The sequence below is a fragment of the Lontra canadensis genome, unplaced genomic scaffold (assembly GCF_010015895.1).
Source record: "Lontra canadensis isolate GAN:19392208 unplaced genomic scaffold, GSC_riverotter_1.0 scaffold34, whole genome shotgun sequence".
Classification (NCBI taxonomy): Eukaryota; Metazoa; Chordata; class Mammalia; order Carnivora; family Mustelidae; genus Lontra; species Lontra canadensis.
This window is the reverse complement of record NW_022631028.1, coordinates 13,684,973-14,838,405: the sequence shown is the minus strand read 5'-3', so window position 1 is coordinate 14,838,405 and position 1,153,433 is coordinate 13,684,973. Positions and strand designations below refer to the sequence as shown.

At 37.3% G+C, this 1,153,433-nt stretch overlaps 4 protein-coding genes across 11 annotated transcripts; 2 read left to right on the top strand and 2 right to left on the bottom strand.

Annotated features, from left to right (window-relative positions):
* The first annotated feature begins 76,423 nt into the window (after positions 1-76,423).
* Positions 76,424-100,492, top strand: CRBN (cereblon). Of its 4 annotated transcripts, none has more exons than XM_032867437.1 (11): positions 76,424-76,544; positions 80,707-80,819; positions 81,436-81,638; positions 82,522-82,671; positions 86,638-86,797; positions 94,866-94,928; positions 96,120-96,204; positions 96,974-97,089; positions 97,734-97,798; positions 98,458-98,589; positions 99,822-100,492. In XM_032867437.1, the coding sequence occupies exons 1-11, from the start codon at positions 76,478-76,480 to the stop codon at positions 100,000-100,002; spliced, it is 1,335 nt and encodes a 444-aa protein (XP_032723328.1). In that variant the 5' UTR covers positions 76,424-76,477; the 3' UTR covers positions 100,003-100,492. The 4 variants fall into 4 exon arrangements, with proteins under 4 accessions (XP_032723328.1, XP_032723331.1, XP_032723329.1 ...); XM_032867438.1 differs by having other exon boundaries at positions 76,438-76,544; positions 80,710-80,819; XM_032867439.1 differs by lacking the exon at positions 76,424-76,544 and adding an exon at positions 77,813-77,942.
* Positions 100,493-101,985: 1,493 nt separating this feature from the next.
* On the bottom strand, positions 101,986-120,556 carry TRNT1 (tRNA nucleotidyl transferase 1). Its single transcript, XM_032867436.1, has 8 exons — positions 120,503-120,556; positions 119,305-119,480; positions 113,138-113,331; positions 109,812-109,950; positions 105,636-105,762; positions 103,887-104,080; positions 102,856-103,109; positions 101,986-102,689 (listed from the first exon to the last, which is right to left on the bottom strand). Exons 2-8 carry the CDS (start codon positions 119,450-119,452, stop codon positions 102,435-102,437), a joined length of 1,311 nt encoding a protein of 436 aa, XP_032723327.1. The 5' UTR covers positions 119,453-119,480; positions 120,503-120,556; the 3' UTR covers positions 101,986-102,434.
* Positions 120,557-132,424: 11,868 nt separating this feature from the next.
* Positions 132,425-170,188, top strand: IL5RA (interleukin 5 receptor subunit alpha). The gene is made up of 12 exons (XM_032867466.1): positions 132,425-132,523; positions 133,808-133,951; positions 138,084-138,168; positions 139,746-139,891; positions 141,145-141,283; positions 144,207-144,360; positions 144,435-144,622; positions 146,648-146,793; positions 152,453-152,591; positions 164,356-164,452; positions 165,539-165,623; positions 169,554-170,188. Exons 3-12 carry the CDS (start codon positions 138,096-138,098, stop codon positions 169,638-169,640), a joined length of 1,254 nt encoding a protein of 417 aa, XP_032723357.1. The 5' UTR covers positions 132,425-132,523; positions 133,808-133,951; positions 138,084-138,095; the 3' UTR covers positions 169,641-170,188.
* A 9,138-nt stretch (positions 170,189-179,326) lies between these two features.
* Positions 179,327-1,097,119, bottom strand: CNTN4 (contactin 4). Of its 5 annotated transcripts, none has more exons than XM_032867434.1 (24): positions 960,480-960,520; positions 863,829-863,885; positions 650,830-650,971; positions 481,246-481,372; positions 473,354-473,529; positions 404,792-404,887; positions 359,256-359,453; positions 343,663-343,765; positions 340,895-341,079; positions 328,709-328,845; positions 325,320-325,449; positions 310,769-310,919; positions 253,425-253,552; positions 205,302-205,477; positions 201,022-201,139; positions 197,095-197,253; positions 194,582-194,731; positions 193,004-193,074; positions 191,704-191,938; positions 191,106-191,218; positions 190,373-190,559; positions 189,830-189,942; positions 184,523-184,691; positions 179,327-181,989 (listed from the first exon to the last, which is right to left on the bottom strand). In XM_032867434.1, exons 3-24 carry the CDS (start codon positions 650,882-650,884, stop codon positions 181,889-181,891), a joined length of 3,078 nt encoding a protein of 1,025 aa, XP_032723325.1. In that variant the 5' UTR covers positions 650,885-650,971; positions 863,829-863,885; positions 960,480-960,520; the 3' UTR covers positions 179,327-181,888. The 5 variants fall into 5 exon arrangements, with proteins under 5 accessions (XP_032723325.1, XP_032723323.1, XP_032723322.1 ...); XM_032867432.1 differs by lacking the exon at positions 960,480-960,520 and adding an exon at positions 1,096,896-1,097,119 and having other exon boundaries at positions 180,169-181,989; positions 201,022-201,142; XM_032867431.1 differs by having other exon boundaries at positions 180,169-181,989; positions 201,022-201,142.
* Between the last annotated feature and the right edge of the window lie 56,314 nt (positions 1,097,120-1,153,433).

The window sequence follows — 1,153,433 nt, the reverse complement described above, 5'->3', positions numbered from 1 at the left end:
TTCCTCCTTAAGGAAGAAAAAAAAGCCATTTGTTTATGAACTAAAACTTCATGACAAATTTTTGTTCCATATTGTGATTATAACACCTAATTTCCTAATTAAGCATGCTAATTGTGAGTTACCTCACATAACTACAAAGCACAGAAGTATAATTATCTAGTAAAAAGCTTTTATGAAACTTTTGTGGGAAAGAAGGCTGGCTGAGGAGACAGCTGCTTAGCAAGAACAAGAGTGTTGCCATCCAGGGATGCACTGTGTCTGAACTGCCAGTGGGTAGCAATTACAATTTGGCGCCATGTTTGAGCTTCTCGGGTTTTGAGTCTGAGAAATCCTCATTCTGTAACTGAGGGCATGGCAGGAAAGCCAGTGTGTGGTGAAAAAGAACCTCTGTGTGAACAAATGGGATTCTGCTCAATTCCAGGTTGAGACTAGAATAGGCGAAAACCTTCTATGTGGTGTTTCATTCTCACAAGATCATTTCCAGTACCACCTCCCCCCCCCCCCCGTCCATACTCAGAACTCCCCCATCATCATTACACATCTCAGGAGGGTCTTAAGGACTCCACCTTCCTGAGCTTTTATGAAGCAGAATCACAAGCAGGAAGCACATCAGAGGCAAGTGATAAGTGGTGGAATGGACCTCCAGAATAATGAACTGGGAGAAAAGGAGTAACACTAGTGAATGTAGAGTCATTGAGCTCAGATTTAAAAGGGTTTGGTGACTTGGTGTGGGAATGAATTAGACAATGCAAGAAGGAGCTTGGGAGGAACCTTGCTGATCTGTATGAATGCAATTCCTTTTAAAGTTTTTCAGAAGGCACAGGCAAAGACTGGGATTTTTTTTGTTTTAATTTCCTTCATTGATAATTCTATGCTTTTAAGTTTGTGTGTGTGTGTGTGTAAATTCCAGCTGCTTTTTTGTCATAAATCATCATTATTACCACAATTAATACAACCACAATTATTTCCACGTCCTGAAAGACCTCAGATTCAAGCAATCCCTTCCTGTTCTCTCTGCTCTTTTGGCTTGTCTTTTTTTTTTTTTCCCCCCTCAGCTCACCCCCATCAAATCAATCAAGTGGGCCTTTATCTTTCTACTCAGTAGTCTAAAGGTCAAGGCAAGTAAACACTTAAGCTAAAGCATACAAAAGAAATTGATAGAAACGTTGAAACACTGTCATGTCAACAGACTGAGCTACAACCACTGTAATGGCCCATAATTATGTTCCTGTTACTCCCTACAAGATGCTGTGTGATCCTCTCATCAAACTGTGCATTAAAAATATTATCTATGAGCAAAACTATCAGGGTTGATTGATTTTTCCATTCCAATTTACGTATATAATTGAAGCTATAGCCCAGCAACCATGAATTAAGTTGCATCACATTAAAGTGACCGTAGATTTCATGGTGGGGTATGGGAGAGACTCTTTTATGGTACCTTGTCAAGGTTTATCTCCTGGTTCTTCTCTCCTGTGAGGAAAAGACCAGCTAGGCCTGATGTTTCCCAAGCAGATTGGAATGATGGCGTGGTCTCATTTATTTACTGTGGGAACTTAGAGATACTATGATTCATTTTTCCAGAGTGGAATACAGCAAAAATTTCCCAAACCCTTACATAACCAGCAACACAAGAGAATAAATAAAATCAACAGCTACCTCGGGCATTTCTCGTGGCACAACCTGACCAGAAACAATTTCTTCAGAGAGAATAGATAGCCTTATGTCTGGAAAATTCCACTTCATAGGTCAGAAAGGAACATTGTGAAGTGAATGTTATATAGAAGAAAATATATTCATGATAACATACTACCTAGCTCATAGTGGATGATCCATGAAGATTTGTTGGATGTATTTTTTTTTTTTTTACTTAAACAAAGGTCCCTATTGGTAGTCATTGGTTTAGATTTTTTTTTCAAGCTTTGTGCTTATTTTAATGAATTCCATATATAATTCCCTAATTTCATGGAAGAGGGGGAAATGTTGCCTTAGATACCATGATGTGGAAAACACTCCTGGGTTTTGATTTTTATAGTCATTTTCAAAAGCTTTTTATTTGAGGATAATTTTAGCCTTGAGAAAAAAGTTGGAAAAGTTGTACAGAGAGTTCCCACATACTCTCTAGTTGGCTTCCCCTTGTGTTAACCTCCTCAAAAAAAAAAAAAAAAAAAAAAAAAAAGAAAGAAAGAAAGATGATAAAAGCTAAGAAATTAAACTTCTCTACTGTTAGCTAAACTGCAGAACTTTTTACATTTTACCAGTTTTCCACAAATGAACTTCTGTTACAGCATCCAATCTGTAATCCCAAATTGCACTTAGTTATCATGTTTTGTCAGTATTCCCCAATCTATGACAATTTCTTTGTCTTTCTTTGTGCTGACACTTTCGAAGAGTACTGGTCAGCTGTTTTGTAGAAAATCCCTCTATTTCTGTTTGTCTGCTGTTTTCCCACATTAAATTGGGAATATGCATTATTGGAAAAGATACCATAGAAGTGATGTGCCTTTCTCTGTGTCAGATCTGGAGGTATGATATCATATCCACATGATGCACAGGATATCGACAGGTATTACAGGTGATGTTAACTTCAGTCACTTGTCTAAGATGATCTGCCAGAGTTCTCCACTGTAAAGTTTTTTTTTCCCCCTTTGTAACTAATAAATATTTAGAGGAGATCCTTTGAAACTATGCAAATACTCTCTGCTTTAACTTTCACCCACGAATTTTAGCATCCATCAGTGAATCTTGCCAGAGGCAATTATTACTGTAGTGTTCTCAAGATGATTTTCTATTTAATTTCATTTACATTCATTAATTGAAACTTTTCTGGAAAGAAGAGTTGTCATTTTTCCTTCAGTTAGGTACGGCATTATGAGATCATGGATATTTATTTTGTTCCTTGGGTTGTCATCTCGTGTTGTCATTTATATGTCCCCGTTCTTCTTACTCTGTTTTGGTTTTTGAGCACTTCCTCAGTCTCTGGCACTCCACACTGCTCCAGGCTCATCTTGCATTTTCCTTGCCCCAACCCTGAAGTTGACCAAGTCACCAAGGAGCCCCTTGGTTGGTGTTATCAGTGTATGGTATTTAGAATGATGCTATTGAAGTGTCATGAATTCATTGTTTTTAACATTGTCCTTGCGAGACCAGAACTTTAGGAAATCTCTGTTATGGAGTGGATGTTTGCGTCCCTCCAAAACTCATATATTAAACTCCTAACCCTAACATTTATCGTCATCATATCACGAATGCGATGGTAATAAAAGGTGGGGTATTTGTGAGGTACTTAGGTCATGAGAGTGGCGCCCCCATGAATGGGATTAGTGCCCTTATAAAAGAGATCCTAGAGAGTTCCCTCATCTCTTCTGCTATGTAAGGACACACCTAGAAGGCAGAGGCTATGAACCAGGAAGCAGGACCTCACCAGATACCACATTTGCTAGCACCTTGATCTTGGTCTTCCCAGACTCGAGAGTTGTGAGAGCTAAATGTTTGTTGATTAAGCCCCCCATCCCCTAATATGTTGGTTATAGCAGCCCAAAACACCTAAGATAGTCTCCCATCCCAACCACTCCCATCCACCCATAAGACAAAAACACAGACCCTTAACCCCAAACACACAGAGCAAATTGACACATAGTCATGTTTACTAAGAGCAGTATTTTTTAAACTCATCATCATTTCCGCAGGGGCAATAACGAGACAACTTAGTTGCCAGCCTTAACCCCGGGGCAGAGCTAGGTCTTGGGAAGATGCTGGGAATGTCGCAGGTAGAAGTAGAGCCATGGGAGGAGCCACAGCAGCTTGAAGCCAAGGGTCAAGGACTCAGGACAACAACAATATCTAACCAATAAGGCTGTTGCTGTATTTTAAGTACTGGGAAAGCCATTGTGATAATCTGTTTTATAGCATGTATAATTATTATAAAACACATTATCACAATGTGATACACACACACACGTGCGCGCACACATATTGTGTTACTAATATATGTATTAGTTCATGAAACCATCTGAATTTCCTATGTGGTGAGAGAAAGTGAAGATGCCTTTTGGTTTATGAATGAGGTGGCTTTGGGAAAGATCCTAAGGATGGAGCTCAATTACCAGTGCACTAAACACCTTGTTGGAGGGTGGGAATTTTCAGTCCCACCCTCAGCCTCTAGGGAGAAGACAAGGGCTAGAGTTTGAATCAATTACCAGTAGCCAATGATTTAATCAATTATGACTATGTTATGAAGCCTCCATAAAAACCCAAAGGATAGGGTTCAGTGAGCTTCCAGATTGGTGAACACTTGGAGCTTTGGGAAGAGGGCATGCTCAGGGAGGGCATGGAAGCTCCGTGTCCTTTCCCCTTACCTTGCTCTATGCATCTCTTCCATTTGGCAATTCACAATAATATCCTTTTATAATAAACAAGCCAACTAGTAAGTAAAATGTCTCTCTGAGTTCTGTGAGCCACTCTAGAAAATTAATCAAACATAAGGAGGGGGTCATGGGAACCTGCAGTCCATAGCCAATCAATCAGGACACCAGGGAACAACCTGGACTTCATATTGGTGCATTGTGTGTGCATTTGCATGTGTGTGTCTGTCTGTTGGGAGAGAAAGTGGGTTTGCTTGTAGGACTGAGCCCTTAACTTCTCAAATCTGACTCTATTTCCAGGCAGATAGTGTAAAAATTAAGTTGAATAGTAGGACAACCAGCTTATGTCCGAAAATTGACTGGATGTACAGTAAAACCCTCTCCCCCACTGGAATTGGATAACAGAATTATCAGCCATACATGTACATAGCAGCTGAATATCATCCTTCTTGTTAGTTCCTTGAAGAGCCAGTCCTCTACAAACTGGATGCTAATCCTGACCAGTGATACTAAGTATGAGTCAGTGTAACTTTCTTGTTGAGAGCCAGGACTCTGGAGTCAGCTTGACCTGCGTTTGAATCCCGTTTCTGCTGCACACCATCTGGTAATCCTAGTCAAGTTATTTGGCCTCTCTGAGCCTGTTTGCTCAGTAGAAACTGGGTGTTTGGGTTATGGACATTGGGGAGAGTATGTGCTATGGTGAGTGCTGTGAAGTGTGTAAGCCTGACGATTCACAGACCTGTACCCCTGGGGCAAATAATACATTACATATTAATAAAAATAATTAATTTTAAAAAAAGAAAAAGAAAGCAGTAATGAGAGCACCTACCTCATAGCATTGTGTGCATGACAGAATCCATATGAAATACTCATCTTGGTGCCTGGCACAGAGTATGGTCAGCAAATGTTAACACTATTACTGGCAGTGCTATTATTACAACTAATGATAATAGTAATAATAAAAACATAATGGTAGCCATCGTTTGATCTGTCTTCGGGTTTTGGTTTTTCTATACTCCACAGAACGAGCAAACATTTAGAGAATTGTGCATGTTCCCTGCAAAAGTGGAGAGACTCAGCTCTGTGTCAAAGTGATAATGCAAAAATGAGATAAAGAGTTCTCCTTCTGGTCGTTAATTACCCTGCACATTCCACAGAACTGATGAAGTTTGCACAGAATGGTAAGATAATGACATTTTGTTTTACTTTGTCTTTATGAAGCCAGAAACAGTAATTGCGTAGGAGAAATTCGATCTCTGTTGGCATGATTAGGTAGCTTATTAATTAGTTTTAATGCTATAAATACCTTGGGCACAATTTTAATGTTTGTACCACCTGTAATTATATTCATAGAATACTGGAAGCAAAAATAATCTTCATGATCATTTAGTTTCATAAACTTGCTTTGCACAAGAGAAAAGTGAAACTCTGAAAAGTCAAGTGACTTTACCAAGGTCACACAGCAAGATCGTATGTCTACCTCAGGATCTCAGTGCCTTCTGTCAGACACAAAATGCCATTCTGCAGATAATTGATTATACTTGCTACATAGAAGTGAAAATTTCATCCTGACAACTAATCTCTAGCTAACTTTTGTGTTGTATCCCATGTTTTTAAGCGGGCAGCATCTTAATGGGTAAGCAGAGAAAGATTGATGACAGGGATAACACTATCCTTTCAGTTCCCCTCCCCCCAAATTCACTGATTTTATCATTAACATAGCCCTGTGATCACCATAGTTAAGCTTCTGCATCTGAGATTTGGAATGATGAACTCTTCTTGTGGCAATCATAGAGGACTTTATAGAAAACGTGGTATCTTAGCTCACTCTGCTATAACAGAAAGTCATAGACTGGGTGGGGGCTTCAAGAATAAGCATTTATTTTGCATAGCTCTGGAGGCTGGAAGTCCAGGATCAGGGTGCCTGAGTGGTCGGGTTCTTGGTGATGGCCTTCTTCCGGGCTTGCAGATGGCTATCTTCTCATTGTATCCTCATATGGTAGAGAGCAAAAAGAGAGGAAGCAAGCTCTTTCCTCTTCTTCTTAAGGGCACTGATCCCATTCTTGAGGGCTTTACCCTCAAGGCCCAATTACCTCCCAAAGGCCCAACCTCCTAATACCATCATATTGGGTGTTAAAAAAATTTTTTTAATATTTATTTATTTATTCTAGAGAGAGAGAGAGAGAGAGAACCTGAGGGAGAGAGAGAACCTCAAGCAGATGCCCTGCTGAGTGTGGAACCAGACATGGGGCTCGACCTCACAACCCTGAGATCATGACCTGAACCCAAACCAAGAGTCAGACACTCAACCAATTGAGTAACCCATGCACCCTAGGAGTTAGAATTTTAACACATGAATTTAAGGGAGACACAAACATTCAGTCCATAACATGTGGCAGCTCAGCTGGGACTTGAAGGGTAAGTAGAATATTACCCATTGGACCAGAACAAAAAGGGGGAGATGTTCCACGTAAAGGAAACAGCATGAACAACAACAAGTGATATATGAAGGTATTCATTAACAAGCTTCCTCTTGTGCCTTGTTTTTTAATGTATTAAATACTGCATGGGAGGTAAAGAATGATAAAGTTATTTTTATTGGTTGTGGAATTTCAAAGGCTTATCAAACAGTTAATGAGCAAAGATTGTGTACATTTTGTGGTTACAACTTGAACTAATAGGCAGAAGGGGATTTGAATTTATCGTCCAGTGTCCATAAAACAGTGTTGTAGTACTGTAATTATTAACATAATCATTAAAAAACAGCTTAGTTAAATTTAAGAAAACCTAGACATATGAAGACATAGTGTCTTCATCAAAGCAGCTCAAGTCCAGATAAAGCACGCTTTCTAAATTGAATTTGATGCTTTGAAATAAAATCCTTGGAGCACCAATTATAGTGGTGTCTGAAAAGCAATTATTATCAGCCACCACTGGTTTCCACCATGAATTCTAATTTAATTACATCTTCTCTGTTTAAAATATGTGCTGTACTAGAAGTTACAGCAATGGAAAACAAGTTGAGGTTACTGACAAAAAAAAAATTTTTATACTGAAGGTAATTAGTCTTGCTCGTATCTACTTCCAAAAGAGACATGGGATTATGAATTTATTAATTTCAAGTGGTCATTGTTGCAAAGGAATTTTAATTTTCAGAGTTGAGGGAATCATAATCCCGAGGTGAAATGGGTCTAGAGTTTAAGGGACAGAGCTTGAATATCCTTTTGCCCAGCTGGTCTGCTCAGTGCCTTCCAGGGATCACATTTGGTCAGCATCCCTTATTCCAAGCGAAATTAAATTGACAGATCTGCTTCATTGATTGTGAGTATTTAACAACTGCATTTGGCAAAAATTGTGAATTCACTTTTCACATTTATAATGCTGGGGACCAAAAGTGGATATGCACTTCCTGGCAGAGAACCAAACCATATAGACTTTTTTTCAGAAAAGGCTTTTCCCATCATTCTCCAACTCATTGCCTATCTGGTGGCATTACATTCCTCCTGGCTCTAAATCCGCCACCTCCCAGGAGGGTGATGAAGAATCATTGCATTTTCTGGGTGGAAAGAGTCCTTTTGATCACAAGCCTTCTGAACTGATTTATAGCTGAGGACATTGAGAGATATGGTCATTCAGTGGACTTCTCAAGGTTACCAACATGCCAGGCAGAGCAGAGACCAGAATCCAGGTTACCTGTCTTGCAGTCCCACAGAGGCAGGGAATATTCTTTGGAAATGAAATCTGCATTTGTCCTTGACATGTAGAATGAAGTTAATCTCCACATGTTGCCCACAGTTTTGTTGTTTTTTTTCTTTTTTTTAACTTTGGTTAGTCATTGTTCCTGGGTCCTCCTAACAGTGCTTCATATCCTCTATGTAAATATTCCTTTAAGAAAAAAAAAATGAAGGGGTACCTGGGTGGCTCAGTGGGTTAAAGCCTCTGCCTTCAGCTCGGGTCATGGTCCCAGGGTCCTGGGATCGAGCCCCGCATCGGGCTCTCTGCTCAGCAGGGAACCTGCTTCCCTTCCTCTCTCTCTGCCTACTTGTGATCTCTGTCTGTCAAATAAATAAATAAAATAAAATGAAAAATAAAAAAAGAAAGAAAAAAAATTAAGTGCATACATATGGACCCAGTGCCAGACCTACTAGGTCAGAGTGTATCATGCTGAAGTTTTAAAATATTGCTCTTTACAGGAGGAGGAAGTTGAAAACGTATGTAAAAATCAAGGAGATTTTCTGAACTGCACATACCTAGTATTCCTATCTTTCATCACTGCTCATGGTAATATACCTAAGAATGGACACCTAAAAAGAATATCCCCCAATAAGAAAACCATTGCTCTAAAAAGTTCCAGGAACAAAGATAGAGCAGGTTAAATATTCTACAGGTAGAATAAATGGGTTCTATGTGCTTTTTAGCTGCTTATACTGAAAGGCACAGACATAATAGAATGATTAAAAACAAGAAAGTAAAATCAGTGTAATGAAGATGTCTTGGAAGAGAAAAACTGTACAGAACACTGAGGTTAATGAAACTTGGAAAGAGAGAGCACATGGCAACTTCTGAGCTTCCTGGCAGCCATTATGAAAAAGGAAATGCAGTGAGCTACAGTGTTCATAATCTGGCAGTGGTACAAAGGAGTACTGGTTTTTTCATAAGCATGAAATTCTATGAGAACGTAATGAGGTGACATTAAGTTCACTTACAACTTTTAAAAGATGCACGATTATTCTAGCACTTGTCAAGTGTGTATTTCACAACAGTAGGACTCTGGCCTATGTATAACCCTCAGTCTCATCTCCTGGTGCATGACGGGGAAACAAAAGAAGCAGAGGCAGAAAATAACATCTTGGAGGAATAAGACAGCATACCTGAGTTTGCCTGCATCGAGTACATAAAGGTCTCCCACGCAAAGCAGTTGCCCAGCACAAGGAGTTTGCCAGCTGCCACATCAGCCTTAAAGCTAATCTAGGGATCCATTCAGGGCATCTTTGCATTAGATACATTGCAATTCACCAACGTCACTATGTCCTGAGAACACGGTCTTAAAGACTCAGGGATCCAACCAATCATATGCTTTGGAGAATTCTAGAATTTGAGTTTTCGTTGACTGCAGGAGTGTACTGCAGCACCCCCCTTAAATTACTAATTTCAAATGTGTCAGCATAAAAATTGAGTGCTGTTCCCTTTGGCTGAAAATTGTATGACTTGAGTGCTGTTCTGTCAAAATATTTCTTAGGACATTTCTTGAGGCTTTAAAACAAAACAAAACAAAATCACTTATCTCCAGGTCAGTAACTCTCCAGAGAGCCATAGAAATAATTTTTTTTGTTTATGTAAAGGGTAAAAAATTATTAAAAAACAGAACCACAAAACCTGGCCTACAGATTTTATCTGATTCCTTTTGAATGGTGTAATGGAACTCTAAAATACAGTAAGATTGCCCTCCAAAGGAAAAAGTTATCAAAAGTAATGCTTATAGTCTATTTTAGAAATATTTTATTGAATGAGAGGATTAAGACTTATTTCACTCTTTCATAGTGACTTGCTGTATGTTTTCCAATCTGGTTTGTAAACCCTGGATCTGTCACACCACAGATCATCTCACACTTATCAGCATACCATCTCCCAGGAGGAGGCAGCCTGAGAGGCAGCAGGCAGTTCAGTCTGAGCTGTCAAGTGCTCTGGGGAGGAGAAATGTTGCTTCTTTACCAAGGAGATTTCACTCTGGCCATGACTCATATTGCTAATTGCTCAAGTGCCCAATTACTGGGTCATGCTTGAAATCATCCAATTCGAAAAGGAATTCCTGAGAGATTATTTCTCTTTTGCAAATTTGACACTCAAATTAAAGGAGGGAAGTTACAAGTCTGCATGCCTCTCCTTCCTTTACTGATGTTTGCAAAGACCTTACTCATCTGTTGTTCCATCTCAGCCAGAGAAGACTGAGGTCCTATGTCAGTCTCGACTTGAAGCCCTAAGGATTTCTCCAATGGAAATTCATACATGAAATCTATCGATGAGTTCTTCTTCACCCAGAATTGGACTGAGCAAAGAACAGGATGGTTAAATTCAGATAGCTATCAGAACCTTTGGGAGCCCAGTAGAAAGAAAGTGGTGTCCACATAACAAGGAAGACTGGAGCCTAAGACCTAGACTCCCCCTCCCACCGCCACTTCATAGAATCACCTGCTGCCCCAGCCATTGTCCCAGACACGAGCTTTGTGCTCTTGGACAGCCAGCATCGCCTCGCTATTAGAGATCCTTCTGTCATTCTCTTGCTCTCACAAAACAGTGTAAAGTTATATAGGCAGGTATAAAATGTCTTCCCAAATCACACAAGAATGTGTAGACTCTCAAGGAGGTGAAAAGCTCCCAAGATGTTACATCCCATAAAGTCTTCCTGATAAACCAAATCTGAAATAACTGTAGCCTTGAGCATCTTAACTCCAGAGCTGGTGACAAGCAAAGATGAGAAGGACCCATCGAACATATTTCCTCACTTGTTCACCTAGGGCAAATGCAACTTCTGGCATTCATTTTGAAGTATAAACAATTTCTGTTTTATCTCTTCTGTTTTATCTCATAAAGATATTTCACTTAACCTCTATAATAAGGCTGGTCAGTAACATTATCTTCCTTTTCAAGAGAGGCCTGGCACCATTTTCATTTGTTGATTTATGCATACTAAGAAAATATATCCCACCAACCCACTATTACTTGAAAACATTAAACTTAGAGTAGGGTGGAAGAAAAATGAAAAAAACATAGCATTTAGAGGAGGGGAAGGAGAAGTTAAGGAACTGAGAGAATAAGAAAAAATGGCATAAATGTTATGATTTCTTTGTATCTTCTAGCTCAACATTTCCTACACTGTTTGTGGGACACAAGTTTCCTTATTATAGGACTTCCTAGGGTTGCTAACATGTATAATGCATCTCTTAAAGGTGGGTAGTGGGCCTAGCATGCCAAACATTTTTCAAGTTTGTGCAGGCCACTTCCTTTCTGCTTTTCCCATATGGAATCTGAGATCTGTAGCTCTTCAAACAGTTAATAAAGTATCTCAAAGCACGAACTGTGAGACATTATATCCTTGCTATCCTCTGTTCTGAAGGACTATGGATAAGTGAATCATATAATTAATGTGGCAAAAAAAAAAAAAAAGAGCAGCCAGTCACATCTCCATTGACTAAATCAATGCATATATCCACCTCCCAAAATGAAACTTCAATCTGATTCAAGAGCTTTGTGGCTTTTTTAAAAAAAAAAGATTTATTTATTTGAGAGAGTGAGAGAGCACAAGCAGGGGGAGGGGCAGAGGAGAAGGGAGAGAGAGAATCCTCAAGCAGACACCCTCCTGAGAACAAAACCTCACGTAGGGGTTCCATTCCAGGACTCTCAGATCATGACCTGAGCTGAAATCAAAGAGTCAGATGCTTAACAACTGAGCCACTCAGGCACCCTGACTTTTGTGATTTCATATTAAAACAAACAAAAAGAATATGTATTATGATCAGCCAATGACATTTGGGTCTGAGGCAACTTCATTTGTTCCCTATTATAAAAGGCTATTTCAAATGATTTCCAGATCGGTAGGAAAGTCTTCTTTCCTCCACCCACTCTGCATCAATAGAACACAAGGCTTATACTGGATGATTATGAAAAGTAAATGTCAGAAGTTTATTATATGCATACAGATGTGATTTCAAGAATATCAGCTCCATGGTTCTCCCATACTTTTATTCTTCACTTAAGTAACTTCCCCAAAGTTCTATTCTCAAAAACAATCATGGGACTGTACGGCTGTTGTGCCAGTGAAGTTGACAGTAGGTACAAAGTGTTCAGACCGGATGGGAAAGTGCAGTTTGAGAGTTCATCATACCTTCTAAGTGAGGTTGAGTGATGGTCATCAATACAATGTTATTGAGCAAAGTTGTATCAGGCAGACCAAATGGAACAATTCTTTAAACAAGAAAATGTTTGCAGGTGCAAACAAGCGTGAAATAAAATTCTGCTAATGAGTGTCCCTAACTAGCTAAATATATAATCAAATTATTTAGGTTCTATTCATGACAGTGAGAAATCAATTATTTATCATAAATCTGGAGATGCGTATTGACCATCTTGCTGTGTGTCTAACTTGGTCTGTAATGAATGGATGTTTCAGTTTTAAGAGTGTTATCATTAGCACATTAGGTAATAAAAAAATCAAAAACAGCTGAAACTTTTTGAAGTAATGAAAAATCAAAAATGTTGGAAAGCTTTCCTTTAGTATTTTTTAAATAAATATATGAAGGTGAAAATTAAATTTCTTCTTTTCAAGAAGGGGTACTAGAACAACTGGGAGTCCTGTTCAAAACAATAAACCTGAATCAACACTTTGTACCTATAAAAATTCAACACAAAATGGATCATTGATCCAAATATAAAACCAAAAACTATAAAATCTAGAAAGAAACTTAGAAGAAAATGTTTGTGACCATGGGTAAGGCAAAGATTTCTTGGGACCAAAAAAAAATAAATGAATAAATCATGCATCATAAAAGGAAAAGAGTTATTAATTGGATGTCATTAAAATTAAAATCTTCTTTTTTAAAAAACACTGCTAAAGAAAATGAGAAGAAAAGCCATAGACCGGGAGAAGATATTTGCTAAATGCATATCTGATTAAAGGCTCTAATCAATAATGTATAAAGAATTCTCAAACTCTATAATAGGAAAACAAATGACCCAATTTTTTAAATGTGCAGAAGATTTGAGCAAACATTTCACCATAGAAGACATATGATGGTTAAAAAAAAAAAAAAGGCATGAAAAGATGTTCAACATTATTGGTCATTAGGAAAATGTAATTTAAAGCATAATTAGGTGCTATATAGCCACTAAAATAAATTGATCTTAAAAAATTGATGATATTATACACTTGAGAGGCTACAGTCTGGTAAACAGAAAAATGCTGGGCCTCCTGTCCCACCCCGCAAAAGACGGCCATTCTAATCTCCTCTACCTGTGAATATTTTATGTCACAAGGCAAGGGGGAACTGAAGATGCAAAAGGGAAAAATTTTGCTATTCCGCTGATGTTAAGATTATCCTGGGTTATTCAAGCATTCACTGTGGCCACAAGGGTCCTCAAAATGTGGAAAAGGGAGGCAGAAGAGCACACAGTGGACCACTGGTGGAATGGGCACTCAAGTTCTGTCAATTTGATTCTAGAGCCCTTCCTTAATCCTTGTATCGTTTCTTTTCTGTGAAGTCCCTGCATTAAATCTCTAAGAAACTAACACATATAGAGTTGCTCTGGGTGCTGAATGCATGTGCTTGTATGTATATGAGGGAGTGAGGGTCTGGCTCCTTTTGGTGGTCTCACAGTAATATTGTTCAGTGATATGATTAGGTAAGGAGGAATTTGCATTGTAGGGAGGTCACAGTGACTGAGCAAATCTCCTGATTCCTGGTCAAGTGTTTCTTTCTCAACACAGTGACAACTCACAATATAAATCCCACTTTTAATACAAATATCTATCCTCTTAACCTGTTCAAGGTAAAGTCTGCTAGAAAATTTAACCTATTATGTTGGATTCCCTCCTCCTTTTGTACCATATTTTTCCATTTTAAAAATAAATATATTACACTCAAATGAAAAATAGTGATCCCAAAGAGATGGGTTGTAGAAGGGTAAATAAAGACTCAATTCTTTCCAAAATCTGGGATTGTGCCATCCCACATTCTTTTGACTCTCTTTCTGAATAGTGTTTGGTACCTGTTTTACATACTCAGTAACCTAAATTAGATATTGTAAGGAAGAAATAAGCTTCTCTTTCTCTTCTTCTTCATTCTCTTCTCTTCTTCACATTCTCTTTCTGTTTCCTTGAAATCTGCACTGTCTTGGAGCCCCTGAATGTGCCATTTCCACTGAGAACTGGACAGCAGACCTAGCTAGGAACAGACTTAGCTGATCTTTCTCCAAGTAAATCCCAGCAAAATACTACAGCAATTGATAAAGTAGTACAGATCAGATAAGAGCTCAGCATAGTAAGGTGCTAAAACTGAGGTATGTGAATTTCACTATACCTATTCTGCATTAGACAAGAGCAAATGGATTTCTCCATTATCTAATTACAGAGAGTAGGGATAAGTATTGGTGGCTTTAAGTAGCTTTCAGTAGAAAGATGGGCAAAATATGATCTTAGTTCATTAATGAGTCTGCTTCTATTAGTTCCACTCACCTCCTGTGGATATTCTGTGATCTAACCCAGATTATCTAGTTGGCTTATCTTTCATTAAGCAGTGACTGTATAATGGACAGGTACTCAATTTATTCATTTAGTAAATAATTTACTGAGGGCCTACCATTTAGGAGAACTGTGCTCAGTTGTTTTAGATCCTAACATTCCTGAGTGGCCGTCGTTGTTAGTCATCTTTTGTTCTTTTATCTTTCCATTTTGATTCGTTAGTCTAATTTCAAAGATGCTAAAGAGATTAATTGCTTAAGCTCACCTGTCTTTTAAGTACTAGAATCAGAGCCATCTGTTTCTACATTTTAGACTTCTTTCTGCAGATCACGTTATCTTCAGAGGAGGAAGTAATTGCAGCATAGCACAATCAGACTCATCTAACCAAGAAAATCAGCTTCTCACACAAACCTGAGCCTGTATATTCCTCAGAGACTATCTAGTATGTGCATTTTGGCTAGGCTAAGGCATGAAAAAGATACAATAATATCCAAAGAACACTAGAATCAGAAACTTAGAAGCCATCTGCTCTTCCTTATTTTACATTTTCATTCTTCTTTCAACACATGTTGACTGAGAACCTGTTGTCTGCTGCCCAATGCTGAGGATATCCAAGTTCCATGCTCTCAGGGAGATGACAGTACAGTGGTAATGAATGATCAGAATACGGGTCCTTAGAGTCCTGGCAATGTGAGGGTCAGGTGGTAGGGGGCTTAGGAACATAGTGAACAGGCACTCCAACCAGAGTGGGGACATCCAGGAGAAGGTGACAACTTGTTAAGTCCTGAGTAAGATACAAAATAAATAGAGGACAGCAACTCAAAAGGATTGCAATTTAGACCTCAAGGAAAAGAGACTTGAGTTAATAAACTAGGAACTACAGTTGGAATTTAAGCTCTCCCTCTTCCCAGTTCCATGGAGGAGGGAAGGGGACAGTGGCATTACATCTGTGCAGATGTTGTCCAGGCCAGTGCTCTAAGAATCAGTTTAGCTAGCCCCAAGGACTGGGTGAGAAGGGTAAACATACATAAGCAACATTTGGTGGGTGCAGTCTCTCGTTGCCATAGGAATTCAAGAGAATAAACAGACAATGTCATTGGCTGTAGTGACTATTATTTTGGGCTACTCAAAATATTTATCCTCCATCAAACTTCTGTGACAATAGAACTTACCTCCTTGACATGAGGCTGGGCACTTGCCCTAAGTATAGTCACTGTACCCCATTTTCCTGGACACAGGTATTGTCCCAAGCAGCTACATCCCAGCTAGAGTACTTCCCTGGGATTAATAAACAGAAATTGAAAAAAGATATTATCTGTCCACTGAGGTTGCTAAACTGGGAAGAAGTGGACCTGGGGTACAAATAGTCATTTTTCCTTTCCTTGTAGAGGGGGACTGGCTATTCCCCACATCCACACAGAGATAAGCAGAAATGAGACACCATGTCCTGCAGCACTCCTGATGTAGTCTATCAGACTCACGTTCCTGCTGTTTGTTCAGATTTCTAAGTGTCCTTGCAGTGAGCCTCCTAGCTGGTGAGCCCATTCACCCTCTTTCTGTTGGTTGATTTGTTTTAACCCAATTTCAGATGCAGAACTGATAATTGCAAAAGCATCCTCCCAAATAGGGAAAAAAAATCACAAAAGAACAAATCCAAATGTCAATACATGCACGCAAAGTTCTTTACCATCCTAGGGGCCTGGATGGCTCAGCTGGTTGGGCTTCTGACTCTGAATTTTGGCTCAGGTCATGATCCTGGAGTCCTTGGATCGAGCCCTATGTTGGGCTCCACACTCAGTGCAGAAATTACTTGATAATCTCTTTCGCCCTCTCCCTCTGCCTCTCCCCCATCTCTCTCTCTCTCTCTCTCAAAAAAAAAAAAAAAAGGGAAAGAAATCTGCAAGGTCTGGTTATCTCAGGGATTCAGGAAAATGAAGGAATTTTTACTTCTGAATAAGATTTTCTATTACTCAAAATTTCAAAGTATGTTTTCATGTTCTTTTGGGGGAAAGGAAGTAAGAGAAGGATTAGACCAGTGGCCTTGAGAACCATCATGTCATGGAAGGAAGTGGGACTACTCAAGCTTTAGTTAAGCCTTCCTTGAAGGAAGGATAGCTACAGATTGATGAACAACATATGGAACGATCATGTGAAATTTTTATATGGTCCAAGAACTAGAAGCTAATCTAATGTAATGTTAGCTAATGTCATTTTTTATTTATGAAATTCAGTGACATGACTCCATCCTTGGGATTTCCAGAGTGCTATCAGTATTTACTGGACTGGCAGAGAGGTTTCAGTTTTCCCTGCTTTTGAGGTGGAACTATTTGAAATTGTCACCACCAAACCATTTTGACTTATTTTTTTTTAAGTAAATGTATTGGTATGTCATAACACATGTCCTCTGATACAGAAATGCATACTTTATGTGATCTGTATGAAACGGTGTCTTCAGCAACCCATAAATACTGATGGAGAAGGAGTATCTCTTCATTCTGAGTGCAAATTTTTCCTCCTGAGTTTGGATGATGTAAAAAGCTATGGCTGCATAATTTGAACGGTGTACATTTGCTATCATGATTTCAAAACTGTTGGTAGAAACTCAGTGGAAACCCTTGCCCTTGGCCCACTGTCCCACATGCATTTCTATCCCAGCCCTCTTCCTTCACACTCACCCAAAGAAACTTTTGGTGTCAATCATGTTGTTTTTGCTTTGGAGAACTCTGAAGCACCTAGGCAAAGCATGAAAATCAGACTGCGAAAGTTCTCCGAAACTAAAGTGTGCTCTGTCAGAGATGTGAGAGCAAAGCTACATGGAGTAATAACTTGTACTTTTTTAGGTGGCCCAAGTTATGAATTGCAAAGCAGCAAAGATAATTAAGAATAATGTATAAAAAGGAAGAATCAACATAACTCCTGTAAAAAGGTTAATAAGGTTTATCACCTAGACCAGTTTTGAGGCAGGTTTTGAGTTATGTGTGTTTGGAAGGCACCAAAGCAGGTGATTAGAGAGAATATTTAGCTTGATGTGCAGAGAAAGCAATTGGGATGGAGCAAATCAGTATCCTGGACTCTAATGCAGGGAACATGGAGGGTTTTATTAAATATAGTGCTAAATTTAGATTTATGGCTCCTGTTGATCCGCTAGAATAAACTGACATTGTCCTATCATTATTTTTTAATTTCTTGCATTAGATGTTTTATTAAACAAACAAAAAGACTAGAAGAAAAAATCAGCATCAGTTTCAGAATAATTTTTGCCTTTTCTCATAATTATTTCAATCCATACCCATTTATTCCCTGCATTGGTGTCACAGAGAGTGCACTGCTAGGGCAGAACATTATGTTACGGTGTAGATGAGACCCAGGGGGAAAGACATTTTCTAATATTGACCTTTTTATATAAATGAACCAAGTTATTAACATTTTTAAAGAAAAACCTTTCCATGACCGATGATGCTAGAGGCAATAGAATTTGTCCAGAGAACGTGCCTCTGGCTTGTCTTTTTCTCAGGAGGTGGTTTTCAGGAATAGTAAGTGCATTGGGGCATGATGGACACGCAGAGAGGATAGATATGGGGGTTCTCTGAGAGAGAGGTTGCCATTCCCAATTACCCAGGCGAACAGAACTCAACTGCCTCATTCCAGCAGGTGCTTCTGAGTCCTGAGCATGACCAGGTAGCCTGCCCCTCTTAGACCAGTCACGTTTCTGCTCCTTTACTGGGGAAACCCAGCACAGACTACAACTGAAACCGTGCAAGGCAGAACCCTGGAGAAGGATGCAGCCGAGGTGTTACTACCTAATAAAGAAAAAACAAAAATGAAAAACTACAACTATAGCTAAAAAAACCTGAAATGTGATTAGTTTGTGAATGTGGAGCTGGCTGAAGAAACTGGGGGAAGAGAAGTGATAGACCCCAATGTGGAATAAGCCAGATGCTGAGACTCCATGAATGATGAGTTTCTTTTCCAGAGTTCTTTACCACGACCCCCTCCATAACTCAGAGTCATCAGAATTCCCAGGCATTTCATTTCGGCCCCATATGGAGGCAGGTCTGATTCCTAAATCCTCAGTTCCTAGATGTGAATATAAAATGAGGCAGGGCCCCAGTGATGCTGCTCTTATGGTCTTTTTCATATTTCTTATATGGCCTGGTGCTGCCTTGCTGGCCTGCCCCACTCTGCCACGACTGAACTGTGAAGTCTTCATGCCTTGGTTCTCTGACCCAGAGTGTCTGCAGATTCCTTCTCGTTAGCCAGTTGCTACTCTACCATCTCAAGGCCACTTTATTCTTTTGCCACTTACAGCCTGTCAAGGGAACAACTCCATCCTCCCCTGCTCTGAGGAATTGGAAGAGAGACTCTTTATCCCCTGAAAGGGTGAAATGCAAGGAGTTTAAGATAGACAGGTAGAGAAAGGGGTTCTGCCTTGACCATTGGTTAATTTTGTTAGCACTAGATATAAAAGGAGTTTCTAATATCTTCCTTTGACCCTAGCTCAGGGGACCTTCCTATACCCCAGTGAGCCCCAAGCCCAAAATCCCATGTCCACAGTGGCAGCATCTGCTTCCCATAGTGTATGTACAATACACAGGGATACGTTGACTGTTAAAGATACCCAGGATAGTTTTCAGCAGCAAAAATATGTCTATGATGACTCTGAGTAACATAGTCATCACATTATCACATTGCATCAAACTCATGAATTTGTAGATTGTATTAGCATGAAGCTAACATAGAAGTGGTCCGTTTATTTAAAGAATGGTAGTACAGGAGGTACAGAGATACAAAAAATAATAATGAAGGGCTGAGTAAGTGATTGGGGGATTAAGAAACCTCAAAGTAGAGGATTCCTGAGCAGAGGTGAAATATGTAGCAGCCAACTTGAACGGTTTTATCAGGAACCTCGTACCCATCTGATTCCTTGATTCCCTACACCGCCCTAGAGATTGACATGATGGCAGGCTGAAGCAAGCTTTCCTCATCCCCAAGCCTTGGCATGCCCAGTCCATGAGTCAGTGCAAGAACGCAGGGTACAGATGAGCTCGGGTTGTGTTTGCCAACTTTGGACCCAGGCATCAACTGTCTTCACTAACTTCCCCATTCCAAGGATTGGGCAGCTTTTTCTTCAAACATGGCAGAGTTGATGAGATTCCTCCCAGTGTCACAGCAGTTCAGGCCCCTCCTTCTAGTGACAGTGCCACTGACTGCTGTTAGATAACCCTAAGGAGGTTGGGGATTCACTGAGTGACTCACAGGTGAACTCTCCCTCACACCTTCACTGGAGACCAAGGCAGTTTGGGGCTACCATCCTTCATGGAACCAGGGAAGGGGAAAGTATTTCTATCAGTATCTGTAAAAGTAGGAGGTCAACATTTACCATGACCCCCTGGGTAAGGATCTGTGGAGTAATGTGTGAAAATATCAGTGAACAGGGCATTGATATAAGCTAGGGAATTTGACTTGCTTTCTTCCTATTTCTGGTGTCATAAGTCTACTTGAGGTTTTATGGCTGATAAGCAAGGAGATACTGAGTACTAGTAGAAAATACTTAATAATAAGTATGTTTGTTTCCTAGAGGTATTATAACAAATTACCACAAACTTGGTGGCATAAAATCATAGAAACATATTCTCTCATAGTTCTGGCTTCCAGGAATCCAAAATCAGTATGTCAGCTGTACTACATGTTCCCTCTGGATGTTTTGAGGGAGACTCCATTTCTTGCCTCCTCTAGTGTCTAGGTGGCTTTTGGCATTGCTTAGGATTCATTGACTCGTGGCCATAGCATTCTAATCTTTGTCTCTATCTTCATATTACCTTCTATGTGTCTGTCTTCTCTTTTGTCTGTCTCTGTAATAAGGGTACTTATGACTAGCACCCAGGTAATCTAGGATAATCTCTCTACCTCAAGATCCTTAGTCATATCTTCAAAGACCCTTTCTCCAAAGTTTTTCCAAATTTATAAGTTCCAGGGTGTATTCATTAGAATTCTTCAGAGAAACAGAACCAATGGAAGGTGTGTGTGTGGGGGGGGGAGGTGGCAGGGGGGTAACATAAGAAGAGAAAGATTTATTTTAAGGAATTGGCTCACACTATTATGGAGGCTTGTCAAGTCCAAAATCTGCAAGGCAGGCCATCAGGCTGGAGACCTAGGAAGGAGTTTTTGTTCCAATCCTAAAGTGCTCTGCTGGAAGAATTGCTTCTTGCTTGCGGAAGGTCAGCCTTTGTTCTATTAAGGCCTTTGACTGATTGGGTGAGGCCCACCCACATTATGGAGGATAATCTGCTTTATTAAGATTACCTATTTAAATGTTAACTCATCCAAAAAAAACACACTTTGGGTAATTTTTGACCAAGAATTTGGACCCAATAGTCCAGCATAGTTGACACATAAAATTAACTATCATGTAGGTATTCAGACATCTTTGGGACCCCTTATCATCTTACCATAGTATATAAATCCTAGACACTATTCTCACCTTTTATATGTATTGATTTATTTAATAGCCACAACAACTTTGGGGGTAGAATTCATTTTACAAATAAAGAAGCTGAAACAGAAGATACAGGATTTGACTGAAGTCACATAAGTGGTAAGTGATGTAGTATGGATTTGGACCTAAGCAATCTGGCTTCATCCAATTAAGTTTGAATTAAAGGGTCATATTTCTGGTAAATCTCCATCTTTGTGCCATGGGCCTTTAAATTACTTTCAATATTTGCTATTTCTGCCCGAATAACTTTTACTTCCTAATTCATTATATGAGAATAGTCAGTACTAAGGACAGGGTAGTTTCTGTAGTAATTTCTCCTTTTTCCTCCTCCTATTGCAATGACTACCTTATACCCCTATTTTGACTTTGTTCCCATCCCTCAAATAGTGGCCTCTATTTTTGTTTGACATTGGATTAACACTCACCCAGTCCTGGATCAGGCCAGGTCCAATTCCAGATGCTGGATGTACAGTGAAGGACTGTACTCTTTTTCAGTGCTAGCAACTTATTCCTGACCCTACATGTGATGCCATTGTCTTTCTTTCTTTGATCAGATGCTGGAAATTGGCTCAGAGGAGCTAAGAGAAAACCTGTGCTCTGATTCAGTTCCAACCTGAAGAGGTTTGGTGAGATACTTGGAGTATCTAATGATCTTGGGAGACATAGCAAGGGTGTTAAAGCACAGGTTGTCCTCCAGGCCTTTTCTTATCTCCAAACCGGGGTATGGCCAATAAGCTTAGCACATCACAAGAAGCAGCCAAGCAGATGTACTCAGGCTAGAAGTCAAACAGCTCTATGTTGCTTCTTCCTCTTAGGCTCTTAGCAAAACAAAGAGAATCTCCATCTTCTTAAACTCAAATTTCATCAAACAAAGGTGTTTTCAATGTCTGTTTTCCTTTTCCTAAACACTTCACAATGCTGTTCAGAAAGATGGAGATTTTAATAGCTCAGTATTTTTGCACTTTCTGTTGTGATTAAAGTTTAATAGTAATCCTTTTTTTATCTCAGTAGGACTTCTGTTTTCTAAGTGCTTCCATGCATGTGACCTGGTTCAGCCTCACAGTGACCCTGCTGGATAAATAGGACAGGAAGGGGCTCCATTTTATGGATAAACTTGGACTGGGAGGACTTAAGACCTCCACACCTCCTATACACACATAGTGAGTTGACCTGTTCAGTTCATCCTTAGTTTTTAGGCATTCTGAGGGCAATATACAGAGTATGGAGCTGAAGGGAATACAAGACACATTATATGTTCTACCTTCTTCTGCACAGGAATAGCAGGCACTTCTATTTTATAAAAGTAAAAACTGTTGTGGTCCCTTAGACTTTCTCCACAATCTAAATGATTTTCAGGAGGCGCCTGGGTGGCTCCATCGTTAAGCATCTGGCTTTGGCTTAGGTCCTGATCCTAGGGTGCTGGGATTGAGCTGAGCCCTGTGTTGGGCTCCCTACTCAGCGGCAAGCCTACTTCTCCCTCTCCCACTCCCCCAGCTTGTGTTCCCTCTCTCACTGTGTCTCTCTCTGTCAAATAAATAAAATCTTTAAAAATAAATAAGTAAATAAGAATAAATGATTTTCAAACTGGGCAAGTCCTAACAGTTCCTTGAATAAAGTCAGTTATCTGAAAATGACTTAATAAGCTACATGTAAAAATGTAAGTACTATACATATTTTCAGCCCCCTATAACCTATTATAATACCCTAAGGGAATCTTACATTATTTTTTTTTACTGCCCTTATTTTACGTAGTGCTGTCCCGATGGTAGGAACTGGGCTATTGGATAAAAGTGCTCCAACCTGACCTGATTTATAGGTCGATCTTTAAGTCAGAGCCACACATGAACATAAAATGCACCCTTTTGTCTGAGAAAATGTGAATACATTTTCTAAATGGAGTATTTCTAAGTAATGTTTTTACTGCTTTTTTTAAATTATGCTAAAAGTTTTCTAAATCAAATATGACCAGAGCGTTGAGTGGACATATGTACCCCACACATGTAGACACCTCCATACACATGTTGCATGCAGTTAAAAGCATGCATTGTGGGGTCAGACCACTTGCATCTATCAGTAACAAGCTGATTCATCAACGGACCTTAGATAAATGACTTAATCTTTTGAAGAATTGTCTTCATTTTCCAGAGATAGGAAATTAATGATCTGACATATCCCATGGGCTTGTTTAGGAGATTACATAAAACGATTGGAAAATGATACAGCCATAACAATAGCCTACCCAGAGTTAACACTCAGGACATATTATCTATTGTTATTATTATGCACAGGACAGTCTCATTTATCCAAAGTGGCTCAGATGACAGCACACAACAGAATACAAAAGAGAACCAAGGGGAAGAAAATTAGAAGGCCTATGTATTACTGTCCATCTGCTGCTATAACAAATTACCACAAATATAGTGGTACAAAATAACATGAATTTATTATCTTACAGTACTGGAGATCAGAAATCTGAAATCTAAGCAGGCCTGTGTTCCTTCTAGAGGCTCTAGCAGAAAATCCGTTCCTTGGCTTTTCCAACTTCTAGAGTGATCTCTTCTTCCATCTCCAAAGCCAGCAGTGGCTGGTTAGGTCTTACATGGATTTTCCTCTTCTGTTGTCAGATATCCCTCTGCCTCCCTCTTATAAGGACTCTTGTGATTACACTGAGTTCTCCCAGATATCCAGGAAAATCTCAAGATTCCTAATACCATTTGCAAAGTCCCTTTTGCCATGTTAGGCGATATGTTCATAGGTTCTGCAGATCGGGATGCGGACATCTTATTGGGGGAGCACATTATTCAGCCTACCAAAGCTTATGCCAAATAAATGCCATCATGACCATATGTCAGAGCTCATGGGCTCCAATTATTGCAGAGTTCCAACTCAGAGGCTTCTTTCTCCTACTGTTGGTTCTACCAATAAACTTGGTTCTCTAGTTCTTAGTAGCCCAGTGCCAATGAGAAATAATTAGTCACTGGGCGCCTGGGTGACTCAGTGGGTTAAGCCTCTGCCTTCATCTCAGGTCATGATCTCAGGGTCTTGGGATCAAGCCCCGCATTGGGCTCTCTGCTCAGGAGGGAGCCTGCTTTCCTTTTTCTCTCTGCCTGACTCTCTGCCTACTTGTGATCCCCCTCTCTCTGTCAAATAAATAAATAATTTCTTTTAAAAAAAAAAAAGGAAAAGAAAGAAAGTAAAAAGAAATACTCAGTCATTATGTGCCTGGGAAAGGCCCGAAAGTTAGGGACCTCACGTTGGCTAACACCCCACTGGCCAGAACCTGGTCACATGCCTGCCCACTCCTCAGCTCAAAGGATCTGGGAAATAGAGGCTGGTGCCCACAAGAAAAAAGAGAGGTTCATAAATCCATAGCAGTGTCTGTCATTCCGTGGCCATTGCAATGGCACAAGTTAGAAATGAGGGCAGAGGAAGGTGCAAGAGGGAAACTGAATGAGAATAGAAAGAGGGCTAAATTAACCTTCCACTTCATGGTTTGACAAAGACCCATAGGGAAGAGAGTGAAGAGGACCTGAGCATCTAAAATCAATGGCACAGTCTGGCTTGACTTTGGAGACTTGACTGCTGAGGCAAAACATCTTCTGGGAGATCTCAGATTTACTGCACCACGTCCCAGGCTAGCAAGAAGAGCCCCATCAAATACACACAGGGCCATCTCCTCGGTGCCCCGAGAACAATCTAACATCTAGGATAACAAATCTATGCCTCCAAAAAACAGAAGGAATACCTAGCAGTATTTTTTTTAAAAGATTTTATTTATTTATTTGACAGACAGAGATCACAAGCAGACAGAGAGGCAGGCAGAGAGAGAGAGGGAAGCAGGCTCCCCGATGAGCAGAGAGCCCGATGCGGAACTCGATCCCAGGACCCTGAGATCATGACCTGAGCCGAAGGCAGCGGCTCAACCCACTGAGCCACCCAGGCACCCCCTAGCAGTATTTTTTAAGTGGAGGAAAGTAGTTTCCCTTTTTGCTTTTTATAGCTAATAACTAGATATCGAAAGCAGTACAATATGAGACAACTGAAAAGTGGCCTCAAAGTCCAGAGAGTCCAATGGACTCTGGAGAGACTGACTCAGTGAAGATTAGTTTGCCGGCTTCTCCCCCTCTCTCAGGAGAAAACGTCCCTGCTGCTCCTAGAAGCAATACTCTTCCTCCCATTCTTTTGTGATTTGTTTTAGATAGGTTTTGGAATATCAGGTTACCTTCTCTCTGGGTTGAGGGATGGAAAAATGAAGTGAGAATGCAAAGTTGTTACCAAGTTATTGAGTGTCCTGGTAAAATAAAATGACTGGTGAAGAAATAAACCAGGCTCTTCCACAGAAAATAAAACATCAGTCTAAGGTTATGGATTTTTCAAGAGGTAGGACATCTTTTCAGCAAGTCTGAAACATTTGAATCAGAATTTGAGAGCCTATTACTTTCTGTAGTTTTAAAATAACTGTGCACATGTATGCCAGCCCACGAGCCCAGTGCTAGGAGAAACTAAGGCACAAGATTGATAGGACAGAGTAGGTTTGATGAAATTTGTGCACCTAGAGACATCTCATACCCTTTGCTTCTCTGGTCTAGAAGTTTTTTATCTGGCTTTCATGGGGTTTTGAGACTGGCAAAGTCTGGACCTGTCTGAGCTCAAGAATAAATCAGTACTAAATGGCATATTTGGTCATACAAGTTAAAACCTCTTCCAGCCCCGAACTGCAGCTTCTTGTGTGCAGAGACCAGAGGGCATGCATTTGCATTAGAACAACCCTTTATGGCCAAAGTCAAGTTGACTAGATGAGATGAGTATCTATGAAACTCTAGGTAAGCCACTCTCTGGTATCAAAAAGTTGCTTTTTTTTTTTTTTTTACAAAATGGGGGTTGGTGAAATACAAGTGAGATATGAGATGTGAAGTTATTTTGATGAGCTAACATATTACACAAATGCGGACAATTAATATTTTCAGTAGATTTGTTCCTATCCCACAGAGACATGTCTGCTACAGATGAGGAATAACATGTACATTGGACTCAGATCTGAATTCACATCCACCATTTACTAAACGTGAAATCCATTTTCACCTTTTATTGGGAATAGAAATTTCATAGAATTTTTAGAAACTTAAGGAAAAAGGATGTGGCATGGTGCCCAGCATCTGGCAGCATCTTTAGTCAGTGTTAGTTCAATTTGCCCCTCCCCCAATGGCACAAAGGTGGCTAGATGCCATCTATGAAGGTAGATGACCTTGATGAAGGATTTTGTATGGGACTGCCAAAAATCCCAACCAACATTTGAATAGAAGCCTCCGCATGATCTGTTTCTTTGCTAGCCCAAGCAGAAATCACAGCATTCTTGCAGGAACACTGAAGGTAAGGTCACCTCTTCAGGAATTGCCAACTTTGACCGGAGATGGTGAACCTTGTCAAACGGAGTGTTCACCTACTATCAGACAAGCCCTTCTAGCTAAACGTTACAAACCTCTTGAGTTTAGAAATGAAATTAGAGGGGCGCCTGGGTGGCTCAGTGGGTTAAAGCCTCTGCCTTCGGCCCAGGTCATGATCCCAGGGTCCTGGAATTGAGCCCTGCATTGGGCTCTTTGCTCGGTGGGGAGCCTGCTTCCCCTCTCTCTCTCTGCCTATTGCTCTGCCTACTTGTGATCTCTGTCTGTCAAATAAATAATAAATAAAATGTCTAAAAAAAAAAAAGAAATGAAATTAGAAATATCAAGGGAAGGGATTCTTTTGAGTTTTCTACACAGTAATCATTTAGTATCATATACCATATTAGCAGGGGAGAGGGGGATCTCTCTTTAATGGAAGATTACTAACTGACCCAGAGACTTAGCATCAAAGAAAGACAGGCATGGTTTTTGAGAACTGGCACTTAAAAAAAAAAAAAAAAAAAAAGGCATTTTCAAAAGTGTATGCCAACGATGTTCCAAGCATGCTGACGACTTCACTTAACTCACATAATCCTTAAGTGACAGCTTTATGAGGGGATAAGGCATTTACCACCGTTACTAGTTCACATAGCAAGGTGGTCCAGTCCTAATCTCCTTTGCATGGCACCTAACTCCTGCCACACAGACCAGATAAATCCAGAGATAAGGTGATAGAGTATCCCCAGAGTGTGGGATTGTATCCCCACCCCTGGTTGTTTGAAGATAATTTTAAGTTATAGAGACATTAAGTAACATTAATTAACCTAGTGAAAAAAAATGACTTCTCTACCTTTTATATGCTCCAGAGAGAACTTCTCAGCCAGGTGCTAGCATGTCTTTAACTCCTCTAATGCTTTGTGATCTCCTGGAGAGCAGACCTCAGGCCCTGATGAGATTTCTGTAGGCCATGCCACCTAGCTAGAACTTAATAACTGTTTTTGCTTTTAGAATATGTTTTTAATTGCTTTCTAGTCATGGCTGTACTTCCATTTATGGAAACAGAATATAGGTTTCCTTTTAAAATTAATGTATTTCCACTTATCATAACTTTATGTCCATTAAAAATAGCTTGGAGACATATACTTAAGACTAATACAATGTCATATGTCAGTTATATCTCAGTCAATCAATTAATCAGAAGAAGGGGAAATCAGAGAGGAAGGGGATTCCTACCAAGAAAATAAGCAGACAGAATGTTACTCCGCCAATCTACATATGAGCCTCCCGCTGTGTGAAGTCAGGGAGAAAAACAGGGTTAAGAGGACAATCACACGGAGGAGAGAAGAAGAGGAGTGTTCTCAGGTGGTCACCAGGTTTCGGGTTAGACGCGAACGTTCTCAACCTGGATTCCAGATGAATCAAGCCCTGCTGTACAGAGTTATCTGCTGTGTGTGGTGCATCCGCTGCCCTCCTCAGCATATAGAATGGTTCTATATATGTGCAAAACATGATAGCTTTAAGGAGTATTAGTAAATAACAGCATGGGGTGGGGGTGACAATGCTCTAAGTTCTTCGGAGGGATACACAGCGATGGGCAGAAACACAAACATGGCACTAGAATGATCAAGATGTAAGACACCCTCCACGAAATACAATACAGGAGCCCTCAGAGGAGCCACCGTGAAAGGGTAAATAGCCTGCACGGAAGACTCACAGTCCCAGCCATTGTCCAGGGAGCGTTTCTGCCTGCCTGGGGACCTCTGGCAATGTCTGGACACATCTCGGTTGTCGCAGTTTTGGGGGAGGTTGTGGGGATTATGTAACTGACATGGATTGTGTAGCTAGAGACCATAACGTTGTAAAACAGTGAGACGGCCCACAAGAGGGAGTTGACCCCATCCTGTCTAGGGTGCTGAGATGGAGAAACTGGGCTCTATCCCGAGCGTAAGTGATCCGGCAAGTGCTGCGCTTGTCTGCTTGTCTTACCTGAAGGCCAAGTCCCTCGCTGATCACGTCCATGTGTCATATTATAGTTGGCAATTCTTGGGTGTTTTGACCTTTGGTTGAACGTTTCTGCTTGTTCTAGACAAATTATTTAATTATAGAGTATCTTCTGTTTTAACTTTTAATTCAGAGAGTGTACAGGCGGTGAGCAGCATTCTTGACCCTGGTCCTGTCATAATTAGATGCACAGACCTTTTGCTACCCGTTTTTTAATTGTTTCAGCTCTAAAAAAGAAACTCATGTGGGTGATTCTGATCAAAGGAGTGTGATAGTTTTTATGTCAGCCGTATGGACTATTTCATCGCAGATTGACGATTTTTTTTAATCCATTAGCTTAATACACACTTTTACTTGTATGTCTATACTTTACTTGAAAAAACATTTTCTGTGATGACATGTACTTGACCACGTGCAGTTAAACAGGTGTGATATTAGCACTCGGAGCCTCCATTCCTGTTACTGATGATACGTAGGGGGCTTAGCTGAAATTATACCAACCTGGGTCCATACCTGAAAATTGTATTTTCAGACTAGTTATATGAGTTTGTTTTTTTGTGTCTTTCTTCTAAATAGAAACTTCATAAAGTAAACATGAGTTCATTGAAGATTTCTATTACCAGGAAGAGGGAAAGTCAAGAGTTTTGCTATGAGGAGATTCACCTGTGTTTGGTGAAAAATACTAGTGTCACTCACTACAATGGAGAAAAATCATGTAGCCTATAAATTCACTTTTATAAAGGAAGGAAAGAACATGTAACTGTTTGGGATTTATCCTAGAATTATTTGAAGGCAGGGTATCTTGGAAGAATAAAAATATTAACCAATAATTAGCGTCTTTCCACAGACTCGGAAGCTATTGTCTGTGTTGGCTGGTACCTCATTGACTGAATATTTGTCACTTCTGTACTTCAACAGCACAACACAAATGCAAAATGAAACTCCAAATCCAACAACTCTTGCCCCTGAAATGCAGGATATTAGAAAGCCCCTAAGAGGGAAAGAACACAGTCATTGACATGTGAGGATCCAGTAGAGAAACAATTCAGAGAAAGCTGACAAGAATATTTATAAAATATATGCTTTAGAAGAGGAAAAAATAAATATTAAAAATAAAGACAGGCTTTGGGAAAATTGATGAAGCCTTCAAACACTTTTACAGAAGTGACCCTTTTAATTATCATACTATGAAAGTCAAACATGCAAGAAAGGACATTATAATCACTCTGCTGTCCAAATTAGAAAAAAAAAAAAAAAAAAAGCATTCTTGTCCCTTAATAATCAATGCTTGATTTAAGCTGTGCTCGTTCTGACATTTTATGCAACGTTGCATTCAAAACTTAAATATTGTTAACTTTGGAATAAAATTTTGCAATATATCATTTTTTAAGATAGCATTCCAATCAAACATTTCAGTATGTGCTATGAATTCTTGGTTCCCATTTTAATTGTATCCATTGTAAATGATCTTTTTCTAATACCAGTTATCCTTGGAGAGCTATCACTTCTTGTTATAGAATCTCATAAAATAGTAGAGTTGAAAAGAACAACTTTCAGAAGCCATAAAGTTCACCACCCTTTTCCAAATAAATAAGACTGAATACAATTGTCACCCGTCTCAAGGTTACAAATCACACAAAACGTTTTAACGGAATATGAAATTATGATAAGCCAGTAAAATAATTCCCAGTCAAGAAAGCTAACCCTTTTGAAGACCCTTGGATGGTGCTTCTGAATTCGAAATCATTCGTTCACAGAAGAGCATAAATAGGGGCCCCTGAGGGGTTCAGTCAGTTCAGTCTGTCTTTGGCTCAGATTGTGGTCCCAGGGTCCTGGGATTGAGCCCTTCATTGGGCCCCCTGCTCACTGGGGAGTCTGCTTTTCCCTCTCCACTGCCCCTCTCTCTCTGCTCATGTTCTCTCTCTCAAATAAATAAAACCTTTAAGAAAAAAGAGCAGTAAATATAACTATTTTTGCCCATATATATGTATGTCTTCTTCATATTTTTGGTAAATGCTGAGAGAATGGGAATTAGGAACTCCCTGTCTGCCGCTTCCTCGGAATTAGTCATTCTCTGCTCCTCCTAAAAATCTGTTCCAGTTCAGTGTTTATTTTTGTATTCTCCTTTACTTAATGTAATCTGTGATGGATCACTGTGCAATTAATTCAAATTACCAACATATCATTATGATAATCTTTGTAACTACCTTGAAATGAATATGGTGAATATGGCCCTGATTTGACAAGTTCTCACTGTCTGTTACAGGAAACCATGTGAATGCATCTGCTTTCTTAGTGTTCTGAGGATGATGAGTGTATCGTGTACTTACTGTGTTTTTTCTCACTTCCACCATTCTCGGCATCCTACATCCCCATAAACCAGAGTCTTCTCAAAGTCAGGACTCTTGAGACAGAAGTGGCTTCTACACATGTTTGTCACCACACCTATGAGATTTTTTAAATTTGTATTAGTGGTTGGGTTCCAAAATCAGATTATTTTTAACCCAACTTTTAGCTTGTCATAAAAAAAAAAAAAAAAAAAAAAAAAAAAACAAAGCCAAAAAGATCTTGCAGAATTGCTTCACCACCTGCACCCATCAGCTAAAACTTGGTAACATTTGGCCTCTTTTTACACAACACCCTCTCTATACTGTGCCTCAGTGGTCTCAGGTCCTATTGTCCCTATGAACACAAAATACTAGTTGCTATTTTATATCTGTGCTAGTCTTTTTCTTATAATGGAATTAAGGTGAAATATTTCACGTATCCGTGTCCCTAGAGAAAAATGGGTAAATGAAAAAGAGAGGGCTGCATGTTTCACAGAAACTGGGAGGGAGCCTTCTTACACTCTCTTATTTTTCCCTAAGACTCATACAGGCACTCAAGTTGGCAATCCCTGAGTTAGCCCATTGTTCCCCATTATTTAGTATTTTTATTAAAGTTCTGCAAAGAAACAGAATCATTAGAATATACATCTCTAGAAAGGGATTCATTGGGGTGCCTAGCAAAGCCCATTGAGCGTTGGACTCTTTTTTTTTTTTTTAGCGTTCTAAGATTCATTGTTTATGCACCGGACTCTTGATTTTGGCTCAGGTCATGATCTCAGGGTTCTGAGACCAAGCCCCATGTCAGACTCCATGCGGGCATGAAATCTGCTTACGATTCTCTCTCTCCCTCTCCCCCTCTGCCTCTACTTATGCTTTCTCTCTCTCCCTCTGGAAGGAAGGAAGGAAGGAAGGAAGGAAGGAGAGAGAGAGAGAGAAAGAAGGAAGGAAGCAGGGAAGGAAGGAGAAAGAGAGAGAGGAAGGAAGGAAGGAAAGGAGGGAAAGGGAGGGAGAAAGAAAGAAAGAGAGAAAGAAAGAAAAAAAGATCGATTATAAGGTATTGGCTCGTGCATTTAGGAAGCTGACACATCCTATGATCTGCCATCTGTAAGCTGGAGACCCAAAAAGGCTGGTAGTGCTTTTCCAAGGCCTGAGAGATGTGCAGCCGGTTGTGTATATTCCAAGCCAAGGCTTGGAGGCCTGAGAACAAGGGAGCATCAAGGGCAGGAGACCATCAAAGTTACAGCTCAAGCAGGCTGGCAGAGCGAATTCAACCTTCTTTCAACTTTTTGTTCTATTCGGGCCCTCAACAGATTGGATAGTGCCCTCCCACACGGGGGAGGGCCATCTGGTTTACTCAGTGCACCAATTCAAATGCTAATCTCATGTGTGAACACCCTCACAGACACACCCCAAGTTTTGTTTAACCAGCTATCTGGACATCCTGTGGCCTAGTCACGTTGACAAATGAACCTTCTCAGTGTTCTTGTGGGGATGAAAAGTACAAATCGATAGATGAATTAATGCAGAGGAAAAATGTGGATACACGTCACAGACCAAGGAGGCTGTCATGGGGTATCTCATCAATGTTTGGAAGTGCATGCAACAAATCTTAAAACCAACGAATTTTCATACTGGAGTCGTGGTTATGTGTATAGGATTATCAGATTGTTTATTCCATTCCCAGTTCTTTGCCTTTTCCAGAGAAGCTTGAGTCCTGCCAGAAACAGTCCTGCCAGAAACAGAAACACTTGACAGCACAAGTGTTTTTCTTTTGTTTGTTTGTTTGTTTGTTTTTATTTACTGCTTTAGAATCATCCTGGATTTATTTATTCATTTTTTACTTCCTTTCCTCCTCCTCCTATATGCTCATCATAAGGAGGTCTCATTCTATCTTAAACTGACTTAAGCTTACATGGAAACGTTTGCCTGCTTGTCTTGATAAGAACAGACTAAAGCCTTTTTCCTCTTCCCAAGAAAAGAAATCTCTCGAAAATGTGAAACTGTTACAGCAAGTCCCAATTCCCAACAGACAGACTGGTCCTTTATTTAACATTCTGCCTTGGGGGCTACACTGAGGAGCTCAAAGTTCAAAGCCCTAATCAACAAAACTCTAGTGAAATATTTTAAAATACAGCCAGTAACCACCCAGATAATGGCCCTACAAGAGAGTTAAAAGCTCTCTTGGCATGTTTATATCTGACCTTCGTCTATTAACCTCAAGGAAAGGTAATGAAACTTACACTCAAGAGAGATGATATTATCTACTTCAGGATAAATCTATTTAATGAATAAGTAATAAGCAGATTTTTAAAGAATATGAAATTCCTGGGGACTCTTTGGAAAAAATTTAAAATCGCAATTTGAGAGTGTGTTTACCATATAATTATGTAAATGATAATTAGCCCACAATTTCTGAGCCTGAAAGTTTCCTCATTACTAAATAATGCACTAGAAAGAAAACAAACCACTACCACAAAATCTGAAATAGCCAACATCAATTAAACATGAATTTCTAGAATCTTATTTTAGCTGTACTAAGAGGCGTTTGCAACAATACCAAACAGTAACAAAGACACTTGGAAAAAGGGTCGGAATAGAAAGAAATGAAGCTGTTGTGATTAAAAAAATACCTTTATCTTGAGTGATCTGGAGGCTCATGAAAGGGATGGGACATCGTTAAACGTGATGAGGGAGATTAATTTGTGTTTGCTTGCCATTTTACACTGGGGTAAGACAAAGATTAAATGAGAGCTTATTAATGCTTTGTTCAGTGCTTTGAAGACGCCCCCACCCCCAATCATTACTTACCAAGGAAATTTAAAACTCCTTCTGGTATTCTGGACCCCTCCCCATCTGGCCTTTGCTTCTGAGTTTTAAACAGATTTCTTACGACTCCCTTAAAAAATAGGAAAGCCTAGGGTTATGTGTCTGGATTTCATTTCTAATTCTACCATCAACTGTCTGTGCGACCTTGGATAAGGTTACTAAATTTCTCTTCGTTCCATCTCTATCTGTAGAAAAGATCATTCATCAGAGGCTTAAATGAGGATTAAATGAGATCGTCTGTGGTGTGGACTTCGCCCCATGATGGGCATGAAGCAGGCACGCCAGCAATGTGAGCTGTTACAAGGATAAATTTAACCTCTCTCTGCTGGCCCACCTTCAGGCTTCTTCGGACCCCAGTTCTTCAAGTCCACATCCATCCTTCACGTCCCTCTCCATAAAGCCTCCTGGCTCCCCACCTTTACGGACTGTCCCATTTTACCTCTTTGGCTTCCGGTTCTTTTCCCTGGAAGATGCGTACTCGGCAACTAACCACAAGCTCCGTGGGAGGAGGAAGCACGTCCCAGCCACATTTCGTTACACCCCAGAAGTCCTGCGGGTACTGGGCGCTGTATACATACTAGGTGATGAGCAAGGTAGACAGAGGAAAAGGTGAAAAGGGGGGGAGAGGAATGGGAACCAGAGAGAGATAAGGCAAATGGAAGGTGAGAACACAAATACTCCCATAAGAAGCAGCCCCCCCGAGAAGGGGAGAGAACGGAAAGCAGAGCAGGAGTGGATGGCTCTGTTTCCGCACGTGCGATTGCTGCTGCCAGTCAGTAAATGGCTCCTCCAGCTCTCCAGTGGCATCTCTGCTAGAACGGAGCTGCTCTGTGTAAACAATATCCCTGTGTGGTCGTGAGAGAGCGCGGAACAGGCTCTCTGTGTGAGGGTGTATAATAGACTCTCTGATGAGGTCGCCGCTTCGCCCGCTTGCTAGTTCTGTATGCTGCTCTGATGAAAATCCCAGAATGTGTTCAAACGAGGACCACCGGAATTACAGCCCTGAAGGCGGATCGGTGGGAAGGATGAGTCTTTCTGAGGCACAGGGATTCTAAAACGATGACCCTTTCCACCATCACCCCTGGCCTGCAGTCAGCCTCAGAGTCCGTGGAATTATTCTCACTGTGATACTTGCCCACAGTTCTCATTCTTTCCTCACCTGTGCTTTATAGCTGCCGCCTGTTTTCTCTAAAAGGTAGATTTGGGGGGTTTCTATTTTCATCTGTCTTGTTAAAATTCAATAATCCTCTTCCAGGGGTGGTTTTGCCCGAGCCCTTCATTACTTAACGTCTGTCTAAACCAGTAGCTGGAGAGGTCCTGATGAGGAAGGCTGAAGCTGGGCATCCTGGGGACAAGAGAGTGTCACAGCTGAAATCTTCTCCCTAGAACCCTGCTGTCTGGAGCTCAGGGTTGACTCACAGACTACAGAGACAGCTGTTCATGACATGTGGCTTCAGGAATGTAGGTAGGGGCCTTACTCTTCAATTCTCCCACATCTCTCTCTGTTATTTGAACAATCATGGACAAAGGCAAGGCTCAGTTTACCTTGAGATAATAAATGCAGTTCTCTCTTCTACTATGTGCCTGGTCTTTCACTACATATTTTACAGACATTTATGCTTTAAGTTAATCCCTATATCAATTGTATTGATTCACATATTCATTTACACAATAGACATTTACTAAGCATCTACAATGTTCCCCCCAAATGGAGTAAAGCAGTTAATGAAACAGTCTCAGGTCTTCTTAAGTTTACCAAAATAAACTAAATATATAACATGTCAGGTGGTTGGCAGTGTTCTGATGAAAATAAGCAAAGCATAATCAGCAAATAAAGAATGTGACTCAGAGAGCAGAGGAGTGTTACTTATATAAAGGGGACAGGGAATGCCTCTCTGATAAGGTCACTCTTGAGCAAAGATCAAAAGGAAAGGAAAGGAGGAGTGGAGTGAAGTGGAGTGAAGACTGGGAAGAGTGGTCTAAGCAGAAGGGCCGTTAAGTGCAAAGGCCCTGAAGCAGGCTATTTTTCAGGAGTAGCATGAAGTTAGATAGGGAAGAAAAAGAAGACTAAGTGACACAGGTGAGGTCAGGGAGGAAGGGGGTAGCCTGGTCATGCATGGTTTGGTTAGGGTTAGAATTTTGGTTCTCCTTTGTATATATTATGGACCACATCATTATCCTTCGTCTGTTGAATAACATCTTAACTCCATCCACAGTTTGGCTTTTGTGGACATTGCTGCTATGAACATTGGGGTGCATATGGCCCTTCTTTCACTACATCTGTATCTTTGGGATAAATACCCAGTAGAGCAATTGCTGGGTCGAAGGGTAGCTCTATTTTTAACTTTTTGAGGAAACTCCATGCTGTTTTCCAGAGTGGCTGTACTCGGCCACCAGCCATCAAAAAGGATGAATCCCCAACATTTGCATCAACATGGATGGAACTGGAGGAGATGATGCTGAGGGAAATAAATCAGAGAAAGACAATTATCATATGCTTTCACATATTTGGGGAACATAAGGAATAGCATGGACGACATTAGGAGAAAGAAGGGGAAAATGAAGTGGGGGAAATCAGAGGGGAAGATGAATCATGTGAGACTATGGACTCTGGGAATCAAACTGAGGGGTGGGGGGATGGGTGAGCCAGGTGATGAGCATTAAGGAGGGCATGGGTTTCACGGAACACTGGGTGTTATACGCAAACAGTGAATCATGGAACACTACATCAAAAATTAATGATGTACTATACGGTGACTAACATGACACAATAAAAAAATTATTTAAAAAAAATTTTTAAATAAATTTAAAAAAAGTATTTTGGTTCTCCTGAGTGAGATGGGGAGCTTTGAGCATACCACGATATGAATTGTGTTTCCCTGTGTTCTTTCCTACTGTTGTATGACAAAGCACAGAAAGAAAGCAAGAGTCAGGAAGAGATGTGGCATGGACTGTGGCAATAAAAGTGGTGAGAAGTAGTGGGATTCTCAGTATAATTGCTCATGGATTGAATTGGAGTGTATGTAAGAGGAAGAAAGAAGGGAAACAGATCTCTAAGGATATTGTCCTGAGTAACTGGACAAACGGAGCTGCTATTTTCTGACATGGGAAAGGCGAAGTAAGAAGTAGATTAACTTAAATCAGAAAGGTATTACTGCCCCATTTTACATAAGGGGAAACTGAGATATGGAATTAATACACGCCACAGGTCATATAACTAGAAAAAAAAAATTAGTGGATTTGACCCTAACCCTGTTTGATTCTATCAACCTAGCTAATTCCACAAGGCAAATGTCAATTATAAAATATATATTATTTGACAATATGTATTATATAGCAAATTATGTTAGGAGTCTCTTGATCACAAGTGACAGAAATTTTAAAGCTAACTGAGGCAAAAATGTGGAGCATAAAAGGAAAAATAAGGAAAGGATAGGCTACCCTGTTAGCTCATATACTGGGAAGGATACCAGGGTAGATAACACCTAGAAACAAGGAACAAGCAAGCTATGGGAACCAGAGTTTCAGAACTGGAAATGAGGCCCCAAGTCAGTAAAATTCTCTCTCCCTATGCACCTGAAATTCTGTTCTTTTCTTCTTCTCTTGAGCATCAGATCTAACGTTTCCAACATTATGTTGATAGACCACCTTCCCAGGATGGCAAACAGGAATATTAACAACCCTAGTTGCTAATCCCAGACAAAACAGAGTTTCTCCTTCCCCACATTTAGACACTAATCCAAGGTATAAATTATTATTCAAAATAATCCCCCCATCATAAAAAGATTGTACCTCCCCACCCACTGCCACATGACTTGCCAAGTCTCCTATGGGACAAGTGTACATCCACCTCATTGACTTTCATTCTGGCTATGTGACATGCTTTGGTCAACCGAAGGAAAGTGAACACAGTATATGCTGTATTTGAATGTAAACTTTAAGAGGCATCACAGTTTTCCACCAGCCTTTGCTTCTCTCCTCTTTCACAAGTAAGGTATGCCCCTTATGCTCCATTGGCTTGGACCATAGAATAAAAATGTACATAGAGGAAGAAACCCAACATAAAGCTGCTAATGTGTAGCATGAATGAAAAGAAAATGTTAAGTGTTTTAAGCCTCTGCTAAGATACTGAGAATGTTTGCTGTTGTAGCAAAGCTGCCTGTAGGCCACCGAAAAACTGTATTTATTTATCATTGTATCATTGCCCTTCTTGGACCAATTACCATGTCCAGGGACATTACTAAAGGTAGCATAGGCTGTAGTATGCTAATAACTCCCAAAGCTTTGTGGTTTAGCATCTCAAACTTCATTTCTAATCATATAAACAGCAGTATGTTATCAGTAGACGCTCTCCTCTATCAGAGAACTCAAGGGTCTAGTCTCTCTTCTTCTGACACATGATCTAAATGTGGCCTCCAAGGTCCCAAGACATGGGAAAAAAGCTAAAAGTTATTAAGGGATGTTTTTTATACTTGCAAATGTGTTTATACTTGGGCCATAGTTGGAAGCTACATACATCATTCTCATCCCTCTCCCACCAAGTAACATGACCCCACCTAACAGGAGAGCAGGCTGGAAAATAATGAAATTTTTCTATGTGTCAAAGAAGAAGAAAATGAAATTGAATTTGGTTACTCTATGGTGCAGTCTCTGCTGTAAGAGCTGTGTTTGACCCAGCCTAAGCCATGTGCCCACCTCTTTAGTCTTAGTTACAAAAGGAGAAGAGGAAAAACAGATTATCCTGAGCCATAGTAACCATTGTTCACACTGTGTGATGGGTTGCAGTGAGTCACTAAGTGCTTTGGCTGAGGAACCAAGGACCTTCAGCTCTGGCCCTAGATCTGTAACTTATCAGGAATCTACCTCCTTATGTATTAAATGACAAAACTGACTTTAAAAGTTATTATTTTTGAGGCCACAAGCCTTTTTAAAAATCTTGCAGAAGCTGTGGACCCTAAAAATGCATATGCACAAAAATGTTTTAGGGGGCTCAGCATCTTTAAAAGCTCGTGTATTTCAGGACATAATCCTAGAAAATGACATATTGAGCCCCTTCCAACTTTGACATTTCATGATTCAACTGGATAGTTCTGAGGAGCTGGGGAAAAAAAAAAAAAGTTGGGGGGAAGGAGAGGCATTTGACACTGGGCTGTCATCCTCTGCTTTTCATCAGCAATAAAATTTACCCAGAGACATTTTTATCATGTCCTGCTGGAACAGATCAAAAATATATATATCAGGTGGATTTATTTTCACACATTTTCAATGAGTTGACAATCTCTTATTCTTAACTGAAATATGGCTTGGGCGATATCATCTCATTTGCAATACAACCCACTTTGTACATGTGAATGATAAATGGCTGATCTCGAGGTTGGTAAATAAGGAAACAGCCATCAGCTGTGCCATGTTCTCAGTAGTTACCATGAACTGGCTTTACATGATGCATCATATATCTTAAAGCAGAGAAAAGAACACCAAGATGAGAGTCCATCTTGATTAGAACACCAGCTTCTCTAGGGATTTTGCCACTTATCCTGTCCGCTCCTGGTTTGTCTATCAAGAAAATGAGTCTCGGGGCGCCTGGGTGGCTCAGTGGGTTAAAGCCTCTGCCTTCAGCTCAGGTCATGATCCCAAGGTTCTGGGATCGAGCCCCGCATCGGGCTCTCTGCTCAGCGGGGAGACTGCTTCCTCCTCTCTCTCTGCCTGCCTCTCTGCCTACTTTGTGATCTCTATCTGTCAAATAAATAAATAAAATCTTTAAAAAAAAAAAAAAAGAAAAAAAAAGAAAATGAGTCTCAGCACCTTTCATTAAAACATTATTCTCAGAAAAAAGACAACTGCTTATGGCTCCCAGGGTGCACTGAGGGAAGAGGAGAGAATCTAGTCTCACCCTATTCTGCGGCCATAGCTCCGATCCTTGCCTTATATTAACCACTTTGTAAATGTCCCAGGTAGATTTTGTGAAAGAGAATGAATGGAGCAGTTTCAAGGTATTGTTACTCCTGGAATTAAAAAAGAAAAAGTTTAAAGGACACACCTAATGGTAGCATCTTTATATTTCAGGGTTTGTTTATTTTCTTCTTTAATAGAAGCCATTAAAAGTGACCAAAGTACATTAGGTGTTGTTCTGGGAGGACAAGGGCCTGGTTCCAAAATTCAAGAGTCATACTTGAGTTGAAGGGATAAAACACATATCGTGGAGTCACCTAGGGCACAGAGACTAGAATCTAAAGCCAGCATGAGAGGCAGAAAATGCCCATAGTCAGCTTTCTTCCTGAAGTTCCAAAGAAAGGTGTGGGCCACGTTGAAGATAAAGGTATCTTAGTAAGTCCAATACAACCAGTTGATTTCAATAGTTGGAACAAACTACCAGTTCTTTGGTTGAGTATTGTACAGAATAGTTGACATCCCAGGAAGAGGAAGATTAAATCAAATTTTATGAACCTCACTGTTACGTCTGTCTTGGGAAGTATATTCCATCCAGCCTAAGCCATATGCCCACCTCCATAGTCAGGCTTTACGATGTGAACATCTCAGTAAACTGTGGGACTCGTGTTGAAAGATACATATTTCTATTACAGCATGCCCTGAATGCAAATTCATGGGGGCTGGGACCAATTCAGGAATAGCAAATTTTTCTTACCTCCCATCTTGGGCTCATTCTAGGGCAATGCCCATTGAATGGAATGATGGAATGCTGTGTAAAATAGTCTACTCTATCTCAGCTTAAAATAGATCATTTATGTTTCTTCTTTCATCATTTGCCAAAAGCACTTTTCTTTTTATTTTACTCTCTACGGCTAAATATAGTTTAAGTGAGAATGTGAAACTGCCATAAGAGAATGACAAGGAAGTGCTATTGTCACTTAAGAAAAGGGAATGGTTACTTCCAGGTGAGGTAATTGAGATCACCTTCATGGAGAAGGGGGAGTTTGAACTGATACTGCAGGAAGCTGAGGTTTAAATATTTAGTGATCAGAGGGAGACATTCCAGCTAGAGGGAACAGTGAGAAAAGGCCTAGAAATGGCCATGCTTTGTATGTGTCCGAATAATATCACAAAGGGCATCCATAGGTAATAGTAGAAAGTAATTTGGAGCAGAAAAATTTAAGACTTTCATGATAACCTTAGAGTTTTGGACAGTTTTTGAGGAGGACACTGGAAGTCAGAGTTAGTTTTTCAGGTAACATGATCAAAGTTGGAGAGGCAGAGCGTTAAAAGGATTAGCAGTGGCAAGTTCAGAGATTTGAAGACCATTTCAGAGGGAGCTGGCCCAGAGATACAAATCTAAACTAGTCAGGATATAAGAGGAAGGAGCAAAGAGGAAGAAAAGCTATCCTATGGGGACTGATTCTGTGATTTCAGCAGTTGGCTTCATGAAGGGATGAGGAGAGAAGGAAGAATTAGAGATAATTCAGCTTCCTCCATGTCTGTCTGTTATGTCTTTGAGGGAAGGGACTCTGTTCATCTTTCTCCTGAAGTGTCTAGCATGTTCTTGATACAGAGTAGAAGCTCAATGGTGTTTGCTGAATCTCATCCTGGCCCTCAACATTTTTGCTGACTGTTCCAGAAACCCTGCTCCCTACAGGTTGGAAGATGATTTGTCCCCACAGTAAAGCAAAACAGGTATTTTTTCTTTCTGGGTCATGTTATCATGGATGTCCCTCTCAGGTTTTGACAGAGAAATCGAGTTGGACATTGGTATTGGTCTAAAAAATTGGCTTACTATCTGGGTAGCAGGTAGAATTGAACATCTACACTTCATTTGTTATTGTTGTTTGATTATTACTGACTTGTAATAATAGGAAACTCAAACAGTCCGGTAGTCCTTTTCTTTCTTTCTTTCTTTCTTTTTTTTTTTTTTTCTTTCATGATGTCTCCTGTCACAGCTAGCCTTCTAAGCTCCTTGTTTGAAGATGCCCAGGGTGAAGAGGTCACCACTGTGACGTTATTAGATGATCCTAGTTGTAGGACACCTGGATGTCTCAACTGGTTAGGCATCTGCCTTTGGCTCAGGTCATGATTCTGGGGTCCTGGGATCGAGTCTTGCATTGGGTCCCTTGCTCTTGGCAGGAAGACTGCTTCTCCTTCTGCCTGCCTCTCCCTCTGCTTGTGCGCTCGCTTGCTCTCTCTCTTTCTCTGGCAAATACATAAATAAATAGTCTTTTAAAAAATGATGATCCTAATTGTTTGAAAGTCCTAGAACTATTAGCTTCTTCCTGTCTGGTTTATGTGTTGCAGCTGTAGACTCCCACATAAACATACACACCAACCTGCCCACTGCCATTTTCTTGTGGTCCTTTCTGGACCCATGGTTACTTAAAAACAAGGTAGAAACTATTCAGAAAGACCCTGAGAGACTTTACTAATACATAGTATTCCCATGCAATAGAAATCATGCCAAGTTCAAATCTAAACCCAGTTGGGCAGGAAAAACTTTCACAGATACTTTTAAGCTGAAATGTTATGATATTTGAATTCACTTTCCCCAGTCACTATGGCAATCCACATAGCAAAAGGACCATGAGGGGAAAGTCTAATGAGGGGTTCTATCTCATGCTTTGGTTTTCCTAGAATTATAATATCAGATTAATTCTGCTTGCTGTGATTTTACAATACAATTTTTGCTTATTATGGAGTTGTTGGAGATGGAAGAAGAGATATAATGTAGAAAATACAGAGATATTCTAAAACATTTAGCTGAACAATAGGAAGTGGGGGAGGAAATCACAAAAAGCATTATATAAATCTGCATCAATTCATGAAAACCCATTTAAGGTCCTTTTGCCTTAAGAAATAGCACAGGTGCTTGGTAGACTATTGAGTGAAGGCAAAGACTGGAAAATTTTAAGCTAACCTGAGTTCATTCTAACATTCCAACATTAGACATTAGACATAATATTCTACAATATTGCATGGCAATAATCTACAAATACCAACCCAATTTCTTTCCCCGAGAGAGAGAGAAAGTCAGCCTTTTTTCCCCACAGTGTAGCCATCTGTCACTTTTCCTTTAAGCCCTTTCTTCTGGGGTCTATACAGTCTTAATTGTTCCCAGCAGCCAGCTGCTGGGGGATACAAACATGATCCAGACCCAACCTCTGCTTTAGAGTTCCCAGTCTCCAAATTGTCTGAGTTTCCAGACACTCCTCCCCCAGCCTCCCGTCAGCCTCTTCTACATACTCTGATTTATCACTGTTCCTATGAAAATAAGGCATTTGAGATCAAAAGCAGTAGTGTTTACCCAGACTGACCAATGTAGAGGACAGGTTTCTATGGGACAGAAACCTTCTGCATATGTTAAATACTGTGTTTTTATTAATAAAACCTAAGAACCTGCCTACTTGCAATAAGCATAGAGATAATTCAAGTTCCATGGTCCACATATCCATGCATTAGTGACTTTTTTGAACTTACGAAAACACTCTATACACATTCCCATCAAATTTTATCTTAATGTCTCGACTCTAGACTTTTAGTTTATTAGTATCAGAATCCTTTTCAATGCTAGATCCTAGTCTCTTGCTAAGCAGAGGATAATCCTCTGATGTGCCAAAGGTGAACTAATGCACTGTAAGAAGTCATGTGCCATCAGCCCCAAGTCCCTCACCATTGAGTGCTTTTGGAAGAGGAATGAAAAGTGTTGAGGTTCAACAAGGAAAAGACTACATGCAGCCATCTCTCCCTTTGTATGGGGGGGAAAAATGTGGCACTCTATATGAAGAATGTGGATGTTCCTATCTGGACTGTTTTAAAGACATAAATCTAAATTTATCAGTATAACCCTTAATGGTTTGCTTAATATCTGGTACATTTGACTCAAAGGCTAACCTCCCCATGCCTGCATGCTGGTGTCACATCATCTGGAAGGAAATGGCATTTCCATGAGCTCTTTGAAGGAATTTTTAGTACTCCTGGAGGAGCTATATTTTTTAGGGGCTCCCATATTCACCCCTGAGGAGCCATAAAGGATTAAGCTTGCCTCATTCATGGGAAATAGATTTTTTTAAATCCTGATTTATTTCAAATGTGTGCAATAAAGCATTCTGATCAGCCCCACGTGGATAAGAGAAACAAAGAGGATGGAAATCATGACACAGAAAATATTTTCCTGAAATTGTTTCCTTCTCCCATCAATATGCATTTCAACAATATGCAAATTGGGTGGTGCCATTCTACGATAATTATGTTTTCTTAATGTTTCCACAACAGCTCTGCTTTTGCCAGACTTCACTATTTTAGCAGCATAATGGTCACTTTGGAAGGGATGAACATCCATTATACCTAGAAAAGGAAGACCTTGGAGAATCAAATTCAGATAATACAAAGAATATACTTTCCATTGCTAATTTGTTGCACGGTTATCTTAGCAAGGGAGAAAAACAGAATGTTCTCTGCAGAAAAAAAATGGATAAAGTGAAGTGAATTAATTAGAAACATCCTGAAATGCAAATCCCTCAAATTCTCAACGTGTACAAATTCTCAATGTGTACTTAACACCATTCATGGGACTCTTGAACACACAGATCTCAGTGTAGTGACTCATCAAAATGTGTGCCACAGTTTGCACTATGAATAAATGCTATCTTCTGTCAGGTAAATTTACAGAATGCACCAGATTAAACAAAGTTAATGAAGTTTTATTCCTATAAGAACTTTCTTTAATGTGGCCATAATAGAAGGTTGTCTTCCAATGCCAGATGAAAGATGCAGGTTTCCCAAACTATTTGGAAATGGAACAGAGACTCAGGATGGGTATGCTGAGAAATGCTCTTTGAGGAATATTAACTACAGCAGTCCCTAATGTTATAATAGTAAAACTGCAGCCTAGGAAATTAGAGACTCTTCCGAGATCACCCAGATGACTCGAGACTAAACTAGAAATGCAGTTTCAGCCTCCCCAATTCTCAAAACAACTTTCTGCTTCCTCTTGTACGTTCACTATCTCCTCATTTGGTAGAAGCTTCTCTGATACACCTTTATAAATTTCTAGTTTTTAGAAGATTCCAGAATTTTCCTATAGGAAATAACAGATATATAACATCCTGGTTTATGCTGTCCATACCCTAAATGAATTTTATAGTTTAAAAAAGATGCATATCTACTCCTAGATAATTGTTTAAATAGATGCAACCCTTTGCAACCAGGGTCTCAGGCCTCATTGCTTCCAGAACCAGAAGGTAGTACAAATCAAACCATTGACGGTTAGCCAACTGCTGCTTTGTGGAATTCTAAGCCCTGTGTTGCTACCTCTGGTTAAAGGAAGCTAAAAATCAAAGTTTTTATATGAAGCATAACTTTAAACTGTATTGAGTAGTTCAAATTAAAAAATAAAATTAATTGTTGGCCAAGAAAACACATCTGCAGGCAGAATTTGGCCTATAGGCCACCAGTGTACAGCCTCTGCTTTACATTTTGTAATTAGTTTACTTTCTCCCTTGGATCTCTGGGGTCACTCTGGCGGGAAAGGGACTCTGGATATCCTCGGGACAAAGTCAGACATTCAACAGGCCAGAGCTAGGGATGGCTTCCATTTTTCCATTACAACCAAATGATGCAAAAGAGGAGATAAAGTCAAACTTAGAAAGAGATACAGAGAGATAGATTAGTGAAAATTCTGGGAGCCTCCCTTTCCACTTTTATCTCTTTTTTTGTTTCTTTTTAACTTTTTAATTTTTAATAGATTTTATTCCTTAGAGCAATTTTAAGTTCCCAGCAAAATGGAGTGTGAAGTACAGAGGTTTCCCATAACCCCCCTGTCCTCACACAGCCTCGCCCACTATCAATGTCTAGAACCAGAATGGCCAATTTGTTATAGTCAGTGAATCTACACTGACTCATCATTAATCCATAGTTTACACTACTGTTCACTCTTGACAATGTACATTCTGTGGTTTGGACAAGTGTATAATGACATGTATCCAACCTTATAATATCATGAAGACTATTTTCATTGCCCTAAAAATCCTCTGTGCTCTACATCGTCACCCTCCCCTCCCCACTGACTCTTGGCAACCGCTGATCTCCTTACTGTCATACTCTTACATAGTCTTTCCTTTTCCAGAATATCATATGATTAGAATCATAGAATGAATTGCCTTTTCAAACTGGCTTATTTTGCTTAGTAACAGGTATTTTAGGTACCCTCCCCCGTCTTTTCATGACTTGGTAGGTCATTTCTTTTTAACCATAAATAATATTCGATTGTGTGGAATTTATTCCAAAGTTTATTTATCCATTCACCTACTGAAGGATATCTTGGTTCCTTCCAAATGATGGCAATTATAAAGCTGCTATGAACATCTGGCACAGGTTTGTTTTTTTTTAATTAACATATAATGTATTATTTGCTTTAGGGGTACAAGTCTGTGAATCATCAGTCTTACATAATTCATAGCATTCACCATAGCACATACCCTCCCCAGTGTTTATAACCCAGCCACCCCATCCCTCCCACCCCCCTCTCCTCCAGTAACCCTCAGTTTGTTTCCTGAGATTAAGAGTCTCTTATGGTTTGCCTCCCTCCCCAGTCCCATCTTATTTCATTTTTTTACCTCCCTTCCCCCCATGACCCCCCGCCCTGGCTCTCAAATTCCTGATATCAGAGAGATCATATGATAATTGTCTTTCTCTGATTGACTTATTTCAATTAGCATAATACCCTCTAGTTTCATCCACATTGTTGCAGATGACAAGATTTGATTTTTTGATGGCTGTATAGTTTTCCATTGTATGTATGTATATATGTATGTGCATGCATGTGTGTGTGTATACACAGCTCATACACACACACATATATACATACATACATACAACGGAAAACATACACATACACACACACACACACACACACACACACACATACACCACATCTTCTTTATCCATTCATCTGTTGTTGGACATCTAGGCTCTTTCCATAATTTGGCTATTGTGAGCATTGCTGCTATAACCATTGGGATGCATGTGCCCCTTCAGATCACCACATTTGTATCTTTAGGGTAAATAACCAGTAGAGTGATTGCTGGGTCATAGGGAGCTCCATTTTCAACTTTTAGATGAACCTCCATACTGTTTTCCAGAGTGGCTGCACCAGCTTGCAATTCCCACCAACAGTGTAGGAGGGTTCCCCTTTCTCCGCATCCTCGCCAGCTTCTGTCATTTCCTGACTGTTTAATTTTAGCCATTCTGACTGGTGTGAGGTGGTATCTCATTGTGGTTTTGATTTGTATTTCCCTGATGCTGAGTGATGTGGAGCACTTTTTAATGTGTCTGTTGGCCATTTGGATGTCTTCTTTGCAGAAATGTCTGTTCGTGTCTTCTGCCCATTTCTTTACTGGCTTATTTGTTCTTTGGGTGTTGAGTTTGATAAGATCTATATATATTTTGGATACTAGCCCTTTATCTAATATGTCGTTTACAAATATCTTCTCCCATTCTGTCGGTTGTCTTTTGGTTTTGTTGGCTGTTGCCTTTGCTGTGTGGTACAGGTTTTTGTGTAGACATGAGGTTCTAACCCCTTTAGGTAAATAGCAAGGAATAAGATTGCTAGATCTTGAGTATGTTTGTTTTTTGTAATAAATAAATAAATAAATAAATAAAACCAAAACCAAAACCAACAAACAAACAAGACCAAACTGCCTCCAAAGGGTTATCCCATTTTGTGTTCCCACCAGAAATAAGAGTTCTTGTTGCTTCACATCACTTACCTTTTTTGATGCCTGATATAATTTTCTTTTAGTTACCTGACCAATGGAAATGTACTAAGTGACCTGGAATGGGAAGTTTCTTTCTCAGGGGCCTGAGCCTCAGAATACCTGGGGGAAGGAGAGCTCTTCTTCTGTTTCTTGTGTATTTGGCTAATTTTCAGAGTTGGGCATTGCCTGACAGAACAGTTTCTCACAGGGGTCTGGCCATCGGCACAGGTCCTCCTGAGTTCACTCCTTGCATTTTCACTGAGAGAAATCCCCTTCCCCACTACTATTCTGAGAAGAAGTTGAACAGCATCATTGTTAAAAATTTTCCTCTCAGGCTTTTAAAGTAGCCCAACCTCTAGTCTAAAAGCTAAGTTGAGATCTAGATAAAATTGGAAAGTCCTAAAACCTGGATGGCAATACACTTCACTTCTGTGACTCTTTTCTTACACAGCTGAGATCAGGAACGAGCAGAAGATAACTCTACTGTCCTCCATCATGCGTTCAAATTTATCACCTGGATGAATCCTTGATCAAGGATCATTCTCAGATAATTACAAAATCTCCCCATCACTCTCCATTCCCCAAACAATCTCAAAGCGAGGAATTAAAGTCTCCATTCCAGTGCAAGAATCAAAACTCCAAATTCTTACCTGATAGCAGGGTTTCTCGGCCCCCAACCTGGTACTGTGTTAAGCCTTTTAGTTGTGCTGAATCCCACGAAGAGGGAAGGGAACCCAGCAGACTATTTCTCGGTTCCCCAGTCCTTGTTAGCTGATCGATCCTTCTAAGTCCAGGACCAGAGGGTGGCAAGCAGGTGAAAAACACACAGTCTCACATGGCTGGTACTGCTATAATTTGGAATGAGAACCCTATGTACGAGGCTGATCGAAACCATCTCTTTCTCTTCAAGTCTTTTTTTTTCTTTTTCCTAGGAGGTGCTCTTTTCTGCTTCTCAGAAATTGCCCTCTCATCATCTCCAACTGACCTGTAGAGAGATATTTCTCTTCAACCAGTCTCATAGGATTCTCTCCCTCAGGCTCTGGAGTCAGACTATAGGAGTTGGAGTCCCTAATTAAGAGAAAATTACCAAACCTCTGTGCCTCAGTTTTCCCACCCTGAAAACAGGATGATAGTAGAATTGACCTTATAGGGCTCTGAAAAGAATTTAATAGCATTATCAGTGTAAAGTGTCAAGACTAGACCCCAGTATATAATAAGATCTAGTTATAAATGTTATTGTTAATATAGTATCCATAGTTTGAAGACAGTTTATGGAAGATAATTACCAAAGACACAAATTCAGCATCAAAGAGGGTAGTAAAGAAGGGATATTTCTAGAGAAATAAGTGTGTTCTTTTTTAATATTTATTTAGTTGAGAGAGAGAGAGTGCACACTTCAGTGCATGGGCAGGAGGAAAGGGAAAGAATTTTCAAGCACTCTCAAGAGGGGCTAAATCTCACAACCCCAAGACCACAAAATTAAGCCGAAATTAAAAGTAGAGCACTCAACCAACAGCCACCGAAGCACCTCAAGAAGTATGTTCTAAAGTTACATGATGTCAAGGTGAAGTAGAAGAACCCTGGGTCCACCTTCAGGAGCCCTGGGTTCTAGTTCTGTATCTGCTATGCACTGCTGAGTTCTTAAAAATATGACAGAACTTCTGTTTTGCACCTCAGCTTCTTTGCTAAATTTAGACTAAGAAACATGGTCTAACTTCATCTCTTAATTTTGCTAGTTGATATCAACCAAATTGTGTAATCCTTTGTTTCTTCATCTTTAAAATAGAATTATCAGCCCAGCCCACCAGAATTTTGGTAAAGTTCCAGTGAGACACTATGTAAATGAACCCACCATAAACTTTCATTCATTCATTCATTCATTCATTCACTGAGCAAACATTTATTGAGCAACACATTTCCATATGCTGCTTAACTGTCAACTGTTGCTAATATCACCATGAAGAACTAGGTAATTAGTCCTAAAAATTCTTGAAATCAAATTGTTTAAAAAGAAAGAAAGAAAGAAAGAAAGAAAGAAAGAAAGAAAGAAAGAAAGAAAGAAAGGGAAAGGAAAGGAAAGGAAAGGAAAGGAAAGGAAAGGAAAGGAAAGGAAAGGAAAGGAAAGGAAAGGAAAAGAAATCCTTCCCATTGCCCATGGCTGGTTTGTACTTACTAGCATAGAGAAACAACTCAGTCAGATAGTGAAAACATTCGGTCTGCACTGACCATTGTGGCAGCCACCAGCCACGTGGAACTGTTGACCACTTCAGATGCAGCAAGTGCTACTGGGATTTCATCTCATTGTATTTGATTTCAAATAACTTACACTCAAACAGCTACACTTGGCTGGTGGCTACCATATTAGATAGCACAGAATTCTAGGACCCTAAGCAAAAGGTGGTGCAGGAAGAAAAGAGAAATGCAGGCCATAGAGTCTAATTTGCGAGATTTATTTGATGGTAGGAGAGTATCTTTGACTGCAAATATTTGGATTTATGGTTTTTTTAATATTGCACCCTGGATAATAATGATTTGTCTGGATGAGACTACAGCTTGTGTTACAAAGACTTGCCTCTGCCTTCCCCTGAAAATGGAGTACGGGAAATCCTCAGGCTCTCCGTTGTTACAGAGTATAATTATGTGTGTTTCATGAACTAGGAAAAATCAAGAATGTATTAGAAATTTTTACTCATTTGTCCTTAATGGGCATAATTTACGAAGCACTAAATGCCAACAAATACATTTCCTCCTAAGTGTACTATTGATGGGGATGTAATAATGAGTGATTTTGAAAACATATATTCAGTATGTCTAATTCTGTGGATTCTGTAAATCAGACATTGCTGGATGAATGGTGTTGGGGGTAGGTAGGCTTACACATTCATGCAATGAGCAGAAGGTTGGCATGTCTTTATGAAAACACATACTCTGAAATGCCTGGTATGGTGAGAGGAGTGATAGACTCCAAGTTCATTCTCATGCCAGGCCTGTGCTTTTTCCCCACTTCTACAAAATGGGTAAATTTTCCCACATCTATTAAAATAAGATGGACAGGAGAGACAAGGTATATGCACAAAAACCTCTTGTTTATTCTCTACTATTCACAGAAACTTCCGTGACCTGAAGTGTCAGTTTTTCCCTATACCAACCACCCCATACCAGTTGGGTGTTCTCCAATTCAGTTCAGTTCTAATATGGTCGACCTGAAGTTAGGAAGACCCCAGAGGTTATATGACTGCCACCACATGCTACTTCCTCATAAGTCCCAGTTTGTCACCTGTACCTCTGACCAACCAGCTACAAATTGGGGTTCTTGCAACCCTCCCCCGCCTTGGGCTTGATACTTTCCTAGAATGGCTCACAGAACTATGGGTTTATGATAAAGGATATAATAAAGGCTAGAGATGAACAGCCAGATGGAGAGATACATAGATCTTAAAGAGTCAGAGTGCATGAGCTTGTGTCCCTGTGGAGGTGGGGTGTGCTACCCCGCTGGCGCGTGGTCTCTAAATTATATATATGGAGGATTTATGAGGCATCCACGTGTGTGCATAATCAATGTAAAAATTCAGTTACCAGCCCCTCTCCTCTCTTCAGAGAATGAGGGTTAGAACTCTAAGTTCCAAGCTTCTTATTATGGGTTGGTCTTTCCTATGACCTGCCCCTACCTAGGAGCCCATCAGGGCTGGTTAGAAGAAAAGATACTCTGATCACTCAGGCAATTGTAAGGGTTTTAGAAGCTCTGTTTCAAGGACTGGGGACAGAGATCAATATCTATGCTTCTAGTTATTTCTCTGTGTGACAGAGTAACTGAGATCTGCTTGGATATGAAACCTGCTCCAATCCTTTATTGCCTGTGTGACTTGGGGCAAATTCCTTAACTTCTCTGTGCTTCAATCTTTTCTCTAGGATAAGGACAACAGTGCCTAATTCTCAGGGTTATTGCAAGAATTTATATAAGTAATATACCTAAAGCATTCATACCAGTGCCTGGTACAAAGTGAGTCAAGGAATGCAACTAATTCTCTGTGATTAAGAATTTTTCAAGACCAAAAACAATAATAAAAGAAAATACACGCAGTTTAATATGGAAGTATAGATCAAATGTATTCCATCCGTTCAGAATGATAGAGAAAGAACAGGGGCAGATTCATAGAATTTGGGTTTCTGTTCCATTCTGGAAATCGATCTCAGAGCTGTGAACCTAGTTTGTACAGCTTCATGTGTTCCTGAGCAGATGTAAAAAGGAGAACCTACCAACACGTGGACAGATGGTAAACAGGGTCTACAGCAGGGCAATCTGACTCAAGCTCCCCCACATTCCAGAATGAACAAAGAAAAAGCAAAACAAATATGACAAAACCAAAAAAGAGACATTCTGTTGAATACAAGCATACTTCAGAACATGATCAATTCTATGACACAGAAGAAAACACTTGGCATTTTTGAAAGGATGTAAGAAGAGTTTCTGTGATATGACAAGTCTTGTAAAAAAATAGATTGACATAAAAAGCCTATAGGACAGACGGCAAAGTTAGCAAGCTGGCAGTGCAAAAGGGACTGGGCCTGTAGCGGAAGCACACGGTGGAACTGACATTGTGTGGACCAACTTGAGAACCTTTCCAGAACATAGGAGGCTACAAAAAGGGCAGAGTGATGAGAGGCCATCAGCAGGATGGACATGGAATAACTATTCCTGGGGAGGGAAGCAGGACATGTGGAGGAAAGTGGTACAAACTTAACTGAAAAAAATAAATGCTCCTGAAGAAGGACCAGGAATGAGAGATATTATTGAATCTGTAGATGGAGACACTTTACCCCATTCCGGACAAAATCAACAGAAAACAACCATCACAGGATGTCTATGAGCCTTCTTCTGCAGTACTTGATGCCAGAAGACTATAGAGAAATACCTACAGAGTTTTTCAGATGGATTGATCTATCTCTATTTATTTATTTATTTATTTATTTATTTATTTATTTAAAATATGCTAATAATGGGAAACTTGATGTTCCCTACCTGCAGAATTAAGAGGTAGATTAGATGATTTCCAGTTCCCATACGGCACTTTTTTTTTTTTTTTTTTTTTTTAAGCCTTTGTCCTCTTCACCCTTCATTTCTCCCACCCATCCCCATCTCACTCTTCTGGCAACCACTGATCTATTCTTTGTGTCTACGAGCTTGACTGTTTTTTTAATTTTGTTTTTTGTTTGTTTGTTTTAGAGTCCACATATGAAAGAGATCATGGGGTATTTGTCAGCCTCTGTCAGACTTATTTCACTTCGCATAACACCCTTAAGATCCATCCATGTTGCCACAAATGGCAAGATCTCATTCTTCTTTATGGCTGAGTAACATTCCATTGTGTACGTATACTCCATTTTATTTCTCCATCCATCATTGGACACTTAGGTTGTTACCATGCCTTGGTTATTGTGAATGATGCTGCTGTGAACATGGTAGTACATATATCTTTTCAAGTTAGGGTTTGGGTTTTTGTTGTTATTGTTTTATTTTATTTTGGGGTAAACAGAATTGCTAGATTACATTATAGTTCTATTTTTAATATTTTGAGGAAATTCCTTACTGTTTTCCACAATGGCTACACCAGTCTGTATTCCCACAAACAGTGCACTAGGATTCTCCTTTCTCCGCAACCTCAAACTTGCTATTTCTTGTCTTTTTGATGATTGCCATTCTAACAAGTATGAGGAGATATCTCATGATAGTTTCAGTTTGCATTTCCCTAGTAAGTAATGGTGTGTAATGTCTTTTTATGAACTTGTTGACCATCTATATGTCTTCTTTGGAAAAATGCCTATTTAGATCTTTCCATTTTTTAATTTGATTCTTTGGGTTTTTAAAAATATTTTTATGAGTTTTTTATATATTTTGAATATTAAACCCTTATTAGATATGCGATTTGCAAATATTTTCTCCCATCTAGTAGGTAAATGCCTTTGTAATTTGTTGATGGTTTCTTTCACTGTGCAACTTTTTATTTGATGAAGCCCCACTTGTTTATTTTTGCTTTTGTTGCTTTTACTCTTGCTGTCAGACTCAAGAAAAATTATCGGTAAGACCAATGTCGGGGGGATTACTTCTTATATTTGCTTCTAGAAGCTTTATTGTTTCAGGTCTTATGTTCAGTTGTTTAATCTATGTTGGTTAATTTTTGTGTATGATGCAAAATACCGGTCTAGTTTCATTTTTTTGCATGTGGCTGTCGAGTTTTCCAAACACCATTTCCTGAAGAGATGGTCCTTTTCCCATTATATATTCTTGGCTCTTTCAATATAAATTAATGGCTATAAATGTACGATTTTTCTTCTATAATGTCTATTCTCTTCTCTTGATCTAAGTGTCTATGTTTTTGCCTATACCATACTGTTGTGATTACTATAGTTTCATAACTATTTACGAGTCTGAAATCAAGGAGTATGATGTCTCCATCTTGGTTCTTCTCTCTCAAGATTGCTTTCATTAATCGAGGCTCTGTGTGTGTGGTTTCATAAAATTTTGGGATTGTTCTATTTCTGTGAAAAAGCCATTGAAATTTTGGTAAGGATTGCATTGAATGTGTAGATTGCTTTGAGTAGCATGGACACCTTAACAATATTAATTCTTCCAGTCCTTGAGGAAGGAAGATCTTTCCATTTATTCGTGTTTTATTCAGTTAGTTTCTTAATGTCTTACAGTTTTCAGTATATAGTTCTTTCACCTCTTGGCTAAATTTTTTCCTAGGTGCTTTATTCTTTTTCATGCAGTTGCAGTGGGATTGTTTTCTTGATTTCTCTTTCCAATAGTTTGTTTGTTATTAGTGTTTAGAAACACAACAGATTTTTGTGTTTTGATTTTGCATCCTGCCACAATACTGAATTCATTTATTAATTCTAACAGTTCTTTGATGCAATCTTTAGGATTTTCTATATCTTATATCACATCATCAAATAATGACAGTTTTACTTCTTCCTGTTTGGATGCCTTTATTTCTTTTTTTCCTTTTTCTTGCCCAATTGCTCTGGCTAGGACTTCAATACTATGTTAAATAAAAGAGGCCAGAGTGGGCATCCTTGTCTTTTTCCTGATCTTAGAGGAAAATCTTTCAATTTCTCACCTTTGAGCAGTTAGGCCATCTGCTTGGCTTGGGGTGTGGTTCTCAGTGTGCTTCCTGAGTAACACTGGGGAACATTCTTAAGCTTCCCCTCAGACCTGCAGAATTAGAAACTCTAGGGAGGTGAGACTTGGCAATCAGTGTCTTAGTGAACCCTCAAGATGATGTTGATGGACTGCTAAAGTTTGAGAATGAGTAGCCTAAGGAATGCTATGGAGAATTAAGGAATGATATCCTGTTTATGCTTTTAGGACTGGCAACTCTTTCACTTATGCCTTGTCAAGGAGAAATTTCTGTAAGTTTTCTGAAAGTTATAATTCTGTAAGTTTTATCCTCATTGTGTGTTTGTCATATTTGTTCCCTGAATTGCTGCAAATAGGATTTAAGGTGACTTACAAAAGCCAGTCATCTTCAGTAGGTGAGGTTTTAGTTCTCTTTCTGTTATACCTAGGATACTTTCACAGGGGAGATGGGATTTGGAGGAGAGACAGTTGGAGGGTCCTACCCCTTGGTCCATCCCCCCTTCCTTCCTTTTTATCAACCTCCTACCCCAACTTCCCCATCCCCAGCCAGGTTAGCCTTGTGCATATTAATTAAGAGTCAACAAACACCATGTTGGAGAAAGTTGGGTGAAGTACAAAGCCAGTGATTTGCAGAATTAAAAAGTATTCGAAGTAGAAGTCTCTGAGATTATTTTGCAAGGCCCTCATTTTACAGAGGACTCTAAGGCCAGAAGAGGTCATGTACAAGGTCTTGTGGTTAATGTGGAGCTGTCAGAACTAGCTGCCCAGATTCTGGATTTTATGCTAGTCCGGTGGACTCCAACAAGTCAAATAAAAAGTATGACCTGTTTTCACACAAAACAAAGAAAGTTGACTAAAATAAGGAGAATCTGGCCCGCTCTCATTTTCATTAAGTGTCCACACTGTGAGGAAAATCAGTTAGCAAAATGTAAGGATCAAGTTACTGGCTTTAATGGCGGGGCAGAATGAAATTGAAATTTATCTGAGGTGTGTCCAGAACAACGGTAGGCATGAGAAATCTTTGCAGTTCCACAGAAATGAAAATCCGTTGAAGGCAAAGGTGAGAATTTTAGAAAATAAGACCATTAGGGTAGATGAGCTTTATGAAGCCAGTTGCTGGGGTGGGGGTACAGCAGGGAGTGGGGACGATTTGTACACACAAAGGGGAGGACTACAGAAAAGGGGTAATTTGAAGAAAAATGTGAAAATCCAAATGCTAAATTATAAAGCTAATCCAAGGAGTTCTTGAAATCTGTTTATAGAAATAAAAATATACAAGAAAAGCTGTATATACAAAGGGGAAAAGCTGCATAATAGAGAATAGGGATTTCCTTTTATTTAACCCAGAAGATGAAAATAATGATGATTTAAACAGGAGAGTGTACAGAGATACAGTGCAGGCAGGGCAGGGAGGGGGCTGGTGATCCTGATCCAGTGTAGAAGTAGAAAATGTAGAAATTTGTCACCATGGTCTGACACATAAAAAGTGTACACAAAAAAGTGGGGCTCTTAAAATAACCAAGAGGGTATTTTCTCTTGCATGTTTGCTTTTATCTTTCTTTCTTTCTCTCTCAGTGAGAGGAAATGAGGTTATCCTAGCAGCAAATATATTTTAGGAATTGGTAAATTCAAAAATTGGCATCAGTATCTAGAGTCGGACCACCCAGGACGGGCCACAAACCCAGTCAACTTTAGTTTTCACAGACCAGGTTTAGTGAAATTGTTCCCATTTTTAAAAAATTTGGTTGAGGATTTTTTTTTTAAATGCCCTTCTTTTGTCATTTGTTTTCATTTCTCTGTTCCTTAAGTAGAAACAGAGTGTGTGTGTGTGTGTGTGTGTGTGTGTGTGTGCACGCGCGTGCCTGTGTGTGTGAGTCTGTTTGTGAACAGTACTGCAAAGGTCTAATTCCCTCCTGCCCAAGGCACTCTCTTAAATATCAACCACGCCATCTTGTGGCAAACTGACATTCGTGCACAGGTTTTAAATTTCACTTTGAAAAATGAACATCATGCTTGGGGGGGAAAAAGCAATAACGTGATTTCTCATTACCTTCAGTCATTAAATAAAATATTAATTCTGAGGCCATGAGTTTAAATTAGAATGCAAGTATATCTTAGCTAGATGCTTGTTATAAAATATTTGTGTGAAATGAAGGACAATTAAAAATTTAAGAGACACAAAATCTTTTACCAGAATCTTACACACAAAACTTGAGAATCAGATCAGTGTTTATAATTGTAAAGACTATTATGTTTTGCTGAAACTAAATTAGGTCGTCCTCATCCTTCCCTACTTCAACCCCATATCATTTCCTTCAGATTATTTATTACAAATTCTTGTTATTTTATTTGCTTCTTTCCTCCAGGAATATTGTTAAAATGTAATAAGTTTCATGTGATTAGGGGTTGCTTTTGTGTTTTTCACCTTCATATGCCCAATGCTTAGTAGTATTCCTGGCACATAATAGATACTCAATAAACATTTGTCAACTGAGTTTCATTGGATTAAAAATACTTCATAAATAAAATACACTCATATAAAAAGAAATTATATGAACACGAATAAATTAGAAAAATCCCTCTGACTGAGGTGAACTAACATTGTTCAAGGAATCCTGTCACACTGGTTCTGATCTATATCTCTCATACTTTGAAACGCTGCTCAGGGAAGTGCTGCCCACAGTAAACCACTAGAATGTATCCATTCTTCAGTGATAGGTCATTGGCAATGAAAAGCTCTCTTATTCAGGCTGGGATCTTAGCAGTAAATGGGTGCCTTTCAGAATCAATCAACTCAAAGGACAGCTAGGAAATTCACATTTGATGTTTCCCAGATTTCACTGGGTTATCAAGTGACATGTAAATAATTGATCTAAGCCCTAACACGGTTAGCATCGTAACTTACTAAGTTTGTAGATGTCAGGGCACTGGAAGCAACCTTCTAGGGCTCTGCTTTCTTGGATCTAAACTTAGTCATGTCACATCAAATATTCACTTTAAATTCTGGTACACATCTGTACTTTGACTTCTGATAAATGCCAAGTGTTTCCCAACACACATATTCTTATCATGGGTAAAAGCTATTCAAATGCCAGCAGAAGAAATGATGGAAAGGTAGAAAGCGGAATTGCACGTGGTTTTGAATTTGACACTGTGTAGATTTTGTGTGCGCTTGTCTTCATTCAGTTTAGAGAGCATCTTGTGCATTCCCAAAAGTTCATCAAGGGGCATTGTTCACTTCATTGCAAGTCTGTGAACCTCCCATAGGGAATGGGGTGCAGATCAATTAACGAACATAGTACATCAAAGTCCTAGTCTTATTTGGGGGAAAGGATGTGTTCTGGTTGGCTCTTCCTTCTTCTCCAGCTCCCTCATCCCTCACCAGAGATGCCAGTAAACCATGAAGAAAGTATGGAGGTGGGGATCTAGCAACTGAATTGTTTTTATTTATAGCAGTAGGATTCAAAATTTAATGTGTATTGAGATCACCTGCAAAACTTGCTAAAATACAGAGTCCTAGGCTCCGCCCCTTCTACCTCTATGGATGTGTACAACTCAGAAATCTGGTTATCAGGTGAAGCATAGAACCCACTCTAGGACACCTTAAATTACTACTTTCATCCCTGTAAATATAGGGACTCTTTTTTTCTCCACCACTGTATTCCAATGCCCCTGGCACATGGTTGGTACGAAACAAGTAACATACAGTGTGGGACAGTAGGTGGGTGGGATGATGGATGGAATGATGAATATGTAGATCTTAGGGACTCAGAGTAGCCAAAAGTCAAGGTCCAAAGATTCTTTGAATTTATCCTTGAATTTCTGATACATTGTATGTTGCGTTTGCCCCTGATTTTGTGTGACCTTTATTTAAATACCATCTCCCTTTGGCAACAGAATAATTTTGTCACTTGGGATTAAAAGTGATATTTTTTTGCAAAATGGCAAACCATCTTGACATTTCATTACAAATCTTTTAACAAATTTCTGTTCTCATTGAAACTGTTCTTCCAAGTGGAACAGAGACCACCACCCCCCATCAAGGGTTTTATAAAAACAAAATGCCTCTTTGTGGGGAGTTTTGAATTCGACACTGTGCAGATTTTGTGTGCACTTGTCTTCATTCAGTTTAGAGAGCAGTCTTGTGGGGCCACAGGGAGTGGCTAGGAGCAAGGATGGCTGGATTCCACGTGAATCTCCTCTGCTAGTCCCACCTGTGACCTAGAAATGCCTGAGCCCCAGTTTCCTCTTCTGTAAAGTGAGAGGTTCGGCCAGATGGTTTCTAATGCCCTTTTTAAATGGTACATATTACTTAATATCACTTTGTAGCTTCGAAATCCCTCATCCTTGGTTGCAAATAAATAAATAAATAAATAAACTTTCTCAAAAGCCTCCATTGATTACATTGAGGGAAGCAGAATAATGGCTCCCCCAAAGATGTTCATGTTTTAAATTCCCACACCTGTGAATATGCTATTTTACATGGAAAAAAGGGGACTTTGCAGATGTGATTAGGTTATGGGCCTTGAGACAGGGAGATTATCCTGTTCATCCAGGTGCACTCAGTCTAATCACAAGTCTTCAAAAGCTGATAATTTTTCCTGACTGTGATTAGAGACAGAGATGTGACTGTGGAAGGGGAGTCAGAGAGGACATTGGTGGCTTTAAAAATGGAGGAAGGGAGCATGAGCCAAGGAAGTTGTGCAGCCTCTAGAAGCTGGAAAAGACAAGGTAACAAATTCTTCTCCAGAGTTCTGAAAAGGAATGTAGCCCTGCCAACACCTTGATTTCAGACCTGAGTCAGGCCTCTGACTTGAACTATAAGGTAATAAATTTATATTGGTTAAGCTGCCAAGTTTGTGGTAATTTATTATGGCAGCAGTAGGAACCAAATATACCCTAATAATACGAGTAATATTCAGAAGCCCGCCCTTTGCATGGCATTTATGGGCAAACCAGGGCCATCTGTAAGTGAATCCTTGAGGGTCATTTACCCTGGGCCTCAGACTGGGCACATATTTGATGTCCTTAACAATTCCAATTTAAGAATCCTCGAATTTAGGCTTTTTGACACTGATCTCCAATCTCTTCGAAAAGTGAACGTGTGTGTGTGTGTGTGTGTATACATATATATTCATTTATATATGTGTGAATATCATATATATATCATATGTGTGTGAATGTTACATATATATCACATGTGCGTATAAATACCACATATATATCATATGTGTGTGAATGTCACACATATCGCATATATGTGTGTGTATAAATACATTGAGTCAGATATATTTAGCCAGGTTAATTTTCCACACACCTAGAAAAACCACTGGATTTTATACTGGATGACCAATATAAAAACTGAATTGATAACTTGTAACAAATGTCACTGAGGTTAAGCCAGTTGCAGTGGGCATGCCTGGTGTAAATAATAAAAGTACATTCTGAGGCAAGTAGCCTCTGTCATGAGGTTCTGAATCAGAAAGATAGGTGGGCTGGGTCTGAGAAACTTGGAGACCACAAGCAGCATTTGGATACCTAGGATGGAATGGATACATGGGATAGAATAGAATAGAATAGAATAGAATACCTAGAAGGTCTCCCAGGCCTCCTCCTAAATTTCTCAGATAACCAAACCAAGACTCAAAGATCAGGAACTGTCCCAAAACTGAAGTAGAATACACCTGAAGTATTCTTTCTGCTGTAATAGAAGGTCTTATGATCAGAAGGAAAACAAGATCGCCAAGTAAACTTCGATCACCGTGTCCTAGAATCTGCTTGAGCCTATCTTGCAAGTTACCTGTCACATCACATTTTGAGGTCTTGCTACTCAAACCAGGAAGCTGATCATGATTCTGAGTCAGTAGGTGAAGGAGGAAGCTGATGGGATATGAGAACAGACACATAAGCTCTCAACTCACGCTGGCTACAAACAGGCATGCATATCTGGAAATATTAAGTAGAATCTCAAAGCAGGCTGCAATCCATCTTGACCTAAATTATCTGGATAATTTGCATACTATCACTGGTTTGATTCCATAAGAAACATTAATGGGCACCGTCTAGAATGTTAGAGGTGGAAGAAACCTTATTCATCCCCAGAGTTGGACGAATGCCAACAGGGCCAAGAGGTTAAGGGATGCATCCCAGTGGCAGGGCCCAGGATTTCGGCCCCAGTTGTCAACTCACAGGCACTTGCTTATTCACTGTGCTCTGTGAAACCTCAGTGATGCTTTAGTGTGAAGACCCTCAAAGCCTCACGAAATGTAGGTTCAGTCTCAGCCCTACCCTTTGCCTGTCAGTCTGAAAGTTGTGCCTCCAGAGTTCAGAATTCATATGCAATGATAGAGAAGAAAATGGGCTTCAATTCCCAACTTCTTGGTGAATAAATAAAAGACAGTTTACCTGCAGGCTGAGGACACAATTTCTTCAAGGGGACTGAGATGAAAGGCACTAATGATTCATTATTCACCAACGATCTGATACCCTAACAGCCACAGTGTTAGGAAAACCAGACTTCACTTCCCTTTCTTCCACCAAGTAACAGTATGTCAACAAGCTGTCAGTGAATCCCTAGACATTCAGCTTAATATATTTAACAGTAAAGATGTCCATCTAGAGCCATTAGATAAACTCAATTTTGATAGTAATTTGACAATATTGTTCTATTACTTCAAACCTCAGGCTTTGCTAGGGCAATTACTCATATCTTTATTCCCGATTTCTCTAATTTACTCTCTGAACAAAGGAGTGCACGGGATGCTTACCTGCCAGGTGTTACTGTTCTAGGAAAATTCATTTTACTGTTAACACTGAAGGGACAGGACAATTTCAGATTGGAGGTATCCGAATTCTGTTGGGGTACTGGATATGTGTCCCTGTGCTCATTTCAAATCTCATTCTAAATATGAAATGCACAGGTAGGAAGAGTTGTGTTAAATGAGCACTACCCGTGGATTATTCATTTGCAAAGATTGATAATGCCATAAAATACTCCTAACTTTGAAACTGTGAGTAATAAAATGTAATCTTTCTTTGATCGTTCTGAGTGCACTTCAAAATTATGCAGTGCCTCAGCGTCGTTGAAGAGAATATTACATTTTATAGATCATAGGACCACAGAACTTCAGACTTGAAAGGGACTTTTTGTGTCATCTGGTTGAGAATTGACAAGTAGGTTTCATAGAGTTGCCAGCTACTGTTGGGTATGGGTCTGGTATGCCATGCTGAGGCTGGTTATGGGCTCGGTAGACAAGTATAATATGATTAGCAATGTCCGCCATGGGTGGACGGAAAGAATAATCACTAGTAGGACACATATATACTATCCTTAACAATTCCAACACTTTCATTTTAAACATGAGTAGCCAAAAATCTAAGCATAGCTCAGAGAGTTACCAGAATGAACCAGCTGGTCTGTGGTTGAGCAGGGCAAGCCACTACTGTTCCTATCATAGCATGCTAGCTCTGTAATATCGACTCCTAACTTCTATGAAATAGAAAATCAAATAAGGGTTTCTTGGGTATCTAAAAACTTTGGCAGGGGGGGAAAAAGGGCAGAAAATATCTTTGGATGGTGATGTACATTCCCTAGGAAACTGGTGACAATTCAGAAAGTAATTATTTTTTTTAATTTTAATAAAGATTTTTATTTATTTATTTTACAGAGAGAGAGCCAGCAAGAGAGGGAACACAAGCAGGGAGAGTGGGAGAGGTAGAATCAGGCTCCCCACTATGCAGGGAGCCTGATGTGGAGCTCAATCCCAGGACCCTGGGATCATGACCTGGGCCAAACACAGACATTTAACAACTGAACCACCCAGGTACCCTTCACTGAATAATTTAGGAAAATTGGAAGTTAATTTTCCAGGGAGGTACCATGTACTTTAAACTATAATCGTGCTCTCAGAGTTCATTTTTATGCAGTCAATAAAAATGTTTTAGTGTCTTCTCTATACAAGGTACTGTTGTAGAGTCATGAGAATAGTAATGAGACAGTCTAGGCAAAGATCCCCTAGCATTCATTCAGCAGACATTTACTGAGCACTTGCTCGAGTCAGACAATGTACTCTGATTCAAAACCAAGCAAGATTCTGCCTTCCATGAGTTATTTTCCTGGTAGGCAGTATCTGACGCCATAATCAATTGTGTCAACCAAATGCAAACCAACTTTGTTTGGTGTTTAGATCCATAGGAAACTCCAAGGAACCAAAGATAGAGATAATGCTCTGAAGAAAAAGGTCAAGTGAGGGAGATGCTGGCCATCTTTTTTAAAATAAATGCCCGATGAAGATGGGAAACTTCAGGCTTTAAATATTTTAAATCTTTGTTAATGAAGTGTGGCACATGTACCTCAATTAAAGTGCACAGCTCAGTGAATTCACACACAATGAGTGGAGGAATCGGTCATCACCCAGGTCAAGAGATAAAACATTTCTGGGGCTCCTGGGTGGCTCAGTCGTTAAGCGTCTGCCTTCAGCTCAGGCCATGACCCAGGGTCCTGAGATTGAGCCCTGCATCTGGCTCCCTGCTTGGTGGGAAGCCTGCTTCTCCCTCTTCCACTCCCCCTGCTTGTGTTCCCTCTCTTGTGGTATCTCTCTCTGTCAAATAAATAAGTAAATTCTTAAAAAAAAAAAGTAAAACATTTCTAGCACAGAAGCCCCCCTTGTCCTCCTCCCCAGTCAACCTCCGCTATACCCGCCCGCAAGGATAAGAACTATCCTGACTTCCCACACCAGCCTGGTTTTGTCAATTCTTGAACTTTATATAGATAAAATATAAAAATATAGATAAATATAGATAAAATCACATTTTATTTATTGTTTTATATCTGGCTTCTTTTATTCAACAGTATTTTTGTAATAATTATCCATGTTCTGGAGTAGCTAGAGCTCGTCCATTTTTACTACTATTAAATACCCTTTAGTTTCTTTCTGTGTTCTATCGCTGTGGGATATTTGTCTTGCTTCCAGATTGGAGTTATTACATAAAATGCTTCTATGGACATTCTTGCACTCATTTTTCCTGGAAATATACCTAGAACCATAATTTCTGAGTCATGGGGTCTATTTACAGTGACCTTTATATATATAAAGGTCACCATATATATATATATATATATATATATATATATACACATATATGCTTCCAAACAACTTTCAAAAGTAACTGGTAATCAATTTTAACTCATACCCATAGTGCTGGAGAGTTCCCAAAGCTACACATGCCCATCAATGTGCAGTATTTTCAGTGTATTTAATATAATCCATCTAGTGGCTATTTCATTAGTTTTAATTTGCATTTCCCTAAATTACTAAGGAAGCCTAACACATTCCCACATTTATTGGACATTCAGATATCTTTTTGTGAAGCAGGTGTTCAGACCTCTTGCTCCTTTTTCATGTGGATTGCCTTCTTTTTTTATTTGTGCAAGTTTCTGATAAGGCAGATTATATTTAAAGTCAGAACTTGTGTGCCTCAAAGGACACAAGTGTTTCTGGTAGAGTTGAATCAGGTATATGATCCACCCCAGTTATTTGGAAAAAGAGGATGTAATGATATGGAATTATTAACTAGATTTAAGAAAAAAAAAAAAAAAAGAACTGCTAACCAGATAACTAAATAGGCAACAGGAAGGCACTAAGGCATCAGGTAGACAGCAGCTGCGGGAAACGCTAACTCCCTGGAATGGCAAGAACAAAGGGAAAGGATGACATTATTAAACTCAGAGCCTGGCGACTTCAGCTGGTATTGGAGCCTCTGAGAGGGACGCCTTAAGGCTCCTCTGTAAGTGCTGGAAAAACAGCAGACTGGCTCTGATCACCCCCGTGGGAACAAACTGACAGCTGCAGTGAGGCATGGCTAGTGCAGGGCTTAGCAACAGGAAGCCTGCAGGAAGGGGCCAGTCCCCGCCTCCGTCCTTGAGGTATCCCTCGAGCACCCCTACTGGCAGCTGTCGAAGCTGACCCCTGGTTTCATCGTTCAAGCCCCAACATCACAAAGCCAGAGAGAGGATGATGGGGTTGTTGCTGAGAGGCGATAGCTTGGTACCTAGCCAGAGAACAGAAGAGCAAACAGAAGAGTGAGGGAAGATGTGTATCTGACGGTAGGTGTGGGTATCGCTTTGAGTGATGCCCAGAAGTTAGTAACAGCCAACCTCAAAGTTACCACGTGCCCCCTTGTTTCAAGGCTTTACCACATTATCATTTCTCCCCTCACAACAGCCTTTCAGGTGAGAACTCTCACTATTCCCACCTGAAAGATGAGGAAATTAAGGCAAGAAAATTGACATAACCTGCCCAAGGGCACACCTCCAGGAGGTGCCCATTAGAGTAAGTAACAATTCAGATCCCATCTAATTCGTTTTTATCTTCACACTCCAGCTCAAAAATAAAGAGGATTTACTGTAAAAAAGCTATAAAAGATTATGGTAAATGAGACATGAAAATTAATAGCAGGTCTCCTGACTGAAGGGAACTTTTACAGTAATCAATATGTTCTGGTCATGTTAGCTCGTAAAAATATGGCAGATGGCATCAATATCTTTCTTTCTTTACCTTCTACCATCTTTATTTTCCTCCAGTTGTTCCTTTAGGAATCCTTGTCACTGTGGAGAAAAACCACAGATTCTACGGACGGGTTTGTTTAAAATTACATTTGCTGCCAGTTGCTTTGATTTCTGTACCTTGTTCTGACAGACGATAATTGTGTTTGGGTGAGGACAGTCCTTCTTTCTCTCCTCTAAAATCAAAACTTGGGCCCGAGCTCCTCTCAGAGCCGTCACCCACAGGACAACTCTCTCATGCTGGCTGTACACAATTGTTTGGATGCATTTGAACCACCTATGAACAGGGCACCGCCATATTGCTTTTTCTCACTCACAGACACTGTCTCAGTGTGCTGATCTGCCAGACATTTGGAGAAAAATATATGAACTTATTTATTCTCAGACTGAAGTGTAGAGTCAGCTGCAAATCTGACCTCCTGGAAAAGACAAACCGGCATGGCAGTCTTGTGGAATTAGCTCCCAAACTAGCATGGAGGTTAACATGAATGGGGCATCCTCCGGGTCCCAGGCACTCTGGTGGGTACCTTAACTGTACCCTTAACTGCCTCCTAACGGGGGTCTGCTCATCCATCCCCCTGTAGACTGAACTCAAATGACCCACCACCCTGTAGCCAAATGCAAACCTGATCACATGACTCATTGTTATGGGGGAGATTGAAAGTCTTCACTCTGAGCACCAGACACTGCTTTCCCTGGAGCTTGACTTCAGCCAATTTCACCTTCACCCCCTGACCTCTATCCCACTAGGTCCTTCTACCCCAGGGCTCTTGCATGTGCCTTTTCTGCTTTTTGTATCCTGTTCCCCACATACACCCCTTTCCAATAGTCAACTCTTACTAATGCTTCAGATATCATTTCCTGAGGGAAGCTTCTTTGACTTCCCTTTCCAGACAGGTGAGGTCCTCCAGTTAGAGGCTCACAGTCCCCTGGACTTTCTCTTCATGTCATCTGTCATTTATGATATATGTTCGCATGTCTGTGTGAGCCATGTCTGTTTCTCCCACTAGACTGTAGGTTCTAGGAGAGGATGGGCATGCCTGCATTGCTCACCATCATGTGTCCACAGCACCTAACGCTGGTAGGAACATGGTCACCATTTGAGAAGGATGTCATGAGGGAGTCATTAACATCCATGATCACAGCTGGTGGGGACACCGAGCAACCTGTTTATTCTGCCTCCAGTCTGAATTGCTCCCTCCACAAAGGCCAGGACATATTCATATTCTCATGTCAGCTGTGTTCATTTATTTATCTATGTGGGCTATCCTTGGTCATCACTCTTCTGACAGCAGCACACATGAGGCCGTGAGGGTCACTGCAGGAGCAGTTGGACTGTGAAGTTCTAAGGTGGGGCCTGCGGTTGTTCATTTGAGCAAGTGCTCCGGGTGTCCTGGGCCCACCTTGAATGGCACTGCCTCAGCCCCTCATCCTACTCCATCCTCACTCCCAGACCAACTTGACCTCAGAAACGTCTTCTCTGCTTCAAGACCTCTTCCCCTTGGGCCCTGCATTCATCTCCTTTCCCTACTGTGCCAAATTCCCACAAGCTCCAGGCCTAAAATGGTGCAAATATAACTATCTCACAGTTCTGGAGGTCAGAAATCCAGAGTCCATCTCTGGGCTGAAATCAAGTGTTGGAAGGACTGTGTTCCTTCTGGAGGCTCAAGGCGAGAATTTGTTTCCTTGCCTTCCCCAGCTTTTGCTAGCCACCATGTGCATGGGCTCCCACTTCACTGGTTCTCTGCTTCTCTTGTCATGACTCCTTCTCTGACCCCATGGATCCTTCCTATAAGGACCCTCGGTGAGGTGACTTCTGTCGAGTCACCCAGGAAGTCAGGATAATTTTCCATCCCAAGATCCTTACTTGAATACATCTGGGAAAAAACATACACCATTTTCCATGTAATATATTCACAGGTTCTAAGGGTAGGATGTGGACATCTCTGGAGGATTGTGACACAGCCTAGCACACACTCCAGTCCCCACCATATCATTCTTCCTTCCTACTATTTCTAGGGAAGACATGTCCCTTGTATTTGCCAAAGTTTACACCATAACCCTCCCACACCCCCACTCTTCACATCCTCCCATGTTGTGTGCCCATCATATTGTCAAATACTGCCTCTCGTTTTCTTCACCTGTAGTAAGTTCTTTTTGGAGACAGACTGGTCTGGGCTTGAATTCCCAGCTCTGCTACTTTAGTGCTGGGTAGGCTTCATCTCAGAACTTCAACACTGGTTCCCTTCTAGTAGACTTACAAATGTCTCCCTTCAGGGCTGTTGGAAGGATTAATGGAAATAATAGATAGATATAATAATAGTCTGTCTCCCACAGCCTATCCAGTAGAAAGCATTCAGGTAAAGGAAATGTCACTATGATTATCTTCATTGTTTCTTCCTTCTATCTTAATTTGGAGTGTGGAGGTCTACCACCACTCTTAAAGATGGTTGGGCTCTGTCTATAAGCCATCACTCCAGTAGAACATTCCATGACTGGACAGACACAGGCTGGCCTCTTCTATCTGCCTCATTGTTTTCTAAGCTGAATTCAGTCCAACAGTTGTTTATTAAGCCCCATTCCTCCCCTGGGCTGTTTGCTGAGCATACACGAATCAAGCACAGTCCCTGCCCTCAGCAGGCATTCCTCACAGTTGGGCAATAGAATGTATACAAATAAAATTTCAAAGTAAAGTGACAAATGCCCTAGTTGCTTGTAGACATCAGAACAGATTTCTGGATAAAGGGATACTTGAGCTGAGTGAAGTAGGAAATACTTTTTGCAGGAAAAGGGTTATTTCTCTTTGTATTCATCAATTATATCACTGCCTAATGCAAGGGGCCAAACTCTTATCATCAGCAAGATTTATGCTTGAGTGTTTCCGAATAGTAAGAGCTTCACCATTCTGTTCTTTCAAGCCCCAGCCTGGCACAGAATAAGCCTGTGGTGTGGGCCTGGTTAATCCCAGGATGCCTGCTTTTTCAGGGGACGGGCATGATATAAATTTCCAGCAGCACCGTCAGTTTGCTTGATTGGAGTGTGGTGACTGTCCAAGCATCTACAGCCAGCACAGAGAGACTCCTGCCAACAGGAACATGGCCATGTAATAAAGTATCAAGAACATCAGGTTGGGCTGTACATCAGCGGCTGTCCAATTTTTTACATCTTGACTCATTGCAGCAGAGCGAAAAATGTACCTCCACACATCCTGAGTGTGCCAGCTTTCTAAAGCAAAAGAATTCTGCGATGGCTAAGTATTGAAACGAGCACATAACAGTAAAATCCCTGAAAGTATGTGTCACCAACCCGGTGATCAACCAAAGCAAATCCCAACATTATTTCTCAACAAAATGAATGCAATAAAAGGAGCAACAATCCAAAACCAAACCAACTGAAGGCAGCACAGGTGCTCTTCCCTTTAACACAGCACCCTTCCAGAAAGCCGCAGGAGTCCCTCTGCTTCATGCTTGCGTGTTCTCAGCAGAAGCTTTGCAGTATTGCCAAAGCACAGGGTGGCTTCCAGACTTACTGATAGAATATACAGTGGAAGTTTTTTAGCAAACTCTAATAATGCCTTAATTTTAATTTATGAAAGCCAAGTTTTAGTTATCCATATTTTTAAACCTTATTAATAAGCAATCCTTAGTTGTGCATCAAAGTGAAAAATCGATGGGCTTGTGTCTACTACCGGCAAACAAATAAACAAAAGGGCTTAAATTCTCAGATCCACTTATAATCCATCCAGGAAAAGCCTGGTAAGCTGGAGTGGACTCAAGCGATACTCAGAGAAACTCTGAGTGAATGAATGAATGAGTGAATGAAACCAACATGCATTCTTCATCTCCTAATCCCCTCATGTGGTTCTCTTTTCGTCTTTCTTGGGAGAGGCAAAGTGTCACACAGCACTGCAAACAAGAATCTACAAATCTACAGTAAGAGCAGGAATGTGGAGGTAGATCCAGGTCCTGGAAGTCCAGGGACAAAAGAGGATAGGACAAAGGTTAAGGAACACACAGTGAGCTAAGATCTGTGGAGACTTGAATTTACAGATTTGCAGACAATGAAAATCATTCATCTTGAACCTCTCACTTCATAGGGAGAAAGGGACTTGTGATCATACAAAATAGAAATGATGAAATGACCCTCCCAAGGTTGCTGTAAATTTGGTGAAAGGACACATGCAAAGCACATGGATTGATTTTGAGGTCTGTCAATGTTTAATAAATGTTTGTTCATTCCTGAGTGACAGGACCAGAATAAGTCTTCTCATTTAGAGGAAGTGCTTTGTCAGGCTGTTAACAATCCCGAGCATACAGGGAATTCATATTGAAACAGCGATAATCTCAAGAGCATGTTCCTGGATCCGAGCTCTGGTATACTATGAGGGAGTTCATATGTTTCTGTTCAGATAGGCATGAATCTCAGGCACAGTTTAGGACTCCGTCCAGTAAAGTAATTCTTTCTATGCTATCCTCCCGTGGCAGGAAGTTCTGCTACATAGCTCTTGCCACATTATGGCTTATACAATTATTTACATGCATCTCATCTCAGCTACACCTGTGACTTCTCTGGGAAAAAGTACACTTCCTTTTGTTTTAATTATGAAAGTAATTACCTATAATTTCATATACTCATAAATTACTTAGAATTATGACCTATTGGAAAAATAAAGGGGCACCTGGGTGGCTCAGTCTTTTAAGCGTCTGCCTTCAGCTCAGGTCATGATCCCAGGGTTCTGGGACTGAGTCCCGCTGGGTTCCTTGCTCAGTGGGGAGTTTGCCTCTCCCTCTGCAACTCCTCACACTCATTGTATCTCTCTCTCTCTCTCTGTCTCTGTCTCTCTCAAACTAAATAAATACAATCTTTAAAAAAAATAAAAGGAAATGTTTTAGATGCTGTGGGGGTTGGAAATCCCAGCATCCAGAGGCAACCACTCTTTCAGAATATTTCATCGTTTAGGCTGTACGTTGTTTTGTTTGTGCTGTTCTTTCTGTACACAAGGCAGGGTTTTCAGTAATGAACAGAAACAGAGTTTGGATTACTTAAGCAGATAATATTTTAGTAGGAAGATAGCCGATCACTTACAAAATATTGGACATTTTGTTTCTACCTTCCATGTTTTAAATAATACTGCCAAGAACAATCTGTGCACAAATTTTTATCTGTTATTTGAATTATTTCCATAGGATTGAACTCTAGGAGGAAGGACTCAAGGTGAATTCTTTTAGGTCACGGGATGCCTGTTTTGGGGTCCTGAATTTTGATTAAGTTCTTGGATAGATAGTATCAGTCTGGAAGTAATTTTTATGAAGGAGAATGAGTGATAAACGTCTTCCATGTGCCTTCCTGTCTAAGACACATACAACGTCAGGTCTACCCACTGCTCTTTGTCCCAACTTTGGCTCCTGCTGCAGCCAGATGAAGGGGTCTGATGTCACTGTTGGAACGTGGGCAGTTGGAAGAGGGGCCTCCCTGTGCGGCGGCTGCCACACCAGCCCCGTGTCAGCACTGTGTGTGTAACCATTGAGACAAAGTGGCTGTGGCCCCCTTCCACTCAGTCCTTCTCCTGGGAGAAGGTCCCTGCCCTTCTTGTAGAGAAATGTGCCCCTCCCTCTCCAGCAGCCATCCTGGTTCACTGGTCATAGAAAAACATGCAGTGTGGCCCCCAGCCCTGGGTACCCTGCTACGTTGTTCATAGGCCTGCTTCCCTTACCTCTACCCCCACAGCATAACCCAGTCAAGGACAGAGATCTGTCTGAGTCATCTTTTTTCTCTGCTAGCTCATGACCCGCTCTCTCCCAGTGAAATGTAAGCTCTGTCAGGACAGGCACTTCTGTCTAGATTTTTCTTCTGGCCATTTCCTCAGTTCCTGCAGCAGCCCCTGCCCCGTGACGTGCACACAGTGAATGCGATGATTAACCGGAACTGAAGAATTGCCAAACAATACAGAGTGGAGAGTCTCAGTGTGATGGTTTTTCTCTCCGAACACATCAGGATTCGTTTCTTAGCTCTGGCCCTGGCTTGCAAAGCATCTTAGCCCTTTTTTTTTCTTTCTTTTCTTTTTGGTCTTCCTGGCTCTCCAGTTAACTCCTCACTGAGCACATTATTCGACTCTCTTTTGTCCATCTTTCTATTTTTCATTAATTAAAACCCCCATTGTTCAGGCATATTAGGTATTTTTCCCAATGAGCACCTAGGTTATACATTTTCCTGCTGCTTCCTAATATAAATGACCAACTGATGTCAGTTGCAGCTCAGGATACATGTACTAGAACTGGGGAACCCAAATTCAATTCATGCATTTGGAATTATATGTATTCAGACCCTAACTTGATTGGTTTTCCATCTCTCTTCGAATTTCCCTCATAAGTTGCTGGACTTTCTCACGTACAGATACAATGAGATAGATTATTCTGATTACATCTGAATTTGGTCATTGTCCTGGTGTCTTATTTTCAAGCCAGCGGCTTATGAAGTTGTTCGGTTCCAGGCCATTGGATCGCATCACAGCATTTTAGAACCACCAGGGATCCTGGAACTTGGTTCCTCTGCAAGTATAGAACGGTGAGGAGAGTTAAAAGTGTCAATCTCAACCATTCCAGTTTCCTTCCTCATAGTTGTTTATGCATGCGTGTGAAACGTTGTTTCAGCGAACTATTCTGAAATATATATACTTAGGAATACCTGTGTGAACATATGTGTGTATGCAAATAATATACCTTCGCCCACGTGCACATATGCACACACAGGAAAACCTCTGATGTCCTTCCACCCTGTGGCAGATGTTACAAAACATGGAACCAAAATACAGAGTAAGTATATTCCTTTCCTGGCCCCTTGAAGTCAGGCTTGGCCCTCCGATTCAAGGTGGCCATTGAAAGAAGAATGGAGGTGGTGTGTGTCACTTGCAGCCAGAAGCACCTAAGAGGCAATGCTCGGTTCTCCAGAAGCTCGTGCTGAGATGGAGGCGCCCTAGATGGAAGCAGTCTACACTGGGGGTACATCTCCAAGAGTTCCCACACCCAAAGCAGACTTGATTTGAGCAAAAAATATCCTTGCTGTGTTAAGGCACTGGGATTTTGTTACTGTGGCAAAACCTCCTGCTTCCTGGCCATTGCAAACCTTGAATACAAGGCCAAGAGAGAAGATACTGAAATGACCTGGCTGTGGCCCAAGGTCACCATGGGAGTCGAGGCCATGGGTTGAATCTAGGACTCCTCTCCCCCAGCATTGTTCTCCTCTCCCTGAAGCACTCTGTACTCCTTACTACATTGGAAACACCCCCATGCAATCAGGAAGAGTTAGAGGGTGAATCATGAAACAGTTTTGTACACAAGTTTAAAAACATAAATTGTTCACCATTTTACTATCTTGCAAAATCTTCCCTATTTTACCTGTCAAACCAGAGATGGATGTGATGGCAAGAAGTCTCAGTAAATTGCAACATTAAGTAGCGTCACAAATAATCATTCTTGCAAACAATCCAACAGACCTGAGACTTGAATAGGCTCTGGGGTACCTGAAAATATTACCAAAGCAGTGAAAGACATATATAAAGGTGTTTTTTAAAATCCCAAATTTTTCACCAATATTACTGAAATATGAAAGTGAGTAGTTAATAAAATTGTCAACATTTTGAAAGGGCTATGAAATATCCTTACTACATCTCGTTCTTATGCCTGCTCACAGAGCAGTTTTCCCTGTTCTCTCCCCTGCAGGTCTGCATAAAGCAGACGAGATCCATCTTTCATCCCCTTAGAGCCCTGGGATTTATGGGATCACAGATATCTAGACACACATTCTGATGCAGTGGCTGCCAAACCCAGCACTTGAAGGTGAGAAGTAGACAGAAGAAAGGGGGTAATCCTGGATATATGTTGTGGATTTTTTGGGGGGGGTTACCCCTGATAGGTAGGTTGCCAAAAAATTTTAACTTTCTCCACTTGGACAAGTTTAGGAAAGTATTTGTGGCTTCTGGAGACCATAAATAGGAGAATTACCATAACTTTATTCTAAAGACTTTTAAGATAGTGACAGCACCAGTAGAATAGCTCACTGGAACTAGGTGGAAATGATCCCCTTTCTGATTGAATCAAAGAGCTACAAAGAACTGAACCATCCCCAACTCCGACTCTTAATTGTCAAGGGAGACCTAATGTGAGCACGAAGTCTTGAATGATGGTCATATCAGCTCTCAAAGGCCGGACCCAGAGCTTGGAGCACCTTTGAGGGGCACAGAATTCATGGTACACGCGAGCACACTTTGGAGACAGGATGGGGGAAGCAGAGTGTGCTCCGGCAATAATTACTGTGCTACACCAGACACATGCCAGGGCTGCCTGGGCAAGTCATGGGGTGTCGCTCTGTCGATGTGTGCTCACACAAGAGGTTGCAAACACAGTTATCTGCCAGATCCGGGCAGGTAACACACTGGCCCCAATGGTGCTACCCATCTACATGGACCACCTGCCACTTCCTTGCAGACAACTGTTCCCTGCTTGAATCCCACCTACAGCTGCCAAATCTTCCTATTTAAAGAAAGAAAGAAAGAAAGAAAGAAAGAAAGAAAGAAAGAAAGATTTATATGTGTACTTTTCAATTTCCAAATGTTGCCCACAAATTGAAAAACTCAAAATATCACAAAGACCAAACAAATTCTCGTAATTTTCGCTGGGAGGTCACCAGTATTTGGCCTCTTTCTTGGGAATGGAAGAGACATGTGCTTTTGTACCAAGGAGTAAAGAACAGGAAGGCGTATGCAGTTTCAAAAGTAATGTATTAATCTCTTAATTAAAAATGGTAAGAGATGAAACACCACCCTTTTCCTATCCTCTCAAACGGCAGGGGGCTCAGGTTTCCCCTGATTCACTGATCTGGTGGCTGGGCCTCTTGCCTGGAAACTAGGGATGGGGGAGGGGGAGAGAAGCATTCCAGGCAAATGGAATAGCCAGTGCAAAGACTTTGGTGTGAGTGTGGCCCCTACTCAGTTGTGAAACATGAAGGTCAGGATTGATGGAAAGTAGTGACAGCCTGGAGAGAATAGCAAAGGGGAGCCAGAGCAGGGTGTGGAAGCCCACTGTGCATTATAAGGCCACCGTTAAGAACTGGCTTATACGTGATGGCCATTGAAGGAAGTGTTCTAGGCAGGGGAGTTACATGATCTGACTTGTGCCTTCCTGGGATCATTCTGGCTGCTGTGTTAAGAATGAGCTGTAGAGGACAAGGGTGGAAAGCCTAGGCAAGAGATGACTGTTTCAACCAAGGTAGCAATATTCTGCAACACATTAAAAAACAAGAGAACAATAACACAGAAAAACAGAAAGAAGTCTGAAATTTCTCTTCCCAGTATATTTATCCCTTGCTGCTAATAAAGTGCGGAAGCCAGAAATTTTTCATTCTCATTTTCTCTCATCTAATACCAGTCTTAATTATGTCCTATTAAAGTCAATGCTTGAGCTACAAGGCAACCATCTATGAATGTATATATTTCCTTCCCCTCTGGTTTGCAGAGCTCCTGATCAATGAACACATTTCAGCAAACAAGAAGAAATGTGAGGGACTCAGTATGATACTTTGTTTCAGGATAAAGTTACTGAATTAAAAATAAATGGGAATGGTCGTGTTTTCCTTTTTGGTTTTAATAATCAAGGCTTAATCCAAGAAACTTGCTTACATGGATGTTTTTGTTCAGTAATCATTTATCATCCTTATTGAAAGATGTAGCTTTGGATGACTGGGTAGACTCTGGAGAGATGAAATGAAGGAGGGAGCAGATGGTGAATGGGAATGGTCGGGAGAAAAAGGAGGAGAATGGGGAGTAAAAGGTCTGGAGATGGTAGCATTTTTGACCCTGGAGCAGGGCCCAAAAGAAGAAAGAACGAGCTAGTGCTTTTCCAGCCGCATCTGCTGACCCCACCAGACTTAGAGCTGTCCTTTCTTGTCCACAGGGGTTTTGGCTGACCCAGGGTGCAGATCACAATTTTGGTGTCACCTCTGGGGAAGACCATGGGCAGGTCACGTCTTCTTCACATCAAGGCCGGATGCTTGATGTATAAAGAAACGTCTTGTACAGGTAAATGCAGTTTGTTGAAATTCTGTAAATCACAGTGAGGTTGATAATGCTACAGCATCAAACATGTGTATCTGTACACTTGCTTTCATCCTTTTCCCTGGTTCACCCTCTCTGACACCCATTCCCTCCACATTCTATCCTGCATTTTCTTTTCTGTCATTCTGGCATATACTCACTCTTCAATTGACTAGAGTGATCATCTTACCACTAAATATTACAATGATGTATTCTATGTAATTGTCATTAACCCAAATGTAAAAGGTGCTACTGTCATAAATATTGCAGACAATTTTCACCAGAACAAATCCGGGGCAGTACTGGGTCTATTCTTATTCTGCAAATGGGTAAACAGAGGCCTGAGGCCATAAATGACTCTACCAAGGCCACAAAGTGATTTCGGGACAGAAGGCAGGATGACACAGAGTGGATTCCTGAATTTCACTCATTAGGAGGTTTTAGCTTTAAACTTTTCAGTGAGGCACATTTTCTGAACTTCTATTTAAATCTCAGATGTATTATTGTTTTCTCCAGAGCAATGCTGCTGGTTCCTTGTAACCCCACCCCTTCTTACCATGTTGAGATATATTATTCAATTTCAAGATTTCTCAGCTCTCCTCTGAGGCAGAAGAAATGGTGATGACGACACTACAAAAATTTTTGTCCGTTCTCCAAAACCAAAATCTTACCAGTCACAGCCCCACTACTGTAACAGAATTGTGTTCGTTGTTGCATACCTTACTTCTTTTGCCATATAATAACTTATTTTTACTTAACTGAAGTCATAATGACTCAGCCATTTTATATTCAGACAGTCTTACTTACCAGTCAATCATAAGCCTTTTTCTATTCTGTGTAATCCTTTCAAGCATTTGCTTCTGATTAATACATATCAATTTGGAACACATATGGAAACTACTGAAATTTGTTGAAAAGAGTATCAGCTATAAGCTGACTGCCCTCGGAAAAACTGATGCATTTTCCCAGTCTTCATACGTATACTTTGTATTTTGGGAATCAGAGTTAATGCCCTATAAGCGGGTTTCTATTTGCTCCACGCCCCCTTCATTAAGCGCAAGGTGGAGACAAGGACCCAAGCCTCAGTTTCCCCACAGGTGAAATGTCACGCCAGGGGCGGGAACCTAGCAAAGGCTCCGCAAAGACCGCAGTGGGCAGGAAGTCACGAGTGGCAGGGACAGCTTTCTGACCCCCCGGCGCGTCCGCCTTGGGGCGGGCCGCACGGTTTCCCGCCGCGCTGTGGGCCCCGGGGGCCGCCAGAGGGCGCTGTGGCCCCGGTGCGCGGTGCGGCGGCGCGGTGCGGACTCTCCCCAGGCTGCTCGGGCACCGCCCTGTCCCAGCCTCCTCTTCGGGTAAACAGACATGGCCGGCGAGAGAGACCCGCAGGACGCTGCGCACAACATGGGCAACCACCTGCCGCTCCTCCCTGGTAACCTCCCGGGGCTGGCACCCGGCGGCGGGACGGGGCTAGGCTCGAGCCTTGAGCGGCGCGGCATGGCTAGGGAGACGGGCGGCGGGGCACCGAGGCCTGCCGGGGCGCCCCGGAAAGGCGACTGCACGTCAGGCCTCTGGCCAGAGACCGGGTGCCGGCGCATCTCTCTCACGCCGGGTCGCCCCAAGCTATGGGCGAGGGTTTTGGGATTGGGGAGGGGCCTGCTCCCAAGAACAGAGACCCTCCTTTCTCTGTCCATTGTGTGTCCAGAGCTTGGCTCCAGGGAAGCGGCTTAAAACTGAGGGGGAAAGAGGGAGGGTATATGGGGGACCCGGACAGGTTAACAGCCGTTACTTTTCTGGACTTCTTCCGTTTAATAAGAGTGACAGCTAACAAGTATTAAGCACTTACCATTTTAGAGGTCCTACAGTAAGCGCTTTGCATACATCTCTCTGTTTAATCCTCCCCGCATAACTTCTCTGATCCCGATTTGGTAGGTGAGAAATGGATTAGTGGATTAGTTCAGTGACTTGCCCAAGGTGACACAGTTGCAGAGCCGGAACTGCAGTTCTAGTCCTTCAGTCAGCATAGCCTCTGTCGCTTAACCACTTCAGTGCCAAGGCAGTATTGGTATGTTTTTCTCAAGGTTTGTAGCTCAAGCAGGTATAATATGCTTAGAATATAGAATATGCTCGATAGAGACTTAGGAGTGTGATCTTATATTGTTTTCTTTTTTCCATTTTATTTCACGAAAATTTAGACCTTGGCTTTATATTAGAATCCTGGGCGGAAAAAAAGTGTATGAATTCATTGTACAAATTTGTCATGGAAGGCTATAGAAGTGATGCTTTTTAAGAGGTTACCAGACAAACTGGGTCTGTTAGGTGAGTTCCTTCACCTCGGCCGGTTAGATGTGGAGTTGAAAATAGGTATGATACACAGTCTGGTACTTGAGGAGGTTTATAATCTCTATGAGGCAAAAGGTAGTTGATTTAGGACCTGGTAAATTAATGCTGTTATTGTCCTTAAGAGGGATTGAGGTAAAGCACTGTGAAATGGATCTGGAGACATCCAAAAGCATACACTTAGGATGGGGTTGTGGAAGAGAAGGCCTACGCTGAGGTAGGTTGAGTCTAATTTGTTGGGGGAGCTTGAGTCTCTTGCCAGTGGGTTGAGGCTTTTTTCTGTGGGTTGCCAAGAAACAATTGTGGGTTACAGGGAGTTGCCCAAGGAAGGCTTTTCTCGAAGGATGCATTTGTCCCCTGGGAGTTGTGTGAATTGAAGGAGAAGACTGAATGCATGCCCACCATATAGAAGGGACCTTTTATGTAAAAATAAACCAGAGTCAGAGTCGGTGGTTGTTCCTGAAGCCAACCTAACTGAATTGACATGAAGGTAAGTGTGTCAGCCTTTGAAGAGCTGAGCTGTTTATTTCAGAGACATTAGCCCCACTCTGAAGCTGCCAGATCCAGTGTTTCAGGAAGGTTACTGATGTTCTGTCGGCATTCATGCGGTGCTCCCGCATGAGATGAGTCATCAGGCTTCACCCTGGTAGTTCCGAACACAGCGTGTGTTTTGTTGAAAAGAATCAGGAGTGAGGGGTTGTCGGGTGGCTCAGTTGGTTAAGCAACTGACTCTTGATTTCTGCTTGGGTCATGATCTCAGGGTCCTGGGATCTAGCCCCCGCATCAGCTGCACACTCAGAGGGGAGTCTGCTTGAAGATTCTCTCCCTCTTCCCCCTCCACGCTCCCATGCGCACATTCTCTCTCTCAAATTAATAAATAATTTTTTTAAAAAAGAAAAAAAGAATCAGGGGTGAGAAGGCCCAGAGAGGTTGTAGATATAATAAAGCTTTTCTAAATCATATGAGTTTTATTTGTAAAGAAACATTGGATCACCCATAAGTCCATGTAGTATGAGTTGTTTTGAGGAGCAACACTCTGTAAATGCTAAGGAAATAGTTTAATATTTAAGATGCATAGAATCCCTCTTGGCCAACGGAAACATTAATAAATAAACAACCGAGTACAGGGAAGTGGGTTTTGGCCATATTTATGAGAAAGGCGACTGTATATAAGGAAATTGATTGAGATTCTTTTTTTTTTTTCTTTTGGTGAAAATTCTCTGATTTTAGCAAAAATATGTGTGAAGTGTTAGACAACTGGCCAACCATTTAAATATAAGTTGAAATAATTATGTTACTCTTTTTGACCAATTCCTGTATCTAGGAATTCCTGAGAATTAATAGAAAGTCCAGGGCAATTACTACATTGAAAAACATTTTTTTTTTCTTGTCAGGAACCCAGCTGGAAGTAACTTGACTTAAATAGTGACATACACAAAAGAAAATGACAGTTTTGTAATGACATTTTACCTGTTTAGAAGTGTATTTGGGGCATGTAAAAGTGTAGGAAATATGAGGTAAAAAATGAGATTCAGTTTTTCTAGGCCAGGATTTCTTAACCTCAACACGTTGGATTTGGGGGGCTGGAAAATTCTTTGTTGTGAGGAACTGTCCTGCCCGATGCAATCCTTGTAAGATGTTTAGCAGCATCTCTGGCCTCTGCCCACTAGATGCCAGTAGGGCTCTCCTAGTTGTGACAATCAAGTATATTTCCAGACATTTCCAAATATCCCTTGAGGGGGCGATCAGAACTGCTGATCTAGGGTAGGAATTTTACCCACAGCTGGCGTTAACAGGACAGACTCCCATTTAGTAGAATAGCACCTATTTTTCTAACTTTCTATTACTAATAACATCAAGGTTTTAAAGTAGATCGGCTTAGTTTTTACAATTTAAAAATTATGTGTGGGGAGAGTTTTCTAAGATACTACTTTAAAAGATGTTTTAAGTTCCATGTGAGCTTTATTTTTAATTTAAAATTCCAAAACAAAATTGGAATGAAAATGATTATAGACATTTCATTTTTTCATAGTACAGTGACAGCCAAGGAAGTGATGTCCCTGCTATGAGAATATTTTTGCTGGGTAGTAATGTTAACTTTTTCTGTTTTAATTAAAGGGCTTTCCTTCCTTCTTTCCTTCTCTCCCTCCCTCCCTCTTTCGTTCCTATCTTCTGTAAAAACTTTTAAAATTAAGAGTTTGAAAGACGCTTAGAGATTCTCTTGTTCCTGGCTGTCATTTTTCACATGTGGAAACTAAGGCATAATCAGGTGAAGTAAGTTGTCTAAGTAAGGCGTCTAAGTTAGTTACTACTGGCAAGAGGGAAGAAACAAATCTCACACACTGAAGAATTTAAGTATTTATGTAGATACTTCCTTTTCAAGGAGAAGGGAGCATAGTCCCTCACCTCTTAAGTGTGAGTTGTGCTATATAATTGGTTTCCAGAGAGTACAATGTGGAGGGCAGGAAAAGAGTAACTTTACAGTAGAGAAACCTGACAAAGAATACCTCAGGCGGGTGATTCTGGTCAACATCAGCAGTGATAAGTCATATTGATCGTACGCACCCTTGATACGATGTGAGGAACACAGCCCTTAGCCTCTTGTGGTGTTCTCCCCAAGGTATATAACCTCAGTGTAATCATGAGAAATACATCAAATTCTAATTGAGGGACACGCTACAAAATGCCTAAGTAGTACTCCTCACAAATGTGAAAAAATGTGAAGGCCATTAACAATAAGGGAAGTTTGAGAAATGAGCCCCAAAGAGGCTAAGGAGACATGACAGGTAAATGTCATGTGCCAACCTGGATGGGATCCTGAAACAGAAAAAGGATAGTAGGTGAAAATAAGAAAATCCGAATAAAACGTGGCGATTAGTTAGTAGTAATGTACCCACACTGATAGCTTAGACAAGTGTACCATACTAATAGAAGATGTTAGCTTATAGGGTAAGTGGAGGGGAGAGCTACAGGAAAAGGAAATCTCTGTACTGTCTTTGCAATCTCTGTGTAAATCTTGAACTATTCCAAGGGAAAAAAAAAAAAAAAGTGATTAGTAACAGAGCCCGGCATAGACCCCAGGCTCTGGCTGCCTCTTCACAAGATGTGGAGATCACCACATGCGAGTGGTGTTTAGAAGAAGCCCTCTCATGGGCTCAGAATCCTCATGAAGGAATTATGCATTTGAAGGGGAATATTGCTTTGACATTTTCTTGCATCCATTTTTTGTTTCTCATACTCTTTTACTTTTATAGCAGAGAGTGAGGAAGAAGATGAAATTGAAATGGAAGTCGAAGACCAGGATAGCAAAGAAGCCAAAAAACCAAACGTCATAAATTTCGACACCAGTCTGCCAACATCACATACAGTATGTACTATAACAAATCTTATACAGTAGATGCATACATATGACAGTAGATGGAGGTTCCTTACAAGTGACTGAGGTTAGCCTTATTGGATATTACTTCATAGTAGGAATTGTGGATGAGGACATGGGCATTTGCCAGTAAATACACATGCTTAACTCTAAACACATGCTAATTTTCAAGTGGTTTGATACTATGTCCTGGACAATTCTTTGAAGAATTGTCTTCCTCCGTATGTTTCTGCTAGTAATGGAGCTACTAAAGTACTCCTTACTCTCTGCACTACTTGGTACTAGGGTGTTAGTTAACATTCTAACATTTTATAGTTGTCATGTGTGATATTTGGACATAGAGATGTTTTTTATCTTAGTCAAAGAAAAATATTTTGAACTAAAAAATGCTCTAGAATTTGTGAGACATTCCTCAAAAGATAATAGAACTTCCACTCGTTAAGAATCAGAATTAGATTTTTGTGTGGGAGGCTGATGCACCGACTTTATTATTTAAATAAATACTTGTGTCTGTTTATATTTCTTTTAATCTGATTTGCTCCTTACGTTGAGTTTGTACTTTTATTACATGTCTAAAATGACAGCGTATCTGTGTTTTCTTAAATAGTATCTGGGCGCTGATATGGAAGAATTTCATGGCAGGACTTTGCATGATGACGACAGCTGTCAGGTTATTCCAGTTCTGCCACAGGTGATGATGATCCTGATCCCTGGGCAGACCTTACCTCTTCAGCTTTTTCGTCCTCAGGAAGTCAGCATGGTGCGGAATTTAATTCAAAAAGACAGAACCTTTGCCGTTCTTGCATACAGGTAAAATATTAGAATGAATTTGCTTAACACATTCTCTCTCATGTAGAGCCACGGCAGAGGTCAGTGTTGAAGCCAAACCTGACTATTATTTTGCATGCACAGGAGACTAGATAAGGATGTGAGGTAAGAAATTTTGATGAAAAGATTGAAAGTGCAAGTTGGACTATTCTTACTGTTCTTATTACCATTTAGATCAGACATTCACTGTAACACACAAACTTTCTATATTTGAAATTTAATCACTTCTGTCTAATGAAAATTTCTAGCATCTTATTTTCAAGCACTGTCATTATTTAAAGAGAAAGAGGGCTTTGACATTTTAATGTAAAGGATTACTTTTACAAAGGAGTAACTTGTTCTTTTCTGTGTCTCGGAATTCCTGCGTTGTCCCATTACAGGCCAGTGGCAAACTGCTATTTCAGGTGTTCTGTGTTAACCAAAGGAAGTCAGTGGTAGAGGCAGGAGATGAACTCGGGGATTTCCCACCCGACTACAACGCTGCTAAGATTAAGCAGCGGCAATGACGGTCTACTGAAGTAAAAGAATGTCTCGTTTGGAAAATGAGAGTTTAAACCCCTGTCAGTCTTAGATCATTTTCAATGACTACAGAGACCTATTGTTTTCCTAAAGAGCTCTAATTGGAATTCCTTTTTTTGTTGTTGTTGTTTTTTGCTCTCATTGTAATACTGAAGCCTTCTATGTCTGCATTCCTCATGTGATTACAAAATAAAATGATAATAGCTTTGCAGTAGGGCTAAATGCTGTAACTTTTTTATCATGTGTATTGCTTTTGCCACTTTGCACATTTAAACTTTTTTGCCAACTTTGCATATTTAAAAATTAAATGTTCAAAATTATTTCCTTTTAAAATTTATCTTGGAAGTAATATACAGGAGAGGGAAGCACAGTTTGGAACAACAGCAGAGATATATGCCTATCGAGAAGAACAGGATTTCGGAATTGAGATAGTGAAAGTGAAAGCAATTGGAAGACAAAGGTTCAAAGTCCTTGAGCTAAGAACACAGTCAGATGGGTAAGAAATACCATGGATCTTAAAGCTATGTGTACATCATTAAATGAGGTGGTTTTCTTATATTTGTTTTTCTATTGTACTCATCCTTAACATTTTGTAACTTTGAATTAGTTCTCTTTCCTTTGAAGGTATAGCCTGGTGGTTTCCATCTTGGCTATGCATCAGAACCACTTAGGAAGTTTTAAAACTATAGAAGCTTGGGTTTCATTCTCATCTCCCATCCCTAAAGAGTGGTTTAACCTTGGGTGAGGCTGTAGCGTCTTTTTTTCATGATTTCCAGGTGATTCTCATGACCCTCCAGGTTTGAGAATAGTCATATAAACCCAAAGTGCATTGCCTTTGGGGATTGGGCCTCTTTGGGATTGAAGGCCTCTCTTCAGAGTGGAGAGGCCACAAGCTTCTGCGCTCTCTCTGTGTGCGGCACCGGGACAGCTGTGGTGTTTGCAGTATTCCTGTGATATTTGAAAACCACACCGGTTGCACCTGCCAGCTGTTCCATCTGAGCTGTAGAAGCCATTTGCAGTTAACACCCATCTCTGGTGTGAATTTTACATCACCCACGAATGTATTCACATATAATAAGTGGTCAGTAAATGCTTGTTGTCTCTGTACCTTATAAAGTTTGGAGATTCTCTGAGTATGTTGTTTTAACAGTTATTGTGGTATGGTTCTCATGGTTCAAGCTTTTAAAGTATCACTAACCTCATCAAAAAAAAAAAAAAAAATCCAGTTCACCTTTCTTTATTCTTTTAAAAACAAAGCAAAACAAAATAAGCATTTGTCCAGATAATTGATGTTACCTTTTGAGGGAGTGGTTCTCAACTCTGGCACATAAGAATCACCTGTGATGTGTTATAAGGATACAGATTCTTGGGGTTCACCCAGTCCTAGTGAATTGGTCTCTTTATAGTGAAGCTGAAAATGTTACCTGACCTCTGTGTTGAACAGATAATATCTTGTGAACACGTGGAACTTCAGAAGTGTTGTCTTGTTCACATGGTGGACATTTACAAATATCACTGAATTATGGAAGTATAATGGACAAATAAAGCAACCCTTTGGGGCTAGAGAAAGCATAGAAAAATGAGGGATGAGATACCAGAGCCCTCAGTGGTACCCCCAGAACATTCCCAGTGCAGACTCTTAGGGTGTTAACACACTGTACTATCATTTTAGGATTGTTTATCAGTCTCCATCAATAGATGAGCTGCCTGTATGTTCTACACTTAGAACCATAAATGCTATGTGAATGAATGAAACAGTGTGCTCCTGGGGGCTCTGCATTGTGATAATTAGCAAGCTGTTCTGTTACTGCAGATTTTACTGACAGTTCCATATTTAAAGTACTTCTTATCCTCCTTACAAAATTTTTATTATTTGTGGATACTATATTATAGGAACCATAAAAGAAAAATGACTTGGGAGAAAAGTATGTTTGTGAGGCTTTCTTCACTTTTGATTGTGGAAAAACTCTTTTCAACACAAGGTGGCAGTAGACCATTAACTCTGAAAACAGGTCAAAGAACTATGTTTGACTCTAATGAAGGTAAACATGAAACTGATAGGGTTAGACAAGATTTGGCTTGGGAACATTCTCTTTATTATTCCATAGGCCCACTGCTAAGACCTCTCACAGAGGTGAGTCTTTCTTACTATAAAAGGCTTCCCTAGAGTGGGATTTCTCTGGTTGCTTTGGCCCTCTGGCTTATAACTCCCTTTAGTAGAAATGGTGAGATGGAGATAATATAGGGCATTTTCCTCTTTTTCCAAATAAGACAACTAAGTATTAGAGAGATGAAGTGATTTGCCCAAATTCATGCAGCTAGTAAGCAACAGTTGGTTGATTCTAGGTCCCCTGACTTCCAAACTTACGCTCCTCTTACTCTACTTGAACTCCCTCCATAGCACCTTGAAACTTGTAATACATTGAAACTCAAGCCATTTTCCTTTTCTCCAGTCAAGTAGTGCTAGATAATAGTCATATCTCTTTAATGTAAATGACCCTTCATTTAAAAACTATATAGCCCTGCCTTCTGGCCTCTTCTGAGTTAGGAGTCTTTATTTCTTCAGCATTTTCTGAACACATGGAAGGGTTTTTTTGTTTGGTTGGTTTTGTTTTTTTGAAAAGTTAATGATAAAGTAGAAGTGTGTCATTGAATCACCATAGAACCCTTCAAAAATTCCTGAGGATTCCTTAGCATGTGGAGAGAAGGAGATTAATACCCTATTGGGAATTACAGGACAAGTTCTCTTACCTGTCATATCCAAAACCGATAATCAATAATTATCTGAATTACTAGAACTGTCTGAACCTAATTTGGAAGCAGTTTTTATTGCTCAGCTTTATTCATTAAAGCCATTTTATTTAAGTCATATTTCATTGTTTTTTTAATATTACTTACATAAATTATGTACCTGTAATCACAAAGCAACTGCTATATACAGATTGGAAAGAAAGAAAAGTAGATTTGTTTAAAACAGAACCCACCAGGTGGGAGAACTAGCACATGCGTGCAGCGGACCCTGGGCATGTCTAGCAAAAGCAGCGGAGAGCGTTGCTCAGTCCTGCAAGGCAGTTGGGACAGCTGGTACTGCAGACTAATCTGTAAAAGGATCAGAAAGCCAATCTTTCAATTTATAAAATTGAAATAAATCTTTCAATTTAGCATAATACAATAAAATCTTGCATGATAGTTGAGTTAAACATCATTCATTATTTACTTGCTGATGACTTTCAAGAAGACTCAGATTTCTAAACATTTCTGTAGAATGGCACACACTTTGTTTTTAAAAATAAGATTTGTGTTCATGTGACAGCTGAAGAAAGAGATTTTTTTTTGTTTTTAATGACCTCTAATAATATGAGAACAATTTGATTATAGTTTGAACATGTTTGTTTTTTTTTTTTTTAAGATTTTCAGCAGTCATGCATACATAAATTTGAGCTTGCAGGAGGGAGATAAAGTTAGTGGAACGAGTCTAACCAAGTTAGCCATTTTCATTTAATAAATAAGTAGAAGTATCAAAATTTCACTCCTAACTTTTTGTGGGTCAAGGCAGTGAATAATATGAAAAACCACTTGAGAATTTCTAAACATAATTAATAATGAAGCAGAAACTGTAATACATTGAACTTTGTCAGTCTGATAGTGATTTGTTCGAGCATTCGAATGTACTAATATATTCTTCATTTCAAGAGCCGTACTCTAGGAGAAATGCTTCAAAAGAAAATAGCTCATAGGTACAGTATTCCTGTTGGCATTTCTTCATGATGAGATGTTTGTGGGTATGATATTCTCAAGTAGTCTGGAAATAGTGACTTCACTGTCATGGGAGTTTAAGTAATTTTTAGGTAAGAAAAGATAATACGCATATTTTGATTCTTTGCATTTTCAGGTTAAATGTTTGAGGAGGAGAAAAAAGAATGCACATATCAATACAGGGTACATGTAATTCTGTAGTCTTATTTTAACTATCCATAAAAGTGGGTTCTTATTTTCTATTCCTTTCTCTACCTATTCTTCCAGTTAGATTAGACTTAGGAGAAGGGACAGTTGTAAAAGCCAGGCAGCAGATGGGGATCTGGGAGGGATTGTAGGGTATTTAAGAATGTCTAAGAAACTAATTTAGAAGTATCAAGCAGTAGTAGATGGTTGTAATTTGATTTTTTAAATTTCGTTTCATCAGTAGATTCTATATTTATCTGAAATACACAAATCTCCCTTTACATTTCACAGAGATTGAAAATCTATGCTTTAGGTTATCTTTGATTTTAACATTGGTATAATTTCTGGAATAAAGTATTTCTGAAAATTCTTGCATCTTAACATCAGTATCCTATGGATATGTTTAAAAAAGAAAACTGAAAATCTTAGTATTTAAAATTACCCATAATGTTTAGAAACTTAATAGTTTGAGTTAGTTTATTTTAAAAATGAACACCATGCTTGGTTCTCTTTATTTTAGAATCCAGCAAGCTAAAGTGCAAATTCTTCCTGAATGTGTGTTGCCTTCAACCATGTCTGCAGTTCAGTTAGAATCCCTCAATAAATGCCAGATATTTCCTTCAAAACCTGTCTCATGGGAAGACCAGTATTCATGTAAATGGTGGCAGAAATACCAGAAGGTGAGAAACTGACTTTTTATGCATCTTCAAAAAATGAAGACAGGTTGTTTTTTTTCCTGTATTTAAGAAAGGAACACAAACAGCTCTCATGTTTCATTCCCCAGACACCTTCTGTGGTAATACTCTAGCTGCATTTGATCAAGCTAGAGCTTCTGAAAATTTCATGGGCAGCCATTTATGTAAAAGCAGTTTGCAAAAATAGTAGAATGTCACAATTCTGAAAGGTGTTCTTGCTGCTATGCCTGTCAGTTGTATATTAATTAATAGTTTGTGATTTTTACTTCTGGAGAAATCTCTTACTAAATCTCTTACCATCAGATCAGATGTTTGGCTCTTGAATTACAAACACATTATCTTAAAGAAGCGTTTCAAGTAGCACATAGTAGCCATGTGTTTCAATTTTTCTGGACTTCTGAAAGAAAAGCTTTTTAGCTGTCTTTTTATACATTGTGGTTGACACCACAAAAGTTGGCTTGAGACTATGTGCTCTGTTAAAGCATTGGTTGTTTCGGCATTAGTTCTTACACATATCCTTTTGGCTAGATCACTCTAGAAAATAATTGATGAAGCCTTTTTCTACTTATTTTTGCGATGTATCAGTTTTGAGTATACAATTCCTGCCTAAAGGAAATGACTATCCACTTTTAAATTTAGGAAGTACAGGTTCTTTGAGGTTTATCTTTTTAAAATATGGAGATAATTTCTATTTTAACCTGAAAAATTGTGCACTAATCACCCCTATTCTTTGTCAAGTCATGCAGGTTTTAATTGTGAGTAAATTACCATAAGATCCTGATTTAATATCAGTATAGACAATTGAAAAAGGAGTATTCTGCACTAGTCCATGTACCACCATTTTTAATGTTCTTGAGGTCGAGTTCGTCTAGTTTTCAGAGAGGGCCTTGTGAGAATGGCTTCTTGGCAGGCAGCAGGCTCATAACCAGGTGTCTGTAGGCTTCTTGATCTTGTTATTCTGTTTCTCAGTTGGACAATTAGAGACATGGTTTTGTGTGTTTTAACAAGTGTTTCTAGAAAGAATCTAATAAATGTTTAGATTGCTTAAGGATTCCCATGCCACCTTAACACTAATATTTTTGAAGATTTAAGAAATACTGCCTTAAGTTTGTAGGCAACTTTTGTATAGTTAGGCAGTCCTTCTTTTTTCAAACCTGATAGAGACATACTTTCACCCCTGTTTTAGTTTAATGGTAGAACAGTGGAAGATTTTGTCACCATGGTCATTTTAAATATCACTTGAAATAAGTATGTCAGAGTCAGCTCTGAGGTACATGGCTCCAAGGAAGTAGCTTTGGAATTTATTAAGTTGTTTAATGCCTAATAGTGTGTTCAGCACCGGGTGCTGGTGTGATGTTATGTGGCGGGGAAACTGCATCAAGATGCTGCCTATTTATCATATTTAGATAGTTGCATGTTTCAACCATGGGCTTGTTTTTTAGGAGAAATCAAGTGTTTTGATTTGTATCATTCTTCTGCACTAAGATTGGTTGTTAAAAATTAACCATGAAAAAATCCCAATTTTTCTTTGTAAAGTGGTAAGCGTAGGGTATGACAGTCATTCATTCCTGGCTTAAGTGCTCCATGCTGGCTGTGTGTCCTTGTCTGTGGGATCTTGCCATCTTAACCCTGATGAGTGATGAGTTAAATTATGAGTTAAACAAATAAGACTGCTTTTTTATTCTAATTTTTGTATGAATTACTGATTGACTTCCTGTCCTGTAGCTTGTTCACAGTAAATTCCAAATTAGGCCTTTGCAGCAGGGCTGCCACTGGCTTACCACAGGCAAAGAGAGCCAGACATGAAAAGACCAAGGAAGCATGTTTATTTGGAACCAGGTCCGTTTTTACCCTCTTGTCTTACTTTTATAATAACAATAATAATAATTATTGTAATTCTAGACCCTCAAACATTAGCACTCGGTTACTTTCATGTTCAGAGTTGCCAAGGACTAAACAGAAGGTGCTAAGGAAGAAGAGAGGCATAAACGGTTTTAGGTTTAGGAAATACAGTTCCTTCATCCTGTGTGTATTGCAGATTGTTAAATGTGTTCCCTTGCTTAAAATTTGAGTAAAGTTTGTTAGGTTCTGAAATTTGGGTCTAGATCACTAGGCAAGAAAAATTGCTTCATCTGTTTTGGACTGCAGATGGCCTAAAAAACTGTTCTCCGCCTTGAGCCACTCACAAAGTGAAGGGAAAGAGGATGGTAGGTGTCCTTGGCAGTCCACATGTGCTGGTCCTGTCTCTAGTTTGGCTTACCACACCGTTAGCCAGGTGCTAATGTACCACAGGACTAGATCGCATAACACCGCTTGTCTTTAGATGGATCTAAGGCTCAAGTCACTCCTCTTCATAGAGTTTATTCACATCTGCCCCATACTACCCACCAGCATCTTCAGCAGTACATCAGTTTTTCTTCCATGTCTGAGAAGTAGGTAGTCAGAATTGGAAGATGCTCGTGTGATTCTAAGCCAACCCAAGCTTACCAAATTGCCCCACCTTTTTAGCAGAAATGGTATTTCGAGGGTCTCAGAGTGTGGCCTTCCTGATGTATATTCAGTGAACCTTGAAACTGCACACACTTCTCCACATTTGCCATTGAGAACTGCACATCCCAAATGACAAAGAATTAAACTTCCACAAGTATTCCTGTGTCATCGTCCACTCCAGCAGGGCAGCATCAGAGATGATGTCCCTAATCCCTAAGGAGTTCAGCCAGGATAATCAGGGAACACTCTTCCAGAGTTCATTTCCATCTGGAAATGTTCCTTGTTCTGTGATTTAATCTTTGAAACTAATGTTTACTTATTTCCTATCTCAGTGCCTTTCACCCCTCCCTGGGTTTATTGTAGTGGGGACTCAGTGAGGAAGCGTTTCTTTAACCTACTCGGGGGCATGACGTACACGTTTTTAAGTACACTCCCTCCTTACCCAGACTATCTCTTCATTCCTTTATTACAGCCCTACTGCGTTCATCAGAAAAGAGTTGACTGTGAAATGTAAAAAACTGAAATGTGGAAACAAATTAAAGTGTTTGATGCTCATCTTTCCAGTCTTGCTAAATTTATAAGCCATGCTCCTATGGAACAGTGAAGAACTGAACACTGACGGATTCCCAAGGGCAAAGCCCTCCAATGCAGGCTCACACATTGGTTTCCAAGTCTGCCGTACTTTCTCTGTGAAGACACAGATATTCTCATTTTGTTCTGTTTTCTTATGTGAAAGATACACTGTCCCGGACCTTGTTCTTTAAATAGGAGATTTTCTGTATTGGCTTTTGGAACATAGCTTCCTTGTCACTGCCAGAGCTGCAGTGTTCTCTGGTGTGGCTGCACTAGCCTGTGTCTAACCAGTCCCCAAAGATGACCGTGTACACTGACCCTTCATACACATAAGTATGTATGATAAATTCTGAGACATGGGATTATTGGAGGACAGGGAAGCTGCATTTGTAATTTGGACAGATATTTTCAGACTGTCTTACTGAAGGTTTTTCCCAAGTGTACCCTGGTATCAGCTTCACAGACAGTATAGTGTTCAACTTAGTTTTTGATGATCTGATAAGTAAAATACAGAATCTTGTTGGAGATTGAATATGAATTTCTTTGGATACGAATGAGGTGTAACATTTTGTGTTGAATGGCAATTTGCATTTTCTTTACTAGGAAGCATCTGTTCATTGTATTTGTCCTTTGTAGATTTTTAGTTCATCATATGTCAGGAAACTTACCCTTTTAGTTCATCATATGTCAGGAAACTAATAGGTTTCAAGTATTTTCCCTGGTTTGTGACTTGTCTTTGGCATATTTTAGAAAGGTTTTTTTTTTTTTGTCCTTAGGTAATTGAATTTACCTTTGTTAATGCCTCTGTATTCTGAATTATATCTAGAAATTACTTCCCCAGAGGAATCTTGTAAAAAACAAAATAATACTAAAAATGCCATCTTTTATCTTGATTGTTGATTTCATTGCTCTTAATGAAATCAAAACTTTTAAGCTTTTATCCATGTATGGTTTATCCTGCTATGAATTCAGTTCTGTTTTTTTTTCTGATGGCTCCCTATTGTCCTGTTAGCATTTTCTGAAAAGCTCATAATTTCCTTCACTGCTATGACCGGATGTCATGTAGACCAAATTCATGATTCTTCATTTTCTTCTGCTTTGTTGTCAGTCTCCATAATACTGTTACAGCCGTTGACAATTTATAATTTTTGTAAATATAAATATAACTGGTGACCCCCTTGCTAGTCTTCTCTTTTTTCAAGGTGTTTGTGGCTACTGTTGCTTTCTTTGCCTTTTCATAGGAACTTAAGAATCTGTTTTTGTCTTGTCCCAGAATAATAATAGGGGCAGTAAAACAGTAACATCCATTGCCTATTTTTATAGTAAAGAAGAAAAAAGTCTTGAAATCTTAGGCTCTGCATGGTCAGGCACTTCCGTGGACAGATTTGTGATTTCCCAGGCATACATCTTATCCTTGTAGTTGTGTATCTGCTTTGAGGAGTTTAGAACTCTCAGAGCAGGAAAGAGCATATCCTTCCATTTCCCTTTTTTCATTCAAGTAGGGATTTGGTAAATGAAGGAAGGAAAAAAAAAAAAAACTGGTAGCTTTTGAATTGCTTGGATAGATTATTTTCATTATTTACATTGCTGATCGTGATGGGATTTAATACAATAAATGACCACTTTTGGTCACTGTGTGTATCAGTGATGATGATATACTATTCATGCTTAGCCTTTTACATTACTCTTCCAATTTCATTGTACTTCAAAGAACCATTTAAGTGGAGTTTCACATTTTTTTAAATATTCCACATTATTAGAAGACAAAGGTGGAGCTATAGTTATGAAGTTTAAAAATGAAGAATGTGATGAATTTCCTTCAGGTAACAGATATTTCATTTTAAGGGGCTTTCTGCCTTCTTTCAGTAGTTAATCCTGTTCCCAGAGTGACTACATCTTCTCTAGATAATCAGTCAGTGGTCATTTTTAAGCACCTAACTTTTGGGCTGGTATTAAAACTTTTTTGAGGTGTAGCCCTTTTAAGAAGTAAGTCATGGTGTTGATCTATGTGAAGAATGCCAATAAATTGCTAGAACTTACCATCACTATTACCCAGATACAAGACAGGAGCCTCTGCTTATTGTATCAGAAGTCTAAATTAGACTTGAAATTGGAGATACTGCAATGGCCTAAATTTGGGCATTATTTGCTGTGTATAAGCTAGCTGGTCTTTTTTGGTGTACTTCTCTTCATTTTGTATAGTTGACTGTATAAAACACATCACAAATATGAAGGATAAATATATTTAATTGATCTATGATTAGAACTTTAGAGTCTGTCACGATAATCCTGAAAAAGAATTTTAATGGCGTTCTCACTGTAAAAAGGTACAGAACTGAGATACCTGTGTTGCAGGCTGGTCACATTCACCAAGCACGCATGGGCAGTAGGGCATGTGGTTACCATCCTGACCCGCTGCTCTGCTCTCAGTAGACTAGCTGGCCATGCTCTCTGGTCGCCTTATGTTCTCATGGGAAGGAATGTTTATAGATGAATAAATTGGTTTGGCTCCTATCTTGACATGAGTGCCAAATAAAATTATATGCTTTTGTATTACAAAAATGATCATTCTCCCATCGTTCTAAGTGTAGGTTAATAACTGAACAGGGAGTGTGTAGTGTGTGTCAGTCAGCCACACTGAAGCTTTGTTGGATTTTTGTCATTTTGTAATTCTGAGTATACCACCAGAAAGTAAGCTTCTCTGCAGTAAGTATATGCTCCACAGTACAAGAATTTTAGTCTTTGTTTTAATCCCTGGTTTACCCCAAATGTGTAAAGATAATTAATGCCTGACACATACTGGGCGCTCAAAATATTTTTTGAATATTTGAGTTATGGTTAGTCATACTCCCTGGATGCACAGTCTAGCAGTCCCCATTTATGAGCCTTGGGCAAGTTTTACCATCCTTCTGTGCCTCTGCTTCCCTGTCTTTGGAACGTGGATGATAATGCTACCAAACTAGAGAACTTCTGTAAGACACATACGGACATAGACGCCTCTGTTATTATTGAATAGTCAGGGTTGCCTGATAGGCTGCTTTAGTGTGTTTTTATTTTGTATGTTTATTCTGTAGTATTTATTTGTACTGTGATCAAAATCCTTAGTCTTAACTTTTTTTGGCTTAAACAAAGAACTGATTGGAGAGTAACTTAAGTGTCTTATGTTCTGGCTCCTCTGGCTTAAATTACTTTTCAAACATGTACTTGGAGGCCATCCCAGACCTATCTTTTGGTAACTTCAAATACAAGAAGTATTATATTGAACCTAAAATTCATCTCATTAAAGAATCCATTGGTTCATGAGCCTTGAAAAGTCTATCCTCATCCATGTAAGTATTTCCCTAAAATATTTAAAAATAATTATCATGTCCCCTTGAGAGGCAGCTCCAAACTGAACATCTGTAGAGCAAACTCTTGACCTCCTCCTAGCATCCTGGTCCCTGACAATTGAGGTTCCCATTTCTGACTGTCACAGAAGGGGAACATTATTGTCTCATCTTAGATTCTGGACTTCTTCAAGCACAGGATTGCAGAAGAGAGTAGGGTATGAGCTCTGCAGCACAAGGGTTAGTTCGTAACTGTCAGCTAAGTCCCAAGTCTTTCCTACATGTATCGTGTACCTTCCCCATTTCACATTCATTCGGTCTTGCAAGTACAAGCATAGGATCTCCCTTTCATTTTGTTACGTCTTAAGAGCTTGCTTTGCTTGTTCTACTATGGGACAGTCTGTGTTGAGCCACCTTCCTCCTTTCCCACCCACTTTTCATGTGTCATACCCAATGTCAGTTAACAGTCTACAAAAGTATGAGTATCTGTACCTCTGTAGGTTTTGTTTTCTTTATTGAGAAAGATGTAATCATTCTTTATTCTCCTCGGGTTTGATAGGCCTTGCTTGATCAGGTGCAGTATATCCTCTTCTGTATACATACACAACAAGGTATTACACTGTTCCTTGACATTTAGTTGTCTCCAGTTTGTTGAGGCTAACAGCACTACTGCAGTCTGTTCTCCCAGTCATATTTTTGTGTCCTATAAAACACCTTGTTCTCCAGACTTTCTTGGTAGCTTTTAGACATTTATTTTTCCAAATGAACTTTAACTTATGCTTCTTAATTCCAATCATGTTGGTATTACCTTGAATATAAACTTTGAGGACTGACATCTTAGTGATTATTGAGCCTTCTCATCAAGTGTAGAAATTCTACTGAAATTTAAGTACAATTCACATTTTTCTGTGGATTTAGGCACACTCTCATTTGGATTCCAAAATGCTATAATTGGAAGACATACCCAGTGCTTTTCCCCTTTCCTGAATTCTGTTAAATGGAGACTTAATCATGCTGAGTCTCAAGTGTATGATCATTGTTTTCTTTGAATTGCCTCATTTCTTATGTTTGCCTCTTGGTAATTCAGTTGAAAGCCATTTAGAGTTTTACATAAAGACCATTTGGATGATATTTTCACTGCACATACTGAACCAACAAATAATCAATAGTATAAAAGCAGGTAATGTGGTCAACAGAAGTATGTTTAGTCACTCTTCAATTTCATCTTAATTTTACTAAGTTTGCTTGGCACTGAAATTTCATGAACTTTGCCAGTAAGAATGACGATTCTAGGGTGCCTGGGTGGCTCAGTGGGTTAAGCCTCTACCTTCAGCTCAGATCATGATCTCAGGGTCCTGGGATTGAGTCCCACATCGGGCTCTCTGCTCAGCAGGGAGCCTGCTTCCCCCTCTCTCTCTCTGCCTGCCTCTCTGCCGGCTTGTGATCTGTCAAATAAATAAATAAAATCTTAAAAAAAAAAAAAAAAGAAAACATGATTGTCAAATTTAATAGAAAACTATCAGATACAGGGTTATCTACAAAATGTTCCATATTTTTGAAAGTAAAAATTTTTTTCCAGGGTCAAAATTAATTTTCAGGTATTTTTCTTTCCACTATAAGAATCTTTATAGAGTTTCTTAAGTGACTTTTTTTTCTGTTTTCAGAGAAAGTTTCATTGTGCAAATTTGACTTCATGGCCTCGCTGGCTATATTCCTTATATGATGCTGTAAGTATTACCTTGTACTTTTTTCTGGGGTAAGCCTTGTCATAATTAAGGGTCATAGTCTTTCATACTCAGTGATATCTCATTTTCAGAACTAATCCAATCTTTTACATTTAGGTAGAGCACGAAAGAATCAGATACTACTGAATTCACTTTGCCTTTAATCTATAGAATTTTTCATTTTCCTAGTTTCTAGTGGCTTATAAATTTAAGACAGGATGAGACATTTTGGGGTCTACTAAGGATTTGAAATGTGGTGAGCATAGGTAGATTTAGAAAATTAAAGAATCCCGTAATATTATTTTGGTTTTTTTCCGTATACGAAAATATGAACTTCTTATCTTCTGATCCCCAGTTAGTCCTCTACATCCTCAAGTGTTTTGCTTCTCAAATTGTAATACTTAGGCATCACCATGCCTTTCAAAACTTAAACTGGGTTTGTTCAAAGAATCTGGGTTTTAGACACAAAAGACTGTGTTTGAAGCTCTTCTATCGTTTCCTCTGTGGTTGGGGCAAATTACTTACCTAAATAATTGGATTTTAAAAATGGGAATAATGATGGTTACTGTACTTGCACATAGTAGGACATTCAACAAATGTTAGTCATTTCCCTTAGTGAATCATCTCATGCACAGATGTGGAATCTTGCTTCAGAAGACTAAGCACTGAAGGTTGAACACTTATCGCAAGCACAACACTAAAGGAAACTACAGTTCACTCTGTCCTGCAGCAGCTTTGGGCCATTACAGATAAACAAGTACTGTTCGTGTACATTTGTGAAAAGATAGTATGCACTGTTGTTTACTAAAGAGGTGCCAAGTAAGGTATGTAGGTAGCAAGTGCTTGTGAAGTTTATAGGAGCCACTGTCCCTACGAAGAGAGTCAGAAAGCCATCCTAGAAAGGGGGAGAAGAGAGGCCAGTTCCACACACAGTTGATCAGAGAACACCTAGAGGACAGCAAGTCAGGAGCCTATGCCACTGGGAAAAGACAGTGGAGGAGAGGGGCCTGGAAAGCCAACTTAGTGCTGGGCCCATGCAATGGGACTTTGGTCATCGGAGCGTAAGAAAACAGACACTCTTAAACAGGGATTCAGATTTTAGTACAGTGAGGACTTAAGTTGCTACTAATACATCTGGCATTAAGTTCTAAAAAGTCTGTGAACCTTATTATGGCTGCTTTTATTTTAAACAAGGAAACTTTAATGGATAGAATCAAGAAACAGCTGCGTGAATGGGATGAAAATCTAAAAGATGATTCTCTTCCTTCAAATCCAATAGGTATGCAAAGTCTACTTCCTTCCTATGGCCTTTGATGTTTTAGTAAATCATTTTTCTGTATTTTTATTCATTCAAAACATTTGTTTTGAGCATTTAAAAAAAATGAGTAGTTAATTGTAACAGAGTTCTTCAGTTTTGTGAGCAGTCTAATCTTAAGCAGTTTTCCTGTTAAGTTCAAATTGCAGACAAGATCAGGCATGTTCAGGGTGTTATGGCCATAGACCAAATTGCAGTAAATGGGGCACATTCAGAAACTTGAGTGTCAGGACTCTCCCTGTTCTTTAAGGTGGCTTTCAAAAGGACCCTAGTTCTAAGACTTATTTATCTTACGTACATATAATCTCTCTGGTTATAAGGTACAATTACTGTAGCCATCTTTCTAGTCTTGTAGCAGACTGACTTCTTATATCATGGGTTTGATTTTCATGTTTAAAAGATAAAAAAAAAAAAAAAAAGTGTTAATAAAAGAAACCCAAACTCTGGGGCGCAGCTCTTTGGAGCTTGCCACTCGCTGCAATAAACTTTCCCACCTATATTGCTCAAAATAAATAAAAGACATTTCTAAAAAACCAATTATGGGAAAAGAAATTAATTTTGGAACTTCCTAAGAATATATACTCAATAGCTAGTGTATTTTAGTATTGTTTATAATTATGTCTGGTACATTCTTTGGGAACTCTGTAGAGAGGGTTTATTTCAAAAAGACATTATTGTATGATTCGTATCTGCTTCAAAAATTTAAAACTTAAAAAACCACCATGTCTTTAAGATTTTTCTTACAGAGTAGCTGCTTGTCTTCCTATTGATGATGTATTAAGGATTCAGCTCCTTAAAATTGGTAGTGCCATCCAACGACTTCGCTGTGAACTAGATATTATGAATAAAGTGAGTAAAGTTACCATGTTCATGACACCCATATTTTAGGCTTGATTATCTATGGGACCCAGTCGTGTAGTCATGCAATTAGAAAACTAGTTGTTCGCTAGTTTTACATGATTTATTGTTTTCAAGATTTTAATTATTTATTTGAGAGAGAGTGCTCTAGAGAAAGACAGCAAGCATAAATGGGGGGGGGGGGGAACAGACTCCCCTCTGAGCAGGGAGCCCAACGTGAGACTCTGTCCCAGGACCCTGAGATCATGACCTGAGCCGAAGGCAGACACTTAACCAACTGAACTACCCAGCCACCCCGCTAGTTTTACATGATTTAAAGGATAATTTAGATATTTCATTTGGGATCATACAGACACTTAGACTGTTTTTACATCCCTCAAACACTTCCATTTCTACATAAAGCATTTGTGCTTATAAGTATCTATTACTTTTTGTCCTACAAAGTCAGTAGTTTTATAAGTGAGTGTCAGATCTCAGAGGTTTTCTCAGTCCTGCTTTAAAACTCTGTTTTTGAATGGTTGGAGGAAAGCATGGTATTTAGAAGGAGCAATACTCTAGTTTCTTGATGGGCTGTGTAATTACATAATTAAACAAGTGTGAATGTTCCCCACTAATTTTCTTTTAATTTTTTTTAGTGTACATCTCTTTGCTGTAAACAATGTCAAGAAACAGAAATAACCACCAAAAATGAAATATTCAGGTGAGAAATGTTCAGTATACTTCTGAATACATTTTCCCAACTGCTCTAACAGAGTTATAGTCAAGGCTGTATTTCCATTATCCATATATCTTCCTTATTAAAAACAGTCATTCAGCAAATGCTCTATGGGAGTTTAAGAAATCCTTCCTGACTGGGTGCTCAGCAGCAGTGGTGATATAAGATATTATTCACAAGTAACGGGCATGGTAAAGTCAAACAAGGGGGCAATTCTTTTCTTCCCCATTCCTGCTAGGTAATTTGTTTATCTTCCTAGTGATTAAGGACCTAAGATGAATGCCTCAGATAGGATCTTCTAGGCACACATAGGGCCCTTCTGAACATGTACTGATCCTGTGTGACATAAATGTGTAAGAATTACTTTAGTACAAAATGATAATTATAAATCAGGACAGTAAGGAAACTGTTGCCTACAAAGTAATCAGTTACCTAAGGATGCCTAATAGGACCTTTTCACTGTACTTCCACTCTCAGAGACTCCTTTAGATGAGCTCCGTTTTACAAACATGTAGACTGAATGAAACTGGGCTGACTCCCAACCTCCTGTTTACATACTAAAGGTCTGATGTTACCTCTTACAACCTCATTAGACTTTCTCCTTTCCATTCTGACTTATCTTCTATGCTGATTATCTCTTGTAGTTTATCGTTGTGTGGACCGATGGCAGCTTATGTGAATCCTCATGGATATGTGCATGAGACACTGACCGTGTATAAAGCTTGCAACTTGAACCTCATAGGCCGGCCTTCTACCGAGCACAGCTGGTTTCCTGGGTAATGTGGTGGTTACTTTTGCGGGGTGGGGGGGGGGGCGGTTGCCTTAATTGGACAGAGTCCTAAGCAGAGTTGTTAGAATTATAATCAAAAATAGACAATGAGATGAATACTATTTCAATGCTCTTCATTTTATGAATGGCTAGTAACAGCTACTTTGGCACACTCTCACGAAATATGAAGTTAGAAGGTTGCCAACTGCAGTTATCCTTAAATTAACTATGCATTTCATCCAGACTTTCCATTTTTCCTTTTAGCTCATTCTGAAAACCAGCTGGCTTATAACCCAGTAAAACTGTATCTAAACCACATTCTGTAGTATGTCAAACTAGAGAGTATTTCCCAAGCAGTGACAGACAAAACAGCTGGAAAAGCCATTGAATTCAGGTTTTCTTCAATTTTTCTTTTTCTTTAGCCCAGTGCCCTTCAAAGTAGGAGCCTAGGACCAGCAGCACCACCTGGGAACTACTTAGGGTTCTTGACAAGAGTAAGGATGAGGGAATTCTGGGTCATTCTTTGATTTTGAAAGAGGCAAGCAGAGATTTTGGGGGGCACCTGAGTAGCACAATTGGTTAAGCATCTTTTAGTTTCTGCTCAGGTCGTGATCTCAAGATAGTTGAGATCAAGAGATCAAGCCCCACATTTGCTTAAAACACCATCCCCCAGGCTTTCTCTGTCTGAAATAAATTAAAAATAATAATTGCCATTTTGGACATAGGACCATATCACTTGGATTGTCCAGTCTTATTTATAAGGATTAAAACTAGAATTAACTTGTTAATAAACATGTGGGAATATACCGAGGGAATGGTTCCAGTGACATGATTTGGTTTGCTACTTATAATTTGAGTTTCTGGATGAATTTTCTGACAAAATCATACTTCAGTGAAGTAGTTCTTAGATTTTTAGATGAGAAATTCATGTATCTCTCCCTCCCACCACCTATTTGAACTCACAAGAATGTATTTCTGGAGGTGGATGGTGTTTTGTAACATGACTGCAATACAAAACCACCAAGGAAAGGTACCTGTAAGTTAATCCATATCAACAAGATTCAGTTTTTTGTCCAATGCCAAGAGAGAAAAAAAATAAACACAGCTTAAGAGCACAATCAAATTTGTTTCAGGAAACAATATAGAATTTAGCTCTGTCTTGGTAACAGCCTTATACAATGATAGGCTTGGGGTACAGAGATGTGTTTCCTTAGCTGATACCCTTCTTTAATTTTGTAGGTATGCTTGGACTATTGCCCAGTGTAGGATCTGTGCAAGCCATATTGGATGGAAATTTACGGCCACCAAAAAAGACATGTCACCTCAAAAATTTTGGGGTTTGACTCGATCTGCTCTGCTGCCCACTATCCCAGACACTGAAGATGAGATAAGCCCCGACAAAGTAATACTTTGCTTATAAACAAATGCAGTGGAGATAAAGTTAGTATTTATTAAGTTGGTCTTGTAAAATCAGATCTGCTTTGGAAATTACTGCATTTGATGCATACCCAAGTAAAAAGCAACATTACATGGAAGGTTGCAGTTTCTTAGTCAAAAGGTATTTGAAGTTTTAAATTAAAATATACTATTGAAAGGATGAAAAACAGTCTAGAAAACTTGGTTTTTAGGAATATCTACCTTAGTACCTTGGTATCATTATAGTCTGGCCTGCTAGTACATGAAGACCTCTCTGAAAGGGAGGAGATGGGTTTCCTGCACAAACTTATTGGTAATTCCTCTAACACGCGGTTAGCCACTTGCTCATGATACATGGAACCAACAGCAAGTTCTTACCTGTGCTCTGACAGAAGTTCCCAAAGCTAGGGTGCCAAATACAAGGTCCTTTAATTTTCTTGAGTTTCTCTCATACGGATTTGTAAATTTTGAAAATATTAAAGAGTTAAAATATACAGTTTGAGCCCCAAAATAGTGTTCATTTCCTTACGCATTTGTTAGTGAGAAATATAACTTATTCGCTCAGTGTTTGTCTGAACAACCTGGTTATTCTGTTCCAAATTCCAATTTGAACCTAAATTAATACGGAATAGAGATATTTATTAGAACACACCTCCCTTCTATCTGGTTAAAAGTAACTGTATTTTGTAAGCACCTCCCTTCCATGTAAATTGAAAATCTGTAAGTAAAATTTAAGAGCAAACAATACTACACCATCTTTGTTTAAATAATGTAAAATATTTACTCACAAGCTGGTTAATTTAAGCATTAAGATGAAGTTTTAGACTGATTAGCCACCTACCTCTTCACTTCTATGTTCAAGTGTTGATTGGATCCTTTCACATTTGTGTAAATATGACAACTTCACTGCTTTACATAATTGGGGAAAGTTCAACTAATGGGGAGAAATGTATGAGGCCAAAAACAGACTGTTAAATCTCTTGTTTTAATTTATTAATATTTTCTTTTACCAAATGTGCAATGGTTATGATTGCCTAAACTAAAATGCTCAACAGAAGATCTCATGTTGTGTATTTATGTACAGGAGGTTAAGTGAAAAGCATCTCAAGAACGCTGTCCGTTCTGTAGAACATCCCCAAGCTGTAGGGGTTTTGTAGTACTAACAACCTTGGGTTTATAGGACTGTAACCAGTTCTTCAGACAGCCTTACCCTATGCCAGCAGCACAGTCACAGAGAGTGCACACTACTTTTACTTTTGCTACCTGAAGGGTATAGTCTCACAGTGTTCTATTTTGTTTACTAACAAACACTGGCCAATAAAATTTTCAGATATTTAAAAGAAATGCATTTAACACTATTTTAAACTGGTTTTGTAAGTAACAAAATAAGACCTCTGAAATACCTCTCTCTACATACTTCTATTTAGAAACACAGATTCTCTGATTTTAGTGAGACTTAAATTACTAACTTGTCCCCACAAGGGACGGAGATGCTAGGACTGGCTACACAAAAAGTAAAATCAATCATAAAATGTCAGAATGTAACAGCTGAAACAATACTTGGCACTGTACACCCCTTTACCTACTGAAAGCATTTGGGGCTCAAGCCTTTAAAAAGCATACATACAAGTCTGGTCATGGATGTTTTAATGTAGGCCATATCTTTTTAATTTGTGAAAAAAATTAATGACTGAGTGTACAGGAGTACTGTTGCCGTCTATAAACCTGATGTATACTGTCATATACCACATAAACACATTTATCTTCCAATTCCAAAGGGAATGTTTATTAAAATAAAAGGCTCAAGTGTAACTGTCAAGCCAGTCTTTCTCAGGCCTAGTATGCATAAAGAAATCGTTGTTAACAAAGGACGATATGGACTACGTACTAAAACTTAGAGACTGCTAGAACAAGTTTTGGGTGTATGAATGCCAGCCACCAGGGACATACCTGGTCTTTATAGTTTTATATAGGATATTTTATTAGCTACTATCAACACAATTTTATTTTGAAATTCAAGTAAGAGTTGACACTTAAAAGACAATGGTAAAATAATGTAGTTATTTCAACTGCAAACATCAAACACTTCTTTCTTAAAGACAGCACTTTTTAAGATCAGTAATGCGTTACCCTGGGGTGGGAGAGGGGGACGCCGACACAGATGAAGACAGGGGAAGCCAACTGTACTATCACAGCAGGAGTTGTTCCGAAAGAATCACAAGGTTCAAGGATATAAATGAGATTAAGAGGAGGTAGACTTGAGTTTACTGCCTGAAACTCACCACAGAAGACCTCTGTTGATCTGAAAAGGTCCTCTAAGCTGGTCTAAGCTGGCTTTCTTTCGCCTACGTCTTCAAGTCTCTTAAATCTCACTAAGAGGGAGAGAAGAAAATCTAACCTTACCCCAAATTCTCTGCTACTGAGTGCCAGCTCGCATCAATTTTCACTCTTCTTTATGTAACTTAGGAGTTCATCTTTCTCCATTTGGTAGCCGCTTTTTTTCCACTGTTCTCGCAGCTGCTGCAGCAGAGCCCCGATTTCTTTTCCTGAGGAAATGCCCACTTTTCTGATGTCATGCCCACTTACAGGAAACGGAGGGACGCACCACTGCTGCATCTGCTGCAGGAGACCGTGCTCTCCCTGGTACTTCAGGAGCTCATATACGCGGGCGGTTGCGTCAGATTCCCTAGCCTAAAAGCCAGAATCAGACATTTACTTCCAGCACACATGAGAATGCTTGCTATTGACCCTATCCTCAAATGCAAATAAATAACAGAGGTGAAATTTTTCATTTACAGAACAGACTGTGGGTCTTAGTGTTAATAAATTAGTTCTGACCAAGCCTGTATATACTTACGTCTATAATGTAGTCTTGATAGGGTTTCAGTGGCTCTGAACTATCTGTTGCTTTAACTAAATCTTTCCTGTTTTTAACTATGAATATGCCAAGGTTCTTCTCTTCTTTTGAAATCTTCAACCTCAAATCCAGTTTTGTGACATCATCCTGTACTTTGAATAATGAGGCCAAGAGAGTCATTGGCTTTGGTGAAAAACCATCAACATTTTTACTAACTTTGTTAAATTCTTCCAAACTTGCATTAGTAGGTAAGCCTGGAAGGACAAAAAAATTTTTCACCAGTTTTTACTTTTTATAGTGCGTAAATTTAATAAAACACACTCCTATCCTCCACCAACCTCGGTTATAGTATAGAAAATGCCCAGTCACTAGAACTCACTGGTTCAGTCTGACGCTCCATCTTAAAGGTTAACCACTGATAAACACTGCTGCTATTCCCTCCCATAATGTCCCCCAAACCTAAGGGAGTCCTAACACATGAGTTCCCATTAATGAACTACATCTGGAGGTCCGGAGGCAGTGGCGGTAGTGTCAGACTTGCAAGAGATACTTACTCATGACTGCCCACTGACCTACTCTCACAGACCATCCACCCACCCCTACTACCATTCAGAAACTGTATTTGACATACCCCCAAGTTTCCTGAAGTGTGCTTCTGCATAGATCACTGTTCTTTCTGAATATACTTATTAATTTCTATGTATGTCACTCTTGAAAGTGCTCTACATGTATTAACTCACTGAATCTTTCATCCCTTCTCTTAGATGCTATTACCTTCACACCCCTTTTTTAGATTCAGCAACTAATAATCGAGGAACTAATCCAAACCACAGAGCTGATATGTGGCAAAGCATCATTCAAAACCAGGTCTGACACCGAAGGCCACTGTGTCCCACCCCTGATCCCAAAGTTTATCTTATTTTAAAATACTGCATTTCTCCTTTTGTATTAGTCAAACATTTTTCCGTATGAAATTTTAAACCAGATGTTTCACTGTGAAAAACTCAAATACTTTATAACTTGGCTCTCACCTATGTAAGGAGCCACATCAAGGTCATAAATGAGGTGAATCAAATGATTTACATGGTTACCAATAAGAATTTTTTTCAGTTCAACCCAAATCCTCTCTCCTGATATTCCAGCCAAGCCTTTTGCATTTTCTGAAATTGCTTCCAAAGTCTCAGGATCATGGTCACCAGGTTTGTCTACAATTCTCCCGTAAAACCTGCAAAACAAAATTCTCATGCCATGTTACCTCTATGTTGGCATATCACCAGAAAAATCTCATTTTGCATTTTACTGGTACTATACTATACATCTAATATGAGACAACGCAGATGATTTAGGTTTAAGAGGGGCTTTAGACATCTGTTTAATTCCTTACCTTCTTTTTGCTCCCAGATGACAAAATCTGAGAGCCAATAAAATTTAAACTAGCATGAACTAGAACCCTCTGCTCACTTTCATTTCCAAATCAGTGACTGAGACATTTAGAATGGCCATCAAATGTACTTCCTAAAACTGGTACCCTTACTGGAGGAATAATGCAGAACATTCTTGGAAAGCCCAGAATGTCATCAATGGAACAGTGTGTACAAAGCTTACTTGTCTGTGCCCATCAGTACTTTGAATGAAGAGTTTCAAATAGGACTGATCTAGCTGCACAGAGTGGAGTGTATTTCTAGCAATCTCAGAACTGGAAGCCTTAACATATGCCTGTACTAACACTCATCTTTAGGGGCGCCTGGGTGGCTCAGTGGTTAAAGCCTCTGCCTTCGGCTCGGGTCATGATCTCAGGGTCCTGGGATCGAGTCCCGCATTGGGCTCTCTGCTCAGCAGGGAGCCTGCCTCCTCCTCCTGTCTCTCTCTGCCTGCCTCTCTGCCTACTTGTGATCTGTCAAATAAAAAAAATAAAATAAAATAAAAAATTAAAAAAAATCTTTAAAATTCAGTTTGTTAATAATGTAGATTAAATGACAGTAACTATGGATGTCAGTCTGTGTTCTGTTACCTGCAAGAGTGTTACAAGTACTCAAATTTAAGGGAACAGCACTGGGGCGCCTGGGTGGCTTGGTTGGTTAACCATCTGCTTCTGGATCAGGCCATGATCCCAGGGTCCTGGGATGGAGCCCCAAGTCAGACTCCCTGCTCAGCAGAGGAGTCTGCTTCTCTCTCTCCCTCTTGCTCCAATAAATAAATAAAATTAAATAAACAAATAAAGGACAAGCATTTACTGACAAAATATGTACGCTCCATTATAAAATATTCTAAATATCCCAACCAATGAAAAATACTAGGCATAAACTAGCCAATCAGAATCATTTTTAAAATGAGTTAAAAAATCAGAGTTAAAAAAAACACAACACTATCCAAATTCATTTCATGCTTTTAGCAAGCTCATCTAAAACTGTAAGCCATATAAAGGCAAAGGCACTCATTCCTCCATATTCCAAGCACCCAGCAAGTGGCTGGCCTATGGTAAACACTCACTTATCTATGTAATGATCAGTGCAAGAAAAAAAAATGGACATTTAAAAAATGATTTAAAGCTGAATTTTATACAAGACCATCACAGAATGGAGTATCTGTGTTTTGGGGGAAAAAATAATAGGAAGTATCTAAGTACTATCTCACAGTTAGGTCACACTTTACTAATCAGTCTATCAGAGACAGACATTTGGGATGTCTCCATGTTGTTGACCTGCGCATTTCACATGATTGGAATTGTGCTCTGGGATATTAAAATCTGTATTATTCAAGTATTTTTTAAAAATTCTTACCGGAAATATCTTAAAATTCGAAGATAATCTTCTTGTATCCTCTGTTTAGCATGTCCAACAAATCTAACTTTCTTATTTTTTAAATCTTCATAACCATTGAAGTAGTCAAATAAGGTACCATCAAAACCTATTCATTTAAAAAAAAAAGGGGAGAGATCACTGTTAGCAAATAGGAACTGGAAAATAAAATTCTCTTTTAAAAACTATTACAAACAGTAAAAACTAAGTGAAGAGTTACAAAGTTAAAATACAGACATGAACACCATTCATAAATGCCCACTATCAAATGAAGACATAATGGAATAAAAGGGTGTATTCACAACAGCAATTAAAAAGGTAATACCCAGAAGTGAAATGAATTGGTGTGGAGACACCAAACAAGCTGATTTTCAAGTTAGCATGGAAAAATAAAGAAGAGCCAAATAATCTGGAAAAAAAATAAACAGGAAAAAGAATCTGGAAGAACTAAACAATAAACCATGGGGGGGGGATTTATGATCTTAGAATGGGGAAAACCTTTCAAAATATAGAGTTAATTCTTAAACACAGGTTTGCACTCTATGGGCTCACTGAGCGGTAAATTTCTTTTTTCCTAAAGTTATATTTATTTATTGGAGAGAGCAAGATGAGCACAATGGGCAGGACTGGGGGGCTGAGGGGTGTGGTGGGGAGAAGCAGGCTTCCTGCTGAGCAGGGAGCCCAATTCAGGGCTTGATCCCAGGATGCTGGGATCATGACCTGAGCTAAAGACAGACACATTTAACCAACTGAGCCACCCAGGTGCGGACGAGCGCACACACGTGTGTGTGTTTTTTCTTTTTTTTTTTAACAAGACTATAGACGTTTTTTCTCTTAATTTTTCCTAACATTTTCTTTTGTCTAGATTGCTTTATAGTAAGAAAGCAGTGTATAATACATACAACACACAAAGTTTGTATTAATCGATTGTTTCTGTTATCAGTAAAGATTCCTACCAATAGTAGGCTATTAGTAATTAAGTGGGGGGGGGGGGAGTCAAAAATTAATATGCAGATTTTATTCTACTTGGGGGTTTACCAAGAGAACACACACACACACACACACACACACACACACACACACACAACACACCAGATCCTTAAAAGAAACAATCCAACCACCTAAACATCAAGTATGTCTGCATGGCAAGAACCACCATAATGAAAAGCATAAAATAACTGACATACTGAGAAAAATATTTAAGTCAATATAGAATCAAATACCTAACTTCCCTAATACACAAAAAGCTCTTATAAACAAAAATACCATATATAAATAGAAGAATTAGCTAAAAATATCCTAAGGAGACATAAAAACCTTTAAAAATGCAGATTTTTTTGGAGCACCTGGGTGGCTCAGTTGGTTAAAGCTCAGGTCACAATCTTGGAGTTGTGGAATCGAGCCCCCATGGGGCTTTGCACTTAGCTTAGCCTGGTGTCTGCACAAGATTCTGTGTAAGATCCTCACCTTCTCCACACCATTCAACCATCCAGGTGGGGAGGTTAGTGATCCCAAGAGAGACTGCCACTAGTACTGAAAAACAACTGCGCAACTGAATTCTGTTTCAAGTTCAATGCTCTTTGATAACCCAAATGCAGAATACTAGTAAGCTCAGGCTTAACACTTCCCAAACTGATTTATATGGCATCTTGATATGTATAGCATATTTAAAAGGCTCCAAATTCAAAGAAAGAACAGAAAATGGGAGGGTGGAGAGGAAACAGCCAAAATTTGATTACAAAGTAGCAACTATATGTGGTATATCTGTTTCTTAATGACAAGACTGGACTCTCCCTGCTGAGCATGGAAGTACTAAAGTCATTTTCAGTAAAAAAAAAAAAAATTTGCAGGAAATTAAAAAACAAAAAACAGGGGCACCTGGGTGGCTCAGTGGGTTAAGCCTCTGCCTTCAGCTCAGGTCATGATCTCGGGATCCTGGGATCGAGCCCCGCATCGGGCTCTCTGCTCAGCGGCGAGCCTGCTTCCTCCTCTCTCCCTCTCTGCCTACTTGTGATCTCTGTCAAATAAATAAATAAATAAATCTTTAAAAAAAAAAAAAAAAAGACAAGAGCAAGGTTCGAGAAGCAAAGTAACCAGAAATGCCAGAACTCGTAATGCTTCATCCAGTAAGGCTTGAAAAAAGCCTGGACAGAAAAATGGGTTGAAAGTTAAAATTAGTGAGAATATCCTATCAGTGTGCACTTTGTTTTTTGCTTTGAATAGCACTTTCAAAATATGGTGCATAAAAATAAGAAATAAAGTTGAGCTGCTAAGAATAATGTCGTGGTTAAGAATGTGACCTCCAGAGCCAGGACACTTAAGTTGGAATCCTAATTCTGCAATCTACCAGCTGCACGACTTTAAGCCAATTACTGTGGGTTAAACAGCAGTATGTGCGTCACAGGGATGCTGGGAAGATTAAATTTCTGTGATGTGCTTGTGCCAGTGCCTGGCACATTATAAGGGCTCAGCAAATGTTAGAAAACAGTAGTAGCACTAAGAATAGTTTTTATTTCTATCAAGCAGTATACTGGAAAGGAATATGAGCTTCTCTCTTTTAGTTAGATATGCTTAGGAGAAGCCAGTTAGCAAATTTTATACACTGCACTAGCTGGAGCAGTTCACCCTTAATGAGAATGAGCTAAGATGAAATAAACATGTGCAGTTTGGTCACATAATGGAGAGAAAACACTGCCCCAACTGGGCTCCCTCTGGTCATAAATCATGTAGGCTTTGGAAATCCAAGTTCCAATCATGGCAGTCTGTGACTTGAGCTAAGCGCCTTAAAATCTCAGCCTATTTCCTCAGCAAATGGATTTAATATTTAATGAAGTTTTTCTGACAGTTCAATGCGATAAAGTGTATCAAGTAACTGAGAACCTAGTAGCTGCTCTAGAAACGATTCATTAATGCGGTTAGCAAGAGATGCCCATCTTGGCATACAACCCCCATCTCCATTCCATGAAGCAAATCCTATTTACAGGTTTTCCCCCACTGTCTTCAAGTTCATTTAAGGCCACATGACCTTTATAAAAGACCTACATTAATACCGGTTTTTCCTAACCAAAAGAAATCTGGAAGAGGATTTTCATTATGATGACAGAGTAATCGTTTCCACACCTTATACCACCTTCAACTTGAAAGTGGTTACTAACACAGGATACTTTTGGGTAGCAAGGAACCTGTCCTTCATCCTTTCACTATTACAGTTGCCACAACTATGTTATGAAGAGTAGTTGCTTCAGCTCTCTTTTCTAATCCAAAGTCTTAAACACAAAGGGCTTGACTACAATTTAAAGGACAACAAATAATGCTTCAATAAAGCACTAACTTAATTCACCTATTCAAATTTTTTAACAAAAAAAATCAAGTTAAGATAATAAATGGGTTTTCTCTCGCATGCCAACTCTGATTACAGGTGATTCCTAAAATGCAATGCTATGAAAGAATCTGACCTTGTGTCTAGGTACAGCAAGAGAAAAGGTGCTGAGGTCATTCACAAGTGTGTGCCGTGGGCACCAGAAAAGAGGAAAGAAAGCCTAGGGTGGGCATACACAAAAGAGCAATGGAGAATGATATGGGGGAAATGTATGTGGGTGCATTTTTCTTACCTAAAATGTTAACCATTTTTAGATGCAATTAATAAGTGGACACAGAATGTGTACATGTGTCAGGCACTGTTCTAAAGACCTAAAATTATTAACACCTTTAATCCTCATGACAGCCTTGCAAAGGAAGCAGATATTAGCACCCTCAGTTTACAGCCAGTGAGGCAGAGTCAGAATCTGAACCCAGGACTCTGGCTCTTGACTCATCTTTTAACCCATATGCTACACTCTCTGATGAAACTAATGCAACCTCGTAGGTTGGAGAACATTTCTAGGATGCAGATTCACTTGAAAAGGAGGCTTTCAGCGGCACCGGGGTGGTACAGTTGGTTAGGCATCCAACTCTTGGTTTCTGCTCAGGTCATGATCTTGGGTTCGTGGGATTGTACCCCGCAATGGGCACCTCACCCAGAACAGGCTAAGCTTGGGATTCTCTCTTTTTTGCCCTCTGTACCTCACCCTGTTCTCTCTCTCACATAAATAATCTATAAAAAAAAAAAAAAGACCGCTTTCAGAAAGATTAGATTAAAACATTATCTCCAGATATTACCTAAAAACATGGAATTTATAGTGAGATCTCTGCGTTCAGCATCTTTTTGCCAATCAGTTGTGAATTCTACCTCAGCATGTCTTCCATCAGTGACAACATCAATCCGCAGTGTAGTAATTTCAAAATTTTCTTCATGAAGCTGTAATGAAATGTTTTTTAATTAGTTTTTAAGTATCACTGGATGAGTTGAAAAAAATAAATGAGTCCTGACATGTGTATCTTCTTTCTTTTAAAAGTCACCTAGTGCACATGTATTCTGAAACAGAAAGAAATCCACAATATTCAAGATAGATCCAAAGAATATTTTTTAAGAAATAAATCCATCTCAATTAAAAAGGATGAGTCTGACATTAAAAAAAAAATGACAACTCTAACAAATGTTGTGACAGAGAACGGAAGAGGCCCTCAAAACAGTGTATTCCAATTCTTCATTTCCAATTAGGCTACTCTGAAATAGTTAACAGCTCCAGTTTGCAAAGAGCTGAATTCAATTTACAACAAATACCATTGAGCAAAGGACTGATAGAAGAAGAAATATGAAACTACTAAAACCTTCTGCAATTCTTTTACTGGTAACCATAAATGATGTTGAAATAAAGTAATATATTTATCATGGGAAGAGAGATGAGCTCCAGCTGGCAAAAGCGGAGTAGCTTCAGGACAGATGACATACATGCTAAGCCCTGAAAACTAGTAGGTGCTGGGGTGGCTCAGGTGGTTGGGCAACTGCCTTCAGCTCAGGTCATGATCCTGGAGTCCCAGGATAGAGTCCCACATCGAGCTCCCCGCTCAGTGAGAGTCTGCTTCTCCTCCTGACCCTCCCCCCTCTCATGCTCTCTCTCTCCCCCTCATTCTCTCAAATAAATAAATAATCTTTAAAAAAAGAAAGAAAGAGAGAGAAAGAAAACTAAGTAGGATCTGCACATGCACATGTGGATAGAGTATTTCAATGAAGAGAAAAGATGACCAAAGGCACATGGAGAGAAAGAGGGATGTATGCACAAGAAGTACTGCTGACAGATAGCATGTTAGCATTTAGGGGTAGACAGCAAAGGTTTTTACATGCCACTGAGGAATTTGGAATCTCAATAGGAACTGAAAGCTAATAATGATCACTTTAAGTCTGTTCTAGAATTCCTCTCAATCTTATTTCTTTTCTGGAAACAAGTTAGAGCTCACAATAGGGTTCTAGAACTCAAGAATTTGAAGCACAACTTTTCTCTAAAGGTAAGTGGTAAGAAAAGGGTTTGAAATATGGAAGACTGAAAATCACTGTAGGAAACAGACCCCTGGAATGTCTCCCTTATCCAGGCAGAGAACCATAGATTAACTCAGCAGAAAGACTGAACTATAAATAGTCACAATTTGGGACACCAGATACAGATGATGGTGGGAGTGAAGTACTACAATGAAAACAAGGTAAAGTGAAAAAAATCAACAAGACCCTCATTCTCTTTCCCCTCTTGGTTTCTCAAATGCTAATAACCAGGCTTGTTCTAACCTGAATGACACTAAAGGATTCCCCGGATTTCCCCTAATGAAAAGGCCTGCTGATACTAAATGGGTGATTCCATAACTAACTGGCTGACATTTCCTACACAAAATTACAGTAAAGTTCTCAAGTCACTTTACAAACACCAAAGGCTCACCCAAACTTAAGAAGAGAACCAAACCCCCATCTAAGGAAAGCCAATAGGAAAGACAGAAAAAGCTCAGAGGAAAGAGAGACAGTGTCAAAGTAACTATAACTGATATCCTAAAGGAAGTAAGATAATGCATCTGAAACAAGAAGAGGAAGTTTTCAAAAGAAATATTCTGAGAAACCCCTCTTAAAAATGTTAAAAATAGCAAAGGTTGCAAATATAAGAGACTGGATGACGAAGTTAAGGCAATCTCATGGAAAGTAAAATAAAGATACGAATATAAAATAGGAGAGGGGCGCCTGAGTGGCTCAGTCAGTTAAGTGACTGACTTCAGCTCAGATCATGATCTCAGGGTCCTGGGATCAAGCCCCTAAGACTCTGAGCACAACAGGGAGTCTGCTTCTCCCTCTTCTTCTATCCCTCCCCACTGCTTGTGCTCATTCTCTCTCAAAAGAATAAAAAAATCCTTAAATAAATATAAAACAGGAGACAAAAAATAAAACCAGAAGATCAGTCCCTGTGGTCCAACATCCAACATCACAGTAGATTCCAAAGGTGAAGAACCTGAGCAAAGGGGACGGAATTACGAGAGGATCACAAAAAGGCTCACTAAGTGTCCCTGATGCAAAACCACATCCAAACCAAAGCACAACATCTCAAATTATTAACACTGCCTAAAAAGATCACAAAGTCTTCCTTTTAAGGTGTGGAGGGGGGCTCTGGTCTGAGGAGAAATCTGAATGAGCTCAGACTTCCCAGAGGCAGCACTGGCAGGTGGGAAACAAAGGCTTTCCATTTCTGAGTGAAAATGATCGCCAGCCTGGAATCCCACAGCCAATAAAACAATCAGACCAGTGTGAAGGTAAAATAAAAATATCTGCAAACATGTAAGGCTTTTTCAGGTTTCAGATAATTAAAATGAGAGCCATAAATAAACAAGCAAATAAAGAAAGGAAGAAAGAAAGAAAACAAGAAAAATTATCACATAGGACTCGAGAACCAGGAAGTCTAACAAGGAAGAGGCCAGGAAATTCCCAGGACCTGGTGCCGGCCAATCTCAGGACGAGGAATGCGGAGCCAGCCCACAGCACGCACATGTGAGAAAAGAGAAGGCACCAGGTGAGGTGGCTCAAAACACGGGAACTGAAACTTGATGGGTTTCATCTACTGAGAGGAACTTTACAGAGTACAGGAATGAATTAGTGGCACACAGAGAGCTACATAAATGAAAAATGCTGTCAAGTGCAGGGGAAAGGAAAAACACCTAAGAAAGACATGCAGGCACGATACACTTCATAATCCAGCTGTAAGCAATACAGTCCTAAGTGAACACCGAACATGAATTCGACCAGACACGACGGTCCAAGCATAGTGCGACTCTCCCGGGCAGCAAGTCCGCACATAACTGGGAAATGTGAAGCAAAGACCAACACTGCAGCATAGAAACGACTTTCTTAGAAATGTGGGGCTAACAGGTAAGTACGATAAAAACTGATCGAAAGTAGCTGTAGCAAAGGAGGATGCAGGGTGTACGAGGGAGGAGAGACGGACATATTTTTAGTAGTTTTTTGTCACTTGCTTTTTAAAACTAAAAACACAAAAAAAAAAACAAAAAAAAAACCACATAAAACTTTTAAAAATTACAAAAAAGACAACGTAATTGCTGTCAAACCTTCCACTCACCCTGGCAGTAATCGTTCCATGCTTTTCTCCTTTGTTGTTTATCATACGAATACCCGCGGCCTGAAACATGTCCTTCATTTGAGCAGGGGTTGCAGTGGTAGCAAAGTCCACATCTTGAGGCTTGACTCCATTTAATAAATCCCTCACTGCTCCTCCTGCTATTCTTAACTCATGATTTTCTTTGACAAATAATTCTGAAAGGAGAAAGAATATTTTTTACTTCAATTTACTTACGAATTACAGAAGTACAAGGTTTTTCCAATCTATTAGGGAGAGCAGAAATTATTTAACTGCGCCTTTCCATATAAAAATGAGAATAAGGCCCAGAGAAATGAAGTTGACTTACCTAAAGTAGAATGCCTCTCACAACTCTGAGAGCAGGAAGTTGCAGATTGTTTTTCTTGCCAGATTCAGAATATAATTCAGAATTATCTCTGAATTATCTTCCACAATCCCCCAAGGTCACCGATACACATTTTAATTACAACCAAAAAGTGAACAATTCTGCTTTTTTGCCAAGTTTCTGTGCATACTTCAGAAATTTGAGGTGTTCTTAGACATATTTCCCTTTGTGTATTGATGCTGAGGCTACAATGTTCATGCATGAAACTATGACACTGTCAAACATTAGTCTATCACCCCAGGTGTGATGTTACTGCTAAGAATCCATCAAGAACTAATCTGCATACAATGTTTATTTCTGCTCCTCTCTGAGCTCTAGAAAAGCCACAGGAAATCTCAGACTACTGTGAGGGCCTCAGTACAGGAGACCCAGAACCCAGATAAGATAAAGTCCACTGTTAATTACTCACGACCAAAGGACAGCATATGGCACCCAGGGAGAATGACATCCAGGAACTGGCCTTATACAACCCCCTGAGCCTTGGTATTGCCACAAACTGGCCTGGCACCCACAGTCGGGCCCTGCTGTTCTCCTGTTGAACACAATGTCAGAGAACACCCACATCAGACAAGTCCACTCAGTGACCATGACGGATCGGTTAAAAGAAGACAACTAGTAAGCATGTCTGAACACAGGAGACATGAACACTGTCAAGGACACCACCTTATGACAATATGTGTGACTTCTTATTTACCCATCGGTTAACAGATCATAGCGTTGTGTTCTCATCTTCTCACCTGAAAGGTGAGAAAGCAGAGAGCCGTGTTCTCACCTTTGAGGTAAGAATCAAGATACCCATCACAGATTTATCCTTGTGTCCTGATACCACCTAACCCACAGGAAAACTGTACTTCTTATACCCGCCCCAACACAGAATACAAGCACAAACCCTACAAGAAGTCCTTTCTAAAAACCTTCGGCTGAGATACTCCAACGTTCTCCATGGTCAGTGTTCTCCCTCACTGCAAGGACTAATAACTCACCTGGTCTCTAGCTGGAGGGCACTGACCTGAGCACTGAGGGAAATACATCAGAGTTCTGGCATCCCTAATCACAAGCTAGTATGTTAACCTCCATCCTAACCCAAAATCTGTGCTTGCTCATCCTCTTCCTCTTCCTGTTCTTCCTAAACCTTCAGCCCAACTCTGGAGACTACCTAAAATGATCTGCTACTAAGTAACAAATGCTCCCTTCCTCTACCTTCTGGCCTTAAAGTTTTAGCTGTCCCAGACCACCCTAAGTCCTGCCCAAGAGTATGTGATCATTTCCTCTCATTCCACATTTCTAATCAAGTCCTACTGACTCTGTCTCTAATAAGGGTTCTTTCATATAGGGTTCGTGGTCTCTTAAAATATAAAAGCCATGTATGGTAGTCAGAAAAACAAAATAAAACAACAACAAAAAAAGCCATATATGTTACTCCAGTTTTCATGAGATTTATAGAGGTCCATGACCCCGTAAATTAAAGACTGCCAAAATGTTTCTGGACTCTATCCTCATTTTTCCCTAGCTCAGGGCTTCTTCGTCTCCTTCCTGAACAGGAGTGCTACGCCAGCCCCCTGAAATCCCACTTCCACCGTCTAGACAGAGGGTTCTAAATCACTCGCTTCATTAGGCCATGCCATGGTTGCTCTGACTACTCCCAGCACAGTATCTACATTTCTGCAAAACATTATACCAGGGCTTCCTGACCCACTTCCGTCTCCTCTCTCACTAATCTCTGCATTACGCTTTACCCTCAAACTCTTCCTGTAGTTTCCCTCTCTAACTTTGCTTGCTGCACAGGTCACTTCACCCAAACACCTTCCCAACTTACTCACCTAGAAAGCAGCTGGCCATGAAATGCCTTGGTGCACAACTCACACCAGAAAGACATTTTGCATGTCAGTCACTCCTACCTAAACCGAACTTTCAGGAAATACTGTTACTTCAAACCACACAATCTCATCTATTCCACCCTCTTTTCCTCTGTTTTTCTAATGCTGGTCATGACCACCAAACTGACTTTACGGTCCACTAGTGGGTTACTATCCACAATGAGAAAAACACTGAAATAGCTTATCCTTACTCATCTTTTGTGATTCAGGTTAGGAAGCCTCTCCTAATGGTGGAGTTAAATTAATCTCTTCTAAGCTACTACAGAAACCTTTTTTTTTTTTTTTAAGATTTTATTTATTTATTTGACAGACAGAGATCACAAGTAGCAGAGAGGCAGTCAGAGAGAAAGGAAGGAAAGCAGGCTCCCTGCTGAACAGAGAGCCCAACGTGGGGCTCAATCCCAGGACCCTGGAATCATGACCTGAGCCGAAGGCAGAGGCTTTAACCCACTGAGCCACCCAGGCACCCCCAGAAGCCTATTTTTTATGCATACTAATTATATTAAAATTGCCTGTTCAGTCTCAGGGTAGAATACCTATCTTACCCATCTTTACACCAACCCGGCTCATGACGGAACCTAACTGTGATATCCCCGCTTCAAAAAACATAAATAGATCAGAGTGACCTCACTGGAAAGTATATTTTTTAAAGGTTTTCTTCCTTCACTACAGTAGGAAACTATTGTGAAATGCAAAAAAATGAGTAAGTTCTACTTTCATTTGAACCTAGTTTAACAGGAGGAAGAAGGTCAAGACTGAATACAAGATAACCTCTGTTTTAAGAGTCTCATGCTAACTCAACTAAAATAAAATTCTAAGTTCAAACTCACCTAATAATTAAGTGCATTACACAAAGAGATCCAAAATTCAAAGTAATCTATTCATCATTTTGATTAGCCACATGGAAATGGATAACTATTTTCAAAAAACTCACAATTCTAACATTATAATATAACTGAGAAAGGCGTATTAAGGCATATGTATGTGCCTGTGTGGAACAGCCATAAAAACTGTAAATAATGCAATGACTTTATACTGACCTAGAAGAGTAGGAATTATCAAACTTAGACACACTTTTTCCTCAATTACTCGTATCTGCAATCTCACAGAAATCCACATTCCAATGATATACTCAGAAAAATAATACCTAGTACAGCTAAATTTAATTGTAAATTTAAGCCTAAGACTTAAGAAATGCATAATCTCATCATTCCAAACTATTAATAGTAAACCTTTGTAGTTATCATCAGCAATCAAAAGGATATTATGTCAGAAAACTTCTATGTTTGTCTTTTTTTTAATTTACTTTTCAATCTAACTTTCATTAACTTCTTCCCTTTATAATTTTGAATTTTAAGTTTTGGAGGCAGGGGATGCAGAAAGTAGAACTAAAATGGGAAGACCATTTCATGTCATGACTACTACTACCAAAAAAGAAACGATCTGTTCTTTAGTGTTTCCAGGAGCTCCCAAACTTGAAGAGTGATCAGGTGTTCCTACTGTCCCCAAAGTAACTATGATGGCTTTATGACAGTGCATACCAAAGCAGTTAAAAGCTAACCACTGAATGCTAATGCCCAGCATTTCTTACGGACCACAGCCAAGTGGCCGAAGCAGCCCTGGTTTGTCCAAACAATGTTTGAAGTTCAGTCTCATGTACAGAATGGGGGAAAAATCTCCTATGCCCCTAGCATGCTTCTACGATGTTGTCCTCAAGCAAAAGGAAAAATAAATTACATGAAATAAACTGACAACTTATAAAATCCTATAGAGTGTACAAGATAATCCACTCTCTTAGCTTCCCTAAGTCTTGCTTAGGGAAGTTGAACTAATTAGTTGAACTAATTTCACATGTGGCAAAGCAGCTACTAGGATTCGAGAACCGGTATAGTATTCAACTGCATAGCATCACCGCACAATAACCATCGTGTGTGTGTGTGTGTGTGTGTGTGTGAATTGTTTTCATGCAGAACACTTTGTTTTACCAGAATACGCAAGTCTTACAAAGTAGCAAAAACCAGGTAAAACCAACTATTTGATTTTCTAACTGATGAGTTTTGCGCTTAAAGATTCCATTCTTGCCACTTCCACTCTACCCTAAAAAAAGTCAACTTTAGAGTATGTCCACGCTACCATTTGCCAGGCTTTGGAGGACAAGACACTGCGGCAGAGAGATCTGTATCTTCCCACCATACTGAGTCTCTAAACCCATAGGATTTCACCTCTTAAGGTAGAGACAATTCCACTCTTGAGGTAAGGGTTAGTAAGCCAAATGAAAATGGTTAAAATAAAAGATGTTCAAAAACCTATAGCAATCAATATCCAGAGCCTTGTTTCCAAAAGAAAAATGCAGAAGGACCTGAAACAGGCCACTAAGAGTTAATTACCTACATCCAAGCATTTGGCACCTTTCTTCCAAGAGGCCTCTTGCAACTGAAGATGAGATTAGGAGCTGGGACAGGCATATAAAGAAAGAACAAGCTTGAATTCAACTCAGATTTGAAGCTTCTCAACTTGTTCTATTCAAACAGTAGGCGTATGTAGTTACTGAACTGAGCACCTGAAATGTAGCAAGTCTGAATGAAGACGGTCGGATGCACTAACCTCTAGATTTCAAGGACTTGCAAGGAAGGATGTGTAACAACTCAATAATAATGTTTACATACATTTATATTTAAATGATGGCATCTTAAGTGATAAAATGAAATGCTATACAAAAATAATTACTAAAATTAATTTCACCCATTTCTTTCTACCTTGAATGTGGTTACTAGAAAAGTAAACATTGCACATGTGACTGGTATTTCTACTGGACTGGAGTTTCTAGCATTTTTCACTGTAATGACAACTCAGCATCAAGTATCAGCTTTAGACCCTCCACTTCAAGACCACATGAAGATCTGTATGAATCAACAAGTTCTGGACCACAAACCTCTGACATGTTTCTAAAAAAGCATCTAAATTCAGGAATAGAAAAGTAGCTCTGGGAATAAACTCATACAAGGAAAGTCAATTCAAAGCCATGGTTCCTCCACCTTCTGTGCATCAGAACTAATGGAGTAGAGTTCTTATAAAAATTTATAGATGCCCATCCTCCCCAGAGATTCCAGTCCAGTAGGTCAGGGTGGGACCCCAACATCTGCGTATTTTAAAAGCTCCCCAGGTGAACCTAATGCACAGCCTGGGTTGCCACTGTACCGGTCATGTTTCTACACACAAATACCTTTAGGTATTTCTGAAGGGTCCATAAAATACCACCGGCTTGGAAATGCAGCTGTGTGGCTGCTTCAGCAACAGCACAGCTGAGACTGAGGACCTAAGTAAGGAATGGTAAGACTGTGGCAAGCAACATGAAGCTGCTGTAATCGGGGACTTAGCTTAGGTCATTTCCTGTGCCCCTTCCAGTAAGTCTGGCATGTGCACAAGCGGAGGAGACTCCTATTTCCTTCTGTCTTCAGTTCACTCAGAAGGCATTTATGATCAGGAAGGACATGTATATAGCTTGGTGGTTACAAGCTAGGTACTGAAAGCAGACTGCATAGCTCTCTAGTTACTATAAAAAATTTGGCATGTCCCTAAGCCTCTTTCCTCATCCACAAAACAAGAAAAAAATGAATCTACTCATGAAGTCAGTAGACCCAATTCTGTAATGTATCTTTAAAGTAGTCAGCGTAAGATACAAAAGAACCATGCTTTTTAACTGAAGTCACTGACTGACTCTTTTATGTCTGGCTATAGTTTTAGATTGCCTACAGTAAACCTTTCTTTCATTAGCTCAACAGCAAAACAAAAACAAAAACAGCCCTGAGTGTTGGCTAAAACACATTAAGCCTCCATTTCTCCATTTACCTGGCCTTCCAATGGAAGAAAGCATCCTAATGTCTCACCTGTCAGACTCTTCAATCCTTCTGTGAACAGTGACTGGAATTCTGGAGACTGCAGCTTCATTGTAAATAGATACTGCTTGAAAAGGCACAGGCTACTCCAACTACAGCTCAATAATGGCCCGCGCCAGGGATTCAGGCACCTCAGCATCTGGGGGGCAGAGTCACCAACCACACATCTACAAGACAAACACGCAGGTGCGATAATGAAATTTACACGGGAAGGAAAATAAAGGAATATACTGCAATTCTGTTTCACATCTGAGAGACCCTCATCTCCTGTTCAGATGAAAACACTGAAACCAGTGACAATTTGAGACCAGATCTAGGCTTGTGGCTGGCGATGCAGTCTTGTACTCCTGAAGCACTTAATGCTAGCGTCGCGTTACGTACGCATTTTACTGTTACTCTCCGGAGCGATGGGTTTCAGTTACAGCTTCAGGAGAGCAGGCTGCCAAGACCAGGGGTTGCAGAAAAGGAAACTCAAAACACGGCACATTCACACGTTTGCCACTGTCCTTCCCCACCGGCACCGAAGATTATGTCCCAAGGGCATTTCCTAGGCACTAAAACATTTTCCCAAGACTTGTCTTCCTGCCCGCTTTTTTCTCAATCACCATTCCTTCCCGTCCTGCCGGCTCCTGAGTCTCACCCACACTCTCCATGTGAAGTGGGTCTCCGTTGAGGGACCAGCAAGACTTCAAGTGGCCCCTACGCAAACCACTAGGGAGCCACTGCCTTCCGTGGTAAGCCCGTTTCAAAAAGCGGCGTTTCCCACCAGGGGGCGAGACGCGTCCTCCCCGCCCAGACCACGTGGGGAAGAAAACAGAGTGCTTCCAACTCCGCCTCAAATCAGAAAAACCCGCTGAGGACCCTGGCCTTGAAGTGGCGTGTCCCGCCCCTCACGCCAGGTGCCAGACCTGAGACCCTTAGTGAGACCCCCCGGGGGCCCGGCCACAAAGAACGGAAAATGCCCGGGGAAGCCCTATGGTTCAGCCTGCGGTCACTGGAACGTGGCAGGGACGCGGCCCCACGACCTGCACGTCGAGCTCGGCTCCGCAGTGGAGAGAGCGCCTCTCACCGCCCCAGGCTCGCACCCTCCCCCCACCAAGCGGCCCCGCGCGAGGGAAGGCTGGCCTCCTCACCGCCCCGCTGCCCTCCCCGCGGCGCGCACCCGCACGCCCCCTGCGCGCCCGCTCACCAGCCCCACCGCCGCCGCCGTCGTCGCCACCCCGCGCACTTCCGGACAGCGGACGCTGTAACGTCACCGCCGCGCGTCTGTCGTCAGCGAATGGGGAAATCGCAGCGGGACGTGGGCGGGGCCCGGGTGGACTCTCTCCGGCCCTGCCGCCTCCCTACGACAGGGCTAGAGGCGGAGCGCGGTTTTCCCGCGCCTCTGAAGCCAGCGACCCTTCTCCCCAGGCGGTGCTCCTGGGGAATTCGAGGCACCAGAGTTGTTTACTTCTTTTAACTACATCCCCCTACACCTCTCTCTTGCCCTGGGGTGGTCAAACGGCCACCTGCGTTTCATGCCTGTGTGATCTTGGACAAGTATCACTCTTTTCCTTTGTAAAATGAGAAGGTCAATAAAACCTATTTCAGGGGGTTGCCAGGCCCAAATGTCAGGTTACTTCCCAGCAAGCAGGGGATGCACAGAGAATGTTATTATTCTTGCCTGAGACACATCGTCAAGTTTTCAGACACACTACTTCTAAATTTAAGCCCTCTGGTTCCTTGAAATTACTGGGCATATTTTATGTTCCCACCTGGTTTTTGTCAAGTCTGAAGGCTATTGGAGCTACAAAGTGAAAAACTTGGATTTGATTCAGTTCTTTCATTGTTTCCAAGGCAGAGAAGAGTAAATAAAGTGGCAAAGGAGTAGAAGTAAAGCTCTAAATCCTTAAAAAGGCACATTTTCAATTAATTTACCCATATCTTTAAAAACATAATAAAATAGGGGCACCAGGGTGGCTCAATAGATTAAGCATCTACCTTTGGCTCAAGTCATGATCCAAGGGTCCTGGGATGGAGCCCTGCGATGGTCGCCTTGCCCAGCAGGAAGTTCTCTTTTCCGGCTCCTGCACACTCCCTCTCTCTCAAATAAATAAATAAAATATTCTAAAAATAAATAAAATAAAACCTGCATCATATGTTTTCAGAAGTATAGTCTTTTTAATAGCATTTTAATTTCCCTAAATTTTTCAAAAAAAAATTCATGTGCCATAGTATTTCTGTGATTTCCAATGATCACACCTCTTATCTTCAGGGCTACTAGGTATCCCATTTTGAGAAGCACAGGACTAATTTTCCAAGTTGCTGTTCAGAGGCCAAGCATTGAATGAATACATTCATTCAATGGAAATGAATATACTCATATATCCTAACTAGGCTGTCCAAGCAAAAAAAAAAAAAAAAAAGAATTCAATGTGAAAGAGCATTGACCCATAGACACACAGACTTTAACAAGATAACAGAAGATGTTCTGGACAATTTTATGTCAACAAATTTGACAATGAGGATGAAATGGACAAATTCTTTGAAATAGACCTCAAAACACAAACAGAATGAATTTTAAAAATCTAAATAGTCCTTTACTATTAAAGTAATTGAAGTTTGTTCAACCAGCTTCCCACAAAGATAATTCCAGGCCCGGATGGTTTTAGTGGTCAAATTTATCAACCACTCAGGGAAGAAATAACACCAATCTTGCGAAATTTTTGTTCAGAAAATAGAAGGGAAAACATTTATCCTCTTATTTGGGGCCAGCATGACACTGATAACAAACCTGAAATAGATATAACCAAAAAAGAATTTATACATCAATATCCACATGAACCTAGAAACACATATACTTAATGAAATATTAGCAAACTGAATCCAGCAAACTGGATTTTGATCAAGTTTCATTTATCCCAGGAATTCGAGATAGGTTTAACATTTGAAAACCAGTCATTGTTATTCACCATATTAGCAGACTAAAAAAGAAAACTGTATGAGCATCCCAATAAGTACAGAAAAGGCATTTAAAGACCACACTTATTAATGATGATAACTCTCAGAAAACTAAGATTAGGAGACTTCCTTAATCTGGTGAAGAGCATTTATGAAAAATGTACAGCTACCATCATAGTTAATGGTAAAATACTGACTATATTTTCCCTGCTAGCAGGCCAAAGATGTCCAGTTTCACATTTTCTTTTCAATATTTACCATAGTTCATAACCATTAACATGAGAAAAAAATAATCAGGAAAGAAGCGACATTGTCTTTTCAAATGCCATAACTGCGTAAGAATCGACAAAACTACTAGAGTAAGTGGATCTAGCAAGGTCTTAGGATTCAAGTTTAATAATTTAAAAACAAATGTATTTTTATTCAGTGGCAAGAAATATAAATAAGTTTTAATTTTTTTAAGGATTTTATTTGACAGAGAGAGAACGCGTGTGAGTGAGCAAGGGGAAGCACAAGCAGAGGGAGCAGGAGAGGGAGAAGCAGACTCCCCAATGAGCAGGGAGCCAGAGGCAGGCTCCATCCCAGGACTCTGGTATCATGACCTGAGCAGAAGGAAGACACTTAATTGTGTGAGCCACCCAGGTGCCCCAGTAAGTTTTGTTTGTTTGTTTGTTTTTTAATTTCTTTGACAGAGAGAGATCACAAGTAGGCAGAGAGCCAGACAGAGAGACAGGGGGAAGGAGGCTCCCTGCTGAGCAGAGAGCCCAATGCGGGACTCGATCCCAGGACCCTGAGATCCTGACCTGAGCCAAAGGCAGAGGCTTAACCCACTGAGCCACCCAGGTGCCCCGTAAGTTTTACTTTTAATAAGAGCTTAAAGTATAGAGATACAGATTATAATATAGAAAGAAATATAACAGAAGAAGCTACATGGTTAGCAACCAGTCATGTAAAGACAGGCAACATCATCAGTTATTAGGGAAATACAAATTGAAACCACAATGAGATGCCATTACATACCTATTAGAATGTTTCAATCAAAAACCTGGTAATGTCAAGTGCTTCGGACAATGTGGACCAACCGGAACTCATACACTGTTGATAAGAATACAAACTGCTGCAATCACTTTGGAAAACAGTTGGGCAGTTTCTAAGAAAGTTATATCTAATCTTAATGTACAACCCAGCAATCCTACTGCTTGATATTTAACTGACAGAAAAGAAAGCTTATGTTCCATTAACAAATGCATGTGGGGCCCCCGGGTGCCTCAGTCAGTTAAGTGTCTGACTCTTGATCTCAACTCAGGTCTCGATCTCAGGGCCGTGACTTTAAGTCCTATGAGCCCACAGCATGGAGCCCACTTTAAAAAAAAAAAAAAAATTATGCAAATGGTAGTAGTAGCCTTACTGATAATTATCCAAACTTGGAAAAAAGCCAAATTCCCTTCAACAGATGGATGGATAAGTAAACTGTAGTACATCCATACAAAGGGATATCACTTAGCAATACAAAAGAGTTAACTCCTGATATGTATCAAATCTAAAATAAAGAAAACCAGACTCAGGGCTACATAAGGATTCTATTCTTATGACTCGTGGAAAAGGCAACAGTATAGAGACAGAAAACAGCCCAGTTGCCACAGGGAACTACAGATGGCCAGAGGGGCTCACTACAAAGTGGCAGAAGTGAACTTTGAGGGGGATGGGATGGTTCTATATCCTGACGGTGGTGCTGAGCGCATGACTGTGTGTCTGTCAAAACACATGAACAGGACACTAAAAAGGGTAAATTTTCCTTTATGTAAATTATACCTGAAAAAAACCCGACCAAATATTTTCTTTCCGTATCTTAGCCAAAAACGAGAACGTGAAAGTTTAAAAATATATATTTAAAAAGGCTCTCAAGAAATGCTTATTCAAATAAATTTAACTATTAAAGTATTTCCATAGGAAGGTAGAATGAAGAACTTGGAGGCCATTAAACTAAAGCAGAAGTCTGTAGACAGAATACCACTCATCCCAGTCCCCCCATCCCCCATCCCCCACGGCCCCGGGATAATGGTGAGGACAACCAAATCAAAGCAAAAGTCCTCTCTGCTGCACCCTAGAGGTTTATTATTACCTCTTAGTGCAGACCCAGCCTGAGGGAAATACAATTTTACCTGCAAAGGAACTGACATTTATTACACAGAACTCCTACAGGAAGTATTCTCGTCTACCCCCAAGTAAATGCGAATAGAGAGGGCTGGTAGAGTAGGGCCAGTTTCCATTATATCACAGAAACACTACTGCCAGGAGTATTATTCCGCAGTTAGAAGATACCACGTTATTAAAAAGTAAAGAAAATGAGATTAAAAACAGCTTAGCATTATTTGCTGTAAATACGAACCCGCTCTTAGTTATCAGTGCTGGTTAGTTACCACGTGGTTGGCCTGCACTTCGGTGCTGGCTGACGATTCCCTTAGGAGTGGACACCTTTCAACTTTCTTGAGTGAATCAGATTTTTTTACTCAAGTTTACATACTTAGTAGCCAAAATGTGGCTCCAAAATGTTCAGTTGTCTCTGTTCATCTGAGTTTTGCTTGGGTTCCTTTAAAACTGAATCATTTCTGCAAATCAGGGAGAAGTAACAGAGTATGTCAAACAGTTGAGACTGCAATGCTGCTTTCATCCAGACATCCATCCAATGTTTGTTTAGTGTCTACTAGGTGTCAGTCACATGTGTGACTGCTCACAGGAATGACAAGGCTACATAGTCATTTATAGTATGCTTAGAACAGGGCCAAGCACTGTATTTTTATTAATCCTCAGGAACAAGCAATAAGGTATTTTCCAATGAGAAAACATAAGCACAGAGAGGTTAATTTGTCTAACGTCACACAGGTAGTGAGGAGCACAAGCAGAATTCAACTCAGACAGTCTGACTCAGAATCACTAGTGAACGCTGATGAATCCGGAAAAGCAGGCAGGACCAGACCATGCAGTGCTGGGCACTCCTCAGGGTGCCCCTTGAACGTCATTTTCATGGTAATACAAAGGCACTGAAGGTTTTTTAAGCAGGTGTTTTCATAAACCTACTGTGTTTTCATGTGACTAGTCTGGCTGCAGCACGGAAAATGGGTGGAAGGACCTCGCACATGAACTTATTGTCTACCGGTTCTGGAGGTCACAAGTCTCAGATGGGTCCACGGGGCTGCATTCCCTTTAGAGGCACTTGGGGAGAATCTCTGTTGGTTTTGTTTGTGGTCCTTTCCAGCCTCAAGAGAGAGCTTCCATCCCTCCATCTTCAAAGCCGGCAATATAACCTCTTTCCTTTCTGACCTCCCTGCTACCTCTTTATATGGACCTTAAATGATTACATGGAGCTCCCCGGATAATCCAGGATAACCTCCCCATTGAAAGAGTCTCACCTTAATCACATCAGCAATGTAAGGTGATATGTTTGCAAGCTCCAGGAATTAGGAGATGGACATCTTTGGGGGGCACTATTCAGCCTACTGCAACCTTCAAGTGTGTGCTTTCATGGTTAGGGGGATAGGAAGACATGGGAACACCAATGATTATCATGTCACAAAACAACTGGTTGATCAACTTGGGGCATTAACTGTGTCGACCTTAGTGCTGTATACTTTCTCCATTTCTTCCTAGTTCTGGTTTTAGGCAGAGGGACTGATTTCAAGCAAAAACACATGGCTAAACAGAGGTAAAAACCATTAAACAGCAGACTGATCACCCTGAGATCAGAGCTCCTCACCCCACCTGCCAGCACCCAACTCCAGGACCTATGGCATCCGTGTCCTTAAAACATCACTGCTCCAAGGAGCATCTCTATTTTGAAATAGAACAGAGAAAGGAAAAGAATGCTTCTCATAAACATAAGAATTTATAATAACATTTTAAGCCCCTTGAGGAAGATATTTGAAGTGATATTTGGACAAGTCAGATAAAAAACATAATTTTGACCTAATTTTAATATTCTGCAACTTGGGAGTTGAGGCTGGTTAAACCTCAAACCCTTCCCCCACTTCCACCCCCTTTTTTTGGGTAAGCGACACTGAGTAATTTGTTTAAGAGACATGTTCTGTTTCAAGAATGTATTCTTTCTTCGAAACAACAAAAAGTACCTCTTTGAAAGAAAAGTCATTCACTCGTTTTGTTCTCATAAAAGTTTAATAGAAGCCAACTAAAGTTTAAGATCTCCCAGAGGACAAATAAAGAGATTTCTCAGAAAATGTAGAATCGCAATTTTCATTGGTGCTAGGGGATTTTACACACAAATGCAATTTTATCTTACATTTAAAAGAGGTAAGTAAATAGACAAATCAATTTTAGCTGTTCTGAAATTTCATACTGGGTCATTAATTTTAAAAGATGGGACTTCAATAATAGTTAAAAGAACAGAGGCCCAAGGGTAAAGACTGAGAATAATCACCTTCAAGATTCTGACTTATCAACAGCCTCAGATCGGAACCAAGAGTCTAAACCAGCTTCCTTGTGATGTTCTGCATTGCATTTCCACCATCAAATAGAGAAACCTATGGAATTCCCTATTGTAACAACACAAAATCCCTCTTCTTTCCTTAAAACTGAATACTCTGATGTATTCTGACAAAACCAGGCTAGATCAAATTAAGACCTGCCCTCTCATCTAGTGGTGGAGACAGAGATATAAACATAATATTCAAAACAAGATAAAAATAAAATAGTTTCAGCTGCAGAATGAACACTCACTTGGGAGAAAGAGTAGAGTCAGACAGGTCTTCCCATTGGAAATGATGTTCAGACTTAACCTGAAATAATTGGAAGTTTCTCAAAAGGCATCTCCCCCCACCCCTGACCCATCCCCGTCCCCTACTAATTAGGAGACTTAGTCCTTGTTAAGTAGTTGTTACACTGTTTCTCTTAAAATAATCATGACAATTACACAACTGAAGTGTTGTCATTGTGGGCAATGTGACTGTGGGGAGTATTACAACCAAAATGGGCTAAATTCTCTGAGTTTCAGTTTATTCATCTGCAAAATCAGCTTATAGGGCTGTGCTATGATAACGTATATAAAGCAACTGACACTCCCAGGCATGAGGTAAGTTATCTCTTGATTGAAACAGAATACTAATTTACCTTAATAAAGTAAGCTTAATTATATAGTTCATTTGTTTCTACATTCTGGTTGATTTCCTGAATCTGGCTTTGCATGTAAAGAATTGGTCCCTGCAAAATTATTTTGTAATATGTAGTTACTACAAATCATTATGTTGTACACCAACTTAGATAATGTTATATGTCAATTCTACCTCAATACAAGTGAAAAAATAATAAAAGCAATAGTAAAAAGAAGAACTAGTCACTAACAACTCAAGATGCTTAAGCCACTGGGATTCTTTTTTGAATAAGATATGTTCTTAATTTTAGCTACACGTGGTAAACCTACACATTGATTTTATGCTGGAATTATTCTAATAATTACCTAGGATTCTATTTAAATCCTGTTAGGACATCTTCCAAAAATATATAAATAAATCACAGTTTTAATGAGATGTATTCACATCATAAAAGTCACCTCTATGAAGTATGTAACTCAATGATTTTTAGCCTAGTCTCCAAGTTGGCAATCATCACCACAATTAGGGACATTTTCTTTACCCTCTAAGAAACCCCATCACCATTGGCAGTCACTTCTCATTTTGCCCACACTCCCCCACCCATACCTATGCAATCACTAATATACCTTCTACCTCAATGAATTTGCCTATTCTAGACATTTCATATAAGAAGAATCATAAAATATGTGATCTTTTGTGAACTGGCTTCTTTCACTTAACTTCAGGTTTTCAAGGATTTGTTTTATTTTTATTTTTACCTTTTGAGAGAGAGAGAGAAAGAGTGAGCAAGGGTGGGGACTGGTGAGAGAGGAAAAGAGAGATTCTTCAAGCAGACTCCCCCGCTGATATCACCACCTGAGCTGAAACCAAGAGTCAGACGCTTAACTGACTGAGCCACCCAGGCACCCGGTCCATTGCATGGATATACCACGTTTTGGGTGTTTTTTTTTTAATCATTGATTGACAAGCACTGTGTTATTTCCACTTTTTGGCTATTATGAATAATACTGCTATGAACATTCGCATACAAACTTTTGTGCAGATATAGATCTTCAATTCTTTTGGGTATTTGCCTAGGAATGCAACTGTTGATTCATATAATAATTCTATGTTGAACTTTCTGAGAAACTGCCAGACTGTTTTCCAAAGCATCTGTACCATTTCACATTCCCACCAACAGTGGGAACCAACAGGTTTCACCCAGAACCTATGAAGTTTCTAATTTCTCCACATCCTCAGCAACACTATTAGCTGTCTTTTTAATTTTAACCATCCTAGTGGATGTGAAGAGGTATCTCCTCATGGTTTTGACCTGCATTTTTCCAGTGGATGATGTTGAACAGATTTTTATGCACCTGCTGTCTATTGGGGCATCTACTTTGGAGACATGTCCATTCAAATATTTTTGTCCATTTTTCATTGGGGTATTTGTCTCCTCATTGGTGAGTTGTAAGATTTCCTTGTTTTTTTCCTGGTTACAAGTCCCTTACCAGATATGTAATTTGTAAATCTTTTCTTCCATTCAGTGGATTATCTTCACTTTCTTTCTGGTATCCTTTGCAGCACAAAAGCTTTTAATTCCACTGAAGTCTGACAGACCTACCTTTTCTTCCACTGCTTTTGGATCATGTTCAAGGAACCACTGTCTAATGTGAGGTCACTAAGATTCATGCTTATGTTTTCTTCTATGAGTTTTAGAGTTTTAGTTCTCACTTTTAAGTATTTGATTCCTTTGGAGTTAATTTTTGTACACAGTATGAGCTATGGGTTGAACACCATTCTTTCGCATACTTACATGCCATTTGCTAAAAAGTTCTTTCTTCATTGAATTGCCTTGGCATCCTTGTCAAGAATCTAATCATAAACATGAGAGCTCATTTCTGAACTCTCAGTTCTATTCCATTAGTCTGTATGTCTCTAGTACTTTATTTTTTCCTGCATTTATACAGCATAAAATATTTATACATATAGGAACATAAGAAGAAAATTGAGGGATATGTTAATCCCACTGCAGTAGACGAGCCATTGGTTCCAATTCTTCTCTGCCCTCTAGCAGTTCTACACATTCACACCCTTCTCATGGCCTTATCATGGTGGGGGAGTACACTGTGGGCTGGGGGCCCTTGATTCTGGGTGTGGCCATGTCATCTATCCTGACTTTTGGGATGTCAATGAATGTGACATAAGGAGATACTTAAAATAGGCTTGCACAGTTGGTCCTGCTCTCTTGAACACTTGCAATCACCATAGAAAGAACCCACCTTGGGTAGCCATTGGTTCCAAGAGAATGACGGATGCGTAGAATACACGTTACCCCACTCTGATCTGGAACCCAGCCAAATTTAGCCAGAGTCTAGTCAAAACTCAGACACTTGGGCAAGAAATACATGCTTATCAATGTTTACCACTGTGGTGTTTGTGGGTGGTTGTTTGCAGCAATAGCTAACTAATAACCTACCACTTAGAGATAATTGCTCCGATCAGTTTGGTCTTTTGATTAAAAACGAGATTATGAAAAAAAATCTATTTATATATGTATACTTGGTCTGTTGTTTTTACTTAGCATCTTTCCGTAGTAACCTGTATTATTAAAAGTTCTTGATAAACTCTATTATCTACATATTTCAACTTTTGAAAGTTATCTTTCTCCAACTGTCTCCATATTATTTTTCCTATGACAAGTAAAGGTATAATGAATTTCACTCTTTTTCTCTCATATAAATCTTGGTCTCCATTTCATATTTCCATGGAATGGATTCCTATTTATAGACACCTGTAGTAAACTTCTACAACTAGAGTCCAATGTGGGACCACTGAATCCTGAGTTCCTTCCTGTTCTTCTATTCATATTTTCACCTATACTATTTGGCTGAACTCAGATTGCTTTTCTTCTAAAAGAATACAGGCAAATTTGACTTTACTTAAAAAAAAAAAAAAAACCAACAATTTGGGGGATTCTTCCAGCATGTTCCACTATACTATCTTTTGACATTTACAGTTTATTCTAAAGAAGAAAACTGTTGCCAAGTAAACTACACAAAGCACTCATTTTTCTTCAGGCTACGATGGAAATAGGACATGGAAACAAAATGTGAGTGCATTTTTAAAGTTATTATTGATATAGTTGATAGAAGATCAGATATCCAAGAAGATGGTATCCAGGCTAGTAGCCAAATCTAATTCTATGTCCTTAACAGTGCCTGGTGCTGTGCACAGACACATTCAGTAATTACTTCTCGAGTAACTGAATATAAGAAATAGAACATGAAAGCAGACTCTCAGGCCAGAAATTCTGGCCCTTGCAACAATTAATACCTATTTTAGGGCTTCCATAGTGACAAGTACACTACAACTGACATTAGATGTGCGGGATGTCCTAGAGTATGTCAGAGGCTGATCTCTATTTCAACTCTTCAGGGTGCTTTTTAGCAAATAAATGGATGTCTCTCTGCCACTTCCCTCTTCTCCAGGGAAAAATCGCATTTTTTCAGGTCATCCAATAATGACTGACCAGTTTCATTTTGGCAACTGCTACAACAGGTACCTTAAGAACCCCACTCACTGTTCTTACACATTACCTACACTGAGCCTCCTGGAAGTCTCATTCAGGGTGGTTCCTCGTCTTGCAAGTAGAACTGATCTCACCTGGCAACTGCCTCCTTGCCTCCTGGCCCTTGCTCCCCCTTCCTCCTGCATTGGCTTCTCATTGGCCACTGTCACTCAGCTCCTTGGGCTAAGAGCGGGGGTCCCCTTACAAAGGCAATAACTGGTACCTGGCTCAGATACTTAATACAGTAAGTGCTATTCTTTTTTTTTTTTAAGATTTTATTTATTTATTTGACAGATGGAGATCACAAGTAGGCAGACAAGCAGGCAGAGAGAGAGGAGGAAGCAGGCTCCCTGCTGAGCAGAGAGCCCAATGCGGGGCTCCATCCCAGGACCCTGAGATCATGACGTGAGCCAAAAGCAGAGGCTTTAACCCACTGAGCCACCCAGGCACCCCCCCTTTTTTAAAGATTCTATTTATTTATTTGAGAGAGAGAAAGAGAAAGAAAGAATGTACACAGAGGGAGAGGGAGAAGCAGACTCCCTGCTGAGCTCACGGCCTATAAGAGGCTCCATCCCGGGACCAAGGGATCATGACCTGAGCAGAAGGCAGACGCTTAACCAACTGAGCCACCCCAGGCATCCTAATCAGTGCTATTCTTATCCATCCACACCCTAGGCCCCATTTTTTTTAAATTAGCTTTGCTAGTCAGTCACCTCAAAATTCCTAGACAGAAATGGAACAAAGCAAAGGAAAAACGCAACTCAGTTTACTTCAATTAGAGCAACCCGAGGACAGCGGAGGTATTCTTCTGCTGGAATCTGGGAGTTGACAGGAGGAACAAGGTCCTGGGCTGTGGCACTGACCCAGCTGCCACCGTCTGTCACAATCTGTATAGAATGAGCCGGGCTACACTGAGCTCCTAGATGGGCTAGCCAGCAGTTTATCACACTCAGAAACTCCCCCTGCCCCTGGCACACACAAGTATTGCAGTGCAGGGCCTGCTAGCGAAGAAGAAAAAGCCTAAGACATTCTCTTAGGTCTGAGAAGTGCTGCTATCGCGCCGCACACAGACAGAACTATTCTGCTTGTCCTCCCGTGTGCCCAGCGCTGTGTGGGTGACAGAGGCACAACGCGTACCTTGGCTGAATGAAGCCTATGAAGAACGCAGACACACAGTGCTCGAGACTACCCACAGAACACTTGACCTTGTCACCCATGAGTAAATGTTACTTTCAGCTCCTGAACAGAGAGCCAAACCTCTTGAAAGAGAATGAAAATGCAGACGAGACCGTTATCAGATAGTGGCTATCTGGACAAGAGAGATCTTTCACTTCATTCCTCCGGGGGTTGCTCTTGAGGCTCGGTCCATAACTGCTCTTACAAAGGCTCCTGGAAATGTGCTCAGAGAAGCTATGTTTACCCCCATGGCAAAGCAAACGGCCCGGGAGTGTGCAACCATTACAGCTGTGATGATGAAACAGTGAAGAAGAACCGCCTCTAAGTCAAAAAGTACACCCAGAGATAAGAAGATTCATTTTCAATGCCCTTGCAGCTGCTCCTGATGGCATGGCCGGCACACTTCTCACTGAGTGGGGATCCAAGGCTGATTCATCGCAAAGTGAGCAAATGCCCTTTTTTCTCTAAGATCGCCCTGTGCTCCACCTCAGTACGTGGGGAAGGGGGGAAGGAGGATAGGAAAAGGGGGAAATAATGATTTCTAAAAATATGGTGAATTTTTAAAGAAAAAGGGGAAACAAAACCCCTTGTAACTATTATTAGCAGGGGCAGAACTAATAATGGTGCTATAAAACGTCTATCAGGCAGCTCATATCAATTCTGGGAATGGCACTCTATTCTTGCGCCCTTATAACTCAGCTAAGTAACTGAGGAGATTAAGTCCGTGGCCAGGTGAGTCATATTAACAAGACACTTACGGTTTTTGTTGACCCTTATATGGGAGACTGGTTTTCCACTGCTGCAGACACTTTAGGGATTAAAAGGAAAATATAGACTCTGCCAAGATTTCTCAGAAAATACCTGAGGTTAGAAAACAGGGTATAGCAGTTAATGAAATATCTTTGTGAGGACATTTCAGAGTTAAGAAAGCTACACATTAAGGAACAACAGCAAAAAGGAGATGATTGCATTGTATCTAACTGAAGTCATTCTGCTTTTTGTCTCTCTTGGGGATTCGGGGATTTTTTTTTTTTCAAGATTGTTTGACTTGATACAAGATGTACAATAATTTGAAGTATCTAAAACAAAAATAGCTAAAATATCTCACTTGGTTTTGTTAATTATTTACCCAAAGCAACATAATTTTTTTACATTCTTATTTACACAGGAGAAATAGATTGAATGAAATTTTTTTTAAAAAAGGAAAATAAAAATCCTTCAATACCCCATGAGCCTAACATTCATGAACAAGTGAAAAGTGACCGCTTTTATAGCCATACTGATTAATGTATTCAATACTCAATTTAACGGCTTATCATGCCAAAAATTTCATTACTTGGTACAATTTTTATTTTGCATGAAAGGTTGTGTTCTCTTTTGTAGTTACTAAAAAATATATTAATGTGTGTAGCTTTTTGTTAAAAGTTTGCCTTTCAAAATGAAAGAAAGATTTGGAAATCAAATCACCTCATTTGTTTTCATTACATGAAATGCTACTGGGGGAAATTTTTAGGCAAGGTACCAAACGTATCTCTCTCTCTCTCTCTCTCTCTCTCTCTCTCTCTCACACACACACACACACACACACACACATCCCACCCCGCCCCTGAAATGGACCAGGCTTGTTAACATGCTCCCAGCCTCCTGTGCTCTGATCTATTTTTCCCCAGGCTAGGTTTTAGCCTACTGACTTGATAGAGTATTAATTTGCCTCTATTCTTTACAGGACCAGGCACTTTAAGCATCTGCCCTGTGCCTGATGTTGTGCTAGGGGCTGGGTCTGCAGCCAAACGCATGGACAGGATGGATCTAGTCCTGGCCCTCTGCTATTGAGCACGGTTGTTGGAAACAAGAGGATCACCAGAGGCAGGTATGGCCAGGAGTGGGGGAGCACGGATGCGGGATGGCAAATCATACCACATGGCATTAGCTGGGAGATATTTAACCACTGTTGGGAGATGAGCAGCAAAGTCCTTCTTCCTTCATTTTCTCAATGGAGCACCATTCCTACCTTGGCTAAAGATTGTTTATTAATGTATAGGGCAACAATTTGAACCCATGACTTATATTTTATGACTATTTCAAAAAATTGGCCAAAATCCAAGAATAAGAAGAAAAAAACTTCATGCATTATATGCAGTCCTTATCACTCATTTATATTTTTAGGAAGCCTGCACGGGTTTTCATTTGGGGGGTAATGCAATATACCTAAATGTTAAATGTGTCCTTTGCATTGTACACCTTGGGTTATTTATTTTTCATCTCTCAAGAGATGAGTTTTATTGCTGATTACACTGTACAGGGAAAAAAAGAGGAAGTAAAAAAGTAAACTCTTTACTTTTAAGAGCCTAACAGAGCATGAATCCTCTCTGTTGCTTTTCAATTTCTGTGCACTGAAGTTGAGTCTGGAATTAGATGTCACCACAAGTGACTCAAAAATGCTCTAAAAACAGGGTTGCATATACAACTTTGGTTATAAAACAAATGCCCCAGGCAAAAAAAAAAAAAAACAATAATAATAAGTTGAGAAGAAAAAAAGAGGGGAAAGTATTCTTAAGTCTGAACTTCTGTAGAATTTGACCAATTCTTAGGAACACTGGGGAAATCCATTGCCAATTGCCAAAACTTTACCCAACTTTCTACAAACATCTGTAGTGCAAGAGGTTGTGCTCCTGTTTTCTCCCAAATTTCCAATAGAACACTTATCAGAAGGCAGATTCTTAGAAGGCACTCGAGGAATTTTAGGTAAACTCAGTGAAATGTCACAGAAACAAGTAACCTATGATATCTCTAAGAAGACCGAGTTTGTACTTGTGATTATTGTAATTAAGTCCAAGTTTGCTTCATTCTGCTTAATTTGAATGTTATTTTAACAACTTGATAGCTTTCTGGTGGATTTTAATCGGTAGCCATAAGTAGTTGATCATATTGTCATTTTGATGTATATTTTTTTAAGTTAGAGAGGTAGCTTTATATTTCTACAGTGAAAGGTTGCCCAGCTGACATCTATTTAACAATATGCCTTTGGATTAAAGACATGGCCTGGAGAGATTTGGGTTGTTTTTCCAGCAGTGGTAATTGCTATGCCTGAGACCAGAAATAATAAGGGATCACGGACAAAGGCTGGAGGAGATTTCAGAAAACAGAACAGAGAATGAACAGGATTACGGAAAACCCGGGTCAACTGCCAAAGCTCCAGTAATACCCAGACTTGGGGGGAATTTAGCTGGCTCACAAAAAAATTGCCATTTTCACTAATATTTTGACTTCTATTTGAGTGTCTTGTGTTGTCTGTAGGACACCTAATTTTGTTGTGTCACCTTTTTGAATGGAAAATATCGCAATGAGATGAGAAAAAAAAGGGTATGGCTGTTTAATAGCCCCCCCAAAATAATAATAATCATCATCGGAAAAATTTTGAGTGATTGAATATAAAACGTAATTCCATTTTTCAGCAGCTACGATGTTGGAATATGTAATGAATTCTAGGGGAAGGTGCTTGGTTATGTAAAATATTCAATTATCTCCCCACTTAGACACTCAACAGTTTCATCTTTCAATTACTTAACTGCAAAGAACAAATACATGTTTGGTCATAACGTACTATTCACTTTGCCAGTCAGTACAGGTCGCTAGGGAATATCAATCTTGCATTTTTTTTTTCTGACCTAGAATTCCTCTTAATGACAATTAGTGCAAAGTTAGTGCATATATAACATTTCAGGAAATGCTGACGTTTCAAAGATGTGACCTTACCTTGCAGAGGAAACGGTCTTTATTGTTATTTGTTAAAGGTTTTTTTTTTTTTTAGTTTTATTTTTGTGTCTTTGCTTCTCAACAAATTACTAACGCTTCCCTGTAACTCCTTAAAATTCTTACTTGTTGAAAAATTTTTAAGTATTAAAATACCTTTTATTGTCCTTGTCATTTTTTAAAGTCCTGTTTCTACACAGTGTGAGATCAGAGTAAGAGAACATTACTTTTATCAAAAGTAGCACAATTCTGATTAGCAATTCTCTATTTGAAAAAGAAATTGAATGATTTGTATGACATTGCTGTTTGTTCTATATTGAGATATTTTACTAATTTCGTTACAAAGTTAATAGTGATAGTAGTAAGTAAAGTAATAAGTTGATTAAATAGTAAGCTCAAAAATAATAATTAAAAATTTCTTTATTCGGGCGCCTGGGTGGTTCAGTCCTTAAGCGTCTCCCTTCGGCTCATGTCATGATCCTGGGGTCCTGGGATGGAGCCCCGCATCAGGCTCCCTGCTCAGCAGGAAGCCTGCTTCTCCCTCTCCCACTCCCCCTGCTTGTGTTCCCTCTCTCGCTATGTCTCTGTCAAATAAATAAATAAAATATTTATTTAACAAAAAAAGAATTTCTTTTTTCTCCATTTAGCCAAAAGTCATCTTCTGTGGTTCTGCCACCATTACATTTGCAAATACCAGTCCTTTTAAATAAACTTTCTAAAAAATATTGTATTTTTACATAATCATTATACCCAATGTGGGACTCAAACTTATGACCCTGAGTCCAAGAGTCACATGCTCTTCCAACTGAACCAACTAAGTGTCCTTTTTAAAATAAATTTTTAAACTGAATTCTTGGAAGTCATTTAAATTAGTACAGAGCATAGGCTTTGCTGTTGGAAGATCCAAGATTACATCTAAATTCCATTATCTACTAGATGTTTGATCTTTGGAAAATTATTTGCGTTTTCAGACTCTTTTTCTTCATTGTCAATTGGCTAATAACCATGTGGGCCACCCATGGAATAAAAGGAAGCATGAGAGATGAAAGCAGTTCTTTGTAAAACCCAGGGTAGCACACAACACTGGGAAGCTGTTAAAATTCTTTGTTCCTTAAAATCTAGTCCATATGAAAAATGCCTTTCAGTATCTCCAGAGGAAACCCTCAAGATTTCTAATCGACAATTCCCAACAAGGCATCCACTCCCTTCTTTGACATCGTGTCCTACAGGATGCTGACATGTTAATGTAACACCCACACTTTCCAGGCTGCCATGTTGATTTATCACAACGTTACAACTCTAGAGTCTGTTTCATTGTCCAGTTGTTTCAAGTAGGTAGCAAGACGGTGTTTATTTTTTTTAGGCCTGTAACTGTGTTTTTAATTCCTTTTAGGGCCTGGCCCTATTTGGATTCATCAAAATATTTAACCTCTCCAAAGCTCAAAGTGTCATAAATTTATTCCAAGTTTTGTGATACATAGTGTCTCTTCCTCACATTAAAATTGTTTTAAAGTTTCTTGTCATGTTGCCTCATATTTAAATACTTGTTAATTAAAATTAGAATTTGCTATCTGATTAACAGTTCCCAGAATTTTTACTGTTCAAAGATCTGCTCTGGTCTCCTGCTCAGTACCCGAACTCACCCACTTAATTTCTGTTCTTTGGCTTTGCCCTTGCTGTGGATTCCACGAGGACTGCCTTTCCCCTTTGTGTGACAAGAGCTCTAGTTAGGGGACGCATGAGTGGCTCAGTCAGTTGAGGGATTGGTCAGCTTGTGATCTTGGGGTCATAAGATTGAGCCTTGCGTTGTTGGGCTCCGTGCTTAGCCCAAGTCCTCATGGAACTCTCTCTCCCTTTTTCTCTATCCCTCTCCCCTGTTCTCTCTTTTTCCCCCTAAAATACATAAATAAATCTTTAGGGGGAAAAATAAAAAGAACGCTAGTTAATCCTTCTGGAGTCAATTCAAAAATCTCTTGGTTCTTACTGTGTCCCATTCACACCTTTATTGCAACAGTGTTTAACTGGACTACAATTATTCATTTACATTTCATCCTGCCCTTCAGACTATGGATCCACTTTTTAAAGACAAAACCCAAGATTTGTTCATATTTGTATTTTTAGCACATAATAGATAGTTCATAATGTTAAATGGGAAAAGTTCTACATTTTACAGTAAAAGGTAGCTTCCAGTTTCTCTTAAAAATGGCATCTGGTGGTGATTTGGATCTTCATCCTTCTGTTTTCTGTAGGATGGGATTATCATGGCATCTGCATTACTGATTCTGTTGTGGGCTATGGTGATACTGAGAGCAGACTCACTTCCTGATAAAAAATGTAGGTACCACCTATTAAATTCAGAAGTGTTTCTTTAAAAAAAAAAAAATATATATATATATATATATATATATATATATATATATATAAAACAAAAAATGATAGCCTTATTTTTTTCTCTTAAAAAAATCCCTCAATTTGAAAACTATGTATGGATTGTTAAAAGAAGAATATTTATTCTTATCAGAATCCAAACTCTTTAAACACACTAGTACTTGAAGAAAACGAAGTTGGCTGGAATGCACATTTGATGACAATGGGGAATCATATTCGGAGTGTGGGCGCATGGGCTCTGTGGAATGGAGCTGGAGCCCATGTGTGGAATGGCTTCCCATGCAAGCAAGGGGTTGGTTACGAGTCCTCACAACCAAAGAATAAAAAACTTCCACTATGTTTTGGTTCAGAAACTTGTTAATCTATGGATTTGGTATAAGGACAGAGTCTAAAAAAAGAAAATTATCACATGGTCTGTATGTAGTGTTGTCTAAGAGAACTTTCTATGATAAGGACACTATTCTATATCCTCATTCTGTAATGGAGAAGACACTACACGTAAGCAACACAGAGTGCTTGAAATATGGCTCATGCAACTAAGGTAAGGAACATTTGGTTTAACTCACATTTAAATAACCATATACGGCCAGTGGCTACCATAATGGACAGTGTTTTATAGACAAAGCCCTACAAGCCCTATATGTGGCAGGTATGGATGCAGAGTTGTACAAGGCTATTCAAAATTAAAGGTCAATGGAAATATCCGACCAAGTAGTAAGTGAATAAAATTCAGTTTCCTAATAGTGTGTACAATATTGTCCTAGTTTTAGGAAGCAATTTAAAAAGTTGTAGCAACATATGCCAAGGACAGAAAATAATGAATGTATCACATATTAACACTATTCTCCGTTGCAGAATTAGAGGTAATTTTTCTTTTTCTTTTTGCTCACCTGTGCTTTCCAAAATTCCTACAATGATCAGGCATTGATTTTGTAATTTAAAGGAAAGTTTTTATTTTGAAAACAGTGGTTCAAAGAAAACACCCTCTTTTCTATTAAGGTCTAAGTAGTTTTGCTCATAAATTGTTTTGACTTTGAATCATAATGAGAAATAAATTAATTTTACTTCAAGAACCAGTGCAAATACAAATATTGAAGTACATTGATGTAGTAGAAAAAAGAAGTTTATGAAACATAGTCATTATATGTCATATACCCTGATATTTTCTATCCTATTTCCTTCCATGTCATTAAAGCAAATTCTAGCCACAAACCAGTAAGTTTTTCCAGCTGATTTATAGATAATGGCCCTCAGCTTGAAGACTATATTTACAAGAAATGATATATTAAAGTATTCATATTTCAGTTTAAAAAAAAAACCTGCATATGCTACAGGGAAATACCTGGCAAAGTTGGAAAGATAATGAATTAAAAGCAGTTTTAAGCAACTGTTTTTCCAAAATTATTTCCATCTTATACATTCTAATACTCATAAAATCCTATACTACACCCTGAAGGTCTTGGGAAATTTAAAAGTGCTACCTCCATACAATCGAGGATCACGTGGCTCCTTTTCACCAACAGCTTTACTTCTCCCACCTACCAATTTCACCATCAACGTTATTGGTCTAGCCCAAGTTCTTTTGCGCTGGGAACCAAATCCTGATCAAGAGCCAGAGAATGTGGAGCTAGGCTATCACGTGAGAATAAATGCTCCGCAAGAAGAAGATGTAAGTATTTATTCTGACAGTCGTCTTTATTCAGAGTCCATTTTAACACTGACTGCTTTTTCCCCAGCGAATGAACTTTTAAGTCACCCTCCTCCCCCCTCAAAAATATGGACTCAAGGGTTTTCCGTTAGACTCTCAGTAGAGTAGGGTGCCTGTTGAAATGACAGTGAACTATTGCCATGCGTGTTGCTAGGCATTCCACAGCAGCACAAACATTCTAACTTTGCCCCGATTCTTTCACCAAGAAAAGCAAGTGTAGTGAATGTGAAGGTAAAACAGATTTGATACTTGAAAACAGGCAAAGAGAAAAAGATAGGGAAGAGAGCAGTGGAGTAAAATGGGAAGTGGCTGGAGGAGACCTAGCCAGAGAAGCAAAGTTCAAATCCAGGGTCCACCACTTCCTGCCTTGGCAACCTTGGGCCGGTCACTACACATCTCAGAGACAGGGCTTTGCCGTACCCCACAGAAGGGATTATGTTAAAGCACCCAATACTTAGGACATGTGTAGTAAAATAAGATGAAGGAAGATGCAATTAGTATTAGCTTTTTTTTTTTTTTTAAGATTTTGTTTATTTGAGAGAGAGAGAGAGAGAGAGCAAGAGAGCGAAAGCACAATCAGGAGAGGAGGAGCAGAGGGAGAAGGTGAAGAGGCTCCCTACTGAGCAGGGAGTCTGACATGGGGCTCGATCCCAGGACCCTGAGATGATGACCTGAGCCAAAGGCAGAGGCTTAACCAACTAAGCCACCCAGGTGCCCTAGTATTAGCTGTTTTTGCTTCCAATATGGAATTCTAGAGAATTTTCCTTTAGAAAGTACCCTCTGGGGAAGAGACTGGGACTAGAGAGATGGCTGAGGTGAATGTGAGCCCTAATCATAGTATTTTGTTTGTTTTTATAGGAATGTGTTCATCTATCACTGCTAAATCATTATATATTATTGTACTGGGTTTTTTTTTAACACCCAAATGCTAGAATTGGGTCATTTATTTACTTGTGCATTTTTTAAAAATCAACTTTGTTGAGGTATGAATGGTGTATAAAAAGCTGTATGTATTTACCTAACCTGATGAGTTTGGGGATAAGCAGATATGTACCTGTGAAATCACGTGCTTAATTTTTTTTCTATCCGAACTAGTTCATTGCCTTTTATTTACGTGCCATTTAAAGAGTGGAAGAAAATGCCTATCAGATTAAAATAGCTCTTTTAATGCTCTTTCCCTTTTCTGTATCATGACTTGTGGGGTTTATTTTTAGTATGAAACCAGAAACACTGAAAGCAAACGCGTAACTGTTCTTCATCAAGGCTTTTCAGCCAGTGTGCAGACCATTCCGTGGGATGGCCACTCCCTCCTTGCAAGCAACTGGGTTTCTGCGGAGCTTAAAGCCCCACTGGGTAAGACGGGTGCCTAACAGCCTCGCATTGTATTCCTCCTTTGCAGATCAGGCAAAGCTGGAAAAGTAATTGGCTTTTCTTTTCCATAGTCAGTCGGCAGTTCCTCCTAAATCATAATCCACCCCATTCCATCTGGTGCGCCCCTGCACACAGCTTGCACGTCTCACTTCCCTGCTCCCACGTCACAGGGTCATCAGCAAAATCACGGCCAATGAGGTCTCTCATAATTGGGCTGTAAGACATTTTCCAACCATACCCAACACGATTCCTCTGCTTTTCTCAGACAGATTTCTGACGTGGACTCTGCCCCCGCACCCCCTCTTCTGGAGCAGCTTTTTCTTCCCTCAGAGACTTTGCTTTCTTGGATTCCCCTCTGCCTACTTTTCTGAATCCTTCCCATACCTCAAAGCCCAAATCAAATTGGACCTCCTTTATAAAGCCCTTTTATTTTTCATCCTATACACCGAAGAAGGCTCTTCCTCCTCAAAACCCATTCATGGGCTATGTTACTCACTTGGCACATATGCCTCTATCTTTCACAAATTAATAGCTTTATACACTGCCACCTCTAGATATAAGCGTTGGGGTGGGAGGGCAGCAGGGACGGTGTCTCATGCTTTACTGGGCCGGGAGAGCAAGCAATACAACCTTCCAGATGGAGCGATCCCCCCTGTGCTGTCTATGCCGCTCTGCACTCTAGGATGTGTCACAGCAAACTGAAGGAAGCTTCTGATGGTTCACAGAAGCCACAACACTGAACAACCCACCACGAAGAACGAGGATAGATAGCAGCCACTGTCTATACTGTCCTCTGTGGAAAACTGGGGTTTCTGATATGTAGAATCAGTGATACCTGTGATTAAACCCTTGGAAAAACCACACACACACATACACACACACACACACACACACACACATATGGGAAAGAGAGAAGGATCACTGTGTCCCAGGTCATGTGAGTGTTCCTAGTAGTAGCTGTCTTGGCCCGTCTGGCCCGCAGGTAATCGTCCAACCATTATCTTGTCACCTCACTAAATGCAATGGCTACACAACCCCTGAGTTGTATCGAGGATGGAGAGTGGCACTGGGAACATCTTTCTGTCACTCATGAGAACATGCTGCAAAAACCATGGAGCAGCCAATGCACAATGGCCTCGATTCAAGGTTCAGAGACTAATCTAAGGTAGACAGACACAAGGTCACAAATACAGACCTCTGTGTGGCCACCTCAGAATCACATGTCCTCAATTCTAATTATTCTCTGAGCATGCCAACATATGGGGACATGAATGAAAAATTAACTCTCCCTTGAATCAAACTTAATTCATACCAAATAATTCCTTAGAAGAGAGGTGGGAGACAAACAGATAACAGGAGACTCCAAACTATATTTGGGTGTGCAACAGCACACTGAGTACAAGGCATACACGTTAAGTCTATGTACCTTTGTCGTATTTGAATATACAGAAAAAACCTATCCGGCAGTACATGGTAATAACACAAAGTAGCTAGTGTCCCTTTTGTCCAACTTCTCTGCAGACAAGAGGAGCCTGTCTTCTTCTCTGCTTTGAACTACATTGGCTGTCAGTGATAAATATGATCACAGAATTGACTTAAACTAAGCTAAAAAGACCTCTTCTATCATTTGAGACTCAATCTAAGGGCTCCCACTTTGATGAGGTCCTCCCTGTCCCTCAGTGCAAAGTGTTTTTCCCCCTCCTATGAGCATCCACAAGGCCAGTTTCACCACATGTGTTCAGAAGAGAGCCCTAGTTAACATGGTGACAATGTGGTATGAAACAGAAACAAGGCTTTCCAGTCAAATCTTCACAAATTCTGGGTGAAGTGAACATAATGCGTTTGGTGAAAAATTGCATGATTCTTTAATATCTTTGCACAGTAAAGCTGACTTCAACAGACTAGTGTGCATAGACTCTCCAAGGGAATGTTTTGTTTTTGTTTTTTAAATATTTTAGGTATTTGAGACAGACAGAGATAGCAGCAGAGACAGCGAGAGAGCAAGAGCAGGGGTGGGGAGAGGGAGAAGCAGACTCCCCACTGAGCAGGGGGCCTGACGTGGGGTTCCATCCCAGGACCCTGGGATCATAACCTGAGCCAAAGACAGATGCTTAACCCACTGAGCCCCCCAGGTGCAGGAGGAAGTATTGTTATTTTTTCAGTGCTGCCAGCACCCACTTCCCTCGGAGCAGCAATCTCTGTTATTCAGGACCCATTTGGGTGCGACCTAATGAATCACATATTTCTAGGACGGAAAGCAGTGCTGGAGACCTTTCTCTGCCAACTCTCCTGTTTACAGCTGGAAAAGCTGAGGTCCGGGAGAGTGGGCTTCAAGGTGTCACAGCTCATTATAGAAAAATGTGGCATTAGGCATTCCTGGGGGGTTCAGTGGGTTAAGCCTCTGCCTTTGGCTCAGGTCATGATCTCAGGGTCCTGAGATCGAGCCAGCTTCTCCCTCTCTCTCTCTGCCTGCCTCTCTGCCTACTTGTGATCTCTGTCAAATAAATAAATAAATAAATAAATAAATAAATGAATGAATGAATGAATGAATGAATGAATGAAAAATGTGGCATTAGGATATCAAAGTTCCTGGGCCCCAAGCCCTGAATGACAACCTCTTGCACTGCTCTTAAAGTTTCATACAAATATGAAATCCCACATGCACACCTCCTTAGCCCAAAGTAGCCATAAAGTTTAATGCCAGAAACTCAGGCTTTGGAATCCTAGCTTCATCGCCTAGTAATCTGGCCCTTTGCCAGTAGGTTTCTATAAAACTTGTAGTAACAATTACTTTTTTTCATGGTAAGATGTTCCCAATCACTACAGTTTCAGAGAAAGGACAAAATTTAAGAGCTGTCGTGGCAATGTTTTATTCTTATTTTTGACCCTCTTATTGACTATCCAGGGTCTCCTGGAACCTCAGTTGTGAATTTAACGTGTACTACAAGGACCACATTAAATAACTCTAATCCGTTAAGGCCATACCAAGTTTCTCTTTACTGTACCTGGCTCGTTGGCAAGGATGCCCCCAAGGATACCCAATATTTCCTCTACTATAGGTGAGTACCTATTTTTACTTATGCAAATGCATTTTTTCCTCTCGTCTTAACCACTTATGAGTGTTGCTATTTAGGTATGGTTCCTCGACCGAAGAATGCCGGGAGTACAGGAAAGACACACTGAAGAGAAACATCGCATGCTGGTTTCCAAGGACTTTTATCAGAAGCAGAGGGAGTGACTTGCTGGCGGTGCATGCTAATGGCTCTAGCCAATGTGCCACAATCAAGCCTTTTGATCAGCTGTTTGCTCTGCATGCAATTGGTAAGGTAGACTCAACTCAGAGCTGAGATAACCAAATCCCAGCATTAGATGGCATTCTCAAGATCACCTAGTTTGACTAATTTTCCAATACTAAGTGACCTTCTGTCCCCTGACTGACAATCACAGGGACCAGCTTTCTCAACCTCAGCACCACCAATATTCCTGGTCGGGTAACTATCTCGCAGGAGCTGATCTGTGCCTTGCAGGATTTTGAGCAACATCCTTGGTCTCTACCTACTAGACCAGCATCCTCCCCCACAAGCTGTGACAACAAAATGTTTCCCAGTATTTCTAACTGTCCCATGGGGGACAGAATCCCTACCACGTGAGAATCACTGAACCAGACACGTGACTCACTGCTGGAGGGAGCAGCCCTTTCTTAGCTCTGACTCGATGTTTTTGCGCATTGGTCCTGTGATGGACTGGTACCACCTCCAAATAATTCTCATCTCCATCCCAAGATGGTCTTAGAGCTAGCCAAAGACAGCCAGCTTTCTTATCCTGAGATTTCTCTTCCCCAGGCTTCCCACTCCCAATTCCTTGTGCTTTCCTCTTAGGATCCCTTGCCATTCTGGTCTATCTCCTGTGGGTGATCTGAAAATGTCTTGTTCAACATGTGATTCTTAGATCTAACCATATTAAGGTTTCATTTGCTCTGTTCTCAAAATAGAAATAGCCTCCTTCATCCTAGATACTTATATTAATGAAACTTGTCAGAAGCCTTTCCCATCACATTCTTATTACTAATGCTCAAGATTTCAATCGTGGCATATTTACTGGCATGGGCTGTGGAGTCAGGCTGCCTGGGCTTGGATCCTGTCTCCCCTGCTGATTAGCTGAGGGACTATAGACAAGCTGGTCATTCCTCTGTACCTCAGTCTTCTCATTAGAAAGAAATGGGGAGAAATTAATACTTCCTGCAAGGTTTTTGTGAGAATTAAGTATGTTAATAACCATACAGTGCTTAGCACAGTGCCTGGTAATTATACATAATTATAAATATATAAAATATTATTTAAAGGGACAGGATTTATCTAAATCTTTATCAAATGAAATAGAACTTCTTTTAAAGAACCATCTCACTAAAGTGGTTATGCAATTCTATTCAATAGTCTATTTCTCAAATGACCTAAAAATGTCACTTTCCTGAAAACTGGTAATAAAAAATGCTGAGGAGGACCTAGGAAACAATATTAATATGAAAATGGACACAACCTGACACAGACCACAGGAATTCTTTTTCCTGTATGATTTTCATTTCTTTGAGATGAATTCCTCATATTACTAAAAGAAATACATTCTTGATTACATTTTTATTTGCTTAGGGAATGGCAGGCTCTGGAACCAACAGGTCCCATTCTTAGCTTGCCTCTATGATTCATTAATTGTGAGATCTAAGTTACATAACCTAATAGAAGAACACTTACTTAGAAATCATTTCCACCCACATCACTACAAGATAATCAAGTGGTAAGTCAGGGAAGAGAACTGTAGAGTTGTAAATTAAGACAAATGTGGTGCAATCCATTCTTTTTATGCAAGAGAAAGTTGAAACTTCCCACTCCATCCCCCAAACAAACTTGAAAGAAGGCAAACAAAACAAAATGAAACAAAACTGAAGCTCAGAATGAGGAAATTACTAGCCAGGGTCACACACCTGGCTCAGCAGAGGCAGGGCTCAGGGGAAAGCTCCAGAGCAGTTTCTCTCCAGGATGAGGTTGACCAGTCTGGTCCTGCAGGAGAAACAGGGATAGTGAGGTGGATCTTGCAGTGAGCTGAAGGGGAAAGGGACCCCACCATTCAATGGCATTTGGAATAGGAATCCTTTAAGATTCCAGTAGAAATCTCTTCAGCACTACAAAATAGGAGTCATCAGTGAGCCACTGGGGTCTTGGGGCTTGGAGATCAGTCAGCTAAATCCCAAGGGTAGGTACTTGAGAGGATTGTATCTTAGAAATGCCTTGAGGAGTATGAGTGGATTGAATTTATCAGCCCAGACCACTGGCCTTTCATTCTCTAACCTAGATCGAATTAATCCTCCCGTGAATGTCACAGCAGAGATTGAAGGAACCCATCTTTCTATTCAGTGGGAGAAACCCATTTCTGCCTTTCCAATTCACTGCTTTGAATATGAAGTGAAGATTTACAACGCAAGGAAAAATTATTTTCAGGTAATTCTTCAGATTATTCCAATATCTGATTATAGCATTCTCTTAGAAACATTTTAAAAATTCTATTCAGTGACAGCTGTGCTTATAACTTGGAACTAACAAGGGCAAAGGTAACTTGTATCTACACAAGTTTTGTAAAAATAAACCAAACTTTACTGACATTCTGTGTTGAAAGGACATACTTTGGTTTCAAAATAACACAAGGATCAGGTAACAACTCATGAGCACTACTATTGGTGCAAATATAAAATGTTGCAGCTGCTATGGAAAACAGTATGGCGGTTTCTCAAAAAATAAAAAATAGAATTATTGTGGGATCCAACAATTTCACTTCTTGGTATACATCCAAAACAACAGTAAGCAGCATCTCAAAGAGAAATTTGCACAACTATGTTCATAGCTGCATTATTCAAAGCAACCAAAAGGAGGAAACAACTCGAGTGTCCACTTACCAGTGATGAACAGATCAATAAAATGTGGTCTATCCGTACAATGCACTATTGTTCGACCTTAAAAAGGAAAGGGGATTCAGACACATACTACAACCTGGATGAACCTTGAGGACACCATGTTAAGTGAAATAAACCAGTCACAACAAGACAAATATTATAGGACCGCACTTACAGGAGATACCAAGGGTAGTCAAATGCAGAGAGACAGAAAGTAGAATGGTGGTTTCTAAGAGCTGGGAGGAGCGGGGTGTGGGGGCTGTTTTTCGTGAGTAGAGTTTCGGTATCAGAGGGTCCAAGAGTGCTGGAAATGGTTGCACAACAAGGTGAATGTACTCACTGCCAGAGTTAAGATGGTAAATATTATGTTTTCTGTCTTTCACTGCAACTGAAATATACTTGTTAGCACTAAGGAACAAAAAGTTGAAGGGACAAAGAACTGAGAAGCAAGCCAGAGTTGAGGAAGCATCAGCTCTGGGTCAAGCCTTATTATGCTAATTTATTCCATCCTCCCAGTAACTCCATTAAGTCACCCTCATTCCCATTACATAGGAAAGTGAGGCCAAGAGATTAAGCCCCTTTGCCCAAAGTCACTAAACTGGCAAAGCGTAGTGAAGTTAGGATTACTGCTGGCCTCTTACTGATAGTAGGCAAAGCAAATTCCACTCCATCCAATTTGATTCAGCCAATACTTAGAAATTGGTTTCTGTGTGGGAAGTATAAAGATAAGATAGTGTCTCTGCCATCAAGGGGCCTAGTTTAGCAGGCACAGGGGGTAGGCCAAGCTACCCCCTACTGAGGGCCAATTGGGCAAAATCAGAAAAGGGGAGTAGAAACATGCATGGTGAGCAGAGGAGACCCACTTCTGTAACCAGCACTTCCCAAAATACCGATGCTGAAAGACTGGCTTTCTTTTTTTAAAAAAAATTCTATTCTAATTTCTAATTTTTTTAATTAGTTTTATTTTTTTAAACATATATTTTTATCCCCAGGGGTACAGGTCTGTGAATCGCCAGGTTTACACATTTCACAGCACTCACCATAGCACATACCCTCCCCAATGTCCATAACCCCACCCCCCCTCCCAACCCCCCTCCCCCCATCAACCCTCAGTTTGTTTTATGAGATTAAGAGTCACTTATGGTTTGTCTCCCTCCCAATCCCATCTTGTTTCATTTACTCTTCTCCTACCCCCTTAACCCCCCATGTTGCATCTCCTCTCCCTCATATCAGGCAGATCATATGATAGTTGTCTTTCTCCGATTGACTTATTTCACTAAGCATGATACCCTCTAGTTTCATCCACGTCGTCGCAAATGGCAAGATTTCATTTCTTTTGATGGCTGCATAGTATTCCATTGTGTATATATACCACATCTTCTTTATCCATTCGTCTGTGATGGACATCTAGGTTCTTTCCATAGTTTGGCTATTGTAGACATTGCTGCTATAAACTTTCGGGTGCACGTGCCCCTTCGGATCACTACATTTGTATCTTTAGGGTAAATACCCAGCAGTGCAATTGCTGGGTCATAGGGTAGTTCTATTTTCAACATTTTGAGGAACCTCCAAGCTGTTTTCCAGAGTGGTTGCACCAGCTTGCATTCCCACCAACAGTGGAGGAGGGTTCCCCTTTCTCCACATCCTCGCCAGCATCTGTCATTTCCTGACTTGTTAATTTTAGCCATTCTGACTGGTGTGAGGTGGTATCTCATTGTGGTTTTGATTTGTATTTCCCTGATGCCGAGTGATATGGAGCACTTTTTCATGTGTCTGTTGGCCATCTGGATGTCTTCTTTGCAGAAATGTCTGTTCGTGTCTTCTGCCCATTTCTTGATTGGATTATTTGTTCTTTGGTGTTGAGTTTGCTAAGTTCTTTACAGATTTTGGACACTAGCCCTTTATCTGATATGTCATTTGCAAATATCTTCTCCCATTCTGTCAGTTGTCTTTTGGTTTTGTTAACTGTTTCCTTGGCTGTGCAAAAGCTTTTGATCTTGATAAAATCCCAATAGTTCATTTTTGCCCTTGCTTCCCTTGCCTTTGGCGATGTTCCTAGGAGGATGTTGCTGCAGCTGAGGTCGAAGAGGTTGCTGCCTGTGTTCTCCTCAAGGATTTTGATGGATTCCTTTCTCACATTGAGGTCCTTCATCCATTTTGAGTCTATTTTCATGTGTGGTGTAAGGAAATGATCCAATTTCATTTTTCTGCATGTGGCTGTCCAATTTTCCCAACACCATTTATTGAAGAGGCTGTCTTTTTTCCATTGGACATTCTTTCCTGCTTTGTCGAAGATTAGTTGACCATAGAGTTGAGGGTCTATTTCTGGGCTCTCTATTCTGTTCCATTGATCTATGTGTCTGTTTTTGTGCCAGTACCATGCTGTCTTGATGATGACAGCTTTGTAATAGAGCTTGAAGTCCGGGATTGTGATGCCACCAACTTTGGCTTTTTTTTTCAATATTCCTTTGGCTATTCGAGGTCTTTTCTGGTTCCATATAAATTTTAGGATTATTTGTTCAATTTCTTTGAAAAAAATGGATGGTACTTTGATAGGAATTGCATTAAATGTGTAGATTGCTTTAGGTAGCAATTTCACAATATTTATTCTTCCAATCCAGGAGCTTGGAACATTTTTCCATTTCTTTGTGTCTTCCTCAATTTCTTTCATGAGTACTTTATAGTTTTCTGAGTATAGATTCTTAGCCTCTTTGGTTAGGTTTATTCCTAGGTATCTTATAGTTTTGGGTGCAAGTGTAAATGGGATTGACTCCTTAATTTCTCTTTCCTCTGTCTTGTTGTTCGTGTAGAGAAATGCAACTGATTTCTGTGCATTGATTTTACATCCTGACACTTTACTGAATTCCTGTACAAGTTCAAGCAGTTTTGGAGTGGAGTCTTTTGGGTTTTCCACATATAGTATCATATCATCTGCGAAGAGTGATAGTTTGACTTCTTCTTTGCCGATATTGATGCCTTTAATTTCCTTTTGTTGTCTGATTGCTGAGGCTAGGACTTCTAGTACTATGTTGAATATCAGTGGTGATAATGGACATCCCTCTAATTTCTAATTTTTCATTAGACTTCTAACTCAATTTCCAATTGTTCTTTTGTAAAATACAGTAAAAAGGAAAGGCTAGAAAAATCAAATATACCCAGAGAGAAGCCCAGCAAGCATGGGCTTGGATGTTGGGGCCATGTCAAATCGCTACAACAGCTTTGAAGCTGTCCTCTCAATTTCTGTGTTTCCCTCACTGAGGCTCAGAAATAAATAGCTTCTGGCCCCCAGCAGTCTGCCAAGTGCTCTTGGAGTGGAGGGGGGTCTAGGCAGAAGGCGTAAGAGAGCATGGCTCCTTCAGCCAAGTGGCCATAACTGAGTCAGTCTGGACATAAAGCCAACCTTGGGATAATAAGTCTAGATCCTACACTGGGACTTTTCCCAGAGTGACTGAGATTTAAAAGGAAAGGAAAAAAAAAAAAGGGGTTTCTCCTTTTATTTATTTATTTATTTATTTATATATTTTTAAAGATTTTATTTATTTATTTGACAGAGATCACAAGCAGGCAGAGAGGCAGGCAGAGAGAGAGGAGAGAGGAGGAAGCAGGCTCCCTGCCAAGCAGAGAGCCCTATGTGGGGCTTGATCCCAGGACCCTAGGATCATGACCTGAGCCAAAGGCAGAGGCTTAACCCACTGAGCCACCCAGGCGCCCCTGGTTTCTCCTTTTAAATCCACTGCCAGAGGCACTGAAAGCTACTCTAGAATTCGATTCAGTACAGAACTGCGGCTGCATCTGCAAAATCAAAGAATAAAAGTGGTAGCAGCATGAAAGCTGGACGTGCTTGGAGGGGGCACATGGACACAGGCATGTGGGGTTAGTGGTTCTGGCAATGGGCCAAGCCAAAGATCACAAAAGACGTCAAGTAGTGGTCGTGGGGTGGGGGAGCAAGGGGGCACAACCAGAAGAATGCATGATGCAGGTGTCAGGGATACGTCTCTGGTGTGGGGCCTACAGGATTAGCTGAATGGTGTGGACACTGAGCAGTAGAGAGAAGAATGGAGAAAGGCTCATTTGTGAGAAAATAGCCTCGCTGTCACACTGGAGACGTTGGCCCAAATCTCCTGTGGCAAACTAGCATTTACTGAGCACCTATTATTATATTCAACTAACTAACATTGCTGTTTTTGCTCATCAAAGATGGGTTGAATATTCATAGTTTTCATAGGATTTGACCCAGTACGTTCTTAAACTTGGAATTACAAAGGTACTTCCATTTAGTTCAATAATTCATGCTTGGGTGTTGTTATTCCCATTTTATGGATGAGAAAATAGAGGCTCAGGTCAAGGAATTTGCCTTGCAGGTAGTTTGGAGTGAAGGGTTCAAACTCAGCCCTTCCTAGATTCAAGGACTCTGCTCTTTTCTCTTCTCTATCACGGTGCCCACCCGATGGCTTCAGCTTGAGACATTCCTACACATTGGAGAATGGCAAACAACTTCTTCTTCTTCTTTTTCTTTCTTTTTTTTTTTTTTTGTAAATGGCCAGATATTTTAGGCTTAGCAAGCTGTATGGTTTCTATCACCATTATTCAGCTCTACCGCTGGGGAACAGAGACAGCCCTAGGAAACATATGTAAACAAATAGGCACGGGCGTGTTCCAGTAAAGCTTTACCTGTGGATACTGAAATTTCAGTTTCATGTGTCATGAGATACTCTTTTGAGATTTTTCCATCATTGAGAGATACAGTAACCATCCATAGCTTATAGGCCCTACAAAAAGAGGCAGCAGGCCGGACGGGCCCACACGCTGTGGTTTGCTGATGCTTGCTGAAGAGCATGAAAATCAAGTGATACTGTCTAGTAATATGACTACAGAATATGGCGGGACAAGATGAGGGGGGATTATGCGTTCTACTGGCCACTCCAGTCTGTTCATCAGGAAACATCACTAGACCCACACATATCATCTAGATGTTACCATTGATTTTTTCTTTATTTTGGTTACAAGATTGCTTACCCCAAAGGGTAGCTGCCAACACATTCAAACTAAAACTTTATAGAATAAACGAATCAGTGCATGTCCTATTGATTTTCAATGGATCAAGTAACAGTGAGTCATGTCACTTAGGTACAACCTTCTATTCTGATAGCTGACATGACTTAAATTACACGTCCAGAGATTCTTATAACGCTCTTTTTTTCCCCATTTAGACAGAAAAAATGACAACGAATACATTCATCTCGATAACTGATGATATTTCTAAGTATTCCATTCAAGTGAGAGCAGCAGTGAGCTCTGTGTGCAGACAGACGGGGTTATGGAGTGAGTGGAGCCAAACAGTATACGTGGGTGAGTCTCTTGTTTATTTTAAAGTGAGCGACCTTCCTCATGGTTAACACCGATAATCCTGGAAAGTGTACACATTCGTTCATAGACCCAAATGCCTCATCTTCTGTCAGCCTACTGCCCTTTTGACCCCTGCCATGCTCACTCAGCTTCAGACAGCGATCCCATAGCCTGGAGGTGTGGCCTTGCCCCTTCAAGACAATAAATTCACAGCCTGTTTGTCATTTCCTGGATGTACTGGGTTTCCATAGGTGTTTCATGGCAAAGTAGACAGTCAAAAAGTGGCTAACCTAACTCTTGTGTGTGCTGCCACCAGGCAGCCTGAGGACGTGGATGTACGTGGTTCAGTGTTGCATGAGATCGATGAGAACACAGAACAGTGGAGGGAACACGGGAGTTGTACCTAGATGGCAGGAACGTAACACCCAGCTGTGTTATGTGATGACTGCATGCCCTTGGAAAAAGTCCCTTCTGACTTTGCTTGGGTTCCCTGGACAAAACACATAATGTCCACCTCACTGCCTCACAGGGTACCATGAAATAAAAAACAATGATCATAGGTGACATTTATGGATGGCTGTTTGCCAAACACTGCTCTATGCTTTACGCCCATTACCTCCGTGAATCTTACCAACAAACCTATTTTGCAGATGAGAAAGTAGCTTTGCAAGTTTGGGCAATTTGCTTAACTCTGTATGCCCAGTGAGTGGTAGACGTGAAGAGGCAGAGCTCCCTGTGGAAGGCCACGGGGTGACAGGACGATGGCAAGCCGCAAAGTGCTGAACAAATTAAACAATGATGAGATCCTGGGAGCTAACTGTGTGCTTATGGCTGGTCAAGCATGTGAATGTTATTTCTCACTCATCCTATGGGGTATTCATTGATCATTTGAAGAGTGTACTTAAGGAGAGCTTTCTTTCAGGCCCGTTGTAAAAGTTTCCACTTAAGTCATTCACTTAGGCTAATGGGTGGGTCTTCAGGAAATTCGTGGGCAGTGACCCATTAGATTATGTGGATGTGAGTCAGATTAGACACGTATCAGGTAGATTTCCAAAGAAGGTTGGGTGAGGTGAGAAAAGGCCTAAGAACTGCAGAGGGACTATGAGTCTGCAGGGGGGCTGGCCATGCAGAGTTGCAGAGTTTGCAAAGGGGAAGGGCATCCCCTAGAGTTGTGTGACACACAATCAGCCCACCCTTAAGGGATGGCCCCCATATTCCCCCACTGGAACTCAGAGGAGCAGCACAAGTCTTCCTGGGAAGAGGGACAAGAAAGAAGGATAAAAGGAACAAAGATCGGGCAAAGTGCACCTACTTCCCAGCTGTGCCAAGGTCAGTCTTCCCAGCCTCTTCTCCTCCCCAGGCTGATGCCCCCACCTGGCTCCACAGACCCAGCACACACACAACCTCCCTCCACACTGCTTCTTCTGCACAAAGTCGATTCACTTCGCTTGCCAAGAGCAAAACAGAACATTAATCAGTCCCAGGAAATTTTTAACAAGATTATTCTTCTTATCAAATGCCTGTGATAGAAGCTTAATTTTCATTACTTATATTTGGTCACTTTTTTTTAAGTCTACGTTATTCTCCAAGGGCACAAAACTCATTGGCTCTGAATTATTGATATTTCTGAATGTCTCCCGAACATTACTGCACATAGAGCTTCAGAGATTTTTTTTTTTCCATGCTGTCCAAGGACTTCAAACCAACACAGTAGAAACCAAGATGAGAACCCTAGCTAAGACGCCGGTTCTGCTTTCTGAGTGTTTAAATCATGAAGTTCAGGTCAGTGTTGACCATAGACAGTTTAGAACTTACAGAGCGAAAGCGACAGATCAGGAAATCTGGGTTTCAGCCATGACTCTGTCAATGTCTAGTTCTCTGACCCAAGTGTTTGATGGCAGAAGATAACACCTCACCAGCCAAGGGATCAGGGCTGGCTTCATGTGCTGTGCTGAGAGGGATTCTCAGGCTACATGTAGGTCTTAGGAGTGCCGATCTCTTGTTACCCTGGCAGGGTACAGAATGGTGATGATCGTGCCTGGGTTTGCCACCCCTGACTAGTGACCTGTGCCTAACCTCGCTGGGTCCCAGTTCCCAGTTCCTTCACTTCAAAATGTGAAAGCTGCACCCCAAGATTCTTCTGCACTCCCTCAGCCCACCACAGAAGTGCTGAGAGTGAAATTGTGATCCATAATGAGAATTTATTTTAAGCTTGTTTTTAATTTATTATTCACTCTCCACTTTAGAGCTTTCCTCCCGTTATTATTTCCCAAATAACAGCTTCCTAGTTCAGAACTAGCCTCATTATAATTCCCCCCCAGGTATACCTCACTGCCATTATCTATGGCAAATCCCATTTCATTTACTGCCACCCTTTTCATAAGATGAGCTGATTAATATTACCACTCACCTTACAAATCCATCGTTTCTGGAATTTACTCCCCTGCTCAGTTTAGGATCATTAGTGAATTTAATCAATGCAGACTTTCCATTTTCATCAAGATGATTAATAAACATAATAGGAAGTCCGGGCTCCTCTGGGACATGTTGCGTGGCTCTTCTTTACCCCTTCAGGATGCAACCATAATTCCGCTCAGCTTGCAGTCTATCAGGCAATTTTGTTGCTACATTCATTTCCTTCAGACACCCTTCCTCCTCTCCCACCTTGTATGTATGGCGCCCTGGAGCCCTCCCCTTCCACTTCCACTCTGCAGCCCCACGCAAATACCACCTCGTTCTCACGTATTATTAAGTCCATCTCCTTTCATATAAGCAAATGGAGACCCAGAGATATTAAATAAATCAGTAGTTCTCAAACAGCCCAGAAGTGGCTATTAATAGCTAATTTTCTCAGATACATGACATCCATCGGCAAAGTGGAATAGATTTGCTTCACTCATTAACCCGTGATAGCCCAAGGTTATTCGATAATGAGACCCAGGAAGGCTAAGTTTTGACAGCGAGAGGATCCAGCAGGCAAGTGTCCCGAACCTTGGCCCTAGATGGGCCCTCCTGTGCTAGGATTTCCAACACATAAAACATGTTTGTTTTCAAATGGAAATAGCAGTTGGTTTCATTTTATCACCACGGGTTATCAACTGCCCCTCCTCGACTGGCCTCTGCGTCTTATCTTAAGAGCTAACTTCCTAATTTTCACACGTCTTTCTCCTTTTTAAATCTTTCTTAACTTCCGGATTCTTCTGTTCCCCTGTTATCTCTGCTGTCTCCTGTTTACCTAAACCTCTGCTCTCCTGACCCTGGTCCTATGAAGCCTTCCATTTGCTTCAGTCCCTTTTCCCTCTCCTTCTCCCCACTCCCTGAACCTCACACACCATGCATGAGAAAAGCAGTTATGAAAATGAAATGCCCTACAGCTGTACCCTTCCCTTTGGAAAAGAGAGTGTTGGTTATGTGAGTCTACCCTGCACGCCTTTCCTGCTTTGTCACCGGTCAGGCTCAGTCTTTCTGAGACCTTATCAGAGACGGGTCTTAACCGCAATCACAGGCATGGCCCTCCCAACCAGCAATTGGGTTTGCCCCCGACTTCACTGAAGGCCCTATCTGAAGGCCACCAGCTATGTCACGACAATACCAGGTACAAAAATAAAAATACCTTTTAATTTAAAGATTTCTTTAGGCTTGAGATAGGTAGCATTTGTACCTCCAGGAGTAGAGCAAAGTTTTCCCGCCATCCTCTGCTGCCTTTGGAGGCATCTCTTTCCACAAGACACGTTAGAGGAAATCTGGGCCTTAGCTCTCCCGTCACAGTTTGGGGCAGCAGTGGGGGGGACTGGTTCTTAGAGCCACGTGACCCAGCCTAGAGCCTGTAAGGACTTAAGGAAAGTAGGTGGAGGCAGAATATCAGGGATGTGTTTAAACATCTGGGTTGAGATGAAAGTAAGGTCCCCACAAGCACCTCTTGTGGACTTTAAGAGGCTGGGAATATGTGAGGAAACACATGCATTGGCCCGGGTCACCTGGACTCAGAAGCCAAGGGCAGGTCCTGCAGCCTCACCCTCAGCCCTGGACACCTCCTGTGCTCTCTCCTCCTTTATTTTCTGCTTTGTCACCACATACTTTCTTTTTAAAGTCTCTCACTGCGGTAGAACAGAGAGAAAACGAGCAAAGGAAAACAGGAAGGGCAAACATGGCAGAGGTCCCAAATTCAGTTTCCCCAGGTCTTCAAAAAGAATTCTGCACATGAAAAGGCTTTCATGAGGGAGGAGATGAACGCTGACAAAACTGGTCAAAGAGGTGACCTAATAACCTGAGAAGCCCACTTGGGCTTGCCTGAGGCTGAGGGAACTCGTGGGGATTCTGGGTTTTCTTTGCAAATGGGGGATTTCAGGTTGGTGAATATGGTAGTCAGGTCAGTCAACCGTGTCCTTAGGTCCAGGTTCTTGTGGTTTCAGAGGCTGGGTAGTGCCTGGCAGGCCCACTGTTTGCTCTCAGCAGGGGGGGCGGGAGGGGGTAGAGGGGTGGGGGGTTGGCGGCAGGGCTTGGGGGAGGGGACCATCTCACTCTTAGGTGGTCCACATAGCCTGACGGAGGGAAATGGACTAGCGGACTAGCTAGAGGGAAGATGCCAGACTCAGTCTCCAACTGTCAGGAGCAGGGTTTTTTCTGGCATGGCCGCCTCTAGTGGGGTCCACGCTGGCCTTCCACACATGATTTCTACCCCACGAAGGGCCTTGCGGGTGGGACAACAGCTCAGAGGAAGAAAGGACTACTGTTGAGCCGGGCACCATGCTAGGCACATTCATCGATGCGATCTTGTGTATCTTCACAAACAAAAAATTTCCTTAATTACGTCGATTTATAGATTATGTGAAAAAAAGATGCAGAGAAGTTAAGGAAATGCCTGAAGGGACAAAGCAAGAAAGTGGTAAACCTGGGTCTGGAACCAAGCCAAAGGACTGGTTCCTCACCCTGTTCTCTCCGTCATGCTTTCACATCCCAGAGCTCATGGTGCCAGCCAGGGAGACAAAGGCAGGAAGATGGGCAGTGGGAGCCAGCTTATGATCAAGTTGTCAGTCATCTCATTTTAACACAGACCCTTGAGGATTAGGACCCTCCATGCCTTGTGTTCCTGTTTCCCTAGTATCTTGATGATTTGGTGCATTCCTTTCCCCTCCAGGTCTGAGTTCATTACTCTGCATTCTCAGGATTCTGACAGCCCTTGAATTTTGGTCTTGCTTTGACGACTTAGGGAAATCCTCTTGCTTCTTCCGTTCTGCCACAATGTGTTTAATTGCAATTATAATAACAAATATTTGTTTAGCACCTATTATGTACTACCACTGGGCTGACGACTTTACCCACTCACTCAGTCCTTATCCCCATTTTATCAAATAGACAATGGAAGCTGGAGAGGTCACCTGTTCAAGGTCACCTCGGTGGTCAATAACAACCAAGCCAACATCTCTTCACTCCCTTGTTTCTTTCTTTCTTTTTAAATTTAATTTGTGTGTGTGTGTGTGTGTGTGTGTGTGTGTTCCAAAAGTCACTGTTTATGCACCACACCCACTGCTCCACGCAATACATGCCCTCCATAATACCCACCACCAGGCTTGCCCAACACCCCCACCCCTCTCCCCTCCAAAATCATCAGTTTGTTTCTCAGAGTCCACAGTCTCTCATGGTTTGTCTCCCCCTCCAATTTCCCCCAACTCACTTCTCCTCTCCTTCTCCCAGGGTCCTCCGTGCTATTCCTTATGCTCCGCAAGTAAGCGAAACCATATGATAATGGACTGTCTCTGCTCGACTTATGTCACTCCCTTGTTTTTTATTTTTATGCAAGGACCACAGCCTTTCAAGGGTGCTTGCTAGCAGGCTAATGGAAGACCCAGGAGACTCTTAGGGAACAAAGTGCTGGGTTGCCTGGGAGTGCTATGTAGGAAAGCCTGCAAAGCAGAGACCAACAAAAAAACAAGTTCTCATGTCTACTTCCTCACGTCTAGTCCTGGGAGGCCTAATGAGCAGTCCTGCAGCCATCTCTCCAGTGAATCCTGAACACACTGGTGCGCATGCATGCACAGTCTCCATTTCCTCTCCGTGTTTCAGTCTACTTGAGCCCCATTTTCAGATAGGAGCACAGGGCACGTTTTGTCTATCTTGCTCTGGACCCTGGACCACCCTACCACTGAGACTGCATTTACTGCCCTCTTTTTTTCTCCCTAAACCAGGTAAAACCCACAGCCCACTTGAGAGCTGCCTCAAAAAGCTCATCCACATAAAAGGGTTACTTCTGACTTGTGCTTGCGATGGGAGCCTCTGACCTGGTTTGGGGTACTGCTCACCAAAGATGCCACAGCCTCCCCTTGCAACGAGAGGCAAACTATGGGCAGCTTCATGGGCAGATTGCAGGCATAGCCTCTCCGTGACCTGGCATCTGCTGGTGCTGCCTGCCTTGTCCCAGCACCTGCTGGTTCTATGTAACAGACCAGGGCTGCTTCATTGGAAGAGTCCCATCAATTTGTTAATTAGCTCTTTTCCCTCGAAACCTATTGTTAAGTCTGAAGTCAGATTCAAAATCAATATGGAAGCACTGAGAGCCACACTTGTGTGGACAATTTAAGGTGGAACAGCTTCCACATTGAATTGACCCTCCTCGGAGTTATTAGCCTAAATGCATAAATGACAGACTTCGGCACCAAGAGGGGCCACAGCATGAGGAGGGAAGCGATCTGACAAAGTTCCAGAAATAGCCAGATGCAGGTGAAGGGATTAAGTTGGTCTGGTGCCTAGGTTTATCTTCTCTCCCTGGTTGCCACCATCACATTCCATCCCCCTCTCCATGCAGCATCCTACCCCCACCCCTCACACTGCCATGTCACAGAACAGAATTTTCAGCAGCTGGCTTGTTCTCAAGGTAAAATGGCGAGATGTCAAAAATGATAATGAAGGTCACCAGAAACCAGACAGCTGAGTTCCCAAACGCTGTAAGTTGACAACGTCAGAAGAGCATCCAGGTATGAGGTGGAGGGTCTGGAGGGCTTCTCTCCTTAGAAGGACCGATGGTGTGACTTCCTCTTTCTAAAATATCTCTGCATAACTAAATAGCAGGGCCCATCAATTTCTTGAAAAGAAACATCTGTGGCTTCCGTTTTAGGGTAGGAAAGGCATTCTCCTTGAGTCAGAGAAAAGATTCAAGTTATCTGGAAATCCTTTTTCTTAAGAAAATCTCTAAGGCCAGAGACCCCAAAATTCAAATTAATGATATATTCAGGGATCTCCCAACCTTTCAGTAGTGAAATTTTTATCACTTTGACCCAAAGGACATATGTACTACCCTTGGGACCTGTTCCCATTTTTTCTACCTTCAGTAAAATCAGAGTTGATGCTAACTTTAATTCACTCATTTATGTAATGGACTCGAGACTTTTGCATTAAAAATTAAACAGTAGATAATCCACAAGTAATTTCCTTTCGGCAGTGAGTATGTGAAAGCTTTTCCTTGTACTAATTTTACCTACCTGTTTATGTTTCCTTCACCATAACACTGACCTTGGCTCTGTTCTCTGGGGGTGAGCTCTGTTCTTACTTGGTGGTAGGGGAATCTTTCTTTCTTTTCTTTTTTTTTTTTTCCAAACATTTTATTTATTTATTTGACAGAGAGAGATCACAAGTAGGCAGAGAGGCAGACAGAGAGAGAGGAGGAAGCAGGCTCTCCACAGAGCAGAAAGCCCAATGCGGGGCTTGATCCCAGGACCCTGGGATCATGACCTGAGCCAAAGGCAGAGGCTTTAACCCACTGAGCCACCCAGGCGCCCCAAGGGGAATCTTTTTAAAGAGCATCAGGAACACTGCAGAAGCCAGGCCAGGAGAAACGACTCCTTTGTCAACTCCCTCCAGCAGCGACTACAACTTTGCTTCCCACATAGCAACTTACATGCATCAATAACTTTTTTTGATTGAATGAAATAAAATCAGTTGTCTCTGTATTTTTGCTAATTCAGTGAAAAACTTTATCAAAGTGAGAGCCGAAGTGAATAGGTGGAGAGTGGTTTAACTGAAAAGATTTTTGTAATCATGGTCAGAAGTGAACGGTACTATTATCAGCGCACGATGCATCTGACTATGAGGTATTTCACAATTTGAGACACAAATGGGACCAAGTGTGTGACCCTGATAATATTTACAACACAGCTCTTTCTTTCTGTGGGACTCAAACTTTACCTGTTAAACCTACTTACAAACCAGATAATTTTTTTCTGCTGACATACCCCTTGCTAAATTTATATCCCATATGTGGAAATGGAGTCTGGAGTTTCTGAATGAACTTATTAACGTACTTGAATAATGGTTAAGAGCATGGAATGGTGGGTTTCAGAAATGGGGAAATGAAGCAGGAAAATCCCTTATTCAGGACATCAGACTGAGAAATAAAGCTAGATGGCATTTGACGGTATTAGTTCATCCCAGGTGCTCTTTCCATTAGCTATGAGCCAGTGCAATAAAAACGAGGCTTCACGGGATGCTCAGTCACAACCCAGACAACTGAGTATTACTCCTAAAACGTTTCAGTATCTGTGGCATTTGGGAAAATAAAAGTTTTGCCTCCTTGAGTATCTGGTTTTTATTAATTTTTTTTTTTTTTTACAAAGTATGACTAATGCCTCTTTGTAAAATAATAGATATAAATACCTAAAACTTGGGGCATCTGGGTGGCTCAGTCAGTTAAGCATCTGACTCTATTTCGGCTCAGGTCATGACCTCTGGGTTCTGAGATCGAGCCCCACATCAGGCTCTATGCTGGGTCTAGAGTCCACTGGCAATTCTCTCTCTCCTTCTCCCCCTCCTCCTCTGCTCCCACACATGCTCTTTCTCTCTAAAAAAACAAAACCTAAAACTTAAAAAAGATACTGTGGTTGTAGGTTTTTAATAAAGGGATTCAGTCCCAACTGCAGCCTGAGAATATCAGGGGGACTGCTGGTTTACAATGCAGCCAGCCCCCTCCTGTGGAAACACAGTGTGCCAACTTTGCTATGTCCAATAGTGGGGACCCAACAGTGAAACAACGCTTCCCTGGTACCCAGCTAGGAAGAGGACTCTCAGGGGCATGTTCAATGATAGAGAAATGCTTAGGATGTCTTAAGTGGAGCTCTTGCCTGGGCCATGTGTCCTCAGTTTGGGGATGATGGGCCATGGAATGGGATCCCTCCATCACGGTTAAGAGCACCACCACTCAGCTGATCCCAGGCTGGGATCCCAACTCCCCCTGCGAGCTGTGTCCTCAGTGGACAGAGTCGGCCCTTCTCTGCTCCAGTTTCTCCATCTGCCAAGTGAGCATGGTGCCCACCTCGACATGCTATTGTGAGAATTATGATAAAATGCATGATAAGCACCTTGCATAGTGTCTGGTGCCCATGAACACTCAGTAAAAAAATAAGTACAGAAAATAAGCTGTTAGTTATGTCCGATTATTGTTTCTATTTTTTATGCTTTATGACAAATTTACAAACTTCAGCCATACAAACAACTACCTAAGATCAATTTTGTTAAAGGTAAGTACGTCGGAAATGACAGTGACCTGGATGGAGTCGGTGGTATTAGAAAAGGTGCTGACTTGGCACAAATCTTAAAGACTGTGTATTTCAACTTGCTTGTTTTTATAGATGAGGGAACAAAGGCCCAGAATGGTGACTTCCACTGCAAGCAGAGAAGAGACCCCAGATTTCCACACTAGGCAAGGATGCACCCATGAGACCAAGGCAGGCCTCTCTTTTATGAGTGTGTATGATGTGATGATGTTAACTGAGTCAGTGGAGAAAGGCAGGGCTGTAGAGAATAGGAAGAATCAGAGACTTTCAAGGATCCCAATATGGAGACCATCATGGGGAAGTCAGTGAGAGAAGGCGTTCTGATGTGAAGGAGAGCAGATGTTTAGTTTTCAACATTGTCCGCTTAGAGAAATATCTAAGTGGGTTTCACCTATGGGAAATTTCCTAGCTAGAAGTGGAACCTTGGTGTTAGGACTGGGCCAGGACTAAGAACCTGGTAGAAGAACACACAGAATTAAAAGATGCAGCTGTGTTCAACACACTTTCCAGTGGAAGAGACCCAAGGGTCCCGAGCTGAGCTGAGAGGGTCCACTGAAATTAAAAAGAGAAGACAGAAATGCCACAGAGGAAGGGGAATATTGGGCTAAAGAGCCAATGACTTGGTATCAAGGTGGGCACAACCATCATGTCTGAAATTAGGAAGGAGGCCAGGTAAAATAGTTGGAAAAAGAAACCACATGTCCTTTGAATTTGACTAGGAGGCAGCCATCAACAAATAAAAAAGCAGTTTCTGGGGTGGGAAATGAAGCAGCCTGAATCCCTTATTCAAGAAATTAGGCTAGGAAATAAAATAGGAAGGTATTTGATGATAGTTGGGAGAGATGGCAGAGCAAAGTAATGGCTTATTCAAGATAAAGGACTCTATGAATATTTGAAAGCAGAAGGGAAGAGATGAAGGAGGAGAGATTAAAGTTTTGGGGAAGTAGAAGATAAACCCTGAATAAGAGTTCTCAGGAGGCAAAACAGCAAGAGATCAAGGCAAAGTTGGACTCACTAGCATCAAATCCTCCAGACATCTCTCCCTCTTGATATGTTGAATGTTCTGAGTTTGAAGTTATGTCAGAGCTTTGGGAAGACTTAGGGTATTTATCAGGACTTGAAAGTTCCACTTACTCGATTTCATTTTATAAACGAAACAATTAATGGCAAACTGAAGTTTGGGGTCCATTTCCTCTGGTGTGGTGTGGCTTGAACTTCCCCCACGCACTTAGCACAGCTGGCATTAAGTCATTACCTGTGTTATTATTTGCTTAGAGCCTTTCCTATTTGATGGATCTAAATAACACACGGGGAAAGCTCACATGTGTGCTTTAATCCAGCTCCCAGCAAGCTCTGCAGGGCCAAACATAGTGTGGGAGTCTGATAAATATTTGTGAAACGGGTGAATAAAGGAATGAATTAGTGAGTGGCCTCTCCCACAGAAAGCAAACTTGCATCCAGGGAGATAATGCAGGATTTGCCTTATTCTCTGGAAGTGAATGAGGCAGTTTAACAAGTGCATTGCCTCTTTAACAACCATGTGGTTAAGGACCTGGGGCTTTTCCTGAAAGCATTTCCAGTATCTTAAAAAATCATCACACACCCCAAAGATATCATGAAAACTAGTAGAAGAATCTGTCCTTGAATGCAGATAAGAAGCAAATTTAACTGGAGAGTGAGATGGTATGCAACATATTTATACTTTCTCAATGGCAATTTGCTTCTACTTTCCTATCCGTGAAATGGGAATAATAGTTAAGAGGTGCTGAACATAATTAAGATTGCAAAGTACTTTTAGCAGAGTCTGATGCATTAGGGTTAACTCTGAGTATTATTCCATCATTTACTTTCTCTAAAAGTTAAGTTTCCAACCTTGTATATTATTTTTATTATAATGCAGTTAGATTACTAGGAGGGCTGAGCTTTTATAGCTTTTCCATCTAAAAACCTTACTACTCATCCAAAGCTGATAAGATCCAAGATTCAGGAGGCATTACTACATCAAGTGCAGTCTATAAATACCTGTGGACTGCCTAAATCATGATTTAATATTAAAAGAGGCTTCATTTCACCCTCACGAAAAATCCCAGGCTCAGGAAGGCTAAGCTACTTGCCCAGCCTCACCCAGCATCGGCAACTCAAATCCAAGCTTTCTGATGGCTGCCTCAAGTAATTTCGCATATCTGTAGCTGATTGTAGCTCTGATTTCTTTCTTCTTCCATCAGGAAACGATGATCAGAAGCCCTCCACAGAATGGTTTCTCATCATTCTTGTGGGAACCATCTGCTTCATCCTGTTAATTTTCACTTTCATCTGTAAAATGTAGGTATTTTTTTATTTCAATGTTTCCAATGAGGTCTGAGTATTGAATTTTTACACTTCTGCCATGCATTCGCTAGGGTGCTTGTTAGCAGTTGGAATTACAGCACTTTGCTGTCTTTTGGACAGCCTTTCCAAGATGAGCAGGGACCAAATTAAAAAGTGAGAAACATCTTTAGGTGATTTATTGAAACCAGACAGAGCATAGGAGGGCCCCTCAGCCATTACACACCCTTCTTGAATTTGAGGACAGTGTATTCATTTCTGTGAAGCTTTTTACTTTCATGTTCTTTTGATTCCTTTACTGCCTTGTCAGTATTTGGTGTTCTTAGTTGAGCCACTAGCAGACTCCTTTTATAGCTTGGGTAAAGGAAGGCAGCCCCCTGGAGACTGAAGTCACCCCAGTGCCCATGGTATGATCTCCAATTAGGAGGTGACGACTCCTACCTTCACCCTCTGTTCACCTGGTCCCTGAGTGGCTGACTGTCCTTTGGTCAAATATAGACTGTAGAAAGGTCATGCAGATCTGGTGAACAATCCATGAGCCTGCAAATGCCCCATAAGAACTCCTCACCCACTTTGGCTCTAAGTAAGGCAAAGAGCCATTTAGGAGGCTTAAGAACATGTTCTGTCTCAGTCCTTTCATAATTTAGAAAGTTACTGAGGTTTGAAACATTATTATAAATATTATATTCTGTGGGTTGGAGGGTGGCAGTTCAAAGCAGAGGAACACCAAAGGCAACTCTGTGAGCCAGCACAGTTGAGTGAGGGGGCTAGAGCCGGCATCACAGTGAGTGGTGGGGCGCCAAGGGCTTACAAATCACCCATGTTCCGAAATTAGGCCTGAAAACATGCACCAACGTGAAGTGGGTACCATCATGTCTTTCTTGGATGATTCAGAAGCCAAATCATAGCCCAACTAATATTACAATATAAATAAATATAGTATTTGTAACTCTTGGTCAATACAGTTTTTCAATTTATAGAACAGCAGGTCCTGAGATTCAGTAGGTCAATTTGTAGAGCAGATACTGAAACACAAGAAAGGCTGCTTTGCTCACCTAATTTTCTGCTTTTCTCTGTTTTCAGAGGTCACTTATGGGCCAGGCTGTTTCCACCGGTTCCGGCACCGAAAAATAGTCTTAAAGATTTCCTTGTAATCGTCAGCCCTGAGGTAATGTTGAAGGCTCTCATGATGGGTCCTATCTGCTCAGGGTTGGGTCTCCAGGGATTAGTCATCAGGTTACTGGTTTTGCATATTCCAGGGCAGAGTGTCTATCCAGGGGGGCCAGTGACTTGATGCTGCTCTAGTCATTCTGCTCTTTGGCTCAATATTATGTTACATATGTTCACTACTGTCTTGGAGAATTGGAAAGGTCCTACTCGGCTATAAGTGTCCTCACCAGTCAGACCGGAATTTTTTCTATCAGCCGTCTCTTAACTGAGCTTGGGCAATTCCTTCAACCCCATGAGCCCTGACTTCTTTTTCTGTGTAGTCAAGGGCCATAGATGAGATGGTCCAATGTTCTGTTTAGCTCTGATGTTTCTGCACATGGATACCCTAATCAGTAACATTTTTCAGAGGAACTTTTCCTAGTTCCTTAGTTAAAAAAAAAACAAACAAACAACAACAACAACAAAAAACAGAGAAGGCAAATGACTTCCTCAAAAATGCATTTCCTGAGGTCCTATTTGCCATTCAGAGCACTTAGGCTTAACTGAATGCTCACCTACTCATGGCTGCCCAAGTGTTTTAGCATCATTTTGTTGGGGGAAAAAAAAAAACATCCTTTTCCCATTGAGTTGTGTTGGCATCTTTGCTGAAGATCAGTTATCTATATATGTGTGGGTCTAGTTCTGGACTATCTACTTGCTTTCATTGATCTATTTGTCTATCATTATACCAAAGCAGTCTTGATTACTATAGCTTTAGTGCAAACCTAGAGATCAGGTTAGTGTAAGGCTTCCAAACAGGATTTAAAAAAAAAAAAAGATTTATTTATTTAAGGGGCTCCTGGGTGGCTCAGTCAGTTAAGTGTCCCTCTTTGGTTCATGTCATGATCCCAGAGTCCTGGGATTGAGCCCCGTATTGGGCTCTTTGCTTGTGGAGAGTCTGCTTCTCCTTCTGTCTGCTGCTCTGCCTGGCTTGTGCTCTATCAAATAAACAAATAAAATCTTTAGAAAAAAGATTTATTTGAGAAAGAGAGAGCACATGAGTGGGAGAGGCAAAGGCAGAGCGAGAGAGAGAATCTCAAGCAGACTCCATGCTGTGTGTGTAGCCCTAAGTGGGGCTCAGTCCCATGGTCCTGAGATCAGGACCTGAGCCAACACCAAGAGTTGGAAACTCAACTGACTGAGCCACCCAGGCGCCCCCAAACATGATTTTTTTCCAAAGTTATTCTGGTCATTCTAGGTATTTTGTTTTGCATTCCCATATAAATTTTAGAGCAACTTTATTAATTTCTACCAAAAAAGCTGCTGGGATCTTGATTAGGATTGTGTTGTACTGTAGGTTAATGTGGAAAGAAGTGACATCTTAAAAATGAGTCTCCCAATCTGTAAACATGACATAGCATCATGTATCGACCATTAGATTTTCTTTATTTTCTGTCAGCAATGTTTTATGATTTTCAGTGTACAGTTATTATACACTTTGTCAAATCTGTCCTTAAATTAAGTGGTTATTTAGATTAGGGGTCAGCAAACTTTCTCTATAAAGAGCCAGATTGTAAATACCTAACAACCAAATGGATTCCCTCAACTCTTCAATGCTGCCATTGTGGTGTGAAAGTAGCCACAGACAGTATGCAAATGAAGGGGATTGGCTCTGGCCAATAAAACTTTATTTACAAAAACAGGCAATAAGCCAGATTCTATCCACAGGCTATAGTTTACAGATCCCTCATGTAGGTCAAGCTACTTTCTTAACAAATTCAGTTTTCTAACGAAGTGCTTCATGAAGGGATGAATAAATTGGTGGTTGTAGGGCAGTAAGGGTCAAACTCTGACTGAAATGGATCATTTTAGTAAGCTGTGACCTTTAGAGTTTTCGATTTGGGTGTTTGGAATAATTATAGACCACAGTAGTTACAAACCTAGTCAGGCAAATAACTGAGTCAGACAGAAGAACCACTCTATCCTTACTTCCATCCTGAGTTCGCCTTTATCAGGGAATAGGGGCTTTGCTTTTGTTAACCCATAGCTTTTCTGGAAGAAGAACGGACCCCAGTGTGAAACTTTGTTTTGGTTTCATCTGAATTTGTGCTGTCAATCCCTCCTTGCTCCAGCATACTCATCCCTGCTAAACTACATCTGATTTTAGCAGCCCACGGCAGTCATTTGTCTTGTCTCTTAATGGAACATCTTAATGCTGGTATCTAATTTCCCTATAGAGCCCCCAAAGATTTTCTTTAATATTCTGAAGCTGGTGAAAGAAACTGGCTTAAGAGCTTATTGTATAAGCTTGTGGTTTGTTGTTAATTAAAATCAAGTCATGTGTGCAAAATAACAACTTGGGGTAGACAAGCTGGTTTCAAAATAAGCAAAGGATTAATGTCATAGCTCAACATTGCTAGACTCCTCTTAGACAACTTACTTTCTTCTCACATTGTTGCATTTCATGTAAAAAAAAAAAAGACATGAGAGACAGAGACCAACAGAGGTAGCAAGTAGAACTCAGAAAATGAAGTATTGCCCCATAATTTTGTCCCCCTATGGCCTAAATGCTCTACCTAGGAGAATATGCAAGCAAGTTCAGAGCTGACCACAACCTGGGCCCTATGTAGCAGTGCCCCAGCCTGTAGCTTTGAAGGTAAAGCCCTTCAGACTCACCCTCGCGGCCTCTGCTACAAGGTTTGGTGGGGGGGGCAATTAGTGCTATCGGCAGTGATGATTTTGCATCCCACTAGGAAGCCTTTAGTGAGTGGGAAAGGAAGCTTTCTGCTTTCAGTTACAACCTGAGTGTCTGAGCTTGGTGTGGGTACCCAGAGTTCTGGGATTTGGAGGATATCTGCCATCCCTGAGCTCTCATTAAGCAAGTTTTTGCTTGTTCAGACCCAAGTCAGAAATTGTTTTGTAACGTTCAAGGGACTGGTACCAGCAGGGAGAGGTGGGAGGGAAGATGGAAGGCCAGAAGTTGACCTTTATCAATTACAAAGAAGGCAGCTTTTTGTTTAAAACAAAAAAAAATGTATCCTGTGTTTTAGATTTGTTACAAACCAGTTTCCAGCTGTTCCTTATTTCTATTCCTTATTTCTACAATGGTAACCAGAGAGGGTTCCTTCCAAAATGAAGTATAAACCATTAAATTCTAGTACCTAAGGCAGAGAGCACATCTGCTGTTTGTCACTGCATACTCAATGCAAGGCAGTGTCTAAGGTACAACAGGTATTATAGGTATTAAAAAATGTGTTAAATGAGGGGTGCCTGGGTGGCTCTGTTGGTTAAGCATCTGCCTTAGGCTCAGGTCATGATCTCGGGGTCCTGTAATTAAGCCTGAGTTGGGCTCCCTGCTCCCTCTCCCTGCCCCCCTCCCCATGATTGTATGTGTGTGTGTGTGTGTGTGTGTGTGTGTGAGAATGCACAATGCACTCTCTCAAATAAATAAAATCTTTTTAAAAATGTGTTGAATGAGTAAACAAAGTAGAGAAATATCTCTTGTAGGTTATTTCTGTCACAAAGTTTCTCATTAATAACATTATAATAGCCCAACTTAGACAAATACATATCCAAATTTAAGGGGAAACTACAATAAACTATGAATGAAAAGTGGTAGAACTATTCAATGATGCAGCCCAAGAATATATATTTTGAAATATTACATGATATCACACAGAAAGTAATTTATGAAGCTGACTATCCATTTGCTTCATTTAATTAAAGGTAACTTTGTACCTAGAAAACAGGGCTGGAGAGAAGACAATGAGCTGTGTTTGGAAGACAGGGTGGTGGATAGATTTTTGTTTTCTTCTTATTTTCCATATTTTCTTAGTGAACATTTACTATTTTTATAAGGAAAATACACTTAAGGAAATAATTGTGAAGAAATTCAAGAGAACAAAGAGGGTACTACAAGACATCTAAGGGAGGATGTTTTGTTTTACAGAAAACTGTTTCCAGTGAAACAGAAATTGAAGTCATAAGTTATGTGGAAGAGTCTGGACTTGAGACCCTGGAAGATTCTGCGTTTTGATCGGCACTATAACATTCTCAAAAATGAACTCACACTCACATGCCTCAGCGATAAGAAGAACAGGAACTGTTGTTTCTTGGCTAAGAAGAGCTCCACATTTACTGAACACTCAGTTTAGCTGCGAGGCAATACACTCAGACGAATCTCTTAGAAGCATGGATTCCTCCTCAAAAACTCCTTGCTTCTCAGGGTGGTTGATCAATCTGACCATTCTGACATGTCTTTTCTTCCTATGCTGCAGGGTACCAACGTCTCACCTGCCAATCTCCATGCTTTACGTTACTTACCTCAAACTTTTGTGCAAGAGACAGTTTTTAAGGCTGATGTCAACTGGTGGGGCCCGCTTTATAGCTGAGGCTGCCAATGGTAATACTCAACTGAAATATCAGCGAGAAAGCATTCTGCCCAGCCTGGAGTTAATTATGAGCTTAGATTCAAGGCTGTCTTTCCTAGAACAAGTGGGAGCCATGGTGCTTCCCCCCACTCCCGAGTTCTAGAATACTTTTTCTTTCAAGTCATGTGGGGGGGGGTGGAGGGCTATTTATGATTTAAGAAGCTCGATTTGAGGCAAACTCAACATGAAGAGCGATCACTCCATACCAAAGCAGAGAATAGGATTTTATTTGGGATTATAGTCTTGAAGGCAGCCTTGATTTTCAGGAATATACTGAGAGAGCCATTAGGTAGAATTGGGTTGGGAAAGGGATTGCTCAATCAAGAAAGAACTTTCTGGAGAGATGTTTGCTTACACATAGAGAGCAGCTTGTTGGGTGCTAGTCAAGGAGCTCTGGGTCCATCCTACAAGCATCCCTTCAAACATCCCAATCTAGGCATCCTCTCGACATCTTCCTATAGGAGTCTGCATGTAGACTGAGGGCCTTTATGATGGGCAGTGGGCTACAGATAGAGCCAAGTGCATACAAGTGTGTCAAGGGCAGAGAAGAGGTAGGAGGAACAGTTAGTAATTGAGAGGACTCCCAACAGTGCTGATGGAACCTGGCCCTGGAGTAGGAAGCTTAGGACAGAGAAAGGAGGTCACAGTATTCCAAACCCCTGGTATGGCAGCATACTCTATATGTTTTTATTGCCTGTTTCCAAGTATTAGGGACTGAATGTTTGTGCCCTTCCCCCTCCAATCCATGTTGAAACTCTATACCCCAAGGTGATGATATTAGGAGGAGGAGGGTGGTGGTCTTTGAGCAGTGATTAGATCATGAGGGTGGAAACTTCAGGAAGGAAATTAGTGTTCTTTTACAGGGACCCTAGGGAGTTTTCTTTCCTCTGTGTAAAGATAGGAGAAGTTGGCATTCTGCAACCAGTACGAGGGCTTTTCTGAGAACCCTGCCATGTTGACACCTTGAACTGGGAACACCAGACTCCAGAAATAAGAAATAAATCTCTGTTGTTTATAAGTCACCTGGAGTATGGTTCTTTGTCATAGCAGCCTGAGCTAAGATGCCAAGGGTTAGGAACTACACCAGGTACTTCACGCATCATCTCTAATCCTGAGAAACCCACATCCTTTGGATCACTGCCCCATTTTACAGGTGCAATCACTGAAAAAAGTGCACAATGAAGGGTTGCATACAAGGCTCGAGTAAGCCCTGTACTGTAGAAAAGACTGCTGGGAAAAAGTTGAAGCCTGCTTAGAGATAAGACCAAGATGGCATGGCCCATCAGGGTGCTGCAATCACTGGCAAAATGATTATCTGACTGATCTAGAATCTCTGTGAATGGCGTTCAAGAACCTGATCTTTAGTGAATATTCTTAGACATTCTGAAACTTGCCAGTGCATTAATCACCTGGAGGTATCATTAAAACAGGTTGTTGGGCCCTAACCTCGGTTTCAGATTGAGTAGATCTGGGGTGAGCTCTGAGACTCCCCATTTCTAGTAAGTTCCCAGGTGATGCTGATGTTTGTTTCCCAGTCACACTTCATGAACAGCAGCCCTGGGTGTTTCTGATGAATACCAAAATTTGAAAACCCACTACTGAAGGAGTAAGTGATGGAAAGGTCCTGCCCCAGACTGTCCCCTTTTAGGGCTGATTGTTTCCTGTCTGAGATCTTTCAAAACCAGAACGTGGAAACCTAAGGTTATGGCCACTGCCTCTGCTAGGAGGCTGGAAGAGAAAAAGGAAGCTGCCCCTAATTTGGCTGAGTCCTCTTTTGTGGGTGTGATTCAGAGATGCTTCCCTCAACCCCAGCAGCCAGCCTTCACCTAGGTACTGAACCAGTACCAGCACCTGGATCTTAGTCTGTGTGTTTCAGGAGGAACACATTGTAGATCAAGAGGTCTCCCCAGTGCATTATGACCTTCCTCTTCCTCACTGCTCAGCTCCTACCCATGTTTCGGGAATCCAAATTCCATGTCTCCTTCTCTGTGAAGCCTTCAAAAACAGTTTGGTTGATCCTGCCTCTGGGTTTTCATTCTGGGCTTCGGCCCCTCTCTTGGAGCTGTTGCACTGTAGGACATACCATTCACAGTTTGGATGGCTCCCCAAAGTGTGTGCTCCAGGAGGATGGGGATCATGTGAAATGCATCTTTTTATCTGCAGGGACTAAGACCACTGGACCCTTTAAGCCCTCTTTCAACCCTGGCACAGATCCTTGCCTGTAGTTGGAACTGAGTGATATTTGGCAGAGATCACCAAGGCCTATAATAATATCACGGAAAGGAAGATGAGTGTCTAATGAGAACATGATTGGAAATAACCAGGACACACATGTGTGCCCGACCATCTGGCTAGTGTTCCCTAGTCCTTTTTTCGCTGATGATGTGGCTAAGTGGTAATGTATAAATGCTGTCCAGAAGGAGTTAGGCTTTGGATGTGGCATGTTTTAAGCAGTCTGTCCAGTTTTCACTAGCCTCTCCATGACAAATCAGAATGTGAACATTCTCTTACCAATAAATGCCCTCGTCAACAGGTCGATTAGACATTGGCCCCCACCTCTTTCCATCACCCATTAGAACAAGAGAGAGGGCAAACTGTCTCCCAAAGAGCCTTCAGTCGAAAGCTCAGAACAAACAGTACTTCTCGAAGACATCCTTTCCAATAGGATTTTATTGCAATATCTTTCTTGGAAGTTGGAAATTTCTGAGTGCAGCATAGGGAAAGTGCTGGGGAGACTGGAGGGGGAAGTTCAGTGTGGCAACAGCACAGCCATCTGAGCCTTATTGAAATGCCTCAAGGCCTCAAGCTATTTATGCAGGCTGGGCAAGAATTCCACATGGGCAAAGAACATCCTGATTAAAAATCCAAACGTTTTCATGGTGAGACTTATATGTGTCAGGACCATCTGTTGGTGGAATTAATAAACCTTAGGTGCTAATTTGTTAAAGAAAAAGTAGGTGTCTAGAAGCGAGAACAGAGAACCGAAAACAGTCTTTGGTGGCACGAGGCAAGGTGAAAAACCTAATTAGAACAGGACTTGGTGTTAGCCCAAGGATCTTTGTGACAATGACCGTGTAGCCAGTCCTGCTTCCACACCCTACAAATCAAGTTCCAGAATACAAACTTTTTTGAAAGCCATTTTTCAAAGAATATTATATTGAACCGAAAGACAATCTTATCTTTTTGGCCAGTAGCCCTCTGTTTTAGGTAATACATGTGAATGTAAATTCACTTCAGAAGGAGAACTGTTTCACACAGAGGACGGTGAGTTGTCCAAGTTCACAAACCGGACAGGAGTACCTTTCTTATTCCCTGCCCCCATAGTCTCATCTTTGTCCCCAACATCGTCCTTATCATCTCTCACCCAGGACCATCACAACTCAACTAAAATCCTGGCCTCCAGTATTGTCTTTTTTGGAAGGACCTACATAAAAGGCACATCTGCCTCCATCATCCCCTTCCAAGGCCCTCAGATAAGTCTATCCCTTCAAGTTAAAGCTCCTGTCTACGCTAAGCCCCCGGGCACACAGGTCCTCAGTGGCTCCCCCGCCACATCCCCAAGGAGCGCCCCTCCGTAATGAACGCCGCGCTCTCGCAACCCTCCATGCTTCAGTGCAAGCTTTCTCCTGTGGACAAAGCCTTCTCAATCTTCCTCGTCATCAGTTGACAGTTATCTTCTACATCTCACTCCTTTGCCACCAGGAAATCCGTGTTCCCCAGGTAACTTCCGTTTGATCCTATCCTATCACTTACTATACTATTTAAAATTTGGGGGTCTCATTTGAAGTGAAGACATGCTGAGGTCAAGAACAATGTCCCGCCTGTGTACTTAACCACCGAACTGGAACTGGCTGAATTAGCTAGACAATGAAAAAGTGAATTTCTTAAAAAAATGTACCAGCACAGAAAACGATGTATATTCAATTTTAGCTCGAAGGAACGGAGCTCCACCGGGTAGACTCATTTATTAAAGCTGGACAGCGACAGCCAGAGAGTACACCATCACCAAAGCTTAAAACATGAAGTAACAAGAACTCACAGTTCTGTGGCTCTCTACCTCCCCAGCCGGCCGTCACGTGGGCTCCACCCAGCTCCACCCAGCTCCAGCCGAACTCCCAGGAGCCGACACTACCTATTGGCTCGCGACAAATGAGTGGCAGGTGGAGCAAAATTAGACCACGTGGCCCCCGCGCGTTATCTTAAAGTTGTAGTGGACTCTTTTCACCACGAAGGTGTGTTATGAGGTTAGTTTGATTTATTAAAACGAAAAGCAAAGCTCTGTCCCTCTCAGGTGATGAAATGAAAGAAGACGTAAACCTGAGAAGGGGCATGGGGAATTGGTGGGAAAGAAGTCAACAGTAAAGTACTGGGGTCGGAGTTCAAAAGTCAGTAAGTTTCTTCTTAAAAGATCTGGATAGAAAATATTTTCAGCTTGAGAGCCATCTGTCCTCCGCTGCAACCACTCAGTTCTGCCATTATAGCATAAAAGCAGCCTCAGACAGTATATACGTGAGAGTGGATGTGTTCCAATAAATCTTTATTTACAAAAACCAGGCAATGAGCCAGGTTTGGACTTCGGTCCAGTATTTATCTGTACATAGCTTAATGGATCCAAAATGTTACATTTGAGTGTGCTGTTTCTTTCTTTCTCTCTCTCTCTTTAAAGCAAAGCAACCAATTTGGGAAATATGTTTAATCAATAAAAATCTTTACTATGGGGGGCACCTCAATGCTGCCCTGGGTTGAACATCCAGCTCTTGGCTCAGCTCAGGTCCTGATCTCAGGGTTGTGAGATCAAGCCTGTTAGGCTCTGTGTTCAGCAGAGACTGCTTGAGAGTCTCTCTCTCTCCCTCTGCCCCTCCCTGTCACTCTCTCTCTCTCAATTAAATACATCTTAAAAAAAAGAAAATCATTCAATGGAGGGAGGTGGTGGTGAAAAAATGTGTTGTGTTTGACTGACCTTAACCTTGTTACAAGTTGGTTTTGCAAGAAACAAGGGTCCAGAATTCTGTTCATACGTTTATCTGTTCACACGTTTTACACCATTTGCAAATAAGCATGTGTTTCTGTCACCTCCAGTGAACCCTGAAGAGGGAAGCCTTAATCAGATTTCTGTGGTTTTCCAGTGCCCAGCACAGTGCTCAACACAGAGAAAGCAGTCTACATTTTAATTGTTGACAAACAAAAGAGGAATGACTGGGCCAATTCAACCTCTCAGTTATTTGGTCTCAGATATTTGGTTCTGAAGAGTGATAAATGTTACATCAACCTCGTAATTTTTTTTTCCAACTATTTCTGTTATAGTTATGTTCTGGGCAACAAGCCCATTTTTATAACCCTTTAAAACATTTCTGAAATCCCCCTCAACACCTCAGAACCATGAACCTTTGGAGATGTGATAACACTTCAGCAAGATCCTGGAATTTTGCATCAGAAACTGAATACATCAGTGAGGATGAATCCTCCCTGCATGAGGTTGCCAGACTTAGCAAATAAAAATAGATGAAGCCCAGTTAAATTTGGATTTCAGATAAATTTTGCATGGGACATACACTATAAAATTATTGATTTTTTAAAAATGAAACTTGGATTTAAAAGTGAAACTTGGATTTCTGTATTTTATCTGGCAACTCGGATCTTGCAGGATAGACCATTTGAAAAATAGCTCTGAGAATGTTTGAGGTCCAGTATAACAAACAAGCAAAAAGCACCATTTGCAGTAAAAAAATAATAGCCAAGCGGGACTGCTTTGGAGCAGAGAAATCACCACACCTGAGCTATATGAGGTTTCCCTGAAAGATTCCTATACCTGGGATCTTGGTTTACGTAAACCCCTGGTCACTTTTTAACAACTCATATACAACTTCCTGGGAAGCTCACCACCTTATTTCTTCTTCTTGCTGTGTGGCAACGAATATCATTCTGTCTGTCTATGTTCCTACCTACCTACCTAGATATCTATCTAATGTTTTGGACTGGACTTGACTGGAGTCAATCTACCAGCACCTCAATTACTGGTTTCCCTTATCAGCTTTGTGACCTGGGTCATACCACTATACTTCTTGGTGTTGGCTCCCCATGTGTCAAATATGAATAATGAATAGTGACTCCACAGTAGGTTCACTTGCATAGAGATAGGCACATACCAGAAGTGTGATCGATGTCAGCTAGTATTCTCATCACATTTTTCCATATTGTGGCAAAGTGCCAGTACTGGTCCCTTGGTCTCACCCCCCACCCCACACACACACCGTGGGGACTCCAAGGCAGGTGACTTCACCCTGGCAGGGTGTGATTACCATATGCCAGTCCAAAAGGAAGCCTTTTCCCCTCATGTTGTGACCCATGCAGTTTAAATGTTCCAATCCCTCGACTCAAGTGTAAATTGCAATACTCAAGAGAGCTCACAGTTTAAACAAACTTATCCTCTGTCCTTTGTCATCAACAGTTACGGACAGTTGTAGATTAGCAGGGCTCTAGTAATAAAGACCACACCAAGAGATAGTATTAAAAAAAAAAAAACATATAAGAGATCTGAAGGTCTGGAGTCTACAAGGCTGGGATATCTTTTTTTTTTTTTTTAAGATTTTATTTATTTTTTTGACAGAGATCACAAGTAGGCAGAGAAGCAGGCAGAGAGAGAGAGGAGGAAGCAGGCTCCCTGCCAAGCAGAGAGCCCGATGCGGGGCTCTATCCCAGGATCCTGGGATCAAGCCCGATGCGGGGCTCGATCCCAGGATCCTGGGATCATGACCTGAGCCGAAGGCAGAGGTTTTAACCCACTAAGACATCCAGGTGCCCCAAGGCTGGGATATCTTAATGTGAGAGTCCCAGTAGCTGTACCCAGGCCTTTTGCTACATATTCTTACCACTTGTTACGAACAGCACAAACTCTACCAGGAGATACTACATCTTAGGATTTTAACTAACTCCTGCCAGGAGGGCAAGGGCTGAGCAAATCACGCCATGTGGTACCAAACACTCTTCCCCTTCTAGTTTTGTTCGTGTCAGCAATGGGGGAGGGATATAGGCCTGGTGCTTGAGAAGTACAGTTAAGAATCACAAGCAGATTCTAAACTTAAGATGCTCTCTGTGTACTGGGAAGAAGACACGAACACAGTGATTTAAATGTCAGTGCCTGTGTGGCTCGGTTGATTAAACGGCTGCCTTCAGCTCTGGTTTTGATCTCAAGGTCTTGGGATAGAGCCTGGCATTGGGCTCCCTGCGCAGTGGGAAGTCTGCTTCTCCCTCTCCCACTGCTGCTCTCCCTGCCTGTGCTCCTTTGCTCATGCATGCTCTCTCCCTCAAATAATAAATAAATAATAGATAATGGGATGATAGACATGTGTGGGCACTGATGAGGTGCCCTGGAAGTCAAACAAATGAGATGGAGAAACTGAAGACTTTGTGGAAAAGCTGGCATCTGAGTGAGGACCCTACTGCCTAACTCCTTTCATAAGTATTAATATTATTAAATATTTTTTATTTTATTAACTTTGTTATTTAAATAACTACATATTTATATTAAGACATGAAAATATTTACATAAAAGGGGATAATGGACATATGTGTTGAGTTCAACTCATTTTGGCTATGGGAAGCATTGACATTCTTTGTCTGGCTTCTGTGACTATCTCAGTTGCTTGAGAGGAAGAACAGTAAGTGATCTATAAAATTGTTGCTAATGTTTAGGGAGCTGTGCATTTATTTAGAACTTTATAAACTTAATCCTATATAACAAGTGCCAATGGTCAGAATGCATTCCAGGTGGTCAGATTCCAGGATCCACTGTACTAAGTGACCTGTGTAAGGTCCAATGTCTTTTATTTTTGATGGAGTAATTTTGGGTGTGCCTAGAAATGGACTACATGTCTTTCATTGTAAAAGGCTTGCTCCTCACTGTGGTTGGCCAGAGAATTGTTTTAATTGTTTACAACAGGAAAATACAGTCAATTCTTGATTATCTGTGTTAATGGAGGAGAACAGAGGCATGGATAATCCAATACAGCATATAGAAATCATCTGATGGTGATTACATACATCAAATTATCTTAAAATTTACACATCATTTTAGTAGCTAATTATGTGCTATTTATGTACTTTTTATGATCTATCACTCAACATTCAACATTCTTTGAGCATACTTTGCAGAAAGGTAAGGGTGGTGGGAGAGACTGGGAAAAGATTAATCAGGATGGAACATTGCTTTCTGGATATAAATAACCAAAAATCTGATGGTAGGAATAACTCTGTAATTTTATCTTCAGATAAAAAGCTATGGCAGCCCCAATCTCACAGGCTGGAAGAATTCTGAGCTCACCTGAGAAATGAAATTTATCATTCATGTCTTCTACCTCCATGCAAAGATGCTGTTTTGTACATAGGGTGTTTGAGCTCTGCAGGAACACTGAGAGAATCCAATTATCTGGCAAAATAGAATTTCCTTTTAAACAGTTAAATCACAGGTGGATCAGGTGGATTACACACACACAAAGAAGGTAAGGGTAAGCAGTTGAAAGAGTTAAATGACCAAAGCACATAGGCCCCTTCCTAGTGCTCCTGCTTCAGAGTCACAGTCCCAGATAGCAACATATTCCATGCGAGTGCAGTATTTGGGAGCAGGGCCCAGGGAAGTCCCCTGGGATAGCTAAGCATACAAAGTGTGTTGCTTAGATCTTCCTAGCATTTATTATCCCATCTCATGGAAACGTCATCTCACTTTTTCTTTAACAAGCTATGAGTGCAGGTTTGGCATGATCAAGGATAGGGAGCAGATTAGCATCAAAATAATAAACAAAAGCCAAATAATTTCCAGAAGAGCACTTGGAATAGTTTCCGAAGTTCCTGCAGTCTGGATTCTTAGAGTAGCCTGGTTCTTATTCTCACCAACACTTGGGCATTCGGTGTTTCCTTAGCTCGTGTGACCTAATCTGTGTTATTCCTTTTTGTTTGCTCCATTTAACTCAATTTTGTTTTCTCTTGCTTGCAACCAGTGATTCGAATTGCAACCACCTTGGAAGCCAACAAATCAGACAGGTGTGAGTGAAGGTGCCTACCATGCCCTTTCCAAAAATACCTCCAGCTCAGTTCGACTTCGCTAATCCAGGTCCTCATTTATCAGATGATGAAGCAGAGAGATACAAAGGACTTTTTCAAAGCATAAAGTCTGAAGCCAGGCCTTCTAATGCTTTCCACCACCTAACAAAAGCCGTGACACAGTTTTCTCTGGTTGGGTCACTGTGGCACACAGGCAGGCAACTGATGCAAAATGCTACGTCAAAGACCCCTTCAATGAATTAATCAATGATTATTTATTGCAAGGCACTGTGCTAGGCACTATGGAGAGTACATGGAAGATAAGACCAAAGTCCCTGCCCTCAAGGAGCTTACAATCTAGTTGGGAAGACAAGGCATACGTACAAGGAAAATTAAGTAACAATAACAGGAGTTACGTTAAAATGCAAGATAACAGTACAAGAGATTTCCAAAAGTAGTACCTGATTAATTACTAAATGAGTGGTATTGACAGGGCTTGTGGCTAATTCAGAGGAAGGACATCCTGAAGGGCTAATATGTGGGAAGACTTCACAGACAGCTGGGGCTGGGCTACCCTAGGACAGTTGGGAACTGGGTGAGAAAGAAGAGTGGGGAGGGCATGTCAGGAAGGGTTAGCTGTACGATCAAAAGGCACAGAGGTGAGACCAAAAGCAAGCAGTGTTTAGGGGCCAGTGAGGGCTCAGTGTGGCTGGATACAAAGTTACATTATTAGATTAAGAAGGGTCTTAAATGATCAAGTTTAGATTTTATCCTTCTAGCAATTGGGTGGAGGATACCTTAAAACAACAGATATCCCTAAGTTAAACATACAAAAGACTTAGCTAATCAAGAGGAACTATTAAAGTTTGAGCTTCAGGATATTTATTTGTGGATTTTGACCCTCTGTGCTTCCAAAGAGGATTTGAAATGGTGTCTTCAGGGCTGTCAATTGCAAAGGAATAGCTCTGGGTCATCTAGCTTTGGATCATGGCCAGAGACTTTTGAGTCCCTCTATCGTTTCAAATTATAACAAGGACAAGGGTGAACTAACAAATTCCCTGACAGGCAGGCAGGAAAAATGCTCCCAAAAGACAAGTATCTTTACAAATGACAGAATATTTATTAACAATACCTTTAAAAAAAGATTACATATGCTAGATCACTGGTAAATATCATTTACACTGGGGTTGGGAACTACCTGGGGTGTCATTTTTTTTCATTCATTTTATTGTTTTGTTGATTTTTTTGTGAGTGTGATATTAAGTTCTGTTTTATTTTAACATAGAAGTAACCATATCAAACTAAGAGAGGAACACAGCTTGAAATACTGACAATATTTTTTCTGGTTACCGCCCTAGTTTTTACACAAGTGGAATCCTGATTATGACTTTACTGGATAAATATAGCTAGAAGGTTGAAAAGTTAACTTATATTATTTGTAAGCAAAAATGACAAATTGCAGGCAAATTTGAGCTCTCTGAGAAAGAAGAAAAGGTGGCAGAGTGTTTACATGTGAAAATTTTTATAGAAAATTTCATTGCCTTTTATATGCACTGTTCCACAAGTGTCAGCTTACAAAACCTCCCCCATTATAACAAATAGTTCTTTTCAAAAGAATATGTTTTTTTTCTGATATTGTCATTTTCCAATGTGTGATTTTAAGACTTAGAAGGTAAAGCTTACAAAGCAACTAAGCTACCTACTGCAAAACAGGATAATCATCAAGATAACATAGGTTATACTAAAGATCTTTTATCATGTCATGAAAATATTCTTTGTGGTGACTATTTGCTGAAATAGGAGAAATTTGCCAAATTCCATATATGATTTTGATTCAAAAGAAGGACTCCTATTATTAAAGACATACACATATATAAAGAAATTATGATTCCATCAACAGAGAATTACCTTTATAAAAAATGTACATTCAAGACAGATACATTTAAAGATAGTAAAATTATCTTTTATCCTCTGAAAGACTTGGTTGACTACAGTCACTTTTGGCCTATGTTACTACTGCATATGTAACGTCAAATTTAATGTCTAAGATAATGCTACTACAAAGACAATGCTAACTTATTGAGTCAAAAGAAAGTCTTACTGTACAATGCTAAATTCAGGGATGGGAATATTGCACAAGGTACCTCTTGGGCAGTTAGTTTAGGTTTTGAATTTACAGCCATTCCTGAAACCATCTCGAGTTGCGTTGAACAACAAAATGCACAATAGGGTGGGAAAATATATTGTACATGTCAAAAGGACTTGATTCAAGGCATTAACCATCCAAAGAGTCATTTACGTACAGTAGCCTTGAGTTACAGACCAAATCCTCAGGTCTTCTGCCACTGAATCATTGTAAAACTGTACAAGTCGTTTGCAATTTATTTACCAAGGTGAGTTTCAAACTCTTTCTCTAAAGGAAATATTCTCAAACAATAATCGTATGATTGTGTTGCCCACAGCATTTTACAGCAGAGGAAAAAAATCAATATCTACATTTCATGTTAACTTTAAAAAATTCTATAAAACACTAAATATATAATAAAAAATATGCATATAAGGACATATGTAAACTGCTTTGGTAACATCATATTACAGATGTCTTCAGTGCATTGCAGAGTTTCCAAAGAAACTTCAGACAAAGCTAGATTTGCTTTGAGGAAGTACTGTATAATGCCATTCCTAAAGAAGCAAAAAACATTTTTTTCCAGTAATAAGATGTACTTGAACAACAATATTACTTAGTACTGGGTGTCTTCAAAACAACTAGCTAAATGTTGCTTATATTATAAACAGCAAGTCCTTTAGATAACTTTTGTCATAAACTGGACCTAGCTGTGAGGGAAATCATGATTGTGCTGATGGCAGACAGCGTACATGCATTTGACGTGGAAGGTCCAGCTCCTCTTGCATAGGCATCTGAAAAGAGAGAAAAAATTCACTCACTGTTGCTTCACCCTGGCTACAGAGGAAAACGAGGCCACGGGGCTTTAGGCAGCAGCAAAGCTGGCCAGATCCTACCAGAAATAACAATTTCCTAATGACTTTTTTTTTTTTTTAAGATTTTATTTATTTGTCAGAGAGAGAATGAGAGAGAGAGCACAAGCAGAGAGAAGGGCAGGCAGAGGGAGAAGCAGGATCCCTGCTGAGCAAGGAGCCTGACGCAGGACTCATTCCAGGATGGTGGGGTCATGACCTGAGCTGAAGGCAGATGATTAACCAACTGAGCCACGCAGGCACTAATGACTTTTTAATATCAGTTCTCTGACTCCCTAGCCAGGAACCTAGGAGTAAGTTATTTCACATCTCTTGAGGTCGGCTGATGCATTTACAAAACGAGGGTTCTACATCTAACATGAGAAGAAACTTCAATGTTACTAATAACGTTACTAATAAATGTTATATCAATGATGCAGCAAAATAAAAGTTGCGGTTCCCCCCCCTTTTTTTTTTTTAAATTTATTTGACAGACAGATCACAAGTAGGCAGAGAGGCAGGCAGAGAAGCATGCAGAGAGAGACAGGAGGAGGAGGCAGGCTCCCGGCTGAGCAGAGAGCCCGAGTGGGACTCGATCCCAGGACCCTGAGATCATGACCTGAGCCGAAGGCAGAGGCTTTAACCACTGAGCCACCCAGGTGCCCCTGCTGTTCCCTTTTTAACTCTACCTTTGCACTGGACATAGAGCCACGGGACACTTGATTCTTACACAAACTATAAGCAAATCTGGTATTGTTTTTACGTTATTTAACAGAGGCCCAGAGGAGTAAGATACTTGTCTGAGATCAACCAGTTAGTAAATAGCTGAACTGGGATTCAAACTCATGTCTGCCTGAATATATCCTTTTTTCTCAACAAAATAATCTCAAGCCTTTCAAATAAAACCCTTTGTTGTAGGTCTGACATTTTTCATAGTAACAGATTACCAACTGTTGTTTGAGGTTTCTCTAAGTGTATAAGATCTTTGACCAACAAAGTAGACAATGTTTTGAGGGAAAGAACTTGTTTTTTTCACAGTTTTATGCTTATCATCTAAAATCAATTAATTATACCAATATTATTGCTTAAGATTTGTTTTTAGAATGAATTAAACCAAGAATAACCAATCTAAAAAAAAAAAAACCCAAATAATCCTTACAATGATAAGAAAGTATGAAGTTAGATTTTTTTTTTTTTAACAGAGTGAGATAAATTAACCCCCAAACAAACCCCTATCTTGTGTTTTTGTGGCTTGGTGATTACTTCCACATCTCTGGTTCCACATCTCTAGTTCCTTTCAACAGAATTTAGAGCCCTTACCTTAGTGAAGTATACAATTCAATGCTGCCCAGTTTTTTTTTTTTTTTTTAAAAACATAAGTGCTCGGATGCCTGGGAGGTTCAGTCAGTTAAGCAACTGGCTTTTGATTTAGGCTCAGATCATGATCTCAGGGTTGTGAGACTGAGACCCCTAGTTCCAGAACTTTTCCATCACCCCAAATGGAAACGCAGAACCCATTACACTGCAATTCATACCACTGGCCAGCCACTACAAGTCACTAATCTGACCTCTGTCTCTATGGATTTGCCTTTTCTGTTTTTTTTTTTTTTTAATAAATGAAACCACGCAATAAAAAATAATATTCTGCTGAGATATATGCAAATGTGTGTGTGTATATATATATAACATATATATGTATATATAAAGAACAGGATTAACTATGTTTGCTGAAAAAAATATTCTCACACTGTTCTGCCTTTGTTACTAAAGATAATCTTGATTATATATAGACATGTATTTAGGTACATGTTACATACACACATTCAAAATTAATAATGTTGAGTTCAAAATATTCTCAGCCACAGACACTGAGTTACACTGTTTTGCTAAAGACAAATTGCCTCAACATTTTAAAAAATCTTTTGCTGGGGCGCCTGGGTGGCTCAGTGGGTTAAAGCCTCTGCCTTCGGCTCAGGTCATGATCTCACCGTCCTGGGATCGAGCCCCACATCAGGCTCTCTGCTCAGCAGGGAGCCTGCTTCCCTCTCTCTCTCTGTCTGCCTCTCTGCCTACTTGTGATCTCTGTCTGTCAAATAAATAAATAAAAATCTTTAAAAATAAAATAAAAAACCCTTTGCTTTTTTCTCCTGAGACATGCTTTTAACTTGCTGAGCGATAGTTTTATAGTTGTTACAGATGCACACATGTCCACATGGGAAAACCAGTGTGACTGATTTGAGGCTGCTTTAATCTGATTTTTGACTGGCAACTGATTAAATCAGTCAAAACTAGTCAAATTGTCTTTTTTATGAAACCACCTATGATCAGCAAACATCAGTTGTCTGATGAAAGGGGGCAGGACTGACCATTGTTACAGAAGCCTTTCTTTGTAGGCTCTACTTTGTCCAAGCCCGAACTCACTGGGAAGACAGAGGAGAGCCAGCAGGCAGGGGGAGGGGAGGAAAAACACTCTTACTTGATATCTTTGGGATTCGAATTTGTTCACTGCTGCTGCCGTCTCCTCCATCACTGAATGGCTTAATTTCTATTATGTAATCTTCATCAAAAGGCAAAGAAAGCTCCACGGATGTTTTATTTGTCTCAATGACAGATGTGCTGCTTTGTCTGTTCCATCTGTACAAGACCTGCCAATACAGAAAGAACAGGTGTCACCTGCTGTCCTCACAAAGGCCCCAAAGATGGAACAGTCATTGTTCTCACCTCTGGGCACCAGCGAAATGTGGGCACCCTGAGGCAGTCAGGCTGCCCACACGCCCCTGGGAGCTTCATTTATAGTAAGGGGCATGTCTGCAGCCACATTTTCATTATGAGGAACAAGCGTACAGGACACTGCTGCATGCGGACGGAGGCAGCATCTGTCAACCAATGCACCATGTGGCCACACAGAACCTCTGGAAGGCTCAGGTGACACACCTGGAAAACGACTTCCTCTTGGAGGCTGCACAGAGCTCAGTCACATGTGAGGGGCTTTGGCATCGGAAGCAACTTGGCTTCCGATGTGGGACTATAGTCCTCTTTATAATCTGAGCTTCAAACAATGAACCCGCCTCACTGGGCTGTTTTCAAGGCTGCATGAGGATTGCATATTAGTGAAGGAAAGGCTCAAAGGAAGCATGTAAGACATACAGTGTTTATGATGGCTTAAAGGAAACGCGAGATAAACATACTTGGCAAAGGTGAGAAGCGCAAGGCAGGCATCATTCATTATCATTATCATGAAACCTCTGGAGAGAGCCCATATCAGCACAGGGAGATGATCTCCGAAAGACAAGGGCAATTACCCCCTTTCCCCCCCGCCCCGGAACTCCTTCTGAGCTATGTGGAAAATAGGGAATATTCTGTGGCCATCACTGTCACTCCAGAAGTGTCTATAGCTTCAACAGTCCCACTCCTGTTTCCCTTCTTGGCCTTCCCTGGATGGGAGTCTGGGTTGGTGGCTCATTTGATGAGGTTCCCAACTAGGTCTCCTGAAAACACACCCCCCTACCTGGAATTGCCTACCCCGATTGCCACCAACAGAAACAAAACCTAAAAGCCTGGACAAGCGCATCTGCCTTTTTGGATATAACAGCGGGGATGATGATTGTCCTGCAAATACTTTCTGATGTTGACTGTGACCTAAGCGCCTTATCGACATCGCCGTGTTTAACTATCACAACAATCAGACAACACAGGCGTTAGTATTCCTTGCCGCAGATGAGAAAACAGAGGCTGGATGAGGACAAAGAGCAGGTACGTGGCAAGGTGAGAGCTCCTGAACCCCAACTCTTAAATTATGGTCCTCCAAAACCTCCAGTTTCTCCTCATAGTGAGAAACAGAGGGGTGGGCGATCGGTGTTCTCCCTCCTGGATGTGCGGCGGAAGAACTTGGGGAATGTGTAAAAAATACTGTCGCTCTAGCCTAGTGCTTCGCAACGGGGGGGTGGGGGGGCTGTTTTGCTCCTCTCCCCCAGGGGGCATTTGGCAATGTCTGCGGACTAGTTTTGGTTGTCACAGGAGGCACTACTGTTTACCAGGTGGGGGTCAGGGATGCTGCTGGACATCCTGCAATGCAGAGGACAGTCCCTAGGCTGAGAGGTACCCAGCTTAGACTGGCCAAAGTGAGGAGGCTCAGAAAGTCTGCTAGAGCCGCACTCCAGCGTTAGACTCCACGGAGGTGAGGTTGAGGCGTGGTTTGTGGGGAAAAAAAAAAAAAAAGAGAGAGAGAGAGAAAGTTTTATGTGATGTTACTGTGGCTGCAAAGCCTGGATTAAATCAGGTATTTAACCTGAATGTGGATCAGAATTGCCTGGAGGGTTCATTCAAACTCAGATCACTGGACCCCAGCTCAGTTTCCAACTTAGTAGTTCTGAGGTTGGACCTTAAAAATCTCCATTTGTAACGAGTTCTCAGATAATGCCAAGGCCTCTGGCCCACCAATGGCACTTTGAGACGGGTAAGATTAGCCCACATTTCAAAATTCTGATCTGCTGAAGTTAGAGACGTAAGACCCACTCCACTATTGCAATAAAAACCAAACACACATAAAATTCAAAAAATTCCCTAAAATGGTATAGATCCCATTTGTTCCTGGCAGTTCATCACCTTAATTTATATCTCTCTAATACAAGGTGGAAAAAACAATTTCCGTAAGGTGGAAAGATTCATAAGCGCCCGCTTCCCCTCCGGAGCATCAGTTGTATCCAACTCGGCGTCCCCTTGCTCATGATCAGGCTCAAATAAATCCTCAGGCACATTCGGGAGTGTCAAAGCGTCTCATCACGGCCCTTCAGGAATGTGGGCTGGCTGATGGGATGCGAGGGCACATCTGGCTTTGAGGAATGAATTGCTTCGTTGATTTACCTCTGGTCCTTGCCAGAGCACACAGAATTCAACCAGTTTCAAATAGAAATCCAGGGGAAACACTTCCAGGAGAAAACAGCTCCGTTACCAGCACGGCTTATCAGTCTTGTAATATTAGGGACTGCCTTGGAACCTAAATAAAAGCCTGTAAAACCTTTGTTTACACCAAACACTCGGTTCAGCTGACCTGTATGAAGGCTGAGCTTTGCATTTCATATAATCCAGGGCAGAAGACAGGGGGAAAGGGCAGGTTCATGGGAGTTAACAGTAGCAAACACAATTCAATGCCTACTTTGTGTTTGAATGCCGTATGTTCTTTATTTTAATGAAAAGTAAGAGAAGTTTAATTTTTGTTCTTATCACATTAGACAGTATCGACAACCTGAAATTATTTCAGTTGTAGTCCATTTTTCAATGTCTGGGTGAAACATCAAAGTGGAGATTTGTCCTAAGTTCTCAAAGATGACAAGTTTTGCCTTGGGAATTGGAAGAGTGGCTAAAAATGGAGCTGTTGGACCTCTGATTTCCTCACCAGATGTAGATCAATATGTGAAGTGTCCAGACCATCAGTCCCCAAAAAAGTGAAGTCGCCACCTCCCAAAGGTGTGATTTCCTTGGACTTGAGTGACCCTCTGAGGATGGTGCTTAGTGCACAGTTCTGTGCTTCTGTTCTTGCCGCTGTAGTCCCTGGGTATTTTGAAATCACTGAGACACTCCCATAATCAAGGTTAACAATAGGACTCTCAGCTACTTTCCCTCAAACTGCATTTTCTCTGCTCCTTGTCCTTCATTGGATGTCCTTGTATACTACAACAAACAACATTTAGGAGTTTTTATGTTCTATGGCTGTTCCCACTCTTTGGCTACAACCATACATACCAGGGATCTGGGTTTCCAGATCACTACACCAGGGAGAAAGAGCCCCTAACTGTGTTATTTTGGCCTGTGCTTTGATTCAAAACACTATGTATGAAACCTGGCAGGGAACCTCTCCACTTCACTGACACAGTCATACACTCGGTGCCTGGAGATGTCCTCCTCACAAGCAATGAGAGCTTTGTCACCACCTGCTACCATATAATGGGACGCCTGGGCTCTTCATCTTTGGGGAGCTGCACTGTGGCTTTGGAGGAAACTGCCTGACATCTTCAATGGGACCAATGAACACTGTACGTTCTAAGTACTAACACCATTACCTATTGAGGTAGGCACTCTAATACAGGTATCAAAGATGAGGACACTGAGACCTGAAGCTATTATGCAATTTGCCCAGGGTACTATGAAAGGTAAAGGGTAGATTTAGCATTCAAACCCAGGCAGTCTGGGTCAATAGCCTATATTCTTAACTCAGACTAGTTTGGCCACCATCTATGTGGGAAAATTGTTTCTCCTTTCTGGTCTCTGTCTTCAAGAATGCAAAACAAGGAGGTTAGAGGTAGAAAACTGATGGCCCATGGGTCACATCTGGCCTGCATATTTTAACTATTTGGCTCTTGGAGTGTTTATTTTATTTTGAGTTAGATGTCAATATTTAAAACTGTCCAAAAACTTATACATGAAAAAATGTTGAGTTCTACCAAGAAATTGGAAGATATAGCCACACTGTTTGGTAACAATATGCAAGAGCTCAAAAGCCACAGCTCCTTCTGGACAATGAGAAAGTCTCTAATTCACCACAGTCTCTCATGCTTCCTATTGTATCATACTGGCATGTGTGTACCTCAGGACCTCGGCACACCCCATTCACTGTGCTTGTAACACTTTTTCCCAGAGACCGATCTTTCTCCCAGAGACCTATCTTTCTCCCTTTTTCATGGCCCAACTGAAATGTCTGAGCCAAAGTTCAGAGAAATATAGAAATAGAAAATAGAAAGAGAAAATTTCTCCTTAATGAAAGAGAAAATGCAGTCCCAAGGGGTTAAATGATTTACTTAGAGTCACAGAGTCAATAGAGGACCAATATGTGGGTCTCCTATCTCTTTATGCTATATGCTAGAAGACTCTGGGCTCTTAGAAAAGGGCCCAGTAAAAGGTCTGGAGATTAGTTTTTAGGGAATGTTTCTCCATTGGTACAATACAAATCACTGTGCGAAGTGAATAAAAGAAAAGGAATCCATGACAGGGAGCCTTTTCCTGAATCTCTCTCTAATCTTAATACCCAAGGTTCTACCACCATGTATGTCAACTCCCAATTCCAGCTTTGGTTTTATCAAGAACTTTCCAAGGGTCCCATGCTTTTTAACTAGTTCCTGGACTAGTTAAAACTAGTTAAAATGCCTTTCTGCTATGCTCAAAATCACTCTGCAAAAATACCACAAAGCATAGCCTACTGACTGCTTTTGTCTGGCCTGCACTGCACTGCCTCGAATGTCATGTCTAGTAAAACAAAACAAGATATTACCAACTGCTTTTAATTGTGGCACCAAGGCTATTCACATTTTTTTTTCTAGCTCTTTAAAGTCAGGCTAGCACTCTGGGATCAGGCCAATGAATCTTCTACAAATTCCTTGCTTCTTTTTCTCTAAATAAATCTAACTATAGGAACATGAACAAAAATGATTAACCATTCATAATATTGTTGATTAAAAAAAAAGTCAACCAGGACAAGCACAAAACAAAGCTGACTGGAGAGATGTTACAAACGTGGTTCTTCATGAGTTTTTGATGACACAACTACAGGGTCTTCAAACATTTCTGATTCACTCTGCCTGATTCCAAAGTTTAGTCAATTTTCTACAACTGCCTTATTGCCATGGACTATTTATAAAACTCAGAGCAAGCCACTCTGGGGACAGAGATGCCTAGAGGGGCTGTGGGACGTCATCAGGGAAAGTGAGAACATAGTCATATGATTTCCTAAGAAGAGACTGTTCTCACTAACAGCAAGATTAGGGGCCTCTGCAAAAAAGAAATTACCCACTTTGTATCCTTTTACTTCCGACTCATTATCTAGGGCCTTCACTTGATCCCAATTCAGGATGATTTTGGAGTCCGATGAATTCCATATGATGTTTCCGGGGGGTTGACTTGGTGCTATAAAAAAATTAAGATATACGAAGTCACAGATTATTAAGTCTCAATGGATTCTGTGGAATATATCCTTACTAGAATTCAAGAGTGGAGGCAATTTAATGGGCTATTGCACTAATATGTGTCTTCAAGGTCACTAAAATCTGACGAGATACAGCATTGCAAATGGAAAAAGATTCAGTTGGTCACCTAACATTTATATCTAAAAGAAGTAGCCCTTCCCCGTGAGGAAAAAACATTTATCTTTCTGTCCTCTGGAGCAATGAATTTTGCATGGTATTCGGAAAGGTTCAGTTAAAATGCTAAGGTAAATTTGAATCCACATAATGATACCAATTAGTATGCAAATGATCATTGGGAGGTGGGGATGGAGAATGAACTGGGGATGTGTCTGATGAATCCCTAAAATATTTCTGAGCAAGGATGTTCTTACGTGGCTTTCTGGTTGTCACATTGACCATTGCGCTGGATGGGCCTGTCCCTGCAGTATTGTATGCCTTGACAGCTAAATGATACAGCGCGCTGCTTTTTAAATTGGTGATTTTTGTTGATGTCTGATTTCCAATTGTTCGTATTTTTCTAGCATTTTCTTCCTTGTCATCATGTCTCCAGTATTTAACCTGAGAAAATAAAAGGGAAGACCTTGGAAACCATATCTTTGGGGATATTTTCAATGTCATCAGCTGATTTTTTAAAAAATGCAGATTCTTATGATGGAATTAATTTTTTATACCAACTCATACGCGGAACTTTCGGAACCAAGGGCTTGGTGTGCTGTGAGAACTTACCCAGAATAGGAAGGCCCCCCCCCACCTTTTTTGTTCTTAGCTTCATAGTGCAAAGGAAAATTGGCACGACCATTACTGGCCATTTCTCACTTGTCCCCTACATTTATCTTGAGCCCAAGTGATTCGCGTGTGTCAAAAGTCAAAGCTCATTTTGTCAACCCTCTTATAAATGCTTAGACCCACATGTATTTTGAAAAATACATTTCTGCAGTGTACCAGAAAAAGGGTGATCTCACAGTGGGATGTTAATTTTTCAACTAATGCCTACTCGAAGCCATTGTTCTCTGAAACAAATTCCTCTAAATAGGAATCTGAGTGTTTTTCTCAATACAATGTGTCTTGAAGTTCCCAGACCAGATGCACGTATCTCTTACTTACCTCATAGCCTTGTATCCGTCCTCTATTCTTCTCCATGGGGGAGGCCCAGAAAACTTCAATGTCTGTGGCAGACAAACTTCTCGCAAAGATGCTGGCTGGTGGTTTGGTGGGTTCTACAGATGAATGTGGAAAAAGTAATTACTCTATCAGCCTCCTCCGGATAGGCTTCTAGATACTGGCATTATAAGGAGCAAATAACCCATGGGTGTATAACAGCCCTTAGTGATTAGGACCCTAACCATCATTTTATAGAGGAGCCATGATTAATAGCTGGAATGGAGTGGGAACAAAGATGGTAAAGACAAAAGTCTTTGGCTTCTAAATTTGGGGGTAGATGGAAGGGAAGTAATTCAGGACTGCTTAAATTTAAGCACCAAGTTTTCGTAGCTAGCAATTCCTTTAACACATATCCTTGTTAATTAGCATTTGCCAGAGGTGAGAGTCCTGGTCATTGGATTATGAAAATAAGAGGGTAAGAAGAAAGGAAAGCCAACTGACTTGAGTAAGGGTCAGGAGAGCTGGGTGACAGTTCAGTCCTAAAGTCAGTAACATCTCATAGCCGAACAAGTATCCCTTATAGAGGCAGCATAAATCATACCTTCTTCTGCAGAATACACTACTGTGGTGGGACTGAACGGGCCTTCTCCTTTATTGTTGAAAACACCCACTTTAACCTCAAAGGGAGAGAAGGGGCGCACGCTCTCATTCCTGAACACGTATCTGGAGGCATCGGCTGATGCCAGCACTGTCAGCATCCAGATCATTTTGCCGTAGGGCCGGAAGGCCACCACATAGCCAAAGCCTCTGCCATTCTGTAATTCCTCGGGGACTGTCTGGGAAAGAAGGGAGGTAGTTTTCAGAAATCACAGCAGTTTGATTCAAATGCTAAGATTGTTTCATTTCACCCTACCTTCCAACGTTCTTATAGACATTCTTCCCACCTATCTTACTTCAGATTTTGTCAGGAGACGGGTTTGGGCCTTGCCATCCATCTATCTTAGCTATGCATGAGGTATTGAAATAAGGTTAAACGAACACTAGGGAGAACCTGCAGTGGAGAGCCTGCTTGTTGATGGGGGAGACCCAGCTCTGAAATTCTTAGAAATGACTAGGAAATTCAGTGGATAGTTGATCTAGAAACCAACAATGCAACATGTACCATCCAATACGAATCTTCCTCCAGGGGCAAAGAGACAAAAGATCGCATTGCAGATCTCATCTTGGCGCAGGCAAGATCCTCCCCCTCAGAACTGAGGAGCTAAGCCGGAGGGGGTGAGAAATTTCCTTCACTGCTGGGGCTTTAATTAAATGAAAGATTTTTAACTTCCAGAACTTTTGTCTAGAATCTTTCAAAAACATTAAGAACACTTCATAAAACTTCAATCTCCTCTCTCAAAATAAATTTTTAATAAATTGGTGACTAACCTACCTCCAAGTTGTTTTAAAAATACCTCACAGAAGAGGGCTCCAGAAGCAAAGCCAATGGCCAGGAAATAATGCTGGCACACCCAATCTATTGCTGGCAGAGGTTTTAAATCAATTGCCCATGTCTCAATTCAGGAAGAAAGGAAAACTGGTTTTCTTTGAAACCAGCCTTCATGGGTATACATATACATATACATATATATGTATATATATATTTTTTTTCTTGTGTTGTCATCCATTTCATGATTTTTTTTTCTGTGATGCATCCAATTAAAACTTAATTCAAGAATTAATGGGCAAACACCATCTTTTCCTGCTACTCATTAGCTAGGTGAGATGGAGTGTTTGCACTCCACTGAGTTTTGGCTCTTAAAAACACAGGAGAAAACTTCTCAGAGTTTTTTTTCACACAGAGGAAAAAAATAAAATAGCCTATACTACTGAGCGTTCCTTTTGTTCCATGATTCATTTACCTCCCAGGTTATAACCAGCTCAGATTTGCTGCCTCCACCACCACTGACGTTAGCTGGGGTGACTTCGGGGACTGTGCAGGAAACAAAAAACAAGTCATGTCAGGTGGTAAAAGCAAATGAAGGGCAGGAAGGTCACCTGGCTGAAGTGACTCCCTTTAAACAAATACGCTGATAAACATATATCTTTGTCTTTTGAGATCAGGACCAGTGTGCTCAAGCCGCCCAAAGCATCAGCTTAAAGAAGTGAAACATACCAAGGAAATCACTACTGGTTACCTGTTTCCCATTCAACAAGGTAGACAAGGTATGTGACAAGTCTGACCAGCTTTCAGCTCCATCCCTAGGGGCTGAGGTTCAGTGCTTTGAAAGGACTGAGGTTCTGGTTCTAATGCTTGGAGAGGCGTTTATTAACGATGCGGTGGTACACAAAAGACAGACAATACACACTCTGCCTGTGCAGAGCTTACAATCTTGTTGGAGGGAGAGGGACATGCAGAACAATTACACAGGGATGTTGACAATAAACAACAATACGGTGCAGACAGAATGAAATGCAGTGACATTCTGAAGTAGCAGGCTGCTCAGAGTAGGGTTGGGCTCATGGCTTCTCAGAGGAAGGTGAGTTTTGAGCTGGGTGCTGAAGGAAGTGGTAGACATAGGTTGACCCCTGGCTCACTGTGCTTAACCTCTTTGATCCCCAGTTTTCTCTGTAAAAGAGGGGAAATTATGCTAGCTTCTTCCTCAGAACTGCTGAGAGGAATCAATTCAATGACAGTTTTGGAGGGGGAAAAGAAAGCATGGGGATTAGCTAGTTACCACCATATAAATGAAAGATTCCAGAAAGAATTTAGAAATTGGTGACTGGGTGTGTTCCCTCAGTGAAAGCCAATAAAATAGATCTAGATGGATTTCTGCCCAAAGAGTAGGGTCAGAGTTCCCGTTTGCTTAGGAACCTTCAACACACACTTGGCCTTGTCACAGCTGGGGACTCTGCAAAGACCCACACGTAGGCCGCCCACTTGACAAGAGAGAAGGAAATGTACAACTGACGCAAGTGCCTGTTATTCTTGCCCTGTGCTCCTTCAGGCTGTGGGTGCGGAGGGTCTCATACTGAACTGTTGCCTGGGCTTGTGTGAGTTAGCAGGATGTTCTGAATCTTAGCTTCTGGGAAAGGTCAGTAAGAAAATCTTACCAAATACTTCTAAAAAATTTATTCTTTGCAACTCATGATTTCTGTGTGTTGATTTTATTTGAAATGTGGGGCGTGTATTAAAAAATAATTCCTGGTTGAAGAATCTTCGTGAAAATGAACCAATGAAGAAAGTTGGCATTAGAAGAACTAAGCACAGGGTGTCTCCCCCTATACAAGAAGACCCAGTGGAGAGTAAGAACTTAACTCTTGACTGAGACTCAATAAGCTGAGCAAGTCCTCACCTGGTTTCTGATCAATGTAATCATTCAAGGGAAGGGGGTGCTAATACAGAGCCTTGTTAGGGCTAAAGAGCAGGAAGAATTCAAAGCCTTTTCCTAAGAGATCATAGCTACTGGCATAGAGTCTGTGTCGTGGCTGCTACTCACGAGCCTCTTCTGTCCTCCGCTTCTCTGAGGGCCGGCTGGGCTCCCCGATCCCAATCACATTGGCGGCAACGGTGCGGAATTCATACTCGACCCAAGGGTTCAAACCCACGACAGTCGCTGTGAATGTCTTCCCATCAATAAGTTCTGGGACTGAAAGACATCAAAAGGTGGGGATGTTTTACAGGATTCTATGTCAAGCAGAGAGGAGCTTCCATCCATCATCATTACCGTTACTGTGTGCAGGGCATTGTAGTTGGTCTGAGACGAGTTGTTCAACAGCTGTTAGTGGGAAGTAATTCAAGAACTCTCTTTTGCTAAACTAACAGGTTCAAATCAGATACCAGCAGATGACATTATGGTCTTCAAAGCCCCAAGGCACTTGACTGTAATCATTATTGCTATCACCTAATACATTTTCCAACATTTACTGCACAGTGTTGTCTACACTGTATACTTTTTAAAACTATTCTATGAATAAAGTAAAATCACTGTCTTCATTTTTGTAGATGAGGAAACGGTGTCTTATAAAGATTAAGTTACTGACCCAAGATTGCACTGAATTTGCACCTTTGACTGTGTGGCCCAAGTTCTATAACTTACTATAATAATGACGTTAACAAAATTATGAATCTATAATACCACTGACAGGAACTATACTAACACATCTCAAGAAAGAATCTGTAAACCTAAAAGGAAAGACCATGAAGATCAGGGAGTCAGAGAGGCAGAATTTGACAGTATTCACCCAGAACTGTTTGGAGAAGAGCTCCTTCCCAATAGGACATGGCCCACTGTTTGATGCCATAAAGTAACAAGCAATGGACATTGCCTCCAGGCTCACTGAACAACTGTTTGAGTTTTAAATGGGTTATCATAAAGATTTCCCATGTGAGGGGTACCTGGCTGGCTCAGTCAGTATACCATGCAACTCTTGATTTTGGGGTTGTAAGTTCAAGCCCCACATTGGGTATAGAGCTTACTTAAAAAAATAAAAAATAAAGATTTCCCATGTGGCCAAGAAGACTTAAAGGGAGGTCCCCTGTGACAAAGCTGAGGCCATCATCCTGGTGCCTAGGGTTCAGTGGCTGCCAGGCTCCTTAGGCCACACTAACACAGTCCTAGCCTCCAAAGGTAAAGAGTGTGGGCTTTGGAGTCAGACCATCTGGATTCTAAACTTGAATCCACATTTAGTACCCCAATAACCTTGGGCAAGTCTCTTAACCTTTCCAGTGCTTTGGTTTCCCTACCATAAAATGAGGCTAATAACAGTATCTATTCACACCACTGTTGAGGAAAAAAAAAAAAAAAAAAAAAAAAGCACTTAGCAAAGCATAGAGCACACAGTAAGGGCTCAGCAAATTGTAGTGTTTTGTTTTGTTTTTTTTTTTTTTAAACCATCATTATCAGCAGCATCTTCATCCTCTTCCTTTTCTTCATTATATTTCTGTAGTACTTCTTGTTCTTAAAATGTTTCACAATTGTTTCTCTTTTGGTTCATACACAATTCTCATCATGCCCATTTAACAGAAGATGTAGTTGCCTAGAGATCTTCTGAGTAGCAGAGTCAGGGCTAGCATGATCCCCTAACTTCCAGATTTTTTCTGTCTTTCCTTCCTAAGCACAAATGTGACTCAGAAGAAAGAGATTGAGCTGCAAACACAGAAACCCACTTCTGAGGTTGGACAAGCTGATGTAAAAAAATAAAAAACAAAAAACAAAAAACAACGAGGTTGTTAAAATCAATATGATTCATCTGAATTGCACAGAACTACTCCTATCACCCCATGTATTTCTATTTCAAATATCAAGACGACACAGCCAACCCCTGAGGACCAGAGGAGTGTGTATCTTGCTGGCAATAATTACTTATTTGTCCATTCTTCCTCAAATGAAACCTACGTAAAATAACAAGAGTCAGTTTGGAGGGGCAGGGATGGTATGGCAACTCACATGGCTTTTAATATAACAGAATCTCATGACTCTTCATGTCCAAATTTAGCCATCTTAAAAAAAAAATAGATAGCAAGTCAAGAGGCTCTAGGCAGTCCTTAGTTACTGGTTTGTTGAGAGCCATATATAAACTTTACATAGACTATGTAGACTAGCATAATCCACGGCTTCTCAAAGTGTATCATCAGTAGCACACAGATAATTTTAGGTAATAGGCAGATTGAATGTTATATATTTTTTTTTTTTACAACTAAAGTATTTTAATATGTATGTTAAGAAAAACTATGACCAACATACAGATCTAGCATTTCATAGACATTATTGCTTAGGGCAAGTTAAGAAAAACAAACAAGCAAACAAATGTGAATTGATATAAAGAAAAATATTAAAGAAATGATAGTACCATTGACTGAGGGTTAGGAAACACTGCCACAATGTATCATTCATAGTTGTGTCTTAATGAGAACCTCGATGGCCCTTGGCTTCTGCCACAGTGCTCTGTCCATTATGCTGAGTTTAAGAAGCCTCTGTGAGACACGAGCACCAGGCATCCAATATGGTACCTGTATTGACTGCTTGCCAGCCCACGGAGAACGGAGTCCTGGCTTGAATGACATACATGGTGATGGGGCTGTGGTTGTCAGGTCCAGGTCTCCAGGACAGCTGAGCGGTGGTATCTGTAATTTCATCTATAGTCACAGCCTCTGGGGGTCCTGGGGGACCTGTGAAAGAGCAAGACCCTCAGAGGTGGGGGAGTATGTTCACGTGTCCAAGTGAGTGATTGTGGAACTGAGTGCAGTGCTGATCCAGTCAACCATTTCACCCACTCACAGATTCATCACTTGTCAATTCCTTTTTGAATGCCTATTGGGTGCCCAACATTCTTCTAGGCTCTGAAACTACAGAGATGAATGAGACATGGACCCTTCTTTCTGAGAGGGTCACTATATAATCAGAAAAAAATAATAGGTCAGCCAGAAATTAAAATAGAATACTGGTTCCAAATGGTAGGAGAGACTACTGGGATACCACAAAAGCTCAAGTTCATTAATTCAACTATCATATATTTACAGGCTCCTGATATGGGTCAGGCAGTGTTATCTATGGATAGAATAGTGATAAATTAAGATGACAGTCTTTTGGAAATGGTCATTGCTAGGACTGAGCATGTGGATTTGAGCAGAACTGGCTTTGGGACTTCCATGGTCACAATGCTGCTCCATACATTTCTACTGCGCTGTAATTACCGACCCCAGCCCTGCCCCATGTCATATGTGAACACACACTTGTATACAAGGGAATGTCTGTGAAAGTGGCCGGTGTTCAAGAGTCACAAGATTATGGGTTCTTCAGTACAACTTCAGACCTGGGCTGGAGTTGAAAGACCTTCATTTGCAGCTTCTGTAAATCATACCTGTTATTTTTCTACTTATCTTCCTGATGTTCACTGTTTCTCTCCATGTATTTAAACCATTGAAATGAGAGGAAATCAGTTCTAAATGAAGGCTTGGAAATCCCAGATAAACAGAGGATGGAAAGCGATAGGCAAACAAACACAAAATTGCAACCCAAGCAAAGCCCCAGAGGTGTCTTAGATTCCAACAGGAAAGATTCTTACCAGGCAATTCAATGCATTTGTAGCAAGACACAACTGACCGCCTCGGGAGGGAAGGTGATCATGAGGGAGACATGATGACAGTCCTCATGTCCCTGAGACAGGAATAAGAAGCTATCTATTCCTGGCAGGGCTTTGCTCACCCACCTATAGAGGTCAAGTGTACTGCCACGCACTACTGGGCCAGGTGGCTGGGTGGGGAAGAAAGACGTCTAGCGGACTGGTGAAAAGTTAATTGTAATTTCTTGAAGTAAGACTTTAACTCCTGTACCCTTCATAGGATGCCCTAAATTTCTCTTTCCTTTTTAAAAAGTCATTTTTATAGACCCACAGGTGAAACTAAATTTACCTTCTCCCTCCTACTCCTGCATGAAAGGTCTGGAAATCTGTACGCTGAAACTGATTAATTTTCCATGGTGACATTTCAGCATGCCAGTCTAATGCCACCTGGATAGAGCTGAGGCAAACTTTGGTCTTTGCAACCCTGATTAACTAGATAAAGTCCAGGAACACCCTATCATTGTCTTTTTTCTCACTACCTCGCTCATCCTAGATTCCCTCCACCAACCCCAATTTCAATGAATGCTCTTTTTTGATGGCCTTTAAAATCAAAGCATAAATAGAAAAGTGTTCCCCTCTAAACTCCTCAATGAACTAAACAGACAGGGATTATTTGAGCCCACTTTGGGCAGCCAAGTAAAGGAAAATGAAGGGGTGGTATGAATTTGGCCACTGGCGGTAAGATGGTGCTTGCATAACTTTGTTTGCTCTGCTGCTCCTGCCACTGACCACACCAGTGGTCACGGAATGTTTGTCAACTTTGTGTTGGGGAAGTAGGGTCCCTCTTTCAAAATGAAAAGATGAGCCAATGTTTATCCTCTGAACAAAATGTTCACATGGTCAGGGCTCACAGATGTTTTGGTCAAGGCAACAGAAGAGGGAACACTGGTATGAGACCAGAGCCTCAGCTTCTCTCTCAGTGAAGAAGGGCTTTTCTACCCACCGGTAGCGGGCTATACACTGAATAAAGTAGGTATCAGAGAATCAAGGGGGCGTGGAGCCAAGACTCAAAGCTTTACCAGTTTCAGATACAAAAATCTCTTACAGGGCAGTGAAATACGTTTCTGCGTCCTTTCTGTAATATGCAGAAAAGCTGCAAGGGCAGAGCTAGAGGAAATAAAACGAAAGATTATGGTTTAAAATGGCATATTAATTTATTGGCCTTATTAACTGATTAGACTAGATTTTCTTTTAGACTGAGTTTGCAAATTCCTCTTGGTATTTAATGTTATTTTCTGTGAAATGAAGTATACAATATCATTTAAGAACTTCAAGTATTACTGATTTAAATATTTATTAGTCTAATTTATTGGTGTTTAAACTGCTGATCTGAACATTATCCTAATTAAATAGAGGATAAATTTTCGGCAACAGAATTCTTTTGTCCCTAGGGGGAGAGCAGAGCGGCTCTCATGTATTTTAAAATGGAAATAAACACGTTTCCATGTTATTCAATGGGTAGCTCAACCCAGGTTGAAAGTTTTTTGCTCTTATCTCGCTCTTACCTGTACCATTACCGAAAGGTTTTTGTAGGCAATTGAAAGAGGAAGGAAGCAGACAGTTGGAAAAGCTATTTTTCTTTAACCTCTCTTGACAATGAGGTTAAGTCGGGAACTCCCACACATCTCCCCCTCTCAGGTTCTGCCTAAGGGTAGGGCAACATGTCTATCACTTCCAGTAATTCCTTGTTCTCCCTGAACTCAGATTTACCCTGCCTCTGTATCTGATTTCCCCTGGAGTTGTGATTCTTGCCCTCCAGGTTCTGCCGGCCAAAGATACCCAAATACCAATGCTTAGGGTTCAGAGGAAGGAGGTGCTAGCCGAGAGATTATTTGGATATTCTGATTTGGTTTCGCTTTTAACACTTGAGAAAAGCTCCGAGCATGCGTCAGTTTGATTCTTGTACATCCACTGGTTCCCAAAGATTTTAATTTCAATATAAAAATATTTGTTAAAGGGGTGCCTGGGTGGCTCAGTGGGTTGAGCCTCTGCCTTCAGCTCAGGTCATGATCTCAGGGTCCTGGGATTGGGCCCTGAGTTAGGCTCTCTGCTCGGTGGGAAGCCTGCTTACCCCCCTCTCTCTGCCTACTTGTGATCTCTCTCTCTCTGTCAAGTAAATAAATAAAATCTTCAAAAAAAAATTAAAAAATATATATTTGTTAAAGCTCCATTTACTGTTGCTTTGTAAACTGGTTCCATGGGGCTCAATCAGGGCCTTTGGAGCCATTAGGTTGAAGTTAGGCCATGTTGGGAGGACTGAAGAAAACCTCACAAAGGTCAATTTGCACATCAACTGCCAGCTGATTTATTGCATCCCAGGCAGTCACAAAGTGTTCCCTCTAAAGCCATATTTTAAGAACTGGATTGAACTATTAACTTTAGGGAAAAAGGGGAACTGGGAAAAACAGGTGATTTTCTGAAGCCACAGTTCTATCAGTGCCCTAAATCACTAATTTGGCTTAGCCCAAATGAAACATCAAAAGGCACGGTTTGATCCTTCTTAAAACTATTTGCTTTTGTTAATCCAAAATTATTCTAGAAGGTCCTATCAACTCCAACAGCCACACATCGGGGCACTTGGGGCACTCACAGGAGTTATTTTCAGTCCAGAGTAACCAGATTGCTCTGCACTTTCTGGTGATCCCTCCTATGAGAAAGAGATACACAGAGGACTGTGGGCTGTTAGCCACTGTTTGCAATGTTCAGCTTCTATCTGACTTTCTTCTGTAATTCTAAACCGGTGAGGTTTTTAGCAACCTGTGCAGGAGTAGATATCACACAAGCATTCCAGGAACAGAAACCAACATTCCCATACCTCTCACAATCAGGTCCGCAGCAGCAGAGAGCTTGTCTACACTTGTTTGGACCATGCAGACATATTTCCCAGCATGCTTCAGCTGGATGTTTCGGATCATCAAATCACCAGCTGAATCCTGCTGATAAAGTAGGGGAAAGTGGCTACAATTACTTTTTAATGAGCTCTAAATATCATTATCACATGAAGGACACTGTGACTAATGGATTTATTTTATACTGGCTGATGAAAACATTAGTGATGCAAGCCATGGCCTATTAAAAACATGTGAGCCTGCATGGGAGATAAGAACCCCAACACCTTCAGAACACACCTTGGACAAGACCTTGGGGGTGTGTGGCTTCTCTGGGTCTCTGGAGCAGTTTGCCACCTGTGTCGGAAGCACTTAAACTTACTGAAGGTGGCTCTTGATCTCGTCCTGTGGGTTTCTTCAGATAAGCCCTCAACCTGCAGCCTTCACTGGCTTTCCCATACTTTGGAACTCTATATTTGGAAAGGGGAGGCAAGCCCACATTTGGAGGCATCTGCATTTTACTGCATAACTCTGTCTTACAGCCAGCATTTTGATTGTTCCCACGTTTGAATTAAAAGAGTATGAGGACCACACTCCCCAAGGAAATCTAGCATCACCTAGTGTGGAAGACTGCTATAATTTGTTTTTGAAATGCCAAATGCAAGTTTGATTAGCAGATGAATAGGACTGATTACATCCCAGTATGGATTTCTGTGTGCCCTAGAAATATTCCTACATGCTCACCAGCACTGTGCTTTTAATAAAAATGAGACGATTCCTCTACAGGTTATCACGAAGGTGGCATTTTAACTAAAGAACATGGCTACACTTTGGGGTTTCATTTCATAGCTCTGTTCATCGAAAGTTTGGGGAGCAGGTGGCTTGCGTAGGAGTGCTCCCTAGAGGTCAGATGCAGGAAGCTATGTTTACTTCTAACCCCATAATGGACGACAAGGTAACATAGGTTATTTTGGCCCTGTTGCTATTCTTCCAAATGACAATAATGTTCTATAATATTTAAATACGGGAGTCATGTATTAAAGCTAAATACTCACATGTTCTATGAGGTAGGTGCTCTATTGTCCTTACTTTACAGGTGAAGAAACTCCAGCACAAAGAAGTTATCACTTGCCTGAAATCACTTAGGTAATAAATGGGGGAGCCAGGATGTGAACCCACAAGGTCAGGCCATTCTACCAATTCGAAAGACTTTATTCTCAATCTAAGTTAATGTGTACTTAGTTCCCTTTGTTTTAGAGCAACATATCACAAATCCATCCAGGACAATGGAAAACCTAGAACTGCCAATAGTTGTAAATAAGTTTAGAAGACAGGCTCAAGCATTCAGTGAAGGGAGAGCTGATGTGTAGGTACTCAGTTAGCTTGGGCTGATCCCTGCTGTGTGATTTTATGTAAGTCTCTGGGTTTCGGTTTATTGACCTATGGAAGAAGGATACATTGCCCACTGGGTGAGGTTGTGAGAATCAAATCAAACTGTATGTGTGTGTGAAATCTGAAAACTGGGAAGCACAGAGTGAATTTAAATTGGTCTTGTTGATCACCATGAGTGGTCATGTCAAAGATATTAAATCTACCTCAAGGAGAGCTGTGATACATATATTTTTTTAACCTGAAAGCTCTTTTATTTATAACCCTTGGGTTCTCATTCAGATTCTATTTACTAATCAAGTCTTATAATTGCTCAGTAAAAAAGAGTACAATAATTGCTACCCTATTCCACAGGCTTTCTGTGATGATTAAAGAGCTGATAGACATGAAAGTGCTTAATAAATCATCAGGCACTGGGCAAATATAAGGCTTCATCATCATCATCATTAATACTTCTTTACCTAAGACATTCATGTGGTTATTAGGACTCTCAGGTATAGGTTGAAACAGAAAAATATGCCTCAGAGGGAGGCGTGTGCAGGGAAGGTGGAAAGCGGAACTTGTTTTAAAGAAACGGGTATACCGTATCAATAATCCATTTTATTCACCAAGGTCTTAAAGTCAGGATAAACTAGTTGTAGCCTGAAAACTTCACAGTACAGCACCAAATTAATGGAATGTGCTGTCTTTATTTACATATTTGGACCAGAGTTGTGTTTTAAAAGTTTAAATTGAAACAAAGAAAAAAAGAAAGTCAGGATTGAAGTAAGAGTCTCACAGAAGGAGGACACCATCAACTTTGTCTTTCCCTTTGAAGTCCTCTAGATCACCCAGTTTGCGGAGATCTATCTTTGTGCTCCTCCCAAAGTGAACAAAACAGCACCGGCTTATATTCTCCTGGGGTGGCCTGTTCTGTTCCTGACAGGGCATTTGGAGACTGTCAAAGGACAAGTGGAAACGAAAACCCCCAACAGATTGGCTCTACCCAACATCCCTTCTACCACGCTGACCCAGGAAGTAGAAGCTGTGAAATGGCTTGACTTCAAAATTGCTTCCCTCCCTCTTCTACTGTCAAGTTCTACCTCTATAGACATTAAGGATCCTGGTGACTAACATACGTACTTCTCACAGTTTGTAGTGCGGTCCTGAATTTTTCACTTCTTTGCAATAATTGATTGGTGAGAGTTTCAGAGAAGAGACAAGCTTTTCCCATCTGAGAGGCTAACGAGGGGGATCCCACAGACAGAACTCGCTACAAAGGTGGTCATTAGTGCTTGACTCCGTAAAGGGTGTCTCCACCTGTGCCTCAGCCCTGGCTGGTATGCAGCCAGGCCAGGATAACATCCACATCTATCTGACTGGCAGGCTAGCTCTTTTGATTGGTCAGACAGCTGTTCTAATTGGTTGGTGCCTGTGCCATTCTGGGAGATAATATTTTTAATGTCTCTCCTGGACAAGACATTGGTCTTAGTGTGAAAACTAATATTCTGCTTAATCTATGAAGGTCTTCTCAATGTATACTTTCCTGTTATTAAAATCAATGTTATTCTTCCTTCAATTAGTACAACTATTAAAATTTGTCAAATACTTCTTTTGTGGGAGGCATTGGACTATGCACTTTTCTAGACCTGAAGGTATTTAGTATCTTCAATGCCCTTGTGAAATTCGTATCTCTCCCACTTGATTATTAAGCCAAATCATATCAAAGAAGTCCACAATGCTTAATATTGGCAATTTCATCCAGCCTTTCTCAACCAGGATTACAAGAGAGACTCCCTCATGACCTAAGGTATCCACTGATGTAATAAACTAACTTCTCTCCTATGTATCTAAAATATTACCAGTTGTATATGATCTTTGGAAAAACTGAGAAAATGCTTGGTGCTCTGTGAGAGACATCATTTGAGAAAGGCTGCAAGAATGTAATTAACAGGACTAATACTATAGTTGAATGGAAAACAGGCCCTCAGCATATCATACAGATATTTTTATAAGCCTTAGCCCACTTTTTCTCAACATAAGGGGTAAGGGAGGCAAAATGAAGTAGGCAGATTAGATTCCTATGGCAGAGGGATGGGAGGGCTTTTAAAATCATAGCCTCATTTTTATTTTCTGCTGTCTTTCGATTGGATGCCTCCATGAGAATGGCAGCCAGAATGAATCTTTATTACTAATAGGGCTATAGGACTGTGTTAGGGTAAAAAAATCTTTTTTGACAACAATTGTGATAGATACAAATTATTTCCAGATTTAACCTCATCTTGGTGTGTGTTCAATGGTAATATGTATTTTTACAGAAAGAAAGGCATTATGAAAATTCAAACATTTGAATTCAAAATTACCTAAAGATAATAAGTACCCTGATCAGACTTTCAGATTTAAGAAAGAGAGCCCTAATGTCACAATGATGAGACTTCTATAAGAGCCAAGGAAAGTTTAATCGGCAACCTAAATACACATGAGTAAACTGTCCTTAAGATATTTTTTGCTATGATATATGGTACTGTGTGGGGTAGAGAGCTGGGGATTTGAAGTTTAAAGCTGAGTTCCACAGGTTAGGGCTATGAGGCGAAGGCAAGCCATACATTTGCCCCTGAGCTCCAGTATCCTTATTCATACATAGTGCAGAATAACTAGCCTATAGCATTGTTGTGGGGATCAAGAGGACTGTCATGTAGGGTTACTCAGCCATAGGGGCCACACCGATCAGGCAAAAAGGAGCAACAATTAACCAAGAATTTCTTAAAAGAAGGTGTTGGAACAAGATCATCAAGAACAATCTTATGTTTCTTTTCATGTTAGGCTAAACAAGCTGTCACTTTGCAGAAGTTCAATTGCATAGTGAATTTGTTGTAGGTACTTTGATATTAATACTTACCCCTCCGACTCTTTCAAAGTGGTCCCCATCTTTGTCAAAATCTATCAGGTGTCCATTAAATGACCAGGTAAACACAATGTCTAGCGAGTGATCATGTGTTACCTGGCAAGGCAGAACAATACTTTCTCCAACAGTCACATCCATGCTGGAAGGGGGTACCATCACCCTTGTTGGATCTGTAGGGTGAAAACAAATGGAAACCAACAACAAAGCCTGTGAGCTTGTGTGGAAGTAAAATGTAGAACCTAAGAGCAGGATGAAATACTAAGTAGTTCTGCTTTATTTATTTTTTTTGGGGGGGGGGCTGTGACCAGTAAACCTCAGTCATCTGGGAAGCTGAGATTCAGGCCAGGAGGTCATTTTTAATATGAAAAGATGAAAACACTCATTATGTGAACCTTCACAGACCAACAAAATTCAGCTGGGGAGCACAGAGGTTAGATCTCTGAAGACACTCACGGAAGGGCCTACTTCTGACAGCCTGCTCGGAAACTGCCTCTTTAAAAAGGTTTTCATATCTCCCTAGTGTCACTAGAAAGCAGTAATTCAGTTGAATACTAACAGGAGAAATCCATGTTAATTTGAAGTTTGCTTGGTTCCCTCCCCCCTTATTATAAAAGTGATAAATGTTTAGTATGGGAAATTTAGGAAATTTAAGACAGTTAAAAGAAGAGACCAAAAAACCAATTCAAAACAAATCCTACTTACTCTCTTTACTGTCCAGAGTAAACATCTTTCTTCGTTTTGGTATAATTTCCCTCTGCCTTTTTGGTTTATAGTTTTTCAAGTTGTTTTGTTTTGCATTCTTGTAAACATGATACACATATGATTTTCCTTTTTTCTCTAGTTGATATAATATAGGTTTATATCTTTATAATCTGCATAATATACTATTAAGTTTATAATCTCAACCATTTTGAAACTAAGACATTTTAGCAATTTTTTTATAAATATAAAAGCACTGCAATGAACTCATTGACAAAATTATATATATTTGTGTATGTATATTACATCTTTAAAGTAAGTACTAATTTGCTTTTAAATTCACCCTTTACATTATGATTTTAATTGAAAATGAAATGGCCTTGTTTAGCTGAGATAGTTTAAAAACCCTAATGCCCTACCATTCACATGCTGATCTTTTATTTTTCACTGCAATATGATTTCATAAATGTTGTCAGAATAAGAGAGTGAAAATAAATTTGAGTTAAAGATAAAGGTCATATAAACACCTAAAGAATGAAATTTTGAATCCAGCCATATTCCAGAAATTTCTCTGCACTAAACCAAATCAAACTAAACCGAACTAAACAAACCATAACAAAGAAGACAAATCAAAAGCAAACAAAACAATGAAAGAACATTGATTAATACCTTTCTATATTCACAGGATTGCATTTCAGGCTGTGGGGTATATAAATATTTATTAAGTGTATGTCCTCGATTAAAATCTCAGCTGGAAATTTTGAAATGATGTCTCATAGGACATGTTTGATGGGTCTTACTTTCTAACAATGCATTAAAAAACCTCCTTTTTAAAGATTTTATTTATTTATTTGACAGACAGAGATCACAAGTAGGCAGAGAGGCAGGCAGGGAGAGAGAGGAGGAAGCAGACTCTCTGCTGAGCAGAGAGCCCGATGTGGGGCTCGATCCCAGGACCCTGGGATCATGACCCAAGCTGAAGGCAGAGGCTTTAACCCACTGAGCCACCCAGGCACCCCCCAAAACCTCCTTTTTAAAGAGAGTATTTAAAAGAGTTTTTCTGTCCTTTTATGCAACTATGGAAAGCACACATCTCGAGTCTTTAGAAAAGGAAAGTCTGTGTCCATAAACAGACTATTAGCTTGGAATGAAATACACTTTAGCTATTTTCCAAAACTAGGAAAAGATCATAAATGGATTGCCGTTCTTTTGGTCATTGCATTGTATGAGTGATGTCCATGAAAAGAAAATGTAAAAACAGGTATTTCTAGCTAAGAGACAATGGGAGGGAAAATCCTAAGATTTTGGGAGGCTTTTATAAATCACATAATCAAAATTTGCTCTAGTGATTAACTGATTTGCAGGTATTAATACAGATTGAAATTTTTTTAAATGAGGGAAGGAATTGAGAACAAAGCACCTTAGAATAAGTCTCACTTTTAAATTTAAATTTTCTTCATCTATAGAATGAGGACTGGAACAAATAATTCCAGGCCCAAATCATATGTGTGTATGGTTTTTAATTGGTAAGATGTTGCCTAATTCTTCTTTAATTGTCTGACTACTGATTTCACAATTTAGATTCTTATCTTAAAGAACATTCATTTGTTGATTTATTCACCAAGTGTGTAGTGTGAGTTGTATGGATGACAGCACTTGGTACCAAAAGAGATATAAAAGAGAATGAGGGAATAAAAGCATTCATAGTAACTAGTTGAGCCTTTTACATTCCAGACACTGTGTTAAAACTTTACATAGATTATTTCATTTATTCTTAACAAAGAGGTATTATTATCATCCCTACCTAATGGATGAGAGAAACTGACACTGAAGAGTGTTTAAAAGGAACTATCTATTCCTTTTAAACACGCGCTGAGCTGTGTCCTTTCATTTAGCTGAAAACATGATACCAATTCACAAATTATCCAGAGAACAAATCTAAGGGCATAATGTAACAATTTGTCCTCTTGCTTATGTATAGTCAACTTAAGATATCTGAATGCAGAAGAAATTCAGAGAAGGCCGTGGGGTGAAGACAGTTTCAGAGTGTTTCACTGCAGGAGTAATGAAGTTACTGCCTTAAAAAGCTAAAAAGTAGTAATGACTTAATGCATAAAATGCTGGCTCTGGCTCTAAGCTTACACGTCAGACTTCAGAGAGTAGTGTCAAATGTCCAGGCTCAAGTCCTTAAAAAATGTCTTGGCTTCCTATCTCCTGATAACTTCTGGGTGAGCAGCAAGGAGTTGGCACATATTCCAAAGCCTAGAGTCATTTGCAATTCTGGCTCACATTTTTAACTGACATTTGTTTCCTGAAGAAATGTTCATTCCTTTATGCACAGGTAGGGAGTGGGGACAAATTTTATTATCAGTGAACTCAGTTGTCTGTTAACCAAGAACCAGAGAAGTTCCCTAAATCAAGGATTATGCTGGTCCAGTCTGTGCTGACAGCTGTTAATTCATTAACTTAGCACTTGTCACCGATTCATGTTCTGAGCCTTGAAGGAGCAAAAATCAATACAAAGCAAGTCATGCAGTATACACAGAGCAGAGAGGTCTCCTTGGGACCAGAGAAGATTAAACTAAAGAGGTTGAAACCTCATTATCTACTTGGTTTTCTCAAATTGCATGCCTGTTCAGTACTCGTTTCCTGTGTTGTGAATTCTGATGTTTTTTACTTGATTAATTTCCTTAAATTTGAATATAAACGCTGTACACAAACAGATGGCTTCTTCAAAGCAAAACTGTCTCCCCTCCTTGGGTTTTAATTCATCAAGCTCAGGAAGAACCTATATTTACGACTTGTGTTCTGAAGAGTCACTTCAGCTATTGTTCTGTGCATAGACCTCTCAAAGGCAATTAGGACTTGAGATGTGAATTGATGTCTGGATTTGGATGTAATTAAATACCAACAATACATAGGACCAACGACACCCCTCAACTTTTCTGTTTGTGGCTGGTTCATCTGCAGAGAATGATAAATTCAGAACTCCAGAGGACTGATGCTTAAAATGTATGTATTTACCAAGTGTTTAAACCTCCTAGAATAAAATTAAAAAACAACAACAACAACAACAACAACAAACACCTCATGTTCTACATTGCTTTCTATGATAGAGGACAGAAAGTAATACTAAGTGCTTTGTTCTCAAGAGTATGACAATGATGAGAGAGAGACAATTATTAACAACTCTGTTAATGATTAGGTCAACAATTTGATGCATAAATTATAATACTTATTATCCAAGTCATATCATCTTCTGAATTTCCCTGTTGGTGGAAAAGCTTTCTGATTTAGGGGCTTTATTATCTGTAAAAACAAGTACTTGTGGGTTCACAGGACAAGAATTCTATTTTGCTTTTCCTTTCCCTATACAATACCAACACTTCCTTTCAGTTGGTAAATACTTTCACTCACGGTGCCAGTCACGATATTCACTCGGTGACTATCAGGAAAGTACTTTTTTTCTTTTTTAAGATTTTATTTATTTATTTGACAGACAGAGATCACAAATGGGCAGAGGCAGGCAGAGAGAGAGGAGGAAGCAAGCTCCCTGCTGAGCAGAGAGCCCGATGCGGGGCTTGACCCCAGGACCCTGAGATCATGACCTGAGCCGAAGGCAGAGGCATAACCCACTGAGCCACCCAGGCGCCCCAGGAAAGTACTTAATGTGTGTTTCATTCTTCTTCATTTACAGAAGGTATACATCTCCTTTTATGAGTGTATTTCTTCACTGTAACAGTTTTGATGATGCCTTTGAGTCAGGTTGTGTCTTCTTTTTTATATTAATTTCTATGGAACTTTAAAAATGGGATTCTTCAAAAATAGGAGCTAGTCAAAGAGCTGACAGCTCACCTGAGATGGCACAAGGAGGAATAGCCAGCGAACTATTTTTAATAGTAGTTAAATGCCGCAACAAAGGTGGTGGATTAGCTTTCACAGTAAACCTGGAGGTAGCATCCTAGGGATCTCTGCATTGGTCCCATTTACTGAATAAAAGTAAAACCTGTGTTGATTGAACTGTATCTATCAAATCTGCATAAAACACACATAAAAGGAATACCATAAATTTGAGTTGAAATTCAAAATTCACAGTGATTTCAAGATCGACTAATTCTTTCATTTAGTCTGAAATGTAATAGAGATGAAGGCAAAAGACTACATTTTAAAAAATGAGCGACAAAGGTATAGGCAAGAAGAAGACTGGATTGGCAGCTCACATGGAAAAGACTTGAACATCTCAGTGTCAACAGGGCTTGTGAAGTTGTCCCCAAAAGCTAATGTAATCTTAAGTTGCACAAAGAGACACAAATGTCTTAGAGAGGTAAAAATCCCATTGTATTTTATATTAATGAGGCCACAGCTTGGCTAGGAACATCTTCTGGTTTCACCGGCAGATTAGTGCACCTAGGTTAGTGAAGCACATAATAGATCTGTAACAGCTAAAATAACTGAAAATGTTTGACACGAGAAAGAGAAATTAAAGGAGACATGAGAGTGGTCTTCAAATATGTGAAGGGTTTATAGGCAGAAGATGAAATAAACTCACTTTGTGTCATCCAAAGTATAAGGTACAAAGAGGTATATTTTGACTCTGTGTAAGTGAGAACTTTCCAATAATTTGACCTTTTCAACAGGGAAATGGGCATCTCAGGAGAATGTGAATCACCACTTCTAAAAGTATTCAAGCAGAGGTGGGCACCATCGGAGAAGGTGTGTCAGGTTCTACCAAAGGCCAGCCAGGCTGGATAAAGCCTATTACCCTCTGAAGACTGATGCTTCCCTGACCACCCTATTCACTGGGGATCTTTTCCTTTGTGAAGCTTATTCTCTTTCTTCAATGTTAATCTTGAGCATTGTCATGGACTATCACTTACATATACCCAGTTTCTCCGGGAGACAGTGACCACATCTTACACTTTTATAACACTTGATGCCTAGCTCTGTACCTACTCATGAGAGGTGGTTAAGGATAGGTTGACAATACCACCATTACCCAGTGGTGGTATTGGTTAATGATAGAAACAAAGCCCTGAACCTTAAAGTGTTGTAGATTGGGAAGGTATTATATTTCTTACTATTTACCCAATAGAACATAAAAAAGGAGCCACCTAAGGATTCACTCACTGTGGAAACTCTGCCTCTTCCTCTGTGTTCATTACTGACCTTTTCCTCAAGGCCACATTTAGGACTTATTTATTTCTTGCTTTAAAAGAGAAATTTATTTTAAAAATAATTTATTTTTGAATAATTTCAAACTTACAGAAAAGTTGCCAGGAATGTACAAAGAATTCTTTCACCTTCACACAGATCCCTCCATTGTTAATATTTTACTGCATTTGCTTCTTTCTTTCTTGCATGTAATGAACATATATAATAAACATTATATTCTCTATAATATATAATATTTACTCATTATCATTAGTCCTTTTGTAAGCCTTTTGAGAGTAACTACAGACATGAGGTCTCATTGCCCTTAAGCATTCCAGCATGTGTTTATGCAAACAAGGACACTTTCCTAATAATCAGCACATGATCCTCCAAATAAAGAAATCAACCCTGGTACATCATCACTTTGCAATTCAGATCCCATTCAAAATTTCCTAACTTTCTCAGTCATGTTTCTTTATATTTTAGTCCAGGATTTTATCCAGGAAAGCAAGTTGAATTTATTTGTCATTCTTCTTCAGGATCCATCAAGTTAGATCATTTCTTTAGTCTTCCCCTATTTTTCAAATCCTTGACAGTTTTAAAGAGAATAGGCATTACGTTCTCTAGGATGACTCTCAACCTGGATTTATCTGATGTTGCATGACCTGATTTAGATTGTGCATTCTCAGCAGGAACAACACTAAAATGTTGTGGTGTATCTTCTAAATGTACTGGATCAGGAGCTATGTGATGCGATGTGATGTGATGTGATGTGATGTGAAGTGAACTTATCTTCACACTGACCATTTTAACCCTGCTCACCTGGCTATGTTGGTGTCTGCATGGTTTCTTTACCTCATAGTTAACAATTGCTTCTTGTAACTGAGTAGAATTTGGGGGGGTGGGATTCTGAAATTATACCAATGTTCTGACACTCATCAAACCTCTACCTCCCAGACGTAGGACCCATTAAATATTCTTGCCTGAAGCAATCTCCCCTTTGATGATTGCTGAATGCCAAGTCTGTTTCTCATTGCTTCTACATGTACTGGATGACATTTTCCTTTAAGGAAGAACTTTCCTCTTTCATTCATTCATTCATTCATTCACTCTTGGCCTCCTACTTTATCCAATGGGTTGTAATACATTAGTATTGTTATTTATTTTGATGCTCAAATAGTCCCATTTTGGCCAGTGTCAATCCTTTTAAGCTGGCTCCTGTGTCCTTGTGACATTTCGCTCCTTTGTTGAGTGGTTCCTTACTATCTGGCCCAATAAGATGTTCCAGTCTCATCTTATACTTTGCTGTAGTCCTAGAATGAGCAGTTTCTGCAGGGAGGACTGGTTCTTTTTAGTGGAGGATTGTTTTGAGAAATCAAGATGTCGACACCATGTGCTTATTGATTCTAGGCCCCCTTAGTCAAAGAGATAATTGAGTGCACACACACACACACACACACACACACACACACGTATAATACACATACATATACCTCTGTAATTATTTCTAGATCTTGTCCTCAAAACATTACTCATTTCAACTCAACATCCAAAAAACAAATAATCCAATTAAAAATGGGTGGAAGATAGGAACAATCACTTCTTCAAAGAAGACATCTAGATAGCCAATAGACAAATGACAAGATGTTTAACATTACTCCTCATCAGGGAAAAGAAATCAAAACTACAACGGGATATCACCCCACACTTGTCAGAATGCTAAAATCAAAACACAAAAAGCAGTAAGTATCGGCAAGGATTTGGAGAAAAAGGAAGCCTAGTACTTTGCTGATGAGAATGCAAACTGGGAGAGTCACTATGAAAAATTGTATAGAAGTTCTTCAAAAAATTAAAAAGAGAACTAACCTGCAAATAAGAACTACCTGAAAGGGTAACAATACTCATATCAAACAAAGGCTGTAACAAGAGAAAAAAAGGACATTACATAATCAATCATTAAGGGGATACTCCAACAACAAGATGGTTAAGCTTCTGTCTTTGGCTCAGGTCATGATCTCAGGGTCCTGGGATCGAGTCCTGCATCAGGCTTATTGCTCAGAGGGGATCCTGCTTCTCTCTCTACCTGCTACTCCCCCAGCTTGTGTTTTGGCTCTTTCTCTGACAAGCAAATAAATAAAATCTTAAAAAAAAGAAGATTTAAAATTGCAACTATCATGCACCAACATGGGAGAACCCAAATACTTAAAGCAGTAATAACAAACACAATGGGAATAATTGATAGTAATAAAATAATATTAGGGGACTTTAACATCCCACCTACATCAATGGATAGATGATCTAAACAGAAAATCAATAAGGAAAGAGTGGCTTTGAATGACACATTGTACCTGTGCTACATGCTAAATACATGACTGTATTTAGCAGATACAGAGAATCCTAAAACAGCAGAATACACATTGTTTTCAATTGTACATGGAACATTCTCCAGAATAGAGCACATATTAGGCCACAGAACAAGTGTTAACAAAATTTAAAAGATCAGAGTTATTTCATGCATCTTTTCTTTTTTTTATTATATTTTCTTTAAAAGATTTTATTTAGTTAGTTATTTGTCAGAATGAGAGAGAGAGAGAGAGAGAGAGAGCACACAAGCAGGCAGAGTGACAGGCAGAGGCGGAGAGAGAAGCAGGCTCCCTGCCGAGCAAGGAGCCCAATGCAGGACTCGATTCCAGGACCCTGGGATCATGACCTGAGCTGAAGGCACCAGCTTAGCTGACTGAGCCACCCAGGCATCCCTCATGTATCTTTTCTAACCATAATGCTATGAAACTAAAAATCAACCACAAGAAAAAATCTGGAAAGAGCACAAATACGTTCCAGGTATTTGTAACTGCTACATGCTACTAAACAATGACTGGGTCACCAAGAAATCAAAGAATAAATAAAAAATTACATGGAGACAAATGAAAATGAAACCACAATGGTCCAAAATCTTTGGGATGCAGCAAAAGCTGTTCTAAGAGGGAAGTTTATAGCAATAGAGGCCTACATCAAGAAGCAAGAAAAATCTCAAACAACCTAAGCTAACACCTGAAGGAGCTAGAAGAAGAAAAACAGATAAAACCCCAAATGAGTAGAAGGAAGGAAATAGAGAAGCTTAGAGGAGACATAAATGGAATAGAAACAACAACAAAAACCCCCACAAAAGAACCAGCAGCTGGTTCTTTGAAATGATCAATAAAATTGATAAATCTTTAGCCAGACTCATAAAAGAGGGGTGGAGGGAGACTCATATAAACAGAATCTGAAATGAAAGAAAGGGAATAATGACCAACACTACAGAAATGAAAAGGATTATAAGAGAATATTATGGAAAAATTACATGCCAGTAAATTGGACAACCTAGATAAATTCCTAGAAACATATAACTTACTGAAACTGAATCAGAAAGAAATAGAAAATTCAAACAGACTAATTACCAGCAATGAAATTGAATCAGTATTAAAAAAAACTTCCAACAAACAAAAGTCCACAACCAGATGGCTTCACAGGTGCATTATAACAAACATTTAAAGAAAAGTTAATACTTATTCTTCTCAAACTCTTCTAAAAGATAGAAGAGGAAGAAAGACTTTAAAATCTGTTCTATAAGGCCTTCATTACCCTGATACCAAAACCAGATAAAGATACTACAAAAAAAAAGAGAACTACAGGCCAATATCTCTGATGAACATAGATGTGAAAATCTTCAACAAAATATTAGGAAATTAGGGGTACCTGGGTGGCTCAGTGGGTTAAAGCCTCTGCCTTTGGCTCAGGACATGATCTCAGGGTCCTGGGATGGAGCCCCATATCAGGCTCTCTGCCTAGCAGAGAGCCTGCTTCCTCCTTTTTCTCTGCCTGCCTCTCTGCCTATTTGTGATCTCTCTCTGTCAAATAAATAAATAAATTAAATTTAAAAAAATTAGGAAATTAAATCCAACAATACATTTAAAAAAAATCATTCACCATGATCAAGTGGGAGTCATTCAAGGGATGCAAGGGTGGTTTAATATTCACAAATCAATCAATGTGATACATCACATCAATAAGAGAAAGGAGGATAAAAACCATATGGCCATTTTAATAGATGCAGAAAAAATATTTGATAAAGCACTACATTCATGATAAAAACCTTCAGCAAAGGAGGTTGAGAGGGAACATACCTCAGCATAATAAAGGTTCTACATGAAAAACCCACAGCTAACTCATATTCAATGGTGAAAAATTGAGTGCTTTCTCCCTAATATTAGGAATAAGACAAATGTCCACTCTCACCACTTTTATTCAGCATAGTACTGGGAATCCTAGCCACAGCAATTATACAATCGAAAGGAATAAAAGGCTTCCAACTTGTTAAGGAAAAAGTAAAACTTTAAGTATTTGCAGATGACATGATACTATATATACAAAACCTTAAAGACTCCACCAAAAAAGAGGGTGCCTCTGTGGCTCAGTGGGTTAAGCCTCTGCCTTCGGCTCAGGTCATGATCTCAGGGTCCTGGGATTGAGCCCCATATAGGCTCTCTGCTCAGAGGGAGCCTGCTTCAACCTCTCTCTCTGCCTGCCTCTCTGCCTACTTGTGATCTAGGTCTGTCAAATAAATAAATAAAATCTTAAAAAAAAAAAAAAAGGACTCCACCAAAAAACTACTAGAACTGATAAATGAACTCAGTAAAGTCACAGGATACAAAATCAATGTACAGAAGTCCATTGCATTTCTATACATTAATAATAAAGCAGTAGAAAGAAATACTTAAAAAGCAAACTCATTTACAATTGAACCAAAAATAATAAAATACCTAGGAATATACCTAACCAAGGAAGTGAAAATCTATACTCTGACAACTATAAAACACTAATGAAAGAAACTGAAGATGACACAAACAAATGGAAGGATATTCCATGTTCATGGATGGGAAGAACAAATATTGCTAAAATGCCCACATTACCCAAATAATCTACAGATTCAATGTAATCCTTATCAAAATACCAACAGTATTTTTCACAGAACTACAACAAACAGCCTTAATTTATATAGAACCACCAAAGACCGTGAAGAGTCCCCCCCAATTTTTTTTTGGCTTTTTTTTTTTTAAGATTTTTTTTTTTTTTTTCAAAAATCTTGAAAAAGAAAAGCAAAGCTGGAGGTATCACAGTTCCAGATTTCGAGTTATATTACAAAGCTGTAATAATCATAACAATCTGATATTGGCACAAAAATAGAAACATTGATGAACAGAACAGGATAGAAAGCTCAGAAACAAACCCTTGATTATATGGTCAATTAATCTTTGACAAAAGAGTCAAGAATACAAAGGAATCAAAAGGAATGGGAAAAAAGTCTCTAACAAATGGTATTGGGAAAACTAAACAGCTACATGCAAAGGAACAAAACTGGACCAGCTTCTTATACCATATACAAAAATAATCTCAAAGTGAATTAAAGATGTAAATGGGGGGGTGCCTGGGTGGCTCAGTGGGTTAAGCCTCTGCCTTCGGCTCAGGTCATGATCCCAGGGTCCTGGGATCGAGCCCCATGTCAGGCTCTCTGCTCAGCGGGGAGCATGCTTTCCTTCCTCTCTCTGCCTGCTTCTCTACTTGTGATCTCTCTATCAAATAAATAAATAAAATCTTAAAAAAAAAAAAGATGTAAATGGGAGACCTGAAACCATAAACATCGTAGAAGAGAGCAGTGGCAGTAATTTCTTTCACATCTGCTATAACATTTTTCTAGATAGGTCTCTTGAGACAAGAGAAATAAAAGCAAAACTAAGCCATGGGGACTACATCAAAATAAAAAAAAACTTCGGCACATTGAAGGAAACAATAAAACTAAAAACCTACTGAATGGGAGAAGATGTTTGCAAATGACATATCTGAAGAAGGGTTAGTATTCTAAAGAATTTATCATACTCAACATCCAAGAAACAAATAAGCCAGATAAGAAATGAGCAGAAGACATGGACAGACATTTTTCTAAAGAAGACATCCAGATGGTCAACAGACACATAAAAAGATGCTCAACATCACTCATCATCAGGAAAATGCAAATCAAAACTACAATGAGCTATCACCTCACACCTGTCAGAAAAGCTAAAATCAAAATGAGAAACAAAATGTGTTGGCGAGGATGTGGGAAAAAAAGGAACCCTAGTGCACTGTTGGTGAGAATGCAAACTGGTGCAGCCACTGTGGAAAACAGTATGAAGTTTCCTCAGAAAGTTAAAAATAGAACTACCCTATAATTCAGCAATCCCACTGTTGGGTATTTACTTAAAAAACAAAACAAAACAAAACACTAATTCAAAGAGATACCTGCAACCCTATGTTTATTGCAGCATTATTTACTATAGTCGAATTATGGAAGAAGCCCAAATCTCCACTGATAAATGAATAGATAAAGAAAATGTGGTACACACCCCCCCACACATGAATATTATTTAGCTATAAAAAGGAATGAAATCTTGCTATACAACAACATGGAAGCAGCTAGAGAGATATTTCACTTAATGTTAAGGGGAAAAAGAGAAAGACCAGTACTATATGGTTTCACTCATATGTGGAATTTAAGAAACAAAACAAATGGGGGTGCCTGGGTGGCTCAGTTGGTTGAACATCCAACTCTTGGTTTCAGCTCAGGTCATGATCTTGGTCATGAGATTGAGCCCTGAATTGATACCTTGCTCAGCGGGGTGTCTGTTTGGGATTATTTCTCTGCCTCTTCCCTGCCTCACACTCACCCTCAAATAAATAAATACATAAATCTTCAAAAAAAAAAAAAAAGAAAGAAAATGGATGAACAAAGGGGAAAGAAAAAGAGAGAAAGAGACAAACCAAGAAACACTCTTAATTATAGAGAACAAGCTGATGGAGTTTGTTTCAGAGGGGTGGTGCATGGGGAGATGGATGAAATAGGTGATGGAGATTAAGAGTATACTTATCCTGATGAGCACTGAGTAATGTATAGGATTGCTGGATCGCTCTATTGTACACCTGAAACTAATATAAAGCTGTATGTTAACTATACTGGATTTATTTATTTTTTTTCAAAGATTTTATTTATTTATTTGACAGAGGGAGAGAGGTCACAAGTAGACAGAGAGGCAGGCAGAGAGGCAGGCAGAGAGAGAAGGGGAAGCAGGCTCCCTGCTGAGCAGAGAGCCTGATGTGGGCCTCGATCCCAGGACTCTGAGATCATGACCTGAGCCGAAAGCAGAGGCTTAACCCACTGAGCCACCCAGGCGCCCACTATACTGGATTTAAAACAAAAAAAACAAAACAAAAAAACCCCACAACGTTTACTTATTGCTTAATCAACTTATTTTTTGCTTAGTCTAACCAATCTGCAACCTTGTCAACTGTCCTCTCTGCCCATCACCTCTACACCCACACTCAACTATCCCATGTCCTGTGATTCTAGGCTCTTAGACCTGTGCCTCCCTAGGGCTCTCCAACCCACCTCACCGTCCCGTATCCTCAGCTACTGGGCAGACTCTGCCGTGCTGGAAAGGGAAGGGATGTAGGAAAGTAAGAAAATGGAATGGTGGGGAAGATGGGACTTAGACAGTTTTAATATTGAAAATGTAAAATTTTAAAATAAATACATTGCAGAAAAATAAAAAAGATGTCCAACTCAAATTCTAGAGCATATGTTATTTAAAAATTAAAGGTTTATGCTACCACCTAGAAGATGAATAGATACAGGAAATGTATTACTTCATAAAAATTGAAACACCAAGTTTCTGCCTTTCACACCAGGGCGAAACCTTGAGTCAATACATTTCACAAAATACCTAACATCAGGAACACAGCATTACTCAAATTATATTAAGCTTTTAGAGATAAATTTATTAGTAAATAGAAGAAAAATTGATTAATATTCTAATTACTCTTTTCTGCTAGGTCATTAGGTTCTGCCTTTTAAAACAGCTACCAGAACAAACAACCAACATAGTTTCCAGTTTGTCCTTTTCCCCCTGAGTTGCTTTTCAGCCATGAATCCCTTCTGTCAGGGAGTTAGATGGGAAGTAGGAAATGAATAATGGGGTAGGAGAGGTTACCCTTGGGTTTTCTATACTACTCAGACAAAAGTCCCTTCCAGATTGTTCTATTATTGCTACTTTTGAGGGTTTGAAATTCTTCTCTTTGTTGTATTGCTGATTGTCTTTTATGGTGACATTGTCTTTGCACTTCGGGTTTGGAAATTATATCTCACAAGGGAGTTCTTATCCTTCCCATGAGCATTCTTCCCTGTTGTGTGGTTGCAAAGCCTCAAAAGAGGTTACATGAGGAATTTGGGATTTACATCCCACAGGGTAGCAAAATACAGGGCAGTCCACTGTATACTGTACAGGCTTGGCCTTTGTTTCCTTGGGGGCCTTGCTGCCCACTCTGGCCATAGTTAAATTCCTTTTAAAGTTCTTAAATCTGGATAGAGGTTCCCCACCAACTCCCCCACCCCCCGACCAGTTTCCTGACAAGGAGCTGAGATCCAGGCCCCAACATTAGGCATAGACAGCTTTCACTGCCCAAATATGCTGATGAAATAATATATATTCAGCGTATCATCATCTAGATAACATCAGGCACCTACACATTTGGTATTTGTTTCCGAGCCTCCATTTTGGTTATAAATTAATACTCCCTTGGAAATTCTTTAGATGTGTGATTTCTTTTAGACATTTATTTCTCATTAAGATTTGTTTTCTAGTGAGCAGCCATGTCTGTAAATTGAAAATTTAAAAAAAAAATCTTAAAACAAACATAGGTTATTTTTCTCTTTATCTTACCTCTCTGATAACACAGTTAAAATATGATTTGTGGTATATAAAAGGGAGAGGGAACCAGCTAAAAACAAAACAAAACAAAACAAAACAAAAACAAAAACCAACAACAGCAATGATTTTATCTTGGCTGAAGACAAGGAAACCTGCCCTTTTTAGGTAGTGGAAAAAACACAGTAATGGTACAGGGCACTTTCACGAATCAAGGTTCTTAATTGATTCATGCCAAGAAGTATTGCCACAAAGCACTGTGACCTGGTTCTTTGAACAAGTTTGCGACTTGACAAATGACATCAGAAGAAAACACAAGGCAAATTCTGACCCCAGTCAGATTGAGCACAAACGGGAGCCTTCTGTAAAGCAATTTACAAATCACCCCTGAGCAGAATGCTTACCGATCTGTTTTCAAGGACTAGGGGAAAAAAAAACACAAAGCAGAGCTGTTTAATAAGCTTGACTGCACGAATGGAAACTGCTGTGCACAAGCCAAATGAGGGTGGCCAGATATAGGTACTTGGGAGATGAGCAGCCAAATGATAAAGCAATGAGATTTGCTGGTCACATGTGTTACAGAGAGCACGTGCTTAATTACGAAGACCACTCTAATGACCCCAAATGTGCTTGGTTGCCTTTCGGGTCTCCAAATTGGTTATAACCATTAATAATGAGTGTCTGTTTTATCTTATTTTTCAATGGGGTAATTACAATATGTCTTAAAATCATTCATGGTTAACCCATGTGCTCTTATTTTCACCTGCCACCAGGGAAAACAAATCTCTGGGCTTTGGATTTGTGCCTTGTTTTAGTGGCTGGGTTTTTCAGCTGGGATGTCTTTCCAAATGGAAGACTTTTCTACAGTTGTCTAAGCTTCTTCTGTGAATAAGGAAGCAAAGCAGCAAGCCATAACAAAGGAGGGAGGTATGCTAGATTTACCCTGTCACATTTTCTTCATGAAGCTTTCTTTAGGATTGAAAAAAAATGATCTAAACAGATTCTTGGAAAAGATTTTCATTGACAAATAAACTGGTATGTTCAAGATAAGGTATAACTAAATTACACTAAAATTACACTAAAATTCCCCCCCTCCCCGTAACAGGAGTTAAAAAAGGAATGATAAATTGGGACCACAGGTTATCTTTTAACCATGGAGAAACATTCTCAACAAATAATAATTAGAATTCTTTCTGTTTGAGAAGGAGGGATTACAGGGCTGTTTCCTCTAGCTACCGTACATGAGTAACCCTCTCTTATGAGTCACTGGGCAAAAGGGTCCTAAAGAAATCCCATTAGTGTCACTGAAATAAAGTAAATCGTATCATAGACAATGCATAAGAATGGCATAATGAGGTCTTTGCTGATTAAAGGAATACATTATTGTACCTGATGGACATCTGGCAGTATCTACTGATACAAGGTAAGAGAGTATTTATCTAAACTACAAAAGAAATGAAATGTACACCTTGAGGCAAGGACAATGAATTCCACAGACAGTGCTTTCCCTTGTCACTACATGCAAAGTGCCAACCAGGAGCCATTCATGCAGCTTGCTACACAGAGAAGGAGGAAGATCTGGTCGGTAGGTGGTGCTGACTCCCCAGCAGAAGGAGAAGGCATCCCTTTTTCTGTTTATCCTGCTCCTGTCAGCAATTTTCTACATGTTTTCAAATTCCACAGTTTAAGGTCTCTGCATCTTGGGAAAGACGCAATAATTCTCCTATTTCAAAGCTGTGTTTCTTTGTTTACTTATAGATTGGGAAAAAAGGTCACTGAGGAGCATATGAAGATTAAAACGGAGGGTATCACTATCTTTGTAGACATTATTAGATCCTCCCTTTATTCAAGGCAGGAGGGATTGATGTATAAAGCTTTCTGCAAAACAAAAGCAAACAACGCCACCCACCCCAGCAGTCTGGGTCACTACTGACTAGTGTGGGGGCTTGTTTCGGGTTTGTCTACAGCTCTAACTGGATGTTTTCCTGAAACCCTTCAGGATGGATAACTATTAATAGCTACAAGGCCCCTTTGATTGTTGAAATGCCCTGCTCATGGCTGGTAAGACATCATTCATTTAGCTAATACAGATTCTTCTTGGGTTGTAGTCCCTTCTTCATTCAGAGTGTGATCTGTGTACACATTCAATGAAACTTAAAGAAAGAACAATGAAAGCTAGGAGTCTTCAGTCAGATTTTGTTAGTAAACTTCTTTTGAGGAGAAGGAGGCAAAGAGCTGGAAAACACACTCTTCTGGGAAGAACTACTTTCTGAGGTAGATTTGAGGGTCACTGCACATTTGGTCCAATCTTCCACATCAGAGATAGGGAAACTTTTCTTTCTATTGAGAGTTGTTGACCCAAAGAGGAAAAAAAAAAATCAATTGAGGGTCAGAGAAATATAAAGCAACTTGTTTTATTTTTAGAGAGATGTTTACAAATTTTCATGCCTTTTAAATTAGGTACAGGGAGCATACAGATCTAAACATGTATCCACTAATTTAAAACTTAGACCTAATCTACGTAAAACACAGTGGCTCGGGTGGGGGGAGAATGGGAAAGCAGAGAGGTGGAGAAGAGGAGATGAAAATACAGAGAAACCGAGAAGAAAGACACCGGCAGAAAGCAGTAGAGTCCTGTGCTACACACACACACACACACACACACACACACACACACACAAGAGATCACACGCTAAATAAGAGACACTCACACCAAAAGGAAGGCACACAGTCACAAAAGAATTCTGGGAAAGTGAAAAGGCATCCTTTTGTGGAGCAACATTCCATCTTGTGGTTTTTCAGGATATTAAAATAGAAAACCTTTGCTGGACTAGTTGCATCAGTGTAATTACAGTCATTTTCAGGTAAGCTGCATCTTACTACTTCCACCTGAAGGGTCCTTGGAATTTAAGTCAGAGTGCTAGTTTGACCCTTAGTCCTACATTTTCTTCATCTTTACTGACTCTCCTCTACAGTAACAGCTGGGCCTTGCCATGATTAGTGAAGCAATGTAGTGCTAATATTGTCTAAAAATAATGAGTGATGATCACCATTTAAAAATTGGTCAGATGCTTTAGAAAGGGATTTATTAAAGGTAAAAAGAGAAACTATTTCCTGGCTAGGGCTTGGTTAATTGGAAAAAAACCAAAAACCAAAAAACACTAATTCTTTACTCCAGAAACATGTTACTTGACTTAAACACACAAAACCCCCGTAGGAGTGTATGCGTGTCTTTGTGTATGTGTGTACATATTCAAATGTCCGTTCCTCAATAAATCTTTTCAAACTTTACAGGAAATGTACTCATATCCTAGATTATCCATTAGAATCTAACAACTCACAACTGTTAGGGAAGATAGTGAGACAAGACTCTAGCCTTGGTTATAACAAGTATGCATACATTGCTTGCATGGCTCATGGCAAGTCCCTAGAGTGTCTCTCTGAGCTGTGGTACAAAGGAGTGAACAGAGTTTTGCAAAGGCTGCAGCATCACATAGACCAATGCTCATGGAGAAATATGTAAGAAAAGTCAATTCATTTATTTAAGCAAGCAGGCGAGATATACAAAGCACATGGCCCTTTGCAACTGTAGATAATTCCTCACTTTCCCATTCATTTCTACAACTCTCTTCTAACTTAAGACAAGCCCCAATGGGAGTTGTTTCTGCATTAGGCGGGGAAAAAAATAGCCTCAAAGACATCATTTTGCACTTGGCTACCACATTAAGACCAGCTCTTATTGCACAAGTCTAGAGACTACCATTCACACAGTGAATAATGTTCACTTGTGCAACACAGCAGCCAGGAGAACACTGCCATTTTCATCCAGAGTGGAGGCTTCCAAACAATGCCATGGGACCGGAAATAAGCTGGGCACTGAGTTCATGGGAAATAAGCCCAGACCCATAGCTCATCTCAAAAATGGTGGCTGGAATTTATTTCTCACAGAGTAAATGACATTTCTTTTAGTGATGCACTGATGTTGACAGAGGTTTTGCTAAAAATGTCAGCATGGTGAAATGTACAAAACAATCTATGTACTGTCTTAAAAACCAAGTTTCCAGGTTTGGCCAGATAGCACTGACTGGGTTTGTAACCACCGAGATGTCATTTGACATCTCTCAGCTGTAGGTTTCTCATCCGTACTTTGGAAGTGATGGTATTTGGCATCCCAGGAAGATTATGAAATTCAAAGTGGGTCAATGGATTTTAATACGCTTCATAAACCATAAAGTGCTACCCAAGTGTGAGATGCTATTATTACTGATACTATTGATGCCAAAGATTTGCTTGAGAAAAAAAAAAAAAAGGAAAGGGAGAGACTTATTTTGAGGATAAGAAGAGGGTGACATTCTAAGGAAAAAGCTCACTGTAGTAAGTCATAGCTCTAAGACAGCTGTTGGCTGCTTAATAAAAGCCAGTGAAGATGACAAAGTAATTTCTGGTTCAAGCATGAATGCTCCAGTACAGGAGTTTATGTTCGATTGCCAGATGCTTCAAGCTAGCAGCTAAATCCAAAGACACCAAAGACACTTCATGCACCAACAATATCCTGCCTTCTCAAGTCAGAGGCCTGCATAAATGTGCATTCCAAAAGGAGAAGATGTCACTGGAAAATCACCCAGGAGGAGGAGTAATTGTGAAATTGATCAGAAAGGTGGCAAACACAAAAAGAATCATTAAGCCACTAGCTATAAAAGAAGGTAAAACACGAATAGAGAAAATGTAGCCTCTGTAGGGTTGGATGGTAAAAACAGACAAGACTGCTATTTGCTAATGACGAAGACGGCCATTCCTCTTGGTGCTGGAAGAGGTTACATTCATTTATGATTTTTGGAGATCTGTCAATGGAATACTTAATGTAGGAGATTAAAAAGAAAGGGCTAAAATATTTACCTTTATTACGTCAACCAAGGGTTAAGGCTGCAGTACATTTATCACAGTGGTTAAATAATATGCTTATTAAGCATTTCCCTTTTTGTTTTGTGGTTACCTAACAGATGATGTGTATGAGGAGAAAAAACAGAGAACAAGGAGATTTCCTCTGGATGCCTAGTTGCCGTGGATTGCAATTATTTTTTCATGTTCTTGTGAAATGGTGCTGATACCATGATGGCCAACCATCACGGAACTTTACCATTATTATCATTATTGCATCTTACAGATGTTATGTGTTTGCCATGTGCCAGGATCTGTACTATCCATGTTTATGACCTCACTGAAACGTAAGCATTGAGATGGCAGAGGACATATCTTTCTTATTCAGCATAGATACCTTAAACACAGTATAGTTACTGATGCAACAGGTGCTCAGGAAATATCTGTAGGATAAATAAGTCACCAGCAGTGAAACTTTGCCACCCTAAGATAGAGGTATCATTATTATCATTATCTAATAAAAGATGTAGCTAATGCTTCCTTAAGAGTATCAATATGTTCACCAAGGTCACAGACTTCATTGGGGCGAGGAAATAAATATTCACCCTGGGGTCTGATTGATTGTAAAGTCTTATAAGTTACTGATTTCTATTCTAATATAACTGCCTGCAGCTCACTGCTTGCTTTAAATTCATTGTGAAAGAGGTGTTTGGGTGGCTGCCAATGTTTATGTATAAATGAGCTTTGTCTAATTGTCTTTTTATTATGATAGAATGTGACATGATGTGTTGGAACCAGACGTACTTGAAGGACTCAAGACTTGGGAAGAGGAAGAAAAGAAGAAAAAAATGGGAATCCAATGGAGCCCAGCTTGATAAGGTGAGAAAAGAATTCAAGAGAAGAATGACAAGAAGCAGGTCTGGGAAAGCCAAAAAGGAATCATCAGACTTTATTATCAAAGGCTCCCAAAGGTAGTAATGTTTTGGTTATTTATGGAACACAGCTCCACAAGTGAAGGCTCAACCCAGCTGAAGAAGCCAAAATACAAATAAAAATTCCAAGTTAAAAAAAAAAATCTTTTCAAAGTATTATATACTGGAAAATTGGACCCCTTGAATGAGAGGCAGCTCTATTTAGGGAGATTCACTATGTAAACAATAGAACCAGACTTCCCAAGATTTTTTGTTTTTTGTTTTGTTTTTTTCTTTTTTTTTAAGGTTTTATTTATTTATTTGTGAGAGAGAAACGGAGAGTACAAGCAAGGGAGCAGCAGGCAGAGGGAGAAGCAGGCTTCCCACCGAGCTGGGAGCCCTTGATGCGGGGCTCAATCCCAGGACTCATGACGTGAGCTGAAGGCAGAGGCTCATCTGACTGAGCCATCCAGACACCCTGTACTTCCTGGATTTTAATTCTAATTCAACCACTTACTGACTGTGTTAATCTGAGGGAAGTTACTTCATTTCTCACTGCCTCAGCTTCCCTAGATTTACTGGGAATAATAACCTATACCTCATACTTTGAGGATTAAATGAGTGAAATAATAAAGTTTGAAAACAGAGCTTGCTAAATAAGAAATGTTATTTGTTACTAAGAATCTAGCACAAACAAAGCTGCCTCCATATATCATTCAGTGTAAATGTCCGAATCTTTACAGTAGTTGACAATACCCAACCTGGTCTCAAATGATATTTCTGTTGACAGAAATCCTAAATAAAGGAAACTCTTTCAAGTATACGGATAGATACCCGTACCATTTAGATCAAAACTGAAAACTGCTGTCTAGACTCTGGTAGCAAGAGGGTGTAGATTGTAGATAGAAAGCTGCACTTACAGGCTAAAAAAAGAGATCCTTACAGGTTAAGAAACTGTGGAGTTAGAAATAGGGATGTAAATTTTAGCTCTACTACTTACTAGCTGACTGATGATGGGGTAGGTCACTTACTTTAAGTCGGTTAATTTGTCTCTTCACTTCAACAGTCCTATTCTGCATGTTATACTACTGGAACAATGTAAACATTTGATACAAGTTAGCTATCATCATCATCATCACATGATCATAACTGAGTGCAATTGTGCCTGAGTTCATCTGGTATAATTGCAGGAACTTTCAAAGAGAAAGAGCTTCCCCAAACATGCAAAGACTGGGGAAGGGGAGAGCAAAATTTAGTTAGAGAAAAATGTCCGTATAAATCTTCAAAGAAATATTGTGGGTCTCTATGTCATGACAAACCTACCTCAACTTTATAAGGAAACCAAAGAAGAAAGAAAACGGACAGCTACTAAACATGATAGCAGATGCTCCAAACAATTTGCTGCTAGTCAAAGTATCATAAGGAAATTATCATCATCATAGCCATTTGTTTGCCAGAACAGTGTACAAATACCCAGATAAAGAGCACATGTGCTTTCTTGCTCACACACCAGGGCAACACACCAACTTTGAAGATGATCACCAGAATGACATCAAGTGAAGAGATTATCATGCTTGTTGTATCCATGTTCCAGGACCTCCATTAACTCTCTGGACATCATCAGACACTGTGAAAAATGCTGAAGACAGGACAGTATGACCCTGAGCTGAGAAGATTAATAACCGGTGAATAACTAAACTAGCTCACTGATAGTTTGCTATGCTGATTTCTACAGCTATCTTAATGGATTATTTGAGTAGTTTATGGGGCATAGCCCAAAATATACTTCACTGAGGGACATGAAAGGTCTGAGCATAGCTTAGGTTAGTGAAATCTTTGGGTTTAAAACATGATACGCTGTTTTCCCCTATTGCCTTCTATTTTATAATTCTCCAGAGGCCAGAAATCACACAAGGCTAAGAACTGCTTTTGGGAACATCAGCACAAATTCCCACAGACACTGTAGGATTGTTTACCTCACAGGGTCACCCCAAGGCACACTGCTTAACTTGGTACAAGTAATACACGTGGGAGAAAGGGTACCAAGCTTCTGAGGAGCAACTCATTCTTCAAAAGGAGTCAGTAGAATTTACCAGAATTTAAGAGATCTGGATTCCAATACAGAAGTGTACTTACAAAACGGTAACCATGAATCTGGAATCCCCATCATGTTAGTGGTTGGGTGTTATGCACACTCAAACCCTGTTTCTTTTACAAGCTCCATCTAAAGGATCAGGGTTATATAGATAACCTAGCAACGGTAGCAAGTGGAACCTTAATAAATCATATAAATTACACAACTTTTGATTTCACAGGGCCTTCCCTTTTTATATTACTTAGGTATACCGAACTGCACACAAATAATTTACATGCAGGGAGAGTTTTACAAGAATTAAATAGTAAAAATGCAACAAAAATAATCATTATGATTATGTATCAGATATTGTCCTTGCTTCTTTCCATAAATTATCCCATTTCCTCTTCATAATAACTCTACTAGGATGCTTGGAACTTTCTAAAATGTCTTTAAACAGAAATTATTTTTTTCAAAGGCTTAAGCCTATAAGAAAGAATATTTGGGGGGTGGGGCGCCTGGGTGGCTCAGTGGGTTAAAGCCTCTGCATTCAGCTCAGGTCATGGTCTCAGGACCCTGGGATCAAGTGCCGCATTGGGCTCTCTCCTCAGCGGGGAGCCTGCTTCTCCCCCTCTCTCTGCCTGCCTCTCTGCTTACCTGTGATCTCTCTCTCTGTCAAATAAATAAAATCTTCAAAAAAAAAAAAGAAAGAAAGAAAGAAAGAATAGTTGGGAGGAATAACCATTAAAATTGGGGATGTTGGAAGGAAGTAGGTGGTTAACAGACAAGAAGCACTGAATCCTGAGCCAGCAGTAGGAAAACACAAGAAGCAGTGGCCTTACTCTTTAGAATATTCCTCAAAGATTCAGGAATTGGTTGCATGAGGCACCACAGGAAGTAGAGGACACAGAGCACTGGATCAACATTGTTTAGAATCAGTTAAGTCCCCAGAACTTTTTTATTCTATGCAACCAGGTGACTAACCCTCCTTACCCCAAAAGCATACTGGGGTTTTTCTCTCCAAGAAGATAACCCAGAAAGGTCTCTGGGCCAGAGGACACAGGTTCAAGTGAACGTAGTGGGGATTTTGTAAATAGTTATGTAGGGAAGGGTAAGATTCCCAACTCACTTGTCAATATGGCTTCTAGAACACTGGCAGTGAGATCTCTGCTCTCAAGAAGGAGATTAAATACTCTTTCTCTGGGGACTGTGATCAACCCAAAAAGAAAGACTTAAAAATACTGGTGTGTGTGTGTGTGTGTGTGTGTGTGTGTGTGTGTTGGGGGGATTCCCCAAGGAAGTGGGTTAGTCATATTGATTGCATAGTCAATAAACTACCCACAGGTTTATAGCTTCAAGTTAGCTTTTTAGTGCCTCTCCTTTCAGTATGAGCCAACAACCCAGAATCACTAGACATCTGAAGACAGCTTCTAACATAAAAGATCAAATCCAAAGCAAGTAAAGAAAATCTATCATTAATATTTTCAGAGAAATAAGAGATATTGAATTCATGCATCGACAAGAAAACAATACTACAAATAAGGAACATTCAGAGACTAAAAGAGAGTTCTTAGAAATTTGAGGCATGATAATCGAGTGGTAGAGATTAAGTGGTATAAGACTAATGGGCTGGAGGCTGGCTTCTAAAAAAGGAGGAGGCTTTATGCACTGTCCCATGGAAACTAGCCACGGCCCAGTGCTTAAGGCCATCAATCTGTTCAACCCTAATACTTGGCCCCCAGCCCCAGACCATGCCAGGGACAGGTGTAGAAGTGCAATACTTCCCCAACTATGAACTCTGACGTGGTGTTCCTGCCACTTGCTCACATGCCAGCAGCCACAGATTGGTTTCTAGGTTGCAGATCATGTCAAGAGAGAGGCTGTGCTTCCATAATCCTTCAGCTTGAAACCCTAAAGCCCAAGCTTCAGCACCACCTCTTGTAATCTTACAGTTGCTTTTAGATCTTTTAGTTGCTCCAGAATGTCATGAACAATAGTGGGCTTGTATTCGAACTACTGCTTTATTGTCACCATGAATTTCTTCCTGGAAATGCTGCTTCAGCAGGTATGATGTGAGTACAGCCTGGCCATTTGTCTTTGTTTGCCTGGAAACAACTGAGATGAAAAGTAACTAGAAAAGAAAGCTTAGGAAAGTTCTAGAGTATAGAGCAAAACCACAAAGGGATAAAATATAGGAAGGATGGGGCATCTAGGTGGAAACGTTGGGTTAGGCATGTGACTCTTGGTTTAGCTCAGGTCGTGTTCTGGGGGATCATGAGTTGGAGCTCCGGGTGGAGCTCTCGTTGTGCCCCACATTGGGCTCTGCGTTTAGTGGGGAGTCTGCTTGAGACATTCTCTCCATCTACTGCTCTGCCTAGTGCTTATGGTCTCTCTCTTTCTAAAATCAATCAATCTTTAAAAAAAAGTAGGAGGGATAAGAGATAAAATTATAGAACCACTATCTATAAAAAGAACAGGTTAAAAAAAAAGGAAATAAATAAATTCTCGGGGCGCCTGGGTGGCTCAGTGGGTTAAAGCCTCTGCCTTCAGCTCAGGTCATGATCCCAGGGTCCTGGGATCGAGCCCCACATCGGACTTTCTGCTCAGCAGGGAGCCTGCTTCCCCACGCCCCCGCCGCCCCTCTCTGCCTGCCTCTCTGCCTACTTGCGATCTCTCTCTGTCAAAAAAAAAAAAAAAAAAAAAAACCAAAAAAAAAAACCTTAAAAAAAAAAAAGAAAGAAATTCTCAACAAATACAACCCTCAATTTCCCAGAAGGACATATGTTTCCAAATTAAATAGGCCTACACAGTATCAATCAGAAAATAGAAAATGAGATGAGACATAATTAATTATACCTAATTAGACATATCACAATATTATGACATTTCAGAACAATGCCGATGAGTATCAATACATGTCTAGAGCAAGACAGAGAAAAACAAAAAGAAAAATAGGTTATATATAAAGGAACAGAAATTAGAATTATTTCAGATTTAATAGAAATGTCGGAATTTGTAAGACAATGGATCAATAACGTCAAAATTCAGAAGTAAAATTACTTTTAGCCTAAAATTCTATTCCCGGCCAAAGTATCGTTAAGTGTGACAGTAAAAGAAAGAAACTTGGAGAGAAGCAAAGTGCTTTTCAGGAAATAACTGCAGGATATGCTTCAAGAAATGAAGGAATAAACAAGTCCCCAACAACAGAGAATCCAAAATAGGGAAGATTTGAGAGGAATTCTCAAGAAAATGGTGAAGATACATCCTAGATGGATACTTTATAGTATGTGATTAATAATATTTCTAAAAATTTGCAAATGGGTCAAAAGTTTGGGGTTTGAATCAGTGGTATATATATAGAAACTAAGTAACCAAACAAATAAAAAAGATGTAGTAAAAAAGAAAAGCAAAGTAATTGTTTCATTGCTTACAGGAATAGCATTGCATAGTCATAATTATGTAATTATGGATTAAAGTCTAATCAGAATTATGATGTATTTATATTAAGACGATGGGCATATGTGAAAGAGAGTTGAAAGGCAAAAGACAATCCCTAAAACAGAAGAATCAGGAGAGATACACATATTATTTAAAGATAAGATAATCAATACAAAACCAAGGGGGGGAAAAAAAACCCAGAGTCAAAGTGGTTGCCTCTGAGAAAGGGGAAAAGGGAGCAGGAGGGATTATGTTTCTCCTACTAAGTCTTTTAGGATGACTTCTTTCTTCATTCTTTGTCTGCATATAACTATGGAGAAAAGTTAAAATGGAGAAAACAAACTAATGTCAGGGGAACACTGATATTCCTACTTCAAAGATGAAGAAACTGAGGTTCAGAAAGTTTACAAAATGAGTAAGCAGTAGAAGGGAAGCTTGAACCTGGGTCTGTGGGTGTTCTTAACCATGACAGTTTAACAAGTTGCCTCTAGAAGCGGAAGGGCCCATCATTTTGCCAAGTGTCTCTATGTGTCAGGTCGTAAGCTTAGTACTCTACATAATGCCACCTCACTGAAGACTCACAGCAATCCTAAAAGTGGGCACCGTTCTCTTTTTACAAAGGCAGAGTCAGAAGCTTAGAGAGGAAGTGATGACATCAGGAATTGAAGGGAGGTTTCAAAGCCCACGCTAAGGAGCCCACAGCTCTACCTATTTGAATCCTCCCGATCCTACTAAAGGAGTTGGGGGTGTTGTCAACTTTTATATAAGAATCCCACAGTTTTCACCATGGAAAACCTGCTTTTTTTGGCCTGATGTAATAAATGTCCAAAATTTCAACTCTGATTTGTTTCCTTGGGAGGATCTGTGCAGGTAAACTCCTGGCCGACAGATTTCTCCTTCTGTCACCCAGTGCTCATTTGGGAGAATGGCAGTTTTCTGCTTGACTCGCTGCATCTCCAAATCGAGATTTCAGTATGAGGCAGTGGCATTTTCCCTAAACTGACAATGAAAAAGGATCTTAGCGCAGACAGAAAGCTGTCTGTACTTGATTTAGATGATCTGTCCCAAGAATTAACAGCTCTCTTCTCCTAGTAGGAGCTATGATCTCAACCATGGATCTCTGCATCCTATACATGGCGGAGTAATAAGCGATGGTTAGTTTATACCCTACAGGGCTTTCGGACCCAGAGGAGAAGTACACCACAAACACATCATCAACTCCAAATGTCCCACTTACTCAGCATGAGGACAGTATGACTTTGGGTGGCCATGTATCCTTGCTTCCTCGGGACAGTCCTGGTTTATTGGTTGTCCCAGTCTATCAATAGCATCCTGTTCACTCCAGTTTGGATGAAAAATTATATGACAGCCTAGTGATACTTCATCATTTTGGTATGCTGGCACAGAATCTATTGTATCCTCTACTCCTCTCCTGCTCCCCTGTGAACATATTTGTTACCAAGCCAGTCCTATGTAATGGAGATGGATAAGAGAGGATCTTACCTCCTTGGTATTCTCTCTTTCTAACAGGGTATCATCCAGAAAACAAGCATGCAGTTTACTAACCTAATGTATTGTTCTGCATACTGCTTTAAAATAAAGGCAACTTTACTTCCTAGATGCTTTAAATTAACCCAGGTTATTTGACAAATGACAGCACCCTTTCAGTCAGACATTATAGATTAACCACAGGCAGAGCCAGGTGACACCTTTTGTAGGCTATTGATTAAAAGGAGCTGATATCCATCTTTCTGAGCACAGAATAATCCGCTGGCATTACAGAAATGATGGCAATCTTACAGAGAAGGTTAATCAGATACATGGGAAGTCATATCTGTTCCTTGATAAAGTACAAGTCACTCAGAGATCAATCATAGACCCCAGCTGCCCAAATCACCGTCGCTCAGAAAACAGAATTCAGGGCAGGCAGATACTGGTTTGTCAAAACCTAGTACAAAACAAGACATTCTGCAGGTTTGAACAGTTTCGCCTGCTGAGAGCATTGATTTGTGGGTTTTATAATACATGCAAAAAGGTAAACAACATAAATATAAGAAGTAGATATAAAGTAATGATTTACTTTGTCTGAAAAGAGAGTGACTAATCTCTCAGACCTCAGTGCTGCTACAGAAACACTGCTGGAGTTTTGGTACATTTTTAGGGAGCCATAGTAGGATACAAAGTTAAGCAGTTTGAGGTACTTCTCTTGGATAAATGGTAGCTGAGGCAATGGGGGGCAGGCAGTGAAAGACATAGAAACACAATGATATTGACTATTATTTAAAGGTACCTACTAAATGCCAGGGGCATTTACAGAGAGAGTGGTGCTTTGCAGACAAAATTACAGTTCTTGCATCACATAGGGCTTCCCATTTTATAGAGGAAGAAACGCAAACTGCTAAAGATTAATTTGTCCCAGATCACAGAGCTGCTCATAAGGGCCAGAGTTTGTATACAAATCCAAGCTGTAGGACACCAAAGCCCATACCCCTTTCACTGTGCCCGCTGAGAACCTCTATTTCCTCATGCCCTATTAACTTATTAATTTTCTCAGCTGTTACTTTAACAAGAATTTGCTGAGCTCCTTTGGGAGGCAACATGTTAATAGTAGAAAGAGGCACAGCCTATTGGGCCTTAGTTTGGATATGGAATTTCCCCTTTTGAGTTTCTTCTGCAAAAGGAAGGGGCTTGAAGAGATGAGATCATCTCTTCCAAAATATTTAAGGGTTTTTCCAGTTGGGCCAATTTATGAATCAACTGAGAACAGGATGATTCTAATATGCTGCAAAAGGAGACCTGAATATGTAGTTCATTCGTTCATTCATTCATTCATTTATTCTTCAACTCACGAGATAGTTACAGAGCACCTAATATGTACAAGGGATGTGTTAAAGACTGTGGATATAGGTCAGCAGTTCTGATGTTCATAAAGGTTACATTCTTGTTAGGCTTACAGGTAATGGTTGCATATGTATGCAAAACAAACAAAGCATGTTTGGATTTTGAAAGTGTTACAGAAGAAATATATAAGGTACTGTAATAGAAAATAATAGAAAGACACTTCTTTTGATGGGATATTCAGAGATTTCTGAAGGGGCTTCTGGGGAGATCTGGTATCTGAAGGATGAGAAGGGAGTGAGGTGGTAGGAGGAGAGTTTTATAACATATAGAGAAAAATTATCCAAGTTTCTCATAGTATTATAATAGTATGAATATAACATGAAAGGTAAGAAAAAATTTGCATGCACATGTATACACACACATACATAGAGAAATGCACCCTAATTCTGGAGGTACAACATTATCAAAGCCCACTGGCCAAAACAAACAAAAATACAACAGAAAACAAATAGATACATAAATAAACAAAGCCGATGTGCCTTATTTTCTAAATTAGAAATTGGGGCTCAGAGACATTATGAGTTTTGGTCAAGTTCACCCAGGCTTACAAATGACCTAGGCTAAAGTGAAGGTTATTTAAGTACAGCTGGAGCAGCACCATAGCACTAAGCCTTGCCTTGGTCAACGTAACTGGTGGGATTTATATTATTCAGAGCCCAACACATCACTTCTGTTCCTCGTGTCTCACAAAGATGGCTTCCAGGGAATCAACTCAACCTAGTGACACAGCCAGCAACGCTTGTTCCTGCTGTAGGGTGGCTTAGAGCATTTCCTAGATAACTTTCTAGAGGTTTCAAACCTTGAATTACCCATCTATATAGTAATGGTAATAATAATGATAACTAACATTCATAATATGCTTACTGCATGGACAAATACTGTACCAAGTACTTTAAAGCATTATCTTAATTTTCTGACTGAGAGGAAAAGATAGAATCAGCACGTCAGAAAGACTTTATTTCTGAAGCCAAGTATGTGACGGCATAGGCAAGGGAATAACAAATTGAGTGCTGATCTGTGATAATTAATGTAAATACATTCTCTAATTTAGTCTTCCCCCAAAGTCTGTATAATAGGTCCTGTTATACCCATTTTATAAGTTCACTTTGAATGGCTTGTAAGTGACAATGGGATTTGAACCTGATTTGTCTATCTGCAAAGCCCATAGTTTCCCCCTGCAATGCATTAGTAGAGAAGGGAACAAGTGGATTATATTGGACATACCAGGAAACTTCTCTGTCCAAACACCTTGCTCTCAATATCCAGCATGGTATCACAGGAATTGAGGCCACAGTGAATGGAAGACTTAGGGAGGCACTATTGCCCAGTGACATCTTTGAGAATAGATGGAAGGCTGTTACCACAGTAGAACTGGGATCGGGAGAATCACCTAAGTAAGAAACATAAAGATGATGTTCCCCAAGAATATGCCATTCTCTAGAAATTATGATTCCTGAATCACAGCTGGTAAATTTACTTTATTCCTTCCTTTTCTTTTTCTTTCTTCCTTCTTTTTAGTGTGGGAAAGAGATCACTACTTATTTTATTTTTTTTCTTTTTAAGTTGGGATATAATTCAGGGCATCTGGGTGGCTCAGTGGGTTAAAGCCTCTGCCTTTGGCTGGGGTCATGATCCCAGCGTCCTGGGATGGAGCCCAGCATCAGGTTCTCTGCTCAGCGGGGATCCTGCCTCCTCCTCTCTGCCTCTCTGCCTACTTGTGATCTCTATCTATCAAATAAAAAAAAAAAATCTTTAAAAGTTGGGATATAATTCACATAACAAAGAATTCACCCTTTTAAGGCATCACTTTACTGGTTTTTGCATATTTACCATTTGCACAACCATCACCACTAAGTCCATAATGTGCCATGACTTCAAAAAGAAACTTGGTACTGATTAGAAGGCAGTCCCAATTCTCCTTTATGTCCATCCTCTGACAACAGGTGATCCACTTTCTGTTTTTATGAAGTTGCCTGTTGTAGACATTTCATATAAATGGAAACATATAATATGTAGCCTTTTGTGTCTGGCTTCTTTCATTTAGCATCATGTTTTCAAGGTTCATTCAAGTATCATTAGGATTTATCAGTATTTTCTTTCTTTTTAGGTATAAATAATAATTCATTGTATGGCTAGACCACTTTTGGTTTTTCCACTCATCAGCTGATGGATATTTGGGTGGATTTCACTTTTGGCAATTAACAGTAATAAGGCTATGAACATTCATGTACAAGTTTTAAATGCTTTCTGATAGATCTACATGGGACTCAGTTTTAAAGGCAGTATTTAAAACAAAATTTCATATACTAAAATTTGCCCTTAAAAATTCCACAACAAGTTACCACTTTGGAATCAATATGTTATTCAAATGAGACAGTTTTATCTCCAGCTCTTTCTTTGGCTATCCGCCAGTAGAAGTGGCTGACTTGTGTTTGGTGATCATACTGTAAAATCAACATGTCATCAAACACTGGAATCCCATTCCGTGTGGCAAGATGATCGTATTTTAAGAGGTACATGAAGAATGAGGTGCACTGAGGCCAGTGTCCTTTCAGATTCTTATCTCATAAGTACTAATGGATGAACTGGTTGGTTAAATTGTCTGCAACACTTAAATGGTAATTTTTCTTTTTCCTTCAGGGATCATAAACTGAATTCACGTAAAATAAATGTTCGTACAATACAAATCTCCTGCACATGGAAGATTTCATCTCATTTTCTTTGGGAGCCTGAATAACAGTACCTTTGGATTTCTTTGTTGTTGTTGTTGAGTTAGGAAAAAAAAAAAAAAGACATTGGAATTTAAAGGGCTTTTATGCTTTAATCCAATTAAGTATTTCTTCATCAAATCATAGAGCTTTAGAACTTGGAGATGTCTTAACTCTCTCTGTCCAAGTTTCTTCATTTTATAGGTGAGAAAACTGGAGTCTGGAATGAGATCTACTTTGTGCTACACAGTTGGCTGATAACAGACCTGGGGCCAAAACCCAGGATGGCAGAACCTCAGGTCACTGTTCTTTCCACTAGACTGCAATCATTCCCATATTCACAAAATTCAGGAAAAGTAGGTCATACCTTCTCAAGTTTTATATTATTCACAACCTTTATAACCCAGCATGCTGTTACTGTTTTATTATTTCTCTCTCTCTTTTTTTGCACTACAATCCACCCCCCTCCCCAACCAGGCTGGCAAGGAGTCCATGAAGATAAGTTAGCTAAGGGAAAGAGCTATTTTGTATATAAATTATGGCTTTTCCTCTCTTCACAGAGCTTTCCCAAACAGACTAGGACACTAATGATTTTGGCTGAAAGATGGCACCCTGATCTTCTGGAGCTAATGCTTAGCACAAATTTTGTCATTCAAACACACCCGTCAAATCAATTAAAAATATTCATGAAGGGGTGCCTGGGTGGCTCAGTGGGTTAAGCCGCTGCCTTCGGCTCAGGTCATGATCTCAGGGTCCTGGGATCGAGTCCCGCATCGGGCTCTCTGCTCAGCAGGGAGCCTGCTTCCCTCTCTCTCTCTCTCTGCCTGCCTCTCTGTCTACTTGTTATCTCTCTCTGTCAAATCAATAAATACAATCTTTAAAAAAAAAAAATTCATGAAAATGAGAAAGTGAGTTTACGGGTATTTCATGACCACTATTTTAGTACCATTAATCCACATCCTCCCTATTTCTTTGGCAGTTGACAGGAATCCCCAGTCAGCAGCTGGAGAAAGCAGAGTCTTTTCAAAGACAGGACTAATTTGTTTCCTGGTGAGAGGTGACAACCTGCCTCAATTTGCTTCAGATTTCTCAAAGATAATGACTTGTGTTTTCTTGTCCCAATTAACCACTGGCTGCTCCCAAGAAGACTGTCCATTCAGATAACTGAGTTTCTCTTCCCACTGATAACCTCCTGGTATATATGTGGGAGTAAAATGTAGATTTAGAACAGAATCATGTACAGAATTATAAATAGAATGACTTGAAACACTGCATTCTCATCCTCTTTTTTCTCATATCTCCATCATATTCAGTTGGCATCTACTTAATAATTTAATAATTGAAAATAATCGAAAGGCCAGCCTTTTCCACAGAGCAATAAGACGCACTTAATATTGTACGTCAAGTGCTTACAGAGGGCCTGATAGTATCACGTGTGATATAGAGATATAAGACAATAAGGAAATAATGAGGCCTGGGGTCAGTTTAAAGACTACATGACTACCCCCTCTAAACGGTACTCTGATTCAGAAGTTTTAAACATATCTCTGGTTTCAAGTCAAATTAGCCATGAGAGCCACCACTTTGCAACCTGTGGTCTACAGCTGACATTTGAACATGGTTGATTCTTCCTGCCACTCCTCTCACCTCCCTCCCTCCACCTTATTCAAAGGTGAGTTTGGAGGTGGAGGGAGAATTCCTGGCTCTATGCCATTCTTTCTCCTGGAAGTGTGAAGTTAAGCACATAGAATGGGTTGATTCTCCCATTCTATAAGTTTTGTAGGGACAGAGACTTAAGGTTGTACAGTGATCCAAATCTGCCAAACCTGGAGTTTAGCATTAGGGAACTGGCGATGGTTGTGTACCTAGCCACATTCTCTTTTATCAGCTCCATCAGGATAAAGCTGACATTCAGTTGCCCTCTGCCTGACCTGACTTACCTAAGAGGTTTAAACCTCATGCAACAGACAAAGGTATTGTTTATTGAACTTTTCAAATTCCAACATATAATAGAGGTTCCTTTAGTGGACTGTGTTTTAAGAATATACTATCCATAATTACCAGAATAACCTTTTCAACCCATACTGCATTGCAGATTATGAATAAATTCAGACTGGAAGAAAAAAATCAGAAAGAGTCTGCAATGAGAAACATTAAATCAGGGCACCTGGGTGGCTCAGTTGTTAAGTGTCTGCCTTGGGCTCAGGTCATGATGCCAGGGTCCTGGGATGAAGACCCGCATTGGCAGGAAGCCTGTTTCTCCCTTTCCCTCTCCCCATGCTTGTGTTCCCTCTCTTGCTGTGTCTCTCTCTGTCAAATAAATAAATAAAATCTTGAAAAAAAAAAAAAAAGAAAAGAAAAATTAAGTCAATGTGGTAGAATTCTACCTTGGGGCATGCTTTTGCTCAGGAGTAGAAAAACACAAAGGGCAGAAATAAGTCTTTAAAACCACAAAATTGCAGAATGAGAACATTTCAGAGTTGGGAGGTTCATATGGGTTGTTACTGAGGTTACCCAAGTGGGCTGTGAGAATGCAAAAATAACTAGAAAATGTCCCTTACAGGCAGGCCACTCAGACCACACACACCCATCTGATGCCTGCATTCTTTCTGCAGTGTTTCCCCAGAATATAGGTCCAGTCTGAAACTGATCATTACCAATAATGGAAAAATCACTACTTTCATCTTTTGCATGGTTTAATGATTTGAAACCTTTTCTTTTTCTTGAACATACAACAATATCCTCTGCTTTAATGCTTACCACCCACCTATTCTGGTATTGCCCTCTGCTGTCACCTAGAGTTTGCTGGCTAACTCTAGTTAGAGTTTGCTGGTGTTTGAAAACACCACCTATCCCTCTCATCCCCCCTTCACCAGTCCTGCTCTGTTGCCTCAACAGTTTCAGTTTCCTTAGCTGTGCCTCCTGCCATCAGCCAGGCTGTCTTCCTCTAGGCTGATTTCAAATTTTGTCAGTCTTAAAATAAAAACATAGTCCTTTCCCAGTATTTCATCACTGCTACTGTAGTTTTTTCCCTCTCATATTTTAGATACTCTATTACATTATAGATTTAAATTGCCTCAAAAAAAAAAAAAATAGACTATTGCTGACTCAGCAACAATCTTATAATCAACTAAAAAACTGTCTTTTAAAAAAAGATTTTATTTATTTATTTATTTATTTGAGAGTTAGCTCAGGGAGCCGGGAGAGGGCGAGAGGGAGAGGGAAAGCATCTCAAGCAGATTTTGCACTGAGCTTGGAGCCCAATGCCCTGGCTCTATCTAGAGACCCTGAGATCATGACCTGAGCTGAAGCCAACAGTCAGACACTCCACCAACTCAGCCACCCACAGGCCCCAGTCAACTAAAACTTTTAACAGCCTAACCCTGAAATTTGACTCTCTCATCCTGATTTGGGGGCCCAAGTGCAAATCTTTTTTTTTTTTTTAATTTAACTTAATGTAATTTTTGTGTGTGTGTGTTCCAAAATTCCTTGTTTATGTACCTCATGCAGTGCTCCATGCAATACATGCCCTCCTTATCTTTACATTCACCACTACTAAGTTGGGCTTGTTACATTCATATGATTCATATGATGATCTTTTCATGGTAATTCTGAATACTGATTCTATCATTTCATCTATTCCCTAATAACTCATGTGATCAGAACATGATTCGTAACATCATGTGTTACTGATAAGAAATTTCAGTAAGAAGAGGGTGAGGAAAGAGGGCAGGGGGATGGCTGGCGATCTCCCTTCCAGGCTGACATGAATCCCCTAATCACCACGATGGGGGTGAGACATGGTAACCAATCCTCTAAACATTCCCTCAGGCTTCTCTTTCTACCTTGCCCACAAAGGTATCACAAGAGATTTTCCTTTTTAAAGGAGTCTTGCTTTTGTTAATTTGACTAGCAGGAGAAAGGAACGAATTTATAAGAAAATAAAGCTAGATCTTTTTTTTTTTTTAAGATTTTATTTATTTGACAGAGAACGAGATCACAAGTAGGCAGAGAGGCAGGCAGAGAGAGAGGGGGAAGCAGGCTCCCTGCTGAACAGCCCCCGACGTGGGGCTCGATCCCAGGACCCCTGGATCATGACCTGAGCAGAAAGCAGAGGCTTTAACCCACTGCGCCACCCAGGCACCCCAAGCTAGACCTTATTATTATTATTTTTTAAAGATTTTACTTCTTTATTTGTCAGAAAGAGAGAGAGAGCGAGAGCGAGCACAGGCAGACAGAGTGGCAGACAGAGGCACAGGGAGAAGCAGGCTCCCTGCCGAGCAAGGAGCCCGATGTGGGACTCCATCCCAGGACGCTGGGATCATGACCTGAGCCGAAGGCAGCGGCTTAACCAACTGAGCCACCCAGGCGTCCCTGGACCTTATTTTTGATAAAAATTCTACGTTGGTGGAAATATATTAATAAAAAAAGAAGTTACAAAAGAGTGTATACAGTAGGATTTTTTTTTTGTGATGAGGATATCTATTTACAGATTTGAAGACAGATGAACAACTGAACAACATGAGTGAACTGTGTGGGTTCACTTCCAGTATTTTTTTGATAAATACAGAGCAGTACTGTAATGTATTTCCTCTTCCTATGATTTTCTTTCTTTTTTTTAAGATTTTATTTATTTATTTGACAAAAATCACAAGTAGGCAGAGAGGCAGGCAGAGTGGGTGGGGGAGGAGCAGGAACCCCGCTGAGCAGAGAGCCAGATGAGGGGCTTGATCTCAGGACTCTGGGATCATGGCTTGAGCAGAAGGCAGAGGCTTTAACCCACTGAGCCACCCAGGTGCCCTTCCTATGATTTTCTTAATAATACTTCCTTTTCTCTAGCTTACTTTATTGTAAGAACATAATATACAGTACATATAACATACAAAAAGTGTGTTAATTGCCTTTGTTATCAGTAAGATTTTGGTCAGCAGTGGGCTATTAAGTCTTGGGGAAGTTAAAAGTTTTATGTGGGGATGCCTGGGTGGCTCAGTTGGTTTAGCGGCTGCCTTCAGCTCAGGTCATGATCCCAGGGTCTTGGGATCGAGTTCCACATCAGGCTCTTTGCTCAGCGGGGAGCCTGCTTCTCCCTCTGCCTGCTGATCGCTCTCTCTCTCTCTGACAAATAAATAAAATCTTTACAAAAAAAGTTACATGTGGAATTTTGACTGCACAGAACTTGGTGGCCCCAATCCCTGCATTGTTCAAGGGCCAAATGTAGATTTAAATATACATGTGTACACACACACACACACACACACCACACATGCTTAGATGTCATTCTGGGAAAAAAATGTAAAAAATATGTAAGCGACTCTCTGTGAATGAGATTATCTTTTTTCCTAATATTTCTATAAATAACATGGATTATCCTATACTTGAAAAAGAATTTAAGAAATCCTATGCTTGTGATAACTACTTTCCCTTCTAAATCCTCTTAGAAGATGGACAATTTCCCTTGATGTTGGTATCAAGATCGTGTAGGTATAATTGATGGAATGTGTTTTCTTTCCATTAAAAAGAAAACCAAAATATTTCCTCCCCTTTGTCCACAGTTCCTAAAATATGGTCAAGAGTGTTTCAGGGACCTCTTCTCTGGATGTGTTCTCATTTCACCTTTCTGCTCAGTTTTCCTTAAACACACTGGGAGCTTTTATGCCTTTTGGCTATTAGATAAATTTCTTTTGTCTGATATTACCTTTATATTTTTTTAACCCGGTGAGCTCTTCTTCATTTCTTAGCTCCCAGTTCAATTATCACTTTTATCGCCCCAGTGAATTCCTTCTTCATTCCTTCCTTTTCGTTCCTGCTATATATATATTTTTAAAGATATTATTTACTTGACACAGAGAGAGACAGCCAGAGAGAGAACACAAAATTAGGGGAGTGGGAAAGGGAGAAGCAGGGTTGCCACTGAGCAGGGAGCCTGATGCAGGGCTTGATCCCATGACTCTGGGATCATGACCTGAGCCGAAGGTAGATGCTTAACAACTGAACCACCCAGGCTCACGTTCCTTCTACATTTTCAACAAAGCTCTATCTCTATGCCTATCAGGATCCACTCTTAAACTGTGAGCTCTTAGGCTTGCAGCCAGGCATTCCTGGAGGACTTACTAAAACAGGAAACTCCTAGGTTGCACCTTTGGAGATTTTTGTTCATCAGAGCAGGGCATGGTTCGAGAATGTGCATTTATTAAAAAACCTGTAGGCAATTCTGATGCTTGTGGTTCATGGCCCATGGTGCCATATAGGGAGGGTGACAACTATGTCATTTGTATCTTTTGACTCTTCTCTCATATTTGGACTCTATCAGAATGTCTTCTTATCAACTATACTGGTCTTTAAAATTATTCTTAATTTTCTTTGCCTTACCCATCAAGAAGTGTTAAGGGCGAATACCATGGTGAACAGATACTTTACTTATATCGTAGACAAAGCCAACAGAGATATATACATGTTATATTGGAAGGCATATGGGCTAGCCTTATGAAAGAGTATGGAAGAGTAGGCACCTCTGATTAGACCTTTTGGATCCCACTCTTCTGGGAAAAATCCAAGCGGGACTTATAAGGAGTTCTACTTTTGAAGAGACAGAAAGGGAGGGGGGGTAGTTAATATGACAATAGGTGACATGTTTTTGAGTATGGGAAACTTTCAAAGTCAATATTGCTAATATTCATTTAATACCATGTCTTGCACTTTTGCACAGTGATTATAGAACTGCTAGAAGGCCATGTAAAAAGCCACTATGGTCTAAATGTTCTGCTTACATTTCTTCTCCTATAACCAGTAACCTACTTTTGGCTCTTCAAATGGCTGCGTAAAAGAGACAACCATTTTAACCTTTTAGAAATGAATCTTGCTAGAGTAAATCAGAGAGAAATGATGGAAATGTTAATTAACTTGCCTTCATCTTGGTCAGATTCTGTATTTAACCTAAAGGCCTCCAATCTTTTGGGAGGTTTTCTTAGATGTGATTGCCTATGACAGCCAGAGAAATTCAATTATGGTTTGGTGGCATTAATCCTTTGGGAGAGCAAAACCCCCACTCCTGCCTCTGGCGCAGGAAACAAACGCCAAAAAAGGAAGGTGAAATCATTCATGAATTTTCCTGACATATCTCTTTTCTGGTTCCAGATTTCCTTTTTGGCGCTGGAACCAAGCATTTGCTTCCCCCACAGGACCACCTCTAAATTACAAGGAGATGGAGGATTTAAAACACAGACACACACAGACACACAGACACACACAGACACACAGACACACCCCTCTGCTCTTGAGAGAGACTGCCCATACAATGCCAGTCTGCATGACAAAACATCATTCTCAAACCATAGGAAGTTCTGATATTTAGGAACAGAAGATAAAAGTGCTTAATCTTACTTTCCTTTTTATTTATTACACAATTACCCATTTAAAATCTATTTCAGCTTTGGAAATTATAAAAAAGAAAACATACCATAGCTGAAAACAAACCACATTGATCTTTAAACATTTTATGAACTGAAAAGCTCAGCATAAACCATTTCTTTCCTTTAGCAGGGAAAGAGCTCTATGGCAAGATATAAGATGATAGATGTGACCTAAAACGATATGCATGAGAGAGAGATGGGTTCTTATTTATGTATTTGAAAAATATACAACTTTAATAACACTGGGGCTGTGTTCAGTAGTGGTAGCAGAGGTAGGCCAGAGATCTATGCTTTTTAATATCAACTTCCTCTCGAGTAAGAATTTTATCACATTAATAGCTAAATCATACTGATGGTAAAAGAGCTGAAATGAGGCAATTAGTACGGTCGATGACAGCCATGAAGAATGAAACGTGAGGTTTTCAGTGCAAGCCAGATGGATATCTTCAATATACTTCTTATTATCTGCTTGTGGTAATAAGTTCAATTAAACTGAATCAGTACAACACAAGTCTGTTTGAATTGCTGGAAAAGAAATTAATTATGTGCTTCACATTTAATGAAGCCAGAGTCATATTCTGTTTGCCTTTATTGTTTGTTTGTTTTATTTATTTTGATTGGTAAGTATTCATTAGGAACTAAACCATTTATTTCATTCTGTAGTAGAGTTTTTTCTTTAAAAGACAATTTTGGATTCAAGAGGTTAAATATCACTAGTAATAAGGTTTTATTTATTCTAGACTACCTGGGGGAGAAGTAGAAAATCAGATCTACCATCTAGATGATTTTGACTATAATATGTTACTATGCTGTAGAATTCTGACCTCGTGTTTTTAATTTGAGATATTATACATGTAAGACTAACAAGGACAATTTATCAGTACTCATATCCCCATTTCTAGAATCAGCAGTCTCTAAAATTTTTTCTAGCCTTCTCCCCTCTGAATATATATTAAAATTTTACCCAAATAAAATATTACCAACACAGGTTAGGTCCTCCCATAGAAGGTCACTCCAGATTCCCTCCCCTCACAAATACTACCATGAGTTTATGTTTATACTGAGCATGTATTTTTTTGAGATTTTATTTATTTATTTGATAGACAGAGATTACAAGTAGGTAGAGAGGCAGGCAGAGAGAGAGGAGGAAGCAGGCTTCCCGCTGAGCAGAGAGCCTGATGCGGGGCTTGATCCCAGGACCCTGAGATCATGACCTGAGCCGAAGGCAGAGGCTTAACCCACTGAGCCACCCAGGTGCCCCTGAGCATGTATTTTTATTTCTAAACTTTATATGGTATTATTTTCTATTACTAATTTTATGTTAAATATAATTATATGCATTAAATGAAATAATGGTTTTTGTGTTATTTTTTATTTTGCTTGTGTATCTGTTTTTCACTACAAAAAACAACATAATGAACATCTTTGCAAGTCTACCTCAAAACACACGGAATTTCCTCTGGAGTGGACACCCAGAAATGGAATTGATGGGCCAAGGAAACGTCCCTTTTGCAATGTTATTCTCTCTTCAGTGTCTACTCTAGTTTGTATTCCTACTTACAGTGAGTGTTTGAGTATTCTCTTCACACTCTCATTAACAAAAGGTTTTGTTGATGTTTATCTTTTGCCAATTTCATATGTAAAAAATCCTATCACACTGGTTTTTACATTTGCATTTCTCTGATTACTAGTGAAATTGAGATTTTTTTCGAAGTCTTGTTGGCCAACAGTGTGTCTTTTATACCAAAATCAAGTATGTGAAGCCTGCCTCAGTATAGATGTCTGCCTGTGAAAGGGGAGAGTTGGCATGGAAATTACTTCCTCTATCAAGGATGAAGAAATGATGGCAGGATGGAGTCAGAGTAGACTGTCATGGTACGCAATCTTTTTTTTTTTTTTTCTTTTCTTTTCTTTAAGTTTTTGACATAATGTTCAGTGGCATTCTTCACAAACTTAAACCTTAACATTATAAAAGGTGAGAAGCTCCTTTACAAAAAGTACTGGACAAAAGGGGGAGTCATTCTATACATGACTGATGTTGCTAAAGGCACACTATTTGCTAAGTCTATGTGACTCATTAGGGCTCAAAGGAATGTCAGGGGAAATAATTATGCTCTCTTTCATCAAGATCTTGGCTTCATGTCTTTGTAGAAAGAGTTCCAGGTTATGTTATGCTCTGTGAATACAGGAAGAACAAGAGATACACTTATCTAACATTTCTTTAGGGTTCTCCTTAGTTAACTGTTGCCAGCTCCATTGTGGCAGGTCTCAGACCTAACAGGATCTACTATTGAAATATTCTGGCCATTGTCCTTCTACCCAGGGACCTAACATAATTAGCATTTAGCACTTTTAACAACAAACTTTTCCTACTCTAGGTGCCTTGGGTCAGAATTTGTGTTAATCCTATTAGAAAGACCCTTAATTATTGCCTAGAAATAATTGGTTCCAGTGGAAGACACCTAATTAGGTTGAAATGTATTCTGTTATAAGGGCCCAATGTTAAAAGCCTTTGTTGTGGGTTAGCAGCCAAATGTCATTGCTGGTTACTGATTTCTGATTGATGCCCGGTCAAATATGGATAAAGCCTTGAATAATTTTACATAGAAGATGTGGGCTGTTTTAAACTCATTTTCAAAAAAGGTTCCAATTGAAAAGACTCTACATTATTGTGTCGGTCATGCTATGCATGGATAGGTTGATATTCCTCAAGGTCCTACAGTTAAAACAGAAGTATTTTATAGGGCACACTACAGATATGCTGTAAAACTTGTTAGTCTTGGTCTGTTATATGTATACATTCTCTTCTTCTAAATGTAAATAAACTCTTGATGGGATGGACAATGAGCATTCTGGCAATGAAGAGATCAATTAAATGCTGAGTAAAGTCACAAGAGCATCTTTACTTTGCAGGAATGGAGAATGAGAATACAAAAAGAATTTCTTGTTATGAATATATAAGGTCTTAGTTAAATGCTACTGAAAATCTTTTTTTTTTCTATCAAGATAGTTAAAGTACAATGTTTTTCTTATTATAAAAGTAATTCTGTGTACCGAATAGACAAAATTTAATCTTTTTACTTTTTAATTTTTTAAAATTATTTTATTTACTGATTTATTATGAAATCTTCTAAAACCCAAATGAAAACAGGGTAACATGTGCACCTAGGACAACTTAAAAAGAAAAAAAAAAAAACAGTGAAAGAACAACCTGCAATCAGATGTGTAAACTAAATGTGAAACAGTTCAACTGATTTAGGCTGGTGACAGTGAAAAGTTCAGGAAGAGATAAATATCTTGATAAACTCCAGTTGACACGTTTTGTGCTTTAGGAGTCTCCCTGGCCTAATAGTTGGTTCCAGCAGTGTGAGGCGTCCTCATTCCTACAGAAGCAGACTGAAAACGCTGTTCTAGTGTCTGCCAAGTATTTTTTCTCCTTTCTCCCAATCAATGATCTGACTGCCTCATAGGTCAACCCTTTTGTTACCGGGGTGAGGCTAAGGTCTTGTGAAAGACATATCCCCACCAATTTCAGCTTGTAATCAGACTCAAGGAGATGTCGAAATTCCCTGTTCTGTATAACCTGGCTAAGCTACACCTTGGATCTCATTTTGGAGATCTGTCTGGGAAAGGAAAAAGGTCAAAAAAGAGAGGATCAGTAAGTTTTTGTTCTTGTTTTTGCTTCTCTGGAAAGGACTAAATAACAAATATTTTAGGTTTTGCTGGTCAAGAAGCAACACTGAGGATATTATGTAGGTTATTGCATGTTCGATGATCTTTGTCATGATTATTCGATTCAGCTATTGGGTAAAAACAACCACAGTCACTAGGTAAACAAATGACATGGCTGTGCTCTACCGAGACCTTGTTTATGCACCCTTAAATACAAATATCGTAACATTTTCACATGTCTGAAATTATTATTATTCTTTTTGTTTTTCATCCAGTTAAACATGTAGAAACCATTCTTAGCTCCTGGGCTATAAAAAAATAGGGGGTTAGTTGGCTTTGGCCCATGGGCCATAGTTGGCCAACTCCCAAAAATATAGTGTGTATCAGGATCAAGTAGGGTGTTTATTAAAAATATTTATTTTGGGAGGTGCCTGGGGGGCACAACTGGTTAAGTGTCTGACTCTTGATATCAGTTCAGGTCATGATCTCCAGGGTTGTGAGATCAGGCCCCGTGTGGGGCTCCTGGCGGTCCATGCTGGGCGTGGAGTCTGCTTGGGATTCTCTCCCTCTGCCCCTCCCCCGACTTGTACTCACTCTCTCTCTCTCTCTCTCTCTCTCTGGAATAAATAAATAAATCTTTAAAAACTGTTTCTTTTTCAGGGCTTATCCTTAAAGATTTAGATTAGGCTAGGGCACTGGAAATCTGTATTTCTGTTAAGCATTCTATTGAACTTTCACTTGCTATGTGTCATGTACAAAGTTCTCTGATGTAGGGCAGGGTTTCTCACTGTATCGTCTGGAATCACCAGCCATAGACTTACCCAAGGTCATTTTGGTTGTGGTTCAACAAGACAACTATGACGATAACATCCATAGCTTAAAGCTCTGCATTTCATTTTCAGCCCTGGAGGGGATCAACAGAAGCTAGGGTTGCTATTACCATAGTTATCTTGCTGAACTACATTTAAGACAAATACTCCATGTTGCTCTTTCTTGGGAGTACTACTTTAAAATAGCTGTCATATGAAACCTGTACAGCAAGGACGCTATGTCATGCAAAATGGCATGCCTTTTACTCTGCTATAGAGATAAAAATGAATTAGTAAGTATAATATTGCATGTAGATGCAGCCTGCCCTCCATATAGTTCTTAATGATGTTGACAATTGCTAAAGCTCATCTTCGTTGAAAGGTCAAATATTATGCTTTCTGGTAGGATTCAGGGGTCTGACATGAGAACTGTACTTGCTTCAAATCAAACAGCACACCAAATCCCAAATATACTATACTTAGTTTAAAAAATAAAATCAGTGAAATTTAGAAATTCAGATGACGGGATGGTAATCAAGAGCCCCCTGGGCACCTGTCAGAATTCTGCAGTTTGGAATTCTGCTCATGCATAATCTGAATATTTATCCATTTTATGGTTGCCTGACAGAGATTTATTTTAAACCTCCTGTACCTGCTGTAGTAGATTTATCCCTTCCTTCTCCTCCCCCATACTTACTGACCCTGTGTTTGACACTATCTTTGGCCTGCCTTCAAAACATGGTGGTGGGGTGAGGAGGAAGAGCATTGGATTTTAGAAGCATTGTTAATGACAGAATGATTATAAAAAGGTTAGAAAAGACGTGTTCTGATGTCTGACCTTCATGGTGTTTTAATCCTATGTATGAGGAGATCAAAATGAATACAAGCACATTTTAAGGTTAGAGAACACCTTCTCTGATAAATTAGTCCCTTTGTAGATCTCAAAATTGAATTAAAATACAGTGCTCAGTCATATTTCAGGCTAAACTGTTACATTTACATTAAAGGTACAGGGCTGAAGCATTATGATGTGCGATTCAGTACTTGGCACAGTTCACGTGGAGTTCAGAATGGTTTTCTCTGCCTTTATCGTGCTTTATGGGGCAGATTTCTAAATTGCATTTCTCAGTTTATGTTAATGTCCTTCACAGAGACCTGGTGGTCTGGATGCCCTATGCACACACGTGTTCTTCCCATTAATGTTAATGGGACTCAGAACCAAGCAATGGCAGATAAATGTTCTCTCCAATACCTTCTGACCTTCTCGGAAGTAACAGGATTGCTAACTTCTGTGAACATATGGATCAGATAAAACAACATATTTCTTCCCCCCACCCCCATCTCACCTATAAGAATAATATAAGAATCAGAGAACCTCTGCACAAAACCCAACTGCAATAGAATACCATCAGGCAAGCCCAGAAAGAGCACTACTTCTAAATAAATGAACTCCTCCCAGCAGGAACCATTTGTACTACAACCTCGGGGCTTCTGCCTACAGGTCTCTGCCTTCTTTCTCTTCCTGCCCTGGTCTTTTTCTTTCCCCATCTATTAGGAAATTTCAGTTTTGAAGTATTCCACGTGTCTCAGCAAAACAGGTGGCCACCCATATTCTGATCCTGTCATATGTCCTTCTAAGTCCTGTCCATAAGTATGCTAAAACTCTCCTGAAAAATGCCATCACATCATGTTTCCCAATTTTCATATCCCATCTTTATGATTTTGCATATCCTCGTATAATAATACATACTTAATATTTTTCTTCATATTGACTCACTTCTTAAATATATACATATTTTTAAAGATTTTATTTATTTATTTGACAGACAGAGATTACAAGTAGGCAGAGAGGCAGTCAGAGAGAGGAGGAAGCAGGCTCCCTGCTGAGCAGAGAGCCTGATGTGGGGCTTGATCGCAGGACCCTGAGATCATGACCTGAGCCGAAGGCAGAGGCTTTAACCCACTGAGCCACCCAGGCACCCCTTAAATATATTTTAAAAGATTTTTTTAATCATTGCCATGAATGGAAAACTAGACTTTTCCTAATACACATTGTAAGAAGCAAATAAATTACTAAAATTGAAAAGAAAACAGTAAAACAACAGTAAAACTATGTCTTATACTATACTTGGATAATCACCATTTACATTTCACTAGAAATCTAGAAATAAAGTATTTTAATTTCTTAAAATAGTTAGAAGTCCCGACCTCAGCAACATTTATATTTACCTAAAACATGGGGTGACCACTGCATATTTCATTATTGATGTATGGCAAGTTTTGTGCCATTATTCAGTACAAGACAAGCAGCAGAGACTCATCTGGATAGTTGGTCCCCAGACTGCCCATATTGCTGGGATATGAACTCTGATGGGAATCAGAGGATATTCCTTTCTGTCCACTATCTTTTCAAAGAATGAATTGATTGATTAAGAGAGAGAGAGAGAGTGCGCATGCACAAAGTAGGGGGCTGGGGGGTGGACAGAGAGGAGAGAGAGAACTCCAAGCAGGCTCCATGTTCAGCTCAGCACAGAGCACTCAGCTTAGTGCAGAGCCCTACATGGGTCTTGATCCCACATCCCTAAGATCATGACCTGAGCTGAAATCAAGAGTTAGCTGCTTAACCAACCGAGCTACCTAGGAGCTCCCTCTGTCCTCCATCTTGAGAACTAAAGAAATCCTTACGAGAAGGAGGCTGATCAAACACAGGATATAACTTGTAACTACATGCAAAAATACCTCACTGTCCACAATACGGAACAGCAAAAAATGGTTTTTAGGCTTAGGTGTTTATAATCTTTCACACTCTTGGGCTTTTTTTTTTTTTTGTGGCAGGCTCACTTCTTTTCACTACTCTAATAGGTTGGCGATGGCAACTTCATAAATGTTCAGTTCAGTAAGATTTAGAATGTATGTTTAACCATTTTATTAAAATACAAACAACTACAACAAAAAAACTACTACTATTTCCTAAGTGCCAGGCACTATGTTAAGCACTTATGGTGGATTAGCACAGTCATCAAAACACCCCGAAGCAGTTGGCATACTATTATCCCCACACAGGTAAATTGTCTAGTCCAAGGTCACAGAGCTAGTAAGTGACAGAAATGAGATTCAAGGCGGATCTTTCTGCCTCACGCTCAGTCTCTTGATCAGCACCTAAGACTGTTGCCTAGTGTTCTCTTTTATCTCCATAACTAGCGAATAATCTATAATTAGGTACCAGCTTTGCCATTAACCAACTCTGAAACCTTGGGATTCCTCCTGATCCTAGCTGATCACTGTTTCCTTTTGCAGCCGAGAAAGCCACACATTAGCAAAGACCTCTAGCTGAAATTTTGATTTACAAATACTATTGAACCTCTTTTTCCCTCTGCACTGTGAGAAAGAGTGAACACATAGTCCTATGCCCATGGTATTGCTCTGAGTGATTCATTAACTGACTGAGGTAGTGGAGTGAATCTAAATACAAATTTACTTCTAACTCTTGGCCTTCCAGTTTTCTTACATGCATAGAGGTTGTTTATAATAAAAAGTCTTATCCAAATGATAGTAATTTTCTACCTTCCAATGACCCCAAAATATGCAATGAGGTAATTTTTAGCTTTCTTCTTTAAAATAAAATTGGGATAGATAAAATAGATATTTTTGTTTTTCTTAGGTTCTCTTATTTCAGAGAGAGAGCTACAAATAAATGGGCAAGAAGGAAATAATATGATGTGGTCATCTATATCGGTTATAGAAAAATATCTATTTTGTATAAATCTATTATAAAAAGGACAGCTGAATTAACCAGATTTCCTGGTGCAGTAAACAGAACCAACCAAGCAGAATGCACAATCAGGATTCCTGGGTTAACATCTGTCTTCTACTACTGGTGACCTTGAGAATGTCACCAACCTGAGTCTTATCTTCCTCAGTCAGATCACTCATTGCCAAGATCCCTTCAACTCAAAAACTCTACAACTCTTCAAGACAGAAAGTAATAGAAATGCAAATAAAATGTAAATTAAAATCTCATCCCTTGCATTTTAGTGCTCTCAGCCCATCCCATCAACCTGGTGTTAGAACAGACTCATATCATGTGCTGTGCTAAGAGCAATAAACGAATTTCTGTCATATACTATAAAGCACCCAGACTAAGGTATGTGGAAAATTTTATTTCCTTAAGACAGAGAGGGTTGGCAGGGTGACTAAAGAAAAGCACAGAGATGATCAAATCCCTTTACTGGTGTAATAATCCATACCCATCTCTCTGAATAACCAGGGCAGCTCTTTTAAAAATAGCCAATGTCATTGTTTAAACAAAGTTTGCTAAAAATAGTATTCAAGTCATGGGTTTTTAATTTGTTAGCACAGTGTTCCTAGACATGAATTTCAAATCTACAGAGACTTGAAAGAAATTTAATTAAAGGATTGAAGATAACATTAGTTACAACAGTATAATAGATACAATGGCTGTAATTCTCAAAATTGTATTGGATGATTCTGAAATAAGATAGCCTTTCAATCATGTTCGTTACCAACAGTTCTCTAAGAATCCTTAATCATATCATGTTTGGCATGATGTATTAATTTAGCAACACAGTGATATCTACATATTAATATGAAGGATGCGACTTCTATAGATCGCATTACTAGAAAGGAGGACAGGTATACCAATGTCCGTGTGCTCTGGGTTAGTCATTACCTTTTACTACCAGGTTTCCAGTGCTGCTAGCAGTTCCAAAATGGTTAGTGGCTATACAGGTGTAACTTCCAGCATCTGATTTCGTCACATTGACAATTTTGAGGCTTCCATCTTCAGAAATGGTAATTCTGAAATTAAAACAAATAAACCAAAACGGTAGGTTTATCTCATATGACTAACTGAAAATGATGTCTGTCATTCCGTCATCTTTTTTTTTTTTTTAAAGATTTTATTTATTTATTTGTCTGAGAGAGAGGAGCGAGAGTGAGCACAGGCAGACAGAGTGGCAGGCAGAGGCAGAGGGAGAAGCAGGCTCCCTGCCAAGCAAGGAGCCCGATGTGGGACTTGATCCCAGGATGCTGGGATCATGACCTGAGCTGAAGGCAGCTGCTTAACCAACTGAGCCACCCAGGCGTCCCCATTCCGTCATCTTTTAAACTATAAATCACGGCTAGATCGCTTGACAGTCTCATCTTTGTTCAGGGTGTTTTGTCTACATACTCATAAATATAATTAAGACACGTGACATATTTAGGACTTTCAACACTTTTCTTACTAAGGTGGTCTCAACATTCTGTTGGCATAAACATTGGAAATACTAGATAGGTTGTAACCATTCTCTGTCTTTGGTGGTTCTCACTACATTATGCATAGAGAAGGCTCATTGCTGATCACCATTAGTCTTAACACTGCTGAGGTATAAGAAAAAAAAAAAAATCTCTTGATTGGAGCCTGCTTCTCCCTCTGCCTGCTGCTCCCCTTGCTTCTCCCTCCACCATCTCTGTCAAATAAATAAATAAATAAATAATCTTAAAAAAAAAGTTTTCTTCTAGATGGTGGCTTAAATTAAATGAGTTATTAAGTATATTTATTTCTGACATATATCATACATTTTTAATGAGATGCGAGAAGTGAATTTTAAAAAAAAATCCCACAACATGGTATGACTTTGGCAGAACAGCAAACGTGGATGGCGCATCTTAGGGTCCATAATTAGGAACAAATCTCTACTACCTGGGATGGAAACACTTGTACTGATAGGCACAAAACTGGAACAGGGAGGATTCTAGAGAACCCTATCTTCAACATGACCTAAGACATAGCAGAAGAGGAAGGTACAGAGTTGAGTAGTTCATGCAGCCTGGCTGGGACACCAGCTAGAGAAATAAAAAAATGGACACAGATGGCTCATTTAAGATTACTGTCTACCAAATCTCTACTCTATCCTTCAAATTTACCCACTTCTTTCTATCTCTTCTGCTCCCCTGTTCTCACCTGGCCTATCACCAGCCTCTTAAATGATATGCCTATTTTTACTCTCGTGCCTCAAATACATTCTTTGGTCAGTGGTCAGATGATCTTATTTAAAAGCTAGATCAGATTACATCACTGCTCAGCCTTAAAGATCCTTCTTTGCACCCCACTGCCATCAGTAAATTCTGTTTTAGAACCTACAAGGCCTGATGGATCTGGCCTTTGCCTTTCTCTTGCCTACTTATTTCATTCTCTTCTTTTTACCTTTCAATGAACTATAATTACACAGGCCTTCTGCAAGTCCCTGCAGTGTCTGGAACCCTTTCCCACCTCAGGGCCTTTCTATCTGCTCTTCTGCCTGCCACAGTATCAGGACCTAGCTACCACTTTCTCACCCTCTCAGCATCTTACTTTACAGGTGGCGCTTTTCTTATGGCTCATATTTCTAAAGTGGATGATATTTTAATTTGTTATTCTCTTTTCTGGCAGCCACTTTGCTTTTTTCTTATCAAACACAACCTAGAAGTTTTGTTTACTTGTTAGCTGTCTTACTTGCCACCTGGCATATGAGCTTTTCTGAGGCCACAGACCATGTTTTATGGGTTTTTTTTAAGTTTTTTTTTGTTTTGTTTTGTTTTTTTTTGACAGACAGATCACAAGTAGGCAGAGAGGCAGGCAGAGAGAGACAGGAGGAGGAGGCAGGCTCCCTGCTGAGCAGAGAGCCTGATGCGGGACTTGATCCCAGGACCCTGAGCCGAAGGCAGAGGCTTTAACCCACTGAGCCACCCAGGCGCCCCCACAGACCATGTTTATCTTATGACTTAATCTCCAGGAACTAGTACCTAGGATGACACGTAGCAGAGTGGACAAGTAAATAAATAAATATCCTAAGAGAAAAATCAATAATATGTTACAGGAATTCAGAATGGCTAAGCCACTGAGCACTAGTGATAGCCTTAAGAGTCTTTGATAAATATTTGAAACAAGTGGTCTCTGTGGTCACAGCTTCACTTAATAGATTTTTTGACTAATCATTTTAAAACCACAGGTGAAGATTTAAATATACCGGTTTGCAAATGCTGTATACACTTTTCATGAAGGCTCTTTGGGATGGCGAAGCTACGGATTTCCTGATGACTCATTCCAGGTTCTTTGACTCAGGCTGATGAGAAGGTGTGAAGTTATAAGAACACTACAAAGGATATTGGAATCAGAAGGATGGGTATTCAGATTCCAGTTCTGTCAGCTCCAACCGTGTGATCAGAGGCAGTTGGCTTAACTTTCCAAGTTTCAGTTTCCTCATGTATAAAACGGAGCAAACAATCCCAATTGGGTACTTTGTTAGGAAGAATTAGGTAAGATAATGTCAGTGAGATTTCAAGCACAATTCCTGGTATTTATTAGGTAGTAGTTTTGGTGTTGTGATTATGTCATCTTTTAAAACTGTGTCCTCTTATTTAGTTATTTGTGCATATGGGAGAAATTGGACAACATTCTCTGAACATAATTTCCCTTAATATAGTAATTAAATTAGCCCACTTTTTGCACTCCAACTATTACGTTTGACAATCTGAAGTCAATACACAAATTAACCTAGTCCTCCCAAATCAGTATATAAGATGCAGACAAGGAGGTCCTTTGTTCATTCACACCATAATACACACATAACAGTTGCTCAGTAAAGACCATATGATACCCCATTAGCCCAAGAGCAGATGTACTGATAAAAATTATGTGGTAATTAAATCCTAATTCTCTCAATAATTACAAAAATAACTTCAGAGGAGTTAATCATATTCCTATTTATAAAATAATTCTCTGGAAATTGTAAAATGCTGGCATATGAGAACTCAATAAGGAAGATAACATTTCTTTTTTATATATGGAGTCGTTTTCCGTGAGGTAACATAGATTTGAGGCATATTAAACACTGAGAGGTGAGCTGAGTCTTTCAAAGCACAAAGGCCTATTAATAGTTTGTACCATTAAAGTGGTACTGTAATTTCCAACACTTAAAGCCATTGACTGTATCATACTGTTTAATGCCAACAGGGTATGAATAAGGAAACAAGTGAAGGGTTTGTCATTGGATGACCTGGTATTAGCCTTGACTCTGATACTTGCTAAATGTATGACCTGACCTATTTACTTATGCCCTAAGGCAGGGCTTCTCAGCCTTGGCACTACTGACATTTTGGACCATAGAATTCTTTGTCCTCTGAGGACATTTAGAAGCATCTCTGTCCCCAGTGGACTGGACTTCATTCGCTCCGCCTCTCTTCCCAAGCTGTGGCAATCAAAGATATCTCCAAATATGGCCAAATGCTCCCTGGGGGCAAAAATCATCCCCAGCATAGAGCTACTGGTCAAGGGCAGTTTTTATTCTTTTAATCTCAGTGGTTACCATCATGATTATCTTCCGCAATGAGATATTTGAAATGTTCTCTTAATTGTAAAGTGGTGTTTTAAATATTTTTTCTTACTTCCTACTGTCATTCCCACCCCTGCATCCTTAATGATGGTGTATACATTGCACAAAAGGCACCCGGCATATTGTTGCTATCCAGCTGTGAGACCCAGCTAGCTCTGCACAATCTCTCTCAAGGCTCTCTTTGCCTCTTACCCACAAAGCTTCCTTATCCAATCTCCTTTAAGCTTTGTGAAATGACAAGGTAATTTTACAAATTGCTGTACTACTGATTTTTAAGATTTCAGTGCCTGACTTTGGTTAAGTGTTTTAATCTTCCGATTTTTTTTTTTTTTTTTAAAGCAAAGAGATAAGAGCTAGGCCTCCAAGGCTTGAATTCTAGACACTGGAAAAGATAAGTGAAGAAGATGATCTGTAGAAGGGGTCATTTTTAGTAGCTGTCATTAAATTGCATTATATTGCCCTGTTTATTTTTCCTAGGTATAATCCAAATGTGAGTATAACATGGAATTTTATAAAATTCAAACAGTTCTTACCAAGCAGTATAACGTACTGATTAAGAACATAAACTCTGGGGGTGCCTGGGTGGCTCAATTGGTTGGGTGTCCAACTCTTGGTTTCAGCTCAGGTCATCATCTCGGGATTATGAAATCGAGCTCCTTGTTGGACTCCACACTGGGTGTGGAGTCTGCTTAAGACTCTCCCTCTCTGGGACACCTGGGTGGCTCAGTTGGTTAAGCCGCTGCCTTTGGCTCAGGTCGTGATCGCCAGGTCCTGGGATAGAGTCCCACATCCGGCTCCTTGATCGGCGGGGAGCCTGCTTGCTCTCTGCCTCTGCCTGCTGCTCTGCCTGTTTGTGCTCTCTCTCTCTCTCTGACAAATAAATAAAATCTTAAAAAGAAAGAAAGAAAGACTCTCCCTCTCTGTCACCCCCTCCCCCTGCTCTCGTGCTCTCTTTCTGAAAAAAATAAATGAATCTTAAGAAAAAAAACCCCATAAACTCTAAAACTATACTATCCAGGCGCAAATCAACTCGTGCCACTTATGAGCTGTATGATTAACATCTTTGTAAATTTCCTTACTTGAGATAATGGAATAATAAAAGTAACTCTATCTCACAAGGTGTTGTAAAGGCATGCACTGCTGAGACCAGTGTCTTGCACATGAAATGCAGGATGTAAGTGCATTAGCGAAATAATTCTATTAACTGAAGTTCTGTACCCTCCTAAATCTATTATTTCAGATATTAATAAAGAATTCTGTTAAGGTTAAGGCTACTTCCAAGTAGTCTTATATTCTGAAATCCTGTGACATATTATTATGCTTAATGAAGCATATGGGTAACATCAAGTAGTTACAGAGGGGGATGAAAAATTGGACTTACTCATAGATATCTACTAAATACCTCCTGTCCACTAGGCCTATATAAATCAGGAGGATCTTAGATAACTGCATACCTAGAAGTGATGTCAGTGTGTTATATACCATAATGCATACATTTCTACAAATGCATACTAGAAGGGACTTAGTTTTGCCAGTGGGGAGTCTGCTTCACAGAATAAAGAAAGCAAGGTCCAAGACCTGGCCTATCAGGAGATCTTATTTCCCTGTCTGCAGTGATTGGTTTAAGGACAGACATGCTACCCAAACCAGGAGCTATTTGAGGAAACAGTCTCTTTCTATTTATTACTACATTTAGAGATGGAAATCTAGAACTGTTAGCAGTCATCTTACCTGTCAAGAAAGCACGCTTTAAAAAAACCAACCAAAGATAGGCAGAGCCCAAGAGACAGAGAGAGAGGAGAGAACGTAAGAGCTCTTTGAGACCCTGTTTCTGTCCACAGCTAAGCCAACAGCTTCCTTCGCATGCTCCAGCTACATAATGCAGTCATTTAAGACATGAGGAATTTGGTTTTAATCCCTCGTAATTGGAAGAGCCCAGTATATAGGGAAACTGGTGAACTTGTTCAGGAGATAGGGGTAGTGAAAGCGGAGAGGAGAGATGAGTTCTTCAGATCATTCCTTGAGGGCTACCTCTACAGAACTTGTTGCTAAAAGACTGATTAACTCAACTATGGAGGAATATGGATTTCTGAGTCTGAAAAAATTGACCTGATTTTCCTTTATACACAGCTGTGCCATATACCTTTGACTATTTATTTCTACAGAAAAAGGGCTAAGTTACAGTCACTTGCTGCTTTGAATTTATGGGATTTTTATAATTGGGAAATTAGTATAAAATTAGCATTTATCCTTAGAGGGCTAATTTCCACTAACTCAAGAAACTTTTGAAACACAACTCAACACAAATATTTAGATCCTTGCTTCCTTTCAGTTGGAGTCTATCCCAACTTAGAAAAAGTTTTTCAACTAATACTTCTACATTCATTTTTTTCCCTGTGAATACAGTTCTTGAATTCAGTCCAAGGATAGTTGTATTTTCACGTTGGTTTCTTGGTGAGAGTTCAAAGTTTCCATTTCATTTTAGTTTTCCCATTTCAGACTACTGGCTGACCTGTAGCTTTTAGCTTGATACTGAACTTTGAGCTCCTTCGAATACTCGTGAATAGTGATCAAGTTAGATAAAAGGAATTGAAAATGTAAATCTGTTCCTGGCTTAGAACAGGTTAGCCCTGACCTACCTGTAGGCTCTTTTTAAATCATTGGTAGTATCAGAGAAAAGTCAAAAATGATAAAGCAGCAAGTAGTAAAAATAAAGGTGTGACATAGGACTTAATTTTCCCTACATGAAAAAAAGGTCATCTAATTCACAACATAGTAAATTGTCCATTGCATAGAGAACCGTTGTTCCTCCACTTCATTTAAAGATTTCAGATCCATAGAGGATAGGAACCTATCTGGAATTATGAGATAAATTGAATCTTTCTTTCTTAATATGAGGCTCTGGGTTATAGCCATTGAAGAGCTGACCTTGTCAGTCCTATTAATGAAAACCAGTCTGGGGACACTGGACCTTTTAAAATGCTGATCTTTCCTTTTTGGGGCTTTCGTAACAGATGACAGAAGCTGTCAAGTCCACAATATTCTATCACCCTAAAGAGAAGGGTTATCCCCAAATGACGACCTATGATTCTGTGAGCAGCTCTGCGCGGAAGCCCAACTACTGGTGAGAAACGTAGTGCATCCTCACTTGTCTGGAAATGCTTTCCTTATACTTAAAACCCCTGAAAGTACATCTCTCCCCTTCTGCAAAGGGGGGTATTATGGATTAAAAACTTTTGAACAAACAAATAATGGAAGTTTCAAACCGTTAACTTTTAAATCATCTTTAATAGTGTTAGATTAGGTAAATATAAATCATTTAAAATCTTGTATAATTAAAAAAAAAATCTCAAGGGGTCAGAACAGACTTCTTTCTCTTATACATGATGAGTACCAGAAAACATATTTGCCATTTAAATAACTATTTTTAAAGATTTTATTTATTTGTCAGAGCACAAGCAGGGGGGAGGGGCAGACAGAGGAAGAAGCAGGCTCCCCGCCGAGCAAAACCTCTTCCCCCACAATGTGGGACTCAATCCCAAGGACCCCAGGATCATGACCTGAGCTGAAGGCAGAGGCTTAACCTGCTGAGTCACCCAGGCATCCCATGTTTGCCATTTAAAAGCCTAACATAAAAGCATAGACTTACTGATTACAAAAGACGTTAACACTCCTGGAGGGCTAAAATATATTATAAAATTTCAGACATGGTTAATAAGAGTACTGTTACTTCTCACCTCAAGCAAACTGGCAGTGTGATAGAGATGTCACAGGACTCCAGACCCCAGGGGCCACCAGCAAGGTACTAGAATCAGGGCAATGAAGTTAGACATCCCTAAACCAGGGGTCCCTCTACCTAATGAGCCAGTACAGGGCTAGGAACATATGGTTTGGTAAGTAGTTCTTTATGGAGGCTAAACTGTTTGTGAGAGAGGCAGTGTCTTTACTTGTCCTTCAGAAAACAGCAATTCAACACTGTTTTAGAATATAACACCCATGAAAGAGTCGAAACTTTGAAGGAGTGAAGTAGTAGCAATGAAGAGACAGAGATAAAGATTTGTATATTCAACCTATCAACTGGAGAATTAGCCTGTGACCAACAGAGGTGAAGACTTTTGGACTTGGTAGAGTTATTCCTGGCTTTATGCCAAGTGAAAACTAAGAAAAGCCTAGAAGATGAACTGGCATTGGTGTGCTCTAGATAATAGCAAAAAAACCCCTAAAAACCAAAAACAAGAACAAAACACAAAAAAAACCCCCAAAAACTTCATTCTTAATGAAAAAAACAAAAACAAAACCAAAACCAAAATAACAACAATAGCAACAACCACAACAACAGCAACAAAAAACAAACTACTTGTTTTGGTTTGAATTAGGCTATCTATTTTAATAAAATTCAAAGGCATTTCGCTTTGTGTAATTGTTAATTTTATGTGTCAGCTTGACTGGGCTAAAGGATGATCAAATATGATGGTAAAGCATTATTTCTCTGAGCCTTGAAGGTGTTGCTGAAAGACCTTAGCATTGGAGTTGGTAGACTAAGATGGCCCTCGCCAATGCAGACAGTATCAACCGGTCCTTTGAGGGCTTGAAGAGAATGAAAGAGGAGGAAGTTGAATTTGCTTTCTCTGTTTGAGCTAGAATACCTTTCGGCTTTGGCTCTGTGTATCAGCGCTCCTGGTTCTCGGACCTTTGGACTCCTCTGTGTCCCTGGCTCACAGGGCTTGGGAATCACTCTAAATCCTAACACTGGCTTTTCTGGATCTTCAGCTTGCAGACAGCAAGTCATGGGACTTCTGGGCCCCCAGAGTTGTGTGAGCCAATTCCTAGAACAAGTCTTTCCTTATATATCCTATTGGTTCTGTTTCTCAGGAGAACCCTGACCGATACAACTTTTAATTGGGATTTGCTTAAGTTTACTTCTGAATTTTAAGAGACATGGAAATTCTCAGCCTCATTGCAGAGAGGGGTTTATCTTGATTAATAGAAAGATAGATTGTTTTGTGGTAATGTGCAGTTTATAAACAGTCCACTGAGAGCCCTAGATGATGGCTTTTCTGTCCATCTTGAGAAAAGACGATGTTTCAGATTACGAATTTAAATGAAGGTCAGTGGGAAGATGCTTACTTCAAGGGCAGTTTCAGGCCAACCTGTCATTGATCTTTCTGTGTAGTCTCTGTGGCAGCAACAGACGCTGCTATTGAACAGACACCTTGGTGACAAAGTTCCCTTAGAGATAATTTGCTTTCTGTCGTAAGATCTGAGTTTAATAAACCACGGAACAACCTGTGTGTTTCAGTCTGCTTGAAGAACAGCCAGCAGTTCAGAGCCTACTGCCCTTGCCTCCAGCACTGTTCAAAAGAGAAAATAAACTTGTGTTTGCTTAACCTGATTTTATCCAAGTCTAACTTCCTCTGAACAAGAGTTTTAAAAGCTCTGTAAAAATAACCTGGAAGGGACTATCTTCCCAGGTAGAGATGAGTATTTAGATCTCAGAGTTAATACTGGAGTTAATTTTAATTACTGTTCAGGACACAGTGCACGGATTGATGTGGGAAATAGTTTTCTTGGGCAGATACAACTTGGAGGTTTTATTTATTGACACTGTAAGCAAAAACCACCCAAAACACCATGCCTGGGGAAGAAAGAAATAAAGGACATGTTTTTGTCTAAAATTTGTTTCTTAAATTGTTACCTTTAATTTATACAGGATCTCTCTGTGTCTCCATTAATACAAGATTTAGGATTCCTTTCTTCCAAAAACTTATGACCCGAGCTAATTTCAGTATAATTCTGTAGGGCATTGTGAAGATGAATGGGGTAGGGACAGGAAAGCGATACCATATTTTACTCTCTACACCTCTATGTGTTTTTATCAAAGCATCATAATAAGTAATATTACTTGTATAATGAGAAAAAAATCTTATTATTAAACTCCAAGGTACTCAAAATGTTTTATATAACAACCTCTTAGGATACTAGAAGAGCAGGTAAAAGAATAATTTAATAGTAAGGCAAAGCTGTCTTTAGAAATAATTGGAAATAAAGAAGCAGACTGAAAGACCAGAGGGATGGCTGTAAATACCTAAGTTGAGTGTTGGGAATGGCATGGTACTGAGGAAGTTTACCAAGCACCTAGAATATACTATTGGGTGCTTGTACTTATTATCACAGTTAAACTGTAATTATTATCCCAATTTTTCAGATAAGAAAAATGAAACCAGGAAATGTCCAAGGTCAATGTAGTCAGTAAAGAATGGAGTTTCAAACTCAGCTCTCACATCAAAGCCTGTACACTTCTTACCCCGCCACCCTGTGTTGTTGAAGGGTATAACAAAGAAAGAAAACAAAAAGCAAAAACCATGATAACCCTATCTAAGAGATTTTCCTTAAATTTGCCATTAGGTCTCGGTTATGATAGTTGGGTTTTGTTTTGTTTTTGCTTTTTTTTTTCTGCTTTCTAATTAAGCTTGTCAAAATAGCTTTTTCTAATATTGAGAAATATGTATTCACACTAATGTCTAAAAACAGAAGTAAAAGTAAAGAATGTGTAAAAATGAGTTGAAGTTGTAATCATCGCAGGTTCCCTTACCCCTAAGTAACTAAAATGCCTGGAAGATTATATTAATTATTAATTAGAAAGGGGGTCCACTATATAGATAACGTAATTTAGTAAGCAGGGGAGGGCTCTACAACACAAATAGTAATATTGGCCATGCTAGAAAAACACGTAATTTTCTCATGTACCCAACTCTTGACCCTTTAGGAATTGCAAGATTGTGGTTTGTGTGCTTCAACTTCTCATCCCAGAACTTTATAACATTTCTAAGTGAGGAAGTCAAAGTGGAATCACCTTCCTCCTTTACATCAGTGATAGCACACTATTGTCAGGGCCCAGCTAAAATTCTCAAAGACCCTCCCTGCTTTGTACAGCACCTGCACGTAGTATTTCTGCCTTTGCCAGAAGTATAAAGGCTCAGGATCACTTTAATGGTCATTTAATATAAGCCTTCCCAAACTTCCTGGTATGCTCCTAATTTCTGCTCTACTCATGCATGTACTACTAGACAGCTTGCATCTTTGCTCCACTATTTGTTAGACATGTGACTTAGGAAAGTCTCTTAACCTCTCCGGACTCCAGTTTACCTAGTCTCTAAAATAAGGGGCATAATAATAATACATCTATTTTGTAAGTTTTTCTGAGAGGGTTACATGTCCAAACACCTGTGAGGCATTTATACTTGTGGTGGCAAATAGTAAGCACATTATCAATATTGGCCCCACTGATCATTTTTATTATTATTTTCTTCATCATTATCATAATTAATAGTACAATATTTTAAGTGGCTCAAAGTTTAAAATTAAAGTAACTCAATAAAGGAAACATCAGGGGCACCTGGGTGGCTCAGTTGGTTAAGTATCTGTCTTTGGCTCAGGTCATGATCCCCAAGTCCTGGGACTGAGCCCCCATGTCAGGCTTCCTGCTCAGTGGGGAAGTCAGCTTCTCCCTCTCCCTCTGCCCCCCCCCCACACACTTGTGCTCTCTCTCTCCCTCTCAAATAAATAAAATCTTTTTAAAAAATAAAGAAAACATCATATTGCTACTATAGATAGAAACTAATATCCCTTGCCATAGATGCCAACCATAGAAATAAATATGATAAAAACATACCTAACATATTACTTTCTAGTGGGGTGTAGTTATCTGCCAGGATATTGAGCCAGTAGCCTGCTTTTTCTTTGGGAAAGTGATATTACCCAGGGTTTCAAAGGTGTTCAGACATACTAGGACCAAATTGACTTTCCCCTTGATGTACTCAGAAGCAATGAAGAAGAACTATGTGATTCACTACCATTTAATGTCTGTATACTGTGTGCTGCCCAAGATCATCTGCGTATTTACAGAGATGCAAGTCTTCGTCATGAAACACATACCTATTTCAACCATGTTCCCAAGATAAAGTAAATTTATGGCATTTTGACTAAGTGGACCATCGAACTGAGTGGACCACCAAACTGTGTTGGGCAAGTCCCATTCTGCAAATTCATGACATTTTGAAGTTGTCAGATCTATTCACATGGCATTTATCATATACTGCCAATATCCCATAACCCCAAATATCCAGAGAATTTCCAGACATCAGGGCCCTAGTCTTATACTTTTTTCTGTTGCCTTATCATTTTATACAGTACTTTACATACAAAGAGGCACACAGTAAATATGTTGATTACTGGATGAAAATACATTTAGTCTTGACAATTTTAGAGACACTGGTGGATAACTCTTAGGGTAGCGATCCTGATTTCTAATCTTTTTTGGTGGGTGGGTGGAAGTCAGAAATCTCTTTAAGTATCAGAAGAAAATTATAACATTATCTCCCCCAATGTAAGTACACACATTGTTTCCTAAAGTTTACAGTTCTCCTAAAGCCCCTCTATGTCACAAAACTGTAAAGAGAAAACCACTGTTCTGGAGTAAACATAGATGTCACCAAAATTTTGATTTATGAAGGTGTGTAAGCTGCATTTATTGTTTTCTATAAAGCTCGGCAAAAGGACTCTATGTGCTTAAGTTAATACTTGGGGTCCCCCCCTTCCATTGGGTTCTTTATATGTGCTTGTACCTTCAGGTCTATTTTATACAGGAGAGAATTTCCATGATGAAGCCGAGTCCTTGTAGCAATCCTCTCTTCTCTCAACAAATACGCAACCAAGTGTCATGTGAAAAATGTAGACAGGGACCTGGTTGTTGTACTATTTTTGCCCCCTAGATGAAAAAGAAAGCTATTTCTTTTCAAGGAAGGGTCTTTTTTCTTTTCAGACAAACCATCTAAAAAGAACTATAAAGTCAGACAGGTAATGGGTTTCAATAAATAATTCTCATGATGACAAAACATTTAAGGAATTGATATATGTGTCCTCTCCTATTTAACAGCCAAAATCTTCAAGGACCTTTTCCTAATTCCAAGGGGAAGTTGATGACAGAAAAAGTGAAGAGCTTAAGAAAGGAGCAGGAAGCTCTTATAATTGAAGGTGTCTTGGTTGAGGGACAGAACATAGTAATTTAGATATGCCAGTGATAAGGGGAGTTTGATAAGGATATGTGTGGGGGGGTGTTGAAGAGAACAGAGGGCTGTGAATATGACCTACTTAGAGTAAAAAAAAAAAAAAAGGACAGGATAATATCTGAGCATATTTGTCTTGTACATGTATAAAATAGCTCTGGCAAATGCCTCCCTAATGATCAGCGTACCACATTTCTTGGAGAATCTAGTAAAAGAGGTTTCGTATAAATGTTAAACTCAAAGGAATGATGAAAAGAATATAGTAATCCTGAAATACTGATAATTTCAAGCAACCAAATGTGCCACAGTTATTTTCAAATAATTCACAGTAGTGAATTATTCAAGTTGAAGACCTCTCATCACTTAAAGAATTAGATTGGCTAATATTACCCCCAACAAAGCATACTTTGTTGCTTTCTCAATGTGCCCAATATCTCGGGCCAAATAATGCAGAATTTTTAGGCACGTTTGCATTGGGTTAGACTCTTAAAGTCAGACAAGGAGCCTATTAGAAGATTCAAGTGTTGTGCCTGGGAGTGAGCGAGCTTGGGTGTGCGTGTGTATGTTTATGAGTTAGGTCCAAAAATAAGAAACAGAGAGGTTATGAATGCTTTTAAGTTTCAGTGATCTATGAGAAAAGGATGCTAATAGCAAATTCACTATTTTAAAGTAACCTTAGTAATAAGTGATTTATGGATATTCTCTTTGTAGCAAAGAGCAGAAAGAGAAAAAGTTGAAAAGAATATAAAACATCAGGAGGTCTGTATAATTAATCAGCAATCCTACAAAGTATGCCATAAATTAGAGCTAAATTATACCACTGTGCTTGGAAAATAGGAAACTGGACTTTTTATATAAGCATTCAGGTTTATTTTTTAATATCTATCCCTAGCATCATGTAAAGTGCACTTTAGGAAATGTGGCTAAGAGAGTTAATGCTTTCATCGCTGCTATTTACAACCTAATTTGTAAGTTTTTACAGCATCTTAATAGTCACACTGCAGTTAAGAAAGAAATATCTTGCCATTCTTGAAATTCCTTGTCAAGAAAGAAAACTTTAAAAGTCACTGGAAAATAAATTTTCAATGGATGCTAAAATTGGCTATGAACCATTTCCCATTTGTGAAATTAAGTCTAAAATTTGCTTTTAAAATATAAGTTGGTTCCTTTGCAATTTTAAACTCTGTTTCTTTCTAAAAGCAGTATACTCCAAGGTATACACTACTATTGAATTATTTATTCCAAAGGTTCTGGAATTCCTCATTGTCTTTATGTTATATGTAAAGATTTATGTAGTTTGGGAAAAATGTTTGGTGAATACAAATTATAGCATGATGGCAATAAAGAAGTCAAACTCTCTCTCTTTGCAGATGACATGATACTTTATATGGAAAACCCAAAGACTCCACCCCCAAACTACTAGAACTCATTCAGCAATTCAGTAATGTGGCAGGATACAAAATCAATGTACAGAAATCAGTTGCTTTCTTACACACAAACAATGAAAATACAGAAAGGGAAATTAGAGAATCAATTCCATTTACTATAGCACCAAGAACCAAAAGATACCTGGAAATACACCTAACCAAAGAGGTAAAGGATCTGTACTCAAGGAACTACAGAACGCTCATGAAAGAAATTAAAGAAGACACAAAAAGATGGAAGACCATTCCATGCTCCTGGATTGGAAGAATAAACATTGTTAAAATGTCTATACTGCCTAGAGCAATCTATACTTTCAGTGCCATTCCAATCAAAATTCCACTGGCATTTTTCAAAGAGATGGAGCAAACAATCCTAAAATTTGTGTGGAATCAGAAATGGCCCCGAATTGCTAAGGAAATGTTGAAAAAGAAAAACAAAACTGGGGGCATCACGTTACCTGATTTCAAGCTTTACTACAAAGCTATGATCTCCAAGACAGCATGGTATTGGCACAAAAACAGACACATAGACCAGTGGAACAGAGTAGAGAGCCCAGATATGGACCCTCAACTCTATGGTCAAATAATCTTTGACAAAGCAGGAAAAAATATACGGTGGAAAAAAGACAGTCTCTTCAATAAATGGTGCTAGGAAAATTGCACAGCTATGTGAGAAGAATGAAACTGGACCGTTCTTTTACACCATACACAAAGATAAACTCGAAATGCATAAAAGACCTCAACGTGAGGCAGGAATCCATCAGAATCCTAGAGGAGAACATACGCAGAGGAGAACCTCTTTGACATCAGCCATAACAACTTCTTTCAAGATATGTCTCCAAAGGCAAAGGAAACAAAAGCGAAAATGAACTTTTGGGACTTCATCAAGATCAAAAGCTTCTGCACAGCAAAGGGAAACAGTCAGCAAAACAAAGAGGCAACCCACAGAATGGGAGAAGATATTCACAAATGACAATACAGACAAAGGGCTGATATCCAGGATCTATAACGAACTCCTCAAACTCAACACACACAAAACAGATAGTCATGTCAAAAAATGGGCAGAAGACATGAACAGACACTGCTCCAATGAAGACATACAAATGGCTAACAGACCCATGAAAAAATATTCATCATCACTAGCGATCAGGGAGATTCAAATCAAAACCACATTGAGATACCACCTTACACCAGCTAGAATGGCCAAAATTAACAAGACAGTAAAAATCGTGTGTTGGAGAGGATGTGGAAAAAGGGCGACCCTCTTCCACTATTTTTGGGAATGCAAGTTGGTACAGCCACTTTGGAAAGCAGTGTGGAGATTCCTTAAGAATTTAAAAATTGAGCTTCCCTATGATCCTGCAATTGTACTACAGGGTATTTACCCCAAAGAGACTGATGTAGTGAAAAGAAGGGCCATCTGTACTCCTATGTTCATAGCAGCAATGGCCACAGTCCCCAAACTGTGGAAAGAACCAAGATGCCCTTCAACGGATGAATGGATAAGGAAGATGTGGTCCATATATACTATGGAGTATTATGCCTCCATCAGAAAGGATGAATACCCAACTTTTGTAGCAACATGGACGGGACTGGAAGAGATTATGCTGAGTGAAATAAGTCAAGCAGATAGAATAAATTATCATATGGTTTCGCTTATTTGTGGAGCATAAGGAGTAACACAGAGGACATGGGGAGATGGAGAGGAGAAGGGAGTTGGGGGAAATTGGAGGGGGAGACAAACCATGAGAGACTGTGGACTCTGAAAAACAATCTGAGGGTTTTGGAGGGCAGGGGGTGGGAGGTTGGGTGAGCCTGGTGGTGGGTATTATGGAGGGCACGTATTACATGGAGCACTGGGTGTGGTGCTTAAACAATGAATTCTGGAACACTGAAAAGAAATTAAAAGAATAAATAAAAATTTAAAAAAAATTACAACATGATTCTCAGCTTCCCTGCCAGCTTATGTTATACGTGAATTAATTCCAGGCTATTCACTAGGGTAATTTTTCTGAAAAAAAAAAAAAAAAAAAGAAAGAAAGAAAGAAAGGAAAAAGCCATTAAGAAAGGCCAATTTTCTATATATAAGAAAGACCATATGCAGCGGAAGAGTCTGGGTTGCAACCTGTTTTTAAATTCCAGCACCCATCTGACCTTTCCTGACCCCATGCTGCTTCTCAAAATAAGCTCAAAATCATCACCTTTAAGGCATATTATAGTCATCTTCCTAATTTTTGTAGCCTTCCCAAACAATAAAGTAAGTGAACACAGATTCCCTCATTTTGGTCTGCTCTGTTTTAGCACAAACATAATCAGGTTACGGATATTTCTTGAGCACTGGCTATAGAAAAGGCACTGTGATAACCACAAAAGGAAAAGCAAAAGGAAAGAAGCAACATTGCTATGATCAGCTTTCCTGTAGAGAGACGTCAACTGTATTGCCTATCTAACACCCATTCCTAATAATTCTGATTTTCCTTTGGGAGCCCCCAATCTCAGACCACACAGTTTGGATGGTAATGGCACCAACATCTAGATATTGGGGAATTCATGTGATGCAGGTGGGGCCCATGAGAATATCACATGATCTTGATTAAAGAGATTGGTTCAAGGGGTATGCATGTCACTTACTCTAGGTCAATCAGAGTAAATTATCACCTTTTCGGCTTATCATCTTAAGACCTTTGCAAAAACAAAGCAAAACAAAACAAAACAAAAAACCGAAAAAGAGGTAAACATTTTCTGCTAGTTACTAAAATGGTAGATGATCTGCCAGGGCTCACCTGTCATTCATAGCAGAGAACAGCCTAAATCTGAGAAAGAAACCAAGAGAAATCAAGTCTCAGTGATATTTCCCATAGTACACAGACCAAACTCTGGAATCTTCAGATTCAACAGTTGGCAAATACCCCATGAAGGGTGATGAAAATGCTCTCAAACCAGGTTATGGTTATAGTTGAAAACTTAGTAAATTTACTAAAAACTCATTGAGGTGTACACTTAAAATGGGTAAACTTTACGGTATATAAATTATAGTGCAATGAAGTTGTTTAAAAATCCCCTGTAAGCCAGTTTAAGTTGGGTTTCTATCATCTATAATCCAAAAAGTTGTGACAAATACAGTCCTACTGGTGAGAGGGTGTACAGAGAGAAAAGATATGTCCATGTCAATAGATGATACAGCAAATTAGTGACATGCCAAATGGAGGAGGTCAATACGGGTAGTCATGCTGATTCTCACTGCTGATTCTCACTACCTCCTCACCAGACTATAAACTCATGAAACAGAGTTCTTTTCCTCTTTGTGCTCAAAACATTGTGCAGTAATGACTCAGAGAGGTTGTACTAAAATATGTTTGTTCTATGGTGGTGGTGGCAGAACTCCTGGGGAGCTGTTCTGAGAAGTGGCTGGTATTAAGATAGTTCACAGTGATCTTGACTGGATGAGACATTCAAGTGTTTGGCTTCCCTTTTACTGACTTCTCACTGAAAGCCTTTTGTGCCTTGTAACAGAATTACAGAGTTCAAACTTTGTTGTTAGTGCTATTTCAGTTTTTCCAGAAAAAATCAGGCACAAATTATTTGGGAAGAGGACATCTGAACTGTCAAGTTCATGACCCAAACCAGACAAATTCCCTGGATAACTGCTCAGTTCTTCATCTCAGTTTGTCCACATGCGACAGAGTTCTTTGGAGGGATTATATCCTCGATACATTTTGCTTGGCCCCTCCACATTTTTCTCAGTGCTGATGCACTTCTTTATCTGTTTAGGAATACATGCCAGAGTACAAAATGATAGATTCTGATACTTATCTTACTTTCGAGGAGGGGGGAAAAAAGCATATTGTAATCAACTTCCAAGAAACTTAAAAAGTGATTTTCTTGTGAGGAGAAATATGTACATGCCCACGGATTCTGCACTCAGTTCGGCTGCTGACAAACCATTTTTGGAACTGTTCTTGAGATTAGTGCAGAAAAACAGCAAATGCAATCTCAGCTTATTTGTTCCAGCTGATACCATCTGAACAGAAGCCCAAAGGCATGGGCTTTTGAGATAAGGCAGACTTCCCTAACATTCAACTGAAAATGGTCATGGTTCAAAGACAGATGACCCACCCCACTTTTAACTGACACAATGTGAAGTACAGAACAGGGCACAACTTTGCAACTTTTGTTTTAAGCCCAATCTCATCAAAACTGTTGTTGTTTGTTGTTTGTTTGTTTTTAAATAAATTCTTCTGAAGTATTTGTAAAATAAAATACCTTTCTTCCCAGAGTTAACTCACTTTAGAATGAGTCTCTGTACATAAAAGTTTTAACTTAATTCATCACTCCTTTATTGACTTATCATTAGCAAGTTGTACAGTTTCCTTCTCCAAAACATGCTGGAGCTGGACTGTTTCTTGGTTTTAGAAGTCCATGAGTGTAGGGACACCTGGGTGGCTCAGTCAGTTATGCATCTGCCTTCAGCATGGGTCGTGATCCCAGGGTTGTGGGATAGAGCCCTGTGTTGGGCTCCCTGCTCAGTGGGGAGCCTGGTTCTCCCTGTCCTCCCTGGCTATGTTGAGAAGACATAATGTCTTTAATGGTGTACCGCTGAAACTAAATTCAAAATATCAGTTGTTTGTAAGAAAGCCATCCAAAAAATATGCCCAACTAGGATTTACACTAGCTGTCAATGGTTAGTAGATAAAATTAACTAGAAAACTGAAATTCCCTAACAGTGAACAGCCAAGGTTAAAAAGAAAGTGTTTATGTCAACTGGTTTAATTCTTCCTTTCTTTCTTTATTCTCTTCTTCTTTCCATCTCCCCTTTATTCAGTACCTGTGAGCCCTTAGCAATCATGGTAGGTTCTTACGCACTAAAGATGAATAGAAATAGTCCCCGGCCTTCAAGAAACACACAATCTGGTTAAAATGGAAAATCCCACCGCCATCGTCATCAATAAATAATAGAGAGACTAGATAATGTGGTTAACTGAGGGGAGATATGTATCTGTAGGATATTCTGAAAACATATAGCAGACGTCCTGGGTAGGGATGAAACAAGAAAGGTTTTCTTTTCTTTTCTTTTGTAAGATTTTATTTATTTATTTGAGAGAGAGAGCATAAACAGGGGGGGGAGCAGAGGGAGAGGGAGATGCAGACTCCCTGCTGAGCAGGGAACATGATGTGGGATTCCATCCCAGAACCCTGGGATCATGACCTGAGCCCAAGATAGGTGCTTAACCAACTGAGCCATCCAGTCACCCCAAGAAAGGTTTTCATGGACACACACTGATTCTTCAAGGATATATAGGAGTTCGATACATATGTAGAAAGGAGACTATGTAGAAAGGTAATACCACCTGGTCAGGCATTCATTCTGAGTCAGAAGGGGGCTAGAGGATTCAGCAAGGGCCTAGGTCACAAAGAGCCCTGTAAGTCTTGTTAGAAGCAAAGAATTTAGGATCACCTTGATGGTTTCAGATTCTTCCGTTTTGGCTCAGGTCATGATCTCAGGGTCAAGAGACTGAGCCCCACTTCAGGCTCCATGCTCAGCTGGGAGTCTGCTTGGAATTCTTTCCCTCTGCCTTTCCCATTGTTAATTTTTAAGATCTTAAAAAAAATGAAGGAAAGACTTTATGCTAGGTTAAGTGACTTAAAGCATGGAAGGGATACCATTGGATTTGCATTTTAGAAACATGATACTAATGAATGAGTGAGGAAATGAATTTGAGTCCACCATGGAAGGCAGTGAAACCCAGTAGGAAACTCTGGCAGGAGTCCAGATTAATGCTGTCCAAGAGATGTTTACTAGGCATATGTGGCTATTAAGTTAAATTTAATTAAAATATACTGAAATTTAAATTTCAGTTTGCTAGTTGCCTTAGTTACCTTTCAAGTGCTCATTAGCTGCATGTGGCAAGAGGCTACCATACTGGACAGAGCAGATACAGAATATTTCCATCATTACAGAAACTGCTATTGGATTCTGTTAGACTGGACAAGAGATGCAAAGAACAGGAACTAGGGCAACTATGGCCAGGATGACCACAAAAAAAGCATAGGAAGAAAATTCAGAAGGAGAATTAGGTACTGATTGGATGGATGTGAGTAGAGAATGAAGGAAGGTTCAGACATGCTTGATTGCAATCAGACAAAGAATGTGGGAAGTTTTCTATGGAGGTGATAATCAGCTAAATTTAATTTATTAATTTTGAGTCTATGTAGGTAGAAAATGATGCCTAAGATAATGCCTTATTCTATAATTACATTTTGTAAATATGGAACAGCTTTAAATAATCATAGAATATTGTTATTAGGAGGAGCCATTCAATTTTCAAGTCAGAAACCATAGTAAGACCTTTGCCTTATTCACTGCTGTATCCTTAGCCCCTATTATGGTGCTTGATGTATAGAGAGGCATAAATAAATTCATTTTGAATGAATGAGTGAATTAATGAATGAATGAGTAAGTGAATATAGCCCAGAGAGGTGATGTGAAGCACTGGGTAAAGTGGAACAATCACTGTTAGTGGAGAAATATGGTTAAATTTTCAGTTGTGCTTTAGCTAGATATTGAATTACAGATAAATTATCGGTCTTTTAAACCTCAGGTTCTTTATAAATGAAGCATTAGGTCATTGTAGTGATTTTAAAAAACTGATTTACAAACAAGTGCGCTGACGTTTGTAAAGTGCTACGCTGGTTTAAGTTTGTTGTTTATTATTTTTATTATTATTTTAGATTTTATTGAAATTCAAGTTCATTAACATACAGTGCATTGTTAGTTTTGGGAGAGGTATTTAGTAATTCATCAGTGGCAAAGAACACTCAGTGCTCATTATATCCCAAGTGTCCTCCTTAACGCCCATCACCCAGTTACGCCTTCCCTCCATCCACCTCCTCTCCAGCAACCCTCAGTGTGTTCCCTAGAGTTAGGAGTCTCTTATGGTTTGCCTCACTTTCTGTTTTTATCTTATTTTCTTTTTCCTTCCCTTATAATTTCACTAACACATGGAATTTCAGAAACAAAACTGATGTCCATAGGGGAAGGGATGGTGTTTATTATTATTAGCCAGGATTACCTATTTCCTTACTCAAGGCCTGGTCCATGGATCAGCAGCACTATAGTATCTGGATGCTTTAAGAATTACAGAACATGACTCTTCAGTCCAGAACTTCTGAATCAAAATCTTTTATTTTAATAAGATTTCTAGATATTCGCATGCTTCTTAAAATCAGAGAAACACTAAGGTACTTATTAGCTGACTTGGAATTTCAACTGGAGTCTCCCAACTCTTAGAATACAATGAATGAAAGAGTCGATGCAATTACTAAGTCAATTTGGTGGAAAACATGAGTCTGATTTATTCAAAGGAAAATTCATGGGCTTATCATAACTAATCAATAGGACTAGGATATTGCTAGTTCCTGGTCCAATTTTCCCTCCCTCCCTTCCTCCCTTCCTTCCAAGATTCTTTATTTTATTTGACAGAGGGAGAGAGACAGTGAAAGAGGGAACACAAGCAGGGGGAGTGGGAGAGGGAGAAGCAGGCTTCCTGCAGGGCAGGGAGCCCGACACAGGGCTCAATCCCAGGACCCTGAGATCATGATCTGAGCCGAAGGCAGATGCTCAATGACTGAGCCACCCAGGCGCCCCTCTCGCAGCCCCCTGGCCCCCCGCAATCTGATTTTCTTATGTAGATCCAGTCTTGGTAGTGGATGAATCAACAATGAAATTGTTGATTCTTGGATGAGGGCAGGGATAACATGTAATTGATTTCCAGATGACACAAGTTGAGAGAGGCATAGATGACATATTGTGTATCAGTGAGTCCTATCATGAGGCAGAAACAACATTTTGAATGACGGAATTAAATTCCTAAACGATCTCCATCATCAGGAATGTTAGGCTGAATAATAAATCATAGTTAATAGGGATAAATATAAATGTCTCTATGATGGCCCAAAAAGCATTAATAATGCAAATATAATATTCTTTCATTTGTTAAACAGATGTGTAATAAGAACACACCATGTGTCAGGCAATGCACTAGAAAGGCAATGGTGAGCCAAGTGATGAGGTTCTGACTTCATGGAAATTATCCTCTTTGGGGTAAGATCATTTATATTATGGGTAACTTTTCTTACATTCATTAATTCAACAAATATTTCTTGAGTCTCCACTGTAGGCCCTGAAGTCCTGTGGGTATTGAGTATATAGCAGTAAATAAGACAAATAATGTCACTGCTCTCCAGGAGCTTAAATTTTAGTGGAAGGAGGGAGGTAATAAACAATAAAGCAAATATATGAATGTGATAATTCAGTTGAGCAATATGGGCTTAGAATAAAATACAGACACTAATATGATAGATTTGTGTGCTCCAGGAACAGTGAGAACGCTAGTGAGATAAGAGATAAGTTTGACTGCTAAAGCTTGGCTAGGTCGTCTAGTAAGACATCTAGATTTTATTTCCACAAAATGTGAAGACAAACAATCATATGCATAAATGCAAAATTACATCATAATAAAAGGAGAAGTACATGGTATTTATTACAAGAGTTTATGATAAGGGCAATGGACTCTAAGTGATGATGCCACTGGGATCTGAAGCATGAGGGTTAACCAGGCAAGAGAAAGTAGGAGATAACAGAAAGGAGGAGAGTGCATCCTGGCAGAGGAAGGGATATGATCACAATGGAAGAAGACATGGCATAGATTAGAGGAACAGTGAGAAAAATAATTACTAAATTTCAGGGGACTTATATTCAGCACGTGTCAATGGAATGATAAGAGTGCCAAGAATGTCAACATAATTGTAGGTTGCATTAATAGATACACAGCATCCAGAATGAGGGAGAGGATAGCCCCACTCTACTTGATGCTGATCATACCAAACACTGTCCAAAAAGAGGACAGCCCAGGATGTTAGAGGACAAGAGAGAAGAAGAGAGATGGGACCTAACGCTGCTTCACATGAAAAATGAAGGAATGGTGCCCAACATCTGTGTTTGTTGTTGCTGTTTTTTTGACTACCTAGCATCCACTGTCCCCTTTGATTAGCATATACATTTTCTTTTGAGGACATCTTTTCCCACTGGATTCAGTCTGGTGGGGGTGTAGTCAAGGGCTTCCTCTTCCCCTGTGCCCTGGGACCAATGCCGCAGTATTTATAACCATGTTCCTCTAGAATATCAGGACAATGAGCCTGAACATAATTGGAGTTTAAGTCAGCAGTGACAGCCTGATCAAACTATTCCTGTAAAGAAACAGCTTCTGCATTTCCTGTTTCCCAGCCCTAGAGAGCTACCTTGGACCCATTTAGCTTTAAACCTGCTTCTTCCATGGATTTACTAAGTCCCTCATATCCTTCCAATAAAATTCTTGTTTGCTTGAGTTAGCTAGAGTTATTTCTGTTAGTTGCAACCAAAGAACGCGGACACATTTAGCCTGGCAAACAAAGGACTTGGGTGAACCTGGGGATAGGAGAGCTGCTATCTTCAAACATTTGGAAGAGTGTTACAGAACAGAAAGCTTGGATTTCTCCCGTGACACACCAGGGATCTGGCTTAAAACTAAATGATAAAATCTATTTATGGATAAACATCTTAATAAATAAAAATTCCCTAAGGGGTACTATTCTCCATGAAAAGCCATGAGCTTCTATTATTGGAGGTATTTTTAGCAGAAGAGAGTTAGACAAGTTAGGATTTTATTGGAGGGAATTCAAGAATCATAGGGGGGTGGCCTAAACAATTTTTAAAGTTCAGAGGTTCAATAATTCTTGCGATTCAAATGACATCTTTCATATAACTTAAATTTTCAAATTAATTGTCTTTGGCATGTTTTTGCCTGCTGAAATAGACTTTGATGAAGTGCCACTAAAAGTGGAAATGCAAAATTTTCAAGTATCAACTGGATTGAAAAAGTTGGGACATGCTTTCTAGACCAATTTACCTTTATAAAATGTTTTTCGAAGGTTATTTTGTGCAGATGGCTTTGTTTTCACCCTTGGAGCAGGATGCCATGGCTAAATCACATTCTGGTCATTTCATCCTCTCCAGGCCTCATTTACAGCCTTGGAGAGAGTGAGAATAGCCTTTGCTTCTCCATCCATTAAATATGGTTGTGGCACATGACTGAAAGAATGGCTGTTTTCATATGACAAAATGGTTTGTTTCAGAGGTGAGTATGTTATCTCCAGCAGGAATTCAATAACATTTTAAATAGTGGGCACTGAGGCAAATAAAAAGTATGTTTATTTTTATTTTTATGTAAGATATGCTTTCAAGCATTGTCATTTGTTATATTGAAAACATTTCTGTAGTTGCTGAAAAACTATTGTGCAAGACACTGTTCACTACATTATTAAATATCCCTTGTAAGGCAATCTGTATCAGTTAGCTATCACTGCATAACAAGTAATTCCTGAGCTTAGCTGCTTAAAACAAGAAGTATTTTTATGCTCATGAATCTATAGGTCAGTTAACTGTTGCCTGGGGTGACAGGGGCGACTGGACCATGTGTTTCTTCCTCATCCAGCAGGCTTCCCTAATTTTGTTTGCATGGCAGTGAGAGATTTTGAAAGCAGTGACAGAAAAGCTCCAATGTACAAGCATGTTTTAAGCATCTGCTTGTATCAATACTACTAACACTGCACAGGCAAGTCATGTGGCCAAGCCCAGAGTCAAAGTGGGAAGGCATTGCCAAAGGGCATGGATACAGGCAAATGTAAAACACTGGGGACATTACTTCAATCAATCTGCTACTGGACTCAAGTAACAAATTTAATATCAAGAGAAAGCTGTCTCTTTTCAAGAATACTGTTCAGATAATGAACTTGATAGTAACTCACTGTTCTCCCTTTTGGCTTAGAACACTAGGACGCTCAAAATATTAATATTTACATAGCTAAGTCATTATTAATGCATGCATTTCCTTTCTTCTACATGGTCTAAATGTTCCATTTTAAAAGTCTTATTATATATAGCTTTCAATGTAAGCTGCCTCAATTATTTTTGTTTATTTTTAAGAGAGATAGCATATTACCAAAGAGGAGTCCTTATATTTATTTAAGGCATGGACATTGTTCATAAAGTACCTACAGACATTTAAAATATCTGTGAACAAGAGAAGACAGAGAGGCTCTATCTTTTAAAAGGACACTAGACAGTATTACCTATTACACCTTCCTGGTTCTATGTGAACCAAAGTGACAACTGTACACCTCAACAAAAGTTTTTCAGGGAATTATCTCAAACCAATTTTCACTAGGGATGTAGCCTTTTACAATCTCCACAGGTTCAAAAAGAGAAATATTTTAAAATTCAGAACCCACTCCTAAGAAGGTGACAGATGTAGAGAAAATTCAGCTGAAAATGAAGTTCTTCATTTCATTTTGGAATATTTTCTTCTAAAGATATCATGAGACAGATTTTCAAAGGACTTTGAAGATATAGCTGCAGTGTTTCATGCCCATATGATTGAGTCCAGGAAATATTACCTGAGCCTTGGCAGTTGAATTTGAAATGCTGACTTGAAATATTTTCATTGAAGTTGTACCAAAGTTAAATAGAACTAGAAAGTTATTTAAGCTGGTTTTAACATTTTCTTATACATTTCTTCTGAACTGACAGCAAGCTCTCAAACTAGGGAGACAAAGAATTAATAGGTGTTAAAAGTCTTTGGGGGAAAGTTACCTCTGGAAGAAACCAGAGGATGTTTATAGATCCCAAATTATTTCTGATGAGTTGAAGATTTCTTTTTGACAAATCAGTCACTCACAAATTAATGGGTCCCAAAATAAGGGATCCCAATTTAATGTGGCATGGACTAAATATTCAATCTAAATGGTAAGAAAATGATTTATTCAAGAACAATAATTTATATACCAATTCTAAACCAAGAGATAGCTTCTCAATGATTTTCACACAATAAGTTGAGAGGAATAAATGTGAAAAAGGCTATCAAAATTATAACCACTCTGAAGAATTCACAAACACCTTGTATAGACTTGAGAATTTTCTGGTCCCATCATATTGAAATATGATTAGGTATTTATAATTTTAAAGAGCTTTTAGCAAGTACTCTACAGATATCATGGACATAACTGAAAATGTACTGCCTTCTGAAAATTTGCTCTGAAAATACTACCTAACTCCTTGTTTTTAATATATTTCCCCCTAGAAGCTAATTTCCTTGACCTAAAAGGACTTCAAAGGATTATATTCTTTACTTGATGTCAAGATATTGCTGTAGTTTCCTAATGATATTTATTCTAGTGCACAAAGGAATAGTTTAAAGCTAACTATAAGTGCTTATATATTTTAGTCACTGTGATCCAGGGAAAGGCTCTGGCAAAGACTGAGAGCTCTGATTTTAATTAATGCCTCACTTGCTCTCGTTGCATATGTGTCTTTGTCTGTAGGTGTATGGATACCCAAATGAGTGCTGACCCTTCCATTCCCTAGGGACACAATTTTTGTCAAACAAGTTGTTTGGCCAAAATAACTGATCAGTGAAATAGCTTTGTCATCTTTATGCCAGTTACTCTGAAGTTTTATGTAGGAATCTGGAAGTTCATAAAATCTAGATTCCCTAGCTCTAGTTTTAGTTGCCCCACTTTACTCATGGAATGCGTGGAATACCTCACCATACCCTCCTAACACAAATGTGTCACGTAAGGCACCTCTTAGGTATATTCTCTTTTATGAAGACTGCTCTGATTCTCCCAGCTTGCATTCCTTTCTACTTCCCCTGTATTCTTGCTGCCCCTGATTTCAGTGTTTCTTAAGAGAGTTCTTGCTTTTGGGACGTCTGGGTGGCTCAGTCTGTTGAGCATCTGACTCTTGGTTTTGGCTCGGGTCACACTCTCAGGGTTGTGAGATCAAGCCTCGCCTTGGGCTCTCTTGAGATTCTCTTCCTGTCCCTCTGCTTTTTTCTTCCTCTCTCTAAAATAAATAAATAAGTATTTATTTATTTCTCCCTTGAGATTCTCTTCTTCTCCCTTGAGATTCCCATGAGTTGAGATTCCCTTAAGATTCCTCTCCCTTGAGATTCTCTACCTCTCCCTCTGCCTCTCTCTCGCTCTCAAATAAATACATAAATAAATCTTTTTTTAGAAAAAGGGAGGTCTTGCTTTCTGTATTGTATTATGATGCTTATGTTTTATGTGCTTCTTGAGATAGACTCAGTATCTGTCTTCCTTTTATCACTCACAGTTGTACTGGGAGAAGTAATGACAGGGATAATTTAGAAAATGCAGATTGTTTACAGTAATGTTTAAAGGAGTACATTGCCAAGGTAGCAGGGAAGATGCGAGGCTGGCTGCTGAGAGAATTCAACAGTCCGAGTTATGCTGGTAAAGTTCCCTGGTCTGATACCCTAGCAACCAGTGATCTTTTTACTGTCTCCATAGTTTTGCCTTTTCCACAATGTCATATAGTTGGAATCACACAATATGTAACTATTCACATTGTTTCTTTGACTTAGCAATACACATTTAATTAATGTTCTTCTATGTTTTTTCATGGCTTGATAGATCATTTCTTTTTAGCAATAAATAATATCCCATTGTCTGGATGTACCGCAGTTTATCCATTCATCTACTGAAGGATATCTTTGTTGCTTCAAAGTTTTGGCAATTCTAAATAAAGGTGCTGTAAACATTTGTGTACAGGTTTTTATGTGGGTGTAAGTTTTCAGCTCCTCTGCATAAATACCAAGGAGTGGAATTACTTGATCATACGGTAAGAATACATTTAGTTTTGTGAGAAACCACTAACCATCTTTCAAAGTGGGTCCACATTTTTACATTTGCTACAGTAACGAATAAGAGTTACTATTGCTCCAAATCCTTTCCAGCACCTGGATTTGTCATATTCTGGAATTTTGCCATTGTACTGTACTCTTAATGTTTTAATTCGCGTTTTTCTGATGACATATGATGTGGGGCATCTTTTAATATGATTATTTGCCAGCTGTATATCTTCTTCTTATATGTCAAGGTCTTTGATTCATTTTTAACGCTGAGTTGTTTTTTGTCTTCTGGTTGAGTTTTAAGAGTTCTTTGTATATTTTGGATAACATTGTTCAGTTTTGATATTAGAGATTTGTGTCCTCTCTCTTTTTTCTTAGTTAACTTGTTGGAGTTCTTTTGAGGTTATATCCATTAATGGGATTGCTGGATCATGTGGTATTTTATTTTTAAAAAAAATTTGAGACCTCTCCATACTTTTTTTCCACAGTAGTTGCACCATTTTATGTTCCCACCATCATGCACATAGGTTTCCCACCTTCTGCCCCCTATCTTCCATTTTTGACGATACCTAGCACCCATTAGTTCTATATCTAATAACAGCTACTTTGAAAATGTACTTCTCTTCCAATCTCAGCCATATGATTTTGTTAGGTTTTACTTCTAAACCTTGGAGTGAAACATGGGACCCAGGTTTATAATGATCATATAATTTAATTTCTTGTGGTCATGGTGTCTGGTTAGGGATGATCATATGATCCAATCTGAGTCAATGATCTGCAGTGAGACTTTTGTTGGGACTTTGTGGAAAATAATTCTTACTCTTTCCTTCTATAATTAAATATCTATAGTTTTAAGGTCTGGAGCTGCTGCAGCCATCTTCTGGCCATGAGGAGAAAGAGTCAACATGGTGGAAAGAACACCTAAGCCTGTGTTTATTTTGTCACTTATAATGAGAAGAGGTCTAATACTTCCACTTGACTAATCCATGCAGGAATCATTTACTACGGCCATAGCTGAGTCATGCTAGTAAGTAAGATTTATATGTGCTCTAGACTTGAGTCTTGAGGAATATTTTATCTATTTTATCTATGTATTTTATCTGGTTTTGCATCTAGTCTGCTCATTATGTGTGACTTCTAAACTTCAACTATTAGATTTTGGTGAGCACCTGGCTATCTCTCCTCTGCCTTCTATTTTTTTAATGGTCCATTTAACTTCGGAATGCTTTATAAGACTTTTCATGGCAGATTAGCCTTCTTGATTAGTTCTGCTTTAGCCAATATTAAAATGAGGTTGCACTGCTGGAGAACCTACCTGCTGTTATCTGCCATGCGTCCCCTCAAAATATTCCAGGTGATGGGCGCAGGGAGAGGGACTATGGTTAAACATTAGTTTTACAACCTACTGAATTCTGACAGTAGGGATTCTTATGGTGAGAGAAAATAATTAGAGAACAAAAACCAAGATTTTAAAATCTAAACAAAATCATCTAGAGACAGAAGTTCAAAATTAGTACAGGCACAGAGGATGAAAACACTAGAAAACTCCATATGGTATTGTTGTAATTACTTACTAGACCTAGACTACATGACTATAAAGTTATTACATTACAAGATTAAATGCAATGAAGCCGTAGGTCTTTGCTATTCATCCTAGGCATAAAAAGTTCTGATTCTGAACAGCCCTCCCCTTCAGTGAAAAGAGGAAGGAGTCAGGCTTTGTTGGCCCTATTGATTTGGCTGACACATGTTCTTTGAACCACCTAGAGGGATTCTCTGTAGACCAAATGAAATCCAAAGGTCAGAGAAAAAAAACTGATAAATATAATTGCAATTTCCTTGCAGCACCATATATGATGACAAGACATTTGACACAGTGACAATTTAATATGTGGAAAGGGGGAGAAAGACCAGACATACTGTCCATCTCTAGTAATTGATCTTCTGCAAGTTCCCAATGGGCATTGGGGGACAACTCTCATAAATAGCTTCTTCATGTAACCCAAAGGGAGAAGGTGAAAGACCTTGTTCATTTCGGTAAAGTTTCTTCTTTCTCTCTAGAAGACAAGCTGACATAATGACATCAAACAGAGGGACCAGAGTATGCTGGGTGATGTGTGCAGGCAATCAAGATAAGGTTTCTGAATAAAAACTCAATCTCCCTTAGGTCAGGTTTATAAAGCTGCAATTATCTTTTATGACATCCAAATAAATCTCCATTTAGGAAAGGATTATGCATATTTTAGAAAAGTGAATTTGGGAATGAGTGATTCAGAAGTCTTCCTTTTGCTGTGTATTATAGAAACTAAAAGCCAATTCCAAAGTTATCAATTTAATTTGTAATTACTTATTGCTTAGATAAATGGTTCTAAAATTTTTATCTAGAGTCTTAGTGTAGTACTTGGCATATGATGATGTTACTAAATATTTGAATGAATAAACAGATGAAGTAATGACTGCATTAATCGATGAATTCCTCAAGGTGGTTTGGAGAAGATGTCATTCAAATCCATAGGCCCGACAAAGCTTGACAGCTCTTTCCAAGCTTTCACTGAGGGAAAACACAGTTTATGTATTAGAGTCAGAACTTTTGTGACTAGGATGGATAGCAAAAACCTAGGTAGATGTCGAATAGACTATTAAATATATCACTCTGGCATTTTTGGAAGAAATCTGGGCTGATGATCGAAACTTGGATTTGCCCAGCATTTAGATAGCTTTGTAGACTAAACGAGGATAAGACACCTAGGAAGAAGACATAGTCAGAGAAGAGGTCCTAACACTGGGCAATGGGTCAGTTTAGAGATTGCAGAGATGAGAATACAATAGATAACTGAGAAGGAGTGGCCAGGGTACAGAAGGAAAACCAACATCCTAGATAGCAAGTAAAGCAAGAATTTCATAACAGGAGGAATGGTCCACTATGTGTCAAATGCTGTGGTAAGACCAAGCTGAAGAATGAATACTGACCATGGGATTTGATGATCATAGGTCATTAACCTTAACAAGAGTGTTTTCAGGGCAGTGGAGGCAAAGGTTTCTTGTTAGGTAGTCCGCTAGATGGTGGTACCTTTCACAGAAATGGGGTGCAAAATTGGGGCGCATATGAGGGAGAGATGAGGTGATGAGGTCAGATCTGGGTATATTTTCTAGTGTTTGAGATCACAAGGAATATTGATACGATGGAGGCTGTGTTGTTTTGAACTCAAATAAACCTACAGGTGAATTCTGGTTTTGCCACTTACCCTGTAGGGATATCATCAGTAAGTTAGCTAATGACGATGAGCTTTAGTTCTTTGAAGTGTAAAATGAGCATAATAATAATGAGCTGGAATACTTTGGAGAGATTTAGATACAGTGTGTGCTATTAGATACTTGATAATGCTTGTGGTTAATCTGATCATGTTGGTGGAAGTGCCCAAAATATGACCACTTGGAAATTTCCTTAGTTACTATTGCAATTCTCATCAGAATCCTTGTCTTGGGGCACCTGGGTGGCTCAGTGGGTTAGGCCGCTGCCTTCGGCTCAGGTCATGATCTCAGGGTCCTGGGATCGAGTCCCGCATCGGGCTCTCTGCTCAGCAAGAAGCCTGCTTCCCTCTCTCTCTCTCTCTGCCTGACTCTCCGTCTACTTGTGATCTCTGTTTGTCAAATAAATAAATAAAATCTTTAAAAAAAAAAAAAAGAATCCTTGTCTTGCTGTGGTTTATGTAAACTTCATGTAGTAAGTTAAACAGCAATTCTCAAGAAGAAACTGAAACATTGAAAATAAAAATTTGTAGTGAATTGACAAAATCATATTTTGCCACGTGACTGAGCCATTAAAAATGAAAGTATGTTCTATATTTACATTATGGAATGATTCTTAATAGATATTTTAAATTAAAAAGTCAGGTTCTAAAACAGGTACGCTGTAACTTCACTTTTATAAAAATATGTATAGACTTAAAATCTATAAAATCAATTGAATAAAACCTCCAAAGTGCTTTACCAATTATAAAGTACTTTTCCATCTAATGAAGTCTTACCAGAAAACTATTTAGTCTATTTTAAAGATAAGGATGAAGTGACCTGCTCAAGGCTAAATAGATGGCAAAACTGGTTCCTTGACTCCATTCTCCACATCTAATCCTTTTCATGGTATCTGGGACTAAGAGTTCAAAATACCATTAGAAGCTATATCCATTCCATCTCTATCCATGACACCATCTGACTAAGGCTTTAGATATGGCTAGTTTGGAAAAAAGTAGCTCTTTTTTTTTTTTAAAGATTTTATTTATTTGACAGCTAGAGATCACAAGTAGGCAGAGAGGCAGGCAGAGAGAGAGAGAGAGGAGGAAGCAGGCACCCTGCTGAGCAGAGAGCCCAATCTGGGGCTCGATTCCAGGACCCTGGGATCATGACCTGAGCCAAAGGCAGAGGCTTTAACCCACTGAGCCACCCAGGTGCCCTGGAAAAAAGTAGTTCTTATGCTCTTTCTCTTTCCTTCTCTGTTTGTGTGGATTTCTACCTCTGCAGGAGCAGCAGAACTTCTCTCCAGGATGTGGTGCTTCAGGCAGGGTCAACTACCTGGCTTCTCCGGGTGATTTCTGGAACCTGCCAGGCATGCATGCACATAGAGTTGGCAACCTCTTGGGTCTTGCCATAGCCAATGTTAAGTGTAAAGTTCACTTTAGTTCACCCATTTGCTCTAGGGTCCCCAGCATAGGGATCCATGTGACTAGTTTGGGGGTTAAAATCCTAGCATCCCAAAACAAAGCTTCATTTTAAAATAGCATCTAAAATTTTAAAGGTAAAGTTCTGAAAGGTATACATAAATATATATTATAATTGTGACACTTGCAATAAAGGATTTGTAATGAAAGTAATATGTGGAGGTGTTGCAGAGAGAAGAGCTGCCCTTTGTTGTTCTGATATACACATGTGAAGGATTGAAACTGTCCTGGTGAGAAGTTACAAATAAATATTTATATTTAGTATCTGTTACGTGCCAAATACTGTGTTAAGTGCTTGAGATACAATGGCCAAGACAAGTCAGCATGTTCTCTCTGGGAGGCCGACTGGAAACCAGTAAGTTCAACTTCAAATGCTATAAAAGAAAAGAGAAGAGGCTATGAAAATAAAGATTAGGTCATCTAGGGATTCCAGAAGGCCTCCATGTAGAGCTGAAACCAAAACATCCAAGAACAGTGGGGCCTCTTTTCTTCTTCTACACCTATAAGAAACTGTCAGGGGAACTCAAATGAGAGCCCCAGTGTGGGGGGTGGACCACATGTTGCCTTTGATACTCTGCCCCAATGCTATCCCGGTGCTGTCAGGGCAACAGGCACTCATTATGCTGAAGAAGGTCTATTTCAGCATCTCTGAGCTCAAATGCCATGCATAGAAGTAGGCGAAGGACCCCATCTGGCTGTCACTGGGATCGGAATGTACTCATCACAGACAGTGGCAGGCCTAACTGCTGAGCACAAGATGCTTATATAACAAGCTACTGATGTGTTAGGGACTTCCTAAACTCATTTGGCAGGCTCAGGCCCATTGTCCCAATCTTCCTCAACGAGAATCAACGACGCAGAGAAGTTCAATGACTCATTCTGGGAGGGTACAGATGCCAGACAACCTGAGAATGCACAAAGGCAGCCAAAAGATTCTATCCAAAGAACTTCACAAATTCAGCTGTCATAACCAGAACACCAACTACATGCTCATGGGAGTGGGCAGCATTGTGCTCTAGTGTGTGCTCTCCTTCTAGAGAAAAGAGCTGAGTGGAAGAGATGCATTTGTCTTAATTCCAGGGAATCCTTCAACTCCACATGCTCAACAATCCCATTCTTCTGGATGAGATATTTAATCAGGTGGGTAACTTGTTAAATTAAAGGCAAATGCTTTTGTGAAGCAAAACAGTTCAAACTGTCCCTAGAAAGTTATAGATATTCAAGTTAGCAAGTAGTCTACTTCAAATGTGTTAAGATATAATCATTTTTAAGAACTAAGATAAATACCCAAATCCCATTAAAGATTTGCTTCTTATTTTTCTAAGGTGGATTTAAACAACAACAATAGAATATCATTATAGATTATCCATCTGTTGGCCTGCATCAGTTAGATTTTTTAGGATCTATGTTACTGAAACAGACTTTGGTTAACTTCTTGAAAGGCTATGTGGTAGTTCACAAACTGGAAAAGTTGGACAGGTTTAAGAAGGAGGGTAATCAGTGGTAGCTCTGGGAATCTAGAGTAGAATATAAGGGTCAGTATCCTCAAGGAGCTGCCATCAGAATCACTTTGCTCTAACCATGTTCTGCCCATAGGAGAGCTCTGATTCCTGAAGAGGGAGAGGATCTGGTTGGCTCAGCTTATGCCTGACCAACCCCCAGCACGGGAAGGAAATAGCACTGGAACTGAGAGACCCAGGAAGATCACAAGTAATGGGAAAAGGCACTTCCTGAGAGGATGACTAAGATGCTTTTATCAGAAAAAGAAAAACTAGATGCTATGCAAATCAAATAAATTTCATAATATCCAGACTCTTTCTGATATCATCATTTTTGCTTTGCACGACAGGAACAAGGTTTTTTGAATAAAGTGGCGTTTCAGTTGAGATGCGGGAAAAGAGGGAGCTGGCCAATGAAGATCAATGAGAAAGGTGTTTCAGTCTGAGGGAAAAACAAGTGCAAAGGCCCTGAGGCAGGAAAAAAATAAAGCTTGATGTCTTTGATTAGCTATAAATACCATGTGATTATAGCTACATGAAAAAGCTGGCTAATGTCAGATATTGTGAGAGAGACAAGCAGAAGCTTGGCTATGTATGACACTCCAGGGTGAGGCAAGAACAAATTGTATTTAAAGTGAATAGGAAGCAACTAGAGGAGCTTATTAGCTGTCTACCCCTAAGCAAGATGTTTAATATCACTGAGTTTCAGTTTATCTTCTTTAAAATGGTCTAATGCATAACCCCTTATCAAAAACCCTCAAGGAAAGTTGTGTTCTAGAATTCAGCATTTCTTATATTACAAACATACTACAGTACATGGTTTATTTTACATAACATCTCTCCAAAAAGTCTGATGTGCTACCTCACAATCCGATACATGATTATTTCTGCCACCAAGCGAGTTTGCTGCAAAAGGGCCCAAAGTAAATAAATTAGTGAGAAGAAAAAAAAAAAAAACACTTTGGTTTTTAGACCTTATTTAGACTGGATTTCAAAGAGACAGATATACAACTGTGGCCAGTAACTGAAGGGTCTACTTTGATGCCTGGCAAGTAATGGAGTCAATGTGCATTTGTTCACCTTCCGTTCTCTATCACTTGCCCCTCCTGCCTACCTCCTTCCTCCAAGTAGGCTGGCATGCATATAAAGCATTCTTACTCAGAATTTTTCCTATTTTATCTCCTCCACTTTGCATTGTGAACTTTAGTTCCATCCTTCCCCCAGGCTCTGTGGGCTTGAACATATGTGTATGTTTGCAGATCACAAACCTGCCAGGTCTAAACATAATGGGACCAACTGGGAACACCACTGACAACCAAATTCCACAAAGAGAACAAACCTTCCTTGAGTTTCTAGGTCAGAACCTGCTTTAACAAAGTGAGCCATGAAAACGCCTTTATATAGTAACTTGTTTAATTAAGATAACAGATGTTACTATTATACGAGTCCTAGTGAGCCACTATTTAATTGGACACTCATTCACATGGCTGGTGACTAGTAAAAACCAGTTCGAACAACCATTTCCCTTGTATGAGGTTTTTTTCTCCCTAAATTAAATTGAATAAACAATGCACCCAGTGCATATCCATTTAAAAGAGACAGCTTTAATGGCACAGGAGTTTAATATGAATGGTAATGTTAGGATAAAATAATTTCCTAGTTTAAAAGGCAAGTTTAACTCTCTGTTTTATCTATTCAAGTGCTAAGTTAGGCTGACAATCACCTGCTCCAAAAAATGGCAGAGAAAACCTTCACTTGGGCATTGTTAGATGCATGGTATTTACAATGGAAGAGGGATCTGGATCGAGTTTTTATGCTCAGATTTTTAATATAATCTGGGAAGAGGGATAATTGACAACCTGTCATGCATGTCAGTGTGACAGATGAAACAAAGACAAAAAGAGGGGGGAAAAACACCAGTGGATTAGCAGAATCTCCAGAGAAGACAAAATACAGTAATTCTTGTATTTAACCATTCATAGGAAAATGAAAAGAACAGTGTGCTGTGTGTCAGAAAATAGGTCTGCCACAGCAAGTCTGAGGGATTCCAAACTACTTTGTTCTTCCAAATTGTCACCGGTCAAATAAAGGTGCAGAACTCGCTCTAGATCTACAAATGTCTCTGCCTACAGGGGCTAGGTGGGTAATATAAATGATTGAGATAGGTAAGAAGATGTTTTCATGACTCACTTTGCTTATATATGAAAAAAAGAATATTCATTGTGGGCATAAGAAAACATACTCTCTTTCTTTCTGTATTTTCCCGAAATATGTGGCCCTTTCTTATTCTCATCTGTTGATAGAGAAATAAATACCAGAAATATGTTGCTTTTATTTTAACTCGGCTGTAAGAAAAAACAATAACACAAGAGCCACGATTAATGGCTACTGACACTACATCTTAATATAGGCTACAAAGTTGTGTGACCAACAGAAGATTTCATGCCCTGATAAAAAGATAACTTGTTTCTCAGCTCTGTCCAGTTATTGTCTACTGAAATTCAGGCTGACTGTTACTGATCATTCAGTTTTTAAAAATAAGTCAGAAATCTGGATTACAGGACATATTCCAAATTTTAATGGTTAGAACCTAATTTAAGAAAAGTAAACATGATGCTGGCTAATACATAGTACCTTCCAAAGAAAACCATTTTGCAAGCTGGATTCAGTGAACCAAAAGCTGGATGACTTTTGGGACTTTCAGACTGTACCATTCTAGGACTGTAAATACTAGTCTTGATATAAAGCTCTATTGCCAAAGCAAGAATGGGAAGAAGTTTCTTTAGTTTGCACATATTGTTATATGAGAATATTGTTATATGAGAATTGGTTATGAGAACTGCTATGAGTCATCTAGCCCCAGTTTTCTCCCCAAAATCTAATAAAAGTTCTGGGGGGAAATCAGTCATTCCCAAAGTCATGCATAAAAGAATGGGGGGATTTTTCAAATTATAATCTGCCTGGTTTTATTTTTTTTTAAAGATTTTATTTATGTATTAGAGAGTGGGAGAGGAAGAGGGGGAGTGAGAACAAGAGGGAGAGGGAGAGAGAATCTGAAGCAGACTCTGCGTTGAGCACAGAGACCGAGGTGGGGTTCAATCCTATGACCTGGAAATCATGACCTGAGCTGAAATCAAGAGTCAGACGTTTAACTGACTGAGCCACCTAGACACCCCTTGGCCTGAGATTCTTACACATGGTATGTTCCTAGGCTCCCTCCCTCCATCACTTTACCATTCTTCCTCCCATAATTAGTGCATAATGAACCATTTCAAGCAACAGAAATACAGTTGCAGACCTTAGGTATGCTGGGGGAGTAGAAATAGGTTGAAAAACCACTGGCCTATTGCTCTCTCATGCTTCATCTAACCCTGAAATTCTCAGAACCAGAGATGACATTAGTCCCATGAAAAGATATATTTCCTTCAAGGAAGATGGGAATCCCTGGATCCTACACATCATGTCTTACTATGACTTACATATATGTAAGTAGACTTACATATATGAGTAGTAGAGAACATTTTCCAGCATTCAAATCTTCTGCCTCACTTTTGAAAACTCCCAAATGACTGTGGATACCTGTAGTCTTGTTTATATAACGGGTTCTTCTTCCTTTCCTTTTAGTTTTCTTTTTCAGGCTTGACATACGCCCACCTTCTTGGCAAGGGGCATATACCCAATTAGGCTAACTAAAGGGGACACTGTGCAGTACAAATCAGAGAAAAGAAACTCACTATTTGCATAGTCCTAGTGGTCTTAGTGGTCCAGTGTAAAAGTCTGATTGTCTTACAGTTTGTTTTTCCTCCTTCCTTTCGTTACTCCTTCCCTCCTTCCTTCCTGTTTTCTGACTTCTGTAGAGATCAGAAATCTTTTATACCTTCCTCTAGGAGGAAAAAAAAAATGGAATGAAATGACTGACAATTCCAGACAAAGTTCAAGAGGAGAGGTAGATATTGGGAAGTAGAGGGCACAGAGGGCTGTAAGAGACAGGTTTTATGGGAAAGAAGGAGGAAGGACAGAATTAGGAGAAAGAGTCCCCAAGGATCAAAAAATGGGGAATTGTGTAGGTGACTCCCTGAGTCTGTCTTAAGAGGAAAGGGTTAGAAAAATGAAATCAGGCAGAGTAATCGTATTTTGTTTCTCATCCAAGAAAGACTCTCAGTTAGTTCTAACTTATGCTTTGACCATGAAGTAAAAGGCAGAGCAGATTGCTCTGGGCATCCTATGTAAGACTTAGCCTAACACAGACATTTTTTTTGTTTTGTTTTTATGATGAAGCCCAATAGTTCCAAACATTCCTCTCATGATAAGTACCGCATGGTCAGTTCTTAAAATTACATTAAAGAATATTCAACCAGGATCCCCTCCTTGGGGTCGATGCACTGCCCTCCCCAACTGTGGCCAGGAGTCTTGGTTGTTAACGGCTTCACAGCTATGTTCCTCACTGGAGTGCCCTCTGCAGTGGGGGAATTGCCCGTACAAGGTAACTCATCTTCCTTCTTAGAAAGACCAGTCCCCTGCCTCAAGATGGAACCACTCTGGGGGTCAATCTAGTTCCAGAACTACCAATGGGCTTGGCTGAAGCCTCAAATGCAACTGCATTGACAGATAGCTTCTCCTGCTCAGTTCTGTTGCCTCATTTCCTCACATGTGTAGCCTCAGAGAATACTCCAGCAAACCTTCTGCATGCAACTTTCCGTCTTGGGGTCTATTTCCAGGATATGCAATCCAAGGATTACATATGGGGATATGAAGCCTCCAACAGGCTTCCAACAAGCTTCAAGGGAGTATTCATAGTATTGTGTTGTTTTGTTTTGTTTTTACTTCAATTCAGTTGCCTTAAATATTTGTTAAATAAGGACAAAGACCATTTGAAATTTAAAACTATTTGCGTATACATAGTTTTCTTATGTTCTGCTTTGTTTTTGATAGATGTTTAATAGAGTCCAGTATTCAGCGAAATAAAAATCACATTGTAAGTTCACAACTAAATGCTAAGTGGCTTTATGGAGAAGCAGAAATGATAAAAGCTCCATCACCAACCTCATGGATGTTGACTTTGAATTATTAGGAAGCAAATATATGTGCTCTTACAGAGGAGGAGCTAGCTTACAGAGTTCTAGCCAGACAATATTCTGAGCTTTAAAATTCTATTACTTGGATTCAATTTTTTTCACTCTGTGTTACAGTGCTTCCAATAATAAAATGGAAAGAATAATTTCTACCCTAGTTATCTCAAAATATTACTGTTAGTATAAATTCAACACAGTAAGTGTGATGTTTGAGGGTGTGCAACAGAAATAGGACAAAATAAAACAAAACATAATTCATTTTTCTTTAGGCTACATTCTTACCTTCTGACCATGGTTGTTTGAATAATAAAGGTAAAGGTGATTAGGAATGAAATACTAAGAAATCTTAGGAATACCTCATCAATGGTGTTTTGTTTTGTTTTACATAGGACCACAATCCCATTATGTCGTCAGATATACAAATGCATGTATCCATAGGCAAAGTGTAAGCTATGTGCCTTCCTTCCAGACAAAGCAAACACTTCCAAGCCACTTAATAGAAAACGGTTTGTGAGCATTATTATTATCTAGTGTTCTAAAAATGTGTAATGTAATGATTTGAATACCACCGACTCTGTTAGAGCCAAGTATTTACCAATCAACATAAATTGCTTGGTGTCAAATTAAAGAGGAATACGAAACTGCCGAGGAACTGCTGAGTATTCCTGCTTAACTGTGTTCAAAATTTCAGCCTCTTCATACCTGAAGACACTGGGAGTAAAGCTTTGTTCTTAGCTAATTGTAGGCTCACATCATCATGCTATTATTCCAAAAAGAAAGAGCTGGTCTGCTTTCACTTCAGTTATTCAGGTATAATACCTAATATTCTTGTGGAAAAATAAGTCTGGAAAAACTTGAGACTATTTGTAGCTTTTACCCAGCATTCCCCATGTCTGACTCTGTGGACAGGAATCAGGTATGGGCTAAATGCTTCCAAAGCCTGTGTGCTGACTGTCACATGGAAGTCATGTATTTGTACCTTCCTACCGGTAGCATTCCACCATGTGTCTTAATGATTCTCTTTGGCCTGTTTTATAGTTATAGACCTAGTCTATATTGCAAAACTGGTAACAGAACAGCTGTATTGCAAAACTGGTAATAGAACAGCTGTATCTCATATTCTTGTTAGTAATTACAATATTGAAATTTCTTCTCACCAGCCCTTAGTACAATTCTGGTCATGACAATTAGTGATGGAATTTCTACAGTAAATGAACACATACATCTACTTAGATCAGAGTTTTCCAAAGATTTTTTTCCCTCCTAAAACCCTTATCCTTTGAGGAATTCTGTGCAATAAAATTCATTTCCAAGTAAATTTGAGAACTATAATTCTTGGTAATTTTCAATGCAAAAAAACATCCTAAAGGCTCTGAGAAGGTCTGAAATATAGACCCTATACTTAATACTTACTCAATCACAGAATACCGCATTATACAAAATGGTATCATCCCTTTCCCTGCCCCTCCAATCCACTATAGGAACTAGAAAATACTGTTGTAAACACTTAAAACTTTACCATTGGTTCACGTCTCTCCACTAAAAAAGACAAACAAACCCCACAATATAGTTGGTCCTACCTCATAGAAATGAATTCACTAACTTGCACTTCATCAATGTATAATTTGCCAACTATATGAAAATTGTGTGACATCTATGAAATCTTTTTTGTATCTACTATAGTAATTGTATCTCATGAAAGTACTTTTTAAAGATTCTCCTATGAGGCAAAACAATTGCTTTTCATCTTATAAACATTCTAGCTCTTTTAATTATGTTTCTCTCTTTGCTTAGGTACTAAGACAAGTACATCCAAATCTGTGAATTATACAGAGTGTATTTCTATGTACTAATTTTGTTTCTGACATCTTTGTTTTTTTTACTGATAATTTCCCATTATTCCCACTGCCTAATTTTTTCCTTTTATGTTGTCTATTGCTTGTATTGTTTTCACAGGCAACCTCAAACCCTTTGTGAAATGAGGCAGACTGTCAGTTCATTGATTTCTTCCTTCATTTATCCTACAACTATTGAATAAATCCCTCAGAGTTATTCTTGTGCTAGCAGTGGATAGAAGGTGGTGACTAAAACCAGGTCCTGTTATCATCCAGCTTACACAACAGATGGGAAAGATACATAATAGTCAAATAAAACAAGACACAGATTTGTAATTACAAATTACAAAGAAGGAATTGAAGAGAAAAGCAGGTACTGGTGATCTAACAGGAAAGAAGATACACTTGAGCTTTGGCATCTTGTCACTAAGATCTGTGAGGGAAGGTTACTGAAACCAAACCCAGAAATAATTCACAAAGAGTCAGATCATGTAGTTCCTTGAACATCGTGGTCAACAGCTTAGTTTCTATTTAAAGGGTTAGTGATAAGATTTGATTTATATTTTAAAAAGACCATACTGGCTGTGATACAGAGAACAGGCTGGAAAGGAGTGAGTGTAGAACAAGACAGCCAGTTAGAGGGTGTTATGGACTGAATGTTTGGGCCCCCTCAGAATTCTTATGTTGTATTCCTACGCCCTCCACCCCCAGTGTGACGGCATTAGGAGGTGGGGCTTTGGAAGGTGATCCGGTGATAAGGTGCAGCCCTCACAAATAGGATTAGTGCTCTTATAAATGAGACATCAGAGAGCTCCCTCCCTCCTTTCATCATGTGAGGACATGGTGAGAAGACAACTGTCTAGGAACCAGGAAGCTGGCTCTCATCAGACACTGAATCTGCTGGCACCTTGACCTTGGACTTCCAGCCTCCAGCACTGTGAGAAATAAATGTGTGTTGTTTAAACCACCCAGTTATAGTAGCCTTCATGGACTACAATGGGGTTGATGCAACAGTCTGACAAGAGAGGACAGTGATTGGGCCAGGGCACTGGCAGTGCAGATGGGTAGAAGAAGACAGATTCCATATATTTTATGGGAGTAGAATTTACTACGTTTAATGCACTGGATATATGGGATGTTGAAAGAGATAAATCAAAGAGGATTTCTAGGTTTCTAGCTTAAACAACAAGAGGGAGAATGATGTAACTGGGAAAAGAACAGGTTTTAGGGTGGAGGTTGATGGCAGCAATGCTTCTGTTTTGGTCATGGTAAGCCCAAACTGCTCAGGGGAGACAATGAACTGAAGATGTACATTTGGGAGTAGTTAGTATAGACGGTATTTAAAGCCATGGGAGGGGACGAGATTACCAAGAGACAGAGTGGAGGTAGAAGAAAAGGTGGCAAAGAGGATGAGGAAGATGAAGATATGCTGACAGAATGATCCAACAGATGGAAGAGAAGGAAGAGTTTGATGGTCTAGGAAAGAGCAGGGGTGGCTGAAGCAGTTAGTCCTTGGGAAAATGAGAAAGGGCTATAGTAATTTTAAAGTACATTGTTGTCCGCCCCCCCAGCCCCGTGTCAGAACATATTGAATTTGCGTGAAAAACATTTTTCTTGGTGTTAACAGCAGTCAAGCCTCATTTTTTCTTTAATAACTTTATGCATCCTTTGGAACAAACCACCTCGTTTGGAATAAAACTCTTTAGAGCAAATCAATATGTGGGAAAGTCAACATGTGTGAAAGCAACTGAAAATATAAAAAAGCACAATACAAATCTTACCTAATTTCTATCATATTGATCACAGAAGACAATCCAGATATCCCTTTCTCTCAAGCACACAATCGCCCCCCACCCACAACCACACTTTCAAAAGATGACATTGACTCTCATTTTATCAAGATCATGGTCAAGGCTATGTTATATGAAATTCCTCAACTTTGTCTTTCCACTTATTTCTGTGTCCTTGCTCACCCTCTCTTCTTCCCCACAGTCAGAGAAGACAAGTTCATCTTCTGTCTCATAACAATTTATTGCAGATCCAACATCCTCCTGTCTCCTTGAGAATCATCCCCCTCCCTTATATCTTTGACTTCTCCTTTACCAGTATGAGTTCCTCAGACTATAAATATACTCCAGTGTTCTCCTTCCAAATAAGATACTTGCCACAAATATGTCACTCCCCTCCAGTAATCCGCTCTTCTTTGATTACATAACATCTGCAAAAACTAGTTCTACAACCAGCTGCTTATCCAGCCAGTAGGGCTTTTGCTCTTACTGAAAATGTTTATTTCAAGGTTACATTTGACTTCCTTATCGCCATTTCAAATATTATACAGTTTCTTGTCCTCATTCTTTTTTTTTTTTAAAGATTTTTTATTTATTGATTTGACAGAGAGAGATCACAAGTAGACAGAGAGGCAGGCAGAGAGAGAGAGAGAGAGAGGGAAGCAGGCTCTCTGCTGAGCAGAGAGCCCGATGCGGGACTCGATCCCAGGACCCTGAGATCATGACCTGAGCCGAAGGCAGCGGCTTAACCCACTGAGCCACCCAGGCGCCCCTGTTGTCCTCATTCTTTAGGACCTCTCAGTGACATCTGACAATGCCTATGTATGACACTCTCTTATCTAGAATTTCACAACACTTCCATTTCCTGGTTCTCCTCTTAGTTTTCTGATGGATTTTTTGGTTTCTTTCTCTCATGCACTTGACACAATTCTGAAGAGCCTATTCAGAACACTTTAGTTTTTCCATCTCCTCTCCGTGAACCTTATTCACCCTCATCATTTCAAAGAAGGCGAGCTGAGCTGGAAAGCTATGTTTCTAGTGTTGATCCGTCTCATGAACTCCGAACTGGCTGGACAACATTCCACAAGTAATGATGAGCTGGCTAATGTCCGCCCACTCTTTCTCTGTGGAAAACATGTGCCAGTTTCCATGGTGTTCATACCCCCACTCTGGTCAATGTCAAGCTACCAATGGGACATCACTGAACATGCACCTAGGAAGGAAAGTGTCCAGACAGTTCTTTCAAGCCCATGCAGGTGCTTTCCAAAATACCATCACATGATAAGCCCTTCAAGTTCAGTAGACACGAAACTGGACTTCTCATCTACCCAAACTGGTTTATCTTCTTCCAGAGATTAAAAATAAGCATTAAGAAACACTTCTTTTTTATTGGCCAAGGGATTCAGTCCCATTTTTGTTACATATTTAGCAGCGATTTAGGTAAGCGATCTTGCTTGAAGGGGGAATATGTCCCATTGAATAGGTAAGTCATTTACACAGAGCTGCTTCCAGCACTGGCTAACTTACAATACATGGTAATTTTTAGAGGCATGGAGGGTTAAATAATTTATGCTAATATTATCCATTATTTGTTTTCCTTTAAATTTTAAAACTCCAATTTTATGATATCATTATGTTGTTTCATGTGGGAAAGACAGATGAATTACACAATATTTCTTATTCTGGGGAGAGCAGGAGGAACTGTATACATTAAAACACATAGGCACACACACATACCAACTTTGTTAAATGGAGTCTTTTACCCACCACCTGGATTTCTCATCAGGAAACCTATAATTCTACTATATGTACCCTCTAGGTGCCATATGTTGTAATTATATAGAGAGCCAAGTGTTGCTCTAATTAGATCATTTGGCAAAAGGGATTTAGAAACACTATGATGGATATTTACTAGTAGAGATCTAATTAACTCTGGCATATCTGTGACTGAAACATGAGTATAAAACTATACAACAGAAATATAGGGTCGAACACAGTGTATGATCCTAGACCTTCAATATTTACATAGCATCTATACATCTGAGTAGTCTAGCAGATTTTATTTCTAGAGATGACAAAGTTAGGAGGAGCCCAAATTATCTGCCTTGTGTCTACTGAGAAGGCACAAACACTGCACGTCTGGTTTTAATATCCAGTCACATCACTTCAGTTCTAATTGCTCTTAATTACATGCCACTTTAGTTTGAATATTTTCATGATCACTTAAATCTATTTGACGCTACAGAGCTATTTTCTCTGAATAAAGGCACTGCTGAGGTAGTTCAAGGACTTAATTTACCTCTTCTCCAAGGGACTTAGATGGTTCTAACCCAGACCATGCCTCCTTCCTCCCAGGGAACTATAAAGCCATGGATCTGAAGGCTGCCAATATATTATTATAAAAATATGAAGCAAAAGTAAAAGCTTCTTCTGGGCAGTCACCTTGTCCATATTAAAGGTGCCAGCAATATTCCACTGTTTTGAAAGAGAGGTAATGAAAGCAGTGCTTTGGTTTTGCTAATAATTTATTAACTTATCACCAGATTTCATGAGCTCTTTGCAGTAGAGAGAAGGATCTAGTACTTGTTCCTTCTTCTAGCAAAGCTGGTGAAGACATAACCCCTGGCATAAGTGAAACTTGGATTTGAATCCCAGCTCTAAAACCACCATTGAGCTTTGCAACCAAAAAATACCCCCTTTGAGCCTTGGTTTTCTTATCTAAAACATAGGCTTAACCAAAGGAATGATCTCATGATTTTTTCTGAGGACTAAAAGAGAACATATACGAAGTATTTAGCAGAGGGTATCATAAACACTGAAAAAAAGCTAGGTATTGTTGCTGCTAGTACTATTATTAACAAGTGGGATAAAAGTGATGGCCACAAGTAACCAAAAAATACATGAAAAGAGCCAAAGTAATAAGTACCCCAAATCCCCAAGGATTCACAAAGCCCAAGGTTTATTCATGAATGCACTGGTGACACAAAAGGAATCAAAGTCTCATTTTGTCTTACTAGCTACAGATTTCTGAGCTTCTTCTGAGTAAAGCTGAATCACACTGTTTTGTCGCTATTATTTTATATTCAATAACATTATTTTGTAATGTTAATCATAATCTTGTTAAGAATCTGAAGCGTCTCCCTACTGATTCTTCTTCCATTTCTTTCATCTCAACTCTACAGATACCGAGTCTTCCACCTGGCTGGATCCCTCTTACCTCATTTCTTGTACAAGTCTATCACTTCATCTTGCTTAAACTCACTTCCTATTCAAAGCCAATTTTGCCAGACTCTGCCTGACCCTGAGAGTCTCTTCCCTGTGTGTTTCCCAAGCACTGCTGTGTACTTTTGTTTAGGTTCTGTTATGTTAACTTAAACTTCTCTAATGGTTTCCAAATTGTTTCATGTGTGTATATATTGTCACAACAGCTGAATTTTATAAAACTCTAGGAAGCAAGTCATGATTGCTATCTTCTCTCCTTGCTCAACTTCACTAGACTTTTATAATTTTTATAATCATGAAATTAAAATGAAAACCTTTATATAAAACAGTCTATCTAGAGCACAGATTCTCAACTAAGAATGAAGATTTCCTATCCCTTCATTCTTTGACTGGTTTTTTAGAAATTTGGGGAAAAGGTTCAGGTTCATACTTTACTCTCCTCCATTCCAACATCCTTCACCCTCCGTGTTTTCACCTTTAAACCTCCCCCTACTCTGATTTCTCCAGGGAGTTCAAGGCTTGGGGGCAGGAAAAGAAGTTCTCCCAGCATAAGTTGGGGCCCATTGCTCTAGAGAACCTTAGAAGGGAGAGCATTCAGGCCTCCAACCAAATTTATTTCCACATTATTTTGTATTAGAAGGACCCAGTGAAAATTATAATTCAATCAAAAGGTTAAGTATGATCACATTCATATGTGGCATTTAAGAAAGAAAATAGATGAACATATGGGAGGGGGAGAAGACAAAATGGAGAGGGGGAAACAAACCATAAGAGACTCTTAATGATAGAGAACAAACTGAGGGTTGATGGAGGGAGGTGGGTGGGGGATGGGCTAGATGAGTGGTAGGTATTAATGAAGGCTCTTGTGAAGAGCACTGGGTATTATAAGTGATGAATCATTGAATTCCACTCCAGAAACCAATATTGCACTGTATGTTCACTAACTAAAATTTAAATTAAAAAAAAAAAAGAAAGAAAGAAAGAAAGAAAAGGTTAAGTCACAAAGGATGAGTAAAAGGCATGGCAAACCAAAATAAAGCCAAAATAATAAAAATAAAAGTAACCAAGCAAAGGGAAGGTCTTAGATACTACCACTAGGAAGATATTTTATTTATTTTTATTTTTTAAAAAGATTATTTATTTCAGGGAGGGAGGAGGAGCAGAGGGAGAGGGAGAGAGAAACTCAGACTCCATGCTGAGTGTAGAGCCCCTTGCAGGGCTCGGTCTCATGACCCATGAAATCACAACCTGAGCTGAAACCAAGAGCCAGGAGCTTCACCAACTCCGCCACCCAAGTGCCCCTAAGAAAACGTCTTCATACCCAGTATTGCCAGCAATGCTCCATGAGTTGGCTTTGGGGCTGGCAAACTTTTCCATAAAGGGCCAGAAAGTAAATATTTTCGGCTTTGCAGGCCAGGCAGTCTCTGTTGCAAGTGTTCAACCCTGCCCTTAGAGTGCAAAAACAGCCTAGACAATTTGTAAATGAATGAGTATGGCTGTGTCCAATAGAACTTTATTTGTGGACGCTGAAATTTGAATTTCATCTAATTTTCATGTGTCACAAAATGCTATTTTTCTCTTGATTTATTTCCTAGCATTTAAAAACGGAAAACCATTCTCAGCTTGCAGGCTGTGCAAACACAGGTGGCAGGCTGGATTTTGGCCTGTGGGCTATAGTTTGTCAAGTCCTGGATAAAAGCATTTCAGGCAGAGACAACAGTATGTTTGAAGGCTTTGTTGTAGGAGGAGTAAGACCATTTGAAGAGGTGACAGGAGGTCCACATGACTCAAGAAGTAAGACTAAGGGCAAGTAAGTAAGAAAGCAGGAAGAAGATCGAGGTTGGGCGAGGTTGGGCGGACCAGTAGAGGCTGGGGAAGGGCGTGTCTCGCTGGTCACATGATGGGCTATTTGTACTGAGATCAATGGGAAGCTACTGAAACAGCATCACACCTGGTTGTGCATTAGAATCACCTGGGAAATGTAAAGAAAGACAAATTCATGTTCCTGGGTCTCATCTCAGAATTCCTAAGACAGAAAGTTTGGGGAAGAGGAGTGGGATACTCATTTTTAAATGTACCTCTGTTGGTTCTGCAGCAGTCAGCCCAGCTCTGGTCTGCAGACCTGAATTTGGAAACTATTGCTGGATCTCCACTTTGAGGATGCAGAATCATTGCTCTAGGAAGGTCAAGTGATTTCCCAGATGGGTGCACAGTAAATCACAACACATGCTACCTGAGTACACGCCAAACTCAACTGATCAAGGACAAGCAACAAGAGAAAGCCTGGAGATGTATGCCAAAATCATTCCCTAACTCTTTGTACCCCTCAGTGAAGTGCAAACTCCTCAGATTTCCATGCAAGACCTTTTGAAGCCTAAGTCCAAGAAAATTTACAACCTCATCTCTCTCTGCTCATTCATCTCTATTTTCCTTTTGAATATATTTGAATATGTTTCATTCTTTCACTCCTTCCACTTACATATACCACCACCAACTTCTCCAGCCGTCTCCTTCAAACATCAGATGATTTGCAAAGGTTTAGACACAAATATGGAGCATTTAGAGTATTTTAGGTTCACTACCAGAAGCTGGGGTACTCCAACACACATGTGCTCAAACATACATGTATGGCACCTTTCCTCATAGCCCCTTCAGCCTGTTATGGGAAATGGAACATTAATGAAATAATCGTACTCATAAATATAAAACTTGTAACTTAAAAGAAAAAAGAAAAAAAAGGAAGGAGGGAAGATTAAAGAAGCAAGGAAGAAAAGTCCATAGTCCCAGCTACCAGGGAAACCACTGCTGACATTTTGGTAAAATTCCTTCTAGGCATATACATAAAACCACCTATATGTGGGGCACTTGGGTGGCTCAGTGGGTTAAAGTCTCTGCCTTTGGCTCAGGTCATGATCTCAGGGTCCTGGGATTGAGCCCTGCATCATGCTCTCTGCTCAACAGGGAGCCTACTTCCCCTCTCTCTCTCCTTCTCTGCCTGCCTCTCTGCCTACTTGTGATCTGTCAAATAAATAAATAAAATCTTAAAAAAAAAAAAAAGCCTGCCTACATGTGTATGTGTGTTGAGGGCTATGGAATAATATTTTATATAATGTTAAAAAATAAAATTTATAAGGGTAATAAGATGAAAAGTTTCTATCCTTTAAACCACTGTCAAAATTGCATCCCTTTTTTTATGACACCCATAGAACCCGAATTTAAATTAGGTTATGTTCCTAATCTCAAATGCATCTTATATAAAGGAACTGTGTGATGAATGTTTATTGGATTGAATTTATCAGAGATGTGATAAATATCAAATCTTGTGGAAGATAAGAGTGAGGGCTGATGCCAAATAGACCAGTTAAGGGGTTAGGTTAAATAGTTGTAAAATCTATGCTTTGAGATAATGAGGATAGAAATGAGTACCAGGACACAGAGAACTGACTAAAAAAAAGAGGATTAATTTAAGACACACCTGGAAAAAAAAATTTTTTTTTTTATCAAGTGTTGCCTTTACATTGGGGACCTTATTTCAGATACTTCTACATAAAAATTCAGTTCTCTTCTCAGCATGTTTTGAGGCATAACCAATACCATGACCACATGAGTCGAACTGTTAGTAGTAGTCCCTGCCTGAATTTGGCTATCGGTTTAACCCCTGACTGTAATACAACATGACATACTCTGCTGAGGTACAAAAGGTTTGTGGCTGAGGAGAAGTTCATGGAATCTCCTGTACCACTGGGTTTGATATCATTACAAATGTTTAAAAACACATCTCTCTAAATCCTTCTGCAACTGTACTTCAGGGGACTTAAAGTCATAACTATTTTGTCCATCATGGCTCTAGGAGAGATCAACTGAGGCAACGGAGGAAAGTTCTAGGTCTGCATTTGGAGAGCAGAATAAGCTCTATTTCTATAACTGCACATGCAAAATTAAAATGATATAGTACTACCAATAAGCAAGGCAACAGATTCTATCTAGAGCAATGATGCTCATGTTGCTTTGATGTTGTTTTGCCTCCAAGGCAGGATTTCCATTATTATGGAGATGAACTGCCTCTAATTATTGCAATAACATAATTGTTCCCCAGGGCAGAATTCCTAATAACAGAGCTATACAGCTCTGCAGCAACTGTAAGAGATATCCTGAATGCAGGTTTCTCATTAAGAGCACATATATAGACACTGTGCTTCCAGAAGAGAAACAGAATGCCTGAAGCAATAAACTCTGCTTTCCACACTAGGATTCGATCGGCCTTTTGGGCAAATACCTGCCATCACATTTGCTCTGAATCCCAGACTGCTGGAGTCTTCAGACCAGGCTTTCACACTTTATATACAGCATGCAGTTTTGTAGCCCTGTGCTGGGATTTGCCTCCATGTATTACATGAATTTCAACTCTTCCAAAGGCCTTTGGGAGAAGAGGCATATTAGGGCCATGATCTAATTTTACCTCAGAGGCAGACTTTAGTGTCTCTAGGCAAGAAACATGAATATGAATTTTATTCCTATTTGGGTTGAATATTCTCATGGAATGCTAGACTTGATCTGATTAGACTGTGGGGATCAGACAAACCTAAACATATATTACAGTCTGTGACAAAATGCCTAAGAATATAGATGTTGATACTGTCTTCAAAAGAGGTCCACAGTGGTCTGAAAATGTTCTGCCCAAGGTGACGTGAAGGTTCCTAAACCCAGTGGTCATCTTTGAGCTGTTAGTTGGTTGGATATCTTGAAGGCACAAAATGCATATTCTTTCTTGAACCTTTCTGCTCCCTTGGTATCTGTTTGTTATATTCCTCTATTTGTTTTTCTACACCTTTGAGTCTGCTTTCTTAATCCTTCCATCAGGCTCTGCTTCTACCATTCTGTGTACGTGGTTGTTCCTCAGGGTTTCTTCCTTTGATTCACATGCTCTTATTTGACAAACTTCTGTCTGGATGAATTTACCCACTCCGTTGCGTCTTATCTACTGGCAATATGTAGGTCTCATTGTTCTCCTGAACTCAGACCTATATTTCAAGTTCTATTGGACACATTTGCTGAGTACTTACTCTATACTGGGCATTGTCCTAGATGCTACCACTACAGAATGGAACAAAATACATTCAAAGGGCCCAGTGTCACCACAGGAAGAAGGAGGAGGCCCAAGAGGAGGTCAGAGTTATGTGATGTGGGTAGGCTCAACTTGATTCATCTTTGTTGGCTTTGAGGATGGAGGAGGGGGGCCATGAGCCCAAAAACAAAGGTGGCCTCTGGAAAGCTGGAAATAGATTCCTATCTAAAGTTCCCAGAAGGAACACATGATTTTAGCCTAATGAGACCCATTTCAGGCTTTTGATGTCCAGAACTGTAAAATACTGTATTGTTTAAGTCAAAAGCAACACAAACACACATGCACCTGCACAGATTTTTGTTCTTGTGGAATTTACATTCTGATTGGGTGGAGGGTGGGGAATTCATAAGTATGTAGTGTGTTAGATGGCGATAAGAACTACGGAGAATATAAAGCAGGTAAAGAGGATGGGAATTTTACAATTTTCAACAGGTTCGTAGGGAAAATCTTCTCTGAGTAGGGGATACTTGAATGGGAATTCTTATTCGAATGTGACACCTCCACTTGCAGGCACTTCAAATTCAACATGTTGATATTAATCTATTTTCTCCTCTCAGACTTGCTGTCTCTGTAGTGACTACTGTGGCAATTGGCCTACTGGGCACTGGCTGCTCACGTTAGAATCCCAGGAGTCATTTTTACCCCCTCTTTCTTCATACAATCTTTCTACTTACGACATCATTAAATCTTTTCAAATTTTACCCTTTTAAGAGCCTGTCGGTCTTCCTTCCTTGACTCTCAAGAGACTGAAGTCAATGTTCTTTTCATTTCCATCCCAGACTGTTGCCTGCAATTGGTCTGCTTGCCTCTCCAAACTTGCTCCTCTCTGATTCTTTTCTGTACTGCAGGCAGAGCACCCCCTTCACAGTACTGTATGACGGTGCACTGCTTGCATAAAATCCTTCAATTCTCCAGGGTCTTCAAGTTCAAGTCTAAGCTCTGTAGATGTAAAATGCAAGGCCTCCACAATCTATTGTTGGCCTATATTTTTTCAGTGTTCCTTCTCAATATATCACCTTTATAACATGTGCCCTAGGATTACTGAAAAACATATTGTTATTTTGCTGCTGGGTCCCTGCACTAGTGAGCATCTTGAGGGCTGGGTTTATGTCTCCCCTTTCTCTCTATCCCTAGCACCAAGCACAGGGGCTAGCATATGGCAAGTACCCAATGCATTCTTCGTTCATTGAACAAAATTGGAGTGGGCTAGTTTGACAGAAGAGTCATGCTGCTATTCTGAAACCATGCCCGTGACATGCAAGCTATAAGTTTGAGATTCTTTCCAGCCACACTCAGTGGCATATCTATATTGGTGATTGTCCATTAGCTTGACATAATCTATTAGCCTAATGTCTAAAAGGGAGGAGAGAAATTCTCAAGCATGAATAAGACTAAGAAGTCTTTATTTACACAGTTAACGAGAGTAACATTTCGCTCATTTCTTCAGCTTCAGTGAAAAGTAAAGTATTTCGTCTAAGTGAATTTTCCAGTCAACTAGATCTACCCCTTTAGGCACTAAGATAATTTTTAAAAATAACCTTTGGGAGTGAGTGGTATTTCTATGATGTATTATATACACTTGTCTGCCTTACTAATCTAAGGTCACTGAAGTAACATTTCCTCTTCAGAGACATCATATAACAGTAATTATCATACTTTTCTACAGAGATAAAATAAAGTTGTTTGTTCCCTTTATTAATACTGCTTTTAATTCTAGGTGGCATACTTTTAGAAAGACAGTGAAAGAAATGATCAAGATAGTGAAAGGATGCGAGAATACTGTCATATGAACAATATCAGGGACATGTAGTCTTGGAAAAGAATTAAAGAGGGCAGGACTATAGCCTGCCAGTCTATATAAAGGGAAGGATTGGGGGTGGAGAAAAATCAGATTTGTCAGCATAACTTCAGAAAGTGAACTGAAACACAATGAGTGAAAGTTACAAGGATATACCTTATAGAGAAAAAAAAATCTTTTAACAATTAGTTAGGTCTCCATCATTAGAGGTGGCTAGGGAAGGATAAGGGTCCAGCCATTGTGGGGACCCCCTATCCTGGACTGGAAGGTGGGTTCTGTGACTACAGCAGGAATTTGGCACTGTTGTCTGTCCAGCATTCATTTACTCTTGTTCTGGTAGTAGGAACCTTAAATTTCTTTGGGGGAACCCTTCTCAGTCCATGTGGTTTAAAGTGGGGCTTCCCCATGTGCTCTCTGAGGATCAGTGAATCACATTCTCCTACACAGGGCATCACATCCTCCCTGAATATACTTGGATCAGGGGAGAACACTGACCAAAGCAGGTTTATTTAATTACATGAAAACTGATTCTGGAATTGTTATGAGAAGCTAGAAAAGAAGGCAGCCTGGGACTGCTGACAGCCATCCTAGTGCCAGGAGAGGAGAGCCTTTTAGAAGGTGGAGTCAAGAGGGAAGACAGGGCTGGTGACAGATGAAGAGAGCCAGAGTCCTGATGCCCCTGTGTGAGCTCCTGAGCCCTGCTGCACCTTCAGTCAGGCCATCCCTGTCCTTCTCAGACACTTGAGCCAAAGTACTGAAGCCAGGCATGACCTGGGTTTCTGTCACACCAAAAGAGCCCATTCTGGTTGAAACATGGTTTCAGGTTCCTTACAATACCAGGATCCTAGGTTTTTATCAATGATTCTGCTACTTTTGTACTCAGATGTTTTGTTTCTAATCAACTTCAATCTCATCTGTTTCAAATGCCTTTTATCTAGAAACTAAAGTAAACAAAATTATCAATCTTATTCAGTTAGTTGACTTATTTGCTCACTTAATCCACATAATCTTGCTGCTTTGATGGTAACAATAGGTGTTTCCTGAAGAATCAAGTACTTGGGCTTTGTGACAGGTCATAACTGTTTTAAATATCTGATATTGCCTAAACTCTGGTAGCTGGAAATGTGTAAAAGACAAAAAGAAATGTTTTATATACATAATTACAAAGCTATAAAAGTTAAAAATTAAATCCCACTTAGATGCATTGTATAGAGAGGGCTACTGTGAATATGCTTTAAATTTCTAAAGGTATGACAAAGCAAAGTAAGTACATACGAACATACTTTTTAAATAGTTCACATGTTACATTAAACCAATCTTTCTCAGTCTATATCCCCTGGGATAACTACAATATCACCATATGATTCAATAAAATCAAAAACTTAAAACTGTTGCTTCATATACTTTCATTATAAATTCGCTTGTAGGCAGTTGGTTAGTTAAGACAAAAGTTAAAGTTCATTTACAAAATAGTGTTTGGCAAAATCAGTCTAAACACAGACTCTGGGGATCACATTACTAGAAAGGGGTTGGTTGACCATAAAGTTTTGTTTCACCAAAACACTGTCCCAGTACTTTGTACTTAGGTTATTAGTAACTTTTTACTCAAAGGTTAAAGGTTTGCCGTTTGGTTCTTAAGAGTCCATATCTCAAAAGAGATTTAGGGCTAATAAATCCATGTACTAGAAACTATAACTCGGCGCTGGGAACAAAGAAGTGTGCCTTTTGTGTTGGTCTAAAATGTCAATCTTGTCCTAAAATAGGAGTCCTAAAATTTTTCACTCATGAATTGTTTTGCTCATCCACTTAATAGTTTTTCTCCTTTACCAGAAAAAAAGGAAGAAAAATGGCAAAATTTCTTCTCTTCCAGTGAGAAAACATTAAAATCTTTTCTATTTTTCATGCTTTTTAGAAATTATGAGATATACAACTGAGTTTATATCTTTCTCAGAAGTTAAAATCCAGTGACTCATGGAGTAAACTTGGTATGTGGATCCATGTTTTAATAACCATTACAATTATAAAAAATGAGTTGCTGACATTAAAAAGTTAAGAGAGTTCAAATAAAAGCCCTGATTTCTAGCTTCTCTTGAAGAACGGAAAGATAGGGAGGCAGCTGACTGGCATCTCCATAGGGCAGCAATAATGTTCCAATTTAGTGGCAGGTGCGTCCCTTGGATGTAGCACACCATCATTCCCCTTAATGTTACACCTGGCAGCTTTGGGACTCATGCACATTACCCACATCAGTCTGTCTGCTTAATACAATCTGAGTGAGGTAGGAGGAAGGAGCAGAGCTGTGAGAACACAGCACCCATTTGGAGGAGGAAGTGCTAATACTGAGAGTTAGGGTCTTGCCTGGTGACTCTGGCGGTGGAGGTGAAAAAGAACAAGGCTTCGTTAAATACATCTTTAGTGCCATATAAATGCTGAAAAAATTAACCAAGTTAATATAAATGCTGAAGCAATATGTGAACCCTATTAATCAAATTAGTAGGAGAAAGAATGAGAACTGGAGAGAGACAAGCTTTGTGGTAAGTCAAGTGGTAGAAACAATCCATGAAATTCACTTGTTAGGTAGAGTTCTTGATATTGATATACCATTTTCCCAAAGGTAATCTGATCAGTATATAACAATGGTTAAGCTATAGCAGTGGTAAGTAGTCATTAATACTGTTCAAAATATTAGGTCATCATTTTTTTTTTTTTCCCTCTAGGCACAAACTAAGATTGTATTTCCTTGCTGGAGTGAACTTTTGAAGAGCCATGTGACTTCTTTTGGCTAATGAAACATGAGTGAAAGTGAAGTATTTGACGTCTGGGCAAACGCTTTAAGTGCATGTTTGGCCACTCTCTTTCCCTTCTGCAATACTGATGTTGAGGAGGATGTTACTCTACCAGCCTTGGCTGTTGAGGGCAGCAAAGCTACCCTCAGACCCCTGAGGGACATGCAGTGTGAATTACAAATAGCCTTCTATTGTTTTAAATCACTGTAGGTTGTTTGTTACAGTAATCTTACTCTAACTTGATTTATTCATGGATTGTGACATGTCTATTACCTGTATTATTTTAAAGTACTTTTTCTTTACATCATTGTGAAACTAAAAATTTACAATGTACCGTTAGTCTAAGCATTATATGTGGTACATATTAGTTATATTTCAACTGTATTTTAATAAACAAAGTAAATGCATAATTATTAAAAGTAATCTTACATACCACCTTCGGGGAAATACTGAGGTAAAACAGGAAATAAACCCTCAGGTTACAAAATAAGAACCTATCCTCTCAAGCTCCAAGTATGTCTTTAAATTTGAACACCATGCCAATATTCAGTGAAAAACGTTGCTTCCTTTATATAACAGAAATCAGGAAGGATATATATTATGAATTTAATATGTGTATGAATACACCATCTATAAACCGTATCAAGTTTGTTTGCAAAAATCATTAATAAGCACAACATCATCAGTGCAAAGATCTAATTTGCATATGCAAATCCAAAGGTGTACAGGTGTAAAGGATAGATACGGATACATTTTTACAGGCTTCCACTTTGGAACCTCAAGTACTTGACCTTTAGCATCAATTAAAATCATTATGTATACAGCTAGTAAATGCTCTGACATAGACTCACGCATAATTACCATTTTCCAACAGATTGAGTAGATTACAGAAAGGGATGGGGGATGTTTATAGGGGTGACAGCCAAGAAAAGGTCTTACAGGTACCTGCCAGTTGGTGTAATTTGACCTAAAACCCCAAACAACCCATATATATATTTACACTGTATAAACAGCATGCATTCTAAGTGTAGTTCACATATAAAAGGAAATACACAAGAGTTTATATGTCAGAAAGAAAAAATAACTTGTTTCAAAAAGATGTCACTAAAATAATCACAACTATGTTATATGCAGAATGAGTTTTAGAATTAGTAATATTTAGCCTCAAAAAAAAAAAAAAGGAGAAACTATTGAGACATAATAGCCATTGCCAAATATTTGAGAAGTTGTCACAGCAAAGACACACTGGATTTCTTTGTTTTAGGAAAAACAAGTAATATGGAGAAAAGTGGGTGAATCAACAAATAATTTTTAGGCTAAAATTAAAGGAAGGTTTTTCCAGCTGCTCACCTTTAAGCAGCTCTGACACTCAACAGGGACCATGAAATCTCTCTTTGCAGGGAGGGTTTTGGAGAATCTTAATATAACCAGCTAATTTTAATTCCACACTCTTCCAAAACTTCAGATCTTTGCTTAACATTTAGTCCATCACAGCAGATGGTAAATTTCTCCCTCTAGAACTATTAATAACAGACAAATAAATTATTATAGATTAATCAATTATTAAAAATATCTCAAGATAATACCTTTCATTTTCTCTTAATATGTCCCTTCCTTTCTTCCAGGTGTAGACAGGTTTAGGAGAAGCTTTTGGCTTACACTCAATGACAACTTCACCTCCCACTTTGACAAGAGTTACTCTTTTTAAGAGGGTTCTCGAAAAATCCGGACCCACAGCTGGAAGAGAATACAGAAAATAAAATAATTATTATGGAAGGAAAAAAAAAAACAAACCACCAGATCATGCTTTAGCCTTTTTCTTTCTACAGTGTATTTATTGTTGCCTTGGGCATCAAAGGGAAGAGGTTAAATTTTTTCTAAAGTAAAAAGAGTAGCACTGTACATTTTGATGAGTTTATTAAAAATTGAGGTTAATTTATATGTGGTAAAATGCCCCGTTTCAAGTGTACAGCTTGATGAATTGGGTATACTACACTAAGAAGATCAAGATACAGAACACTCCATCACTCTATTCAGAGACTCAAAAAATTATTTCATGTTCAAATGAATAAAAATTTTAAAATTTCAGGGAAGCATAAGAAAAGATAAACAAGAAAATCCATAAGGCATTTTTCTGATTATGGAGGTTAAAGCATTCCTTCTTTGATAAAAGTTTCTGCTTCTGCTCCGTCCCTTACCACTCTGTGCATGTCTCCATGAGAACATGCTGAAATGTCTCTATCATCACCCTCTGAGCTTTTACTTAAAAACTAGGGCTTTCTCCAGCTTTCCGCTACTGTTGCCTAATGCAATGCTTGGCTCACACAGGATAAACTGGGGCTTGCTCTTAGAAAACTCAATTCCATGCTCACTATGAGTGTTCTAAATTCATTTTATAACTCAGGTGGTTATACGAAAATAATGTTAAAGAATTATTGCTTTCCTAAAACAATAGATACACATTTGTATCCTCTTGGAAGGAATTTAAAAGATGCCTTTCTGAAAAAAATCTCCATTTCCTTCTGAGTTAATTAAATTAATGTGATCTAAGATCTCTTTTGAGGAGGGATTCACCTCTTGGAATCTTAATTTCACTCTATTTAAAATCCCTGACTCCCAGCTGTTTGACCTACTAGAATCTAAGATTTTAGATCACGTTGAATGTGAAATTTAAATACCACAAATTACTTAAATGAGGACAGAGAGTGAAAATATATGTATGTGAGTAGGGAGAATGGGAGTCAATTTCTTAATTGCAACCAAACCAGATACTAGTGATATATATATATATAAAAAAATAACAAAAATAAGCTTCAGTGAAAGCAAGTTAAAGTTTTATTAAATGCTTTTGTTGTGGAAATATTTTCAGTAATTGTCTAGAAAGAAATAAAAGTGGAAAGTCTAATTTTTAAAGGGGTGATGCAATGTATGACTGGAGCTGGTTTTACTATGCAAAGGTGAAATTAAGTAGATGAATTTAGTAGGCAGTTGATATCTCCATCTGTGTACCTTGGATTTGTGAGGGCAATCTACAACTTGGAGTATAATTCTATAATGATAAGTACAATTAGTAAGCAACCTGCAAGTTGTTACTGATGTTTCTGCTATAATGAGATAAATGTATTCCTAGTATGATCTGCAAAATCACATAATAAAAATTATAGGATTATGAAAAAGATGGGGTCAGGACAGACCTACTCAATATTTATGTAACACCACACTATTAAAGAAACACCTGACCACCCCCTTGAATAAATGTATTAGCATGATTAAAAAGATAAGTGAAATTCCTAATAAATACTACAAAAAATGCAGAGCATATGTGTGTGAATTGTACATGTGTGTGAAGACAGCTTGATGAAAGACAGAAGGAAGAGTTGAGATCGCTCAACTCAAGCAAACAAGTAAAACTGGAAAGACTTTGTAACAAAGCAAAATCTGCCGGAAGCCTTAAAAGAACCATGCTATCAGCACTCTCATGTCACCTAGTCAAACTAAGACAAGAGGAAGAATGTAGGTGAGGGGAATGGTGGGCAACATAGTTTTGCCTTGGATACTGTGTTGACTTGAATCAGTGGGCTCTGTGTTTGATTGCTGCCATGTATGAAATACATGAACAAAGCCAGCATTTATGTTCTACTGTCATTATTCCCCCATTTACCACTCCCATACATGCTAATATGCAGCACAGAAAGGATTCTATAGTACAACAGCCTCATTCTCATCTTAAACACCTGAACTGACACATTAATGTAAAAAAAAAAAATCAAATTTCTAGAAGTTTTTGAAAAAGAGTATTTTGTGAAATAGAGTTACAAAGCTGTATCATATACAAATCCCTTCTTAAAACTGTATCTTTCTACACACACATTTTTATCACTTTAGGCAGACATTTTTCATCTGTTCAGGAGGAATTCTGAAATTGCATTTGAAATGAGTTTACATAAATCAAACTGTGCACAACACATGGGTGTATTTGTCAAAAAACTATATATTGCTTTTACAAGATTTGAAATAGCATGATATCAGCCTCACAGAAGACAGAAAACACACCTTCAAGTTTCAGAAGCATTTTCACTGTACATTTCACTGTTTAATGTGCATATTATCTTGTGGATATCCTAGTGATAAGAGTGGCTTTGAATATCTTTGAATATCTTTCATTAATAAAAATAGAATTATAAATTCAAATCTCTTCCCTTTGTTTACTTAATTTGCTTAATTTACCTCTACCGTTATTTAACCCTGCAAATCTATCAGCTTCCACATTAAGCTGCAGTGCTTTCTAGGGCAAAATTGTCAAACCTTCATCAGTTTGTGAATACTTGACCCATTAATGGTTTTGTTAACATTCTGCCATTTTGTGACCATCTGTTGCACCTAAGACGCCCTTAAGTGTATGGAATGATGTTTTTTCCTGTCTGTACCTTGTATTTAAGTGAAAGGAGTCCGTTAAATTTGACATTCACAGAGAAATTAGGTTTTAAAAGTTACTGGGAAGGTCCTCAGTAGAGCACTATTAGAACCCAACCTTTGCTGGCACTTAAAAATTTAGTACACATTGAAGGTGAAACTTCAGTAGGTTCTTAATAGCTCAGAAAAGGTAAAACCAATTGTCAAATTGCCCACTTGAATATGAGAGTTGCTCAGATACTGGGGGATCCTCATTTGCTAAATCTAATGCACTTAGGGGATAATATTTCTTACATCAACTACTAGAGGGCACTGCTCTCTCAGTGTTGGAATGAGTCAGGTTACAGGACCTCTTTCATTTGGAAAATGCAACTTTTTATTATTTATCAAGGATCTTTAATTCATTAACATTACATGATCTATGAGAAGCACCCAGCTAGAAGAAGTTCTCTCTGTAATTCTCAACTGTTTGGTTTTACTGAATTAAATGACTCTTGGTCACATGTCAAGGGTGTTTAAAGTAGCTAACAGAACCCTTGAAAACAAAAGTTTTGTGACTTAGTGTCATTTCTCAAGAGAGAGAGAGCAAGGGTGATCGATAACTCCTTGACTGGATGTGCAAAGGGAGTAACATTTGGAAAATGTACGAATGTGCTTTTCATTATTGAAGAGGAAAGGATAATTCTGCATACAGTTCTACTGCACTTAGTCTGTAGAAACATCACTAGCCACATTGCCAGTGGATGGAGACTATTCCGTTTGGCCCTTCTGGAATTTCAGAAGTCTTGACTATTTTAAACTTTATTATCTTTAACTATCACCTCATCATTCCATAAAAATAAACCTAGAATGAATTCATCCATTCAAATGTTTTCACCGCTAAAGAGAAAATGCTGGTATCAGAGTTTAAAACCCCAAGATTTTTCTGGCTTGCTGGGTAGATAACTAGAAGGCTGCTTACAGTGGGAATCTTCTTTCTAGGTCCATCATTTCAGAATGGTGGATTCAAAATCGTTGGCTAGCCCTCTCTAGCCAAGGACAACATTCACAAGAAGACTCAACAAACTCTGAAGTAAGATTTCTCTTTTCTAACATCAGCATGATGTGTCCCTTTTAAGTTCCTCATACCTGTGCCCTGCTTGTTTTGGTTGAGTATATTGAATGTCCTGCTTACCTGGGTCTCCTCCTACCGTTCTTATGTTTATGGATTCCTGCTCCTTTGGGAAGGTTATTGTAAAAGAAAAGTAATAATATTTATAGTCATGAGGTTGTTTTGAAGAATAGATGAAATGATAAATGTATTGTATATTAAGTACTTAGCCCAATATTTGCTTCATTCCTACTTCTCTCTGTTATCGCCACTACCGCCACCACCGTTATTAGGGGACTTTTTGCTGAAATATAAGAGTGCTTTTTAGAGCCAAATAAACCTATCACGGTTGGAATTTTTTTTTTAATTTTGAAATAATTATAGATATACAGTCACAAAGATAGAGAGGTCCTGTGTATTTCATTTACTTTCTCCTAACGACTGATTATACCCTATGTGAGCATTCTACAACATCAAAATAAGGAAAATGATCATTGGTACAATGTGTGTCTTTAGTTCTGTGTTATTTTATCACCTATGCAGACTTGAATAACTACCACTGAAATCAAGACACAGAAGTATTCCATCATAACAAAGATTTTTCTCAGGCACCTTTTATAGCCACATCCAGCTCCCTCCTGCTGAATTCTCCCTAATGTCTAGAAACCACTAATCTATTCTCCATCTCTATAGTTTTGTCATTTTGGGAGAATATTTTATATATAGAATTGCATAGTATGTGACCTTTTCAGATATATATATATATTTTTTTACTCTGCCCAATGCTCTTGAGATCCATCTCAGTTGTGTGTATCAACAGTTAGTTCTCTTTTATTGCTGAGTAGTGGTATCTCATCCATTCAGTTATAAGTGAAAATAGTTCCTTAATGTTGGCATTTCAGGCACTATGGTAACTGACAAATACTTTTAAGCACAGGAACCATTTCAAGATCTCTCAACAGTTTCTCTGCCAACAACTAGGATCAGGCTTAGCCTTTTTTCTTTTTATAAAAGGCTTGAAAAGCCAAAAATTAATTGTGGAGACTTGGGTGGAAAATTTTTTTCTTATTCCAAGCAAGACATTTTAAAGCCATTTTGGAAGATAATATCTTATATACAGTGATTAACATGTTGACTAGAAATCATTCTTACATGTTTTAAGAGCTTCAGCTGATAAATCCTTGTTAACCACCTTTGAACTACCCTATTTAAGACAGTATGCATTTTTAAATATCTGTAATCACTCTGACCTCCTTATATAAGTCCAAGTTAGTGATATTTTATTATATTAGACACAATGTCCTAAACCCTTATACAGATGCCTATCCTTGGTTAGACAAGTAGTGTATAGTACTGTAATGCCTTATTTGATTGCAACTTTGTTAGGAGATAGAAATGTTTGTTGAGTGAACAAAAGAGTCATTTGAATGTGGTAGAAAGAATCATAGTATTATAGTGGTAAGAAGACGTGGTAGCATTTGTTATTAGCAATCCTTAGATCATCAGTGTCTTAAAGACAGAGACTTTGTATTATGGATCTATATAACCCTTATTGAGCCCAGTGTTGGGCACAAAGTAGGTATTTAATTGGTATTTGTTGAATAAATGTATGTTGTAGGAGAGAATTCAGAGTTCAGTTCAAAACAGAGAAGTCTCTTCTCATGATGCTTTGCCTGGATACCTTTCTTTCCTCCAAGGTGGGTTGTAGATGGCTTCTCAGACTTACAGGATACTCCATCCTTTCTGGAATTGGGACTTAGTATAATGAAGTAGAATTGCCCAAGAAAAAATATGTGGGCTGTTTATACTCTTAAACCACTCTGAAACTACTGGTGTGATGGTAAATTAAGAAATGGCTCTCAATACACCAAGGAACTTAGCTTTTAATGCTCCCCAATTTCTGTGGTGTAAATACTTCCTTCATGGCCAATTTCAAGTTACCAACAAGAAGTCAACACATCCAGAGCTGAAGGATATGTAGACTCAGCTACTGTCGGTAGGAGCTAGCTCCAGCACATAACTTCCCTTCTTCACTTCTCCCCAGACAAACTTACGGGATGGTAACAGGTCAAGTGGGCCCTGGGAGTTCAGCTTCCCCCAGTTTTGAGCCTTTCTCTGAAGCAGTATCATGGTCTCCTCTTTCCTCCCCAGGCACTCTCAACCAACCAACCTAGGGCCAGGAAGACAGGAATTTTGACACCCTTGCATTTCCTTTGATTGTTTCATTTTGATACCTTAGACTCTGTGAGTCTTGCCCTGCCCTAGACACGCAGGCTCAAGAGAAACCTTCAGTGTGGATAAGCAACGTTTACGTTATCCAGCAGTGAATGATTTCTTGCTTATCATGTTCCTTCCAAAACTCCTTACTGAAGTGTTTTTAACATGGAAAGAGAACACAGATTTTGCCTTTGTGCTGCGTTCACTTTCAACCACATTCAAAAGGCTTCATGCCTGTCTCACATTAAGTATAAAATTAATTTCTTCAGAAACCTAGAAGAACCACTGTCTGGTAATGTTGGAAAACAAAACAAAAAAAAGCTGGAATGTCGCTTGGGCAAATGCTTTATTTCTGGTAGAAATCGTCTCACATGATTGACAGAGCTTCTGTCAATACTGGGTTCAACAATGGAAACATGGATTAACTGTATGTACAGTGGTGATAAAAAGAGAACAGCCTAGTCATTATTCTGCTCTCCAACTCCCACTGGCTTTTGTAAGTTAGAAAGCTACTCTCCTCTGATAGCTTAAGATTGGGTAACAAAGGGATTTACAAAGCAGATTCCAGACCTGTGGCACCTGAAGTGAACTGATCACAGGAATCACCCAGAGGAGCTTATTAAGTGTATATATACACTCCTGAACTCTACCTACCAGGAGAGGGACCTGAGAATTTACATTTTTATAGTTTTTGCCACTGAAGATGTGACCCCCAGAGCAGAAGCATCGGTGATCATCTGGGAGCTTGTTAAATGCAGAATCTCAGGCTCTTTCTAGGACTCGAAATTAGAATCTAAATTTAACAAGATTCCTAAGTAATGTATACATACATGAAAGTTTGAAAATCAGTTAAATCTTCTTGAATGCCAATTCTAATATGTTCTGGACTACCAAAATACAATCTGTTTGTTGGTAGAAAGTGGTAGAGGGAAAAAATAATTACTTCATTTCATTGCTTGACTATCAGAAAGTCTTATGTAGATAATCATAAAAGATAAAAAGTAACATATGCTTTTAGAAGATGGCGAAAGTCAAATATTGGAAGGGCAGGAAACAATCTTACTAGATTTGGTACAACAGAGTGAAGTTTTAGAAGCCAAAGCAGACATATCAATATGGTATGCAGAAGGAAAAAGAGCTTATTTCTCACTGGTGGGTAAATGGAAACGAGTAAGTTTGCTAAAACATTCAAACTTTCTTCTTCATTTTACAATGTAAGAGAATTTATTGGATATCTCTGCAGGTAAAGAATGGTGGACTTCTGAGGGTGCTTGGATGGCTCAGTCGGTTAAGCGACCAACTCATTTTTGTTTTTTTAAGGATATTTTATTTATTTGAGAGCGAGAGAGAATTCACAAGTGGCAAAAGGGGCAAGAGGAGAAGGAGAGGGAGAAGCATACTTCCCGCTGAGCAGGGAGCCTGATGCAGGACTCGATCCTAGGACCCTGGGATCATGACCTGAACTGAAGGCAGACACCTAACCTACTGGGCCACCCGGGCATGCCGCACCAACTCCTGACTCTTGATTTCAGCTCGGGTCATGAACTCAGGATCATGAGATCAGGCCCTGGATCAGGGCCCACAGTGGGTGTGGACTGCTTATGGTTCCTCCTCTCTCTCCTGCCCCTCCTCCCAGCCCAATAAAACCCAAAAAACAACACAACAAAAAAAACTGTAGACTTGTGAATGAGTAATCCTTCACAGTAGTTTTACAGAAGACTGAGAGATTTTAGTTGTAGGATAGTAAATGGTATCACTGCTCAGTGATACCTTGGGGTGCATTCCTGAATTACATTTTAAATTCTAGCTCAGTGAAGACATTTCCTTGGGTGAACACATGTAAGAAATTATCATAGTACTTACCCCTCAGATTTCAGTGTCTCCCTTCAGTTGGCTTTTTAAAGTAAACTCTATGTCCAACATAGGGCCTGAACTTACAATCTGGAGATCAAGAGTCATGTGCTCTACTGACTGAGCCAGCCAGGCACCCCTCCTTCAGTTGGCTTTAAGCCACCAGAGCCATGCCAACCAAAATCTTAGCCCAGTTCTCACATGGCAATCTGTGAGACCTCTCTGTATGCCTAATCCTACTCACCATCTTGGTGAAATGGGCCCTTCAGCCATAGTGAGAAGGTCTGATGCCTGATACTTCTCTTCTACAGGAGGATTTCAGATTCAGAGTCTTGATTCAAATCCGAAGATTTGCTAGGTAGATTGTATTCAACTTAAACACCCACAGACACACTCGCACACAACCTGGGATAAATTTCCTGTTTTAGGATAGCGGTTCTCAAAAGTGTGATCATGGACCCTCAGCAGCAGCATCACCCAGGAATTTGTTTGAAATGCAGCTCTCCAGGCCCCACCCCAGCTACTATATCAGAAATTCTGGGGGTAGGACTCAGTAATCTGTGTTTGAACAAGTCCTCCAGGCGCCTGAGTGGCTCAGTCGTTAAGCGTCTGCCTCTGGCTCAGGTCATGATCCCAGGGTCCTGGGATTGAGCCCCACATCGGGCTTCCTGCTCAGCAGGGTGTCTGCTTGTCCTTCTCCTCTGCCCATCCCCCTGCTTGTGCTCACTCCCTTGCTCTCTCAAATAGTCTTTAAAAAAAAAAAGAACAAGTCCTCCGCGTGATTCTGGTGCATGGTAAAGGTTGAGAATACCTTCAAAAAACAATGGCCTTCTGATCTGATCAATCAGAGCAATAGTTCCCAAACCATGCTGTTCACTGGATTCACACCTGGGTCCCAGGCCCAGAGATTGAATTAGTTGATATGGAAGACGGTAAGGCATCAGGAATATTGAAAACCTCTCCGAATGACTGTCATCAGCAAAATCTGAGAATCACAGAAATGGGGTTTGCTGGTGATTTGGAGGCTGTCTACGAGATTTTAATATGGATACTAGTTAACAACAACAAAACACTTCTTGTTTTGCTACAAACACTTCTAGGCTTTAAAAAAGCTTTCACATGGGATCTCTTAGTTTACTCATTTTATGGATAAAGGAAGGCTTAGTGACTTGTTAAAAATATCAAAGTGGGGGGCGGCGCCTAGATGGTTAAGTGTCTGCCTTCAGCTCAGGTCATGATCCTAGAGGCCTAGGATCATGCCCACATTGGGCTCCGTGCTCAGCAGGGAGTCTGCTTTTCCCTCCGCCCCTTACCCTGCTCCTGTTCTCTCTCTCGCTCGTCTCTCTCTCTCACTAATAAATAAATAAAATCTTAAAAATATATATATCTAAGTGGAATTTGAGATCCAAGCATAGCTTTCCTTTTTCAGGACAATTTTAGTCAAGCTCCTGCCTAGATGACTACATCAGAGTAAGAAAGGCCCTTGTCCTCTCACTGGATGCTGATCACACTCAGCACATTTGATTATTTTGTAATCTGGCTCAACGAGGCAGTTGAGAAATCAGACTGAGATGCAGATGAGCACTTGTGAAAGCCCCTGTGAAATAACTTTTAGTTTAGCCTTAATGTTTTCCTCATTTGAGAGCCAATCATCTGGATAAATGCCAAATTAACCAAATAATTGCTCAAGCCTGCACCTCACTTTAATTGGACCATCAGTTCCTTAATGGTATTTGAGCGTCCTTCCAGGGTCAGATGTCCTCTACCACATGGGCCAGGAGAATCCTCACAACACAGAAGCATCAGACAGAAACTCCTCGGGGCAGAAGCTATTTCTGTTCCATTATACAGTCCTGGTAAAGTCAGGTCATAGCCGAAAGACTTACTTGGTCTTTGGGATAGTTCCTCCCATTTCAAAATCAAACTTAGTCTAGTAAACAAGTCATACTCCCCATCATGATCCAGGTAAACTGGACAAAGTAACAAAGTACCTTGCTTGGTCTGGTACAAGTACTTGTCCTCTGTAAGAACGCTGTTGGCACCTTCACACACATTCTTTTTTCTGGCCCTACCAGCTCTGAGTGTTTGGCTGCTTACCACCTCCAGCTGCCCTCTTCTCTGGGAAATTGGGAGGTTTTGCTTCATCTGCACCCACATCACCACCCCAACACCCACTGCCAATACCACCTAAGGGGCAGCCCAAAGACAGACTAATAAACAGAAATTTTAGAAAAGTCTATGTTCCTTGCTTCAGGTGGTAACAACTCTGAGATGCAGTTATGATCTGGATACCCCCCTCTAGGATGAGATATAGGCTAGACCATGACCTTGCTCAGCTCCCAAACTGCCCCTTCCCTATCTTGCTTTCTTTTATAGGCTTTTCCTTAGAGAATTCTCCTATAATGGCTTAGAGGTACCTTAATCCCTGCTTCTGCTTTTGGGGCCTTAGTTGTGCTCTGTCCTTACCTTATGATTATATATACAGCAGAAGTATTCTAATTGGAACATCAAAAATATCTCAAGGTTGGTGATTCAACCAGCAGTTCCCATCACCAATGATCATCTGAGGGGACACCAATACTAAAGATGAGTAGAAATGTTGCAGTAGAAAATTTAAATTTTTACCAACAGGACACTTTTTTTTTTAAATTAGGTTGTATAGAAGATCCAAGTTCCCCATGATTAACAGACTCTATTTACCCTAATTCCAACACACTTTCATGAGTGGGAGAGAAGGATGGAATGATGGCATTACTCAGAGAATTGTATAGCCTCCCAGGAGTCCTGTAGGAATACATCACATAGTCAACCTCTTCCACAATGTAGGTTAAGACAGGAGAAAAAGGCTGGGCACAGATGCCTTGAGGAACACTAGGCTATCAATGGTGATAGGTCAGTCACAAGGAAGGACAGTTCTATTTGATGTACTCAAAACCAGGCCTACTCTAATAGACTGACCTCAAGGTAAAAGTCTATGTTATTCTCCCAGCCAGTGAGTAAATCACTGAGCACCTACTTAATTATTTAGCATTTTCAATCCATTAAATATAGATACGTTACATACACATTACTTAGAACACATAAAATAAGACCATGGGAAAAAGCCTCTTAAAAATATGCTTCCTAACCATCTCTTATTCATGAGAATATTATTACCTAGCATGAAAGGGAATCTCCTCTCTAGCATGTGGGGATCCTGGTATTTGGTCAATGGTTGGAATCAACATTCTTTTTTTTTTTTCTTCCTGATAATAACGTATGTTATTTTCATTGTATTTCTTTATTCAATTCAAATTCACCATGACTCTTAGAAAGGTAAAAACAAATCAATTATCTGATCCCAAAGAATCAAACTATTACTGTTCTTTAAGAAACAAAGTGATTTGTGGAATACAATCGTATTATAGCTTATCCAAGTGAGCCAATATTAATTTATGTGTATTTTTATATAGTGAAATGTCTTCTCCCTCATTCACTTAAAATGAACTCCAGGGATTTACTCCTTCAACACTTAACTGTCCTTTCAATTCACTTAGAGTATAGTAATATGATGTTTTTTGGAAGTGAAGTGGGACATTAAAGAAGGATCTTCTAAGTTTGTTATTCAAGATTCTCTAAAAACTGGCTCTCAATTAACTTTCCCATCTATTTTAAACTTTGCCCATACCCTTTATATATTTGAATTAAAAATTTTAAAATCATTCAGGATTCTCTATGTGCCAGAAACGGTCCAGATGTTTTACAACTTTGAGCCTTTGTTACGGCCATCTCACTGTGATCTGGAATATTCCTGGTCCTCTTTTCTGTCTGTCCAAATACAAATCACTGTTCAAGGCTTAGCTGCCCAGCCCAGCCCATTAGCCAAACCCTCTTTCCTGAATTCCTGGAAGCCTTACTATTTTTACTACAGTTTGGCCTGTATCATTTACTGACATGCCTTACTGTTCTCATATTCAACATAGTTGAAATAGAATGGTTAAGTAATTTCTCAGGCATTTTCTTCTTATCTTCCCTGCTCTGGCTTGCTGACCTTAGGGCACTTAAGAAAGGACTCAGATCAAGAATTCATTTGGAATTAGTGCCAGTTGGGAATGATTTGAAATAAAACTCTGTAGAAGAGGGAACAGTGATTCCCAACTCATAGGCCTTGAACCCCAGGCAGGGGGAGGAGACAGGGTTTCAGAGAAGGCTGTGGGAGGAGTTATTTTAAGCTGTTATATTCTATCCACAAGTAAGACTATATATATACATTTACATACATCTCATATACACTGCTATTTTCAGCTGTGGGTAGGTGCTCTAGATAAAAATCATTTGATACATTTTCTCACTTCTAGCTCTGCTTCTGGGACTTCACTTATTCTTTCTTGTTACCCCATAATCATATCCCAGGTTTATAGTCATTTGTTATTATCAAATTTTCTTACTTTAACAAAGGGACCTACTGAATCTTTTTCTTTTCTTTTCTCTTTAAAAATTATAAATTATATAAAAAAAATTAAATTATACCAGAGTTGTAAATTGGTAAGCACTCACTTAGAGGGTTTTAGGACAATGTGATTCATTCATTAGGCTATATACGTCCTCAGTTTTAGCTCTTCTAACTAGCTGACATACAGTTTAACAGAAAACACACTTCTTTTTGCAGAAAATCTTAAGTAACCTATCACACTGAATTTTGCTCCAAAAGAGTCAATTACAACAACAAATCATCAGATCTAACTGGGGCAGGATGAAACCATCATACTCGTCCCAGAAAAAGTTGGAATTATTGCTCCCAACGTTCATAGAGTGAGAGGGACATGTGCTTAGGCTTCCAAAAAGGTCAGACTTATAGTAGGGCCAAGACAAGTTCATGATTATTCTAGGAACGCAGAATGCTCTTTGGTCTATTTGAAACGGGCTGTAGGGCCATGAGCTCTCACATATTCTTGTCTTTTTTGGGATGTTGGTTCAAGCTAAAGAACTTGGTGAGAAGAAAAGTCATGGAAGCTTTCCCTTCCTTTTTAAATTTGCACAGGGAAGAAGTACATTTATCTTGGCAGTATCTTCTTATACATGTAGGCTCCACATGCTAGGCATCAAAAAGTGCCTTGCAGAAGAAAAAGTCAAGACTTTAAACTAGGCAAATCATCAGGATTTATGGAATCAGCTCCCTTTGTGTTCTGCTTTTCTCTTATTCATAATCTTTCTATTATGCTCTCCCTAAAAACTACTGCTTAGGCACTTTAGATAAATTCTGAATTCAGAGTCAAGATTTTTTTTTTTTTAATGGGACACAAGCAAATTGATAGCCTGGACTTTTTTTTTTTTTTTAAATGACAATAGGTTTGCCAATTCACTTAACTTATACTTTCAATTATTTATTTACTTTACTCCTAATTTGTTTTTTATTTTTAACAAATATTTATTTATCTATTTGAGAGAGAGAGAGAGAGTGTGTGTACATGAAAGGGGAGAGGAGCAGAGGGAGAGCGAGAGAGGGAATCTCAAGCAGACTCCATGCTAAGCACAGAGTTGGATTTGGGGTTCCATCCCGTAACCCCCAAGATCACGATGTAAGCTGAAATCAAGAGTTGGATACTTAACCCATTGACCCACCCACGCACTGAAATAATTCATTTTTATAAGCGGTCTCTTAACTCTTTCATCATTTAACACATTTTATTCATTCCTACACTCATTCAATATTTATGGAGTGCATATTATGTGCTTCACTATTATATTAACTCCTGAGAATAAAATAAGTAAACCAAATATGGTCCTTGACAACATGGGAAGCTAATGTGCAATGAGAAGAAAAAAAAAGAAACCCGAAAAATCACATCAACAAATGTAAAACGCAACTGTGGTATCTGTTATAGAGGAGATAGTTAAGAGGCAACATAAAAGTCTGTAAAAGGCGAAGCTGATTGAGGCACGGAACCAAGTGTGACTTTCTGAGGAAGCAACAATGGAACGTGGAGATGGAGAAAGGGAAGGAGTTGATGAAATGAAGACGGGAAGGAAAATCATTCCAAGGAGAAGGAACAGTATGTTCCAGTGGCCCCTGGAGGAAGAGAGGATGGTGAATGGTAAATATGCAGAACAGAAAAGTCACTATAGCTGAATCGCAGAGGAAAAGGGGTCACATGGTGAAAGAGACAGCTGGAGAGGCAGACCACTTCTGTATACTCTGGAAAATTCCGATGTGGAAGAACAAGATGCACTCTGCCAGCTGTTCAAAGGAATTTTCCAAAGCAAGTCAACTCTTTGTCCTTCCAAGCAGGAGTTTGTACCCAATCGGCACGGTAGTAAGGTTCCACAGCATTTCAGAAACCGCTCACTTTAGAAGAGTGGCTGACAGAGGAATAAACATGGGTGCTGAGGGAACGGTGTTACCCACTGGCAGCACCAGTAGAGGCTGATTTAGAAAGGGGTTTCCTTGTATTGCTTGCAGAATGCATTACTTTTTTCTTGAGCAGTATCTTTACCCCCTTTGAGGGGTGGAATTGAAGAATATGCTTAGCAAAACACATGTTAGTTTAGTGACCTATTTTTTTTTTCTTTCCAGTATAAAGACTCACCTATAACACTAAGCTCTGCGTTGGAAAAGATAACTCCGTGTTTATTCTCTGCCACACACTGATACATGCCAGCATCTGAGAGATTCACTATGGTTATGTTGAGAGTTCCTTGCTCAATTAGAATTCTATCCTGTGAAAGAAAAGAGGAACACAAAACAATGACCTTCTACAACAGAGACCTTAAGGCAATTTTGCTACATGTTATATCAAAGGGGCTTAATGAGAAGAAAATAGCCATCATATAAGCAATTTACATAACATGATCTATTTATCTGTCAAGTAAATTTGTGGCAGGTCAGGCGCTAAATGGAACAACCTTGTACGTCAGTTGGTAAATGGAATTCAAATTGCGGACTCTGGAGTTCTCATTGATTCAATAGTGAAACCATTCAGATTAATATCTCCTCTAAATAGATGAACTTGAAATTTAAAAGTCTTTCTTACTCCGAGGCTTTGTGCGAACTGGGGGAGGGGCGTGGGGAATACAACCAAACTTACTGTTTAGAGTATTAAAAACACTCAGATTATGAACAGACAATACTTTGAAGGTTAATAGAATTATAATCTTCTTGGAGAAGCAGAAAAAAAATATTTCACATTGGTTGAGGTTTACTAAAAAAAAAGTAGGTATTAATAATTTAAGGTTCCTTCACTCTGTTGCTGTCAGTGGCATCATCTAAGCTTAGGACCATCTTTTGGTGGTCAATTGGAAGAAAGATATTAGTGTATTAAACAAAAGACTATTTTCATTTGTCAGCCTGAGGTTACATAACTTGCATTATCAATTTTCCTAAGTCCCAGAAAGGATCTCCTCCTCCCCAGGAACCTGCCATTTAAAAGAAATAAAATAAAGACATACTGATTTTCTATTTGCCGTAGGGTTGTGATTTAGCTGGGCGGGCACCTTACTAGGCGTTGATCAAATTTAGGTATCCATGTTCCCTCATATTAAATAATAGGGAGAAAATGCCTATTATCTACCCTACACTGTAGTGGTTTGAGTTTGGCTTTTATAATTGGGAGAATCATGGAGCCAGCAGGAGACCTTCCAGGGACAGGAGAGAAGTATGTGACAGGGCGACAGCCCCCTTTCTGCTTTGTGTGCACTGATGACCCACCATTGCTCACAGCAGGCACTTTTCACTGGGCTGCCTGTGGTGGAGGAAATCTGAGTATGAAAAACTGGCTCTCGACTTGGGGCCTGAGGAAAATGTCAAATTTCAGTGAACATTTGAGTGCAGTAGGAAAATACAACAAGAAAGTTAAATTGGACGCAATTGCTCCTCATTCTAAGGTCCTCCTCATCCTCCCCCTTGCTTCATTCCAAGCTCTTTGTCAGGATCTGCTCCCTCACAGGGCATTTCTGTATTATGTCAACGTCCCCTCTCTCATGGCAGATTCTGTAGTACCTTCCAGATGCTCTTTCAGAACCAAGGCACTTGTTCTCTCTGGTAAACCTGATGACTGCTCATAGCTGCGTCTCTCTGTCTCTCTCTCTCTCTGTCTCTCTCTCTCTCTCTGTGGGAAGTGCTCTTGACTGAAAGAACTTCCCAAATTCAATGACTGGTCAGTGTATGGGGTACAAAGGCAGGACTCCCTTTGGGGCAATTTGGGAACCCCTTAAGGACTTTCTGCTCCAGTGCGCCCTCTGAAGGCCTCTGTTGGAACCGCACCACTGTTTAACCTCTGCCGAGTCTGGCTTCTCTGACTCCACAGGTTAAGCTCTGAGAGCTTTCCCAGCATACCTCCTGAACACAAAGCTCTGCTTCAGAGTCTGTTTTTAGAAAACATTCTCAAAGATGGAGAGTGACCGCTTCAGGATTTCAAAGAGCATTTGAGTTTTTCTTCCCTTTATGCCATATCTTCTCCCCCACACCCCTCTTCCTTAAGATCTTATCTTCCATATAACCAATTCTGAAAACCTTATTCTGGAAAACTTTCCCGGTTCTGAATCCAGCAGACATTTAATATTTGGATCCTGGCTCCATTACTTACTAAGGATGGATGTGATCTTAGGTGTTTCCTTGTCTGTAAACTAGGTATAGCAATAGCACATACCTCATAAGTTTCCTTGTGAATATCAGATGAGACAATGAGTTTAAAGTGTCAAGATCAGTTAGCACTTGTTAAATGTTTGAAAAGTACACCTTCCAAATCCTTTAAACATATTATTTTAACCTATCATGTCCCCTTATAAAATGAATAGTCTGCATGGTTTTTATTTCCATGGTTATGTATTTCTAAAATTTCCATTTTATTCTTTTAAAAAGTCTGTTTATCTCTCCAAAATATCTTTTTATTTTCATGGACAGGATTTCTTCATGCAACTCTTTCAGCACCCGAAAGAGACTCATTCCTTTTGCTTTGTTAGAATATTCTATAGGCTGGTCATCTTTCAAAAAATAAATTTTTGCCTATGTTTTGGAATATTGGTTTGCAGGTTTATTAATGAAAAAGAGATATTTTTCTTTGTTTTTATTCCCGTTCACAGTTTTGTGGCTCCTCTACTTAATCCCCTGGACCACCAGTGTAGAAACAGATCTACTCAAGGATTCTCTGAGGTCTCATCTGTGAGGATACTCAAATCACTGCAGCTCTCATCCCAGAGGCAGCGTGAGTCAGAGCCCAGGAGTTCCCAGGAGTTCTCTTGTACCACAGTGCCCTGTTACGCTGGGCAGGTAATAGGTTTGACTGCTTCTTTTACTAGATAGCAGCAGGTGGGGAAGATCCGCACCCTAAGTCATTACTGCAAAGATATTGTATCCTGTCTCCAGAGACGATATATTTTTTTAAGTCTGAGCTCTCAGGTACCACTGCCTGTTCTCAGGCCTACCGTCTGGTGCCTACAGCCCCAGGGATCACTTTTTGTTTTTGTTCTATTTCTGTTGCATGACAGATGTTAATCTTACAATTGCGCAGGTCATTAGTACATGTCTGGAGGCAGGGTGGGTGTTTTGAGGGTGATTATGTTGGACATCACATTGTCCAGAAATCTCCATAGGCAGAAGAGAATAACAAAACCACATTGAGATGAGAATCTGTATGCTGAGAGGTCTTATTCTCTCTTATCTGGAACATACGCAAATTTGTATCTTAGCACAATTACAAGTTTCAGACTTTCTGCATAACTTTCTAATGGTACAGCCAAAGATGTTAATTGGTGAAAACCAAAGGTTCTATACAGAAGCTTAATTAAACAAGGCTGAAGAACTTGATTTATGTGGTTTCTACGTATCCGCTGCATTCACTTCCACTTTTTCCACTATTAATAATATTTGATTGTTTATAATTTTGGAAATAAAACTCATCATTTTCCTGCTTTCATAACAATGAGGCCACAGTAAACATTATAGTCAGTAGCAAGACACAATTATCATCAGTTGGCTTACCCGAGTTAATAGAGGTTCACCATTTTTTAGCCACCTGTATGTAGGTTTGGGCCTTCCATTTGCTTTACATTCCCAAAAGACATTTTCTTCTATGGCCACGTGTATATCATTTATTTTTTGAATCCAATTAGGTTGAGCTATAACAGTTCAGAAAGCAAAGAAAATATGTACATTCAGTGTATGTTGAGTCTATTTTTATCACATGCAATCAAGAGACAGAAGTAGGCTTATAATAAAATTACGTTTCCAGATGTTTTGCAAATTACAAGACTGGGTAAGAGTTCAGGGGGTACTTTTAGAAGACAACCCACCCTATGTCCAACTTGGAAGGTCCTCTTTTTGCAGCCCATGTGGCTGGTCTTTTAATTGCGAAAGGCAGAAAATAAAACTAACACTGCCATATGGCAAAATTAACTGTCCCTCTCCCCCAAGCATCTATTTTTTTCTTTCTTTTTTTTTTTTTTTCCTTTTTTTGTGGGAGAAATATTCCATACTGTCCCACCATTTTTGGCTGGGCTTATGTTTTCCTAGATACACACTACATTTCCCAGATTTCTCTGCAGTTAGAGGTAACTATGTGACTAAGTTCAAGCTAAAAGTACCTTGTGTGAAAGTAGTGAAAGCAACTTCCAGGTTAGTTTACTGAAAGATACTTGTCCTTGACTCTCCTTGTCCCATTCCAGTGATGGGAAAAAAAAGGGACAGTTGCAACAGCCTTAGGCTCAGAGAGAAAAGCTACGTAGGATAAAAATGCTGACTACCCATTCTTGGACTCTGAATGACCTGGTAGAGCAAAGCAGCCCCACTCACACCCACCAGCTGATTTTTGGGGAAATATGTGTTAAAGAAATAAACTACTTTTGTTAAGCCACTGTATTTTTGGGTCTTTCTGTTAGAGCAGCTTAGTCTGTCCCTAAATATACATTACTCCTACACATTATATAGGTAATTGTGTAACTTCTTTCTCCTTCTTGACTACATCATTGTTTATTATTGACTTATTTCATATTGATAGAATGTTATACCCAAAATTATGGCTCCAGGATTCCTAATCTCTGAATGAGTCCTGATTTTTACTGAAACTTTCTTAGGAAATCAAGTCTTGCCCACAGTCTAACAGGAATTCAAAAACAGCACTTAACTCCCACATTGTCCACTGCCCAATACCACTCCCATCAACCAAATTATGCCATCTTTCTCATGCTTAAGTTGAAGTCACACTTGTTTCTCCTTATTCTCAACAGACATAAAGACGACCTTAATTCCACATTCCATGTCTTCACAAATATCAAGCCTTACCGAAAGCACAATTCATGCTATTGTTAACTGTAATGGCAAATGTATTTAAGTAGAAGACTTTCAGCCCAAAGTTCATGAAGAAGAGAACTACAGCTATCATTCTGGAATATTTTCTTCTCACAGGGCATTTCTATAGGGTAATGCCTACCAATATAAACCTAATAGAATTGTTATCGGTATTCAATGAGCAGATGCTGCTCAATATTCATAACATGTCTCTTAGCTGACCTGACCTCAGTATCTTCATTTAGTGAGGCTTCAAATCAGCTATAATTTAATTCAAAAGGAAATTATTAGTGTTGAGGCTAAGCTGTCTATCTTACCTACTTACTAATAAACAAAACTAGAAAAACACTCAACAAGTCATTTAACCAGCAGAGGTCTCTAGGTCCCTGAATAAATGTTGCTTTCTCCTTTTAACATCTTTTAGCAATTGCTTGTTTTTCAAGGAGCAAAACACAATTTTACAAATCCTCTCCTGAGGGGGATGATGCATTGCTGCATATGAAGGGAGGCTGAAAGGGTCGATTAAAAAAAAAAAAAAAAAGTTATAACATCAACAAGCATTAACTTGAACGAAAGGTTATCACCTTCATCCTTGAAAGAGCAGCAAGTCTGCCATTGTTCTGTATCTTGCTGCTGCTAATGCAAAGGGAGCTCAAAAGGTAGATACCTTTTCTGTTCTCTGCTTGGAGAATTTGATGTGTAGCCCTGATAGGGCTAATGGCAGTTGTGTGCCTGATTTCACATTCAACCTGCTGAATATTTACCCCCCACAGAGCCCACGAAAACAAAGCAAACAGGAAAAGCTACAGAAATCTATGTGGAATATTAACAACTAAGCCAAACTTTTCAAAGAGACTGAGGGAAAAATAAATGGAAGGGCAAATGGAACTTATGAAGCAATGTCAAGTTGAAGTTCAAAAAGGAAACATCAAAACCACGTGCAGAGACTGAGATTTCAATGTCATGGATTTCCTGTAACACTTGCGCTTATTCATTGCTTTCTCTCAAAACTATAGAGAGCTTGCAGTAGCAAAATCTTGCCATCACAAAAAGGGAGATGGGGAAGGGAAGGGAGGGTCTGGAGAGCATTACAAAAAGACCTTGCAAAGTTCTAACTAATTACTTCCATGGGTTCATTTTGTCTCTTCCAACAGGGTTGTAGAGGTTAAGGTGCTTGACGGGAATGCTCAGTGGTGGTTATTTGTACTGGCCCAAGTGAAATCACAAGCAAACACAGGAGTAGAGAGACATCATCAGGTGTTTTCTTTACTTTTAAAGTAAAATTAACTCCTAGTAGCCAAAACTGAAATGATAAAACCATATTCCTTTTGAAGTGAACACCTGGACAAGGACCCAGGATTAGGAATGGAATATCATATTATATAAATGGCAAAGAAGGAGATAATCTTTCTTTTTCACATGCCAGTTGCAGATCTATAGGGCAAAAGCCCACACAGTGAAGACTTCTGCTGCCACTCACTGAGATGGGATGAATCAGATCTAAGTGGGGTGAGTTTCCTGTGTAAAGTCCTGTGTCTGATGGAAATTGTTTTCATCTCTCCATATCTCTATGCGTCACCTAGTTCTAAGTCCTTGAACAGCAAATGGTCCATTTTATTGCATGACAGAAAACATGGTTTCCTTGGGTGGGTGGGGTAGGGAGTGGCTAACACATATGGGCTTGTGGTATTTACTCCTTGGTATCTAGTTTCAACTAGGTTTGATGAAGCCATGCCTAAATGATAACTCTATACAAGGCCTGAATAGGTTGGTATAGCACTATTATTTCAGAAAGGATATTTAAAATGCCTTTTCAGGTAATATATGTATATCCCACATATTAAACAGAATTAATCACCTCCACTTATTAAATCATCCATTTTGGTCATTCATGTTCTTTCAAGGTTTGAAACGGAATAATCCCCACTCTAAAACATAACAAGTCTTGTCCTCTAGCTACAAATTCAAATATAAGGTTAAATGATTGTTTTGGATTTGACCTGTGACACTGTTAGTCTCTTGGACAGATGAACAATCTTTACATTTCGGTCTTTTGTGCAGTAACTGCCAAAAATGACCTGAATCTTTGTGTATTTCAGACACTGGAATCATGTAAGCATCATATCCAATAAGAATTTAACTTCAGAGGGACAGAATTTGAACTTCGTGGCCAAACAATTTTCAAAGGAGACATCTCTGATTCTCCAAAATCAGACATTCCTAATAGGAAAAAATGCCACCCTGAGCCTTAGAGCTTAGAAATTTAAAAATGTAAAAGAAATGATATGCTGGAGAAAAGCATTTAAATTACTTTTGCAAAGATGACCCAGTAGCCATTTGAAATTGTTTCTGGTTTCTTACACAGCCTTGGAGAAAATGAATCATCTCCAGGGAAGCAGAGCTTTGGCTAAAAATGTTTCAGAAGTTTGCTGATAGTGGGTTTTATGAACCTGGAGATAATTACTATCTTCAATTTACCACCTATGTGTATAGTTGTTATCTCCAGTCTGGAAATTTGGATTGTTGACAGAATCATTGAGATATTCTCATTATCTTTGCCTTGAATTCAATGTTTTCCAGTGCTGGCACTTGAACTATTCATTTTGAAACCATACTATAGAGAGTCTTCCAACTTATCACTACAGTCTCCATTTAAACCCCTGACTTCCCATTTGCACAAGTCATTGAATGGAAAGATCAGCTTTACCAGAAATACTTGTATTGTGTTCTAAGCTACGGTACCTCTTTAATCTTTGTTCAGCCCTCATCATCTCCCATCCTCTGACTTCAGTCTCTCATCCACTGCACACACAACAGCAAGCTAGTAACCTAATATGGGGGTTTTCTAATTTAATTCTGTGAAGCTCTGAGGGTTCTGGGGAAGTACTGTCAACTAGAGAAGTCTTGCTTTGTTTTAAATATTTAGAATTTCATGTAAAAAACAAGGGACTTGATGAATAAACAACACGTGCACTTTGAAAAATACTATGCTGAAGTCATGTAAATCTTGTTTTGTCAGAAACAGCTTGGATTTGGGGCCTGGAAATTGAAAGCTTGTTTTCTCATTTAAATTGAGGTGAGGTTGGACTTGACAGGGTCTGAAGTCTCTTCTAACTTTAATATGCTAAATGTTGAGATTGCATCTTGAATCAACTGAACTCTTGAATCTCCTGGGTTCACAGTTAATTTGTGCTTCACTTGGACCCTCCTATTTAGGGTCTCTTTACCTCTATGCTGCACTTTTGCCTCTGGCCAACTCTCTCTCACAGGTAACAATGATAAACTCTGCACAAAAGATAAAAGCCGACTACTGGGAAGGCATACTGGAGGGCAACCAAGCACATTTCTATTAACAGGTATTCACTAATACATACAACAGATATGATTGTAGGAAATAATCTGTGTGTGACATAATGGACAGGATTTGTTAATGTGCTTTGCATGCTGTAACTGTTAGACATACTAAGAGAACATTACCATCATTTCATATTTTTAGGCTAATATTTACAGTACCGTGTTATCTGGTTCTACCCTATTCTCTTACTTTCTCTGTAACTACGCCCACTGAACACATAGCCCCTGTCAAGAAAGGGTCGTCTTTGTCCTCAAGTCCAATAAGCCAGTTCCTCCTCAAACCTTTGTTCTTACCACTTTGTCTTTTCGGAGTATTATCTTGCACTTCATTCCTAACCCGTTTTTACTGTGAAGAAACACCTCTTCCATGAAGACTTCCCTGATCTTCCAATTGTAGATCTTCTGAACACATCCTGTTCATTTGGCACAAACAGCCTGTTTTGTGCCATCCCATCACTTCTGTTGTTTTTGTAAGTCCTTAAGGTTGGTTCACTAAGCTCACTTCTACCCTAGAAAACCAAGGTATGACTCTAGCCTGACACGGATTAATTTCCTTTTAATTTATAACTTAATCACTACCTAGTAATTCCCAAAATCTGCTCTTGTTGAATTTATCCCTTTCTCCTTCCCCTATCTCCTTTTGAGCAAAATACCAAACATTGACACTATGTATTTATGGAGTACCTCATCGGTGTCCCTTTTTACATATCATTTCTCAACCTCATAGTAACCTATAGGCTAAATAGAATTATCCTCATTTTATAGATGAGGCCCAGAAATATTAAGGTCTCAATTCAGAATGTGGTTCAGTTAGGATGAACACACAGGCCTGTTTGCCTTCAACATCCATGCTCTATCTATAGGCTCCCAAAATCTGTTCAACCCTACCTATCAGTGATGATGGGAGCATTCTTTTGAACCTGTGTCTCTCTAAGTATGGTCTCAGGACCACTGGGGTTTCCCAGGTCTCTTTCAGAAAGTCCATGAGAACTTTTCCTTCCAACTACCTATCTGTAGGAGACCAGATTTTCCTCTTACTTCAACCAAATCAATACGTCATGACAGACTGACTAGAGAAGCACATAAGAGTCCAGCTTTCTTCTGTTAAGACAGACATTAAAGAGATTTGTGAAAACATAAGCAATGTCTCTTTTGTCATTAATTTTTTAGGGAAAATACAGTCAATTTCTTAAAATATGTTAATTTTGTTAACATGTTTTCATTTTAAAATAAAGAAATCACTGAATTAAATTCTTCATTTTAATTTCTAATATGGTATCTATTAGTAGGTATAACCCACATAAGCAAAAACTCTTTGGAGTATTTAATAATTTTTAAAGGTGAAAAGTGGTCTGAAACGAAAAGTGTGAGAACTCCTACTTTAGACAAGCACAGAAACTTGCAGATAAATGAATCCACTTATGTAAAACTTGCCACAAGTATACTTAAACAATATTCCTTGCTGGGTAAAAAATTGTAATAGCACCTCTGCTTTCTATGGCAATACAGAGTGAAGGAACTGAATTGTATTTCAATATGTTGTCCTTGATATGGCTTTTTCTTCCCTAATCTGAAGCTTCTCTTGGGTAAGGATCTCATGACCCTACTTCTGTATCATTTCCCACTGGCCATCGTTTACACTGTGTTCTCAGTGTGCACCTCTTGAAATATTGCAGTAAGCCATCTTATTGGAACTACCAGACAAAGAGAAGGAAACAAAATTTGCTGACTTTATTTTAAGTGGCACCGAGGGAAATTGAGGGTCTCCATATCAGTTCTGTCCAGGACAATTAGGCAGACTCTTGCTCTACTGTGGAAGTACCTTATCTACTGTGTTCAGTTTTTGGTCACTGTGTCCTTTAAGCCGCTCTGTAGGGCTGACTTTTATCTAGTGATCACATATACTTAGCATATCTGGGGGGAAATTAGTATGCTGTCCTGCATGATGCTTCGGTATTCACTTACTGATGACTTTAGAGATACTCAAACATCGTTTGCAGAGTCATCGAGCCTACAGTCACGCCATTTGAGCCAAAGGACCAAAGCATACAAAGTCTAGACACACAACTAAATGTGTAATTTTGGAATGGAAAATAAAAAGAGCTATTTGGACTCAATAATCAGGTGATTATCTTACAAAATAGGAATTGAGAAAGTCAACTGTTCATCTGGATGTTTTCATTTTATGACCTTGGTTGTGGAAGATATGCAGAAAAAGTATCTAGATGATTAATGGGTTTCCCCCTTACCTACTGTATTAAAATGTCTTCTTGGCAGGAAAATTAACATGCAGTATAACAGAAAGAGCAGATCTAGTCATGGCTCTGACTCACACTCACTGTATGATCTTGGGTAAGTTATTTTATGTCTCTGGGCTTTATTTTCTTTCCTTATAAAAATCAAAGGGTTGGCCTCCATAGTTCCTTCCAGTTCAAACATGACAGGATTCTATGAATTGAAGCCTGCTCAAATATTATATTCCTCAAATATCCCATTTTCCTAATGGAAATATGATGACTGCACTCTCCTAACACCTGTTACCTATAGGAGAAATACAAAAGGTATTAAATATCAGGTTCTTTTAGTTCACACTTCATGCTTCTAAATGATGGCTATTTAATACTATACGTCTATTTGTGAAAGAAAGGAAGTGACTATACAGACACAATGAGGTGGAAAAATGAGTAATTATCAAGTGAATTAAATCCATTTTATACTTTCCTTTACCTTCCTCAAAGATAATTGCTTTAGCACTCTCATTCTACTTTGTCTATGTGGACTGGCTACAGGACCTGATGTGACAGCAAGCGGTGAGCTTTGTGGAGAACCAAGAGCACCTTAGCATGCTTGTACTTTAATCTCAGCTTCACTCTGCTACTTGCAAACAGCTTAGCACAGAGCAAGGGTTCTCACCGTGTGGACTCTAAACAAGCTGTGACAGCACTACTGAAGCATAACTTCTTAAAAATGCAAATTTTCAGGTCCTGCCCCAGCCCTACAGAATCAGGACCTCTGCATAGGGCCCGATAGTCAGTATTTTAACAAATTTTCCATGGTATTCTAATGCACACTGAAGTACAAGAACCTCTAACATAGAGGAAGGAGCATGGCATTTGGAATCTAGCTCTGCTTCTTACTATGTAAACTTAAACTGGCTCTTTGGGAAGCAGTTCCATCTACAAACTGAGTTTATAAGAATAAGATCTAACTTCGAAATAATATCTTAAGTTTCTCCATTTATTTTGTTCTTTAAGTCCCAGACACCAACATCTCACCTCGATGGCTCCCTGACTGGTTGTCCTGCTTTGGCTCTTGGTTCCCCATAATCTATGCACCACAGAGCAACCAGAGTGGTCTCTAAAGCAGTGAATCCTATGGAGTCATTTCCCTGCTTAAAATCCTCCAATGGTTTCCCATTATACTCAAAATAAAACCCAAACTCTGTGCCTGGCTTGTAAGGTATCTGTCACCCTCCTATTTTTCAAAACTTTTTGCCCTTTTTCACCATGATTTAGTTATATTGGCTTCCTTGATGCAGCTCAAACATGTCACGTAATTTTCTATCTTGGGGCCTTTGTAATTCTTTACCTTCTGCCTGAGGTGTACTTCCCTTGAAAGTCTGGCTCTTTCTCATCCTTCAGGTTTCAGCTCAGAATTCAATTCTTAGACTAGTCTTCCCTGACTACCTTATCTTATGAAGCCTTTCCCCTCCTACTTGTTATTTTCTGTCATATCATTCTGATTATTCTCTTCATAATTCTTAATTACAATATGAAACTTTCTAGTTCATTCATTTGCTTAGTAGTATATTATCTTCAACTTCTAGTAGGATACAAGCTCCTTGAAGGCAGGGATTTGTACTGCAACCCTACTGCCTGGCATTGCCTGCCATAGGTATAAAGACCTCTTTAAGCAATAGGCTTGAGCAGTGGAAATTTGAGCAAGGCAAAATGGCCTAGAATAACCACCTAGCTGAATGCAACAGGGTCATTAAGCTACCCACCTTGAAATAGTCATAGGCCCTAACTTACCACTTATAACAGGGGCAAATTTCCTAAGATTACCAAAAATGGGCAAATTCCATATGTTGCCATACTCCCTCACTCCACCCTATAACTATAGCCCCTCACTACCACCTCGTGGCAGACATTCTCTCCTTTGCTGTCTCCATTGCTCCCTTGGAGTGTGTTCAATATACTATCTCCTTTGTTATAAATGGGTGAATTTTTTACTGCCTGTGCCACCAGCCCTCACCCAATCAGGATGCCTCACAATACATCAGGCAATGAAAAAAAACATAGTTGTTGAACAAGTTAATAATATATTAAAATCCCTGGAAAATTTCTACCTTTAGCAACAAAGATTTATTGTATTTTACTCTTGAAAATTACAGATCTATTTGTAGAAAGTTTTTTATGCTGAAAAAAATGTCTGAAAGATCGTATTAAAAGTAGACTGCACTATATAATGCATAAACTTATCCTGTCACTGTATCCCATACCTGAAACTAATGTAACATTGTGTGTCAACTATACTCAAAACAACAACAACAACAACAAAGGAACAAAACAAAAACTAAACCACAGGCAAAAATAAAATGGAAAGACAGGGTAGGGTAAAATGTTTTATGTCTGAACTAGTTTTAATTCTTCACAGAGCACAAATATGAGTAGCACATGCTAACCTAAAGATAGAACTATAGTGGGAATATTCCAACCAGGAATGGGGGGTCCACATTCTGACACAGGGAAGATGGGAACAACGGAATCATGTCCAGAAGGTGGTTGGAGGAAGGTTTAATTGTTCCAGTGTAAGATGAGAAAAATGGCCGTATCGCTAAGCTAGATGAGAAGTTAACACACCTGTGGTTGTTGAAGTGGAGATTTGATGAATAGAATATACAACTAAAACCATAAAAAGAGAAGGTTTCTAAACTCAAACCCATGGTTTATAATCCCTAAGCATAGCACATCTTAATGTTATAACAAATTCTCTTGTCAACAAAGATGGAATGTTCATGGATAAGTGACTGGGGCTATTTTCTCCCCTTTTGTGATCTACACAGTGATTTTAATTATAATAACTCATTTAAATTGAGATCTAGACAGCTGGATATTAGGAAGTCAGCACTAGGAAAACCCAATAGAGACCCCCCCAAAAAAAAAGAGAGAGAGAGAGACAGAGAGAGAAAATGACAGCGAAGCACTTTTGTATAATTAATCTCTCCTGTGACAATGAAAACAGTTCGATAATTTCTGTGTCACTGATATGCTAGTTGAGGAAAAACAAAAGAATAAACATAGATGCAATAGCCAAGTGCTATTAAAGTCAACTTATCTGACAAGCTTCTAATACCAAGGGTGTTTGACAACTGAGAAAAAAGCCGAGTTATCTTCAGAAAGCAGGCAAATTTCATTCTGCTCTTTCCCCCATGCATGGATGCAGATAACTCCATTTAAAAGGGAAACACTGTTAGAACCTGATTTTCATCTCCAGGGCAGGATCCCGGAAGGAAAAAAACCAAACCATTTTATTGCACAAGGCTGAGGGCCAGGGACCAGTTTGACTCTTCAGAACAGTGACTCTGGAGTATTCTTTTTCCACTGCAGGAAAACTTTGACTCACTAGAAAGCACTACACCAACTCCTGATTACAGAACATTTCATACTTTCATAACAAAAACAGATACTTCACTTAAAAGAAAGCCATGAAAGCGAAAATGATCTTATTCAATTAGCTGAACAACTCAAATAACACTCAGGAACAGCCACAACTAAATAAAAAATTCTATTCAGCTAATAAAAAAAGAGAAAACATTGGCCATTTATCTGAATAGTTTCAGGTTGTCCTTGCCTGACATATATGAAATTATTATGCTTGTGAGAAAAACGTACTCTAAACACTTGAAAAATACATCAATTGTATCTCACTAAACAAATGTGTAACGTTTGGTCCTATGGTTTTCAGTCAATGGACTATGGAGTCTTTTACTTTTCAACCAATCAAATAAAGTATCAACTACCACAGTTTAAGAAAGACCCAAGATGACATTTCAAGTCCATCATCTGGCTTGAGTAGAATTAGTCCTTTATAATTGTTGAAGAAAGATGAATTATTAAAGAAGTGTATAAGCTTATTCAAACAACTGTTGCCCATGTCATCATGTGAAATAGTTTCTAGAACCATGTGTGCTCACCTGTCACCCTGGATATGTCAGGTAGGTAAGTTCTAAATCCTGAGGGTCATGTCGGGGAGCTCCCTGCAAGCTAGCTGATACTCAAAATCTCCATTCAGTTTCCAATCATGTTTCTAAGGAAGATTTTATGATGAATAAATAAAGTCTTTGGCTATATATATATATATTTTTTTTTTTTAAAAGACTATTTATTTATTTGACAGAGAGAGATCACAAGTAGGCAGAGAGGCGGGGGTGGGGGGGTGGGGGGAGGAGAAGCAGGCTCCCTGCTGAGCAGAAAGCCCAATGCGGGGCTTGATCCCAGGACCCTGAGATCATGACCTGAGCTGAAGGCAGAGGCTTAACCCACTGGGCCACCCCAGGTGCCCTAATCTTTGGCTATATCTTAAAACCAAAATGCTTTGGAAGAAGAATTGGTAAAATATTTATTTTAAATAAATATTATTATCTGTTATTTCAAAAAAATAAGGACATTTAAAACTCTTGCTACAAATTGCCCCTAAAGAACTACTCTCAGCACTTTAATATTCATTGTTGTATATTTAAACTATTTTTGAATAATTATCAGTCTACAATAGTTATTTCCCATCTCCCAGAAAGATGGGATTCAGACATGTTCCAATTTGGCAGAACTCAATTTGCTTTCAAAATGCCTATCCAATGAAATTCTTCTTTGGATTTCAAATCAATACCCTGACGGGTTTCCAAGATTGGCTAAATTGATGACCACGTGCTGGAGGTTTTACATTTATATTACGTTTGGATCAATGCCGATGATTTTATTGGAATAGGAGCAGCTGCACATAAAATGTCTTTGGGGTGAGAGAGATTTGTCACGCTCTACTCTGATAAGAACTAAAATTGGGGGGTGTGCATTTTGAAATGTTCATGGTACCACATTAAATTGCTATCAAATAGAAGCAATTACAAAGAATTAACATGAGCCCCAAATCAAAATTCGAAAGAAGAAAAGCACGCAGTTTAAAAAGAAAAACATCAGGAGAAGGAATCGCAAAAGCTTTCCTGTGTCATGTTTACAGCTTGATGGGAAGAGGAAAAACACTTCTTTGCAAGTGCATTCCCACTAATGCCCATCTCCCAAACACCTCAGCCTGATTTCTTCCTCTCTGCTTGTCAACATCCTTGCCCCCCACCCTCACTCTCCACACCAAGAATCAGCCCAGGAACGCTAATTAGCAGCAAACCAAGGCTTTTATACAGTCCTATTTTACACAATCTTTCCGGAAAGCCTGAAAGGAAACCTCCCAGTTTATGCTTTTAGTACCAAGGTTTTTAGCATTACAAATGATAAATCCTAAAGGTAAACTTACCATAAAAAGTCAATTGTCCCCTTGCTACATTTTTCCCTCTTGAATTTTCAGCTACACATTCATATAAACCAGCATCTTCCTGCTGAAAATTGGGGATTTCAAGAATTCCATTTGACTTGTGTCTTCTGGCTTTCCTTGCTATAGGCTTTCCATCAGCTCTTCTCCAGATAATAGTTGGTACCGGACTGATAGTGAGAATAAAAAGGAGTACATTAAATTAGAGAAAACTGTATCTTTTATTTGAACCTATGCTTCCCATAACCCCTTTCTTCTTAGTTCTAAACATATAAGCTTGCCTTAGACAGTATTCCCAAACTTCATTCATTCACATATCACTATTATGATTTTAGCTATATCCACATTTCCAGTATTACTATCTATATATTAAGTGTTTTCTTAGAATCAAATAATCTTTCTTAACCTTACTAAAAATATATAATATAATCACTAAAATAAAAACAGATTTTACATGCTTGTTGAATTTTTTAGTGTAACTGTTTTTTTTTCCTAAAGCATAAATATGAAAATAGAAATGTCTGTGCACAAATGTGTCAGATTGAAGATGACTGCAAATTCTTTCACATTCTTCCCATATGAGGTCCAGGTTCTCCTCTGCCTTAAACCTGCTGGGTTGTTTGTCTACTTTGATTATTGAAATAAGACAGAAGTGACGTTGTGTCAGTTTTAAGGGTTAGGCAAGAAGAAACTGGCAGCTTCTAATTTCTGTCCCTTGGAACAGTTTTTATAGAACCTTACCAACTTATAGCAGCAGCTGACTAGGAGAATGGTTTGGGGAAATTTTACTTAAAATAGTAAGATAAGGAAAGAAGCCATCAGTGGGGTCTTTATGTACTCTCAAGGCATCTATCACCCTACAGCCATAATTGTGAGAACACATCTTAAATTGCAAGGAGGGCATCACTCAGTCTGCAAATCAATGGTTTAGCAAGCTAACCACAGCTTTTAAGAGTGCAGCTTCCTTTCAGGGGATACAATTATTTACTTATTTATTTTTCACAAAAACACACACAGAGAAGTAATTAGGCTAAAGACTTGCTAATCTTCTCTGGAAAACCTGAGATGGTATTTAAAAAATTAAAGCCATCAATTCTACTATACTTGTTTTAGAACAATTTAAGTTAATTCAACAGACACTAACTCAAAATGCAGAAATGGCTCTATCAAAAGTACATTACGGGTGCCTTTACATTTGATGAGATATATACTTAATACGTGCCTTTACAAATAACTGTACTTAGACATAGTCTTCCTGCTCTTAAGTGGGCAATGATGATGTGTTTTGGCAGCTGGATATGCATACCCAAACATTTCTGTGCAGACTGGAGGAGCCCAATTTTGGTCTTTTGTTTTTATTCCAGTGCCATTCAAGCAGTGTGAATAGAGTTTAATTCATACCCCCTTTGAAATATGAACGATTTGAGTTTTGCTCTTTTTCCAAAAAAGATTTTTCAAGGTGTCACCTTGCATAGTTTACCAAATTTATACCTAGCTTATCCAGCTACCTGTTTCCACCTTTTCCCTGGATTGCGTTTCCTAACGCATATATTTAAAATAAAAAATGGGCCCACACTATAATGTTTAGTAATCTGTTTTTAGTCTCTTAGCAATAAATCATGGGTATTTTCTCTGTCTCATATGTTGCTGTACAACTTGCCTTTTAATGTCTGTACAGTGTTCAGTCCTACAGATATATCATAATTCATTTCATATGGTAAGTTTTCAGGATAGAAAAACTTATCACTGTATTGCATTGTGCCAAAGTTAAGATACTATTGTAGCTCACACTGCCCCGACTTAAAAACATTGAAACCAAAAGAATCCTTTTATTAGAGCTGAAAATACAATGATAAAAAGGAACATCTTTCTTCTATGGCTGGTGTGAAGTGCAAAAAAAATATACGGAAACAGATTAGGTGCTGATACTGGGGTTGAGCGTGTTAGTGTTGTTGCATTAGTCAACATTTGGGCACAGGGAGAGGATGGGGAGTTAGCGACAGGCTAGCTGGAGAGAGGGAGTAGGGTGTAGAGATTAATGTTCAATCATTAAAATCACAGATGATCTACAAATTTCATTTCAGATGATAGTGTGTATCATTTATGCCAAATCCTTTTTTCAGTGTTACTGGGAAAATCTTAACTGATCTGTTTTTCATTTTCTTTCTGCCCTCGCAAAGATAATCTATGGAAAGGTTAATTGGATCCCAAGTAGGCTTATCACTCCATAGACATAATAATAAAGTGAATAATTTTCAGATGTAAGATCTTACCTATCTTTAGCTAGAATAGAAGGAAATCCAAACTAGAGAGAAGAGACTGGGCATTTAAAAAGAATTTCAAGAACAGTCTGATGCATCCTCTCTAAACTAGGGCGAGAATCAAAGTCCATATTTTCCCAAAGAGTCAGCTTGAGTGTATCTCAAATGAAGGCTATTGTTTTCCTGTCATTCTGGGTTAGACAGCGTGCACATTACAGGTCACAATAATAGAACAAAATACTTTTTCAGAATTGCCCATTCTCTTCTCCTTTGTGGCCACGTCAATTGTGGCAGCCTAATCCCCCTTGTGCCATTACACGTCCCCTCTCCGTGGTGAGAGGGCAGAATCAAGATGCATACATAGAATTACCAAAAGAAAGGCTTGTCTTGCTTTTCATTCACCTCAGAAACCATTGTGTGAACAGTGCACATAAAATTGTCTACCTGCCCCAGCTGAAGGGAGGACAAGATGGAAGAGAAACCAGAACTTACTTTCCTAAGGCAAAGCATTCCAACTTCACTGTTGTTCCTTTGGCAGTCGGCACTGTTTCTGGGAAGTGCACTTCTATTTTTGGCTCATATTCACCCATCACCCCTGTGAATAAACAAAGGAACTAAGTCTCTGAGGTTCTTTTTAAACGTATGTAAGTGTTCTTCTGTTAACGTAGGATGCTCTCATACATCATTGTGTGCACAATTAATTTCTTCATCTAAAGCTGGTTCTATCTCTAACCAGCCTTGAATTATGGCTCTTCTCCCAGTTACTGCTAGGGGAAATTTTGTATCACAGTGCCGTACCATCTGCTAGGATCAAATTCTTCATGCATTCAACTTCACTTATCAAAAAACATTTTGTTCTTTTCTTTTCTTTTTTTTTTTTTTTAAGGCAGTCATGGACCAAAAAAGGAGGGGAGAGATAATGTCCTAGTCATCAGGAAAATAAAATAAATTACTGAAAATATTGTAGAAAAATTTTAAGTATTCAAAAAAAATATTTCCATGATCGATTTGATCTATATAAGAAAAAAATCTTAATAATCAATTTGTGACCACAAATTACTTTATCATTCACTTTCAACACCAATCTCATCCAATCATAAATTAGTGCACAGAGGATAACATCAAATGCCAGTATTAGTGTATTCTGAACCAATGTAAAAAGGACAGTAGGAAGTAACTATAAAAAAAATCTTAAAATTATACCCACCTTCTTAATGGCATATGTACTTTGAAGGTCATATTTTCCCATATCCTAGAAAATGTACAATTGTGGCCAAGGTAACATAACCTAACAAAAAATACTTTTTCTAAGCCCATATTTTAAGTCTAAATATCTAAGTGCATACTTTACCTAAGTCCATACTTTATAACTGAAGACTTACCAATTATTTATCAGTACCTTCTTGACCCCATCTCCCACTGCTCTAATTGATTGAATACATTTATTTCTATTCAATTTCGAATCCTTTTCCATGGTCTCTGATTCAGCTGTGCGAGTACAAAGTTTGGAATTACCTAACTTCGTAAGAAATGATAGGCTCCTCCATTTCACCTTTTAGGTATTCTATAGTTACAGGAAAAAAGACTGAGGGATTTAGAAGAAAAGGTAAAAGCAAGGAACAGATGATGACAGGTACAATGACAGAGGGAAATAATTTCATTCGTTTTGCAGATGATCCTTTCTGATGCAGCTTTGTTTGGGAAGCATCAGGGGGATTTCCTTAATGTGTAAAAAGAAAATCAAAAGTGTCAGATGACATAGCTGTCTAGCTAGGTTTGCTATGAGGTATGTCATCCGAAGTGCGAAGTTGAACATACCTGTTTAGTTTTTTCCTTTCATAGAATGATAGGGAGGATTGGATTTGGAAGGGACCTTTGAAATAATTTAGTTGAGCATTTTTCATCTTGGCATCCATGGATTCATACTTTCCCACAGAGTGGATCTGTAGCTAGCAACCTATTCTCAAAAGGAGCACCTGGGTGATACAATCAGTTAAGTAAGTGCTGAACTCTTGGTTTTGACACAGGTCATAATCTCAAGATCATGAAATTGAGGCCCACATCCAGCTCCTTGCTCAGTGCGGAGTCTGCTAACACTTCTCTCCCTCTGGCCACTATGTGTGTACACTCTCTTTTCCTCTAAAATAAATGCATCTTAAAAAAAAGGGGGGGAGGGATTCTAAACCATTTCTCCCGGAATTAAAATCGGTCCAAATCTGTCTTTTCCTTTTGAGAGCACGGCTGTAATCTCAAAGAGGTCAAGAAGTTTGTCTTCATTTTTACAACAACCTAGTTAGTGTTCCAGGTTGCAGCTCTGGTCCCTGATTCCTCTTTTATTATGTACTCTCACCCCTGTAATGAGTAACACTACAAAACTAGATTCAAATGCACGAAAACCATGCTTGCCACATTCAGATATAAAACCATTCCCTCCTTTTTGGCTGGGCTGAGTTCTCGTGCACTTCAATTTGGGTTTGCCTTTCTTTGAGCATTTGCTACCAAGCGGGGCCTGTAAAGAAGTGGCGCTTGCTTATGCCGGCATTCGCACACAGCTGCTGAACTTGTTAACCAACCGCGAACCGTTGACTCATCATCCCATAAATATCAGCAGTATGACTCTGAGTGCAGGAACAAGTTAACACCTTTTACTGCTGCGTGTATGGTTACGTACTCCAGGAACAAGGCTAATTAAAAAAAGAATTGCTTTGAGAAAAAGAGGTCTTTTGTGCTCTCAGGAAATCAAAACAATCTGCATTGCAGTGTGTCCTGTGTGGGAGGGAGATGAGACAATACTGCTAAAATACAGGGGGCAAGGCTGTTTCAGCAGCCATCAGGGTTCCCCCTGCCTCCTCCTTCAATAAACATTACATATACACTAGGTTTCTTTAACCCAGCTCTGAAAGATATACCAAGGAAAAAATATATCTCACCGGACCTTTTTCCGGAGAAACTGAAATATCACTGCAATGCAGAGACAGAGTGGAAGATCCCCAGCCCAGTTCTCTCCTCATCCTAAATGGCTACGTACCAAGGCCCAGACTCCAAGTCCACTCCTCCAGGATCCTTCTTCTCCTCTGTCCGGCCTATTCTCCATCCCACAGTGGCCTTTAAATGACCAGATAGCAACAAAGTCTCTTTGCCTCAGCTCTTAATGTTTCCCCTGACTTCTTTAAAACACACACACACACATACACACATTTATGGAGGTATAATTTACATATAAATACCTGGCCAATTTTAAGTGCAATTCAAAGATTTTTGGTAAGTTGACCAAGCTGTGAAGCCATCACCAAAATCCAGTTTTAGAGCATTTCCAACACCCATGGTCCTTTCGGCCTGTTCATCATTAAGCCTCAGAACTTGTTCTAGCCCCAGGCAATAACTCTAATCTGCTTACTGTCTCTGAGAGTTTGCCTTTTCTGGAAATTTCATAAACATGGAATTAGAAACTCTGTGTTCTTTTGCATCTGGACCCTTTTACTTGGCAGAATGTTATCAAGGGTCATCCTTGTTGCAGTATCTATCAGTAATGTGTTCCTTTTTATTGCTGAATAGTATTCAACTGTTTGAAGATACCACATGTTATTTATTTGTTCCCTGGTCATATTAGCAACAAGGTAACACGAAGTGAGTGGCTTAAAGAGAAAGAAAGGTATTCTCCTATAGTTCTGGAGGCTAGAAGTCATAAATGAGGGCCATGACAGGGCTCCACAGCCTCTGACACTCTGGTAGAATCGTTCCTTGCCTCTTGCTGGCTTCTGCTGGTGGCCATCCATCTTTGGTGGTCCTTGCTGGTCAGCTCTGTCACTCCAGTCTCTATCCCTGTCGTCATGTTCTGTGTGTCTTCTTATTGTATTTTTACGATGACATCAGTCATATTGGATTAAGGACCCACCACCACCCATAATGAATTCATTTGAACTAATTACACCTATAAAGAGCCTATTTTCAGAAAAGGCCATATTCTGAGGTGGGGGTTACATCTTCAACATAGCTTTTTTGGGAGACATGATTCAATCCGTAATATCAGTTAATGGGCATTTATTCAGGTTGCCTCCATTTTTGGCTATAAGGAGTAATGCTTCTAAGAACATTGGCATGCAAGTCTTTGTGTAGAAATGTCTTTCATTTCTCATTTTCCCCGTGATTTTTATGTGGATGTCTTTTCCCTTGCTACATGTCTCAGCTCAAATGGAGTCCCTTCAGAGAAGTATTTTCTTATCACACTATCTCAAATAAGTCCCTATGTTATTCTTTATCAACATCTTATTTCTTCCATGTTAATTACACAATTCATAATCATCTTGTTTATTCATGACTCTAGTATCTGTCATTTCATCCCGATTGTAAAATGCATGAGATTAAGTAATGTGTCTGCCTTTTTCACATGTACCTCTAGCTTCTATCATTGTTTCTTCACTTACTAGGTACTAAAAAACTACTTCCATATAAATAATGTCATTTTACACATAAAATTCTGGGCCACTCTCAAAGAGCATTATTGTTTTCTATCATCTTTATAGCTATTTATAAATGTTATCTTTTTCTTTGTGCTTTCATTTCCTGGAGGAATGGAAATACTTCTGATTTTTTTCTGTAGCCCTCACAAATCCTAGTTCAGTACCAGGCATATGGAAAAAAAAAAAAAAAAGGTGATCAGTAGAAATTTGTGGAAGAGAGGGAAAAGATGGAGGAATATAGGCCTGATACTATGACACACAGTAGCCATTAAGTAAAATTTACACTTGTTCCCAGGCATGGAAGTCTTTTCTAAAGTATCATCATCATGGGTCCCTGTATGAGTTCACTCGATTATAGTGGTTTTTTTTCTAACATGAGCTCTGGGTTGTTTAGGTGGTTATATGGATGATTTCTGGGTTAATACACACTGATCTATATTTATAGCTTTAGAAATTAAAGTAACAGAGTTAGTAATAATACAGATTGATCTGTATTTATAGCAGTAGTTATAGGACATAAAGATATGGATCAGAGATGGGATGGCATGGTTTTCATGACGTTTAAAGAATTTTCATTATATATAAAGATTGTCCTAGTATTACAGTCATAAAAAATGAAGGAAGCAATTTTCTCCAACTATATTATCAACATTTTTGGGGGGGGGGCACCTGCGAACTGTTCCATTTAATTTGGTTACATCTGGCCCAAGCTATATTTTTATTTGACTATTTATTTCATTTTAACTATTTTGGCCTTTACTTTCTACATTAAATTCAAAAAGCTATTGCTGCTTTTATGTTTTATGAAACAAAAGTCCCTTTAAAACAAGAGTACGTTTTTCAAGTCATTCCTTTGACCACCTGTACACTTTTGAACTTAATTGGTCTATAGCTGTTCTGCTGATTTACAGAATGATTAAGCAGAAAGAGAAAGGTTACTGATAGATTTGCTCCAGACATTTTTTCCATCTTCAAACTATTTAAAAGGTGGGAAGACATAAAGGCCTAGTTGTGTCCACACAACCAAGGTAAGTAGAAATAAAGAGTGCATGTCATATAGTCAGAATCAACCAGGATATATGATCTCAGTAATATTCCCTTTCTCTTGCATGATTTCATTCAGTCATGATACAAATGGTCCACAGAGACAGCTTTTACTTTCAATTTTAGAGACATTTACACCTACAATTTTAAATGTAAAGAAAAATAGAAGTCTCATTTCATGAGAATGTTTGTCAATGTTTTCCATTCTGGAGTAAGAGACCCATCATAACAATAGTGAAAGGTCAGTACTTGAAATTCTACACATTAGAATCCTCAGGAGTCAAAGGCTTAGCCATGTTTTTATTCCGATGGAGTAATTCAGTAAATATTCATGTAACACCTACCCTAAGACATGCACTGTGCCTACCAATGGGAACACAGTGTGGATAACACACACCTTATTGTTACCATTATGACCCCCATACGCTACTCTTTTTCAGGACTTTCATGGTGGCATACGTAGGTAATGATTATTTATCGAATAACCCAAAGAGCTGACTTTCTGAGGAAGACATAACTAGAAATTCCTAGGGTTTTGTTTTGTTTTTCCCTAAACCAGTGGTTCTCAAACTTAGAATCACCTGGAGGGCTTAGGTTTCTGATTTAAGAAGTTGAGATAGAGCCCGAGAATGTGCATTTCTAACAACTTCCCACATGATGTTGAAGTTTCTGGTCCAGGGAGTACACTTTAAGAATTTCTGTAGTAACCATGACATGTCAAGCCAAAGCAAAAAGTACGACACAGTAATACTAGTCATTGGGAGAGTAGGAGTAATGGAATCTTACTAGGGATGATACCCGTCAAGATCCTGGACCTTGGATATGACCTTGTGGCAATGACTGCTCCCCTTTTGAAACCTAAAAAAATCATTAACGGGATGCCAATGTTTTTAAGAACATAGAATTTAACAAAATAACTGGCAAATTACAGAATATGAAAGAGAAATCAGTCGTACACTATGCTTGTTTAACTACAATTTGCAGAATGCTGTGTTGGCAGAAAGAGGCCACTTTTCGGAGTTGAATGCCGTGACATTTTGCCAACACCTGCCTTAGTTGGAATCTGTGCTTGCTAAATTAAACCACAGAAGGGACTTTTACCCACTTCCACAGAATGGGATTTTCCACTAAAAAAAATTGCAAAAATCATCTTATGAAAAGTTCCCACATTGACTTTTTTGTGGACTAAGTCATATGATGTGTAGTTCATTAAGCTAAAAATATTTGGAAATACCTCATTAGTCCTACAAATCCCTTTGGCTGAGTTTACACTTTGCTCTTTTAAAAAAGACTTATTTTACTCTCGGTTGAAGGAGACGTTGCGAGGTCTAGGGGACCATCCAAAGAATCCCTTCTACCACTATCCACCCTCCAAAAGGTGAATTCCCATTGAGTTTGAGGCCACAACTATCAAAACAATGACCCTTGCACACCAGTGCTGAAGAGGAGTAAGGAAGCTGAAGGCTGTATATCATCTCTTAAATGCAGGGTTTTAGGGTATCCTCAGAAATCTGTAGGATGTGAAAATAAACATGTTTTAACTTTAAATCTGAAATCTTTTCTTCCTTCTCAATAACTAAAGTGCAGAGATAATTGAGTTATTCTAGAATGCTATCTCCTATAAAGGGAGAGTGAATGTATCCATGCTTGACTATAACAGTCCTAGTTTACCTGACATGCTGAAGTAATTGGCTAAGTTTCCAGTCTGGGCAGTTAATTATGAGATCATATTCTTCTAGGTGAAAGAAAGCCAGCTTTCATCTTCCTTTGAGTAAGTACTTTTATGGTCAGTCTACTAAAAAGTTCTTCATATTGCCTTAACATATATTAATTAATCATATATTATATATAATTATATACTAATTAATTATACTATAAATATATAATTATAATCATTATATATTAGATATAATATAATAAATATAAATAATTATAATAGAAATATAATTAATATACAGTTATATATTAATTAATTAATAATATACTCTCTCTCTCTCTCCCTCTAATTTGTACATGTTGGTCCTAGTTCAAGTCTGTAGAGCCATAACAAATCAAGTCTTTTGATGGATAGTCTTCACATATTTAAAGATATTATCATGTTGACAGAGACTGGTAAAGTTTGACTGTAAAGTGACAGAGAACAAGGATTTTATTCAAGTTTTGTGAGCTATGCAGTCTCTGTTAACTCTGCCATTATAGCTGAAGAGCATCCACAAACAATATGTAAACAAAAGGATATGGCTAGTTTCCAATAAAATTTTATTTACAAAAACAGTGGTGGGCTATATGGCCCATGAGTTCTAGCTGGCTGACCCCTGCCTGGCTTAGAAGAAATGAGAAAAATAGCAAAGTTTGAGAGGGTTGATAAAATCAACAACTATTAGAGCTAACAAGAGATTTCAGCAAGCTTGCCAAATGTAGACTCACACAAAAAAAATAGCATTTCTGTACATCAGCAATAACTAACTAGAGAATGTGATTAAAAATAAGAAACCATTTGCAATAGCAACAAAAATTACAGAGAATTTAGTAATTAACTAAGAATACCCAACATTTCTATGGAGAAAATGTTGAACTTTTTTTTAACACAAAAACGGGCCATAGGCCATACTGGCCTGCAGGAGGGAGTCTAATGATTCCTCCTTTAAACAAATACTGGAAGGCCTGGAATTCTTTTCCTTCCTCAACTCTTGATGGAAGCTTGGGCTGATCCTCAACCAGGCCAGAGTTCCTCCCCTCCAAGGCACAATTATATGCATAATCTCACTGCATCCTTCATTGCTTCTTGTTGGCTCTTATTACAAAAGAAACTTAAATGAACCTGCTTTACTTCTTCACTCTCCCCTAATATGGCCCTACTCCTGCCTCAGGCTGCAGTTACGCTTCTCAGATGAACTATAATCTGTCATACACAGACATCTGCATTTCTGGTGACAGGTATACAACAGGTACTCAATGAAAATTTGTTGGTTAAATGCATAATCAAATGAATGTCCCAAGTCATCTCTATTTTAGGCTAGACACCTCTGCTTCCCTTATTCATTTCAAATCCCTCTGTCTGTACAAGTGTTTTCTGGAACTCAATTCAATGACTCTAATAAGAATGAAATTTCAGACCCTTCATTAATTTGGAATTCTCTAAGACTATAGGTTTTCAGGGGCTGGGATCACATCTTTTTATTTCATAATATACCACACACAACCGGTACTTAACAGATGCTTCCTAACTGACTAGCTAAATGACCATCCAAGACCTTTGGCCCCCATGGACCTGAAATGGAACGACTGTGCTAGAGGTCTAAAGCTGACTGCCAAGTTTCTAAGCTTGTCAAGCCTTCAAAATAACCAGAGCCATTAAGATGCTATTAAATCAGATTAGCAATGGCAGTTTAGCAAAATATCTCACATCCTCTAGTCATTTAGATATTCCCCTCATAAAACACGTTTTACACCCACAGATCCTCAACTGTGATGTTGTTAGAAAATTAAAAACAAGACATGATTGCTGTGACAAAGCCACACAAAAGTTGCAATTAGAAGTAAGAGTAAAATAAAGCAAAGTGTTTTGGTATAAACCCTAGATCTTAAGCAACATAAAACTGTGCCTAAGTGAAGAATATATTTCTACCCATTGCCAGGCAGAAGTGTCATCCTTGCTAATCTAAATGCTAGGTCATCAATAAAAGGTTGTAGATCAAGTTTACAATTAAAAAAAGATCTTCTTAATGAATGAGTTTGTGATCTGATCCCACGAAGTTAATTAAGTGGCCAACAAATCAAGCTGCTTCATTTATGAAGACACACAGTGGTTGTTAATACTCACTTGAAGTTCTAATCCAGTTTGGGGCAGTATTAGAAAAGTTTACTATGAACAAGTAACATATCATAATGAAGGATATACTATATTGCATCAACATTATAGAATGTTCTACAATATTCCAGTTTTATCCTTTCCATTTTTTAGTCTTTGGTCTTAAATTTGGAACTTTAAGGGGAATGTAGTCTTCTGAGCCACTAATGGTCATAGAGGTGAAGGCTCACAAGTGACCATTTTGATCAAAAGAGTGAATGCACCTGGCCTGGGGCTAGGATTGATTTTTAGCATTGGGAAGAAATCCAAGCCAATGAACGGCATCTGTGGATTAGCACCAGATATTACCTGGCCTGTGTGAATATTGGGATTGGAGTAAGGGAGCGTAGAAGAGTTGCGACTAGAATCCTATAGTATAATTAGATTTAAGCTTAGATCTGACTTATTTCAAATCACACATTTTAATAGCTAAGAAAACAGAGGACCAAAGAAATGGCGTGATTTTTGTCATGTGAGTTACTGGTAGATCTGAGACTGCAGCCCAGATTTCATGACTTTTTTTCTTCTTGACTTTTTAGTCCCGTCCCGCCTTCACTGCATCCCAGATGAGGCCATAGCAAAAAAAGACAAAGTTGGTTGGCACCAATCAGGGACATTTTCTACCCTATGTCCAGCACATCTATTTCTGTCCTCCTTGCTCTGAAACTGCAGGAAGCTGAGGTTATCAGCTAGTCTCTTGTCCACTGCGTTAAAGTTGACTTCAGGTGAGAATGTTAAATGCCTCAGTGCTCACCATGCTCAGCATTTTCATGGCTACATAAAATTAGGCTGAGAAAAATTAGGGAGAACTTAGAAAAATATCACCAATTATTTGGGTTATATATGAGAACATACATTTTAAATAATTAAGTTTATATTTTAATTTCCAAAGACAATATATTGAGTGTATATAAACATATGTACATTTATATGACATAACCCATATATATATTTATAAATGTATATGTAAGAGAAGGGGAGAAACAGGAAGAGATTTTGAAAGGCAAAGAGAGGATAAACCCCATTCCCCCGTTCCTTAGTATTTCTTCTATTTAGAGTTCTAATTGGGGATAATATTCAAAAATATTTAATACCCACTATACAAAGCAAGGAGCCATCAGACAGACAGTGACTGTAAATTGCTTAAAATCTGTCTGGGTTCTAATAAGCAAAACAAAGAACTGTCAAACCAATCCCCAGCCAGCCTCAAGGAAAACAGAGGAAAAAGGCAAAGGTCATATAATAACTCCTGCTCAATTATATACCTGTGTATGTAATGTACATAAAACATCCTCATGGACATGACCTCATTTTCCCAAGATTGTAGTCATCTCTGCTAATTATTTTCTTCTTTAGCCATTTTAGAGGAGGTCAGGGATAGTGATTAAAGACAGAAGAAATAGCCATTACAACTATCATCTAAATCCACGATTTCTCTTGTACTTAATGCTCTATAGGTAATCTATTACTTTTGTTTATAGAAATTTAGGGACAATTCTTTGATATCTGTGTAGGAAGCTCATAACAGAGCAAGCTCATTATCATTAGTAACCAACAGTTGGCTAATATTGATCCAGAGACTACTTTAGTACCTACCATAAAAATAATTATGATATGCTTTTCTCAAATCTTTTTTCTCCATGGTACCTAAGCAACAGGTATACTTTCCCACAAAAAATTTATATTATTTTTCCAAAGCAGATTTTAAAATATCTAGATAAACTCTGTTATAAAATTCTCTCACATTTGTGTAATAATTCAATTTCATACTTCCTTGAGGTAAATACTACATAGCAATGTATAGTTATTTAGAAGAACTAATACAAAGAAATTTAAAAATCATAGCAGAAAAGGCAAATCTGTTAATCTAGAGCCCCAAACAACATTTGTGAAACTCAGTTAAGTAGCATGGGGACAGATCATGGGAATTTGACCCTGATGCTTCCTCACCTTACTCTGCTGGTCTTTAATTCTCTTCTTTCCCAAAGAATAAAGATACAAAGTTGGGTGATTTCTAAGTTCCTTGCAGGGCCATCTGTAAATAACCCTTTTACCAAATGTTTTCCTAAAAACTCAAAATATCTCTAATCATTGTAGAAAAAAAAAGACGACAAAGCAAAGAGAGAAAAAAAAAAGAATTGAACATTTTACCGCTGAAAGTTAAACCCCTCCAAGTTTAACACTGTTAGCATGTTGGAGAGTGGTATTTCCAGCTGACTCTCATCATCTACATACACTTTACAAAACAAGGATAATACTATCTATTCACTATGTAATCTGTTTTTTAAAATATAATTTGTTGAGTATATCTAGGTAAGGAGGTTACTGATGTTGCATTTTATTTTGTCACTCTTTTGTAATTTAACCCAGAAGATAAGCCTCTGAGCTAGCTTCCATCATTCTCACTTGATTGCTGGGAAAACTGGAACGAAATGAGGTTACATTGAAATCCAAAGTCACACAGCTAATAAGTGGTACAACTGGATTCCACCCTGGGGACCTGGCTCCAGAGTCCTTCAGGCTTACCTCAAACCATCCTGCCCCACATTTCAGTAACAATCTGAGCCCCAAGAAAGGGTAAGGCATGTGAAGAGTGTGTGGGTGGGAAGGTAACATAAAGCACCAAAGTCTTGCCAAACCGTGGTGAGCTAGGGGCAAAGGGTCTCTAGGGTCAGTGGGATAAACATGGGACACATATCACATTTGATGTCTATCAGGACTTGAGTCAACGTTCACTGTTCACTCTTTATGACTCACTGTAACCTTTTGGGCTGGGAACAATGAATCACAGTCCAGAACTGCTTAGCTGGAACTTCAAGGGAATAACCTGAATACTGAGGACATCTAGTTCTTTAAACTACATCTGCGCTTTGCAGGAAAAATGACCAGCCATGATAATTAGTTCACTTCAGGCAATAGACTCTGTTGCCTTGCTTCTTCACATTTTGGAGACAGAAGGGGGATGTGAAATTCTGAAAGAGCTTTGATTAACAAAATGATTGTATAAATTCTATACAACCTTGTATTTATTAGTTTAATATATAGTCTCTAAATACAGGATCATGCAGAATGATCATTTTATGGATTTTATTCTCATAGAGTAGACTTTCACAAGAATGTCATCTTTATTTTGCAATCCCTTCTTGATTTATATTTCTCCTTTTCTCTTACCTCCAGAAAAGAGCTAATTAAATAACCTATTTTGTCTTTAGTAATATAGCTCAAGTATCCATTTTATATACTCCAGCCTAAATGGGAAAGACATATTATGAACTTTCACCATGCAACTCTCATGGAAATTAAGAATGGGCATTAATTGCTGAAGAATGAGATCCTTATTCTGTTAATTTTGTGATAAAATATTCCAGTAAAAAACATTTGTCATCTCGATGATGATATACTAGACAAGTCAAGATATATCTAAAAGCTAAGCAAAAGGCAAAGTTGCTGGCAACTTGAGGTGTCCGTGATGAATCTGGAGTTCTTCTGTTCCTGAATTTTTGTTCCTTCTAGCAACTCTGGGCAATGTGTCTCCTGGGCTGTGTCTTAGCACTTCATCAATATTTCATTACATTTGTGACTTGACACACCTGAATGGATAGTAACACCACTGAACAGACATTTTGGCATAAGTGCATTATAAGCAGAGGTCACAGGGATTTATTTTTAAGTAATTCTGTACACAATGCCAGTGAAGCACACCTTTTGAAAAAGGTTCTTCATCCTTAGGTCTGTGAAGAGATAGCATCAGTAGCTTTTGGACAAAAATGGTCCTTTGCCTACTTTTCTCTTTAAACTGATAAAATTTTCAGTTTTATTTAATATAATTCAGCTTACTCCAACATATTCATTTAACACATGTCATCTGGCAAGCACGGTGCTTCTCCCCGGAACAAAGGTAGATGGACCTATGATCCATGCTTGATCACATGTAAGTGTGGGCAAGGTTGGGGAAGAAGGCAAGCTGATAAGCATGTGAATATATCAGATGAGTATTAGGATAGAGAGATGGGACAAGACGCATAAAACAAAATAATTCCTTTTGTTGCCAAGAGAGAAGTCATGCTTTTGGTTTTACCAATAATGACTAAAATAATACTACAGATTTCCCCTCATAAACCTGTTCAGTGAAACCATTTCAGTAAATGGCATTCCCATAAACCCAGTTGTGACATCAGAAACCCATGTGTCATTCCTGACATTCTCTTCTAACACCTCCCACATCCAGTGCCTCAGCAAGTCCTGGCAGTTTTACCTACAGGCTGTATCCTCAATCCGCCCACTTCTGTATTATCTGCTACTACTCCCTAGTTCAAGCTGCCATCATGTCCCAACTGAATTACTGCAACAGTCTTTTAGTTGGATATCTAGTGTCCACTCTCACTTGTTAGAAGTCCGTTTCTACACAGGAACTAAGCAAACTTTTAAAAAAACACATATCACTCTCTTGAGTAAAATCCTCTCATGGCTTCCCATTGCACTTGAAATAAAATCTGGTCTACATGATCTGGCTGCTGATTCCTTTCTAACCTCAACTCAAAACACCCTTCACTCTGCTCACTGTGCTCTAACCATGCTCACAATCTCTTTTCCTTCTGTACATGACAAGTGGTCTCCCCCTGACCCCAGGCCTCAGGGCCTTTGCATGTGATGCTAATTCAGCCTGCACTGCTCCTCCCTCTGATCATCACAGGGCTGACTTCTTATCATTCAGGTCTCAGCTCACAGGTCACCTCCTCAGAAAGGCTTTCCATGACAATCCTGACTAAAGTAGACATTCACACCACAGAGACTCTATTTTATCATACTGGTTTATTTATTACTACCTAGAATAACTGGGCTTTTGTTTTTGTTTATGTTTGTTTTTACCTGTGTCCTCCTAGAGAATATAAGTGCAATGAGATAGGTACCTATTATTCTTGTTCCCTGGTACCAGGGTAGTATCTGTTACACACTAAGTATTAAATAAATACATGTGAAATGCAGGAAGGAATAAATAAAGGAATGACTGAAATCTATATTATTTGCTAAAAATTTACATAGCCTGGTGTATGTGCTTAGACCCTCTTTGCAGAGCTGGTTTGTCTGCAAATGCCCTCTTCTGGGAGGTTCAGATTTACAGCCCCACTTGGGTACTAAGTCCTTTCAGTACAGAAGGGAAGAGGAACACATTTGGAGAGAAATCTGAGTTCCAGGCTTGAATTTGCCAATTTGCCAAGTTTTTCTTTATAAATTCAGGTAAGAGGTGGCAGAGTGTAACAAAATCAAACAGTGAGTGAGGAGTTAAGATATTAGGCTCTGGAATTAATAGGACATGGGAGCCGAGTGTGAATCTTGAAGCCATTAGTTTTTAGCTAGCTGTGGGGCTTTGGGATTTGCTGTTTAACAAGTCTGAGCCCAGTTCGTTCATCTATAAAAAAATAAATAAAAGAGGAAATTCCTTACATAGTTGCTTGAAGTTTGAATGAAATAATCCTGATGAAATCCTGACCACCCAGCAAACAGCAAGCTCCCAGGAAATGCTTGTTGTTAATGTTCTTGTCTGACAGTCTCTTCATCTGTGTAATGAGTCTAGTGATTCCTGTTCATAATGGAAGGTTCCAATGTGTACTCGATGGGAAAGGAATTTAGAAAGAGTAGAAACTTAAACATGTAAACCATGACTGTTTAAATCATTATGCCAGCCATTTTTGAAAGACTTGAGTATGCCTTTGTTTTCTTTTACTCAATAAGTATTTATTAAGAAGCATCTATGTTCTAGTTACGGCATGAAGTGCTAGAGATATACTAGTGATCAGGGCACTGCATGTGCTTCTAAACAGCAAGTTTGTAGTGAGGGAGACAGGTATCACACTGGTAATTGTGATACAGAATGAAGAGTTCTTAGGAACTGTGACATTATAGACATTGCTGGACTTTATCGAGAACACACCTGATGCAGCATAGTGGAGATGGGGTCAGGCAGAGAAGACTTCCTGGAGAAAGTGAAATACTTGAAGAAAAGGAAAGGGCCAGTATAAGTCAGTCAAATGAAAGGCTGACACTCAGAGAAGGAAAAGCATTCAAGAAGAGGGAACAGAATACATAAAAATACTCAGAGTGGGGGAAAGACATAACGGTACTAGAGTTTGATATATAATTCAGTAGGATTGTCTTTGAAAAACACATTGTTATGTCATCTATCTAGATAATTAAGGTGAAATTCATATATTTTCTTGAAATCTTTTCACATGATTGTTGGAAATTAAAACTTATTTCTCAAATAGGCATTGGTATTCCTGTATTTCACTGTGGTGTGAACTATGTCATTAGTATCATTAATCCAGAAGTTATTTGGATAATTTAAAGCTTCTTTCCGGACACTAAATACTAAATTACATAGAATTAATTAATGAGCTAGTTGTTCAACCTTCCACTTCATTCTGCCTGTGTTCATATACTAAGTGAAAAAGAACAAGAAATAGATTCCTTTGTTATTTATACTTACCTAAATCCACATTCCACCCATGTTGAAATTAGTAATTAAACTACTAATTAGTTTTCCAAAATGGATTCATGGGTTTTTTCTTACACAAATGGAGAAAATATAGGTACCAAATGTAAAAAGCATTAAACTTTTCTTAAATTTAATTTAGACAATCAGGGTTTGTGTGCCAATAATGTGACGATTTTCCATATGCAACATGGGACCACAAAAAAAAACCCAGAACAAAATCCCTTAGGAAACTCACCATCATTTCTCAGTATTAGTGGTGTCGGTGGCCCCAGGACCTTGTGGTTTGTCACTGTATTTGTAACCACGCAGGTGTAATTCCCAACATCAGACTTTTCTACTTTGGCAATATATAGATTCCCAGTCTCCTGAGAAACGAAGCGGCGATTATCCTGATAGGAAGGGTATTCATTGAAGATCCAAGCATAGCTCAGCTCTGAAAGCAAAGGAATCATCATTACAAATATGTCTTCTGGCACTGGAATGCTAATGTATTCATGAAAGAAATGGTCAAGTTAGAAATTCATACTGTTGCCCAATGGTCCTTTTTCAGCCTGCTATTACATATAAATAGAAAATAATCATAATCCCCTAAGCATTTTACCAGTACTCGTACTGTCAGTCAGTAAGATTTTTATTTTGAGAGAACTAAAAGGTATACTGATGGTTGATTAAAAGAAGTCCAACCTCTTTAAGTCAAGGGAATAAGCATTTATAGTTTACTAAGCATGTGCCAAGGACTATGCAATACTTACTGAGCTAATGCTCAAATTACAGACCCAGAGAGCCTATAATTTTGATATCATAAGGCTGGAAGTCACCCTGAAAACTATTTGAATCACTTCTCTCATTTTATAGATAATAATCATTATAGTGCATCACAGTGCCACATACCTCCATAGCATTTTGTGGTTTTCAATGCATTTTACAGTTTTCTATTAACTGAGAAACTGTGCAACAAAGTAACTAATCTAAACTCTTCACCCTACTTAGGGACAGAATAATTCCTAACTCTCAATTTATTCTTCTCCCAAAGTCTCTCGCTATCAATGCTAATTCTTACTCTTTCCTTACTTGTGAGGTTGAACTATTTTTCCATTATTTGAGTGAGACGGTGGTTTAATATTGTAGCAAATACTTGGTAAACACACTGACTGATTGGTTGGCTGGTCCCAAATGTAAATGTGTATTTAAAAACATTGGCTGAATAATTTATCACAGTCTAAGAACAACTTTTTTTGCAAATACTTACTCATCTCAGAGTGCCAGTGGGACAAGTGTGAGAGGCAGCCACACCTGAAAACGTATGTTTCAAAGTTCTAATGTTTCTTAAGAATTAGATAAATGCTTTGTGAATGAACATGTGATGCCATGCTTTCAATTACAAGGATGAATCCTAAATGACAGTGAGCTTAAATGATTTGCTACAGTGAACTACTGTGCTCTAAGGAAATCAAACTTCTTCATCTCCAGGCTTTCCATGATTCCTCTCTTTAAGGAGTGATCTCCAGATTTGTTCAAAGCTGGGGAAGTGATATACTAGCCACCAGCACTGATTAGTTAACGTGCCCCATATTATCTTCAAAAGTTACTGTGGTGGGGAGGGGGGAGCAACTAGATAGAAAAGAAGACTCTGGTTTCAGAACTAGTTAGCTGAATTCTTATACATCTCTCTTTAATAGAATCCTGGGCTAAAGTTCAAATGTAGGCAATGTCCTTGGAAAATGGCAGAAGGACGTCAGCTTTTCATAGAGAACAGTAATTGTTGGAAAAGGCACTTCTGTTGTTTAATACTTAGATGAGTCCTAAGTGTAATTGTCCTCAATAACCGAATGTGCAACAGGAAACATATCTGCCTTAATAATCCACTGTTTACATACAAAGAAGGGGTCATGCAGATTGCTTTCCCTTTATCAGTGGATTATAACATTTCCGCATGTATTATTTTAGAGAGATATAATTATGTTTATATGAGAATAGTTAATCATTTTATTTACACATGTGCCTGTAATTATAAGTAACCCCATGCTGATGTCAAGAGGATACTCAGTATAAATAAGCAAGTGCTTCCTAGCAAGCAACTAAAGTCTCGGGGAGGAAAACCCCTTACAATAGGTCGTGGGGAAGTTCAACTGGTATGGTAGTTTTTCCATACAAAACCAGGGGATTTTAACAAACAACACAGCAAATAGCAAAGTAGAGTGTACTATTTACTCAATATGGTGTGTGAGTTTTGGGCAAACTAAGTAATCTCTGAGCATCTCAGTTCTCTCATATGAACAATGACGAGAACATTGTCTATCCCCTAATTAGCTATAGGAGAGTTTTAAGTATAAATTAGCATCTCCAAAATCACAAGGTAGAAGTTAGAAAGTAATTTACCAGCACAATATTAATCAACCCACACCTCTCCAAAGAGAGTTGTAATCAAATACATGAAACTGTATTTTCTTTTTCTAAAGATATTTTTCAAGATTGTTGCCAGTGGCCAGTGATAGCAACCTCTTTGAATCCAGTAGGACAAGGCAACTAGAAAGTTGTATGAACCACGGATATCAGGGGGGTAAAAAAAAAAAGGTCATCTACTTTGTTATTTTTCTAATTGGAGTTAAAAAAAAAAAAAAGACCACATTTCAAACCTGTATTACATAAGTGAAGCCATTTAAACATTCTCACTTTCAACTTTTAACCCATCAACTGGGGATAATAATAAATGTGATGCAGGTATGTAGTGAGGATTCTTTTTTTTAATTTAATTTAATTTAGATTCAATTAATTAACATATAGTATACTATTAGTTTCAGAGGTAGAGTTTAGTGATTCATCAGTTGCATGTAACACCCAGTGCTCATTACATCACATGCCCTCCTTAATGCCCATTACCCAGTTACCCCATCGCCTTCCCCCTCTCCCCTCCAGCAACCCTCAGTTTGTTTCCTAGAGTTAAGAGTCTCCATAGTGGGGCGCCTGGGTGGCTCAGTGGGTTAAAGCCTCTGCCTTCGGCTCAGGTCATGATCCCAGGGTCCTGCAATCTAGCCCTGCTTCGAGCCCTGCATCGGGCTCTCTGCTCTGCAGGGAGCCTGCCTCCCCCTCTCTCTGTCTGCCTCTCTGCCTACTTGTGATCACTGTCTATCAAATAAATAAATAAAATCTTAAAAAAAAAAAAAAAAGAGTCTCCGTAGTGAGGATGTTTTTATGTGAAAGCACTCTGAGTCCTAAGCACATCTGAATCATTTTAAGTTAATCATTTTAAAAGTAAAAGTAAAAAACATACCCAATTAACATGCTGTTTGGCTATTTAAAAATAAGTTAATTATTTTGATTTCACTGCTTTTGTGACATAAGTGACTTAGTGCTTTAGCAGAAGATGCAAACAACCTTAAGCACATACTGCAGTGTTTATTAAACTGTGGTCCTTAGAATATTCATTTTTTTGTTAACAGAAGTAGTCTCCCTCCCACCTATCTCAAATTTAAAAGGGTTATATAATCAAGTGACTTTGAGAAGCCCTAAATTACACAAAGTTTGACAGATTTTTAAGTTATTCTTTCAGAAGAAATCCTTGCAAGAGATTTTTAACATCCCAAGATTCCTCAGATGCTTTAGAGCATATTTAAGCACACAGGACTTACTTGATCACAATACCCTCTACACACATACTGTTTTTCTAAAACATCTATTAATAGGTCACAAGACGTAGGTTGGGGAACCCTGGACAAATGGGAGTGATTTCCATTTTAGAAACATTAAGTATAATATGAAGATTATCAACTCTATTGCTTCAGTGCGGGATGGATCGTTAAGTGACTCTAAACAACAGAAAGCAACAAAATGCTGAATTAAAATTGTAATAAGCTTTCCAAAATGTAATAATAACACTATAACGATTTTCCATGGTGTAGAAAAGAAACAAACCACAGTTGCCAAAAAACGGTCTCAAATGGATTATGTTAAAGATCCTAACCAATGTCAGTTGAACATGTGACCTTTGTAAATACCGTTGAGTCCTAAAGTGCAAAGGTCGTTCAAAAAGTCTTGATTGCTACACTGGTGAGATCGTATTGACCTAAATGCCAAGTCCCCTGAAAGGGGGACATCTCTATAAAAGATACCAATTTATTTTTCTTTATAGCAAATGTCACTACCTGTAAATACTGTGTTTTTATTTGTCCAGGACAATGAGGAAGGAGCATGAGAAAGTGTAAATGATAGTGGAGACATCAATGCAGGTAAGATGGGTAGTGAAGCTAAAAATTATCCAATAGAGCACTTATCCTTTATTTTAAAGATATGAACAAACTGAAGCCTAGAAAGAATAAGGTTGGAGAGTCAAAAAAGTGGCAAAGTAGACTACAGATGGTCCAGACTTTTGATGTTTTAACTTTATGATGGTATGAAAGTATGTATTCAGGAGAAATTATACTTCAAAATGTGAATTTGGATCTCTTCCTGGGCTGGCGAGAGACTGTCCTACACACTCTCGTGATGCTGGGCGGTGGCTGTAGCCGCACTTCTCAGTCAGCCATGCCATCAGGAGGGTCCACAATTGATATGCTTACAACCATTCTGTACCCATACACGCATTCTGTTTTTTGCTTCAAGTATAGTATTTAATAAATTACATGATCTATTGAACACTTTATGATAAAATAGGCTTTGTGTCAGAGGACTTTGCCCTAATGTAGGCTAATATAAGTGTTCTGAGAACCTTTAAGGTAGACTAGGCTAAGTGATGATGGCCGGTGGGTTAGGTGTATGAAATGCACTGTCTACTTATGATGGATTAATTGGGATGTGACCCCATCTGAAGTGGAGGAAGATCTCTACGTAATAGTCCTTTTAGCTATACTCCCATTCCAGTGCTCCTGCCAGGAAGCAAATAAGAGCTCTTAAAATTTGAAAGAAAAGAGCCAGTACTATTGTATCACTCAACAGATACTCTAGCTTTCCCCTAAGAATCAAAGTCTATTTTTATCAGAGCGAAAGATTAATCCATTGGGTTACATGAAATGCTATCAACAGTCTGAAAAATAGAGCCAAGTAAATAAAACAAAATAAATTCTTATGCTCTGCCATGAGCAAAAATGTATCCCACTCAGTTTGATTTCCTTAGGGACTTCCATGCAATATTTATACTTACTCAAACTTGACAGATTTCTTTTGATAAGTTTTCACACACTAATTGCTCTGGAAGTGACAAACAGTTCCTGTCCCATTGGCAATTTGTAACAACTCAGTAAACAGATACTTGGAATACAATATTTAATAGATGATGAAGCTTCTGATGCTCAATTGAAAAATACTGAAACTAGTTATATGATACTTAAGAAGGACCTACTGATGGTTTTCTGACTTGTAGCATCCAAATCTACAGGAAATTAACTATAAAACTTTACTCTAACTTGATTCTTTTTTCCATTTCTTTGGGCCAAGGGCAAAGAACGCCAGGTTATTCGTTCTCAAATAAGACATCAATCAAACAGTTTTCACATTTAAGTATTCATTGAGCAAATTCACCCTGTGTTCAGAGTGCTTTGGATGGATGCTCTTAACGTGTTCCTGTTGCTAATTTCTTCCTAGAGTTATGTTATGCTTCATGACATTCTGAATCCTGTCCCAGGGGTAGACAAATGTCAGTTTTCAAAGATGCCTTTCTTAATCCTCAAAGTTTCAAATGTGAAAGGAACCTTAGGATGACCCCGTCAATTTTACAGAGTAAGAAAATTAAATCTGGAGAAACTACATGCGTGGATCACAGCCACACATTTGGTAAGTGGGTAGTCACAGTATTGGAAGAGCTGATTCTGTTAGGAACCCATATGTTCCCCTCTGAATTTATTTTGGAGCTAGAAAAGATCAGTTTTCCTTATCTGTAAATTTCCTCATCTGTAGGTGAGGGAGTACAACTAGGTGATCTCTTAGTATCTTTCAGCATTAAAATCCCACAATTCTCTACGTATAACAACAAATCTAACATCCTAATTTGACAAATGACAAAAGGGGGATCCAAATATACCGAGTAACTTGCTAACAATACATAGGTGTTTATTGATAAAATCAGAACTAGAACTTTTTTTTAATTAAAAAAATTTTTTAAAGTAATCTCTACCGCCCCCCCCCTCAGTGTGGGGCTCAAACTCACAACCTTAACACCAAGAATCACACATTCCACTAACTGAGCCAGACAGGTACCTTCAGAACTAGAACTTTACACACATGCTCATGTGTGCACGTTCGCACATACACACACACAAACACGCATATACAAACACTACACTATGGTTATTTTGAATTCAGCTCTGTTGCGTTATGTAGAAGAAAGACAGTAAAATTAACAGCAAGGTATTTGGATTCTAGTCCTTGGGCTATAACCATTTTTACTTTGGTAAATTATTTAAATGGCATGAGAGTCTCCTTATTTTTAGATAGTTTTATCAACATCTCTTCTTTTTATACAGTGTTTGGAACTAGAATTTAAACTGAGATAGGGTTCTAAGCAGGTAAATGTGAAAAATGTATCTTTTTTTTTTAAAAGATTTTATTTATTTATTTGACAGACAGAGAGCACAAGTTGGCAGAGAGGTAGGCAGAGAGAGACAAGGAAGCAGGCTCCCCGCTAAGCAGAGAGCCTGATGCGGGGCTCGATCCCAGGATCCTGGGATCGTGACCTGAGCTGAAGGCAGAGGCTTTAACCCACTGAGCCACCCAGGCGCCCCTGAAAAATGTATCCTAAGTGAGTCTACAGATAAACTGGGTTAGACGAGTACATTCACTAGTTTAATTCTTGGCCAAAGATTTACTAAACACCAACCTTGCACAAAAGCATGGAGCTCAGCTCAGCAATGGGAGTGAATAAAGGGATTAGATCCTGTTGGTAGTTTGCCTCGGCAAAGGGAAAGAAGGCATAACTCAGTCAGAGATCCCTGATTTGTTGTCAAAATATCTGGATTGAGTCTTGGCTTTAGCTTATTGGCTAGAAAGTAATTTCCATTCCTTAGTTTTCTCATCTGAAAAATAGGAATAATTAAAAGAATACTTGCCCTGCCCAGTCACACTGAGCATCAAACATGTTGATGTCAACTTCTGTGACTATGTTTTTGTTTTTGCTTATAAATGGATTGATGAGTATTTGGTCTTTCTATTAATTCAGGGAAAGGGAGGTTATAAATTGTGAGAAACCTAATTAATTTTAGAGAAACTAAGAATGGTACCAGAAACCTTGAGCACTAAACAGGCAATAGTGATTCTGCATCATTAAACAGGTGGCAGGAGAGCCTTGGAGAAGAGGGTATCGTCATTTAAAAGATTTGTGTTATTCCAAGAGGAAGTGGCCAAAAGACTGGCTTCTAAGTGACGATGCCTCTGGATAAGACCTCTAATTATATTAAGACCCTAAGTGATCCATATAAAGTCATATTTGAACTGTCATATAGCCAACAGCATTTTGTGAAACAGAAGGAGAGAGGAGGTGTCTGGAAAAAGCTGAAGTCTGAAGGGCTGGAATAGGACAGACACTGTACCTTGATTAAGTACAACACAGACCAGTGGGCACTGAATACCTCCAATGATGACCATGGTCCTTTACAATGTAGGTTGCTTTGTAGCTCAGAGAACTTGGTTTAGACAATCTGCAGCAACAAGCAGGACTTGCCAGCGTTCAGAAATTGTTTCTCATGAGAAAGTGGTGCTGGGTGGAGTGGGGACAGCATGCATCTGTCCAGTTGGACCACCAACAGCTACTCCTGTACCCACAGCTGACACAGATAGTTGACTATGCCCTACCTCGATTCATGATCATTGTCAATACAGTGCTTCAAATAGTTACCTCCAAGCAACTGGTTCTGGCACGTAAGGTCAAAACTCTTTACCATCTTTGTAGAAGTAATTTAGGAGAAATGAAGTGGTGATCACACGAGGCAAGGATTAGGAAAGTGCTTAATCCCATGCAAACTAGTGGCAAGCACTTCGAAAAATAAGCCTCCTGACTATTCACTCAGTGTAGTCAATGATTATCTAGTACATGCTCTTTGGTCACTCAGATGAGGCAGTGGAGAGATGGGAAGTAAGATGGAAAAAATGGATATTTTCTTCTCCAGTATATAGACTGCATATTGCTCTTGTGTATAACTTATAGTCTCCTCCATTTTATGGGTTACTTCTTGTTTTCTTGCCTCTATTTTATTGAATAGATTAAGCATTTTGAGGGGCATATATGTTCTTTAAAATTCTGTAGGCTTAAGTTAAGGAATTTAACTTGAAGGCAATTTAACACATTGTCTTGATCATAAGCCAAATAGGAGTATATATGGAATATATATAAAACTCACACAAATCTTAAATGTATAAGGAAAGGCTTCAACAAAATCATATACTTGTAGCTGATTGCTTCAGGATGTGTTCCCAGATTCCTAGGGGGACATGCTGACTCTCCTTTGCTTCAGAAATATATCAGAAAAAAAGTTTGAGAAATATTGTCTAGGTCTGATGTCAGCAAACCTTCATCCACAAAGGGAAAAAATCCATATATTTTTTCTACAGAACAGCATCCTTCTCGTTAGCACTTTCAGACTCTTAAGTAGAGGCTGGGAACTGATGGCACACTGAATGGATTTAACTTGCATAAGCATGCATGTCTTCTATGGTTTTGCATGCTTTAAAAACAGTAAAAATCAAATAAACATCTCCATATTGGGACTCTCTTGAAACTCAAACACAACTCTCAGTTATCAGTCCTCAAGAGGAATTAGAGAGGTACAGCATGGCGTCTGCTACACTAACGGTTCTCTAACTTGAGTGAGCTCAGAATCACTAGAATGCCTTGTTACCACACAGAATGCTCCACCCCACATCAGGTTTCTGATTCAGAAGGTTGGGGTGGGGACCAAGAATCTGAATTTGAAACAAGTTCTCAGGTGGTGGTGCTGCTGCTGCTGCTGTTGGCCTGGACATCCATCCTACCTGAAGAAACACTGCTTTAAAGGACTGAAACACATTAATCTCATTCCATCAGGGAAACAACTGGCAGAACTGAGTACTGGCTTGCCATTTAGGAGAGGGCAGGCGGTCTCTATTTTGTCACAGTTTCTCCCAATCCCTACTTCTTGTACTGGCCCAGATGGCTTGGTAGGCAATTTAGCTTATGACCTGTTTTGGAATACAGAAAAAAGCCAAAGAAGTGAGATTGACACTTAGCTGCATGTTTTTGTTAGCATGAAAATGGTACTTGGGAATATAAATGTGAGCTAATGGAATAAAGGCAGGGGTGGTACTGAAACTACACACAGTCAACATTAGAGCTTTGTACGACTGTGATCAGCAGTGGTCCAGCCCACTCAGCGTAGTCAAACCGGCAAGTCTAAAGCGGAGAGAGGCAACTTGACTGGACCATCATGGGCAGATAAAAATACTGCTCATGGGGATTAAAGGGTACTTATTTTAGTTATTTGTTAAAATCTGGCATTTAAAGAAATCAAAGGTATCACCGTATTTTATGAAGACCTCAAATACAATATCCATGGCTCATTTGGTAAGTATGCTTGCTTGAAGCATAGATACCTTTGACAGTCACGTATAAAATACTTCAGACAATGTGAAAACTGCTTAACAGTTAACGAGAGAGCTATCAAAGTTCAATGCCCCATTCCAGAGAGAATGCCACTTTCCCTCAGGTGGAAAGTGAACAGAAGAAAATAAGATATAACTCCTTCAGCTTAATGCTTATTTCCCCTTCAACAACGCCTTCTGCCTGATTTTCAGATTCTCTCTAGGAATGTTGGGGGAAGGTGCTGTTGGAGGAAAGCATAGCCAATCAGTTATCCAAATCCCGTGGATTAGAATTTCACGGGATTTTTTGCTTCTGTGCCCATCTCACCATTACCTGTCATTGGCCTAAGAACATCCTGCCATTTTGCCAACTTTCCAGGCCAACCCACATACCATTGCCAGATTAATTTGTCTAAAGAACAGTTTTGGATCATGTTCCTCTTTCCCACACAAGTCCTCTGTGATATCCACTGCAACTTGGATCAAATAAAATACATTAAGCTAGTAGGTAAGTCCTTCCAAAGCAGGACTTCAAATCATCTAGTTTTAGCTTTCTACTCCTCTCTCCATGTAAGTCCATTTTCTGGGGGTGTACTCTTCAAGCTAGGCTCTGCAAAACATCACAGAGGCTGATTACTTTGATTAAGTTGTCATAAAATACATATCTATTCCCTGTGAAGTCACCTTTAAATGCAAAGATAAGGCATTGCAGGAAGGCTCTGCCCACCTGTCTTGGCTTTAAGCAGGGAGCTCTGTTTTTTCACTTTTTTGTGATTTAGCCTTCCCAACAAAACTATATTTTAAGAAATGTTTGTCCTGCTAAGTAGGGTTGCTTAAGGTAGAGTGGAAAAACAGTCACTGATCCCCTGATGTGCTCTATGCTTTTCAATTCTCCCTGCTTAGGCTTAGGTACTCTCTCTCTCTCAGGATGCCTTCCAACTTCTGCTTATCTCAATCACTACCTTTTGTAAAGAGCCATTTTCCCTCTTGGAAGTACATGTGGTCTCTCCTCAACAACCAAATGAGCATGTGTTTCTTTTCTGCCTCATGGCAACTACACAGTATTTCACATATTAAAATTTTGTTTTTCCTTTATTACAATGGCTCAATTGCTTGTTTCTTCTCCAGATAACAGATTTGAGTATTACTTATGGACAAGAATACATATGGCAGGGGAACATATGCTTTGTCCCTCACATTCTATAATCAACTTAGTGAATATTAGTTGAACTGAATTGGAACTCCAAATGTTACAAGTTTCCTAGAGCAACAATTCATTACTGAACTCTAGGCCAAAAGTATTAGTGAGAAAGAAGTTACCTGTAAAGAAGAGAATACAATGTATCCATCAGAACACTGACTGCAAATCAGAATCACTGAAATTAGAGGGCAGGAAATCTATAACATCAGAACCCACATTTTTTTTAAAGATTTTATTTATTTATTTGACAGGGAGAGACACAGAGAGAGAGGGAACACAGCAGAGGGATCGGGAGAGGAAGAAGCAGGCTTCCCACGGAGCAGGGAGCCAAATGCTGGGCTAGATCCCAGGACCCTGGGATCATGACCTGAGCCGAAGGCAGATGCTTAATGACTGAACCACCCAGGTGCCCCAGAACCCATATTTTTCAAATCAGAATGCCTAGGTCTTTTCTCTAAAAACAAACAAATAAACAAGCAAAAAACAAAAACAAAAACAAAAACCTTCCCCCCCTTTTTTTTTCTTCTCTCTGATGCAGTTTTACTGAGTTTACAAAATGGCAGTAAAAGAAGATAACTAATTCATAATCTTCCAAATACCTAAGAGAAAGACTCAGTAAAAGCAGAGAGGTAGGCATGCAGAGATGGCTAGCCCATATAACACAACAGGCTAAATGACATGTGGCAATGAAACCAGATGACACCTGTGTGGCCTGGCCAAACTGTGGGTACTTGAAGGTGGCAGTCATCCCTGGACTACAATATTTACTTGTAGGAGGAAATAAACTTGGATTTGGTGAGCCAGATTTTCATACTACCCTTAAGTAAGGCTTTGTCTTACAAGTACATGAGCAGAACCAAATTTTGACTCTTCATAATACTCTAGTATTCATTATCTCATTTGTTGCCTCTATCAGTTTTTGGAAATAAGTTGAATAAAGATTAGTTCCATTGGAGCGACAGGGAAAATGAGACATAGGAAAACACGTGATCTATTCTAGGACCACAGAGAAAACTAGTGGAATTAGACTTAGGATTGAAACGGTACTTTGGCAAAGATTCCTCTTTCCATGCTAGAAGCCATTGCCACAGCCACTTTCAGCTTAACTGAGCCAGTAACAAGGTGGGTGCAGGGGTTATCATGACTGACATTGCCAGGCCCTTTGCTGAAATAACTACAATGGGAAATGTGGCAGGGATCAGCACCCTCCTGTTTGCTTTTGTATGCCACAGTACCTGATCCAGTACAGCACTCAAGAGATGTTCAGAATTTCAGGGAACTCGGTAACCAGTTAAATCTTGAAATATCAGGATATACAGGTCACTCGTATATCAACATTTAAAGATATTTTCTATGAAAGGGCCCCACAAATCATCATTAATGCAATTTGTGCTTTTTGTCACAACATAATCAAAATCTGTCTTATTACTTTAGGCTTAGCAATTTCTGGGGAGAAAGGAAAAAAAATACTCAATGAGGGAACTGAAATGCATTCATAGGAATGACTAAAAATTTTGAGTAAATGGTAGAAAATGTCAGTTAAACTCTAATTATTTACATTTTTAAAAGGATTCAAGCAGTAATATGACTAACAGAACAAGTTTTCAAGCAATGTCACCAACTCCCATGTAAGTCACTAATACACAGCCTTTTCATCAGATTATTAAACAATTCTACACCCTCCTCAATTAAAGATGTGATCAAAATTCAAACAACTGACATTTAAATTCTGAGCCTAAATTAACCCTTAATCAAATCTGCCAAGCAAATACTAGTCTTCATTGTAATCCAAGATGCTTTTTCCCACCTCTTCTCTGTATTTTGCCAATGATGAACTAAAACGAATAACAAAAGCATTTGGCCTCGTGGTCTCTTAAAACCTTTCCTAAACAGAAGTATTTATTTTTATTTATACCTTTAAAAACAAAAAAGATATTCACTGACTGTAATGGTCAAGTTCTGCCTTGAGATGCTGCGGTGGACAGAACCAAAGGAAAATTTAATCATTCTTGAGTTTTTCTTCCCTATTTGCTTTGCCATAAAAAGGAGGTTTCTCTTCTTGGCAATACATCTTCAATTGGTTCTCATAGTACCAAGCTGTCATTCTTTAAAGGCTGGCCACAGGAATCGGGATGAGTCTTGAGCTAGACCAATCCGATGACCTCATCCCTTAAGGCATAGGGTTCAAGAAGAGTCATATGACACAAACCAGCCAATCAAAAACTTCTAAAATTCAAACCCCTGCAAAAAGGGGCCATTTTCCCTCAGGTTTGGAGATTCTGGGGCTGCACAGCAAAGTGCCTTCTGCCCATGTGCAATGTGCTACTGACAAGCTGGTCTGAGAGGATAAAGCCAAGACTCAGGGATGAGAGGCAGAACAAGTGAGTGCAGGTGGCATCTGAGTTACTCAAGAAAACCAACTTGGAGGGAGCATTCTTGTCTTTCATATAATCTGCTTTTTAAAAAATCAGTAAATCTGTTCATTAAAAAAAATTCCCTAGTGGATACTGAGTTTCTGTCCTCTACGATCAAGCGTCTTGACTACTATAAACCCTTGTCATTTCTTTTTCTAGTTAGAGGCTTATCCCACATCCCCTCTTCCATTAGCAGTGTCCTCTTCTTACACTGTTCTAAGTCTCCTCTCAATGTCCTTTGAAAAATAATTGTATACTAATCTCCCATCCCATTCACTACTTAAAACTGACTCTTAAAATAGTGGATTCTTACCAATGACTCTTGTATCTCTTTTACGGTAATACAGCAAAGACAGGGGGCTGGGGAGGGAGGCAGCTTTGAGAGACGCTTTCAGAGGAAAATAACATCTGCTAATCACAGTTATTTATTTGGTGTGTGTGTGTGTGTGTGTGTGTGTGTGTGTGTTAAAATTAAATATCCTCACCTAAGGTATTTTAAGAGTATTCTCTATGACTGGTCAAATACCCTAGCATTTGGAGTTAAACATATCTCTCTGGTCCTAAAGTCTTGCTTTGCCATTTCTGTAAGACACAGGCTACTTAAATTATCTAAGAGTCAGTTTTCTCATCGAAAATTGGGGATAATACTACACTTTCTAGGTGGTTGAGAGGATCAAGGGCAATGCTGTAAGCTAAGTGTCTAATTACAGTTAGCACAGTGTCCAGCATATACAAGCGCTCAATGTTAATATTTATTATTATTGATAAAGGATTGGAAAAAGAACTATTTGATGATCTATATATTCACTCAACTTCCCTGTAAAGATCCATTCTAAATCATCCACTTATATTATCTGACCAGATCAGGGTTTATGATTAATAAAGCTACAATGACATTTTATCTTAGTATAATACTCATTTTTCTGAGATTATTTTCATTTATGTTAATCATTTGGTTCATCTCTAGGAGGCAATATCTATTTTCCAGGAAAGGAAAATGAGGAACACAAAGAATAATGACTTATTAAAACTTAGCATTAAAGAAAACTAACCCAAAAAATTAAGTCTGACCATTTGTACAGTGCTAGTATACTTATGCTAATAAGTTGAAGTAGCAAAATTATAACTTAAAACTAATTTGTTCTCTCAGTTTCTAGAAACTGAGGAAGAGGGCGATGATAAACAGAGGTATGATAGGTAATAAACAAATGCTGTATTTGGGAAACGTGGCAGCAAAGTTGTATTTAGAACTTGTGTGTAACTCGACTATAGCTGGAAAGTATCCTAGAGATCATCTGTCTAGCACTCTCCTTTTAGGAACAGGGAGAGGTATCTAGGAAGGAATGAACCTTTCTTGGTTTGGTTTGGTTTGTAGTTAGCAAGTGAGTAGGCAGCACTTGGAACCCACGACCTTGGTTTTTATGCCCACGGCTCTTTTCTCATATAGTGTAGTAGAAAGACAGTAGGGGAGGAGGTGTCCTCCATTTCCTTTTGTGATCTTGGCCAAATCACTTAATCTCTGTAAGCCTCAATTTTCTCACATGTAAAGAAGGGATAACCCTCACCTCGGAAGCTTGATGACCGAACAAGACCATATACGTGAAATCGATTTGTAAACGAGAAAACACCAAGCAAAGGTGAGAAATCATTATTAGACAGGGAGTGCAAATAGATTTCAACTTGACTGAGGAGTTCTCCCTAATTGGTATTGGCTCTCCAGAATGCTATGTTAGGGTTCTGAGGATGCGATGAGACTTGAGGCAAAAGGAGACAAATTGATCTAGGATGTCCATCGTGGGTATCAGGGTGGGTGCTGGAGACACGTGACAAATAGGTAGGATGCTACCTCTGCATGAATGAGTAGTGGCTATGACGGGAAGAGGAGAGCCCTGAATGAACAGGCAGACGTTTTAAAACCTACTTTTTCACCTCTCTGTCCCCATAAAATACAAAATTCTACAAAATGGATATACTTTACCAAATCTGTGCATTGCCATGCGACTAAATGAAATAATATATGCAAAAGAGCCAAAGGTGCATTAAAGTAAATCCAGTAGAGATGGGTTAATATTATGATAGAGTTAAAAATCACACATACAAACATGTCTTACTCATAGAAAATACCTCCTCTATGTGGATGAAAGTGAAAGTTAATTACCCCTCTACAATAGTGGCAAAACAATGCAAAACTGATATTCTTAAGTAAATGTTTGTAAAAATACATTTTACCCACCTTCGATTTCAAGCATTTTGCCTGTCACTTTAAATTGGCTAAATGTTTGACAGATGTTCAATAATTGACACAGCTTATCTTCCTCTCCCAGGCTCTTTTCCTACTCAATCGCCAGCATTTCTAGTTGCTATAGCAACTGTAAACATTAATGATTATTCTGACATGCCAAGGGGATTTAAACACATTCTTAAGTTAAAAGTTCCCTCAGGGGGAAAAAAAAAGTTTATCCATCTCTGGGAAGATGGAAAATACTATATGATTTAAATTCCTTGGTTACTGCATCTATTAGAGCTAAATACACAAATCTGCTTCTATAGTTCCGCATAGGTAATGATTTTTTTTTTCTCCTCCCTGACCAACAAAAGGAGGTGTGGGGAATTGAGAAATTCAGCTTTCTCTGATGAACGGGAAAAATAATTTATCTAGATAAATAATAAATAACAGAAGCTGGTGAGGAGTTTTGAAAGAAGGAAACTGCCTGAAGTTTCGTGATAGAGCACACTGTTTCACAAGGATCTGGGTGCAAGTTTAAGTACCTCCACTCACAGCCTTAGTGGTTTCAAGAGTAAAACCGGAATGATGATATCTATCCTAACCACACATGTCACCCTAAACTGTAAAATGTACAAAATACATGGGGTCATTACTGTGTTTTGTGAGAAAGTAAACAATAGTCTGTCCTTTGGAAGAAACTGAAGATAAACAGAAAGATAGGAACATATACAACATACAACATTATTTCAAGCTGGGGGCCCATGAGCCAGATGTTCTCGTTCCCATGCTTACTACATAAACATTTTTTCAATGACTGCCAACATTCAAAAATTGAAAGATTTCCCACAGAGTTCCACATTTAAGTCTTCTCATGAAAAACCACAAGACCAAGCAATGTTGACCCTTTGTTTCTTCAAGGAAGTTACTGGCCTGAGATGCGCAATGGCTCATCTATTTGACGGGATCATGAGGAACTCCACCTTACCCACATTATCTTTTTTTTTAAATTTAATTTAATTTTTTCAGTGTTCCAAGATTCATTGTTTATGCACCATACCCAGTGCTCCATGCAATACGTGCCCTCCTTAATACTCACCACCAGGCTCACCCCCCCCATCCCTCTTTCCTCCAAAACCCTCAGTTTGTTTCTCAGAGTCCACAGTCTCTCATGGTTTGTCTCCCCCTCTGATTTCCCCCAACTCATTTTTCCTTTCCTTCTCCTAATGTCCTCCATGTTATTCCTTATGCTCCACAAGTAATGAAACCATATGATAATTGACTCTCTGTGCTTATTTCACTCAGCATAATCTCCTCTAGTTCCATTTATGCTGATGCAAAAGTTGAGTATTCTTCCTTTCTGATTGTATACATGGACCACATCTTTATCCATTCCTCTTTTGAGGGACATCTTGGCTCTTTCCACAGTTTGGTGATTGTGGTCCTTGCTGCTATGAACACTGGGGTACAGATGGCCCTGCTTTTCACTACATTTTATCTTTGTTACCTGCATTAACTTAATCATTTACATTCTTACCTGCCTGGCTCTTGGAGAAGATGGAGTTTTTAAACTGACTGAACCCAGTTCATACATGCACTTGTAAAGCAAATCTTCCAGATTGTCACCAATCCCCACCATTCTGTACTCCTTGCTCTTCTTGTACAAAGCAGGGGGCAGCTAGCATCTGTGCCTTCACCTTGTGGAGGAGCACAGGATAACTGCATCTTTCCCCTCTGTCACTATATAACTCCTGAGGTCAGTGACTGACTAGGGCAAGCATTAATGGAAAATGGGAGGCCAAAAGAAGCCATCAAAATCTTATCTTTCTCTATGTGTACACTTTCTCCCCCTTTAAAAAATTATATTGTGGCAAGATATACAAAAAATTTACCATTTGAACGTTTACAGCTCAGGTGGCATTAGTACATTCAAATTGTTGTACAACTGTCGCCCGGAACTTTTCATCACCCCAAACCGTGACTCTATATCCATCAGGTCTAGATTTGAATCGCTCAATCAACAAATATTTCTATGTACCTATAATGTGCCAGGCATTCTCCTAGATACTATGGAGAAGAATATAGGCAGTAGGGACACAGTTCTAGGGGAATTAGGTTTCCTGAATCCTGCTCACTTTTCCAAGACAGTTTATCTTATGATTAGTGGTATATACCTCTCCTCTCCTGAAATAATTCTTTGGGGATACGATCCTGGGCTGCAAGCATCCCTTAGTATGTAGAAGATGATAACTGGACATTGCTTGTTTTTGGTGTTTAGCTTACCCACACCTTGTAAACTCATCCCCATTTTTCAGCAGGCATCATTTCTCATCCACTCCCAGTAGATGCTATTATATGAGCCGGGCTTATCCTCATTCTGTTTCCAGGAATGAGCATATGTTCTATGTCTACTTGATTAAAATTCTGTCCAGCACCACCCCATAACCTCCAGTCACCATAATTAGTTTAGGGGTGGGCATATGACTCAAGCTGGCACATGAAGTCAATTTTGAAGCTTATGCTAAAATTATTGGGAATGAGCCATGCTCTTTTTGCTGGGGTTATCATACAGCAAGAGCCAGCCTGAGGAAACTAGAGCCAAAAGACAGATAGATTCCTAAAACTATCACTTGAGAACTAAAACCTATCTGCATTGAATGGGAATTTTATGCCAATAATCCTCATTTTTGTTTAAGCTTATTTGAATTGGATTTTGACACTTGCAACCAAACAGATCTTGATAAGAGAACAATTAGACAATAGAAATATTGGAGAGTGTTACATCATCTTAACAAGTAACCAATGGCCAATTGTATGATAACTCCTGGAAATCTGTTCTCAAACTCTTTCTTCTTAATTCTCTTTGAAACAAAAACTATTCACCTTGCCCCTGACTAATTCTGCTAGTACAAAACTGCCCTAATACATCCTTGTCTTATCGGCTTTCATTCTTCTTCCTCTGATGTCTATTCATCCTCATTCTGACTAAAAAAACATGTCATCTAAAAACTTATGCTAAAATTTTAGATATAATGTTGCATTTGCCATTGTTAGCAGGGTGATCTTGGGTAAGTCAGTTCAACTCAGAGTTGTTCTAGTAGTCAAGTTGGCCCTATAAGAGTACGGAGATGGGGAAGTCAGGCATTGTTATTTTCTAGGGGTATTTCTGTAGTTGATCTCTTCTGATCGATGATGGTGAAGATTCAGGACAGAGGGTAAGGATGGAGTGAAGGAAAGTCCTTCTCAATGAAGGCTCTGAGCACAAGCATTCAATGTTCATCTGTAATTTGCTAGGTGGCCAGGTGCTGGCACACTCTGTACAAGACAGACACAAATGACAAAAAATCACACATGGATTGGTTATTCTGCAAAGGAGGGCATGTGGCACAAAATTATTTTCAGCCAGCTTCAAAAACACAAACATACCAAATTAGCTATAACGGACAAGAGGCATATAATTTTAGCATTCCTCCCACCCTGCAGATTGCAAATTGCTAGGTCAACATGGATTAGCTGACTCTCTCTTATGATGCCTGACCCTAGCTATACTTTTTCAGCTTGTGGCAGGAGTTTGAATTTCTTTTGCTCTCCATGAGCTTCTTAACTAAGACCTGTTGAGCAAGAGGGTGATCTCAGTCTTCGGTAGATCTCTGCTTGTGGATAATTGCATGTAGATAGGCCTTAGTGACCTCAAAGGTGATAGGTGCCAAGGTCACAGTTCAGCTATCAGAAGAAACTGCCAAGTCTAGCCCTTGAAACTTTTGCCTTTTCCTTCCTGAATATGATAAAAAGATGAGAATAATAAGGGTGTAATAAAAGGACTCAGGCCAGAGAACTATGGTCAACAAACTGAGAGTATATAAAAACAGGACTGATTATAAGAAAAAAAAAAACAACAAACAAACATGAGTACCCACTCTATACAGCAACACTTAAAACACATAAGCATGAAATACTGGTTTAACTGAATTTAAAGAGGCACTCTATGCTAAAGCCACAGGGACAAATACATTGGGAAAATAACAAGTTGAAAAAAATTGGGTACCTTTCTTCACTATAGTACTTCTCCAAATCCTTGAGCTATAAAATCTCCAAGAAGAGAATTTCATATACAGCATTTCCCAAATCAAGGAACTGTCCCACACACCCTTAAAGTATGAGAGTTGGTTACCGGAAATGTAAAAATGGCATTTCTATTACCATAATGTCATAGCGATTCAGAAGCCATTAATTAAAATACATAATTAGCTCAGAAGCCTTTAGTTGGTATTTATTTTGAAAAATCTGTTATAAAAGATCTAAATGAGAAGTGTAAGAGGAGAGTTTTGAAGCAGCATTCAAGTAGAAGAACTCAGAGCAGATGCCATGAGGAAGGCAGATCTTAATTCTTAACATGTCATCTCTAAGTCATTTACTCTCCTTAAGCCTCATGCATAAAATAGGACTAATAATTTACTTTTCTCAAAGGGCTTTTCTCAATAGATCACCTACTTTGATATTGTCAACATGTCTGTAATGGGAATGTAATTCCTAGTTTTGAAAAGGGTTCTCAAGTAATGTAAAAACTCTCTTGTCCTATACTCTTGGAACCTAGTTAGTTGATTAGTTTAAAAATTTACTAAAAGTGGGAAATCATGAAAAAAAATGCCACATTTACATCATAAACATTTTATCCAATCAAATTATCTGATATTATTTATTTATGCACTTTAAATATTTCTATATATTTATTACTCATTAATAAATTCTTATTTAGATAATTAAAGTATTATTTGTCAATCTTTTGATATAGGAACAATGTACCCCTTTGTCTTCTTGTTTCTTATCTTTTTTTTTTTTTTGGTTGACTGTTGACTGGGGTTGATGTTATCATTTTTACCTAAACTACACCCATCATTCCTGGGACTTGATTTTGTTAAAATAAGACATGTGAAACTAGAGGAATACAGAATCCTACTAGAGTTTAATGACCCTCCCCCCCAACTTTCATAATTATCTTGCCCACAGCATCTTTATTTTTCACTGACTTGCCTTTATTGAGTCTTTCCCAAAGGATTCCAAGTAGTTTTTGTAGAAATGACAATTCTTTCCTTTTTATTACATTTCATTAGTTTATGTAACATTTAAACTAAATAAGTGCAACTGGCCTAAACAGGCTTAGGAACAAAAACAACTGATTCTTGGCAAGTATACAACTTCATAGGGAGGAACAAAAGGATACAGGTTCACTTGATTGTTGCCTACCCAGCGATGAGCCTACAGCTTGCCACAGGCAATCAGCACTGTTCATTACAGAAGGAATGGAGAGAATCTCTTTATTCAGGAAGTTAGGTAAGCGGAGGTGGGTTGACAGAGCCTCTATCGTGCTTTACAAGAAGCCACATTCTGTTTTATTGCCCTGTAAGCAGACTCTGGTTTATTAGACCATGTAATTATATCTTAAATCTCTGCACAGGCTTCCTATAGAAGCACTGCAGGTTGACTTCTAACTGGTTGGTTCCAGTAGGGGAGACTGATGGTGGGACCTGATGGCCGGATGACCAATGACCAATGACTAATGAATATGGAGAAGACAGTTTTCTAGATATCTCAATTGTGAAATACAGATGATTGTCCAGTCTGAATACAACAGTGCATTTCAACCTTTCCACTGACGTACCTGAATAGTGGGATGTAACACTCACTCTGAAGAGGCAGGAGACAGATCCTGAAGTCGTCTACTGCAAGCCAGGGGTTTATATTACATATTTATTCTACTTCCAAATTCCGGTAGCTAATACATCTATAGTGGTTTTAATACAAAAAAAATTTTTTAAAGATTTTATTTATTTATTTGACACAGAGAGAGAGATCACAAGTAGGCAGAGAGGCAGGCAGAGAGAGAGAGGAGGAAGCAGGCTCCCCGCTGAGCAGAGAGCCCAATGCGGGGCTCGATTCCAAGACCCTGAGATCATGACCTGAGCCGAAGGCAGAGGCTTAACCTACTGAGCCACCCAGGCGCCCCTGAATACAAAATGTTTTAAAATACGACCATGAAATTCCTCAAATCTGTTAATAAATACAGTTATTGGAAAGGAGAGTATATCACATGGTGCCAAACACAATTAAAGGGGAAAAAAAAGACAGTGAAAGAGATGGTACTATTTTAGAATATCAGGGAAGGAGTGAAAATGACCAGAGCTTTAACATGAAAAAGTACAAGCCATGAAGGTATCTAGGAAATGGGAATTTAAAGGCAAGGGAAAAGTGATCACAAAGGCCCCACTGTAGGCAGGGACATGTTTAGCGTCTTTGAGAAACAGTATATTGGTGCAATATCATGAGAGGGAGGATGATGATGGAGATTTACCAGGGATAAGAGCTAGTGGAGGCTGTTAGCCCCCTAACGGGGTTTTAAGGTTTTTTTTCCTGGATCAGATATAAAAGACTTTGGACAGTTTTATTATTTTATTTTTATTTTAAAGATTTTACTTATTTGACAGAAAGAGACACAGCAAGAGAGGGAACACAAGCAGGGGGAGTGGGAGAGGGAGAAGCAGGCTCCCTGCTGAACAGCGAGCCCAATGCTAGGCTTGATCCCAGGACCCTGGGATCACGACCTGAGCCAAAGGCAGATGCTTAACAACTGAGCCACCCAGGAGCCCCTGGACAATTTTAAGCAAAGAAGAAACATGAGCTGATTTATATCTCAAAATCACTATTTTTCTATAATATGGAGAGTGGTAGGAATTGAACCAGGGACAATGGTTAGGAGGTTGTTATGAAATCCAAGGTAGATAAGATGGGAGCTTGAATGAGGGTGGCAGTTGTAGAAGTGGGAGAAGTGGTTAGAAGCAGGGTATATTTTGAAGGTACAGTGGAAAGGACTTGTAAATAAATTGGACAGTGGTGGAAGAAAAAGAAAGAAATTAAGGATTATGTCCTAAATTTCAGTCTTGAGCCATTGCATAAATAGAGCTGTCCTTTCCTATGATTGGAAAAACACTTAGGAGGATCAGAGTTAGTAAGAAGATCAAAGCTCAGTTGTGGTCATATTATCTTTGAGATAACTGTTAGGCAAACAAGCAAGATGATGATCAGACAATGGTTACATGAGTCTAGGATTTAGGAGGGCAGGGTGGTGAAGAGAGACATTTGGGAAATATCAATATAAAATTGGTATTTGAAGCCATGGGTTATATGACATCATTAGAAATTATGTGTGTATATGTGTATATATATATATATAGAGAGAGAGAGAGAGAGAGAGAGAAAGAAAATGGTCTGGGGCGTGAGACTGAGCCTGAGGGTACTTAAAATTCACTTTAAAAAGATGGGAGGAAAACAGGAAAATGAGACACCAGACAAGGAGACTGAAATGGGAAGCCAGTGAAGTGAGTAAAGGGGTATCAAAGTCAAGGGAAGAAAGTATTCCAAGAAGTTTAGAGTGATCAACTATATCCAAATGCTGCTGACTGGTTGAATAAAATGAAAACTGGGAATTTACCACTGGCAGTAATACCAGTGGAGTCACATGTGAGGCTATTTAAGTGCAATTGTGGGGAAGAGTCCTGATGCACTAAGCGTAAGAGTCAATGAAACAGAAGGTAGAGAGGTAACTCTTGGGGCAGTTTTTGCTATAACGGAGAGCACAGAAATTGGATATGGGGCTCAAGGGACTTCCTATTTTATTTAACACAGAAGATGTTGCTGCATGTTTGAATGCTGATGGGGGTGATGCAGCAGGGAAGGAGAATTTAACTAATGCAGGGAAAAGGAGAAAAAAAAATGGCTGGAGCCAAGTCTTTGAATGGGTGAGAAATGATAGAGTCCAGGGCACCAGTGTATGGAGTTGACATTAGAGGCGCAAAGAGACTTTGTATTTGTGTTAAGGGAGGGAGCAGAAAGCATCCATTGCTACAGCCACTATCCAAGACCAAAACGCTAAGGTCTCTTGGTCAGACTATTAAAACTACCACATTCTTGGTCCCTCTTCACACACTCCTGCCCTGCTGCAAGCCATTTCCCACATCTTGAGTTATATTTTCAAACTATGAGTGTAATTACCTAAAACCTAATGGCTTTCCATTATCCTTGTGTCAGAGAACATAATCCTTAAGACAGTTTCAACAATGCACAGTGAGAATATTTTAAATGTTGAATGAAGGCTCAGTATTTTCTCTTAACTAATGTATTCTGGAAAACAATGAGGGGGAGTGGTTTCTATATTTTTTATAAGCTTCAACTGGATAGAAATGGTTCTTTTGTTTTTACATCATATATTTCAATGTGACCTAGTTAATCCTTTAATAGCTAGCTTTTGACACCTTTGATCAGCTTCTTACTGTGATATAAAAGATTAGATCCTATTCCTAAGAGTAAATCTCCTGTGGAACATTTCCTTGGTGAAATGTTTAATATTGTGGTCAATGGAGGAAAATGAAATTCCTACAAATGCCTGTGTTATCACGAATGAGAACATTTCTAATAACTGTGCTTTCAACCTATTCCCTTCTGTTCCTAATGGATATACCTTTCCTATATAACAAAGAGCCTCTGACCACCCCCCCCCCCCGCCAACATGAAAAGATTTCTTCAGGAAGGATTGAGCAAATAACCAAATCCTTAGGCTGTTGGCCAAATACAGACTTGATGTTGGAACCAAGTTGGGAACGGATAAATTCCTTTATTCAATGCTGTTTACAGAACGGAATTCCTGATTTTGTCCCCATAAGATTGATGAAATTGTAGCAGAAAAATAAAAACAAAAATAATCCTAATCCTCTTTCATTTGTAAATTAATTCTCTACCACAGTACATTTTCATGGTGATGATGGCAGAATAAGCAAAATAAAGACATTTGAATGAATGCAGGATAGAAAAGCGTAACATGAAGCAATTTTAACTGGGATTGTATCAGCTGTGATTTTAAGGGCCTATTTAGCAAAAAGGCTTTCATTAAATTTAAACTGTCCCTGCTCCCCTTCCCCCAGGGGATTCACTTAAAAACAAGTCCCGGAAACCTGCTCCAGGTAACAAAGCCCAGATACAAGGATGATCAGGCCAGGTGGCGACATCCGATCAGTCGGGGGGGTTGCATACTGTCTCCCTAGCCTCCAAGGAGTATGGGCCCCCGCCCTTTGGGAGCCTTTTTGGCGCCAATCCTAATCAAGGTGTAATAGGCTGGTTCAAATGTCTGCTAGGGTAAATTCAGTTGGTCACCTAGCATCACTGTGCCGCTTTCTCTGTGTGTTACAATTTCATTGGCCATGTGTGTGTGGCCAGGCCCAACCACATGGCCTTTGCTCTATAAAAGTCTGCAAAGTAGGGAGGGGTCGCCCTCTCTTGTAAGAGGCACGGCCCCGTACATTGGGTAAGATTCTTGATGCTTGGCGCGAAATAAAGCTTTGCTTGACCTTCGCTTTATATCAGTCTTGCTCCTTTTTTTTTTTTTTAAGATTTTATTTATTTATTTGACAGACAGAGATCACAAGTAAGCAGAGAGAGAGGAGGAAGCAGGTTCCCTGCTGAGCAGAGAGACCAATTCGGGGCTTGATCCCAGGACCCTGGGATCATGACCTGAGCCGAAGGCAGAGGCTTAACCCACTGAGCCACCCAGGCGCCCCCAGTCTTGCTCCTTTAATCACGGACCCATTATTGGGGCATAACAGTGATGATACAATCTCTGCACTGTATTAATATATCAGGCATCTGAAAAACCAGTCTAAAAGCCAAAATTCACCGAGGTACTACTTTTTTGACCCAATTTCTCTGGGCAATGCAAACAAAAGCAGGTATGTTGGTCTAAATTCCATGAGAGTTAGCATCATTTTTCTGAGCATCTTTGTTGGGAAATCTTGTCCAACAATGGGCATTTAGGCTTGAAAGGCCCCTGAGTGTTTTATTCTGTTTGGATTTTCACATGATAAACAAAAGTAGAAAGGGAAGGGAAGAGGAACTTCCCTGGCATTGAGCATATGAATAGGAAGCTTCACATCTTGTCAATTAGAAAACAGTAACAGCATCATAGAAACAGCTTTTCACCAACTTTAGGCAAGCTTTTATTCTTCTACTTTAGCTATGATGTAGATCATACAGACAATTGCTAGAATCCCAGGACCCAGGTCTTCTGTTTCCTGGTTCCTTACTCTTACTTAAGTATTCTCACTTAAAAATTGGGAGACTTAACAGTTAAAATATCTGGACTTCTAGCTTTTCTGAAACAAGAAAAAGGATGTGAAGGAGGTGGGGGCAGTGAGAAGGAGGAAGGAAAAGGATGAGAAGAAGGAAGAGAAAATGAAAAGAAAAAGATCTGAGCTCATACTCCTACATGTTAACAGTGTGTAAAATGTTAAAATCCTATTTTCTTTATAAACAAACTTCTATTAGGTTAACTTTCTGGCTTTGGTTCCCCAGAAATGTGATAAATGTAAGATGTCAGCCAGGTGACCAGGCACCAGTGTTATAGTAAAAACAACCCAGGATTGGCACCCTGTATCAGGCTGAGAGAAATGCAAATGAACCACACACATCTGGTGGACAGTCATTGTGTTAGGTTTCCCTAAATGTGGTGACTCTCATCACTGGACCCCCTCATGGGGACTTTGGAAGCTATGCCTATAGAAATGTTGCAGGATATTTTTGCTTCTTTTTAAGACATCAATCTTCTGGGTCACCTGGATGGCTCAGCTGGTTAAGCATCTGACTCTTGATTTCAGCTCAAGTCATGATCTCAGGGTCCTAAGATTAAGCCCTGAATCAGCCTCCATGGTCGGGGGTGAGAGGGGGATCTGCTTGGGATTCTCTCTCCCTCTCCCTTTCCACTCCCCACTCCTATGAGTATATGTGTGTGTATTCACTTCCTCTCTCTCAAATAAATCAGTAAATCTAAAATTAAAAAGAAGATACGGACCTTCTAAGTTAGAAGTCTCGAGGCTTGCTACATGAGTCTCAATACTTTGTTCTTAAAACATGACTGTGGGGACAAGAAAAAGTCCCTGAATTGCTGTTTGGACTGCTCCCAGATTCCAACTGAAGAGAAGGTTCCGGCCCTGTTCTTTCCGCATGCACTCTGTCCTGTCCTTATGTGAGCCAGAGGCCAAGTGTGCTCCACGGTGATCAGGTCTGTTTAACTGCCTAATTGACCCTAAGAACCCCACCAGGATACACTGCACCTTTTGGATGAGATACATGGTCTCTAGTTCACCAGAGCCTTACCATTCCTTATTATCTCACACCTGGCTTTTTCAGGGCAGTCTCTGAAAGTTTTAGAGTGCTTTTCCAGATTCCGGATAAGGTAATTCATTGTTACAGTAACTTGACAAGTAACCTGTCAAGCAAGGGAAGTACTGAGCATCTCAATATGGATGAGATTTAGAGAAATAAGTATCAATCACCTTCAGGGGTCTAACATGTTTCTGTCTGGGTCACTTGTTTGTGCTTTCTTTTGTATTTTGGACAAAAGCAAAAACCTGCCATTCTGGCCCAGTGGGCTTCCAATTTTCTTTTTTCTGCCCCCAGTTTTTTATCTGCTTCTGAGGTAAATTAACAAATAATCCAGCCAAAATCTTCAAGGCCATTTTGATTTACTTCGGAGAATTCTTTCTCAACTATTAATTGGAAAACAGGTCTTAACATACTTAGTCGTCACATCTTAGGACGATTTCTTTGCAGATGTGGAAAGAAATAATGTTTTCAAATTAATTGGGCTCCACCTCTAAGGATTCAACATAACAATTAGAAATGTATCTCTTAAATAAAAACTTAGGATGTGTGTGTCAGTGTGGATGTGATTAAAAAAAAAAAAGAACGAACGAAAGAATGAAAGAAAAACTGGTTACAGGCTGTCACCAAGCTAGAGGAAGGAGGCCATTAGCACGATATTCATCATTCAGTAGTCCCAGGAACTTCATTTGAGAGAACAATCTACCTGCTTTAGTTTTTATGAACCCCCTATGAGTTACAGATGCCAGATGTCTTTTCTCTGGCTCTCTCTCTGATGACAGGCATAGTGGCACATAAAAGGAAAAGCAGTCGGTGTTGGGGAGGAATCTCACAGCTTACGGCAGGACAGTCCATTATTAATGGAGAAAGTCACAGGGTAGTTGATGTACGGATGTCAGACTTTCCAACTTTCATTGAGTCCCCTTGGGAAGTGGTGCTGACAGATGTGTTGAAGGCAGAACCGCAAGCAGAGCTGATAGTCAGCAGGGGATCATTAGTCTGCTTGAAGAGCTGGGGCTCCTGAGTGATTAAGAGGTAACAGCTTACAAGAGCCATGCATAAATTACACATCCCAGGGTCAACACCCCGAATTCTTCATTTTTTTTTTTAAGGCATAGGATATGAATGGCAACTATATTCGATCAGTCAACAGAAACTGAAAACTTTGCTATTTCTTATACTCAGTGTATACAAAAGCAAACAGACTCTTCAATTAATTAATCCTGGATTGTTTCCCAGGTTCTATTGGAAAAGGGATATGATGGGGCTGAACATAAAAAGGTGTCCAGAGGAGCCTGTTCACATACTTGTAACTCATTTTAAAGATACCTGTACACAACAGAGATGTGCGTTTTTAAAGCTAGGATTATGGAGGATTAATTTCAATTCTCCCAGTTCTATCTTTTAATGAGCCCATTCATTCTCATTCTGAAAATTTCAATGTGGCCACGTGAAAGCTTCTGTACTTTAAGCTTTATGGATCTACCCTGACATTAAAACAGAGGACACGTGTGGCTTAACAGGGAAGCCCCATACATGTGGTTAGATGAACGAAGCTGCTCATTGTCAGAACACTGACATATTCTGTGCTACTCTAACATACTTAGCCCTGAACCTGTGAATTTGATTCAGACTTGATTCTTAATTGTTTACGAGCTGTCTGGAATGCTGGTCTATTACAAGGTAACTTAAGTTAATTGCATTTTTTGCTATTAGAGATTGCTGCTGGATACATGGGATTTTGTTGAAAACAAAAGGAGAAGATGTACCAGTGGAAAGCAAATCTGGTATGGTATTTGCTACCAAATAAAACATGACCTGTTTTAGATCACAGCCACTTTCAGGCTTCGGACCACTGACTTTCCCCATCCCTTCCCTGTATTCCAGTGGTTGATTTTTAGTGACAAATGCCACATTTCCCCAGCTGAGATAAGTATGGAAATTAAAACAAAAGCTATGTCAACTTGAATTTAAAGTTTTCTAACCTGAAAATGAACTAGTCCTCTTAGCATAATGTACTCCCCCGCAAGGAATTCTCTTAACTAGGCTACAGTGCCGTTTGGGAATGGGGTGTTTATATGTATATTTTCTTCATTCCCTGCAGAAAGTCATCATCTGAGCATTGCTGAGTGCAGATTTAATGCACATCACTGCACACTTGCCCCAGTAACATGGCGAGGGCCTGCCACTAGAGACTCAGAACAGCTCTAGGCAGGAGCAAATCGGATTATTGCCAATCCAGGCATTTTTAGTGATATGCATCTCACAAAGCAGGGAAGTAAGGGCACCTATTTTAACTTGAATATCTAGATTGATTTTCACATGGAGAATAAGTAATGAAATAGCTATATGATTGGCAAGATACCCATATGTTCACGCATTGTAGAAACTCCTCCAGATGATGCAAACATCTTACTCCCATAAAGTATGGTAGAAAAATGTTTTTTTTTTTTTTGTTTTTTTGGAGAAAGATAATTAACAATGGAGAACAATACAAAATCAAAGCTAGAACCAACTTTGGAGATCATTAAAGCCAACATATACTTGAACTTTAAATTTTTTTACAGAAATTTTCAAACATACGCAAATTACAAAAGCAGATGCAATGGTATAATGAACCTTCATGTATCATTCAGCTTAAAAATTATCAACACTGTTTCATTCTTATATGTCTCTCACCCTCTTTGGGAAAGAGGAAATAATGTTTAGCTGGTCAGAAGAGTATCTTTCTACTTTTCATTATTTTCTTATTTGAAAACTGTGTTTTTGTATTTTTAATCCAGAATATGGGAAAGACTGAAACAAATACTCTTTATGGAGTTATCTGTATTTTTAAGACTTTTCTTTGTATTGTAGACATATCCAAAAATGGTTGTTCATAAATGACTGAAGAATGTCATATTTACTTTAACAATGTCTCAGTAGTTTTGTCATTTATAAAATGGGAATATATAGCACTTATATGGTTGTTGTAAGGATTAAATGTTAATATGTATAAAGAATTTAAAATTGCGCCTGACATATATTATCCAGTATATAAGTATTACTAACATTCATAGGTGATGTTGCTTCCCCTTTCATAGTCTTTGTTGGGTTCTGGTGGCAGGATTATACCCATTTGATTAAATGAACTGGTAGCTTTTCATCCTGTCTTTGCTCTGACACAAATTGTTTGGTAAGGGAATTATTTTAAAAATTTGAAAAAAAAATTTCTTATAAAATTTATGGCTCAGAACAGTTGGGAAAAAATGATTCTTGACAACTCTTAATTCTTCCCATGATAAATGGTCTATTTAGATTTTCTGTACTTTCTTGATTCAGTTTTATTATCAATATGATCTCAGTAGATTTTTCATTTCATCTAGATGTTCAAATGATCATAGGATTGTGGACAGTCTGCTCTTAGGATTTTAAATCTTGTATACAAAATTGTATGCTCCTTTTAATTTCCAATTTTGTGTATTTGTATTTTTGTTTTTTTATGATTAGAATTGGGGAGAAATACATTTTTTTCCTTCTCAAAACTTCTCTCGGATGTCTCATGTGTACTGTTTCTATTTTCCAATTTACTAATTTTGACCTTTATCTTCTTTTCTTCTATTTCCCTTAAGTTTTTCTGTGTTCTTTTTAACCTTCATGAGGTGAATACTTAGTTTATTGATTTAGATTTCCAGAATTTCTTAATAATAAATTTCAAGTTACTAACTTGCTTCTGAGTACACTTTCTATAAACTTTATCAGTGTGGATGCATTTGTTCTCATTTCTCCAAATTCTGAAATATCCATAAACTATGGTTTTTCTTTGTGCTTTGACCCAGTAGATACTAGAAAAATGACTTGAAATTTGCATGGATTGTTTTTTTAAATGTGATTATTGTGTTGTATAAAATTTTCTATAGCTAATTTCTAGTTTAACTGTATAATGGCAGAAAGTATTAGGCCTGATGGGTACAATTTGAAATTTTTTTTTCTTGGCTTATTATGTAGCCAGTTATAAGAAGCATTACATGGGCACTTGAAAGTATATAAATATACAGAAGCTCTCTCTTATGGGCAGTTTCACTTTCCGTGGTTTCAGTTACATGTGGTCAGTTGTGGTCCAGAAGGAGATAATCTGCCTTCTGACATATGGTCAGAAGATTAATAGTAGACTAACAGTATGTCAAAATGCCTATGTCGTTCATATCACTTCATGTCATCGTAGGCATTTTATCATTTACATCATCACAAGAAGGGTTAGTACAGTACCATAAGATACTTCGAAAGAGACTACATTCACTTAACATTTATTACAGTATAGTGTTATAATTGTACTATTTTATTATTTGTTATTGTTGTTAAACTCTTACTATGCTTAAATGATAAATTAAACTTTATCACAGGTATATATGTATAGGAAAAAAAATTTATATATATAGGGTTCCTATCTATATTTCCTAACCACAATTTCAGGCATCCGCTGGGGGTCTTAGAACACATTTCCTATTGGTAATGGAAGACTAGTATATATTTTTAATTATTACATTATTCAGTTTTTTGTATCCTTATTTCCACTTACTTGGTCTGTCAAATTAAATTTAAAAATATGCTTTAATAATTCCTTCTTGTGTTTCTAAATATTTAGCATTATAAATCTTGACACTATGTTTTATGGTGTTCAAAATAATATTATTGGAATGTCTTCATTAGGGTTTGTGTATCTTAATAATAAAAAGCATCTTTGCCCAACTTAATGTTTAATGTTTTTTGCATACAAGTAATACTTGGTCCTAAGCTAGAAAACTTACTCTCTTTTCTTTTTAAAGACTATTTTGTTAGAATAGATATTTTATTTTGAAATAAATGCCATCAAATTCTGGTTAGATCAAACAAATTTTTAACTGGATCTGATGCTCTTATGTTCATATGAAAGTTTTATCTCTTTGTATTTTCTGTCATATACTATATATTCTTGTATCTGTCATCTTTATGTGAATTTTTTATTCATGCTGTTCTGCTCTTCTTTACCTTTGGTCTTTGGATGAACAGATTACAGTTTATTTAACTGTCTCCAGCAACTTGGAAGATACACACTTTGATTTTATATCTACCTTGATCTATACTTCCTCTAATTATTAGAATAAAGAATAACATAAAAACTTCTGATTCCCTCTCAATGAAGGGAAAGTACATTTTTACTATTGAAAGGATGACATGCTGGCATGAAATGTGAAGTATGCCATGATAGTAAATAAAATAGTATGTATGCACTGATAAAATATCTTTATTAATTACATTGATTATGTATAGACTGGATCTTTATTCCCAAATTTCCACATTTGTGAAGCTTTCTAATCATTATATGTTCCTTTTTGCATTCCTTAAAAAAGCTTATCTAGTTAGTCATGCTTATTGCTAATGCAATTTTCTACAATGTTCATTTGGCTTTTTATTGCATCTGCATTGCAGGTTTTAATTCGCTCATTTCTCATCTTTGTTAACTCTTTTTAAATGTCAGTCTGTATCAGAGCCAGATCCCTTTTGATATTAGCAGCTCTGTTTCATAGAATGCATGCTTTCTTTGTCTTGACTGAAAGCACTAGAGAGCTGCATCTTTGTTATGTTTTGTTTTACATTCTCAGACCATGGCTGACTCTTCCCTCCTCTTGCCCCCACTCTTTATCACGGAGTATTTTCTTAGGTCACCATGATGGAATAGATTTTTTTTTTTAAGATTTTATGTATTTACTTGACAGAGATCACAAGTAGGCAGAGAGGCAGGCAGAGAGAGAGAGAGAGAGAGAGGAGGAAGCAGACTCCCCGCTGAGCAGAGAGCCTGGTCTCGATCCCAGGACCTTGAGATCATGACCTGAGCCAAAGGCAGAGGCTTTAATCCACTAAGCCACCCAGGCACCTGATGGAGTAGATTTTTAATTTAACTCTATTTATTAACATTGGTTGTGATTTTATCCAGGTCTTAGATTCACCAACCAAAAATAGGTGCATCCCTTTATTCACTCAAACTGACCACAGAGGCTCGCAGAATCCCCACCTCAAATCCTAACTTTTAAAGCAATTTGATAGCCATGTTTTCTTTCCAAATTACTGGTGTCTGGCTATCATCAATTTAGTAAGATTCCGAGGAACTAAGACAGCGCTTTCTATTGCTTCAGTTATCACCTTCACGGTGAACTGATATAAACCCTTTCCTCTTTCCATACCCAATATGCCATGGTAGCTTCTTTATAAAGCATTAGTTAGTACTGAACTGTTGATTACTGGTGATTCTGGGGAGAGGGAGATGATGCACTGTGTGTGTGTGTGTGTGTGTGTGTGTGTGCGCGTGTTATTAAGTATGGTAGGTTACTTCCTCTGGATATCTTAGAAAAAAAATGTTTTCTCATAATAAGGGGACAGACATCAGACTTTTTAGTTAGATGTCCAGACTGAAATATATTTGATAAGGAAATACAACATGGCTATTGTTGGAAGCCTTTAAAGATATCCTTCCCATATTCCTTATTGTTAATTTAGTTGTTTAGTCATGAGTCTCTACTCTAGTCTTAATGTTGTGTCTCCCCAAAATTCACATTTTGAAATCTTATCCCTAAAGGTGAAGGTATTAGTAAGTGGGGCCTTTGGGAAGTGATTAGATCATGAAGTAGAGTCCTCATGAATGGGATAAGTGTTCTTATAAAAGAGACCCCACAAAGCTCCCTAGTCCCTTCCCCCACATGAGGATACCGCAAGAATGTTACCTCTAATGAACCGGGAAGAAAACTCTCACCGAACATGCCGGCACCCTTATTTCAGACTTCCCATCTCCAGTACTGGGAAAAATAAATTTCTCTTCTTTCTAAGTTACCCAGTTATTTTGTTAGAGCAGCCCAAATGGATTAAAACTGTCTCCTATGGTTATATCTCCATTTGGCCTAGTTGTGCTATAATTATAGGTAATTCTTCAAGTAAATTTTTGATGACTACCCTCTGTTTTTAGTCTGATGAGAACTGCTTCTTTGTTTTTCACAAAAAGCTAGGTAATAATAAATCAGCCTTAGCTGCCAAGCGTCCATTTTTCAACACTGCCTTCTACTCTAATTCATCTATTTCACTTAAAAAAAAAAAATCTTTCACAATATTTAACTTACTTTCAGAAAAACACCCAGATTTTTAACGCTGCTCCAGAGCCTCCTAGTCTCTGCTGATATCCTAACCTTAAACTTGAACTACCCTCCCCACCACTCTCAGGCACTACACCATGTCGTATTTCTTCATAGCCAGACAACTTTCCCACTGCAGACATACGTACTGTTGCTCGGTCTGGGATATTATTCCTTCCCTCGACTCTCTCCTCCTCCCAGTCTGTATCATATCCTTCCAATAGACAAGCCTCATTTTACTGTGCTTTGCAGATACTGTTTTTTTTACAGATTGAAGTTTTGTGGCCACCCTGTGTAAAGCAAGTCTGCCGGTGCCATTTTTCCAACAGCATTTGCTCACTTCATGTCTCTGTCACATTTCGGTCATTCTTAAAATACTTTAAGCTTTTTCATGATTATTACTTTTGGTGTGGTGATCTGTGAGCACAGATTCTTGATGTTACTACTGTAATATTACTATTGTAATTTGAGGCACCAGGAACTGTGCCCATATGAGATGGTGAACTGAATTCATAAATGTGTGTGCTCTGTTCCACCAGCTGGCATCAGCCCATCTCTCTCCCTCTCCCTGGGCCTCCCTATTTCCTGAGACACAACAATATTGAAGTTAGCTCAGTTAATAACCCTACAATGGCTTCTAAGTGTGTTCAAGTGAAACGGAGTCAGTTGATGCAGAAAACTTCACTACCTTATTTTAAGAAATTGCCACAGCCATCTCAACCTTTAGCAGCCATCACCCTAATTAGTGGCCATCAATACTGAAGCAAGACCCTCCACCAGTCAAAAGATTATGACTCGCTGAAAGCTCAGATAATGCTTAGCATTTGCTAGCAATAAGTATTTTTTAATTACGGCAGGTGCAGTATTTTTAGACCTAATGTTTATTAGACACCTAATAGACTACAGCATAGTGTACATACAACTTTTATATGCACTGGGAAACAACAAAAAAAAATCATTTGAGTCATGTTATTGCAATATCTGCTTTATTGCACTTTATTGGTCTGTAACCAAACCCATAATATCTCTGAGGTATGTCTGTATTTTACACATTCAGATCACTGAACCCTATGCTTCTCCCAGCTCACAACCAAAGGTACACATTCTAGTGTAACTGGCTACCCCTTTACTCCCCAGCAGCCCTATAAGTTTTATGGTAGGGGAACCATTCTGCTTTGCTCACTGTTTTCTCTGCCATATCTATGCCAATGCCTGGCAACTGAGAGGTTGAACTGAGAGGTTCTGCCAAAGTTAGATATTTTTACTTTTTAAAACCAATCTATTCTCTTCAATCTTGAAATCCTAATTTACATGCTCCATTAGGACCCAATTATAAATCCCATTTATCACAACCATTTCCACTGAAATAACCTGGAACTGTACATTGATAAGGAATGTTGGCTCACAGAAGGAGTGAACCAATTCAAACGGTAGCAAGACTCACAGACAAGAAGGTGTAGGAATGTCTTTCTTATACCTGGGGTTCATTTCAGGGCTATGTTACACAAACCTTCTTTTACAGTAAGTGGGAACCACAAATGGAAGAAATATGATACTTAAGTTAGCTACATTTTATTTTTAAAATCTTGTTTATCTTTTCAAAAGGCAAAAGTTTGCATAGTGATAAGAACTTGGCCTCAAACACCTACAACCAAACTATTTTGGCATTTCCCAGGTGTTCTCTTGTCTATGTGTTGTTTAAGAGAATGAGAAAGCATACAGATCCCAAATTACTTCACAAAGAAGAGATTCTTCGGGTATTTCTGAAATGTTACATTATCAACTGCAACTATCTCTCCAGCTGTGCCCGCCATATGGATTTATGAATTCCTGTGGAGTGTTGTTATAACACAACTCCTTTCCAGGGGTTAATTTTGACAGTGAAGATTATGATAATGTGTTAACCTGCAACTATCTGACGTGAAAAAATTGGTTGTGTTACACGTGGAGATATGAAGAGCTTTCTTGGTTTGATACAGAATAGCTATCAGTTGTTTTGGTAGCAGCCAGTATCTACAGAAGAGATCACGAACATTCTTCCAATCAGCTTCTGAATTAAAGATCTGACATATCTTTTGAAGTTCATTATGTAGACAGAGTTGGTCTCCCTGTAGAACTCTTACTGCTCTTTTTGGAATTTTTTATTTATTCTACATGTCTCAAATGACAAAATCATTAGTGAATATAGTTAGGGAAAATCAGCATGACTGGTTAAAAAAATGTTTTTCATCCATATTGTTCGTCCTTGATGAATGTACAGCCAATTAATTAAATCATTTTCTTTTAAACCAGTATTCTGATACTACACAGCATCAGAAGTTATAGGCCTATCTTTATACAAAATCCTACAATTTATTCTTTTGGATGTGAAGTTCACTTGGCCAAATGTGTAGTTTTCTCTGGTCTTAAATTTGGCCCACTTAAGTTATTGTTTACCCAAATGTCTGAAAACCAACTGAATGAGATACAAAATATACATAGCAAAGAAATGGCTCACTTCATATTTTTTCTTTAATACTCACAGGATCAAGATCCCTGACAGTATGGAACATTTTGGAGCCTTCAATTTCTGATCTCCCAACCAGAGTCTATTTCCAAATTTCCAGGACTCAGGCAGCATTTCCTCATTCTATGCACTGCGCCATTATCCTGCTTAATTCAATGTAACATCATGATGCACTGACCTGACAAAACACCAATTCCTTGCCGAAAATGTATCCAAAGAGCTGCTTGTTTCTTTCTCAGCTGAAAAGATGAGATTCATAGGGCATATTTCCAGTGGGCATTAAAACAAGAATGGTTCCCATACATCCTGCAGTGACTGTCCACTGGATTATTTATGAAATGCTCAGCCAGGTTCATGTTGTTGAAAGATTGGTGTTGATCATTTATTCTGTTCTGGCTGGTACATCCCTTGTAGTACTCTACTGGATATGTAATGTACTTTTCACATCTCCAGACTCTTCATATCCCAACTAGCACCTGTGTTCCAACACAATATCATCATCCCTCACTGCTTTCTGGGACAGGATGACTCCAAAAGAGAAAGCTCAACATGAAATTGAGCTTTGTGGAATGATCACAGTTTGCAGATCATTCAGCTTTATGGATCAAATCTCAGTTCCCAAATGCCACTTCCTTTTGGTGTTAATGCATTTGGCCCTGACTTTGACTGATCAATGGGTCTCCCGTTCCAAGGATCAAACCTGGAGATAAGCTCTTTGATTTTTTTTTAATATTAAAAGAAAAAGAGAGAGAGAAACATTTCCAACTTGAATTTAAATCTATCCACAAATACTCTTATACAGTGCCTGTCATTAAATTAAATACAGAATAACTGTCAGAAGAGACATGGGTAATTAGGGCCATCATTAATTAACTAAAAGGCTTTGGTTTCTGCCAAATAATGAACATAGAAACATTTACACAGAAGCAAAGAAGGAAAAGAAGAGATAGAAAAAGAATTTCTTGAAATTTATTTTTGGAATAACTTTTGTTTAACTAAATGATTTTCTTTAGGCTACTGAACAGAAAGAAATTTAATTAATTGCTATTTATTCAGTAGTTGAGTTTATTTCTAAGTGCTTTGGATTTGCTATAGCTGTAAACCAGCTTCAACATCTCTCTAACTGGAACTAAAAGGAGAATTAGGTAGAAAGTATATGGCTATCATTCCTGGGGAACTCTTCTTAGAACCCAGACCAGCAATTCTCTATATAGGTTAATTAAAGAAACTAGTGGCTTGGCTGCAAAAGGTTTAGAATTATTCTACAGCTAAGGAATGGTTCTTATTTAATATACTCACCTTTTTTTTCTTTTCATAAGTATATAGTTATTGACATCAAGGCACAAAAACATGGTCATAAAACATTCAACTTGTTGTAAAGAGCTGATAGAAAAATTAAAGGCAAAAAGTATGTAGTAGCATCATAGAATAAGCTTAACTAATTGTGGAGATGATTAACATCAGAAATATTGACCCTCCTTCTTATAGTCCTATCCAGCGGGGGAGAAACAAATCATTCTTTGAGACATGCAGGGTCTAATTCCTTCCTTTTGCTTCCTCTGCTGATTCTTTCTTTGAACTAAATGATCTCATGGCTGTGAGAAATGGAGCCTGTATTTGGTATAATAAAGACAAATAATCCTAGTGGACTATCCTCCCAAACATGAAATACTCCACCACACCATTTGTGTGGGACAGTTTATAACAAGTAGTCCCTGGTCAGTGTGGCTCTTTTTTCGGCTCAATGAGAGAAAAAAGGGCAACTTAATAAATGAAGAAAAGCATCACCTTCCAAACTGTTTCACATTACTCTACACTGACTAAATCACTAATGTCTAAAATCTGATTGGTAAAATGAGAAGGAAAATAAAAAAGGAGGAATTAGACTATTACATTTCAGATGGAGGAGTTCAGGCTCACAGATTCCAAAGGAATATGGCAGAATCAAACAGCACAGACAACACTGCCTTAAGACTGTTTAATGTCACCTGGGTGGCTCAGTCAGTTCAGCATCCAACTCTTAGTTTCGGCTCAGGTCATGATCTCAGGGTCCTGAGATTGAGCCCCACACTGGGCTCTGTGCTCAGCACAGAATCTGCTTGAGACTCTCTCTCCCTATCCCTCTGGCTGGCTCTCCCCACTGCCCTCTCTTGCTTTCTCTCAAATAAAAAAAATAAATCTTTATGGGTGCCTGGGTGGCTCAGTCGGTTAAAGCCTTTGTCTTCGGCTTGGGTCATGGTCTCGGGGTCCTGGGATGGAGCCCCATATGGGGCTCTTTGCTCGGCGGGGAGCCTGCTTCCTCCTCTCTCTCTGCCTGCTTCTCTGACTACTTGTAATCTCTATCAAATAAATAAATAAAATCTTTAAAAAAAAATCTTAAAAAAAAAAAGAGTGTTTAATGCCAAAACCAAAAGAAAACAGAAAACACCCTAAAACAAAAATGTCCATAGTAGTCTATGGTACTGATTAATCTATTACTGAAGGTTACCCTTTCCTCATTGAATTGTAATAGATGTCTACTTAAAGTGAATCTATGAAGTTTCTTAGGTCAGACATAAAACTCAGAATGCATTTTCCATAAAAACTTTTAAAAAGGTAGTTTAGGGGCGCCTGGATGGCTCAGAGGTTAAAGCCTCTGCCTTCGGCTCAGGTCATGATCCCAGGGTCCTGGGATCGAGCCCCGCATCGGGCTCTCTGCTCCGTGGGGAGCCTGCTTCCCTTCCTCTCTCTCTCTGCCTGCCTTCCTGCCTACTTGTGATCTCTCCCTCTGTCAAATAAATAAATAAAATCTTTAAAAAAAAAAAAAAAGGTAGTTTACTGAGGGTTGATGGGGGGAGGGGGGTTGGGGGGGTGGGGTTATGGACATTGGGGAGGGTATGTGCTATGGTGAGTGCTGTGAAGTGTGTAAACCTGGCGATTCACAGACCTGTACCCCTGGGGATAAAAATATATGTTTATAATAAATAAAATTTAAAAAAAAAAAGGTAGTTTACTCAAGTTTGATTGACCCTTAATATATATGTTTTTTTTTTTTTTTTTTTTTTTTTACTGAAGTGTAGCTGACCTACAATGTTATATTAGTTTCAGGTAAACAACACAGTGATTAGGCATTTCTATACATTATGTAATGCTCTCCATTATAATCTTAGTACTGTCACCACACAAAGTTATTACATTATTGACTGTATTCCCTATGCTGTACTTTTCATTCTTATGACTTATTCCCTTTATAGTTGGAAGTTTGTATTTTTTTCTTTTCTTTTCTTTTCTTTTTTTTTAAGAGAGGGAGTGGGGAGGAGGAGCAGGAGAGAAAAAGATTCTCGAGCAGGTTCCAAACCCAGCATGCAGTCCTACACAGGGCTTGATCTCACAACCCTGAGATCATGACCTGAGCCAAAATCAAGAGTCAGATGCTTAACCTACTGAGCCTCCAAGGTGCCCCCATGAAAGTTTTTAGTTTGATGTAGTCCCAATCATTTATTTTTGCTTTTGTTTCTCTTGCTTGAGGAGCATATTCAGAAAAATGTTGCTAAGGCCAACATCAAAAAGCATACCACCTATTCTTCTAGAAGTTTTATGGCTTCACATCTTACATTTAAGTCTTTAACCCATTGAGTTTATTTTTGTGTGTGGTTTAAGAGAGTGGTCTGGTTTCATTCTTTTGCATGTAGCTGTTCAGTTTTCCAATGCTTATTGAAGAGACTATCTTTTCCCCTACTGTATATTCTTGCCTCCTTTAATGTAGATTAATTGACCATATAAGCATGGGTTTATTTCTGGGGTCTCTGTACTAATCCACTGATCTATGGGCCTACTTTTGTGCCATACCACATTGTTTTGATTACCACAGCTTTGTAGTGTATCTTGAAATTGGGGGTTGTAATACCTCTAGCTTTGTTATTCTTTCTTAAGATTACTTTGGCTGTTCAGGGTCTTTTCTGGTTCCACATAAATTTTAGGATTACTTGTTCTAGCTTTGTGAAAAATGCTACTTGTATCTTGATAGGGAATGCACCAAATCTGTGGATTGCTTTGTAAAGTATGGATATTTTAATAATATTAATTCTTCCAATCTATGAGAATATCTTGCCATTTTTTTGTGTGTTGTCTTCAATTTCTTTCATCAATGTCTTAACAGTTTTTAGAGCACAGGCCTTTCACCTCCTTGGTTAAGTTTATTGTTACATATTTTAGGAAGCCTTTAACTGTGCAGATTGCTGCCATATTTATTATGTTTTTAAAAATTGTAACAACTTATTTGAGGGGTTTACAGAACAAATATAAATTTCATTTGGGTATCATAGTACTGTATGAGGATTTGAGACTTATGCTGGAAATAAAGATATAGGGAAAGACTGGGAGGGTAAAATGTGGATGAGAGAAAGCAGAGGGAATAAACTGGAAGTGGAGGGACTGCTTCTTGAAGAAAATGACCAGTTGTCCAAATCACATGGTGATAAAACTAGAATCCATCCATTCTGATGTCAGTTTTTCAGGAAGTGTGATATAATGGATGGGGCCCAATATGTAAACCTTTTAAATGTCAGCAATACTTTTTTTTTTAAAGATTTATTTATTTATTTGACACAGAGAGAGAGAGATCACAAGCAGGCAGAGAGGCAGGCAGAGAGAGAGGGGGAAGCAGGCTCCCCGCTGAGCAGAGAGCCCGACTGGGGGCTCAATCCCAGGACCCTGAGATCATGACCCGAGCCGAAGGCAAAGGCTTATCTCACCGAGCCACCCGGGCACCCGTCAGGAATACTTAAAATCCACAGCACAGTGTGTTATGGTCCCAGGTTTGGATCTGGGTGCATCTTTGGGTGAGATATGAGGGCAAGAGCTAAACTTAGTGTCTATACTACAGTAAAATTAATTGGTATTTGGAGCAAATAAAGATGCACCTGAAAGTCTAAAGGTACACAGAGCTTGTAAGCATGGGAGCCAGTGTGGGGCAGGGGTTAGGAATAAGGCAGGAGTCAGGTTAGGCAAAGCTGTCAGCCTGACAAAATGTGGATGTCTAGAAGATTATTCTGGGTATAGAGGAGAAACATTTTAGCATAGCAATATCAGTCCAGGCCCAAGACCTGTCAGCATGGTTTGAACTCATTACGAAACTGGGTGAGCCTGATCCTGAAGGTGACATCTGGATGCTAGAAACAGTGTGTGTGGAATGACGGAGCCTAAATAGGGTTCCAAGAAGTTACATAAGTGGCCTAAGACCACATAGTAAGTTAACAGGAGATCTGGGTCTGGAATGTGGGTGTCCTAGTTTCATGCTTTCTCCTCTGACTTACAGTAAATACAAAATGATCCAGCTGAAATAACTACACTGTGGGAAGGCATGTTTCTTTTAGGGTTATAATATTCGTGGATATGTCAGATCAAATCAAGTTTCCAGGCCCCTGGAGATGTTTGCAAATGGAGAGGTTCTGCTCAGACAAGATCTACTTGATTTTGTAATGCAGAAATGCACACTTTCCACCCTGTCTGCATATTAGAATCATGTACAGTGTTTTTAAAAATGATGCCACAGGACCCCTCTCAAGAAAGGCACACTTAATTGATCTGGGATGGGGCCTAAAGAACCCCTGGCATAGAAAATCCAGTACCTGTTTCTACTGTTGTCTCTGGACTGGAAAAAAAAAAAAAAAAAAGTAATGTTCTAAGCAAAGATAACTCTTGACCCTGCCATTGATTAGTGTGTGACCCCACATAATCTCTTTGCTTCGATTTCCTTATCTGTGAAATACATGTCCTTCCTTCTTATAGGATTATTGTGAGGATCGGAGATAATATAATGGAAAGTAAGACATTATAAACACCATAAAGAACTCTACAGATGCTCTGTTATAAGGTCCCTGCATCTCAATGCCATGTGAACAGAATCCAACTTTAATGCGAATGTGTTCTGTGTAAAAGCATCTAATGATGACAATTATAGCTGGTTTCTATAAAACTGGTAACAATGAAGATCATCTTAGAATCAGAATCATGTAGTTTCTTTTTAATACTCTAGGAAACCATACTTTTACTAATAATACTGTAGTAAAAGCTGGTCAGATATAAAATGCTACTTTTAAAGATAAATAGTTGAGAAAAAGCCAGTCTTTTTTTTTTTTGGCTGTTCATCTCCTTTATCAACAACCACAAAAATACCTGAAGTAAATGTAAAGCCTGAGGTGATTATATTTTATTTTAAATTCTTTTAAATATGAATTTGACACAAAAGTGCTCAACCTTTCTGCTTGGGTGATGTGGAAATCAAGGACTTCTATCTGAGCAGTGTGAATCTGGGCTGTGTTTGCAGAAGGTGATCAATGGGGGTGGATCTTAAATCTGGTGCTGCCTTAGAGTCTCTAAAACAATAGATTTGTGGCCTTAGAATATCTGTGGGAAGTGGCTGGATACCTATGGTTTTAACATGTTGCCCTGGTTATGCCTCAGCTTCCTGTCCATCACTGGCCAGAAGTGAGGTGTGTGTGAGAATCACAGATGTAGCTCAGGGCTTCTCAAACTGTAATGTGCATATGAATCACTCGGAGATCTTATTAAAATGTCAGTTCTTATTCAGTAGACTCTGGGTGGAGCCTTAAACTGTCTTTTTAACAAGCTGCCTGGTGGGACAGATGCTGCTGGTCCACGGACCACACTCTGAGTAGCAAGGATCCAGGTGACATATAAAAGAAAGGTGAGAACAAAAACCCTCCTTGAAGAATTCATGAGGAATTCACCGGTGAATAATCCAATTTCAGTACAGTGGTAGGAAGAATCTCAAAGTACCTTGGTTCTATTGCTATTTAATGAGAGCTTGGTTAAGCGTCACGAATTCCTGGTGCCAAATGACCTTGGAGTTGATGGAAAGAAGGAGAAAATTCTGGATCTCACTAAACTCTATTTCTAATAAGAAGGAACACCATGGACAACCAGAGCCCATCACGGTGATTTCTATTATTTGGTGCTTGTGTTAAGATTTAATAGTAAAATCTATGCAGTGACATCATAATTGAATTCATATCTATTAACCAAAAGATGACAAAGATGCTACATGTGGTGACTGGTAAGGTACTGGGTATACCTGCTGACTGAAATGCTTTTCAAAATATATTAATTGTTGTTCATTTCTCTGTTACCCTAAGAAGGTCTGACACTGCACAGCTTATGAAGGAGGACATGCAGCATCCTTTACAATGGATTTCACACCATTACTCAGTATCCCACTGATACAATAAAAGGCTGACTCATTTCCTTCCCTCTGCATGATCTGTTACAATTGAAACTGGGATACCATATGCTGGGTCTAAAATGCTCAGTATGTCCAGTGGCTCCTGGTGATTCTGCTGCCTTTCAGGTGACACAAGCCCAGAGAAGCGATGAGAGAATCACTGCGGCACAGTTTGCACCGAAAGGTTCTGAGTAATCGGGGGGATTTCATCACATAATCATTGACTCTGCTGCCCAAAACTGATGGCTGTCTGAGATGCTCTCTTACACCCTTCAAGATCCTGTTTTCTTGCACATTTCCTTGCCTTGCCTGCCTTGCCCACAGTGTTCCCGGGCACGCAATTTCTAATAAAGCCCATAATGAGAATATTTATTTCCTTGTCTTTCACCATCAGGGCTGTCAGGAATGTCAGCACAGCTCAAGAAACTGGATTTCAGAGCTGCTGACTGCTGCCAACAGAGACAAGCACATTTCAGGGGATGTCTATGAAAATGTTTAATATATTTCTCTGTGGGAAGGGGAAAGTCTTCAGGTGTCTCACTGTGTAGCAGCATAGCAACACTCCAAGTGCTTTGCCTTTCCCAAAGATACCATTATACCAGGGAGTAGTGGGGCACTTTGTTTCTTAATATGCCTACAAGATTAATTTTTAGCATTGCTGCCATGTTATGTAGGTTTAATGCTGTGAGGCAGACTGCAGAAAAAATTAGCAAAACCTTCAATTCTTATTCTGATACTAACTTGAAGGGAAAATGGGAGCCCTAAGGAGTAAACATCTCTCAGAGCACAAACCACCAAAATCTAATCTGGATTCTCTGCCTGTCTTCAAAAGCCAGAACCTTGAATAATTCCATGTCTTCAATCTAGACTCAGAAGGGCACCTGCCTCTTCCATCTGTTTTTATACTTGTCATGTCAGAAGTACAAGTCTTTTAGCTATTTTGCTAATTGTTATTTCCTGCTATAAAGGTTAGCTGGGGCATTAGATCAGAAAGGAAAAGTTACAACTTCAGAATGCAGGACAAAAATAAAAGGGTATTTTCACATTCGCAGTTTAAAATATATTTTTTTTTCTTTTCATCATGTATTAGGCCAAACAGAAAATTAAAATAGCAAGGACAGCAGATAGCAAATTCAACTTGAGCCAGAATTTCTGAGAGTAGAGTTTATCAATCTTGTTACCTCAAGTTTTAGAGGAATCCCAGTAAATATCATTATCTATTAAACCTCCAAGCTACTGAACCCTTTATGGGGAGTCAGATTTGTCTGTCAGTCATTGTTAGTCTTTTTAGCAGACACTGCAAGTTGCCTATACAGCACGTCTCTCTAGTCTCCCTTATTACAAAATTATGATTTTTTTTTTTCAGGGCTATCAAACTGATCTGTGTAAAATACTTGATTTCTCAATCTCTTTTGCCACTAGGGGTGATCAGTGACATGTAGGTAAAAGTCCTTGGGCAAAGCAAACCTTTCATAATATAAAGGCAAATTGAGACAGAGTCTTCTGACTTTTGTCCTTGACTCTTCCTATTTCTTCCTATCTGAACTGCACCTTGGTACCCTAGCCATACCACATGTTGAGGACTTCAGAAAAGGATGCAAGAAATGGCTCGTATCCTGGAAAACATCTTCAAGAAATGGTATCAGCTTAAAATTACATACCTCTGGAAATGTGAGTGAAAACAACACAAAATCCGGTCTGCTGAAGCCTGTGTTAACTGGGTTTTCAGTTATTTGCAATCAATTGAATTCCTTATTTATTTATTTACTGCGTATTAAGGAGGGCACTTGTGATGAACACTGGGTGTTGATGTAAGTGATGAATCACTAAATTTTACACCTGGAACTTATGTCATACTGTATGTTAATAAACCAGAATTTAAATAAAAACTTGGAAAAATAAAAAAAAATAATTCAAATGGATTCCTAACTGATCTAGTAATTAAGACTCTTTACAAAGTGATCCTGGACTGGATCTGATCCTTTCCCAGGCCAAACACAAGATGAAATCAAGCAACGTCAGCTTTGAAACCAATAAAGTTGGAGAAAGTACTGATAGTTTTACCTACATTGCTTTACCAAGAAACAGGATTCTGATCTCATTGGGCTCATGTGTCTTTCCCCTTGTGCCAGGTAGATAGCAGTTGGGTAGAACGTTTGCAGAATCTGACATTTCCCTATCCTAATTATGGGAGGCATTGATTCTTCCTTGACACAGAGGTCCTTTGGGAATCTCCGCAAATGACACTTTTTCCTTGGCAGAAACCCAGCAGGAAAGATAGCAGTGAGTGAAGTGTAGACATTTCAGTGAATTTATAGTTTACCTCCTGAATGAGCTGGTGGGCCACACAGTAGTACCATCCCCTGACCTTGACGGACAGACACGGTGCTTCTTGTTCTTGTTTTAAAGTTTTCAAGATCTGTTAGGGGAAATAAAAGAACAAGGGTTTAAATTAAAAAGGCCTGAGATACTGTGGGAGAGTATAAGTGTTTCAAAAGAGGATGGTCTTTTGCTGAAAAATAGCCTTTGTGTCACTCGTACCAAGGAAATTTAGTATAGGCTCTTTCCACGTGATAGTGTCCTATCTTCCTTGATTCTGTATCTATACTGTAATGGAGCTACTTGCCACATGTGACTAGTTAGATTTAAAACATATAAAATTAAATAAAATGTACACTTCAGTTCCTCAGCCATACTAGCTACATTTTGTGTTCAACAGCCACATGTAGCTAGCGATTCCTATGTTGGAAATAGAATATTCACATCACTGAAGAAAGTTCTATTGGACAGTGAAGGAACCAAGATTGAATGATGTTAAGTGACTTCACCAACATCTTTTTTGTAATTAAATATCATTATCAGGATGTAAATTCATGTAATCTGATGCTCAATTCTGTTCACTTCATGAGCCGTTTATTGTATGCAATTATATGTATCAGTCTATAAGTACCTAGAATATGACCCTGTATATGCACACACACACATTATATACAACGTATAAACATACATATGCACATATACATAATTGTTTCAAAGCTCTTGTATATTTTCAAAAATTTATAAGGTACCGTCCAAGGTTCTGTTTGGGGGGAAAACAAAAGTTCCCCTCTGTCAAGGAGGTCAAGTCTGGTTAGAAAGATAAGACATTACAAATCCAAAGATCGCAGTTTGAGCCTGTGAATAAGCAGTTGCCAATAAAAGTGAGTTCATGTAAAAAAAAAAAATATGGATAATAAAGTGACAGACATATTACTGTTGAAAAAAATTTTCTTCCATCCTCCCAAATGTAAAACTTCTCAACAAGAAGTATTTTAAGTGCCATTTTGTTTTTGTTGTCTAAAACATTTGATTCAATAACCTCTTAACGGATTTGAGGATTATTCCAAGCCAAGTATACTCTGCAGGGTTGCAAGGCCATCTCAATGTGCACACTAGAGAACATGGACATTTATTGACTATTTCCTTCATGATGGCCATTTTGCTAAGTATTTTATCTTATTTTATAATTATTTTATTTTATTTTATTTTATATTTTTTAGAACTTCTTTTAAAGATTTTTTTTATTAATTTGACAGAGAGAGAGAGAGAGCAAGAGCGAGAGAGAGTACAACCAGAGGAAGTGGCAGAGGCAGAGGGAGAGGCAGGCTCCCTGCTGAGCAGGGAGGCTGATGGGGGGCTCCATCCCAGGAACATGGGGTCATGACCTGAGCTGAAGGCAGACACTTAACCAACTGAGCCACCCAGGCATCCCTTGATAAGTATTTCTTGATGATTATCTTAAGTGATCCTAATAATAACTGTATGAGCTAATTTCCATTAATGTCTCCATTTTACAGGCTAGAAAGGAGAGGCACCATGAGGTTTGTTAAAGGCTACATTAATGAGCGATGAAGCTAGGAGGAGAAAGCTGACAACCTTCCTGCAAAATGGGATGTTTCTACAGTCAGGCTTGACTTTAAGGAGAGGTCAGGATACTAAAAAATTTAGACACACACATATCTTCATTACCAACATCTAGAATTATGAAAATTTTAAGATCATACATTATTATTTTCATTAATTAAGTACTTATAAAAATTTCATTAAACATCATTTGGTTGTCAGCTCAGGATACAAACATTATATGCTCTATAGCTTCGGCCCTGTAGGGACCCAAGAGTGTAGTGGGCATGACTGACAGGTAACACCTAATCACAGGAAGTCAAACTATATCAGAGTTAAGACGTGAAACAGTGCACTTAGAGGACATGTATATATTCAGCACAATACAAAAAAGTACTATAGCTTGAATTACATTGCTGCTATAATACAATTCTTTTAATCCAAGGAGTACCAGGTGAGACAGATATGATATTTTTCTTTCAAGGAAATGGCTCAAAACAACTTTATTATGGAAAATGGTTTAATATGGTAAACCATTACGCTTAAAAGTGACCGTGAATCACTCTGAATTGTCACTTCTGCATATAGGCTCTTAGAATACGTCATCTAAGCTTTTGCACAAACATCCCATCCGATCTTCAGAGTTGCATGAAAAATTAAGGGCTAATAGATAAAAGAGATTATGTAGGCAAAATGCACCACTGTTATGACTAGAGAAAGGGCATTAAGAAAGAGAAAGAAAATGAGAAACACATGCTATGATTTTTAACTGTCCTTTCTGAGTTTAAAAAACTAGATTTCTGTTTCTTCCTTTTTGGCTTATGAATTCATACAGTTCTACAAGTATTGGGCAGTCAGAATAAATCACAATAATCTGATATTCGATAAAATATTTAGTCATATTTCTTAATAGTTAGTTGAAATAAATTCCACATGGCAAACCCTACTTACATAGTGAATGAAAAGACTACATTTAGACAGATTTGACTTTGAAATCAATTCTGTCATATATTAGCCATGTTGCTGACCTTGGGCAAGTCTTCATTTTCTCATAAATAAATGTGAATAAGTGTGTTTTGTTTTCAAGTAAGAGTCATGGTCAATAATTAAGTAAGATAATACTTGAAAAACACAAGGCCATACACAAAGCCTGTCATGCTACAAGTTTTGCATTCAGTATATGTTTGTTCCATCCACTGAAAAATGTTGTAATACAGAGGCAAATCATAACCCAATCTTTTTATTTATGAAAGTGTCCCAAATAGTAAATGAATTCTAGAGAGAATTCTAGAGAGCTACAGATGCTAAACAAAAGACACTATATTTATGCACATGTTTAAGGAAAAATTTCATGTCCAAAACTGGCCTTTTTAAATATAACTATCCATCCAGATCATAATTACTAGCAGCATGATAACTGTATGTGAATGGTATATTTGAAGCTTGTATACTCATGGCTCAGGCCTTTCTCAGCAAATTCTCACGTATATTATTTTCTAAGAGTCATTTTATTTCTAAAGCCTTGGTACTAGGTAATGACAGCTAACAATAAACATTACAAGATAGTTAGAATATGTTTTGGATAATGCTCTATTACCATGACCATTGCTCTAATAGCAACAATAGCATCCACCTGCAAAATGCATTAAGGTCATACCATGTGCCAAGCACTTATCATATAGATCTCATTTAATTCCATCATAATTTAAATTCTCAATTCAAAGGTGATAGAAGTGAAGCTCAGAGACGTTTCTTTACCCACATACGAAGTGGTTAGAAAAATACAAATTCATATCTGTCTCCCTCCAAAGCTACTGCTCTCAAACACCAGAATATATGGTTTCTGCACTGATTGGCTTCTGCACTGATTTAGTGAAGCCGGTGAAAAAGAGCATTCAAACTAGTTACTCAAAATTTTAGAGAAAAAAAAAAGTTTGAATGAATATTAAGCTCTTCAGTAAATATGCAAGAAAATCCACATTTCAATGCACAAAGCAATGAGTAGGTGCATTTGATTCCAAATCTTCTATTCCTTTGCTTTTCCTTGTGGTTGAATACTCAATGTAGGGATTTTAAACATTAGGTGAAAAGGATGAAATCGAACAAGGAGAAAACAATCAGAAACAACTCTATTAAGAAGCATGATTGTTGCATTGTCAGTAAGGTAGCTGAACAATGCAGTCAGGCACTAAAGATATGGCTGAATAAATGATGTATATGTATGACAAGGAATTAATATCCATGTATTGTGGCTTTTCAAAACAACTTGTTTTTCCAGCTCTGTATATGGTTCACTGACACATGATTCATAGACTTTTAAAAATAAATGGCTATACTTTTTGGTGTTGATTTCATTCATCATCATTTTACATAAATTTTTCCAGAAATCATATGCTAAGGGACACACAATTTTGTGGCAGATGTGTTTTCATATCATATTTTTCTGTGGAAACAATTGTCCTTTTTTCTGCTGTGGAATGTAATATCAGCATTTCATTTTTAAATGAGATTAGAAAATATGCTATAGTACTTGGAATGTGTATTGAATGCGTGGAGGAAATGATTTAGCAGTTAAATTCCTGGGGGAGTAAAAGTATACAAAGGTCTTAAAACTGTAATATGTGATAAATAATAAAAAGCCATAATATATGAGAATACTTAGAATTCAGGCTGCAGAGTAAATCAGAAAGTGAGAGGGAAAAATCTCCACATATTTCCTGTCTGTAAAGTTATTAAATGTTTAGAGGAAAGGAAGAGATACTTTACAACAAATACCTGGATGAATTCTAGAGAAAACAAAAATCAAGAGGGCCTAAGATATGTTTTGAGAAGTAACAGTAAATAGTAAAGAGTAACTTATTTAGGCCATCATTAAGGGACTACCCATTGAACAGGGAAGAGCTGAAGACATTCATAGGGTGAGACCAGCCAGGGTATAAGACCTTTAGTTTTAAAATGGCCAGAAAATGTTAACGAGATCATAACATAGATCATTGTTTGTTAAGAATCTACAAAGAGGCAGTAGGAAAGGAAAGAGGAAGAATGAAACAGTAAACTATGCAAGTAATGCATGTATTTTTAATACATGTATTATTCACTACAAGTTAAAAATAATTCACCTTTTCCCTGGTTTCGGTAGGCATGGATCCTATTAATTCTTATAGAGTGGCCTTAGAACAAGAAATTTCCATCACCAGTTTCCTTTGGTAAAGCTTCCTCCAATTTTGAAAGTAGCAATCAATAAGGAAATCAATATCAACTTGGAAAAATGGTCAAGCAATACATTTGTTATCGATACAATTTCCATAATGATGATTGCACCATTTATTTTTTTAAAAGAGGTATTTTTAGAACATAACTTTAAAAACTGATTATCATGCAGCATATTTAAAACTATGTCTTGACTCTCTGCCATTTGTTCCCTGAATGTATGCATTTGTGGATGCACATTTGCATAGTTTCTTGAATTCTAGAGATTCCTACTGAAAACAAGTCTAAACTTATAAAACCTTAGGAATTGCAAAGCCACATCTTTTACATTCTTTCTACTCAGGAAGAAAGAAGAAACCATTAATGAAACTGGCATGGCTGACTGGGTTTCCCAGTGAGAATATACAGCAAGAGGAAAAATTGCATAGTGGTTTAACATACTGGCTTTGTAGTCAGAAGGACCTGAGGACAAATGTGGTACTCTTACTTTCTAGCTGTATGATGGTGGTAGGTGAGTTATTTAATCTCCCAGAACTTCAGTTTCTTCATCTCTAATATTAGGATAATAATACCTATCTCATAGAGCTCTTTAAAGAAGAAGATCATGCATATGAAGAATTTACATACTATCTGATCCAAAGTTGGTAGGCTATAAATTTTAGCATTATCATTATTGTTTCTTGCCATCAAAATGAAACTGTACAGAAAGTGACTTACTGGGGGAAAGCCTGTGAGTCCAAACTTCCACCAGATAAGGTAACACTAGAGTGGTCAAGTCAATTGTACCGTGGCAAAAAAATGCTAATAGGGCTTAAAAAAGATCTTCTTTTTCTAATCTTAATTGTGTTTTTAAGTCTAGACAGAAGCTGAAGTAAGCAGGCTATCTTATCCTGTCCACTGCATGGACTGTATTTTTTATATGACTTACAATTAAGATATACTCACATACAATGGATTCAGAAAATTTTTCTTAAGAACTTTTCCTTACGATGACACGGTCTAAGAAAGTTTGTTACTTTTTAGTGAAAAAGTGGAAAATATTTTCATAAAATAGTAAAAACTGATATTTGTTTACCTTCTACAACAGATGCAAACATATGATTTCTGAAACAGAAATAAATTATGAAACATTATATTATTTACTGATTATAAAAATTTACTTACTGAACTAAAGTTCACACTATAGACCAGATGGAAATAGCATGGATATAAATGGAAATCGAAATATATGTATATATGATTGTAAAATATTGATAGATATGTTTGTCAGAATCTTGCTTTTCCTTATGTTGTTAATTTTCCCATTTGTTTATCCAGTCTCCAGCAAATATTTTTTGAGTTCCTCTTTTATTCCAAGTATTGATGTCAGCTATCTTATTTCTCTAATAACTAAATAAAACAACAAAGGAAAACATATGTTTACGCAAAACATCTGAAATTAAATATCCCAATTTGTTGGCAGTCTAAAGTAAGAGATCAAAATCTGATTCTAGGTGGCGGTCTGACATTGAAAAGTAAAGCAAATCTCTTTCCTGGAGATCTTTGTGTAGGTAAAAAAGAGTTTTATTAATATTTCTAAGTTAATGTGTACTCAATTTACAAATGACTCATTCATAGAACTGGCTTACGACCTTGTTCTTTCACAGTCCTAATGCTGCTACTATGGACATCTTACGAAAATTCTCAAGCACCTATTTCCAAGTACAAAGGAAGAGGCCGTGGGATCTCTCCCAGGTGCTGAACAAGACCACACAGTATCTCCCACCAAATGTCTGAAGTTTTTCTCACCCTCTTCAATTATGCCAGATGGAGACTATAATTTAGGAATTACTTTGGAATTACAGAAATTATATTTTAAAACCATAAATGGCTGTAAATACATTACCTTGAGAGTAGTCATTTACAGTGAAGAGGAATTAATCCAATCAGATTTCTCTTAATAAGTAAATAAGATCAGTAGGGATTCTTTGGGAGTTTAAACAAAAAAGAAAGAAAAGAAAATGTTATCTATGAAATAATGGGGAGGGTAAAATAGGGCTGAGAAAACTCAAGAAAAAATTAATGACCTAAAAAATAGAATGAGGAAAGGTGGGTAGAGACTGTCAAAGACAAATTAGCCTGGAGTCAGCAATCTTGCATTTTGCAAAAGAGGAAGTTATGCTCCTCTTTCTCCTCCACCACATTACTATAACATTTTTCTTTTCCAGCAACAAAACCTAGTTAAGAAGTTAAAATGGTATATGTGTTAAGGAGGCTTCTGAGGACTCCTTGGGAAATTAATCACTTTTGTAAACTCTAACTCATTAGCAAACAACTAAACAACAACAACAACACAATAGAATGCCAGTTTTAACTAGCTTCCCTAAAGAACTCAATTTCTCATTTTCCCTGTGTTCATTTATTTAATGCTTGAAATGACTCTATGATGTATTATTACTAATCCCATTTTATATAAAGAAAAAGTTAACACCCAAGATCAAAGATACAGTATAAGGAAGAGAATGAATTATAACCAAGGTTAACCTAATCCAGAAGTATACACACTTAGCCTCGTTCTACATAGAATTAAATTTTAAAAATGAAAAATGAAAAATTTTAATTAAAAAAAATTTAAAGTTTTAATTTTAAAAATGAAACTTAAACTTTTAAAAATGAAAATTTTTAAAATTTGCTGATTGGTTGACTAGTTGAGACTTTCACTTTTTAACCTCTCTACTATTATTTCCTTGACTTTTCAAGAAAATAAAAGGTGCTTTGTTGCCCTTTGCTCTGTAAGTGTGTGACTCTCCTGTAGCTCTTTTTATTCCTCATATTGGTTTCTTTCTCTTTATTCTTCTTTTTGAGCATATTCTATTTTATCTAGACCCTTGTGTTACTTAATAAATTAAAGAACAACTCAATTTAAAATGTTTGAGTTTCTCCATGTGTTCCATAAAAACCCGAACCTATCTAACTCATAAGGTTACAAGAATTAGTGTGATATGGCAACATAAATAATGTTGTTCTACTTTGGAGACAGGTGCTCTAAAATACAAGCTATTATTACCAGCGCTTTTCTCTACAGGAGCTCATCTCTTTTCGCATATCATCCTGACTCAGGAGTGTTAATGGTTAGGCAGCTGCATTCTGTATCTTTGGTTTCATGTTTACAAAACATCAACAGAAACAAGGATTTCAGAAAAGCATTTGGCCTAGTAAATTTTAGAATAAATCATGAAATATTCACTGTATTCTACAAAGGCCCTTTGATATCTGGTCCCTGCCTATGTACCCAGTCCCATTTCCTCCTTCCTTATTTAAACCACAATAAACAGGTTTTGCTTTCTGTTCTTCAAGAACTTTAAGGCTAATCCTTTTTTAAGACCTTTGAACTTGCTGTTCCCTTTATTTGGAACACATTTGACTCATCTTTTGGCTCATCGTTCCCATCCCTCAGGACTCAATTCAAATGTCACCTCCTCAGACAAACCTTTTCTGAGCGTTTATTTCAAGTAGACCACCACTGACTCCAGTCACTTTCCATCACATCACCTCTTTATGCCTTATGTTTTCTTATATGCTATTTGATTTATTGTCTCCCCTACATCCCTTCCTCTACCCAAGAGAAAAGCTTACTAGAACAGGGATCTTTTCAAGTCTTTATCAGTCTGTAGCATGGGGCCCCAAACAGTGTCTGATACATACTAGGTACTTAATGACTATTTGTTCAGTACAGCACAGCTCCCTCCTGTTTCACACACTCAGTAAGACTTGTTGGTCTAGCATGAACTTTCTTGTATTTGTCCACATGAAAGACCATTTCCCAACATCTTGGCTACAAAAGACCTTTGGGTGCTGGATCTTGCCAGGGATGCTCTGGAAGGTAACTTCAAGAAAAGGTCTCTAATCAAAGAGTTAAGCCACCCAAGTATGAAAGCTTAGAGATACACTCACCAAGACTGAAATACAAGCAGGGTATGAAAAAAATTTGCTGCTTGATACAAGAAATACCCTCCCACCCGCTGACCCCTGAGGCTCAGGAAATGCCCAAGATGATAAAAATATGAAACAACAGCATGCAAATTGCATGGGTCTGTTATTTGTGATCAGGGCTCTCAGCTAGTCAGTGATATATCATACAATTATCTGTTTTTCATCTAGTGTGAGAATTCTGTAATTTGATAGACTTATGATCATTACAGTTTTGACAGAAAGAAACATGATTCTTCATTTTGTACTTTTCTTTGTGCCTTTTCTTCTCCCCTCTGAAAATTAAAATTAGCAAGTTGTAATTCATTGTACCAGTCTTCTTAATAAACAGGCAACCCTAGAGGGCAAATCAAATATATTCAAGTAACACTAGAATAAATATCCTCTGAAGAAATGCTGAAAAGGCATGTATCAGGAGGCCATTGTAAAGTCAGTAATCTATAGGAAAAACCTTGGGAAGATACTACTAAATGGAGATATATGGGCCACAGATCATGATCAAACCCTGGAGACCATATATTTACCTGCCATACAATTGGTGATAAAACACTGTGCTTTAAAGGGAAAGAAATCTTTTCATCCGAAACTTTTTCATTCAATTTCTTTTGTTTTGTTAACCTTTTAGAGATACAAACCTGAGCAATTAATTCACTTTCAAGTTTGACTAGCACTGAGTGGCAATGGGTACAGTCTCTAAGGAAGAGGGGCAGTTTCTCACATCCTGCTCATAAATGAAACTAGGTAGGTGCTTATATATTTAAATGTTCTCTTATTTCTATAATTTAAAAAAAAATTTTTTTTTTATTTGACAGAGATCACAAGTAGGCAGAGAGGCGGGCAGAGAGATGGAGAAACAGGCTCTCTGCTGAGCAGAGAGTCCCACGTGGGGCTCAATCCCAGGACCCTGAGATCATGACCTGAGCCAAAGGCAGAGGCTTAACCCACTGAGCCACCCAGGTGCCCCAAATGTTCTCTTATTTCTATCCAAAAAAGTAGACATATTTCCCAAAGATCTTGGGAAGAAATTACACTGATTGTTAATTTTAAAGGGAAAGGCATACTTTATCAGTTTTTCCTGACACTCTATGCTCTGCAGTGAAGTTTTGCTTTAAAAAGCAAATGAAGAGTCCTCTCTACATACTTAGTTTAGGATTTTTGACACAATAAAACAGGGAATGGTGACTCATACAGAAAAATGCCAGTATTCATATATGGAGGGCTCCTAAGGAATTGGACATGCTTTGCCATATAGTTACTTTGGGGGAAATCAAAGCTATTGGAAGTAACATGTTTGTTTAATCACTGGCTCAAAGAGTATGCTTCTCTGCCTTTTTCCTGTCTCTTCTTTGAGTATAAAACATGTATTGGGATACTGGATGCTGAATTAGCTGTATTTAGTATACTTCTTAAAAAAAAAGTTAAGGGCATAAAAAAAAAAAAGTTCTGTATATAAATGAAATCCCCAGATGAAGAGCAGCTGTTATTTATGTTGAATTTGAGTTGCTTTGGCAACTTCAACCATATATTTTTATCTCATTACAGTTTTGAAAATAAAACCATCATCAAATATACATGTAAGCTATGTGTTTATTCATCATCTATTTAGACTTTGCTATGGATGCTGTTTCACTGTTCTTATTTTCACAGAGAGAAATCAGAGATAAGCCTGCAGTGTGGTAAACCTGCGGAGTTTTGGAAATGCCATCACTAAAGCCTCTCGCTTTAAATGCGCTGTTAAGGGAGATGAAAACTAATACAGCCTCAATCAATATCTATAATATGTTTATGATGAGCACTTATTATATGTCAGCTACTATTATAGGCACAGGGGATGTATTATTGAACGATAAAAAACAAAAAACAAAAAACATCCTCTTCGCAAAGTGGCCAAAGTGGACAAAATGACCATAAGCAAAATAAATAAATCACACTGATGATAGGGGCTATAGGAACATGAGTTAGGAAAACATAGGGAAAAATTAGGATAAGGAATGCTGGTATGAACTTTTAAAAGAGGAAGATCATGTAAAAGTAGAATCTTTTTAGTTCCCTTCCTACTTCCAAATGTGGAGGAATAAATCACTCTCCTTCTGCCAACTCAGCTCTTGGCCCCCACAGAGAATGCCAAGAAGGGTGTAGAGTAGTGCCAAGTGGCACAGCAGTCTTGATTTAGTTTTGTACTTTCTTATTTATAACTGAAGTTGAAGTCACCTTAATTCAGGTAACATCTGAGAGGCCTAATAAATATTTTTATTTTGTGTCCAGAAGTTTAATGCAGTTCCCCAGCAAAAACAAGTATAAAACTTGAAATAACTCTAAATAACTTAAGAAATGGCAGAAACAAATAAGCAGGCATACTAAACACATCCTGATTTCCTAAAGGAAGACAATCACCAAACCAGTACTATGATAATTTATGTGCTGCTTTAAGACAATGTTACTGTTTTCTGTCTCAGAAATCCTACAGAGCCAGAAAATTTCAGAGCTGGGAAGATCTTAATGCCTCAGTGTGTTTGGGCTGCTATAACAAATACACACAGACTGAGTGGTTTAAACAACAAACATTGATTTCTCACAGTTCTGGAGACTGAGAAGTCCAAGATTAAGATGCTGGCAGAGCTGGTGTCTGCTGAAGGTCTGCTTGCTGATTTTTGCTGTATCCTCCCATAGTCTCTTCCTCTAAGGGTACTAATCTCATTCATGGGGGCTTGACCTTCATGACCTAAACACCTCCCAAAGGCTTCACCTCTTAATGCTATTGGGGGTTAGGATTTTAACAAATGAATTTTGGAGAGATGCAAACATTTAATCCATAACACCATCCTTTCTTCAGTGTGAGCTCCTGCCTTCATCCTTAACTTCTCCCCTTAAATATTATTTATGGTGCCATATGTGGTAGATGATGTGGAGAATACGAAGGCGAATCAAACATGGTCCCTGACCTCAAGAAGTTTACAATCTACATAGATAGGCACATAAATAACTCCACTGCAAGGTATAAAGCTGGTAATCAATGCAGCAGATAGGTAGGGAGAAAGCGCTATGGGAGACGAAAGGAAGTACTTTTTGTTGGGGATAAATCATCCAGTCAACACTCCATCTGCACAAGTGATGAATCAAAGTGTATGGGAACCAAGAGACTTGGATCTTGGGTTTAATTTATGTCAGCATCCATGACTTGGTTCCTCTCCTTCCCCATTGCAGGCCTGTTCATTCTCCCTACTTTCTTTAACACAGGTCACTGCACACAGGCAGCGCAGGGCACTGCCTCATTCTATGGCAAGGTGACACTAGGCTCTTATGAGAACGTTAGCTTCAAGCACGTTCAGTTACTCAAACCCAGACTGTGTTAACCTCTGAGATTCCTGATACTCTTATTTTCCAGAAAACATGAGAGATGCTCATCTCCAGCTACAGTCTCATCTTGCATGTCAGCACTGGCCTGTCATCTTTCCATCTCTGCAGTGTTAAAACCCTGAGGTCACTTTCTATTCCAATATCTCTGGGTATGTCTTTGCCTCATAACTTATCTGCTGGAGTTTCCCAGAAGAATCCAACGTGACCCCTGTTCCTCTTCTGAAGCAAGAAACTTCACTGTGGCACACAGATTTCTACAGACTTCTTTAAACACTGTAGAGGAAGCCAGCATTATCAGGATGCTACAGAACAGAGCAAAGGATAGACAGATTTTTAAACGTCTCTGAAATGTGTGTGTAGTTGGGTAAGTTAATGAAGGTATTTTGGACCTTTGCTGAGGCATCCTGGAACCCAAGTGATGAGAGCAGTGCTCTCATCCTTCTTGCTAACTTGGAATTTTGGTACTAATTCAGAAGTGGCTCTGGGATGCAATAGTAACAAGAGCACAGAGAGCCAAGATTTATTCAGTGCTTACTATGTGCCAGGCACTAATCTAACTATATAATCTATATAGTTATAATATATAATATATATTATATAATACATATTTTATATATATGTAATCTAATTTAGTCTAACTATAGAGAATATTATTATCCTCTTAATAATATCATGAGGTGGGTATCAAAATAGTCTTTATATATATGAGGAAACCAAGACCTAGAAACAATATGCTTAATTTCATATTAACCTAGGCTGTCTAGTTCAAATAACCTGATGTTTTTCCTTATTTTATAGTTGTTATTGTGTGACATATTAAGCACATAAAGGTAAACATATAATGATTCTGTGGAGTTTGCAGAACAATACCGTGCACGTCTGGGAACCCAACAGCCAGATTTACAGATTGAGCACCGCCAGTCATTCCTCCAGGATAGGGCTCTCTAGACTAATTATTCTGCTTATCATTCTGTGTCCTTTCTTATGGTTTTATCAGATATATGTGTATTCCTAAATAATATATTTAGTCTTGATAGTAATGTGTACTTTATGAAAATGGAATCATAGTATGTATTCCTCTGAGACTTGCTATTTTTGCTTAACATTATTTCTTTGAGAGTCAACTTTGATGAGTTTGGCCCTGGTTCATTTATTTTCATTATAGTTTAATACTTTGTAGGAATTTACCTGTTTGCATATCCTTTCCACTGTCCACACACAGTTGTTTTTTCCTGCTCATTTGCCATTACAAACTAACCTGCTATGAAAGCAAGTTTTCTGGTCACATTTTCAAAAGTTTCTCTGGACTTCAATATATATATATAGCTAAGAGTATAAAAAAAAGTTCAGATTTACTCGTTCAGAAGAGAGGTACACAATCTATTTTCCAAAGTGCCTGGGACAATTTTCAATCCTGCCAGCCTAAATGAGAATTCCTGCTGTTCCTCACCAACACTTAGTATTTTAATTTTTGCAAATATGGTGCATGAAATGGTAATTTATTACTTCTAACTTGCGTTTCCTTGGTTACTAATAAAGCTGTTTTTTTTTCATATGTTTATGAACCACTTGCATTTCCTTATTCTTAAAATACCACTTCATGTAATTTACCTGGTCATCTACTAGATTTTTGTCTCTTTCTTACTGACTCAATGGATTTCTTTGGGACCCTTTTTGGCAGTTATATTTTTACAAATATCTTTTCTGCATATATGACTTTCCCCCCCATTCTCTTCCTGATATTTTTTGATGAATGGAAGTCCTGTGTATATATTCATTTTTTCTTTATGGCTAACATTCTTAGTTTCTTACTTAAAAAACTCTTTCTTATCACAAAGCCATAAAAGTATATTTTTTCTTAAAGTATTAAAGTATATTTTTCTTAAAGTATTAAAGTATATTTTTTCTTAAAGTAGCAAAGTATTTTTTAGTTACTAAATTATTAAAGTTCTGGTATTCTCTTGCCCTGCCACAGCACCATACCATTGGGTATCTATAATCAATTCTCATCATTGATGGTAGTTATGTTATATGCTATAGTTATGTTCTATAGAGTTGCTACAAACACTGAATTAGCAAATACCGAACCATTGTTCTTAGGGGGAAATACATAGCTGGTTTCTCCAAGTTTCTAGTCACAATATTTTTATCAACCGATTAATACATAACCTTGTTCAATGTGTGTTTCTTTTAAAATATACTTTACTATATAATGTTGATTCATTAACACTAACTCATACCCCACAGCATTCTAACTCACACTGGAATGAAGCTTATCTAACACACATACTTTTTTCCATAAGGCATATCACAGTCTTCTAGCACTTAGAAACACTAGACTATACTCCAGCATTACACTTTGGGCTATTTTAAACAATGAAATTACCAAAAAAGAACACAAAAATGCAAAAAACATGGCAATAAAGAGATTGCCAAAAGGACATCTGTTTATACTAGGAGAGCTGAAACAAGAAGGCAGAACATTACTTCGTTCAACTTCATCAGGGAAAGTATATAGAAGGCTCAAATATTTTGTTTTGCACATGTTCATGGAGGATGAAGAAGGTGCTAAGAATACTGATTTGGGGGTTATCGATACATTTCAGAGATACTCAGTCTACACCCAGCATCTAGGTCTAGACTGGGCACTTTGCAGGCATTCAACAAATGTCATAGTAAAATATTTGATATTGTACACAGAATTTAAATATAGGTGATATAAAAAAATTATTGCCTAGACCATACTTCAGGTAATATATGATTACAAAGAAAATGATGACGATGATAATGACAGTAATAATGGTAATAGTTTAGCAATAACAATAATGACAACAAAACTATAAGACATAGTAGTAATAATAGTATCAACTAGACCAATGATATGTTTCCTTATATTTTATTTATATTTTATTTATTTATTATTTATTTATATTTGTATTTTATGTATTTATTTGACAGACAGAGATCACAAGTTGGCAGAGAGAGAGAGAGAGAGAGAGAGGGAGGAGGAAGCAGGCTCCCTGCTGAGCAGGGAGCCCGAGGCGGGGCTCAATCTTAGGACCCTGGGATCATGACCTGAGCCAAAGACAGAGGCTTTTTAACCCACTGAGCCACCAAGGCGCCCCTATTTTTATAGTACTTTAAAACACTGCTTTATTTCTGTTGAGTTTTCATGAATTTGGGGACCATCTTAATTACCAAAGGCACCTGAACTACATACCCAAATGAATGTAATTCTTCAAAATGGACTCCTTGGGGTGTGCATTTTTTCCCATTTTCTTATTATGGTAAAACACACATGATATAAAATTTCCCATTTTAAATATTTTTAAGTGTATAATTCAGTGGTATTTAATAAATTATTAATGTTGTGCTAATATCACCATCATCTATTCCCATAATTTTTCATCTGGTAGAACTGAAATTCTATACCTGTTAAACAATAACCTCCCATTCTCCACTTCTCCTGCCCCAGCCTCTGGCAACTACCATTCTACTTTCTGTCTCTATGAATTTGTATAGTCCTTATTTTTAAAAATTAAAAGAGAAATTACTCATAATAATACCTCTGATTATAAAAATCTCTGTAAAATAGACGGCAATGGCATTAAGTACTTACTGCAGTGTATAGAAGGCAATGTTTGAAATTCAGAAATGTTAAGAGATCAGTTCAAAGTTAAACATTTTTTTTTAAAGATTCTATTTATTTATTTGATAGAGAGAGATCACAAGTAGGCAGAGATGCAGGAGGAGAGAGAGGAGGAAGCAGGCTCCCTGCCAAGCAGAGAGCCCAATGCAGGACTAGATCCCAGGACCCTGAGATCATGACCTGAGCTGAAGGCAGAGGCTTAACCCACGGAGCCCACCCAGGTGCCCGAAAGTTAAACATTTAATAAGTAAATGATATGGTTGTTTCCATATTTTTACTACGGGAATAATGCTCCAATAACCATGGAAGTGCAGATATCAAGTTGAGATTCTATTTACATTTCCTAAGTGTCTGTCAATGGATGAATGAATAAAGAAGATGTGATACATATATGTATGTATATATACACACACAATGGAGAATTTTTCAGTCATGAGAAAGAAGGAAATCTTGCCAACAGGATTTGTGTGTGTGACATGTGACAACATGGATGAACCTTGGAGCATTATGCTAAATGAAATAAGAGAAAGAAAAATACTATTCAATATCACACATATGTGGAATCTAAAAAAGGCCAAACTCATAGAAACAGAGTAGATGGTGGTTACCAGAGGCTGGAAGGTGGGAGAAATAGGGAGATGTTGGTTAAAGGATATAAACTTTCAGTTTTAAGCCAAGCAAGTTCTGGGGATCTAATATACAACATGGTGATTATAGTTAGCAATAATTAAAGATTTTTGAAAGTTGTTAAGAGACTAGATAATAAATGTTCTTATTCCAAAAAAAGAAATGGTAATCAGGTGATGGGACAGATGTGTTAGTTAAAGCTACGGTAGTCATCATTTTGCTATAAATAAGGGTTTCAAATCAACACACTGACACCTTAAACTTCTACAATGTTATGTCAATTATATTTCAATAAAGCTGAAAATAATAAATAAATGATCTGAGCCTAAAATCTAAAACATTTTTGGTGGAGATTGCAAAGTCCTTGAAGGCTAGAATGCCATCTCACACTTCTTAGGCTCCCAAAACCTATCTCAATGTTCTGATGAGTGGACATGCCATGAAATGTTGTTCTTAATCATGATGATGATGAAAGCAATGTTATTTTGGATTGAAGAGCAGAACCACAGCATTTTAAAATAGAGACCCACTTCTTTTTTTAAAATGCTTTCTCTTTCTCCTCTGAAGATCTTTATTATTTTATCAAAATTCATGAAAGGGAACAAAAATTACCTTTTGAAACTGACATGCTGTGCCTAGAGTGATATGTGAGGCTACAAAAATTCAACAACCCAGTTCAGCTGTGTTATTAATATTGCTCTTCCTGATTAGTGTTAATTGGAATATTTTAATTGATGCAATGTTTTACTGCCTTCACAGCTTGAATGAGTTGAAGTACAGAGAACAATTTTTCAATAATAAAAGCTAACAAAAACTACCCTGATCTTACTAAATTCTGTACGAACATATTGTGACAAGCAGATATCACAAATTCAGTGTAGTAGAAAATGGGATGAATATCAAACTCACTTATTTAATTCTTTACCATATGTTTATGAAGTGCCTAATATTGATCAGACCCTGTTTTAGGAGCTTGGGACACAATATCAGACAAATATATCTGCCATTGCAGAATTTACATCTGGCCAGGTAAGATAGAAAAATAAAAAACATGATAAATTATAATTACAAAGTATGCTAGAAGGTAGTGAGGCTGTGGGAGATGCAAAAAATAGAGCATGGTAGGCGAGACTGGGAGAGCTGGAAGGACAGGTGCAATTTTAGATAACAGACTTAGGGTAAGTCTGTGGGATTCTGACATTAGAGCAAAGATTTGAAGGAGGTAAAGATTTGACCAGGTGAGTGTTTAGGGGAAACTATCCTATGAGGAACACCAGGAACCCGTTTTAACCGGAGTTGAACAAAGGAGGAAAAGAGCAGTTAAGAGATGGAATCAAGGAAGTCTTAGGGCAGGGAGAATGAGTGACTGTTCAGGGATTTGGGGACCCCTGTAAAATCCCTGGCTCCTATTTGGAGTATAACTGGAGACATTACAGGTTTCTGAGCAGAAGAGCTACATAGTTTGATTTAAGGTTTTGTGGTTATTTGACTCAGTTCTGTTGAACCAGAATGATTACCCATTGCATGGCTGCTGGAGTGCTAAGAAACAAAAGATGTAAAGATAAATTAAGACAAGCCACAGCTTTGGAGAGTTCCCCATCTTATAGGGAGATGTGGACCTGATTCAAAACAGACAATGGCAAGAGTTTTAGCACATGTGTAAACAAAGTGCTTATGGGAATACAAAGGAGAAAGCAAAATAGTTTTCTTGCAGGAAAAAAAAAATGTAATAGTATAGATCATGTGGTCTTGGTGTCAAAAAATAAGATTTTTTTAAAAAGACTTTATTTATTTATTTGACAAAGAGAGAGAAATCAGAAGTAGGCAGACAGGCAAGAGAGAGAGAGGGGAAAGCACGCTCCCCGCTGAGCAGAGAGCCCAATGTGGTGCTTGATCCCAGGACCCTGAGATCATGACCTGAGCTGAAGGCAGAGGCTTAACCCACTAAGCCACCTAGGTGTCCCAAAAAATAAGATTTAAAGAGGAGAGGAAAAGAGCAAAGAATGCCAGGATGAGAGTGTGAAAATGAATACAGGAGACTTCATTCCATATGGAGTCAAGAAGTACTAACAGGGAGCTCTCATGCGCTACAATGGTCACACCTTGCATAGTTCAGCAGGAAGAAGTTAAGATTTCCTTTCTGCTTTCAAGTTATAGTATAGTTTAGGTCCCCCTTTTTTTGGGTCAAAAACCAACAGCAAGATGCTCTCTCTCACCTGCAGCCAATGAGAAACAGTGACCACAAAAGGATGCTCTCCCTTTGTTCTCTGGCTTGTCTATGATTCGCCAGTTTGGATCCTGATTATGACTACTCTTCTATTCCTGAATAAACTCATTTCCTGCTTGATAATCTCTCTTGCTTAATTTTTAAGGCTGACAAGGGACAGCAGACACATAGGTTAAGAGTCATTAAAAATATGTAGTGTGGTCACTAAATGGTCAACAGGTATATGCACAAAAATAAGAGACATAAAACCAGAATGGTGGATAAGGGTCATCCAGGAGACAAAGCCAACAGCCTAGAACTGCATTTGGTTTTCCACACAGTAATTTTACTAAATAGAATTGATTTTAAAATATTTTGTGGTTTAGTTGTAAAAGTTAAAAAAACACCTTAGAGATTCACAGATCATACTGCAGAAAAAAATCCAACAGTAAAGAAATTTGTTAATTTTGTTTAACCCATCATTTCCTAAACTTATGTGAGTTCTGTACACTTTAGAGGTGACTTTATTAATATCCCATAGAACCAGAGTTCAACAATTTGGGGAACAATAATATAAGCAACAAGGGCTATAGTACGAATTTAGTTATGGAAGGAGTATGATGTGTTGAGCAACATAACAGTATCTGGATTTGGGAATGTTAACTCTTACACAGTAGTATGAAGTCAGGACAAATACTTTGGGGGTTTAGCAATAGAATAGGATGAAGCTAAAAATAAATGCAAAGTAATTTGTACCATTCATTTAATCTTTCTTCCAGAAAACTTTAAAGAACATATGATATTATGTAAAGACTTAAGCAATTAACGTTTCTTCTGATAAGTTTTAAAGAAAGAAGCTGAAACACAATGTGAACTGGTAATACTTACCTCATCTTTATTCAGAACAGTGGTACTAGTCTAAATTAGATTTCATTGAATTAATGTAGCAAGGAGAAAACTTGGGGGTATATTTAGCTTATGTATTAAGTATGGATTTTATTTTTAGATTTCAGCTTTTCATTTCCATTTTTTTCTCAGAGAAATAAGGGTGCATTAAAGACCATATTATGGAATTAAAAGGGATATTGAAACGTGAATTTAATCAAGTGGTATTTTTGGATTAGGAGAGGCCAAAAGATTCTACTTGATTGGCTTTAAGAATCCTCAAATTCATGTCAGCCTTACTGACGAATTCCTCAACTTTCCATGTGTGGTTTCTAGAGTATCTCCAAGTATAATCCTATAAAAGACATCTTGCAATAATTCCATTTTGCTAAGAACTACAATGATGAAAGAGGATGAAAATTACCGAATTCAGATGTTCAAGTTATAGTGTAGTTTAGGTCTCCCTTTTTTTTGGGTCAAAAACCAAGCATGTAACCTAACTGAGATACATTTGGATTTAATTTAAAAGAAGAAAACAAACACAAACTTAACTTCTTACATCTTAATTGTCAAGAGAACACTAACCAACAATGCTATAGTGAGAACAAAACATCTTATTCTTTTCTCCAGTTATTTCTGCGATTAATGAAAGGATAAGAAAAGCAATTTTCAAAAGTCTGAGAAGGCATTGTCTAGATTTTCTGCAGTAATGAACACATAGAAATTAGGTGCAATAAGAAGATTACTTTACCCACAATCATATTTTATAAAAACCTGATGAGTTTTTGAATTGATCATACATCTTTTTGGATACAAAACAAATTTGAACCAAAGATATCCTTCTGTTACTCTAAAATAAGACTGCTATTAGTAAAATTAGATGATCCTTACCTATTTAACAAAATATATTACAGAAAGTTTTCTCTGCTTCCCTTTGGGAGTGTCATCTGAGTTGTGGGCAGAGAAAAAGGCTCTGGGATCCCACCAAAGCCAATTACACACATTTCTCTCCATAGTCTCTGGAGAGAAGGAAAGAGAATAACAAATAAGATTGGGGGGGGGCTCTTTAAAATCACTGTACTTTTCTTTCTATCTTCAGTGTAATTTAACCTCTCACTTGAACATTAAGCATAATTCAATTGAGAAGTGTGTTTATAGCACATGAAACACAATAAAGCATGATGAAGTGTGTCTTTAAAAAAAAAAAAAAAAAGAATGGGGGCGGGGAGCGGAATATATGAGGCCACTTGACACCAAACCTTGGAGAGAAGGGGATGGATGTTTGAACTAACACCATAAGAAAAAGCTCTTCATCTCCACTACTCACTTTCCTGAAAACATCGTGTATGCCAAAACCTTGTCTAGTGCTTTCTTTGGGACTAGATCAAAGTGCAGCCTGCCATTTTCAATTCTGATGGATAATCTAATTTGGATTATTTGTCCATGACTTAATACCTTCAAAATATGAACCCTTTCCAGATTATTTAATCATTTAAATATTCCAGTGGGTGTTAATGATTCTTACTGAAACCAGCAGAACAGACATAATCAAACTTATAGAATAGAAATGTGAATATTATCTAAGAAACTGGTTACCCACAGACAGAGAATTATAGCATTGCAAGTTTTCAAAGGACTCAAGACATCATTTATTTGGACTCCCAAAGGAAGTTGAAGCCTGGAGCCATCAAGTGTATTGCTTGAAGTACCTGGTTTGTGGCAGAGCCAGGATAAGAACCCAAGCTGACATTTTTACTACTCTCCCATTCCTATATATTGTACTATGCCTACAGTTATTGCAAAGTTTCTTCTGAGAACATTGCTTTTCTATGAACAAAAAGGGGATGCATCATGAAATGAGTTGGGAAGTTACTATTTACTGTATCTCCTTCTTGGGATACACAAAGCACATTATAGCATCAAAAATTCCCAGAAGTCCTACAGAAAACAAAGCTGTGGACTGTTCATTGCTAATCTCTCCTAGAATCAGTGTCCTCCTGAGCCTACACTGGGAACTGCTACAGGGGAGCATCATGCTAGTATTTTTCTACTGATGGATCAGGCAACAAATATTATTTACAGAAAGTGAAATATTTCTCTGATGGTTTAATCCACTTTGAGGACTAGAATCTAAAACATTAGTCTATGTTTTTCATTACTTGTTCCAAACTGCCAAAATTGGTGAATGGACAAGAAAATATACTTGAAAGATATGGAAGATTTGAAACATGGTAAATTTCCTTACGCTGCAAACTTTATGCCCTAAACAAGAACATGTATGGCACTGCAAGTTTTTATTTGGTATTCCCAACTATTCATAATCTACCAGAAAAATGGTAGGTAAAGATTGTTACTTTTCTCAGATTTGAATATGAGTTACTCAGTCTTCAAGACTCATTCAGAGGAAAGGGCTACCTGAATGTTACATGAGTCCTTTCAACTTTCCATAACATAAAGCTCCATGTGACTTTGCCATTCTGTTCTTACTGGGTACTCAGGAACTGTGATCAAGGCAAAAGATGGTTACCTTTTCTTCCTATTATTTCTTACTACATACCATTAATGAGATAATTCCATGCTGGTAGCCACAAATGAGGAGATCACAGAAATCTGGAAATTGGCAGTTGAAACAAGTTAAGTCATTCTTGGGAAATGTAAATAAGAAATAATACTAAAAAGGGTCCCCCAAATAGTAGTGATTAAGAACTAAAAAGAAAAATCATTTAGACATGTGATAGCTGCAACTATCTTTAATTAAAGCAGCACCATACCATATTTCATGAAGGTAATATCATCAATAATTAAGGGCCCACAACCTTAAAAGATGCAGAAAAGCATTTGAAAAAATTGTTCATGAGAACAACTCTCAACAAAGTGGGTTTAGAGGGAATACCTCAACATAATAAAACCTATATACAACAAACCCATTATTAACATCATACTCAGTAGTGAAAAACTGAGCTTTCCCTTTATGATCAGGAACAAAACAGATATCCACTCTCACTACATTTGTTCAATAGTACTAAGAATTCTAACCACAGCAGACAAGAAAAAGAAATAAAAGACATTAAAAGTGGTAAGGAAGAAGTAGAAATGGGGCACCTAAAAATGATATATACTATACAAAGAAAATCCCAAATATTCCAACAAAAAAACTATTAGAAGCAATAAATGAATTCAGTAAAGTTCCAAAATATAAAATTAAAATACAGATATCTGTTATATTTCTATACATTAATTACGAAGTAGTAGAAAGATAAATTAAGAAAACAATTCCACTTATATTTGCACCAAAAGGAATAAAATACCTAGGAATAAACTTAACTAAGAAGGTAAAAGACTTATATTCCGAAAAGGATAAGACACTGGTGAAAGAAATTGAAGACAACACAAATGGAAAGATATTCTGTGCTCATGGATTAGAAGAATTAGTATTAAAATGTCCATACTACGTAAAGCAATCTGCAGATTCAATGCAATCTCTGTCAAGATACAAAGAACATTTTTCACAGAATTAGAACAAAGAATACTAATATTTGCATGGAACCACAAAAGGCCCTGAATAGCCAAAGCAATTTTGAGAATGAAGAACAAAACTGAAAGTATCACAATCCCAGGTTTTAAATTGTATTACAAAGTTGTAATAATGAAAACAGTATGATACTGACACAAAAATAGACTGCGAGATCAATGAAACAGAAGAAAGAGCACAGAAATAAACCCACACTTACATAGTCAACTAATCAATAGCAAAGGAGGCAAAAATATACGATGGAGAAAAGACCATCTCTTCAACAACTGGGGTTTGGAAAACTGGATAGCTACATGCAAAAGAATGATACTGGACTGCTTTCTTACACCGTACACAAAAATAAACTCAAAATGGATTAAGGACTTCAATGTAAGATGTGAAACCATAAACCTTTTAGAAGAAAGCATAGGCAGTAATTTCTTTGACACTAGCCTTAGTAACATTTTTCTGGGTATGTCTTCTCAGGCAAGGGAATCAAAAGCAAAAAGAAACTTCAGCGACTCCACCAAACTAAAAAGCTTTTGCACAGCAAAGGAAACCATCAACAAAATGAAAAAGCAATCTACTGAATGGGAGAAGACATTTGCAAATGATATATCTGATAAGGAGTTAATATCCAAAATAGATAAAGAACTCATACAATCCAATACCAAAACAAACAAACAAACAAACAAAAAACAACACAATCCAATTAAAACATGGGCAGAGGACATGAGTAGGCATTTCCCAAGGAAGACATTCAGATGGCCAACAGACACATGAAAAGATGCTTAACATCACTCATCATCAGAGAAATGCAAATCAAAAACCTTATACCTGCCAGAATGACTGCTACCAAAAGACAGGAAACAAGTGTTGGCAAGGATGTGGAGAAAAAGGAACCCTTGTACACTGTTGGTGGGAATGTAAACTGCAGCAGCGAGTAGGGAAAACAGGATGGAGGGTCCTCAAAATAGAGATAGCATATGATCCAGTAATTACACTGCTGGACATTTACGCAAAGAAAATGAAAATACTAAATCCAAAAGATATGTGCACCCCTATGTTTATTGCAATATTATTTACAATAGCCAAGATATGGAAGCAACCTAAGTGTCCACCAATAGATAAATGGATAAAGAAGATGTGTTATATATTACAATGGAGTATTACTCAGTTACAGAAAAGAATGAGATCTTGCCATTGATGACCGTATGGACAGACTTAGAAGATACTATGTGAAGTGAACCAAGACAAGGACAAATGGCACATGATTTCACTAATATATGGAATTTAAAAACAAAACAAACAAAAGCAGAAACAGGACCATAAATATAGAGCACAATTTTGTGTTTGCCAGAGCGGCAGAGGACTTGCAGGGAGGGGATAAAAGGGGTAAAAGAGGAGTGGGTGATACAGGCTTCTAGTTAAGAAAAGGGTAATCATGGGGATAAAACGTACAGCACAGGGAAAATATACAATGGTACTTTTAACACTGTTGTGTGGTGACAGATCACTACGCTTGGGGCGATCACAGGATTACATACAGAGTTGTCGAATCACTATGTTGTACACCTGAAACTAATGTGACATTTTATGTCAACTAAATTTCAATTAAAAATCATAAAATAAAACCCAACTCTCTTTTTCCATTACAGAGGGAAATAAAGACAAATGTTTCTAGGTAAAATCAAGAGTTGGAGAAACATCACCACATCACTAATACTACTAATGAGGTCTTAAAACTTGCTTTTGGACCTCATCTGCCAAGGTCTTGTAGGTTAATAGCTGAGATTAATAAGCTTGCTGAATAGATAAGATGATTAACTAGCCTTCTTTTTGCTATGACCAACCCCCCCCCCCCAAAACAAAAACAAACAAACAAAAACCCGGAAGAGAGATAGGGATCGGAAGTGAAACGTGTGATCTCTTTCTAGCAAGTAAACCTGTTTCCATTTAGGATGAAACTAATTGTGAAGTTTTTTTCATTTGAACTCTGGCATCCTGTTTACAGCATTTTATACAAGGTTAGCTTTCTTCATTTCATTGTCTGTAATGTGGAAATAATTCAGCAACTGAACTTGCTGCTCCCCAGCAACCATAATGAAAACAATAATACTTCCCCAAGGAGGTTACATGTCTCAGGTCATTGGTGGTGTGACAGAGATGTCCCTATCTTTTATGAAAGCTAAGCTCTGCTTTGCAAATCTTTATACACTTGGGAAATGCTCCCATGAATACTGGTATTTCGGAAACTGTGTTTTAAAAATACGCAGTACACATATACCCCTATATTAATTTTATGGGTCCTATTATGATGCTTATTTTAAAACGAAAAATTAAACGAATGATCTTTCTCTCTCTCTCTCTCTCAGGGAAGGGGAGATTCAGAGTTAAAACAAAAAAACGCTTTAATATTAAAAGTGATTGCTAGGTAAATGGAATTGGTTGTGACAGGTGTCTCATAGCAAGATGATTTCTATAGCTGATTTTCTGTGAAGGACTTCCATGTTTAGCACAATAATGCTACAATAATTCAAGTGCATTTGTTAATTCACTTTTGCTTGGTACATATTGAGGAGTACATATTGAGAAGCAAACTAAAAGATGCACAGATCAATTAGTTTTAGATGCTTTCAAAACATCATTTAATGGGGTGCCAGGGTGGTGCACTCATTTAAGTGTCCAATTCTGGGTTTCAGCTCTGGTGCTGATTGCAGGGTCATTATAATGAGCCCTATGCTTGGCTCTGTGTTCAGTGTGGGGTCTGCCTGAAACAACCTCTCCCTCTCCCTCTGTCCCTCCCCTGCTATGCTCACTGTCTCTCTCCAAAATAAGTAGATCTTTAAAATAATAACATTCAAGGGCACCGGGGTGGCTCAGTTGGTTAAGCGATTACCTTCAGCTCAAGTCATGATCCCAGAGTCCTGGGATCAAGGCCCACATCAGGCTCCCAACTCCATGGGGAGACTGTTTCTCCCTCTGACCTTCTCCTCTCTCATGCTGTCTCTCAAATAAATTAAAAAAAAAAATCATTCAAACTAAAAGCAGTATTAATATTCAAGACAATTAATGTTTTCTCATAAGCTAGAAGGATTGTGATTCCTGAAATGACCCATCCCTGAAATAAGGATTATATACAGTCATTGTCAACAAAGTTATGTACTAGAAATCTCTTTTGTTTGATTCAAGTAGCCCACCAGTGCTCACTGCAAAAATGTGCAATTGAGATCTATACGGGGAGAGCACAGGGAACATCTAAATATATGGAGATGGGGTATAGTGGGCTGAACAGTGGCTCCCAAAAAGATCTGTGTCCTAAGCCCCAGAAACTATGAGTGTGAATCTACCTAGAAAAAGGTCTTTGCAGATGTAATTAAGGATCTTCAGATGAGAGGATCATCTTGGATTATCTGAGTAGGACCTAAAGCCAATCTTGAGTGTCTTTAATAAGAGTGAGGTAGAGGGAAATGAGACATTACCACGGGAGAGAAGTCATGTGAGGACGGAGGCAGAAATGGGAATCACATGCAGGAATGGCAGAGATTTTCCTTACACCTACCACAGGGAGTGTATCCCTACCAAGTTTTGGACCCTAAGCTCCTTAATTGTGAGAGAACAACTTTTTGTTGTTTTAAGCCATCAAATTTGTGATAATTTGTTAGGGCAGCTTCAAGAAGCTAAGGCATCAGGTTTTTGTTCTCCTGCTATGTGAACCTGGGGAAGAGTATTTGTGTAAGCCTCAGTTCCTTTACATTTTGAAAAGTATCTTTCTAAACTATATAATGAAAATAATAATAATATCAATTAATAACATTAACACCACCACCATCATTTGTATAACTCCTTACAATAATCCTGTGGGTTGTGTTATAAAACACTTATTAAGTAATAATCTCAGAGAAGTCAAATGGCTCATCCTTGTTGAAACAGGGAATTTGTAGAGACTCAACCCTCGATCTTCCTCTTCTCCTTTTGTCATTGAATAGATCAGACATTTAGGACACTGTGATAGCTCTGGTGATGTGGAATTTACAGTCAAGCAGGGAGGACAAGTGTTCAGTAAGCAACTAAATCCAATTTTATACATAAACCATAGTAATAATACCTGTTACTTGTACAAATTAGTGGTGGCAGATGCTGATTATCATCAGGTATTTATCTCTTTCATGTAGAAAGTTTGCACCAAAGATAAGATTTTCCATGGAGCAGAAAAAAGTCAAGAAAATGCACAAGTTCTAGATGGCATGAAGGGAGAAGTCACTGGTCATTGAAGTGCTTTTGTGGAAGGTAACTTGTTTTATGATAAATATCAGACTCACTCCGGTTTAACAAAAAGCTGTTGGATAAATCCATACAATAATCACAGAAAGCAAAGCAACTTTCATGGACTTACGACCTGGAGACTGGTTTGCCTAGCATGTTAAACAGAACGTTCTCAAGCAGAATATCTCACAGTACGTTTGTCAGCCAGGGGCCTGAGTCACATAGAGCACATCTGCCCACTTAGTCCCTTCATGCTTGACCAGTTCTGTTCCTCTGCCTTCTGAGGAGGTTGTGAAATGACTATCCTTGAAGGTCTTTTTTAAAAAACATAGCAAGCATCTGTCGTAGATGGCTCATTCACCTGATGGAAAGAAGCAAGCTGGCCTAGCTGATCTCCCGAGATCTATGATGGCTTGATGTCTCTTTCATTTTAGTTTACTTAGCCACAGTTGAATCACTTCAGATGGCCACAAGTACGGAAGGGGGAATCTGACCCAGAGAAACAGTAGCACTGAGAACATAGGAATCTGATAAACTGAGGTTTGGATTCTAACTTCACCATATACTGTGTGACTCCAGATAAATGACTTCATTTGGCTTAGCATAGGCTTTCTCATTTTTAAAGAGATAATGATTTTTCTCCCCTAAAAATGAAGTGAGATCATGCTTACCCATTGCATAACCTGGCATCCAGTAAATGCTAAGCACTAGATGGCAACTGCTCCTAATATCCATAATCATCATCATTATTAGTTCCACCTTCTCATAGAAAAAGCTACCTCACTTAATAAACCCCACCAAACGGGTAGACCATAAACATTCCCCTCGTCTGAGGTAGCCAGAATCATCGGTTGGGTTCAAAATTCAGGGCGCCTGGGTGGCTCAGTGGGTTAAAGCCTCTGCCTTTGGCTCAGGTCATGATCCCAGGGTTCTGGGATCGAGCCCCACAGCGGGCTCTCTGCTCAGCGGGGAGCCTGCTTCCTCCTCTTTCTCTCTGCCTGCCTCTCTGCCTACTTGTGATCTCTGTCTGTCAAATAAATAAATATAATCTTTAAAAAAACAAACAAAACAAAAACAAAAACAAAAACAAAATGAAAAATTCACTCTTCACCTTGCAACCAGATACGTACCTTTCCAATTCTTTTCTAGTTTAGTTTCTTTTTCCCTTTGCCTCTCTACGTTGTTTTTTGGATTCCCTCTGTTTTCCATCAGAAGGAAACTTGTGAGTTTCATCCACTTAAGCAATCATGTCAGGGCTAAGACCTATCAGGCATGACAACTTAATTAACAACAATAATAACTAAACAGTATTCCATATTTTAAATGTGTCAGATACTTAGTGCTTGCAACTGCCTCATGGGTTAGGTACTGGTGTTATCATTACTGCTATTATTACTGTTTCATAGATGAGGAAACAGTTCAGAGTAAAGGATCTGCCCAGAGGCGTACAGCTATAAAGGGGAATCAAAATTTGATCTTACACCATGTAGTTCTAGAGATGTCTTTCAAATGGTCAGACAAATTTCTAGGGATTCTGAATCAATATCATTAAGACTAAAAGGATACAACATCACGGAGAGTGAAGATCTAGTTGGCACACTGGGGAAATTCTTAAAGCATAAAGAGAAAAAAATATATGTGGATGTACAGACAGAATCAACTTTTTTTTCTTCTTGATTGTCATGTCTCTGAGCAACTGATATGTTGAATTTGGTAGACCAAAAGGATGGGAGAATCAGCCCAAGATGTGTTGTGCCTGACAAACATAATGATTAAAATGCTTTCAAACACTGAATACTATAAACATTGAATACTATAAAAAGAGCATACTTACTCTGGTCTAGCACAGCTTTCACCTCTCTATGGGCTTATATCTATCCCTATGATCCACCCATTCATGCTACCTATATGGGCTCTACGTGGGTTTGGGTTTCTGACTTCTGAGAGAGCAATAAATAGTGTTGGTTGTTATTATCTCTATTTTCTAAATGTCTGCAAGTAAATATTTCAGCAGGCAATGAGATGAATATAACCAATCTATATAATCTAAAATTTAAAATCATGGTACAATAGTCTATTCTCTGACAAATATATACCCAGAAAACCAGAAAGAGTTATGGTTAATCAAAACCTATACTGACATTTCCAGAGGAATTATGCATGGCACCTTTATTATAAATATTGTAAGATGAAAAAGAAGCAAGAAAATTACAGAGTTCAACCAACTAGAGAATGGATTCGTCATGAACATTCATTAAATGTCAACCTGGTGGATTAGGAACAGCAGTAATTATCCTGCAGTGATCAAATGATATCTCAATATGCCAAAAATGGATTTTTTTATGTAACAATTCTTTTATAGCCTTCAGTTCAAGTGCCGTCTTTAAAAAAAAAAAAAGATTTTATTTATTTATTTGAGAGAGAGAGAATGCATGAGAGAGAGAGAGAGTGAGAGAGAGAGAGGGAGCACGAGCAGGGGAAGGGGCAGAGGGAGAAGCAGGCTTCCTGCTGAGGAGGGAGCCCAACGCAGACTTGATCCCAGGATCCTGGGATCATGACCTGAGCTAAAGGCAGATGCTTAACCAACTAAGTCCCTCAGGTGCCCCCAAATGCTGTCTTATAGCAGACACATAAGATTGGTTTGAATTTTCCTAAGCATTAAAATATTGGTATTTTCAAGTAATCCCTACAGAAAAGTTTTAAAAAGTTTAAAAGCCTGGGGGCACCTGGATGGCTCAGTCAGGTAACTGCCTTCCTTCAGGTCATGATCCTGGGGTTTTCAGATCGAGCCCCATGTCAGGCTTCCTACTCAGCAGGGAGCCTACATCTCCCTCTCCTCCCACTGTGCTCTCTCTTGCTATCTCTCTTTCTTTCTCAAATAAATAAATAAAATCTTTTTTTAAAAAGGTTAAAAGACTGAATCCTACACAGAAAAATCACAATTACTTTCTATTTCCTTTGGCTCCTACCTCCTCCTCTCATACCTTCTAATACTTAGATCCCCATGAAAACCTCAGTGACATACCTCTGGAGATGAAGTAGGGGATAGTGGGAAAAACATAGGCAGAATGGGGGAAAGGGAGAACAAGAAACCATAATAATGGCATTGGGACTTCAGCTAACAATTGTGACTTTCAAGATGCATTGCGTCAAGAGCCTCAATTGCCTTCGCCTTTATAATTAGGAAACTGGATCAGTATTCTAAGGTATCTCTTACATAGCCAAGTAAACTCATGGATCAAGCCAGGACATTTAACAGAAACACAAAACTGATTTCAGGTCACTCTTTTACCCTAAGACTATAATATCCCTTAAAAGCACTTCATAAACATCAAGTTCCTTTTCCTTACCACAGCGCTCTAGGATACATGTTTTCTTTTTCTTTTTTTATTATGCATTAAAGAGCAGAGAGATAAAGAAAAGTAGTAGCTTATTCTGGAAACGATGGGGAATGAGCACTGAAATGGTTTTCAAAGTAAAGTGGTACTGACTTTTGGTCCCTGAACTGAATCATGACACCTGGTCTCCTGTATGCCCAGTGGTGCATCATAACTTCTTAGAAAAACAGCCAGAATTCTCTGGAGGTTAGGCTAATTATTTGTTAGTAAGGGAGGCAGGACCTGCTATGAACTATATATACTCCTCCCCTAAATAAAATTTTAAAATCCATACAACCAGAAAGTAGGAATCAGTTATGGATGTGTATTTTGAACTCCTTATTGTTACTTGGAAACCATTTAATGCAAAGGAGCTCCATGGAAGGAAGACTAAGAGGGTTAATACATTGCTCCCAGCTATCTTACTCACTTCATGCATACATCTAGGATATAGCTTAGACCTGATTCACAGGACAGTATTATTGTTTTGTCTTCTTTCCATTTTTTTAACTTTGTGAAATGTTTTATATTCATTTTGTTAATGATGATAAACTTAAAAGATGGCAGAGTATTTTCCCCATAGTTTTAAAAGGAGGTTTCAAATGAAGGTTATAGAAGAATAAAGAATATAAATGGTATTTACTGAATTCAGCAAGTTCGAACTCACCGGAATTAAGATTAAAAGCACCTTTATTCCTTGTTTAGGTTTCTGGCAGATACTCTATTTCGATTGATCTTATGGCATATTGGTTTCCTTCTTCCTTATTTGAGGCAAAGCACTCCATGTATATTTCTTTTTATTTCTCCTCTCCTTACTCATTTGAGATGTTGGCAGGATCATATCTAATTTTCCTCTTGCTTTTCAGAGTTCCTACTACAGTGTCATGTGCTCAGTTGGTTTTTAAATGTAGATCAAAATATCCTACTTAACCTGGGCTTGTAATTGTGAGAGATAATTAAAATCGGCAAAGAACTGAGACTGACTCAAGTTTATAATGCAGAAACTGTAAAGAAGATTATTTAATTCTGTATGATAAACAGCATCACAACTTTCCCTCTCAAGAAATGAAAATGTATTATTACAGGTATGAAAGTGGTACATTTTCCAACAATGCAAAGATGGAATTTTAAGAGCATGAGTATGTATGGGCCTATACCAAGACTAGAAACATACTTGTTAACAGGAGTAAAAAACAAACATTAAATGAATAAAGTAGGGTTTAACTGCATAACACATTAAAGGCCAAAGTGGTTAGAAGAATGCACCTGATCTAGAGTAGCTCAATGGCAGCAATGGTTGCTAGAAATTCGGTCTTTAAGAGAAGTTTGACTGCGGTAGAGATTCCCATTTCAGGCAAATTAGATTTAAAAATAAAGACAGTAGTCAGAGATAAAGAAGGACACTACATCATTCTTAAAGGGTCTATCCACTAAGAAAATGTTACAATTATATTTATGCCCCCAATACGAGAGCAGCCAACTACATAACACAACAGTTAATCAAGATAAAGAGTCACATTGATATGAATACATTAATAGTAGGTGATCTTAACATGCCACTCTCAATAATAGGTCATCCAAGCAGAAGATCAATAAAGAAACAAGAGCATTGAATGACACATTGAACCAGATGAACCTCACAGATTTTGGACCAGATGAACCTCACAGATTTACACAGAACATTCCACCCTAAAACAACAGAATACTCATTCCTCTTGATCGCACATGGAACTTTCTCCAGAATAGACCACATACTGGGTCACAAATCAGGGCTCAACTGATACCAAAAGACTGAGATTATTCCCTGCATATTCTCAGGCCACAATACTTTGAAACTGGAATTCAACCACGAGAAGAAGTTTGGAAGGAATTCAAACACTTGGAAGTTAAAGACCACCCTGCTTAAGAATATTTGGATCAACCAGGAAATCAAAGAAGAACTTAAACAATTCATGGAAACCAATGAGAATGAAGACACATTGGTTCAAAACCTATGGGATATGGCAAAGGTGGTCCTAAGAGGGAAATACATAGCCATCCAACCCTCCCTCAAAAAATTGAAAAATCCAGAGTACACCAAATCTCTTTACACCTTGAAGAACTGGAAAATCAACAACAATTTAAGCCAACTCCACACACAGGAAGGGAAATAATCAAGATTATAGCAGAGATCAATGAGATAGAGACTAGAGATACAGTAGAACACATCAATGAAACTAGAAGCTGGTTTTTTGAGAGAATCAGTAAGACTGATAAACCACTGGCCAAACTAATTCAAAAGAAAAGAGAGAGGACCCAAATTAATAAAAAAATGAATGAAAAGGGAGAGATCATGACTAACACCACGGAAATAGAAACAATCATCAGAAAATATTATCAAGAGTTATATGCCAATAAGTTAAGCAACCAAGACAAAATGGATGCATTCCTGGAAACCTATAAACTTCCAAAACTGAATCAGGAAGAAACTGACAACTGGAAAAGACCAATATCTAGTAACAAGATTGAAGAAGTGATCAAAAACCTCCCAAAACACAAGAAGCAAGGATCTGATGGATTCTCTGGAGAATTCTACCAGACATTCAAAGAAGAAATAATACCTATTCTCCTGAAGCTGTTTCAAAAAAATAGAAACAGAAGGAAAACTTCTTTCTATGAAGCCAGCATTACCTTGATCCCCAAACCAGGCAAAGACCCCAACAAAAAGGAGAATTTCAGACCAATATCCCTAATGAATATGGATGCCAAGATTTGCAACAAGATCCTAGCTAACAGGATTCAATAGTACATTAAAAAGTTTATTCACCATGACCAGGTGGGATTTATATGTGAGATACATGGGTGGTTCAACATTCACAAATCAATGTGATAGAACAAATCAATAAGAGAAAAGAACCACATGGTCCTCTCAGTTGATGCAGAAACAGCCTTTGACAAGATGCAGATCCATTCCTTATTAAAAGGATTCAAAGTATAGGGATAGAGGGAACATTCCTCAACATCATAAATATGAAAAACCCACAGTGAATACCATCCTCAATGGGGAAAAGCTGACAGCCTTCCCTTTGAGATCAGGAACACAACAAGGATGTCCACTCTCACCACTGTTGTTTAACATAGTACTAGAAGTCCTAGCAACAGTAATCAAACAACAAAAAGAAATAAAAGATATTCAAATTTGCAAAGAAGAAGTCAAACTCTCTCTCTTCGCAGATGACATGATACTTTATATGGAAAACCCAAAAGATTCCACCCTGAAACTACCAGAACTCATACAGCAACTAAGTAATGTGGCAGGATACAAAATTAATGTACAGAAATCAGGTGCTTTCTTTTACACCAACAATGAAAATATAGAAAGGGAAATTAGAGAGTCGATGCCGCTATAGCACCAAGAACCATTAAGATACCTGGGAATAAACCTAACCAAGAGATAAAGGATCTGTACTCAAGGAACTATAGAACACTCATGAAAGCAATTGAAGAAGACACAAAAAGATGGAAGACCATTCCATGTTCATAAATTGGAAGAATAAACATTGTTAAAATGTCTATACTGCCCAGAGCTATCTATACTTTCAGAGCCATCCCAACCAAAATTCCACGGCATTTTTCAAAGAATTGGAACAGACAATCCTAAAATTTATATGGAACCAGAAGAGACCCCGGATTGCTAAGGAAATGTTGAAAAAGAAAAACAAAACTGGGGACATCACGTTGCCTGATTTCAAGCTTTACTACAAAGCTGTGATCACCAAGACAGCATGATACTGAAACAAAAACAGACACACAGACCAGTGGAACAGAGTACAGAGCCCAGGTATGGACCCTCAACTCTGTGGTCAAATATCCTTCAATAAAGCAGGAAAAAATAAATAGTGGGAAAAAAACAGTCTCTTCAATAAATGGTGCTGGGAAAATTGGACAGCTATGTGTAGAAGAATGAAACTCAACCATTCTCTTACATCATACACAAAGATAAACTCAAAATGGATAAAAGACCTCAATGTGAGGCAGGAATCTATCAAAATCCAGAGGAGAACATTGGCAGTACCTCTTCAACATCAGCCACAGCGACTGTTGGTGGGAATGCAAGCTGGTGCTGCCACTTTGGAAAACAGTGGGGAGATTCCATAAGAAATTAAAAATAGAGCTATCCTATAACCCTGCAATTGCACTACTGGGTATTTACCCCAAAGATACAGATGTAGTGAAAAGAAGGGCCATCTGTACCCCAGTGTTCATAGCAGCAATGGCCACAGTCCCCAAACTGTGGGAAAAACTAAGATGCCCTTCAATGGATGAATGGATAAAGAAGATATGGTCCATATATACAATGGAGTATTATGCCTCCATCAGAAAGGATGAATACCCAACTTTTCTATCAACATGGACAGGACTGAAGGAGATTATGCTGAGTGAAATAAGTCAAGCAGAGAGAGTCAACTATCATATGGTTTCACTTACTTGTGGATCATAAGGAATAACACGGAGGACATTGGGAGATGGAGAGAAGAAGGGAGTTGGGGGAAATCGGAGGGGGAGACAAACCATGAGAGACTGTGGATTCTGAGAAACAAACTGAAGATTTTGGAGGAGGGGGGTGATGGGTGGGGTGAGCCCGGTGGTGGGTACTATGGAGGGCACATATTGCATGGAGCACTGGGTGTAGTACATAAAAAATGAATTATGGATCACTGAAAAAAAATAAAGTTAAATTAAATAAAAAAAAATAAAAAGAGAAGCTTCAAGTCCAGATTATCTTTTGGAGAAACTACTTTTAAAAATCCTTTATTCTTAGTCAGAACCCCAAATATAAAACATAAAAAAAGAATGAGTTCGTACTGAATCAAATCAATGAGAACCCTTTGGAAGTCATAAAGGTGTTTACTGGATGAACAGATTGGGGTGAGGAATTAGTTTCACAGAGCCTAACAGCCATAAATGATCTCCTACACTGAAAAGATACACGTATTTAGGCACTGAATGTGTTAATACAAGAAATGACATTAATAGTACTTAGTATAGTTTGAATTGAAAATATTTAGAATCATTTTGTTTCAACTTGGTCCTGACAATGTAGATTTATAGGTCAATTAGTTTTGTTTTGTTTTGTTTTAAAGATTTTATTTATTTATTTGACACAGAGAGAGCGATCACAAGTAGGCAGAGCAGCAGGCAGAGGGAGAGGGGGGAAGCAGGCTCCCTGCTGTGCAGAGAGCCTGATGCAGGGCTCCATCCCAGGACCCTGAGACCATTACCTGAGCCGAAGGCAGAGGCTTAACCCTCTGAGCCACCCAGGTGCCCTTAGGGCAAATAGTTTTATCTAATTCTAATATACAATACTCTCATATATAATGCTCAGAATATAAGTCAGAAATACATACCACAACTAGCATCATAATCAATGATGAAAGACTGTAAGCTTTTTCTCTAAGATCAGAAGTAACACAAGGATGCCCATGCTTATCACTCCTGTTTACCATAGACTAGAAGTCTTAGTTAGATAAATCACGTAAGAACAAAAATAAAGGCATTAGAATTAGAAAGGAAAAAGTAAAACTATTTCTATTTGCAGATGACATGACTTCATATACAGGAAGTCCTAAAGACTCAGCCAGAAAAACTGTCAGAACTAAGCAACAAATTCAGTAAAGTTGTAAGATACAAAAATAGCATACAAAAATCTGTAGTGCTTCTATACAACAGCTGAAAAAAAGGATAATGAAATTGATTCCATTTACGATAGCATTACAAATTGTACAATACTTAGGAAGAAATTTAACCAAGAAGATGAAAGATCTCTACTCTGAAAACTGTAAGACATTGATGAAAAGGCTCAAAGAAACATTGGAAGAATTAATATTAATTAATTAATGTTAAAAAATTTCAATACTACTAAAAGTCACCTATGGATTTAAACCAGATACTCACATTTAAAAGAATAAAATTAGACACCCCTATCTTACATCCCTTAGAAAAATTAACTCAAAATAAGGTAAAGACTTAAATGTAAGACCTGAAACCATGATACTCTGAGAAAAAAACATAGGAAAAATCTCCTTGACGTGAGTCTTAGTAATGATTTTTTGGAAACAGACCTAAAGCATAAGCAACAAAAACCAAACCAAAACAAAAAGCTGGTGATGTTTAATCAAACTAAAACACTTCCACAAAGCAAAAGAAATTATCAGCAATGTGAAAAGACAACTGAAGGAATGGGGAAAAAAATATTTGCAAACCATATATCTGATAAGGAATTAACATCCAAATATATGTATGTATATATATATATATAAAAAAAAAAAACCTTGTATAACCCAATAGCCAAAAAACCCAAATAATCCAATTAAAAATGGGCAAAGGACTTGAAAATCTATTTCTCCAAAGAAGATAAATGAATCGCCAACAGGCACATGAAAAGATGCTCAACATCACTAGCCATAAGAGAAATGCAAATCAAAGCCACAATGAAGATATCATCTCATCTCTGTTAGAATGGCCATTATAAAAAAGACAAAGAGATAACAAATGCTGGCATGGATATAAGAAAACGAACTCTTGTACACTGTTGGTGGGAATATAAATTGATGTAGCCTGTAGCCACTATGGAAAACAGTATGAAGGTTCCTCAGAAAATTAAAAATAGAACTACTATATGATCCAGCAAATCCATTTCTGGGAATATATCCAAAAGGAACAAATACACTAACTCAAAAAGATACCTTTGCATGCTCAGGTTCATACCAGCATTATTTATAATAGCCAAGACATGGAAACAACCTAAGTGTCCAATGATGGATGAATGGATAAAGAAGTCATCACACACACACACACACACACACACACACACACACACACACGGATATTGTCCAGCTGTAAAAACAAGGAAATCTTATCATTTGCAACAGCACAGATGGACCTTGAGAGTATTATGTTAAGTGAAGTAAGTCAGACAGAGAAAGACCAATACTGAAAAATCTAACTTACATGCAGAATATAATAAGTAAAACTCCACTAAAGCCATAGGAAAAAAATCAGGTTTATGGTTACCAAGATGGGAAGTGGAAATGGTAGAAAGGTGGTCAAAAGGTATAAACCCAGAGTTATAAGATGAATAAGTACTAGAATGTAATACAACATGATGATTGTAGTTAATGGTGCTATAGGATATTTAGGAAAGTTGATAAGAGAGTAATTCCTGGAAGCAGTTCAAAATGGCAGGGTAAAAAGATCCTGAACTCCCCTCTTCCCACCGACACAATAAATCGACAGCTACATATAAAATAATTCACTGAAAACTAACTGAACAGTCCTCCACAACAGAGTATAAAATGGTCAGATCTGGATCAGAGGAGAGGCAGAAATGGGGTTCTGCCACCCTGGTGCAGTGATACACTGTAGGGAGGAAATCTAACAAATATAGAGTTTCTCCTCTGAGGAGTAGAGGAGTTTATGCCCAAATCAGGGATTTCAACAATTGGCAAATACAAGAGAGATGAGTCTCCAAATCATTTGGCTTTGAAAAGCAAAGGGACTTATGTCCAGGAGAACCATAGGGTTCCAGGGAAGAGGCTATGCTCTTAAAAAGCTTAGGAGCATACACACTCCCCCTAGAACCCAGCACAAAAGTAGCAATTTGAAAAGTCCCAGGATCATACAGGAATTCCACTCATCTACCGTTCTGAAAGCATTTGTCAGAAAGACAGGAGCCTATTAGGGCTCTCTTTGCGGGGAGCTGCTGGCAGATAGCAGTTTATGTTATCCCTCTACCTTGCTAGTGCTGCCACTGGAAGGTCCCATTATGGTACTCTCCCTCTAACCTGATGGGGTGGTTGGTGTGTACTATGCCTGTGGAAATGACAATTAAAACCACAGTGAGACACCACCTCACACCTTTCAAAATGGCTGTTATTGAAGGATAATAGATACCAAGTGGGCGAGGATGTGGGGAAAAGGGAACCCTCCAGCACTGTTAGAGGGAATGTAAACTGGTACAGACACTTTGGAGAACAGTATGGAAGTTCCTCAAATAATTAAAAATATAAGGGGTACTTGAGTGGCTCATTTGGTAGAACATGGGGCTCTTGACCTCAGGGTTGTGAATTCAAGCCCTCCACTGGGCATAGAGCTTACTTTAAAAACGTTTTTAAGTACAACTACCATAAGATCCAGACATTCCATTTTGGGGTATTTATCCAAAGTAAACCAAAACACTAATTCAAAAATATATGTGCTCTCTATGTTCACTGAAGCACTCTTTATAATCAACAAGATATGGAAACAACCTAAGTGATGATTCATGGAAGAATGGATAAAGAAAATGTGGGAAACATCCCCCCACACCCCCCCCCACACAGTGGAAATACTACTCAGCTGTTAAAAAAGAAAGAAAGAAAAAGAAAGAAATCTTGCCTTTGCGACAATATGGATGGACCTTGAGGCAATCATGCTAAGTAAAAGAAGTCAGACAGAAAAAGACAAATACCATATGATTCCATCTTTATGTGGAATCTAAAATTAACAAACAAACAATACAAAACAAGGGAAAACGCACAGATGTGAGAAGAGATCAGGGATGGCCAGAGGGGATGGGGAGGTGGAGGGTGAGTGAAAGGGTGAACGTACAGTTATGAAGCAAGCCATGGAGATGTAACGTATAACATGGTGACTATGGTCCATAATATTGTATTGCAAACTTAAAGGATGCTAAGAAAGTAAATGTAAAAGTTCCAAACACAAGGAAAAAAAATATGTAACTTTATACGGTGACAGATGGCAACAAGATTTACCGTGTTGATCATTTTGCAATGTATACAAAAGTCACATCATTATGTCGTACACCTGAAACGAATATGTTTTATGTCAATTACAAAAAGAAGAAAAGAGAGCAGATCCTGAGAACTCTTGTCACAAGGAGGAATTTTTCTTTCATTTTCATTGTATTTATATGGAATGATGGATGTTAACTAAAGTTACTATGGTAATCATTTCATAATATATATGAATCAAATCATCATGCTGTATGCCTTAAACTTATATAGTGATGTATGTCAGTTACTTCTCAATAACACTAAAAAAATATAAACCTGTTTCTTTCTCTTTGCAGTGTATGTATTATTATACCCATTCGTGGGAAGGGAACACTGAGGTTCTGAGAAAACTATATGACTTACCCAAAATTAGCCACATCTACTAAGTGAGAGAGTCACCATATGAATGCTGACAGGCCTCACTCCAAAGTTTCTCCTCTTAATTCCCTTTTCCTCTGGCATAATTATTCAAAAAAAGTAAAACTGACTTCTAATTAATAACCAACTGCCAGAAAAGAAAGTCACTGAATTTTTTCAAAGTCCCAATCATTTCAAAATGTTGATGTCAATGAAATGATTACTCTAACTCCCTGCCCCCCAACTAAAAATCACACAAACATGGCCTGCTTTCTGACAAAGCTTTCATTGCCAATTATATTTAAAACAATAACTTTGTTGACCATTTAATCATCTGAAGTAAAGAAATGCCACTATGGGGCATTATTCTTAATAGCCTCTCTAACACAGCAAAGAATCTGAGGGGCAATTATAATTTGTTTCTTAGCAACTAATAGTGAAAGTTATAAAGTTGATTCTCTCACATCTATAAAAGGGAGCATTACAGCCTTGGGAATATTGCGACAGTCCTTAACAGTATAATGTTGTGAGTAATTTGCTTTTGCTACTATCATAGATAAATTATTTTGGATCTGCTTGGTCAAAGCTCTAAAGAATTCTCATTAAAAGTCAGCTATTACTGTGTGTGTTGTTTTCTTCTCCTCTCTCCCACATTATACTGAACCCAACTGTATTGGTTATTCTGTGTGTTATAATACATTGAAAAGAATCAGCATGATAAAAACAGATTCGTTTAATAACTGGGGGAAAGAAGTTCATCACTGTAATAGTTCTATTTCCTGTCTGAAACAGCACTTATTAAATGTAGTCATGGTTGGAATAAATTAAAAATTTTATAATGGATATGAAGGAGAGCAAGAGAGATTGTAAAGGGCTCTATCCACTATACATGGGGAAAAAACAGTAGTGAATTTTGAGTGGTCTTAGAGCTTACAAGATTTCCAGGCACAGATTTGTTTTTGAAAGATCATATTGGTGGCTCATGTTTTGGGAACAGAAATTGTCTGGCCTAGAGGAATACTATTCAATTAATCAAATTTAAAATCTTAAAAATAATCATATCATCATTCTCTCTTACACTTGGGATACAGATGATATGAAGAATTTCTGAAATAGATTTTTCTTAAAACTAGCAGATAGGTACTATCAAGAAAAAAATACTACATTAAAATACAAAGTGGGGCCTGGGTGGCTCAGTGGGTTAAAGCCTCTGCCTTCGGCTCAGGTCGTGATCCCAGGGTCCTGGGATCGAGCCCCACATCGGGCTCTCTGCTCAGCGGGGAGCCTGCTTCCCCCTCTCTCTCTGCCTGCCTCTCTGCCTACTTGTGGTCTCTCTCTGTCAAATAAATAAATAAAATCTTTAAAAAAAAATACAAAGTAATAGGTTGATCTGCAGTGCAGATCACTGACTGAGAAACACCTAGTTTAGGAGCATTTATGTACTTAGGAACATCTGGAAATATGTTGGTCATTTTGGAAAGAATTTGTATTGTGAAAGAGAACATATATTAGAACTGCCTGCTTGAGAATGTCTTGGGCAAGCCCTTTTGACATGCTGTGTATTAGAAATCCTGCACTGCAGATCAACAGAGCCCACTGGGCTGCTTACTTTTGAGGAGACTTGTTTATGGTAACTGAGGAAGCTGAGAATAATCTGAGTTACCTGAACTGAGGCATCAATTGGTCTTCCTGCCCTTTGCTACTGCCAGAGAGGGTGAGGTACACCTGGCCTGGCCTCAGATGGGTAATCGATGCCAGGCACATTAACTAAAGCAAACCTTTTTTCAGCCAAAGACCGATGAACAGCTATACTTCCTGGTAGAGGCTCCAAACACAGTATTGGAAATATTAGTTGAAGATGTTTCCAGCAGACCGTGACTCTTACTATCTTTAATCCCTCTTCACTACATTTAGGGAAAAAAGCCCACCTATATATAGGGTGCTGAGTAGTCTTACTTTTTCTCCTTAGAAGTAATCATGAATGAAATAATTTCTATTTAAATCATATATGTATTTTTTATTTTCTTGAAAACACAAAGGATCCTTAAACTCAGATGTATCATGTCTCTCGGAATAAAATTAAGGATTCCCAATATATCACATATTTTTTGGTTGCTACATCATTCGCCTAAAAGATCAAATGATGAGACTAAGTCTATTTCCAGTTAGCAAACAGGGATTAACCTAGGTCTTTGCACCCAATGGGCTCAGCAAAACTCATTAAATGAAATTTAATGCAGTGTACACCTACATTAAATCAAATATTTATTGAGCACTGGCTGTCTAGTACAAAGCCTGGGTACTAGGAAATCAAGGATGAGGAAGACACAATCCCCTTCCCTCAAAGAATTCATAGTCTATCAAGTCTACTGAGGGCAGAGGGAAAATTTGCAAGTAAAGATGCTATGATACAAGAATGTATAAAATGTAAGGCATAAAGCGGTTAGCTCTATCCAAAGAACACTGTCTCCATCAACAAATATCTGCTAAGTGCCTGTATGAGTCAGGTCCAATGCTAGGCGTTGCTATCACTGAAGCAGTGAATATAAAAGAAAAGGTTCCTACCCTCACGGAGCTTATATTATAGTGCAGGAGACATGCAATAACTTAGTAAATAAGAACAAAATGAAATGATCAGAAAGTATGATGATTATTGCCATACTGGAAGATTTTTTCAAAGTTACAGAGATGAAATGGTGGGACATGGCTTTTTAGAGGGTGGTCAGAAATAGTGTGCTGCCACATGTACCCCACATACAGAAGAAGGGGTAAGAGGGCAAGGATGGGAACAAAAGAGGAGCAGAAGGAATATGGCTTGAAACAGATCTGCAAAAAAGAACTGGATGGAAATAAAAACACTAGGCAGTATTTGAGTTCTGAAACAAGCCAAAGCAGTGCTCTAAAAGAATCCATGTGAACATTTAATTGTTACAGTGACTGTACAGAGCATATGGATCATATCATACAAGATTAATGCTTTTAAGATGCAAAAGCAAACCATCACTTATGCCTGCTGAAAAGTCATTACTGTCCCACAGAGCATATGATGAATAAAGAGCACAGCAGGTGGCTGGGTGAACTTTACAAGTAGAACCAGTCTCTTGAGAAGCTGAAACCGCCATCTCTACTTCCAAAGAGAGCTCTATGGTTGAGGGAGAACCGACAAGAATCCTGGGAATCTTGCAAGAACAACAGGCTGTTTTGTAGATCTTTCCCAAAAAACACCGGTTTCATGTTTCAGCTGGTTAATGAAAATAAGAAAAGAGTATTAAATAAACACCTTTAAACCAAGTGATGTTGCCTCATACACTATAGTCACACATTGGTTCCCAAACTCCTCTAACATTCATCCTTTCTCTAATCTTTCCAAACAAAAGCAAAGAGAAAAACTTGCTAGTATGGAAAAGAATCCTATGTTCTGTTTTGCTGCCTTACTCCCTTCCCTTCTACGTTTGGCTCACAGGACAAAGTTTGGTGATTTCTGAAGGATTTCTAAAACTCAAAATATATAAAATACCAGTTGGTGTCTAGATTTGACAAGAGCTACCAGAGTGAAGTGTAACCATTATTTGTCAGTCAGTTTGAAGAGGAAAGGAGTCCTTCCTTCACTTTGGTGTGTGCAAGCAGAAAACGAGCGACTAGTTACTTTGAAGGTAGAGAACACAAGGGAGATGCAACATCAGAGTGATGGGAAAGACAGAAGGAAGAATTGCTGAGGAAATGGTAGGCTGATCAGAAAGCAACAAGATTGGCATATAAAATGCAGACAGAGGAGCAGTACGGATGTTCCTTTTCCGGATTAGTGCTTGTCTCATTCCGAAGCCGACTGAGTTGAGATGAAAACTTCATTATTACCCACCACCAGAATTTCGGTAACCACCTAAGCTCTCAATGCCTGAGGGTTGTTCAGTCTCATCTTCATGCACAATCAGACATGCATCACCTTTCTGAGGTCTTCCTCCACTTTCCAGGTGTTCTTAAATAATTCTGCAGCACTGTGTCACGGAAAATACCCAGTAAGAATGGTCAATTTCCTTCCCTATCTACTCATAAGAGCAAAATATAAAACAGAACTCAAACGAGTTAATACCATCATAAAATAAAGACAGTACCATCTTTAAACTTGAACAAAACTTAAGTCAGTACTACTAATGAATGAAAATTCTTTTAACTTGCAGTCTCCGCCTATTAAAATATGCAAATTTCTGTCAACTTGAAAAATAAATAATAAAGCAAAACTTCCTTTGACTCTATACTCCTTTTAGCTATGCCCCTCTCTTTTTTCTTCTTTTGGTGTGCCCTTGCTTCCTCGACTTCCTCACTTCCTGTCTACTTTTCAGTTCACGTATACTTCACCTTCATCTGGATACTGTCCTCAGTTCTACCTGAAATCACTCTATCACTCTGGCAAATCAAGTCTGTATTGCCAGACCCAGTAGGCATTTTTCATTTCTTTTATCTGACTTCTCATTCCTTTGCCGCACTGCACATCTTTTTTTTTTTTAAGATTTTATTTATCTTATTTGACAGACAGAGATGACAAGTAGGCAGAGGCAGGCACAGAGAGAGGAAGGGAAGCAGGCTCCCTGCTGAGCAGAGAGCCCGATGTGAGCCTCGATCCCAGGACCCTGGGATCACACCCCGAGCCGAAGGCAGAGGCATTAACCCACTGAGCCACCCAGGTGCCCCCACACTGCACATTTTCAACCACTCTCTGAAAATGTTAGTTCTCTGCCGTCCTATAATTCCTACCTCTTCTGTGTCTTCTCTCTTGTCTCCTTTGTGGGCTCTCTCAACTTTGCCTACCCTTTAAACACTAGTGTTCTCCATGGTAGCCTTGGCCTGCTGCCCTCTTCTCTGTCTGATAGACTCTCATGGGAAATCTGATACTCTTCATGATTTTAATTCTAACCTTCATGCTTGTGTCCACTTACTGCAAATCTCCAATCCTGCAGATACATTATCTTCATATGTTCAGCAGTCTGATTAGCAAAGACACACATACTTGAATCCTAGTTTTCCTGAGATAGCTGTGGTTTACATTTATTGTCCTGGCAAGATTATTTATAATGGTCTTTTCTACAGTCATAAGTACCCAACTTTGTATGATAAATCATAAAACTTGGTATATCTTAAATTTTTCAAACACTGATCTCCAACCTTAACCTACTTTCAAACTCACGCAGTGGTAACCCACCATGTAAGACTGCAATTTGAGAGTCATTCTATATTCTTCATGACTCTCCCCACCTCAATCATACTATCCACCAAACCCTGATGATTTTACCTTATAAATATTTTCCAAATACGCCTTCTCTAATTCTACTGCATTTTCCTTAGGCTATAGACTCTTACCATTTCCTGCCTGGAATATTAAAAAAAAAAAAAAAAAAAAAAAGTCACCTTAGTATGTTCCTAAGCTCTGGCATTCCAGTCCCTTAAATGTATCCTCCAAAGTGAAGCCATAGTAATCAGACTCTGAAATATAAACTTGGTTATATCACTCTGCTGCTTAAACCATTCAAAACCATCACTCACCGAAAGTCTAAACCAAGCTCATTAGTACGTCAAGCTGGTCCTCCCTGACCTGATTCTTACTTCTCTCCAGCCCCACTTCATATTTGACAACCTTGAGATATGGAGTGTTGGTGTGTGACCTGAATATCCCTGAAGTCAAGCTTCAACTCTCCTGGCCTCTTCAACTATCTGTTAAGACAAAGCTCAGTCATCATTTCTTTGGGTAGCCTCCTGGGCACTTCAGCGTATGTTACATGTTTCTCCTTCATGCTTCCATAACAAAATGTGCACATTTGCTGTGTTTTCATTTATCACATTGTGTCCCAGAATTCAAAATTTATTAATACCGTTTGCCTTTCTGTCCCACCAGAGTGCAAGATCTTCATGTTTACTTTTTAAATTTTCTGCTTTAGATCTTTTCCTATTTTCTTTTTTCAACAATGCATATCTTCCTTTTAGAACTGGAAGGAGATATTTTCACATACTTTGTTTTGGTGGATCCTTAAAAGAGTCATTGATATTGATATTACTCCCATTATACAGAGAATAAAACTGAGGCTTAGAGAGGTAAAATGGCCTGTCAGATGGTTCACAGCAGGGTAGCATAATGGAGACAAAAGAGCTAGCCACATAAATAATGTGCGTAGTTCTACCTACCATACCATGTGCTGGTCAATTTTCCATACTGCCTTAAAGATAGGAAACCGGAATCTACCTTATTACTTCAGTTCATTATTTACATAGAGGGAGTACCTTGCTATGTCTTCTACTATTTAAAGATATCTGTTTCTCATACGACATAATGCTAAACTCAGGCTAACTTCTTCATTTGATACTGACCCAAGGAAACAGTTACTTGTGTGTTCTAATCCAGGAGGGGTGAAAAAAAAAGGCAAACATGGGCACATATACCCACAATTTAAGGGAATTTTTACAGAAATTTTAATTATATGTATTTTGCTTTAAGTGCTGACTTTGAAAACAAATCTCTGAAAGGGGGGTGAGACTCTATCATGCTCCTTCTATTCCAGGACACTCAATGCTTCTAGACACTATGGTGAAAGAGAAGCAGTATTTTATGAGCACATTTGCTTTTCACTTTGAATTTTTTTTTTAAAGATTTTATTTATTTATTTGACAGAGAGAGAGAGATCACAAGTAGGCAGAGAGGCAGGCAGAGAGAGAGAGAGAAGGAAACAGGTTCCCTGCTGAGCAGAGAGCCTGATGCGGGCCTCGATCCCAGGACCCTGAGATCATGACCCGAGCCACAGGCAGAGGCTTTAACCCACTGAGTCACCCAGGCGCCCCACTTTGAAATTTTAATAGAAAAGCAAACCTCCCCAATAAGGAAAATGTAATAAAATACACTGCTGATCCCATGAGGGTATGCATTGCCTCTGTTTCTGGGGGTAATCTGCCACATATGGTAGAAGAGTCCCTCAGTCTGTGCCTCATATGGTACCACTGAACACTTACTAATAAGTGTTGCTTTTAAACTCTTTCTATTCCCACTGCATTAGCATTTCAAATAGGAACTCTTAGTCATAAGATACTTGAATTTTATATCTCTTTAATGAGTCTAGTCCATTGATTATCTCTAACTCTGGATAGTTAGTCTTTGTTTATTTTGTTTAATCCTTATGGGTAAGGATTACATATGGCTACATATGTAAGGATTACATATGGCTGGGAGCCATATGTAGTAGCTGTGCATGAAACACCTGAGAAAAAGGAGCTAATGTTCCACAAAAATATGTAGCTTTTATGATTCCTTGTCTTTAAGGGAGTCAGATTTGTAAGGGATTGTACAATGTGCTTCCTTTCTTGGGAGGGAAGGAAAAGATGAGCCTGTTCAAGGATGGGGAAGGATGTGGATGCAAAAGTCAAAGCTACTTTATCCTAAATGGTTGTAGAACTCTTAACAGCTGTCTCCAAAACTAAATGAGAAGAGATGGAAGATAAGCCCCTCTTGTCTTCTTTAGTAACAGAATACGATTAATCTAACCTTGAAAACACAACAGGTGCTAAGGTCCAAGAGATGGCCTCCAGGGAACATCATAATGCCAGGCATTGATGCCTGGAGAAAGTTTACTTGTCTGGCTGGTCATTTCTTGTGAACCCTTGACTCTGCTATTGATTTCTAAGGACTTAAGCTATAGGAGAGAAGCACTTTTACCTGCCCCCCATTCTATCAGCTGCATGCGGTTTTAAAACCACTGGTGTACAGACCTGGGATTTAATGGAGCAACAGAATTGTAAGGGAAAAAAAAAAAAAGGAGATATATAAAACCAACAAAGATATTTCTAAGTGTTGACAATAAAAACTACTGTCACTACCACAACCATCTTCCACCATCATCAATTCATAAAAGAAAAAACTTTCCAACATAAAAAAAATATAGGAAGGGTATAATTTCAGGAGAAAAACTGTTTTTTATTTTCTTTAAAGATTTTATATTTATTTATTTGACAGAGACATAGAGACAAGGGGAGGGAGAGGGAGAAGCAGAATCCCCGCTGAGCAGGGAGCCCAATGCAGGGCTCCAACCAAGGACCCAAGGATCATGACCTGAATTGAAGATAGACACTTAATCGACTGAACCACCCAGGTGCCCCCCAAAACTATTCTTTATGTTGTCTAAACTATGCCTTCTTAGAAGTACATAGTACGGTTTCTTATAGACTAATTTTGAGAACCAGCTTTTGAAGGTATACTCTAAAATATCTTCTTCACACAATATTGACAGGTGTCAGATACCCAGCTAGTAAAGGTCCATTTCCTGGTTTAAGAAAGGAGCTCATTTCAAATGAAAACAGCAGTGTAGTGGGGGTGCCTGGATGGCTTAGTTGGTTAAGTGTCTGACTTTTGATTTGGCTTAGGTCATGATCTCAGGGTTGTGAGTTCAAGCCCCATATCAGGATCCGTGTTGGGATTCTCTCTCCCTCTGCCCCTTGCCCTGCTTCTCTCTTTCTCAATAAATAAATAAAATCTTTTAAAGAGAAAAGAAAATAGCAATGTGGTGTAGCAAACAGACATCAGGACTTAAAGTCAGAAGTCTGAATTCTGACTCCTATGTTTGGTACTATTAGTATCACAAACCCGAGGAAGCTACTTTTCCTCTCTGAGCACATTCCATATCAAGTAAAATGAGGATGATGATGATGATAAATCATACCTCATGGGGCTTGTATAATGATTAGAAGAAATAGATTTGAAAGTGCCTTCTAAATAGTAAAATTGTATAGACAATTTAGCTGTTGTTTTTCCAAGGTGTAATAGTGGTATCTTGGATTATCAAGGAGAAAGTGAAGCAGTGAATAGAAAGGGACAATATACATTCTGTGAACATGGTAAACATTTCCTTAGTTTTAAAGTCTTTGGTGCGACGTGTGACAAAGCAGTTAGGGAAAATCACAAGGACTGTCCTGGAGACAACTGGAGGACAAGTTTCTACAGCTTCCATATTTATATCATGTACTCTCTACAGCTGGCATAACAAGACATGCTACAAACCCAGTAAATACCTCACTGATTTCCATTTTTCTACAAACACAATTTAGCTATAAGACAATTCATAGTTAACAAATTTAATATTGAGCCAATTAGCTAGATTACCTACCTACTAATTGTACCAACATTGATTTTTATTGAAATATTAATTATCCAAGACAAGATTTTCAGCTTAACCTTCAAAAGAAGCCTAAAATGCACCATTTTACTTCATTACCAAGGGTAAGAGGAAGATATTTATGATGTGATTATAATTTATATTCCTGGTTTCACCATTCCTTTCAGAGGTATCAAGGCCACCTGGTCAAATGACGGATACATTTGTGATGCTTAATTTCCAGCAGGAAATGGCAATGACAGTCAGTAATAAATACGAAGGATCCACAGATCTACTATGTTTGTTCATCTCTAAGTGCCACTCTGACCATTTTACCTACATTTCAGTATTGTGAAACTTCAACTTAGTGTAACATTTACATGCAAATGTTTTCCAGCTTCATCATTTGGTTGGCAAAAAATAAGTGGCAACACACATGCACTAGGTGACAATATTTTAAATTCTTCCTCCCTCTAGCCAATTAAAGAAAAAATACCAGAAATACTAAGATGGCAAACTAGAAGAGCTTTTGTTGAGCACCTGCTGTCTATAGAGGTGTTCCATGTTGGGCTATCAGGATTGGTTGCTACCAACAATGAACTCACATTGAAGACTTTGCTTCTTTCCATTATTAGGATGTGGATCACAGAGCAAATCACTTAGAAACACTAAGGGGGTCAGAACCTCTGTTGGGAATTTTCAGTTTGGTACTATCACACAGGAACTTTTCTCCAACTGGTCTCGAAGTATTCCATGAACTAATTATTATCTCTATTTTCTTTCAGTGGGGCAACTAAATGAAAAAATTTTAAAGGCAAATAAAGAACAATTTTTTTTTAAAGATTTTATCCATTTGACAGACAGAGATCACAAGTAGGCAGAGAGGCAGGCAAAGAGAGAGAGGAGGAAGCAGGGTCCCCAGCGAGCACAGAGCCTGATGAGGGGCCCAATACCAGGACCCTGGGATCATGAACCGAGCCAAAGGCAGAGGCTTTATTAACCCACTGAGCTACCCAGGCGCCCCTAAATAAAGAACAATTTTTTAAAAGATTTATGTATTTATGAGAGAGAGGGAGAGAGGGAGTACGTGAGGGAAGGGTCAAAGAAAAAGGGAGAGAGAGAATCTCAAGTAGACCCCCCCATGAGTGCAGCGCCTGAGACCAATGTGGGGCTCAATCTCAGGACCTTGAGATCATGACCTGAGCTGAAATAGAGTTGGGTGCTCAAATGATTGAGCCATCCAGGCACCCCAAGAACGCTTTCATAAATTTCCTTTTTCACGATATATACTATGTCCTGATAAGCTGAGGCAAACATTGGGTCTATTTTAAAGATCAATTGTAAGACAGCAGCTCCATAAGAATAGAAGAACTGTCAATCTAGTGCTACACTGTACCTCTGATCAAAAAGTCACATGCATGATAATCACCTGATAACAGAGGAAATAAAGTCTTTGAGAGATCTCCTTTCCTCTCCTCCCCTAGATCACATCTCTTCCAAAATGGAAGGACACTCATTTTTGTCTCTGAGTTTACTTTGCACATTGCACTCCAAAGTGTTAAAAATCTCAAGGTTGCCATTCCTACTAGCTTCTCTTTGGAATCCTGACTTCCATGTAGAGTGACTTATTAGCCTGGTAATGCAACAAAAAATTTATTTAACAAAGCAAGGCACTGGTGGAGTTTCTAGTAGGGTTGACAAGCAAAAGAGACTGATGGATAAAGTTACAAACTATCAAGGTGATACATAACGAAAATCAAGGAGGTATGAAAAAGACAGGACTGGGCCAGTGTAGTAAGAGCAGGTGATATTAGAAACCTCAGCAATGCCCTCCCCTCTCCATGCATCTTATCATGATTTTGTACTTGAACTGATTTGGAAGAAGTGGTGATAATAGATGTCCTCCCATGGGGGAAACAAAAATAAGATTCAATTGGAAAAGCTACAGACAGGAGATAAAATTCTGAGAGGTTCCTACTCTTCCATTGCCCAAATCCCTAAGCTCATTAAAAGTGCTCTCTCCTTAAAGCTGGTGGTTTGTCCTTTCTGGCACCCAATAATGTTAGTTTCTATGTATGTGGGTACAGTACCATTGCTGAAGAACTACTCACTAAATATTGTTTTTGAATCAGTTTCAAATTTAACAAATGCTGTGTACTTCTTGGCCAATGAAGGAGATTTACTAAAGAAGGAAGTAGTTTTGTCCAAGTAGCACTTGTCTTATAAATCAACAGTCTGATCACCAAGGACACCTGTTTTAAAACTAGAGCCCAAGGCAGAAAGACAAAGGATCTTATGTGCAGCTATTCACAGATATAAAATCTTTGTATAATATAGCACTATTTAATTATAACTAATTATATTTAATTGATGATTAGTAAAAATTGCTGAACAAAACTAAAAACACAAATGGGGCTATTACAGTAATACCTGATTAGCTGTCTAACTATATGGAAACAAATAGTTCCCCATTTCTACTGCATGTCAGATATTGTGTAGATAGTCTCTTAATTCTTCCAACAACCATTTGAGGCAAATACTCAAGGAAGCAGGACCAGGAGAAATGGCTCCTTAACTGGGACAGAAAGAACACCAATAGCATCATATAAGCTCCATGCTCCAAGCACCTCCAACTAAGTGGTTCTTTCTGACTTAACATCTTCAATCTTATCCTCTCACTTCTGGGTAGAAACTTGGTGATGAAAAATAATATTGGTGGGATTGAAATCCTACTGTATATCTCTCTGCATTGCACTCAGAACTGCTGATCACCAGCTAATGAACAAACTACAGTCTTGCTTTTTTACATGTGAATGCAAGGATAGGTTAGTTAACAATATGGCATTTAGAAATTGAGCCTGGCTATTTCCTAGCATCACATTCCAAACTCAGTTTGAGTATCTTGGCATAACCGGTGCTTCTGGTGAAGATGCATTTTTCACTGTGATGGAAATAACAGAGAGCCAGTAGAGTGCAGTGATTAATGCTGAAAATATTGACATCAAATAAACTGGAATCACCTCCTGGCTCTTCAATTTCCTACCTTTGTGAACTTTGTCAAGTCATACAACTTTATGTCTCAGTTTCCTCGTTTGTGAAATGGGAATATAAAAAATACAAGTATCGGGCTGCCTGGGTGGCTCAGTGGGTTAAGCCTCTGCCTTCAGCTCAGGTCCTGACCTCAGGGTCCTTGGATGGAGTCCCACATCGGGCTCTCTGCTAGGCGGGGGAGCCTGCTTCCTCCTCTCTCTCTATTTGTGATCTCTCTCTCTCTGTCAAATAAATAAAATCTTAAAAAAAAATACAAGTATCTAGAGCGAGGTAAGGATTGTAAGAGAAACTTTTTATTTTAATGCCTGACATATGCAAAGCAAGTATGAACTGTTAGCTCTGTTGTTATTACAGTTGGTTGGCTGAAGACGTGTGAACTGATGACTGCATTTATAGAAAGCCTCCAGTGCACTGAACACCATGTAGAATTCAAAACACTGAGTGTGTTTTACAGGAGTATATGAGAATTTTCCTAATCCTCAGCCAGTAAAATAACATACCTGAGGATAGTGACTCTAGGAAATCTTGAAGTAAAAATGCAGAAAAAATAAATAATCTCTTTTCTCACTCCCTACCACCATCTTCTATTCTGCTGCCTTCACCTCACTGCTCTGTGCACTCCAGCCACACTGACAGGTCTGCTTTGATCTCCCTATACGTGCCATGTACTATTCTACCACAGTGCCTTTGCACATACTATATTTTCTGTCTGGGACATGCTTCCCCTCTAATCTTTATTTATCCTTCAGATTTCAATTACAGGCATTTCCTCATGGAAGTCTTTCTCAATTCCCTTTGTCTGTGTTTCTCAATACCCTTTGTTACAAATGTCATTGTACCACCACCATTTTCTCAGCATTCATCTCAATTGGTTATTGTGTATTTCTTGCAATACTATTCAATGAACATTTTCCTCTCCACTAGAAAGCAAACTCTGTAAGATGAGGGACTGGGTCTTGTTTTCTTTACCTGCCAATATAGAGACCACTCAGAAACAAAACAAAACAAAACAAAAAAAACAAAACAAAACAAAAAACCAGAATGAATGAATGCTATATACAGTCTGTGTTTTCCTCTCCTAAAATGCCTTGTTTTTTCTCTGTGCCCCTTCACTTTTAACCTCCTCGAACATCTGCCCAATCAACTACCTTACAAAAAAGACTACTTTCAGACCATCTCTTCATTCCCTCTGCTCCTGCTTATTCTGTCTTTTGTTCCTTAGAATTCAAGACCTTCAACCTTCTGAACGCTCACCACACTTGAGGTTACTTGTTCAATATCTGTCTTCCCTGCTGGATATAAACTTCATATTTGTCTAGTTCACTGATGTATCTTCCTCATCTAACACAGTTTTCTACCTAGTTGGTATACATTAACTATTTATGGGAAAAAGGCAAGCATACAAAGGAAATCTCCACACCGAGTACTGATAATTCAATTTTTCACAACACATTTACATGGATGATGTGGTGGTATTTTCCAAAGATCCTTAATTTTTCAAATATGTAGGAGAATTAATGGTTCTTTACAGTCAAGGTAATTACTTAGTAGAAATCTCAGGCTGTGATTACTGACATGCAACTATATGTAGGATAAATGGATGGTTAGAGTAAAACGAAGCTTACTATCTTAGAGCAATTGATAACTGTGTTTGAAATCTTGGAACATCTGCTAGGTACAAAGAACCATGTTGAGTAAAATATAGACACATGGATCTGGTTCTCTGGTTATATATGGACTAGTCAGAGAGCCAGACAAAACCATATGCTCAATTCTAGTACCTCATAATAAATATTGGAGCACTCATAGGCAAAAGAGATAAGAAAGCATAGCATTCACATATTAATGCACAGTCTATGCATGTACAGGTGAAGGCATGTCCATAAACATACATGTGACATTTCCCCGACATACTAAATCCTCGTAATTTTAAAATACCACCATTATTCCCATTCTATAAATGAGGATACTAGGATTGAGTGGAATGTAGAACTTTTTCTAGGTCATACAGAGTTTAGGCGGTAGATACCAGAGAACAGCAGACACAAAAGCCAAGGAGAGAATTGAAAGGGCTAAGAAAATTTAAGAAGAAATGACTTATTATAAAGTACTCTGGAGGAGATAGGAAAATTAACATTTAAAATAAGCCTTGGGTAAAGAGTATTCTTTGTTCTGAGAAAACCCACTAAGGGATATTTAGTTTTGCAAATGTACAGTTATATCCCTAAGGTTCTTGGAAGAGTTAGAGAAGGAGATGTGCTAACCAATGTTAAGTGGTCTGGCTGCTAATTGAATAGTTCTTGTAGAACTTCATCTTAGAGAAAAACATTTCTCCTCTGTGGAATTAGACTGTGCCTGGCTGGTAAAATAGTGACTGCTCTTAAGAAATCACAAACACTCATTGGGGCATGTGGGTGGCCCAGTTGATTAAGCATCTGACTTTTGCTTTAGACTCAGGTCCTGATTTCATGGCTCCTGGGATTGAGCCCTGTGTCAGGCCCTACACTCAGCAGGGATCTGCGTGGGTATTCTCCCCCTCTCTCCCTTCCCATATTTGTGCTCAATCTCTCTCTCTCTCAAATAAATGAATAAATCTTTAAAAAAAAAAAAAAGGAAATTACAATCATTCTTAAGTGGTTGCTTGAGGAAAACAGAACTGAGACCCTGACAAGAGAAATAAGGATAAATGAGTTCCACCTCAAATGTGAGGAAAACAGTGGATTAGATTGTCAAGGCTCAAAGTGTGATATCATTTAAGATTAGACAACTCAGAATTTGATACCGAATTTTATACTACATGTTCAAAGGCAATACGCTTAGTTGTAGGGAAAGCAGAATGGAGTCTAGAGTTTATGTGCTATATGCATTATATTATTATGATTAAGATGCTATTAATGACACTTGCTGATTTCAAAACGTATTACAAAGCTACATTAATTAACAAAGTGTGGTATAAGGCAGATATACTGATCAACAGAATAAAATTGAGAGCTCTGAAATAAATTGTTCTGTTTACAGTCAATTGATTTTTGACAAGAGTGCAAGATCATTCAATGGGGAAAGAACTACATTTTCACAAATGGTGTTGGAACAACTGTACACCCATGTACAAAAGATTCTGTCTCTGATTTCAAACTATATTACCAAGCTATCGTAATCAAAACAGTATGGTATTGAACTAAAAACAGACCCATAGAACAATGAAACACAATATTAAGCCCAGAAACAAACCCACAAATATATGGTCAATTAGTCCACAACAAATAGCCGAGAATATATAACGAGGAAAGGACAGTCTTTTCAATAAATGTTGTTAATAAAACTGGACAGCCACATGCAAAAGAATGAAACTGGGTCCCTATCTTACACTCTACACAAAAATTAATTCAAAATGGGTTAAAAACTTGAATGTATGACCTGAAACCATAAACATTCTAGAAGAAAACATAGGAAATAAGGTCCTTGATACGGGTCTTGGTTATGATTTTTTTGGAGTTGCCAACAAAAGATAACAAAGGCAAAAGTGAACAAGCAGGGTTCCATCAAACTCTAAAGCTGCTGCACAGCAAAGGAAAACATCAACAAAATAAAAAGGCAACCTATTAAATGAGAAAAAACATTTGCAAATCATGTCTATGAGAAGGCGTTAGTATCTAAAATATATAAAGAAAAACTCAAAAGCAAAAGGACAGGAAATCTGATATTAAAAATGGGCAGAAGATCTGAATAGACATTTTTCCAAAGAAGAAATACAGACGGCCAACAGGGACATGAAAAGATTCTCACCGTCACTCACCATCAGGAAAATGCAAATCAAAACCACAATGAGATATCACCTTACACCTGTTAGAATGACTATAATCAAAAAGACAAGAAATAACAAGTGTTGACAAAGATGGGGAGAGATGGGAAAATAAACTGGTGGAAATGTAAATTGGTGTAGCTACTTTGGGAAACAGTATGGAGATTCTTCAAAAAATTAAAAAAACAACTACCACATGATCCAAAAATTCCACTTCCGGGCATTTATCTAAAGGAAACAAAAACACTAACTCAAAATGACATATATACTCTATGTTCATTGCAGCATTATTTGTAATAGTCTATATATGGAAATAATCTACATGTCCACTGATAGATGAGTTGACAGAGAAAATGTGGTATAAATCCAATGAAGTATTTTTCAGTCATAAAAAAATAATGAAATCTTGCCATTTGTGACAGCATGCATGGACCTTGAGGGCATTATGCTAAGTGAAATAAGTTAGACAGAGAAAGGTAAATATATGATTTCACTTATATGTGGAATCTAAAACAAAACAAAACAACAAAACAAGTAACAAAATAACCAATCTTACAGATGGCAGAGAACTGACTGGTAGCTGCCAGAGAAGGGAGGATAGAGGGGGGTCAGCACATTGATTGAAGGGCATCAAAGAGAACTTTCCATCTCAAAATTAAAAAGTCATAGGGGTATAATGGACAGCATGGCAACCACAGCTAATAATACTATATTGCTCATATGAAAGTTGTTAAGTATATCTTGAAAATCCTCATCATAAGAAAAAGTTTTCTATAACTATGGATGGTGATGGATGTTAACTCGACTTACTGTAGTGATCAATTTTCAATATATAGAAATAGTGAACCATTACATTGAGCACATGAAACTAATCCAATGTTGAATGTCAATTATACCTCAATTTTTAATAAAAGAAAGAAAGGGAAAAGAAAAAGAAAGAGAATGAAGTTGGGCCCCTACATCAATATATATAATGACATACCATTTGGCCATTAAGAAAAATAAAATACTGATACGTGCTACAATATGGATCAACCTTGATAATATTATGCTAAGTGAAAGAAAACAGGTTGCAAAAGGCCACATAATATACGACGCCATTTATGCGAAATGTCCAGAATGGACAAATTCATAAAGACAGAAAATAGGTTAGCACTGTCAGGGGATGGGAGAATTGGGGAGTAATTGTTCATGAGTACAGAATTTCTTTTTTTTGAAGATTTTATTTATTTTTGAGAGTGAGAGAGGGAGGGCACATGCACCTGAGCAGGGCAGGGGCAGAGGAGAGGGAAAGAGAATCCCAAGTGGACTCCTTGCTAAGCACCGAGCCTGACTCTGAGCTGGACTGAAGGACCCTAAGAACATAACTCAAGGCATAACCAAAAGTTGACCACTCAAGTGACTGAGCTACCCAGGTACCCCTAGGGTTCTCTTTTTAAGGTGATAACAGTGTTCTGAAATTAGTGGTGACGGTAGCAAAAGAAAACATGGTATGAGAAGTAAGAGAAAATACTTCTTCAATGAACTTTTTTTTTTAAACGAGAAACACCATATTTAATATACAACTTTATGGAAGGCACCTCCCTGTTTTAGAAATTTTTTTAAAACGTACTTCCCGGTTAAAGGAATAAAGTATTTAGGAGGAGGTATTACCTCAAACTGGTATTTCTGTTTCTCTTGTATTCTTTCATTGATTGATTAATATAGTCATTCAGCCTCACTTATTTCACAAATATTTATTCAGCACCTATCCATATATACTGGCCCTCATCTCACATTAGTAACATTTGAAAAAAGCAGAACAAGGTAATCACTAAGATTAAAAATGAGGAAATCCACTTGTTGAGTCCCTCACACTGTCCCATCACTGCTTTTTAACATAATTGTGGGCTACTTAAAGAAGGGTCTTCAAGGTATTATTAACCTATATTTTATGAGGCCAAGTTAAGAGATTGCTCATTGCACAAAAAAGGCAAAGAATTTCGTGGAAGGGGTGGCGGGCAGTAACCGGTACGAAAAAATGAACAAATCTGAAACATTAATGATAAACAACAATGCAAGTGTTTGGCAGCAAATAATATTCTGATCATAACTGGATAGACTAAATACATATACCAAGGATAAATTACTGATCTTCAGAACCATCCAGTGAGGGTTTAGTGCTTAGTACAGAATTTAATCTCTGGTATAATATCTAACAGCATAATTTAGTTCTTGGAAAACACACACACACACCCTTTCATGATGCCCCTGATTTTGAGATTTAACCTCTGAACCCTAAAGCAAACTTTGTTCTGTAAAGGGATCGCTACTATTGCCGTGAAGTAAAAAAAAAAACTAGCTAGTGTGGTACATAAAATACATGTCACCTAGGAGGTAAATGGCCTGTGCAGATTAGAGCCTATGCAGTGCAAGGTGCTGTCCGGGTGGACAGTGGAATCTGGCCTTCGCTAACATAGGGATTTCTGCAGAGAGAAACGTAGTAACACAAAAGGTAACAATGCATGAGAGACCATGGTCGAACTGTTACAGCCACAGGTAGCTCAGACACTCTAAATGTGATAATTGCCAGTTTTTAGGGCTTTAGTGTGTCATACAAAGGGGTCAAATTCTGGGAAAATGACCTAGAAAAAAGAAGTCCAGAGAGAGGGATTTGGGGCTAACAAACTACCCTCAATCACTTCAAATCACTGCTCTATGAAGAAAGCCAATCCTGCCTATTTTAGAGAAGGCCTAGAGAACGCTATTTCAAGTGAGAGGAGGAAGTACTGAAGAAAAGAAAAGGTGACTTTTTGAATTTCTGTAGCTACCTTTTTTTCCATTATTTCATCAAATCATACTATGTAATGTTCAAAACTCTACTGTGCTTACCAGAGGCAAATGCATGGCAGGACACAAAACGTGCACACGTAATCCCACATTTAATCAAGGCCATCGCTCTCAATACTTGGTTCCCTAATCCAGTAAAGTTACAAAAACACCCGATTTCAGCCTGATTCCCTATATGCTTGTATTTTTCCTTGGTGAAAGTGGTCAGCAAAGAATAGGAAAGGAATTGCACATATGCTGGTCTACTAGTTTCTTAGGGTGGCTGCAGACAAGTTACTACAAATTTGGTGGCTTAAAACACACAAATTCGTTCTCTCACATTCAGAAGGCTAGAAGTCTAAAATCAAGGTATTAACAAGGCTGCGCTCACTGTGAAGGTTCTAGGGGAAACTCTGTCCTTGTCTTTTCCAGCTCTTGATAGCTGTTGGCAATCCTTGGCGTTCCTTGGCTACCTCACTACAATCTCTGCCTCCGTGGTCACATTGTCTTCTCCTCCTTGTGTCTCCTCCTCTGTCTGTTAGGATTAAGGGTCCAACTGCATACTCTGGATGATCTCACCTTGAGATCCTTAATTTACAATAAAAAAAGACACTTTTCCCAAATAAGGTTACATTTATAGGTTATAGGTGGGTATGTTATTGGGTAAGTTACCATTCAATCCCCTAGAAGTAGTCTATTAGATTTTGAATTCTGAACCATAACTGAATATGTATCTAATCTATAATATCATAACCTCTCAAACAAAAACTCTTGAGAAAGAATGGACAGTGACATGATTAGAGTGATTCCTTAGAGTTGACATTTTCTGCTGGTCAGAAACTGCTCCCTTTTTCAAAGGAATGAGGACACCTGATTGTTCACCAAAACTTCAGTCAAACAGAAAGTACAGTTAAGAGTGGGTAAGGAGGTAAGACTGAACCCGTGTTCTCTAAAAATTAAGCTGGAAAAACAATAAAAATCATTTTAACATTTGTTGACTGAATTAAAACAGTGAAACAGAAAGTGATAATATTTTAGTAACTTGCTATTTTTAGTTAATATACAAAGTGTTAATTTTTAACCTTTTTTTTTTAACTTTAGTGACTTTTTAAAAGTACTGTCTGATTAAGCATCTTTGGACCCCCATCTGGTCTTGTTTTCTAATTTTCAGGTGAATGGTATTCTTAAAATATTCTTGATTTTTTAAAAAATCTGCACATTTCATTCATTTAGTCATTAACTCTCTGTCAGTCATGTAGACATCAAATTGGATGGTGGGATGAGTGGAAGAAGAAATAGCTAACAAAGCCATAATTAACTGGAATCTGTACAATAATAGGTTTCATAGAAGGGACAGAAAAAAAATAAAAGGACAATTATGTTGTATACCTGTGAATTTCAATTATTAATTATACCAGAACTCACAATTATACACATCACTAATAACCCATATAGCATGGCCATATCTGCCTAGTTCTTAATGTTTACATTATAAGATCTTCTAGAGACATTGATTATCACCAATAATGTCTTTCTAATACTATACTAAGTAACAGTGCCTTTCAGAAACTTAGCAAGGCTTGGTTTAAATGCTTCTAACTATTCAATGAGAAAAATGTACTCCTTTATTGAGAATCTAAGCCCTGCCTTGTTAAGTGTTTACAGTTTTACTGTCCAAATATTTCTTAGTTGATTAAGTTTTAATTGATCTAAATATTCACAAATTATTTATCCAAACAATCATCCATCAACATTTTATTGCTCAGAAACAAAAGTTAGCTTATTTAAACAGACTTGCTAATTAAAAATAAGTCAAGCCAGTCATGGGTTTGGCCATCTCTCAAACCCCCAATAATTGTTTGGGTTGACTGCACATTTAATTCTTTGGCTATGAAAGATACACTAATTATTGAATATTAAAAGCAATGAACATTTGAAATTTACTGTGAAGAGAAGCAATAATCAAGGCTAAAAAACCAGGTTGCCAAGAGCCCCAGTTTGAACATGGTGCAATATTCTAAATTTAATACATTTTTCTAGTTTTTATTACCATCAGCACTGCAGTTGTCAGAGGGTGTCCAAGTTAAGGAGAACTCAGACAAAGCTCTCTGTGGCAGCAATAAGAAAGATCTATTTCAATGAGAACATCTAATCAGCTTCTGTTCATCAGTGAAATATTTTCACCATAAAAAATGTTGGCTGCCACTTAATTGCTAAAGCTAAATGAAATTAACCTTAGAATGGATTGGTTTATTGAGTTACTTTACCCTTGTAAAGTACCTTGTAAGATACCCAGTGTATCTACACTGCTTGAGGTCATAGGAAGGCCAAAATGGAGTGGCTTCTGCACCTAAGGGACCCCTTCACTTATCATCTCCATCCTCCTTCTTCTTCTTCTTTTATCATCTTTTCCCCTTCAATCTCCTTCTCCTTAATGCAGGTTCAGGAGGTAGATATGCAGGGTAGTGTACGAGTCTGGTTTCTTTTCCCACCTCAGACAAGGTACCAACAGAGATCAGCATTGGTAACATTCAAGGGCTTCCTTCAAAGAACATCACCTCACCAGTGGCCAAGACAACACCAGTTTCTCTACAGGCAACTGGATTTTCATTACATGATTTAATTTTACCATGAGCAATTTGGAGATACTTATGTATGAATTATTGTCATCCATGGCCTGAGATGATGAAGAGTGTTAAGTCTTTTGTTCTGAAGATCTGAATTAATATAAAACAGCTGAACTTCTAGGATGAAGGCCCCAAACAATGTTTATGAAGCAATCAAGTTTGATGGGCTAAAATCTAGAGTTACTGTATTATTCCCTTGGAAGCTCTTCATAATAATCTATATTTAAAGAATCTTTTTCACGTGTAGGGGAGGAATTATATGGGAGTAAGAAAGCTTATAATAATATGTCATTTACTGCTTGGGGATATACAGTTAATCAACCCAGGGTTATTTACCATAAAATCTCAATATTCAGAATGTTTTATAACCTACTTATAATAAATTGAGAATTTGCATTTTAACTTTTAGAGCAGAAATATTGTTATTAATTATTCTCATTATGGAACCTGAAACCAATTATATTAAAATTAAAGTCACAAATGTATGCATAATTGCACTACACAACATTATGCTTTTAGATGTTAACAGTAAATCAACATCATGATGACATCAAGGAAGCTTATAACTAAAAAATTAAAAACAAAAAAAAATTAATGATGGAGATACTATACTAAAGGTTGCAAAACACATTAAAGATTCCAAGTTTGTGTCTCTAAAGGAAACATGTTATCACCCACCCAAATCTATGTTTGAACATGAATTCCATTAGGAAAGTTTAGTTTTAGGTATCATGGGGGAACCACACTTGGCAAATTCCATGTAATGGGTATCTGCTAGGAATTAGGTGGTCAGGTCCCTATGGGTTCCCCTCCTCCCACTGCAACCTCAGTGAAAGTTCTCTCATTTCACTAATTCTCAGATTCTTCACCTCGGCACCTAGTTCAGTGCACCCTTGCTCGCTTCTGCTTTAGATCCACCTTGATTTATAAGAAAACATCCCTTCATCTTTATCTAACACCTCATAGTTTCAAGTCTATTTTTATACTTTGTATAAATTCATCTATAAGACAATCTTGGGTTCTATTAAGAACTAAACAGGACAATGCTTTCAAAGTCCTTAGCATAAAATCTGATAGAGTAATGAAATCATAATAAATACTATAGGAATAACTACCATTTATTAAATCCTTAGTGTGTACTAGACAATCATGTGGAAATTTTAGTAGGATTAATTTCTTTGACCCTTCCCACAAAGGAGGTATGGTTATTAACCCCATCTTATGGAGAAAGAAACTGAGGTAGAGAGAAGTATCTTGTCCAGGGTCACGGGGCTATAGAAGGAGCTGAATTTCAAAGCAGGGCATTTGACTCCAGAGCTTGTGATCTTTTATCCATTATACCTAAGTTCTTAAGAAATGTTAGTTATAAACTGATGGTTACCAGAGGGGAGATGGGAACAGGGATGGGTGAAATAGGAATTACGATTTTTAAAATTTCTCTCTGTCTCTCAATCTTTCTATATACATATATACACACACATTATATATGGCTTTTGCATTATATATTATTTTAGTAACATAAAAAATTTAAACTTTCCAATGTAAACTAAATATCTATTTACATTTTTTGAAAGTTGAAAAAAAAAGAATGCAGAAAAATAAACAAATGTGGATTATTATTTTTATTTTAAAAAGAAAAGGGAGGCAAAGAGAAGGACAGGGAAGAAAAGACAGAAAGAAAAGTAGAGAAAGTGATTATATGGCTTTCTCAAACAAGGAAATATTCTGGGACTTTGCATATGCTGCATAATTTAGTCTTCATAACAACCCTAAGAGCTAACTATGGTTATCTTCCCAGTGTTGATGAGATGTCTGAATTTTAGAAACCTTACGGACACCTAAAGTGAAGCGGAACAATAAACAGCATTCCATTCCACTTAAACTTGGGCAGTATAATACCTTAGCTTCTCAAACCCACATAATCAATTTTTCAAAATGGTTTTATGATTCTTTTTCTAAGTATGTAAGTATGTCATATAATTTACTTTAAAAAATATATGTCCATATGTCTGAGAAAAAAATGCCCTACTGAATTACCATGCACAATGACTCTCGAACAGATTTAACTTGGGATACTCGTCTGCAGGAAGTGGGCGGCTAGAATGATGAGGCTGTAGCCCTTCATGCTGCATAGACAAAGCCTCTTGAAATAGCCCCACCATTAAGCAGTGGAAATAATGAACTGAAATTCCCTCCATTCCTGCCTTATCTTCTGATTCAGCTGCCTATGTAAGAATGAAAGATCATTCAACTTGCTTTTCCTTTGGATGGAGGGGAGATTAAAGCAAGGCTATTCCTAAAACATTGTACTGAAAAGCTAAGTATACTCTGAGGCCAAGTTTTCAGGAGTCGGATGACATGTTTGACGCATTCCATGCATGAACAATTTTTTTTTAGGCTAAAGCCTCCTGTCCCAACATATACCCTTATCTGGAATAACACATCAGTTGTCTTCCGCATAATATCTTCCACCTCAGGGTGGAAATGCTTTCACCGGCTTCCAAAACACTCTCAAAGGAGCATCAGAAAGTCTTTGAACTCAGTGGTTCAAATCATGACCCAAATATGGCCTGATGAGTTTAACATCCATTCTTACTATGTCTTCACTTGTTTAACAACTATTATTGCAAGTTTACTAAGGTCTGGGTACTGGGTAAACTCCTATAAAAATTTTTTTTTTTCAAAGATAATATTCATTTATTTGAGAGAGAGAGAGTGCAGGTGCACATGAGTGGGGAGATGGCAGAGGGGGAGGGAGAGGAAGAGAGAGGATTCCAAGCAGATATTTGATGTGGGACTTGATCCCACAACCCTGACATCATGACCTGGGCCGAAATCAAGAGTCTGACACTTAACTGACTGAGCCATGCAGGTGTCCCAACCCTGGTAAATTAATCAATGAGGTTTTGTAGCCCTTGATATAATAGAAGGAGTAAATAGTGAAAGGGGTATTGGTAGTCTCATGACAGCAAGAAAAATGAATGCTAATGGCTTAATATTGCAGGGGAACTGAAAAACAAAATGTGATCCAAATTGCATTACAATAATGTATGCTCATGAAAATGTCCCCATCTCATCAAGAGTGACTTAAATTATGCTATGCCTTTTTAATAAGGAAGGATTTTCAGCCTAACGATATTGAATGAAAAAAATGGTGGGGAGGAGTAGGTTTTTAAAGGAATCATCTCCATTAATGAGACTTTTTGCTTATGTGAATTAATTCATTCTTTAAAAATGCTAAATACAAGAGACTATCAAATTATGTCTACATAGCAGGATTATAAGATTTAAAAATTGTCCATAAATAATGTATACCTTATAAGACTGTCATATAGATAAATTTATATAAAGTATAAAAATGAGACTTGAAGCTACGACATGATAGATAAAGATGAAGTCATGTTTTCTTACCAAGGGTGCACTGAACTAGGAGCAGAGGCTGGTTTTCCTTGGCTGTCACTTATTCACTGCGTAAATAACCATGAGTAATTCAGTTACTCTAAACTTAATTTGCATTTTTTAAATGATATAGGCCAGGAATATTTTAATTTCTGTTTCAGCCATAAAATTATATGATTAAAAACGAAGAAGTATTTTCACTTGCACATTATGGTGCAGTAAGTATGGTCAAAAGACAATATTTTCCCCTCGCTCATTATGAAAATGTTTGGGGTGAAAGCAATTAGTCAGTAACATTTAGGAGATGCCATTGTCATGCTTCCCCTTACATCACTGAAGAAAAGTATTTTATTCTAAACTATTTAAATAGGTTTTTGAATAAAGGCATCATCTTTTTATAAAATTAATGTTAAAAGGATAGGAAGAAAAAAGTCTAGAAACTGCAGAGTTAAGATCAATTAGGCTGGATTCTAGAAAATGACTAAAATATAAAGGGTATGAGTTTATAAAAATACATCATCCCCAAAATAATTTTATACATATATTTTCTTTTTTGTGTCACTAAAGAGGAAACAAATTAAGGAAATCCTTTATTCATACATATAAAGTCTCCTAGACTTTGCAAACAAGATAGTCTCAATTCTCTTGGAACTTAGACTCTATCGCAGTGATTAAACAATGAGGGAAAATAAATATACAAAATCATGTTAGGTTGTATTAAGTCCTAATAAATGAAACAGAGGATGTTATATAGAAGTAGAAGGCTGGAAGAAGGTAAGCAGAAGAGAAAAACAAAAATGATGGGAATCCCTTCTTAGGTTAGACAGGGTGATGTGAAAACTTTCTCTTAGGAAGGAGCTCTACCTAAATTTAAAAGGAAGGATCATGAAAAGTGAGCATGTAAAGTATCATGAGAAAAGCATGTAAAGCAAAGGGAATGAAAGTATCAAGGCTCCAGTACAAGAGAGATTCTCATTTTCAAGAAATTAAAATGAGCCCATGGTAATGAATTTGAGATTTATTCTAAGCGCAGTAGAATGCATAAAACAGCAAAGTGGAATGATCTCATTTACATGTTTAAAAGATTAATCTGCCTGCTTTATGACAAATGGTTAAAGAAGATGTAAAGAAGTTGCATAGAGACCAGGTAGGAGGGGTGTGGAAGAAAAAAATACATCTTGATTTTACCAAGCCATTTGAAAAAGATTCTCACTTCTTAAAGAATACATAGCAGAAACTGGGGTCCAACTACAGTATGTGTGGGAAAATCTGTAGCTAACTGAACAAGAATATGCAAAGAATATTGATTTAAAAGTTCAGTCTCATCTTGTCTCAGTGGAAGTTCTGTGCTGGCATGCTGCCCTGCCCTGGTCAACATGTTGTATCAATTATTTGAATGTACACATGCTTATCAAATTTTCTGCTGACATTAAAGTAGGAGGACAATCAATATGAAAGATTAAAAAAAGGATATAAAACAATTTCAACTGTGAGGGAACAAAGGGTCACCACTCAGAAGGTGAATTTAATAGGGGTAAATATAATATGCTGAATTTAGGTTAATAAAATAACATGGTTGGGTAGCTTGGGATTAATAGACATTCATAAAAAATCAATCCTCAGATTTTATAGGACTGTATGTTCAAAATAAGGTTACAATTTGAGACTGGGGCTTTAAAATAAGATGAATATCAATGTCAGCTGCATTCACTGAAAAAGAAGTTCACATTGTGGGCTACTGCTTTTCCAATTGTCCTCTGCAAAGGTCAGGGCGCATACATAGAATTGGGTGCATTTTGATATGGTCATAATTTAATAGATAAATTAATATAAATGTGTGTGTCATGAAGAAGATGGTTGTAGATTTACTACCTGGAGAAGACAACAATTAAACATGATCATGTTTTCACGTATTTGAAGCCTAACCAGAATCCTAGAGCAAGACTTGGGAGTTAGAATGATGGAAATTCAGATATTTAGCTCAATTTTAAGAACACGATGTTGGGTTTGTTTTTATAGTTTTGAAAAACTAGAGCAGTCTACTATGGGTCAGAATGCTTTGTGATGAATAGGTTAGCTCTCTGTTCTTAGAATTTTTAAGGCTGAACAACTATCAGCCATGGATTCTTAAGGTGCCAGGATGCCTATATTACCCATTAGGTGGGATAAGCAAGGTGGGCTCCAAACACTGGTCCTCAGGCCAACTCAGCCACAAAATGAGTGTTAGAGCTTTTCCTTAGGCTAATATAATGTAATTAAATGACAACCCTCGAATATGATATTCTGTCTTTTGGATAGTTTTGGTAGTAGAAATGCCTGGACTCTTACAAAAGGATAATCTTAACAGTTGGTAATTTGTTTCTCAAAATGTCATAAATTAGAAAGATAGGCTTGGTAATGGTATGGCAACCTTTATTTTTTGTTGTTACTATTGCGATCTTAAAAATTTCTTCTATGAATTCCAAAAATCAAAGAAGTAATCTCACTGAATGCAGAGACCACCCTACTCTGAGAATCAAAGAGTCTATGAATATTTTTCAAAATGAACCCAACAAAATTCACTTGTCATTCTTAAAAAATAGGTAAAGGTATCAAACTTGCATTAAACCAAGAGAAATAGTTTGGTTCTGTAGCACTCAATTGGACATATTATCCTTCTATTATTCTGCATACCTAAGAATATCTGGAGGATTCTATTAGGAAATATTCACAAACAAAATGATCTCGGAATCCTATATATATCTAATACTCAGAAAACTCATTTCTCAACTAGTAAAAATGCCACCTGATGGCAATAATAGATTTAGCACTGGATATTATATATATTTGATGTTGAGTTCCCAGAGAGGATTTTGTTAATGAGAATATTCTACAGTGTTACTGCCAACAGATTTTGTAATTATGAAACCTTTGACATTAATGCACTGCTGTATGAGTTGGGATTTTACACAAGGAAATATATAATCATATGCAAATACAGAAACCCTTAAAAATGTAGCTGAACATCAATTCTCAAAGACATCCATACTCAAATGTGTACTCACTGTTCTTGCCTGTGGATTTAATTTTCAACTTGCTATTTCTAAATTCCAATTTCTTTGATATGTTCATGAACTTTTATTAGATGACGGTCTTAAGATATGGTGATTTATTTTTTAAATGTTCTAAACTGGGGGCGCCTGGGTGGCTCAGTGGGTTAAAGCCTCTGCCTTCGGCTCAGGTCATGGTCCCAGGATCCTGGGATCAAGCCCCGCATTGGGCTCTTTGCTCAGCGGGGAGCCTGCTTCCTCCTCTCTCTCTGCCTGCCTCTCTGCCTACTTGTGATCTTTCTCTCTCTCTCTCTCTCTGTTAAATAAATAAATTAAAAAAAATATATATATATATATGTAAAAAAAAAAGAAAATGTTCTAAACTGGAAGTATAAAAGGTATAATGTAGAAGCTAACACTTTGTCTCTACTTTTTGTTGTTAATGTAGTGGTTTTAAAAATTTTCCTAATCTATAAAATAAGAAAAAAAAACTGGAGAATTACAGGATTAATAGACTACCAAAATTTTTTTGAAACTCTGAGCTTTATGATTAAATACTTCTCAAATTGACTATTACTGGCAGTTCAATTGCTTGCTTATACACACTCTATAATGTGTGTGGGTTTATGTGTGTAATTTCTGGCTATGCAAATTTGTGTATAAATTTGAGTGAGTGTGAATTTATACATATACAGAGAGTCTCATAACAAACTATCACATAATCAAACTGTCTTCAACCTTTTAAAAGCAGAATACATCTTTCCAGTTAGATTTACAATTTATCCTAGTAACAAGATATTTCCCAAATATGAAAAAAAGGTGAAGATCACATAACAAATTAAAATCTGCTTGATTTTTAAAAAGCAACTGTTTTAAAGGCTTAATGGTACCAAAACTCAGAGTTACATTTGCAGCATGATGTAATTGCTACTTACAGGCAAACTGAAGCTTTGCTTCTCTGCTAACAATTGTTCCAAATGAGTTTGTTGCTATGCACTGGTACGTCCCAGTATCTTGGGTTTTATTGGGGTTATTGATCAACAAGCTGCCTTCAACAACACTGTAGCGGAAATCCACACCAATGTCAACATCTGTTCCATTTAATTTCCACCTATAGTATAGAAATGCCAGTAGGTAAAGCCTTGTAATATTAATCAATATTTCTGAATCACATAAAATATATAAAAACTATAAACAGCATGAAATATCATCTGTGACTTTCTCAACCATGGTAAAAAAAAAAAAGGCTCTTTTTTTTTTTTTTTTTTTTTTTGGTTGACAACTGCCATGGAAAGAACATGTCTGTTACAGTAAACAATGATATTAAAATTTTAATACCTCCTTTTGTGGCTAATCTGATACTACACACACTTCACTTTTTTTTTTAAATCCCCATTGCATCTTGTACAACTTTCTTCAAATAGGGTTTCTCAGCCAAAGTCCTTTTTCTAGTTTGAAGTTAATATTTTTTTCTCCCCTTCTCTAAGTTTGTAGTTATTCTTTAAATGGGTCTATACAGATGACAGAATATACCACTTTCAGGTAGATTGCTTAGTATTTGATGAAATTGCAGCAGAGTTGCTTTGATTTGGTCCTTAATATGACTGAAATGGCAGACTGCAAAGCAAAGGAACTCTATTGATCTAGAGCTGTCTTAGGGACCAAACTAGTCTTAACCATGGATCACTTTTAGGATCTTCTTAGCTAATGGCACTCAAACATCAATCAGCCATCCCAGTAAACCGAGATCAGGTAATTAGGTAACAGAGGCAAAGAGAGTTTTGTTGTTCTTCTCTTTGTTTCCTTGAACAATCTATTGTATTTGGCTCTAGTGTTTGGTCCTATAAATAAATTTTACCAGGACTCACACATTTAAACAGCAAAGCTTTACTAACAGGATCTACTTCTTTCTCTTTTTTCTTTCTTCTTCTTCTTCTTTTTTTTTTCTTTTTTCTTTCTTTTTTTTTTTTTTGTAGCCAATAACATTCTAAAAAAGAGCTTATTTTAACCAAAATGCCTTCCTTTGAATACTTAGGAACTTTTAAGGTAATATAATTCAGTGACTATGTATCTTATTTTTTTCTCCCCTTCTCTCCCAAATTCTACACAAATACTGGGTAATGAAAATATCATAGTTGAAACTTCTGAAATATCAACAGTCTCACAGTAGCATTTACATTGAGAGACCAAAAAATAAGGAAACACTGAAGCACAAAGGAAATTGGTAAGAAACAATAATAAGACTAAAGAATGAGAGACTTCCATTTTTATCTCCTTCAATCAGTAAAAAACAAACAAAACCCATTAAAAATGTATATTCATACATACACACTCATTGTGCATCCTCTCATAACATTCTGGAGTATTATGGCTGCCGCGTACATGTAAAAGGATTTAAATGAAAAAATGCAAGGCAGTTTGTTTCAAGATTTTGGATATTTGATATCCACAAAACAGAAGTTTAAGGAGGATTCTTTTCTTTCTGTCAAGATCTCTCTCACGCTTCAAGGTCAATTTTAAATCACACCTCTTCCAATGAAGTCATTTTCTATATTCCTAGTCAAAATTAATCAAAGTTTTCCACAATCTCCTACAGGAGTCTCTCTGCTCTATTACGGAGCAATTCTGCCTTCACTGTAGATAATTTGCCTAGATCTCTTTTGCATTGTCCCTTTAGCAATCTAGACCTTGACACTTTCCTTGTGTTCAATAAATGTCTGTGGAACCTGACTACATATTTTACTTCTCTGCTGTATATTTTAGCTTTGAGCATGCACAGTTTATGAAGCATTCTAGCCCCTCACAGTATGGTGGTATATGTTTGTTCACATCTATGTCTTTGAAATATAAAAATTTAGAAACACGAGGGGCAGGAAAGCTAGGTCAAAATCACAAAATGGGACATAGCTCTTTATATGTTTGTTTATAAGAAGATGGGTATTAGAAACAGACATTGTTTTTAAGCTTGACAGTAATTCTCTCTGTGCTCTGACACAGGCATGAAAGCAATAAGCAATAAAAAGAGAAAGCCGGGTTATATTTTAGCAGGTCTATATGCACATGAATCTCTAAAAATGACTGCCTGCCCTAGACATTTTTTTTTTTTTTTGAGTCAGCTGATCACATCTTGGCTATAACTCTCACTTCAAATGATAGTCGAGCAATTTAATATGACAAATCTAAGAACTCAAAGAGGAAATTGCAATATAATGTGAGCTGCAAGCAGAATGTGGAATTTAGAAATGGACCATGTGAGCCTTTTTAGAAAAGTGGTTGTGGGGATAATGAGAACACCTCTGTAGGTTTGTCTACACTAGTCATCTCAACCTAAATGCTCTGCAGAAAGTCCTTAAATCTACTTTATTGCCTGCTTTTACATACAAATAGCAAAGGGAAAGAGATTATTTAGAAAATAAAGTGCCTGCTGTGAAGTGCAGTTGAGACTAGATTGCAAAGCACTATACCCAGTTTTATTGCAATGAAGTCAGTGTTCATTCCCACTGAATGTGGATAACACTGAATTCCTTACCTTATCCCATACTGGAACACTCTTTGAAAAATCAGTTTATTTTCAATGTTTGAGTCATCTTTTAAGTACTGGCAATAGAAACAATGCCCATGTGGAACAAAGAGAGATTTTCCCTAGGGTCAGGAGAACTTAGTGAGTCCCATAAGCTGATTTCTGAACCACTTCGGGAACCATAACTCAACTCTTTCCAGAGAGTCAGGTTGAGCCCAACTAAAAGCTGACACTATAAATTGCTGGGAGGTACAATTTTCCAGACTTTGCTGGGAAGCTGTCTGTGGAATTTGTTGCAATAAAACCCTCTTTCTTTGTTCACGGTCTCAATTTTGACCTGGAAGAAAGGGCAAGACCTTTGTGACTTGGAATTTGTTGTTTATAAACTAAGTTGAACAGAAACTTCGCAGTAGAAGTACTCCAGCCAAGTACTTGAATGTCCCATCTGTCTGGAAAGGGAAGCTGAGTGCAATAAGTAATGTCACAAGTCCTTAAGAAACTTTAATGCAAGGAAAGTCGGCAAAAGTCAACAGTTCTAAAATTTTTCTGGGTCTAGGTCAATCCTTTCAAAGTTGAGGGGCAGGAAACAAAGAAAAGAGAAGGCTCAGTTGAGGGAATAAACACAAAGAGAGGTCAGTTGTGGTGTTTGCGGAAAAACCCAATGCTGAAAATCCCCATGGAGAGTTCACCTTGAATTTCTCCTCCTTGTTTGTCCCCCTCAAAGTCAGCCTGAGCACTGAAAAAGTGTAGCCAGACAGATGTTTGAAAATACCTGATCTCTCCATTCTATCCCTTGCTCTTTCCTTCAACATGAGGGAGTTTTTAGCTCCCAGGTAGCAACTGGCTATTATGTTACAGAGAAACTGCCAAAGGTATAAAGGCAAACACAGTACCCTGCAACCAATTGCTGGTGCATTTGATTAAAAGTTTTCTTCTCAGCTTTTCCTGGCAATCTTTAAAAACATAATAGGTTTCTGTTCCACTGCTTGTTTTAAATAACAAAGCAGGCCCCTGTATCTTGAAACACAATGTTACAAAAGCAATGTTAATTAAAGGTCACAGTTTGGGGTAAAAACGAAGCAGCAACTTGCCAAATTCTGCTGCAAAATTTGTTTTCATTTACGGCTAACATCTGAACTTACACTTGGCTCTGTGCTAAAAAATAGGCCCATTTAACTCATCCTTTATGTATATAGAAACCTTTGCCTCTCGCATTTATTTTTTACTATATAACACATCTTAAAATATCTGATTTAACCTTGAATTCAACATATTCTATCTGCGGAGAATAAGTGCACATTCTGGTTTGCCCAGGACAGTGCTGGTTTTACACCTGCTGCCCTAGAATAATTATTAACAGTGGCCTTTTACTCTCAGAACTGTCCTGGTTTGAATGATAAATTATATATCCATTAGAGTGGTTTTTTTTTTTTCCCCTTTCAGTAAGGCACTTCCTTTGGCAAAATATCCATATAGCAAAACGTCATTTGCCCTCTGGATTCAGTTAAATATCTCCTTTTTTATGCAACTTTCCCTGTACCTTCCCCTTGCATCCCGAAGTAGACTCTCCTCCAGGATGCCCTAGAATGTGGACATCATTTACAGCAAGGAAAGCACAATACTCTCTGTATAGCTCTGCAGCGACCTTCACCACTTCTTGGACCTAGGGTGCTGTCTGGTAATATAGTGGTTTAATACAGTAGCTTACTATAGTGATTTAAATACCTTTCCTGGACCACATATTTTCAGAATCCTAATCCATATCCCAGTTCAAGGAGAGCTACTATGGTGAACTCTTGGGTAGAAGCTCTACAATTACTTATCCCGGGTAATTGCTGAGCCAGTTCCATGCACCCATAACTCAGAATTTGAAAGACACTGGGTGGTGTAATGAATGATGATATAGTTGATGAATGAATGAATGAATGGGCACACAAATTAAATTCTAAAATAATTCCTACTACACTAATACTCCAATCCTTTAACTTATATAAGATGTCCTTTATCTTCTGCCAAATTGCAAACTAAATATCTCAGTTCATACCCTACTTCTGTGGATCCTTAATGATCCAATCTCTTCCTCCCCAAAACTATGACATATGTTATCTATTATTTTGGTTTCTAAACACTATTATATATTGATCATTAGCTTAAAGTGTTATTATTAAATGCGAACAGAGGTAAAATCATACTTATAAGATATATGAAGTCATGTGGCCCAACAAACATTTATTTACCAAACATTTACTTTTTATCTTGCTGTGAATTTCACTCTTTCCCTCTGAAGTTCCAAGACCCTGACCCCGCCCTTCTCCTTAGTTCAGAATGACATATATACCACATTTTTGCCTATCTTTGGAATTTCATGTCTGTGTAGATTCCTCATACATATGAATTTGAATTTGATTTTCTTCTGTTAATCTGTCTTGTGTTAATTTAATTCTTAGTGCAGCTAGAGGAATCTCAGACAGAAGAAAATTTCATCCTCCCCAACATTATAAAGTGTCACAAGACAGTAAGTCTGTTTCTCAAGAAAGTAATATTTTAAAGTCTCCATTTCCATTCTGAATCTACTGACTCCCTTTCTCAATAGTTAATTATAACCTCTAATTTTGTCTTTTTCTTTCCCTTGATTTTATGATTTTATCAAATATGTTGGTATCCTTAAACAACTGCTCCGTCTTACCTGCTCTTGAACTTTATAAATATGGAATTATACCATTCTTTAGTGACTTGCTTTGTTTGCTGGAAATTATGTACCTGTGATCCATCATACTGTAGCTGTAATTCATCATTTTCACTACTGCATGGGGTTTACCTTGTACGAACATACGAGGTTATATTTATTTATATTATGTTGAATTTAGTTTTTAAATTTCTGCTAATCTGGTAGGCATGCAAGAATGTGACATTTCAGTTTTAATTTGTATGTTTCTGTTAATGGCACTGACAATCTTTCTATTTCATGGATGTGTGATATTGAATTACCTAATCAAGTCTTTCGGTAATGTTTCTACTAGGCTACTAAAAAAACAGTTTTTACTTTTTGATTTGTGGGGATTTTAAAAATATTTTTGGATATTATTTCTTTGCCAATGACATGTATTAAAAATATCTTCTTCCAGTTGGAAGCTTGAAATTTTACTCATCTCAGTATTTCTGTTGAACAGAAGTTCTCAACGTTAATGAAGTTAAATATTTTCTTTTATGATTTGTGCTTTTTCTGTCATATTTGAGAAATATTTCCTTCTCTTCAAAGTCATAGATATGTATGCCTATCTTCTTTTAAAAGCATGTATGTCCCGTGCAGGTCTTCCAGCCACCTGAAATTGGTCTTTGCGTATGTGGTTAGGTAGGGGTCAAATTTTATTTCACTTTTTTTAACCATGTGTATGAATCCATTGTGCAGTATATCTTTTAAAAATTTATTTCTATTATTATCATGGTTTTTAATTTTTATCTCCACAAGACAGTATATCGTTATTATTTTTGTTGTTCAGTGTAACTGCAATTGGTTTTAAGGTGGAAATGTTAACATTTACCACTTGTGTTACTACCATTGGCTCTTTTATCTCAGATACTCTACCTGGGACCATTTTTATTTTGTTTCAGTTATATCTTCAAGAATTTTCTTTAGTGAATATGTCTGTTGAAGTCAAACTTTATTTCTTTATAAAAAGACTTTATTCATTTGAAAGAGAGTAAGAGAGAGAGAAAAGGAGCAGGCAGAGGGAGAAACAGGCTCTCTGCTGAGGAGGGATCCCCATGTGGGGCTTGATTTCAGGACCCTGGCAAGAGCCTGATGTGGGACTTGATCCTAGGACCTGGGATCACAACCAGAGCTAAAGGCCGACACTTAACTGAGCTACCCAGGTGTCCTTGCTGGAGTCTAACTTTAGTTTCTGAATGTCTGAGAACACATTTATTTTTTTTCTCCTTTTAAAAAAATATTTCTGCTCTGTAGAAATTTGACAGTTAATCTCTCTCAGCATATGGAAGACTCTGTCATCGGTCTTGATTTATTACTATTGAAAAGTCAGCTGCTAATCTGCCTCTGCCTTCTATTTGAAGGTTATCTATGTTATAAGCTTAACTATTTTTATGATTGTATCTTCAACTTGGGTGTTCTGCTATTTCACTATAATAATTCTAGATGAGGCTTTATTTTTATTTGTACTCCTTGAAATTCATTTGGTTACCTAAATATATAGCTTGGAATTTATTTTTTTTTTTTACTTTTTTTAAAAAATATTTTATTTTTAGGTAATCTGTATGTAGACCCAACATGGGGCTGGAACTCACAACCCTGAGAATAAAATATTGCATGTTTTGCTGACTGAACCAGCACTCTAATAGCATAGAATTTTTATTTGGCTCTGGAAAATTCTTAGCCTTCTCATAAAATACTGTCTCTGCCTCATTCTCCCTTGCCTTTCCTAATGGAACTCTGATTAAACATATATAAACATTTTCTATTAACCTCTCTCTCTCGCTCGCTTTTTTTTTTTTTTTTTTTTTTTTGTGGCTCTCCCTTTCTCTGTATCTCTCTCTCTCCCTCCTCCTCCTTTCTCTCTCTCTCTCTCCCTTTACTTCTCTTTATCCAGTTCTGATGGCTTTGGATGATTTCTTCAGATATACCTTGCAATTTACTAATTCTCCTTTTAGCTGTGTCTCATCTTCTATTAAGACCACTTAGCACCAAAGTTTGAAACAGGCAATTATTTTTGCTTTACAGTTCTTTGGGGAGGTAAGCTTATTTCTTGTTACATTCACTCTAAGTATGTAGCCTTTAGGTCCCAGGTCTATTTTAGGAGGTATGCTAATGTTAGATTCTCCTCTTGGTCTTGGTCAATTCTAGGCTTTATCTTGTAATCACTGTATGCAGCTGCAAAATCCAAAGTTCTAGTCCACGTAGTTCAAGGTAAAACCTGCTTTTAGGGATTAGTTTTCTTCTCTGGGTTCCAACCCACTTTTTTTTATTTTTTATTTTTTATTTTTTTAACTTCTGAGTACTTCTTACTTTAATACCAGTTTGTTGATGCAGGTGTTAAAAGTGTTTTTAAAAAATATGTTAAGAAATATTTAGGCTTTCAGTGAGGGTGTCAGACAGGATATTTAATTCCCAGTACATCCAGAAACAAAAGTTGGGCACTAAACGTTTCATGAACACAATGATCTCTTTAGTGTCTCGGGATATTCTATGATGCCTGTCTAAAAGCACTTTACGTAATTAGTGCTCTATAAGTACTTGTCGATTTTAATAATAGAACTCGTACGCACGGAAATGCATGATTTAAATTAACGAACCTGATATGTGGTTTTGGATTCCCTTTAACTTCACAGTTGAGCTTCACTTTTTTCTCCTCAGAATTCAAAGGGAACATCGCGTGACCTGGTTCCTGAATAAAAACAGGGCCATGCAGCGCGTAGTCATCTGAAATGAGAGGGGCAAGTGCCCCAAAATGAAGAACATCTTCCAAACGCAAACAATAACAGGAAACAACTACAAAATGAAAATAAGAGCAGTAAAATAACAACAACAAAAAAAATAATACACAACACATTTAGTTTCAGCCTCTTAGATGAAATTTCCCACTGAAGACTAATCCTTTGTAGATTACAACAAAGTGGAGACATAGACTCTCCTATTTCATACTGATAATTTTTTTTACTCACAACTTCCAGAATGCTTGACCTTCCCTTTCCTCTCCTCTTACTTTTTATTCTATCTGCCTTTTGCTTAGCCTTTTACTTCGTTTATGTTTTGTGCCTTCTATAGCTCTTTTGTGCTGCTATTACCCTGGGAGACCTTCTAATGTCACAAAGTTAAACATTTCTCTGCTCTGTAAGGGGGTAATAGAAAAGGAAGCAAGCAATGATGATTTCATACATACATTAATAAAGAGAAACATCTCTGTACTGCTAAAATATGTATAAAAGTTTCTTAAATTATCTATGTAAGTAAAGAACAACCTAGAGTCATGATTCTCAAATTATCTGGTAAATGACCAGCTTGCTTGTGATTTTTTTTCCCCCAACCTACTAAGGATCCATACATGGGGATGTTTGTGTAAATATCATACAGCCGGAACCGTATGTGATTCAGCACGCAAATTCAGTAACACTCAAATGAGTCTATGGCTAGCTCAGTAATACACGAGTATACAATGATGTATGAGTTTCTGAATACTTTCCCTCAATTAACACTGACTAGATGTATGAAACTTACTTTATCACAAAACAGCTATAAAGTTTAAAGACTGGAATAATCCACAAACCAGTATAGAGCAGTGGAGAGTACGTGTCTCTAGATACACACATAATAAAGATTAGTCAAAATGCATCTCACCACCCATACCCATGGAAGTGATTTTCATTCTTCAAAATTTAGTTCATTTTTTTTTTCCTAGAAAGCTTTTGTAGACCTTTACCTTTTTCATTTAACCACATGATTCTCCCATTATAGCTCCCTGTAGCCACTTTTTTTTTTTTTTTTTTTTTCTATCAGGTGTATTGGTACCTTGTTTTGTCCTGTTGTGGACTGTAAGCTCCTTGAGAGCATGACGTACGCATTTTGGTATGTTCTGATACCAAGTACAGCAGCTTATGCACAGAAGATCATTACTAAAGATCTGTTCTATTTGTGTGTAATTTTTTTTCACTTCTTAATGTATTTAATCAGTTGACTCAGGCAATGCCTGATGAATTTCCAGAAAGAAGGGCCAGTGGCTATGCTATTGAATACTGCCCTGGAGCTGGCAATCCACTCCCCACTTAGGTGTGATTATTTTGAAGAGTGTGAATTACAACTGCTATCCTGGAAAACCTTTACAACCGGCCTTTGTTGCTAGGTGGTAAGATGAGAGTAGATTCATGCAGATGTATCAGGACGGAGGAAAAAGAATAAAGCTGGCTTGGAAATCTCGGTGGAGGACACGAAGTGAGGTAGTTTCTCGGACGGTTTATTTATAACCCAGGCTTTAAAAAAATCCCTATGTTGAGCTTGGGATAGATAAAATGTAAGGACACAAGATGACAAAACAGAATTCTGTTTTATTATAGAGGAGTAAGGACAGCCAATGACCTTGTAGTAAGAAAAAGCAGGATATGAATTCAGACAAACCATGAACTGAGATTCAGTGCCTTGGGTCAACTACTAAATCCATGACTTAACTCTCCATCACTTCGTCTCTCTAGCTCTCAATTTTCTCATCTCCAAAATAACAGGATTGGACTTGGTCAGTGGTTCTCTACCAGTTAAGAATGGGAAAGAATCCCTGAGTATTTGCCCATGAACTTATATGCACATAAATGTAAAATATGCATTCAAAGATGACATGAATTATATTGTTACCACCATCCTCTCTCCGTACTCCATGTATAAAATCTCTCATTAATGAGACTTAAACAAAAGAAAACAGGATCATGGGGTATCTGAGTGGCTCAGTAGGTTAAGTCTCTGCCTTTGGCTCAGGTGCTGATTTCAGGGTCCTGGGATTGAGCCCCACATTGAGCTCTCTGCTCAACAGAGAGCCTGCTTCCCCCTCTCCCTCTCTGCCTGCCTCTCTGCCTACGTGTGATATCTGTCTATCAAATAAATTTAAAAAACTCTTAAAAAAGAAAAAAAGAAAACAGGATATGCCAAGTAACTGAAAAGCATAGAATGAAAAAGTACCTAAGCATGTACTTTTTTTTTTTTTAACACTCATGGTTTGAAACCAGACACTTCAAAATCCAGATATATACATTTCAGATTTTCAACAATTATATAGATAGTTTCAAAACAAATTTAAATATCGGTCAACAATTAGCTCAATTCAAATGTGAAGAATTATGTGAATTTTTGGCATATCTATTTAAGTAGCAAATGTTCCTTCTCAAGATCACTAATAGCTACACGCTTGGATTTTTCTCTAAGAGAGAAATATTTCTATTGTTGTCCCAATTCTAAAATTATATGTGTGTGTGTGTGTGTGTGTGTGTGTGTGTGTATAATATCAATCATCTCAATTCATTGGTGTTCCTTGATTTGAATTTCATACAGAAATACAGAGTCTATTACTAGTAATTCCAAGTAAGAATAAAACATAATAATGATTATCCAGGATGCAGCTGAGAGACTGTGGATTAACATCTGTACTATTTCGCAATGTATCCATTCCATATTTAAATAACAAAAATGGTATTTTTTCTCTGTATATTGTAACAAGAATTGATAATAACGATGCTTTGCATTCGCTATAAATAACACATTTCATCCAAAGTTTTTATTTTCTCTTGGTTAACCAAGCTTGCTGCCTGTAAATTAACATTAGCATAAAGGGAGTGGTATTTTAGTTTTCATCTAAGGAAATCCATAGCCTTTCAAACATGAGCTGTTTAGTTTCAAAAAGATGGAGGGAGAGATTTTAAAAAGCTTAGCAATGCAGGTGTAGAAAACAGATAACCTAACTTTAAAAACTTTAGCCGAGAGTTACTATAAATACGAATATTTTTGACAAAAAGGAGTTAAAGGCCTGCTTTGTTTCTCTTAAACCTTGAGGTAGCTGGGTGAAACATAGTCCTCAGAATGACATTCTGAGATGAAACATGGAGGAAGGTATCAGTAAGTTTGTTCTATCTTTGTGTAGTAGTGACAAAGTGACTTTCAAGTGTCTTGAAGGTACATATAAAACACTTTGCATTTGCCATTTGTAAAGTCTAGGAGATAAAGTTCACCCTTTTCTCTGTCACAGTAACTAGCTCTATGTAATCAGAGGGGTAGCCAAGATTTCCAGCCTAGAGAAGTAAAGGAGCATCTCAGAGAATGACAGAGGACAATGTTTTAATAAGCCAATATGTTTCAAAGTTAGACCGCGGACCGCCGGCATTGTAATCACGTTATGCAAGGACTGAGCAAGTACAGAGCTTGTTTTTCTATACCGCAGTCCAGACTGACTGCACCAGAAAAATCCAGGGACCAGGCATTTGCCTTTAACCTAGTTGAATCTGGGTGATTCTTAGGCACACTAAAATTTTAAAACTACTAACACAGATCCTTTTATGCCTAGCTTTCCATTTCCTAACAGCAGAACATCAGCCAAACACTGGCTTTAGACATGCTCCTAAATTTTCTCTGTTGGGCAAAGTCAAACCAACAGATCTTTTCTTGATAACATTTAGAGAAAGACTTTTTAGCACATGTTTGGACTAACAGCTGATATGCAAGCAGACAGGAACAGAAAACGGTAAAACCAACCCACACAAAGAAAATGGATGGATTTGTCAAGGTACAGGATTCGTGTTGAAACTAAACCAACATTTCCTCAGAACACTCAGAGTTGAATGCCGGCAGCTAATTGTGAGAACTCCCCAAGGGTTCTGTGTAACAAAGAAGAGCTACTGATGTGACAAAGAAAAAGTATCCCCAGGGTGACACAATAATCCACTGACCTATAGGGAAAATTTATCCTCACTCGATACACATTGCATTCCTACTGTAACCACTACGCTTTGTTTATTAGGAATGAACCTCATTTAAGTGGCAGGATGTTCAGACTGATGTTTTAACTTGTGGATTCCCAAAAGGGAGAAAAATCAGGGACTCGCTTAGCTTGGAGAAGTTAGGGCAATGGACTCGCATTATTATCAGGGATCTCTCGGGGGAGCAGCAGGCAATTATTTTTCGTTCTCCTGGAAATTCTTGAAATTCATGTTAAGAGAAAGAAAGAGGAGCCAAGTTGCCAAAAGCACAGATACAGTCTTTCAGATTCCAGATCATTGATTCCAGCCCTAGGCTGGGGGATTTAGTGCAGATGCCAATACTGGTACATCATGATTTCCTGGGTTCTCCTCTGCTTGGAGACTACCTGCCAGTTGTTCACTAGGCTACTTCTACAATACTACCTGCATTCCCTAAAGTTCCATATAACAGATTCTCAGGGACTAGTTTCCGAGTAAACCATACATTTGTAAAATGAAGAGAGAATACCTAAACTTAGGAAAGCCCCCTTTAATGTTTCAACAAAGATGAGAAACCTTTGGGTTTTGATTTCATGACCAGAAATTTATTTAGCTTAAAGGTCAGACTACCCTTAAACTTTCTCCCCATTTGTTCATCAAATACTGAAAGTTATTGGAAAACACTGTTCTCAACAAATGATTCTCAAACTCCTTCTCCATTTGACTCTTTTCTTTTTAAAATCTATTTTTGGGGGGAGACAAAAATCGATGCTTGTCAGCCAATTTCTTCTTGCTTCCTCCTGTTAATGTTCCAGAAACAAAATGTAGTGCCAAGGCTACTCTTAAAATGTTTAGAGTACTGAAAGAGATGCAAAGAACTGTAGAATTTAGATTAAAAGAGATTATTTAATCCTGAATGTATTTTCCCAGTCACAGACTAAAAATATACTATATCTATAGTAGAAATAAAAATGATTTTTACCTAAAAATAAAATAATCCTCTAAGAAATACAGTAAAAAAAAAAAACAAACACCTTTTTACAGTTAGGTGTCACTTATTTTATCTGCAGTTTTAGGAAAGCAACGATCTTACTTTTTTTTTTTTTTTTTTTTTTTTAAATTTGGCCCATTTTGATATGTCCCCAAACTTCTCCCCTGGACAAGCAAAGTGCTGCTCAGTTAGGCTACCAGAAGACAGACTGGGAAAAGAAATGGGAATGGAGGGGGACAGCCTGAGTTTTTCTGAGACGGAGAAGAGAAAACTATGAATCTCAGGTGATGGTGTACTCAAGGAAGCAAGGCAGAGGCCCATGTATCAAGTACAGTGGAGCAAGTGTATAGCATAATCTCCATTCCAAGTGTAAGGTCAGCAAAAAACAACATGCATAAAGAAGCAAGCTAGTGGGTAGATATGGCTTGGAAAAGTCCACTAATGCTAAATGTAGATCTTTTTTTAATAGGACATCTATAAACAATCCTAAAATGTAGCCAGCAAAGTAAGGGGAGGCATTAAAGGACTAAGCCATATCAGAGAGCAGTAGGATCTCAAGTTAAATATTTCATAGAAAGGAACTTAGCAAAAAAAAAAAAAAAAAAAATCAAGCTATGCTGCTTAAACTTATTCCTCGAAGTGTGGTCTAGAAACCTCCTGCATTAATATCACCTGACCTGGTAGTGCTTCATGAATGTCAGATTTTTGAGCTCCTGCCAGACCTACCAGATTTTCATTACCAGAGCTCAGCACCACTGTTCATTATTATACAATTTAGAGTTTGAAAACGAGTACCTTAAGTTATGAATTGAGCACAGATGACTTTCAGCCCTAAACCAATTAAGGATGCCAATGAAGAAAAACAGGCCTGCAGAGTTTTGTTCTATGTGCTAGATCACTCTGTAGCTACCATGTGGGATGGGGTAAAAGGCCACATGTCTCCAGCAAATCCCTTGGGTCAATGCATTTCTCTTCTGCTGGAAATATTTTTTATCACTTGGAAACTCAGTGATTCAACTCCGCTGGGAAACGACAAAAACGCAATACTATGATTTCGCCTTAGAAACTAAAAATACCAGATTCAATTCTAATTGTAATTGCTGTGAGTTCCCAGACGTTGCATCTGAGGGTTGTTTGGGCTCTTGATCCTAATGGCAGGTATGAAGGGCTGCCACAACCGTCAAGAATCTAGGACTGTGGTACATAGTCAATCTTCCTACCACATCAAATAGGCTTTTGATTATTAACACCTGGTCTTGGGCAGAAACACTTAAATGGCAACAATCTAAATACGGGAAGTAAACTCTAGGACATCTAATGGGGAACGCAGGGGTTTGAGTGTGAGCTCAGAATATGAGCTTGTGGGTTTAGACGGGAGTTACATCTGGGTCACATCTGGAAGCTACATAGTTTGTTACATTATGCATGCACAGAAGCATCCTGTGCAAACCAAGGTGGCTTTGTCATACTGTATTTTTTTACTCTGCATCCTGTAAAGCCCTTCACCATTCAAGAGCATCAGTGCTATATGTGTGATCAGTGGGAACGTGTTGCCTTCTTGGATTGTAGACCAAAGCCATTTCACCAAGGATAAGAAAGGGGTAGTTCTTCTGCAAAGCTGGTTTGTTGGGTGTGCTCCCAGAGTCATGTTTATATTTTACTTTGTCCCTCTCAGCACTTGCATCAATGGGGAAGCCCAATTATTCATTCTGCCACCAGAGTGTTCCAAGAAAGGCACACACAGGGCCCACTACTCTATCCTGCTGGCTGGGAGTCTTCTCCTCCTGCCTTTCTCACAATCACTGAAATTCATTTTGGCTAAGAAACTGTAAGATCAGCAGCTTCTCAGTGGATCAAAATTACTCATAAAATGTATGGACAACAACCCAAGGTAATTCAGAAACAAATAAAATACTCTTAACTGGTTTTCTGGAATATGAGTATTCCTTTAAAATATAATCATTGATTGTAGAAATGATGACTGGACAGCTGTCAAACTATCATTACAAATACAATTTAGTGTTGTTAGTCTTTATAACATAAATAGCAAGGGATGTTCAAAGGCCCCACACAAGTGCCTATGTGTAACTCTAGCCAACACACAGCATATTTACTGAATAAGGATCTGCTTCATTCTATTTGCTTGTTCGGTTGAATAGAGCAGAGGCAAAACAAACACCAGAGGAGACAGACATGCCTGCTTAAAGGACAACGTGTTTCTTTCAACTGTCCTTGCTTCCACCTTCCTTCTTTTAACCCCCTTACATGAGCATTTTAAACAGGAAGGAAGACAGAAGTGTGCAGACAGCCGGTATGCTTGAAGGCAGAAAGTAAAAGAAAGTCCAAATCAGAAGTGAACTCTTCTCCTACTCTTTGTTTCAGTAGTGCTGAACAGAGTAGTGCTGCTGTCATCATACATTGTGTCATACATAATGAGGACCTAATTGTATGCAATGTTAGATCTTAGAAATGGTGGTGAGGAGTGGAAAGTGTGAGGAGATAAAAGTGATCTCAGTTGGCAAAAAAGATGTGCATTACTGAAGGAAGCATTCATAGGAGTGGCAAAGAACAATAAGGGGAAGTGGGTCAGCAAATCCTACTCTGACCTTGACTCCAAATCCAGACAAATTTCAGGAACAATGGATTCATTACTCCTTTAAATATAAGTACATGGGTGATTCTGATGTCAAGCTCCAGTTATAAAAATGACAAATTTCACAAATGCAAATATTCTACAACTCATTTGGAGGCAAAAACTGACCTAAAGGGAGGGGGCGGAGTCAAGGTGGCTGAGGAGTACCAGACTGAGATGACAACAGGTCGCAGGAGTTCAGCTAGATAGTTATCAAACCATTCTAAACACCTACAAACCCAACAGCAGATTGAAGAGAAGAAGAGCAGCGATTCTAGGAACAGAAAATTGACCACTTTCTGAAAGGCAGGATATGCAAAGAAGTAAATCTGAAGCCATGGGAAGATACACTGCGGGGGGAGGGGCTGGCTCCCAGCAAGAGATGGAACAATGGAGCACAGAATTTGAACTTTTAAAAGTCAGCTCCACTGAGGGGCATCGCTCCAGAGGCTAAGTGGGGGTTGAGCCCTCATGGGGACAGTGTGGTCTCAGGTGACTGAGTGTAGCAGAGCTCGCAGGTATCAAAGTAGGGAAGCTGGCTATAGAGACAGAGCCAAGGAGTGAGCTCTCAGCTCAGGGTACATTAAACTGTGATCAGTGGCACAGTCGGGACACTGCTCTTTGAGCAGGGACCCCACAAGTGTAAGATCCAGGGAGACTTACCTTCCTCTGTGGGAAGAGCAGAGCGGTAGGATCTGCTGGGTTTGGAGTCTCCAAATGGGGCTCTGTGCCAGAGACAGAATAGTCACAGGGCAGGTAAGCTCGGAGTGTGGCCAGAGACCAGGGAGACGGGAGTGACTGACCGCTTTTCTCCGAGGGTGCACTAAGGACTGGGGCCCCAAGATCTCGGCTCCTCTGGGCCGGAGAGTGAGAAGCTGCCATTTTCATTCCCGTCATACAGAGCTCTATGGAAAGCATTCAGGGAACAAAAACTCCTGAGAGGAATGGAGCAGACTACTTAGCCTGGCCCCTGGCAAGGGCGGTCCAATTCCGGCTTAGGCAAAGACATTTCAGAATCACTACAACAGGCCCCTTCCCCAGAAGATCAGCAAGAGCATGCAGCCAAGACCAAGCTCACCGATCAAGGAGAACAGTGAATTTCCAGAGGAGGGGAAAGCAAAGCATGGAACTCATGGCTTTCTTCCCAGGATTCTTTAGTCTTGTAAAGTTAATTAAATTTTTTTAATGTTACTTTTTCTTATTCTAATTTTAACTTTTCCTCCTTCCTCTTTTAACATTTTTAAAATACTTTATCTTAACAATACCTTTCTAAAAAAAACCTTTTTAAACCTTCATTATTATAGTCATATTTTATCCTTCACTATATCTAACTTTATTTTTTGTATAGATATAGGCTTTTTTCTTCTAAAAATTTTTGGGATACAATTTCTTCTAATAAGATAAAAATATATTCTAAATCTAGCACAGGGCTTTGTTCTAGTCTCCAGCCTGAGCAAATTCTCTCCACTTTCTTTTTCTTTCTTTTTCCAAACAACTTATCAATTCCTATAAAAATTTTTTTAAAAAATTTTCATCTTTACAGGCATATTCCATCCCTTCATTATGTTTACCCTTATTTTTGTATATATATAAGTTTTTCTTTCTTTAAAATTTTGGGAGGTAGTTTCTTCTGAGGGACCAAAATACACCCAAAATGAAGTGGGGGGGCTCCGTTCTAGTCGCCAGTCTAAGATATATATATATAGATAGATAGATAGATAGATAGATATGTATTTCAAATTTTTTAAAAAATTTTTTAAACTTCTTTTTACCCTCTTTCTTCTTTCCTGATTTGGGGTCTCTTTTGATTTGGTTGGTGTACATTTGTCTGGGGTCTTTGCCACCCTTAGTATTTTATTCTCTTGTTCATATATTCTTATCCAGATAAAATGACAAGACACAAAAACTTACCATACACACAAAAAAATAACAAAAGGCAGTACCAAAGGTTAGGGACCTAATCAATAAGGACATTGATAATATGCCAGATCTAAAGTTCAGAATGATGAATCTCAAGGTGATAGCTGGGCTCTAAAGGCATGGAAGATATTGGAGAAACCCTTTCTGGAGAAAGAAAATCCCTTTCTATAAAAATGAAAGAACTAAAATCTAACCAAGCTGAAATTAAAAAAGCTACTAATAAGGTGCAATAAAAAATGGAGGCTCTTACTGCTAGGATAAAGAAGGCAGAAAAGAGATTTAGTGATATAGAAGAGCAAATGATGGAAAATAAAGAAGTTGAGCCAAAGAGAAACAAACGACTATTGGACCACGAGAGGAAAATCTGAGAGATGAATGATAACAGAAGATGAAACAATATTAGGATAATTGGGATTCCAGAAGAAGAAGGAAGAGAGAGGAGGTCAGAAGGTATACTGGAGCGAATTATTGTAGAAAGTTTCCCTAATATGGAAAAGGGAACAAGCATCAAAATCTAGGAGGCACAGAGAATCCCTCTCAAAATCAAAAAAATAAATCCACACCCCATCATCTAACAGAAAAACTTACAAGTCTTAGTGACAAAAGAAAACCCTGAACGAAGCCCAGGACAAGAAGTCTGTAACATACAATCATAAAAATATTAGAATGGCAGCAGACTTCTCCACAGAGACCTGGCAGGCCAGAAAGAACTGGCATGATATATTCAGAGCATTAAATGAGAAAAATATGCAGCCAAGAATACTATATCCAGCCAGGCTATCATTGAAAACAGGAGAGATAAAAAGCTTCCAGGACAAACAACAATGAAAAGAATTTGTAAACACCAAACCAGCCCTACAGGAAATATTGAAAGGGGTCCTCTAAGCAAAGAGAGAGGCTAAAAGTAGTAGACCAGAAAGGAACAGAGACAATATACAGTAACAGTCATCTTACAAGCAATACAATGATACTAAATTCATATCTTTCAATAGTTACCCTAAATGTAAATGGCATAAATGCCCCAATCAAAAGACACAGGGTATCAGAATGGATAAAAAAACAAAATGTATCAATGTTTCTTTCTACAAGAAACTCATTTGAGACCCAAAGACACCTCCAGATTTAAAGTGAGGGGGAGGAAAACCATTTACCATGCTAATGTACATCAGAAGAAAGCTGGAATGGCAATCCTTCTATCAGATCAATTAGATTTTAAGCCAAAGACTATAATAAGAGATGAGGAAGGACACTATATCACACTCAAAGGTTCTGTACAACAAGAAGATCTAAAAATTTTAAATATCTATGTCCCTAACATGGGAGCAGCCAACTATATAAACCAATTAATAACAAAATCAAAGAAACACATCGACAACAATACAATAATAGTAGGGGACTTTAACATCCCCCACACTGAAATGGACAGTTCATCCAAGCAAAAGATCAACAAGGAAATAAAGGCCTTAAATAACACACTGGACCAGATGGACATCACAGATATATACAGAACATTCCATCCCAAAGCAACAAATACACATTCTTCTCTGGTGCACATGGAACATTCTCCAGAATACATCACATTTTGGGTCACAAATCAGGTCTCAACTGGTACCAAAAAAATGAGATCATTCCCTGCATATTGTCGGACCACAATGCTTTGAAGCTAGAACTAAACCACAAGAGGAAAGTTGGAAAGAACCCAAATACGTGGAGGCTAAAGAGCATCCTACTAAAGAATGAATGGGTTAACCAAGAAATTAAAGAAGAACTGAAAAAGTTCATCAAAACAAATGAAAACACAACTGTTCAAAATGTATGGGACAACAACACAGGCAGGGCTGAGAGGAAAATATATAGCGATACAAGCCTTTCTCAAGAAACAAGAAAAGTCGCAAGTACACAACCTAACCCTACACCTACAGAAGCTGGAGAAAGAACAGCGAAAAAGCCTAAACCCAGCAGGAGAAGAGAAATAATAAAGATCAGAGTAGAAATCAATGAGACAGAAACCAAAAAAAGTAGTAGAACAAATCAACGAAACTAGGAGCTGGTTCTCTAAAAGAATTAGTAAGATTGATAAACCCCTGGCCAGACTTATCAAAAAGAAAAGAGAATGGACTGAAATTAATAAAATCATGAATGAAAGAGAAGAGATCACAACCAACACCAAAGAAATACAAACTATTTTATGAATATATTATGAGCAAAAATATACCAGCAAATTTGACAATCTGGAAGAAATGGATGCATTCCTAGAGATGTATAAACTACTAAAACGGAACCAGGAAGAAATAGAAAACCTGAAGAGATCCATAACCAATAAGGAGATTGAAACAGTCATCAAAAATCTCCCAAAAAACAAGAGCCCAGGGCCAGACGGCTTCCCAGGGGAATTCTACCAAACATTTAACAAAGAATTAATACCTATTCTCCTGAAACTGTTCCAAAAAGTAGAAATGGAAGGAAAACTTCCAAACTCTTTTTATGAGGCCAGCATTACCTCGATCCCAAAACCAGACAAAGGCCCCATCAAAAGAGAGAATTACAGACCAATATCCTTGGTGAACACAGATGTGAAAATTCTTACCAAAATACTAGCCAATAGGATGCAACAGTCCATTAAAAGGATTATGCACCATGACCAAGTGGGATTTATTCCTGGGCTGAAAGGTTGGTTCAACATCCCCAAATCAATCAATGTGATAAAATACATTAAGAAAAGAAAGAACAACAACCACAGGACACTCTCAATAGATGCTGCAAAAGCATTTGACAAAGTACAGCATCCTTTCTTGATCAAAAATCTTCACAGTGTAGGAAGAGAGGGAACATACCTCAATATCATCAAAGCCATCTATGAAAAACCCACAGTGCACATCATTCTCAATGGGGAAAAACTGAGAGCTTTCCCCCTAAGGTCAGGAACATGGCAGGGATGTCCACTATCACCACTGCTATTCAACATAGTACCAGAAGTCCTAGCCTCCGCAATCAGACAACAACAACAACAAAAAGGCATCCAAATTGGTAAAGAAGTCAAACTCTCACTCTTTGCAGATGATATGAGACTTTATGTGGAAAACCCAAAAGACTGCACTCCAAAACTGCTAGAACTCATACAGGAATTCAGTAAAGTGTCAGGATATAAAATCAATGCACAGAAATCAGTTGCATTTCTTTACACCAATAGCAAGACAGAAGAAAGAGAAATTAAGGAGTCAATCCCGTTTACAAGTGCACCCAAAACCATCAGATATCTAGGAATAAACCTGACCAAAGAGGCAAAGAATCTGTACTCAGAAAACTATAAAGTACTCATGAAGGAAATTGAGGAAGACAGAAAGAAATGGAAAAACATTCCATGCTCAGGGATTGGAAGAACAAATATTATGATAATGTCTATGCTACCTAAAGCAATCTACACATCTAATGCAAACCCTATCAAAATACCATCAATTTTTTCAAAGAAATGGATCAAATAATCCTTAAATTTATATGGAACCAGGACAGACCTCGAATAGCCAGAGGAATGTTAAAAAGAATGCCAACATGGTGGCATCACAATTCTAGGCTTCAAGCTCTGTTACAAAGCTGTCATCATCAAGACAGCATGGTACTGGCACAAAAACAGACACATAGATCAATGGAACAGAATAGAGAGCCCAGAAATAGACCCTCAACTCTATGGTCAACTAATCTTCGACAAAGCAGGAAAGAATGTCCAATGGAAAAAAGATAGTCTCTTCAACAAATGGTGTTGGGAAAATTGGACAGCCACATGCAGAAAAATTAAACTGGACCATTTCCTTACACCACACACAAAAATAGACTCAAAATGGATGAAGGACCTCAATGTGAGACCGGAATCCATCAAAATCCTTGAGGAAAACACAGGTAGCAACCTCTTCAACTTCAGCCATAGCAACTTCTTCCTAGAAACATCGCCAAAGGCAAGGGAAGCAAGGGAAAAATGAACTATTGGGACTTCATCAAGATCAAAAGCTTTTGCACAGCAAAGGAAATAGTCAACAAAACCAAAAGACAACTGACAGAATGGGAGAAGATATTCACAAATGAAATGTCAGATAAAGTGCTAGTACCCAAAATCTATAAAGAAATTATCAAACTCAAAACCCAAAGAACAAATAATGCAATCAAGAAATTAGCAGAAGACATGAATAGACATTTCTGCAAAGACATCCAGATGGCCAACAGACACATGAAAAAGTGCGCCATATCACTTGGCATCAGGAAAATACAAATCAAAATGACAATGAGATACCACCTCACACCAATCAGAATGGCTAAAATTAACAAGTCAGGAAACAAGAGATGTTTATGAGGATGTGGAGAAAGGAGAACCCTCTTACACTGTTAGTGGGAATGCAAGCTGGTGCAGCCACTCTGGAAAACAGCATGGAGGTTCCTCAAAAAGTTGAAAATAGAGCTACCCTACCACCCAGCAATCACATTACTGGGTATTTACCCTAAACATATAAATGTAGTGATCCGAAGGGGCACATGCACCCAAATGTTTATAGCAGCAATGTCCACAATGGCCAAACTATGGAAAGAACCTAGATGTCGATCAACAGATGAATGGATAAAGAAGATGTGGTACACACACACACACACACAAATGGAATACTAAGCAAACATCAAAAGAAATAAAATCTTGCCATGTGCAATGATGTGGATGGAACTAGAGGGTATAAAGCTGAGCGAAATAAGTTAATCAGAGAAAGACAATTATCATATGATCTCTCTCATATGAGGAATTTGAGAGGCAACATGGAGGGTTTGGGGGATAGGGAAGGAATAAATGAAACAAGATGGTATCAGGAGGGAGACAAACCATAAGAACCTCCTCATCTCACAAAACAAACAGAAGGTTGCTGGGAGGAGGGGGTCAGGGAGATGGTGGTTGGGTTATGGACATTGGGGAGGGTGTGTGATATGGTGAGTGCTGTGAAGTGTGTAAGCCTGAGAATTCACAGACCTGTACCCCTGGGGCTAATAATACATTATATGTTAATTAAAACAACAACAACAACAACAAAAAACTGACCTAAAGGGATGTGAAGTTATATATAGCCTTAATGTGAATATTGCCAGAGACTTACAAATGTGTTTGATTATGGAGTACTGACCCAGACTCAGCTGGGGATGTTATGTAACACTGGGTATATTTTATGGACCATGTTTTTTTTCTAAACTCAGAGAAGTTCTTAATTCTCAAACATTTCTGACCCAAACAGTTTCTGATCAGAGTGTATGGGCCTATACTATGTGCCAATACTGGTAGTGTAGGTAGAGCACAATGTACAAGGTAGAATCATCCTGTCCTCATGGGGTGTTTTTTCCAGGGGTACTGCCAAATGATTATTGGATAATTATAAGTAACTTTATCTTTTTACTTAATAAACTTTATTTTTTAGACCAATTTTAGGTTTACAGAAAAACTGAGCAGAAAGTACATAAAGTTCCCTATATTCTGTCTCTCCTGTTCACAGGAACCTAGTGTTCAGTTAGCTAGATATGAGCAGGGAATCCTACAACAACCCCAAAAACACAAACAGCTGGAAGAGTCCCGAGGGAGCATGCATGCACCCTTCCCCATAATTGCTGCCCTAAAGTAACTTATAGCTTTATTATAATACATTTACATTGCAGATTTTACTCCTCCCTCTGCCCCTGTCCCCACGGAGGGGAAGGCTGCTATGACAGTTCCAACAAGGACCATATAAGACCAATCTCCCCCTTCCCCAGATACCATCTAGGACTAGTAGGAGGAGTTCCTTAGGTGATAGATTGGAGGTAATCTCAGTCAAACCTTCCTAGCTTTGTCCCATAAACCATGCCAAGCATAAAAAGAAAAGACACTCCTAACCCCTAACCCTGAGGCTGGGGGTGCAGTTGCCACCTCTGGGTCTACTTGAGTGTGCATTTTCTCTTTAATTGCCATTAAATTCCTCCTTACTTAAGAATTTGGCTCCAAATTCTTTCTTGGCCAACCTCAAGAACCAAGGTGTGCACAGAGGCAAGGAAGGAACCTGATGTTGACAATTTTTCCCATTATTAACATCTTGCATTAGTTGAGGTACATTTTTATAACTGATGAGCCAGTTGATACACTATTACTAAATCCACAGTTTACATTAGGGTTCACTCTTTGTGTTGCATAATTCTATAGGTCTCAGCAAATGCTTTTTATCATGTATTCACTATTACAATATCCATAAAATAGTTTACTGGCTCCAGTATAGTTAACTCTTTAATTTATATTCAAATATATTACTATTTACTGATAGCTACTTACTATATTCATAAATAGGAATAGAGAAAAGCATATGTATGTAACTGATCAGTTTTGACTAAAGAAATTGGAATGAAATACCAGGACACGAATTCACTAAATATTATTTCCCTAGAGACATAAGTATATAGTAGTTATCTATGGATTTTGCCTCCTCAGAATCCATCACTTCTCTTTAAGGTTTTCACATTTTCTTTTTCACATTTCACTTTTTCTTTGGTGAACCAAGTGCCCTAATTTCTTAACCTAAATGGTTTGGATAGACTAAAATCCTCTATCTAAGTCAGGAGAAGCAGGTAACTCAGGCCTGGCAAATTAATATTTCATTTTCCTGGCAGACTGATTCCCAAGGATATGATGCACGTTTGGATAAGATTCTATTTCAGAGCTTTTCATAAAACTCCTAGAAAAAAAATTCCTTTTATAGTCTGGGATTGCTTGGAGGGAGAAAACTCGGAGCTTCCAAAGGCCTCCACATAGAGAATCTAAAAAAAAGAGAATGAACTAACACAATGAGGGAAGCCAATAGGAAACTAAAGAATGGAGGCTGAGCTTCAATGACATCATTTGATGAACCAGGTCTGTTCCAAGCAAGGTTTATCTCTAAGATTCCCAGATACATGAACTAGTGACTGCTTTTATGTAGGCAAATTTGAATTAACTTGTATCAGCAGTAGCTAAGTGACTCCTAACTGAAACTATATTCATAGAAAATATACATCCATTTATTCCATGCCTTAATTCACTTCAGTAGTCTTCCTCCTCTTCTTGCAGTTTCCTTTTGGCAATTGTCCAAAAGTTCTTGTGTGTATAAATCCACACGAATAGGCCCTCAGCAAAAAGGCAGGCAAAGATCTTCCTCTGAAGCTACCATTCATTCTCACGCTTCTACTTCAACGTGGTCACTCCTATGAGCAACTGCTCCCTAAAAGTCTGCTCCTTTAAACTGTTTCACTTCCTCTGGTTTCTGGATACTTATGACATGCCCCATAAAGCATGTCTTCCCCATGCCCTTCCCTACCACAGGACACTATTTCCTGTTGGAAAAAAATATAGATAACTTTATGTTAATCCATTCCCCAGACTCCTAGCTTCTAGCTGAAATTCATACACTTTAATTATGGCCTTTTGAAGAGATAATGAACCAAAAACAGTGTTAATGATCATAATGTGGTTTTATGTATTCTTCATGTGCAAAAAGACACTCTCCAGGAGCCAGTTAAAAAACAAGTACAGGACTAAATTACCCCCCCACCCCAAATTCTGATTAGATAGATTTGGAGGTAGGGCACAGACATATGCATTTGAATTATGCATCCCAGGTTATTTAGATGCAGATGATCCACAATCATGAGCCATCATTTAAGAAAGAAAGATTGAGAGAATGTCAGCAACAACAGTAGGCTGCTTCAAGCTACCAGAACTTTTCACCAAGGAAAGAGAGCATTTATTCAACTCTTAAAATCAAATACTGGAAATGCCTCTCTTCTTTGCTTTTGCTGAGCATGGTGTTTCCCATCATACCTGTTCATGGGGATAAATTCTTCTTTGCAATGGGAGGTATAAGTGATTCTAACAGACTTGCTTTGGCTCCTAATGTTTTGCTTATTACATCTTAAGAATATTATAATACAGATTTGTTTAGGTTTCTGTGTGATTGGGAAAAACAATGAACTCTTTCCCAGGTTATGACTCTGAGCCTCCCAGTATCAAAGTACATTCATTCTCAACTGAACAAAAGTATGACCAAGTTTCCCTCTTCCAAATTCAGTCCTATTTTCGTACTTCCTTGGGGACCCTCTGTTTTAAGGTCTTCTGGGGTGAACTGCTGGTGTTCTTATCTCCTCAATGACACCCTATGTTCTCCATTGCCTTCCCTGACATTAAATTGCCTGAACATGGAACACCTGGAAGTGGCACTTTCATGTTAGGTGCACTATGCCTCCTCAGGTAATATTCATGAACTTTTGCACCTGCCTCTTTGGTAGCTGAAATACCCTTGTCTGTCTTTCATTAAATGTTTCAGGTTTTCAATTTGGGACATAATAAATGCACACACACACACATGAAAGTGTGAAAGGGAGCAATCTGGGAGCTGTTCAAGCAAAACTCTGACAACATATTTCTAACAGAAAAGATTCACTAAATTTGAATTTAGTATGATTCTTTTTCTGGTGTGTAAGTATTTTTATTTATTTTGCATATGTTGCTTAGGATACATGGTGTCATGATGTCCCTGATGAAGCTGGGGAGGAGATAAAATTTAGACATAGTTCATGGCAGGCAGTTGGCTTCAGGGTATGAGCCTCCTTGGTGGGATGCTGGCATTTTAATTGAATACTGGTAAGGACACCCAAGCCAGACTATGTTCTACATCATTCTCTGACCAAATCCTGAAGTCCTGCTAGAGATAGACAAACAACCACAATCACTCAACTTGGGCAGTGATGTGTTCAGCTCTGGAGAAAAAAGGAAAAAAAAAAAAAAGATGCTTCAGAGACTTCAAATTAACTTCTACTTTCCCTTTCTCCAAACATAACCCCTGTGTCTTCTATTTAGAGACATGGGAAATAATGGCAATAAAAACTACCCCTTCCTGAGCATAAGAAGGCAAGGCTGTGCGCAAAGTAAAAACACTTGCTAAGCTTTATTTCACTCCACCAACTAGCCTGCTGACTGGTCCTATATTCCTTTTCACCTGATGGAGAAAGAGAAGATTAGAGACAATTCACTTACAACTGGTTGCAAATAGCTGGCATATTCTAAGATTAGAGCCAAGTATTTAGTGGCACTATGCTACCTAGTGGCGATTGTTCTCTGCACATTACCACCAACAAGTAACAAACGGGATTCTGTTAGGTTGAGTAAGAATGGTATCATCAAGGGGTGCCTAGGTGGCTTGGCTGGTTAAGCCTCTGACTCTTGGTTTTGGCTCAGGTTGTAATCTCAGCCCTTGAGATTGAGCCCCACATCAGGCTCTGCACTCTGCACTCAGGGTAGAGTATGCTTAAGATTCTTTATCCGTCTCCCTTTCCGTACCACTTGTGGTCTCTCCAATAAACAGATCTTTAAAAAAAAAATGGTATCATCAAATGTAACTTCAGATTTTTAAAAAGATTTTATCTATTTATTTTAGAGAGAGAGAGAAAAGGAGTGTGAGCAGGGGGAGGGGCAAAGGGAGAGGGAGAGAACCTCAAACAGACTCCATGCTGAGCACAGAGCCCAACACCGAGCTTGATCTCACGACTCTGAAGTCATGACATGAGCTGAAATCCAGAGTCAGATGCTTAACCAACTGAACCACCCAGGCTCCCCCTCTTAACTTCAGAGTTTTAATTCAATCTCATTTTTGAGGTAAGGAATCAAAGATTTTCAGAAGTTAAATGGTTTATGAAAACTCACATAGATACTCAGTGACAGAACCCTAACCAGAATTCTGATTTTCTGATTACCAGTTGAATGTTTTTCATAGTACCATCAGTTCCCTTTAGTTTACTTTTTGGATAACAGTAGAATTGGTCCACTTTTACCTAGAAATATACTGGAGGAGAATAATGGGGTCATCCCTTAGGAAGGGAGAGAAATCTATTTTGTCAATATTTATGTCTTAAAACTTTGGTTCAAGAGAAAATAAGTGAAAACTTATTTCCTTTCAATAGAGAGCAGAAGGGATAAATGTATTCACTATATGCTGTACTTGTTACTAATTCTTTCAAATTACAAAGTTGTTCTTTTTTAGAATTACCAGCATATTGATGTACAGAAAGGATATTTTGTCCTAAAGTATCCTCTATAGAAAACTTTATAAAAGGGGGATTCATAACCTTTCAAAACGACAAGCATAAAATTTGCATCTAATTATTGGGCATTCTGCTTTTTCTATGTCATTCTGTCATAAGGCAAAGTGGCATGCACACTGATTTGGGCAAACACAAAGCGAAAACTCTTTCTGTGAAGGGATAAATGGCAGCAGAAAATGCCATTGACTTGAATTCACAGGCTTATCAAAAGAGGAGGAAAAAACATTTTCTTGGCTTTCCTAAGACAAGGTAAAAAGCATGTCCATTAAGTTGTTGAGAGTCTTGAATAAGTCATCCACCTGCCCTCCTCATTTCACTAGCAAATGAAACTCAGATCGCTTACCACAGACCTTCAGAGAGGAGATGGATGACCATGAGCATCTACTTTTATAACAAAAATATCTGTTTGTCTGAGCAAAACAACAACTAAGCAGAAAGTAACTGACCAGGGATAACAGGTTAACATCTTTCATTCATTCAACAAGTTTTTTATGGAGTGCCCACTATGTATCAGACCATATTCAATACATGGAGGGTATATAGAAAAGTAAATAAACACTCTGCCCTAATAGTGATCACATCTTAGGTTGGGGGAGGAGGACTCAATGCAATTTATACAGTGTGTTGAAAGGTGATGAATGCTGTGAAGTAAAAGAAAGTGCAAAGAATTCCAGGGAGGGTAGTGCAATTTTAAATAGGGTTGCCAGTGATGCCTTTATGAGAAGATGATATTTTATCCAAGACTTGAAAGAGGTGAGGGAACAAACCATGAAGATATCTGGGAGGTAATCATTGCAGGCAAAGGCAACGATGATTGCAAAAGACCCTGAGCAGTGGGAAAATGCTTAGTTTATTTAAAACACATGCTTTTCTGCTTAACCTCTTCCTTTCTCCCCTCACCCGCCCCTTCCCCCCATAAACACACAGTATGGCAGCAGCCAGTATGCCTGGAGCCTAGCGCTCAGGGGGAACATTCTGAGGAGATAAGGAGTATGGTAGCATTTATACTACTTATCGGTGCTTATTCGCACTGCCACATTCATGGTAGAGTTCTTCAACCCATATTCATATAAGTGAAAGCAGGTATTATTGTTGTATTATTATTTTACAGATAAAGTGAGGCACAAAAAATCCACATGAGGGGGCTTGAGATGCCCTGGCATTACTATGATGTTTTTTCCTTTTTGACTTTCAAAGGATGCAAATAGAATTAGAGAACTATAATTTTTGACCATTTTTCTTACAGAATTTTTTTTCCTAAAGACAATGTCGAGATCCATAAGTTGTTTATAACACAGGAATGAGAAGGAAAGACTCTTGACAATAGTGCCTGGGTTCAAATCTCTACCTCTGGGTGACCTTGAATAAGTTGCTTTAGACTTCGTGGCCCAGCTTCCCCGTTTGTGAAATGAAGCACAGAGCAGCACCAATCCTGCAGGGTTATCTTGAATGTTAGACATCTTAACTTTTTTTTTTGTTTTTTTAAGTAAACTCTGTGTCCAACATGGGGCTCGAACCCATGAGCTGAGATTAAGATTAACATCTTAATATTTTTAAAGTGCTAAGAACACTTCCTAGCACCAGTAAGTCCTACACCAGGAAGAAATCACAAAATGTCTACAAACTCCTTCTTTAAAGTCTCTGATTTGGGGAGTAGGAGCATTGGGGATAGGGACAAGAATAAGCCCTTGTTACTTTTTAATGTTTGTCTAGTAGGTAGGAAGACACATCTATCCCTCAGTGGCTGAGATACGATAAAATTTGAATGTAAATCACCATGGTCACACAATTCTTGCCTCAAGGAAAGTAAAAAATTAGGTCTGCACATCATTATCTCCTTACCTCCACTCTCCATAATTACTAGCATAGTTGGGTCTTACACACAATTATAAGTTACATACAACCTATCCTCAATCTTCCCCTAGGTCTCCGAATGAGTGATGCCAAGATACAGGCTCAGAATACTTGTCTAAATGAAAGAAGGTGACCTTGAGACACAAATGAATGTAGGTAATGTCTCTATTTAAAATGGACTAAAGGGAATAGAAATCCTTTTGACGGTTTCTGTCTACTGATGTCAGGACATTTCTATCTCCATGACATCAAAAAAAGCAAAGTGTGAATCAGAACAAAAACAGAAAATGTCTCTATTTTGGCAGGCAATGAAACATCCCCTTCAATAAAATGTCCTTTGGGGTGCCTGGCTGGCTCAGTTGGTTGATCATCTGACTCTTCATTTCGGCTCAGGTCATGAACTCAGAGTTGTGAGATCAAGCAATGTGTTGGGCTTTGCACTCAGCAGGGAGTCTGCTTGAGATTCTCTCTCTCTCTCGACTTCTCCCTCTGCCCTTCCCCACACGCATGCATGCTCTCTCTCAAATAAAGAAATGCACCTTTAAAAATAAATAATTTAAAAAATAGAATGGCTTTCCCTTCTGCTCCTAAAACATTTTGTACACTATGACACTTACCTACCAGACTATGATAATACTTTATTTACTTGTATATAGCTTGTATGCTCTTTGAAGATAGGAACCTATGTCAGTGTGGTCTTATTCTCCAGTCTTCATCATTATTTCTGCCACACTGTCAGTGTCTGGTCCATTTTTAATGAACGCATTAATGAATGAAGGAAACAACTTGCCAAGAAATATAACTTGGTATGTAGCAAAAACAGGGCAAAATTTAAGTATCCTAATTGCTTGTCAAGTACTATTTATATGAGAATTTCATGCTTCTGAAGATATCCTGAGAGAACTAGCTGGGGTTTATGCCACCAAGGAAATCAATTTTGGGGGGTGCCTGGGTGGCTCAGCTGGTTGAGCATCCGACTCTTGATTTTGGCTCTGGTCATGATCTCCAGGTCATGAGATTGAGCCCCACAATGGCTCTGTACTCAGTGGGGAGTTTCCTTGAGGGTCTTTCTCTCTTCTCCCTCTGCCCCTCCCCTGACTTGTACTCCCTCTCTCTCTCTCTAGAATGAATAGGTAAATGTTTTTATAGAAAAGAAAATCATTTTTTGCATTTTTTTGAAAATTAACATTTCATTCTATTTTACAATGGATTACTGCTTTTATGAAGTCGGTTTATAATGTTAGGTTACTCTGTAGAAGAATTCTTTCTCATTTATTCATTTATCCATACAGTTTTCTGAGCACCTGCTCTGTTCCACATACTTAAGATATGAATATATCTTATAAATATAAAGTATATATAAATATAAATATAAAGTAATATTAATTACTTTAAATATAAATAGACTAAATGCTCTAATAGAAAGACAAATGACAGTTAAATAGATTAAAAAAAAACCCAAGGTCCATTTATATGCTGCCTAAAAGAGAGTCACATCAGATCTAAAGACATAGACAGACAGAAGGTGAAGGGATGGAGAAATATAGTCAATGTAAATGGAACTGAAAAGAAGCTGGTATATGAAGAATCCTATTAGAAAAAATGGACTAAAACAAAGATTGTTAACAAGAGACAGAGAAGAACATTATCTCACAATAAAGAACTCAGTCCAAGGAGAGGATATAACATTCATAAATATTTATGCAATTAATATAGGAGCACCTAAATATAAAGCAAATATTAACAGAAAAAAAGGGAGAAATTGAGAGTAAGACAATAATATTAAGGGATTTTAATTCCCCTATACACCAATGCATAGATAATATGGACAGAAAATTAATAAGGAAACCCTAGCCTAAAATGACATATTAGACAAAATAGACTTAATGGATATATACAGAAAAATTCCATCCCAAAGGAGCAGAAAACTCATTCTTCTCAAGTGCACATGAAAAATTCTCCAGGATAGATCATGTTAACCACAAAATAAGTCTCAATAAACTCATTAAGACTGAAACAATATCAAACATCTTTTCTGACCACAATGGTATAAAACTAGAAAGCAATTATAAAAAGAAAACTGCCCAAACACATGCTTACTAAACAACCAATATGTCAACAAAAACATCAAGGAGGAAATTTTAAAAAACACCCTGAGACAAATAAAAATGGATACACAGCTTTCCAAAATTCATGGGATGCAGCAAAAGCAGTTCTAAGAGGAAAATTCAGAGTTATATAGGCTTACTTCAAGAAAAAAGAAAAATATCAAATAAATCTTACTTTATATATAAAGACTAGAAAAAGGAGAACAGAGCGTCAAGTTAGTAGAAGGAAGGAAATAATAAAGATCAGAATGGAAGAAAATAAAACAGACACTAAAAAAGAAGTAGAAAAGATCACTGAAAATAAAAGATAATTCTTTAAAAAGGTAGATAAAAGTGATAAACCTTTAGCCAAATTCATCATAAAAAAGAGAGAGAGGGCTCAAAGAAATAAAATTTTAAATGAAAGAAGGAAATTACAACTGACACCACAGAAATATAAAGAATGTTAAGTGATTACTACAAATAATTTTAGGCAGGTAAATTGGAAAACTGAGAGGAAATGTAAAATTTCTTGAAACACACAACCTTCTAAGAATGATGCATGAAGAAACAAAAAATATGAATAGACCAATTACAAATAATGAAGCTAAGTCAATAATTTTAAAAACTGCCCCCCACAAAAGTCCACTCAGACAACTTCACATGGGAATTTTACTGAACATTTAAAGAAGTTAGTACCTATCCTTTTTGGTTAATTCCAGAAATTTAAAGAAGGAATGCTTCTAAACTCATTTTATGAGGCTAGTATTACCCTAGTATCAAAACCATAGGTGCCATAAAAAAGAAAGTTGGGGGCTAATATCCTTGATGAACATAGACTAAAAAAATCTTGAAACAAAATTTTAGCAAACCCAATTCAAGAATACATGAAAAGGATTATACACTGCAGTCAAGTGTAACTTATTCCCGGCATGCAAGGATGGTTCAATATCCACAAATCAATCTTCATGATACACCACATTAACAAAACAAAGGATAAAAGTCATATGATCATCACAAAAGACATAGAAAAAATATATGCTCAAATTTAACATCCACTTATGATAAATAATCTCAACAAAGTCATTATAGAAGGAACATATGTTGACATAATAATAGCCACATATGACAAATTCACAGTCAATATAGTACTCAAAGGTGAAATGCTAAAGCTTTTCCTCTAAGATCAAAAACAGGTCAAGGATGTCCATTCTCACTTCTTTTATTCAATATACATTGATTTTAGAGATAAGCATTGTAAATCTAGCCACAGCAACTAGAAAAGAAAAATAAATAAAAGGCAACCTAATTATTCGGGAAGAAGTAAAATTGTCATTATTTGCAGATGAGATGACACTATATATAGAAAAACCTAGAGATTCCACCAAAAACACTATTAGAATCAATCAATAAATTAAGTAAAGTCACAGGATACAAAATAACATAGAGAAATTAGTTGAGTTTCTATACCTTAATAACAAACTATCAAAAAATCAAGAAAGGAAATCCCATTTATAATTTTGTCAGAAAGAATAAAGCGCGTAGTAAATTTAACCAAGGAGGTAGAATATCTGTACTTTGACATTTATAAGACACTGATGAAAGAAACTGAAGATAACACAAATAAATGGAAATATATTCTATGTTCATGGATTGGAAAAATTAATATTTTTTAAATGTCCGTACTACCCAAAGAATCTACAGATATAATACAATCCCTATCCAAATTCCAATGGTATCTTTCACAGAGGTAGAGGAATTCCAAAATTTTTATGCCATCCACAAAAGACCGCGAAGAGCTAAAAGCAATCTTGAGAAAGAACAAGTGAGAAGTATCATGCTGCCTGATTTTAAACTGCACTACAAAGTTAAAGTAGTCAAAGCAGTATGGTACTGGCAAGAAAACAGACATATATATATCAAAGCGAGAGAACAGAGAGCCCAAATATAAACTACTTATATATGGTCAATTAATCTATGAAAATGGAGGAAAGACTATATAATGGGGAAAAGACAGTCTCTTCAGTAAATAATACTGGAAAACTAGACAGCTGAAGAATGAAACTAGATCACTTTTTTAGACTATTTACAAAAATAAATTCTAGATTAAAGCCTTGAATGCAGGAACTAAAACCATAAAAATAGAAGAAAACATAAGTAAGCTCTTTTACATCAGTCAGCAATATTTTTTTGGACTCGTCTGCTCAGGCAAGGCCAACAAAAGCTAAAATTAATAAATGAGATTACACTAAACTCAAAAGCATTGCACAGTGAAGATCATCTACAAAACAAAAAGGCATCTTACTGAATGATAGAAAATATTTGCTAATACTATATCCAACAAGGGGCTAATATCCAAAATATATAAAGAACATGCACAAATTAATATAAAAAATGAATAATCTAATTAAAAATGGGCAGAAACATGAGTGACATTTTCCTAAAGAAGACACAGAGACGGCCAACAGGTACATGGAAAGACATTTAACACCAGCAGTCATCAGGGAGCTACGAATCAAAACTACAATTAGATATTATTACCCTGTACCAGTCAGATTGGCTATTATCAAAAAGATTTAAAAAATTATAATGTTGTCAAGGATGTGGAGAAAAGGGAACTCTTCATACACTGTCGGTAGGAATATAAATTTGTGCAGCCAACATGGAAAACAATATGGATCCTCAAAAAACTAAAAACAGAACAACCATATGATGCAACAATTTCACTTTTGAGTACTTATGCAAAGGAAAAAAAACACACTAACTTGGAAAGATATATGCACCCCTATGTTCACTACAGCATTATGTACAATAGCCAAGCTATGAAAGCAACTTAAGTATCCATTGATAAGTAAGCGGATATTGTGATTACATATGTATGTATGTATGTATGTGTGCATTTATTTATAAATATAAATACACACACAACTGAGTATTACTCAGCCATAAAAAAGAATAAAATCTTGCCATTTGTGACAACATGGTGGGCCTAGAGGATAATATGCTAAGTAAAATAAGTTAGAGAAAGACAAATAAATTTCATTTATATGTGGAATCTAAAAACCAAAATAAAACAGAAACAGATTCGTATACTTCTCTTATCAGAAGGGAAGTAGAGGAAGAGGGGGAGCAAAATAGTTGAGGGGGATTAAGAGATGCCAACTTCCAGTTAGAAAGTAAATAAGTCATGGGGATATAATGTACAGCATAGGGAATATAGTCAATTATATTGTAATAACTTTGCATGGTGACAGATGGTAACTACAGTTACCATGTGGATCATTGCATAATGTATAAAAATGTTGAATCACTATGATGTATACCTGAATCTAATAGGATACCTTATATCAATTATGCTTCAATAAAAAAACACACAAAGTAACATTTGGCTTATATATGAAACTTCAAAAGATTACCTATAGCGACAAAGTTAATCAAAAGATTAGAGTTATTTGGGGGTATTTCAGGAGCTTGAAAAGTTGCAAAAGTGGAAGTAAAATTTTTAAAGTGACCAGGGTAAAAACTGGTAATTAGGAAGAATTTGTTCTCTTTTAGCAGCAAAGTTATAAAAAAATACATTTTGAATGCGACAAATATTCTTAACTCTTACGTACCCTCAAAAAAATCAAGAGAAAAGTATTGGTTATAGTGTTAGAAGCTAATCTCTATAAAAAGATTAAGTGAAATAAAACTATTTTGCTGGGTAATGACTACTCTCAAATGAGAAGGAACTATTTGTTACCAAACTTTTGAGATCTTGCCCAAAAGGCATTTTGAAGTAGGATTTGAACAATTGTTAACATTTTCTCAAAGGGAATTCAAGAGTTAGCAACTGACAGTTGATATGCTTCTACTCTAGGCAAAATTTTCAGCATGTAACTGAGGCATTTATAATCCTTCCATAGATGATTACTGAGATATGTAAAATATTTGGTCAACATACACAGGGAATTCAGTACGTTATCAACATAGCAAAAGTCAGAATTATTAAAAATAACCATGAAAATAGGTGCATATGGAAATAATAAAAATGAGGCCTTTTTTGTCAACTGTAAAAAGGCTAGTAGATGATTTGAAAATATGATGATTCAAACATAATAATTATAGGCAATCTTTATACATCACTTAAAATCTCATGGACCACAGAATACAGAAAACATATGCAAGTCATATATCTAGTAAGGGTCCAGTATCCAGAATATGCAAAGAATTCCTACAACTCAACAATGATAAGACAACACAATTTTTAAAATTTGGTAAAGGATTTGAATAGTCACTTCTCAAAAAAAAAAAAAAAAACCCATATATAAGGGGTGCCTGGGTGGCTCAGTGGGTTAAAGCCTCTGCCTTCGGCTCAGGTCATGATCTCAGGGTCCTGGGATGGAGCCCTGCATCAGGCTCTCTGTTCAGCAGGGAGCTCCCCCACCCCTCACTGCCTGCCTCTCTACCTACCTGTGATCTTTGTCTGTCCAATAAATAAATAAAATATTAAAAATATATATATAAACGCAGATAATCACACTAAAATATGTTCCACATCATTAGACACTAGGAAAATGCAAATCAAATAAGATACCATTTCACAGCCACCAAATAGACTACATATAAGCAAACAAACAAACAAAACCAGAAAATACCCAATGTTGACAAGAATGTGGAGAAAATGGAACCCTCAAATACTGCTGGAGGATATATAAAATGGTACAGCTGTTGTGGGAAACAGTTGCAGATGCACAAAATGTTAAGTGATCCACAAGTTCCTCTCCTAGGCATATATACAGTCTCCAAAGCCATCCCAGTTTCAATTACTTGCCAGGAGGACTCGCAGGACTCAGCATACAGCAGTACTCACAGATATGATTCATTGCATCACAATGTGAAAGGATACAGAGCAAAATCAGCAAATGGAAAAGGTGCACATGGAGTAAAGACCTGCAAAAGCCAGGGACAAGTTTCCAAATTCTATCCCAGTGGACTCACACAAAAGCAAGATATTTTAAAAGCACTGGTGAACTGCTGGCTACCAGGGAAATTCACTAGAGATTCAGCACCTAGAGTTTTTAATGGGCATTGGTCACTCAGGCAGCCTCTGCTTAGCACACACCAAATTTCCAGATTCCCAGAAGGAAAGCAGGTATTCATTATAAACCATATTTTTTACATAAGCAGTTTAGGAACAGTGAGCTATTCTTCTTAGAGTAATGGGAAACATACAGAAATCTTTAAGTTTCCAGATGCTAGACAATGGCCAGCCTCTCAAGCAGCCTTTTCAACTAGAGCAGCCAGCCCTGCTAAATTACCTCTTTTCTGAACAATACCCAAGAGAATGCGGATAGCCACACAGCCTCGTCAATATACTAAAATCCAGTGAAGTGTATACTTCAAAATCATTAAATGGTGAATATGATCTCAATTTAAAAAAATCCTCACCGATGTTAACTTTTGAGTTAAATTCAAACATATATATTTGTATTAATTTGTATTACATTTAATGGCATAATGGTATATTGGTATAATGGTATATTTAAAACTTGTGGGGATTGATATGGACTGAATTGTAAACCCCCACAATTTCTACACTGTAGCCTTTATTCCCAGTGTGGATGTATTTGGAGTACAAAAGTAAATTAAGATAAAATAAGGTCATAAGGAGAGAGCCCTGATTGGAGAATCAGTGCCCTTCTAAGAGGAAATACCAGAAGCTTCATACTCTCTCTCTGCCATGAGAGGACACAGCAAGCTATCTGCAAGCTAGAAAGAGAGCCCTCACCAGAAAATCAATCGGCCAGCACCTTGATCTTAGAATTCTCAGCACCCAGAGCTGTGAGAAAATAAATCTGTGTTATTTAAACCACTCACTTTATTGCATTTTGCTAAAGCAGTCTGAGGTAAGACAGGGAATATTAAATATGCTTTACATAAAGTATCTCATTTAATCCTTACAATAATCTTGTAAGATATATTCTATTGATGTTTCCTTTGTACATAAAGCCTTATGAAAATAAACTTATTAAGACAAAATATGATTTTTTTAAAGACTTAATTTATTTATTTGATAGAGAGTGAGAGAGAATTACAGGGGAGAAGGTCAGAGGGAGAAGCAGACTCTTCATGGAGCTGGGAGCCTGATGCGGGACTCGATCCCAGGATTCCGGGATCCTGACCTGAGCTGAAGGCAGTTGCTTAACCAACTCAGCCACCCAGGTGCCCTGAAAAAATAGGATTTAAACTAAGGATGTCTGACATTAAAAATCCAAGTTCAACCACATTCTATACTGCCTCAAGTGATGATACTGTGATGAAATTTCCAAAATATAAAACCATTTAATATAAAATAGGCTTGCTTTATAAATTTATTTTGTATACATATATTGCTCCTCTGTGCATGTATTTGCACAATTCCTTTTCCTTTATTATGTTGTTTTTCAATAATTGTTTCCTTTAGAAGGTCTTCAGAAAATGTAGTTTTAAGTTGATACATAAAGGCAGTGCTTCTTTCTATTTTTGTTGAAAATCACCACAAAGCAAGGATGTAAAAAGGAAGTGAAAGAAAGGTATATCATAGAAAAGAACAGGAGATATTTTGGAAATTTATGTAACACAATATATGACAAAAGCTGCTAAAGGCTGTTAAAGTCAAACAGGAGTTCATAAAGATCTAGAAAAAAAAAAACTGGATGATTTTAGACAAAGCGATAGAGGATAGCTCTCAAGTGTGTTGTCCGACCAATAATATCCTGTTTGAATAAAAAGAATGGTTTTTATGAACTGAAATAAGGACAGTATCAAATTGATTTTATAGAAAATCTCAAGAAACAGGAAATGTAAGAATGAACATGGAATCATACAGAAGATGTATATATGGCAAAAGTTATGTTTTAGCATCAAGTGTTGTCATATTGTGAGCATCACTATAACTACTGATCTCTGTTAGAGATAATTAAAGTCTAAATAACATGATTTATTTTTACTTCTTTTTTTTTTTTACTTTTTATTTATAATTTAACAGAGAGAGACACAATGAGAGAGGGAACACAAGCAGGCTTCCCGCTGAGCAGAGAGCCCAATGTAGGGCTCGATCCCACGACTCTGGGATTAAGACCCAAGCCGAAGACAGTCGCTTAACAACTAAGCCACCCAGGCACCCCTAAATAACATGACTTGTAAAACCTCTAGTCAAAAGGAGAACCCTTTAGAGTATGGAATACAGTATTGGATTTTTATAGTACCAAGTGGTCCAGGGAGAACTCATCCGATTCAGAGATGTGTAAAAAAAATTATAATCATAAATATAGAATATTTTGCACAAATTAAAACAAAAAAATGATAAATAGAACAAAGTGAATGGCAGAAAAAAGAACATGAATCAAAAATATGCTACCAGAGAACAGATGAAATATGATCAACTATATTATCACATAATAAATATTTTAATAGGGGTGCTTGGGTGGCTCAGTAGGTTAAAGCCTCTGCTTTCAGCTCAGGTCAAGACCCCCAGGTCCTGGGATTGAGCACCACATTGGGATCTCTGCTTGACGGGGAGACTGTTTCCCCTTCTCTCTCTGCCTGCTTCTCTGCCTACTTGTGATCTCTGCATGTCAAATAAATAAACAAAATCTTTAAAAAAAATAAATATTTTAATAAAGAAATACTTAGAGAATATAAGCTGAAAGCAGAGATACAAAAGCTCAGGAAAATATGTTGTGGTATCTGGAGAAGAATGTAAGCTGGGAAAGCACAAAGTAATAGAATTTAAATAATCACAGACAAAAAAATAGAAATGGAAGGAAAAACTTCCAAACTAATTTAATGAGGCCAGCATTACCTTGATCCCAAAACCAGATGAAGACCCCATCAAAAAGGAGAATTACAGACCAATATTTTTGATGAATAAAGATGTGAAAATTCTCACCAAAATACTAGCCAATAGGATGCAACAGTTCATTAAAAGGATTATTCACCATGACCAAGTGGGATTTATTCCTGGGATGAAAGGTTGGTTCAACATCCCCAAATCAATCAATGTGATCCAATACAGTAATAAAAAAAAGAACAAGAACCATAGGATACTCTCAATAAATGCTGAAAAAGCATTTGACAAAGTACAGCATCCTTTCTTGATCAAAAATCTTCACAGTGTAGGAAGAGAGGGAACATACCTCAATATCATCAAAGCCATCTATGAAAAACCCACAGTGAATATCATTCTCAATGGGGAAAAATGAGAGCTTTCCCCCTAAGGTCAGGAACATGGTAGGGATGTCCACTATCACCACTGCTGTTCAACATAGTACCAGAAGTCCTAGCCTCAGCAATCAGACAACAACAACAACAAAAAGGCATCCAAATTGGTAAAGAAGTCAAACTCTCACTCTTTGCAGATGATATGAGACTTTATGTGGAAAACCCAAAAGACTGCACTCCAAAACTGCTAGAACTCATACAGGAATTCAGTAAAGTTTCAGGATATAGAATCAATGAGCAGAAATCAGTTGCATTTCTATACACCAAAAGCAAGACAGAAAAAAGAGAAATTAAGGAGTCAATCCCATTTACAATTGCACCCAAAACCATCAGATACCTAGGGAAAAACCTAATCAAAGAGGCAAAGAATCTGTACTCAGAAAACTATGAAGTACTCATAAAAGAAACTGAGGAAGACACAAAGAAATGGAAAAACTTTCCATGCTCATGGATTGGAAGAACAAATACTGTGAAAATGTCTATGCTACCCAAAGCAATCTACACATCTAATGCAAACCCTATCAAAATACCATCAATTTTTTTCAAAGAAATGAGTCAAATAATCCTAAAATATATATGGAACCAGGACAGACCTCGAATAGCCAGAGGAATGTTAAAAAGAAAGCCAAAGTTGGTGGCATCACAATTCCAGACTTCAAGCTCTATTACAAAGCTGTAATCATCAAGATGGTATGATACTGGCACAAAAACGGACATATATCAATGGAACCGAATAGAGAGCCCAGAAATGGACCCTCAACAATATGGTCAACTAATATTTCACAAAGCAGGAAAGAATGTCCACTAGAAGAAAGACAATCTCTTCAATAAACAGTGTTGGGAAAATTGGACAGCCACATGCAGAAGAATGAAACTGGACTGTTTCCTTACACCACACACAAAAATAGACTCAAAATGGATGAAAGACCTCAATGTGAGACAGGAATCCATCAAAATCCTTGAGGAGAACACAGGCAGCAACCTCTTTGACCTCAGCCACAGCAACTTCTTCCTAGAAACATCACCAAAGGCAAGGGAAGCAAGGGCAAAAATGAACTATTAGGACTTCATCAAGATCAAAAGCTTTTGCATAGCAAAGGAAACAGTCAACAGAACCAAAAGACAACTGACAGAATGGGAGAAGATATTCACAAATGACATATCAGATAAAGGGCTAGTATCCAAAATCTATAAAGAAATTATCAAACTCAACACCAAAAGAACAAATAATGCAATCAAGAAATGGGCAGAAGACATGAACAGACATTTCTGCAAAGAAGACATCTAGATGGCCTACAGACACATGAAAAAGTGCTCCACATCACTTGGCATTAGGGAAATACAAATGAAAACCACAATGAGATACCACCTCACACCATTCAGAATGACTAAAATTAACAAGTCAGGAAACGACAGATGTTGGTGAGGATGTGGAGAAAGTGATACCCTCCTATGCTGTTGGTGGAAATGCAAGCTGGTGCAGGCACTCTGGAAAACAGCATGGAGATTCCTCAAAAAATTGAAAACAGAGCTACCCTACAACCCAGATACAAATGTAGTAATACGAAGGGGCACATACACCTGGATGTTTATACCAGCAATGTCCAAAATAGCCACACTATAGGATGAACCTAGATGTCCATCAACAGATGAATAGATAAAGAAGATATGGTATATATACACTATGGAATACTATGCAGCCATCAAAAAATCCAAAATGTTGTCACTTGCAATGACAAGGAAGGAACTAGAGGGTATTAGGCTAAGTGAAATAAGTCAATAAGAGAAAGACAATTATCATATGATCTCTCTGATATGAGGAATTTGTGAGGCAGGGCGGGAGGTTGTGGGGGAAAGGGAGGGAAAAAATGAAACAAGATGGAACCAGGGAGGGAGACAAACCATTATTTACTCTTAATCTCAGGAAACAAACTGAGGGCTGCTGGGGAGTTGGGGGGAAGTGATAGGGTGGCTAGGTTATGGACATTTGGTTGGGCAAGTGCTATGGTGAGTGCTGTGAACTGTTTAAGACTGATGATTCACAGACCTGTACCCCTGAAGCAAATGATTTTATTATATGTTAATAATTTTTTAAAAAAGATAATTTACAGAACCAAAAGTAAAATTTTCTAAATTATTTTAAAAAAATATATCTACCAAGAAAATAACCACAATCTACATGTGAAAATATTTTTAAAAACAATAAAAATGGACACTGTATCTAAATATGATAAAAATAATTACTTTATATTAATGAAATATGGAAGAACTATTGAAAGAAACATACTCCCAGTTTTAATTATAACACAAACTCCAGTTAATTCCTAATTAAGAGTCACAACTTTTTAAAAAGAAAGGGATGGTAAATGTATACACAACAAAAGCAAATATAAAGAAATCAGGAGTTACCGTATTACTATTAGATAAGGGAAAAGCAAATGAATGAAAGGAGAAATCTTCATAATGTTAAGAGGTCTAATCCACAAAGAAGGTATGTTATTAGTATGTATGAAAACAACATAGCAGTGACATTCACAATGCAAGTACTAAAGGAGATATGAGAAGAAATAGGCTGAAAATATTAGGAAATGTTAGTATTAGAAAACATTTATTTGTCTCTTTCATGGTATGAGAGTTGAAATGTGGAAAATAATCGCATAAGACTCTTCAATAACGTAATTCTAAGCACTACTTACTTTATACATATATACACATATATATATATATATATACACACACACACACACACACACACATAGAGAGAGAGAGATGGTATCTACAAATACAGATTTATATCTATAGGTAACACTAGGCTCCACAGAGAAATGAACTTTTCTTCATATGCCTGTGTAACAATCACAAATGACCATATTAGTCACATACAGTAAATTTCCAAATAAAAGAATAGACTAATTACAAACTAGGAATGAAACATAAAAAACACTTGGCAATTAAAAGAAAGTCAAAGATCAAGAAGAAAACAAAAACGAAAACTGAAGAATACTTTCAGAATAACACGGTAAAAACACCCCATAAAACTTACATGAGCCCAAAAAACCCACAAAACAATGCTTTAAGGAACATCCATGTTCTTTAATATAATGAAATAAATACCTAAGTAAAGGACAAATGAAAAGCATAATAATAACCAAAAATGAAGGGAAGGAAATAAACATAGAAAAAAAAAAGCCAATTAATAAAGAGAGTAATGATTTAACACACCTAATTTAAAGAAACAAAAAAAAAATGTTAAAATGTTCAGCAATCTTACAAAAAAAAGGAATCAAAAGTCCCACACACAAAATAAAAAATGAATAGCCACAAATACTGAGGAAATTAAAAGAATCCAAAGAGATTATTTGTCTCAATTCCATGTAAATGGATGATCACTAGTAAAATATTAATGTCCTAAACAAACCCCAGAGGTAACAGGTAACCTAATTAGGTCAGTTAGCAGCTTAAAGAAAAAGTTGACTAAGAACTACCAAAGAATCAGTCACAGATGGATCCACAAATTCTACAAACATTTAAGGAATCCCATGCTATTTGACAGTTCTCAAGCTAAGAAAATGAAAAAAAAAGTTTCCAAATTATTTTTCTAAATATTGAAAAACATATATACCATAATTCAACAAAAACAGTTCTCTCTGTGTCAACCCGTCTCCTCCCTCTTTCCCTGTTCCTCGCCACACCAATCTCTTTTTGACAATCTACTAAATTTCATGTAAATAAAAAATCTGTAGATAAGAAAAATACATAGTTCAGTTTCTTTAGTTTCTAGTTTACTTTTGAAGTAATTTAAAAATAAATTAATTTGCAATTGTATTTGGAACATTAAGTTTTACATATAACATATATAAAGTACTCCATAAAATCCAGAATGCAGAGCAGACTAATGTCAACATTAAGCAACAAACTGGGGTCTAAAATGCTGTTTTGCTCAAGTTGAATTTTGTGCAAGTAAAACCATTGGGTATCCAACCCAAACCTCCATGAAATCTGATACTTGGAAGAAGTCTAAGAAATGTTTACTTGAATTTGATTCTTAATGTAACCAATCCTTTTATTCTGAGGTCACAACTGTGTAATTTAAGAGTCACATCTCTTTTGTAAGGGGCCTCATAATTATTTTGTTTATGTTATTTCACTGTGTGATACTAATTTCATTTAACTGACCAGTCATAAATTGAATAGATCAAAACTCCTCAGAACTACTGCTAGCAGTTTTCTTCCTGACTAAGCAACTTATCATTGACAAAGAAAATAAAATTATGTAGGGGGTGCCTGGGTGGCTCAGTGGGTTAAGCCTCTGCCTTTGGCTCAGGTCATGATCCCAGGGTCCTGAGATCGAGCCCTGCATTGGGCTCTCTGCTCAGTGGGGAGCCTGCTTCCCCCTCTCTCTCTGCCTGCCTGACTACTCGTGCTCTCTCTCTGTCAAAAAAATAAAAGGAAAAGAAAAGAAAATTACGAGGTAAATTCACATTGTTATTTCTGCAATTAGATCTCTGCTTTCTTCTACATAGAAACAAGGAGTCGATTCTGTCACTGGGATGTGGATACAAGAAAGTGGTTCAGCTCCAGAGAGGAATGGAGGAAATAACATGTATGTATCGTGTGATGAAGTCAGGTGAATATTTCGATGTGGGTTCATATCATATGATAATGTTGTTGATTGGAATACATTATCTTTGTCTACATGTACCAGAAACCTTTTTGAAGGTCTGTGAAAATTTCTATGTAGAGTTTATGAGGACTCCGAATCTTTGCTGAAGGATGAATGTTAGAGGTTTTGACTTCTGAGAATGATCCCAAAGTTCTGCTTGATACCTTATGACTTTGTTGAGATACCATTTTAAACTGCAGCCCCTGAGAGGCTAGAGGAAAGAGGTCAGTGAGTAGTACCAACACCAACTTAGCATCGCCATGTCTCTTTGCTACCACCTCTTCTTCATTATGGACAGGATGAATATGGTATTGAGAGTAAACTTCACTTCTTTGTGGGAGAAAAAATGGCACCCCCAATAGTCATGCTATAGGGTATTCGTGAATTTAGGTATTTACATGACAATATCTCCTAAAACTTAATAACATATTCTAATATTTTAATTTAAGGAGCATATTTTATAAAAGGCCACAGTTTCCCCAATAATCTGATTAAAATTCATTTTCTTTCCATGCCTTTGAACTATTTAACTTCTCTATACAATCCCCAACCTTAACATTGAAAGTGAGCACAAGGCCAAGTATGCTTTCATGATCCTCTCTGTAATTAGCCTGGCCCGATCCTGTACTGCATATCAATTCCTAGAATTCCTTTGTCTTAAGGGGCAAATACTTGCTCAACTTCACTTTGTCTTTGGACTGCATATTCATGGCTCTGGCAACCTGGTCTTAATCCAGAGCTGCAGCTTAAAAGATGTTATCTTTCTCATAAACACTCACATTCCTTTTTGGCATAGTATCTAATTCTCTGGCAGTCCAACTAATGAAAAAATCTCTCTCTCAATACTTCCCCACTTGGCCATTCACTAAGTAAAGCCATGCCATTTTCTAAGGCTACACATAGATCTGTCTGTAGAACAGAGGGAACAACTCAGTTTAGAATCATAAATGTCTGGGTTTAAATCCTAACTCCTTGATTTTTAGTTATAAGTTCTTGGAACAGTTACTTAAACTCTGTAAGCCTTTCTTTGTAATAGTATTATTAAAATATTATCTTGTGTAATATATAACATTATATATATATTATATATTATACCACATTATTTTTTTTTACTATTCTATATCTTTATAATAGCCTTATCACAATACTTTTTAATTAATGGATTGTGTGAAATTTAGGAAGCGATCAAGTAGAAGTCCTAGCACTCTACCTGGTATTTAGTGGGCACTCATTTGGATAATGAGTGATCACTACTAGAATTACTAGAGTCTTGGCGCCATTATTATTACTAGTTCTGTAATGAGGGTAAGGTCCATAACGGTAGTAATAATAGCTAACATTTGTAGAACACGTTTCCCTGACAGGCTCCTTGCTAAGTGCTTTACATGCACTATCTCATTTCACTCATGAGAAAGGAATTATTATCCTTTGGATTTTACAGATGATAAACCTGAGACTTTGAGAAAGGTTAAATTCCTTTCCCAAGGCAATATGATGAAATGACAGAGCTGAGAGTAAAATCCATGATTGGTGAAATCCAATGCACACTTTTTCTATATTTATGCCATAGTTCTTTCAATATTTATTTCATTATTTCTCAGCATTCCTAGTTTATAGATGAGGCTAACTAATAAAATTTTATCTCCCTATAACAAACTAGCACATTGCTGGATTCTCAGTAGATGTTAAAATAATTTATTCTGGTGTCTGTACATTTATTTTTTATTAAAAGTATAGAGAGATACAACAATTCAGAAAAAAAAAGAGAATTTTTTAAATGACACGTAATTCCATCTCCTTAACAGCTACTTTTGGTATATTTCCTTCCAATTTTTTTGTAATTCAACTATAATAACAGTACTAATCAAAATGTATGTACAATTTTATATCAAGCTTTTGCACTAATGATAAGCACTTTCAACACTTCTACAGAGCCTCCACAAACTGCATTCTTAATGGTTGTATAATTCAGTAAATGCTGCATAATGATTCATCTGTCATTAACAGCCAGAGCAGATCAACCATGAAGCTTTCTGATGAAATATACCATGAATAACATTTTTTAAAGTTGTAATACATTGAAAGGAGAGTGAAAAAAACTGGTTGAGCACTCATACGCTTAAAAATATTCATACCAAATACAGCTGGGAGATAGGCTCTGTCACTAGTGATGGGATTTGGGCAAGTTCTTTGTTACTCTTGGTAGTCTTTGGATCCTTATCATAGAATGAGCTGTAATTTACATTCTCTCAAAGATTCCTAGCAGTTTTATAATTTGTTTATTATCAGTGCCTGGTCCCAACTCTGACACTCAGAAGTTGGGTGACTGGACCAGTTCCCTAAATCATTCTCTGTGGTTAACATTTCTAATCTGGAGGGTAGTGTTGATGGGAACTCCCGTCCCATAACTTCAGGGACTTTACCATCATCCTAAACTTCCTCCAGTTTTAGATGTTCTTTCTTTTTTTCTCTCTTTCTCTCTCTCTTTCTTCCTTTCTTTCTTGATTTATTTATTTGGGAGAGAGAGGAGGGGGAGGGGCAAATGGAGAGGGAGAAAGAGAGAATCCTCAAGCAGACTCTCAGCTGAGCATAAGACTGATGCAGGGCTCAATCCCGGGACCCCGAGATCACAACCTGAGCCAAAATCAAGAGTCAGCCACTTAACCGACTAAGCTACCCAGGTGCCCCCTAGATCTTCTTTCTCTTTCTTCCTTCTTCTAGAAAAGTTAAGGGATCTGAATATACCAAGCCTAAAGTTCCTTGCTAAGTCTGGGCCAAATATATCTATTGTGTTGCAGGTATGGTGTTTTAATCCCTTGTAGGTTAGTTTCTAACATTTAAAATAAAAATCCAGACTTACAGCTCCTCCAAAAAATTGAAAGCTCTTCTAACACGTTGCCGACATGTCTCTGAAGCAGAAACTGGATGGTACCAGTAAATGCCAACTGCATTACATAAGCCACACATTTGACAAAGTCCAGGCCACAGTCTCCATGACTACCTGTTATCACCTACCTGAGGAGTTTCACTTCTTTCTTTCCTTACCTGGCCTCTGTAGGTATCTGGATTAGTGACTCCATGTCCTGTATGATACTTCTCTGGCTGAGGGAATTATCAAACACCATGGATGACTTAGAAGGCCAGTTCTTCCAACAATTCATTCAGAAAATATCAGCTCTCCTCAGGCTGACTGACTTTCAACAGAATCCAATTCAAAATTTCACTGGTTTCATAGTTTGCCATTTTACTGATTTAATACACAGTGTACCTGCTAAGTAAAGCTGACTCTTCTGCTTTGAAGTTTGGGGTAAAGCACATTTTCATACTGTAAGTAAAAAAGAGAGAGAGACTGACCTTCTTCAAGAGGGAATGCCTCCCAGTGGAGCATCTGGAAGGCCTCTCTCACAAGCAAAGGGTGAAATAGAGCTGTTCTTTGCTGTTTACTTTGCATAAACAGTCACTCACAAAGCATTTTCCTTTGTAACAAACTTTGTGAAATTCTTCATCAGAGGTAGAAATGGCCTCAATTAGATAAAAGAAATGGAGCATTTAATTAATTTGTGACAAACCCACGGGTGGCCAGAAAAATAAAATCCTATCTAAAATTAGAGGAAGACAGACCTCAAGATAGGATGCTTTCTCCATATTAAAAAATGAATGCAATTGACACCTTTTAACATTTGTCTTTTATCCATCTAGTAACAAAAAAATTAATTTCCTTAGTCAAAGCAGGAAAACAAAAGACCAGGTTACAACTACACAGAGCTTTCAGGAAAAGGAAATTGCGCTAGTTACAAAAACAAGAAATTCTGGGTGCAGCTGTCACCATTAAAATACAACAAAAGGCAGAATAAGATTGCCACAACAAAGCACAATTAAAATTGTTCTTCACTGTTTTCTCTTTTCCCTCTCCAAACAGCATTTGTGTCTGGCTAAGAGAAACAATCTTTAAACGGTTTTACCCATACCCCATACACGATGGATGTCATTAGATAAAGCATTATTTCGAGTTTTCTGAGGTCTGCACAACAATGAAAGTGTTGTGTAATGAAAGTCGCCAAACCAAAGTCACTCTTATGTGGTGCATAGCTAAGAACCCAAAACCCTTATATGAAAAAATACATGATTGTGATGCATTAAAACACGGGCATTTTTAGTGTATTGGTATATTACTAACTGTGGTTCTAATTATAACATGGGCCAAATATTACAGCTAGTGCTAATAATGAAATTTTTATCAATGACTTCTCCAGAGGAATGGTAATGATATTTATAGAGTGATATTTAAATGTGTTAACAAAGAGGGTCATTAGCAATAAGTAATAACTGGGGAAACATGCCTTTTTGAATTTCAATTATCTAATTATTGAAAATAATTTTTTAATATGTGAATTAGTTCATCTTATAGAGCTGGGAAGAGGGTTGGTCTGGAAACCTAGTCTAAGTCTTTCTTTGGCTTTAGGCTAACTAGGTTTCCTCACTACAGTTCTGGGGATTGGGTCCTAGCTGTTCCCATCCTCAACAGCACAACACAGTAAGTGAAGTAACTGAAGAGAGCTTTAAAAATCCCTGGTGCATGGGTTGCCCTTAACCAAACAAATCCTAATCTGGGACTGAGACACAAGCATTAGGGTTTTTCAAAGCCCCATAGAAGATTCTAGTGGGCAGCCAAGGTTGAGAAGCACACTACACTGATTGTAAATACCTTTCAAGAGCAAAAGAAAACAAACAAACAAACAAACAAACAACTAGGAATACATTCTATATTCTAAAAGGCATGGTTTCCTCTATCATTAAAATTAGGTTTGTCTATTATAAACACAATATGCTTTTTTTTTTTCCTCCTGGATTGTCATCAATTGTTAAGTCTACATTTGTGATATCCTGGTATACAACACACCCTCTAAGGCCTAAGAAGAGCAAAAGTCACTGGGTGGAGGAATGGATTATGTGGAACATCTAAAAGAGCTATGCCTACCTTTTATTCTGAAGATGTGAATAGTAACAGCCAATAAAATGTATACATGCATTTCTGCAATGCAGTATCAAACATGAGAGTTTATACTTAAAAGTTCTCCTATTAGAACACTTTACATGAGGAATGCAAAGGTTCTGTATATATACATTTCCAACAATAAGACTTAGTTTGTTTACTCATTATAAAATAGTAATGTCTTTGCACTAAGAAAAAAAGTCTATCCTTTTCTTCTGGAATGTGTGTGTGTGTGTGTGTGTGTGTGCGCACGCGCGCGCGCGCACGCTCGTGCGCCTGAATGCACTGACTGGGAATGAGGGAACGGACTGCCTTTCCAAGAGGTACATGAAGGTCTCCAGATTTCAGGTTTTGAATATTCATGGAGTGGGACAACAAGCCACAGTGCTAGAGCCTCAGGCCCATACCAGTAGGCTTCTTTATTAAAAACTTCACAGTTTTGTCACTGAAGGTGATTGCTCATCTCCCAGAGCTTCTGCACAGCAGATGAAGATAACCTAATTCTCAAAAATCTGGAGAGTTTATCTCCTCCAATAATAGACAGAATCTCTTAAGAAATCCCTTATTATCACCCCTCTCAATAACTACTCTTTCTTGAAAATAAAAGGGGTTATTTTTTATGTAGTATTTGAAGACAAATGATTACTTTCTGTTGGATCCTCCTTTTCCTTCTTAAAAATGTCACTTTATTATTAACAAATGAAGACGTTTTGTCATCATTATTATTGGTTTTAAGATATGTAATGAAGACTATAATTATTATATATTTTGATTTTTTGTCACTAGCTTTCATTTTTAAGTGAATGGAAACTATGAGATAAGCCCATTGTAAATTCGAAATAGAAAATGATTTGGGATGCTCTTACAGATAATGTACTTAGACAACTTTCTAGCCTGAAGCCAATTTGTTAAATTCTCACTTTGTTTTCTCAGCACCCAAAAGAACTAAGAGAAAAATGGACTGGCATTATACAAAACAAGCAATTTTTTTTTAAAGTTCTGCTATATCTCAATATAACACTGAAGTAAATAAAATAAGAATATTATGATTTGTTATGATTTGTTGGATTATTCCCACACTTGTTAGCTTCAATTATAGCTCAGGTACAAATATTTGAGCACATGAAATACAGTTAGATTTGTGAAAGTCCAAACATACTTTAATTTACTTCAAAGCACCAAATAGCATTAAATTAAATGAAAAAGGATGTAATAACAAAAATGTTCATTTATCTTTTCTCTACCACTGCCAAAGGAGAAATTCTGGTGTGCTACCAGTAATATGGGTCTTACAGTTGGAAAACTTGATTTATAGACCTGACTAGCTGTTAACTAGCCAAGAATTCTCACACACTAATTTGTGTTATCCTTTTGGAATTAAGAGGGTTGAGTTAAATTATTCCTGAAGTTTTTTTTTTTTTTTTAAAGATTTTTACTTATTTATTTGACAGAAAGAGAGAGAGAGAGAGAAGGTGCATAAGCAGGGGAAGTGCTGAAGGAGAGGGAGAAGCAGGCTCCCCTCAGAGCAGTGAGCCAACATGTGGTTCAGGACTAGATCCCAGGACCCTGAGATCATGACCTGAGCTAAACACCAACGCTTAACTGACTGAGCCACCCAAACACGCCCCCTAAAGTCTTTTTTGAATTTAACTTACTATGATTTAAGTAAAAACACCCATACATACCCACAATCCTTTGTTTCCCTGTACCAATTAAGCTTGTAGGTACTTTGGAAATACTGACTCACTTAAATTTTATCACAACCCAGTAAGTTATATTTTACAGTTGAGGAAACCTGGGCATAGAGGTAAAGGGACTTGCTCAAGGTCATACCAAGAAAGCTAGGATTTGAATCTAGGAAGTTTGGCTCTGGAGACTGCAGATCTTTTATTTCCTCTTCTAACATTTTGTGAAAAATTTCAAACATGCAGAAAAATGCAAAGAACTGGTACATGAACAACTATCTCCCTACTCACTTAGGCTGTAAAAGTACTACTTTGCTGTGGTGGGTGAAATTAAATAACTATAAGTAGATACCTAACAAATGGCTACAATTTCATGTACAATGAAATTCTCCACTCTACCTCCTTGTTAAAGTAAAGCGGGAGAGGCACAGGGTCTGATGTGATGACCCAGGAGGCCTACTCATCAGCTGTGAAAAGTGAATTACAAACATGACTTCGAAGTCAAATAATAATAATACTAAAAATCAACACGACCCTTCCACTATGCTGCGTCATATTTTATAGCACCTTATAATTAATGAAACAACTATAGGTGTCATTCTTTCCGTGAAATCACACTACTATTTTCTCAAAAATGACAATGGAGTATTGTTTGAGTGGACAAATACCAAGCAGATTTCATGGATCTCAGTGGTGGGGATATGCCAGAGATTTTTTATACATAGACATTATGCATTATGTCAGTGGGTTTTTTCTATTATATAAAGCATATTTTAAAAGTGGACTTCTATAATTATACATTATTTTATGATTCTACTAGATTAATAGATGTGTCACCTCCAATAAGGTAGATGGGAACTTTTACACTCAGTGCTTTATAAAGTCATATAATATCTGAAATCAGAACACTTTCTTTGGAACTCTGATTTAATATATGCCTAATATAGTGCTCCAGTGATCTTTGATCCTATCATCACTCACATAGTCTTTAGGATACAACTTGAGATAGTTAAGGAAAATGTACATTAATGTCCCTTAAGGAACAGAGTCTACTTAAGACTTATATTTCAATAATCATTATCTATAGCCAACTTTAATAAAATATATGACACATTAAATTCTTTTATTCAACATCTCTCATTTCATTTTCTCTAAACCTTCCTGCCTTGTAAAAATATGAACCCATTAATGCATTTTTTTATTAACATATAATGTATTATTTTCTTCAGGGGATACAGGTCTGTGAATCATCAGTCTTACACAATTCATAGCATTCACCATAGCACATCCTCTCCCCAATGCCCATAACCCAGCCACCCATTAATGCATTTTTTAAAGTCAATCTGATAGTCCATATCCAAATCTATGTTTTAGTAATCTGGACAGACACACACACAATGTAAAGTCCAAACAGGAAGCTAGTCATGCTTTTTCTAAGTGTATGTAATGCTCATCTTTAGAATAAAGAAAAAACCTGAGACATCACTGGAATAGTGAGAGATCTAGCCTTATTCCCGTGAATCTTTGACTGGAAGCTCCCAGTATTCTGGCATAGTACTTCGGAATATTGTTTTCATACCAGCAGCAGCAACTGAGAACCCAGAAATGCAAAATTTTAGGTCCCACCCCATACGCACTAAACAGAAGTTCTGAGAATGGGGATAGTAATCTGCACTTTAACAAGCTCTCCAGGTGATTCTGATGTCTGCTAAAGAGAAGCACTATTCTTGCCTGTACCAAATAATATTCTTCCCAACAAAGAATGACATTTTTGTCACTGTACTGGTTAGCTGAATTTATCCATGCATTTTTTAAAGCCATTAGAGATCACTTTGTCTATATTTTTTAAATTGATATTAATTTTAGAGTTGATCCTATTTTCTATCTCTATGATTTTATCTTTCAAATCATCACTTACTTTAAAGAGGTCATGAAGTAGCAGTGTATATGTGAGGAAGTGTGTTAGATCAACTTTGAATTGGAGAGAATGGTTAGTTTATTATGTCCCACCTATTCTCTTACCCAGTGTTTACAGGCATACCTTAGGGATACTGCAGGTTTAATTTCAGTAAAGTGAATATCACAGTAGAGTCAAATGAATTGTCTGGCTTCCAGTGAATGTAAAAGTTACGTTTACACTATAATGTCATCTCTCAAGTTCGCAACAGCATTATGCCTAAAAACCAAAATTGTATATTATAGGGGCACTTGGGTGGCTCAGTGAGTGAAGCATCAGACTCTTAATATACACTCACGTCATGAACCCAGAGTTGTGAGATCAAGCCCTGCATTAGGCTCCATGCTGGGTATGGAGCCTGCTTAAGATTCTCTCTCTACTGGGTGCCTAGGTGGCTCACTCATTAAGTAGCAGCCTTTGGCTTGGGTCATGATCCCAGCATCCTGTGACTGAGGCCCACATCAGGCTCCCTGCTCAGCAGGAAGCCTGCTACTCCCTCTCCCACTCCCCCTGCTTGTGTTCCATCTCTCTCTGTCAAATAAATAAAATCTTAAAAAGAAAAAAAAAAAAAAGATTCTCAACCTCTCCTTCTCCTTCTGCCCACCCCTACTCTCTCCTTAAAAAAGGAAAAGAGTCTATTACTAAAAAATGCTAACCATCATCTGAGCTATCAGCAAATTATAATCTTTTTGGTAGAGGGTCTTGCCTTAATGTTCATGGCTGCTAAATGATCAAGGTGGTGGTTGCTGAAGGTCAGGTGATTGTGGCAAGGTGATTGTGGCAATTTCTTTCTTCCTTTTTTTTTTTTTTTTTTAAAGATTTATTTCTTTATTTGATGCAGAGAGAGAGAGCACACAGGCAAGGGGAGCAGCAGGCAGAGGGAGAGGGAGAAGCAGGCTCCCCAAGGAGCAGGGAGCCTGATGTGGAATTGATCCCAGAACTTCCACATCATGAGCCGAAAGCAGTCGTCTAACCAACTGAGCCACCCTGGTGCCACCTCTTTCTTTTTTTAAAAAATAATTATTTGAGAAAGAAAGAGAGAGAAGGAGCATGTGGGGTGGGGCAGAGGGAAAGGGAAAGGGAGAATCTCAAGCAGACAACCCGTTGAGCATGGAGCCTCATGTGGGGCTCGATCTCAAGACTCTGCGATCATGAATGAAGAGTTGGAGGTTTAACTAACTGATCTACCCAGGTGCCCTGCTGTGGCAATTTCTTAAAATAAAACAACAATGAAGTTCACCGTATCAGTCAACTCATCCTTTCATGAACAATTTCTCTGTAGCCTCTGATGCTATTTATAGCATGCTACCCACAGTAGAAATTATTTCAAAATTACAGTCAAGACTGTCAAACTCTGTTGTTGCTTTATCAACTAAGTTTATATAGTATTCTAAATCCTTTGTTGTCATTTCCATAATCTTCACAGCATCTTACGAGTAGATTCTATCTCAAGAAACCACTTTCTTTACTCATCCATAAGAAGCTAGTCCTCATCCATTCAGGTTTTATCATGATATTGCAGAAATGCGCCACTTCTAGATCTAATTCTCTTCTTTTTCTACCACATCTACAGTTACTTCCTCCACTGAAGCCTTGAACCCCTCAAAGTCCTCCATGAGGGTTGTGATCAACTTCTTCCAAACTCCTGTTAGTGTTGCTATTTTGACCCCTTCCCATGCATCACAAATGTCCTTAATCTAGGATGGTGAATCCTTTCCAGAAGGTTTTAAATGGACTTTGCCCAGATCCATTATAGGAATCACTATCTATAGCAGCTGTGGCCTTATGAAATGTATTTCTTAAATAATAAGACCTGAAAGTAGAAATTGTTCTTTGAACTCTGGACTACAAAATGGATGCTATGTTAGCAGGCATAAAAAGAACATTAATCTCATTGTCTATCTCCATTAGAGCTCTTTGGTGACCAGATGCACGTCAATGATCAGTAATACTTGAAAAGAAATGTTAAAGGGAATCTTTTTCTCTGAATTATAGCTCTCAACCATGGACTTAAAATATTCAGTAAACCATGTTGTAAAACAATGTGCTGCCATCCAGGCTGTGTTGTTCCACTTACAGAATACAGGTAGAGTAGATTTAACATAAGTCTTAAGGACCCTAAGATTTTGGGAATGGTAAATGAGTACTGGCTACAGCTTCATGTCACCAGTTACTTTAGCCCCTCCCAAGAAAATCAGCCTGTCTTTCAAAGCTTTGAAGCCAAGCACTGACTTCTTCTCTCCAGTTATGAAAGTCCTAGATGGCATCTTCTTTTAATAGAAGGCTGTTCTGTCTACATTAAAAATCTGTTGTTCAGTGTAACTAGCTTCATTAATTACCTTAGTTAGATCCTCTGGATGACTTGCTGCAGCTTCTTACACCAGCACTTGCTGCCTCACCTTCTACTTTTATGTTATAGAGATGGCTTCTTTCCTTAAACTGCATGAACCAACTCTGCTACCTTCCATCTGTTCTTCTGAAGCTTCCTTACCTCTCTCAGCCTTCAAAGAATTGAAGAGATTTAGGACCTTGTTCTGGATTAGGCTTTGGCTTAAGGGAATGTGGTGGCTGGTTTCATCTTCTATTTAGACCACTCAGACTTTCCCCATCAGCAATAAGGCTGTTTCCCTTTCTTATTATGTGTGTGTTCACTGGAGTAGCATTTTTCATTTCCCCCAAGAACTCTTCCTTAGCGTTCACAACTTGGCTGGTTGGTTCAGGAAGCCCAACTTTTGGTCCATCTTCGCTTTCAACATGCCTTCCCCAGTAAGCCTGATCATTTCTGCTACCTTTGATTTAAAGTGAGAGACTTGTGACTCTTCCTTTCACCTGCTTGAACACTTAGAGACTACTGTAGGGTTATTAATTGATCTAATTTCAGTACTGTTGGATCTTGGAAATAGGGAAGTCCAAGGATAAACAGACAGGGAAGGAACCAGTAGCTGGAGCTGTGTGAACATGCACAACATTTATTGATTAAGTTTGCCATCTTATATGGTTCATGGTGCCCCAGAACAATTACAGTAGTAACATCAAAAGATCACCAATCACAGATCATCATAATATAATAATGAAAAGGTTTGAAATATTGTAAGAATTACCAAAATGTGACAAAGAGACATGAAGTGAGCAAATGATATTGGAAAATGGTGATGATTTTGCTTGATGCAGGGTTGCCACAAACCTTTAATTTTTTAAAAGTACAATAAAGTGAAAAACAAAGGCTGGTATATGAATATTGTTTAAATTCAAGTTTCCTTCTTTCTGCTCTTTTTATGTTATCATCCTTTAAAAAATTTTTTTGTTGTGGTGCCAGGGTGGCTCAGTCTGTTGAGGATCCAACTCTTGATTTCAGCTCAGATTATGATCTCAGGGTCCTGGGATCGAGCCCTCATGTCAGGTTTCATGCTGACTGTGGAGCCTGCCTAGGATTCTCTCTCTTCTTCTGCCCCTCCCCAGCCCTCTCACACATAAGCACGCATGCTCTCTCTCACTTTAAAAAATAAAAAATTTTAAAAGAAATTTTTAAAAATTAAAAATTATTTGTAGTGAAATATCTACCTTTTATTTTTATTTATTCTATTTAACTTTTCTAGTATAAATTAGATATTTATTAATATTTACTTTATTTTTATTTAAATTATTATTTATTTAAATTAAAATTATTTTATTCTATTTATTTTAATTTTCTAATATAAATTTTCTAATATGAATTAGATATTTATTAATATCTAATGATTTGGCTGAATGAACACATGTAAATTCCTCTCAGAATGACTGTCACAGTGGTGTATACATCAAGATGCTGAACCTTCCCCTAGCAAAATGGTAGGCACTGGCATGTCATTCAAACTAAGTCAATCAGACATGTTCTCTCTAACATTTTGAATTGTGAGCAATAATTAAGACAAATATAGATAAGATAGCAACAAAGCTTCGAGCCCATTCATTCCAATAGCCATTGAGAAAACTGTCTACACTGTTGTTACTTGCCCCTTTCATTCTACTCTGACTCCCGTCCTCTGCATCTGGCTTTCTGAGCTCTCTATAGTTTCTGGGAATTCCTGCTAACTTTTTAATACATTCCTTTTCTGTGTATATTATCTATTGCCAGCTTCCATTACTTGTATCTCAAGAATCCCAACTAATCAAGGAATACTGAAAAAAGGAGTTTTATTGCAAAACGAGGAAAACAACTGTGAAAGAGGAATCACAAGATCAGCAGTGAAATCTCAGTTTTTATAACTCACTGGATAAGTTGCTAACCTTGCTAAGCCACAGTTGTCTCATTCGTAAAAAGTGAGATTGGACTAAGGATGCTATTATTCATGTCTAGCTCTATGAGACATTTTGTCAGAATGCTCTGGGTGGTTTCTCCCCAACCCCACCTCCCTGGTTAGCTCCCCCTGGAGGGGGGAGACCATTCACAGATAGCAGAACAAAGGTAGAGAAGTAGGTCTCCAGAACATTTTGAATTGCAGCTCAAAAGCTCTTTCATCCATGATTTTTTCAGGCAAGCGTGGTGAACATCACTGTATTTTCATTTGCAATACTCATGACTTTGTGCCTTATTTCCTTACTTATGTCCTCCCTCATTTCTGCCTTATTTCCTACATTAGACCACTAGTTACACTGAAGTACCATCCATATCTGATTTCTCTCTTATTTCCAGAATCTAGATCAGTACCAAGAATCACTCCCTACTCAATAAATACCCTATGAATTTTTCAGAGTGGGTTATTTCTACCGACATCCGCTCCATGGATGCTGAGTAAGTATATGTAGCTACAAGGAAGGCCCCAAAGAATTATGAGAAATGAATATGCTTTAGTGAGAAGGAGAGAATCAGTATCAAACATGACTTGTTTCACGGTAGTTCTCTTTAACAGAGAATGGTGCCGGTACAGTATAAGATTTTATCAAAGACCCACCAATCAGTGGTGAAAACTGTTGTAAAGTATTCTTTTGTGTTTTAAACAATTCCACCTGCTCTCACCTTCCCAACACTTTGGGCATGCTACACTGAATAGGGGTAAGGGGGGAGGATCAAAGAAACAAACACACAAAACCTGAAAGCAAAACCAAAGGAAAAAACTAACCAAACCAAACAAAAACCAGACCAAACATTTTCACTCAGGTGCACAGGTGAAAATTATTCTTACTGCATCCCATTATTAGATTCTTTGACAGAAATTGTTTGCTAAATGGAACTTATTTTATTTTCATTGAAATTTATGGCCAATTTGAGGGAAGGTTTAATTGAATATCACATACTGTAGGGAAAACTAATAACTAAACTGAAGCATAATTTGGAACTGATCCATATAAATGATAAAATCCTTTCTGTTTCTTTTTTTTCTCCCTTTCTTTCTTCTTTTTTTTCTTCCAAGGGAATTCATTTCAATACTATCTCAGTGAATCAGATGGCAGGCTAATTTCAAACCAACTTACAAATGAATATTTCTATAAGTTAGAAGTCTAGCAAGAGTCCCTTTTTTCCAGGAATGTAAAAAGAGAAGCAGAATAAATCCAGGAAGAGTTCAAAGAGCATCTAAGAGTCAACATTTTTATATAGTTGGAAAGGATGAAAAACTTCGTGTTTTACAGTCCCTTGCAATTCAAATAATGCATTCATTGGTCACTCTCTTTTATAAGGATAACACCATGACTCTAAATGACCTATAACTCTTGCTGCATCTCTGCCACCCATGTAACCATAGTCAAGGGTCTTAACCCTTGCAGATCTCAGTTGTATTATCTTTATGATGAGAAAATTATGTATGTTGATTTTATAGCTATTTCATCTCTAATTTTATCTTTGAGCATAAAATCTCACAAGGCCTTTTAACTATGATGAATTTCACATAGACACTAAACGTCTAGTTCAGGTGTTGCAGAGGCTAAAGGTACCATATCTATTTCCTGTGTTATCCTTATATGGCTTAGTAGCATACCTCATGGAGGAGGAATGACTGGGGTAGGCAGAAGGACAGGTTTATACTCAGAGATACGCAGAGGCACAGACAGCCTGCCATCCCATCTGTCTGGTGCAGCATTATCAGAGTGGACATCATCTGCTTCATCCACTTACCCGGCGGTAGAAGCCCATGTGAATGCTTTGAATTTGTGCACAGATTCAGCTGTGTTACCCCAACAATCTCTAAAATGCCAATAATCAACATATTACTGGTAAAGGATCAGGCCCATGAGGCCAAGCCGTATAATCATTAACATTTTTAGGCAACAAATGTGATACAGAGTCCAACTCTACCCCAAGAAGCCACACTGGTGAAATTACTGAATGCACATATTGCTGAATTCCATGCCAAATGGGCCCGAGCTCAGTAAGTAAGAGTGCCTGAAATTCACCTGAAGCATTCTGTACTAGCCATTTGGACACTTGCCACCATCTCCCTCACATCTTGGAATGAGAAGGGGACCAATTCCAAGGGCAACTGAGTTATTCTCCAAAATGTCAGTTTCAAATAAATACCAAAATCAACCAAAAAGGTTTAGGGGTAAATCCATTCTCAATTTCTACCTGACTTTTACGAGTTCAAGTGAGTTGCACTTGAAAATGTCAGGTAGAATTCTTTTATGAAGTTGTATATGACTTTTGGGGACACAGATCTAGTCTGAAGTGGCATTTGACAATCCCAGTGCAACATTCAGAGAGGAGCTGAGTGAAGAACAGGGAGGAGTATAGGAGACAGAGTGCAACGTGTGAAACACACCAGAGATGTCTTCCTGCAAATTAACAATGAAGGAAATCTCCATTCCAAAGCCGTCTCAAAAACACTTAGACCCTGGTAACCCGAATTTATGACCCCCAAATCTTTATTTTAGGATCAAGTGATTAGATTTGGTGAGATTTTAAAAGATCATTATTAGATTCGCCTAAGCACTAAGCCACTCCCTCAACTGCAATTTAAACAACTTGGCCAAGTATGTTAATGTTCCAGACTCCTAAAACTACATAGAAATGGCTATGTTTACATATCTTTGCTTTTTTATATCTTAAATGAATGCTAAAAATACTATAATAGATATGAGACCACCAGTAAGTAACATTAACTGTGTTAATAAACATATGTGCTAGTTGTATTGACTTAAAAATATATGGAGACATCTGATTGGTTAAGCACATGGCTGTCAAATGTCATTATTTTAAAAAGTCAACACCAAAGAGAATAGCTTCCTATGTAAAAGATGAATGGAAGGCTAAATGCTCTCTCAGTGATCACTTCTAGTTCTAATCTTGGAATGCTGCATGGTCAATAAGAAACCAGTTAATTTTTAAAACAGAAACTCTCAACATAAACTGTTTTTCAACATTCCAGATTTAGGTGCAGCCACAGGCTTACTCTGAGCCACAAATAAAAAGTAGAAGGAAAAAAAGATAATTGAACATTTAGGTTCTGGCCTTCTATGTTAGCATAGAGTTCTGGCCTTTTATGTTAGCATTTTCAATTCTCCCAAAGCCATGAAAGACATTCCCATTCTTATAAATACAAAACAGTGGAGTATGAATTTTCTAACTTAACACAAAGTAGTACACCCCTTAACAGCCTCTCCTGTCTCCATCCATGATAATTCCTGACACATCTGAGCTTTTACACCAACCAGTTACCGTGGGAAGTAGCCATGATTTTTTCATTTACAAGTGTGATGGTTAATTCTATGTGTCAACTTGGCTAAGCTTTGGTGTCTAGTTGTTTAGTCACACATCAATCTAGATAGATGTTAATGTGAGGTAGTTTTGAGACGTGATTAACATTTAAATCAGTAGACTCTGACTAAAGCAGATTACCCCTCATAAAATGGATGGGTTTCATCCAGTCATATGAATGCTTTAAAAGGAATAAGCCTGGGGCGCCTGGGTGGCTCTGTGGGTTAAAGCCTCTGCCTTAAGCTCAGGTCATGATCTCAGGGTCCTGGGATCGAGCCCCGCATTGGGCTCTCTGCTCAGTGGGGAGCCTGCTTCCTCCTCCTCTCTCTCTCTCTCTCTCTCTCTGCCTGCCTCTCTGCCTGCTTGTGATCTCTGTCAAATGAATAAATAAAATCTTTAAAAAAAAAAAAAAAGGAATAAGCCTGGGGCGCCTGGGTGGCTCAGTGGATTAAAGCCTCTGCCTTTGGCTCAGGTCATGATCTCAGGGTCCTGGGATTGAACCCCCCCATCAGGCTCTCTGCTCAGCGGGGAGCCTGCTTCCTCCTTTCTCTCTTTGCCTGCTGCTCTGCCTACTTGTGATCTCTGTCTGTCAAATAAATAAATAAAATCTTAAAAAAAAAAAAAAAAAGGAATAAGACTGCAATCCCCTGAGAAGGAAGGAATTCTCCCTTCACACCATCTTTGGACTCAGGACTGCAATACCAACTCTTCTCTGTGACTCTAGCCTGGTGGCCTGCCCTACAGAACTCCGATTAGCCTGTCCCCATAATTGCATATGCCAATACCCTAAGAAAATATCTTTCTCCCTGTATATGCATGGATATTTCTAGTTCTGCACTTCTGGGGAATCCTGACTAATGTAACAAATGACAAAGAACTCAAACTGGCTTAAGAAAAAAAAAAATCTGTTGTCTGATAGAACTGCTAAGTCTAAGCTCTACTTTGTTGTCTGTATTTTTAGGTGGGCTCTACTTTGTAGTCACAAAGACAGTCTTTGGGAACATGGGCTTACATTATAATGAGTAGGCACTTTTTCCACAGAGATTCAGCAAGAGTTTGAGGAAGGACTTTGAGAGTCAAACCTAGGTGTCACTAGGTGTTCAGGGTAGAAGGGGATGTTCAGAGGAACACCAAGGGATTGAAAATAGGAGAGGCAATAATTCTCCAAAAGAAAAATGAAATGCTATCACAAAAGCAGAGGAAATAGACATTGGGCAGGCACACTACAGATGTTCCCTACAGAGTACAGAACATTTACCTATTACTTAATATTGTAGGCTACCTTTTTATAAGCATATATGATATCTCCTTAAATAAACTACAAAATTATTGAAAAGACAAGTTCTTAATAGCTTGTTGTAGTTCCTGTGGTAAGTAATACATTGAGTTCTACATTTCGCACCCCTCTTCTTAACACAAATCTCAAAGCATGAACTCAAACGTCATTCAGAGACTGTATACAGTGAGCTTTGAGGTAATTGATATTGAGTGAGCAGTAGAGGAATTTATATTTTAATTCACAAAACTCCCTTGCTAAGTATTCACAGATTGTACAATATTGCTCAGTCTACTTACAGTAATTATTTAACTAAAGAGCTATCTTAAGTTGGACAACCTCAAATAAAATTTGGTTTCTGGAATACAAATAATCCATGGGATATAACTCTTCTGAAATAAAATGATAACCTTCCCCTTTAATATCAATAGTATAGTAAGAATCAAATATGCCACTTTATTCAGGTAAAAGTAATGAAGCATCTCGAAATGACAAAACTCCATACTACGGTACCTGAAACAACCTGGCATTGATTTATAACTGTATCTATTACAACATGCACTATCTAAAACTCTGCTTTGCAGAAATTATTTATTATAATATTTCAGGTCATTATGATCAGGTCATTACAACCTTAAGTGCTAATTCTTTATGATCCCTTGAAAAGCTAATACATTAGCTGAAGTCCTTGGTCATAGAGAAAGAATTCTAATTTCCAACAAGAAAATTGTGACAAAATTTATTAATTAAAATACCAGAATATAGCTTCATACACATATACATATTTACAAAACACACATACATACACCATGAGCCCTATTTTTCTCCCAAATTTCATTCTTCAAATATAACTATAATGTTTCAACATTATAATGTCCCATCTGCTCTACTCATCTTACTTCAATGCCTTAACTCTTGTAGTCTTGCTTCCTATATTTCTTTTCCTGGCTAATATTTGATTATTTCAGATTCAATTCTGGTGATATTTTCTCCAAAATTATTTTCCTAAAACTCAGTTTGGACTAAACTGTCCTCCTGAGTGCTTCCATAGTATAACTCCCCCTATCTCTGACATAATTTACAATATCATATTGAAATAATCTGACAAAATAATGGTCTCCACTTCACCATATATATACTTTTAGACAGGGTTTATTTTCTGTTTCCTGTTTTCTATTTCTTTTTCCTATTTATTTTCTCTACAGCACCCTCCCACCAGTATCACCCCATCATACGCCTATCACCAGACTTGTACAAAATAAACAAAGGAGAAAGTTCACAGGATTGATAACAAATGTTTAAAAAGAAGAAAACAGCAAATATGGAAAATAATTCCTTTGGAAAAAACAATTAATTTCAAGTTTGTATACTTGCTCTGAAAAAGATAAGACTTAGAAGGTAGAGAATACTCAATACTGAAAAAGGTATTGTGCAATAGAGTAGTTTATTCTATTCTGGACACTCCATAGGCAGAAACAGGGGTGAAGGGAAGAAGGTAGACAGAGTGGTATAAAATTTAGTATACAGAAGAACATTCCAATAACTGGGCTTCTGTAGACAGAAGGCCTTGATTCACTAAAGAGTAAGTTTTTCATATTTACGGGTTGAGACAGAAAATGACTATGTCTTTCTCTGGGGTCTACTCTGATATATTCCAGAAGTGGAAAAATTTCTACACCAGGCCAGCACTGTGACTGCCTTGTGTCTGCCACAGAGTTAAGTAGCTGATAGATGAACAAATGGCACAGATACTCCAAAACTAAACATGTATTCCTTATTTCCTTTCCTTATATCCCTTAGAGGAATGTCTTTTAAAATTTAACAAATGGTCCACTTAAAAGCCATTATGAGTAGTAAGGAGGAAGCTGAAATATACCGATACAAAACTGAACACTTCTGTGAGGTCCAGTGCTGAAACAACACCTTGCCTGGATTGGTATTATATGTAAGTAGAATAACAGCAAAACCATGGCTGTGACAGAATACACGGTAGGTTCATTTGGAAGTTTGTTCAAGCCTTTTATGAGTTCTGGGAATACAAAAATGCACAGAATATAGACCCTACCTTAGAGAAACTCTAAGTCTAGAAGTACACACTGACATAAGGTAGAAATCATTATCTTATTCAACAAATACTTAATAACTTTTACTTTGTGCCAAGAGCTGTGCTAGATTTAGCTGAGGCAGAACAAAAGATCAGAGTTTGACTTTAAAAGGAGCAAAGAGCTATAGAAATTTTTTTAAAAAGATGGCTTCTCCTGGGGAAAGGGAGAAAAAAATGGACAGACAGATGGAATTTTGAAATGTAGATCTTGAGAGAGAATTCCAGGGATGGGGAAGGCTTGAGCAGAGGCGTATTGGCAGCAAAGTGTGAAAACTGGAGAGTTACAGAGTTGGGTACAATATGAATACAGATGTGTGTGAAACAGTAAGGATGAGAAAGATCAGGACTACATTATGAAGGTCCTTGATGAAAGTCACCCAGAAACCCTAAGATGAGTATAATGTATTTATTATCGGAGGCAATTAGGAAGCCACTGAAGCAAGGCTTGAGAGGTGTCCCTTTGATAAGCTAGGGCTCAGCAACTCAGCAAGTGGAGAGGAAACTGAGCAGTGCAGAAGGATGCTGAGCTTCTCAGAGAATTCCCTGTGAACTATTTCCTAGAATTCTTGAGAGGATGATGTACATTCTTCTGGGTGTCTGATTCACAGATTCTCCCTAACACTAGAAGAACAGATACTGTTTCAAAATAAATTTTCCATTTCTTAGAGCAATTTCTCTTACCATTCTTTTCTCAAGGCTAACATTTATTCATTTTTCCAGATTTCAGCTGATTTCTCCTTCAAAGTCCTTGCCTAAGAGCCCAGATGGATTAACAGACACTCCTAGGTACTCTTAGAGTACCCACCACATGTTACTATTTAAAAAAACATGGAAATTGAAATTTTCTATTTGCATATTTTGGCCAACATACATATAGTTTTAGAGGGTAAGGATTGGGTTTTATTCACCTTTTTGTATCCCACCTGCATATAACACAGATCTGGCAATAACTATTTATTTATTTATTTATTTATTTATTTATTTATTTATTTATTTATTTATTTTTAAAGAATCAGACAGGCATTTAGAGCACTTGCCTTTAAAGTTGAGCTGTGATACTTCTGAGATGTGCAGTCTTGGGAAAGCCACTTGCCCGTTTGGGATTTTGGTTCTTGAAAATAAATTCAGAGTATAGGATCTGTGATCTCTTCCATAGAGTAATTATAGTTGTGGGCACACATTATTAACAGCAGATCACCTACTACTTAGATTTAAGGATCCATAGTATCAAAAAACTTCTAGCCCAAAGTCAGGAAACTGGAAAAATATATCCTAACTGGGACATATCTATTAGATAGTCCTGAGAACAAAGATAATAATCCACTGGCACAAGCCTAAGAGCAAAGAGAATAATTCCCATTACAGGTAAGTAGGTTCTGCTTAATGTCACTACAACAGTCAAAAGAGAAAACCAAGGTAGGATATTCAAAAAGTCATGCTAAAGGCAACTCAACCCTGGATTAATCTGCACATCTAACTGGCTCTAAAGAATTTTAAAGAAAATCTTGTAAAAATCAATCTTTTGATATTTGGTTTAAAATTCAGCTCAGTATTAATGAGATAGTACTATTCTTCAAGTTAAAAATGGGAAAAGGCCTTAACATTGAATATATATACTATATGGCAGTTACTGGATTACTTCTTTAGATAACTCTTCTGAATTTGTAAAACTACTTATTTTGTGAATTTTTAAGTACATTTTATAAAGTCAAGATCCAAAGCTTACACTGTTACCATACAAAAATGAATAATTACATATATTGTGTATATTCTAAGTTTTCCTGAGTATTATCCAAAACCTATATAAATAATACAAGAAACATTATAAAAATATAATTTTGTCTGTATTTTAATTTATGCATACACGTACCCATATATACTTGCTTGAAACTAATACTTTTGAAATTAAATACATGACTTTTTCTAAAAAAAAAAAAATTCAGCTCAGACTTAGAAGGGACAATAAGGAGCTTTCTTTCTATCTTGATAGGGGTTTGGTTTACACAGGTGTACACTTGTCTTAAGTCTCAAGAAATGGTCACTGAAGATCTGTATACTTCAATAAGTCCCCATTTCAGCTGAAAGGGGATAAAAGCCTAAACAAATGTTTAACGCTAATTAATGATATGCTAGCTAGGTGTTTGGGAAGAAGCGGATGAAGGTCTGTAGTTTACTTTGAGATACTTAAGGAAGAAAAATGAACAGATAGATGAATATGGGGATGAATAGATAGACAGATACAATAAATGTTAAAGGTAAAATCTAGCTGTTGTGAATACCAGTGCTATGATATTACTTCAAATTTAATGTACTTTTGAGAATTTTCATAAGAAGATTATAAAAAGATTTTTGATTAAAAAAAAATGAGGAGGGGTGCCTGGGCGACTCAGTTGGTTAAGTGTCTGCCTTTGGCTCAGGTCATGATCTCAGGGTCCTTGGGATGAAGCCCAGGTTGGGGGTCCCTGTTCAGTGGGGAGTCATCTTCTTCCTCTCCTTTTGCCCCTCCCTAACTTGTTCTCTTTCTCTCTCTTTCAAATAAATAAATAAATAAATCTTTAAAAACAATTCAGGAACAGACATGCACTGAAGATGTACCAAGTTAGTCTTTTGAAAATACTATATTTTTAACAATTCTAATCTACAATAAAGAAATGCAAGGTGGTTAAAATTAGAGTATCTTTTTTACTAATGCTTTTTACACATTTAAATTCAGAATTTTCTCTAAGGATATCTCCCTTTCTTGACAGAGTCATCACAAGATTAAATAAATAAAATTGTGTTTGCATGTGTCAATGTGTGTATGACAAAAAATATTTACAAAAGAGTATTAAAAAAGAAATCTCAGGATTTATGGTTGCAGGATGTTTCAGTCAAAGAAACAGACAGCAATAAACTTCAGAGAGATAAATCTAATCTTAAATTTTCTGCTATACTAAGAAAGAGAGAAGAGGAAAAAGAGAAAATATCCAACTATTCCAAAACATCTGATGGAAGCAGCATTCCATCCCTTCAGCCCCAATCCTCAAGGCATAGCTATTCACAGAATGACGCAGAGGAGAAAGGAGGCAGGAAGAAAAGAGAAATTAATGGAACCGTCTACAGGGATGTCACAGGTAGTAGAGGGAAAGCACTGGGCTCTATAGGTTTTCATTGTTTTTTCCAAAAGAGGAGTATCAAACTCTCTTAGACGCAAAGCTGTTTCTTGCCAACTTATCCTCCCGCTAGTCAAGAGACTGTATCTTCAAATATTTGTGAATAAGCTAAGGAATTACCAGTTGCCCACTGAGAAACCTAATACTTCTCCTGGGTCCAAGTATGCCACTTAACTTTAAGAATGTGAGATGTAATTTATGCAACACATTAAATGAAAATCAACTTGATTGCATTCTGCTCCCTAACAGTAACAAGGGTGCAGGACATTGGCTCTCATCACCCATGGATACTTTGCAAAACAGTAAGAACAAATGTCATCATCTCTAGCAGGTAGGTAATCACTTGTCTAATATGTTGACACCCACTGGTGAGCTAACAAAGGCCATAAATATGTTTGCAATGGGGAACACATGGGTGTTAGCTTAGCTTACTTATAAACAACGGGGGGAGGGGAAGCTCTAATAATTGTTTATTCTAACTCGTACATTTTTCACAGCACTAAGAAAGTACATCTAACCCTCTTTGGTTACTGTGACAATTTGTTAGTCAAAATACATATGTTTTAACTTATGCATATGCACTACTGTTGTTGATAGCTATGCTAATTAGTGTATTCCCCTGAGGCAATGGCTTCAGGTAAAGAGCATGATGAAATAGTACCATGGAAAAACTAGACCCTGCAATTAATAGTTACTACTACTTTCTGGTGAGTTCTTCATTCTCAGGAGCCTGGTGGAAGAGCTCCTACCTTGATTACACTTAGCTTGGCACGGTGATCATGTGATTCTTAAGTCCTTCACCTACAACAGTGCTGCTGCCATTATCAGGAGGAACTCGGAATCTTTTTTTTCTTCTCCTCCTCTATCGAAACCATCACCACAACTATCACATATTATAAATAAAATTATGTTTCTGCCTATTTGTTACTATACCATTCTGAAAACTGCTGGGTAGATTTTTCAACCACTTTGAGGGCAATCGATGGGTATTTGATTTAAAATACGGTCAACGAGGCATATAAGGAATAAGCTTTGAGAAGATCTTGAGGAACATCTCAAAGAAATCATCACATATTCTCTCAAAGAGCTGAAACTTACATAATATGATAGGTCAGGTTAACTGCCAACAGAGAGGGAAAAGCCATACTCATGATGACATGGCATAGATAAAAATAAACCCTGATTGTGAGTATAAGACCTGCATCAAAGATAACAGGGGAGGAGGTGCTTATTCTTGATGGAGCTATTTCTCACATTGTCTCCTCTGTAGACTATTCTCTAGGGCTGGGGTTGATAAATATTTTCTGTAAAGGAGCAGATGGTAAATATTTTAAGTCCTGTGAGTAAGGGTCTTTGTTACCACTCTGCTGCTACCTGGTGAAAGAAGTCAAAGGCAATTCATAAAGGAATGAGGCTATCTGGGTTTTAAACAAATTGTATTGAGGCACATCGAAATCTGAATTTCATACCATTCTCATATTATGAAATATTAATATTATTCCCCACTTATTTTTTCAACAATTAAAAAAATGTAAAATCATTTTTAGCCTATGGACTATATGAAAACAAGCAACTGTGAAGATTATTACCATTTAGGTTATAGCTTGCTGACCTCTGCTCTAGGGAGGGTAGCAGTAGGGATTTATTACTTAAATGACGGCTAATATCTTTTTCCCAAAAATGGTGAGGAAATTTTGAAGACTGGTAAAAGCAACAACAATATCTCTCTTGGACTGAATACTGACTGATGGCCTAAATTGTAATGCTGGCTGGTATTACCCCACTTGTGGATTAGAAAATAAGCTTGGAGAGTTAAAAACCTACCTCAACCCTCATAGTTAGTACAGGTATACATGTCTGGACTATCCCAAATATCGGACTCAGTTCATTTTGCTGAGTGGCTTTTCTGAGAACATAGCTGGGACTTTGTCCCAGGTTACTTTGTCTCATGGTAAGCATATTCACTGGAGAAGGATGCATATAACCAAAAGTAAAGCTATCTTGTTTTTCATTCCCTCTGCCAGAGAATATAATTTAACTCAAGTGGTATGTGCTGTAAAATATTCACAAGCCATAGCACAGGTTACCTGCTGATGGAATAGAAACTTTATTTTGGAAACCTATTACTTTAGGAGCTCACCAAAGGAACTGCAGATTATAAAGAAAAAAAAAATGGAGGGATTAATAGCTTGTATGAACATCACTGGCTGGTGACTGCTTTTCTAACTTTAAATGTTCAGTTAATTCCTGAGCAACAGAAACACAAAGGAATGAGGAGACATATAATGTAGTCTTAGCTCTTGTGCATAATGGCAACACACACATACACACACACACACACACACACACACACACACACACACCCATAGGGTGTGCCTGGCTTTTCATAAAGAATACATATGAAATAGTGAACTGTTAAAAACTTTTATGTATGTACTGGAGGTAGAGAGGGAGGTGCAGATTGTTCAATGTCTCTGTAAAAACTACCTAATTCTCATAGTGAAGAGGTAGAAGGAATTGGGCCCAGAGCACTACATTAAACATGCAGACTTTGTACATCCGCCTCTCCACTGCTAATCCCAGAGCGGATTTCAGAGAGTTTACTCCATCCTGGCTCTCTGAATAATCACTCTCCTGCAGATATATCCCTCTCTAGTATTGTCCCCTCCCCTCCCCCTCATTTTTTCCTCTTATAATCAGTTCCAAATATCACTAACCTGATTCTATTAAATAAGACCTAGAGCCATGTTTCTCAACCTCAGCATTACTGACATTTGGGGGCATGTAATTCTTTGTTGTATCGAACTGCCCTGCATATTGTAAAATGTTTAGCAGCAGCCATTGCCAAATGTCTCCTGAGGAAGGGGTAGGGAAGACATTTTCTGCTCCCCCCTTTCTTTCTTTCTCTCCTAAAAGGAATAGCAAATAGCTTGTAAAAGCAGATAGACAAATGGGTTGGGGCATGAGTCATAAACAAGAAGAGCAACAAGATCTCTTTGGACTGAGGAGAGGATGTGGTACTGCAGGAGTGGCATATTTGTGCCAAGCCAGTGTTCCCCCCCTACCACTGGGTTACTCCTTGATGTGCCGAGGGAGGGGCTATCTAAGGTTTTGATGTTATAACCTTAATAGAGATTTTCTTCCTAGAGGCAAAAAAGCTGAGAGCTGCCATATTTCAAGGAACCATTTGGGCTTTGACAATAAGAATGTCAGTGGCAACTTTAAGAGACCAGAATTTGGTATCCTTCCCCATCTCCTGTGTACAACTTTAGGGACTGGGTTGGTTCTGGTAAGATTGGAAATATGATTTTCTCACCAACCTGGCAAAGACTGGATGGAGCTCTGGAGTCAGAAATAAGTTGCTTTTGGGGTGCCTGGGTGGCTCAGTGGGTTAAAGCCTCTGCCTTTGGTTCAGGTCATGGTCTCAGGGTCCTGGATTGAGCCCCGCATCGGGCTCTCTGTTCAGCAGGGAGTCTGCTTCCTCCTCTCTCTCTGACTACTTGTGATGTCTGCTTGTCAAATAAATAAATAAAATCTTAAAAAAAAAAAAAAAAGAAAGAAAGAAGTCGCTTTAGAGGAAATAAAGAAATGAAGTTTTACACACTACCATTACTTGTTTAGGTCTGGTAGTTCCAGAACTCTCTACGGTGTTAAACTTCCAGTCTCAATGGTGGAAGACTTAGTATAGAGTTCTCAGGTACTACAATGGACTCAATAAGAACTCTTTCTCCTCATCTTGGCCCTGTTTTTAGTTTAAGAGTTCCCAAATTGTCAGCTTTTACACTGCTCTCAATGCTTAACTCTGACTCAAGGCTGGGCCATGGAAATGCTTCACTTGCTGCCCTGGGCTCAGATAAAGGCTCTAGACGTTCCCATGGGGGTTGCAAAGACCTGGGGAGGGCAGGAATTCTGATAAAAGTGTGTTTTCTGTAAATCTTTCAGCATATTCATGCCTGTAACCCTGTTGAAGAGTTAACCTTGCTGGATTGTTCCTCATTATCAAGCTGCCTGCGCTCATCTGCTCTTTTAATAAATGCAAGCTCAAGTTAAGCGTCTTCTTCAATAACAGGAATCACATACCACTCCACAGCAAATACCCTTGGTCTTCCCACCAACAGAGAGCTGTGTGCTTATGATATATTTCTCTCTGTGTGTATATACACATTTGCAATTATTTTAATTCCATGTATTCGGGATGATAAAATACAGCGTGGGTAATCAGTAATTGGCTGGTGCTGTGCCTGGCATGACTCATACTTTCACACCAAATGATTCCTTTGATTCTTGGGTGGAAGGCGGTATCTGTGGGCCTTTTAATTTGGCTGCACTGCGAACTGTGTTGGGAAAAAACCCAATGTGGTCCAAAGGAAAGCACCGAGGAAATAGCTATTTCTCTCTCAATGGTTAGAAATAAGCAGATTATTTTTTTAAAAGGCACAGTTTAAAGCACAACTGCAAAAAAAGTAAATTTACAATCCCCTCAAAATCTGTGTAATATTTTCATATTTTAGTAAGCTATCATATTAGTTATAGGTCTTAAATTCATTTTTGGTGTCTCTTTATTCCTATCCAGGTACAAGTACTAAATTTTCTATTTAATTAAGAGCAAACATGTCAGTATATATAATAGCTAAAGATTCCAAGCTCTAAGAAGAGCCATGTGACCTGAGTTCTATCATTTGTTATGATGTGAACTTGTGGAAACTCTGAGCAAGCCACTGTCCCAGACTCTTTGGGTTTTTTATTCTATATCTGCAGAATAAACTGCTGACTAAATAACTGCTGAGATTTCTTCCTACTCGAACATTTGATGGATCCATCTCTCTAACGATTTGATGCAAACAACCCTATCAAAAAGCCACACTTTTAATCCCTAATTGTCAAAAATTGCCCATCCAAACAAGAGAAAGAAACCAAAGGCAGAAATATGTATTTACTATTGTCTATCACAAATTGCAAACTCAAATGTTTACAGGTGACAGACTTGCATGTAAATGGATGAAATCAATCAAGAGTAAGTGGTGGGCACTTTTGAGAACCAAAGAGCTTATGTCTTGTCTACAGAAGGCAACTTCTCAGCTCCAAACTAATATTGTTATGTAGGAATGCAAGTCTTCATATAATTAAAATAAGTCAGATATCCAGGCATTTTTGCTAGATTTCCTGATATTCAAATGATTGAAACTTTGTAAGCTGAAGAAAAATCATGGTTCTCTACTGAAAGCATATCCTCTTCCCCAATGAGGTCATGCCCACAATGGCATCAATTAACACTTCAAAGGAAAGGACAGCCAGGTTTAAATCTCTAGCTTGGTTCTTGTTCTGAAGCCTCGATCATATGTTTAGTGGACCCCCAGTCATCTCCACTTGGACACCATGAAATTTTAGTAGCACCAATTTTTCTTCTCTCACAGCATTCAATAATTCAATTGTGCACACTGTTAAAGTGGACCAAAAAGTGTAAGTTAAAAGGAGGTACATCTGGGTTGATATAAGGATCAAGGCCCGCTAGAAAAGTGGGGCACTGGGGTGGCTTAGTTAGGTAAGTGGCTGCCTTCGGCTCAGGTCATGATCCCAGGGTTCTGGGATGAAGTCCTGCATCCAGCTCCCTGCTTTTCCCTTTCCCTCTGCTTGCTGCTCCCCCTACTTGTGCTTTCTCTCCCTGTCAAGTAAATAAATAAAATCTTAAAAAAAAAAAAAAAGTTTCATTATCAGGTTGCATGTATCATACATATGGCTAGCTTCCCCTACAGCATTTATCTTCTATTTTAATAAACGTGTTCTCAAGTGAAGGGCCTAGTTCAATAACAGCAATCGCACACCACTCCAGAGCAAGTGCCTTTGTCCTCCTACAAACAACTGGAGCTAGTTTTCCATACAGAGTTTAGTTCTCTTTATGTGTATTCCCATTTGCAATTGTTTTAATTCCATGTACTTTGGGATTAAAATACAGTCAGCGTTATCAGGAATTGACTGGTTCCTTTCCTCCAAACAAAAATCAGGTTAGTCTGTACTTTGGGGTTTCTACTGCTGTGAATCACAGAATATAATATTGCTGAGATGGGAATTTGGAATAGAACACCATTGTGAAGTGTCCACAGATTTAAACCAAAATCACCACCATCCATTTTTAGACTCTTTAATTCCTTTGATTCTCTTTAAATTCTAATTTAAATAACAAGGGACTCAAACAGGGGGAAAACAAGGCTTCAATCTATTAAGGAAAACACAGATAAGTTTCATGCTTTAACCAAATAAATACACAAAAAGCAGTTAGCTTTCCTCCTTTTAATCACTACTATGGCCCATGAAGCTTATCTCTTGAGTTCCAAATCTTTAAACTGTTTGCATAATTGTCAAATGAACCACGTTTTTTGGAAGGACCCTTTCATAGGTCTTGTCTCAGTATAAAATCAAATGCTACTGAATTATATGGGATAATGTTACCTCTTGAAATAAAATAAAAATAGATGAAAAAAATGTAGTAGGGGAAAATTATACTATTATCATTGGTTTCTTCAGGAGTTTATATGAATTCTTATATTTCAGGATAATTTTTAACATTTTTGTCCTAAATTAAAGGAATGCAAAGGATGTTAGGACACTTAAAATATTCACCATCTCACTACTTCCCAGACTGTGATGCATAAGTTACTTCTCGTCAGATGTCTTCATTCAGTTCTGCAATAAGTCACCATGAATTTTATTCCCATTATTTGATCTTGACAAAGATGATTCATGGTGTGGACATTTTAAGGATCGAGACCAGATGGTAGGTAATGTATATACAAGGAAACTATGGAGATTAATACAGTAATGTTTATGTATATTTCAATGACCAAAGCTAAGGGCTATGTAAAGAACTCATCACTAAATGAATGTAGTTTCCATTTCCCAAGAATGTATGGCTAATCTTTCTTTTCCATGAATTCAGACAAGTACAATTATACTGATCCTTGAACAAGGCAGTGGCCTGGCTAATTACAATTCTAAATGTATTCTCTTCTCTGCTCCTCCCAATTCTTCTTGCCTGAGCTTTCCTGACCCTTTTATCACTTTAATCTGTACAATGATATGTTCATATAGATAATGAGAAAGTCATATTTATAACCACTGGGAAAAAAGTTGAAAAATTTTAAAGAAATTTTAAAAATAACTTAGGGAAAGAGTATTCATAACTGAAAGGTTTTATTGACAAAACAAAATTACCTGATTACTATTATTTGGATAAATTTAGCTTACCTTTTGTTTGACTTGTTCAGAGATCATGCTTATCAGTCCCATGATTTATTCTAGGATGTCAGCACTCGGCATTAGACCTTTAAATACATCACATGTGATCAGGCATCACATTCTATCATAGGTCATGCTGGGAGGGAAACAGGGAGAATTGGTCCTTGGGGTCCACCTTTACTAACAACTTATCTTAAACCTGTTTATGTAACTTTCTACAATTTAAACTTTTTGCTTTCCGGCAACTAGCTATAAGATCCATTGTTTTCATATTCTTGTGGCTGTCCAGAATTCTTACCTTCAATACTTCAGTTAGGTTGATCTATTCTGTTCTTTGCCTTCTCTCTTCATTGTCCTCAATGGGATTCATTCATCTTCCTTTCCCCTTGAAGCCTTGCTAAATGATTGACTTTCAAATCCCTAAATCACGCAGAGTGCTAATGGATGTTAATGGCTTCCCCAAGTATTTAAATTTTAAATGGAAACTCCTATAGGTACGCTGGGAACCAAAAGAATAAATATTTAATATTGTGAATTGCAGGAAGCATGGTAAAAGACATTTTAGAGCTGGTGTTCTCTGTCAGTTCTCATCAAATGAAATCCCTCCTTTAAGGAATAACCTATATATGATACGCAATTGTGAGTTATTTCCAAGTTTGGATAGAACAATGGTCCTATTTTTTTTTTTTAAGATTTTATTTATTTATTTGACAGAGAGAGAGATCACAAGTAGGCAGAGAGGCAGGCTGAGAGAGAGAGGAGGAAGAAGGCTCCCCGTTGAGCGGAGAGCCTGATACGGGGCTCTATCCCAGGGATCATGACCTGAGCCGAAGGCAGAGGCTTAACCCACTGAGCCACCCCGGCGCCCCTAGAACAATGGTTCTTAAATTTAAGTGTGCTTAAGAATCATGTTGGGGAGGGTTGCTTAAAAATGTAGGCTTGGGACATAACCCCAGAGACATATCTCCTGTTTTAGGAGGTTTAAGGAAGAGCCCAGGAATCTGTGTTTAAGCAAATAACACAAGCAATTCTAAGGCAAGTGGTCCTCAAAGAAATCTGAGGAATACCTGTCACCCAAAAGACCACTGGAACATTCCTGGCCAAGAATCAGAATATAATACCTGGACTTGGCACTTAGGTACATCTCTCAGTTTATCCTTGTTCAAGTATCAGAAGGGTTAAAAAGAATAACCTTGCTGAGTTTTTCTAAGGAATAAAGAAGTTAATATTATACCATCGTCACCCATCACCATCATCAACATTATTAACCTCAATAATAATGGAAAATCATTTGGAAGTTTGTTGGCTTGTACCTAGTGTTTACAGGTATTAACCCATTTAATCAGCAGGTGGACAAATGCTCAATGGAACTTAATGAAATATGTTCAAGAATGACCACGTAATTTTATTCTTATCATTGACAATATTAGGAAGATCACATCATCAACAAGACTCTGTAGAAGTCACTGGCTGAGACCATCTGTGTGTGCGTGTGTGTGTGTGTGTGTGTGTATACGTGAGAAAGATGTATGTTTGTACAGGGTCTATCAATCTTGCCTTGACTATTTTTTCAAGTCAGCAGCCTTATCTTTACTTTACTTCACTCAATCTCTTCTTGTCATTTTCCCTTTCTGTTTGAAAATAACTATGCCCAAGTCTGCAAAACATCGTCTTTCCATTCCATTTCTTGTTGTAAAGAGTTTCTGACATTCTGGGAGATGGACATTCTGTAACAATAATGGTGCTGGATTGTTTTGACTTATAGGGAATCTAAGGAGAGAAAATGTCCTTACACAGGAAAGTGATAAGATAGAACTGAATGGTTCTGAATGATGGGGTCAGTGATTGGTATGGTCTGTCCCCAGTCTCTCCTGTGGTTTCATAGAATCTAAAACACATACCTGGATGCTGGCACCACAAGGAAAACCATCTTATGAAAGATAAGAACAAAATTTGCTGCTCTATAAAAGTGTAACTCTGAAATGAAACTGGGAAAAGTGGGCACTTACACCTAAGTGAAGATTAACAACTGTTTAATCATTCTTGAAAATGGACTCAAGATATGACACAGGTGCAATTTTTAGTAATTGGGGATATGAGCCCCTCACCTATCAACCCAGAACTTCCATTATCCATTTCCACATTCAAATGCAGCTATTCTCCATTTTCTATAACATACTTCATTACTTCACCTTGAATTTCCTTTGCCTGCTTCTAGTGTAGTACATGTGCAAATGCTAACTACTTATTAAAATAGTAGGTCATAAACTAAATGCAGATAGATTGACTTAGAATCCACAAATTTGTTTAATTGAATAACAACTTGCTTGTGAATTTTGGATGTGAGAAATAATGATTTTCACCAGATTTGTCATCTTTGAGAGATGTCTGACTTCACCTACTGCAAAAAACTTAAGAACTACAGCAATCTGGAGCCTAAACCATGGACCTCCTTTTCCAAAAAGATGTCCCCTGTCACAAGCCCATAAGTGAAGGTCAACAGTTAGAATTGCCTTGAGGGTAACATTAACACCTTTAATCTCCTAACTCCTCCAAGAAAACAACGATCGTTTCACAGTCAAGGAATACATTTTATTTATTCTAGAATTCTCAGTTATATGTAGACTGTCAGTATTCTTGTTTCTTGATTTTTACTTTATTTTCCTGTAACACTTATCAGTGGCTTTACACCTAAGAGTGTATTTATAAATATCTGTGAATGAATGAAAATTCATATTGAAAGAAAAAAAAAATTTAAATAAGCATCTAAGAACTATATCATTCTCCTAATATTTTTAATTTGGTATGATACTCTCAAAAGAGATTGTGTTTGTTCTCTTAGGTCTCTGTAAAAAAAATATCCTTCTTGCTCTTTTCCAAAATATTAGCCATTTTCAGTTGCTACAATGTATGTTTTTTTTGACTATTCAAGTAATTCAACAGTAACTGAGAATAAAGCAAATTGGTGTCAACAAGGAATAAAAATTGTAATTCCACTTAAGTGCATTTATATAATCACCTGCCACTGAAACTGGATGATTCCTAAAACATACCCACACACAAATACATGGCATGTATGTATGTATACACACATATACAGAATACACAAACGTATGTATACACATATAGGTTTGTGTGTGTAATTAATGTTTATCATGTATGGGATAAAATATAACCTATATAATTTAGGGAGGGGTCCTTTGGAAAGATACATAATTGAGGAAGGAAAGCCAATGAATACCATCTACTTATTTCTGGATCCCTAGTAATATAAGGTCTAGCATCTCTTCACCCTCCTCCTCTCTACCTTCTCAGTCAGCCTATGTGTACTTAGTATTACTCCCTGACTCTGCTGCCATGGTAGATGACTGCAGAGCCCATGTGTCTTTGCATAGCTGATGAGACCACTTGTATCCCAGCATGCTGGGAGATGACCAAAAGCACTAAAAATTCTATGTAAATATTCAATAAGCCAATCTCTCACTGAACTTCTAGCCGATAACTTATATACCACACTTTTGGCAATTTATAGAATCCTGCCCGTGGTATATCTACAACTGTAATCTAACATTGTTATTAAATTACATGTCTTACTTCTCAAGAATTTTCCCAAAGATTATAAAATCTTTGAGTTGAGAGCCATAGCATACACTTTTTCCTATTAAGCTGAATACCTAATACCATGCTTTACCCACATCAGGTTCTAAGTGACCTGTAAAAATCTAGTTTCATTTTTAAAAACTATTCTTAGTTCATTTTATCATTTAGCCACTAGTTATCCTATCCAATTTCCTTTACAAAATATACAGTATCAAATATAATTGTTTTCCTTATTATAAAAGGAATATATCCAGTGTAGAAACTCTAGAAAACTATATATATATATATATATATATATATACACACACACACACATATATACACAGAAGAAAATGGAAAACCTCTGTAAAACTACCACCCAAAGATAATTAATGTTAGTAAATTAGCATACAGTTATTTCCCTTTTTCCTCCATACATACTTGAACTTTTATAAAACCGGTATCCAGCTTTATATTCTGATTTTCATTATATTATATACATATTGCATTCCAAGCACCTTCCTGTGTCATTAAATGTTCTTTAAAAAACATGGTTTTTTGATGGATGCATAGTTCATCCCACACAAATTTTATAATTTATTTAATTAGTGACCTACAATTGTTTGTTTAGGCTGTCAATGATGTTCATTATGCTGTGATAAAAAATTCTGAACATAAAGAACTGTACATATCTCTGATCATTAAAAAGAATCCTAGAAGAAGAAATACTGAGGCTTCTGATATGTATGTACCCAAATTGCTTTCCAGAAAGTGAATTCCCATTTGCAGTCTAGAGTGCAAGAGTGCTTGTCTCACTGGATCCTTGCTAGGATTGAGTGCCATTACATCTTCTAATCTTTGACAATTTGCTAACATCATATTCATTTTATGCACCTGGCCTTTGTTCATCTTACCTCTTCCCAGCATGTCCTTTCCCAAATTCTCCATTTATTCAAAACCACCTTCAAAGCAGATTTGAAATAATCTCTGCATTTTTAAAGCTTTGCCCGTCTTGGAAGTTCTGCTTTCTATATGTTCTCATAGAGATGTTTCTGTATCTTTTAGAGTTTGTATGATAGTCTGTCTCATATGATATTTAATTGCATGAGCCTCTCCTCTACTGTAATATAAATATTTGAAGGCAGGGATTAGCTTTTACTCATCCATCTTTTGTTCCTGGAATCTAATAATAGAGAGGCACCAAACATAATGGACACTTACTACTTAAAAAAAGGTCAAATAACTTACAGTTTCTAGAAAAGATATTTTAAAATTTATTCATCCATTCATGAAAATTTTTACTTAGTGTCTACTCTGTGTCAATTACTAAACAAATGGCAAATAAATGATAAGGAGAATTAGAAATTATCTCTGTCCTTGAAGAGATTTCATTTATTGAATGAGGCAGACAATCAAGGAATCAACTAAATCCATTTAAATTATAATAAGGATGAGTGGTGTCAAGGAAAGGTATATAATTAAGTTGTGGACGGTTTCTCTGAGAAAGTGACACTGGAGACAAAATCTGAGAATGTAGGAAGGGAAAAGATGGGAAGAAGGAACTAAGACACAACACATCCTTTTCCTAATCTGCTCACTGGATCTTTCCTTCCTCCAACCAGGTAACCTGCTCAGGGTGACCTCAGTAAAATCCCACACATACAAACATTGGAAAATCCATTCTAACAAGTATCCACAGACCCTTACAAAATAGATTCACTCTGGCTACTCTTTTCAAGACCGAATTTTATCCATAATCATCACACTTCCTGGCTCCTCAGAGACTCCACATAATGCAATGAATTACCAGAGTGCATTTGTTCAGTGTCCTTTATCAGTTGAGAAAAAAATGTTTCCTACTTCTTTGTCTGGTCGATGGCCTGAGTCTCTGTCCTATTCAGTATGAGCTGCCACATACCAGACACAAAACAAATCAATACTCTCTACTCCTCTCAGTCAAGGGATTCAAGGTATTCCAATAATTAAGCAACCATGTGTGTGCAGAAAAGGCAATATCCCCAACGATTAGTGTTAAATTTAATTAATTACCTCTAAAATAAAATGACACATAAACTTTGTAATTAAGAATAATTCTTAATTAAGGAATATTTGACAGATAGGCAGGAAGAAGGAAAGGGATGGAAAATGGCTGATTAAGATGGGGAATTAAGCACCTCATTGAAGATATTAGCAAGCCCTGTTGTGTGTTTATTTAATTTTCAGGCCATTCAATGAACTGAAATTCAAAACAGATATAGAGGGCATTTCAGTAAAAACATGTGTGGACTTTTTTTCAGGTTAATGTAAAACTGTACCTTTGCAGATAAAATAGCAGCTGTACTTTTACACCCTTGATCACCCAACTAAGGAAAGGAAACCAGTTGGTTGGGGAGTTATCACATCTGTTGACTTTTTAAGGCATGAGAAAAACCTTATAGTCTAATGTGGGTCTGTTTCATAAGACATACAGTTCTTTTCCTATTATTGGCATTTGATGAAGTTTGTTAGCTATCTCATGTGCCTGACATTTGGAGGGGCTGTGTTGTATCCTGAGCTATTCCATTTCATGCTGGTAAACCAACCGTGCAAAAATGACCTGGAGAATCTTGGATACAGAAGATACAGCAGAGCAAACAAAAACAGAAAGGTTATCTGCAAACATGGTCTATCTGCGCTAAGAATAATTCTGGTGGTTCTGGTCACTTCAAATATACCCTTATGCCTTTCAATCCCCTACCACAACTACCACTTCTACTACCAGAGAGCAGAAACCAGACAAGACGACAAGTAGAAAACATAACTGAAGGGGAAAAGTGACATATAACCTTGGCTGAGTTTTTATTAAGCAGCTATCTAGTAAGATAAAGGTGAACAATCTTTTAAATTTCTATTGATATAAGAAGTTATACTCAATATTTTTAAGGGCAAGGAAAGCATAAACATGACCAAAGATAAGATTATTTTTAACCAGGGTTGAACAAGAATTTCTTCACAAATAAAATTTTATCTTTTGAAGCATTCAGAAATCTGTAGAAAGTAGTTTAATGACTAATAAAAAAAAGAATCATTTATTTTATCAAAATTGTATTAAAAGCGTAATCACTAGTAATAGGAATAGTAAGTATAGTAAGATAATCATCACTCTACTAGGGAATGAGACTAAGAGAAAATATACTGCTATTTTTTTCCACTTTAAATCATTAATAGAAAAACCACAATCTTTTTGAAAACACCTCTGGTAAGCTGTGTTGGAAAAAAAAAAAACACATTGGTTCTGCATTTCTTAAGTTATTATTTACTAAAAAGATTTAGTGACAGCTAATATTCAAGTTCTCTCCTAAAAGACTGATTAAAAGCTTTACATTTCCATAATGTAAAATACACATTCTTGTGTATATTGCAAATTCTACAGTTTCTCAATTTTTTGATTTGCACATAATAAGATGCATCGTAGAAAACCTGCTATTTTTTTCCTAACATTCACTCCTTTTTGCTCCAAGTTTAAGAATCAGCTCTTTTAAAAGTTCACTTTGATTTCTCATTGACTAGAGTGCCTGCCTGCTGCCACCACCATCTGCTGGGAATTTGAAGTCAACTGCTTAAAATGCTTAAAACAAAAATTCACAATAAACCATGCTATTTGATGATGTTCAACCTATCTTCATAAAGACTATATTACTTCCCAGACATCCTAAGGATCTTGTTAAGATAAACCAGTCATAAGTTATATATATATACTTCATATATATATATATAAAATATATATATATACTTTATATGTATATATAATATAATATAAATTAATATCACTAAACTCAAATTAAATGTGTGGAATACTATGACTTGCTTTTCTCACACAGTATCTGCTCAACCAACAAGGTATTTAAGCCTCACAACTGAATCTGGTTTGTTAATCCCTAAACAGTCATCACCTGTTACTGGGTTCAAATTTATTTGAAGTGCACATACTCCTCAGATAGAAGTTTAGTCTAAAAAATCCAGAATGCTGCAGACTCTGAAGAGTTTATTTGCTAGTGACTGAAAAATCTATATAGATTCCTTTAGTCCACAAACATCTTTCAGTTAAGGGCAAACACCATATAATATTTAAAAATATGGTCCACTTATGCAACATATGGGCTAAGTAATTCAATTATCTGTTACTGTGTCCAAAGTACTCCCAAGCCATTATTGTGGTTAAAACAATAATGATTTATTATTTCTCACCATTCTTTCAATTGGGCTTTCTTATTCTGCAATCAGGTGCAGAGTTATCTGGGTTGTAAGGTCTGAGATGACTTCACTCAAGTGTCTGACACTTGGTGCAAGTTGGCTGGTTTGCTTCCACATGGTGTCTTCCATGGTGTCTCATCGTCCAGTAAGCTAGACTGGATTCCTCTCATGAGGATCACAAAGCAATGCTTCAAGAGAGAAAAGCAGAAGCTGTAAGGCCTCTTAAAGCTTAACTTCATAAGTATCATTTCTGCTATATTCTACTGGTCCAAAGCAGGTTACAAGTAGAGCTCAGAAAAATGGGATAGAGAAATAACAGTGCATTTCTTGGTGGGAGGGGAAACACTGTTCACATTGCAAACGACTGTGCCCATCTGGATGGGAAGAATTTGTGGTGATGTTCTCTAGCCTATCTTAGCAAAAACAGTCCAGGCAAGGGGTGGTGGCATAGAGCTGGGTGTGATATGGGAGCAAAGATGGAAAGAGTGTACTTAACTATCTGAGAGGGCTCTATTTTATGTCTATTTTGCTCTCTCTAGAATAAAACTTGTACAGATTAAATGACCTCCCAGTGTTACCTATTTACTGAAGCCAAACATTTAAATCCAGGTCATTTGACACAGATTGTGCATTTGTAATTAAAATATAGTACTCTCCATCGCTTCTCATCCTTTTGGCTAAGATCAAGTGTAAAATATAGTACTCTCCTTATCTATGGGTGATAGGTTCCGAGATGCGAACCCTGGGGATGCCTTAAACTGTAGAGAGCCCAGTGTATAGTACAAATTAACCCACACATATCTATGACAAAGCTTAATTTATAAATGAAGCACAGTAACAGATTAACATTAATAATAAAATAGAACAGTTATACAAAAATATACTATAATTAGAGTTTATGAATATTGTCTCTTTCTCTCAAAATATCTTTTTTAAAAAATTTATTTATTTATTTGAGAGAGAGAAAGAGAGAGTACAAGCAGGAAGAGAGGCAGAAGGTGGGGAAGAAGCTGACTTCCAGCTGAGCTGGGAGCCCAATGTGCGGCTCAATCCCAGGACCGGGAGATCATGACTGGAGCCGAAGGCAAATGCTTAACCATCTGACCCACCCAGGCACCCCTCAAAATATCTTATTGTACTGTCCTCACCCTTCTTCTTGTGATGATGTGGGATGATAAAATGCCTTAGTGATGACGTGTAGTGAAGTGAATAACATAGGCACTGTGATGTAGCCTTAGGACATTACTGACCTTCTGAATATGCATCAGAAGGAGGACCATCTGTTCTGGACTGCAGTTGACAAATGTGAAACAGGTAACTAAAATTGCAAGAAGTGAAACTGTGGATAAAGGGGGGACTACTGTACCCTACCATCTCCTACCATAATGTATTGACAGGCAAGAAAAATCTCAGAAAGACAGAGTAATATTTACCATAACCTAAGTACAAAAGTATTTTGGAAACCAGTATGTCTGTCTTCTCACTGTACTTAGCATATGTACTATTGCAGTTATCAAATTGCATTGTGGTTAGCTATTTATGTCTTTCTTTTTTTAAGATTTTATTTATTTATTTATTTATTTGACAGAGATCACAAGTAGGCAGAGAGGCAGGCAGAGGAAGAGAGGGGGAAGCAGGCTCCCTGCTGAGCAGAGAGCCCGATGCAGGGCTCGATCCCAGGACCCTGGGATCATGACCTGAGCTGAAGGCAGAGGCTTAAACCACTGAGGCACCCAGGTGCCCCTATTTACGTGTTTCTTTGAGCCACTAGAATGAAAGCTTCTATAGGGCAAGGACCGGGTCGTAAACATTTATGACAGCCCCAGGGCCTAAAACAAGTGGCTGGCTGGTTCATAGTAGATTTCTTATAACTATTACTGGATTAATTAATGGATTTTAAATATTACAAAGCTAATTAAGGATCTTTTCTGCCACAAACAGTAGGAAGCTATGTTTTAAAAATCTTATTCCTTGTAATAAAATTGCCTCAAGGAATATTTTTAAAGAAGAAAATGGAAACAGACAAAGTGAATCAGAAATGACTTTGGGGGGCGCCTGGGTGGCTCAGTGGGTTGAAGCCTCTGCCTTCGGCTCAGGTCATGATCCCGGGTCCTGGGATCGAGCCCCGCATCGGGCTCTCTGTTCAGCAGGGAGCCTGCTTCCTTCTCTCTCTCTGCCTGCCTCTCGGCCTACTGTCTGCCTGTCAAATAAATAAATAAAATCTTTAAAAAAAAAAAAAAAGAAATGACTTTGGAAAAATCAATAATGATCATAAAAGGGCCACTTACTGTACTATGATCTAGAGAGGAAAACGGCTACTCCTTAAAACAGTTTTTTTTTTTGTTTTGATGTGTATTTTCTTAGTACCATTTCAAAAATCAAGTCTTACTTATAAGAACCTACTTGTAGAATCATAAACAATGGTTATGAAGATTCCATTCTACGAAAACAAGACTATTCTACAAAAACAAGACTCTGAAAGTAAATTAAAGCCCCAAAGACATGAAGCCTGTTATTCAAATACCGAAAATAGCCTGTAAATGCAATTGAGAAATCTAAAGAGGAGGGATATTAATTGGCCTGGATAACAAGATAAATCGTCTTGATTTCTCTTCCAGGAAGTCATGAAATAAAGTCATGTACATGTATTCTGTTGTTAGCCAAAGTGTGTTATGAGTGCACGTTCAAGCAAATGCTGTATAGCCAACTCAAGGGGTGTGAACTTCAAGAGGGTCAGTTATCTTTGCCTTTTCATAATTACAGGCTATATTCTAACTTGAAAGGACCTCTACCTAAATGGAGATAAAATCTTCAAAGAATCAAAGCAATGCCACAACTGACCTTCATGAAAAGGCAGATGAAGTTATCCATTCTATTGATACCTCATGTCATTTGTATAAGCATAAGACAGTATTACAATTTTAGGATGTGGACAGATACATGTCCACCACCCCCTCTACAAACATCCAGCTACAGAATCGTGTGGGAGATTCTTCCATTTTGTTCCACAGGGATTGACTGAGAACACAGCTTGAGTCTGTACCACCATATCTACCCTTGCATTCTTTCCTGAGAGGGCTAAAATTGGTCACCAAATCAGGCTGATGCTCCTATCATTGGAATTTCTCATATCAGAAACAAAAACTGAGATTTTTCAATTTTTTCACCTAGGTTCTCCTAAGTGACCAGGAAATAAAAATCACCAACTTACATGAAAGAGGATCAAGCTTTGCTAAAGGTATGCCAAGCTCAATTTCTCTAGGTCAGTCTCCAGAGATATTAATTCTCAGTTCGTATTTGTATTTTATTGCTATATATGATCATATTGAAAATTCAAAGAGGGTCGTGTATAATTTTATTCCCTATTCTGATGTATTTTATTAGGAGTTTGAAAATGCTTTTAAATGCTTAAAACACATCAACAGTTAAGACACTATTCCCTAAACTACTGAAGCTCATGAAAACATCTTAAAAAAATCAAATAGACAACTTTCAAGACCTGAATACCATACTAATAATAAAAAAAAAAATGTAGAGCTTGTACATAGATTGGTTAAGAACAGGCAATTCACAAGAATGATGCAAGATCATCTGAATTAATATCTGCAACACTAACAAATCAGATCATTCTTTTGAAAAACAAAGCCCTGCAAGAAGGGTGTCCTACATCATCAGCCCCTTGAGGAACTGTGGATAAACACAAAATAATTATATCCCTAGAGATGAAATACAACTTCTGTCCCCCTGAGAGAGCCCTTGTTTTGATGTTAAGAGTGTAGGAGGTGTTACTGGTATTTTAAAGGAAAACCTCCCCAGAAGCAGGCTGCAATAAAAGGATGCAATCTGACATACAGATTAAAAAGATGATTAAATGTTAATGAGGCCAAACCCACTTACAAATCAAATGCTGAAGAAAAGAGACATCTTTCTTCCACAGAAAGTTGGTTTCACTCATCACATTCTATTACTTTAAAACAACAAATCTGTTTGTGTTATTGCATACCGAGCATTATGTTTTGGGTAACATGGACTTGACCTTTGCGAAGCAAGCTGGTTACTAAATAATGTATAACTATTTTTGTGTTGTTCCCAAAAAACCTGGAGAATATCATGAATGAGAATTTTAATGTAGAACGACAAATGTTTTCCTCTGATAAGTGTTGGCTAGGTTCACTCTGGGTCCCAGGTATTGCTGAAGGAATTGTTTTTGACTATCTAACCATGGATAATAGGATGTTACATGTTTATAGCTAACTGCAACATTTTCTAAGATAATTTTGTTCTTAGTTTTGCTATTAAAATCTTTTGTTATAAATAAAATGCCCCCAACCTAGTAATCATAAATCCCAATGCTAATTCACAGTATCTAGACTTATTTAAGAAGGAAAAGGCAGAGGTAGTGATCTCAGTGCTTTAAGAATGTGCCCAATTTCAAATAAAATGAACATCTTTTCTATAGAGAAATTTTAATATATTTTTGGACCAAAAAATACATGGTTGGTTTTGAAATCATAGAATTTTACTTCTCGCTTAGACCTATGGCATTTATTATATTCAAGATTTTGCTGGTCCCTCCCCTTTACTTTAAATGATAGCTATATTGAGATGTAATTTATATATCATATGATTCACCTATTTTAAGTCTAAAATTCATTTTTAATATATTCACAAAGTTGTTCAAGTATCACTACAATCAGTTTTAGATCATTTTGATCATTTTCCCCCAAAAGCCCATTAACAGTCATTTCCATTCTCCTCCCACTATCTAACTTCCCTACCCTTCCTCCCACCATGGGAACAACTAGTCTACTTTCTAACTCTGTGGACTTGCTATTCTGGACATTTCACACAACAGAATCACTTAATATGTGGTCTTTTTTGACAGGAGTCTGTTACTTAATGTAGTGTTTTCAAGGTTCATCCATGACGTACAATGAATCAGTACTTTGTTCCTTTTTATTTTTCAAAAGATTTATTTATTTATTTATTTGATAGAGATCACAAGTAGGCAGAGAGGCAGGCAGAGAGAGGGGAAGGAGGAAGCAGGCTCCCTGCTAAACAGAGAGACCAATGTGGCGCTCAATCCCAGGACCCTGAGATCATGACCTGAGCCGAAGGCAGAGGCTTTAACCTATCGAGCCACCCAGGTACCACCCCCCCCGCCCCTTTTTTAAGTAGGCTCCACGCCCAACATGGGGCTTGAACTCAAGGCCATGAGATCAAGAGTCATATGCTCTACTGACTGAGCCAGCCAGGTGCCCCTTTATTCCTCTTTTATTACTGAATGATATTATTGTATAGATAGATATACTACATTTTAATAATGCATTTACCAGCTGATGAGACATTTGTATTATTTCCTACCTTCCTTTCACAAATTCTTTCTTCTCTTGATTCCCTTTTTTTATGATTTTAGTCTTTCCATGGACAAATTTCTTCCACTCCTTTAAATTCTGTCTTGCAGATTTGTCACATGCCCTCTGTATGCCTTTACTTTTTCTTTGTGATTGCATTCATTCTATATGCGTCCATGAGTCCTACATAATGACAAGCCTCAAATCTCAATGTCTAAAGACCTTCTTGTTATAGGTCAGACTCCATATAGTTCCCTCCAAGCCTATTACTTTTCCTTGTTACTTACTCTCTTTCCAAATATCTAACTACTTCAGCAGATATTGACTCTTGCCTTTTCTTCCTCATTTTTTCACATCAAGTGGATCCCTATGTCACAGATATTTTCCCTACAGCTATATCTTGAATCCATCCCTATTCTATGCCATTAATTACTTGCCAGGGCTCACCATTTATCCTTATACTACAGACTTCACCTCTTAACTCATTTTTTGGATTCTAGTATAACACTTCTTGGGTTCTCCAATAACTCACCACCATTGAAGAAATAAAATCTAAGCTCCTTAGCATAGGATAAGAAGCCTGTATGGTCTTGCCTCAGTTTACCTAATCAATCTTGCTCAGCTATTCCACAGGTGATCTCGATTCTAGTCGTATCATATATCCGGTGTTTATGAACATTGCCATGACTGACTTCCCTTTATGTCAATGTATAGTTTATTTTCTTTGCCTGGAATTCAATTCCTCTTCTTCTATTGCCTAATTTCATATTGCCCATTGAGCTAGAGATTAGTTAGCTGCTTACAAAACACTTTTTTTTTACTGGATCCAGAACTAGACCATACCTCTCTGCAAATAAATGTAGCCTGGGAATGAACTGCAGCCATAAGCTCATGGGTGGAACTGAAGTATCTGTTCAGGTTTAGATCATAAAACCCTCTTGTATAATGACCCTTTCTCTTTTCCTGTCATGTGGCTCAATGTTGATGTCTAAAGATATCTTGAAAGTCCTATGTTGAAGATAAGCCTGGGTCCCTAAATGACCACACAGGGCCATAGCTGTTCCAGCCACTCTCCTCCACTGAATCTTATATAAGTGAGAACTACATTTCTAGGATATTATGCCTCAGGTTTTAGGGATAATCCAATATAGCAGTCAGCACTACTCTTCAACAACCAAGTGACTGGAAAGGTTTTAACTTCTACTTCCATATCCCACTTTTTATGCATCATACTACTTGCCAATCTGTATAGTAACAGCAATTGGGAAGCCTATCTCCTCCACTACATCATGCACTCCATGAAGTTATGGACTGGACTTTTGGACTTTATAACTAGTATCAAATGTAATAGCCACTATATAAGTATTTGTTAAGTATTTGCTGAATGAATTAAAATTCCCTTCACACATCTTTCCCTATGTCTTTAGTAAACTAGGAATTTTACAACAAACATTTGTGTGTGTGTGTTGGGGGTTATTTATTTCTGTGTTTATCTAAATTTGGAAAATGATAGGTTAAACAACAAAAAAAAAAACCATGTTTTTTTATTGCATGCCTGCTCTAATGATAAGCATCACCAAGATGGTAGTTATTTTTTCTAAAAGTTATTTGATCACAAGCTTTTTTTTTTTTTAAGATTTTATTTATTTATTTGACAGACGGAGATCACAAGTAGGCAGAGAAGCAGGCAGAGAGAGAGAGGGGGGAGGAAGCAGGCTCCCCGCTGAGCAGAAAGCCCGATGCGGGGCTCGATCCCAGGATCCTGAGATCATGACCTGAGCCGAAGACAGAGGCTTAACCCACTGAGCCACCCAGGTGCCCCTCACAAGCTTTTTTCTTATAGAACATCTTGAGAGACAAGTAATCCACAAAGCATACTTTGGGAAAGAAAAAAAACAAAACAAAACGACCTTCACTAATACAAATATTACAAGATCTTGCATAAAAACTCTAAAATGTTTATTTCAGTCCTAGATGCATAAATCACACAGTCAACTTAAATACGCAGGGGCTGATGAGTTTCTGGAATATTCATGCCAGAGGCTCTATTCATTTGGGGTTGCCTAGCTTTGGGATATTTCTCTGCCATGAGTACACACTCAGAACAAGAACTAGGGATGTGGAGATAAAATAAATCTTGCTTAGTGCATTTCTTTTGTTGTCTTAGTCTGGCTAAGAATGAGCTGAAAAGAATACAGCTATTGGGTCGTCTAAAAAGAAATAGTTTTGTAGTCAGTATGATATAGTAGGAAAGTTACTTAATAGGTCCTGCATCTCAGTGCCTTCAACTATAAAAAGCAAAATATGTAAAGAACTTGGTAGAGTGCTTGGCAAGGTAAATGTTCAGTAAATGTTCCTTACTGTAGTTATTGAAACAAAAAGAGCACTGGTAGCAAGCCTCCTTGTGGTGATCTTGGGCAAGTCACCTGACCACTCAGGGCTTCAGTTCCCCTGTCTTTCAAAAACAAATAGTAGGATTAAATTGCCTTTGACTTCTACTTCTGCTCTGACATGCTGGGATTCAGTCTTGTTTAACTTCAGTTTTCTATCTGTCATTCTGGCCTTAAGCAAGTCATGCTCCTGTATTTTCTCCTTTTGAAGATGCTAAAAGGAGGCAATGAAGTCTAGATTGTCATCACTAGTGATGACAAAACAGAAGCAGGAATAATCCCCTAAAGAAGATAATTCAATGTCATTTCAATTTGACCTTGGAATTTCCAATGATTTTGTGGTTTGAAATTCACCTTTCTAATTTGCTAGATACTACAGCTTTAATTGCCTGGGCATATACCAATTATTGACAGGGTTAAAACAGGCCTGAAGCAAACCAAATACAGAACTTGTCTAACACACAATATAGCCTTGGATTCTTAAAAGCAGTATGCTCGTTTGCAGGAAGCAAATGTATTCAAAGTAAAATGTCCTGGCTATCTAAGGTGAACACATGCTGTTTATTTTATAGTTTGCTGCTTTATCGCCTCACACATGAAATACCTGTTTGATGTAACAGTGTGGCTGAATCCAACGCCCCTGACATTAGTACATCTTTCTTAAAAAAGCCCTTACAGACTTCTAAATTTATTTCTTTTTAAAAGTGTTCGAGTATACTACTGTAGTTTTATCATCATTTATAAAGTATCTCTTAGACCTTGGAAAATCCATAAGTGCTGTGGCTTTACAGTTTTCAGGATGTTGGGATGCTTTCAACTGAACTGAGGTCACTCCTTAGATAGATTTTCACAGTCAGAGGAACTTGGGAAGAAATGTAAATTTCTCTGGCCATGAGGAAATAGAGATTTGCTGAAGCCCAGTGATTTTGTAGCAAACTGCCATGCTATTTTAAAAGCCAATAAAATACAAACACAAATAGGATTTTGTGTACAAGGTAGAACCTAGAAAATGAAGCTGTTCAAACAATTCTTAATGAGGTTTCCAGTTCGACACATAAGAACAAAAGCAACATTTTGAGAAATTCACATGTTGTCATGCTTAATATAATATCTCTCACATAGATTATGTACATTGAAGATAATTTCAAGCCACTGCCATATCAAAGGAAAAACAATCCCATAAATACTTGTGCATGCCAAATACATACTGGATATTATGAAAAGTCTTAAAAGGTAAAGAAGAAAGAATAAGCCCTTGGTCTCAGGCTGACCGTCTGATATTTGGAAAGCCAAATTAAGTGAGTGAAAAGGTAAATAATAATAATAATTAAGGAACATTAATTTGAACATTAATGTAAGACGTATTGCATTTCATTAATCATTATGGCAGATAAGGGAACAGAAACCTCATGGCAAACTAGGGTTTTGCATACAAGATACTACAGATTTATTCTGTTCCTATTCCCAAGAAAGTTTCTACAGTATTTTTTTCTGCAATAGAGTGTTATTTTCTAATAAAGACATTTTCTCTGTTATGATTGAGCAGTCCAGCCTTGAACAAACACATGAGTTTGAACTGTGTGGTTCTGCTTATACAGAGATCTTCGAGAAATACAGTACAGTGCTATAAATGTAGTTTCTCTCCTTTATGGTTTCCTTACTATTTTCTGTTTTCCGACTTAGTTTATTATATGGATACAGTATAGAATACATGTAAGATACAAAATATATGTCAATCAACTGTTTACATTATCAGTAAAAGATACAGTCAACAGCTGGCTAAAAGTAGTTAAGTTTTGGGGTAATCCAAAACTGCACAGATCCTCTGCAAGACGGCAGAGGAGTAGCAGACTGAAATGACATCAGGTTCCAGGAGTTCAGCTAGATAGGTATCAAACCATTCTGAACACCTACAAACTCAACAGGAGATAGAAGAGAAGAGCAGCAATTTCAGGAACAGAAAATTGACCACTTTCTGGAAGGTAAGATGTGAGGAGAAATGAATCCAAAATGACGGGAAGAAAGACTGTGGGGGGAGGGGTCAGCTCCCGGCAAGCAGTGGAGCAGCAAATCACAAAATCAGAACTTTTAGAAGTCTGGTCCACTGAGGGACATCGCTCCAGAGGCTAAGCAGGGATGGAGCCCTTGTGGGGATAGTGTGGTCCCAGGACCCGTGGGGTCACAGAATGATCAGGGGTCTCTGAGTGTGGCAAAACTGCCAGGTATCGAAGTGGGGAAGCCAACTACAGAGACAGAGCCAAGAAGTGAGTTTTCAGGTTGGGGTTACCTTAAACTGTGATCCAAGGCACAGTCAGGACACTCTTCTTCAAGCAGTGCCACTTGTAGAGACAAGTGGCCGATCTGGACAGAAACCCTGCTTCCTCCTCTAGAAGGAGGGGTGCAGGAATGTGCAGCAGGATTTGGAGACTCCAAATAGGGCTGTGGGTCAGATATACAAACACACGGTCACAGGCCAGGTGCGCACAGAGCGTGGCCCGATCAGGGAGACAGGAGTGATACACTGTTTTTCCCTGAGGGTGCACTGAGGAGTGGGGGTCCGAGCTCTCAGCTCCTCCAGGCCGGATACTGGGAGGTCACCATCTTCATTCCTGTACTCCAGAGCTCTACGGAAAGCATTCAGGAAAAAAAAGCTACCGGAAGTGAACCAGAGCAGATTACTTAGCCTGGATCCTGGCAAAGGTGGTGCAATTCCACCTCAGGCAAAGACAATTGATACTAACTGCAACAGGCCCCTCCCCCAGAAGATCAACAAGAACATCCAGCCAAGACCAAGCTCACCCATCAGGGAGAACAGTGGAACTAGAGCTAGGGGAAAGCAATGCATAGAATTCATGGCTTTTCCCCCCATGATCCTTTAGTCTTGTAAAGTTAAACTGTTTTTAGTTTTATTTATTTTAATTTAATTTCCTTTCTTATTCTATTTTTAACTTTTCCTCTTTCCTCTTTTAATGTTTTTTAACTAGTTTATCTTAACAATAACTTTTAAAAAAATCGTCTTAAACTTTCATTATTATAGTAACATTTTATCCCTTCATCGTACTTAACCTTATTTTTTTGTATACAAATAGGGTTTTTTTACCCTTAAAATTTGGGGATACAATTTCATCTCATAGATCAAAATATATCCCAAATCTAGCACATGACTTTGTTCTAGTCTCCAACCTGAGCACATTCTCTCCGCCTTCTTTTTTCTTTCTCCAAACAACTTATCAATTTCTTTTATAATTTTTTTAAAATTTTCATCTTTGCACTCATATTCTATTCCTTCATTGTGTTTACCCTCATTTTTATATATACATGTTTTTCTTGCTTTGAAATTTTGGGAGGTAGGTTCTTCTAAGAGAATAGAATATTCCAAATATCAAGTGGGTGACTCTGTTCCATTCACCAGTCTAATATATATATATTTCCCCCCCCCCAATTTTCATCTTCCCCTAGTTTTGGGTCTCTTCTGATTTGGTTAGAGTACATTTTTCTGGGGTCTTTGCCACCCTTTTAGCATTTCATTCTCTCCTTCATATATTCTTATCTGGATAAAATGACAAGGCAGAAAAACTCACCACACACAAACACACACACACACAAAAAAAAAAAAAGAACAAGAGGCAGTACCGATGGCTGGGGACCTAATCAATATGGACATTGGTAATATGTCAGAACTAGAGTTTAGAATGACAATTCTCCAAGTGATAGCTGGACTCTAAAAAGGCACAGGAGATATTAGAGAAATGCTTTCTGGAGAAAAAAAATCCTTTTGTGGATAAATAAAAGAACTAAAATCTAACCAAGTTGAAATAAAAAAAAAAAAGCTATTAATGAGGTACAATAAAAACTGGAGGCTCTTACTGCTAGGATAAATGAGGCAGAAAAGAGAATATATAGAATATATAAAAGAGAATATATAGAATATATAGAAGACCAAATGATGGAGAAGAAAATATCTGAGCAAAAGAGAGACAAACAACTACTAGACCACGAGGGATGAATTCGAGAGATAAGTGATACCATAAGATGAAACAATATTAGAATAGTTGGGATTCCAGAAGAGGAAGAAAGAGAGAGAGGGGGGCAGAAGGTATACTGGAACAAATTATAGTAGAGAATTTCCCTAATATGGCAAAGGGAACAAGCATCAAAATTCAGGAGATGCAGAGAAGCCCTCTCAAAATCAATAAAAATAAATCCACACCCCATCATCTAATAGAAAAACTTACAAGTCTTAGTGACAAATAAAAAATCCCGAAAGCAGCTCGGGAAAAGAAGTCTGTAACAGAATGGTAAAAATATTAGAATGGCAGAAGACTTCTCCACAGAGACCTGGTAGGCCAGAAAGAACTGGCATGATATATTCAGAGCACTAGATGAGAAAAATATACAGTCAAGAATATTATATCCAGCTAGGCTATCACTGAAAATAGAAGGAGAGAGAAAAAGCTTCCAGGACAAACAAAAATTAAAAGAATTTGCAAACACCAACCCAGCCCTACAGGAAATATTGAAAGAGGTCCTCTTAACAAAGAGAGAGCCTAAAAGTAGTAGACCAGAAAGGAAAGGAGACAATATACAGTAATAGTCACCTTATAGGCAATAAAATGGCACCAAATTCATATCTTTCAATAGTTACCCTGAATGTAAATGGGATAAATGCCCTAATCAAAAGACACAGGGTTTCAGAATGGATAAAAAAACCAAAACCCATCAATATGCTCTCTACAAGAAACTCATTTGAGACCCAAAGACACCTCCACATTTAAAGTGAGGGGGTGGAAAACCATTTATCATGCTAATGGATATCAAAAGAAAGATGGGATGGCAATCCTTACATCAAATTATTAGATATTAAGTCAAAGACTATAATAAGAAATGAGGAAGGACACTATATCATACTTAAAGAGTCTATCTAACAAGATCTAACAATTTTAAATATCTATGCCCCTAACATGGGAGAAGCCAACTATATAAACCAATTAATAACAAAATCAAAGAAACAAATCAACAACAATACAATAATAATAGGGGACTTTAACACCCTCCACACTGAAATGGATAGATCATCAAAGCAAAAGATCAACAAGGACATAAAGGCCTTAAATGACATATTGGACCAGATGGACATCACAGATCTATTCAGAACACTTCATCCCAAAGCAACACAATACACATTCTTCTCTAGTACACATGGAACATTCTCTAGAATAGATCACATCCCGGGTCACAAATCAGGTCTCAACTGGTACCAAAAGAATGAGATCATTATCTGCATATTGTCAGACTACAATGCTTCGAAGCCAGAACTCAAACACAAGAGGAAAGTTCAAAAAACCCCAAACACATGGAGGTTAAAGAGCATCCTACTAAAGAATGAATGGGCCAACCAGAAAATTAAAGAAGAATTGAAAAAAATCCATGGAAACAAATGAAAATACAAACACAACGGTTCAAAATCTATGCGACACAGCAAAGGGAGTCCTGAGAGGAAAATATATAGCGATACAAACCTTTCTCAAGAAACAAGAAAGGTCTCAAATACACGACCTAACCCTACACCTATAGAAGCTGGAGAAAGAACAGCAAAGAAAGCCTAAACCCAGCAGGGGAAGACAAATAATAGATATCAGAGCAGAAATCAATGAAATAGAAACCAAAACCCAGTAGAACAAATCAACAAATCTAGGAGCTGGTTCTTTGAAAGAATTAGTAAGATTGACAAACCCCTGGCCAGACTTATCAAAAAGAAAAGAGAATGGACCGAAATTAATAAAATCATGAATGAAAGAGGAGATATCACAACCAACACCAAAGAAATACAAACAATTATAAGAACATATTATGAGCAACTATATGCCAACAAATTTGACAATCTGGAAGAAATGGATGCATTCCTAGAGACGTATAAACTACCAAAACTAAACCAGGAAGAAATAGAAAACATGAACAGAGCCACATGCAGTAAGGAGATTGAAGCAGTCATCAAAAATCTCCCAAAAAACAAGAGCCCAGGGCCAGACGGCTTCCCAGGGGAATTCTACCAAACATTTAACAAAGAACTAATTCCTATTCTCCTGAAACTGTTCCAAAAAGTAGAAATGGAAGGAAAACTTCCAAACTCATTTTATGAGGCCAGCATTACCTCGATCCCAAAACCAGACAAAGGCCCCATCAAAAAAGAGAATTACAGACTAATATTCTTGATGAATACAGATGTGAAAATTCTCACCAAAATACTAGCCAATAGGATGCAACAGCCCATAAAAAGGATTTTTCACTATGACCAAGTGGGATTTATTCCTGGGCTGAAAGGTTGGTTCAACATCCCCAAATCAATCAATGTGATAAAATACATTAATAAAAGAAAGAACAACCACCATAGGACACTCTCAATAGATGCTGAAAAAGCATTTGACAAAGTACAGCATCCTTTCTTGATCAAAATTCTTCACAGTGTATGGACAGAAGGAACTTACCTCAATATCATCAAAGCCATCTATGAAAAACCCACATTGAATATCATCCTCAATGGAGAAAAACTGACAGCCTTTCTGCTAAGGTCAGGAACACGGCAAGGATGTCCACTATCACCACTACTATTCAACATTGTACTAGAAGTCCTAGCCTCAGCAATCAGACAACAAAAAGAAATTAAAGGCATCCAAATTGGTAAAGAAGAAGTCAAACTCTCACTCTTTGCAGATGATATACTTTATGTGGAAAACCCAAAAGACTGCACTCCAAAACTGCTAGAACTCATACAGGAATTCAGTAAAGTGTCAGGATATAAAATCAATGCACAGAAATCACTTGCATTTCTATACACCAACAGCAAGACAGAAGAAAGATAAATTAAGGAGTCAATCCCGTTTACAATTGCACCCAAAACCATCAGATACCTAGGAATAAACCTAAACAAAAAGGCAAAGAATCTGTACTCAGAAAACTATAAAGTACTCATGAAGGAAACTGAGGAAGACACAAAGAAATGGAAAAACATTCTCTGGCAAGTCATTGTTGTGGGTTAAGTTATCCCTGATAGACTCTTCTTGAGTATCAGGACAGGTTGGAATAATATCCATTTTATGGGAAGCAGAGTGTAGCTGGATGACCCATGAGGTTTTTATTTATTCACATGCTCCCCCCAAATCAATAAAGTCTGTCAAAAGAGGTTAAAAATTTCTCTTTTAGGGGTGCCTTCGTGGTTCAGTCAGTTAAGCAACTGCCTTCAGCTCAGGTCATGATCTCAGGGTCCTGGGAAGGCACCCGCATCAGACTCCTTCCTCAGGGGTAGCCTGCTTCTCCCTCTCCCTCTGCCTGCTACTCCACCTGCTTGCACACTCTCTCTTTCGCTCTGCCAAATAAATTAATAAATAATCCTAAAAAAAAAGAATTTCCCTAGTAAAAATATTTTATTATTATTTTATATCTTTCTTCACCCTAGAACTCTCTGTATCAGAAACATTGGCTATAACATATTATTTTGAAAGTCTCTCTCTATCCAAACCACAGAGCCATAAACATACACATCCAATCTATGACTCACCCATCCGAGAAACCACACATATGCATCCCATGCTAACTAAATACTTAGGTTTACAGAATGCGTATTTACAAAAAACTAATTTGCTTCCTGTGCTCCCTGCAGTCCCATCTTTCTTCCGTGCAGCTGATCCAACTTTCAATTCACAAAAGCAAAACCTCCTTAGAACCAAAATAAATACTAATCTTAAATTCAATGTACCCTGACAGCAAATAAGTTTGCTGTGCTTACTTCAGCATGAATAAAACGCCCGCAAGGAGACTCCTACATAAGAGTATATTTACAAGTTCCATTACCCACTGGAGAGATTGATGTAATAAACCTATAATAAAAAGCCTCATGTTATAGATTTCTCTAATGTTTCTTATCAAACCGCCTGTATTATCTTGGCTTGTGTATTCAATTTAAAATAGGTTCTTCAATAAGTGCCTCAAAGCTAAAGGTCATTTTCACTTGTTTTTTTGACATGCTGTAATGTGTACAGACACTTTCTACCCCGAGAATTGGAAAAATATGCCTGTCTGATCAAATACTTCATGGCATTAACCTATATAGTTATTTTTAGTCTTTAACAGTTTTCCAAGCTGTAACAGTTGGCTGTCCCATTATATAATTTATTTTTATTGCCAAGTAGGAGTAGATGAACTGTTCCAGATCACATCAGATGACCACTGTAATCTTAAATTATTTTGCATTATGTATAGATTTTTCAGAGAGCTTGCTTATTTGAATCTGAAAGTACTGACCAGAACTCCCAATGTGCCATTCTCCTGAACTGTGAGGAAAACCACTTACTTAAAACTGACAGTCTTTCTACCCAGAAAAAGGAAGATAGCTGGTAAGGCATGAGTACTTGAATTCCTATCCACATTTGTATCTCTATATTCCCACTGAGTTCCAGTTACTGCTCCTCTAGCCACATCTTTCAAATTGAAATGAAGAAACTGATAGAATTTTTCAAATATCTGTAGGCTGTCTAAAAGGATCACAGGATAGAGGCATTCCAAAATGGTGTAAATGATATTAAAATAACTTGCGGATGATGTTTCCAAAGGCAAAGTAGTATTTTGAGAGAAAAAAAATCTATAGAGCATTCGCAATATACAGTTATTATATATACTCAGTGATGACTGGGAAGCATATAAATCGAAAATACTAATTACTTAGACTTCCCTTTTGAGACCTGCTTTCCCACTAAATTATTGTCACATTAAAACTATCAAAATATATCCATTCATTTACTCATCCAACAAATATTTACTTAGTCCTTATTGTGTTCCATGTACTGTACTAGAGTTTGGGATTCAAAAGGGGAACAGACCTAGCTATAGTCTTCATGGAATTAGGGGGCTTGAAAGAAAGCATATTTTAATAAGTCATAATTACAGACCCTTCCTTGATTACAACTGGTGAAACATGCACTTAAGACAGGAGCACACAAGGAATCTGATGATGCTTCTGGGCAATTCAATCTGAGAGAGATTAGGTCACACTGCTCTCTGCATGGGAAAAATAGAATTACCCTTAGGTTACTTTTACATCCATTCGTAATTATCTTCAATTTCTTGTACACTTTTCTGTCTTGATGTATTTGTGTATCCTCACCTACTATCACCAAGTGAAATGAGAGGCTATCTGCCCTTTTCTTATAACTTAAATCACAATTATTCTGCTTTTAAAGTTCCACAGGATGCTTACTCACACTCTTCAACATTCTTGCCAGATAATACAGACAATTCCTGCCACAATCCTAACATCTTCTCCACAGTAAAACACTCTCCTCTTCTTCATTCTATTTTTTTAAGATATTTTTTAGATATCTCAAATTATGAGAAAGCAAATCCTAAATCTGAGGTAGAATGTGTCTTCAGTTTTCACCATGTGTCCAAGGTCTTGGGCTATTGCAAACAAGTCAATTTCCTCCTCCATGTGACAGTGCTTCAAATATTTGAAAGTTAACAACCCAAATGGAATTGCCCTGAAAGCAAGAGTCAAAAGAAACTTGGTAACACTGTGATGATTTGCATATTCATTTCACCACTGTCCTCTGGCAAAGAGGTACTAGGCTATTACATGTCAAAATATTCATATCCTATCACTTCTAATTGCTCTGGCAGTGTGCAATCCTCCACTGAAGTTCCTAAGACTTCTCTTCCTGTCTGTAGTATAGAGAAGTCAGGCATCTCAATATGGTGGTGTGCTTTTACTCAACTGCCCTACATGTCAGAATATAGAAGGAACAGGAAATAGAAACAGAGGGAGACCACCACAGGAATATGAGGTAATGTGCCACAGTGCTTTCAAGCGAAATCAAGACGCTTAATTCAACTTTTATGAGAACAGAACAGGAGAGAAACTTTCACTATCAATCTCATTCTGAGAAAGGTGAAGGGCAGATAGAACCAAAGAGACAGGCTGTCATTAAAAAATGTTAAAAATAGAAAATCAGGCACACGCACCCTGGGTGACGCCATAGTGCACACACATTCTTTAGCAGACAAGATTGCTCTTTGCAGGTACAGCTATGAATCTCCCAAGCCTTACATCCCTGAACTTCCTTCAGAGTTAATGATTCAAAAGGCACAGTGAGCTTCTCATTAAGATTCTGTATCACACTGGAGGGAGGAAGCATAAAACAAAAATTTTCTAAATTCTTTGAAATTTCAGGATTTCTGTCAATTAGAGGTTGTGACATTTTAGAGAGAAAGTGACCATGCAAGATTTTAAACCTCTGGAACACTACACATTTCACCCAAAATAATTATGTAGGCAAAAAAAATTTTTTTAAAGCCATCTGAGTGTTAGGGTGAGCTATTCCCTTGATTCACAAAATTCTATTTGTTCCAGAATGAATGTAGTTTGCACTTAAGATGGGAATAGGTCAAATTCTTCCCCAGTGTTAAAACTAGGGCATAGTATCTGGCTCCATGAAGTAGATAATAGGAAAAGCAAAGAGTTATGATCCAGACCCTCCAGAAAGGACTGTAGATTTTTATTTATTCTTACAAAGTTAAATCCAGATCTCTTACCTAAATTAACCAGAATTAGAAAGGATTTTTTTGGGAGGGCTGGCAAATAAAGCAGCATATAATAAAACCTCAACACTCTTTCCAAACAGTTCTTCTCTTTTCTAAACAAAATACTATTCACCAATACATACTGTAAGGAAGGGCTGAATGCTTCAAGACTATGCTCTGAGAAAGAATAACACCATTTTTTGCTCAATCTTAGAATTAATACCATTGGGCTAGCCTTATTATGTCTTCTGGAAAAGGGAGATGCAAGGTAGAAAAACACATAGGGGAGAAAGGAACAAATCCTGTGATTCGAAACCACATAATTTTTTAATATTCAAAATTTAAACTTTATACAAGTACAAATTAAGACACAAACAACAAGATCCCTAAGAACCCATTTGTATATACTTCATAAAAGTTAGTGGGAATTATTGCGACAACAGGCTGAAGAAGTATATTCAAGGTATGTTTGAAATCAGACAATAAGCTTCCATTATTCTCTTTTTTTTTTTTTTTTAAGATTTTATTGTTTATTTATTTGACAGAGATCACAAGCAGGCAGAGAGAGAGGGGAAAGCAGGCTCCCTGCAGAGCAAAGAGCCAGATGCGGGCTTGATCCCAGGATCCTGGGTCCATGACCCAAGCCGAAGGCAGAGGCTTTAACCCACTGAACCACCCAGACACCCCTAAGCTTCCATTATTCTTAACAGAAGTTGTGCACCTAATTTCCTATGCACTGCAGCTGTTTTAACCCATGATAACTGATTGTAAATACAAAATGACACTAGCTAGAACCTTATTTACACCTGCCAATTGGTATCCTTCAGCAGTAAAAACAAACACAAAATTGTAGTGAAAGAATGAAACAAGCAAAAAACACCCTGCTCCTCATGTACACACTCCTTTCTATTTCCACAAACAGAATCTTTTGCTTTGTGTCATGGATTCTATCAACAAATTCAACTTCAGAATTTAAAACAAATGAAGGAAAAAGATATCTGCGTGACATGACAAAATGAAAATAACTGTTAAGGTGGCCATCTCCTACAAATATGTGTCTCCCTAACACAGTGGAATTACTATAGTTGCTAATGGCACGTATAATGGAAAATGTATGATGTATAAAGCATATACGTAAACCTAAAATTTTATGCTCTTTCCATATCATGATTACAAACAATGTAATATTGAAATTAACAAAATTTAAATTAAATTTAATTAACAAAAATTAATATCCTTCCTGAGCCTTGCGATCTATATACTTTTAGGAGGCTCCCAACCTTGAGGGCGTTTTCTTAGACATTGCGCTCTATAAATTACAAAGAGGTTGGCAATGGCAACACACCAATTGCAAACGCAGTAAAGAACTCTTTTTCAATGGCCTTTCCAGGTCCCTCTTGAATCCTGCAGCTCAGCTTTGGGGCAGAGGGAGTAGGGAAAACTCAACCCTGGAGTAGATATTCAGCAATTAATTGCTTTGAGGAAGGAAAGCAAGGCCTTGGGGAAATTAGCAAACATAAGTCTGATGATCAGGTTAGTTTTATCTACCAAGGACAACAAGAGAAAAGGAAACAAAGCAAAAACAAAATAAACAACAATAAAATGACAACAACCAAACTCTGCTTTTCTATAGCACCTATCCTGTTTTGCAACTGCTACTAACTACATAGCCAATCTTAACTCAATCAAAAACACACCCTAGGTTTGGCAAAGAAAACTGATCAGCTAATTCTTACAGAAGAGAAAAGTGCTAACATTTAGAAGTTCATCTATCTAGTGCCCACTATGGGCATCATTTAAAACCAGTAAGTGAAGGAATATAAAGGAAATGAAAAGGCAAGAAGATGGTCTTGTTATTCAAACCCTAAACAGATGGAAGGAATACAAGCAAAAAGGGGCATGAGTCTTGTGTAGGCTAATGGAGGTTGAAGGCAGAGGTCTGGGAGAGAAAATAAGAGAATAAGGAATATTTTAGGATAAATCATTTGACCTACGTGAATGGAAGGAGCAAAAATGAGTGGACTCACAGTCAAGAAATTTGGATTATATTCTCTGGCCCACCAGTTACTACCCTGGTGACCTTATATAAGTTACTTATTTCTCTTTCCTAAGCCTCGGTTTCCTCATTTAACAATACTCCTTTTTAAGATTTCTTTTTCTTTTTATTTATTTATTTTTAAAGATTTGATTTATTTGACAGATCACAAGTAGGCAGAGAGGCTGGCAGGTCAGGGGTGGGGGGAGCAGGCTCCCTGCTGAGCAGGGAGCCCGATATGGGGCTCAATCCCAGGACCCTGAGATCATGACCTGAGCTGAAATCAAGAGCAGACACACAACCAACTGAGCCACCCAGGCTCCCCTCATTTAACAATACTCTTAACATATGTCCTATAAATTCAAGATATGCAATTGAAATGAGCTCAATCTACAGATTAAATAGTAGAAACCACCAAATGAACATTTTTTAAAGAAACTAATTTAGTGGTTAAGATGTTAATCTAAAACATTTATTCAATTTTAAAGCAGTATGTTGAAATATTTAATAATTAACACAAATTAAGTAAGGCCTTATTTTTACAGAGTGATCTACAATGGAAAAAAAAAAAAGCCTTTCACATATATCATCTCATGTGAGTTTTCACACTCCTCTTTTAAACTGTACAGAGAACTGATTTATAAGCCATGTAAGAAAGTTAGCCTTACTAATTTACATTCACAATTCATTTTCTGACCAAAAACGGTGTTACCCAGCTTGATCACTGACGTTTACTGTGACTTGGCTCTGAATAATTTTCTTCTAAAAATAGAAAGCTAGCTGTTACCAAAAATAAATACAACACTAAAGGACAAGGATTTACCAATAGTTTAAATATTTAGAGGAAAAAACACAAACCATACAGAAAATTCCCTAAAAGAAGATCCATAATAAATGTTTTTAACAATAACCAGAGCGTGATAATAAGGGTATAGTTTGGGAAGCATACTTTGATGGACAACAGATAAGAAATAACATAAAATATCCATCTACACTATAAACTATTACCTACCATACTGAGGTTTGGGTTCCCTGGGAACCAAGTACAACTACTTCCTTGCTTTACAGTCATCAGGCATGTCCCTCTACCCTCTGGGCCCCTGTCCAGGTTTCTTTGTTAAGGCTCCTGTGTCTAGAAATGGCAGCATGTCCTCTGGGAAGTCCATCTTTTTACTCCATTCCACATCCTACCATGGCCCCCATAGGGTTGAATTTGGGTTAGATGCTGTGCCTCACTGTAGCTACATTGCTGTCAGGGCCCATTCTCTGGCCAGCACTACCATATTTTACTGTGGGGGGCAGGGTGGTAGCATCTGTTTAGATTAGTAAGTCCCCAGGGAAATGACTGCAATTTTTAAACAGAATTCTTGGTAATTAGTATAGGCACATACAAATTATTTGTTTTGTGAATGAATGTATGATTGGGTGAAGTTTTTCTCCTTTCTGCTCTCATTTTTCTTGGTGGTCCTGACAATGTTACCCAACCAGAGGAAGAGAGTTTTTCTTTCCGCATAACATCCACGGCATGGGAGAGTAGGAGCTCATTCTTGATAAAGTAGAAAGGGTGGGTCAACATGGAGCTGAGAGAATGGGATGACTGACAGATACACAGGTGGCCTACGAGACCAAGCAGTATTTTAGAGAGAAGGGAGGAGTAATGGCATTAAAGATGGCATGATGAACGGTAAGGAGAGCAAGTGATATACTGAGCACTGGGTATTATAGAAGACTTACGAATCACTGACCTCTACCCCTGAAACTAGCAGTAACATTGTATGTTAATTACTTGAATTTAAATTAAAAAAAGTTTTTAAAAAAGCATTAAAGAAACCCATGGATTAAAGATACAAAGGGATCACAGAGAAAAGAAATGAATCAGACAGAATCCTCAGAAATTATTTTCCCTCCGCCTATACCCTCACTGTAAGAGAGGAAGCTCTAAGATGTGGACCAGTTATCTGGCTATGGTGGCCACTCTTGAATCCTTTTTCTGGCAGATGGGAAACTATAACAAAGAAAAAGACTAAAACAGTTTTGCTGATTTGTATACTTGCCTAGTCAATCTCTGTTAATAAAGATTTTGATATCCTTTTCTGATGTAAAGGGTCTAGGAACAGGATCACAAATGAATTAGATGTTAAGATCACTCCAACTTATAGAATGCTAAGCCTTTCTAGTCTTACTTACAAAAAAAAGTTGCTCATCTTCCAAACTGAAATCAAGAAACTGGTACAGGTTTTCAAATACCTGTAGGTTATTTGAAAGTTACACACAAGATCACAGGATACAGGCATTCTAAATAGTATAAATGACATTAAAATATATGTAGATGGTGGTTCAAAGGGAAAGTGGTATTTGACCCCCCCCCAAAAAAAGTCTTTAGAGAATGTGCTTTGTAGTTCTTATATATACCCAGTGATGACCTGGAAAGATTTTTCTTTTAAAATGCGTATACAGGGGTGCCTGGGTGGCTCAGTGGGTTAAGCCTCTGCCTTCATCTTGGGTCATGATCTCAGGGTGCTGGGATTGAGCCCCAAATTGGACTCTCTGCTCAGCAGGGAGCCTGCTCCCCCACTCTGTCTCTTCACGCCTCTCTGCCTACTTGTGATCTCTCTGTCAAATAAATAATAAAATCTTTAAAAAACAATAAAAAAATAAAATAAAATGGGTATACAACAGAACACGGCAAGTTACTTCAGTGTCAACTGCAAATTACAGTTTTCTTAAAATCCAGAAAGAAACCTGCATTTAAATGTAGACTTAGTGCTTTAGCAATGAAGTAAATGTCTTTTCTAAAATGGCTGTTAAAGCCATTTCATATTAGTAGCTGTAAACTAATAACCATTGTAAAAGAGATGATAGAAATCATACTGCCGTCTAAGTAAGCAGACAGCTGGTGTCTGTGTGGCAATTAAGAGGCTGCAAAGTTCTTTTCTCAGCCCTGTTTTAGTTAACATCTTTTTGTGAGGTTGTGTGTCCCCTTCTGCAGATAAGTAAAAGAAAGTCTCATGGAGGTGAAATGACATGCCTGAGTTTACATAATCCCTGCATATATATTTGTATAATACGTTTATGTGTATACTAAATAGCAAATCTGCATGTGAACTTAGGTCTCCGGACCATCAATATTATGATCTTTCTACTACATGAGTTTGACACACAAGCTAAGGATCAGAGAAAATAAACATGCAGTTTTGAAAGAATGACTGTAACCACAGAAACAGAGCAGAGATTTTTTTTTTAAGGCATAGATTACATATGCTTTTTAAATACCTTACAAAAATAGGTATGCCTTCATTATGATATGTGTTCTGAAGGCAGAGCTTCAGGATAGCTCCCACACATAAAGAAAGCTCAACCTTGGTATGATGCAGTGAGCTAGGTTCCCTCAAAATCAAAGGATTGGAGCGATCACCTTCATCATCTCAGACTGTGAGTGATTTGAAGACAGGGCCTTCAAAGTGGTGATTAAATGAAAATGTAGGTCCTAATCCAATTTAAACGATGTCCTTTAAGAAGAAGAAATTTGGACACACACAGAAGAAATGTCTGAAGGCACAGGAAGAAGGCAGCTCTTTGCAAGCCAAGGAGAGAGGCCTCAGTGGAAACAGAAACCTGCCAACATCCACCCTGATCCTGGACTTTTATTCTCTGTAACGGAGACAATAAACTTCTATTGTGTAAGCTACCCAGTATGTAGTGCCTTGTTCAAAAAACCTCTGATAAAGGTGCTTATTCTTTTAAGATGATAACAATGACAGCAATGGTTAACATTTATTGACTGCTTAGTCTGTGCTGGGAAATATTCTAAGAGTTTAACAAGTACCAGCCCCTTTAGTTATGATCATAATTTTATGATGTAGGTACTTCTATTATTCCTAATTTACAAATGAAGAAAATGAGTCATACAGACTAAGTAACTCCTACCAAATGCTCAGCCAACATTTGACTGTATGTATCTGACCATGAGAATGATCATTAATAAATGTTCACTGAGGGGTTAAAGCCTGGATGGCTCAGTGGGTTAAAGCCTCTACCTTCGGCTCAGGTCATGATCCCAGGGTCCTGGGATCAATCCCCACATTGGGCTCTCTGCTCGGCAGGGAGCCTGCTTCCTCCTCTCTCTCTGCCTACTTGTGATCTCTGTCTGTCAAATAAATAAATAAAATCTTAAAAAATAATAAATAAATAAATAAATAAATGTCCACTGAGCTTAAGAAAAATATTATTGAGCCTCAGAAAGTAAACACATCTTTAGTATAGACCAGATACAATTACATACTGAGGATCTTCTATTGCAACGCTAACAGATGCTTTCATATGTTACACCATATTCTAAAAGGCAAATTATATATGACTCCCTTTTCTACAGATGAGGACACTAACTCTCCGATAAAGTCAGTTGCCCAACATCAGTCAGCAAAAGCAGAAACACATATTAAGCCCAGGTGTGTCTGAATCCCAATGCCATACATTTTCAATTTTAGTAATAAGCCACAATCATTGAAGTGATACAACTGAAGAATAAGTATAAAGCATTTAGGAAGAGACATCATTTTTGTATGTGTGTGGTTTTGCGTTTAAACATACTCTGAAATGTGAAAATAGGTCAGGATGAAAACCTGGAATCTCACTTTCCCCTGTTTTGAAAAATATTGTGTACTGAGGCCGGAAGTGGCTTTATACCATCCATTTCCCTGTATATCATGCCTCAAGTTTGTGATTTTTGGTGAAGGGCATTTTTAAGTAAAGTCTTTCACATATTCCCCATAGATTCTGAAAAGAATGCTTGGGACCAATGTTTAAATGGAACATCTTGAACAAATTACAGCAAAGGAAAATTCGAGTCCTTGATAATTTAAGTGTTATTTTTACTACTAATGTGAATTCAACCCTAGCAAATTAAAATAGGAAGAATTAATTGGATATGCAAATGAGATTATTCAGTATATAAATCTAATTACATACCAATTTGCTTTAACAGCATGAAAAAAGAATAAATTGTTCTATGTAAATTGATTGTCTTAAATAACCACCTGTAGCCCAACAAAAATTGTCTTGAAAAAGCTATGTTGGTAAGTGCAGACGTCTAAGTTAATAACATAATGTTCTTCACAGATCTTGTCACAAGAACCTCTTTACAATGAAATCTGCTTATACTCCTGATATACAATAAGGCATTATCAGGTTTCTAGAACATAAGGAAATAATGTCGCAAGTTGGTTTTTTCCCCCCTGAGCACAATAGATTGATAAGAACATGTTGATTTCTGAAACACTTAATGCTTTCACACAGACTAGACTTGAAGTCTGAGCAATTTTCATGTCTGAAAAATAAGAAAGAAAGGTAGGTGAAGTGTGCCAGTTTTTTATTAGTTTAGCTGTGGCTCTTAAATCTGTTTAATCAAATGCTTTCAATATAACACAGCAACCCCCCTTCCACCACCCATCTTTAAAATTATTTTCTTTGCAACTTAGTTTAAACAAATAAGTTTTGAATATTTAACTGTCAAAGGCAGCATTAATTCGTGAAACTTGTGCCTAGGGAACAAGCAGAGTAATACTAGATGTTTGAGAAATACAAGATGAGGGATTAGTTGGTTTTTTCAATATGGAAGAGTGACTGTGTTCACCTCTTTAGACAGCACTGACATATGGCCCACACAGAAATATCAAGCCAGTGTTCTCAGAGGTAGCCGCACTAAGAGTGGATCTACTTTCAATGACTTTTGTTCAGGCAGCCCAAATGTTTCTGTGACTTTCCTGTAGACAGACCACAGAGGCATGGATTCATCCAAGGAATTCAATCCATGGATTCATCCAAGGAATCCAATTCCATCTTAGCCTTCTTCATCTTCTTAGGTTTAGACATGGGTATTTTCCAGAAAAGTGGGCACATAAAAAACACATCTTGAGAGACAGAGAGAGACAGACAGACAGACAGATGGACAGATGAACGGACAAGTGACAGGTAAACAGAATAAGCATGTTAATAACATCTATAATCTCCCTCTGTCGTCGGCATTCACCCTCGGTTCTGAGTCTCAGGAGTGATTCTGAAAAGAGCTATTGATATCAGAGAACTAGAAACCAAACTCCATGCAGCTTGTGAGAAAGAAGGCTATGGAATGATTTATCCAAAGGAAGGTCTCTTCTACTTTATTTTAAGGACAAGTATTGTGAATCCCTTTTCAATCTCTAAAGTAAGAATCAGCAATGACAGCTGGTACTGTTGTTGAGTCTCTCTGCCCAAGTTCTTTTCTTCAGGGAGATAATTAGAACTTACCCTTAGGGGATTCCTTATCTGCTTTTCCGTCCCTGGCAAGGAGGAGCACCAAGTGTAGAGACAGGGCAGAGAACAGATGTCCTGGCTCTGGGCTCCTGCTGTCCAGCTATGTAGTACATGGCATCATAAAGAGGGATCTAAGCTAGTGATATCATCTTGGGATGATCCCAAAATCAATGCCAGGCAGACAATAGCTGCAAACTGAGTAGAATGAAAGAGACAATGAGTGAGCAGATATAAGAATATGGGTTTAAATCTGATAAGAACAAATTAATTTGAATGAGAGGGAGGAAGCAGCTCCCCTAGAAGTTCCCTAAGCTAGAAAGTAGAGCCACAGCAGCTTTTTATAGGCAGCCTGTGACTTCAGACAGGGACAGTTAGGGAGCATCAAGAGACACTCAAGCAATAGTGTGGTCTCACTCTACTCTTAGTAATGTAGCTCTACACATACAAACAGAAACAGTAACTCTCATATCACCTCTTTTATTTCTATTCTAGCCCTTACCACCATCTCAAATTATGCCACATCTATTAACTCTTTCATTATCTGTATTCTCCAGGTGGAAGATAAGCAGGAATACCACGCCTATATTTTTACTACCTCATCCTGAGCATCTAAAACAGTGTCTGCGTTGTAAGAGCTCTGCAATTGCTCAGTGACACAGAAGCCAGGTGTGTGTGTGCAAGTCACTGCACTAGAGAACACAATTCAATAAGAGCTTTCTAATAGCAAGGCACTATGAGGTCACTTGAGGGGAAGAGATTAACATGTGAAGATACAAAGTGCTCCACGGAGAGGATACAGCTCAGCTCCCATTGTTTAAGCACTTCCTATGTGACAGGTTATTGTGTGTCATGCTCTAAAGGGATTATTTCAATAAAATCACATCTACTCTAGGAGGTATGTACTATTGCCCTCACTCTTTTCCAGGAGAGGACACAGGTTTAGACTGGCTAGGTCACTTGCCCCAAATCACAAAGCAGTCTGTTAGTGGATTTTGAATAGGGATCCAAGCAATCAGAACATAGAGTGCCTCTTGGGCAGAGTTTTAATAAACAGGTGAGGAAAAAAGAGCAGAGAACCTGGGGAAAAAGCAAGTGAGAGGCAGGAAATTAAATATTTTAGATTTGGTCATAATATAAATATGCACAGGAAAGGCAGATGCGTACCTGTTTCTAAGTATACATATCTATATAAAATATGGTCAGGATAGAAGCTATCGACACTGAAGAGAGGCAATATACTTTATATAATTTATGTAGTTTATTTGAGGAATGAGAGTGTCTTTTCCCTAAGTTTTCATGAAATATTTTGGGATCCACTGAAGTTAAGGTGTGAAAGAAGTACTGATATAATTAAATATATTATTTAACATCATACAAATATGGCTTGCAATCTGACTGGCTTTTAAAGTCCCATCTGTTGATACAGGCTATGATATAATCTTAGCTTCTAAACAATTTTCCTTGCTGGCATCAAATAAACTCTGGCAAACCAACAAAGAAAAAATATTTCAATATTCACCTCCAGAGCATCAAATTGCATTGTAACTCATTGTGCTATGAACTTTGCCACATTCTGAGGGACTATGCAGAATAACAGTATATCACCAGGAATGTGAACTAGGGGCATCCTGAAGAGGAAGTGTAAAAATAATTGGAAGGACAATGTGGACCAATGTTAACGTTAAGACTGAAATGTTGGAGATGCATGAGGTGGGTGGGACTAAAGTTGATGAATTTAACGTTCTCTGTAGGAGAATTTATTAATGTGACCTATGTCAAGATTATTTTAATCAGGTATTTCCTGCAGTCATGGGGAATAAAATAACCTAGATTTTTATTTATGCTTTATTTTTTAAAAATTTTATTTATTTATTTGACAAAGAGAGAAAGAGAGAGAGAGAGGAGAGAGTGCACTAGCAGGGGGAGCAGCAGGCAGAGGGAGAAGAAGGCTCTCGTTGAGCAGAGAGCCCAACCTGGGGCTCGATCCCAGGACCCCGGGATCATGACCTGAGCCACAGGCAGATGCTTAACTGAGCCACCAAGGCTCCCCAAGAACCCAGATTTTTTTTTTTTTAAGTGAAAGCTTAAAATCTGGACAATCTACGTGTTTCCTCCCTTCCTATCTCTGCAAAATATGTGAATAATATGTACCCCTTGGGAAATACCAACAGAATATACAAATCATTTCCAATCTATAGATAGATGCAATAGGGATTTTAATACTCACATGCTACAGAGGAACTGCCTATCAAGATTAATGGAATGATTTGGCAGTGGCCAAGCACATAGCATTTAAAATTGGCTGCGTTTGTTGCATTTTCTTTTAAACATATACTTGGAGTAGTGTATCACATTTATTTGGGGTAAAAGTGAGTATACTAAGTTGTAATGAACAATCTGGCAGAACTCATCTTAGTGCTATGACAATGCAGAATTGAGAAAAGAAAAGTCTGCATGACCACCTTCTAATTTTTCTTTCTTCCTGTTAATCACTCTTATTCTCTTCCTGTCTTACCCCCTACCCAGCATTCTAACGCAGCCTGCAGTTAGTGAGAAAAGTGGCCTAACAAATGTGACACATTTAAAAACAGGTCTTGATAGGACATACAATCCTAGGAATAGTTCTCTCATTAGAAGGGCCTCTCTGCTTCCAAAATTCAGCAATAAAGGAATTACCTCTTAGTAATGGAAAATCCGAGATCAAGAGCTGAATAGTGATGCTAATATTTTTGATCAAGGACATTCCTAGTGTTTCTCATATACACACACACTGTGTGTATTATAAGCTTAGTGTGTATGTGTATATATACACACACACACATACATTTATACTTACATATAAGCTGCCCTTGGGCATTCAAGAGCTGTCCTTGAATCTAGTTTTTATATGGCAGTCCCTGTTTAGCTTTACAAGTGTCTTCAAGTAATATCTGCCATCACCTGATGTGCCTTCCCCTAAGAACTGTATAAGGTAACCTCTGATTCTTTACATTTTTTTCCCTCTTTCACATCCTATTCTTTCCACAAACCCACTACTTCTTGATTATATAATCCATGCTAGACATAGTTCTGTAGAACAACTGCTTATCTCCTTTAGGTGGAAGATCTTATTCTTTCCAGGCTAACCTGTACATGACCTTACAAAATCTTTGAAAATAGAGAATGCGGTTTCCTAAAAGCTACAGCATTTTTACAGAGTTCAACTTTTGCTCTGTTGTTTCTCTAGTAGTTCTCATGTATGACACATTACTATTTGCTTCTGTTACTCAACTTAAACTCTTCAACTTTACACACTTTGCCATCAGGTAATGAATTTCCAAATACTGTCATTTCAGAGTTTAGAAAGCAGGCATGAAAAAACAAAACAAAACAAAACAAAAAACAAAAAACAAAAAAAAACCCACCAAAAACCTATGTCAGATTATTCTCTTGTTTGTAATCCTTTAGCCCCCGGCTACATCCTCTTTTAAATCAGACAAAAACAGATTTTGTTTTACATATAAATGTTGATGATTTTCACTGTGAGTATTTTTGGTTCAATGAATTCAATTAACTAAATTCTTTAAAAACCAAGGGTGTATTATGTGCCATTTTGACGATTCTAGCTCTAGTAAGGGGAGGGGGTGGAAGTCAAATAGTTTAGTTTTTCCTTAAGCTATTGTATTAAAAAAAAAAAAAAAAAGTCTAAACAACCAGTCAACTCAGTCAAGCATTCAGTCATTTGACTTTATCTGTACGAAGGCAGATAACTGGTGAGATTTTATTTTCTCTTCTGTATTTCAACTTTACATAGAAATGGCAATAGTAACAAACCTCACACCCAACAAAACCCTAATGTATTAAACTTTTAAAAATGAATTTATTTGACATAAAATCTCATTTATTCATTCATGTTTTCATTCAGTAAGTATTTATTGAGTGCCTGTTCTGTGCTAGGCATTATTTTCGTTGCTTGGGATACATCAGTGAATAAAACAAAAAGGCTTGCTTTTGAAGAGTTTATATTTCAGAGGGAAAAGGAGATACAAGAAACAAATATGATATGTAAAACGGATAGCATGTGATAGCTTGATGAGTGTTATAGAAAAAAGAGAACATGGAACAGGATGAAAGGACCCATCAGTGTAGAGGGAACTGGGTAGGAAACAGTATGATACGCAGTGTTTAGGATAGGTTGCATAGAGAAGGTGGGACCTGAACAAAGCTTGAAGCAAGAGACGAATGAAGTCAGCCAATAATTTATCTAAGGGAAGAGTAGATCATGCAGAAGATAGGAAGAGCCAAGGTCTGAAGGCAGATACAAGCTTAGCATGTTTCCAGGTGGAACAGAATAGAATCAGGAGCTAGTTATGGGAGGGAAGGTGGTACAGGTACAGGTGCAGATTACACAGTGCAGGCAGACTATAATGTGGCTTGGAGTAAAATGGGGAGTTAATGCAGGTTTTCGAATAGAGGAATGATAAGTTCTGGTGTGTGTGCTTTTTAGAAAATTTTATTTTATTTATTTTATTTATTTATTTGAGAGAGAGGGAGAATGAGAGAGCATCAGCCAGGTGAGGGGCTGAGGGAGAAACAGATTCCCTGCTGAGCAAGGAGCCTGATGCAGGGATTGATCCCAGGACTCTAGGATCAAGACCCAAGTGAAAGGCTTAACTGACTGAGTCACCCAGGTGCCCCTGGTTTGCATTTTAAAATAATTACTGAGATAGCTGTGTTGAGAATGAACTGTATAGAGTATACAGTAGAAGCATGAAAACCAGACTGTAGAAGAGAATATAGAAAGCAAAAGGGAGACCAGTTAGGACAGTATTTTAGTATTGGAGGAGAGACATACATACTTGCTGGTATCTCAGATCAGGTTGGTAGCATGGAAGGTGGGAAGAAGCAGCTGGATTCAAATATATTTTAAAGATAAAGCCACAGACTGACCAAAAATGTGACAAAAAGCAAGGAACCAAAAAGGGATCTCAGTTTTTTGGTCTGGCCAGTGGAAAGGATAAAGTTACCATCATTTGAGAAGGGGAAGGCTATAAGTAAAACAGCTTTGGGGAAGAAAATGAGGTGATCAGGTCAACACGCTGGGTGTGAAATGCCTATTAAGACATCAAACTGTTCATCTAGCTAAATGGCTTCATCAATTACATTTGTTTCCATACACATAAATTCGCTCTGCTATGGTTTTGGAGTTGTATATACAGTTAAAAATAATGAATAAGTATCAAAGTTTATTGATTTCACAGTTTTTTTTAATATAATGACATGTGTGAATGCATGTCCTAAAGTGAAAAAAGAAACAAATATTTATTCCCTCCAGAAATCTTCAATTTGTACACCTTGCACTTATTTGATACACATAAAATTCCATTATAAATTTGAAGGGCTTAAAAATGTTTAAGGCATATCTAGATTTTACAGTAATGAAAACTTTTACTTGCTATAGCTTTTTTGGGGGACAGAGGCACAACACTGAACCACGTAAAACCAAAAGTAGAAGGTGAGCTTAGGAACAAAGAAAAAGAAAGGCCTTTACTGATTGTGTATCCAGTTCCAATGTTTGGGGGCTTCTCATATACTACCTAGCAATTAACTCAGTTCTCCATGGACACTGACCACGAGTCCTACAATTCAATTCAATTCAATTCTGATATTATCTATTTGGAGAGTTTCAGATTCTACAGGTTAAGTGTTCAGTCCCAGAGGGGTGTCCCACTTTGGTTGCCAAAGCAAGTTCAGGTTGTCATTTGTGTTTCTGACGGCCCAGTTATAGATCATAGGTTCCAATGACCCCCTCCTTTCAGATTTGTTAGAGTGGCCCACAAAACTCAGAAAAGCATTTTACTTACTAGATTTTCCACTTCAGTATAAAAGGATATAACCCAAGAACAGCTAGATGAAAGAGATGCATAGGGATGGGACAGGGCATGGAGTTCACCACTCTTCACCTGTTAATCATCCATAGACAACCAATTCAATCTCCAGCTCCTCTCAGCTCCCTAGAGGTCAGGAGGTGAGACTCAAACTTCCACTCCTCCAATCACATGGTCAGTTCCCCTGGCAATCAATCCCATCATTAGGTACTTTTCAAAAGTCACCTCATTAATGTATACTTAGGTGTGGTTGAAAGGGGTTTGTTATGAATATTAAAACACCATTATCACTCTTACCACTTAGGCAATTCCTAGGGTTTTGGAGCTTTGTGCCACCAACAAGGATTAAGATCTTCTGTAAGACCATCTAGCTATTATTATAGATTGCTGCATCATACTATGATCAAGGGACCCAAAGACAGCTAAATGATTTCAAGAATCTACCTAGAGTCATGAACTGGAAGCCAAATGAGATGGACACCATATAGCAGAAGCAAATGGAGAAAATATTCTTTTTAAAGATTTTGTTTATTTATTTGACAGAGAAAGAGAGATCACAAGTAGCCAGAGAGGTAAACACAGCGAGCTGGGAAGCAGGCTCCCTCCTGAGCAGAGAGCACAATGTTGGGCTCAATCGTAGGCCCCTGAGACCACCACCTGAACTGAAGGCAGAGGCTTAACCTGCTGAGCCACCCAGGTGCCCCATAAATGGAGAAACTTATCCAGTGAACTGAAATTTAAAGTCAAACAAGAAGAAAACAACAGTTACCATTTGTTAAATTCCTACAATATGTGTTGAACTGTGCTTGACAGTTCACACATATAACTCATTAAAGGCCCATCATTTATCTACCTCTATTGAAGAAGAATTCATAGTTGGAGGGATTAGCAATCTGTCTAATCTCATACAGCTGAAAAGTACAATGGGTTTTGATTCCAAGTATGCCTTCCAAATTCTGGCTTTTTCTATTCCAACATGTAGGTTAGTGATCAAATTCAGATCTTGTGTTAGATAAAGAATCATTAAGGACAACTTCTGTAACTGGGGACTAGAAGTTTAGGAAATTTATCCAGGCATGGCATGGTCTAGAAGGACATCAGAGGTCAGGCAGAGAGACCTTTTATCACATGCCTAGGGACAACTGTAGTTAAGATTCTAAGAGAATGGCCAAGAACCAGGGATTTATAGGAGCTGAAGGAGCAGGATGGCAACAGACAGGAGGCAGAATGCAAATCCCAAGGGAGCTTGGTAGCTGAGGCAGCTTCAAAGGTTCTTGACGTCTCCCACTGAGGTAGGGACCAAACCTGAAATGATACCCTAGGGCCTCAGGGCTCTTGTGCTGTACAATCTGAATAATAAACAATAACCAAAATGTGTATATTCTACTTGTCTTAGAAGTAGGGTGAATGAGGATACTAGTATATGAACTGTTTTTTTTTAATCCTATGTATGTAAAGAAAATGGAAATTGTCCTACATTTAAATAATTAAAATAATTAAAAACAAATGTAGAGATACATATGGGCAAGCATTATTAATTCTAAAGCAAATGCCCTTGAGAGAGTAAATACTGTTTTGTCATTCAGCAGCAAATGCATCTGAATGAAACAGAAAATGGTCTTCATAAAATCTGATGCTTAAAAACCTAGTACTTGCCATTCTGTTAGGATTTTATAAGCTTATTTGGATTTTATTGTTGATATGAAGAATATGGGGTTGCTATAAAATAATAAACAGGTATGAGTTTAGGTTTGGGAGTTTGGAAATTGTCCAATAACAAAATGCTTTACCAAAGACTTTTCTTCGTTTTGTGAAATGTTTCATTTCAGGTTAACTCAGATAATTTAAGGCATAGAGATAAGCAATTCCTGGTTTTTCTTCTCTTTTGAGGTTAGTAGATTTTTATCAGGTTGTGGGTCTCAGACTTCTGAAAAATGATTGTGCAATCCCTAAGAGGCTACCAATATCCTATTTTCTATGCCTAATTTATTTATTTATTTTTTTATTATTTAAAAATTTTTTTTTTTTTTTAATTTTTTGACAGAGATCACAAGTAGGCAGAGAGGCAGGCAGAGAGAGAGGAGGAAGCAGGCTCCCTGCTGAGCAGAGAGCCAGATAGGGGGCTCAATCCCAGGACCCTGGGATAATGACCGGAGCCAAAGGCAGAGGCTTTAACCCACTGAGCCACCCTGGCACCCCTCTACGTCTAATATAGATAGATATATTCAATGTTCTTCAGCCGGAACAAAAGGGACAGAGGAGAGGAGATTTGAAAGCTCTAAATATGGCCAGAAACCAGAGAAGGAAAAGACTAGGGCAGATGCTGGGTGGCCCTCCAGCTAGCAATCCTTTATGGGCACCTTCCAGCCACAAAAAGGAGAACAAATGACAGAGAATTGGGATCCAGTTATTTCTTGGTGGAAGGTGCTATTAAATACATGGGATGAAAGTTATGTGTGGATGCATAAATGGGTATGTGAATATACATAGCACCCCTTTTTTGTTCTTGAAATCTTCATTTCCAGGCTATAGTTTAGTGGGAGGTAAGTCATGACTATAATGTTAATAGAGAAAAATAAAAGTGTGGGAATAAGAAAAACTGAAAGAACATAGGTTGATTTCAAATTACACTTTGTTATCTCACACTCTCTTTGTAACTTTACTTATAGGTTTCGTTGGAGATTATCAGATCAACCCATCAAATATAACAGGTTATTTTTCAAGGAGATGTTAAGGGGAAGGTATTTTTATTGTGGAGGACACTTATTGCATGGAGCACTGGGTGTGGTGCATAAACAATGAATTTTGGAACACTGAAGAAGAATCAAATCAAATCAAATTAAAAAAAAAAAGCTATCCATAGTGCTGGCAATGAATAGTTAGGTAGGAAATGTTCCATTTAAACTAAGCACAGCAACATGGTTTAAGAAAGAAGATAAAACTCATGAAAATTTAAAAATAATTGTCCAGATAATGCAGAGTGATAAATATCTCGCTGATGTATATATCTAGTTACTACCAAAAGTGAATCCCTCCAATAACTGAGTGGTTCATACCATGTCTTTCCACTAAAGAGAATATCTTGATTTCTCAATTCCAGATTTAAAAAAAAAAAAATCCAAATGATTAAAGTATGTAATCATTTATAGCTTTTTAAAAATAATATCCTTCTTTTGCATCTTACACAAAACAAGAAGTGAATATGTTCTGAAACAGCATTTTTCTAGGAGGAATGCTTATTTTCCATAATAAACAAATACCACTGTAGACACAAATATTTTTTGCTACTTAAGAGATTTTTTTTTTAAGTGCAATTCTCCAGCATTGAGACTTTAAGCAGTGTTTCTGTTACAGACTAGTTCAAGTGCAGTAATGTCTGAGAGAAAAATGCCACAGAATGAATGTTAATATATTTATACGTAGAGCTAATACATTTTTCATTTAACTACACAGTGGAAGCTAATACATTTGTGTAGTGAAACTAATACATTTTTCATTACTTAAATGCATAGTAGATGGTTCCAGAGTCACCACTGAATTTACATGAGATCTTCCAAAGAACTTGAAAACAATTTAAGTCATTTTCCAATAACTATGTCTACCTCTTCATGATGGGCAATGATTATAAGGGACAAGATATCATTTGTAGAGAGTAGGTAAGCATTTCTTTATCTATAATATCAACAATGTCTAAAGATAATGGCCCTTTAGGGAAAAAAGTTTGTGTTTTCACTTTATTACCTTACTCTGAGTATATCCCATTTCTTTCTTTCATTTCCTGACAAGTGACAGAGCAGATGTTTTTTTCCTTCTTCTTCCTTACAGGGAGATAGATTTTGAGGTCAAGAGCTAAAGATCGAATGACTCTCTGAATTAACCTCACGCCAGCAAGTTTAGAAACACAGTGCTTCTGTTTTCACGAAGACTTTTATAGGCAGCGGATTACTGTGATTTCTTGGACAACATTTGGAGTTAGCCATTTTTATGATTGTATTATTAACACCACACAATAGAATCTTTGGAAAAATCCCCACCTAATTAAAAAAGATACACTAAATTTTCACAATAGGTTTGATGCTGAACTCAAGTTTCGCTTTCTGTATAAGCATGAGAAACAAACACATTTACGGGCACAAAGTTCCCCAAGATGAAATCCTCACGCTTACATTGGCTGTAACAAATGGGTCAACACATTTATTGGCATCTCTGTGTATTAAATTTGTACGAGGAGCAGAATCTGGAGGTCGAGCACTGAATGTAACCAGTGTGTTAAAGACACCATGTTTTTGTTTAATAAAGGCAAAATTTCTGATAAATCCAATGACTAGCAAGCAGGCCAGGGTACTGACCATTCTGTAGAGTTCTGGAATGGGAGCACCAGTCTCATGTTGTCTGTGTGATTAGCATTCCTGGTTTAGTGTAATACAGTAGTTGGTACAGCTAAGGTTTGTATGACCAGACTCCTGTGTACAAACGGCTGAAGGTTTCACTATCTTAACTTGTTCTCTGGACTATGCAAAAAAAATGTAGAAATGAATAATTTTTTTAAAAAGCAAGCTGATCATGATCTCAGGGTCCTGGGATCAAGCCCCGCATAGGGCTCTCTGCTCAGCAGGGAGCCTGCTTCCTCTTTCTCTTTCTTCCTCTTTCTCTCTGCCTGCCTCTCTGCCTACTTGTGATCTCTGTCTGTCAAATAAATAAATAAAATCTTAAAAAGAAAAAGGCAACCTGAAACAAAAGCCAGATACTGTACAGTGTTAAAGTCAACATAGTTTTATTGCTTGTAAGCTTCAGGTCATCAACACATACTGACTGTAAGGTAGCGTGGGTTGGTGGCTAAGAGCATCTGTGATGTTTAAATCCTGATTTTTGACACTCCCTGGCAAAGTGACCTCTGGTAATTTCCTCAACTGTTCTGCTCCTCACCTTTCTCATCCTTAAAATAAAGATGATGATAATATATCTTGCTCAGTGTCATGAGAATTGTTACTCGTAAGTGCATGCTGCCTATTTGGTCCAGAGTAAGTGCTAAAAAAAAAAAAAAAAAAAAAAACCTTGAGAAGTTACTCTTATCATCACCTGGTATAAAGGTTTGAGATCACAGGTGAATTTAATTTACAGGAATTAAATTCCACCCCAATAGCGCACAGGGTGATCTTCCTCAGAAGGTTCTCAATGACTTTATACACTGTGGAGAGTGTAAGAGTGGCATAAAACTGAAGTTCTTTGAGTGAGCCTTGAGTTCTCCAGGCCATTCGATGCCATGCTGAGTCTGGTGTGTGAAAGGGCATTTAAAAAAAAAAAAAAAAAAAAAAAAAGATTTTTTTTATTTATGAGAGAGAGAGAGAGAGAGCATGAGCAGGGGGGAGCAGCAGAGGGAGAAGCAGACTCCCCGCTGAGCAGGGAGCCCAGCTCCATCCCAGTACCCCAGGATCATGACCTGAGCTGAAGGATGATGCTTATCCAACTGAGACACCCAGGCACCCTCTAAAGGGATATATTTTACATATAACATGGTCCCTGAGGATAAGAAAAATACTTCATTTAATGTTCAATAGCAATTTTTTCCCCAGTGTTATGGGGAAATCCAGAAGCGCTGGATTTAGTTAGAGGTAATACATCAGCCTCCAACATGGCCCTTTCCTAAGGTTGTGAAAAGTAATTTTGTCTCTGTATTAAGATTTTATTTATTTATTAGAGAGAGAGAGAGAGAGAGGCAGAGGGAGAAGCAGGGTCCCTACTGAGTCTGATGTGGAGCTCGAGCTCAGGACCCTGGGATCATGACCTGAATCAAAGACAGATGCTTAAGGACTGGGCCACCCAGGAACCCCCTGTTTTCAAAAATGAAACTGAATGAGATCATAACTGCACTGTGTAGGAAATGCACCTGATAACTACTAGGGGAATTAAAAAGTAATTAAACATAGTCTCTTTTATGAGATTACAGATTAGGAGAGAAGGTAAACATAAAGCAGGTGAACAAGAATGAAATGATTTTTCAATACAGCACAAAGTTTTGATTCTTGCACATTTGGTTTCAATTGTATTTTCTCTAGTGCATCTTAGTTAAGTTTCCTCAGATTAAAAAAAGTATAAAAATTGAAGTATTTATTTGTGAATCCCTTAATATAGTGCCTGCAACATTATCAAAACTATGGTTAAGTCACCAAAACCAGTATAAGAATCAGATGGTAAACATGAGTGACCAACCTCAGGCTCTGGAAGACTGACAGGTCTTCTTTGTACAAGGTAACTGTTATGGTATTTTGTTTATACTGGATTATATATTGTTTTTAGTGTCAAATTTGCTTCCTTCTTACAGTGCATACAAACATCTAAGTAACCTCTGGAAGCTACTACATTTGTAAGGTTCACTGACAGAAGCATTCTGCTAACTGCATTTTGCTATTACATAATAAATGAAGTCTTTCAAAACTAAGTATTCATCACAATAACCCATCATACTGTATGGATTTTAAACTTAGAGTAACTGTTTGCCTTTTTTTTTTTATTTCCCCTAATCTAATTTCCTGACCTAGTAACATTGCCCTCCTAACAGTCAGTAGTAACAGATGTAGAAATAAAGGCTCAAACTCTGCACGTGAGCCATGACTCTCAGAAAATAACGTCAATACTTAATTAATTTCTGGAGAAGAAATTAAAACCATTACCTGATAATACTACTACTCCCACATCAGCCAATATGAATGAAATCTGATGGAATGAGGGAAAAAAAAAAAAGCAATACCAACAACAAAAAAACACCTTTTGTAACTTGGTTAATCCATAATAAGCATACACACATACACACACACACATATGTGTACACACATTCCTCAATAAATACAGATATACTCATTTAACAAAGAAAAGATTTCACAGTATAAAGTATACTTTCTCAGCATTACTTATGATTTATATAGTAGTAAGGTATAGATGTGTTGGGGCTATCAGGCAAAGAGATCAGTATATAGCATAGGTCAGCAAACACTTTCCTCATAGTAAGTATTTTATAGATAATAAATGTTTTAGTAACATACAAATATATTAAGAACACATATTTTAGGTTTATATTGTCATTTTTCTTCTGTAATGTCTCAATTCAGTCACTGTATAGTATAATAGCAGCCATAGAAAACATAAACTGATGCGTATCATGTTGTTCCAATAAAACTTTATTGATAAAATCTGGTGGTGGCCAGATTTGGCCCTGGGCTCTAATTTGTCCATCCCAGGTAAACATAAAAGATAAATTACCAAAAAGCAAAAGTTATCTTAAAGAGAAACACAGGGGAAAATCTCATATTGAATATTTTAGGGGAATGGAGGTTGTCCATAAATAACTATAAGTTTTAGCATAAGCTAATCCCATAGGTCTGTGTAAAAATCCATAAGTTCATCTTTTAGGAAAACAGAACAAAGAAGCAAAGAAAAAAACATAGCACCAGCTCAAGCAGGCTTCAAATACTACAGAGTTCATTGGTTTGCAGAATGACAAAAACCAAGAGGCATGTTTCAGGCCTAAAGGAAGTATGAACTGTATCAGACCAAGGAGGCTGACATAATAATCTGGACCTTCTGCTTCTTTTTAAACTTACAAAGTCTTATGACCAGACTTCCAGGCTGGAGTACCTACAGTGAGGCCCAGAAGACAATTTGTGAACTTAGAATGGAAAGAACTACGGTTAAAGGTTTTTATTAGAAGAAAGAAAATCTAATCCAGAGGTTAAGCAGCGATACCCTGTCCTGAGAAAATGGAGTACTTAAAAACTATTTGTTTTCAAATTAGACATTATATTAATCTGCTAGAACCGCCATTACAAAAATATCACAGACTGTGTGACTTAAACAACAGAAATGTATTTTCTCATAGTTCGGGAGGCTGGAAATTCATGAACTTCAACCACCTTTCTAAAGACTCTGTCTCCAAACACAATCACATTGAGAGTTGAGACTTCAATGTGAAGGGGGGGGTGCACAATTCAGTCTATAAAAGACACCTATTTCAGTTACATTTCTTTCTTTTTTTTTAAACCTTGCTAAGTAATCTCTACACCCAATGTGGGGCTCGAACTCACAATCCTAAGATCAACAGTCTCATGCTCCACTGACTGAGCCAGCCAGGTGCCCCCAGTTACATTTTATTAACACATAATTTCATTATTGCCAATGATAATCGATTGAATTAAATTGTGCTGAAGGCCTACCGTATCAGTAGTTGGATTCTTATACTGATGGATACACAATTGGGGAAGATTTTCTCAGAAAATTATATTTTGAGTTTAAAAAAAAACATTTTTTATTTCGTCTAGTTCCAAATGATCACAACCTAGATAAAATATTTTGTGATATTTTTAAATAAACTTTTTGGTATGTCCAGTTGTGAATTACCACAAGATTAGCTTCCTTTAGTAAGACAGTTACCACTCTACAAATCAGACACGGAACTACAGGTTAAAGGATGTTCAACTGATTTTTCAAGATTCAGAACTGATTTCTTTCCAATTTGGAAGAATAGAGAGGCTTGTTCTCATTTCACTGACACTGATAAAGGCAACTAGGGGGGAAAAAATCCCACTTCATCGTTGCCTACTGATGGCAATCAGAGAAATTTGGAAATCTCTCGATAGTCACTTAGATTGGCACAAAACCACATCAGATAACCACTGCATTCTATCTGAGTGGAAAATATTCTCATAAATCAAACCTTTTAAAAAGACTTTCTTCTTCTTCTTCTTCTTTTTTTTTTTTTAAACAAAGATCACAGCATTGCAGAACAGCAAAGTTAGTCTGTGGAGCCATTTCTCTTAAGGTGTCCTACTCCCACTCCCAAACATGCAGTGGTGGCCTGTCCTCTCTGCTTCTCTGTGTGGATGACTGCTTCCTACCTGCTGCTCACAATCTCATTCTTCTTTTCCAAATTCCCCTTCATCTAAGCTGTTACTTTAGAAAGCAGCTGATAAGCTAATTCTTGCTAAAAGGAGTACCACTGATCTAAACCTTCTTAATATGCTGAGTTTCCTCAAGGCATGTGTGCACGCATCCCCCCCCCACATTTTAACAGGGGTGCTGGGTAGAACAAGGGTTAACAAAAAAGTATGCACTAGGTCAAAGGAAGAGATACTTCTAGCTACAAAAGCCATTTCAGCCAACTCTCAAATTACACTACAAACCAAATCCCTAATAAATGTAAATGTAAAAGTGTCACCTCCAGGATAATTCAAGGATGACAGAAAACTTGACAACTACAACTTTTATGATTCGAAGGAGAGATACTTGGTGATATAATAAAAACTAAATATCTTCAGTTGAAGTCTGCAAGATGTTAATTAAGCTCTTAATCTTATGATTCATAATAAATTCATTTTAATTAGTAAACTGTGATTATTTCTGAAAATGAAAAAAAAAATACATGATAGCTAAAGGCAACATCACTTATATGGATGACAGACCCTGTTGGCAAACAAAACCTGTGGCTACCCTAATGTCAACAGATTAAAGAAAAAAGATTGAACATACTTAAGCAAAATGACAGCTTAGTGAAATCATAAGCTAGGAAAGACGCATAAGTTGTTAGACTTAGTAGAATCCAAGTCAGAACCGAATACCTCCTAATTTCATGCAAAACATATTTTTAAACTACTGACTATGCACAAACTCTGTAAGAAGAGTTGCAACAACATACAAAGATTTCATATATATAGTTCTTGCCCTTAAAGTAGGGTGTTCTAGCTGCCGTGTGTTTACTATGGCAAGTCTTGCAAACTCAGAAGCTCCCCAACCTCAGGCAAACCAGGATCTTGGATCCCACCTCAACAGTATGTTCAGACTAGTGGGAAGGTGAGGCACAAACCCCATTATATAAGTAGATAAGCAGAGTGGGGAGCGGGGACCAAGTATAGACTGATTAGGAACGTATCAAATACTAAGACGATTAACTGAAACACAGATTCAGTTTAAGTATTATCTTTGAATCACTTCCTAGTGGTGAGATAAATGTGAGAAGTGCATAGTAAATGTGAAAAGTAGAAAGCCAGACACCTTGCTTACTTCTTGTAACAATATTTATATCTCTATTATCTAGGACACTTGAATAAAGGTTAGATTGGAGGTGAACACCAAAGGAATATGAAAATTTTATTTATTAAAGACTGTTTTAATAATCTGGGTAAACACACACAATTTCTCAGTGTAGCCATATATGGAAAATGTAAAAAGAACCATTTCCAAGCCAAGCCAACTCTTCCCTCTTCTTTTGGGTTATTATTTGCCCTCTTCAGTGATGCAATGGTTTTTGTTTCATCCATTTTATTGTTAGGGAGAGTAGACTACAATTTTTTATATAAGACAGAAAGCATAATCATAAGGGAAAAGCTTAAGAGGCGCCAACATACTAAAATTAAGTACGTCTGCTACTCAAAAGATTCCAAATAAGTAAAAAGACAAGCAACCAACTGGGAGAAAAAAGAAAAGAAAAAAAAATATATATGAAGGATAGTGTACAGAATATACTGAATTTCTTCAAACTAAGAAGAGTACAAACAATCCCGATGAAAACTGTCAAATGATGTGAACAAGCAATTCACAGAAGAGAAATGGATGGTCAATAAAGCCTTGAAAATAAAAACTACAAAATAAAATCACATTGAGATAGCATTTCAAATTCAACAGATTGTCAACATGCAAAAGTCTGACAATATCAAATGTTGGCATGAATGTGAAGGAACTGATACAATTAGACACTGCTGGTAGGAACATAAATTGGAACAGTTCTTTGAAAAACAACTTTGAATTATCTGGTGAAGCTGAGGATACTCACAACATAATGATTCTTTTTTTAGAGTCAGGGAACATGTATAACAACAGTCATGACACTATTACTGATAGTAGAAAAAAGGGCAATCAGTAGTAAACGAATAATAAATTGTGGTATATACATTTAGTGAAAAATGAAAGAAAGGGGAAGAAAATAAAATGAATGATAGCCAGTTGTAATGACATGGATGGATCTCAGGAACTTAAATTGGGTGAAAAAAGCAAGGCATAAGTTTCAATAGCAATTCATATAAAGTTTATATTTATTAGGAGATACATGGGATAAAACTAGAAAAATAAGCAATGAATAGTGAACAAAATTCAGGATAACGGTTACATCTGGGGGGAGGAGACCCTGGGGTCATAGAGCATTCTGAGAAATTAAAAGTTAATGGTAATGATGTCATTAGCATATGCTATATTGTTATTCTCTATACCTTACACAAACCTTATAAGTATTCCTATATGTTGACCCAGTTTTACTGAAACTAATTCTAAAATAGAATGTAGTCTCATTATATGGTAAGCCATGACATGCTACTGTGCCATACCCTAGTACTCTGAATGCTAGAAGTTTTGTTCTTGTGGAACCCATCTATCCAGTTGAAGTGCATGGGTTTTTAGGGGCTTGTTACATCTTTGGAGACTGAAGATGGTGGTGGGCCATAATTCTTACTAAACAGAGAATTACAGTACTGAAAATAATACTGATGATTGTGTTTTAAATACTTAAACTGTATTTATAACTATTTATTTATTTAAATTCAATTAGCCAAAGTATACTACATTATTAGTTTTTGATATAATGTTCAATGATTCATTAGTTGAATATAATACCCAGTGTTTTAATGCTCTATGTGCATTCTTCAATTTAGCCCTCTCTGGATCTCTGTAAGGTAGGTATTGCTATTCTCATTTTTATAGATGAGAACACTGAGGATCAGAAAGGTAAAATGGTATACCTGGCATCACATATCTAATGAATCATGTGGCTACAATTGATCCAAGAATTCCAGTTCAAGAGACAGGACTCTTAATCATAGTGTAAGCCATATCTATACAGTAAAGGTAAAGGTCAGTAGGGGAATGGGTTAGCATGGTTAGTCTGCAAATCATGCCATATTCCTGGGTTGGCACGGGAGTGCAAAGTTTGAAATATCAATGGAAGGCACTACTCCACAAATTAATCTTTATTCATGGTAGATGCTGACTTGTGGCAACATATACATAATGAATATATCAAAGTACAACGTTTGTTTCCTCAAATAATTTTTAAGAGTTAAATCCTCAAGAATCCAGACCTTATCTACCATAAACAACAACAACTCCTTCAAGAGTTCATAGCTTTTTCATGCCATGGATCTTTTTGATTCCCTGGAGAAACCTATAGATGCTGTCTTGGAATAATATATTTTAGGAATAAAATAACATGCACAGAACTATAAATATTAAGATATGTTTACAAAAACATTTTAGGGACACCTGTGTGGCTCAGTTGGTTAAATGTCCGACTTTTGGTTTTGGGTCAGGTAATGATCTCAGGGTCATGAGATAAAGCCCTATATGCTAGGCTCCGTGCTGTGCTCAGCACTGTATGTGCTTGAGATTCTCTTCCTCTCCCTCTGCCCCTCCCCCACTGCACACACATGCACTCTCTCTTTCTCTTTCTAAAATAAAGTAAATGAATAAAACCTCTTAAAAATTTTTAAACTTTCATGGTAAAATAATATATATATTTCTAGTAGCGAGTATAATAACTAGTGAAATTTCAAAGTAATGAATGCATAATCAATGTTTTGAGATATTTGTAATTACTCTCAATACAATATAAATAAATCACTGATTTCTACTAGTTGTAAAACCACAGTAAGAGATCGTAATTCCATTATCATCATTTACCCTGCATAATGAAAGGAACTGCTAAATTTCAGTTAAAGGTAAATGAACACGGACTTGAATGTTTATCTTATTTTTTTTATTTTTAAACTAGTGGGTACTGGGTTAGAATCCTGGATATCCTGTATGTGAGTGTGCTTCTCCACGCTCATGTCCCTTTGACTGATCTGGTTTTCCCAGGGAGGGACACTCCTCTCCTCTCTTTGCCGTTTCATTCAGGCTGAAACAGGTACCACTGTTTTTCACTCTGTATTCCCAAGCCCTATGATGTGTCCAAGTTACCGTGTTACTGCAGTAGTTCTTAGGCTTGCTCTTTCACCAGGGAGCAGTTTTATGATTCATCATTCATGCCACACAGCTCTCTCTCCTAATATATAAGTTTGACAAAAGGCAGAGAGCACTTTGGGAACTAGCATACATCATGCTTGTTTGCACAAACCTGATTTATGTTTACCTATCCCCTGACCTCTCCCACCCCCCCTTCTGTCTAGATTCCAGTAGGAAGCTCCACAGTAACAGCTAAATATCATCCCAAAGCCTTGGTAAAACGGCCGTATGGTCAGAGAAGGATTAATAGTACACCACAAGAATATCTGTGCAGTGATCCATAAAACTCAGAAATGACTACAGAGCTTCAGGACGAAGAGTTAAAATGACAAACATACATGGATCATGAACGGGCAAAACAAGGGGGTAGAAAATCAGAAAAGAAAAAAAAAAGAAAATCAAAAGAAAACATGAGAATAAAAATGAAAATAAAAGAGAATTCATCACAAAAAATAATCCTTCATGAAGCTAACATTCAGTATTTACAAACCCACCGGAATATCATCCTTGACTAAGGTGAAGATGAAGGGATGTTGTCATATTTGGGTAAGCAGAGAAATAAGCTTTCTATAATGCTCTGCACCGTTTTTTCAAGGTGAAAGAAAATCTGCCCTCAAAAAACACAGCACGGATCTTTAATTTTACTCATTCCTTTGCAGGTAACTCTCTGATGGCTACAGAACAATTATTTTACTATGTATAAGTGTAGAAATGATACTGGGGAGTTAAAGGAAAACCAGTTACAACAACATGGATGGAGTCGTGGGTATTATGCTAAGTGAAATAAGTTAGACTGAGGAACACAAATATCATATGACTTCATTTACACGTGGAATCTAAAAAAAAAATCAACTAACAAAAAAAAAGCAGAATCGGACCTATAAATACAGAGAATAAACTGTTGGTTACCGGAGGTGAGGGGTTTAGGAGATGGGCAAAAGAGGTGAAGGGAAATGGGAGGTATAGCTTCCAGTCAGGGAATGAGTAAGTCACCGGAATAAAAGATGCAGCATAGGGAATATAGTAATGATCACTGTGACTGCATTGTATGGTGACAGATGGTAGCTACACTTGTGGTGAGCATAGCGAAATATAGAGAAGTTGAATTACTATGTTGCTGATATTAATTTAACATTGTACATCAACTATATTCAAATAAAAATAAAACAACAACAAAAAACACCCAAATACACATCCCCCTTATCCTCAGATGACCTACTTTTCCCACTAGGAAATCCAATCCTTTTTTTTTTTTTTTTTTTTAAGGAAATCCAATCCTTAAGAGCCCTGGTTTTGGAGTCAGAGTGCACTGGGTTCAAAATTTTAGCTTTTTCATTGCACCTCTGTGATCTTGGCTGAGATATCGAGCTTCTAAAAGTTCATCCATAAATAGATATATCAAATTTCCTCCTTCATGTTTGCTTTGGAATGGACTATATTAAGATAATGTATAAAAGGGATTTCACATAGGGTCTGGCATATATGAAAACATTCAATAAACAGTAATAATTATATTAATATTATTTGTCCATAATTGCTTACATGTTCTGGGTTTTACAGCCATCTCCTTTACTTCAAAATTTATTTGTCCTACATCTATGTCTATAGTCTCAAAATCAGAATTAACAGGGGCGCCTGGGTGGCTCAGTTGGTTAAGTGTCTGACTCTTGGTTCTGGCTGAGGTTGTGATCTCAGCTTTGTGGGACCGACCCCCACATCAAAACCCCCATCAGGCACTAGGTTCAGCGTAGAGTCTGCTTGAGATTCTCTCTCTCCCTCTCCTCTCACTTGTGTACTCTCTCTCTAAAATAAATAAATAAAATCTTTAAAAAATTAGAATAAACGACTTCCCTAATATAGTAAGTCATACTAACAGAATATCTTTCAAAAGAAAGATAGGTTTTTGAGATTATCACCTTTCTGTGACACCCATGACAGATCACTGAATATCTGCATAAAGACTCTTAGTTACATGAAACTAATATCACAGATCTTTATTGATCAGCAACTTTATTCACCCTCAGTCCTGTAACTGCTGTGATATTGCTACAATAGGAATATTATGTTTATTGCAGCTGTCTCACTGTGCCACCCTGGCTGAATGAAGTCCTTATCTTCTGTCCAATGAGGTCTACTTTTTCCAGACTCCCATCTGGAAGTTATTCTTTTCTACCAAAAGGTAATAAGCATAAAATCCCCTCCTACAGCCACAATGAGTAGACAACAGAGAGTAAAAAGCAGAACCTTGAAACAGCAAAGTAAAAGGCAAACAGGCAGAGCAAGAGCAGATTTAGGGGGGCGCCTGGGTGGCTCAGTGGGTTAAGCCTCTGCCTTTGGCTCAGGTCATGATCCCAGGGTCCTGGGATGGAGCCCCGCATCAGGCCCTCTGCTCAGCGGGGAGCCTGCCTCCTCCTCCTGTCTCTCTCTGCCTGCCTCTCTGCCTACTTGTAATTTCTGTCTGTCGGGTAAATAAATTAAAAAAAATCTTAAGAAAAAAAAAAGAGCAGATTTAGGGAAGGGGTATTTTCTAATAATTAGGGCACAGATGAAACCCAAAGTGTCTCATTACTGTCTCTCACAAAGGATCCCTGAATGGGGACTTTGTGCATTTAAACACAGAGCAAGTTTGAGATTTTGCAGAGCACAATATGGATATCTAGAAGCAACAAGGCAGCCCACGATGGTCTGGACCAAATCTCATGCAGGGCACGTAAAGGGTGCCTGGGAAGACACTGACCTTCTGAGAAGTCATGTCTGCACAAGAATCATTCCCTTGGTCATACCTGCTTCAGGTTCTCAAAAACTCTTCTATGAAGGGAGAGTTTGTCACAAGTTAGTGAAAAATGTTGCCTGTAACGATTCAAGTTAAGGGGATATAAACTGTATTTGGTTCTGCTCCATGAGGTTCCTTAAGTTGGTCTCCACTTAAAATTTGTGTGTTTTTAATGAAATGTAAGTTAAGAAGTCCCCAGGTGTTTTTACAGTTACTGGAATAGAGTGAAACACATCTGAGAACTGCAATAAGAATTCTGGTGAGGATGACAGGCAGGACAGAATGTTCTCTTCCAGAATGTTCTTAGCCAGACTCAGTCCAGTTCTCATTCCTCATGTTATACTTTAATATGCACTGGTGATGATGATGAGGAGGAGGAGGAGCAGAAGAGAATAGGGAATTGCTGACATTTACTCAGAACATTCTGTGTGTCCAATAACATGTCAAAATTTTGCACTTTTCTTATTTAATTTTCCAAACAACCTTATATACCAGATACCATCTTTATTATTTCATTTCATAAATGTTAAACTTATGATTCAGTAGGTTCCAGGAGGGACCCAAGTTCAAATATATACTTTCAGGATTCCAAGTCATTCTTACTTCATGTTTAGGTTTGTTTTCTTAAAATATAGAGTCTCTTTTTGTTGAACATCCAGGAAAGGACAGACATGAACAAGGAAAGGGGCCCAAAAAGATAAAAACATGTCTAATCACTTTTAATTTTTAAGAGAGGTGTTTTGGAGTTGAAGTGCCTTCTTTCAAAGGAGGGATGATGATGTGGAGCCATTACGGAAGCTAGTGATATGCATATTTCTCTGTCAGTGAGGGTGTTAGATTTCCTAAATCCTATTTATCCTATGCACGAGGGCATCCTCAAGTAAATAGATTTTTCATTTAGATCCAAGCAATTATAAATGATTATATTTAATCTGTAGCAATATTTATTTTATATAGGTAAATTTTTTATCAGTGGCATAAAAGGATAAGCTTATTATTTTAGCTCACGTGTTTGTAGCTGAGATTTCTAGGGATCCTCAATAAATCAATAGGTATCTTAAACTCAAAACTACTTTCTGTATCACCAGAGGAGCTCAGCTAAAGTTGTATTAAGTGAAAAGTAAAATTTGATTTCATATAGTATAGTGTTGCCCTGCTTTCAATTATTCAATGTTAATACAACCAAACGAGTGACTGGCTTATCTCTAATTTTCAAAGCTCTCCAGGGACTGGGACAGACAACATACCACTATTTGAGTACACGTTTGGAAGAATACTCATGCTAGGGACAAAAAAAGCACTGGGTACAGAAACAGGGGCATAGTCTCTATCACAGGAAAAACAGATTCCAAAACTGAAAGGGTTAAAGTCATAAGCTCTGAGTGCTACCAAGAAAATGAATGTCTCTTGGATAGAGAAGATGTAAGCAGTTGCATCCCTGGTAAACTGTCTATGTCTGATCAATACAAAAAACAGTTCAAGGAAAAAGTGTGTGCTGTCTTATATTCTTCATGAGGAAAATAAAAGACTTCTCTGTAAGGACGTAAAAAAAAAAAAAATGAAAGAAAACTGAAATGTGCTGTGTGAGACCCTAAAAATAGATTCAACAGGTCTTGCCCCTTCTTTTATTCCTTAACCAAGTAGTCCAACTGACATCAATCATTTTACAGCTGAGACCTGATGACCATCCTTTGTCTCTCATACACAATTTTGAAAGATTTTAAGAGATAATAGAAACAGAAATAAAGGCATACATGGGATGATGCAAATGTTTTCCCATAAGTGAATGATGAAATGTTCTCTATCAATTCCTCAAGCTATTCATTTGAAAATATTTATTCCCGATGTCGTTTCTATGTTTCATCTGTGTATATGAATCAATGTATATATTGCTAGCAGGGGAAACCCCACACTGGTGTTTTTATTCACCTACGGCTGATATCAAGAGCCCAACAGAAGGTTACGCATCATATTTGAGCTTGATGACAACTCTGTACTCTTTACTTTCTCACATCTTAATGTAACCTTTTGAGTTGACAGAAAGTATATTAAATGATACTGAAGATACTAAACAAAAAGATGTGGTCCCTGTCATTAAGGAGCTTCCAGTTTATGAGGGAGATTCAGATGACAGAAACCCCCAGGCACTGTGATAAGGGCTACCATCTTGTTACTGAAGACATGAAAGAGATGCCGGGTCAGCCAAGAAAGTCCTTCCCTGTTTTATAGATAACAGGTTCACTAAGACTAAATAATTTGCCAAGCGACTATAATTATGTTAGAAGAGTTATTTCTATCCCAAATCTTCAGATTCCAAATACATTATTCTTCACACAACACTACATTGTCAATGTGTCTGAAAATATCTATTTTTTTTAAGATTTTATTTATTTATTCAAGAGACACACAGAGAGAGAGAGAGAGCAGGAGCAGAGAGGGGGGCAAAGGGAAAGGGAGAAGCAGACTTCCAGTCAAGCAGGGAGCCAGACAAGGGGATTCATCCCAGGAGCCTGGGATCATGACGTGAGTCGAAGGCAGATGCTTAACCAACTGAGCCACTGAGGCACCTATATCTCCTACTATTTTTTAATTTTTTTAAAGATTTTATTTATTTATTTGACAGAGAGAGAGAGAGATCACAAGTAGACAGAGAGGCAGGCAGAGAGAGAGGGGGAAGCAGGCAGAAAGACTGGTATTCATTTCATAGAATTTATTATTTTTTTTAAGATTTTACTTATTTATTTGAAAGACAGAGATCACAAGTAGGCGGAAAGGCAGGCAGAGAGAGGAAGGGAAGCAGGCTCCCCGCTGAGCAGAGAGCCCTATGCGGGGCTTGATCCCAGGACCTTGAGATTATGACTAGAGCCAAAGGCAGAGGCTTAACCACTATCTCCTACTTTTAAAAGATGTATTCCAGAACATATTCTGATCTTTTATTTTATTAGGTTGGGACTACCGCATGAAACTTTGTTGGGTCTTACAGGTGTCAAACAATTGAAGCTATATGATATAAGCAATGTTAGTAATCAAAATTTCTAGTAGGAGATACTAAATAAGAGCAAGAATTCCAATCTCACTACCTATGTTCATCATTCCAGCTCTGCTGCTTACTATTTGGAGCACCTTGAGAAAACTACTTAATTTCACTGCGCCTTAGTTTCCAAGTTTGTGGAATGGAAGCAGTATAAATGCCTATTCCATAAGTTGTTGTAAAAATTAAAGAAAAAAAACAATATAGCTTTGAAAAGTTTCTGGAACAGAGAAAGTGATGAGTGAGGGCATTATGAATATCGCTTGATATTTTGAGGTAGAAAACTACTACCTATCTTTTTAGAATAAAAAATAATTTCATGTTATGTGTTCAATATGACACATATTTTTGATAGGCACACTTACCTAAATTTCAAATATAAATATCTGCCCACTTCCTAAGCAACTCTTTGAAAATGATGTTATCTCAACAAAGAGATTACAACTGAGAAGGAATGAGAACATTATCATTTTGAAAAAATACTTTTATTTCTTGTAATAACCATGCAAGTATGATCTGTAGAAAGAAAAAAAAAAAAGCACCATAAAGAACTAGGATTCCTAATTTTTGCCAAACAGTGTAATACAGAAAAACTTGTATTTAAATATTATATAAAAATAATTAATCTTTTTTTAAAAATTTTTTTTTTTATTTGACAGACAGATCACAAGTAGGCAGAGAGGCAGGCAGAGAGAGAGAGGAGGAGGAGGCAGGCTCCCCGCTGAGCAGAGAGCCCGATGCGGGACTCGATCCCACGACCCTGGGATCATGACCTGAGCCGAAGGCAGAGGCTTTAACCACTGAGCCACCCAGGCGCCCAAAAATAATTAATCTTAATGTTTGAGTCATCCTGCCTCCATTCCTGCTTTTGATGTTGGCTTTAGCTGACTCATGGAAATATTTCAGAACTAGAAGCAAAGGCATACCTATTCTTTTATAGGCCATTCCTAAAGGTTAGATTTATCTCAGCTTCCCTGCAAGCTAAGTTTGACACCATTGTAGATAAATCTGCCAAACTTTAAAATTTCATTTGTTCTAGTTATGTTTTGGTGATGATCATCCAACTTTATATGTTTACTAAAAATTATTAAATTTCACACTCAAAAATAAGTGAATTTTACAGTATGTAAATTATGCTTCAGTAAAAGTGCTTTAAATTTCAACAGGTTTAAAAAAATTTGTAGATGGAATTTAGTCAGCCCTCCAAGTTTATTATTTTTGGGGTAAAATGGTTCATGAACTTCATTCTACTATCTTTATCTAAGAGAAATCTCAACAATTTATATAAGAGAGTTTTTAAAATGCCAAGTGTTTTTAAGACACTGAAATCCCTTGGGGAGCCTGGGTGGCTCAGTCAGTTGAGCCCCTGCCTGCAATTCAGGTTAAGAACCCAGGGTCCTGCTCAGCAGGAGGTCAGCTTCTTTCTCTACCTCTGCCTTCCCCCTGCTCATGCTCTCACTCACTTTCTCAAAGAAATAAAATCTTTTAAAAAATATACTGAAATCCCTCTACCTACCTTAAAATAGATAGGGGCTTTAAACATGTGCAGACCTGAAAATGATCTGGGGGAATTTAGGCACAAACAGATTAAAGATTCTTTCATATGATCACTGACACCTGCAAGGTTTAATTAAGCTGAAAGTCACCAACTTCTGCTCAAAATGCTGACTAGTGGCTTGTTAATTAGTTGCTTTTTTCATTGATTAGCAAGTTATACAATACTCTGTTATAAATGGCTGTAATGCTTGCCTTGTTTCAGAGCTTAATTAATATGATATAGACTATTTAACAACTGTGTCCTTGTTTGATTTATGAAGCAAAAGCAGATAGTTTTATTGCTAACCCAAAACAAGGATGTACAAAAACACATTTTCAAAGCAAGCTAAAGCTGATCATATAAAACTTTCTTTGTCTTTCAGGGAAACTTTGATGAAATGAGCCATCACTGCTTGTCATGAGCAATCAATTAATTTCTCAGAAATCATGCTGTCAACAAATTTTCAAGACAAATGTTTCAATATGTAAGCACCCATCAATTTTCAGTTATCCAAATTATACTTTAGAACACTCTGTGGAATTAATTAAAATAATTGTGTGGGCACTTCTCTGCTTTCTTACTTGCAGAAGACTCCTAAATCTATTATCTCCAGACCCTGTCTCTCTTCTTGGAACTTGAGGCTGATATATTCAACTGCTTACCTGACATTTCTATTAGGATGCCCAACACCCATCTCTAACTTAACAGGGCTAAAACAGAACTCATGCTTCTGCCTGCCTCCTTTCCCCAACAGTCCTGCTTCCTACCCATCTTGGAATAATTCTTCTACCTATTCTGTAGCCTAGGCCAAACATCTAGAAGTAATTCTTTTGCTCTCATTTTTCCATTTCTCACATCTCTCCAAACATGCTGAATCTGTACATATTTTGTACATTTCACCACTACTACATTGTTTTTCCCACCATTTGTCACCTCAGCAACAATCTCCTAATTGTACTTCAATTGCTTTCCTACAATGCTGTCCCCATACCACATCCAGTATGTTATGTTGTCACTACTCCTATGGAGGTTTCCATTGGCTTCCAGTTATGTTTGAAATGAATACCGGGGCGTCTGGGTGGCTCAGTGAGTTAAAGCCTCTGCCTTCAGCTCAGGTCATGATCCCAGGGTCCTGGGATGGAGCCCTGCATTGGGCTCTCTGCTCAGCAGGGAACCTGCTTCCCTTCTTCTCTCTGCCTGCCTTTCCACCTACTTGTGATCTCTGTCTTTCAAATAAATAAGTAAAATCTTAAAAAAAAATAAATTCTATGAAATGAATACCAATCTTTCTGCATTTGACTGCACAATGCCACATGATCTGGTCCCTGTAGACCTCTGATCTCACCCCCTCTCTCCCCTTGGCTTGCTTGTGTCTTAAGCACATTCTCACCTGAAGGTCTTTGTACCAGTTATTTCCAAAGCTTAGCCTAGACTTTCCTGGAGTTCCATATGCTGGCTCCTTGTTTTCATTTTCTTTTCATTTAGATTCCAGCTTAAATGCTGCTTCTTCAGAGAGGACTTCCCTGAAGATAGGTACCTGCTTGCCTGCTATCACAGTGCTTTTCACTATATCACTTTATATTGTTTTTTTGTTTTGTTTTATTTTTGTTAACATACCTGGTTATTTTTTCTTTCCATAGTAGAATGTAAACTCTTTAAGAACAGGTACCTTAGGCCACCTGGCTGGCTCAGTGGGTTAAAGACTCTGCCTTCAGCTCAGGCCATGATCTCAGGGTCCTGGGATCAAGCCCTGCATCCGGCTCTCTGCTCAGCTGGGAGCCTGCTTCTCCCTCTCCTTCTCTGCCTGCCTCTCTGCCTACTTGTGATCTCTCTGTCAAATAAATAAATAAAATCTTAAAAAAAAAAAAAAAAGAACAGGTACCTTATTGGGGTGCCTAGGTGGTTAATTCAGTTAAGCATCCAACTCTTGGTTTCGACTCAGGTCATGATCTCAAGGTAGTGGGACAGAGTCTCATATGGGCTTTGCTTTCAGTGCTGAGTCTACTTCAGATTCTTTTTCCTCTTCCCTTTGCTCCTGCCCACTTGTACTCTCTGTCTCACTCTTTCAAATAAATAAATAAAATGTTTAGAAAAAAAAAAAAAAGAACATGTACCTTACCTATCCCATTCTTTGATCTATCCAAAATGGTTAAAACAGTGGCAAGCACATAGGAGGTACTCAGTTTTTTGTTTGTTTGTTTGTTTGTTGAATGTCTAAATGTCTGCATAGATTTGGAGAGGTTTCTTTAATGTAGAGTTACCCTATATTGGTTTTCTCCTCAAAAAAACCACAAAAAACAAAAAACACCATAAATAAACAAAACTCCAAAACATGTAAGTTATTGATTAAACTTATATAACAGCAAACCAGATTCTCCATTTGCCTTCAAGAAAACTAAGGGGAATATTGGTGTTTTGGCTGAGTCTCACTTTACGTGCTAGGACTGCATTCTAGCACAAATCCTACTGCCAAAGTGTGAGTTTAAAATAACCTCTACAAAAAGTCTTTCTATTGCCCATCAAGTATAATGTACATGGTCTTTTGTATATAAAGTAATATAAATGTGAAATAGAAATAGTATTTTCCATTATATTAATGAATATACTGCAGACGCTATTTGCCAACCTGATTGTTATTCACTCCATTTCCTTTTTTCTAACAGAAACCAGTATTTTCCTGTGCATCAGAGAATATGGGCCCATTGCCAAGCCAATGGTTATTGTGGCTGATCTAACCAAATCATTTTCCTTGCCAGGGACTGGTTTGGTATGTGATACAATTATGGCCAAAAAGAAGTGAATAGAAATAGGCTAGGGAAAGACATCATCGCTAATTAAAATATATAGGAATTAGAATTTTTCCACTGGACCTGAAATCTCCACGTGAGCTTAAAACTTTGGCAGTCCTTTTTCTTTCTTTTCATCATCATTATTATTTTTTTGAGTATAGGTGACACACAGTATTACATTAATTTTAGGTATACAACATAGTGATTCAACATCTCTCTTATGTTTTTCTGTGCTCACCGCAAGTGTAGGGAACATCTGTTACTATACAACACTATTAGAATATCATTGGCAATACTTCTGATGATGAGCCTTTTGTTCCCATGACTTACATGTTCACTAACTGGCAACTGTACCTCCCATTCCCCTTCACCCATTTTGCCCATTCCCCTCACCTCTCCCCTGGAAACCATCAATTTGTTCTCTGTATTTATATGTCTGATTCTATGGCAGCTATCTTAAGGGAAAATAAGTTGGCACTCTCAGAATGATAAAGCAAATTAATGGAGGAAAAGAAAACACTTAGGTCACTGATGACTCCATTGCACTACTGATCTGAGCCAGTGTTCAGTTACAATATGCAAAATACCCTTTTATAATATTTTATCTTTAAACAACAATGCTCATGTGCAGCACCCTAAGATTTTTCCTCTAGTCAGGTATGAAATGAAATGAGATTTACTGAGTGACCTGGTGATTCACTTACATCTCAAGGTCACTCAGGTTAGCACTCTCTGGGTGAAATGGTGTGAGAAATTGCTCGCGGTATTTAAGTTGATATTTCTCTCCTCTTTTCCTTTTAAGTTTGCATAGGTGAATGTGACTAAATTAAATGTTTGTATGTTGGCATACTACTCTATTTTCATCTCTAATAAAGACATCATAAAGTACATGCTGATTAAAGAATAAAGAAATATAACTTATCACATGAAATCTCTAATTCAAATAATCTAGAATACATCACTCTATCTGCTTAAATGCACTATTTTCCTGACTGAATTCCCTTACCACTAATAATGTCCCCTACTTTGTGAAACTAATATTAGTATGTATCACATCTATACTTCAACACTGTTGCAAAAGCAACTATGAGTGTTCTAATTCTTTAAAAAAAAGGGGGGAATAACAAAATTCTGGTTACATTATGTTGAACAGTAAATTCCAATTAAAAACATTATAGTATTTTTAGCCATTAAAATATTATCATCTGAGTATATTTAGTAAGAATCTTCATGGATGTAACTTTATAATATCCTATCTGCTATGTAGCCTTAGTAAGACCAGGCCACCTCCTAGTTCATCATACCATAGGTTTACTCTAAAGGAAAATTTTCCTGACACTAAAAAATGTGATTAAAAATTTCATAGCCATCTGTAAAAATGAAATAGTCTGTCTACTACACAAAAGAGAGTAAAAACATCTTAGTCTCTGTACCAACCTGTATTTCCTAAATGTTCAAGATAGCTTGTTAAAAATTTGTTGTTCTATTCCTGTTCTCTTCTCTGCTTTCACCCCAATTCTGCCTTCCTGTTTCCCTCTCGACTCCTTCTTTCATGAGTACCTTCCTGCCTTTTAAAAATGTAAGTCCATTTGACTTTACCAGGATCCTTCTCATGCTGTATTGTAGCCATTAGTTGGGTATCAACAACAAAGTGTGCACTAGGTGGGCACTAGGTAGCCCAAGAAAGAAGAAACAGAAAAGGCATGAAAGTATCCAATTCACATCTCTCTTTAGAGTTCACAAAGTAGATTCATGCAACAGTTGTCTCAAGTAGAACTATTACCCATTCTGGAGACGAAGAAATATAGACTCAGAGAAATACATCGACTTTTCCAAGACCACATACCACTAGTGACATATATAGTTATGTTTGCATTCATTTCATTACGTTCAAATCAACAGATAATGAAAATTAAGAACCAAGGACTGTGATAGCCTACAGGGTGCAGAGAATAATTGAATGTAATCTGGTTCTTCCTATTGTGGTTGTGGGATCTTCTCACTGTCAGAGATGGACAGGGTCAGGTCCATCCTTGCCTCTAAGAGTACCACCACAGTTTCTTGCAAAGCTAACAACCAAGGTACAGAGGCCACCTGGCTCTTCCCTACACTCCTAGTACTCAAACTGTGGCAGTTCTGTCAGTCTTGTTGGCTGATTTCCTTTACCTTTTTTCACCTCTGTCCCATGGCTATCAGCATTCTTGAAAGAGTAGAGGAATTTTTAACAGGTCCTACTCTTTGTCCCAAGTGCCACACAGACTTTTGTTTCAAACCCTTCTCTTCTGCATGAGTTGAAATGCATATGATTATTTAATAAATATTGCACCTGACAGATGTTAAGCATGTAAGCTATACCACTTTCTATCATTACCTGTCTACATACTGCTAAGTTTTACTTGCAATATCTGTAAAATGGGAGATAATAACAATATCTACATGAAAAGCTTATGATCTAGAATAAATGAGATGACACATATAGAACATATTATAATTATTATAAATTTAGATGAAAACAACTATTAGAGAAAAAGCAAAAGAATTACTGATTTCATTATCCTTACACTATCAATGCAAATTTAAGCACCCAATTCAGGTCAAGTAACTCCTTATATACTTGAAAATGTATTTTCCTCAAGTTCATGGAGGGCTGTGTCAATTACTTTTTGGCAATGGGAAATAACTGCTATATTCTCAAATAAAACACACTAAAGTGTTCATAATGGCTGTTCTCCCACTTGGCTGCATATTTAGGATTTTTAAACATCCTGGTATTAGTCTTCCAAGATACTAAGTTTCTCAGAAAAGCAAACTAATAAAAAAGCAAAACAAAACACAACAAAAAATTTTCATGTTTTCCTCTCCACCTAAGATTTGCTGTTACATCAGTTAGTTATACACTTACAGTACTTCAATGTAGCCCCATAATGGCAAAATGCACAAAACATAAGGTTTTACTAGATGACAAGTTGTCATGAGTTTTCACAAGTGCTGAAACATGACTCAGTGAAAATAGTTGCAAAGAAGGTGAGAATAGCAAACACACACATGAAAAGCAGTACCACCACAGATAGATGTTAGGACTGATTAACCAAATCATCTCAAAAGGCCAGAGACTTAGTCTTTCTCATGTACAGCAAGAGCAATTTAAAAATAGTCATAGGCTTCTAAAGACTTAGAAAAAGTGCTTGCTGGATGGCAACCCAAGAAATAAAATTCTCATTATGCAAATAAGAACTAACCTTTAACATTTTGGGTTTTTTTTTTTTTCTCTTTAGTAAGAGATTATAAGCACAAGAGTGGAAGTAAGAAAACTTCCATAGACCACAGACCACTATGCAATTTCTTCAAGGTCTAAGGAATCTAACTTATCACCTCTTCATCTGGAAACAACACCCTTGACTGGAACAGAGGCAGTGAATACAAAATACTTTTATAGCAAATTCTCAAAATACTCAATTCCATACTAAATTTTGGGAGAAGAAAATTAAATGATCCCCATTCCTTGCATTTGACAATCTGCTTTGGACCAATGGAAATCAATAGTTGTTCATTGATTCAAGAATTGTAATATGCATATTACATAACAGACAATGTTCTACGTGGATAAAGCAGTAGAGACAATGAAATCCATCTTCTTGGAATTTATATTTTATGGAAGGAGAAAGATGGGTAAGGGTAAAGTATAAATATACTAGTACCAATGAAGAAAAACAAAGTAGGATGGGCATGGCAGACAATACCGTGCAAAGCTGGATATTCAATATTTATTTGTAATACAGATGCTTCTTCAACCAGTCAATAGACATTTACGTACCTATTATGTGCCAGGCACTGTACTAGGTTGAGGGATTGAGAAATCAGTAAGACATTGTTTCTAACCACAAAAGCAAAAAGATAAGCAGATTTTTTTGTTTGGGTGAACATATTCAAAATTAAGGTGAATAAAATAGAGTTCTGTGAGTATAAAATCAGTGATGGCATTTATCTAGTGAAATAAAATAATGCCATATGTAAGGCTATACAAATCTAAAAATGCCATTTCATTCATAGCAAGGGGTGAAATTTATTTGAAAACTGAAAAACAGATTTTTAAAAGGGAAAATACATGATTATGTATATGTATTTATATAGTATAGAAATATATATATATATAAAACATATATATATCTCTCTGAAATACTTTTAACACTTAATTTTTCAAGTCCCAAAGATCAAAGAGTACAAACAAAAACTCATTTGTAATCCTTAATTTTAAATTATTTTGAGATAAACTGGAGAGCTATCCTAGTGAAAATACTACTTTTGAAAACTTATCTATATTTTATAAATGCAAGTAGCTGTTTCACTGTTTGGAATCCAGTATTGTGTCCATCAGTACATGAAGCACACAAATTTATTTTTTAAGAAAGCCTACTAGAAAAAACATTGTTTCCATGCACTGCCTTTAGTAACATAGCCCCCACACTAGAAGGTTTCTTAAAGTTCCATCACTGGTTATTTTACTTAGGATATGTTGAAAGGTGAGCAAGAGCAGATGGCATCACCAGGCATCCCCATCTCTAGAGAGATTATCTGCCTGTGAAATTCTCTCAAAGGAGGAACAATAGGGAATTTGGATAGTTCATGGCACAACTTCCTTTTCTATCCATTGTTCTCAAACTAATTGGTATATTTAAGAGTCTAACACTAACCATGCTAAAATCAAATGGTTTACATTAGTAGGCTAGGTCAACCTGTTTAACCTTTTCTCCAGCTCACTCAGAACACAAATATTCATCTGATGCTGACTTCAAAAATGCATCATTATCTCACATGATCATTACAGTGGCTGAAACAACACCTCAAATTTCACTAATGTCAGGTTATTTTAATCCCTTTAGATCTTACAATAAAACTGATTTTATTGAAGCCTCTACTTAAACATTAAAAGTAAAGCATCATGTCTAAAAATGATTCAGTCACTCAGAAGAAGATTCTACTATGTTCTTAGACGGTATGAAGCACAGAAAAAAAAAAAAAACCCACAGGATTGATCAAGATATGACTTGTGGGAAAAAATAACTGAAAAAAGACTTAAGATATTTTTATTATTTAATATCTTTAATTATTAAATATTTCTATCACAGAAACGTTCATAAATTATTTTTACACCCATGTACTCAAAAGCTGTATTTAACAGATGATCATATTTTACAGATTGGTTAAGATATATTTCTTTTTTAACATACCATTTTAAAAATGACAGTTGATCTAAGGCCATCTCTTTCTTACCTGCTTTTATTCCAAGAAGTTTTCTGAAATTTGTATGTATCATTATCATGCGTGTTAAAATTTTATTAACCATGTATTCATGTGTGTGTGCACACCATTTTGTATTTTTACACAGTTTTGTATATACCTACGTATTTATACAGTTTTTGTATTGCTAAAACGGTATTATCAGCACTACATTTCCATGTTACTTTCAAATTCTCTATTTTCACTCAATATTATATTTCTGCAGGTATTTTCAGTGATACGTGTAGCTCTAATTTACTTTATTATGCAGTATTCCATGATATGCAGAAAAATTGTCTATTTATTTCCCTTCTAATGGACAGTTAGGTTGCTTCTGTCTCTTTGCTATTACCAATAGTGCTTTGGAGAACATCTATGCACAGGTGTTCTTGCATATATGCACATGTTTCTCTAGGGTATATATATAGAATGATCATTGCTGGGTTGTAGATACACACATATTCCACTGCATGGAATATTCAAATTGCTCTACAAAATGACTAACAATTTGTACTCTATTCCTCACTCATATAATAGTTTTTTGGAAAAAAGAGTTAAGTTTGAACCAGATGCCAAAGGAAAAAGGCCTTGGAAGAACAGGACAGTCTCAAAGTCCATATAATTTACTCAGAAAGAGAGGCGGCAATGCAATAGGAAAGGAGCTTTTAAAATTATTTAGAAAAGCTTGTGATGGGAGCTTGTTGGAGGACTCATGGGAGTCCAGCACAGACATCATAGCCAGGAGCCAAAGGAAAAAGCACAGAGACAGCATCTGTAATACTCACAGGTCTGGAGCTGTGAAAAGTCTCTGAGATCATGACTTTTAATCAACACTAGCAACAGGAATGAGGCAGAGGAAAGGATTCAGCACATTCACTATCATTCATTTAAATTGCTTAATACTCAGAAAAACTTCCACTTAAATGGAACACTTTTTTTTTTTTTTTAAGATACAGAGTTTAAAAGGGTAACCGATAGTTATTTAGGGTTTCTGTGAATCACTGCATTCACTAAGAAAGTTGAGTGGCAGGGGCATAAAGGGGCAAATATTTTACTTCAAAAACTAAGCAACTGGCTGCATAAAGATAAGAAAAGAATGTGGAATGAGCCAGTAAACAATAGCCTCCAAAATGGTTTCACTGACAAAGTCCCTTTAAAGTCCATTCTCCAGCAGCAAGGATCACCTTTCTAAAAAAAGTAAATCATTCCATGTTCCTTCTCTGTTTGAAACCTTACTATGACTTCTTATTGCTACGGAATCATGTCATCTAGAATTCTTTTTTAAATTAACATATAATGCATTTTGCCCCAGGGGTACAGGTCTGTGATTCATCAGTCTTACACAATTCACAGCACTCACCATAGCACATGCCCTCCCCAATGTCCGTCATCTAACCACCCTATCCCTCCCACACCCTTCCACTCCAGCAACCCTCAGTTTGTTTCCTGAGAGATTAAGAGTCACTTATGATTTGTCTCCGTCTCTGGGTTCATCTTGTTTTATTTTTCCCTTACCCTATGATCCTCTGTCTTATTTCTCAAATTCCTCATATCAGTGGGATCATATGATAATTGTCTTTCTCTGACTTACTTCACTTAGCATAATACTCTCTAGTTCTATCGACATCGTTGCAAATGGCAAGATTTATTTTTTTTAAATTATTTTTATTAACATATAATGTATTATTTGCCCCAGGGGTACAGGTCTGTGAATCCTCAGGCTTACACACTTCACAGCACTCACCATATCACATACCCTCCCCAATGTCCATAACCCAATCCCTCTCTCCATACTCCCTTCTCCACAGCAACCCTCAGTGTGTTTTGTGAGGTTAAGAATCTCGTATAGTTTGTCTCCCTCCCTATCCCATCTTGTTTCATTTTTTCCTTCCCTACTACCCAACCCCCCCGACTCTGCCTCTTGAATTCCTCATTATCAGGGAGATCATATAATTGTCTTTCTCTGATTGACTTATTTTGCTCAGCATAATACCCTCTAGTTCCATCCACATCATTGCAAATGGGAAGATTTCATTTCTTTTGATGGCTGCATAGTATTCCATTTTATATATAGATATATATATAGATATATATATCTAGATATAGATATATATATCTATATATATATCTATATATATCACCTCTTCTTTATCTATTCATCTGTTGATGGACATCTAGGTTCTTTCCATAGTTTGGCTATTGTGGACATTGCTGCTATAAACATTCAGGTGCACATGTCCCTCCGGATCACTATATTTTTATCTTTGGGGTAAATATCAAGTAGTGCGATTGCTGGGTTGTAGGGTAGCTCTATTTTCAACTTGTTGAGGAACCTCCATGCTGTTTTCCAGAGTGGCTGCATCAGCTTACATTCCCACCAACAATGTATGAGGGTTCCCCTTTTTCTCCACATCCTCACCAACACCTGTCATTACCTGATCATCTAAAATTCTTATCCTGGCCTACAAACCCCAGTGTGACCTGGCCCATGCCTATTTCCCCACTGATGCTGAGCCACTTTCCCCCTTCCTGCTATGCTTAAAGTACAATGGCCATAAGGTCATTACTGACTAAGCCTACAGATACTTGCACTACCCTATGTCTGCTTGAGTACAACCCTTCCAACCCACCAGTCTCTTCAGGTCTGACTCCTCTTTGCTTTGGCCTCAGCTCCCCAGGTCTTCCCTCATTACCTTGCCCAACACCATCACGAAAGTCCCCCATACCCCCACATTTAAATTTTCTTTCTAGCATTAGTTAATGTCTATTTTCTTATTAATCTTTTTTTTTTCAAATTATTTACTATTTGCTGCCCTTGATTAGAATGAAACCCCATGAAAGTTTAACTACTGTAACCCCAGTTCTAGAACAGCACTAGCACTTGATAGATTACTGGGTTTTTGTGTGGAATAGATAAGGGGCATCTATATAGTCATAATTACAATGGTAAGCTCTTATCTCCCATCCAGTCTATTAGCAAATCCAATGGCTGCTTGTTCAAAATGCACCCAGAATCCAACTCTTTCCTAACTTTCTCCACTACTGCTCTGATTCAAGCCAACATTATCTTCTATGCATGAATTAATGTAATAGATGCCCAGTTATGCTCCTTGCTTCCATTATCACGGCCCTATAGATTATTCCCTGCAGGGAAGCCAGAGAAAATTCAAACCATATCATGGCATCTTTTTGCTCAAAGCCCTGTAATCCTTCCACCTCATTCAGAACAAAGCACAAATTCCTTACTGTGCCTACAAGGCCCTTCATGATCTGACACTTTGCTGTCTCTGATCGTGTCTTCTACATCCTATCACAGTTCTTCTTACTCATTGCACTCCAGATATCCTGGGTTCCCTCTGTTCCTCAAATATGCCTAGAAGCATCCTGCCTTAGGGCACGGAATTTGCTCTTCCATTTTTCAGAAGGCTTCTTCTATAGATAATCACATATTTCACTCTTCTTTTTCTTTCAGGTGTCCAGACAATTAATTCTTCTTAGAGAAGTACTCCTTGAAAAAATCCACCCTGCTTTATTCTTCTTAGAACATTTTACCACCTCAAATATTACATAGATTTTGTCTACTTGTTTATTGTCAGTGCTGTTAGCGTGTAAGACCCATACAATCAGGGATTTTACCTGGTTTTGCTTTCTGCAGGGTTTCCAAAGCTCATCCAGTATCTAACACATAGAAGCTCAAAAAATATTTGTTGAATGAATGGAAAAAATGACTTTGCTCTGGCATACAGGATACACAAGGTCAGAGAAGGGCCATGGAAAAAGGGGTCAAGTCAGGGAAATCCTCTAAATTTCTTTAAGAGATTAGAAAAATAAAGCTCAGATACAGGAGAAGAGTTACATTGTGGTAGTCATTAGTAACATCTTGCTGGGTACATGATAGGATCCTACTTTCTTTCCTTTTAACCACATGATATGCTCTGGCAGAAATTACGTCACTTCTGGGCAGAAATGTAAAGAGCCTTCTTGATTTGCCACCCTTCCCTTCCTAGTGTTGATGCATTTAAAGGAAGCCTCCACCAGCCCAGATCCCCTGAAAGACCCACTAGCAGAGACCCTGTGTCAAACTACTTTGGAAGATGTCATGTGAGTGAGATGGACACTTTTGCAGTGTTGTGATACTGAAATCTTGAGGTTTTATTCTTTCTTTTTTTTTTTTTTAATTGTAGCATAGCTAGACTATGTCGTGTATCCCAAGTGATTTCTGATAGGTATTAAGTGGAAGTCCTGGGACACAAATTTACATCTCCTTTCTGTCATTCTAAGCTACTCTGTGGCAGTAGACAGAGCTTTGTTACAGAAGGAAAATACAAGCCCATAATGGGCTGTTTTTATTTAATTGGAAGTCTCATATGCACCTCATTTCATTTTCAAGAATAGGAAATAAAGAAAGAAATCTTTAAGCTGCACGACATGAAATATGTCATTAATCAAAAGTTTCTGAATTCGATATTTAGAAACTACTATCTCTACTACTTATATGTTCATTCTTTCTTTGTACCCAATCCATTTTATTTAGACACTTACATCAGCAGAGAACCAAAATTATTTTCCATAGGATTTTGTTTCTGTAAAGATTTGATTATCTTCTCCTCTTACCACAGAAAAATCTCTATAAAGCAGCACTTACATAATATTATAAGAGACTGACCATTTCTAATGAGTTTTCCACACTAGAAGATCCTAAAGTACCTTCTGAAGCAAACACAGAATTTCATGTTGTGAATTTTCAATATTAGGAAATAGACTGTTTTTCAAATTTTATTAGTCTTCTATGTTTGGCATTTGGAGAAAAATCAGGTACTGTTCAATTAACCTACAATATCATTCCCTAATCAAATAGAATACCAACAAGTTTGTTCTATCCTAAATGAAAACAAACAACAACAACAACAAAAAACTTCCTGACAATTGTAATTTGGCAGAGAAATGGGAAGCACAGAAAAATGGGAAGGGACTCAAAAATTCAAGAATACATCCTATCAGCAAATTATAGTCAATTAAGTGAAGAGAAAATTCCCCACCCCCATATTTATATTCATTAAGCTGCCTAAATCATGCTGCAATGTTAACTGTCAAACAGTTCACTAAGTTGCTTTAACATTATAGTATGCATTTATGAGCTCACTGAAACTCCATTTACTAAAACCTTCCTTTTCCCCTCACCCAAAATATAGGCTAGCATGTTCAGTGGGCAAATGTGGTGCTTTAGGAAGAAAGTAACTGGTGCATTATTTTTCTCTGTTGCTTCTGTTATATTATCACCAATACAATACTTGTAATCTGTGGGTTTTCTATGTTATCTATTAATAAGAATTCCATAAACTAAAATAGAGATGGGGTAGAATTCCAAAATCAAGGTTCTGAAATTTTGTCACTTGAGGAACAGATAGCCCAAATCTCAATAAAAAAGGTATCTTAGACTCTTGCTAATAACTAACTTAGGCCTCAGGCAATGCAGAATCTCATCCAGTTCCTACCCAGTGCTTCTTTCTCCATTTAATTCCCTCAGGACTTAGATCTCTGCCAGAGAATTGACAAAAATACACTCTGTAATGCAATAATGAATAATGCTGATGTAATTTCCTCTAAGGAATGATTTTCTTTGACTTACCAGCCGAGGATTCTCTAGCATTACAAACTTTTAACCAAGAGAAGTTTGATAAATCCTACAAGCCATTCTATAAAAGAGACTCATAACACAGAAACTGCTGTAAGCAAGGCTCTGAATGGTTAGCAGGCTTTCTAGGTGTCTTCTGACTCTTGCAGTGAGAGGATACATTGAACTAGTAACTGACCACCATCTTTGTAGTTCAAGAAAGGATTTAGTTTAAACTAACGAATATGATGAAGAAAATGGCATCAGGATAAAGTTGGCCCCAAAGGAAAATAGATTGCCAAAGGATTGAAGATGGCAGTGCTGCCTGTAGTTAACAGCTCACAGACTGTGTGTTCGGACAGACTAGCCTTGAATTCTTTCTCCACCATATGCCAGCTGTATGACCTTGAAACATCGTTTAAACTCTAAAAAGCCTTAATTTCATCATTTGTAAAAAAGGGATAAAATGGAACCTACAATTAGTGACAGTGCCAATGCAGTGGCATTGAAAAGCTGTAGTCAAACCCCAACCACAAGTTCATTGACAGCCACATATAGATACCCTCCCTAATCCCTGAAACAAATACATTCCAAGTCTGACGCACAGTGTGAACGAGGTATTTTTAGGAAACGTTGCTATTTATATTTCTCTACAACATATATACCAAGTAACAATAGTGTGCTTAAAATGAATATTCAGCTTCAAGACAAGCTCCTTAATCTACTTTAAAACCAGATTTAGAGTGTGCAGGGTATCTGGAACTGCCGCTGACTAACCCATTTGGAAAATTAAAATAGAACACTGCATGCAAAACACTTTGCACAAAACACTTGACTGGGTATGTAGTAAATACTCAATAGATACTAACTGTTATTATTAATAATGTATTCTATATTATAGATTTAAGTGCATTTTCTGTAGACTAGAAATTACTTTTAATGCAAGGAAAGAAAAAAAAACAACTTCGATGTCCCATTTGAAAATGCTCTTTGCACAGGAAAAGTTGTTAACAGCTTAAGCAAATTTGATCAGCTACAAAACCAAGAAAGTAGACCTGGATTTCCCCAACCATGTATGTATTTTGGGACATACTTATACATATATTGTGGCTCTACACACACAATAAACACATCAACTAACTGAAAGGGGTTGTAGGGCCTTACTTGCTGGAAGTTTTTATATTTATTTTATTTATAACCCATTATTACCTAACTTCACTAAACTTTTATTAAAGCTACATAGGATTCCTGATATTTTTGAATTATGCAATAAAAGTGATACACACATAAAATCAAGGAAGGAGTGCTGGCCTTGCTGCAGTTCAAATACCATATTTTAAACTATATGTGAACGTGTACACACATGTATGTATGCACACACACACACACACACACACACACACACACTTCAATTTAAACTGGAAGTACTGAATTGCAATTGGTTCCTGAAAATTCCCATCTTTGGTGATTAGAATGTTGAGAGGGAAACAGAGTTTGCTTTGATATTTTTTTTCCCTTGTCTCTCCAAAGCATTTCCTCCCTTAAAATAAGCCAGAACACTTCCTGTATAATAAGGGTAAGATGATTCACAGTGTGCAATTGTATTTGCTAATATCACTGCAGTTTCCAGAGTGGGTAACTACTCAGAGCTCCTAACATTGCCCACTGGGCTCAGTGATAGGACTAAAAAGGTTGTTCGGTGACACAGCAAGTAAAAATTAAAATCGGAGGAGCAATCATGTTTGATACTGGGAGTCACTAAAGGGAGCCGGAAGAGAAGCACTAAGAAGCTGCCAGGCTTGAAGCACCTGCTGAATTCAGAGTATGCTGCAACCTCAAAATAGCCTGGTAAGGGAAGGCCGTAAAACAGAGTTACAAAAATCAATTCTGGAGGCAACCAAAGCATGAATAAAAATTTCAGCAGCTGCCTGATTAGAACGGATGGATGAAAAAAAGTTCATTAGGTAGGGGAAGGGGACAAAAAAGTGACAGACTGTAATGCTTTCCTCCCTCCTATATGTAGGTAGTTCAAGTGTGTTTACTTCCCACATTACTTTTCAAGTCACAGGATTAGATAAGGACAAATATTGGCTGTTTTAAGGGACTGGTGAACACTGCCAACTCATGCTCTGACCCTTCAGGCTTTATAAAGTCCGATTTTCTCATCTGTGATCCCTTGATATATATGCATCTTTACACTGGGGAATGGTTTAGAGTAAGTCCGTACTCTGTGTTGACACCTTCCTAGGTACTCAGTGCCACTTCTCAGATGTTGTCTTTCATGTCTCCAGGCTGCTGATTCTTTCTTTTACACCTTTCCAGGGAAACAGCTGGGGTGCAGTCACCAGATGCACACGCTGTAATAGCTCTATGTTAAAGTTATGCAAAATTATGACTCATGAGTCCTGTGTCAGGACAGAAATGCCTTGGTATTTTTATGACCTTTTGCTATGGCTCTCTCACTCAAACAGAAGGTGCTCCCTGCCAAAGACTCTTTAAAGCTCCTGAGACTTAATTCAAAGTGTTAATGCTGAGCCTAGAAGGCACATCACAGATTTAGAAGAGGCCCTGTCCCTTCTTTTGCAACACAGTACTGTGTTCTGTTCTAAATTTATAACAAAGCACTGATTCACTGTAATTTTTATGACCATCTCTGAAATGTTGGCTATGGAACTGGTAAGAAAGCAGATTAACAGTGTACTATTAGCTGCAAAAAAATGCAGATTGCCTTGTAAATGCCTTGGAAATGACAGTAGCGGCCAAAAACAGTTGCCAAAGCATTTACAAACTGAGCTTGGGGTAAGCTGGTCTTTCATCTCTTCAACACTACAGAGTTCAAGATATTTTGTTCAGTGAGTTCCCTAAGTAAACAATTTTTGAGTTCCTATTTGCTATGTGTGTAAGTCAGATAACCCCCAATAAGAAGATATTATCAGAAATGTTTTTACTTAACATTTAACGGTGTCCTGTACAGAGAACCAAGAAAGGTATGACTGGAATTCAGATACAGAGGCAAGCCATTGTAGATTCACCACCCAATCTTTTAAAAAAACCTCAGCACATAACACTTATGAATTAAAATTATACCTACAAGATGTACAAGATGGTCTTTCAACTTTTGGAGGAGGAAGTATTGAAATAGTGATGAAAAGCATGGGTTTTAGAGTTAAAATGCATCCATTCAAATCCTGCTTCCACTAGCAGAATGATGTAGGGTAAACTACTGAACACTCTTGAGTTTCCATGCCTGGACATAATAAAATAATCTACCTCCCTAGGTCGGCGTGCAGACTGAATGAATATATATACACAGAGGTGTATAAATACATAGATACATTATATATATGTGTGTGTGTGTGCACATATGTATACATACATATATATGTATATACATGTATATGTATATATTTTTGAGTGTGTGTGTGTGTGTGTGTGTGTATGTATCTGGCTTGTTTCTTTATCACCACCAAAGAAAACATAGCATAAATGATTGCTGTTGCTATAATATATAATTATAATAATTAGGATTTTTATTATCAACATTACCATCTTTATCTTCATGAAAAAAAAGAACTTGAAGGACAATGAATGTCCATTTTATGAGTCTAGTAAAATTAAACATATAAGCTCAACATATAAACTGTAATTTTTTAGTAAATTAATTTATATGTAAATCAATGTAGAATTATATATAATTTAATATGCTTTTCTCACCTGCTTCTCTCCAAGGAAATATGTAAATCAGGATGGTTATAAGGTCTATTTTATTTTTATTTTTTAAAAGATTTTATTTATTTATTTGACAGAGAGAGAGATCACAAGTAGGCAGAGAGACAGGAAGAGGAAGAGGGGGAAGCAGACTCCCCACTGAGCAGAGAGCCCAATGCAGGGCTTGATCCCAAGACCCTGAAACCATGATCTGAGGCAAAGGCAGAGGCTTAACCCACTGAGCCACCCACGAGCCCCAAACAGGGTCTATTTTAAACATTTAATCCTATCTATAGCCAAAGTGCAGAATCCTTAAAATATTAGCACCAAGTTTAAGGTGTCTGCATATGTGTTTATTTAATGCCTTTAATTATATCTTCACATGAAGGTATATACCATAGTGCTATTTTTTTTTTAAGATTTTATTTATTTATTTGACAGAAAAAGAATAATTCCAAGTAGGCAGAGAGGCAGGCATTAGGAGAGGGGAAGCAGGCTCCCCACTGAGCAGAGAGCTTGATGCAGGGCTCGATCTCAGGACCCTGAGACCATGACCTGAGCCGAAGCCAGAGGCTTAACCCACTGAGCCATCCATGCACCCCATAGTGCTATTTTTTATTTTAAAAAAATGTAGACTCTGAGAATGATGCCATCTCATAAACTAGAAAACCATGACAGCTTCATTCTTTTTTAAATCCAGTGTTATTGCAATGGCATCCAGCTAGAATAGATAATGATAAATAATTCTTATGGTTTTTATAGTTAGCCCTCCACTAAATAATGAGACTCTGTGTAAAAGGGTATCAGCTTTGAGAAAATGTATCTAACTGCTTAAAGACCATGTAAATGTACTGTGGTAATTTGAAATGTATTGTGGTAACCTGAAAATAGTCATGGAAGCTCACTTCGTGTCCATAGACCACATGCTAATTAGGATGGAAGCTACCCTACTTTTTCCGAGTAGGAGAGGCTGTAGCTAAGGTCATCTTATTATACAACTATGGGCTTCATACTCCATGCAAAGGATAGTACTACATATCATGGGGCCTGAAGGACTCTATATGCTGGAGCCAGTATTTTAGAACTCCTACAAAGAGCCTGCCTAAGGTCAAGCAGTTAGCTTACCCTTTCCTGACAAAAGAGATCATTAGAGAGAAGGAACCCTTGACAGGAACACAGAACCACATTGTAGGATCAGTACAGTCAGACTATGACATATCTTTTAGAGGAATGTAGAGGATTAAGGGAATTTGTCTTCTCTTTACTTTGTTGCTCTCGACCTATGTAAGTTTTCCAATAAATCCTGTTCTGCAGTCCGGAATATGTGACGTTGTGTAATTTATCCTGAAGTCTATAGAATAGATGTAGTTGAGATGGAACCTACCATAGGAACTATGAATAATACAATCTTTAAAATGCCAAAATCAAATTATTATAATGTAATAAATATTATTTCTTTAAAAAAATTCTGTAATTTTGGGGTGCCTGGGTGGCTCAGTTTAGTGTCCAACTCTTGGTTTCTACTGAGGTCCTGCTCTCCTGGTTCATGGGATCAAGTCCCGCAGAAGGCTCTGTGCTCACTGGGAGTCTGCTCTCTCCTTCGCTCTCTCCTTCTTGCTCTCTCTCCCTCAAATTAATAAATCATAAAAAAATAAAAACCCTATAATTTCTCAAATTTAACCACATTTCAGTTGTTTACACTAATAGACTGAGACGAGAGGCAAAAACAGGCAAAATTTATCACACTTATCTTTAATTTTTTTACCACTAAATACCTTAGTATGTATGTTTGTATGTATGTATGTATGTATTTATTTAAGATTTTATTTATTTACTTAACAGAGATCTCAAGTAGGCGGAGAGGCAGGCAGAGAGAGAGAGAGAGGAGGAAGCAGGCTCCCCACTGAGCAAAGAGCCCGATGCAGGGCTCGATCCCAGGACCCCAGGATCATGACCTGAGCCGAAGGCAGAGGCTTTAACCCATTGAGCCATCCAGGTGCCCCTCTTTATTTTTTTATTATGTTCAGTTAGCCCCTGTATAGTACATAATTAGTTCTTGATGTTGTGTTCAATGATTCATTAGTTAAGTATATACCCCCAGTGCCCATCACAGCATGTGTCCTCCTCAATACCCATCACCCTGTTACCCCCTTCCCCTCACCCCTTCCCTTCTGATTCCCCCTGATTGTTTCTTGTGGTCCATAGGCTCTCATGGCTCATCACATTCATCTTTAAAAATGAGGAAGAAAAACTATTCTAAATACACAAGTATACATTTATATGATTACATAGAAACACAAACACATAGAGACATTCTTTGTCCAACTTCATAATAAAGAATTCTGAAAGCTGCATCCCATTATATTCTGATCCAGCAGATACTTCAAGGCAAATAATCTTCAACCAGATTATCTATTTATGAGGGCAAAAAATTTACATGTTTTTATGGCATCAGTGAGTATGTATTTACCTTGTGTACAGTACTGGGCTAAGGGATCTTGATCAGTAATGCTTCCAATTAAAAAACAAACAAACAAACAATCAAAAAACCAGTTTCTCAGAAGCTCTGTTTAAAATTACTTCAATGGGGACACCTGGGTGGCTCAGTGGATTAAAGCCTCTGCCTTCGGCTCAGGTCATGATCTCAGGGTCCTGGGATTGAGCCCCACATCGAGCTCTCTGCTCAGCAGAGAGCCTGCTTCCTCCTCTCTCTCTGCCTGCCTCTCTGCCTACTTGTGATCTCTGTCAAATAAATAAATAAAATCTTTAAAAAAAATGAAATAAAATTACTCCAATGAAGTATAGCTCTCCAATAAAATGTCAGATTAAGAACTATTAACTATGTAAGCAACATGATGTATGCTCCCCAAATAATCTCCCACTTATGAAAATTTATCTTGAATATTTGCCAATAGATTTTCAGGCAGCCCAATTTGCATGCTCTTCCCAAGTAAGTCAAGGTCTTTAAGGTACTATAGTCTTGAAATTCACAAATAACAAGACTATCTGAAAACATCTAATTATGTAAAAATAATGTACTTCTTGCCAGGTTGCAATATTTATTAAAAATGAGATTTTATTTAAAGACAACTATAACTATTTGAACTGACTAGGGCATCTGAGGAAATCAAAATATGGGATTACTTCACATGATGATGATAATAATGACAGTTTTTACTTCTCTTCCTTATACCAAATGGTTAAGCTTTATCAGATACTTTAAGCTATAAATCAAAACTGGCTCTTACTACTCAATCCAGAAGCAGTTGAAAAAAATACAAGAGCTCACATATTCTTCTCCCTAAAATATTTTCTGTATAAGCAGGTCTGCAGTGAAGTAGAACATTCTTATGAGATCTTCACCTGTTCATCTAAAATAGTACATCTTCCTTTCTATAGAAAATACCTAATCCAGACTAAAATCAAATAAAAATTTGTCATCATGTGAACTTAGAAGTCAATAACCATTGCCTGATCGTTTCATGGCTCACAAACTCAAATTTCAATTCAATTCTACAGCTTATAACTTAGGGTGAATTCTACCTAAGCCTCAGTATTCTCATCTGTTAAACAGGGATGATCTCAATATACCTACCCATCAGAATAATTGTGCAGATTAATAGAAGCAGATTTATTAGGTTGAGGTTGTGACATATAGTAGGTACTGAATGAACAAATGATAGAGATTATTGAGAGTTTCATTGTCAAGAAATACTTGAATGCATATGGCATTTCACTATCATGCCATTTATTCATTCGCCACCATTCCTTTTTTTTTTTTTTTTAAGATTTTATTTATTTGACAGACAGAGATCACAAGTAGGCAGAGAGACAGGTGTGGGGCTTCATCCCAGGGCCCTGGGATCATGACCTGAGCCGAAGGCAGAGGCTTAACCCAGTGAGCCACCCAGGTGCCCCATTAGCCACCATTCTTATGCTATTAGTCAGTCAATAACCACCAACACATATCGTTAAATCAAACAAAGTTGTGAATTGTACTGTGCTTGGTACATCAAATGGATATTTCCATACATTTAGAAAGTGTATAGACCAAACATTTACTCGTTTTCGTATTGTATATAGTATAATTGTACAGGTATGTCCAACATGTGACCTCAGAGAGTACTGAATGGGTACCACATCTGCTCAAATTTGGACCCATAAAGGAAAGAAATCTGCTTAAAGATATCCAAATTCAAATTCAGACTTCCCATTCTGACACCAATGTTCACCTCAATACACAGTTCCCCTAACTGCAACTATGCAAATCAATAAATACTAAAATAAATGTGGACAAAGCATCTATTTTGGTGTGCTCCAAATATATTTCCTAACATCTATTCGAACATTTCTAAGGCTATGAAAATCTTAAAAACAAATAACTGATTTGTTACCAATTCCTGAATGGACTACCGCAGAGAATGATTAAACCAATTCTTTCCTTAGTCCCTTTCAGAGAAGTTCAAACCCATATTTGGAATGATACTTGTATGCTCTCAACTTTTCTTCTTTATTAGGAATGACAAAAATCAAAAAACAGGTAAAACAAAGATCTGGAAGATAATCACCTATTTTTTTGATCTGCTAGTACCATATTAATTGTTCTGAGGTAAAGCCAGGATGACTAAAAATCAAGGCCAAGCCAAAAACATTCAATCGCTGAAATAAAGAACTGGACTACTACACCAGGCATTCGGTGCTTACCTTTTTTCACCTACCCTACATGACAGTCCAAATAAGATCTTTTTTTTCCTTTGTTTACTCTTTAGAAATAGGCGCCTCATTCTCTAGGCTCAGTCTCAGGAGGCTTTTACTTGTTTTGTTAAAATACACAAAATTATTCCTATTCAAAGGACAGCTACAAAGCAATCAGCTCCACAAACTCCTAAGTAAATCCTCATCTCCCTAAAACTTTTGAATGCCTCTCTACACTGTAGCACTTGACCTATAGCTCTTAAGGGCCCTCATCAGCTAATGTACTTAATTGTTCACTTACTCAAAACTTTTTTTTCAAACATCTTCAAAGTTCCAGGCAATATAATCATGGAAAACAGCCATGAACTCTACAGGTATATTTTCTTTCTATGTGGCACTAACAGTTTAATTGGGGAGACACACAAGTGAATTATTATAAAGTAAAATAAGAGCATTGTAACTGTAATTGTCAATTGTGTTAAGCAGCAGAATGATTAAAGAGCATTAGAAAACAATAGAACATGCTCTTTACAAAGAGCCATGAGGCAACTTTTGATGTGATACATACATTATTTTCTTGCAGTGATGGCTTCACAATTATATATATGTCAAATATACCATATTATATATTTTTTAAATGCGGAATTTGAATTTTTGGAAGGTGGTATTTGTTACATGTCAATTATACTTTGGTGAACTTTTTTTTAATTAAAAGAGAAGATTGTGGGAAGATACTACTGTAGTTCCATTGGGAAAGTTTCTCTGATGGAGAGGTATTTAAATGGAAATCCGAAGGATATGCCAGTCATAGAAAAACAAGGGAAAAGACCAGTCAGAACGGAGTGACCATAGGGTGGGTGTTGGGGGTGGTGAAGGCCCTGAGGCAGTAAGAGATTGACATGTATTAGCAATGAAGAGAAGATTAGAACTTCCAATGAGTTAGGGAGGGAGTTGCAGGAGATAGGGTTGGAGAAGAAGACAGGGACATTTATGTAGGACATTATGGGTTTGATTTTATTCCATATGCAGTAGTAAGCCACTCAAAGTTAAGAAGTATGATACAATAGATTTGTGTTTTTAAATGCTTATTTTGGCTGGTATATCAAGAATGGAATGGAAAAGGAGAAGAGGGAAAGAAGAGTGAAGACAAGGAAAAGGCCTGATAGAACTGTTCCACATGATCCTAGTAAGAAATGATAACAGTTTCCCCTATAATGGAAGAATAAGAAATGAAGAAAAGTAGATTGTGGTGGTTTTAAATTATGTCCACAAATTCTTTGATATTTCTCCTTCCAAAATGTGGAGCTTAAGTCCCTTCCCTCAAGTGTGGTCAGGTTATAGTGGCTTGCTCTAACAAACAGAATATGGTAGAAATGACATTATACCATGCTGGCCTGCAACAAGGCACTGTGGCTTCCTTTCACTTCCTCTTTTAGCCAGTTGCTCTTGAAGGAAGCCAGGGCCAAGAAGATACACAAGCAGCCCTATGGGAGCTCCATGTGCTGAGGAACAGAGGCCTCCCACCATCTGCTAGCATGAACCTGCCAGCCATATATGTGCTTGAGCCAACTTGAAAGTATATCCTCTAGCCCCAGATACTTTAAAACCCCCAGATACTTTAGCCCCAGGTAACATGTGACTGCAACTTCCTGAGGGATGCTGAGTCAGAAGCACCCAGATAAGCTAACAACAAATTCCTGACAACAAAAACAACACCGCCAAACAAAACCCAAAACATACATGAGACAATAAATGCTTACTACTGCTTTATGGAGGGGGAAAATGTTAAGCATGACCCTAGTATTCTTCTAAAGATCCATAATCCAGATATTATCTTTGTGGAGGGAAGAGATGGCTTACGTAGTTCTGCCTAAGGAGAAACTACACTAAAACACACACACACACACACACACACACACACACACATTTAAAACACTGGACACCTGGGTGGCTCAGTGGGTTAAAGCCTCTGCCTTCAGCTCAGGTCATGATCCTGGGGTCCTGGGATGCCCCGCATGGGGCTCTCTGCTCAGCGGGGAGCCTGCTTCCTCATTTCTCTCTGCCTGCCTCTCTGCCTATTTGTGATCTCTGTCAAATAAATAAATAAAATCTTTAAAAAAACAAACAAACACTGGGCTTATTATGATAATAGGCTAAAAACAGAAATCAGATTACATTTTAACAGATAAGTGAACAAAAAGGAACTGCAAAAAATGTTAAAGATAAGACAACAAAACAAGGAATCATGTTTGTAAGACCCAACTGGGCTAAGACTTTGAGAATAGTTTCTATGTTAAAACTCACAACTAATGCTACAACTACTCAGCACTCTGTCGAAATACCATGTGCTTAAAGGACCTCAAGTCCTGACAACATTCTATACAAGGCTGTCCCTGTTCCAGGCCTCCAATGAAAGGTTAGTCTGGCTCCTTCATGTCACTTACTGTGTGATGGTCTGCATAGGGACAGACAGGTAAGTAAGAAGACAGGTGATCTTACAAAGCCTTTGAACATCATTAAATTGAATCATAAAGGTAGTAGTAATATTACATGCCTTAGCGCACACATGATTCATATAAACTTTTATGTAGTACGTGAGATGAAAAATTCCAATAAACATTTCCATAGATGAAAAATAATGCATGAAGAAAACATGATCATACAATAAATATGAATTATCTGAATCAATATGGCCAGGATATAACAGATAAACCATGCTGGGGCATTCCAACATCCATTTTGGGGGAGCTGGAAGATTTCATCCCTCTACATTAGCATTTCCTAAAATGTGGGATGCATAACACTGGTATGAGAGGTAATTTTTAGATCATACAGAGACAAGGCATTAAATAATATTGACTCACTTAAGAATAAATTAACTCCTCTTTCAATTAATTCTCTTTTAATTTTTCTGATTAAAAAGAAAGTCTCAGTTGATGTCAGCATACCTTAAAAACCTATCTAATACTTAACAGTCGTATTTCTGTGGGAAAATATCAGGACTCAAGAGTATTCTGAAGACAATTCAGGCTTTAATACATTTCTTTCCACAGTATTTATTTCTATGTTTTTTTTTCCATTTGTAACAAGTAATATTGCTGTGATAAAGTTATTTTAGATTTAACAAATTGAGTTAATAAAAACTGAAGTAAATAATAACATAGTAAGTACACAGATTGGACAAAAATTGATGATCAAATTTTGGATAGCACTGGCTTAGAAAACATATTTGTGCTTCACTCATATATTTTACTCATGTAGTATCTTGGATCCAAGTTGAGACAGACTTACTTAATGTTATAAAACCATAAAGGGGCAAATACGATTCTAAAATCCTGAGTCTCTATAACATTAACATAAAAAAAGTAAAGACCAAAATTTGAGGGCAATTTCTTTTTTTGTGTGAGGGTTTTTTTTTTGTGATATTTGTAAGAGTGTTTTGTTCTTTTTTTTTGTAATAATGAGATATAATTGACATATAACACTGTACTCATTTAAGGTGTTCAACATAGATTTGGTACGTATATATACTACAAAATGGTTACCACAGTAAATGATAACTACCTACCATTCATTACTATAAAGTGACTTTGTTTTTCAAAAGTGATTTCAAATTACTCAACAAAATATATAGTTACTTTTTAAAAAATTTTTTTTACTGAACTGAGGATCAATTTAGATAATATGAAATCATAAATAATTATGAAGTGCAATTGACTCACAATTGCCTTTCCTCTTTCCTTATCTTTAATGGAATGGAATAGAGCAAGTAGATGAAATCATTAAGGAAATGCAAGAAATCTAGAGTATACACTTCAAATTTGGCTATGTTTCTAATTAGATAAACATTACATTAAAACCAAGAATTTGTACAGATATCACACCATTGGGGAAAAAAGCATTCCTAAACAGGATGTCCAAGAATTCTTCTGAAGAGTAAAAAAAGGAGAGAGAGAATTCATTTTCACTTGACAATTTTTATATTGCATAGATCACTTGTGTGCAACTCATATGTGGCAGTCTTATCAGTAGTTCATAACTTCTCTGTCAGATTCTACAGAGGATATCCCATCAAGTTCTGGCAAAAACTGTTGACCCAGACAAATACTGCTGCATTTTTATTATTTACTCTTTTGCCCTGAAGTGGATTTATTTTGGTTAGATTTGGTTCCATGAATTATTATAATTCCCAGGAGGAAAGTGGTATTTTATTCTAAAAACAAGATTAGGAGTGAATTTCACTCTCTCTTGTAAAAGAAGCACAGAGGCACCTGGTGACAAGGTGGGCTGAGCTCTGGCTTAGGCTCAGGTCATGATCCTGGAGTCTTGGGATCAAGCCCCAGTATGAGCCTCCCTGCTCCGTAAGGAGCCTGCTTCTACCTCTCCCTGTTCCATCCCCCTGCTCCTGCCCTCGCGCGCGCGCTCTCTCTCTCTCACTCCCTCTCAATCACAAATAAATAAAATCTTTAAAAAAAAAAAAGAAGCACAGAAGATACCACATACAAAGTAGGCACTGTATTTGAATATATGAATACATTAGCTTAGTTTTAAACAAATAAATTAGAACTTTACTCATTTCAAATCAGAGGGAGGTGAAGAGTTGGGAGTTTGGGAAAGAGTGCTTAAAGACAATTTCATTTCTTTTACATCTGTATGCTAAGCTAAGATGTAATTAGAATGAGAAAGCAAAGGAAGATCAGAGGAATAAGCACTAACCCGGAATACAGGAGTACATCGGTGGGAGAGATAATGAATAGTATCATAAGGACTGGAGGAAAAACAAAGTGAGGACTCAAAAGGAAAGAAAATGGAGGAAATATACCACCTTGGAAAGAAAACAGAGATCATGATACTGTGGCTACATACCAGAAATAAAGCAACTTCAGGAAGTAACATCTGCAAGTTTAATTCGGTGTTCTCCATCATAATGTAGTGTATCAGTAACTATGGAGGAGGCTGATGAAGGGTTAAGTCACACAGGTGCTAGGGGGACAGACAGGTGTTTACGCACTATAAAACCAAGAGTGTTGCTCCAGATGGAACCTGGAAAAGACTGAGGCTGATGTGGACCAGAACAGAGTGGGAGGAAAATATCTGCCATTAGTGAAGCCATACCTTGTGACCTTCCACCACTTCCTTAATCTGATTTAGTTTCCCTTCCTCTTCTTCTTTTTTTTTTTTTTTAAACATCTTTCTCTCTTTCTTTCTTTGACATTAAGAGAGAGAGAGCAATCACAAGCAAGGGGAGCAACAGAGGGAGAGGGAGGAGCAGACTCTGCTGAACATGGAGGCCAGTCATGGGGTTTAATTCCAGGTCTCTGGGATCATGACCTGAGCTGAAAGCAGATGCTTAACTGACTGAGCCACCCAAATGCCCCATGATTTAGTTGTCCTTCTATAATGCAGAGGTGATATTAGCCTCATTAGGGCTACTCTGAGCTCAATATTATTTATATAATATGCAAAGCATTTAGATGAGAGGGAAGAAGATAGTAATTATTACTGTTATTATTACTACTATAATCATCATCATCATCATCATCATCATCATCATAATGAAAAAGCATCCTAGGACTCTAAGTCATGTTTCAATGGTAAGAAATTTGAAAAATCAGGTAAAGTAACGATGATTAACAGTTAATGATAAAGTATTACATGTATGATACAGTATGCTCTTCCATTTCTAAAATTTTCTCATTCAAATATTAGCAGATAGGCCAATACGGTAAAGATACAGTAAAAAAATTCTTATATACATTTATGTCTATATGGCTATATAAATAATAGGATACAGGTTTATCCTTAAAGATAAAATATAATCACATAAGAGAAATAGTTATCAATCCTGTTTTCTTCTTCCTTCCTTACCTATGAATGAGGCTGTGACCTGCCCCCTTTTTAGTCAACTTTAGAACAAAACTAAACATCATCACTTTTGACCTCCCTTACTTAGTTTTAATCATGACAGGCCAGAAGTTAAGCCTGACTTCAGCATTCTCTCTTTCCCTTTCATGCCAGAATTTTCTTTCTTCTTTATTCATTTATGTAATTCAGAATCCACTGAAGTAAAGAAAACTCAAGTGTTTTACGCGCAGTAGGGCTCAGTGGGAAAAAGGAAGAAGGCCATGCCCCTTTATTATTAATAAATGATTGCAACAGACATTTTTATCATATCCTGATTATAGCCCAGACACTGTGTTAAATATTTTAAGTCTCCTTTGTCAAAGAATTAAGAAATTTCCTCAAGTAATTTGGTAGCCACACTTAGAAAAAGATTTTTGAAACCAGATTTATCTCAGGTCCAAGACCATGATCTCATCTACTATAGGTTATATCAAGGACGTGTCCTTTTATTTTTTTTAATATTTTATTTACTTATTTAAGAGAGAGAGAGAAAGAGAGAGCAATATATCGAGAGCATGAGTGGGGGAGAGAGGCAGTTGGAGAGGAAGGTACAGACTTCCCCACAGAGGAGGGAGCCTGATGCGGGGCTCGATCCCAGCACCCTGGGATCATGACCTGAGCCGAAAGCAGACACTTAACCATCTGAGCCACCCAGACGCCCCCCAAGGAAGTGTCTTATGAAATTTTAACAACATGGTTCATTGAGAACACTGTATTTTACTTGGAATTCTCACTTAAATCTGTCAGAACATATTTATTTAAAACAAACTGTTTCAGCACACAAGATTGTAAACTCTTTAAATCCAATCTAGATGGATACACATGTAGATGTATGCCCAACACCTGTCAGTACGTGGAAGATAGTAGATGCTTCGTAAATTGTTTTTACATAGGTGAATAGATTAATAAATAAAACATGAAAGTATTTTCAAAAGAACCAGAAATTCTAACATTAAGAACCTAATCTCTTCTCCAAATTTATTTGCTACTATATCAAAAGATGACAGGGTATTGTTAGCCAAGTTACCTAAAACCATTCTCAGGTGGGAAAACAGCTGAGAAAGCCAGTCACAAACTTTTATCCAAAACACCCTAAAATTCCATGTCCATTTACATTAAATTTAGACGTGTTATGAATGTGACAGAAACACAGCAATCAATTCCAAGTCCAATCAGGAAAAATTTTGATAAAAGCCAATCAAATATTCCCAAAATGTGATCCTTGCTCTGAAAGTAGGGTGCCATGTGAACATGGGCAGATAAATTAATCTTTTCGCTCTTTTGTTTTCTCATCTGCTCTAAGAGAAAGGGACTAGACAACAGCACAACTTTGGCAAATAGTTTTGGCACAACTTCTGAATCTCTGATTGCTAAGGTAATAAATTCGCTGGAAGGGATTGTTAGGTCTCATCTTCAAAGCTCCTTAGAAAAGAGTTATGCTTTCTTCTGTATCTCAAGTTTATCCTGACTTATTTTGAAATTTGTTTCCACATCAATAAGCAGGATGCATTTCTAGGTGTGTTAATTCCTTTCTGGTACAGATGTCACTTAAGTGGAAGCAATATAGTTGACACCAGGAAGTTTACATCGAATTTTGTTTCCTTTTACTTAAATAGTTCAAACAACATGGACGTTGCTGCATTCATACCTTTGAAATAATCTATTTGACATGATACATTTATCATATACTTTGTCAGTGAAACAGCCTCTGCCTTTTTTTGTCATACCCATTTATATATATATCACATAAATACACTCATTTGGATGTATGTATAAAAGTTTATTATAATACAACCCTGCTCATTTGTAGGATCATATAAATATACTTGCTTTTATGTATGTATAAATTTTTATTGAAACACAGCCACATATACTTTGTACTGTATGTGGTTACTTGAGTACTGCAAGGACAGACTTGAGGAGTTGCAACAGAGACTATATGGTCCCCCAAACCTAAAATATTTACTATTTGGTTTTTAGGTGAAAAAGTTTGAGGACACCTGACCTAAAAGAAACCTGAGACATCTTCCAGAGTAGTGTGCCCAGTAAAAAAGAATGCAAATTATACAGGTAAGTTTAAACTTGCTAGTAGCCACATTTTATTATTTTTAGTATTTTTTAAAGATTTATTTATTTATTTGAGAGAGACAGCATGTGAATGAGCTCAGGGGGAAATAAAATCCCAAGCAAAATCCATGTTGAGTGCAGAGCCCAAAACAGGGCTCCATCTCACGAGCTGAGATCACAACCTGCGCCGAAATCAAGATAGGGATACTTAACTGACTGAGCCACCCAGACACCCCTAAATAAACTGAATTTTTTAAAATGTGGCTACCAGGGGTGCCTGGGTGTCTCAGCTGGTTCAGTGTCTGCATTTAGCTCAGGTCATGATCCAGGCATCCTGGGATCGAGACCCTCATCCGGCTCCCTGTTCAGCAGTGAGCCTGTTTCTCTTGTTCTCTCTGCCCCTACCCCTGCTTGTGCTCTCTCTCTCTCAAATAAACACTTTTTTAAAAAAAATCAATTTATTTAAATAAAAAAATGAAACAAAACCAAAAAAATAGTTTACCTATTTGTCCTCTTTCTGCCTTCCCTTTTTGTACCAAAGCTATTTACAAAGCATTGGCTTGGGATATAATCCTCAGGTAGGGGGAAGTTTAATCACAAACTCAGTACAGATTTTTAATTTTAGCCACCAGGAGGTTTGGTACAGACAGGAAGGAAAAGAAATGTTCTGCTTCATAGAGACACCAACACGGGACAAATCAGTAACAATGGTCATTCTGCTTCCTCAAGATCACCCTCATACACAGATGGTCTCCTTTCCCCTACATTAGCACCCCCTCTTTTGTTTCCATGATGGAATCAAGTGTCACACCTCAGGTGAATTAAAGTCAGAGAGTTCACTCCCACAAGGATGTTTACGCTTTTTTCCCCCCTCTTATTACAGGATTTGCGTTTTGGGTGTGGGCTAGAGAGAGATGAAACCCCCAGTGTCCATAAAACACACACTAGAAGGTGCCTTAAGGGAGCAGTGGAAGACAGATTGAGATTAAGAGTTTGGAAACTTGGATTCTGAACATGCTACTAATTATCTGTGTGTCTTTGGCCAAACCAGTTAACTTATCTAAAATATGGAAGTTGGGATAGGCTTACAGTCCTGTAATCCTGTTAATTATATATAACAGAAGTTGGCACTGAGTAATGCTGATTTCCTGACAAGATAGGCTCTATCAGTAAAATGTAATATTTAATAAGATTTCAAAAACTTCCCCCCCCCAGGAGTTTTATAAAAAAATTTACTAAGATATAATCCACATGCAATATAATCCACCCTTTTATAATGTACAATAAAATCGTACTATGGTATGTATATTTGTTTTCCCCTCAAATTCCTATGTCTAAATCCTAGCCCTGTGATGATGGGTATACAGACAGAATTTGGCTATCTGCCATCTGGAAGAAGGCCTTTTTCACCAGAACCTAACGAGCTGGCAAGTTGATTTTGGACTTCCAGCCCATGGAAACTGTGAGCAACAAATTTCTGTTGTTTATAAGCCACCAAGTTTGTGGTTATCGTAGCCTTATGTGATTAAGACAAGTGGTTTACAGTATATTCATAAGGTTGTTCAGGCATCACTTCATAATTCCAGAGTATTTTCTCCCTTTCTTCCTCCCTTCCTTTCTTCCTTCTTTCCTTCCTCTCTTCCCTCCTTCCTTTCTTTATCCCTTCCTTCCTCTCTCTTTTCTTAAGATTCTATTTGTTCATTTGAGAGAGAGAGAGAAAGAGAGCTTCAAAGAGACCATGAGCAGGAGGGAGGGAAAAGAGGGAGAAGCAGACTCCCTGCTGAACAGGGAGCCTGATGCAGGACTCCATCCCAGGACTCTGGGATCAAGACCTGAGCTGAAGGCAGACACTTAACTCACTGAGCCACCCTGGCACCCAATTCCCGAGTATTTTCATCATCCTAAGGAAACTGTACAGCCAATAGCAGTCACTCTAGTCTTCCCCTACACCCCCTTCTGGGCAAGAATAATTTATTTCCTGTCTCTATGGATTTCTGTGTTTTGTACATTTCATATAAATGAATTAACATATGGCCTTTTGTGTCTGGCTTCTTTTACTTAGAATATATCAAGGGTTTATCCATGCTGTAGTATCAGTATGCCATTCCTCTTTAGGGCTGAATAACACTCCACTATATGGTATCATATTTTGTTTATCCATTCATCAACTATTGACATTTGGGTTATTCCCACTTCTTGACTATTATGAATAATACTGCTATGAACATTTTTGTACAAATTACTTCTATTCTGGTCAATGTAATTTGTAGGGTCTCTGTAAAAAAAACTTTTCAAAAAATCTTCTAGTCTTCAATATTTCACTGTTTTTACTGGGTACAAGAAGACTTTGACATTCTTTCTTCTATAAAAGCACCTTGGAGGGACTGTGATAAAGAACATTTACCCTATTCTTTGAGTCAAAAGTTTAAAAAATATACATTTTGTACCTCTCCCCTCTATACCTGTCCCTTAATCAATTTCCCTTCAGGCTCAGGGCTACCAGCTTGAGTTTCTACTTCTACAAAGACAAGAAAAAGAAGGGAATTATTCTCAGCTATAGTTATAAACTAAGGAATAATAGGTTAGTTCCTGCATCTTTTATGGCATTGCTATTCAATAGATCCATAATGTGAGGCACACACATAATTAACATTTCTCTAGTACCTACATTAAAAGAAAAAAATAAACTGGCAAAATTAAAGTTTTGTTTAGCCCAGTGTATTCATTTCAACATGTAATTGGTACAAAAATTACTAGAGGTATTTTAAATGTTTCCTTGTACTAGGTTTCCAACATCCCAGCACAGACACAAAAAGAAGGGGATGTGAAGGTAGAGGCAGAGATTGAAGTCATCCATCCACAAGGCAAGGAATGCCAAGGATTGCTACCATAACCAGAAGCTAGGAAGGGGCAAGTTTCCCTAGAAACTTCAGAATGAGTATGGCCTTGCCAACATCTTGATTTCACACTTCCAGCTTCAAGACCTCTGAGAGAGTAAATTTCTGTTGTTTTGGGCCACTTATTTTGCAGTAATTTGTTACAGCTGCCCTAGGAAACTACTACAGATTTTGGGAGGTGTTTCGACTAGCCACATGTCAAGTGCTCATAGCTAACTGTGGCTACTTCCAGCACAAATTAAAGCTTTAGAGGGGTCTTCTGTGGCCTTTTGCCAAACAGTACTACAGAAAAAGAGAACCTTGGACCAAAATCTCAGTTCAGATCTGACAGAGTGAGCCATCTCGCCTAGAATTATTCCTTTCCAAAACAAAACAATCTGTTATCTACCTTAAGGGAAAGGATTCTTGATTACTCCGAGAAGACAAAACAACCTGACAATTCATTAGGCACTGTGCAAAATATTCCTGCCTTTTTTTCCCCCTTTATTTCTCTAAACACAGAATTCACATCTAATGATAATATGAACATTACTGTTTACCAAAAGGATTAGTCATTATACTGTATTTGTAGGTTCCAGGGACATTTTTCTTCTATTTTCCACTTTCCCAAGATTCGACCACATAATTCTAGTTCCCTTTAAAATTAAAGAAAAACATCTTTTCTGCATTCATTACATCACAAAATAGATCAAGAGCACAGGCCAATATCATACCTGCTCACACTCAGTGAAACAAGGCTTAGCAGAAAAATTAAATTATTTCATTACTCAGGACACCTCTTCAACATGAGAAGCCCTTACTTTATATTATCAGGTATTCAGTAAGGTGCTCTGAAAGTTGCAACAGTAAAAGTGTAGCATATATACAAGGGGGAAAAGTAAACCACTAGATTATGAATCACAAAACTTAGATTCCAGCTTTGACATTGATGCCAGACATATGACTTTGAGCAGGTCACTTACCACTAAGAATCCCATATGTAAAATTGGAATAATGACAATTCCTGCCTTACCTGCCTCCCACGAGCATTTAATACGGTCCTCAAGCATCGAAAAGCATCAGAATCTTATAGATGTGTTATTAAAACACACACTGAGGGACTCATTTCCACAAATTCTAATTCTGTAGATTTGGGCTGAGGTCCAGGAATCTGCATTTCCAATCACTTTACCAGGTGATGCTGAAGCTGCTGGTCCCTGAACTACATTTGAGAACTACTGGTTCATAGCATTTTACAAGATGGCGAGCTCTATGAGGACAGATACTAGGTGTCATTAGGCATGATACTATCACAGTAAAAAGCTCAGGCTTTGGAGATATATAGACTCAAATTCAATACTGCTTTGATTCCTTAGTCAGGTCATAACTCCTCATCTAGGAAATGGGTTCTTGTCAGGTTAAATGGGATAACTGTACTCACGAATGTGATGTATCTGGCACAGATATGCTCAATAAATTTTCACTCATTATTATTGCGGTTGCCTTTAGCCCCTCACAGCCTTGCTAAACAGACTGTTCAGCTAATATTTCATAGTTAACAAGTGCTAAACAAATTAAGGGTGTTATTACAGTAGTGTAAGGCAACATCTCATCAAACTCTGTTTATCATATAGATGAAGTATCTGGTCGACATCATCAATGGGAGTTTAGGGGGGAGAGAAGAATAGAAGGAAGTGGCTCATCACAGTCTTTGCCCTGGTACATTCCACCACAGTTCCTTAGGGGCTGTTACGGGCACCTTTCTTTATCTGGGTTAGTTGTTGTTGTTGTTGCTGTTATTGTTTGTAAAATGTATTCTGGAAATCTTTCATCATTTTGAGCCACCGGATCCTTCTATCTTTGGAAACTTTATCTCTTTGCAACTTGATAAAATTTCTGGAAGCCCCATCACAGAAACCTTCCCAACTCTTCCCAGTGCCAGTTCCCCACACAGATGGCTCCAGCTGGCAACGGTCTTTGGGGTCTTCCTTCTAGGAAGCAGACCCTAACTGTTGTGGCTGGTATACAAGTAAATGGACGCCCACTTGTTTGTTGCTTTTGGTGATGATGATAATAACAGCACTAACTGCAACTAACACTTAGTCCATGTGACAAAGCTAGGCACCTTTCTGAATGCTCTACACATAGAAGTTTAATCAATTTGGGTATTTCTTTTTCATTGATATTCTTTTTTTTTTTTTAAGATTATTTATTTATTTATTTGACAGACAGAGATCACAAGTAGGCAGAGAGGCAGGCAGAGAGAGAGGAGGAAGCAGGCCCCCCGCCACGCAGAGAGCCCGATGTGGGGCTTGATCCCAGGACCCTGGGATCATGACCTGAGCCAAAGGCAGAGGCTTTAACCCACTGAGCTACCCAGGTGCCCCCATTGATATTCTTCATTATTATTATATCCCTATTTTAAAGATGAGGTCATATTGCAAAAAGGTGAGGTCCGGGGAACAAATGTGCTATAAAGTCTGCTATCCAATATTCAACCACTGAAGAAGGGCAGACACCAGGGTGCTAAGAAGTGGATACTGGTGACATCATCATCACCATTACCACCACCACCACCACCAGTGCCAAGAGGACAGGGTCTATGTTTCACTTAGAACTAAACTACGTTCTTAGAATGAGAGCAATGCAATGTTTAGCACTGGCAGATCCTCAAATGGATGTCGAATGACTCGGTGAGCAATAGCTCACATGAAATGGTGCTGGCTAAGTATCAGACACTGTACTGAGCATGAAGAACACATACATGGTTTCAAGCCTAATAAACACCCAAATGAAGTAAATACACTTATTCTGTCCATTTTATAGGTGGTGGGAAAAGCCACCTAAGAGAGGGAGATAAAATAGCTCGATCACACAGCCTTTAAGTGGCTGACCTATCTATTTCATTTCAAAGTCCCTGCTCTTAACTACCTGTGCTGCTGGGTCTCCAGGTCCCATTTTTGGCAATGTCAGAGATGCCACAGGCTACTCTTCCACCTACCATCCTAAAGCTCTGGGGTTAAACCCGTATTTCAACAAACAACTACTACACAAGTTGATATGAAATGCATAGTAACGTATAGATATTCATCTGTTTTTCTCCCTTCCTCCTAATACGTTTCATTCAACAGAATACTTTTTTTTTTTTTTTTTTTTGGTAGATACAGGTCCTAGACTCTATCAGTAAGGGAATTTTATTTATAGCTAAGACATCCAGCTTGGCTGAGCATATCTAATGAAGCCATTAATGATGTTGCTTCAGGAGAGGTCTTAAATTGAATATTTCTAATAACTTTTGGGTTGTATGACTGCTACTATATGTCCATGCCTATGGGGATATAAAGCTGCTGCCAGTTTCTCTATTTAACTCAACATCTTCATTACTGATTATTATTTTCCCACAATGAAATGTACTTAAGTACTTAAATTGATATTCAAAAGGAGTTTTCCACTTGCTGTTTATTATTTTCTGGGCATACTTCTTCCCATTCTTTTCTTGAATTTTCATCACTGGAGTCACTGCTTTTTAATCTAGTTATTAGCTCTCTTCTTGCTAAATCTTTCTACTGCTTTGGCTTCATTTCATGGCCATGGTTAGAAGACAGCACAGAGGAAATAGGAAATCTATTCGTTGGGTTCAGTCAGCATGACTATAAATGCATTAGCAAGCCAGTTTCTTAGAAAGAGAAACAATAAAATAGGAGGTCACGAAAGGACTATGCTTTGCAGTAACTATATGAAAACTGACATTTATCCAAACCTTTTTTGATCTTAATTTTATTTTTGTAACTTTTGCAAGAGCAGAGTCAGTACTAGGTTTAATATCTGTCTAGAACTGTTAATTATTTGAATGTTGCCCATTCTTCTGTTTATTCTGGAAAAAATAGGAGAATGTTGAGAAATGAAATACTATACAGGCTGTCCTATGAGGACAAGCTGTGAAACTAACTTCAGTGTGCTCTCCATCCTGGTGGAGCTACATGGGCATTATGAAGAAGGCTTCCCTTCCCTTCCCTTGTTTTCAGCATGATCCTGAACTTTGCTGGAATATTCTGATTAAGTGGACAGATGATGCTCATTGAGTTCTATTATCACAATCAATATATACCGGATGTTCCTAGTGTGTATCTGTGTTCTCTTACCCTGGAAGAAGCTAAAACCGTAGACAGCCTACTTAATCTTAGTGATAAGAGATTTCCTGAGCATAAAAATCCCTTCTGAAGACCACTGAATATTCTCTCCAAGTAGTCTGATTGCAGGTATTGGCCTTTGGCTTGTATTTTTTACTGTCATAGATACAAGCTATATGCCTATGACCAACTATTCAACCCAGGGCTCCTTCTTGCTCCATATTTTGTGCACACTCACCAATGCTAGAATATGTCTCTCTTGAATTATACAGGACCATTACTCCACCGTTTACCCCCAGATGCAGCTGTAACAATAGCATGGGATTTTGTGAACAAGTCAACAAATGCTTGCATTTGGAAAGGATGCACTTTCTCAAAAAGAGATAATTGCTGAAGTTGGTAAACTGCACCACAGAGATGGGAATAAATTTAGCCTCCCCGAAACCAAAATCAACTGAGAATACATCAAACATACACATTTTTTTCATTCATTCACAGAGGGTATTCACATAGCTTGCTGCCTCTTTCCATACATGAACATATGGACCAGCCATTTTACACTTTCTTTCAAATTCTGCCAATGTGAACAGAATCAGTAACACATGGTTGCGCATAGGAACTAGGTAAAACTTTGTAGTAAGTTAAACAAAATTTTAAGCTTAGCTCTAACATTTCCAGAATTAATTAACTGATTGATTAATTTTTCAGACCATGTGTATAGCTAAAGCCAAAAATTTCTGAGTTGAAAAAGGACTTTGGGAACAATCTGTTTAATAGCCTCAGTGTACAGAGGTGTAAAGTGAATCCCAGAGGAGCAATTATGACTTGCTCTGTATTTGGCTAATACTGCAACCAGTAAACTGTAAAAACAATAAGAGAGTTGCTTAATAGTAAAATATTATCTGGTTGCAAGACCTAGACAATACTCAAGTTGTACCTATATAAAGGCATGTGTACATACACTTGTATAAGTAACTACATACATATACCTACATGGATATACATCATAGTCAAGCACATCAGTAATCTCTGTCAAAACTGTGTTTCCTGTCTGGTTTCTTCTTCATTACTGACATGACTAATACTGGGCCACTGCTCTGCTATTAATCAGCGTGTACATATTTTTGGTTTGTATTTCTCCAAAATCAGCGTGAAGGAAGGTTTGGAAACAGCTAGTTTATTTGGGAGATGATCCCGGGAAGCAGGGGTGAAGCAGGGAAAGGTAGAAGAAACTACTGTAGGCAACTGGGATTCCATCTTTCCTGGGGATCTTTAAGGAACCATGTAGAATGTGCCTAATAACTGTCCTCCTAAATGACAGGAGGCTGTGGTATTTATTACTGTTCTTCATACCTCACTGGTTGAGGAATGTAGCAGAGGAGAGTGAGCTTCTCATAGTTTCTCTTGCTTGTAACTATACACAAAGACTGGAGGCAGAAAAACCCACAGGGGGCACAGTGTACCCAGCAGTAGCTGAAGTAAGAAATGGGCAAGGTGGTGTTATACCAAGAACATCTCATATAAAGTTTAAGGCACATAAACCAAACCTCATACTTTATATATTTAAGCCTAATACACACACACACATACACACACACACGTAAAATAAAAATTTGTATGGATTAGCTTCAGAGGTGACTAGTCCCCTCCCTTAACATAAAAGTGACTACTGCCTTGGGTTCATAGTTGACCTTAAAATTGGAGACTGCTTTCACTCTCTCTCTCTCTCATGTCTGGCCAGTATGCAGCATTCATTCATTTGAAATATGTTTATTTAATTATTGAATGTCACTGTTCACTAGTCATTTTGAAGATGCTAGTGAAGATGAAGATAGCAGTGATCTATAAACAAACAAACAAACAAACAAACAAAACAACAACAACAAAAAACCCCAGAAATATCTGTCTGAATAAAGCTTCAATCAAGCAGGGAAAGACATTTAGTATAAAAACAAATAAAATACAGTTATTTATATATTGATAAGAAACCTAGAGAAAAATAAAATAATAATAGGGGTAGAGAATGTTGCTGAAAGAAAATGTTGCTATTTTCACTAGTATCATTTTGTTTTTTGTTGTCAAGAAAAGCCTCACCAACTAAGTGGCATTTAAGCAACAATTCAAATAAGGTTAGAGGGCAAGTGACAGGGACATTTAATGGAAGAAAATTCTTGGCAAAAGGAAGACTTTGTACAGACACCCCCAACAACCAGTGTACTTGGAAAAGTGTATAGTAACAACAACAACAAAAAACAGTGCTAGAAATAAACTTTGCAAACTGGTAGACCAGGAGCTGTATCTCTAGCCTGAAGACCATTTTGGTCTGTTTTATGCAGGCTTTTTGTTTTCATTTTTAAAATTAATTTTAATTGATTGGCAATGTTAAAAAAAATAGGAGGTTTATGCATAAAAATGTTGAAGAACTAGAAGACCTAGCACAGAGGACTAGAGTTGGGCACTAATTAGCGGGTTGCTAATTTAGCAGGATATGTTTTCTCCGGTTTTCCACAATTACCAGCATCCTATATTGTATGTAGGAGTCACTATCACTTGAAGAATGTTCACTCATTTGTTAACTTCCTTACTCATTCAGGTAGTGGAGTTCTGTGATCCCTGGTTTAAATTCACTAAGAGGCAGGGTAATAAAACCAATTTTATAGAGACTGGGTTTTCAGACTACTACTTCTTCTTCTTCTTCTTTTTTTTTTTAATTATTGTCAGAGACTTAGCCTAGTATTTGGCAAAAGAGAAGAACATTTCTATTGTACCATAAATTACTAATCAATACCTTTAAATAATTAGCAGACCTCAAGATCTATCTCTTGCAGGAGCAATATACTTATAGATTTGGATCTTCTATCTTATTTGGGAAAAGACCCATTTGAGATCCACTAATTACGGTAAACATAACAGACACAAATATTTTCCTTGCCAAAAACTTACCATGAAATCTATGACTAAGAAAGTATAGGAAAGGAAAAAACCAAGAAGCTAAAGCAGTTAAAGAAATCTGTTCAAAATTCAGAGTACTGAGTGCTATATAAATTAATGAAATCAAGACAAACAGCAAGAAAACAAAAACATTAATTAAAGCTAGACTTTACCTACACTGAAGGAGACATATGGTAAGGGAATATTAATGCCATGTGAAACAGTTCACAAAAAAGTCTCACAGAAACAATCGATATACCGACCGATTCCCAACAAAAAGCTAACTGAACAATAAGATACAGGTACTCATCTTCAATGAGAATTCGAAGTTTTTCAAAACACAACTGAGAAGATTAATGTCTTCCTTGATTTTCAACTCTTTTAATTTCTTGACATCTACTCAGCACACTGGGTTAAATAAGCACATTGCTGTAGTCAAATACTGAGAAATCCATTCACTGCTTTAAACTTTAAAGAATATGTTCATCCCAGAGTAGGAGAAGTTAGAACCAGACTGACTCCGTTAAGGCCCTTTCTGGAGGGTCCATGTACACAAAAAGACTGGAGAAAAGCAAGTGAGGCACAAAGCCTGATAAACACTGGTGGAGAATGACAAGATTTACTCTCCGACTAGATGAGGGAGAAGCGATAAAGCTAAAACAGATGTCTAGATGCCAACATGTCCATAATCAGGGAATGGTGAGGATATTTGTGAAGACAGAAGGTTCAGATTTAAAGGTAGGGCACTATAACACTTATGAGTGAATATGGGTTAACATTCACATAGAAAACATGACATTCACATAGAAAACGTAACATTCACATAGAAAAACAGTGAGAATGAAAGCCAAAATTTCAAGAATAAATTTGTAAGCATAAATTGGACAAATCAACAATATAACTAAAGGACTATATTCTAATGATCAAAATTATGGATTCTGGAGTCAGTCTGCTTGAGTCTGAAACGTAACAATTTCCCCACTTACTGGCTTGGGTAAGTTTCTTAACTTCTTCTTGATGTTTCAGTAATGATATTAATAGTAATGGTGTTGCCAATAAAAATAAATAGTTAACAGTGACTTCTTAGTGGTCAGGATGTAATTAAATGAGCTAAAGTACAACAGGTGAGCATAGTGCCTGGCATGGAAAAGTCATCTCTATATGTTAGTATTACCACTGCTAGCTTTAATTTTGTAACAATTACAAATAACCTGTTCTTGAGCTTTCAATCTATATAAATATAGAACTCAGCTAATAGAGTTTTAAGGGAGGAGTAACCATGTGTGTCTTTCTCAGGATTATGGTCCCAGATACTAGCACAAAGCTGGGTCTTTGCAAGGTACTCAGTAACATTATTTGAATGAAGTCATGAATCAAAGTAATGGCGACCCAAAAGTCATTTTTGTTGTATTTTATAAAAATGCAAATATATTCCAGGTGTCCCTCTTGGACTCAAAACTCTCAATAACAAAGCAGGTCAACCAGACATTTCAAAAAGGCCTAGAAAGATGCCCACCATCACAACCTTAAAACCAACTCTCACACGTGTTGGACTTAAGGTGCATCAGTATTTGAATTATGTATGCTACCAGGTTCATATCTTCCAGAAAATCGAGAGAGTAATAAGCAGCATGTCTGAACTTTTTAAAGCCCTTGTCTACTAGCTGACCATTGGTATACAGTAAAAATCCCCTATCTTTTTGGTTCTGTCTTCTGCTAACTAGAGGTGTATTGAAATGGAAAAAAAAAGTCTTAGTATCAAAAGATGGAGCAATATTAACAAAGACATTGAAAGAGCTGCCCAAATAAACTTCCATCCACTGACATCAAAGTAGGCAATACTCTAGACTATAGTATCGGTTTTATTGCCTAATATCTCTATGCAATTGACCAGTGGGATGAGCAAAAATAACAACTTTCAAACTAAATAATGGCTCAGAGGACTCTAAAAGGACCGGATAGGCAAGTGAAACATCAATGTCTAGCTCTGGATACAACACCATGAAAACAGCCACTAAAAGACCATCAGGAAAGTATATTCAACAGTGTCAGCAAATGTTAGTCTAGTCGTAGTGACATGCACTCTTACGATTTTATCATTGCCATCTAAAGTGAAGACCCACTTTTGAATTAGTGTGAAATACAGTGGCATTTTTAAATCAAGAAGTTTTTAAATGACACTCTACCTGCAAGGCACAACATGAATGATTGCAGTACCAGCAGTTCCCATGGCAACCTCATCTTCAGTTTCCGAGGTCAAAGGAGTTTCGAGTCCAATAACAAGTGAATAGAATCGCTGCTTCTTTTAAGTTTTGTTCAACCTTTAATCTGTGGGAAAGAAGAGACATTGCAATGAGATTCACAGATACTTCTCCTTGTGGTCTCTGCAAATTTGTTTCTACCTGAATACAAATAAAACTCACTTGTGGAAAAGTCCTACTAAAGAATAGTATGTTAAATTATGAATATGAAGCAAATAAGTTCCCTCTCCTTTCCTTCCAAATAATATCTGGGCAGGGAATGGAGCTGGTGTCTCCCTGTGGCTACTGAGTGTAAGCAAGAACAGCTTTGCTTAGATATAAACCAACCCAAAGGCAGAGGAATGGACTATTGGAATGGACTATTTTTTTTTTTTAATAAGATCCTACTCAACCCCTTAGTCTCCAGTCCCTGTTCTTATTTATTTTCCAATTAATAATATAAAAATGCCAACATGGAAAAGCTGCTACTGTACAAGATAGAGTTAACATTGCTGGACCACAAGGAAAAAATTCCAAGGTTTAGAATGGAGTTATATGTGGGAAGATTATAACTACTCTATCAATTTAAGTATTTTTCCTTACTCTATGTTTCATCTCCTGAATCCAATAAAAGAGCTCAGCTCCAGTGCCTACTGGGAGAAATCTTACCATCTATGAGTAGCTGACTACTAGGTTCTTTTGGACAAATAGAAAACATGATTTAAAAAAGCAACTCTTCCATTATCCAGAAATCTCAAAATAGGAGAACTTTGTGGTATATGAAAGGGTCTGTATTCCAAAGGCTACAAAGCAAGTAAGTGAATGAGTGAAGCAGGCAGACAACAGGGCACTCTGGAGAACACAACCTGTCTGAAGGGGGTAGGTGCTCCTTAGCTCAAGCTGATGGCTAACATATGGGGCACAGACCCAGGACTACAAGACCACTTACAACTTTTCAAAGAAAAAAAATTTAAATATTATTGTATTTTGAAAATCTCCCATTTTTAAATATTGAAAATCGGTTCAAAATATTTTCTTAAAATGTGCGAGCCAAACAATGTCAAATTATTGTCAGGTCCCAAAGGTCTGCAACATAACCTTAGAAAAAAGAACTCTGACAGCACTTGCTTTCACCCACCTGTCCCTTCTCCCTCCGTACTGACAGCAAGCCATGTATTTACGCATATATGGGGCACCTTTTGCTTTCCAGACACTGGATGATGCACTGGACCTCCCAAAATGCAGACAACCAGATCTAGCCTCAAGGATCTCCGGCTCCTACTAACTGGGGGCATTTACCCACTTTTCATAAAACTGTAATACAAAATGTCATTGTGAAGGAAGGAAGAGACTTTCCGGCCTGGGAAATATCAAAAAGGAGAAGAGCTCCCATGGGGGTCTAAAAGATGAGTAGGATACTACCTATTTATCCTATTTACAGGAGAAAGCTAGGGAACTAGGAGACTCAAATTCTCTTTACAATTCTGGCTATAACTAGTTGCGTGATTCTGGGTATACACCTGATCCTCTCTTCTTCTTCTTCTTCTTTTTTTAATTAACATATAATGTATTATTTGCCCCAGGGGTACAGGTCTGTGAATCATCAGACTTACACACTTCATAGCACTCACCATAGCACATACCCTCCCCAGTGTACATAACCCAGCCATCCTATCCCCAACCCCCCAACCCCCCAGGAACCCTCAGTTTGTTTCATGAGATTAAGAGTTTCTTATGGTTTGTCTCCCTCCCGATCCCTTCTTGTCTCAAAGATACCTTCTTGCTAAATAAATAAAACCTTTTTGAAAATTATACAGTGCCATACAAATGCTAGATAGTATTATTACTGCACATCCAATATTTTTATCCTAATAATAACCTGGGGCTTTTCATCTCACCCCCACTTATAAGGAAAACACTATGATGGAACACAGGCTAACATAAAAACATGGAACAGCACAAGCTCATTAATCAAGGGCTCTTAGCATTAATTTATACTGGGTGGTCACTGAGAAGCCTTTATGTTTACCAGGAAGCTAATAGAAAGTGGAGAACCATCATTAGAGAACTTGTCTTTGTGCCCTTAAATAGCTCAGTTTCTGATAAAGCTAGACTAATATATTGTGAAGACAAAAGGGACTCAACTTCTGATCTGCTGATGTGGCTGAAAGCAGGCAGCATCTCTAATTGGATATGTTCAGATACTTTTCTGACATGCATGGTGATTAGGCCATTTTAGATAAACAGGATGTGCTGATCAATGAAAACTATTAATGTCTTAAGCAAATGATCAGGGTATTAATAATTAATTTTGCGAGGGAAATGTCATCTCAGACCTGGGGATTGATCTACAATGTTAAGCAGTTTCTTGAAGCAATTAAAATTAGCTTAGGAAATGTATCCTACTTCATGATAAAGATTTAATTCATGATATGATGCTATTTACAGTGTGTGTTAAGAGCTGTAGATTTTTAAGGATGAAGGAATTCAAGAACCCTATTGGCATTTATTTACATTCAGGTAAGGTAAGGTCGTTGACAGTAATTTGTCTAGTGGGCAGTTGTGTCAGAGAACCAGGTTTTCTGTATGGAGCTGAAGATTCATGAATCTCATGTGGGACTGCAGTACAGGATACAAAGTTTCATAATTTCAGTTTTTCTACTAAAGCCAGAAAGAAGGCTGCAGGATGAGCCAAGAGTTACGGTAGTAATAGATCTCCCCTGCAGCTCAGAGCTCTCCCTGGTTTATCCTAAGGTGCCTATAGCAAAAGATAGTTTACTCAGCACTAACTCTGAGACCTTGCCCAAGAATTAGACTCGTAAATTCTAGAGAGGAGACCACACAAAGAAAGAGGACTTGGTTGCTTTCTCTGGCTGAGCCAGGAGATTAACTGAGAACTCTCAGGATATTTTTACACAATGCTAAACAGCAAAACTCCTCTAGCCTTCAATCCTTTGAACAGTTTTGATATTCTGATGGTAATACCAAAGATGTCCCTATAAAGTACTTAAAAAAAAGCAGGGTTCATGGTACACCTGGGTGGTTCAGTCAGTTAAGCTTCTGACTTTGGCTCAGGTTATGAATACCAGGGTCCTGGAATCCAGTCCTGCATCAGGATCCTTGCGTTTTGGAGAGCCTGATTCTTCCTTTGCCTGCTGCTACCCCTCCTTATGCTCTCTCTCTCTGGCAAATAAATAAATAAAATCTTAAATTAAAAAAAAATAATAATTAAGCAGGATTCAATTCCCCCTTAAGAGTCCTGGTTTCTAAGAACCTCCATGCAGGATCTGATCATACCATTATTTGATTTAGGACTCTGCTAATTTATAATGCTGTTGTTATCCAAGTAGCTCTAATTCAGCCTAAGAAGTAAGTGCATTTGTTTATTGTGTAACAAAAATAGTAAAAGGTGCTGGGTGTGTGGAGGTAGGAGGGTTAAGGGCCCTGTCCTCAAGAAGCTCACTGTTGGCTTGACAATGAGGGGACTAAAGCAGTCATTATAATTCAGTTCAAGGCATATAAAAAAGTCTATTAAGTGCAAGGTGTTAAGGATGTGAAAGAACATCATCTAATTGAATTGGGGGTAGTGCGGTTTCAAGAAAGCTCTCCAATGGTCCTAAACAGTTCATCTGAGTTTAAAGGATAAATAAGAGGGAGGAAGGAAATTCTAAGCCAACTGGATAAGGACAACACAGACCAGGAACATGAGAACTTAGTGTGTTCCTTATGGCAACACAAGATAATGAAGGCAACACAAGATAATGAAAGCAGCAAAGTCTGAAGAGTCAGACTTGTGCTCTAATCCTGGACCTCGAATTCCCTAGCTACTTGGCTCATTTGTAAAATAATGGCAATCATACCTGTCTCCCAGGCTTCCTGAAAGAATTAGTGAGAACTTATGGAAGGCACTGAGGACAGGTCCTTGATACTTAGTTGCCATCCTTGTTAAAAATAGCACAGCACAATTAAGTCAGGGCCCTGATAGCCAAACTGCCTTGAATGTATATTAAAGAATTTGGACTTGAATCTGAAAGCTAATATGACTAGGGGGATGACTTTAAACAGGGAAAGGACCTTAAAAAAAAAAAAAAATGTTGATTTATGTGTATGGGGATCTACTTTAAATGCAATCCCAGAAGTATAGGATATCTGTTTTCCTTCTTTGCTTTTCTCCTCTGGTCAACAAATTTAACTACATTTCTAATTACAAAGTATTCTTCCAATATATAACAAAGTTTTCAGGGCCTCAAGACAGGAAGGCAGAGTGGAATATCACTGGAATTAGAATCAAGCACAGTGAGTTCTTTCTTCCTGGTTTTGCCCATGACTTGGGAAAACCATATAGTCTTTGTAAACATATTCGTCTATAGATTGGGGACATAAGTGTGCTGTAAAGGTCAACTGACTTTTTTTTTGAAAGTAAGTATTAGTCATTATTATTGTTTAGATGGAAATTAAAATCTTCTCCCCAAATGGAATTTAAACCTAATGAAGGTAAGGAATCATTGCTTTATTCCCTTATACTTAAGAGGCACATGGACAGTATATGGCACAGACTAGGCAGTCAATGGTTGGTATGTAAATGAAAGAACAAATGTAACTCACATCTTTGTGGACATACCACATGCTTTTACATTCCTTTCTTATTTAGCCTTCATAAGGACCCTGAAGGTCAGGCATCAGCACTATCCTCTATAAAATTATAGCTTTGGCAATTAGATTGTGAGAGGCTTTGGAAGTTGTCCAAGAGCAAATGTCTTTTCATCAATAGAGCCAGTACTCAAATCTATGTCTTCATACTTGAAGTTCTGTGCTCTTTTCTACCAGTGACAGAAATGTAAATAAACCTGTATCTTTTAAAGCATGACATAAAGTTCTGATGATGATTCTTTTCTAAATCTGCTTTTCACATTGTCCTTTTTCAGAAATGAAGCCAGATGCCAGCACGTAATAGTGCAGAATCTGTGTCATATTTATAATGCAGTTTCTGAGCTGAGACCTAGTCAGAAAGCTACCTATCGCTAGTGTTAATTCACAAATCTTCTCGTGCCAGTACGAATGTGAGTAAGTTCCTCTCTCTCCCAGTGTAAGAGCAACATGAACGTGTGTTTTCTTACTAATTATTATTTAGAGTGCTGCCATTCTTAAGGCAGGAATTTTAAAAAGGATCATCCACATTTCCCAGTTGTATAGTTGAGCATTTTTTAACTCCACAATTAGCTAATGAGGTGTGCAGTCCATCACAATGGTGGGGAAGCAATGAACAAAACTGAAAGCAAGAGAGAAGTCTGGCTTCCTTAGAAAGCAATCTGCCAATCATTTCAAGGGAAAACGGCATACAGTCAAATCTTAAATTTCAATCAGTCAACAGATATTCACTGAGTGCCCATTATTCAAATGATAAGATGCAGAATGAAGAGAGTCAAGGTCAAGGTCTCTGCCCACAAGGGCACAGCAACTCATTAGGTAGAAAAGACTGCAGACTATACAAGTTAGTTTATATGTAAAATGAGTAGTATATATAATGTATAATTTCTATGGCTATGGTAGCTAGCCTACAGGTTCTTTCTGACAAATGAAAATTCTTATCATATCAATTTAATTAGCTTACTAGATTTTCTTCTGCACCAGCTTTTTACTCTATGTACTAGAAGAGACACATTTCCATTTCCATGTCCCTGATGTTTTCCCTGCTTCTGTGGAGACTTTAGAGACTGCAATAAGTCATCTTTAGGAATGGTGAGAAAACATGTTTTGCTTAGTTTTTTTCATTGGACTTCTTGTCCCAAGCATCTCAAAGAACAGAGAGAACAGTGTAAAGAAGAAAAGAAGAAAAGAGGGGCACCAGGGGGGCTCAGTCAGTTAAAAGTCTGCAGTCAGCTCAGGTCATGATTCCAGGGTCCTGGGATGGAGCCCTACATAGAGCACTGCCCCACAATCACATTGGGCTCCTTGTTGAGTGGGGAGCCTGCTTTTTTCTCTCCCACTCCCTCTGCTTGTGCTGTCAAATAAATAAATAAATAAATAAATAAATAAATAAAATCTTTAAAAAAAGAAGAAAGAAAGTTATAAAGAGCCTGGATAATAAATTTGGAAAATGCTACCTATTTACCATGAGGTAGATAGCATAAGATGCAATCCCTTATTTAGACTCTACTTGCCTACCCGATAGCTGATTTGGACTCTATTTCCATCATAAGACCTCATTAGAGAAGACACTGAAGAATTACAGAGGGTGGCTTAAAGTGGACAACTTTCCTCATTTCTAAAGACTTTTTTGGACAAAATAGTGTCTACCACTTGTGGTAATTCTAACCAGAAACATGATAATTTCATTAGGCAGACATCCTGAGGGATAAAAACCAAGCAAGCCAATATCTCTTCATTTCAGTCACTGAAGGATATATTTATGCATTCTGAGAGCCAAGAAAGTTCTATACACTAATTTTCAAATATTTTTTATTAAAGTTTCTTAGAATATATACCCACTATCACTTTCTCAGTATACTTTTTCCCTATAAAACTTTAATCTGCTTTGATGTTGGACCTGTACACTTTGCTACTGGGGAGACATTTTTCCAAAAACCAAAGCAGTCCCAAGAATTACACTGCAGTATTTCAAAAGTTCCCTGAATTGAGACTCAGCATAACTGGGTTACTGACTCAGTGTTGTTATTTAATTGCTGGCCAAGTTTCTCGACTAATGAAAGAGGGTGAACTAGATTGCTTCTAAGGAAGCATGAAAGCCTGACTTGTATCATCATATCAAAGAACAGTTGTGCATTTGGAAGATAATTAGTCAAATGAATGGTAGTCACCATGGCTTTGTCATCACCAAAACTATTTGAGACACCTCACCATTTCTCAGATTACACCATGTTCCCAACCAGCAAAGTTGTAGGAGATGTACTGCTTTTAAATGTTATGTGTGCTGCTCAAAAATATTATGATACTGGGGTACCTGGGTGGCTCAGTGGGTTAAAGCCTCTGCCTTTGGCTCAGGTCATGATCCCAGGACCCTGGGTTCGAGCCCAGCATCTGGCTATATGCTCAGTGGGAAGCCTGCTTCCTCCACTCTCTCTCTCTGCCTAGTTGTGATCTCTGTCTGTCAAATAAATAAATACAATCTTTTAAAAAAATGTTATGATACTAAGGAATAAACCTCACCAAATAGGTAAAAGACCTGCACTCTGAAAACTACAAAATGATGAAAGAAACTGAACACAACACAAAGAAATGGAAAGATATTCCATGCTTTTGGATTTAAAGAACAAATATTGTTAAAATGTCTATACCATCCATAGCAGTCTACATGTTTAATGCAATCCTTATCAAAATATCAACAGCATTTTTCACAGAGGTAGAACAAACAATTCTAAAATTTGTATTGTACCACAAAAGACCCACATAGCCAAGGCAATCTTGAAAAAGAAAAGAAAAGCTGGAGGCATCACAATTCCAGACTTAAAGTTTTATTTCCAACCTGTAATAATCAATATAGTATGGTACTGGCACAAAAATAAACACAAAGATCAAGAGAATAGAATAGAATAGAAAACCCAGAAGTAAAGCCACCATTACATGGTCAATTAATCTTCAACAAAGCAGGAAAGAATAACCAATGGAATAGGATAGTCTCTTCAACAAATGGTGTTGGGAAAACTGGACATGCAGAAGAATGAAACTAGACCACTCTCTTATGCCATACACAAAAATAAATTCAAAATACATTAAAGACATAAATGTGAGATTGAAACCATAAAAATTTTAGAAAGGAGCACAGTCAGTACTCTTTAACAACAGCCATAGCAACTTTTTTTCTAGATATGTTTCCTGAGGCAAGGGAAACAAAAGTAAAAAACAAACAAACAAGAAACAAAAAACAAAAAAACTACTGGGATTTCTTCAAAATAAAAAGCTTCTGCATAGCAAAGGAAACAATCAACAAAAGCAAAAGGCAACCTACAGAATGGGAGAATATATTTCCAAATGACTAATCTGATAAAAGGTTAATATCCAAAATACAAAAAACAACGTATACATATAAACACCCAAAAAACAATGGGCTGAAGACCTGAACAGACATTTCTCCAAAGAAGACATCCAGATGACCAACAGACACAAGAGAGGATGCTCAACATCACTTACGATCAGGGAACTACACATTAAAACTATAATGAGTTATCACTTCACACCTCTCAGAATGGCCAAAATCAACAACACAAGAAACAAGTATTAGCAAGAATTTGGAGAAAAAGGAACGCTTGTGCAGTGTTGGTGGGAATGCAAGCTGGTACAGCAACTGTATTAAACAGTATAGAGATCCCTCAAAAGTTAAAAACAGAACAATTCTATAATCCAGCAAAGAATACGAAAACACTAATTCAAGGGGATAACTGCAGCCCTATGTTTATAGGGGCAATTTTTTACAATAGCCAAGATATGGACGCAGCCTAAGTGTCCACCAATAGTTTACTTCTGGGTTTATTTCTGGATTTTCTCTTCTATCAATCTAAGTGCTTATTGTCTGTTTTTGTATCAATAGGAAACTCTATTGACTACTACAGCTTTGTAATATAACTTGAAGTCCAGAAAAGATAAACAGATAAAGAAGATGTGATAAACACACACACACACACACTGGAATATTATTCAGTCATAGAAACTGAAATCTTGCCATTTGCAACAGTATGGATGGAATAGGAGAGTATAATGCTGAGCAAAATGAGTCATTCAGAGAAAGATTAATATCATATGATTTCACCCATACATAGAATTTAAGAAAGAATACTAATGGGCAAAGAGGAAAAAAAAGAGAGAGACAAATCAAGAAACAGACTCTTAATTATAAAGAACAAACTGATGGTTACCAGAGGGGAGGAAGATGAGGGTTTGGGTTCAATAGATGTTAGGGATAAAGGAGGGCACTTGTGAGGAGCACCAGGCGATGTATGGAAATGCTGAATCACTATATTATACACCTGAAACTAATATTACACTGTAAAAAAAAATAAAGTTACATGTGTACCAAAAACAAACAAAAATTAAATTCTATGTATGATGCTATTACTGGAAATTAAACCCTGGGCCACAAATGTATATTCACTCTTCATAGCCTCCACTAAATAATCACTTTTGTGCTACTGTTCAAGCTTTACTTATTCTTTACTTTTATTAAAGTAATACATAAACATAGCTTAAATACTCCTGCTCCCTGCAGGGAACTACTTCCCAGAGAAAACAAGTTATTTTTCTGGTATGTATCTTACTTTTGATTAAATAAAAATGCTTAAACTACTATTTCTTGATTTGGGGGTTTAATGTGTTATTAGCTAATTTTATAGATCATGATAATTCAGCTCTCTTATACAGTCAGTCCCAGTGATAGACACACGTGCACAAACACATGCACACATACCTGGTTCCACTCTTGTCTGAATTTAGTTGTATCACTTAATTTGGCTGATAATTTTTCAACGAATTCCCAGAGTATACTGTTTTTATTTCCTTTTTGTATTAGTTGGGATTTTTTTAGAGTTAATAATTTCCTCTTTATTTGCTTAGGTTTCCAAGTATCTATCACAAATTCATCCTAAACATTCTACTGTATCTAACACTTTCAATATGTTTAAACACATCTTACAGTCCATCAATTTTAAGAAGTTTTAATTTACATTTAGATAACGATCACTTATATGATTCAGTTGAAAAACAAATGAAAATGGGGCCTATCTTCTATCATGAAAGCCATGTATTCAAAACTGTAATTATATATATTATGTATATTATGTAATTATCTATCTATCTATATACAGTCTATATGTTTGTGAGTTTTCAGTACAACTTGTGAATTAAAGCAACATGTATATTTGATTAGGGGCGCCTGAATGGCTTGATCTGTTAAGCTGTGGGCTCTTGATTTCAACTCAGCTCACGATCTCAGGGTCATAAGATCAAGCCTACACTCCATGCTGGAGCTTGTTTAAGATTTTCTCTCTCCCTCTCCCTCGGCTCCTCCTCCAACCCTTCTGTGCTTGTGTGCTCATGCATACACACACACCTTCTCTCACTCAAAAAAAAAAAAAAAAAGCATATGTGATTAAGCTATTAATGTTGGTGGCAGTGTAATGGTAGAATAAAATACAAAATAACAGAGGAAATGATAAACAGCATTATCATCTATAGAGTACTTACTACTTAGTAGTTTTATAAACTAACTCATCTCATTTTTAAAACACCCCCCCCCTTTTTTTTAAAGATCTTATTTATTTATTTATTTGACAAACGGAGATCACAAGTAGGCAGAGAAGCAGGCAGAGAGAGGAGGAAGAAGGCTCCCTGCTGAGCAGAGAGCCTGATGCGGGGCTCGATCCCAGGACCCTGAGATCATGACCTGAGCCAAAGGCAGAGGCTTTAACCCACTGAGCCACCAAGGCACCCCTTAAAACAACCCTTCAAGTGGCACCGGGGTGGCTCAGTCAGTTGAGTGGCCAAATCTTGATTTCGGCTCAAGTCATGATCTCAGGGTTGTGAGATCGATTCCTGAGTTGGGTTCAGCAGTGGGCAGGGAGCCTGCTTAAGATCTCCCTCTTTCTCCCTCTGCTCTCTGCCCCACTTCGCTTGTGCACAGGGCATGCACATTTTCTCTCTCTCTCTCATAAATAAATAAGTAAAAACACAAACACATAAATGAACTTTTTTTTTTTTTAAAGAGGAACCTGTTAAAGTGGACAATATTATTTTCATTTTAAGGGTTAAATAAATAGTCCTTTGTTAGAACTGTTGTAATAGGGACAGGGCATGAACTCTAAATGCCACCCCCCATAAGTTTATTGAAGTTTATTTTGCATACGCTCATTTACAGTATTTTCAGTGTAAAGTTTGATGAGGTTTCAAAAACTTATGCAGTCATACAACTGCCACTACCAACAAGATAGAGAATATTTACATCACCCTTGAAATGAACCCTGAAAGCTCAACTTCAGAGTGTAGATATTTAAGCCCTATGTGGAAATTCTCCCAAATAGTTACAATGCAGTCTTATTAGAAGAACAGGAAATTGTAGCATGTAAAAAAATATACAGTGGTGTTTTCCCCTTATTTAGACTGCTTCTCAGATATGTCATCCTTCCTTTAGAATGGCATTCCCATATTAGTACACTCTCATTACAATAAAAACAAAAACAAAAGTAGATCATAGCTGAAGATAGGAAAATAAAGGGCACCTCCATTCTTCCTTCCCATTCCTATGGAAAGCAAGCTAATTTAGTATGGCACTCTTTCTTGCTTAGCCCAAGGGCAGTCCCTGAATCTTTTCAACATAACATTTCAAGTAGACACAACAAAATCATTATAGCTTGCAAGTAAAATTAAAAATTTCTTTGCCTTTCTCATGGTGGTTCAAACAATGGCTTTAGAATTACAAAAGCTAGGTTCAAATCCCAGTTCTATCATTTACCTGTTGACCTTGGGCAAGTCATTTAACCTCCGTTGGCCTCCCTTTTCTCTTTGGTAAAGTGACAGGGATGATACAGGGTTGTTGAAAGGAATATAAGAGAAAACATTTACAAGTGGATTCTGCTAGAAAAAGGTAAGCATGGCTTTTGAGTAAGTAAACTTGCTGGGAAAAGAAGATGAGCAAGCTGTGAAACATTTGGCTTCAGGAGACAATGGATGCAGAAAAGTACACTGTACTGACAGGGAAAACCCATGATTACACTGGATTCTTTCCTGAGCATTAAAGAAGGGTGTATGGAAGTGGTTTGGGGGAAATGAATCTTCCCACAGACTCCAGTCTCAGTCTTGCTTTCTGGGTAATGGGAAGTCAACTTTGCAAACTTTTTAAAGGCTCCTACCATCCCAGCAGGATGGGTTTCTTAGCAACCATCTCACGTTTGTTTTCCTTCTGCCCACTGGCATGCTGCAGAGTGCCAATTCTGCTAAACTCCCAAATAAATCACTGTTAATGAAGCATGCTGCAATACAGACAGCAACAGGCATTTTTTAATCACCTAAACTAAAGAAGAGCTAAAGGTAAGCACAAAACACTCTAATACCTAATATATTAGGTGTCAGATTTAAAGGGGCAAGAACCGTATAACTTTCAGAGCTTTTCCTTGGATGCAGTTAGTGGGAAAGTAAAGCTTACCAGTATATTCATCACTATGCACAGCTTGCTGATTGCTTGGACAGCCAAATCAGATATCCGATAGCCTAAAAGTGAGTCTGTATCTACTTAATTAGAAGTAGAAATAAGATTGCAAACATAAACGTACGAATAATGATAGGCTATAAAAATAAAGGGACTAAGATCTTTTACACTCTCTCCTTTATTCAAATTATTAATTATGCTTCAAGTAATTGGCATGCCATATGATACAGCAATGAGTAATAAGACAGATAGAATCTGCCCTCGTAAAGTTTATTTTATTCTTTGGGGAAGTAAGTAACACAGTACTTTAAGGGTGTTCGAACAGTAGACAAACAAGAAAGTGTAGTACTCTAAGTCAGGAGTATACATGGTTTTGGAAACAGACCTAAGTTCAAATCTCAGTTTGTTTGTTCTTTTAAGATTTTTTTTTTTTTAATTTATTTGACAGACAGAGATCACAAGTAGGAAGAGAGGAAGGCAGAGAGGGAGGAGAGAAGCAGGCTCCCTGCTGAGCAGAGAGCCCCAAGCAAGGCTCAATCCCAGGACCCTAGGATCATGACCTGAGCCAAAGGCAGAGGCTTTAACCCACTAAGCCACCCAGGCGCCCCCAAATCTCAGTTTTTATATCAAATATCTAAACTGTTTTATAAAAGTTATTTTTGACCCTTCAGTTTTTCATCTATATAATGGAGACAATGCCACCTACTTCAGAAGTTCACAGAAGGGTGCCTAGGTAGCTCAGTCAGTTAAGCATCTGCCTTATGCTCAAGTCATGATTTCTGGGTTCTGGGATCCATGCTGAAGTCTGGCTCCCTGTTCAGTGAGGACCCTGCTTCTCCCTCTCCCTCAGCCCCTACAGTCACTTGTGTACTCTCTCTCTCTCAAGTAAATAAATAAAATCTTAAAAAAAAAAAAAAAAAGTTCACTATAGAACTTCATATATAGAACTATATGAGCTAATATGTTTAAAATTGTTATCAACATAATAACAACCTTAGTAAGGGTTTTGTGTTACTTAGGGGAACCCTAGAAATCTCTCTATAGGGGCACCTGGGTGGCTCAGTGGGTTAAGCCTCTGCCTTCAGCTCGGGTCGTGATCTCAGGGTCCTGGGATCGAGCCCCGCACCAGGCTCTCTGCTTGGCAGGGAGTCTGCTTCCCACTCCCCCTCTGCCTGCCTCTCTGCCTACTTGTGATCTCTCTCTCCCTCTCTGTCAAACAAATAAATAAAATCTTAAAAAAAAAAAAAAAGACATGAAACTACCCACTACCCTCCTCTTCGGTGTAGTGATGATATTCATAGATTTCCATCCCCTGCAAAGGTAAGTTGTGCATTCCAGTTCCTGTGCTAGCCTTTAGAGAAATAAATACTACATTAGAAAAAATACTGTATTAGAACATTCATCTGAAAAAAATATTTGTTGAACACCTGCAATATGTATGGCATGGAGTTAGGCACTGGATATCATAATAAAGTTGAAGAAATCTTATCACAGAACTTGTATTCTAGTGCATTTTCCTGTTTATTTTCCCATAGACTCATTTTCTTGAAGAACAGATTAATTGCCCGCAACGCACACTTCACGGACATTGTCCTTCATTCTGGGACTGCATGTAGAGATAGGATGTTTCTGTATCATTTGACAAACTCTTCTGAATTCTTGTTTGGTATAGAATAGTTTACCAGAAGTCCCTGCCTATTAAACAGAACAATTTAAGTAAGCAATCACCTGCATTCTCTTGTCTTTTGCACTGAAATCTGTACCTCAGGCATGAAAAGCAGTAGAGTGATAAAATGACAAGCTGTTTTTTCTCTTGAGTACTTACTATGTGTCAGTTACTATCCAAAATTTTATATAGATGATCTAATCCTCACAATAACTTGAGGAGGTAGGTATATAATAATTGCCATTTGTCAAAGAGGAAATTGAAGCTTGGAGAGGAATGTGAGAGACTTATTTCTCTGGTGTTCCTTCTCCTGCTTTCTCTGGACCTCTAAGTGGCCAATTTCCTCTCAGCATATTATGTCAGGGCAGATAGCACTGACATTCAAAGGAAAAATAAAGTATAATGTTGGTAAACCTCTTTGCAAAGGCTGTCCTTCTCTGCACTGGTGGGGATACCTAAGCATCAGATGCACACTAATGATAATTATAGCATGTGAATGCAGAATCATTAGCATGCTAAGGGATTTTTTTACCCCTCTTGTATCAGCAGCAGAAACTGTGAATGTGACTGTTTAAAAAATTTTTTTTTATTGTCCTTATCAAAGGGTGGTTATCCATCCAGTTAGTTTCATAGCCAAAAAAGGTAGCACGTGACTGATGTGTTCTTTGCTTAATTAGGCTGACTTAGGTCAAACTGGGCAAACACTATTTGGTTCTGGGAAAACCAGATTTCAGGTCTGGCCTGTCACATATATAACAGATGTCCTGTAGTTCTGGGTGTGAAATGAGCACATGCTGCCAATTTACTTTTAGCCATTCTATTTATGTTCTTATTTAAAATGCAATAGAGTGATCATTTCCAGCTATAAAGTGGCTTTTATCTGAGAATCTCCCAAGGACAGTGCATTAATTCTTAGTACACCAGTTGCGATGAAAGTTAGGTTCCTGCATAATGGTTTTTAGGAAGGGACATTAGGGCGTAAAAGAATATGGTGACTATATAATATTTAATACATTAAAAAATATATGTCTGTGTCTAAAGTTAATGCTGGGGAAAATATTAATTTTACAGCAGAGAAACTCAGCTGACTTACTCTTAACCAATGATCAAGACTAATGTCACCAATGAGAAGCCATACTGACCTCGTGCAGCCTCTGAAAGTGGTATATTAAAAGGGCCACAGTATGCTTCTGTGGTTTTCTTTGCCAACAATGCCTAACCTAACTGTAATCACGAGAAAACACAAGACAACTGCGTAGGATTCTGTCATATAACTGAGCAGTTGTCTTCAAAAGTGTCAAAATCACAAAAGACAACCAAAGAATAAGGAACTGTCATGGAACTGAAGGACGCTAAAGGGAAGTAAATACTATAAACCATGTGGGATTCTGGGTCAGATCCTGTAATAGAAACAGGATATTATTAGAGAAACAAGTGCACATCAAACAAGGCCTGTTGTTTACCTACCTGATTTGTACCCATGTCAATTTCTTGGTCTTGGTTTCTCTATTATGGTATGTAAGGTAATTAGAAGAACCAGAGGGAAAGACACACAAGAACTTTGTACCACTTTTGGTAACTTCTCTGTAAGTTTATAATTATTTCAAAATAAAGCCCACACTCAGAATCAGACCTCAGAAAAAAAATCTTTTTTTTTTTTTGGTCTTTACAACAGTGGATCTATCTTCCTAGAAAGAAATATGAATGTATCATACCAGTGTATATGTTATATTTATGGTTTGCAACATCATTTCTGGATGAAGTTCAAAGATCATAAAAGTTTGCTCATAAAAGGCACAATGGTCAGAGAAAAATTGTGTGAAAAAAATTATGTCTGTATGCCCAGGCTGCAAGCTATATTGTCAATGTTGTTACTTTGTGACAATTTAATTGGTATGAGACTGCTGAATAGTCAAATTAAGGTGTGGAGAGAACCAGGTTTATCTTACGTTTCTTAATGATAAATAAATAAATAAAGCCACAATTCCATACTTCTTATATGCTAAAAAATAGCATGCAGGTTTTTCCTACATTTCCTATTTACTATCATTGTGAGCTTTTTTGCAAAAAATCCTTAAGATCTATGTAAAGAGAGGAGAAAAATATGAAAATGGGAATAGCTGTAGTACTATACACATGTTTTCATGATATAAAACTCCCTCCTTAAATTGGCAGTCTAGGCATGTTGTTGGTAGAAGGAAATGTAATTCAATTACCTATGGAAACTATGAGGTAGCTGTTATCTACAAAAAGATTTTAGAGAAGAATTCTGATTAGAGACAACTCAAATTCTGAGACTGAGCTGTTTCAGAGATGAGACAAAGGACCAAAGACAGATTTAAATAGCTGAAGTTACTTCAGGAAAACTCAGTCCCAAGTGTTTTATTTAAGTCCATGCCCACACAGTTAAAGTTTTTATTTTATTGCCTCTGAACCCTTCACTTACTACATCTCAGCTGTGAGTTTCAGGACAATATTTTCAGGTAGAAAAAAACAAAACAAAACCAGAAACGTGATGAAATGTGTCCTCTCAATGCTTATGTTTATGTAACTGTGAATATGCATAAGCTTTTATCTGACTTTTCCACACATCACATTCCAGGCTCAGTTTGTACCTCAGGTTGCCTTATGGAACTTCCACTAGAGGAATACGGAAAAACTCCTTGGAAAACAGTATCCTTGATGGATGGAAAAGAACAGCTTGCATAAATACAATGACAGAGTCATCCAAAAATCTGATGAGTACAAGGAAGACAAAGGTTTACCAACCAGAAATAAATATTTTTATGTACTTTAACAGTGTTCTGAACTCAAGTGGGGCTAATGGCGATGACAAGGGATCAGACTATAATGGCAGACTTCCATCACTTCTACGTTCTGGCTTCCATTTCTCCTAAGAGATCTTGCACCCTGCTTTCTCTTGAATTCATACAAGTGAGGAATGAGTCTGGTAGCCATGATAAGCATGGTAATAAAAGCTAAGAAAAAAAACGGAGGTAAAATGTATCATTTTTTTTCTTATTGATATTAACATGGACTCTATGGAAACCGTTTGATTCAAATCCCCAAAGTTTAAATGGTGTCTTTGTCCCACGGCTTTTAACACCTGCTCCTCCAACACAACTGCAGTATCCCCTAATTAAAAACTCCACAGCCTTCAGCTTAGACATCAGAAGTTGCATTTCTAAACAATGTTAATAGCCAGAATAAAATATATACGTACTATATAATTCATATATATTATATACACGTGTGTACATGTATAACACCCCAGAGCCCAGTTGTCCACACAAAATATTTTTTTAAATTTATTTGTCAGAGAGAGAGAGCACAAGCGGGGGAGAAACATGTAGAGGGAGGAGGCAGAGGGAGAGGAAGGCTCCCCACTGAACAAGAAGCCCGACATGGGACTCGATCCTAGGACGCCGGGATCATGGCTTAAGTCCAAGGCAGACACTTAACTGACTGAGCCACCCAGGTGTCCCCCAAATAATTTTTTCTATAAAAGAAAAGGATTAAAAGAAACCCTCACATCTTTTTAAGTGCTTCCCTGTGCCAGGCTGGATAAAGCAGACATACTTCATATATTGTTATTTAGTGAACACAAGATTAAGCTGCATTCTAATTGAGAACTTCCAGAAATACCTCATGCTCTGCAAGTAAACAGTACAGGTGCACAAGGACAGGCAGGGTGTGTAATTATATGTGTATATATTTATATGCCCACCAGTTCTGTTGTCTTAAAACAGATCTAACGAAAGGCTCTTCTAGGTTAATTGCTGTTGCTAAGGAAAAGGCCCAGGTTTGTCTTTAGAGTCAATCATTTCTTTAAGGTGTAACAACCAGGTTGGTCTCTTGGTGCCAATTTTTGTCTAACTACAAATAGGTAATAAAGTCTCCTTTGAATTTTCTAAAAACACTTATTATTCACTCCTTATAATTTTTCTAATACCCCAAATGAAAAGACAGTTTAATGTTTCCAGTAGCAAGCAGATGGTTTCAGGGGAAAATATCACCTGGTTCTCTGTTTCTTAATATAACATAGGAGGCTTGGCGGCGTGGTACGGACTTGAAGGAAGAATCTAGAGCAATAGGTCACGATGGAAGATTCCATGGGAAAGCTATAAACAGCTTAAGGCAAAGTCCCACATCTGAGCAGACCAGCTCCCTTCAGTTCATTCTCTGCATTCAAGTACCACTGTATTACCAGAACGCAAATATGATTGAGCCACGCTCTGCTACTTTCTACCTATATTCAATAATTTTACAGAATGAGGAAAGACCTGTTTAATTCAACTCCCACCTATCTCTCCCATCCTCTGCATTAGCTGGATAAGCCTGGTAATCTTGCCCAGTATCTTTGTATCTGCTCCTTCCCCATTTCTCTGTAGCTAGCCTGAAATACGTGCTTAGACAGACATCCTGAGGAAGTTTTCTCTGTCATTGTAATTATGGCTTAGTACTTCTCATATGTACTTTGATAGGATTAAAAATTCCTCTTATTAGAGAAGTTATCATATAGTATTTTAACTTTTGTTTTTATCCCTCTTTGCTATTATAAATTCAGAGAAAAGAAAGAGTCTTGACATCGCTGTGTTTGGAATGTATGCACACAGTAAATATATGCTCAATTAATTTAAACTATAAAGCATTTGGGGCACCTGAGTGGCTCACTCAGTTGCAAGTCTGACTTTGGCTTGGGTCATGATTCTGGAGATGTGGGATTGAGCCCCACATTGGGCTTCTGGGTCAGAGGACAGTTTGCTTCTTCCTCTGTCCCTCCCTGCTAGTTTTTTCACTCCCTCAAATAAATTATTTAACTAGAAAAAACAATAATGCATTTAACCAAAAGAAAAAGTCCAAGAGCTCAAATTGCCAGCAGGAAGTAATATGATCAGAGCCTAAGAAAGGACTAATCAGAAAATTACTCATAACTAGTTCAGATAGTTAAGACTTTACCCTGGCTAGTTTTGTGGACAAGAGTTGGTGAGTGGGCTTTGGATTTTAAAAGATTTCAGTAAAGGCTTGCATATGATGACCTATATGGTAGTCAAATTTTCAGTTTGATAACTTGCTTCTAAATCATGGATTTTCTCATACGTTTAAGACTTAATACAACAACTAACAACAATAACAAAATTCCAGGATCACATCTCTTTGGGAAAACTGAGTAAGCCAAAGTAGACAGACTACTTTATTGCAAGACTTCTCATAGCCTTCAAGATAACATGGGATTTGTCTAAGAGAAGAGGTATTCTGTTTCCCAGAATTGCTTGACCTGAAGTTCCTCTTCATTCATGGATACCTCATCTCATCCTCAGAACTCACTTTGGGACAAGTCAGTCATCTCCAGAAATGACTGGTTATTTAAGGGCCACATTCAGACCAACACCTGTTTTTATAAAAAAAAAATATGTTCTGTGGAACACAGCCATGCCTGTTCATTAAGGTCTGTCTGTGACTGCTATTGTGATATAATTCCAGGGTTGAGTAGTTTGCAACAAAGATCATATGGCCAGGAAAGGAAAAAATACTATTTTTTTTTTTTACAGTAAATGTTTGCTGATCCCTAATTCACAGTAGTATTTTGTTTGTAAGCATCAATGTAATTGTCAGCTGGACCCACTGCTGATGTGTTCTACAAACTTGTTCTACAAATGCAACATGAAACGACCCACAAAACTGGAAAGCATCACATTTTCCCTACACGCTGAACTGACCAGCAGCATTTTTTAATTTGAAGCCTAAACTGAGCAAAACAGGTTTGGACTGTGTGCTTTAAATCCGAATTAGAAACTAACACATATACTTAAACTAGTAAATTAAAGCTTATAAACATAGGCACATTTAGGGTCACTTGGGTGGCTCAGCTGGGTCAAGTCTGATTTTTTATTTCAGCTCAGGTCATGATCTCAGGTTCCAGGATGGTGTGATCGAGCCCTGTGTAAGGTTACAGGCACTGTGCCTGAAGCCCCCTTATGAGTCTCTCTGTGCCCCTTCCCCACTTCATTTGTGTGTGTTCTTTTTTGTCTCTATAATTAAAATGAAATTTAAAACAAAACAAAACAAAAATAAATATAGACACATTTACCACAAAAACGTCTGAAATGAATAACTTAAAATATTTCATGGATAATTTATTAAAACACTAATATACTGGAAATCTTACTAAAGACAACTGAACCTTTGATAGCTTGAAGAAATCATACTGATACCCTAAAGTACCTAAAGTACTTCATTACAAAGATTAATTTTGATCACATAGACCTAGAGCAGAACATGGTATGTGATACAGATTTGATTTAAATGAAATATCAATTCATGCACAGTACATAGACTAAGCAGATGACATGATTTTTTATTCCAGTTTGGTAGTTAAATATATAGATTTAATTCCTAATATAAAGAAGATTTTTTTGTTTCCTCAATTGTTAATCCATACAATTAAACTAATTCAAATACTGGTTTGGTTTGGGGCATATTCAACACCATTTTATAAATCCCTAGAATCAACCTGTTTGTGGTTGTTGTTTACTAGAAAACAGTGAAATGAAAAGAAGCTATTAGCTAGCAGTAATTTCTGTAATTTTTTTTATTTCTGTAATTCAGCAGAATTCATTTGAAATCGTATTTCACATACCAATTTTTTCTCCTCGTCTTTCCACCTTCCACATCCCCAAAACATTGGACAGACACTGCTACTGGTCTTTGGCTCTGGTCTCCTTCTCTCTGTGGGCTTAAAACCATTATATTTCTTTAACATGTGATGCCCTGGGAGAAACTATGAAGTGTCTGTAGGCTCCTTTTAGAAGCAAAAGTTGATAGCTTCTTTTTCCTTGTGGTAAGAACACTTAACATATAGGAGTTTTGATACTTGTTTCAAGGCTGCCCTTTGACTAGAAATAAAGAACTCTGCTTTCTATTTTCTTGTTCTTCTTGGGATGAATGACCAAACTGATCATACACAAACGAATTCAACTACACAGGCTGTGAAAACGAAGAAAAGTAATATATCATACATACAGAGATATAATATTATAAACAGGATATGCCCCAGAATGAGTGTGAGTTGGGACATACAAATATAATTCACCATAGTCCCATGGGAGACTTCAGTTCTTGATTCTCTCTCATTCCCCCAGCATGAGTGTGATTCCTCTACTTAAAGATACAAACGATTTATAAAACTTGGCTCCTAAATACAAGTCAGCTGCTTCATCTGGTAACTTGGCCACCTACCCCAAACCTAGAAGAAAAGCACTCTGTCTAGAATCTTTGTGAGAGGACATGTTGGTTTACAAATGCAGACCATCATTTACAGGCTGGAGCATATATCCCAAGGAAATTAGATTCCTAAGAAAATAAATTGAGTGAATAGTAAAGACAAGACTGGAACTTCAGGCTGCAGACTCTTACTTATCATTCCCCCATTACACCAGAGCAACTCTACCTTCCTTACAAGACCTCTCCAGTCAAATTCCAAGGGACTTTTCCAGCCACATCTCCCAATTCCTGGACATTCAACTGTGCTTCAGTTGAATGAAATCAAACTGGATTTTCCATGCATGAGTCTGCTGCATGCTTTACTGTCTACATAGCTATGCTTTGACAGTTTCCTCCATTCCTTCGCCGTTTAAAATGAAATTCTCACTTGTTACCTTCTGAACAGTTAACTTTTCAAGATCCACAAAGGTCAAAGTTACCTTTTCTGCACTGAATAAGAAAGCACTTCTTCTAAAACTTCCCAATGTTCCTTATTCAATCCAAATTGTATTATAATTCCATGTTAACTGCTTGATTTGGAGTGAGTGCACTGAGGTGAGGTAGAATCTATAATTTAAATGTCTGCATTCCTTATAACATGCTCAGAACCCTATCTTGCACACAGTAGGTACTGAACCTATGATCACTAACTCCCAAAGGCAGACAGATGTTTCTCAACACTAGCAAAAAACTGACAACTGTATTTTCCAGAATTTTTTCTTTAACTTATTTTAAAAATCAGAGAAACGTGAATTGTTGTTCTGGCGGCCCTCTGGGTTTCTCCCTGATCTCCAGCATTCCTAAAACACTATCCTAAATGGACTCTATCAAAATACCTGACTGTTGTTACTTTTTGTTTTGTTATGTTTGTATAAGTACCATGAGTTTTAATCCACGGTGGCCTACATACATGAATCCATTTAAAAAGGACTTGGTGCTCTTTACTCTGGCCTCATTTATCTTAGGATTCAGTTCACCTGACATATGTTTTCCCCCTAACTGTATATATTGAGAAAATCATCCTCCTTGAATGAAGACAGATAATTTTGTCTTCTTGGTCAGAAAGGAAGGGTATCTTGTGTTCAATACCGAATTAGATAGCAAAAAATTCTGAGTATCCATTTTAGCCCATTTTTATTTCTTCTCTGATGCTTTATTGTTTCCCTAAATAAAATGAAGACAATATGCAGATTATAAATGAGGGGTTCTATTAATAACTATTAGAAAAAACCTAAAAAAAATAAAAAGGCAGTTGTAAGCCAATAAATCCAGCTAAAGTTGGGTTATTCACAATGTTTGTGAATAAATCCTGTAATAGAAACTGGCGTGGGAATAAATATTTATAAAAGAGTTGATAATCAACACGTATCTGTACATCTCCATTAGGGAAGATATTTATTTCCTTTTCTGTACTATTCAAAACCCTCACATGCCTGACGAACTGATGTTCGATGGTATGCCTTCTGCTCTTACTATTAAAGAAAGTTAGTGCCTTTTTCTTCAAAAATGTTTCTCTAATTATTTCAAAATAATACTGGTGATGTAAGTAATTTCTTCCATTTCATCCTAATGTAAATTTAGGAATCAATTTAAGTTTGTGTATTTTTGACCACTACAAATCATTCTGATCCATTATCATTGTGGAGTAATAATAAAGATGGTGTGTATGTGTGTGTGTGTGTGTAGGCCTACACACGCTCAAGCACATAAACTCTTATACATACACATATGTATACAAACACATACACACAAAATGACAAACATTTTACTTCTCCTATCATCCATACACATTTTGCATTTTCCAGCTAAAGTCCTAATTTCCTCAAAATATTCCATTAGATATTAAAAAAAAACCCTACACACAATTTCTTGATTGATCTGGATCTCTAGTAAGTGATACATTTCCTGTATTCTTAAGAAATCAATATAAAACCTTATAACATGCTCTACTGATCTCTGGAATAAAAAGGGATCTCATGGATTCACAGACAATTTTCTTTCTTTCCTTCTCTAAATTGACCCAATAGGTGTGTATTTATGAAAAGAAGGAATTGTTTCTCGTGGATTTGTGGGCCTTCAAACAGTATCTTGAGAAACCTGATTATTAATAAATTATCTTTCCACATGAGAAGAGTGAAAGCCTACTTTGTTTCACTAACGCTTGGGATGTAAAATGTCTCTAAGCATAGTACACAATCCTTGCTCTGACATATACTCTGGTGACTTGAGCTATCTCCTCTTACTATAACTTAGTTTTTCTAATTGCACATCTCCCTGGAATTCTAGGTCACTAATGTCTAACATCTTACTGAATATTTCTCCTTGAATCATCTCATGCAATTCATTAAAAATCATCTCATGAACAATTTGTGCATTCATCCCCCAAAAGCAGCTCTTTAAAGAAATCCCCTATTTCAGTAAAATCTATACTTTGTTCTTCCAGTCAACCAAGTTTAAAGACCTGAGGTTATCAGTGATTTCTCCCTGTGCTTATCTTCCCCATTCCCTATTGCCCTATCACCTGCAACCATTTAGGGACAAAGTCTTTGTATTGGACTGTCTTAAATTTATCTTATGTGTTATGGTGAAGATTAATCAATATTACATGGAACCTATTAAGTATTAAATAAAAAGTTAACTTCTATTATCATTACCATACTTAAACTCAAATTTCCCTGCTTTCATGTTTGTGCACGTTAGGGCTCTCTTTTCTGCTCTGGTCTAAATGCCTAAGTTCTAAAAATCTTTTAGAATCCTGCTCAAATTCACTTTTTTCCATTCACCTTGGAAGTCAGGATAGTCCATGAACATTTCCTCTTCTATTCTCTTAGAGCATTTATTATTTCTACTATTCATTCAATCAAGTCTTACTTCATGACATCCTCTGCATTTAATTTAGCAGTTACTTATCTCTTACACTGGCACTTTGTTCTTACTGTATTTATTCTCTTTTCCTAATTATATTGTGAATTTTGTGAGGACAGGAAATAGTCTGTATTCTCCTATTTTCTGTATCTCACCATAATGCCTAATAAAGTGTATTTTATTTTTATATTATTATGTACAGTTACCAAACATATTGTACATCATTAAATTTGATGTAGTATTCCATGATAATACCTAGTGCTCATTACAACAGGTGCCCTCCTTAATGCCCATCACCTGGTTACCCAATCCCACCTCCTCCCTCCCCTTATATAAACCTCAGTTGGTTTCCCAGAGTCCAGAGTCTCTCATGGTTTGTGAAGTATATTTTAAAAGATCCTTAAAATCCATTGCTCATTATTTGATGACTGATAATATTCTATTCAGCTGTTTCTGGTGGGCTCAATCTTGTATAAAACATAAGCTTGAGGGTGCCTGGGTGGCTCAGTCATTAAGCATCTGCTTCTGGCTCAGGTCACGATCCCAGGGTCCTGGGATCAAGTCCCACATCGGATTTCCTGCTCCATGGGAAGCCTGCTTCTCCCACTCCCACTCCCCCTGCTTCTGTTACCTCTCTCGCTGTGTCTCTCTCTGTCAAAAAAATAAATAAAACAAAAACCAAACAAACAAAAAAAACAACAAAACAAAACATAAGCTTGAATGGCCACAGACTAGTTACAATTGCCTAAGGATAATCCTTCTTCCCATCTTTTCCAGGGAGAAGGCACTGAAAATTATGTTACCATCACTTACTAAAATACTTAAAGCCCAATCCATGAATAATTCTAAACAAGGGACTGCTAATGGCTTCCATTGGGACAATCATAAGTATTGGAAAATGAAGTCTACAAGTAAGATTTAATCTGGTTTACTAGGATTATAATGCCAGGTTCATGATTTGTTTAACAAAGTTTGTTTAAAAAAAAAAAGTGTAACTTATGTCAAGAAAAATTTCTGCATTTATAATTTAATAAATTAGTTATAAGGATTCTTTTGTGCGTCCTCAGAGGAAAAAATATGTCAGATAAATCTAAAATATACAACACCGAATACTTAGCAGGGAGAGGCCTGTCCTTTCCTCTCCTCCCTATCCAGCCGGCTCTTGACTGAAACAGGAACACAGAAGTCTCCTGCGCCAGAACCAACAAGGTATTTCTTTCTCACACATGTAGTTAAAACAACAGGTAAAGTAAAAACAACTTGTTAAATACTCAACACACATAGGAAAAGGATGCATGAACTAATGCATTCTCATTCTTAAAGCACCATTAGAACATTTGTGAATACAACAAAGAATTTCTGCTGGTGACTCCATGAAGTCTCTGCATACCTAAACTCATATGGGGGGGGGGGCGGTGTAACTGAAGCAATGGAATGCTCTTGTTTGGGGTCCCTATTATTCCTTCTATAGCCAAAGAGATTAATCCGCGAAGTCAATGAACTCCAGTTGGTCTATGGTATCAACACCTAATAAAGTCCAAAACTAAGCCCTTATTCACCATTATCCAATCTTAGGGTCCAAATCCCAGGGCTCCTGCTGCGTGGAACCCAACACTAAGATGGAAACACTTGATTATACTTGGATTGCTTCTCTAGCATGGCTTATTATTCATTTATTAAATGGGTTTCCACTGGGTTTTATTCTAAAAGGTTGCTTTAGAATCTGAGTGCTTCAAGTGAACAGCTCTGTCTTTACTTGACAACTATTTCAAACAGCAGCTTAGAAGCTTAGCTCTTTATTAAAGATGCAATAGGCTTGGAGTTCTACTTTCAGGTCAGAATATATTCTCCCTTATTTTTCAAACTAATGATAGCCAAGGAGCCATATATTTTCTGTAACTGACAAAAAAACCAAAAACAAAACAACAACAACAACAACAACAAAACACATTACCTAGAGCAAATGGGGATAAAAATAAATAGTAAGGATTTATTCCGGTACATCTTATGACACGTCCATGTACACAATCTGGCTGACCCACTGTAAAATTAACCTTTGTTAATGCTGATGATTTTTTTAAAAGATTTTTATTTATTTATTTGACAGAGAGAGAGAGAGATCACAAGTAGGCAGAGAGGCAGGCAGAGAGGCAGGCAGAGAGAGAGGAGGAAGCAGGCTCCGGGCTGAGCAGAGAGCCTGACGCACGACTTGATCCCAGTACCCTGAGATCATGACCTGAGCCAAAGACAGAGGCTTAACCCACTGAGCCACCCAGGCACCCCAATGCTTATGATTTTTATCCCAGCTCTCCCAATATCCTTCAGCAGTGATAACGGAATGGGCGAAAACTTTTTTTTTTTTTTTTTAAAGCTGTTATTGCTACAACACAGGTGTGGTCAGGTGTTTTCTGACCTTCCAGTTCCACAGAGAACACCGAGTCCCCTTCCTGAATCCTGACCTGCTAATCGAATCCAGGAAACATGCCACTCACTCCCCAGGACACCTAACAAGACAACATTTTGACTTCTTCCCTTTGACTCAAGAGGCACTTTTGCCACTTCATTTATGAGAGAATAAAAAGTGCCACAGAACATCTCTAGGATGGCAGAGGCCTCATGGTGTGAGTTGATCTTGCCACCCTGAAACTAATCTGGAAATATTTGTACCTTAATATCCTGCAGAAATAAACCTTCTGGAGCTCTCAATCTGACATTCAGCGAAATCTGTACTCTATCAGCTATTGCTAGGCAAACCATTAGGAATAAAAAGAAAATGTAGAGGCTTAAGTCCTGTGTTTGGGAGATTATTTCTTGTTTATATTCTTCCTCTGCAGAAGATTTTCTGGTGCTAGTTCATTACAGAGATTCTGTATCCCTTCCTCTACTATTCCCTCTTTGCTATATCACTCCGTTTGGCCTTAAATCGTATCTCATCATCAAACCTTTTAACCTGGGTCCGCAGAAAGCCTTTTTTGCTTATCTGGCTATTAGAGATTTTCAAATGTAACTGCAAGCTTCACAAGGCTCTGGGAGATAAGGCTGGTGGCTGAGAGGGCAACTATTTCCCACTCAGTATTATGTCTAGCTTCCTTGCTGATTTACCAAATAGAACTACTCCCCACATAATTTAACCTGCCAGGGTGTTCAGGCTAAACAAAATTAAAATTAAAAAAATGTTGCTAAAGTGGTATTAGATGGCAAGTGGTATGGTGCTACTGACCCAAAGAGAGGCTATGCCTGCAGGAAGTGTGTTGTCCTGCACTGACCACTGTATAAACCGATAGTTTTAATGACCCATGTGTAGTCTCCACATTCCTATTTTAAAATACTTGGAAACACCTGTGCAATGCCCTTTAGTTTCACAACTCAATTTTACAGACATAAATATTAGAGTTGCCAAGGTCACTGGCCCGGCCTAACGGTATCCCTCACAGCCAGTCAAGATGGCGTCTCCATTCACTGCAAGCTAATTAAGCGCTGAAGGAGGCCTGCAACATAGTGGCATCCGCAAAGCCTTCCTCAGCATATATTTTTGCCGTTGGCATTCTGAGAACAATGTGACATGTATTTTGGTGGATGCCACTGTGCTTGCTTTAGCAAATTTAAGTGACTCTACCCTCTGTCATTGAGTGCCATTAATTTTAAACCTAATGTCTGGAAGAGGTTGTATCAAGTATCCTGAGAAAATTATATGTGACAAATGCAGGGTAAATAGTGTCCTGAAGAGTGAATAGTCTCAAAATTCCAAAGTTTACCTTTTATTGTACTTTTTTCTCAGGACGAAGGGAATGATGCTAAATGTTTTGGGAATTCTAGATGAACCCTGCTTATCTTGCCTGATTCTTTCATATGGAAAAAAAGTATTTTTCCTTTGATTTATTTGAAAATAAGGTTAATAATAGTTCAGCGAGAAGTCTTGTTGGCACAGGAAAATGACGACCATACAAATGACCATATGGCTTAATATTATTCACTTACCATACTCTCACTTCATTCCAGAAAAAAAAAATAATAATAATAAGGGAAGAGGCTTAGAACTCCCCAACTCCATATTTGCACACTGCCATTTGCCAAAGTTGTCATGTATAATAGCTTCTATAAAGCTATTCTATTTGAAAATTTTCTATTTTTGTAATTCAAATGAGTTTAAATGTACTAACAAATAATTCTCCAAACACCCTAAATATGATGTAGAACCCTGGATGATAGCAGTAGACAGCTAGGAGATTGTACCACCAAACAAAGGCATTGGTTCAAGTTCTAGCTATGTAATGACTCAAGAAATCACGAAAGTTCAGCTTCCTCCTCAGCAAAATAGATTTTTAAAATTTTTATAAGATGTTAATTTTTTTTAAATAATCTGTTCACCCAACATGGATCTCAAATGTACAACCCTGAGATCAGAAGTCACATGTTTCACTGACCCAGCCAGCCAGGCTGCTCTAGAATATTTGTAATCTTAAATTATTATTTCAATATTTCTGTATTCTCTAATAAATAAATATGTCTATGATCATTAATTGATAATACTATTTCCTTTCTTCCCATTTTCTTGTTTTATCTATTTCTACTCTGTTATTGGGCAAATAAACAGAAAGCTATGTAATTGTCTTTCTCTGATTGACTTATTTCACTCAGCATAATACAATACCATATGATCTCTCTGATATGAGGAATTTGAGAGTCAGGGTGGCGGTTGTGGGGGTTAGGGAAGGAAAAAAATGAAAGAAGATGGGATTGGCAGGGAGACAAATCATAAGAGACTCTTAATCTCACAAAACAAACTGAGGATTGCTGGAGGGGAGGGTGGTGGGAGGGATGGGGTGGCTGGGTGATGGACATTGGGGAGGGTATGTTCTATGGTGAGTGCTGTGAAATGTGTAAGCCTGATGATTCACAGACCTGTACCCCTGGGGCAAATAATACATTATATACTAATAAAAATGATTTTTAAAAAAGGCAAAAGAAAAAAAAAAGATGGCTAGATAGAGTGATGTATAGATATGTGAAAAAACAGAGTTAAATGTTAATGGTAAAATTTAAATAATAGGTACACATGAGTCCACTATAAATAAAAGGTTAATAAAGGAATATTACCAAAAAAAGAAGCTATGTAAACACAACCTTAAAAAAGCTCAAATCAAGAAGAATAAAATACATAAAATGATGTTACAAAAAATTTTACTTTTCCTTTTAATTGGCCCTGAATATTTTTTGAACTGCTGTTAGTGATCAAACTATATGTCCACAGAATTGGCTATTTTATTAACTGTATTAAATTTGAAAATCTTTCATATTTAGCACTGGGTAATGTATGAAGTTGTTGAATCACTGTATTATACACTTGGAACTGATATGACACTGTATGTCAACCATACTGGAATTAAAGCAAAATAAAATAGATTTTAAAAAGAAATTTATTCATATTTAGAATTTCTGTAGACAACGGACACATCATACTGAAACATCTGCTATGTTTATAAGACCGTTGAAACCACCTACAGCATTAGCTTATGAAGTTCAGTACCTGAAACAGAGGCAGAACAAATATAATTGTATTCTCACCGCCTTTTCTCCTCTCTCATACAACCACACACCTAGACTCTCTCATTTGACTGCTTTCTGTTGTTGCAAGAGAAATTAAAACTCAAAACCCACTGCCCATGAGACACGTGTTTCCAAACTAACGGTTAACCCAGATGAGTGATGCCAAGCAACATGATGCAACTCCACCCAATCAAACAACTACTGGGGGCATTTGAAAATGCAACCACATCCACCATCAAGGTGAATACTAATCATAAAAGAAAATAAACTTCCTCAAGAGAGGCCAAGAAATTTCATGGGTAGTATTTTATGGTGGCTTCTGTGGTTCGTTCTTGCAGGTAAAAGAAAATTTTTTTTGAAGATTTTATTTATTTATTTAACAGAGAGAGAGAGTACAAGTAGGCAGAGCAGCAGACAGAGGGAGAGGGAGAAACATCCCCCAGCTGAGCAGAGCCTGATGTGGGACTCCATCAAAGGACCGGGATATCATGACCTAAGCCAAAGGCAGACTCTTAACTGACTGAGCCACTCTGAGCCCAGAGCTCTCAATTTTTTGAATCATCTCTTAGTTAGCTCATACCCTGTCTGCAGATACACACACTGATGATGCAGATTATGGCATATTATCTCTTCCTCTGCCACTTTTACTTTTGATAGAAGATCTGCATTTTCTTAAAGACATTCTCTCAATAAAGTTATTGGATCTACAAGGAAAAATATGAGAATAACTTTAAATACCCTCCCAGCTCTGAAATGTTAAAGCTGAGTGAGCAGGTGGCAATCTATACTGTGCAAAATAGCATGTCTTGATGCAAAATTTTCCCCATTCATTCATAGCACCTATCAGAAGAATAAAAAAACACTTTTTTTATCTCAAAGAATCTACACAGTTTTTGAAGTATATAGATGTTCAGCATCCAGGAACAAAGCCTAAGAATCTGTTTCCTTGTAATATTAATTTCATGTTTTCCTTTTAATGTGAGGAAGATAAAAAAAAATCACATTTGTGAAGCTAGAATACCTCATTGATTTTTGCATCAGGACTATGTGGTAAAGGACAAAAAGTCAAAGTTTATTTTGTAGGTGTAAATAACAGACATCTTATATTGACTCTCTTTGGGGATTTATACCTACGGTATTTCCAAATATTTCTGTTCTCAAGATTATTATCTTAGGTAGAGATTAAATGAAAAACAATAAAGTTGGGGAACTAAGAAAATTTCCTCTCCCCACCCCCAGCCAGAACACATACGTGAAAAGAAGTTAGTGCCAATTGACAAGAATTCTAAAGACAAGTTTTATGTTGCAGATATGGGACAAGCAGAGGTTTATATGAACAGCTAAATCATTCACCTGATAAGTTACATAATATATTCAGAAAATTAGAATACTGATGATGAAAATTTAGCATTCAATTAGGAATTGAATCTTATTCCTCTGTTACTGTTTTCTATCCTACTGGCTTTGGTTAATTTTAAGGAAAAAAACTGCCATCCTAAATTAGTCATTTTCACTGTTAATTTCCTTATGGATAATCCTTATGGAAATAATTACTGGGTATCCACAAAATGTCATAATGTTTGACTTATGCCTCAAATAGATAAATATTCTTATTTACTTAGGATAGTCATAGGTACTGCACCATAAATTCCAAAAACTTAATAAAGCAACAAGGAAACTAAATATTCAATAAAGGAGAACAGTTATATTGGAAATATTTAGGGTATATAAATTTAATAGGATATTGTATAGTGATTCAAAATATTTCATAAAGGTAATATGAAAACAGTATGTTTTAATAGATAAAAATAAATTTTATATGTATATATGCGATATTCTGTAAATCAGGATTAGAAATATATAAAATGCATATGTATATGGGAAAAAACTAGATAAACACAACAAAAGAAAAGTAACTGCCACTAAGGATTACATTCAATTTGTTAAATTATTCAGTCCTCTTTTTAAAAATTACCCAATTTTAGAACTTGACTATACATAAAATATACAAAACATAAAATAGCAGTTAAGAAAATTAACGAAGAAAAGAATTAACAAGAAAAAAATTAACAAGTGATAGTTTGCTGTGAATCTAAAATAGATTATAAAACCACTATGTTTAATTTTAAACTTTAATGTAAGTCACAGACAAGTTATTACACTAAATCTGTATTTCTGTGAACAGATTAATAATTTTTTTAAGTCTGGGGAATAACTATATTCTAAAACTATTGGAAGAAACATAAAAATATATTTATTGATATAGAAAAACTACCCAAAAGGTATTGCTACATCAATCAAAAATAGTTTACACAATGTTGGGGAGAGAGATTAATTTCACGGTTTACTCTATTAGTTTACCAGAGACGCTATAACAAAGAATCACAAAATGAACTACTTCATCAAGAGAACTGTATTCTGACAGTTCTGAAACGGAGATCAAGGTGTCTGAAGAGCCATGCTCCCTATAAACATGCTAGGGAAGGATGTGTTCCAGTCCTCTCCCCCTTCATTCTGATAGTTTCCTGGCTTGTGGAAGCAATATTCATACGTCATCTTCCTGTGTATCTATTTGTGTCCAACTTGCCCTTTTTATAGGGATACCTGTTATCGTGGATTAGGGCCACACTTTATTCCACTATGATATCATCTTAACTTAAGTAATTATATCTGCAACCCTCTTTTCCCAATAAGGTCACATTCTGAAGTACTGGGGGTTAGTCTTTAACAGATGAATTTGCAGGAGACATGGTTCAGCCCCTAACATTTACTTATGGAGAGAGTATGGATGGAAGCAAGGGACTTTCATTCTAATACCAGGAGTGCTATTGTAGATGCACATCCAATTCCTTTCTGCTCAGCTTTCCCACTTCTACAAGAGGAGAGGTACTTCAGCTGAATACTGAGCTCAGGAAGAGAATACTAAGCATGCCCTGTTGGACTTCTTTGACCGACCTATTCTCATGTCCCCTGGATTTTTTCCCCTGAGGTAAAAATACAACATGAATAAAAGACTGAATGAGTAAGAAAACAAACACACAAACCCTAACTGGTAAAATACATACCAAAATATTACCTCTATTTAATCTGGGTGCTGGCAATACATTATTATTATTTTAATATTTATTTGTATCATTTATAATACATCTCTTAACATTGTATAATTTTTCATTAGAAAGCAAGATGCAACTTCTTGCTCCACACATATATGGATACTCTATGTATTTAATAGGCAATAACTATAATTAACATTGCTTAGTATTTACTTGTGCCACACACTATTATAAGTGATTTCTATGAAGTAATATTTATGACAGGTGGATGTCTGGATTGATGGATAAATAGATCTATGGATGGCAATTATAATTCATCTTTCTAAACATTCTGATGATCTCAGTTTGTGCAGCTATGCTATCAATGAATCTGGTAACTTGGGTCATGAGGTATCATATTCCCTAGAAGAGTCTTAGTTTGCTTCAAGCAAACACCCATACCAAATTATTTGAAGAGTAAACACTTTTCACCTGCTATATGCTAGCTTTTTATGTCCAGATAGAAATGGGAGGCAAGAAGGAGATGAACAAAGGGTCTGAATAGGTACAAAAATAAAGAAACAAACAATAGGGGTGGGGGTTTGGGTTAAATAGGTGATGAAGATTAAGGAGTGCACTTGTCCTGAGGAGCACAGGAATGCTGAGTTACTGTATTATACACCTAAAACTAAAATAACATTGTAGGCGAACTAACTGGAATTCAAATAAAAACTTAAAAAAGGAGAAGCAAACGAAACAATAGAAAACCCGTAGTGGAAAACGGGGAAATGACAGACGTGGGTTTCTCACAAGCGTAAGGATTCTAAGTACTCTATATCCTCAAATCTTAAGATCTATATCCCAATATTATCCTTTAGATTTCCCAGGCACAAGCTCAGATCTCCTAATTCTAGTCTGTATCTTCTGTTCTAATGGATTCACATAGACCTCTGTGACTCAAGCAATTATCTATCTTTAAGACAGTATTCTGCTGGTCTGTGTGGCCTTGATACACACACCAGGTACAGAAATTCACAGTATACAGTTTTCTAAGTTTGCTCTATAGAATGGACATTTGTAATATATAATTCTATCTCCAAATTTAGAAGTCCATCACATCTTTCCATACACTATAGTAGAATACAGTACAGGCTTCACTTGTATCTAATTCTCTTCTACTCACTTAACATGCAGATTAACTCCACATGGTCAATATTGTGTTTTACTTCTTTTTACACATTAGAAAACTGAGGTGCAGAGAGGTTAAGTAACTATCCCAAGGTCACACTGTCCAAACACTGAAGCCAAGATCTAAACTACATAGTAGGATTCTAGAGCCAGACTCTTGAACATTATGTTCTAAAACACCTACTTGCGTGATATCAAATATGGCACTTCTGAGACAGAGAAAGAAGAAAGCTATTTTCACTGACCTAGAAAAACTGCTAGGCTTTGATATCTTAAAAACATATTCATTTAAAAATTTTCTGGGCTCAAACTCAGTGTACTACTTTGATATGACCTTACCTCAAAGGGGTCAACCATTTTCATGATACGTATTTGCGAAAGCTAATTTAATACTTTCAGCATTGGACATTGATTTTCAAGCTCTTTAAAAACAGGGAATTAAATAAAAATTGGTCTCAGCTTATGAAATCAAATATCACTAACAGTCATTGGGAAGTACAATAATGATTTTAGCTCTGTGAATCTAAGTCAGCCTAAAAGCAATAGGATTAGGCTTAAAAACAGGGATGAAGAAATGCATTTGAGTAAATGTTCCATCCAGTTGAATTTTGTAGATTTGAAATTTACCCAGATAGTTTTGAAATGGTTTCCTGATATATAGATGTTGCCTTTGAGTTTCATTGTAGTAGAGGTAGGTCTGAGCTGCTTCACTCTTAAATCCCTGTCTATCTGAGCATACTCTGGACAGTTTGCTGAAAACAATAAGGTTTCAAGTGCAGGCTGTTGGCACTCAGCTCTTTTGTCTACTACTTATCCTTGTAACACAAAAAATCTACTCCTTCTTCTTTGGCATTGACAGCACAAACTGTGTGGTCTTGCTCAGTGAAGAAGTACTCAAAAACACAGCCTCAGTAAACTGCAGGATTTCTGTCCAATAGCTTCCAGGCTGTCCAACAGCTTTAGATTAGACTTTTCTTATGTAGGGGCCCCAGTATAGGCCACTTTAGCATAGTCATCATTTCCAGTTAAAAGCAATCAGAACTCAGAAGGTTTAGGAAAAGCTCTTTACCTGTCCCTCACCCCCAACTGCCTGCTAGTACCAGGAAGAGAGCGATTTACAGACATTCCTCCTTACCAAAAAAAAGATATCTGCATAATAGAGCAAACCTTTGTTTTCCAAACATCTCTTCTCACCTGATACTAATAGTCTTTCTCCCTTTGGGATCCTCAGACTCCTACTCTTCCCGTTGTCTGACTGTCATTGTAATTTCCACATCTGTGTAGATTCCCCATAGGTACCCTATTAAATTGTATTTTCTCCTGTTAATCTGTGTCATATCAGTTTGATTCTTAGTCCAGCTAGAAGGAACTCAAAAGGTGAAGGAAATTCTTCCTCCCCAGCAAAAGTCTGAATACCATCCTAGCAGTGGGTGAAAAAAAGAATGAAAATCAATGATTATTTGAAAAAGAACAACAACAACAACAAAAAGCCTGGGTGGCTCAGTGGGTTAAAGCCTCTGCCTTCAGCTCAGGTCATGATCCCAGTGTCCTGGAATCAAGCCCCGCATCAGGCTCTGTGTTCGGTGGGGAGCCTGCTTCTCTCTCTCTCTGCTGCCTCTCTGCCTACTTGTGATCTCTGTCTGTTAAATAAATAAATAAAATCTTAAAAAAAAAAAGAATGAACACTTAAAAAAATTATCTATAAATTTGATAGCCACTCCTATTTTGAACAATTCACAAGAAGAGAACCAGAAAGGACCTAATAAAGTTTCAATACTGATTATCATATAGATACTTAGCAAATGAAGCAAGGCTTGGAGAGTTTTCTTTGCTTACTGAGACAGAATAAGCTGAAATATGAAGATCTTCATCTCTCCAACACTGTTTTTCATTCAAAAAATCTAAATCTTTAGGGGCACCTGGGTGGCTCAGTGTGTTAAAACGTCTGCCTTTAGCTCCTGTCATGATCCCAGGGTCCTGGGATCTAGCTCCGCATCGGGCTGTCTGCTCAGCAGGGAGCCTGCTTCCTCCTCTCTCTCTGCCTGCCTCTCTGCCTACTTGTGATCTCTATCTGTCAATAAATAAATAAAATCTTAAAAAAAAAAAGAAATCTAAATCTTTATACACATGTCCACACAATGACTTAATACTACCGCCATCAAATTCCAAATATACTTCCACAAGGAGATGACAATGAAAGAAAAGAAAAAAAAATTTTTTTCTCATTTAGTGCCAAAGTAAAATGACAGCTTTTAACAGACATTTCTAAGGTGACAGGATAGGAAGTAAAAAGGTGGATAGGGTAACGAATTAAAATTTTAGAGGGTATTTAGATAAAAAAGTTAAACTTAGGGGAAGGCTTTTAGATCATGGCCTTCAGCTGTACAACTGTGTCAAGGGACCTGTGATGACCAAAAAGGAAACCAGAGTTCACATCAGCAATGCATGGCTAAGGTCTCCTGTTCAACACTTTCTTCAAGAAAGCTTCAATTCCAACTGCACTCACACCACTGCTAGAAGCAGACTCATTCTAAAAGAATGCCAGAATTGGAACAAATCTTAAGATGAAGCAGTCCTAACTTCTCTATTTTCTAAGGAAGAAACCAAAGTCCAGAACAGTTAATGTTACATGGCCAAAGTCAACAAAGAAAGTCAACAGTGGAAACAGGTCTCAAAACCTGGAGTTTTGTACAAAGATTATACAAACCAATGTCTAGGGCTGTTCTGATTTGTAGTATTCTGCCCCATTAGTACCTTCGGAATGCTTTTAAGACTATGAGCGCCACCTGTATTTCAGAATAATATGACCTCCTTTCCCATAGTCCTCTCCCACCCTCTGTGCACAGATCCATATTCATGGGGATACTAAAGAAAACAAACTTCAGGAGGATACATATCTTTTTCCTATCAAAGTAGAAGCAGCGGATCAATGTAATAGAGAAAGAGTATGCAGACTATTGTAGTTACTCTTTTAAGAAGGTGAAAAAGTTTTGTTTTGTGATGAATAATTATTCTGATCTCCACTTATGTTTCTGTAAATCTAGTTCATTAGAAAATGATACATATCTATGCTTAGATTCTTTATCTTCTAGTTACCTATGTATGACACGAGAAGTTTTAAAACTAGTTGACTTTGTATTTCCCTTATTTGTAAATTTCTACTTTGAAAACTGTGATTTTTTTAAAAATACAGTTGCTAGGAATGACTCCTACTTTGATATTTTTTTCCAAGTATGAAAATTTTAGCCATTTAAAGGATTTGTCCTTTATACTTGCCATAAGACCTAGGAGAAACTATCTGACATTCTGCAGAAATACCAGCTTCTTTTAATTCTCCTAACACTAGAAATTGTAAGAACTACTGGCACAGCACATTCTCAGTGTCTCTGGGAATAAATTTTGAGACAGAACTGAGAAGGTTGACAGAAAGGAGTGTGGGGAGAGGAGATGGGTATGGAAGGGAGGTGGGTAATTGGAGAAAAACACCCATAGCTCCAGACATGGGTAAAATTTGTCAAACACATAGGTGAGAGTGTAAGTGAAAAGCGTACTAAAATACACAAAAATTACTAAAATAATTATATTCTAATTCCACCTGATATTCTGTATATATAATCCATCACTACAAAAACATAGAACCAAAGGATATTACTCAAACATCTCCTTCATTACTCAGTTTATCTGTCATAGTCAGCTCTGAATATACATTTTGTATCATTTCAGAAAACTAAGAGCCAATACCAATTGTGTTACAGATCACATGTTTATTAGTAAAAATATTTATTAAATGGAAGACATTTGAATCTCCAAAATGAAAAGTAAACAAAACAACAAAATATTAGTGACAGATTTTGAAAAATATAAACTAATACATCTTTCTACTTCTTGTTCAACAAGTTTAAAATAACACACAATTACTGGAACAAAAACAGACCCATAGACCAGTGGAACAGAGTAGAGAGCCGAGATATGGACTCTCAACGCTATGGTCAACTAATCTTCAACAAAGCCGGAAAAAATACACAGTGGAGAAAAGACAGTCTCTTCAATAAATGGTGCTGGGAAAACTGGACAGCTATGTGTAGAAGAATGAAACTCAACCATTCTCTTACACTATACACAAAGATAAACTTGAAGTGGATAAGAGACCTCAATGTGAGGCAGGAATCTACCAAAATCCTAGAGGAGAACATAAGTAGTAACCTCTTCACCATCAGGCATAGGAACTTCTTTTAAGACATGTTTCCAAAGGCAAAGGAAACAAAAGCAAAAATGAACTTTTGGGACTTCATCAAGATCAAAAGCTTCTACACAGCAAAGGAGACAGTCAACAAAACAAAGAGGCAATCCACGGAATGGGAGAAGATATTTGCAAATGAAACTACAGACAATGGGCTGATATTCAAGATCTACAAAGAACTCCTCAAACTCAACACACACAAAACAGATAAACACGTCAAAAAATGGGCCGAAGACATAAACAAACACTTCTCCAAAGAAGACATACAAATGGCTAACAGACCCATGAAAAAAATGTTCATCATCATTAGCCATCAGGGAGATTCAAATCATAACCACATTGAGATACCACCTTACACCACTTAGAATGGCCAAAATCAACATGACAGTAAACAACATGTGTTGGAGAGGATGTGGAGAAAGGGGAACCCTCTTATACTGTTGGTGGGAATGCAAGTTGGTGCAGCCACTTTGGAAAACAGTGGGGAGATTCCTCAAAAAATTAAAAATAGAGCTTCCCCATGAACCTGCAATTGCACTACTGGGTATTTACCCCAAAGATACTGATGTAGTGAAAAGAAGGGCCATTTGTACCCCAAAGTTCATAGAAGCAATGGCCGCAGTCCCCAAACTGTGGGAAGAACCAAGATGCCCTTCTTTGGACAAATGGATAAAGAAGATATGGTCCATATATACAATGGAGTATTATGCCTCAGTCAGAAAGGATGAATACCCAACTTTTGTATAAACACGGACAGGACTGGAAGTGATTATGCTGAGTGAAATAAGTCAAGCAGAGAGAGTCAATTATCATATGGTTTCACTTACTTATGGAGCATAAAGAATAACATGGAGGCCATTGGGAGATGGAGAGGAGAAGGGAGTTGAGGGAAATTGGAAGGGGAGATGAACCATGAGAGACTGTGGACTCTAGGAAACAAACTGAGGGTTTTGGAGGGGAGGGGAGTAGGAAGTTAGGTAAGCCTGGTGGTGGGTATTATGGAGGGCACATATTGCATGGAGCAGTGGGTGTGGTGCATAAACAATGAATGCTGGAACATTGAAAAGAAATAAAATAAAATGGAAAAAAAAAACTACACAATTTACAACAAAGACATGGCAGGGGTACCTAGTTGGCTCAGTTAAAAGAACATGAAACTCTTGGTCTTGAGACAGTGCGTTTGAGCCCTACATGGGATATAGAGATTACTAAAAAAAAATTATAATAAAACCTTAAAAAATTAATAAAGACATGGCAATAATCTGTATTTTAAGTCAAATACTTGCTTGTTTGATTTTAGAGCATATTAAATAAAATGTATATCCATGATGTATTATATGTCATATAATTATTTTTTTCATGGATTTTTCATATGATTTTTTTGCACCATCTTTCAACATTCAGGTCAAGGATGATAATTTTTGTCAAAGTATCTTATCTTTATTTCAGATCACTAACATGTTTATATTCTTCCTCTCACCTATTTTCAATTGGAAAAAGAAAAAGCAGTCCCCATTGAATACTTGCAAAACAGCAAATACACAGGAGTGGTAATCAAATGCAGTCCAAACAGCTTTCCAAGGTGCATGCTGCATTAATAACATCACTATCCCCAGTGCATAGCTTCCTCTCTAATAGGTGTTCTGTTCTGGGTTTTTATATTCAGTGATACACAGTAAAGATCTAATTCCAAGATGGGCATGTCCTATGTTTTCTGACTTCAGCTGGCACTTTCAGGAATGAGAAAATACAAACTTGATACATTTTTATGTCTTCAGATTTCACAGAATGGTTGACAGAGCTTACCCACAGTTGCCTATCCTACAATGCAAATATTTTAAGCCACTGAAGGTTGAACTGAGATTCAATTAGTTTCTCCCCTTCCCCTTCCCCTTCTTCTTTTCCCCTGAGTGTTTACTAAAGTATTTTGGAGATATTCTTTTTTGTTTAAGATTTTATTTTATTTTTTAAATTAATCTCTACACCCAACATGGAGCTTAAATTTTCAACCCTGAGATCAAGAGTTGTATGCTCTACCAAGTGGGCCAGCCAGGCATATTACCATAAATTTCTTTATTCAAGTTTCATGTATCTTGCTCCTAGTAAGTAGAAGGGATACATTACTTGTTATTACTTTCTATAGGCAATTTAACTTCCTATCTTATATTCAAATCTTTAATCCTGATGTGGTAAGCCACTACTGAGTTTGGAAGGAAGGGACTAAACTTTTAGGAAATATTTATTTTCTAGTTACTAAAAAATAATTTGAAAAAAAGATTATTTAGATCAGTAGAATTATTTACTGAAAAACATTTTCTTTTATACTTTTTACAGATTGCATTTTTTTTAAAAAAAATCCACTATTTCTTCAGTGTTGGTGAAATGTACACATATATTTTAAAAAAATCTTCGGTTAATGCTACTCTTTGATATATGTCCACACAAAAATTGTACATGAATGCTCTTATGGGCATTATTTATAACAGCCAAAGAAAGCTAAAACAACTCAAATGTCAATTATCAGAGGAATGGATAGATAAATGTGGCATGCCAACATAATGGAATATTATTTGGCAATTAAAAAAATAATGAAGTACTGATAAATACTGCAACATGGATAAACCTTGAAAACAGGATGCTAAGAAGTCAGTTCACATACGAGCTTCTATATAAAATAATCCCATTTATAGGAAATATCCAGGAGAAGTAAATCCATAGAGACAAAAAATAGATGAGTGCTTTTCTAGGGTTAAGGGAGGGTTTAGAAGAATGCAGAAGGGACCGCTAACAGGTACTAGGTTTCCTTTGGAGATGATAAATATATTCTAAAATTGATTGTGGTAATGGTTGTCCAACTCACCGACAACACTCATCTACTTCTTAAATGTGTTAATTATATTGACTATGAATGAATAACTCAGTAAAGCAATTTAATAAATATTTACTTGAGAAATTTTCTTTTCTTAATTTTCACAATCTCTTCAACAATGCCACACATTCACAGTGGGTTTTGTAATAGAAATATCCTTTCAAAATAAGGAAATACATGTATATTTTTATAAAATAAGGCTTACTTTGATGAAAATTAAAGAAGGGAGGCAACAATCTCGATTTCTAAGTATCCAGATGACAAACTAAATATCCACCTATTTTCTGAGGATTCTGGGTAAAATAAAGTGGAGGAGACATATCCTGTTCATGATAAATGCACCTCTTGCAAAGAAGCTCTGTGCTGTTGTTTATCCTTTACCTTCCTGACTCTTCATACTGACTCTGGATTTTATTACAGGGGTAGCCTTCTGTAAGTTCAAAGCCAAGGTCGTGTCCTTTCAGCTCAAATCCAGACTTGAGGCATAAATCTTTCAGAAAAGATCCTTCCACACTTGCATCACAAAGACTCTGACACATGTCACAGTGAAGCAACTTTCATTAAGTTACAGCAATAAATGTACTTTCATTTGACGGACTCTGAAAAATTGTTCTATCTTTCCCTATTCCCATGACAGCTGTCATCATGTCACAAATGGAGGAAAGTTTAAAAAAGAAAGGACTCTCACGTCCCCAACAGTTGTCATGACTAGCAGCAACATAATATGCAATGTTACCAAGGGGAGATAAACACTGTATAGGAAACTAGAGCATGCATAAATTAGAAAAGCCTACATTTCACTTTCATAAACTGAAGGATAAAAGAGAAAGAAACAAACAATAGTATCATTCATAAAACTTCAGAATACTTCCTATGGACCTTACCTGTCCTATCTCTAGTATTCATCACAATTCCTAAGATTCTGGAGAAACATCTCTCCTAGTTACAATATTAAAATTTTTTTTACTTTACATGTCCTGAAATAACTAACCATAAGACTTGGGTGCCAGGCAAAGATCTACCAGATCGACTTAGAATAGAAAGCAAAAGATTGAAGGCATAAAGCAGTGAAATATAAAATGAGACACCAACTTTTAACTTGACAGTCTGATAGAACTGTTGACCCAATATATATTTTTCAGATTTCAAATACCAATACAGTGAGAAAAAGTTGAGGGGGGGGGGGGGAAGATGCCCAAGATAGAATTCCTTAGTTATAAAATTCAATGTGTGCTGAAGAGGGAATTCAAATTGGTCTTTACTCATATTTCTCTTATGTGATACAAACCCCCAACCTGAATGTCATCTTAGAGCTAATTATAAATTCAGAATCTCAAGCCTCATTGCAGTCCCACTAAGTCAGAATCTGTATTTTCACACATTAATGCTTGAGAAGCACTGTTGACCATTTTCTTACCAGGGACATTATCTACTATTTGAACTCTTGGACCACTGAAATAACATATTTCTTACTACTAATGGCTATTAAGTAATATTAACATGAGAAAAGAAATGTAATATAACACAGTTCATACTGTATTGCTAAATTAATTAAAAGTTCAACACATCAGATCTCTCATGTGAGAGCTTTGCTAAAGCCTCAATATTGATGTCAGGTTAAGAGATATTCTAAATCAATTGATATTTAAGACTACATCATCTGTGAGAGTCTCTGTGGAAAATGCAACAATCTTGTTAATACTGAGTATAGATCTTTAATGTTAAAATAGTATATCAATTTAATGCTGAGGCATGCTGTAACTCTGTATAGGAAGGCAGTGTTTGTAAAAACATGATTACTAAAGGTGTAGAGGAGGAAGGGTGAAATAGGTAAAGGCGATTAACAGCATACTTATCATGAGGAGCACTGAGTAATATATAGAATTATCAAATCACTATATTCCAAAGCTGAAAACTAATTTAACACTGTGTGTCAACTATACTAGAACTTAAAAAAAAAGAAAAAAATTAAATCTATAAAAATGTAATAAAATAAAGAAGGTGGTACTTCTAAACCATTAAAGGCAAAGAGCTCGTATTGTGATGGTGGGTAAGGTCATATACTTTGAACTGGCCAGTATATATAATAGCTGTTTAGGGAAACCACGTGTTTACCAAATCCAGTTATGTCAATAGATGATATGCCTGCCTATTAACAGTGAAATAAATCCTTGACTGCTCTGTGTTTAACTGAGGGAGTAGAGTTAGAAAGCCATTGAGCCTGAAGGCTCTGAACATTAACAACCATCCCACTCAGTTTCCTAGGATGGGGTCCGGACCACTTTACTGAAGCTCAGAGCCAGCTCTTACCGGCACTACCACTTTTCTACCTCTGAAAAATATGACATCAGACACCCCTACCTACAATTAGTCACTCCAGAGTTCTCAGCCCTCAAAAATCAGGGAAAAAAAAAAAAAAAAAAGACCAAACTGTCATCTACTCCATAAGTGCCTCTAACTGACTACTTCAAAGCTTAGGTAAGCTCCTGTGTTACCTAAAGGGAAGTTATAAGGGAAAGAAAAGTGAATAGCCTTTGGGAAAGAAATTACAAGGCAGACAGATACTATATATTTTAGTACCAATTTTCTTTTTACACATTAAAATGTAAGAGTCTACTAAGAGTCCCTTTGCACCTAGTTGCTATAATATTTACTTACAAATTATTATCTTTAATACTAACAGCACTTTGCAGTTATAAAACACCTTATTCCAAAAAGCTCAAAATGTTTCTCCACATATTAATTCAACTCTACTTAAGAACATATCCTAGGGAGGGAGGGAAGGCTATACCCATATCGAGGGTATAAACAGGGTTATAAATAGGTTTCAAATTAGTCTTCTTGCTCAACTCAATCTTTTAAAGCAGGTAGAAAGGAAAGCCTCTGTGAGGAACCTGTTGGGGAGGTAGAGGTCACCTTTTCTCTTAGAGGCAAACAGAGGGGGACAGCTGCCTTGGTAACTTGGTGGCTTAATCACAAATACCTAGTCATAAACAAACAAAGAGTTTGCCCCAATTACTCAGCTATTATAGGCCAACCAAATTTGGGTCCACAAAAATATCTGGAAGATTGTTTTGTTCATCCACTTCATATGGGCCGTATAGGATAAACTTTAAGAACACAGGACTTCTAACTGGAGCAAAGAGACAAAGGAGCTAAAGGAAGCAGTGGAGACTGAGAACATGGCTGCCACAGATCCCAGGGGTGGCCTACAGAACACGCCCTTCCCTCTTCTTCACAGAGAGATGCCCAAGTAGAATGCATTTAGTTGGATAAGGGAAACAATTTTTTAGTTGTTTTGTTCAGTGCTGTATCCCTACACTGTAAAAGAGGGTGAGGTAAATAATCGACATTTAATTAATAATTTTTAAAGAATGAATGGATGTAGGTCAGCAGTCCTGAAGGTGGACCCAACCAGCTAATTCTGTCAGCCACACAGGTCTGAAAGGAAAACGTCTATGCCTAAACATCAAAGCACGTGCTCTTTGTTCCTTTACCAGATATAACTTCTGAAATATCTTATGTAAAACTGAATAGCATATAGGCTGTGTCTTGAAGTCAAAACAAGCAGAAATGAGATCATCATTTTGTCTTTCAAATGTGATCAAAACGTCTGCAGATTTCCTCTACTTTCTTGATCAGATACATACTCAGTGAGAGTCTACAGAAAGTTAAATTGAAAGAAAGAAAGAAAGAAAGAAAGAAAGAAAGAAAGAAAGAAAAGGGAAGGGAAAGAAAAAAAAAAAGAAATGAATAATCTACTTATCCCTTTTAAAGCAGTATAAATTCCGTTGGGCAACTTTAGTGCCAAATAAAAATAAAAAAAATACTACATGTTAATAAAACCAGTAACTACAATTGTAGTGTATTAAACTAAATTACTGAGGTATAGAAAAATATGTTTATTTATTGAAATCTGTGTGATCTACTTAATCTTTTTATCAGTAAAATATGAGTTCTTAAATTTGACCCATACAAATGGACAATTCATGAGACCTGATAGAGTTTAAAACAAGCTTTACAGGAATCCCAGTATGCTTTGTTCTGTTCTTTTAAATTCCTCCCTGAAAGTACATAGAATGCATTGTTAATGTACTTTTCATCTTGTAGGTAGGCTACATGCTACCTCATGCTGTAAAAGCCCATGGTTTCTCCCCCATCACTGAGTAGTCTTTCAAATACCTTTTAATAGAGGATGCAAACTGCATGGGTATGGATCAGATGGCTGTGTTTTGGCTTCCAACATTTAAAAAATAATAACATTTAAAATTTTTGACATGTGGCAACACTAGGCTCACAATCCTATGTAACAATAGCACGTAGGAGGAACACTTACATGCTATTCTGACATGACTCTGTGGATTCCTTATTTTCTGACCCGTGGTCTACTTCATTCATTCATGTTTTCAGTCTGGCTTCTACAGGCCTTTGTTCTTGGATTCTCTGGCTCTCAGAGTTCTTACATCATGAAATGTGCATAAAATCTGAAGAGAAACTCAAGAGTCGGTCTCTTGTCAGGGAAAGAGCACCGTATGGAGCTCTGGAAACACTAGGCTCCATTCCTAGTCATACTACCAGACCACCATTTTATCTTCGGTAAGCATCCAAGCCCATTAGAAGAGAGTCAGATGAGACAATCCGTAGATAACTTCAGACTGGAAATCCCATGATTTCCAGTCCCTGTCTTCTTGTTTGCTAGGCTGGCCATCCTTGAACACACAGGAAATAACCTATGGCAGTGTGACTTGCATGAGACATGGTCTGCCATATTCAAGAATGAGCTCTAGAAGTGCTTATCCAAAAATAAAATAAAATAAAATAAAATAAAATAAATTAAAAAGTAAAAAACATCTTAGGCTTGTCCTAAGCAATTATATCTATAAAATGTATTTTATTTATAAGTTACATATTTTTCCATTAACACGTTCATTAAAAAACCTACCTAGATAGATATTGCCTAAAGTTATCACATATTCCACCAAAGATATCTGCTTCACAATTTTGGAAAAACTCCCACGTGAAGTCCAAATTTTATTAAAACAGTTACTTTTGTAGAATTATCAGAACCTTCGCCAGACTTACAAACACGTTCCTAGCTCTACCTTCCAGAATACTTTGAGACTGAAAAGTGTCATATACTTGAAAATGTTTCTCAGGTGAAATATTTTACTCTATCACTTTACATAAACATCCTGACTATCATTTACAAGATATGAAAATGATCTGGAAAAAAAATACCACTAAAACCAATGTTAATCATTCAACCAGCTCTTGATGAACAAAAATTTTCACCAAGATTTTAGCTTAGATGTATACACATATACATACATCAGTTAGCCTGAGAAACTGTTTTTCTCCTCATAATTTAAGTAAGAAGGTTTAAACGTAAAGTCATTTTTCAAGTTTCACATCTCTTAAATGTACTCACATGCTACAAAAGGTACTTTCAACAAGAAATATAATACTACAAGAGAGTTTAACAACAGCAATCAACTAATACCCTTGTGGGTTCCTGCTGGGAGAGGTGGAGGGGGACTCCAGGGAAGGACCGTGTCAGTCTAAATCTGCTGCTATTCTTCTCCCTGAGCAACGGCCAGACAGCTGGATGGGAGGAAGAGTCACACACCTTAAATTACCAGATTCACACTTAGCACACACATCATAAAGATGCCAGAGACCATGTTTGAACACATAATTTGTTCTCTTCTGGGAGATGGTGGTTGTTTCCTCTCTGGTGTCAGGCATGATGCCTGTGTGTGAGCAACTCTACCAGTCTAAAAGATATACAAATGCACTGAATTCTCAGTTGTGCATTCTTGCACACGACTGTGTGTAATTAGTGTCATGACTCATTTAGAGGATCATGTGTAGTAGATAAAGGAATTTATCTGAATGTTTGAGAGACCTAAATATATTAATCTCAACACCATACTCAGTTGAAGAGAATTGAAAGGAAATGATTTTAAGAAGTCATTCAGTATTGTGTAGTATTACACCCAATAAAAAGAATTTTAGATTGACCTCTTGAGCTGTCAAAGAATTTAATACAACTAACCTCCTGGGACTCAGGAATCTACCCCATGTCCTGAGACAATTAAGGATAACACATATAAATGGTGTGTGGGTATGTCTTGGGAGGGGAGATCATAAACACAGACATTGGGAGAAGGATCCAGACAATTCACTCCCAAGTACATATACAGCTACACAATTTGCATATACACTTGTGTACCAATATCTACCATAGTAAACACAATATCCAAAATAACTACTGCAAAAACCTTCATTGAAATAAGACAGTCTACCTCTGGTACCCTAACACTCACTACATTTAAGATAATTATATTTTAAAAGCTTGTCAGGGCAGTACATTTAAGTGCCAAGAGTATTCCTTTTTCTCTGTATCTCATCATTGATGTAAATTTCTTAAAAATCTGCACAGTAACTTAACAATACCTATGCCAACTATTTTGGAATTAGTCCCGGTGTCCTTAAACTCAATATGTTTCCTCCCTCATACCATTTTCCTCTGTAGGAAAGCCACATCTCTTTCAACTACAATATACTCATTCCTCTACATCCTTATTTACATTTTTTTTTCCCCAGGGCACTCACATTTCTATCCCTTGATATAGGGTTCCTTCTGGCGAGACTTAAATCTGTCTCCTTTAGTCCCCCCTTTGCCAACTGCCTGGCACAGGCGGTGTCTCTAAATTCTGGCATATCCTCAGAATCTGTAGCCCTGCATTTTATATCTAACCATAGAAATACTTTATTCCTTTGCAGTTCTTTCTGAATAGCTTCTTTCAGTATTAAATCATCCTGTTCCTTCCTTGAAACAACAGAGAGATTTCATGCTAATATGCAGAAGGACTCTCGTTCCTACTTTGGAATATAGGTGAAGACATGCGAAACCATGTACAAAACCCAGAGCCATGTCTAAATCCGATTTACAACTCTACCTTTTTAACTACACAATAAAACAGTCTGAGAAACCATTGGAGCTATTAACTAAGTGATACTGAATTGAACATCTCAAGTCATCAGAAGCACTGGTTTAAAACCAAAAGCAGAGCTCTTGGAGCTTCCTGGTAACTTTATAATCAAGGGTCTGAAAGCCACAAATTATCAAACCTATCTGTCACCATTATATTTTTTGCATAGAAATAGTCCATAAGTACAAATCATTTTGGTCATGGAAGGATGCACGGCTATAAAATAGAGGAATTGTGTCACGTTACTGATTCTACTTACAACACGGCCTGCTGCCTGAAAAGCCAGGCTATCTACCCAATATTATGAGATTTGGAAAATTAATTTTATACTCTGCATGGATCACATCAAATATAGTCTACAAGCTCAATAAGGAATAACATTAATATTCAAACTTGAGAGTAGGAAGCCACATATACAGGGATTTCTTAATGGTAAAATTTGAGGGAAAAATTAATATTCCAACTTCCATTTAAAAGCTGCCTTAACACTACTCTGTTCTGGAATAAGAAGTGGAACCAATCCAAGCTATAACTGTCCTCAAATGGGCACTTACCACCCATCTTCAAGTATACTAGTTGTTAAAAATATAGATAAATATTGTCCACTGTTAGGAAGGATATTAGTCTGTAATTATTCTGTGCCATTCTGGTTATCCAGCCAATGTGTATTTTTATTTCATTTAACAATGAAAGAAGCAAAAAATACTGCCATCCTTGTACTAACAAATATCAATTCTGAAATTAATTTAGCTGCTTCTAGTATTTGTAGTAAAGACACGCAAAGGGAATTTACTCACAATTTGGTTTGAGCACATCAAGAAGCCCAAGTCTCATCAGTAGTGAGATTAGTAAATCCATAGTTTGTAGTTTTTAACTGAGTCTTCACTAGCAATAAACAATCTGAGATCACAGAAAGAGCGCCACAAAGAACTTTTCCATAATTTTTTTTTATCTGACTTAAATTCCACAAGGTTGGTCACTGGTTTATGTTGTCAGGTATATACAGTTGATCCTTGAACACGATTCATCTGCATAGGTCCCCTTACTGCTGTTTTTATTTTATTTTTTTTATATAGTCCTGTAAATGTACTTCTCTTCCTCATGATTTTCTTAAAAATGTGTTCTTTTCTCTAACTAAATTTATTTTAAGAATACAGTATATAGGGGCACCTGGATGGCTCAGCTGGTTAAGAGTCTGCCTTCTGCTCAGGTCATGATCCCAGGGTCCTGGGATCAAGCCCTGTATCTGGCTCTCTGCTTACTGGGAGGGCCTGCTTCTCCCCCTCCCCCAGCTTCTCCCTCTTTCCCTGCCTCACTCTACCCAGTGCCTGCTGTTTTGCAAGTTTGTGCTCATGCTCTTGTTCTGTCAAATAAGTAGAAATCTTAAAACAAACAAAAAGAGGAATACAGTATATAATACATATAATATATATGTTAATCAACTATTTATGTTATCAATAAGGCTTCTGGTCAATAGTAGGCTCTTGGAAGTTCAGTTTTGGGGGGGTCCAAAGTTTGTGTAATTTTCAACTGTGCAGGGACATATAACATGCAAAATATGTGTCAGTCAACTGTTCATGTTATCTTGGAAGGCTTCTGGTCAACATTAGGCTATTGGTAATTAAGTTTTTGGGGTGTCAAAAGTTATACAAAGATTTTTGACTGTGTAGGGGATCAGAGGGCCTAACACCTTAGTTGTTCAAAGGTCAACTCTATTTCTTATTTCTTAACTCTATTTCTTAATCATTTATGGCTTTTCTTTTCTATACTATTAAATAAGACTGTCATTTCTTGGGGAAAAATAAAAATCCTTTGGTACATCTTTTTTTTCCTTTTTTTTTTTTAAATCAAGCTCTTTAGTTCTTTAGCATCTAGCTACATTGAAGTGTACATTCATTTGTGAAATTGTTTTTGTTTTAATTTTAAAGTAAATATTGTTAGTTTAACATACTTGGATAAATCCTGTTTAATCACCTCAAATCTATTAGATAAGATATTCTCTTACTTTAGAAATTAATATGAACAATCTAGACACATATATTCATATCTATAACTTTGAGGTCCCTTCTGCAAAATCATGTCTAGGATTAAGTAAATTTAATACACAACAGAGCAGAACATCATTATATACCTTATTTACACCTTAATGATCTCTCAGAAGAGAAGGAGGCAAACAAACAGATCAAAAGAACAGGCATTCCCAACTTCATTTCTTTTTGATTTTATAACAACTCACTAATAAAAATGGGGGAGAAGGAACAGGGGACAAGGGTAAAAAGGGAGGGAATAGGAATAAAGAGAAAGAAGAAGAAAGGAAGGGAATAGGGAAAAGAGAGAAAGCAAAGAGAAAGGAAGAAAAGAAAGAATCCTAGTAATATTTTGCATCAGATGACATTTAAATTTCATTTCACTCAGTCCCTGGACAATTTGAAGAGCTTTCCAGGAGTGAGTGAGAGGTTAAACTGAAGTGTCATGGGATCACAGACTTCCCTAACCTAGAAAGTATCTTAGAAATCATATCTAGTTTTACAGGGAAATGCTGAGGCACAGAGAGGTAAAGTGGCTTGTTAGAACTTGCACAGCAATTTGAAGAGCTTAACTCAAGCTTCTACAGTTATTGATAATCCATTGAGTAGATTCTTTGACAATGCATAATAGACAAGGCTTGCTAACATTTAAAATCTGCCCAAATTTTCAGGGCTATTAAATTCATTTTTTGTTCCATCATACTCACTTGGAAGTTATTTTAGAGGTAGTTCACAGAGCTTCAATCTGCACCTCACATTTGCTGACCCAACCTGTCACAGAGGGCTGGAGCACAGTTTGTGAGCAAGGAGGACCTGCTTATGAGGATGCTGTGAAGTCCTCTTTGCGCTTAGCTGTGTCGCCTCTGGGGACAGACAAAACATTTGCCAAGTGCTCACTGCACACACTGCCAGGGGCTTTACTTTCTACTCATGTGTCCCTTGTCAGGATTCCTTCCACTTTGTTCAACCTCAGCACCTTCTCAATCCTGAGGGGGTACTGTAGTCAGAGTAGCACAGAAACTGTCTACCAGGCATGTTGGGTGGATTTCTATGCACGCAAACACAGAGACATACGATCTTTACATATTAAATGTAAGACTTTTCCTTTATTACTTCTAACATTTTACATTTACTTTGAAGACCAATTAAATCACCAGAGCTTTAAAAGCACCTCTTACAAGGCATATTTAACACCCATCTGACTTCCCCATCTGTCAAACGACCAGACCCTAAACTAACCCGTGGAACATCCAATCCCCTTTTCTACAGATGAAGCACAATTAGGGAGAGAGTGTCCCAATTTTTAGAAAATAATTAAAACATTTCTAAAGTAACGGAAGCACACTATAAATCTTGCTAAATCTCCTACAGCTCCGTGGTGAACAGCCACAAAAAATGTTTAATATCATAGGCTCTGAAATTGCTAAACATTCTAATGGAAACTAAAAATCAAACTTAATTACTTTAGGAAAATACTTCTCTACAAACGGCAAAAATTCCCACCCGACACACACACACCCACAAATCAGGACTACCTTCTCTCTTATAATTTTAAATAAGACAACATCTTTGCAAGATCATATCCTTGCACTAGTTAGAAAAACACCAACAATTTTTGTTCTTCTAAAATATAGCCGAGGCTTCCTCAGTAACTATCGCCTGCAAAAGTCAGCTCGGTTTCAGAAGGCATGATGCCATTCTTTTGTTTAGAGGAACTGTAACCATCAAAACCACTTGCGTACATTTCAGATTTGAGTGATTCACATCCTTCAACACACTTGTTTTTGGTTTTTGTTTCTTTTTTTCCCCCAGAAAACAGACTTCTCTGCAAGGACAGCCTTGGGACTGTTCGCTACCCAGAGGTTAACACAGCCATTCTCATTTTGCTCCATCTGGCCAGATGTTAAGCGTTCTTTATTGGCTTGTTACCTTTTCCCTCCAAACCTCAAGCCCTGAAAACTCCTGTGCTCGTGTAGACAACCATCTAGTTTGAGTCCTTTCTCCCTTGTATCATTCCTTTCAACCAAATCTAATGAGAACAAACTCTATCCCCACCAGTGAGACACTTTCATACTTCACAGCCTGTGGTTTTTCTCTGCTCTGAGAACTTACTGTCTATTCAGGAAAATTGTATTTCCACTCTGGAAATTACAGGATCCTCTGGCTCCATGGTCTCAAGCTCATTGAGGGCACTTTGATTCCCCTTTTAAGGTATGAATGATGTCAAGATCATTTCGGCCCATATAAGCTCTGGCCATTGGTTCAAGCTCAAGCCTCTTATAATGAAATTCTATTCTTACAACAACTCAATTGTTCTATGTTCGATCCAGGAAGAAAAGTGTGATTTATATTTAGGATAGGGAAACCCAGACAAAAAATCCACATATCCCTTTCCTTAGTGATAACAATCTTTAATTTCACTAAGCCATTGATCATTTGAGAGACACCATGCAAACATTATCAACAATATTAATTTCTAATATCATTTTCATGACCAATTCATCTTGCATGGATAACAAATATTAATTTGATAGACTGCATTTGGAGACACATGAAAGATAAATGAACTCAGATTTGAAAATCATTTTTTTAATTAACATTACTTCATAAACAGTGGCACATTCAAAAGCAAAACTGAGCTAAATAATAGACTCTTATTTTGAAACACTGAACCTCAGCATGAAAAAGGAGATATGCAATTTATATGTGCAAATATTCCTAATATATTACTCCCACTCCCCACCCCAGGCAAAGTTTCTAAACAGCATGCAACTGAAAAACAGGAGAAACTTTCCTGTTTCTGCCTTTCTTAGTGGCAGCAGAGAGCCGCAAAATAAACTATCTTAAACAAATTCTGGAAATAATGACACACTCTTCTTTTATACAGAAGTGCGTGTAAGAGGATCTCTTTACGTATACATTACTTTTACTTACATTTTTCTTGCAATAGCCAGAGATAGAGAAGATAAACATATGCTCTAACCATCCTGAGCACCACAGACAATACACTCATGCTTCCAAATTAAAAATAAAACCAAATATTTTTAACTTCTATAAAAGCATTCTGAAAGGTCTCTTATTTTCCTGTATGAATAAATTATGAAAGAGATCTGACAGAAACAGCAAGCTCTAAACAGATTACACTCTGTCTCACCAGCTTGATTCAACAAAGAGCGATGGAATAGCAAATCAAATGCAGCTTGCAAAGTCACATTCACATGGAGCTGTAGGGAGAAAGAGGGGGAAAAAAACCCTGATACTTACAGACTGTAAAGTAAAATGTCCCAGTTTCGCTTTACATGTTACAGCACACCAAACAGAGATTTCAGCTCTCAGCAAGTCCCTGCTTCCACTACACTGATCATCCACGCAGAACAGGCCCTTATGGATTGCTTAGGCAGCTGGGAGATAATGGGACCATATTCTCAGCTGGGACTGGAGATGCGGAACTGCTCTCCGCTGCGTGCTGCATGGCTCTCAGCCAGCATTAATCAAGGAGGACCCAGCTTCGTGGCTGTGCTCCCCAAAGGATCGACATAATTAGCGCATGAATCAAAGACGCACACTGGGAGAATCACACACATCTCTAACTGGCTCTGCTCACATTGAACCTGATTAGGAAATCAAGTTGGTTCCCCGATCAAATGTGTTCACCCTTTCAAAAATAGAGAGACCCACACAGCTGTTTATAGATTTCAAGGGAGGGGTAGAGATTAAGGTTTCTTTCCCAATGGGCAATTTATGTAATTCCTCAACTATAGAACATAATTACACTGATTGTTTGGTACATATGGTGGATTTGTCCTGTGATTTGGTTTGTCTGTTAGGTTTTTTTTGTTTTGTTGTTGTTTTTTTTGTTTGTTTGTTTTTGTTTTTTTTTTCCTGCTCCCAGGAAGGTTACAGGCTGCAGCCTCATTTCCCCTGTGGAGTTTCTGAGACATGCAATTGTAGATCCTTTGCAGGTCTAGACTTTGGGGAGACTAGATGGACTAAAGATGGTTTCTATGGGCGCATTTTATGTCCCCAAAGATATTCATCTTCTTGATGTTCTGGCCGTACAGCTTATTCAAAACAGGGCCTGGCATGGTACTTGGGACACCGATTATTCTAAAAGGAACTGCGATGCTGACTGTGCTTCCACACCTGAAAGAGTGCTCAGTGCTCATCACTTGTCCACACGGTGATGCACTCAGAGCAGCTGAGCAGCTGCCTGTGGACAGGCTGGGTTTGGCAAAGCAGAGATTTTAGTATTTGAATGTGAACTTTAAAAAAATATATTTATTTGACAGAGAGAGAGAGAGAGCGCGAGTGCACAAGCAGGGGGAGCAGCGGAGGGAAAAGGAGAAGAAGCAGGCTCCCTGCTGAGCAGTGACCCTATGCGGGACTCAGTCCCAGGACCCCGGGATCATGACTGGAGCTGAACACAGATGCTCAAATGACTGAGCCACCCAGGTGCCCTGAACATGAACACGTTCAAACCGAACACCAAAAATGGTGCTGCTACACTTTTGCCCATACATGCTACCTGCTAGACCCTGCAGATTCTTCTTTAATGTAAATTTGACTCAGTTAAGCAAATCTGAGTTAGGGATGTAAAACATTCCATGTGAGAGAAAGGAGCCTGATCTCTTGTGTCACTCATTAAAAGGCTGTAATCAAGGCACCTATGTGGTAATTTAAAGTGCTATACACACACAGCCACTAGAAGTTAATGAGTCTGTGTGATAAAGAGGCTAGGGGGATTCAGGGAGCCAGAAAACCTAAGCTGTAATTCTCACCTTAGGACACTTTGCCTTTCTGAGCTTCAGTTTTCTTATCTGTATAATAGGGCTTGGTCTAGACCTTTGAGGGCTCTCACAGGTATAACATTCTATTTGTTCTAAGAAATAGAAAGTAGAATTCCACTAGATTACACTTCTAACAGTAACAAGAATAATGGAAATAAAATAAAGGTATACTTAAACAAACAAACAAACAAAACAAAAACAAAAAACCTGGTCAAAGGCAGGAGCTTCCGTTACCTTTCTGGGTCCCATGATAAGTTGGCTAATAAGCAGCAGTTTTAGAGAACGGAAGACGTCCTGATTATGAAGTGTAAGTAAATTATAAATGTGTGAAAGAAAAAAAAAACTGTTCAGAAAATTATTTTATCTAATTCTATACTAATTATGTCTATCTGTCAGTAAAACTGGATGAAAAGCTGAAAGTCCAGGTAGATGTTTGTCTTCATGAGCCAACTGCCAGAGTACAACACTTTTTTATATTTAATTGAATTACTCCCTCTTTCTTATGTTCCTACTATTTGAAAGTAAAGAAAGGTATGGCTTCTCTTCACATTGTGAGTTACCTCACTTTTGTGAAAAAGGTGTATCAACAAGGTCAAAATAACCCAAACTGTCCTAGGGTTTTGGTACTGGCCTTAGGGAATAAACGGGAAATTGACACTTTTAAAATCCCTTACTCAAGAACCAGAAAAGTAACTCACTCCAATGACAGAGGATCTCATGGAAAATGTATCCTGCCAGACATTTTCATGTCCATTACCAACTCAGTTATGGCCTCAAGGAGATTCACTGTCAATAGTTAATAGCAATAAAACAAAGTGGAGGATGAAGAAACAGTGTAATTACACTTTTCAAAAATTTTACTTAACTTTTGAGTAATTTTTTGTTGGTTCAACATGATTCGTTAAGTATTTTCAATCCAATTTCTCTAAGATAATCTGTTTCCTTATTTCCTTGGGTATTGTTGCAATTCGGCATAAGTTGTAAAATGACTGGCATAAATTTCATGTTTGTTATTTTTATCTGGCTCATTATTATTGAGACTTTAGCATGTCTACTTCACGCAGCTCATGTGAGGTGCTGACAAAAATAGGTTAATTAAATAGCAATTGTGCATCTCAGTCATATTAGCAAACATATTGCTGAAGTAAAGGAAAAAAGGAGCAAATTAAAACACTAATGTGTTTATTCAGTGGTACAGTCGAAATAAATAGTTTAATTGGTTTTAAGTTCTATTCAATCCCTGTTTGGCTGGTAATTACTTTGATTCATCTTTGATTATGATATGTAATAGATTCACTTTGACATCATGTGATTTGCACTTGTTTCTAATGGTAGGTGATAATTACTAACTAAAAATTTCTGACTTCCATCAATTCTTCATACATTTCTCCCCTGAGACATACCATTTAAAATATGAAGTGGTTTATAATAAAAGCCTAAATCTGGGAAATGTCTGGTATTTTTTTTTTTCCTTTAAGGTCAAAGCCAACATTAATGTCAAAATAAATATAGCAAAGAGGAAGAGAAAAAGAAAAATGATTAGCAACTATAAACAAAAGAAACTGTCTTCACAGAGATAGTATAACCTGATATATTACCTCAGAATGTATTTCAGAAGCCAAAATATATACAGAGATTGTTTTAGACTTTGCATAGAAATTGCAAGAAACTGCATCTCTTTGGGACTCTCAGGAGTCTGCAATTTTAAGAACACTCTTGTCAAGGCTAATAAGAACCTGGGGAATGGGGCTCCTGAGGTCTCTTTCTGGCCATAATACAAGATTCAGCAAGTTAAACACAGCTCTGAGCCTCAGCAAATCTAGGGGCAAAATGAAAGTTATGGCAGTAATTTCCCGACAGGTTGAAACTTAATCAATATTTTTTAATGTTTTGGAATCTTCAGCAGTAAGTCACCTGATAGGCATACAATTGCTCATTGTTTCTTCTAGAAAGTGATCTTATTTCCTATTCCTTGCCTCACTCACTAAAAGCCAGAGTCAAAAGCTAAGACAACTGTGACATTTCTCCGGCTGAGAACAAAATTTCAAAAGAATAAATGGTTCAGAAATCACTGCCCAGGGCACCCACTGGAATGACAATCTAAGCAGCTTGACTGGACTTTCTTTTCCAATCAAAAGCAATGGGGCCAGTAATAAAGTAATCAAAGAGCAAGACAAAAGTATGGATCCACATGAGAAAGTCTAGGGCCTTATTTGTTTTCCAAGAAGTAATCCAATTCCTATAACAGTGACTCAGAGAGACCAGGATCACAAAATTAAAACAGTCTATGGAAAAAAAAAATTCCATTTTACCTATTTATCTTCTATTTATTTATTTATAAGATTTTATATATTTATTTGACAAAGAGAGACACAGTAAGAAAGGGAGCACAAGCAGGGGGAGTGAGAGAGGGAAAAGCAGGCTCTCCGCCGAGCAGAGAGCCTGATGTGGGGACCCTGGGATCATGACCTGAATAGAAGACAGAAACTTAAGTACTGAACAACCCAGGCGCTCCCAAAATAGCCCATTTTAAATATTATGTAACAATGACATAAAATTGGTCCATGAGCTAGATAAAAATATTACATCCCTCAATATTTATCTGCTACAAACTGCTCAGACATGTGGAGTAACCATTAGCAAAAAATGTCTATTAATTGAAGGTGTGCACACGTGCGCGTGTCTGTGGGTGCGTGTGCGCGCACACATGTGTGTGTAGAGAGGGAGAGAGGGAGAGCAGGGAGAGACAAATGATAGAAAAACTTTTGTAAATGGTATTTCTCATTGACTTTCTGGGGTAAAACTGATTTATCCTTATTATACTGGCTAGAGAACACATAGAGATTTTCTTATCATCTAAAGAGAAAAAAATCCTTTTACTCAGAAGACTCTGGTTTTCCTTTTAACAAAGAGAGAGGCTTTGAAAGACTGGTTTTTAACTGCCACAACAGAGGGGGTCAGTGGATGCTGCCAGCATCTAGTGGGTGGAGGCCAGGCATACTGCTAACCATCCTATAATGCATAACCAACTCTGAATAAAATTATCTGGCCTGAAATGTGAATAACGTCACATCTGAAAAACTCTGACCCAAGGGAACCACGTGGGATCCTCATAGTTAGAATTCCTAGGAATTCAGAGCTGAGATTAAAAACCCACCAAGTTTAAATGGCGTTGTTCTAAGTATATCTATAGTAGCAATACTAAACACTGTTTTGACTTGGAAGTAACTTCAGACTTTTCAATATGCTTTCAAAAAAGTTATTCAGTATAATAAGCTAGTTCTAAAACCAATGAAGTACTATAATTCCATGTCTATCAGTGCAAACAAGCAGGGCCTTAGAACAACTAACCAGAGGCAAGGTCACTAAAAAAGTCAAATCCTAACAAGTACCCAATATGACCCTAACCTTCCTGTCCTGCTTCTCACAAAACAAAATAGAACAGATAAAAATGAATCTCAATCCACTGTATGTTACCCTTTCCCACCAGACCCTGCCATGGGAACCAAAGAAGACAACTCTTTAGCTAGTTAACGCCATCTAATTCTGTATATGTGTTTTCTTTCTATCTCTTTGTCCCTAAACAGATGGACATCCTTTTCTACATTCCCATGTCAGGAATCCGATCTTACTCTTGAAATAGAGTTTAAGTAGAGAATTGGAATTAAATGCAAATATGCTTCAATTTATGGACTTCCATTAAGAACTCAGTTTTTTAAAACTCTTGTTTACTTACTTATTCAACAAAAATTTACTGAGCACCCACTAAATTCATTGTCCATTTAAATTACCGAGAAGAGAAATAAAATCTCTCAGCATCTGCTTTCCTTACAAATGTCATGCATTTATACTGTATCCCCTACATCATCTTGCCTGGCTCAGAAAAAGTTTACTGCATTTCTCATCATCCACTAAGGTCATTATTATTTATAATCAGCTTTATCACTAATGTAGTGCCCTGTAGACTCTTCAGCTCTGGTGCTGAGCTCTTTTGTTGGCTCCAGGGAGTGTAGGCGCTAGGTAGATGGCAGGAGCTTTTCATTTTACTTGTTGGCATCCCTTCCATCAACTGCAAAAAGCCCTGTGTAGGCTTTTACAGGAGGAGACTCGGATCACCTCTGTTTCTTAAAGAGAAACTATCTCCCCTTAGATCTGTTGCAGATGGAACGACATGAGGAAAAAGTTGTTCAAGAAGTAAGACTGGCAGAAAGAGAACTAAATCCAAAAAAGGTCTCTATTTCTTAAGATTATTGCAGTGTTACATTAGAAGAAAACTGAATAACTGATTACACTAAGCAAAGTCTGTTCTTAACATTTCATGAAGTGTGAAAGAGGAATAAGATGCCTTCCTTCTTTTGTACATGCTTTAAGAAGATAGGTTACTGTCCCCCCCCCCCCAAAATGCATCCCAGATACAGAGGAATGGGCTTAATTTTAGAACAACATGAATCAGAGATTAAGGCAGAATTCAAAACTCTCTTTAAGTAGACATTTTAAAAGTTCTTTTCAGGGAAACTACTGTCTAAATTCATATCCTTCTACTTTTTTTTGTCAATATGGTGTAGAAATATTGAAAACAAATGACAAATATAGCAAAATGAACCCTTAATTCTAGGAATCCAGAATCTAGGTAGTCTACATGATATAGCCACATAATCACATGTAATGCTACAGTATAAATCCACCCTCATGCTAAGTGATATATTTAGTTGGGTCTCTGCAATTTCAAAATAAATTTTCTTACTGCTTTGGTGGGTGGGTGGGGGAAGATATTACAGATTTAATTCTGAGCAGTGCAGAATATAGAAGGGTGGCTTCTGTCCAGAGATATATATTTTTTCTGCTATGCACTATCATTATTTCAGGTGCTTATTACGTGTCAGAATCAGTTACACATTTTCTAATGATTATCTACTTTAATTTGCACTACAACCTTGTGAAGTAGATATCTTACTACTCTTATTTCATAGATAAAGACACTGAGAACCAAGAATGTTGAATAAGTTGTCCAAGGGCTCACAGCTAATATGTAGCAGATTTGGGTTTTCTAAAACTTTATCATGTGGAACATTTATTTCTCTTTGTTGACAATAGTTTCTTTTCCAATGATGTTCACATCTGAAAATGATCCTCAGTGTGTTTGCCCAGAGTAAACCAGTGGTTCTAAGTTTGTAACTTTGAAACAAGCTGGTATAAAGTAAAGCAAGTATATTAAACCTTTAAACTGTTGGGTAAGGTTGACCTAGAATTACATATAAAATATAATAACTTTGGACAAGATTACATAGAACACTCAGTTTAAAACTGATTATCTGGATTCCCCGTTGGCCAAAAAAATTTTTTGAAAAATTCCAAACTTACAGTAAAGTTGAAAAAATAGTATAATGAATACCCATATGATTATTACTCAGAACTAATGGAAACATTTTGATACTTGCTTTCTCTTTTTATTTCCTCTCCTCTCCTCTCTCTCTCTCTTTTTTTAAAGATTTTATTTATTTATTTCACAGAGATCACAAGTAGGCACAGAGAGAGGAGGAAGCAGGCTTCCTGCCGAGCAGAGAGCCCGATGCGGGACTCGATCCCAGGACCCCGGGATCACGACCTGAGCTGAAGGCTTTAACCCACTGAGCCACCCAGGCGCCCTCCTTTTCCCTTTTTCCTTCTCACTGTTATACTTATTTTTTTTTCTGAATAATTTAAAGGAGCAGATATCTTGGCACTTTATCCTTAAATAATTCTCTACAGAATTAAACAAATAATTTTTTTTTTAGCTTTACTGATGTATAATGGACAAATAAAATGGTAAGATACTCTAAGTGTACAATGTGATGATTCACCAAATGTTTTTCCAAAGAAAAGATTCTCACCTACATAACTACAAAGCAATTAACCAATCCAAGAAATCTAACCTTGACAAAAAACTACCATAATTTATTATATTTTCTATGTGTAAGTGACATTGTGTTCTCAGTGCACTGCATTGGGGGATAGGTATTGTCAGTTTATCCTGTTAGTAGTATGAAATTTAATCACCAGTCTCCTCTCTTATAAATATAAGATTTGTTTATTTTTAAGATTTTATTTATCTATTTGACAGAGAGATCACAAGTAGGCAGCGGCAGGCAGAGAGAGAGGGGAAGCAGTCTCCGCGCTGAGCAGAGAGCCCGATACAGGGCTCGATCCCAGGACCCTGGGATCATGACCTGAGCCAAAGGTAGAGGCCTTAACCCACTGAGCCACCCAGGTGCCCCCTCTCTTACAAATATAAAGATATAATTTTACTTTTGTAACTAGTAAGAAGCAATTGGAGAATACTTTGAGAATGTACGGCCATCATAGTCTCCAATAGCCTTCCATCTGGTGATTTTAGCTTACATTGATGAAACCTGACTGATCAGTTTTTGCAACAATGGTGACAAAATATCTGGATTTGTAAGCCTCAATAATCAGCCAATTTCTTTTTTTAAAGGATCCCAAACCACTCACTTACCCCTCTCATATAACATCAGAGTGGTGGCAATGGATGCCATTCAAAAAATACTGTTTCTCAAGTTTTCTTAGAAATCAAGGCTAATAATAACTCATCAAACTAGTTATGAAAATTTCCAGAGAACATGAAGATAGGCAGGAAAATATGAAAATAATCACTCTTTTTAAGAGAAAGCGGGAGTCTGTCAGGATAAACCCAGATATCACACTCTTCATAGTAATGTCTGAAGTTGATTAATGAGACAGCCTTCTCCATATCTACTAATGCTATATGTATCAGAGTAGAATCACTTTCAACTTCTGCAGAATGTACTCTATATTAAGGAGCTAAAGGTTTCCTTTCAGACATTTTAAACTGTGCCATTTATTGATCTCCAAGCATTCTATTTTGTTGTAGCATTTTTCACCTGGAAATGAATAAAAAATGAAAAGCCCTGGTTGAAATCCATTCTCCACACTGATGTCAAAGTGTCCTTTCCAAAACAGACATCTAAACACATTATCCTCCTGTTTAAAAATCTTTCAATGGATCCCTATCGATTGCCTGGTAAAACTCAAACAGTACCAATTCATACAAAGCTCCCTTTCTAATATCCTCCTTTGACCGATGATTGTACTTTATATTATATTCATCAATCAGGATTTTTCCCTTTCTTGAAAATTTCATGATATTTTTTTCTCTCCATGCAAATATATTATTTCCTTTGCCTATAATGCTTCCCTAATCCTATAAGCTTCATCAAGAAATATTTTCAATGGTTTAGAGAACTTAAATACAAAATATAAAACCATAAGTCTTTTAGAAAAAGTCTAAGAGAGAATCTTCAGGACCTAGGGCTGGGCAAAGAGTTCTCAGACTTGATATGAAAAGCACAGTCAATAAAAGGAGAAACTGATAAACTGGATCTTATCAAATTAAAAAAATTTGCTCTGAGATATACTCTGTTAAGAAGATGAAAACACAAACTATATCCTGAGATATTTGCAAACCACATATTTATTAAAGGATTAGGATCTGTAATATATGAAGAAATATAGGACTAAACAAATGAAAAAAATACAGTTAGAAAATGGGCAAGAACCACCCCGCCCACCACAGACATTTCACTGAGAAGAATAAATAGATAAGAATACGAATGGATGTTCATTAGCTATTAGGAAAATGCAAACTAAAATCATAATGAGTTATAATACATACCTGTCAGAAAAGCTAAAATTAGAAAAAAGGAAACATTAAATGTTGGGGAGAATGTAGAGAAAATAAATAACTAACACATAGCTGACAGGGATATAAAATGATACAGACACTCTGGAAAACATTTTGGTAATCTTTGAAACCACAAAACTAAAATTACCATAAACCCCCAAACTGCTCTCCTGTTACTAACTAATATGTTGCCACAAATGCAATCAATATTTCCTAAGCATCTATCAAGTTCCATGTAGTAAACATATATATTTGTAATAAGTAAAATATAAAAATAAAATAGGAATATTTAATGACTTGTCTTCATATTCATATTTCATTATATAAACAACTTTTTATCAATATTGACTTAGTATATTCCAATGGAGAATTTGAAATTATTTCATCTGTTTCTACTTTAAAGAACAACTGATTATTGGTAGCATGGAAATACAGACAGAGGGAGAGAGAACCGGTGGGAAAGTAAGTAAATGAAAAGATTGAGTGCTGGTGAGCCAGACAAACAGATGACAACAATTATAGTGTTTATATCCTGGGGAGGGAGAAAGACAATAGATAAGTAATCAACAGGTAAATTCAATAATTGTAGATTCTGTAAGTGCGCTATAAGAAATAAGAGTCAAAAGACAGAGAATAACAGAATTTGGCACTTCAGTATTCAACGTGGTTGGTGAGATGAGAAAACGGTATTAAATAAGTTACCATTAAAAGCAACATTAATAGAAAACATGTGAAATTTTTATATGCCATAGTGGTGGGTTATAATACTCACCAGCATCTTATCAGAATAAACTCACTCCAACTGCCAAATCCCTTCAATGTGGCTTCTGTTTCTATATGTGTACACTCATGAACAATGGGCACTAAATTTTTCATTCAATGTGTCAATGTGAGAACCACTGACAGTGTTTATGAAAATGTACCAAACTGGATTTTCCAGACATAATGATGAACTAAATCATTTGAAGGTGCAAATGCTATGGGAATACAACCAATGGGGTGTAGATTTTAGATACTCTGGAACTAGTTCAGAGGGATCTGAGATATCAAGTTAAGAATTGTATATCTGGGGCGCCTGGGTGGCTCAGTGGGTTAAAGCCTCTGCTTCCGGCTCAGGTCATGATCCTGGGGTCTTGGGATCGAGCCCCACATTGGGCTCTCTGCTCAGCAGGGAGCCTGCTTCCTCCTCTCTCTCTCTCTGCCTGCCTCTCTGCCTACTTGTGATCTTTGTCAAATAAATAAATAAATCTTTAATAAAAAGGAATTTTATATGTGATTCATTAAGTGAAGATGACTGTCCATTAAGGTTTTTGGATTATTGGTGATAAAAATAATGACATCAAAAAGTAGTAAAGAAATACAATGAAATGCATGTGTAAAAAAAGGAAGCATTTATTACCCATGCCACATGTTCCCCTTTGGAGGGATAATGGTAGAATAATACTTTTGGACTTTTCCCCATGAGTATGTAAGAAGAAATGGGACATAAGCACCTCGTTTCCTTTTATTCTCTCTTCAGAAACCTATACTTCTGAAAGGGTGCCTTCTGTTCTGCTTTCTGACCATGTAGCACAGAGCCAGTCCTTTGGAAACAACAACATTGTCCAGGTGTACAAGTAACTGGATGGATAAATCTGTTTAATTCAGCGGTGAATTACTGCCACTATTTCAACAAATCTATGCTATATTTCTCCTTTATCAGTAATAACTGCTGTATTTTTATTTCTATTAGTGTGATTGCTAAGTATGTCTCCTAAATCATTCTAAATTTTGGAGGGAAATACGGCATTGTTCCTAAGCCTTCTAAAATCTCCAGATAGGTTTTTGGTGGAATATCTAAGAATTTACAATATCTCAGTAAAAATGAAATGAACTGATTAAAAGCAAACAAGTTTAATTAAACTAAAATTTTATATAAGCATATACGATATAATCAAGAATAAACAGCTTTCTTAATGGTAGAATTTTGCACTGCCAATATATTTTTTGGATGACATGACAAAGTAGAGTTTGTATCTAAAGGAAATATTCAATTAACTTTTCTTTCTTTTATAACTACTACACAGAATGTATAGTATGGTAACAATGGATATTTCTTAAATAGAAATTACTTATACCTTTCAAAATCTAACTTTTCTGGGCAAGCCCACACACAACTCTAACTCCCATCGTCATCTGAATGGTTAGGGACAGAAGATAAGTGACAAGATCTGCATTTCAACCATGTATTGTAGATTACCATCTACTTTGTCTCTGTGCCATATTTTAATGGCTGAACTCAGGATCAGGTTGGAAGCCCTTCCTGTATTCTAAATTTATATTCTAAAATTACTTTTAGAGACTGAAGTTTGCTATTTTTTAGACCTGGGTTATGTAAAAAATATACTGTATGCAATACTAAAATAAGCAAATGTTTTTCATGGATTAATTCATTTATTAAGTATTTATTGAATAACTCATATGTCTAAGTGGCTGGGGATTTAATGCAGGTCTAGGCTTGACACTTGCTTTCTAGGAATTTGAGGACCCATAGAGAAGTATAATCATATAGATAAGTATTGTAAGAGAGTATTTATTACAGTCCTTTGGGAATTTAGAAAAGGGAAAGATTATTTCCTACTTGACACTTTAAAAAATGCTTTGGGGAAGAAGTGGTGTTTGAAAAAAGAACTTGAAATATCTATCAATTTTAGACATTCAGAGATTGCTATTAAATGTTGATTATGATGTTGAAGAGAGGACTTAAGACAATCTTCTATTTTAGCTGCTCCACAATAAAAGAGGTCCCCTTCTAAATAAGTATCACTTTCCCATTCGGGGCATGGTCTCTGATATCTTGATTTTTTTTAGGATTTAAAGGACTATCTCTCTGAAAAACATTTGTATGCACAATTACATTTTTTTAATAAAATATCAAGGAATTCACAGACTTTCAGTTAAGAAATTCTGCTTTAGATCAAGAGAATATTTGAAATAAATAATATACTGCATATAAATAGTATCTTACATTTTTTCAAGACCTTTTACATTACTACATTATGAAGTAGCAGTAAGGGCTTTATCATTGCCCCCATTTTTCAAATCAGATGAGATATAGAGAAATCAAGTAACTCTTCCAAGATTAAGAATTTCCTTGTGATTTTCTGGGATTATACCAGTGCTGATTATAATGCCTCCTTAAGCTGCTGAAATTCTTCATTTTTATCATTCTTTTGAAACTTTCCTTATTCAAACTGGTTTGATTACAATGAGAAAAAAAAATCAAAAGGATAACTCAAAATAAAAAGTTCATTTCTTTTTTTAAAATTTTATTTATTTATTTGAGAGAAAGAGAGAGAGAGAACGAGAAAGAGCAGGAAAGGAGAAAGGTCAGCGGGAGAAGCAGACTCCCTGCTGAGCAGGGAGCCCGATGTGGGACTGGATTCCCGGACTCCAGGATCACGACCTGAGCTGAAGGCAGTCACTTAACCGACTGACACACCCAGGGGCCCAAGAAGTTCATTTCTTACTCACAAGGGGGAAAAATTCCTAATAAGCAACATAGGGCTGGTATAGCAGTTCCACAGTCATCAATTAACCTAGGTTTCTTTTCTCATTCCCCCTCTTCCCCACCCCACTGTTCTAGCATTACATTAATCAAGGTAACCTCTCAGCCCCTGATAGTTTCTAGAGCTCCAACCATCACGTCTACGCTCCCAGCAGTGGAAAGAAGGAAGTAGAGCAGAGGACTGGAAAGCACAATTTCTAACTACATCAACTCTCATGGAAGAGACTTCTCAGAAGTCCCTCCAAATATTTCTGCTTATATTACATTGGATAAAGCTTAGTTACATGGTCATATTAGTTGTAAACATACTAGCAATTACAGTATTTTATCTAGGTACACTGATGCCCTAAATAAGACTGGGGTTCTGTTATTAAAGAACAAAGTAAGAATGGATATGATTAGCAAATAGCAGTCCTTCCCATAATCACTACCCAACACTAAATGCTAAAGGCAACAATAAAACTGTGATGGTAGAAATCACTGAATGAGAATTCTGAAGATGTGATTTCTGGTTGATGAGAAAATATCAACTAGATCTGTTGTGGTTTGCATTTCCTGATTTGTAAATTAACAGAAATTGGAGACTAGAGGGCCCCTCAGGTAGCCTCCAGCCATTGAGGTTTTAAAAGAGCTAAAATAAATGTTACCTCATTACCTTATGTCATTTTCTGCTATGTTAACTACCCCCACATCTGAAAATAGTGTAATTTAGACTCTGTAAGGATAGTAGAGTAGCTCTATTGAGTGGATTACATTAGAACAGATATTCACTGAAAGAAAAAATAGAGTAAGAAAGAATTTTTCTTGGGAGTTGAGCATACATGGCAAATTTTTTAATCATCTCGGTACCAAGAGAAAGATACTATATATTATCTTCTTGCTATTTGGGGTGGGGAAGGGAAATTCACAATCAAAATGAAATGTTTAGGCTTATAATTTAAGAACTTTAAGATTCTAACATTAAAATGTGCAGCTGTTTATAAAAACTATCATTTATGCAAGTAAAATATACAATCAGTAAAAAACAGCTCTTAATGCCCCCAGGATAATCAATTTGTTTATGTTTATAGAATTATATCTGTGTAACAATATAACAATCAAGTCTTTGTGTCGTCTTCCTATAAAATCTGATAGAATGAAAAGACTACAGAATACTGTTTGAACTATAAACTGCCACCATACTTCAGATTCGTTAATTAGGATACAAGCATGTGGTTCTTTCTAAGTATTACCGAAGAAGGCAGCTAATCCACATTTATCTGCTGTTTCTTAAATGGGAGGATCCAGAGTGTCGTAAAAAGGAATTAAATAGAAAACTAAGTAGAAAATTTAATAATGAGCCAAAATGGCTGACTTTTTTTTTTTTTAATTATTTCACCAAGGAGAAAAAAAATATCCATTAACAACAATATGGTCACCTATCTATCTGTATAATACAGGAAAGTGGGAGGGAAAACAATGGCTGATCCCAGTTCTGAGATCTCTAAAGCATCATACCTAGAAAAGAACCTGCTCTGTCGTTCTGCCAACTTGGAGCACCGAACAAGATCTCCCCCACCCTATTCTCAACAGGTTATGATATCTCTGTTCCAGTATCTTCAAAACTGCTTCTGTTAGACTTGAGATAAGCCTCCAGAACAAAGCCCAGCCACCTGACTCAGTACATTGACCTATAATTTTCCTGAAATCTGGGACATAGTTAGAAGGTAGGATTCACAAATACCATTAAAAAGGTGTTATAGTAAAAGTATATAAAATACATGCAAAGCATATGACCACCTCTTCCACTAAATTCCATTAAATTATTAAGCACCCATATAGGTGAAGCACTGTGCTAAGAACCCAGAGGGCAACATTTCTTTCTGACCAGGAATTTTCAAGCCAGTGATTGTTGAATACATTTAGAAGGGTACCTAGAGATTTTCTTTAAAAACAATGAAAACCGGAACAATATAATACAGCCTAAACTGCCACATTTTCTAATTCGCAGGTAGGAAATAAGGTATGGAAGACTTAAAAAGAATCCTTGTTTGAGAAGTCTACAGTATAGATTTGTGAGACAAACAAAAACCTGTGCAATGCTTCAAAAATAATCACAGAGAGGACACCAGTATAAAGCACCAGAGTGCAATAAAACCATGACAGCAGTCTTCTCCATGATGAAAGGTTCTTTAAGACAGAGTGAAGGTCTATTCCCATCAAAAGGATTTGGATTATGTGAATGTAGATACCTTCTGAGGCAATCCCATTGGGCTGAATATCAGAGATTACATATACTAAAACTACAGTTAGAGAGATTTTAAACACACATGAAAAGATGCATTAGATGACATAGTTCAAACTAAATGAAACACAGTTTAAAAATGAAGTTTTAAAGCCTATGAGAGGCTATAAATATTAGATAATGATATCACTTTTATTAGATAAAAGCAACATCATCTGTTTTCTCCTAGAATCTTACGATAGTGCTTACACATTCACAAAGTTTAATTTTAGAAAAGGGATCATAATTACCAACATACCCACCATCTACATTCAACAATGTTTGACATTTCACTATACATGTATGCATTTGTACTTTTTTCTTTCCATTTCATTTGTTGACCCACTGGTGAGTAAAGCATCTGGTAAGGAGGACATGCTAGTATAGAGGTTTCTTAATCTGTTACCCTTTACTAACTTGGTTCTTTAATTTTTAAAGCTAACTTCATTTTTCTTCGTCTTCTTTTTTTTTTTTTTTTAAGATTCTATTTATTTATTTGACAGAGAGAGAAAGCAAGAGAGGGAACACAAGCAGGAGGAGCAGGAGAGGGGGGAAGCAGACTCCCTGCTGAGCAGTGAGCCTGATGCAGGGCTCAATCCCAGGACCCTGGGATCATGACCTGAGCCAAAGGCAAGATGCTTAACGACTTGTGAGACACCCAGGTGCCCCATTCATTTTTATTTCTAATGATACATGACTGTATACATGGGGGGATGGATTTGTTCATACCACGATAAGTTGTTTTCTTTGCATGTTTTCTCAGCACCTGCCATGTACTATGTGGTATAGAGGGTAAAACAGTTAATGTTAAACACCCTCTAGGCTTAAATGTCTTTTTTAATTGATTCACTAAAGATATGGCTTAAGGGAAAACAAATTTGAAGTAGATCACAATTAAAAACCCATGGGACTGTATAACTAGCACAGTTATTGGTGCCTCGCTCAGAAACTGTGTTGGATAACCTAGGCAGGCAGCTGAGCATAGCTGGAAACTGCTTAGGCTAATTAAGAATAGACAAAAAACATGAGAGAGGACATAAAGGTTTCTTGTACTGAGATAATGCAGAAGGCAGCAGGCTTTGGATGTGTAGGACTGCTACTAAGGTAGGCCCAGGAGGAAGACGTGCAGCCTGATACAAGAAGAAAGTTCCTTTCAGATGGGAGTATGTCTTTTAGGGAAAAAGTCCCTGGTGCAGACATTTAGGCTTTTGTTTTTCTTTTTTGTCTTTCCTGTAAATAGAGTTGACAATACTCTTGCCTATGCAGCTGTTAGCAGAGAGTTTTTTCCTTTCCTGGTGAAGATCGTAATTTAATCCTACTATTTCAGCAACCTTTGCTTAGGAAAATATCATATGATCAATTATGACTCCCACATTTCCCTATATATCATTTCCCTATGTGGTTATTGCTATTTATAGACACATGTAACAACAAACTGTATATCTTATACATGCACGTGCGCACACACACACATACACACGCTTTCTACAATAAAGGTCAAATAAGTAAGATGGATGGAACCAATATTCCTCACAGTTCTCCTTGTTCTCACAGAACTCCTTGTTCCTTCGAGAGTATTTCCCAGTTTTCCTTCGAGAAAATGAAGAAAACAAATATGGAATACTGGAAGAGGGGAAAAAAATTAAATTCCATAATTTTCCTGAACAGCTGAACAAATGATTATTCTAGGCACAAAAAATTATGCCCTGCGTCAGGATCTTTAAAACTAGCAACATGTAGGAAAGGCACTCTTTTTTTTTTTTTTTTTCAAGATTTTATTTATTTATTTGACACAGAGAGAGATCACAAGTAGGCAGAGAGGCAGGCAGAGAGAGAGGGGGAAGCAGGCTCCCTGCGGAGCAGGGCTCGATGCAGGGCTCGATGCAGGGCTCGATGCAGGGCTCGATGCAGGGCTCGATCCCAGGACCCTGAGATCACGACCTGAGCCGAAGGCAGAGGCTTAACCCACTGAGCCACCCAGGCGCCCCAGGAAAGGCACTCTTAAGAGTGACCCATATAACTGGAATTGTTCTGGAGTGTCGAGGTCCTAAAATTAGTGCATAATGCTCCCTACACTAGACATAAGATGTTCGTCTTTAAATTTGCTACATTCCTCAGAACATGGTATGTTGGAAATGAAGAAATTACTTCCGTATTTCTCCGCATTTCAGTAGTAGCAAACGGGAATATTCAGCCAGCAGGGAACACAAGGTCTAGCATAAGGGGATGGGAAAACAAACACTGGCTGTGAGAGTGTGGGCTTCCTTTCTTTAACACCACCCCCTCAATTTCACTCAAGTAAGGAAAATTAGGAGAATAATGGAAACTCTCTGTTTTATTCGGTACTCAAATCTTGGTGGGCTCTGGGAAGAGCCTTAATCACTATGGTGACTTTTATTAGATTCAATATGATAATTCTAGAATGCTTAAACATCTAATATCTTTTGTTGAGAGGGCAAAAATAATTTTCAACAAGTTTCTTATCCTCTCAAGATTGGCAAGAGCTCCCAAATGATCCGTTAAACTGAGCTATTTCAATATTTCGCCAGAAATAAAATGAGTCAATACATGCTAATGTGGAAAATATTTCAACATAAAAACTCACAGAAAAAAAAAATTGCAAAAACAAAGCAAGGCTTGATGCCAGGAAAATATCTGATGGAAATCAACATGTCTCTGTAGAATGATGCAAAGATGAATGATTTGGGTTCTATTGTATTATTTATCATTCCTTTTTATCTAAGATTCCAGACTATCTATTATTAAAAATGGAGTCTACATTCAATTTAAATAACATTATGCTAGTTGCTCTTCTCACTTGTAAGCATTCATTTCAGCTGAAGGGACTGGTAATGCACTAATGCAAAGAGAAAGGGAGGCACTGCCATTGAATACCACTACCCAAGCTCTGAATGTTCAGTTGTCTTATACATTTTCTTAGCAAACATGAACTTAGATTGTTAACTGTTAAGCCTCTGTATCTAAACATCTTAGATAACTACCAATAGTTGTGCTTGAAGGGTAAGTAATTGTAAAACATGCAATGTGGTTAATGCCCAAGGAAATAAATCTGTATTAGGGATAATTACAGATAGTTTAATTGCTACGGGGATGTTAATTGGCAAGGTACATATAAAGAAGAGGAGAAAATAGAAGTGCTTTTCAGCTGGGGCTGAATCACAGGTTTGCTAAACCTACCTTCTATGTGTGTGCAGTCTTAAAATTCACTGAGTCATAATTTAACTCTAAATTTATTTTTATGAACAAATAAAACCTACTGCTACATGTCACTTGTTTTTGCAAAAATTAATTTGCTGCCAAATGCTGATACTATTTCTTCCCAACTTTGTATGTGGCAAATCTCATAGTAGATTAGAAACTGAAAGGGGAGTATAAAAGAGTTTCTCATATAGTTCTAAAATTATGAAAATACAGGAGAAGAGAGATCACAATCAATGCAACATCCCGCCAAAGGTTTTTAGACTTTCTTGGAGGCACACAGTCTGCCATATGGGGGAAAAAAGGTAAATGTTCATCAAATGCTAACACATTTTTAAGTGTTTATATGTATTTGCATTATGAATATACGCAGATACACATTTCACTTTAGTTTGAAGGAAATCATCTATGGTAAAGAATAACCAAATATGCTATTATCCTAGGACAATAAAGTTGAGTGTGAGCTTCTTCAACATGATGATTATATTTTCATCTCTAAATCCCCTGGCATAAATAACTTTTGCAGAGTAGATGGATAGATGAATAGATGGGTGGATGGTTGGTAGGAAGGGAGAGAAGAAGACATAAACTACTATATAAATATATAACTTTCTTGTTAATTTTTTAGGTTAAGTTTATTTTTAAAGATTTTATTTATTTATTAGAGAGAGAGAGAAAGAAAGAGAACACTAGTACAAGCAGGGGGAGCAGCAGGCAGAGGGAGAAGCAGACTCCCCACTGAGCAGGGAGCCCAATGTGGGACTCGATTCCAGGACCCTGGGATCATGACCTGAGCCAACAGCAGATGAGATGACTGAGCCACCCAGGTGTCCCTAGGTTAAGTTTATACAATATCCCCCTCTCCCACCAAGAAGAGGCAATACCTATAAAAGTCAGTGTACCGGGGTTAAAAAATAAGCTGACTCACAAATAATCTAAGAAAGAAATCCCGTTCAAAAATGATATGTTTATATAAACTAAAACTATTATTAAGTTAGACATTTACCAACAAAACTACTCCATCTGCAACCCCAATAATTATATAATTGCATAAAGCAGTGTTTTTTACAAACATGCCAGAGAAGAAAATGGGAAGAAAACAGTCATTTGGTGTCCATAATTTCAACGAGGCTACCACATTTGTAACTGATTTATATGAAGAAAGTATGACTTCAATTTTTAAGATAAAAACAAAACAATCTAAAAATGTCATTTTATATAATCTTGGGATTTCACGAAAAACAGCTTGGAGAAAACAAAAGGCCCCAGCTTTAACTTCTGCAAAACCCTCCAAATGATTAATTTTTACCCACTACAGTAAGATGCTTAATCTGTTAAAGTCTTACACCAGTGACCAAAAATCAAGGCTAATCCATTCCTTTACAACTGCACCCAAATGAAAATGTTATTTTGACAAAATAATATGGAAACATTGACAAGACAGTAAGCCAAATTTGTACTCAGACAAAGCACGTGATTATCAGGGATAAATTTTTAGTTTTCAAGTTGCGTTTTTGGTGCTTCATAAATTAATGCGTCCAACACTGACACGTAGTATAAAACCCCAAAAATTGAGTTAGATTCTGTGCTCATTATACTAGTAATTCTAGTTAGTGAGGCGCACAATTGCCTTTTACCACCAGATCAAATCATCCCAAAATCCAAACTTTTCCCTCATTTGATCTTAATATTCTATTCAGGTGTTTAATACTTAGCAGAGGTTTCTCTTAGATTCAAATGGATGTTAGACTTAGAACACTCCAGTATTATAGGCCACATGTGATATCAGTTTATACAGAAGAATACAGTTCAGAAATACAGCTATCCAGCAGCGCAGTAGCGGTTCCTTTTTGAGATGTACTTTCTTTTTTTCTTTTTTTTTTTTTAAAGATCTTATTTATTTATTTGAGAGAGAGAGAGAGAGAGAAAGAGAGATTGAAAGAACAAATGGGAGGAGGGGTAAAAGGAGAAGCAGACTCCCCACTGAGCAGGGAGCCTGATGCAGGGCTCAATCCCAGGACCCTAAGATCATGACCCAAGCCGAAGGCAAATGCTCACCTAACTGAGCCACCCAGGAGCCCCTTTTTGTGAATGTCCTTGCAGCAGTTCACAAAGAGCCTTCAAGGACCCCTTCTCACCAACCAGGAGGTGTAAGGAGGCACGAGGACTGGTGACGTGAAAGAAAGCAAGAGGCACATTAGACAAGCACTGGAGTCTAAAGGCTTCATGTCTCCAAAGAGCCAGCATCTCTTTTAACAACTCCATAGAAGTAGCTTCCAGGGTCTCCACAAGAGACACACAGTTGTAAGAGTCACTGCATTCCAGAGAAGCCCAAACCATCACATCCCCACCTAATACTCACTGGCCATTTATACTTTCTCTTAATGCAGATACAATTTATAAACCATAAGTTATTTTCACCAAAAACAATATTATCTAGCAATAGGATTATACTTACTGTCTTAGCAGTTTAGCAGGTTAACAGAATTAGAGTAATGAAAGGTAGAATTCGAAAGTCAAAGGAAACAGGATTTTGTTAAATTTTTACCCTCAGATCTCTATCTCAATAGCAGTCACTTCAAATACTTTATTCTTCTATAGCATACGAATTTAGAGGAAATAATCTGAGCATTGATAACTACCATCATCAATGTTATGCAACTCGTGGCAGACATGTAGAAATTCCATTTCCCCATTCTACTACCATCCATTAGACATTAAGAAAACTTTGATCCAAACACAAATTATCCAAAACCATTATGTGACAGATTGCTCAGGAAAAGCTACTAGTTCCTCATTATTCAATAAGAACTGAAAGCACTGCTCAGGCGCTAAAGGATTTCTGCAAACACATGATGCAAGTTAAAATCCTGTGCGCAAGCATACATTGGGTTTTACCTATAATTAGCAGCTGTTAATAGAAACTAGCCAACTTAATTTTTTAAATGTATACTTGTAGAATTTATTGGAAAATGTTTAAAAGTAACTTGTTTTCTGGGTCAGAAAGATAGAAAAGTAAAGGAAATGACTACAGGATGTTAAGTTATTGGCATATAATAGTCCAACCCCCCACCCCACCCCGATCTATAGGGAATACATCCCAAGACCTCTAGCACATACCTGAAACCATGGATAGTACTGAACTCTATGTATACTATGATATTTCCTATAGATACACACCTATGATAAAGTTTAATTTATATGTTAGGCACAGTAAGAGATTAAAAGCAGTAACTCATAATAAACTGGAACAATTACAACAATATACTATAATAAAAGTTATGTGAATGGGGTCTCTCTCTCTCAAAGTATCTCATTGTACTGAATTCACCCTTCTTTCTGTGATGTGAGATGATAAAATGCCTACGTGAGTGATGAGATGAAGTGTCGTGCATGATGCAGGTGACATGGCATCAGGCCAGTACTGACCTTTTCGTGAGAGTCGAGCAAGGATCATCAGCTAAGTGATGGGGGTAATTGCATCCACAAGAAGGGCAACCATTGAGAAGGGGGGACTACTGTATTAGTTTTAATCTTTTCCAGAAGGACAAACAAATCTTTGTTAATCTGGAATATTTAAAAGAAGAGACAAAGTAATTTCAGAGGAACAGCTTCTAAAACGGTTGGGGCTTTCTAGCCATAGACCATTGTCACACTATCAGGAAGACGAAAAGGATGAATGAAAACTTAAGTCCTTCGGGGCAGGGCAGCATGGGGGGGCGGATATCCTGAAGGAGGGAATGTACAATAAACATATGAGTATGGATAAAAAAATAATAAACTCTATTGATAAAGCTGTAACAAGCATTCTGTTTAGTAACAATTAATGTTTAAATAGCACTAAGAACTGACAAAACTAAGAACTAAGAAAAGACACCTATCTATCAGGGAACTTACATTTTCATTCACCATTTTTAAAAATTAATTTGAGAACTACTTTTATGTCATGCATACATTGTGCAAAAGAGCTAGCAGGTGGACTTCTAACCCCAATCCACAGATCTACATGGCACCTCAGACTAACTTAGATCTTAGGTCTCCTGTGTGTATGGCCCTCTAAAATAAGAAAACACCAATTACATACTTTGACTTTGTGCCAATGCATCTTCCTTCTTTAAAATGAAGGGGTTTTGAATTTTTGAATCACTCAATTATTCAAGTGAAACTAATATATACTGTATGCTAGTTATACTAGAATTAAAATTTTAAAAATTATGGGTATGTACATTTTAAGTTTCAATAGCTACTGACTTACTGTTCTCCAAAAAGGATCGAATAAATGAATCTTTAAATACAAAAAAAAATTTAAAAATAAAAAAAAAAATGAAAGGGTTTCAAGTTAATGCATTATCTATCATACTTTTCATAAACGCATGGTACTTCCTTTTTTCCCTCTTCAGATTACTGAACATAATATAGGAAACAATATCCAAAAGTAGACTTCAAGGTAGAATATATTCTATAAAACATCTGACTGTTGATAATTTTCTTCCATATCAATGCCCAAGTGATTATTTCCAATTTAAAAATAGATTATATGTTTCAGCAAAATCTCCTGTTTGTTTTCTGGCCTACTAATAGCCTTTTATTAAGCAGCTGTTCGTACTGAGTTTACTTGCTCAAATGGCCAGAGCCCCTGATACCTCAGCATTTTCACACAGCTCATTAGATGCAGCACGGTTTAGAACACAGTGATGGAAATTAGTACCTCCCAAAGGATTAGAGCTAAAATAAACCAATCCTGGTATTGGTTAAACCATCAATGATTCCTCCCCCAAAAGACATGTGCTGTGTATCTCTTTGCTTTTGTATTTTTACTTTACTAGAGGTTCAAGAACTATATTTTATTTATAAGGAATTCTAAAGGTAGATCACAGAGCTTAAGTGTTGAACATATGGGTCCTGAATTCTGACTACTTCCTAACAGGATCTGCCACTCACTAGCTATTTAACCAAGGCTAAGACTCAGGTCTGTATGTCTAAAATAGGATAAAAAATACTCTTTTGTTTGTAGGGTTGTTATAAGTATTAAATGGGATAATGTATATAAGGTACTTATCACAGATCTCATAATAAGTGCTGAATTTTGTCATTGCATATAATATCATTATAAATAATCATAATTATTATCATCATTATGTGAACATAAAGCATGGAATATCCAGATGGGTACTCCTCCGGCATCTACTAAAACATAATGTATTATTTATATCTGAAATCTTCATTATGACCTGAAATCACCTGTGCAATTTTCTGGGAACTCCTTACTTACAGGCAAACACATTTTTTATAAGAATAACAACCATTTTAGAAGCCAGCTACTTATATCTCTTTGCCTGCCTAAGAAAGCCAACTTGTGCTAGACTTTACAACTTTTTTGTTGTTGTTGTTGTTGTATTTCATCTTACTGGTACAGCTCAGCTTTTTAGGCTGTCAAAACAATTCCAAATCTTGGTTCTAGGTTCTATTAGTTATATCCTTCCCAGCTGTGTCATTGACAAATCTGAAAGTGTGTCTTCATCCAAAAAGTTGACAAAATGTTGATGAAGCCCAGTCAAGCATAGGGACCTATGATGTATCCCGGAAATTTCTCATCTTAAGAAATATGGATAATACTCAGTGATGGTTACTACAGACTAATAAAAATAATAAAAGACCTTAATAATGACTATGCTAAATATTATTTTAGGTTTCTTTTTTAAAGTTTATTGATGTATAATTTACACAGCATAAAATTTACCTGTTTTAACTATACAATTCAATATTTTTTAATGCACTTAAAGAATACACAATCATCTCCATGATCTAACTTAAGGTTATTTCTATTACCCTACAGAGATCATTTGTGCCCATTTTTAATCAGTCCTCATGCCCATCTCCAGTCCCAGGCAACCACTCATCTAGTTTATGTGTCTCTCTATTGGCCTTGTCTTCCCACATCATATAAATGTAAGCATAAAATACATTTGAGTCCTTTTATTTAGCATAATCTTTTTGAGGTGCATCTCAATGCTTAGGTGTAACTCAATAAGGCACATCGATGTTACAGGATATATTAATAGTCTCTTAATTTTTATTGCTGAATTTTATACCACAAATTGTATACCAATGTATGGATACACTTTGTATACAATGTACATACATTAGCCCCTTTGAATATTTCACAGCAATTGTAGTAGGTGGATACCACACATCCGCATCTCTATAGCAGAGATGAAGAATCCCACGCTTGGAGAAACTAAGAAATTTACTCAAAGACTAAATTTGCTGTGCAAAAGCCTAAATCTGAATCCAGATGGGCTAACTCCACTCTCATATATGTAACCTACTGTGCCTCCAATTTCAGGAGAATGATCAAGCACTTGAGAGAGCGAGCCCATGGCTACAATTTCACGGAACCCACTCATTATTATCCCTATTTTCCACAAGGATGTCATTAAAATTTCTGCTCTGCATCTTGCTGAATAACAGCTGTCCTATCCTAAAGCAATACTCTGGGGACCCCTGGGTGGCTCAGTGGGGTTTGTGTCCACCTCCAGGTTTCCACGTGGGTTGTGAGCTTCTGGGTCCTGAGAGAGCCCTGAGTAGAGCTCTATATTCAGCAGGGAGTCTGCTTGAAGATTCTCTCCCTCTGCCTTTCCTCCCACTCTCTCTCTTTCCCTAAAATAAAAAAACAAATTTACAAATAAATAAGTAAATAAACAAAGCGACCCTTCAATGTACCAGTCACAAACATAAAAGAAGAATGATTTTGTGTGATTTATTTGGAGTAAATCCACACAGATTCTCAAGCCATTTCATATTTGTGCCTTCCAAACTTAGATTTTGAAGGATTTGGAAAAGATTCTCAAAGTACAATTATAAATAACTATTTAAGAATATCTTTCATACATTTTGTAGTCAAAAAATGAATTTCAGGGATGCCTGGGTGGCTCAGTGGGTTAAGCCTCTGCCTTTGACTCAGGTCATGATCCCAGGGTCCTGGGACCAAGCCCCCCATGGAGCTCTCTGCTCAGCGGGGAGCCTGCTTCCCCCTCTCTCTCTGCCTGCCTCTCTGCCTACTTGTGATCTCTCTCTGTCAAATAAATAAATAAAATCTTTTAAAAAATTAATTTCACCTGTAACTACTTGAAATATTAAAACAACAGCAACAACATTTGATTCATTTTGCATAGCACACAAGTTTAGGGAAAGAGAGTCAGATAACCAGATTGCCCAGATTTAAACACTAGTACAATTTTGGACAAGTTACTTTAACCACCTATGACTCAGATTTCCATTCTTTGAAATGGAGATAGAAATAGTACCTATATGATAGTGTTGTTTGGAGGAGTAAATGAGCTAACATCAGCAAAGCTCTTAAAATTAAGTATCAGGGGTGCCTAGGTGGCTCAGCTGTTTAAGCCTCTGCCTTCAGCTCAGGTCATGATCCCAGGGTTCTGGGATCAAGTCCTGCATTGGCCTCCCTGCTCAGGGGGAATCTGCATCTCCCTTTGCCCCTCCCCTCAATCATGCTCTCTCTCTCTCTCTCTCTCAAATAAATAAATAAAACCTTTAATTTTTTTTTTAAATTAGGGATCATTATTGCTATTTTTACATTATCATTGTTGCTATAGGCAGAGAACTAACATCCTGAAGCACAAATAGGTTAATCAAGGCAATTAATCAACCAAACAAAAACAGATAACAATAAAAAAGAACCAATATGGGAAAGAGGTGGAAGGGATTGTATGTGGGTGGATTTCAATATCTGTGCATTATGATTTGTTGTATTTTAAAATAAAACAAAACACAAAATGCCCCTACTGAGAAAAATAAAAGTCTATTGCTACCATCAAAGCTACACTGTGAATACATGCTTCATTTGTGTTCTTGAGCTCACCAGGTCCTCTTCCACATAGTGATGTGACACTAAAGTCACACCTTTACCCTCTTGAGTTGGAACACCTAAGAACTCCAGTTTATAAAAGGGATATTAACTTTAGTTCATGAGAGGTTTTTGATTTTGTTTAAAGAACTGAGTAAAATAAACGGCACCCTTTTCTTCTTTGAACTAACTTCTTTCTCAAAATGTTAAGTCGTTATCTAAAAGAACATCATAGTTTTCCAATAAAAAATTATATTTCACCCTTAAAACCTTTTCTGTCCATTTTGTATCATTAAATTAACAAAAGAATTTAAAATTATGACATGAACCCAGCTCATCGGGAAATAGTTGGTAAAATGTTTCAATTATCATAAATGCCACAGGTTTTTAAACTTAAGCAACTTAGTTTAAGGCAAAATATCTCTCTCTCAATAAGAAAAACTACTTACATAAAATTATTAAATGCACTGCTATTAAAAATAGAAAACACTGAAAATAGTCTAATTGTCCAAAAAGTAATAAAGGAATTTCAAAGTAAATTATATTGTCATTACTGGATAGAATATTGTGCAGCCATTAAAAGTTGTAAACCTATGTTGAAATATTAATGTTAAAACTAAAACCAGAAACTATCTTAGCTATGGAGACAACTGTAAAATTATGTATTCATGTGGTCAAGGGTTTGAAGGCAACATACAAAAATGAGAACAGTTGATTTGTTCTAATTATATTAAAAAATAGGCTTCTCATATGCCTTGTCCGAAAGGAGACTGTGTTAAATACAGTTTCCTTCTCCTTAACTGGGGTGTGAGGCTGATGGTTATTTTTCCTTAGATTTCCTGTTATGATGATGATGATGGTGATCACTACCACCATCATCACATCATCACCTTTGTATGGTATAGGGTTAAGCTGTTTTGTTTTGGAGATAGAGAGTATGTGTGCATGCATGAGTGCGGGTGGGGTGGGGAATAAAAGGGGCAGAGGGAGAGGGAAAGAGACTATATTAAGCAGGCTCCACACCCAGACCAGAGCCCTATAAGGGGCTGGATTCCACGATCCAGAGATCACAACCCAGAGATTAGCACCTGAGCCAAAATCAAGAGTCAGAATCTTAAGCGACTGGGCCACCTAGGCATCCCAAGCTTAAGTATTCTTAATATAACTAACAGATCTTTATGAGTAATTTTCCTGTAGCCAATTTCTAAGAAGATTAATTTCTAATTTTATAAGGTAAGTCGATTCATGGAAAATTGTAAATACATTTGTTCTATTGTGGGTGCTTATTTCAAATAAAATAAGCATTTTAATCAATCAATTAATTAATCCAAAATTTGTGGAATTCTTACAAAGTCCCAGGCACTAAGCTATATGCCCCAAACAGGAGACTGAGCAAGAAACACAGGTATAGAATCTGCAAGATTGAGATAAAAAGACACACCTTAGAACATATGTGATAAAATGCTATGCAAAGGGAAGTCCTACATTTAAAGAGTGGCACAGAAAATAAACCAAATCAAGGCAGGTAAGTTGGGAAGGGAGAGGAGAAGATACCCCGGCATATAGCCCCAGAGGAAGGAACCCCAGCATACGAAACTAGAATGAGAATTTGGAATTAAGTAAGTAAGCAGTACTTATTAAATAAGAGTACTTAGTTACCTCGTAACTTTCTGGCTTGTGAGAAGGACCAAAGACAAGGGAGGAAATTAATCTTCATAGCATTGCTGCCCAGCTTCACTTTATAAGGTCATGGAAGTGTTCTAAAATCTGTGCTGTCCAATAGGGTAGCCACCAGCTTCTAGTGAGCATTAGCTATCTGACATAAGACTAGGGTGATTTAGGAACTGAATTTTTTTTTAAATATTTTATTTATTCATTTGACAGAGACAGAGATCACAAGTAGGCAAAGAGGCAGGCAGAAAGAGAGGGGGAAGCAGGCTCCCCGCTGAGCAGAGAGCCTGATGCGGGGCTCGATCCCAAGACCCTGAGATCATGACCTGAGCCGAAGGCAGAGGCTTTAACCCACTGAGCCACCCAGGTGCCCCAGGAACTGAAATTTTAATTTCATTTGATTCTACTCAATTTAAATGGTTACAAGTGGCTAGTGATGACATTATTAAATAGCACAGCTTACTGAAGCTCAAGTAAGTTCGCTATGGTAAGAGCAAAGGGTGTGGAGCAGTGGAGAGGGAGCAAAGTGGGAAGAGGCAAGACAGGTAAGAAGATACAGGAATGTGTGTACCATGTTATGTGGTACACGTCGCCAAAGCTGTGGTGTAACTTGACAGTATACACAGAAGTGTGAGTAGTCATCTACAGGAGCCAGTCAGCAAGGCACTTACAAACCAAGATAACTGCCATCCTTCCCCCTTCAAATGATACATTGGATTTTGCAGACTGAAACAAGTAAAGCTTACTTAATTAATACACTGACGTGTAGGGAGTCATGTGGAATGTGAAGGGGAGGACAGGAAAGGTATTTTGTGTTTGTCTATACATTTCCTGGATTTCCATGTAGTTAGAATTTTTCATTTCTCTGATAATGATGTTCAAAACAAAAAAAGAATGCACTGATTTTGAGCTTCTGGTCTCCTGTTTCATTCCCATTATGTAACAGCAACATACAACCAAGAATAATGTAGTGATTTCATGATCAAGTCGCACTGTAGAAAAATTTCTGTTGAATGGAATTTAGGAAGCCAGACTAGAGGCAAGAAAACTAATAAGGATGTTCTCATAGTAATAGTAATATATTAGGGATAAACCAAGCACCTACAGTCAGGTATTAGCTAGATGTAATAGATGGGACTGGGGAATGGACTGAATGTGAACAGAAAGGTAGTGGAGTACTCAAGAGTGATACTCATTCCAATCTGGCTAGAGTGGATGGTGGTACCACTGGTAGAGACAGAGAAATGAAACAACACAGGAGATTAAAAGAAGAAATAATTTTACCATCATTGGGTCCTGACTCTCTTCTACTTTTAGGTGGGGGACTCTAGTCAACTCAGTTTCTTAGGGTTACATCTCTCTTCAGTCAAACAAGAAGGCTGGAGGAGAAGACTGGTGAGATTTGTTCCCCCTGATTTTAGGACTACCTTTCCTAACTCACTTATTTTTATTATCAAACCCTTGTATCAAAGCAGACTTCTTTTTCAAGAATATTTATCATCAAAAAATAATATTATGTGCCATTTCTCTTTACTTGATCTCAAACTTGACTGTGGATGGGACTCTATGATTTCATTTTTTGGTAATTTGATATGTTGAATTATGTAGCTAAGCTATAGAGATACACAGTCCTGGAGGGCATTCTTATATGTGACAATACATAACATTATGCTCTATAATAAATCACAGACATGTTAGAAACAAGAAATTACAAAGCCCATTTATTGTCAACATCCTCTCTTGGGAGCAATGTTTTTGTACAAATGTTTTGCATTTGTTCTTTCTTGTTTTCCCTTAAGTAGGGATAAGAGTGTCTACTTTGATTAAAATATATTTCAAATCAGATAGAACTGTCCCAAATCAATTTTCACAGATACTTGCTTGTCCAAAGTTTTCAGGAGATTGCCACTTTTAGATCTAATCTGAACCATATCCTTTGTCACTTGAGAGACAAGTTTTAGGAATGAAACTGTAAAAGTAGGAAATACACACACGTACACACATAAACATGTGTGAATCGGCTCATAAAGCTGAACAGACAGAAATGACTATTGCGCGACTGCTATTTTTTTTTTTTTTTTAGCTTGGAAACTTTCAAGTTTGACTTAAATTCTTGACCAAAGATTCTCAGAATGACCTTCCAGACACAGAAAATGTAACAATGAAGAAATCTGAGGAATCTGTGATTTTTTACCTACCACAAGCAGGACAGTTCAGATGACAAATTAAGCACAAGGTCTAGAATACAGCTATCAATAATAGCCCTGTCAACACAAGTTCACTGGGTTTGAATTTTCAACTCTACCACTGATTAAGACTCAGTCTTGGGCCAATTGCCTAGCCTTTTAGAGCCTCATCCAATTCATCTGTAGAAGGCAATAATAGGCAGAATCCATCTGATTCCACTGTTGGCAACATTCTCTATCACCCTCTATCACAGTATTTATGAACTAATGATTTTGTTAAATATTTTTGTGACATCAATCACTTGCTGCCATTATTCTTACTAATGCTCACATTGGTCCATTTTAGGTTAATGAAGAGCCCTGTAAATTGACTGTGTCCTGTCCTTATTCCATTTGTCTTTGAGAGTAGTTTCCTTATGTTCTGGTATGGCAAGGAACGTGGCTTATTTTGTACATTTCCTTTAGAAGTAAGGAATATCCATTTGCTTTGTTCACTTATATATCCTAGTGGCCTAAAAATGTGCTCAATAAACATTCCTTAAATGAACCAATTATATCGCACTTAACTATTCGATAAAAGTCTTCTATTATTATTATTGTACAATAATCTATTATTGTATAAGAATTTCTCCCTCAAGAACCTGACTATGCAATTCTTTTAGTAAAATTAATCTAATCACTTCCTGAGGTCCTACAGCATGCACTCCACCCCTCGACCAATTCACAAACGTATTTAAGTACTATTAAACTACAAAGTACTACCATATTATAAGGAACATGGGAGGAATGTCAAAGTATTAAAATAGTCTATCTTAGGCTTCTAGTTCACCTAAAATATTTTATCGTTCTTTCTGTATCATCTTCCTTATATTAGAATTAGGGGAGTCTAATGTCAAATGTGTTTCAGGAGAAATCTTGCATTCCTTCTGCAATGGAGCATGCTCAAATTCTCACTTTCCTTTAATTTATTGCTTTCATTGTCATAGCCCTACGTTGTCTCTGACATCCTTTCTTTTTCAACTTTATCCCAAATGGAAATTCAGCTTTAATAACATAACCACTTTTATTGCACTCTACCATTTCCAAAATAATCTCATTTATCATTTAAGTAAAACTTGCTCCTAATTTATCTGTTGAAAGGCTGAGAAGAACTTTTTAAAACTTAGGATTCTTTCCCTTACTCAAATTTTAAGTAGCTAAATAAATTCTTCCTATCTCTAATACTCTTGGTATCAAAATTATGCAAAACACATTTTGTGCTACATCTGAGTTTTTTTAACTATGATGTGTATGGCATCCAGCTTTGCGTAGAATGAGGCCTTTTATGAATGCTCTCAGAAGGTAAAATCCAAGACTTTAATACAAGATGCAGGTAATGTTAATGAAAAGTTCATTGGCAAACGATTCTGACACCACGACCTACTAAGGTTTAGAACACTTAGATGAGAGATTTCTTAATTTGCCAGGTGAGCACATGGCACAATCCTCTCGTTTTGGGATATTGTGAACCATTACACCTCTGGAGGAGACAGATGGCCTCCAATTGAACAAAGACTGATGATTTACAAGTTTAACATTTATGGAGGACAATCACAAGATTAAACAAGCATTATTCCTAGAATTAACTATTTCAGAAGGGAAATGCTAATTTTTCCTGATTAAAAAGAGAAAACACAGATGTCACTCACTTCTAAGAAAAAAAAATTATTCCTCTGGCTCTAAAGCATGTATCATTTTAGGGAACATAAAGTCAGAGAATGGGAAGTAGAAAACTCATTCTCTACCAATCTTCTCTTCTCATAATGGAGAGATTTATGTTTCTTTTTCTTTGAATATATGTAGTAAATTAACATATTCATCCTCCCCAACCCCTTGTCCCAATTTTTCCACTTAGGATTTTTTTTTCCATGCCTTCCTGAATAAATCCAGTCTGTTGGTCTCTAAAAACAAATCCCACTTCGGTCAATAACAAATGTATAGCTCTCTGAGAGTCACAATTACTCTCTGGGACTTACTCTGAGACTTTTCTTTACTTATCCGTAAGAGGAGAAAATTAGATGACCTCTTCAAGGTCAAACATTCTCTAACGTTTTAGTCTTTGGTTCCCAATGGTCTGTACCTCTTATTAATTCCTAGAACACTTGTTACTGATGCCATATTCATTCAATAAAAGTGATTTCAACCCATGAAGTATAACGAATCTTACGTGCATGTTAGCTTTCACATATGCATGCCATCCTTTCCCCTGCAAAAGTGTCAGTGCCTTGATAGCAAAGTCTACATTACCTTCTTTGCACTTCCCAAAACATCCAGCCCAGAGCCCTACACTTGCCAGGTGCCTCCGACGTATCTGTCCATTAATTTGCTGATAAACTCTGTAAACTTGCCTCAGTTCTACTTGAGAGGCTTTGCAAATAGGAATGACCCTGATGTTGTATATTCCTAAAAAGAGAGCCAGATCAAGTCTGCTTATATCACAGGCTCAAGTGGCAAGAAGCAACATCTTTTCTTATGGGCAAAGCTATTACAATAGAGTCCTTCAAAAGAATATAGAGAAATAGAGATTGAGCTACAGTGTCTGCTGGCCTCTCATAGTAGCAGAACAAGAGTGTTAAAAAAAAAGTCACAATATTAAGACAGGATCGGAAATAAGAGTAGATGTGAAGCTAAGAGGAGCAGTTAAAACCCACTTCAGAATCAGCAGGATTTTGGAGATGAAATATGGAATCAAAAAGGGAATAAGCAGTATAATTTTATCAATAAAGAAAAGACAGTGTTGAAAAGATAACTACCCAATAATCATGTTTTCTAAAAATAAGCAACATACAGCTAATCATTAAAAAAATCTACATTCCTTTGAAAAGGAATGCCACTCTCATGCTACACATTTATACTAGTGAATAACTGTATAAAAACATTTCTTTCAAAGACTTTATAAACACAAATACACCCTTGTACTTCCTCCCACTAGGTGAATAAGCACACTTTAGATGAGTAAACTCTGACAGTGAAAACTTACTTTATTTTTTCACTAAGACATTAGGAAGTAGATTCTCACAAGAGTTAGAAATTCAAACATTGATTTTTCTACTAAGCCCATCAGCCAACAGAAAGGAAATAATGGATCAAGAGAATGGAAAGTCCATTTTGATATTCATTCAAAAAGTATATACAGCTTCTATAAACTGAAAAACTGGTTTAGAAAAGGACATTACCTCCAAACAAAAGATTGTGTATTCTGATAAATACCAAAATGAGACTCTAATCTGACCCAGTGTTACAATATTCCTGTAACTATATAACAAATAAGAAAAGTAAAAGACTATTAAGAAGTATCTGGTGCATTTTTCTTTTTATTCTAAAAATTTCATAAAGGGGGGCGCCTGGGTGGCTCAGTAGGTTAAGCCTCTGCCTTCAGCTCAGGTCATGATCTCAGGGTCCTGGGATCGAGTCCCATATTGGGCTCTCTGCTCAGCAGGGAGCCTGCTTCCTCCTCTCTCTCTGCCTGCCTCTCTGCCTGCTTGTGATCTCTGTCAAATAAATAAATAAAATATTTTTAAAAAATAAAAAATAAATAAAAATTTCATAAAGGACGCAAAGTCCACAAAACTGGGACATTAAGTAATAAATATTGTGTTCAGCTATACCACTGTTAGAATTAGCATGGCTAGAATAAGCACCTGCCAGAAAATCAAAAGATCATTCAAAGGCTTTACCTGACTTTGTCACTTAATAAAATTACTCACTGTTTTCTTGGTCTGAATAGTTCCAACTTTAAAAGTATAATATTAAAAATAATTGCCATATTTAAGAGGCAAAGAACTAAATAAGTGGTTATTACTTATCACATTGGAATATTTTAGGAATGACAAGATATTTCTCAATTTCACCAAAAAAAGTAAAACTTGGTTAACGCTTCTCAGGATTTTTGGAAAATTATCACAGGAAAGAGACACATGGGGTGTTTGTTTAACTAACTGTCAGCCTACCCTTTTCTGTGACAAAAGAACTCTGTTTCTCTTCAGAGCAGCAATGAACATAGTCACAATACTGAACTATGATTAGGCTAGGCCAATTATAGCAATCTTAGCTCTCTTTGCCAAATATTAAATAGCCACATGAGCCAGTTTATCCAAGGAAATATAAGGAAGTTCTTATATGGGAGGGGTGTTTCTGGGAAAACATCCTTTTTTTTTTTTTATAAATTGGCAGGACTATGAGTGAGCTTAATGTTGCAACCAACCCCTACCCCATTGTTTTCCTATTTTTAACACTGATATAATTTCGTAAAGTAATGACAGCCATCTTGAGATGCATGACGACTAATGGGCACGACACAAAGGAGAGCCAAGAGGATAGAAAAAACCAAGCCTATGTTGTTGCTGACAGTAATGACCTTCTAAACTAAAATTACACCCACCTAACCTACAATCTCGCAAACAAGTGAGAACAAAGTACTATTTAAGGCAAATATTCTGCAGCCTAACACATTTCTAAATGACAAATATAGTCCTCTCTGCAGGATCCATTCACAAGAACCCATCATAAAAGTCTGCATTTCTATATATCTTATTCCTAAGACAACACCCTGGTAGCTTGTTTTAACGATCTGCTTATCTCACACATGTGTGTTGGACTTTTCCTTTTCTATACATAGAAAAGTGTTCGCAAACCACAAATCTGATATGCCCTCTGCTCTGGAAATATATTGATAACATGCAACATGAAACAATTTCAGGAAGGTTTGGGGAGCTTCCTGAAAACCATCCATAAATTATTGGTATGGTCTTCAGAGAAGTCCAACTATAAGAATCCTAGATTCAAATGATTTGGCATGTCTTTACTCTTAATATATTTTTTAAAATTTCATTTTATAATAAAAATAAAATACCAGCTTCAGCCTTATTCCTAGAATTCTTTGTGATTCAGTGTCCTAAGAAGGAACGGCTCATCTGATAAGGAGCAGCACTGAGGGAAAGATCTCTGGACTAAGACCTAGGAAAGACTGGGTCTGAGCATGACTCTATCCCCATGTGCAAACTGATCAAGGTCATTTTGGGCTTCTGGTCCCTCATCTGTAAAATAGGAATAATGATACCCATTTCATGAAACCTTTTTGAAAACTAAATGGGTATCACGTGGGTGCTGTTTAAAAAGCAAATCATAGGTAGAGTTTTCACTAGTGGGCATAGTCTCTACATACAGGAGGGACCAGGACACTGCCAAGAGTAAATTCAGGTCTATCTCTGTCATAGTTGGTTTTGGTTAAAAAAGATGATTCTGGGGGCACGTAGGTGGCTCAGTCAGGTAAGCATTCAACTCTTGATTTCAGCTCAGGTCATGATCTCTCAGGGTTGTGAAATTGAGTCCAGCACTGGGATCCATGCTGGGCGCTGGAGACTGCTTGGGATTCTCTCTCTCCCTTTCCCCATACCTACCCCACCTGCACAAACTCTCTCACCCTCTCAATCTCTCTCAAAAAAAAAAAAAAAAAAAAAAAAGAGAGAGAGAGAGAGAGAGAGAGCATTCTGTTCTACTTTAAAAAGATGATTCTATCTATAAGATTTATATATTTATTAAGTAATTACTGATAATAATAAGAGCAGTTTTGATTTACTACAATACTTCCAATTACCAGGCACTCTACTTATTTATTTTATATTATCATCCCCAGCCAGATCCTATAATCCACATTGAAGGTGACAGCAGCTCAGAGACAATAATTAACTTATAAAGAGTCACGCAAACCTAAGTACAGAGGCTGGAATATGGTCACAAGTCTCTTCTATGATGAAATCTTTCTCTTGATACTACGTTAAAATGCATTTGATACAGAGAATTCAATTGCTCTATGACCTAGCTAAAAAAGTAAGTTGGAGATGGTGGAGAGTAGAGTTGTAAATGTCCAAAGGCAAATATAATTAGCATTCACAGTTTTCCCAGGGTCTTGAACCTAGAGGCCAAACTACAGAAAGGGCTGACAGCGATGTTAGCTGGAAATTAAATTTAGGATTCAGTAAATAAATGTATTAGTAAAACGGTGCCAATTTGGGAATCTTATCAAAATTCATACACTTGATATTTTTGGTAGCCAGGGCCTGACCAGGATTTTTTTTTTCCCCTCAAAAACAAAACAAAACAAAACAAAACCAGCTTAAAGCTTTACCATCTTTCATCCAATGGAAAAAATACATATCAGTGATACTGCAAGACTTTTTAAATGAGGCAAGATTGGCATCTACTCCATATGTGAATACTAAAATTAGATGAGAGACTGAGAGCTTTGGCAGCTGGAAATGAAAAAAAAATTTTTTTAAGCAAAAAATAAAGATTTAGGGCTTTGTTAAAAGAACAAATGGACCTACACATCCTCCCATAATAAACACAACAGCTGGAATGAAAATAGTTAACCTTTCCTGTAATTAAAATGGCTAACATACAAATACTATTTAGTTCATTTAATATATTCATTTTTGGTAGAGTCTTGCATTAAGTAAATAATTTAATTTTGAAATATAATACATGTCAAAACAAACCAGCTTTCACATGGAAACAATAGTCAAAATGCATTTATAATGCCCTTCTAAAATGACCAGTTATAGATGTGAAAGGCAATGTCAAAAGCAATGTTCAGAGATACCATAGCAACAAGAGTCTATCTGCTACAGCAGCAAACTCATATTCACAAGCTGAAAGAAGGAATCATTTCAGATCTGTAAAAAATTTACTGTAAAAATTAATGTGATCCCCTCTTCTCCAATGAAAATGTCTTCACCTGTTCTGAATATCCAAATTTATTTAGTGCTTTGAAGCACTCTTTCCATAACTCCTGTAGATCTTGGAAAAAGATAAAAATAAAAATTGAGAACAGCACCAAACACTTAGGTTTTGTTTCACACTAGTGAACTTTTGTTTCAAGAAAAGAGTCTTAGGTGTTCAAGATTATTAGGACATATTTGTTTGACAATCATTTCATCTTTTGTATCAAATACTCAGAATGAAATTCTCTTATAATTCTCTATAATGGCCTTAATATTTCAACAGAACAATGCATCCCACTATGAATGCCCATTTTAAGTGATCAGGATACACCTGCAGTAATTACCACAGTAAGATTAGTGAGGCCATCCTATACTCTGATGGCTTCATGTAGTGTTGGTTTAGTGCACTGAAGTGCATGTAATAGATTGAATTCCCTGATATACCTCACAGACCACCAATTATAAAGTACTTGCACACTTGATGCTTTTGACCTTGCTCATAATAATGTGAATACATGTGGCAAGTCACTTTCAAACAACAACAATGTAATCTTCCACCCAAAACTTAACAATTATGAATTGCATACTTTGCTTTAGGTAAAATATTCCTGATCAAAATGTTAAATTACAACAGTAAGCTGAAGACCTACAGAACTTCACATCAGAAAAAAACCAAGACACTAATCTGACCAATCCCAGAAACACAGTTTCCAAAGTTCCAGTAATAATAAAGATGTTTCTGGGGCGCCTGGTGGCTCAGTGGGTTAAAGCTTCTGCCTTCAGCTCAGGTCATGATTCCAGGGTTCTGGGATCGAGCCCCGCATCGGGCTCTCTGCTCAGCAGAGAGCCTGCTCCCCCTCTCTCTGCCTGCCTCCTCTGCCTACTTGTGATCTCTGTCTGTCGAATAAATAAATAAAATCTTTAAAAAATAATAATAATAAAGATGTTTCAAGTTTAACACCTACACGGTTATCATATTAATTTTTTTAAGAAACCAAATTCAACATCATAGCCATGTTTCAGATCTTTGCTGAAACTAAAATGGAAACAAACTGCAAAAGAATTATTTTTTCCTAAATTAATGAACAGTTAATCTTTGTGGATGCTTGGCTCTTGAAGTCCTCATCGAGAAATATGCCCACAAATAACTAAAATAATCTCAAAAGTAGCAGTTGGTAAGTAAACAAAGACATCGTAGCAGTGCGTAAACAAAACTTTTGTTATTGTTGTGATAAACACAGTGGCAAAATATATATAACAAAATTTACCTTTTAACCATTTTTAAGTATAAAGTTCAGTGTCATTAAGTCACATTTTTGAACAAACATCACAACTACTCCTGGCACCTTTTCACCGTTCCTAATAGAAATTCTGTGATCCATATAGCTACTATTTTTTTAAGTAACACAAATAAGAAAAAAGTTTTTTTCCCTCTTATCCTGATCTGTTCCAGAATCTAAATTGTGGGGTCTATAAAGTGATTAAAGCCTTAACAGGCAAGTCATTTCTACATGATTTACATGCAAGGGAAAGAGATTTAGTAAATGCAGTTTCCACAAAATAGCCATCAGTCTTAGGATCCTCTCATGTCTTTAGAAAGAACAAGGAAATAGAATATAGGATATTTCCTTTTCCCATAGGGCAGTCCTAGGATTCTTGATATAATATAGTTTTGCAATTCCAACCTGATACCTAGCAAATAAAAGCCTCTTTGGAAGGTGTGTAGAATCCTTAGATAGTGTCATTGAACTTGGTCTCCAAGGGATTGCATTACACATCAAAATTTGGTAAACATTGCTTGACTGCCTATAGCTGTACCTCTCCCTGCTCCTCTCTCTCTTTAATCTTTGCCACTCCCCTTGACCCTTCCACACACACCCTACCCCTTCACCCATGTACAGCAGTACCTCCTTATGCCTTCGCTTTTCTCCTAAACATTCCTTTAAGACACGCTGTCTGAGGAGAGGCAATGGTTCAATTAAAGGGAATAATAAAAGTTTAAGTCTCCATACAAACCCAAATGACTAGTTTCTAGCGCACCATTTCCCGCAATAACATTTAGAAATAATTGGTCAAAGGAAGAAGTTAACTACGAATTCTCTTGCTTGCTATATTGACAATCCTGACCAAAAAAGAATAAGGTATGTATATTAACTAAAGGAGACAGACATTACAATAAAAACTCTGGTACCAAATCATTACTGGTAGCAGCCAAACTTGATTCTAAACCCACTTCTTTCCCCAAATGTGTATAAGATGCCGTGCTTACTCAATTGGTTTATTTTTTTTTGTTTTTAATAAAAGCAGATATATATTTTACTTTTATTTCTGATAGCTTTTATTTCTGATAGCTTTTATTTCTAAGATGATTTCATTTAAGGTTGAAGGATATTCTTAAAAGGTATACTATTGACTTTTAGAGGAAGAGTAACAAATAAAAATAGTGTGCAAAGCTAACCCATCTACATATAGGTATGGGTTATATATACATATACATACACACATATATACAGTTATTTCAATATATTTTAAATAAAAGCTCCATTTACAAAATACCTGTATGTACAAAAAATGTTTGAAATCACTAAAACAAAACAAAACATACAGCATAATGAATCCCTATAGTTTTGACCTTCACTGTAGATTTTTCATTTTCTTTCTCACATTAGACAAGTTACTTAATTATAGAATCTATTTCAAGAATAATTAAAAACTCCTCTTTCAGAAGCAGCAAAGTAGTTTATATGGTCATCTGTAGAAGGTTATAACTTGAATGTATTATTTCTTGGATGGTTAACCTTTTGGGTAGCCAAAAAAAAAAAAAGATAGCATCCATTCCTTTTAAGACTATCCAGTAGCACCTAGTATTTATTAAATGTCAATAATATGTGTGTCTTGTCCAATTATAGAACATAGGTTATCCAAGTCCTAAATCCAGTTTGCCATTTAGAAATTTACATTCAGTATACAAGCAGAAACTTGAATCCTGAATTGAATTTTGAGTTCTGACAGTGTAACAGGGCATTTCTTTTAAAAACGGCTACATAGTGGGATAGTTAATTATAATGCTGAACTTACAATCTAAAAGACAAAATTAAACTGACATACCCAGAACGTTAGTTGCCTACCTAGAATGGTTAGGGCAGAGCAGTAATGAAGTTGTCCTAAGTGGTTCAGTGTAAGTTAGAGACAGTTAACTTCATGTAGCAATTAAACATAATGGTCTGAGAAGAAACACACACACACACACACGCGCGGACACACATGACCCGGCTAACCACAGTTAGGGCTGGAAAGAAAAAGGAATAGTTCAAGGCCTTCCATCACGAGGCTTGGGAGATGAAGACTAATACATGGGTTCTCCTGCTTCTATGTTGTAAAAATCAGCTTCACACATAAAAGCAACGTGCTCCTCTAGCACAGCACAGGATTTTAATACTGTATTACTGAGCACTAAGAAGCAGAGCTAAACAAAAACCAATTCATTCCTATTTTAAAAATATCTTTCACAAAAACCAAACACTATTTTTTATATAAAGGAAAGCTGTTCATGTGCTAAAAGTTTATCCGGTACCCTAAGGATGGCTTGCATTTATTTAACTTTTATAGTATAAATTGCTAGATCCTCACAGAAGCTTTTATTTCAGTTGAGGCAGAGAGGAGGTAAAAATCAGGTTTACTTTGTCTGATGTGTTTTTATTTCACAAGCACACTCTCACTTTAAGGATTTATCAATATTCTTAAAGCCAAGCATTTAAAAATAAATGTCAGCCTGTTTAATAGATATTGCCTTCTATTTCTCCAGCTGTATCTTTGTCTTCTCCCGTTTGACATTTGTATTCAGACAAGACACTTTATTTGTCATCATCAATGACTACCAATAAAGTTACAAAGACAAGTGAGGCTAGCAATTCCATTTCTTAAAAGCAAAGGAGAATGGTCCCCCAAAATAGTTGAGTCTTAGAAACAGTGATGCAACTAATACAAACTGAGATGTGCTTAAGTGTTAAATGCACATCAAAGTTCAGAGATTTAGTATGGGAAAAATATCTGAAATATCTCAATAATTTTTACACTGATTCCATGTTAAAGAGATACTATTTTGGATTTATGGATTAAGCAAATAGATTATTAAAATCAACTCCAGTTGCTTATTTTTCTTTTTTCTAAGGTGGTTACTGAAACATTTAAAATTGTTTATGTGCCTGGCATTATGTTTCTGTTGGATAGCACTGCTATATAGATACTGCTATAAATAGTCTGGAAGACATGTGACAGAACAGGGTGTGGTTAGGTATAGATAACTATGCAGATTCAAGTGAGTAAACTTTTAAGTATACTGCACCAACCCTAAAGTGTGAGGAGTCAACAGCAGTAATACTAGCTGATATGTGAATGTCCCAAATGACTGACTTAAATGTGCCTATTTCATAATCTGGCCAATTCCATTATGTACGTTTTACAAATGAGAAAGCTGAGAACTGAAATAATATTCCTAAAGCAACAGAGCTTATGTGGTAGAATCAGGATTCAAATGCACTTCTGACTGTATGTAAACTCTGGACTTTTACCTGAAAAAGAAAATCTCACTCAATAAAACCTATTTCTTAAATAAATAAGTAAATAAAGCCTATGTCTAGTCAAATGCCATATAATGCCCATGTTCTATCACACTACTCTTTTCAACTATGGTCCAATTTCTTATGCACATTTGCCTACGCATATCCACCTTATCTTTCAAGATGTAGCTACAGTTCTTGACTATGTCGTTCTCTGAAATTGCTATAATCAGTACAACCAGCCTAAGGTAAACTGATTTTCATGTGTCAGGTATGTTAATTCTATCTGACTTACCAATTTCATGACGGCAGAGGCTGTATCTCATTTATTTAGGGTCTCCACCAAAGCTAGCACCTAGCAAATAAACCTAAATAGTTACTAAATGAAAACACAGTGAAGGCGAGTGGCCGGGTAGGTAGGTAGTCTTACGTTTGATTATCAGGATGATAATAAACAACATAAATCCTTGGAAGTAGTAATAGGAAAATTTCCTTTTGCTAGTAATATATGACTCTGCCTCCCTAAATAACATACACACTGGACTTATACACAATCCTGATTAGCCAGTAACCAAACCACACATTCCCACAGTTCAAGATTTCTAAATAAAACTCATAGATAATTATACTCGGAAATTCTAGTGAGAAATATACAATGTAGGTATAAAAATATTTTTATTCCTCTTTTTAAGTTTGTCCAAACTTGCTGCCTCAACTGTAACTGTAACTGTAGCTGCCTCAAATGCACTATTAATAAAAAGCATACTAAATCTGAAAAATTGGTTTGAATGCAAAAAAAATGCCTAAAACACCAGCATTTCTTCCTTTCCAAAATAACATGGTTTTTTGAGTAACAACGTGGCTACTTTGCTTTCCTAAAGCCAAATCTCGCCACTACTCATTGGAGTGCTACTTTTATCATCTGCTCCAACTAGGTTTCCATTCTTTCATCCCAAATCCAAACAGACCAGTTTATGCTTTCGTTGTAATCATTGATGAGCCCCTATCGGTTCTCGCGGGGCACAATGCTAATTTTTATCTTTACAAGGTACCTGAAAAAAAAATGTAACATTCCAACCCAGAATTGTAGTCATGATAAAAGACACACTACATTAAGCCTGGACACTGAAGCCTATTCTCCTTTTTCCTGATCTGGAAAGGTGTTTTCCACTGTTTGTCCCTTCCCAGACTACACTGGTGGCAAAGAGAGGTTGCACAGCATGGTGGATAGAACAGTAGTTTTACCATTATTGACATTTTGGAGCAAATAATGTTTTGTTGTGAGAGGGTTGTCTTATGCAAAGCAGTATGTTTTGTGGCATCCCTGGCTTCTACCCACTGGATTCCAGTAGTGCCCTCTCCAAGTTCAGATGACTGAAGTTGTCTCCACGCATTGCAAACGTCTCTGAAGGAGGAAGCAAATCCTCTCCTCATTCCAAACCACTGGGTTAGAACACAAAGTCTGGCACCAGACTGCCTGGATTCAAATCCTAGATGCTTAACTTCCCAGGTATGTGTCCTTAAGCAACTGAGTTAGTCTCAGAATGCGTAAGTTTCCTGATGAGTAAATGGGAATAACAGTAGTATTTTCCATAAGGTAGCTGAGGTGATGGAGTAAATGAACCTAGATAAAGCATTATGAGGGTACCTGGCATGCAGCAAGTGCTGTAAAAGGTGCAGCTCTTGTTACTGTTTGAGTTATTGTTTTTAAATAAAGACATATGATTGAGTCTTAACTCTGTAGCTAAATAGTATGTCCACTGGGGAACTCACTTAACAGCTTTGGTCTGAGATTTCTCATAAGCAAAGTAGAGGTTGTACCAAACATGAACTAGTGAAACTGTGCAGTACTGTGGCTAAGAGTTCATGTTCTAGAATCTGACTGCTCGTGTGGGAGTCTTGGACCTGTAACTCACTAGCTGTTTAAAACTTGGACAGATCACTGAATGTGCCAGAAACTTTATGTTCTGATTCAATAAAACCCAGATAATACAACACCAACCTCAGTGGGGTTAGTGGGAGAACTGAGATGACATAAATAAAATCTTAGAATATTCAATAATACTGCAAATCCTCAATATATGGTTGCTGTTATTACTATTAATTCTTTCTAGCTTCTAAAGTACATTTAACTTAAACACTGAAAAAAAAAAGGAGAAATAAGTCATTTAAGAGTAACCCCAGTGGAATGTGTAGAAAAGGAAAAATGAGGGCGGTTCATATGAATTTACATAGCTTTAGTCCCTATTAGGTCTAGATTGCCCTAGGGTAAATACAGTAGCTTATTTACTACATACTTCATATTCAAATTCAAATTCAAAAGGTCTTATCCAGACCATCTGAATAGGGCTTTGAGAGTCCTCAGAATAGGACTAAGGTGGGCTACTAACCATTTTGGACAATCACAAGACTGTATAGATGGATTTCACTCATCATCCAAAAAGGAAGGGGCTCACTAGGTTTGATTTGACAAGGATCTTTCTTGGTCAGGGACAGAAGAAAGAGTTATATGCTTGTCTTTCTATCCAAGTGGAAGCTACATGAAGAACTCTCTCCTTCTTGTCTATTGCCAAATACATGTAGTAGTCTAATCTACAGGAAAAACCATTACCTGAAGTCCTCTTTTGAGGAACCATCCATAGCTATAATCCTTAGAGGTCAGTTGATTCCACTGATTAGAGACCAGAACTAACCATGGACCATTTTTCACTGAAGACAGACAAAACCATCATCTTCATCAATGATAACTCCAAGGAACACCGAGAAAGAAGAAATGATTCAGTGGCTACAGGCTGCAGGGATCTGTTCTTCCCTCCTTATTATCTGAGCCATAAAAGGGTCACATTCATAGCGAAGTTTTGGACTTCACTCTACTGATGACGACACCAAGCATCTGTTGGAACCAGGACATGAATGTCAAGGAGGTCCAGAATACATATGTTCATCTCTACTGACTCTCCTAATCTCTGGCAGGAGATGCTCAAGGTGCAAATTGTCAGGGAATGATTTTTGGAATAGTGTCACTTAGAAGATGATTATAAACTTGAAATACAATGATAGGGTTGACCTGGAAATACTAGAAAAGATCATAGTTAATGACAATGGTGATAAACTATACATAGGCTAAGAAATCCAAGGTATATCTACTGTCAGACTGACCAGAAAAAGTGAGAGATCTTGACATATCAGAGACTGTTAGATAAAAATGTGGCCGGCTGTAACTCAACATGGAGCTGGTTGCCCAGACCACCTGCAGACCACAACTCTCATCCAGCAACAGTGGCTTTCTCAAGGGTTATGTTGAGAAATATTATGAAGCCATATCTGGGTTTAACAGAAAAAAATTAGCAACAAATTAGTAGCAACAACAAATTGGTGATGACTGCCATAAATACAAAAGGAGTGATAACAACGAAACTATTTGCTATATTTGATTCAGAAATTGAAGTTAAACTCATAAAAATAAAATCATGGCCTTATAGCTATTTCTTGCCCTGTGGACCCAAAGATTGGGGTTACTCAACCAGAAAGGACAGGAACCTAGCTAGCCTTTTGCAGCAGCCAAACATTTCTGATAAAAGAAGGACTTTTAGAGCTCTGAGATGTTTTTAATACCATCTCTGAGAGGTGTCTCCTTTTCTCTCTGCTTCCCATCATGTCACCACCATCGAAGTAATCCTAATGGACAACACCAAGGTGAAAAGCTTGATTTGCCATATGATGAGAGTAGCTCTGCATCTAGCAAATTTTATGATTTGAAATGCCACAGATAACTCGTTCAAAATATATTTAGCATTGGAGATACACTGCAGATGGAATAATGATGTGACTGCAAATACAATGTGATGGGTAGGGGCATCTCTAGCAATTCCCACATCACCTGTGCATTTTCCAGTTCTCAAATTCTTTTGACTGTCTTCAGAAGCTTTATGGAATGTGTTTATATCTGGATAATCCCAAAGGAATGTTTCCTTTTAAAGATGGATAGGACTCATAAAATAGGTGGAAAAGAAATGTTAAAAGCATAGTAGTGCATTCAAATTTATAAAGGATCAATCCTCATCTGTGACTGCTCCTAGGAAAGTGTTAATACCACTTTTGTAGCACCAAGGATGTAGATCATCATTTAGGCATTTGCTGAGACCGCAAGCCACTTGTCTAAGGTATTAAGGGTATGTAATTTTCATAACCACAGGGTATCCATTAACTAGATTTGAAATGGATAAGGGGAATCTGACACCAACACTTTTTAGCTTCAGCTAGGAAAGACTGTTGTGTAAGTGTGTATGTGTGTGTGTGAAAGAGAGGGAGGGAGGGTGGTGTACAAGGCACACTAGGTGGAGAGTAAGAATTATACAGTCTAATGTACAGATGCAAAATCCAATATTACATAAGTCACTAATACAAAGAAAGTGTGCTTGGAAAGGTTTGATAGCAAAGCCAATAACCCTGCATTATAGTCACCAGGCCAGAAATTTATGAGCGCTCCTATTACTTCATTTGCATTTTCTTCCTATCATGGCATCCATTTAAAAAGGAAGCCAAGAAGAATCTCTGCCTATATAAAATAATCTTAATAAAAACAAGACCACCATCTGGCTTGCCTTTATCCCATGTAAAGAAACCACAGACATTTATGGGCGCTGATGTGGTGTAAAGAAATCCATTCTTGAAAAGCTCATTAGTAAACTGCATAATTTTAACAAAAATGCCCACCCCTAAATGATCTGTATCAACATTTTCTAAGAGACAATACATACATAACACCTAAATAATTTCTTCAGACTTGGTGAAGACATCAACAAGTACATATACCTGATAATTAATGATTTGTATTCTAATATAAATAGTTTATTGAAAAAGACTTAAGAAAAAGCTTACCTTGACTTATAGGACTACTATATGCAAGAAAGATATGTATCTCAGGGTCAGGCGAAACACATTTCATTTTTTAAAAACACATTTCATTTTATCAGTTAACATTAACTTATATTGGTATGAAATGGAGTCATACATTATAACTTTACCATTTGGTTTAATTCATAGCAGCTCAGTGAGATTAAAATGTGGTCAAATGCCACTAATGCAGGCACATCTCTCAGATCATAAATTATACTGAGTAAAAGATTGTGAAATTCAATACTCAAACTTAGAATTGCAGAGAACCTTTGGTTTCAAATGCTGTAGTTAAACTTGATGATTATTTCTTCATTCCTCCACACCCAGTTCTTACAAACGACAGTCTGCTTCTACAGTTGGAATCTTGTTACTCTGCATAACTCCATGGCTGGTGGAGATGATTGATCTGAGTAGGAATCTCTCAGGAATAAATGCAAAGCAGACATGTTTCTAAGTGCAGCTTAAGGTGATCAAAATCTCCTCTCGGCTGACAGTGTTAAATACACTAACTAAAATAAATGAAAAACCCCCAGGATGGTCAAGTGCCAGAGTCCTTTGTACTTTCCTGAGAGTGATCATCAACAAAACAGGCATCAGACTTGGGATATAAACTTACCTTAAGAAAATAGCATGAATTACACAGGGACATGAAAAATTCTGCACTGAGATTAAGAATATCAACTGCGTAAGTCACTGTGGCAGAATGATGCTCATGGTGTGACAGCAGATCATAAGGACAGTACCTGGGAGTTTTAATCCACCACCAGCTCCCTATTAGCTCCTGGTTTGGTATATACCTATAAATGAGCTACAACAAATGCTTGAGGAAATTTATAAGACTCTGAACATGACCAGTGTCAGAACACAACTGGAAATATTTAGAAATATACATAATGTCCTTTTTCAGGCAAAAGTCATAATAAAAATTTTACACATTTCTTTACTTTTTGGAGCTCTAACCATGTATATGTTCTGTGATTTTCTTTAACTTTTTTGTGATTTTCTTTTACTCTTAATGAAATATTCTAGGCTGTCAAATTTAGGGCTTTTTTAATCAGTTTTTAAAAAAATATATGATTTTTACTATTTGAGGAAAAAATAAAGTTTCTTACAAAAACTAACACCTACGTACCTTTTAAACAGAATCAAAATACCAATAATGCAATGATTATAATAATCTATTATAATATAATTATAATAGATATAATATTTAATTGGATATAATATTTAAATATAATAAATAAATAAATAAAGATAAATATAATATTTATTATATCCAATTATATTATTGGATATTATTATATATCCAATACTGGATTCTGCATTTTAAAAGGAAATGAAAAATCAGAGTGTGCCTAGGGGAAATAGGTAGGATGCTATTGGAAATGATTCAGCTGAAGCAGCTGTAGGTGTTAAGTATGAAACTGGTAAGGCACAAAACAGAAAGAATATAGTGTGCAGACTTGGAATGTGGCTGGTTGTCTTTGAGTCCGAGAACCACCAGTGTGTGATCAAATATAATGTATGTTAACCTCTCTGTGACTTAGTTTTCTCATCAGTAAAACAGGGATAATAATAGTATTCACCTCATAGGCTTCTGACAATTCAGAGTTCCTATATGTAAAGCACTCAGCTCAGTGATCAGCACAAAGTAAATGTTCCAAAAGGCGTAGCTCCCAGAGAATTGAAAGCAGTTACTCAAACATGTGTGCAGCCAAAAGATAGAAACCATTCTAATGTCCATCAACAGAAGAAAATGGATAAATATAGAATGTTTTTCAATTATAATAAGGAATCAAGTGCTGATATATGCTACAATATGGGTGAATCTTAAAAACATGATGCTGTTTTACTTTGGAAGATGGCGGAGAAGTAGCAGGCTGAGACTACTTCAGGTAGCGGGAGATCAGTTAGATAGCTTATCTAAAGACTGCAAACACCTACAAATCCAACGAGAGATCGAAGAGAAGAAGAACAGCAATTCTGGAAACAGAAAATCAACCACTTTCTGAAAGGTAGGACTGGCAGAAAAGTGAATCCAAAGCGACGGGAAGATAGACCGTGGGGGGAGGGGCCAGCTCCCGGCAAGCGGCGGAGCAACGGAGCACAAAATCAGGACTCTTAAAAGTCTGTTCCGCTGAGGGACATTGCTCCAGAGGCTTAACCGGGGTGAAGCCCACGCGGGGTCAGCGTGGCCTCAGGTCCCGCAGGGTTACAGAAGGATCGGGGGTGTCTGAGTGTCGCAGAGCTTACAGGTATTAGAACGGGGAAGCCGGCTACAGAGACGGAGCCGAGGAGTGAGCTCTAAACTCCGGTTACCTTGAACTGGTCACAGGCTCGGTGAGCTCGGAGCGCGGCTGGAAGCCAGGGTGATGGGAGTAATTGGGCGCTGTTCTCTGAGGGTGCACTGAGGAGTGGGGCCCCGAACTCTCGGCTCCTCCGGGCCGGAGACTGGGAGGCTGCCATCTTCATTCCTGTCCTCCGGAACTCTACGGAAAGTGCTCAGGGAATAAAAGCTCCCGAAAGCAAACCCGAGCGGATTACTCAGCCCGGCACCTGGTGAGGGCGGTGCAACTCCGCCTGGGGCAAAGACACTTGAGAATCACTACAACAGGCCCCTCCCCCAGAAGATCAACAAGAAATCCAGCCAGGACCAAGTTCACCTACCAAGGAGCACAGTTTCAATACCAAGGAGAGCGGCGGAATTCCAGAGGAAGAGAAAGCAAAGCACGGAACTCATGGCTTTCTCCCCATGGTTCTTTAGCCTGGCAGTTAATTTAATTTTTCTTCTTTTTCAATTTTTTTTTCTCTTCTTCTGCTAAATTTTTTTAAACTTTTACCGTTTTCTTTTTTAACATTTTTAAACTAGTTTATCTAATATATATATATATATATATATATATATATATATATATATAGTTTTCCTTTTTATATTTTTTCTTTATTCGTTTTCTTCTTTTAATTGTTTAATTTTTTTTTCTTTCTGAACCTCTTTTTATCCCCTTTCTCCCCCCTCACGATTTGGGAACTCTTCTGATTTGGTTAAAGCATATTTTCCTGAGGTTGTCGCCACCCTTTTAGTATTTTACTTGCTCCTTCATATACTCTTATCTGGACAAAATGACACGGCGAAAAAATTCACCACAAAAAAAAAGAATAAGAGGCAGTACCAAAGGCTAGGGACCTAATCAATACAGACATTGGTAATATGTCAGATCTAGAGTTCAGAATGACGATTTTCAAGGTTCTAGACGGGCTCGAAAAAGGCATGGAAGATATTAGAGAAGCCCTCTCAGGAGATATAAAAGCCCTTTCTGGAGAAATAAAATAACTAAAATCTAACCAAGTTGAAATCAAAAAACCTATTAATGAGGTGCAATCAAAAATGGAGGCTCTCACTGCTAGGATAAATGAGGCAGAAGAAAGAATTAGCGATATAGAAGACCAAATGACAGAGAATAAAGAAGCTGAGCAAAAGAGGGACAAACAGCTACTGGACCATGAGGGGATGATTCGAGAGATAAGTGACACCATAAGACGAAACAACATTAGAATAATTGGGATTCCAGAAGAAGAAGAAAGAGAGAGGGGAGCAGAAGGTATATGGGAGAGAATTATTGGAGAGAATTTCCCCAATATGGCAAAGGGAACAAGCATCAAAATCCAGGAGGTTCAGAGAACCCCCCCGCAAAATCAATAAGAATAGGTCCACACCCCGCCACCTAATAGTAAAATTTACAAGTCTTAGTGACAAAGAGAAAATCCTGAAAGCAGCCCGAGAAAAGAAGGCTGTAACATACAATGGTAAAAATATTAGATTGGCAGCAGACTTATCCACAGAGACCAGGCAGGCCAGAAACACCTGGCATGATATATTCAGAGCACTAAACGAGAAAAACATGCAGCCAAGAATACTATATCCAGCTAGGCTATCACTGAAAATAGAAGGAGAGATAAAAAGCTTCCAGGACAAACAAAAACTGAAAGAATTTGCAAGCACCAAACCAGCTCTACAGGAAATATTGAAAGGGGTCCTCTAAGCAAAGAGAGACCCTAAAAGTAGTAGATCAGAAAGGAACAGAAACAATATACAATAACAGTCACCTTACAGGCAATACAATGGCACTAAATTCATATCTCTCAATAGTTACCCTGAATGTTAACGGGCTAAATGCCCCAATCAAAAGACACAGGGTATCAGAATGGATAAAAAAACAAAACCCATCTATATGTTGCCTACAAGAAACCCATTTTAAACCCGAAGACACCTCCAGATTTAAAGTGAGGGGGTGGAAAAGAATTTACCATGCTAATGGACATCAGAAGAAAGCAGGAGTGGCAATCCTGATATCAGATCAATTAGATTTTAAGCCAAAGACTATAATAAGAGATGAGGAAGGACACTATATCATACTCAAAGGACCTGTCCAACAAGAAGATCTAACAATTTTAAATATCTATGCCCCTAACGTGGGAGCAGCCAACTATATAAACCAATTAATAACAAAATCAAAGAAACACATCAACAATAATACAATAATAGTAGGGGACTTCAACACTCCCCTCACTGAAATGGACAGATCATCCAAGTAAAAGATCAACAAGGAAATAAAGGCCTTAAATGACACATTGGACCAGATGGACATCACAGATATATTCAGAACATTTCATCCCAAAGCAACAGAATACACATACTTCTCTAGTGCACATGGAACATTCCCCAGAATAGATCACATCCTCGGTCCTAAATCAGGTCTCAACCGGTATCAAAAGATCAGGATCATTCCCTGCATATTTTCAGACCACAATGCCCTGAAGCTAGAGCGCAATCACAAGAGGAAATTTGGAAAGAACCCAAATACATGGAGACTAAACAGCATCCTTCTAAAGAATGAATGGGTCAACCAGGAAATTAAAGAAGAATTGAAAAAATTCATGGAAACAAATGATAATGAAAACACAATGGTTCAAAATTTGTGGGACACAACAAAGGCAGTCCTGAGAGGAAAATATATAGCGGTACAAGCCTTCCTCAAGCAACAAGAAAGGTCTCAGGTACACAACCTACCCTACACCTAAAGGAGCTGGAGAAAGAACAAGAAAGAAACCCTAAACCGAGCAGGAGAAGAGAAATCATAAAGATCAGAGCAGAAATTAATGAAATAGAAACCAAAAAAACAATAGAACAAATCAACGAAACTAGGAGCTGGTTCTTTGAAAGAATTAATAAGATTGATAAACCCCTGGCCAGACTTATCAAAAAGAAAAAAGACCCAAATCAATAAAATCATGAATGAAAGAGGAGAGATCACAACCAACACCAAAGAAATACAGACAATTATAAGAACATATTATGAGCAACTCTACACCAAATTGGACAATCTGGAAGAAATGGATGCATTCCTAGAGACATATAAACTACCACAACTGAACCAGGAAGAAATAGAAAGCCTGAACAGACCCATAAACAGTAAGGAGATTGAAACAGTCATCAAAAATCTCCAAACAAACAAAAGCCCAAGGCCAGACGGCTTCCCGGGGGAATTCTACCAAACATTTAAAGAAGAACTAACTCCTATTCTCCTGAAACTGTTCCAAAAAATAGAAATGGAAGGAAAACTTCCAAACTCATTTTATGAGGCCAGCATCACCTTGATCCCAAAACCGGACAAGGATCTCATCAAAAAAGAGAACTACAGACCAATATCCTTGATGAACACAGATGCTAAAATTCTCACCAAAATACTAGACAATAGGATTCAACAGTACATTAAAAGGATTATTCACCACGACCAAATGGGATTTATTCCAGGGCTACAAGGTTGGTTCAACATCCGCAAATCAATCAATGTGATACAACACATTAATAAAAGAAAGAACAAGAACCATATGATACTCTCAATAGATGCTGAAAAAGCATTTGACAAAGTACAGCATCCCTTCCTGATCAAAACTCTTCAAAGTGTAGGGATAGAGGGCACATACCTCAATATTATCAAAGCCATCTATGAAAAACCCACCGCAAATATCATTCTCAATGGAGAAAAACTGAAAGCTTTTCCGCTAAGGTCAGGAACACGGCAGGGATGTCCATTATCACCACTGCTATTCAACATAGTACTAGAAGTTCTAGCCTCAGCAATCAGACAACAAAAAGAAATTAAAGGCATCCAAATCGGCAAAGAAGAAGTCAAACTATCACTCTTTGCAGATGATATGATACTATATGTGGAAAACCCAAAAGACTCCACTCCAAAACTGCTAGAACTTGTACAGGAATTCAGTAAAGTGTCAGGATATAAAATCAATGCACAGAAATCAGTCGCATTTCTCTACACCAACAACAAGACAGAAGAAAGAGAAATTAAGGAGTCCATCCCATTTACAATTGCACCCAAAACTATAAGATACTAGGAATAAACTTAACCAAAGAGGCTAAGAATCTATACACAGAAAACTATAAAGTACTCATGAAAGAAATTGAGGAAGACACAAAGAAATGGAAAAATGTTCCATGCTCCTGGATTGGAAGAATAAATATTGTGAAAATGTCTATGCTACCTAAAGCAATCTACACATTTAATGCAATTCCTATCAAAGTACCATCCATTTTTTTCAAAGAAATGGAACAAATAATCCCAAAATTTATATGGAACCAGAAAAGACCTCGAATAGCCAAAGGAATATTGAAAAGAAAGCCAAAGTTGGTGGCATCACAATCCCGGACTTCAAGCTCTATTACAAAGCTGTCATCATCAAGACAGCATGGTACTGGCACAAAAACAGACACATACATCAATGGAACAGCATAGAGAGCCCAGAAATAGACCCTCAACTCTATGGTCAACTAATCTTTGACAAAGCAGGAAAGAATGTCCAATGGAAAAAAGACAGCCTCTTCAATAAATGGTGTTGGGAAAATTGGACAGCCACATGCAGAAAAATGAAATTGGATCATTTCCTTACACCACACATGAAAATAGACTCAAAATGGATGAAGGACCTCAATGTGAGAAAGGAACCCATCAAAATCCTTGAGGAGAACACAGGCAACAACCTCTTCGACCTCAGCCGCAGCAACATCTTCCTAGGAATATCGCCAAAGGCAAGGGAAGCAAGGGCAAAAATGAACTATTGGGATTTTATCAAGATCAAAAGCTTTTGAACAGCAAAAGAAACAGTAAACAAAACCAAAAGACAACTGACAGAATGGGAGAAGATATTTGCAAACGACATATCAGATAAAGGGCTAGTGTCCAGAATCTATAAAGAACTTAGCAAACTCAACACCCAAAGAACAAAGAATCCAATCAAGAAATGGGCAGAAGACATGAACAGACATTTCTGCAAAGAAGACATCCAGATGGCCAACAGACACATGAAAAAGTGCTCCATATCACTCGGCATCAGGGAAATACAAATCAAAACCACAATGAGATATCACCTCACACCAGTCAGAATGGCTAAAATTAACAAGTCAGGAAATGACAGATGCTGGCGAGGATGCGGAGAAAGGGGAACCCTCCTACACTGTTGGTGGGAATGCAAGCTGGTGCAACCACTCTGGAAAACAGCATGGAGGTTCCTCAAAATGTTGAAAATAGAGCTACCCTATGACCCAGCATTTGCACTACTGGGTATTTACCCCAAAGATACAAACGTAGTGATCTGAAGGGGCACATGCACCCGAATGTTTATAGCAGCAATGTCTACAATAGCCAAATTATGGAAAGAACCCAGATGTCCATCAACAGATGAATGGATCAAGAAGATGTGGTATATATACACAATGGAATACTATGCAGCCATCAAAAGAAATGAAATCTTGCCATTTTTACCGACATGGATGGAACTAGAGGGTGATCATGCTTAGCGAAGTCAGTCAATCAGAGAAAGACAACTACCATATGATCTCCCTAATATGAGGGAGTGGAGATGTAACAGGGGGGTTAAAGGGGTAGGAGAAGATTTAATGAAACAAGATGGGATTGGGAGGGAGACAAACCATAAGTGACTCTTAATCTCACAAAACAAACTGAGGGTTGCTGGGGGGAGGGGGGTTGGGGGGTGGGGTTATGGACATAGGGGAAGGTATGTGCTCTGGTGAGTGCTGTGAAGTGCGTAAACCTGGCCATTCACAGACCTGTACCTCTGGGGATAATAACATATTATATGTTTATAAAAAATTAAAATTTAAAAATTAAAAAAAAAAACAACACAGAATTTAGGTACCTGGGTGGCTTAGTCAGTTAAGGATCTGACTCTTGATCTGAGCTCAGGTCTTCATCTCAGGGTTGTGAGTTCAAACCCTGCACTGGGCTCTATGCTGGGCATGAATTCTACTTAAAAAACAAACAAACAAACAAACAAACAAAAACTACACCAAAACAAAACACAAAACTTAACTTTTAACCCTTTTGGAGGCTCCCTCCTCCTTCAATGACAAAACTGTAAAACTCTAATAGTAAAATGGCCTCTTCTCCTTACCTACTACCAGAGTAGTTAAACTAAAGAGGGACACTTGGTTGGTTCAGTCAGTAGAGTGTGTGACTCTTGATCTCAGGGTCCTGAGTTTGAGCCCCACATTGGGTGTAGAGCTTACTTAAAAAAAAAAAGAAAAGATTACCAAAGAGATTTCCAATTATAGAAGGCATACAAGCAATGGTATCTCCCCTCAGAAAACTGACGAAGGAAGTAGGCAAGGACCTCTTCTCTCCTTGTTCTGCCTCTTTTTATCTCTCTTTTTTTAAAAAGATTTTATTTATTTATTTGAAAGAGAGAGAGAGAGAGAGATCACAGGTAGGCAGAGAGGCAGGCAGAGAGAGAGGGGAAAGCAGGCCTCCAGCTGAGCAGAGAGCCCAAAGTGGGGCTCGATCCCAGGACCCTGAGATTATGACCCAAGCCGAAGGCAGAAGCTTAACCCACTGAGCCACCCAGGTGCCCCTCTTTTTCTCTTTTTTGTACCGTAGTTTCAACACCTGAACTATTTATATAACCCACTCTGGGGAATGATCATCTTGGGAGGGTCAACATTCACCCAGAGGGGCTGTAACAGGTCATTACGCTTGTTGTCCTAGCCTTTAGAACGATCAATAATCCCAAATGAAGAGTAATGGTCATTATAAAGCCAAACACAGGTTGTTGATCCTTCCTTAGTGATATTAAATTTGCCTACTGCTTCCTGCATATTTGTCTGCCACTGCCCTTGTTGCGTTCAGCTGACGCCCTTTCCTGGAAGGACTCACAAGTCCACCCCTTCCTTTACGTAAGTCTCATACATATCCTCTCCTGAGCACTTCCATGATGATTAGTTGCTTCCACACTATATAACATATTTTACTGTTGTCTTAAAGATGAAGTGTGCTTGATGCTGAGTAAGTTACAGAATACTTTTGTTTTTTTTTAATCACCAAATATACTCAAAGCTTTTTTCCCTCTACTTCTAAAAGGCTTACAGCATTTCTTAATTATTGCCCCATTGCTCATACTCTTGAGTGTAGTAGCTCTATTTTAGTCTCACTTCAGTATAAATATGATCCCCAAATTTATTTTAAATGTTCACACATTCATCCAATCACTCATGAAATATTTACTGAGTATCAAATTGATATGAGTTAACACGCTTTAGAGATAAGATCATTAATAAAGTAAATACAATTCATAATTGTATTTACTTTATTAATTATTAAATGATTAAATTTATTAATGATCAATTAAAAAATAATCATTAATAAAGTAAAAAACAATAGGTTTTTAAATTAGAAAGACCTAGACTTAAATTCTGGCTCTGCCATTTTCTTGCCATCTGACAATGAAGAAATTAACTTCCTTGAATCTCAAGTTTCTTGCTTACAATTATATTTACTTGCTCAAAATGTTGTAAGATATAAAAATGCATGTGCATAAGTCACTTAAATACTTTTCATATTTTTCTTATTCCCTCTATGAAAGTGTCATTTCTCTTTTCCAAATAACTTCTGAACTTCAATTAGGATTTATAAATATATTTTTATATAATTTGTTTCAAGTCAAATTATCCTGATTTTTGCATATTAACCAACTGTAATTGACCCTATATACCTACTGTAATTTTGTCTATTTTATAATAGTGACCAGAAACTTAGACATACTTACCTATGTCTCTCATGCATTATGAATAAAGTCTGAAATTCATAAGAAAATACGTGTACTAAAAAACCTTTCAGAACTCACATTCCTTGGATTTTTCATTTTTATTTTCTCAACAGTAGAATGAAAAGATCATGATGTGTACAAAAAATTTCTACACTCTACCTCTGAAAAGCTTTGTGATCATGGATGTGGTATTTAAACCTATTGAGCCTCAGTTTCTCATCCTTAAAATGTACCTGATACCTGATTATGCTTTGCCACACTACTTCATTTATTTCTTGTAAGATGGGCATTTATGTACACAGACATGCTTTATAAACATTAAAACTAACCAAAAACAGCTATCCTTACTTTTTTTGACATTTTTGCTCTCTCTTGATTATTCTTCTCGATTTTAGTAGCAAACAGATGAACATCTTTCTCCTAAAATTATTTTTGAATAATATTTATGTTTGGAATTGACATGAAAGTCTACTGCCAGTAATAAATTAATTTGAAAAGTTCCAGACATTTTTTGACTCTATAACTTGAGGATTCTGACTTGATTGACTTTTTTTTTTTCTTCTTGGTAAGTTAATCACATAATTACAAACTAGTAGATTATTTTATGCAAGAAGATTGTTCCACAAATTAGGTCACTGTCCGTTATCATTACCATTCTTTTCAAAAGATATCAAATCTTATGATCTGTTAACACCCGTCTCAGTGTATATCATTTTACTTCCCTCAAATGAACATTATGAATAATTGCACAGACCTAATCAGGAAAAAAATTAAAAATTCATTGTAGAGTAGAAGGGAACAGGCATATTTGGGATTGCCTTTTTCACAAGCTGGGACTTCATATAACCTTTTCCTGCCATTGCTTTGTATTTGTTGTGATCTTATCTTCATAGAGGGATGAAGAAATAAGTTGTTTGATTAAAGATTGTTTCTTATATACTCCATTATGTTCTAATTCCTTCCCCCTTCCAAGTCCATCAAGGGCATAAATAGACATGACTGCTTCTGAAGTGATAGAAGCCTGACAATCATGAAAGATAAATACCAATTCAGTGAAAAGTATAAGACTAAAAATATAGATGTATTTAAGTTTTAGAAACCTCTGCCCGAGCCTCCCCATCCCCAATGTAACATACTAGGGGAAAAATGAGTAACAAGCTCATACTATAATTATAGATGAGGATCAATTGGTACTTCGTAATTACTAGGTTGCAATCATGCCAAACTGAGTCCCTTCCCAACAGAATCTTTCTCTAAAGCCACCAGAAGGCATATAAGGACAGGACTGTTACAGCAGAAGATGGCTGCACAAAGCCTGGGGGAATATGCAGGGTGCATACACAAAGGAAGTAACACTTGATGTTTCTACAGTAATTAACTTTGTATAGTGCTAGAGCTCAAAGGGATCCTGGGAAAATCTTGCCCAACTACCTCATTTTACAGAGAACTCCACTTGGGCCAGGGCAAGTACTGACTTCCCTGGATCAAACAGTTAATAAATAGCAAAGCCCCTATATAAATTTCCGGTTCCCATTCCTATTTTGTTGGCTCTCTATACAATGCTGCCTCTCTTTATCAATGCTGGATAGGTTTTATTTCCCCAGTCTTTCGCAGAACATCACCTAATAATGTACCTTTATTAGCAGGCAACCTAAAATTAGGAATTTGATGGACAATAACTAAGACAACTCTCTGCTAAAACCAACAGTTTCTCTCTCCCTTTATAAGCATATCTTATACAAAATAAGATTTAATTCTTGCCCCAAATTCCTGTTTTTTGGGGTTTTTTTTGTCTTTGTGGTTTTGTTTTTTTGTTTTTTTTGTTTTTTTTGGCTTCTAAGGGAAGGAGATAGAATGATTTAAAATTTACAAAAGTATCCAGCATATTGCTGTGGTGACTAAAAAATGTTGAACAGACTTTTCTATTAATTTAAAGGATTTGCTGGAACTGGGAAGGCATATTACATAAATAATAAGAGTATAGTAAAGGACAAAAATGAAACATTTCAGCATGACAAAAAGTTCAGGGAAATATAGACATTAAAGAAAATAAGTTACACCAAAAATAGTTTTAAAATCTTTGTGAGTATATATATATATTTATATTGTTACAGTTTAATAATTATGAAAAAACAATACTGAGAGAAGTAAAAAGTAACTAATACTAATGTATAGTAATAATATTAGTATGTAACAAATATTTTTAAGATAGACATATAAATACATATAAATAGCATGTATTTATATTATATGGTACAAAAAGAATACTGATTTCAACCTTCTGGGGTTAATTTTAGGTAAAGATCCTAAATTCAAAACTGTTTTACTATGCAAAAACCTCATTCCTGAGTATTTCAAATCATAATGAAAATAAAATGTATGAAGCTTGCTGGTGATGCCCCAGATTGTATAATCCTACAAAAGACATTAACAGAAGCTCTAAAAATCTAATTATATTTTAGAGTGCTAGTAATGTCGCCATAAGGCCCATGTAAGCTATTATCTACATTAATAAAAATTAAATTCAGACTATATCCATATCTGGATAATAATATACCTAGTTTCAAGGTCATTCTTATTTCCTTACTTAAGGATATTTCTTCTCTATTCTCATAAATAAAAATTGATTAATTCTGAAGGGGAAAATCAAACCCTTTCTCTTTATCTTACCATTCTCTTTATCTTACCATGTAAAAGGGATTAACAGCCTTCCCACGTGGGGAAATAGAGGGAACACACTGGTCCTTTCTACTCTTTCTCCTCAAACGAAAGGAATCAGCATACTTTGTTTTACTGTGCTTTGCAGAGTTTTTCTTTTTCTTTTTTTTATTTTTACAAATTGAGGGTTTGTGACAAACCTGTATCAAGCAAGCCTATCGGTGCCATTTTTCTAAAAGTCTTCGCTCACTTCAGGTCTCTGTCACATTTTGGTAACTCTTGTACTACAATTTTTTTTATTCTTATTATAATTTTCATGGTGATCTGTGATCTTTGATGTTACTATGGTAATTGTTATAAGGCACCAAGGACCATGCCCACCTAAGAACAGCAAACTTAACTGATATTTTGTGTGTTGTGACTGTTCCATACCAGTCTTGTCCCCCATCTCTCTCTCCCCTCAGGTCTCCCTACTTGAAACACAATAATATTGAAATCAGGCCAACTAATAACACTGTAACAGCCTCTAAGTGGTCAACCGAGAGGAAGAGTCACACATGTCTCTCACTTTAAATCAAAAGCTAGACAGGACTCAGCTTAATGAAGAAGGCAGGTCAGGAGCCTAGACAGGCTGAAAGCTAGGCCTCTTGTACCAAACAGTTAGCCAAGTTGTGGATGCAAAGAAGAGGTTCTTGAAGGAAATTAAAAGTCCTACTGTAGTGAACACACGTATGATGAGAAAGGCAAACAGCCTATTGCGGAGAGAGAAAGTTTAAGTTGTCTGGATAGAAATCAAACCAGCTACAACAATCCCTTAAGCCAAGACCCAGTCCAGAGCAAGGCCCCAACTCCCTGTGAAGCCTGAGAAAGGTGAGCATGCAGCAGCAGACAAGTGTGAAGCTAGCAGAGGTGGTTCATGAGGCTTGAGGAAAGCTGTTTCCATAACATAAAAGTGCAAAGTGAGTCAGCAAGGGCTGGTATAGAAGCTGCATCAAGTCATCCAGAAGATCTAGTGAGATCATTATGAAGGGGGCTGGACTAAACAACAGATTTTCAATGCAGATGAAACAGCCTTTTGTTATAAGCAGACGCCATCTGGAACTTTCATAGCTAGAGAGGACAAGTCAGTGCCTGGCTTCAACGTTTCAGAGGACAGGCTGACTGTTGTTAGGGACAAATGTAGCTGGTGTCTTAGGTTAAACCCAGCACTCATTTAACATTCCCAAAGTCCTATAGCCCTTAAGAATTAAGTTAAATCTCCTCTGCCTGTGCTCTCTAAATGGAATGACAGAGCCTGAATGACATCACATCTGTTTACAACTTGGTTTACTAAGAATTTTAGGCGCACTGTTGAGAACTACTGTTCAGAAGCAAAGATTCCTTTTAAAATATTACCAATCACTGACAATGCTGCTGGTCACCCAAGACTTGTAAGGAAGATGCATAATGAGATCAATGTTGCTTTCATGCCTACTAACACAACATCTATTCTCCAGCCCATGGATCAATAAGTTATCTCAACTTTTAAATATTATCTAAGAAATACATTTCATAAGGCTATACAACTGCCCGAGATAGACACTCCACTGATGGATCTGAGCAAAGTAAATCAAAAACCTTCTGGAAAGGATTCACCATTCTAGATGCCATTAAAAACATGTGTGATTCATGGCAAGAGGTCAAAATATCAACACAAACAGGAGTTTGGAAGAAGCTGATTCCAACCCTCAGGGATGACTTTGAGGGTTTCAGACTTCTGTGGAGGAAGTAACTGCAAGTGTGGTAGAAATAGCAAGAGAACTAGAATAGAAGTGGAGCCCAAGATGGGACGGAATTGCTGCAATCTCATGATCAAACTTGAATGGATATAAAGTTACTTTTTATGGATGAACCAAAGAATTGGGTTCATTGTTTTTTAAGATTTATTTTAGAGAGAGAGCACATAAGCAGGGGGAGGGGCAGCAAGAGAGGAAAAGAAGCAGACTCCCCACTGAATGTAGAGCCCTAGACAAGGCTCTATCCCATGACCCTGAGTCCAAACTATATATAGATATGAGCCCAGCTTGGTCTTTTCTCTCTCTGCACCAACATCAGTGTCTGCAACTGTTTTAGTTAAGTCAGGCTAGACTCTTCCTGGGACAGTTTATCTTTAATTCAAAGTTAAGGGTGCAGGGCTTTGGTACAACCCAAATTCAGTATTTATATTTTAGCAGTACTTTCCTACTGCACTTTGGGAGCTCCTCAGTCTTCATTAATAAAACCTTAAGTGGTATTTGACTGCTTAATTCCCTTTTTAAGTGGTTAAAAAAAAAAAACCCTGACAGGAGGCAGGGTGTGACTGACAAGACCTTCATGCCTTCAAAGAATCACACCGCCAAATTATGGTATTAAATCTGTCAGCAAATTACCATTTTAATGTGCAATACCAAGAATTAGCATAGCCCCCCAAACTCTTGAAAAACAGACATTTCCTCTCTCCACCTCTCATACACACACCTGATTGATATCTTGACATATGAATAAAATATACATTATTCAAAATGAATTATAGTAGGAATGTCTGGAAACAAGTCAGTTTTTTTCTAACTCAAACTCTAAGAATTCAGGTATTTTCCTGGTTTTCTATGTTTAACTACATATCATGGTCTTACATTTTTATCATTTATCTTAGATCTTCTTAGCTCCTAGTTTTTCTCCATCCATCTGCTTGGTCTTTGACCTGCTGATAGGCTCCCTGAACCCATCCCTGCAGGTTCATTCCCTACTAACTATTCCCTATAGAATGATCTATCTATTCTCAATCAATGAAACTAACCTAAACACTAATCCTGAAAATGGATTTCTCTATTATTTTTTCCCTCTTTGAAATCTGACATGTCTGAGGGGCACCTGGGTGGCTTAGTCAGTTGAGCATCTGACTCTTGATTTAGCTCAGGTCAGGACCTGAGTCCTGAGATTAGGCCCTGCTCTGGATTCCATGCTGGGCATGGTGCGAACTTAGGACTCTCATCCTCTGCCCACCCCTGCTAGTGCACGCTCACTCTTAAGAAAAAGGAAAAAAAAAAAAAAAAAAAAAAGGAAATCTGACATGTCTGAAACATCATCCTGGCATGGGAAAATGTATAAAAGTTCCAGGCTTTCCTTAGCTCCCAGTATGAGAGAGAGTTATATATGTGCTGTCTTAAAACTGTGTTTTTTGTTTGAAAGTGAAAATTGGACTTAAACTGGAAAAAAAAAAGTAACAGAAGATAAATAGGAAATTTAAAGTAGAGACATCTGGAGATAGGAAGACAGCCTTGCATAGCTTGATACTGATGATAAAATAGCACCTCATATTTATATGATACTTCATCATTCATATAATGTTCTCATATACATTCACATCTAATCTACATACCAAACACAAATTAGATTTGATCATTCTCAGTTAACAGATGAGGACATCTGGGCTGCTGGACAACCAGAGCGGACGCAGCAGAGGAAGTAATATTTTCTAAATCATGTCAGAGATTATTTTCAGTAATATTTGTTAGATGAGTAATTGTGATACAGCTGCCACAACTATAGTAAATATAGAATCATTAGTGTTGTTTGCCCAATATCCATTCAGAGAACCATCTCTCCCATCTGTGTGTGACTCTGAGGTTGTCAAATTAGAAACCCTGATACAGGGGTGCCTGGGTGGCTCAGTCAGTTAAGCATCTAACTCTTGGTTTCAGCTGAGGTCATGATCTCAGGGTCATGAGATTGGCCCCGCATACGGCTCCAAGCTCAGCATAGAGTCTACTTGAGAATCTCTCTCACCCTCTACCTTCCTTTGCTTGACTCACTCACTTTTTTTTCTCTCTCTCTCACTCAAAAAATAAATGAATAAAATATTTAAAAAAAAGAAAAAAGAAGCCTTGATACATGACCCAGAGTAGTCAGTACCCATGCACTGGTCAAAACTTCAGAGATCTTTTTGGTGTTTAATTGACATTCTGGAGAGAGAGAGGGTAATTCTCAAATTTATTTTGAGTCGTGTTTGTTTCTTTTACAACTGAGAAGTCCTATGGTTACATACATCTGCCTATCACTCTAACAGTAGAAAATAGTGTCTGAATGACATGGGTTATTTTCCCATCCACCTCTATATTCATTTACTTTCCCCTTCCTGAGAGATAAGTATGTTAGCCCACTTTAACTCAACACTCTGGTTCATGGTTCTCTGGTTACTCAGATTCTGGTTAATGATACTTCCTGTTGACCACTACATTATCTGCTACATTCTTGGCACTGTATCCTTTTACTTATCACTGAGCTTATAACTCACCACTAGGCTTCATCACCTGTGAGCTTGCTATGCTTGCTTCATAGTAGGGAACCATCAGGCAACTTATCTCACTCTGTTAATGCCCATGATCCCATGAGGCATAATTCTTCCTACATTTTCATGCAAAATTTTCCTTCAGGCAATTATTTTAGGGGAAGCATATAATAGTGGTTAAGGGCATTTGCTTCTCTTTCTAACTGGCTTAGATATAAGTCTTGATACTACCTCCCATGAGCTGAGTATCCTTCAGAAAGTCATTTTAACATCTCCTCATTCTTAAAATTAGGAAATAATAATATCTACTCTTATTTTGGATTTTGAGGATAACACAATTGAAATATGTGAGAGAAAACTCAACACATGATAAAGTCTCAGTGAATTCATTCAAATATATTTACTAAGTGTGTGTGTATATAACCATATATATGATTATCATGTATATATATATATATATATATCTCAATCTCATTATGTGTGCATATGTGTGTATGTGTATATATATATACATATATATAATAGTCAAAGTATCCCTCCTATATTCTCCTAGGTCTCAAGATGCACATAAATATAACAAAATCATAATGTTCTTGTGGGTATTGACTATAATAGTAGAGATAGGCGAGCATATAAAATAATATATACTATAAATATATAAATGTAATATTTTTAAATATGAGAAGTTAATCATAAACACTGGTTTTGAGGGGTATTTGAGGAGTTACTACTTCCGTTACACTGATATGGACCTAATGAATTATAGAAAAATAATTATTATATCTTTATTACCACACTAACTCTCAAAGCCACTAGATAATTAGAATATGCCAACATTTATGATTGGTGAGCAACATTTCAACCTCCTAGGCATGTACCTAGAATCTAGTATTTTCATGGGATTTTATGCTTAAGTTCCTTGAATGGAGAGGTAGGTATATTAAGGCAAGTTACACCTCAGAACAACTGACAAGGAAAGTGATGTTAAAAGGAGTCACATGTTAATATGTTGAATGGAAGCTGGTGTAGGGGAGGGTAGTAAGTAAGATTCATTATTACACCAGTAAAGAGAATAGTATCAAGCATATGAAACCTCAATAATATTTTCTTAAATGGCAAGGTTAAATTATGGTATGTCTTATACTGTTAAGCAAACTGCGAAATTTGTGCTTCATTCTGCACCAATGAAATAATCATGAACAAAATTCAGCTTGGGGTTATAGAAAGGCCTTGATAAGGAAAATGAACTTCAGGAGTGAGAAAATTAAGGGAGAGATGAATTAGGAGGTGACTGTAATAATCCAGGAGATAAATCATGGGGTCTGAAATTCAGACAGTGGCAGTACTGATACAGAAAAATAAAGCAAAGAGACAGTGTTTTTGCAAACTTTTCCCTAAAGTTTAAAGGATTTTTAAGAGCGCCTGAGTGGCTCAGTGGGTTAAGCCTCTGTCTTTGGCTCAGGTCATGATCTCAGGGTCCTGGGATCAAGGCCTGCATCAGGCTCTCTACTCAGTGGGAAGCCTGCTATCCCTCTCTCTCTACCTGCCTCTCTGCCTACTTGTGATCTCTCTGTGTCAAATAAATAAATAAAATCTTCACAAAAATAAAATAAAAGTGTTTTCAAGTTGTTGGAAAATAAAAATTTATAAGTACTTCTATAACTGCTGAAATAATTTTGGAATACCAAAAAGCATGAAACAATTATTTTGAGAGGCATAAGTGCATAACGTCCTTCATATATGTACACTTAAGCCTACACAGATAAAAGATATGCACACAACCCACAGATACACACAAATATTCCTACATACTGAACAAATCAACGTTATAATCATCACTGCTTTGCAAACATTACTGCCCTGTCATATAACAACATACAACTTTCCCAGCAATAATTTTCTCTTGTTTCCTGACTAACAGACACATAATATATACACAGAGACAGTAATATTCTTTCAGTGGCCGGACTCTCTATGGAGTGCCAGATTTGCACAAGTATTTTAATAAAGCTGTAATGTGTTCTTTAAGTGTTACTGGTCCCTCCAAGTAAAATATCATTTCTTATATAGTAGAAGGTGGGCAAGATTAATGCCATAATTTAATTGCATCTGCCATTATTTTTAGTGTTTTATGCATCTCTTTATAAATGAAACACTAGCAGTGACTTGATCACACTGTAATTATGTTTAAGTGCCCACGTAGTAAAAAGTATACTAGGTCCTTTTTAGTGGTTAAAGGCAGCCTCTGGAGCCCAGACCATCTAATCTTGAATCCTGGTTCTATCTCCTATGGGGTTAAGTAATCTCAGGCAAGTTACTGAAATTCCTTGTCTAAAATTTCTTTTTTTTGAAAGGCAATAAGTATATACAATATACATATGATAATTTTATACTATACACAAATAATGTTTTATATATATATACACACACACACAATTATATATATATAAATAAATATAAATATATATATGAACATCCCCCATTACCTTTTAAGTACTACATAATTGTTACTATTTTGTTGTCATTATTATTATTATTACTGCTACTAGTGTTATTACAGTTTGCTGTGTGATCTTGGGCAAGTCAAAGGTAATGTGATAACCAGTCATTTTCCATGAGCAAGAAAGATAACAAGATTCTAGGTTTGGTGTCTCTTTTACTGATGGTTTTTCTCCACATTATTTAACAAAGGCTTGGGTACATAAAATTCACAATAATTGGGGAAGCAAGAGTTAGAAACACAACCTTCTAGATGACAAAGCTTCTGCCTTAGAAGGGAAAAGACATGAGACAAATGCTCTCATAAAGAACAATATTTAAAAGAAAAAGAAAAGAACAATATTTAATAATCAGTGACATATGATATAGTAAAGGAGGCTTATAAGTACATGTACTCAGTGGTAAGAACAGGTTCAGGAATCATGTGAAAGTCGTCTAAACCTCAAGCCTCCTTCTTGCTAGATATATGGCCTTGGGCTAGCTACTTAACTCACTGGAACCTCAGCATTGTGGTAAGATTACACTTCCCAGCAGAGGCTCTGAAGACAGACTGCAGATGGATCTTTTACCCACTAGCTGTATGACCTTGGACAAGTTCTTTAACCTCTCAATGATTCCTCATTTGTAAAAGGATGCTATTATTGGCCACATGCATTGAGTTGTGATGATACTTTGAATGAGCTAATATAGATAAAGACAAAGTTGTAATCAGCAAGTAGTAAGCACTCAAACACATGCTAATCATTGATATTGAGATGGGACTCATGACATACAGTTTTGACAAGCACTCCCAAATTAAATCAAGAGGAGAAAAAAAAAATCCTTAAGGTTCTAAATCTAGGTGCCAGATCTCTCCTGAATGACTTGCAAATGGAAAGCACCAAAAAACTTCTGCTACTATAAACCAAATTGCTAAAATGGATTTTTTGTTTATTTCCTATGAAGAACTATCAATTCACTCTGGTTATTCACAGTCCTACACATGCCCAAACCCTGGGTAAAGGGGAGCTTACCTTACCTTAAGCCAAGTGATAGAAATTCAGTCTGAAAGCCTGAATTCAAATTCCTATTCTGTCACTTCTTTGCTTCCTGTCAAGTCATTTACTTCTCTGAGGTTTAGGTGTTCATCTATAAAACAGGATGAAACTACTTTGTTGTTAGTATTGTTCTTCCTCACTTAACTACTACACACCAGTTTATTAACCTATGACACTAAAGAATAAAGGGAATTAGAAGGAAAAAAAGATTATACTTCTGTCATTAAACCACTAGGCTAGATTAAACTTGGCTCTCTCCAACTGCTGCAGAGAAGAGAATTTCTTGAAACTGCCTCAGCCCCTCAAAATATATTTAGCACTGTCACTTTCAGGGTAAAATAAATAAATAAATAAAAATTATAAGAGCTCAACCCACAAGATACTGATGGCATGAAGCAAAACATATGCTGATGTGACTCACCCAGTATCAAACCTAAATAAACTCCATGACTTTATTTATAGCAGGAGGTGTTTCATACTCAGAGAAACAAGCTCCACATCAGATTCTGAATTCAATTCAAAGAACGAGGCTGCAGGTATGAATGAGCTGCAGAATAATGTACTAGAATATAAGAATTTACTGAATTTGAGTGAAAGAAATCAAGAAGAGAATGAGAAAATAATTGGTATGAATAAAACCAGCCCTTTAAGAAAGATGCCAGTTAAATGGGACAGCAGCAAAATTCTCTAAAGCTCTGGAGGCTATGGAAGTGAAAAACAGATTCTACATTCAAATCACATTAACATCACATTTATTTATCTTCCTACCAGAGTGGCCTGGCTCACTGTAACATATACATAGCAAGCTAGTTTGGTTCACTAAAAAAAACACCAAAAACATAAAACAAAAAAGCAAACAAAAGCTAGGACTGTGTCACAGCAGTAAAAAAATGGTATATTCTTTCTTAAATAAGAAAATGCACAGGTAAAAAGGCCATCTGTCTTCTCCTTCCCTGGGTAATGCCCCCCCACCCCCCCGCCCCACACATCACAGAAAATTTTGAGATTCAGATCACCAAGCAATGCTGACAAATCAGGGAATTATGGATTTAAGAACCAACCCAAAATCAAAAAAGAAATAAAATTTTCATTATTTATCTATCTATCTGGTCAGTGAACAGCTAAGTGTCTCCTCCACAGCAAGGTCTCAGCTGGGTGCTGTAAAAGACAGCAAAAAGAGCAGGATAAACTCTCTGCCCTTAAGGATCACATACGCCCCATGAGGAAGAGACATGAAAACAATGCAGTTACCTCAATTTCTGTGCAAAGCTTTATACTGATGTTTGGATCATTCCTGATTATGAACAGAGGAGGAAGTGGTGGAGAGGGGTATATTTTGGAAATTCCACATAAATATCAGCTTTGAAAATATGTAACAAGAAAAACCTGCTAATTTTAGAATGAACATAATCAAGGAATAGAGGTTCAATGTCATTAAAGAAGGAAAAAAAAAGGGAAACAAGAATTAGGCAATTATTGTAACCCTTGCAGAATCTAATAAGAACCTCCGAGTCTTTCTCTGAGTTTGTATCTGAAATCCTATGATTACGTCTTAGAGTTAATTCAAGTAAAGGAGAATTATAAGGTCCTAAGAAAATGCCTTTTACTTCATCATTTGTAAATAATTTCAGGCATTAAAACATTGGTTTCTTCTGACAAAATTAATCTATAGATTTAAAAATTATTTTTTAATGATTTTTATTTATTTATTTGTCAGAGAGAGAGAGAGAAATTGAGAGTACAGGCAAGGGAAGAGGAAAGGAGAGGAAGAAGCAGACTCCCCTCTGAGCAAGAAGCCTGATGTGAGACCCGATCCCAGGACCCTGAGATCATGACCTGAGCCGAAGGCAGATGCTTAACTGACTGAGCCAGATGTCCCTTAAATATTATTTTTTAAAAGAGAGTTATTCAGATAACATGTGTGTTGTTCCACAGATTATTTTATGTTTGAGCATATTCTATGGACCCATCATAGAAAGTGGCCGCAACTGTATTATTTTTTAAATCTAAATTTAGTTTCTTTAAATCACATTAATTTCAACCATACTTCAAAGGTACCAGTTAAACATTTCTTAGATATGAGACATTCCAATTTTCACCTTTTTTAAAGGTGAAATAGACAACAATGACAAAGATTTTTTAAATGTTACTCTCGTAATGTCCTTGATTTCACATTTATTCTCCAGATTGATCAAGAACTGCAAATGGCTGTCATCTTTAAACTTTCAGGTAGTAGCACCTGGATCTGATGCAACCCCTTGTTAGAGAGAGATGACAAAGATGCTTAGGTCACAGCTGCCCAGTAGAGAGGCTGTTATTAAGCCCATAAACACATATATTGGTTCCACAGGCCCCCTGAAGGGGGATAACTAGGTTTTGATCATTCTGTCTATCCCATCTCATTGTTTTAGAGAGCTAATGTCTTATCCTCTGATCTCTGAGCTGGGAAATCTGGTTTAGCATTATCCTTTAGGATTAGTTATCACATGTTAATACGAGTCAGCTTAAGTGGACAGTCAGTCATGTTCAAGCTGTCAAGCCAATCAGATTTTTTTTTTTAAACCTAGAACAAGGAAGAAAAGGGACATAGCATTCAAGGTGTGGGACTTCAGAAATTCGATTATCTAGATGTAGTAAATGTTAAACTTAGATTTGTCAGGGGATACAAATGCAACACCAAATAGTTACATCTGTAACTCTGATACTAAAAAAGTAAAACAAAACAAACAAACAAAAGCTTTGCTTTCCTGAATCACTTAATGTAAAAGAGCAATAGGGTTGGAAAGCCATTCATTCATTTGTCCGATTTATTAAGTGTTAGCTCTGGGGCTACAATGGGTAATGCAGACCCTATGCGCATATGCCAGGAATAGTCTAACAGATGAAATATCAGTTAAAATCCTACCATGACTTTCCACTAAAGTTTAAAAAAGACAAGAACTTGCATCAGCCAGCAAGGCCTTGTGTGATCTGCTCCCTGTCAGCTTCTATAATGCCAAATTCTACCACTTTCTCCATTCAGCACACCCAGCACCACTGGTCTAACTCTATAACTCGGTCCCCCTCCCAGGGTTTCCCCCTCTGCCTAAAGAGCTATTTCCTCTGACTGTCACAGGATGGGCAATTGTTACCATTCAGTTCTTGATTCTAATCACCTCCTCAGAGAGGTCTTTCCTCACTAGTATATTTAATCTTCTATGGCACCCTCTCCCAGTCATTCTCCATTTGTATCCTGCTTAATTGAATCTGCAAAGCACTTCTTACCACCTGACGTTATAAATGCACATTGCCTGCTCTTTGCCTTGATTCTGTGGATATAAGCGTCACAAAGCAGTGGTTTTTAATCCATTTTATTCGCAGAGTAGATTCACCATGGTAAAAGTAACTGGTATAAAGTAGTTGTCTGAAAAAATATTCCATTAAACAACAACAAAAAAGAAAGCACACAGGTATATATAAAATTACACTGCCATGAAGGAAAGATAAATGTTTCTATAGGAGTATAAAATAAGGTGATTGGAGCTATCCTGGAAGAGGCTAGAGATTGCTAAGGAGCTAATATTCAAACTTAATCACACATTTGTTTTTCACATTAACTATGTAAACCAATTTGGTCCTTCATTACTTAAAACTTTAAAAAAAAAAAAAAACAGCCCAACAAGATAAACTACAAATGAATCAACTTATACATAAATTAAATTGGTTGGTGAAATTAAAATGGAATGCTTATCTAAATGAAGAGAAAAGCAATCAAGTAGAACTATAACTCTCTTTGAGTCTTTAGCACCATAGAAAAACTGGTCTAGGATACTGGTCCTCCAGTAGATCAGAGACCCAGACTAAGTTAAATGATTAGGTAAACACTTAAATACATATTTTAAATTGAGCTAAATGATACATGTCTGAAAATAATTGGAATGGTATCAAAATGGCAGATATATTTTTTCTTACTGAACTCTTGTGATTCTTAATAATTTGCCTTCTTTGTAATACAAATGCAGATCCTTAGGAACTAATGGTAAGATGCTATCAAAAGGGCAGTCACTCTAGTGGTTTAACAGGAGAGAAAGGCACAGAAAGAGAAAAGGATGGATGGGTAAGCATGAGAAAAGATGGGAAGGAAAGTCAGTTGTCCTACAAGAAACTGGTGGCCCCACCTGACAAATGAGACCATAACATTCATTTCCTGCATCATTTCCTTCTCAGTGCTGGATGGGTCACCAGGAACTAGAATGGAACCAACTCATCAATTATACTGAAGAGATAGTTTTGTCAGGAAAAAACTCTTTCCTGAAATGTTGTCCTTTAAAACCATCCCTCACTGACAGAATTCTAAGTAAATGACTTTTCAAAAGTAAGCTTCTACTATTACATAAACTATTTCCTAAGTAAAATACTAAACAGAGTTAAAAATATTTTGTCCCCTCTAGGATATATTTCTTTGAAGTTGCAGATATTCGTTTGGGAATATGACTTGGAAAAAAGAAACAGGTGCACTCTCCTTAGCAATTTCAAAATGTTTTATAATTCAGGATTCACGTCCAGTCACACAGTATGGGTTAATTTTATGCACCAGTTTGATTCGTATAAGGCCCGCCGCAGTACCTGGTAAAGTATTATTTCTGGGTGTGTCTGAGGGATGTTTCTGGAAGAGATGAACATATGAATCAGTAGACTGAGTAAAGGAGATGACACTCACCAACGTAGGTGGACCTCATCCAATCCACTGAGGACCCAAATAGAACAAAAAGATGGAGGAAGAGTAATTTAGTCCTCTTGGTTCCTCCCTGGTAGCTTGAGTGGGGACATTTCATCTCATTTCATCTTTTTCAGCCCTGGGACTGTGATTTACACCCCTGACCCCACTTATCCTCAGGCTTTCAGGCTTGACCTGAATTAAACCACTGGTTTCCTTGGGTCTACAGTTTGCACATGACAGATAATGGAACTTCTCAGCCTTCATAATCATGTATGTCAATTCTTCACAATAAATATATCTCTCTCCTTTCTCTCTCTCTCTCTCCCCCCTGCCCCCCTTTAATACACAAACATAGAAGTAAGTTTTTGAATCTTATATATCACACAGAGAGTAGTAATGGATATATCACTATCTAGGTGACACTATTTAAACTACCCAAGTAGTTTAAAGTCAATGTAATAGAAAAAACTAACCAAGCTGAATATTACAGCAGGCCCTAAATTATAGTGCATTTCCTTTTTAGACTAAAAAAGCTCCTAAGAAAAGCTTTACATGTGTATGGGGTGGGGGGTTGGGGTGGGGCACACAGGGGGAAGATAACTGGCAAGTTTATAGTCATTCAATATTTAAGAAATGTGACATAAAAAAATTAGGGGAAACAGGAGCACCTAGATGGCTCAGTGGGTGAATGTCAGACTTTTGGTTTCCACTGGGTTCATGATCTTAGGGTCATGAACTTGAACCCAGAATCTGGCTCCATGCTCAGCTGGGAATCTGCTTGAGATTCCCTCTCTCCCTCTCCCTCTTGTGCTCTCTCTCTGAGTAAGTCTTAAAAACAAAACAAAACAAAACAAAAAAAGAATTTGGGTGCCTGGGTGGCTCAGTGGGTTAAGCATCTGCCCTTAGCTCAGGTCATGATTGTGGGGTCCTGGAACCCAGTCCCACACCTGGCTCCCTACTCAGCCAGGAGCCTGCTTCTCTCTCTCCCTCTGCCTCTACCTGCCACTCCCTCTGCTTGTGTGTCTTCTGTCAAATAAATAAAAATCTTAAAAAAAAAAAGAATTAGGGAAAATAAATAAAAATGTTTTGTAATTCTGTTTCCATTCAAAAAGTGTCCTGAAACTCAGTAGATAACAAAATAATTCTCAATATTAGTGAAGACCTGGATTTTCTTCATTTCATGCTTAGGAACAATCCACCTGATCTTAGGTTGTACCTGCTTAAATTGTTATGGTCCATAAACTGTGTATTTTGTTGTTGTTGTAGTTGTTGTTGTTAGGGTTTTTCAATTCCAGACAATCATAAAAATGTCACCACTTGATAAATTCCCAGATACTGAGTTATGTTTACAAAACTATAATAGAGACAAGAGGCAAAAATAAAAATCATAATCATAAATGACACAGGAAGTGCATCCTTTCACCAGGTTGCAAAGATCTGACTTAAAGATATTGTTATAAAGAATAAAAATATTCTAAAGAACTTGCTTCACTATGTATTTTCATTATAAATACATTATTCTTTTTATAATCAGTAAATTCCCCCATATTTTTTTAAATGGCATACTGAATATTAGTTTATAGAACTAGTTTACTGGAAAGAGGAAGAAAGCAAGAAATGAGACAGGAAATTACCATATTGGTTAGAGCCAATTATAAATGGAAGTTAAATCAGATATGAAAATAAAGCATTATTTAAACAAGCATGTTTTCCAAGAGTTTCCTATGTATGTAAAAATTCACTTCACATAAGGCTGTTCTTTGAACTGAGATCCACCTGTTCTATAATATTGCATACTTGCTAATGATTTCTCAATGGCTACACGGTTCCTTGCTGCCATTCCGTGTTGCTAAGGAGCCTGCACAAAACATGATGGAGAGTATCTGGAGACAGGCCTTCCCAACCCCCTTCCTATAGGCAATTACTAGCAATTAGTCACACTAGAAGCCTAAATAACTCTCTCTGCACCTGCAAAAACTATGTTTGAATGCCACAGCTGAATCCACTGTAAGAATCAAAATTAAATTTGAACTGAAAATCTAGCCTAATACCTTATTTATTACCTGCTACTCTGCAGAATAAAATATGTGGAAGAAGATGCCCCTAGAGGTTATACTTTATCTTCAGTTTGTTAGACTATTTCCTCATGAAGATGAGGCTCTTTTGGGGACAGATAATATTGGGAAATATATTTCCCTTGGACCCTATTATAAGCAATGCCAATTCAATTGCATCACACAGACTTGGAAGGCTTAAATAAAACACCATTCCTTCCTTGAAGACATTACTTTTTGAATCATATGCATAAATAAGTTTATTAATTCAAATCATATTCTACTTATCTTAATAATGGGCTTCTTTTGGGGCCCCCTTGAATTTATCCCAATGTTTCACTGGTTTATTTAGTAATCACCAAATGTAAAAATACAGTAACTCATTTCAACTTCAATAGTAATATTTTATAAATGAAGACTATATGAGTGAACACAGTTGCCTGTAATACATAGTAAGTACACTGTATCATCAAGCACGAGTTACAATCCTGAATCAACTCTTAATCAAGCAAAGGGCCTTGAACTAGTCACTCAACCTCCTTATTTACCTGCTGAATAGATGGACGAATAATAATAGAAAAAAAGATTTCAGGATGTTTCCTTTGTAATGCAAAGACATCCAAATACTAAATGAGAAACAAACACACTGTTCTCAAACACACTCATATACATGCATCATTTGGTTCCTTTCACATGACTTGTTCTGACTTACTTGGAGATGTTAAAAGTGGACTGAGGATCTGCAGCTCCTGAGCGTTACAGGTAATTCACAATTTACCTTTTCACAGTATTTACTGAAGTTGTATCTAATTGAACAACGGCACCCAATGGCACAACATTTCATACTTTGTGATTTAAAGATCTGTATGAGTGATTTTCAAGTACCATCAGTTAAACCATCTGAGGACTATGTGATTTAATTCTTCTGCAAGCACCTTTGCCAATAGACAAGTAAAAAATGAGCTGGAGAATAGACAAATATGACTGAATATCAATTATATCTCTGCAAATATAATATTTACGGAGAGAAAAGAAAACTGCTTTTCAGGTTTGTAAAACTTCTGTGGATTTCTCTTAGCTTTGGTTTGTTAATCTCACTTACTTATTTCCAGAGGCTTTTCTGGCACTAGTTTTGGCACTACTAAATGCTAAAACTAAAGAATTTACTTCCAAAGATTTTTTTTTTTTAAGATTTTATTTATTTATTTGACAGAGAGAGATCACAAAGCAGGCAGAGAGGCAGGCAGAGAGAGAGGAGGAAGCAGGCTCCCTGCTGAGCAGAGAGCCCGACGCGGGGCTCGATCCCAGGACCCTGAGATCATGACCCGAGCCGAAGGCAGCGGCTTAACCCACTGAGCCACCCAGGCGCCCCCAAAGATTTTTTTCAAAAGGAAAACTGCTTTTAAAATAGTCAGGCTGATGGACATTGGGGAGGGTATGCGCTATGGTGAGTGCAGTGAAGTGTGTAAACCTGGTGATTCACAGACCTGTACCCCTGGGGAAAAAAATATATGTTTATAAAAAATAAAATTAAAAAAAAAATAGGCTGTTGTACTAAAGGGCAGGTGAACTTGGGGGTCTCTGTGCGCACCTCAGTGTTGAGTGCCTCAGGCACTGGAAATGGAGAATCATAATCAAGGCCTCTGAGAGAATAGCTATGTCAGTGTTTCATTGTCTCTTCTCCACAACCCCAACCACTCCTTTTCATTAGTGATCTAATTCACACTGTTCATCTTCCTCAGCTTGAGTATCTCTCTCTCTCTCATATACACACATACTCTCTCTCTCTCTCTCGCTCCAAAACTTATTATAAAGAAGAAAAGTCAGATGACTACAATCCAAGTTAAGCAAGACATTCATAACTAGATCCTCTAGAGTTCTTTCAACAACGCACATCATTCATATGAGGGAAGGTAGGTGGGAGGAGCACCTGGATTTTTTTTTTTAAATTACATTATTATAATATTAAGTAACAAAAACAGTAAATCAGAAAGGTAATGGTTTGCTAGATTCAATAGAGCAGTGTTTCTCACATTTCATTGTGCATCAGAATTATCTGAAGAGTCTATTAAAATAGATTGCCTAGTCCCATCTCCAGTTTCCTATTCAGTAAGTCTAGGGAGGGGTCTAGGAAGTTGCACTTCAAACAAGTTATCAGATGATGGGAATGTTGCTGGTCTCTGGTACAGGCTTTGAGAATCACTGCTCTGAGGCTCTAATGCTTTAGTAAGCAGTAATTATCTTGCTTTGCTTAAACTTGCCAGGAACAGTATATGCTGGAGATACCCACTCTACTCCCAGAAATTTTTAAGTAAGTCTTAAGGCTGTGCAACTTTAACAAATATCTCAGGTAATTTTACGGATGGTGGTTTAGGAATAGACCACTGCTGCGGTCTACCCTGAACTATCCTGGTTTGCACTTGCTGTCTCAGGGTCCACCTAGTTACTTTCTGAAAGACTAGAACTGAAGATTCACTATAAGCTAGTCCCATCTGTGAACCATACCTTAAGAAACAATGATGCAAAGATACTTCAGTAAATTGCCAATGTCTTCACACCACTCTTAAAACGCTTCGTTCACCCAATGAGAACCAGAATTACAGAGCCATTAGCCTTAGCCGGCCATTACTGCATTTTCCATTGCTATATTCATTAGCCTGCTGTCATCTGCCATTACTGAAAAAAAAAAAAAAAATGTTCAGCCAGACTGTGGCCTACTACCATATTCTGAGCTAAGCATCTTTGGATATATACATTATTACTGCACTGACACTTTCCTTTCTTATTTTGGCAAACAATTTCAAATAAAAGTGTGGATAGGAGACATAGTTTGGACTTGCCACAAAACATAAATAAAATTTAAAAACTAGAAGATTAAGAACATCTTGAAAATTTTATGCCTCTGGACATCTTTAAAGAACTGGTGAAAGAAGTATAGGGTGGAGGTAAGCAAGCAGTAAAGAAAAAGGTGAAAAAGTTTTTGAGCTAGTGAAAGTCAAAAAAGAGATAACTGCAGAAAAGAATCAAAGGGAATGTAAGAAACACAAAACAAACCATGGCTGGAGGCATATCACCATCTCACAGACTTTAAATATAACCCAAAAACCAATTTTGATGTTGGGAGCGCATCTATTAATACTTACAGACCAAAGACTATAAAGATCCCATTGAATGCTGATTTGTTTCCAAAGTGCATGTCCCCACCAGTAAATTAAGCAAGTCATTACCTCCAGGCATTTACACTAACTCCACCCTAATTCGCCCTATCTCCTTCTACATTGCCAATATGAATTTCATGAATCTTCAAAGATACAGGTGATTAAGCTCCATGCTTCAAAGTTTCTCAAAGTGTGTACTAGAAGCCACCTGCATCATAATCATTTAGGATTTCCATTTCAGAAAATGTTTCAGACCCTATGGCAGGATTCTACAATCAGAATGAGAGAGAGTCTGGATATGTATATTTTAATCAATATAGAGGTGATATTTATGCATGAATTTTAAAAATAAAATTGTTAGGTCTTAGGCTTTGTCTGTCTTTCTTTCTTTCTTTCTTTCTTTCTTTCTTTCTTTCTTTCTTTTTCTATTGCTTTTAAGTAGGTGGCCCTCCAGAACAAAATATATAGACTCAGAAATTTTAGGTTTGATTTTTAGCAATAATATCTTTTAAATTTCACAATAGAAAGGGCTCTACATAAAATGCACATTTATGGTAGTGAAAAACTGTCATTCCTTATAGTATGAAAAAAAGAATTCAAATAATTGGGTCTTTAAAAGACACTTTATTTTGCGGTGTTTTATTTTAAGGAACATTAATGGAGTAAGTTTCTTAATGGAAATTTTTCTTCTAAAATGTATAGCAGTTACTTATTTATATCTAGTTTTTCTTATGCTAAAGCGATTTCCAAGGAGGCTGTGAACACCATGAATTCGTGAACTGAACAGATTTAATTATCAGAGCTTCCCTATTCCTCACTAGAATTAAGATGAAGGAATGCACAATTATTGTCTCTGAGCACTTTGGTACTTAACAAGTTCCATTTGTATGAAAACAGGTAGAAAGCAAAGAAAAGGTTAAAGATGAAGAAATATTTAACATAAGATCTGCAAATGAAGTAAACACTTTAGTGTTTACTAACTCAATCTTGAAGGTTCATCCTTTAAGGTTTAAAGTAAGCAAAAACTAATCTTACCAACACTTTGTTCTACTACATGCTTAAAGTGGAATTTAACATCAGAACCTGTTAACTCCAAGTACACCATTTTATATTTCAAAAAAAAAAAAATCTTAAAAATTCTCTAACCAATTCCAAAGGGAAAGAAACTCTTAGTTTGATATATATGTTTTATTTACAAACTGTGAACTTATGCACATATCTATTTACACAACTGGGAAAATACATAAGGCTGCCTAAAATAAAATTTGTATGAGATGTTAAACTACAGAGAATGAACACACACAGAGATTATACATACATTATACACGCACACACACACACACACATACATACAAATATGTGTGTGTGTGTGTGTGTGCGCGTGTATAATCAGCTACAACAGTTAAAGGCACTATATTTTGCAGTTGGCATCTTCACCAAGCTCTGAGGTCAGGAAGAATGCCTTTTCAACACTTTATGTCCAATTTGCAATGCCAGAGACAAACAGAAAATGATTCTAGAAAAATTCAAAGAGATAATGAAAAGCTTAGAAAACACTTCAGAGTAAACACTAAAATGACCTCTTGCAGGCTAAATAGAACTGCTATTCACTGCCTCATCTGATTAGCAAGGTCATACCTAAGTAATTTAATTCAGTGTCCCCTTCTCTAGGATTCTAGCCTCCCACCCCACCCACCACCTTTCCCAACTTATTTACTGATCCCTGTGGGAACTCCCTGGAGGTCTCTACTTACACAACTACTGGCACTTTGCACATTATCCTCCTCTGTACACTATGAGCAATTATAAATGAAGGTCTGTGTTTATTTAATCTATGAACCCACAGCCCTTAACTGAGTTTCTGTCCAGCTATTAACAGACACGTATTCAATAAAATGTTGGTTGAATGAATAATTGTTGAAAAATTTAGCTGAAATCACTGAGCAAAGGATGAAGTAATAATTGGTTCCAGCTACAGCTACCTCAAAGCAATTCAATTCAAACTAATTCAATTCAACTTCACTCAACAGACGTTTACTAAGGGTTTAGTCTTTGTGTATAATAGAGATAAAAAGGCTTTTTAAACCTGCATTAGTTCTTCAACTACATTTACACTTTTAACTTTGCCAGTACAGTCATGGTTTAGGTCAACGACCAGAAATTAATTACAAGAGGGTTGAAATCACAGTAGTGCTCAAGTTTTGTGGGAAGAAAAGAAGAGTTAACACATATAAAATGTTTTGCCTAAAAGTTTAGAGATTATACATAGACAGATATTTACATATAGGTCTTTTTGAATAACCTACTAGGCTTTCTTAAGAGTGGGCTTTCTTGAAAGAGAACACCTGTTATATGTAATGAATTATTTTTTCCCCTGTGTCTAGAATAGCATTAGAATAGCAATAGTACCCAAAAGGAAAACTGAAAAAAACAGTCATCGAAATCATTTCCTACGATTCTTGGATCAGGTGAGGAACCCCAGTTAAGACACTTTCAGTGTCTCCATTTCGGATTCAAGTAGCTATATATTTATGTATAAATTTTCATAAGTGACCTCACTGAATATGTAATTACTTAAGGAAATAAAGTATAGTAAGCAGTATATACATCCATGAGGATTATTTAGGAGTTTTACCGCACTATTAAGCTCTTTGTTTTTGAGAGATAATTGGCTTAACTCTCTATACCACACATCTCAGACAATCACTATTAAAGATTTCAGGAGAAAATAACTGATGGAAAAGCCCCTTCCTTGAGATGGTTTAAGACGGGGTTACTCTCCTTTGTCTCAGGGCTTAAGAGAGCCACATAAAATAACAACTGCTGTAAATGTTTTCAACTATTAAAATACTCTGAGTGTAAAGAGGGCTTTCTATTAGTGCACTAGAGGCATAATCGAAAAGCACATAGGGGTTAACATGAATGGTGTTATAAATGTATTCAGGGCCACCTTTGTGAAGGGAAAGAGTATTAGGTCTTTAAGTTAATCAGAAAATTGGTTTGAAGGGAAAGAAGAAAAAAACGAAACAAAACAAAAAAAACCTGAATGGTGATGGAGAACTTCACCCTGAGCACTCAGACCTCACCAAAAAGTGTATTCAACAAGGAAATTATTTGATTAGATCACTTTCTGAGTTTGTTCTACACTGAAGATTCAATGATTCAAAGATAAAGGGTGTGGTCTTGTAAATTACAGAAAAACAAATTGTTCATAATCTCCATGAAGGCTGTGCTTCCAGAATGCCTGAGTAGTATTCTCCCCCAAGGTACTATGCACCTCTGGGGCTGGGATCCTTCTTTAACTGAAACTGTGTTCCTCCATTCACATCCACCTTGTTTCATTGCTCCAATACTCCCAAGTTCTTCCCTAGCTCCTGAGTTTGTTTTTCGTTGTTGTTTAGATTGATTGACTGACTGACTGATTGATTTTCAGAGAGAGAGCATGAGTAGGGAGGAAGGAGACCAGTGGGAGTGGGACAAGCAGATTCCACACTAAGTATGGAACCTAACACGGGACTCCATCTCATGACCTTGAGATCATGATCCAAACCAAAATCAAGAGTGGGATGCTTACGCCAGGCATCCTGGTAGGTTGTGAGTTTTACACATGGCTTCTCCTTTCCTCTGTCCATATCTGGCTCTTTTAATACAAGTCTCAGCTTAGTGCCATCTCCTCAGAAAGACCTTCCTTGACTATAATAATTGAAGTAGGCCTCTCTTCCCCAAGAACTTTATTAACAAAAATAATCTCTATGTGACTTACTATTAATTCTTTGTTTCTTACAATTAAATAGGAACGTATAGTGTAAGGACCATGTTTGCATTCCCAAGTATCTGGCATATATAAGGTGTTCCATAAATACATTTTACTGGATGCAACAATGCAGGAACACATGGCTGGAAAAAGGGAAGGAAAGGGGGAAAGACAGGAGAGTTAATTTAGATGATATTTTGGTATGTCTTGGCCAATGAGAGAGGTTCACTTATCCAAAGAAGGCCAGTAACAGTAATTTGATGCTTAAATAGGCTAGGTCTCATAGTGCATCAGAAATGAACAAATGAACATATACTAACTTCAATAATATTTGTGCAGTGAGAGTTACACTGATTTTTCTGGATGGTTTGCTATTGGCAAGCATTACAGATTAACTGTGGTCAATTGAATAGAGTGGATAATCTGGCCTCTTTCTTAAGAAATACTCTATACTTGTCATTTTTTCTTACCTCTTTCTTTAGTGTTTCCATTATTTTAACTTCACAAACAGCCTTCTTGCTTAGTTAGGCCTTATTCAGTTTTCAGATATTCGTGCAAGAATTCCTTCCCCAGAAAAACTTCAGTGACCAGTGAAGTTTTTTTCCTACATACAACATATATGTTTATAACATTTTTATCTATATATCTTTGGGCTCAGAACCAGTATGTCCCTTTGCTCTCCACTGCATCACCAATAGCAACTCTAGAGACTGACATACAGAATATGCACCATAAATATTTGTGGACCAGATTATGAAATTTGTTTCACAAATTTTCTTCTTTAAAAAAAATCAGTTATTATCAATTACACAAAATTCAGGTTCATGCATTATTCTGGTAGAGACATATAGACCCAAATCCTCATTTCACTGCTCTATATCCCATTCTCCTTCACAAAGGAACAGAATTCTCTTTCAAAACATATTTTGTGCATCTACATATATATATAAAGATAGGTATATATTTCTTATTTTTACTTATTACATAAAATGCATCATAATATGCATAGTATTGCACATGTTGCTTTTCTCATGGACATGCATATCTCTTCCTATCAGAACATACTGATCTGCCTTATAATTTTAATGGATTTATAATAATCCACTGTTGATAAGGACCAGAACTGTTCCTCCATTTATACTTATTTACAATTTTCCTGTAGGATAAAGAAAGCTATAATGAATAATTCTTAATATATGTCATTATGCACATGTTTAATATTTTAAAATAGTTTTAGAGAAACAAAAAGAAATGCTAGATTTTTTTCTTCTAAAGATGTACAACATTATGAATGGAATGCTCAATTTATTTCACAAGATTATCAACTTCTAAGAGTTGGATGTTGGGGTGCCTAGATGGCTCAGTGGATTAAAGCCTCTGACTTCAGCTCAGGTCATGATCCCAGGGTCCTGGGATCAAGCCCTGCCTTGGGCTCTCTGCTCAGCGGGGATCCTGCTTCCCCCTTTCTTTGCCTGCCTCTCTGCCTACTTGTGATCTCTTTCTCTGTCAAATAAATAAATAAAATCTTTAAAAAAAAAAGTTGGATGTCTGTGACTATTTAATTCTAATTTTCAACAGCAACATGGAAAACCACAAGTTGTTTAGAAAAGTCTAGAGTATACTTTGAGCATATCTGTCTTCTTCAGCTGTACTGTCTTCTGGGGTAATGCAAAAAAAAAAAAAAAACTGCAAACAAAGAAATATGAACACTGAAATAAAAACACAGGTAGAATAATATAAGTGTACTTAGCCCTTTCCAAAACTGATTAGACTATTCTCCCAAAACAACAGTTACGAGCAAATTGTTTCTAAGTATAATGCATCTCTAACGGGGGTAAACTAATTGAACATGTTTTTTTAATTTGTTCCCAATAATAACTGAAGAGCAAACAAAAATATCACTCATAAAAAATGGTGTTTTCCAATTAAAAGATCCTGCATTATTTCTTTTATGAGATTTTTGACAGGATGCAAAAATCAAATGGTAAGAAAATAAAAAGTATTTTTCTCACTATAAAGTGGGGTAATAAATTTGGCACCAATTGATCACTGTACTCAATACAATATATAACTGGTAAAATGAACCAGTAGGAAGTTTTATAATTGAAAGAATATTTTTAAAAAGAACAAAAAATGACTTTCAGAACAAAGCTGTAAAATGTGAAATATCCATATAGCCATCTAATGACTTCCAAAGTCATTCAAAATTTAAGCAGATCAAAAAAAAAAGTTCTATATTAGCAAAACAAGAATAAATCTTTAATTAGCACTTTTTTGTAGTGAAATTAAAGGTACATTTTAGTCATGTTTATTTTTTATTTATTTTCAGTAAAAAGTACTTCAAAGAGGCAGTGTGCAGAAAAGGAAAGTTTCTTCCACATCTTTCAGAAATGACTGACTTCTTGTTTGCAGCATGAAGAAATGTGTCTGAATGAGCATGATCAATGTTCATTAAATGCACTAAACTGACAGGTACACAAAATGGCACCACATGTTTGTGCATCTGAGCTTTCCATAATGAATAAATGGAGCATGTGATCCCAAAGGCAGCTACACTAGCCATAACTTTGTGTTTGACACTTGACTGCCCTTAGGAGTCTGTTTGTCAAAAATCATCCATTTGGAAAAAAAAAAAAAAAAGAAAGAAAGAAAGAAAGAAAGGCAAAAACTTGAGAAGCTTTCTAGAGGGCAGTTAAACAGAAGCTTCTCGGGCATGCCACTTCTAGCAGTTAAATTGTTTTGAGATGAATCAATTATTTATTTTATTGGTTATCAGTTCATTACTGTTGGAGTTCATTCAAAGTTCATTTCACTATGAACAACGACATCACCTTACATGCTAAAATCCAAAGTCAATGTGAAAAAGAGGGCAATGCTGCTTTTCCAGTTTGGCATGGAAATTCAGATTCGGAACTAGAAATCTAGGACAGGTGGCAAATAAGGATTAAAGAAATTTTGTTCCTGGACAACACAGCACTCACTAATTTTCAGAAACTCTAGCTCATTACCTGATCATTCATCACTTCACCTGATAAAGCAATCCTTTGAAACCATGTCACTCACAGACAACAGGAACAACAGGATGTTAATGGCTCTTCCTTTATGTCAAAAAATCTCTACACTTTGTGACAATGAGCCAAAGTAAAATTCTGAAGTATTTTAAGTATCTACAGAGGTTCCTGAAATGCTAAATAAATTCCTCCATCCCATTTCAGACCAGAAATACCAACAAGCCATAGGGAAGGCGGCACTGGCAGTGGAAACCAGTTGGCTGAATAATGCCTTTAGATTGTAAGGACTTGATCCAAATCTTTGTTTTCCTAATATAGGTTGGTAGGAATCCAAATAGAGCTCATTCTTACAATGCATTTAGAATTTATAATTGAAAAGATGTCATTGTTTTCTAGGAACAGTAAAGAAGTCAAGATCTTTTCGGGAATAGAAGGAAGGAACCTTCAACACTATCAAATTCAGACTTCCCATTTAATGAAAACACACAAAGTTAACAGAACCGAAACCAAAGGCCCTAGATTATGACTGATTCTACATTGGAGAAATTTTGAAAAAGGAAGTGAATGAATGGAAATGGGGTTGGCACTCAGAGCAAAGGAGAGAGGGGATTCATTAGGCAATACAAATTGGTCTAAAAATTTCAGCACCGCTCTCCCTCTGTTTCCTAGGACTATGATCTTCAAGTACAATACCACAGTACCACTCCCCAAGTCTGTTTAACTTTATCTCTGGTGAGAACCACCTAGTGACTATTTTTTTCTTCCTTTCTTTTTTTTTCTCCCTCCATTTTCAGAATAGAGATACAAAATGTTGTCCATATATATTAGCTGCATAAGCCTACAGAGGCAGGGTTAGTTAGTGGCTGGGACTTGATCAAGTATGTTTGTTTTTTTTGTTTGTTTGTTTTTGTTTTTTTTAAGATTTATTTATTTGACAGACAGAGATCACAAGTAGGCAGAGAGGCAGGCAGGGGGTGGGGAGAAGCAGGCTCCCTGCTGGGGCTCGATTCCAGGACCCTGAGATCATGACCTGAGCCAAAGACAGAGGCTTAACCCACTGAGCCACCCAGGCGCCCCTCGATCAAGTATGTTCAGAGGCCAAGTTTTATTTGTTTTACTTTTTAAAGATTTTATTTATTTATTTGAGAAAGAGAGCACAAGAAGGGGAGCAGCAGCAGGAGAGGGAAAAACAGACTCCCCACTGAGCCGGAAGCCCTATATGGGGCTCAATCCCAGGGCCAGGGCCAAAGGAAGAAGCTTAACAGACTGAGCTACCCAGGTGCCCAAGAGGCCAAGTTTTATAAATGACCTCTATAAATCCAAATGCTTTTTCAGCTCTTACTTGCTAGTGTTTTAAGCAAATTACTTAATCTCTCCATGACAATGGTTTCTCATCAGTAAAATGGGAATAAGAGTATTACCTAAAAAGATGGCTAAGACTATAATGCCAGATAAAGGTTATAAAGTGCTTAGCATTTTGCCTAACAAAGCAAATGTTTAGTACTCAGTAGTTACTTTTTCAATGAGCTTTGTGTTTGTTCTTTCTTTGATGTTAAGACTGGTGAGGGCACAAGTGTTACTCAATAGAATGCCCAGTAAAGACACGAAAAGGGGTTTCAAGGGCTGTCTAGGGCTGCGTATTATAGAAAGCAGAAAAGAAATATTAACATCTAAACCCTTTTAAGGATACCCTAAAGCTCACTCCTGGCTACCTCTTGGTAACAAGGTATTGATTATTATGGGATGTTGATTGTTAGAGTGACAAGAGATGTCTGAACTGGGAATGGAATGGAATGTACCCAGAGTAAGTGCTCTTTCTACCCTTTCAGGAGGGCTTGCTCTTGCTAGTGGGTGTGAGGGTTGTTTCAGACTGATTTTTCCAGAAGCTGACTCTAAGACAAATATTAGAATAAAACTAGTTTATTTAGGAAATACATACAATGCCAGAAAGGAAGTAAGGAAATGATATAGGGCAGTGAGAATATTCAATAAAGAATATTCTATTAAAGCAGTGAATGGTACTGGGACAATCTTACAGAGAAACTCTGGGAAGTCCTGTGAAATATACCTTGAAGAATTATCCCACATGAAGAGTAAGAGTCCTGGGGTAAAAACACATCCAGTTCAGAGTCACTGGTTGAGAGCTACTCCCAGAGAATGTTAATTCTCAGCATTTAAAGCTCAGTACATAGAAGCAGCAAATTTTTGCACGGTTCCAGGAGAAAATAGGCCTTAGGAACATGGCTGTAGATACTTGTGGCTGGAAGTCCTCAGGAACACAGTTAAGAGTCTGATGTATATGGGGAAGGTACCAACAGCACCAGCTATAGGAGGTCATGATGTCTACTTAAACCATGGCAGTGAATCAACCAATTCTCTAAAACTACACGCCAGATTGTCTTCCAGACACCATGTTGCCAGAGACCATGACTTCTGAAAGAATCAACACTTAAGAATTATTCAACCTGCAACTCAGAATTATAGTCATCAAGTACAGTGATTATAAATTATTCAATGTCTTGAAACCATAAGGGAAACAAATATTTGAGCTGATGGTATGCTTTTGTTTGCGTACATGGTGAGGGAGAAATAGATCCTGGAAACCACTCAGATTTGGATACATATGATTACTCCTTTAAAGATTTGGTGAATTCATTTAATACAAGAAGACATTTGATTATCTGCAGGTTTCTCAACATATCCTTTGCTCCTCATCTTCTTCTGCATGACATCATATTATGATTGTTGGTGTAAGTTTTAAAAATTGGTTCAAAATTACATTTTAGATTTATTCCCACAATGCTATTTGACATATAAGTGCTTTATCTTTTAGTTGCAGACTTTTCTATTTCCTAGGTTATATTATGTCATCCATATTACATTTCACTAAAATGTCAGCATTTTTTGAATCACTGAGCTGGAAGGGACTTAAGGAGATCAGTTTATTCCATCCCATGCCTAGGAACAAATAAATGCTGGTTATATCCTAAATACATGAGAATCTCCAGAAGTAATCTCCTGCCCACCTCTGTAGTATATTCCAAGATCTTTATTAACTTTATTTATTTTAAAAATTATAAAATCTTAATGAAGTTGAATATTTTAAGACATAGAAATCTAAATTAGAGTGCAGATGATAACCATTTAAGTTTTTTATCCAATGGAATTTTTAGTACATAATTCGTGTCAGGAGGTTATCTGTTACATGACTGATTACTTGCAATAATGGAACATTTACTATTATTCAAAGCATCTTTTTTTTTTCCTTTGTTGGGAATATCCAATTTCTAATTATCCTTTCTAAAACTTGAACCATGTGGCTTTCAACTCCTACCTATTAATCCTACTCCTGAATCCTATAGCAAACTTAAAAAGAAAAAATCTACTTTTACCAAAAGATCTAAAGGAAGTCCATTTTGTCTTTGGGCCTCAGTGTCCTTGTCTTGCAAAAAGATTCATGGCTCCTTTCATCCTATGGGTCCAAGGATTCTTTCCTCTCCTGGGATTCTCTAAAAACTGATATAAACATCATGCAGTTTATATTCTCTTCCTTCATAATGCAAGCCAAGACTGATTAAAAATTATATTGATTACTTTCAATGTCCCAGATACCATTTTATATGTTATTTCTTCTTTTTTTTTTTTTTTTTTAGATTTTATTTATTTATTTGACAGACAGAGATCACACTTAGCAGAGAGGCAGGCAGAGAGAGAGAGAGAGAGGAGGAAGCAGGCTCCCTGCCAAGCAGAGAGCCCGATGCGGGGCTCGATCCCAGAACCTTGGGATCATGACCCGAGCTGAAGGCAGAGGCTTTAACCCACTGAGCCACCCAGGCACCCCTATGTTATTTCTTCTTAATATAGCATATTCTGTTTTTTATAAATTAGATCTGTTGAATTATTTCCTTTTGCTTAAACTGTGGATGTGCTTTACAAAAGTGGAACCTCTTTACTGATTCTTTATTTCAGCTTTATTAACAGTTATTAAATACACAAATGCAATTGCCAAACTAAAGCTTTATGCTGACACTGGACCATGGTAAGTAGCATATCACAGGGTAGGAAGTCAACATTTACTACTGGAAGAAATTCCTTTGTTGCTGATGATTTAGTAGTAATTTCCGTACCTGAGCTGTAAGCAGTTTTATGCTGGGAACGATGTGTCTTAGCATTTGTAAATACTCTCTAAATATCATTTTAAAGAGATTGCTCAAATCTCATTTTGTCAGGTTTTTGTTTGTTTCTTTATATGGTCACTCTCCAAGGGGTCTGGTGGCAGCTTATTCATATGAAGGGAAGATAAGGCTCAAGACCCCTTGATCAAGACCCCACAGCAAAGCATGAAACAACTTAGTGCAAACTTAGTATTTCTAAATCCAAAGCTTGACTGAGATCATGTGATTTGAGTTTGCAGTCTTTGAAACCTGCTCAAAATGTGGTTGTTAATGTTCTTGATTGGCTCATGATACAGTAGATAGTATACTGGATTGGAGAGACTGCATTCCACTTCTAACATGACACCAACTGTCTCTCTGACAAATAAATGCTGGATAGCACACCCTATGCCCTTTCTACTCCCAATGGACTTATTCTCATATATGTACAAACTTATATTTGTTTTAACACTGAGAAGAGGAGAGAAGAAGAGAAATTGAGAGCATATTTTATGGAGACCAAATGTGCCTCTGTTTGGTCTAGGACAGATAAATACCAAAAGGGAATGGGCAATGTGTCACATAATAGGTGGCTGAAGCCATTATTTATAACATATCTGCCAGCCCTCAGCTGAGAAGGTTAGTTATCCAACTGTGATACTTTTAGCAAAAGAAGCAAACCCAGTGCAGGAGTAAGTGAGGACACCATTTTTACATCAGAAATTACATAGGCTTTCCAGAATCAACAGTGGCAAACTTGGGAACTCAGATGAGGAAGCCTGAAAGAGTAAATAGCTATCAAGTCTACTAAGGGAGCAAGCCAGTCCACTTGTGGGCAGCCTCCTAACTTTGGTGAGTCAAGATTCTCATCTGTAACACAGGTTGGCTGAATATCATTTATGTGCATTTATGAACATTCAAGAGATATTTTACATATGTCTCATGAAGCAGCTATTTTTATCACCCCCATTTTAAAGAAACAAACTCTGAAGGCATAGCCAAATTAAATAAATTTTCCTCAGGTCACAAGGTCAATATGTGGTAGAGTCAGAATGTAAAGTGACATAATCTATAAAGTCTCAAATTTAACAATTTTATTCTTTTTGGAGACTTTAGGTGACTCAGGATAAAGAAGGACCTTATGAGACAATCAGCTCCTCACTTATAAAAGAAGTTCTTTTTTATTATGTAAAATCATTATCTGTTCAATAAATTTTAATTTCTCCTCCAATAGCCTGTTCTCTGTGTAAAGATGGGATCCTGGTATCAAATACATCTCTTAAAAATCCTAAAACCTGTAATCTAATGCTTACTAAATAGATGCTGAATGCCTAAATAATTCTTGGACCCAATGCAACTTTTACTGAAATTCGCATAATAGTTAAAAATATTAAGAATACAGTAATACCAACAAAGGTTATAACTTTGGTTATTAGGCTTCCAGAACTGGTACTGAAGAAGGAAAATGTGGTGAAATCCTAAACTCTAATTAGACAATCGAATGTAAGTTACAAACAAAATTTCAAAAAAGAGGTAAAATTAAGCAAGGCCGACAGCAACAACAACAAATAAATGGAGTTTCATAGTGCTTAGCCGTTTAGGAAACCCATAGAAATTATGTTATTAATAGATGAATAAAATAGAAAAAGGTAAGAGCAAAGGCAATTAGTCTAGCAGACTGTCAAAGCAGTTATACAGAAAAGTATACCACACAAAACTACTTCTCTTCTTATACTTATTATTAGATTAAAATAATGTGATGTTTTCAATCCATTTTCTTCTTTGTTATAAAATGACCCATCACATTACTTCATCAAAAATGCTATGACTTTATAAAAGCACCTGACAATTTCCCACACCTGGTTAAGCCCAATGAAACTCTGCACTATTACAAAGCTGATCCATAAACTCCAATTCTATAAAATTCATATAGATTACCAGGTGGCTTCAGCTATTATGATTCTCTCATTCAGAAAGCACAAGTTTGATATGGATATAACATTATGGGGCCTTTACAAGCCAACATAATCAATACTTTTACAAAATACAGTTTATCCTGGAATGGCCACTCATGCTGAGAAGGCTAAGGGTAGGAGCAGCATAACAGATAGTGGGCTCTCAGCATGAATGAAAAACGGAAGAGTACATTTAACACTCTAATGTTTGATTAGGTAGCAGTCTTCTAAGTCACCTGAGAAGTCGGAATCCCTCATCCACAGGATAAAAATAGGGGTGCTCTTTAATGGAGTCACCAAAATAGAAAGTGATTAAACCTACACTTGTGTTATACTTAACATGTTGGAAATAATGCTTTAGATGAAGAGGAAACTGCTTCCCAGTTGTGAAATATTGTACGAGTTTTCCAAAAAAATTTACTCAACATTTATTATTTTCTTTATATGTGTTTCTTATAATGTAGAAATAAATTATTGCTGGTTCTAAATAAGATTCTTAAATCCATATTCTTAAATACCTAATCTGAAGTGTTCTTTTTGTGCTGTTTTTAGTACGTCTTTGTATTAATGCAATGATGGCTTTATTAAAAATAATTTAAGGGGTATATGGGTGGCTTAATCAGTTAAGCATCTGCCTTTGGCTGAGTTCATGATTTCAGGGTTTTGGGATCGAGCCCCGCACATGGGCACCCTGCTCATTGGGGAGTCTACTTCGCCTTCTCCAACACTCCCACCAGCTCTTGTGCTTGATCACTCTGTCTCTCTCAAATGAATAAATTAAAAAAATCTTTAAAAATAGTTTAAGATTTCCTTCTTTTCTATACTCCAGCAAAAATTAAATACATTAAAAAAGTTGTTCTTTGAAGATGTAGGTGTGACAATTTTTTATATTAGTTTTTAAAAACTTTATTGATTTCTTCTACAGTTAATGTTTCTTAGGCTTTCTTTTGAGTTTACTATGAGCATATTATTTATGAGTATGTAAATAATATATAATTATAATAAAAATGATACAAAGAAACATTTTAATCATTTGACTTCCCAGCCAAACATAACTGCCCATTAATACTTCAGTGAGAATCATTTTCCTTAATATGTTAATGAATATGTGCCATTTTTGTTGTCATTTTCTTTTAAAGTAGCCTTTTTATCTCACTGTACTTTTTAAATCCAATATGCTTATTCTATTTTTTGAGAAATATTTACGTGGGACATAAGAGCAAGGCCCTATTCTAAGTGATAAAGAAGAAAAAATTAATACCTAAAATGTGCTCCTTTCTAATAGATGAGATGAAACACCTAAGTAAATAATTCAAGTGACTTCTCTGGTATGCCAAAGGCAACCATCAGCCATCCTACACTATTAGAAAAGCCTGAAATACCACAAGTTGGGAAAGTCTTGCATCTACCATCTGCCAGCCATGTCTCTATACAATCTATTAAAAGTATGCTGGAAGCACCATCCCTACTGATCATGTTAGGAGGGAGATTTAAGTCTTTGTCATCCTTGATACCCAGTTAACAACACCAATATAGATTCTGGATGCCAGTGTAGGGATTAGGCTAAACAGAACTGTTGGCACCAAAAATGTAAAATATTTAACTAAAACATCTCTGACTGTAGCCACCATTACTAAGTCCTCAAAAAAAGAAACTTTATTTAAAAATTTTTATAGGCAGAGCTTTATGCAGAAATCATTACAGAATGAGAAACATATTAAGTAAAATTTATTTTTCAAAGCTAAAGAATTTAGGATGACATGCCTATATGTTCAACAACTTCTATGTTTATCTTTCTTTCACACCAAAAGCATTCTCCCAATATCAAAAGCCTTAGTGTTTCAAAAAGGGAGGTTTGAGTTTTCTTTTGTTATTCTTAGAAGTAATATCTGGATTCTGAAAGTAAGCAGTTGAGAAAGATTCAATCAAGACAATTGTTGAAGTAATTTAAACTGGAGTATCTCATTATTTGTAGTCAAGAAGCAATTTTTCTATGGCTGTTATTATCATTTCACTTTGGTTCAGCTAAAATACAGATACAAGAGCTAAAGTGAGTGAAAAGATTTAGCCCTTTGGTAATTTCAGTTACATAAAATAGTCAATAAGTTAATTTCATTCACATACTACATTTTTACTACATATATGTATAAAAGATCATATGGAATCATACATATTTTGAATAAAAATGACTTGTGTGCTTGGATAATAATAATAGCTTAATATTTACCGAGTGCTTATTATCTCTCTAAGGGTACAGTCTATTTTAATTATCACAACAACTTTATGAGGTAGGTTCAAAAATCATCAATTATTACAAATAAAGTAAGATCCACTGAATTTAAGTAATTTGCCTTCAAGTCACGTAGTAGCATGCACAGTATCTATGATTCAAATTCAGGCAGTCTGATTCTAAAGCTTTCCTTAACTACTAAGCATTTCTGCCTTGTATTAAATTACAAAAGCATATATGGATGATGCATAAATGCAGAAAAAATCCATTACCAAAATGCCATCAATTATTTAGTGACTCAGTTACACTGAATAAAATATTGCTGTAAGTCATGAGAAGTGCAAGTTTCTCATTTTAACATAAAAGGCCTAGGACCCAGACATTTGAGGAGTCTCATTTCTTGACATTAAAAAACCAAAAATGAAACAATACACATATACACATACACACACAGTCATATATATGTATGTGTATATATTTATATACACATAGAATTTTATAGTAAAATTATAAAAATTATAAAATAATAAAATAAAAATTAAAAACATATATATATTCTATAGTGAAATTTGAAAATGAATAAAATATATGATAATAAAAATATAAGGAGTGTGGGGGTATGCCTGGTTAGCTCAGTCAGTAGGGCACGTGACTCTTGATCTCAGGGTTGTAAGTTTGAGCCCTAATTGGGTATAGAGAGATTACACAAAAATAAAATTTTTAAATATATAGATATAAAGAGAAAATAATGTGAAAAATTCAAAATAAGGGTAAATGTATTAAATAAAATAGAAAAGAGAAAAATATGAACAGAAGGATCTACAGTTGAAACTGAATGTATGCTTGTAATGAAAACATCAGGGTATGGAAAAGAGGGATTTCCCGAGGCAGAACATGGATGTTACATTAGCACTGACAGTTTATGGAGGGTCTCTGATTAACTGCATTGAGTGAATATCTAAGTAAATGCTAATGCTCTTTCCAAACCTGAGTACATCAAAAACTACAAGATGCTGTCCATACTGAGCAGGTTGATTATTCCAAGCTCAAAGTTCATATTAAATGCTAGAGAAGTACGCCCTGCCAACATGTGACCTTAGTTCACTAAGAATGGTCTCTAAACACATCTTATATTCTCCATGAACTAAATCCCATGAACTTAATTTTTCACAGCCTACACAGTTAAATTTTTATGCTTATTCTAACATGGTTATTTGCTAGATGCTGCAAAACAAGATCAGAACCAGAAAATCAGGAGATTTGAGTGACAGCAGAGTATAAAGAGTTAATATAATGAGCTATGATAGTAGTGAGATATAAAAGCACCAAAAAACTATAAAAATTAAAACAACACAATGCAATAATCAGTTTCCAATTTTGTCATAAAGCCGACCACATAGTTGGGAAGATATCAAAGTGTATAGTTTATCTTAGATATTTTTCATTTTTTAAAGATGTTTTACTTATTTAAGAAAGAGCGAGTGCATGTGCACAGGGGGGCGAGGGGCAGAGGGAGGGACAGTTTTAAGCACTCCGCGCTGAGCACGGGGCCAGATGTGTAGCTTGATCTTAAGGAACCTGAGATCACAACCTGAGCAGAAACCAAGAGTCCTATGCTTAACCAATTTCAGCACACAGGCACCTCCAATTTTAGGGTTTTTTCAACATAAAATATTTTTAAACAATCTGACAATTAAAAAAGGGATCCTTGGGCGCCTGGGTGGCTCAGTGGGTTAAGCCGCTGCCTTCGGCTCAGGTCATGATCTCAGGGTCCTGGGATCGAGTCCCGCATCGGGCTCTCTGCTCAACAGGGAGCCTGCTTCCCTTCCTCTCTCTCTACCTGCCTCTCTGCCTACTTGTGATCTCTGTCTGTCAAATAAATAAATAAAATCTTTAAAAAAAAAAAAAAAAAAAAGGGATCCTTTTCCTCTTCCCCTTGGTACTATGTTAAAAAAGTCTAATTATATCAGCATTTCCATTTAAATGCTAAAATGGTAATAAAGTATTTGCTGTATATTTAATGAAAACAGATCTCTATGAAATACCCAAAATCTTTGGTGAAAAGTTATCAATCCATCAAATATTACTTAGTACCTATTAGGTGCCAAAATATGCAAGATTCTCAGAAATTAGGAAAAATTCAGGCAAAGGGCTTCTCCTTTGAAAAGTAGGCAGGGTAGGACATAAAAAGTAATATAAAAAGGAAGATGAATGGTCACCAGGGGAGGCAATTTTTGGCAGGTGTACAACTATACCATGCAGATATAAACAAGATAATTAAATCATTTGTCTTAAGAACCTGAGCTTGCTAGATAATTTCTGAGATTTCAAGAACATTTAAACACAGTTTTGGGTTTTTTAAAAATAATTTTCACAGCATGAGAAAGAGAGAAGTAAACCATGACTGCATATACGTATATACAACTGACAAGGTAATTAAGGAAAAAATGTATGTGGAAATATGTTTCAGATATGTCTATCACCAGGCAAGGAAATAAGGAAATAGTGATATTTTCATACGAAGCAACCAACATGCAGCAATGGAAAGAACACACACCTGGTACATTTAACAACATGGACGAATCTAAAAAAAATAAAAATACTACGTTGAGCAAAACAAGCCAGATGAAGAAAGTGCATACTTTTCTGACTCTTTGTACATGAATTTCAAGAACAGGCAAAACAACTCTAGAGTGATACAAATCAGAAGAGCACATGCCTCAAGATAGGGAGGTACTGCCTGGGAAGAGGTAAAGCGAACTTTCCTCAGTTAGTGAAAAACTGGGATCTAGCTTGATTTGGGTGGTGGTTAAATGAATACATATATTGCGCTATATGGTTCAGATTTATTTTTTATAGTGTGTAATCAGTATTTAAATCGAAAAAGGGAAAATATGCTTCAAAATGCAACTACCACAAAATCAAAGGAAAAGAGGCAGAAAATGATGAAATTTATATGACCTATACAGAATAAAAGAATACCTTTTCCAGCGACTTACTTTTCCATTACAGAAGAAAGAAAGAGAGGGAGAAGATAGAATTTTTTAAAAAAGAAAAAGAAAAAAGAAAAAGCAATTAGTCTAGGACTGTAGATTGAATAGGATTGTGGAACTCCCAGTTTGTGAAATAAAATTCTCTTTTGAAAAGGCATTCCATAACACTAACAGTAATCTTCTAAGGCTGCTGCAACTTCCACATTTTTAATAATAGCCTATCTTCTCCAGAACAAATGTACTTAATCAGGATTTTATTAATTAGACTTCAGACACTTTTAGGAATTATATTAAATAAATAGATCAATACTTCTAAAGAAATAAATATGTGTCCTACATGTCAGTTGGCAAGTTAACTAAATAATAACCAAGATAGAGACTGATCACATTAACATCATCATTTTAAACTTAAAGTCCAGTTGAAATGCAGCCATTGTACCTAAGCTTATTCTGAACACCCAAGATTCCAAAAGCACAGCTAAACCAAAAAGGCACTTAAGGAAAAGTTCTGACACTTTATTAATATCACACATTAGTAAAAATAACATTTAATTTTGCTTGACCAAGATGTCACGGAATATACTGTTGCTTTTTAAATGTAAAAGCAGAGAGAGTTAATTTATCCCTAAGCTGATCCAAATGAATGAGTTGGTCTAGTCTTTGATTTTTGATATCTCAGCAAGGGACATGTATTCTAAAGCAATGACATTGAAAATACATCTGAAATTGACTTCCAGTGATGCTGCATTCTTCAGAATCCTAGTAACCTAGCCTGCAGTTTTATTTTGGCCACCAGCAATGAAACTGGCTATATAATACAAGAGGTTATGAGACAAAAAGAGGAGAATAAAAAAGGGATCTTCAAATATCCTCTGAGAGGATAAAAATCACCATTTCACAACTGTCAAGAGAAAGGATTAATTTTAAATCATTTTCTATTTCCACTGCCTGATGTGGTAAAATTAGATGAATAGAAGGCCATTGTCTTTATTCATTAATTTCAAGAGATTGTTAGAAGATGGAAATCTTTTGGAATTATTATGCCTCTGTAACAATCTTTATCTAAAAATGACTCTAAGAGAATACTCTTCTAACTGTAAATGTTGTCAGAAGGATGAATCAGAGATGTGCTGTCAACACAGATTTTCTTTCTTTTAAAAAAAAAAAATTTTTATTTATTTATTTGACAGAGAGAGAGAGAGCATAAGTAGACAGAGCGGCAGGCAGAGGGAGAGGGAGAAACAGGCTCTCTCCTGAGCAGGAAGCCTGATGGAGGGTTCCATCCCAGGAATCTGGGGTCACGACCCGAGCCGAAGGCAGACAGATTTGCAATGTCTATCCCACAAAATTCATTTGAGGGTTTTTTGTCTTCTTACATTTTCCAAGACAGCATTTTATCAAAAGTAACTTGATTTAAATCAGATAAAGATAAATGTTTAAATGTACTGTTTTCTGATGTTTCTCCTCATAAACCAACAGTGGATGAAAGTCTGCTAGTAAAACTAGTAAATGATAAAACTATGATCTTACTAACTTAGTTTAACCATCTCCAATATTCAAATTTTTATCAGAATCCACCAGAATCCGATCATTATGTGGTGACAAATGGATACTGATAAAGCCATACCAGTGATCTATTCTCTACAGAAACTATCAGCTCAGAGGTCAAACTATCAGCTCAGGGGACAAGAAGACAATGTCCCTATAGGAATGTATGTGTATAATTATTTTTAAATTAAATAAAAATACATATTTTTATAAATAGGTAAAAATACAGAAGATATCACATATGTATTTTAAACATATATATTTTTCATAATTGTATAATGTATAAATAGATGATATATGTACATGCCTCTTTCAAATGATACATGCTTATGTCTTTGAAATTCATATTGAAATGCAGCCCAAGTATTCTTACAGAAATGAAATAAAAGAGATTGAAATGGGATCCAAAAATAGATGTCGACCACAAAGTTATGAGCCCATAGTTATGAATTCATTCCTTATATATTTAAAATTACTATATGCAACCTTTATAGCAGTCATGGAAAGATACCTAGAAATTTTCCGAACTTCAAAAAAGGGAACAAGTGTTTTTATTAAATAAAATCTACAAACTGAGTATGCCTTAATTCCCTGGAATTCATAACATTTTAGAAGATGATCCCAAAGCTATAATTTTGTTCCCCTTAAATTCTGGTTGTATAAACACAGCTACAGTTCATTTGCTTTTAATGATACAGACGTGAAAGATATTCTCATAATGCAAAGACCTAATCTGACTGATTAGCTGAAGAGCAGATCTCTATCATACAAAATCTACCATATATGTACAAAAAGAAATTACAAAGTAAGCCTTGAAAATAACCTTAAAAGCTTAATACATGAAGTTATGAGATCCTCAGTAAGTCTATACAGGCACAATTTCAGTTTCCCCATCTGTACAATGTAAGGACTGTCCTAAAATAGCCACTAAAATCTCTTCTAATCCAAACCAAGAGGACAGTGACATCAAGTATTATCACATTATATACCATGAGGAAATTGTTTTCACTTACTATTGATCAACATAGTTTTTTTGTCATAACATAGTTTTTTTGTCATATGGAGATGATATGAGATAACACGTAAAAGAACAGTTTTGTTCTTTAAAATTTCTCACTCTTCTAATGGGTCATTATGACGGAAAACCACATACCCAAATATACACACTAAAAACTCCCTTCATCTACTATCTCCATTTATTATATAAACCATGGCAATGCTTCCAAGAGTGACTCTCAGTGTCCTTCCATTAGCAAATCACTGGCATGACTTTCCCTAAATGCGAATTATAAATTACACCTCTTATTACTTTTTTTCCTAAAGTACATTTTGCTAATATTTAATTTATAAATCATTTCCCAGATGTATTAGTAATAAATGGTTGCAGGCGGCAGACAGGTCTCCAACAAGAAAGTATCATGCTTTCTGTTTACTGGGAGTCCTCATTAAAAAGGCATCAAGAGAAAGTAAAATAAAAACAACCTTGTGAACCCTTGTAATTGGTCTCAAGAGATATGTAACTCTAAGGATATCAATATAGCAATGGCCTAGTCCAAACTCCTTCTTAGGTTGTACAGAAAATATTTATTTGGTGATACACTATTTGAATAATAGAGTTGCTTATGATCAGAATGAAAACAGACAAAAAATAAGTGCTACTTGATTTCAGATATTTTACTCCTAAAAGAGTACTTTTTATAGAATGCCCATTCTAATCATTTTGAACTACCATGCTGCCAAGAAATTAATTTTAAATAAATGTCAGAAATATTTCTTACGTATGTAAAAGAATATAGATACATACATACATTTTATATACATAATATGCACATATATTATTAGTAGTATGGTAGTCAATAATTTAAATATATCACATATGGATTATTTCATGAAGAGTTATCATATGCAATAATTAAACTTTTAATTTCCTGTTTTTACTTTTTTTTTTTAAGGATTTTATTTATTTGACAGAGAAAGATCACAAGTAGGCAGAGAGGCAGGCAGAGAGAGAGAGAGGTAAGCAGGTTCCCTGCTGAGCAGAGAGCCTGTTGAGGGACTCAATCCCAGGACCCTGAGATCATGACCTGAGCCGAAGGTAGAGGCTTAATCCACTGAGCCTCGCAGGCACACTAATTTACTGTTTAAAACAAAACAAACAAACAAAAAAACCACCTTGTTTCTGTTAGAACAAGATAGTCCCTTGGAGTAATAAGAAAACTTTTGATGACTGCATTTGTTACCCAACAAACATCAAAATTTGACATTTTGACTGATTTGGATCATTAGTTTTAACATATACACTATTTTACTGTCTCATGATCCAAAGGGGGGTATCATTCCATATGACAGATGAAGACACAAGTCTAACAAATGTGGCCAAATGAGTCATGAAGCTCAGATTACTAAAATAAAGACAGACCACCAAAATCTCACTCCAATGTTCTGTGTATTTATGTTATTTCTGTGTTTTAAGACATTCTTCCATATAGGGAGACAGATTAAGAGCAATTATGCTCTAAGAGTTAGCAGATCTTGGTTGATCCAGAGATCCAGTGGGTATAAAATGAATTTGCAAAGGAAAAATAAAAAAAAGAGAGAACACCAAAAGTATGTCAAATATCAGCATGATTCTTTAAATATATATGCATTTCTCCCCTAAGATTCTGATGGATTCCTGCCTAATGTTGAGGTCTTTTATCCATTTCGAGTTTATCTTTGTGTATGGTCAAAGAGAATGGTTGAGTTTCATTCCTCTTTGACAGTGGCCACAGCAACTTCTTTCAAGATATGTCTCCAAAGCCAAAGGAAACAAAAGCTAAAATGAATTTTTGGGACTTCATCAAGATCAAAAGCTTCTGCACAGCAAAGGAAACAGTCAACAAAACAAAAAGGTAGCCCACAGAATGGGAGAAGATACTCGCAAATGACAATACAAACAAAGGGCTGATATCCAGGATCTATAAAGAACTTAAACGCAACACACACAAGACAGATAAACACGTCAAAAAATGGGCAGAAGACATGAACAGACACTTTTCCAATGAAGACATACAAATGACTAACAGACCCATGAAAAAAGGTTCATCATCACTAGCCATCAGGGAGATTCAAATCAAAACCACATTGAGATACCACCTTATACCAGCTAGAGTGGCCAAAATTAACAAGACAGTAAAAAGCATGTGTTGAAAAGAATGTGGAGAAAGGGGAACTCTCTCACACTGTTGGTGGGAATGCACGTTGGTGCAGCCACTTTGGAGTGTGGAGATTCCTTAAGAAATTAAAAATAGAGCGTCCCTATGACCCTGCAATTGCACTACTGGGTATTTACCCCCAAGATACTGATGTAGTGAAAAGAAGGGCCATTTGTACCCCAATGTTCATAGTAACAATGGCCACAGTCCCCAAACTGTGGAAAGAAGCAAGATGCCCTTCAACGGACGAATGGATAAGGAAGATGTGGTCCATATATACTATGGAGTATTATGCCTCCATCAGAGAGGATGAATACCCAACTTTTGTATCAACATGGACGGGACTGGAAGAGATTATGCTGAGTGAAATAAGTCAAGCAGAGAGAGTCAGTTATCATATGGTTTCGCTTATTTGTGGAGCATAAGGAATAACACGGAGGCCATGGGGAGATGGAGAGGAGAAGGGAGTTGGGGGACATTGGAGGGGGAGATGAATCATGAGAGACTGTGGACTCTGAAAAACCATCTGAGGGTTTTGGAAGGGCAGTGGGTGAGAGGTTAGGTGAGCCTGGTGGTGGGTATTATGGAGGGCACATATTACATGGGGCACTGGGTGTGATGCATAAATAATGAATTCTGGAACACTGAAAAGAAATTTAAAAAAATAAATAAAAATTTTTAAAAAGGATATATATGCATTTTTCAGAAGCTACTTAACAAGTGATTAATCTCAACATTTACTCTTCTTTATTTTGAGCCAAACATGTTGTAAGTAAAAACAACTTCCATTTTTATGGTCCTTCTTTTCAGATGTAAATGTACCTTTATGTGATTAATCAAGCCTATCTATAACTGCTAGGTTCAAATATTAATACATGAACTATATGCATGAACTAAATACCTCATATGCTTAATTTTTACTATCTGCTTTATGAAGAAAAAAAAAAAAGGAAGAAAGAAAGCAAATCCAAAACAAAATTCAAAAAAATAATGTGAGGTCCTGAAGCTAGAGCACTGGATTCAAATTTGTTTTTCTTCAATCTTGGTTCACCTTCTGGAATAAGCATATACACATTTATTTGCAGATGCACAAGTAATTTACGAACTAATAATATACTAGGTAGTAGCTTGAACATTATTGTTCAGATACTGGCTATAAAAATAATATATATAAAAAGCTCTGATCAGCTGACTAACTATAAATCTGTTCTCATATTTAGATATATCTCTTATGAAAATAACACGTTTAAAAAATATGTAAAACAGAAAAATAAAATTTACCTGTTAGGTTACTATCAAGAAATCATTAGGCAGCATTTTCTTGCAATCCCTTTTATTTTGAAATCAGACACCTAGGTGATCATTTTGCTACATTTAGTAATATTACGTCGAACATTTTCACCTATAATTTCTTGGCAGAATCTTTATTAAATTAGATTTAAAAAACAAATGAACAAAAATCTGCCAAATAATATATTAACAAAATATTTTCCTGATTATCCAAATCATTCACGTATAGAAAATACTGTTTAAAGAGCAATAGATACTGAATTGAGATTCAAGCAAAAGGCTACACTGAAGAGAAACAAAAGGACAAATATTGTATGGCTCTAATTATATGAAATACACAGATTCAATGAGACAGAAAAGAAATTAAACATTACCAGAAGCTGGGGGTGGAAAGGAATGGGAAGTTGTTGCTTTATGATTATCCCTATGGAGATGAGGGAAAATTTTTGGAAATAGTGGTGACGGTGATACAACACTAATTAATTATTAATTATACAACACAACATAATTAATGTCACCCAATTGCACTCTCAAAAATTATTAAAATGGCAAATTTTTATGTTATATATATTTTATCAGATTTTTAAAAATTTGCATGAGTTAACACGTAATAATTAAAACCTACTAACTCAATGAGAATTTTAAATGTAAATATGTAATAAAAGCAGTATTATTGGGGAGCCTGAGTGGCTCAGTTAAGCGACTGTCTTGATTTTTAGCTCAGGTCATGATCTCAGGGTCTTGAGATTGAGCCCCGTGTCTGGCTCTTCATTCAACATGGAGTCTGCTTGAGATTCTCTCTCTCCCTCTGCCTCTACCCCTACTTACATTCTCTCTCTTTAAAATAAATAAATAAATAAAATCTTAAAAATTTGATATCATTATTGTATAATAGACAAGCAACTAATTATCATATTATTACTATATCAATTAATAATTAGTTAATAGTATATTAATTAAAACAAAATAATATATAATAATAGCAAAATGTCAAATACTCTGATTAAGTGCTTACCTGCTCTATCATATTTAAAACCCACAGCAAGCTTGTAAGTACTAAACATAAGGAGACAGAGGGTTAAAGAAACAGGTAAGTGTTATGTGGTCACACAGTATTAAATGGCAGAACAAATACTCATACCACATTTGTATGACTCTGAAGTCATATAAAGTACTGAAGTACTGAAGTACATACTGAAGTCAAATAATTCTCTTCACGATCATTGTGAACCATTGTGAAGTATGAAGTCATACTTCAGAGTATATTTATATTTTTATATTTAATATTTTTTATTATATTTAATATGCTGTACCTGTAAACAGGCTCCATGTTGTTAGACCTACTTTAAAGACACGTAAATTGAAGCTTTAAAGAGGCTATGTGAATTCTCCACTGTTATTACAAAGCTAGTTAACAGAAGAATCAGACTTTACAAAAAATTATTTTAGACTAAAAAATGGCAAAAATGAATAGAGAACTCCCATGTATTCTTCAGTCAGCCTTCTCCATGCTAACTACATGAACATAGTGTCATGATCAAAACAAAAAACTACAAGCTTTATACAGATTTTTACCAGTGTTTTTCTTACTTTTTTCTGTTCCATGATACAATATAATAAAGAGTTCTAGTAAATAATTCTGTACTCTGTCCTTTGAATAATTTTGTACAGTGTCTGATCCTTTCTTATGATTAGATTGTGGTTATATATTTTTCTCAAGAATAAAACAGAAGTGATGTGCCCTTCAGGGTATCATGTCAGGGATACACAACATCCCATGTTATCTCATCACTAATGATGTTAACCATGATCACATGCTTCAGATCGTATCTCCAAGGTTTTTCCACTGTAAAGTCATAAATTGCCCCCTTTGTAATTAATAAAGGCTGGGGGAGGGGAATGATTTGAGAGTAAGAAGAGTTTGCTCTTTCCCAAACTTTTATCCACTAGTTTCAGAATCCATCAGTAGGTCTTCCCTACAATTATGACCATGGTTTCTTAATGATGTTATATTCTCTTTATTATACTGTAATTCCTCCGTAAGAAAGAGGTGTATATTCTCCCCTATCTCTATCTCAGCATTGGCTCATGGGTATTTATTTTATTCTATGGGTTAAAATTCACAATTACACTAATTTATTGGGTTGCTCTAGTTTTCTAGCTTTGGCCACTAGGAGCTCTGCCATGTTTGTGCCTGTGTCCTTTGACATGACTCCACCCTTTGAAGCACTCCCTTACTTCTTTGGTGCCAAGGATACTCCAAGCTCATCTTGTACTTTTCCTTCCACAGCCCTGGAATCAACCACTTATTCAAGGATTCCTTGGACAATGGTATTTTTAAATACCAAGATCTAGGCTAGGCATGCTCATTGTTAGTAGAGTGTTATTGCTTCAAAGTCCTCTCCGTAAACAAAGCTTGGAAATATATGCAATATACTGCCAGAGAGGCAGCCATTTTCTTATTCTTCCAATAATCTCCTCACCTATCCTGAATCTGGTTTGTAATCTGTGAGGATTCACAAGTCAGGAAAGAGTAAAGAAATGATAAGTCAATTATGTAAATAATTAAAACAGGAAGAGTAAAATAAAGGCCCAGTTCTCTTTTATTAGGTTAAGGACTAGCAGAGATTCTTTATACTGACAGGAACTCATTATGCTTTAAATTATAAATCTAGTACATCTGAGAAAAACTTTCACACTCAGTGCTTTTTTTTCCCTACCTATGAAATGGGGATGATTACCTCTATCCCCTAAAGATATCATGAAAACAATGGATGGTAATAAAAGCAAAGGAACTTTGTAAACTGAAATACATGATTTTAAGGGCAAATTGCGTCCAATATGAAAAATGCTTTAAACAAAAAACATTTAACCATGATATGACAGGCAGAATTCTAAATATGTCCCTCCAAGATTACCATTCCCTGATTATCCCATCACACAAGTATATAGGTACAGTTATGAAGGTACTTTGCAGATGGAATTTAGATTATTTATCAGTTGACTTTATTTTTTTTATTTTTTTATTTATTTTATTTTTTTAAAAGATTTTATTTATTTATTTGACACAGAGAGATCACAAGTAGACAGAGAGGCAGGCAGAGAGAGAGAGGGAAACAGGCTCCCTGCTGAGCAGAGAGCCCGATGTGGGACTCGATCCCAGGACCCTGAGATCATGACCTGAGCCGAAGGCAGCGGCTTAACCCACTGAGCCACCCAGGCGCCCATCAGTTGACTTTAAAATAGGAAGATTAGGGGCACCTGGGTGGCTCAGTGGGTTAAAGCCTCTGCCTTTGGCTCAGGTCCTGATCCCAGGGTCCTGGGATGGAGCCCCACATCATGCTCTCCTCTCAGCAGGGAGCCTGCTTCCCTTCCTCTCTCTTTGCCTGCCTCTCTGCCTACTTGTGATCTCTCTGTCAAATAAATAAATAAAATCTTAAAAAAAAAAATAGGGAGATTATTGTACTTAATCACTGGGCCCAATGTAATCACATGAGACCTTAAAAGCTAAAGAGAAAAAGCAGAAGGGTCCTCAGATGCATGTGAATAAAAAGATGAGGCCACAGATATGAGGCAAAAGGGGAGGGCAGAGAGAGGTGTGAGAAAAACTCCACCTACCATTTCTGGCTTTGAAGAGGATCATGAGCCAGGGTATATAAGTGGACTCTAGGAGCTGAGAACAGCCAGCAAGGAAAACAGTGATCCCAGTCCTACAATCACAGGAAACTGAATTCTGCCAACAGCTTAAATCATCCCAGAGAGATTTTCCCCCATAGCTGCACAAAGGAAGGAAAAAAGGAAGGAAGGGAAGGAAGGAGGGAAGGAGGGGAGGAAGGAAGGAAGGAAGGAAGGAAGGAAGGAAGGAGGGAAGGAGGGGAGGAAGGAAGGAAGGAAGGAGGGAAGGAGTAAAGCAGCTTTCTGATCCCTTGCTTTCAGCCTTGTGAGAATGTTGGCAGAGATCCATGCTATATGCTCATCATACTCCTGATTAATAAAAATTGTGAGCTAATACATGGGTACTGTTTTAAGTTTCTGATAATCTATTACAGCATCAATAAAACAAAATACATGAGATTTCTGCAGAAGAAAAGTGATTCAGAAAAATGAAATAATTCTCTTCACGATCATTGTGAACCGTAGCACCTCAGACATAATGACAACTAGTGATAGAGAACACGAATCAGAAACATTTGATGTGAGAAAGTCAGGAAATTGAGAAAGTATTATGCAATGTACACATACAAAGTCCACTGTATAATTTCATTGGTCTTTATTTGAGACCTATGTGAGTCACAAACCTACCTATATCCATTTTCTAAAGAGAACATGTAAGAGAGTACAAAGAGCTCAAGACTTGGATTTGTAATCAATCAAAAAATGTAATCCAGGTTGTATATAACCCAGGCACTGAACGTGTGACCTCTGGCATCATATCACCTCTGAACTTCAATTTCCACATCTTTAATATGGGTGTAAATAAAAGCTATGTTGGTTTAAGTGAGACAATGTAAATGAAAGTTCTCAAAAATGAAAAATACAAAGACTGACATCAGGTTTTGGTACATTACTTAGTGATTTTCAGAAACTGACCGAAATAGTTTCTGGCAGTCAGATTAGTGTAGACTGTTCATATTCTAAGACTGATTTACAATCACCCATTATAATGCTGATCTCTTTGCATATTTTCCTACTTTGAGATTATAAATTCAATGTATTAGGAGGTAGTTTGTGGTTTATACAGAGAGCTAGAATGAAGGAATGGAAGGAAGCAGAATAACATTATGGCAATCCCAAATTTTCCAATCAGTGAGAAGGACATTAAGTAAGGAAAGTTTAAAAAAAAAGTCCCATGATCCTTGTAGGTTGAAATGTTTCTCCCCCTCTGACAAATTCATATGCTGAAGTCCTCATTTCCAATACTTCAAGATACGGCCTAATGAGTTTAGATGAGTTCATACTGGAGTGGCATGGGCTCCTGATTCAATATGACTCATGTCTTTTTAGAAAGGGCAGTTTAGGGGCGCTTGGGTGGCTCAGTGGGTTAAAGCCTCTGCCTTCAGCTCAGGTCGATCCCAGGGTTCTGGGATCGAGCCCCGCATCAGGCTCTCTGCTCGGCAGGGATCCTGCTTCCTCCTCTCTCTCTCTGCCTGCCTTTCTGCCTACTTGTGATCTCTGTCAAATAAATAAATAAAATCTTTAGAAAAAAATAGGGCAGTTTGGACATAGACACATACACACAGGAAATACACATGTGGAGATGAAGGCAAAGATGAGGTGGTGCTTCTGTACACCAAAGAACACAATACAATGATAGCAAACCACCAGAAGCCAGAAGGACAGCCTAGAGCAGACTGTTCTTCACACCTGGACGGAACTAACCCTGTACCTTAGTTCAGATGTCTAGCGTTCAGATCTCAGAGTTAATAAATTACTATTGTTTAAACCACCCAGTTTGTGTGATTTTTGTTATGGTAGCCCAGAAACTAATGCCCACCTCCATTTGAAAAAGAAGATACACAAGGAACTGTTGCAATTACATTTATCTTTCATACTGTACGGCCTTTCAAACACCTTGGTTACATTTAATTCCCCCCAAAAATCTTTTAAATCATAAAGAAAATGGGGACTGTAATTGTGATATGTTGCAGGAAATTAGTGGACATAAGGTAGTTTGAAAGGCTTGCTTAAAATCAAAGAGATGGGGATGCCTGGGTGGCTCAGCTGGTTATGTGTCTGCCTTAGGCTTGGGACATGATCCTGACATCCTGGGATCAGGTAGCATTGGGCTCTCTTCTCAGTACAGAGTCTCCCTCTCCCTCTGCCCCTTTCCCTCCCCCTCTGCTCATGCTCACTCTCTCCCACACACAGGCTCTCTCTCTCTCTCAAATAAATAAAATAAAATAAAATAAAATAAAATAAAATAAAATAAAATAAAATAAAATAAAAAATCAAAGAGATGAAGGAGGAAAAGCTTGAATCTGAAACTTTTAAGTTTGAATCCACATTTCCTTTTGTTATGCCATTCAGTCAATTTCCATTTCATTCAATTCCTCATATTTATCCCTAAACTCAGGAGAATTTATCAAACAGAAATGGTAAAGGAGATCAGCTCTAAGACTGCATATTTGAGACATGATAAAATCCAATCAAATTCAAACTGCGGGGATTGGGGAGCAGAACCCGGAAGACAGGGTCCAGCTGTCCTAGTGAGGCAGTTTCCACGAGCCCGTGGTCTTGCTCAGTCCATCAAAGCAAAACTGCTTGAGTTGTTCAGGTATAGTTCCAGCACCAGCATATGTCAGAGACCTCATCTTTGTCCAATTCTGTTTTATTAGATTACAGTCCAGCAGATGTTCTTTGCCCCTAGAGGAGATCTAACATACTTTAGATTCCCAGCCCAGCTCCTTTGAGAAATACTCAAAATCTAGGTACTATTTTGCCAGCGAACAAAACTGTTTCCGTAGGATTAAAATATTCAATCTCTTGGGCTTTCCGTTAAAGTTTACCTGGCAACACACTGTGGTGAACAAACAGCCACACTTGTATGTTCAAAGTTTTAACCTCTACAAAGTTTGCAGCTTATCTGAAGAGCAAAGTATTATTAACTATAGAAGCAATGGATTTATAATCCCTGAAGAAAACATCAAAGTAAGTAGGTAAGAATGAAACAATTCTTTCTTTTCCTTAATTGCTTCCCTCCCTTTAAACTACTTGGATTATTTCCATACCTCATCCCACTCGAGAAAACTAGAAAAACCAAAATAATAACAGAAATCTATTATTATTTTAGAAGGGAAAAAAGTTTACAGTGTGAAATAATTTACACACAAAAGCATATACAAATGACAACTATCTGTGCTACCTTAACTTCTAGGTAGGTGCTATGCCACATTATCCACAAAGATATGAGAAATTTCTGAATGTCAGCAAGGAACCGTTTATAGATGCAACTCAGAGTAAATATGGTGCACTAAAAAGGACATTAAACAAAAAGTCAGGAGACCTGATTTCTGTATCTGGCTCTACAACTAACACCTCCAGGATGCCTTTTGGAAACTGCCTCTACATGTGTAATGAACTACATGTGTAATGAACTACATGATCCCCAGGTCTATTTCTAATCTAAAATCCTTAAGATTCAAATAAGGTAACAGACTCTCCAAAGTCTAACAAGAAGTAATTCATGATTGTGATTTTGTAAAATTTGGAGAATAAACTTACTCCAAAAACAGGCTGATCGAAGTGATAATAGCCAGATCATTTCCATCTCAATATTTGGTATACAAACCTTAAAGGTGGTATGTGGAACAAAAATCAAAAATAAAATAATTAAAATAAAATTACTTATCCTGTGCTCTGTTCTGTGCTAGTCTCTTGATACAATTATCAGGTAAGCATCCTACAAGAGAACTTTAATAATGCTCCCCCAAAAGGGGTTAATTTTAAGCTGGAGGAGGAAGAAAAGAGAGGGAAGTATGTCTTCACATAGAAATGCAAAGTTGGAGAGTAAGGCAGTGTTTCTCCTATTGTATACATCTTAATTCAAATGGTTCCAAAGTAGTCATTGGCAAACTTGGAATAAAAGCCATTATGAATTAAGTTTCTTTGTGTCCAGGAAAAAAGGTCATCAAATATTTAATTTTTGAAATTATAATAGGCATGACTTTTGCACCATCACACGGATATAGCCATGTAGAAAATATTAATCTTTTTGTAAAGATTTTATTAATTTGAGAGAGAGAGAGAATGAGAGAGAGAGAGAGAGAGCATGAGAAGAGGGAGGGTCAGAGGGAGAAGCAGACTCCCTGCCGAGAAGGGAGCCAAATGCCAGACTTGATTCTGGGTCTCCAGGATCATGACCTGAGCCCAAGGCAGTCATTTAACCAACTGAGCCACCCAGGCACCCCAAGATATTAATCTTTTATTGTAATTTTGGAAACATCGTGTTCTTACTAAATGTATATATTCTATCTATATGACCTACTGAACTTTAGAAGTTGAGCTGTATTACTTACATATCTACAAAAACACTAATATGCATCAAGTGGCAGGGAAGGTTCAGTAGTAAAAATGGGATTCTAAAACCTTGTAATGAAATTCAAGGGAAAACAAGGATATAATGATAAAAAAGAAAAATTTAAAATAATACAGAAACAAGTTTCTGGTTTTCTTACAGTAGAAATGTGAAGAGTAAGAAAAATACTTCACGGTGGTGTTAGCAGTAAAGTTCCATAAAAAAAGTTGGGTCTTGGAAGAGAGAAGATGTGGCTTTACTGAAGGCAGAGAATATGGAAATCCTTGCAGGACTTTTTTTTTTTTTCAAAGTGTAGACATTAATTATATAAATATTTCTTGGGAAAACCTAACCCCATAATTAGTCTCAGTTTGTCTGCCCACATTAAATTATATTACCTGACGTATGCTGTTACATTTCTCCTTGATATATTTTATAACTAATGAAATCACTCACATTTATTGATTGTATTTGAAGAAAAATGGGAGGCTACTCTTTATAAGTGGATTTCCACCACAGCATGATTATGTGGTGAGCTGGTAATGACAAAAACCATTTGATTTTTACTCTTCATTAAAAATAAATATACATTTAAATAAGATCCATCGTTGCCCTACTTAGAATCCATATAACAGACCAGATCCATTATTACCCCAAACTACAATTAATTGCAGCGATTTTTAGAAAAGCATTAACCATGTTGATAGAATAGGTGAAGGCAGTAATAAATTTATTGAGCATTTACTACATGCAAGGCAAGTACTAAGTATTTTACATGCATTGTTTCATTCAATTTTCTCAATAATCAAATTAGGTAAGTAGTACTAATATCTTCATTTACAAATAGGGAATGACAAAGTCTCAGAGAACTTAGGGAACTAGTAACTGCTAGAAAGTAGCATAGCTTATTTTCAAAATCAGCTCTATCTCACACCAGGCTAAAATTATAATTGGATCCTAAGATATCTCTTCTCAAAAAAAAAAAAAAAATCATCTATACTACATAAGAACTGTCTTGAAACTGTGGCCACAAAAGTTACAAGGCAAGCCTTATACAAGTAAAATAAGACTTAAAGACTTAAAGAATGTAACAGACAGGGTACAGCAAGTGAGCAAGCTTAAAATGCTTATCATGGCTTAATAAGGCCAGAGATAAGAAATCTAGAGACCAACCCTGTAGACTAACCCAGGGCAAGGGCAAATCAGAACAGAAAGTGATCCCTAGAAAAACGGACACAGATAAGGGGCAGGAACAACAGGGGTTCCAAACCAAAGGGTTACTTTTTTCTTCCTCCAGTTCAATAGCTCTTTAACAGAATATTACCTGGGTTGGGCCAAAGGAATCTCTCTGCATACTGCTTTTCTCCCAAAGGCTGTCCTATTCCTAAATTGTTACAGATTTTTAAACTTACCCCATCTTTCACTGGGTAACTGAACACTTAAGAGTCATCTAAAAATTGACCCAAGAAAAAAAGCCTGACCCCTGTATTTTATAGTTTCATTGAAAATCCAAATATATAATCCAAAGCCCTAGTAAAACTGAAGGTAGGGGGTCAGATTTGGTTAGCAAAGCTGAAAGGAGAAGGAGCCCATTATTTGTGATCAAGTCTAGACCCAGTTTTATTTTAAAGGGTTTCAGGGAACTCTTGAGTTCTGACAATAGGCTGCCCCAAAGAGATGGGACAGAAACTGTATCTTCAAAATAAACTAGTTATAAAGAAAGTTTTGTATAAAGCATACTTTGTACACCACAATCTTAGGTATTATAGCAAATGTATTACAATAAAACCACTTCTATACAGTTTTCTCCCCTTCCTGACAATATAAAGGATCAACTTCTCATACAGAAAATAGGGTCAGAAAAATATCAATTTTTTACTGATTGTTGATGGCATATAATATAAATGGGTCTAAAATGGTAGCCTATTAACAATGAAACAGTTCATGTAATTGTCATTCTGACGCATTTTTGCCCCTAATTTTATATACATAAAACAGTTCATTTAGAATAGAAAATGAATTATTTCACCCTAAAGGAGAAACATCATTTTATTTTTGTTGTTTTAATGAGCCATTCAAATGTGAGGTATAATCTCTGTCTTTCAGGAAACTTTTTAGATACATATGCTATCATTCAAGCATACTTAAAATTATAGGAGTTTTCATCATTTCTGATGCACTGTCATTTATCTTTGAAGCGCTATGGGTGACAGCTTGGCCTCTCTGGCCTAAAAAGAAAACTATCTCCATTTTTAATACTTGAACGTCAAAATAGGATTCAAGCAAAATTTTAACTTGTCAATTTGTTAAAACTGGTACAGAAAAGCAACAGAGCATATTTAAGGTATTTTTATCTCCCAAGTCATTTTCTCATTTAATCATTTTTATAGAATGAATTTACTATCTATTTTCCTGTACCAAATGCAACCCCACAGAATAGAATTGTTTTTTTAAAATGTAGTCTGTTTCAATTTAAGTCAAACAGATCACTGAAGAGAAGTCAAAGTAATAAAGCTACTGAAATTTCTATTAATAATATGAAAATTTGCAGAGATTTAGCAAAATTATTATTTCTAAAATAATCTCTTAGAAAGGCTAAGCTGGTGAAGCATAACATATTTATTTTAGCATAGGTAACCACAACATATATTTCTACCGTATTAGGATTTATATTGATAAAAACCCACCAATTCAAAATCATTAGATAGATCAGAGTCTCAGTGAAATTTCCTTCTTTAAATCACAATGTTGAGCAGTGTGGAATTTGTAATATTAGTTAAGCGTTGTTGTTGGAAGTTGATAGAGGCCAATGGGTGTATATGTATAACACGCTTCTAAAATGTGTAGAAATTGCTAAAAAAAAAAAATTTAGAAATTGCTAAAAAAAAAATTTATACCTGCACATAAATGAGACTAATCTTATGTTTACAAAAAAAGAACAGAATGTAAGCTCTTACGTTTTTTCTGCAGAATGTTTTAAAATAAAACGGCATTATATATTAAAGAGGGAACCAATGAAGACTGGAAGGCTTCATCAAGTATTAAAACTAATATCTCAGCAAAACAAAACAAAAAGAACCATATATTCTTAGTTCTTTGTTTAATTGAAGAGTTATAATTCACATATGAAAAATAACATACTTACTCTATCAGATGTCTGCTTTCAACAAACACTGAACTTATCTTTAGCATAACTTCAATCCTTGGTGCATTATTTACTTCCTCCTTAACAGCAACAAAGATGCAAGATGTTCCAAAGCTTTACTTTTAGACCCTTTTCTTCAACCACAGTCTTTTTTTCATGTCCTGTTATTTGCTTCAGCATCTACGAAACAACTCCATCTTTCACAACAATCAAAACCCTTGAGGCAATCCACATCTGCTTCCTTATACTGAATTTCAAATCTACTAACAAAACAAACAAACAAACAAACAAACAAAGAAACCTTCTTTACTTTGTATTTTATTTCAGAAAGTTTCCTGGGTTGAATATCCCAAATCCCTTTAACATAACACAAAGCACTAAAAATGGTAAGAATTATATTACTTCAGCTTCTTAGATTCTAACTGATAAGGTGTGCCTTTTACATTTATATTGAATTCTGAGGAGCTGATGCCATACCAGTCTAATAATTAATAATTCATGGAGCCAAATTACAGCCTTAGAAGGAAACAGCCACTTTGACTAGTTCTTTCATAATTCTCTGATTTATGTATGACAGCACAGCAGAGTTCTAGGAGAGGTTAGTTAATTAAAAAAAAAAAAAAGTCCCAGACATAACACTTGAGTTTTAAAATTAGTACTGCCTTTGCACAAGCTGGGTTTATCATGGCATCATAGGAGTTCTCTTTGAGCAGAGTTCAAAGGGATTTAACATCATTATTTTGAATGAGCATCTGACTAGGGAGGATGTCCAGGGGAAAAGTACAGGATGCAAGAGGTTGGGGGAGCAGGTAGTAAACTCAGTTTGAGGGGCACTTTGGACAAAAAAGTAGGGGGATCTTACCTCACTGTTTTTAAAAGTGGCCTTTAACAGGATTTCTGAGAAGATATTTCAGGTTCAGATCTACCCTGTATTTCACTGTCCTTCATACATGGTAACAGCTCAGTCTGGGCCAGTTGCCATACATGTGCTGTGTGTGCCTGTATGTTGATGTGCTCATTTGCATATGAGTACTTGGACACACCAATAATTCACACAGAGCAGTTTCTTCTCTGAGTTAGCTACCCATGATCTGGAAAGTCTAATCATTTTAAAGGCCATCTTCACTGAGAAAGAATTTACTTACAAACTGCACAGATCTGAGAGCTCTATTTCAATCCACTGTCCTATCAAGAAATAGAATATGTTCACCATGCCCCAAATTCCCTTGTATCCTTTCTTAATCAAAATCCTTCCCTCAAAGCAAGTGATTTCTCATGTTGTAGACTATGTTGCCTATTCTAGTCGAATCACACACAATGCATTTTTTGGTGTTTGCCTTCTTTCACTCAACCTGTTTTGAGATTCATTCCCGTTGCTGCATTTTTTTTTGTTTTTGAAGGGTATTTCACTCTGTCAGCATGCCATCATTTACTTACCTTTTCTCTTACTGACAGACCCCTAAGTTATTGCCAGGTTTTGTGATTATAAATCAAGTTGCTATAAACCAAGTAACACAAAGCCCTTTGTGGACATGTTTTCATTCTTCTTTGATAAAGTTCCTTGTATGTAAACATAATCATTAGGTCACAGGGTGGGTTCATTTTAACTTTTTATGAAATTGTTGAACTGTTTTCCAAGGTAATAGCAACATTTCAGATTCCACACATAATACAGAAGAGTTCTAGTTGCTCCACATCCTCACCGACATTGGTTGCTGCCAATCTCCTTCATTTTAGCTATTTAATGGATATTTGGTGGTATGTCATAATCTTAATTTTAATTTCTCTTATAACTTCTGATATTGAGCACTTGTTTCATGTTCTTATTGGCTTAAAGCTCAATATTCATTAATAATTAATAAAGTAGCCTTTGACTTGGTGAGACAAGTAAAGAAAAAGATTTTTCACATAAAGTAAAGCCTCGGTGGTCTTTGAAATAGTGCACCTGTAAATTACTATCTTCCACTCAGACAGGTCTAGCTACTACTTCTATGATCAATTATTGCTCCTGTTAACATAAAAACCTTAAGTCCTGCCAACTCATCCTCTAGAGGTCCCCTTTATTTGGGTTTGATGATGCTCTGCATTTTTTTTTTCATTCTCAATATTAAAATATTACTTCCTCTGTATATGAAGTGATACTTTCTTTGCAAACTGATGTTCATTAGCATGCCTAAGAATTTAGCTTTCACTGATGGGTGTTGGATTATGACAGACCTGTGTATGAACATCCATACATAACCCTGGAAATTCAAGTCTTGAGCCTTGCTTTTCTTATTTGCAAAATTAGAAGAGGAGGGCTCTTTTAGGGTTGTTGTAAGGATTAAAATACACAACTGATATGTGACATATCTGAACCCATCAAAAGTAGTGATGATGAGGAGGTGGTAACACTTCTGACTCATACTACTCAATCGAAATATGACATCGGTTCACAATGACAATTATTTTCTTTGAAAGACTTACATGATTTATGGTGATTCTCTCCTTTCTTTCACCTGCTCTCTTCAGGTATATCATTTATCATCTGTGAGCTTCAATAATGATGAAGATAATACTTTATAAGTATCTTTAGTTTATATAAGTGAAGATTTATATAAAGATAATAATAGACTAAGTGAAGATTTATATAAAGATAATAGACAAGAAGGTAATGTGATTTGAAATGTTCTATATTATTTCCTTTTATATAATCTCAGAGTAAGGCAGACACATAAGCCTATACAATGTAGTATGGATTATTTTGTTAATTGTTTATCTGCTAATAAAGATAATTCTATATCTCTACCTATCTAGTATGGAGGAACAGACATAAAAATAAATATAACCCATATAAGTCTATGAAAAAGCAAAAATGTATCCAAAAAAATGACTGATTAGTATCTAATAGTATCTAATTATGATTAGATGATTAGTATCTAATCATACATTATTACCAGGTTGAAAGAGAGGCTCAAGAGTTTGTGTAAAGTTAATAGATGCTACAGATGAATTATGTCACCCAAAAAATCCATATGTTGAAGTCCTAACTCCTAGTATCTCAGAATGTGACCTTATTTAAAAACAGCCATGTTGTAGATATAATTAGTTAAATTAAGGTAATGTTATTATGGTGGGATGTAATCCAATAGGACTACTATCCTCATATAGGGGTAAATATGGAGACAGACATAGGTACCAAGGGAAAATATCAACATGAAAATAAAGACAGAGATCTACAAGCTCAGAAATTCTAAAGATTTCAAGCTGTCTACCAGAAGGTAGCAGAATGAAATAAAGATTCATTCACAGCTCTCAGAAGGAACCAATCTGCTGACACCTTAATCTAGGTTTTGTAGATTCCAGAACTGTGAGAAAGCAAGTTTCTGTGTTTTAAACCACCTAGTTTATAGTATTTTGTCATAGCAGCCCAAGCAAACTTAAACAATGGATAGGTCAAGAGGTCCAGAAGGAGAGGCTACTGAGAATCAAGTTCATGCCTCCTAGGTGATGAAGACTGGGCATATATTTATAATCAGATACTAAAAGTCTAATAAGTAGTAAACCAACAAGTGACATTTAATGATCGGGACTTGATGAATATGAAGGTGCTAGGAAAAGTTTCCAAAGGAGGGCTGAAGGTCATAAAGGGGAAAGAGAAGAAGCTATGCATGTATCAAATTGTCAAATCTCTATCAGGAAAACCTGATTATAGACTTCCTGAAGAGAAATCCCCACAAGGGAACAAAATGATAACTGTTCCTACTTCCTTCACATCAACCTGCCCTTAGGTAAAACAGCCAAATAGACCTGGGAAACCTGAAAAACAGTCTGGTAGAATTTGATTAATGAAGTGACATTTTTCTTAGCTGGGTTTTACTAGCAGGGTACAATTTGGAGAAAACTCAGTTCTATTCTGAGCTCCATAAAAGCCACCGTAATGACATTCACATGTTGATTAAAACAAGTCAAATAAAAACTTCCTCCAACTACTTAATGTTATTGGCTATAACCTGACCCACCAAATGAGCAGACTGAAAACCTCTATCTAAGGAGCTTTACTCCTACCTTTCAGAAACTGGTGGATCAGAATGCTTATATTAAGCTCTCATGGGTCACAAGATCAATGAAAATGCTAGCCACTAAAGGTTTTATGATCAGAGATGATCCTTCATTCTCAACAATTCATTCATGGGAGAAGTAGTCCCAAGGTCAAAATCCTTATGGGAGTCAGGTAAAAGTCCCATGCAATGTTTAAGAAACCAGTTATCTTTCACAATCTACTAAGGCATCACATGTAAACATCCCTGTGTGTTATCCCTCACTCACTAGACCATCCACCAAAATGAGGCTCAATTGGCTCTAACAGGTATTTCATTTGACCAAGTTGGTAGAGTTTAGAAGTGAAACAGCAACAGGAGTTAGGAAGCTTGAGTTTATAATTCATTTTGGCCTGTTCTAGCTCTATGACCTTGTACAGTTACTTTGTTGTATTCTTCATATAACACCAAAGTTTTTACATTCTTCCTAGGTTTGCCATGGCTTTGTATATTGCACTTGATGATGACTCTCAGCCATGTAAGGTTGAGATAATGCAATGGTAAAAATGGTCATAAAAGGGGATAGCATGGATTTAATCAGGAAACAAGGAGTTAAATGAGCTTAAAATAAGCACACATTAAATGATTCTAACATATTATTCTTATTATGCACTCTGTTTCACTTTCATGCTTCAGTAATTTTAGATGGGATGTTGGTTATTATATCTGAAGATATGGCAGGTATCCAACCCCATAAACAAAGGTATTCCTCCGATGCAGGCCATTTTATCATGTTAGCATGATGCCCACAGGTAGTGTGGCAGGGAAGGTCAATATTGAGCCTATTATACACTAAATCTGGCTCCTATATTACAGTCCGGTTATTCAAAATCTGTAAGAAATGCCTGTTATTAGAATTTTAAGCCAGATAATAACCATTATGAATTCTGTTTAGCATCTTTTATTTTATAACCTAAAAAATGTACTTAAAGAAAAATGTATTTTCTAGAAGAAAGAAATGCCTTTTTGGAGTTCATGCTATTTAGAAGGTATTTATTCAATTGAAAGCTTGGGTTTAGCAACTCTCTGAGCAAAATATCCCAGTCCAAGAATTACATAAAATATCATATTTAGAAATTAAAGCAGGTTGATGAAGTCTCAGTTATATGTCCAGCATTCTTTCTTTTTCCTCTTTCTTTTCTTTTCTCTTTCTTTTTCTTTCCTTCATTCCTTCCTTTGTTCCTTCCTTCCTTCTGTAAAACTATTCTAACTCTACAAGTGTTATTTTACATCAAGAGAAGTCGGGTGAAAAAAAAAAAACAAAACAAAAACCCTGAATCCTGTTTAGGTTATTTTTTAATCACTAACTGCATGGAAAATATTTAATATGTATGTTACTCTCAAAGTAGAACCTGTAAGCCCTATAGGTGACCTACAATAATTTCAACAGGAAAAACGTAAGTCTTTGGCTATCACATCAACTTAGTTTATAAATAAATAGAACTTAATGTTTTATCATGTGTTTTCGTAAGCATACTTAAAGATTTTATTGAGGCTCCATCACTATTGGAAATTTCTTCCTTGTGGCTGTTTTGTTCTCTGATTATATGGATAGATGCTTTGACTAGATGCATTTTTCTGTACTTTAAATTTTCATAATTACACACGAAAATGATGCAATAACAGTATAAAGAAGCACTGTGTGCTCTGATTCTGAGACTGACCAACTTTAAGTATTTTCCTACATTTTTCTGCAACTTCTGCCCTCTCAGTCTCTGTGTAAACACAGACACACATACACACTTTTATGAACTCACTGATGATAAGCTCCAGACATAACATTTATTTAACTCTAAATAATTTTGTATATATTTCTTAAAAGTAAAGACATTCTCTTACATAACCACAATGACATTTCAAAATAGGGAAATGAACATTTATTTAGTACTGCTATCTAACCTAAACACCTTAATCAGATTTCTCTAAGTGTACCACTAAGGTCCTGGAGAGCAAAAGCAAATCTCAGATCATATATTCCATATATCTGACAGGTCTCTTTAGTCTCACTTAATCTGGAACAATTTCTAAATCTTTTTTGTCTATTGTTTCAAAGTCTTTGAGTATTATGGATACTTGTTTTGTAGGATTTGGGCTTGTCTGATGTTTCTTCATGATTAGATTCTTTGGTGAATCTAATTTTTGTCTCCTCAGTGTAACCTCTCAAAGCTGCATAATGTTGATTTGTCCCATTAGTGATCAAGATAACTTTGATCCCTCGACCAAGGTGGTAACCATCATATTTCTTCACTATAAAGCTTCTATTTTTCCCTTTCCAGGCAATGGAGATATATCAATGGAGACAGATAAGGCCCATTCTCTCTTGGAATGTACATTTAATAAAAGAAGGTAGACCACAATGAAAAAGGGAAAAGGGGGGAGAGGGAGAGAGAAAAGAGAAATGTAGTGAAGAAGGAAAAAAAAAGAATGAACAAGCCAACAATAAATAGATCAATTTTAGTAGCATTATCAGAAAAATGAAACTTTGGGGTTTACAATAAGGACAGGTAGGTAGAGGAGGTTAATGTTTACTCTTGAGAACAAAACAGTAAGAGTCTCCAGTAAATCTAGTCAAGTGAATATATATTAAGAGGAAGAGTATTTTTCGTTGAGAACAGAAAGCTCAACAGGCAGAAATGAGGGGCAAGAGTTAAAATCAGATTGATTAGGCAGGTTTCCAATAATGTTGACTTCTGCGGCCACATTGTGGACTTTGGAATTTATTTTGAAAGCAAGCCAAGAAGTGAAATAATGTAGTTTCTCCTTGGATAGTGAACTGTTCAGTGTAGCAAGAGTAGAGGAAAAGATGACAGCATGGGTTCATCTATTTGTAACACCAGGATCCAAATCTCAACTTTTCATCCACTGAGAATATCAATGCAATGGTTGCAGTAAAAAAAGGCAGTTACGGTAGCCCTAATTTTTAAGTATTTTTTTATATCTAGAACATTCAATTATGAGAGACAGATTAACCAAATGTATGTAGTATATTATGGTATTAATAATTCTTAGAAATTTTTCCAACATACCTAAGTCATCAAAAATATTTCCAGCATTTAACTCTCCATTTTAAGTACCTTTTGTAGAGAAAATTTAAATAATTATTTTCTAAAAAATCGTTTGTCATTTGTTTTAAATTAGCTCTACTGACTAAATTTACAATAAAAGCCTTTTCCAAAATCTTAATACTTCACCCAATGATACCATATTTGTGTTACATGGAAACTAAAAATGATGGGTCCTGAATATTATTTTAACCATGTTTTCAGAGAAGCTGATTGTACTCTTCTAGAACCTCACAGCTTGCATGGCACAGCACAATTTTAAAATCAATTTGGTTCACACTTTGTTCTTGGGAAGACCAGCTCTTTGCTTTCCGCCTTCTGATGATATACATAGTTCAGGTATAATGGGTGGAACATAAGAAATAATGAAGAATAATGGAAGTATATCTCCTAAAACTAGTATCACAACTCTCTCAGGAAAAATAGAAAAACAAAACAAGAGAAAGTTTTTTGTAAACTGGCTTTTGGATAAGAGCTTAAAAATAGAAATAAAAGTAAAATTTATTCAGCTGTCTACTTTTACCTTTATGATAAATTCTTTATAACTAAGATTTATAATGTTTTAGTTATTTTCCATCATTATATATGCCTTCTGTCAATCAAATAATAATTTAGCCAACTTTCTTACTCAGCAAAAAAACTACTTAAAATGGAAAAAGATACCATTATTACCATTATTATTATTTTTTGACATCCTAGTCAAAGTCATTTTTTAATAAAAAACAAATTCCCAATAGCAGCAACCCTCTATGCCAACTTTATTTTTATTTTATTTATTTTTAATAAGGATTTTAATTCATTTATTTGAGAGAAAAACCTGAGGCATAAGCAGGGGAAGGGGCAGAGGGACAGGGAGAAGACGATTCCCTGCTAAGCAGGGGATCCCAGGACCCAGAGATCATGACCTAAACTGAAGTCAGATACTTAACCAACTGAACCACCCAGGCACCCAATATGCCAACTTTATTTTTAAATGTTTTTCTTTTTACTTTAAATAAAGATTTGCCTTGAGAAGGATGGAAATAACTTGTCAGGTTAACATTTTGAAAGTGATTTACAAAGTCTTTGTCAAGACATCACTGCCACAGACTAGTAGACCACAGTCCTTGGATTACCAAAAGCATTTTTAAGAGATATATAACAAAAATGGACTGTGTCATAACTGAAATAAAGATTAAATAAAGATACAGATGGAGAGAAAGACAAAGGGAGCTACTCGTGCATTTGCTACTTACATGACTCCTACAAATGTTATCTTTGTCCTTTACCAACAACCAGTAAAGAGGTAATCTTTAAGGTAAACGCTCAGTTGTGGTTATTTCTTATCTCAAACATTTGTGGTAATTATATCGTATACTCAATATAATTTTTACATTATCAGTTTATCTTTTACTATCTTATTTATGGGTTTTAGTTATAACCCACTCCAAATAATTTTTGAAAGGGATACATATTATTAAATGAATTATTTGTTGAGATAAATTTCCTTTCTGGTTCTAAAAAGGAAAATATGTCCTTAGCCATCAGTGTTTTTAGCTTAAAGAAACAAACAAAAACAGCTTTGCAATTTCCATACATCTTCTTATAAATTTTCTAGCTTCAAGCGTGTGAAATGTTTACGGCTATCTCTTTATATAAATTTTTCCAAAACTCATTGCTAAAAATGCAAACATATTCTCCAAATTAAAAAAAAAATTACATACAACATAAACATAATTTGCAAACAATGGTTTAAACTAATTTTTAAAAAGCCAAACTATTAGAGTGTGATGAGATACTGGTAGTTAGATGAACTGGCCCCAGACAGTAAAAGCATTCTTTATTGTCTGAGGTGGTTATGGTACAGTAGGCACACAGAGAAAGACTATGTATTCTAGATGTATTGTACATCTCAATATTACAACCTTACCACCTGGCCAGTCTGATGCCACCATAAAAGGCTGAGCATACAGCAATGTAATTTTCAAGGAGAAAAAGGAAAATAGTCCAGTCAGAATAAAAGCAGAGATTTAGTTAAATAAGCATTTATTTTTCCCTTCCAGGGACCATGCTAGCCAGTGACATATGAAGATTAGTAGTACACAGCACTTTCTTGAGGAACTCCTAATCTAAATACTGACACAACTATCTGAACAAATCTATAGTGACAGGACAATTTATAAATAGTATGTTCAAGGTCCAGTAATATGCTAGTAAGGTTAAATGGAGGTGGGGTGATCACCTCCGTTTTGGACATAGAAGACAATGTCTCAGAAGGAGTAGCTAAGCACACATACATTTATTCAGCACTGTGATGGTTTGAACTGTGTCCCCCAAAAAAGACATACTGAAGTCCAAAACCCTAGGACCTGTAACTATGATCTATTTGGAAATAGGGTCTTTGCAGACGTAATCAAGTTAAAATGAGGCTATCAGGGTGAGCCATAATCCAATATGAGCAGTGTCTTTATAAGAAGAGGAAAACCACAGACACAGATGGAACATGGCTAAGAAAAGATGGAGGCAGAGGCTGACATTCTACTTCCAAAAGCCACAGTGTGTCTGAAGTTAACAGAAGCTGGAAGAGGTAAGGAAGGATCCTTGCACAGGGGCTTCAAAGGAACATGGCCCTGTCAACACTTCGCTTTGGGATTTCTAGCCTCCAGGACTGTCAGAATAGATCACTGTTGTTTAAGCCACCCAGTGTTTGGTACTTCATTCTAGCAGCCCTAGAACACTAATAAAGCATCTATCATGGGCAACAGACCATGAAAATCGTTCAGGAAATACTGCTGAAAAGGACAAAGACTCCACCCTAAAGATACTAGGCAATAAGACCGATATAAACAAAACACAAAATCATGAATTGGTATTGTTTGTTGTGAGAGTTGTACATGATTTGATATTACTATAAAGAAAGGTGGGATAAGATAATGAGGCTAGATAGGAGTAAGACAGGCACCAAATCATAAAAGTTCTAAGTCACGGTATAGAGTGGGGGGTTAATCCTGTAGACAATGGCATTGTTTATGGCTTAAGGAAAATGATAGTATCCTTATACTTTCCATAGGTCACTCTGACAGCAGCAAGATAATCAATTCGTTCTAGGCAATAGCAGAAGGAAAGAGACCAGTTTTGAAGCTATAGTAATAAGCCAAACGAGATGAAAATGGGATCTGCATGGAGGTGGAAAGAGCAACAATGACTCTCAAGCCAAATGATCTCAAACTTAGAGCAATGTAGAAGGGGTTATGTGGAACTAATATTTTTAAAAGGAGTATGATTTAAGGCAACGTGCTACTAAAAAAATAAAAAGCAAGAAAGCAAGCAAGCAAGACAAACCCTTAAAAACAGGTGAAAAGTAAAATTTAGTCCTTCCATTTAGAAACCAAGCATATTACATAGAATGGCTTACATGCAAAAATACAAAATAAAAAAACAAAAATAAGCTGAGTGGTTCCTGATATGGGAGCCAGAGAGAGATCTGTATGTGAGAGCTGCTTGTTTGGCAGGTGAACAGCAAGGCAGATTTCAGTTTTATTTGACTCTCAAAGCATCAAGAGACTTCCACAAAGGGAATGCATTTGATTCAGTCTTGATTAGCTGGGCATTTGTAGTTTACTCTGACTTTAGACCTGTTTTTGAATAATCCCTGATTTCCCAACCTGTTGTATTTAAAAAAAAAAAAAAACATTAAAATAAACATAATAAATATGTCTGTGCTTGGCATTCTCTGACATTACATCTAAACAGTAAGAAAATCCCACTTGCTTTCCCTCCCTCCCTATCTACCCAATTTAATCTAATGAAGAAAATGTATGTGCTCTGAGTAATTATGTGACTTTGGAAGAGGCAAGAGGAGAACCTGAATGGAAGCATGCCACTACTGGACTACAGAATCTTAATTCAGGGATCTCAGTCCTCACCCTCCAGGTACTACCAATCTTGATATTACCAAACTTGTGCAAGTCACTCAGTACACTGGGGCCTATGCTTAAGATTATTTTATTCAATATTCTATTTTTTTAAAAGATTTTATTTATTTGACAGATGGAGATCACAAGTAGGCAGAGAAGCAGGCAGACAGAGAAGAGGGAGCAGGCTCCCTGCTGAGCAGAGAGCCCGATGAGGGCGGGGCTTGATCCCAGGACCCTGGGATCATGACCTGAGCCGAAGGCAGAGGCTTTAACCCACTGAGCCACCCAGGTGCCCCTATTCAATATTCTATTAACAACAATGCTAAGAATAATGATTTTGGCTAATGTTTACTGAGCCCTTATCTGTGACAAGCTCTGAGCTATAAACTCAATGCATTATCTTACTGGATCTGCCCTCAAGCCTTGATTTTACTCTTATTCTCAAACCAGACTTCAGGAACCATCAATAATTTTCCCAATTGGTGAATTAAGGATCTGTATATAATTTTAATTATTAAGCTACCCAGTCAATCATAGGTACCAACTGGCTGCAATGCATGCATACATACAGAAAGTATAGTGTTGTGATGAAATTCATGAACTTGGGACAAGATATTGTAGAATCAAAATACAGATTTGGCTCCATCTCTGTTGTGTTGGGACAGTGTACCTACTCCCTCTAAGACTCAGGTCCCTCAAACATGAAATACGAAAAATAAATCGTATCTATGGAAAGAGTTGTGGGAGGTTTAAAACAGTTAATAAATGAAACTGTGTACAAAGCATGTAGCCAGCACTATTTAGCTAGTGTCATTAACATGTTCATCATCATCATTACAATACTTAAGTGGTTACTCATTACTGCAGACATTTAAACAGAGGTTGGACAAGTACACAGCATGGATATTATAAAGAGGATTCAAATGCTGGATAATTTGATAAGATTATCATTATCTTGTGAGTTCAGGTCTGTGATCATGTAAGTCTGGGAAATACTATGTAATATATCCCATTCTTGGACTTTCAAAATTAATGTCAGGTCTATTAAGAGTTTCAATAGTCAGTGAAGTGGATTATCTTGTTTTCAACCCAGAACTTTTTAGCTCTGTCAGATGATGCTCTCCTTCTTGCACTGTATACTTGAGTATAACTCAACATTAGTGTTATTTTAACAATTTTAGAAAATGCCTACTCTGGAAGCAAAGAGAAGCATTCCTTACTGTTGGTTCTAATCCACCAGTAATTCAAATTCAAATAACAGTCACTTAAATGCACAGAACAGAGGTTCAATATAAGACTTTCAGATACTAGGAAGCATTTCTTCCTAGGTCTTTCTTTTTCACTGATTACAGTTAGGACTGAAAAGTGCCTGGAGTAAGAAATCTAAGCTCAGATCAACAAATCAACTTAACACAAAAAGTATATGAAAAGAAAGTTAAGCCATTGACAATAAGGATATATTGTTTGTTGTTGTTGTTGTTATTGTTGTTTTTTAATAGAGAGCTATGGAGTGGCCCAGGTTTAACATACCTTTAGTCTAAATCACAGGGTCACATACATATTACCTCCACAGGCAAACCAAAACTATTTTTTGTGTATAAGAGAAACTGGCTTTGTGCCCTGGTTTGCATCATCTTTGCTATAAGATGTATAAAGAACAATGAACTTTCTTGCCCGTTTGAAATTACATATATTTTTAAATTTTACACAACTTTAAGGAGATTATTTGATCTCAGAATAACCTCCTTTGCTAGGAATATTTCAAAATACTGGTAAAAAATACCATATTATATGTTTTCTGAATATTTCCAATGAGCTAAGTATCTTTTGTGAAATGCACAATATTTTATAAGGAATACATAATGTTTTGTTACATCACGAAAATGGTACTAGAGTTAAGCCTCTATTAAAGAATGGAGATGATGTTCAAATAATTTTAAAATATTTATCTTAACTGGAATAAAATAAATCACAAAGTCTTCAAATGTCCATCCTAATCTACAGACTAAGAAAGAAGTGACTATTATATATTATGTGCCACACACCCTTCTAAGCATTTTTACATATTTTTGACATGTAATTCTCACAATAACCAGATAGTTCAGATTTATTAATCCCATATTACAGAAAAGTATAGTTCAAAGAGTTTAAATTATATCCCCAAGACCTCTCAACTAGTAAGATCTAAGAGACCTAAATAAGGAAGGTCACTTATTTTTCTGCTTCCCATGTCTAGCCAAGGAACACAGTATGGAAGAAAAAATATTGGGTCCTCTCTCTAGAAAAGAAAACAAAGGCAAGGTTAAAAAATTCTAAAATAATTGGTATACTTAGGACTTCAGAATACAACAGCAATGAATTCAAAGTAGAGGAAAGACATATGATACTTACTGGAACTGGCCAATTATAAATCAGAAATCCAGAAATCTCAAAATTGCTAGAAGTCTTTGAAGTTAAAGGCAATGTCTAGTCTGCTCTACTCTCTTTCAGATCTCCCATTCTGCAGATGGGATTACTAAAATCTACAGAGAAAGTTACTCAGTCTAAAGTCAAATAGGATAAGAATAGAAAGATAAATAAATAAAAACCACAAAGCATGCATGAGCAGCAAGTCAAATCTGTATGCCCTTAATTTGGTAACAGTCAATGTATTAAATGACGCAGGTAAATTGGCTATTTTGATAGATGCCCGCCGATATAAAGTGTGAATGTTTGCCTAGCCCACCAAAGTGATGTTCAGATAAACTAATTAAAGTTTGAAAACTGTTCTGCAAATATGGGTGCTGGAAGGGTGGTAAGCATCGTTACTATTCAAATTAATACCGAATCTCACCTGTTCCACAGAACTATATAAATGTAAAATAGATTCATTTCATTTTCTTCAGCTATTTCCTGCCTCTAATCTTCAAGACCTGATCTTAGGACTCTTTAATATTTTATCCAAATGACTTAAAGAATCAAAAGAGAAAAACAGATCTCTGGAACTGACAAACACTGAAAGAAGCACTAATGTCGTCACCAGGGCTGTGATACACTAACAATAACCAAATTTCACATAAAAACATGGAGGGTTACTTTGGAAAAACCATATCTTATTTCCCTTAAACTCAGGAAAAAAATACAAAGAACTGAGGAAAGAGAGTGACATTTTTATTTTAATGACTAACTTTTTCTTGACAGCTTATGCTGTGTGACAGATAGTATCTAATTAAATTCTCACTAAGACCCTATGATGCTGATAATCTTATAACCTGCAACTTTTTAAGCTAATGAGGAAACTGCACCTCAAAGAGGTTATGTCTTTTTCCCAAGATCACGTAGCTCAATGTAGTGGTGATGAGAGATGCAAATCAGATTTCAAAGATAAGAGTTTAACAATAAATAATACCTCATTCACCCAGTATTTTATTTTATAATCATCTATCTCATGCCCTTAATGAATAATTAACATTAAGTAGCAATTAGGTAATGTTGGGGAGTAAGACCTGTCCCGTCAAAGGTCCTTTTAGTTGGGCTAAGAATCAAATTGACAAGAAACAGATTTACAGGAGAAAATCAAATTTAATAGGCCTACATACAGGTAATTAACATGGACATGGAAATTCCAAAGATAGTCAGGCAAGATGAGGTATATATGTCATTTTGAACCAAGGAGAAGAGGGCAGGGACCTGGAACTTCGAAGGAAAGGAATGTACTTCACAGAGTGATAAGAAGAGAAGAGGTTTGGTAATTAGATGTTAGCCCTACCATACAGACGGGTCACCCAGATAAAATTCACCTCTGCTAATAACCTTATTTTGGGAAAGACCTACAATTTAGATTTTTCTGTGTGGTTACAGGAAGACAAAATTTCTCTTGAGCCCACAGGGTCTCAGGGCCTTTGGCTCAAAATAATCCATGTGCCAAAGTGGCACATAAGGTGGGGGGCTCTGTCCTGAGCTCCTTCTGTAACAAGGCTCAAAAAGACCTGTGAAACTCTGGATACAGCACCCTAACTTTTTAGATTAGGATACTGAGGCCAAAAACATTAATAAAATTAACTGTCCAAGGTATGATCAGAACTTAGTCTCCAGAGTGAAAAGAGAACACACAACTAGTAGCCTTGTGACTTTTTCCTCTTCAACAGAAAGAGCTGAATGCTTCTTAAAGAATTTTACCCATACTGATAACCATTTGGTAGGTAGATAGGTAGGTAAGGAAGGAAGGAAGGAAAGAAGGGGAGGGGAGGAAGGAAAGGGGGAGGGAAGGAAGGAAGGAAAGAAGGAACAAAGGAAGGAAGGAGAAGAGAAAGAGAAAGAAGAAAAGAGGAATTGGGGATAGGGAGATGAGAGAGGAGGAAGAGGAATGGAAAGGAAGAGTAGAAGAAAGAGGGAGGTTAAAAAAAAAAAGGTGAGGGGAAGAAAGAGATGTAAAGTAAAAGAAAGAAAATGGGTTGTATTATCTAATTACTAGAAAAGCTGTCTCAATCTTTAATGATGCTTTGGTTGTTATTCCATAATTCCATTTAAAAGCTCAAATATCATACCTCTCTTGTATAAGAAAATGTGCTAGACAATTAATGGAAAGGACAAGAAGCACAAGCAACACATCTGCCCTCATTTAACCTACGTGACAACGAAAAGACAATTTTTTAACATATGGTCAGTGACTGAATAAAGCACCTTACGTTTCGAAGTTTATGGAACTGTAGGATAAATTTTCCATTCCTCTAAAACCAAAAGTAAAGGGATGCACTCTTATAAAACACTAAAACAACAATGCAAATTCTCCTCTTACTAAGATTCAAAGAGTAGAAAAATAAAAAATAATGCTATTACCAGAATTATTTTTGGCTCTTCTTTTCTTAAAAAAAAAAAAAAAAAAAAGGGCGCTAAACTGTAAGTTTCAAGTTTCCATATGCTTTGTCTGAATCGCTAAACTAATTTCTCTCACATAAGACATAAATTAACCAGCTATTTCTCTAATGCGCCAGGAAAAGGCTAATGAAATTATAAATATAACACCTAGCACAATGCCTAACAATGGGTTGTCCCAAAATGCATTACATGAAAAAATAAATAAGCGCGTGTAGCAAAGATTTCTACCTGATCCATTTTCCCCTTTTTCCAGGGTCCTATGCTAAATATTTCCCAGCTTGTCATGCATAACCACAAAAGGCCATGTGCCTGAAGTCCAACAAATGTGAATGGAAGTAAAGCCTTGCTATAAAATCTCTCACAATGGGGCACCTGCGTGGTTGAGTCAGTTAAGCTTCTGCCTTCTCTCAGGTCATGATCCCAGAGTCCTGGGATAGAGCCCCAAATTGGGCTCCCTGCTCAGTGGGAATCCTGCTTCTCCCTCTCCCACTCCCCCTGCTTGTGTGCCCTTTCCCACTGTCTCTCTTTCCACCAAATAAGTAAATGGAATCCTAAAAAACAAACAACAAACAAACAAACAAAAACAGTCTCACAAGCTACCTCAAGTTACTTCCCTCACCCTGACTGGAATGGTGATGCTCAGAATCATTTCAGAAAGCACATGTTGAAGAGGCAGAACTCTTATCTGCCTTGATCACTGGGGAACTATGTAGATCACATGATCAACTTCCTTCCACACTCCTGGACATGGAACCACTCTGGATTTTTATGAACTTGAGAAATAAAATTCTATTTTATTGAGTCAATGCATTTGGGGCCTATTTAATTGCATCTATTTATCTTACCCCCAACTAATGCAGGGGGTAATCCTACAATTCAAGTCCCAAACCACATTGTGGCATGTAGGTTTTTACACCATATATATTTTCCAAATAATGAAAGAGCAAACAATTGTTCCATTTCATACCGACAATGTAAGAAACTATGACATGACCACAACAGTAAGAACACAGAAGTGGGAACTCATCCTTCTAGGAATCCATTCTTTTGGTAAAAGAAACCTTTATGTTGGCAATGTATCTGGCTTTTTATGCAAATTTATTAGATATGACAGTAGTTTTTTGGTTTTTTGTTTTTGTTTTTTTTAGACACTCAAATCTAAAATTAGCGTGTTAGTGGGAAAAGACAATGAAAACTGCCTGACCTTTCCTGTGAAGATATCAGATCTCCAGAGAGAAAAGCTTTAACAGTCTACAGCGACAACACATCCCTTGGTGAGTTAACAACCTGTGTGTGGATGAAAGAGAGAGAGAAAAAGACGGTGCCTTGCAGGTACGACCATTCTATTAATACTCTGTATAATGAAGCATAGTCCAAGATGGCATTTATATTAAAGGCTGTATGACATGCAAGCTATCTGGCTGGGCTTCCGATCAGAGAGAGGTGCCATCAGCAATGCTACCTTCTGTTTAAAAAAGAAAAATCACCAGATATAGCCTCTAGAAACTGGATAAGAGCTCTCAAGTCATTTTTTTCAATATGTTAATACAGTTGATGCTTTCACTGTCTCCGAACTGTATACCGATGAATAATGAAGCCATCCATGGTCAGCACACAATCAAGGTGAAAGGACACAGCAAACATTAAAAGTGGAAATATTACCTCATATTAAATGTTAATCATACTTTTTTTTTTTTTACTTACAAATGGCTCCTTCTACAAAATATACAGAAACTAAGAAATTGCAAAAATTGAGAGATAGGAATAATCAAGGTAAAAAAGACTTAAAAAAAAAACAAAGACAATTGTGGACACTGCTTATTCCATCCAAAATATTTTATCTCAAAGACTGCCTGGTGATATACAAATACTTTTACTTCAAAGGCCAACTTCAAATATCTCTCCTTTGAAGCCTTTCCTGACTTGCTCATAGCTCCCCCACACTGAAAGGGAAAGGTATCTATCTTTTGTGGGCTCCCATAGCTCTTGGTTCTTACGATTAAATATATCCTCCTCCTCCTCATCATCATCATCTTCATCATCACCATCCTTAGTATTTATCTGGCACTTTCTAGGAATCTCACATAGGCCAACATTCTGATTTGGATTAGTGAACAAATAATAAAAATTATTCTACTGTAATTAAATAGTTCAACAAAAACAGAACCACACCATACACTGTTTTCTACATGGCTCATGGATTATTGATGTCTTTAAATTTGTAGTGGAAACCCACAACACAGCCCTACAATATCTTATCCAAACATTAGCACTCTATTGTCCTTTAGTAACAGAATAACAGATGTTTATCTCGTGTTTTTTATTTTTTCTGAGTAGTAGAAAATAGCTTTCCTATAAGGTAAGACACCCCTCTATGCTTCAATAAATAGCCAAATAAGAAAGGAAAATAAACCGAATATTACACTGGAAGTGAACAGCAGAGGGTTTGTAAAACCAGCTGTTCTTTTTCTTTTCCTTTCTTTTTTTCTCTTCTTTCTTTTTTTTTTTTCCCCAATTGATGTATGTCAGGCTGGCATAAAAGGGGCAAGTTGAACATCTGGGTCCAAAAAAAAAGGCATTTAACATTTCCAAGCAATTCAGAGGCACGGATGATTTACGATGCTATTCTTAGATTTTTATCATGTGTCCTCTCACTTTATGAAATGTGGGCAGGCACATAAACCTGGTGACACTTCATGACATAAAAACAGTGATTGAAGATGGATAAAGAAGAAAGAAGAGAAGAATCATTTTAGTTTGGAGATGTTCAGAACAGGGCAGGCCCCTGGGAAGATGAGTTGAATTTTGCTCCCGTGGCAGTGCCTTTCAGCAATTGAAGGAACTCTGTGTTTAGGCAATCCCCAGTCTCCTCTATCTCTAGAAAAGGCAGAATAGGATCTGTAACTTAACTGATGTACCTGTGTGGCTTTTTTTGCTAGAGAAGCTGAGGCAGTCATATTATTGAGTACTGAAAGGCCCCGAGGAGAATAAGGCCAATGTAATATACTTTCTAACTCCAAAATGACCCATCTCCTTCTGCATCAGGGAGGGGGGGCAGTGGGGATAGGCGAAAAAGAAGGCTGCAAAAGAAAAGAAGTGAAGAGAAAAGGGTAAGATGACTGTGACATACCAGGGAAAACAGAAATAGCATGGCATTTTGGGAAAGCTGAAGTTTGTTCATAAATCGCTTCTCTAAAAGATTTCTTCTGCAACACAAAACAATGCCCCAGAAAAATATCTATGGGTAGCAATTTCTATTCAGTGGCAAAGACACGGCATGTATTTAGGAACACTAGAAACCATCTATTGTCACCAACTTGTTGATTAATTTCAAACTCACTACTCAATTTCATAAAACCTCTTTGGACTTGATTTGCATTAGATTAGAGTAGATTTGCACAATGAGGTTTTTTGTTGTTTTTTTTTAAGATTTTATTTATTTGATACTACTTGAGAGATCACAAGTAGGCAGAGAGGCAGGCAGAGAGAGAGGGAGAGGCAGGCAGAGAGAGAGGGAGAAGCAGGCTCCTTGCTAAGCAAGCCCAACACAGGGCTTGATCCCAGGACCCTGAGACCATGACCAGAGCTGAAGGCAGAGGCTTAACCCTTTGAGCCACCCAGGTGCCACTGCACAAAGAGTTTTTAAGACATCACATTATATGTATATCATCAGATGAACTTTTCATTTTTAAAGTATATCACTCAATGTAACAATCAAATTAGTGAATTTGCTGAAGTAACAGATTATGGTATAAAATGCTAAATTATATCTAAATAAAGACAGTATTTTGGAAAAGTCATTAATCTTTTTCTCATTTATTTTATCAATATTTCAACCAGTGACACTGGATTAGTATCTCAGGGCATGATAAATGTGATCTTTCTTTCATTTAATCATTAAATAAAAATTTAAACATTCATTTATATTTTCTGGTAGTATTTATGATCATTTTGGCATTTAAGACTTTTTAATTTCCTCATGGTCAATCGTGTGTAATGACTAACATAAATATTTCATTGCTTCAAATAATTATTTCTCATTAGAATCATAGCCTTGTTTTTTCAAATAAGTTTTCCCGCTTAGTATGGTCCATCAAGAATATATGATGTTCTTGGGCGCCTGGGTGGCTCAGTGGGTTAAAGCCTCTGCCTTCGGCTCAGGTCATGATCCCAGGGTCCTGGGATCGAGCCCCACATCGGGCTCTCTGCAGAGCAGAGCTTCCTCATCTCTCTCTGCCTGCCTCTCTGCCTACTTGTGATCTCCGTCTGTCAAAAAAATAAATAAAATCTTTAAAAAAAAAAAAAAAAAAGAATATATGATGTTCTTTACAAACAGATATGAGACAAGTGAGCAACAGTTCTGAAGTTTCCTAGTTATAGGATAATACAACAGATACACAAGCACCTACTTGGAAGAATACTGTATAGTTACAGATCATTTACTAACAACATTATGAAAGAGGTAACATTTTAAAGTCAATCTTTTTATGTATGCAGGTGATGGAATATCACAGGAAAAGAACAACCCTTCTTTACAGGTATGGCAGTTGAAATGCACGGCCTTCCTGCGTTAATTGAAGCTCTGTCCTGGGGCCAGGGTTGGGTTATCTTGGACTTCCCTCACAGGCCAATTTATTCCATGACCTATGGACAGGAGGTTGTAAATAAACATCTATGTCCACCTTCTGTCTAAGGAGCACATTTTCCTTTGCTGAATTAAATAGGCACAAACTTACAAAAAAAGAAAAAAAAAACCTTTCCTTTAAGAGTTCTAAAAAAGAGCTGCTTAATTTTTCGTGCCACACATTCTAGAGAATAAAGTCCTTCTAATCATAGCAGAGAAATCATTATTATTGATTAAAATGTCATTTCAGTCAGAGATCAGGAACCCCAAAAAAGATCATTTTTGCTTTCCAAATTAACCATAAAAAGTTTAAACTGTAAGTGAAATGCCATTCTATGCTGTTGCAATGAATTTCCAATAATAGTATCTACTTTATATTGGTTCAAAAACATTGCCTTAATTAGGCTGACCTTTAAAGAGCTTTTCTAGAACTGAAATTCTTTAAAATGCTTCCGCATACTATATTCACATGCAATCTATCTGTCCAAATAGAATTATAAAAGCTTTAAAATCACAACTTAGTATTTGTTTAAGACACCAAATATTATTTTTGTCACTTCTTCTGCCAAATATCAAAGTCCCACTTAGAAGCTATTAACAGATTTAAAAATTTTAATACATGCTTATACCAGTTGAGACTTTGCCAAATATTAAGAATTGTTTTCCTGGCTGGGGGTTGGGGTTAGGGATGTGGACAAAACCAAAAATGAAATCTTGTTTTAAGAAATCAAGCAATATTTAAGCAGTGTATCCATTCTGAAGAGTGTTTAGCTTATAATCATGATACCGTATTTACCTAATTTTTACCTTGGCTTTCAGGGTTTACAAAACACTTCTATATATGTTATTCCATTGGAAAATCACAGTATTCCTGGGAAGTACAGAAGAACAGTCTTCTATCTTACAGATGAAGAAATAGTCTCAGGCAAAGTAATCATGTTATTCATCTCTGGTTTTTTAACTAACTGCTACCCTCTGAGAGTAAGATCCTTCTCAAACCGTGTTGGGTCTAAGTCACAGTTTTTCTGACATTCAATAGGAAAAACATTACTTCCTACATCTGTCATCACTGGATGAACGTTTGAGATTAATTTCTCTAACCTCAATGTTCCTCCTTACCTTAAAAAATCAGGGAGATGGGAGAAGACTAAAACTAAAGTGATTTTCCCAAGGTCAAACAGTTTACCACAGTCCACCTGACATTAGACCCCAGATCTTCTGACTCTTGTTCAATTGTCCTGCCTGTTTTCTCCTTTTCCAGAACTAGAGTTTGGGAGAATGGGTACACTCCCTCCATGGACCTGCATTTGTCACATCCTCTGCTGACCAAGGAGGAATGTACAAATTACCCATATATTTTATTGCCCTTTAGATCTTTTACTCTATGACATATTTCCAGCCACAATGGTCATTAGACTTTTAGTTGATCAATCATATAAAACAATATTTTCAAAACACTTCACAAAATTATCATATCTCTGTGCATTCAGCAGACACTGAAAACCATTTACGTCTCCTTCATGTTACTGCTTTAGTCTTTTAAATGTTAAACCTCTAAAGCATATATCCTCCACAAAATAAAAAAATAGATAAGGCTACTGCAAGTGCCTGTCATCTCCCCCACCCCAACCAGGGTTTCCCAAAAGATTATTTTGGGAATGATCACATCTATGCACTTTTACTAATTCTAAGTGGGAAACTTAAACCCTTATTACCAGAGCCTTAATCATCACTTACACAAAAAACATTATGATTGTTTATTTAAATGAGATGAAATTCTTATCTAAACCAAATAGCACAAAGTAATCAGATGTGGGTTTTAATCCCTCCATTGAAAATACAGGTATTTTTATGCTTCCGGGACTTGGCCAGTTGCTGTATTATCAATGTTACAATGGCATGCAGTTGATTATTTAGCATATCTCCCAATCACCACCTGCTAAAGAAAATTATTTAATGGAAATCAGCATCACATTAGCTTTGAGCTTCTATGAGGACTAACAGGAAATTTTTAACAGCCATGCAAACATTAAAATTCTTTCAAGTTTTTTCTTGGTTAATTCATTCAAAAACATGTATTACATTACTATCACATGAAATGCACTGGGGATACAATCTGAATACAAGAAAGCGAACAGCAGACCATGTTCCCTATCTTCATGCATTTTAGTCTAGTGGAAGAGGAAATACTAAACAGTAATGAAACAAACACAAACATATTCATTCACTCAATATCTATTCTTTTAACAAATATTTACTATATTTATGAGAGCCTACTATGTGCAAGGCACTATTCTAGAAATCTGAGTTATATCAGTCATCATGCAAAATCATTGTCTTCTTTGTATTTATATTCTAGGATGCAGAGACCCACCTAGTGTTAAGTACTGGAGGAAAGGAGGGGAAAAAAAGAAAAAATGGAGGAAGACAAATGGGATAAAGTGCACTGGAATTGGGGGTTAAAATTTTTTAAAGGATGTCAAGGATAAGCTTTATTAAAAGGTGACATTGTGAGTTGACTTAAAAAGTAATAAATGCCTTGGGTAAATACTACAAAACAAAGGCTGTGAAGACATGCACGGATACATGAGCCATGGAGAGGATGCTGGTCTTTACATCAAGGGCAATGGCAGACTTGATAAGATAAATGGTAACATTATTTTGCTACATTAGGCAAGAGTGGAAAGGACTAGAAGGAATGAACTTAGGTATTTCCACAAATGCAGTATTCAAGATATAGAAGAGATCAGAAAGCACTCCACACATTCTCCCATTTCTGCCTCTAAACTATACGCAAGCACAACTAGGCAAGTTGGATTTGAAATCTTACTCAATACAAATATGATGTCACAAAATCACCAAGTAATGCAATAACTTTGCCTATTCCTTAGCTTGTTGCTTTTAAATAAGGCTGTTCAGGCACAGACTGACTTGTCACTCTTGGTGGGGAAGCTGTGTCTTGACAAATGCCTGCCTGCTCTTTCACAGAAAGAGGCATATATGGTACCCAGCATATAATTTGAAAAACTAGTCCACAGCCACCTCCTGATTGAGAAACCTGGGAAAAATCTCCAGAATTCTATGACTCTTTGAATCTATGATAAAAACACAACCAATTAATCAGATAATCCATTCATTTACAACAAATGTCAAAGGACTGCTGTTTTTGAGATCACCACCGTATTCAGATTAAGAGAATCATTCCATAATCTACAGAACCAATTTCTCTGATGAAAAATATGCAAATCATTCTGAGTCAAATAGTCTCATTAAGCAGTTATCCTTCCAATGTTGTCAGATCAAACAGGATCAGCAGCAGCAGGGGGCAATTCATTGCTCTGTCACCTCACCCTCCTCTATTCTGTGCTCATTTCATTCTCTTGAAATGTCATTAAACTTGATTCTGGTACATTCTAATCTTAGTTTTTTTTTGTCAGTCATTTTCATGACCATTTTATGATTTCAAACAAACCAAAGCATCACAGTTATAAAATAGTTCTCTCCAACATAATATTCTTAGTGAGGTTTTTAAAAATTATTTTAATGGACTTAAGCATACCAAGAATGACGAACATTGGTTCTGTATTAAGTGCTTTCAAAGATACTAAATACCAGAAATGAATTTAATGACATAGGTCATTAGATGTAGGTATTAACCTTGGTACTCCCCTCAGTCTGGGAACCCAGTGTGTATTAAAGAGAGCAGAGAAGATGTAGAGACACACCCCCACCAAAAAAAAGAAAAAAAAAAAAAGGAAGAAGAAGAAACAAACAAAAAGTAACAACTATTCTCATGTTCTAAAACTAAAGGTGGTATTGGCAGTCAATCAGGGCTGGACAGTAAGACTGGTCAATAAGACTCTAGACTAGTACTGTATTCTGATATTACGGTATCAGTGAGATAACCGATACCATCTCTATGGAAAATTAATGTGAAAAGAGACTGCCAATATGGACAACTCTACCCTGTATCAAAACAGTGGTAAAACTATATACATAGACTCAAACACTCTCAAGAGGGAAACATCACTTAACTTAGGAGAAATGATTACACCACCATTTTATTAGTTTGGATAAAAGAAAGGAAGCTGGTTCCAAATCAGTGCAATACCTTTTTTTTAATTTGTGGCAGGTATTGTAACTTCTAACATTAGAGGTTAGACAGGACTCTCAGAGAAAGACCTTGTGCTTTCTTGAAAACATAAATATATATTTTAATTTCTAAGTAAGAGGAAGGAAACATCAGGTCTCTAATATAACCTGGACATTCTGTTACCTGGGCTCACATTCAGAGGATAAAGTCAATATATATAATGGGGGCCATCACAGTCTGCTCAAAATTAGGAACATTTCTGATTTCTGTTAACCTTTCTAATTTCTGCAACCTCTTGCTAATCTTGCACAGCTGAGGTTTCCCTTAGAGAACCTCTTGCTCTTCATTTCAGTATTTGTCATCTGATACTTACAAGGAATAATACAGGTTGCTAAATAATAACAGCTCTGATTTTTCTTCAATTAACACAAGAACAATAGTAGCAGTATAATCAGAATACTTACAGGGGCAATCAAATTATTCTTATCTCCTTTCTGAATAAGAGTTTAAAATGCTGGTTTTCTAAAACTCAAAGGAAATGGGAACAATGTCTTTGTTTTAAAAATCAGCAAATCACTATTTTTATTGGCATGTTTCCCTACTTTGGCCTTAAGATTAGCTTAACATAGAGAGAAAAGTTTAATTCACCATCCAACTTTATTTACATTAGCATTTTCCTCTTCATTTCTTTATAATACTTGATGTGTGACTTTAAGTTATGAGAGATTTTGTTTTTTTTTTGTAGTCCTGACCTTACACTTCAATATTGCAAAAATGACTTCCTAATACAAATATTTTACAGTCTTGCACTCTAAAGAATTAATTTTTTCTGTTACTGTTGAAGAAAATGTGACAAACCGAGTCCATTTATATTTTATATCTTAAGTAACCATCCATAATATATAGAATTCATAGTTATTAGAGAAGAGGCTTCATAATGTACAGGTTTAGAGAGGCTTTGGCAATAACGGCCACTCATCCATTAGCTCTTATTAATTGGTTCGGTGTCAAAATAAATGGCAAAAAAATTAGAGATCAAGTAGGTTGCAAAAGGGTGGTTCAAGTAAAGTAACGGTTTTGAGTCCACTTAGGTACATGTGCATGTACATCCATATATAAATTCAGACTATCTAGGGATGCCTGGGTGGCCCAATCAGTTAAGCATCAGTCTCAGGCTCAGGTCACAATTCCAGGATGCTGGGATCTAGCCCCGAATCAGGCTCCTTGCTTAGCAGGGAGCCTGCTTCTCCCTCTCCTTCTCCCTGCTGCTCCCCCTGCTTATGCTCTAACAAGTAAATAAAATATTTTTTAAAAATCATAAAAGAAATTACAGACTATCAGAAAACATAGATGAAAAAGAAGTCTCAATATAGTAAGTAGGTAAAAGAGGTAAAATGGCTATATTAGCATATTTTAAATGCTAAATTATAAAACTACAGTAAGTCATTAAGTTGGTTCTTGCTTAAATATATCTGCAAATTCTATAGAAAAATAATAGTACTGTGGATCCTGATTGAGTTTAATGATTTCATGATATTCAGCAGGGCCAAGTGGGTTAAAGGTTCAAATATTCATTTTTAGGAGCTATAGATAAAAAAGATTCAAAGATTTCTCTATGCTAAAAAAAGGAACAACTCAGCCCATAGCCAAGTGAGATTTTTACACCAGTAGAACGCTATTCTACCTTAGTTATCCACTCTACATTATAAGTATATTAAAACTTATTATATTTTCAAGGGTAGTTTGTGTTTTTATATTCTTAAAAGTAATCTAAAATATGTTGGGGGTAATTTAAGCTTTCATATATGGCTTTGTAATTTGTCTTTGTATATTTTAAGTGAGAAATCTGGAAACGCAACTTAAGTATCTTGCATGTCACACCCAGGAGGTTTACCCCAAAATAATATAGTGTGGCATGGAGAAATCCAGTATTTTTTCTTCTGTAAATTTGTGTATTTTCTATGATATTTTTAGTTTTTGTTTAATTTTTATGCTAGAAACTACTCTTTTGTTACATGACATTTAGTATCCTATCATGACATCCCTAAAAACACAGATGCTTAATAAATATTAGAAAATCAAAATCAAACATAGCTAGATGACCACATATACTAAATTTGAAGGAACATCAAGCAAAGTATTTACATCCTTATTATTTGGGGTTTCTACAAACTATAGCCAAGCATGAATATTTTCAACTTAAAATTTTTGGCTACAACTTATTAAATATGACATTCTTTAGCTATTAAAGTTATGTAAGCCTAATCAACAAAATAATGCTGATAATAAAGCCTCAGAAAGATATGACTTTGAATCCAAATTTCAAGAAGAGACATGGAATATGTCAGGTTAGATTTTGTCCCTCATCTTTTATTTTTTAACAAAGATGACCATTATAACTGAAGAAAATGTGTTATGAATGAAAAGAGAAGCACAGATTTTAGGTCAAAATCCCAAAATTTAGATCATAATGTTTAATCTCTTATGGATCACTTATCAAAAGACTTTAGATGCAAATTTAGAAATTGATTGAATTAATTTTCTGAGCTCTTACTTGATTACGTGGTATGTTTTTTCACTTGTTCAAATTCACTTCTCCTGAAAGGTAAAGCCAACAAAGGAAAAGGCTTTCCAAACATAGATAGACTCCCAGGAAAGAAAGTAGAGATAGAGTTGAGTTGAGGGTTAAAGCTCAAAGAATAAGTTAAAAATATCATTCAATCAAAACTACTTCAATTCATGATGAAGTTGCTATGTTAGGGATAGACATACTTTACTATCTATCAAAAGGCCCAACACAGATCCCTCATTTTGTTTTATTTTCCTTAGCATTGGAATAGATTACTTTTCTTAACGGAGCACTATACCTAAGTGACTTCTGATGTGTGTTTAAGGGGCACAGTTTATAAAATTATTTATATTTAAACTTTAAATCATACTGGGCATGACAAGATGTTCACTTGATAGAAGCACAGGAGAACAGAATCTCACTCCTCATCTCAGCCCCATTTTGGCAAACAGTATCACTAAGGGATTGGAAGGCAGAAATGTCTGCACTCTGTTCTCCCTTACTTTTTCTCTCCATCCCTTCTTTTTCTTCACTTGTTCTTATTATTAAGTGGGTAGAGCAAATTTGAAGAGATAAATTTGAATTTAATGTAATTCCACATCATTAAGATTACTTTTATTGTGATTAAGAAGTATGAGAAAGGTAAATTGAGGACAGATCATGGACACTGAACATGAAGACTGGACTCTATTTTATAGATAATTGGTGGATATTTTTAGTCACATGAGAGACTAAGAAGAGTTGTGTTTCAGGAAGGTGAATCTTTAGAACCAAATGAGGAAGTACAGATGAAAGAAAATGCCAGACTGAACCAAGTAAGTTAACTTGACATTGAGGAGGAGAAAAGACATAGTAGATATACTGTTACCTATATTAGGACAACTGTTTTAAATCCCCTTGCAGTCTTTTCTTCATCATAAAATAATAATATTACACTAAATAACTTCTGTAGGTAGCATCTCTCCAAACTGAATATTTAGAAATCTGCTTAAGTCACAAAGTGAAATACACACTATACACTAAACATTGTAATTTAACTTCCTTATCCCCAAAGGATAAATAAATGGTTTGAAAAATGTCTACAGTACCAAGTTAAATTGTATCATTATTCATAGTATTTTGTGGGCTATGAAAATAGTATACTTGAGGCAGACGAACACACGAACACACACACACACACACACACACACACACACACAGAGGAAGAAATTATAAGACGGTATTGTCATGGCAATGGCCTAGATTCACCATGGAGTTATCTCTCTTAAAAATAGTAACAATAGAATTTTGTTCTTTCACTTTGTTGGAATAACTAATAGGTACTTGCAATTACCAGGAAACCAAAATTCATAGGATCAGATTTTGCATAATTTTTCCTTTTATCTGCAGCTTCCAAAACAAAATGCAATACACTATCCATTGACTTGGTTTAGTTCTTAAACAAGGCCTGAATTATAACTATTCAACTATCCTTCGGGGATTCAGTCAGATTAAAAAAGATCTAGAGTGGCTATGTTGTCAAAAAATGCTAGAAGTTTCTTTGGAAATGACCTAACTCGGGCTAACATTTGAGAGTTTTGAAAATGGAAATTCCACCATCACTCAAAGATTCCAGTAACAGCCCCTCCCCATCTGACATGATAGCACTTAGTGGTCCCTGGAAAGAGAAAGAAGAGGAACAAAATAGAATAAAGAGAACAAAGGCAGCAACTATGATGATATTATCATGGCACTTTCCAATTTATTGGCTTGCTATTGTACACTGTACCGGCCCCTTGAAAAATATCCTAACAGCCCCCTGAGAGAAATATTTTTTTTTACAGAAGATGGCTCAGTGGATCAAAAAGCTCAAGTGACAATGCCAGGTGGGGTTACAGCACTGGAGTTCCAGTCGAGGACTGTCTGATTTCCAAACTTAATTTAGTTGAATTCTGCCATGTTATCCACACAACACAAGGTTAAGGAGTAACACTGAAATATTATAGCATCACATCTAAGCAAAGCTCTGGCTCTTAGATGGCTGGAATGTAAATTGCCTCGTCTGTTATAAATACTCCATTCTTCAGTGATCATTAAGAAGTGATCATATAACTGGAAATATGCAATACGCATTATTTATTTTCTATTTGTAGGAAATCACCTACATTAAGGCTATAGATTATGTGTTACCTTACTATTTATTGTTTCAGTCGTTGGCAGAATTACTACATTCTGTGCTTTATGAAGCTTGCTATCAATACTACCTTGAAGATGACTTTAAATTATAACAAAGCCTTTCTGAAGAGGATGCTGACCAGTCATTCTCCAGCTCTACAATCTATAAAAAGAGGAAAGATGTTAGACTTTGATGATTTTTGGAGACAGCATCAGGGTTCAGAAAAAAGAGAATACAGTTTTGGAGTCAGACAAATCTTGCTAAAAACAGAACATACAAATTATTTATCTTCTATATGTTGTAAGGAAAAAAGAAACTAGTTTTTACCATGTTTACTGTGGGGTCTTAAACTAGCCATGTCCGTTAGCATTTCTGAGATGTGGCTGTCTTTTCATTTTATTAATATGACTTTAATTTTTTAGGTAATCTCTATACCCAATGTGGGCCTCAAACTTACAACCCTGAGGTCAAGAGTTGCATGCTCTCCTAACTGAGCCAGCCAAGTGTCCCAAGATAAGGTTTTCTGATGAGGAAAATAGATAGTACTTGCCTTAGAGGAAGGAGAGAAGATGTGACAAGCTTGGTCTAGTACCAACACATGGTAAATAACCCATAAATGTCAGCACCCCTCTTTTGAAATTTGACATTTGAAATATGTTGGCTTGCTTCCTTATGAAGCACGTAACATGTAATATTACTTGAAAGTGATTTCTTACCACAAGTTGGTTAAAAAACCTGGTTTTTGATGGGAGGGGTGTAGAATGGGGGTACTTGGGCATTTTACATTATGAGATACTCAGCCAGGCCTTGGTCAGTTCAGAGACAGACACCCAGAACACTTCCATCATTAAAGTATTACAGATATGCTCCTGAGCAAACCTGGAACATAATATCTCTGGCTGTCTTACTAGGCTTTAAGTATGAATCTTACTGTAGTCACTCCCCTGCCTAAAGTTCCTAAGGTCTAATCTTATTTTTAGAATAAAGCTATAAATTCTTTACATGGCTTATAGGCCCTAAGTAGATCTGGGCCTTGCCTAATTCTCCAAGCCACTCTCCTTAATTGCCACACATAGTCATATCGGATACCCTACTGTTTTTTGAATGCACTTTCTTTCCTACCTCCACACCTTGGCCTATGCTCTTCACTTGGCCTAGAATTCATCCTATGCCAGGTCAACTCTTACACCTTCTCCTTTTATCTACTTAAAATGGGAACTTTTATTAGACTTTTCCCAGGTGCTCCTATAGTTCTCAGACCACCCCGTGTGTCTGCTTATCTTAAAACACTTATCTAAATTATAAATTTAACATGCATTTATATAATTATTTTTCCACATCTCTCTTAGATCCTATAAGATTATAGGCATAATGACAGCATTATCTGTGTCTATACGGCTCCCTAATAGATCCCCAGTTCCTATCAATAAGGTCAGTGCTTAATATATACTTAATGAATGAAGTCACTAATGCTACAGTCACACAATACTAAGAAGTTACCACTTCAGCTATTTTATGTGAAAATATTTTATTGTGTAAAGATTTAGTTTTATTTCATAGCAGAGCATGTCATTTCCAGCCTAACTACTTAGCTCTTGTATCAATATGATTGCATAAATATTATAGTTAATTAATTTCCCTTTTATAATGAGGCAAAAATGTATGCGCTAACAATGTCAAAGTTACAGAATGACTTAAGAAACTGATGTAAAGCAAGGTTTCCCTATCTTGACAAGACTGACATTTTGGGCTAGATCGTTCTTTGTGGTAGAGGCCATCCTGCACAATGTAGACCATTATCCCCAGCCTCCAAACATTAGATACTAACAGCACCCACTCCCCAGTTGTGACAACTAAAAATATGTCCAAACATTGCCAAATATTTCCTTGGTGACAAAACTATCCCTGGTTGAATACCACAGAGAGAGTGTATCTATAATAAAACAGTCTTTGCTCTCCTTGAGTTACAAGCCTAGGTGGGTGGGATTAATACAGGTATACAATAATAAAGAGACACAAACAAAATGCTATTGAGTTCAAAGAAGAACCTCTCCTTATTCAAGGATTTAACATTTCATCACACATTGTGTCTCACGCTATTATATCATGGTCATGGTAAAGCCAATTCTTTAACAACATTATGAACTGGTTAATAAAAGCAACAAAACCTCATTCAGCCCCCTACCATAGAGCCCCAGAAATATGCATAACTACCAGCACTGTAACTGATCACTCAGGAAGAAAAAGCTGAACTCCAAACCAGGCTTTCAGGAAAAGTAAATGTCAAGCATTTAGAATTGTTTTAAGTCAATTTTCAGCATTATGCAAGACTGTATTCACATTTCATTGGGCAAATACAGAAGACTAAAATACTGGGAAATTATGCATTTTTTCCCCAGTATTTTCAGTTCAGTGAAAGATGAAATAGAATTGTTTAGGAAGAGAAGAAAGGAAAAAAGAAAACTCTAAAGAACCCAAAAACATTACTTAACTGAGGAGTAAAATACATTTCATTGCTAAAACTGAGGCAATACAAATTAATCATTAATTCTTGCTCAGATGTTCCTTCTGTTTGAAGTGTCCTGTATCTTACAATCTCCTACTTGCTCTTCACCATCCTGTTCCAACATCACCCATCCTGTGAAGGTTTCCATAAACTGTGCTATCGAACACAGAGGAAAGGTCTAAGTCACAATACATGGAGATTATCCATTCACTTATTTTTACTCTGTTCTATTAATTTCCTTAAGGCACGCGATGTGTTTAACAGTATATTATAGATTAGCTATAATTTAGGAGGAACTCCAAAGTATCTGTTTAACAAGACAATGAGTGAGTAAATGAACAATCAAATATACATGATTTAAGCTAAGCACATGCTAGTTTGGATTCACTTCAGCCTTAAGGTAGAAAATTATGATTGCTATATACAATTTGTCATAGTAATAAAACTTCCTTGAAGTTCATATAACTTTCCCCAGAAACTGTAGCACCTAAGCTACTAGACATACCTGCAATTCCCCAGAGAGGGCTTCTGAGTAAACATGAAGGTGTCATACATTATAATGCACTGCATTATACTGTACATATGAACAATATTGTACAGTATACATTGTAATAATTACACAATTATATTCAGTTCTCTCCAACAAGATAATAAGCCCCATATAACAACTGCGTTGACTATCTGTAAAATAAGTCCAGCTAATTAAATGGTGCAAACCTGACTGATATTTGTATGTAGCCGAACCTTATAAAGTGACAGCTTCATTATATTTGAGGGCTGTCGTTCGTTGATTAAAACTTTGCAAGTAAATGTTTATCATAATTTACTCCGAGAAGATGATTACTTGACTTGGATGGGGTAAAAAATCCCAGAATGTTTAAATGATTTGATGCAAACATGACATATTCATAAACACACCAGTGACGTCTAACTGTAACTGAAAGAGAGAAGTACCTCTCCTTAGATCTCGAGGAACTGTGAAAGAGACAAAATGCACTGTTTTGCACATATGACCTATGCTTAGACCAGCCATATATTTCATTCTGCATGTGCGCTGGTATTTTATAAATGGAACTTACTCTCAAATAACTATATTGGGATAAAAAATGATTTCTATAAAACACAAACAAAACTCTAATACATTAGTTCATTACATATAACCAATAAATTGATACTAATCATAGCATTATAGCTGCTTGATGAAAAATGACTATGCACTTTAGTTCTGATTCTGTTCCCATTATTTACTATTAGTTCTCACTTACACACACTAATAGAAGAAGCAATGATGTGGGGAATCTGAAATAGTAAATCATTGAAAATCATTTTTAACTGGTTCTGGAAAGCATGTTTCCTTTCTTTTTCCCATAGCAAGTTTACACTATTAATTGTTCAGATTGGTTACAATTAAAACTGATTTTAGTTACCCAAGAGCATTCTAGGTGCCAGAAGTAAATAGAATTATCATTTTGCTATAGCTTGTTCCTAGAGATAGTAAATGCTTGCGGGAATGAGAAGAAAAGAGTATTTGCTGAGTGCTTAATATGCTAAGCACTGGTTAAGAACTTTCAAATATGCTGTGATTTCAACCACATTACCCTGTAAGCTTAGATGTTACCATCTTCATGTCGTAAGCATAAAGACTGAGATTCAAATGATAAGCTTGCCCAAGGTCAAACAACTACCAAGACACAATGTTCCTCAGACATTAAGTGAGCTGTGATATCCATCTTGAATAGATAAAAATATTGTATTCTTTTTGACAAGTATCCTAAAGTTGGAAGTATTGGAAATCCAAAGAAATGATTTTGCCACATCAGACTTCCCTTTGTCCATATAAGTAAGACTATTGCATGGGGTATCAACAGACATTCCCAAATACTGATCATGTTACACAGTGTGTCTATAGATCAAATGGCAAGTACAGAAATCATGCATTTTATTACATAAGAGAAAATAACTGGATTTATTTTAAAACCCCTAAGTAAAACATGAAAAATTCTGGTCCTTTTCAGTACCACAGTATTTTAAATTTATAGATCTTAAGCATGATATTGGATACATAAAAGGTTAAGAAGATGGTGGCTATTTAAAGTAGATGTCCAAAGCTAACCTACTTGTTGCAGGATCATATAACTGAAATTATACACTACTCATTTCTGCATGGAGAAAGGACACACAGCCCACTCACTGGAAAAGTCCTTAATAAACCTGAGTTTTAATCTCATGGGTTCCCTTTAGCCATTTAGTTACTCATCTGGCTTCTGAAAATAAACTCCCAGGTGTCAAAATCTTAGTATCAATCAATAATGTATGTGCATCCTGGGCTTTGCTTCGAAAAGTTTGGCTGATAAATAGATAAACCTACCTTTTGTGTGTATGTTTATGTTTAAAGTACCTGCTCAAGCTGAAAATAAAACAGTGATACTGAATCAAGGCTACATATGTAGTCATTTTTACTAAAGGGAACAGAAGAGCAAGAATCAAAATAATAAATATGTATGGCCCTGAAGTTGGGAGAATCAACAGAATTTAGTTTTCAATTCTAGCAGTGCTACAAACCAAACTGTCCTCAAGCAAATTATCCCACTACACTTAAGTTCATTTTGTTCAGGTCTATAATAAGAAGTTAGCATATTTTCTTTTGTTTTGAAAAACCAGTAATTCTGCCTGTAAAAACAGTATCTTTTCTTTTTTTTTTTTTTTTTAAAGATTTCATCCATCTATTTGACAGACAGAGATCACAGGCAGGCAGAGAGGCAGGCAGAGAGAGAGAGGGGGAAGCAGGCTCTCTGCTGAGCAGAGAGCCCCGCGCGGGGATCGATCCCAGGATCCTGGGACCATGACCTGAGCCGAAGGCAGAGGCTTTAACCCACTGAGCCATCCAGGCACCCCTAAAAACAGTATCTTAATGTCATTGCTATTTAAACTGAGGTCTGCAGACCAGTAGCACCTGGACCATGTGAAACATTGTTAGAAAAGCAAACTCTCAGGCCCCACCCAGGCTTACTGGAGCACAATTTGCATTTTTAACCTGATTCCTAAGTGATCTGTAGGCACATTCAAGTGTGAGAAATACTGGTCTAGCTACCAAGTTGTAATAATAAATAGCACTATGCATAAATCTGATTGTCTTGACAGTCTTGGAATTTCCACTAAATATGCAAGTCTGCAACTATATTCAAATGTCTCTTGTTAAAATTTATTCTGCTGACTTAGTTAAGAGCTATATATCCCACACATACACAACACCACAGCCAAAAAACAGTATCTACATCCTTCCCCTTTTTTTTGTTAACTGTGAAGCACTTTGCCTGTAGTAACTTTTAGACCAGAGCTGGTACCACCTTATCTCTCTTCTCTCCAATAGCTGGAAATGGTATAAATAATAGGAAATGGAATCCCTGAGCCTTGTATTAAATTTCCTTTGATTCAGGATGAGCAGTGAAGAAATAATTAATGAAACAGGGCAAAAAGGACCCTAGCAATCACAGAGGGCAGTTCTAGAAGGCAAGAAGGACGTATCTCCTTTGCTGATAAGTGTTCATATTACACATTAACCAGGGATAAGCCCTGCTCTTCTGATACTTTAAGCTAGATCAGAATGGAACATTCCCAACAATTTGCTGAATAAAAGAAAGTTTTGGGTAGACTCTACGAAACCTAGAGACCTTTCTCTCTAGGTACTCTCTTCTCAGGAGTACCCAATTCCCAAAGACAAGCCCAAAAGGAAGCTTTGATGTTTCCTTGCACCGCAAAGTGTCTGAACAGGGAGAGGTCTTTCTGTGAAATTTCTGATTTGGAGATGGTGATTAAACTAGACCTAAACAAGTGAGCCAGAGTGTTATGTTAATTCGGAACTAGGATGACCAAGTTTACCTGACTACAAACTGAGACAGAAAGAAGTATCTGCAAAAAGAAAAGAAAACAGCATTACAGAGAGAGGAAAAGAGAGAACGGTGGGGGATGAAAGAAAGAACACATGCACTGAGAGACCTCCTGGTCCTAAAATGACAGAAAGGGAACACCTTTGCCCCTTGACTTGTCAGTCCTGGTACCAGCACAGCTGCACCTCCTAGTTGGAGGTATTGTGAGATTCCTTGCATTCTTCCAGTAAACTTTTTTGCTTGGTTTAGTTTCTGCATCTCACAACTGAGATTTCTTGGCCAAGACACTGATTAAATGTACCCCATGACACCATATTGGTGCTATTTTTAAAGACTAAAACTCTTTGACATCAACATTTTACTTTTAGCTCATTGACTGAATTGCTGGGTGGATATTAAGGCAAAACATTTGTAATTCTACATTTCTGTATTCCTACCCTTAAACGTGGATAAAATTCCATTTTAGTGCTTTGACTCACAGGTCAGAAGTTAGGACAAATGCTAAAGCTATTGAAAAACAGGCAAACTGTGCGTAATTCAATGATGTTACTAAGCAGATGCTAGCTTGGGGGCATTTCCAGCAGTGCTGGCACCTTTAAATAGCAAATACAGCTTCTGAGGCTGCCCAACTACTGACACAGCAGGGTTTATCTACTGGGAGGCTGTGACTCACTTATTCTCCCAACTCCCCTATGTAATCTGACACAATGTATCCCCAAGATACTTACTTCCTGCTGCTAATGCTTCTATTTCTATCTTGGAGCCTCTTAATTTGTATTTTCCCCAAATGGCTTATGTCTGCTTGTGAAGTGGGATTCTCACCTCACTTGGAACTACTGGCTCTTTGATAAGGAAGAGCAGGCTGGCAAGAAGAGCTGGCATGCCACAGAAACCTGTGTAAGCAATCAACAGCTTCTTTACATCCAAGTGTGATTTTTCTGCAGCGCCAGCCGAAAGCAGCTCAGCACAACTGTCTCTTGATAATATCAGATTTTCATACACAAAGTCCCCATTAGTACTTTGCCACCTTGTGAAAGGTAAAAGAGTTTGGATGCAACTAGCTGCTCCTGCATCACGCTCACGGGCGCATTTCGAGAACCCCAGGTGCATAATCCCTTAACTGGCACTTAAGGCTTAACATTCCGTTTCTGCTCACCTGTAAGAATAAGAACAGTGATTATGAATCCTGGCCCCAGAATCAAGATGGAACTCTGCCACAGATTTACTATGAGATCTTGGGAAACTTATTTAACCATTCTGAACTTCAGATTTTTTTTCTATCAAATAAATAAATAAAATGTTAAAACCTCCCTGTAGATAAGATTCTGAGTATCAAAAAAGAACATGTGTTTATAAGAAATAGAAAAGTGCCTGGCTCATCCTAAGTACTCAAAATACGTAAGCTGTTATGCATGTAAGCTCTTCCGTTTCTGTTGAGTAAAACTCAATGTCATTCAGTTAAGGGAAAACCATTGTCTGTCCTTGTGGAGAAGTAAATTCTCACCATCCACAAGAGGAAGATTTCCCAGCATTGTGGGAAAAAAAACACAACTCTGAACTCAAGAATTCTGCTTTGTGTGAGCATGTAATTCTGGACAAGTCATTAAATACTTCTGAGCCTAAACTTCCTTAACCACAAAATGAGATATCTGGCCTCAATGTTACCTGGGGCTCTTTTTACTTACTGCCTTCTATGAGTTTACTCTTTCCAGTTTGGTAACTAAATGATCTCACATTTATGGCAAGAGTTAAACTATATGGATCTGTATGTAATAAAGACAACTTGAGCTTTGGCTGTCAACATGTTTGAGGTAAGCTCAATAGAGGAACTTTAAAAAAAAAAAAGCATTACTAAGACATGGGACCATATATATTGCACAGAAATGCAAGTGTGTTAGGCCATTTCTTTTCAGTCTATATCATGATTTGGGGGAAAGGAGATACTAATCAGGACTAGTTAAGCTTTGCTACAATTTTCTAGGAATACACAATATTCCAGGAATACCAGTGGCTTGGTGTATTCAGGTTTTCTCTCTTCTATAAAGTCTGGTGCCATTTGCCTGCCATTTGCTTCCCATTTTTCTCTGTTACATCTGTCTTGCTTAAATTTTTGTTGGATGGTAAGACATAGGTTTTGGTTTTTTTTGGTTTTTTTTTTTTTTGAAGAGACATAGATAGTTTCTGATTAAATTCAATTTATAAGTATCAATTAAACACTGACTAAGAGATGTTCATTTCTAGCTATTTCATGAACAGAAAAATTAATGACAAAATATTGAGGGGTTTATGCTTTAGAAGTTCCTCGAAGAAATCACCACCCACAGCATCCTATTCCATTTTATGCTTTATTTAGGCATACTTATTTTGACTTTATTTTACTGTAGTACAAACCTCTCTACAGCAACCACTTCTTTTGGTTAGGATTATCAGCACTAGGACAAATTTGCCCTTGTATACCTAAGATGCTCCTTTTATTTCATTGCTATCAACCACTTGGTGGAGATTTTTATTTTCCTGCTATTTCTCATCCTGTGAAGTACAGATGAGGTTAAGAGGATTATTCAGCAGCTGTGTCCAACCACCTGCTCTCCAAATCCTTGGTTTTCAAGTCCTTAAGAACACTGCTGTGGATACCTTGGGTTCTGTCATTATCAACAAGGTTAATCCCACACTTCCCTAAGACTTGGCATCCACCTACTTTGAAGATAGCTGTAATTATGTCTCTCCTTTAAAAGCTTCATTCTTCCGGCAAGGTAAAAATCTTACCTCTAATCTTTTATTTCAAAGGTGGATTAAAAGGTAAAATAACCACAGCCACTTCTTTAAAGCACATTCAGTCCTTGACCTTTGAGACAAATGTCTGTCTCACTTCAAAACAGATTTTAATGGGAAGCCTGGATTTCGGTAATTTGTCCATGTCCTGTCCCCAACAGGCTCACCAGAGATTTGTTAACATCCTCCTGTTGTGTGATATTTCATCCTGTACAGATAAAGTTGACTGTGTTTCTTTCCAGTTTCTCTGCACAGTTCCCCAAGTTTAAGCTTCTCCAATTTCTCTAGCTTGTTTCCGGTTGTTTGTTTCAATGTACTTGGTGCATTATATTGGGCCATCAGCACTACATCTGAAATCTTATGCCACTTTGTGTTTGGATGACTCCCCTAGGTAATATTATCCCAGTCCAAGGTTTTGTACAATTAGAGTAATGCTAACAGTTTGCAGACAGTCTATCAGTCCTTGCAAGCCTGTATTTTTAATAAATTTTCCTGCATAATCTTCAGATAAATAGATCTTTATTTTTTCCTTACAATATTTGTGGCTAAAAGGAAACTGACAGCAACTCATTGGCTGTTGGCTAATATATTTTAGTGTATCTTTGTGATGCTCAAATCCTGAAGTCTATGGTTTTGGGACCACTTTTAAAGAGGAGACTCCAATGGGTATTTTACAAGATCTCTGAAGTTTACATTCCTTCACTACATGTGTAATTAGAAGGGTGATTCTGTACTAAATAGACAAAGGACTTTGTTTTGCAATTTTGACAAGCTACCATATGTCTTAATTTAAACATGGCAAGATAAAAATGTACTCCATTTTCTTTTCTTTTCTTTTTTTTTTTTTTTTTCCATATGATGAAAGAAATAACCCAGGCTTACTCTGGAACCTCTCTTAAAAAAAGTATACTATAACGATCAACAAATGCTTAATTTAGTGTTACCTTTTGAGACCCCTGTAAAACTGAACTAATTTCATTCAATCCATAGATTTAACCTACAGATTGATAGTTCTTTAAACAGTTACTTATAAAACACCACAAACTAAATTCGGTTAAAACATAGTTTTTCAGTAACTTATGTTAAAAATAATTGAGCTAGAGATAATCACACAACTAAATATCAGACTAGTGGGAATGAAGTACAGTCTTTCCTAAAAACATGTCCCTTCTAAACATGTTTAGCTGAGAAGAGAATTCATTTACCCAAGTCCCTGATTTCCAGCCTTTTACCTTATAGATGGGAAAACAACAAAGTTTAATGATTTCTGTAACATCACACATTTGGTTAATATCAAAATAGAAAACAAGACAGGAGACCTGACATTCAGTCTGATTTGTCTTCCCATTAGTTCATGTAGTGAGGTGTTTCACAGAGTCATAGGATCATTGTGGAAAATGTAATTTAGCATCTTTTCTTACAGAGTAGAAAGCTGATTTTAGAAACTGCCAGTTTTAAAAACATGGTAGACTTGGCTAATGCAGACCAATGCCCACCTATAAACACAGATATTCCAGTACCATACTGTTTTGATTACTAAAGCTTTGTAATACAACTTGAAGTTCAGAAGGGATCCCTCCAGGTTTGCTTTGCTTTTTCAAGATTGCTTTGGCTATTTGGGGACTTTTGTGGTTTCATAGAAATTTTAGAACTGTTTGTTCTAACTCTGTGAAAAATGCTATTGGTATTTTGATAAGGAATGCATTAAATTTGCAGATTGCTTTTGATAATGTAGGCATTTTAACAGTATCAATTCTTCCAACTACGAGCATGGAGTATCTTTCCATTTATGTCAGTATCTTCAATTTCTTTCATGAATATCCTTTCATTCATTTAATAACCTATTCCTCTATCATTGCATTTTCTTCATAGCACCTAATGCAATCAGGAGTTTTGTTTTTTTTTTTTTTTACTTGTTTATCATCTGTCATCTCTATGATATATCAACTCAAAAGCTGAGGATACATACATATTTTATTTGCCACCATATCACCAGAACCTAATATAGATTCTGACATATAGTTAGATCCCTGTGTACATACTTGTTAAAAGAACAAATGACCCCAGCTGTTATTCCAACTATTCCCCATAGCAAAATCCTTCCTGTTAGCCATAAAGGACACAACACCAATTTTATCAAATAGAACAATTCATACAACCATCTTTTCATATTTAAGATTAAAAGTTTCTGGGGCACCTGGGTGGCTCAGTCGGTTAAGCATCTGCCTTCATGATTCCAGGATCCTGGGATCCAGCTTCCCCTCATCAGGGAGTCTGCTTCTCCCTGTGCTCCTCCACCTGCTCTTGCTCTCCCTCTTACTCTCTCCCTCTCTATCAAATAAATAAAATCTTAAAAAAAAAAAAGAGCAAAAGTTTCTGCTTAATGTTATAATCTATAATATGCTACATTGAATAACTCAATCATCATCTATATTCCTAGATTATGATTTTAATTTCAATTCCCAAAGACAAACTCAAAGTTAAAAAAAGAACACTCTATGTCCTAAAGGGAAAAAGTCATCAATCATAAAAACTGATGGACGATTGAATTGTCCATTTTCGGGCAGTGGTTTATTTTCTTGACAGCAATTCAAATTGCATTCAGAACCACATGTGCACAGAAACATTTTAATGTAAGGCCACAGGGATGTGTTCTTTTCATTTTAACATTACCCTCATGGTATGTTAATACTCTTCTCTCAGCATAGGTAATGTTACCTCTGCGAGGGAAGGCTCTGTCAACTATCAAGAGAAACAAAGGAAGAATAAAAATCATGTTTCTCTGTTAAATATTTCCCTGCTATATCAGAAGTCCCTCAGGGGCTGATTAAATTCATTAAGTGATAGTGAAAATTCTAACCATTATTTTCTTTCTGGCCAAGATGCTAGCATAGGAAAAACCAATCTTGGGACAGTCGGGCTGCCCATAATATAATGTTACAGCCTAAAATTAACAGCCAAGTAACATTCATTTAAAAAGTATGAATTATAGAGGGCCTGTCTTATAACTGACACTAGGATCAGTACTTGACATACTCTTTGTAACTCTTGCAAACGCAACAAAATGACTATTAGGACCCTTACTTTATAGTCTGAGGAATCTGAGGCTTACAGAGATAAAAACTGAAAAAAATTCAAATGTTTACCCATCTCTCTCTGCCTCCATCACTTATAACTTTTGTATTAAACTATTAATCCTTAAAATTAGAAACCTGACTTGGTCTTTGGCCTGGGAGGACACGTCAGGATTTTAGGAAGACATTATGTACTGATTTGAATGACAACCTAAGGAGTCTCTTTATTTTGTTACATCCCCTAGTCACCTTATCTGAAGGAGAAATTTTGTCTTCTTAAAACATGCATTTCATAATCTATCACTATATTGAGATATACTTCACATTTAAATTCACCATTCACTATACAATTCAGTGATTTTTAGTATATTCACAAGGTCATGCAATTATCACCACTGTCTAATTTGAGAACATAGTTATCAATCCAAAAAAGAAACCCTGTGCTTGGGGCTCCTAGGTGGCTCAGTGGGTTAAAGCTTCTGCCTTCGACACAGGTCATGATCTTAGGGTCCTGGGATCCAGCCCAGCATTGGGATCTCTGCTCAGCAGGGAGCCTACTTCCTCAGCTCTCTCTGCCTGCCTCTCTGCCTACTTGTGATCTCTGTCTGTCAAATAAATAAATGAAAATCTTAAAAGAAAAAAAAAAGGAAAAAAGAAAGAAAAGAAAAGAAAAGAAAAGAAAAAAGAAAAGAAAGAAAGAAACTCTATGCTTATTAGCAGTCCCCTCTGCCCTTGGTTCCTGGAAACAACTATTACACTTTTTATATCAATAGTTTTGCCTATTCTGGACATTTCATATAAATGCAATCATATATGTGGTCTTTTATGTCTGGCTTCTTATACTATTTTCACATTTCCTCCATGTTGCAGCATGTACCAGTACTTAATTTTCCCAGTTTCAATTGACTAATATCTAACAAAAGAAGAAAATTACTTCTACCAATCCAGAGAAAAAGAATGTAATTATTTTCTTCCATTTTTTCCTCTGTGTGTACATTAGACTGAATATTGTAGTGTTAACAAAACAAACTTACATGATGTAAGCCCTTGAATATTACAGTCTCCATTTTGCTGATGGAAAAAATGAGTCTAAGAGAAGTTACTTTACCAGCTCCAACATCAGAGCAGGAAATTAAAGCACAGGACTCTGAACATAGAGCCAAAATTATTTTCACTTAGTTGATAGATATATGACAGGAACAACTAAATGGCCCATTCAGCCACTGAACCTATGATCTTTGGTTCACCAGAGACAAACTCTCAGAAGCTGAGCAAAGCTTCCACATTTCATCAATCCAGAAGTCTTTGCGCAGCTGAGGATACTGAACTCAAGGGTCTGTCAGGGCCAAATAGGTAGCAAATGAAGTGGCATGATAAACTGGAGAGGGAAGGAGGAGGCAGCGGCTACCCAGGAAAGCCCTCCTGTCATCTAGGAGTGCAAGACTGAGATAGGAAGGTATTATGATTTCTTCTGAGAGAATCTGGAAATCATCATTATATCTGAAACTGCATTTTCAAGGGTTGGCAACAATTAAAACTTTATCTTTTTGCAATTAAAAGGTAAAAAACAACAAACAAATGTGTGAACCAACATAACTCTGTTTTGAAGCTGTTCTTATCCATAGGCTACCACTTTTACAACCTGTGGTGGATGACAAAAGGCTAGGGCACCTGGAGGTAGTGCCAGGGCCTTCCTTAAAGACAACCTAAAAGGGATCATTACAATTTAAAAGGACCTGACTTCCTCCTGCCTTTCAGTCTTAATTATGGAAAGGTCCAACAACTTTTTTTTTGTTTATTGATGTACAAATGAGATAAATTTTATTAGTTTCAGGTGTACAATGTAATGATTCAACATTTGTGTACATTGCAAAATGTTCACCACATTGAGTCTATTTACCATCTCTCATCAAAGTTACATTTTGTTTGTGATGACAACTTCTAAAATTTACCTTCCCATTCAAATTTGCAATTCTATATTATTGATGACAGTCCCCATGCTGCATATTAAATCCCCATGACTAGGTTATTTTATAACTGGAAGGTTGGGGTGTGTGTGTGTGTGTGTGTGTGTGTGTGTGTGTGTATATATATTTTTTTTTTTTTAAGATTTCTCCACTCATTTTTAGAGAAAGAGAGAGAAAGCATGTACATGAGTGAGCATGGGGAGGGGTAGAGAAAGAGGGTGAGAATCTCTAGCAGACTCCCCACTGAGTATGGGCCAGGGGTGGGGGGGGGGGGCGCAGGGCTTAATCTCAAGACCCTGAGATCATGACCTAAGCCGAAACCAAGAGTCAGACGTTCAACAGAGCCACCCAGATGCTCCTATAACTGGAAACTTGTAATTCTTGATCTTTTTTACCTAGCTGGCCTTCCCTCAAGCCTCCCTTCCTTCTGGCAACCAACTTATTCTCTGTATATATGAGTTTGGTTTGGGTTTGTTCGTTTTTTTGTTTGTTTGTTTTTTATTCCAGCTATAAGCGAAATCATGCAATATTTGTCTTTCTTTTTCTGACTTACTTCACTTAGAGTAATACCCTCTAGGTCCATACATGATGCCACAAATGGCAAAATTTCATTCTTTTTTATACCTGTGTAGAATTATAATTGTGTCTGTGAGTATACATATATACATATATAAACATATATGCCACATCTCTTTTTATAGATATTTTTAATTTATTTCTTTGACAGAGAAGATCATGAGCAGGGGGAGAAGCAGGTTCCCTGCTGAGCAGGGAGCCTGATGCAGGACTTGATCTTAGGACTCCGGGATCATGACTGGAGCTAAAGGCAGGTGCTTAACTGACTGAGTCACCCAGGTGTCCCTCACCTTGAATTTTAAAAAAAAATTTTTTTTTAATATGCTATTTTTTTCCTCTTGCTTTTCTTCATTCTATTTCTTCTTTCAGAAATATATTGTTTTCCTCAACCTGTACCCTTCTCACATCTTTCTTCAACTCTATGCAGCTAACTAAAAATTTAATGTTTGAGGAAGGCTTCTGTGGTTTTTCTTCTCTGGGTTAAGTTTTCCTCCAGGGCCAGTATCAATGTGGACAACATGAAAATCACATGGTACAGTAACTGCTTGTTTGATTAGCATACTTTCTTATTATAGACCCTACTAAGCCAGTGATGATACTTCTTTTCTATATCACCGTATTCAGTTGTCAGTAATTATCCATGAAAAGAATGGAGCATATAATGACATCTTTTGTCTTCCAATTCCACTGTTTTTAAGTTTAAGGTGTTGAAATCATACTCCGTGACAAAAAGCTGAGAGCTTTGCCCTTAAGAGTAGAATCAAGACATGAATGCAAACTCTTACTACTGAACTCCAGCATAGTATTGGAAGTCCTAGCCAGAACAATTAGACAAGAAAAAGAAATGAAAGACATTTAATTGGAAAGGAAGACATGAAATTATCACTATTTACAGATGACATGATTTTATATGTAGAAAACCATAAAGAGTCCACCAAAAAACTGTGAGAACTAATAAATGAATTTAGCAAGGTTGCAAGATACAAAATCAGTATTTAAAAAGTTTATTGCATTTTTATACACTAACAATGAACTATCAAAGAGAAGTTAATAGTCCCCTTTGCAACTGCATCAAAAAGAATAAAATGCCAAAAAATAATAAAATGCCTAAAAATAAATTAATCACAGAGAAGAAGGACTTATATACTGAAAACAAGAAGAATTAATATTCTTAAAATGTCTATCCCTCCTGGAGAAATCTACATATTCAGTGCAATTCTTACCAAAATTCCAATGGCATTTTTCTCAGAAATAGAACAAAAATGATTAAAAATTGTATGGAATCACAGAAGGTCCTAAATAGCTGAAGCTTTCCAGAGGAAAAAAAAGAACAAAGCTGGAAACATCACATTCCCTCATTTCTTACAGTACTTCAAAGTTACAGTAATCAAGACACTTTGGCATTGGCATAAAAACAGACAAATCAGTGGAACAGAAAAGAGGGCCCAGAAATAAGCCCCCATGCATATATGGTCAATTTATGACAAAGGAGGCAAGGAAGGAGAGTCTTTTTAATAAATAGTGTTGTGAAGACTGAGCAACCACATACAAAAGAGTGAAACTAAAGTAATATCCTCCATCAAATACAAAAATTAACTCAAATGGATTAGAGACTTGAATTTAAGACCAGAAACCATAGAACTCCTAGAATAAAACACAGGTGGTAATCTCCTTGACACTGTTCTTAGCAATATCCTTCTGAATCTTACTCCAGAAGCAACAGTAACACAATCAAAAATAAACAACTGGGACTACATCAAACTAAAAACTTCAGTCAGTGAAAGAAACAACTATGAAAATAACAAAGTAACTTAAATTTGTATATCATACATCTAACAAGAGCTAATTTCTAAAACATAAAAATCTTATATAATATCATGAATAAAAAATAACTCAGTTAAAATACAGGCAGAGGATCTGAATAGACATTTTTTCCCAAAGAGGACTTACAGATGGCCAATAAGCCCATGAAAAGGTGCTTCAGCATCACTTGTCATCAGGGAAATGCACATCAAAACCACAATGAGGTACCACTTCACACTTCTCAGAAGGGTTAAAAAATCAAAAAGACAAAAAATAGAAAGCATTGACAAGGATGTAGAGAAAAGGGAAGTCTCATGCACTGGTGATGGGAGTGTAAATTGGTGTAGTCACTGTGAAAAACAGCGTAGAGGTTTTTCAAAAAATTAAAAAACTACCATAAGATCCAGTAATTTCACTTCTGGGTATTTATTTTAAAAAAGAGATACTAATGTGGGAAGATATATGCACTCTTACGTTGACTGCAGCATTATTTACATTAGTCAAGATAGGCAAATAACCTAAGTAGCCACTGATGGATGAATGGATAAAAAAATGTGGTGTGAGGTGCCTGGGTGACCCTATATTCACTAACACACCCAGTCAAGAATAGGTTCCACATCAGATGACCCAAATAGCTTATATAATAGATTCAATGAGAAATAATTAATATGTACTATTTCTAGGCAACGAATCTGAGAGCAGCTTGTTATAGAGCAATACTTAATTTGTAAAAAATATATTACTCAATCTTGGCTTATGCAAAACAACTAAGGAATCAAGTGAAATAAATTTTTTTCCTAATTTTTTTTTATAATTAAGGGTGTTAAAAATAATCTTCCCCTGAGAGCCAAAATTGTGTGCTGATACTTACCCAACGTCATCAATCCTGTACTGAATAACAGAAGTTTTAAATTTTATCTTGCTTGGGATATATGTTGTCCATCAAGACATAATTATTACAACTTTTAAAATGAGTTGGCACTTTATTTTATGTGTATCAATGGAATGAGATCTCCTCCACCACCATCCCAAGATTGCATTAGATTAGACTGGGCCCTGAATCCAATGTCTGGTGTCCTTATTACAAATACAAGTTTGGACAGAGGTGCACAGGGAAGAAATCTATGTGAAGACAGAGGGATCTGAATGAAGCCATTACATGCCAACAAAGACCACATACTGTTGCCAACTACCAGAAACTAGAAGACTCAAGGATGGATTCCTCCCTTAGAGCCTTCAGAGAGTAGGACTGTGACTTCACTTCCATTTCAGACTTCTAAACTACAGAACTATGACAAAAATAAACGGCTGTTGTTTTCAGTCACCCAGTTCATGGTACTGTGATAGCAGCCTTAGGAAATAAAAACAGGTATTTCACTTTATTGGATCTGAATATTTTATGAAGGAAAAAATTTGCATATATCATAGATCATGAGTAATACTGCTTGTGCTTTAACCCTAAAAGGCTTCAATTTTAAGACCTGAATATATGTAGGATCTAGTAACTCAATATTTGTGTTGATTTGACTGATAAAATGTCTTTTCCTATAAAATCACTTGGTAAAAGTGCGACAACTTTTACTTTATTCCCAATACTCTTTCCATGATGCCAAATTCAAAAGTTTTTCAATTATCAAATTAATCTGAGCCACAGAACAGCTACCACAAGTATCTTCTCCAGAGAGACTTGGGAAAGGTCTCAATTTCCTATTGTCAAGTCCTAATTTACTTGATTTCACTATCTTCATTAACTTCAACCTTCAGAAAAACACTAAAAATGATCTCATAGCATCAGTCTGTAAGCAATAGATCTCACTGTTTCCATAAAAACTAAGGATGCTAACCAAAGGTAAAGTGAAATAAAGACAATCTTCCCTTGTGGGACGCTTACCTTTTAGGGCAGTTCTTCGGACCACATATTGTTGGAGGTATTTTATATCAAAGATCCCTAGAATAAAATTAAAAATATAGAAATAAATATAATTTTCAAGTATAAATAAGCTATGGGAAGCTGATACTTTACTATTGGCATTCTAAAATTAAATTAGGAGGAAAAGAAAATTAAATATGGTCAGTATGAATTTCCAGCTTGATAGAATTGCCCAGATTAGGAGCCAGGATGCCAGGTTCCTTTCTCTGCTTTGTCTCCCACTAGCTGTGTGACTTTTGACAAGTCTATTCACCACTCAAGCCTTTCTTTGTTAGTATAATGGCTCTAGGAGACTGTGATATTTTGTGATATTCAGATTCAATAAAAAAGACAATTTCTAAAGAAACTATATTATAAAAGCTTATAAAATAATGAAAAGATGAACAATGAACTAGAAAATATCTGGTGGTTTTTGCCAGACGTATGAATATGGAAAATGAGACTAACAATAACAAAAACAAAACACTCTTTCCATAAATATGGTATTATATCTTCTCTTAAAGCCACCAAGTTAAACTTTAATTGCAAAATAATTCTGTGCCTGAGAGTAATTTCCCCTGAAGCAATACTGTTTCCCTCTAAGGAAAAAAATATATATATAATACTACAGAGAATAAATGCATATATTCATACCTTCATGTTTATGTATATGTATATATCTTGTAACCAAGTTTCTATTGTAGATAACTTTACTTCTGAACAAAATAACTGTCTTATAATTGTTTATAATTTAAATTTTTTATGTAGTTCAATATAGATTGGTCACTCAGAAATATCTTTACACAAATCTAATCTAATTTACATTTAAATATAGTATAATTTATTAGGATAGAAATATTGTATTTTCCTGATTAGCCATAAATACATTATCACTTATTAAGTTTACAGTGGCCCCTGCTGGGTATCATAATAATTCATCCATTTTTAAGCACCTAACTACCTTTACTTTCAAGTTAATATCAATAATGTCCAGAAGGTAAGGACCAAATAGGCCTTCTTTATATTGTTAATATATCCAGAAATGTAATTTATCTTTTTTTAATGTCTTTCCTTATATATTCCCCCCAAATAAATAAAGTGCCACATATGATTATGACAAATGAAACATTTCTTATGGAATAGACAAAAATCCCATATTCAAGTTAATAATAAATCACAAATAAATCACCATTTGTTTTATGTTACTGTGGTCGGTCACAGGCTCTATGTATGTGAGTTGGCTACAAAAGTTCAGTATGTACCTCAAAATCTAACTTTTTGTTACATTAGGGATAGCCATGGATAAGAATGCAAAGTTCTATGTATAACTATTGGCATCTCTTGCAACTCTAGCTTACACATCATTAACAACTGCTAAACAATGATAATAAACCAGAAAAAACAAAAACCACAACTATGACCAAGGGTTCATTCTTTCTTTTCAAGTATTACTAAAACTTGACACACACACATATATATACATGTGTACAAAAAATATTCTTCACAGAATGCAAGTAGATATCATACTTGTGCAGTGAAGGATATAGATTTGAAATGAAAACTTAGGTTTCAATTTTATTTATTAGATAATAATCATGTTCCTCTTTTTTAAAAGCACAAGTTTGGAACAGAGAGCTGCCGAAGATGGGATAATGGCTCAATTATTTACTTGCCATGTAAACTTGAGCAATTCATTAACTAACATAAGCCTCAATTTCCCCTGTAAAGTGGGGACAACAGCATTATTCAGCCTCAAAGAACAACCGAAAATTAAATGACATAATGCAATTTAGGTATTCAATCTTCTACCTGGCATATGGCACACCAGTAGTAACATTATAATAACAGTGGTGAAAGATTCTTATCATAAATAGTTTCATGAAGAAGGATTATACATAAAAAAAAGTAAACTCAGCACTGAAAAGCAATATATCCTACCAAATATTTTCCCACTGTCTAAAATATTTAGCATTAGGGGCACCTGGGTGATTCAGTCAGTTAAGAATCTGCCTTAGGTTCAGGTCATGATCTTGGGGTCCTGGGATGGAGGCCCAGTTAGGGCTCCTTGCTCAGCGGGGAGTCAGCTTCTCCTTTTCCTCTGCCTCTCTCTGTTCCTGCTCTTGTGGGGGCACACACTCTCTCTCTCAAGTAAATAAATAATCTTTTAAAAATTTTTTATAAAGTAAAATATTTAGCATTAAATTCATCCATTTGATTTTTGGAATTGCTCCCAGAGGGAACACTGGCCAAAAGAAATTACGTGTGAGATGGGTTAACATCAATAATACATTTATCTGATTTGTTAGCTGTCACAGAGCAAAGAACAACACCCAAAAGAATGGAAGGCAGGTTGGAAGGGTTGGAAAAGTAAGCAGGAATATCTGGGACTGATCCCAAGAAGGTCTCTGAATCATTTGCCCCTTAAAAATTTTAGCCCATCCATAGCTCCTGGAAAGGACTGCCCTATGTACTGTGTAATTAAATCTAAGTGATTGAACAAGGAGGAATGCTTGACCCACATTAAGCCTAATAGGATTCTCTCTCAGAGATTCTAAACTGCACCACTGAGAATTCAAGGCAAGTACAGGAAGAATTACTGTAAAAGAAACTTATGTGTTGAGAAATCAGAGAATGAAAAGACATTCTGGAAAAACTAGGGTTGGGATAACATACATACTGAATCCTAATCCCCATGAGAAATGAAGTATTAAAAGTAAAAGGGGTGACAAGTAGCCATAACTCCTGCCTTTTCAAGTCCCTCTAGGGTCAGGTTTTACCCAGTTTTCTGTTCTTAGACTGCAATTACTGACTGACATATGGTTTCAACAGCCCTTCTCTTTATGTGAACTAGGGTACATTTCTACAAATTGCAACTAAATGATTGTTGGTTAAGAAATGAGGCCACTGAAAGCAAGCTTTCTGTGGGTAATATGAAGTCCCAGCTACGTGCCTAAAGGAACTGAGGAAGACATATAGATGAGCAATATAAAGAAACAAGAAAAATCACCCCACAACATTATTTGCAAGAAAATCTACGTATACAAATTTTCTTGGCTCATAAATATGATTCATACTCAGCTGTTTCTTACTATTATAGACCAACAGATTTTATATTTATATTCATTTACTTATTCTAAAAATAGTTACTGGGAAAATAAACAGAAAAATATCCCTAACTTCACAGTATTTGCTGACAAATCAAGCTACTACTCTACTCAGCCACACCACTCAAACAAATATACATCATCAAAATAAATGTAAAAACATAATAGACTCTTCTATGTATAGTTCAGTCTGTTCTCTTTTTGTTGCCTTTTTTTGTGTGTTTTAGATTCTAAATATAAATGAAGTCATATGGTATTTGTCTTTCTTTTGTCTGACATATTTCACTTAGTATAATACCTTTTAGGTCTATTAATGTTGTCACAAATGGCTAGATTTCATTCTTTATGGCTGAGTAATATTCCAATGCATATATATATGTGTGTGTGTGTGTATATATATATATACACACATACATACATACATACACACACACACATCTTATCCAACCAAACATCTGTTGACGGGCACTTAGTTTGGTTCAGAATCTTGGTTACTGTAAATAACGCTGCGATAAACATACGGGCACGTAAGTCTTTTCAAATCAGCGTTTTCTTTTTCCTCACGGAAATATTCAGAAGGGAAATACTGGATCATATGGCACTTTTCTTTTTTGTTTTTTATTTTTTTGTGGAAACTCTATACTGTTTTCCATAGTGGCAGCGCCAATTGACATTCCCACTAATAGGGCACAAAGGTTTCCTGTTCTCCACACACTCACCAAAATTTCTCATTTTAACATTTGTTATTTATTATTATTTATTGTCTTTTTTGATAATAACCATTCTGACTGGTATAAGGTAATATTGGGGTTTTGCTGTTTGCCAAAGGGGATAGGGGATTAAGTGAAATAGGTTAAAGGGATTAAAAGGTATAAACTTCCAATTATGAAGTAAATAAACCATGGGGATGAAAAATACACCTTAGTGAATATAGTCAATAATATCGAAATAACTTTTTGTGGGGGCGCCTGGGTGGCTCAGTGGGTTAAAGCTCAGGTCATGATCTTCAGCTCAGGTCATGATCTCAGGGTCCTGGGATTGAGCCCCGCATCGGGCTCTCTGCTTAGCAGGGAGCCTGCTTCCTCCTTTCTCTCTCTGGCTGCCTCTCTGTCTACTTGTGATCTCTGTCTGTCAAATAAATAAATAAAATCTTAAAATAACTTTTTGTGATAACAGGATTTATGGTGATCATTTTGTAATGTATACAATTATGAAATCATTATGTTATACACCTGAAACTAATATATTACACATAAACTATATTTCAATTTTTTAAAAAAAATCAGAGTATTATTTTTGAAATAATCCTCTTTACACAATCATAGCATTTCAGGATTGTAATGAATCTCGTTGTCCTGTTACATTCAACAGGTTTCTAGTATGACAATAATCACAGTGTGCTTACCACCCACCCCATACACAAACACGTATCTTTTCTTGTAGGACTATATGTATCTGTTTTGTCTTATTCTTCAGTTTAAAGTTGTAGAGCTTTGTACAATCTAGTCTAAAACAAGTATTCCTTAAATATGTGCTGAGTGAATGAAAGGATCCAAATAAAAAACTAAGTAAGGGACATGTAACTTAAAAATTAATTCTGCATCTGGGATGCTTGGGTGGCTTAGACAGTTAAGTGTCTGCCTTTGGCTCAGGTCATTGGAAGTCCCACATCAGCCTCCTTTGCTCAGTGGGAAGCCTATTTCTCCCTCTGCTTTTCCCTGCTGTTCCCCTTGCTTGGGCTCTCTTTCTTTCTCTCTGACAAATAAATAAAATATTTGAAAAAAATAATTCCATTTCTACCATATGTTTTCTTGACTGCTCTTAAAAGGAAACTTCTAATGATGCTTAGATAGGTAATGAGAAGTTCTTGATTTTATAATTAGGAATTACTTACTTTCCACTGGAAAAAAAAATGTTGAACAGCCATATTCTTTTTTTTTTTTTTTTTAAGATTTTATTTGTTTATTTGACAGACAGAGACCACAAGTAGACAGAGAGGCAGTCGGGGGGGGGGGGGAGACAGGCTCCCTGCCGAGCAGAGAGCCCAATGCGAGACCCAATCCCAGGACCCTGAAATCATGACCTGAGCCAAAGGCTGCGGCTTAACCCACTGAGCCACCCAGGCGCCCCTGAACAGCCATATTCTTACCAGGGGGAAAGTGATTTAGTTAAAACTTTTCATCTTAAATGCAGCCAGCACACTCAAGAGATGAATAAGGTAGGTAGATACACAATACCATTCCTTATAAAGGGATAAAGATACATGCATTGTTCTTGGCTACTTTTGCCCTGTTTTATGCAGGGAAAGAAACTGTGCATCCATTAGAGGCAATAGAGTAACAGCCTCCTCTGAACAAGAACATGAGGAAAGGCTTTCATTTTATTCACTTTCTTTAAATTCTGTTTCCTTATGCGTAAAAAGAGCCTAATAATTATGTATCTACCTTACATTGTTTTTGTGGAGGGCAGAATGAGATAATCCATGCAAAGAACAGTGCCCAGTTTATAATATGCACAAAATATTTAATTATCTTTTAAAATTACTGAAAATTTATTAAATTTTCCAATGTTAAATCTATACAATTTATCTGCTATTATAACACCCTTTAAATTATGGTTAATGTTTAGTTGTGGCTTTTATTATAAACTCCAGAAAGTCACATGTAGGAGTAGACAGAAAATTAATGCATGAATGAATGGATGAATCTCCCTGTGTTCAGAATGATTGGGTCTATGAGTTTTGAACATATCAGTTGGTGTCAACAGAAATGCATTGGCTTTATTACAAAACAAAGAAATCAGAAATCCACTAATGACTGCACAGCTTCTTGGTTAAATGCAAATAGAAAGAGACAGCAGCTGGCAAATCCTGGGTCAAAAAGGGATTTTTACTTTGGAGAACAGAAGTCCTGATCTAGACCCTTGCCAAATACCTCAGAAATAAAAAGTGTGTTAAATACTTATTCAGAACAAAACAATCTTTTCCAAGTGACAGTTAAGAGTATGAAAATTGTCCTAATGAAAATGCTAAACACACACACACACACACACACACACACAAAACAAAACAAAAAAACCAGATGAGGAATTCCTAATTCTTTCAGTTCTCACAGACATTGGAAGCAAGATAAGGAGGGAAGACAGTGGTCTCATCACTTTAGCAAACTTTTTCCCTTTCATTAGGGTCAGACCTGTGTCTACCTAATAATACACATGTACAAGATCACTGTCAGCTACAAGTGTCCTATAATTGTAATCATCCTTCATATCACGCCTTTAAATAGTCAGTAGATAACAAATGGACTCTAAAATCAGATCTGAAGCTAACCTTTGCCATCTTCCTTCTACAAGAACTCAAGCAAGTTATTTAATCTCTTACAGTCTCAGTTTCCCAATCTAAAAATCAGGAACAGTATTGCAAGGTTCTAGTAAATAAAAAAATGAGAGAATGCATGACAACTATCTGGTCTTTAAAAGGTATTCAATAAATGAAACCAAAATTATTGCATTCTTTGAACATGAAAGGAAGGTATGAGGTAAGAGGGGAAAAATTCATTTACTGTCTATATTCTAGAGGCATATTTAAGAGGATTTCCTTACATCCATCCTAATTAACTTAAATTATCAATGGCATTTTCCATCACTGAATTGGTGAGTACTTCTTTTTCAGGGGTGTTTACTTCTTTCACAGATTTTAAAACCCAATCTGAATTTTCTGTGGGAGGTAAAGGTCACAGAGTTATTAAATTATCCACGTTTATTTCCTAACTTTCCTTTAGCTTCACTTGATATTAATTTAGTATTAACATCCAGGTTATTAAACTAATACTAAGCTAGGGATTACATTTAAATACATTTTTCAGTGGGAAGTGGGATGCACTTATCGTGCTGTCTAGCTACAAGCAAACAAATGGTCATTTGATTCTTTTATCATTATCCCAACGAATAATATCAACCACAGAGATCACTAATGGGTTTCCCCCACGCACTCAAAGTAAACAACAATACAACATGATACATAACAAGCTTTAGAGTTATTAAGAGATAATCATATCCTTGGGACTTTCACTGGGCATAATAAGTGGCACTGCTAGAATATGATTATCTCTCGATAACAAGGGTCCCTGCAGCTTTCACAAAGTGAGAAAAAAAAGTCATTACTGTAGGGAAAATGTGTATTTATTTTACCGAAACATAAAGCTGACAATTTAAACTAATGAATAGTGGCTCTCCCTGAGATGACAGTATTACACAGTGTAGGAGGTTTCATATCAAGGTTACACAGGCACTGTCACCTTGAGGATTCTGGCTTGAAGAGCCATATTCTGGAAGACTAATTTCTGGGGTCTTGACTACAAAGTAAACAGGACTGGAAGATGCTTAAGAGCCTAGAGATCTATGCATCTATTTAAGACAGAGGACTGAGAATAGCAATGGGAATGGCTTATGCTGCTTATCAGTTGTAAGGTTAGAAAAGTGGTATTTTGAGCTTCACAAGTTGTCCTGATGTAACATAATTAGGGCAGCTCACTTGAGGGGCTATAGACAGATGGTCCAGTCGACATGAGGTCCCAAGACGAAAACCAGTGACATCAAAATAGGAAATAGTGGTACATAGATTTAGAAATAGAAGAAGAGAAGAAAGAAAGGGGCATGCATCTTTCACACCACTCTCTAGGATATGAAAAAAGTTTATACATGAGAAGAGAGTTTTACTTAAGAGTTTAATCATCAAGGGGTGCCTGGGTGGCTCAGTCCATTAAGCGTTTAACTGTTGATTTCGACTCAGGTCATGATTTCAGGGTTGTGAGATTAAGGCCCATATTGGGCTCCACTCTACACACCTAAAATTACTCAGAATGGTGGTAGTTTCTGATCTAACTCACAAGAAATAGATAAAAGCTACTCCTCAAGTCTCTGTTTATTAATCAATAAAATGGGTAAATTAAAACCTTCCTCCGAATTACTGAGAAAATTAAATATTGAGTTTAAAAGCACCATGTAGGGACACCTGGGTGGCTCAGTGGGTTGAGCGTCTGCCTTCGGCTCAGGTCATGATCTCAGGGTCCTGGGATCGAGTCCCACTTTGGGCTCCTTGCTCAGTGGAAAGCCTGCTGCTCCCCCTGCTTGTGTTCTCTCTCTCTGATAAATAAATAAATGAAATTAAAAAAAAAAAAAAAGGAATGATCGTGTTTAAAAAAATAAAAAAATAAAAGCACCATGTAATGATAAAATGCTCTATATTTATCTATATTTGTCTCTATATTACTGATAATTGGAGAGATTACTTTCATTAACCTTAAAATGAGATAAGAATGCATCATTTCTCAAAGGGTCTGCAAGTGATACAACTTAATTTTATTTGTAAGAGATAATGCTAGTAGAAAATACATAATAGTTATTTTGTTGTAATATGCTTGGAAATGCAAGCTTGGTATTGTGGCTAATAAGACATTATCCTAAAAAAAAAAAAATCTGAAGTCTTAAAATATGTGTAAAGGTATGAATTTTAGGAGATTACAAAACAACCAGAGAGTCCATTCTCAAAATCAGTGATTGTCAACTGGAAGCAATTTTTTGGCAAAGTCTGGAAACATTTTTGGTTGTACAGATTGGGGAGGGGGGTGAGGCTGGTTTGCCACTGACACCTAGTGAACAGATGAAAGGGATGCTTGCTAAATATATGGTCTATTTTGCACTTAACTCTATTTGCACTTAACTCATAATTTGAATGATCTCCATCAGTAGATGTTCATATGTACAATTCCGGTCTGTGAAAAACTACTTCATCTGCCTCTACATCCTAGGGATAGAGATAGAAAATAATTCACTTCAAATTATTGAGCCCATACACAAATGTGGGATTCTTAGTCCCTTAAATTTCCATTAAGGAAAATTATCAGGTTTGGCTAAATTCAATTCTGTCTTTCCCATTGGGAAAACATAGGCGAAATGTCAAAGTGTTGGCAATGTGCAAAGCCAGAAAATGAAATTTTCCAGGGTTCACCATTATCACAAAAACTTGGAACAGCTATAATGACAACCTGTCACTCTACATTTCCAAGACATATATTATGCCAGTGCTTGACATTCCACAACAGCCCAATATGTCACATTATGTGACATGATATAAAAATATATTGGACACTTAGAATTTTATATTTCCTATAAGTGCATGCTCTTTATCTGAGTTTCACCAATTCAGGGAAAGGAAATACCTACATTTCTGCACAGCAAATGGAAGACAAATGAAATGATGCATAAATCACAGCAAGTAACTATAGAATGACAGAATCCAAATATTTTCACATGGGTAATTTCATATACTCTAACAAGAAATACAGCATAGAGTAGTGATTGAGAGTCCAGAATCTGGCTTTCAAAACTCCAATCTCCATATCCTACTTCAGTAACCTTCAGCACATTACTCACTTCCCTCCCCACCTTACTTTCTTCATGTACAAAATGAACGTACTAATCCTATTTTCTTCTTTGGGCTATTGTGAGAATTAGATACGTGAACATTGACCAAATGCTCAATACACAGTTAAGGGTATTAAATGTACTTTTTAATAAAAAGAGACACCCCGAGTTCTATATATTTAAATAACTTTTCCCAGATATCACTGGTTCCTTTTCTTGAGCCTATTGTTCTGCACTATCCTGTTCTCATAAGCTGCACTGGACCTCATTCCCGGAGACCACTGTGTAACTGTTCAATTTGTTGAGCGGGAATTAAATACACAGTGCATACCTGTATGCAGTAAAGGATATAATGGAGTGCAGGGTAACGGAAACAATGTCTGGAGGTCTAAGGGGCTTTCAGTCTGGTTCCTCAAAGGCAGAAAATATGTTCATGGCCATAGACATCTACAAACAGATACCCCTTGTTTCTTGAAAGTTCATATTATGCTAATTCACTATTGGGAAAGACCTACATTAGCAGAGTACATGAATCTGAAGAGGATTTTCATTTTTATTAAAAAAAAAAGAAAGACAGCAAAAAGCACAAATAGTGTTCAGTATTCATTCTGTATTAGTAGTTATAAAGGCAGTGCACACACTGAACACACCACCAAGCTCGTTCCCAGGAACTACACTCCGCATCAAGCCATGGCAGTTTTGACATAGAACTGTGTCTAAGAGCATTTGTGCTTTACTTTGGTTTATCTTGGTTTATCTTGGGCAATTTTTTTTAAGTTTGATTTGTCAGAGAGAGAGAGAGAGAGAGAGAGAGAGAGAGCACGCACCAGCAGGGGGAACAGGAGGCAGAGGAAGAGGGAGAAGCAGGCTCCCTATGGAGCAGGGAGCCTGACACAGGGCTCGATCCAAGGACCCCGAGATCATGACCTGAGCCAAAGGTAGACAGAGGAATCCCTATTTTGGGCATCTTAAAAAGATGTGTCCTAAGCTATTGGCAAAGTCTGAGAGAGGTTATTTTTGGGGTCTGAGAATGTTCAAAAATTTTCTATATAAACTAATGGTAATTGTTTTTTGCCTATGCCATCAGAGCTATGAAAGCTTTCATAGAAACACTCTACTTTCAGAAAGCAGGGGAAACTCATAATGGAAACTGTGGTAAGGGCTCTGAAGTGTAATTTCAATTCAAAAAATAGGGAACAGAGGGTCACAGTTTTCAGAAATGTGGTCCTAAAACTTCTGGTGGTACATATTATTATTTTTATTTTCTGAACATTTAAAATCTATGTGTACTTATGTTTGTATAAATATATATTTTTGCATTTATTTTCCACTTATAGCACATTTTCTTCTATTTCTATTATTGATATGAATGTTCTTCGTATGTACAATTACTTAAAAATTCACTAGATTTATAAAAAATTGTAAATAGAAAATATGTACCAATGTTAAGAAATATGATCATAGTATATAAATGTCCAGAATTGGTAGAGAACTGATATATAAAAAGCGAAATTCTGTATGAATAGTTAGGTCTAAGAGTCCAGAATTCGGGGGGAGGGCAGCTTACAAACATCACTCTTACTTTTTACTAGAAACATCTATTTATTCTGGTTCTCTAGAGAAGGATTACTAGTTCCCACCACCATAGTTGAGAACATGCAGTCTTTCCCAGATCCACTGCTGTATCATGCTTTTCTTTAAAGAGAGAAGTCTTCATTACATAGTGACACATTTTGGAAGGGAAACATAACACAACATAAAATACAAAGCATGACTTGATTTTCTTCCCCAAAGAGGAAGAGACCGGCTGATGTAAAAAAGTCAAGTGCCTCCTGAACAATGGCCACTGAACCTGAGAACAAATCTGAAAGGTCAGTATGTGTTTACAATATCATTGAATATTTTTCTATTACCATGAAGAATGAAATAGCAACGAAACAGCATAAAGGAGATGAAAGAAATAATATTTTACAATTTAAGGAGTTTAACTACACACACAATAATTTCCAGGATTGATTTCCTGTCTACTTTTGAAGCAAATAGCCATCAATTTGGAAATCCATGCACAAGTATGTGAAGAATGTAAACATTTCCTACTCAGCGGGAAATTTCTTTAGCTTTCTTGAAAGAAATTTAATGCTACATACACACACACACACACTTATACTGAGGATTGCATAATTCATATCAACTTGAAATTTCCCTAGTTCACTATAAATCAGTTAGGGCTTAAATGAACTCCAGGGTAGGCACTGTGACATTTGAAACACTTCAAAAAATCATATTGGTGTCCTACACCTTCATAGGTAGAAAACTGTTCTGTGTATAGTCCAAATCCAAGAAAGTCTGGTGAATTGGTAAGAAATGGCCACTGAGTTAGAGAAATGTCAGTTCAAACCTAACTACTGCATCTATTCCTTTATGACCAGAAGCAAAGCATTCTCTCTTAGCTTCAAACTCTACATTTATAAAATGGAGGCCAGGATACCTTTATTGCCCAGGGCCAAGCACTTAGTACTAGTTCAAAAATGGTGGCAGCTACTTCTATTCTTGCTTCAACTGAAACCTCACTACTTCATTCTCTCCTCATAATGGAATAAGTCACCTGATAAGAGTTGTCAGACTAAGGTTATAGAAATTACTGCTCAATTTCTCCTCATAGTGGGTATATGCAAAAGTATATTTCCTTAATGATTTGCTTAATTCCTTAAAATAAATATTTCTTTTACCCTGAACCATTATAATTTTCACACACACACACACACACACACACACACAGACACGCACACACAAAATTAGCTCAAACGCCATAGGAAACGTTCCACATTTCTCGATAGTACACTTCTGCTAGGAAAAAAATAACACTTCCAACTATGCATTTTTAGTTCTAAAGTATACAAATGTATTATGTTATTAAATTATACATATATTAAATATAAGCAATTATTTAAGATGATATAAAATACTTAAGTTCTCATCTGTCCCCAAATCTTAAATGGATATACTTGGCTATGTCTCAGCATTCATCTCACCATCAGTAAGTCACTTTTTGTAAAGAAACACCTAAATACAGGAAAAATTAAAAACTTCCAATTTTGGTCTTTTTAGAGTAATGGGTATTACACTTATTTTAACCTTGTAAACTACTGTAAAACTTAAAAAAAAATGAAGAAACTGATTTCAGGCTTTGAGCAACAGAGAGCACTAAGCTGTGATCATTTAGAGAAAGGCCACACATGAGATGAGCTCCTAGTTTATCCCAACTTTATTTCTGTGGGCACTTTCCAGACCACAGGAAATGGAAGTGAAGCCCAAACTGAGAGCAGTGCTCTCACTGGGTAAAACAATGATTAGAGTTCAGGGCTATCTGCAGTGCGGACTTTACAGGGTGAGATAATGAAAAGGAGGGTGCTGTCTAAAGAATGATCTGTAGGCCTCTGCATAGAGGTCCACTTGAGTCATTGGCTGAACACTAAATTGCAGGGCCCAGAGGAGTTTCTCAAGGCCTGGCAGAGAACGGCCACTAATGGAATTGAGAACAGATTCCATGGCTATCCCAGGGCTGGAAATGTTGGAGTTCCAAGAGCTTTGGTGGAAAACACTCTGTGAACAATCCACGTATTCAATGGAGGCCATAAAAAAGGTACACTCTTAAATTTTTGAGACAGAATGGGGGTCTACTGATATTTACCATTTTAAGATTTAAAAATGAAACTTTCAAAAATACTTATTCATTTAACAATGATAGTAAATCCAATACACATTAAGATAAATAGCACATCTTATGGGGAAAAAGTGCATTGTCTGAAACAAAAAAATAGGGATCAGTGTACACCTTTTACATATTTGCAAATTGTTTAAAGGTTTGGCTCAGGGGCTCCTGGGTGGCTCAGTTGGTTAAGCATCTGCCTTAGGCTCAGGTCATGATCCCAGAGTCCTGAGAATCGAACCCTCCATAGGGTTTCCTGCTCAGTGGGGAGTCTGCTTCTCATTCTCTCTCTCTCTACTTCCGTGCTCGCTCTCTCTCCCTCTCAAATAAATAAATAAAATCTTAAAAAAAAAAAAGGGTTTGGCTCAATAGAAGATAATTTGATCCCTCTATTTGTCTCTGTGTTTAGTCTTACATGATATCACATGTCATATAGCCTCTGGAAAAGTCCACAAACACTTGTAAGAAACTGAGACAAAGACAAATCTCAGTATTCTGAAAAAAAAGCTTCAAAATGATGATCACCTGGAAAATCTTGGTCACCTCCCCAGGGGTCCCTGAACCAGACTCTAAGAATACTAACAGGATACCTTGGAAGTAGAAAGGATACCTCCAAGAGATTAAAAGAGTTGGAAAATATATGTGAGCACAATTTGGGAAAAGATTTTCATAAAGAAATCTCAGCACAATTTTCTTTTCAAAGGATTTCTGATTTGTATGAGAATCATTCCTTGAGATTCTGTTTTCAGACCTGCAGAATTGGTGGAGGAGGGAAGAGTAGAGAGGGATTCATTGATCTAGGCTGGTCAAACCCACTGTAAAAGTGCCTGAATCAAGAGAACACCTAGTTGCAAGCAGACCCAAATGCGTATTTCCTGAGGTTTAATCTATGGACTCAGGAAAGGTGGGTCCTCTACTTTTGGGGGTATCCTCAAGGTTCTCAGGAGCCACCTATCTCTGTCCCAGAAAAAAAATCAAGAAAAGTCAAGGTTAAAGAGAAACAGCTCAATGAGAATACAGTTGAAACCTCTGGACACAACTCTGCCTAAGGTAAATCCCTGGATTTGTCAAATATACAGTTAAAAGTAACAAAAAAGAGTCTTGATAGTACCCAGAAATAAAACCACATTCCTGCTCCAAATAAAGAAACGCATACCTTAAGTTAGCTTCTTAGGCTTTTGACTAACCAGAAAGCAGTATAATTTTCATTAAGTTCATGCCTCACAGAACACAAACAGGTTGTTCAGTGTAAAATAGGAGTTTCTCTCTGCCTTAAAAGAAGCAATGCTGGGTGGCTTGGTCAGTGGAGCATGTGGATCTTGATATCAGGGTTGTGAATTTGAACTTCATGTTAGGCACAGAGCTTACTTAAGAAAAACAAAATCTTAAAAAAAAAAAAAAAAAAGGAAGCAATGTCATGGGAAAAATATTTGTCTATTTTCTCCATCATTCCTATCCTCTCATCCCACATTCTACTCTGAAAATCTAAGCTGTCTGAGCCAGACCAAAGCCATGACCCTGGAATTTCATACCTTACTCTAGACAATGCTTCTCAGCTGGGAGTGGTTATGCCACTCCCACACCAGAGGATACTTCGCTGTACCTGGAGACATTATTTTACTCACAGAGTGTGTGTTACTGGTATCTACAGCCCAGGGATGTGGCTAAATGTCCTACATTGAACAGAATAGGTTCCATAACAAAGGATTATCCACTCCAAAATGTCCATAGCGCTGAGACTAAAAAGTACATCGCAAGAAAATAATCTTGGTTTAGGAATTATTTTCCACCATTATCACCCTCTGCCATCAGCATAAACACAAAGCCACCTGCAGGAAGCAGCACAGTACCAACACTGGCTGCCTAACTTGCTTATAACAAGCCTAACACCATTGCGCTGTGGCAGGACTGCCCTTCTCAGTCAAGCATGCTTTAGTCCCAGTGCAGTGGGCCCATTCCCCCAGAAGACCAGCACAAACCTCTACCACACCACTTTTTCAACCAGAGAGTGATGCAGGGCCTCAGTTCTAGAAGAGTTGGTATCAGGTATCAGAGCACATATATTTAAAATTTGCCACATTCACACCAGGACCAAACACTGCTCAGAGCAGGCAAGGAAAGCCTCTGCAAATGGTCTAAAGGAAAGAGACCCCAAAACACAACAGCAGAGTGCACGCAGCACACACCAGGGACACTCCCTGAAGCACATATAGGCCATAGGCACTATATGACCTCTTCTTCATAAGGCCATTACTTTCAGGAACAGGAGACATAAGACACAGAATAAAACAAAGACAACGTGCTAAGACAGAGGAATTTATTCCAAATGAAATAATTTATCTCAAATAAATTTATCCAAATGAAAGAACAAGACAAGGCCACAGCCGGAGATCTAAGCAAAACAGATAAAAATAGCATGACTGATGGAGAATATAATGCAACAAACCTAAGGATACTCACTAGGCTTGAGAAAAAAAATAAAAGAACATCAATGAGACTCTTACCACAGAGTTAAAGAGTTAAAATAGAATCACTCAAAGATGAAGAGTGCAATAACTAACATTGGAAACAGCTTCATGCAATGAAGAATTAGTATAAGTAGTAGAATGAATTAGTAACCTAGAAGACAAAATGATGGAAAATACTGAAGCTTAACAAAAGAGATAAAGAATTACGCAACACAAGTATAGACTTAGGGAACTCAGTGATTCCATCAAGCATAATAACATTTGTATTACAGGAATCCCAGAAGAGAAAAGGGGCCAGAAAATTTATTGGAAGAAATGACAGCTGAAAAGTTCCCTTATCTGGGGAAGAAAATAGACATCTAGATTCAGGAGGCAAAAAGAACTCCTATAAAAATCAACAAAAGCAGGCCAACACCAAGACCTATTGTGACTAAGTTTGCAAAATATAGCGATAAAGAAAAAATCTTAAAAGTGGGGAGACAAAAGAAGTCTGTAACTTACAAGGGAACACCCATAAGGCTAGCTGGAGATTTCGCAACAGAAAACTGGCAAGCCAGAATGGAGTGGCATGATATATTCAATGTGCTGATTTGGAAAAATCTGTAGCCAAGAATACTCTATCCAGAAAAATTATCATTTAGAATAGAAGGAGAGATAAAGAGTTTCCCAGACAAACAAAAATGAAAGGAGTTCATGACCACTAAACCAGTCCTGCAAGAAATATTAAAGGGAACTCTTTGAGTGCAAAGGAGAGACCAAAGGTGACAAGGACAAGAATCAGAGAAAATCTCCAAAAACAATGAAAAACAAGTAATGAAATGACAATAAATTCATATTTATCAATAATTACTTTGAATATAAATGGGATAAATGCTCCAATCAAAAGATGTATGATATTTGAATGGGTAACAAAACTAGACTCATCTATATTTGACTATAAGAGACTCAGGTTAGACACCAGCCTATTGAAAGTGAGGAGGTGGAGGACCATTTATCACACAAATGGATGTCAAAAGAAAACTGGAGTAGCAATACTTATAACAGACAAACTATACCCTAAAATAAAAACCATAAAAAGAGACAAAGAAGAGCACTATATAATCATAAAGAGGCCAATTCAGTAATAAGATCTAACAATAGAAAATATTTCTGCACCAAATACGGGAGGATGCAAATATAGAAGACAATTAAAAACAAAAATATAATTAAACTAAAGGATAATAACAGAATAATAGTAGGGAACTTTAACACACAACTCCAATCAATGGACAGATCATCTAAACATAAAATCAATAAACATAAAAACAATGGCTTTGAATATCACACTGAACCAGATGGACTTAACAGAGATATTAAGAACCTTCCATCCTAAAACTAAATACACGTTCTTTTCAAATGCACAAGGAACACTCTTCAGCATATATCACATATTAGTTCACAAAACATATCTCAACAAATACAAAAAGTCTGAAATCACACCATATACTCTTTCTGATCACAATGCTATGAAAACAGAGGTCAACCACAAGAAAAAAAAATTGTAAAGACCACAAACACAGGGCAGTTAAACAACATGCTACTATATTATATGTTGAATGGGTCAACCAGGCAATCAAGGAAGAAATAAAAATATACTTGGAAACAAATACTAATGAAAACACAATGGTCCAAAACCTTTGGGATGCAGCAAAAAGTGGTCATAAGAGGGAAGTATATAGGGCACCTGGGTGGCTGTTTGTTAAATGTTTGCCTTCAGCTCAGGTCATGATACCTGGGGTCCTGCATTGGGGAGTCTGCTTCTCCCTGCTTCTCCCTCTCCTTCCAGCCCTTTCTCAGCTCATACTCTTTCTCTCTCTCTCTCTCTCAAAACAAATAAATAAAATTTAAAGGGGAGGGTGACGCCTGGGTGGCTCAGCTGGTTAAGCATCTGCCTTCAACTCAGATCATGATCCTGGGGTCCTGGGATTGAGTCCTGCATTGGGCTCCCTGCTCTGCAGAGAATCTGTTTCTCCCTCTGCCACTCCCCCAACTTGTTCTCTCAATCTCTCTCTTTCTCTCCTTCTCTCTCAAATAAATAAATAAAATCTTAAAGGGAGAGAGAGAGAAAGAGAAGGAAGTATATAGCAATTCAGGTCTACCTAAGGAAGCAGGAAAAATCTCAAATAATTTAACCTTACACCTAAAGAAACTAGAAAAAGAACAACAAAAGAAACCTAAAGCCAGCAAAAGAAGGGAAATAAATAATAGAGATTAGAGCAAGAATAAGTAATATAAAAACTAGAAAAACAATAGAATAGATCAATGAAACCAGGAGATAGTTCTTTGAAAACAATCAATAAAATTGATAAACCTATAGCCAGACTCATCAAAAAAAAAAAAAAACCAACCAAAAAAACAAAAACAACCCACCCAAAACCTAAATAAATAAAATCAAAACTGAGAAAGGACAAAAAACAACCAATACACAAAAATATACAATTATAAGAGAATGTTATGAAAAACTATATGCCAATAAATTGGACAACCTGGAGCAATGTAAGGTAAGTTTCTAGAAACATACAAACTACCAAAACTGAAACAGGAATAGAAAACTTGAACAGACTGATAACCAACAAAAATTGAATCAGTAATCAAAAAACTTCCAACAAACAAAAGTCTTAGGCCAGATGGCCTCACAGGATAATTCTATCAGACATTTAAAGAAGAATACCTATTCTTCTCAAACAATTCAAAAAGTAGAAAATAATGGAAAACTTCCAAATTACCCTGTTGTCCTAGCAACAGCAATAAGACAACAAAGAAATAAAAGGCATCCAAATTGGCAAGGAAGAAGTAAAATCTCATTATTTGATGACACTATAGGAAACCCAGAAGACTCCACCAAAAAAAAAAAAAAAAAAAAAAAAAAAAGGTGCCTGAACTGATACACGAATACAGCAAAGTCTCAGGATACAAAATCAATGTACAGAAAATCTGTTGCATTTCTATGCACCAATAATGAAGCACCAGAAAGAGAAATTAAGGAATCAATCACATTTATAATTCCACCAAATCAGTAAGATACCTAGGAATAAACTTAAGCAAAGAGGTGAAACATTTTTACTCTGAAAAGTACTAAACCCCGATGAAAGAAACTGAAGATGACACAAAGAGATGGGAAGAGATCCATTCTCATGGACTGCAAGAACAAATATTGTTAAAATGTCTATATCACCTAAAGCAATCTGCACGTTTAATGCAATCTCTCTGAAAATACCACCAGCACTTTTCAGAGCCAGAATAAACTTGAAATTTGTATGGAACCACAGAGGACCCTGAATAGCTAAAGCAGTCAGGGTGGGGGGAGGGGTGGGAAGCAAAGCTAAAGGAATCACAGTTACAGACTTGAAGTTATATTACAAACTGTAGTGATCAGAACAGTATAGTACTGACACAAAAATAGACACATAGACCAAAGGAACAGAAGAGAAAACCTAGAAATAAACCCACAATTATACGGTCAATTAATCCCCCAAAAGCAGGAAAGAATATCCAATGGGAAAAGACATTGTCTTCAATAAATGGTGAAGGATAGCTGAACAATTACATGCAAAAGAAGAAACCTGATTTTTTTTAACAACAAAGAAAAAAATAAATTCAAACTGGATCAAAGATAGAAAAGTGAGACCTGAAACCATAAAAATCCTATAGAAGAACATGGCAGCCATCTCTTCAAAATAGGCCATACACACCTCTTTCTAGATATGTCTCCTGAAGCAAGGGAAACAAAAGCAAAAATAAAAAACTGGTACTACATTAAAATAGAAAGCTTCTATACAATGAAGGAAACAATCAGCAAAACTAAAAGGCAGCCTACAGAATGGGAAAAAATATTTGCTAATGACAAATCCAATAAAGGTTTAGAACCCAAAATATGTAAAGAAATGGTACAACTCAATACCTAAAAATGAAATAATTCAATTAAAAATAGGCAGAAGACATGAATAGGCATTTTTTCAAAGAAGACATACAGATGGCCAACAGAAACATGAAAAAATACTTAACATCAATGATCATCAGGGAAATACAAATTGAAACTACAGTGAGATATCATCTCACACCTGTCAGGATGGCTAAAATTAACAATAGAAGAAGCAATGGCTATTAGCGAGGATATGGAGAAAGGGGAACCCTCTTAGGGCATTGGAGGGAAGGCAAACTGGTGCAGTCACACTGGAAAACAGTATGAAGGTCCCTCAACAAGTTAAAAAATAGAACTATCCTATGATCCAGAAATTCCACTACTAGGAATTTACTCAAAAAATACAAAAGTACTGGGACACCAAAATGGCTCAGTCGGCTAAGTATCTGCCTTGAGCTCAGGTCATGATCCCATTGTCCCAGGATCAAGTCCTACATCCGGCTCCTTGATCAGCAAGGAGCCTGCTTCTCCCTCTGCCTGCTGCTTCTCTTGCTTGTACTCTCTCTCTCTCTCTGACAAAATACAAAAATAATAATTCAAAGAGTTACATGCATTGTGATATTTACAGCAACATCATCTACAATAACCAAATTATGGAAACAGGCCAAGTGTTCAGTGAGTGTCTAGTGACTGATGAATGGATAAAGAAGAGGTGATACATATACAGACACACATACAATGGAATATTTCTCAGCCATAAAAATGAATGAAATCTAGCCATTTGCAAGGACATGGATGGAGCTAGAGAGTATTATGCTAAGCAAAATAAGTCAGTTAGAGAAAGACAAATACCATGTGATTTCACTCATATGTAGAATTTGAGGAACAAAACATATGAGCAAAAGGGAAAAACAGAGAGAGAGAGAGAGAAACCAAGAAACAGACTCTTAAATACAAAGAACAAACTGATCATTACCAGAGGGGAGAGCAGTGGGGATAGGTTAAACAGGTGATAAGGATCAAATAGTACACTTGTGATTAGCACCAGGTGTTGTATGGAAGTGCTGAATCACTGTATTGTACGCCTGAAACTAGTATTACACTGTATGTTAACTAACTGGAATTTAAATAAAAACTTAAAAATAATCATTTTCCATTTTCATAGGGTAGCACTCTCTGGATTGCCAATGTACTACTTAGGTTTCTGAAAACACTCATGCAATATTATAAGCCCAACACAAAACTTTACTATTTCCCAAAGCGCTTATATTAATATTGTATTATTCACACTTGAAAGTAATTTAATTTGAGTCAAAGCACTAAAGTAGCCCACATGAGAGTATACACAGATACATGAGCATGCACTTGCTTGCTTATTCAAATCAGAATTGTAATGCCATAGCTGCTTTGACCACAGTGTACCAGAGAAAAGAAAAGGGGGTAAAAAGAGCAAAGAAAGGAAAAGAAAGAGGGAAGGAAGGAAGGAGGGGAAAAGAGGGAGGGAGAGAGGAAGAAAATCAAACAATCAAAGAAACTTAATTTAATGGGTGGACTATTTGTTTAGCTCCAAAACATGTTCATTTGATTTGAGGCACACCCTGACTGCAAAAAGAGTAAGTAATGATTTCAACCTAGGAGCTCTGAGAGATAGAAGAAAAAGAGACATCTAAATGTCTCTATGCACAGAATTAATAGAACTTGAAGCAGAATGCAAAATGGCATTTTATGGAATTGACCTGAGCTTTCATTGACCGGGTTCCATGAATCTCCATGAGGCCATGGCATGCATGTAAAGACATTCACCCATATTCAAGCTTTCATTCACTTCTCCTTTCCTGTCTGACTTTCTCTCCCCATGCCATTTACAGTCTATGCTCCAGAGACAACCTAATGGGGCTTGATTTTGTTACCTCGGCCAGCATTCCTATAGGAGACTTGATCCTGTAATCCTCATCTTTCCAGTGGTGCATGTCTATGAAATTAAAATGGAAGAGATTGATTCCTCAGGTATGTGCTTGCTGTTATTGACAGTCATTCCAGATCAGTCCCTTCGAGGCAAGACAGCTCTTGCACGAAAAATACCTTTGCTTATCATAAGCTGAGGCTCTGTGCCACTGAGATGGCAATTTTGGACCCATATGACAGCAGCCAGAGATGAGCTAGGGTGCTCAGGAGAGTGAACTTCAGCAATCCTATGGTCTTCCATTAATCTGAAATCCACTAATCTGAAACTTCCAATTTTTCTCCGTTTTAAAGCTCTGATCCCATTATGATACTTCATAATATGCAACTACTTACTCATTAAAAGAAAGACATTGCTGGCAGCATATTGCAGACAATTAGAGTTTTAGTATTTCAAATTCTAAATTTTAGTTCCATTTAAAAATTTTATAGTACATTTTCATTGTGGTAAAATATATTTAAAGTAAAATTTAACATTTCAATTACTTTTAAATGTACAATTCAGCAGCTTAATGTATATTCACAATTTTGTGCAAACATCACCACCATCCATCTCCAGAACGTTTTTATCATTCCCAACACAAATGCTACACTCATTAAAAAATAACTCTCCACTCCCTGGTAACCTCTATTCTGTTTTCTGTTGTTATGAATTTGATTATTCTAAGTACCTCTTAAAAGCAGAATTTTATATTAGTACTTGTCCTTATATGTATTGCTTACTTCACTAGATTTTTAAGGTTCACCCATGTTTCAGCACATATCAGAATTTCATTCCTTTTTAAGGCTTAATAATATGTCATTATATGTATACATTGTATTTCATTTATTCATCTATTGATGAGCACATAGGTTGTTTGCACTAGTTTGGCTATTGTGAGTAATGCTGCTATGAATACTAGTATACAAGTATTTGAGTCCCTGCTTTCAATTTACAACTTGAGTCATTTTTTGCTCATTTAAAAACACTGCCTGAAAGCCATAACTTGTTATAAAATAAAGTAATATAATAGACATTTTCCATGTGATTTTATGTGACTTTGTGGCATAGGTAGAGAAAATTGTTACAAATACGAACACAGCTACTTAGGGCACTCAAGTTACTTTTTGAAGCATACAAAACAAAAATCAGGACAAGTGTTGGTAATACTCTTTCTTTCCTCTATGTGGAACTCCCAAAATACATTGTCCCTACTACAGATCATGAACATGGATTTTGTATAAACAACTGTGACTCTATTTCAAAGTAGCTCCCTCTCTTGAAGTTAAAATCAAGGTCAAATCATGTCACTATGTATCATAAGACCCTTGTCTCTATTACAACACAAACAGCCAGGTGATAGACTAGAACTAGACATAAATAATTCTGAAGTTAATGTGACCAGGAACGTCCTTCTTATCCAAGTCAATGCATTATTTCACTGGTTTCACAAATGGAAAACTGAGATATTACATTGAATAGAACCAATACTAGAGAAACTAGCTCTGACAAAGCTAAGTAAAGAAAAAGAGACTAATGTTGATGTGAATAAAAAGTAACAAAATAGTGGTACTGCGAACACAGGTTGTTAAAAATTATAATTGCATGCCAAAAAGTAAAATTCTGTAAACCTTATTTTCATAGAGCACTTCTCATATAAACAATTGCACAACTCCACATTTTTTAGATGTTTACAGAGTCTCAGTCACACTGGGAAGATTATTAAACTCTCGTGGCAGTTCTGTGAAAACATGTTATTATTTCCATGTAAAGCTAAAGAAACTAAGAGTTTTAAATAACTCTCATGGGGGTACACTGCACATAAATGGTGGAGAAGAACTTTGAATTCCTATCTATAGGACTCCTGAATTGAAGCTTTTTATGGCTATGCTATCTAGAATTGTTCCAAGCCACACTTCACAACTGGGACAATGCTTCAAACAAATATGTGTTTATGAGGGAGTTAAGAATTAATGTGCCTTGCGAATTAAAATGGGTCCCCTTAGAGCTATAAAGTGGAGCCTGCTCAGCCAGCTTTTTGACAGTGCCCAAACTACCTGGTATTTCTCCATCCTGAGAATTTAGCAACCTAACATGGCTCCACATGGATTCACCTACCATTTCATTTAGACCCCTTCTGAGATTCTAATGTTGGCTCTTTTGGCCAACATTTGTAATCTTAGGAATTTAGGAATGAAGCCATATGAATGAATGAAGCCATATCTAGAGTGTTATAAAGAAAGTTTAACTGTTACCACTGTAATTATTCTTAATTACAACTGCTGTTTCCTTTAAGACAAGTAAACTTAGCATTTATGCTATTCACTTACAGAAAAAGAGTGATAATAATCCATAAAGAAATTATCAACCAAATGTAGACTCATGTGTTTCTTTTTATTCTGCACTGTCATTAATAATTTTAGAAGTCAGCAGTGTGGTTCTGAGCTCACATTGATATTTGCTTCAGGATAATTTATGACAGACCAAAGTGGCATAAGCAACTAGAACACTAGTCATTATTAACATGGTAAATTAAAATGGAATACTGACTGATGTCTTGTGTAAAATTAATGTGCCATTAACCTTAACTGTGCCAATAAAGTTACATTACGAAAGTCAACTACAAGAACAGTTATTCACCTGGGATACACAGTAAATGTATATTAAATCTATGTTAATATGGAAGGTACACGTGAAAAGGAAAAAGTAAATGAAATCAACTATTAAAACCCAGGTTGAAATCCAAGTCACAAATTTGGGCACATAAGGTTTATTAGCTTAGCATTCTCTATGCAATTACACTGCCTTTTTTTTTAATAATCTGTATTATTTTATCTAGCAGTTTTGATTAAAGTTTCTTTTTATATACACCATTAACACATCTTACAAACTTTGTCAGAGAGCAGAGTTTAGAGCTTGAAAAATAACAAGAAATAATGAAGTTCTACCTTCACATTCTATACATGAGGAAACAAAGATCTAGGGATGCTAAGTACAGATTGAGGCACAGAGCCTCAGTCTAACTCTTACTCCCAAACTGTATTTCCTGTAACCTGCTGGATTTTTCATTCCAGCTCATTTCTTGTTGCCAAGGAATCTTCTTCTATTCTTTGAGTCTGACAGATTGTAGAAGACCGACATGTTAAATAAGTAAAACATAGGTAATAATACTTAATATATGGATTTATTGTATTAGATGAACAAACTGCTCTTGAGATCTTACCTGAAATTGTAAAATGTTATAAAATTATTTTATTATTAATATAAATGAAGGGCTTGAAAAAGCTGAACTTCAAGACATCACTTTTGCAAACTTTCTCTTAAGAAGGCTCTTCTCAGGATGCCTGGGTGGCTCAGTGGGTTAAGGCATCTGCCTTCAGCTCTGGTCATGATCTCAGGGTCCTGGGATCGAGCCCCACATTAGGCTCTCTGCTCGGCGGGGAGCCTGCTTCCTCCTCTCTTTGTCTCTGCCTGCTTCTCTGCCTACTTGTGATCTCTGTCTGTCAAATAAATAAAAAAATTTTAAAAAAATCTTAAAAAGAAAAAAAAGAAGGCTCTTCTCTCTGAAGAAGCCAAAAACTATATAAGCTTTCAGTGAAGAGAAATGTATTTTCTAGGCACACCTCATCCAACTTATTAGCTTTCATTCTTCCCTATACCTGGATATCTAAAATAATATTTCTCTTATATGATATGTGTTAATATTAAGTTATATTTAATATAATTACATAATTTATATATATTATACCTAATATTTGGACAGAGCTTAAAACATAGTATACATTTAATAAATACTGAGAAATATTAATTCACTTTCTTCCTTTCTCAATCTCTTCTCTTTAATAGTTATAATGAAATAAAATATTTTTAAAAAGTACTAACAGGCAGTGACATATTTGGATTGACAAAATTATTTTATTACAGTAGAAATTACTCGATAAGCCTCTCCATAACATAAGCAAACAATATAAAGATACAAAAGAAAATCTGTTCCTTGAGATGATACAACATACCCCTAAGCATTCTCAGTTAAAATAGAGTACCTATGGTCAGGGCACCTGGGTTGCTCCAGTTAAGCATCTGCCTTCGGCTCAGGTTATGATCCCAGGGTCCTGGGATGGAGTCCAGTATGAGGCTCCCTGATCAGCAAGGAGTCTGCTTCTCTCTCTGCCTAACCCCCTTCAGCTTGTGCTCTCTCACGCTCACGCACGCTCTTGCACTCTCGCAATCTCTCTCAAATCAATAAAGTCCTTTAAAAATAAGAATAAATAAATAAAACAGAATACCTAGGGCTCTCACACAGTAGGAAACAAATGTGAAAAATCTGGATTAATCTTAAAAATGTTTCAATGGGGAAGAAAATAGTCATCCCTCTAAGGGAGAAGAATTCTGATGTGTTAAATGACACTTGCTGTATCCTGGCATTTTTGACAATTCCTAATGGAGGCAGAGTTGAGCTCTTCCAGTGTAAGCCATCTTTCTGATTAAAATACTTCTAATACTATGTATTTCCAGCACATTCTATAGCCTTCCCTTTATAAGAATATAGTGAAGGATCTATTCACATGTTGACACATCAATATCCTCAAGCACTCACTTTAAACATATCAGTCACTTCATCTAAGAGTCATATTTAAAAAATTTTTTACTTAAATCTAAAAAAATAAAAAACAAGGAACATGAAGTCAAAAGACTAAGTTCTCTCCAATGAGTCTGAGAAAACATACCAAAGACTACTATCCTTGGGGTGCCTGGGTGGCTCAGTGGATTAAAGCCTCTGCCTTCAGCTCAGGTCATGGTCTCAGGGTCCTGGGATGGAACCCCACATTGGGCTCTCTGCTCAGCAGGGACCCTGCTTCCCTTCCCCTCTCTCTGCCTGCCTCTCTGCCTACTTGTGATCTCTGTCAAATAAATAATAAAATCTTTAAAAAAAAAAAAAAAAGACATCTATCCTGTTGATTCAAAAGTAAGGTAACACTTTGAAACAATGTTCATCTTCTCAGAGAAAAAGTTATTCCAGCTTTCTGGGCCACATGTTCTGGGTGTTAGCACATCCGTCCTTTTAAAGAAATTACTAGCATGCTGTGTTTGGTTTACTGTCTCTTATCTTGCATTTTACAAACTGTATCAAAGCACGGAGTATAACAGCTCCAATTTCTTTCACAGCAGTTACACCATAAGAGAAAAACTGACAGATTAAGTAGAAGAAAGCCTCTAAAGTTACTGGAAACTCTGACTGCCCATTAGAACAAAATAGTCGACAAAAGAATACTCGTAAAGAAACAGCTCCGTGATCCACCACACCATTAATAGGTGGGTACAATAATGTGCTTGAAGACTTGTATGTGAGAGGGAGAGGTACAATCCCGGGAATGACAGATAATGTCTACAACTGTGCCCAGAAACTCTTCTGGATGAGAATAAAGATCTGGAGTTCAAATGTTGCTATTAATTTCTCTGGGTATTTTGGTTATTATTTTGATGAATCTCTGGTTGCCAGTTCTTCTAAAAAATAAACATATCTGGTCTTTACATAAATTAATGAGGTTAAGCTAAACAAAACTCCAACCACTTCACAAACCAGTACCACTGTTAAAAGAGTTTAGAAATACAGTTTGTCTTCTTTATGATAATCTGTCAGGTTTAGATTCAGTGTGCAGTGCTACTCCTCATGTTTATACAGAAACTTACAGTGTGCTTGAGAAATATTTGCCATGTGGTCCATACAACCACACCAGGAAAACAGGTAGACATGATATTACAACACCTTTTTTAGAGATGAATGACCTAGAGTTCTCATAGTTTGAATATGGTACCTAAGGGCAGATGTAATTAGGAAGGTGATAGTGTGCCTATTTATGGGATGAAAAGAAGGCATGCAAGAGAGGGAAATATACTGAAAATCAGAGGAAGATATGCACTGGATCAAACTCAATTTGGATGCTTTTTTTTCTTTCAGTTACTTCTTTTAAAACTTTGCATCAATATGTGTTTAAAAGATAATCATGGATAAATTAAACCTTTGAAGAGGCAACTTCTGGGCACTTGGGTGGCTCAGCTGGTTAAGCAACTGCCTTCGGCTCAGGTCATGATTCCACGGTTCTGGGATGGACCCCCACATCGGGCTTCCCCTGCTCAGTGGGGAGCCTGCTTCTCCCTTTCCCTCTCCCTGCCACTCTCCCTGCTTGTGCTCTGTCAAATAAATAAATGAAATCTTTTAAAAGTAAAAGAGGCTTAAGTCACTCAGCCACCCAGATGCCCTAAATGAATAAAATCTTAAACAAAACAAAACAAAAAAAAAGGCAACTTCTACATACACATTATTAGGAAGACATGACATGATACGTAGTGTTTTATGCCAAATTTATAAATGAAGTGGTTAAACATGACCTCCCCATAGACCATACCTTATGTCCCTGCTTTGTAGTATTCCCTGAGGAAAAGTGCTCTCAGGATATTATCAATCCAAGTGTTAATATGTTTATTAGAAAAATTTAAACTAGCCTCTACCTTCGGCTTAGGTCATGGTCCCAGAGTCCTGGGATCAAGCCCCACATCAGGCTTTCTGCTCAGCAGGGAGCCTGCTTCCCCCTCTCTTTCTGCCTGCCTCTCTGCCTACTTGTGATCTCTGTCTGTCAAATAAATAAATAAAATCTTTAAAAAAAAAAAAAAAGAAATATTTAAACTACTGCTAACCCTCATTTTAGAATTTTTCTTCCTGCAGTTAGTCTAATTTGAAATCCAATGATTTTTGTTGTTATTGTTGTTTTTAAGATTTTATTTATTTATTTTTGTGAGAGAGAGAGAGTGCACACTCACAAGCTGGGGGATCGGGTGGGGCAGAGAGCAAAGCAGACTCCCAACTGACCAGGGAGCCCAATGGAGCACTTGACACTGGGACCTTGGGATAATAACCTGAGCCCAAGGCAGATGCTTAACTGACTGAGCCACTGAGATGCCCTGAAATTCCACAGTTTATGTAAGACAGGTATGGAGGAGGAGAGTCCCCAAATACATGTTAAAAAGAGATGACCTTTTCCAATCCAAATTTGAATAAGATAAAACCAGAGAGGGAGATAAACCATAAGAGACTCTTAACTACAGGGGACACACTGAGGATTGCTGGAGGGGAGGTGGGTGGAGGGATGGGGTAACTGGGTGATGGACATTAAGGAGGGCACGTGATATGATGAGAACTAGGTGTTACATGCAACTGATGAATCACTGAACTATACCTCTGAAACTAATAATGCACTATATGTTAATTAACTGAATTTAAATTAAAAAATTAAAACTCCAAGAAACAAAACCAAATTTGACTGTTAAATAAATGAATACATAGAGCACACACAGAATGAAACATTTTAAATATTAGTGTTTAATATTTGTGTACTAATAATTGAAAAAGATATTCTGTTATTTTCATTTATTAAAACTTATTGATTATACCATTAATATTATGACACTATGATGTAAAAAGGAAACTCTATGTCCTTTTAAAGATAATTCAGGGTGACTCAGTCAGTAAAGCATGTGACTCTTGATTTCGGTGTTGTGAGTTTGAATCCCATGTGGGGTGGAAAGATCACTTAAAAATAAAATATTTTTTAAAAAGATAATCCACATATTCTAAATGATTTTATTGACAGAACTCATAGTTTCTAGGTGTGTATTCTGAGAGTCACATAAGCTAAATGACTCACCACTCATCATTGGTAATTCCAGAACTTAAATCCAAGTTTTTTAGATTCATGACATTTTTTTTTTTTAAGATCCAAGAGAACTACTAACTAATTAAAAATAGACCACTTCAGGGTATCCCAATAAATCCTCTAGTTCAATATTTTAGTAATATTCTCACTGTGTCCTCATATGAGAGATAGGTATTAGTGTTCCCTATGGAACTTTTTTATGGCACTAGTCCCATCTATGAGGGTTCTACCCTCAAATCCTAATCAACACCCAAATGCCCCACCTCCAAATACATCACCTTGGGGTTTCGTTTCAACATATAAACGTCAGGGGGACATAAACACTCACATAGGAGCATTGTGCATGCCCCTCCCCTAATCAATACTATTAGAGACTTCAGAATTACCACTGCCATTACCACCAGCACTTAATATTTATTCAGTGAACCAGACTCTGCACCAGGTGCTTTCAGATTATACTGCTGCAAAAACACATTTGTCAGCTTTCCCTCTATTTCTGGGCTCTGAAAAAAATGTTTTTATAAAACAAAATTACACATTATTAATTGAAACTGGTGTATTGTTAAGATGACAGCCCAGTGTCATCCTAATGGGGATAAATATGACAAGTTTAACATTTTCCCCTGGGTTATTTTATTTCTCCTTGAGATAGTTTAATTTGTATTTCTCAAAAAAAAAAAATCCATTTCTGTAACATTTTAAATGTGTTCTGTATTGATAAATTCCCCTTACAATTACTAACTCAATGAGTATGTTTTATTTTTTTCTGCATGAATTTTTAGGGTCTTGTTTTTATTTTATTTTTTCAAGTATTTTATTTATTGAACAGAGAGAGAAAGCATATGCCAGTGCAGAAGCAGTGGGGAGGGGTAGAGTGAGAGGGAGAATCAGACTCCCCACTGAGAAGGAAGCCAGATCCAGGGCTGGATCCCAGGAATCTGGGATTATGACCTGAGCTGAAGGCAGACACTTCATCTACTGAGCCACCCAAGTGCCCCTAGGTCTTGTTTTTAAATAACAGCTTTATGTATCTAATTTACTTTCTGGTTTTGCATTGCTAAATTATTTTTTTCATTATTTTCCTTATTGCTATAACTTTAATTTATCATATTTTCTAACTTTTCAGGTTGAACATTAGTTCACTTTAATTATGTTATGTGATAAAATTCTATTTAAAGCTACATATTTGCCTGAAAGTGCAATTTTGGTCCTACCTCACAAGCTTTGACATGTACTGCTTTTATTTTTTTTTTATGTCTTGTTAGTATGTGACTCTAATTCTGTCATCTTATTTCTTACTATATTAATGACCACAATCTCTCTCACACACTCATAGAAAGAAACACATACACAAATACAACCAACCAAGACTCCCGGAGAACCTAAAATATCTGGCTTAGGTCAACTTATCTGAAATGCAGTTTTCTGTAACATTTGGGAAAAAAATAATTGTTTTTCAAAAACTATGTTCTGTGTACTCACAATGTAATTTGTATTACAAATCATAAATATTCTAGCACACACTATTTTGGTTATTTAAAAGGACTGAATCATTTGGGTGACCAATTTTTACATGGAAAAGTGTGATTACTACATTACATAAGTTTGAGGATCACTCAGAATGGATTTTCTCCTGGCCTACAGCGGGATGCATAATTTCTGGCAGATCTTTGTAACAAACTAGCCAGTGATTAAGAGCTTTCTATCAGCCAGAATAGCTAGGTTATGGTCCAAGATTAAAATCAAAATCATGCCTTAAGACCATTTATTTTTCATTCATGCTCTATGTCCAGTGTAGGATGGCAGTTTTTAACTACACCATGGGATAAAAAAAGATTTACCAATAAATGTTTCCAAAATTTCCACATGGAAAGGAAAAATGGAGATGTAGGCACTGTTTTTAAACCTTTCATCCAGTTGTGATTCATTTCACTTTTACTCATAATCCACTGGCCATAGCAATTAGTTTGACCTCACTTTTTAGGGAAATACAACTACCCCATATACCCAGAAAGAGATAAAAACCACAATATTTAGAAACAACTGAAAAGCAACCACAAAATTCATTCTTCATTTTTTACTTTAAGCTTAAAATCTAGTATTTTCTCAGGTCATGGAAACATACCCTTTTTTAAAGTCAGTTTTCATACATTCATTCAATGAGTATTTATTAAGTGCTTACAATATAACAGATATATATGTATTTGGGTGGCTCAGTCAGTTAAGTGCCTGACTTTTGATTTCAATTCAGGTCATGTTCTCAGGGTCATGAGATGGAGTCCCATCTCCCATCATACTGAACTCCACAGTGGGTATAGAGCGTGCTTAAGATTCTCCCTCTGCCCACTGGTATGTGCACGTGCTCGTGCACTCTCTCTCTCTCTCTCTCAAAAAAAGAAAGAAAAAAAAAAAAGAATCCTTGAATTCCAAACCCCAAATAAATATCTAAGGAGTATCTGAGAAATTCTGTTATCCTTAAATGAAGGGCAAAGAGCTATCCGAAGGAAATATAATTGCTTTAAAAACATATTTCTATTCAACTACATGAGCAATTTTCCAAATAATTACCTAATCACACAGTTTTCCAAAGTGTTATAAATGTAGATAAGCCTCTCTTTGACAAAGCAAGCCAGCTGTATAGGCAGCAGATTAAAAACACACTACTAACTCTCCTTACCATGCTAGCGCACTAAAGAAAACCTACTGAAATGATATTCCTGCTGAGTGACCAAGAAGAGCATCAGTCATTTGTTCTCGCAGGTGTACAGCTGCACTCTCTGTCAAAACTGTCTCAAGTAACATTCTGTGTACTACTTTTACCTCAGATGATAAAAGGTAGACTGGCAAAGAGTACTTAAAAGCATCAATAGAAAGAAAACCCAACAGTTCTTGTGTCAGTGAAAGGCCTCTTCCTGCTTCTTGTCAAACATGTTTCTGTTTGATGTATTTCTTCAATGGTTCCAAGGAAATAATGAGGCAAATTAAAATCAATATAAAATCACAAATCAAAATACTATTCTAAGGTTGACAGAAAGACAGAGGCAAGAGTATTATTTCAAATGAAGGGAAAAAAAATCCATCATCGGCTCAATTTGTAATGCCTTGCTTTCTGAAGAGACTATGACTCATTCCTGCTGCTATTGCTAGGAAAGACAGGTTCAATCAGGAATGGAAAAACAGCCTTCAATTAGAAATTCATTGGATTTTGTCAGATCCAATAAGACACTCATGTTATTTCAAGGCGGAATGGTAGGTGTGCTTTTTATTTAGTGTGCACCTCTGCTGCTGGTATTTTTATTCTAAGCTACCTTCCTTAGCTGTTATTTTTCATTCTTTAGGGAGAAAAAAAGTGTGAAAAACAGGAGGATAAAGTCAAGGGAGATTTTTTGTTTATAAATCAAATGTGAAAATTTCAAAACACATTACCACTTTGAAAGACAGGTTGAATATCTATCATTTGAGAGTTAACCAGATTTGTGCACTTGAGCACTTGCAGTAAGAACATTTTCTATATTTCAATTGCAATCCTTTTATTTCTATAGGATAAAAGAAAACAACTGAAAGCAAAGAAAGAATATGTCCTAGGTAGCAGAGGGTTGAAAGGCTTCATATCCAAGATAATCATGGTAATTTTACCTAAACTATCAAGGAATACCTGAAATCTCATAGGTGCTCCATATGCCATTGGGGTAAAAAGAAGCCACTTGTAAAGGGACCAATAATGAAGTACTGGGTCAAACATTAGCAACAGCTAATGGTATAAAAGTAAAAATAAGGGCAATGTATGATGAGGCAGAATATGCTGGGATGAAAAAGTGGAAATGCAAACACTTATGTTAAAATTGTCTCTCTAGCAGTTTCATAAATCAGATGATACGGAGCACATATCCTTCGGCAGTTGAAAATCCATGTGTTATTCTGGCTCTCCTTAATTTCACAATTACTACTTAAAAACTTAATTATTAATACTCTAATAAGGCTGACTACAAGCCTTATTGATAACATAAAGAGTCAACTAACACATAATTTTGTACATTAGATATATTATATACCATATTGTTACAATAAAGTAAGCTAGAGAAAAAATGTTAAGAAAGTCTTGAGAGAAAATATAATCTACTGAACTTAATAAAAAACATCCACATATAAGTGGACACTTGCAGTCAAACCTGTTGGCGTTCAAACATGAAGTGGACTTTTAAGAACAGTGAATGACCAACACTTCACACTATGACAGAAACTAAAGTGCTTCTCCCTTGTACCTACTGTATGACTGAAAAATTTCTTATATAGATTCCATTGTTCCACGGAGTCAGCCATTGTCAAATGAAGTTATAACATGGGACTTTATGGATCATTAAGACTAATTTTTTTCATTTTATGAAAGAGAAAACTTAAGTCTCTAAGAGTGGGAAACTTGAAAAGCACCCAGTAAATAAGATGAAGACAGCACTAAAGCCAAGTCATTCGACTACTGCTCTAATGCCCTTCTCTGTTATCTAGTGTCAAGGAAGAGAACACACATATATTCATCCATGCATTTGGTTCCAGAAATGGAACATTTCTAACATTTGAAAGCTCTTGGAGTAGTTAATTGGTATCTGATAAATTTTCATATATTCTACTTACAGTAAGTTAAGATAAAAAAAGTGCATGATAGGGGTGCCTGAGTGGCTCAGTGGGTTAGAGCCTCTGCCTTCAGCTCGGTCATGATCCCAGGTTCCTGGGATCGAGCCCCACATGGGACTCTGCTCAGCAGGGAGCCTGCTTCCCCCCCCCCCTCTCTGCCTGCCTCTCTGCCTACTTGTGATCTCTGCCTGTCAAATAAATAAATAAAATCTTAAAAAGAAAAAGAGTACATGACATAAATGTACCTGACATACTATAGAATGTTTAATACAACTAAGCATTTATTATTGTTAGTTCATACTACTCTAACAAGTAGGCAGGGTCTATGTAAGTGAGCAGATAACATATTAAAACAAACATGCCAGACCTAGGGCGGTCCTAAGACCTTCTAAACACGGAAAACAGAGAGGACAAAAATTTTCCCTTTTACTCTATTTTCCCAGGGTCCACACTAATGTTTTCCAAATCTAATTTTTTTAAAAAAATCATAACTTGAAGAAATTAAAGTAATATAAAATTCTACTTTATTTTCATATATTGCAATGTATGTAGCAACACTAGTACTCCATTTTGTAATGGCAATAATTACCTTACCAGGTCGGGTATTCTATTGAGTCCCCAACAGAGGAAGGTCTGGACTGCAGGAATGTCAATGGAAATGGAAAAATAAGAAGAGTCACAAACAAAAGAGACATAAGACACATGAAAAAGAAATAGTAGGGGAGCTGGGTTGCTCAGTCAGTCAAGTATCTGCCTTCAGCTCAGGTCATGATCCCAGGGTCTGGGATCAAGTCTCAAGGTGGGCTCCTTGCTCAGCATGGAACTTGCTTCTCCCTCTGCTTCTTCCCCCATGCTTACTCCCTCTTGCTCTCTCGCTCTCTCTCTCAAATTAATAAATAAAATCTTTAAAAAGAAAAGAAAAGAAATAGTACAAAGGCAAATATAAATTCTATGAACAATAACATTAAATATAAATAACATCATGTGGTTAACAGGTGAAGATTTTCAGAATGGGTTTAAAAATACATGAGCCAACTATAAGTTGTCTATAAGGAAAACCTCTTGGGTTCAAAGGCATAATAGATTGAAAGTCAAAGAATGGAAAAAGATAGGTCATGTAAATGGTAAACAAAAGAGCTAGATTGGCATTACTAATATCAGACTTTAATACCTGCAGCCAAAAAATTTACTAGAAGAAAAATATTTCATAATGAAAATAATGGCCAATCCACCAGGAAAATATAATTACAAACATATACGTGCTTAACAATAAAGACTCAAAATACATCAAGGAAAAATGACAGAACTGAAAGGAGAAATAGACAATTAAATAATAATGTTTGGAGACAATATCCCTCCTTCCCAAGTGTAAAGAGAATTGGCATATCAACAAGATTTTTAACAACACTATAAACAAACTAAACCAAGAAATATCTATAGAACATCCCATTCCAAAACAAAGAAATATATAGTTTTCTCAATTACAAATGGAAACATTTTCAAAGTTCAACTATAAGGGGTCTACAGGTCATATACACTATAGCCTATAGACTAGAGACTATGAAAAGTAATAAAATAAGTTTCAAAAATGTAAAGGGACTAAAATCACAAAAATTATGTTCTCTGACCACAAAGGAATATGATTAGAAATTAAGAGTATGTGGAAAGTAAATAACATAACTCTTTTTAAAAAAAAGTGTTTAAAGAAGAAAGCAAAAGGGCAATTACTTTGAGATGAACAAAAATGATGACACAATATGCAAAACCTATAGTATGCAACTAAAGCACTAAAGCTTGGACAAAAACTGGACAGCTGTCAATGCTTATAGTAAAAGAGAAGAAATATTTCAGATCAAACACCTAAACTTTCATCCTAAGATGCTGGAAATGATCAAACTAAAACTAAATCTAGCAGAAGGGAAGAAATAATAAAGATTAAAGAGAATATAAATGACATACAAGAAGATAAAAATAACAGAAAAAAATCAATTAAACCAAAAGTTGGTTCTGTGATAATAACATTCATAAAAGTCTATCTAGACTAACCAAGAAAAAAAATTTAAATCCTATAATTAAGAAAATCTCAAAATTAAGAAAAAAGGGGAGATTATCACCAAATTTACAGAATTTAAAAAATGATTATAAAGGAATACTATGAATCACTGTATGCCAACAAATTAGATAACCTATATGAAATGCACATATTTCTAGAGATATAAACTACTAAAACTGCTTTGAGAAGAAATAGAAAATCTGAATAGACTTACAAGTAAAGCAAATTAGAAATAAAGAAACTTCACACAAAGAAGTCCATGAACAGAAGGCTACCCTGCTAAATTTTACAAAATGTTTAATAAATTCTTTAGAAGAATACAAGAAGAGAGAGCACTCCCCAACCCTTTCTATGAGGCAACTATTATCCTAATGCCAAAACTAATCAAAGACATCCTGAGAAATGAAAACTAAAGATTAAAAATCTTTATGAAGTTGAACACAAAAAAAACTTCAACAAAATACTGACAAAACCAACATATAAAAAGATATAACCAAGATAAAACCAAGATATAAAAAGAACCTTTGACCTAATGGGTTTCTCAAGGAATCCAAAGTTGGTTCCACATATGAAAAACAATTAATGTAATAGGCCATATTAATATGATAAAGGACAAAAGAACATGATCATTTTGTAGATGCATAGAAAGTTTATGACCAAATGTAACACCATCCCGTGATAAAAAAAACTCAAGGAAGATGGAAGACGAAGGCATTTTCTTAAACCAATTAAACAAGGATGTCCGCTCTTGGTCCTTCTGTTCATTATGGTAGTGGAGGTTCTAGCCAGGGCAATTAAGCAAAAATATGAAATAGAGTGCATCCAAATTGGAAAGGGAGAAGTCTCAATTTGCAGACTACATGACCTTCTACACAGGAAACCCTATGGACTACTTCACTAAAAAAACTAGTAGATGTAAAAAAAAAATTAGCAAAGGTACAGAATCAATATATGAAAATCAGTTGTATTTGATACACTAGCAATGAACAATCTGCAATGAAATAAACACTTCCAGTTAAAAACTTATTAAAAATAAAATGCCTAGGAACAAACTCAATAAAAGTAGTACTAGATTTATACACTAAAAATTTCAAAACACCACAGAAGAATGAAAAGACCAAAGAAAAGACATCCCATATTCATAGATTAGAAGACTTAATATCATTAAGACAGTAATAGTTTCAAATTTATCTGCAGATTCTATGCAAAACTCCATCAAAATTTTAGTTGATTTTATTTCAAGAATTAATAAGATGGCTTAAAATGCATATGGAAATGCATTTTAAACAGCTAAAACAATCTTAAAAAAGAACAACAACATCAGAGAATTCACACTTCCTATAGGGAATATATCAAGAACTCTTATAACTTAACAAAAACATAACCCAGTTTTTTAAAAAAATCATAAAGGATTCAAAGAAACTTCTCTAAAGAAGAAATAAATACAAATGGCCAACAAGCACTTGAAATGATCCTCAGATCACTAGTGATCAGGTAAATGCAAATGAAAACCACAATGACCTACTACTCCATGTCCCCTAGGATGGTTATAAATAGGTAATAACAAGTTGGCAAGAATGTGAAGAAATAAGAATGCTCCTATACTGCTAGTGGGAAGGTAAAATGGCGTAGCCACTTTGGAAAGCAGTTCTGTTGATCTTTCTCCCAAAAGTACATCACAGAGTTTCATTAGGACCTAGTAATTCCAATCCCAGGTATATGACCAAGAGAAATAAAAACATATGTCCACACAAAAATAGTACACACATGTTCAAAGGAGCATTATTCAGCATAGTAAAAAATGGAAATAGCCCCAATGTACATCAGACGTTAATGAATAAAAGAAGTATTGTATATTCATATAATGTAGTATTATTGACCCATAGAAACGAATGAAGTAGTGATACTTGCTACAACATAGATAAACCCTGAAGCATCATGCTAAGTGAAAGCCAGATGCAAAACTTTATATACTGTTTTATTCTATTTATGTAGAATATTCAAAATAGGCAAATCCTTAGAGGTAGAGTATAGATTAATGGTTTCCAGGGACTGAGGGAGGGGCAAATGTAGAGTGGCTACTAATGGACCCAGGGTTTCTTTTAGCTTTAAAAATGTCTGGAACTGAATAGTGGTAATATTTCACAACTTTGTGAATATTCTAAAAATCACTGAATTATACATTTTAAAAGGGTCCAGTTTATGGTATGTGAATGATAGCTCAATTTAAAAAAGAAAACTCAAATTATTTTTATGTGAGTATCAGTATAATGAGTACATTGGCCTACATAAAGAAGGGGGACTATTCAGAAACTAAGGTTAAAAACTAGGTTAAAATTAAGTTAACAGAGAAACTCAATCTGGTAAATGGTAAACTGCATTATTTAGAAATTCAACGTCAAGTTGAAGTGAAACACTAAGCAAATGAATACATGAATAAGTAACAACCAGCCACAAAAAGAAATTTTTAAAGACTTTCCTGAAGCAACTATACTATAGCTTTCTGTTAAATCCCAGATAGGAGCAATTGATCTCTGCTGTCCAACACGGATCACCTCTCTGTGAACAGAACTATGTTTCCCAATATGCACTGCCATGCTGGATAGTCAACTGCTCAGGCCACAGTAGAACCAGGCACTTCTGGCATTGATAACTATGGGATACTTGTAATCATCCTGTTCCATTCATACAGCTACTTCTCAAGTGTCAAAATTTAGAAACAGATGACTGCTCTGAGTATAAAATGAATGCAAAGGCCATAACAGCACTATAGACATGCTCCTATAAATGAATTCTGCCTGCACACAGAGAGCTAAAAATAAATTTCTGATACCAACCCTAACAGTCTCCTCATCTTTTTAGAACATCTGTTATGCCTCTATTAGCTGTTTATGATCAAGCAAATACCTGCATAAATTTGGCCAACCAACTTTTTTGGTCAACCAACTTTTCTGCCTCTTTTTTGGGCATATCTGATGTTTTTGAAAAATATAATCTCAGATGATCACAAATATAATGGTTTCAATTCACATACCATAGATTACAACAGACAAGGACCATTCTGTTTAGTTATTTCTATTAAGTAAACATACTGGGAATACAGGGCATTATCTGACACATTAATCATCAGGTCAGATCATACACTATGATAAAGTCAACTTTCTACCTTCATCATTTTCCTAATTACCAAGGCCAATGGTGTTCATCTAAATTATGTTGTGAATTCAAACAAGATGATGTTAAGTATCTTCTTCCTAAGTGACACAATACTCTTTCCTTACCTTTGGTCTATCATTAATCATAATCAATATCAAGGATCACATAAATTTCAAATAACTAATAATAGAATCCATCTCTAAACACATTTCATTCAAAATTAAGGGTATAAATTAATAAACCAACTAATATTTTCCAATGAGAAAATTGTCAAAGGGAAAATTTATTTCCTAAAATATACTACTACACTCTAGTAACAGGGAAAATTGAGTATCATAACTTAGCTACATAATTATTACATATGCCATAAAATAAAAAGTTTAATTTGATATAAGTGATGAAATTTATGGGTGTATAAAATTTGAACTTCTAAAGATTATTTTAAAGAGAAATTCTCTATGCAATGGCTCCCACTGCATTCTAACAAAGAGATCATGTCCCAGAATGATCCATTCTTTTTTTTTTTTAAGATTTTATTTATTTGACAGACAGAGATAACAAGTAGGCAGAGAGGCAGACAGAGAGAGAGAGGGAAGCAGGCTCCCTGCTGAGCAGAGAGCCTGATGCGTTGCTCGATCCCAGGACCCTAGGATCATGACCTGAGCTGAAGGCAGAGGCTTAACCCACTGAGCCACCCAGACGCCCCCAAAATGACCCATTCTTGATGCTATCTTAAATATCCCATCAAAACATACATCAACTGAATATATTGTGCATGGCATCTACTAATATGTAATCTAGCTTTACAGGAAATTTGAGTAACACTCAACTAAAGGTGCCATAATCAAATTTCTTTTGAAAAGGAAAAATCCAAAGGTGCTATTCTGTTGTCATACAAAATATACTTTTTACACATTATTCGACGTGTCCAATCTGCTTTGAAAACTTGCTGAAAATATTTTCCTTCTTCTGCGCAACTTGGATAATATGGCACTTGAGCTAAGGATTCAGCTGAAGGGAACTGAGAATGCAAATGGGGGGACATATTTTTCCTCAGGCTTACTTGTCTATTACCATTCTCTGAGGTACACAGCTAGGCTGAATCAGAAGTGCCTCTTGGACTCAGAAACCTTAAGTTTAGAGCTGTCCTTTTTGTTAGTGCTGAAAGAGTCAGCTGAGCTATCCAAATTCTCAGGTACAAAAGATCTCAGGTGGCTTTTAGGAGCCAACCATAAGCCATAAGTAATGGAAGAGAGCTGGCGGAGACTTGTGGTTGAAGGAGCATGGAATAATATCTATCAACTAATAACTAAATAAAATGTATTCCACACAATGGAATACTTTTTGCAATAAAAAATGAAGTCCGGATATATGCTACAACATGGGTCAACAGTGAAAATATTATACTAAGCGAAATAAGTCAGCCACAAAGACCACATATTGTCTGAGTCCATTTACAGGAAATGTCTATAATCAGCAAATCTAGAAAGACAGAAAGTAGATTAGTGGTTGCCTTAGATTGGCAGACGGGAGATAATGAACTGGGGGAAAAGAACACTAACAGCTAATGAGTACAAAGTTTTTTGGGTGGAACCATATAAGTATGCTAAAATTGATTGTGGTAATAGATAACTGTAATTATTATTCACTCTGAATACACGTAAAACTACTAAATTAGACAGTTTACAAAGGTGAATTGTATGGTATGTAAATTATATCTCAACAAAGCTTTTTAATTTTTTTTTTAAATTAAGACCATGATTTTTGTCATGACTCTACTATTTAAGAGTTCTAGAATGATGGGAAAATTACCTAACTATTCTAACCTTCAGTACCTTATCTGAAGGTAGAGATGATAACAGTTTCTATACTTCATTCTATTAAAGACTAAACAATTGTACTGTTTTACACAATAAATATGAGCTATTATTATAGCTAAACAAAGCATCTTACAGCGTGGTTCCTGAAAACTGATGACTGCCCTATAGCAAACTTAGGTGTCAACACAAGGGTACTTCATTCTTCAAATTCCATTTACATGTTCCTTCTTAAATATTAATGGGTCAAACACTGTCTGCTTGGCATTACTAGGTACACATAAAACTCTAGATGGACTAATAAACTCATGAAGGAGACATTCCAACATTTCACTAAATACTCATCCTTATTGGACAAAGCAACTAGTATCTCCCCAGTGTCCACAGTAGGCAAAAATTGTGGTCTCTTTGCCTTTGATGCACATGCAATGAGAAAATGGATGAAGATGGAAGAATTTAAGATGGAAATAAATGCTAATTATAATGATTTCACTCTCATATTTACAGGCAGGAGGATTTATCCAAGAAAATAACATTGCATTCCAAAAATAAATACTATAATGACCTTAGTTAAGGCACACCAATTAACTCAAACTAAAATTTCCCCATAATATATTTTACTAATTTATAATTACATAACCAAACTATTCAAAGGTTTACAAAGTAAACATTAATAGTCCCTTCTTTCACCCTGCTTCTCCATAATATTTCTTTCACAAAAGGCAACTATAAATAGGAATGAGTTCAGTTCCAACTTAGAATAAAATACATACACACTGGAATGATTAATAACTAGTGACTCCAATTGTAACCCTCTTATCAATTTCAAACTACGGTTTGATGTTATTTCATTATTTCTTTCAAGTAGATTGCAATCTGTAAAAAACTAGAAGTGAATTTTAAAGTTTACTTACACGGCTTTGAGATTTTTTTTAAAGGACAGGCAAAGCCAGCCCGAGTCACAAGTATGGTGGCTTAAAGTATGTATCCAATAGAAGTGCTTGTAGAAGCCAAAGTCTATTCCAGCCTGATGTCTGATACGAATGCTTATCACAGTGTGCCTGAGTCTGCCAAACTCAGACTTCACACTGCTTTTAAAAGACTCTGTATTATTCCCTAAATGACTTGCCTCCTTTTGCTGTGATTATGACTTCTGCTCAAGGCTGATAATCAAATTTCTTACAAATCAAAAGGAATAAAACATAAGGTGAAGCTGTTAAAAACCAGCTATCAACAAAAAGGTCAAAGCCTCCGGCATGAAAAGGAAAAAAAATTATCCTCTGGTCTGGGATCAGATTTATACTCGATATAGAGCAGAACCATTTACAGCCACAAATTTTTTTAACTAGTAATAAAGCATATTACAAGCTTTCTTAATTTAATTTTTTCTGGCATTTATTGTGTTTTATAAAATATCTAAATGTCAACCAGATTTATAAAAATGTATTTATAACTTAATAAATGGTTAAAACAGATTATTCATGGACAGATATAATGCAGACCATAATAATCTAAATTGGTATGGATTTTTGTTTTCCTCCGAATCACAAAAGTAATTAGTGTTTGCTTATAAGGTTTTTTTTTTAATTATTCACTAGTAATGGGTACTAAAATTATATCTCTATGCATTTGAGATTTCAATATTACTACTGCACAGTTAACATTCAATACCAGAACATTTGGTAGATTTATATATTTCAATTTGCAATGAATTCAGTGAAGGGTCAAGGACATATCAAGGATGGCTTAGCTCAAATCCGGATTTGAGGAATAATACCAACGATATTTTGAAAATGATTATCCATTAAGCTGTTATTTTCTGCAGGTGAACCAAGCTCCTGTTTGAAAGCCACCAAACAGGCAATCCCTTCATGGTATTTTCAGGTTTCTCTGATAAAATATTTTATTTGAAAAAAACAAAACAAAACAGGAAGTTCCACTGACTAAATATACTCTGATCCTTTCCTCCCTGGGATAAATGTAAAGAGCAAACAGTTATAAATGAGAATGTCAGTTAACACCATTTGGACTAAAAATAAACACTCACTTATTGCTGCAATTTTCAAGGCTCCTGGCTTTAAGGAAGAAGTATTGTTTAAGATCAAAATTTCAAAACATCTCCAAGAATTCTTTTTTGAGAATTTGGAGAACTTTACACAAACAAATCTGGCCTGCAGGTCCAGGTCCTGATCGTTTCACTGTTTCCACTGTTTTGCCTTTCGCATTATGTCATATAGTTGGAATTGCACAGTATGGAGCCTCTCCAGATTAATTTCTTTCATTAAGTAAAGCACATTTAAGGTTCCTCCATGTATTTTCTTGGCTTGACAGTTCGTTTCTTTTTAGTGTTGAATAATATTCCATTGTCAGGTTGCACCACAGTTCTTACTACTGACGGACATCTTGGTTTCTTCCTAATTTTGGCAATTATGAAGAAAGTTGCTATAAACATTCATGTGTGGTTTTTTGTGCAGACATAAGTTTTCAACAGCTTTGGGTAAATACCAGGGAGCATGACTGCTGGATTACTAGCTTTTTAAATATGAATTAAAAGAATTTGATATTCATTTGCCATTAAGTTTTATAAGATAAAGTGAGAGACTGAGGAACCTAGAGACAGAGAAAGGGACAGCAGAAAAGGGGGTTAGGAAAGAGAGGGAAGAGAACAAATTTTTAAATTCCTATTTGTTTCAAGGACATTTTGATATGTACAGAATGTAATTAGGAAACTACTTTCTCAGAATGCAAGGTTAATTAGATAATTAGTTGAGTTGAACAATAGATGAGGTTCTGCATGTTAAAAAAATAATATTCTAATTCTATCTGAGGAATAACTACAGGGACAAAAGCCAGGTTTGAAAATAAGCCTGTTAAATACCAAGAAAAAGGTTAAGACTAGATTTTTATTTGACTGACAAGATGAAGGCAGTACTGTCATTTAAAGTTTAAATTATACTTTTATAACTATTTTTAAACATAAAATGGGAAATAAATTTAAAGATGATTACTAATTACATTCTCTTTTAAGAATCAGCTAAGTGTATTCATTTATCTACTAAATTGCTGATTCATTCTATATCTATTTAATATTCACTTTATGCAGAGCATTGCTGAAGCTGTTAAGTATACCTCCCTCAACATAACAATCAAAAACCAAAAGTCACTTGAAACTTAGATTCATGCGTAGGTAGCCTGGAAATAAAAATAACAGCTAAGAAAAGTATATAGGATTTCATAAATCCAAATAAATAAAAAATAATGTCTAAAAAAACAAAACTAGAAACAAAGTCTGTCCTACATTCTTTTTACATGTAAATTATAAAACATCCTGTGTATTCTAATAGCTGCAAATAATAGAAATTATTTGGTAAGTCACATCGAATTTGGAAAAATCTAATGAATCTATAGAAAAGACATTACGGCTGATGTTTAAAGAGCTATTAAACTCAGTTAATAATGTGATTTACATCCAGATTTTGTCAATAGTACCGTTAGGTGGTAAGGGTTATCATAAAAGTTCTCTGAAACCTACAATGCATTTAAATTGAAAATAATTTCTACAACCAAAGGAATGAGGAAATAGTTTTATTTCCTTGTTTCTCTATCTAAACTTAAATTCCACTCAGTTCTTAAAAAAAAAAAAATATACAGAAATGACGTGGTTTAAAATAAACTCAACAGAACTTTTACAATCCTAAAGCAAATATCTTCTAGAGAATTAAAAAGTTAGTTTTCCCTTAAAGTCTCATCTTCTACTACGCTGGAATTATAGGGCAAAAGGTGATAACAAAATAAACAAACACCACCTGCATATAAACTTGTCAGCTTCAACATCTATGTCCTTTTTACTTTTCTTTTTTCTTTTTCTTTTTGCCTTCAGTTCCTATAAAATTTCAAAACCAGTGTTGCCCTTTCTATTAGACTAAACTTTGTTATGGTAAATTGGCAACTTTTTATTTATGTTCCCTGAGACAAACCAGGAAATTCTTCCTAGGCAGAACCATTTAAACTTGGCTCCTCCTTTTAGTCTTCAAATATTTATTACTTTTAAATGATGGTAAATCAAAGTGGTGTCAGCATTTTTTTTGACAAATGTTAATGCTCTTTAATAATGTCCAAAGAATGAGAGACACCCTATATTTAACATGCATTTGAACAGTATTTTCAGTAAAGAAAACGTTGAGTGGTGTGGTAAACTGAAAAAGGACACAGTTACTTTTCATTCCCTTTACAACCTAAACTCATAGCTCCTCACACTATCCCTCAAACTGTTGGAGTCTTGTTCTGGTTATCTGGTATCCTTCCATCTGTGCGGGCCTTGCAAACAACACTGTACTAGATACAAAATACCTTGCGGGCCTTGCAAACAACACTGTACTAGATACAAAATACCTTATATGCTGTTATTTGGAGCCCTACCTAGCCACCATAAGAACAAACAAGTATAATTAGTGTGGTGTTGAGAGATGTGTGTCTTAGTCGCCACCACTAATTGAAGCAAGTCAGCCATTACAAACAGAACTATGTGACCATCAGCACATCCAAGGCCAGAGGAAACAAAGTTGAGTACAGCTCAAATGGGTAATACTCAAATTTGTAAACCAAATAAATGTTCATTTTTTTAGGCCACCTGGTTTACAGGTTTATAATACTGTAACAGATGACTGGCACAAACTCAAGACTAAGAAGACTAAGAAGACTGCCTAGAGTTTTGTTTTGTTTTTTAAGTTCTTTGTAAAGATTTATTTATTTATTTGAGAAAGAGTGCATGCGTGCACATGTGCACATGGAGTGAGTGGAGGGAGAGAAAGAGTGAGTCCTAAGCAGACTCTGCAATGAGCACAGAGCCATATGAGGGACTCAATCTCATTACCCTGAGACCAGGACCTGAGCTGAAACCAAGAGTCAGTCATTTAACCAACTGCACTACCCAGGCACCCCTTTATTTTTTAACTTTTTTAAAGATTTATTTATCTATTTGAGAATGAGAGACTGTTGCCTATACTTCCACTGAATATTTAGGTTAACCAGATTATTTGATTATAATTAACATTTTATAAAGACTTTAAAATGAAAAGGTTTAATTAAATAAATTGTTAACTCCTGTTTACCTTAAAGAGATACAGTCTTATATATGTAAACCATAGAATAAACCAACAGAATAACCATACTATTCCTAATAATAACAGCAAAAGTATGTATAATGTTTAATGTATGCTAAGAAATCTGATTCATTTAATATCAAAACAACCCTATGAAATAGTGCTATATTATAACCTAGATGAGAAGAGTATTACAAAGACAAGTTAAGTAACTTATCCTAAGTCATATGGCTTCTAAGTAGTAAAGACAGGATTTAAATCCAAGCAATAAATACTATTCCATTTTGCTTCTCAACAATAAGAATAATGACAATATTTTGGATTCTTTCATAGTAATAGGTAGCATTTATTGAATGATTAGCATGTGTCTAGCACTATGCTAAATTTCTCTCACTCCTCATAGGAAAAAATTAAGATTTTACTACTAATACTTCCATTTTTAAGTGGATAACAAAGACACAGATATATGAAGCTAGAACTTCCTGTGTTGGCAAATTTAAAAATATTTTATAAAATGGGTAATTTATTCATACACCCCTTAGAGTTTGGTACTATACAATCATAGTCATCAGGAAAATCCACACTGAAACCGGAATGCAGGCACCTGGGTGGCTCAGTCAGTCAAGGGTCTGCCTTTGGCTCAGATCATGATCCCACTGTCCTGGGATTGAGTCCCACACCGGGCTCCCTGCTTAGCTCATGTGAGTGCATGCTCACTGTCTCTCTTTCTCTCTCTCCCTTTCTCACAAAAATTAACAAAATCTTAAAAGAAATAAAGGAAAGAAAGAAAGAAAGAAAAAAAGAAAGAAAGAAACCACAATCCAGTACCATTACACAATCACTAAAATAGCTAGTATTAAAAAAACAAAAAACAAAAAACCTGGCAATACCGCATGTTAGTGAGGATGTAAGAGCAAATGTAGCTCCCATGATTTGTTGGTGTCAATGTAAAATCATACAATGAATTTGGGATATAGCTTGGTAGTTTCTAATGAAGATGTTCACAACCTTACCCTATCCTTTAGCAATTATATTCCTAAAGAAACAAGTACATATGTCCACAAAAAGACTTGTACCAGATATTCATAAGTTTTATTTATAACAGTCCCAAAATGGAAACATCCAAAATGTCTATCAATGAGGCAATGGAAAAATACACTGTGCATACCCATATAAGAGAATATTCTGAGAAATTTTACAAGATCAAATTGCCAATACATGGAATAACATACATTTTATAAATTTTACAAATTAACATGTGAATATTATGTTAAGCAAAAGAAGGTAGGCAAAGACTAATATGTAATATATATTTCCATTTATAAGAAATTATACAACACATGGAATATTCTAAGGAAGAGTAAGCCAGAAATGTGGTTAACTGGGTGTAGAGGAGATGCATGAGAACTTTATGGAATGATGTAGATAGTCTATATCTTTATCTGAGTGGTAGGCAAATGGGTATCAAAAAGTCAAAACAATTCTACCTCTGACACAAAACAATATATGTTAATTAAATTGAAATTAAATTTAAAAATTTTTAAATAAGAATAATAAAATTAAAAAGTCAACACATTGCACACTTCAGATGTGGAAAATGAGCATTTTACCATATGCAAATGATACCCAAAAAAGCATACAAAACAAAACCCATCAAATTCAATTTATTCAAGTTAAGAAATATCTGTGGGGTACCTACCATGTACTCAGTACTGTGCTCAAACAATCCTGAGTGACAGAAGGAAATCTAGTGAAAGTCTGTGCTATTTTGAAATTCATTCTGTTGTGAGAGAGACAAACTTAATCACATTTAACAATTAGAGAAAACTCCAGGAGAATAATCTGTTGCCAAAATATGAGTGGCAGAGGGGCCACCTGGCTTTTGATCATGACCTTTGGCTCAGGTCATGATCCTGGGGTCTACGGACTGAGCCCCGAGACAGGCTCCCCCAAGGAGTCTGCTTCTCCCTCTGCCTCCTACCCACCCCCACTCCTGCACGCTCTTTCCCTCTCTCAAATAAATAAATAAAATCTTTTAAATAAAATATGTGTGGCAGATAATATGTGCTATAGAAATAAAATACAAGTATCACTTTTTACAAGTGAGATAGGGAGTAAGCATTTATGAGACATTTCAACATTTAATGATATAAAGATTAACATTTTTTAAAATTCATGAAAATATTATAGTTCAAAAGGAAGGAACACAAATAGAATTACTTAAATGCCAAAAGAATTCTAGGGACCTCAAAATATTTTATCCTAAACATTTCAGTGAATTAAGCCTTTAATGATTTTACAGTAGCATTCATCATCATTAGCCATCAGGGAAATTCAAATCAAAACCACACTGAGATACCACCTTATACCAGTCAGAATGGCAAAAATCGACAAGGCAAAAAACAACAAATGTTGGAGAAGTTGTAGAGAAAGGGGAACCCTCTTACTCTGTTGGTGGGACTGCAAATTGGGGCAGCCACTTTAGTGTGGAAGTTCCTCAAAAAATTAAAAATGGTGTTACCCTATGACCCAGCAATTACACTACTGGGTATTTACCCCAAAGATACAGTTGTAGTGAAAAGAAGGGCCAGAAGCACCCCAATGTTCATAGCAACAATGTCCATAATAGCCGAACTGTGGAAGGAGCCAAGATAGCATGGAGCACTGGATGTTATACACAAACAATGAATCATGGAACACTACATCAAAAACTAACGATGTACTGTATGGTGACTAATGTATCACAATAAAAAAAGAATTAAAATAAATAATTTATCCATCATCTTTAAATGATGCTAAAATTTTGAAGATAAATTCTTGTATAGTGAAAGTCCTTCTATGCGGGTTGGAGTTTCATCCTAAGATACATTGAATTTCAATGAAATTATTGAATGCCTAGTTTCTACATTCAGCATTGTGGAAGTTAACATTCTACTCAAACATATTGCCACCAAGAAAAATCTAACATAGTTAGTTACAGGAGGAGGGTAAAACATGTATAAAGATCTAAACAGAGGAACACTGAAGAGTAGAAATCACCATGTTTGGAATTTTTTGCGCCCGAATACCTCAATGACCAGGGATGCAGTTATCCAAACACACAGCTATGACTGAGTCAAGACCAAAGTACCTGGCCACTCTTAACATACAAAGTTCTTTTAAGAAAGGCAGCTCAATGTAAGACAATGATTTAATTATACAAATATAAGACTTTCATAAAAATAAGTCTTGAATCATACAATTCCATTAGTATCTTAAGTTTTTCTCTGGAAATTCTGTTCGTTACAGTAAGAATAAACTCAACAAAGCTCACATTGAAGTTCACATCTGTGTAAAGGAAAATGAATTATTTCCTCCATTCTGATCTGTGTGAAGTCAGAAATATTTTAATGCCTATTACCCTAGACAGCATTCTCGAGCACTGGTAATAGAATTTTAAGCAGAGTGTGAGTTGATTCTGCCTTCCCATCAATATCCCTACTTTAACATGGCTCTTAAGACCCAGGGTAGTAGTAGCCTGGCTCATCTCTTCCCAATTCTGATTCAACAACTGATTTCAGTCACACTGATATCTACCATTCTCTTGGATATATCATTCATTTGTTCACTTACTTATGTTTCATATATAGTCTTCTGCTCTGTCTCTCTCTCTTTCCTAGACTTTCTACATCAAAATCATCCTTAATGATTTTCGCTTGTAACTGCAACCACAGCACTTACTAAGTACTCATTAAGTATGTTACATGTACAGATGAAAATGTCCCAAAATAAATTCCATGAAACACAATTTGGTTTAATAGTATTCAAGTCATAATGTACCAAGACTGGATTGAACAGTTTCTTAAAACTACTACGGATATTTTCAGGGTCCTTCTGCTTCCATCTTCCTGCATTGTGACCTGGAAGCTCTCTCTAGGCTGTGAGCCAGAACAATTCTGTACTCAACTTATTTGTTGCCTTTGGTCTGGGGATCATTGTTCTGTCCTGCCTGTTGTTTACAATCTACAAACTCCATCATTTTCCCCTCAGTTTTATTATTTGGCAGAAGCATACCTCCAGTCCCTGTGACTCCATCACAGATGGAATGTATAGATGAAGAAGTTCCAAGACCTCAGAAAGTACTTGGCTCAGAGGTCAAATCTCAAGAGAGCCACTGATAATATAAAAAATACTAATGATGAAAGTCTAAAGCCCTGAAAACTATATTGTGAAATTTCTAAAATGAGGTAGCTTTAATTTTCAAACCAAACATCCAAATAAAACTGTTTTATAATGAAATATTTTTAGTAAGTTATTTAGCCACTACTGTGACTTATACACCTATGTTATTCTTATAAAAGGAGAAAGTAGAACACAATTACAAGGAGGACAAAAACTGATGATAGTCACAATAGGCCCCTAAATTAACTCATAGTCTGGTCGTCATTGTCTTATCTCCTTTATATGGTGAGAGGCAGTGTTTGGACATTGGCAAGGATTACCCGAAGTCCAAAATCCCATATGTATTTTAAAGGACTAGAAAGATCATTATATTTGATTTAACTTCCCTCAACCCAATATATGTTCCATAAATATTGACATATCAAAGCAAATGTCTTTCTGACAATATCATTATTAACAACAGCATTCAATGATGTCACAGAAAGCACAGGCACAATGCTCTGTGCTTTACATATATGATCCATGTAATTCTTACACTAACCAGGTTATGTAGGTGTAATTACTTTCCCTATTTCATAGATGGGAATATTAAGAGAAGAAAAGTAAGGTAACTTGCCTAGGATATCGCTAAGCAATGAAAAACATGGGTCTAACCCATGCTCATGTTTCTATGCAACAGCCCCACATGACATTTAATCAACTCATATTTAAGGGACTTGGTCTTCAATCCTCCCACCCTACCCAAACTCTACCTAGGGATTCACCACAGTTTGTGCTCTGTTGTTCCCATCTCCTATTGTCCCCTGTTCAGATCAGAAGAGAATCTGAGTCAATTTAACATAAATTGTCTGAAATTATCACAGAATACAGAGAGAACCCTTACTGACAGAGTCTGTTTATACCAATTGGGATCTCCCAACTGAGATCCTAGTCCTGTTGCTGGGCTTTTTTTCTCATCATTTTCATCCTCTTCACCTGCTTCCTTCTGCACTACCTTCTACTTGTCATGACAGATCACTTTTGGTAGACTGTGTTAACTGCCATCTCCACTATTAGTCTTTGTTCTTTTTTACAGTTTCACCTCTCTCATCTAATTTTATCCATGATTAAAAGTCAAATTTCAACACATTAAAAAAAATGGATGTCACTGGCCCATCAATGTGTAGATTTTTTTCTTAAAGGAGTTTGAACTTGGGTAAAACTAGACAAAAGGTAACTTACCTTTTTCATTTTGTATCTTTATAAGAAGCTTATAATATAAAATATATTATATAATAATATATTAAGTTTATAAATAAAAGCTATTTAAAACTAGAATATATTATCTCATAAATTAGTGAATTCCCTTTTGAGTCCATATTGAGAACGTGCTTCTCAGGAATATGGGGCTAAGGTCCATTTGTTAATTACGGAGTTCGACTAAAAGATCTTTGAGATCTTTCTAGACCTAACATGATTCTGCGTACCTTCAACCCAACTACTTAGCTTTAAAACCTGTATAGATGGCCCTCATTTAACTATTTCCCTTGGAATTTCTAGTTTCTGTACCTTCCATACATTATTAAATGAACTTAAAATACTTAAAACTGAGAATAACTTAAATTACGTTATTTCTATGCTTATCTAACATTTACCAACTATTTTCCAACAACAATAAATGAGTTGTTCCCTTTCATTCTAGTTTTCAGACTCCTACTTTTCTTATTATCCTTCCATTTCTATGATGACAGATACTTGGTGATATATTTTCCATTTTATCCTTAGCATATAGCTTAATCTATTCCACTAGAAACAGAAAATAATTGAAAATCTCACGTGGTGCAACCTATCTCAGTTTCCTCCCTTCCTTATTTGCCTTTCAACTCCATACCACTTTATTTCTACTAACATGTACTCTGATTTATTTCCCAATTCTGCTGTAAATTTTCTTACTGCAATATGAAATATCTGTTTCTGTCAAATTGCCATCAGTGTCGGAACTCCTCTATTCTTCATATTTCTTTATAAAATTAACACAATCAAAATGAAATCTTAATTCTCAACTTATTCATTTTAAAATTTACTAAGAAAAATTATTAGCTTTTTAATCATGCAGTATAATCTGAGCATCAGGAGATGAATATAAAGAGCTTGGTAAGTTCACTAAGACAAAAACCCAGTTATCATAAAACAGACTATTTCAACTTTTAGATTTGTAAATATGTTGTAAAACACCATATTTTTTTTCCACACATTACATTCTAGTGCTATAATGGATAGAATATCATAAAGTCCCTCAGTTGTTCAAGTTTTTGAACTTATATTTAATCTCAGAGCTGTAAATGGCTTTAAATGTAATCTGGTTCAACTACCGTTCAAATGACAAAATCATCTCCACAATAACCTTGCTAGGTCAATGTCCAGTCTCTGAACAAAGAGGTCCACTGAGAGAATATACCAAAAATTTCCTTTGGGAAATGTTTGATCCAACTATGGACATTGTTACATAACATTTATTACAATTATGATTCCTCATTCTTTCATAAGAAATCTTTTTCCTGCATACAAACAAACCATAATCTGCATTGATAGCCCCTCTAGCATTTATATATAAAGGTGCCATTCTTGAATCTTAACTCATTCCAATTAAATCATCCTTATTTTCTTCAAACGTTTCTCATGATACTGTGATTAATCTTCTCCCACCACCACTCTACTTCATTTATGTCCCTTCCAAACATCAAATATCAAATATACCTATCAAATATCAGATATTATCTCTTGAATAATCCAAAATATTTATACCTTCCACTATGTCCCATGAATAAAACACTCTAACATAAATGAATTTATTACCAAGTTAGTCATAAAACATCCCATCCACATTATTAATCATATATTTGGACCACAGGCTCATCTAACCTAAATATCACTTAATACATTTTAGGACAGTTGCCCTATTTACAAATTACAATTTTTATCTGTTTCCTGTTTATATATGGGTGTATAAAATCTTTGTTTATTAACTATATCTTTAAGCTAGCTGTACCCTTTATCAGTGTGATTGTAGTATTTTCCTTTAATGTTAACAATATTTTTATGTAGTTACTATAAATTTGAAGAAAGGGAAGTGCTCAATTCTCTTGTCAATAAAACTGATGTATAGACCAAACATATCATCAAAATACAAGTTCACAATATTTTAAAAACTCTTAATACATATATGTGAGTATATATATTTATCTATGTATAGGCAGATAAATAGAGAAAGGTAGGACAGAGATACATAGATACAGATACATCAAATCTAATGTAATATAATTTTTTAAATTACTAATAGAATTTAAGAAGATATGATACTTTGTCTTAACAATGGCAGATAAAAGAAAAAAAAAAACACCCAAAATTATTAAGGACATAGCTAATCAGTACTTTAATTCATTGCAGATAAATATGCAAATTGATAAAAATTTTCTAGTGGAATTTATAAATATTAAAACTATAAAATAGTTATTATTTGAATCATCAATTCTGCTCAAAGAATTTATCCTCAAGAGATAAAATGTTAAATAAACTATGTTCATCCATAAATGGAACAATATCTGTCTATTAAAATAATGGAGAATAATATTTCCTGACACAGAAGATGTTCATGTTATAAAACTAAATGTGAAACACAAGCCATAAAAAATTTGAAAAATATATAATCATTTATGTGACTACATACACACAGGAAAAACAAATACAGAAAGGAAAAAAATGGAATTGGTTATAATCTCTTGGCATTAGAATTATAGATGACTACTTACCTTTGTTCTGCTTATCTAGATTTTTCCCGTTTTCATTTGTAATATATACTGTTTGTGTAATACAGGATAGGAAAAAGAATGATATTTTTAATATGAGGAAGTCCTCCTTTGGTTCTCTCTCCTATGTCACTCATTTTTTTTTTTTTTTATCAGATAAGTATACTTAGAATATAAGAAAGGAGGTATAATACAGGAGAGGAATGAGGCAGGAAGAAAGCTGTAAGGCATCCTAATACCCTGATGTAATTTTATATTTTTCTACTTCAATAATTTTAATATGTATCATTTAAGAAATTCTGGTGTGACAGAATAATCAATTGCAAAGCCATTATACAGACTTATCAGTGGTAACTGAACCAGATAAACCATTTTGGCTACCCAGCCCATTCATCAAATTTACAGATTAGTAATTCCTTAATTATGAACTTTGAAGTATGTATTTTTCTACTCATCTTGCTATAGCTTATCTAGGTCTTATCATAACAACTACAAACTTCATAAGCTACTTGTTTGCTTATTACTACTACTTTCTAATTCCTTATTCTGCCTGTGCCACAAGAAAATAATAACCTCATTTTATATAGATTAAACCATTTTCATTTTTTATTTGTATTATTTATTGGTCCTCTTGCTACTATTGAAAACACATCATGTTAGATAAACTGGCAAAAACCATATACATAAGAAAATAAAAACTTTTCTCTTACCTATAACATAATAACTGATGAAAAATTCACATATTTTTTTGAAGACATATCTGTGGTATAATCTGAACCACTTTAATATTAGTAATTTCTTATAATATCCATTTTTCTATTATTTTGTATTTTATATAACTCTTCCATATAATCAGAAATAGTTTTATTATTGTTAAAAATGAACACCCTGAGAGACGATGCTGGCTCACTTTAGTACCTCTATTATAGGAATTCAATTTCGAAAACTATGTAAGTAAATTATTATGCAATAGAAAATTACAGTACTGTATGAGAGAGAAAATTATTTTCTCCTAAGTTCCTAGCTGAGACCCCCTGTAATAAACAACAGATCAACAAGAGAAAATCAAACCGTTTACTAACAAGAGTACCTCATGGTGGTTACTCAGGAAAAACTGAGTAACTTAAAGAGGTGGCTTAGAACTTCAGCATATACACCATCTTCAACAAAAAGAATGATAAATGTGGAGAAATGACAGGACAAAGAAAAATACTAGGTAGGTCAGCCAACAGTAGATAAGGAATAGTTGGTAAAATTTTTAATGTCTATTCCTCCAGAGCCATCTCCAGGTTGCTAAGTTCTAATGTTTTCTCAGGGAATTAAATTTTGTCTGTTCTAATAGAGAGGGGACAGAAGACACTTTCGAAAGTTTATGTCCTGCTTTTAGGCAAATAGGAGAGGAGTTATTGTTATAAATCCTTCTTTTTATCTTTAGCTGAAAATAATCTTTATGCAAAAGTGGGGTATTTTGCAGTACCATATTCAGCTATCCTTCAGTAGTATGATTATAAAAAAGACCCCTACCTTGATATTCCATTATAAATTCTTTGCAACTACACCTTTCATAATAACTTAGTTCATTTTAAGCAATTATAAGAAGTTTGGTACAAATAAGATTCAAGAAAATATGGTAAAGGTATTAAAAAAAAAAAAAAAAAAAAAAAACACCTTCCAGACAGGTTATAAGGATTAATGGGAAAATTATTTAAAGATATCCAAAAAGTATACAGCTATCCCCAACACCAAAGCAAGCTAAGTCTTCATATGTACATTACAGACTGCCCTAAATCAAAATATATTTGCAAAGGACAACTGGTTCAGCATTCTCACAACACAATAAAAAAAAAATGTTTATAACCTCTTAACTTTTACATATTTCCTGAGATGGTTTCCTTCACTACTTCGAGCCTATAGGCATCATTCTAATTTCTTCCCAAACTCTTTCCTCATTTTCTTTCTTTCCTGCTGCCTCAATCTCATATAGCAATCCATCACCCCTGACCCATTTCCTTCTTTGAGTACTTATTCTATTTACCATTCTTTCCTTTCCTTTCTCACATTGCCAACATGCCCTTACTATTTCAGTCTGTTTTTAGTCTTGCATTTGCATTGGCAAATAGCAAGAGATGAACTAGATAAGTAAGAAGCAGATTTCAGGCCAGGCAAAGGGGCAGAGAGCACACAAGCATCAAATGAGCATATGAAAAATTCATAAAGGGAAAGGGAAATATGCTTTCTTAGCTTTTGTAGATTAAAAAAAAGAAAAGGAAAAAAGTTCTAATGGCCTTCCCTGAGCAGAAATGCCAAAGTTGTAGGAAAACTAAACTTTACATAACTAAACCAAAAAATAATGATTGTAAGCTATTTCAATTATATATAAGGAATGAATGATTGGGCACAATGCACAACTGACAAACCATTCTGGATAGAAAAAGGAGTTAAGTTGGGATGAAACCTCTTACTTCTCATGTTTTCTTCTCATCCACACCATGCATAAATCCTATGCATTCTTCCCAAACAAGAAATAGAACCTCTCCAATGAAACCCTTCTTTACATCCATTTCAGGTATGCAGTATCAATTTTCTCTCTTCTGTCTATTCCTCGTAACAGAGTACTTGCTACACCATGAGTCTCTTTCAGTGAGATTTGTGAATTCACTACTCCAGCCACCCATCCCATCAATGACTATTTACCTGCCTTCCTTTTACAGGGGAAGACAGTCCATTTGTGGAAATTGGGACACTCAGTATTGTAAAGGTCTGTAATAAGTGTTTCTTATCTAAAAACATACATTTAGTATTATCATTTTGTAACTACTCATCCATGTTTATCACTTCTCCTAAAATCTCGACTTTTGCACTTTTTTAAAAAATTAAGGTCTTATTTATTTATTTGACAGAGAGAAAGAGATCACAAGTTGGGAGAGAGGCAGGCAGAGAAACAGGGGAAGCAGGATCCCTGCTGAGCAGAGAGCCCGATGTGGGGCTTGATCCCAGGACCCTGAGATCATGACCTGAACCAAAGGCAAAAGCTTAACCCACTGAGCCACCCAGGCACCCCAACTTATGCACTTCTTAATGTCAATGCATTTCTACTAATTCTACTGGCTTTTTAAATATCCTCTATTTAATATATTTTTTTATTTTTATGGAGATAAATTCACATCACATAAAATTTACCACTAAAGCATTTTGAAGTGTACAATTAAGTGTTTTTATATACTCACAAGCTTGTGCAACCATCTCCACTATATAATTTCAGAACATTTTTATCATTTCCAAAATAAACTCATATCCATTAAGCAGTCAACCTCCCACAGGCCATGGAAACCACTAATCAACTTTGTTTCTGTACATTTCCCTATTCTGGACATTACATATAAATGAAGGCATAGAATATGTGGCCTTCATTTCTGACTTATTTCACTTAGCATATTTTCAAGGTTCATCCATAGGTGATACATATGACTATTTTGTTTATTTTTTTGGCTGAATAATATTCTATTCATAGATATATTACATTTTGTTTATCCATTTGTTGGTGAACATTTGGGTTGTTTCAACATTTTGGCTATCATAAATAATGCTGTTATGAACATTTGTGTACAAATATTTCTGTAAAAATATGTTTCCAATTCTCTTGGACTTAGCATCTTTTTAAAACAGATTTTTATCTACTCATTTATTTGAAAGAGCAGGGGGAGGGGAAGAGGGCGAGACTCTCAAGCAGATTCATGCTAAATGCAGAGCCTGACATGGGGCTGGACCTCACAACCCTGAGTCATGACCCGAACAAAATCAAGAGTTGGACACTTAAACAACTGAGCCACGCAGGCATCCCGGACATAGTTTCTTTAAAGAAATTCAAGAAACTCTAAAACCTGCATTTTAATAGCCACTGTGATAGTCTTGCTTTGTTTCATCATGTCATATACACATGTTTGGCTAAACTATTCAAAAAACAGAAGAGGAAAAAAAAAAAAAAGGTCATATACCAGAAAGCGGTAATATACTAGAGAAACAACACATACTATAGAACACAACTCAGGAAAGCATGTTACAGCACACACTGGCTAACAGTGATCATGATATTGTATACTTGCTCTCAATGCTAGAGGACATGAAAAAATACATACCATGTGTTTAAGGAGTCATGTTATCTAACCTTATTTTAAGGAAAATACCTTAAACACAAATGGAACTACAACCAATCAGCAATAAACAAAGCTAATCAACTAATACATTTTCAGCAAATCATTAATGGCTGCTGCATTTAACTGACCTCATAAAATTCTGGACAATCACCTGAAAACTTTTATAAAAGAGGTATCCACAAGAAAATAAATTGCAAAATAAAAATTTATATACATGATATGCTAGACAATAAAATGTAAATTATAATTAACTTCAACATATTAATATATTGTAAAGTATGGGAAAATAAGAAAATTTCAAAGGTTAACTGTAAAAATGGAGAACAAGTTTATGTAAAAATAAAGAAAAAAGGGGGTGCCTGGATGGCTCAATGGGCTAAGCCTCTGCCTTTGGCTCAGCTCATGATCTCAGGGTCCTGGGATCGAGCCCTGCATGGGGCTCTCTGCTCAGCAGGGAGCCTACTTCCCCTGCTCTATCTGCCTGTTTCTCCGGCAACTTTTGATCTCTCTCTGTTAAATAAATAAAATCTTTGGGGCACCTGGGTGGCTCAGTGGGTTAAAGCCTCTGCCTTCAGCTCAGGTCATGGTCCCAGGGTCCTAGGATCGAGCCCCACATCAGGCTCTCTGCTCAGCAGGTAGAGCCTGCTCCATGCCCCCTCTCTGCCTACTTGTCATCTCTGTCTGTCAAATAAATAAATAAAATCTTAAAAAAAAAATAAAGGAATAAAAAACAATGCCTATCAGGGGACATGTGGGAAGTGTGAAGCTGATGGATTATTAAATTAAAAACACATGCCAAAAAAAAAAAACCACACAAACACGCAAATCATTGTTTTTGAGTCAGAGTTCTTAGCCAAAAAGTTAGTCAAGAATACCAAACTAGTATAATGCTCAAAGGTAACTAATCGTTATCTCTGTAGAGCAAAATGATGCTAGACAAACAGAGAATGTGGCTTAATAAATGAAACAACTCATAGTTAACGCTAAAACATACAGAAAAGATAAGAGAAAAATGCAAAACAGCTAACAATACTGAAAGCTGTGAACCAAACCTTTCTCAAAGTAAATATGTGAAATACAACTATTAAAGCTCATCAAGAATAAGGAAAAAAATATTTAAGAGACTGTAAAAAAAGAATTAGGAAAAAATAAAAATCTATTAGTTGATAGATAATGGCATTATCAGGTAGGACAGAGAACTTGAGCGTCTCAAAGATTTCTGTACTCCTTTAGAGAAAGCTAGCCAAGTGGCCAGAAGAAACAGAAGACCACAATTTACAGTAAGAAGGAAGAGAATACAGACACTCTCAGTGCATTATACAATTTCATTCCTTTTTTTAAATCTGATTTTTTTCAGTGATCCATATTTAATTATTTATGCACCACACCCTTCATTCTTGAAGATACTATAGGCTTGAAACAAATGGGTCATAGGAAATGACAAGCACTGTACTGTGGTAAGTATATATTGGATGTCACAAAGCTGGGCATATTTTATTTATCCTCACAACTGCAGTATGTGGTATGTACTATCACCATCCCTGCTTCATTGGTTAAGATCATGCTGTTGCCTGACTTCAGATCTTGAGCTCAACACTGCCTTTACATGTTGCTGGACTAAAGGCCATTCGAATATGATAGAGCTACTAAACCCAATAATCACAAAAACTAGTAATTATTACACAAGTTTTAAAAATAAAGCTATGAAATCTCTTACGTGACCAGGAATGACTTCTCTAACTTTGCTTGTTAGGTCACAGCAAACTCTCAGTAGGCAGTCTTCCTGTTTCATACCATCGGTATGTCACGAACTGTCAAGAGTGTGGAAAATGCCATCCAAATCTCAACTTTTCACTAACAGAGCAAGTAGGTGCCACCACTGAAAGGCTGCTTCTGTCACTCTCAGACACTGCTGGAGGTTGATGCCAGTATGACGTGCCTTCCCCAGGTGATCGGAACAAAAACCATGTGTGTCATTCTCCTATTTTCTACTTCTGTCTGTAACTTAACTAGTGTTGAGGCTTTTAGAACAATTTTGTGGGAGCTGGGACTCTAAGTATAAAACTTCATACAGAAGTTCTTATAAGCTGACAAAGAAAGTAGCTAAAAGAGGTTGAGGTTTTCCATGAAAAACAGTAAAGTTTGTATTCTCATTTTTTATTTTGGTGTTTTACCCTATTCTCTAGGGTTGTGGCCACGTATTCCTAGGAGGTCAAGAGTTGAAGACTCTGAGTCTAACTAACAGCATGATTTCTGTAATTAGACTACCTGCATTTAAATTCTAAATGTCACTAGCCATGGGACTTGGAGTAAGGAACATTGTCCTCCAGTTGTGTCCAGGATGGAAAATTACTATTTTACAATGTGGATCCAAAGGTTAGAGACAAAAAGGGAGGCAGAAGGAGACTATGACTCACTTTCTTTCTCTTGCTTTTATAATATGTATTATATGTAATATGCATAATACATATTATATATAATAATATATAATAATTGCCTTTCAGAGAATCATAATAAATAATCCTTGAAATATTCTTTTAGTCAAGAGCACTAGATTCATAACTATGCTTATAAATGCCTACTGGTTAGTCTACTTTTTTACCTGGTTATCAAGAAAACATGATGAAAGGAAAGGTCATAGAAAGTATCTGTCACAATTGTGCCTAGAGATATGTTAACAAAAGTCCTGCTTATTTTCTTACAATGCATACCATGGTTTACAAAAACATGCCCTTTTAATATGGTTTGACAAAGTAAGTATCCAATTCAGGACCAAGCATCACATCTCGTTATGTTCCTTTGGTCCCTTTTAACACAGTGCTGTCCCTTTTTCAGACACAAACTGGAAGGGATCAACCTTCTATCGTGCAGACTCTACCACATTTGTCATTTGACTGGTTGTCTCTGTGATGATTTTCTTCTATTCCTGGTATCTCCTGATGATGTTCTCCTATTTCCTCTATCTCCTGATGATCTGATGTTACTAAAACTTTTTTGCCTTGAGTACATCACAGAGTTCATCTCTTACGTCTTGCATCACATAAGAGATCTATAATACCTGACTTACTATTGGAATGCCATGTAAACAGATTCCTTCACTGCACAATTTTATTAGTTTTTTCCTTTGATTACAAAGGTATGTGTGTAGTTGTACCTTAGCATTATGAAATTAGTCAGCTCACCATAAACCAATTTGTTAAAAATTCTTTTATTTTTTATTTATAAGTCAAGAAAAATTAAATTTAAAATAGTTAAATAAATTTAAAAAATAAAATTAAAATTTAAAAAATTCATTTATAAATCAAGAATTTATTAAAAATTCTTGACTCTTGCCTGAATCAATAATTTCTTTCAGATGTTTTTCATTAGTTTCAGTTAGTTGTTCTGATTGTTTATATTTGTTTATATTTGAACAGGGAAAGATCTACTTAACTTGATGGGCATGGTTTATTAGCTTAATCTTCACCACAAGCAGGAATTCATTTCCTTGCAAGCCTAAACTAAGGACAAACAATAGCAGTGTCAACCATCGATCCAATGTTTACCAGACTTAGTCCTTACTCGTGTAATTCTCATAATATTATTATGAAGTACTTTACCCCCACTTCACACACTAGGAAATTAAAGCACAAAGAAGGTAGGAAATTTATTTTGAGTTAAATGATCTTGGAATTCAAAACCATCCTATTTAACATCCTTTCTTTTATGCTGTATAAAGTTCTTCTTTGAAGGTATAGAAACTCCCAAGTGTATACATATGCACAGCACTTCTCTTTATACAACAAAGCATGCATGCCCCTCTCTACACCATTTATTTCAAACATGTTGCCTCCTAAAATATGTCATTTCTGTGTTGATATAGATAGACTGGAGCTGACGCTGGTGCAGACAGAAGCCAGTGGAATTTTAGCTCTGATATTAGTTAGTATCTTGTTCAGAAAGGGTTGCTTATTTTTCCAGTAATTTTTTTCAATGTATAACAAGACTGATTTATTACTGGTCAGTTAGCTTTCCTACTTTATCAGTGCTCAGCTACTATGTCAGTGTTCACCAGGATGTGTAGAGTACAAAACGCATTTCCCAGCCAATTTCAAGATTAAGCCATTAACGAAAGGTTCTCTACCGACTTTTACTATTTAATGGTATGACAAAGAGGGACCATTTTGATTTTTATTTCTTTATAAAGTTTATATTCTTTAAAGTCTATCTTTTTTGTTTGTTTATATTTAAAGGGTAGTTCTGCTTTAGATATAGGCTCTTTCCATTTCTATTTTATAATCCTGTTTTCAATTTATGTCCTTCCATGTATCCTCTTAGACATTTAATGAAATGTTGGGAGGCAGCCATCATATAATCATAGTGTGTTGCTATATGCATCTAGAAAATCCTGTACACACTTTAAAAGTTGCAACCATCTCAAGTGACTGGTCTTCAAACCTAGTCTCTTTTTGATTTATAATTTTCTGTTTAAAAAAAATTGTCATTATCCTGTGCATTCTATTATTGTGCTGGTTCCATTGAAGTAGTCAGCCATGCAAGGAAGGAGAAATTGACAGATAAATTCAATAAATAGCATTGTGCAGAACTTGCTGAGTCTCTAAACAAGAAGGAAGTAAGCACAAATGAGCCATGTAGGTGCATCCCACCTACAATGGAGAATAATCAATAATGCTCAAGTGAGAAAAGGACAAACCAGGAGGAGAAAAGCAAAACTATATAATGCTAGCTTGAATGAGAATTCTGCCAACAATGGAGACTCAGGGCAAGATGAATAATTATACACATACGTATTCTACATGGGAATATACAACACAAAGTCCCTATAAAGTATACAGTAACATCTAAACATGAACACTGACAGAAGGAGAGTCCAGAAAAAAAAAAAAAAAAGTAAAACAAGAAATAAAAATATTTTACGGCAAAATGAGTCCGCATTCCTTTCTGTGTTTTTCTATAAGCTGTTGAATGGGAGTTTTTAACTCCAAAGAAAGTTTTTTTGAACCAAACAACAGCTTACACATGCTTTAACTAAAAGTCACTTTATTCTCTCCATATTAAAACAAAACAAAACAAACAAATAAAAAAACAACCCAACAGCATTCTGCTTATTATTAACCTTGGCTGATATCTGCCAATAGTTTTTACACAGCATTTCTCTAACAGATAAAGAAAAACAATTAAATGATGTATATTGTATTCTCAAGTGACCTGGGGTACCATGATTTCATGGACCTCCATAGGCCTTAAAATTCCTGTGGTGAACCAGTGAATTTTAAAACACATACCTCCTTCTTCCTCTCTTGCATTTTTTATTTGTTTTTATCAAACCACCAAAACTTTTCCATTTCTGTTACTATATATTTTTATAATAATATTTTTTTAAATGGTAGATTTCTACCTGGGGGTAACTGAGGCACATGGATTCTTTAAAGGCAACTGTATTAATCTATATTCTATCACCATAATTAAGGACCAAAAAGACTTTAAGAGAACAAATGACTTTAGAAGGCAACTGAATTTGCTTCACACAAAGGTATTTATTGAGAACTTTTATTTGCTATGTAACAATATATGGAGATCACAAAGAAATAGAGGAGTACTATTTTTAAATACTTATTTAATTGGTCCATTAGTTTAAAAAATTTAAAAGATAAAGAGAAATTCGAAGCAAAAATTCAGATGTCAAAAAGGTTATACAAACATGTTATGAACTCAACTTATTTACTCTTATAATTTGAAAATATAAGCACAGTTTGTATGTAGATATTAACAGAATTTTTACAACTGTTAATTTTAGCTGTTAGAAATATTGCTGATTTTACACTCCCCTGATATTCCAAATCTTTCAAACCAAATTTTACTTTTTCTGATCAGAAGAATTAACATAAAATATATGTGTGATTCATTGCCTATAACTAACAATTAATTGCTAAAATAGTTCAAAAGAAGTAGTGATCCCTGAGGGAAGGGAATAAACAGTGAAAGGAATGTTTAGGACATGATTGTGGGGAAGTTTCATGTGGCTACGTTTTAGTCAATAGCACTGCTTAATTATCGAAGACAAAGTAGCATATAAATGGCATTCTCTCCATGTAATATTGGGCTTTGTCCACATAATTCATGAAATATGATTTAAACACTAGTTTATCCAAATTCCATGTAAAGAAAATACTCCAGTATTACAACTACACACAGTTCAGTTGATATGAATGTAATCAGCAGATATATTCATAATTAACCACTTCACAACACTAAACATTTAGTGACTCCAATTAACAAGCAACATAAATGATGCAGATGCAAAACTTTTAGGTAACTCTCGAATTCTCAGCTTAGTTCCCTTAAGGAGAAAAGGCTAATCCCTCCATGGAACACTTAAATACATGCACTTTGAGTTTATCAAAATAAGGGTTTGGATTTGCAATAATTCATCTATATTGTCCAAACCCACTGACCTCTCACCCCATTCCCTATGACATATTTTCAAAATGAATTACCAACACTCTAATAAGAGATAATCCCCATTCCTGAATTCCTGATATTGTGTTCTAATCAAAGGAGTTAGTAAGCCATACCACAGGGACATGGGCTGATACTGCTAATATTTAACATTTTCACTAGGACACTTGACAGTAAACTTAAAGGATAGATTTCTTTCTTCTCAGGTCTGGATACCCTCCCCCCCCCCCATTTTCTCTTTCTCCCTCTAGATATTTTTTTAGCTTTATTTTCCAAGGCCCATATAATTGACCTTCTAATGTCCTAAGATTATCATTGGGAGAGCTTTAATAGATGAGAAATAAGGTGATACAATCATTGATTGGTAGCATCTACTGAAGAGAGAGAGAAGTAGGCAAACTCCGAAAAAAATTATTGTTTTCAATTAAAATAAAATAGTATTGCTGTAAGTTTTGTGAGAAGAAAATTAAACAAACACAGATCCTGAAACAAATACAGATTTGGAGAATAAATAATTTCCAGGATGACTCCTTGATTTTTAAATTATGGCATGGGCCTCTGCAGGTTGGAGAAGAAATTGAAAGGATATCTATCTGCCTGACATTCAAAATGATTTTTTCCACTCTCACACAAGTTTCCAGGGGATACCTATTTCTATGTTTATAGTAGAACAGGAAAACAATCCCAACATCCACTAAATGAAAGAAAGGAGAAAAAGCTCATATATCTTTGATAGCTAGAATGAAAAAATGTACACCAAGGAAGTTATTATTATCCCTATTTTACATGGGGGAGATTAACCTGGATAACAGAAGGTGAAGCCACAATTTAAATCAGGTCTTTTGGACCACCTGGGTGGCTCAATGGTTAAGTGTCTACCTTCAACTCAGGACATGATCTCATGGTCCTAGGATGGAGCCCAACATCAGGGTCCCTGTTCAGTGGGAAATCTGATTCTCCCTCTCCCCTTGTCCCTCTCCTCATGCCCCACTCATGATTTTTCTAATAAATAAATAAAATCTTTAAAGAAAATAAAATCAGTTCTGTTATAGTGTAAGCTCAGGTTTGTGTTTATTATTCAATATATGTTATTATTAAGAAAACTGTAAAGTGGGAACCTGACCTTCACACAAATGTGTGAAAAATTTCCTTTATCTGAAACAGTCAACAAAACCAAAGACAACCCACAGAATGGGAGAAGATATTTGCAAATGACATATCAGATAAAGGGCTAGTATCCAAAATCTATAAAGAACTTATCAAAATCAACACCCAAAGAACAAATAATCCAAACAAGAAATGGGCAGAAGACATGAACAGACATTCCTGCAAAGACATCCAGATGGCCAACAGACACATGAAAAAGTGCTCAACATCACTCAACATCAGAGAAATACAAATCAAAACCACAGTGAGATACCACCTCACACCAGTCAGAATGGCTAAAATTAGCAAGTCAGGAAACAGATGTTGGTGAGGATGCAGAGAAAGGGGAACCCTCCTACACTGTTGGTGGGAATGCAAGCTAGTGCAGCCACTCTGGAAAACTGTCTAGAGGTTCCTCAAAAAGTTGAAAATAGAGCTACCCTATGACCCAGCAATTGCACTACTGGGTATTTACCCAAAAGATACAAATGTAGTGATCTGAAGGGACACCTGCACTCCAATGTTTATAGCAACCATGTCCACAATAGCCAAAATTATGGAAATAGCCTAGATGTTCATCTAGAATTCGAGAAAAAAGACAGGATCATAGGGGAAGGGAGGGAAAAATGAAACAAGATGAAACCAGGGAGGGAGACAAACCATAAGAGACTTAATCTCAGGAAACTCACTGAGGGTGCTGGAGGGGAGAGAGGTGGGAGGGATGGGGCTGCGGGTGATGGGCATCCGGGAGGGTATGTGCTATGGTGAGTGCTGTGAATTGTGTAAGACTGATGAATCACAGACCTGTACCCCTGAAACAAATAATACATTGTATGGTAATAAAAAAAAAAATTTCCTTTATCTGACAGGCTCAAATTTCTAGGATAAACAAACAAAAATTTCTAAGGCTAACAGTCTTGAGTATTTGGGCAATTGGCTTCCAACCAAGGAAATCCTGTTTTCATCTATATACTACCATCCCCAATTCAATCCACCTATCAGTCATGGTAGTCACCACTTGGTAACTTTACCAAGAGGTAAAGTTAAATGTCTCCAAGTAAGATAGCAAGAGTATGAGAAAACAAACTTAAAGGATACAACCGACTGACATATCTATCAATTGCTTACATTGCAAAGCAAGCTGAGTTGAATCTTTTAATCATCTCCCTTGGGATATATAAATATATATACATATAAATATATAAAACAGGACTTGAGATACTATCTTTAGAAGGCTACACTGAAAGTCAATTATAAAACAAAAAAGAGCACAATGGTCACTGAAAAAAAAATAGTAGACATTAATACATAGTAGACATTTAATACATTGTGGTTTACTACTACTACTTTATTTGTTTTAAAAGAACCTTAATAAAATTTCAACTTCCGTAGCATCTCACAACTCTGGTTAGTATCTGACTTCCAGCATTGATATAGCAGAAAAATTTTATCACTAACACAACTTCTAGGTTAACTTTATTTTTATTTTTCCTTCTAGGTTAGCCAGTGTAACAGAGAACTTCACAACCTATATTGATATTTTAAGAAATAATTCCTGGGGTCCCTCCTGACTCAGTCAGTGGCACATGTGGCTCTTTTTCTTAAAAGATTTTATTTCTATATTTATTTATTTATTTATTTGACAGAGACAGACAGCAAGAGAGGGAACACAAGCAGGAGCAGTGGGAGAGGGAGAACAGGCATCCTGCTGAACAGGGAGCCCGATGTAGGGCTCGATCCCAGGACCCTAGATCATAACCTGAGCCAAAGGCAGATGCTTAATGACTGAGCCATCCGGGTACCCCTGCACATGTGACTCTTGATCTTGGGGTTATGAGTGTGAACCGCACACTGGGTATAGAGATTAATTAAAAAAAAAAAAAACTTGATAAAAATAATAATCCCTGTTTCTGTCTCAATACCTAGAGAGAAATCTGGTATTAAGTATGCATAATTTATCTCTGAAGGGAAATAACAAGGTATTCTGATATGGTTCCATCAGTTCCCTGCATCTTCCTCCTCTATAACAGGCCAGAATATAATCCCAACAGTTTCCTTTGATTGGACCATGTAATGTTATAAAAACAAAGACTCAAATTCAGTCATCACCTCATCCTCATGGGGAGGAGGCCAAAATCAACAAAATAGGAATGTGGTGTTGTTATTTAAAAAAAAAAAAAAAAGCTTGTTACATGTCTGATTCTCTTAAAATACTACAATAAATCAATAAAAGTGATAACAGACAGTGATCAATCATAAACCTGATAGTATAGTTGAGGTGCTCAAATACACCTTTAAAAACAGTTAATAGAATTTTTTTTAAAAGATTTTATTTATTTATTTGCTTGGTGGGGGGGCGGGGCATAAACACAAGCCAGGGGAGGGGCAGAGGAAGAAAGAGAATCCCAAGCCAACTCTCCACTGAGAAGGGAGCCTGACATGCGGCTTGATCCTATGACCCCAAGATCGTGGTCTGAGCCAAAACCTAAAACTCAAATGACTGAGCCACACAGGTGCCCCTCATCATTAATACTTAAGGAAGAGTAGATTAAAACAATGAGATTTTTTTTTTTTTTTAAGATTTTGTTTATTTGAGAGAGAGAAAGAGCAGAGGGGAGAGGCCGAGGGAGAGGGAGAAGTGGACCTCCCACTGAGCATGGAACCTGACATGGGGCTTGATTCTGGGACTCTAGGATCATGACCTGAGCTGAAGATAGACATTTAACCAACTGAGCCACCCAGGCACCTCAAAGCAATTAGATTTTTTTAAGAACATTTCTTACACATCTTTTTTGATAGTACAAACTGGTACCAACAATATTTACCAGAGTGTAGTTTTAGTGTACTAGTGGTAGAATGTAAATAAGCCAAGTATACTTACACACACACACACACACACACACACACACATACATCAGTAAGAGATTGTCATACATTTATTCAGTTCACTAGGCTATTAGTATAATAATGAAAATGAGTATATTTCAGCAATGCAAAGGTCTACGTGACTGTGGAATGGAATAAAGTAGATAATACAAATTCTATTTAAGTAAAATGAAAGAACTGCATACATAAATGCTTATATCTGCAAGTAAAGGTTTTTTTTTTTTTTTTAAATTTTTTGTATTTTTTTTTCAGAGAGAGAGAGATCACAAGTAGGCAGGGAGATAGAAGAGCAAAAGGGGGAAGCAGGCTCCCAGTTGAGCAGAGAGCCCCATGCGGGCCTGATTCCAGGACCCTGAGATCATGACCTGAGCTGAGGGCAGAGGCTTAACCCACTGAGCCACCCATGTGCCCCTGCAAGTAAAGGTTTTTAAAAGAACAATAATGGTCATTCTGATGGGTAAGATCATCCAGATTTTAACAAGCATTATATACTTTTCTGTTTTGTGTGAAATACCTACAATGAGCTTTACTACTTTATATAATGAGAAAAAATAAACCTGTAGAGTAATTATCATTTTGGAAAATGTTAAGGCCAAATCAAGAAAGTACTCATTAAAATTTATCTTAAGATTATAATATTTTAATAGCATTTTTCATGATTATAAAATCCTTTGATGGTTACAAATTTAGAACCATACTGAAATACTATTTTGCAACCTGTTAACCTGTTTTTTTTCTATCTAGCATCTTGTGAACATGTTTCTATATTTTCAAATATTCTTTAACAATATGATTTTTAAAAATTATTTGGTATTTGGAGTACCAAATAGGTGGCAGGTGGCTCAGTCAGTTAAGAGGCCACCTCTGGATTTCAGCTCAGCTCATTATCTCAGGGTGGTGAGATCGAGCCCCAAGTTAGGCTCTGCACTTAGCAGGAGTCTGCTTGAGTTTCTCTCCCTTTCCCTCTCCACCTACTTGTGTGCTCTCACTCTAAAACAAATAAATAAATTTTAAAGAAAAATTTTTTTGTATTCAATGTATACTATATTACTTTAACTATTATTTAGGTTTCTGATATAGAAAGTAAGTACAGGACATGATTCTGAATTACAAAAGTTGGTTATTGAAGAATAAACCTTTGACAGTGAATAAAGTCAAGTAGGTTCTCAAGTTAATCATAGTTGCCTCATAGTACATAGACTCAAATATGTCATTTGCTGGAGGTGAGACCCCCACCAGGTGATTCTGCTGCAGAGAATCTAATTCTTGTGCTCAGAAGCACTGATATAAGTAGGATAATCTAGGAAGAAAATGTCTAAATTGGCTATCTATCTGCAGTCACACTATTCTTTTCCTTAACAAGATAATCCAAGCAATGTTTTTCTTATTAAAATAATAATGGTGAATAATTACATAGCATATTACAAATTCTTGTTCACTGAGTTTTCATAATGAACTTGTGATACAGATGCCATCATTTTTTTTAAGTTTTAAGTCTAGCATTTTCTCTTTCTTCATGAAAACATTACGCCATGAGAATTTATTTTGTATCAGTTAGGAGTTAGATTATCTCACTTTTATATTCCCAAATGGTTTTCCTTCACCTTTAGTTAAATCCTTTCTCTACTCATTTCAATACTACTTTTATGGTACATGAAATATTTATATATGTATGTATTTCTCAGTTTGATATTCTGTATATTTGATGTATGATATTGGTGCTATTATTATCCCTAATTCGCAAATGAAGAAATGGAAGTAAAGAGAGGTTATCTAAGTAGAGTAATTGACACAGGGAGTAACCACAGAAACACAAATGGAACACAGCACCATGGCTGCACAATCCACGTAACTGTCTTCAAAATTATGAGCACAACCACAAAACTGAAGGCACATTCAAGAACATGTCAAGAATTTTTTTCTATTATCTGCATCCTTTTTTGCTACAATTTAACACCAACAGCATAAAGATCCCTAAGTTCGTAAGAACTGCCCTGATTAACACTCAGATTTCTAAAAAGAAAACTGATGTTCAACATCAGAGATAATTCTTTAAGAGAAAACATATACAGCCTACAAACCTATGAGCTGCTACTAACCCCACTTATAATGATTGCTGATTTGCATACCAAACAATCAGACTTCAGCAGGCTGCTGGACTAAGAGAAATGAGTTAGAAGAAAAGGAACTGAGCAAGGGAGGTTCTGTCCCCTCCCAGAACCCTCCAAAGGAATGCAATTACCCTGAGGGGTTCTAGGATCCATTTTCCATCACAGTATACTTCAGTATTCCTCAAGCAAATCACACAATTAATGCCAGAAAATATCACAATGAACCATGTTCTTTCACCTCCTTATTGCTGTCTGGAACACAGATAGAGTGCAGATAAAGAGACCTTTCCAGTAATCCTGCCCAGAGCCTTCTGTCAAATACCTTCGAGAACAGGGAAAGTGAGGGACCCTGAGGGCATACCTAGTACACCTATCCCATCTCCACTCAGATAGCCAAATGACTATTCACACAGGGTGATCATATATTTTTGCATATATATAAATACATACATATAAGGTACAAAGTCCTTTTTTCTCTCTGTCCCCAAATGTCTAGGAACAACCCCTACCCCCCAACACATGCACCCAATTTCTCTTGCCCATAAAGATCAGTAAGCAAACTAGGAGTCCTAACTTCAAACTCTACCTTTTCACCTAAAATACTGTCACTTCACTTCTGTTTTCTCATAATTTTTGAAATAAGGGGGTTGATTCCCTAGTCCATCTAGTTTCCTTTCTACTCCAAAACTTACAGTTTAATATAATGTGTTACATCATAAAGATATTTAACCAGTTTCAGGACCCCACTGAAAAAGGTTTAATTCTTCCAAAGTGTCATTTTATCATGATCTCTCCTACTTCTAATTGGTTTCTTAAGGCAATTCAAATGGGTGATATCAAAATCCTGAAGTGTTTACAGCTAACTAAACTGTTCCATTGGTGTTCTTCCCATAGATGAACAAAAATGGTGCCATTTCCTGTTTGTCATTATTGGTGTGGTGAGCTAATCAGCACACAGCATCCAGCATGACTTCAGCTCTGAGACTGTGAACAAAGAAGCCATTGAAAGATGCTGAAATGCATACTGTGGGATCGCCAAACTCTGGAAATTCATCCAGAAGAACATATCTTATTTCCAGAATATAAATGAATTAATCAGTACGCTTGCCACCCACATGCCAGAAACATTCCTGATTAAATTTAATGTAGTGAATTTGTGCAATCACCACCATACTAACCATTGATTAAACAAAGGCCTCTGAGTGCTAATTCTTCTGACGTGCAGTTTATTTCTGCTCTTGTTTGAAGGGCACATCTTTGAAAACTTTGCTAGTGTGAGGGACACATCCACATTCGGAATTCAGTCTGGGTTTGTTTCCCAAGGCAGACTGACATTACATAGGGAAGGCAACTAAAGCATCCACATAGAGACAGAGGCCTATTTAGTTAATCTGTTATATTGGCACTAATATTTCCCTACTACCTTGTGGATAGGGGGAGAAACCTGGTTTTGACAGGATAGTCAGCCACCTAATTTCCTCTCTGCATGTATAAACCAGGGAGAAGAAACTTCTTCTTACCCTAGAGATTACAGTTTACTGGTGAAATACACCAGAGACTTCTGTCTCATGTAATTTATACATTTTAACTTTAGGCATAGGTTATTTGCATGCACATAGCTGCCAAAGCAGAAAAGAGTCGCAAAATGTAAAGAACTGAGATTTTTTTTTTTTTCAGGACTAGTTATTTTCTTCCCCAAAGATATATACATATGGATATAGATAAAAGACACAGATACACATTAACTAGAAGGTGATGTATAAAACAAGTTCACTTATGGGCTATGACTATAGTTTAACAGTTCAGCCTGCGTGTACTAAGTTCCTATTATACAGTAAGTGCTGTGTAGAGGAATCAAATTCCCACTTAGCAGCAGTAACTGGGGTGTAATATTTCTGGACTAAAAATGTTTCCCCTGATAATTTATCAAAGATGGTCTCATTTTAAGTACTCTGGAATCATGTTCATGTACATACTAGATATTCAAAAGCCAATTTCTAGACTTAAAATAAAACGGAGTGTTAAATCTCTCATCTTGAACCATAATGAATACACAGGTCTATTCTTCCAATGAAAGCATAAGGAAGGGAAGAAAGGGAATTCCCAGTTTCTCCATAAGAGAGGTGTGGAAAACATTCACTTAGAGAAAATCCCTGATCTGTAGCATTGAACAACAATGTGAATGCATTTTTTATTGTGCTGTAATAGCAAACATAGTACATTGAGAACATACCAAAATGTTAGTTTAGGCCAAAAATATTAACTTTTTCTCACAGTTCATATCCATCCCATGTTCAATTCCTGTACACTATACTTGCAAACAACTGCTGTTATATACTCAAAATGTGACTACTTCTCATCACCTCCATTCCTATAACCCTCACCCAAGAGTCAACAGGTTCCAGAGGACTTGATGACAATACAGAAATACCTAAGGACTGTTATCTGTGAGATGGAAAGCCTTGTTCTCCTACAACTCCAGGTGGCAGAATTAGAGTAAAGTGGTATTATTTTCAATGCTATGTAAGAAAATCCACTACTTTCCAGCAATATAACCAATTATCTTAAGAAATAATGAGTCTTGGTGTGTCTGGATGGCTCAGTGGGTTAAGCCTCTGCCTTTAGCTCAGGTCATGGTCTCAGGGTCCTGGGATCAAGCCCCACATCGGGCTCTCTGCTCAGCGGGAAGCCTGCTTCCCTCGCTCTCTCTGCCTCTCTGCCTACTTGTGATCTCTCTCTCTGGCAAATAAATAAATAAAATCTTTAAAAAAAAAAAGAAAAAATGGGTCTATTCACATACATATTGAAAAATGTTTTTAGAAAAGGGTCAGCATGGCCAATTACAAGTGGGTAAAGTATGGAACAGACATGGATTAGATGATATAGCTCCATCTAATCCTACAATTCTATGCTTTCAAATGGTCATTCTCAAAAGATTCCTGAGTCATAGATAAGACAGAATTGTCATGTAGAATACACATGACAGGTTTATAATATTGTAGAACCATGAAACAATGTCTTATTAGAACTTGGGATGCAATGCAAATATTCCTTTCATTCCAAATGACTCTCCCCTGCTTTGATTTGTATACATCATTTTAGGAAATTTCAAACCAGCTGTGAAATTGCTGATTTGTCTCTAATATAAATTTCTTTGTTAGGAAAGAAAATGGCCCTTTGAAATAGTCCTCTTCCTATGAGGAGAGGGGATATATATGCTTCTTTTACAAACACATACAGGTCAATTCAAAGAAAACCTACTCATTTTGTAAGTCAAAGACAGTATCACCTCAGGAAAGGGTTCTTTCAATGTCTGTCACATGAAATTTCCACCCACTACCCCAGTCATGTCTGGCATAGGAAGCAGGAAGGGAGGTAAACACTATCTTGTAGAGACAGGCAAAGTTCACTCATCAAAAGCTCTTTATATCACTGAAAGGGAAATTCCCCTGGTACCATCTTTGTTTCTATGAGACAAGACAGATCCATGCCAACAAATGCATTTAATTCTTAATTGGGTTCCCCCTTAAAATCCCGTAATAATAAAGTGGATCACACCACTGCATGCTTGTATTTGAAGAGACATAAAAATAACTTGGGCAATCTCATCTTTGCTTTCAGTACCACAGGGCCCATACTCTTTTGATATTGAAAAACCTCAAGCCAAGCAAACCACTTGACTGTGATGGCAGCTGTTGTTACTACCAATGACTTTTCTCTTGTGAGAACTCTTCAGAGATCCTTCTGAGAAGCCTCCAATATTGTGACATTTCTAGAACACTCAAAATAGCAATGCTGTTACCAATGAATCAGTTTGCATAGAAGGTATTATAAATTCTTCAACAACAGTGCTTACTAAGTAAAACATTTCATTAATTTTATCCCAGGACATTAAGGCACCTTGTCTCAAAAGTAGGAGAGCCTCAATCACTGTTAAAAGTCTTTATTTAAACATCTTCCAAGGAGACCAAATTTCAATCCTATGTGGGTCGATGGGATTTTTTTTTTTTAGGGAGAGTCAGAAAACTGTCAGAGAAAATATGAAAACAGCTGATTTAAAGAGTAAAATTAGTAATAAAGAAACTGTTTCCCTTATATGTCTTGAAACATTAGTCTCAAAGTCCTTTCTAAGGAGGAATCCAAAACATGTCTTGATAAATGGTTATACCACAGTTGCCAGGGTAAGAAAAATTATACTCATCTGACAGTACTTAGCACATAAGATGTTCAGTGATTAATGAATGAAAAAGGAAAGGCTGGGTACAACTGTTTTAAATTAAAACAAAAATCAGCCTCATATTTAGTCACAGTTCACATTCAAGAAAAATATTCTCTCCATGCACATTTTCAATGAATATTTGTTGGCACATATTTGTTGCCACTAAGACTGGCAACACCCAATTATTTTATTATACTAGTCCCTGCCCACATGCAGTTCATAGTCTACTGAGAAATATTATTAAAGTTATGAAGAAAATGTTGCTCATCTTCTTTTCTTCCCTAAGACAGAAATTTTAGCTGGACACATGGCCACAAGAGTGACTCTATCTTCCACTTTTCCTTGCAGCCACATGAAGCAATCTAAGTTCTGGTCCATGGAATTAATCAGAGAAGTTGTATGGCAACTACTTTCATGAAGAGAAAAATGACTTGTTTCTCTTCTCGATTCTGCTTCTTTGCGTCGATGACACCAACGTTCCACCAGCAAGCACAAAGACAAGGACGATGTATGACAAAGCCTAGATCCCTAACATCCTGCAAAACCAAAGCAGTGTTGGATTAACTAACTTCACTTTTACTTGAAAGAGAAAAAATCAACTTTTATCTCATTTAAGTCTCTGCTGTTATGGATTTTCTATTTCTGATATCCAAATCTAACTCCACCTAACTTGGTATGAAAGCAAAACAATATTTTAAGTTCTAAAGCGTCTGACGGGATAGTTATCAGGAAAATTTCTGGAAAAAAAGTAGCTTGGCAAAGTAAAGTACCATGGAACCTCAAAAGTATTTCACATCTTTCTTTGCCTCACATTTGGGAATCTCAAAAATCCTCTAGGCAGGAAATGGCAGATGATAAATTCTTATTTACACAAAAGAATACGGCAAAGAGGGGTTATTAGACAAGTCCAAGCTTATAAAACCTACTCTTCATTCAATACCTAAAGAGATTGCTTGACTCACCCCAGCATGAGGATTTTTATCCTCTTACATAAAACTGCAAAAAGTTTAAGTAGTCTCTGGCACTTTTTTGTTATTCAGAAAAGTCTGCAGCCACAATGAATCTTGGAAAACAAAATGCTTTTAGTTTCCTGAATTATATGATGCAGATGAAATTTGAAAGAAAGGGAAAATTATCCAGAACAATTGGTCCAGTTGGTGATACACAGTGGAAAATGGACGAAGCATTTTAGGTATCTCTTCTAGATTACTTCACGTAGCATAAGTTTTCAATCAATGGAAAGTGTTGCACAGAAGAGGTTAGAAATATATTTGCAATTTTCACATTAAAAGTGAAGGGAAACATACAGGGAATAAGAGAAGGGAAAAACTGAATCTTGCTGAGGGAAAAAAAAATGCATTTTACCAGCTGGAGAAAGGCCTGGGTAATAAGTAGAGACAATGTGATTTTGAGGCAACTTGCAAAAGGCTCTCTAAGATGGGAGAGGGAAAATAAAATGAAGATGACAGCATGTTTGGGACTTATTGGGCAAAAATAAAATCACTTTCAACATGCATCCCACACACAGATACTCAGGCATATTTATTTGATCAATTCTGACAATAATAAAAAGTAGTACAAATGGAAGATGTCCAGCCATTCTCAAGGTACACAGTTCTGTCTGAAAATTAAACAACTAACTTCTACATCTGAGCAATATGCCACCGAAAGGGAAAAGCAATGAGGCAAGCCTGTCTTACACTATTTGCTCTATTCCATACAATTTTCGAATGTCTGCAGTCTGGAATAGTCGGGTGTTGATGCTCAAGCTTCTATCCCAGATGGTAAATGTAGCAAGTTGCATTAAAATAAAACAGTAGAAAATTCTTGACAGAGAAGATGCTCACATTCATCTCCTGGATAGCTTTCTCAAAGCCCATCACCAAAGCCTATGGTATAAATGTGTCATTTTAATAAAATCTCATTTATGAATATCAACAGACATGTATTAACAGCATGAGCATAACATGTTCATGTCATTAAGATAAGGCTGCCTCAGAGGATTTTTTTTTAATTTTTACTCTGCAAATAGTAGGCAAACCAACATGTAGGTTTTTAAATTTAATTGGCATCTTCTACAACCTCAATTCAACAAAAACCAATATAGCATAAATGCTCTAACTCCGAATAACTTTGAGTCACTACATAGCACAAAATACCACAAGTAAGAATAATATGCAATAAACTATGTGAGAAAAAAATTAGGGATTTTTCTATCTCTAAATGTGCTATGTTCATTTATTTTGACAAGTGCAATTTAGTTTTAATTATTCATCATATGGTAGTGAATATGCTGCAAAATATTTCATAAAGAAATAAAAACTTAAATCTATAATGGGAAGTCCTATTAACAGGCAACATTAAATATTTGCTTAGAATAATGCAAAAGCAAGAAATTTATAGCAGAAATACAGATGAGTAGCTTTCACAAGGCAGTAACAGTAGGTGGCCAACTCTTGTCCTTGATGTTTATGTACTATTTTCTCTTCTGCCTGCTTCCCTAATACATCACAGTGCATTTTTGTTGTTTTTAAAGCTCAACCTTTGAAGAGTGGTTTTTTGTTTGTTTGTTTGTTTTAAAGATTTTATTTATTTGACAGGCAGAGATCACAAGTAGGCAGAGAGGCAGGCAGAGAGAGGAGGAAGCAGGCTCCCTGCTGAGCAGAGAGCCGGATGTGGGGCTCGATCCCAGGACCCTGGGATCATGACCTGAGCCCAAGGCAGAGGCTTAACCCACTGAGCCACCCAGGTGCCCCAAGAGTGTTTTGAATTTTACAAAACATTTTAACATTCTTTATCTTAATTTGATATAGCGGTTTCAATTTGGCTTCTTCCTGGAGGCAAAAAAATTAGGCAAAGTCTAAAGACATTTTTGGTTGTCCTAACTAGGAGAATAGTACGGGTAGAGACCAGTCATGTTGCTAACCTTACAAAGCAGAGCCTTCTACAGCAAAGACTTTCCCGGTCCGAAGGGCCAGTATGCTGTGGTTGACAAAACTTGATTTAATCCCATAGCTACATTATGTAATAGAAAGTAAAAGAATGGCTATCTCCACTTCTAGACGAAAAACCGGGGCCCAAATGCTCTGTAAATTATACAAAAGAGAACTATCAGCAAGTATTACACCACAACAGAGGGAAAAGAAAACAAAGATAACAAGATTTTAATCACGGTCTGCCACTCATGCACCAGCTACAGACTTTGGCCAGAGTGCTGAACATTTGTAACTGTGAAACTAGTTTCTTCTACTAGTAATACAATTACAAGTAAATAAAAACTTATATGAAAATCTCTTTATAAAAGATAAGGCCCTGGGGCACCCGGGTGGCTGAGTCAGTTAAGCGTTTGCCTTCAGCTCAGGTCATAATCCCTGGGTCCTGGGATCGAGCCCCCTGCTAAGCAAAGGAGTTCCCTCTCCCGCTGCCACCCCGATTTGTGCTCTCTCTCCGTCAAATAAATAAATAAAAATTTTTAAAAATAATAAAAGATAAGGCTCTGTCCACTGTATGTTATCATTAACTTTAGAGACAATGCTCACTGACCTCTCCTTTCTTATTATTATTTGGTTAATAAACTCAGAATTTGTGTTCCAGACTTTTCTTTGACTGGGTTGAATAAACAAGGCTGAGGTCCAAAAGCAATCATATGGCCAAATCCCATAAAGTTGTTGGGGAGAAAGAGGATATGTACAGAAAAGTGGTTAAAAACAGGGGATCTGGGGGTGCCTGGGTGACTCAGTGGGTTAAGCCGATGCCTTCGGCTTGGGTCATGATCTCAGGGTCCTGGGATCAAGCCCCGCATTGGGCTCTCTGCTCAGTGGGGAGCCTGCTTCCCCCTCTCTCTCTGCCTGCCTCTCCGCCTGCTTGTGATCTCTCTCTCTCTCTCTCTGTCAAATAAATAAATAAATTCTTTAATAATAATAAAAAAAAAAAAAAGCGGGGGGGATCTGAAGTCAAAGAAAAGTCTGGAACTTAGACTAATCACTAAAATATCAGCTTAATAGCATAATATAGCTTTGGTTGAATTATTTATCTAAGTTACCATGTCCTTATTTGTATAATATTACTTGTGCCTTATGAGGTTGTAAGCACTAAATGAAATAATGAAAAAGAACAGTGTCAGAGTATACAATACCTCCTGTGATATTAATGATTGTGAATTATATATGGATGTTAATAATAATATAATATGTGTATGTGTGTATATATTTCTATATAATATGAAAACACATATATAATATATATACTTTTTTTTTTGAGAATCCCTCTTACACCAAGCTATGCTTTAAGGACTGGGTAACAGTGATAGATAAGAAGGATGAGGTCTCTGCTCTCTTAAATCTCACATTTCAATGAAGAAAATAGGCAAATCAATATATGAATAATACAAATAATCAAAAGTAAGAATTTTTAAAGGTCAGGAACTCAGATACAAGATAGTAGCTCAAGGTATCCATGAAGATAAAGATCAGAGTTTCCAGAAATGATCTGAAAAACAGGCTAGGTGAATGGAATTATTAAATATAGGATTTGAGATCCAGGAAGCTCAAAGTTCATATCACGGATGATGATTCACAAACCTGGGCAAATAAAGTATATCTATCAGGAATAGATGATTAAAACTGAAGGAAAGCACTTTCCAATTGTTTTCTTTTTTTTTTTTTAACATTTTATTTGTTTATTTGACAGAGAGAGAGAGAGAACACAAGTAAGCAGAGCGTCAGGGAGAGGGGGAGAGAGAAGCAGGCTCTCTGCTGAGCAGGGAGCCTGGTGTGGGGCTTGATCCCAGGACCCTGGAATCATGACCCAAGCCGAAGGCAGCCACTTAACCAACTGAGCCACTGGGGCGCCTCTCCAATTGTTTTCTTAAGCAGTATTTCATCTTAACATAATATATCTTATCTAAGCCTATCTTACTTATTAGGAAGTAACTTTCTAAATGCTTACTGAGAGAAACAAGACAATCTGTGGTAATAGCCAATGAAATTTCTCAAGTCAGAATATGAGGACTAAGACATATCAACGGTACAGATATAACTGAAAATGTTAAATTAATAAGAAATCTTGGCACATTATGATCAAACTAATTCCATTAAAGAGATTAGTAGTAGGAAGTTGTATTGTTTCAAGAAAATAATTTAAAGAAAAATTAGTGAGCAGAACTCTTCAGCAATGAATTTATCAAAAATAGATAATAGAAATTCTAGAATTATTGTATAAATCCCATAGCAGAATATTTGTTCTGTTTTGTTTACTAAAATATTGTATTATCCATTTTTATTTTTTATCTCATTTCTCATAATACAGTAGCAAACTATATAAAAAAATTTAAAGAAATAGAAAAGGTTACTTCTATCTGAAATAAAGTTACTGTTCATTCAAATGGGCAGAAAAAAAAGTCAGCAGGAATGCAAGTAGTTTAAACACTTTTAAAAATACTGACCAGGAGATTCACAGACCTGTACCCCTGGGGAAAAAAAATATATGTTTATAAAAAATAAAATTAAAAAAAATATGGCCTTAAAAAAAAAAAAAAATACTGACCAGGGACGCCTGGGTGGCTCAGTTTGTTAAGTGGTTGCCTTCGGCTCAGGTGGTGATCCTGGGGTCCTGGGATAGAGTCCCACATCTGGCTCCTGGCTCAGCAGAAAGCTTGCTTCTCCCTCCCATTCTGCCTGCTGCTCTCCCTGCTTCTACTCTCCCTCTCTGTTAAATGAATAAATAAAACCTTAAAATAATAAATAAATAAAAATAAAAATATTGATCAAAGACCAAACTCTTCAATAATCTTAGAACAATGATACAGTACAAAGTACACTGGAGATTTACAATTGTCTATTTCCCTTGATTAACTTCAATTAAAACAAAGACTAGACTCTTGGAGTGGCCATTTATTTATTTATTTTTTTAAGATTTTATTTATTTATTTGACAGAGAGAGAGAGAGAGAGAGATCACAAGTAGGCAGAGAGGGAGGCAGAGAGAGGGGGAAGCAGACTCACTGCTGAGCAGAGAGCCCGATGCGGGGCTCGATCCCAGGACCCTGAGATCATGACCTGAGCCGAAGGCAGAGGCTTAACCCACTGAGCCACCCAGGCGCCCCGGGAGTGGCCATTTAAATTGCTAAAAGTAAACATGCAAATATTAAATTTAGCAGTTTTCTTTTTTCCTTTGTGCCTTGCATATTTTGTCTGCTATTCTTTTGTGGATACAATAGTCTCTAAAAGACAAGAAATAGGGGTGCCCGTGTGGCTCAGTTGGTTGAGCATCAACTCTTGATTTTAGCTCGGTCATGATCTGAGGGTGGTGAGATCAAGCCCCTTGTCAGGCTCTGTTCTCAGCAGTATCTGCTTGAGATCCTCGCTCTCCTTCTCCTTCTTCCCCTCCCTGTGTGCGTGTGCGCGTGCTCTCGCTCCCTCTCTCTCTCTAATAAATAAATAAAACCTAAAAAAAATAATAAAGGACAAGACATAAATTTAAAATAAGCTAATTGGCATAAAAAGCTAAAGTCTAAATGTAGATAAAATACCCTGGCAAACAGAGAGTAATAAAAAAAAAAGCAATAAGTAGTTTTCAAGACAATCTTGGTTTTTGAAGTCTTTAGTCAGCAGTGTACTGACTTCAGAAAGAACTAAATATTCTGCAGCACTCTGGATGACATACCAATTGGAACACCAAATACTACTATCAAGCCAGGATGTACTTAAAAAAAATTCAGCATTTAAATCACCATACTTAAGCATTTTGGTCAAGTTTCCTAGTGGATTGGCTTTTAAATCATCAGCTCTATTAAAATCTATAGCTTAACCCAGAAAAAAGGACATATTTTATTCTAAGAGATAAGGGGTATAATCAAAATGATGGCCTATGATTTTAAAATTATTACAAACAGTATCATTTCGCTCCTAATGAATCTCTTCCAATCTTTTTTTTCCTTTCTTATTTCATATAGGGAACATCATCAATGGGAATGCAAGAAAATAAGGTTAAAGAATAAAGTAGTTTCCATTGTTCTTAATAAAAATATTCTGGAAAATTTTGTAAACATACTTAAAAATATCAAAATGTCATGAATATTGAAGCAATAACAGTATCCCAAAAGAATACACAAAAATGTAATAGAGGTTAATTAAAGACTTAAATGTTTTGCTAAAGAGCCATTCGAAAATGAAGTCCATTTTATTTCCAGTAGGACCCACATAATTAAATTATGAGCAAGAACTTTAGCAAGAATTTTTTTTTTTAACCATTCATGTAGGCTGGAGGAAAACAAAAATCCAATTAGTTCATTAGAAACTGGTGGCTTTAATATCTATAATCTGTCCATTCATATTAAATGTTATATAATAGCACCTATTATATGCAAGCAATATTCCAATTCCTATATACATGAATGTATAATATGAAGAGAAATCATCACAAGTTACACTGCCACACATACAGTGCTGACTGGATTTGGGTAAATAAACTTAAATCAGTGAAATTGAGTTTGATGTATTCACTTTCCAAACAGTTGTTTTTATTATATGAAATACACTGGATGAAAAAGAATGTGTCAATTAGACAACTGACCCAAATGGGAAAACAACATTTTTCTTTTTAATATTTATCTTCATGGCACAGCTTCAATAAAACTATACCAACTTTATTTTTCAATGGAATCCATGGTATATAATATACAGAAAAATATGGAACCTGTCTATAGAATATATTCAGAATCAAGAAAAATTACTATTAACTTTTAAAAATAGGACCATAGCTTTTTTTTTTGCCAGCATGTCACCCTAATTGAAGAGACTATGTTATATTTTATAAGTAGGGCTGAATATCCTTGCTGTCCATGAATATCAAATACAAAAATGGCAATGATCCTATGAAGAAGTGGAAAGAAGGGTAAATTTATTCTTATTTTCATTTTATTACCAAAGTCTCCTCAATGACTTTGATGATACAAAAACTTATTTTCTAAGGGATCATTAGTGATATAGCCCAATTGTACCTCTAAAAAAGAGCGAGAGTGTTCAAAATCAAATGGGAACACAAAAATGAAAAAATTTGAGGAAAATAGATCTAAACAGATACTCTTTCATTTATCTGGTATCCCTTAATTTTGCTGTTATTGTTAACAAATACTTTGAGAATATAAGGTCAATGGGTTTTATTAGCATTCCTGGAGCAAATATTTAATATCCTAGATGGCCATGCTCAACTTCCCAAATGTTAATTGATGCCATTATAAATTGCTTGTGGCATATTCAAGGTGTACCAGGAAATTAAGGACAGCTTATAGGACAGAGAATACATTTTAAAAACCAGCCAGAAGGATTGGCTTTTCATTAGCTTCTTCTGTATGGTAAGAAGTAAGGCATTCCTATTTGGAATTCTGAAAATACTCCTTTGACGAAACTGTAAATAGGTGACAACGCATTAGCATTAGAAGCAGAACTTCTCTTCCTCAGATTTATGTGTAAAATATTCAAGTCCCTTTACTAAATATTCCTTTAAGGTAATCTCTTCCTCAATTAACTAGAACTAGAGCAAAATCAGTGACAGTTTCTATTCTAAATTACTAGGCATTATACTGAACATTCAATATTATGGTCTGTGTTTCCAATGATTGCAGTCTACTTTTGTCTTCATTCACAACTTTCTAAGATTTAAGAATTATACTATAATAGATATATTTTTAGGGGGATAACATTTAGTATGTTTTAAATATCATGATGCAGTGCAAAACAAATGAGCATGCACATGGAGAGATACAATGCCAATTCCTTCACAATCAAGAGTTCCCAAATAGTTTCCTTTATTTCCCACTATTATCACACAATCACCTTTCACTTTAGAGCTCTCAACCACCCTAAGTTCAAAGAAGTATATAATAATAAAGCATACAACTATAACAGAAACAAATATAAATATAATAAATATATGATAATGGCAAGAGCAAGGATTAATGACAATTAACAATGATACTTCTATGAAGAAGGCAGCATTCTGAGAACACCCCAAGATCCCTGCCCCTTGGTATATATACACTAATACCCTCCTATTAATGAGTGTATGGCAGTTAATAGAATGGATTTCAAACCCATGGCTGGACTATTTTATATGACTCAAGTGAATAGGTTTAGGCCTCTAATCAGTCAGTACTGAATTATTTGAAAAAGAGATTCTCTTGGATGTTCTTGACCTAATCAGGTCAGATCTTAAACTCTCTCTATTCATAAAGGGAGAGGTTTGAAGTGACATAAATTACCGTGCTGACTGAACAAGTAAGCTGCTGTGTGTAAGGTACTTACGATGGGTGCTGCATGGCAAGGACCTGAGGGTAGAGTTTGGCTGACAGTGAGCAAGGCAAGAGTCTAAGACTCACTGCCACAACTGCAAGGAAATGAATATTGCCAATGATCTAAGCAAGTCTGGAAACAATTACTTCCCTAATTGAGCCTCCAGATGAGAACACAGCCCACTGACACTTCAATCTTAGCATGATGAAACCCTGAGCAAATAACACAACTAAAACATGCTGACTCCTGGCCCATGGAATTTGTGAGATAATAAATGTGGGGTTTTTTTTTATATTTCTATACCTCGGGTAATGTATCACACAGCAACAAAAATGCAATACAGGTGTACTATCATGTACTGAATATTTTCTAAGGCTTTGCTAGGTATTGTGCTAAGTTTAATATTTATTGTTCCATTTAATCCTCAAATTCATAAGACAAAAGCTGTTATTAACCCCATTTTAAAGATGATGAAGTAAGATTTACAGGGCAAATAACTTGTGTAAGGTCACTCAGCTATGGTGAAATTTTAATATGACCTTGTTTAACTGCAGAGCTTATGTTCTGAAACACTATTCTACTCTCCCTGAAAGAAAGTACACTGAGGCCATGATCATAAAGTGTGAATCCCATTTTGCTATAAATCAGCTATGTCCTTTAAAGGGAAACACTGACTCTCCCTTCTCATCCCTGGTCTAAAGCCCTTTCAAATCTAAGATTCATGAAATTAAATACTTTCATTTTTTAAATGACCACACAGTAATGAATGTAGTTTTATATTAAAAAAGTTAAGTGATAAGAGCCAGACAAGTGAGCCATGTTCTCTCTATGAAATCCAAAACCTATGTTCAAAACAACATTTTGGGGTGATATGTATATCTCCAGAAAGGGATTAGGACAAACTAAGAGATACTTATTTTAAAATCCATTTCTGGCACACAGCCCAGCTAAAGCAGAAATTGAAAATAATTCAAAATCCCTCTGCAGGGATCTTGAAAAGAATAAAATATCTAAAAGTGGGGATCTATAACAACACTTATTATATAGGGGATAAGGTGTAAGTATATTCCTGGGTTCTTCTAAAGAAAGTGACAATGGCAAGAGGTACCAGTACCTCTTGTACCAGTACCTCTTGAACAGTACCAGTACCTCAGCTCACAGTACTGTGAGCGGAAACCAAAACCACAGTATGGTAAGACAAACTTTTTTTTTCCCCTCTGTGACTTTCAGGGTCTCAGATTTCCATTTCATTTCTTTCCAATTCATTGGGTCTCATTTGCATGTTCTTCTAAAACCTTCTCCTCCTCCCTCCATTCAATTATTTGCCCAATCTATGCAGTTCCAACTCCTTTTGTCACTAGGGTTCTTATTAACCTGAATAAGGTCTGACCTTGCCCCTGTGAATGAACTAGGGCCTTTTGCATAACCCCTAACAGTTCTACAACAAAAGATAAATGAGCCTATTTCACCTATCTGCTGTCTTTCATAAGCACTAACTTAGCTGAAGAACAAAATATTTCTTGTCATGCAATGACATATAATTGGTGCCTTATCTCATTTCAGAGGTCTTACCATGAGACCTGATATGACTATACCAAACTCCTTATGTGAAGTCCTCTCTGGATGTGATATCACAGGCTTGCATTCCTTTTCCCCCTGACTAAACAGTTCAATTTCTCTAAGTAGTGATAGTGACAGCAGCAACATATATCTTGGTTATTGAAGGCATTCTACAGTTTTTTTAAGGTAGTTTATTCAACACAGCAGATGATTCCATTCTCATAGCCTAGCTAGTAGCTTCAGTCTCATTAGAAAACTTCCTATGTATTTGGAAGTCCAAGGGAATACCTTCAACATGTTCATGTTAGCTCTTTACATTTATAACCTGATTTCTCCATTACAACAAATCCTCCTCCTAAAGTTCAGCTGAATTTCACCACATCAAGACAACACAAACAGGCTACAATATCCTTCTTTATGTTGTCAGGAGGCTATGTCTGCCATTTTAACAGGCTTTTCCTTTCACAAATCCACCAAGTGGCTATTTTCCGTGTTAACCTAAGAGACTGCTCAAGCTCATCATCCAAACTTCCAGATATGATGAATGACTGAGACAAAAAACACATTTGTTAAGGAAGCAACCCATATAAAGCTTGTAAAGCTTTGATTGATCATGTTTAGGCAGTGGATACAAATGTTATTGGCCTTTAAAAAATATTGGGGTTGGTGGGGGAGTTATGTTTTGTTTTCTTCTCCTTTCTGAAAATGGTTTTTTTTAGACCAGTGAGTGCTTGGGTTTACACAATGGAATGGTATGGAATAGTGGTTAACCGGTGATTTTGTATAAACAAAATTGATTCCTTTTCTCTAGTACACGATGAGATATAAAATGGTTCACCTAAGAGCAAGCCCTGAATATTCTTCTGTTTTCCTTTTAGGGCTGGTTTTTGTTTGTATTGTTTGTGTAACGCAAACAAAAGCAATTTGAAGAGCTTGATTTTGGCTCTGGAGCCCAACATTAATAAGCTTTTAAAAATACTTTGAACACTTTATTTAAAGTATAAAATAAAGATTAATTCATTCAGCTAATCATTCAATAATTACTAATTGCATACCTATTATGGGACAGGAACTTTTATAGATTCTCAGTTTATAGCACTGAACAAACCAGTCTCTGCTGTCATGTAGTTTACTCTAGATGGGGAGAGAGACAATAGGAAATGAATACATAACACATCAGGGAATGCATACTGCCACGTGGAAATGAGAAAAAGCAGAGGAGCTATGTATGGAGACTCTTCAAGAGATGAAGATCAGGTAAGACTGCTCTGAGGAGACAACATCTGAGCAGAGATCCAATGCAGTAAGGGATCCAGACAAGCAGGCATCTGGGGTAAGAGCAACCCAAACGAGGGAACCAATGAGTAAATAAGTCTTGAGTGGCTTGAAGAGGACAATAAATATCAATATATGTGAACAATTTTGGAAGACGTTAGTGACCTGCTATTATCTTATCTTCTAAATACCACATTTTCTACCATTTCTCTGTCTAGACATGGGTCACTATTTGTTCTCCAAAACACAATTCACCATGAGATGACACTGTGAAGCCCAGAATAACTTGTGTCACTCGAGTAATACATATAGACCAACTTAAAATCATCTGCCCCATAGCTCAGTTTTAGAGCCATTTTATCATAGAGAATACAGTCCTTAGCAATTTCCTTTTTAATCAAAAAAGATACCTAATATGACAAGAAATCCCCAACCCAGACTACAACATCAGCCAAAGTAGAAAAATAGCAATTTCCCCTGCAAAACTGATTTCAAAACTATCATCATCTATCATCATCATCATCAATCACAGGAGGCAGCTGCTTTGGCAGCATTATTTTAAGTCCATATTTAACTAGATGACAGCTTAACCTTCTTAGGGAAGCAGAGTAATCTCTCCTTACAACCTCAACCAAGTACAGGAAAGTAGATTTGCTCTAATGTAGAAATTGGCTTTCATCTGATTTCATAAACACAAAATGGCATTTGATGATTTAATAGGTACTTGGATTTTTCTTTTGAACATTCAACACTCTATCAAAGCTAGTGAAGACTGCATAACTCAAAGATTATTGAGGTTACTACATTAGCAAGAACTTATCAACAGAACTGACTGTATGAGGGCCAAGAAGAAAGGCATCCATGCAAATCTACCTTGTAAAAAAAGAAGAGACATGTGACTACATATATAGAACACAATGTACTTGTGTGTCACACACAACAGAGACATTAATTTCCACATTGCATGCTGTATTCTCCATGTACTGTACACACCCATGCTCCAACCCATATCTTCCTATCTGTATTTGCACTAATTACTTAGCCGGTAGTGACCATCATCCCCATCTCCATATATGCATATCCTAACAATAAACACTCAACAAATTCAATGCTAACCTCTTCCAAAAATTTCTCCTAGATTCTCAGAAGTAATTTTTGCCATTTCTGAATTCCCCATCAGACTTCACCTATACATCTTCTGGGAACTCATATTCTATCTTGCATTACAGTTATCTGCATCCATCATCCCCCTTCTCCTGTCAATGGAAAAACAAGTTTGCAATTATAATTACAGCTTATTTTTATTTACTAAAATAGTATTTACATATTACACTGGTACAGAGACATGTGCTGATTAACAAACATTGTCTATAATAATTATGCTTTAACTTCAAACCAGTATCCTCAGTTAAAAATGTTCCTTCCATCATTCTTAGCATAGCTAAGAGCCAGAACCAAAATAACTATTTGGAAGCTACTTAAAGCAAATGTCAAAAATAGCAGTCCTATCATTCAAAAAAAGAAGAAAAAGAAAAAAAAAGAAAAGAAATGTTTAAGTACAATGGCCAAAAAATCTGCATTAAAAGTTTCCTTTAAGGAGAAGGGATATTATAAAATCCCTTCATTATTATTCCCACAACAGTCAGCACATTGCCTTGATGACAATTTTTTGAATGAGTAAGTAAATGATTGCATGATTATGACACCTTACTCTATCTCAGCCACAGAATGTAAAAAAATTGGGAAAGAAAAGATGGTTGGAAGATAAGAATGTCCAAATAAGCAGAGTACAAATTAAATTACAGGGTAAATGGAAAGAAAATAGATCAAAGCTGTTATTAAACAGAATTCTAGCAGAGTTTTAGGTTAAGAATCCTATCTGTACCTGAGGAAAATAATTACAACCAGTAATATCTGAAAAAAATTAACATCTAGCAAGGTGTTCATGTAAGAGCATGTGTGTGTAAAGGAGAGAGAGAGAGAGAGCACCCATATTTATACAAACACACATGCATCCATATGTCGGTCTCATGCTAGTGAAGTTGGAGGAAGGGGTCGTAGAAAGAGGATAATTCTCAAAAAGCAACTCTATTTACTTTTGGGGTAAAAATATTGATTCACAAAAAAATATGCAAAATTCAGCAATGCTAGACAGTTTATGATTAATGATAGGATACCTTGTTAAAGGTAGCTGAAAGGTATATCATTTTTCATGACACAGGACCAATGAGACTCAAATAATAAAATGAAATATTAGGTTGAACTTAGAATTTTTCACTATGCAGTCATTTGTCTATGAGAAAATACATGCATGCATCTACTTTTATTGTTTTAAATTAAAATGGTAACCGTTTTAAATGTATATAGCACATTGTTAAAATTCCTAATTATTTTCTTTAGTCTTCTTCAAAGTCTCTAGTTCTGAAGAATAGTTACAAGAGTTTCCATGCAGTAAGAGCTTTTAGGAAATTAATTACAGCAGAAGAATGATGCTCAGTGTACACACTGTTATTGCCTTTTTCTGTAAATATTGGAATCATCACATGGGAACCTATTAATTGTGATATTCCCCAACCTGCTGTCTTACTCATCATATACCCATAGGTACCTGGCACAAATGAGCTCCTCATAAAGTTAAGTTACTGCATCAATGTATCTATTTTGCCCAAGTTTTTATTTCTGAAAGTGGCAGGTTAAGATCACAAAAAAGGGTACCTGAGTGGGTCAGTCTTTAAGCATCTGCCTTCAGCTCAGGTCATGATCCCAGGGTCCTGGGATCAGGCCCCACATTGGGCTCCCTCTCCCACTCCCCCTGCTTGTGTTCCCTCTCTCGCTGTCAAATAAATAAAATCTTTTTTTAAAAAAAATTTTTCAAAAAGATCACAAATCAATTAGGGATTCTCCCAGTCTCATTTCCTTTCTAATAAATGATTATGGTTTTATCTTCTGTTATAGTCGATATATTCCATATAATAAAATATATTATATTTTATTATATGAAATATAATAAAATATATTATATGGAATATGGTTACCAAAGGAAAAGGGGGGGACGGTTCTATCCTTAGAGTTATGTGAACAGTTTTATCTGCAACAAAAGGTGTTATTGTTTTTTTTTTTTTTTAAGATTTATTTTAGAGAAAGAGAAAAGAGTGCACTTGCACATGCTAAGTGGGGAGGAGCAGCAGAGGGAAAGAATCTCAAGCAGACTCTCCAGGTGGAGCCCAATGCGGGGCTTGATCTCAAGACCCTGCAATCATGACCTGAGCAAAAACCATGAGTCAGACACTTAACTGACTAAGCCACCCAGGCACCCCTGCAACAACAGATTTTCAGCTATAGGACATATCCTTGTATTTAATATGGAAACATATACATATTATAGAAGATAAATATATAAAATATTTCTCAATTTGACTTCAGGAGATCACAAGTAGGCAGAGAGGCAGGCAGAGAGAGAGGAGGAAGCAAAGAGCCCGATGCAGGGCTTGATCCCACATGATCCCACTGGGATCATGACCTGAGCCAAAGGCAGAGGCTTTAACCCACTGAGTCACCCAGGCGCCCCAACTTCAGAATATTTTTAATTAAACATTATAATAGGCTGTTCAAATCTTTTCATAAAATTAAACATTAAATATCCTGAATTACTGAAGTGCTTTTACTTTTGTTTCCAGTATTTTCCTGTGGGCAACCACTATATATTCATCTTTTTTATTACATAGTCTTTTGGAATGTAGATCATAAGAAATGTTTGTAGCAATGATTATTTATCAGATAATATTTTGAACAATGAAAAAGTTTCTACATGTATGGGGTGCCTGGGTGGCTCAGTGGGTTAAAGCCTCTGCCTTCGGCTCACCAGGGTCCTGGGATCAAGCCCCACATTGGGCTCTCTGATCAGCAGGGAGCCTGCTTGCTCCTCTCTCTGCCTGCTTCTCTGACTACTTGTGATCTCTGTCAAATAAATAAAATCTTTAAAAAAAAAAAAGTTTCTACATGTAAAACCATAAAGGTTTTAAGAATAATGCATCTAGAAACCTCAGAACCTTTGCTTTGCCCTTATTTTTGAGAAAAGCATTATCTTTTACTTGTCCACAATGAACTATATTATGTTCTCTTCCATCCCATTTTGTTCATTTATTCATTCAGGTAAAAAGTATTCAACCCTCATTATCCCTCATGAATGGGTCTGGAAACTGATCATATAAAGATGAATGTAAAGGTTCCTGTTCTAACAGAGCCCTTATCTCATTTTAAAAAGAAAAACATAATAATGATAATAATCCACACAGTGGTTGGTGACTTAAGAAAGAAATGCTCACAGTTATCAAGTAAGAACAACACTGCCTTGGATAGTCAGAGAAAGCTTCCAAGGGGAAAGCCTTTAAAAAGGTAGGCTTTAACTGAAAGAGCTATTTAAAAAATGAGTTTACCAGGTTTAAGAGGACAGCAGATAGAGGTCAGTAACATGTCTGAAGAAGAATATTTGCCGAGGTATGCCAGTAAAGAAATTCAGAAGCTTAGGGTATTTGAGGTGATGAGGTACAAAGTAGATGGTGGCCAATGTGGTCAGGATCTTACATACCAAACTAAGGAATTTAGCTGAAATATTTTAAGAGGAAAGGTTACAGATCAAAGCCATCAAAATTTCCATCTTTGTTTTCCAAATTACTACTATTCTTGTGAATGTCAATGTGAGCAGACTTGGACTGACTTGTTGCATATGGAGAGCATTTTTTAAGGAAATTTCACCAATTCCTCTGTTGTTGGTCCCCTGTGAGTTTATGAGGACCTGAAAAAGCAGTGAATGATTTTGTGATTATAATTAGTGTCCTTACAGTGTTTACTTTCCCAATGCTTACCACAGAAGAAAGAGTAACATATCCAGGTTTTCTTCTTTACCCATACCTTATAATCATACTATAGAACAGGAAGGTTCAAGGATTATTTTCCCGCTACCAATTTAAATAATGTATGCTATGGTATGAGGGTATGTACTTTGAATCTATAACCTGCCTTGAAGTTACTGTTACTGAATTACTAAATTGGTGTTACAAAGAATCTCTGCTCTAAGTTCAACTTTTTCAGCAACCCTTCCCAATTAACATTTCCCATCTTGAATCTTTCCACCAATCTCAAGTATTAGGCAAATGCTTTAGGGATTTCCTTTTTTATTATTTTCTCCCATTTTTTGGCCTAAGCTCTATCTTCCTGTTCAAAAACCAACTTCCTAAAATTAAAAGAGGAAATGTGATCCTAAAGAGAATAAAGAGTGTATGTCATGTATCTTTTTGTCCTCAGAACCTAGCATAATGTCCAATGTATGCTAAGCACTACATGAGTATTACATGGATGGATACATGGATGAATAAATGGGCAAGTAATGAAGTAAGAGGAAGAAAGAAAGGGCAAGGATAAAGGAAAATGTAGCCAGAGAAGGAGAGGAGAAGAAAGGAAAGGGAAGAAGAAAAGAAAGTAAAATAGAAATGGAAAGTGGAGCAGAAAGAAGAATACCGTTATATCAGTGATTTTACCTGCATTAGTCAGGACACTGAATTGCAAATAACAAAGACCCTAGTTAGTATAGCTTATATAACAGGGTAATTGATTGGGTCCTATAGCTCCTTATTACCATAGGATATAGCTCAAGATTGAAGGAAAAATTGTACAAAGTAGCAGCTGAGTTCACAGAAGTGGAGACACTGTTTCAGGACTCTCCCTGCTCCCTGGTCAATTTTGTCTGGGTATCTTGGCTTAGCCTAACTGTATGGACATTAGTCACGTTCTTCACTAGAGACTCACTCTTAATGTTCCTACTCTGATGATACTTTTAGGGTATAGGTCTATTCTTTCTTGAATTCCTTTGTCCAGAGGATTAGGAACCGTGAAATTGATGCAACTTGGGACCCTACTCCAAGAATTTTGATCAAAATAGCTATATCTATTTTAAAAGGCATACAGTGTCTTAAATTAGGACACTGCTTTCTGGATTGCAGAGGTTACTTTATTTCTAAATTATGCTAAAAGATCACAGATATTAAATATTAACTTAACATTTAATAAAAGAACAGTTAGACTGCATAATCAGGCTTTAAATTGTATTAGCTGAAAACAAATAAAATTGGCCAATTCTGATAATGTCAACTTCTGTTCCACCAACTTCATGGCAGGACATGAAAATAAAAAAAAGATGAAGTGTAATACATACAGTAAGCTCTATAAAACTACAGTTGCCATTATAGTTCTCATTTCTGCTGTTATTAATATTAAAGAGATGTTAAGCAGAACAGGAAAGGTCAAAGAAAGTATCTCCTGCCTTGTAATTCCTATCAAAGATATCCTCCTGGCTCTTGGATAAAATAATTATCACACGTTGAATTCCTTAGATAATCATTCTTCCCAGCACCAATATACTTTTTCCTGGTTTCTAGCCCAAAACCTCACACCATGCATGCAGATGCAGAGATTCTTACTTTTCTAGTATTTCTCAACACTGAGGAACTATGTTCAAAGTTAAATAAATGATGATGTGAGATGATTTTTCCAATGGGGCAGAAAACAAGGAGTAAGTGAGATGAACATCAAGAACATTTGTTAGTCACAAGGGACCATGCTTTAGATGAGCTACAGTAGAAGGACAAGTTGACAGCAATGACTTTGAGCAGGGAGTTCTGACTATAGGGCATTGTGAAAGAGGCAACCCTCAAACTAGACATTGCAAGTTAAGTACAACTTTGAAATGTAAGGACTGAAGAAAAGAGTATCTCTGACAAAGGAAACTGAATAAAAGGCAGAAAGGTAGGATCAGATATTGGGTACAACAGCAAGTGATAAGTAGCAGGAGAATCAGTAACACAAGATAAAAAAGTAATTGTGGGAACATTCTCAATGTCAGCATTCTAACTATCTTCCTAATCCCTGCTATATTCAGCAATAACATAGAAATAAAAATGTAATTAATTTAGTAGAATAATTATGGTATTTACAACTTTTCTAATTAATATTATAATGGCCTCTGAAAATAAGCACAGCTATGCTATTTACATGTTCATATAATTTCAACACACAAAGAATATTCACTAATTGTTAATTTTTAAATATTTCCCTTAAAATTTGCTTATGCTGACTTATATTCTTTTGAAGGGAAATACACATTTACATACTGCTTTTGTCAAGGCCATGCTGAAAACCACCCTGGGCCATAAAAAGATATTTTTACTAACGGCATATAATCAAACATGTACTTCATTTGTCATTAAAACTTACTTTAACTATTCAATAACTATGTAGCAATTGCAATGAAAACAATAAAGTTGATTTGAAACTGTAATGCCTGTGATTTGTCTCATAAAATACAGAAACGAATTCCTGTAAAAGAAATAATACATGCAAAGAACACTTTATTCCCATTTGATTTACAAATGTTTAAAATATAGTTTTATCTGACACTCATGATGATAACTACTTTTTTTTAAAACGAAGTCAGTGTCTTAATAAGCTTTGCTGATTGTTATCATTTTCACGGATTAGTTATATACATTCTTCTAAACAACGAATAACTAATCTTGTATATGTAGGTCAATCCATATAAAATGGACACCATCTTACCATTTTTCACCTATACACCTAACTTTTTTTTTTTTGATTCACCTATCCAATTAAAATCATATAATAACAAAATTTCAGAGTGAGAAAAATGGCACAAGATACCTACCGGAGTCCCTAACCTGGTTCTTAAAAATCCCCTCTACTAAAAGAGAGAGGTCATTTCATATCTGCATTTGTAATGTTTGTAACAAAGAGCTTAAAATATTATATCAATGAATGGGAACACAAGGGAGTATTCAATGCAGAATAAGCCCGATACTCAAACGGATCTTTCACAGTATTTAGATACTTCCAGTATTTTTTACGAAAAAAGAAATGCCTATCTCAAGCAAATATCTAACCTCACAATATAAAAGGTATCTGAACATTATTTAGTTTTTTAAATGACCAAATTAAAAGATATGAAGCCTTATATGTAGACTAAAAATATAATGCGTTTATTTGATAACATTTTTTCATCTAAGTAGCTTGGAAGAATCAAGTGAATTATTCAAATCTAGAAAAGAAAACCACCAAGAAAATAGATATTTTAATGTTCTCCAGCCTGTAACCTATCCAGGAAGAGAGAAATCAGATAAAAGATAACCTTGAGCTAACAAGGTCATGAGGGATTCTTTCAACGTGACTCAATCCTGAGTATCCATGTCAGGTAGGACAAAAGGACACAGAGGGGAAGCCTGCCTTCTTAGATCTGCCCAGACCCCCAAATTTAAGCAAAGAAAACCACTCCCGAAATAATTGCCAAAGAATCAATTTTACTTTTCTATTGTCCTATCCCAATAAGTAAATTTATCTTACACTGCAAAATATTAGTAACAGTTTTACCAATACAAAATTATTCACCTCTAAACTTTAGCTTTTTCAAATATGAAATAAAAATGTTTTAAGGAAGAAGTAATGTAAGAAATCATATATGATTTAGACAACTAAACCATACAAATAAACTGAGCTTAGGGAAATTGAATTGCTTAATATCCCACAGCTCTTGAAAGCAAGATTTGTCTCAAAACCCTTGACTTGAGAACCACTGGCCCAAGGCTGTGATGGCCCAACATGATAGGATACCATCTGCTTTTTTATAAGTTGGTCATCTTTGCTATGGGATTGGGTGGTACATGTCTGTGTCCATGTATCTATGTGTAAGTTAGTCAGGCACTAATAAAGTGAAGACTCAATTTTATACTTACTAATAATCATTCTTAAATGGTCAGTAACCCTTTTTAAGTCTAAAGATCTTCCCCATAAACTAGTATTTTATATTTATTTGCAACTAGAACCAAAATGTAAATTGCTAAAACAACAAACTGATCATTCTCCAGTATATGATGTATATATTAAATCAGAAGATGTAACAACAGAAAACTCTGTATAAAATATAAAGGTGTTAGCTTGAGAAACAGAAGCTCATTGAGAATTCTACTGAAAACAGAGGCAACTCATCACTAAAAATGACAACATATAAAATAGTGTTTACAGGGGTAAACTGGGTTTAAAAATGCACATGTTGGCAATAATTAGAATTTAACATAACATAATAGAACTTGTATATGAAAAACACCAAAGGTTTATAGCCAAATAAATATATCAGGGAAAATTAATAAACACTGTACATACTACAATTATTTTCATAATATATTTAAGATAATTAACTTTCCTACTTTAAAAACTGAAGAATTTTAAAACACATTGGCAAATGAAATTTAATAAAAAGATTTTATTTGTAAATGAATTTTTTGGGCTACACATTACATTTAAAATCACCTATTATCTTATAGTTTATTATAAAATCCATTGCTACTGCTTTCTGTATGTATTATTTACATAAAATAGAGCTATTTACTAATTCTATAATTTAAGGAAATGTGGTCCTTATCAATAGTCATAGTCTTTGTACAATTCATAAAAAAATTTATATGCTACATTACACATACATATTTTTATTTAAAAAAAATGGTACATACCCCCAAATATGTTATTCATCTCAACTTCAATTGCTCATCACCTACAAATAAAGAAATGGACTTTAGAATAAGGCACAAACCTAGGCTTGTGTGTGTGTGTGTGTGTGTGTGTGTGTGTGTGTGTGCCTGTTTAATGTAGTCAGTTGCATTCCAGTATTGCTGGTTTTAGAATGAAATGTCTCAATGGCAGGGGTGCCTGGGTGGCTCAGTTTGTTAAGTCTCCGATACTTGATTTCAGCTCAGGTCTCAATCTGAGGGTAATAGTCATGAGTTCAAGCCCCACGGTGGGAGCCTTCCTCAAAAATAAACAAAACTGAAAAGCTGTCTGAATGGGAAGTCATGAAGTCATGCCAGAAAAAGTATCTCAGTGAATTACAGAGGATCTGATTTTATCATCATATTCTTTACACTGTGTTTATGTTACCCTGATGAGTAAGAAAATTGTCGTAAATCTATTATAAAAGCCTGTAGGCTGACCTATATTCAATACCTATAACGAAAGAGATACTACTAGTTCTGCTTAATGTACACATTATAGTAAGCATTTGATTTTCATATGAAAATTAAAAACAGTCTTCATTTAAAATTAAGGAAAAAATTTCCTAAGATCATAAAGAGCAACAATTGATACTCATTCTTTATAAACTAAATAAAAACTCACTTCTCACCATTTCTTTAAATGCACTGATGATTTTCAGATCACAATTCACTTTTAAAAACCTGAAATCTAAATTTTTAAGTCTAGATAAATTGTTCAATTATAAAAATTTTACTTGTTTTTTTAAGTAATCTCTACACTGAACATGGGGCTCGAACTCATGACCCCAAGATCAAGAGTCACATGCTCTACAACTGAGCCAGAGAGGCACCCCTACAAAATTTTAAATGGTGTGAGGCCTATCCAATATTTAAAAATGCTCCACTTTTCTTACCCTCAAAAATCTAACACTGAACCTTCCTAAATTTAAACTCCAAGAGTTACTGATAATAGTTTGGGCTTAACAAAAATTTGTATTCACATTGTTTTATCTTCAAACACTCCTTTTCTGACCTCCACACCCATGCAGCCAATTGGCTACCAGACAAACTATTTGGATACTCTAAAGGGATGTCAAATTCAATGTCTCTGAGTACAAACACATAATTTCCTATACCAATTCTCCTCCCACTCTAAATGGTCAACTTCCAGTGTTGATAGTGAATGGCACCACCATAATTCACCAGCCAGAGAGGCAGAAGTCCCTCATGCCTTTCTCTCTCACCTCTTGTAAAAGTAATCAGCCACCACTAGGTCTAGACCACTCTACCTCATACAGTTATCTATTACCATCTCTCTTCTACCTACCATTATTTCATATCCGAAACAGCAGAAAGAACCTTCTCACTGCATTTACCCAACCCCACCCCCCCATTTCAACCCTCTGAAGATGGTTCAGTGTCTTCTCATTAGTCATAAAAATGACCAAAGTTTTTAAATTGGTCGACAAATCCATCATCTACCGTTTGCCAAATATTCCCAGTATATTCCACCTTTCTCTACCTTGCTCTCTGCACTCCAGACACACTGAAGTGTTTTCATTTCTTAAAATCTGTCATGTTCCTTCCTAGTTAAGGGTGCTTATACATATCATTTCATCTGGTATGTTCTCTCCTTTAACTCATTTCCACCTATTCTTTCTGTAGATTCCCACTTAAAGTTCATCTTCTAAGAAAAGTCTGACACTCTAAGTCAGGTCTTCATAATATATTCTCACAGAACAGTATTTGCTTCTTCAAAGAATTTATCACTGATTGTCTCTGTGACGTAACTACATCCCTCACTGTAATGTAAACCAAATGAGGGTAGCATCTATGTTGCATCTCTGGTGCCTAGCAGAGAGCCTGACATATAATAGATATGAATGAGTAAAATTAAAATGAGTAAGTGAATTTAAATGATAGTTTGGGATATCTTTTTTTCTAAATGTTTTATTTATTAATTTGACAGAGGACACAGCAAGAGAGGGAACACAAGCAGGGGTGTGGGAGAGGAAGGAGCAAGCTCCCCACTGAGCAGGGAGCCCAATGTGGGGTTCAATCCCAGGACTCTGGGATCATGACCTGAGCAGAAGACAGACACTTAAGAACTAAGCCACCCAGGTGCTCCTGGTGTATCATTTCTATGTTCCATTTGTACCAAGGCATGGTGATATAAATGGAACATAAAAATGTTGTATTCTTGAGGAAAATATTTAAAATTATTCCAGGGTTCCAAAACAAGGAAGTATGGAGGCCAATAACGATGCTTATAAACTGTTAATTGCTTCCTGAAGCCTGAAACAAAATTATTTATTCCCCACATGTAATTCAATGAATAAAATTTAGAAGTGAAATATGTATAAAATAAAAGTTGTATTTCATGAATCCTTTCCATTTACAATATGCTTTCAGATAAATGTTTGACTTAATGTTCAAAGGAGAACACATATTGAGTATCTAGTGGTATTATCTCCAGTTATCAGATAAAAAAGTAGGGTAAGAGGTTTCATGTTTGGCCTGTGGTTACATTGCTAATAAGCAGCAGAATGAGACCTCTTATCTCTAACTCTTGTGTACTTCCTACTAAATTACAGAGCTTTGGCATTGATCCAGATGATGTAAACCAGACAAGTTCTCCCAATGAGACCATGTTGTAACTCTACGATGATTATGTTACCACTACACTAAATTTTCATGATAACGTATGCAATCTGTACTACTGCATAACTAAGGAAGCACTCACCCCTCAAAACTCAACTTTGCCAACCTGAACTTTCCAAACCCTTCTCCACTGAATTAAGGATTACCTCTGCATCTCCTATTGCAGTATTTCCTGCTGCATGTTTTATACCCGTTTAGTGACATCTCTGATTTAACTCAACTGTATGTGCTGGGAGCAAGAGGGCTTTCATATATGTACTCCTGCACCTAATGCAAGGTCTCTCTCACCATGGTCACTGAAACCCTGGGTGAGGAATGGGTATATGCAATAGGAAATAAATGAATTAGGCCAGGAACAAGCACAGCACTACACAGTCCTGTGACTTGTAAATCATCAATACTTAAAATCTAGTGAGACCACTATATTGAAATCTGGTTCTTAGTCAGAATAACCAATAATCAAAATACATCATGTGTTCATAATAATATGGCAAAGCTCCTCTTACTGACAAGTTAAAGATCAAAGCAAATTGCATCAAGAGGAAACATTATTTTAAAAAGATAGAATGGATCAAACATTTATAAAAACCCTTACAGGCATTAATACAAAAATAAGAAAATGATACGCAATAGGATTTATTTACTCAAAATTTTGAGATATCTGTTAAGTATTTACTGTAGCATGTTGAAAAACAGAATGAGATATTCCCTTCCTATTCAGACATTAAGGGTTCTGTATTTGTGACTGCATCAAAACTAACTTTTTATTTATTTATTTTTTTAAGATATATTAGAGAGAGGAAGAGAGAGAGAGCGGAGGGAGAAAATTTCCAAGCAGAACCCCACGAGCATGAAGAATGATGCAGGGCTATATCTCATGACCTATGAAATCAGGACCCACGAGATCAGGACCTGAGCCAATACCAAAGTTCAGACACTTAACCAACTGAGCCACCCAGGTACCCTAAAACTAAGTTCCATATTAGTTAGTTTAAAGTAAGCAGCTTTCAGGTTACCTCAGTATGTATAATCCATTACACCTCGGTAAATGTATAAATTGATAATGTTGGCTTTATTAAATCTCATGCTATTCACAATAATCACTCATTCAAACTCTATTCAAAAGACAAGTGGAATGGAGAAAAATAAATCTTTTCTGAAACATATAGACTTATGGGTCTTCTCAGCCACTTTGTTCTTCTGTTAGTTCTGAGCGAGTTGTAAGACAGCAGATCTTATCAGTATGACAGATAGGCCAAGATAAATGAAAACTCAATTTTTCCAAGTAACTATGGCCTTTTTCCCAAGCAAAAAATAAACTCAGAGCAATACTATTGAAGGCAAATGAATAGATGTTGTCAAAGCTTCAAGCAACAAGGAAGACAAGTATCTGGTCCCCTTTTAGCATAAACTTGAATCATTTATGACTAAGGCAATTGTGACTGGAAATGCAATTGGATGATTCTCTGACAGAGATAGGTGCCACTGACTAAACAGAAGAAAAGGGAAATAGAGAAAAAAATGACAAGAATAATATATTCTTTGTTAGGACGACATTCATGAAAAGATCAAGTTTCTTTCGGAGTAATTGATATAGATTAAATTTCTTTATGACAAATGCAATCAACAATGCATCTGTCTTATGCTCAGGAAAATAATTTTATTTTATAAATTTATTTTATAACTTATGAACTCCAGGTATCATACCCGTTCTCATGAGCTCTGTAAAATAACATTTAATAAATTTTCTTATCAGATATATCAGCATAAATCCCTGTCAAAGATTCCTTGGTCCAGTGTCTGGAATAAAGGCATATTTCTGAGTAGTTCTGTGTAAGGAAAGAAATCCCACAAGCTGATGAAGTTTTTAAGTCTTGGATGGATGCAAAGAAAAGATCTCTTATAATACCTATGTAGTATTGCTTTTCTTGCCAGATGGTCAGGTTGTCATTTCAGAATCTAAAAGCTACCTGGAAAATTATCACCTAAAAACAAAGAAAGCTTATTAGATAGCTCACAGAGCAAAGAATCCTATGGAATGGCTGGAACAGTGAAGAAATGTTGCCAACACTAATTTAATAAGGTGCATTGTCCATGTGATTATCTTTGTTTTTCCACATGTGCTGTGTATTTCACTTCTTGTTCAAACAGGCCATGTACAATTCTGAGAAAGAAGAATCACTAGGCTCAAATCAAGGAGTCCTAACTCTTCTAGGATCTTTCTTGGAAAAAGCACTTCCCTAGTGAGTTTTTTCATCTACGAAGTTAGAGGGGTGTGCTAGAAGACCTTCAAGTCTATGCATGAGAGAATAACTATGATTTCTAGGATGATTTTATCATACTGCTACTCCATTAAAAGATTTATTAGGGAGGTCAGTGGAAACCCATAGAAAATCATCTCCAGATTCTCAACAATTTCCCAAGCCATCTATGCCTGTCCTCAGTCACTGGAGATAATCCTTAAGTGACATTATCCCAAAGTCAAGTATTTCATGAATTGTACATGCCTAGTTCACAAAAGCTTTCTATGTAATAGTCAATGCATATAGCCATGAAAGAATGGAGAATAAAGCAAAAGTTTTTTAATCGACTACTTAAGAGGTTATGGAGAGGTCACGAGGTAAAGTTATGAGGTAGGTTTCCAGTCAAGAATGCCATCTACTGACAATAAAATACTCAATATTCATATGATTTTATTGAATGAAGAGTCAACAGCAGATTTCAGTCCTGGAGCAGTGAAGAATCTGGCATATAAAAATAAAAGCCCAACAATTCTGAGCATCCCTCCAGGGTTTTTGTGGGTATAAGTTTAATAACTGTCATGTCTCAGAAACAGTTCAGTCTAACCCCTATTTAACCTTAAAAATATAATAGTGGACAGATCTCCAGTCATGCATGGATGGTTTGAATGCTTCTAACAGGTTCCCCATAACCAACTTCTTAGGATGCAAACAGATCTCTATCAAAAGCTCTCAAACCACTTCAGAAAAAAATAAGATATTTTATAAAAATTATACTATATACCAAAGTGAAGAATCCTACATCTCCTCCTCAATTCTTCTTTTTAATTTCCACTGACAAAGCCATCTCATTTAAAACTTGCTAATCCTCTGGCAGGGCTGCTTTGAAGATGTGGAAGGTGATAAGGGCTATGATAAGGGCTCAATTTTAATTATAAGAGAAAATACAACTGAGAAACAGAATATTTTAACACCTCATGTTTTCCATCTATTGTACTGGCAAAAATCAAAATATTTACACTGTGTTGGTAAGTGCAAGGGATAAAAAAAATTCACATACCCACCATTTTTGGTGGGTGGATCCATTGGTACAAAATCTATAAAGGATTATTTATCAATATTTATGCAAAGTAATAAAGCATTTTTTTTTTACTCCTAAATATCTCCCTAAAAATTATATAGTCTAGGGTGCCTGGGTGGTTCAGTCAGTTAAACATCTGCTTTCAGCTCAGGTCATGATCTCAGGGTACTGGGATCGATCGAGTCCAGGATCGAGCTGCCTGCTCAGCAGGGAGTCTGCTTCTCCCTCTCCCTCTGTCTGCCGCTCTCTCTTTCTCTCTCTCTCTGTCACACAAATAAGTAAAACTTAAAGAAAATTATATAGTCTAGGAATATATAGTCATTGGGGCACTCTCTACTGGAAAGCTACTTAAATAATGAAGATTAAATAAAATAATGGCTTCAAGTATATAGAATAAAAAAGTATAAAAAAAGTATAGAGTAGTTAGATGATGATATGATTTAATCATTTTAGAAAACACTACAAAATTTGAGACAAGTGTTGCTTTCATTAGGTAAAAAGAAAAAACCTATGTGTATACTATACAAATCTATACCTAGAACATAATTATTTAAATGCTCTGGTAAGCCTTGCCAACTAGAGAATTTTCTTTAGAGGAATGTATAATTTATAAATAATCATTTGTATTAATTTCCTAGGAATATTTTGTTTTGAATTAATAAAATCTAAAACAGTAGAGAAAAAAACAAAAATCCTTATAATCTTAATCAAAATTAATATAATTCTATTAGGACATGATTGAATGAGTTGAAGAGTAGTTTAAAAATTTTTCCAGCATTTTCTTCTCTTTCTGTAACTAAATTACATTCTAGCCATTATCATCCATTCATTTTAGGTGAGTGACAAAAAGAAAAAAAAAAAAATGTGAAGTGAAAGCACATTCATTTGACATTAACCCAAAGTAACCAATTTGCTTCTCATGAGCCTTGGCTGTTGCTGAGGTGCATTTGTTAAATTATAGCAGCAATTTTTCCTCAGGAATCTTCTAATTTTGTTCCAATCACTGGAGTCATGTTTATGTATTTCCTTGCACAGATATACTGCTTCCTCAGAGAACTCTTGAGAATAGAAATTCTTTATCAGATGATTGAATATCAAAGAGTGAGATGACTAGCCAGTTAGGTTAAAAATATGAAAAGACATTTAAATTTAAACATAAAGGAGATCATCCGAATGACAAATTATGGGCGATGTAGAGGAATGAATTAGGAGAACTTCTTCCCTTCCTTTTATTCTCAGAGCTTCCTCATATCTAAGAACTAAATCGCAGTCGGACTAGCCTGCTGATTAGAGCTGTGCTGTCCAGTAAGGTAGCCACAGTCCAGATGTGACTACTGAGTACTTTGTCATGTAACTAGTAAAAACTGAAAATGTAGTGCAAACGGTCAATGTAAAGGATCTCATTCATAACTGTTTTAATATTGGTACTTACTGATATGAGATCTTGCCCCTCAAAACAAGGCACTGGCCAGCTTGGTATGAAAGGCTTGAGTTTTCAGCTGGGTTAACTGGACAAATCATTTAAAGCCTCTGAAACATTTTTTCTTAGCTACAGAGGGCCCACCTGTGTGACCAACAACACTGCTATGAAAATCACTTAAGGTATAGATGAGAACTCTTCAAGCCATACACATTATGACACTTTTCAAGTGGCATTAACATTTAGTTTTATCCCAACCAACAGCATCTGGAACAACTGTTTGTCATTCATCTAAATTGGAGGAGAAGTACCACACCCTTCCTGCCAATCACATTGCTGTGTACGATAGGCAGCAGCTCATTTGTCCAATCATAAGTCATACCTTGGATTATTCCACAATAATTCTTTTTCAAAGGATGCCTGGGTGGCTCAGTCTGTTAACCATCTGCCTTCAGCTCAAGTCATGATCCCAGGGTCCTGGGATGGAGCATTAGGCTTCCTGCTCAGCAGGGACACTGCTTCTCTTTCTTTCTCTCTCTGTCCCTCCCCACTGCTCTTTCCCCTTCCCCCTCAAATAAATCAATAAAATATTTTTAAAAAATAATTCTTTTCAAATCAAGTAAGTAACATATGAATCTCTCAAAAATCCTAACAATTTTAACAGTACCAGAATTAAAAGTAAACAATCTTTAGATTGAAAACAGATTCAAATTCAATGATGGTGATTTCCTCATAACAATTCTATCATATACTCACATTCATTCATCAAATATTTACAGTGTGCTCTACAATACAGCAAAGTGGACAAGATCACAAGCTTTTGAATTACAGACACTAGAGTGTTAAATTTTGGCCCCATTGAGTGTTTTATGTGGCCCTTCCAACCCTGTAATATTAGAATCAATTATTAAGACTAGCAGGATTTTTTTGGACAATTAAATGACATAATTTTAAAAATTAACTCTTAGCACATGGTACTTAATAAATTTTAGCTAAAATAATAGTATTTATTATTATTTAGTTATTGTTCTAGGCACTGAAGATACTAAAGACACAGGCTCTGCCCTCAAGGCATTATCTACACTATCATCTATGAGCTGTAGCTAAGGAAGTCTAAAAAGTAATTATTTTCCAGTATCCAGGAAGCTATATGGATCTTACAGGCTGTTATCCTAATATTTAGCCCTGTGTAATTACAGTCTTGATCCTCTGAAGGATCCGTTCAAGAAGCCTAAGGATTTTTGCAAACTAATATAGAGTTTACCTAATAGGTTTCATTTAATCAGTCTTGTCATACTGAATTTCAGAAAGCTCTTGAGGAAACAGTGGTTACCTCTTCCAGCAGGCTTAAAGTTAGCCTAAGTACTTTGTCAAATGCATTTCCTCTTGAACCACTTTTTAAGAACACACAAAACTACCATCATCACCAACTAACACAATAACCATTTACCATGATCCTCTGGTTCAGTCAGAGAGGTGAGAGACAAATAATAAAAAAAACTCAATACCTTCTTGCACCCTTCCAGAAACTTGCCTCATTAAGCTCCTACCATGAGCACTCATCAGCTTTGCCAATTCATTTTCTTCCTACAATAGCTCACAGAATAGTAACAGTTTTTAAGGAAAGCCCCTACTGGCCAATTTGGCAAGACCACTATAATAGAATTTCTCAAAAGTTGTAATAAATTGGTAATCATTTATTATGTTGTAGGGGGCAGGGAGGGAACAGAATCCAAATGGCCACAGCAGATTTTACCATCTACTATCAAAATGGAATGTCAAGTTCCCTTTGCAGATAACTGTAAATTAATACAGAATGTCAAAAGTTCCATACACTGGAATGACAGATATCAAATCTACCAACCCAGTCCTATTTAGTAACTATTAATTAGAGGATAGACGATACCATCCTACTTTCAAAAGACTAACAATGATTTTTTTTTTAATTTATTTGACAGACAGAGATCACAAGTAGGCAGAGAGGCAGGCAGAGAGAGAGAGAGAGGAGGAAGCAAACTCCCCGCCGAGCATAGAGCCCAATGTGGGGCTTGATCCAAGGACCCTGGGATCATAACCCGAGCCGAAGGCAGAGGCTTTAACCCACTGAGCCACCCAGGTGCCCCAACAATGATATTTTTAAGTAGGTCTAAATTCTAGTCATTCCTATCTACTACAAGTTGTTATAGGTGGTCTTCAAAACACAGATCTAACCAAGTAAATCACTTAATCAAAGCCTCAATGTCCTGGTCTGTAAAATGGAGGTAATTACAGCTACACTGTAGTCATTTTAGAAATATTAGAAGTAATGTATTTAAAGCACTTATCACAAAGTTATTACCACTATTGATATTGTATTTTATCAGCTAGGGCAGGCGTCTATAAACTTTTCTGTAGAGGGGCAGATGGTAAGTATTTTTAGCCTTGCAGGCCATAAAATCTGTATTAGTACAATGCAACTGCTGTCCTAACAGAAAAGCATTCACCAATAATACATAAACAACTGAGGTGTCTGTGTTCTAATGAAACTGTATCTATGGATACTGAAATTTGAATGTTATGTAGAATTATTATTCTCTTGTTTTGTTTTGTTTTTTTCCTCAACCATCTAAACAAATAAAAACCATCTCAGTTTGTGGGCAACATAAAGAACTGGAAAACCAGTTATGACCATCGGGTCATAGATTGCCAAGCCCTGGGCTAGAGGATTCTGATCTGAATTTACATAAACTGATTCTATCATTAATTGGCCAGTTAATCTTTAAGAAAAAAAAATCATTTACAACAAATTGAAAATGCTTCACATGCAAAACCATGTTATTTTCATTAACTTTAAAGTCTGTTGGGACGCCTGGGTGGCTCAGTCGTTAAGCGTCTGCCTTCAGCTCAGGTCATGATCTCAAGGTCCTGGGATTGAGTCCCGCATCGCGCTCCCTGCTCAGTGGGGAGCCTGCCTCTCTCTCTGCCCTCCCCCCGGCTTATGTGCAATCTCTCTGTCTCCCTCAAATAAATAAATAAAATCTTTAAAAACAAACAAAAACTTTAAAGTCTGTTGAACGCTTTTGGAAAAACATAATACAAGGAATCCCTGCTTTTTAAAGTTTGAGTTCCCTACATTAGTTACCTACATGAGTAGTTAAGGGCTTTTTTCATAAAAGCAAAAATCCTCTGCAGATTGCTTTTGGTTAGCAAAAACAAGTACTAACGAAGGTCTGTATAAAAGCAAAGTAGCATAACTCAAATTTTCAGGAAGTGGGGGATACTCTTTTCTTTGTGCTATTTCAGCTTACAAAAGGTTTCATTGGGCCTGTCTATTTTTGGATAGCAGGATAAACCTCTATTTTGCTTTCACTATTTAAACACCTACCATTTTGTAGAAGTTTTAGGGGTATTTCACCTCCAGTGTAAAAAGTTCAACAATGGTAGTCCAAAGCAGTGCCAACCAACTTATTTAGCATGCTTGTTAAACATATTGGTTCTTTTCCTTACCAAATTAACTGTGGTCTGTGAAACAAACATGAATCTCACAATACAAGATGCAAACACAATTTCAATAAATAGGTCTTCATTTACTCTTTAATCTCCTTTCTGCCACTGACTTAAAAACAGCTGCCAGGAAGAGATGCAAACACCGTATTTCTCCAGTTACATAATGTTAATTATAATGGAATTACACTACAAATAAAATCTTAATCATGTTGGCCACTCTCCTCTGTGTTCTTATTACTTACTCACAGACTCCCAATCCATTAAATCTGTGCTGCAGTATTAAAACGGGTGGAAATGCAGGCGAGAGAGAAGACAAATTTGGTTTGGTCAAAAGGTCAAGGGATAGTAATTTAGTTAAATAAGCAAAGTGGGGCATAATCTTTTCATCCTTTTTCTATCTTATGCCTTTAATGTTGGATTATCTGTAAAATGAACAAAGACGGTGAATATCAGGTCAGCTCTGCTGAGAATATCGAGCTGACTGACACCACCACTGAAGGATGTGCTGTTGAGGTTCTTATCAGTTGCTCTCATGACAGTAACTTAGAGTTTGGAGAAATTTACCAAGGATTCCTTATCTATCCATACTTATAACCCACCAATTTATTGACTTCTTAAACTTAATTACCATGGAAAGTGAAAACATAGGAATGCAAAGATAAATAAGCCATTGAGGTATACAAATCACAAGACAGGTTTGTTTTCCCAGTCCTGACATCAAGTTAGCACCCAAACAATTAACAAAATAGCAACACAGCCACCATTGGATAGATGTACAGATTGTTAAACATACAGGTAATAACGAAGCATAGATACATATGATAAAGCCAGACTGACTGTGTTCTGCATGCTTCCCCTATTTTTGTATTTGTAGGATTACAGATAATTTGCCTGCCATTCTAAGCCTGAATTTATCTGTAACAAGCAAATAATGATCATAGTTACCATAAAGTGTTAGAAAGATTAAAAGAGTTAACATGTGTAAAGTTTTTATATTATCTAACTGAAAGTAAGAGCTATGTAAATCATTATTAAATAAAGCAATGGCTAAAATACTTATTGACTAATACTCTATATTACTGTTTTTCTAAAACTTGCATTTTGATAGGTCACTACTATATGGCTCTTTTTAGATCTCTATAAGGAAAAAAAAAATCTAAAGAACTTAATAGCCCTATCCATGATAAATGTTTGCCAACGATAAAGGTGAAATGGAAATCTAAGGGTTGTTTGCCTCAAATACCACCAACGTCTGACATAATTAATGAAACAAAATTACAGGGCAATAGGGCACTTAGTTCTAAAGCAGCTAATAATGAAGGAGTCTTTAACCAGCAGTGTAGAAAATTTGACTCTTCCATAATAACCCTGAAAATATGCTACTTCATTAGCTCCTGCTCAGTATGTAACAAAAGTCATCATGCTCAGTATGTAACAATGGCTGCTCTCAATCCAGTGCTTTCTTTTCCTCCAAATATCCCTATGACCTACTAATTTCAAATTGCAAGGTCCTCAGAAATAAACTTGATACTATTGTTCACTGAGGTCCATGTAAGAGACCATACCACTTTGCTAACAATCATATGAAATGTCAAGATGTAGAAAAGGTAGCCCAAACTTCAACAAGTTTACCATCTATTTGGATAAACAAAATAGAACCTAAACAGGTAAGATGAAAACAGAAACACAGAATCATACATCAAGGAAGAACTAAAACAGCAAACATGGGTACAGTGCTTCAGTATCTACAATGTTTTCACCAGTGTGTTATCTCATTTTGAGATAACAAAATGAAATACCTCCATCCCACCCCAGTCCAGGAAGTAATCTCCAAGAAATAAACTGTATTATCTTGCCATTACAGATTACCACACAAAGCCTCAGGAAATTCTAAAGAACGTGGTCCAGGCCTTAAAGATGGAGGCAAAGCTGTCGTGCAGAATCCAGATCTTCATACTCACACCTAAGATTTCAAACACCAGCATACCCTTTTCTGAAAACAGAGATTCCGTAACTTCCCAGATAGAGGATGTTGGACAGTTCATGATGAGCGTTCTGAAGTGAGCATGTCGGGGCACCTGGCTGGCTCCGCTGGAAGAATATGTAACTCTTGATCACAGGGTTTTAAGTTTGATCCCCATGTTGGATGGAGAGATTACTCAAATAAAGAAAACTTTAAAAAGATGAAGAAGTGAGCATGCTCATGGGAGAGAAAGGTCACTGCAAATGGGAAATGGTGTCACCTCAGAAAGGTAAAGAACCAGGTCAATGGTTTTTGCATGGAGATTCTGGCAGTGGGGGTGGCTGTGTTGAGAAGAATAGAAAAGTCATTAGCTATTCTTCTACATTTCCTATTGGCTGTCCAGGGTTTTGAAGCAATCGCACTGAGCATCACTAAGCTAAATTTCAACTGCAAATCCTTTAATGCCAATCTATCCTGTTATCTCTCTTAAAACTCTGTTATGGCCCATACACTCAATCAATATGATTCACTGGGACCCCCAAACCAACTGCTACCCAATACTGAGCTGACAGGAAGCACTTTAGTAAATCTTAACATATTTAAACACTTATGTTAGAAGTGCTGTGCTGAAATCTCTTTTATTCCTCCTTATTTTACCTTCACAATAACCACAACTGGTCTGTCGGGGTGACCAAAACCACCCCTATAAGCAAAGACTTGCTAGAAACACAGAACTCAGGATCTAAGCTGTTCTTATGGTTAAGGAATTATTACAACCCTGTATTAGGGATATACAAGTAAATAATAAGAGGAAAAAAACCCAGATAGAATCTGTAGGAATCCATATGCAAACTTCTTTATGCTCCCCTCTCCTATGTGGTGGTCAGAGTACACTCTTCTCCCAACAATGACTATATCGATACACATGTGCAATATATCCATCCAGGGAAAACTATTAGGACTGAGCACCAGTGTCTATTCATTGGAGGGCTGGTCCATAGGTTCTCTCTGCCTAGAATCAACAAATTCTAGATTACAAGAAAGGAAGTGTTGAGCACAAACCACATTATTTGTATTAACACACTAGGCATAGTGAACAGCTCTTATCAATTAGGACATGCTTTCTATCAGTACCAGTCAAGGGTCAATCTCGCAAGCACCGCTCTTAGTTTCAGGACTGCTCTTGTAACCCTTTGCTACACATGGAGCAGTTCTTACTGTACAAAGATCAAGTAACTACAACACAGAGACATTGAGTAACTCATCTATGATCCTACAAGTTCTAAGTGCCAGTGTTTTAGTTTGACAGCTCTTTAAAAACACACAGAGACAAAGGTCTTGTCAAATGGTTTAGTTTTAAGAAAAATTTCAAGAAACAGGAGTAAAGGTGAGATGGAGAGGACTAGGATGCAGAGAAATGAGGATGGAAAGCTCACCCAAGGGTCTTTTTTTTTTTTTTTTTAAGATTTTATTTTTAAGTAATCTCAACACCCAACATGAGGCTTGAACTTACAACCCCATGATCAAGAGTCACATGCTCTACCAACTGAGCCAACCAGGCACCCTCAAGGGTGTTTTATTAATTTGGTTACCACCACGGGCAAGTGGGAATCAATCCCAATGAAACACAAAGTGAAATGAACTTTAACATTGTCCATTCAAAATAGTGAAGTGGAAAATAGTTATTTACTGGCTCTCCATTCCCTATTGGTCAAGGTGCTCAGGAACCATTAGTTTCCAATATTAGAGAAATCCTAGGGAAGAAAGCCTTCTTGTGATTTTGCAAGAAGCACAGGAGTCTAAATTTGTATCTAGACAATGCAAGATATGGCATAAAAGGTGTAAATGCCGTCTATATTAGCCCTCCAGCAATTTAACTCTCCAGCCTATACCTGGGGGTCATCAGGATTGGCTTCTGTCAGGGTCTTTTATAATGGTTTAGAATTTCATAAGGAGCTTCCAGGGATTAATGAAACCAATAATATGGACGAACATGACAGTTTAGCTACAGTTTTCATTTGGTGTAGAAGATGTTAGAGTAAAACTCCAACTCAAAAATTCTAGACGTAGCAGCATTTTTTACAAGCACATTTAAGGCCAGCAGTGGTGTATATATATAAAATTTTGCAAAAGTCTGACTCTGGCTCAGTCAAGTTTCTGTCAAATATCAGGTTTCTATTAAATAACCTGTTAAATATGGATATATATAACTGTGAGAAACATGTCTGTTGTTCAAGCCATTGAGGATAGGATTTTATTATGTTATTAAATAAATACGGCATCCCAAGTTAAGACAATAATATACCAGAGGAAGGAAACATTTTAAGAGGCAGCAGCGAAAACAAACAAAAAAAATCGAGTAGCTGTATTTGTCCAAAACCAAGTAGTAAAATATTGGTCAACTAATTTAAATGGTGTCTTGAGCATGGTGAAAACAAGAGCTTCCTGACAGGCAGAAATGAAATGGATACAAAGTATGAAATGAGTTATATATATGAAAAAAGTTATCACAGAGAAATAAATAGAGGCATGGTATGAATTTGGCAAAGCAAATTCCATTAACGTTAAGGTCTATATTTCTCAAAAATGCCATGTTTTATTGGAGAATATTTGATGGTTTAAAACCCTGCTCAAAACAACCATAAAAAAATAATGTTTAAATCAGGCTGAAATGTGAATTATGATTATGAATTCTAAGTAAATAAAGCTGATATAAATTACCTTGTCACAAATTAAAAAAACAACACCACCTTTTATTATATTTTATTTTTGATATACACTACAATTAAAACATCTTCCAAAGAACTGTGCTTCTAAACGCAGGGAGCAGTAGCGTCAAAGCTCTGGGAGAGGTAGTTTAATAAATAATTCAATAGGTACCTGGAGGCTTCTAAGTAATTTACAGGAAAATAATACATACTATAGCCTGGAAGGTTCACCATAACCCAAGTAGCAGATTTTGCTAAAGCTGTGCCAAATAACATTTTTCAGTAACCACTGAAAAAGGCATAAAGAAAAAATAAATAAATAAATGAAGTCCAGTTCACTGACAGAATATTTGACTGGTTCATGTACATTTCTAGAAGTCTTCTGTGTCACTGGGATATGAAAATTCAAAATTATCTCAGACTTGTATGTATTTTTGGAGCCCTACAAAAAAGCATTAAGCTATAGCCAAGATAGATGAAGGCCCAAAATTAGGAACTGGTTAAAATATCTATCACCAGCTCTCTTCCTTCACAGCTACTGTTAACATCAAGCTAGACATATAAAGATTAACACTCTGCCAACTCACCACCTCTGTGCATTTAGGTATTTATGGAAGATAAAATCCGCCTCACAGAAATGTGTGGAGAATTAGCTCTCTAGTATCTGCAAGCCCTTTGTAAACCTATGTGGAAGCTGAGCACAAAGTCTTATCATTTCTTTAAACATTTAACACCTTCAGCTCTAGCATTCTCTTTAACAGATGCTCCTCACATCTCACATGTCAAAGCACAGCTTCCTACAATCCCTAAAAATAGAAAACAGGATGACACATTTTGGTCCTGATAAGCAAAATTGAAGTTGCTATAGGACAATCTGATAAGCCAATCCTAGTATGATGAGAAATGGAAGGACCTCATTCATGATAGGAGAATTTAGGGAAGGAAAAGATTAAATTGGGACCAATCCTTCTTTGTTGTACATAAATACTCACTCTGCCTTTTATCAAGGGAAAGAGTCCCTTTGGCTTTATACTATAATTATGTTTATCAGAGTATATAAGGTAAAGAATTGAAGATAAGGGATTTTTAAAATTAAGGGTGCCTGGGTGGCTCAGTTGTTAAGCATCTTTCTTTGGCTCAGGTCATGATCCCAGGGTCCTGGATTCAAGCCCCACATCAGGCTCCCTGCTCAGCAGGAAGCCTGCTTTTCCCTCTCCCATTCCCCCTGCTTGTATTGCCTCTCTTGCGGTCTCTCTGTCAAATAAATAAAAATCTTTTAAAAAGGAAAAAAAAAGGAATTTTAAAAATTTAATGTCAAATATCTAAGCCAATTTACATATCCATTAATTTCTACATGGCCATACTCAGACAGGTATAAAAAAAAAAGTATTAGACTTATGTTTTAGAACAGTTATTACACAGTATATACATGTTCCCCATTTCTTTAATATAAACATACCATACTATTTGATTCTAAAAAGTACTTTTGTAAACTGACTATCTGAAACTGGTTGTATCTAAAACCGTGTTGTACTTTCAGTTTTTGTATTCTTTTCTCTCCTTGACCTCTCTCTAGAAAGCTGCGATTAAACTGATGGGATCTCCTCCTAACTATGGACACATGCCAACCTCTTTCCTGTCCACATAAATTCTGGACAAGCAATTCCATCTCCTTGTAATTTTATCCTCCTCGATCTTCACATGACTGTTTTTCTCATCCTGAGAAACTCAGCTGAAATGTTCTCTTCTAAAACTGGCATTCCCACAATACACTAATTAGTTTTTACTGACACTGTCAGCCCTTTTAACCCATTCTTCCTTCCTACCCAATCACAACATTGATTACTATCACCATATCTCTTTGTTACAGTCACATTTTTTTTTCCCAATTTGTTTGCATGGGTTATGGGTCTCCCCTATAAACCTTAAGCTCCCTGAGTGGATTATCTACATTCAATTCATTTACCATTCTCTTTCTACACCTAACATATACTAGGCACTCAAATATTTAATCAAGGACTATGTACATGTGTCTATCTTGAGATCTGGATTAGGAAAAAAGATAACGACTCCAAGATAACCTATTCTTTATGCACCGGTGTATTTTCCAAATTTTCTAAAGCAAACACCTATTTCTTGTGAAATCAAGAAAATTATTCCCTTTTCTAAGGGTGGTTTTCCCTTTATAATGCTTTTCTTGGGGCTTTGATTTTCTGATATAGTCCAGGTATTTGAGTCAAAGACAGTCATTTACTGCTTGGTCATCAGAATGTACATATTAGTCTTCTATGAAGATGTTCCCATCAGTGAAGAAGAGATTGAACTATCTGGTGGTCCTGTTAGTGATTATGACCTTCAAAGCTTACTCAAGAAAAAACAGGAGTTAAAAAATTGACAGTTTACAAAAGATTAGACCCAACAGCATGAAATCACTTCTAGAGGTGCAGGCAATCAATCTTTTTCTTAAATGGTATCAACCACAAAGTCCATAGTGGAACAAGATTAAGTTGCTTGGAACTAGACCAACCTTCAAGGCCAGGAAGGTGACAAGAGAAGGAACTTGGTCAGAAAACACACTGCCTGCAGTACCGTAACAAATAAAGGGCAAGTTTTTCCTAATACAGACAAGAAGGAAGTCAAAAGAGAGCGTTGGTGAAGGATGGGGATGAACAATCATGTCACAGAAAAGCCCAGGAGCATTCATCAAAATCCCAGAAGCAGACTAAATTCCAGGGTCTGAACTTCAACCCTTGAAATAGAAACTTTAAGAAGTCAGGCAAAGTCTTAATCCTACACCTAATGTAAAATCCTGAAGAGATGGGCTCTTGAACGGAGCATAAAGATCCACTTTTCAGAACATGGGTCCAAGTGCCTATAATATAAAAGTCTACTTATTTAAACAAAGTCACAAAGGCCAGACAAGCAATAAGCATAAAAGATACATGAGCTATAGAGTAGCGGGCTGCAGCTCTGTCAAATCTGCTGTGAAAGGGAAAGAGCTGCTCAAGAAAAGCAGCTGATGTGTATCTGTAATTTGAGGGTTTGATTCTGTCATTAAAATGGATCTAAAGTAAACACTGTAAAATATTAACATGTCCAAGGAGGTTAAGAATACACAGATAGGATATGGCTTATCTTATACAGCACTATATATAATATTTATGTCATTTTTTTAAGAATTAAAATGCTAAGAGACTATTTTCCTTTATGCAAAATTTCCTCTTTTCAACTGACCACAAAAGTTAAATGTTATCTAAGAATCTTATTAAATATTAACTCTACTGGAGAGTATACACACTGAATTTATTTACTATGTACGTACTGGAAGGCAGCATAAGCCCCTCCCCTTGGATAGACATGTTACCTTACCTAAGGCTTTGACGGTTCACAGGATCATGGACTCATTTTATGTGATTGTTCTGTTGGGCACTATGTCTTTGAGAGGAAAACTTTTATGTTGTCAATTTTGACTTTAAGAAGATTTATTATCTAATATCAACTAATAATGTCAAAATTTGGTCATTTATAATGTCCCTCTCCTTCCATTTAAGACACTGCCCGTTTACTACTATTACTACTCTTTGAAAGGAAAAAGAAAGATGGGGGAGAAGTTTGCATTGCCTCTTTCAGGGGCACCTGAGTGACTTAGTTAGGCCTCTGCCTTCAGCTCAGGTCATGATCGCTGGGTCCTGGGAAAGAGCCCCAGGTCTGACTCCCTGCTCAGGGGGGAGTCTGCTTCTCCCATTCCCTTTGCCCCTACCCTATTTGTGTGCTCTCCTGCTCTCAAATAAATAAAACCTTTAAAAATAAATAAATAAATAAAAAGCACAAAAACTCAACATTAAACAAATAGAAGGCTGAACAACTGATCATGCTTGACCACCATGACAACACCATTTAGGACTTGCCACTATAATCCACTCATTAACAGTCCAAATTGAGAAACAAACATGAATTGATCTGAAAAAGCTAAGTGTAAGATTGTTTGGGAATGTAGCAATATTCAGACTTCAACTAAATTGTTTGTTCCTGTATCCGCTTAAGCTACAGTGAACATGATTTCCATGCTCAGGAAACTTAGGAGGCTAATGTATTTAACCACATAACCTACCTCTCTAGAAGCAAACCTATTGAACAAATATGTATATTAAAAAAAAAAAAAAGTACTACTTTGCATTCATATACACCATTCAGTTTAAGCCCACATTGAAAGAGTACAAAATTTCTTTTTTTTTTAATAAATTTTTTTTTAACATATATTTTTATCCCCAGGGGTACAGGTCTGTGATTCGCCAGGTTTTCACATTTCACAGCACTCACCATAGCACATACCCTCCCCAATGTCCATAACTCCACCCCCCCTCTCCCAACCCCCCTTCCCCATCAACCATCAGTTTGTTTTGTGAGATTAAGAGTCACTTATGGTTTGTCTCCCTCCCAATCCCAACGAAAGAGTACAAAATTTCTAAGTATGAAATTCAACTGAAATATAGTAATATTTGGCCACATGGTATAATGTAATGAATCGCAGTTTGAAACAAGCCTACTGGCATTCTCTAAACTCACTTCTGAGCATGGTTGTGCCATGCCAAAGAGCCCATTCCATTGAAAAACTAAAAGAATAACCAAAGTCCATTGATGTAGTTTGTTGCTAACCACAACCTCAATTCTGTACTCTTAGCTGTGTACAATATAATACAAATAATGCAAATAATACAAAATAATAACAGAAACAAACCCTCAAGTGCTACATTTCTGTTACTTTATGCTCCCAGAGAAATAATTTCCTGTGAGAAAGACACCAACTCATTTCACCAATGTACCACTTAATGAAAAAAACAAAACTTGCTTTTTAAGGAGAAAACAGATTTGGTGACTGGCAACTGGGAAAGTTGATAGGAGCCTGGAGAACATTTGATCTGTTGGCAAGAGAAACCCTTACACTGCACTCTACCTCAGCATCAGCTAAATTTGAGAACTGGGCAACTTGAGTTTATCCATTAATGCTGATTGCTACTTCTCGGTGGAGAAACACTGCTGAAGGTACAGGTGTAGAACACATTCCAGCTTTTTTTTTTTCTAGAAAATAACACACATCTGCTCACTGTAAAGTAATTACTGAATGGTAATTAGAACTTAGCACTGGGGTTTAAATAACAAATGGTGGCATTTTTAGGACCTGGCTCAAAATGAACTGAAGTCTTAAGTCCTATGATATTGCACAAGGTTCCAGGGAGGCAAGGGGTAAAACAAGAAGAGTACCAGACTATGGGCTAGAAGGCTCAAAGTCCCTGTTCTTCATCTGACTAGCTATATCCTATCATCCCTCTGGACCTCATTTTCCTCATCCATAAAATGAGTGAGTTTAACTAAAAATACCTAAAGCTCTCAATTTCAACACTGTAACTGTCCCCTGATTTTTCAAATTATTTTAAGACAGTAATTCCAGTTAGTAAACCAGCTTCCCAACTTGTCAATCAACACCAAACATAACAAATTTATGAAGTGGTGCCAATATTGGCAAGACACCTAAAAGGTTTGAAATTGAAAAGTTAATTCTTTCATATCAGGAACAAAATTTGTATTATTTTAAGAGCTATAATGACCACAAAGATTCATAAAGATCCCCAATGGCTTGAGGATTACACTGTGAGAAAATTTCTTCTCAAAATTCTTCAACCCGAGTTACATATAGGTATCACATGGGGTCAATTTTAATAATACCGGTATTTAAGCTCCCATCTGAGATCAATTAAGTAAGAATTCCTGGAGTCAGGCTCTGTCATTACTATTATTACTATTTTTTAAGTCCCCATACAATCCTAATGTTCACAGACAAAGCCACTGTTTTAAACAAAAATAAAATTAATGAATAATGGGGCACTTTAACGGCATTTAAGAAGAGCTTTAATACAAAAAAAAGGAAAAAAAATATTTTAAAGCATCAGAATACCTATAATGTTCTAAATGTATAATGTAAAAACTTCCAGAGCGGGGGAGGGGGCGTACATCCCAACACAAACAAACAATTCTTGGATACCAGCAGGATGTCTTACAATCCAACTCAATTCTGATACCTATACCCAGGGATTAACAGGTTCCATAGGTAAAAGGCTCAGTCCTACAAAACTTGCCTCTGCCCTGCCCAAATTCAGATGCCAAATGCAAACCCAGAAAATCCAGGCTGTTATGTGTGCTACTGACTGACGAACTACAAATTGCAGGTTCCAACAATCGCCTCCAACTGAGGATGCCAATTCTAAATTCAGATTGTTACCTGTACTTCTTGCCAACCAGCTATAAATTAGAAGTTCCCACAACCTCCTCCTTCTTCAGGTTCAATTAATTTCCTAAAGAGGCTCCCAGAACTCAGAAACATTTTACTTACTGTATCATCACTCAGGAAGAGCCAGATGGAGACCAGGCACAGAGTGAGGCATGGGGAACAGGCAGGGACTGCCCATGCCCTGCAGGCGTGCCACTCACCCATCACTTCCCCTGAGTTCCCAAACCCAGAAACTGCAAATGGCTGTGTTCCTAGGCTTTTATAAGTCATGATTGCTTAAATTACTGGCACTGGTGATTGATTTAACATCCAAGCCCTCTCCCCACAGGGGATGGGGCCAGGGGCTGAAAGTTAAACCCTCTAATCACATCACGGGTTCTCCTGGCAACCAGTCCCCACCCCTAGGTGCTTCCCAAAAGTCACCTCATTAACATAACAAGAGACACCTTGGTCACTCTCAACACTTAGGAAATTCCAAGGGTTTTGGGAACTGAGAGTCAGGACCCATGGTTTATTCAGATGATCAAATATATATTTTTCATATAAATCAGAATATTGTAAATGTGTTTCAATATTTTTAACTAACAACCAAGAAAAAAATATATTTTAAATTCGATATGAAGAATTTACTAAGTTATTTTAAACTCATGAATGGTAGTTGTTACAGATAAAACTGTTATCAAACAAGTTTTGAAATGTCTTAAATATAGACATTTAATTTTATATCAAACAGGTTTTGGAATGCCTTTAATACAAAAGTTAAAACAAGAGTTGATTCTATTCTCTTCACAGAGAAGAATGGAAACAGAGCTGAGGACCTAGTAAATTAGTAAGGTTTGGGGAAAGGAAATGAGAACTAACATGTTCTTAGGCCCAGAAGGCACTTCATTGTGCCAGGACCTAGGATCCCAACTATGATGAAATGCAGCCATCATATTACATTACCCTCGAATCTGTTTCTACCCCTTCCCCATTATGGGACCCTCTTCCACTTTGTTCCACCTCCGCTTGTGTAGTTGCTGTAAACTTCATGTGAGCCCATATATTATTCCTATTTCATATCCTCCCGACATGCCACCTACCCTACAATCTCTGCACCCACTGTTAATTTCACATTTAGGTAAGTCACTATAACACATGTGGAATCTACTTCCTAAGCAGCTCCACAGGGCCTGATGATGGACTCCATACTCATAGAGGAGTTCCCCATGGGAGACCTCAAGGAGCCAGTGAGGGAATTCTCTCTCATTTCCTCCCTCTGATGAGATATTTTTCTTTAAGATTGTGTTGTTCTTGTGTACACACATCAGAAATATCTCACATGGTCCAGCCACTGTACCTGTCAAGCAATCATTCTTGATCTTAAGCAGATCATAATGCGGTGGCAACCATGATAACATCCTTCCACTGTCTCTTCTGATCTTCCTCACATCCTTATTTCTTCACTCTCTCATCTATAGGACTACACCTCCCAGTAAAATGTGAATGCTGTGTCTTAGGCTCTGTTTTTTAGGAACCCAGGATATAAGACATTGAGTTTTTCATGGTAACACTGAGGCTAACTTTCGGTTTTTAATAGGAGAAAAAAAAAATATATAAAAAATCTATTACAAAGATCACACTGACTAGGGGTGCCAGTTATTTAAGCATCTGACTCAGCAATGCTGAGTCTTGGTTTTGGCTCAGATCATGACCTCAGGGCCCTAAGATCAAGCCTGGCATTGGGGTCTGCACTCAGCACAGAGACTGCTTGAGCTTCTCTCTCCCTCTGCCCCTCCTCCTTGACACACACACTCTCTCTCTCTCCAATAAATAGATAAATCTCTCTCTACAATAAACAGATAAGTAGAAAATGGATTAGAGGGGCCAAAGTAAATGTAGGATGACCATTCAGGAAGGCTTATTTGGTGATTCAGGCAAAAAATCGTGGTAGCTGGAACTACATCAGCCAGGTACCATCACTTCCTATAGCTCTCTTCCTGTGAGGTCTCACAAAAGTGAGAATACAGTTTTTATTAACATTATGAAAAATCATATATGTAACTTTATGCATTTTTCAGCTTACATTTTCCATATAATCATAGATCATAGACGTCTTTTCATGTAGTTAAATATAGACCTAAACTATATGCATTTTATGAGCTCCATATATTCTATTGTGTGGTTACAGCATAAATTTCAACCATAATTATTAAAATAAGACTTGGATGAATAAAACGGAGTACACAGAAACAGGGAACGGGCATATTTATGCACCTCTGTAAATATTCCAGTAAAACAAACACTAAGACACACTGTGTTACGAGTCAGGAAAAGGCTAGGTTATGCTTCAATAACAATAACACTACAAAATTAAAACTCAGTGGCTTATAGAAATTTTTAGTTGTCACTTGCACTATGCATCAGACATGGAACTGCAGGGGGGCCCTGATCATCACTCTCAACAGGAACCAAAGTTGACAGAACAGCTCCCAGTTGGAGCACTGAACGTTGTCATGATAGGAGACAGAGTTAGCATAGGAAATGCCTAGGTGATTGTTAAAATGTCTCCTGAAGTTGTATTTACTATGTCTGTTTTAAGATTTCAGCATTATCAGTAGAGCTATACCAAGTTTAGTGGAGGCCCCTGCATAGAACATAAAGTCAAAAGCTCAGTATACATCTCCCTACCTAAACCTTTCATTAGGAAGATACTATGCGATTCTAAGGTAAACCACAGGAAACTAGTACACTGTACAGTCCAGTGTTGAATAAGAAGGCAGTGCTTAGAAATGTATACTTTTAGACAGATTTGGTATCACCATTATCCACTGAGATGATATTGGGTATTATTTGAATTTTAGGTCTTATTTTGTTATCTATAAAAGGAGAATAACACCCCCTTGTGGGAGAGATTGGCTGCTTGTTCACCAAACTTAATATCCTTTCCCCCAGCACACAAAGCTAGAATACATTTCCCAGACTCCCTTGCAATGAGGTATACCACATGACCAAGTTCTTGCCAATGGACTGTCGCTAAAGGGGTAGATGCCTCTTCCAGGCCTGGCTCATGTAAAATAATCTCTGCTATCCTTACCATCTCTCTCCTCTTATGTCAGATGGAACAAAGAACCCAACAAAGTACTCAGAAGCTCTGCAAAAGGGTGAGCCACAACTAGGAAGACACATTTGTATTAAACTGTCAGATGAAAGAGAAATATCTGTTGTGTGGGTAGTTGGGACTTTTGGCATTTAGCCTACACACATTATTGTACTCCCATATTAGGACACTTTTAAAGACTAATGAAAAATCAAAAGAAAATTCTTATCACAGTGTCCACAAAGACTGCATGCTAAACAACTACTATGATCCTTGTACTATTCTGGTATTTGCTAGTGATACATGAGTATTTTTTTCACTCTAGTCAATTGCAACTTGTGTAGGCACCATGAATGACCAATAAACACATTTAAAACAAAATGGGCTCCAAAAGTCATTCTTAATATCACTATCTTCGTATTAAATAAAAACACTGTCCAATAATAGTCCAAAACTAAATATGGCTTCTTCCTTCTTTTAGTAAAAACCCAGTCCTTTAAAATGTTATTTCAAGGTAAAGGAGTACTCACATTCATTGTTTCGAGAACACTGACACAGATGTATATTGATTTTTAGGTTTTATAATGAAATTTGCTTGATGTGGTTTTCTTCACAAATGAAATGAACATTGACCTGCCTGATTGCATATTGACAATGAAATCATCTTTAGATATAGAAGCCTGTGTAGATACTGTCAAAGAAAGTTAGGCATGATGAGTGGGCTCTTTTATAAGTTGACAATATTAGTTCTGACCCTAACTTTGATCTTTCCCTATTGTTTAGAAAGAGAAAGCAGGAAGATATTACTTGTCTCCTTCCTCACTTTACCTCAAGAGTTCTCTTTCAATAACTGCCTTGAGAAGAAAAAAAAGGGAAAAGGGGGCATGGCAAGAAAAATCATGTTGTAAGAGCTTGTATCTACGAAATAAGTACAGGCGAAATACTCTCACCTGTTGTAAAAATAACCACTAACTAAGAAACAGAACTAGAATAGCTGGAATACTTTTCTGAGTATTCACCACCTTCCTACTTTAAATTCAAAGTAATGAAATGTATTCAATTGTTTTGCATTTTCTCAAAATGACACTTTCATCTCTCAAAACTGCTGACTAAGTGTTTCTCTGGTTATGTGCATAAGACACACCATCTTATCCACTCATTACAGAAATTTATTTAATAATCTAATGTTTTTGAAAAGGAAAAAAAAAACAGCCAGTTTTTTGAGAGCCATATACATGTCAATTTGCTGAGACAAATATTATTCCTATTTCATTCAAGTTTCTAAGTACTATTTCAACTCCTAGGCAGAAGAACTGAGGGACTATTTTAAAACTGCCTCAGTCCATCTGTCATTCCTTACTGAATGGCTCCTATGTGCTTTGAGAACGAGACATATATATAATCCTTGCCCTTTGGGAGCTTATAATTAAGAACATGTTAGGTTGCACTTAGACCCAAAATGAATTCCAGGATGACATAAGTCTCTATAATTCAAGTCATAAGTCCCTAATAGAAGTTTTAGTTGAAAACAAAACAAAACAAAAACAAAAACAAAAACAAAAAGTATGGCTCCTAAAATGGTCAAAGAAACATAACATCAGGTTGGGGAATCCCACTTAAATCAGTGTTTATACATTTCTGCATTTTCACAGTATTCTTTCATGATCAGAAAAAAAATTACAAGAATAGTTACATTTAGAAATTTAAAATACTTTGCATTATTAAATAATATGTTGGATATGACAGAAAATCATGCATGTATTAAAAAGTATAGTTAGTAGGTTTAAAAAGCTGTTTTAAACTCAACAGTTCATAAGAATGGACAATATTAATGTCTTGGTAAAGATAATTCATTCTGAGGTATCTTTTTCTCACCAAAAAGATTTTTTTTAATGTGATTTAAAAAAGCAGGGACTATTTTTATTAAGTAAAACCTAATATCTATATCTATTTGCTACAGATAAATACTTAAATATAAATGTGATGATATTTTCAGCTTCAAAGTAAACAGATTTTTCATGATTCTATACTGACAATTATGAAACATTCATATATTATCAGGCCCAGAAATCCTGTCCTAAATCAACTTTCTCAATTATCTACTCTGTACATTCCTATTTCAAACTCCAAATAACCATTTGAAGAACTTTTAAGAGCTGACAGGCTGATGTTTCTTTGACCAGGATGGCTTTATGTGACATGTTGCCTTGCATCTTTTCAGAATCCCAGGGCAACATTAACACAGCGCGCCTTAAATATGCCTTTTATATGCCTTAAATCTGAAGGGAGGAAAAAGGTTCAAAAGTAATAGTTTTTTCTTAATTTAACACTTTATTTAAAGATTGTGGGTATTTTTTCCCAAAGACTTTATTTATTTATTTTGAGAGAGAGTGTGTGTTAATGGGGGTGGGGAGGGCAGCGGATGGCGCAGAGGCAGAAGAAGAGAGAATCTCAAGCAGATTCCATGCTGAACATAGAGCCCAAAGTGGGCTCAATCACACAACGCTGAGATCATGATCTCAGAGGAAATCAAGAGTCAGACACTTAACCAACTGGGCCACCCAGGTGCCCCATAAGGCTATGACTTTTAAAATCTCAAAGCCTGGGTGCCTGGGTGGCTCAATTAGTTAAGCAACTGCCTTTGGCTCAGATCATGATCTCGGAGTCCCAGAATCAAGTCATGCATCAGGCACCCTGCTCAGTGGGGAGTCTGTTTCTCCCTCTGATCCTCTCCCCTCTCATGCTCTCTCTCACTCTTTCTCTCTCAAATACATAAACAAAATCTCTAAAAAAAAATTTCAAAGCCTGTGTACAATTTTTAAAAGGTTATTTATTTACTTATTTATTTATTCATTTATTTGAGAGAGAGAGCAAGAGAGAGCACAGGGGGACAGAGAGAGGGAGCTTGACTTGGGGCTCAATCCCAGAACCCCAAGATCATGACCTGAGCTGAAGGCAGATGCTTAACTGACTGAGCCACCCAGGTATCCCAAAGCCTGTGTATAATTCTAAAAGCCATCCAGGAGTCTTATTTCCCTTAACCAATAAAATAGCAAGCAGAAACATACAAAAGTGTAAAATTCCAAGAACAATCTGGGAACAGATTCTAGAATTGCAAAAGAAGAGTTTACCTATTTTTAGGATCAAAAGAAAAGCTTATACTATTTTTCTGTGTAGATGCATATAATTTCATTAAATGTGTATAATAACATCAAAGGAATTAATTCATTGTTAAGATTTGAAGGCACTGGAAGTTTGGGAATAATTAAAAAGATGTATGCAAGTTTTTGCTGAGTAATGAATATGTCAAGAAATATGAATTTTATTAGAACCTATTTATTAAAGTGTATACATCAAAGATCCTAAAAGTTAACCACTTCTCTGCATTTCCAAGTATTTATAAGTGCTCCTCATGGCATATAACAATGAATGAATACAAAACTTCAAATACAGGTTATAAAATAAAATTTACCATGAAAGTAAAAAAAAAAAAAAATATATATATATATATACACACATATATATATATATATATTTACTTGAGAGAGAAAGAGAGGAGAGAGTACACAAGCACAACCAGGAGGAGGGGCAGACAAAGAGGGAGAAACAGGCTCCTGGCTGAGTGGGGAGACAAAGAGCATGGGGCTCAATCCCAGGACCCTGGGATGGTAACCTGAGCCAAAGGGAGACACTTAACCCACTAAGCCACCCAGATGTCCTACTATGAAATTTAAGGATTTAAAAATTTTTGTTTCCTATAATTATATGATGAAAATTTGAATATACAGATTTAAAATACATACACACAACATTAATACATATCCATATATTATATATATGCAGAAATTATAAGAAAAAGGAAAGAAATTTAGAGAAACCTTGTTTTATATATTAACTTTATAACCAAGTCCACATACTGATTCTGTCCTTACTGTCTAGACAGCTCTGGGCTTGTAGTTTCAAATTCTTTGTTAGTTTTATAATCTATGTAAAGAGGTTATGCTCCAAATCCTATGGCTAGGAAAAGGAGTATAATTGATATAATATTTAAATATAAATATTATAAATATAAATATATATATAATATATATATACACTATATATATATATATACACTATATATATATATACTATATATATGTAGTATTAAGTCAGCATATTACCTCAGATGGTCCTATTGAGAGAAAAAGAAAGCATGGAAAGGGAAGAGGGAGAGGGAGAGCAAGAATCTCAAGCAGACTCCACTCACTAAGCACAGAGCCAGATGTGGGGCTTGATTGTAGGACCCCAAGATCATGACCTGAGCCAGAACCAAGAGTCAGAGGCTCAACCAAATGAACTACCCAGGCACCCCAAATTGCAGGACTTTCTGACATAGTCTAGATATTAATCCCTTATTGGATAAATGATTTTCAAATATTTTCTCCCATTCAGTAGGCTCCCTTTTCATTTTGTTGATGATTTCCCTTGCTGTGCAAAAGCTTTTTAGTTTGGTGTAGTCCCATTTGTTTATTTTTGCTTATCTTATCTTTGCTTTTGGTATCAAATTAAAAAACAAACAAACAAACAAACAAAAAACCATTGCAAAGACCAACGTCAAAGAGTTTACTCCCAATGTTTTTTTTCTAGAAGTTTTATGGTTTCAGGTCTTACTTTCAAGTCTTTAAAGCATTTTGAGTTGATTTTTGTATATGGTATAAGTTAGGGGTTTATTCTGATTCTTTTGCATGTGGCTGTTTAGTCATCCCAACACAATTTATTGAGGAGAATATCCTTTACCCATCGTATGGTCCTGGATCCCTTGTTACAAATTAATTAAGCATGTATGCATGGGCTTATTTTGGGGCTCTCAATTCTATTGTATTCCATTGATCTATGTGTCTGTTTTCATGCCAATACCATACTTTTTTGATTATTACAACTTTGTAAGGTAGTTTGGAATCAGAAAATATGATGTCTCTCCCTTTGTTCCTCTTTCACAAGACAGCTTTGGCTATCAGGGTCTTTTGTCACTCTTTATGAATTTTAGAATGTGTTTGTTCTATTTCTGTGAAAAATGCCATTGGAATTTTTATAGAGATTATAATGTACCTCTAGATTGCTTTAGGCAGTAAGGATATTTTAACGATATGTTAATTCTTCCAATCCATCAGTAAGGAATATCTCTCCATTCATTTGTGTATTCTTTAATTTCTTTAAACAGTATGATTTATCCTTTCCAGTATACAAATCTTTCACTCCCTTATTCAAAGTTATTCTTACATCTTTTATTTTTTGATGTAATTGTAAATGGGATTACTTTCTTAATTTCCCTTTCCAATAGTTGTTAGTATATAGAAACACAACTGGTTTTTGTATGTTGCTTTTGTATCTTGTAACTCTACTGAATTCATTTATTAGTTTTAATAGTTTTTTGGTGGAATCTTCAAGATTTTCTATATATAATATCGTGTCATATGCAAATCAAGACACTTTTACTTCTTCTTTTCTAGCCTAATTGCTCTGGCTAGAACTTCCAGTACTATGTTGAACAGGAGTGGTGAAAGAGAGTATCCTTATCTCGTTCCTGATCGTAGAGAAAAAGCTTTCAGGTTTTCAACATTGAGTATGATGTTCGATTTGTTACATGTGACCTTGATTATGTTGAGGTATGTTTCCTCTATACTCTAGTTTAAGTATTTATGCATATGTAGTAAGATATATATCTTTTAATAATAAATTATTATGTTACCAAAAAAGGCATAGCCATTTTCAGATTAAACAAGCAACTAATAAATTGTGGAATGAGCAGTTTTGTGGGTCAGTGGATTATGTTTAAAGTACAAGTTCTACCGCTAGCTATGTAACCTCAAGTAAATTACTTACCTTCTCTGAACCTTAAATTTCTATAGTCTGCAAATTGAAGGAAATGAATTATAAGTAATGCACAAACATTGGGAGCCTGGCTGTAAAGGACTCCATTACCTGAGACTTTGGAAAAACTGAAACTAGTTCTAACACGCTTATCTGGTTTCGAACCCACTTGGGTAGGGTTCTTAATTGTCCATAAGGTTTCAAATACACTTAACAAAATGATCCTTTCTACTTTAAATCCCTGTATTTAAGCTGAAACTCAATGTACATGATTTGCCCAAAGCCATAGTAGTTTTTAACAGTGCTAAAATTAGAACCAGTACTTGTATCTTCCAGCTTCGTGATTTTTCTAGGGAAAGCATAAGTAACAACACATTGTAGTGATTATCCTATTACGTTATATAAGAAGTAGGAAACTTGAAGTCAGGGAGCCCTGAAAATATGCAAGTACTTTTTTGAACCAGAAAATATCTTGGGATCTATATGTTTCCTTCAAAATGAGGAATTGTTTAATGGCTACTGAAGCTAGAGGAAGAAATAGAAGCTGCTCTTTGAAGGGAGAAAAAAGGTCTTATTTCCTTCAAAAAACAAAAGAAAAATGCCTGTAGGAATGTCTCGTTCTAACAAGTGATTCTACTATATGGCTTAAGAACTTTGTTCTTCTAGTTGGAGATACTGAAAATAGCCTCCTCTGTAAGATTTAAAACACTTTAATATATTTTTATTTTGTATATAGCAGGATATAGAAGAGGTTGACAAGGATTGGAATAGGAAGATAACTAAGAATTTTTTAAATGAAGAAAATCGTGCATTATGTTAGTTTTAGCATATTATCATGATTATGGTTCACTGTCTAATAGTTTCTATCATACAATGTCTGAATGCAAAGAGAAAAGTCTGGAATTTTTAAGTGATAAAGATTAAAAAATGGAAAAGACCTTTTCTCCCCAGCAGAATATGCCAGCTGATGGGTTCTCAAGGCTTTATATTCTGAGGTCACTTCCTAGCACTTCATTCTTGAGTATTTCTAGCTGCCTGCTAGACCTGGCCATCAATCTAAGTAAGCAGATCTCTGAAAAGAAATAAATCTTTGACAACTGGTTATTTTTAGCAATACTTTGACAAATGCTTAAATAGTCAATGACTGGAGGAAGAAAGTACCTGGATGTAATTAGCAACTTTGTTAATTCTCTGTATTTTCAGTTCTGCATTTTAAATTCTCCTCTTGTTTATATGAACTGTTGATTAAGTGATTCTCTGCTAGCTAATGTATGCATTCACCTAGCCATTGATTACTTCAAATGACTGCCTTGAATATTTACTGCTGGTTAAATATTTTAAACCGCTACCAACATTATCTGGTACCCAATTAAGAACTCATTGAAACAGTTTTGGTTTTGTTTTTTTTTTTTAATCTATCTTTCGTTTTTATTCTTGGAGCTAATTACAGGTAAAGCTTACTTGTTCTCCTCATCTTGAGGCATAACTTCCTGGAGGTAGGTGCCCTGTCCCATGGGAGGTTACTAATAAGACGTTGGTGCAGAGCACAGTTTGGAAGGTGTGCTCACTGCTGGAGACAGAAGGAACGAAGAACTGGCTACTCTATTCATGCCTCTGCTCTCTCTCCAGCTTCTTTAATTAATTCCCTTGGCATTTCTCAGGAAGAAAGGTGGCACAACCCGGCCCTGCACCCGAAGTCTCATTTTCTCCCACCCACCACTTTCTTTTAAAAATAAAAGTGTACTTTGAAACTCATTTCCAATTAATTTTATAATGAGCTGTTCTGAAACACAATTTAAAACTGTGGTTGTAAGGGGAATCAAAAGAAACTTTGAAACTAAAAGTTTCAATTCCTCTCTGCTACTCTATTGAAGCATGATGAAGCCAATGCTCAAGGTACCCCATTCAAAACGTACTACATTCATTCAGGAGTAGGAGAGAGGATGTCCTTTCAATCTCTTAATGGGGAGAATTTATTGTGTTTGCCCCAAAAGAAACTGTAAAATTGAGGCATCAATAATACTTGGTGTAGAATTAAAACTTCCATCCTGCTTTACAATATATTGTTTTCAGCAAATCTTCACAAACTTTCTGTGAAGTGGTTAAATGTATTTCAGGATTTCTCAATGTTGGCATTATTGACATTTGAGGCCAGGTGATTCTTTGTTGAGGCAGCTCTCCTGCACGGTTTTAGCGTCATCTATTGTCACTACCCACTCATTGCTAGTAGGATCAATGTCATATACAGTTGTGATTGTTAAAACTGTCTCCAGATATTGCAAATGTCCCCAAGTTTGAGGATGAATGATGACAAAACCACTCCCAGCTGGAAATCAATGATTAATTGATTAATTATCTGTAACCAATGTAATTAAATGTAATATAATTAATGTAAATAATGTAATTAATTGATTAATGTAATATTAATGATCTGATTTTATGAGGGGTCTGTCATTAGAAACATTTAACCCACATACCCAAGTTTACAAAGACTGTGATTCCTTTCTTTAATTAACTTCCCAAACTTTCAGCAAATCTTTAACTCTACCTCAAGCATATCCCAAAATCTATCTTTCCATCTCCATCTTTATTACCACCAGCCAGACCAATGAAGTGCTTCTTGCTTGAATTGGTGTCATAGTTTCCTATCTAGGATCTCTACTACCTCTCTTCCCCTCAGATCCATTCTCCAGATATTGCATGAGTAATATTTGCAAAACCGATCAAACAATAACACTGCAGTCTGAAACCTCCAATGTTGTCCCAATGTACAAAAAATAAAATCCAAACCACTTATATTGCTTATCTCTCTGATATCTCACCCTCATCCAGCACACTGTTGAGAGTGATCTTCATATTCTTAAAATAGGACAAGTTCATTGTTGCTTTGTAGTCTCTGGATAAACTGTTCCTTCTATTCATGGATGCCTTTACCCTGACCCTCAGATCTCTGCTAAATTACTAATCTAAAATAACAACTTATATATTTCCTATTTTAATTCCCTACATAATATTTATTTGATGTTTGTCTCAGTATGTATGTTATTTATCTTCTGTCTTTTCCAAAGAATGCAAACTCTAGAATAGCAGGAATGTGTTGTCTATAGCTTCACTGTTTCATTCGTCACTATATTCCTAGCACTTTGAACAATCTGGCACATAGCAGGCACTCAATTTATGCATGTTGAATAAAAATATCATTTAATGACTAATAAGTTGTGGAGTCAGGACCAGAAACCAGGTGATTCTTTCCATTATACTATTTAAAAAAACAAAACAAAAACAAAAACAGTGATTTCAAAGCTATCAATTCTTATAATAGAAAATGGTAGTGACGGGGGATAGAAGAAGATGAGTAAGATGAAATCTCTGCAGGGGAAAATCTTACAGTCTATAGGGGAGTCATGCACACACCACACACACACACACAAACACATACATGCAGACACACTTTTTAAAAAAAGCACATGTGAGAAATGCCAAAATACTGGTATAGACATGAAACAGTAGAAAAGAAAGACAGAAGTACAGGATGGGATCACAAAAGTCTGCATTTAGGATGTTAGCCTAAGCTGCATCTTGAAGAAGGCAAAAGTTAATATATATTCCAGCAAACTGCAGCCTGTTTAGCTTGCCTAAAATCCTGTGGCCTTTAGGAGGTCTGGATTAATAATGCCAAGTGAGAGGGGGAGGACCAGGTAGATGGTGAGCTAATTACATTGCTTATATGTTTGCTGTAAGTATTCTGACATCTCTTGGCCATGGGCTACAGGACCCAGAGAGATGCTCCTCTACTGCCTATGAAATGGTGATTCAGCTTCCCCAGCCACTTCTTTGTGTGCTTGCACAGAACAAAAGCTGTCATCCGTGCTGAATGTTGCCAACGTGGCCCTCGGCTGGGATATTGGAACAGCCACTGAATGAGATGAGAACATAAAACTAGTATCTTTTGTGATCAGCATAATTTAAGAACTTGGAATCTGTGACAATAATGACTAAAATGATAAGAGCTGGTTTTCAAATAAAGTGTAATGGGAAGCCTGAAAAAGAAATAGCTTTGAAAATGAAACTCAAAATGAAGCAAATTAAGTCTCAAGTACATTTATGCAAGTCCCTGATGATTGTGGGTGTGGAGGAAGGAGGAAGAGTATTTTATTTCTTTGAGTATACTATTTCTTCCTGACTAATCCCATGAAAAATCAGAGGTCCAAAGTTATTTATAAATTTGGATATTTGAAATTAATATTTGGGGGGAATTTTAATTAGAAGAACATTCTGTGATTCTAATGATATATCCCTGTATAATTCCAGAACCATAAGTTAAATTAATGTGGAGTTAGTAAATAGTAAAAATCATTATGATACAAACTTTCATATCCTCCATGTACTGAGTAAAATATAGCATAATACCAACTTGAAAACTGGCACCAGTTTGAATTCTATGTGTTCAAACATTAAAAATAAATCATTCGCAGGCATTATTTTCTTTTGCTGTGATATGGGAAGATATATATTTCAATGGTAATAAAATTGAGAGCAACCAAGATAATAGAAAAAAATCTAAAATGTTCCAAAGCTAAGAAGAGCATTTTTAGGAAAACAAATACATCTACTACCTTAGATGACAGTGTTACAGATCTGCAGTTCAGTATGAATTTGTCACTAATCAAGAGTCCCATGTGGTGAAACCAAAATGTCTGCTACACTGTTCCCTTGAGAGAATTCATGCATTACTGAAAATCCTCTATTTCAAAAAGTATGTACCAGCTTTCATCTCTTCACAAGACCAATATACTTTGCTTAGGACAGCTTTAAAAAATAGGAGATTTATGCCAGAAAGCCTGGAGTTCAAATCTAGATTTGACCATTAATGAAATACACTAACTAGAGACAGTGACAAAACGTCTTGAGTTTCAGACTTCTCATCTATAAAATGAAAAAAGTAACTCCTACCTGCAGTATTATTTTGAGTATTACTGCAAATGTAGTTTCATTATGGCACAGAATCACAGCCCTGGCACATGGTATGCATTCAATAAATGTTAAATGTGGAGTACTTCAGCTGTATTCTATCCTGGCTATTCTTTTATTTAAAAAATATCAATTAATCCAAGCTAGGAAACCAAGAAGGAATTTAAAGTATTTTGAATTTAAAAATAGGTCATCACCTGCCACTACATATATAGGACAAAATCCAGGTAAATAAGGCATCCAGGGACATCAATAAGAACAGTAGAGGCCAGGAATCAGTTTTAAGAACGAGGAACTAGAGAGATGATGCTAAGTTGTGAAGATTTAAAAGCTGGTACAACTTGAGGAAAGCCTATGCTTCAATTTACTAATGGAAGAGGTCTGAGAGCGGGTATCTTTCACAGGTCAGGAGTGGATCATGACAGAAAGCACAGGAGAATATAGGACCAATTCACAGAGAAGACAATACAGTCACCTAAGCCAAGAGCTTGACACAAAGATCAGTTGTCTGTATCCCTTTATGCCAGGCACATGGAAAGCACTAATACTTGTTGAATGATGGATGGATGAATGATACCAACAAAAAAGTTGGTATTCATCCAAGATGAAAAGAAATCAGAGATAAGTGACTGAGTAGATGCTCAATAAATACTTTCTGTATTGAACAAATGAATGAAGGTTCCTTTGAGTCTACCGAGCAACCAATGACTAAAAGGACAAATATGTTCTCAGAATATTCTGTCAATAAAAGAATTCAAAGTCCATGATAGAAACTAGGATTCCATGGTAGGGGTCAGTGGAAATCAAGAATATCAAGTTGGCCATCTTAAAAAACACTCTGGAAGTGCCTGGGTGGCTCAGACAGTTAAGTGTCTGCCTTTGGCTCCCAGCATTGGGCTCTCTCCTCAGCAGGGAGTCTGCTTCTCCCTCTCCTCTGACCTTCCCTCCACTCCTGCTCCTGTTCTTTCTCTCTCTCTCAAATAAATAAATAAAATCTTACCAAAAAAAACAAACAAAAAACAAACAAACAATAAAAAACACTCTGGCACCATTTTTGTGCCTTCAGACACAGACCTCAGACTACCTCTTTCTAAGTGAGGCATAAAAGCTAGTATCTGAAAAAAACAGCAAAGAGGTGTTAATTTCAGCCTGCTCTCTTTATAGGAGATAATGTATAGATGATACAGTGCTATGTAAATTGCCATCTTCAGAAGTTGGATCAGACACAGATACTATTGATTACAGGACCTGCTTCCTTATTCCCATGCCATCTGTAGATTTTTGGGAGAAGTGTTTACTCAAAAGAAGATCAAACAAACACATATGAGTACTTACTAAAAGTTTAGCAATATATTGGGAAATACTATAACCCTTTTCAATAATTCACGGAGAAAGCAGACTTATTTTCTTCCCTGCCAGTTAAAGAACATGTCTCCACGCATATTATTTTACCTTCATAAATAAGTTGGTTCATAAGGAGCTCCAGGATGCTTCAAGCTGAACTATTTGATTATCACTACAGCATTACCTTGAAATACTGGGAAATTGCCCACCCTCATTTTTGAAGTCAGCTCTGCAGTTGGACAAGCCATATGATCTCCAGGGTAATACCTGTCAATGGAGGGTTTACCTGATATTATGGATCCAGAACTGTGTTAAACATTTGAAAGGTGTCAGTTGCTTTCTGCCCTATATAGCAACTAATCTTTAAAAATAGATGTTAATTTTTTTTAACTTTTAAATGTTTTAATAAATTTTCTTGTAATCTATGACATTATACATAGCACCAGAATAACAGTTATTTCCATATATTATTATATGACAATAAAACTTAAATTTTTATAAGTAAGTCAAATTCCTGAGAAATCAGATTTTTAAAAATTATAATTCACATTCTATAACTCTGGCAGCATCATCGGTAGAAGAGATGATGCTCGAGCAAATATAAAGAGAATCAGTTCAACATCCCCTAACATATCCTCATGTTCTCTATGACTTGTTTACAGTGGTAATCTTTACATTGTGTCATTTTAGCAATCTGCACTCATCATACCACATGTCTTTTGATCCATTAAGCAAAAGTACCAATGGCAATGGAGTTGACAGAAGAGAATCCCCTCATCTTCACTTCTGATTTAGTCATAAATTTAGAGTTGATTATAAAAGCACACATATATTCTGGAAAGAAAAAAATTAAAAAGGAGTTGTTTGATAACTACTTCCTTGGGTATTCATCTCCACCTGAAGTAATTGGGGTAGAGAACTACTACATCTTAGTTTTCAGAGCTGAACACAAGTTTATTAACTTCTTTTTAAAATACCTTTTACAGGGTTGCCTGGCTGGCTCATTCAGTAGAGCATGCAACTCTTGATCTCAAGGTCATGAGTTTGAGCCCCATGATAGGGGTAGAGGTCACTAAATAAGTAACTAAATAATTTTAAAAATAGTTTTATATCTCTCTATTTTAATATCAAAAAATCTCTAACATGAGGGGCAATGTGTAGGGCACACTTGTTTATCCATGGTCGTTATCTTTTTCTTAACTGGAGAAAAAGCCTGATTTTGTTTGGGCTTCAATTCTTTCTTCTCAAACCTGAGGATATGATGACAGGATTGACTGGATTAGTCTATTCCAAAGGTCAGCAAAGCAAAGCAGGCCATCTCTTGTATAAACAAAGTTTTATTGGAACCAAGTAAGTCATTCCTTTATAGATATATCTCCGGTTGCTTCTGTGCCACATTGGCAGATTGACTATCCATACCAAAGACTGTATTGTCTGCAAAGTCTAAAGTGTTCACTATCTGGCCCTTTACAGAAAATGTTTGATACCCTTAGTATAAACCAATACTAATCATCTCATTTCATTTATCAATGATTGGTTTGAATAAATGGATACAACAAAATCCTAACCAATAAGATATATGGAAAAATCTATAAAGAACTTCTAGAAAGACCATCCTTGCTGATCAAGAGGAACATACATAAAGAAATAGCCCCTCTTCTTCTTTTCAATATTTATATGTTTTCATACAGTAAACAAAATCTGGGCAGCATGTTTTTTGTTTGTTTCTTTTCTTCCCTAATTGGAGAAAAACTGTATGGTGAAGAAATCAGAGTGGGGGGAAAAAAAAAAGTGGTCCCTTGATGAAGTCAATTAATCACCAGATTAATCGACCATGGAGACTGCCTATCAGAGAGCTTCTTTTTAGGTAAAATAATAAAGATGCTCATTTTTAAACCTACTGTGAGGGCGAGGACTTACTTTTACTTGCAGCCAAAACATCCAAATAGGATTCTCATATTCTGGAATGTCAGAGAAATAAATGACTGTCTGAGAAGAAATAAGGGAACAGATGTGAGTGGGCTAAGGAAGCACCTCCTCTTAAAAAACATTTTATTTTTATGATAATGCAAGATCTGAAGGATCATGGAAAATCCACACTGCTTTCTACCGAATGCAGTAAGAATTCCGTATTTATTGTAGATTTTAGAAGTCCACTAATTAGGCCTATTTGCCATTAATCCATGATTGCAAATAGTCACTGTTATAGCTATGTTTGTTTGTTTGTTTTTTAACAAAATGACAGATTATTTCACAGGTAACTAGAGAGAAAAGAGATGATATAAACTTTATATTTACTTTAAAAATTTTTTACCAATGTATGTAGTATTATATAGGTCAATCACATTTAAAATGCCATTCATTTAACAAATACATAATGAGTACCCTCCATGTGCTAGGCAATTGAAATACAGCAAAATACAAAAACAAAAACAAAAAAGATCTCTGCTCTTAAGGAGTTTATATTATAGTGGGGGCAGCCAGATGACAAGACATAAGGTAAATAAGCAATATAAACAGTATGACAGGACAGGGATGCCTGGGTGGCTCAGTCCTTAAGTGTCTGCCTTCAGCTGGGGTCATGATCCCAGGGTCCTCCCCTAGCGGGAAGCCTGCTTCTCCCTCTCCCTCTGCCTGCTGCTCCCCTTCATTGTGCTCACTCTCTGTCAAATAAATAAATGAAATTTTCTAAAATATAAAAAATAATAAAAAAAAAACCAGTATGACAGAAGGTAGCATAGCACGCTAAAGAGGACTGGGACTATTGGAGGGATTTCTGGGGAAGGAAAGGGCGTACTATTAAATGGGGGAGGGGATTCACATGAATTCAATGGTATGTAATTTGAGGAAATACTTGAAGCAATTAAAGGGGTAAAGAAGGAAGTCTGCCAGAGGCTTCAGAGAGTACAAAATGAAAACATAGGTCTGTGCCTGGCAGTGTTGAAGGTCATGGTGGCTGGACCAGAGCTAGTGAAAGAGTAGTAAAGGAAGAAATTACAAGGCTACATCATGTAAAAATCTGAGGTCATTCAAAGGACTGCATCTTATACTCAGAATGAAAAGGGAACCACTGCAGGACTTTAAGCAGAGAAGTGTCAGAATTTGACATAAAATTTAAATAAATCACACTTAGTAAAACTAGAGGTGATTGGAGTGTGGGGAAAGCATAAAAGTAGGGATAACTATTAAAAGGTTTTATAGGAGTGTAGCAGAGAGATGAAGGTAACTCAGACCGGGATGATGGAAGTGAAGGTGGTAAAAATGCTATCAGTTTCGGAGTGCATGTGTGTATTTGTATCTCAAAATTCTTTTTTATCTTGCTGTAATTTCAACCATACTGAAAGCTGCAAGAACACTAAAAAAAAAAAATAAATAAATAATAAAAACAAAACAAAACAAACAAAAAAACCCCTAAACCCTTTAGGTACATTCACCTACTAAATTAGTTTCCTAGGGCTGCTGTAACAAAGTATCACAAACTAGGTGGCTTAAAACAATAGAAATTTATTGTCTCACAGTTTGGGAAGCTAGAAGTCTGAAATCAAGGTGTCAGCAGGGCCCTGCTCTCTTTTAGATCTGTCATAGACTCCTTCCTACTCTCTTTCTATTTTCTGGTGGTTTACTGGCAACTTTGGCTGTTCTTTGGTTTGTAGATGCATAATTCCAATTTCTGTCCTGTGTTTGCATGACATTCCCCCTGGGTGTCTCTGTGTCTTTACATAGCCTGCTTCTTAAGAGAATACCACTCATTAAATTAGCAGCCCATCCTACTCTAGTATTCCTCATCTTAACTAATTACATATGCAATGGGCCCATTTCCAAATAAAGTCACATTCTGAAGTACTGGAAGGTTAGGACTTCAATCTATTGCTTCTTGGTAGACACAACTCAACCTATAACAGAGCTATAACAATCTGTACTATTTGCTGTCTTTATACATATCCATATTATTCTTTTTTCTGAACATTTGAAATGGGTGTCATGACTTATACCTAGATTATTTCAGTATGTCCTTAAATAGGGTTATTTCCTTTTATGCCCACAGTATTGTTGCTATCTTCATTGAACCAAATATGTATACAGAACTTTTATCTAATCTACTGGTTTTATTTCAGTTTTGTTAGTTCACCTAGTAATATGTCTTATGACATTGTATTTCTTATACTTCAAGATCCAAGCTATCATTTACTTAGTCACCACACATCTTTAGTAGCTTTTAATCTGAAAAAGTTCCCCAGACTTTTTCTTTTATGATAGAGAGTTTTGAAGAATAAAGTTGATGGGCTATTTTTATAGTCCCTTATATCACCTTAACATTATCTTTCTAGAGTTTATATTCCTTCAAACTTAGAAGGCTGTTTTTATTTTTTATAGAAGAGTCCTGAAGCATTAAGACCAGTCAGGGCCAAATCATTCTATAATTGACAACACCAGAGATGCTAGGATACCTGGAGGGAATTCTTCATTTAGAAGGAAATCCTGCAGAGAGATTAGGGAATCTGAAGAGAGAATAGATTAGGGGGTGTAGCTTAGAATCTAAGTATTTGGGGGAATAGGAAACTATGGATTTTTAAAAATTTTTTATTTTATTTATTTATTTATTTATTTTAAAATTTTAGATTGATTGATTGATTGATTTTGCTGCAGGGGAAAATGGGCAAATAAAGGGACAGTCAACTATGGTAAAGGTTCATCACATGAGTGGAAAAGGTTTAGGTATCCCCCTATCATTGATGCAACAGAATCAGAGGAAAATGAGGAAACAAAGCACGTACATTATACAGTGCATGATTTTAGCAGTTTCTCGTCTTAATAATGAAGCTGTAAGTGGGGCACCTGGGTGGCCTAGTCAGTTAAGTGGTTGACTCTAGGTTTCGGCTCCGGTCATGATCTCAGAGTTGTGAAATTGAGCCTCATGTCAGACTCCATGCTTAGACACATGTTGGCTTCAGATTCTCTCTCCCTCTCCCTACGTCCCTCCCGCTTGTGCTCTAACATAAATTAATAAATCTTTAAAAAAAATAAAAATAAAAAAAATAATGAAGTTGTAAGTATTCAGATTCTGTTATATATGCCTGGATCACAAGGCAAAACACACACTCACCACCACTACCACCACCACCAAATATTTTTTCTCATTACTTATTTTTATAAATATTGGCAATTCAATAGTGCTTTTGGTGAAATGCTAGAATGTAGAAAAGAGAAATCAGTAGATCATTCACAGAAAAAGCAGTCATAGTTGTAATGCAAAACAAACCTCACAAACATGTTGCTCTATGTAACCCCCAACCGTTCTCCTCAATCTCCTCAAGATTTAATTTTGTAAGAGAAGGCCTAGGCCACTCCCTAAATCAAGAAGTGTTTGCATATGCAAGATGGATCCAGGGCTTAAAAGACCTGAACTGCTGTGTATGGATATGTGAGAAAAATTTTAAAATACAGAAGAGGTAAAAGGGTTTTGGAGAGTGGGACCAGTCTAGTGAGGCACTATGTGGGTAGAGAGTGGGGATTTGAGAGACATCAGGGAAAGCAGCCCCAAAAGGACAAGAATGACAAACAGTGATCAAGAGAGTTTTCAAATTATTTGCTATAGGATATATTCACAGCTTTCTCCAGCTTTATCACTCTTGCAGTATCTTTAATACAGCGGTTACACTGCTTATTGATTTTTTTATGTGTAAAAATATATTATTTGGGGTAAAGATGAAGAAGGCTATAAGGATCTCAAGGGAGATATAAGGGCCAAAGGATCTCAAGGAAACTGAACTGAAACACCCAGAAAGATTCTATATAGAAGATCCAGATAATTCCCACTAAGAAATGACTTGGGGAAGCGTCTGGGCTATAGCCTGGGGATGGGCACAAAGATAAGTTACCAAGGGGCTAAGAAAGCTATCCAATGAAGGCTCACTCTCAGAGCTGATGGTGAGAAGGAGACAAAAAAGAAAAGAAAAAAAAAAATTTGATGAGTCACTTAGGGAATTTACTCAGGGGCCCAAGGAAGACCTTCACCAAAAGTATCCTGAAAACAGTAGAATGTATACTTGGGCAAGCTCAAAGACAGATCAATGAGGGTGAGCATCCTTCCTGGATTATTGGCTATTCTACATTCCCCGCTCCTAAAAAGTCTCATTCCCTCTTGGAAACCAGAAACTTGGTATCATCAATAAGTCAGAAATATCAACATGAATGCTTCTTGGGAGCTTTCCTCCCTTGATCCATGCTCTCGGTTGATACTACAAGCCCACTTCCTTTGCTGTCATGAATGGCAAAAGTGGTGCCTACTCCTCAAGATCCTTTAATTCACAAAATTATGGTATTAGGTCAAAGAGGCTCAATCTGGCCTTTTACCATACCCTTTCTACTCGGTCACCCATGTTTCAGGGGTAGAAAATACCTAAGCTGGAGAAAAGGTATAATTTAAAAATATGTGGTACCTACCCTGGACAATTCCCTCTTGTGGGAGAACAAGGCCAGAGGCATGACATGGTCCCACTTTCGTATTTGCGATGGTCTTACATAGACTTATCAGGCTAGAGAAGACGCCATATATATTTTCAACCTTTACAATGTGCAACAAAGAGAAAACCATAGGAGACCATGAACCCAGGGAAAAGAACGAGAACTGTGCCTCAGGTGACTTCTGCAATCACATACCCATGTCTCAGAGAGGGAAGCCATGAGGCATGAATCTGAAGATGCCCTTAAGGGCAAATATTTCTAAGAAGATAGTACAGTATGGCTATAGAGTCCACAGTGCCAAAAAAGAAACAAAGAAACAAAGACATTTGAAGAAGAGAGAGAAAGACATTCTGAGAACCATAAAGCTCAGAAGATTCCCATACTAACTGGGCATTTAAGTAGCTCAAGGGATCTAATAACTAAGGAATGCCCTATACAACCATGATTTTTGGTAGTCTAAACTATAGGGGAAACATGCTTTAAACACCATCTTTCTTCTCAGTTAAAGTTTAAAACAGAGGCAAAACCTCAGAACCAGGCTCATAATTGTGTCACTGACATGTCCCCAACTCAGTTTGGCTGCTACTGGCTCAAAGCCACATTCACATGGCATGCACAGCAGGGATATGGCACCTTCCCAGGTTTTATATAACTATATGAAGGGGAGGACAAGCACCCTGGGATAGTAGGAGCATGGATTATCTAGGTTTCAGATCATAAGATAGATCTAGAGTATTGGTTTAGACAAAAATGAAGAAAATGAGTACTCTGGCAGCCTCCAACAAGTAGAGAATCCACAGGGCATAAAGATTTGGGAAACTTCCTCACCAGAGAGAAAGACCCACCCTTCAAAAAAGAGAGGATCAACAGAAACCTGCTGAGGGAGATATCCCAGATCTTGCCCCAACAGGGTACAGACTCTTCAAAAAACAATTCAGAGAAAGGAAGAGTCATTTGCCTCACTGGGTTCATCCAAGAAAAGGGAAAAGTCAGCAAGGTTCCCCGCAGAATGTCAAGTGAATATCAGACTTTGAGCAGAGCCCAGGCCTTCTTCAAAACAGAGCTGGCTTTCAGGTAGTGTAATGTGAACACTGAAGACTGCAGCACACATCAGTCATGGGCTTGATCCAGGAAAGGAGATTGCATCGAAGGCATATACTTCAAGCAAGAGAGCACAGACAACACGTTGAAGAACTCCCAGCTCAGTCAGAGCCCACAGTTGAACAATCCTGTAATTATAGACCTTCCTCCTCCTTTAAGCAAAGCAAAGTGACAAGTGCCACATTCTACTACCTTCAAGGAGATTCTAAAGGCCTGGATTTTTTAGGGAGGAGCAGGCAGTTCAGAAATAGGGATCGATGTCCTAGAAACAATGAGGAAGTCAAATGTGACTGAGGTATCTTCTTTCCACACCTCCCAAGAAGCCCGTGTCCCCCTTCTATCCCCACCAGCTGCTATCCACGATGGAAGAAGCTACAGCTCACTCCCACCCCTGTTCTGATCTCTCTTTTGAGACTATCATTTCAAGTATGCCTGAAAAGTCCTCTTTCATTTCCTCCTATAAAGGGAAATGTCTTTCAATGAAAATTTCCAGTCCATGTGAACAAAATGTATTTCACTAGTTTGTTCTCTTAAGAGGATGGTCTCTGTTTCTCCTTCCAAAAATATTTTCTTCTGACTACATTGGTTTTTCTAATGAGAGTACTGTCTTCTCTGTACAGTCAAGTCTTACATAATCCCAGTAGTTTGGGCTGATTAAGTGAGCATCATTCTCAAACAGGACATTCCATCCAAGGCTTTAGTTGTATTGTCATTATTTCCAGTTATATATAATTCAGATATAAAAGAAATGCTCTCTTTCCCAGTGGGCAAAAAAAAATTGATTTAAGCTCAAAATTGACAAGAACACAAACAAAGACTAACACACCAGATTATCATCTTTCACCCACAGAGAACAAATCTCTATAAACTGTCAATTCACTTTCAGAGACAACCAAATGGTCAGACCATAAAACAAAATTCCAAATATGCTTGTCACTAATGAAGAATAACTCTTATCAGGCCAAAAATGAACCCGAAACAAACAAACACACGCCACGGAATTAGTAGAGAACAAAATTAAAAAGAGAAAAACAAAGGAAACAAAACTCTACTGCTTCTTTGGATTCACTTCTAGAAGCCGAGAAAAGACATGAGTAGGTTTAAATTTCCTACAGAGTATACTTCTTTTGTGATGAAATTCACCTGGTTCTGACAATTGAACCCTCTGAATATCTCAGTGGAAGATCTCCAAAGCTCATAAAATATAATCAATTTTTAGAAACTCAAAATCATGATTTTCATACAGATATAAGATTGACAGGTATTAAAGATTTTCTTTTACTCATCATGAGCAAAGCAGTCAGATGTTATAAATGTTTTCTGTTTCTAGATATATTTTGAAAGTAGATCCAAAGACTTCCTGGAAGACAGAGTATGTGATGTGAGTTATTGAACTCACTTCTGTAGAATATGTGAATCAAAACTAAAATTTTATCTCCCAACCATATGTAAATAGATTTTTTTTAATCCAGCACTTTTATAGTTGATTTTTCAGTATTTGTGAACACCAAAAGCATGTTCAGTATAATTCAAAACAAAGAAGAAAACACCTGCTGTTAGGAACAGTCATTTTAAGTTGAACAAAATTATTTGGGAGGAAAAAAAAAAACACACACACACATGCTGCATTAGTGGCTTTCTCTCGAAAGTGCCAGTTCTCCACCAAGACAAAAACAAACTTATGGGGAAATTGTGCTTGGAAAATAGCTCCCAAATCACCAATAATTGGATTATAAGAAGACATATTTTGTTCTATTAATGTTATAATGAGTTACATATTCAATAGCCTTTTGGCTGATTGACCCTTAATTTTAAACACTAACTTGGCTAATTTATAACATATACAATAAGCTGCATATTCAGTAGCTTTTTTTTGGCTGTTTACCCTACATTTTAAACACTAATTCAGATAGTTCATGATGCATATAGATGGTAAATACTATATACTGGCTGTTTATTAAAGAAAACTTGAAAATCTCCTATGTAGTGACAAAGGGACAAACAAGAAACAACTAATGTTGTATCTGCAGACTTTACTAAAGATGATGAACAAATTTATATCATCTCTGGTTGATTAATATTACTGTTAATTCATTTATGGTCTTGCCTTTGAGTAGGTAACAACTAACAGGAAGGTAGGTAAGTAAGTAGATAACAACTAATATGTAGATAACAACTAATGTGTAGATAACAACTAATATGTAGATAGATAAAGAGATGAAGCTGAGTAAGGAAAAAGGAAAATACAATGGATAAAACTGATTTTCCACTTAAAAGGATTATCACTGACTGCATTGTGAACTAGGTACCACCTAGTGTAGTGCATTTACTAAGATGCTAGCCTCAGCAGCACCATCCCAGACATGCTGGACCACAAATGTTAACATGGTGGAACATCATGTAATTGATGATAAAATTACACTTGGCTAGAACCTACCATTCTATTACATTTTCTCAAGAATCTGTCCATTGTTGGAATGGATTTGCTGTAGTTACTGTAAATGCCTAGAAGCATTCAATACCTGTTCTTGCAAGGGAACCAGCAATGACAGAGAGAACACCAACTAAAACTGGTTCAAATTATTTGCTTATACCATGGTCTAATTTGTATATGGAAATGTAACTACCAATCCATCAAAACTGGTGCTGTTGCTGCCTTCTCTGAAAACTTATGTTTGATTAGCCCACATCTGTTTACTCAACTTGTGATCAAAAGGATGCTTTTTTTCTGATAATCCACTTAGAAGGACAATATGACAGTTAAAAACAGAATGATAATTACTAATCCATAAGAGATTAAAAGCAACTTTGACTTTTCTAACGTTAATTTTAAGTCAATCAGCCACTGTATTTAAAACTTGAATTACAAAAACAGCAAAGTTACAGGAGTCAATAACACTGGATTAATAGTCAGTAGGCTGGGATCCCCATTCTAAGTATAACGTGCCCAGGGACATTTGACTTCATTTCCCTGTGTTTTCTTCCCCCCCCCCCCCAAAAAATAAACCAAATATTTGTTAGGGGAGTTTTGGTATGTTTAATACATTTGGCTGAATATGAGTTTTCAGTATTTCACATAAGTTACGTATCCCTTTATGCAAAGCTTAGTAGTGACACCCGATCATCTTTCACTACCCACACATCTAATATAGGGATTAGCTAATAGTCTTTAAATATCTGGGGTCTTCTAAAACCCCTGAGGTGGCCAAGTTTGTTTTCTACTACTGTTTAAGAAATTAGGCACCAATTCATGAGTGCCATTTTTAATAATACATCAATCACTTAAAAATGATGAGAAAACATTTTTAAAACATAGTTATGACAATTTCCCAAATTAAGCTTTTTTGAAGGTCATGCTGGAGTCATTACAGCCAATGGATTTGGAGGTTCACTTTAAGCAGAACCATTTTGTGTTGTAGATAAAACATATTTCACTGATAAGCTGAAGACAAACAAGCTTCCTATGTAGTTGGCCTCAATAAAATGTTAACACAATGAGTCCAGCCTAATCATGAGCAGTAACCAGATGGCTAGGCAATATTTGACACATGACTTATCTGTCAATGCTTATAGCTACATACTCAATTCACTCTGGGTTTGACCTTGATTGTCTTACAGACTCTGTCAATCACAATGGCATGTGATTCTTCAATCCAAGGTAAATTTCCTCTATAACTGCAATCAGATGGTTGCTAAGGCATTGCTGTCAGTCACGGAGTTATCCCCAAAGGTCGACTTTCTATGAGTGTGTGTGATAGTCAACAAACTTTCAGTTAAAATGCCATAAAAAGACAATTTAGGCTGCATTTGAGATAAGTTGCCAGGCCTAGCTATCAGGAGAGTTCAATTTAAGAAGCTGAATTGGGAACTTAATTCAATGGATAAGGAAGGTCAAGAGTAACCCTAACAATCAAATTATAATTGTAAGAAACTCTATTCACATCAAGTCTGTTACTCAATACTGACAGAAGTCTGGGTCATTCAAAATACTCTTGCTACGACCACCAAATGAGCAAGTAGACCCAAAACATGTGTTTCTTATTTGAAAAGAGTAAGACAAAAATCTGTCATCAAAGAGAATTAAGTCTGGATCACAGCTCACTATTCACTATACAACTTTGATAAGGTGAAACTTTCTGAGCCTCACTAATCTGTAATGTAAGGATACACAACTTATCTTTTTGGACTTTATGAGGATTAAATCAGGTAATAAATGTAAATGTACTCAACATCATATATGACCTAATAAAGCAGTTCATAAATATTGGTTTTATCCCTATCCTTCTAGCAAACTTTTTAATGTAAAAAAGTAGGTGTTTGTTTAGGCTAAACATATTTTTTACCAGAGTATGAAATATAAACTGATAGAAAACCTATAAATCAGAAAGCAAACTACATAACTCATATTTCCATCATGTAGATATTGATAAATATAATCAATATACTTACACTATTAATTCAGTAGCCATAAGCTATATGTGGCTACTGAGCAACTGAAGTGTAGTCAAATGGGGGAGGGGGGGCTTAAAACAACAATAAACATTTATTATTTCACATAATTTTTGTGGGTCAGAAATTTAGGAGCAGCTTAGCTAGGTAGTTCTGTAGGCTGCAGTCAAGAGGTCATCCAGAGAGGTACCTGAAGGCTTGACTTAGAGGATCTGGCTTCAAGATGATTCATTCAGGGCACCTGGATGCCTGAGTTGGTTGAGCAACTGCCCTCAGCTCTGGTCATGATCCTGGAGTTCCAGGATTGAGTCCCGCATCAGGCTCTCTGCTCAGCGGGGAGTCTGCTTCTCCCTCTGACCCTGTCCCTTCTCATGTTCTCCTCTCTTTCATTCTCTCTCTCTCTCAAATAAATAAATAAAGTTAAAAAAAAAAAAAAGGGGGCACCTGGGTGGCTCAGCGGGTTAAAGCCTCTGCCTTCAGCTCAGGTCATGATCCCAGGGTCCTGGGATCGAGCCCCGCATCGGGCTCTCTGCTCCACAGGGAGTCTTCTTCCTCCTCTCTCTCTGCCTGCCTCTCTGCCTACTTGTGATCTCTGTCTGTCAAATAAATAAATAAAACCTTAAAAAAAAAAAAAAAAGATGATTCACTCACATGGCCAGCAAGTTGATGCTGGCTTTGGTAGCATGTCTTAGTTCTCTGTCCTGTGGAAATCTCCATGGGCCTGCATAAGCATCCTTAAGGTTCCATATCACTTCTGTCTTCTCCCAGAGCAAGAGAGCCAAGAGAGAACTAGGCAAAAGCTCCAACATCTTTAATGATTTAGTCACGGAAGTCAAACTCTGTCATTTCCAAAATGTGGCTAATCTGAGTTGAAATTTGGTGTAAGTAAAATGCATATCAGATTTCAAAGACTTAGTACAAAAAAGTAACAATTCATTAATAATTTTTACACTATCTCTGAATTAATGATTGTTTTAAATAAAATATTAACTAAAATTAATTTTACCTGCTTCTTGCTGCTTTTTTATGTGACTAAAAGAAAAATTTGAATTGGATATGTGGCTCACATACTATTTCTAAAGGACCATGCTGATATAAATAGTTGGATCTTTATGGATTTCTACATGAACAAACTTGGGAACTACTTTTACAATCATACATGTAGTTCACCCCATTCTAAATAAAGCTTTTGAAAATTAAAACAGAAACACTGAGTATGAGTATGGGAATATTAAAAGTTCTAAAGAAAGAATACTGGGGAAAAAATAGAAGTTCAGTGTAAAATTGCTAATGGTGGTGTTAGTCGTGAAAAACACATTGTCCTCAATGACATTCATAGTATATACTCTTAATAGGGTAATATTTTTTGTTATAGTTACAAGAAGAAAAGCATCATCCATGCTGAAAGTTGAAGTTTATTATCTCAACTTCATTGGACGTATGAGGAATCCCATTAATGGAATCTAACTTTCACCTCTCCTTACCAATTCATCCTACTTGAAGTAACATGGAAATGTCAGTTTGATGGCTCAACTTAATCTACAAAAGAGAAGACCAGGAAGAAAACTTTCTTATTTTCCCCCAAGAAAAACAAAAAATAAATAAATAAATTTAAAAAAAATTTAAACCCACTGATAATTTGTATTTGACCAGAAATATTTTAATCATGTGAGCACTTAATAAGGTACAAATAATTATGTGCAATTACATGATAATTACTTTCAACGTAATTACCATGCCTTTGCAGCTTTGTTAGAGATAGTCAGATGGTTACTGGTGAACTGCAAATTAATTGATAACAGGACATTTATAATTGCAAATGATCATGATTACTTTCGAGTACTATGAGAACATTAGAAATATGAGTAGTATGGCAGGAAGATCAGGGACATCCATTTAACAGGAATGTCACAGAATAAGTAAGATTAGATCATAAATGTATTTGTTTCATTTCTAAGCCAAAGGATGCCCTGTGTCTACTGTTAGAAAATGTTTTGGTCCTATTTCATTCAATATATACACAGCCTATTTGGGGTTAGTCTATAAATCAGAGATCTTCTTCGTACTCACACCATCTGTATTGTGATCTACATTGTTTATTTAAAGGGATCTAAGCAACAAATTATAGTTTTAGAGTTGGAAGATAAATTGATGGGAGACATAAAATACCTTAGATCACACAGTGTGAGAGAACTAAATAATTTCGTTATCTCTTCATTTTCAGTCTAGGATTACATGACAGTAATATCTCACACACCTAAATGCTTCACGTACTACTCATAATGTTGCAGTATTTATACACTGACCCTCTATTACTTAATAATAGATTCAATCCTAAATCAGGTCTCTGTTTTCACCTCATCCTAAAAATTCATACCTGCAAATTTATTAGTTTGATGTTAATTACATTTTTTTTCCAAATCACATTAAAGCTAACATGTATCTACTATTATAAATACTATATTCTGTTACAGAATGCCTACCAAACTTTGTGAAACACTGTGCTATATCACACTCCCACTGATGCTAGAATTCTTTAAGGTTAAAAATGGCTTAGAATAGTACCCTGGCACATCAGAAAACAAAAAATTCTAAGCACCTTTGTGTAGAGCAATGCATTATATAATAAATTCAATGCAAAGATCTATGTGTTATCACCCTGGCCCTTGAGAAACTCAAAGCTCGCACACAGTATAAAAGCCTTACACAAATACATTCAATACCAGGCAGCATGAAATGCATTCTATAAAAGAGGTACATCCTCCTACAGAATGTCACAGGTCTTAGTTATATCATTCCTGACTGAAGTAAACAGTAGTGGCTTTGCAATAGAGGAAGAAATTGAGCCAGAGCTTGAGTGTCTTAAAGTTTAGGAATGTCAAGTAAGGACATATAAGGCAGAAAATGCAGAAAGAAAAATCATGGTATGTGTGGTAGTTAACTTTTATGTAACAACTTAGCTTGGTTATGATGCTCAGTTGTTTGGCCAAACAGTAGTCTTGATATTGTTGTGAAAATATTTTGTAGATGTGATTAATATATATAATTAGTTGAATTTAAGTAATGATTACCCTCCATAATGTGGTGGGCCTCATCCAAACAATGGAAGGTCTTACAGCAAATCTAAGGTTTCATGGAAAAGAAGGAATTCTATCTCAAGACTATAACACAGAAATTCTGTGATTCCAGCCAGTCACCCTGCCCTAAAGTTTTCAGACTCAAGACTGTAATATCAACTATCTGAGTATCTAGCCTCCCAGCCTGTTCGGCAAATTTCAACTTCAAGACATCAACATTAACTCTTCCCTGAGTTTCCAGCCTGAAATCCTACCCTATCGATTTCAGACTTACCAGACTCCACACTGTATGGACCAATTCCTTAATACATATTATATATGTGTATATATACAAATAAAATATAATATAATATTTATATATTATTTAATATATTATGTATATTAATATTGTGTAATATTATATATTATATTATATTAGATTATATTATACATGTATATATAATAAATATATTCCTTAACACACACAGACACAATCCCACTGGTTCTGTTTCTCTGGAGAACCTGATAAGGCATATTAAGATAAAAGTAAAGACACATAGAATACAGGGAAACCACTGAAAAGTATATTTGGAACAGATAGCAGAGGAACGCTGAAGAATTCAGATGTGAGGAAGAATTCAAAAGGTGGCCCCTGAAGACGTATGATCAGAGGAAAACAATCTAAGAGGTACTTTAAGAAGACAAATGTGTCAGTGATATTCCCGTTGGACCAAAGAGACAAAAGATACTAGATGTAGAGAAACCAGGTAGAAGATTATTATCAACATTTAATAGTTAACCTTCCCAAACCAACAAAGTCTATGAAAAATCACACTGATAATGCTGAATACCTTCTAGTAATAAAAATGATATGGTGATGAAACTATGTACTTTCCCTTGCACATTTGTCTTAAGAGCTCTTTTGAAAAAAAGTTTTAGCCCTTCTTGCTCTAAACTTTTTTCATGATTCCTTAATAGATACATGCTCTAGAATTACTCACCACCACAATTTTGCCTTTATCTATATTTATGTAACTGACATGCAACATAGAAATGGATACACAGTGGTGTTTATGAAAAAAAAATGTTCCCTCTGACTGCTGAAAGTGACTTTTTTTTAAGATTTTTTATTTATTCATTTGACAGAGAGATCACAAGTAGGCAGAGAGGCAGGCAGAGACAGAGAGGGGGAAAGCAGGCTCCCCGCTGAGCAGAGAGCCCGATGTGGGCTTGATCCCAGGACCCTGAGATCATGACCCAAGCCGAAGGCAGAGGCTCCAACCCACTGAGCCACCCAGGTGCCCCTGAAAGTGATTTTTTTAAAAAATTCATATTCTTAAAAAAAAAAAAAAAAAAAAAAAAAAAATTCATATTCTTGAATTTATCTACATGTGACAACAACGGTAACTCTTGGCTGATTTCCTATTGACTTCTATTTGACACAAAGTTATTTCTCAACACATTCCTGAAATTCAAAGAAGGTCCAATTTCAGGTTATTGGCCTTGCCATGATGTTTATTTCTTGCCTTCTTAGTGCTAGTATAGAGTACTTTATTTTACATTTAAATTGACTTATATATCTCCCAAACTATAGAAAATATCGTAAGATATACCCAATAAATTTAGAAAGCAAAAATAAAGGTGATACCATGCTAATCTTTTTCTTTAAAGGGGTCTTATATTAATTACAGTCATTAGCAAATATCTTCCATTATTTGGACCATATGTGCACATCACCAAAACTATTTACTTAATATTTTAAATTTAAACACTTACTTTACACTTGTCATAGCCAAGAGAATCTAAGAAACCATGGATTTGACATGCTAGTTCTATTTTCCTAATATATATTATAATAGATACATAACTATGAAAACAAAAGTGGATCTTAAATATGTCACCCAAAACAAACACAGTACCACTAAGTAGTAAGTATTTCTACTTAGCAAGAAACTCCATTAATCAGTAAATTTTACATACTTCAGTTATACTCTACCTTTCCTTACTAGGGATAGTAATGAAAGATGAACCATATAAAGTCCTTACTAACACTTACTTGTTTCCTATAAAAAACAGGATTCCCCCTACTGCTGAAAGATCTATCCCAGAAGGTCCATTACTGGCCAGAGGGTTAGTGCATAATTTGGGAAGCATGACAAGTACTTTTCCAAAGAAGCTACAATGAGGTATTTTTAAATTCAACATAAAAAGAGAGTCATTACTATTGCAGATATTACAAAATGATGCTGCAGTAGTTAGGTTTTTTTTTTTTTTCCATATATAAGGAATAAGCCACATTTTCAGGTCACTTTCATTAAAGAAGCTTACTGTCAAGATAAATTGGTAAAGAGGGCTGGTAATCTGCGTCTAGTAACTACTTTATCTTGACTTTATGCTATGCTGCCTGCTTACCCATTGTTTCTGATTAACTACCCTCATTTTTTTTTTAATTTAATTCAACTAACTAACATATAATGTATTATTGGTTTCAGGGGTACAGGTCTGCGATTCATCAGTCTTATATAATACCCTGTGCTCATTACAACACATACTCTCCCCAGTTTCCACTATCCAGTTACCCCATGCCTCTACTCTCCTCCCCTTCAGCAACCCTGTTTCCTAAAATTACTACCCTGTCTTTACGCCTTCCAGCTTCAGACAATCCACTCTCTGCTCACTCCCTCTGTATGAACTGATTGCCTAGTGCCACCATGAAGTATTAAGCATGGCTGTTCGCCAGAGCTCTTGCCAAGCCACTTCCTAAAGATCCCCATCCTATGGGGGCAGGGAGCAATCTCTGGTTCATTAAACCATGGTTAGTGAAACAAGTCATACTATATCAAGCACTACTCAAGCTAATCCCTCAGGACGGCATTCAGGAGCCTTGGCTTCAAATACTTCCCCATGTTCTTAAATTTGATTTTCTTACATTTCTCTGAAGGAGTTTACGATCTAGTAAGATAGAAAGATATTTATACACGAGCATATACAATACCAGGCCATTTGAAATTCATGTTATAATAGTGGTCCAAATCGCAACAGAATTCAAGACTTCACTCCTGGCTGAAGTCAAGGGAAATTACTTTGCTTAAGAAGGAAGACTATAAACTGAGTCATGAAGGATAAGGGATTTGTATGTTTAGAAATAAGTTACTGTAGCCTAAGCAGGAAATCTCACACAGAAAAAATTCAAGGCCGCAGAGAAAAAGTAAGTCATCAGTGTAAGTTTAGGAGATTGATGACATTCTAAGTTTTCTTAAAGTGGGACGGTATACCTGGAAAGTAGCTTTTATGATCTCTCCGGTAAAGATTTAATCTTATAAATTTAAAAAAGTGACATATACATGTTTATGGGGGAAAAAGGTCTAGTTTTTCCATCCATAAGGATGATTTACCATCATTTGTTCAATCTGAATGATCAACTATACTTTCCCTTTCCACAGAAAAGACAGTATCATAGGAGCACCCGGGTGGCTCAGTCAGTTAAGTATCCTGGGACTCTAGGTTTTGGCTCAGGTAATGATCCTGCAGTGGTGGAAACAAACCCTGTGTTGAGCTCTATGCACAGCGTGAAGTCTGCTCTACATTCTCCCTCCCCCTATTCCCACTTGTGCACACATGTGCACGTACACACTCTCTCTCAAATAAATAAAATCTAACAAAAATAAAAGAAAGAAAGAAAGAAAGAAAGAAAGAAAGAAAGAAAGAAAGAAAGAAAGAAAGAAAGAAAGGAAGAAAGAAAGAAGGAAAAGACAACATGGTATATTCTAGAATAACCAGGTCACTGTACCCTTCTACCCTACAAATAAAAATGAATGAATGTAGCCTTTATTGGTCCTTTTCACTACTATTCACCAAATTCAGGCTCATTGACATTTTCTTAGCTTGTAGCTGATAGTTCTGGTAAAATGTATTCAAGATGTCCAAAGATCTGCACACTTTCCTTCAAGATCTGCACACTTCCAGTTGACTCTCAAAGCTTATTTCACAATAAAAAACAGCTATACTTTTCAAGAAATTATTTCTATGGATTCTGTATTATATATTGCATATGCATAATTTCACTTACTTCATATGCCAACCCTATAATGTAAGCTATTATTACCATTTCTATTTAACAAATGAGAAACCAGGGTACAAACCAAATTCTCTCAGGAAGTAAGAACCTGAGTTGCCTTTGAACTTCCAATTTTTTTAATTTTTTTTAATTTTTTTTTTTTTTTTACTCCATTCCTATAGCTTACCTGTCATGGCATATCCAAACCTCAAACCTTTGTTCACACTAATCCACCTCCTAAAAACATTCAGTCTATCCCTTGATAGCCATTAATAGCTCTATATCTCACAGAAAGCTCTTCTCAAGATGAATAAGCCATCACTGTAATAAAAATCTAAATGAAGTCTTATGGAAACTTGGAGGAAGGAGTGTTTAATTTCATAGATAACTCTAACACAAGGAAATTAATTTATGTGGTGAAAAATAATTGATCATTCAGATTCCTGAAGGCTCTTCTATACCAGCTTCCCACCATTCTGTATCTTGGCTAAAATCCATCAACCAGCTAGAACCATCCCTAATCAACAAGTTAGTAGAGTATGCCTGTGTTGACATTTCTGTTGAAGCCAAATGGTCTGTTTGCTCAGCTGATCACAACATCCTCATTAGGAGTTCTTAGCCCATCATATTTGATGAGTTTGGCAAAGTACTCAACTGTATTTGTGTTCTCTTTTCATGCTAATCATTGAAAATTTTAACCACAGTTCTGATTAACTGAAAGCCCCAATTTAGACATCCAAACAAACCAATCATTTTCATGATGACTAATAACAGCACAAACACAATCTACCAATATACAGAGCACTAAGAGTCATTCATATCTGTAATGCCAATGACACCTGTCGCATATTCAGACTTTGCCATTTGTTTCTTTTGCCCTCTACATGCAGTCAATAACTAAGTTCACATTCACTTCCAGGAAATAACAACAATAAAAAGCTAGTAGCTATGTTTTGCATTTATGGGGAATTTCTATCTTATAAAATTGAAGTATTTAAGAAAACCTAACATCTATTTTTCTTCTTTTATAGTCCTTAGATTGGGATCATGCTAAGGAAGTCGCTCCATAAAAGTAAAAAATATTTTCTATTTTCATCTAGTAGTGTGTGATTATTTTTATATTTAAATTTCAGGCTAATGCAAATTTTTTAGTTGGAGTCTTGATCCAATAAACAAATGGGCTTTTCATAGTATTTGTTATTAATCTGTGTTACCATTTTATCTGACATATTTAATAAACTCTTAAACTTCTAACTATAATTTTTTGTTTCTATTAATCTATATCTGCCCAATTTTTTACTATACAGTTTTTTAAATTATTTGGTATTTTAATTCACTTCTACATCTAATAAAACCCTCCATCCCTTCTTCTATGATGTTCTATTTCTAAATACTCTATACTTTTCTAGCCACTTTTCCTCCAGATCAAATTTTGATTCATTGTTTAAGTTCTGCCTGTCCTAAATCTAAGTTTAAAAATAAATAAACTAGTTGAGACTTTTATTTGGACTTCAATAAATTTATGTATTAATTTGTACAAAACTGACATCCTTAAAAGGCTAGGTCATTCGAATCTGAGAGGATGCTGTGCTTTATTTGTCAATTGAGCATGTGCTTTACATTATTTAATAAACGTTAATACTTTTCTTCACACAGATCTTGAACATTTCCTGTTAAGTTTTTTCTATTTTTTATTTGTTTTCCCTATGAATATAATAGCATTTCCTCTACATTTCTAATTGTTATTAGCTCCTTGTTTTATCCTTTATCTAACTATATTATTAAACTCATTATTTCTTAAAGTCTTTAAGTAACTGTGAAACTTCTGTTGTGTAACATAAATATAATCTGAAAATAGTAGTAATATGTCCTTCCCTATTAATTATTCTAAATGTTGTTTACATTTAGCTTTCTACAACCTTCACAGCATTATTGACTAAGCACTGATAAAAGGCTTTTCTGTACTCTTTTTGATTTTGAACAGAATTGCTTTTAGTGTTTATAATAAATTGTCATGTTAACTACTATTTCTCATAAATATGTTCAACTGTATTCTTGTTAACACATTTTATTTTATTTTTTCTAGTTTACTAAGAGCTTTATTTGGGAGTGTCTATACATTCTTATCAGAAGACTTTTAACCTCTATCAAAATAATAATATGAAACTTACCATTTACCTTTTATTGGACTGTAATCAATTACATTTATATACCTCTGAAGACTCATCTCTTCATATATTTTTAGGATAGATTTGATAAGTTTATATCATTCTTTTAATAATAATGATAACTTTGATTCACTAATATTTACATTAACAATCGTAAGAAAAATGGCCTACACTTCTTTTGTTCCTACCTGGTACCCCCTTTCTCAAATTAAATAATATATTTATGTTAGATTCTCAAAACAGGAATTGGAAGTGAGACAGAAAAATATTCTGTTAAAAATCTGAAACATTTAAAATCACTTAGTGATGATTTATTTCTTGAACTGTTTCTGTTTGTTTCAAGATTTTATTTAAATTCTAGTTAGTTAACATATAGTGTAATATCAGTTTCAGAAGTAGAATTGAATGATTCATCACTTACAAGTAACATCCAATACTAATCAAAAGTGCCCTCCTTAATAACCATCACCTGTTTAACCTATCCCCCTTCCTACCTCCCTTCCATCAACCCTTAGTTTGTTCTTTATAGCTAAGAGTCTCTTATGGTTTGCTTCCCTCTACACCCCCTGCTTCCCCTATGTTCATCTGTTTTGTTTCTTGCACTTAACTGTAAAGCCATGTGCTTCTGTGCATTTTGTGGAACCACAGGTAAATCTCAGATGCGATTTTTCATTCCCCACCCAAGGTAATTCATTTAATTGGGAATTTTTCTTTTCCTGAATAAAAACAAAAAACAAAAACAAAAAAAACATTGGTACAGTTTTCTCGAAGAAAACTGACAATTCTGTCTGTATGTATATACCCATAAAATCACTTATGATTTTGAAAATGTATTATATATTTCAGGCCCTATCCATTTTATATTGTAATTTACATATTTGTGGACTTCTCATTTTTCTCAATCAGACATGACAAAGTTTTGCTGTTGATTTACCAGTCTTTTCAAAACATGGTCTATTTTTAATTTTACATATTTTGTAGGTAAACAATTCACTAATTTTTGCCTTTTACATTATTAGTTACTTTTTACTAATTCCTCCTATTTTGCAGTGTTTGCTTTCTAGTTCATAAGTATTTTGTTCCCTTAATTTGGATCCTTAATATTTAGAAAATACAGTAATATTCACAAAAATATCTATACATAAACAGCTGACCACATATTAGAATATTGAGTGTTTTCAGTATTTTTGGCTTTTTTTTTTTTTAATAGTCAAAATTTTAGTTAGGATTTCCTCTTTAACCCAAGAGCCATTCAGAAGTTGTCTTTTTTCTTTTAATTTTCAAGTAATTCTACTTCAACCACTTGTTATAATTCTATTGCTAACTAGAGAATATCAACGGTAAGATTTTAAAATTTCTAAATGTGAAACTTCCATTAGATCTATTTTACAACCAATTTTCATAAACGTTTCACTAATACTTTTTAAAGAATATAAATGCTATATTTGTAGTGTATAACTTTCATGTTATACCTTTGAAAGAAATCTTAATGAATTATAATACTTAAATCAGGGTTCCTCAAATGAGAAAACAGAAATAGTACATACTACAATAATCCAAAATGTCATAACAAATGGATGAAGAACGATGTGCAAACAAAGAATTGTTCTATTGTAATGCTTTAGTTTTGGGTTTTTTTTTTGTTTTTTTAAGATGTATTTATTTGAGAAAGAAAGAGAGCTCGCACCAGTGGAGGGAGGGGCCAAAGGAGAGAATCTTCAAGCAGATTCCCTGCTGAGGGAGGAGCCCTACACTGGGCTCCATCCCAGGACCCTGAAATCATAGGACCCTGAGGTCATGACCTGAAAGGAAACTAAGAGTCAGATGTTCAACTAAGTGAACCACCCAGGTGTGGCTGCTTTAATTTATTTTTTAGTCACCAATTAGATTTTCTTTTAAATATTGGAATATTAGAAAAGGTATAAGTTTATGTTTTCAAAGAAGAGGTATGAACTTAAAATTGTAGAAAACATGACATTATTTATTTTGAATTTCTTTAGTACAAGTCTAGGAGATGTGTTAAAATTTACCAAACTTGCAGCACTTGTCAATTTTTCCACGGATTTTTAAGTTTCAAATTCATTATATTTTAATGCATGTTTTTCAGTGCACAAAGGTTTAATGCTACTATATCTTTTTTTATGGTTAAATTTAAAATATTCGTGTTTGCCAGTTAATAATTACTTTGAAGTGATACTGGTATAAATAACACTTGTTTTGTTTTGTTTGGTGGTATTGGTAAGCAGGAGGCTCTTATATCTTTGCACATCCATTCATGAGTTGACAACCATTTTTCAACCACATGCTCAATCAACCATGCTAAGTCTTAGAAATATAATTGTGAACAACCTGATTATTTTGGTGCCATTTTCTTTAAATGTGTCTTTTAAGCAGCACGTAACTGGGTTATGTTTTTCACCTAATGTAACAGTATCTGTTTTATAATTAAGGTTTAATTTAACACCTGAGTATAAACTTGCATATATTCTATCACTTTAGTTTAGTTTTTGTGTTTATATTTTCTTGTTCCTTTCCCCCCAATTTTTACCATATTGTCAAAGATTTCTTTTTCTCATTATTTTCCATTATCTAGCCATATGGATTGTTTCATCTGATATCTTTTATACTTAGTTATTTTAAAATGTGTATGCATATACATCATATCAATGCTCAATAATTAAACTGTCTCTAAGAGCTCCCACTTCACGAACCACATTGGCATTCACAGGCTTCTGTTTCTTCAGCGATCCCTTCACACCACATTCCCCTTCTCACCCTCATTTATACACACTGTCTACTTCTGAAATAAGGTAGTTTTACCAAAAAAAAAATCTACATTGTATTCTTTGTAGTTAGCTATCTTTTCTAAAACACTACATTAACATTTCATGACTACATTATCAACAATAACTTAGTTATGTAATTTACTGAACTCATTACTCACAGGTTACCAAATATGGCTTGGTGTTAAATCACTTGGGGAACTTATATAAAAAAGTAGACTGCTGGGCTCTATCTCTGGTATATATATTTTATTCCTAATTTTGGACTCCAAGAAAGCATTACAAGTCTGATTAGGTGATTTTAATGCAGCAGCCCAGGGCAGCATTTGTGACCATCATGTCTGTCCTCCTCATTCACGACATATTCTAATCTAAAAATTAGTAAATTTAGTTTAGTTATGGTATGTCATTCCATTTCCCTGCCCCTCTTTTTGTTGTCCTTTTTCTCTTTCTTTGTCCTCTCCCTCTCCCTGCTCCCCTTTCAGGAACAATTCATTTGTAGAATACTTTGAGTTCTTTTATTTATGAAAATGTACTTTTTCCCTTCCTGTATTAGCAAACAATATCTGATTAAAGAATACGAGGGCTATAACTCTTTTTACTCAGTTATGTTATACTGTGCTCCAGCATTTTGTGTTATAGATGAGAAAATTAGGTAACAAATTCTCATTTCTCTTAAGTAACTTATTTTTTTGTGTGTCAACTTTTCTATGAATTTTCTTTTTATCCTTGGAATTCAAAATTTTCACCGTGATATGTCTCAAAGTTCTTATTTTCCTTAATCTTCACCAGCCTGTGGTGAGTTCATTTAATGTGAAGGGTTTAAGAATTAGTTCCACTTAGGGGACATGGTAATCTACTAATTTGTCCTTCTTCCTCACAACTGTTCCATATTTCTAAAACTCCTACCATTAGCTATGAGATGAGCCTGCCTTACATGTTTCATCTCCTTTATAAACTCCTATTACTTGTAGTTATGTTCTTTTGCCACCTTTCCTTAATTAATTTGGTTTCCAATAACATCCTTTCTGATATTATTGTTTCTAGTAAGATAGATGATTTATGTTTTTCCCTACCAATCCTTTTTCTTTGTTTAATTTTTAATGATTCCCTATGTTTTTAATGGTTGCTTTTTTTAGATAAATGCAATATGCCCTTGTGTCTGGCTGGAAACTTCAACTGGTGTATCATTTCAGTCCTCTCCCAAATGTAGCTTTAAACTTTCTCAAAACAACTGTGGTATGAACTGTGACAGGTCATGTGGCCAGTGGAAAGCAAGAGAACCTTTCTCCATTCCCTAAGTTTGGCAAATACTGTGGAATTAAAGAACAGGCCATAATGGTTAACCCACAACTCTTTTTTGCATGAAATGATAGACTTGTACATACTTCAAGGTTTCAAATATACATGGACTCTTAATGATTTCCCAGTTGTGAGGCACAGTTTTCCCTTTTACAGTAGGTAGTGGAAAGTGGAGGAAAGAAAGTCCAAAACAAAGCAAAACAAAACAAAAAATGTGATTAAAGTGCCATCATGGTCGTATGCCCAAATATCTTCACAGCGAAAGGATTTTAATTTTTTTAATCCAAATATACATACATACGTGAACAATACGTAAACATTAAAAATGAACATTTTTCAATACAATGGACGGAATTCTGAACACAAAATACTTAATTCTTGATAGGCTGGAACCTCAAGGCAGTGAACAAAAATAAATAATTCAAGTGCAAATCAAGTTTAAATTATAATATCCTGAAATGCATAAAATACGTGTAAGAAAACTACACTAAATTGGTACTTTATTTTGCCCTCATTCACACCTACGTATCATTTAGTCTGAAACTTAACTTCTCATTGAAAAAGAATAAAACTAAACAAAAAATAAAATATTTGAGACACTGGAAAAAGATGCAAGATCAATATCTTAGGTACAAACAGCCACAGTTTAGCTTAGTTTCAGATGCAAAATTCTAATCAATCAATTTATACCCCAGAACTGAGACTGAGATTCTAGGTTTTTATTAAAAAGTGATTTAGTTGACCTAAATAGTTTCTGGGATCACTGTCAAGGAAGAACATGGTACCCACCAAAACAATAAAAAATAAAAAGACCTCAATTCTGATTAACATACACACAAACCTCACAATTCACAACTTTAGTAGATTACCTCTTTATATTTACTGGTCTTATCTAAAATATTGAATCTTATTGAAATTTAACATATTTGAAATAGAAATGTCTTCTACCATAATCATGACTTCGAGTCTTCTTTCTACTTCCCTCTCTGTGAGATTGTGATTTATAATAAGAAATATACATTTGGTCTTCATCCATGGCTTCTAGCACAGACCAGCTATTACCTTTGTCATCTCCTAAGTGATAAGAGTACTAGGAGTACCTTTTGTTCTAATGTTTGGTCTTTCACCCTGGTTCCTGACAGAGAGATCCTACATCCCTTGGAATTTTCTAGGTTAAAGGAGTTTCTTTTTTTCTTTTCTTTTTTTTTTTTTTTTTTTTAATAATGAGGCATTTCCTTTTAGTCTAATGAACATCTCCTGAACAGGGCCCAGTCACCAGAAAGACCATGCCATGATTAGAAACTTGGAACTTTCAGCCCCAACCCCTATCATCAATTAAGGGAAGAGGGCCTGGAGATTAAGTGAATTACTGAGCATGTCTACATGATGAAGCCTCCATACAAAACCCAAAAGTACAGGGTTTTGGAGAACTTCCAGGTCAGTGAACACACCCCAGTGCTTGGAGGGTGGCATACCCCAGTTCCATGGGAAAAGAAGCTCCTGTACTCAGGACCCCTTCAGACCCTGACCTAGGTCTGTTCACCTATACCTTCATCATATCCTTTACTATATAACAAACAGGTAAATGTAAGTAAGTATGTCCCTGAGTTCTGTGATCAATACGAGCATCATAAACTAGAAAGACAGAAGGGAAAGCAAACCAAAGAAAACGAAGAGTCTGGGTGAGCTCTGAAGTTCAGTAACAATGGAAAAGAAATAGACATTTCCTAATTTGCAAATCACATATCAGCCAAGACAGGTGGTCCAAGGTTAAACACAAATGTGGGCAAAGATTTGTCAAAGGATTAAACTTAATGTTTAAAAAAAAAAAAAAAAAAAGGCTGTCAAATGGACCTTACTATTGTTCATATAAAAAAAGAGATCATAGGGGCACCTGGGTGTCTCAGTGGGTTAAAGCCTCTGCCTTCGGCTCAGGTCATGATCTCAGGGTCCTGGGATCGAGCCCCACATCGGGCTCTCTGCTCAGCAGGGAGCCTGCTTCCTCCCCTCCCTCTGCCTGCCTCTCTGCCTACTTGTAACCTCTGTCTGTCAAATAAATAAATAAAAAATCTTAAAAAAAAAAAAAAAAAAGAAAAGAGATCATAATGGGACAAACATAATCCATTCAAACACAGCTTTAAAAATACAATAGGATATTTTAATGGCTGCTTACAGATCTCCTATTCTACAAATCACCTGCAAAGAAAAAAAATGGCTCATATCACAAAACAGAATGCTTCACTAGTCCTCTGAGAAAGTCAGTGAAGGGGGAAGGCTGAAAGTCCCTGGCAGACAGATAATCCATTTAATATGAAATCCACAGGGCAGAGAAATTGGATACCTTTCATGAGGACAGTCTCAAAACCAACTTTCTAATGCCTCTTGTATCATTTCCTACTTCTCTGAGACCTTTGCAGTTTTCCAATGCTCAGGTAAAACTGGCTTGTATCACCATAGGAAAAGCTTCTTAAGGAACCTAAGATAGATCAGGACAAGAGGCAGTAAAGTATGCCTAATGATTTTATGTTCTGCTTTGATATTTAATTTTTTAATATTAAGAAATAAGGACGAGTTAAGGCATAAATATGCGGAGTTTGGGGATATGCTGAAAATTACTGTTTTCTTTTAAAATGCAAAATAATAATAATAATAATAATAATAATGTTCCAACTCATGAAAGCAGTGTGCTTATAGAGGAGCAAGTCTTAGTGGAAAGATCCCTGTTAAAAGTATCAATTCTGGAGCATCAATCCTATACAACCATCTCCCTGATCAGATTTTGTATCCTGCTAAGATAGTCAGCACTCCAGGAAATTTTGTAGGCTTGATGCCAGGACTACCGACTGTGATCTGAGAATTCATCCCTACCTTACTCTGCATCTCAGGATTCCCACATCATACAGTAGCCCTCAGAGGCTGTGAACTGAAAGCCCATGGGCCAAATCTGGCTCACAGAAATGTCCTATCTAGCCTGCACAGCGCTTCCTACACTGACTTATGCTTTAAAAAGAATGCTGGGAGGTGCTGGGGTAGCTCAGTTGGTTAGGCATCTGCCTTCAGCTCAGGTCATGATCCCAGGCTGCTGGGAAGGAGTCCTACATTGGACTCCCTGCTCAGCAGACAGTCTGCTTCTCCCTCTCCCTCTGCCCCTCTCCCCCCACCACACCACATGCCCCACTTGCATGCACACTCTCTCTCTCAAATAAATAAATAAAATCTTTTAAAAAATTTAAAAAAAAACCCACAAAACTTTGGGCTAGTTCCCTACATTTTTAAATCTGTAGATTTAACCCCTTCATAAACAAATAACCAAATAACAAAGAAAAAACAACAGATAACCTTGCTTCTGTTGAAAAATTGAACATCTAGAAACAATGACCTCAAGTTTCCAAATGGCAATGGACCGGCACTGATAACTTCCCTGTGGCCTTTCCAGCCTCTGCAGACTCAACCACTGATAGATTCTATACCTAGTGTCTGATTCTCCTATTTAGATTACCTGATACTCTCTGTAGACCCTGCTGGTACAGACATTTTCACTTCCCTGCATCCATGATGACTCACATCACCAGGAATTCAGGCTCTTTTCATATGTGGAACAGAAACAATGAAAATAATCTTCCCAGCCGTTTTCATCTAAGAAGCAAACATTTCTGGGACGCCTGGGTGGATTAGTCAATTAAGCTGCTGCCTTCAGCTCAGGTCATGTTCCCAGGGTCCTGGGATTGAGTCCCTCATCGGGCTCCTTGCTCTGCAGGGAGGCTGCTTCTCTCTCTGCCTCTGCCTGACACTCTGCTTGCTTATGCACTCGAGTGCTCTCTCTCTAATAAATAAAATCTTAATAAAAAAAAAAAATAAAGAAGCAAACATCTCTGATAGTTGTCTTTGGTACAAAGGCTCAGTTGGTCCTTCATAATTCTTTCAGTAGCTGTTTAGAGCACAACCACAATTGTATGGTAAGAAACTGTTAAATAAAAGCTTTTATTTCTTTATTATTTATGAAATGTATTTTAAGAAACATTGAGTATGCATATATTAAAATATTAATGGACAAATAATGAAGGACAGCACATTTTTAGAAACATGTCTAAAATTCTTACATTAATACTTTTGGAAAACAACATCCCGTTTTGTTGGTCTTTTTGTTACAAGCTGCATTTTGGGGAACATTAAATTTGATGTGTAACTTTGCCACTCTGTCCTGTTTACCGCGGCTGTTAGAAAGTTCCAAACATTTTCATTTCCCATGTAATGCAGCATGCCCAAGATTAAGAACATGTGAATTAAATTCTGGCAACTTCTACCAAATTGAATTCAAACACTAGTCTTTGTAATTTAGGGTAGGAAGTTGAGTCTTACTCTAATTTCGGTATAAATGAAATCATCCTCCCTAATTTGGGGTTCTTTTCATTCATTTTCACAGATTTCTGGGAGTGATTTTATGTCAATGTGTACTTATTTAGTCTTGCCTCTTGAATGGAAACAATGATTTATCCCATACTTAATTATGAAAGACTATTCATTTCTGAGAAAATCCAAAGGGAAAAGTTTTAAGTCAGACACTAAATAATTAAACTGAAAACATTCATTCAAAACTATAGCTTCATCAGTTACCATGACCTAGACTGACTATATTTTAAAATATAAAACTAGCATTTATAGGATACCTCCTCTGAGCCAGCTCTGCCCTAGGACATCTCATTGGATATTTCACTTTATCATCAGAAAAACCAATTTTTAAACTTGAGTCTTACATCTTAAAAAAGCTTATCTAAAATCACCCAGGTAATAAGCTATAAAGTCAGATTTTGAAGCCAGAAATTATACCAGGATTTTCTCCTGTTACTTTGTAGAAGTAATCCCCAGCTTATATATGCAAAACCTATGAAGATTCCTTGCCAATCAACTGTACCCATAAAAGTCTTCATTTTTTTTTTAAGATTTTATTTATTTATTTGACAGACAGAGATCACAAGCAGGCAGATAGGCAGGCAGAGAGAGAGAGAGAGGAGGAAGCAGGCTCCCCGCTAAGCAGAGAGCCCCATGGGGGCCTCGATCCCAGGACCTTGGGATCATGACCTGAGCCGAAGGCAGAGGCTTTAACCCACTGAGCCACCCAGGTGCCCTAAAAAGTCTTCATTTTTATAAGCTCCTCTAATGATCTTCATCCACCAGTCCTTTGGCAGCGTGGGGCTATTCCACTAACTCCAGAAATTCCTTCCCAAGCCATCCTTTCCTCAGCTGGTTCTGACTCATCCCAGTGAGTCACTCAGGTGACTCAGGTCACTCAGGCTGACAAGGTAAATACAGATACCTTGTTCTTTCCCACCTGTCTCATTTCTCTCTGGGGTGCACATCTTTTATCTGTATCTTCACATCTCCTTAAAACTCTCTTCCTCTAAGAAGCCATCATTAGGGGCACCTGGGTGGCTCAGTGGCTTAAGCATCTGCCTTCGGCTCAGTTCCCAATTCCGGGGTCCTGGGATCAAGTCCCACATGGGGCTGCCTGATCAGTGGGGAGTCTGCTTCTCCTTCTCCCTCTGCCTGCTATCACCCTGCTTTGCTCTCTCACTCTGTCAAATAAATAAAAATCTTTAAAAAAAAAAAGAAGCCATCATCATTCCCACCCCATTCCTTCTTTTATTATTCACAAGGCCTTATATAATCTATTTTATTATATTAATATGTGTTTATTTCTTACCTCACTTTTAAAATATTTTATTCCATTTCCTGTTTAAGACAGTAATTTCGGATCAGAAAGCAAAATTTCTCTTTCTGTAGAAATCTACTTAAGAAAGTGATGGAAGAAAAATGCCTCAAGGAGCCAGGCAGAAAGAAAAGGAAGGAGGTAAAGACATGCTGAGGGAGATCTGAATGACCCCCAAAATGATCAAGAGAACAAGCACCCCATGGACACACATTTACCTATTCCAAAGTAGCCAGGAATATCCCTGGCATGTTTTCCAAAGGAGGGAATGGACCATAACCTCTTAAGAGACATCATAGCAAACTGTCCAGCCTTCCTCATGATGTCATTCAGCCACAGAACTACCGAGATTGGAGCCAGAAGATTCACATATTCTTATTCTAACTCTACCATCGCTTAAGGCTAGGATCCCATAATAAAGTAATTGACTTCTCTTAGCCTCTATTTCTTCCATAAAACATCTACTGAGAATCTACAATGACTCTTACAGTCCAATGGTAACAAATTTGTCTCTAAGGATTCACATACAGTTGTATTTCTTATTCGTTCAGTATCTTTCTTCATGTCTCACGTGTGTAATGGACAGGAAGTCCTAGCACATCCACCCCAGGGAGAAGATACTGAATCACTGCCATTGCTTACTATGGCCACGCGGTGGCACTGTTTAAGGATGCTACCCAGTAGGTTAAGTCACTGCTGTAATGGCTTGTGCTGCTATAGATCCTGTACACATCCCACATGACATACGGAAGACAATTTCACTTTTTGAATGCTTAGCTCATCCAAGATGGTCAGTACTTGAGCTTCCAAGTTTCCCATGGCTCAGTTTTGTTTTGTTTTAATTCCCCAAAACAGCCACCTCCCAAGACCCCAGTGTGTTATGGAAGCACTGGAAAGGAATGGCTCTAGCATCTATCACACCTCTTTGAAATTCCATGTTTTCTCACAAAGATACCAAGTATTTTGCTTTTAGGCTCAACTGCATGCCTTCTGGGGCAGACATGCTACTGGCTTGCCCTCATGGAGAAATTCACATCTATGCTTTTAAGGAGAGTGATTTTGGAATATCCGTCACTGAGGAAAAGAAAAAGCAAACCCAAGTGTAACACTCTCCGCTCCCGTTTTGTAGGACCTCATCAATAAAAGCAAATGATGAACCACGTTAAATATTTTGATGGAAAAGTCAAGATGCAGTGAGGAAACTACGCAGAGAAACCTAATGTAGACTAGAGGACCAAAGAAGTGCTTTTCTAGGAAGAGGCTGAAACTGAAATCTTAAAGATGAATGGGGATTGCCAAGAGGCATTTCAGGAAAAATAAAACACAAGCACAAGGACACTTGCCAATGTGGTTTCACAGTAGAGAACAAAGAGGAGAGTGAGAAGATAAACATGGAGAAGCAGGTCAGGTGAAGATCAAGTGGAGTCTTGTTCTATGTGGTCTCCAAGATACTTCCAGAGACCACCTTCAGAACTCAACAGCTTTTAGCAACCTCTAAAAAACAAAATTACTTAAAAATAGTTTCCAGTCAAATCAGTGAAAAGAACGATCTGGGTTCTATAATATATTGTGGAGGTATCCTCTATGCTCATCACCACTCTTCTGAGTAGCTGATCCTTGGCCCCCAACTCAAAGAAGTTACCTCCCAGGTACAGATAATCTGTTTGTATATCCTATGGCACCAGGTGCACTGCTTCCCCATTAAAAGGCACACAGCCTCTACTTTTAGAAGGTGATGAATCTGGTATCTGAGGCAAATCTGCATTGCTATATGGAAATTACATAATGCAGGCAGGTAAGCATTGGGAAAGAGAGAGAGTGAGAAAAAAAAGAGAGAGGTGGGGAATTCAAGTTTAAAATCAGCTTTCTAAACATAATGAGAAGACTATGTATAAGGCTTACTGTATTACGAACCCTAGCTGCTTATGGAAAAAAAATCTTTCAGAGGAAAAACAGTTAAATAAAAATGACTGGCAGGGTGGTTGAGTTATGGACATTGGGGAGGGTATGTGCTATGGTGAGTGCTGGGAAGTGTGTAAGCCTGATAATTCACAGACCGGTACCCCTGGGGCTAATAATACATTATATGTTAATTTTTTAAGGTAATTTTAAAAAGCAGACAAAAAAAAAATGACTGGCAAGATGCCAAAGTGTAAGACACCAAAATACTTAAATTTTGAGAAAGTACTTGAACCAAGAAAGAGACAGGTGATGAAAAAGATTTTGTTATTGTCAGATTTGGGACACTGAGGGTTTATTTTTGTTGTTGATGGGTTTTTTTGCCATTTATCAAATCTATTTACCATGAGCAGGACTTTTTTCTCTGGACAGTCCCATACAGATAGAGATTCTAGTGATTTAATTTCCTCTGTATTTCTGGCTATTTCATGGATCACACAGAGGATGATTAAATGGCTTTTCGGTATTGTTTGTTAAATTTGACTCTTCCCACGAATTGGGGGCAGTTCCCATGGGAACCTCTGGATGTGGTATAAGAGCAAAACAGATCACAATCATTTGAGTCTTTACTGAAAGCACAGTTGACAAAATACTTTATTCACCACTTCCATAGGACGAATTCACTATTAAACATATAAATATAACTCCAAAATCTAAGGAAGTAAAAGTCTGTCTTGTTCTTCCCACATAAAGATCATAGAAACTTTTCTAATTAAAAAAAAAAAAAAAAAAGCCATTTTGCACACAAACTCACACAAGGACATTACACCAGAAACTGTGTCTAATGTGTTTAACCCTCTTCCCACATAAAGATAATGGAACGTTTTCCAATTTTTAAAAAAAGTTATTTTGCATACGAACTCATACAAGGACACCATAGAAGAATTTGTCTCTAATGTTACCAGCAAAATAGGCCAGTGTCACTGGAATGGTTCGGAGTGGAATGGAATTTGAAGGAGAGAATAATGATTGTATGCATTTTTCTACTGACAACAGAAATCCTCATTTTGAAAAATGGTAGAATGTAAATTTTAATAAATTAACCAACATAACATACTGCTTCAAGGGGTACCCGGGTGGCTCAATGGGTTAAAGCCTCTGTCTTTGGCTAGGGTCATGATCCCAGGGTCCTGGGATCGAACGCCCCCCATTGGGCTCTCTGCTCAGCAGGGAGCCTGCTTCCCTTCCTCTCTCTCTGCCTGCCTCTCTGCCTAATTGTGATCTCTGTCTGTCAAACAAATAAATAAAATCTTAAAAAAAAAAATACTGCTTCAAGTAGGCACTATTTACATAAGGTACAGCTAGAAATAAATTATAAAAAGTAATTCTCATGTGCATTTGTGAATTTCATTCAGTCAACAGAAACTTTTTAAAAATCTTTAAGCTAAAGATCCCAGTGTCCTTCCAACAGCATTACCTCGTTGTAAAATTTATGCATGAATTTCTACATCTCCATGCTACAACCCAGTGGAAGACAACACAATCTCTTTTAGGATAACAAAAATAGTCTATTCACTGCTCTCCCTACATCCTTCCCTATACAGCAGCCAGAGCAATATTTAAAAGACAGAAATCCCTATTTAAACATTTCAACTATCTCCCACCTCAGTCAGAATAAAACCCAACATCTTTACCATGGTTTACCATTCCCTTTGTAATGGGGCCATGATTTAATTTCATTTCTACACTATTTCCACAAAATTCCCCAGAAAATCCTGTTGCTCACAATCTCCAATTACTCTTTATCAACTCACTCTTATCAGGTTTCTACGTCTACCATACCTGCGAACTACATGCATCAAGGTCAACAAAAGCCCCCAGGTTACTAAATGCAATGTCCAAGTCTTAGTAGTCATCTTTGTTTATCACTTCCTTCTCCTCCACATTGTTTTATCCACTCAACATTTAACAGCAACTTATTTTCCTTCTACCTTCCTGGTTGCTCCTTTAAAGTTTTCTCTGCTTGTCGCTCCTCTTCTAGAATCTTGTAACGATCAGTAATGCGATCTGTGGTTACCTTCTCTACTACATTTACTCCCATGGTGACCTCATTACTTCCTGCGGGTTTTTTTTATTTTTTAATTTTTATTTTTTTTAAAGATTTTATTTATTTATTTGACAGACAAAGATCACAAGTAGGCAGAGAGGCAGGCAGAGAGAGAGGAGGAAAAAGGCTCCCTGCTGAGCAGAGAGCCAGATCCAGGACCCTGGAATCACGACCTGAGCCGAAGGCAGAGGCTTTAACCCACTGAGCCACCCAGGTGCCTCCCTTCCTGCAGTTTTAAATACCATCAATACACCAATAACTCCTAAATTTCTATCTCCAGGCCAGACCTCTTCTGAACTTCAGACTCATATCCAACTCCCTATTTCACGTCAGTGCTTAGATACTCCATTGGTAAATTACTGGCATAAAACTTCTGTATAACAGATTGCCCCAAAATTCAGTGATTTCAATAGCATCCATGGATTCTCATAGATCTGCAGGTCAGTCAGGGTATGAAGATCTAAATGGGTGCAGTGGGCAGCTTCAAGCTGTTGGTCTAGTTCTACTTAGCTGGGGTGGATCTGCTTCACTTGCACTCACGTACATGGGAACCACATCAGATGTGAACAACTACCCAGGGGAAGCTCTTCTCATGATGAACACATCTCAATCTCCCATTCCATCTCACCTCTAAGGATCCACTGGCCAAAGCCAGTCACACTGCAAAGACTAGTCAGGAGGGGAGATACACTGCCCATGGGCACAAGGAACAATAACCACCATGTACAACAGATGTCTCTCACTTTGCATATCCAAACCTCACCCAGTCCTAATCTACTCCAACCACAGTCTTTCCCATACTAATCAACTTATCAAAGCCAAATGCTCAAGTCATCCAGGACCCTTCTTTCCTTCCCACTCCACTTCCAGAAGCCTTCAAAACATATTCAGAATCTAACAGTCTTTCCATCTCTACTAACACAGTGTATGAGCCACCAGAATGTGTCCTCTGGCTTAATACATTATTCTTCCGGAAGGTAATCCTGCCCCTAACCCCCAGTGCAGCCGATGCCCCTAATTTACTCCCCGACATATACACACAAATGGTACTTCATTTCATTCAGGCTCAAATGAAACACTAATAGTTTAAAGGCTTTATGTGATAACACCTCTTATTATCTATACAAATCTGTTTTCCACTGCTCTCTCTCTTACTTACATTGTTACTCATACAGGATTCCCTCAGACTTTCTGAACAAGCCAAGCTTGCTACCTATGGCTTTTGCACTAGCTCTTACCTAGCAATTTCCTCCACTAGATAGCCACATAGCTAACTTCCCTAGCTCCTTCAATATTTTGTTTAAATGTCACCTGTTTTATGAGGGCTACCTTGACCTCACTATTTTATACTGTAGCCCACCCATCCCACACTCCCAACACCCCCATACATGATTTTTTTTTTGTTTCACTGATCTGCTAATATTCTACATAATTAACCAATTTAATAGGCTGCTTATTGTCTGCCCCTCCGACCTCACTCAAATACCATCCACCTACCCAGCCTGACAATGTAAATGTCCTAAGGGGGAAAACTGGTGTACATCCCCAAACATCTTCAACATCTAGAAAACTACAAAAAATGAATTTTCACTGATAATCATTCTCATCCAAACAGAGCTCCTTCTTGCCCTGAAGCCCTGCCATTTGCTGTTTCTTCCGCCTGGGACCTTTTTTACCCAGGTACTTTCCCTCTCACCATTCAAATCTCTGACTACACACCACTTCCTCACAGAGGTCACCCTTGGTCACTTCATGTAAAGTACACCCTTTCCTTCCTGCCTCTTTGGCCCATTTTCCTGCTTTATTTTATTCATCATACTTATACATTTTCAAAAATGACCTATTTATTTGCTTGTTATTATCTGTCTTCTATGAGATTGAAAGCCCCATGAGAACAGAAACTTGGTTTATCTTACTTATCACTGCCCCCTCAACTCAGTGGTAGCTACTGGGCTAGAACTAAACACACACAGACACAGACACACACACACATACACACTTGTTTAATAAAGGTCCTTCCTTAACGAGGAGGCAAAACAAATCTTGTCCACCTAATGTAGAAGAGAAATGATAACTACACCGAAGGGAGGGCAAGCTTTAAGAAATTAAATAGAGGGAACATGAGTTTTGTGGTTAAACAGAATGTTCCCAAGTTCAATCATCCTTAAAAGCTACAGGAGAGTGCCTTAGTCTTCCAAGATAAACATGCTTGAGAACTACTTTAAGAAGAAAACCAATCAAGAACCAAGAAAAATAAGCTTCTGGTGCTCATTTTAGGTTAACTAATTTCCTCAATAGAACTAATTTCCTCAACATGCATAAAATGAACAAACAAGTTATCTGATATTTCAAATGATTAAGTGCAAGCTGAGATAGCTTTGAAGTACTTGCTACCTAATCTCTAGGAGAAGATCTGTAGCCTAATAACCAAACCATCCCTTAGACACAGACTTCTCCATCAAGGGGAAAGAATCAGAAAGACATGTCCTACACCTGGGTGTAGCTACTTACAATTTCAAATTTCCAAAGAAGCCAAGGAAATGAAGAGATCCCAATTTTCCAAGAATGTTAAAAAACAGTTATGTCAATAATTAGTTTAAGAGGGGCACCTGGGTGGCTCAGTGGGTTAAAGCCTCTCTGCCTTCGGCTCAGGTCATGATCCTAATCCTGGGATTGAGCCCCACGTCAGGCTCTCTGCTCTGCAGGGAGCCTGCTTCCTCCTCTCTCTGCCTGCCTCTCTGCCTACTTGTGATCTCTGTCTGTCAAATAAATAAATAAAATCTTAAAAAAAAAAAAAAAGAATTCGTTTAAGAATACATTACAAATAACAACTGACATTTAGCTGATATTTTTCTTACTATTTTCCTGCTTATTAAAACCAGTTAAAAATGTTATAAATACTCCAGAGAGTATGCTCCTAATTATTTTTTTTAATTACAATAATTTTTTTTAATTTTATTTTTTATAAACATATACTTTTTCCCCAGGGGTACAGGTCTGTGAATCGCCAGGTTTACACACTTCACAGCACTCACTATAGAACATACCCTCCCCAATGTCCATAACCCCAACCCCCCTCTCCCAACCCCCTCCGCCCAGCAACCCTCAGTTTGTTTTGTGAGATTAAGAGTCACTTATGGTTTATCTCCCTCCCAATCCCATCTTGCTTCATTTACTCTTCTTCTACCACCTTAACCCCCCATGTTGCATCTCCTCTCCCTCATATCAGGGAGATCATATGATAGTTGTCTTTCTCCGATTGACTTATTTCACTAAGCATGATACCCTCTAGTTCCATCCATGTCATCACAAATGGCAAGATTTCATTTCTTTTGATGGCTGCATAGTATTCCATTGTGTATATATACCACATCTTCTTTATCCATTCGTCTGTTGATGGACACCTAGGTTCTTTCCATAGTTTGGCTATTGTAGACATTGCTGCTATAAACATTCGGGTGCACGTGCCCCTTCGGATCACTACGTTTGTATCTTTAGGGTAAATACCCAGCAGTGCAATTGCTGGGTCATAGGGTAGCTCTATTTTCAACATTTTGAGGAACCTCCATGCTCTTTTCCAGAGTGGTTGCACCAGCTTGCATTCCCACCAACAGTGTAGGAGGGTTCCCCTTTCTCCGCATCCTCGCCAGCATCTGTCATTTCCGGACTTGTTAATTTTAGCCATTCTGACTGGTGTGAGGTGGTATCTCATTGTGGTTTTGATTTGTATTTCCCTGATGCTGAGTGATATGGAGCACTTTTTCATGTGTCTGTTGGCCATCTGGATGTCTTCTTTGCAGAAATGTCTGTTCATGTCTTCTGCCCATTTCTTGATTGGATTCTTTGTTCTTTGGGTGTTGAGTTTGCTAAGTTCTTTATAGATTCTGGACACTAGCCCTTTATCTGATATGTCGTTGGAAATATCTTCTCCCATTCTGTCAGTTGTCTTTTGGTTTCGTTAACTGTTTCCTTTGCTGTGCAAAAGCTTTTGATCTTGATAAAATCCCAATAGTTCATTTTTGCCCTTGCTTCCCTTGCCTTTGGTGATGTTCCTAGGAAGATGTTGCTGCGGCTGAGGTCGAAGAGGTTGCTGCCTGTGTTCTCCTCAAGGATTTTGATGGATTCCTTTCTCACATTGAGGTCCTTCATCCATTTTGAGTCTATTTTCGTGTGTGGTATAAGGAAATGATACAATTTCATTTTTCTGCATGTGGCTGTCCAATTTTCCCAACACCACTTATTGAAGAGGCTGTCTTTTTTCCATTGGACATTTTTTCCTGCTTTGTCGAAGATTAGTTGACCATAGAGTTGAGGGTCTATTTCTGGGCTCTCTATTCTGTTCCATTGATCTGTGTGTCTGTTTTTGTGCCAGTACCATGCTGTCTTGATGACAGCTTTGTAATATAGTTTGAAGTCCGGAATTGTGATGCCACCAACTTTGGCTTTCTTTTTCAATATTCCTTTGGCTATACGCGGTCTTTTCTGGTTCCAATAAATTTTAGGATTATTTGTTCCATTCCCTTGAAAAAAATGGATGGTACTTTGATAGGAATTGTATTAAATGTGTAGATTGCTTTAGGTAGCATAGATATTTTCACAATATTTATTCTTCCAATCCAGGAGCATGGAACATTTTTCCATTTCTTTGTGTCTTCCTCAATTTCTTTCATGAGTACTTTATAGTTTTCTGTGGATAGATTCTTAGTCTCTTTGGTTAGGTTTATTCCTAGGTATCTTATAGTTTTGGGTGCAATTGTAAATGGGATGGACTCCTTAATTTCTCTTTCTTCTGTCTTGTTGTTGGTGTAGAGAAATGCGACTGATTTCTGTGCATTGATTTTATATCCTGACACTTTACTGAATTCCTGTACAAGTTCTAGCAGTTTTGGAGTGGAGTCTTTTGGGTTTTCCACATATAGTATCATATCATCTGCGAAGAGTGATAGTTTGACTTCTTCTTTGCTGATTTGGATGCCTTTAATTTCTTTTTGTTGTCTGATTGCTGAGGCTAGGACTTCTAGTACTATGTTGAATAGCAGTGGTGATAACGGACATCCCTGCCGTATTCCTGACCTTAGCAGAAAAGCTTTCAGTTTTTCTCCACTGAGAATGATATTTGCGATGGGTTTTTCATAGATGGCTTTGATAATATTGAGGTATGTGCCCTCTATCCTTACACTTTGAAGAGTTTTGATCAGGAAGGGATGCTGTACTTTGTCAAATGCTTTTTCAGCATCTATTCAGAGTATCATATGGTTCTTGTTCTTTCTTTTATTAATGTGTTGTATCACATTGATTGATTTGCGGATGTTGAACCAACCTTGCAGCCCTGGAATAAATCCCACTTGGTCGTGGTGAATAATCCTTTTAATGTACTGTTGAATCCTATTGGCTAGTATTTTGGTGAGAATTTTTGCATCTGTATTCATCAAGGATATTGGTCTGTAGTTCTCTTTTTTGAAGGGATCCTTGTCTGGTTTTGGGATCAAGGTGATGCTGGCCTCATAAAATGAGTTTGGAAGTTTTCCTTCCATTTCTATTTTTTGGAACAGTTTGAGGAGAATAGGAATTAGTTCTTCTTTAAATGTTTGGTAGAATTCCCCCGGGAAGCCGTCTGGCCCTGGACTTTTGTTTGTTTGGAGATTTTTGATGACTGTTTCAATCTCCTTACTGGTTATGGGTCTGTTCAGGCTTTCTATTTCTTCCTGGTTCAGTTGTGGTAGTTTATATGTCTCTAGGAATGCATCCATTTCTTCCAGATTGTCCAATTTGTTGGCACAGAGTTGCTCATAATATGTTCTTATAATTGTCTGTATTTCTTTGGTGTTAGTTGTGATCTCTCCTCTTTCACTCATGATTTTATTGATTTGGGTCCTTTCTCTTTTCTTTTTGATAAGTCTGGCCAGGGGTTTATCAATCTTATTAATTCTTTCAAAGAACCAGCTCCTAGTTTCGTTGATTTGTTCTATTGTTTTTTTGGTTTCTATTTCATTGATTTCTGCTCTGATCTTTATGATTTCTCTTCTCCTGCTCGGTTTAGGGTTTCTTTCTTGTTCTTTCTCCAGCTCCTTTAGGTGTAGGGTTAGGTTGTGTACCTGAGACCTTTCTTGTTGCTTGAGGAAGGCTTGTACCGCTATATATTTTCCTCTCAGGACTGCCTTTGTTGTGTCCCACAGATTTTGAACCGTTGTGTTTTCATTATCATTTGTTTCCATGAATTTTTTCAATTCTTCTTTAATTTCCTGGTTGACCCATTCATTCTTTAGAAGGATGTTGTTTAGTCTCCATGTATTTGGGTTCTTTCCAAATTTCCTCTTGTGATTGCGTTCTAGCTTCAGAGCATTGTGGTCTGAAAATATGCAGGGAATGATCCTGATCTTTTGATACCAGTTGAGACCTGATTTAGGACCGAGGATGTGATCTATTCTGGGGAATGTTCCATGTGCACTAGAGAAGTATGTGTATTCTGTTGCTTTGGGATGAAATGTTCTGAATATATCTGTGATATCCATCTGGTCCAGTGTGTCATTTAAGGCCTTTATTTCCTTGTTGATCTTTTGCTTGGATGATCTGTCCATTTCAGTGAGGGGAGTGTTAAAGTCCCTGACTATTATTGTATTATTGTTGATGTGTTACTTTGATTTTGTTATTAATTGGTTTATATAGTTGGCTGCTCCCACGTTAGGGGCATAGATATTCACAATTGTTAGATCTTCTTGTTGGACAGATCCTTTGAGTATGATATAGTGTCCTTCCTCATCTCTTATTATAGTCTTTGGCTTAAAATCTAATTGATCTGATATAAGGATTGCCACTCCTGCTTTCTTCTGATGTCCATTGGCATGGTAAATTCTTTTCCACCCCCTCATTTAAGTCTGGAGATGTCTTTGGGTCTAAAATGAGTTTCTTGTAGGCAACATATAGATGGGTTTTGTTTTTTTATCCATTCTGATACCCTGTGTCTTTTGATTGGGACATTTCGCCCATTCACATTCAGGGTAACTATTGAGAGATATGAATTTAGTGCCATTGTATTGCCTGTAAGGTGACTGTTATTGTATATTGTTTCTGTTCCTTTCTGATCTACTACTTTTAGGGTCTCTCTTTGCTTAGAGGACCCCTTTCAATATTTCCTGTAGAGCTGGCTTGGTGTTTGCAAAGTCTTTCAGTTTTTGTTTGTCCTGGAAGCTTTTAATCTCTCCTTCTATTTTCAATGATAGCCTAGCTGGATATAGTATTCTTGGCTGCATGTTTTTCTCATTTAGTACTCTGAATATATCATGCCAGCTCTTTCTGGCCTGCCAGGTCTCTGTGGATAAGTCTGCTGCCAATCTAATATTTTTACCATTGTATGTTACAGACTTCTTCTCCCGGGCTGCTTTCAGGATTTTCTCTTTGTCACTAAGACTTGTAAATTTGACTATTAGGTGACGGGGTGTGGACCTATTCTTATTGATTTTGAGGGGGGTTCTCTGCCCCTCCTGGATTTTGATGCTTGTTCCCTTTGCCATATTGGGGAAATTCTCTCCAATAATTCTCTCCCATATACCTTCTGCTCCCCTTTCTCTTTCTTCTTCTTCTGGAATCCCAATTATTCTAATGTTGTTTCGTCTTATGGTGTCACTTATCTCTCGAATCATCCCCTCATGGTCCAGTAGCTGTTTGTCCCTCTTTTGCTCAGCTTCTTTATTCTCTGTCATTTGGTCTTCTATATCGCTAATTCTTTCTTCTGCCTCATTTATCCTAGCAGTGAGAGCCTCCATTTTTGATTGCACCTCATTAATAGCTTTTTTAATTTCAACTTGGTTAGATTTTAGTTCTTTTATTTCTCCAGAAAGGGCTTTTATATCTCCAGAGAGGGTTTCTCTAATATCTTCCATGCCTTTTTCGAGCCCGGCTAGAACCTTGAGAATCGTCGTTCTGAACTCTAGATCTGACATATTACCAATGTCTGTATTGATTAGGTCCCTAGCCTTTGGTACTGCCTCTTGTTCTTTTTTTTGTGGTGAATTTTTCCACCTTGTCATTTTGTCCAGATAAGAGTATATGAAGGAACAAGTAAAATACTAAAAGGGTGGCAACAACCCCAGGAAAATATGCTTTAACCAAATCAGAAGAGATCCCAAATCGTGAGGTGGGGGGAAGGGGATAAAAAGAGGTTCAGAAAGAAAAAAAAAAAAAAATAATAAATAAATAAATAAAAAAAGAAAACCAATAATGAAAAAATATAAAAAGGAAACAAAAATATATATATATTAGATAAACTAGTTAAAAAACGTTAAAAAAAGAAAAGGGTAAAAGTTAAAAAAATTTAGCAGAAGAAGAGGAAAAAAACTGAAAAAGAAAAAAAAATTAAATTAACTGCAAGGCTAAAGAATCATGGGGAGAAAGCCATGAGTTCCGTGCTTTGCTTTCTCCACCTCTGGAATTCCGCTGCTCTCCTTAGTATTGAAACTGCACTTCTTGGTAGGTGAACTTGGTCCTGGCTGGGTTTCTTGTTGATCTTCGGTGGGGAGGGGGGGGCTGTTGTAGTGATTCTCAAGTGTCTTTGCCCCAGGCGGAGTTGCACTGCCCTTACCAGGGGCCGGGCTGAGTAATCCGCTTGGGTTTGCTTTCGGGAGCTTTTGTTCCCTGAGCGATTTCCGTAGAGTTCCGGAGGACGGGAATGAAGATGGCGGCCTCCCATTCTCTGGCCCGGAGGAGCCGAGAGCCCAGGGCCCCACTCCTCAGTGCACCCTCAGAGAACAGCGCCCAATTACTCCCGTCACCCTGGCCTCCGGCCGCGCTCCGAGCTGACTGAGCCTGCGACCGGTTCAAGGTAACCCCGAGCTGAGAGTCACTCCTCGGCTCTGTCTCTGTAGCCGGCTTCCCCGTTCTAATACCTGTAAGCTCTGCGACACTCAGACACCCCCGATCCTTCTGTGACCCTGCGGGACCTGAGGCCACACTGACCCCGCATGGGCTTCACCCCAGTTAAGCCTCTGGAGCGATGTCCCTCAGCGGAACAGACTTTTAAAAGTCCTGATTTTGTGCTCCGTTGCTCTGCCGCTAGCCGGGAGCCGGCCCCTCCCCCTGCGGTCTATCTTCCCGTCGCTTTGTATTCACTTCTCCGCCAGTCCTACCTTTCAGAAAGTGGTTGATTTTCTGTTTCTAGAATTGCTGTTCTTCTTCTCTTCGATCTCCTGTTGGATTTGTAGGTGTTTGCAATCTTTAGATAAGCTATCTAGCTGATCTCCCGCTACCTGAAGTAGTCTCAGCCTGCTACTTCTCCGCCATCTTGACTCCTCCGCTCTATGCTCCTAATTCTTTTTTTTTTTTTTTTTTTTTTTTTTAATTTGACAGAGATCACAAGTAGGCAGAGAGGCAGGCAGAGAGAGAGGAAGGGAAGCAGGCTCCCTGCTGCTGAGCAGAGAGCCCAATGCGGGGCTCGATCCCAGGACCCTGGGATCATGACCTGAGCCGAAGGCAGAGGCTTCAACCCACTGAGCCACCCAGGCGCCCCTATGCTCCTAATTCTTATGGTAAATGCTTCTTCAAGGGTAATGCCAATTTATGAGGTGCTTACAATGAGTTGAGTATGGTGCTCAGCACTTTGTAGATATTGGCTGGTAAATGTACGTGAATCAACCAACTCATTATTTCCTCAGTTCTAATCTTGCATATGTCCAACTGCTTTATAACATAAAAAATAAAAGGCTATCACCACTTCATTCCAAATTCAATTTGTGCTGAGACTCAAAGGTTTGTCTGACAATCATGTGGAAATTCTTTTCAGTTATTGGACTAGAATGGGTCAGGCCCCTGGTTATGTTGTCACTGTGACAAAGTGAAAACATGTTAAGTGAACTATGTAACCTACAAGGCAGACGGTTCTTGCTTTTTTACTAAACACTAAAATAATTTTATATTATGGATAACACCCTCTGCATCAATTTGTATAAATTTATGCATTACTGTTGTAGGAGCCCTGAGCAGGCTGCCCCAAAATGTGCCACTTTGGCATAAAGATTATTTACAGTTAAAATGATAAAAACCAAGCACAATACGAAAGGTGTTCTGCCCACCCCACCCCACCCATCACTACCTGAATTTACACAGGAAAGGAGAGCCTACAACAGGAAGAGAAGTATTAACAGAGGCCCCCTCACCCATGGACCCTATCTGCATAACAGGGCAACCTTGTTTTTCCAAATATTTCCTCTCACCTTCCTGCTAATGAGTTTTCTCCATTATGCCTCTCCTTAGCTCATATAACCCTCATCATCTTTGGAATTTCATGTCTGTGCGGATTCCTTGTATGTACGCCTAATAATTTGATTTTCTCCTGTTAATCTGTCTCATGTCAATTTGATTCTAAGTCAAGCAACAGGAACCACAGGGCAGAAGAAGGTCTTCCTCCAGAACAGTTGGCATTGTCAGCAGGATATTTAACCACTCACCCCAGATGCTGCTGCAGCTGAGAGATTCTTGGGACATCTAACAAGCAGCTGGCAGAAGGTGACATTTCTCACCACGTAACCTCCTTGGAATCTCTATCTGCTGAGTCTTAAGGAGTGAGAATGGTGAGAGTCCTCTTCTCTCTAAATTTAGATTAACAGGAGAGAAAATATTTGTGGAACTAGTTCCTTGGACCTAGAGATTCTTTGGTAAAATATGGCAGAGTATTCTTTGGTTACTGATCCATTCCCTCCCAGACATGGTCTTTGTATTTCTTTGTCTGTGTCATTTGATGCGCACAAGAGGTACAGGCTGCTGCTAAGGGACATCTTGGAAGCCAAAGCCACAAAAACTGGTGGGCAAGACTTGAGCACTTAAGAGCTAGTAGAGCTCTTATCACCTTAAGACTTCTGTGATAGGATAAGTTGGTCACAGAACAGGTTAGATTGATTGAGCATGGGTCACCTGCCAACCACAAGAAAACTTCAAGCATCCGAGGTACACTATAAACCAACACAGTCTCCAGCCCTGTGGCATATCCCTCATAGGCATTATTGTGGCTCCAAGAAACCCGAGGCTTGGCCAACACTTGATGTGCATGTATCTTCCCTTTGTCTTGTTCTATGTCTTAAGAGCCTGGCTTTGTGGCTTTGAGAATATTCTCTTTAGTATCCACCATTAGGAGTGTACTTCTGTGGTCAGACGGGGGGTGATACGGACTCTCTCTCTCTCTTTCCTTCTGTCTGTCCCACCATGCCGCTCTTGGGGGTGTTTGTCATGAGAGGTTCCAAGCCATAGGAAACTCTGTTGTTTGTTAGTGCTGGAAAGTCCCATTCCAGTATTATCTACCCAGTGTCACAGATTAGCAGGCCTGTGACTGGAGGCATCTCACAATTTTGGAGGAGACTGGACACAGCATTTTTACCACACCATCAGTGTCTCTGCCAGGAACATCTTTGCTTTCTTAGACAAATTTTGGGAGTCAACTTTTGGATCATGGGGCTGTATCACCTATGCCCTCTTTGGCCTTTGTTTCAGCCATTAAGGCTTATTGATTTGCATCGCTATTAGATCTTCTTGTCATTGGCCAGACAATGGATCCTTTAAGTTAGCTCTATTTAGAAGAAAATATTCTTTATAGAGAGCTCTCAGTTGTCTTAGTAGTATAATGGCTGGTCTTAGGGACTTCCTTGACAAGATAAAATCACAGAAATTAGGCTTAAGACTTAGAAATAAATGTCCACATCTGAAGCAAATTTCCCTTAAATCTGACCTCATCTGTCTGTTTTAATATACCTTTCCCTATAAGATTTACAAGGAGCACTCAGCCCTAATCTATAGGTTCAAAGTGTACAGGTTGTTCATGTAAATGCTGAAAGCCCGGGAAATAAATTTAACAAAAGCACCTGAGAACGGCAATAGACTTGCTCTGCTCCTACCTTTCAGGCACTGATAATCAGGCTCTGCCAGTTTTGGGCATTCATGGGCAATGTCCTTCACAGGTGTATCCTAGATTGCCCACTACAAAAGAAATTGTATCCCCTGGACAGTAGCAAAATATTTTAAAGTATAAGCCCTTTTACCTTCACTTTTCAAAGAGCCTACAAAATTTGGGAAGAAATTTAAAAGGTTAATGACTTATTTACTACCTTTCCACCAGAGGAAAAGGTGACCAAAATTTCTTAATCCCTCCCATAAATGATCTGTGAAAGACCAAGGACTAATAGAAGCCAAGGTCAAATTAGAAGGCTTTTATTGAAATGCTTTTTATACAGATAAAATCTTCTGATCACAATTTTAGTTAAAAATCTCCCTACTATAAAGAAATGTATTGTTGGGCTCTCTGCTCAGCAGGGAGTCTGCTTCCCCCACTCTCTCTCTCTGCCTGCCTCTATGCCTACTTGTGATCTCTGTCTGTCAAATAAATAAATAAAATCTTTTAAAAAAAAAAGAAAGAAAGAAATGTATTTTAAAAAGGCAGAGCACCTTTCTTGAATCTGCTAGGTTTTTATTACTTTTAACTCAAAATAATCTTTATGCCAAAGTGGCACATTTTGGGGTAGACTGCCCTGGGCCCCTTCACTGTTCTTTAAAAAAAAAAAAAAAAAATGGGAGCCTAATTACATTTGTAAGTATAGATTAAAAAATAAACATGATCTATAGTAGCATCTACATAGCATGCTATTTTGGAGACATCAAGTAGAATTAAAGAATTGCAAGCATTTCTCTTGGTCTAGGACAATGACATTCTCTAACTATGAAGATCTTTGTCTTCACCATATAAGCCTGAGGTGCTTTAAAAGTACAGCAGTAGTAACTCTGAGACAGTGGGACATCTGAAGTGTATCTATATATGTATATATACATATATATATATATATATATATCTCAAAATGGTAATTTAAGGTCAAGTGACACACTTCTCAATATAACCCTCTATAGACTAAAGGTTGTCACTGAACTTGCCGTGATATAAGTTCTATATTAGGTATTTAAATAACCAAATGCAAGGTTCAGAATAAAATAAAATAAACCACTGTATAATATCCTGGGATTTTTACAATACTAGTACTCTTTAACCAAACTTGAAGGCCACTATAAGGCAGATAAAACATTTCTAAAATGATATACTAATCTAATCGATGACTCCAAAGCTTGACACAGTGTGAAATCTGCCTAGTTTACTCTAAATTACAAAAACAAATCTCTCAGATTAGAGCAGAATCAATAAAATATACTGAACTCGATGCAAATGAAGAAAATCTACAATAATTTAGTATTTGAGATTGCAATAAGAAAACGAATAGACTCACTAAATAGACACCACAAAAAAAAAATTAAAAACTACTGGAGGAAGGAGGTATAATGTTTAATTGGCACCCAAAGGTAACTGGCTAAAAAGTATTAAATGTATATTCCACAGAAAATTACATTTGTCCTTGACTTTTGCTTCTCTTGGATCCACTTGTTATTAATATATCATAACACAGTATAAATGCCACATATTGGAACTGTCTCAAGGCATATAGTTATATAGAAGGAGAGATACTAACATTCACTGACTCATTTAATTCCATCATCATCTGATAATTACTAAGTCCATTTATCAAGCCTCATAAGACTTACACAAATGGGATAATTTTACCCTACTGTCCTAGCCCAAGAAACAGAGTATATTTAAAGCCAAAGTCGCAAAATTGCTATTAGTCCTACTATGAATTCTCTGAATTATCTTCAGAGATATAACCTATCCACTTATCAGCTGTAGGGGACCCATGAAGTATTTCCAACTGAGACAGACTGCATATGCCTTGAGATATGAAGAAAAAACACCCTAGGCATTATGAAATAAATCGGACAGAGGAAGACAAACACTATATGGTATCACTTACATATGTGGAATCTGAAAAAGCTAAACTCACAGAACCGGATACTAAAATGGGTTACTGGTGGCTGGGATTGAAAAATGGTAAGATGTTGGTCAAAGAGTACAAACTCCCAGTTAGCAGATGATTAAATTCTTGGAATCTAAAGCACATCATTGTGATTATAGATAACAATACTGTTTTGTACACTTGAAAGTTGCTAAGACAGTAAATCCTAAATGTTCTCTAAATGGAGGTGTTAGTTAACACTACGTGTTAATGATATTGCAATATATAATACACCAACTCAACACATTATACATCTTAAATGTTGTCAATTATATTTCATTAAAGCTATAAAGAAAATGAAAAACAATAAAAGAGTATATTTTTCTATGAGTTTGACCATTTATTTCAAATGTGTTTGTACAGTTTGGAGATGATATAAACAACACAATGGACATGTCTACAGATAAAGTTGATATTAAAAAGAAAAAAAGGAGAAAAGAGAGGGAGGGAAGGAGGGAGAAAGGAAGGAAGGCAGTCAGGCAAGCAAGCAAGCTGGCCATAGGAGGTAGCTTCAGAAAAATCAATGTCAATGGAATAATATGGGATTGAATGTAGGATCAATTTGAAGAATCACAATGCAACAGGCAGCTCTGACACGGAATTTGAAAGCAGGAGATTACTTATTAATGAGTAGGGATGGACTAGAAGAAGGACACTCTAGGTAGAACCTAAGGAAAAGCACACAGACTAGAAATTGTGAGACTCATTTGGGGAAAGAAAGGTCATCTTGTTTGATCAGAGCAATATATGTAAAGTAGAGATTGTAAAGGAAATGAAGCTCCAAAGGTAGGCTAGTCCTGTTTTTCACAAAGACTCCAAATCAGGCTAAGGAATATATGACAAATATGAAAGATAGCAGTGAGTCAGTGAAGGATTTTGAGGTGGGAAATAACATGATTAAAGATTTGACTGAGAAAGACCTTGCTGGCACCTACAAAAAATGGGCCAGGAAGGTTAAAGAGTGAATGCCAGGAAAAATGTCTTAAGAGATGTTACAAAAGGTTGTCATAAAAAAAATACTTAACAAATACAAGCAGTCATTTCCATTCATAACACATAAAAATTAATGAGCCCCTAGATTCTGTTCCAGTTTCTGGATTACTTAACATTGGCCTGTTAAGACTGATACAAGATTTTTTTTTTTTTAGGTTTTTTTTTGTTTGTTTGCTTGTTTTTATTGATTTTTTAAGATCAAGATATGAAAAAGAGAGCTAAAATCACAAGTAGTAACAAAATCCAATAGCATGCTGGAATGCCCAAAGACCTAGTCGTTTCTGTCATACTATGGAATGCTAATTAAAAAACAAAAGTGTGAACCCTAAAGGCAAAAGAAATTGGACATTTACTAACTATCTTGCAACCTCCTGGAGAAGTACTGAGTATCACCATTTGACTGACTGACAGGTGACACATAACTAATACATATCTGGTAGGGACTAAACACCAGTTTCTGAATGAAAAACCAACTCATTTTCTATCTATCACACCACACCTGAATAAACTATTAACTGCAGGTCATGATTCTAAAAGAGTTATAAAATACTGTGGGTGGGTCCTGACCACCATATATTTTGAAATGGGATAAAACAACAGTACCAATGAGCACTGACTATACTAAGGATAGCCAATGTTTTATGAAATATTAGTCATATATACATATTTATTCTTACTGGTACATTTAAAGGGATGGTATTTAGGGGTGCTTGGCTGGCTCAGACTGTGGAGCATGAGACTCTTGATCTCAGGGTTGTGAATTGGAGCTAACAGTCAGTGTCGAGCCGAAATATAAAATCTTTTAAAAAATTAAAAATAAAAATAAATAAGGGATGGTGTTTATTTGCCATTATAGTAAAATAAGTTTGAAAGCTACTGTACTTACAACAAAATCCTCAAACAAGACATAGGTAGACATTACTAAACTTACTTTTGGAAATAAATTTTTAGTCCAATCTAAAATTCTAGTAGTAATTACTGTAAATATTATTCCCCAAAGGCACAATCAAGAAAAGCAATAATTAATATTAATTCATGGCCAAGTATTTGATTTCTAGAACACCATCAAATATAAAATAGACATCATAATAAAATAATGTAGCAAGTTTACCTGCTTGCCAGATGACTTCTAAATTTAGATACTATAACTACTTTCTTAATTATCAAATCTCAAATAAAAGTGCTAAAGAAAAAAAATTAATGTCAAGACGCCATTTTTTTAAAAAAATAAGATACATTCTAGTATAGGGATTAAAGCATCAAGGGTTAGTGTCCCAGGCTACTATAATAGGCTGTATGACTTTAGTCAAATTACTTATACTTTTATGCTTTTTAATCCTCAAGTATCTTTGCACTGATAGTGGAAATGATAATACTATTCACTATATAGTCTTGTGAGGAGGATAATGAGAAACTGTATGTAAAGTGTGGAGTGAGAATACCAAACACTTAGAAAATGTTCAACAAATATGACTGAAACTGCATTTCACATTTAATGGTTGGTATGATTAATTTATGCAAAAAGCCAATTGCTGTTTTCAGTAAGTCTCATAACAATTAAATTGAACATGAGGCAAATGAATCACAGAAGCTCAAGTTCTGAGGATATTTTAGCATTATTTCTGATTTTTTCCTAATTTGTCTGTTCTTTCCTGTCAGTCTTCCCACTCTGTTAACTTAAAAAAATTAAAAGCTCTATCTTCCCCTTGCCACATTATTGTATTTTATAGGATTATTTCCAAGCCTCTAAGGGGCAAAGCCTCCAGTCTCTGTTCTGAAGGATTAATGGTAGAACAGGGAGTGAAGAAAGATATAATGTGACAAGGTCAGAGTTGCTAGGTCAGCAACATGACCAACTGTACCTCAAAATTCTCTAAATGGGTTCAGATCACCACAGTGTGATAAATGTGTGGGCTGCTTTGTAAAGAATTGCTTAACAGTGATTTATTTCCAGGAGAAAACAAAATGACACCAGAACTAATTTGATGAAGTGACAATAGAACACAGATTTTAGTTGTGGGTCAGAGACTCTCTTCACCCTTCCACTACCGTATATCCAAATGAGCACAGGAAATGTGGGGCAGAAAACTACTCTGTTTGGGGAAACAATTGTGAAAAATAAACCCAGAACATCAGAGATAACCTCCATCTGCACATCTACTCTCATGAGACCCCCCCCCCCAAAATGGTTTTAATCAGCAGTGCTTTCCTAGGGAAGGAGAGAGGATGTATATCATGGTGTAAAAGCCTTATGGTGGTGTCTTATCTTCCATGCATATGTATTCCTGCTTATATAAATAAATCTGGTATGAACAGGGTGACTTCAGTGTTGAGAAATCTGTCCCAGGAAATGCTGGGCCGATTTTTCTCTCTTAACAAGAGGATACCAGGTGTGTCTGGCTGGCTCAGTCAGTAGAGCATGAGACTCTTGATCTCTGGTTTTTTAGTTCAGCCCCATTCTGGGTGTAGAGCTCACTTAAAAAATAAATCAATTAAACTGAATTAAAAATATTTAAAAACAAGTTTTAAAACTTGTTTATTTTTAAATATTTAAATATTAAATTTAGATATTAAATAATTTATTTTTAATATATATAAATAATATGTTATTAAATAAATTATTTAAATGTTAAATATTTAAATATTTAAAAACAAACAAAGGATACCATACCAGTCAGGCACTCACTACCTTGTTTATCTTTAGGTCCTCAATCACAGGTTTAAGAAAGAGAATTAACACCAGGAACTGGAGCCAGAAAAATGAATAAAACACAACCCAGATCCTCAACAATCCTTGCTGCCATGTGGGAAGAAGGGAATCAACTATTACAGGTCATTAAATGTCACATATACTTCCACAACCACACTTTACCCCTGCCTATCCCAAACTCCTTGAACAATGTGTACATCCAAGGCTGAAGAACTTTCTACAGTGGGAACCATTTTTCAGAAAAGTGCCTTTCTCTTCTAAAATCCCTATGAAAACCCACAAAGTAGCCACAGATAAAGGGAAAATCATCAGAATTATCACAGAAGTTGTCTACATTAAAGTTTTCAGGTAAAAGGAACTCATGACTTCTCAATCTAGAGGAGAAGAGTAATTTTAGGCTGGAGGCTAAGACCTCGAGAGTCCTGAAGAATCCCAGGGCCTTGCACGAGGGTTATTGTTGAAAGAAAGAAAGAAAGAGAAAGAAAGAGAGAGATTGCACTTTGTTTACACCTGATTCTAGTTTATCTGAATCAAGCTGTCACTCAAAAAAGGGGGGGCTCAGAAACCCTATTTCCCACTCATATCATTCACTACACCAGCACAAGTATAATAAGTCAGAAGGTGTAAAAGTAACCAAAATATTATGGTATAAATCAACTTGCATTACCCATTGAAATTAGTCATGGCTGCCTTAAATTAGCACCTTTACCTTCAATGGCTCATCATGATGCAAGATCTCAGACTCCAAAGGACATAGCACATCCTTTTGGTTTCTGATTCTGCACTTAGTAACAATAGAACCTTGGGCAATCACTCAACCATGAACTCATTTTCCCCTCCTATAAATCAAAGATATTAATAGCTCAAAAGTTTGTGAATTAGTTGAGTGAGTATAACTAAATGACTGGGAACAATGCCTACCTAGTACATAGCATGCACTTAACAAATACTAGTTATTAATAAAATTGGCAAAGTGGTATAATAGAGGAGTTACAATTTAGAATCATAATCTGGGTTCAAAATTACACTCTAGAAAGTCACATCACTAAGATGGCACATAGATCATCCCTGACTTCACTCTCCTTTACAAGAACAACTAACAACTCTATAAGAACAAGACACCACTGAGAATTCTGGCCCATGATGATGAGACTGAAGCATCCCTCCCCATCTTGCATCACAGAGAAGCAGCTACACACTGACAGCACCATGCCAAGAGGTCTCCCTTGAGCCTCTAGTTCCTCCAGTGGGAAAAGAGAGCCAGGGCAGACAAACATCCCTGTCCTGACCCCAGCACTGTGGGTCACTTTGTGAGAACCACAACTCTGATCTTGCCCCATGAGGATACAAGGGAATCTGTGGTGCTCAACCACTGGGAATCTGACTGTGACAGAAAAGGTAGTGAGGGGCCTATAAAAACCAGCACATGGACTTTGTCAGACTGAATTTATATCTGCAGTCAAAGTAGTAATTCTAACCAGCATTTCTGCTTATTTACAGAACCAAGTCAGGGATGCACTCTGACAAGGAAACTTGGCAGAGTACAAATATGACTGATCTGGATCCTCAAACAAGGAGTTTTGCTGGCCCTTGCACCCAGTGTGCCCACATCCAGGTAAGGAGCTAAATCCTAGCCCTGCCTACTGTGGAGAGTGTTTTCTGGCCCCATACGACCATAAGGTCTGGTGATAAATCCTAGACGTTGTGCAACCTAGCAGGCAAGAAGTAGAACAAAACTCAGGCCAAGAAGTAGAACAAAACCAGTGGCTCTGTTCAGTTAGGGAACAGAGAATGCATGCGAGCTTGAGTGAAGACAACAAACAAAGAGCTCTACAGGCTTTAGAACTGCTCCTCCTGCTAGGCCCAAGCAGAGACTCTAATTCATAGCCCTGCTCATTTCTAAATACAACATTCACCCTATCTGACCAGGAAACCCAACCATGGCACATGGAAAGCCACACAGTCCATTCAACAGCCCTACCTTCAGTGGCACTCCAACAGAAAGTATAGCCTGTGGCTTCCCCCACTTGCAAGCAAAACTGGTGGTCTCACCTGACCAAGAAGGCAGGATGCACTTTTGGCTTGAATGGGGTTCTCAAAATATCCAGGCCCTGGGTCTTGTCCTGTTGCCCCACAATGGGAGAAAAGCTAATTCACAGCTCTATCAACTACTGAATATAATACAGTCCCAAACATCTAACAAGTCTGAATAGAGGCAGCATCAGAGTATATCCTACAGCTTCACTTGAGCAGGAAACCAAGCCAGCAGTCCTACCAGCTGTTCTCAGCCAGAAGCACAGCCCCCATCCCCATTCTCAGAAGTAGAACAATTGCCTCACCTAAAAATAAACCCTAATAGTAAGCCCCACCTACCCAAGGACATGATCTGCAGACATGCCGAAAACACAAAATGACTTGACTGGTGATAAACTGTCTCTGTCATAACAAACCTGTAAAGTCTAGAAGAGGAGTCCAAGTACTGAGATGGATAGATACCAACCTGATTAACCAAAGATCATGAAAAATTATGTATACATGACACCATGCAAGAAAAGTAATAAAGCTCCAGGAACTGACCTAAAGAAATGGAGATCTACAAACTTTCATACCAAGATTTCAGAGTAATCCTCTTAAGGAAATTTAGAGAACTACAAGAAAACACAGACAGATAACTAAATGAAATTAGGAAAACAATGCTAAACAAAATGAGAAATTTGACAGGAAATATCAACCGTTCAAAAAATAAAATAAGTGAATAAAAGAACTCAATAGAGAGTTTCAAAGTAGACTTGATCATGTAGAAGAAAGAGTCAGTTACCTGGAGAACAGGACATTGGAAATTACCCAGTCAGAGGAACAAAAAAGAAAAAAAAAAAAGAAAGTAAAGAAGGCCTATAAGACTTACAGTACACACCAACAACAACCACATTAAAAAGTGCATTATGAGAATTCCAGGAGAAAGTAAAGAAAAATGGACAGAAAGTATAACTGAAGTAATAATACTAGGGTGCCTAGGTGTCTCAGTTGGTTAAGCATCCAACTCTTGGCCTGGGCTCAGGGGTCCTGGAATTGAGCCCCATGTCAGTCTCCATGCTTGGCAGGGAGTCTGCTTGAGGATTTTCTCCCTCTCCTTTTGCCTCTCTCTCTCTCTTTCTTTCTCTCTCACTTTCTCTCCCTAAAATAAAAAAGAAATAAGAAAATATTAAAGTAATAAAAGCTGAAAACTTCCCAAATCTGGGGAGACAAATGATGAACCAGATCCATAAAGCCTAAAAGATGCCAAACAGTTTGAATCTAAATATAGCTATGCCAAGATCCATTTTAATTAAATTGTCAAAGTGAAAGACAAAAAAGTAATTTTAAAGCAAAAAAGAAAAGGGAAAATTTACATAGAAGGGAACCTCCATAAGACTACTGGTGGATTATCCGAAAGAAATTTTCAGGGTAGAAGAGAATGGGACAACATATGCAAAATACTAAAAGTAAGTCTCAACCATGAATTCTAGGCACAGCAAAGCTGTCCTTCCAAAATGAAGAAGGAATACTTTCCCAAACAAAAAACTGAGGGAGCTTATTGCCAAAAGACCTCCCTTATAGGAAATGTTGAAGGGAGTTCTTTGAGTAGAAGTAAAAGGAACCTAATTAACATCATAAAAACATTAAAAAGGTAAAATAAATCTTAGTGGTAACAGTAAATAGTCATCATTAGATTCTACAATGCAGTAATAGTGCATAATTCACTTACAACTCTAATTTAGAAGTTTAAAAATATGAACATAGTGAAAATAACCAGATCTACAATAATTTATTACTAGTTCTACAATATAAAAAACATTAAATCGTAACATCAATAACCAAAAATGTGAGGTGGAGAAGTAAAACTGGAATTTATGAATTCTATTGAAGTTGTCATTTTAAAATAGGTGTTATAAGTTTAAGATATTTTATGTAAGCTCCATGATAACCATAAGGAAAAAAACGTGTAGTAACTACACAAGAGAACACAACAAAGAAGTCAAAGCATACTGATACCAAAGAACAACAAAAAACATAAAAAAGACACCAGGATAAGAAATAAGAAACAATAGATCTACAAAACAAAGAGAAAACAATTAACAAAATGGTAATAGTAAGTCTTTACTATCAATAATAACTTTAAACAAAAGAGATCAAATTCCCCAATTAAAAGACACTAAATGGAGACACTGGGGTAGCTTAGTCAGTTGAACACATGACTCTGGGTTTTGGCTCATGTCATGATCTCAGAGTTGTAAGATTGAGTCTCTGTGCTCAGCAGAGAGTCTGCTTGGGATTCTCTCCCTCCCTTCTACCCTCTCCCATTCACATGTGTGTTCTTTCTCTCTAAATTAATTAATTAAATAAATAAATAAATAAATTTTTTTAAAAAGACACAAACTGGCTGAATAAGTTGGGAAAAAAAAAAAAAAAAACCAAGATACAATACAAGAGACTCAATTTAGCCTTAAAGACACAAATAGACTAAGAGGGGAGGAATGGAAAAAGATATTTCAAGCAAATAGTAAACAAACAAAAAGGATAGCTAAATTCATGTCAGACAAAATGAAGTTTAAACAAAAACTGGGAGAACAAAAGACCGAGAAGATCATTATATAATGATAAAAGGGTCATTCTATCAAGAGGACATAATAGTTTTAAATTTAAATGTGTTCAACATTGGAGCACTTAAATATATAAATTAAAAACTAACAGAGCTAAAAGGAGAAATAAACAGTAATACAATAAAAGTTGGAAATTTTAATACCAAGTCTCAACAACAGAATGATCATCCAGACAGATAATCCATAAAGAAACAGCGCATTTGAACAACAGTATAGAACATATGGACCTAAGAGGCATATACAGAATATCCAATGATAGCAGATACACATTTTTCTCAAGCATACATGTAACACTTTCTAAAAGACCATGTATTAGGCCACAAAATAAGCCTTAGAAAATTCAAGAAGGCCAAAATTATAGCAAGTGTCCTCTCTGGACACACTGGAATGAAACCAGAAATCAATAACACCCAGAAAACTGGAAAACTGACAGGCACATGGAAATTAAACAACACTCTCCTGAAGAAGCAATGGGTCAAAGAAGAAATTAAAGGGGAGATTCAAAAAAGTCTGAGAGAAATTAAAATGTAAACACAACACACCAGAGCTAGTAAGATGCAGCAAAAGCAATTCTAAAAGGGAAGTTCATAGTAATAAACACCTACACTGAGAAGCAAGAAAGATACAAAACAAGCAACACATCTCTACACCTTAAAGAAAAAGAAAAAGAAGAACATACTGAGCCCAAAGTTAGCACAAGGAAGGAAATAATAAAGAATAGAGCAAAAATAAATGAAGAATAGAAAAACAATGGAGAAGATTAACCAAACTAAGAATTAGTTCTTTAAGATGAAACAAAACTGGCAAACCCTTAGCTAGACTAACCTAGAAAAGAAGAAAGGAGCCAACTCAACAAAATTATAAATGAAAAAGGAAAATTACAATGGATACTATAGAAATTCAAAGAATCCTAAGAAGCTACCATGAACAATTATACACCAACAAACTGGACAACCTAGAATAAATGGAAAAATTCCTAGGAACATGCAATTTAACAAGACTGAATCAAGAACAAACAGAAAATCTAAATAGCTCTATTACTAGTAAGGGTATTGGATTAGTAATCAGAAATCTCCCAATGAAGAAAAGCCTAGAACTTGATGGGTTCACTGGTGAATTTTACCAAACATCTTAAAAAGAATTAAGACCAATCCTCAAACTCTCCCTCCCACCCCCCCAAAAAAAAAAATTGAAGAGGAAACAGTCCCAAACTCATTTTATGAGGCTGAATTATCCTGATACAAAACCAGAAAAGGATACTATTAGAAAGGAAAACTATAGACCAATATTTCCGATGAATATACTTGCAAAAATTCTCAATAAATAACTAGCAAACCAAATTCAGCAGCACATTAAAAGGATCATTCACTATGATCAAGTGGTGTTTATCCATGGATGCAAGGATGGTTCAACATATGCTAATCAGTATGATACATCACAAGAGTAGAATGAAAGAATCATATGATCATCTAAATAGATGAAGAAAAAGCATTTAACAAAATTCCATATCCATTCACAATAAAAACTCTTAACAATAGAGTTGAGCAAAGAAAGAACATATCTCAACATAGTAAAGGTAGTATATAACAAGTCCATAGCTAACATCATACTTATTGGTAAAAGGGTGAAAGATTTTCATGTAAGATCATGAACAAGAGTGGCCCTTTTACCACTCCTACTCAAAACAGTACTGGCAGTCCCAGCTCGAGCACTCTGGCAAGAAAAACTGCATTCTGCTGATAACTCTCTGAGCCCCAGAGTCTTCACCTCTAAAATGGGAATATTTTCACCTCCTTGTAAAAGTTTTTGTGACGATGAAACAAAAACGGAACATTATTGAACCCAATATAGTTTGGGCACATAGTTTATACAAAATTAGAATTGATAATCTTTAGTTTAGCCTCATTAGCAATCAAAACATTTATGAAAGTAACTGTGAACTAAATCCACAAATAAAGGAAGAAGAAAACATAGATCTAAATAGAACTATATCATCCATGAATTTGGTCATGGTTCATTCCAATTTACAAAGAAAATGAGAAACTTCAAAAAAAATCCAGTCTCTAAAATGAATCAATGAAAACGTCCCCCAAGTCATGAGATGGTAGGAAAATGTGTAATTGCAGTATGGTGAGCCATCCAGAGGGGATGAGTGCCGATTTTTAAGTGACCTTGAGATTAAGCACTTATGTAATGAGAGTACAAAGCAAGACATACATTTGAATGTAGTTAAGGAAAAAAGAGGTTAAGGCCAAAGAGTACTCATTTTGTTTCTTCAGAGGAGAGTAGAAGTATAGCACAGTTTCACCAATTCACAATCACAAAAAATAGGGACAGCTCATTCATAAAACCTGAAAGCCACATGCAAACTCTCTCCAGGAAACCCTTAATTTCTAGTAAGAACTGCTATTCCCCCTTTCCCTTTACCTTTCTCATTCCCCTCCCTGTTCCTTCCCCATTTCCTCTTTCCCTTTGTCCTTGCTCTCCTCTGACCATTTGCAAAGGGAGCTTTATTAGTTTCTAAACTGGCAAGGGAAGGGATGATTAAGAAAACTGGAATGAGAAATGAAGGAATATCCAAAAGACAGGAAGGCAAAGGTCCAAGCTCCTTTTAAAAAAAAAAAAAAAAAGTAGTACATTTTGAAGAGATTACAAAATTTTTTATGAAAAAATATTATTCACAGTAATCATTTGTAGAGCTAGATGCTTCCAAAAATACAGGTAAAAGACATATGTATCAACAGTGTACATTCCTTTCTTCCATTCCTGGCTGTTATGACCAGTTAAGAGAGTCCCATGGAAAAGCAAACAAGGTCCTACAGATTTATGTGTGAATTATTAACAGGTCTATGACAGAAACAAAATGTCATAAAAATAAGTGTATCAGGATAAAGAAATATGTACTGATGGTAGTAAGGCCCACTGGCCAGAAGGTTTATTTTTGTATACCCACCCTTGGTTTCTTACTAAGCCAATAACAGTCAATGATTCAGTGTATTTCAGTCTTTAGGTTTTATTAAAGCTGGATTCATAAAATGGATGCATAAGCCAAAGGTTTTAAGCTTTCTGGAGGCAATCACCAGAACCTCATGTAAAAAGTATATGATAGTGTGAGTACATCTGCCTGAACACAAGCATGGTATAATCAATTCTATTTATGGTAAACCTAAGAATTGTAAAGGTGATTATGCAGTTAATTCAGTTTGAGACTGAGAGCCGTATCATTCTAGTGGCTGAGTTTCTATGGTTTCTTCAACTCTACATCTACAATTCCTTTTCCTCTTGCTGATGTGACAAATTACCACAAATGTAGTGCTTTATAACAATATGAATTTATTATTTTATAGTTCTGGAAGTCAGAAGTTTAAAATCATTTTCACAGGGTGAAAATCAAGTTTTGGCAGGCTATGTTCCTTTTGAGGGGTCTAGTAGAATCTGTTTTCTTGCCTTTTCTAGCTTCTAGAGGGGACTCTCACTTCTCACTTTGTGGCCCTCTTCTACCTTCAAAGCTAGCTATCTCATCACTCTGCCACCATAAGGTCTCCTTTTCCGACTCTCCTCTTCCCCTCTTTCCAGAGATTAGGACATGGACATATTTGGTGGGGGCTATTACTGTCTACCACAATACCCTGCATGACAACTTTATAGAAAGTTGTCTTTTGTAATGAGGGAAAAGGATTTAAAACGCTAAAGTGCTCTACATTTCAGGAATGTTTCCCCAACTTTCCCAGCAACTGTTATTCCAGCTGAAACAGGATTAAGTGATACCAATTTGAGGGCTCCATATAACCCTCTATCTGTAGATTGCATACTTAGTTTGCTTAGGCTGGTAAATTATAAAACTTGAGAACTTCAAAAGAAAAGAAACTGGGATTCTTAATAATATCAGAGGGTACTCTTAACACAATGACAGTCAACTCACATATATGGCAGACCCAGGCATAAACAAGTAGAGAGCAAAAGAAAAAGAACAAAAGAAAATAAAGTATTTTTTCCAAGTGCAATATAAATTTTGAGACAAACTCCAACTTTGTGCTAATATATACTACAAAAAAAAAAAAAAAAAAAGGAAGCCATGGGGGCACCTTGTTGGCACAGTCAGTTATACATTGAACTCTAGGCTCAAGTCATGATCTTAGGATGGTGAGATCAAGCCCCAAGTTGGGCTCCACACTCAGGAGAGAGTCTGCTCAAGATTATCTCCCCGTTCCTGTGCCCGCCCTGCCCCCATCCAAGTACATGCTTTCTCTCTCTCTCAAATAAATAAATAAATCTTAAAAAAAAAAAAGAGAGAGAGAGAGAGAAAGAAACCATATTTTCATATAGGCCTAAGTCTTTAAATCTTTATTGGCCTGATATGAGCAGCAAAGATACTCATCTTTTTGTTAATCGTCTAAGAAGGTATGTCACTCACAAATCAATAAATATTTTAAAAGCTAGAGTATGTTAGGTGAGTCTCATGGATTAAAAAGAAAAGGCTACACACATCTGTGATAAACGCCAAACTGATTTAGAAAAGGAAATCAAACAGAAGTAGGGTGGCTACACTGAGAACCCATGGCAGGGCTTTGCCAGCTCTTGGTTCTAGGGTCATCCAGGTGCTGTAACACTCGCAATTAAGCAGTGCTGTAAAAGTGCCCTTAATCTCTAATTTCCATCACCATCCCATGAGAACTTCATTGACAACATAATCTGATGGTTCCAAAGTTGTGCTACACTCTCAAGATCGTTCCAGGAAGTTCGGCTTCAACAACAGATTGTACTACATTCCTTTTGATGGTCATATCTTTGCAAAGCTAGGTCTATACCAACTCTGGGACAAAATGTGTTGCATAAAAATAAGTGTGGACAGGAAATAGGGCAACAGTGCCAAATCCAGTTCCAATGTTTGAGATGTCATTCAGAGTCCAAGAAGGGAACATAATCTACTTGAAAGTCATTATGGAATGAAAAGTATTTTTCTTTGAATTGAGGTGTACTTTTTTCAAATGGCATAGTTTTTTCAAGTTATTTTGTAAAACAAATAATTAGTAATTTATTTCAACCTAACTTCATAATAAATGAAAGTGTCAGGTATTTCATTGGGCCTAGGGTACCAGGAATACATAAGGACACCATGAACCAAGAAAGTTTGGGAATCTTTGGTCTATGTTCTTCCCATTAAAGAGATTTTCACAAATACTGGCTCTCCTTTTTCATTAACAAAACCCAGTACCCAGAAGGCCACATCATTATCTCTTAGAGGAAAAAAGGTGTAGTATCCAAGTCTCTCTCTCTCTGGCTTTCCAGAAAACTTATCTCTTCTCCCCGCCCCCCAAAAAAAACCATACCATGACAATTATCTGTTCTTTGGCTGCCAAGCATTTGAAGCCTCTTTCTTTTGGGGCGGGGGGAAGTATCATCAGAAGACATACTGGGAGACAATTGCATTCCTGTTAAGAAGCCAAAATAGCAGGCTACTCACTTTCCCAGCCTCCTTGCTGCTTAAGGACAAATGCCCAATACATGCTCAGCCAACAAGATACATTGCTCCCAGGACTACTAATGGGATCCAGAGAAGCAAAACATTAGAAGTGATGTGATCATGGTGGCTACAGAGACAACATTCAGACTCAAGGACAGCAGGACCAGTGGTTACCAGTACTAACGTCCAATGTCACTGCAGCAGCCAGGACAGAGCAGCCATGTGTGTCAAGGACACTGTTTCTGTGGGAAATTGTAGTTATGGGGATGCCTACCTGGCTTCCTTGATCCTTGCCATTTTCTAAGACTGACTCTCCAACATTCAATACTTTCAAAGAACTTCAATTCTTTCTGCTTGAATCATCTGCAGTAACTTTCTGTCACTTGTGAGTAAAACCATGATGAGCATAACTCCCCAAACACAATCATCCTTCTACAGAAGGTTCATAAACCTCCCAACATGATAAAGTTACACAAAATAACACAAAACTCAAGCAAGTGAATCAACTCCAGGCAACAAAATTCGTTTTGAATAAAGCACCTTGCCAAAAATTCCACCCCCAACAATGATCACAGGGAATTAGAATGCAGAAAAATAAGAGAAGACATCCTGTCTTGAAACACTGCACAGTTCCAGAGTTAGGACAATGGAGAAGTATTCTGCACATTCCCTTTGTCTTTAGTGGCAAGGCAGTCCCACTGCTGATTTCTCTGCTTAGTTCATTTAGAATAAGACCTAAATCACTTGCTTTTTATGGGTAAGGCTGACATAACCTTAAGTAGAGCAATATGAAATGTGCCCACTATAACATATGAAATTGACATTTCATGTCCATTTTAGATACAGCTTGATGACCTTAGTCTAAAAGAGCCATTTTAAGTGAGAGCCAGAGTTTTATTTTTTGACAGATGGGTGCCACAGCTAGAGAATTTATCTAGGTTATATCTGAACTCAAGTATGATCTATATGATTATTTTGATTGAATGGATTTAGACACAGTGAAAATATTCTTCCTCTCCCAGATTCTAATTTGTTATGTCACAGATGTCCTATTTAAAGACTTTCTTTCTTTTTTTTTTTTTTTTTTTTTTTCATTTTTTTTAATCCCCTGAAGCCTTATTAAATGGTCCAAGGGTTTTTAATTATTATCCATTTATTTCTATTTTTATTTTTTTTGGTTTTTTGGGAAAAAATAGGATTTAAAATTTTTTAATTTCTTAAGTTAACTAAAAAAAAAGCAAAAAAAAAAAAAAAAACCCATGGCTAATTCTGTTGAGTATTATCTGTAATTGCAAATACCATAAAGTGCATTGCCTCTGTTTACACACCTAGAACATAGATTTTTCTTTCTTTTTTTTTTTTGTTTTCACCAAGGAAACAATGTAACCCTTTCATTTTTAAGAATTATGCTCTCACAAATTACCATCATGTTACTTCTGAAATACAACTCTCTAAAATATTAAAAAGTGCCTTAAATAAAACATTAACAGAGAAAGCCTATGCATTTTACTAAACTCACCAAAACATAAACACAAAAATATGGAAAATATTATTAATTTATTCACAAAGACTAAGTAATAGAGTATGAAAAACTAGACCCTGAGTTATTACTTGGCTATAACATTCTGTTCTTGTACAGTTTCCCCTACATCAGCGTATTTCTAGTCATTTTTTTTCAGTCATCAATAGAAGAAAATACAATACAAACTGGTATAATCAAAATGAAAATGTAATGGTTTATATAAGTGAATTCTGTAACTAATTGGCTTCAGGTACAGCTTAATCCAGAAATACAGACAATATCATGTGTCTCAAGCTCTTTTCTCTTCTGAATTGAATATATTCTCAATCAGTGCCTCCCTTCAGGATGGCAAGATGACAGCCAAGAACTTGGGATTGCATCCTCACACCTCAAAATATAGAAGTGAAGAAAATAAAGTCCTAGAATTAGCATCAACATACCTAAATGGATCATGTCCATAGGTCAGAAAATCATAACCAAATGTCTCTGAGACACTGCCTACAACATAAATTCAACCCTAAAACCAAAGATGAATTCAACAGCTCACAGATCAAGCTGAACAAACATGGGGAAATATCCCCCAAGAGAAAGGAAGTAAGTATTTATCAGAAGGGTGATGGACGACGAACTTCAGTGGGTTTCTGCTGTTTCGTGGCAGTAGCCTCCTCTCTCCAATTAGACATTACACTGCAAGAAGCCAGGAACCAGTTCTCATACTTATGATAACCCCTTCCATTCTGAACAACCAATTTGGACACAGATCAGGCAATTAGAGATGCTGTTATAAAGACAATAAGCAGTGCATTTTAAATAACAAAGTTCCAGGGTGCCTGGGTGCCTCAGTCAGTTAAGTGTCTCACTCTTGATTTTGGCTCAGATCATGATCTCGGGGTCATGAGATCAAGACCTGTGTCAGGATCTCTGTTTGGCTGGAGCCTCCTTGAGATTCTCTCTCCCTCTCCCATTGTCCCTCCCCCCATACACACTCTCTCTCTCAGAAAATAATTTATTAATTAACTGATTAAATCACAAGGATCCCATACTACCCATTCATCTGCATCAACCAGCTCCAGCTCTCCATCCAAAAAGTTCTATCAACACTATCACCCCATTACTAGCCCTGAAGAGACAACATCAATTATCTCACTCTTTCTCAAATGCTTCTTCTGATGATAACAATCCCAGGATGCTAATTCACCACCATATTCTTTCTGGCTCACTTACGCTACTATTCTCTTGTGTTTTTAAGTTTTTAAGACTCAATAATTACCATTAGGATATAAAGAATAGAGGAGATTTACTATCTGAAAGCTGATATTAAATATGCTTTGTTTTTTCTAGACTGTAAGATATTAGTATTTTATATGACACTTTTCAGGAAAATAATATTCCAATGAATATGCCTCTTTCCAAGACCTTAACATGCATTAGAACCCTTACTCCTGTCCCTAGCCTTCAGCCTATGTTCATGCCTTCTCTTCCTCCTTACCTCATCTGGCTTCCTCAAGGGCCACAGAGGCTCTCCAAATGATCTCCTGCCTGGTTAGTCACACCCTTTTCAATGCTGGAGCCCTCAATATTTTTATTTAAGGATTTCACTGAATTTCACTAGATCAGAATTCCTCAACCTTGGCACTACTGGCATTTTGGACTAATACAGGAGCTTTCTCAGTCACAGAAGGGTGTTTAGCAATATCCCTGGCCCCTCCTCATTAGATTCCAGTAGCATTCCCCTAGTTATGACAACCAAATGTCTCCAGACATTACTAAATATCCCCTGGGGACAAAACTGCCCCACTGGGCTGAGAACTTCTGCACTAGAGGTTAACTGGAGACACCATGAGGACAACTAGGGACATAAATATGTCTTAGAAATATCACAAATTTTTAGCAGTGATTATGTCACTTATAGCATCCAAGTGTTTTGTTTGAGAGAGAGAGTGAGAGAGACAAAGATAGCATGAGCATGGGGAAGAGATGGAGAACCAGGGTCCCCACTGAACAGGGAGCCTGGCACAGGGCTTGATCCCAGGACACTGGGATCATGACCTGAGCCAAGGGAGCTGCTTAACCAACTGAGCCACCCAGGCACCCCCAAGTGTTTCTTAAAGATGTCTCCATACTCTTCTCTTAAAGCTTTTCTATGCTTCAGACCAGATTCTTTCATCCCTTAACCCGCTGTCCTGTCTGTAAAAGTAGTTCTCAGACTCAAACTGTGTATGAATTCAAACTACCTGTGAGGCCCTGGAGATTTTTCATTTCATAAATCTGAGAGTGGGGCCAGGGAATCTCTATTAATAAAAAGTTTCATAGCTGAATCTGATACATAGTCCCTGTAGAAGCACAATTTTCCTAAAATTGCAGCAAGGATTGAGAGGCAAATGACCACCAGGAGACCAAACATCTCTAGACACAAGCAAATATTCTGTTTCCTAATGGAAGTCAGGATGGGCATGGCCCCAACTCGATTGTCTTTTCAATAAGTGAAGAAGTATCATAGAATGTCCCTTTACTTCTATGGACTACTTCATCAGATGAGGTCAATTTTTTTTAATTCCATCAGTTCTTAAGGAATTACCTTTCATAATAGAAAAATGAGCAAAGTCATAGAAAAGAAATACAGGCTTTATAAAACACATATTCAATTTTCAAAAGAAAATCATAAGAAAATAATAAGGTTTTAAATCTAATTCTGAAAAGTGACTTTTAATAAATCAAAAGATTGTTAAACGACCTAACCAGTGATAAATGTGAAAGCAAAAGTAACCCTAAATTGAATAATTCATTAACTCAGGCATACAAGTAATTTCCTAAAATTTTCTAACAATTCTAGCAGCAGTACACATATATTTACTGTGCTACATTAGAATATAAATTTCTCATCCTCAAGGGCTTTCATTTGTCCATTTTAACACTACAGAGAATCAGTAAATATTAAGGACAATGTAAGCAATGTCATGGTTTCAGATTATAAACAAGAAACAGGCTCTTTGATTCTGGGTTTGTGACCTAAGACCTAGAAATTGTCCAAACTGGAACAGGAATCCAAGTACAGATTCTAAGTTCAATATGTAAAATTTTCCTTGAAATAAAATCTATGTACAGCTAAGAAAAATACAGAAACCAGAGTCTTTTTTAAAAAGCTATGGAAAAACTCTGAGTTATTCTCTTTTGAAAATAAATTCACACTGGAATGTGTAACTTACTCTTTATTACTCTTTACAAAATAGCATTATCTTTTTATAATCCCCTGTGCCGGCAACAATCACTGTATGTACGAAGACTCAAGGTTTGATGAGACAATGCCACTTAAGAAACCTGAAAAACTACATAGTAAAACAGACTTTGCAAAAAATGCTGTTTGACTATCAACAACTACAATAAAGAAAACAATCCAGGTCACTTTTTTTTTTCTTTTCCTAGAGAGAGAACTAAATAAAGCGAAAATTAATTACAGATAGGAGGGAATGAGCCCAACAGGTGATAATGTCCCAACCAACACTTACTTGCTCCTTTCTTTCTTCCAACACCTCCCATTCAACTTACCACAGATTGCTCTGGTGTTCCAAGATCAAATCCATCATTTCTTCCCCTCTGTGTACCTCCTACTTCTTTCTTCTTTCTTTGTTTCATTATCTGCTTGCTTGTAACACCAACAAAAAAACAATTTCTCTCTGACATTCACTCTAGCAGCCTTTCCCAATTGTTGGGAAGCTGCTCAAGCAACTGTTCAACTTACTGCCACTTTCTCAAAATCCAACACATCTTATTTCCCCTAAAGTTTCCCAGACAAAGAGTCTACAAAAAGAGAGTAATGGGCCCTGCATCATCCAGAATGAGGACCCATCAGATGTTCTACATATTGTTTTGCTATAACAATAAAGGTCTGTTATTGTCAAAAATCCTACTCATTATGAAAAAATAAATATGAGTAAAGAAAAGATAGAATTTTTAAAACTCCTCCAGTAAGGAAAAAGAATGACCAGCTTGGCTGCCAGCCAATCACAAATATTCACTCTCTATACTTGTCCAGGGAATACAGAATGATCACTATCCTCATCACAATGGCAAATTATAATGAAACCTCTGAGGATATTAGGGAGAAAGGCCTTGGTTTCGGGATTGTCAAAACAATTATAATAAAACAGCTGCTCACCTTCATATGAGGAATTTAACACATTATCTCCCTTCCTCTTCACAACAAACCTGTTTTTTTAATATCTAGTGCTGGATAACAAACCACTCAAAAACTCTATGACTTATTACCATGAATTTTTATTTCTCATATTTCTGTGAATGGGCTCAGCTGGGCAGCTATCCCTTGGGGTCTTCCATGTAATTACAGTCACTTAAGACTGAAATTATCAGATGGCTTGGTCAGGCGGTGTTGTCCAAGGTAATTCACATGTCTAGCCCATCAAGTGGGACAACTAGAACAGCACGTGGTTGACCAGAAGTCACTCTTTCTCCACAGGGTTAGCCTGAGCTTGCTCACAGCATATTCATCAGACTGGCAGTGGCTTCTCCCAGAGTGAACATGCTGTGAGAAAAAGTGGATGCTGCAAGGCTCCTTGAGACGTGGTCACAGAAGTCATCCCCTCCACCACATCTACTGATAGCACAAGGCCAGCCCAGATTCAGTGTGGGAGATCACCACAGCAGGGAGAAACCTCCAGAGGCTCTTTGGGCCATCTTGGCTAACACAACACCTACTGGGTAACCAGGGAAAAGTACTGTTGCAAATTACAAACAAGAAACAGGCTCTGATTCTGGGTCTGTAATCTAAGTCCTAGAAATTATCCAAAATGGGAAAGGATTCCAAGTACTCAGATTCTAATTTCAATATTCAGCTTATACCAGTTAGATCGCAACGTTAAAATGGATTACACTTAAAAAGATGAAGTTTTCATCCAAACCTTAATTTCATTTACAATTAATTAACTGTCCACGGAGTGGACATTTCAGGACAGCCCACTATCACACATTAATCACATCTTCTTTTGCTAACAACCATCATTTTTTCTTTAGAAACACTGGTCCACCCACACAGGATTCAAGATGTCCTGCTCTACCTTAGCTAAGGAGAGTACATACTCAAGTATCTCCATTCTCTCTTTTTTCCTTTCTCTCTTTCTCATCTCACTCTTAAACATAATGGCAAAAGGAATGCAATGTTTGAAATAGATTTATTCTAGTGGCAATGTCCTGGAGAGAATACCAACTAATTATTGTTAATGAGACCCACGCCCTACTATCTCCTGGGCCTGGGAGTCAGGCAACTTGGTATCTTTCCCATAAATTTGCTTTGTACTGATATAAGTCAGAACTTATGGCCCACAGGTGAGAGACACTGGCTATGTAGTAGGCAGGACAGGTAGGACACTAGAGTCGTTTATATACACCAGCTCTGGGATCTAACCCAGGTCAGTTAAAATATGACTCTGCCACTTCCTTACTAGGTGTATGCATCCTAGTCAAATTACTTAAATTTTATGAAGCTGTTTCGTACCTGAAAAACAACATGAACAATATCTTCTTCAAATAATTGCAAAGATTAAATGAGATGATATAAGTAAAGTACAAGGTCCGGCTTGTAGTAAGCTACTCAGTAATTTTTAGATATTACACTTAATATTACAGGTCCATAATTGCTTATCTGTAATTCTAATATCCAAAAAGCTCTGAAAGCCAAACCCTTTGTCAGCAAAACCTCACCTGAAGTGAAATAGGGCTCCTCGTGATCTTTATCCCATTAAGTAACTGTTCTTGTTACACCAAAGAAACATCAATATGCGTAGCCCAACATCCTTTTAGAAAATCACACAGCGTGTAGCACAGGCAGCATACTTCCTTTTTAAAAGGTAAAATTCTAAAACACGTTGACCCCAAGGGTTTCAGGTAAAAGACTACAGACCTATAAGTTGTTATTACTTAAGAATTTTAGGGGCACCTGGTTGGCTCAGTCAGTTAAATGTCTTCCTTTGGCTCAGGTCATGATACCAGGGTCCTGAGATCAAGCCCTGCATTGGGTTCCCTGCTCAGGGGAGAGCCTGCTTCTCCCTCTCCCTCTGTCTGATGATCTGCCTACTTGTGCTCTCTCTCTACCTGTCAAATAAATAAAAACCTTTAAAAAAAAAAAAAAGAATTTTAAAATAAAAACATACACACTGAGAAGAGTGGCTATGGAGAGCTGTGAATGATTCTAAAAAATGCAACTATTTATCAACATCCAGAAGTTATACTAAAGCCAATTTAAATAACAAACAAACATTTTATGCTGAACTAATACTGCTTATATAGGCAAATTGTGCCAAAGGAACAAATTTACATATAATTGGATAAGCTACTCCACAAATATCGTACTTCTAGTTAAGGCATGTAATTAGAACTGCATCTTCTGGCTTTTTAATTTAGTGTGTGTTTAAGAATTATATTTTATTACCTGAATTAAATGCCATTGGTTCCACACTTGTAGGTTTCTCACAGGCTGCTGTTCACTCATATCATATCCTCTTACTCACAATGAATTGGAAAAATCAGAGGTCTGAATTATAATCCCACCCTGGGACTGTTGCTTTTGCTTATACTGTCAGATCTGGCTCTCAGTGGTTCAGAGCTCCAGAATAAAAGACTAAACCACTGTAGAATCTTTTCTCCAGGGTTAAATTTTGATTTCATACTAAGATTCTGAGACTCTTTTTTTTTTCCAAAAATAAAATGTAAACTTAAAGATAAGTATGTACAAATCCCTGTATGACAAATATAAAAATTATAATTTGTTAAGAAGGTGAAAGCAGGCCCAAAATGGAGTCACTTGTGTTAAATGACATATCAGCAAACCAAGACTTAATCTCTAACCTAACCGCAGTTTCAATCATCCAGAAATGTAACCTTTAACCAGCCAACACATAATTACCTGCTCAGCACCAGTGAGGTGTTCCATAGGACAGACCCTTCCATCCCCCTTGGGAGGGCAGACAGGCCTGAACAGTGCATACTTTGCTAATAATGTCCTTTCTCCACCCCTTCTCTGCCTTCCAAAACCTTTCCTTTTGTACAGCTCTGTGGAGCTTCTTTCTGTTGCTACATGGGATGCTGCCTGAATCATGAATTGCCGAATAAATCCAATTTGATCTTTAAACACTTGAATTTTCATGTGACAATCCAATCAGAATGGCATATTACTTCTGATAATGAATAAGGTTGTGATGAACTCTATCATTTTTCCACTGGAGTTTTTTAGATCACTTTTAAAAATTCTTATGATATATCTTACTTATTTTTTATTAAGTTTTTAAAATTTTGATTCCAGTATAGTTAACATACAGTTATATTCATTTCATGTGTACAATATAGTGATTCAACAATTCTATACATTGCTCAGCACTCATCAAGGTAAATGTATTTTTTAATTCCTATCACCCATTTCACCCATCCCCACCCACCAACCGCCTGCTTAAAATATATTTTAATTCACAGCGTAAATGGCTTTGGGAGCTAGCAAATAGTAGGTAAAATTTACATATAATGCCAGTTTTGAAAAAAAACTTCATTTCAGAAAACAAGTATATTTGCCAAACTGCAAGAGTCCTTCATGAAATCACCAACAGAAATTTGTTTGAAAGGATCTATCTATTCATATAAACACCAATATATGGTATGTCATTTTTTGTACAATCTGGTTAAGCAAGTAGGTAAATGAAGACAATGAGTTCTATAAACACCAGGAAATTTGTTCAAGGTCATGAAGTTAACTGCCAAGCAGATGAGAAAAACGACCATTCATTAAAAACAACCTAATAACAGGGTGAAGAGCTTCTCTCCAAAGTCTTCAGCATATTTTCAGTTTTCATGAATTTTTCAGAGAGCATCTGTTTTTAAGTAGAAACATACCCAGGGAAAATAAGACCCGTTATAAGAAATTAAAATCAAAGTCCAGAGACACGTTCTTCTTTACATGTTTGCTAAAGGAAATTTAATGCCATCAACACTTATTTCCAAGTATTCAAGAGAATGGAAAACAGTGTATCTAAAACAACTAATTTTATCCATCTCCGCACTGTTTAAAGCTACTGGTTTCTTCTCATTAATCTGATAATAAGGCCAAAGATTCTTTTGTTTCTCATTACAAAGAGCTACATCCAACACCCAAAGAAGGTCTCTGCATATGTAGGTTTAAATGAGTATTTGCAAACAATGTTATATGGGCTCTTAATCCATGCCACAAGAAGAGTTCTGTGCTATTTTAATATAATAATACATTTAAAATCTTGAGAAATTCAGAGTTAGATAAACAGTTTGAGAAATTCTTTTATTTTGTTTCCCTGAATAATTTCTTGGCCTTTAATGTTCTAATAAATATTATGAATTGACAAAAGAAGTATTTCCCCAATATTTGTCCTTAGAAAATTATGGTTTGTACTTCCTGGATTTTCCATACAGTGTATTTTGGATATTCATCATAAACAATCCATTGATTTAAGATTTCCTAAAAAAAAAAACTAGCCTATTTTTTAATGTTTCTAGTGATGTCTCAATACATGTTGAGACACCCTATTTATTTTTGGACCATTCCATTCAGTGGCCTTCCTGTGGTTTCCTTAATATGTCTTGGTCTTCCTGTGGTTTCCTTAATATGTGTTGGTTCTTACCTCTACGTAAATGCAAAACAGATCTTCTTCCACTTAAAAGCCTTTTGTATAAGTGAGGACATCTACTCTAATCCCTTGCACTGACTTTCCATCACTATAAGCTAAATATCCTAAATTCTTCATGGTTTAGATGTCATCACTTTCCAACCTGACCTCCTCATGATATATGTGTTTGGCAGATAAAAGCATAGGTCACGATTCTCAGAATGTGGTCATGTCAACCATGAATGAATACTGACCCAGTTTTCCAAGAGTCTAAGCCCTGACTCTGTCACTCACTGTTTTTGAGACCTTGACAATTTAGTTAACTTTCTTGAAGCCTCACTCCACTCATTAGGAAAACAGTAATAATGGTAGCTCTTTTCGTCGTGAGGTTTCTATGGACATTAAATTTAATAGATTGAATGTGCCACATATTATGTATTCAATAAGTATTATCTACTGTTGATATGTCCATTTTGAAATACATATATTCCTTCAGCCAATTTAAAAAAGTAGAATTCACCAAGTACTCAACAGTGACTGATTGGCTCAGGGTTTGTAATCAGCAGGTAATGCAACAGTGAGGAAAGAAACTGGCAGAGGATTAAAAATAAACCACAAATTATCGGCAAGTAGATAAAGCCTTGACTATATAATCATTACAGAACAGACTCTATCTTTGTCTTCCCATGTAGTAACATGTCACTTTCCTTTAAGGGTTTCAGTGAAACACACTCTGCAAAAGCTTTCAATTTGAACAAGAAACGGGGGTGTTGAAACAAACATCTTGTAACAACATAGACTTCAACTTTTCCCTGCTCTGCTTGAAAGAATGGCATTCAGAGGCAGAACAAAATTCAGTGTCAAGTAATTTTCTACTCATGAACCGATGCCACTCAACTTTGAGTTTGCTTTTGGCTATACCAGTGGAGCTTACAATCTTTTAATTCAGTGCATGAGTCATAGTTCCCTGTAGCACCTTTTAAGCACTGGCAGAGTTCTACAACAAAGATGAATGTGGCTCCATTTAGCCCAAACCTCTAGCATCTCATAGGTGCAAGAACTGTTGGCACTAAGGAGCTGAATTGAACTTGGCATATATTTCCAATATGGATTCTGATCCTTCTAAAATTAATGGAGTTGTGGAGAACACTTGACAGGAGTATAAAAAGTCAAGAGACCCAAATTATCTATCATGAAATCTCTTTGATATTTTAGGAATGTTCTTGATTTCTAGCAATCAATTAAAAAAGTGAATAGAGGAAACAGACTAGTTTCAATCATGTACTTGTTCTGAAAGGGTAATTATTATTACATAGTTAAATTAACCTGAATTTCCAATTATATTAGGATCATATAATCCTTTTCTCACTCGCTTCACTTAATTTTGATCAAATACTGAGTTCGTTCAATTGAAGGCAACCCCCTCAGCAACACATAATGGGACTGTGGTGGATACCTGGTAAGGGGTAGCTGATCACAGAGCAAGACACTACCAGGCAGCCCCTAGCAAGAGCACGGCTCCCAGAAGTGGAAAGATTCGGTCTTTTCATGAAAAAAGAGGAGGTAATTCACTTGGAAAGAGAGAAAGGGGGGCGGGGGGAAGCACAGACTTCAAAAGATGAGAAAAATAGAATGAATGGGTAAATCTCAGTAACTCTACAACAGTGGAATAGGGAATCCTTAAACTCTTAATGTTCCCAATAACATGTCAAAAGATCCCACATAAACTTCTAGTCCTGAACTTTCCTGACCTAGTTAAGGTCTAGGTGTACCACAGTTGTGTAGCTTTCCCAAAATTCCCATATAAACCTTCCATGTGGAAGATATTTCCCTCTACTTTATGCCTGTATTTCACTTCTGATAAGCCACTATTACTTAACCAAAGCTCAGTAAGTCTTCACTGCTTGCAACTAACCAGAGGAGGACAAAGCACGCCTACAATTAAGAAAGCCATTACCTGATGAGTTTTCTGCCATGTTTAAAGTTACATTGTCCCTTCCTCCTCTCAATCTTTTCATACATAGCACTTAGTTTTCTATATCTAATTAACCTAATTATCATTCCATTCAAAACAATTACGTGCTAAGGAGCTAACACCATCAAGTATAGGGCTATAGAATGGCAAGGTGCTCAGTAAATCTTATTAGTTAATGATTAAAAAAGCCCACAGGACAAAAAAATTATTAAATCAATATTTCTTAATTATAAAGCATAAATCTACCAGAAACCTAGATCTCTACCCAGAAAGTACAAGAAAAGGTAGTCAGATAAAGAAACCAAAGTAGAATTCACTCATATTTACTGAGCATTTTAATGTTAGGGACTGTGTGACACACTGAAATGTGCCATGTGCTGGGAACACAAAGGAAAACACAGTTAATTATCTCACATTCTAATAGAAATATGGACAAGTAAATAGCATAACACACAGTAGAAGTGCAGTATTCATTTTCCATTCTATCTCATAAGAGCCTGAGGGGGTCTAACTAGAGAGAAATCAGTGAGGTCCCTAAAAAAACAAAAACAAACCCATGTGCATTGGTGGGCACTCCATAAAGACAGTGAAGTGTTTAATACTCAGACATTCCAATGGCTATATGCATTGCTCCACAGTCAATAAGAAAACAGGTCTTAAGAAGTCATAATAACATAACACTACAGGAAAGGCTTCTGATACAACACAGCCGCCATCAGTGCCAATATACCCACCAAGAAAGAAATCCTAAACGTGATAGGATTTTTAAAATTAAAACACACGTACATACAAAACAACTCAGGGACCTAGAAGTCTTAACAGAAATCTACACAGACAATGGCTCTGAGGAATGCATTTTTCCATTCTTCCAAAAGATTCCTCTAATTACCAAGCCATTATTACCTAAAAATGCCCCACTTTAACAACATAGTTGTTGTTAAACCACTTAAATGGCATGGTTACTGGGGTGAGAAAATAAGTGTGAGTGCAAGTTGATACTAACATTCTTCTCACTTGTACACTGTTCATACTTCTTGGATAATGCTTCTCCTCTCCCTTACTACCTCCCCTCTCCAAAACATTTCACTGGGCTGCACATTTTACCTGACTTCTTCTGGCACACTCTTAGAATATGTTGCCTAACTATTTTAAATGACTTCCCTCTAATCTTCATTCTTGTGCAAGCCTTGTCACGGAGATTCTTCTTGTTCTTCATGCTTTCACAGTCTAGAGTTTTGTCTTCTGGCTTGTTTTTGTGAAATTGTTAGAAGTTTTCCTGGATTCTTGGTTTTGACTAGCCAACAACTTAAAATCTTTTTAATCTGTTTATATATTTAAAAATTCGCCAGGGCCTAATCAAGAAGAATTAATCTGCCCATGTACATTGTTTAGCACTCTTAACTGCTATTCATTCCAGTTTTACTTGGAGACAGAATCAGGATGATGTCAAGTTGCCCGGTGATCCCAAATGTAGTTTTGATGTGTTAAGTGGTGCAGGACAAGAGCTGTAAATCTGAAACTCTAACACTGTTCCCTAGCCCCAAAACACAAAGTAAATTTCTAACGAAACCTCCAGTAATAAATCATCGTATGTCAGCGACTAATTATAGTCATTGTAGTGCTAGAAAATTACAGCATCTCAATAAATCTTGTGAGATGTCATTGCAAAACAGGTTGTGGGTGGTGTGAGGGGACACAGCACTGCTGGATTCGGTACAAGAAGACAGATCTGGACATCCCTCTAAGCAGTGGTGACACAGCAGCTGGATCAACCAAATAAAGGGACCCTCTAGACAAAGCACCATTTAAAACTGCCTGGATATTGGTCAGAAAGGACCTCTTTAACACATAAAGGTTAGTAAATCTATGTGATTCTGAATGGTCAGTTGCAATGTTGCAGAATAAATGGGGAAAAACTCATGGAAGCAGGTATAGCTACGTCACAACAGTCAACCATGACCTTGTACAAGAATGCCTAATATAAGCTGCTTTGCCTGGGTATGTGATCACTCCAAGGCTTTGTGAAAATCACCAATGTTGACAGATTATGGAATGAACTTCTGCTAATCACTAAGGGGCTACTAAATCAAATCCAAAGTTATGAAGACATTGTTTGGAGAATGTAAATTGTGACCATTTCTTTGGAGGGCAATCTGGAAATAACTATAAATGTCAAAAATGCAAATGCACTACTTTTGAACTGAGAAATTCCAGTTTCTTTTTCCAGAATTTATTCTACAGATATATTCACATATGTCTACAAAACTAATGTTTTTACTAACAAAGGCATACAAAGAACATAAATAACAATGAGCGGGGTTTTAGTATTACGACTTTGGTACAAGGGTACATATATTCCAAGTAGTCACTGGCAAGCAAGAGATAGCTTGCTTAGGTATGTGTAGACTAATGGAGACTGACCTCTAAGATTCATCTTTAAGTAAAGAAAGATATTCCATATCATCATTTTTATAGTAGATGTTCAGATTTTTCTTTTAATTAAAGAAGTAACATACACATGCTCATCTACAGTAAACATCCCTAGAAAGATAAATACACAAAAGTATTCCTGGGGTGCCTGGGTGGCTCAGTGGGTTAAGCCTCTGCCTTCGGCTCAGGTCGTGATCTCGGGGTCCTGGGTTTGAGTCCCCGGTGGGGCTCTCTGCTCAGTAGGGGGCCTGCTTCCCTCTCCCTCTGCCTGTCTCTCTGCCTACTTGTGATCTCTCTCTCTCTCTCTCTCTGTCAAATAAATAAATAAATAAAAATCTTTAAAAATAAAAAAATAAAAAAGTTTTCCTGTCTCTAAACAAAGAGCTATCAGGAGATGATAGAAAGAAGTTTAGTTTTGACCAAATACACTTTCATACTATTAAAATGCCCATTCACAGACACATAACTTTTATGTAAAAGTAATTTTAAAATACAAAGTGTTATAAAGGCAAACTGAAATGGAAAGTTCAAACATTATCCAGGGAAATCAAACAGCATTAACAGCCAGTCCAAATCAATCAAGGTCCCAGACCCTACCTTTTTCATCAATATCAGAATTTTTTTTTTAAATAATATGGATAATTACCTTAACTCTTCATTTCAACAGTGTAGACAGTACAGTTGAATTCTTCAAACAATGAAATGGAATCTCTTCCAAGTTATAGGTTTGACATTTGCTTAAATTCTTCAGTGAGAGGCTTCTTATATAGCACAAATTCTAGAGTAACCTATTTAACAATTCTACGGGACTGGAAAATAGAGCTGAAATGATATATTTACCATACCCAATGTTGTAATGACTTCCTAGCCTTTGGTAATGACTTAAGAATAAAAAGAAGAAAGACAAGGAGAGAGAAGAGAAGAAGGAAAAGAAAGGGAAGGGGAGGAGAGAAGATGGGGAGGAGAGAAGAAGGGAAGAAAGGAGAGGAGAGGAAAAAAGACAAGACAAAAGAACACAAGAGACAGTTAGACTATTAAAATTCACAAAGTTGGTAAGCCTAGAGTTTCAAGAAAGTTGAAATATTGTGATAGTCTCTCTGAGTATGGACGGCCTTCCAAACCAACAATAGGACACTGTAATTTAGGATCTAGACAAGAATCCATGAGCTAGCCTTAGATAGTTATCTATGTTTGTGACAGTCATACTCATACTAAAAAAACTATTTATTACCTAGATGCCTCATGTATGATTTAAATAGTATGAAAGCTAAACATATTTAAAAACTAGTCAAGTATGAAATTAAGGTTTCTCTGTAATACTCTCAAACTTGAATCCATCTAAACTAACTTCATTTTCCCAGTGTTACATTTTCCTACTTCATTCTATTCACAGCCTTCACTCCCAATATCCTCTTTCACTCCGCTGATAGTCTAAGGCTTTCCTGACCAATGACAAGTTCATCATTTATACGTAACAACTTAGGTTATGAATCAACCTCTTACTTGCCTACTGTCTCTTTACTCTTTACATGCTATCTTCTTTATCTGGAACTTTCTTCTCTAGTTGTTTGTAGGACTAGCACGTTCTCAAGTTTCAGTCTCAAAATTCACATTCACCAAAAAACCTTCCATTCCCTACACCATCTAAGACAGATATTTTCTACACTATTCTCCACCTTAGCACCCTCATCTCCTATAGAACACATATTATTTTTCTTTAATAAGTTAATTATTTTTACCTGAAGTATTAACTTTTTTTTTTTTTTTTTTAAAACAGTCTCCCTTACCAGACTCTAAGCTCCATGAAGGCAGGGTCTATTTCTGGCTTTTTTTTTTTTTTTAAGATTTTATTTATTTATTTGACACACACACACAGAGAGATCACAAGTAGGCAGAGAGGCAGGAAGAGAGAGAGGGGGAAGTAGACTCCCCGCTGAGCAGGGAGCCTCATGCAGGGCTATATCCCAGGATCCTGAGATCATGACCTAAGGCATTTTTCTTTTCTACTATGGGACCTAACATAGCCCTAGCACTTACAAGTATGCATTATGATAGGTTCCCTAGATGAATGAAATTATTTCTAAAAGGACAGTCCACTCACATGTTTCTAAGTTATCCCACTTTGACAAGAAGACCAAAGCCACATCTGAAAACTTGTAGGGAGCAATAAATTTCATTCTAAACTTTCTATGCTCCCATTAACTCTATGTGGCATTTATGAAATCACCCAATTCATGGGAAAATATCACCAGTGTTGGAGATAGCAGAATTCAATGTTATCTACTGCTCCTCATTCTACAAAAATATGATGGCAACTCCATGGACAAGGACACTAAGTAAAATCTTCTGAAAAACTATGGGAGAATCTTCTTGAGACAAAGAGAATCTTAGTATAGTAGTCAAAGTTTTCCAGAGAAAGAGACTAAGAGAGAGAGAGAGAGAGAGAGAGAGTGTGTGTGTGTGTGTGTGTGTGAGAGAGAGAGAGAGATATTTAAGAATTTGGCTCATATGATAGTGGAAGCTGTCAAGTACAAAATCTGTAGACTAGGTAGGAAACCTATAGGCAAGAGACAGAGGGAAGAGTTGGTGTTGCAGCTTCAGTTTAAAAGCAGTCTGCTGAAGGAACTCCCTTTCCCTTGGGGATGGTCAGTGTTATTCTTAAGGCCTTCATCTGCATGCATGAGGCCCACCCACATTATGGATCTGCTTTATTCAAAGTCTCCTGATTTAAGTGTTAATTTCACCTTAAAAAAAAAAAAAAGGAAATCTTCATAGTATCATCCAGATGTGTTTGACCAAATATGTGAACTGTGGTCTAGCCAAGCTGACACATAAGAGTAGCCCTTACACTTTATTAAGAAGACCCTATATTGTCACTTACATTTACTCAATTTATCCTCTCTGGCAAAATGAAAGACATACAAGGGAAAACTTTTTATAAGTGTCATCATAAGATATAAAGGCATGTACTTTTAAAATGAAACATCATTTTCTGAGTGACTAATAAGCATGCATTTGAACCCATACATAAATCCACTGAGTTTTATTGCCAACAGTCAAAATCATTCTTTTCCCTTTGTTTAAATTTATAGCCAGAATAACAAAAGTCTATTGAACTCAGTATTTTCTAGAAGCTTAGCAATACTTGGAAGCCTAGCTTTATGAAAAATACATTTATACAGTGAATTTTGCATATTTGAATACATTCAGAATAATTAATATACAATTTATATATGCAAATAACCAATTTACTATACCCACAAAAATTCTGTTTACACACATATGCTGGTGTTTATTTGAAAATCTTCCTAGTTAGAAAGGATTCTCAACATTTGAAATACCTTGCCAAACCCCTATAATTTATGAAGATTTACCATCCCTAAAATAAAATATAATTCTGAAAGCAATGCGTAAGTGCTGATGTCTTTTAACCATAAAATATAAAAATCTCTTCCTTAGCCAGGATTCCAAACTGGTTAGAAACTTTAGGTCACAGACAGGCATACTAGGGATCTGAAATCAGTACTGACATATAATAGCTGAATGACCTGAATCAAGTTATTTAATCTCTCTGACTCTCAGTTTTCTCACCTAGGACCTGGGTGTCACCACAGTACCTAGCTCATAGAATGATCATAAGGTTAAATGAGATAATAAAATAAAAGAATTTAACAACTTACCTATACATTTGTTAAGTATTCAATTAATGTCACTCATTATGATTAAAATTTACTTAGACAATCCATATATACATATACAACCCATATATATATAATACATATATGTATATATAATATGAATAAAATATATATGATATATAATGTATAATATAATGTATAATATATAAGGTATATATATGTGTATATATTATGTATATATACATAATGTGTATATGTAATATATAATGTATATATACATTATATACGTATATATTGCATATATGTGTATATAATGTATATATACACACACAGAGAACGTATATATATATATAATATATAATGCATAATGTATAATTTTTTTTCTGATGGAGTGTCTCCATTGATGGGGGGATGGGGGGATATCTTCCTAAAAGGTAGTTAATCAGAAAAAAAAAAAATTTGAAAACCTATGCTGGAATATATGGCATGAAACATATATAAATTGAGTAAAACCAACTGATAGATATAAAACAATTTTAAAAAACTGGGTGACAGGAAACACACATATAGGACAAAATTTCCTAAACCATATTCCAAAGAATATTTCACTCTGTGTAGTCTACACCATGCTGCATTTAATAAAATCATCTCGGAAGCTTTTTAAAAATTCCATTACCAAGGACGCATTCTTATTCCACATAAAAGATAAAACTAAACTAAATGATTTTCATAATCTGCCACGGCTGATAACTACAACCATTCCATGTTTAAGAGGCAGGAATTGTTTCTTAGTGGCCATAGACTGAAAGTATGTCAAAATTCAAATACTGAAACCTTATCCCCCACATGATGACAAATGAAAGATGGGCCTCTGAGAGAGGTATCTGGCCATGAAGTTAGAGCGCTCATGAATGGGATTAGTGCCTTTATAAAAAAGACCCCAGAGATTTACAGTGATGGTTGTTCTTGAACCAGGAAGTAGAATCTCACCATACACTGAATATGCCAACAATTTGGTCCTGAATTTCCCAGTCTTCAAATGTGTAAGGAATAAACTTCTGTCATTTATAAGGCACTCAGTCTATGGTACTCTGTTAATAGAGGCCAAACACTCTACAACACTACTCAAATAAATTTTAGAAACATGTATTTCACAAAGCATATAAAGATTTTGAAATGTACTAACATAAAAAAACCCTATTTAAAATTTCCTAAGCTCATTCTCCTCAGAAACATGTTTAAAGGGAATCTATTTATATCTTGAAGAATTAGTGTTCTGCAGAACATGCTCTAGTTCCCAAACCTGGCTGAACATCAGAATCACACGGGGAGTGTATTCAAAATATAGTTTCCTAAACCTCATCCCCCAAAGACTCCGATTCAATAGAGTGGGGCTGCAAATCTATATGTTCTTCCAAAGTGCCAAGGTTCTTCTCAGGATCATATTTTGTATTATCTACCCCAGAGAATTTATACTCAGCCTATAAAAATGTCCCCCCCTTCTACCTCCAAGTTAATGACAGGGAATGCTATTTCAAACAGTAGGTCTCCTGCAATGCCTTGCTTCTAACAGAAAGTCACTAAGAGTTTAGTGGTCAATGACTATATATGAAAGAGTATTAAAAGATCACTGGCCTGGGATACAACCCAATTAACAACGCCAGACCTGAGTTAAACTCAGACACATTCATGCTCTAAGGCATCCTGGATGGAGATGAAGTCCAACAGTACAAATACCAACAAATCTAGATCCAGCATTAACAAGTTTTCAGCTATGCCCAAAAACCTAAGCTTTAGGTCCCTACTCTGATTTAAAAAAAAAAAAAAAAAAAAAAAAGACTCCAGAAACACATTTGTAGAAAAGACACTAAGTACCAGCTAGACCAAGATGGGAACTTTCACCTAAGTGTTGTTATGAAATAACAGAGGTAGCAGCTTATGTGAATTATTCAGGGAAGATACAGCTTAATGAAGAAGCAAGGTGTGGCTGTGGTTGCATGAGACATTAGAATTCCTTTTAAATGATGTCATTTACCCAAACCTGAAAAGAGGAAGGCAGAGAGATGCCAAATTTCCAGCCATCTTTCCCTATTCTGCATAACCCTAGAATGAGAGTACTTACCATAAAATGAAAAATGCCATAGCCTATTCAAGGGGATGACTTTTCCAATTCCTGGAGAGATGTCAAACTAATAAGTAATACACCTTCAAAAGGTAACCTATGCGTCTGTGCTGCACAAGGTCCCAACAGAAAGATTAAGGGGTAACATCATAAGGCAAGTAGGTGACAGGTAAGAAACATCTCCAAGCATATGCTGGGAGAACCTACTGGGAGAACTTTACATTTCTTTGGTAGCAAGCAAGAATAAACAATGCTGAAAACCTAAGAAAAAAGGGACTCTCTAAAAAGGATCTGGGCAGATCATGGGACAGAAGAGAGAAATAGGGAACCAAGCAGCTCCAAAAAATCCCCAGTAGCAGATACCACTGGGCAGTTTAGCCAGGACAATAACTATAAATCAATCAATCAAAAATTAAATGAATGAATGGACCTTCTTATTTCTTCATCCTGAATTACTTAGCTTAAGATTCCACATAAGGAGATAGAGTCTGATAATCCGAACATCCAGAAGTGCAGGTCACATGCCTGCACATCTGGTATACTGAGGCAGAGAAAGGGCATGGCTGAGAAAGTCACCAGAAAAACTTCCTCATCCACTTCCTAGTGTGTATGGGCAGTGGGCTTAGGATTTATTGACCAATAAGACTATGAACAGCAGAAGTAATTCTGTTGTTGAGAAGGTAAACTTGTTCCTGTGAATTAAAAGGAAAAAATGTCCACTACACTATCAATGGTTATTAGTTGAAATGTTGTCAAACAGCATTAATTTCCCTTCAACAATATCATAGGACAGCAAATGCTATTAGCAAAAGACTATACCTCGGTCACAGAAAAGAGATATGAAATGAAGCCAGAAAATATGGTGGATAAGCAAATGGGCCCTGAACATCTTGCTATGTAAACCTCTGACATTCCAAATAAAAAAGTATTTAAATTAAAAAAAAAAAAGTCTTATACTTAATTGAAATTGTCCATTTGGTAACCTACAGCCATGAGACAATTATTTTCATACTGCAATATAAAATCACTTAATTACCTGTGAGATGCATTTTTTTCATCATATGCATAAGAACCTTTGTTGTTAGCTCATTTTCTCAGTTTTCTAATTTAAGCCCCAAATCACTTATTAATTTCTATGCATACTGAATTTAAATATGAATACATTAAACAAGTATAAATATTTCATATAAATAAAATGAAAATGCACTTTTGTACCCAGTTTACTGTTATCCTCCATAATTACCATGAGCCAGAACAGGAAATAAGAACTAATCATATCCCTGCATAATCATGCAGGGATACATCTAAAAGCCTAGACAAGCTGTGGATACCACTCTACATCCCACCCCAAACACATCATTCAGATCTCACATTAAATTCAGATGGATCTTCCAAATTTAACAATCTGATGTCATCCTGGCCCTTTAAAACCATATAATGGCTTTCTATGGTCTAAAGGATATGGTCCAATTTTCTCTTATTCCCCAAGTTGTCTCGCATGCTATAGATGCTAATCTGCACAATTCTATGATGCACAAATCACAGTCACAACTAATGCATCTGTTGTCTGCCCAGTTCTTGGGGCATCGTTCTCATTCTAGCCTATGAAATTGTGTAAGGCAAAGACTCTGCTGCTACACTCCCACATCCCTAAGGTCCTCCATTACCCAGCTCTTTGCCATTCTCTTTAGATACTCTTTTCTCTCATGAGCCATAACACTGTGCACCCTATATTATCTTTCTTAAGTGCTCTTTCCAAACACAACATGCAAATACAGTCCATCTTCCCACTTTATATAATTATCCAGTCTTCCCTGTAATCTCTATGCAACTGACACCGTAAGATCTCCTATCATGTCATACTTTGAATTTTCATACTAAACAAAAAGCTTCTTGAAAGCATATTTAACATGTCTTTCCACACACGCACACACACACACTCATGCACACAAAGTTTATCCTTTAAACTAGATATGTAGAAATTCACTAAAGGTTCATCAATTACACTAATGGGTAAAACGGTAGATACTGTACTTGAGTTCCTAATCCCAGCATAAGCAAGAATGGCTTGAGATATTCCACCACCAAGGCCTTCAAAAAGAACATGATGAGAACATAGTCTTAAGAAATGAAAACGGTTCCCTACAATGATTTCATTGTCTATTCCATTCATGTTGACCTATTCTACCTGAATTTCTGAGAGTGTGTGTGTGTGTGTGTGTGTGTGCACACGCGCGTGCGTATGCTTTCTACCCTACTAGATTCTGACCATTCTTTGGCCAAACTTCACTGCATCTATCTTTATTCCTGTAGTATTGGGTCCTTAATATATAATTAAGTATGTTGAGTATATACTTCACACTTAAGCCTAACAGTAGGTAACCAGTTAGTTTAGTTAGTTAAGAATACGATGTAAATCAATGCCTATCAATCTTTAATGTGAATACACCTGCTAAAATGAAGATCCTGATACAGTACTGCATTTCTCACTAGTTCCCAGGAAATGTCAGTCTATGGAGTACAATGGTTATCAAGGTCTTGAGCAAACTTTCTCTATGAATGATGTTCTGTTCTGAACTATAGACTATACTCAGACTGTATACATAGGCCTTGCTAAAATGGATGTTCTTATGCAATAAGAAATAGAGTACATAACATCGAGGATCAATAGAAAACTCAAATAATTGATGGACAATTCATTATATCATTTTTAGATACAAGGGAAACCGCCCCTACACTCCCTTAACTTAGGTAATTCTAGTAATTGGGATGATGTAATCCACCAATGTAAAAGTGTTTCTATAGTTCTTTTTTTTTTTTTTAAGATTTTATTTATTTATTTTGACAGAGATTGCAAGTAGGCAGAGAGGCAGGCAGAGAGAGAAGGGGAAGCAGGATCCCTGCTGAGCAGAGAGCCCGATGCAGTGCTCAATCCCAGGACTTTGGGATCATGACCTGAGCCGAAGGCAGAGGCTTTTACCCACTGAGCCACCCAGGTGCCGCTCTATAGTTCTTTCTAACATCTGAAAGCCTAAGGCAGAAATGGCAGGATTTCTACCATCCTTTCCATTCAAAGTGTATCCTTTAGGACTTTCACAAATACTTGGTCTGGTGCTCTGAAGAATCACTTAACAACTGTAGTATACAGTGCATTTTGGGAATAACCAAATGACAGAAAATACTAGGGCATTAACGATTAGAAGCCTGCAGTCAGGCTAATTTCCATAACAAAGCCAAAACTTAGATTCTATGGGATAGAAGTAATGGATGGAAACATGTCAAGGAATTAAGATTCTGATGTGAATTAGTTTAGTAGATAGCAGGGAGAAAATGTAAATGACAATGGAAACCAGTAAGTTCTTATTTGTATGTGTTAAAAAAAAAAATAGAAACATGAAAATAATTAAGGAATCTAAATAATGTCAAATAATTAAAACAATATAAAAGTATTATTTGAATTCCATAAACCACACTAAACATATATACAAGGAGGAAGTAGAGAAACATTCAAAACAGTTACTGACAATGTTTCATTCTTTAAAGGTTATAGAATTAGGAAGTAAAATAAGAGTAACTTGTTTCTCTTCAAATAAGTAAAACTCCTTCATTGTAGGCATATTAATAATACACCAGTCACTATGTTACATTTGCTAAGTTTTGAAATATAAAGACGCATAAAAAAGCTGCTCTTCTCCAGAAAACAAAACAAAACAAAACAAAACGAAACAGAAATTCATTTCTGAGTAACGTCACTATTATAAACAAACAAAAAAAAATGTGTAAATCTTTTGAAAAATTTCAATCACATTTGATGGAGAGCAACTTGAAACATTTTTATATTTCTACTCTATCACATGTCAGCATTTCCTTTTGCAACATGGCAAGATAGACTATAGCTGAAGTAAAAAGAATACAGATGAGAAAGAGCCTATTGGATAATTCATTCTTTTTAATAAACAAGACTCTTAACCATAGCCAAAACCATTTCTCCAAAATGAAATTTCAAATAGTGCTAATCACATTTCAGTTCTGATACACTGGCTCCCTGTAATAGTCAAAGATAAAACAACACACTATGGGAATGTTGCCTTCCTCTGTTTCTAAAGAGTCAAGAGAGATCATAATATCTATCCATGGATAAAGACACAGGAACAAACATAAATCACTTTATTGAGTGTTTTGGAAGAATACAATCATAATATTAAACTTTGCAATTTGAGGAATGGTCTAATTATGTGCCTGGCACTAGGCTATGTGTATATATGATTAATTCATTTTAGTCTTCACAACCCTACAATAATATCCCCATTATACAGGTGGGAAAATAAAGCTGGAAGAGGTTATATAACTCACACTAATATTTCAGTCATCAGATCATACCGAATCACCAAGTATGCCTGTAGCCTCTCTTTTACATCATATAAAATAGTGTATTCCACCTGCAGAGACTGAATATTAACCTAAAACACAGAATTCACCATTTTGGGATGTGCATTATATTATGTTCCTTTTCTTAAGAGTTAGCCTTCATAGGGCACCTGCCTGGCTCAGTTGGTAGAGCATTTGCAACTCTTGATCTCAGGACTGTGAGTCCTAGCCTCACAGTGGGCATAGGAATCCCTTAAAAACAAAATCTTAAAAAAAAAAAAAAAAAAAAAAAAAGGAAGAGTTAATCTTAAAATACTCATTTAAGGAGCTACATTGTAAGAAAACCACTAAAATTTGTAAAAGTTTATTAATTCAGAAGAACAGAAAACTGCTATTCTAAATAACAGTAACATTTTAAGAACAGTGCTTATTTCAGTTATAGCTCGGACTCTACACTACAATATGCTGGTAAATTGCTATTAATAAAGTGAATAGAGTTATTGGAACTGTGAATTCATGATACCTCCATGTTACATAGTGCATATACAGAGGTTACCACTACCTCAATAATATCTAGAATTGTTGCAGTGTCTTGAATTCTGACAATCAGGTTCAAAAAAGAAAATGGAGGGGAAACACTAGGAATTTTAAGCAAGAAACTACTAACTGGTAAATGAAACCTAGAAATGTGCTAAAGTAAATAAAAGAGAATGACTTCATTCAGTAAAGACAATGTGCTCATAGTACAGAATTTTTTTTTAAGATTTTATTTATTTATTTTGACAGAGGGAGATCTCAAGTAGGCAGAGAGGCAGGCAGAGAGAGAAGGGGCAGTAGGCTCCCCGCTGAGCAGAGAGCCTGATGTGGAACCAGTCCCAGGACCCTGAGACCATGACCTGAGCCAAAGGCAGAGGCTTAACCCACTGAGTCACCCAGTCACCCCAGTGCAGACTTTTGAACTAAGTTTCTTGTACTGCAGGTAAAACGGTCAACATTCCACACCTATATCACAGGAATCTTCACAAAGGTGATTCTGCTGCAAAGCATATCACCAACACATACGACAATGTTATCAAGGCAGGTAATTTTCTATTTCTACTGTACTGCAGTAACACTTTACCTTTCAGATCCTCAGTCAGGATGTAGGAAAAGGTGAAACTGAGAACAGAGAAAATGTGAAACACCCATACTATTCTGTCACCAAAAGCGTCTGTTGGGGTGGAGAGGGGCGGGGGGGGGGGGGGGGGGCTGCAGGTAAGGAGAAAAAAAGAAAAGGCCCTTCAGAGCCTCTTTCAGAATCTACTCAAACTATTAAATATACTTGGAATGGCTTGTATATTTCATTATTCTAGTTCACAAACAGTAAGAAACAGCAAATAGAAATAGCTAGTTCACTAAACCAAGGAATCAATTATGACCATCAAAAGGCATCAGAAAGCAGACAGAGGTACCCACATCTCAGCTGCACTTGTTGGGATCCTGCTACACAGTGTGTGTGTGTGTGTGTGTGTGTGTGTGTGTGTATATATATATATATATATATCATGAAATAGATATATATATATGTATCATGAAGTGGTTCAACAAATATATAAATCATCCATGTGTACTATGTTCTGTATAAATTGCAAAGATCATAGTATAAAGCTAATTTGCTTATTACTTAGAATGTGCCATGAACACTGTACTAGTCTTAAACAATTATCAGTTAATGTTCACAACATCTCTGTAAGATAGGCATATTCAACTTCTCACAGATTTTTAAAACTGCCTTAGGAAGGGTTAAGAACATGTTCAAGATCACACAGCTGGTAAGTGACAGAACAAATCTAGGTCCATCTGCATCAAAGGCCCATGTTCTAGTCTAAACTACTATTCTATGTTCATCATGGTGATCCTGTGTCATCAAGAAGTAAATCTTACCCATTTAAAAGGTAAAGGAATATTTTTAGAGAGATTCCCATTTAAAAAGAAAAAAAAAAAAAACTACCATTAAAGACAAACTTCTATTTATAACTACTTAGTTCCAAGAATTCTATATATAACCATGTTTGTATTCTAATTTTTACTAGGAATTCTTTTTTTTTTTTTTTTTTTTATTGATTTGACAGAGAGAGATCACAAGTAGACAGAGAGGCAGGCAGAGAGAGAGAGAGAGAGGGAAGCAGGCTCCCTGCCGAGCAGAGAGCCCGATGCGGGACTCGATCCCAGGACCCTGAGATCATGACCTGAGCCGAAGGCAGCGGCTTAACCCACTGAGCCACCCAGGCGCCCCTTTACTAGGAATTCTAAATGTGACCTGGGCCCTGGGTGTCTCAGTCAGTTAAGTGGCCAGCTCTTGATTTCAGTTCAGGTCATGCTCTTAGGGACATGAGACAGAGCCCCACTTTGGCCTCCATGCTCAGCAGAGAGTCTCCTTAAGATTCTCTCTCCCTCTCTCTCTACCCCATCTCTCCACTCTCTCTCTCAATCTCTCTCAAATAAATAAATAAATCTTGAAAAAAAATTAAAAAAAGAAATGTGACCTAGGTAAACATTTTCTTTTTAAGGATGTCATTCACCTAATTAAATGCAGTAAAAGTAGTCCTTGGATTTGTAATTAATTCGCTCATCTGTGAGAAGTCTAGAATCAATAGCTAGCTAACAGCTAATCAAATGAGTCACTAAAGGCAAAAAATATTCATATTTATATTTCATAATTGAAGAGCAATCATAATACAGATAATACAAATTTGTACAACTGAAAATGATGGCAGTGTGCCTAGAATCAAGCCTCATTAAACACATTTGAGGATTTGAGTCATGTCATTTTTTTCACTTTTCTTCTCCTACAAACTGGACCTATTTCAGCATAAGCACACTTATATCACCTGTCCTCACTGGAAATTTCCATAACAAACCTAAAAAGCACAGGAAACATGAATTATCAAGGTTCCTATTAGGACAACTGTGCAAGGCACAAATATTTACACACAAAAGTTCAACTCAAAGGTGGAGAGTATATTTTACCATGGTATAAACAAAAGAGACTTCTGTATGCATTTTTTTAAAAAAATCTCCAGGTCATTATGGAATCAGCAGTGCTTCTGCTCTCCTAACCCTCATTTTCTCATGAACCATACTCCCTTCCCAGAAGTGTACCACTTTTATTTAATTAATAGTGATAAATGCATATTTTAAATGTTATGGCCTGAAATTGACCTTGTCCAAATATGGAAAATATTTTCTCTTTCCAAACTATGAAAACAGCTGACTGGCTTCATATAAGCCAGAAAAAGAATAAATGAATAAAACCTTGTCTAAAAAGGAACTAATCTTACAGTCAATTCCTGCTTTTTTAAGTTTTAAACACAAAAATCTTAAAAAAAAATCTTTCTGAAGTATTTCCTAATTACTCTCAGGGACTTGTCTGTTCCTCAAACTCCTGGCAATATCATTAACGTTCCATGAAGATGTATTTTCTGAGCTTAATTGTATCTTTGGTGTCTACCATGTTTTACCAAGAGATATCCAAAATGAATATGACTAATCAATTAAAATCTGCTTATTGGAAGCTTACTAAGATTTAGGCACTAAACTAAGTACTTTACAAGCAGTATTCCACATAATCTTCATAAAACTCCTGTGCCTTTAAGGACTATCCAAGTTATTTAAGATTTGTCCATCAATAAACTAAGTCATTTAGCTTACTATGTCTTTTAATTATCTGAACAACCCTACGAAAGATGTATCTTCCCATTACGCAGCTAATAAAACTGAAACCTAGAAAAGGTAGGTAACTTGCTATGACATAATTACACAGATAGTGCAAAATGGGTTTAGGACTGGTGAGAAATCTATGACTCCAAATTTCAAGCCCTTATCCACTCTCTCAAGGAACCCTCATGGTACTGAGTAACATTACAATGTACTGGGTAGGGCAATGAATGTCCCAATTTGCCCAATACTTTACTGGTTTTAACACTGAATGTTCAACACCCTAGGAATCCCTCAGTCTTGGGAAAACTAGGAGGGCTGATCACCTTCATAATAAGTGTTATATCAGTGGCATGGAAAAAATAAATAAATAAATAAACAAGAGTCCATACAGAAAAGGCAATCATTCCTTAGTAATATTGAAAGAGGGTTAATAGAGTGGCAATTGAGTTGAGCATTATGCAAACTGTAATAAACATGGTGGAGAAAGATGACAAAGGTAGAACAGACACAAAGGCAATGAAAACAAAAGGCATGCAAAAAAATCACTTGTCAGGTTCCGGGGTGGGCACCTAGACTGCAAACCTGGAAAGGGGATAACAACAGGGAAGTGTAAATGGAAAGGAAAACACCATCTAGGACGGACCGAAAGTATTCTTATAAAAGGAAATTAAGCATGAGGATATGGTTTTAACTTCCACTTCCCTCCGTAGTTCTACAGAGATGGGCTTTGAAGAAATGACAGCTTTCACTTTATGATTTAGTGATGACTATATGTGCCTTGGCAGGGGGATGCCAAGTGATTCTTGACTGGGAAACTGACTTATTAGAAGCAGCAAAAGATCTCACTTCTTTGCAGTCGTTCTCACTGTGCCACATGCCCTTTCTGGAAACAATTACTGTGGATAGGGAGAGCCAATACTCTTTCTTAGGGAGCAGAGCATGTTTCAATCCTAACTCTAAGAAGTAAGAGTTTCACCCAGACCATACACACTAAAAATGGGATGGAACCAGGCGACGGAATACTCTTGAGCACTAAAAGGAAATGAAAGAGAGGGAGATATGAATAGGCAGAATATAGAGAAGGGTTAGGGCAGTGAAAATACTCTGTATGATACTATGGTGACGGATATATGTCATCACACATGTATTTGTCCAAACCCACAGAAGTGTAACACCAACGGTGAATCTTAAGGTAAACTATGAACTTAGGGTGATTATGATGTCAGTGTAGGTTCATCCCGGGTAAAATATGTATCACTCTGATGAGTGATGTTGATAATGTCTGGGAGCAGAAGTATATAGAGTATCTCTGGACTACCCTCTAAATTTTGTTCTAAATCTGCTCTTAAAAAATAAGATCCAAAACTAATGATGTATTATATGTATTGAATTTAAATTTTTTTTTAAAGATTTTATTTATTTATTTGACAGAGATCACAAGTAGGCAGAGAGGCAGGCAGAGAGAGAGAAGGGGGAAGCAGGCTCCCTGCCAAGCAGAGAGCCCGATGTGGGACTCGATCCCAGGACCCTGAGATCATGACCTGAGCCGAAGGCAGCGGCTTAACCCACTGAGCCACCCAGGCACCCTTGAATTTAAATTTTTTAAAAAATAAGGTCATGGGGCACCTGGGTGGCTCAGTGGGTTAAGCCTCGGCCTTCAGCTCAGGTCATGATCTCAGGGTCCTGGGATCAAGCTCCGCATCAGGCTCTCTGCTCAGCGGGGAGCCTGCTTCCCCCCTCTCTCTGCCTGCCTCTCTGCCTGCTTATGATCTCTCTCTATGTCAAATAAATAAATAAAATATTTTTTAAAATATATAAATATAAATATAAATAAACAAACAAATAAATAAGGTCTTAAGGGGTGCCTTGGTGGCTCACTTGATTAAGCATCCAACTCGTGGTTTAGGCTCAGATCATGATCTCAGGGGATCTTGAGATCAAACCCCACTTCAGGATCTGCACTCAGCACAGAGTCTGCTGGAGAATCTTTCTTTCTCTCCCTCCCGCTCTGCTCCTCCCACACCCCAAAGAAATTAATAAATAAAGTCCTAAAACAAATGCTAGAATGGGATAGTAACAAAGGCCAACATTAAAAGGAAGAAAGGGAATAGGCATTTACCAGGCAATAACCTATACACACACACAAACACACACGCCACAGAGACACAGACACACTCCTTTCTCTACACCCAGAGAGAGGAAAATAGAGAACTGGCTGGCAATCTCACATTCCTGTAATAGAAATCTGTAAGTGACCACTTACTGAAAAATCTGCCAGTTATTCACCATACCTGTTTTCTGGGCACTCAGTGTGACTCCTTTTCTTAGCTTACCTTACAGAGAGGAACAGCCATGTAAGAGAGTTCTGTCTAATGGAATGTGGGCAGAAGACATGATAACCACTCTCAGTGCAGGCCTATAAAAACCACTTGTGAAACTTGTCAGGTCATTTCCCTCCTCACACCCCATATACCTTGTCTGAAGAAGGAGGACCCCAGGGTCTTAGCAGAGGATGAAGCCAGAAGATAAGGAACCTGATTTCTCAAATGACCCCATGGGAAGCCACTCAATCAGAACTATGTTGTGAGTATTGAACTACCCCGCACGAGCAAGAGTAGGAAGCATTTTATGTCACTGAAAATTTAGAGTTTACCTGTTACAGCAGCTAGAGTTAGCTTTTCATGAGGTCCTGTGGGACTCTGTTCACTCGGAGTCTGAAAATACGATAGTAAGTAAGTTGAAACCTCTCTGTCCTATTACCCCCATTAAATTATAAAAAGGGACTTACAAACATATAAATGGTGTGGGTGTGAGGAAATTTGGAAGCAAGGTAAATTTAGGAAAAAAAAATAAAGGGTATTTCTTAAAAGGTTCAGGGAAAGTTAGGAAATGAACAGGGTCTTTTGAGAAAGAGGTGACTGATAAGCATGCAAGTATATCTGCTCACCTCCATGGTGAGAACATGTGTCATTAATTAATTGGGAAGATGCCACAAATACATACTGAACAAGAAGACAAAAATGACTTAAAATACTGGAAAACGAATTGTGTTGGCAGAAAGTATACTCTCCCTATTAACCACCTCACATCTCTACTATAACTGTTTGGAACCAAAACTGTGAGAGGTATTTTTACCAAGGACAAATACACAGGAAAGGTGAGATGAGGCAGATCTCTAATATAAGTGGGACAAGATAACAGGATAAGACCAAAAGGGATCATTTTTCTTTTCCGGGATGTTAGGATTATTGGGAGAGGTACCTTTAGTCGTGCAGTAAATGCTCAAAAAGTTTTGCAAAGCTGAAAGAACAAGAGAAGAGCTTTCTTTCTTGGGAGCTGGGAATGTTGATGAAAAACAATGCTTTGGATCAAAAGGAAGATCAGAGGAGAATATTTTAGCTATGAATTTGCCAGAAAGAATATTTGCTTAGGCTAAGAAGTGAGCAGGAATTTATCTTTACATACTGCAGCATAAAAATGGCAGCCAAGAATTCCCACAATGAAAGCCTAAGAGAAAGGCTATAATTCAGGGCATAGACTCTGATAATTTGTTTCTCAGAAGTAAAAAAGCATTGTGGTGGAGAGTCTTACTTTAAATACCTGATTCAAGTAAGTATTCAAGATAAACCTGTGTCATATCTAATTATACTCCATTACATTTTAGATTAGATACAATCTTTTTTATTCTTTGGGATTTTTTAATTCTCCTCCAACTTTTTTATATAGACAAAAAGAACAAGTGGTCCAATGGCAACATAACAAAAGTATTAAGGCAAGAATAAATAAGTAGTATAATGAAGCTGTTAAGAAAATCAACTCTAGAGCCAGAGAACTGGTTCAAATCCCAGCTCTGCCACTTACTGGCTATGTTGAGCAAATGACTTAATTTCTCTAAGCCAAGTTTTCCTCATTTATACAACATAGACAATACTTACCGAGGAGGGCAAAGCGCTTAGAAAAGTATTTCCTCGGGCTCTCTGCTCAGCAGGGAGCCTGCTTCCCCCTCTCTCTCTCTGCCTGCCTCTCCATCTACTTGTGATCTCTCTCTGTCAAATAAATAAATAAAATCTTTAAAAAAAAAAAAAAGTATTTCCTTATAATTGTCCTGGTTTTTTTCTGCCAGGAAAACCAGGTAGTTGGGGGAAGGAAAGGTAAGTAATATTTACTGAAAATGGAGGAAATATCACACAGAGTAACAGAGTGTCAGAAATGCTAGCTGTTCCCCCAACTGTTCTTCTCCTTCCTTGAAACACAGCTATACTACATTCCCCAGCCTCCCTTATAATAAGATTCATTTACATACAGGTGAGTTCTGGCCAATGGAATGAAAGCAAAAGTTATATGTATGGTTTGCAAGTCTAAGCAATGAATGTTCTCCAAGTCTTTTTCCTTCCAGTGCTTTGATGCATAAAGATGAGCATGGTGACCCTGCTGAAGAAGACAGAGGTCTTGGAGGAATGCTGCCAGGATCATCCAGTTGGGGACTTAACATGAATGAGAATATTTCACGTTTGAAGAAGTACACTTTTGGATTCATTTGTTACAGCTGTTAACCTGCCTACGCTAACAGAGGTAAGCTCTATACCTATACTCTCACGTTTAATTCCTACAATGATCCCTTGAAACTTAATGTTATCCCAATTTTATAGCTAAGGAAGGTGAGACTCAAAAAAGTTATGGAACTCGGGCGCCTGGATGGCTCAGTGGCTCGGGTCATGATCTCGGGGTCCTGGGATCGAGTCCCGCGTCGGGCTCTCTGCTCAGCAGGGAGCCTGCTTCCCTTCCTCTCTCTCTGCCTGCCTCTCTGCCTACTTGTGATCTCTGTCTGTCAAATAAACAAATAAAATCTTTAAAAAAAAAAAAAAAAGTTATGGAACTATATTGTCCAACATCATGAATGTAAGAAGTGGTAGGGTCACATCCAGGTTAATCTGCTGCAAGGTTTTTGATCTTTCCACCCTCCACACAATACTGCAACATGGACAATGTCTTTCTTTTCCTCACTCTTCCTGGTTTCCTCACTTTTTAACCACGGAAACTTCATCTTTAAGTTAAAACCTCATTTTTTTTTCCTTCTGTATATCTAATTTGGGAGATCCAGGATGATCCCTAATATCACATTCATCTCTTCTGCGTCATTTTGTCCACATATGTGCTCATGACCAGGAAACAGTGCTCTTAACCCATCTGTTACAGGAGACACAGATTTCTAGCAGTTTTTCAACTGGCTACCATACCAAAGACAGTGAATGGCAAAGCCAGAGGTAAGAAAAGAAAGGTAAAAACTCCACAAACCATCAGTGATTTCCAAAGTGGAGTATACACCCAAGGGCAATGCAGAGCAAATCACTGGAATCCATAAAAATATTAGAACTTCCGCTTCATATTTTTTGCTTTATTTATCCTTTAGCTTTTGCTGTATATATTTCCTAAGTAGTAATATCAACATATTAGTATATATGTATAACATTAACAAATTTTAGTGAGTATGGACAAATTTTCTTCTGATAGCATGTAAGAGGAAAAAAAAAATAAGGACTAATAAGTCTAGGTAATAAATCTGCTTTCCCTCACCAGACTTAAGATACTGTGTTATGGAAAAATGAAAATAACAAAACTTACCACATCTGTGTATACAGACATCTCTCTGCTCACCATACGAAATAGACGAATTCAATTAAAATCATATAAAAACATGTTTTCACAAAAGATTAAATTCTTTAAATAAAAACCAAGACTGAAACTAATGTATATTCTATCTATGTCTTTGAATACAACACAGAAGAACCCAACAAGTTAAACTGGGCAGATAATCAGGAACTATAAAGGGGAGTTTTCTGCTGAGAAGCTTAATTATTCAGGTTACCTTTATGTTTTTTAAGAAATAAATTGAAGTAACAGATGTCCTGTGTACCTTTCAGAAGAAAACTCCTAGTCAAAAGATTTAGTACTTAGAGGGAAAATAATTAGAAGACCTACTTCTGAATAAGAAGAAGAAAGAGAACCAGGTAAAATAAATGGATGATTAAAAAAAAAGCTAAGATTATTCGATAAGCTTTCTATTTAATGTCCCACCAATATGTAATGACTATTTAAAGAGATGTTGAGCTGACTCAAGGAGACAAACTCCCCCAAGTTAAAGAAAACTGTTTTCATAAAGGCTACCAAAAAGAAAATCTCCCTCTGCTGAAATTTCCATATGGCTCTGACCTGCACCCTTAAACAATAGGTCTTTTCTCTTAACTGGTCATAGTCCCTAATTTTAAAAGGTCGGTTTCTCTATGCTCGCCTCCAACCTGACAGGGTCCTTAATGAGGTTTATCATCGTGATCCCTTCTTATCAATCCAGAGCAGCTAAAGTTGGTTTAAAGAAACAAACAAAAATCAAGAGCATTTTATAACGTGGCAAAAATGATGGAACTTGTTTTTGATTCTTAGCAATCTAACACTCCCACCACCTATTGTGGAGATTCACCTAAGTCTTGAAGGAAACCAAGATGAAGATGGCAAGAAAAAAGTTATGGGTGAAATGTGAATTTTCTCATTAATGCCACAAAAATCACCTCCAGGTGTGTGTCTCCATGACACGATGTTCTTTTCACCCACTTGGGTAGAGACAGAGAGAACAAACTTGCTAATCGGCCCCAATATAAATGCTCCTCCGGGGACCTGCCTGCTGGAAATCTACTCCACTCCTTACTAAAGGGCATAAACCTCAAAATACAAAAAGCTCATTCCAAATTATTACTGCAAGTGTCCAAACAAATCAATTACGTGGAATTATTCTTCGAAATATTCAGCTCCCATCACAAGAAGCTGCAGATGCCTCCCAAGCCATTGAAAGATAGTTATTCAGACAAACATGTCCCCGCCCCTATGTTGATTTCAGTAGGAAAACTAGAAAAAGTTCCCGGAGCTTTCCTTCCAGAAGCTCCTCCTTGCAAACAAACCTCCAACGCACCCCAAGATTCACGACCCCACCTCTACGAAGACCACCCACCCTAAGTGATCAGTCACACTGATTCGCCCTACACTATCCCCGCAAACCTTTTCGCTACAAATCTGGAGACCCCAGCCAGCAACCAACCTCCTTAGCTTCGCGTTGCGCGAAGCAGCTTCCTTGCTGGAAATCCGCTGTGCTGCAAAATATTCTAATGCATCAGACTCCCTGACTGGTTCAGAAAGATTGAACAGCTCACGTCCTCCTACCCTCACCTCCACACCGTTCATAAATAATAGAATATACAAACGAATCACAGGGAGAAAAGGCAGGTAGGTTTTGAGCCCACCTTCCCAGAAGGAGAGTGCGGGTTGGTGTCTGCGGGGCGCCTGGCGCATATCTCGTTGATATCTGGGTCCGAGGAGGCTACAAGGCAGTTGTCTTTGCCATGCAAAAGAAACTGCAACCCCCCCTCGAAGTTACCGGAGATTATTACGCCACCCCTACAAGTTCCCTGGGCCGAGCCTGGGTATACCAGGTACGTGCACATGAGCGGGGACCTGGATTCGCCGCTGTACCCCCGGCGTTTAGCAAGGAGCCTGGCACACAGTGGGCACCACCAAAATCAGGGTCTGTTCCAACAGGGCTCCTTCCACCACCGCTACCGGCTCCGGCTCCCTTAGGTCCTAAATCCCTTCAAACACCAGCTCAAGTTCGCCTTTCTCTAACGTAGGCTGCACAGCTGGGCAATCAGAGCCCCCGGGTATCAACATCAGAAGGAAACTTGCCAGCACGCACGGAGAGGGGGCAATAGCCTGAACCAGTTGGAGAAGCTGATTTTAACGATTCCTGAAGCATTACGCGCTCCAGGCTACTTGTTCTGTGGCTGCCTTGCAGCGCAACAAACTTATTTTCTGACTAAAAAGAAGGGTCGCCGTGGGGTGAAGGTGGCGTCGTCGGTGCCCTGCCTCCTCGCGGGTTCAGGGCGCTCAGTTCCAGCTGCGCCAACCCCGCAGGGCTGCCGGGCTCAAGGCAGTATGGCCCACAGACCCCGTCCAGCCCTGCAGGAGTGGGTGCCCCAGGTAGCCCCTTTGCACTCCGCAGCCTCCGAGGACCACGTCTTACCTCAAAACCCGAAAGCCGGAGCGCCCCGGGCAGCACGCGCCGGGCTGGAGCTCATCCTGCCTCCTCGCGCCTCACTTACCTCCGCACCTGAGCGCCGCGCCCGCTACAGCCTCCTAGGAAACGGCGTCGGCACAGCCCGAGGGTCCCGCTGTAGTGGCGAAAGCTTCCTACTTGCGACCAATCCTGGTGTTGAACCCGGTGCTCCGTCTGGTGCCGCGCTCTCCTCCCTCCCAGCGCTCGCGGCGGCTCAAAAAACCCGGCGCGGCAGAGTTCAAGCAGCCGGCTCCTCAGCCTCAAGGAGGCGGAGACGCGTGGAGCCGAGGAGAGACACGGGGAGGGCGGGAGCCCGCGCGCAGCCGGGCTGAGCATGCTCAGTGCGCGGCGGGAGGAGGCGCGCGCCCGGGTGCTGCACCTGCCGGGCCCTGCCCGGCCCAGCCCTGGAGAGAAGGTCCCCAGCCCCTGGGCGTAAAACTCGGGTAGGGTGCCTCACCTGATCCCGAAGCACCCGACGACAACCCGTTCCGGCGCAGAGGCTTACAGGATGTGCTTCTTAGCGATGGGGAATATACAGCAGTGATGCCGCCGTCCTTTGCAACCCGAGTGTAGGGGCACAAGGAGGCTCGACCTGTGCGGATGCCCAAACCTCTGGCCTCCGTAGACAGGGAACTCGAGGAATCTTTAAGGCGCCCTACCCAGGGAAACAAACGCTTCTGCTTTGGGGCTGAGAATTGCCGAGTACGGGGGGTGTGGGTGGAGGGACAACAGTGAACTTGAGAAGCCGGAAGAGGGGGCTTTTGGAAGGTTTTACCTACTTGTCCTTAGGCGAAGGACACTGGCCAGACAGCGTTTCCGACCTGAACTCTCATACAGTGTGCTTTCAAGCTGGAATGTGTGTGTGTACGTATTGCGATGAAATACGTACAAGGATCAATTTGTGGTGTGTGAGGGGAGAGGCGCACATTGAAATCTTTGTTATTCAAAAGCATGTGCTTGGAAAATGACGTTACCATGATCTTTCTACAGTGTGAATCTACTGTTTTCTTGCAGAAATGGCTGTCTTCATCCCCAACTCCAAACCTCAGGGTAACCGTAGTGATTGGCAACAATGTCCCAGCCCCTCACGAACCCTGTGCAAAGTGAGTCTGACAGGCAGAGGAAAGCCAGCCAGGTCGAATTCATTGGCATGCATTTCCAGCAACCACAAGAGAAGCCCAGGCTTCTCTCAAGGGAAAAAGCCCCAAGGGCTTTGCTGAACCCCAGTCTTTCTGTGCGTTGTTCAGTAGTTCAGAGCTACATAAACAGCTTCTGACCATTTCTACAATCATGTAAACCCACACTGACATCTCCATTATGTGGAAAAGATGTTAACTGGAAAACTATTTTTAAACTACTGTAATAAGCAACCAACTCCTACAGATACATGCAGCTGCCTTGTTCACACAGTTTTGTGTTCTTTGTTTTTTTCATTCCTGTTCAGGCAGTGGGCAAATTCAGAAGTGTGGTATGTATTGTTGTGGTCAGAATTTTCAGCACTTGAAATTCCATGGCTTTCCTTGTGGCGGAGATTAATGCTAAAGAAAGGAGTTTTTGCTATTGTTCCCCAGATTTCTTGATGGCTTAAACTTGGAGAGAGATTTTAAGTCCCCCTCCCCCTGCCCACTTGGTGTATTTCTCTGATACAGGCAGTTTCACAAAAAGGAAATGTTGGGTAATGCAAGAATTTTCCATGGTAAATAGTTAAGATGAATTGTTTTTACTCATTCTGAAGGCTTTTGTGGTCCTGCCAGAACAATGAATTATAACGTAATATCTTTTAGATTATTTTTCTGCCACTAGTCACTTAAAATTATATATATGATTTTCAGTAAAAATACATAATGAAAAAACAAAAGTTCTAGCCAGAAATTCTCCAGAAAATATTCCTATGTATACATGAATACTCTTAACATGTTCAGGGAAAAAGTGATGCTTTAAACTCGAAATAAAATTTCAAAGAGAAAAGAATAAAGTAGACTGTCACATTCTACCAAAGAGACTATAAACTGAAGCAACTTTCAAAGTTTTATTAACGTTTAGGACAAAGCCCCTTAACAGTGTTTTCAAATTTCAAATTTAAATAGTTTTATTTTCATTCTTTCCTTTTACCCTTCTTCTGTTTCTATTATAAGCTAGACATTGTATTCTAGTAGGTGCTAGGAAACTAAAAATGACCAAAACTTAGTATCTGCTCCACAGTTTACCATGTAGTTGGAAAGACAGGCATTATGTATCAGGAGAGACAGATTTGGGTCATGTTGAGGGGATGTCAGTTAAACATTATGATGAGAGGCATTTTTTTTTCTTTTCGTCAATAGGGCCACACAGATCAAATGCTAAGCTTGATCAGCACCTCACCAACATTTTCCAAGAAGAGCCACATGCCCAACCTTTCCCTGAGAAGAACAGTGGCTAGTTTAAAATACAACAAATAATTCAGTCCCCTTTTCCAATCCCACAAGGAAGACGTGAAGCTCAACCGCCACCTCTGCCAAGAAAGAAAGCCTCTCACTAAAGCTCTCTGGAGTGTTCTTAGGAGAACCAGCCCCTGCCAGGAGACAAGAAAGGTTTATTTCGACAACAACATCCTCACACGTGTGTCCCTGCGTATCCGAGACCCTGGCTGTGTGTCAGTGTCTTGCTCAGGGAAGCTGTCATTGGGATCCTGTGTGTGTGGGGGGGAAATGTTCCAAATGAATCAATTAACGCTGCCAGCAACAAGTTCAGTACCGCGGCACTGGGTCTCCCTGCTTTATATCAGTGCAAGAATGAATTATTGGTGCTCATGTAATTTGCAACTAATCATTATAATGCAATGGAAAATTTCTCCTGCCCAGGTAGCCTAGGTAGCATCTAAGCAGAGAGCTGCAAAACCTCTCCCCGTTATGTGCCCTAAAATAATTACTTATACACATGTGTGAGGTTTTACTTCCAGGTCTTTTAATACAGGGCTATCTATGTGGACACAAGGTCACCCCTTACTCTCATTAAACCAATCTGAACAAAAGTGTGATGATTCTTAAGGGAAATCAACGCTGAAAATGCTTTTGACTTTTTGGAAACATGGGCAGAATACATCATTAGGTTAGACTCAACATGTAACAGTTCTGAAAACTCCAGATAGGGCATCCATCTGCTCCTGTTCTTCCTTTCCCCCACATCCGGGGCAATGGGAGGGTGGTAGGGATGAGCGGGAGGAGGAGTAGCTTTAATGTAGGAGGAGGAAAAAGGCAGAGCATTACAGGAAAAGAAATTTGTCTCTTCCGACCACATCTAATCTGATTCCATTTTCTCCCTAAATCTGGCCTCCTGGGGAATTAAAAAAAAACTCAAAAACACCACCCTGGGATGCCTGGGTTTCTCAGTCTTTAAGCGTCTGCCCTGGGCTCTCCAGTCGGGCATGGGCATCTGGCTCTTTGCTCAACAGGGAGCCTGCTTCTCCCTCTGCCGGCCTCTCCTCCCTGCTTATTTGTTCTCTCCCTCTCTTTCTCTGACAAATAAATAAGTAAAATCTGTGAAATAAAACATAACAAAACAAAACACCACCCTCTTTGTTCTAAAAACTTGGAAAAAGTCATCCAATGGCAAGGGTGCCTCAATGAGAAAAAAATGTACCTTAGTTTTGTGATTTTCGTGTATTTTAATGTATTGAGTGCCTGGATAGATGTTCAGGTATAAAGCACCACTTCTATCCTATATGCAGTTTTAAAACTACCTTCAACTTCATTCTAATCAAGTGGATAAAGCATTATTTTTCAAAGAATTCTGTCTTTTTTTTTTTTTTCAAAGAATTGTGTCTTAAAGAGCTTTGTGCTTGCTGTTGAAACAGAGTATAATAAAACAGAGCTCAGATAAGGACTTTTAAGACCAGCGTTCCAAAGCTTCCTTCCATGCAATTGTTTTAGGTGACTGATTGATGCTTGAGCTTCAAACTAAGGGCATCAGAATAATAATGGCCACATAGTGTGATAATGATAATTAGCACACAAAAGCACAGTTAATTGCCATGAAGGTTATGACATAGACTGACAGACAGAGTCAAAGTAAACTAGAAGCCTGACACCCCAGCCAAGACTCCTTCATAAACATGGCTGTGAGACTCCCCCTGAACTTAAGCATAATGAAGTGGAATTAGGAATCAATCAGCTGTGCTCCCCTGCACTCTTTTTCTTGATTTTATTAGATTCTTTACATAAAATACAAAAATAAAAGTTCAATAAGTGCTTACTCTGCAAAAGTATTTAGTTGATTTTTTGTTGTTTGCAGTAGTTACGTTCTGTAAACTCTCTGTAAACACTGAATTAGGGACTACTAAAACCATTGCTCTTAGGAGAAATATGTTCCTGTGAGACTCTGGTGAGAAGATTTTCATAAACCAGTCAAGACCAAACCTCATTTTATGTGTGTTTCTGCTTAAAGACACTCTATTTAATATATATCGTTGATTCATTAATACTAACCTGACGGCCAGGAGCAAACTCATGCCTGAACCAAAAAAACAAAACAAAACAAAACAAAAAAAACTAACAAACAAACTTTTTAAAGATTTTATTTGGGTTTTTTTTTGGACAGAGAGAGACACAGCAAGATAGGGAACACAAGCGGGAGGAGTCGGGGAGGGAGAAGAGGCTTCCTACAGAGCAGAAAGCCCAGTGCCAGGCTGATACCAAGACCCCAGGATCATGACCCCGGCCGAAGGCAGCTGCTTAATGACTGAGCCACCCAGGTGCCCCATGCCCAAACAAAACGTATCCAGAGTATGTATTTTCACTCTAAGGCATAGCACATGGACTTCTTGCCCTTGGGAATGTAAGACCTTACATTTCAGGCCACTTTAAATAGCATGATGACCAATAAAAAGCACACAAATTCGGAAAATGGGGCAGCAAACGGATTGCAAAAGAGAGGCTGTTTACAATAGGAAACAGGAAGTTAGAGCATCACCTTCAGGTAAAAAAAAACCACCTGTATCCTGTCCCTGTGGACTTAATAGACTTCAACGGGGAAAGTAGGCAACTCAAATTTTTCACTGCTCTATGTCCACAAATGACTGCATAAGTGCCACAGGTATTGACTTCGGGGTTACAAATAAATCTTACCAAGTACGCAAATTTGCAAATGATTTTTATATATGCAAATATGGAATCTGTGAATAATAAAGATGACTATACCAAATATCCCCTTTAAGTGGCTAGCCACATGAGTCCGTTTGGTACGTGATTCAATTTATTTATTTTTTTAAAAGATTTTTATTTATTTGACAGATCACAAGTAGGCAGACAGGCAGGCAGAGAGAGAGAGGAGGAGGAGGCAGGCTCCCTGCTGAGCAGAGAGTCCGATGTGAGGCTCGATCCCAGGACCCTGGGATCATGACCTGAGCCGAAGGCAGAGGCTTTAACCACTGAGCCACCCAGGCGCCCCGTGATTCAATTTATATATCCCTTTCTACATTCAATTGTTTTCAGAACATGTTATTCTGAGGTAAAAGGTGTATTTTGTACTATCAAAGACTGTCTTCTGCCAGCTTCCTCAAGTAAGTGATACATCACAATCACATATGATTTATCTGTTTATTATAGACCACAGTCATTTTGTTTTGACTTCCAAAGTGGATTTTGGCGTTTTTGTTGTTCTTCAACATTATAATTCAAACAGCTGTTCACAAAGTAAAATAATTTCAAAAACTAAGATAAAGTTAAGGATAAACAAAAGTGAAGCATAGTGAACTGAAAAGTGTATCTTTTTAGGAACTGAGAAAACTGGAATTCTGGTCTTGGCCCCAGAACAATGTAATCCTAGATGAACGGAAGACTGGTGAATATCTATACCGAAGGCTAGGTGCAGAGGAAACAAATCCATGGGCTGAAATTAATTAGTCAGATTCTACTTATCAGGTTTTTTTGTTCTATTAAAAATATTTAGGAAGTAAATGGTTTTTATACAAATCCTTTATAAATATTGTTAAAAATTCCAAACAATAACAACAGGTATTGTTAACAATTCAGGTTTAAATTCTCAGCCCATGTTGGAAATTTTATAAGCTACCCACCACCAATCCATGCTATCTGGTATTCATGTCCTTCTTTAATTCCTTTCCTTTTAACTGTTGGCTAGACTTATTGATTCACTATTTTTGATTCACTAAAATAATGGATGTCACTTGCAACGTTAGGTTACACAAAGACTGTGACTACCTTCTTGAGTGCTCTCTCTCTCTCTCTCAGATTTCCAGTGTCCACATTGTGAAGAGAATCAATCAGCCTAAAATGGTAAGACCCACACGGCAAATAAGCAAGATCTGCCAGAATTCATGGGAATGACTTTAAAGGTGGAATTGCTGAGTCTTACCAACAGTGTGTGAGTGAGCTTGGAAGCGGATTCTCTAGTACCACTGAAATGTTAAAATAATTGAATCACGGGCCAACACGTTGACTTTGACTTCATGAGAGACCCTCAGCCAGAAACACTCCCACTAAGAGGTAACCTGGATTATAGACTGCCCCCCTAAAAATTTTGAACAATTAGTGTTTATTAGTTTAAGACCATGTGTTTTGCTGTGATTTGTTACATAGATAGCTAATTCACCCCACCCCCAAGATATTCTGATTTAATAAGTTTGGGCTACAGCCTGGATATATGAGTTTTACAAACAAACCAAGTGATTCTAATGCATGTGCTTCCTCGACAACTCTTTTATAAACTCTGGTATTTGGAGATGAAAGAGTTACAAAGAAATTAGAGAGTTCATTCCATCATACATCTTTCATTTTGTTCTAAACAACTGGTACTACATCCACATAAGCATGATTATATATTTTCTAAAATATATATTCTAAAATATTTCATCTTGTGCATATTTTCATATTGTACATATTGCTCCTTTACAATGTCTCCTGCAGTTTTTTCCTATCACTAGTTTTCAATGCCCCAATTTGTTTAAATCTGCTTAATATTTCATTTTAGAATATACCACAAATTAATCAATTTTCAATCAATTGTTGAACATTAAATCATGTATGATCTGCCATGATAAATAAGTCTTTGAAAATCATATTGAAGTTAAATTTTACATACATTCTTAATTACTTCTTTAGAGCAATTTTTTTTTTTCCTTAGAGGACAGGAGGTTTGTTTGACACCGATGGACTCCGTGAAGAATGATCTCTGAGCACATCCGAGCACAAGCAAGGTGGGTCACTTAGACACTTCTACTTCCGTATCCGTGGCAATTTTTAGCGTGCGCCGTAAGTGGGGCAGGAAGAAGAGCCTGGAAGGGCCCCAGGGCAGGGACTGGGATTTCCTGCTGGCTTGGTGAGCCATCTTAGAACACAGATTTTCCTTATCATTCCCCGCTTGGATGCCCCTTTCAACACCTAGTTGGGAGGGCACCATTTTCATCTACTACGGATCTGTAGCCCTGCCGAGCAAATACACGAGCAGCGGCTTGCCTGGTGACCATCTTTTCTCTCAACTTTGAGGGTATTGAGTACACAGGGGCCCACGGTGATGAGGAAGACGATGGAGATAAGAGGCCCAGCCAAAGGGAGTAACCAGAGGGTCCATTGGCCAAATCCTCCCACTCCCCATGTTTCTAGCTCTTTCTTTTTAATATTTTTTTTCCTTTAAATCTTTATTTTTTGTGGTTGCTATTCCTGATTGATGTACCTAGTAGCAACACTCTTCCCTTAAGAAGTCACATGTCCCTCCCTTCTTGGCTGTGAGTAGGTCTAGGACCCATGGGTGCTGGAGGGTGACTGCCACTAGGGGATTTATCCGGCTTTGTAGTGAAAGGAGGGAGTCTGCAACTCTTCCCATGTCTTCATTTAGCCCCTGAACTACCAGTTGAGAAAGTATTGTGATTTTGTTCATTCTTAATTATTAGATTATTTTGGGAATATATCTATAATTTACAAAAATTAAATGTAGGTAAGGGCTCTAGATCTTATTCTCAACACCCTCAAAACAATTTAGCAAATTATAATGGAAGAAGATTCAAGTCTAAATTCTGTACATATAAAAACATAGCAAGTGGACATTAAAAAAATCATTCAAACTGAGCGCAGCCAAGCACCAACTCTCTGTCCTACAGGATCTCCAATAGCACTTTGAATGGAAGATTGACTAGAGGCAAATGCCACAGTATTATTACAAGGGCAGGATATAGTTAGCATTTTAATTTGAGCAAGCAACGAAATGCTCTGAAAAGTACTCACAGTTGGGGCGCCTGGGTGGCTCAGTGGGTTAAAGCCTCTGCCTTCGGCTCAGGTCATGATCTCAGGGTCCCGCGATCGAGCCCTGCATCGGGCTCTCTGCTCAGCGGCGAGCCTGCTTCCTCCTCTCTCTCTGCCTGCCTCTCTGCCTACTTGTGATTTCTGTCAAATAAATAAATAAAATCTTTAAAAAAAAAAAAAGTACTCACAGATATCATTGCAAGCATAAGCACAGGACACCATTCTCAGGAAAATAAGCTATTGGGCACACCAGATTCTCATACCATGTTCTACAGAGCAACATTCATTCCAATATTTCTAGTCAAACCCATATCTTGAGCACCACTTATTTCACCAGAGAATAATCACAGTTACCTTCAATTATGCCAAATAACAAAGCTTTTATCATTGATCTTAAATAAAGTTAATTGAATCTCACGTGGTTTCTGATAAGAGGCTTTTAGATGCCAACTACCTGCATCTGGAATGTATATCCTTGATTAAGGAACTAAAAATGTTAACCAAACCTGGCAAGAGGGTAGAGTAAAATCAACACACACACACACACACACGGCCATAAGCCATACATCACATTATGCTAACATTTTCAAATAACTTGAATGCAACATGGTAAAGTAATACATATTTTTAATATTATGTTTATTTAGTTTGTGAAAGTTTGTATCAATTTACTTTTTCACTAGTGGTATATACTTCCCAATTCCTTGCATACTCACTGAGTAATATAACTTTATCATCTTTTCAAATTTGTGGACATAAAAGTGTTTCTCACTTTTCTTTACTGCTAGTGAGGTCAAACTTTTTACATGTGTTCATTCGTTATCTGTATCTTATGAAATGCCAGTTTGTGTTCTTTGTTCATTTACTTATTTGAGTGTTAACCTTTATCCTAGAAATTTGTCAAAGTTTTTGGTATATTTAAGAAGATTTTTTCTGTTGCAGATATTTCCTTGTGTTTTCTTTTTAACTTTAAATATTACATACATTTTACATTTTTTAAAAAGATTTTATTTATTTATTTGACAGACAGAGATCACATGTAGGCAGAGGAGGCAGGCAGAGAAGGGGGAAGAGCAGGCTCCCCGCTGAGCAGAGAACTTGATCTGGGCCTCCATCCCAGGACTCTGGGATCATGACCCAAGCCAAAGGCAGAGGCTTTAACCCACTGAGCCACCCAGGTGCCCCTATATTTTACATTCTTGTATGCTCAAATGTATTGCTTTTTCTTTATGTTTCTTTTTTCCAGATATGTTAAGATACAATTGACACATAACATTGGGTAAATTTAAAGTATACAACCTGATGTTTGGTAGATGGACATATTGTGAAATGTTTACCACAGGAAGGTCAACACAATCTTCACATCACAGAATTGCCCTTTGTTGTTGTTGTTCTTATGGTGAGAGCATTTACGATTTACTTTCTTCATTCCTTTTTATATTTTTTCTTTTGTTTTGTTTCACTCCTCTTACTGGATAGTTTTGAATAATGTCTCTAAGTTCACTGATTCTTCCTTTGACTCGATCAATCTGCTGTTGAAGCTTTCTATCGAGTTCTTCCCATCAGCCACTTTATGCCTCAATTCTGAAATTTGTTTGCTTCTGTTTTATGTTTTCTATCTCTTTGTTGAATCTTTTACTGTGTTCTTGTTTTCTTGATTTATGTAAACTGTATCTGTGTTCTCTTGTAGCTTTCTGAGCATCTTTAGAGGAATTATTTAAAATTTTTTTTTAGGTAATTTGCTTATGTTCATTACTTTGGTCTCAGTTCTGAAATATTACTGTATTCCTTTTGTGATACCATGTTTTCCTGATTCTAAATGATCCCTGTAGCTTGTATAGGCGTCTGCACATTAGAAAAAGCAGTCACCTCTTCCAGACTTTATGGACTGACTTTGGTTAAGAAAAGACCTTTTCGGGAGCCTAGGTGGCTCAGTGGGTTGAAGCCTCTGCCTTTGGCTCAGGTCATGATCCCAGGGTCCTGGGATCGAGCCCCACATCGGGCTCTCTGCTCAGCAGGGAGCCTGCTTCCTCCTCTCTCTTTGCCTGCCTCTCTGCCTACTTGTGATCTCTGTCAAATAAATAAATAAAATCTTAAGGAAAAAAAAAAAAAAGAAAAGACCTTTACCTATGGTTGGGTCCATGCTGGAGCATGCTGTGACCCTTGTTCTAGTGGTGTAGTGTGCTAAAAGCAGGGGTGTGTGACTGCTGCAGGTATGGGCAACATAATGTCCCATTGGCTCAAGTCTTGAAGTCCATGACATCCACAGCTGTGTGATTCTTAGCAAGAGCTGCAGTGGTCCCACAAGGGTGCAAGGGCTGTCGGTCCTCAGTGACACCTCTATTTCAAGCCACTAAGGCCCAGGGCAGGCAGCTGTGGTTGCCAGACCCAATGATGTGCTTGACTGCACTGGCCACCTCCAGGTACCTGTGTAGTAGAAGGGGCCTGCTGTAGACGTACACTTAGTGGCAAGGGCTGAGGCTTGCTGCCAGGACTGGGGCCCGTTGCAGGAACACTAGCAGCTGCGAGAGTTCTAGCTCTCAGCATGCACTCCTGTAGCTGCAGACTCTTACCATAGGCATGTGCAGAGCAATGGAGGCTAGTGACAGGAGTCTGGTCAGCAGCGTAGAGGTGCACAGCTACAGGGGCAAGCTAGGGGTACACACAGGTTAAGATTCAGCTGTGGGCTGGTCTAGGTCGGTGCATTCTGGGTGTAGCCAAAGAGGTTCCATAGGGTGCTGGGAAGGGAGCAGAGAGACACTTACGTAGCTAGTGTCTGTGGATGTAAAAATCTGTGGGACAAAAACCTCAGTGGCAAAATCAGCAGGGGGTGGACAGTGATTCTGATGGCCATTGGTTTCTCCAGGGGCAAAAGCTTCTGGGGTCCTCTCAGGAGACACTCCTTTTGTGTGGCTAATATTGGTAACCCCTATCTTTCTTGTTCCTAACTATCTTTACATGAGTCAACTTGGCAGGTGAAACCACAGTGGATCCATCATGCAGTGCCCTCAAAGTCTAGGGGAACTGTTTGCTAACTCCATTCTCCCAGTCATATATAGGGGAATGTTTCTGAGCTGGGGAATTCCCTCTTGGCACTGAGCAGTGCTGGCCTAGGGAATAAGTAAAATTAAACTCTTCTTCCTAACCTTTTTGTACAATTATTCTTGGGATTTTTGTTCCATTGCATTTCTGAAGCTTCTTAAGTGAACTCCTGAGCTCTCCCAGAGCTATTTTTGTTTGTGGATAGCTAAGTGTTAGTCTTTGTGGGGTCACAGAAACTGGGTCCCCTTACCCCACTGTCTTGGTAACATCACCCCTTACATTTCTCTCTTCAATGTCATATTTTTAAACTACCTAGGGGCACCTGGATAGCTCAGTTGGTTAAACATCTGCCTTTGGCTTAGGTCATGATCCTGGTGGTCCCCAGGATCAAGCCAGCCTCCTCCATGCTGTCTGCTACAGGCTCCCTGCTTGGCAGGGAATCTGCTTCTCCCTCCCTCTCTGCTCCTCTCCCTACTCATTCTCTTTCTCTCTTTCTCTCTCTCTCTTGCTCACTCTCTCTCTCTCAATAACTAAAATCTTAAAAAAAAAAAAAACAACTAGAAAAACAGGCATATGGGAGGTGAAATTACTTTTAAGTAATTTTAAATAATTAAAACACACACAGTTAAAGTCTCTAGAAGCAGTCTTAAGGGATGACATCAAATAAAGAAACATTTATTCAAGAAAATTTAGTAAAACTCAGAACAGCAAGTCTAGATTTCAATCATGATACCTACCCTCCACCCCCTAGCCCCACCCCTGCTGGGGCTCAGATTAACAGAAACTCCACTCAGGATGGGGTTAAGAATGTGGACTCCCTCCTCCTCACCCCCAGCTCCTGATAGAGATATATGGTATCTTAACTGGAGGGGTAGGCCTTTAGCATTTATCTTATTCCCAAATATTTATTGCAGTAGCTAAATGGCAGTTGAGTATGGCTATGAAGTCAGGGTTACTTTATTTTACTCTGCCCTCACTCATAGAGCAGAGGCTCTATCTCTGGCATGACAGGTAGAAAATACTAGGGACCCCATCACTCTTGCCTAACACATATGTAGAGTGGAGTTTTCATGTCAAGATAATTAAGTCTAGAATACCAGAGGCTAATGTCCCCCACCAGAACTCTCTGAAATCTAGGGGATCACTCAGACAGAATCATACCACTGTTCCCACAATCATTTCCAAAGCCATGGCTCAGAGATTTTGCCCCAGTGAAGAAGTAAGCCATAAGAACAGACTGCTTCTGTACTCTCTGGGGAAACAAACAAACATAAAAAAGGCAAAGACAATATTGAGTTTATTAAAACTCTTTCAGAGTGTGAGGAATTTCAATTCTAAGGGTGGTCTCAAAAACAGTGAAGTTTTGATAGAAAGCAAATAGAGGAGGTTGGTTGCTTTCTGAAGGGTATTAGGTACATCAGAAGTCAATAAGTTGGGCGCCTGGGTGGCTCAGTGGATTAAAGCCTCTGCCTTCGGCTCAGGTCATGATCTCAGGGTCCTGGGATCGAGCCCCACATCGAGCCCCACATCGGGCTCTCTGCTCAGCAGGGAGCCTGCTTCCCCTCTCTCTCTCTGCCTGCCTCTCTGCCTACTTGTGATCTCTGTCTGTCAAATAAATAAATAAAATCTAAAAAAAAAAAAAAAAAAATCAGCTTTAAAAAAAAAAAAAAAGAAGTCAATAAGTTTACTGAAGAAAGACCACAAGGAGCTTGGGTAGGAACAAAATGCAAACACTGACCTCAAAATGTATCCCTGTAAAAGAACCCAGATTTAATTGGATCAGTCTCAATCTACGGAGCAATTACGTTCTGCTGTGTTGTTAAAAACAATAGAAAAGTGAGCTGGCAATTAGTAGAGCTTAAAGTTGGATGTGATCAGGGGGAAAGAGAGACCACAAAAAGCAGTCTAAAACCATAAAACCACTGTCAACCCAGGATAACTGTGTGCATGCCAGGCCGGTGCCATCTGAGGAGAAAAATAGAGACTTCAGTCTGTGGAAGAATTGGGAATTCATCAATGAGTGACTAAACAAACAAGAAAACAATAATCACAAACACCTGAGGCAAAAGGGAACCTTCCAGAGATGTTACAATACATTATTTTAAATATCCAGTTTTCAGGGGCACCTGGCTGGGTTAGTTGGTTAACAATAACCAACATGAGTTAGTTAACCAACAAGAGTTGTAACAATATACAACTCTTGATCTAGGGGTTGTGAATCCAAGCCCCACATTGCATATAAAAATCACTTTAAAAAATGAAAAATAAAAAATAAAATCTTTAAAATATCTGGTTTTCAAATAAAATATGACACACAAAGAATCACTAATATGTAGCCCATAAAACAAAAAGAAAAAAAAAAAAAAAGACATAGAAATTGTCCCTGAGAGTGAACAGATATCAGATTTGACAGAAAGAGACTTCAGAGTAGACATTATGAACATGCTCAAAGGACTAAAGGAAAATATGATTAAAGAAGTAAACTGAGGCATGAGGACAATGTTGCATCAAATAGAGAATGCCAATAAAGAGACAGAAATTATAAAAAAAGAACCAAGGAATTTCTGGAGTTGAAAAGTACAGTAACTAAAAATCTATATAAGAATGTTCAGAGCAGTATTATTTATAATAGCCAAAAAAAGGTGAAACAGCCTAAACGCCCATCAGATAATGAATAAGTAAACAAAATGTGGTAGAGCCATACAATTAAATATTATTTGGCCATATAAAGTAATGAAATAATGATATATGATACAATATAAATGAACCTTGAAAACATGCTAAATTAAAGAAGCTTGTCACAAAAGACCACAAAGTATATGATTCCATTCACATGAAATGTCCAGAACAGGGAAACCTACAAACACAGAAAGTAAATTGGTGGTTGCTTAGGGCTGGGTGTTGGGGGAGAGGAGGATAGGCTTGAAAAAGGAAGTAATGGTTAAAGATTAAAGGGTTTATTTGAGGGATGATGAAAGTGTTCTAAAACTGATTTTGGTGATGTTTAGTGTTCTGTAAATACACTAAAAGATAAGTGTATGTATGTGAACTATATCTCAAAAAGGCTGTTATCAAAAACCTCTGCATTCTCATCTCAAGGGAACATAAAATCCTACCTATATTTTTTTCCTACCATACTTACGCTTTTATTTTTAAAATATTTATCTTTGGGGTACTTGGGTGACTCAGTTGGTAAGCATCCGACTCTTGATCTTGGCTCAGGTCTTGATCTCAGGATCATGAGTTCAGTCTCTGTGTTGGGCTCCAAAAGAGAATTGTCTTTAATTTATCTAGCATTCATTTCAGTTTATGGGTGATTTTTAATTTTTAAGCTATGGTTTTTATTAATGAAACGATCACCCAGTTCTTTCCATATCACTGTAGATGCTAGTTCAGCCATAGTGTTATCAATTCTACTTTTGCCAAAGAAATTAGGTAGTCTTTTGAATTATGTGAAATAAAATGCTAATTAAGAGAGCACAATTAAGATGCTAAAGAAATTAACTTTGAGATGTAGCAATTGGTTGGAAACATTTAACTTAAAGATCTTACTTTGGGGAAAAATAAATATGAAATAAAAGGGTGACTAACCCTTCGAAAAAAAAAAAAATCTCTCCGTGAGAGCAAACTGATAAAAGAGCAGCAGGGGCAGCAGACAGGGTGGGGTATCAGGCAATAAGGCATTTGCTGTTGAAACAAACATAACACCAAGTCATGCATATTCTATTTTTCTAACAAATCTGTTCTTCAACAAATCTGAAATGCTAATTTGTTTTTTCGATAAAATATGACATGTATTTAATTAAATATACATATGGATTATTTATTCATTATATTCTTGGAAACATATACCAGTATTATTCTTACAGATTATTGTATATATTTTAATACTTGTTCGAAGGATAAGTAATCATTTATATTCTTTTTTTTCACTATTGGTTTTGACTATTTTTCTTAGCTGATTCTTCTGAATGTATATTAAAATGATTTTGTCAGATTAAAAGTTATTACTCATATTTTTATTTGGACTGTATAAACTATTAAAATGATAATATTGCATTTATTAAGTGCTTTAGACATGCTAGAAAACAAACATAATTATTACATGCTTATAATGATCATTACAAGACCTCCATGACATAAGTAGTGTGGGTTTTTTAACTTTTTAAATTGTGAAATAAACACACAGAGAAAAGTACATTAACATAAATACAGAGATCAATAAATTGTTACAAAGTGGACATCTACACAACCAGTAAATATATCAAGAACTAGAATATTGCCAGCATGCCACAAGATCCTAACACCCTTTAACAATTACTACTCTTCCCTCTTCCCCAAAGATAAGCATGTTTCTGACTGCTAACAATCATTAAGTAATGTTATATTTAAGGTATGTTACTTGCAATTAGTATATAGTTGGGTTTTATTTTTTTTAATTCCACTTTGATAATCTCTATCTTTTAAGTAGAATAATTTTTCCATTTAACTACTGATATATTTATGTTTAAATCTCCACATTATTTGTTCTGTCTCCTGTTTACTCTTTCCTTCCCCCATTTTCCTTCTTTTGGGAGATGAGTTGTTTTTAACAATCAATTTCCTCCTCTATTAGTTTGACATTTCCCCACTCTTTTAGCCATGTTTTGGAAGCTACCCTAGAAATTACAACTGCCTGCCTGATTTACAAAGTTTATGTTCCTTAGAACATTTACCGTTTTTTCAGTAATTTATGAACCTTAGAACATTAAACTCCATTTATTCTACTCCAAACTTACTGCTATTAGTATTGTAATTCTCAATTCTTTCCTGTATTAATCTAAATACTACTTATGTATTTCCCTATAAAACTGTCTAATCTACTAAGGCACTATAACTACTACTATACAGTCATTACTCATTGATATTTATCCACATATTTACCATGTCAGGTTCCTTTCATCTTTCCTGCATCTCTTATCTTTAATCTGGATTCACTGGAATTTCCTATCCTGGAGATCTGCTGTTAATGAGTTCTTTCATGTACTGCTTGTCCTTATTTCTTAACTTGTAAATAATATATTGGCTACAGTTGAGGTTCCATCAGTTACCTATTGCTCTATAAAACAATCATTCAAAAACTTATGGGCTTAAAATAACAATTTCATCTGGCTCGGATTCTGAGTGTTGGTAATTTGGATTTTTCTTCTACTGCTCCTGACAAGATAACTATGTGATCAAAGTTACTCCAGAAGGTTGACTGGGGATGGCTGTTTTAAGGTGACCTCTTCCTCATGTCTGTGTTATAAGTGAGACATTGGTTGGACATCCATCATGTGGTTTCTCATACTCAAGGTGGCTAGCCTTGGCTTCTTACTCATTCCTGTGCAGTGAAGGTCCATGGCTTCTTAAAGCCTTACTTGGAATTCTTTTGCTTAACTGAAAGGGTCTACTATCACCTTGCTAAATCTTTCCGAGATCTTAGTAAAGGATCTTAGAGCAAACACTAGTGATTTGATCTTTGTTCTGAGGCAAATTCTTTGAGAACATTTTGCTAGCTTGAAGAACAGAGGATGAGAAACAGTTTTATGTTCCAAACTGGAAAATCCTGAGCCCCATATATTTCCTCTACTTTTCACTTGCAAATTCACACTTTCAACATTCTGTGATATACTGCCTTAGGTAGCTACATAACTTCATTTAGGTACATTTTCCAAGTCACTCCAGATTATAGTGTCACTTGCCCCTGTATGATATAGGTCACCTCTTTTCTACCCTCCTATAGATGTCTCCTCCTTTTTTTTAAGGTTATATTGTGTATTTCCTCCCCCACCCCTTCCCAGCCTTCACTCAATACCAAATTCAGAAACTACTGGCACATATTCTATGTTTTTATTATAGCAGCTGCTTACTTTTAGTAACAATTTCTATATCAGTTATCTGTTGTTGCCTAATAAACTACATCCAAAGTTTAGTGCCTTAACAACAATTTCTTTACTCATGATTCTGTGGCTCAGCAATTTGGACTATATTTAGTTAGGTGGTTCTTGCCCTTGAAATGATGTAAGCAGATGCAATCAACTGATTTCTCAACTGGGAATGGATAATCACATATCTAATAGTTGATGTTGGCTGTTCATTGGGCCTCTCTTCCTATGGCCTCTAATCCTTGTGGAGGCTAACCCCAGCTTATTCACATGATAAAAAATAGGCAGCCAGAGAATGGCAGCCAAAGTTCCAAAGCCTCTTGATGTCTATGCTTAGAAATTCCACATCAAAACTTTTTCCATATTCCTGCTAGTCAAAACAAATGGACTTATTGTTCAAATTAAAGAGAGTGAAACAATATACTTCACTTGACAGAAGGATCAACAGGGTCACACTGCAAAATGGCTTTCATTCAGAGATGGAAAGAATTTCTGGCTATACATGTATTTATTTGTTTTCTACCAGATCATTGGCAGAGCCTCTGAAATCTGAGACTTAATATCTTCTAAGTTTCGTAAAACTCTTTTTACATTACATCTTCAAATATTGCTTCTGCACGATACTTTATCATATAGGTTCCTTTTGAACTCCAATTACCCATATGTTAGACCCTCTTACTCTACTTCCTATACTTGTTAGACTCTTCTGTGTGCTCTCGCTCTCTCTCTCTATGTGTATGTGTGTTTGTATGTGTGTGTGTCTTTATATTCAGTCTGGATATTTCTTTCTAATCTATATTTTAGTTTACTATTTTTCTCTACAACTGTATCTAATCTGCTTTCATACTCATCCAATGAGTTTTGTAACTCTAATTGTATTTTCAATTCACTTGCTACTCTAACAAAGTTGTCAATCTTGTCTTTCTTGAATGTAATAACTTTATTTTAACATCTGGTTCTAATAGCTCCATTATCCAGAACTCTTATGAATCAGTTTCTATTTCTATGGCCTGCTCTCTTGCTTTCTAGCCATGTGGTCTTTTCTCATCATGTGCCTGGTTATTTTTTATTTGGTATGAGAAATTTTATATGAAAAGTTTCAGAAATAATTTGAGGACAAGAATGACATGGTCTTCTCCATAGGGTTATTTATGCTTGATTCTAGTGGGTGGCTGCAGTCAATAGCAAACTCAGTGTAATGTAATCTTATTGTAGATATTCCAGCTCATTTCTATTTCTAGAGGATACCCCTACATGATCCTAAGCCATAGCATGAAAGTTCTACCAAGGGGCCTTTTTTGGGAGACTAAGTTCTTTTCCTATTAGGCCCTTAAAAGTGCTGATAATTTTCCCTGTCTTTTAGAACCTCTTCCAGATAAGAAATAACCTTCAAGAAACAGCAACCTCAAATCCATGCTTACCAACTTGACTTTCCTTCTTCTTAAAGATCTTCACTGCCCTGTTAGTTCTCTGATGTCTGCACGCAGGTTTTTTTTTTTTTTCAGACTTTATTCAATTTGTTATCCATGGTAAAGACTGTCTGAAAAACCTAGTTTGCCCTTACCAAAAGTGGATGTTTCAATAGTTCCTATTATTATCCTCTTTTACTGATAAGGAACTTTAACATTGTTCCCACATCTAGTAAATGAAAGACTGAGAGAAAGTGACATATTTATAGTACTAGGTTTTACAATTCAGTGATGCTCTTTACTTTGCAATTACCAATATTTATAAAAAAGAAAGGAAGAAGGCAACATCTGCCAAGAACTTTATTCTTATAATTCAGTTCAATTAATATTTATTAAACACTTATTATGTGTTAAGCATCCAATAAAGCAATGGGAAGCAATGATATACACACAAATGGCACAAACAGAACACTCTCATTTATCAGTCTAAGAACTGAGTGGTTGGAGAAAGTGATTATGGTTTATAAACATAGGTGGTCAGTATTTCACTTTAGCATATGTCTTGGTAACAGTAGTTGTTTGGATCAAATGACAATTCTATAGAATAAATATATATTTATATCCAAATATATGTATTCATTTATCTGCCTGAATAATGAAAAATACCTCTTCCTGAGCCTATACTTCAGTCTCTACAAATGTGGTTAAGGTTCCCTATATGAGAACTGCATGCGGGTTCTTGTTAAAAATCAGACTGCTGGATCCAGCCCAGTTCAACAAAGTATGATTCTCTTTTTGTCGGGCCCTTAGAAGATATGAGAGCACCCAATGATTTTCTTGCACATTAAATATGAGTATCTGCAAACTTAAGTGTATAGGTGTTTTTTTAAGTCTCTTACAAAGAACTCATAACTTATTCATTCATTCATTCATGGACATTTTACCCTTCTCAGGACTTCAATTACCATCTATATTTAGATAAATATCAAATCTCTATTTTTAATCTAAATATTTCTCCTGAGAACTGAACCTCGAAGTCCATTTGCCTTCTGGAGAAATCCATGTGGATGTTCCATAGGTGATAATGTCCAAAACTTACCAAATTATTTTACTATTCTCCTATCTCACCCATCATTTATTAATACTCCTCTGTTGCCCTCAGAATGATGGGCTTTACCGTTCACCATGTTGACCAAGACCAAAACATGATCTTTATCCTTGACTCCTACCTCCATAATTTCAATCAATAGTTTGATGAAATTAAAAGTCTTGTTCAGTAGATTTCATCAGTTATATCCCAAATCAAGCCAATTCTTTCCATGTATTATTGATATAATACTGGCTCTAGCTTTCTCTTGGCTAGATAATAGTTAACATTTAATAAAAACAAACAAAAATGTCTCTCGGTCTTATGGTCACAGATTTCTTGAATCTGTGACTGCTGGATCAGAATCACCTGGGATAACAGTAAAAATATACTTGGGCCCTATCTCATATCTATTAAATTTTAGTTATGGGAATGGAGCCAAGAGTCTTTTAAAAATAAATATCTCCAGACAATTATCATGCAAATGTACATTTGAGAGCCTCTGCTTGTAGAACTGGACACTTTCCTTAAAGACAGCATTAGAGGGGTTAAATGTAGGGCAACTGAATAGACAAAAATAGAAGAATTATGGAACACATTAAAAAAAAAAATCAGATGTGAGAGAAACCAGAGAGATAATATAACCCCAATGTTTTACTGCACAGAGGAAAAGCTGAGACAAACAAGGTCACCCAGCTGGTTAGTGACAGACACAGGAGAGGAAGCCAGAACAGGTGGCCTTCAATCAAGCACTCTCCATTTTACCATGCTGCTGCTGCCTCTTCAATATATTCAAAACTAGAGATTATTTTAGGAAAATTATTTAGACAAACTAGAATTTGGTAATAATATAAACCACCCAATGTTATCTCTCATGTGAAATATATATCTTGTTCATTTTTTTGTAAAAAAAAGAAAAAAAGTCTATCAGCCATTTACTGAAGCATTTCGTGGTTAAGATTTCTAAATGCTTCTAAAGATCACTGCATATTTCTTATTAAAGGAAAAATGTTCTCTGTAGGTTTTTCAATGTAACCCACAAATATATTTGCAATCATCTTAGTTGTAAGGCAAGACTTTGAATTGGAAGCCCCTAAAGCTTTTCCAATCAAAGAATGCAAAGGAATTTTAATTGAGATTTAGATTTTAAGAAGTCATCTACCTAAGAAATCTTCAAGGAATAAACTTGTTTAACTTCATTATGTAGTTCTGAAGTTGCAATTGTGGTTGGAGAAAAAGTAATGCTTTCTTTCCAATTATTAAAGAGACATGTATTTCAGAAAAAGAGAAGAGATGTTTAAATGCCTTATTAAAACTTGTTCAAAATGTCTTGCATAAACAGAAAAAAGTTTTGAACTTGGGAAAAACAGCAGTTTCAGGAAGATTTGTGAAACTCAGACTATATTAGCACTCTAAATTTTCTTGAATTTTTTTTTTTTTCAAGATAAAACTTCTGCTGTGGATTAAAGGACATGAAATCTCATCAGCACTGAATAGTCATTTAAAAAGCAGATTGTGGGAGCCCAGGGCTCAGATTGGGGCTTTCTCAGTGTTCCTTCCTGATCAATGTCCCTGCGGTAGCAAACTGAGCCTTGTATTCGTGGCTGCCTCCTGCAGAGAAGTGTTTCTTACCATCCCCCAGCAGTTTCATACCTTTGCTTTCTATCAATATAAGAGTCTGTGTGAAAGGGTTTCCTACCATCCGCCATTTGTTTCTAACCCTTTCCCCTGAAACACAGGTTCCAGGAAGCTAGATTTTATATCCCTGTCACCACAGATTAAGGCTTTTTTACCTGGGGGAGGAAAGAGTCTGGGGGTGTGAGGCAGGTTTTCTTCCTGTGAGCCATTAAAAAGTTCTCTGTCTGGTCTTTGTTTTGTCCACTATCTTTCCTATGAGCACTCAAGTGAGGCCTGAGGAAAAGAGCTTTCAAAGAGCAGACTCCCATTAGGATCGGGGCCAAAATTAATTGGAACTCTTGGGCTAAACCTGCACTTTTCCTTTAAGAATTCACCTAAATTTTAGCTGTTTTTTTCCCACCCACCACAATGGTAGCCCCTGGTCCTTGCTCTGCTAAAGGTGAAATAGTTCATTATTTCCAATCTCTTCTTGGAGGGACTTGGGACTTCAGGAATTCAGTTTCCTACAACACAGATCTCTAATGGGCTCAGAAACATCTTCTTGATATTTTCTTCCTTACTATACTTTTTTTTTTTTCTCTTAAAGATTGTATTTATTTGACAGAAGGAGACACAGCGGGAGAGGGAACACAAGCAAGGGGAGTGGGAGAGGGAGAAGCAGGCTTCCTGCTGAGCAGGGATTCCCAACTTGGGGCTCCATCCCAGGACTCTGGGATCATGACCTGAGCCAAAGGCAGAAGCTTAACAACTGAGCCACCCAGGCACCCCTTAAACAAAGTTTTTTTTTTTTAACTTTTTTTTTTTTTTAAGATTTTATTTATTTATTTGACAGAGAAAGATCACAAGTAGGCAGAGAGGCAGGCAGAGAGAGGGGGAACCAGGCTCCCCGCTGAGCAGAGAGCCCGATGCGGGGCTCGATCCCAGGACCCTGAGATCATGACCTGAGCCGAAGGCAGAGGCTTAATCCACTGAGCACCCAGGCGCCCCTTAAACAAAGTTCTTAAGATGAGGAAGAAGGAAGAGTTTATTTGGAAATCATTTGCATCTTACAAGGTCATTTTATGAACAGTTACTACATACTACAGTAGATATGTTTTATGACTTCTTGTAATTATTGGAAATACATTTCAGAGCATTTATTATCTATAAAATACAGCATTTGCATTTATATTCTAATAGATAAAAATGTGCCTTGTCTCATCTTAGAGCACTTATACCTTCTCAGACTATAGGTGTCAGGAGACTTGGGGACCTGAAACCTCATGAGAAAGAATATAGTATAGGAGACTAAGTCTGAATTGGATTTTTTTTTTTAATAGCCCAAGTAATTTAGCTAGCCAGCATTCAAATCCCAAAGATAATTTACACATTCGGAAGCAAAGGCAGTTTATTGCATTGACTGTGAATAAATGAAATGTTCAGGTGATGACTTTATAATTTTCCCTAAAAATAAGCTCATTTCTTGCATAAATGTCCCATTTTTCTGATGTCCTGAATTCTCATTTCAAAATGGGGGCTTACGTATTCCGTTTCCACATCTGGTAGGCTAAAACAGTTCTGTATCAGTTTGCTAACTCTAAGCATTGCTTTTAACTGAATGTCTAACGTGTAGGAGTTTTCAAATTTGGTCTGTTCTTTGTTAGAGTGGAGATGAGAGAAGAACCATCTTACCTGTTAGGCATCAGAGGCCTAGGACCTATAAACTTTTAGCACCTTTAGAAGATCTGAGAATCAAAAAACATGTATAGTCTCCAGAACAAAAACCAAAAACCTTCAAAAGATAAACTGATAAATATTTGATTGGCTATTTGTGGACATATTTTGTCAACTATCCACAAAAATTTCATCACTTATGAGAACACTGTGTGGATTAGACTATTTTCACTTTGAAAGAATTCCTGAATATGCGCTGATTGCTGAGGAATCATAGGCAATAAATTAAATGAATTTCTTGTAGCCACTCAATCTCAATAATAAAGTTATAACATTATTTCGAATACTTTATTCATATGGGTGCAATTTTATGTGTGATAATGTCTTTGAGGGAGGGGTGTCTTAAAATCACAACTGCTGGCCTTCTCCTTCAATCTGCTCTCTTCTGCTGAGGTTCAAGAAGGTACAATTTGAAAACCACAGTAATTAGTGTTCTCTCAAGTCTCTTTAAGCTTGTAACATTTATTATGTGCCCAGTTTATTTCCAGAATTACTGTGTGGTTGTTATACATTGAGTAAAACAGAGCAAGCTTCTATGTAGTTTATTTCATGGTTAGGATTATGAACACCAACATATAATAGCAGTTATATCTAAGTTAGGAAACAGTTTAGTATGTAAGTAGAAATAATTCCCAAAGGGCTCCTGGGTAGCTCAGTGGGTTAAAGCCTCTGCTTTCAGCTCAGGTCATGATGCCAGGGTTCTGGGATCGAGTCCTGCATCGGGCTCTCTGCTCAGCAGGAGGCCTGCTTCTCTTCCTCTCTTTCTCTGCCTGCCTCTCTGCCTACTTGTGATCTCTGTCTGTCAAATAAATAAATAAAATCTTAAAAAAAAAATTAAAAAAAAAGAAAGAAATAATGCCTGAGTAATTTGCTACTTGTTCTTCAATAAGATTGCTTTTGAGATTAAAACAGCAACAAAACAAAGCAAACAAATAAAAAACCCCAACTAGACTGTGGTTAAAGAAGATACTTGAAACCCCAGACTTCATTTGTCATCTTATCTTAGAAAAAATTATGGGAAGTGAACCAAACTGCACACAAATACAACCTGAATTCTTCGTATAAAAGATGTTCTTATAGTTAAAGCGCTAGGGAAGTAAGAACACATAACATCTAGTTATACGTTATGGCACTGAGTTCTGAAAAAATATAATCTCTGGAGTTTTTAATTGAATGTCTTAAAACCTCTTATATTAAAGTTATTCTAGACCTACAAGTGAAGAGCAGCACATTTTCTGAGATGGTTTTAAAGTAATTATTGAAGAATAGTGTTGTTCTTTTTTTAGGTCAATGGAAAAGGGTACATTCTCTACTGCCAAAAAAAGAGAGAGAGAGAGAGAGAGAGAAAATCTAAAACTAGCATATTAGAAAACTTCTTTCTGAGAAATTTACAACCCAAGATACCATGAAGCAGCCTTAGCTAGAAGCGTTTTCTGTTTAGTCTTGGTAATTTAAGTTCTGAATACAATTTAAGCATAATGTGTTTGTTGGGAAATTGTACCAGCTCAGGAAAATTTCACATTTTTAACTAATGTTATTGCTGTGCAAGGCCCCTTTGTGTATGTTAGCATTTGACTTATTGTTAAAAATTTGACCCTGATTAGGACCATAAAACCCTAACTTGCTTACTAAGTGCACCATTTTATTCTTTTGGAGGAGTGATAAAAACACACACATGGATTTATTCTTCAAATGGCTAAGCATAAATGTATTTGTCCTTCTCCTTAATATTGACAGACTTCTCCAGCAACTTTGCTGCAACCTATTATTATGTGAATAAGCTTTATTTGTTATTCATCAGCTTTCAAGTACTTACCACTTTATCATTTATTTTGTTGTTGTTGTTGTTGTTGTTTTACTCTTCATTGTCTATAATTGCTTCTTAAATACTTTCAAGTAAAAAGTCTTATGATTTCTATTCTTCCCAAAATCATTCCCTGTAGTCACGGTGAACCACTGCCACCCCTTTTCTTACCGTTTTGTGCTAAATAAGCATATTTTACTGGGGCTTATGTGACTAATTTCATTTCCTGTTGTTCTAAGAGAAACCTCCCAGCCCACTGAAATCAGTCTTAGAAGGACTGCTGAAAGACTGCTTCTCAGGATGTGTGGAAGTTTCTAACTAACATTTGTCTCTCTTTGGGACAGAGACTACGGTTTAACTAACTACACTTCCCTCAAAATATAAGGATTTTTCATGGAGAAAATATGATAGAACAGGCTTTAATTTCTGTGAGTATTCTGTTACTACTATTTGTAGTAATATATATATATATTATATATATAATATATATATATATATAGTGGTTGGGTATCTGGATGGCTTGGTTCTAAGGTATGAAGGACTAGAATTGTTAGTATCTACTTGGCATAAAGAAAGGAAATAAAGAGCCTAATTCAATCAAATAACGTGATATTGTTTGGTATTTGTTATTCGAATCTGAGATATGTACATATTGTCTGTCAGAGCTCTTCCCCCAGAGAGCTGTGGCAAAGGAACACCAGAGGAAACGGACTTCCATCTTGACTGAATTCCCAGGGGTTTTATGCATCTGCTGTTAGTCATTTTAAACACATCAAGCATTAGGGAAATATATCTTCAGGGACCATTAGGTCCACCTCTGAAAATTAACTGGGTCATCTCTGAAGGCTGTGAAAAACTGCAAAGATGTGGTCTTGGCTCACTGTGTCTTGAAAGTTGAATAGTCTTCACAAAGCATTGGATTCAAGCAGAGGGTTCCTGCAGTACGCACCCTTAGCAAGAGTTCATGCATTCAATGCAAAATTGATCACATATCTCAAGAAAGCTGCAGCCTCGGACTACTACTACTGAAAAGCCCCTTTTAGACCAACAAACGGAGAACTGCTTCCTCAGCAGAAACAAGGTCTATTAAGAGAAAAAGCACTAGGGACTCAGCCTGTGCTAGAGATTCTCTAATTTCATCAGGAAAAGGGAAAGATCTGGTGAGCTACAAAATAACGATAACCAAATTACCTTGTCACCTAATATTGCAATAAGGCTTACATTCATTGACTCATTCATTCATTCATACAACAATATTCGTTTGAGCACTCACAATGTATCAGGTAGTGCAGAGACATGCAATGGGGTGATGTCTGTTTTGCCTTTGTAACTCCGGCACTTGCTTGTTTTATGTGCTTAATACACTGTCTTTGTCTTCATGTTGCAGGACATGTATTCCAATGACTACAATACAGGATACACTGTTAGAGAATCATTAGAAATGAGAAGTCACTTTCAAGTATTATGCTTTCAATACTTTAAATATGTATTCTTCCTCAGCCTTGGCTTTTTTTTTTTTTTTTACTATCAAACAGTATTTTCTATTTGTTTATTATTCTTCTCTATATAATGATATTTGCATAAAGTATTTGTCTATTATTCTTCCTTCTATATTCATATTTGAAAATCAAATCCCATATCATAAGGGAAGTCTGGCAGTCACAATCAGGTAGCAGTTCAAAATTAGTTTTGATGTCATCCTCAAATAAGATGTAATATTTAGTTGCAGAAATAGTGACAAGAATTGAAAAAAGACTTTCATCAGACATTGGTATGATATATGTAAACATATGAAATATCTTGTAATTTTTGTTATCTTGATATTGGCCTTTCCTAATTTTTAATATGCCAGGGATGTTAGAAAATGAAAATGTTCTGGTCTCTCTTGACCTCTGAGAAGTCTGAATGAATCTGTATGATTATACATACACACACACACACACACACACACACACACACATAATGTTTGCATGTGATTGTGATGACTTCTGTGATCAAATCAGTGGCTTATTTATTTGTTGATGATAGTTACTTTCACTAGAGTCTGTTACTGACATAAAAACTGATGTAAAAATCTACCAGTCTTGAAAATGGGGATAACAAAAAGCATTACCTGTTTGCTTCACAACAACCATATCAATGAGGTAGGAGGCCCAAATGTGCTCTGAGAAGGTGTTAGAAAATTCATTAACTATACATATTTTATAAAGATTTTATTTTTAAGTAATCTCTACACCCAACATGGGGCTCACACTTATAATCTTGAGATCCAGAATCATATGCTCTACCAAGTGAGCCAGCCAAGTGCCCCTCATTAATATTTTTGATCTGTTTAGCATCAGTTCTAATCATTGGTTAATCTGTCCAGTGATCAGCAGGCTTCACTATTACTATCTGCCAGATAGATGGTGGCCTTATATTTAAAAGTATAGACAAATTTTATACATATTACAGTTGTTGACTAAGACTCCAGACTTAACAGTCTTTTGTCTTAATGGCAACCAACCATTACCAAACCATGAGATCTCTGTTGACTTGTCAAACAATTGTTCATAAAGGAAGTATCCCAGTGGCTCAGATTCCTGCAGTTGCTAGAATTCTGGAGAGGTTCATTAGCTTCCATTCACGTAGGTATCAATGTCTATTTATTACGGTATGTGTTTGTATGGTACCCTGTTTCAGCAATAAGCATTCTTTGCGGGATCTAGGAGTCACGCATGGTAATGTGTGGAGTATATGTGGAGCTGCTCTGAAGCACTTTCACTTTTTAAGTATCAATAACAGTAATGTGAGAGCATTACACTAGGAAATCTCCTGCCCCTGGCAACATTCACAGTCCTTCCATCTGCATTCATTTTCAAGTATTCAACTCAGATTATCCTGTTACAAATCTAGTGCTTTGAGACATGCTGGCTCCGTTTGGTAGAAATACTTTATTTTGACCTTTTGGTTTCCTCACCACCTTTTGCATTACTTTCCTGTAGAACATGCTTGGGTAATTTTTGAGAGCCCAATTTATGAATCCTTGGCAAACATCAGACAGTGTGAATATGCTAATGATGCTAAAATGCATATTACACATTCAAATGACTCTGACTTATGTATGTGACATATTCTAGTTATTTTACTCCCCAAACTGTTAATAATAATGTTCAGGGGTAAAAATCTGTCCCTCTTTTGACCTTTGAAAATAAAACCAGCATTATATATGCAGATTTTAAAGGCAACATTTTGGGCTTGCAAATATAGCAGATTTAGTTGCTTTTAAGTCTGTATTTGATTGTTTAAACAACTTTAATAATACTGAGGTTGCTATATTGCTGATGACTCTCCACTTAACTTTTGTTCTAAAGAACTCAGGGTGGCACACATTTATCTTGGAATATTTGCAAATTAAGGTGATAAAAGACTGATCATTGCATATACATGTGAGTAATGTTAACATCAGTAGTAATCTATGATTGCTGATGACAACTCAGGTCCATTTCAACATTGCACCTTTCATTCTTGTAGAGACTTATAGTTTAGAAAATAATTATCCATACATTGATTCACTCTGATTTTGATAATCACCATGATTATTGCCATCATCATCTTCATCAAGGATATATTTATTTTTTACTTAATATGAATCACTGAATAAGGAATTGATAGATCCAGTCTTTGATCTTAAAGACAATATTTTTTTCCAAGTAAATATATAGATGACTTGATACTTTCTTATTTCAATTTTTTTATATGATTGCAATGAATTAGGAAGGTTATATCTCCATTCCACAACAAGAAAAACTAGACTTAAAATAAGTAAAAGTAGGGGTGCCTGGGTGGCTCAGCCAGTTAAACATCTGACTCTTGATGTTGGCTCAGGTCATGATCTCTGGGTCCTGGAATGGAGCCCTGTGTTGGGTGCCTTGCTCAATGGGGACTCTGCTTCTTGCTCTTCCTCTCCCTCTGCTCCCCCACCCCCACCCCAGCTCATGTTTTCTCTCTCTCTGTCTCAAATAACAGAATAAATAAAATCTTAAAAAAAGAAAAAAGATTTCAACCTTTTCTTCAAGTTAAAAACAAAACAATCAAAAAACCCCACCAAACTACAACCTTGCTTTTCTCTATTATATAGGAAAGTAACACTAAATAAGGATGTTTCAATCTCAGAGTTCTCTACTGATTTCAAAGTTAGCTATAGATTCTGTTTTAGCTTGGGTCATTAGACTATCTCTGGAATAAAATTTTACAAGAGATCTATTTAGATTAAAAATGCATTCTGGGGGCACCTGGGTGGCTCAGTGGGTTAAAGCCTCTGCCTTTAGCTCAGGTCATGATCCCAGGGTCCTGGGATTGAGACCTGCGTCAGGGTCTCTGCTCAGCAGGGCACCTGTATCCTCCTCTCTCTCTCTTTCTCTGCCTGCCTCTCTGCCTACTTATGATCTCTGTCTGTCAAATAAATAAAGAAATAAGATCTTTAAAAAAATGCATTCTGATGACTCTTTTCATTGCACTGAACAACGAAATTAGTTTGTATGTGTTCCTTTCTAGAAAGCATGTAATAGAATAAGTGATATTTGTAACAACTGCCCCTGATGAGTCCAGCTATCCCCTAAACTGTTGTTCTTTTAGCAAAAATAAATATTGACATTTTACTTCTATGTTTATCACTGTCTTAGGAACACGTGATCATATTTTCAGACTTCTCACTTTCATGGTTTCTTACTACTGCACTGAGTTGTTAAATTCATTCCAAGGGTCACAGTTGGTGCCTTTGGTCATCAATGCCCTTAGTCACATCCTTTCCTTCTCTACACTGCTAAGATCACATTCTATCTCTGTTCTCTCCTTTGGGGAATGATGTTGCATTTTACCAGATAACTCAAATTTGTGCGCATTTCTTAGAATCTGATGCTAAACTACTTTAAAAATATTGGAAGAACATCAAAATTTGCCCCACCTCTGTCTCCTCATTTAGGTAAAATGTGGAAACACAATACTCAGTAATCTAAAAAGCACAATTTCTCACCTAGAGCTGTACCAAACCATTCATTCCAGAGAACTAAATACTTTGGCAACCCTTCAAATCAAGAAGCAGTAAATATTTCTTCAATATTTACCTAGAAAATATTCTGAAGTATATGTAGGAAACAGAAGTAGGTGGAAAACATGCTGTTAGCAGTTTTCAGCCTTGACTTTATTTTCCTGAACTATTAATTCACCTCTGGAGACAAACTAGCAGACCCCAATCAGAAAAACAAGACCCTCCAGTTAACTGGCTTTCCCTGGGAGACACACTGGAGGATCCTCTTCTATGAACATATTTCTTAGAGGTCTCACCCCATCCTACGTGACTGTTCAAACTATTCAAATGAACTTTTCCTCTCAGGAACTCTGGTAAATTTTTTCCCTACACCTCGTTCTATTCCCAGACAATTCCTTCCTTCCTTCCTTTCTTCCTTTCTTTCTTTCTTTCTTTCTTTCTTTCTTTCTTTCTTTCTTTCTTTCTTTCTTTCTTCTTTTTTTTAATGGTGAAGTTTCAGGGTCCTTTAATTAATCTTGCCATTAATCCCATTCTGCTCTTTCCCCCAAATTAATCTACTTATTGGTCTCAAAGCTTCCACTATTTTCAGAGGACACAAATTATAGGGAAAAATATTTTAGTACAATGCAATTCCTTTCTCATGATGGTGAATAAGTGGAGGTCCCAAGAAGGGAAATAATTTACCTAAAGTCATCCAGTATTAGTACTACCAAAAGTAGCTCTGAGCCTATGTTAGCACTTGCTTTATAATGTAATTAGATTAAGAAATGATGTGAATGAAAAAGGGAATAAAACATAAGGTATCACATACCCTTAAAGGTTTTAAAAAACTTACTAAAGATTTTTCAAGATCTCTTTCAATATCTTAACCTTGTTATTTTGACTCTCAAGATATATTTTGGGGCTCTAATTAGATCTTCCATTTTTCCTCTTTTCCCCTTAGCCTGGGAATCCCTTATATCCTTCATCTAATTAATTCCTACACTTTTTTTGTACACCATTTTAGGAATCATTTTCTGGAAGAATCCTTTTTTGACTATCCACATAAAATGCTTTTTTCCTATCTTGTCCTTATGAGTAGCATGCATTCAATTGTAATCAATAGTAATTTATACTTGTTTAGCAATTTTCTTGCATATTGTCCTGCAAACTCTGATGAGGGCAGAGACATATCTGTTTTGATTTTTTTTTTTTTTTCTACATTTCTTTCAGAGACCTTGCCAACTGTGGCCACAGATTTTGGCAAGTGACCCAGCCTCAACCAAACTCCTCATACCAGTGTAATTGATCTGGGGAGCAGCAAATGAGTCATAATGTAGCTGTAAAACTATAGATGGTAAGGAAGATATTATTTTTCCTTTGATTGATAGGATGTAATCCAAATGTTTAATGCCCTGGACCCATCCTCTTAGGAGCAGCTGGAGAGACAGAGATAGAAATAAAGACAAAGATAAAGATAGAGATAGTGAGGTCTCAGGTATCGGAGGGCTCAGAATAAGGTATCCCAAGGCTTGCCCCACTTCTGCCCTACCACAGTATGGCCACGGTATGGCTAACTGAATCCAAAATATTCAATTTTTAATTTTTTGATTATTTTGCTTAAGCTAATATGAGTTGAGTTACTTTCTCCTGCAGCCACATTTCTAACTAACAATTCACTCTATTTATAGCATCAAGTACGGTGTTATGTGTGCTCAAATAATTCTTAAATAAGAAACAAATAAATATTTTTATTATTTTATTTTATTTTTTTAAAGATTTTATTTATTTATTTGACAGAGATCACAAGTAGACAGAGAAGCAGGCAGAGAGAGAGGAGGATGCAGGCTCCCTGCTGAGCATAGAGCCTGATGTGGGGCTTGATCTCAAGACCCTGGGATCCTGGGATCATGACCTGAGCCGAAGGCAGAGGCTTTAACCCACTGAGCCACCCAAGTGCCCCACAAATAAATATTTTTAGATTTAATTCTGAAATTATCTATTTCACAAGAAGGGGTATCTGTACTGGTTCTAATTCATGCCTTGTGAATCAACTGGGATTTAAATATGCTAAATATTTGATAATCCTTTTGACTAATGACTTATATAGACTTTAGAAAAACCTTATGAAACAAAGTTATGTAGAAATACGAAGTTGAATGAACCTAACAAAATCCTAACATTATAATTTCAAAATATAGAAGCTAAAAACTAAGTCAAAATAAGCAGGATACCAAACAGAGTAAATCCTATACTGCAGGAATGTAGACCCATCATAAACTAGGGTCATATGATTCAATGGCAGATTTGTTAACTCTTAAAGAATATGAGAATGAAGGAATTTATGACTCATTTTGTCTGAACCTGTGTTTCTTCATTTGTAAAACAGAGATAACCATTCTGTAAAATGAAGATAATAATTGTGGCATGGACAGACTTTGGCTGTCTTGTATGCAAATCTGCTACTATTAGTACCCTTAGCTCACACTGGAGGAATACTTGATTGAATACGTTTTCAATAGAAAATCATGCCCATCCTGCTATAGAATCTGAAGATCCTTTTCTCTTCCCCAGCACATAACTTTGATTTGGCCAAGCAGATGCTTTTTGCTTGAGTAAGTGATAAAAGTATTTGGGAATTGTAAGGGTTTTGTTGCAAGGAACACAATGGTGTACCAAAGAGTCATTGCTTTAAGAGACTGCTGGGATTCTTGAAGGCCACATCACTGGAGATGTTTTGCTTTCTTCTTCAACCCATTTTCCCTAGATCCTACCAGTTTGGTTATCTCCCTAATTTCTTTTCAGTTAATTCCTTTCAACTTGATTTATCTAGAGTTGGATGCTAACAATGCACAGACCTACTCTAAAAGAGCGTTGGTAAAATTACAGGGGATAGTTTTGTAGGATATTTGATGCAGAGTCTGGTCCATGGACCTGCTGCAATAACCTAGTACAGCATGGTTGCTGGCATATATTAAGACTACTAAATATTCGCCAAACAGATACAGAATTACAGGAAGAACTAAAAATGGTAAACTATAGCGCAGGCTTATATAATTTTGCGTGTTTTATGAAAGCAAATCCCATGTCTTGTAGTTAATGTGGACATCGAGCTATACACATTTGTTTTTAAACCGCAATTCTCAGTATCACAGAAATCATTCCTGGAAAACAGCTTGGTTCACATGCCCTGAAACTTACCTTTTGGGCTGGTAATTGGTTGTGCTAATTGGCTTAAGTTGGAGGTGGGTCCAGCCTTTGTGCTTCAGGTAAAGCTAAACCTGTCCTCAACTTAAACCAATTAGCATAATCAATTCCCACACCACAGGTAAGTTTCAGGGCATAAGAATCAAGGGGGGGGGGACAATTAGTTATGAACGGATATTTAATATGGGTTTCTGAGAAAGAAGCTTCCTTGTACTTTTAAGAGAGCTATGGGGGGGTTACCTGGGTGGCTCAATGGATTAAGCCTCTGCCTTGGGCTCGGGTCATGATCTCAGGGTCCTGGGATCGAGCCCCACATTGGGCTCCCTGCTTGGTGAGAGGCCTGTTTCTCCCTCTCTCTCTCTGCCTGCCTCTCTGCCTACTCGTGATCTCTGTTTGTCAACTAAATAAATAAAATATTAAAAAAAAAAAAAAAGAGAGAGAGAGAGAGAGAGAGCTATAGGGAACAATGCTAACTCCTGCGAAGAGAACAGAGAAATATGTAACTCTTATAGCTTCTGTGAACTATTTTGTAACAGCCTTAAGATGCAAACAGCTACTACAAAAGGGTGAAGGAAATATATAGAAACAAATTAGGTCTTTACAATATTGTTGGCCAGCTTGATCTTGATGAACCTTTAGTCCTTACAGTTACTTGTTTCATTAACTACCTCTATTGTTCAATCCTATTTGAATGATAGGATTTTCATTTATAACCATTTATAATCAATAGCTTCCTACTGATTCATCTACTTTGCCACAAACTGAGTCCTCTCTCGCATAGGTATCCTTGATCTAAACCCATAATAATCACCCCCAAAATCTCTGCATCTGCCAATAAAGGCTGCTTTTAGTGTTTAGGTATTGGTTAGAACTTTTTCACTTCTCAAGTGACAGAAAATAAGACCAAATTAACTTAAACAAAAAAGAGAAATTTATTACTCATATTACTGAAAATTTTAGTAAAAGTCTGATTTAAGGACTTGAGTAACACTGATATGTCACACTTTATGTCCATCCATTGGCATGCACACATATTAGTCTAATTCTTAATGTCCACCAAGTGGTCAGTTGGCCATGAGCAGATACACACCTACATCATTCTGCTTCCAAGTTTAGCAGGAAAGAAAAAAAAAAGCTTCTTTTGGACTAATTTGGAAAAATAAGTCTTATCTCTGATCTCTTTGACCAGAACTGGGTTACTTCCAGCCTATTTAACTGAACAATTACTGTGGTAATGAGTACATGATTAACTAGGCTGAAGTCACAAGTCCACTTAGAAGGCCAGAGACAGAGAGAATTCTTCCTGGAAATCTTATACTGAGATTGAGGAAAAGGGTGGTTCACTGCAGGACACTGGGGACCTTGATACCATGCAATTTTGGAATGAAAGAGAAATGACAGACAGTACATGTCTCTTGCTTCAATTAACAAAGGCCAACTTCTAAGCAACTTAGAGTTAAATTCTGAATTATAGCTCATATATAATTTTAGAATTAGATGAGACCTATTAAGAGACTTGACCTTTTGGGGAGTATGAGGTGTATAACCAGCCAAGATTAGAATCCAGGACTCCTCACTCTCAGGGAAGTTCTTTTTTGGTATGCCTCCAGAACTACACAAAAAGTATGGACTCTATAACTAGACAGATTTCTGAGTCTCAGTCTCTTCTGTTAAATGGGGTAAGTTGTTGTTTGGTTTTGTTTTAGATTAATTCAAATATTAAATGCCTTGAAGTGCCAAGTACAGAGTCTGGAACAAAGGAGATTCTATTATGACTCATTGTGTTTTATTCTTTAAACAAAGTTATGTTTTCTCTTTACTTAAAGGATCATGTAAGTGGTACTATCCTGGTTTCATGGATGACAGAGACATCTTTTCATACATTTAGTCCAAACATCTTCAACATTTTTCAGAACACCTTCAATATTCTTAGAGAGCTTTCAAGTGAGTTATTACTAGAATATGTATTGCCTCTATGTCCAGAGGCAAGTTTTATCCAAAAGAAAGAAATCAAGGATAGGAAATTTCTGGTTTAAATAATCAGGGTTTATCTACAGGGTCACTGGACTGTCTCTGCTATGGGCCCAAGTTCAAGCATGTATGACCCTTGACATATCACTTAACTTCCCTGGCTTTGGTATCTTTATCTGTAAAATGAGGATAACTTTCTACTTTCTTACATACTGTTATTGGGGTAATTAAATAAGATACTGTACAAAATCAATCTACAGAAATCTGTTGTATTTTTATATACCAGTAATGAAACAGCAGAGAGAGAAATAAAGAAAACAATCCCATTTATAACTAACTGCACCAAAAATAATAAGATACCTAGGAATAAACCTACCCAAAGAGGTGAAAGACCTATATTCTAAAAACTATAAACAAGGATGAAAGAAACTGAAGATGATATAAAGAAATTGAAAGACATATCCCTGCTCAAGCATTGGAAAAACAAATGCTGTTAAAAATGTCTGTACTACTTAAAGCAATCTATACCATTTAAAGCAATCCTTATCAAAATGCCAACAGCATTTTTCACAGAGCGAGAACAAACAATCCTAAAGTTTGTATGGAATGACAAAAGACACCAAATAGACAAAACGATCTTGAAAAATGAAAGCAAACCTAAAGGCATCACAATTTCAGACTTCAAGTTATATTATAAAGCTGTAATGATCAAAACAGTATGGCACTGGCACCCTGGCACACACACACACACACACACACACACACACACACACACGACACAGATCAATGGAAGAGAATAGAAAACCCAGAAATTAACAAAAAATTATATGCTCAATTAATCCTCAACAAAGCAGGAAAGACTATCCAGTGGGAAAATGTTTCTTCAACAAATGGTGTTGGGAGAACTGGACAGCAACATGCAAAAGAATGGAACTGGACCACTTTCTTATACCATACAGAAAAACATATTAAAAATGGATAAAAGACCTAAATGTGAGACGGGAACCATATACATTTTAGAAAAAGAGCACAATCATTAATTTTTCTGACATTGGCTGTAGCAATTTTTTTCTAGGTAGGTTCCCCAAGGCAAGGGAAACAAATGCAAAAATAAACTTTTGGGGGACACCTGTGTGGCTCGGTTGGTTGGACAACTGCCTTCGGCTCAGGTAATGATCCTGGAGTTCCAGGATCGAGTCGCGCATCGGGCTCCCAGCTCCAAGGGGAGTCTGCTTCTCCCTCTGACCCTCTCCTTGCTCATGCTCTCTCTCACTGTCTCTCTCTCAAATAAATAAATAAAATAATTTAAAAAATAAATAAATAAATAAACTGTTGGGACTACATCAAAATAAAAGGCTACTGCACAGTGAAGGAAACAAACAAAGCCAAAAGGCAATGCAGGAAATGGGAGAAGATATTTGCAAATGACATATCTGATAAAGGCAGAGTATTCAAAATATATAAAGAATGTATAAAACTCAACACTCAAAAAACAAATAATCTAATTAAAAAATGGGCAGAAGACATGAACAGATATTTCTCCAAAGGAGACATACAGATGGCCAATAGAAATAATGAAATGGTGCTCATCGTCACTCATCATCAGGGACATGCAAATCAAAACTACAATAAGATATCACCTCATGCCTATTAGAATGGCTAAAATAAAAAATAATAGAAACAACAAGTGTTGGTGAGGATGTGGAGAAAAAGGAACTCTTGTGCATTGTTGCTGGGAAGGCAAACTGGTGCAGTCACTGTGGCAAACAGTATGGAGGTTCATGATCCAGCAATTGCACTGCTGGGTATTTTTACCCAAAGAATACTAAAACAGTAAACAGTAACTCAAAGGGATATATACACCCTGATATTTATAGCAGCATTATTTACAATAGCCAAGATGTGGAAGTAGCCCGTGTTCATAGAGGATGAATGGATAAAGAAGCAGTGGTATCTATATACAATGTAATATTATTCAGAGTGAAATCTTGCCTTTTGAACAACATGGATGGCACTAGAGAATATAATGCTACAATGCTAAGTGAAATAAGTCAGAGAAATACAAATACTAAATGATTTCACTCATACGTGGAATTTAAGAAACAAAATAAATGAGCAAAGGGAAAAAGAGAGATATAGAAAGAGAAACCAAGAAATAGACTCTCAATTCTTAACTACAGAGAATGAACTGATGCTTATCAGAGGGGATGTGGTGGGGGGATGGGTGAAATTGGTGATAGGGATTAGGAGTGATGAATCCTCAGTGGTTAAAATATAAACTTAAAAAAAATTTTTGAGAAAAAACTTAGAAACCCAGCCTCAGAGGGGTACAGCACTCTCTCTCCTCCTCTCGCCTCCCTCTCATGTCTCCAGAGTGTACCATCACTTTAATACTTTGCCACCTGCTGGGGAGATGAGTGACATAGGTGATGGGGATTAAGAGTACAATGAGTATGGAGTAATGTATAGAATTGTTGAGTCACTATAATGTACACCTGAAACTAACACTGTATGTTCACTATATTGGAATTTAAATATATAAATAAACATATTTTAAAATAAAAAAAATACTTTGCCACCTGTTGCTTAAAAAAATAAATAAGACACTGTATATGAAAGCATTTAGTTAACTATAAAGCACCATAAAACATTAAGATACACAATTATATATTTTATTCATATTAGTAAACTGATACTTAATAGAGTATCCTTTGTATCACTACATATTTACCAATGCTGAATGTATTCGTACCTTTTGGCCAATTATTGAATGGGTTAAACAATATGAATTGCCATTTTGGTTCATATCAAGGATTTAAATTGTGCAAATTATAAATGCTCTTTAATCCTTACCCTTTCAATGGAGAACAAAGTTACTTTTTCACTCTTTCCTACACATGTGGATGAACTGTCAAAAGGAAAGAGGGAGCCTGACTTCTCTCCTTCCGTTACTTCTTTATCCTTTCTCCTCTTTTACAATTGAAATAGTTTCCTTTTCTCAGTGGTTCACAACTTTGGTTGAAATTTGAATCACTTGGGGGCTTCAAAAACTCTGATGCCCAGGCCATTCCCCCAAATCAATGACATGAGCATATCTGTGGTTGGGACCCAGACATCAATGTTTCTGAAGCTCCCATGTGATTTCAGGATGAAGCCAAACTTGAGAAGCATTACTCCAGTTCCCTGACAGAGGCGGAGATCTCCACCAACCTCTTCCTTACTGCAAGGTCACTCAACTTACGGTAGTTACCTAAGACATGGCTATAGTAAAGAATGCTCTTTTCCAAGAGGATTCTGAGGTTTAATTTTGATCAAACAAACAAACAAACAAAAACAAAGATTAATATCAATTTTATTTTCTTCGACAAGGTCTTATTTTCAATTTTCTAATGTTTATAGTGAGAAATAAAAGGAATAGCAAATTTTCAATGATATTTTCTTTGTATTTTGTAGAAACTATTATCACATTCCTAAAAATCATATTTTCACCTCCAAAGGTGTATTTCCATGGTTTGTTTGGTGGCATTACAGTTCCAGTATGCGATTCACACTTTCAAAATAAGCCCTATCACCCTTTACTCATGTGCCTTTTCCCTCCTAAAAGTTTTCACCTGCAATTGCATCTTTTAAAGGCATGTTTGCTACCTTTTATGGTGTGAAACATAAATGCCAAAGGGAAAAATAAATAAAAGTTAGGAAGGGAAAATAAGGCCTGAAAGCTTATAAATAAGACCACAGAATTTCCTGACAAAGGACTTGCTCTTATATTCTCTTTTGCTTTATAATTCAACTCAGTGAACACTCAACAAACCACCATACTGGCAGCATGAAATGAGAAAATGTGAGGGCCAAGGCAGAGAGAATTTCCTAAATAGATTGGGGGAAAAAAGTATATTGCAACAAGTATATATGACTGAGATAGACAATAGGATTCCTGAGATCTTGAACCTTGAAATTTAAAATCCTCAAGCTTTTGTCTAGTGGTCTGCTTTGGGGAAAGAAGAAACTGCCTGTGGTCTTTCATTTATATGCACAATTTGAGCATCAAATATGGGTTTAAGATTTGGTTATATTTATTTTCAGTGCCCAGAAATGTGTTTCTACTCTGGTGACTAGAAGCAAAGAAAAAAAAAATTAAAGATTGGAAGATCTTTTACTTACGATAAACACATATAATACAAGCTATTAATTTTTAACTTTAAAAAAATTTTAACTTGGGGTGCCTAGGTGGCTCAGTGGGTTAAGCCTCTGCCTTCGGCTCAGGTCATGATCTCAGGGTCCTGGGATCGAGCCCCATATCGGGCTCTCTGCTCAGCAGGGAGCCTGCTTCCCCCCTCTCTCTGCCTGCCTCCTCTCTGCCTACTTGTGATTTTTCTCTCTGTCAAATAAATAAATAAAATCTTAAAAAAAATTTTTTTAACTTATTGCTTCAAAATTGACTAGACAGTATCCTGTCCCTTGCCCTGAAGAAAGAAAGAAAGAAAGAAAGAAAGAAAGAAAGAAAGAAAAGACCCAATCAAACAGAATGCTTAAAATGAAAATTACAATGACAATTAAAATAATTACAATTAAAAAATTAAAATGACAACCCTGTTATTCATCAATAAATGTTTAACTATACACCTCTGGACAGGAATAATGAGAGCCCATCCATTTCATATGTCTGATAACAAAAATCATCTGAGTGAGCTTATTGCCACCCAGTATCAATGAATAATGTTGACATAACAAAAAATGATGAGGAAATAGACACTCAGCGCATTTGACTACATAAGCAAGGGGGTTAAATATCTTGAGGCAGGTTGGCTCTAAGAGCATTCATAGAGCAATGGGGGTTCATGGTAAAATGGAGAACAAATATTCATCTAAAGTGGATAGTCAGTATTTAGATCAGGCTGATTGTGGGCAGCAAATGTTTATAGACCTTCTCATTTCTTTTTCTAATTTGTTTTGTTTTTTTGTTTTTGCAAGAAAAGCTAGAAATATGGAATTTTATGTGGAAGATTTCACGTTATAATCACATGAATGATTATATAATGTTGAGAGTTAACAGACTTCATAAAAATATGGGATACTTAATATTAATTAAAGGCTGATATGGTCCACAGGTTACTACTTTACTGATGTCTGATTTCTTTGAATTTTAATCACTCAGCCTTCATTTTATTCATCATTTTTTCTTCTAAATCCTGCTAATTTCTATTGAATGGATTCTCAATCTTACTTCGATGCTTACTATAAGTTGTTAGGTATACTTATGTCTTCGAGTTAACTTTAAGCTTATAGAATTTAGTGAAATGTTCCTCATCTGTACAATGGGATTTACAGTATGACCTAACTGCAAAGTTAGTTTGGGTCTTAAGTGAGTAAATGTGTACTATCTCCTGTATTTTTGTAAGTGGTAAATGTGTTTACTATTTATTACAAGTTTATATTGCAATATGCAATAGATCTATCCAATGATTTTCCACAGAGGATGCTTTTAAAATCATGAGTTGATTGACTAATACATAGTTCAATAGGCTTATGGCAACATATACCCACTGAAGAATTTTTCTCACCCTATTCCACTTGGATATGATTTATCATTAGAAGGACGTAATGGAGAAGAATTAGATTTTAGTTTTAGCCTCTGATAGCATGTGGAAGCTTAATTCTCAAAATAATTATAGTATAAACATTTTTGCAATAAATAAAATATGTCTAAATAGCTTCATAAATATTTAAACAGTGAATCCACAAATCCCACCTGTGCTTTCCAGGCAGCATACTTTGAAAGCAACAGCATTTTCTTAGTATACCATTAAAGCACAAACGGAACCCTATTCTCAGGCCACCTAAGCCACTCCCTATTCAGAGGAAAGCCCAGTGGTTTTCAATAAATAAAACTGATTTCTCTGGATCTGCAGCTCAAATGACTAAAGAAATGAAGACAGAGCTGAAAAATTACACTTCTGTGGGGATAATATAAATGGTAAGTTGAAATATTTTCTTTTTATGATGAAGTCAGTTATTGAACAATCATGCTGTGGATTTAGGTATTAAGAAAACCACCTGGACTCAATGGTATCTCTCTTCTAGTTCGAAAAATCTATGGTTATAATAATAGTCGATACCTAAACTGTAATTTTATAAAAACAACACATTTTCCTTTTCAGTTCTGTTGGGATTTTAAACAGTGTTCTAATGACCATGTAGGAATGCATATTCCTTTCCTTCAAATAGCTTAACATTTATAAGTAAAAGTCTACATATATGGAAAAATCATACAAGAAAAAAACACAGTCATGGATAAATAATAGAACACAATACTTCTAGATATTTCTCCTGCAAAGACTTGGTTTTGAAGACTTGAATCTGAAGACATAAAGAGTTTATGGAATAGGTTCACTTAAGGGGAAACAAAAGTATTGAAAAAGGGAAGTAACAAAGATTGAGTGGCTGGAGGCTCTGAAGAAGGACCAAACAATTTAAAGATTTTGGAAGCACATTAGTATGATTTTAGGGAGGAGTAGGAATTATAGAATAATAAGAAATGAGAAAACTCTCCTTACACACTTTTTATTCAGAGATGAACAAGGCAAAATATAGTGAGGAGACACTGAATTCTTCAGAACAATTTGAGTCCACAGTCCAGTGGCTACTGAATTTTTCATTATCAGGAAAGATACTAATTTCTCTCTGTTTCCTTCTCTATAGAAATCATGTGAGGAGTGTCAGTCTACTTTCACACACTAAGAAAATATTAGTATATGGCAGGTTTTAGTGTTTAAATTACTCATGTAAAAGCCAATTGTTCTGAAAAGTAATGCTATAAAATTTATAAGATTTATAAAATATATAACATTTTTCTGATATGATAGGGCAGATAAACATTACTGATTTTTTTTACTTAAAGAAATAGTAGAGCAGCGGGAATGACATGGCTTTACAGCACTCAGTTTCTCTGTCTTATAATTTGCACATTATAATTTGAAGAAAATAAAACTAAATTTATTTAACTTTAAACCTTGTCATAAATGTTGCACATAACATAAAGATGTGATTGCATATACCATATGAATGTAAGTTGGCTATAAATTCAAGAGTTCAAAGTTGTCCTTGATAAAACTACTAAAAATGCAAAGATAAATAGAAACATACTAGTAGTAGAAAATTAACTTAATCAGCTCATGACAAATCAAGTTTACAAACTATAAGGGTGGGTGACCAAAAAAAACATTAAGGATGATCTAACAATACATAGATATGCTTCATTTTGCTACAAAGAGGAAAATACCTTCTATTTAAGAGCACATAAAACATTCATAAAAATTAGACAAGTGTTGAAGCTCAGTTGGTTAAGCGAGGGCCTTTGGTTTAGGTCATGATCCCAGAGTCCCCGGACTGAGTCCCACATCAGGCTTCCTGCTCAGTGGGGAGTCAGCTTCTCCCTCCAACCTCTCCCTCTCATCCTCTCTCTGATTCTCTCTCTCTCTCTCTCTCAAATAAATAAATAAATAAGATCTTTAAAAAAATCAATATATGTTTCAAGGTTATGAGTTTTCCTTTGAAGATAGTTTCCCTTTGTTCTGATAAATATCACATTTATTTTTATTTTTTCTGTATATATTCCTCAGTTCTGGTCTTTCCTCTTTGAACTAAGAGTTTTAAGAGAGATTATTTAAATTCCCAAGTAAAATAATCTCTTTTACATAATTTCATTATGCACTCATAGTTTTTCTTCACCATGATCAGGGAATACTATCTGTATGAATTCCACTTTCATAAATTTATCAAAGTTTACTTTATGCTTCAACAGTTGTCTAATTTTTATGAATGTTTATGTCCCATATATTGATTTTTTAAAGAAGAAAAATGAGAACAAAAAAATTAAACACCAGATTCAAAAAAGGTTAGAAAAGTAACATAAAATGAAGGAAAATACAACTAAGAAATGCATAATATAGGTAAATTCAAGAATAAATTACTATAGAAACTTAAAAAATAATGTACAAATTTTTAAAAATTGGGAGGAAAGCAAGTAAATAAACTATAAATAATCTGATCAAGAAAAAGAGGAGTGACAACCCTTTAGAGCTAGAGACAGTGTACCCCAACTAGCCAGGCCTACATACTCACTCATAGGTGAAGATCTTTCCCTACCAAAGCCAGTTCATAAAGTTTGAAAGAGGTAACTGCCTTTCAAATGCACAGACATCAACGCAAAAATACAAGAAGCATGAAAAATCAGGGAAACATTACATATCCAAAGGAACACAATAATTTCCCAGTAACAAATCCTAAAGAAATGGCTATCTATGAATTGCCTGAAACATAATTCAAAATAATTGCTTTAAAGCTCAAAAAGCTACTTGAGAACACAGACAACTCAGCAAAATCAGAAAGAAAAAAAAAACAACACAAGAACAAAACAATTCAGCAAAGATTCAAAGAGTGAATCATAAAAAAGGACCATATAGAAATTCTGAAGTAGAAGAATACAATGAATCAAATGTAAAATGCAATAGAGAGCTTCTACATCAGACTTGATGAAGCAGAAGAAGCAATCTGTACTCAGAAATACATCATTATAAATTATCCAGTCAGAGAAAGAAAAAGAAGAAAAAAGATTGAAAAATAGTAATGAAAACCTATGGGTTTTATGAGACGTCATAAACTGATTCAATATATACATTACAGGAGTCTCAGAAAGAGAAGCTGAAAGGGGCGGAAAACTTATTTAAAGAAATAATGGCCGAAAACTTCCCAAATCTTGGTAGGGAAATGAACACCCAAATTCATAAAGCTAAAAGATTCCCAAACAGTATCAACCTGAAGTAGACTACTTTCAAACACATTATAATCAAATTATCAAAAATCAAAGAAAAAAGATAATTTTTTCAAGCAGCAAGAGAAAAATAACTCATTAAATACAAGGAACGCCCAAAACACCATTAATGAATTTCTCAGCAGAAAACTTGCAGGCCAGGAGAGAGTGGGATGATATATTCAAAGTACTAAAAGAAAAAGAAAATTAAACACTGCCAACTAAAAACAACGTACCTGTTAAAATTATCTTTAAAAAAATGAGAAATAAAGCTTTTCCCAGACAAACAAAAACTGAAGGAGTTCTTCATTGCTATATTTGTCTTATAAGAAATGCTTAATAGGGGCACCTGGGTGGCTCAGTGGGTTAAAGCCTCTGCCTTCAGCTCAGGTCATGGTCCCAGAGTCCTGGGATTGAGCCCCGCATCCAGCTCTCTGCTTAGTGGGGAGCCTGCTTCCTCCTCTCTCTCTTTGCCTGACTCTCTGCCTACTTGTGATCTCTGTCAAATAAATAAATAAAATCTTAAAAAAAAATAAAAAAGAAATGCTCAATAGAGTCCTATAAATCAAAATGAAAATGGACTAAAAATACGAAAAACATATGGAAATAGAAATGTCACTCATAAAGGTAAATATAGACAGAACATAGTATAATACTGTAAGGATGGTGTGTAAGTTACTTTTAAACTTTATTTTTTAAATTTATTATTATTATTACTATTATTTTTAAGTAATCTTTACACTGAATGTGGGGCTCAAACTTACAACCTTGAGATTAAGAGTCACAAGCTCTTTTAACTGAGCCAGCCAGGGGCCCCTACTTTTAACCTTTAATGTAAAAGTTAATAGATAAAGATTTACTAATGAATACACAATGGAAAAGGAAGCAAACAATTACAAGAACACAAAGTGTGTGCATAGGGGGAGTGGGGAAAAATGTAGAGATTTTATATGCAATTGAATTTGAGCTGTTATTAATATAAAATATATGATTATAACTATAAGATATTTTACAAAAGCCTTGAGCTAACCACAAAGAAAAAATATGAAAAAGACACAAGAGATACAGAAAATAATGAAAGCAAATCATTACAAGTATTCATAAAATAACAAATGAAGAGAGCAAGAAGAGAGGAACAAAACAACTGGCAGAAAACAATTAACAAAATGATGATAGTAAGTGTTCATTTATCAAGAATTACTTTATTTTTAAAAAATATTTTTAAAGATTTATTCATTTGAGAGTGAGGAAGGAAAAGAGCACGAGCAGGGGCAGAGGGAGAGGGAGAAACAGACTCCCCAGCTGAGCAGGGAGCCCAACAGCAGGCTTAGTCCCAGGACCCTGTGGTCATGACCTGAGCCAAAGGTTGATGGTTAACCAAATGAGCCACCCAGGTGCCCCAAGAAGTACTTTAAATGTAAATAAATTAAGCTCATCAATCAAAAGGTGAAGAGTGGATGAATGGATTTAAAAAAAAAAAAAACAACAACCAAGATCCAGTGCTATGCTGTCTACAAGAGACTCACTTGAGATTTAAAGATGTACACAAGTTGAAGTGAAGAGATGGGAAAAAATATTTCACATAAATGGTAACCAAACAAATGCAGAGGTGGCTATACTTATGTCAGGGAAATTAGACTTTAAGTCTAAAACTGTCTCTAGAGACAAAGGAAGTCATTATATAATGATGAAAAGTTTAATTCAATGGGAAGTAAACAATTATAAATATATATGCACCAAGAATCATAGCACCTAAATACATAAAGCAAATATTGACAGATCTGAAGGTAGAAATTGACAGCAATAAAGTAATAGTAGGGAACTTTAATATCTTACTTAATGGATATTAATAACCTCTAGAAAGAAAATCAATAAACAAAGAGCTGACTTCAACAATACCATAAACCAAATCCTCTTGCCACCCAACAGCAGGATAATACACATGCTTTTCAAGCACACAGGCAAATTTCTCCAGAATACATTACATGTTGTTGAAATGAGGCTTAACAATTTTAAAAGACTGAAATCATTATTACAGTAGCATAGTAACTCTGTGTAGGTACACTTTGTGAAGACATTTCTTCCTGTATAATCCTTGAAAGAGCTGGGACAACTTGCTAGTTGTATAGAGTTGCTAGATTAAGTGAATAAAAATATAGTATTCCAGTTCAATTTGAAACAGATTATCAATGAATAATTTTTAATATAATTATGTCCTATGCAATATTTGGGGCCCATAACCAAAACAGTCTTAATGGTGCCCTCAGGTACAATAAACTTCAGACAGTTTTCTTTTTGACTCAGACCCTTGCCTCCCCTTTCTTAGAACATTTACTTCAGGAAACTAACAGCTGTCAATTCTCTCTCTGCCCTTTTGAGGTATAAATCTTGTACAACCCAGGAATGTTTTTTCTCAAGGGTCTGGAGCCTTCCCTTGGAAATATAATCATCAAAAAAATAGGGCCCTTATCTTCCAGTCTCAGTGGGAAGATAGGAGCATAACTTTCACAAGCACCAATTGGTAAACACAGATGCTTAGCCTAATCATATTAACCAACCTCCCTTCAATGTCCTGTGATGCTTTTTCACTATCTCACTTTGCACTTAAAAACTTTCTTGCCTTTTGTTTCAGTGTAGTCGAGTCTAATCTCTCTCCTGTATTGCAATGTCTATTTCTCCATTGAAACAATCTTGAATAAAGGTTTTTTTTTTTGACTGTTTAGCTGGTATAGTGCAATATTCTTTTACCTATATTTATATTAAAAAGTTGTACTAAAAAATTAGTAATTTACCTGAAATTTAAATTTAACTAGGTGTCTTAAACCTTATCTAACAACCCTATAGTTTTGTAAGACAGTAATGGAAAGCAAACTGAACAAGGAAAAGAAAAAAGGATAATAAAAAAAAACAAACAAAAAAACAAAAAATGAGAACAGTTCAAGGGAATTCAACAACACATCAAGCATAGTAACATTTGCACTATAAGGATCCCAGAAGGAGAAAAGAGAGAAAGTGGGGGGGGGGGATTTATTTAATGAAGTAATAGTTGAAAACTTCCCTAATATAGGGAAGGAAATGGAAATCCAGATCCCGGAAGCACAGAGAACCCCCCCAAAAAAACAACCAAGGAGGTCCACTTGAAGACACAAAATAATTAAAATGTCAAAAAATAGTGATAAAGAATTTTAAAAGCAGCAAGAGAAAATACTCACATACAAAGGAAACCCAAAAATCTATCAGGTGATTTTTCAGCAGAAACTTTGTAGGCCCGAAGAAAGTGCCATGATACATTCAAAGTGCTGACAGGAAAAAAACCTAAAACCAAGAATACTCTATGCAGCAAGGTTATCACTGAGACTAGAAGGAGAGACAAAGACTTTCCTAGAGAAACAAATTTAAAGGAATTCATCAACATTAAATGAGTCTTACAAAAACATCAAAGGAGTGAAAGGAAAGTGAAAGGAGTGAAAAGGAAAGACCATAATCAGGAGTAAGAAACTTAGGTAAGGAAGATTTCACAGGTACATATAAACATAATAAAAGTAGTAGATTAATCACTTATAAAACTAGTACAAAAACAGTAAAACCAGTTATATCTATAAATGGTTTTCTTCATTGATCATCCCATATAAATTGATCCTGAAATTATTCATTTATATCTATAATTTGACTAATAAAGCCTTTAAATAAATACAAAATAGGAAGACCTTTTTTTTTTTTAAAGATTTTTATTTATTTGACAGACAGAGATCACAAGTAGGCAGAGAGGCAGGCAGAGAGAGAGAGAGGGAGGAAGCAGGCTTCCCGTGGAGCAGAGAGCCCGATGTGGGCCTCAATCCCAGGACCCTGAGATCATGACCCGAGCTGAAGGCAGAGGCTTTAACCCACTGAGCCACCCAGGAACCCCAAAATAGGAAGACCTTTTATTTGCAATACTCACCTTCCAAAGTAACCAGAGACCCAAAGTCTCAGTTGGCTGTGAGGAAAGAAAGTGGGTGTCCTTTAGCCACACAAGGATCAGGACAGAAATGGTGAGAAGGCCACAGAATATAAAGAAGCCTGAAATTTAGACCAGGAGGTGCAGAGGGCATGGGTTTTGCTGATGGGAAGCAGAAAAGACAGGGGCTGGCATCCTAAGGCTATGCATGAACAGATACCTCAATAGAGGCAATAAGGATCAAATAAGCATGGAACAGAAGCTAGGTTGATGCAATATCACCTGTCCCACACTTTGGACTCAGGCTACATGGAAGAGTGGGAGGGAGGAGGGGAAGGGAGTGACTCATATGTAACCAAATACTTTCCCAAAAGTGATTGAGTTTTAAATAAGAAATGACCAATACACTTTGAATTAATGTGTAATTATTTTGAGTATTCCATTAAGATGGGAACTCATGACCTCTGTTGAGTTCAGTTACTGAAAAATAAAATTACGTATTTTCTGACCAAATTGTTTTTATACATTTCAGTATCACTACATGTGGATTTGATCCAGCAAATCTCCATCTAGGAATATATCCAAGAAAAATGTATGCTAACAAAAATAAACAAATATTTGCATATAAGAAAGCTAATTATAGCTTTTTATTTTATAGTAAAAAGCTTAAAGAATTCCAAAGGGCCAGGAACAGAGATTTATGAAATTGAATTTTGGCATATTCAAACAATGTAATAATATTTGGATGTCAAAAATAGATGCTCAGGAATATGCATTTTAAAAAATTTAATTAAGATGATTTGGCAGGTTACAATGAGAATGAGGAAGATTGGTGACAGGTTCTCATAGTATTTAATTGATCCTGGGTATTCATTATAAGGTGAATTGTTGACTATCATATAATGGAATAGAGTAATCATATGTAAACTTTTTCTTATTTTAAGATGTTTCACTTACATAAGGCTTCTTTCAAAAATGTATTGCTTTTAAAATATACCAACACATTTGAAATATCTACTTCAGCTCGAAAATTTTGTGAGCCAAGATACAACCAGAGCTAGTCATTGCTCCATTATTTTGAATGATCTAGGAGATGTTCTTAATTCAAAGGGTTGTTGTGACATATCAGTAGGCTTTATATCACCCAGTAACAAATCCCCTAATGCTCGTAGAATAAGAGCTTCAATTTAATTAAATATCTTATTTTACTCAGAGTTACCAAATAAATTAGAGATGGTTTCAACTTTGAAATATTTGAAAAGTTAAAAAATGAGATGCTATGAAAACGAACACTGGAATAGAACATACTTTAATTTTGATTTATTTTTAGAATCTTACAGTGTTTCAGAGTCATGAAGGAAAAAAACTGCTAGATACCAACTGGAGAAGTATGGTGCATAAATGGAAAACATTTTAGTTTCCTTGAATTTACATATTGCATTAGTCTGCTATGTACTATATTAGCTGCTATAACAGAATACTGCCTTCAACAGCAGGAATTTATTTCTCACAGTTTCAGAATCTAGTATGTCTAAGATCAAGGTGCTGGCCTTGATTCAATTCCCTAGTGAGGGCCCTCTTCCTTGCAGATGACTTCCTTTTCACTGTGTCTTCATTGGGCAAAGAGAAGGCAAGAGGGAGAAATGGGAATTGAGAGAGAGACAGAGAGAGGGAGAGAGGAAGACAGAGGAAGAAAGTAGGACTGGGAACATGTTCTGATTTCTCTTCCTCTTCTTATAACCTCAAAATGGGAGGGCCACCCTTATATAAATTTAATTACCTTTCAAAGTTTCCACTTCAAATACCATCACATTGGGGGTTAGGGCTTTAATCTGTGAATTTTGGGCAGGGGGAGGGGGGCAAAATTCAGTCCAGAGGACCCATAACTTTACAAAGGAGAAAACTTCAGGTCAGAGAAGGAAAAAATTTATTAGCATACAATGACATATAATTATTAGCAGAACTCAACTGGGCCTCAGAGCTTCTGATTCTTGGTCAGTAAACTCTGAGAGTACTTTATCAGACTGTCTCATAGCACACATTTCCCTTTCTTCCTTATTATAGTTGTTTTTTTGCAAAACATATATTTTTTTCTACAAATCATATTGATCCTACCAAGTTGTAAGTTCCCTGAATAGAGAATCCATATTTGAAGCATCTATTGACTTACTGTCCATATATTAACTATTCTATGTTTCATAAAAATTAAGTTGTGGATTCAGGAGGGCTGTCAAGTTTCTGAATTCTCTAGTTGTTATGAATTCAAATTTATAGGAATTTACTGTAATATTTTAGTGATATATTTTATCCTTATTACTCTTGTCTTATAATTCTATATAGCCTTTATATTAACTAAATTTTGAGAAACCAGCATTTATTACACATTATAAATATCTATTCTCCATGTCACCAATCACTAGTGTTATAACTAGGAACTTAATTTTTTCTTATGTGGTTCTTGTTCTATTATTTTTTCATTAAATTATAGCTCATATAGAAGGCATATGGAACATGACAGTGCCATAGACTATGTCTCTTTGGTTTACTCCTTGGACATATGCTTTACATACAAAAAGATATTTCAATTCACCATATGTGATCCATATTTAAATGTGGAAACAGAGCCTCACAGGAGATGTATCAAAATAGCACATGCAAACATTTACTATTTGTGCCAGTAAGTGGATCTTTAGCAGAAAACTCAACAACTACCATATGCAGCAGCTGTTATTCAGTGGACCAAAAATAACGGCCTGGAACAATGCAAGTAGCAGTTTCAGCATATTTGAACCCCATCCACCTAGCAAATACTTATTTCTCAAAATTCATTCAGATGGCTGAAAGGCTCTTCATTTGCAATTAACTACTATAATTGTTTTGACTGAGACATGCTACTTAGGGAGATGCACTCCAAGAAAAAGTTTATTGAGAGATCAGGTAATTGCCAGAGGGGAAAAAAAAATAAGCAGATTGTCTATTCCTTTGGACAATTTTTGGACCCCAACCCAAAGTATTTTTTAATATGTTTTTGGATGGCAAATACGATTGAAACAATAGCTCGTAAAATTTAAGGATATTAACCAGATTATTATTAGATGCCTCTCTGAAATATCACAGGGGCTCCTATATCAAGTATTTTATTTGATCAGATTTTTTTGGTCAGCAGAGATAATCAACGTATGTGTTATTATTATTATTATTATTTTTTTAAGATTTTATTTATTTATTTGACAGACAGAGACCACAAGTAAGCAGAGAGGCAGGCAGAGAGAGAGGGGAGGAAGCAGGCTCCCCGCGGAACAGAGAGCCTGACGTGGGGCTCAATCCCAGGACCCTGGGATCATGACCTGAGCTGAAGGCAGAGGCTTTAACCCACTGAGCCACCCAGGCGCCCCAGTATGTGTTATTATTTGTTGGAAGACAGTTAGAAACCAGACATGCTGGGAGTGAATTTTTGATGCATTGCGTTAATGACGCATTAAATTCTGACTACCGTCAATGTGGTGGTGGGGAACACAGTGCTCAGGAAACAAAGTCACAGGCTTAGATCTCCAGCTCTATCACAGACTTATAGGTAAGGCCCTTAGAAACTTCAATTTCATCTGGTATAAAGCATGATGGTGATAATCACTGCTTCTGATTATTTCAAAGGGTCACTGTGAGGCCAACTGTACAATGACTATTACTCTTATCTGACATCACTTATTGAATTCATACTCTGTGTCATGTCATTTAATCTTTAAATCAATCTACAAGTTAGTTTATTTCTACCCTGAATTAACATATAAACCTGTAAATCTCAGTGGCTTTCCACAAAAAATTCTGATGTAGAGTTAGGTGAATCTTTAGAGAAGCTCTCCGGCATGCTGTGACTCAGAGATTTGGGTTGCTTTAATTTTGCGATGACACCATTTTAACACATGCCTCCCAAGTCCCCAAATCTGGAGAAAAGAGATCTGGAGAGTTGCCGTCTGCTTTTAAAAGCTTTAGCCCAGAGCTGACTTAGGAGATCCCACTGGCCATGACTACCACATGACCCTGCCTAAGTGCATGGGGCAGAGATTATAAGGAAGTACCCAGATACCAGATGAGCAATCAGCATATCTGCCATAGACAGTGTAGTTTTTCCTGTTTGACAAAAGAGGGGACTGAACAGAGGCATTATGTAAATTACCTAGGACACATAATCCTTTAACAGGAGACTCCATTTTTGATTTAGGATTTTTAGTAATATTTTGATAACTTGTTACCATGTATTAGTGAATCATAACAGGCCAACAAAGAGTATGTTTTTATAATTCTTCCTTAATTAATGACTTTCTCATCTGATGAGATAATTATTTCATTTAGGATCTTTTTTCACATCGTGAAGCAAAAGATTCTACTGTTTTATTTCACAAGTTTGGGAAATTCATATTCATATTCAAGTTATTCAAATAGAATATTTCAAATAATAGAAATTATTTGAAATAAGACAATTTAAATAAACATTTCAATATAAACCTTGGATATCTTGGGTAAACATATACACACTGTTTTACATGGGAGAAATAAGTGTCCATTTTGGAGGTGTGTTTAAAAACGTTGAATAAATTAAGAAACCCTAATTTGGGTACTTTTATAGAGAGATTAGGAAAATTAGAAATTCAACAGTCTTGGTTAAAATAACTTCTTCACTGTGTTTCTGGAAAATGCATACTAGAAAGTGAGTAAGAAAGTCTCATATTATTAAAATTTCAAATAAATCAGCAATATATATTCTAATATATTTAAAATTATTAAATGAAACAAGAGATAAATCATCTGTAATATGGAATGTACTAGTAGAACACAGCATATGGATTAGTATTTGGGTGTTGCATATGGCAAATGTTTGCCTGTCATATTTGCACTCTTACTTATGGCTTTTTGAAGAAGTAGAACAGTGGGATTAAACCAAAGACTGTGATAGGAAAAGAGCAAGCTATTATTCTGTTAGATTTACAGATAGTCATGGTCAAATAAAATTGTATGCCAGACCAAGAATGCTGATTTTATTATATTCATGGGTTATCTCCAGACATAGTATGAAATTCTTAAAAAAAAAAAAAAAGGTATATCAAGCAATTTTGGGAAGTGCTTTTATTGTAACCATTGATAAAATTAGTTTATGTAACAGTATAATCTTCCTGTATCTTCTTCCAAAGACTGTCCTCAAGAATCACAATGTTTGTTTCTACTTCTAAGAATTTCAACACCATAATTCCTCCTTTCAAAGTGATACTTTAGAAAAAATTCACTCTATTTGTTTTTCTTACTGTACATTTATTTTTTTTAAAGATTTTGTTTATTTATTTTACAGAGAGAGAGATCACAAGTAGGCAGAGAGGCAGGCAGAGAGAGAAGGGGAAGCAGGCTCCCTGCCGAGCAGAGAGTCCAATGCGGGGCTCGATCCCATGACCCTGAAATCATGACCTGAGCCGAAGGCAGCGGCTTAACCCACTGAGCCACCCAGGTACCCCTCTTACTGTACATTTAAAACCCATTCAGTGGGGCACCTGAGTGGCTCAGTGGGTTGAATCCTCTGCCTTCGGGTCAGGTCATGATCCTAGGGTCCTGGGATCGAACCCCGCATCGGGCTCTCTGCTCAGCAGGGAGCCTGCTTCCCTTCTTCTCTCTGCTTACTTGTGATCTCTGTCAAATAAATAAATAAAATCTTTTTTAAAAATAAAATAAAATAGAATAAAACCCATTTGGCATGGTTTGGAGATAAACTATTTATATATAAAGATGGATAGAAACAGATACATGTGGTCATTTATGGCCAGCTGATGGAAGGAATAACATCAAAGGCAGTTGGCATTTGTTTGGTAGGTATAATGTTCCAACCACTCTTCTAAGCTGTAACATATTTCACACAGTAATAAATAACTAATAATAAAAAAATGATAGCTGGTCTTTATTGAGCTCCCAGGTTGGCTTTTTACTAGGCTTTGTTCCCAGTGGTCTACATACAAGAAATCATTTGGTCCCTACAGCTCATGAGTAGGGTGCTATTAATGATACCCTCAGTTTACATTGAGAAACCTGGTGCTTAAAATAGTGAAGCAAGTTGCCCAATTCACACAAGTCCAAAGGGACAGAGGTCACTTCTGAACCCATGGCTCTGTGATCCAAAGTATGACTTCTTTATACTACAAAGTTCCCTCTGCATACTTAGCCTCTTCTGCTGTGGCCTCTGAGCAGTTGTCACTGTGTCTCCATACCCAGTGGTTTGAGTCAGGGTAGGTAGGAGCATTTCTTTGTGCTAACGAAGTTGCAACAGCATGGCTGGAAACTGTTGATTTCAGGATGGTGGCCACGATCAATCTGACCAAATGAAGCTCAAAGAAATTAATTTGTTTTTTTGCTTTCAAGAAGAAAGCATTAGAGGATTTCATTCTCTTTACAGAAGAGATTAGAGAAGAACAATTAAGGGGCAAAGCTATTCTCCAATGCCTATGAAGCCACTGTAAAATGCTATACATCCTTCTTAAAATGAGGATCTGGACTCTTGCTAATGAGGTAAAAACTATTCTCAAATTACTACTTAATGTCATGGAAAATATGTGAAAAACACTATTAAACTGATTTTAAGACTCCTGTCAAAAGCATTGCCTTCTATATCATTTAACAGTCCCTATCCAAGTTTCCATGTTAGAAAGAAAGTGCTTTTGTGGAAATTCTTTTCAGGAGATGCTTCTTCTCCCCTAAGGAACTGTATGGCTTGTCTTAGTAACATGTTTCATTTTTACCCTGGTGGTTGGGAAGCTCAACCCAATATGAATGCTCTCTCAAAGCAATCATTTAGCATCTGTGGCAGTGGCTTTAACCTTTTCCTATTTTCCCTTCTTACTGAGAACACAACTAGACTATTTTCCAGCCTTCTCTGCAGGTAGATAACTAATCTGAATCAATGAAACGTAGGTAAAAGTGATGTGTGTTATGTTCAGCCTGGCCACCCACTGCTGATTTTCTCTCCCTTCCCCAAATTGCTGGCTGATTCACTATGCCAAGGGTCATCTTTGAAGGATGTACTGAAGAGAGCAGACCTCTTTCAACCCCACACTCCCACCTCTCTGCCGAAAGTTACTCCTTATATGGCCAATAAATAGACTTCTAATGTTAGAAGCCACTAAAGCTTCAGAGGTTATCAATTATAGTGGCTACTATTTTATTAATTACTAAAGAAATGGGTAACAGACATAAAGTGGTTTTTTTTTTTTCCGTTTTTATACCCCCCCTCCATTTTTTTAAGCTCTACTGAGGTAAGATGTGGGCGCTTGAGTAAAAAAAATTATAGCAGAACGGGTTCTACTTCACACAGATGTTCAGGTTCCTGGAGGCTCTGCCATCTTTAAAACATCCCTTCCAAAGTTGTTCTTTGCTTAGCAGTTAATTATTGGTTAGCAAGAAAAAAAACTCATGTCAGAGGCAAGAAAGATATAAATGCAAGTTATTTGGTGGCTAAGAATTTGTGTGCCCGTGATAACCTGAGGACAGACAATATGTCTGCAAAGCCTTTCTCTATAAAAGGGGTTGAAAATGGTATCATTGGTGAGGACTGGTTTCCACTGGCTGAGAAAAACATGGTATTAGAGGAAATAAGTTTAAACAATAATTAGCTGTGTTTCACAGAGAAATACAAAACAATAGAAAGTGTCTAGAAATTTGAGGTTCTGCAGGATTTGAAAAACTTGATTGGAAAAACAGAAGCCAGGAGAGACTGGGTGGCTCAGTCAGTTAAGAGTCTGCCTTCAGTTCAGGTTACGATCTAAGGGTCCTGGGATCAAGCCCCACATCAGGTGCCCTGCCTCTCCTTCTCCCTCTGTACATGTACACATGTTCTTTCTCTCTCCTTTCTGTCTCCAATAAATAAGTAAAACCTTAAAAAACAACAACAAAAAAGAAAGTAGAAGCCAAAAAGAGAGTAAGATCAAAACAGCTTCTGACAAAACTTCATTTCGACTCAACTATGCAGCAAAATTCCATCTGATGTGGAGCTTCCCACTTAAACCAGAAGGCCTCAATATAGCCAATATTTATTTGCAAGAGAAGCATGAAGGCAAAGAAGAAAAAAACATACTCAGTAACTATGACCCAGAAAAAACTGTTAGTCTATCAGAATTTGGAATTGACTAGAGCCAGTTAAATCAAGTGCCTAGTAAGATTATGAAGGTATTGGATCTAAAAACAAAACAAAACAAAACAAAACAAAACAAAAACAAAAAACAAAAAACCCAGAAGCCTAGACTAAAAAATAAATTTGACTTCTTAAGGCTTAGAAGGCAGAAAGCACATTGTGGAAGTTCAGCAATATTAAGAAGGATATCTTCATCACTTACTTCAGATGTGGCCAGGCGTGTGAGTAAATATGGAAAAGCCAAGAAGGGGCAGACTCAGAATACAGAAAATCATGACAATCCCTCTGGCTCCCAAGAGAGCAAAAACCAGGATCTACTTCAGAAACTGACTCACTGCTAGGGCAGAGGTGTCTACCATCATAGACATGTACAATTCCATATAACCTATCCATAAACCAGTGCAGACCAGTGACTACTATGTGTTCTTCCCTTATCTGGAGGACATTGGGAGATGGAGAGGGGAAGTGAGTTGGGGGAAATCAGAAGGGGAAACAAACCATGAGAGACTGTGGACTCTGAGAAACAAACTGAGGGTTTTAGAGGGGAGGGGAGTGGGGGATTGGGTGAGCCTGGTGGTGGGTATTATGGAGGGCACATATTGCACGGAGCACTGGGCATGGTGAATAAACAGTGAATTTTGGAACACTGAAAAAAGAA

Coding starts and splice junctions, on each gene's coding strand:
- CRBN (XM_032867437.1), top strand. CDS start 76,478: ATGGCCGGCGAGAGAGACCCGCAGGACGCTGCGCACAACATGGGCAAC. Junction 96,205..96,973: donor TCTTCCTTCAAATCCAATAG/GTATGCAAAGTC, acceptor CATGTCTTTAAG/ATTTTTCTTACAGAGTAGCT. Junction 97,090..97,733: donor AACTAGATATTATGAATAAA/GTGAGTAAAGTT, acceptor AATTTTTTTTAG/TGTACATCTCTTTGCTGTAA.
- TRNT1 (XM_032867436.1), bottom strand. CDS start 119,452: ATGCTGAGGTGCCTGAATCCCTGGCGCGGGCCATTATTGAGCTGTAGT. Junction 105,763..109,811: donor TATAAATTCCATGTTTTTAG/GTAATATCTGGA, acceptor TTAAATGAATAG/GTTTTGATGGTACCTTATTT. Junction 104,081..105,635: donor CGAATTTTAAGATATTTCCG/GTAAGAATTTTT, acceptor TTTGTTTTGCAG/GTTTTACGGGAGAATTGTAG.
- IL5RA (XM_032867466.1), top strand. CDS start 138,096: ATGGCATCTGCATTACTGATTCTGTTGTGGGCTATGGTGATACTGAGA. Junction 139,892..141,144: donor ATGCTCCGCAAGAAGAAGAT/GTAAGTATTTAT, acceptor GTTTATTTTTAG/TATGAAACCAGAAACACTGA. Junction 164,453..165,538: donor TTCACTTTCATCTGTAAAAT/GTAGGTATTTTT, acceptor CTCTGTTTTCAG/AGGTCACTTATGGGCCAGGC.
- CNTN4 (XM_032867432.1), bottom strand. CDS start 650,884: ATGAGGTTGCCATGGGAACTGCTGGTACTGCAATCATTCATGTTGTGC. Junction 253,553..310,768: donor ATATTAAGAGAAAATGAAAG/GTATTATCTTGA, acceptor TTTTAATTTCAG/AATTACCATTTCTGAAGATG. Junction 201,143..205,301: donor ACTTTGAAAGAGTCGGAGGG/GTAAGTATTAAT, acceptor CTACTTTATCAG/CAGGATTCAGCTGGTGATTT.